This window comes from Rhea pennata, chromosome 3, assembly GCF_028389875.1.
Source record: "Rhea pennata isolate bPtePen1 chromosome 3, bPtePen1.pri, whole genome shotgun sequence".
Lineage (NCBI taxonomy): Eukaryota > Metazoa > Chordata > Aves > Rheiformes > Rheidae > Rhea > Rhea pennata.
The window spans coordinates 88088948-89242380 of record NC_084665.1 but is presented as its reverse complement, the minus strand read 5'-3'; the positions used below and the strand labels follow the sequence as shown (position 1 = coordinate 89242380).

The 1153433-nt window shown below is 40.3% G+C and overlaps 14 protein-coding genes and 1 long non-coding RNA gene across 49 annotated transcripts; 5 read left to right on the top strand and 10 right to left on the bottom strand.

The window, feature by feature from the left end:
- Positions 1-141047: 141047 nt before the first annotated feature.
- On the bottom strand, positions 141048-337740 carry RNGTT (RNA guanylyltransferase and 5'-phosphatase). 3 transcript variants are annotated; one of them, XM_062572774.1, is made up of 16 exons: positions 337718-337740; positions 329393-329502; positions 322981-323084; positions 322774-322862; positions 319259-319334; positions 315762-316011; positions 308527-308636; positions 307586-307687; positions 285035-285170; positions 275982-276053; positions 258767-258931; positions 235018-235086; positions 205913-206013; positions 176593-176659; positions 146483-146606; positions 141048-143856 (listed from the first exon to the last, which is right to left on the bottom strand). In XM_062572774.1, exons 2-16 carry the CDS (start codon positions 329477-329479, stop codon positions 143693-143695), a joined length of 1716 nt encoding a protein of 571 aa, XP_062428758.1. In that variant the 5' UTR covers positions 329480-329502; positions 337718-337740; the 3' UTR covers positions 141048-143692. The 3 variants fall into 3 exon arrangements, 2 of the variants coding, with proteins under 2 accessions (XP_062428758.1, XP_062428757.1); XM_062572773.1 differs by lacking the exon at positions 337718-337740 and adding an exon at positions 337552-337632; XR_009958007.1 differs by lacking the exons at positions 141048-143856; positions 146483-146606; positions 337718-337740 and adding exons at positions 161752-161821; positions 162103-162248; positions 337552-337632.
- A 13557-nt stretch (positions 337741-351297) lies between these two features.
- Positions 351298-358514, bottom strand: BORCS6 (BLOC-1 related complex subunit 6). The gene is given in 4 exon segments (XM_062572771.1): positions 351298-353703; positions 354332-357535; positions 357538-357879; positions 357881-358514. Coding segments are annotated over 3 exon segments (1125 nt in total). The 5' UTR covers positions 357950-358514; the 3' UTR covers positions 351298-353703; positions 354332-356821.
- On the top strand, positions 357892-360214 carry PNRC1 (proline rich nuclear receptor coactivator 1). The gene is made up of 2 exons (XM_062572772.1): positions 357892-358482; positions 359104-360214. The coding sequence occupies exons 1-2, from the start codon at positions 358057-358059 to the stop codon at positions 359542-359544; spliced, it is 867 nt and encodes a 288-aa protein (XP_062428756.1). The 5' UTR covers positions 357892-358056; the 3' UTR covers positions 359545-360214.
- Positions 360215-389029: 28815 nt separating this feature from the next.
- Positions 389030-406073, top strand: PM20D2 (peptidase M20 domain containing 2). 2 transcript variants are annotated; one of them, XM_062572768.1, is made up of 7 exons: positions 389030-389598; positions 389694-389842; positions 393737-393879; positions 396534-396688; positions 398595-398730; positions 403032-403139; positions 403964-406073. In XM_062572768.1, the coding sequence occupies exons 1-7, from the start codon at positions 389128-389130 to the stop codon at positions 404167-404169; spliced, it is 1368 nt and encodes a 455-aa protein (XP_062428752.1). In that variant the 5' UTR covers positions 389030-389127; the 3' UTR covers positions 404170-406073. The 2 variants fall into 2 exon arrangements, with proteins under 2 accessions (XP_062428752.1, XP_062428753.1); XM_062572769.1 differs by lacking the exons at positions 403032-403139; positions 403964-406073 and adding an exon at positions 400478-401040.
- A 12068-nt stretch (positions 406074-418141) lies between these two features.
- On the bottom strand, positions 418142-456492 carry LOC134137888 (gamma-aminobutyric acid receptor subunit rho-1). Of its 2 annotated transcripts, XM_062571027.1 has the most exons (10): positions 456371-456492; positions 437784-437837; positions 434270-434376; positions 432748-432815; positions 427370-427593; positions 422117-422199; positions 421467-421607; positions 420555-420707; positions 419299-419495; positions 418142-418429 (listed from the first exon to the last, which is right to left on the bottom strand). In XM_062571027.1, exons 1-10 carry the CDS (start codon positions 456490-456492, stop codon positions 418142-418144), a joined length of 1437 nt encoding a protein of 478 aa, XP_062427011.1. The 2 variants fall into 2 exon arrangements, with proteins under 2 accessions (XP_062427011.1, XP_062427012.1); XM_062571028.1 differs by lacking the exon at positions 437784-437837.
- Positions 456493-479228: 22736 nt separating this feature from the next.
- LOC134137887 (gamma-aminobutyric acid receptor subunit rho-2) lies at positions 479229-518203 on the bottom strand. Its single transcript, XM_062571025.1, has 9 exons — positions 517831-518203; positions 510504-510610; positions 493824-493891; positions 490094-490317; positions 486754-486836; positions 485069-485209; positions 484660-484812; positions 482690-482886; positions 479229-479537 (listed from the first exon to the last, which is right to left on the bottom strand). The coding sequence occupies exons 1-9, from the start codon at positions 517941-517943 to the stop codon at positions 479229-479231; spliced, it is 1395 nt and encodes a 464-aa protein (XP_062427009.1). The 5' UTR covers positions 517944-518203.
- Positions 518204-518529: 326 nt separating this feature from the next.
- Positions 518530-547300, bottom strand: UBE2J1 (ubiquitin conjugating enzyme E2 J1). The gene is made up of 8 exons (XM_062572767.1): positions 547219-547300; positions 538482-538555; positions 536614-536745; positions 535975-536059; positions 533815-533920; positions 532365-532494; positions 528215-528346; positions 518530-521351 (listed from the first exon to the last, which is right to left on the bottom strand). The coding sequence occupies exons 1-8, from the start codon at positions 547247-547249 to the stop codon at positions 521082-521084; spliced, it is 960 nt and encodes a 319-aa protein (XP_062428751.1). The 5' UTR covers positions 547250-547300; the 3' UTR covers positions 518530-521081.
- Positions 547301-556749: 9449 nt separating this feature from the next.
- RRAGD (Ras related GTP binding D) lies at positions 556750-580675 on the bottom strand. Its single transcript, XM_062572766.1, has 7 exons — positions 580357-580675; positions 572022-572317; positions 571388-571587; positions 570243-570357; positions 564276-564418; positions 562506-562654; positions 556750-560578 (listed from the first exon to the last, which is right to left on the bottom strand). Exons 1-7 carry the CDS (start codon positions 580502-580504, stop codon positions 560427-560429), a joined length of 1203 nt encoding a protein of 400 aa, XP_062428750.1. The 5' UTR covers positions 580505-580675; the 3' UTR covers positions 556750-560426.
- Positions 580676-586340: 5665 nt separating this feature from the next.
- ANKRD6 (ankyrin repeat domain 6) lies at positions 586341-708035 on the top strand. Of its 11 annotated transcripts, none has more exons than XM_062572761.1 (17): positions 586341-586402; positions 586808-586941; positions 669050-669322; positions 679361-679459; positions 688195-688293; positions 689342-689440; positions 693106-693204; positions 694223-694321; positions 696250-696348; positions 696609-696686; positions 697451-697555; positions 697837-697974; positions 698330-698506; positions 700485-700637; positions 701193-701306; positions 703096-703423; positions 704694-707101. In XM_062572761.1, exons 3-17 carry the CDS (start codon positions 669203-669205, stop codon positions 705272-705274), a joined length of 2388 nt encoding a protein of 795 aa, XP_062428745.1. In that variant the 5' UTR covers positions 586341-586402; positions 586808-586941; positions 669050-669202; the 3' UTR covers positions 705275-707101. The 11 variants fall into 11 exon arrangements, 10 of the variants coding, with proteins under 10 accessions (XP_062428745.1, XP_062428739.1, XP_062428743.1 ...); XM_062572755.1 differs by having other exon boundaries at positions 694142-694321; XM_062572759.1 differs by having other exon boundaries at positions 586349-586402; positions 586812-586941; positions 694142-694321.
- LYRM2 (LYR motif containing 2) lies at positions 695474-714799 on the bottom strand. Of its 14 annotated transcripts, XR_009957995.1 has the most exons (8): positions 714645-714799; positions 714317-714457; positions 711875-712016; positions 710106-710171; positions 706211-706310; positions 698301-698473; positions 696853-697477; positions 695474-695878 (listed from the first exon to the last, which is right to left on the bottom strand). XR_009957995.1 is itself a non-coding variant. In XM_062572764.1 (3 exons), exons 1-3 carry the CDS (start codon positions 714708-714710, stop codon positions 711936-711938), a joined length of 288 nt encoding a protein of 95 aa, XP_062428748.1. In that variant the 5' UTR covers positions 714711-714797; the 3' UTR covers positions 711583-711935. The 14 variants fall into 14 exon arrangements, 1 of the variants encoding a protein (XP_062428748.1); XR_009957999.1 differs by lacking the exon at positions 696853-697477; XR_009958004.1 differs by lacking the exon at positions 706211-706310.
- A 1570-nt stretch (positions 714800-716369) lies between these two features.
- MDN1 (midasin AAA ATPase 1) lies at positions 716370-827963 on the bottom strand. The gene is made up of 102 exons (XM_062572752.1): positions 827858-827963; positions 820333-820559; positions 819461-819685; positions 815091-815198; positions 814814-815006; positions 812607-812819; positions 811392-811523; positions 809815-809918; positions 808341-808455; positions 806231-806424; positions 805021-805102; positions 801781-801876; positions 800547-800659; positions 799836-799984; positions 799696-799756; positions 798952-799163; positions 797808-797911; positions 796601-796745; positions 795599-795695; positions 793907-794020; positions 793108-793255; positions 792817-792927; positions 791843-791994; positions 791159-791337; positions 790576-790784; positions 789924-790070; positions 788961-789102; positions 788698-788832; positions 788483-788621; positions 787642-787780; positions 787418-787548; positions 785615-785759; positions 784354-784483; positions 781070-781303; positions 780028-780225; positions 778574-778782; positions 777821-777943; positions 776588-776785; positions 776389-776496; positions 775149-775337; positions 774763-774852; positions 774383-774643; positions 773961-774231; positions 773080-773239; positions 772667-772783; positions 771272-771480; positions 770537-770682; positions 769414-769616; positions 768048-768268; positions 766973-767086; positions 766043-766175; positions 765249-765358; positions 764457-764590; positions 763546-763706; positions 763015-763135; positions 761759-761969; positions 761384-761615; positions 760131-760257; positions 759066-759236; positions 758707-758921; positions 758228-758609; positions 757894-758003; positions 755990-756686; positions 755288-755449; positions 754152-754425; positions 752942-753177; positions 752172-752267; positions 751845-751939; positions 750930-751054; positions 749599-749745; positions 749213-749322; positions 748688-748761; positions 748261-748456; positions 746516-746675; positions 746187-746333; positions 744115-744241; positions 742951-743056; positions 741725-741840; positions 739985-740470; positions 739267-739493; positions 736081-736227; positions 735685-735860; positions 735142-735303; positions 734546-734683; positions 733391-733532; positions 732742-732914; positions 731718-731861; positions 730745-730883; positions 729812-730134; positions 729400-729561; positions 728865-728966; positions 728517-728718; positions 727677-727853; positions 726043-726200; positions 724198-724287; positions 723138-723253; positions 722653-722827; positions 722057-722130; positions 721839-721953; positions 720466-720529; positions 718655-718797; positions 716370-717330 (listed from the first exon to the last, which is right to left on the bottom strand). Exons 1-102 carry the CDS (start codon positions 827954-827956, stop codon positions 717142-717144), a joined length of 16740 nt encoding a protein of 5579 aa, XP_062428736.1. The 5' UTR covers positions 827957-827963; the 3' UTR covers positions 716370-717141.
- A 1430-nt stretch (positions 827964-829393) lies between these two features.
- Positions 829394-851996, top strand: CASP8AP2 (caspase 8 associated protein 2). 2 transcript variants are annotated; one of them, XM_062572750.1, is made up of 10 exons: positions 829394-829464; positions 830190-830265; positions 831474-831548; positions 834030-834130; positions 835542-835616; positions 836308-836423; positions 838455-840952; positions 843511-846490; positions 848446-848545; positions 849432-851996. In XM_062572750.1, exons 2-10 carry the CDS (start codon positions 830217-830219, stop codon positions 849486-849488), a joined length of 6051 nt encoding a protein of 2016 aa, XP_062428734.1. In that variant the 5' UTR covers positions 829394-829464; positions 830190-830216; the 3' UTR covers positions 849489-851996. The 2 variants fall into 2 exon arrangements, with proteins under 2 accessions (XP_062428734.1, XP_062428735.1); XM_062572751.1 differs by lacking the exon at positions 829394-829464 and adding an exon at positions 829809-830092.
- Positions 851997-860405: 8409 nt separating this feature from the next.
- Positions 860406-871802, top strand: GJA10 (gap junction protein alpha 10). The gene is made up of 2 exons (XM_062573081.1): positions 860406-861228; positions 871594-871802. Exons 1-2 carry the CDS (start codon positions 860406-860408, stop codon positions 871800-871802), a joined length of 1032 nt encoding a protein of 343 aa, XP_062429065.1.
- Positions 871803-876874: 5072 nt separating this feature from the next.
- On the bottom strand, positions 876875-1073700 carry BACH2 (BTB domain and CNC homolog 2). Of its 6 annotated transcripts, none has more exons than XM_062572745.1 (7): positions 1073359-1073700; positions 986792-986900; positions 966284-966435; positions 928443-928697; positions 896521-898065; positions 883100-883306; positions 876875-877773 (listed from the first exon to the last, which is right to left on the bottom strand). In XM_062572745.1, exons 4-7 carry the CDS (start codon positions 928683-928685, stop codon positions 877294-877296), a joined length of 2475 nt encoding a protein of 824 aa, XP_062428729.1. In that variant the 5' UTR covers positions 928686-928697; positions 966284-966435; positions 986792-986900; positions 1073359-1073700; the 3' UTR covers positions 876875-877293. The 6 variants fall into 6 exon arrangements, with proteins under 6 accessions (XP_062428729.1, XP_062428730.1, XP_062428728.1 ...); XM_062572746.1 differs by lacking the exon at positions 1073359-1073700 and adding an exon at positions 1032001-1032072; XM_062572744.1 differs by lacking the exon at positions 1073359-1073700 and having other exon boundaries at positions 986792-987158.
- Positions 1073701-1075255: 1555 nt separating this feature from the next.
- LOC134137886 (uncharacterized) lies at positions 1075256-1106942 on the bottom strand. Of its 2 annotated transcripts, XR_009957760.1 has the most exons (4): positions 1106779-1106942; positions 1106053-1106097; positions 1104500-1104639; positions 1075256-1075420 (listed from the first exon to the last, which is right to left on the bottom strand). It is a non-coding gene; the product is annotated as an uncharacterized LOC134137886 (long non-coding RNA). The 2 variants fall into 2 exon arrangements; XR_009957761.1 differs by lacking the exon at positions 1106053-1106097.
- Positions 1106943-1153433: the final 46491 nt, after the last annotated feature.

The following is a 1153433-nucleotide window of genomic DNA, read 5'->3' as shown; positions in this document are numbered from 1 at the left end:
CCATGCAACATGAAGTATTAGACTTAATGGAAGGGAAAAGGCCAAACAGCCGGTGGGACAGGAGTTCTTCAGCTGAAACCCTTACGCAGTTGCATTTTGGCATGATCCCACCCTGAAGCCCTGTTACAAGCAGACTTTTCTCAAAGCATTTTATGGTTGAGGAAGGGCTTTTTGGCTTCCAGAATGAATTCACTTTGTGAAGGCAATGCTAAAAAAAGCCCAACCCAAAACAAAAAAACAAGAGCCAGAAAATGTATTTTATCTTAAGGAAAATCAAGAGAATCATGTTTCCCTGAGAAAATAGTGTCTCAGAAGCATCCTTTATAGGATGCTAGAGACAACTGACTCTTCAATCCTTGCCTCTGAATGAGAAGACATTCAGAAATAAAATATGATCTCTTCATAGCTGCTTTCCTACAATATTTAGATTCACCTGTGATAGTGTGTTAATAGTCAATAGGATCATCTAAGGACTCGAAGATGGCCTAGTTTATTTTATTCTCAACTTTCAAAATGTCCTTTTCCTATTTCTGTTAGCCTTGATCTTATCTTCTACTCATCTATATTGGGTCCAGCTCAAAGAGTCAGTAGCAGAGCTTCTAACTCCTGCACCAAGAGCCATCTTGGATAAATGGAGTCCTGGGTAAATTCTTCTTCAATTTTTCCCCCTCAGTCATTTATAAAAGCTGTTTTTATTAAAACCTTCCTGGTGCTTCTCCTGCTGCAGCTGAGAGTCTATGTGATGAGCATTTTGTATTTAACCATAGACAAAAGAAACAGAAGTGTTTTATTTACTTCAGTGTTTACTTTCCTTTGTTTCTGCAATTCTTGTTTTCTTGGGGTGAACAAGAATACTAAAAAGCAGGAAGAAAAGCTACTACATATGCTGCAGCATCAGAATTACTCTGTTCAGAAGGTTGTTTTAAATGAAAAGGTGGAAGACATGTTTAGCCTGTTTGCCAGGAAATTGTTATTTGCTTAACTCTTTTAAAGAGCAACAAAGATCATCAATTTTAAACCATTAGGTTATATAGGAGGCTATCCTGCTGGACTGCACTTGTCTAGTCTGTCAAGTAGGAAATTACATGGTATGGGGAGGTGCCCTCTTCTGTTGCCACAGACTGGGGGTGTCTTCTTTCAGTAAAAGTGGTGCAGATGTGGTTAAGTTATTCAAGACAGAAGAGCGACAAAGGACGTGAAGATTTCCCATGCATTTACGCTGTCTGAAATGTGTAAGAGTCCTAGCCTGCATCTAGGTTTTCTGCTGGATTCAGTGAAATACAGATGCCCTTAAAAGAGGAATTTCTATAGCAAGCAAAATCAAATTCAGTGGTGCCTAATTTTTGTCCTTTGTGCAAGTCTGTGTAACCTGTGCCTCCCACTTGCTTTGTACTCTCTCCCCCCAACACACACACCTTCGCCCCCTTAGCAGTGGATATTACTATGGAAACAATTGTGTCCTTGCTATTGTTAAGGGCGGCTGAGTGACATCCAGAAATCCCATATACCCGCAGAAAATTGTAATAGTAAATCATCTGACCAGCTATTCTTAGACATTTGCTTCCTCACGTAAGAGAACGATGATGTATAAAAGGAGATTATATGAAGGAGTTTCTTTTTGCTTGTAGAAATTTATGACCATTCAGATAGAGCGTAAGAGTAAAGATTAAAAAACCAAAGCATTTCATGAGCAGCAGAACTAATGAAGGCTAGTTCTCTATGGATTTGTATCCTGTGGTTGGATTCTCTGATGACTAATACAGTGCTAGCTGTATGACCACATCTTTCCTTTTAGCTTGGGTATTCAGAAGGTCTCTGTGCCATGTGGCTCCTCAGATATCTAATAACAATTGAGTTCAAATTGCAGCTTTTTATCAATGAGGGCAATGACATGGTCTATCTCATCTATCCATGAACCAGTTTTCATTAAACTTGTAGAAATCTGACATCTGAGATTGCTATACTTCCATCAGACTTGGTTGAAACAGACTATTACATTCAGAAATTCTAAGTGGGGAACAGAGAGACACAAGCACACTGGAAGTGTAATCTCATGAGTCTCTTTTTCTTGGGAAATCAGCCTGCAATTTTTCTTGAATTCTTGCTTCTTATAGTAATGTTTTTGTGCCCAGCTTCTGCATGCTTGCAGGTCCATAACTCTGCTCTGCTTCATAAGGGATGATACAAAGGATAATTAGTTGAAAGTTTATGAACTCTGAGATCTTTTGTTAAAACATTTAGAAAGACCAAAGTTGCAGCAAGGCAAATTCGCATTAAATATATGGATTTCTTTTTTCACAGTAAAGGTGGTGAAGCTCTGGTGCAAGGTGCCCAGAGAGGTCCTGTCATCTCCACCTTTGAAGATACTCAAGACACTGCTGGGGAAGTCCCTGAGCAACCTGCTCTGATTTCAAATCTGGATCTTACTTCAAAGGTGACATTACTTTGTGTGAGGGCTGGTTCAGATGATGTCCAAAGACCCTTTCTGATCTAGATTTTCCATAATTCTGTGTTGTTTGTTACTTTAGGTTTCTTTTTGGTAAGAATCATAATCAAGGTCAAATTCTTCAAGAGTGCATTGTTCTGGTAAACAATTTGTGCATGCTGGAATGATCAGACCTTCTATGCAGAAGATAAGATTGCTACTGTCTGAGGCAAACTAGACATTTTGTATTTAATCTTTACAATTTTGTGTGTTTTACCTTCCTCAACAGTTCATTTTAGTTGTATGCAAAGGTGCTGTGAAGTTTCATATTATATAAAAAACACCAGGCTCTGCCACCCTCTCCAGTAAGCTAGAGAATACCTTGCAGGCAGCAAGGCCACTGCAGTCAGTGTCGCTTGTAAGGAAACAGCTACTTTATAAAAATCACTACTTTTCCTATATAACTTTGGGTTGTAAACTCTGGAAAACTTGGCCGAAGCAGGGGAAAAAAGTGGAGTCTTATTCTTACGAAACACAACATTTTCTAATGTGATTGCCTGTCCCAAGTGCAATCAATGTGTCCATTGTGCTGGCAGTGTTTAGAAGTAGATGAAAATCTCTGCAGATTGGAAGACTGCAAATGTTACAAAGCCCTACACTGGGAATATATGGCCACATAAAGATAAAAAAATACACATAGAAACATCATAAATGTATTTTTTTTACTCTGTTTTTCCTTTCATGGACAATGGTGCAGTGAAAGATGGTGAAATGGTACATTAATAAAGAACCACATGGCTATAATAAAACATGTCTAGTGATAACACTAGCCTTAATTCTTCCTCCATTTCCTACTCCTGCAAATGTATGAGTGCCTTCTCCCATGAAACCCCATATGCTTGGAACAAATTGCCAAATCTTTCCGCCAAGAATCCAACTTTACTTAGCTTAAGCCTTTTCACCAGCTCCTGCAGCTCTATTACTAAAATAATTGGGTGCTTTATTATTTATTGCTTACCTTATGATAGCACGTATGGGCCCCTTGCAGGCCTGGGGCAAACACACTGGGGAGAAACAGCCCTTGTGATACGGAGGTTTTTACAAGCTTAGACCAAAGACAACAGGTGGATACAACAAACAGAGGCAGCGCAAGGTATCAATAGGGTAATTATGAACAGCGTGACAAGCAGCTGTCACAGCACACCAGCTGCCTAGCTACTACCATTTTACATTTCAGAGAAGAAAGAAAAAAACAAGCCACCAACAGCAGAAAAAGCCATTGAGCCTTACTGAGAAAGATGGCTTTAATAGGAGCTGCTACATCATTGTTTTTCTGTTACTCACGCCCTTTTTCACCCCTATTCACTTCTTGGTGGATGTTATACCCTCATTTGTCTGTCATCTCATGTGTTTAGGGCTGCACTGTTCCACACAAAGTGCATGAAGCAAATTTTTCCTAACCTCATCAGGAAGGAAAAGGAGATTTTAGATATTGCCAGGAAGCTTTAAGGATGGGATGAGGGAGAAATTTTTTCCCATAGCACATCATGATATTTTTAGCTCGGTTGCACCGTTCATGGGGCTTCAGTGGCATGACTGCTGAGAGCAGAGGTCCTAGAGCTATCAGGGTGCTTATGAGCTACCCATGGAGGAAGGTCTGAGGAGTAACTAGGGGTTGACTGGGCAATCTTCGCCTCTTAGGTCAACAGCCAGCAGGCTACACAACCAGGTCCCATCACAATATTTGGCCAGACTGACCAGGCCAGTGTCAAAGCAGGATTGAACTGTGACCCTTTGGAAGAATAAAGACCCTCTGTACTTGTCATATTGCTATGCATTGCTTTCGTGATGGTAGGGAATAAAAATCCCATTTTCAACTAGCAGTGCTCATAATCTCTCTTGAGCCCATAACAAACCCAGTGCAGGAACTGTGTGAGGATGTGCAGACATGAGATTGGTAAAAAATGTGGGGATCTGCAGGAGAAGGAGAAGAGTGGCGTACCCTTAACTGTGTAGTAAGAGATATAGCTGTGCATGAGATGGGAAGTCACCAACCTGATACAGACTGAGGCCACATAATCTGTCCCACCAGCTCATCACAGCAGTGAGTGCACTGGTCAGAATGCCAAAACCCCCAGTCACACATTGGGACTGGCAGCCACCTCTACATTAAAACTAAATGTAAGTGTCTAAATGTAGGTGTCTGCATGTGAGGTATCTGAGCTCCCCCGATAGTCAGTGGAGACCCAGTCAATACAGTCGAGATCCCAGGGAGCGATTCAGGTGACCTACCACTGGACATAACTAAATATAGGCCTCAGGTGTCATCCATTCCTCAGAGCATCTTATGTTGCCTACAGCCACCTCTCCAGAAGTGCATGGGTCTCCTGTAGGTCTCCTGGGTCATACCTGCCAGTCCAAGGCAGAAGGCTTGGATACCCAAGGCACTTCAAATGACAACATATACCTAATTTGGGAAACTCAGTCAAGCTCTAGGCATTTAATTTGGGGATAAACAAATTACTCTGTGGGCCCTACTGACTTGTATTGGCTAGCTATCCACTGACTTGTCCTGAAGCCTCAGACAATTAACACCTAAGCACCTGAACACACATACCAAAATGTAGGTGTCCTAACCTAGAGCTGATTCTGTGTTGGCCTCTCTTGTAGCAAAACTCTAAAAAACAATACGTACTTTTAATAAAAATCATAGCAATTATTGCAAAGACCCAACTGTTGGCTGAGAAGAAACTTAAATTAGCACATGCAGAGCTCTGTGCCATTGCAGTAATACAGCGTCCAGTACTTGGCTAATGTGTTTAAAACTGGTGGATATCCTCATGCTGCATTGCTGTCTGCAGTGGCAGCACATTTGAAGATCGTTGATCCTGAAGCTAGCATTGCTGTTGGAACAACCTTCTCTAAGGTCGTGAGGTTACTGCTCTTTGAGGGATAAGCGAAGGTTAACTTGACGAGGTAATCAGGCAATTTCTTACTTGATACCGGAGCCATCAAACATACAAGTCAGAATACAAAACAAAATGTCTCGCACTTCCCATGCAGTTTCTCTGGGGAGATGAGGTGTCTGCATCCCACAGCTGTGAAGACTAACAAAGAAGGAAAGAAGAAAAATGTCAAATAAGTAATGGTAGCAATCACTTGAACCACAACTGCTGCTGGAGTGGAAGATGTCCCTTGCCAGCTGCTGATATCAGCTGTAAGATCTTAGCTTTAGGCTTCAACCAACTTGAAGGAGAGAATGAGCCTCTGATGATGCTCTGCCAGGGGGTGGGCAGAAATACCATTAGCTTGGTGTTTTAAACTCATAATTTAAGAGGTTTGGGGAAGGTAGAAACCTAAATCTTGAATGCTATCTTTTTAATAAGACCTGGTTTTATCCTACTTTTTCTTGTGACAGAAGTAAGGGAGCAAATCCTTCAGCATTGCCTGAAGGTTAACAAAGGACAAATCTACCTGTGGCAAAGGAGTGTGGCATGAGGGTGCCCATATTGCTCCAGAAGCAATACAGCATATCATATATCATATATAAAGCACGGAGCCAGAACTCAGCACACAGAGGCTTTATTAGCAATGGTGGTGTACAATGCGGCCACTTCATTTTCTGACCCCAGCTTATGTCTTCACTGTGTGGGAAGAGCTTCTTCAGGTATCTTCAGCATTAATTTGCAAGGAGTCTCTGAGGTGGGCTCCACTGTCCTGCACAGACATGGCCAAAACTCTTACATGTGAGTTACAATTAATATGTGGCATGCATACCGAATAGTAGCAGTGTACTATATTTTCTGATGTGATAATCAATTACACAGAGACATGAGTAAATGTCATTTCAAAAGAAGAAAAAGAGATTGCAGGATGTAAGGGCATTTGCAAATGACTTGCAAGTGTCAACCAGGCTTTATTTGCATCAACTAATTTTCAAATCAGAAATAAATGGATTTTTGATTGGTTAAATTAAACAAGACTTATGAAAAGAAAAAAGAGAAGTATCTGAAAAATTTAATTGCACGCTGCAAAATCCATGAACATTAGGTATGGATTTACAAAATCAGTCTTGAATTACTGGGTAGTGAGAGAAGCATTTTGATTTATTTTTCTGAAGCCATCATAGAGTTTAAAAATGATTTAGGAAGGATAAAAGATGTCGCAAAAATGGTGTTAGAAATGCACCCTCATATTTCAATTTATCAGGAGCCTCTTGAAAATAATTCCCTGTCCTTATTATCATTCAAAGCAGAGGAAACAGAGGGAAATCTCTCTTGGAATTCAATAATGTGAAAATACAAACACAACTTTTCAGTTTGGAGATCAGACACTCAAAATGTCTACGCCTTAGCAACTGAGCTCTCATCAAAAACTCATGCTATGAGCTGAAAAACGTTTGACTAATGAAAAAAATACACTACCCAACTATGGGGAATGTCAGTATTTAGTTAAAGGTTCAGATTATCTTCTGACTGTCTGAAATAGATGCATTCTCGAAAGTTATATTCTCCTTAAGTAGCAGGTCTCTTACTTTGAAGCACAGGCTCTTTGTATTCAGTCCATAGCTTCTCTTTTGCTACTTCCTCCATTCTCTTTTTGCGTGCATCGCAGTGAAATCTCCCGTCTTGTCACTAGGTGTAATCCCAGTCCTAATTTATAACAACAGTGGTCACTAGTGGTGAAAAGTTTTCCAGGGGAAATCTGAGGCATTTATAACTGGGCTGGACAGAACAGTAGAAAATATATAGAAGGGAGAGGGAACTATTCTGCAGTGCCTAGGGTTGGACTGGACAACATGGGGTGTCTTTTCTAGCTCAGATTTCTATGCTGAGCATAGAAGGACGCAGTCTAATGAGCCAGATATTCAAACATCTTCAGGCAAACCATTCTGGGCAGAAAGAATGCATGTTGGATGCTCAACTTCATGCATCTAAAAAAAAAAACAATCATTTTCCAAAGGCCATAATAGGACAGAAATAGTTCTGGCAGTTCTAGATACTTCTCTGTGAAAATTTGTACCATCAGTTATATAAGCAACCAAGTATTTTTTGCATCAAAGGCTGGTAGTGAACAATTTTAGTTACTCTTCCTTTCAGATCTTAGGCTTGCTGTCTTTATATGGTTGTCATTAGCATATCTCAGTGCTCCAAGGTCTTTTTTTTAAGTCACATGCTCCCTCTCCCAATGTATTGCACTATGAATTCACAGTATCACGAATCTCAAAAAGTACCCCAGTATTAGAAACAACCATCACATATACATGGAAAATCAAGAAAAATCTGTTTGGTGGGCTAACCCAGCTTCTCTCACCATATCTGACTTCATACAGCATAAAAAAAAAAAAAAAAAAATCAACTGAAGAGCAGTTCAGGGCAAAATCCTGTCCTGTTTGCAGGCAGATGTGACAAGAAAAGCCACTGTGCTAGTTCAGGGCACAGTGAATCAACACATGATAATGAGCAAGTGCTCCTTGGAGCATCATGCCCAGGGGACATGCAAGCAGGCACCACCGAGGATGAGTTTTAGCAGAGCCAGCTCGGCCACGTGGTTGCTGCCCTGCCTTGTAATCCTGTGCATACCACATGGTCTTCATGGGAGGAAAGGTGAGCCCCCGAGTCCTTGCCCCTGTAAACTCACCCTTAGTTCATTAACCGATTAGTACTTTTGCAAAAAGCAATTTTTTTTCAATCCTAGCTATGCTGATGCCTTGGGGATATGAGTAGTGTCACTGGCTACATAATCACCTACAGACCTGCAGAGGTGCTTTTGCATCCCACTATGTTATCTCCTGGGGCAGTAGGCAGGAGACAGACTAGTCTATAGAGGGTCTTGATTCTGCAGGATGTTACAGTTAAGACAGTCCAAAATTCTCCAAGAGATTATTTATTTACTGAAAAATGTCTGTTTGCTGAAATGGAAATATTGAAATTATCTTGTTAGTTCCCATGAATTTCCATTTTAGAAAATCCTCTACAATTAGGAATTTTTCTTAAATTTGACTTTTTTTATTAAGATTTTTTTTGTATCAGAAATGTCTGATTTTCATAAAAAGCTTTCACTTCAAAATGATATATATTTTATTAATAAATGAATGTATTTGATCACTCATTTGGTACTCACTACAGTATCAACTGCTAAATCAACTACCAAACCAATTATCTATTACTAATGACTACTTTGCTTTGTTATCAATGAGCAAACCAAATATGAATTACCAAACCAATTAGAATACCAATTAACAATTTCCATTGTAATTACCAGTCACCAGTTAGAATCACCCCAATGGCCATTTCAAATAGGAATTGCTAATTAAAATACCAATTACCAAAGTAAACACTAGTTACAGTAGCAATTGCCAATTATAATATTAATGAATTATTACATTTCCTTATCTGATATTGTTTATAATTAGGATAATTATTATGCTCTATTCATATATTAAAATTAAATTAAAAATTAAAAAAAACCTCCAAATCAAAGTAGAAACAAAACTCAGCTGACTGCAATTACATCCCCTCACAAAAATCTGCTGTATAAGAAGTTTAAATTTGGGGTCTTTCATGCCAGCAACAAATGAAAAAGAAAAATGTTGCAGTTCCACATCAAATGGAAATGTTGAGTTTCCACTTGTAGCAACAAAGTCCAGATGCAAAGGAAAGCTGACCTGCTGCCAGGTGCTACTTTAGGCATTCTAGGTCCAGCTCTGGGCGCCAGAGCTACTTCTGGAGGCTCTGTGGGAAATCTGCATGCTTGGGTCAGAGCTGTCACCGATGTGACTGCACAAGAGTGACCTGGAGGTGCGTGACTTCTTGGCACAAGCAACCTGCAGGGAAACAAAAAAAAAAAAAAAAAAAAAGATACTTTGCAGCCTGCCCCACTCTTTCTGCACTGGGTAGGAAGCAGCAGCCCAGGGTTTGGCCAAGTTTGGTCTGGGGGATGGGTTTAAGCCCAAAAATCATGTGTCCCAGGAGAATTTTGCGGCCATGAGGATGTGAGATGGGGAGGCTGTGCCACTGGGCATGCCAGCGAGCCGCCCGCACGGGGTAGTGGGGCCTGGGACTGCAGGCACAGGGTAGATGGAGGAACCCCGGGACCCAGCTGAGCTGCACCCAGTTACACACTGGGGAAGGTCCCTAATCCATGCCTGGCCACTGTCTAGCAGTGTGTTAGTTGATCTACACCAAAACCTTTCCAGGGGCCGTCCTAACCATTCAGCAGGGTTGACAAGAGCATGCAAGTCCTTGGCCCATGCCTTAGGACTGCTTTACTAATATGGATGTAACCTAAGCCAGTTTTTGGTGCTGGCACCCTTCAAACCTGGAATTTAGCACTGACATCTCTAGTTTGAGCTCAGGGACTTGAACATACATCTAAAACTGATGTTTTTGTTCAGATGCCCATTTCTGACAAGCCTCACCTTCAGCAATATCACTGTGGGACTGTGGCAGTTCCTCTATTTTTGTAGGGAACATATGAGGCGGAAGACTACCATACCACACTGAACCTACTCTCCAAGCTGTGTGAGATCCCAGCAATGCAGGGACTATTGCTCATTACATAGTCTGCAAGTCCATATGTTCAAATGATTGTATGTGATACATAATTCACACTCACTTGAAAATTGCATGTATTAGATTTGTTGGAGCACAAAACACACCTCCCAGGTACTGGTCAGGGTGTTGGAGACTTCTCTTAGAGACCTAAAATATTACAAGCTAAAGTTTTTTCATGTGGCCGAGCTGCTCCTGTGGGATACTCAGTGCAGAACATAAGCCCTGGCAAAAGCCTATTGGTGATCTAGTCACATCTTAGCAGGCACCGCTATTGATAATTATAACCATCCATGGCATAGCTTATGAAATTACAGGAAACGCTCTTTGTGTGACTCATGGATTCAGATATCCCCAAATTCCCCAAGTGTGGGTGTGATGTCAACTGTGCATGAACACAGATTGCAGCAGTATGTGGGAAGCAGAGGGATGGGACACAGGGGACCAACACAGGCTTGTGCCCTCCAGGTCCTCAATTGTTCTGGAGAGTAGAAAGGTCCTTGGTGGTATTTTAGCACTCCCAGGGGATTGTGGCATCTCCTCCAGGCTGTGCTGTGGCCTCAGTCCTACCCTGGATGCCCACAGCATCTCAGCAGATGCCTCCAGTGCTTGGTACAGGCATCTTCTAGTGGTCTCTGCAGTGCTTGGACTTGGGGAATGCTCAAAGAGGAAGAATAGGGGCTTTTGAAGCTCTGCAGCACCTCTGTAAAATAAGTGGGAGATGGCAGGAGTAGAGGTAAACCTTCCCTCAAAGTGCCACAACATTCAGAAAATCCTGAGAGAAAAGTAGGGGGAAAAAAGGGGGAAAAGAAGGGAAATATTTATTTGCATTAGGAGTGATCACGTAGCACAAAAAAAGAAAAGAAAAGAAAAGAAAAGAAGAGAAGAGAAGAGAAGAGAAGAGAAGAGAAGAGAAAAGAAAAGAAAAGAAAAGAAAAGAAAAGAAAAGAAAAGAAAAGAAAAGAAAAGAAAAGAAAAGAAAAGAAAAGAAAAGGATCAATGTTCTACTGCAACTCTGGCTTCCAAAAAAGGAAGCTTAATCTTTTTCAGACAGGATTTAAATGATCATTGCTTGTTTCCAAAAATGTAACCGTTATTCTCTTTTTTTCAGGATTTCTATCACAAAGTTGGAAGTTCAAGACTAAATTCCCTGTGTGAGTTCTATTTGTATCTATAAAGCCAACAAGTGATTTTACTGCAAGCATTTGATGAGAAAGAAACATACCATCACTTTTTGCTTAGGTAGCAACTTTCGTCCAAGACTGGCAAATTACACTAGCAAGCTGGCAATGTTATTCACATCTTCACTGTTGAAGACAGAGATTAAACATCTGGACCAATCTCTCATTAAAGATGCAACATATCCCTATGCAGCATCAATGCTTCAACAGAGCTAAAGCAGAATGGATTTTCCTGGACTCTTTAAATTGAGGGATGAATTATCATGTTTTACCATGCTTTGCATTATCAGAGGGTGGTCAGTTAATGGAAGTGTTCACAATGCTCCATTATTTCCTCTCCAGTTTATGACAAGGTGGATTTAGGAACTGCAGAGTAATTTGCCAGCTCAACAAAATACAATTCCACAAGAATTCTTGGTGCCTATTTGTCTGCTTCCACCCTCAGCTCTTTTAGAGATATTTAGGCAAGTGTAATGGATTCATACTGCTAATGGATCCATTCTGGTCTGCTCTTTATGACCACATTTCTGAAAGATTGATCTTTGTCATATTTGCAACTACAGTGCTGCCTAAGTTCTTTCTGAGGTCCATAATTAAGTATCTTTTCTTGTCCTACATTTGCTCAGTGAATGAAGAAGCCTTTGCCCATCATTTGTTTGGGATGATATGGGCTTGCTCTCTATATTTACAGACTTCCCAGATGAGTTATCAGACTTAAAACTCTTTAAATAATTCAGAAAATGTTTGGCTCTTGGAAGGGCCATACACTGTGGACCTACTGGTTTATAAGCATGAGTATTCATTGTATCATTTTAGTGGCCTCAGAGACCCAATGTTTAATTTAATAACCTAATGAGAATTAATAAAACTGATCAGCAATGGAGCCCTATTAATATGCTATGAATAGGACAAGTCCTGGGCCTGCAAAAAGATGCAGGAAAAATTTTGGTTCGTTGGTCCAGGAGTAAGAGCCTATAAATCCGGGCTTGCTTCTGAGGATGCCTCAAATCTTTCGCTTTGTTTCTGGCAGCTATATTCTCTCACATCCTCAAGTACCTCAGCGTTATCACTGCTTAGCAACTCAGCCTTTATCTCATTCTTAAACCCAGCAACATTCACAAACTGTGTTTGTGGCCCAGACTGGAACATGGATTCTGAGCACAAAGTGGGGATAAGGAAGATGGGGACATATCTTGTTTATCTTCTAGCAGAGTGGCGAAAGCACTTATTCTAGCTGCAGTAAATGTGGGTTCATTTTTTTCCTCCTGCCTGTAGAAGTTCAAATCCACATTTTCCCACCTTCCTGGAGATTATCCTTGCCTAAAACAAGGCTGTGGATCAAGAACTGGCACCTGCATCTCCCCATGCAAGGAGAGAATCCCATTTAACAAATTTCATATCAAGCTCTGAAAAATGAACAGCTTCAACAGGAGGGAATGGATGGAAGTTCCTTTCCCTCCCTTTTGGGCTCCTGCCAGGTGATTAATGCAGTGTCCTTGTTCAGAGAAAAGGGACTTGTGCTTGGGATCTCTGCCACCCTAAGTCCTAACCACAAGAATACTGTGCAAAAGGGGGAGGTGGTAGGAAGAAGGGAGCCGTAAATGCATTCAGATCTCTGAATTTCAATTGCAAATCTTGCAGCTTGTGGTTATGCATCCAAGTCCCACGAGGCAGGGAAGTGATGGGGTTATGTTACACAACCAGTTTCAGTGTTTTGTACTGGGCAAACTTCACAGCTGTGTGCTCAGCCCACTGCCTCTCTTGGCTCTGATCCGGAGATGCCTTGCATCATGCAGAGAACTTAGCACCTCTTGTCTGCCTCTGGACTCCACCCAAAGACCAGGCGCCTCAAAGTCCAGCCTCAGGATTCATAAGTTGTCTCCAACCCCAAATCTTTGACCTACCTCTAGCAGAGCACACAGCCCCTAAATTAATCTCTAGCTTTATGTCCCCATGGGGCTTTGGCTTGCAGGAGTCATGGCAGAAGAAAAACAGAAGATGCAGCTCAGCTGTAGCACCCTCAGAAACTTGGATGTTCCTCACATTTCCCTCCCCTGCTCCTGATCTCTGGTTCTTCCCTTGGATAACGAATGCTATTTCCGCAGCTATCCAGGGAAGATTTAACAAGCAGAACCTGGAGCAGCTGCCAGCAGGGTTTGAACCTGTGCTGAGAGTGTGGGTCAGCAGAAAAGCACAATTACACAAATGCTATCTAGAGAGTTCCATAAAATCTTAGGGGCCATGGAAGAAAGGTAAGAAATCTGCCAGGTCAAGCCAGCAGCTCTCTGTCCATCTATGGGACAAAAAAATCTGTTAGAGTTTGCAGCTGGTGCTGGTAACCAAGAGGTAAGATGTCAGATGGGAACAGTGTGCCTAGTCTCATCCTACATGGGTCAGAGCACTTCCCAGGAGGTGACAAGGACCGTCAGCAATGCCTGAAGTCAGCACCCGTGAGGAGCAAAGCGCTTCGCAGGTTTGGGTGTAGCATGCCAGGTGCCATAAACTCCCACGGACTGCAGCTGAAGCAGAGGAACTGTGAAGCGTAGGACTGCCTGTGCCACACATCCACCCCCTCGTTTCGCCACTACCCACGAGGCACCCTACATCTAAGGCCCCGCATTAGCAGGCTGCTTCTCCCCTCTCTCTGGCTTTGCCTTTGTGGCTGAAGGCCTTTCAGAACAACAAATGCCACTAATTGTACTAATTTCCTATGGGGACCCTGCCAAGGTCAACAGGCCTAAAATTTCACACGTGTCCCACCCTAAAAACATTTAATTTGATGTTGGTTCTGTTTTTCACATCTCTATTATAAAGGCGGAAAAATACTACTTTTCAAAAGGAGGGATGTTAGCCGTATTAAAATCCCAGCTGGGTAAGCTGCTCACAACAAATTCAGCAGATGCGGGCGTGCTGATGGCAGAGTTTTGCATGCCAGCTGTGCCCTCTCTTGCCTCTCTGTGTCAGCTTTGTCACTGATAGCTGGCAAGGGATACGAACCGCCAGGATTCTGCACTCGCATGCTTAGAGTTCGAGATACTCGTCTCAGGCAAGTTTCTGCTGGCTCGTGTTCGGCACCAGGGAGGAGAGGACATCCCTACTACCGCGGCTCATCATCAGCATAACCGTGCTAGCAAGGAACTCAGTGTGCTGATTTAACTCTTCTGCACCGGACTCACGAGCTGGGATTTTTATCCCAGTGCACCCCCAGGGCTCGTTGCATGCTTCAGGCTGAAGGGGATTGTTTTACCTTCTGCCTTAGCACACACTTTGAAAAACCCAGTCGGTTGAAGGAGAATCGAATTTTAGTCTTGCCAACCCTGAAAAGGTTCCTTTAGCTTCTCACCACCCACACATGCTGCATGTATTCATGCACATATGCAAATAAGAAAACAGTCATATGCGAGTCCATACACATACAAACACATACGCTTGTACCTACATGTGTTTTGCATAGTAAGCATAACACCGAATTATAAAGGACCAGAAGAAGGATGTATAAAATGAAAGTGTTTCTGATCCATGTAGGAGGCTTGAGCCCACCAACCTGCTTTTTGTCATCTCAGTTCTCCAAATCTTGTCAGACACTGTGTTGCTGTCTTCATCTTTTTTTTCCAGAAGTCCTGTGGTTACCTGTGGGATGGACAGATAATTGCAGATATTGACCGACTTTAAGGCAGAGAGCAATAAAACATTGCCTAGGGGAAAAAAATATTCTCCTGAAGTTGTCATACATTGCCCAAAGGCAAAGAGCCAGCAGAAAATACACAATCAAAAGGAACTATTTTTATTCAAAGACAATTTAATTTCCCGCTCTTATTCTTAGAGACAGTCACTGTTTGTTGTTATTACCTGTAGTTCTGGTGTACCCAAAGGCCCAGTCAGATCAGGGATACACTGTGCAAGGCACTGTACAAAATAAGTGAACTCTGTTGATTTTCTTTTCTCCAAAGATTACCTTCTAGAGCAGGCTCCTGGGACGACGGTAAACCATGAAGTCCTATCCTTTGCCAGGACCATCCTGTGAGGAAAGAGGAATAGCTGCATTTATCTACTGCTATCCCATGTGCATGCAGAGTCTCTGAGGTTGCAGATTTTCCTTAGGAAGAAGGGGTCAAAGGAAGGGCATGACCAGCCTCCTTAGCCATGGGATTTAGATCAGTCTCAAAGGGGCAGCTCTGCTATTCCTGCTGCCACAGCTCCATCCTCTGAATCCACAGTGAAGAACGTGAGGGGAGCCGAAGAGATGGCAAAGAAAACATGTCTCCAGTCGTCAGCGGCTGTTTCTGTTCCCAGTTCTGGTCTCCTCACACAGCTGATACTTTGCAGTCCCAGCAAGCTGGTATTTCTTAGCAGCATCTTCTTGCTGCTGGCACCTGCACTTTATGTTCTGAGTCAGACATTCATACTATATTGGCACACACAGTACCATTCTCTATGGCCAATAAAAATGTGTTTGTGCCTGTGTGCTTCGAAATGAGTCCCCATCTCTCCTTGACAGTATTTAGCTTCTGAATTAGTGTTCAAATCCGAGGTAATTAAGTCCTACCGGGGGTCTGGATTTACTGCTAGCTGTGAAACCAAACAAACATGTGACGCACAACTCACGTTCTCCATTCCTGAGACCTGGCTCAAGCGTTTTTCCACTTTGGTCGGGGCTGTTCTCCCTGGGGTCAGGTACCACCTTTTGTATCCCCTCTGCAGTTAATCCACTTCTGAAAGCAAGTCAGGAAAATGCTGGCATGGATCTAACACTGTGTGTTAGCACAACACACAATCACATCCCCCAGGCTGTTTCACTGACATCTCTGAAGCAAGTGATGAAGTCATTTATAACAGAAATGTCGTGCTCTTTCCCTAGACCAAAAGGGCATGGGTACGTTAGCAGGGTTCGCTCTTCCATCTCCCTGGATTGGATGGAGACCCCAACATGTGCTTTTGTTTGTGATCCCAGATCTACAGCCTTGGGGACCAAAAAGTAAAAACATTACAGCAAACATTCAGGGGCTGTAAACCACAGTACTGAGATATCAGTGGACACCTGCAATGACTTCTCAGATCCTCAGTGGTGAGTTCAAATAGCACAAGAGCTCATTAGACAGATCGCCATCCAGCCAGCTGAGCAATTCAAACCAAATACAGAGTTATTACTATGAGCATGTGAGAACATTATCAGGATTACTGGATACAGAAGTGTACTCTTGTGCACTTTAATTCTTCTTAAACTCTTGGTATGTGCCTATCTTCACTCCTGCAATAAATTCTAATCAGTTGGTGCTCAATAGATTGTGCTCCTTCCGTGATGCCCATTAACATTTCTTAACCTTTGTGTTTTTGCTTTTGTAGTTAACTCAATATTTTGAAGCCTGACTTGCCAGGGTGTTGATGCAGAAGTAAATCTAAAGGATTCCAGTACGAACACCCATTGCTCTGGCAACCAGAACAAACATGACATCTAAAAGTCATTTCAGCTTAGCCTACAGAGGCATTCGACTTAATTGTCATAATATGTAATTACCAATATCAACATATATATTAACACACATTTATCCCCATGCACACATATATATGTGTACATCTGTTGCAGAAATGCAGAGAAATAGACAGATACTTGGCACGTGTGAAACCTGCAATCCTAAGAAACCACACAGGGATATTAATTTCAGTGCTATGGGAGATAGTTTATCGAGACCAACACTTTTTATGTACAGAAACTCCTGCTGGATAACAAGCCCATAATCTCCCTCTTTCCTCACTGAAAGAGTAATGTTAGAGCTCTGACACAAGCCCACAAAAACAGAAAAATTCAAACTTAAAGCTTCCATTCTCTGGACATTTGCAATATATCATACTTTAACCTTAATACTACTACAATATCTAGCCATGACTAACAAAATTAAGGTCAGAATGGAAGATGTATCTCTCTGAAGATCTTTATACTGGGCTAGGAATCTTACTAAATTTTCACAAATAAAAGTAGGGAGAAGATATTTCTATGCAGGTATCAAAAAGAAAGAGATGCCCATGTACACACACACGCACGCACACACATACATGGGCTTGCACACTACTAACAGAGAACATTCATCTGTATTTTTTAGGTGTACTATTACGTATACACTGAAAACTTGCTCTTAATGGTCATTTACAGACTTCCTTGCCCCCATTCTCCCATTCAAACTTCTTTACCTCCTCCTGAAAATTTCTCCATAAGGATACGAGTTTCTGTCATTAAATGATTGTTTGCATGGAATATTCCAGTGTTATACCATGCAGTTTGATTTCAGAATATGTAAAAACCAGGCATACTGATAAAGGATTGATTCTCTCTGTACATTATATCTGTCATGGAGATCTCATGGAAGCAAGATCTGACCACACATTTTGAAATTATATTATTTAGTGTCAATGTAATATTTCTTATTCATTTCAATCATTTCACCTCTGAAACATACCCAGTTGATAATGATGCCTAACATTACATTCAGATATTAACCAGCTGAACAAGAATGAAAATAAACATCTTGCTTAAATTTGGTAAACTGGCCACATTTCAAGGATTGAGAGAGAGTTGCATTTGACTGACTGTTCAGATAGTACAGTGTGACAATTTGCATGACTAGTGCTGAAAAAAAAATCCTCTAGAATCTCCACCTTGCTAAAAATTCTGTTATCTTGATGCTTTTTTAATGCTGCAGTGAAACAGAAAGTTTCTCCTGCAATGTGTTGATTGAGAAATATTAAAGGTTAACCTTCCCCATGCTGTAGAAGGTCAAATGTACCCCCTTCCTGGAGATTAGCTCTCTGGTAATTCAAGCTACAGCAAAACATATGCCTTTGCCTAGCTTCTCCCCCAGCCCTGGCTGTTCTTAGGGTTTCCTGCAGGACTTCCATCTGTTACACGAGTGATTTTTCTGGTGTGTATACAGCAATAGCTATAATTATCTAAGTATAGATATGTAAAAGATAGATGATATACATAAATGATACAGATACATATATTCATATACATGTACCTACACATTTGTAATTCTGGACCCTTTGGAGTGTCTGACAGGATTACCACTGACTTCAACAAAGCCTAGATTTAAGTGCCTGAGCTTATTTTCAGGTGTAGTTGAGTAGTGGGTTAATGCTAGAATTGATCTGAAATTTTCCAGCAGAATATTTCCCTTTTAGAAAATGCCAGTTTGTCCAACGGGAAATATTTCACATAAGTGTGCTAATTATGATGACATTTCATTTGTGGACAAAAATGAAAAAAGCATATTGATCAGGTCAAAATATCACCTATTTTGGACATTTTTGGAATGGAGCATACTGATACTTTTCCAAACTATTTTTCACTTACAAAAGTTTATGTAGTGTGTGATATACTTTTCTTAATTAAAATACCAGAATGAAACATTATGATTTTGTCAAAAAAGAACTACTTTGTCAACCTGAAATGTGGTGTTTGTGTGGAAACATGTAGGAGGGTTTTGTGAGAAGTTTTAGAGATTTGGTTAGCTTTTGCTACAGTTTAACAGATTTTTCTCTTTTTTTGTAATGCAGTTCCCAGCGAAACTTAGCTCCAAAGAGGCTAGTTCAAAACCAACTACATCTTATGTGGATTTGCCATGGCGGCAATCTTAAAATATCTGATCTGAAACGGAAAGCTAAAAAAGGAGTTCCGGGCACATTTTCATTAGTACTGCCCAGCACACTGTAGAGACATCCTGACTTTACCCGGCCTCGTGTCTCCAGATGCTCTGGGAACTGTACCTAGGGGACCACTGATACCAGAGGGATCTGGCCAGGGGACTCACTTAAATGTTTTGGGGTAGAGCTCCTGCCCCTGGCTATCTTACAAAACTTTCAGCATATTTTCAGTGCTTAGCCAATACCAACACTGTATCACCAAGAGAGAAAGAAACTGCTTGCAATGCTTTTTAAGAACGGCATAATATAAAGCAATGCTCTTATTTTCTGAGGCACTTGCCAGTAAGAGGCTATTAGAATTTTTTTCTTTTATCCTTTAGAAGCGTTTTGAATAGGTTTATTAAATCTCATTTGCTGTTAAATGTACTACAAGGCACTTTGAAAGTAGGCTGCATTCGTCATAGGATAAAGGAACAGTATGTCATGAACCCCTCATTATTTTAATTTTGACATCTATAGTTGGCATTTCAAGTCAATGAAAGAGGTACTATTCACAATAAAATGGTATTGTTTTACCTCATTTTGTAACATTTTCAAAGTAAAAAAAAAAAAAAAAAAGACCATATTTGAGTCTTCTATTTTCCATTACAGATAGACAATCTTATCGCCATGTGGATAGTTATGGGATTTTGTCTGGAAATATTGCAAAACCTGTCACATTGTAGATAAATTTCAATCTTGCTAGCACTAGCAGCGGAAATTCCAGAATACACTTTAGTGATGTCATTATGAATAGCAGAATCAACTCATTATTCAGAAAGAGGTAGAGTTAGGGAAAAAGTAAAAAAAATAAAAATAAAATAAAGAGCATCCACTACTCACTAAATGGAAATTAAACCAGTCGCTGAAGACTCCATGAAGAGACAGCTCAAATTATGCTCACAATTATCAAGTAGAAGACTGCAAATTATACTCCCAGTTCACAGAGAAAAAAGCAATCTAGAGGAGAAATGCTGATTTACATAAACAATATAATACAAATTCAGGGAGGCCACTTTTCAGTACCAAAAAAAAAAAAGCTGGAGCAGGACAAGGGATTTGCACTAGGCAGATAACAGAGGAAGAAACCTGCAGAGAGAAAACTGAATTAAAAGAAAAGAGACGTTAGAGAGAGGAGAGAGGACAGCACCGCTTTGCCAGTGTGACAAGTGCTGGCTGTAAGAAAGTGTCAGTAGGGGATATGGCTTAAGAAATCTTTGAAGTTTCATAATGGCATCCAAAGTGGAGAGTAAGTGCTCAGACTGGCTTCCTGCAGTCTAAAATGTTCTTTGCTGGAAGTCACAAGCGTCTGACATTTTCTAGGAGTTATAGGCAGATCCTGAACACCTCTTTTAATTATAATATTCAAACAAAAAGTTATAACATTCGAATTTGACTATAATATTCAAAGTGCCTTTGAACTATGAAGGTCTGATATATCCAACCTCTGGTTCTTTTTTGTGGTGTACAGGTGCCAGGAGCAGATTGCAACTGAGAAGGATGCCACAAGCATAGTCACACTGAAAGAGTCCTTCCCTGAACTTCAGATAGATCTGAAGGAATAAATGCCTTAGAGTCATTCTCATGTGAATGTTGATACCTTCGTCCTCTCGTTGCTGGGGAGAGGCTGAGCATTCCCAGCTGTTGCTGAAGCCAACACCCACTTGGCAGATATGACCTGAAAAGATGTGGAAACCATTCATTTTGGGCCTGAAGCTGAAACTGCAAAACCCATAAATGAGAAAGGATATGACAGTTTGGGTCCTAACTTGGCCCTCTTTTACACCTAGCTTAATCCAAAGGCAAGAGGTGTTTCCCATTGGATTGAGAGTATTGAGTACTAGGGACTTCATCCTGCAAGAAACTCTTTGGACTGTATCCACAGTCCAAAACAAGGCTTGGACACTGTTGTAGCTTTACACTACTTCTACGGTTCGCTGGAGTCACTGGGACTCGGTGAGCTAAAACTTGGGTTCAGACCAAACAAATTTCTGGCAAGGAGCAGAAGTGATGAAACAGGGTGTGTTGGACAGCAGTCCGTGCGCCGGGGTGGATCCCTTCCCTGCTGCATACCACTGACCTGGCTTTAGTCCTTGCATGTGTCTCCCTGTGAAAATGCCCAGGGACAAAAGCCACAGTGAGTACAAGCATGTGTGTGTAAATAGGTCGCTACTGACACGGTGAAGAAATAGGCACATCTGAGAGCAGGTCACCCCGGTCTGAGCAACTGCAATCCTTCTCTTGTTAGGCTTTTTTCCTTGCTCGGAAGCAACTGAAACACAGTGCTGAAGCCAATCGAATGGGTTGTGAAAACATATTTTGGTGCTGTGGTAGAAACTCCCTCCTGCTTCCATTGGCAAGGCTCCCTCTGACTTCCGCGAGGTGGGCCCGGGCCCAAGCGGGCAACGCCACATCCTCGGAGGCTGCCGAAATGGGCTGTAGTTAAGCAAGTGGCTCCGAGGATGCTGCCGATCGACTGCCGCGATATGGGAGCAGCCCAGACAGAGTTGTCCGAAAGGTGACTGCTGCTCTTTGGCACGCCGGCCTGCAACAAATAATGTGATATTCACAACCTTGTGAGAGACTAAAAATAAATTTACAGGAAAATAATACATTCTTTCTAATCTGAGTCAAACCTAAAAATTAATCAGCTATAATTATCAAACCTAATTTAATTAAAACTAGCTACTCACCATCTGGTGTTATTTGTATAAATTTGGAAATCTACTATTTCATATTAAATTCCTCCATTTAACAAATTATGTTAGAGAATATATTTTTCTACTATAACCATTATGTAACCAATCATTGTACAAATTATATTTACTTTCACTTTACTTTCACAAATACAATTTGCGTAATAACAAGGCAAATGATCAGCAACTTTTTTCTTCAAAACTGGTATCTTTGGATTCAGAACTAAGATTCACAGATGTAAAAAATAAATAAATAAAAAAAAACCAATTCTCACTAAAGTACAAAGATGCATGATGAAGCAAGACTTTTTAATCTTATTTCCCAATTTGGACATTAAAAGTATAATTTAGAACTCTATTTGAATTGTTATGTATATGTAAGTATATATGTAGATATAGAATACCCTATGTATATTATGTGTATGCACATATTACATTATAACTAATAAGGAACAACACTGATTTGAAGAATGTTGTGTAATTTTCTGTTTCATTGTGGAAACATACAATTCTAGACATTTAAAAACACATTTTCAAAAATATATGTCTCTCTGAAGAGATATAATGGTCATTTATACCATGATATGTAAAACTGATGCTAAATAGTGATGAGAACATCATGAGAAGACTGTGAACGGATTAACACTAGAAATGAATGTTTGACACTGCTAGCATGGGAGTCATGGATTTCACAGTGATTTCTTTAGAAATTTCCATAATTTTTGACATTTAGTCATTTCTGTAAGAAAATAGAGCAATGTATAAGTATCATAAAAATCCATTGTACAAACTAAACTGAGTGTGTTCACAGAATAATATACCCACTGGGCATCCACAGGGGGCTGCAAGATGAAAAAAAAATAACAGCAAAATTTTGAGACATAAATGGGTGCAGTTTATGACATAGGATATCAAAGTCAGATTTGGAGACATAGAGCTTATCCCAACTTGGCTGCTGATCTGCTATATGAACTTAAGTTAATCTTTTCACATGTGTTTGACTATGTAGACTCTAAGTAATTCTGGGCAGTGGATGGTTCTCCATCTGCATTTGCTCAACATGGGTCAAGAGATGGAAGCTCTAAATGGTGCTGCAAAACAAACAGTAACAGCAAAACACAGAGGACCAAATGCATCATTCAGACTGGATAGTGAGAGAATGGAAAGTAGGTAATGGAGATAAAGTGGAAGAAAATCCTCCCTAAATCTTAAAAAGACACATTTTCAAAAATATGTTTCCACCCACCAAAAATATGTTTTGATGTGCCATCACCTGGGGATGGAAAAAACATCAGGTAATCCCTAAGTCTCTTATTTTTAATAGCACTTAATTCCTTAAAAATAAATCAAGAACTACTTTAGCTTCCAAGAGATGAAATGATGGTCAATTTAGAGGACCTTGCATTGGTAGCAGGACTCTTGAGGAAAGGAGTATGTCCCTGCGTACGTCCCTTCCGGTTTTGCTGATTGCATCTCTGGCATCATTTGGCTCCTTTTGAGACCATGTGAGCCAGCCACCTTGCATGAGGCTCCGAGTACTGCCATTCCTGATCCCAGCCTCAGCAGCTCTGTCTCAGGAGTTGCAGCTCTGTCCCTTCCAAAAGCCACTGTAACATTTAAGGCAGATTGTGTCCACAGTGACCTGAGACCTGGTCTCCCACTCGTCCCAGACCAGAATTACTGGGTGTGCCCCTACACGGAAAGTGCACGTGCCTGGATTTAGGAACACAGATGAACTCCTAACTAACTGCAGGGATCTGAGAGCTTCCTCAGAATAAACTATTCATTCGAAACACAGCATTTAGAAACAATACAGAGCACGTCTGCCTAGTTTGTTAGATATACAGTTATCTTCTACATAGGACTCTTGACTGATTTAAGTTTCTTGGGGTTCCCTAACATGCAAGATGCTTCCACTCACCTTTCCTTTATAACCATCCAGACTTTATCATTGCCAACCTGACAAAACACCCTGGAGTCTTCCCTGCACCCTCCTCATTACAGTGGTCCACCAGGTTATACAATAATTTCTGCTTCACCGACAAACGCCTTGCAATTGTTCATCTCCTTTTTACTCATCAGTATTTATAGATCAGCACACAGTAGCATCTTATCCATGGCATTTGGTACTTAGATTTTTGACAATAAAATAAATCAGAACAAGAACAAGTTTTATTGTTTGGCTCCTGTTGGACTCTGGTCTGAGGAGAACCTAAAACCACTGAGGATCTCAGGGAATGAGCTGCTCTGCAGCTAAGGGGCAGAATGAAGAGCACAAAGTAGCCCAGATGATAGATTTCCAGATTTATGCAGAGAATGCAACATGACAAACTGCTAGATTTGGTTAAATTGGGACTGTTAATTATAGCAGTTTAAATTGGGTTCTGACTCAGATTTTGAATTCATAGTGGCAAGATGACAGCCTGGAGAAGGTGTTTGCAAATGGCTGACTCAGAGGATGATGATCAGTGCAACGGTGCCTTCTGCCTGTGCTAGTACTATGTGTTTATAGGAGTGATGCTGTAAGGTGACAGTTGCCAGTTCAACTCCACCCCTTGATCCGTTCACCAGAGATTATGAAGCCTGGAAAGACACAACGGGCAAATGGAAGAAAGAGCAGACTAATCAGGTAAGTACAAAATGGAAAGCCACCATCTCGCTTAATGCTGAATCCTCTTCTTTCCACATTAATGTTAGTTTTCAGGATTTCTCTGTAGGGATCCAGCTGCTTCTAACTGGAGTTGGCTTCTGACTGGAAAAAAACTCAGAATTTCATAAATTCTTTGTGAAACAGAGCCACAGAATTTCCACCTTGTCCTCCAAATTGTGAGCAAAGCTGAGGGTGCTGGAGGCCACAGTCCTCAGGCCCCACCAGGAGCACCTGGGAACCTGGTGCCCTTGGTGTGGATGACAGGAGCTTTGGGTTCCTGGGACCTCCTGCAGCAGCTGAGGATCTCATAGCCCAGGAGCCCCATGCCAGAAGGGCAAGCAAGTTGGAGAAAAGCTGTCTGGCAGGAGGATTGTAAAAACTTGCCTTACTTCCTGTCCAAATTCTGTGAAAATCAAGCACTGCTCGTGGAAATACTGAACGCTGACAGCCAACCAGTGTTGGCTCTCCTCTCTCAAAAGTGCTTTTGCCCCTTTTTTCTCCCCCTATCAGTTGTGCTTGAAGCCTTTTGATTCATACCTTCTTGCAAAGTGAAAATGTCCAAGACTTTCTTGCCTGTGTACTTATGGTACAGATTAGCTCAAATGTTCAAATAGTTGTTGAAATTAATTTGCAAACACTGGAGGTGACAAAGTTTTATAACCACAATTTGTTAGTTACAAGCAGAGGTCAAAATTTAATACCGCATGAATGAAGTAGCTAACTCATGCTTTGATCTTTTAAATCTTTATAGACTTAGTATACTGTCAGTTGGCCACCAAACAGCAAGCAGTATTTGTTATGAACTAGTTGCGACAGATCTAGAAGCTAAGAAGAACATAAACTAAGATCATATATCCATTGCATATAGAACTACTGCAAGATTTCAGAAACTATTGTTTTTAAATTTCTAACTCTGCTCTACCAATTACTAGAAATGAGAGACTAATGTATTCAATGAATTACTATTTTTCATCCACCAAATAGCTAAGAACAGATTGTGATTCCCTACTCTATTTGTTATTCAAATGAATTCAACAAATACCTTTTATAATCTTTAACTCCGTACTGAAAACAAATATCCACAATACATTGTTGGTGGTGGTCTGATAAATCATATGCATTGTTTTTGTTTCCTGAAAGGAACACTATGCAAATACCTAGGTTGAATCCTTGTTTATGCAAACATACTATTTTTTTTTTCACAGAAACTTGCACATGTGGCTTTAAAAGCTGTTTCTTCATGCTTTTCTTTTGTCACTAAAATCTATTTCCCAAACTGTCACAGAAAATGAACACAAAAGGAATTCAAATGGGGCCAAAGCAAACTTATTGATTCCTTTTTTTCCGTGGAATATCTATGACCAGATTGTGATTTAGGCCGTGATGCAGAAAGGTGATTTATGGTAGGCTTAGCTTTAAACATGTTGCCATGTTCGCATTGTGTTCAATATGACTGTGCCAGCAAAAATGAAGTACGAGCACTGTGTCGGGAAAATCAGGGCCTAAACTACAATCGTCTGAAAACTTCTTGAATTATTTGGTTAAATAATCACTATTTGGACACTACTCCTGAAAGAACTAAGTTCACCATCAATACTTCCACATCTTCCAGGCAACCTGAACCAGGAAATATTATCACTGTTCAATTGTACAAATAAAACAACAACAAAGATAACAGTAAGAAGCCACAAAAAAATACACTCTGTAAGAGAACATGCATTAGAGAAACAAACCCTGGACAAAGGAACTTCCATTGTGGATTTCTTGGAGGTGGCCAATGTTTTTTTCACAACGTAGTTTATTTTACCAACAAATTCATCCTAAACTTTATTTTTTATATTTCAGAATAGGTTTTATACTTCTTCAGAAGTAAGCAACAACATTTCTCAAGGGATCTCAGTAGGATTTCGAAGAGTTTTTTAACTACATGCATTTGAGAGGAAGCTGGGTGGAGTTACATCTATTTAAGATCATATCATTCTATTAATGCACAGTAAAATTCCTGCAGATGTCAACAGGGAGTTTGACTGGCAAAAAGAAGAATTTGGTCTTCATATGTTATCTGAACTCTACCACTTCCATAGCAACAGTCCACAATTTCCACAAAACTATTCCGGTGCTGGGAGCATTCTTCTTGGTGTTCTTTGTGTCACCTGCTTTCCAGTTTGGAAGGCCATCTCTACAATCACATAAATGATGCACTATTTTTAGGCTTCTGAGTGTGTTCTATAGAACACACTATAGAGCTGTATAGATCCATCATGTAAACTCAACCAGATACTCAGTCCCTGCCATAAAATAGATGTTCAGAAGGTGGGAAATCACTGTCTAGCAATATCACAATATCAGAGCATAATGTCTTTTCCCAGCTACAAGCTGAGAAGGATGGCAGAGAAAAGAAGACAAGGCAGAGTTAGCGGCTCCAGATCAGCGTGTGATCTCTGCTATCCAATGCCTGACAGCATCCAGCTATGGCATGTCTTAAGGGCATTCAGTGGTCACCTTTGCCTTTTCCCTCACCCAGCTGAGCTGTGTATTTGTGAGTGTGTTGCACCACAGAAGCACCCATAGGGTGCTTAACCCAGAGGTTGCTCTTCCCTGGGGAGTTACAGTTAGCATTGCCAAACTCCAAACCTAAGTGCCATCACCACACTCGCTAATTTGAATGGCCCTAGGAATGGTACTTTGCACAGTGCAGGAGCAGCCGGCTCCATGTCCAGCTGCTGTCAGCCTGTGAGGGCCCAGTAGAGATGTTTGTGGCTCCTGCCCACACAACTACCACAGAGAAGAGGGTCCACATAGTGGGATGTCCTGAGATAAATCACCTGCAGTTTCTGACTCCTTTCTGTTGTGAAGTTGTGCAGTGAATGGAGAAAGCTAGGTGGCTTCAGGATGCTGCTCGGGAGAATATAAAAAGGCACATGGGTAAGAGGCAAATGGGGAGTGTGGTGAGAAGGGCTGGGAGATGCTGGGAGTGGTGTGAAGACCCTTGAGGACGCAAGCTTGGCTCCTCATGCTTGTTGCACTCTCTCAGGGTCTATGGCCTTGAACGCTGTTCACAGCAAAGCAGCCATAAAAGCAGGCATTGTTTCAAAGCGCTTATCCAGTCATGCTTAAAGGGTTTGTACATGTTTGTTAGAAGCTGGAAGTGAAAATACGAGTTAAAACATAAGGTAAGCCTTGGGGTAAATGTACTATGTGAGACAGGGTACAATCTGGTCTAGCTACTTGCTGTGCTTGCACTTGGTTACCTCCAGGTCAGAATGAAGCTATATCGTCAGACCCCAAACAAGATCCTAACCTTTCTATCTTTAGGTTTCATTGAGATGGCAATACACTGATTACAGAATATTTTTCAGCTAATTATGAATGCAGGCTCTATAGGTCATTGAGAGTTCATACTATTCCCTTGGCATAAGCAGATGTCTTTGAGATAAACCTTCCCCAAACATGTCAACAACCCCACACTATCCTGTATGTTGTGCTGGAAGGGGGGGGGGGGGGGGGAAGACAGCAGCTTTCCAAACAACTGAAGAGCCAGATGACTCTAAGAACTAGACATTAATTTATTAACATTAATTAAATAATTGCTTTTCAGGTATTGGCTCCTAGGCTTTATAGCACAGTGGCTGCTGATTTATAAGCAGGTCTCATTGATGAGGTAAAAATATAGGGCAAGCAAGACCTGCCATGTAGCCTGTAAGCCCTGCTGGCTTCAGGCAAGGCCAACAAGGTTGACTAGCATGGTTCCCAGACTGCAGAAGAGCAGCAGAGGAGCCCCGCACAGAAACATCGAACTAAGTCTGGCAGTTACACCATCATCACAAAAGCCTGTGTGCACACCATCATCTTTGTTCCTGTTTCTTCTCACCCTCTATTTTGCTCCTTTTCCCTAACTTTATCTTTCCCCCACAGTCTTCCTGCTTGCCTTCTACCCACTACCCAAATTCTCTCCATTCTGTACCTTCTTTGTCTTTCCGTAACATCCCACCTTAAAAGAATCTGCATTTCTTCTCCAAATTTTGTTCCTTCCTGCTTTACTCTTTTCCTGATCCATTTTCTCATTTCTTATCTGCAGGTATGCCTTATTCCAACTGCAATATATCTGGGATCTTTTTTCATTCATTGTTCTTGCTGTAATTTTCTCCTCCAGAATTTTCTTTTCTCGTCTACTCTAGAGCAAATGTCTCTCTCAAGCAAAGGCAACTAGTGCAGTTACCTCTCTCTGCACTTCTGTCCATCATCTCTGCATTAACCACTGTGATCCAGCTGGCAAGTAGCATGGCAGAGAAAGAGCTCCTTGCTGTCTGTGACTCCCGAAATACTTGCTGGCAGGAGGAGAAAGTGGTCAGAATTAGTCAGGAAACACAGCAGTCAGTGTTATTGGAGAAGTGGACAGAAGGGGTGTGCTTCCCTGGGCAGTACTGATGGTTCAATCAGTCCACAAGTATGCCTTACTTCCCGAACAAATAGCATGTATTTTATTTTGTTGCTCAAGTAGGAGAGCTGATTCGTCCACCTGCTCATAGCTTATAAATCTTGAATGTGACAGGGCAGGATGCTGAAGGCATCTACCATGCTTTGCTCTTTGGGAAGCAACTGGCTGGGTTTCAACTGCTGTGATGAAGTGTGCTCCTTAACATGGAGACAGCCTATCTGGCAATTTCCTAGGACAATATACTGCCCTGCCACATCTAGCCTGCACATTTATGTCATGGCTTTTATACCACAGGATACTAAAGTATTTGCAGCTTATATAAGTGTAGGACAGCACCAGCTATCATTGAAGTGTTGAGCTGGAATTTCAGCAGCTCTTTGTCTGCGCTGCTGCACAACCATTTTCTCATGAGAAGGAGTGATAAATAACAACCTTTTATGTGTCTCTGCACGGTGATTCATGGGTGAAGCCTCTCCAGACTTCTATGGCATGAGCAAGTCTTAGACATGCAGGAGGATAAATATGAAGCCCCCAAAGGGTAAGGAGTCTCCCCAAAGTCAATGTTAGTTGTGGACTGTGGGCCCTGCACCAGTAAAGTGAGAAGGGAATTGCCAAAATGTTGGAATTAACAATCTGCTTGAGAAATAAAGAAGCCAGGTTGTATCGTTGTGTTCAATAGCACAGGCAGACCAGCAGCACAGGGGAGGGGGCTGCCACGCACTGCCGCTGGGGTCATAACTCAAGCAAATATTTATGGGCTAGTCATCCAGAATCCACACACATACTGCCCTTTCTCTTTTCTGCACGGAAGAGCAGCAGGCTCCTATGTCACCATGCCTCTTCCTTCAGCCCAGAACAAGAATCTACACACAGCAGGTTGAGACACAGGAGAGCCAGCCAGGGGCGAGCTCTGGTACCTCTATTTTTGCTTTCATTAGCTGAAGTATCATCTTCGGTTCGCCCCTCCCCCCCCAACCCTCCAGCCCTGATTTCTTATCACAGTTGCTTGCATGAATGATATTATGACGCCAGCAGTATTGAGACATTGCTGTAAATAAAGGCACTTTTAAACTCTAAGACCTTTTCCTGTCTTTAAGAGGACTGTTTAGATATTGTTTTAAACAGGAAAAGAGAAAACAGGAGTCCTTTTTTTCAGTAGCATCTGTGATGTCTAAAACACCTTATCTGTCATGTAAAAGAAGTCAAGAGATAACATTTGCTGAGAAATATGAAACAGGCTCTGAGTAGGACTTATCCCTTATCCATGGATATTTAACGGTATAGTGTATGGGAAAAGCCTTTCCTGATATTATTGTATCTACACACCCTATCTTTTAAAACATAAACACCTTTGCACAGTAAGACCACTGTGTCACTTGTTCTTTACCACTTAGGGAGATAGAGTTCGACTCATTAATCACTGACCCCTGAGCCCAACTGTCTGACCAGATTTTTGTTCATCTTGTTGTCCTCCCATGCACACTCTAACATCTCAACTTGGATATAAGACTTTTGGGGAGAGCCAAAAGCCTTGCTAAAGTCAAGCTAAATGACCTCTGCTGCTCTCCTCCCACCCACCACATATCACAGAAAGCAATCAGGTTGGTCAGGCATGAGTGACAAATCCATGTTGACTATTTCCAGTCACGTCCTCTTGCATGTACCCCAAAATGCACTGCCAGAAGACTCAGTCCATGACTTTCTAAGGGATAGAAGTAAGGTTGAATGATCTGTAGTTCCTTCTGGTATTTTTTGAAGATGAGTGCAACGTTTGCCCTTCTCCAGTCGATGTAGCCCTCTTGCAGCATCCATGACTTTTCCAGGCTGATAGAATAGCCATGCAAGGACATCAGCCAGAGCTCTCAGCAGCCTTGGATGCAGCCCATGAGGTCCCATGGATTTCTCCGGGTTGAGTTCTCATGAGTGATCTCTGAACCAGTCCTCATTGTCTGCAGGTAGCTCTCCTCCCTGCTCCCATTTTCTAAGCACAGAGGCCTGCGAGACCTTGTCAGTGAAGAATGAGGCAGGGAAGGTGCTGAGAACCTCAGCCTCAGCTGTGTCTGCTGCCACTAAATCATCTGCCCCCATTCAGGAAGGGACTATGTTTTCCTTGTTTAAATTTTTACTACTAATGTAGAGGTAGAAACTCTTCCTGCTGCCCTTAATATCCCTTACAAGCATCAACTCTAGATAAGCTTTGACTTTCCTGACACCATTCCTGCATGCCTAGGCAATGTTTCTAAATTACTTCTTTTTAACCTGTCACTGCTTTTATCTCCTATATACTGCTTTTTTGTGTGTGTTGAAGCTTCATCATGAGTTCCCTGTTTAGCCAAGCTCATATTTTGATGTCTGCTTATTTTCCTGGACCATTCTTGCACTTGGAAGAGGGTGTACTTGAAGACTTGCCAGCTCCCTGAGCTCCTATACCCTTCAGAGCTTTGCCCCACTTGGTCAGGTTTCTCCCTAGCAGTCACAAAGAGGATCCTGTGGCTGTAAAAGCCAAACCTCTACCTATGACACTAGATGGACAAACAGGTATTGACCCGCAGGATCCCTCTGCTCCTCCCCAGGCTGGTAGGATCGAGGATGCACCACCAGGCCCTCATGGCCTTGACTCTCACCTCCAGTGCTATACAGTCACTCCTGATATGCTCCAATTCCCCCTGGCAGTATCACTTGTGCCCACATGGAAGAGCTGCAGGAGGCAGTAGCCTGAGGGCCAGGCAAGCCTCAGCAGTCTCTGAATGTCACAATCCAAGCCCCTGGCAAGCAGCAAACCTTCTACACAGCAGGTCAGGTTGGCAGATGGGGCCGCTGGTCCCTCGCAGCAAAGAGTTGCCGACTGCTATCTTCAAAGCTTCATCCTGGCAATTCTCTGGTTTGGCCATCTCTGATGCCTCCTGGACATGGCTTTTTTTTCCTCATCTGCTACCAGAATATGGACCCAGCTCCTCACTTGCAGATCTGCAGGTGAAGAGAGAGCTAATTTGCTATAGTGTGTGGAAATTTAGTTCCACAATATATACAAGCATCAGGCAATTAGACTAGTGATGTCCCAGTGACATATTTGTTCCTGTCAGGCACTTACGGATTCCTGCTTCCCCAGGTCTGTATATTTGGGAGAAAACCGCAAATGTTTGTTTCCATTGTCATATTGGTCTATTAAGGAGTGACATCACTGTCTGCTCCTCTTCTGCCACAAAGAAAAACTGCTTATAATCTTCCTCTTTCTCTCTGTGGTACTTAAATAGCCTTTGGTATCACTGTACTAGAGTCAGTTACAATATTTAATATAATTTACCTTTCATAGTGTTCCTGTGAGACAGGAAACTAGTTCCATTTTTAATTTATGAACATGTAAATGAGGCATAGAGAGACTAATTGACTTGCCCACAGAAAGACTGTGACAGAATAGGAACTTGAACTTATACCTGCTTAGTTAACATGCTGTATATTCTGGTTACTTGTTCTTTCGTACTCCTATTTTGGTGCCCTCTTGCATTTGTGAATGAATTGACCTGTATCACTGCACTCTTTTAAGACATGCTGTAAGCTTGAATCTGATCCCACACACATATGGAAGTGGAAAAGAGCTTGGGCTAATCTGTGAGCTCATCCAAACCAAGAGCCCCAAGGGATGCGGAACTTTGGTATCTCCTTTTTTTTATATACTTTGTCAAAATAAGTTGATCTTTCATGTTATACCATGACAACATAAAGCATTTCAGAAAGCTAATTGTTTATGTACTGAGTAAGGAGCACCAGCAGAATACAGAAATTGTGATCTTCCTTACAGCTATTTCTTTTTTTTTGTTTTTGTTTTTAATGTAGAACCTTTCCAGCATTTTTGGGGTAGATCATACATGGATCTTTCCATCCTCCACTCCTCTTTTCATCAAAAAATAAATATGAAAGGTCTGCAGAAGCCCTGGAGGGAAGTGGCACAATCCCAGATGTTGTAGGATCTATGTCGCAGCTGCAACAAACCTGCATGTGGCAGCTGCTTTTGCACAGCCGTCAACAGTAACAGCTGAAGGGGTTCTGCCCCTAGTGGATAATCCCCTGAGAAGGAAATAGTGTGAGCAGAAGCAACAGGCATTACAGAGAAGATATCACATTGCCACATTGCCACTTCCATTGCCATTACTTTTCCTTTTGTTATAAAGCAGGCAAGAAAGCAATGTAAAAGAAAGTAAAATTAGAGGTGCTCCCCTGCACCCCCAACCCCTAGAAGCAGCAGGAGAAATTGTCGCATCTCAGATGATGCTCTTCCCTTTCTAGATGAGTCTATAGGAGAGCTGAAGTCAAGGTATTTGCTACTGTTTGATCTATTCTAAATACTCTCCTTTAAAGTGGTAGAAAGATTCACTGCAAAAAAAGGTGACCCATAATCCAAAACAATAACAAAAATTTCATGAGCTCTAGAGCCTGTCCAGTGAAGACATATTCCTAGCAGATTATATCTAATCACTTGAGAAAAAAAACATGCATTTGGGGAACATGTAAGAAATAAAACAAAACAGAGGTTTATATCTTTACCAAGGATAAAGTAGTTTCTATGTTCATTGTCGCTATGTTTTGATATATGTTTAGTTATATTATGTCCTAAGATCATCTAATTTCCATGTAAAGTGTAGCTACTTTCAGTTTTACTCTACAGTGTTCAGGAGAAACTTTGATTTGTGTGCCCTAAGGTATATCTGAGAAATGCATAATTTTCTTTAAGTTCCTCTGTCACGCACCATCAGTAAATTCCTGTACAGATTACAACATGGATGTTTAGTCAGAGGTCTGCACTCCCACGGAGGAGAGTGGGAGGAAATAATAACTGTGTGGACCGAAGTGAGAAAAAGGGTAGAAAAAAGAGAGAAGAGGGAGAGAAATTCCATTAAGAAAGGTTACTGAATCAAAAAGAATTTATCAAAAGTAGACTGGTGAGAGTGGCTCTTGAATTTTTATGAATTTGAGCAGTACAAAAGTCAGTCTGCTTTGGACTGTAATTCCAAGTATTAGCAGAATTGGGACCACTGAGGCGTACTCTGTCACTGTTTCTAATCTCTGTTGCTCTGGAACATCAGTTATACATCAGTCCAATTAATCATCAGTGATAACAAAAGTTGTTTTTTTCTCCACTTTAGAAATTTTGCTGTGTGTGTGTGTGTGTGTGTGTGTGTGTGTGTGTGAACTTTATCAGATATAATTTCTTTTTCCCCTGTGAAGAAAAGCTTATGAAGTTCATTTATACCAAGAACATAAATCCTATCTCGTACTATTTTCCCCTGTAACCTAGCATGATATATGGGTTATAGCTATGCTAATACTTAGCATTTAATGTGGACTGATGAAAACAGTTCATCACTCACACAGATACACCACATACACACTAGGAAATACCGATCAGTATGCACACGTGTGTCAGACCAGCAAAGATACCTGGAGCAGCATCGTAATATGACATATACTGCCTCAGATACACTGTAACAGGCAGGTGTCTTGATACTTCTCTTTGGGGATCCATAGCATTAAAAATGAGTACTTTCCATTATATAGCAAAAATCTCTCACTTTCTTGTCACTCTTCCCCCTCCACAGATTTATCTCCTTCTGTTAATGACTCCCTTTTTTCAATTTGTGTCTCCCTCTGACAGATAATACTTTGTCTCACTGTTCTCCTGGCTTAGTCTGACTCTTGCCTTGTTTGCTGCTCGTTATTTGCACTCCATCCAGCAGAATGTAGATACAAGAACTTTCCCATAATCAGTTCAATAATTCCACTTCAAACCTAGTCATACCGCTGCCACATATAATCCTGACAACTCATTATCTGCCAGCCTCAGTAGGCCTGGCTCTTGCATTTTAGTTGTGCTGTGACCTCTGCCTTCTTCCCTTGCCTTCTACACTTTAATTCACTGTTAAACTCCCATTTTAAATTTTGCCTTTATTTGCATTTACGCAACTGGAAGGGAAGGAGGGCAGACTGTGGCTGTGTTGAGAGGCTGCTCCTCTTTTTGCAGCCCAGTGGGGCTGCTTTAGCAGAGATGCCAGACTCTAACTCCCCGAACAACACTTTTCCTAGTGAGAATGCATGAAATGAGAGCACATGTTGTGATTCTTGCCTCTATTTCCAGCTAGTGAAATATTACAATGAACATTTGCAACATCTTCCATCTGAAGCTTTCGACATACATACATTTACCAGCCGGAGAGTCAGGCAGGTTTGATCATCCCTGTGTAATGGAAAGATAGACTGAGCCGCAGCATGAGAACAAGAACTTGCCAAAGGATGTCAGCCCTTGGCACTGGGCTACTATTTGTAGCTTCAAAACCAGTCTGGAGCTGAGTGAGATGCAACTTAGGAACACAGACCAGAGTTTTCCAACCATGCTGCAGTCCCAGCATGGGCTGGTGGGCAGGGCAATGTTGACAGTGTAGAGTTTCATGCAGGAGCTCTGGCCTGAGGGTGACCTGGCTGCAGGGACCCCCTGTGGGATATTCTCAAAGCAGAGGCCAGGAGCAGAGCAAACTGATGGCCCTGGGAGCTCTCCTTGGGCTGGAGAAGGTTCCATGAGGCAGCATGTGGGAGGTTCTCACCTCACTGTTTCCTCTCTCTGCACATGGCTTCCTTGCCTTCCCCTCCTTTTCTCTGCTCCTTCCCTCTGCCTCTTAGTTTCCCTTCTTCCACTCCTCTCCAGAGCCAGCTTTGTCCTTTCCTTGTCTCCCTTGTAGTCTATCCTTGCCATTTCGTGATACCACTTTGTCTTTGCCTCACAAGTGTGTTCTCCAGGAGCTCTCCTGTTTCCATCCACATACCCATTAGTGAGTTTTACATGCAAAGAAGGAACAGGGAGACAGGAGGTTCCCTGCCCAGATCTCCCAAGCCCCACTGTGAAGCCCATTAATGACACCAGCCTTGTCCTACAAACATTACTTTGGACATCCTACAGTGAAAGGCTGTGGTGAGCACTGGCTGGCAGCTTGATAGAAAAACAGAGGGGAAGTAGCACAAGGAAGCATCCCAGCACTTAATAAATGAGATAGGGGCTGGTCTCCATGACAAAGAGGAGTCTCTTGCCATATCCCTTGGCAAGAAACTGAAAAATCAGGCACTTAACAAGCCAGGCAAGGACCTAGCCACAATTTTCACGGTGAGGTAGGAGCATACAAGTAACAATTACTGTGTTAGTGTGAAAGGAGAAGATTGAATGTGAGGTTTATTAGGCAGCAAACAGGTTTGTCTTACATCTTCTTCTCTCCTTCAGTCAGGAAAGAACAAGTCTTTCTAATCCTGGAGACCCTATATATAACTAAATGTAATGTTTCTTCTGGTGCAGCAGAGGACAAGCAAAATTTCAGAGTCTAATTGCTCTCAGATGGCTTGTATAAGACTCAGGCGTGCACTTGAAGCTGAGCATTCACATATATCTCAAAAGATGAATCAGGATTTTGGCTCTAGTTCGTCTTTAAAGACAGCAGCCCTAGTGATGACCAAAGTGGCGGCTCTTGCATCAGCTCTTCCAAGTGAGAAATGTCACTGACTCAATGTTTGTGCCAGGCCATATAGCACCACCTGGCTCAGGCATTAAGGAACTGTCACAGCACAGATAATATAAAGAGACAGTGTGCTCTGAAATATCTTTGGATACTGAGGAGAGGAGCAGTCAGGAAACACAGTTACCACCACATGAGATGGCTGTGTAAGACATGAGCAGGTTTCATGCTTTCTGGTAGCATAAATCCTTTAGTACACAACAAACTACTCCCTTTGAACCACTGAACTATGTGTCCCCTTCACACAGGCAATTTTTTATCCTACCTAGTGTAAAGAACTTAATGTTCGACCAGCACCATTCCTCTTCATCCCGTGAAGTGCAGCCCATGCAAGAAAATGCAGGACCTAGACCACCAGTTTCCTGTGCATCACCAATAATTGATGGCCCATGAGAGCATCAGGACAACACAAAACTTAAACCATTTTGGACTAGGGAATGACCCAGCTTTGCTTCAGTCACTCCTGCAGCATAAGCAACACTTGCCACACAGAGCCAGAGCACAGGCAGGCTGCAGCTTACAGTATCTGAAGAGGTAAGAAACAGCTACAGTGCCAGTAAAACTCTTAACTCTGGTGGGGCACAAGTCACACCATGAACTGCATATTTTATTACCGTGATCTTTTCTAAAAGGCCTCTGCAGCAATTTGTCCATTTAAGCGGAAGCTGAAGTTATCATACTCCAGAGCTGTCATTATATCAACAATTACAGTTCTCCATTTACCTCTTTGTGGCTCCCAGAGCTCTTGCAGGGCTGACAGTCCATACTACATGAGGCTCAGTTCAAATCCCAGAGAAGCTACAAATGCCCACTCCCAACGGTGTCTGAGGTAGATGGGTCCCGGGGGAAGAAGGTAGGTGATATTTGCTCTGCAGCCTTTATTTTTAAGGGCCTGAATTCATAATTGCTTTTAAAAGTAGACTAATGCACTGCTGAATGAAGCCATTGAGAAGATCAACTGACTAATGTTATCTTCTTGACTATGTCTCTGCCAGGACAATATTACCTGTTTGGGGATAGCAGTACTTACCTTGAAAAAGTGGAGGTAGCTGGCTCCAGAAAGCCTGATGGTAGGAAAGGGCTGTTCACACCTTTTTTTACACCCTGAAGGCTCATTTGGTGGGATCTTTTGTCTGAGTTAGGTGCAAATCCATAGGTCAGAGAAAATCTGCTGTCTTGTATATCCATTCTTGAGCTTCTTCCTCATATGATGCCATGAGGCTGAAGAAACATTCTCATCTCTTTTGCAGTTATTTTGTTTCCATGCTGAGGCCACTGAGGTGGGAGACTCCTGAGCACACAACACTATTTAGTCTGAGCAGTGGGACCAGAACGTATGTGCACTCAAAACACCTGCTTCAGGCAGAATTGCACTGCTGAGCTGTATCACTGCAGCCAAGCACAGTAATGTGTCTGAAGTCTCCACCTTTTGCTGCTTCTCTGTGTTGACTTTATCTCACTGTGGGGCTTTATTCTTTTCTCCAACCATCTTTTTGAGCACACATGTCAAGCTGACTGTAGTTTTCTCCATTTCTTCCTTCAAATTCATAAGCTGTGTTCTGGGTTCTCTCTCAAGGTTGCTCTTCCATGACTCTTACATAAAACTTACATGACAAGAAAGAGAAAGGTTTTACAGCAGAATAACAGGGTCACTCACAGCAAAGGGCATAAATTCAGAAGGCCTTGGATGGATGGTTGCAGGCTGCACATGAAAACTGAAGCAGTGTGTTAAATGACAACGTGAGCAGCAGCGACAGCTGCCTGTGCTGCCTGCACCAGGTTTGAACACACACCACAAGCTGTGGCGGTGGCAGCATGTCAGGCAGGCTGGGTGCATCTCCATCAGCACTTTCTGAGCTACCCTCTCCTCCTCTCCCATGGGAGCAACGCTGTGTCCCGTTGTTCCCTTCTTCTGGATAACTCTTTTTCTTGGCTGGCTCCCCATCATGGAGGGACAGAGCTCATCACGCCATCAGGAGGATTCCAATCTGACACTATGGATAGGGACCTGCTAGCCAGACCTACCCTTCACAACCAGAAGCTTTTTCAAACTTTTTTTTTCTCTTGTCAAGACAAGGAAATTTATTTTTATGGAGGGTCAGGGTAATGCTAACAAACTCTCTTCCCAGCCCTGTTTCACATGCAGTCTGCTGTATCTCCTGGTGACTGGCTGTTTGTCACCTCTTTCCTACTTCCTTAAAATTGGCTTTCACTGTCCTATGCAACTGATTACATTATGCACTTTATATCTCTCACACTTAACAGTACTTACCCATCTATACCTTCCCTACATCCCATCTCCTCTAAAGTTTAAGATCCTGCAGGAATCTCTTAGAGGGCTCATTTCCCTTAATATAATTAACAGAAATTTATGGGAAGAAATAGGAGAAATACGAATACAGAGATGACCCGACACTTGGGTACAACCTCTTGGGAACAGTAGTTAACAATCTAGGATCTGTTGCAATGATCTGGATGAATTAGAGGAACTGTCAGGAAGGAAATGAAATGTAACAAGTATGAGCACAGCACAGTCAAGAGAATTACAAATGCAAATACAAAATAAGGTATCCGAGACTGGACAAGGGCAATGCAGGGAAAGAACCTGAGGTAATCACTCATGAAGAAATAAGGATGAGTAGTTAGTGACAAGCTATAATTAAGAAAAGGCAAATGCAGTCTTGGGATGTATAAGAGGGAAAATCGTATGAAACATATTACCCAGAGTGTTTTGCCACAGCAGCTGCCATTAGCTAAGATGCAGTTAACAGAAGTGTTGGATTTGTAGCGCTGGAAGATGAGGCCAGGAATTCCCACCTGAGAAACCTTACTCAAAAGCTCCTGTCCCTCTCTACTCCAACAAAGCCTTTGTTTATTGAACTTCACACATACTGCAATGTCAAACTATATTCAGGCTGTTTCACAGGCTGAAAGAGCAGGGAGAGATTAAACCTCCTTTTCTGGATTAGCCGGGGCTTTTAACAGTTTTATATTTTACATCTGCATTTTTTTAATCTCTTGCTAGTACATACAGGGGTGAATCCTTAAGCTATAGCAAACATGCAAGGGAAGGAAGAGTTTATCTCCTCCTCACAAAGTGCTGTTGTATGTACTGTAGAAGTTATGCTCAACAGTGGGCAGCACAAGGGGAGATCTGCCATTACTGATATGTGAGTTGGAGTCCACCAAGCTGCAGGTTGGGCAGCAACTACTGTCAATCTAAAACCACATGGTGACTTCTCTGATGTACACAGTGAAGTTCCTGCATCTAATAGTCCTCAGACTGCGTGACAGAAAGGATGAGGAGAGAGAGGAGGGAGAGCCAAGAGCAAGTAAGTTGTTAAGCCATTGAAAGTACCTGACTGGCAGAGAAATTACAAGACTCAAAGATGGGATGTCCATGGGGCCATGGCCATCTTAGTCTGGGACCATGCCCCAGATAAACTAGACAAGATAGTATAAGAGCAGAGCAGATTCAGAAATGCCAGTAAATGCAGTGGATGATCTTTTGTTTTTTTATGTTAGTGTCAAATGAAGACTCTTGTTGCCATCAAACTCAAAGGGAAGGCATACATTTCCTGGAGTTATTTTTTTAAAATATCACACTCTTCTTCCATCATACTAAAAGGATGAACCCTCTTAGCTCTGGCCTGACTGCTGCTTGACCACCCATTGTCCACTTGCAAAGAAGTTGCTTTTGGGTACAATGACAAAGAAGAAGAGCAAGGGTGCCTCCATCTGTGTTGCAATGAGGATCCTGGGTTTGGTTGTGCTTGCTCTCTTTTTTTCCCCCTGTTTGCCATGTCAGCAGGCCTTCATCTGAGGGAACTGGCAGATGGTATATTGGGATATGGGCTGAAGTGAACAGAAAAATAGTAGGTGCTCAGAAGACAAAAATGTTGAGGGAGACAAAGTGACTACCTATCTACCCAGCTTCCTTAACATCATATTAGCAAGCAGCTATTTTAAAAGTCAATATTCCTTCTATTTTCTCACTCCCTTGTCTTTGCAGTTAGCTTTTGACTGAATTCTTTAAGGTCCCTAAGTGAAGAAAATGGAATATTAGTTGTTTTACCTCAGGAAAAATATCCATGCTGATAACTGTCTGGCCTAGCCTTTGATGTAATGAAACTTGATTATCTTAGTACCACTGCAGTAAAACTGGATACCGTTGGGCCCAGTGTCCATTTTAATGGCTTAATAATTCACTTTGCCTGCAGCCATGAAGAGACCGTTACAAAAAAATCTTACTGCTAATAGATAGAAGGTCAGAGTCTTACCCTTCCTGTCACAGGTAGATTACAACAGCTGAAATTGTCATCACAGTAATATAAATATATATATTTTACCTTCAGATGCTTTCCAGCCCCCTCTGATATGCAGAAGGAAAAACTCAAATAAGTGTCTTTTGTCCATAAAGCAAATCTAATTTATTATTAATATAGAACCATTAAGAGTGTGTTGCATTTTACAGGCATTAACTGATTGACAGGTCCTTGACCTAAAAAGATTTCCTTCTCAGTTTAAGTATCATAGGACAGGTAAGCATGGCAAACAAAGGAAGGGTTACAAAAATAATATTATGTACTAGTATGGTTTGTTATGCACATATCTTGCATATGCTGCAACATCACTAAAGCCAGGGGCTCAGTAAGGTTCAGAAAAGGATTTGGTGTTTTTACTGTTATGATGGAGTCTGAGTTATTTCTAACAAGTCATTCTGAACTAAATACCTGACTGAAAACACTGGAGAGAATAACAGTTTTCCATGAGAGGTGAGAGAAATAGTGATTAAATATCCCTTTATTCAATGAGGTTGAGCCAAGAGAAGCTGTTGCCCAAATTACAGACCAGTACAACAGGTTGGGCACATAGTTTGGGTGGTCTCAATGAAAATGGTATGCTACGGGGCTGTAAAAGGGAGGTGAAAAGAAAACAAGAAATCCTTCAAGAGAGTAAGACTAAAGTCTGAAAGCTGCATTCACAGCTAATCGTAACATGACTTTCAGAGAACTCTGTTCTGCTTCTTTGGGTAGAATTTTGGCTGCAAAAAGGACTTGAAATTGTGGGTAAGAGAAATACTTCCTGTGTTCATGGCACCTAAACAAACAGGGTTGCTTCAGAGAAATGTCTGATCATGTACAGACAGAGATACAGTGAGACTAGTCATTGTGGCAAATACAAATACAGAAACTGCATGAATTAGACAAACACATATCCAACTGCCAGAGAAATAAGGTCTGTCTTAACTTATTGCCACACTGCATTCTCGCCTTGGGATCTTCATCACGTTTTAGTCCCAAATTGCTGATCACCCATTTAAAAAATCTTCAGGCATGTGACTTCAAGCTCTTAGGTTTCAGGATATAGCTGAAAGTCATCAAACTGCTCCAATCCACTGTCTCTGAAATAAGCAATCAGCTACTGCCCACACCATAGGCCTGGTGTCACCATCAGTGGGGAGGAGTAGGTGCCTCCTCGGTATGGTTCATCTCAGCTCTCTGAACTCCTCCCACAGACTCACAGAATCATAGAATGGTTGAGGTTGGAAGGGACCTCTGGAGATCATCTAGTCCAACCCCCCTGCTCAAGCAGGCTCACCTAGAGCGTGTCAGACAGGGTTGCATCCCAGGAGGGTTTTGAATATCTCCAGATACTCCACAACCTCTCTGGGCAACCTGCTCCAGTGCTCTGTCACTCTCACAGTGATGAAGGTTTTCCTCATGTTCAGATGAAGCTGCCTGTGTTTCAGTTTGTGCCTTTTGCCTCCTGTCCTGTTGCATGGCACTACTGAAAAGAGTCCAGCCCCAGACTCCGATGCACTCCCCTAGGGTGCATGAATGAATGGGTCTCTGGAAGTGGTTATTACTTTCTTTTCTTCACATGGAGACCGGTGAGTACTCAGCGCTGATGTACACAGCTAACTTTCAGACCTCCCACCTGAGTGAGATGAGTCCTGCTACATCTGCTGTCCTAGAGCTAGGCTGGTGCAGGCCAGGAGGCCGTCATGAAACTCTTGGGGAGGACACAACACACAGAAGAGCTCTCTCCCTGGCATGGGCAGTTTTCACCACTTTCTGAACATTTTTTCTGTTCTCTGCCTACCGGGTTTTCTGAGACATACACCAGCATGTTTTGTTTTCATAAGCAGAGAGTGCTTTTGTTCCAAAACCAATTTACCTTTTATTTATGGGAATCTGAATGGAATTGCACTAGATAAATGTGGTCTTAATTGCCCTCACAGACCGTACAAATGTTTATTCTTTGTTTGTTTCTTTTTTTTCCCCATACAGCTATATTAAGGAAAATTATTAAACCTATACAATATATGTAAACACATTTCACTGTTTGAGCAGGAGGAATCAGAGCTGGGTGATATACTGTAATTCATCAAAAGGTCTGACCCTGCATTATCAAAGGATATTTTTCTGTATTTTGAAAAATCTTTTTCCCAACAAATGTTGAAGTGCATTATTTGATCAAGCAACAACACTTTAATCTATATTGTGTACTTTCTTCACAATTAGAGGTCACAGAATAATGGTTCTCTCTGTTTTTAAAATAAATCCTTTTAGAACTGCTTTTAGAGGTATAGATCCAATGCCAGGATTTTTCTTAGTAGGAGAATATAGCATTTGGTTGGAACAGTCTCTTTAAAGAGACTCTTTAAAATCCAAGATGATAGATAATGGGACTTACTGTTTTGGTGTCACAGTTATATATTCCACACAAATGCACTCTTCTCAGGTCCTTCAGCAGAATGAAACAATCTAGGTCTTGATTCAAGCTCATCTGAAGTTACTCTGAGCCTCTCCACTGATATCAGTCAGCTCTGGATCAGGCCTCCTGAGGCTAAAGGAAGAAGTATCTGACCCTATCTGTTTATTTGCATCCTCAACACCCATCAGCTCAATGTGACGTGAAGAAGACTTGACTCGTGATTCCAAGAACTCAATACCTTGTGAAGAGCAAGTGAGACAAGGCAGATGGATCAGATGCAGATGCAGAGGATCTCAAGTAGCTTGGAAATTGGTGAATTCTCATCAGTTGCACTTGTAGCTCAAGGAAAACAAATAGTGGAGACGGAGACTTTGATGAAACTGGTATAGGATTCTCCTCACCCACATACGTAGCTCCTGTATATGATTGCCATAAAATATTACTAAGGTACAGCACTGATTCGACAGCACATCAAGAATTTAGATGTTTCTACGAATAACAAACAAGCCTGATTCTTTGTTCCTTTCTTTTCTGACAAAAAATTAAAAATCTTGGGATCCATCGCCCCCCAGATTAATGCATTGAAAAGAAAAAGCACCTATTCTACCCTCGTTCACCTAGGCTCTCTCTATTGCTACCAGACAGTAGTGGGTCCCTCCAGAGGCCAGCCTAACCAATTTGTCTTCCATACCTCCAACCTGGTGGGGCTCAACCCTCCTCTCCCTCTTGAGCTGCATCTCTCTTTCTTTTCAAGCAAAGGAACGTAAAGCACTAGTTAAGGCTTTTAGACAGCCAATGTCAGGCAATATAAATGCACCCCCCTCCCCGCAATGACACAGGCCCTGGGCTGTACTTGGTCAAGATTTCATTGTACAGATTACTGTGTGTAGTTTATAACTCTCTATATAAGTCTTTTCTTTCTTGGCTGTTCCTCCAAGAAAGATTAGGTGCCTGGCAAGTTTTCTTATTCATTTAAAAATCTAGAATGTAGCCAGATAACACAACAGTCAATCATGGCTGTGTTTTATCAGGACCTCATCTGTTTCAGGAAGTCAGTGGAAGTCCTGCTTAATCAAGCAGGGCAGAAATTGCCCTACACATTTCCCTCCTTCCTCTGGCTATCATGTTCCTTTGTCAAAAGTTCCTGTGTTTCATCTATAGTTTTAGAAACAACATTTGCTGTAAGTTAAAAAAAGTGATAGCTTAAACTGCAAAGTTAAATTCAAGAAAAAGTTAATAAGGATAATTAGGCAGGGATGTAGAGAGGCCATCATTTATCTGAATCAAAAACTGTGGATATGTATGACTGTGTTATATATAAGATACTGGTGCGAATGATATAATAAGGAATTCTGCAAATGCAAGGGGTCAAAGTAGAGAGCTGAGATGATCTCTTTCTACCTGTGATTTTTAAGTATGCCTAATGACATAGGACTTTTAAAGGAGACGAGAGGAAAAAGGATCTTTCAGGTTTGCCCATTTGGCAGACATTAATTCAGCTGAGCTAAGCAACCTGTAAATGGAGCTGGCAAATGCTATTATTCCAGGTGCAAAGTTTTTTTCCCTTTTATTTTTAATGAACACAAGAAAGACCCAAAGTTTACCCCACAGAAAGCCACATTTGGGAATTTGCCAGAAAACTTAGTGTCACTGACTTGTATAAAAGAGAGCAAAATCCAGCCACCTTCATTTTTAACAGGAAAGTAAGGTCCGTACTGAGTGCAGCCCCAGCGTGCCACGCTGAGCTGCTGCTAGCAGCAACCGCAGGCACGGCCACCTGTCACGACAGGCCACAGCCATGCGTTGAACAGGCGTGTGACTGCCGGACGCGGTGGTACAGCCATGCCAACACCATAGTGCATTGGCCTCAGCTGGTCCAAAAAGGCATTCTCTCCTGAGCAGTTGTTCTTTAAAACGAAACCTGGCTCTGCAAAATGATTTTCTCTTCATATCTATTAATGGTGATCAGCACTATCTTTTCATGCAGATGGAAGACCACAGTTCCGGATTCTATGCAGCATTTTAGGCAGCTTTCGATCTCTGTCATTCTATGGTTCCTGTGTGTTCCTTTATTTCTCGAAGGACCAAAAGGAGGTTACCTAGACAAGTGCCATGATAATTTTATGAAATAAATGCTGATTAAAAAGCCAGTTTCGAAGCAAAAGCATCAATGCACTCAAGTGCTTGTGAACTTCAGAATAATTTGGTCCCTGTTCACATCATTGCCCCACATTGCCCCACATATGCCAAGGCTCTGAGAGAGCCTTATGTAGCCACATTTCCTTAATGTTAGTGATTGGAGAAGGTATAGCAAAAGGAACCAGGCTCAGCACGTAGCATTTTAAGGTCACTTTTATCAGGTGAGCTAATATCTACCATACCAAGATATCTTAGAGCAACTTGTACTTATAAATAAACCCTTTTAAGTGACTTTCAGTAATAGGGCAGCTGACCTTTTCCTCTGGGTTGGGAAGAGTTCAATTGTGTAGGATTCTGCTAGCCCATCATAGAGGGTCTATCAGGGCTAACTCTGCCACCAGTCCCACTGAGGAACCTGCCATCCTTCTGCAACCTTGTACCACCAGGGATGCAGCCCCTGTTCCTGCTAGCTCGGTGTCCCCAGGCAAAGGTAGCCACCCAGTCCCCACCCAATCCCCACCAGGAGCTGATCTCCAAACCACAGGTAACTGCACATAACCCTTTACACAGATAGCACAAATACTAGGCAGCTACTAAAGCTCAGTAGCATACAAGGAAAATGAGTTTATTTCTATTTCAATTAGTTTATAACAGCACTTGCATTTTTGAAAATCCATAAACGATGAAGTAATTCACATTTAATTCACTTGTTATGTTGTGGGATTCACCAGAGCCCTCCAATTCAGGTTACAAGCCATATTTTCCAAATATCTAGGACAGACAGCATATTAGCACCCATCCAACTCATGGCAGCCTGGATCTGGCAGAAACATAAGGAGACCTGTAAAGCAACAGCTCTTTGAGACCAAGAAGAATTACAAATTCTGTCAAGTACCCATCCCCAAGAAGGAAATCCTTTTTCTATCCACCCCAACAGAGAAAGAATACAAACCTTTCAATTTGAACTTCTTTTACTTTGAAATAAGTGGTGCAAACAGTTGGAGACAAACATCTGTATTTTAAGGGAACTACCTGGTGCTATGGGTCACTTCTGAAAGACTGTATTTTATGTATCTCTCAAGAAAATGTGAAGTATGAAATAGTTATGAAGTCAGTAGCGTTCTCCAGAAGTTCAGCTGTTCCAGATACTCAGATATTCCAGTCACTGTTGATTCTGGGCAGTGGTGTGTAATTTGAATATATGAGGAGAGAAGAAATGTCACCCTATTTAGCCTTCAGATAAAGATTGTTATGATCTCCGTATTTACTGCATCACAATGTTCTTATCTCTTTGTTCACTTCCACCTAAAAAGATGGCCAGCTAGCTGCTTTCATAGCTACCTATAGATTCCCAGTTATATTTAGCTTAAGACTAGAAGTTCCACTGCTACAATCAGTACTAACATAGCTATGCCTTCTGTCATTACATGTTCTGCTATATATATATTTTTTAAGACTGCACTCTTCTCATCATTTGAATTTTTCTAAAAGTCTTAACTGTGTTTGCTATTCTCTAGTTTGTTAATATTAGATTATAGCTGTGGAGCAATACATAATCTCTTGTTTATAAACCCAGTATCGTGCATCTAGGCAATGTATCAACCAAGAAATCTGTTTTTTTTTTCCCACAGTGATGAATCACTGTCTTCACACCACTGTACTTTAACCTCATAATGACATTCATTATCACAACATTTTCAAAGCCTCTGCTTGTGAATGTAGTAAGGCACTGTTGTTATAATAAAGATAAACAGAATGGGAAATCTGGTAGGTAGAGCTGAGCTGAGTTACAGTTCAGTCTAGAGTTGAGTTACAGTTGTTTTCTTGAGTCTCCTCACCAGTCTCCACATAAGTACATACACAGGTGCACTCTCATGCACCCACATGTGCACATTCTCATTTTCAGTCAAAACTTAATTCATCTCCCCAAAAGGAAGGAGCATTTAGTCACTGAATATATAAGCCATATAAATTTTAGCTATGCCCAGTTCCCCCAAACACCCTCTAAATGGGAAAGTGACAGGAAAAAAGCAGTGTTGGGTCTATCCCCTGCATGAGTCTTTCCACAGAAGAGTGGAAGTACAAGGCAAGACCTATCCTAGGACATACAGGGCCTGTACATCCTCCATACCGAGTTAACAGCATCATCAAAATCTTTACTGTACATGAGGAAGTGTGCTTATGAGTTCTGCATTTATCTGTCTTCTGGACGGGTAATAGAAAGTTTGGATTCAAACCACAGGTTAACATCTGGTTTTCCTCTCTCTTTACTGAGCTGATCCATAGCCAGATACCCTGGCAAATATTTCTTTGTCCCAAGCTCATTTTCCACTATCTTGGGCTTTGAAATGTGCCCAAACTTGCTCAGATAGTTCAGAGGCTGACATGTTCCTTGCTGCAGATATCAAGAATATCGTGATTTTTAGCAACGGAGCAATGCAAATAAAAGCAAATCATGTTGCTGAGAGGCCTAGTTAAGTAGGAGTTCTTATATTTGACTTAAGGAAGTGGCTTATAGTGAAGATGATACATGGAGTAATTTGCTCTCTACTCAGAAAGAGCAAAACAGCTTTATGTCAGCAGAGATATATGAGCCAACTTTGTTTTAGGAGAGAAACAGATCATAAAGATCTCATTGCTTAATAAATTGGGATGTGTACAGACTAAGTCTGGGATCGTTTTGCTTTAGGGAATTTTGATAAGATGTCCATGATAATATTATAGCAACACATATACTATAATGATGATAAGGTAACCATGGCAATGATGATAAGACAGAATTGATGCCAACATACATATGTAAGCCATTCTAGTAGAGATACATGAACATACAGAGTTTAAGAAAACAAATATGTTAAGTGCATGTGCTCAGGTCTAAAAGCCACTTGTGTGTTTCCCCATGATACTATCATCTACCCTCTTGTTCATTTTTCCTGCCAGACCAGGGGACTAATGGGTCTGGAGGGGATAATATGCTGTTAGTTAGTTTGGCTTATCAAAGTGCTATCTTTAATTTTAGTAGCAGAGTCAGTTCATGTTGTGTTTGGCTTCTGGAGCAGCCATACAAATATCCCACTATTAATTTCCATATGAGTGAGGAGGATGAAGAAATATAGGACAAAATGTCTGAGTATTCTGAGAGAAAACCTGAAATTTGATCCATAAGTGCTTTCAAAATCAGGAACAGAAGTTTGCATCTGAGAAACCTCTACTAGCACCAGAAGGTGACTGTGAAGCCATGGGTCTGAGCACATGACTGATGGGGGAGCCACATCCTGTGCAAGCCAAGCTCAGGACACATGCAGCTCCCTATGCGAGCAGCTGCAGGAGCCCAAATGAGCTTTGTCCCCATACTGCCAAGTCCCCAACTGTTAGAGGGTGGGAGGAGATAGAAGGTACCTGCAGAACTGGGTGCTGCTACCCAGGTATCTACACTTCTTGAAGGTCTCAATGTGGCCCCAAGGCTCTGCCCTGCAGAGCAGCAACCCGCTTCTTTGGGGAGGTTCCCTTTTGTGCTGCTCAGACAGCTCAGGCCAGCTCTTCCTCATCTGAGGGCTGATCTCTCACACATCAGCTGTGGCAATGGTTGCGACTTTTGAGAAAGAAAGATATGATGTGCTATTGACAATATACTGACAGTCACACTCACAGCATCCCATCATCCAGCTGCCACAGTGAGCTCATACAGCTAAAGAAGAAAAGTAGATAAAGTATAGGGTCCTATCAGTGAGGGTCTTTAGAGAGGAAAAGCAGTAACTCAGGACCCCACTTCAGTGGGATCAAAGTGACTAATGCCATAAACCTAATGCAGAGAAAACTCCCACTGGTTTCCATGTGTGTGTGGGGGGGGGTTTCTATGCTGAATTTACAATATTAGGCCCACTGCAATGCATTTCCTAAGCATTTAATTGCAAAAATGATCCACAGGTCCAGCAGATTTGGGTTAACACTCTTAAAGACATTGAAGTTTTCACTCCTTCACATTTCAAGCTTGTGACTCCATTTGGTATCAACTATTGTTGCTCCATTCCTCTTCAAAATAGAAAGGAAAAATACAAATTTGCAACATTACCAATCTGTTTTGCATAAGTCCTTGGGCCAAAGCCACCTCCGATGTAACTCTATTGCCTTGAGTCATTTCTTCCTGCATTTCGCTCCAGAGATACCGTCACTGCAGGCAGCAAGATTGGTGAGAATGATTGCAGAAATTATCAGAAAGAGATCTCAATCTTTAATCTAATCAAAATCTCCATCTAATACCCTGCACATTAGGTCTAAGTTCAAAATGCTGTACACTAAATGATGTACTTTGCACCTCTCAAACCATGCATCAAAAGCATGAGATGAATGTATGAAACAGGAAATGGATCATGGCCAATTAGCAGTGCAGAAACCATGGTGGGTCATTTCCAAAATAACAAATGAACCTGGCAGGTTGGTATGTCTTTTTGCAGTGAGTCAGACAACTTATTCCAGAGCTGTGGGTGGCTATGCAGCCCAATCCGGATGGGCTTCTTTCAGTGCTGCAAGACAGCCTTAGGAGGCATTGCTAGTCTGCAGGCAGCAGTGCTGCTGTGTGAGTGGTAGAACAAGGGAAATCTGAGATATAAGTCAAACTTGTCACTACAAGACATTTACAAATTATCTGAACTATGGTCCCCATTACTCAGAGCCTGGCTTTATCCAAGACACCCAGTAGGAAGGAGGAGGGGAAAGACAAAGCTCAGATTTCAGCCAATTCCTTTCCATGATCTTTTTTTCCCAGTGATCAAGAGGAACAAAGGGGAATGAGGAGCAGGAAATATCTAGGTGGTTAGAGGTCTGTGAGCCCAGCTGGGTGCAATGGGAACAAACTGTATGAGCTGCTCCCTGCTGCAACAGGGCTGCAGTGTAAAGAACAACAAGGGCACAGGGAGAACCAGGGGCACAGCCAGACAAGGGGCTTTGGCTTGCTTTGCTTTTGGCACAAGGATGGGCACCGATCTCCCAGAGGTGGCACTCGTCACACTGACTCTTGCCATCAGCAGGGGGATGGTGAGGTTGCATAATGCTGCCCAACTCTCAGCTTTCTCAATGGGCACCAGCTGGGAGGGGTGGACACCTCTACCGTGCAGAGAGAAGAAGCTGTTCTGACACAAAATGATCCTACCAGCACTAATATTAGTTTCTTAATGTTTAAAGGTGTCACTGTTAAAATCAGAATGATCAAATTAGTCTGTTGTAACTTCAAGTCAACATGAAATAGAATAAAAAAAGATGAAGGGACCAGAAGTCCTTTTTTATAACATTAGAGGGCATATATGAGAGAGATTAAAAAAAGTAAAAGAGAAGAGAAGAGGGAATAAAGACACTTGAAAAGCTTTCCCTCATGGCTTTTGTTTAAAAGAGAGCTATGTGTTTATATGTGCCTCTCTGTCTCTCTCTCTCTCTCTCTCTCTCTCTCTCTCTCAGTCTCTCTCTCTCTCTCTCATTTTCCAGGCAAAGAATGGGTGGGAACTGAAAAGAATTGCTACTTAGGTCCCATTACATTTTTTCTTTATTGAAACCTTCCAGTTTTGTTTTGTCAGAATGGCATTTGAAAAACCCTTTCAATGACCTCTTGCTTTAGATTTCTTTCCATCATCAAGGTCTTCAGCAAATAGTCTCCTCTATGGAAACACTTGGGGGCTGGGAATGAAAGGCTTTGATTTCCAGAAGCTGATACATGAACTGATGAGCTATAGGTGGAAATGAACCTGAAGGTAACTTTCTTGCAAAAGGAGATTTTTGAGTTCTATCCTGGACTTAGACTGCACAACACACATTCCTGACATCAGACCAGTTTTACTCATTCCTCTTTCAATGCTTGTTATTGAGGCTATTACAGATAAACATGTTGACAGTTCATCTTGGAAAAAGAAACATCTCAGCTTTGCAGAAAACCACCCTCAGAATGGTATGTGTGGCTGCATAATCTACACCAATCCTAGGGCAGAAAACTGCATCTGCTAAAACATACAGGCATAAAAATCTTCAGTATTATTTTCTAGTTCTTCAGATCTTAAGTGAGAAAACTGTGCCAAGGCTAGCTGTGGTGAGTTGTGCTGAATTGTTGAGCATTTGTGTGTTGATGTGTAGAGAACAGAAATTCTGTTACATGTTAATTTGCAAGGTTTTGATGTCAGTTTTCACTGAAGTTAGGTATGAAACCCTTATGCTTCAAAACGTTCCAAGAAAACTTTCTGAAGATTCATTTTAGGTTGATAAAAATAGTTTCAACAGCAACACTTCATTTTGATTTTATTTTTCAGAAATGTTATTACAATATAAAGTAGAATACAAAATCAAACAAGTCAAAGGAAGACAAAGCTTTTAAAACAACAAAAAAATCAGTCTGACGAAAATGTCAAAACAGGATATTCTGATATCAGAATCAATGGGATTCTATAATAGAAGATAATACCTCTGGTATTTTCCTGTAAAGCCCTCACTGACAGCTACTAACATGAATACTAATTATTAACCATTTGTGAATATTAACTTCTTCCTTGTTTTACAATCATTTTTATTAAATGAGTAATGTAACTAAATCAGTAACATATTTTAAATGGAAACTATTGCTTTTTTGTAAATGAAATTTTGTATTGCTTTCAAAATAATTCGTTTGCAGGTACATCCTTTTAAGACCATTAAGAGCTGCAAAAGATAGGCAGAAGACAAAAAAAAGCATAGTCATTTAGTGCAGTTTAGTCGTTAGTTGTTTGGTGCAATTATCTGAGCCTATGTCATAATATGGAAGCAACGTAGGTAGTCTATGCCTCAAACATGGTTGTTGCATAGATACCATGGAGAAGAACTTTGGAGGCAAAAAGTGAGAGTTCAAAAAATATACAAACAGAAGACCCAAGATACTGTTTCTCACAACCCGTGAACTTATAACCACAATGGCTGGCTGGGATCCATAGTGAAAGAAGCCGTCTGAATTAGAGATAGCCATGAACTGGAGCTACACAGAAGCACTGAACCCTGGAATAAAGCAAACTTTGGGGAAAACAGGAAATTCAGTAAGTCAAGCACAGTGGGAATATTAGAAGCTGGAAGGTGTTACCATAGGGAAGAGGACCAGGACAGCCTCCACAGGAATGGATTAGCTGAAGGTCTGTGTTAACTCAAAGAGTGGGTGAACTGAAATAGGAAGAAGTGTAAATGTAAGTTTATGCACTTAAAAGACTGAAACTAAAACTAGCTGGAAGACTGTGCTTGCTCATTAGGAATGTCAGGGGAACACGAGCTGGCTGGATTCATTTAACCATTTACTACAGATAGGACACGCCATCTGAGCTGCTTCCATTTGACACATGACAGGGTTAACATGGTGGTACAAAACTGTTATGGAGACAACACCCGGACTTTTGCACATGACTGTAATCATTCAAGTTACAGAAGGAGACTCAAAATGAGATCAGGTGAAGAGAAAGGCTGTTAGGGTGATGAGGGAATAGAAATAGCCATGCCATAGAAGACTAAAAGTTTATGCTGCAGTGAACTATAAATTCATGTCCTTACAGCTAAGAAAGTATAGCATTCTTTTGGAAAGGTTATCTGGCAAAGAGGCAGCATAAATCAATGCACGCAAAACTTCATTCCTAGGACAGCTCACTAAAAGCTAATCCAGTTGTTTCCATGCTACCCTGTATTGGACAGCATATGGAAGTGTTTGGCATGCTTACCCTCATAAAACAAGTCCTGAGAGGGGATTTGATTATCATCTATAAATACACTGAGAAAGGAAAAGGGGAAGCAACAGAGAGGAAGAAGAGCTATTAAAGGTCGAAGACTATGTTGGCACAAGGACAAATGGCAGAAACTGACCATGAATAAATTCTGATTGGAAATTAGAAGAAGGATTTTAACTATCCTAGTAGGATAACTTGGGAATTGCCTCCTTGCAGAAAAAGCAGGAATAGAAAACTTAACTAGTTTTACAGTTTCATCAAAGTGGAACTCAATTAAGTTTTAAAAAGAATTTTCTGGTAAAGCTGTCTTAAATAATACGGAATTGGATTCGTTGATCCAGAAGATTGCTTCCAATCCTATCTTCCTGAAATACAGTTATAAATTAACCCAGAGAACATGAGAGTCCACAAAAATTCCTCTGAAAAAAATGAAACTGGAAAAATAAGAAATAGTCACACATAGCAACACATAGTCCCAAGAGGAAAGAAAATCTGAGCTGGAAAGGGAGAGATGGAAGAAGAAGGGAGGAAGGCAACACAATAGTTAAACTCAGAGTCATCTAGAAAAGAAGTGTTGTTGGTGTCAGAGCTGTGATTTAATGTCCTTATTAATAATCTAAAGGGAATGTAAGCCATGCACAAACAGCTCTCACAGATGATCCTGGCTTGGGAGGAGCTGAAGTGTAAGTGAGGATGTGGAAATAACATAAAGCAATCTACTGAGATTGGAGCAATTACTAGAGAAAACAACAAAATGAGTTCCCACTTGTAAACATGCAAACATACCTAAGGCAAAATCCTCCAAAACACTTGTAGTCAATGGCGAACTGCTAGCAGGAATATTGAAAGACTTTGGAATGAGTGTGGGTGGCCAATTGAAAATAAGTGCATATTATAGTTCGACTGTAAAAATGCTGATGCAATTTTAGGGTGCAGTTGCCTTGATATTCGAATCAAAGGCAATAGCAACCTATTTTCTACATCATTTTAATGCAAATGTACCTGGAACAATACATTCAGCTGGGGGAGTTGCTCTGCGTGGTCGAATTGGAACAAAGACAGTGGGAAATAATAAAAATTATCAGGAATTTAGAGCGGTTGCCTTAAAAGGCATCTTTAAAAGCAATGTATATATTAACAGTAAAGGGTCTTTCAGCCCTGTTTCTCTGTGAGCCCATATTACGCTTCATCTAAGCAGATACAGAGTCAGAAGATACAAATGCCAAAGGGGAAGGAAACAATTTGGTTTGCTACATAGGCACATAAGTGCCAAATGGGGTGAAATTAGCAACATGAAACCGCAGGCTGACTAGCAGGAAAACCTTTCAAGACGTGTTCAGCTGTAGAAAAGCTGCCAGGGGCCCTGGTGGAAGCCTGGTCACTCAGGATTTTTAAAATAGGACTGGACAAAACAGTAGAAAATGTGCTACGGGGAGCAATTCTCTGCTGGCAAAGAGCAGCGGAGCAGATGATCTAATAGGCTTCTTGCATCTCTAACTCTACAATTCTATGATTTCTCATTGTAGAACACCATATTTTAAGAGGGAAAAGAAATAAATTGACGGGAGAATATTAGATGGGCAAAAACACACAAAAAAGCTGGAAAATGAATGGAGTTCTGTCCTCTCACAGTTTGTCTTTAAGAGGTTGTTTCTGGCACATCGTTTTCTTTTAAGAGACACTTAATTTTCCCTTTCTCTCACAAACAGTTTTCTATGTCTCTTTATAAAAGCAGAAATAGCCACTTGGGACTGCTGATGACTTTCTGAGGAAGGATGCTGCTCTCATGCTTTGGAACAGCATCAAGGCTTTGGTCATTCAAAACAAGAAACCCTCTTTGTTTTCTCTGGGAATGGATTTCTTTTTAAAGCAAGTCCTAGTAAGTACATGTGTCAGTATATGCACAAGCGTATCAGCCCTGCTCCCTCCCCACATAACCTTCTCCCCCACTCCAATAAAGACTCTAGTTTGACCACTTTGTCCGCTTCCCTCATAGGTACCCTCCTCCTTGCTGCATGTTGCCTCCTGCAGCTGAAACATCTTTTCCTGAGCTGGCCCCCTTGCCTTTGACTCTCAGCAAAGAGCTAACAAGCTGATTATGGTCAGGCCATTTGCAAAATCACAATAGTTTAGATTTGGAAGGATTTAGTCTCCCAGAGTCATTAGATCTCCCCATGGCCTTCTCTTCCCAAACTGAGCAAATCAAGCTCTCTTAGCCTCTCCTCAAACATCTTCTGCCCCAGCCCCTGACCACCGTGGTGGCCCTCTGCTGGATTCACTCTAGCTTGTCTACACATAAAATAATAGGATGAATTTGAATCCCCAGATCACAATCGCCAGCTGAATTCTTTATCTCTAAATCTTACTTTTCCCTCCTTTACCCTCTCTTTTTGCACGTTTATTATAAGTTCTGCAAAACTTACTCTAAGTTCTGAAAAAAAACTCTACCTTTTTTGTGTTTGTAAGAGACTCTTCAGTGCTCTGGGTTTTCAGAACCCAGCAAATTATGAAGAAACAAGCTAATATTAACGGTGTTTGCTGATCTGTGTGTACACAAGCCTGATTTTCAGGCAATTTGAGCATTCACAAGTCCATACTGGCTTCAGGGAGGATTGTGTCTGACCAGCACTTAAAAAAATCGGACACAGTAGTTCAGATTTTTCAATGTATATTTGAGTCAAAACAATCCATTCGTAGTGCGAATTGAGAGACCTAGAGTGACCTTAAAACCTGAGTCGGTATATACCTTCTGATGACAGGCAAATGCATTTTCGAAGGGAATAATATAGTGACTTTTGGAAGTCATGATGTATTTGATATCATGATATATTTGACTTACAGAATTTTAACATAAGTTTTTAACATAAGCGTACGTGCTGCCACCTGTTACCCAGCTCCATCGTGAGACTCTTTACCCAGCACACTGTCCCTCACTCTAAAATCAGGGCAGCTTCGACATCAAATCAATAAGAATAGGGAAACCCTCAGGCATTTCTCCTGTTTCAAAATACTGTCTGAGTAAAGAGTTTCTTTTCCGAGCTGTTGTTTGCTAGGGATATTCTGAGAGAATGAGTAGAAAGAGTGGTAGGTTTAAGAGGGCTGTTTATAAACATTATTGCAGAAAGGCTTTCTCAAAATGGAAGCTTTGGCAACATTTCCTAAAGACAGACTGGTAATACAACCCCACCAAGAACTACTTTAACATGGTAATAAACAACTGAAAGGTTTTGGTAATGACAACACCTCTATTTTAAGTGGACCTTGGATTTCCTGCTTGGTTTTCCTGCTTAACCAATCTGATAGCCTTCTATGATGGAATGACTGGCTGGGTAGATGAGGGGAGAGCAGTGGATGTTGTGTACCTTGACTTCAGCAAGGCTTTTGACACTGTCTCCCATAACATCCTCCTAGGCAAGCTCAGGAAGTGTGGGTTAGACGAGTCGACAGTGAGGTGGATTGAGAACTGGCTGAAAGGCAGAGCTTAGAGGGTTTTCATCAGTGGCATGGAGTCTAGTTGGAGGTCTGTGGCTAGTGGAGTCCCCCAGGGCTCAGTATTGGGTCCCATCCTGTTCAACTTTTTCATCAATGACCTGGATGAGGGGACAGAGTGCCTCCTCAGCAAGTTGGCTGATGATACCAAGCTGGAAGGAGTGGCTGATACACCTGAGGGCTGTGCTGCCATTCAGAGAGACCTGGACAGGCTGGAGAGCTGGGTGGAGAGGAACCTCCTGAGATTCAACAAGGGCAAGTGCAGGGTCCTGCACCTAGGGAGGAATAACCCCAAGCAGCAGTACAAGCTGGGGGCTGACCCTCTGGAGAGCAGCTCTGCAGAGAAGGACCTGGGAGTGCTGGTGGATGACAAGTTGGCCATGAGCCAGCAATGTGCCCTTGTGACTAGGAAGGCCAATGGTCTCCTGGTCTGCATTGTGAAGAATGTTGCCAGCAGGTCAAGGGAGGTGATCCTGCCCCTCTACTCAGCCCCAATGAGGCCTCATCTCAAGTACTGTGTCCAGTTGTGGGCTCCCCACTACAAGAGAGCCATGGAGCTATTGGAGAGAGTCCAGCATAGGGCTATGAAGATGATCAGAGGGCTGGAGCATCTGCCCTATGAGGAATGGCTGCAAGAGCTGGGCCTCTTCAGCCTGGGGAAGAGAAGACTGAGGGGGGGATCTTATCAATGTCTATAAACACCTTAAGGGAGGGTGTCAAGAGGATGGAACAAGACTCTTTTCAGTGGTTCCCAGTGAGAGGACAAGAAGCAATGGGCAGAAATTGAAGCACAGGACGTTCCGCCTGAGAGTGAGGGGGAATTTCTTCCCTGTGAGAGTGACGGAGCACTGGCACAGGTTGCCCAGAGAGCTTGTGGAGTCTCCTTCTCCGGAGATCTTCAAGGCCCGCCTGGATGTAACCCTGTCTAACATGTCCTAGGTGACCCTGCTGAGCAGGGAGGTTGGACTAGATGATCTCCAGAGGTCCTTTCCACCTTACTGATTCTATGATTCTATGGCCTTTTGCATAGGGAAATATATGTTTTAGTTCTTAGACAAACTGAACTTACTTCTCAGATAAAAGAACCACTTTATCTGTCAGTAAACCACAGCCAGCTCTGTTTGAGTGGCTGTGGCTTATTTTACAGCAGTGCTACACTCTCAGAGTGAGAAGTGTGTGTGTGGTGGGGGGTGTTTGGGATAAACAGGAGTTATTTGGCCTAGATGTTCGAGCTTCTGCCTTAAATTCCAAAGCCCACCCTGGGATAGTTAACTTGGCAGGACCAGCCAGCTCTTAATCAAATGTCCTCCAGAATGGGGCTAATTTTCAGAAGTTGAGCAAGCCCAGGAGAAGTGCTGTCAAGTAGCAAGGAGGTCTGAGGCTACTTTGTTCTGCTTTCCCTTTGCATCCTTGGCTATTTCAGTCCTTGAACAACCTGGCATCCAGAGCTGGTGCTGTCCCATATCAGCTCAAGGCAGGATAAAAATAAGATTAAAACTGAGCTGAACCCTGAGCTGCCTATGGAAAATATTGAGGGCAGGCCATCACAGAATCACAGAATGATTGAGGTTGGAAGGGACCTCTGGAGATCATCTAGTTCAACCCCCCTACTCAAGCAGGCTCACCTAGAGCACGTTGCACAGGATCGCATCCAGGCAGGCTTTGAACATCTGCAGAGAAGGAGACTCCATAACCTTTCTGGGCAAGTTGTTCCAGCACTCTGTCAATCTCATAGTAAAGAAGTTCTTGCTTATACTCAGGTGGAACTTCCTATGTTTCAGTTTGTGCCCATTGGATCTAAATGATCTCTAATTCGATCCTCCTCAATCAAGGGAAAGTTTCCCTTTCTCCATACTTTCTCTCTTGTCTCCAGGGCCTGGGATTCATGAGGGCTGCCCTTAGCAGTAAAGACTGAAGCAAAGAAGGCATTCGGTAACTCCGCCTGCTCTGTATCCTTCATCACCAGGTCTCCACCTCATTCAGTAGCGGGCCCACATTTTACCTAAACTTCCTTTTGCTACTGATGTATTTGAAGAAGTCCTTCTTGCTGTCCTTGACATCCCTTGCCAGACTTAATTCCAACTGGGCCTTAGCCTTCCTTGTCACACCCCTGCATTCTCTGACATTTCTATATTCCTCCCAGGTGGCCTGTCCCTTCTCCCACATTCTATGTACTTTCCTCTTCTGTTGGAGTTTTGCCAGGAACTCCTTGCTCACCCATGCAGGTCTCCTGCCCCCTTTGCTGGACTTCTTACTCATAAGGATGCACTGCTCTTGAGCTTGGAGGAAGTGATGCTTGAGTATTAACCAGCTCTCTTGAACTCCCCTTCCTTTGAGGGCTCTAACCCACGGGATTCCTCCAAGTAGTTCCCTGAAGGGGCCAAAGTCCACTCTCCTGAAGTCCAGGGTTGTGATCCCACTTATTGCTCTGCTTCCTCCATGCAGGATCCTGAACTCCACCATAGTCACTGCAGCCAAGGCTGCCCCCAACCTTCACATCTCCAACCAGACCTTCTTTGGAAGAGTGGAACCCCTTTGGTGTTCAGTCTGTGGCTAAAGAGATGCCTGGGGTATCAGAGGAGATAGGAGCTGTGTGAAATAGTGTCTTACTAGACCTGTGGGGAAAGAGATTCCTATTTACCTCAGAAAACTGCTGGCAGCACATAAAGATTTGTCACGGTATGTGATATTAATGACAGTAATGGAACTTGGGACTTTTAGATTTTACATCTCAGCTGCACATGGGCACCCTGCTGATAGCTCATTGCTCACAAAATAAGTGGTTCAGTTTCGGTTCAGGAGAGAGTAAAGTTCTGACAGGGAACTCCTCACCTATTTTTAGTCACCTGAAGATTTGACCTACAGTCTGAGCTAGTCATTTGCATTCCCTTTAGAGTCAAGGGAGAGAGACACAACTGGTGAGTTAATCCTATCCCATCTCAAGATAGGTATAGAAAATTTCAGTGATTAATTGCCTCAGTCACAACTCATGAAAAGTCCTCAGGCAATGCGTGACTCTGCCCACCAAATGTAGAGAAAGCTAAAATGAATAACTTAAACCAGAGGTTTAACTAGGAAATGGGCCAAGACGTGTGGGAGGAGTACTACTGCCTTGGAGGACTCCAGGGTTAGGTGAGGACACCGCACTGGGGACAGTGACACTCTTCTGCTCCATGATAAAGTGGCAGATGCTTAGAATAAACTGTGAAAATGGCTTTGCTCAGATAATTTAGGGATCTGCTCCTGTGCTCAGCTAAAGCAGCATATTTCAGTAAGGGAAGGTCTGAACCTTTAGTTCTGTCTTCACTCTCAGGATTGCCCACTGTCTTCAGAAATTATAATGGGGTAATCTGATATCTTTTGTCTGGGCATGCCTGTGCATGAACATCTTTATTTGCACAGACTAATCACAGGGATGTCAAAAATCAATACAAGCCAGGAAGTTTGAAACACTCACTTGCAACTGCCTCTTAATCAAAGTGGAAAAGGAAATGCATGGAGGCCCGTCTGACTTTTAAAAGTCTCGTTTCCTTCAGGGGGTCACTGCTGACAGATGTGAATATGATATCCATCCTGTTTAGTGACAGTTTGGTAAAGGAAACAGTAATGAATGCAATAAACAAACCATAATTTTAAGTTCGAGAATTATATACATCAGAATTGTCAGGTTTGCAATAAAGTTCCCACCTCTCTCTGAGCCTTTACAAAACTAAGGCTCAGCTCTTAATCACTGCCTTTGTATATTGTTCTGCACCGTGTCCTGTGGTTCGCTTCAGGCTATGTGGCCCTGAGCTTCCTACAGTGCCCAGGAAAAATATAATCTTCAAACAAAACAAAAAGCCCACAATTCAAATATTCCATCTGGGGGATGAAAGAGAATATGCAGGTGACTTGTTATTCCACACAGAGCATCTGTTACTTTTGTTGACTTCAAGGCTGCATTCACTCACAGAGAACAGGGCTATAGTATTTACATTGGGATTTCAAGGAAGACTGCTCTTATAAATTAGTAAAATGTATGAGTCATCCCAAAGCTGTGTTTGATCCAAGAGATGCAGTTACCAGCCTAGCATAACATTCTAGCATCTGTCCAAAACCCTGTGCACCCTCATTAGCACACTATTCCTGGGAGCTAAGCAGGCTGAAGGTTACAAAGAGGTGCTATTGTTATACCAGGAGTAATTCTTATGTTTTATTGATTCACAATAAACTGTATGCTAGCCTGAAAGCGAAAAGGAGACAGAGCGAGCTAGCTCGTAAAGATATCTGTTATGTAACACTCAAACACAAAGGGTGGAACTGGCAAAATCCTTTTCAATTACTTTTTTTTCCAATACATTTCGGGCCTGGGGAGGAGGATCGTATGAACAACTTAATAATTAATAAGAATGTATTCATCCAGCTCTACTGCTGGACACATCACCTATGAATAAACCTCTCAGATAACATATCTTTGGATTTTCACAATATTTTTTCCATTGCGCTTTTTTGACTATATATATATTTTTATTTAAGTCTAGGCCCACCTGCCGTAAAATATTCCCAGAAATTAGTGGAGTGACCACTTGGGGGAAAGAGGAGGAGTGAGCGAACTTTGGGCCCTTTCCCATTCAGGAACAGAAACGATGTTTGCAATGATCAGGTCCTCTGGCAACACAAGTAACCGGACCAGTGAGCCACGACAAGAAGGGAACTGAGTGAGGCTAGAGGACTCAGTGAAAGACAGACAAATATGGGTGCTGCACACAAACTGAGAATTACTGTGGGTGTGAATTAACCTCGCACATCATAGGGTTTATTAGGCTGAATTATTTATCCCAAAGATAAAACACTGAAAGAAAGAAAGGCATCATTAAATAGGACAGAGTTTAGGCAGTGAACCAAGTTTCCGAACAATTTAATTTATTAGGGGCCTAAATTGTACTAGATTATCAAATCAAGTGGAATAGAGGGAGGCGATGCATTTTATGTTCAGTGCCCAGAATGTAATAAGTGTGTTATTTCATTCAAGCCATGTCTCAGCCTGAGCTATGAAGAGAAGGGCATGTTTCCTCTGTAGGGTTATTTTCCATTTTTTATCCATTTTCAAAAGCTGTCAAACAGCTGTCATGACGGAAAAACATTGCTAGTTTGTCACTGAAGCTTGAAACCTGTTAAATGTGAATGTAAAGTGGAGCACTACATATAGTCCCAATACAATGGGAAGAAGCTTAACTGTTTGAAGTCTGTCTTTGTGGAGATTATACTCGGGCAGAAAAGGACAATAGGAGAGTTTTGCCTTGGGAAAAGAGAGACTGACAGGTCTGCACGTTTTTCTCCAATCAATATTGTAGATGGAGCACTTCTTACACGATGGAGTTCAATTAAAAAAAAAAGAATGAGAATTTGGAGAAATTCCCTGAAGAGTTCAAATCCTTCCCGGGAGGAGGGGATGTTTTTTTCAAGAGGGGTTTACATGAAAAATTCATGTGGTGGATGGATAAATTCATACAAAAAGAAATTTGATAAATAAATAATCATCTTAATTCTTACTGCCTCACATAGCAATTGCACATCCATATTGACCACTTTAGTTTGCAAAACTAATCCTTAGTGTGAACATGTGTAAAACTAAATCATCCAGAAAAACAAAATAAGACAAAAGGTCACACATGCTAACTGACGCAAGTGGCTTATAAGTCTCTCACAACCTCCAGGAAATAAGAAGCTGCCATAGAGCCCTACACATGCAGCCAAGAAGCCAGTACAGGGATGAACACAAAGAGACAGACAAAACACAGCATGAAAATGGGTGATAAGCAGAGATTTGCAGCCATCAGGAAGGAGAGAAGAGGAGGCAGCTGCAAAGACAGGAGGCCGGAAAAGATAGACGAATTGGGCTGGAAATATATACAGTTACGATAACGGCTATGAAAGAGATTACATGAAGCTGCAATTAGCTAGCTGTACTCGATTGCTATTCAGTCATACTTATATCTCGCTCTCTCTCTCCTTCTTTTTTCCAACATTAATTGTGTGGGGAAGACAACCTGCTTTGTTAGAGAAGAGCTATGCACACAACACTTTGGTTGGAAAAAATAATGAGGCAGCTTGGCCTACATTCTCCGCATCTGCAGGCCCTGGAGAAATGCAAGAGGACCCTCCACAGGAACTCAGAAAAGCCCATTGCCCACCACTGCCTACGTCACCACTGCACTCCTCCTCCACTAGGAAAACAAAACCAAAGAGGAATAAATACAACATTACCTACTCTTCAGGTTCAGTGACGTTTTTCTAGCCATTTCTGCATCCTAAGTCCCCTTCAGCTCCTCTCCCTCTCCTTTCTTCCACTTCTGCATGGTTTCTGTGTTTTCTGCATTGTTGCCTAACATTTTCCTCCTTCAGGCACTTCTTCCCTTTGGATATGCTCTGCTCCCTCCTGGGCCCTGTAGACCCTTCACCCCCTCTCCCACCTGCCCAGCCTCCACTCCTGCTTTGGTTTCCTTCCAACAGGGAAGGTCTTTTGCTCATGTTGCCTTCACTACCACTCTCTTCAAAGTCATCTTTTTTTGTAGGGGCTGTTGTCATGTGATTTTGTGCCAAGGAAAGCCCTAGGACACAATGTTAAAACAGCCTTTTCTTCATCTTCTCCCTTACTTTGAAGTGGGATCCCAAATGCTTACTCTAGGAGCAGACTTCTCTTGAACTGCTGCCCTGTGGCAATGAGCTTGGGTTCCTAAGTGCACTAAATAGATCTACAGGAATGAGGCCCCCCACCAGAACAGAAATCATTCCTGGGAAAGCTTTTTTATCTGTTAAGAAAAAACAAAATCAACTACTCTTCAGTACTGCTGTGGTGATATGTGAGCTCAGTCTTCTATTTTGATTCATGACTGGGCCCAACATGCAAGTTGTGGCTACACACCCTCAAATGAAGGAATATCAACGTATGATGGAAAATCTTTATTTTTGAAAGAGTAATGTAAAAATTAGAGGCTGATGATTATGTTTAGTAACAGGATACATTTATACCAAATTGGTTTATCCCAAACGTTAGCTGTCAATACACTGCATATTTCATTACCAAAGAGCCCCTCTGGGAATGAGGCTGGTGGGAAAAAGAGCTAAATGCTCAACATAATAGTGAAAACATGCTTTGGCAAATGATCCTTGGGCAAACAGTTAGATTTTTGTGAAGTGCCCTGCATCCGTGATATATAAATTTATAAAATTTAAACTTGGAGTAAAAGAAAGAAATCATGTGTTGTCCCTGCATGTGTTTTAAGGTCTTGTCCAAAAGACCCTACTACAGTAAACCCATTTAATCTACCTCAGAAGAATGAAGGACTGAATCAACCCTGCTAGGATTTGAGCCTGTCACTCCAGGGAGCCTAATTATTGCAAATGTGGTGCTTAGACCTCTAAACCATTTCCTCCTGCTCCAATCAACTCTCAAAGCGTCCCTTTTGATCCTAGAAGGTTATGCAGCACCTGTGATAAAGGCAAGGTATTTAACAAAGTCTCCATAAGTAGAGTAGATCATTATTCATATTACAGCAGGTTTAAAAGGGTAGACAGGCAAGGATGAGAACATTGTGCTGCAACAAAGATTACAGCAGCAGTGCTGTGAATTGCTTCTCAGTTCCAGTCTTGATTTTCTTTGGGCTACACAATGGAAAAACAGAGCAAGAGGAGAGTTAGGCAGAATTGTACTCGTTCCTGTCATGTCACATCCCTAAACACGTATTTATGTGGAGGGGGTTTCATTGCATGTAGTTCTGTCCCGAGCTGATGAGCTGTGCAGCTGGAGGGTCACAGCTGAGCCTCTTTTGCACCCGTACCGCCTGTCTCCGGAAGCCGTGCTGTAGCCTCTCCAACTTCAGCACATGGGGAATGTTCCAGCTACTGTGGGCTTGCACATGTGCATATGTATTGCAGGAGCGCAGGAGGCTCTGTGCCTGCACAGATGGGGAGGAAGACAAGGAGGGCATAAGGTGCTTGCTCAGCTGGAGGTGACAGCTGAAAAAATATCTGTGCAGGGAATGCTAACAACGACTCCTTGAGTTTCATTGCATCTCTTACCATGTGGGTAGTATTTCTGCACAGTTTAGTAGGCATAAGTGAAAACTGATGAGAATCTCTTGCCTGATTATAACCAAGGCTCCTGGTTGGAGGTGGAAGGAAAAGCAGAGCTGGAGAGTAAAAGGAAGTCTTTTTTAAAAAACTCTGAGCTTTAAAGAAAATATATCCTTTGCTCCCCCTCAGAGATAACATTGCAGCTGATAATTTTTTCTTTTATTCCCTGGGAGAAAATGGAATTTCTCTCCATCTGTCTTTCACTCTCTCACTATCCCTTCCTCCCTCCATTACCTGAAGGGGCTGCATGACTTCTACTGACGTGCACACACACTAAATCTGAAATGCTAATGGACTGGCAGTGTTTGCAGTGGGGTGAACGGTTTTCTGCTGGAAGGCTGGTTGGCAGCATACCGTCCTGCAGTCATTGAATCATTGCACTGAATCACAGCCATATTGGCAGGATCCCATTCTGAGGAAGTTCGCAGTACTGTCAAACACCTGCTGTTGCCATTGAATGATATTGTGCAAGATCTTAAATTCTATTTATTGAGATCCCTATTTGATTTTTTCCCCCATCCTTTTCAGGCATCGGAGTCTCAAATGACCACAGTAAAACCTTTTCCCAAGAGCATTATACAATACTTAGCCTGATGCCAGGATGCCAGTTCTTATAGGATAAGATCCTGCTTGTCTTACTCTGCGCTGATACAGAGATGCCAAGATAGCAGGGGATACAAAGACATACAAGCATTCCTACAGTCTGCACCCTGCAGGGTTGCTCGTGTAAGGAGGCCAAACAGGCTTTGCTTTGCAGAAGCCCAGACACCCTGTTTTTCCTGGAAAGCCCTTGTTGTGTTTGTGGGAGAGGACCCTGCTAGAAATAGGTTTTATATCCTAATTTGCTGAGACAGTGAGTGTTTGAAGATAAGAGAGTCAAGACAGGAAACATGGCTTACACACACCTAGGAAGCAAATTATACCAGGCTGTGAGTTACAGAGCAGCTATATTCTCATCCCTAGTAGTTGATAAGATCTAGCAGTTTAAACTGATTCTTCCATGGCTTGCTCTATACCTTCTACCCTGTCATACAATCACCTTGCTCTGTACCTTCTACCCTGTCATACAACCACCTTCACCTCGATTTCTGTGAGTCCTTTCTCAAAAGCTGCAGTTGACCTGTTAGGAAACCATGCCCTCTGGCCTTCCCCAGCCCTGTCCATAGGTGCTGAGGGCACCCTCTGCCCTGGGGTGGTCCCGGTGCTCCCAGGCTTTCCAGCCCCCTGTGGCACAACCAGACCTGTTCCTTCTCATCACTTCCACAGGCCTGCCCTCCTCTTTCCTGCAGTCCTTTAACTTTGAGTAATCTCGCTTGTAAACACCACTCACCAGCTGGCTCTGTGCTTGACTGGTAGATCTTCTTTCTTCACAGGACCAATCTCTTCTTGTCCAAACTACAATATCTGTTGGGTTAGTCATTCAGAGAGAGATGTCAGAGAGGTATCAAGCCAGGTTGTACCAGAGCTCTTCCTTTTGAAGCCTATGCTCTCCTGAGAGCTACTTTCTTGAACAACTGTGTAATATTATCTTGCATCAAATTTGCAGTCTGAGTGTGAGCTTCTCTTTGACTCTTCATCTCTATCCCCTCCCTTAAAGTCTCACCCTTCCACTCTGTATAGTAAAAGTACAGTCCAGATCTTCTTATCCAGCTGCATAAATAAAACTCGCAACCAGGCATTTATTATCTCAGGTCTCAGTTAGTGCAGCATCCTTTTCTCTAGCCTTAACATCATCTGGCTTTACCAGCACTACTGTAAAGATCATATTCCTAGCCTGTGTGTCTGGCCATGTCTGCCCTCTTGGTGAATCTCTCCATTGCCTGCCCTTGGTCTTTTGTGTGAAAAACCTACTTCTCCCTGCACTGTCATCTTCTTTTCAGTACAGAAAAGATGATTTATGTCTCCTGTTAGCCTATGATACTAGTCTCCACTATGCCCTTTGAATCTCAAATAGGCACCTTTTGTGCTCTCCCTCATAGTACCCCATGGAGTTTCAAACACCATCTTCCCAAATAGGTGTAAAAAACACCTTATTGTTGTCCTTGAAATCCTTCCTCTACACTTACCTTTCATGTGATAGCTACAAAGCCTTCATAATAGTTAGGCTGTCAGAAAAGCTCTTCATGCTGACCAAAAGTTCCCCTCCAGCTGTGTATTTCCCCTCTCCCTCCTCCCACAAGAAGTTAATACCCCTTCAGCAGACCTATGGCACAATAGGATTTAAAGATACATTTTTGAAGGGTGTTTTTTGTTAAAGAAAAAAAAAGAAAAAGAAAAAACAAGACATGCACACATTTTTACACATATATTTTAGAACAAAGCCCCACAATAGGCTGCTTATTTGTAGGAGAAAGAGCAGAGATATGATTGAACCTACAACTGAGATGTCAGCAATGCAGAACTGACCCCAAACCACTTGCCCCCTGGTCATGCATGAAGCCTGTGGCAGGTAAGGGCTTGGACCTGTGTCTCACAGATCCTCAGTCAGTGCCAAACACTTAGGCATGAATCATCTGCAAACTTGCTGTTCTGTCTTCAAGCTGATGTAAGCTATTCACGTCTAAGCTGAGAGTTGGGAAACAAAGGCTTTGAAAACCAGGAAGTAAGATGGTAATTAACATGACCCGTCTATCAACCAGATTATTAAACTGCATTATGAATGTTTTGTTGCTGAAGATTAATTATGTAAATCTTCACAGGAGTCTCACACAATTGAAGGAAAAATTAATGTTTGTTCATCAACTTCGATTTCTTCTCTCAGCTACTTCCTGAAGGTTGTCTGAATTCACCAATGCTATCAATGTCATACAATTTCCATTACCAATATTTACAATACTTTTTGCTACAAGTAACTAAAATTTCTGTGTTCATGTGGTTGACTAGAGCTTGTTATGGTGTTTCAGGCAAAAATTGTCCAGATCTACAGACATGGCAGGAACTGCAGCTCTGGCAGAGGTCACACAGCAAATATAACCTACTCATCAGTCTATGTCCATGAGCTGCCAGATGGTGCATGGAAAAATGAAAGATCGTGAATCTATAAGGCCATTGGAACATTGCAAGTTTTTTTGGATTATTTTTTCACTGTGGAACACAGATGCCATTTAGAAAAACAACTTGTAAATCCAGCATGGACTTCTCAGAGCTTCTTAACTGTTGCTGGCAAACAGACCCAGCTGAGAAACAGATATTAGTTTTTCAAAAGTTTTCATCACCTTTTTGAAGTTTAAGGCAATTACTTTTAACTCGGCCAAAGTTAAACTCAGTTGAAAAATGCTTTTAGAAGAAGGTATTTTATAAGATCTATCCCTAAGCGAATCAGCAAAATAAGAGCAAAAATGTCTCAGCTTTTAAGTTGTATATTTGAAAACTATTAGTCTAAATATCATCCGCAAGATCTCCTTGAAAACTTCAAGGCAGGAGCCTGGCCTCAGAGTTAGTAGCTAGATTATGCTTATGTGATAAGTGAAAAACCTCTCATTTAACTTCAGAAGTCCACCATGCAAATTCTGTGTACAAGCAGGTCATCTGAGAAGCTCACTGTGCTCAGGGGGAGACCTAAACACCCATTAAGTATCTGAAGCCTTTAGGTGAGAAGAAATGTCCATCCCATACCACTAGCCCTAAAGGAAATGGAGATGTATAATTCAGATATTTACATTTGGTTAGATCAACCAATTGAATCAACTGTGTGAGCTCTGCCAGTCACGGACTGCCAGGAGAACTCCAGTAGTTCCAGTGACCATAAAGCCCATATTTATACCTGCCTCCAGCTAAAGCCTCTCTGTCAGCAGGAAGGTACTAACAGCAGCCTGGGTTTTGGAGACTTGGTGGAAATGCACTGCTGTGCTAAAGTTCCTTTTTTAGTTTTTGAAACCAGCATCTCCTCTGCCAAAATTTACAGGGGCTTGCAACTTGTGGGTCATCCCAGGCAGAAATGAAGCTGCAGGAGGCACACCCCATTGCAAATGCACAGTGAAAGTAATAGGATGATTACAGCATTTCTGCTCAGTTGGAGTGGAACTCAGCTCCTTCCTGTTCCTTTAAAAAAAGAAGTTTAAATCAGGAACAGCTCTGCATTGCCCGAAGTCTAAGTTGCAAAGGAAGATGAGTGCCATTGGCCACACAGTTTCAGATTCAGGATTTCTCTTCTGTGCTCTAGACCTCACAGTCATATGACACCCTTCTTTGCTGCAGGTTTACATGCTAGCAATTTCATTAAAAAAATATATATATATATAGCCTTGAGAAATGTGTGTCTTGTTGATCCTACATGTCTCAGTATATTGTTGACCCTGAAACCTAAAGACAATGATATAAAATGTCATCTATTTTCACTCTTTCCCTAATGATCATGTTAACAGAAAAACCCGGCTACTTTGTTTGTTTTTTTAATCCCCAGTTTTTAATCCAGTGGTTCCTCAGGTGCCAAACTCAGCACTTATTAACACCCTGTTCCCCGAGGCTTCTTGTGGAACACTTCTTCGCTGTGGCAACAGGCTTTCAAGCATAACAGCACAAAATTAAAAAACAAACGTGTTAAAAAGCATGCAAAATGTGAAATTAACACGTGAACAAGCAACAGGGGCCACGCTACTGATTGTATTTTCACTGTCATGTTGTATTAATTAAAGCTTCCCATCCCTTAATTAAAATGAGGCAGCTAGAGAACCTCTACTATGTTGCAGAGAGCGGTTGAATCAAAGGGTCCCTCTGCAGTGTTTATGACTGCTCTGCCAGGTAGTACCCAGAGCTTTTAGGGAAGAGGTAGCCCTGATCAACGGCATTCAGCTTTTGGATCCAAATTTCCACAAGGTATGAGCTTGTGATCGAGGTGTTGGTCTGCCCCATCTTTAATTAGAACCTGCTTTGGCTTTCCCTAACTCAGCTGCAACACTTGGCATGGGTCTCCTGCATATTTAGATGACAGCTAATGAGGATTTTTATTAAACTTGAGCCTAGGCTGGCTGGGCAGAGAGAACAGCTCTTTACCATCAGATAGGAAAGGCTTTTGCCTCTGGAATATTTCCTCACTACAGAGCAAAGGGTTGGGGGAGGAGAAGGTGGTGGGAATGCTGTCAGTGCCGGCACTAATGGGACCTGCCTGGAGCATGCTATTTGGCATCCCTTGAAAGGTGACCTTGGCTGCTAACATTTACATTTTAGCAGCCATTTGACATATTTGATTGTGTCTATAGTAAAAAATGCACAGTTCTGGGAGAGTCTTGTAGCTCAGATCAATGTCTTCAGTGCCACTGTCTCTTCTTGTCCTGCTGTACCCTGACGTTTGATATTCAATCTGAACGTGGATGCTACAAGAATACCAAGGCATTGGCCCTTCTTATTAATGCAGGTAACCGACTGCAACAGGCAACATCAGTATGAGCTTTCTCCAGGTACAATCTAGAAATTAAAGTATTTCTCGAAACCATTAAGTCATTCAAATTGGTGTGAATAGTATTCATAATCCAATGAACCAACCAATTGGACATATTACTATAATTCAGTAGTGTCTTCTGTGTCGTTTATCAGCCTCAGACATGTGGAGCAGACTGCAGGTGTCTACCAGAGGTATCACTGAGTCTGATGATCCTGAAAAGGCTCATGGCTGCAACTCCTGTCACTTCCTTACTCCACAGGATCCAGCTTGCAGGATGTGAAGATTTGACAATAACTGACAGTCCCTATTGCCACATGTTTCAGGAGCTCAGCAGATGGCTTCATGCTCCTACCTCATGGCCAAGGGGTGCTGTCACCCTTCCAAACAAATGGCATTAGTACTTCTGAGGGAGCAGTGACCCCACCAGTGCTGATGTGACAATACAAGGATGGGTAAGAGCACACATGAGGCTAGATAAGATGGCTTACCAGATGGGTGGTAATTTGTTAAGCTGCTATAATGCAAAAGCTTTCAATTGAGTAGTCATACCGTAAAATACTCAGCCAACATAACAATCATTTGGTTCATCTTTAATACAATTGGACAAGATAGGAAATTAAATTTTTAGGCCATAATGTGTGCCAATCCCTTTATTTGCTTTGAAAATAAAAATGTCCCTCTCCCTTTCCTCCCTGCTGCTAAAAGTTCAATCGCTTATCAAAATAATGATGCCCTTTGTCCTGGTATATCACTGTAATGCTAAAACATATGTTATATTAAATATTAACCAACCACTAATTGGTGCATCATTTGGTCAAGGAAAGCAGTGGTTTCATATTGTCAGTGGCCGGCTTCGCTCTTACGGTATTTCCGTATTCTACTCCCTGTGTAGCTTGTGCTGTTACTCTGCCTATGTCAGCCTTGAGCTCCAGGAACATTTTGACTTCTCCTGAACCAGTTTAGTGCTCCCTTTTGCATCCCATCAGGGGTCTCGTTGTGAGCAATATGGGCTGGGGAATGAGCTAGTGGATTGACCTCTGGATTTTGATTCAATTTGGCAAGTGTCCTTCTGGATGAACAAGGCAAATAGCTTAACCTTCTTTGTGCTTCTGTTCCTCAGGTATAAACTACAAGAGGAGAAACATTATTGTTTAAATTACTGAGGTTGCCCTTTCACTTCAGGACATAGGAAAAAAAAAGACATGTGTTGTTGCAAAATTCCATGTTGGAAAATCTTTGTCAAAATAATTGCATCCAGTTATAGTGTTGGCAAATTCTTAAATATGAGATCAGTTCATTCGATGTACCTAGAGATGGTGAGTGACATATCAGGTACAATTGCAGCACAAAGTGAGTAACTGGCTGATTTTCCAAAACAAGATGCATAATACCACCTTTATTTGCATGGCAAGAATCTCATGCCTTAAAATAGCTCTCAGATTCCCAAGCAAAACAGACTGCATGCTGAGGACTGCAGTCGGGCAGCTGCCGGGAGAGGACAGTGGAGGCAACTGCGGCCACACTGCAGTCCAGTTGCTCATCCTTGCTAATGCCAGTAGAGACAAGGTGTAAAAGTTTGCAGTCAGATTCATAATTAACTTCTAAATTTCTTGGCAGTGATCCCATCTCTGCAGCTACAGACACACCCACTCGGACAACCTCCTGTCTTGCGAGGAGACAGGAGGTTTCCCCAAATTCCTGGCAGTGCTGGCAAAACCTCTGCATCTTCAGAGCAGAAGCCAACCACTAGCAGCTTGATGTTTGGCAAGAAACTTTCTTGATAGACAGTTTATTCCCAGGCTGGGAGCAGAGCTACCCATCCTACAGAGATCCTAAAGAGGGTGGGTCCAGGTGTGTACTCTGCACGTCACATGGCCCAAGGGGGTGACACAAGGGAGTAGATGCAGGCAGGTGGCCGTGGCTTCACCTGATGGGGCAGGAGAGGAATATTTAGAGCGGGTAAAAGCTGGTAATAGACCTCTACTTCTGAATTAGAAAGAACAGGAATACACTGACCTTTTCTGCCTCCAGTCCCTGCCTGTGCTGTTCTCAAGTGCAGAAGAGAGAAGTATCACCAAGGTACCCCGTAATGGACTGACCCATAAGGGCTGACCAGCTTGGTGGTTACGGCCAGGCTGGGGTATCAGGTCCGGAGCTGAGCCGAGGAAAAATGCTGGCAGCTGAGCTCAGGAGTCATCAAGATGGATGGGCTGAAAGGCCAGGGCTGGCACTGAGGGCATCATCCATGAGTTTCCATCACTGAGGAGCAACTGAGACCAATGACCCAGGGTGGTCAGAGCCACTGCTAGCACAGCCAGGAGTCGTTACTCAATACAAGCTCACAGGCAGTAGGTAGGAGGGGAGAGCTCATGCTTTAGCCTGGACACTTCAGTGGATAGAGGGTTTTTCCTTTTTTATGTATATTTTAAAGAGCTCAAAAAAAATTTGTTCTGTTTGTAAAAGAAGTTAATTCTATGTTGAAAACAATCATGCAGGAAAAAAATCTTTTCACTGTGCAGGTTCCAAGCTTTTGAGATGCTTCAATGGGTTACTGGGAAATCTCCTTAGGATAGAGTCCGTCTGGTGAGCTGTCAGATTGACTGCTGGAGGTGCAGCTGAGTTTCAAATGGCCGAGTAGTGAGCGTGTGAGACACCTCCCCCCCCCCCAAAAAAAAAAAAAAAAAAAAAAAAAGGAAAATGTTTGACAAGTGAAGTGTTTTTATTTTATAATGGAGAACAAGTAGGAACATAGACAGGTAAATCACCCTGCCAAGCATGAGACTTCCTGACTGACAGGCTCACAGCCTGCCCTGCCTTCTTGGGAGGATCCAGCGTTTATTTTTACTGAAAAGCAACTGTTTAAATTGCCATTTGCTGACATTTTATTACTGATTATAATTACAACATGCAGGTTCAGAAGAGCAAAGGGAAGCCTTCGCTTTGCAGGAGGCAGGAGATGGGGAGAAACTCCTCTTGAACCAAACAGAAATGAAGGAAGCTGAGGGGGTAAAAGCAAGCTTGCAAATCATCAGAAATCAAAGCCAGCTGATCTGAGGGAGAGAAGCAGGGTGAACACTGACATTTACAAATGTTTAGCAATTAAAATCAAAACCTACCAATTGGAATATATGTCACAGACTGACTCCTACTAATGTGCTCTATCAATAAGACTATCTTTATATCAGAAATCTTGAAAATATAGCACTATAATTTGAGGTCATTTACTATCATGCTAGGATGCAAACATATATGACGAAGTGTTTTGTCTAAATGCTATCTTAAGGAGGCCCAAATAAACAAACAGAGTAGAAAGAGAATCTGAGGACATTGGATAGTGTGATAGAAAATTGTTTACCGAGTTGAATGTGAGATGCTTTCTTTAGTCACAAGCACCAAAGCCACCAGTGAATTTGTATCCTTTCAGTCCTGAATGGGTGAAGAAAAATCCTTGCAGCATAATGTCACATATTTTGTATGGACCCTGTTCAGTGAAGTGTTTGCATATGTGCTTTAATCTATTACTATTGAGCAGTTAAGTACTTAACTTGTACCGAAATCCAGGGGAAGTTAAACATGTGCCTGAATCAGAGTATACACTGCATATTTTACAGCACAACTTTTTACAGCACAAAATTTAATTGGGACCATTTTTAGATCTCATTACTTCTCAAGCCCTGGTTACTGTAAGGTGAACAGTATAGAGCACAGAAGGAGAGAAAGATTAAATTTAATCAATCCAGAATGATTCAGATGATGTCCAGAATAACTTTGCTATAGATAGAAGAAGGTCTGAAGTGCAATATCTGGAGAATATTCAGGGCTAGAAGCAAAAGCTAACTCTCTCTTCAGAAGGCTTTGAAGCTCCCCTTTTCACCACCAATATGAAGTTCACATTTCTAGTCAGAAAAATCACACAATATTTGATCCAAAAGGGAGACATGGCACAAAACTGTGTGCTGCATGTGGTGGCAGTCGAGACAGAGTAATCCCAGAGGTAAGAGCAGGGAGGATCTTTGCAAAGAAATAAATAGGCAGGATATCCAAAATGGCAGCTGGTGGAAGCCGCTCCGGGGTGGGATGTCAGGATAACCCCCCGGGAGACGCGATACTGCACACAGGGCAGCAGAGGAGGTCAAACGTGCAAGGCCCTGCAATTTGTCAGGCGGCTAACACCATCATTACCTGCGTGTGCGTGCAGGCGGGTATGCCTGCCTATAAATTACGCACAAATTTCTAGGCTAAATGTCCTCTTCTTGGCAGCACGGCACCCCCTATTAGGGGATATTGTTGTATAAGGAGCAATAAAAGTTAGCTCTCACAGCATGAGGCTGCAGATGAGTCACTGCTGAAATCAGCAGCGATGTCAATAGTTTTGATTTTTCTGTGTATTACACACTTTTCCTTTTTCCTGACATCACTAGGAAGAGGAGCGTAGGATGAAAAGGAGCCAGAAGCAGAGGAGGAGTCAGAGGGAAGAAAGAGGGAGACGTATGGGGTGAGAAGAACAGTTTTTCAAGTCCCTCATTACTATTTTCATCCGACTTGGGACTCGAGAAGGGGGTGGTCAAGAGGCAGTTGTTCTTTGGGATCACTGGCTGGGGAGCTCTGTGCTGTCCTACCCTGCACTGAGCCTCTCCAGTGCTGTCCCTCCTGGCAATAGCCCTGCTGCCAGCCAGGAGCCAACTCTGCCTCCGAGGCATGGACACGCCAGCCCCGAACAGCAGGCAACCCTTGCAAGATTTGCAGTGCCAAGCAACACTTTTGCAGCATCAGCGGAAAAAAAGAGGCAAATGGAGGCAAAAGAAATGCCAAATAGGAGTCCTACTGCTCCCAGTGGGTGCAGGATCAGGCCCTGGAGGAACCAAAACCGGCAGATGCTTTAGCAAGGCAGCCGTGAAGAGGACAGTGGTCCCATCACCCTGCTGCCTATCAGAGCAGTGTCTGACCCAGCTATTTCCCATGTAATCTGTCTGCCTGTAATCTGTCTCCAGCGCTTTCCAAAGACTCTGACAATCCCATTTATCTTGGCCTCTCCCACCTTACTGTCAGGCCATGGACACGTCATTGTCCCCAGTTGAAAAATACCTACTCCTGCACTGATACCTCTCCCACAAAAAAGCACAGAGATGGCAGATAACAAATGTAAGATAATGCACACTGAAATAAACCATTTGAACTACTCATATGCATTGCTGGGTTCTGAATTAACTGTAACCATCTAGATAAAAGGCCGAGGCAGCTCACTGAGAATCTCTGCTATTTCATGCTGCGGTGGTCAGAAAAGCAATCAATGTCTCAGGCTCTATGAAGAATATTTTTTAGTATTATTTTTGTGCCATTATATAAACTGAAGGCCTGTGTTCCATTCTGGTCATCTCAGCTCCAAAAAGAGATATGGCAAAAATAGCAGGGGCCTGGGGACAAGTGACAAAGACAATTAGAGGAATGGAAAAATGGATGTATAAAGGGGATTGAGATACAGGATATGTCACAGGTTCAGGGTTAGCTGCTCCTCTGACCTCTTTCTAGTACTGAAGCAGGCCCAGCTTCTTCATGCCCCTGGTGGGAGTCTATCCTTCCCTGTCCTTCCCTGCAGACAGCTCCCAGACAGCTGGGTGATTCACCCTCTCACAGAACTCACTTTTTAATGCTCAGCATCTTTAAGATCTTTTGACTCCTGGCCTTGGTAAAAGAAATCTGAATCTGGACTCTCGAAATTGTGTCCTCCCAGCTCCATCTCTGTCTTGTCATGACCCCTGCCATGTTAATTGCTAGCGTGGAGACACTGTGCAGCCTTCCAGCTTGTTTCCTAATAGCTCTACTATTAAACTAAACTAATGTTTGCATACAGTAATCTCCTCCATTATCCCATCACATAGTTTTTACTCTTAGAGATTTACAAAGCAGCCCTACACTCTCTACAAGATGATTCAGTGGTTGTGGCCCTCACTTGATATCCATGAAGCATAGCTCCCATTTTCTGTTCTGTCACAACCACTCCATGTGACCCAGCGTTCCCAGGATGGGGTTCGTCTCACCTCAGGTTAGCCATCTCAACCTGAGGTCCCCCAGTGAATCACCTCTTCCTTAGCCAATGGGCAGAGAGATCTGCAGTTGGCAGCCTATCTTCAACTCCTATCTCAGAATGGGATAAATTGCCCTCAGGAGGCATTTTTTCTCTTCATGGATGTGCAAGGAAGCCAGAAGAGCTGTCAAGGCAGGCACCTCCCTTTTATGAAGCAGGGCTTATGCATAGCTGAATGCAACCTCAACCATTCTGAGATCCTGTGTGATTCTGATGTATAGGTACATATAGGTGACATGAGTTTGCTCCTCATCTCCTTGCAGACCCCAGCTCCACTCAGAGGGAGAAGGCAGAGCTTTGTATAGGCTGTGATTGGCCAACCTGTCTGCATTAGTGGGCAGTGGGGCTCGTGGCCTGCCCCCTCTATGGTCATGAAATGGACTTTCAGAGTTTGAGGGTCAGACCTGAAGACTTATAGAGTGACAGATGTAGGGAGGAAAGGCTCCAAGAGGTTCGTTAAAGTTTGGTGGGGAAACAGGCATGGGAGCCTCAGAGAACAGGGTGAGAAAGGTATCTCCTTCTTCTGATCAGCCACGAAAAGCCTGGGTGTGGGCACTACATATCCTCTGCCCCTCTTGCATACCAGGACAGGCATTAGCAGCCAGGCAGGGGAAACTGCTTGGATTTTCCTGCTCAGAGCTGGAGGACTACATGAGGAAGCTCTCTGTAGGCTACTCTGGTCCTCAGTGAAGGTGAGCTGAGCCCAAGCCACTGAGAGAAAATCACTGTGCTTGTTTCAAGTGAGTCTAGAAGGCTGAATCCAAAAACATCAAGTATATCTTATCTATGAGGCTGTTTCAGGTTAACATATCACCCTCCAAAGAAAAGCAGCATCTGAAAAATGAAGAGGAGATCAGTAATTTTGCCAATGTATATATACCTTCATGAAAGGACTTGCTCTAAATACCCCGGTCTGGGAATGATTTTGTGCACTGACTTGATGTCAGTTTGTCTCTTAGCCAGCCCAAGGGTCAGAGATACAGGGAAGTGGCATATGGCTACTTTTGGCTCTCAATTACTTACACATGTCAAACATCAACTTGACACCACTGAGGTCTAAGTGACTCTCTTCCTAAGGAAGCAGACAAGAAGAGATCAGGAGAGATATTTTTGTAGAGGCAATGAAATACTTACGAAGAGTTACGGAGAGAGATGTTAATGTTGAAAAAATGAGCCATGTCTTCAAGTCTCCTCAACTATGGAAATGTAAAAATCTCCTCACCTTTCATTTTTCCTATTAGTATGCCTGTTTTGCAGAACTGCCCTTTTCTTAAGCACTTATCACAGTACATACCCTTCCTTCCTTCACCGTTATAAATTATCTTGCGGATGCTTCCTGTGAAGTTGCTAACAGTACTCTTGCTATCAGTCTCGGCTCTCCCTTTTTCTAGAGCGCATCTCCTTGGCTGATCCATCTTAGGCTAGTGAGAGAGTGCTTTGGACAGTGCTCTGCTCCCCTCAGGGAGCATCACTCTTGTTAGCTGTAAAGCGTTCGTAACAATGTACCTTTTAATGATGCTTCCCTTTGGCTTTTACCAGGCTCATAGCAAGACTAGTACTCCATTTTCCTGTAATAACTCAGTTGCTGCCAAGTTGGTGCTCCTGACGCTTACATTCCTTACCAAGACTTTCTGGACTTGCCCCAGCTGGAATGGAGCGATGCAAAGTGACTGCTGTGCTCTAGGGAAGTGATAAGGGCTCACCTCTTCGGTGACCTGGAGTATTTCCACTGGGGATACGATAAGCAGCAGGCAGCAGAAGAGCGTATGAATTAATGTTCCCTGCAGCTCCCTGGGGTGATGTTATTCACTCTTTCCTACATATCTTTCCACAGACCCTAGCCTATGCATAGTTTGTACCATGTTTACTACCGTAAACTCTTCCTTTCGTCAAAGAAAATTTGTTTCGTATACTAGGTGCTCAGACAAATAGGAGAAATCTTCAGCTGAATGATTTCTGATGATAAAATAATTGGTGTAATTCTACTTGGGATAACTATATGCATGCAGAATGCAGTCAAAGCATTTATGCCCTTTACCTCCACAGGACACAACTCTACCCAGCAATCTACAAGAGCATTTTTGCAGGCTCAGCCAGCGGAAAGAATTGATAAACACTTGAGTGGGTCTCATGTATATTTCATCTAGGAGGCAAGGGCGACGGGCGCACGCGCGAACCCGTGCGCGCACACACACACACACACATTCCAATCAGTATTTAAAATTCTTCTGTCACTATATAATTCCTCTGACATCTCTTAAAATATTACAGCCTGTATGAGCATCTCCTTACCTTGAAAATTGGATGGGAGGGGCAGGGAGGTGCACCATGACAAGGCAAAGCCTTTTACAACATCAAGTGTAAAAAGGTCACCTGTGGGATCCTATTTTATTTCCACAAGTCAGTACTTGATTTTGATAAAAAACATTAGGATGCTAGTGTACTAGTGTCCTCCCAAACCCAACTCAGGCATGCTTGTTTCAGAGGAGAAGATGATGCCTGCAGAGTAGAAGGGAGTTCAACAGCTGCTGCACCAGGAAGAAGAGAAACCAGGATTTTACTAGGAGCAAAACAGAACAAAACATTCAGCTAGTTCTTCCATAAACAGAAATGTGAGAACAACCTTTCCTGGAAACACAGTTTTGGTGAGTCCAGGACTCTGGTCCTCATCTCAAAGATTACCCAATCTACCAACCTAGCAAAACCATTCCTTCTCCTCCTCTCTCCCTTTCTCCCCATCCTTCTATAGCAATTCCTCACCTATAATGCAGGCTATCAAGTTAATCATGATAATCATGTTAAACCTGGTGTAATATTTTATACATTGATAAAGCAGGCTACTTCACATAGATCTTCTACACTCTTCTGCTCCTATTCCTCTTGAATAGGAGCTCTCCAAAAAATCCTGAGGATGAAAGAGCCCAGAGACTCTAGGAGTACAGTGTGTAGGAGCCAGTCCATTGGAGCACAGCAGCTGGCATAGAAGTCCTGTAGTTGACAGCCAGCTTTCCACAAAAGTGACCTCTCAGAGTCTGCCTTGTGAGTCCCAAAGAACATAATTAGAACCAAGTCCCTCCCTGCACGCTGCAAAGCAAGGAAGATACTCAGGTATAAATAAAATGTAGAGAATTAGAACAGAATACTATGTGCTTTGAGGATACTGCATTGTGATCTTGAGATTTTGCTGGGAGAAGACAGCATTCTTGTACCAAAATGAGCCCTATGCTTTGGACCTGGTCAATGGAGATATGGCCCTGGTGAGACCCTCTCATGGATACCACCCTCACAGGACTATTCTTTGGTAACCTTGTAAACTATGGGGCATGGAGAAAGGCAATAGCATTTTCTGACCTTTGAGTTTTTGCATTTCTTCTTCAGGGTAAAATTTTCAACTAATAACAGGTAATTGCATGCACACAGATGGTAGCTAGGTGTGTGCATGCCTTCTACTAGGACTTGGTTGGCAGCCATAGAGACAAGACCAAAATTTAAGGGGACTTCTTTGAGTCCCCACACAGAAACCTAGGAAAAATGTGGTGCACTTTCTCATATTTGAGGAGTTGAACCACGTTCACAAACAAGTATCAAATGCTGATAAGAAATACTTTTATTAAAGGGAGAAAAGAAAACTTTAACAGGCTGGAATAGCAATATGTAATTGTTAAAGTATAACTACAGTTAAAACAATTTCACAGTCTTCTAGGGAGGCTGGTGGGTTGCTTTCCCACTCATACAGTAATCATTCCCTCTCAATTTGAGATTATTAATTTCTGACGAGTTGCAAGGCCAGATTTAGGCTGATCTGATCTGATTGAGTGAGCCACTTCTATTACCTGCAGCCTCTCTCCTCCTGTTGCTCCCCTCGCTGATGGCCACTCCAGCCATCTCCAACAGCTCTGCTAACAGCTTTTATTATTTCAGCTCTTGGAAGAGTACCCATAAAGAGCACAGTTTCTCAGCTCTCAGGAATTTTTAAAGCCATTTCTCCCGTCTCGGACACCTCTCAGGAAACTCTTACACAAAAGCTTCTTCCCCTTTTTCCTAGGCTCTGGCCTTCACACCCTCAATGCTGGGAACTATTGGTGTTGATTCAGATAACCCGAGGCACATTTAGGTAGAGTTAGTTGGACTAAATGTCTATATGCTAGCTGAACTACCATTTTTTCTCCCCATAACACTATCACTCCCTTTTTAACAGAAATGCTCCATAAAAATAACAACAAAGGATATGCAAAACAATCATATTTCAGGGTAGCCTGCCAGTTCTTTCTACTTCTCCTCACTTCCTTCCACCATGCACCAGCTGAGTGCTGCTGCTCCTGCGGGCTCCCTTCCCTTGGGAGTGTATGAGGGGCTGCAGGAAGCAGTGTGGTGGGTGTCTTCTCTCTCGGCTCAGACTACAGCAGCCTGCACGTGTCTGGGAAGGGGGCTTTGCCAGAACGAGCATGCAGCATCCCGCCAGGCCACTAAGGTGACAGGATCTGTTCGTTCCAGGACTTCTTTTGAGGCTCACTATGAGAAACTAGCCAAAAATTTCTCAGAGCTTGTGCAAAGCCCCCTTGATTTTTTTCCCTGGGATTAATCTCCTCCATTTTCCCCCACCTGCAAGCTATTGCCCTTTTCAAACTGCTTGACAGAACACTGCCCTGTGACACAGTGCTGACAAGCAAAATATTGAATGGTTAAATACCATTTTCAAAAGCAACATGGGACAGCTCACCACCTTAAAAGGGACCATTGGCAGAGACACCATTTCAAATCAGTGCTTGCATTGCTGCATCAGGACTTAGGGGTCTAGCATCTTAAAATAGGATTCTGAATCCTAAGAGATGCAATTGAAAGGTTTGGATTTTTACTTCTAGTCTTTGTACTAGGACAAGTTGAAAGAGCTTTGAGTTTTGTTATTGATTCTGACCTAATGTGATATTGATATGAATTCTAAATGCTGTGTGTAGATAGAAAGGATACAATGATCAGATCAAATACACTCTATTAATGCTAGTCCAGGCAATTTTGTATTATACAACATGATAAAAAATGGACAAGCCCTTACTTGGTTTCTGTGTGTAAAGCTCTAGCAGGTATGTGCTTTTTATGTTCTCATGCCTAATCAATATATCCTGGTTTTTTTGGACTGGTGGCTCTGCGACCTAAGGACTGATGAAGCTTAAATGCTGAGACTTTACTTCATACTGCTGTTTTTCCTTCCACTGCTGTATAATCACTGTCATTCTGGAGAGATTTAGGTATTGTATACTGGGGAAGGTATTCACAGGGCTTTTGTGTTTGCCCTCGTAATAACAATAATAACAGAAGTACTGATGGTAGCAATAGTACAAGCAGTAATAAAAATCTAAATACTTGTCCTGAATAGCATCCCCATTGTGTCTGTACTCTAATCTTTGTAAATGCTGATCATCTTTTGTCTTCCTCGAGCTAGAAGATGCTTTACTCTTTCAAGTTTTTCTTCACAGAAACTCCTTTCAAGGTTGAGGTATTGTTGGAAGCAAACAACATTGGCTTTGAAATACATCATTTAAGCAGGAGAGAGACAAACAATCTCCTCTGCTCCTCGGAGAGTAGCTGTGCACTCACTTAATGAGGTAGCTGAAGACATCTCTGGTGCTTTTCCCACTTTGAGACCAAATGCCAGAGGCAAAATGGTGAGCCTTCCTCAAAGAATCCCTGCATCTGCTCTGAGATGTCAAGCTCGGTGTCTCCATACACTTACAGCCATTGTCACCTTTCTGGGAAAGGTCATTCTGACTTGCATAGTTATTAAAACCTGTTTCCTTTGTTCTACTCAGATCAATCCCAGGCCAATGCATAGAAGGAGTGATGTGTGCTGGGAGGCACTTCTTTGTAAAATAGAGTATGATGGCAAATAATATTGGCAGGCAAAGGCGATACAAGCTTGACTATATTCTGCTCCCTTTTAAGAGCATGACACTTCTTGGTGAGAGGTCTCCATGACCATTATGCCTGTTACTGTTCATGCAGAGTGGCAGTAAGAGAGCCAACGGTACCAATTATGATAATTGCCTGGTTCAGTGGCACTGAACAGAGGCAGACAGAGACATGTCACTTGGTGAGTTTTATATACAAGCTACTGCACAAAAGTGTATGGGAATAGGAAACTCCATCTACCCAAAAAGCTACCTCATACCTCAAAAGTTCTTTTTCATTATAACTGTGTCTTTGTCTTATGCCTTATACTCGTTATAATATGTGCTTCAAATATTTACTCCCAAAGGCTCCTGGAGGAGAGACTTGATGTAGCATCTCACTATGTTATATATTTGGAGCATATGTTGGAAGAGAATTCTTACAGACTCTTCTTCATGTATCACTTGGATAATGAGTATGCCTGAAATTCTAAATATAGAGTAAATGTCACATGCACAGAGAAGAATTCATCCATGAGATAAGTTACAGATTTATGATGCACAGCTCATTAGGTTTTGTTATCTGATTCACCAAGGTTTCAATGAAGACAGATTGCCAAACAGGAAAAGAGGCAAAGAAAATGCAGTTCAATTTATTCTGTGAAGGATCTGTCCTTTCTGTATGACATTGTGTTATGGCAAGCCTGCTTTAAATCAAGGCGTTTGCAGTTGGTTTATGCGACGGTTTGATTTGATGGTAGCAGTCCTCATCAAACGGTATTTATTTCATCAAAGGAAGGCAAAGAGAAACTTGTCCAGAAATTGGAAGCTTCACTCATTAATCTAATGAGACTTGTTCTTTCTTCCCATTTCACTTTCATGCCTGTTGGGGACAAGAAGGCTCTTCGTTTTATCATCGTTGTCCATACTGCTCTCCCACACTGCAGAATCCATGATGACTGCATTTTCGAAAGAGTATCTCCCCGGGGACTGTAATTATTCATCTTTCAGGAGACATAAGATCTATAATACACAAGTGCTGCAGACAAGAACTAGTTTACAGGTTTATATCATGACTGAAAGTATAATCCATCTTCACTGGCATGATTTAGGAGGTGCAGCAAAAGAAAAGAAAGTGGGTCAACTCCATTTCAACTTGCATTCTCCTGTTCACATGGGTGCTATTCTTTTAATTTCTCATTGAAAAGAGTTAACACTCAAGTGAGCAGAAGAAATTGGCCCTATTTTGTGTATCCTGAAATGCATCTGGGAGTTGTTAGGACTGTGCCTGCACCAGAACTGGGCTTCCTGAGAGCTTTCTCTCCTGAGCAGTGACCTGGCCTGACATCACCCCTGTCAGGAGCAAGCAGAACAAGAAACCCTTGCCTCTACTGGAGATGGTGCCTTGAGATCTGAACACTTTGGCATCTCTACAGGTGAAGAATCAAGCTATTAGTGGGGAGCTTGGCTGAATTAATGGGATTTTCCTAATGGTTAAATAGTAGGACTAAGCTCCTGAACAAGACTTCCCAAGCTCCCCACGTTTTCCTTAGTGGATGATGCCTTAAGACACTTCCTGGTATTCCAGCTTTCCTCTTTTCCATTAAGTCAGTTCACCTCTCATTAACATCACAGAATACCCGTAGCAATTACAGCAATTCCTTTCCCACAAAATTTTGCCACGGAGATGGGGCTTATGGCAGTTTTAGCTTCTTGGATTAATTTAATATCTAAAAACACTGAAGAGATGTCATTGCCATCTCCCCATGCATCTCGGTTTGGAAGCCCAGGATGGGTTTCTAAAGGAAATTCTGAATGAACTTGGATCTGAATTGAGAATTTGTCTGGGTAACAGTATGATGTGTCCCTTCTCTGACCATATTCTCTCTTATGCATTTATGTTTTCTCTTTCATCACCACATATTTCTAATTTTCATGTATACTTGAATTCCCCATTGTAAACAGCCCATTTCTCTGTGTTTCTTCTCCCCTCACCCTACAATAACCATCTGTTTTTCCTAAAGGATAATCATAGCTTGTCATTTTCTTTCTGAGGCATAAAATATTATTCAACAACCCCAAAAGATATGCATTTTTCATACAAACCTTGCTAAAATCTACTTTCTGTGGTCTTATGTCCAGGCTTGCCTGCTTAAAAGTTAATTCAAGTGCTATCCAAAAAAGTTAATAAACGATCATTAACACTAGTCGACACAGAGAACATAAGGTCTCTAACATCAGATACATTAGGAAGCAGGATAACGAGGCATCAGTCCCAGGTGCCCATATCACAAAGTATTTCAAATGACTAGAGTCAGACAGACAGGAACAGCTAAACTGTCCCCTAGACATCTAAATTTGAGGGTGTGCATTTCTCCTGATGCAGTGGCTGACATTATTGATTCTGAAAGCAGCAGAAGGAGTGTACCTCTCTGCCTTGCTCTTGGCATTAGAGATTAAATCAGCCCTACTGGCTCTCTGCAGGTTGAAAGAGATCAAAAAACCCTTAACATGTCAGTTCAAAATCACAAACAGCATACTTCAAGAATAAAATGGTCTAAATCCAACCATTGCAGCTTTAGCTATCTGAACTTGTAGTCTGTACAAGTTTCAGTTCTCAAATATAATGAGAGGGATGGAAACCCTAAATCTAGGCTTCTCCAAATCATGTATACCCAAATCTTAATATTGCCTCTTGAGGCTGTCTCTGTTTTGGAGCCTGTTCACTGATTAAGCACATATCAAATAGATAGTGTCAGTAAATCAAGCCACCAGTCATTTGTTAGGCAGAATTACTTACTGATTTGAATAGGGAGACACACTTTAAAATCAGTCGCATGATGTGGCCAATATTTAGGAAAAAATATTCTCTTCTCTAATATTTATAACTCATTCAATTTGTATGATATAAAGTGAACTAAGTTTAAAATAAATCTTATCTATTTTTCACTATTTCACATCAGTCAGTGAGCTGGCTGATTTATACAATCATTTGTATCACCATCGTGTCTACAAGCACTTGCCCACAATAACTACCATCACTCTCCTGGCTCACACAGACTATGCAATTGGAGCTTGCAAACACCACAAGGAAATAATCAAACACAGACAAAAAATAAATACAAACAAATTATATAATTTTCGTTAGGGCCAAGCCTTGCAACATAAAAACCAAGCCACAACTAAATGAAAATCTGGCCCTAATCTACTCAGACCATACCCCTTACATTGTATAGTCCCTCTGAAGATACAGCTCATTTATTCATTCTAAAAGCCTTTCAAGTTTTCAGTCCACCTTCATTTTCATGCAATTACAGGATGGTGAATTGTGGTAGGAATTGATTTGTCTGGATTCATACACCACTAGTTCTCTGTATCTGCCTCCCATGTTACTATAGTTTCTCCTTGACACCTACCCTTCTTTGGCATTTTTCTAAGAAGACAACCACTGTGCTTCAATTTACTAAATCCTCCTCGTGAAGATATCAATGGCCTCCTGGCAACAGGAGCATTATATTTCTTATGGGGGTGGAGGGAAGGTTCGAGAAAATTTTCTGAGAAAGGTAAGCCACTTGCTGCTAGCCCTTTAGGAAGAAAGGCAAGACTAGTTACCTTTACTTTTATCAAAATGATAAAAGTAGAAAAGGTAGAAACACTGTCTGTTCCTCTCAAAACAGTCTCTTGCAGGAGGAGAAAGAGCCAGTTTTAGAACAGATGAATGCAATAGTTTTGTTCTGTTTTTTTAGAGCAAAAATCTGTTAAAGAGGAAAAACGTACATGACTCTGCCTCTGGTACTTTGAGGTTTGAGCTGTGAAGCCTGTGCAAAGGCCTAATAGGCCTAATGCTGCCAGCAACCCCTGATGCTGGAGGCACATGCACCCGATGCAGATCTCTGCACTGGGCAAGCAGAAACTGTAAGTGGTTCCACCAACCGCTCTGAGCGCTAAGCCCTTAACACTGCTCTCAGCTGCAGCTAAGACATTTTGCTTTGTTCCTAACTGGCTTTTACTATTCTTTGTTTATACAGAGGAAAATGGAAAATCTAGTCTTGCCAATAATTTGAAAGACAAATGCTGAGCTGGGCTGTTTGGGATGTTACTAATGGACTACACACTAACTGATAGACAAATGTGTTCTTGATTCCAATCTACTAGGGACAAGAATTTGCAATCATTGCAGTGCTGAGGGTATATATTCACATGACTGTATGAATTACAAACATCACATTTTTATGTATATATATTGCAAAACTGACACTAACTGGAAACCTCGGTTGCTAACACCAGGACATAGAACAAGGAATTAAGGAGCAGAGAGGAAACAGAGAAGTTCACTACCAAAGCAAAACGATGTGACACTGCCTGCAGAGAACTTGTAATCCAGTGCTGGAGTCACGTAAGTGCTTAAATATAAAAGGTGAATGCTGAGACAGAAAATCCCCTGGCAGATATGAACTCACAAAGCCACAAGCCTACATGTGCCAACACAAGTCACAGGAGGGATGTTACCCTAGAATATGACTTCTTCCATCTTGGTCTTTACTGAAGAAAAATCTCCACCAGCCACAAAAGTAGCTTTGTCTAATTGAGAAATTCAAGATTTCATCCTCTCTTATACAGGAGAAGCATAAAAGTTTCTTCAGAAGCATTTTCACATGGCACTCACCTCACAGCTGCCTTCACTGTCCCCTTGTTGCTGTGATCTCTTCTGAGAATGTCGCCAGGATACCCAGCAAAGAGCAGCTCTCTGTCCATGCAAGCTGTTGTTCAGCTGCAGATCCCCCCTCCCCTGCACAACTTACTTAAAATCTAATTTAAAAAGAAATGCAGATTGCTATAACAAACAATATTGGAGGGGATGGAAAGAGAGCAAAAAGTGAATTGCAATAAAAACACTATGCTTAGTGCCAAGTCCTTCATGCCAAATGTTTCTTCCAGTTGCATGTTTCTACAACACTGAGCAGGATGGGGTCCAGGTCGAGGACAAAATATTTTGCTCAGGTGGCTGCAGTGGTGGATGTCAGTGTGTGTGTGTGTGGGGGGGGGGGGGGGGCGGGGGGCATGTCCTGGCTGCAAGGTGGGGTGAAACCTCCTGGAGAAGCCACAGAAGAAGGAGATTTCTCCTCCCCGGAGCAGCGGGACATAGCCAAGCATCCCGGAGTGAGGAGGCAGCAGGCAGCAGCAAGGAGCAAGAAATGCCTGTGAGGCGCCTGCAGCAGGAAGCAAAATCCAAGCTGAGCCTTAGAGGTAATAGAAGAAAAGACACTTTCCGAGGAACCTACAGAGGGCCATAAGGAATTTATACATCCTGGAAAGCAAGTGAAAGCTGCTGTTCTAGAGAAAAGAATAAGCACCCTTCTGGCTTACAAGAATCAAGGAGCAGCTTTGCTTTAAAGCCTTTTAAATCTGACTCACTTAGTCGTATCCCTATTTGTTCTTCTCCAGTTTTCATTCTGTGGTTTATTTTGTGTATTTTTTTATTTAGTTGTACACATCTGCATAACAAAGCACAGCTTTGGAGAATGGACCACAGCTTTGGAGGATGGACATCCTTCCTCTCTTTTAACATTCTCACCCCACAGAAAAGAAGAGGTGAATCCTTCTTAAGGAGTTCAGCCAACTTGTCAGGCCAACAAAGTGATACAAATGAGAGAACCAGAAATAAAGTCTAAGTAAACAGACATCGCAAAGGTTACATCAAAGAGCATATAGCAACTGATACGCACGGTTTTCCAGTAGCCTGCCACTGTGAGTTAACCAAGTAATCCACTAAATCCAGAAATACCGTCCATTTCACAGGCTGTTAAACCCACTTTAAATGGCAAATTACTGCAAAAAATTAAGATGGGATGAGGTTTTCATTCATATCTTCTTGGAAGGGAGGTACTAACAGGGCACTAGAATAAAACCAGATACTCCCTGGGCATTAATTCAAAAGCCTTGCATAGGGAGTTATAGTGAAGAAGGTTTCTTGAGACAAAATGTAGGCTTAGATACCTTGCTGACCACCCGTTTGTGGTTAAGTGAAAGGACATACATCACTGGAAAATATTAATAGCTCATCCTCAGGGAAAAACAGGGGAATACAGTCAGCATTAATCACATCCCTGACTCTATCTCAGGAGCCAAGAAGAGGTCATTTTTTTCCATCAGGAACATCTTGGTACTTAAGGGAAAAAAATGCATTCACACTTAAAGGTTTCTGTGGTGTAACCATAGAGATGTGTTAATATAATAATCACACAGAGCCATGTACAGGCTTGTGCTGTTTTGTGCAAAGGGAGTTAGCAAAGTCCAACCCTTCTTCTCACAAATACACCCTTTTAAGCTAAATATAAGAAAATACGCAAGTTTTACAAAAACAGAACTTAAAATTAAATAAATTTTCTTCAACTAAAACCCATGTTGTCTACGGTCTAAATTGGAATCAGAATCTTCACATGGTGCAAATCAGTGCAACCATCACAGCTCCAGGGATTTGCATCTGCTAAAAATCCAGTCCGTCTACTCCACAGGGCTCTGACATTTTAAAGACTGTGCTATGACACACACTGCAACTCTAAAATGCCAAAATGATCCCACTTTATCACTACGTGATCCCACTGAACACAGTAACAAAGCCTGATTCTTCATGTACATGCAGAGTGCACTTCAGCACACTTTTTTTTTTTTTACTGCAACAACAATTTGTCTGCTTTTCCAGTTTTGCTAAGAATTGCAATGGGCCTTGATTTGTAGTCGTCAAGTGATACTGGCTCAGCAAATAGATTTGTTGCAGCCTCTGGACAGGAGCAAAATTCATTACACTGATCGACTCCTTTGATAATTTTGTAGAGTGTTGCTCTCAGGCTCTGTATGGTATCAGAAATATAAATATTCTTAGTGCCCAATAACTTTATACTGTGGTGGGATATCTTAATTGACAGTTCCTTTGCAGATGTGTACACATGTACTGTTTACATCACCTAGAACCACAAAATGCAGTATTTCCCAGCTTTGTAAGAAGCAAGTCCATCTCTACAGGAACCCATTCCAAGCACAGTACAAAGACATCAGGCAGTGAACACAAAAGCCACAAGTTCTCTCTAAACTCACCCAGGCAAAGTTACAGCTGACCTAATCTAGGGCTAGTGACAGATTTGAGCAGGAGATTTCTCCAGGTGGCCTCTGGGATCCCTATCAGACAACAGCAAAAAGATATCCTTTTGGGCTTGAAATGAAGTAGATGAGAGTAATTGAGAGGGGAAGGAAAAGTTTAAGAGAAAAATTACACAGACTTTCGCAACTTACTCATGAATCCATGTCCTTTAATCTTGAAAAAATATTTAATTTCCAGTTCTCTGACATGTTCAAAAGCATTATTTCTATAAAAGTGAGAAGATAATAATTACCTGTCTGTGCAAGAAAAAGTATTTTTCTACCTTCAGCTGGTTTCTATTCCATTTATCCACATAACTCCTGTGTGTTTTTGATTGCCTTTATAAACAGAATACAGCAACAATACATCTAAGTTGTTTTTCTCTTCCGAAGAATGTTGTTAGCTGTTTCTTGCCTGAACTGTGGCACCACAAAATATGTATTGTTCTCACTGGCAGGCAGTTCCCTGCTCTTCTATTCCAGCTTACAGTAGTGTTACTGGCTTATGTCTATATTTCAGCGCTGAATATGTATGCACTGAAGAGTACCAAGCCCTATGTATGCAAGACTGGACTTCCACACCGCTCCAGTCCTGCCGCTCTGGCAGCTAACACCACATGGAGCCCAAGTTTGCTTGGGCTGTGCTGCCCACATCGTCGCTACAGAAGAAGGAAGGTTTGGATTCGGTCTGCACAGAAAACTCCCTCTGCCTCAGGTTGTTATATCCCCTCCAGGAACTTCATTTACCCAAGAGGACCTGACATAAAAAACAGGTCCTGGTATAAAAGGTCTCAAGCCCACGCAGATTGGCAACTGGAACTTGTCCTTTCCTGGCGACAGGGTTGTGTCTTTTCAGTCAGGAACTGGTGATCACTGACAATCCCAGAGGATGTGGGTTCACCATCATTTCAGGTGTGGATTTTCAAAAGAGATGGCCCTGCTGGAGCTGTGAGGTCTGTATGTGTTCTTGTGCCCACACCAGCTCTCGTTTGCCTGTGGTAGGCATACAGGGTAACAACCTGGCTCAAAAATGAACAAAACAAACAATGAAAACAATCAGGTTTTGGCCACCACAAGCCAGCTGCAGAAGCCCTAGTGTCAGCACAGGAAGGTTAGCACGGTCAGAGATGAGAGGGCAGGAGGGAACCGTTCCATTTGATAATAGCCCACGCCAATAATGGCCCACCAGCTTGAAATGGTCGCAGCCCAGCAGCTTCCAACAACGGCAGTCTAAACTAACACGACGAACCAGACCATTTCTTACTTGGCAGTTGTAGCCAAGTGGTGGGCTCAGAGAAGAACAAATCCTCAGCTGCATTGCACTGCTGCTGTTTACAGCAGCATGGATGATAACAACAAACCTAAGTGTTAACAGAGTTTGAAATCTGTCAATTTTCATTAAAAAAACACACTCATCTGAGAAAGGATGCAATGGGAGAACTGTGGATTCCTCTTCTCCATTTTAAGTCATTCCCAGTTCAGGTTACATGAACACATGCATCTTGGATCTGTAAAGACTTTGTTGTGGTTACCAGGAAAATAGAAAGAAGTGACTATGTTGGTGATTCTTTTCTATTATGAAATAAGAGCTAAATGGATATAAAAAACGAGTGACTTACACAGAGAGTTTGTGGTATGTGGTATTTCTCCTCCCTTTTCTGACTACTGCCCTGTAATCATGTAAGAAATAGAACAGAGAATGTAAGATCTCTTATAAACCTTCCTCAAGGTGCTTACAGTTAGGGAGAACTCATTTTGCCTGTGTTGGTTTGAACTTCGCGGTTTTGAGAGCTGCTATCCCAATAAATCAGATTCATGAGATAAAAGAATCATAGAGGGAATGTGAGTCTGATGGAGGGAGAAGGGAGTGAAGGCTGATTAGGTTAGTAGTCTGTTCACACTGTTAATTATGTTTAAATTAAGGCCAGAGAACAGGGCAATGTCCCTACCAAGCCTCATTGATAAAGTAAGAAAGTGGAAGGAAGGGAAAAAACAAACTCATGAAGGAAAACAGTGGAAACAGTGCAGAGCAAAGCAGAATGAGAACGAAATATAGGAACAAAAAGGAGGAAGAGACAATACAGGAACAAAAAGCAGACACAGAGCATTACAATATCCCATGTAAGAGGAATCTGCTTAGGTCAGTTCAGCCTCTGTTTTTTTCTTCTACCCTTGTTAACCATGCAAGGTGTCTGTTCATTCTATTAAAAAAATGAGATGTATTTCTTTATTTTAGGGTTTTTTTTTTTAAGTCCAAACCAACTTCAAAGTGCACTAGCAATCCTTTAACACCAAACACAGAGGAAAGGCCAGATACAGTTCTTCCTCCCCAATACACCCAGTCCTCAGCGCCGCACTCTCTGTCCCAAAATTATATGGTAAGAAAGAGGCATTCTGATCTCTACAGACCATTGACTTCAATGGGCTTTGGGTTGCTTAAGCCATTCACTTCTGTGTTCTAAAGAAACCAAGAGAAAGTACATGAAGATCAGAGGCAGATGAACATCTTTATGTGTAAAATAACTTGAAAGGCAGGGCTTAACCCAGCAAAAAGGAGAGAAAATTCACAGTCCACCTACTCTATCCAGCCATAGATTTCTAATTGTGCCACCTGTGATAAAACTAGGAAAAAAAAGTTAAAATTGCCTGGAGGGAGAGGAGAGGGGCATGAGTGTGAAGTAAAAAGTGAAAAAAATAATTCGAGGACTTCATCTTTCCCTACTAATTTCCTTTTAAGACTGACAGAATGTCGCATTACGTTATTCTAATTTTCTCCAGAGGAAAAACATGACACAGAACTAATGTTAAATTAATCAGAGAATCCGAATACATCTACAGCCACAATACATCTGCATCTCTCTATCTTAGAAAACTTTCTACCCCAACTGAGCACCAGCTGGAAGAGAAATTCTTGCAATGGAGCCCTTTCTGTTTAATCCCTTAATCTTCTCAACATCCTCAAACAGTAGGGCTTCTCTCTCAAACCCGGCTGGAAAGTAACATCTGCACTGTTGAAAGAGAGGAAGCACCAGAAGGCAATCTACTGAGGTCTGAGCTCCCTCTTGCTCTCTCAGTAATTTTCTCTTAAAGATACTAGTTAAGAGCAATTTCTAGTTAATGGCAATGACACAGACCAGGCAAGACCAGGGGCTGAAATACTTTCTAAGTGTGTTCATCTCTGCCTTCCCTATGTCTATGCTGTGCCAAAGGCAGAGGAATTTTATATGCCAACAAGATTAATTCAGTAAGTGATATTACGCCCTCAAACCTCCCCTTGACCACCACTTCTTTACTTTTTGTTCACACATAATATTTTGATAGCTTAAACCACAGTGATGTTCTTCTCCATGACTAGCCTTGGCATTCAGCCCTGGAGCGTTATTATGGGTTGCAGCACCTCTTCCAGACTAGCCTGAATTCAGGGTTAAGCTACGTGGTTGCCCTGAGCAGCTGAGAGGCTGCTTTTCAAATGCAAGGCCTCTGTTTTATGGGTCTCCTGGTTAACACAGCCTTACAAGATGCTGTGAGACTTCAGGCACAGAGCTCACAGTCTGTATCCTTTTGGCTGTATCTTTTTGCAGGGGAAAAAATCTCTTGTCAATTAGAACTGGACATTAACTATAGGATTTGTATGTATTAATGCATTAATTGTATTAACAGATGACCAAAGTTGAAGTAAATTTGATATGGAGAATCATAAATGTCATTGATTTCATCTTTCATTCTTTTCATACTTTTTTTGAGTATCTGACTTGTTTCCTCCCTGGCTCTTTTTTCCCCCCTTTTTCAGCTCTTGTAATGCTGCAGGACTAGTATCACTATTGCAGAAATGAGAGATGACTGTAACTAATCTTACATTTTTATATGGCCTGTTTCTGAAACAGCACCCACAGCCAATTAAGGCAAACTTTTTACCAATACCCAAGAAAAATTTCAAAGAAATTCTCCACACTTCCTTCCTTAACAGCCCTCCAGCTTTATAATAGTAACCACTTTCTCTAGAGAACAGAGCCCGACCCATGAAATACCTTAGGGTAAAAGCTAATTTTTGGAAGAAATATGAGATTGGGAGTCAAACCCAGGCATATGCTGAAAAGAACAGGTGCCTAGTGATTACAATGCACCGTTTTGGTCTTTGACGCTTACATTCATCTATCCGAAGTCTGTAACTTTTTGTAAGACATACTGGGCGCACTCAGAATTCTGGTGGGGATTAAACATAAAGAATGTTCTGGTTTAGCTTTCTGGAGTCAAAAGTTGTGACTCATTTCACATTTGCAGTGAAATCAATGCACAGGCCCAGAGCTTCCTTCAGTCTAGTGGTGGAAGCTGGAGAGTTTTTGGCTGCTTACTGGGGTGAGGTCTGTCTCAAACCAGTGGGTCACCGAACCATAACACCACAGAAAAGAAACCCAGCCGAAACACTTAGACGGCACCGCACCACTGGTCCAGATACTCAGAGGAACTGGATGCCCCACAGAAGCCTGCAAGCAGCCCACCAGTCTGCGTGGGGCACAGTGCCTGTGGGCAGTCTGTTCATCTTAGTGACGCTGACAGCAGTAACCACCCTCTCTAGCGAGCAGAACCCTCTGGGGGCAATGTGACAAGACTCAAAATCAATCAGAGCCTCGATGCATATCTTTTTTATCCCCTCCTGCTTCCAACTGAACCCATCACATAGACACCAGAGTTTTCCAGTCTCTCAAATCAGGTCTCATTAAAATATACAAATAGTAAACCAAACAAAGATAAGTTACTGAATGAGGGAAAATTCAGGTCAAGTGTGTGAACCATATTAACTAGAAAGGCTGGTAAACAACCTTCTCTTTATCCACTGGATCCTGGAAAGGTAGGCCCATTCCTTCAGTCCTTGTTCACCTTTTAGCAGAAGAAAATCCCACCAAAGTTTGGCGTTAGGCTGTTCCATCACCTGGCAGGTCTTCTTCTGCTCTCGTGCACTTCTTAGTGTGCCCCCTGCTTCCTGTCCCATTTGCATACTGCTCCTGCACCCTTCCCTCAGGAAGACCATTGTCCACTTGTTTGCTCTTCAGGGCTTTTGGCCTGACCAAGAGTGCAACACCCAGGAGCTTCTCATGCTCATAATCTCTGTAACAAAATATACTATATAGAGGAGTGGGCATCAAACAAATTAGACAAGGGATATTTGGATTCCAGCTTTCTTGAGGATGCTCCAGCTGCTCTGCACTCCAAGACTGTGGTATACTTCACTGCCTCTATATCTGCAGTGTTTCCAGGGAGGGTCTTTAGCAAACCAGAGTTAATGCAACAGTCCATGAGAAACAGACTGCTGTTAATGAAAGCTCCGGGAAGGATACAAGATGGGAAAATCAATCCTTGCAAACCTTGGCCTTAACCTGGAAAGAAGTAGTTTATGACCATGATGCTTTTTGACCTGTCAGTATCATGGTAGGGTATAACCGATGTTGTTTCTCTTCCTTCCTGGAGCTGCATGGCGAACAGAGAGAGGAAAGGGGTAGAGGACACTACCACCTCATCTATTCAAATGCCAAGAAGTGTTTGTAAAATTACAGCTCAGCAGTGCTCTTGACACACCAGTCCAGGAGAGCCTCTATGCTTTTGTATTCAGAAGGTTGGATGCCTTTGCTCACTGTATCATAATTACGAGGCTCTGTGATGAACTCCAATCTGTTGTCAGCATCTAACTCAAATCCTGAGTCCTTTCTCCAAACTGCCATGAGATTGGATGGATCAGAAGCCATTTTGCTGTGCTGTTGTCAGTTGGGTACAGGACTGATGGGGGAGGGGGAGAGGGCCTGTAAACAAGGCACATCTGAAAAACTTATATTTTTACTTGAGAAATCCTAAAATGCCACTGTATAATCTGAAGGTGCCAGGGACATGCCATGCTCTGCCTTTGGGAGCTGATAGCTCTACTCTGCTCACAGCTTTAGCGGAATAGTGGTTGGGTAGCGTAGTAAGTACATGCACCTCTTGCTGCCAGTTCTCTTGATCCCGTCGCTTTGATTTCCAGATTCCATACTTTGAGAGTGAGGATAGAAAAGAATAAGTTGAGAGAATATCTTTTTTTTCCTTTTCCTTTTTTTCCCCTTCCATCATAAAAATCTCTGCAAGTGAGCTGCAAACAAGGAGGGTGAGTGGGTTCTGCCGCAACCTTATTACCAAGACCACTTGTGACACTTTCTCATTAGCCTGTGTAATGGGAAGCCAATCTGCTGCTCAGGAAGCAGCGCTGTGAATGATTTTCAGCCACAGATGATGCAGCCTGGTTTTGAACTGCTTAGGCCTTGTTGTAATAGAAGCGCCAGTAATATTCATTTAATGCACACTGACCTTTCCCTGACCTGGGAGACAGAGACAGCTCCTGCTCTGGCTTATCATCTTTTTTTTTTTTTTTTTTTTTTTTTTGTAAAGGCTTCTGTTTGGCAGTATACAAGGAGAAAAATATTAAATTCTGTCTGCAAAAGGTGCAGAGTTTGTCTGGCTTCAGCACAGCTAGGGGAGAGAAGCAAGCTTGTTTATTGTTCCCCTCCTGCAGCTGTGCTGAAGGCTCATGCCAACTCTTGAACCTTGAAGGGCAGTAGCATGGGGTGGGGGCAAAAGAGTACATCTGGTCAATGGATACCCCTAGAGTATTAAAAGTAATTGTTCTTCAAGCCATCTGATTGCTGAGGTGGGCTCACAGTACTCGTCACTCACAGGGGAACCTGTACCACACAGGATGAACCTGGGCAGGACATGGAGTTCCTAAGCAAAGACATATCCATGCTTTGAGCTGTTCAAGCTGTTACTGCTTGAATTTGCAGTTGCAAAGCCACAGGCTTTTCATTTCCATGACCCATCAGTGCAGGGGAGAAGCTAGGGGAGTGCTTTTGTGGAGGTCCCCCTGATTTCAAAGAAGCCTGGCAAGTAACAGACACATCACCCAACAGCAGCCCAACACTGCCATGGGACCCGATGGAACAAAATTTGAGCTGCTCACCTCACAATCCTGAATTGGAGAACGGGAAACGTGAGAAAGATGTGAAGAGATCTGGAGAAAGCATGTGTTCCTTACAAAGTGAGCGGGGGATACACCATAAAGGAGCAGAACACAAGGTAAATGATCATTGATCTTCCAAAAGTGTACTTGAGTTGAATGAGACTTTGCCAACCATGCCACACAGGGAACCCACTCCCTGCAACCACTACACAGCCTGCCTGGGCTGACCATGCCTCAAGTTCCCATGCCATAGTTTCATCTCATTCACCATTATAAGGTCACTTTTGTTCTATTCAGTCCCCCTCCATCCTGTGTTACGCTTCCTTGCTCTACAGATTGCTCTGAAAGTTGAGAAAAACACACTGCGATTTCAGCTGCTTCGTTGCAGGAAGGTCATTATATTTCCATTTCCTTCTTGGCCTTTCTCGCTTCCCTGGATTATGGATTGCTGACCTACTCTCATGGCCTTTGTTTTGGTCTCTGCACCACACGCCAGGGTTGGGAGAACTCATCTGAAGAGCAAATAGGCATTTCCGTCAGAAATGTCTATGCAAAGAGAGAGCCGAATGGAGCCAGTGATGTCTCAAAGAGATGTGGATGTGAAACGGTTGTACCACTTGCATCAAACTTTGAACAGCTCTGACTTAAGTTGTCAATTTGACTGATCAGGCAGGCAAGCACTGGACTGGTATCCACTGTAAAGGAGCTGTAAAGAGAGGTCTCACTTTTCCAAAGTGCTGGATGACTAGTGAACTCCCCTTGTATGTGCGCAGAGAGATTTAGAAGGGGGTCATTCCAGCTACATATCCTTTGTAGAATCAGAAACCCAGAAAGAAGGAGTTAAATGCATTTCTGGCAATAAACCAGCCTAAACAAATTGCAGAACACCACAGGACAAAGCCTTGCCACACAGAAAGCCCAAGAGGGGATATTCACAATATTGGAGCCAATTGCATTCACCTGCTAACTCTGGCACTTCCAGAGCTCACCTCTCAGTGGTACTGCTGGCTGCTTTTTGCATAGCAAGCTTTTGCTTGGATAGCAATGTTTACATAAACTTCATAAAAAGCAAATGTTTGCGGCATTTATTTCTGGACTTGGTGTTTCTGGTCATGTCCCTATGATGTGCAGAAAGCCTTCCAGCTCTGTACAGGCTCCAAGTCAGATCAGCTCAGTATAATCACTGCCCTCTGTTCTGAGATGACCTCTGGGCCCTTGCCCCAATTTGAGATCAATCTGAGCATATTCTCAGACAAAATGACTATACCAGATCTCAGCACATCCCTGCTCCACATTCTGCTAAGTTGATTATAAAGCTAATTGGACAAAGAACAAAGCAATTTAACTTCCTAGAAGATGACAGCACTGATATGCCCAGAGCCATTGAGAGTAGCTCTGTGCAGGTGCTAATTGTTCCACCTCGCTTACCACAGGCAGCCTTCATGCACTGGAAGTTTTAAGGCAATACTTTTCATCAGCAAAGAAACAAAGTGCTCAGAAACGCATTGCGCTAGCCCATGACATTAATTTGCTCACTCTCTAATCTTTGATGAGGTGTGCCCTGAATGGTCTTTTTCACTACTGTGAAAAGCCAGTAGCATTACAGCTCCTAAGAAAAATGATGTAGAAGATGGAGTGAGGCCACTGCCACTTTCTAAAGATAGCAGAGGAAAATGGGATGAGCACGGGGGAAAAAAAAGGAAAGACAGTATTTGGGGAAAATTAGACAGAGGGGGAGAGGAAGGAGATAGGCAGCCAATAGATGAGGCCTCTCCTTCACTGGTGTTTCTTTTTCCTGGACACATGGAACAATGGCACTGAACAGCTTTGGTAAGAGTTGTGGTCACCAGCCAAGAGCCTGCTTAGCAAGAGTAGAGCTGAAAATTATTCTTAAAATACACACTTCGAGTTTCACAGAATCACAGAATGTTTGAGGTTGGAAGCAACCTCTGGAGATCATCCAGTCCAACCCCCCACCCCACCCCCTGCTCAAGCAGGCTCACCTAGAGTACAATGCAAGGGTTGCATCCAGGTGGGTTTGAATATCTCCAGAGTAGGAGACTCTACAACTTCTCTGGGCAACCTGTTCCAGTGCTCTGTCATTCTCACGGCGAAAAAGTTTTTCCTCATATTCAGGTGGAACTTCCTGTGTTTCAGTTTCGGCCTGTTGCTTCTTGTCACTTGGCACCACTGAAAAGAGTTTGTCCCCGTCCCCTTGACACCCTCCCTTCAGGTACTTGTACACATTGGTAAGATCCCCCCTCAGTCTTCTCTTCCCCAGGCTGAAGAGGCCCAGCTCTCGCAGCTGTTCCTCATAGGGCAGGTGCTCCAGCCCTCTGATCATCTTCATAGCCCTGCGCTGGACTCTCTCCAGTAGCTCCATGTCTCTCTTGTAGTGGGGAGCCCAGAACTGGACACAGTACTCGAGATGAGGCCTCCCCAGGGCTGAGGAGAGGGGCAGGATCACCTCCCTCGACCTGCTGGCAACACCCTTCCTAATGTACCCCAGGAGACCATTGGCCTTCCTGGCCACAAGGGCACATTGCTGGATCATGGTCAACTTGTTGTCCACCAAAAGTCCAAGGTCCTTCTCTGAAAGAAGTTATGAAGTTTATGAAGCCTCTAATAGGACTTGTTTCTTCCTAGCACTTGGCAATGCTGGTTCCCATTGGGCATGATAGGGAGAGGAACCCTTTTTAAAGAGTTTTAACCTCTTAAAGGTCACCACAGATCCCACTCTGAAGACTGTGACAAGGGTAGATATGGCTTAGGCCTGACTCACTGGCTCCAGTGGGGACAATGGCAAGTCCTGCTGCTTTCAAAGGTACCAGGTGCTGCCCTGTGAAAGGAGGACGACCTGCATATCCAAAACATCTCAGACAGCCTTTTGTGTGGCTGGACCCTAGAGGAAGCCTAGATGATATTCATACCTATCTGCTCAGCACACTATATCCACACCTATCCGCAGGTATGCAGCTCCTCGGAACAGGACACAGGCCTCCTCTCCCCAGCCCTAACTTGGGAAATGCAACCTGTTGTGCTTCAGTATGTCACTCATCCTTCCCAAGCAAAGAGCAGCTGGGAGAAAAACTCTGTCCTTAGATGTAGATTCATCAACACTCAGCACCAGGAAAGCCAAGGTCAAGGGTTAAAGCTCGCCTTTATCCATCACCTCTCGATATGACCTTGGTGGGGGGTTTTGCAAAGGGTAAAGATAGTTGATGCCATAATGAGCTGCTGTTCCCAGGGGACCTGGCATGATGAAACAGTACAGAACATCCACCTTCACGTACCAGTGCAAGAATACAGGTTTGATTGGTAATAAGTTTCCCATTAAAAATACATGGGGATTTACCCCAGAGAAAGGGAGAGAGTAGACCCCCCACAGGATAAAGTCTGCTCAGCCAGCCTTTAATGAAGGCAATTACATCCACTTATTTGAGACTTTCCCTCCTCATTCTTCTCCAAAGAAAATAGGCTCATTTCATGGAGAAAAATTAGAATGAAAAATAAATCACAACTGTTATGCTTTAACTGTGTCAATTACCTTTTGATATTTGAATGATAGTTTTTTAAATTTAGCTAAGATGGTTAATATTTAATATTAGCTTACATGCAGGTATAATAGCCACTCTTCAGAGTGATTTTTTTTTAATTCCAAGGAAATTGATAGATTCTAAAGAAACAAGAGAGATATAACTTCGGTTGTTACTGAGAGCCTTCATTTTAAAGAGTTAGCCAATAAATAGAATCACATGAGGAAGGATCTAATGCTATTTTATTCTGAGGAACTACTGGGTTATTTATTCATCTCTCAGTCAGACTGGATGCCACAAGTTTTGTCGTTTGTTTGAACTTAACTTCAAATCCCAGTAAAAGAAATCTGCTCTTATTTTGATGTTCTCCTCCTCTTTCTCCTGCCCACACATAGACACACACACAGAGTCATACTCAAACACGCATGGAGAACCTGACACAGTTTGCATTGTGGATCTGTATTTTTGAACTTGAATCCCAATCTCATATTTACTGTAGACTAAATTTAAAGTAAGGAAGTTCAGGGCAGACAGAAAACATCCTTTTCTGCTCCACTGGTCTTCTGTTATTAGTGTCAGTGACACATACAGCCCTTATATTTTCATAGATAAGGACAGAGGAGAGGATCATGTCAGCCACCACTTGAGGCTGGAATGATGTCTACAGTAAAAGAAAATCATGCTGTTTCATGCTGAATAAAGGTGCAAAGCCCATGCATAAATACTAGTTTATGTGCCTGTGCACTAATGGAAATAAACTGGTAGGATTAAATTGCTCTGGTGTGTGAACACCACACATTGCACCTTCTGCACAGTAGACCATCCTGTGAGGTGAAGTTAGGGATATGGATAGAGTTTAAGTATCAGTCTTGAAAAAAAGAGAGGTGCTTTGGAGTACTCGGCTCATGATACCTTTAAAGGTGCCCAGCAAGTTCAGAGCAGGCTCTTTAAAAACCAGCTCTTTTAAAGCTGTCTCCAACTGGGGACTAAAAGACAAAGGAACCATAGTCACTACCAATTCTGAAAACTTTGGCCCTGGTTTAAAGAACCGAACTGAGAACACAGCATCTTGTGAACCACAACAACCTCATAAACCTAAAACAGACACATGCAATAAGCCTAGCAAATGGCCAGAGACGCAGGGCCATTCCCCTCTCCCCCCACCTCGAGCAGTGGCTCTGGTGATAACAGAGGCACAAAACATCTGCCATACCATGCACATGCTCCCGTCTCAGGGACCAGCACACCAGATGGTACAAAAAACCATTAAAGGCACCTCCAACAAGAGCCCTGGGCAAACAGGAGCTAGAGCTGTGCTGAATCCCAGCTAATCCCGTGGTGGGGTAGAGCTGGACAAATGGCCCGTTGGCTTTGCTGCCTTTCTGCTCATTCCACCTCCCACAGGGGCACTTCCAGGCCTCTCGGAGCCCCTGCCTGTGATAGCAAGCCACCCTTATGGTACTGCCCTGTGGCCCCCCAGCAAGATGCAGGGTACTGCCACAGAGGAGCTCCTTTGGTAGCAGCCATCACTATGTCTCCCACCCAGAGCAAGCCTTGGGTTCAAATGACATTAATCTGCAAAATTCTCTGAATCCTCTGTGCACCTTCTACGTGGCTGATGCAAAGCACATGTCTCAGAGCACACTAGTCTTTATTGATTTTGGATTTATAACAGGAATTTCCTTACTCAGAAGCAGGAGATATCTCCCCCCCACACACACTCCATCCTCATCTTTCCTCCCACCACCCTCACTATCCCCCATAAAACCATTCTTTAAAAACAGGAAAAAACAATCTGGTAAGCAACCTTCCCTCCACCCTCCCTGCTATCTGCTTAAATATCCTTGACTGCAAGACATCCAGTACAGAACAGTCATCAATTTTTAATTCATTTAATCTCTTGGTAACAGTGTTCTCGTGAACTGAAGGGCCCCCGAGGAAGCTTGAGAGGAGCTTCAGACTAGCATCTTTCACAGGATTCAGGGATGAGAGTTTGTGGATACTGTGACTGTGCTCAAATGAATATATGGGTTAGCAGGAAAATAACTATTTAAACATGAGTACATTTCCCCACCCCCACCCCCAAGACCAAACCAAAATATGTCATAAAATGGAGCTCTGTACAGTAATACAGCACAGAGTGTAACATGCACGGGTGAGAGAATCCCTTGCGTCAGAGTGGTTCATGATGCAGCAAATTGGGAAGGAGCCCTCTGAGTAAACATGTGGGTTGTCTGCACTCCTGATCCCACTACTGCTTCGTTCTTGTTCCAAGAAGCTCAAAGAACATCCAAATATACTGTCACTAATTAAATTCTGCCTGCTTAAATGCCCTGGATGTCTCAAGAGGGGATGGTTTTTCTCTTCCAGCCTGTAAGTGTGGGGGTAGCTAATTCCATATGTATATATGCACATTTCTCAATCTCATCTCTCATCTTTCAGGGATGGACAGGTACCTGCACACAGTGTGAGGGCTAACTGAGTCTGCAGGATGCTTCAGAGAAGGGAGCAAGAGGATTTTCAGTTACATTCAGTCATGTCTTATAATGGTAGCACGCAAAGGCCCCAGTAGGAAGTAGCTTTTCTTGTGCTGAGGTGCTGCATAAAAACAGGGGAAGAGCAAATCCCTGCTCCCAGCATCTTACCATCTAAGGAGACAAGTTAAACAGCAACCTATAGATCCAGTTCTGTGACAGCTAGAAATGGTCCATTTTGTTTGAACTCAAGCACTCCCATCTTTAGATACAGTAAAAAACACAGTTCTCTATGAAGGCTTTTTGCAGTGAGTAACAGGTCTGATCACACTGGGTACAGCAACAAACTTAACGCATATCTCCAGTGTGCACACTCTGGATGCCCAAAGTTACTGCCCTGACTTGGCTGGAAATCTCAAACACAGCACTAACAAAAACAGAAGGAGAAAGGGGCCTAAAACCTTTAGACTCTTCCCACCTCCCCCAACTCTCCTCCCTAGTACAACTCCATTTCCAGCAGCCCTCATCGCCTGTAAGGACCGTGCGCAGAGGCTTCCTGGCGTGCTCTTCTGCAGGAGTAGCCCCATGACCCAGTCCCACTTGGCTTCCAGAGGCTGGTGCTGAATAGTTCATTCGAGAGATTTAGTTGCCAAGAGACTTGTTCACAGTTAGACTAAATGACACTGCATAATTTCCTGTCTTTCCACGTGCACCTTATTGTAACAGACAGACTCCTATTTTAGTGAGAGGCAGCACAAGAAGAAAAGGCATTACGCTGCAGAGCAACTCAGAAAATGAATCTTTTTCTCCAGCCCCTCAAGATTATGCAATGAACAGGACATTTGGGGTTTTCATTTTCCCAAAATGGTATCTAGAAAATTGGGATGCAAAATGAGTGCTCAATATTTAATCCTAAAGTCCTTGTCATGACACACTCTTGGGCTGCAGTTCAGTCAAACATGCAGATGCTGGGACAATTTGCGTTGTTACTATTTCTTGCAGAGACTTCCCCTAATCTGTGATCCTTTTTTCCACCCTGGTTATTTGTCATTTGCCAATAGCAACCCCTTATTCTTTGTCTGTGAACCTCCAGCTCTGTTGCATGCTGTTAAGAATGTTATTTTCCATTCTCCTGTCAGCAAAGAGTGCTGGTGATTAGCACTGCAATATCTGGTCCCCTTTATTGTAAATGTTAATCTTTCTTTTTTGCAGGGTTTCTTTAGCCAGGGGTGTTAATACTTGGTTAATAGAATCAGGCTGCCTTTTTCTTCATCTTTTGTGTGTGTGTGTGTGTGTGTTGGGTTTTTTTATTTTTTTAATCTTTTGTCAGAATTTATTATAGTCATTCTTTCGATTCTTTTTTCCCTGGAGTATTTGCTTTGAATTTCCCTGCTTTTTTGCCATGATTATCTTTATGCTTTTCTAACATTTAGCACCTAGAACACTCATTGTGTCTAATTGTTCAGTGTCTTTTCTGATTTCTGCAGTCTTTAAAGGATATTAAAGAGTACGTGCCTGAAGAAGGAGTTACTTATGCTCATCATCACCTCTTCACTCTTCAGGATGAATAGGATTCATAGCTGGGAGCTTTTCCTCACTTGCTGCACATATAAGGCTTTCTTCGGTATTGAACAACCCTCCCTCCAACTTGAAGATCTTTTCAGCTACCAGAGATGGTAAATGGCTTTAAAGATCTCCTCCCACAGCCCATAGGACATTCTTCTATGGAGAAGGCTTGATGTGGAGCATCTGTCATCTGCTGTAACTTCAGCAATTCATAGGTTGTGTCGTATGTGGAAAAGTAAGGCTGCTGAGATCTAAACACAGACCAGAGAAGGCTACAGGGTGAAGCACAGGCTGGTTTGCGTTGTTGCATTGATTTGATATAGTCTTTTAATGTTAATCAGGTAGTAGTTTGGTGAAAGGTCCTCTAACTTCAGTGTGAAGAACACAGACCCTGTCTCCCACAAATTGCTATTGTGATGACTTTAAAAAAGGAAAGGCATCACCTGGAGCAAAGTAATTACCAAAGGAAGAAAAGTACAAAGTCAGCTGAAGCTTTGTCTCACCTGATTGCAATCATATCTTATTCTTAAGTAAAGAGAAGCTCCTGTGGCAATGTGGCTAGGAAGAAGTGGCTGTTCAGCATCTATCTGATATGGATATGAGACTCTGAGACCAGTTCCTGCAAAGCTCCAATAAACAGATACTCCCTTGGTGGGGGCAGTTTCAGCAGACACATCCGGGACTGGATGGGGCTGGAAACTGGTTGACTCTCTCCAACCCTCTGTTCATCCATCCATCGATCCATCTGTCCATCCATCCAGCTGAGATAGCTAGGAGGACCTGGAGCCTTTCTTGCCTGTTCTACAAATAAAGAGCATGAGGTTGTCAAAATCACCATTTTACTTCTTCCTTCTAAATCCCCATTAAAATATGTCTATGTTATACACCCATACATTAAAATGTGTGAAACTCTTGGTCATAACAGTGGACAGCTCCTGATATCTGACCCACTTAGAAATGCAACAACTCCAGAAGACCCCTAGCATCATGATGGCACTTCAGGAGCCTGCAGAAGATGCCATCCAGTGGCAGGAAAGTAGTATTACAAGAGCAGGCAGTGAAATCTGCCTTTAGACAACACCATCCTCAAAAAAGTTATCTCTGGCTGTCACTTAATTACATAATCAAAATACCCAAGATGTCTGTGGGCCGTAGTGAAAAGTTGAGTGGCATCCATCTCTAATTATGTTAATTGCACAGCTTTTTTTTTTCCACAAGCCCTTAGGCTTTTGTTTGCAGGGAATAAATAAAGAGGGATTAGTTACATTTATCTGTGTTTTCCTAAGTCTTTACAGAGTAACTGCTATGTGTAATTAAGTAATTTGACTGTTCTTGACCAAGCTGATCACAAATTACTAGTGTAGGATAATATACTACTTACCAGGTCCTATTCCATTTTATGGATAGATTACACGGATCTGGGATTTATTGATTTTTGTTTCTTTTTGACAGGAACAACTGGAAGTAACGGTCTTACAAAGGTGAAAATGCAATCTGTTTGGCAAGTTGTCTGTCTAGCAGCGTTGCTTGGCTATCCGTCTGTCTTCTCCACAAAGGCTCTATATTCGGCCTGTTGGATAGCAGTTCTTTCACTGACAGCTTTCAAGCATCTCCCTTGGCCAGTGTCAAACATGAACTGGTAGGATATTTTCAGGTTCTCTTTGCTAAGCAATATCATCCTGGATTTCCTCTCCATGATCCAGTTATCTGATACTTAAATAATTCACGCTTATAGGATCCATTTTTGCTCATTATCCATGTTTTACTGCGTCTCATATCAGCAGTTCATATACTCCTTTTTAAATATGCTTTCAGTGAGGTTTCCCATATAATTGTCATGACAGACTGACGAATTTCTCTTCAGGAGCCAAGAAGATGTGCAGAGAGAATGTAAGATTCCTAATACTCATTTTTCTCAAAATAGATTTTCCTGTCCAAGATACAGATAACGTTTCATTTGCTTATCTTGAGGATGCTTTTTTTAGCATCCTTGACCCTTACAGATTCTCAAGAAATAATTTCTCCTTACAACAAAGGCTGGATACTCAAGCTTAAAATTCACTATTCTTACTCCACATCTGTTCTGTAGGAAATACTAGGTTTGTTTGACATAAGCATACTTCACACTAAACATTCTCACCACTCAGACAAAAGAAGGCTTGGAAATATGTCCACAGCTCCTGAGAAATGTCAAAAAAAGAAAAAGACCTTCCAAAGACACGCTGTATTGATGTGTTTGCCAAGAGGCCTGGCCAGAACTGGTTACAGTAAACCACTAAGTTCCAGAAAAAGTGATACCAGGGCTAGGTTATCAAAACTGAAAGGCAGCAACTAATCATAATTAAAGGGTGTTTTCTTTGTCTTCCCTGGGAACTACTGCTCAGAGCAGAAAATGAAACGCTTTTACTAAACCCCATTGTATGGTTTTGTCTTCCAAACCTACTGGTGGAAATAAGGAGAGGAGATTCAGTAAGTGCAGCTAGGAGAAACTTGGGATACAGCCAAGAGCTGTGCTCTGGACAGTGCCAAGACGACAGGCAGGAGGGGCTGCTTCCAGAAAGAATTTTGTTTGGTGTTTATCAACCATTCTCCCACTGGAGAGTGGAAATGTGTCTGGCCACTTCCCCCAAGCCAGCTCTAATTCTGTTTGCTAGTGAGTTGATTCAGTTAATTCAGCTTGGGCCTGTGGCAGGGAAAAGGCAAAGGGTACTCCTGAGAGGCAAAGAGAGGGACTGCAGGGGCCTCCGAGACATATCTTCAGGCTGTGAGAGTGGCCAACCTTGACCTAACTTCCCCTTGAAGTGGCAGGCAGGATCCTCTCGCTCTTCTCCGCATTTGTCCTGGTTACATCCCCTGAGGCTGTATGCCCTGTCCTCCTCACTTGTGTGGCTACATAGGACGGCTCGGGGGATCATTTCATCCCCATAGGCAAGTTGGCAGCTGAAAGTGGCTGGGGAACTTCACCAGCCCCTTACACACCAGACTGACGATCTTCAGCCTGAAGGCACCTCTTCTCTCCATCTCCCCGCACACAATATCCTGGAATGACCAATCCTTACAGCTTGCCAGGAGTCACCAATAGTAGCCGTAGTTGTGCCATCTTACACTGAGCAGAGAAGTCCAAGGGAGTTTTATTCCCACTACACATGTGAGGGTTTCATACATGCCCCTGAGGGAGAACGCTGATTATCTGCTTTTAGGAGTTTGTATAATGCTTGCTTAGTTCTTGTCAAAACCACAAACCTCATTGTTCACAATATTAGACATGTTGTCCTTTCCCATACAGGGGACTTAATTCTGTTTCCTTTTCCTCTACCAGAGAGAGACGCAAGGCTGTTTCTCCAGTAGCCCAGTCATTTCCCCTTTGTTCTGCCTATACAAAGCAAAGGTACAAAGAATCCTGAAGAACCAAACAACTACATTAAAATAATCTCATAGATTCATGACAGAGAATAAGCATGTCAGAAACCTTCTTGCTTTTTCCCTTTGGAACTTGTCTTTTTAGGTAGGCACTTCTTAAAACAGAATAAAAAATAAAAGCCTTTACTTCCCTTTTAAATTGGAATGAGGGGAGAATCACACAGCAGAAAAGTTCACTTTCCTAAATGGTGTTTTGGAACTAGCAGTATTGCAACTCACAGCTGACACTGTCTTTCTGGGTGCTTGGGTCTTGGCTAGTTCACTGGAGGAAAGGAAAAGAGAAAACACTCATGTTTGTATTCTTTGCAATAGCTTTTGCAAATGGCTGCTCCTGCTGTTTTGTGGCTGCACCCCTGTGCTTCATTGGAGAGCACTGATATCCTCTGAGCTTCTCAACTGCTCCTCAGAATGGCTCCAGCCTTTCTTTTCTCATCCCTGGCACAGCTTTTCCCCATCCAGGATGCCCTGCGCGGTCAGCTGGTCTGCCTGGCAGTCCTACAGGAGCACTGTTCAAGGCTCTGGTCTCCCGTGAGCGGGCTTGCTCTGACACCACACATTGACTGCCTCCCCAGGAGGCAGGGTGACTTGGCAACGGTTCTGTACTCCGATGTGATCCCCTGGGCACGGTTCCTTCTACCTCTAAACCTAGCCAGCTGCCTTTCTCACAGTGATATGCACTGAGTGTCCCTCCTGGCTCAGGCTCTGATCATTGCTGGTTCTTGCCCGTTCTCCCCAGGAAGTATTTTGCAAGGCTGCCAGCCCTCGTTTGGCCCCATACTGCACGGCGTACCCTGTGCTTCCCTCACATGGGGTACGGAAGTTCATCACTGAACCACAATCCTGTCAAAACTGTTGTAAGCTTGACCACAAATATAACTTGTAAATATACACTAGCCAAATATATTCAAGAGTACCTGACTTCTCTCCCTTACGAAAAGGGAGTGTCTTAGCCTCACCACACAAACTTGCTTGCCTTGGTTGCTTGCGGGTCCTGTGGAGCACAAGAACTGGGCTTTAGTTAGTCCCTGTGTTTCCACACTTCCACTGACAAGTTCCTAATCTGGGAAGGTGCTTTGGAGCAGCTCTTTCTCTCTAGGCAACTACCCTCAGTCTCTTGACTTCATTTTCAGTAGAATAGAGGCAACCTACGAAGCATTTTTTTTCTTAGCCGTTTGCTCTCTCTGTAGAAGCTCTTGCTGTAAATCCTTCTCTCCTTTCATTTTTTTAAGATTTTGACACAAATCTACTGTATTCAGAGATGGATTATCACTCCTTACAAAATCCTGAAGTGTTTGGACTTTGAGTAATAGCTTTTAATTTGGAGGGCATTGGATAGCATTGGCTCTTTCTACCTTCTGAGTTTTCAGGTGTTGCAGGGATCAGGGACAAACAAAATGGATAAACACTGAGTTATGCGCTCGCTGGCTAGACTTCTCTCCTATTTAGAGACAGCTCCCTCTTTGTCAAGGTTTTGCTCTTGACGGAGAGCCTTTACACTAGTATTTTTAATGAACATTTCTTACAATAGTTGCATTTGTTGGTACTCTTGAGATTTAATATAGGGGAAAGAGGATATTTGCCTGAATTCCTGGTGAAAGATCAAATATCTGTAGTCTCCTGAAAGCAGAGAACATTATTTAGTTGTTCAGCTTTTTTTTCTCTCTTGACGGAGAGCCTTTACACTAGTATTTTTAATGAACATTTCTTACAATAGTTGCATTTGTTGGTACTCTTGAGATTTAATATAGGGGAAAGAGGATATTTGCCTGAATTCCTGGTGAAAGATCAAATATCTGTAGTCTCCTGAAAGCAGAGAACATTATTTAGTTGTTCAGCTTTTTTTACACAGCAATGGCCGTTCTGTTTTACATGGTGCCAACAAGACACTTAAAAATTTCCTAGACATAATAACCCCTTCTACCTTGGCAGCTGAGCAAGAACAGCTTTTGCTGAAGTCTCCCTAATCAATTGACTCGGCCAAATCTTTCGCTTAACAAAACCTACAATAGCTTCCAGCATTTTCCCCTAAGTGAGACCAAATTAATGGGTTTGTAGTCTCCTGGTGGGTCTCTTGGACTTCCATTGTATTACTAGGCACACTCTGGCCTGCTGGGAGAAATGTACAGAATTGATAAAGATTCTGGAAGAGGTTCATTTCGTGTCCCAGTTTCCTTTGGCATTCTTGGACCCATGAGGGTCAAAATGTAACAGTGAACATGGACAGGAGAAAAAGATTAAAGTCGCTCAATATGGATACATCTCATGTCATGATTAATCCAGTGTCCAATAAAGTCAATACATGGTACTCCAAATCTGTCTTGCATTAAAGATCTTGGTCAAAATTCAAAAGAACACATTCTTAAAATGTATTTGGGTGCATAAGTGTGGATACAAATAAAACATTCATACAAAGTTCAACACAAATCTAAGGACCCACCACAATTGCAAATTTAAATCTATGTCTCAGTCAAGCAGTTCAAAATGAAACAGTGTATGAAGTCACTACATTTTTAAGCGATGGTATTTTGAGCATACAACTGCTTTCCGAATGCTATTTTTTCTGTCATATGTTTAGAGTCACTGTCCTTAAACAACAGACTTTTCTTAGAAAAAACAGCAACAAACAGGGTTTTGTTCTTTTTCTAAACAATTTCAGTTTGATTCCTGCATTTTAGTAGAAACTGTTTCTCACCCAGGTATTTCAATACTGCCCAAAAATAACTAATGGCTGCACTGCTATTGCACACTGAAACACTCACACGATCCGTTCTTTTGGCCCTCAGACTCGCTGCATGTATGACAGAGTTCTTTCTCCTTCCTTCAGAGAAATGCACCACTGAATCAAAAAGCCAAGAAACCTCCCCCCAGCCTAAGCTTCAAGCAAAAGTTTCTTCCACAGCATTTGAGTTCAAACTGCTGATAACTTCCAGTTCATATAACTAGGTGACCAACTTAACAGCTTCCCTAGAAATTGAGAGGCCTAGATCAGAGAGGATGAGAACTCAGCCCACTCTGCCTGATTGCCTTCACTTTCAGCAGGGAGACAGGAGGCACTTCTGAAGAAAATTTCTAGTCCACCTAACACAGCTGATGACCCATGTCCACTGACTGTTTTAGAAACATCAGCAATGTCAGAGCAATTCAATCCAATAAAGTTAGGTACCTCTCTTCCCAGCAGGGGAAACTGCTAGGTAACCTGATCCTAGCCTTCCCTCCAGGACACATGCAAAGTCACTGGTTGTGGGGTTGGGTAGGTGCTCTAAAACTTGAGGGGTTCTGAGACTACCTTCTTCAGCATCCTTCGAGAGGGCTCCCACCACCAAGCCCTTGCATACCCTAGGCAGGAAAGCTGCCCATGCCTTCTTCTGCACAAAGCCGTTGTACAGCCAGGAATGCCACCACGACAGAGCGAGGAGGAAGGGCACACAGAGGCTTGCACAGCCACATTATTGAGACACCAACCTGACAGCAGAGACATTTCAGTGTCAGCTGCTATTTCTATTTACTTTCTGTCTGACAACAGTCCACTGTATATAAAGGAGCCCAATAACTCTACTTCTGGTTCTTGGTGTGATTATTGCTTGCTCAAAACAGCCTTGGATGAAATAGGTGACTTTTACTTTCCTTTCTTCTGGTGTCTGGAGAGGGTATTGCACAGCACTGCATATCTGTACACCCGCCTGGGGTGACCACTTGAGATGGACACATTTCATGGGAAAATAATTTTCATGAACTGGCAACAGGTCCTTGGATCTCTAAATCATGGTGAATGTTTGCTTGGCTTTGCAGAGTAATCCTATGTTCACAGATTATAATCCCTGATTTTAACAGTGGTATCTACAGTGTTCCTCAATTATCAGTTAATTACCACATCACCCACTAACCCATTAAACTGGAAAAAACAGGGACTTGAAGCAATATATCTTAATTTTTATCTCATTGCACACCGTCACGTATGTCTTCCCTCTACCAGTAAAATATATTTGATTTACACAAATTATAATATCAGGTATCTCAGAGAAGTGAAAAGGAAAGTTGGAAATAAATAGAAAATGTATTTCATTTGTAAGCCAATTTATGCATACTATGGCCTAGAAAACTCATTTTGGTCTGTCAGATGGTGTTTGGTAGGTGTTGCATCTTGTAACATTTTCCCTAAAGTTCATATTCAGCCCCTAGGTAGCTCCTGAGGATGTCAATGGCCAGTTTTCGCTCATTCCTGGGTGCATAGGTCCCCAGGTGTCCAGTTTTAACTGATGTTCTAGGAGGTCTGAGTGTCTAGGAGATCTTCATTTGAGGGAGCATGGGGGATGGTCCTGGTGCCTTTCTCCAGTGACACCGTTTACATTCACTCTTCCGCTGTGACAGTGTTACACAATCACTGTCAGATCCAGACCAAAACCTGGCACAACTGCAGAGCAGAACCAGCCCAGTCAACTCCTGTGGCCAGTAGGAACAAAAAGGATTGAAACCAGGGCAACAAACACCCAGCAGTCCCTCTCACAGCCTAAATGTCTCCAGCCTGTCATATTTCACCCTGCAGGATACTGGCTTTCACCTGTGGCACCAAGACGACAGAAAGCAGCTTCACCAGGAACTTTTCCATCTTCCTTACATTCATAGAGGGAAAGGGAAAGGGAGAGCAAACAGAGACTCTGCGAAAGGCATCAAAATGTTCTTTCTATTGTCTTGACTGGTGGTTCCTGCAGATTCTGGCAAGGCAGGAAGGTCATTGCAGTTCCTGGATATATATATACATTTTTCCACCACTGGTTATTATCCAGCCTTGTGCATTTTTCCATAGTTCAGGCAGCACTGTGGTCTGTTTTCACAGTGTCTAGCTTTGTGACTTGCCTTTTTTTCTGCCTCCAGACTCTCTCCCTAATATATTTCAGATTCTGTGCAAGTCATCATTGTGGGAGTACTAGCATTCTTCTTAAGCTTCAGCATGAGCTAGACAACTGCCCTTTGCTCAGGCAATACTTATTTTGTTGTCAAGGGTTAATTAGCTTTTCAGTAGTCATTCTCTGTCTCCCACTCTTTCAGTGTCTCGCTGAGTTTTAAGGGAGTTTCTTTGTGATAGATCAGAGCCTGCTGTTTTACCAGCCCTCAAATTGGCAAGACGGACTCTGAAATCTTAGATCAATCACACTCTCTGCCAGGCCTTCACCTTCTCTTTACAATATCAATTTAAAAACAGATTGTTCATTTCAACAAGAGTGCCAAATTTTTCAAATATTGGTAGCAGTTTCATATATAACCACTTTTCTCTGACTGGACAGAAAATGATTAAAAACATCAAGTTCCTCAGGACCACCTATTGTCAAAAAATAAAGCTGCCTAAAGTCTTCTTCTTCCCTTGCAGAGATGTCCTAAAGCTCTCTGTACTTCCCTCAGCCATCTACTGTGCTTCTGGAAAGTTAAGTACAGGCATGGCTTTCCACTGTCTTGTAATTCCAAGAGAAATAGTGGACGAGCACCACCTTTGGTGGTGTGCTGCTTGGCCAGCGCTTGGAGCCACCAAGTCTCACAGACGTGGGCTTCCTCCAGCATCTCGAGCTTTTGCTGGTCGGTGCTGGGTTAACATGAGCCTCCGAAACACACAAAGGCTTGTTCCAACTAGTTATTTCAAGACACCCTCAAAGCTATCACCCCTTCTTGCCTTTTTTGATCATTTGCTGGTCAGATTGATCTGCCATCTCTAGAAGAGCTTCTCTGGTCCGGGCCTCCAGACAAAAAGTCGGGTGTTAGCATTCATGTTTGTGTGTAAGGCAAGTCAGCTCTCTCTAGTGGACCTGGGTAGTCAATCCATTGCACTGGAGGAGACTGGAATAATGGAGATCTTCCTGGAGAACATCCTCGATCCCTGTGGGACCATTATCTGCACCATTCTAAAGCTACCTCCTGTCTTCCTGGATCTGGGTTTTGCAGTTAAAGATCCCCTGGTATTACTTTGCCTTGTCCATCCTCCCTGATCCAAGGGGTAGAATATCCATCCATCTGTCTGTCCATTTACTCAGTTTCAATCACATTTTCATACTGGCTACAGCTAGCGTTTGTGGAATGGAAAACTAGAGTGGATACTCATGGATATCCCAAATGTAAATCCTGAATGGATTTTCCTCTGCATATTCCCCCTAGTGTGAAGCAAAATTCTTTCTTGTATGTGGGATGAACTCAATGGAGAAAGCTGTAAGTAGATGTTTCTGTCAGTGTATGGTCATTTAGCTCCTTATCACTTAGTAATACATAGACGGTTCATTGTGCGCCATACTCTGCCACAAGCAGAGCCAAGATTGAGGTGACATTGGAAGGCTGTCAGGGAAGCAAGAGGAAGATCTGGGGCATGACAGGAGACTTCTAAGTAAGAATCAGGCTTTCAAGGGGTCAGCTTTCCCCTGCTTGAAATGTCAAAACATTGGATCTTGAGATAGGCAGTGGCTCCACTGGGTGAGGCAATGAAGGACTCATAGGCTACGTCCTGGGAGTTTGCTTTTAAACAAAGCGCTCTGCTAAGTGTTTGTGTGTGCACAGTCCTGTCATAGTCTCTGTCCTGTTCTGGATCCCACGTGCCAGCTGGGGCTGGTCAACAAATGATGAAAAAGGCTGACTCGATGCACATTGTCACAGAGCAGCGGAAAGCCTCAACCTTGGGCTGCAAATGAATCCAAAGCAGGCTTGTCTGCCATCCCACAGACGTGAGAGGCAACCGCGTGATGCTGATGTCCACTGCAAGTGATTTGCCAGATTACTGAAAAAGAGAAGGGATGCATCAGCTCAATGTACTTCTGAAGAGGAAAAAAAAAACATTTTAGATCAGCTCAATCAGTTGGAACTAACACAGGACTTCTACATAATACATATACTGGAACATCTAATGGGAATGAATGCTTATTTAGCTTATTACCTAAATTTCTGAATATTCATTTGCATGGTTTCATTGCTGCTCCAGGGACATCCAGCAGCAGAAAGATCTCACAGAAGTGTGTGATAGGTTTAAAATTCTGCTCTCAAGTGCCAGCTGCTGAAGAGGGCAGAAAACTTCCAAGTGCAATTATATATCCAGTTCAGCTGGCAACTGCCAGCAAGGTAAATTTTAAAATGCAAAAATAAAATAAAATAAAAGGCAAAAAAGAGCAAAAAAAACCCACTTATTTTTTACCAAGCACTGTTACATAGCACCTCCTCCTGTAGATTTCTAACACTGCCAAGTCTCATCTATAGGCAAGGCATAGTCGGAAAAGTACCACAGCTTCTTCTAATAAGTTACCTTTCTTTTTTTGGAGAGCTCCAATATCAGGAAGCTTTTTTTCAAATGTGTCATGGAAAATGAATTTAATTTCTTGACATATCTCTTAATTGGACAGCATTTTAATCAACCATTTAGCTAACAACAAAAGACATTTACATTTGGGGATTTTCTGTCTCAAGAACAACTCCTCCTCACGAATCCCATTTTAAACCCATAAACATGAGTTGTGACATCACCGTCATTTCCATGGGAAAACACTTACATCACAACCTTTGCTGCGATATCAGCCAGAAGCAGCTGGGTAATGTGGGTGAATAATCCCATTCTGTATATTCAGCAACAGCAAAATGAATACTGAAAATTACTAGCAAACTAAATAGCTACTTCTATAAATACTCTCTTTTCAGAAGTTCACCCTATTTTAAAAGCCACTTGTTAAACGCTATTTAGTATATATACAAAGGCTGATGGATGAAGACCAAAGTCCTTGATGCAGACACAGGAAAAATACCTCATAGCAAAGAGTTATGTAAACTTCCCTATCAGTTTGTCTCACCTTGTACTGCTTTTTTGCTTCAGCCGTCTACAGGCATCTTGCTTTCTACCTATATCCAGTGTTAGAGTATTTGGGTAAAAACCAAAAACAAACAAACAAAAAAAAACCCACAAACAAAAGTCTACTGTGTTAGTTGTGACAGCTTTCTCTGCCGCTGCCTTTCACTCTGCTCAATGTTGAAAGGTTAGACTAAACCCCTGCACGGAGTTAGAGCCACCCGTTTTCTCTGTGACACCAAGAAAAGTGGTAAGCAGTGAGTGATGAGCACAGAAATCTTTTCCAGACAGGCAAAGAATTTGGATTAATCTGTATCAGTGGAATAGGACATGGGCTACAGTGGGAAAATACCTTTACAGTTTCATAGCAGCCTAACTGGGACCCAATGCAAAGCTGATATCAGTGGGCACAAAAACATGAAAGAAAACAGAAACATCCTTTTGTCCTCCGTGATCTGAGTTGACTTCAATCTCAGCAGGTGAACTCAGCAAACCCACTATGTTTATGCTATAATACTGTCAAAAAAAAAAAAAAAAAAAAAAAAAAAAAAAAAAAAAAGAGATCCCAACAGCATCTGTGCACCATGATATCATCTCTAAGGCTAGATCAGTAAGCTCAGCTGAGCCTGGGCCTTGAAAACACATTCTGAGGAAAGGTACCCTTCCCTACAATCAGAAAAACTTTACATTATTCAGAGATACCTTGTTTGTGTGCCTAGATTACGGGATTATTCATGCCAGGAATTAAGGCATACCATGCGTATTAGATGCAAAATCCAAGCCATAGCCAAATGATTTGTCACTGAAGGCAAATCTGTCAGCACGTGGAGAGAAAATGTGCACCAAATGGCACCGAAAGCTTTGGAGAAGATTTTGGATAACAAAGCTATTCCCCTTCCTTCACACTGGAACAAGTGAATGGGATCTTTTCCCCCTCTTCTCTCTTGAAAATATTAGGAATCATTACCAAAGCTTGGCTATTAGATTCCCTGTGTCTAAAAGCCTGTTTTCTTCTTCATGTGAAAAGAACGTTGAATGCATCACATTTGCTGCTGAACAAATGCATTTGCCAGTTCTCCTAAATGCCAGCAGAACTGCTTTAGCAGAGTAAATGGGGGGGGGGGGCGGTAATCTGAACAGCCTTTTTTGTCCTTAATGTTCACCCCAAAAGGAAATGTGTTTCTTACTAATAATAGCATATGTTACAGAAAATACCAAGTACATGTAACTGTTCCCATTCACTTGCCAGAATGGATAATTCACATCAGGGCTTAAAAAAAGGAAAACAAAACAAACACAAAAAAAAACCACTCACCCCCAAAAACAATTTAACCCTTCCTCTCCTAATAGCAATTCCTCTAAACCTGAAGCTTAGATATGAATTATTTTGCCAGTAACCAGAGAGTGAGTTAAAGGGAAGAAGAGCAGAGCTCATGTTTATATTCCCTGAGGACCATGTAAGAAACCACCCTGTCTGTCACATTTTTTCTCCAGCCAACCGTTAAGTGCACCCTGCCAGTTTAAACCAAACCTGCGGAGGAAACAGCTTACTCACACCCAAATTCATTTCTATCCATCCATTTTCTGCAGTGCTCAGTATAATTCTGACAGGCTTAAGTAGTCCACAATGATATGTCCTTTTTCCTCCTACTTTCCCCCTGAGAATTCATGTAGTTGGGCTTGAAAGAATATAGGCACGTTCATGGGCTTTACCACATACATACAAACACCTAAACACATAAAGCCTTCCCTCTGAGCCTGTGGGAAAGCTAAATTACTTCAGAAATCCCATGTTCAAAGGGGGGCTTGTAACACGGGCACCAAATCCACACGCTGGTTCCTACAGGAACCTTGCTGTGTCTTTTATTACCCTTTTGGTCACACAATCACAAAGAAAGGTTGGAGTCTCTTACTGTGATTATTTTCCTCCGTGGAGCAAAGGCTCTCTAAACACTCATGAGACTATGGCTGAATCCACTGGGTGTCCAGCAGTCGCTTAGCAGTCAGTTCCTGAAGCTCCAAAACTGTTTCTCTCAAAGACCCATTTTATTTGTGCAGGAAGACCTCAAATGTTGGTCACAGCACAAGTCTGTACCTTTTCTAGTCTCTGGTTCTTTTATTTTCTCTGTAGGAACTCTACTTTTCTAGTTAAACCCTCTAGGAATAACATACCAAAATAAAGCAAGGAGTAAAGGGTTATTAAATAAAACTCTTACCCTTGACACATTAATCCTCAATAGTAGAAAGCATTATCAACCAGTGGAGGGAAAAGAGCTGATCTGAATCCTTCCTCCTCAGCAGTGCCTACATGCCACAGCAGAGTTGCTCAGGCCTTCACTTCTCTCCAGAGCACTTCAGAAACACTTGGCTGTACTTCCCTGATACTTTCTTTTCAAATTGTGCTTGTTCCACATCTGCCTTGCAAAGCAAGGGCTCCAAGATCTCTTAGTCTGGCATGCTTAGGTCCACTGTCCTGGAGGATTGGAAAGGCCACCAGTGAACATTCAAAGGCAGTGACTTCTAATGGCACGCTAGCTCTGCCTCTTCGGGACATCCCACACCTCAGTTCAAGTTTGCAACGGACAGAAGGGAACTGACACCATCTAGACTGTCTTAACACCTACCTGGAGTAACACTGTAAACTGAACATTACTATCAAAATGGCATTCACAGTCTAACAGAAACATATCTCCCATCTGTCACAAATAGACTGTTTTTGTTATTCACTTTTCAGCGAGCTGCAAGCATTCGCAAAAAAAGGCTGATCTCCACAGTAGATTAGATTTGGGGGCAGGCAATGAGGATCTGGGATCTACAGACCTACAGGTAGGTCTATGGGCTTCTGTGCAGTGCTGACAGCCCTTCTACTAAAGAGCACAGAGCATCAAAATCCTGCAGTGAAAAAAATGCCCCTTTCTCATAGCTGCTTGGAACGACAGGCCAGAGGTACTGGCAGCTTTCTGGATGCCTCTCTTACACCAGCCCTAAAGCATGAATGAATATGACTTCCTGTGGTTGGGTAGAAATGAGGCAAGTTTATGGCCCAGGTGGTAGGAGAAGTGATATCTTATTAAAGCTATTACCTAAAGGACTGAATACAGGTAAAATCTTAAATACTGGGGTTATTTCTAGCCTTGTTAGGTTCATGGTCATTCCTAGCTCATGGATATTGCTAATTAGCCTAATAATTTTCATCTTCAAATGTTAAAATGCAATATTCAAAGCCACTTTCTTATTAAAGACTCAAAAGTTTGAAATGGGAAAAGTGTTAAAAAACAAAACAAAACAAAAAAAAGGCAGAAACAAAATTAAAGCTCTGTAAGATTTTTTTTGCAATTGCTGAGGGTTTTTTAGACTCTCTTTCAACTTTTTTTTTCCTTTCAAAGGCTGTAGTCTATTTTTTGCTGCCTTTTGAAGATACTCGATTGCTGTGAAGGGCTCCCTGGGCAGGGAGCTGTCAGCAAACCCAGAGAGCTGCCATGCAAACCAGGCCCCACATGAAAACTTGCCACATATCTTCGGAAGCTGTTTCAGGGAACAGCCATTTTCCAAGAGGAATGTTGCCTCTTTCCCCCCTTTCTTTCACCGCCCATATTTCTATGGAGCCCTTTTAGTGCAGTGCTTATTTCTGACTCATACAAATCAGCGCCAAAGTTTGGGTAATGCCAAAAATGGCCTATTCAGATTCATTCACGCTCTTGTATGCATCTCTGCTCTCATAAAATGGAACATGTGTCTGATGAGCTTATTTACTTTCTAAATGTGTGGCTAGGAAGGATAGGGAGTGTGCGAGATATAATGGTAGTGGCACCAGAATAACATCAATAAAGCATCTGCAGATAGAAACTTCCCAGTTTGCCCGACCTCTGCCAAGTTCTCCGTACTATGGTTAAAATGGTGTGGAAGAAACTCTTTGGTGTGGATTTTATTATAATGCCCTTTACAATATACAGACACATACTCAGTTGGTTAATTCCTGAAATAACAGCGCTGCTTGGTACAGAGATGACTCATTCCTAAAATGCCACTTGACTCGTTACTGTTCACTTCTTACAGGGGAGAAGACATTTAGGGTCATCACCAGTGCTGTCAGGTAGGGTCCTTCAGGGTCCCATCCGCCGTGGGTAGAGGCTCATCCTGTGCACAGAAGCTCACAGAGTCAGTCCCACGCCGCGGCCCCGCGGCCGGGGCAATGCAGCTAACGCTTGGGGGGCAAATCTCTCCCACACCCTGGTGTACGCATGCCCCACAGGAACCCCCTCCCTGGCACTGACAGACTGTCCCGGCAGGCAGGAGAGCGCTCGCTGTGCTGGGCTGCCGCCAGCAGACAGTCCCCCTAACAAGACCCCATGCTCAAAGGAGTCGTGCTCCCCGCCCCTGCTGCCCCACAGCCACATCTCAGCACCCTCCCCCCCCCCCAACCTCAGCAGCTGCCTCTCGCCTGTCTTCTGCCCACCTGCCAGGCTGTGGGGCTCTCTCAGTTGCCCAAGCAGAAGGACCTCGGGTGGCTTGCTCTAGCGAGCTTGGGGTGGCAGGGTACCACTTCCTCTGCAGGGCACTCGGTAGCTGCACGCATGAAACTGCACCGCAAAATGGCAAACTGTCTTCTCTCTGCTCCTTCTTCACCTTTTCCCTTTGCCACTGAAGTGAGAGCATTATATAAAATTCTGACTGGTTTCTTTTTGAGAAAAACGTGTCAAGTGTTTCAAACTTCTCCTCCTCCTTCCCTCCTGTTTCTTTTCTTTTCCCACTTCTTTTTTTCCTGCAGTGTCAACTGTCTTTCCATAATGAAAGCTGACTGCTCTTCCTGATCAGAAGGTAGGTAATGCCTCTGACACAGCTCCTCAGGGAACACAAGTAGCCCAGAAAGGCTCCTTAGTGCTCTATGGGGTTTCCTCCTGTCAGGAGCACAAGCTGCTTTCCTTAGGGTCCAGGAGCACCTTGGAAAGCCTGATGCTCCTGGCCCAGCAGTGGAGTCTCCCTGGTCCAACGGCTTTGCTCAGAGATTGATTTCTGGCCCAGTTCAGCACAAAAACTAATATAGAAAAGAGGGAGTTCCTGGGGATGAAGAGAAGAAACAAAAAACCTTTGCTCTATCCCAGCTGAAGGTGGAGAGCAGAGGAGAAACTTGAACAAGAAAGATCCTGCTTTCTCCATTGCCCTGGGCCTGGCGGGAAGCTGATGCCCATGTACATCTCCCACACAGCACAGCCTAGCTTAGGAGACCAGCCGTGTGACAAACCTGCCCTCATGCGCACAGCAAGCAAGGGCGGCCCTGCAGGCCTGCAAGGGCCTGGGAAGTGGCTTCAGGACCTGCAAATATCTCTGCTCTGATTGCTTTCATATACAAAAATGGAACAGACGACTCCAGCATCCTGCAAACACAAGGCCACAGCACTGTTAAAGTCAAGTCTGTGGATCGGCAACGTAAAATATACAGTGTTTTTTTGCCAGGATAAGTTAATATCCCTTCTGACTCTTTTATGTTTAAAAAACCTCTCAGTATTAAATAACTATTTTGAATAGCCTTCAAGTTTATTTCTGCATAGAAGAAAAAACACTTATATTTGTTAAAGCTGTGATTTCTGGTATGACCTTTAATTAAAACATCTTCTTCTTGTATAAGCAAACAAGGATTCCAGAACTAAAACATCAGACCCTGCAGACCCCTCTTCACGTGGTATAATGTCAAAACGTGAATCTGAGATAGTGGTTAACTGGTCAGTCCTCAGCCCTTTCTCTCTTTGCTGATGGGAAAGCATCCTACATAAACCAGTGTCTACCAAGATATCACAGCAGAAACCAGCATCCCTCTCCTCTATCCGAAAATAAGGAATGCACCAACAGGTTTTGCAAATGTCTTTTCTCCCCACATTCCTGACGTGGTGTCCCCTGTATCACAGAGAGACTTATATTTGTGCTAAAAATATGATGGAGCTAAAGAGGGTTCAGGAAGACCTTTCCTTAGAGAATTATTTTGAAAACATTTATCTCTGTTCAGAGCTATGAGTCCATTTGAAAGATCAAAAAAAATAAAGTGAAAAAAAATTAGCTCTTCAGAAGTATTTATGAAACTCAGAGATGAGTCATCTCTGGCAGAGGAGATTTAACAGGATGCAAAGAGGGGCTGACTCCAAACCAAAGCAGGGAAATCACCATCCCTTCACTCTGACAGCTGCTTTTTTTTAGCAAGGGCTCCCATTACCACCACAAAGGGCCCCTCTGTACTGGGCTGACAGCCAGAACCCTCTTTTCCTCCTGGAGGTGTTTGGCTGGCCTCGTTCGTAAGATGGGCTGGGGGTGTGAAAGTAACAGTGACAGGTAGCTCGCAGCAACCTTGAGAAGGATCCAGAAAGGCCATTTCCATTATTTGCAGAAAAATACAGCTTCTCAGATAAATACCTTCACCGTTTTTCATCAGGTATGGGAATTCAGTATCAGACAGAGCCATCTCTAATCTCTCGAGTACCTTTCAATTTGCTCTCTGGTAGGGCACCGAGACTCTCCTCTATCTCAGTGGCAGATAAAATGAGCTTGAAGTTATGCTTTCAGAGGTGGAGGTCAGTTCCCTTATACATCTAGGGAGAAGCCTGTAATCACTTCAGTTTTTGTCTGAGAGAGAGGTGAGAATGTACTGCATTTCTTAAATCCACTTATTAACACAATAACTACGCTAATAGATGCCTTTAGATGTTTGAAAGCTAATGGCAGGAGAGCGTGTGCGTACATATCAGGACAGCTCCTATATTTTTAAGCTAATTTGCTACTTGCCTAGAATTAAAAAGAAGTCCAGCTCTGCAAAGAGTCTAATGGGAACTGGCAAACCTATTGCAGCTAACAGCTGGGCTGATGGCTTCCTACAACACAAAGGATTTTCAGTCACAGTCTCAAATCTTTTGCCTGTAAATATTAAATAATAATTCTTGTCTGCCAGCATGTTTTCATACATATTTCTGTAGTAGATTTGTCAGAATCCACTCCTGATCATTTTTTAGTCAACATATAGAAGAAAAAGATGTGATCCCACGTACTTTTTCGATCTATCTCGCTTTTTTAATATCAGAACACATATCCTAAGAAAGGCCTTGGTTTTGATATGACCTCAACAAAATCTTCCAACATCTTGCTCAGGACAAAGACAAAAGAGGAATTTGCTGAATACGGAGCAGAGCAGTCTCACTTCCCTCGGGAGCAAGGCACCCTTTCCCAAGTGTGGGTCAGGAACAACTTTCCAGGCATGCTCAGCACTGACCAACATTTATCTACTTGACTTCCCCACAGTCCTGGCACAGGGTCAGTGCTGGGGGTTACCTGCATGACGCACCTCGTTCAGCAGGGAAAGAGGACTCAGGCTCTTTCCCACACCAATATAATACATGCCCATAAACAGCAAATATGTTTAGTTGCTAACTCCACGAGTACAGTGTGAAAGTGGGTCCTCCAAGGCTTTCTCAGTCTTGGATCAAATTGCTATCTACAAGCGCTTAGTAACCTTTCTCTCTTAAGTGTTGCTTTACTTGGGCCTTGACCCTCCAAATATAGATATTAACATATTTAATTTTATGCAACCGTGATGACGTAAACCTTCACAGATTTAGGGCCATACATTGTAAAGCGCCTTGGGGGCAGAAGAAGTGTCTTTTCTGCCCCAGGCACAGTTATGCAATGCCATATGAATAAACAATAAAGCAAAGCAAGAGAGCGGAGAAATACAACAGTGCTCTGATACCTCAGGTTTGGATTACTTACAAACCGCCTCAAGTCTTGGCAAGGCCAGCCTGACTCGTGATCCTGAAAGCTTGAGAAATTGAGTTCCATGCAGTTCACCACCTACTGGTGTTCTCATGAAAACTTTAAAAATCAAGGGTCTTTTTGCTCCCGATGGCAGTATAATTCTAACTGTATTGTATAAGCTTTGTGATTTCCCTCGCTGTTCTGAGCCAAGTTTCTTTCCATTCCCCCACTGTGCTATGCACTAAGCTTTCCTTAGTTTTTGCTCTCCACCCCAGAGGAAGCTGGGTTTCCATGATGTATTATTAAAGTGTATATGTTGTTTGTGAACTACTCTGGTACCCTTCAGTAGAGAGACACAATCTAAATTAAAAATAACATTACTGTGATAAATAAGGAGAACTCAGAACTCTGTCATCTTTACTGTACGTATGTGAGACACTTGAACGATAAAAGCTACCCTCTTCTGCATGTAAAGCACTAGCAACTTGTAGTTTCTTCACTGAGATCTGAAAATACAGGAGCAAAGTCTCACTTCTAAATAATTAATGCATGCGACTTTGCTGCAGGTCTGAAAAGTTCATTTTACACCCACCTGAAAATGACTGACTGGTTCATAGTAAACAGTATTTAATAACAAGAAGAAATGCCTAAATTAGAACATGATCCTACCCCATCAGTTGACAGGAAGCTTATTAGACGTTTTGTTGATTCATAGCACACAAATGTGAGAACTGGAGGAGATGGATGCTCAGAACTGAGAATACTTTATTCACATTAACCAGACATCTCCCAGCGTGACGGGTATAATTCCCGCCCCGGGAGAGCTCCGCAGGGACCGCGTACAAGAGCCATCAAAAGTGAGGCAGTGATGACCCTGCTCTGTGCTCTCCTTCGACTTAATAGGAACAGCTGGTCAGTGAAGTGTTTGCTAGAAATTTAACAAGGCTCAAACAGTGAGAGGCATCTGCCAATAAATCAAAAGGGAGCACCCAGCTAAATGAGGTTTAATTTAAATTCATATCTAGGGCTGACAGATGAGAGCTTCATTGCTCTTTCACATTGCATTAGTGCAAGCAGGTTTATACCCACATCAACATCAGCTCCAGGAAGATGTTTCTGAGTGACAGCCCAGGATGTCAGGTTAAGCACACATTGACTACGCGAAACTGCACATCAAATGCAGCTGGGGGAGAGGGAGCAGGGAAGGCATCTCTCCCCAGCGGTCCTTTTCCAAGCTATCTGAACACGATGAAAGTCACCGTGGCCACAGACATTTTTCAGATCGTGACTTGATTCTGCAGCCTCCTTAACAGGCAAATCGCCATGTCAGAAAAGGCAGTTTTGTTACAGCAAGGATCACTGCAATGGCAACTGGGGACAGCAAGGGGACAGAGTGTCCAGCATTTGTGCCTCCTTGCCTGAAGGACCCCAAACAACCTCTCATGGAAGGCTAAAGGAGACCTGCCCGGAGATCCAGAGGGTCCAGCTTGAACTGGCCCGGCTTTGCGTCCATGCCTCCATGACTGCAAGGCCTGCATGAAGCAGGGGGGCAGCTCACCACTGGCTGTGCTGGCACAGCATTTCTCTAACATATACTGAGGAGGAGGAATTCTCCTATTGGAAGAAACTTCAAACTTCTTGTTTGTAACATTTTACGGAAGTTTCAAATAGAAGAAGCAACAGAAATTGGAAATAATATGCAGCAGTGCAAAAGGAAAGAGGAAATTGGGAACAACTGACTTATTACACTTGTTATTACACTAGCATATTGACATTCCAATTTACTTTTCATATATGAATACACACACATGTGCATGCACACAAACACACACATACACAAAATGCATTAGTTAGATTCTCGAGCTTTTGAGAACAGCAGCTACACTTTTACAGTTCACAGGCAGCCATATCCCCTTCAAAAATCATCTGGTAGGAAAATATTAAAAGCAGAATGTGCAAGCTTTTAAAGAAATGTGTAGGAGAAAACCAAGCTTATTTCTGTTTTAGCCCAAACTGAATCATATGTCTTATGTCAAAGCTATAAAAAACAAGGAAGGTAAGAGCGGTAATTCTTGTACTCCAAACTCTCTCTCTCTTTTTTTTTTTTTTTTTTTAACATCTTATATTAAAATATTTCCTCCCCTTACGCAAAGGAAGTAAAAAATTGCAAATTCCTAGCCAGGTAACTTCACTACTTTCTTACCAATAATAAGAAACCAAAAGGACTCATCCTTTTCTAGTGTAGCTTGTTACAGCTTCTCAAGCTTCAACGGAACTAGGATGATTTCCAGCAACGGAGGATGTGATCCTCAGATCTTTAATAAGTGAAAAAAAATCCTATCTGAAACTATTTGGGAGAGGAAGTTTCTCCTGAGACAGCTAATAAAATAGTTGCAACGTTCTGTAAAGGAGATAAGTTGATCTCTTTTTTTCTGAGGAATAGAGGAGATGCTCAGCGTAAGGCCGCTGCTGTTCGCAGTCTGACAGGAGCCCTGCTCTAGCCCATGGCCTTCTCCCAAAGCCCCAGCAGAGCAGCATGCAGGTCAGATGAGTTGTTCTGCTGGCAGCAGCTGCCATCTGTCCCATTGGCCACCTCTACTATTATGTAATGGGCATATATCTGGTCAACCAACCAGGAAGCCCTTGAGAACGAGGGCTCCCAGATGGTAGTCTGTTGCCACCACAAATATTTATTATACTACTCCTTGCTCAGGTCTGAGGAGCTTGAGGGAAGGACAGCATCCAGAAACAGGCTGCTTGAAGTCCTTAGGTGCCAGTAGTGTACTTCCTCCCTCCATTTTTTCACGGAGACCTCAGATCCTGCCAGGGAACAGCTGTGCAATGTTTACATCAGACTTTCTTTGCTCTGCAAATGTACTGTAGGCCAAGTAGTTGTGGGAAGTACAGACACACTGTGTATCTGTACTCTGAGTGCACCATCAGCATGTACTCAACATGTATCATGCAGTGGGATGGGAGATGCTCTCTCCTTTTCCCTGACACTTAAAAGAGGTTTGGGGTCTGCCTAGGCAGGACAGTCAGACACCAGAGAGTAGAGGGCAACATTGGGCTAGTACTCAGGGAGACTGAAAGACCTAAAAATTTTGGAGCAACCTAAAAGCCTTCCAGTAGCCTTGGAGCCATATTCAGATGAGCAAACTTATGCACTGATGCACCAAAAAGATGATGTCTGGTCCAGAGAGAATTTACAATGCCTAATTTAAGTTCCTATAGGACACACAACCACAGATTTTACAGCGCTTCAGTGCCACCACAGGAAGCCGGAAACTCCCTGCTTTCCAGCAGGGACCCACCTCCATCCAAACCATAGTAAGCTCCTGGCACTGGTGCCAGGTTGCTGCCACCTGTTCAGTAGCTTCACTAGTACATAGGCAGGTCCTACAATCTGTCTATCCACTGCTGCAAAGCAGTCTGAATCCACTCCTCTCTCTTGACACTGTGCAATGGAAGATGAGATCAGCTGCCTTAGAGGCAGGTAATGTTGTTTCAATGGTACCAGTATTTTTTGCCAAGTCCCCTTCCCCCTAGAGCACACAGAGATCTTTACAGCATGACTTCACTCCATGGGTCTTGGCCTATGATAGGGGCTCCTAAATGCTGGAGAAGTGAATTAAAAGAAAAAAAAAAAAAACATGGCTTGTGGTTGCCTCCTCTGGCTGTTGCCTTCCCATCTCCCTCACTCAAGTTCTGCAGCAATAACGACAGCAGCAGAACTGAAGAGGGAACAGACCAATACTGAGAAATTCTGGTTCTCTCTGGAAAATCTTCCCAGAACAGCCTGAAGTGGTCACACTATTTTAGAGAAGCTGGGATGATACCCCTTCATGCCAAGGCCAAAAATAATTGCTGTGTTGGATCCACTAACGCCATTGGAGCAACATAGGTCTCCGAATCTCCTGCCCCTTCTGGGAACATTAATACAATATCAAACTGATACAAAAACTATTATCATTCCAGGCTATATTCATTCAGTGCTGGGAAACTATCTCATGCCTCTTCACTAATTATACTGGCTCCTTATACTATTGAAATAGCCTTTATTAAAAAGATTTAACCAGGTTCAAAACAAACCAAAGACCCTTTGGCAGGCCAGGAAATCGTTGAAAATCACTACCGTAAAAAGGAAGATATTTCTGAGCTGCTGCCTACGTATTTATTTTTTGCATATGGAATCAGTCATTTTGTATGCTTGATAAAATCAAGGACAATTAAACTACATTGAGCTTTAATTTCAGATAGAGGCATGTGTCTACGGATAAGCATTTTTTCCTGCAATGTCTGGAATTACTAAATAGCAGCACAATCTAAGCTCAAATATCAGACAAGGTAGGAACAAGCTCACTGCGTGTCAGAAAGCAGACGATGATAAAGGTGTTGGAATACCTTGTGTTACTCAGAAAAGAAGAATTCAGACAAGATCTAGATTGCAGTCTACTGTACATTTAGGATGAGAAGCAGGACAATAAATGTTTCACGAGCTGGGAAGGAGCAAGACAAGGTCAAACAGAAATGATCTCACTAATGAGGACTCCTACCATCCTGTGCAAGTGGGTAGATAAATGAACCCCATCGAGGACAGAGTCCTCAGTGCACATGAATGACAACACTAGCTGTGCCCTCGTGCTCAGCATCACCTCTCCGAGCTGCACCACTGAAGCTCTGTGAAGAAGTAATCCTTTATTTGCAAATACACAACTGCAACATTTTTTTTTTAATCCCAGCCTCAAATCCAACCTCCATATCTTAAAGAACTAAAAACATTTTTCTGTGTTTCTTTTAATGTATAATGTATCCGCCTATTTCAGGGTCTGGATCTTCTCGAGTAACTGGCATTTCCCTGTGAACTCATTGGACTATCAAACCTCCATACAAAATTTGGAAGTGTAGCAGATATTTCCATTCTACAATAGCTCGCAGTTTGACTCCAATTCTGAAAGGTCCCCTGCTCCTGCATCTTTAATGACAGGTCTAGCCTGACTGTTAGCCTTGCACAAAGTGCTGGGTTTGGGTGATTTTGATCTTTTGCTTTCCTCCAAAATCCTCAGATGACCCCCAAGAAGAACAAAGCTTTCCAGAGCACGTAGCTGAGCAGATGGTCTACAAGGGGATACTTGTTTGGGAAGGGCAGGCTGTGCTAATGACTTTTTCAGAGTCTCACTGTCTAATTGCCAATAACAACATTACCAAAAACTGAATTCTGATGCAAGTCAGCAAGGGAAGGTGGTTGTAACAATGCAGCACTAGGTTTAGTCAATGTACATACATTGTAAAGTCATTAAGGCAATATAAACACTAATCAAGATGAATTGTCTAGAGGTTCTGGTGAGGTGAGGCCTATGTGAAAGGAGAAGACTTGCATCTTCTGGAAAAGCTAAGTCAGCTGATGCCAACAAGTTTCAGTGAATCATTTAATTAGAGACCACACAGTGTCAGAAAAGGATTTGGATTCCATCCAAACCTTCTCTTATCACAGGAAACCACAGAGTAAAATATCGCACAGCTTAGGGGAAAAAAAATAATATATCAAACTCTTTAAGTCTTTCTATCCCTCATTTGTGAAAAATCCATCCAGTTCACTCTAAGGCACAATAGCTGGCCTTTCAGCAAGTAGTTATTCAAATCATCCCTATCCAATGATGGCTGTATTACAGCAGAAGTAGTGTTAAATGTCTTCCTAGAGTTTTGCAGAGCAGCTTACACAAGGAACTGTGGGTCCTAGCATTTGCCTCTCATCTCTAATGAGCACTCACATATAAAACAATAAACTCTTCTCTTATTAGTGATCACTTTGAAAGAAAAAAATCAACTCCTAAGATAATTAAGATGCAGCTCAGGTAGAGTAAAACTTTCTGATGTATATTTCAATCTACCTTTGAAATGCAACTTGCTACACAGAGGCAACCAAATGTCCTAGTTTAACCTTTTACATGGTTATCAAATGAAAAGGAAGAACAGTGATAAATTCAGCAAATCAAAGGCTTTGCAAGAAGGTTCAGGAACATCAAAACAGGCTCTTCTCACATGCAATACTTGTGTGGGAGAACAGGAGGGAGAAAACAGTCCATTCAGATCTTCAGTCAGTTTAGGACTTACTCTTATCAGGTTCTGACAGCTGCTTCTGATATAACAAAATTTGATCCACTTCATAGGTGTGACTATTGTTGCTGGTTCTGTTTACCAACACAGAGCACCAAGCAAAAAACTTAATTACCCAGAGATCAGTAACAAAGTTACCAAATCAAATTAAATCTCTTGACAGCAAGAATCTTTTTTTTCCTATTATTTTCTGAAGGAGATGGGAGTGCTATTTGAATGATTAGCTGCTCAAGCACATCAGAGAACAGAATATAAACAAGATTCACTTGCAAAATGGAGGTAGAACCAACCACTTGGAATATACTGAAAGGGGGGTTTATTATGCCTTGTTTTAAAAAAAGTAAAAAAACCATGCCAGTGAACTCTATCACCCAAATACCACAGAAATTTGCAACTCAGTGAAGTTTTCAAAAATATTAAATTACATGCTAGCACAGATATGGTTGAGAAATTACCCAAAGATTTGTTTAGGAAACATCAAAGCAGCTAAATTCACTCACATTTTGCCTGGGCCAATATTCTCTTTCATTTTCAGCAAGTTTAGGGAATTAGCAGTGTTAGTGGCAAGCATTTATTCAGATAAGCTGCTCTGTAACACTCCAAGTTATAGCATGAAGCCTCACTGGATCTCATTTTATACATTATTCTATCTACCCAGCAGCATTTTGGAACAGAGATAGAGGTGCTGAGGAAGTTAGCAGCAATAGAAAGTGTTACTCTTCATATCCAATAACATGGGTGTCATTCCTGCCATATCCACAGAAGTGGAGGAGGACCTAAGCAAAGTTGGGCCAGCTGTTCTGGATGCCCCAGAAGGGCCAGCTAACTCCTGTTAGGAATAAGCCATACCTAGAAGTTAGTAGGATGATCTGTTCAATAGGAACTTTCATGGGCACCTTGCTTGTGACAGCTTTTCCTACTTCAGGTCAAAGGCCTAGTCCAAAATATGTCAGTAGAAGGTCTCACCTTTGCTTCATTGTGTTTTGGATCATTTATTGTATCTGGAGCAACAGAAATTTTCTCAATACTGAGCAAAAGAGAAACAAGTGGGTTTTGTGAGCCAACAGGAACTTTGAGTTCCTATTTGGGGAAAATCAGACATAGAAATGATCTTGGCATCACAGATACGAAGGAATGAGCTTGGTTTCTTTTTTGGCAAATTACAGCATTTTAAATATAAGGCTGAGAATGAAGATATTTTTAGTAAAATCATCTTCTAAATACCCCAGGCTCTATGCATATGTGTGTCCTTCAGTCTTCACATCCTTGAGAAAATGCAGAAGATTTTGGCTTGTCAGAGAGGGTGATCTTGTAGCATATTACAGGAGCAGGGCTCAGCAGAGAGAGGCTATAGGTCAGCGCAGCTATAGCTTTGCCAGCTGGCCTTGGAGACATTACTTACAGCAACTTCTCTGGCCTTTTATCTCCAACTGTAAAACAGGACAAACACTTTACCATCTCTTAGGAGTGTGATGGAGAATAATGCACTGCCAGTATTTGTGAGTTTGCAACCCTATAACAGGAGGTACTCTAGAAGTACAGAATTTCATTTTAGGTATTACTGCCAATTAATTCATTTGTGACACCAATTAAACATTTTTAAAAGAGCATTGGCCTGGAGTCCTTTGAGCTGCGAGGGATGTTCACAATGAACTTGTACAGATGGTATCTTTTAGATTTGGTCTGAAATAGCTTCTTCCATTCTGTGCGTGCTGTTGTCCCAGACATTGCACAGTAGCAATTCATTTACAGTGGAGAGTGACTGTGGTATCCTAGATGATGATTTGTTGACTGGTTAATGACTGTCACTGAACATAGTGTATATACACTATCTGTCCTGTTTTAATGAGGAATAGAACTCTTTAACATTTCTCTTCTGCCTTTTTTGCATTTTTAATATGCAATTAAAAGAGTGACAAATGCAACTCTCAAAAAGGGTTGGACTAGATGATCTCTGTGATTCTCCTGAACTATTGAAACAGCATTGGGGAATTATTACAACCTATGCATTAATGACTAGCTAAGTCATCAACATGGCCCATGACCCAAATGAGACTATGGTGAACTGTTTTTATCACTATAGCAGAGGTGTGTTTGCTTTGTAACGAAATGTGTGAGTGTCCGATCTCTCCAAGTACTATTTCAGACAGATGTTTGTTTCACACAATTTGCTAAAACTTCACCTGAAAAACACAAAAGGGCTCTTCCTATAGACAAACAGCATATGAAAGAAGCACAAGGCAAACAGAGCTTGTCCCTCAGGAACGTTAGTGCGGCGAAGAGTCGGAAACCTGTTGTAAATACAGAGCAGAGGTTGTTCAGGCTGAAGGCAACACAAGCTTTTTCATTCTGACTTGCACACAAGATATCAGACCTTTCAGGGCTAGCTCTGAACAAAACAGAAAAAGCAATTCCATTTTCACTGGGACTCAGTTCAGCCCCGTCGCTGGTTCGCTGTCCTGCAACACAACCCCAAGACCTCCTCCCTCTGAAACACCTTTCAAATGTTACCCTTCAGCATCTGCGGCCAGATGCAGTGACACAGTTAAAAACCAGACTCTGCTGACTCCCGGAGGGTTCTGTCTGCATCAAAGAAAACACCCTACTATCTCACCTTGCAGCCAGTCCTAAACCAGAACCTAAAGGATCAAAATCTCTCTCCAAAAATGTTCACTCTGCTCAGAGGAAAGCAGTTTCTTCTTTCTTTACAGCCATATGTGCATTGTCAACAACAACAAGCCGTTGGATATAGTTCAACTGGACCCCAGCCTTTCTAAGCCTTACTCAATACCTGCACACTAGATCTGCTTCTCTGTAAAGGACCTAAAGAAAATTTCACACTGTCTTCAAAAAGTACCTAGTGCCTGTGCATATCTCTGTGCTGTTACAATAGGATAAGGAAAGTGTATGCACCCTCTGGTACAGCTGCGTAAGTCAGGTATAAGTCATGGCCCGCAGCAGCAAATCTACGCTTCTTGTTTTCAGTTGGCGACATTGGTGCAGAACATCCTGCTAAGCTTGTACTTGAAAAAAAAAAAAAAAAAAATGATTCTCACCTCTTCCCTGTCTTATCATCAAGGCCACTTCTATAAAGTGAAGACCAATCTGTGACATATACGCTTCAGTTTTCTGAAAACTGTCTTGGTTGTTTCCTGCTAGAACTTTTGCTTCGTAACTTTATGTCAACATGATCTTCTGTGGCTGATGTTGCTCATTTTGTGCTGAATAACAAGTCCAAACAAAACCTTCCATTATATCTGTTAAATGAAATTGCTGGTGTCTAATTCAGAACAGCTTGGCCAGCCTTCCAATAGCCTCATAGAATGAATGCTTGTGTTGTAAGCCACCCTCATCTGGGGTTGCAGCACTGATCACTTGTCTGAATGTCAGAACGAATCTTTCCACTTGCAGCCGGGTTTAGCAGGGAGATGATGTGACTTGTCTGATACCATTTCTTTTAACGAACAACAGGAACTCTTTGGATGTGAATTGAGTCTCATTGTCACTTCAGATCTGTCCAGGAACTTGAAAACGAGAGTCTTAACACTTCTAGTGTCTGCACTAAAGTAATTCGCACAGAGTATCACAAGCCATTTAGAAAGAACATCTACCAAAGCTGAAAAAATGTGAGTTATGAACAGTACAGGAGGTTTTCTGGACTCCACTTACCAGCAGATAGCTGACTGTTTGCTTCTTAAGAGTAGACAGTGCTTATAGACAGTCTTGACACTGCATTACCATTTCCTTTCTGCAGTCGCCAAACACCACTCACCCAACAGACTGCCTGGCCAGCACTTAGTTAACAAACAGTCCTCTCATGCTTTAGGCAGCATAAAGGATCTCAGTTTTGCAGGGAAAACTATTCCATGACCACCTACTAGGCAATTTTGAATGATAAATTGAATATTTTGCTCAAGAAAACAGTTGTTTATGTGCATGGCTCTACCTACCCATCATCACAGTGCTCAGCTCGTTGAGAGTATTGTAAGGTGGCAGGACGTGTCCCCAGCAGGAGGTCCACAGGACATATCAGCCATGTTTGTGTTCATTGCAAAGTTTCCTGCATTTGGTGGCAGGAATGACAAACAGCCCGCATTTGCACACTGACTAGTACTTTCAGATTCAGTCAGTTGACCATAAACATGTCCATTGCTATAACTAACTGCAATGAAGAAGGCTAAGGACCATCTGGAATTAAAACTGGCAAGGGATGTCAAGGACAACAGGAAGGGCTTCCTCAAATACATCAGTAGCAAAAGGAAGACTAGGGAAGACATGGGCCCGCTGATGAATGGAGTGGGGACCCTGGTGACAAAGGAAAGAAACACAGAATTACTGAATACCTTCTTTGCTTCAGTCTTCACTGCTAAGGGCAACCCTCAGGAATCACAGATCCTGGAGACAAGTCTGGAGAAAGTCTGGAGAAAGGAAGACTTTCCTGTGGTAGAGGAAGATCGAGTTAGAGATCATTTAGGCCAACTTGACACCCACAAATCCATGGGCCCTGATGGGATGCACCCACAAATGCTGAGGGACCTGGCAGATACTGTTGCTAGGCCGCTCTCCACCATCTTTGAAAAGTCTTTGAGAACAGGAGAGGGGCCTGAGGACTGGAAGAAAGCCAATGTCACTCCAGTCTTCAAGAAGGGCAGGAAGGAGGACCCAGGAAACTACAGGTCAGTCAGCCTGACCCTGGAAAGGTGATGGAACAGCTCATCCTGGGTGTCATCTCTAAGCATGCAGAGGAAAAGATGATGATCAGGAGTAGTCAGCATGGATTCACCAAGGGGGAATCATGCTAAACCAATCTGACAGCCTTCTGTGCTGGACTGACTGGCTGGGTAGATGAGGGGAAAGCAGTGGACATTGTGTACCTTGACTTCAGCAAGGCTTTGGACACAGTCTCCCATAACACCCTCTTAGGTAAAATCAGGAAGTGTGGGTTAGATGAGGGGACAGTGAGGTGGATTGAGAACTGGCTGAAAGGCAGAGCTCAGAGGGTTGTGATCAGTGGCACAGAGCCTAGCTGGAGGCCTGTGGCTAGTAGGGTCCCATCCTGTTCAACTTCTTCATTGACAACCTGGATGAGGGGACAGAGTGCCTCCTCAGCAAGTTGGCTGATGATACCAAGCTGGGAGGAGTGGCTGACACACCTGAAGGCTGTGCTGCCAGTCAGAGAGACCTGGACAGGCTGGAGAGCTGGGCGGAGAGGAACCTCCTGAGATTCAACAAGGGCAAGTGCAGGGTCCTGCACCTAGGGAGGAATAACCCCACGCAGCAGTCCAGGCTGGGGGCTGACCTTCTGGAGAGCAGCTCTGCAGAGAAGGACCTGGGAGTGCTGGTGGATGACAAGTTGACCATGAGCCAGCAATGTGCCCTTGTGGCCAGGAAGGCCAATGGTCTCCTGGGCTGCATTAGGAAGAGTGTTGCCAGCAGGTCGAGGGAGGTGATCCTGCCCCTCTCCTCAGCCCTGGGGAGGCCTCACCTCGAGTGCTGTGTCCAGTTGTGGGCTCTCCACTACAACAGAGACATGGAGCTAAAGATGATCAGAAGACTGGAGCATCTCTCAGGAGGAAAGGCTGCAAGAATTGGGCCTCTTCAGCCTGGAGAAGAGAAGACTAAGAGGGGATCTTATCAATGTCTGTATCTGAAGGGAGTGTGTCAAGGGGATAGGGCCAGATTCTTTTCAGTGGTGCCAAGCGACAGGACAAGAAGCAACAGGCCCAAACTGAAACACAGGAAGTTCCACCTGAATGAGGAAAATTCTCCTGTTAATAAAATCTTTTTTAAATTAAAATTAATCTCCCATTATAAAGAGTCTTCTTCTCTAGATATTCAAAACCTGCCTGGATATGATCCTGTCCAACATGCTCTAGGTGAGCCTGCTTGAGCAGGGTAGGGGTTGGACTAAATGATCTCCAGAGGTCCCTTCCAACCCCAACCATTCTGTGATTCTGTGAACTGGGCTGAAAACATTGCTGCTTCTTCCAGAGAGATACGGAAGAACTTATAACCAGCTATTTTCTGTAAAGGCAGGCAGAATCCACTCGCCTTTTAACCTCTCCAGAAGACAACAATGCTAAAAACGGTGGAAAGAATCTAACCTTAGCAAACAGCAGACAAACTTCGCAGTGTGACAGTCCATTATGCAGAATCTGCTTGTTCCTACTCCATTGACTGGGAAATGGGACAAGCAGAGGTGCATTGCAGGAGGTAACAATCTTTCCAGCTGTCAGTCCATTGGTTTTAGCAAAAGAGCTACTGCACTGGGGAGGGGGTGAAGAACTAACGCCAATTTGCTCCGGGAATGAAGCCCTGCTGCTTTGGGAGGGATGAATCCACAGTAAGAAATGACTTTTTGAGAAATGAGCATAATTGTGAGCCATTTTGTAGTCGTGATGCCTCAAGGATAGATTTGCATTTGCATATCACACGCTAACCAGTCCCTTGTGCATCATTTAAACTCTCTCCGTACAGGCAGCACTCTGTCAGTTTTCATAACCCAGCTGCCTGTACAGGAATTGTTCTATGTTGCTGTCTGAAACTGTGTGTGAAGGCAGAAGTGTTCTGCACTCACAACCGGCCTTAGGGAACAGGCAATTTTGTCAAATCTCAATGAACTCGGAAAGTATTTTGCCTGCCAATTTAACAGGAGCAGCAACCTAACACAACGTATGTTGTGTTTTGTACTTGGTAAGAGCTGTTCTCTTTCCCTCTTTGCAGCTATCGTTAGCAGATATTCCAGGCTTTTGATACCGGTCACATACTGCTCAGCACAGATACAAGCATACATGCTAAACCTGTTTCTCCTTCAATGTGATGAGGAGTCCCACTGTTGCGGGCTGCTAGGTTTTCACTCCATTTCTGGAAGTCTCACTATTACTGCCTGTTCTTCTGCAACTCCGTGTCAGGATGGCCACCTCTTAATGTGTCTGTAATTTTCTGTAAAGCCTCAGGAAGCCACAGTGGTACAGCCAGACTCCAAAGGAGCACTTATACAGAAATACACAACGCTTCATTACACGTCCCTCTACTCTTGTGCTAGCAGCTAGGTAGCTCCTGTAAATTGGAGGGATATAAAAGTTATGAGTTATTAACTACACAGCTACAGCTAGCGGTGACTTCCTTTTGCTCAGACCCTTGTGGCTGCCACATTTGTTACCGATGGACTGCAGGCCCCTTTCCATTAGTGGGGAAGGCTCAGTCCTGCTCTTTGCCCCTTATTAGTGCTCGGTCAGCCTCCCCTGCTGCCCTGGGAATGACCTGCCTCCCTGCAGATAAAGCTGTGCCCTCAGGGGAGAGCAAAGGGGCTCTCCTACCACCCCATCAGACCAAAGTATCCCTTTCAAACACCTGCATCGCTCTTCTGAAGAGCCCTAAGCTCTGATCTGCGGGAGCCAGAAGTAGAGCGACAGGAGCAGAAGCTCCAAAAGCTGTACAGCAGGCACATGCACACAAGTCCACCTGCACCCAAATGTCTCTGCTCCCCTCCAGGGAGCAATCTTCTTGCAAGATCATTCTGGAAACCTCCAAGCTTATGGAGCGGAGATGGCTGCTCTACAGCTGTGGGGAAAGCCACATTCAGGCTCTCCAGCCCTCGCACTGCCCCGATTTCACTACTGCTCTCAGCATGGTAATGTGATGGAACTGGAAGTTTCTTAGGAAAAGGGATTTGGTGAGCCCTACCTACCTGTGTGCAGCTAGAATGCTGCCTGAACAGCGGTGCACTCGCTTCTGCCTCCTCCCCGTCAGGGCCAAAGCTTTTGGGAACATGGTGTAATACGCTCCCTGCTAAGCCAGGTTCTTGGGGGAGAAGGAAGGATCAAGAACAGTTTCAAACCACTTCTTTTACTTTTTCTGATACTAATGCTGAAGGGGACTGGGCTGGATAAATAAACTTTTTTTCCCAGTTGCCTAAAGGTTCATTCGAGATATTTCACAAAAGGGGGATGCACCACCACCCTTTTCTCCTGCACTCACGTACTCCTCCCCCTGTACCCGAGAGTCCAGCGCTCTGGGAGTCCCTGTCCCCATTTAACTGCACACACTCTTGAAGGATTACTTAACCGTGACACTGGAACCAAAGCAGGGTGTGTTATTCCCCTTGACTTTTGTCAGAGAAAGAAGAGCCAGCCAGTAGCCAAACCGGCTGGCACCACAGGCTCTGCTCAGTTTCAGGGGAAGAACACACAGCTTTGATGCAAGCAACAAATGGTCAAAGTACAAAGCCAAACACAACTGCTTCAAATTTCAGCATTTGTCTGCCACAGATTATTTTTTGCAGAACACCAGCAGGCCACTCACTCAGATGGATAAGTATTAGCTGCCAGCAGAATTATCATTGATTTCATCAGATTGATTTTTCAGCACCCCACCGTAACATACTAAATCTTTTCTTTTAAAAGAACAAACTGACATAGCAGAAGAAAGTAAATTATTCCAAGAGCCCATTGCTTTAAAGACCAGAAAGCCTTTCAGAAATGTGAGTTTTTCCACTGCCTGTAGGAGAGAAGAGGCTGATTTTTTTGCTGTTTGGTGCTTTCTTAGCAGTTATTTCATGCATCCCAAACCTCCATATTATCAAACCAACATTTCTTCACTAAAAAGATCTTGCATAAGATTGTAAACTCAACCAAAAGAGAAGGTTAGTACTTAAATACACACCAGAGTCATCTGCCAAACAAATTAACATAGGAAATTCAGACAAGGATTATTTTTTTTATTCTTATCTTACCTCATTACAAGCCAGGGTTTTGTTCACCCTGGAGAGAAACTTTTTTTCTGGTTTTCCATCCTGCTGCCCCTCTCAGAATCTGTCCCCTCATCACAGCGCTGCCAGGGCTCTCACCGTCCCTGTGAACAGAGATAGCACGTAGCAGCATTTACATCCAGTTTCTGAGGCTTCTTGCTCTGCAGCTCATCAGAACAGTACTTGACAGAGGCACCTGCCTGCAATTCATTTTATACCTCCCCAGTCCTGGGGCCAGCTCAGTTCCTCAGCTTAAATCAGCAAAACCTGTGTATTTTTACTGGCAGGATACGAGGCCAAGGGGAAGCGGGAGCGTGTAATGCCCCCGCTCTGCCAGGAGCCCTGTTCACCCTGCCCACGTAGCTTGCTGACAGCGCAGGTGGTGGGAAGGCCAAGCACATGCCCTGCTGTTGGAGGAGGAAGACCGGTAACCGGGAGCTGCCTTCGGCGCTCCAACACTGCGCAGGCGTTTATACAGCACCGATTTACCTAACGGCTTCAAAGGCGTCCCCGTGTCGCCGCGCGGCAGGGACGTGCCTCGCGTACCTGCTCTTCTCAGTTGTCTGGCCCTCGCAAAACCCACTGGCGAGCGTGTGATTGCACCCCAGAGGTTTCACAGTTCGAGAGCAGAGTAACTCTCGAGAAAGGGGAGATGGCGTACTCACTCCTCTGCTCTTTCAGCCCCTCATCTCATACAGTTTGGCTCCTGGCCCTACCTCATTGCTACTGGTCCGCTTGGGAGGCAGCTCATCTCAGTCTTCTAGCTGACCTTTAGGTACTTGCTCCTCATCCCAGACCCTGTTGCCTTCACCCCCAAGCTCCTGAGTCATCTCCTTGCATTTAAAAAGTGAGGCCTTTTCAGTGTTACTGCGGTCTGCTCTCCCCTGCCCCCTCGTGACAGCTGCCTCCCAATCTTCCCCCTCTTCACCTCCCTCCCTCTGTAGCACATGAGACCATACTAGCTTTTGCTGCCTTTCATGCCCTTTCTCTCACCAGGCCACCCCTGTATCACCAGTAGTGGAATCCCCTGCGGTTTTGTCTGGCCTCGAGTCACTCTCATTACAGCATTTACACTGCTGATTCGCAGGCCATGGAAACATCCAGCATCTCCTCCCAAACCTGCTTTGGTCTTACATAGGAGTCTGTACTTTCTTCTTCAATACTACTATCTTTCCTGCTGAACAATCCTACCATTTTGAATTGAATTATTGCCCTTTGGATTAAAATTTCCCATTCTTTGATGACCAAATTAGTTCAGAGGCTCTTTGAAATGTGTTTTGGTAATAAAAAAAAAATGTTCCTTCAAAGTTACATACTTACCTGTTATATAGACCTATTTCATATGATAATCTTATCATCTCCTCACATTAGAGGAAGTTCTGTGTAGAAGAGTTAATCAAAATTTAATTTTCTTAAAGTATCATAGTTGAATGCTCCTGAACCCAATTTGCATGCTTTCTTCTAATCCAACAGACTAATGCTGAGGGAGGGGAAGGAGGGAAGAAAAGGACATGCAGAGTATTCCTGATTAAATAAATTCCTATCATGGGAGTTGTATGACTATAATTTGATTTTATTAAAAACTCTTCATTATTTTTTATATTGTTTTCCAGAAGAACTACAAATGGGTTATACTGGTTTGTTTTTTGCCACACTGGAAAAAAGATTACTTCTTGTAATCCAGTTTGTTGAGCATCTTCTACATCATCACGCTTACGGATGTACCAACCTCATTGGAAGGTTTTTGTAGTAGTGTTCGTTAGAAGATGCTCATACACTCCCCTACTGCTGACCACTACTGACTGAAATAGAGCAGGTTAAAAAGAGCCTCTGACTGAGGGGAAAAGTGTTTTGTAAATGTCTCAAAAGACCTCCAGCCTCAGCCCCATCTGGAACATGTTTTCAGCACGGAAGGTTCATGGGAAGGTTCATGTAATCTCACCAGGGGACCAGAAGTTAACCTATATTCTCACTGTAAACATTAAGTAATCTATCCACGTCAATGCAAAGATAGCAGAATTTATCTTTGTTTATACGTGAAATAGGGAGACGAGGGTCATGAGGGAGAGGAGGAGGAAAGACTCCATGTTCATATGATGAATACTGTCGCATCTGATAGAGTCTGCTTTGCTTTCCCTGCGTAAGCATGACATGTAGGGACAGTACTGCCATATTTATCAAAGTTTTAATCTGAAAGGCTGGCATCATAGGCACAGGGGGAAGAGCATATAGGGTTAGGGTGGAGCACTGTCCTCATGGAACATGAATGGGTAGTCAGCCATGGGTTTCACTCAGTCTCACATCTGATGACAGGACAACTTGAAGAGCAGCTAGGTATGTGTCACAGAGGAACACAAGCTTGAAGCATTATGCTATACGTATGAGTTGTAGAAATTTGACGACGGAAACAAAGAGGTATAGGTGAAATCTAAACTCCGTAGAAGTAACGATTCCTGGAACATGCAGCAGTCCCAAGACAAGGTGAAAGCAGACATTGTGCCATCATGTAGAAAGACTGGAGTAACCCAGGTATCTAAGGCATTTCAGCCTAACATTCATCTTGTGCAAATTAAGAGAATTGCCTGGATTTAGGATTTGATTAAAGAGGTCCAAAGGAAAACAATACAGTTTATGGAAAATTAATAGCTCTTGACCAACTAATTCGTATTTTAAATGAGATTATAAATTTGATTGATTGATGCAATAATTTTGATGCAATAAAATAGAATTAGAAAAGAATTGATAGAAGAGACAGACAGACATCAGCAGGAGGAACAAATTAGACTTCTGCTCTCACTCTTGCCACTCCTTTGTGAATACTCTTAGGTCATAATATACAATTATGCATTATGCAAATATAAAGTTACACCACTGGGACACAAAACCAATGAGCTGCTACACCGAGGAGCAGCAATTCTGAAAGACTCCTCTGGAGAACAAGCAACTGAACCGAACCACTTAGTACAACGTGGTGGCCAGATGGGCAAGTCTGCTACCTACCTTCATGCATACAAGGTGGAGCAATGAATAGGAGGTTAAAGAAGCTATTGTACCTTCTCATGCATGCTGAAATATCAAATCTGGTTTGGTATTCACATCCATATACTGGAAAACTGGAAATGGTTGGGAGAAGCACTACAAGAATGCTTCAGTGGATTGTAACACGTGCCCCACACCTTAGCGGTCTGAACTTTAAGGTTACCAAACAAGCTGCAACATGGTTTGTTTCTAGACTAAAAACACTTATATAGAAGATTGAAATTTTCAACATACTTTAATTTGAAGGAAATTTTTAAAAAATCAAGATGGGATTTTTAATTCCTGAAAAATGCACTTTAGAAAGAGTTAGAATTTGGAATTGAACACTCACTTCTTAAGTCTAGGACTTCATCCAAGTAAGTGTTTACACGGCACACCTGTGCCACCAGTTTTAGGGTTGTGCTAGATGATAAATAGGCAATGAAGACTTATGAAGCTGCCTCTTCCACAACTTTCTGATATAACTGCAGTTTAAGATACACCTGAATAAATAAGCTATACATGTTAGTCTGTCATAAAATAGATACTTCATACACTTTTTAGTTTCCTTCTGATTCCAGTGGTAGGAAGAGCAAATTGTATTTTAAAAATAGCAGAATGGATCGTGATTAAAAAAGACATTATTTACTGGCTTGGGAGTGGTGGGGACCCTATCTTAGAGAAACAACACTAGCTTCTGAAAACTGTGGAAAATTTTCTTGGAGGACTGAATAGTAATAACATAGTACTCTGCTGCTTGCAGTGTTACCAGGAAAGCACGGGCACGAAAGCAAACAGGTCCTTAGCAGAAGTATTTTAAACCACTGACTTTATTAAAATACTTAATACACAGTTTGTAGAGGAATGTACTTACATTTTCTGGAAACTCCAGTGAAACCAGATTTTAAATATGTACTTAACAAATGACAAAACAGTGGATGGATTCATGCTGTACACAAAAGAGTAGACAAGTTAGAGGGTTTTTTTATTATTATTATTATCCTTATTTTCCTGGCACAGACTCTTCTTTGCTTCTTAGCTTCAATCTCCGAGTATCTAGTAGCAGAAGAAGGGAGTTTAAATTTCTCACAGCATGGTGAAACTCCATTTGTTTTCATCAGATTCTTCATTCTACCCTTCTCCAGTAGCTTCCTTTTCCAGAAAGCACAGGTGACTGACATCGCTAAAAAGCTAGCAGGCTGTAGTGCAAGAAGAGTTCTACAGTCAAATGCGAACATGGAGCTCTAAACCAGTTCCCAGTGTCATTACTCTTTCAAAATACTCATTTCAAGCTGAACATAGGAAAAAGACCTTGTCAAAAAACAAGAAGGGCCACAATGCGTTCATGAACTTGGTAGAGGAATACATGTGGAAGACAGCCTGTAGTGCTGCTGCTCTAAAGCAAAAGGTAAACCAGAAACTAAGTCTTGCTGAGATACAAGATGCAAGGGCTCACTCAGAAAGAGACAAAAGGAAATGATCTGGCTACAGCCTTAGAACAATGAAATGTCCTAATTCACTAAAAACGTTGTAATCATCATAGACATTGCAATTACCATAGATCATGAAGATCATGACAAAAAATGCTAAGACAATGTCAATGACAAGAGTATAATCTAGGGGAAAATACTTATACTAAGTGAAGAAATAACTGTGTGTTTCAACGCAAGATGCACAGAGGCTGCATAGGTTTTCACATCAAATTCATAAGGCTCTTTTTTAGGAGATATTTTGCAACCTTGCATAGGTGATATTACATCTTTTCCAGAGATAATATGCAGAAAGTATGTACAGTTTGCTGAACACATTTTTTCCCCTCACTTCTTTTACTACAGTATAAAAAGTAACTTATTTAACTTCTTCAGTTCTCTAAAACATACAGAATATCCCAGAAAAAAACACTAGAAACGCCATCTAAATGATACCATGTGTATTTATACAACAGGTTGAAACAACTGGAGAAGCCACTACAAAGCATAGTCTAGTTCCCATAGGAAAAAAAAATACTGCAGGAATTAATTTTCTTTACAAACATTAAAATTCATTTAAGTAGAAATATATTTTAGTTATTATTCCAAATTATTGATGTTCACTAATCAGACTCCTAGATGGGTGGATGACTTGTACTTACACATCAGGTAGGCTATATAAACAGCCACACAGATCCCTGCTTGTGAGATGTACAGCAAACTTTAAAATCTACGTTAGTTTGGCTTCTGATTAATCCCAGTTCAGAGCAACTCCTCCATTAGACAACCAGTGTGCAGCCTCTCAAAATTGATGTTACAAACAACTGTCAGCGCACTGCAGCAAGAGCCATCAGGGTATCTGCGTCTTCATTTGGTATGAGAGAAAGTCAGCTAGCGAATTAGGATGCTATCACAGGACAGCCTACTCCACCTCTGAAAATGAGAGTCATGTTCCCCTGGATGCTACCTCACCTCCAGAAATGATTTATCTTTGTCCTGCAGTTATCTAAAACAGGAGACTTTCCTTGTGATATGGCTCTTTTCCAATAAAATTATCTTCTCCTTTGCACAGGAGTCGTCTGGCATTTCTTTCAACATTTTGTGCCTGGATCTGAGACATCCCTATTGTATTGTTTATTACTCTTGCATATCACAGTGAAATGTACTTTTTAATAATATTTACAATGGTATCACTGTGGAGAAGTAAGCCCTATACTAGAAATTGTCTCATAACAAGAGACCTCAGTACTAAGGATTTGGTGGGTATTCCTTACCTACAGAAAAACTTAAAAGGCAAAGCTAAAATCAGCCCACAATACATTTGGTGTGTTAGGCTCAACAGGGGGAGAAAAACAGACACACACCTAGCACATTTCCTTTCAAAAGGATGGGTGCTATTTACACGAAGAATTCACTTTTTTAGTATTTCAACAACAAAAACTCAACTAATTTTAAAATTAGTGAAATCTAAGAAGGCCTTGTTTTTAAGTAACACAGTGCACAAACAACATTGCTGTTTGCTGATAAACACAAGTCTCAGAAATACAGGGAAACTATGATAAATTATGCTATGGATGACAAATCCCAACCAGTTGAATAACAATAATAAAAAAACTTTTTTTTTAACACAGCTTCTAAAAAGTACAGCACTCCAATGTTTTCTCAGTTCCCAATCACTGAAATTATAAATTAAAGGTGAAAAGATATCTGTATATAAACAAGGCAGCTTTCCATTGATTCCGTGTACTGTTCTCGTCTAAACCTTTGGAAATTTCATCTTCAGATACCACAACGTGCGGCTGAATTTTTCAGTTGCAAAAGAATGTCCATTCATGATGTGGAATTTGAAAAAAAAACAAAAAACAAAACAAAACAAAAAAAAACCACCGAAGTATTTACAGCAATTCAGATTTTTTTTTTCCTTTTTGCCAGTCCTCACGCTCGCGTTTCACCTTCTGCACAGCTGCAGGCATGCCATCGACCGAGCCTTACGTTATGGTACGCGGCCTCTTGGGCGGCGGGGGCGGCATGAGTTCAGTGTCGGGGTCGAGGTGGTGCTTGCGCGTCTGTCCCTGCGAAGCTGCCGTGCACCTATCGATGAACTCAAAGAGCATCTCTTTCGTGACTGGGTTTTGGATACTGTTACATACAGCTGGGAACAAAGAGCATATTCTGAAGTTACCAAACCAATCTGTTGCAGTCAGCGCTTGAATAATTTGACTCCCTCTTTGCAAAATAAACAACGTTTATTTGGCATAAATATTGAGCCTTAAGCCTATATTTTTGCAAGACTGCTGTGTCAGGAATCAAGTGTCTCTACTCTGCCCCAGAGGGCTGTGGAGTACGGAGAGCAAAGTGCTGTTGCCACAATGAGCAACCACCCCATGCTGAATCACTCCTTGATTCTACAACAATATTGAAACTATAAAGCAGTATATACGTGTGTGTGTGCATACATATATGTGTATATAGGCTTCATGCAGTTACTATAAAAAAATGCCAAGAATTGACACCTTATTGAGGCAAGTGACAGCAACAAAGACTTTGTGAAACTAGCTTTAAAATGTTAAACAAATCATAATATATTAAATAAAACTGACTATAATTGAAAAACTTGGAATTAAAGTCACTATTTCCCCCTTACTAAGTACTACAAATACTATAAAACAATGTGCAGTACTTATTTTATTACCCACATACCTTCACGTAGCAGAAAAGACACAGAACATATATAAAATGTTTATGTTGGTAAAGTCCTATGCGACTTTAATTTCCTCTAGTTAATTATGAGACTTAGGGAGAAGGAAAAATAATCCCCAAAGAGCAAGAAATTAAGTAGGAATCCTATGACTATCTTGGGAAAAACAGTATAATATCATTAGAAGATAATGCATTGCACAAAAAGAACGGCCACAGCATGTATGCAATTTCACGCAAAACAATCTATTAACCTCCTATATTTCTGAACAGAATTAAAACTCCCTATGATTGACTTGAAATATAGCACTGTTGCAAATAACAATCAACATATGATTACTTGACTCTTAAAAACACTCCTTTTCAGCAGAACCATTCACAGTATTAACTTAAAATTAATAAAACACTTTCCTCACATCATTTTTTGATTATCAAGTTCTACTATGTGTGAATTCAGCAGTTAAAAAGCATTTTGACTGTAAGTAGTTTTGGGAAAAAACATTTTTCATTTTGAAAGGGATCATAATTCAAAAGCAAGATGGAGAAAGACACTTACTTTGTTGCTTTTTCAACCATGGAGGAAAAAAATAAATAGCATTTTTCACCATAAGATAGTGAACAGAGGAGAAAAAGGATATAAAGAAAGGGACAATGAAAGTCCCAAATGAAAAAATTGAACTTCTGGAGATTTCAGAAATGATCAAAAATGAAAAATATGAGTCAAAAGAAAACTTTCTGTTCTGAAATTTCCCCATGGAAAATTTAAAATATTTCATATAAAATATTTCTTCCTAGGACATTTTGTTTAGGAAGTCGATGACATTTTGGTGGGGAAAAAAAAACAGAATAATATTTCAACTGCTCTGGAAAAGGAGAAAATGCGCAGCTGCAAGTGTCCTTAAGAGAAAAGGGAAGGATTGAAGAAAGCATATGGTGCTATTCAGAAGAGAAAACTCCAAAGAAAAATAACTACTGAAGCAATAAGGTGAAGAGTAACTTAGGTCCTGGTGGCAAGAAGCATTCATTGCACTTCAGTGAGTTTTGTGGCCCATTCCTCTTCCCCAGACAGGACAGTTCAGCAAGGATTTCAGCTACATTCTGAGCTGGTGCCCTAAGGTACCAAGGATTATTTGGCACCTAATCAAATGATCATATTTTACTTTTTCAAGAAAAACTACTGACTGCTTAGGTAGAAAAGTAAGTGGGAGAATGGTTTACAGAAAATCCTACATATCTTATATGTATGTCCTAGTGAATAGCCTGGTCTTAAATATGATAAAACTGGGCACTAAGCAAAAGTCAGTATCAACATGACTGTTGTTGGAGGTACTATTCAGCCTTACCCTCTATCATTCAAATTCTTAAATTCTAACCTGGAAGTAAACAAGAGTGCTTTATTTACAGAACTTGAACGAATGATTTTCTGTAGGAGAATATAAAAATATCACAGTTGTATATAAGGACATGTCCACATCCTTCATTTCTTTTCCCTCTTCTTTGCTGCAAATACTATTTTAGGACCTGAGATGACATTTTTTTCCTCTTAATTTTCTATCCCATCTAACAAATAATGCTTTTGGTGTTTCGAACACAGGTGAAATCATCATAGATTTTTTGTTCAGCTTGTAGTGTGCCAGTCTGCATTACATCAGTACAAGCCAACACAGTGCTAGGAATAGAGGTTTGTTAGTTAATTGCCATTGCTGGGCTATTGTAAATAAAAATGTTCTTGGATCTCATTTAAAAGGCATATCCCACCATTTAAAAATCTGTTTGAATAAGTGTTTGCAGTTCTGCAAAGACACAGGCAGTTGTTTCTCTATTATCTTTGAAATACTGCCTCTGAGTATTTGTTTAGTTGGCTTCATTGAACAACCTTTCTGAAGCCAAAGGACTCAGGTAAATAAACTCTAAAAATGACATAAGCCTTTGCAAGGTGAGGACCTATTATTGTAAGTTATATACATCAGGACTCAAAATAGGTATGAGAATGCAGAGTACCTTTCCTCCTTAAGCTAGAACAGAGTTAAGAAATTAAACTTGGAATCTAAAAAACTTTTAAAGCAAATTATTCTACTCACCCATAGCAGTGCTGTATGCATTTGGAAAGCTCTTGTCTATTCTCTGTCTCATGAAGACCCAACTGTTGTTTTCAAACTTGCACTCTATGATTTTATTGTCATACTGTTTCAGTTCTTTTGTCACCTGTTTAAAAAACATAGTTTGGGATAAACACTTTATTTCAAGTTTCTTCTTTCTTTTTGTGATAAACAACAGAAGATCAGGAGTTGCTCCGTATTTCTCAGTAACATGCCGCCATCCTACACAAAAAACCGCACAGAATACATCTCCATTATACATATGCTCAGCTACTCAACATTTTAAAAATACTTTTCAAATCTGCTGTCAATATACAGCAATTATATTATGCTAAAACATCAGCAGCTCTAGCAGAGGGGAAAAAAGTCACTTCTGGCCCAAATGCAAATGGGTTTCCATGGGAATAAACTGCTTCCAGTGTAAGTGCTACTGCCAGCCTAAGTGCACGAAATGTATTATCCACGTTTCATCAACCTTCTTTGTTGAAGGTCTCAAAGCCAAATGTCAGATTTCAATACCAGAAAGAGCTTAGGGAAAATCATTCCACTCCTTATATTATTATGGATTTTTCTTTTTTCTTCATTTTACTTTAAACCGTAAAATTGTAACCCTAAAACGATACAGGATTTCAAATCACATACGTTCAAGTATCCTTCAGGCCTCATTGTACTGATTCATAGAGCTGTCAGCAGCCAATATCCTGAGTTCTTTGTCTTTCTAGTTGGCAATACTGGGTGTTTTGGAAATGTAGTTTGTATGCACTGGACTTCCTAGTTGTTTTGGCTACTTCATCCTATGCATCCTAATCTATGACACAATGCAAAATATTCACGTAACCATGGTAACTTGAGATCTTTATCTAATGCTTTAAAAATTTTACCCATACACTTTATTTTGTTCCAAAGAGCCTCTTTACAAGTACAAACCTGTATTTAAGTGCTAGCTGTGCTCAACTCTGCTACAGTTCACCAACCCAAAGCTATACAAGGTAATATAACATTTCAGATCCTATGGGTAAGTGCTCTTATACAAGAGATTGGTTATTCCAGTTCATTAGCATAATTTTTCATCTCTGTTGTCTACTTACTCATGAGTAGTGACACATGAATTTACCACTGTCAAAGGGATACAGATTTGAAAAAGGCCATGACTGTCTACAGGCAACTTAATAGCATATACAGGGAAAAAGCCCAAGAACCTGCTTTGCATTAATTTCCAGAGAAAGGCAATTAATTAAGGAAACTGGATGCTGAATAAGGACTCATGGTCCTCCTCCACTGCATGGAACTAGTCTTATCCTTAAACTGGCAAGCAGAATTGTAACATTTTGCTTGGTATTTACTCTGAATACTTCTGCTCATCCCAGGGAGCCCTGGGATTTTACTCATCAAGCAAAAATGACACCGTGAGACAATTTTGTTAAACCTGTTTACCACTGAGGCCTGTTAAAGCGTAAGGCTGACACACAGACTCAGCGGTATGATGCCATCTCCCACATTATCTTTCATCCATTCCCTCACCTGCAAAGAGCTTTTCTCTCAAACCCTTTACCTCTACAACAAAGTTTGTTTCTGCTGACGATCACCAGGATGGAAGTAACCAATTACCCATATTATCAATCTTTCCTTTTCAGCACTGTCTGCAGAGCACAGTGGTTCTTTACATACATGTTGACAAGCTATATACGGTTCAGAGGTTTGACTGACAGCATGCAGAGGACATATTTATGTTTCATTAGTGTATTCAGGAAAACACATCCTTTCTAACCCACTATGGATATATAAATGCAGGAGGAAACTATTGGCTGTGCAGTGATTTGGGAAGGTATATTACTTTGAGAACAGCTGCCCAGTGGAATTGGCAGCAGTGTGTGTGGGGGGGTACAACTCGAGGTCTGTCTTTCTGCCAAAGCAGGAAAACGTTGCAAAAACCACCTACTAGAGAGAAATATATAAAACTGCAAGCAATTACTTCAACTAACAATCTCATAAGGCTTTGTCAGTTTATCATTCTCCTAGTGTTTAGATGCTCAGAATAGCACTAAATTATGTGGCAGCTCTATCTGTCTGTGGCAATTAAGCAGTATTATTAACTATCTAGATAGTTGCTTGGCCATTCATTAGCAATCTGGGAGATAGATCTTTCCAGAAAATATGAACACCTGCCAAAGCACTGACTTAAATGAATTTTCCTGAAAGAAAAGTGGTGATCACAGTTTTTAACAAGTGCAAGTTATAGTAATTATTTTAGAGAAGAAATACAGCACCTATTGTTCCCTGTATTATGCCAAGTCTATCTCAGTCTTGTAAAAGTACTTACTGTAATGTTTATGTACAATTTAGGAACTGCTGGGCATTTGATGAAGACTACAGGTACTCTGCGCACAGCATACATGCAGCATTAAAATACTTTTCTACTCCTGTTATCTTAGTAAATTCTGCATGTGCAATGTCTATGCACAGGACTCAACAAGCAACTGAAAAAGCCCTTAATGATCCTTGCATCTATAATTTGTACCCTATAACTACATACCACCTGCATGATACTTTCTGGTATTTAGCTTTAAAGAGGACAGGGAACCTTCAAATCTGACTGTCTTGAATTTCCTTCCTTTTGCAAATCCCCCTGAGATGCTCTGAAAGGTGTCATCCTGATTCTCCCTTTGCAGCACTGGGTTCATCCCTTCTTCTTCCCTGTGAGTATTGCAGTCTGTAAGGGTGTCCGAATAACGCACCATCACCTCTCTTCCTGAAAGGTACATCCTCCAGCTTACGCTTAACAGCAGTGGAAGAAGTGTCCTGAGAATGATGGCAATCCTCAGCCAAAATGGTAATCCTCGTCAGCAGGGATGCTTTTGGTAGGATGCCAAGGCTTCTGCCATGTTGTTGATAAGTTCCTTGAACCAGCATTCAGTGATTTTAGATTGGAAACTTCCATCACTCTAAGGACTCCGTGGAGCCTCCCTTAATTAAATATTTATTCCCTAGTCTATTTTCAGAGAGCCAGTCAGAATCAGAATCCCAGAGGAAGACATACGAGACATGGGGCTGCTAGACAGGCTGTACATCAGGACACTATTTCTGGTCAGGGCCACAACTGTGTCCTGGAGAAGGATGAATATCAACCTGTAAATCTCTTCCCTACAGGAAGGCAAGTGCTTCCCAGGAGGGACACTCGCTCTTCCTGACTACAGTTGACCTAGTCATCAGGAATCAGCATCCTCACCCAACAGGAATCACCCACCAAAATCACAGATGGTTTCCTGCTGGAAACTCAGCCACTACATTACTGCTAGATCGCTAGATGTGATAGAAAAAGTGGGCAAGAGCTGCATCTCTTTTGGCAATAGCTCTCCATCAAATCAGACCTGACATAACATAAGGCCATGCTCTAAGAATGTTGGATTATATGAAGAGCACAGCTATCTTTTTCTACCCTGCCAAAAAAGGTTTCCCACTGCCATCACCATCTATGTCATTCACTGTGAAAAGCTTTGGGGTGATAAAATTATTCTCTTTTGCAAGAACAAAGAAAGTCAAAATTTCGGAAATCTCCCACTTTCCATTCTTCCTCCATCCTCAATTTTTTGAAAGAAATTCAAAATACAAAAGAAAGTGAAGTACCTAACCTATCTCAAATCATTTCATCTAGCAGAGTACTGTAGCCATTTTGAGATGAATCACAACAGCTTGTTTATATTCAGCCATATGTCATAGTCATTTAGGACACAATTTGAAAAAGTTGAAAAAGGAGAAATCAGTGACCTAGAATCCTGTTAGCTCTGTTCCTGTGCAAACAGCTATATTGTCTGTGCTGACTACCAATGCTCAAGGATTTTGTATATATAATCTCACATGGTGCACTTCATTACCAAACTGGGCCTTAATTCCACCAGTTGAGCATTCTTTCCTTTCCTGTATATTTTCCCTGAAGATTTCATTCAAATATTAGTCTCATCAGTCCCTGACTTACTAATAAGAAATAAGTTCTTGTATAAGCTTCTACTTCACCTGAGAGATAATAAGAATAAGAATTTAGACTTTAAGTAATTAAGCTAATATTTCAGACAGTACATTTACAATAGGAAAACTGAAACTTATAAATGCCTCTAGTTTTCCTACATTCAAATTCTTTTGAAAAAAAGGAGGTACATTTTTCGATAAAGGAAAACTTGACTGACTAAAGGAAAACTATGCTATGTTTCCACATGCATGCTTTTTTCAAAGCAGTTAAAATGGTTTTATTTCAGTAAAATAAATAACCCACTTTAAAGATAGTGATGTTTGTATGAAAACCTTAACACATTTCCTTTCCTTTCTCTCTTTAAATTGCCTTTTTACTGCACTTTCCCCTCTATTACCAAACATTTATGGAAAGAAAATCGTTCTTCAATTCACATGTTTCTATTGCTTATTCCACATCTGAAGCCATCAGCCTATTTCTGAGATCCCAAAAGAAATGATCGTAATGGCAGACACAGAAAATGTTAACTTCTATGAGAGAACAAACGAGCAAATGCAGCAGATGAATTCTTACAAAATGAAAAAGATCTTTATTTCTATATGCTTTCATTTCTTAATATAGAATAAAGAAAGGAATCATAACACACATGCAAGATAGACTCTAAATTAACAACTTTCTATTTTCTAAGCAGAATCTGCTTTTATAATAGCCAACACACAATGAAAGTGTTCCTTTTTGCTATGCTCAAAAAGGCAGACTGATTGTGTTTTTTGCTGTTGTTTTTACGCAAATTCCAATGGCTGAAGTGAAGAAAGTTAAACGCTAGTGCTGCCATGTAAAGGCTGGAAAGTAACTCTCCCTCTGTCTGATAACATAACTAGCTTCTCTCCATTAGGATCCATTCTCATGGCCAAAGCAAACAAAATAGTCAAAGCAATACCTCCCCCAAAACCCCACCAGCTGTGGGTACATGAGTGGGAAACCTCTGCATTGCTTCCAAGTCTCCTGCTGCAAGAGCACTGACACCCACACCACTATTCAGTCATTCTGCAAAAAGAAAATTACACTTTTCTAAGACAAGTGTCAAAAGACTTTGAAGTTTATGAGCTCCTGATCCTGGATGTTACAGGGTACACTGAGGCACAAATGAGAGTTTAGGAAATGAGACCTCTTAACAGAGTAGCATGTCTCAAATCCTGATTTCTAGATTACTTTCAAATGCTGAGACTGCCCTACAACACTGCAGTAAAGTATTAAAGACATAATTTCAAAACTTCTCCAAGATAACAGAGAGAATTTACCTATCCATGGGTACTATGACTGTAACAGCAAGGATATCACAGGAATTTGAGGAAATGAAGAGTGGTCAAGACTTCTCAAAGGAATACAATGGAGACAGAAAGGAAGAAACAACAATAACAAAATAAACAACTTCTGAAATTATAATAATAAGCCAAATTCAAAATGAGAAATTTTGAAGGCTGAAGACTTGACGGTGGTAAGTAAACACCAAAGAGCATTACGTCAAACCAAGCCCACTGAGAGGAACAAGCGGTGAGAAACAGGGTTCCTGTTTATTTTAAGAGAATATCTAAAGCAAAGCTTCCGGTGCTGTAAGTGCATGCACACCCTGCACAAGGACTGTACTGGGAAAGTATTTTCATGCGTGACTACAGATGAGGACACGAATATAAGAAATTTCAGTGGTTTGACTAAGAACATCCAAGAAAGTCAATGGCCAAGGTGTTAGCAGAGTCCCACACCTGCAGGGCACGATGCAGAACACCACAGACATAACCGAGTTACTCCGTCAGCGCATGCGTCCTCCTGATACTCGGAGAGCTTCTTCACACCTGGCATGGGCACAGCCCTGAGCTCATGTAGCCCGCTCACCCTTAGCCTGCCGAATTTCCCCACTCCTCTTCATGTTGGCTGTCACCAGCCTCGTGGCAGCCATGCACTTAAAGGTGACAACAGGCAGAAACACTCAGCCCTAAATATCTGAGACTTAAACTTGGTCTGAAGAAGCTAGGCCTCAATACTGAACACTTTTGATACAAAAATATTCTAAAACAGGAAAAAAAGAAAAAAAAACTCTCTAACTTTTAAATATCCTTTGAAAAAATTTTTTTCACCTTTCAGATAAAGTATCTCGTGTATCAGGGTAAAAGGAAAGTCCACCAAGGAAGTGTAAAAGTATAACTAAGGGTTATTAAAAACCTGTTCATACAATTAATGTACCCAGGACCTCAAATATTGTCAGCTACAGAAGTTGATTAAGTGCCTGGTATTTTTCTTCAAAATAGATTTTATGTTATAATTTAACATCCATATCATAATACAGTTTAAAAGTTTAAATAATTTTCTGAATAAAATGTTGAAAGTAAAATAAAAGCATTGGTAACCAATTCAATTGCTAAATTACACACACTGGTTGTGTGTGTTTTTAAGTAATATATTACCCAATAAACAGTTATCAGCCTGGGTAAACAAAATGTAGCCGATATGTTTATTCAATATTAAAGAACGCTTCCAAGTGTAACTACACAGTGTCTTGTGTACATAAGAAATGGAAGTGCTCCAGTTTTCAGATCTCATTCCTGGAAAGGAACATCAAGAAATATATATATAAAAAAATGTTTTTGTTCACAGTGAACCACATTGCTAACACTAAGCATTGGAAAAATTCATGGAATAATCAAAAAAGAAAAAAAAAAAAAGAGGGAGGAAGACAGAGATGGGAGATAAGGGAGGAAAAAGATATGTTTTAAAATCACATGAACAATGATTTGCAGTAGATATGTAATTCTTTTTTTTTTTCCTTCCAGTGTCTAGCACTCATGATTCATGATTTAGTCTTTCTTATTAACATAAAAAAGAGATTCTCTGAAAACATTCTATACATAATATTTTCAAATATCGACACAATTTTCTGATACATAGAATAGGATGGATTTTTTTTTTTTCCTGACAACCGACCTATGGGAACATCAGAAGTAAAAAGCTTTCCTCTTATCAGTGATATTATAAGGTCAACGACTCTCTGCGTCAGCTGGAAATGGATTTCCTAATGTGTCCTGAAGGTCTTCTGCACACCTGACCTTACAGCACCATTTGAACTATCTGCAAGACCTGTATAGGAAACCAGAGTTTTTTCTGAACTTTGAGACTCTCAGTGGGACAGAGGCATCTGCAGTAAGGCAGACCCCCCCCTTGCAACGGCTTCACCAAAGACTGCTACACCTTCATATGGGAATATATACGCGGTTGCACATACGTTTTGTCTCCTGATGCCGTAAATTCTTCAAGATACAGGCCTTTCTCCTAATACTCAGCTCAGACTTGGTGCACCAAGAATAACGAGGCCACTAATAATCACTGAGGTCAGCGCTGAAACTGGAGGACATTCGTCAAAGTCTCAAAGAAAACCAGGCAGATGCAAGCAAAACCGTAGAATACCAGAGAAAACTGCAAAACCGATGAGCAGATTATGCAAAAACAAATAAACAACAAAATAAAAAATCTCTTGAGTGAAGGACAAAGATTTGGAGGTGTCTGAAGCAAGCTACTCCCTCACAAGGGATGTCAGCAACTGAACGAGCGGAGAAGACAGGGCCAGCTAAACCAGCGTGAATATGTGTAAGAGTTGATAGAAAAGCTGTAATGATAACATAGCAAGGATTCCAGGAGGAAACATTTCACCTACAGACTGAAATATTGTGAGGACAGTATTTCCACTCATGAGATAGCTCATGACAGCCAATCTTTGCCCCGATTTCTGTTTTACTCACACAACACTGCTTTTGTGAAAGGAAGCCAGCCCTTAACTGGGACCACTTTATGCTAAGAAATCGAGATCCAGACAGAAGAGTCATGCACAAATGATAAACAATAGACTTTGAAAACACTTAGCTCATTCATAAATTATGAATTTCATAACAGTTAGTATTCTCAGTTTGCAAATGGGGAAATGGAGAGAGATAGTATGTGGTCACACAATAGGTAAAGCATTTACCCAACATCAAGTTCTCTAAACCCTATCTTAATTACTTTTCAGGTACTTACTCTCATGCTGCCAAGAAATCCAGGGACATAGGGCTGTTGACATATCTTTAATAATTTATCAGTAAAAAGCAAAACAAATCTTCCAGAGACAAAACAATGCTGTCACTATTTTACAGCCTTTGGTAACTCTATTTCTATACCTCAAAACATAAAAGAGAATCTATAAAATGACTGTCAGAAGAGGACTAAGGAGAATTTATTCTGACATTTTTCTGTCTTTTGAGTGTTCAACTTTACTTCTATAGGAACAGCTCTTTTAATACGTTTGTGTTTATTATACATAGATTTCAGTGTTTCTCATATGATAGTTTTCATCTTTTCTTTATACTCAGTTCTTCTTACTGTAGTATTCTAAATTTATCTCATTTTACCTGTCCTTCTTACATTTTACAATGAGTTCCTTCACTTCCTGTCATCCTGCTTTGGATGGGTGTACACAGAGCATCTCTGTAGGAATGCTATCAGAAGCTTCTAACCTGTACAGTCAGGAAAAAAAAAAAAAAAGAAAGAAAGAAAGAAACCTTCCACTACTCACTTGGCCCCAGCTGTAAAAACTCTTGAGTTGCATACCTCTAAGCAGAATCATAAGCTCAATTAGCTTGCATTAGTGTTATCAGGAGTTGGCCCTAAACTTATTTCTAGTTATTGCTTATCTGGACTCTGAAACAACATTTGAAACAACATTTTTATTACTCTTTTCAAAAAAAAAAAAAAAGAAAAAAAAAGAAAAGAAAAAAGAAAAAAAGAAAAGAAAGAAAGAAAAGAAAATCAGTTGACACCAGAATAAACCAAAATAAATTTAAACTAGAACACAAAGTAGCAAATAATTGCAAGAGAGTCTTTTAAACCGACCTTCACTTTTAACGACGCCAGCTTTCAAATGACAACCATTATGAATCATGTTCTTTCCCTCCATTTAGTTCACAAAGATGCTAGTTTTATATGCTTAAATTTTTTTCATAAATCAAAATTCACCACTGAGCACAACCATGTTAACACTACAAGGAAATCTGTTTGCTTTGTTAAATTGAGCTTCAAAAGCATCAACTGAACATACATTTGTGATTACAAGTAATGCCTATTCTTATATCCATTCAAAATGTTTACTTTATTACAGCTTATTATAAATGTACGTCTAAAATGCAGCAGCATGACTGTTCAATTTACAGGCCATAATTTTATGATAATCATATGTAATATATTCATGTGTCTACTCCACTGCCTAACAAAGCCCAGACTGGTTTGTTAGCAGCTCTGCTTTCCCCATGGCTCAAATTTCTTTGCCTCAAAACATTACTGAATAACAACATTATGAAAGATTTGATCATAAATTTTGCTTTATATTCCTACACTACAGTAGGCATACAAAGAAACATACACCATTAGAAGCTCAATTTGGTGTACTGACACTATCAAATATTGGTATCTAAGTGATATGTAAATTATTAAATATGCTATGCTAGCATTATTAGAAAGGTGGGGGTGGGGAGCAAGACTGTAAATTTATAAATGTTTTCAACACCTAGAAATTTTATTACTACTTGCAAATGTTGAGATGGATGATAGAGAATGTGCGAAGACTAGATCTAAGTGTGAGACCTAAGAACATGTGAAAACCAGAACTAAGTAAATTTCCTCTTAATCTCCAATATTTAACATGCTTGTTGGTTTTTGCCTAGGATACATTTATAGAAAATAGTCAGTGTTTTTTTCATAATATATTTCAGAGATATTTTCTAGTAATCGACAAATATGACACTAGAACATACAAAGAGGTTTAATGGACTTGTCAAAAATAAAAATTCAGACAGTCCCTACCACCCTTCACTAGATTGAGTGGTTTGTCATCAACCAAGTCTCCTAAGAACCAAAATGCCAAGCTATGGAGGAGAGCTCTGTCTTGTTCACTGTAGCTTTTATACAATACTTGTAGTATTTAGTATTTTTTAAAAAACATCAGATCTTGAAATTACACAAGGCTCTTAGATCACAATAATATTTTTTAAAATAAGTTTTCAGTTTTTGTACTTATGGAAAGAAAGAACTTTAAATTTTCAGATATAGAATGACACAAAAGTCAAACAGCAATGATTTTTAAAAACTTGCCATTTGGAGAGGTAAGGCTTACACCAATTTCTAAGAGCTTAGAGTTCACAGCACTTCATTTTTGTCTCAGGTTACTACTAGAACATTTAAATGAGAAAGCAAATAAATGCCTTAACAAATACTGCAATAATATAAAGCACAAACTCAAACAATAACAAAAAATAAAAATCTGTTCAGCAGTGCTATACAACCAAAAAAGCAAAGATGTAGGAAAGAAACAGGGTGAATGCCTTGTTGGGGATATTGTATGATTTTCACTGCATTTTTAACCATTCTAAGATTTCAATTAAAAGGAAAGTAAGTTTTTAACTTTCTTCATTACTGATATTACTATCACACCATAAGCAGATCAGTGGCTACTGCCTTACTGCAGGCTTTCAAATATTAGATTTGATCAAAGCAACTGCTGTAGTGAAGGTCCTCAACTGCCCTAACTCACTCCTCAAATGCCTTTATAGCTTTGAGTCAGCATGAACTCCCTCCCTTTCTTAAATAGTTTGCCTTTAACTTCAAAGTCTAACTGGCTTTGAAGCTAAAATCATGGAAAAATTTTTTCCTTCTTCTTTAAAAATCAATTAAAGATATTCAGTATAAGCTCACCTATAATCTAAAATCTAAGTGTGCTGGTCTTCTTGATCGCCGTGGGACTACAGAAAGGAAGGGGCTAGGCAGGGGAGTAATGATGGTTCACAAACTGCAAAACATTTTATGGTGCCTGTCAATTGATGAGGTCAATCTCTAAAAATAAAGGTAAGCAAGGAATACTCAATGAAAGGCACAAATTTGATGGTAAATGAGGCAGTGGGGAGGTTCTTACTGCTCCACCTTTCAAAGACTGCCTCTCTTTTCCACTCCTTGTTATTAATGATTGTGTGGATTTGGGAAACCAGATTTCCCAGGACACCATGGTAATGTGTGTTGGAGTGGGGAGAGAGGCAGACTACAATAATTACAAGGCAGAGGAATGCACAGTAATTGACACACAATATTTATGGACTTAGAAGAACTACAATGGGCTTCAGAGGATTTTACAGATTTTGCCAGAGGTGATCTGAGAAATCTCTGAACTTCTCGGTCTGTTTGGGCAGCAGTCTATGTAGACAAATCAATATAAATTTTGTTTGAGTTTCTGCTTTGCCATGAACTAAACAGGACTACAACTTTGAATGATAAGTGTTGACAAAAGGAGCTACTTCATGATTTGATAGTTGGTCTTTCCATATTCCTGAAGAATAAGAAATTTGGGGATGCCCTGTGTACTTGAACACAGCTTTCCTGGCTTTATTTTTAATACTTTGTTATTGTATGGGAGATCAATAACAAAACAAGCAAGAAACAGATTTGTAGCCTTCATTGTAATTTCACAAAATGGCCTCAGTCAGTTAGCCTGCATGTGCTTAGACAAGCAAAACAAAGAGAAGTCCCTTGGGTTTTCTAGCCAGATGACATTTTCTAAAACCTCTGCTCATAAAGCTCTGGTCTGCAAAGAGTTCTGCATGGACTGACCCTTCAATCCTCGAGAATTCAGAGTCTAATTTGAGCTCTCTACTCAAGTGCTTAAGTTTTGTTTGAGTGCTCCTCTTCCCACACGTGAGGCCCAAGACTGAAACATTAGTTCTTTAACGCATACAACTTAAAAAAAATGTTATTTGCTTTTCACATGAGGTAACAGCATGACAAGTAACATCATAAACCCATTCTAGAGACAGCCAATGTCACAAACAATTCTTTAACATTCCAGTCAGGAAAAAATCAGTACGAATAAATTAATTTTTAAGGGCTTTTCTCTGCAAGAATCAGCAGCACTGGAAGGAGATAAGGAAAGAGAAATAGTAAACAGGTAATAGCAGGGCACCTCTGTAACCAGTTGCCTGAGATCCTCAAAGTATATTTTTAAACATACAAACCAACTCCATTACTCTCTGTTATATAAAGAGTATTACATATATAATTCTGCAGTTGAAGAATTCAAGGTTAAAAGGAATGGATTTGTCACACAGGAACACGCATGGTGGGAAAATCCATGAATTGTTTCCTGCAGTTTCCTGCTATAACTACTAGCACTAATTACAGACTTTTTTCCTTAAAGTTTTGAATGAAATGTTAACAAGCTAGTAATTAAGCTTTTATTCAGAATCTGTTTGTTTTAGTGTTAACTTTCATGTTGTAAGTCCAAAACTCCTGATGCACTGGTCTATAAACGTCCTTCTAAATTATTCAGAGATGTCCTTTGTTTTGCCTTCTGTTGTAGTTAAGCTCTGAAGCCTCTTTCTATGCATTAATGGCATCCAAAGCACAACTAGTAGATACTCCTACACATACAGAAAGAGAATGTAATGATGTAGAAAAATACAGTAAGTTGTATCTTGCATTATTGTGTGTAAGAACAAAAACATTCTTGTCCCTGATTCTGCTTTTGCATATTCCTATATATTGCTTGAAGGTTTCTTCAGAGCTTTTGTTTATAAAAAGAAACATATAGTTAAAATGCTGCCACAGTGGTCAGCAATCAAGTTTGGCTAACCATGACCCACTAACGAAAGTGGAAACAGAGTTGGACTTGTCTGTATTACTATTAGATTACAACTAAATAGGTTAACATGTGACACTAATTGGGGTACTTAATTTCTCTTGTGATGCGGCATCAAACATGCAAGGAATGGGCAGCTCCCCAAAGCAGAGAGGACTGTGGTCGAAGCCAGACACCTCTGGAAGACTGCCCGCACACCAGTACACTTGCCCTGAACAGCCATACCCTACTGGGGAGAGCAGTGGATGTTGTGTACCTTGACTTCAGCAAGGCTTTTGACACTTGTCTCCCATAGCATCCTCCTAGATAAGCTCAGGAAGTGTAGGTTAGATGAGTCGACAGTGAGGTGGATTGAGAACTGGCTGAAAGGCAGAGATCAGAGGGTCATCATCAGTGGCGTGGAGTCCAGTTGGAGGTCTGTGGCTGGCAGTGTGCCCCAGGGCTCAGTACTGGGTCCCATCCTGTTCAACATTTCCATCAGTGACATGGATGAGGGGACAGAGTGCCTCCTCAGCAAGTTTGCTGATGATCCCAAGCTGGGAGGAGTGGCTGACACACCTGAGAGACCTGGACAGGCTGGAGAGCTGGGTGGAGAGGAACCTCATGAGGTTCAACAAGGGCAGAGTCCTGCACCTAGGGAGAAATAACCCTAGGCACTAATCCAGGCTGGGGGCTGACCTTCTGGAAAGCAGCTCTGCAGAGAAGGACCTGGGAGTGCTGGTGGATGACAAGTTGACCGTGAGCTAGCAACGTGCCCTTGTGGCCAAGAAGGCCAATGGTCTCCTGGGCTGCATTAGAAAGAGCATTGCCAGCAGGTCAAGGGAGGCAATCCTGCCCCTCTAGTCAGCCCTGGGGAGGCCTCATCTCGAGTACAGTGTCCAGTTCTGGGCTCCCCCGTAAAAGAGAGACATGGAGCTCCTGGAGAGAGTCCAGTGTAGGGCTACGAAGATGATCAGAGGGCTGGAGCATCTGCCCTATGAGGAATGGCTGCAAGAGCTGGGCCTGTTTAGCCTGGGGAAGAGAAGCCTGAGGGGGGATCTTATCAATGTGTATAAGTAAGTACCTGAAGGGAGGGTGTCAAGGGGACGGGGACAAAGTCTTCTCAGTTGTCCTGTGTGACAGGACAAGAGGCAATGGGCAGAAACTGAAGCACGGGAAGTTCCGCCTGAACATGAGGGGGAATTTCATCCCTGTGAGAGTGACGGAGCACTGGCACAGTTTGCCCAGAGAGGTTGTGGAGTCTCCTTCTCTGGAGATCTTCAAGGCCTGCCTGGATGCAACCCTGTCTAACATGCTCTAGGTGACCCTGCTGAGCAGGGAGGTTGGACTAGATGACCTCCAGAGGTCCCTTCCAACCTTACTGATTCTATGATTCTACGATTGTGCTATAGCTTCGTGTCCTGCGGACAAGTTTTGCATTGCTTAACTGAGAAAACTGTCCGAGGCCCTTATATCCCTTCTATACCAATGCTGACTGCTCTGTTTCACACAGAATTTGAAGAACAGATTAAAAATCTTGCACCAGTGACCTACAGAAGTAGAGTGGCATCTCATGAATCTACCAACTGAGAGCATACTCAAGTATTTTTTATTACAACACACAAAGCTAAAAATCAATAGATTCCTTTACTGAAACAAATTTAATACTTCACCTAATCAACAGAAAGTAACATTTTTCTGAAAAGAAGTGACATTTTATTATAGCATTTGGTTGTTAAGTCACTGGCAGAAAATTTTTTATATACCAATTAAATAATAGTTCAATGAGGTTAGTGACATAAAAAGCAATACTGCATATCTAGAGTTTCCTCCCTAGTAAATGAAAGCATCTATAGCGCTTGGCAATACAGACAGAATGACTACTCAATGGTTCTAATAACACTGCCACATCTTTGATCTTCCCTTTTCAAATATTTTTACCCCGTTTTTCCCAAAGATGTAATGTGCTATTTTCTCTATAATCAACCCCTTTTTCCTTTGGAGAGGAGCAGAACTGGCATTTTGAAAACTTCATTTTGTTGAAATATAACACCACTACTGAGCTCTATTGCTCTTCACCTTTATTCTCATTTTACGCTAGAAAGATACACCTACAGTAGTTTTACTGTTATCTAGCAAAAAGTAAATAAATAAACCCTTTGTTGACATTACATAACAAGATGCTACATCACTATTATTAACCTGAGTTGTAGCGTATATTTCTCGCTCTCAGATGTAATAATTTACAAATACTATAATAATTTGAGAGTACTTCAGAGGAAGGATATTTGTGAGCCTTGCAAAGACACATGTGAAAACAAGTATGATGAAAAAAATCACGTAATTAGGTATTCCACTGTAATTTATGTAAATACAGGATTGAAATAGGAACACAAAAAGAGAAGATCTTACCTGGTTTGCTCTCTAAATATAGTTTGATTTTTCCCTAGGGTAACTCCCTTCAGGGTATCAAAGACATACTTCAAATTGTAGATGTGCTATTTATCATCTTCTCGTGTAGGAAATAAACATCTTTATTTTTACTAGTAGAGAATTTCACCTTTTTGTAGACAGGAGAACCTTCTCTGGGCCCAGTGTAGTTTGATTCCTTCTTCCTCCTTTATTTGCTGACCTTCTGCATGAGTTGGTATTTTTGTCATCAGAAGTCTAATAGCACCTATGTTTGCAGGACATAGCACGTTTTATAGATTATATTTGAGGATGTAAATGGTGGAAAGGACTGGATCTTAGGAAATCTATTAGCAGTAGCAAAAGTGACACTTAAATCGCAATGCTTTTCTGTGGGGAATACTATACTGGAAATGCTCACTTGTAGTTAAAACAGCGGTACCATAAGAATTTGTTTTGCTCAGCCTTTAATCTCATGATTGAAAATGCCCAGAGAGGCAGGTGAGAAAGTGCATTTACAGAATTATTTCAGGTACTTAAATTCAGTACCTCGCTTCCCGCTCTAATCCGCTGAAAGAGACTGGCACCTCTCCGAAGTGAGCCAAAGGACATCAGGGGCAGGTGCCAGGCCTTTTTCACAGGTTCCCTGATCTCCCCTCTGGAGTTTACTATCTTCCACCGCCTGTGCCGGGAGCCTGTGGGTATACGGTAGCTGAAATTAGGCAATGTCACTATCTGCCTTTATGGATATTACAATTACACAGGATATTATCCACAAGCCTTTTCCCTTTGTAAGCCGATATCCTGCATAATTATCTCATTTGCTATTTCTTCTGCCTTCTATGTTATTGTTTCTGGGCCTATTCTTATTCATTTATCTAAATTTAGTCTGTCTGTGCCTTTTACTAGTCCTAAAAGAGCACAGTACCCCTCAATATGATAATTTTGCCGTCAACTGTTTTTCTACAATCTTATCGGTATCTGACATTTAAAATATTTCTCATTCAGAACGTTCACTATGTGTTTTATATATATTATAAAGAAAGGTCTCAGCAGCAATTTCCTCATCAAAGAATTTTCCTGTTATAACATCTCCCACCCTTTACAACTTCAACATCTTGATTTATTCATGAGTAATTTATTTTAAAGAGATTATCATCTGCACTTTGCAAAGGTACTACAAGTTCAAGCTCATTTATCAAACTCAACATAATTTGTTCAGTTTTGACTCAAAATAACTCAACCCTAAACAGCTTAACAAATTTAGAACTATTCCAACTATAAAAAGTATAGGACAACAACACTCTGTCCTGTTCCCTTCCCCCTTTTCCCCCTAGTAGCCTGATCTTGGCTGTTGTTCTTGGGATACTTTAAAAACAACTAAGAAATGTTTTAAAGAGATCTAAAATATCTTGTCCAAATGCATTTTATTGTCCTGTTCCATTAGAATAAATTTCTACTATGGTCTGATTTTTATAATTTTTTTTAGAAAATATTTGTGTATCCATTGTTTCTTCCCATCATCCATTCCACCTTTAATATCTTTTACTTCATTTGCCTAAAGTACCAACAAATGCCTCCGGTCTAATGCAGAAATAAAAGACAAACAACTGATTTCAAAAATCACAACAGAAATTAATCACAAATATGACAGGAAAATGAGAATTACAGAAGGAAACAACAGTAAAGACAGACAAATAGGACATGACTTTCTCTGAAAAGATGGCATCTCTGTGAGTTCTCTAAACTGCCTAAAAAACCAAGAAGCTCAAGCGTATCTGCTATACTGTTGAACACTGTCTATTGAAGAAAATGCAAATCCAATTGCATTGATGGAAACTAAGCATGATGATGTCTATATTAAAATAAAAACTGTGTTTGCTGCAACTCAGTCAAGCACAGTAACTAGCCCCATAAACCACTATTTTCAGCAAGGTATCTACAGAGGTACACTCAAAACAGGTTTGACAATGCAGTGAAAACAGGATTACAGCTGCAGCAACAAATTATCAATTTCAAGAGTTTAAAGATCTTTCTTCTTGGATAAAACATCCTCCTTCTGCAAGGTCACTTTTGTAAAGCCTAAGAAAGCAAAGAGGAAAAACAGCGCCAGCTCAAAATCACAAGAGTGCCAGAATGCTCTTGAACATGGAAGTCTGGGAAAGAATAACATGACAAAGATGATGAGGACAGTAAGAAACCAAATCTTGCTGTAAGACACAATACATCCAGCAGTTTTTACAATTAATTGATCGGTTATTCTGCTGTGAGAAGTGCGATGATGAATGTAATGCAGATGAGAAACATCTGCAATGTCTATGCTCATTTACAGTATTTTTCTCAGTAATTTTTTACTTGGTGGTAGTGGTAAACATTAACTGTGTGCTTCTGTGACACAGCTTAACCCATTTGTTTTGCCATCTCTTAAATTCAGAAAATTAAACTATTTGTGTATTAACAATAAGCATTTTTTAAAATAATGAGACATAATTTGCATGTCCCAATGTTTAGATTTATCATAGTATGTTTTCATATCACTTGGCATAGGCAAGCTACAAGCACAATCTGCATATCACTTTGAAATTCCAGTTTTCTGTATGACTGATATTTCTCAGAATAGCATTCAATATGGGGTCAATTAAGTATAATAAAATATTTAGAAAATTACTCAGAAAGGTAAGACAGCAGAGAATTCAAGAAGACATACAAATACAAAAGAAGAAAATTGCGAAAACTAAAGTACAACAGCACATATATTGGCTACTGCTGGTTTCAAATCTCATTATTTATAAAACGAAACAAAATAGGAAAATCCAAATCAACCATCCCTAACGTGATGCTGCACTGCTGGCTGGCTTTGCCTCATAGACGTTACAACAAGAGCATGCAAGCAAAAGAACTGAAGAAGAAAAGATAAATGGCCTTTGGGACTGCTGAAGAGTCACTGTCAGTTAGTGTCACTCCTGGAATAGGACACACAGAGGAGACAAGGAAGCAGGGAACGTATGCCCATCAGAGGGCAGGAATACACCTTTCAAGCATATATTCATGTTTTGTTCCTAGATTCCTCAGATGTCCCATGTGGTGCATTGCTACCTGCTGGGCTTCCCTTTCTAACAGCCATCACGTGTGACACGTACATTATTGCACAGTCTCCTGGGCATCACTACGTATAACAGGTACGCAGTGGCAGCTTTTCCATCAGCCCGCCACTCCTGAACTTTGCTACTACCGCAGCCAATCTTGCCACTTTCAACTACTCTTCTTCTTTGCTATCATTCTTTTAAAAGTAGTTATATAGCTTGGAACAATCTATAAACCTCTTAAAATTTGGACATTACTGGCAACACCAGCTTCTCCCAGTTCTAAGTTACGCTTACAAATTGTTAGTTTATCCAGATCTTTTCTCTCAGCATATACCACACACTCCATTTAAAAATCCATACTGTCTCATTAAGTGAAAATAGCTGCAAAATGACTTCAAAGGAAGAAACCCATTGTTCTTCTAAATAAACATTTTAGTGAGGAAAATATAGCATGTTTTATGAAAGAGGATTATACAGTCTCTGAAATGTAATGCAATTCTCTTAATGGAAAAAAACCATGTCTTTTTATATTTTTCATATTATGACAAAAGCATTCATTTACAAATGATCATTTAATCATTTAACACAGGAAAAACAAACAAACAAGAACCAAAGAATGAAAGCACTGAAGCTTTTGTATAATGCAGTAAGAGTTACAGCCATAGGAAATCAGGAGGAAAAACTGACTAGTATATTGTATGTTAGTATTATTGACAGAAATTAGCTTCTGTTTTCAACTAATAATAACGTACGCTCAGAAATATCAAACTGTACAATTTCCTAGTAAACACAATAAATGATACAAGTTTCATATATCCTTAAGAACTAGCTAAATTTGACAGTGCTGATTGCATATATTCTCAAATGTCATAGAATCAGAAAATTCAGGTTAGAAGGGACTTCTACGGATCATCTATTCCAACCTCCTTCTATAGAGGGGGATAATTTTAAGGTTCAGCCAAGTTGCTCACGGTCTTTCCTGCTTGAATTTTAAAAGTCTCCAAAGATGGAGATTTCACAACCTGTTGTACTACTTCACAAATTAGGCAACTGTGCTTTTACTGTGCTTAACCACCCTCACTGTGACTTTTTTTCCTCATATCCAATTTCCCTTGTGTCACTTTTTTCCATTGTCTCTTCTCTTTCAGAAAAAGCCTGTTTCTTCTGCAAATCTATTTGAGGTGATGGAAGACTGCAATTAGCTCCCACCATTGCCTTCTTTTCTCCAGACTAAGCTATCCCTATTTTTTTTAACCTTTCTGAACAGTTCATATGCTCCCTATCATAGTGATCTCCTGCAGGAATCGCTCTGGTCTGGTGATTTCTCTTGCACCAGGGAGTCCAGAACAGCATGCAGTACTCCAGATGTGATCTCACAGGTGCTTGACTAGAGGACAATAATGATTTTCCTTCATCTACTGACTATGTTCTATCTAGCTCCAGCTCTAGCCAGGATGAAGTTGGTCTTCATCACTGCAAGGGCACACTGCTGGCTAATGTTCAACTTCTTGTCACCAAGAATCTCAGGTCCTCTCTGCAGAGCTGCTCGCCAACCAAGAAGCCTCTAGTCTGTACTGATGCATAGGGTTGCTCTGTTCCAGGTGCAGAACTCTGCATTTCCGATGTTAAACTTCAAGAGGGTCCTTTGTCAGCACTTATTTTTCTAAGTTTGCTGAGAAATGAGGTATTATCATACTAATGTTCTATTGCAGAGATGTACTTGTATTCCAAAATCCAGGAAATGGGAGGCTTAAAGAACTGCAATCTGTTCATTTTTGCAATACTCATCAAAAAAGCATTTGAAGATTTTTTTTCTTAAACAGATAATAATGAAGTAAATAGAAAACTGAAAAAAAAAATATTAAAATCTAAAGTAATTCAGCAATTAGTTTAACCTTTCCAGAAGGCTTAATTTACTCTATGCTAAGCAAGAACGAACTTGGATTGATTTTCAAAAAAAGCTAATAAGAGCTGAAATAACAAAAGCTGCCCAATAAAACAAAGAAAAAAAAAGAAAACATAGTCCAAAATCAAGCACCAATTATTCTATCTTATTGGCAGCAACAACAGAAATCTGCAGAGGTAATCTTCCTAAAGCTGTGGACTTTTACGGAACACCACATGCTTTACAAAGAACAAATTTTTTAACTGAATTCATAGACATAATCATGAGAAAAAGCAAAACTGGGGACTCTCTGATCCATCAGAACACAGTGAATTCATAAACTACAGTCCATTAACATTTTGTTCCTACGGACAACCATTGTGACAGTATATGAAATCACTGCTTCATTTCTTCACAGTGTTCATGCAAACTGTTACTTTTTTCCTGTTTATGCTGACATTTTGAAGGCTAGTTTTTTTTTTCTTTCTTTTGCAAGAGAGTCTATAGAAGGCATTCTCGCTGTATGCTGACATTTATGTAATATATACACACAGAGAAGATGTATTACTATTCATTATTATTATTATTATTATTATTATTACAGAGTCTAGCATTCCCAAGCATGATTGAGGGCTCTCATATTCCAGTGACTATACAAATACACAGGCAATCAGGACCCCACGTCCCTAACAGCTAGCAATTACTTTTGAGAAAACCTGCAACAAAGAATGCCAAGATGTAGAGAAGTGAGAGAATCAAGGGATACAGAATTAAACCATTTCTTTATTTAATTCTTAAAGTAATGGTTCAAAAGTATCCTACTCTCAAAAAGGAGCTAAATTTGCTATCTTTAACCAGCATAAAACTTAGGAATCAGCAGTGAGTGATTTCTTGGTAACACCTTACAACACTTCCAATTTGCAGTTTGTTCAGTGAGTCCTGCGTAGCAACTTCCTCCACACTCTTTACAGAAGAAAAACTGTGTGAATGCTATTGCTGTCACTATTTCAGAATTTTGTTTTTAAATATGTTCAGATTATTGTTTAAGACACAAAGTCAAAGAAATACACCTTGAATTTAGGAAGGAAGGTTTTGATATGCAATCATACTTAGATTCTGTGAAGTTCACTTGAGGCCCGAGGTTGCCCTCTTGAAAACCCTCTTGCTACTGAGAATTAACTTTAAGAGTAAAGTAAAACCTTACTGCATTACTGATGAATGCAAACACAGCCCTTCAACCAAAGTCAGGCAACTTGTTAGGCATTGCAAACCATGCGTGTGCCTTGAAGATAAAGTTAAGATGTTGAATTTGATTCAGCCTTTCATGTGAAATCAGTACAGAGGAAAGGAATGAGTGGGAAAGAAAGACAAGTTCAAGCACCTGAGGACATGATATTATGTAACTCTCCCACAAAGAGACTGTAAATCTTCTGGCAACTATAAACATTAGGAACACTTAAATTCCCACTAAATTTGGAAGTTTATTTTGGCAGTCAGCCCCACTTCTCAGGTATTGATGCTAAAGCCATTTCCGTATGTTGACTTCTGCAAGACACTGAATAGGTAGTTTTCAAGAACGACAGACAGAAGAAGAAAAAGGAAGACAAAAAAATTCCTTATGTGGCTTCTCAACAACTAAATACTAGCAACTCTAGTGATGCCCAGTGCAGCTGCCATGTCCTGCAAGGGCAAAGAAGATGTGAAAAAAACTGTCACAACATCTCACAAAACTCTCTATAAAATATCAGAGGCACCAATTCTGGAGACTGTTAACAAACATTAATAATGCTAATGACTTTAACCCATACATACATTTTCATCTCCAGAAAAGGTAGAATATAGCTTAATCAGAAGTACTTTGGTGTGTGTTTTAATTCAGAGTTACTGTAACTGTGTTTAATGAAACATAGAGACTCAGATTATGAGGTCTATCTTCTTCTTTCACAGTCATCAAATCATGCAATTATCACATTCCTTCTTACAACCACAAAGGCGTTTGCTCCTAGTGCAAATCAGATCTAGATCTGTTGTTCTCAAAAGTCCAAGATATTCTTCAGTTTTCAGAATAGTTTAAATTGATTTTCTCCCTTCCTTCTTCCTACTGCCTGTATTAAAGTTTGCTACCATATCTGTATACAGAAATCATAATCTTTCTTACATACTGTCTTGCTAAACTAAACAAGCCAAGCTAACACTATTATTTTCTTATTTGATGGGCCTCCGTTCAACCCAGTGGTGCCTCTGTCCTCTTTCAGTTTGAAATCATTTGTCTTGTATGTGAGCAACTAGAACGGCACAGCTACAGATGAATTTGTATTTCCTTCTTCTCAGGAATGGCTCCCTCCAGAGATTCTAGGGCTACATTTGCTTTTTTCATGGCTGCACCAATTCCATTTCTCTCAGTGCCCCTAAAAGAAACTATGGTCTTTTTTGAGTCACATCACTGTCAAATAAGGAAGCCTCAGAAGGTAGCAGACTTGTCTGTGGTCTCTATATCACCGTAATTCTATGCTTTCAGTTATTATTACATTTCATCCTACCTCTATTAGCTAGACTGAAGGTTCAGCCAGTCCTCACTGTGCCAATTCTCCTTTGTACTGGCAGCGCCTTCAAACTTTCATTAGCAGTACATAAAACCTCAACCAAACCAAGCTTATTAATAAAATTATTAAATAAGCTTGTTTTCAAGGTTAATCCTTGGGTAGCTCTACAAGCAAAATGCTTCCAACCCAACAGCACCCCAATCAGCAGAACCTCCTAACCACCAAAAATGATTTTTCCAGTATACTGGCAGCTTATTCTGTGGATAACTAAGTCAAGAGTGAACTGCAAAGTCATGTCAAGGTGACCAGCTATTTTCCTCAAACTAAAAGCATGATATCCTTATGTTTCATTCTAGGGCATTTCATATCACAGAAAATACCCTAACAGTGCAAAATAATAAGAAGGGGAGAGAGGCAGCAGAAATAACAGATTACGATAAACTGGAAATCCTTTCCTGCTGTGGTTGTGAAGGTTAAGAACTCTGTCAATATTTATGAAAGTCCAATAAGCAGAGCGTCATATAATTACCATGCCAACATACTGTTAGTTGCTGCCAATAGGCACAGAGGTAAAACTTTTACATGTACTTTGCTAAAAGATTGCACAGACCAGGTAGAGCTTTGCCAGGGTAGCAATTAGGTGGGTGGGGAAAACTGGACCAGTTCTCCTCCTAAGCTCTGAACAGTCCGGACAGCTGTGCTCTAACAAGGTGCTGCACATCTGCGCTTTGGGATTAGATTAGCCAGCACCAGCCTGCCTAGCTTTGGGACTAACTGATAGTAGAAGTCACTGACACCCAGGGAGCAGAAACATGCCAGGTTCAGTCAGGAAGTCAGCAGCTACTTCTGGCTTAAGAAATGAGCTCTTGAAAACAGTAGGTCCATGATTTCACGTCACTGTAGTCTTCATTTGGGGAAAAAAAAAAAAAAAAAAAAAAAAAAAACTGTTGTGCAAATTGTCACCAATCACTTGGGCAATCACCTACAGATAGATATTTCATATTGCCGAAGGAGTCACGAATGAGATCTACCCTGGTACTCAGAAAGAAGCATTACTTCATCCTCTGTGTCTGAACAAGGGTGAAGCAGCTGTATTGAAGAAATTTCAGCTTTTGAGAATACGACAGTAAAATCACTGAGGTGCTGATAACTTGCTTGTGCACCATAGAGTAGTGGATCAATAGGTATTTAGAAGATCTACTCGTTTTGATGCGATCAGAGAAATTATCTGGGCCAATTAGCCATTGCAAGGCCTCTCTTTGCTAGATCTTTACTATGTTATACTATGTTTTTGGTTAAATGTGTACTTACTGAAGGAAAATGAGACAGTTGGATAAATAACTTATTTGAAAAAAAACTGTAATCTCAGAGTGTACATGGTAGTTTCATCTACCACAATCAGCAATACTGTTCTTAAGCTTGATAAAATTGCAGATAACAGCTACAGAGCTGCAGGTCAGAGTACAGAGCTTTATTCTGTGCTAGTTCTTGACATACCAACTGCTGTAACTACAGCAGCAATTTCCCCAGAAGCAAATTTAAAACTTTCAGATTTTTTCCACAGTGCTCATAGCATAAAACCAAAATATTAAGAACACATCACTACTTCCAAAATACTCTTTTCACCATATCTGTCCTCCTATTCTATTAAATTCAACAGTTCTATTGTGAACAAAGTAGTATTTATAATACAACTTTTTAATAACTACTCTTAAAATAAAACTAAAAATAAAATAGCAGTAATTAATCTTTATTTAAATGGTAATTTAGTGTGTTAAGAGCCCAAAATGAAACTGGTCATTAACTCAATAGTAAAGACTGCCAGAAGATTCATTACTGATTAATAATGGAGAACACAGTGTACTGAACAGCTTCCTTTAATCCCAGAAACAACTAGAAACTGAACTGCAAAAACTTTCAATCATAATGAATTGGTGAAGCAATATAATTTTTTTTATAGAAGTTTTAATTACCAGATAGAGTGTACCTAAGTTTTCCTTTTAATCTACATTGATCGAGTCTCCCTTTTAAAAACATTTGGATATATATATCATGAATATTTCTTGTTCTATAAACAGTTTAAAAATCCTGTAACATACTCTTTCATCAGGTGACTATTGTCTATGCTGGAACACTTAATTTAATCACCTCTAATAAATACAGAATTTGTATGATAAAATTGTTGCTTTAGTAACTTTTACTGCTGGTAAAGATTACTAACAACATTTAATATAAATGGATTTAAGACAGTTTGCCAATTAACCACATGGGATGTCAATATTTTATTTTGCTGATCAACATATTGAACTTAAAAACTGGATAAAATTAAGGTTTCTGAAGATGGATATTTAAATATGACCACTTTTAAGATTCCAAGAAAGCTGAAAATCACTGAACTGCTCTTAAGTTGTTTGCATGGACATTTAAGTATGTAACAACAATTACTAATGAATGTTTATTTATAACTACCTAAATGGGAAGAGATACAAAAGGTAAACATATTTACAGTGAAATTGTTCTACAAACCCTCTGAACAGATGCTAGAGTTAAACAAAAAACCAGAATAATTAAATTAAGAAACAGAATAAAATAAGGAATTACATCAATTCCTTCAATATAAGCTTAAAGAACAGCCTTCTGAAAATGCAAATAGGAATTCACTGCAATTGTGGATTTGACTTTCCAATAATTCATTTAATACTACTGATATAGACATCACTTTTGCTAGGCCATGGAACTTACTGAAACTCACTGAATAAAAACTCCAAAATAAGAGCAATAACAAACATTTTACAAATAGTTAAGGGCTCTGAATCAAGAACTCTATTCAAAGTAGTAATGTACAAAATCCCATATCATCTATGAATAGATGCATAAAACTACATTCCACATTACTGGAAAGAAAAATTCCAGACAGATGTGTCTTGCTCTAGCCAAGAAAGCACTCTTTTTCAATTTCTAATTTTTCTAATTTACCTACTATCAGATCCAGGATTCAAAAACTTCAGGAATGAATACTTCACATTTGTTTCAATAATGAAGTACAGAGACCAAATATCTGACACTATTGCCGATATCACACAAAGCAAGTCAGGAAAAAGGAGATAAGGTAATTTCAGTTAATATAATCACTTCATCTATGTCTCAGAAACATTATAAATATTTATATATATATATATAAATATTAATGAATTATTGCACATGAGAAAAAAAAGACAGAGAATAATGGTTTTAGAAAAGATGTTAGTATTTCAAAAATCTTTTTCCAGACTTGCCATCTACAAACTTCATCAAAGACATTGTGCAATTATCTTCCTGTACAGTTCAGACTTGTTTGCCTTTGGGCAGGGAATCTCTCACCCCCTCCCCCTCTGTCTGTCTGCAGTTATATATGTACATAAACTGAATTAGGAATTTTTAAGTACTAACATGGCAGTTTATATGTCTAGTATGAATATTTCAAAGACCTGGTAACATTCCTATTTGTCCTACTGAAAGCACACTAAAATGCTATTTGAAGTACTGGTGTATAATAATGGCTCACTTTGAGCAATAAATCTACATTGATAGAGGAGCACAGTGGTTTTGTACGTTCCTTAATGCACAGTTTTGGCACGAAATGCCTAACCTTAATAGAATACCTTAATACTCAGGATGTTTGCAGATGAACATGAGCAAGTAATTTATATTACAAGAGAGACCAACATATCACACAGTGAGCAAAAGCAAATCTGAGCTATAAGGGTACAAAGAATCAGTTTTAAGTATATTCGAAGACAAAGTTTGGGTTGCAGGTCTTTTAACTGATGGAATTATTAGCAACCACGTACTAATGATTTAAAAAACTACTAATGGAAGAATTAAAGCAACTCCTGCCAACAGTTCCTAAAGAGCATTGTATATCTCCAGAATATATGTTTATTTTAGCAGCACCAACTCCTATGGTAATATATTACTGCTTATTTTTTGTTGAAGACATCTAAAAAGTTGGAACTCTGCTTGAGCAAGGGGGTTGGACTAGATGATCTGCAGAGGTCCCTTCCAACCTTATCCACTCTGTGAGACTCTGTGAAACCCTATCACTGCACACCAACACCTCCTGTGAAGCAGCTGAAGTCTCTCTAGAATCTCCAAAAAACCTGTTACGAGTCTCTATAAAAAAAACTCATCTCTGTTATACGTATTCCACTTCCCAGTTGCAACTAATACTATAAACCATAAAAAAAATGTTTCTGAGACAAATTAGCTTACCATTTTAGGATTACCTTTAGCATCAGGAACTAAGTTGAGCAACAGTGTGCAAATTTACATCTTACTGATAAAGAACTATCCTTCTGTAGTTACAAAAATAAATGCTACACTTTAGACAGTACAGCTACCTGGAAATAGCTCCTTTGAACATGTTTATGTAATCTGCACATGATTTAGTGAATAAATAGGGCTTTGTTTTCCCTAGATAGTAACAGAAAGCTATCTTGAATATCCAAAATGTCTTCTCTGTGACAAACATAACATTTAGGATGAAAATACAGTGGTTCATTAATAGAAATTCAAATATTAATCTTCTCAAATTAAGAATATGTCAAACATTTATCAAGCATCACACCATAAATAAGGTATGAATGGGAAACAAAGCAGAAAACATTGCTGTGCCCGTATCTTGAATACTGCGTGCAGTTCCCTAACTTAGAAAAGGCGACAATAGAAATGCAGAAGGATGGAAAGAATAACATGTTGATTAAAGGTACCGAACAGCTTGGATATAGGGAGTACTAAACACATTAAATTACTTCGGCTTGGAAGATGCAAGACTGGAATAATGTGAAAGAGAGGATAAAATCACGAACAGAGAATGACTGCCCACCATTTCGCATAACATAAGGTCTAGCTTAAACCAAACTGATTAGGAACAACTTTTTTATTCTGTGGGTAATTGAGCATGGGAACAAGTTGCTCAGAGAGGTTGTGAAGTCTGCTTCCTTGAAGATATTCAAAACCTGCCTGGTTGCGATCCTGTGCAACAAACTCTAGGTGACCCTGCTCGAGCAGGGGGGGGTTGCACTAGATGATCTCCAGGGGTTCTTTCCAACCTCAACCATTCTGCAACTCTGTAACAGGTTTAAAAGAAGTAAAATTATACTTCATCTACACTGTATACATGTGTGTACTTTGTATACACGTATACCACTCATGGTAATAGTATGGCTTTGTATGTTGAAAATATAGTGGAAAATCCCTTGGATAAATTCAAGGAAGGTCCAACTAAGTCTGTTAAGCACACCTATGCAGATACAACTTCCAGTTGTGAAGTCACTTCCCACACTGCAAACTGGCACAGAGTGGATGGCATACTTTACATTTACCCTGTACTTATACTCCTTTCCTAAGCATTTGTTAACATCGCTATGGGATGCAATATTCAATCTTGCGCTTTGACCCTGTACACTTAACAGCATCACAGCCAGTCTGTGAGCAGAACGGCTTCTCCTTGGCTGCAAGTGGTGGGCAGAGCACCACGGATGATTATGAATACCTGAAAAAGAGTGTAATATAAGCCTGTTAGCTTTCAAATCCACCCAGTGAATTTATAAACTCTTCAGAGCTGTGGGGAATACCTCACCATTTTGCTTCTTAGCATGAGAAGTAGATGAGGCAGGCAGTGGGGCCCAATTTGGAAAGGGAGAGCAATGCGAGAAGTCTGGCTAATATCATGCCTTCATGCCAATCCTCCTTCTATGGGAAGGATGAGATTTTTCCTTTGCTGCCTGACATATCTGGGTAGCATGGGCCCTCCCTCCTCTGCTCAGCCAGAAATTATGCATGTACATTACCTGAAAAAATCATACTGTCAAAGCTTGCATGACACCTATAATTAGTCATTCAAGATATGATTAAGTTCCCTGGTTAACCATAATGAAATTTGGGGGAAGCAACTCCTGGAAGATGGCTCTGAGTGGGACCAGTTCCTAACTCTCAATATAAGAAAAAAAAAATAAATAAATCATTCAGTCAGGCACTTCACTCCTTAGGTGTTCATGGATAACAGCATGGTAGCAACAGTACTGGGACTACATTAAAGGGTTGGAGACCAATGGCAGCCCTCTATGAAGATTACAAAAATGACATACATTTCAAAGAAGGGATAATCTTCACTAGGTAAATTATTCCCAGATTATCCAGAAGTCTGCAGAGCTGTAGTTTGCTAAAACAGATTCCTGATATCTTTTATCTTGGAGGTGATAAGTTGTCTTGTTGACCAAGTGAGGTAGAAGTCCCCTGTCTAAGTTCTTTATATACTTTTATTTTTGTTTATTTATGTAAACATTTAAATAAACTCTGAGGAGATGCAATCAAAATTATACAAGTTTAATTGAGATGAAACTTTTTACAGCACAAGGCTTTATGCAGAAAACCTTTAAGCTGCTTATTAACCAAACTGAACAATATACATGTGGGAACTGGGTGTTGGGAGGGAAGGTGAGGGAGGAAGCAGGAAGGAAGAAAGAGGGAGATGGAAAGCCTATATTTATTCTTTTAAAGTAGTTTTAATATAGTCCATGGGTTTAAAGTTAGAAGAAGCAAGTATTTGCCAGGTACAGCTGGGAATGCTGTTGTCTAGTAATGTAATTAGGGATGGCAAAGGATCACATCTAGGTTTTAGAACTTAAGTTTCATTTTGATGTAAAAAGAAAACAAGGCATTTAAAATTCAGAGAGGCACAAGTGTGTGCACACGATGCAGGGAACAACGCTACCAACATATGCAGAATACATAGTAATCACAGGCATCATTTGAGACAGGCAGTCATTTCCGCATTCTAAAACAAACACCACATTTCTACACGCCAGTGTAATGACTGACATGCTAATGGCTCGCTCTCTCTTTGCCCAATGAAACTGTCATGAAAATCAGTCCATATATTCATTTAAAACAATTTTTGTTTGCAAGGGACGTGACAGTAACTAATTAGCAACCGGCAATTAGACATGTGAAACCATTATAGTTCAACTTAAAAAAAAAAAAAAAAAGAAACAGTAAGTCACAAAAGACAAATATTTTTCAGAAACTGTATGAGTCTTTCATAATCAATCTAATAATAATACTAGGAATACAATTTGTGCTTTTACTGCAATGTCTTCCTTGACAAGGATCTCTTGAAGAATTACAGAGTTCTAAAAGTGTCTTTGTTTTGAAATGACAAGGTAATAATAATAAAAAAACCCAAAACACAACAGCAACAACAAACCAAAAAGGCAAGATATTTCCCTTCTGGTAATTAACCCAGATTCAAATTTAATCAAAAGAAGGTGATAGGAAACACTATACACCTCTTTGACAAGCTATGTACACAGATGTAACTAGAAACAAACCCAGAATATGGTAAACATCAAAAAAAAACCCAGTATTACTCACTGTTTTTCTTGAAATTGTATTGATACTCTTGAAGTTCTTCTAAATCCAGACTTAAACCAAACAAAAGTGAAATAAATTAAACAGCCCTCCCCCCTTAGCTTGTTAAGCGTACCTTAATTTGTGCAAAAGGTCTGTCAAAGTTTCCAACATAAAGAAGACCAACATTCTGGGTGAGCAGCCTAGAAAAATGAAAAGAATCTTTTGAGATATCACTTTACATTTATATAAGCTTTCTGCATCTCCAACAGCTGTTGCCGAACTGCAGCAGGGTAACCAGCTTCATTACGCTACAGCAAAATCTACCTTTGCAAACACAATTACAGAATTCTACCCTTACTAGTGCAAAAGGAGACACATGCATTAAAGATGGATGGGCCCTAGTAATTCGTGTTTATTGTGCAAGAAGCTCTTCAACAAAATAACTTCACAGGCTCCTTTGTGATGGACATCACTTAACGACATGCAAGAACAGCAGGGTACGTGCCTACTCTATTTACCAGACACCATTAGAAACAGAGGAGCAGCAAGAGAAAAAGATAAGCATAAACCCATTCAGAGCAGCAGGCCTAAGAGTTAAAACAGATTAGGACAAATAAAAGTATGTAGAGTAATATGAAAATGACAGGACTGCAAGAAGAGAAATAACAGAGGTTTTCTGCTATATTTTCTAATGGCTTCCGAAATAAAGAGAGCACTAGACAGTTTGTGCTGGTTATTCTCGAAGTCAGTATGTACATGAGCAAGATGCAGACAGACAGTGGGACAAGCAAATTCAAAGGAGTGGTGGTACTTCTGAATAGAAGTTAGCTTGATTTCTGCAAACACTGTGCAAAAAGTCAATGCTACTACAACACAAAACTCAAACACCAGAGGAGCATTAGGGTGCCATTCCTAAAAAAATGAAGACACAAAACAGCATTGAAGACAAGTGACCAGCTAACAGTGTATCAGGATACAGAGCTGTCAAATGGTAACATCATTGTGTTGCTAATGTTAAGCAAAGGTAGAGCTGTCATCCCCTCCTGCTTAGAAGTTCCTAAAATTCTTGCGCTGGAGTGCAGAAACCCCATAAGGGGAATGGATTGGTGATAGACAACTGAAAGAATTTGTGCTTTGAATAAAAGAGACATTCAAAACTCATCATCATCTTCAGCAGCTCCAAGTCTGCATGAGGTTATTAAACACTTTTTATTTTCCTTTGATTCCATATCCTATTCACCCTAATAACAAAGCATTACATGTAAACTACATTTCTCCCCAACTCAAAATATCCCAAAAAAGTAGGAATGCAGGCATCACTCTGCTCAAGTCTAACAGTTTAACTGAGGCATCTCTTTTTAGTAAGTTATTTATATTTTTATGTATATACATCATAAATATGTATTTTAAATTCATAGGGAGCTGCAAGCATTTTTTTTATGTATAAACTTCTCATTTTTAAACTAATTTCTTATTATCTCCAGACATTAAAAAAAAAAAAAAGAAAGAAAGAAAGAAAACTTAGATGGCAATAAATCCTCGTTTTGGCCTTCATTCCATACAATGAACACGTGCTCCTATCGTTTTGAGTCTTCTCAGTTCTCATAGCATATGCAACATACACAACTTTAAATTGGTTCCGTAACGTCTATCAATGCAACTCAGCAAAACGGCAAAGTCAAAGGAGTCAAGTATATAAAACAGTAAGTAAGTGGTGGTGTCAAACTGTGTATCATCTTCAAAATCTTTTTGTAATTAGATACTCTATATAAAAATATCCTTGGAATTGACAGGAATACCCAAAGGAAAGAAAGATTAGTAAAGATGGAGAAAGTCAGTCACAGCATGGGCAGGCAAGTAGCTGGCTTCCGTACATTTTGCCCATTAACGTGCCGGGCTCAGTCTGGAAGACTTTTACTGTTACACGATGGTTTTGCAGTATTGATATATGGAAGACAGGATAAGCTTTTCAAGCTCATTTTCAGTCACAATAAATCAAATTCATGCAGAATTTAAGTCTCTGGAGATGAAAAATATCAGCATATTGATCAACTTTTTTCTAGGAGCATAAAGCAAATTCAGAAAATAAAGGGTTTTCGAGATGAAAAGAAATGTATATGAAATAATCAGTGACAACTGGTTAAAAGAGAATCTATAAAAAGGACTCATCTTAAAACAACAAAGTGTTTTTAAAAAGAAGAGCAAATCTACCAGCTGCATTTCTATTAAGGGACACGAAGAAAAAAAAATATACAGTGTGATTATTCTCTCATGGTCATGTTGTTTTCTTTATGGAATAGAAATGTTGGATTATTATAAATCTAAGTCTTTAGGATGGCTTCATTTAGAAGTAATGAACACCTAATGAACTTCAGGACTGATCTCTCCAAGAGACCTCACAGCTGTCCGTATTATTTAACTGACTATTACTGGTGCACATCCAAAAGCTGTAAACATACTGCAAGGATTGCTTCCCTAAATAGATTGGATATGGACACAGAATTACAAGTTTACTACTATTTATTTGCATTTCACTACCTCAACTGAAAAATATTTCACTTTTTTTCCCTTTGCATTCACACATCACAATTCAACGCAGATTTTAGGAAAATGTTTAGGGAATGGAAAGCTGCTTGTAATTCTCCTTTGTATTCTCCTTAAATAAGAAGCAGTATTGTTTCATTTTTCAGGACTCCTCAAGTTCTGAAGTTCAAAATTTATATCACTAACACGCAAAGCTGTTCAGTTTTCCATATAAGCACTCAGTGGAGTTGAAATAAGCATCCTAACATGATCGTAATTTAGTCTCCAGAAATACTATGGTTTTTATCTCAAACAGTCTGAACAATTAAAAAATTCCAAATTTCATGACCAGTATAAACTCATTTACTTTAGGGTCCTTCTTATCAGCACAATTCACACTTTGTAGGGATTGGGCTCACGCAGAAGAGCTTGGAGAGGTGAGAAGACTGGAGTAAGAGACACTGTTGTGGCTCTAGATCAGCCAGTCTACAGCAAGAGTGTTAGTTCCCCCTCAGCAACCTCCCGTGGCAGTATCAAAACAAACAAACAAACAAACAAACAAACACTCCAAACCTATGTGCATTAAAGAGAGGAATGAGACAGAGCAGGATGTGTCAATCCCCATCTCACACCTGGGAACGGGGCTCAATTGACCTCTAAACTGCTCAAATGTGCATTAAGATGTGCACATCCAAACCTATGAGAAAGTTCTTATTATACTTAGCCTTTCTTTTTGTTCTTCTTTAAGGTAATATAAAGGGCTGTATCTTTTAAGTACCTAAAATTAACTTTATACCATATAGTTCAACATGTCTAAATTGATAAGGATATTCCCCTCAACTAATTACCCTTTTAGAGTAATGTGATAAACGTTTGCCTTTGAAGACTTTTCAGCTGTATGCAGCTACAGTTATAAACACATATTTTCTTTTGCCAAGGTCCACTTTTAAAATTGCAGTCTACTATTTCTTTTCTAATTTCACATTTGCATAGTTCTTTTCTCAAAACACCATCAACAGTACTTGGCACCTAACCATGCTAACAGCTGGACATCATGTTATTCTTTTCTGTATTTGGTCAAAATCAGTATTAGCTTATAAAATAGAGGCAAGAGTATCACAGTGCAATTATATTTGAATTCACACTCAAATAATTACTCCTTAAAATTACAAAATTCAATAATCTAAAAAGCATATTGGCAGGTTCTACACATATATTTACTTTTACCAGAAAATTTGTAACTTTAGGCAACTTTGTGTATACTGTTATCAGCTAACAAACTGCAGTGTATTTCATTCATAGTCTATTCTATTCGATCTATTATCAACACAATTCTTATTTTTTCTGTGAATAACAATAAAATGGAACAAAGAAAAGAAAACATTACTCTGAGAAGCAGTGGCTCCTTGAGATGTTTGATCCACACAGAACCATCCACTGCTGGTACTGCTGTCCCATACACTCAGGTGAGGAGACTTCCAGCCAGATGGGCCTATCAGGGCGACACCTTTATATTCTATACAAACAGCACTAAAAAATGCATCAGGACCAACTGCTTCTGAGTTTTTCTGATATAATGTCAAGATCATAAAGGCCTTCCCAGGACCAAGAAAGGGGTACCACACAGTTACAACCAAATGCTCTATTTTTCTACCTTCAGAATCCCAGACTTGGCCTTTTTTGCACATCAAATATCTGCCTATTCAAAGTCCTACCTGGAGAAGCCAGGTACTGTGTCTCCATGAGCAAAGCTAATGGAGGGAGTAACCATGGTCAGGCAAACAAATACCAACAAAGTGATATTGGCAACAGAGTGTATGAGGGCCAAAATTTGGGAAATGTGGGAATTTGATAAATGGGGAAAAGTGAGGTAAATGCAAATATAGGACAAGGTTTAGAGCTCAATGACATGAAACTTCGCACAAGGAGTATATGACAGCAAAGAATTTGTAACTGAACAGGTATGAGAAATCTAAGGGAGTGAAAATATAGCCTAGATTGGAAAGCACAGAGGCAGAGCTCTGGGATGGGAAAGTTTACCACAAAGGTCATCCTCTCCAAACACAGTTAACCATGGCCTTGCTTTGGGAGCAGGGACAGGCCCAGTACTGCTGCCCTCTCCCTGACATCTCCTTTGGCTATCAGAAGTAGACTACTCTTGACTATGCACTTCATAAGCACAACACATTTCAAAGAAGACTGGTCACCTTATCTTCTCCATACATATTCTATTCCTGCTAATAACTTACTAAGAGTTGTCCATTTTAGACAAAGGTGGGCATTTCAAGATATTCTCAACAGAGAGTCAAGCACAGCTCAGTGACACAAAAATGCTTCAGCCAGTAAGTAGTACTTCATGAAGGTAGGAAGCAGGCATCAAACAGTGCTTCCACATAATGTTGAGAGATAAGCTTCAAGGATACCACTCGAGCTTGATCAGAACCCTGAATGTCTGTCCCCTCAGACCTGAAGAGTCGTCTTGCAAATCTTTGCCGGCTATCCCACAGTGCTACGCAAACCACGAAACCCTAACTTGAATTGGCTCACACACAGTTTGCCTACCAACTGCTAAATTTACTCCGGACTATCCACATCCTAGTGTCCCTGAGCAGAGTATGGAAGAAGCTTTCCAGAAAGGAGCATGCACAGAAATAAAGGGAGTGGGGGTGGAGCTAGGAGCCGCTACCTCTCACAGGAGCAAGTTACTGCAGATTAGCTGAACGCGGTAACTTGCTCCTGTGCGAGGCAGCAGCTCCTTTGCTTGCTCTGTTGCAAGGTCTGTTGTGTATTGTGCAGGAACACAGCCAGTGCTGGGACTTGCAGTTCTAGCCAACAGCACAGAGGTCAGAGAGGCTTGGAAAGCAGGCAGTACCGAGTGGAAAATGCAGGGTGTGCAGTAGAAGCGTTGAAGAAAGATAAGGTACATGGCTTTAGAAAGGTCAAGCATGCAGTAGGAAGACAAAGTACAGGGATAGCAGCTTGAGTTCCTTGTTGTTTCAGGAGGAAAGCTGTCATAAAATAGGCACAGTATCAGAGGCATGCAGAGCTGCCTAGAGCAATGCTTTAAGTATCCACTATCCCTCTGAAATGGAAAATATAACTTCTTCCTTAAATTCCCGCAATAATGCATCATCAAAATCCAAGAACTGATGATAGCTCATCAAATAGTATCTTGCAGTATCTGTTAGTAGGCAATCGTAAAATTTATCATGACATACATCCTGGTTGATGAATAGTTCATCACTCCACATAAATCAAGTCACTCAGTTCTGTATTTTTTGTTTTATTCTTGACTGCTGCCTGCTTCTTTCACTAGCTCTTGCAACGAAAAAGCCTAGACAAGTACACCGCATACCAGTAGACAGCACCTGGTGCTTTGTATCTGGGTTTTGAGCGTCTTTATTTATTTATTTATTTATTTATTATTAAGAACGCTGTAGTGCCACAGCCTGCCATCAAGGCTTTGTTAAAGCTAACAAGACCTCACTGTTACGTTATATCAGATAATCAAACAAGTCAGGCAAGTACTTGAATGCGTTCAAGACTGAAGTATCTTCTAAAAACCTCGATTCATACCTATGCAAATGTGTTCTTCTAACGATGATGTAGACAGAATTCACAGCTTTCATCAGCAGATGAGGAGCAGCACCTAGTATGATTTGTTTTGCTACAGGAAAGCGCCCACTTCAGATCTGAATTTTTTTGGTTGATCAAAGTGGTGGGCTGATACCTGAAACATCCTTAGTGTCTCGGTGGAAAGGATTTCACCATACCAGATACAATTATATAAAAATACCAAGCCTACTGATAAGATAGCAGGATTAAGATGCATGTCCTAGTTCCATCTTACAGTCAGAAGAAGAAAAAGACAGCTAAAATAGGGCTCGGATCTGATCTAATTACTTTGTCCTTCACATTCTGCCCAAAGAGATTTGCAGCCTTTACAGAGTTTGCTGGTCTAAAGATTCCAATCCCAAGAACGTGGAATAGATGTGAAGCAGAACTGAAGGAAGAAAACCCTGACACTGAAGTGCTCCTCACCTTTGTGCACATCTTTATTACCAAGAATATCTCAGCATATGCATTAGTGGATATTGAAGGTCAAAACTGGAATACAACCAATTTAATATACAAATAGAACAATCAGATAAAATTTAAGGAAAATCACTGCAACAACACTCACATTCTAAACCCTCATATCTAACATAACTATATCCCTAAATTCCTCTATCAATAGGGATTAATTATGGTCTGAATGCTTCTACATTTTATTTTAAAGGGTACCATTTTTGTGATACCTTTTTGCGATAGGAGTATACAAAGAATTCCAGGGTTACGCTCCATATATGCTTTTAACTATTTCTAGAAGTTGTTCCTGATGCACATTACATTTTAGGCAAAAATAATCATTGCAAGTTACAAACACTGAAGAACATAAGCCTGAGAACAAAAGCAACATCCTCATACATTCAATAAGTATATTTTCAAACATCATTTGAACAGTTTTCACAAATATCTTTGAAGATAAAGGGAACGACATCCTTTTACAAGTTTTATATCTCATTATACAAATAAATTATCCTAGCATGTCATTATTACAGACTAAGGCATGAATGCAAATAAAGCTTCATGCCATGGCAAAGAGGCCACCATACTCACAGGATGCTGTTAGCACCCGCTTAAGAATGGAATAAATAAACTGTACTTATCCAATGTTCACTTAAATTGTCAGGTAGAATTGTGTACTGTGCTGCAATACCTTAACCAAGGAAAGAGAAGCTGTCTCTTAAGCAGCCTCTTAAGCCACAATTTAGATTCTATTATAGCAACATTACAATTATATTTTGCTTCCTGCTTAGGCTAATCATACTTCACTGCTTTTCAACTCTTCTTATCATGTAGTAATATTCCTAGAAATATTAAATTGAAAGAACATGCAGTAAGAAAATCAGAAAAGCACAAACAGAAAATTATAAAAACTGGTATTAGGGTCAAAATAATTAGCTTTCTACATTCAGAATAATTTTATTTTAACAATCCAGTATTTTATTAGTTTACTTGGCAGACCATCATAGGAATAACAGTGAAAATATTACACTAGGTTATCATAAAATATAAGCGTATACAAAAGGATCCAATAGAAATTCTGAAAAAGGCCGATATCAGTGCACAGGTAAGCTTCTGAATTTTAACTGAAATGCATATATGGTCAGCAAATAATATGCATTTCATTTTGCTTGAAAAGCATACAGAGCCAAAGAACTTGAAGATAGAAAAAAAAAATTGACAGTTTTGTATATGTAGTAGTGAAGATTGCACACAGAATATTAACAGATGGAAAAGCAGCAGCTTCACATACAAGATATTGCATTCTACATTGCAGTCATCAAACCGCCTTTTCAGGCTATTGCTAACACTAACACAAATTTTTTACTTACTAGTCACGCAAGAGTTTTTTGATGGAGGAATATAAGCTATTTTAGTAAAACCATCATGGTAAGGAGCAGGCAAATAGACTGTATGTGATTTAGGACATTCTTCCTCAAATTAGAGTACACACTGAAAAAATTGTAAGATAACTAGGAAAGATACACTAAGCAGAGTTACGTGCTAAAGATGGAAAAAGCCTAGGTTTGTACTCAGAGAGGAAAAAATTTGAGAAGAGATACAACTAAGTAGTAAGGAGAAGACTGTAAATAATTTCACAATGTTAAATTCTATCTCTGGAATAAAAGATCCCCAAAGAAATTTACGCAAAACCTTTTAATTCAGTGCATTCTGAATTTGCAGAATATCTCAAGTCAAGTTGACTGAGAAATCCATTAACATAAAATTGTAAATAAGTAATATTCATGGAAAAAAATGCACTGGATAGCACAAACCACAGACTTGAATCCAATTCCTTCAGCCTTCTTACCTACTATAGCCTTCCAACAGTGTACACTGCTAGTCATATTAATAACAGTGCTGCTTTCTGAAACACATACAACTCAGAGAAAATATGAATGTTACATGTTAACTGACCTTCATAGGAAAAGCTCCTATGCATGGTATTTTAAAGGCTTCATGGAACTACCTCGATCGCTACAGATAATAGGAATCTAGGAAATAACTGATCCCTGAAAGGCATACTTCCTAGTGGAATAACGTAACCACTATTGTGTACCAAATGCAGGGAAAAAATAATTTTAGAGAGCTTGAAATTGAAAAAAAAAAAAGTAGTGATGTATTATCTCATTCATATTTGAGGTGATGGTCTGTAGGTGATTCTGGATCAAGGTCAAGAGGAAAAAACTGACGAGTATCAAGGTTTATTTAGAATTAGGAGAGCTTAAATAGCATTAGTTTTGATTATAAGTTTTTGATTGATTGTTTGGAGAGGCAAGGGGGGCTTTGTGTATGAATGCTTTCATAGAAAGGGAGATTTTTAAGAAACACTCTTGTACTTTATGCAGAAAACATACCAGACGTTTCCAAAAACATTTTCTTCTGTTTGCTGCATTTATATCTAGTGCTGGTAATATGTTTATGATAATATGTCCATGTTTGTCCTGTCTTTGTGTTACAAGCAAAGCACATAAAGAAGTATTTTTACTACATTTACATATACCTTATCCAAGAAAAGTAGAAAAAAAATAATAGAAAGGAAAAAGTACCTATTAAATAATCATGTCCATTCCTCCACCAATGGAATATCATTCCCTGTAGTATAATGAGCAATTTGGTCAGGCTGGCCATAAATTATTTGAAAAACGAGGCTGCTTGCCTTTTCCTTTGGGAGATTGTTACGCAGTCTAAGAGAATTCATTAATAGCACCTATTTCAGATAGTAAACCTCAGTTTTCCTTTCTGAATATCATGCCTTTCATCTCACTGAAATATAGGGCAAGCGTTAGGAAAAATGAGGCACTACTCCCAATTTTACAGAAGACATCCTGTGCGACACAGGCTGAGCAGCAACTCTGCACAGATTTATCTATGTACTACAAAATAAGAGCACTCATGTATTCCAGCAGCACACTAGCTGAACTGTAAAGCCACATTCTAGTCTGGCCCTAGTGTCCTGTCTGCTTGACCATCTTTTGAAGTAACACAAACAGTAATATTAGCAAACTCAACACAGAGAATTAAGATAAAAATTGACACTGTGACACTAAACTTTACAACAGGAGATTTCAATAAAACAAGGAGTCTAGTTACAGAGCTTCCAAAGTCGTAATAAAGGCATTTTAAAAGCATTTCAGGAGCTGCATAAGAAAAATAATTTTCTAATAGCAAGTAGATAAAGACAAAACAAAGGGGCTAAGGCAAAAAAAAAAAAAAACAAAAAAAAAAACATGCATATCCAAGCACAAAGCTTGTAAAAAAAATTCTGTAGATTTACTTGATCATGTGGAGCTATAAGGAACAATTAATAAAAACAGAGCTACTGGTGAAAAGCTAACTGTTTTGTTTTTTCTCACTGCAAAAAAATTAAAAAGACATCCAGTCAGGATCATGTATGTCTAGTAACCAAAATGAAATGCCAGCAGAAATGGACGGTATTAAAGCAAAATCAGGCATAAACTGATAATTAAGGTGAAATAAATCACTAAACCGAGATGCTACATATCCAAGATTTCCAAGAGAGTTTCATACAAAGGGTCTGAATTGCTGGTAAAACTATGTCATCAGTCTTTAATATCTAAATAGGCTAATTTCCGCAAACCTCTGTTAGAAGCTGAGAGTCCTAATCTCAGCATGGTTCAGCATGCCTATCTTGGCCATGTAGGGCTGTACATCCCCTGCATTCACACTGTGGCTGTATTTGCCTTTCTTTTGATCATTTCAGGGAAAAAGTGTTTAAAAAGAGGGGGTGGGGAGGCAGCACCATACTGACGTAATCAATTTAGATTGCCAAAAGGCTTCTGCTACAGTCTCTCACAGTAATTTATTAAAAAAAAAATAGATAGATAAGTACTTTTATATATAAGAAGCTACTTACTGTTATGGATCAAAGCCTGATTAAGAGACTGGAAAGCAGAATAAATGGTCAGTTTTCATCTTGGCAAAGGCCAAGTGACTATTCAATCTATGCAGCAGACTTTAATAAATATATTAGTAATCTGAAAAGTCATTAACAAAGTCAGTCTGCTGATGAAGCAAGTCATGAAGCAAATGCAGGCAACTTTAGCTAGATTACAAAGTTCATCAATTTGAAAGGGAGCTGATACCATATTTACAGTCACCTATGCAACCTTAACTACTCTCCTCTGCAATGAAAGATGTGTGCTCCTGCAAATATGATTTAGGGAAAGGAACTTACCTCATTTAATTAAGAACTGTATCATAATATATATGAACCTGCTGGCAACTAGAATTCACCTATTTCCTAATATTCAAAGGCTTGACTTTGAAGCTAAGTGAAAATTCTTTCCACAAGAGGTTTTGTCATTCCTTTGCCTTTTTCTAAAAAAAAAAAAAAAAAAAAAAAAAAAAAAAAAAAAAAAAAAAAAAAAAAAAAAAAGGTCTGTACAACTATTCGTATCACCAGAGCAGAGCTGAAAATTGAAACATTCAGCAGTTTTAACAGCGGTTCTTACTGCTGAAAAACTATGACAAAGCATTGGCAGAAAAGCCGTGATGTGATGGTCTCATCTGGCTGTAATCTCTGCCATTCTGCCCTTCATCTGCCGGTGCAGCTGCTCCAACAGTTTTCAGCTGTTCCCTGTGCTCTGCCCCAAAGGTGGCACAACCTCGCAGTAGTCCCCAACTTTGGCTGCCAGCTTCTAAGTGAAGCAAAAAGGCCATTCTGCAGGGTGGCCAATTCAGAAGGAACTTTTCTACAATAAGGAAAAGACACTTCTGTATCCTGTAGAGGTGACTCTACCATACACCAAAAATTTGATGAATTATGCATGCAAGTTTTTCAGGGAAAACACTGTAAACCATTCTTAAGCATAACAAGGTCTTTAAGAAAATCAGTTGGCACCAGTATCCTCTTGACAATACAGAGCAAAAGCAAGATTAATCAGGTGCTCGGTACCTCCTTTCTCAAAACAAAAGAACAAGGAGTGGCTGAGTGAAGGAGAACTCAAATCTGATAAATACTTCATCACAAAATGCATAATTAGACTGGAGCTCATTGATGTACCACGGTAGAATAGAAAGGACTGAATATGTAAATGCATAATAAAAATATATAGAGCATTAACAAATTCTCTTTAAGAAACAATATAGGATATAAAATGCTCTAGTATAGCTGGATCACAGATATAATCAGTATGGAAACTTGCACATTCCTCCTGCAGATCCTCAGTGGGAAGGCATCACGAAAGAGCATTCTCAGCCCTATGCATGTGCATTATCAGACCACTCAAAGCAATCTCTTTTCTTCCTGACTCCCCATATCACTTTAATGATTTATTCAAAATAAATACTTCATTAATTAATCATGTACAACCACAACAATGATTGAATTACAGCCTAAGAAGCATTTACGTATGAGTTCATGTGGGACTATGCAGACTGTAATCCCACCATAAAGCACAAAACAAAGAATTCTTTCTTTCAAATCAAGTATGATGCACACACAGCCATCACCTACCCAGACACGAATGCCACCAGCAGAACTCATAAAAAAGAAAAAAAACCCATCTGTTACGAACAAATCTACCACCCAAAATAAGGCAGAAAGACTGTTAGAGACTTCATGAATTCCTCTAAAATCTTCACTTTTATCTCTGCTCTTTACAAATTAATTTCCTCTGCATATTCATTATGTGACCTTTTTATGAACTCCTTCTTTACAGGAATTCTTCAGGCAGTAAGAAATGGAGAACAAAGCATTCTGCATTCTGCAGGGTTCAGGAAATTCAGTAGTATTAAGAAATGCACTTGAAGAACTTTCCTGATTGTCGTAGAGGATCATTACCTCTGTAATACTAATTATCTATGCTGTAATACTGATTATTGCATCTGTGATCTGGAAGGCATCCACAGCAAAGCTGTACTGCTGCTCTAGTGTACTGCTCTGCTCAGAAACCAGGATCCTTACCTGTATGGCTGCCTTCTCTATAAGGGAAACCACTGCTCTGATATCAGGGTGCTCTGCTTCACTTCAGAAGTAGCATGTCTCCAATTACCACTTTCTCTATTTCTCTTCCTTTTCTTTATTTCTAATTTTAACATGCAGCAGCTCCTCTAATCTGTGGGTCCCCACTTTTGTTTTCTACTTTTAAAGAAGATTCTCCCCCTCGAATACATTTTGTGCCCACTCCACCTTCTTTCTCCAACTTGAGAGCCATTTATTCTATGGACCTCAAATTGAGGGAGGTGAAACACGCTTTTCTGGAAATGCCCTGGAGCTGCTCAGAGGAGAGCGGGGAATGCACTGGGAAAACGGTGGCTTGGGCAGTGCTAAGAAATAGCGGGCAGTTAGCAAACAGACCAGGAACAAAAAAAAAAAAAAAAAAACTTCTCAGATAATCCCAACGAAAGGAGCAATAGCGATCCCCCTAAAAGCCACAGCCCCTCTGCACAGCCCGAGCACTCTCAGAGCCCACGATCTGCCTCCACCCCACACGCAGCAATGGCTCCCAGGTTGAAACCTGTTCTTCCAGTCTCTCCAGAGCAGCCATGATCTTGGAAACAGAAATTAGAGACAGCTACCAAAACACGGGGCACTAGCTACACTCCTTCTTTCCAGGCACTTGGGGCTACTGTTGCATCGGAGGTCACAAATACTTCGAGAGCTCTTCTGCAGCCAGATCCACTTGCTTCCGTTTGCACGCTCCAAGCAGCAGTACCAGAAAGCACTGTGATGTTGCTCGCAGCCAAAATGTGAGTATAAGCAGGTGTCTCATAAGAGGTGACGACAAATGGGCTGTAACAGGCCACCTCCAAGCAATCCTCCCCACCCCATGCACTGTAATTTTGTATTTCTAAACAAAGTGCCAAAGAACCACCAACACCAAGTCAGTCAAAACCCCTTGCAATTCAGACATAGATGAAAAGTGAAAAGTAAATGAACAACAGTCACCCCCCCCCCCACATCATTTTCCAAGGTCATTTGCAACAAGTATATAATGAAGATGAACCGAGAAAGAAAATACAATCAAAGCAAGGAAAGCATGTAATAATGAGCTGCTTCTACAAAATTTTTGGTCTAACAGAACCGTTTTGTAAGTTTTCCATATATTATCAGTATTCTTAGTCTTTTCTTTTTCAATGCCAGTGTTATAGACTTAAAATGATTAAGCTACTTGTGATGTGCTCTCTAAAAAGCAAATACAGCCAGGCGCTGGATGATAAGTAACTCACAAAAATATATCCTTCTATGAACCAGGGGGAAAATATTGAATTCTCCATAAAAACTTCTATATTATTATTACAGAAAGAGAGCACCTTTCCATTTACTGTCCTTAATTATGAATTTTTATTATGTAGGACACAAGTAAAAGAGTGACAGTGATTAAACACTAACTAAGCAGACAAAAAATTAGTTACTTCCAGTCTCTGGCTGGTAGCTACTGATTTAACTGGTACTGGGATGACCTGGCTCTGTCTCTTCTTTCATCTAGTTCCAAAAAGATTTATGTGACATAAATTATTAAGGTATTAATTAAAAAATGTACAGTAAAGTGTTTTTTTTTTTTTTCTTTTTGCAATGTGCTTCCAAGACATCATTTTTTTACTGCAAGCAATTTTGCTTGACTTTTTGGACTATACTTTACCCTTACGAAAATCCTTGCTGGAAAATCAGTGCAAGATTGCTCAGTATATTTTGATTTTCCAAGTAGAAGATTCTCTTTGCAGTATGATGAATTATCTATACACATAATATGCCTTTTTAGATATGTCGTTTATTCTAACTAATTCCAGATGTTGCAGGAGAAAAAAAATCACATTATTCATTGTAAATACTGTGAATTTCACTAAACACTGTGAATTCGGGTCTGAATTAAGACAAGACAAAGTCTGTAGGACAAAGTTGTACATTCTGGTAAACTAACTTATATAGCTGGGAAGGAGGAGGGCCAGAACAAGCAAATTCATCTTAAGCCTGAAGAAAGGCTTTGATGTCTCAAAATTTGTCTATTTTTAAATATTTCAGATGGGTTTAGCTATTTGTCTTTTTAGTCAAAGCTATTGTCTTTTTCCTATGTATCTGGTCTCACTTACCTCTTCAGACCATCACAGACAAACAAAGCAACCAGCATGTAAGAATGCTATTTCAGTTACTTCGTGGAAATCCTATGCATTTTTAACCAGGATTTTAATCACGTCAGAGCAGCAACTGAGAGCAAATAAAAAATAATCACTTTTACTGTGACACCAATGCTGAAAATTTGCATACAAATTTGCAGGAAAGAAAGGAAGAGAGAAGAAGGAACATAAATATTGTGAGTCTATATGGGGACAGTATCACAGAAGTGAAGACACAAAACCAGCAAACTTATAGAGTATATTCCTGTAACAGATTATGGAAAACCTATATTTTACTAGTAACTAGTTACTTTTAGAGCACACATTTATTTTCCTGAACAAGTAAAAGAACATCCATCAGATGACAATTAATATAAATGCTGCAAAATCAAGTTTTAATTGTTCTTTTAGAGAAATCCATTATCTGTTTAAAAATTAAATAAGCTATTCCCTTCTTCGAAGCTACTTTCAACACCACCTTGTTATTATGGCTAAGAAAAATTATCAGACAGCAAACAGTCACTTAATTCAAGGATAAAACACTCAAGACTAAGACAGAATGTAATTACTGTGTTTGACATTTGAAAACTAAATGGAAGGAAAAGTATTTTTCTTAGCACTAGAACAGAGGAAGAAAAGCTTTTAGATGAGCTAGAGCATTCTTCTTCTCTAAGCTGTTATGGAGATACCCAGGCTAAAGGAGTCCAAGTGTGAAAATAGGGTGCAACCTCATATCTGAGAGCTCATGCGTTGCAAAATCCTTAACTCAACTTTTTCAAGCTTATACACACAGCCCAAAAAGATTTTCTGCAATCGCCCCAATAGCCCAGCCAGTTCCACGTCTGTCCTAGTTTTTACAGCAGCTGAAACAAGGGCTAGTCTCCTCACGCCATCTTATCCTTCTTCCTTTCAACAATTTAAAACAAAACTCACCTATGCACAAAGTTTATCAGTAGACTTTCCTTATGCAAAGCCTGGTAGGTATCTACAGAACATCAGAGTTCATGGGAATGGGGTGTAAGGGGGCATTAAGTAGGCAAACTTGAGGAAAAGCTGCTGCAGCTACTAGTAAATAGACAGATTATCCAAAATAAGGTTAGAGATGGTTCTCTAGACATAGTAACTGGAACAGCCCTCCCCTCCCCATCACTGCCCTAAGTCATCCTTTCTCACTGCTAACATCCTATCTTCTGCATGGCATTACCATCTTTAGAGGTCCTCTCAGTAATTAAACTCCAGAAGGATTTTTTTTGTCAAAAAGCATGCATGCGCGCGCACACACATACAAAAAACTTTGCTTTTTGACAAACCTGCTGTTTTAGAGCTTCAGAAAACCATTCAGTCTAAAAAATATATGAAGTTGACTTCCCTTTCCCCCATTTTAACTTTAAAAACTACTTGTGATCCTAGAACTACTACATTAAAAGTTATATTCTTGCCCTTTTGTCACATCTACCTCTATTTCTATCACAACATCTTCTATGCACTTTGTCTTGCAAGAAATTCAACTTTGTGTATCAAAGGAAAAATGTAGGTAGAGCTAAAATAGAGATATATCTTCTATATTAAACAAAAGTACTGAACTACACTGCACTGTTTAAATATTCCCTTGCTAAAACCAGCAACAGAAAAGGCACTCTGCAAAGTCCGTATCCATTGCTTTTAAATGCTGTGAATTTCTGAATTCTCTAAAAATATTTCTGTATGTAGCTTTTATTTAAGAAGAATTATCAGTTTCATAACACTGCTTCTAGCAACAAACACAAGTTTGGACCCAATGCTATATAAAATTCTTTGGGAAATGAATGATCCTTAGTCTACATAACAAAAAGCAACAGAACAGATGATGCTGTATAATTTCAATACTAATTCTACAAAAGAAAGTGTTATCTGCACTAGTTAGGGGTCATTCCTCTTCCTTAGGTGTGTCTAGTAACCTTCCTTACCAAAGTAAATTGTCCAACACCTTTAAACACACCATGCCCTGTACCAGCTTTTCACCCAAATGACAGTGTTTTACCAGGCTAAAACACTGGACTCTCATCTTGCCATGAACTGAATACAGGTACACCTCTTGCCTCTACACGCTTTATGAAAAAATTAACCAGCCAAATGACATCAAAGAGCCTTAATTTTAGCTCTGACAGAGGCAGCATATCTTTAGAAGACATTTGGAAAATTCCACTGTAGAGCAGATCTCTCAGTATTATACACAGAAATAATTCGCAAATGATACATGAAAGAACTTTTAATTTATGTACTAACAGCTCCCTTTTATTTTTAATGTAAAACAGAAGCTAAGATAAACAACACAGATTATCATAGTTTGGGCAAAAAATATTAATCAGATTCTTTTCTAAAATTGGGTAAAGAAGAAAATGTCCAGTTTTAATCATCTAGTCTCTACTGACATAATTCAAATAACTGAAATTGAATACTTTTGCTATATTAAAAAAAAGGGGAAAAAAAGTATTTATTACATGCCTCAGCTGGAAGAAAGCATTTGTATGTCTTACTGTTATCTCTTCTAAAGACAAAAATCAATCTAGTTTATCCAGATCTTTCAAAACACACTTTTCTCAACACATAAGTAATGCATGAAGATTTTCATTGAAGAGACTATTGTCTCAGTTCAGTATCAGATCTTTGTGCACATCTGTGTCATCATAAATTAAGATATCAGAAGTCTTGTTATTACAGTAGCTGAGAAGGGTTAATTATGCCCATAATGAATTTTCCCTTCTGTAAGCGAGAGAATAATTCAGAGCCTTCAGTAGGACTTACCCAATTCACTCTCGAGTTCATCTATTCTGAACTCCCCAAATACTGTGATCTCCTACATTTGAATACCTATTTTTATCAGAACTTTGTACTCTTTAATAAAAAGCGTAAGAAGTCTGAGCATTTGAGATTTGCTGTTTTAACATTCACCAGAAAAGTGAAATACTATTAAAAATATTTGGGATGGATGATGGTTTTGATACACACACTTGCAGGGAGGAACGATGGAAATCAAGTTCATTACGCTACTTCACTCTCCTCATTTCCATCTTCTCTAAAGTATCCTCTGGTTAGAGGTACACACACTGTATTTCAGTTATAATCCACTGATAAATATTTGTCCACTCTGGAAGATTTAATACTTTGTGAAAAAGTTACAAATTTTTAAGTATGAAAATACCCAACGATTATAGCTTTGAAAATATTCAGTACTTATCAGGGAAAAAATGCCATCTGCTGGGTACAGCTGAAGACAGAGAGGATTTTTCTTTTTCTTTTCTTACTAACATGCCATGTTACCCTCAGTTTTCTCTTAACTTTGGATTTCATTTTTCCCATCTGAGAACCTGATATAACAAATGCAGTGCTTTTGGGCAGCATGCAATAGCTGCTTCATTAGAACTGTGTAACATATAAAACTTCTGACTGGGTCACTCGGAGAGCAGGAAGCCTGATGGTAATAGACACAATGACTAGAATATGAATAAGGGTGCTTTTAATCTTTCAAGAACGTCAGAATTGTCTCTAAAAATCCCAATACTTTATACACTTTTGTATCTCCTTGATTATAAATTTTATGGTACTCAGATGCTGCAAGCCATATTGTATAAGCAGAAAACAAAAAGGGGAAGTTAAGAGTGTCTGACTAAGAAAGATACTTGTATGAAAATTTTTAAGAGCTAAGAATTAGAAATAGCGAAGTCTGATTTAATAAAATAGATAATTTTTAAAATTAACAAAAAGTCTAATGAAAGAAGAACAGATTACTTGTATGTAAATATGAGGAAAAAGGAGAAGACATTTGTTTTGATTTATATGAGCCAAAGGGATTCTTTTACAGTTTGGCTGTGTTTGTGATTTTATAACAGAATGAAGCAGCTGTCACCTCGGTATGCATGTGTATGCATACAGATGCATATATATGTGCATATATGTGTATATAGTTATAAATTAAAAAATCATTCTTTTTACTGAAAGCTGAAGCAGCTTAGAATCTTGGAAGTTTGAGTTTCAAAATTAAAATAAGAACTTATTTCTCACACATACAATGATGCAAAAAAATGAAGGAGGTCCTGTGAATGAACGCATCTTTCTTGTGTTTAAGAGAAAAGCACTGAAGCTGATTTCATAATAAAATGCAATACAAAATTTGGCACTTTACAATCACTGTTGTAAGACTTTTTGGTAAAAAGCCAGTAAGCAGCAACATAAAAGGTACCAAAATAAGGAATATTGGCCTTTTTAAGAATCTCTGATAGGATGACATGCTTGTATCTGTTGCCAGATGTACCAAGCCTCTAATGAGATCTACTGATGGCTTTTCGCAAGGCATTAAGATACTTCCCATCAAAGCGCCCTATGCACACCAGTTCCATATCCAGGAGTTCCTGTTCTTTCTTCTGTTAGATAGCAACAAAATGGATCCTTCGTTACCACTGAATCAAACTGGTCTCTCACAGATGCACGTACATACTGTCTGTCACACTGACTTTAATGGGTTTCTACAATGGGATGAGCACCTTTTCCTAGAAAAAAAACCTACAAGCTATATTTTAGCCAAAAAGATGGCAAGTATGAATTACCAAATCTATGGTAGATCCCAAGTCATTAAAGAAACAGATATTAAGAATCCAATTTATTTCCTCAGAAGGCCAATGTCACTAAAAATGCTAAATTAAAAGAAAAAGAAAAAGCAAAAAACAAACTCATAATGGACAGACATTTTATCAGTCATCACAATTGGAAACCCTACAAAATCAGAGGCACTGGACAATTATTCTAAAAATAATTACATAGGCTTCTTTTCTAACGTCTCGGAGGTTTTAAGACAAGTATATGTTCCCAGAGTTTCTCTTGGCTATCAAAGAAAGAAGGTGAAACTGCTGATAAATGCCAGTGTTTCAGAACACCACAGTTGCATGCATACCGTATCGATAACACTGCCATGGCAGACATGCAAACAGCTTGTATCAGGGCCATTTATTTTGTTGATGTGTTTTGCTGACTCTAAAATACTTGGGAATTCAGTAAGACCAAAAAAAGCTGGGCTTCTATTTTCAAAACCAATTCCAAAACATTTTTGGGGGGAGGTATCAAAACAAATTAAGCAATGCTCTAGGAGTTATCATTGCCATGAGTTATTTTTTATCTTTAATACATTCATTACTTAGTACTTATATCTATTCTTTTTATGATTTGTGTGTTTGATATTATCAGAAAATTAAATAATAAAGTGTTCAGAGTAGGACCAATAACCAAAACATGAACAAAAATCTTTTGTTCTCCAGGCTGCTTGTCCAGTTCTAGCACAGTGATTCCTCTGCCTCAAAGTTTGCTTTATTCTTCTTTCAAATATACAACAGTATACAAGCATATCATCTGAGTTTTGCCTTTTTTTTTAATGTATGTTTCTTAATTCCAAATACTATGGTGAGACACTTGATTTTATTACATTAGAGATCTGCAATAATTCTATACTATTGCTTTTTTCCAGTTACAGGTGTGGTGCAATTTAATTGTACAATCTATAAACTCAGGAAAATAGACAACAAAATCTCTTGTTAAGCAACAAACTAAAAAGTCTTCTCATCATGAAAAATTTCTCCTCATGCCCTTCTACAATTTGTGTCCTTTACTTTTCAATCTTTTAACATGTATCTCTAAAAATCCTGGCTCCCCCTTCTCTATAACCTGCCATGAGGTAGTTGTAGACAACAAAATATCACTTACCCTTCTCTTTGGGCTGAACAAACCCTGTTCTCTCAGCCTGTCCTTGTATGTCATGTTCTCCAGTCCCTTCACCATCTCAGTGGACCTCCACTGGACTCACTCCAATGATCAATGTCTTTCTGGTACTGGGGAGCCCAGAACCAGAAAGATTACTCCAAATGCTGAATAGAGGCAGAGAATCACTTCTCTCCACCTGCTGCCCAGTACACAGCTGGCCTTCATTACAATAAGGGCAAACTGTTAATCTATTTTCAAAGCTTTGTCTACCAGTACCCCAAGTTCTTTTCTGCAAGACCTGCTTTCTAGCCAGTCAATCTCCAGCCTATACTACTGCATGAGGCTACTCTGTCCCAGGTGAAGGACCTGGTACTTGCCTTTGTTGAAGATTTCTGTTCAACCCATTTCTCCAGCCTCCTGAGGTCCTTCTGAATAGCAGCCATGCTCTCCACTGAATCAGCTGCTTCTCACAATTTGGTGTCATGCATGAACTTTCTGAGAGTGCAGTCTGTCTCATCAGCAAGGTTGTTAAAGACATTAAACAACATACTCAGTCTCACTATTGACCATTGAGAAACATCACTCAAAACTTGCCTCCAATTGGACTTTGCTGACTACTGCTCTTTGAGATTGGCAGACCAGGCAATGACTGGAGATGCATGCTGTAGTCCATTTAATCAATCCATAGTCACTAATTTGGCTATAATGACTTTATGGGGAACTGTGCTGAAGGTCTGTCTAAAGCTAAAGTCAACAACTTCCACTGCTTTTGCCTTGTTCATAGAGCAGACTTCTCATCATAGAGGGCAATTAGATTGGTTAAGTGTGATGTGCTCCTGCTAAACCGTGCTGGCTGTTCCCAGTCACCTTCTGGTCCTTTTCATGTACAGATTTGGCTTTCAGGAGGATTTTCTTCATAATCTTCCCAGATACTTTTAGCCCTTCTTGAAGACGGGTTTGACATTTGCCTTTAAAGATGACAAAAAAGCAGCCCATCTGGTTCCATGGACTTACGTTTGTACACTTTGCTTGAGTAGCTCCTAACTTGAACTTCCTCACCTGATGGTAGTACTTCACTTCCCTGGACTCTGCAATGAGATTCAGGGACCTCACAAACAAGCCTGAGATCAGCCCTTGCCATTCAAAACCAATGCAAAAAAGGCTGAATACCTCAGACTTTCCTATATCTTTATATATATATATATATATATATATATATATATGTATATATATCTTTCCTATATCTTTTTTAACTAGGTCTCAGCAGGCCATTTTCCTTAATCTTTCTTTTGTTGCCAGTGTATCTACAGAAGCTCTTCCTGTTGCCCTTCACTTACTCCCAACTCCAGCTGAATTTTGGCTTTCCTAATTCCATTCCTATAATACTCAAACATTTTTTTTACATTCTCTAAGACTGCTTGTCCTTCCTTTCTGTGTTTGTGTTCAGTCAGGAATTCCTCATTCAACCAAGCCTCCTGAGATACCTGCTTGATTTCCTGCACACTGGAAAGGTATGCTGTAAGGGCACATGGAGGAGGCTATCCTTAAAGATCAATCAGCTCTCCTGGGCCCTTTAGGGCAACCCACCATGGGATACTACCTACCTGTTTCCTGAAAAAGTGAAAGCCAGCTTTTCTGAAGCCCAAAGTCATTACTCTTCTGCCTACCTTCCTCACTTCCTTTCAGATTTCACCATCTTACAGTTGTTCAGCCAGAGTTGGCATCAGCCCTCAATTTCCCAAACAATTCCTCCTTATTCACAAATAGCAAAATCAGTAGAGGATCTCCACTGATTGACTCATCCAACACCTATGTCAAAAACTATTCTTGGCACGATCCAGAAATCTCCTGGACTGCTCGTGCCTTTCCATGTTACCTGTCCAACAGATGTTTGGCTAACTAAAGCTCCCCAAGAGTATGAATGCCAGCAGTCATGAGGTTTCTTCCAGTTGTTTAAAGAAGGCTTTGTCTCCTTCCTCCTCTTGACTAGGGGTCTGTAGCAGAATTCTACCACGCTAAACCTCCTGTTGGCCTCATCTCTGATCCTGATCCAGCAGCTTTAGACCATCCAACCACCCATTCCACAGCAGACCTCTGGGCATACCAGTTGCTTTTTGCAGATGGCACACCTTCTCCCATAACCCAGGCATAAATATAGCTATTCCAATTGTTATTTTAAGAGGCCATAATTTTATTAACATGTATGGATTAGTATAGAAACATGGCTAGATTTGTAAAATTATTAAGAAGGTATAATAAGAAAATACATAATGCAAAGCTTAAAACATCAGCTGTTGTTCATATCTCCCTGCAACTGGACGTTTAAATCAAGTATTTGGGATCCTATGAGCTTAACGCAAAACCAACTGTAATAAAACTTTAATTTAGTCACTAACACTTATCTTTTAATTAACATTCAACATAGGAAAAGCTGTTATAAAATGGGTTAAATAAAGCACAGAGGTTGTCACTAAAGCAGCATAGCACTGCTATAGTCCAAGAGACTTCTGGTCAAACTGCTCAACGGTAGTAATAAGCATACCAAGTATCTACCTGGGAAATGTAATCACAAAACACTGCCAGGTAAACTACTGAGGATCCCACTCTGTGAGTTCCCCATTATTTATTTTGTTCCATGTGTGAAAAGTCTTGTCAGTGCTGCTTTTGTACATCAAAATCATGAAGAAAAATCTTGTCATTATTTTGATTCACATTATTTCACCTTATACATACACAGTCCATCAAGCAGTATTTCTGAACCCCTATACCTAAGCTACATGGCCAAACAGGAAATTTAGAACAAAATATTTATTTAAATGTATAATAGGAGAGATCGGTGCATGAGAAAGAAGCAAATTTTAGAGGCATATGATATTTGGGAGCTTTTCTTGATCTCTTCTATGGATAGGAATAGGCAAGGAACTGATCTTTAACAGAATGGATTATTACAATGATAGCTGACATTAGCAACTGGAAAGACTACTTTAAGCAAGCAGTAAGTTCAAGAAAAAGAAGCAGGTCTATGAAACATGCAAGGCGACATTTACATTCCATTTTTGCAAGCGTATAGATAATTTTAGGACGATATGAGGCAAAGCTTTTAAAAATCTGGAGAAATGAGTAGCTAAAGTAGAATAATTATCTGACAGATGGAGATTGCCCAAGGCTGCCACTTGAACATATAAAAAGATGAAGCTTGAGTTCATTTCTGAAATCCAACCTTAGAAATTCCAAGAGCATCTTGACTATTAGCTGTGGAAGGTATAACATTATGTTCAGCATACCAGAGTATATATACTGCTTAGTTTGGAAAACCATACTTTGAAAAGAGTTTAAAAAGGCTGAAGCATTACAGAACAATTTTAAATATTCTTATATCAGTAATGTAACGCAAATACCGACAGCATAGGAGACTTGAAGTATCTAGATAAAATGTACATCCTTTTACAGATTTCCGTCACAATGCCAATGGTGGCAGTTGTCCATGCATATTCTACCACAGTAATTTTTGTGTTTTGCATTCCCCCCGTCCCATAACGTAATGTAATATTCTCTCAGTCAGCTTGCACAGTCCTATCTTTAAATTTGTTCAGATCTAGCAAAATCTACTGCGGTAACAGTTGACTGTCTAAAGATAATGGCTAAACAAATTACTCGTTTACTTTCACTTGCAGCTCTTTCATTCTGCAAAAGGTAAGCAACGTAGAAGCACACTCTTGCTTTAACAACAGTACAGCCATAAATGCAGCTAATACATTCAAACCTGCATTCCCTCCTGCTGTGCATCCCAACACTGTGCATCTTTGCATCTATTTGCAACATCTTGTCCTTATTTGTTCTGTAATTGCTGTGGGACATCATCTGCATCCTGCTTCACAACGCCACTAAATTCAACACAAATGCAGCTCTAATCTTGACTTTGATCTCTGGAGGCTACAGGAATAGGGGGTCATTATTTTTACAACCAGAGTACTGCTTGTAAAACTCCCATCTGGGCTGGACAACACATGCAAGAACAAGCTTGGGCTGTTTGAGAATGGGGCATTCTGCAAACAGGTGAAAAGTAAAAGAACTCACAATTCGAGCTGTCATCTCATGAATCAAATAAAAGGAGGAAGGCAAAACCGGGAGGGAGCAATGAAACACTAATTATTATGTTAGTTCTGCAATTCTTATCCTATTCAATTAACTTCTTCGATTTATCAGTCTTTTTTTTTTCTTCCTAGAGCAGAAGAGTGAGAAAGATTAGTTTATAGGATGGATAAGCCACCTTGTGACAAAAAACATATTTATATGAGACAGCAAAGCAAGGCTATCTTGAATCAGTTGTAGCTTTTTTTCCTAAGATGCTCTAACCTACACTCACTACCAAAAAGAGCACAACACTGCATCTAACCAAAGCTAAAATTCACTTGCTTAAAGTCATGGTATCTACGCCCCTTTGCCAATGGGTCAAGAGAGATTCCTTTCACATTTTTTGCTGACTGCCAGCGTGTCCAAGATTTGAAGTCCCTGCTGTCCTGGAACGTATTGTAGCTCATCTCACATTCTTTATTATTTGGTGATGCCCAAGCTAAATGGAACTTTGCCCCATTGTTTTTTAAAAGTGGTTCACTTAAACATGGTTAAGATCAAGAAAAAATTATACACCTGCTATTAACAGATAGTTGATAGTTACTTCAAGTTTTTTTTATTAGTATCTCTCTATTAGAGAATGAGTAAAATTCCTCTGATTCTTTCCAATATCCCGATGTTCTAGACAAAATAGATATTATTTCACAATTTGAAATGGCATTCAATGGTAGATAGTCTAATTCTTTGACCCTGTAAGATACTCTATTCATGGCCAATGAAACCAAAAGCTTGCTTTTCCCTTATTTTAACATCTGACTTGGATAAAAACTAAAGGAGTTCCATAGGACAATTAAAAATCTGTGAAAGAAGACACAGGCATTTTAAAAATTGTCAGCTACTATAAATCTAGCAGTTTATAAACACTTGCAGTTGATATTTGTGACATTCAAGGAAGGCTTAGAATTGGTCTGGGTTTCTTATTTTTTTAAAAAAATATTCTTAGAGTCAGACATTTTGAGAAGAGACATCTCTACTATTTAAAAATAGTCTTCTCTATAATACAACTGAGGTTTTGCAGATAGCAATTAAATACCCTCCAACTTCTCTTCCAATAAGGCCATTTAACTAGTAGCTCATTTAGCAACACACGTTGATGAGTTTATATTCCTGAAATTTTATTTTCCATGAATATCATAATAATTTAGAAAAAATACAGGTTACTGTCCTAAGAGCAAAGGAGGCAGCTTCACATTGCTGATGTGAGACCACCTTAGGAAACCTGAAGCAATATAGAAGTCTTGGAAGGAGGTGCTACCTTTTTAAAGTCCAGGGAATGTGAGGACTCTTCAGTTCAACTTTTGTCTTTCACCAGCAAAAAGCAAAAAATACTTTCATTCAGCTGATTTAATAGTTATTTATAAAAAGTCACTATACTAATGTGACCAGAATAGATTGAATAACCATAAACTGGAATTGTTGCAAATGAAAAGTAAGAAGAGTTTATCCAAACCCATCAGCCTAGTGGCTGGCCAGGCTGGACAACAGGAACATACATGGGACAGTTATGATGGCTCAGCTGATAAGCTTTAATGCACTAAGGTGCAATAACGCAATTTCTTTCAAGTACATGCACTGAACTGGATTGTCAGGATTAGGTCATCTGGGTTACAGAAATCCTTCCTTTCCTTGGGTTAGAAAAGTATTTTTCCTTTATTTTCATTCTTTGTTATGTAGTATTTATTTTTATAAGGAAACTTTTAGAATAAAAGTACTTTATAGATCATAACCCTGATCTTTCTTTTTAATTCAGCGGCAAAACTCCCTCCAATTTCAAAGTGAAAGAACTGAACCCTAGACAAAAATAATTGGTCATTTATCCATTACTGAATTACAGCCACATCTGAGGTGAAACACAGTGGCTATTTTGCAGTTAACATTACTATTACAGGCTGATCTATGGATGGAAATGCAGAACTGAAAGCACAGGGAAATGGTAGGTAGGTGGAAAATAATGACTAAAATTTGGCAAACCCCCTAGAGAGAATTCCCTTATTCATATGAAAAATGCACAAGACTGTTTACAATTGTTCGGGATCTCAATTACATATGCCACCCAAAAGGCAGGTCCAACAGCTGACAGGGTAATAATGCTAAGGTGCTGAATAAATAAAGCTCCTATACAATTTGTTCCCTATAAAAGTAAACAGGGAACTGTAAATACAAATGCTGCAAGCATCAAGTTAGGGGGATTTTGCTTTTTGCACATGTGAGTTTTATTTTTTTCAAACATGGCTCAACCAGTATTAACCATGAACTGGACTGCAAGATGTGGTAAGATCATATACACTTGCAGCAGAGATTCAGACATTTGCCTGCATTTCAAAGTTTAAAGATGAGGCTGTGAATCAGAAGAGAGGACTTGGAAATTATCGACAGTCAGCTCCCACACTCAATGTTTCGAGCTGTCAAGTATTTGAGATCAATACTTTGGCTTTGGCTCCTTGTTTGTCAGAAAGAGATCAATATAGAAACATATATTCAATTTTCATAGGTAATATCGTTTAACTGTACCAAAGGAATATGTGAATTTTATAACAGTACCTTAAACACATCTGAATTACTCTGCTGTCAAAAGATGCTAAATTTCTTTCTTGATTACAGGAAAAAAAAATCACCTAAAAGGTTGAAACCAATATCAACGTTGGTTTTTCTTCAAAAATCTCAGTGGGGCTGGGCAGAGGCAGGAAACCTAACATTGTCATGTTAGAATTGCCAGTAGCAAGGCATTCAGTTCATCAGAACAGAAGTTTTAGTTATACCAGAGATCAACCTAACAAGCTTTCGTCACAGCCATTTTAGTACGGCAGTGCTCTGAACTCTGGAATTGCCTTTTTAGGTCGAAAATAAAATATGCTTCTTTGGAAACTACAATCAACAATTTCAAAACCACTGTAATTCTGATGTTTTATTAAACAAATTCATCATCTTAAGATTTTCCACGCAATAAATGGGATACTCAAATTAGCAATTGAAGCAGTAAATCCTGTAGTATTTTTTTCATTGTTTGTGGTTAACTGGGCAGAAGCTACTGTTTCATAGGTCATTACTCAACATAAATACCTCTCTCCCAACAAAGGCAAATTATTTTTCCCACTCAGTACTTCATTAGCTTTTCTTTTTGTTGGATGACTGCACTTGCGATACCTTACTACTAGCAGTTAACTGTCATATGAGATGAAGTAAAATATATTTGAAGAATTGTATTTTATTAGTCAAATGTCATTTTTTTTTCCTCAGGTGTGAGAGGGGAACATAAACATTAAAGTACTTAAGTAAACCTACAGACTAATCCAGAAAATTATTTCCACAACAGGAGCAATGCACTTATTTTTACATACCTGGAATATGATAGAACATTTTTGAATAGTAGAAAGTGTTTCCAATTCCATATGGAAACAATCATTCTTTAATAACCTGCTACTAACAGCTTTCAATCCATTTTTTTTAGAAATAGTTTTTGCTAGCTAATGTTTTACAGTGTTTTCATATTCTGATCAAATAATCCATAATCTAATATATTAAATATAATAACATTGACATTTTTCTGTTTGAAGTCAGTGTTAACTAATCAAATGAATAATTCATTTCTAATGTGAAATGCAAAAAACTCATGTTTTGCTTCTGAATTAGAATGCTGTACATTTATAAGTTTAGAAGAAGTCGTAAGAAGCTCCTATTAAAAATAGGTGGGTTTTTTTTTTTTGTCAAATAAAGGATAATTTTCTTTACAGATAGTCTTGTGACATAAATAAAAGCTGGGAAAACCTAAAAGATTTGTAAATATACACATCTGATTCTTTGAGGTCAAACTTAAATGTTCCGATATATTTTCTAAAATAGCTGAGTTGTTACTGAGTACTTAATATTCAGTTTTCATACACAAATATTTGAACAGGTACTTCTGACCTTATGAAATGCTCAGAAGTTAGTAGCTGAATACATGCTGTTGAATAATCCCCATATCCTTAGGTTACTATATATTCACCAAATATGTTCATCAACACAGCATACAAGTGTCTAAAAGTTGGATGTGGTGTCATTAGCACACTGAAATAAGTAAGCAATATATGAAATAACTGCTTAATCATATTCAGTTGCCTGTAGCATCAAGAAAAAAAAAAGCTAAATGTCAGTATTTCAAACTGTCAGCTGAAATGAGTCCCAGATGTTAAAATATTAAGCAACCTAAAAATCAATTAACTTCATTTTAACAAAATCTTTTACAAGGTAAGCATAATCTAATGACTCATAATCTTCCCCTTCTCTTCCCTGGCACAATCACACATTAAACGTGCGCTTGTTTAATATATGCAGTGACTGGACCAGGCAAATAATACATAGAATTGATGTAGTCTAAAGATTTAACTGTCTTATGGCATTAGAATTTCTTTTTTTTTAATAAAGATTTTCATGGTTTTAGGGACAATACTGAAGAATAACTATCAAAAAATATATACTTATTTATAATTTTGTTTTTGCTTAAAAGAACACGTGCCATTTGTCATTGTACACAATTCCAAAAAGGAATAAAGTTTAGGTTGCTACTATTTTACATAAAAATAAAGGAAAATAGTCATTTGACCTAAGAATTTAAACTAATATAGCCTGACTCGTTTCTAAAAACATGAGGGGTTATTGTCAAATTCAATAAGTATTTTTTTAATGAAATTTAATTTATGAATGAGTTGATCCACATTACAAAGATCAGTCATTCTTTCCATCACAGCACCGATTACAACGTTTGTCTCTATTTCCAATAGACAAATTATACAGAACATACAGAGGCTTAGCTCTAGAAAACATCAAGAAACATCAGAGAAAAGATTTACTACTAAAAGACTCATGTAAACGTTTTATATTTAAAAAGGGAAGAAATTACATACCCTTCTCCACCAATTCTGGTTATCTTTAGACGAAAATCAACAGAGTTCAAACTGGGTGGCTTCCATTTCAAGATATCATCACATCGGCCAGGCTTGTATTTCTGAAGCAAATTAAAAAGCAGTTTCATTATGCTTATTGTTTTTTACAGGGTTTTAAAGTTACAATTCAGCATTTCAGAACTATATTAGTTGTCTCTAATGAACTGCAGTACTTAGACTAAAACAACAAACTCCATTAGCACAGAGGTAGTTGTGCTTCCGTATTTCCTTTGCTTTTATCACTCCTTGGCACTGTAGCCAAGGCATTGCATACAACAAGGAACAGAGAACGGAAACACAAACCAGCATTCTTTGCTGTATCTACCCGGCCAATGGAATATTTCGAAAAAGAAAATAAGACAACACAGTAACAAACAAAAATGCCGATGGGACATACGTAAAGACACGTTTTAGATAACCTCAACATTTCAAACATTTTTATGAGCAATGTTTTTGTTACCCATACAGTTAGCTGACAAAAAAAGCCAGCAGTCATTATACTGCCAATCATTAAAAAGGCCAGTCAGAAACATGTTTCTTCCTATCAAAGAAATCTAAGTTATGTAAAGATTGAAGAACATCATGACGTATTATAACATAATTAAGGGAACATTTATTGCTTAAGGGAAAGGGTATACACTTGATACACTTGACTGAATCAAAAGATGCCATACGTAACATAAAAGGAGCAATCTTCTCTTAAGTCAGAGCTTTGGCATATCACGAGCTCTTTTATCATCAGCTTAATTTATTAAGCTGCCATTTTGTTCATCCTGGCTAATAGCGAGAGTCAAGCCAAAAGCAGACTACGTCTTTTCTTACTAAAACCTTTGTGGCAGAAGAATAAATGAATATGAATAGGGTAAAAGAATATAATTTGGAGAAAGACAGAATGAGAATTCTTAACTGTTCGGTTTTTAATTTATTAGTCCACAGTGAAAAAATTATGCAAATTTACTTTAAAGAAACAAGAGTGCTCAGTGTCTTTTGGAAACATGGTGACTACTAGCCGCACACAGCACCTACAGGGTGTTAAATATTTGTAAAATGCAAAAGTTAGCGACGATAAACGTAACAGTTCTAAATCTAAAATGACAGAAGAAGATGAAAAATTTCCTGTTTTCTGATGTAAAAATGGAAAGTTAGCCTTCCCCAAATAAATGCAGTGTAGCTTACTATTTATCTCTGGATGAAATTATCACTCGTACTGCGTGTGGCTTTTGCTAGACAATTATCAAATGTAAGCTTCACATAAGGCTAGAAAGGTTTGGAGCTGATTTAGTTATTTCTGAAATATGTGACAAAAATAACTTACTAAAAGCTCCTTCTGGCATTTGAACATGGCTGGCTAGAGTGTTTCTTCTCTTCTTATATTTGACCATTGCCCTAAACTGTTTGAGGGCAAAGGCTGGAGGCAGTCTGTCCTGGTTTCCAGTCTGGGCATTATAAACACGTTCCAAATGTCGGCATTAAATCATCTACGTGACTTACCATTCTAATCATGCACAGTTCTGAACTGAATTTCTCCACAATCTTCTCTTCAATATCTGAATAAAATTTAAATTATTTATTCTTGTCCTCAGCAGAGCGCACAGAAGCTATTTCTGACGCCTCTTATCTATGCTTGCTTTCCTTCAACTTCTTTCATTATATTCTTTCCCTGCTATCACCTAGCTGCAACCTGTCTCTTGGCAAGCAAGTTTCTCCAGTAGTCCCTCACACTGGGAACTCTTGCCTCCTTACACTTGAATCAGAAAACTAGTACGATACAGTGTGATAGGAAGTATGGTTTTTCCTCGCTTCTCTTCCTGTCGGCCTGGTTTCTGTGATACAACACCAGCAGCTATTTGAGGAAGGCCGGCTGGGTCTACCTTTTCAAAATGGGACTTAGAAAGGGATTCTTCGAGCAACTTATGAAAAACAAAACATTTCGGCAATCAACTAGAGATATTCCATTAGAATAGTGGAACAGTGGCAACTTAGAGGCTCTTCCAGCTATTTCTCTAGATCTTCCTTCACAAGCAGTAATTTAAAATCTCAAAAGATTTCAGGTTTAATTAAACTCTTCCAGTGATGAAATTTATCTTGCCCCTTAGCTTTTTCATCTCCATTCCCAAATTAAAAAATTGCTATCATGCATTCTGGTGTTAAAAACATGTAGGAACTCATGTCATATATACTAATTGACCTTAAATAAATAATACAATAGAATCTACAAAATATAATGCTCAATAAAGCATTTAACCTTTCCAGATTATAAACATTTATACATATATATAAATAAATACACACACAAACACATACTCATATTTTCATACATAGATTCTGTATTTAAATATATTGTAAAGTATTTATATTCTATTTTAGAGAAAAAAATTAGAATTTATTCAGTTGGATGTGTACCTTGGATATGAAAATCATGATTAAGGTGAATGGCACTGAAATCTCTTTTTCCGTCAAATTTCCCTACCATTTTCTTGTACTTATATCTGATACTGTGGGAATATGGAATTAAATTATAACCTTTATTACTAAAATATATTCCAGGAATTATTGGACACAATATAGACTGTGCAAATGCATTACTTACTGCTCTCTGTCATCTGCAGGTCCTAATTTGGCCAGATGTGATTACTGTTGCTAGGTAGTCACTACTTAGTTCAAATAAGAGCTATGAGGAACACATCAGTTTGTGACAAATTTCACCACAGACAATGAAAATTTAATTCACGAAACAGCAGGTTACCAAGAAACACGGCATACAGCTGAATAGCAGAAGTTGTTGGAATAGCTGTGACTTTTGCTGTATGGAATAGAAGAGTCATCTTAATAGCTGTTCTTTTGTCTTCTCAGCATGACTGAGGTCCTCAACCACTACCAGGAGTGTAATCTGTCAATCCTGCAGAAGCCCTAAGAACTTGCATTAGGGCTCGGCTTCTAATTTTTTGACCTGTAATAATTTTCTGAGTCAATTTCTTTTTAAGAAAAAGGTCTTATTTTGAGAACTTCTAAGCTATTAAGACTAGCCTTAGTCTAACTCACTTTAGAAGACCGTCTCAACTATTTTAGTATACGGAACTAAACCAGCCTTTTACATGTCATTCCTTTAAAGAGAAAACAAACAGAGACTAAAAGTCCTCAGTACAGAAGGAATTTTCTCTTCTGTATAGAAATGCCAGTCTCAACCAACAAAAATCTTGTGTTTTGTGTCCAAAGGGTAAATTTGAACTGTTTCTACATTTACAAGCACTCGTATTTCTTCCCAGTATTTTCTCCTTCATTAACAGGAGCCTTGCTTTCTGATTGGACAGATAATAGGATTGAAATGTACATACCATAGCCTTCGAAATGAAAGATCAAGATTTTTTCTACATCATATCATTGGAGGAGGAAATTCAAAGGCCTCTATGGAAGCACTAAAAGCTTCCTTCAGGATTGTAGACTTTTTAGCCTTTTTCTTTTTACTTCTGCCTAGAATATAAAGTCTAAAAAAATCTAGAAACTCCTTTAGGAAATGATCTTTACTTCACAGAATCATAGAATCAGTAAGGTCAGAAGGGACCTCTGGAGATCATCTATTCCAACCCCCTTGCACAAGCAGGTTCACCTTGATCAAGTTTCTCCTGGATTCCCCTCTCAGCAGTAAATCCCTACAACATCTCTATCAGAGGTCCTCAATTTGTCCTTGTAACAGCTCAAAGAACTGCTCATTGTTTCCATCCTGCCCTGCTGGGAATCACTTCATATACACACGCACACCTCTCTGAGTCATTGTACTAAATGCCTGCAGAACAGACGCATCTAAATTGTACAATAACGGAAGAATAGCCTCACTGCATTAGCCTAAACCTCTAGCATCCTTACAGAGGCCAAAAGCATATGCCTAGGGGAAGTTAAACAGAGGGCAATCATACAAGAATTTTTCTACCAATACTCTCTCAGACATCATCCATTTTCAGAATCAGAGACCTCCTGACACGAATGTGATTTCTATATTTGTAGTTACCCTCAGTCCCCCCCGCATGAGCTTGTCCAGCTCCCCACTAAGACCAGGTAAACTTCTATCATCTGTAACAGCCTATAGCAAAGCGTTTCACAGTTCAACTACTCTGCAAGAAAAAACACCTTTTGTTTATTCTGAATCATCAGGTTTCACAAATTTATGCTGTCTAGGGCTTATACTGACAGAGACAGTGAACCACGAAACATCACTCTTCCTATGCTACTCTTCATTTCATATGCTTCTACAAATGGAAGTAATTTCAACTCAGAGGCCATCGTTTTACATATGTAGTTAGAAATTTTTCTTTAGATTAGAGTTACCATTCTTGCTTTTACCTCCAGGACCAGCACAATGTGAATCAAATTTCTGCTAAAATGTCTTATTCATTAAAAATTGCTAAAAGAAAACAAAAAAAAATAAACAAGATATCTGCCACACTTCTTCACAATTAGCCAATCCACGAGATCTTGGCTAGAATACAATGGCAATAAAAATATACTAGTTTGGACCATTATCAAATAAGACTTTTCTCACTTTGCCACAGATTTGTTAACACTGAACATCTAGCAAAAGTACTAAGTATCTTACAAATGTTTCAGAAAAATATTGACTTTAAAACTAGTATCAAGAACAAGTAGTACAGTATCCATACGTCTACTCTTACCATGAAAGACATTCACAGAAATCTAGCTTGAAATGAAAATACAATCTAATAAAGGCCATATTAGTTCCTGAGAAGAGTATTCACTTTTGTAATGGGCAAGTTTATATGTACAATACAGCAGTAGTAGATTCTTGAATTTGAATGCTAAGCACTAAATCAAGTATTCTGCAAATATCAGCTGGAACCAAAAAAGAATTCTACTTCTTAAATATGTGAAAATTTTGCCTTAGATGAATCACTGCATACTGCAGGTCTGTTCTGCCTGAAGTTATCTTATATTCCCTTTCCAAAACAAAATGTGAAGCAATCTGTCTGAGATCAAACTACTCCCCAGAATTTTAAATATAGCATTCATAGCAATGATATCTTAAACATCTCTCCTCCCTTAAATATGCATGTACGTGACTGTTTCTAAAACACATCAGGTCACATAACACCTTAAAGATGAAGTTTATGCTTTTCTCTGAACCCTTTCAACCTAGGATAAAGGCACCCTTACCAAGGTAAACTAATCTTCCTCCTCTTGATGAGGCAAGAACTTCAGTCCTACCTCTTCCTTTACAGTTGTTAGAAGAAATGATCCATTTGCCACGTCTAGGCTTTTGGCTGAAGTTACTGTGCTCTTACCAGCTTCATGGTGGTCCGAAATTCTGGTCAACAATGTATACCAGAGTTGAACAGGTTGCCCAGAAAGGTTGTGGAGTCTCCTTCTCTGCAGATATTCAAAGCCTGCCTGGATGCAATCCTGTCTAACATGCTCTAGGTGATCCTGCTTGAGCAGAGGGGTTGGGACTCTGTGAATAGGAAAGACTAACAAAAGTTGTCTACCTCAGACATGCTGTTTCCTCTATGGTAAGTCTTTGTTGGGCTGATAACCTAACCTGGAGACCAGAGGGGAAACAGGCACCAGGCACCATAAGGAAGTGCTGCTTCATTCACAGCTGAGTAGGAACAGGAATAAGACCTGTGAGCATTATATAGTGATATATAGTTATCTTATATACCACTTATAGTGGTGGAGGTGGCAATGACACACTGCTGTCATCTGTGTGAGATGCCAAAAGGTCAACATGGCATTTTCTTCAGCGGCCCACTGTGAGGCTGGCAATCCATAATCCAAAGGTTTGCGGAATATAATTCTCCTTTTGACAGGTTCAAACCATGCGTTTAGTGAGAATATTTGGTCCAGGGCGGGGACCAAGACTAGCTCTAATCCCCAATAAATTCCTAAAAATGATAGCAGAGATATAGGGTCCAATTACTTCCTGCTTCTGATCAGCTTCTATTGTACCACGTAACTTGCATCACTTATCGACATAGTCCTTCCACCCCTTAAGTGTAAACAAGCAGACACAACTTTATGTCTAAAGCTCAGAGGATTGTAGAGGGATACTGCCTGCTAGATGCTGGAAGCAGAGTCAATTCTTCCATTAAAATTCAGAAACTGCTAAGGTTAGTTTCATAACCATCAACGCATGCTGACTCTGTTACCTCTGCTGGCTACAGTCCTTTTCCTGTCTGCAGTGACACAGTTTAGAAACCTGTATATCCACAACAGTCAGAAATGAGCACAAAGAAATAACACCAAGTACCTGCCTGAAATTTAGCAAGGTTCATGCTTTTATAAAATACATATGAAATTCATTAGTATTGGGGGCTTAGTTAATTCAAATTTGTTTATAATTTTGTTAAAAACACAGTTTCTACTGAACAGTGAAGTACTAAAAAAAAAAAAATTATTTCCATCACGATAGTTATTTAACTCTTTAAAAATTACTACTAGATTATGATGCATAACTACATTTTAAAATCTTAATAAATATGGTAGTGCTTTTTTCTGGAAAACAATGCAGTAAATATGTCTGAATATGTAATAAATTGTATAACTGAAATTATTCTTGAATATGAAATTGCTTTATATCTTCAGGTGTCTAATTGTGTTAGGTTTCAAATAAAATATTCATATTTTTTATTTCAAATAAAATATTCATATTTTAATACCAGGAAGGAACTTCTATTATATTATAAATGATATTCTGATATTTAGTCAGCCTTATTTACCAGGATAAACATCCTAAAAGCATTCTAAAAACAATTCAAAACACCTCAGATTCACAAGAAGTACGAAATATTTGTTATCTTGTAAAATCTGCTCATTTCAATTACCATATTCTTCTGTTTTATTTAAATTGTTTGCAAGCACCTTTGTATTCAACATGATATTAAACCTTCCACTTGAATGGAAAAGGTTAACTATTGCAAACCTACATATACACAAAAATAAGTCTCTTCCTCTTAGCCACTCAAAACAACAATTAAATATTCTCTCTCATGTGCTCTATTTTATTCTTAACACTCTTAATACCCATAAGGCCCTGTCCAGTGTAATAGTTTTCATTCATTTGTGTAAATATAAAGATAGAAAAATTACCATAAATGTGTTTTTATTTTCTTGCATTTAAGCAAGACTCTGGGTCACTCTGAAGACTCGAAAGGACTGATTATAAAGATGCCTCAATCAATCTTTTCAGGCTATATCTCATAGTAAAATGAGCCAAAGAACAGGAAAAAATGCTCATATTGTTGTCACATCATGTGAGTAAGTTGCATCAATGGATCAAAAAGCCATGGGATGAAAGGCAATCTTTGACACAATTGTGTATTCATAGATTTTCAAGGATGGAAAGTATTAGCGGGCTCACCGAGCAAGCTCTGTTGTGTAATGGGACAGAGAAACGTCAACCACAATTTCTGAATCAAGCTGCTAACTTCTATTCAAATTACAGGATCACAGAATCAGAAAGGTTGGAAAGGACCTCTGGAGATTATCTAGTCCAACCTCCCAAAAACTTCCTTGTGCTGGTTCCACTGGGGCTTGAACTCAAGACCTTCAGCATGTACAGCAGTTGTGATAACCACTACACTACATTCAGAAACATACCAAGTAATGAAGAAATGACAACATATATTTAGGGAGGTTACCATAATCATTTATTACTCTTATAACTGCATGCTTATTTCTATACTGAATACCACTGATTCTTGTAATGCCTTAGTTTAGACTGAAGCCTAGCTCTCCATGTAGTTGCTTAAAGACCACAGTCAAATAACACATAATCTTCTCTTTGTTAAGATGAAAAGATTGAGCGTCTCACTGCACAGGTAATTTTCCAGTTGGCAAATCTTTTATACCACTGCAAAATTTGCCAAAAGCATTTAGAAGAGCAGAAAACAGACCTGAATCTCCCAATCCAGTTTTATTTCTACTGCTCGTGTACACAGCAGTATACAAAATGTTTATATCCACTTTGTACCCTTTTGCATTGCATTGCATTGATAGGCACTGATAACCATCTGAAATAATCCTTTTCGGATTAGCTGTGTCTTAATACTCTTGCTCCTAGACGTGTACTTCACATTCAGCTGTACTGAAACAGTGACGTAAGACCAGATGATCCAGGCCTATATAACTGATCTTCAGAGAAGTTAAACAAGTTTGCTGAAAAAGTTGGAAATAATCACACGATTACACACATAAAACCTCCAAAACTTATCATTAGAACCCTTCATTTTAATATACTTTTTTAATCCATCACCAAAAAAGAAAAAAAGAACACACAAGAGAAGACATCTAAGAAAATCTAAGTGAGGGAAAAGAAGTTATGCCACAAGCAGTTAACTTTTAACTTGCTAAAGTATTTTGTCTTCTGTCTTTCCTAGCTTCCCTTTTCAGTTCCAACTCCCTCTATTCTTCAAAGTCCCTACATAAAGGGCTTACATCCTTTCCATATTCTCCATATCCCATTACTGCAATACCCCTAGTTCTCTCCCATGTAATCTATTTACCATTCCAGTTCAAAAGCTATGCAAAAGGAAATGTGGCACCATTTCTGGCAATGATGAAGGAAAGGCATGATTACTCTTGCATGAAGTCATCAGATTTGGTTGTTATTTAAGACACAGAGTTGACCAAACTGATTATCTACTGCAAGCCAAAATCTTCATGATTTTGGTCAAGACTTGCTAAGAACATTCCACATACCTCAGAGTCAAGAAAGTGAACGCTAAGAAATTTTCCTACTGTGTTTTGGGTCTGCAAAGGGTCACAGGACAGCCCACAGACACTGACCATACCAGCTTCCACCTAGTTTAGTTCTTTACATAGCTAGAAATAAACTACTACCATTATCTGCTTCCTAGGACAACTACTTGTCGCTTCACTTCACAGAATACCACTTGGCCATCTCTTCTGTATATCCAAAGACTCTAACACAGGTTAGAAATGAATTAGTTGAATTACAGAGTAAAAATACAGCCTAATTAAAATCAATTTCTATATCACAGTTCTGTAGCATAGAAATTTTATTTAGCTTTATAACAGATGAGGGACTAATGTGAGCTAACCACAGTTTTTAGGAGATGAAAACTTTTCAAATCATTTAAAATAAGAAAAATAAATGTGACTGCTCTCCAGAGAAAGTACTTTTCCCCAAAAATAGTTTGGAGAAATTCAGTCATACTAAGAAAGCATTTGAAACAGAAGGACTCAGTTGAGGCAGCTTACTTAAATTTCTAGAATGTCTTTTTTTTTATAAAAGTCACGTTGAACCACATAGGAAAAGGCATTTATACGCAGGACTTCAAGTTAAGCCTATGAAGCTGTCTTAAGATTGTAGTTGCCATTGATCTGAATGTTTAATTGCTCATTATCTCAAAAGGTCAAGAAACATACTTGGGTGCTTAAAATTAGTATTTAGGAGCAGTGAAGTCTTTTAGATGCAGACACAAAATGGTTATAAGGCAATGAAATAATAAGATGATGAAACTGAGGTAGAAACAAAACTGGTTGATCAAGATCAGAGGAAATTTTGAAGAACTCAGAGGCAACTCTGAACTTTGTATTAACAGAACAGCAGATCAAATTCACATTGGACAAATGCAAGTTAACAAGGGGAAGATTTGTTGTGGTTAACTTGACTGTATATATTCAGCTAAGAAAAGGTGCTTCAATGAAATCTCTTCAACGGCGTTCAGTGTGCCAAAGACAATTAAGTTTCATTCATTATTTAGAAAGACAAATCAAATGTACCCAGTATTGTTTTCTTCCATGTAGATATTTCACATAATTTCTGTATAAGCTCTCGAATTTTTAGAGCAGGCATTTTTTTAAATATGAATCTATTGTTCCTATGCTTGCAAGGGAAATCCACAGGGATATGATTTTTAAGTAAGAGCAATCAGGCTGGAAGAAACTCCCGAGTGAGTATCAGTACTTTCCAAACACCTGTCATTTGTGAAAGGCATATTCATAGTTGAAGGAAAACAGAAGAATGTTAACCACTGAATGGAAAACATAGAAGAACATTCTGACTGCAAAATTTGTACCCCTACAACACATCACACAAACACTGTCCAGCTTCATGCAAACGCTATAAATGCCTCCTATCAAGCCCTTCATCAGCACCACCAGTGTTTAGCCATGGACCGATGGCCATGAACACACTATCTAGAAGAAGAAAACAAAAGTAAATTCCTTGCTTTCAAAAAAATTTTTGTCAACTAAAAATAAAACAATCAGTGTTGCTTGCAATGTTTCACGTTCTAAATCAGTGATTCAAACCACCTGACCAATCAAAGAACTGCAGCCCCCACCAAACATCGACTTTTTGCTCGCCTCTATAATTTGATCAGAAAACAAAGACATACCGATGTTCACTAGGCAGTTGATCACTTTTAAAATAAGGTTGTTAATGAATTCCAAACATACAATTTACACATGTCACAATACTGGAAGTAAATCTGTAGGCAATGACTTTTGAAGCTTATAAAGATGGGGAAAGACAGCTTTATTGGCTAAGCTCAAATCATTTAATAAGGCAAAAGAATAACAGAGTTAATTCTTGATAAGAATATTTTATATAACTCATTACTTGACAACGAACAGTGGAGTAAACAATGATGCTTGAACTCCCAAGTAGTCAACTAGATTTGTACTTATTCTTTCAATTAAAAAAAACACTAAAATTAACATAACTTCGCTGTATTCAGGAAATTCTTCCCTCAGAAAGGGAAAAGGCTAAACAGAAATGACACTTTTTAATACATTAACACTGGCTAGCCAGAATAAAACTAGCAGTTTTTATTGTGAAAATGTTATTGCACCATAATTTGCCTCTTAGGAAAATGTGACTTGGAAGCTTTACAAAGTAGAAAGAAAACGGTTATAATCAAAAGGGCTTCTCAAATATTAAGCTTAGCTGTCAGATCAGACTGACAGGCAAAATATGCTGCTAATATTCACTCATTTAAATAGTGTTAGACTATGTTTCACACAATGGATATTAACATTTGCATGCAAATGAGGTTTAGAAAGTTAACCTGTATGCAGAAATTATTCTATTAAAATTATTCCGTTAATATTTTAATAGAAAAATTTCAATTGCCTTTTCTAAAGGTGCCTGCGAATTGCAAGTCAATGGAATATTTATTGGACTTTTTTTTATAATTATTGGGCTAAATGTCTTCTAGTCTTGCACTTTAATTTAGCTTTATACCTCCGGCTTCATTAAACATCTTCTTTCATAACTATACTAATAGCTTTTCTTAATATTCCATTAAGCAAGGAGAAAAATGTGATGAAATTTTCTTCACAACTAACTACATTTAAATATTAATCCTATTAATATTTGATAAATGATTTGGCTATCAATTCATAGCCAAAATCTATGTTTATAGCAATCGGAATATAGCAGTAAAAATTATTCATTGCTCATTTTGTAAAGCACATTACTGTAAAGCAGGAGCAACCTATTCTCATTCACTTCTGTCTGCAGTCATCGTTTCACGTACTACTACAAACTGGACCTAGAAATTCCAACATCTGGTCTGAAGTAAAAAGGATTAAAAAAACCCACCCTTAAACTGGTGGCTAATATATATGACCGAATGCAGACTAAATACTGTCTGCCTTCAATTCTATATTCTATATTGAACAGAAGCAAATTAGGGTAACTTCAAATGCTGCATATTTGCATCTTTATGACAATAGTACACTCCTAACAATAGAACTATATTCCCATCAGTCCAAGGAACTCGTGATTTTCCATGGTTGCTGTTTAACATAGCTTTACATTGCTATTGACTATTTTGTAATTTTCTTATTCTTCACCATCTGGGATTTATTACCTCTTTAAATCTGTGCTGTGCAAGTCTGTGCAAGAAAAATTGATGCAATAATACAAACAATGAAGATACTTCAGTTTGCTCTCTATTACTTTAACTCTGCTTATTTCACTTTATCACTTACTCATACTGATATGATCTTCAGACTATAACTGCAGTGTATGCTGTAACTAGGACACCAGTGTGATTACAGAATACTATTGTATTTACTCCCTTAGATTAAATTTTCTTTTAAACTAAACTTTACAACTCTATAATGGTAAAGATCAAATCTACACCACTTTGCCTCAACTATACACTGGTATTTTTTTTTCTCCTTTAGAAATATAGATATAACATAAATAAATATGGAAGCAAGAAAGAAATAAACTGTCCAAAAAGACTGGTAAATAAAGAGTTTCATCCTGATCACTAGAAGACTCTATGAAACTTATACTGTAATTAATCTTCTTTCATTTGCATCCTCTTTTTCCCCAAAACAATTAGACATCTCTCTGATGCGACAGGGGAACCCTTTTCTACCTGAAGGCTGCTAAAAATCATTGCTAAAAATTACCAGAGTTAGCTTCGCACCAAGATTATGGCTACGTTTATTTCTAATTATTTTGAAAGAACCATAATTATTGAACACTACGGGTGAAACCCAGTTTAACTTAGGCACAGCGGAGACATTAGAGATATAGATGCTTCATAAAGCAACTCTCCAGTAAGTGCCTCTGCCCCACAGAGCCAATGGAGAAAGGCAAGTAACTGAGGCTTTACACACGTATACATACCTAATTCAGGAGGACAGTACTCCCTGCCACATGCCCGTGCCCACGGACTGCATGCAGAACTTCGGCACCTGCTTTACAAGGCTTAGCTCATACCTTGCTCTCTAGGTTTTCATATTCAGTTAATCTTCTCCATTCATATAAATGTATATAGGTATATAAACACAGATAGATTGTGTGTGTGTGTGCATATATATATATATATATATGTCCAAGTCAATATATTACTACTTATCTGAAAGATCCAACTCTTCCTTAAATAACTGAAACTTACTTGATAGCACTAACGCTGCTTATTTTTGCTATTCTTTCACGTCCAATCCAGATTATTAATATATCTAACAGAAATGCAATTGTTTCAATGACACGTTACAGCTTAGACTGCAAATGAGAAAAGCAATTTTAATTCTCTAATTTATTAGCTGAGTTTATTATTTTCAGGCTGCAATTCTTGAAATTTAAAATGAAACAGAAAAACCTTTGGACGACTGCACTACTAAATAGCACAATAACGCGCAGCTTGCTTTTTTTTTTGTGAGCAAACCATAATCTTTTAAAACTATTCTATAGCTAGTAACTCTTCAAATTTTAAATGTTCACATTCTCCTTCACTACTCTCCTTCCAGAGTGTAATACGACTCTATCCAAATGCATCTCCAGAGGACTCTTGAAGACATTGTCCCTTAATTCACTGATATAAAAGTTGATGACCAAAGATGAAGGGATGAATTCAAAGTAAACTGTTGGGATAGTCGAGCTGATACAGAAGTATTCCTGGTACCCAACCCTTTACTTATTATATTTTTAAATCTCCTGAATCATTATTTTTCTTCCTTCTCTCTCCCAGTGATGCACCAATTCATCAAAAGATTCTTAGAGAGATCACGTTCCTTCCTAATTTTAATTTCATATTTTTACTGTGAAAACATCATTAGTTACATGAAGTAATGCTAGAGAAAACACTGATTTTCATTTCATGAAGTGATAGGTACAGCTGCTTCATTAAGTCGCTTGTTTTATGAAACTCACCATTTTTGTCTCTTTGTATGTTTAAAGTTTCATATTTACATGAATTTATATTCATAAAAATTCATTTATATGACTCTCATATTATACAAATAATTTATTTCATATTTATCACCCTAAAGCTTCTTTAACTTCTTAAGGCCTCACTGCAACACTCTCTAGCTCTTCTTCACATTCTTTCCTTCCATTTTTAATACCTTTGTCCCAGTTCAGGCTTAAATGTAGTATCTTAAATCTACATCAGAAAAGGATGTGAAGAAGTCAGTCTACAGATGACAGAGGAACGAACTTCTTTGTGGACAGTTAGTCTGTGGTCAAATGCTCCTTGAAATCTTAAAAAAATTAGACTAGACCAGCAGAAAGTATGAATTGTGTAAGGCCAACAACAGATAGATCTTCATTGTATCAAAAGACCCTCCAAGAAGTAAGAACCACTGCTCATGGCTGACTATCTACTATAACCCAATTTGCAAGTTGGGTAGTCTACCGGTATTAAAGACCACATTCACAGCAGCTACAATATTTAATTTTAAGGCCTCATCGTACCATTGTTTTTGCTGACTTTGATCTGTTCGGTATACGAAGAAAAATATTTCAGCAAACCACCTTCGAGATCATGAAGATTCATGAAACCTACCAATCCTAAATAAAAAGATGTGAAAATACACCAAAATACTCCTTCAGGAGTGTCAATCTCAACAAGCAAACAAACAGCTCTCGCACCAAGAGGCAGGCAGTGAGCTGCACCTTTAAGTTAATCTGAACATAAGGAGAAACGTGCAAGCACAAGCTAAGAAACCGCAGCATGCTGGTCTCAGATGTAGTCTAATTTCTCTCTTTAATTCCAGAGCCGAAAAGCCCCTAGAGCTGAACTGATATGCATGAAAGATGATGCACAGAATTGCCAGCAGGATTTTTTCTACATGTCGTCAAATGTATGTTACACGAAATTGTCATTAAGGGCTAGCTTATTACATTTTACAGGGCTACAAATCTCCTTGAATTAAACATTTATGAGTCTTGCTTGGAATACCGAATCCTGCGGTATTTTTTTTTTTTTAAAAAAAAAACAACTATCTTTTTAAGCTATATATTTTAATATATAAATTATAAAATACTCATCATTAAATTCATCATCTATCTTGACTGAAATAGCAAGAACTATACTTGATATTCTCAGTTTCACAAAAAAAAAAAAGATACAGTTACTTTCAAGAAGGAGAAAGTAAATCCTACCAGCAGAACTCAGCATGTGCCTCACAGTCCAACTGCTTCACAACTAGCAAGCTGATGTATTTGCAAAGGTAAAGCAAAGCCAAAAAAAAAAAAAAAAAAAAAAAGTGCAGGCTGAACAAATATTTGAGAATATCTATTTTCCTTTTCAAGTATTCTCCTATCAGATTAACACAATTAACACTTTCATTTTGAGTAGAGCCATTTGGAAAGTGAGAAGGGAAAACTCCTTCTTCAAGAAGAAACACTGCACCCTGAAGGGGAAAATGAGAGTCCTGCCCATTTTTTGTGGGAAGTTAATCTTTGGAGTTCTGATTTAGGAACAAGTAAGTCAGTGGCTCTGGGTAAGTGCCAAGAATTTGAACAGAATAGCTACTTCCTGAGCACTGCAAGTAAAAGGGGGAAAAAAGTGTAGGCTGTTTAAAAAAAACCTCACTCAAAGAACTTCAGTTACTCTGAAGATTAGTCGCTGTCCTTCTTAAGGACAGATATTGTCACATTCCACTTCTGATGATCTAAAAGCGGGGGATCCAAAATGGGTTAATCTTGCTTACAACTTGTAAGTAATTTGAAAACACAACCAAACAACAGTTTCAGCCACATCAGAGGCTTTATCCCTTCCATTCAGCAAGACCGCATAAATGTTAATGAAGCATTCATCCCAAAACATCTAGTTTGAATGGTGGCATTGAGTAACTGTGGTGAAGAGCCTCTTCCAATATACCTGCTGCTGGCAGGGAACATTCATGGTGCTACCAGTAGAACATTTTTAGATAGTTCCCAATCTCAGTCCTCCTCTCAGATAGTTCCTCTCCTTTCCTTATAGCTAAACATTAAAATAACTGTGTGGCTATGCTCTGAGAAGGCTGAACACGTAGAGAATTAGGGAGGGGAATAAATGACGATTATCATTTCCAAAAATAGACAGAAACACATTTAGCAGCTTCTAATAGCTTTTAGTTCCATGCAGTGACAGGAGAACAGAAATAGTGATTAAACACAGCTTTTTCACAACCAAATCTATATACCCAGAAATTCAAAATACTGAATTGTGCTTCTTAAGTAAGAGAACTGCTCCCAGAGTTGTCAATTCACCAACAACTATCAATTGAAATGCTCAATGTATGGTCACACAACAATTCTGGGAGAAGAAATCAGACAAACTTGAGCTACTTTATGAGAAGTTTTTTCACAGTCCAATAAGCCCTTTAGGAGGTTTATCAGTCTCCCATGCATCTTTTTTTGTTATTGTCATAAAGGAACTGAGCATCTCCTTCATAACTGACAATGATGTAGGAAAAAAACAAAACGTAACCACCGGTCAAGCACAAATCTATGACAATTTTTGGAAGATATTTTATCTTGGGGGTGAGAAGGGGTATGTAAAATGAGTTGATCACTAAGGAGTACCTTTCAGCAACATTTTTCCAATGTAAATTTTACTAAAACACATGGACATAACAATAAGCATACTATTATGAGCTCAGAGCCAATAAACTTCCATAAAGCAGCATCTGACTTTAATACAATCCTTCAGATATTTTTTTCTTTAGAAGAGAAGGAGAGGAGCAGTATGGAGATAACAGCAAAGTGAACAAATCCACCTGTCTCTGATCCCATAGGTATTCCAAAAAGGATTCAAGACTCGTGTTGATCTACAGCTTTCTGCTGACACCAAGAACATCCTGTTTGTTTTATGGCCTATCTTCTAACCATCTTTTCTGCTTTTTAATAGGCTCTCAGCAGAAGAGAACAGGAATTTCACAGACCAAAAGCATTTTATAATCTTTTTTTTTTAAATAAAACAATTCTAAAATCTGGACAAAGAGACCTAACTTTATCGTTAACATATTGGAAGTCAGCGGTAGTGCCTTTGGCAAAAAGATCTAGAATTTCAGTTCTAGCAGAAACCAAAGCTGTCTTGGCTAAAACAGTCCTATAACAACGACAGTGATGGAAGTGGAGGGAGCGTATTACTTTTACATTAGGAAGAGTGTTGCCAGCAGGTCGAGGGAGGTGATCCTGCCCCTCTAGTCAGCCCTGGGGAGGCCTCAACTCAAGTACTGTGTCCAGTTGTGGGCTCCCCACTACAACAGAGACATGGAGCTACTGGAGAGAGTCCAGTGGAGGGCTACGAAGATGATCAGAGGGCTGGAGCATCTGCCCTATGAGGAATGGCTGCGAGAGTTGGGCCTGTTTAGCCCAAGGAAGAGAAGACTGAGGGGGGATCTTATCAATGTATATAAGTACCTGAAGGGAGGGTGTCAAGGGGACGGGGACAAACTCTTTTCAGTTGTCCCGTGTGACAGGACTAGAGGCAATGGGCAGAAATTGAAGCACAGGAAGTTCCGCCTGAGCGTGAGGGGGAATTTCTTCCCTGTGAGAGTGACGGAGCACTGGCACAGGTTGCCCAGAGAGGTGGTGGAGTCTCCTTCTCTGGAGATCTTCAAGGCATGCCTGGGTGCAACCCTGTCTACCATGCTGTTGGTGACCCTGCTGAGCAGGGAGGTTGGACTAGATGATCTCCAGAGATCCCTTCCAACCTTACCCATTCTTTGATTCTGTGAAGCACTATCTTCCACTTCCTACACGTTTACTTCCAGACACTATCAAATACCAAAATACTAAGATAAGACTAAACACAAATTTTAGTTACATTCGACTGGACATTTCTCAGGTTCTCAGGCTGCGCATATCTAAGTCTGCCAAGAACAATGGTCCCCCAGCTGTGTATGTATATTTGTGTTCTCTAGTTGTGCAATTGGGTATATTTCTAGGGGGGGGGGAAAGTTTCAAAGAAGGTATCAGCTCAAGTCTTGACATCTCTTCATAACTGTTGCAAGCAGACCTAAGACAAAATACTTTAGTCCAAAAAGATATCACAAAGGATCCAATTTTTAGACTGCCATTCACAACCAGGCAAAAAAGAAATACTACAGAGTATCCTCAATGATACTAAAAACTAATTAGAAAGGAAGAGGGGTAGACAAAGGGAAAATAGTCAATAGTTCAGTAGGAAACAAAGAAAAGCAGTTTTGTCTTCTTTGAGTAGCCAAAGAATACTGAGTAGTGATTCATTCATCACATCCCTCTTCCACTACACCCTTTTTACTGGGAGAACAGGACACACAACAGTTTTCGACAATCAGTACTGCGGCCTATCGCCCCCTATTCAAGCACCTGGAGGACATACTCATCTGTATTAAAATATGTGCAATCTTGCAGAAGAGAACTGTAAGCATGTATGTGACAGCAATCAGGAATTTTCAGTGCAGGAGACATGCAAAACCCGCCAGTGGACTGCCATTATATTGCCATAATTAATGTTTCGGGGAAAACCAGCTGGCGAGGAAAACATCTCCTTTATGGAGATACCTACCAAATATTTCACATCTCGAAAGCAGTGTTTCTTGCATCCTGAGAAAAAATGCCTTTTTAAAATTTTACCTCTGAGCCAACAATTGATTCTTTAACAGCAAAATACCTCATGACTTGATTTTAAATCCACCTATTCTCCATAATTCCACTGCATTAGAAGTCAGACCTCATAATATAAAGCCATTAACCGCAGAGCCAAACACAATTTATTCTTCAAATCAGTAAAACTCCAGTTTACTGCCTGCTTTTTTAATTAACAAAAATATATACAGGCAGAGTACATTTACCTACTTAAAACCAAGCCAGAAAGTATAATTCAATTAAAAATATTATAAAAACAGCTTGCTTGCTAGATGCCAGAAGTTTTAATAACATTTTTTCCCTTTTCTGTTTTTGGCCAGTCATCATTAATATTCCTAACTAATTAATTAATCTATGTCAGCCATGAGAGTTTGCGAACTAATGGAGTAACACCCACCAAATCTGACAGAGGACAAAACCCTACTTCTTTCAAAGGCCTACCAAAATATGCAAGCAAATGTCATGGAAACAGAAGCTCTCTCCATGGTAACATCATCTCTAGTATGGCAGCTAACCGCTCTAATTTCTAACATGCTCCAAGACAAGGTATTAGCTTAATTCCCATTTTTCATAGCCTTTCTATAACATTCCATAAATCTATCAGTTGTAAAGATTTAATAAAAGATTAATAGCTCACAAGTATGCAGTATTAAAGCCAAAGCTGAACCTAAGTAGAAGGGCAAACAGATTAGCCGTGACAAAGTGAGCGGGAGCAACATCACCTTGGAGAAAAACAACAAACTGAAGACAACATAAAGAACAGTTGTATCACAGCCATTTCCCATTACACCACGCGACTCAGTGCAACAGCTGTCAGCCTTGCTTTAGTGCCTTGCACAAACACACAGAAGGAAGTGCAGTGTAAAAAGGCACAATTCAGAATACAGTTAAGCAGCCCTTCTATCTGCCTTTATACAGTATTTTTTTTTAATCAACCAACCCAAGCAACAAAAACACTCAAATATAGCTTAAGATGGTTACTAGCATTGTAGCTCCTCTCCACAGTGATGGACCAGCTAAATGTGTAGCAACTAGAGCTGAGTGAACGATTTTCAGTGAGTAATTTAACAAATTAGGTCCTGTTGTGGAATATCTGTAAGCAGGCTCACGATTCTGACAAAATTACTATCCAAATCTATTCTACAACAATGTTTGCACATATATTTGCTGATTTGATCTCCAATACTATATATTTCACTTGTACCTACTAACAGGTAGTCAGATAAGTCATGTGGTGTTATATGCCCATTTGATCAAGAAACAGAAAAGAGAGCACTGGTTATGCATAAAAAAAACATATTTCTTATAACATTTTACTTATGAAAAATATTATGCCTTCCATAAGCATATGATACAAACATACAATACATACAAAAAGCTGCTAATGCTGAAGAAATCAATTTGTTTCAAAATGTGAATAAACAGTCACAAAAATACCTTCTAGTTCAGAATTGCATGCAAATTATGAAAAGTACACTCATGTTCTTTTCTGGTTCAAATATTTTAATATTTTAATGTAAATGTAAAGTTTAAACTAAATTAGCTAACAGCGATGCAAGCATGATGATTATATTACCTAAGCCTTTGAAAAGGCAAAAAAACATATTGATAACTTTCATTTGAAAAATTACATAGAGAAGGTTCAGCTTTGTTCATATTTAACCAGTAGAAGGGAAAAGTATATTTTCTACAGTCTTATTACATGGAAATAGTACTATGCTCTATATTTTACAGAGGGTTTCTGATTCTCAAAAATAAAATGCACCCTCCCAAACCTTATTAGTGCTCTGGAAAATGTTTCATAAACACTGTATCTGAGGTCACTCACTTCATACATGCTTATTTGCCTAATAGAAAAATCTACATTGCTTAAAAATGTTATTTTTGTAAATTACCCATACAAACAATAATGCTTGTGTCTATTGTACTTTCATTTTTGTCCTTGGAGCCAGAGGCATCTTTCTTTCTTTTTTTTCTTTCTTTTTTTTTTTTTTAAGCCAAAGAAATCTGAATTTTCTTTAAAGCTAATTCAGTTGATGCTAAAACCACTGCATAGGAATATGCTGCTTAAAAACTAGAAGAATCTGACCTCTGCCATTCTGTTCTCCAACTGAACTTTAATTTTCCTCCCCATCTTTGTGATAACACAATACCTAGCAGAAATCTTTTAAAAGGTATTTAGAAAAAGAAGTAGAGCTTTACACCATGTATATCAAAACACAAGGAACAACCTTGAGACTACTATTTTGCTAACCACATATCAAAAATTTTTCCTCTTTTCTGAGCTCGTCCTATGACCACCGGATCTGTGACAGATTTACATTCACTAAATAATGAAACATTTCCAAAACCAGACCACTTTGAATTATTTTTTAATCTTATGTTGTTCCAGTTATTCATTACTGATGGAACAAGCCGTATTTTCACTTAACAATGGCAACATCAATCCACAATCTGACAAGTCCCATAGACATGTATTTTAATTGCTCTCATAAGCTGATAATTCTCTCTAGAGAGCCCTATGTTGTACAAAATACATATTTTGTTTCAGTGGTTGAATGAATATAGAGATAGGAGATCTTGGGATTTCCAGTGATCACTGTTTGGAAATAAACAACCTACTATCTGTCAGTTCAAACTTTTCAAAACTTTCAGACACTGTTTCATGAGTGTACTAAGTGTTTCTTGAATCATGTTTTTCCAAGTACACAGAATGTCCACATTTCTGAAAACTGGGATATTTCCAGCTAAACCTTTTACCCGTTTTTCCCTTTTGTAATAACCTAGCAGATACTTCAGAGTTCCTCTGTCTTGGTGGACATGGAAAAGAGAAGGTCATTTAAATGAATACAGTCATCAGTGGTAAGAGAAAATAAGATTTTGCTTTATGATTATCTGCAGTAATTACTGCAGCAGATCATCAGTTTCACGTCTCTGACTTCCTCAGTTACGGCATGAAGTCCAGCATTGCCCTTCTAATCCTCTACTTAGAAGCACATATCCTGAATGATACAGTCACCTCTAAATTATTCTGATGTATATCAATGGAAGACAGTGGAAGTTTCTTAAGAGCAATTTATAACTTTCATATGAAGATCTAGACTTGTGTTTCCAACTGTACATTAATAGAGCTGGTCCACCATTTTGGTAAGTCAAAGTCTAAGACAGCTTTTGAATGACTCTGATGAATGGAATAGGGAATACAATTACGACTGAAACAAAAGCTACCAGCAGCCAAAATAAGATCAAATTGCATTTTGCCCTACCTTGTCAAAACAGAATATAATTCAGCAGGCACCACTGAGCCTTGCAGAGTGTACTATGTTCTATACATTACAGTGCTAGGTAGCTAAGTGAACAGGCTGATTTTAAATCTGTTGATACCTACTACAGATAGCAGTTCACAGATTTTTCTGATAACACCTCCTAGCAAGAAAACTAAAGTATGTTTTGATAAAAACAATAATACAGTTACCTATCTGTGATACTGACCCTCCATTTTCACATTTACAGTCTATAAGAACATTGACCCAGTAAACCTTTCAAACTATGAGTAATAGATGCAATTATTGATATTCCCCTGAAAGCAACCCTGCTTTCATAACCCTCAGGTGTATAACGTCATCCTCCTGACATGCTGTGTTACTGCTTACACTAAAACAGCAGGCTGAAGATCTAGCTAAACATTTTTCCTTATCTTAACACAAACCACAACGTTTTGCTTTACTTTGCTAGGTCACTTTTACTTTGCTAAAGCCTTGACTAATAAAAAATGAGGACATTTCATGAAGGATCTTCACGGAAACTTATGAGGTCTGTTGGCTCTCTTGGACATGCACAGGAGAAAGTCCAGGGAGAAAACAACCTCAACAAGGTTGTTCCTCCAGATATTTTCCTAATCTTTTCCCTTTGATAGAAAAGAGTACAGATGAATCATACATGAGACATTCTGCTTATCGAGAGCTATTCCAGTATCTGAAGAAAAGATAGTGCTGTTATACTTCCCACTGTGTTTTCCAAGTCATCATTCCTGATCTACCAAATCCTTAGTCCCAAAAAAGAATTCTGTATGACTCAGGACGAGTAGGAACACTGCCACAGAGACAGCTGACCACATCCTTAATGGCAGCCTATATTAAGGATGATGAGCAGAATCAACTAATGGAATCATCTAGTATAAAGCTCTCATCAATTCAAAGCAAAACATCTCTCAGACTTCCTTATCCATCCACAGAAGAGATTTGGTTTTCAAAGTTGATCCACCACACATGTAAGTTAACCTAATTTGTGGAATACAACTTTATTCTCTTAAGAGCAGATATATTTGCCAAGGCGAAAAACTGTGTTAGCATTCTCACCTGAACATCATGTTTACAGTATATATTCCTTATATTCATTCATTGTCTTTTAGTCAGAAAGTATGTGCAATCTGGCACAGCTAGGAGCATGGCAGCAAGTGTACTCAGCAAGCTCCTTGGCATCTAACTTTGAGACAGGAACAATGCAAAAAAACATATTTGAAAGTCTTTATGATTAACGATTCTGTCCTAGCATAAAATACATCTTTATTTCCCTACCACTTAAAACAGCAGCCTCCAGGAAAAAGCATCTTTTCAGAAAACCTCACAAATGACACAAACGCAGACACCACCTTTTTAATGTCAACTGACAATATTGAGGATGGCTAGTAATGTAAAATTTAAGAAATAGCTCCTGTCTAATGCCATTGGCAAGCAATGATTCAACTGCACATCAGAAGTTTAAGAACCTTTTCAGATAACCGTCATAAATGCAATTCATTGCCTTATAAATCAGAGAACTTCAGATGGTATAGGTCATAAGAAATGAGATAACCTATCTCGTTAGGTAATCAGACTTACAGCACTTACAACTATTCAGACAAAAGAATGAAGTCGGGCTAAATAATTTTGGCAAATAGCATATATATTTGCACCTGTAAATAAACCACAATACCAATAGTAGAAAGCTAAGCAAGGAAAACTTTTGAGACATCATTTTCTCACTAGATGCAGAGCTAAAAGTCGCTCGCTTCCCTCACTTGGCCATTTTCTGTGCAGTGTGGATGCTAGAAGCTTATACTTGTAAGAAATGTCCTAATTTCCTGAGGTGACAATTATCTCAGGTTCTTAGAATGTCAGTAGGAATAGTAAGTTTACTATGTTTGAAAACGGTAACGTTTTTGTTTAGGAGTCTAGAAATTTAATCAGATGTGGACTCTACTTATTCAGTGTTTATGTTGGTTTTTCTGTTGTTTATTAATACAGATCACTTGAAGACAGCAGAAACAAACTCGATTTGGCACAGAAAAAGTCACTTGTATATTCACAGAAAAATATTCAGAGAAATACTGTGCATTGCTAGACCATTTTAGCATGTTCATAAAGCATATGATAGGACGGTATGTTTGAGATATGTGTAGCAATTTACAAGAGGAACTGCTACGAACATTGCCATGGAAAGTGAATGTAACAGCTACTCACAGGCAGAAAAGAGTTGTAAAGCTCGGTGGTGTTTCAGGAGACTGGCAGCAAGTTCTCCTTTAAAGGAAAGTCTACCACAGCACAAGAAGTGCACACTGACATGACAACAGCAACCACTTCGACTGGTAAGAGATTCAGTCAGGAATGTTCCTCTTACAGAGCAAATCGCTTTTAGCAATGAGATACTCTAAGGAATCATAAAAGGTTTAGGTAGTAGGAGTCAATACAAAGGCTGATGAAAATTCTTATCCTCAGATTCTCTTCTGCTAAGTCTACAAAATCTAGGCTATCTACACTAAGGAACCACAACAAAATTGGAAAACTAAATCCAGAAAGTTGTAAAAAAGCAAAAACATTATGTACATGATCGTTAAAAGCAAAAATTTGTTAAGTACATGATAGCTCCTGAGACTTTATTCATCAGCTTTTGTACTGAGACTACATCTACTGCAATAGAAATACTTAACAGTAAGTGCTGCCTCATCACTAGCAAACGTGGTGTCTAAGTTTCAAACGTTTGCCAATAACTGACTTGGTTTATGTTTTAAAATTCACAGCAGAGGCCACAAAAGGTATTCTCTGCTAGGAAAGGCATACCAAGTATATAGGGTTATTTAGGAGAAACTGGCACTGTTTCATGAAACAAAACATGACCTTTTGGAGACACTGCGCTCAGTAGTACCTTTCAGAGATATTGCATTCAGTTTCAGTAATAGAAAGTTGAGGTAACTTTAGTGATTTTGGGTGAACATTTACAATGATGAAAAATGATAGTACAGCCTAATACACAATGGGAATAGTTCAAATAATTAACAGGCAATCAAGCATTTCAGACCACCACTAAGTCTGCCAAGGGAAAGGAAGGAAGAGCTATTAAAGTCTCATGCCATATTAGTCAGTAAAAAAAATCTGTTTATTATTCTCCTTTCAGTTTAAAGGCTAAGCTTTTTGTTAGTGCTCGATATTGAGAGTTAGGAGTTAAATAATTCAGTCATTCTTTAAAATAATATTTTTCTTAGAGGAGTGGAACTCAACAACTGTCCTTCTTCCTTTCCCCCAAAAATCTTAAACTCACACAACACATTTTTACTCCTCATCCAAAATAACAGCACAGAGTATCAAGTAGAAATCAGCCCGAGTCAAAACAAAACCATCACAGAACTCAGGAGGCAAAAAAGATGACAAAGAAAAGAATAAATCCTGATACAAGCTTTACATGGATGCTCAAAAACTGTCCTTAGGCCTTCCTAAGTGATAGCCAGCTAACCTGCTTTTAAATTGTTCAAGGAATAAAATAATTCTTTCATCCTTTTTCCAAGCAAGACAAAATAATAGTTTTAGCCAGCAAGAAAATCAGTTACAAAGAGACTGCTAGCATAAAAACTAGATAGCCTCAGGCAGATATCTAGTGAATGTATGATTTACAAGGCAGATAGCAAAAGTAATTTCACTGATGAGTGGGTACAGGTCAGCGAACTGATTCTGCCATCCACAGATAAGAGGCCATTTTTGAGATTTCAATTAAAAACACACAGGTTGGCAAACTGCAAGAGTTAAAACAAACATACAAAGTTGTTCACTATTTGGAAGTAACCTTTAAAAAAAAATGGTTGAAAGTTTCCAATCTTATATGAGCATTCAGAATCTGTGAACAATGCATTAGGCTTTTACCTGCAATCTACTGGGCAAATTCACTTAGGGTCTGGTCATAATCACAGGGCAACATACCTGTCCGTGAAGTTTCCTGCTGGCCTGTTTCACTCCTCCTAATTAGCACTTAGCTTCGGTCCCTGCTCTGCCAACCTGTTACATGCAGAGGGATCAGAAAGCTGATCAGATGGAATGGAGCTGACTCAGTAGTATGGGAGTTTTATCAGTAGCATCTTAAATGGACAGAAAATGATGAAGGGAAAAGAAGCGTTAGGGAGAAAAGACATAAAAAGAGAAACCAAAAGGAAGGTGGGAAATAGGCTATTGGACAGAGAGGAAGCATGAAAAGGAAACAGAGGAAAGGAAAAGAGTAGAAAGGAAAGAAGAGAAACAATAGTAAGAAAACATTGTCTTATATTTGTCTCTCACCATGGAGTTTGTTAGAGGATGGTAGGTATGACAGGGGATGTGCAGGGGGCACTATGAAGCACACATCACATCAAATCACCTATAAAACATTCTCAGATCATAAACTAGGCAAAAATCTCCATCACTTCCACTAACCACACATTTCTCATGATCTGTGAAAGCATTTAGTCTCTGAAAGAGGAGGAAGAAGGGAGGCCTTAGTCACTGACCTTTTCTGAAATTAAAGTACTTGCATGTCCTGGGAAACACCCCAAATAAATAATAATTCAGATAACTGGTGAATTAGTTGGGAACAATAATGCACAGTTAACATGGCCTTGCAAAATAAACTAACCTGCAGAATACAATCCTCTTACTCCTCAACATTGTGTCTACCATCACCAGTTGCAGTGCAAAACACTTTATGTTTCAGTACAAGGAGCTTATAATTCATAATATGAGTTTAAAAGGAGATGGTAAGACTAATAGAAGAAAATAGACCCTATTATACCTAGCTGAAACACTAAATTTGGTATAAGACTTTTCACAGATCTCTTTTCATCAAAATATTTGGATTTCTCTAAACTGAACTAACTCACAGACACTATTATGCTGAAGATCTCAGTATCAGAAAGAAAAGTGAGAAAAAAAGACCTCTCAGGGGCTTCGACTGCAAGCACCATTCCTATTCACAAATCATTTCAGGTACTTTCATTTTCATTATAAGACATACTTGAACCAAACTTCTAAGTAATTTCTTCTTTCTCCACCCTTCTTAACTTCCAGTACCATTGTTGCCTACAGTTAGTGGGGATTATATTCAGACACTCAGGTCTGGATGTCTGTATCTAAATTCACAGATCAGGATTTGAATATACTAAAAACACCTTCACCAAACAGACTGAACTAAGCTCAATTTTCATTATATTAAATAATTTGTTAACTTATTCCTTCTGCTTTAACTACTAAATTTACAAAAGCTGTTTCCCCCACACACCTCAAATTTTCTTGTCTGTAAATGGTTACATCCAGTCAACCTTCTCTGCCGCCACTTCATCCCTCTTTGCTACCTGCCTCAAATTCCTATCCACATCTGCCTCCTTCCTTCTCAAAACGCACATGAGACTTTACGAGCTCCCAAAAGAAATTCCTTAAATTTCCTGCTTCTCTAAATGTCAGCATCATCTCTCTTCTTCTACAAGATCAAACATGTCAATAAAAATGGTTGCTGAAATTTGTTTTCTTCTGGATATGCCACAGATATTTTGCAATCTGGCCTACCGTCTTTTCACTTGAGACAAACTAGGTTTATCAAAGTTTCTAGGTCGCACCATGTCCAAAATTCAGGCGTCTACCTCATCCAGCTATAAGCATCTTTCTCTGTGAAAAGCACCTAATAACATCACAGACTGGACTGCAGCTATAATGTGAAAAGAAAAATTATTTCGGTTAGTATTCTGAAAGGATCATTAATGTGTTGTTATATTCTGTTGCCCCTGTATGTTGCCAATTACTCTATGCTCTCAGTAATGCATAAAATAAAAAGCAGTGTCAGCTATATTCCCTTACATTTTTCAGTTAAACAGGATTAATATTTCCCAATTAATAAGTCTATAATCATTTCTTTTCACTAAATATTTTATTTATATTTTCCTCAACTCCAAAAACCATTGCGAAAACTGCATATCGCTTCATCTAAGGAAGTATCAGTTTAACCACAGGTATGAACTTACATTCGATAAATGCAGAAATAATACTGAAACTTAAACAATAAACTGGACTAAACAAATGCAATCCATATTTTAAAGAGAAAAAATTTAAATAAATATTTATACAACAAGAGATAGTTTTTATTGGGTTATGCTGGATCAGTGAACACAAGATCTACAAACACAAAACATATCACATATTAATTTCCAGCAACAATAAGATTAGAGAGACATTTAAGTAATTTCATTTCAAGTAGAAAAGGTAATTTCAAATTTAACTTTAGTAAATCTGAATAACATAACCTCTTATATTCAGAAAAGCGATGCTGAGAAACCTTTACAGTCACCTTAGATTTTAACAATATTGTGTGACAATACTAGGATTTCCTATGAAAATAGGAATTTTCTTCACCCTTGTAGTTTTGTTTTGAATAGCTATATATTAAAAAAAAAAGTTTTGTTAAAGAAACAAAAGGACGAACTGATCAATTATTTTGTGGTTAGCTGATGCAGAAGTAGCAATGAAGAACAAGGTTAACCTTATTTCCAGATGGCAGTGTCATCACCCTTACTAAGATCTACAATACAGAAAGTAGACCAGAAAAAAATGTGTTAAACTAAAACACAAATGCTTTCAACGAGCAGCTGTCAAGGTAGAAAACTTGGTCCAATTTAAACAATGATTCCTTGCCTTAAAAGGTAAGAAAAAACGTCAACATGGATGATGTTTCAGTAATACTGTATAACTACATAAACTGTATTTGTTAGATCAGAGCCAGCGGTAGCTTTAGTAGGTTGGAGGAGGCCATGCTACTGCTTTACTTTTATAAAGCCACTCTTGCTGCTTGAGAACCCCCTATTTATACTCTTTGGTGGTTGCTAAGAAGTCTGCCTGCAATTCTTCTTTGGTGATTTCCCCCATCCCATGCCAGTCACATATGTTTACTTTGGTAAGCAGGTTTCAAAGACATATCACGCTTTACTTTCACTAAAATAGTAGGTTATCACATAGATTTTATTAACAGTTTTAGTGTGTGAAACATCCTGGAGGAAGATGATAACCTGAGAGCTCAGACCAGTGGTTGAAAGTTCATGGAACTCAGGCAATCACAAAAAGGCCTTCCTGATTTACTACCACATCATATTGCTCATGTGGGGAAAAAAATAATAAAAAATAAAAATTAAAAAAAAAAAAAAAAAGAGTTGATTCCTGGAAAATATTACCTTGGATCAAACCAAAGTCACATACCCACCACATCCTATATTGCAAGTGGTTGAATTTAAACAGTTTAAGAAATCAGAAAAATAAGAATCAACTCTGAAAAGTAATCCTGACAAAAACAAAGACCAGGACATAGATAAATGGGTAGGGGGGAATAGGAGGGCAGGAGGAGTGAAAATCTCATTTGAAAAATAAACATGGGGGGAAAAAAAAAGATCAGTTTTTATACTACTTACTCCTGTAGGCTGAAAGATCAGTCCATCCACTTCATGGCTAACTTCTCTAGCAAAATTTCCTTCAAGAAGCTGTAGAACAAAAAGAAAATACTTTTTTTTTTTTTCAATAGAGAAATACTGCGCTCATAAAATTCCACTTTGAAGCACTGCTACTGTAATTGCTCTCTAGCAAACAATTTCAGGTAAGATATAACGTTAGAGCTTGGGAAAGGGCAACACAGAAAGCCTCAACACACCAGCAGTTTTTACAAAGAGCACTTGAGGCTCAAACAAGTCTCCGGAAGGCTACCCACTACAGCAGCACTTCAAGAAAATCTGCAGCCCAAAAGAAAAAAAAAAAAATCAAAATCCAATCCAGGCACTAGAAGGGAGAAACGGCGTGGCTGATGAAAAAGCTCTTCTGAGATGGGACACCACAGTCATTTGGGGGCAAACCAGAAAACAAACTCACCTCTTTAAAACACAAGTAGTGCTTATTTTCGCTTGAAAATATGTATTGAAAAATTTTTATGGGCATCATTCAAAATTCCCGTTTGGCAGACTCCTTAACTGGGACGTATCCCAGTAACACTGCCACACTACTGCTGAACAACCATCTGCGTTAATTCGGATCTCAAATACTATGTTTTACATTTTAAAAGACTGATTTCCGTGAAAGCGAATATCAAGTTGTTTTTACTTTGGAAAAACATCTGATTAAACAAACTAATGAAACCAGCTAGTCAACAGTTGTAGGAACTGATGATATACTTCCTTGTGCAACTATGATGTGCCGAAGGAAAAGCAAACAATTAGTGAGGATCAATATTTTGATAAGCAATAAAAAAAAAAAAGTGTAATTACTGGGATGTCTCTTCACTAATTTCAATTTATGTTTTAGTGTAGAAATCAAGAATTTATCCTAAAGTTTTAAGTGCATTTGGTAATGTTTGAAAAACTTTAAAAGATAAATTAACATACGGTCATACGACACAGCAAATACAGGATTCAATAAATCACGCTCAGTTTTGAAAGCAATACTTTGACCTAGACCATGGTTTAGACATGGGTAAATTTTATACCATTCCTGCTGTACGGTCTAATTTAACTGAAAGACCCACCAACTTAAACTGAAGTAAATTCCACCCTCAGTAAAGGATTACTTTTAAAAGCATGAAAGGAGTTGAAGATTAACATTTCTACCTTCCTATATGCTGCATGACTCAGAACAGTGTAGTTTAGCATTTAATAAATCAAAAAGCTTTCTGATCAAATATTTTAAAATAATAATATAATATATAACCTGATATATTATCTAAAATTTGCAGATACTCGCACACACTAATTCATCATTTTGCTATAAAATAACAATAACAGCACTACTCTCCCATAATTACAAAATGCAAGGGACTTCCTCATATCACACTGACTTCCAGTTTCAGATTTGTCGAGTCATGAACTCATTCTCCTCTTTTCGGAGGCACCCAGTAATCTTAGTAAGATATTTTCTGTCAAGCGTCCATTAGATATTGAGGATAAAAAGATATTAGAAAATAGCATAAGTCTCAACAGATCACCAAACTTCGTTGTGCTTCTAGTTATTCCACTTTCCGTCTCAGTAGGTCAACAAGTATTTCAGTGACAATACTCTAGAACAAAATTTTTTGCTGGAAAGGATCAGCATTTTTTTGAGGGCAAGAAAAAAAGAAAATTTCTCTGAGCTTCTTCCTATACACTTCTTCTTGAGAATTTAACGAGACAGTATCTGTGAACAACAGAATGTAAACCTATTCGATAATCTGGAAGTTTTGAAAAGACAGTAGAATGTCTAGGAAGCAGGTACTCGACTTCTAAGCAAAAATAATATTTTTGATACTAAAAATACAGTTGATATATGATTTCTAGTTTCATGAATTTCTATATGCAGATATACACAGTTAATCTTTTAAAAAGCCCATCTTCCTGTTTAATTTACTACACATGTTAACATTTCTAATTAACTTGAGCAGTACAATCTTTTTAATCGGCACCATGATAAATGGCACACCTGCTTGACTGGGACCACTGCCAGGGACCAGATAAAATGCAATGCATCTCAATGACGTTCTACAAAAGATGGGTAAATGATGCATGCAAGCCAATCCTGCTGGTATGCTGTTCCTTGTAGCCTACCGCTATGCATTTCCACCTGTGAAATCCTTCGTTCACATCTCTCAGCTTCCTGCTTTACTGGGAACATTGCAAGGAACCATATATTCATATTACAGTTCATTATTCTTTTTTCCCCCATTATTACTTTAAAATTAAATCAAATTGAAAATAATCGCTACATCCAATAAGAATATTGCTCTGATGAAAAGAGTGGTATAATCACATGAAATGAATGGAGCCGTGTGACAAGCAAAAGGATTTCTCCTTGCTGTTTAACCACTGTGATTAAGAGCAACAGTATGACATCAAAAGCAGTGCTAATAACCTGAATCACTGAAGCTGATTTTGCTAAAACTCTGAATCAGTCAGCACAATTTCCTGAGTGGGTATGTGAACAATTGCATTTTGGAGATGTCTCTGTACTTCACAATAACAAAATCACTTGGCTCCTCCAGCAGGAAGAGGAGGAAATTTCCATGCAGATTCCACACAATCCTAGTCAGTTTTAATTAATGTTTCTGTAATTCCAAGGCAACTCACACAACTATGAGTTTTCAGATATCATTTTACTCATAAAATAAGCAAGTCTAGTAGGTACTACTGCATCTCTGCCTTTTCCTTACCAAAAATTCTCATAGAAACACAAAGTACTATGAGTTGTGCAAAACACAAAACATCTATTAATGTTTTTCTGTTAAGTCCTATTAACTTTCAGAAAAAAAAATTGTCTAGAGTCCTTCCACACAATTATTACTGATGTCCTTTGTTACAGTATTGAGACATCTCTTAACAATTTTGTCTGTATTTCTGATGCAAAGTTGATACCATTTATTAGTCTGTAAAATAATTGGAGATACAAGAAAAAAGATCACTTTGTATTACAAGACAAACATGTACTTGGTTTTCTTGCTTTTTCAGTTTCAGACCTGCCATAGGCTTCATTCAGTTTTAAGTCAAGCTACAGCAATTCTGCATGAATCAGCCCTAATGTGGTTTTTCAGTTATCTCCAACTTAACAATCGTCTACTTCTTCATTCCACAGAGAAACTTGTGAAAGAGAACAAAATTTATTCAAAAGTATTGGATACAATAAATTAAGAGTTGAACTAGCTGTCTGTCTGTTGACTAGAATTCGACATGAGCATACTCCTATTCCCCACTTCATACAGGCAACATCTTAAATCACTTAAGTTTCAGCTCACTTTCAAGGACACTAACTTTTGTCTAACGATGAAAGTCTTCAGCGTGAGACCACAGACTAATCTTCTCATCCTGAAAACTGCCAGGTTTTACAGACGTGGTTTCACAATGGTATAATCTCAGTACAGATACTGCAGATTTTTTCAAACATACTGGACAGTTTTCAGAAAAAGATTGATAAGTTACCAGCACTAATTACCACCTTATTTAAAAAGAAATGATTATTTATTCTCCCTCTTTGCCCTTCTCTAAAAGAGATGACAGTCTGTTTTAAAAATAGGATATTACTTCTAGATACCCTGTTCCATTATGCCTCAATTCTACAAGTTCAATATAAAAATTATTTTAACATTAGTGCCTGAAGTATTTAAGAGGTTCTAGAACAAGTACACTTCCAAAACGGGAGGCACACAGTTTTTAAAATGTACAATGGTTAAGAGAACTGATGAACATATTAAATTAATTTAATGCACGTCTGCTACTGAAAGAGATTAGCTACTGCATGTCTGCTAACTCAAGATTTAAAAAAATCCTCGTGTCTATTATTGCATGAGGAAGTTTTTGACGAAACAATCTCTAGATCACATATCCCATTGAAGAACTGTGTAACAAAGCCATTTCTATTTGGCCTTTATATATTTCCCATTTCCAATTTCCCATTTTTTAAAAAAAACATCTCTAGTATTTCCACGGTGGCCTCCTTGAATTTAATTTAAGAACAAATAGTTAAAAAAAAAAAAAAAAAAAAAAAAACTGCTTGGCAAAACTATTTTGCTTAAAAATCAGGATAGAAATCTTGTATTTCAGAAATCCCAATTTTGAATTACACCAGACATTCTACCAATAACACTGAGTATGTTAAGTATTTAGCTCAGTTTCATCCCCAGAATTCTATCCCATCCCCATGCCCCAAAACAGACATAGCCTAGATCACCAGTTTAGATTAACTTTCAGATAGCTACAATGAAGATGGGACATACCTATCATCCCATACATATAAAAGTAACTTTTGACATGATATGCTTTTGACATGAAGTGCCAAGTAATCTTTTGCAAAAGCGTCCAGTCTCAGGTTACAGTGGGCAGTGCTGGAGAACCACAATCTCTGCTAAATTGCTCTTATGAACTATTGCATGCATAATTAAAAAAGAAAAAACTCTCCCATAAAATCTTTTTCTGCTTCGACTTTTCTTCCTTGTTCTTCCATATGTATTTAGACTCTGAATAAGTCTCCTCTTAGTGTTCTTATCTGGGACAGAATTAAGCTTCAGATTCTGAACCATAACCCATGGAAACAGATTTTATTCTTTAAACATTTCCACAGTTTTCCCTCTAAATTTAGAATTATCAATTTTTTTTCCATTAGCTGAAGACATCAAAACTGGAGTGGACAGAGTATTCCGGAAGAGCTGTATCATCAAAAAAAAAAAAAAAAAAAGCACTCCCCCTTGTCCTACTCAAGAGTCTCCTTTTAGAAAGATCCTTGGATATATTAACACTTGCCAAGTATTTCACCAGCTGATTCTTCATTGCAACTAGATCCTTGATTGAAAGGGACTCTTAAGTGACTGTGAAGGTCTTGCAAGCACGGCCTATGATCTCAGAAGTGTGACTTGACACACAGCCATAAAGTAAACACTTTTTGCTTGTATCCAGTGATTCCGAATGCCATAAGTGGTTCAACATTAGCATTGATTGCTCACATACAACCGCATGAATGAGACAGACTGAATGTTGAACCAATGAATGCTGAAGAGCAGTTTCCTTTGCATCATTCTCATTTCCTAAGTGAAATATAATACGCTACTTAATGTCAAATAAATGAGGTGAAAACAATGTTTAATGTACGAACAGAAGTGCATCTTTATAGCACGTTAAAGTCTCATTCTCTAATGTATTTTTAATGATTCATTGTATTTAGCTATACTTACCTTAAAATTTTTGATTTGCTGGGAAACGACAGCCTTTTAAGGCAAGAAAGGCAATATAGCGTGTTAACTATTAGAGTAAATTCACAAAACCACAGTTAGTACTACATATTCTTACACTAATACACTAAAAAGTATTAAGTGAAAAAATTTTTTGTCCGATGGTAATGGTCCAAAATACACATAAGAAAGGGAAGGATCAGAAACTGTAGAAGTTAAATGAAAACCTTAATTCCCCCAAAATAATTATCTAAATAAGTTTTATATGCTCATTATAAAACACCAAATAGTGGAAGGTAACTGCTCCATTTTTAGTAAATTAATGAAGAAATCTACTTTGAGGTGACTGCATAAGGAATTGAAAGTGTAAACTTCTTGGTTGCTCATCGCTTATTTAAAAGGAAATTTCATGCTCCTAGACTGTAAAATCAGTGTGCAATTCAAAACGCATGAAAATCCTCTAAAAATTTATGCATATAGCGCAAATCCTAGATTCATGCAGCCATCCTCTCAAAATATTCGCTTACATAGACAGAGAAAAGCTTAAGTGTCATTTTGTCTATATAAATATGTGTTGAAAGCATTTTATGTTAACCAGCAACTTGGTGCTAAGCAGGAAGAATGAAAGTAAACTTCAAAGGCTTGACCATTTAACAAAATCATTATTTAAGTAGTAATTTGTTGCAATGATGAAAATTACACCAAAGGACTGGGTGAAAAAAAAATGGGGGGGGGGTGGATTTCTCAGCTGATAAAATTAAAAAACATTTACTTCTTATAACGTATTTTATAGAAAGCTTTTCAGTTTGATAATTTACTAGAAGCTCCGAAAGCAATCATACTGGAAGACTAAAAGACTAAAAATAACCTCTTTGCCAAATCATACAGCACATTTTGGCTCAAAAGACATTAAAAACGCCTAATTACTGCAATGGATTTGTTCCCTATCAGAGCGAAAGCAGATAACGGCAGCAATGTGAGACTGATGTTCACTAATATGATCAAGAGACTAATTATTATCCATGAATCATTTGTAGCATTCAAAACTTGATTAATGTCAGGTCAAGTTTAACATGTGATAGGTTTTATTAGTAATGCTCGGCTATCCCACAGCTTGTCAGTTTAAGCGAGTGCCATCTGTTCCAGGCAGGAATAGCCAAGAGTCAAAACAAAAGCACAGCGGATACGACTGGTCGCTGAAGAACGTTTCAAGAATTCCACAAGGGAGCGAGGCGAAGAATTTTAAACATCCTGGACCAGAATCCACCACAGAAACACCTGCTGGAGACAGCAAATTTGTAGCCCCCACAACAAGCACGCAAGAAAGGCTTTTACCCTTCCAAAGCTTGACTGAAGGAGTACTTAATGCTACCAGATTTAGCTGCCACTAGATCTGTAGACTAGATCTCACCTTTTGATCATTGTCTAGTAAGAAAATGTCAGTTGCAAGACTTTCTGCACAGCTTCCGCTCTATAATAGTTCATCATCTTTAGCAAGCATTTTCTTGCACAGAATATCATTTATTAGAACAGTACTTTACCCTTTAAAATAATACTCACCGTATTCATGTGCCTACAGCGCTACGGCTCACGTAGCACCACACTGTTAGAGGACAGCAAACCTGATATTCACGTTCCACAAGAAAACGCACTGACAATCTTGCTTTCATTATGCATAATTACAAGAAGAAATCTGTTTGCAGTAGGCTCACTTTCTAGTATTTTACAGCCACTTTGTAGGACCAGCTCTACCAGCGGCCCCTGCTCCCACATACCAGCTGACTGACAGTACTTCCAGCACGCCAGGCGCTCACCTGGTCACCTCCGCGCGCCCGCCCCGAGCTCTGCACTAATAATAGCAGGATCAGCAAGGCTGAAATAACGCAAGGAGGCACCAGCCAGGTGCATGCACAGAGAGGAAGGAGAGTGACCTCACTGCATTCAGTGCTGCTCCCGCACCTACCTCCTCTCCTCTCTGGCCAAAAGCTAGTTAGAAACTCAGCAGGAGCACACATTTATTTACCTCACGGCTACAAAAGCCCTTTCAGACGTACAACAAATCTGTTGCTTTGCTGTTCTCTTGCGTTCTAAGCAGATGAGCCGAAAGTCGGTGGATTCGGGCAGCCACTAGGAGCGTTTGTGGCCCATACTTCAGCTCCGAGCGGTCTTCCGGCTGGGAGCATAGTGTGCAGGGCTCCCAAACACCCCTTAATGTCTTCATGCATAAGGCAAGTATTCTGAAGACTTGACACCAGTAGGCCACGGACCATAAATAACATGGCAATTTAAGGAACCACAGCTACTGTACAGTTTCCTCTTTGATCATTTATCCATACAATTTCATAGTGGATAGATCCGAATGACCCAAACTAATAGCACGTGTGCGGTAGCATTGTAACTAACAGCACGATTCCTCATTGAGTCACGCTCTAAAAAGGAGCAATTCTGTGGAAAAGTCTTTACAGGAGTCGACATATTCCTCCCAGGAGGACGGACAACTATCTAAATTACCATGGAGAAAGCTGAAATCCTCTTTAGAAAAATCTGTCTTGACTTAATTCACAGCCAGGTCCAACACGGCTACTACAAACTCAACAAAAGCACAGCGAAACCTGCCGATCATTCACCCTTCCCGCACCAGCCACAAAACAGCAGCAGTATGGCCCAGCCCTTTCATTCTGGAGATGGGTCACACAGCCTTTTACGCATATTCAGGAACTATATGCCTCAAAGCGTTCCTTTGTCATAGAGGCAGATTTATCATGCAACCCAACGTGCACGTCAGACTTCAAGGACACATGCGCTGCAGCTATGCTTTTGGTCAGACATTCTTGTTTGTACTCGTATGACAAGGAAAGAGCAACGCCCTCAAGCAAGAAAGCCAGAGACCGATCCACTCTGTCTGCAACCTGCTTCCTTGTCAGTGATAGTTCTTATAGAACATAAAACAAGAGAAGATCAAATATGTCATCATCTGATACTTGCTTCTTAATCCTTTTTACTATCTTTCTAAAGGACTTAAAGAAAAGCTGTTTTCAGATATAAGGTTGGCTGAGAATTGTTGCAGTCAGTAATGCGATGCAAGTTCTGGTATTTAAAATGTGAAAGAACCATACTACCTTGATTTCATTACCCAGCCACAAGAAAAAGAGAGAAAGAAAAAAAGAAAAGCTATATAAACAATACAATATATTGCAAAGGGTTAGGGGCAATTATTGATAGTTCCTTTTGCTCTATTTAATTTTTGGTTTCAGAGCTGATTAATAGTGTTCATGTAGTTAAATCTACAACTAGTGTTAGTAGTGTTTTTTCTGCCTTACTATTTGGATCAGGGACACTTTAGAAAAAGAAAGAGCACACTGCAGTAAGAGTCCCGCTGAGGTATCACCAGTTTGCTAGTTCTGAGCATACATATGCAAAGGTCATGTACCTAATATATTCAAAACAATACCCAAGAATAACACAAGCACTGTGTGTTAATGCTTAATTTGACAGCACATCTGCATTACTGAATTCAAAATAGGCATTAAGCATCTCTCACTGTCAATCTCTTTTCAAAATCACAACTGCAAAACTGACATCAATTACCTAAGATGTTTTCAAATGATTTTTTCAAATAAGAGAAATAGGCTGAGCACGGAGCAAGTTTAAATGACTTTGGTGACAGTTTTAGGAGGAGAGAAACAGGGATTCCTCGATGCTATGGAAGACTCTTTCAAAGAGTAATAATCTTTCATAATTATTTTAACTCATGGAGAAAGAGGCAGTACATTTCATACTTTTTCAGTTTAATTTACTGTGCTCTTTGCATTTCTCTACTTTAACCCACAAGGTACTGTCAACTTTCTGGGACTGAGATTTTCTCTTCATTACTTTCCCCACCTCTCACCATCATCCCTGGGAGATGATGATTAAAGGTGGCAACACATTATGCACAACTGGAATTTGCACACCTGCCTGAGACTGGAGTTCTGCTGCAGCTGGAAGATGTTAAATAGATGCCATTAACAAATTCTTTGATCTATTGGTAAATGATCTGTACAATCTGCGACAATAGTGAATGGATGGCAGAGGCTCTTTAAAGGCTGTGTCCTCAGCTCGGTAAGATTCTGCCCGCTAATGCTGAGAAGTTCCCCAGAACTCTGGTTTTGAACAAATGCATTTGAAAGTTCCATTGTCAAATGAAAAAGAGACATTGAGTTGAGTATAAGGCCTTGCAAATGTGGCCAAGGACATTTCAATTTGTTCTCTAAATAATTTTCAAACATTTTAAACTTGATAGGTTTTATTTGTCATCCAACTCTTGAGTAAACCGCTACAATATAATCCAGTCTCCAGTTGTCAAGAATGTGGACATGCCTGTTTAATTAAATCAGATAATTAAGCATCAAGTTTTATTAAGCATTCCCACCAAGACTCATCAACAAAGACAAATTTGTATATACAATAATTCAATTAGACATAAAATGGATATTCAACAACACAAAGTCTTTGCACATTTACTGTCACACTGTCTGATTCAAATCAGGCTAATGTATTCCACTGGGCACAGATGCAGTGTTTTTAACACAGATTAAGATTTAACATTATATTCTGGATGCCTAAAAACATCTGATTTTTCAGTTATGCAATGGCACTTGAGGGCTTAATTTGCTAAGAAGTTGAATTAAAACTTGCTACTGTAAGACCATAATGGTAAAATACTGCAATTTTGTTGCTTCTTAATTAAAAAAAAAGATTAATTTTGTACATTTCTTTTTTCTTTTTTTTTTTTTTTTCCCAAAATCACAGACCATAAGGAAGGAAAGATCTAGCAGGGATGTCCTCTAATCTTATATCATAATAAATTGCTTTAAACTCCCCCCTCCCCATCTTCAGCATTTTCTTTGTGCTTTTATCCAAATTACGCGCATGTCCCTTGAAATCATTCCACTACGAGAAGGCTGATGGCTTCCCCATGGAGCTCGATTGCCAGGAGGCAGTTTGGAAAGTGACAGGCTGTGAAGTGGCACAAAGGACAATATTAAACAGTTGCCCCTCAATTAATGAGTAGAGCGACCCACTTACTCACCACAGCTGAGTCCTCTAACTAATTCAGAAGACTTCAAATAACACCTTTTCAATCGCCCATACTGAGATACCAACTGGTAATTAAGTCCAAACAGATTTGTGTTTTCTCTGTTTAGGTCATATAGCACAATGGTGAAAGTAGAAATCAGTGTTAAACACCTATGGGCATTTTTCCTAAAGAGAAAGGTAGATTATTTCCATTGCTATATAATTGGTAAATTTTAAGACAGTGAAGGATGTTAACAGCTAAATTGAATATGTACTGTTCCAATGTTTAAACTTACAACATGCATTCAGTATAATGCTTCATCTACATGTGCTTATTTTTCTGCTAGTTTCATTGTTTTCTTTTCCACAGTGTAGTATGGAAAGTCAGAATTTAATGACGTATTTCACATCTGAATTATACTACATTAAATTAATTTGCAGCAGCAGCAATATCAAACGTGGGTCACTAGTTATTAAAATAATCCTTCATGAGAACATTCAGGATTGCTTGTTTTAACTTCATCAGGTCATTTCCTGAAAAATGTGAAAAGTAACTAATGTGTGGAATGATTTCTTAAACCAAAAGCACAAAACTCTTTCCCTTCCTCCCTAACCCAAATTACATTATGCTGAAATATTATGCTTGAAGTTCAGCATCACAATTAATAATAATCAAAAGCAAGTAGCCTAATCCTCCTTTGTTAACTCCAGGAAATGAACAGATTTGCTTGTTCTTGCATAGGTCTCCTCAACTGACCTCACCAGTGCAAGGAGGCTGAAAGTTAGCCATAGCTGAGTCATTTTTTCTAGCACAGGGAAAACGTCTTGGTGTAAATCTGGAAAACCTAGCTCTCGAGACAGTGTTCTACTACTAGGAGATGCAAAGGGAGCAAAGAACATTTCTCCTATGAGCAATGCCAATCTTTAGCGGGTACTTGAAGTTTCCCCGGCAAAGCATTTCCCCCACATCAACCTTCAGGCAGGCTTGCCTAGACTAAGCAGATTTTTAGGCTAAGCAGGGAAATAGGGTCCACACACTGCTTTATAATCAAGATTTCTGAAACTACAAAGAAGTAACCAGACAGATACCTCAGGCTGCATGATTACTATTCACTGTGCAAAACAAATACTTTACTGTGTACAACAATTTCTGTAAGGAGTATGCTTCTATTTGGTATCATAAGAGGAGACTAGAGCATATAAACAGAGCTACGAATTCTGCTTGGTGTTGGCAACAAACTAGAAACTACCTATTATGGAGGTGAAATGTGAGCATTTGAGTGCCTGAGCACTGCCTTCTCAATGGAATAAATACCTCCACTGCAATTTCCAAACTGTTACTCAGAGCTGATAAAGATTAATCACAGAAGCATGATTCCCACTCTACGTGGGAACCTCTCAACAAGAAGATGGCTTGAAGTCTTGAGAAAGAGAGAGAGAGAGAAGGCAAGTATTCTCCAGTTTCGTTATCTGTTGTCAAAGGCAGAAGGATTTCCCTACAGTTGCACCTGTTTCCCAGGTATTAGAGTCCAAATACTGCGTGTTAGGGGAATTTACAGATCCTGGAAGCTTATGATCACAGTGCAAGTATTTTCATACAGTCCCAGTGGAAAGGGGAATCCTAGGATCCCTATAACACGTGGTGTATATCCAAAGAAGGCTCTTACAATAATACTGCAAGTAAGGCAGAGAAAAAAATATATTTATTATTTTAACAGATACGCAATTTTTGAGCTAATGAATAAGTATTTAATGATTCTCAGAGTGGGTGTGCTTTCAAATATTTCTGAAAATTGAAGAGGTTTAATGAAGGAGGTTCAAGCAGTGGTCAGAAAACCACAGACAACTGGGTCACAGGACCTGACAGACAGTATTGCAGCTTCTCTTGATCACAGAAAGTGAAGAACACCCAGAGGCAGCTGGATACCCCCCTTAATGCTGGCCTTCAGAGTTCCTGCTTACCCTCTTCCTCCCACAGCCAAAATTATGTTTATCTAACAGTATCTACATCATTCCAGTGCCACATCTGGTTGCATGAAACAGCTCCTGTTAAAGCACCAAATTTTAAGTGGTAATAATCTACATTCAGCTCAAGAACCACAGTTTGGTTATGTATTTCACAGTATAATTTACAAAGCTTCCATTTGGTCTGCTTGGAAGTCCTTATCTTCAAAAATAAATGGAAGCACTGCATCACTCAAATTCAACACTCGCATGGTAAAGTGGTCTGAAAAATAGTCTGAAATACCACGTGCTGGGATACAGGGCAGCTGTAAATTGAAGATTTCTGAATTTCAGAATGTTCTAATATGAACCTGAGGTAAGAACCTTTCCAGCTTCTTATTCACTACTTATTTACTAACTTCACCAGGTCAACTGTTATTTGCATTTCAGGAAGAAAAGCAGTTAAAAGATTTGAGTTGTGAACAACCACCCGCAGAAAAGCAGATAGGAGCGCATTAAGGCAATATTGCTTTGACAGCATTTAACTTTCAATTTTCAGGGAGATGGCATAGGACAAAGTGAGGAAGCAAATGTACAAAGTAAAGAAATAAAAGCAACCACAAGCAAAATGGTAGAGTGCAGACAGTTAGAAGATAATTAAAGGAGATGATAAACAGGCCAAAAACCTAGAAGAGAACAGATGGAGTGAAAACTATGGTGTAGGCCAGACACAAAAGAATGACTGCCAATTCTGGGTCAGGAAACGGAGGATTGATAGGTGATCCGATTAAGCTACTCCTTAAGGCATAGAAAATAAAAACACAAATAAAAACAGAGAAAAAAGATCTTTTTGGCATAAAAAGGCTTCCAGATGGTACCATTCTCCCTCCACCAAGATATGTAATTCAAAATCTTTGATAAATATACTGAGATTATTTGACAGTTCTGCTGCTGCCATTTACTTCTTCCTGGTTTTACCCCATGACTGTAACCCTCCTCTACATCCTTGTCAATAGGCTACTTGGGGACCTAAGGAGAGGGCTCTGTGGTCTTTTACACTCGCTTTTTAGTTAACAGCTCTCTACGCAGACAAGAGCGAGCTATGTCTCTATATTTTGTCATTTATTAGGGCTCATTTTTTCATGCCTGTATCTCATGAACTCTAACCATGCAAGTACTAGTTTACAGCTGTCACGTTTGCCTGCAACTTATTTTATACCAACATCAGCATGTCATGCACCTACACAGTTTTGTTAATCATGACAGAGCTCCACAGTCATTTAATTTTCCAAGGCAAACCATCTCATCAGTGGATATAAATTTATCAGAATAACCTTCTGAACATACTACGTTCCCAAACTACAAAAAGCTGTTTCAAATTTGGGGGGGGGGGGGGAAGATCCCACGTATCAAATAAATAAAGAAAACAAAATAAATGATCTGACAGTCCACAGATTTGGCTGAAAACTTTCAAGAAGGTCCTACACCATTTAATCTTCTAGTAGAGATTACGTCACCATTCTAATCCCTCTAGGACAAGCTGTCATTTTAAAATCAGATAATAGCCTAAGACCTGACAAGTCACTGAGATGCAGTGTGCAGCATTTGACAGAGGCTGTTCATTTGACCTGGATCACTGTTCAACCTTTAGCCCTATCGTACCATTGAGCGTAATCAGCAACAATTCTCCACAGGACCACGAACTTCACAGAATGAAACTCTTTTTCCACTTTTGCGCAGCAGCATATTCAACAGGCTTTTGTCTACAAAGAAAAACTTTGCTAAGGACTTCTTGGTTGGCTTTCGCAATGAAAGTCAAATATTTCTATGATTTCTAAGAGTTTTCTTCCTATGTACCTATACTTCTTGTTCAATGTAAGAAAGATAGCTTCACTTTTGAAAATCCTGAAGTATTTTTATAAACAAAAATATGACTCCCAGGCTAAGAATATGCAACATATAAAACACTAATCCTATTGGTTTTAAATGTCTTAGCATCAAGGAAAATGAAAGAAAAGATATTAAAATTAATACCTTGTTTAAAATATGAAACAGAGGGAAAGCATTTTAACTGTGCCAAGTACACCTATACAATTAGTAATTAAAAACAGATTAATTGCAAAAAAATATTTCAGAGCATTTGAGCATACCATAAGCCAAACATCAATTTGCCATGGTCCTTTCCATTCCCCCCTTGCTTAAAAAACAACAAGAAAAGTATGCATTGCATAGATTCAGATGAGAAATCACCCATTCTTAATAAAATCAATTTATTGATTTATTGTTAGGAGCTCCACAGTCATTTAATTTTCCAAGGCAAACCATCTCATCAGTGGATATAAATTTATCAGAATAACCTTCTGAACATACTACGTTCCCAAACTACAAAAAGTTTGTGGAGCTCAATTTATTGTTGCCCAAAGTTTCTGGGCAACAACGAAAGCAAACTAGGAAAAGACAAACAGTTTAAGAGAAATTCTAAAACTCAGACTGCTGCCATCCCTTATGATGAGACGAGAACTGATTGATTTGATGATCTTATCCCTTTGAATTCTGTTCCACACTAATAAATGAAAAGATAACAAGCTATGCAGCCAAAATGACCAATCACACAAGCGTAATGACAAAGAGCAAAGATTCAACACTGCTCACAAATACCTAGAACATACGTAAGAATCTGAAAGTCATCTAAAAAGGTCGACTTTCTCACAGAGTAGCTCTGTTCCCAGATAAAAGAATAAACTGTGTTTAATAATTCTTTCAATATAGAAGTTGACAAATTTAGTGATACTGTTTTCGCCAACAATATCAAAGTTCAGCATGGTAAGATTTCTAAAGATATGCCAAGGGAATATAGCTAGGCAGTCACCAGGTGACTGTCCCTTTCTTTTCTTCCTCTCACAGTCAAATCTCAGTCTTATCAAAAGAAACAAAAGCTCATCAAAAATTGTCTTAAAACAATGTTCGAGATTATACTGTAGAGATATAGCCCTTATTTATGAAATCTGTTATAAACAACAGATACTAAGGCAAAACTACAGATGTTACCATAATATTTAATAATTGCAATTTAAAGTACACACCTCACTTCACAACATTTAATTTTCAGATCAGAAAAAAAAGCGCCAGTGCTCCAACTCTAACATTAGATTTCCAAATCTACAACCTTAGGAACAATTTAATTATTTGAAAGGATACATGCTACAAAAATTTACTGCTCCTTCAGGTAATTTCACATTTTTATAAACACAGAAAATAACCAAACTTACATGGTCAAAGTTTGTTTTTGCTAGTATAATTAAAAGTTTTGATTGCTTATTCAGTTACTAACATAGTGCTGAGAGTCCCGCTCTTCTTGAGCATTCTTCCTACAATCCACTCAAACTAACTCACATTTACAGATGTTGTTAATAAAAAGAATGGCCAAAATATTTCAGTCTGGAACACTATAGCTCAACTCATTTTACAAAAAGGAATGAAGAAGCCAAGCTATGGAAAAAAGAGGTCTATAATGTTTACTTTTGTGAAGTTCAAACTGTGTCCTGGGAGAACATTTCAAAAACTTCTCAAAAGAAAAGTAAGATGTGATGTGTAGTTCCAAACGAGACGATTCAGAGGTATACTTGATTCTTTTCTTGAGCCTAAGCAAAAGCCAGCTATGTTTCAAAAAAAAAAGCTGAGACAGTCTGCTGATGACATACTCGACTGTTTACACGTCTTACTCCAGGCACTCAAATTGAAACACTTATTTTCCTTTAACAGCGTTCAACCCCTATATATGCACCCTGCTTCTCTCAGGCTCTGCAAGGAGTACAATGTACATCTTTCTCCTCAATTTCTTCTCAAATGCAGCTGCTGAGATTTTGAAAGAACAGAGGAAGGACTATAGAATGTGTACATATATTTCACACCAAAGTAGTCAGCCTATTTCCCTTTTAAATGTACATTGGCTTGCAACTCAGAGCACACAATTACGAGGTGCCACCTACTTCACAGGCTGAATCTCAGAGTCCCAGATAAACTGTGCAAGACTGCAGAGGCAGCTAAGTGCTACTGTGCAAAGGACTCCAAGTGACTGACCTGCAGATGTCCATGATGAAAACAAATTCTTAATAAAGGCCATGTTTGTTTCCTGAATTTTGATGAAGTACGTGCTGACCAGTGGTATGGGGTTTCCACTTTTTCAGTCTCAAGTATGCTGATGTTAACAGAGATCCATCTTTCTTTCTGGCCAAAAACTGATAGGTCCTTTGATCTTCCTGTGACAGTAATGAGTCTTGGGGATGACCTGAGAAGCTACATCTTCTGCAGTTATGTACAAGAGCTGGAGGGAGCAAAGAAAGTCACACTTATGAAACCATACACTTTTCCTGGGACCACTGAAAGGTGTCAATCTTTCAGGACCTCACCTAGTCAAGGAAGAAAGGTTCCAGCTGGATTCTTTCTAAAGAAGAAAGGATCCTGATGTTCTTGGAGAACAGCAAGTGAAACAGTTGGTTAAATACAAAGAAAAGATCTACCTTGAATTATCCTATTTGGTCAGTCCTTTAACATTCATTCAGCTGCCACTCTCTGGAGATGCACTCATGGATATGATGAATCAGGCCAAATACGAACTAATTTAGAAAGTAGAAGGAATTCCTTGCTTCCCTTCAGACCCTTGCTGTGCTGCACACAGAGCCAGTAAACCCTATCAAGACATTCATCACTGGTGCAAAAGAAATCTAGCTTGCTCTCTCAGCTATACTAATACTGTATTCATAGCTATGAGTACATTTGTTGCTATAGTTGCAAAGGTGATTGAATAAACATAGGAAGATCTCTTGAGCAAAGCGATACTATTTTTACACAGTCCTTTTCCATAATAAGGCAACACTTTAAAAAAAAGTCTATTCTGACCATACATAACGAAAAATATTTTTCACAAAGTTGTAAGTGGTATGAAAATCCTTGTTTCATTATATTAAGAGGATGTTAAAGGAATCATATATTCACCAAGTCTTTTACTACTAGGATAGGAAAGCACAGCCTGACACTTCCAGAATTTGGCAAGGTTCCAATGCCATATTATCATTTTTTATACCAAGTTACACAATATGACCATACACTTAAAATTGTTGAGATATAGAATTGTATTTTTGAGGTAAATAAGAGCAATAATAATTATTAGTCTAAATATTATTATTTTAAGAATAAAAGTATCATTATAATTATTTCAAATCTTTATCTACTCAGAAAAAATAAATTTGGGGAGGTCTATAATGATTCTTCTTAACCATTTACCAATATTGCTGCACATAAAATTCCTCATCAGTATTGATACTACTACCTAAAATTCCCTTATTTATCATAGGACATACAAACAATATGTAAATACTGACATATGCAGAAAGCTTTAGATTTCTGCATCATTTAAACATCCCTGCTTCACATTCTCAGATAGTCTGCTCTCTTAAACTATGTGTCACTGCTATATCTGTTCTAACAGTATATGCCCCAAAAAAGCAGCAGAACTCTCCCAGTCAGGGGAAATAGGACCCTCGGTGGGGGAAGTATTACATGCAAACCAGCAGTGAAATTTTACTCTATTTGGAGGAGAAGGAAGATAACTGAGCAAAGGAGGCTTATTAAAAGCAAAAAATAGGAGGTTTTGGCAAAAAAAAATCTTTCAAAATATACAGTTTAATAAAACTCAGGATATGGCTCCTCTTTGCTTTATTTTCTTACCATATCTGATCTAATACTGTGTGGGTAAAACACAAGTGGATTGAAATAATTAAAAAAAAGAGAAAAACAACATTGAAGCTTGCTCTGCACTGAAGATTGCCTCCCCCGTTTTCTGTTTATTTCTGACTGCTGCATGCAGTAATATTCTTTACAGAAATGACGAAAATTCAACAGAAAAAAATGCTTCTTTCTATAATTCACACTTTAACTAAATCTGGTAGCAAAAACAAGGATAAAAAAATATTGTCCAATCATCAATGTCAAAAGCAATTAGAAATTCTTCTTGAAACAAATTCTAGCACTGCATAGCACTTTTTTCCTCTCCTAGTCACAATACATTGAGATAAGGAAAATTAAAATAGATATACATGCAAAAAGTAAGTCACAGATGCAGTCAATCTTTTTAAATAGCAAAAACAAATCATCAACATATCAGATGCTTTACTGATGGTTAGTAAGACAGTCATTATCTTAAAGAGTTTATGAGTTTTGGGAGAGAACAGTAAATAGTATTATTTCATTGCTGACTTTGAAAAAATGCCATGGTTGGAAGCGTTAAAATCCAATATATTGGAAATGATATGGACAACTAAGAAATCTTATTTAGATAGAAAAAAAGAAAATAATTGAACCGTTGATTTTAATCTCCTAGGTTTTGGGAACACAGCTTCAAGAAGATGTGCCCAATACCTGCTTCAGATTCCCAGAGGATCATTTCAATACTCATCTGCTGGCAACTCATTCTGAGTTGTACCAGTTCTGATAGATCTACAGTACAAAGTATATTTTGCTGAATTTTGATCTATACACTTGATATCAACTGACTTTTACTGAATGTAATCAGTTAATTTCATGTAAAATCAGCATTTAGCCTATTTTCCCCTTTGTGAACTTTGCCTACATTGTTTGTATGTTTTCTGGCACAGAGACTGAAGCAGTTCTTTAATATCCTTACTATTTCACTACACCAAAAAAGAACAGTGATTATTGGTCACATTGATAAAAAATGTCATTGGCAATGCATACTAATATATTGTTCTACTTTTGACAGGAACAGTCACTGTAATAATTCCTCACAGCACACAAAATTCATTACAGAATTAATTAGTAGCTTGTTAATAAAAACCCTGTTATCTGAATTAACACTTAAATCCTATTCTTCTTTGAGACACTTATCTTCTTTAAGCTGAACTACTTGGTACGTTGGTTTCTTTTCTTTTGATAAAGCTACTCTTCTGCCCTGTAAATTTTGATATGTTTGTGCCCATGAATTGTTAGATAAAAGGTTTAAAACAAAATTCTTATTAAACAACAATTTCATGTTGGTGTCAGCTTACGCAAATATGTGATTCTTTTTGCAAGTAAAGGGATGTTATTGAGGTTGCTCAGCTCTATCAAAAAGTTTTGCCAAATTAATGGTTTTTAACCATCCTTCTAGTTTAAGAATCATTCACTATTTTAGAAACCGGCATCTATCATTGATCTACTAACAAACTAAATAGAATGTTTTTCAAAGAAAATTCACTATTTTGGAATTCTTTCACTCTGCTTGACCTGTTTTAGGAAAAAAAATCAATGATTAAAAAAAAAAAAAAGAAAAGCTCTAAAACTCTGGAGCTCTCACATATATATCTAGGCTTGGAACAGCCTTAATGCATGCACAATATTAAAGACAGGCTTTGCTTGAAGATTAAATTCAGGTATTTATGTGTGTACTATATGGCTAAACTCCCACAACAGCTGATAAAAGCACAGTCAGTACAGTCGCTGGCACTGTGACCAGACAAAAGCTCTTTACCTTAGGGTAAAGGGTGACTGCCACTGGTGGCCACTGACTCAAGGGCTGCACGGACTATAGAGGGAGCGTAGACATTCAACACTACCAAGAAACCTACCTTTAGAAATCTTTAGTGTTAAACTGCAGCTTCCCTTACGTGTCAACAGCTGAAAGTGTAAACAACAGAAATGCTGGTCCCACATTTTAGATGACAGTACATATCTTTTGGATCCAGATTACTGTAGGAACTATTCAGTCTATGTATACTAGAATCCTCAACTGTCGTCTTAGAAGATTTCAAAGAGCTTCCAGTGTGCTACAGAATCAGGTATTTGGAATACATATAAAACTTACAAGAAAAGGATACTCTAGTCAGTATGCAAGTCCAGGCTAAAATACATTCCTAGCAATCTCATAATTATGACTTTTCTAAATAACATTTAGGTACATGTCTCATGTTGGTAGAAATATGTTCTACAAAAAAAAAAAAAAAAAAAAAAAAAAAAGAAAGAAAGACAAAAGAGAGAGAGATGGAAGAAATGACAGAAACGACAGGTTGTGGCATAGGAGAAAGATGAATGTATGTTTCATACGTTTAAGATCTCTCACAGAAAAACAGTTTTAAATCTCCCTTGTCAGAAGAACTCAAAATCCAGCACGAGTTACTGGAGTCTTTATAGTCCAATAAAGCAAATGGACAATAGCCAGAAGCTGCTGCTGTTCTGCGACTGTTGTTTTGAATTAGAAGTTTTTCTTGTTGTTAAGTATCACCTACTCTTACAGTAAGAAGAACAGAAAAAAAAAAGTGGAAAACTCTTTCTCTGCATTATTTCTGCAATCTTTCATTGCATTATTGCAGCTTCTCATTTTTTCCATCATTAATTATTTGGGTTTCCCAAAAAGTGGAACATATGCATCTAGCCAAGCTAATTTGGACTGCAGCTACGTTGTAAGAATTTCTCAGCCAGCTAAAGATGCCTAAATCTCTCAAGTGCTTTCTTCCCACTGGCAGAATCCTTAGTGAGAATCTGCTGTTCTTTCTCTATTTCATTACCTTCATCTTCAAGAGAAGCACAAGAAATCACCATCAGTACCGAATTTGAGGGGGAAAAAAAAGCAGTTTCAATATGTTCATGTTGTTAAATTTAAGGTATTGTGTTTCATTCTGTTCTTATTTCTCCAGGATGACCCATAATATAGAGATGTGTGTACATATGAACATAATCTGATTGTTGGATCTCATCTTCTTGAATAAGCAATTACTTTTGTCTCCAGGACAGTTTTTGTTTTCTTTTTTAACTGAATCTCTATCACTGTAATTGTTTGGGAACAAGGATTCAAAGAATGCATGTCAATAGCATTTACGGATTTCTTCTTTTATTTCCTCTCTCCTCCATTTGGGAGAGGAATATATGTGAAAATTGCAAATAATTGTGGGGAAACAAGAATTTCTTTTAAAAAACATTTATTAATCCATTACTAATATTTTTTCTTCATTGTTTTCTTGGGATGAAAAGGAAACAAAAAGGGAAACATATCAAAGCCTTGCTTCCAAAGAATGACGACACACCATAGTCCCTTGATATTAATAAAGGTTTAACCACCTTCAGTACCTCTTACAGGAACTATATAAAGAATCATCTATATTGCAATTCAGAATCACTCTCAAAGGCTACAGCAAGTCTAAGCAGCATCTGTTTTCAAGATGGGTACACTGGAAGACGAACCAAGACAGCATCCTAATTCAGCTCTTCTGAATCTCCCTATAAAATAAACTTTAACAAGGTTACAATTAATCCTGGCCCTACAAGACATATTTTTAAAACATGGGGAGACCTTGTCAAAGTCTCTTTAGGAAAAAGCTATAAAAGCTGTTTTGATCTGCCTAGAAAAATCTGGCGCTGATGAGAGCAGGCACAGCGCATGAAGCCTGCATCTTTCTTACTTATTTCTGTGTTCCGTTGCCTGATGGAATCTTTGTCCATTACCCGGGACTTTAAAGGGATTTGGAAGGGGGAAGGGATGGAACAACCTGACATTACCATAAAAATTAGGTTTACAAGATTTTTTTAAAAATAATAAAATAAAATAAAAACTCTAAGGTGACCATTATACCTGAATTACTAGGGGAAGACCATAACCTGGCAGCAGCAAGAATGAACCTTGGATTTTAAGCAATTAAACTGAACTGCCTCTTGTAAAAGAAACTGAATTGAGGAAGAAGTTAGGATCCAGTAAGAAAATGTTTAGATATGACAGTAACTAATTCTTTAAACTATTTTTAAGGGCACAGCATAAAAATAAAAAGACAGGTCAAATCTTCTACAAATGATTTCTAGTTTCTTAAGAAAGAGGTCACAGATCTGAAGAACAGAGTTCAGGACTTCTACATGAGAGGACAGAATGTCTATACTTATACAGTAAATCCAATTTATATCGATTGAAAAGCTGCAAAACTCAGCTTGAAAAGAGGTTAGTTGTTCCTCACCAGATAAAACCCATCATTCTCAGTATTTCTGGAATAGCCTCAAGAATGAAAAAAGCGCAGGACAGTTTCCTCTGAATCCGAACCCATTATTTCCTGTGACTGATATAAAAAAAATGGTGAAAAAGCACACTGATCAATATTTTTTCTTTTATAATCTGAGACCACAACAAAAGAAAAAACATATTTCCATAAAATTTGACTTTTAACCTTAAAGCTCATAAGAGCTGTGTTATCCAGAACACAGTTCACAATAATTTGACATAGCTAGCAGGAAATGTGCTTATAGATGTCTTTCACCTAGAGATTTTTTCTAGGAAAGCTTCTGAGCATTTGTTTTCCTTATGACTTTAAATCATGTTAAATAGTCTGAAACCTCAGAATGCTTCACCTATAAATTCATGTAAGAAAATAATTTTTAAAGCTGTTGGTTCCTTTTGTTCTATTTTCTTTTAATTTCAAGCTCAAAATGATGTGTTCTAGACAAAATAGTTTGTTTCCCTATGAAAGTTTACTCTCAATTCATGACATTGTGACATTACTTTAGGTAGAAAATATACCAACTTGACGATCCAAAAATGCAACAATACAAATAAAAAGTGAACAAAATGGTACTTTACCTGTATAACCACCTGATAAAAAATTTTCGTGACTTAGACTTTCCCAAGACTCCTACTCTCTGGCAGGCCTTTTCAGAGCCTAACTTAAGCTATATCATATTATTTAGTTTTCAGCTCCCACCTGGTTAGCCAAAAATTCCGTTATTACTCCTCTTGGGGCAAGACTCATTATCTGCTACATGCTCAGGGAAATGACAAAAGCAAACGGAAGGAGACTATTTGAAGTTCATTGCTCTATGTTGATGAGAAATGGGACTACTACCAGCAGCGCTAGGAGAAAACTGGTTACTCTAGAAGGAAGCATTACCCATGGGACATTTAATTCACAGAAGAGAATATTTCACACAATGTTCGGATATTTCTATATTGAAGGAAAGAATGCACAATGAGAGACAGGAACTAATATATTTATGAGCCATATTTTACTTAAGAAGACCTAGGGCAGTATATTAATAAGGAAAATGTGGAGACTAACTACCATGGACTCTTAGTAACCATTGCTGAATACGAAGTGAGTTCAAATACAGCTCATGATTCCTATACTATGGCCAAATCAGGACTGAAAACAAAATTATATTCTTACCTATAATGTAATATTCTTACCTGCACATAAGCTATTAACTTTCTATGTCATCATTCTACATTATGAAACTGGGTTTTAGCACAGCAGTTTTTAAATAAGGGAAAATACAATTTTTGGCAAGAATAGGTAGCCTAAAACCACCTTCAGGGTATCCCTAACAACAAAATCCCAGTCAAGGATTGCCAAACATTTGCTTTGCAGAGTAATTTACTTAAAGCTAAAAAAGCTACAAGAAAACTTTTACCCAGCACTGCATTACTGCCTTCAGCACGATATAACAACTAAAATCAAGTTTACCTTTCTTGCAGTGTAGATGTCAAAAAAGGGTTTGTTTCGAACACTGAATGGCTCTTGTGTTTTGTCAATAAGACCAGTCTTCATCTTTTCATGTCGTGGAAAGATAATCTCTTTTTCTATACATGCGAGTCGAACATTAAAATCACAATCTCCAACTGGCTGTCCCTGCCAAATTAGAAAGAAAAAAAGAAAAATTAGTATTTAAACTAATAATTACCAAATTATTTGAATAATCTCATGTTTTCCTTACAAAGTGTTTATAATTATACAGACATACAAAATATTATCAAATCACTAATATACAGGTTTCTGCTAAATATTTAGTTTTCAAACATTTGTCTCAGGTTATAAGAGGTTAAATCAAATCAAGGCTCATAAGCCTATAATTTGTGTTCAAGCCCATAAGAACTAAATATCTTTTAAAATTCAGTTAAATAGTTTGAAGTTAAATATTTCTTAATTACAGCTTCAGATATAGCAACCACATACTTCTTTTCTACGCAGTTTACCTCTGCAGTAATTTAGCTTATTTTGTTCATAATACTTTTAATGCCAACATAACAATGAAATTTACAGAGCTAAGCAAACCCACTGCTTCAAATGCAATATATTGATACTTTGAAAGGAGCATTAGTTATGTAAATGTTATGTTTTCTGTTATAGAAAAGAGAAAGATATAGCTGTAGTTGGAAAATTTTCCAATGAACAGTGCCAGCAAAAACTCGCAAAGTTATGTTATGATGTAGCCACCAAAAGGTAGTAAAAGTTCTCTAATTCTCAGCAGTATACTGACCTTTCAAGATCTGAAATAAATCACTGACTTTACATTGTTCTTTATGCAGTTGGTGCATTGCACCAGATCAATACGAATGTTCAAAACACACATTCATCACATTAATAATTACCCATAATGGAGTTTATTACATTTTGAGCATTAGATAGTGATGAGAGCACACTGTAGATGTCATTAAGTGAAACGGAGCAACAGGCTCCGTTATCCTCATAAATTCTGAAGTTAGAGTCAATAAGATGTGCCACTTTTATAGCAATGAGGCACCAAACTCATGCATTCACATTGTTTCAAGCACAATACAGCAGTGCAACTTATTTCAATGAGATCATCCCTCATCTTGCCACCTCATTCACACACCGAAGTAACTTGGAAAAACTCTCCCTCTCATGGCCCAGAGAGAATAAGCTCACAAAGCTTCAGATTCAATTACAGAATTTTGCAAAAAGTTAGAAGCAATGAACACACAATCCTGGCACTGCAGTGTTTATACCTCCAACCATGATTTTCATCATACATTGCAGCTGTACCTAAATGGCAGGAGAACCCATGACTACGTATTTCCTACATTAAACACAACCAGAGGAGAAACAGGCAGCATCTAAAGAAGAAAGCCCCAATTCTCAGCACAGATCAAAGTGAATCAGAAGCGGTCAATCAAAAAGAACGCAAAGCAATTAAATGGCAAAGTAGCATCTTGAAGAATTTCTGAATAGATGAAAAGGGGATGGAGTGCCTCCTCACCAAGTTGGCTGATGATACCAAGGTGGGAGGAGTGGCTGACACACCTGAGGGCTGTGTTGCCATTCAGAGAGACCTGGACAGGCTGGAGAGCTGGGCGGAGAGGAACCTCATGAGGTTCAACAAGGGCAAGTGCAGGGTCCTGCACCTAGGGAGAAATAACCCTAGGCACCAGGACAAGCTGGGGGCTGACCTGCTGGAGAGCAGCTCTGCAGAGGAGGACCTGGGAGTGCTGGTGGATGACAAGTTGACCATGAGCCAGCAATGTGCTCTTGTAGCCAGGAAAGCCAATGGCATCCTGGGGTGCATTGGGAAGAGTGTTGCCAGCAGGTCAAGGGAGGTGATCCTGCCCCTCTCCTCAGCCCTGGGGAGGCCTCACCTCGAGTACTGTGTCCAGTTCTAGGCTCCCCACTACAACAGAGACATGGAGCTACTGGGCAGAGTCCAGCGTAGGGCTACAAAGATGATCAGAGGGCTGCAGCATCTGCCCTATGAGGAACGGCTGCGAGATCTGGCTCAATGTTTCTATCCCACTCTGCTGGGAATCACTTACAACCACTTCCATACCCAAGCCAGCTTGGCCCTGTACCAGGAGAGGCAGCAGAGCCACCATCACCTGCAGGTGAGGCACATCCTGCACAAAGCCAGGACTAAAATGGGTGAAATGCCTCCTATCTTGAGCTCTGATCATTACTCCATGTACGTTAAGAAGAAAAAAAAAATGTATTTGGTTATTAATGCCTTGCATCTGACACTTCAGCAGCAGAATGGTCAAGCCAGGCTGCACAGCTTCAACTTTGCCTTCCTTACATATGCTGGAGCTGTTATTAATTAAAAAAAAAAAAAAAACAAAAAAAACCACATTTTAATTAATGGAAAATCAGAATATAGAAAAATCCTAGAATCACGATAGCAGCACATTCTTTATTCATCCTTCACAGAACATGGCTGCATGATCCAGAGAATTTTAAATGCTGCAAATACAGTTCCAGAGATTCTTTTATTCTTTCTGTCTCCGTGTACAGCATATTTGTGAACTCACTTATAAAGTGATTGATCTTCCCTTGTTCTGTATTTCTAATTAAAGTACAGAAAATCCCACCATCCTGACCTCTGTAATAACCACTGTGTAATTCTTCCCTGGGAAATGTTCGTACTTTTTTTTTTGTTTGTTTGTTATTTTGAAGAAAACCATAAAATGTTCCCTAAGTTAAAGCAAATCTAGTGCACATGCTCTCTTTCCTAAACTAGCTTTCCCACTTGGCCACATTTTATGTGGAGTTCTGAAAGAGTAAATGAACTAATTAACGTTTCAAATACTTGAACCTACAATAAACAGTAATGATATTTAGGGAGCTTCTTTACAGTGATTCATTCAAATGTGTTTTAGTACAGTGACAAATTTATTTCAATGCTTTAATAGTTAAAATAAAAGCTCAGACAACCTTATATACTCCACAAAGTAGTCTAATCACTTTCTTTTCCCTTAAACAACCCTTTCATTTTTCACGTCTACTCAGAACTAATTATTTCTTGCAGCACTGCCAATCATACATTTTTATTTCAAAGCTTGTTAAGCAGAAGGGTATATTACCACCAGGTTCCATCATATAAAGGTCAGAGCTAGGCTGACATAAGATTATATGGGATGGGAAAATACAGATAATACTGCTAAGCAAAAATTTCATCAGTCAGGTAAACCAGAAAGTTAAGAGTTTCATTCTCCCTAAAGCACAGGATGGTAGCAGTAAGTAAACTAGCAGAACTCTGAATTTAAATCAAGGACATACTGAATAACAACAATACTGGGGGAGAGGACTTTTTCTTGGTAGTTTTTGGAAGCTTCTTTTCTAGAAGCTGGCCATAATTACAAGAAATATTACTAATGCAGGATATATTTATCTCAGACAGATCTAAATCCTTCAAGCAGTAAAATCCTAGCTTTTTAGCAAAAAAGTAGGAGGGTAATGTAGGCTGCAATAAATAATCTACTGATGCTAACAAAAACAGGAAGAGATTATTTAGTATATGAAGCATCCATTTATAAGTTATCCAATAACAGACTACAATGTATTTATAATCTAAATTCAGGATTGAACACGAGCATATCTTTAGACAATATAGCTAGCTAACTAATATATTATTAAACATTCAGATATTTGAGATTTTACTTCTATATGCAAGTTTTTTCTCTTTTGAGAATGATGAGAGTCAACACTGCCTATGGGCATAACTATGGAAGATTTTTCAGTGTGTTAGGTGATAACTCCTTTTCTGCATATTTTTGTCCCATAATAAGTTAGTGTAAGGTAAAACACAGTTAACAGGTAGCATGTATTTCCTAGTTGTGCTAGAAAACTTCCTTCTCACTTACAGTAAAGCAAAATATCATTCAGATAAGCCTCAAGAGAGTAGAGTCGTCTGTTTAATCAACATCTTTTGCTATATCAGCTGAATTTTCTTCACCTGCTGAAGTGCATTGCACTAAGAGGTCACAGCATAAAGCAGGCATGAAGTAGATGTGACATTTAAAAAATATGGGTTTGATTTTAAACACAATCCTCCACAAATGCTCAAAATGTGAAATGAAATCTCTAATGAAACAGATTTCAAGCCCGACAGCTTTCAATCTATACAGAATTGAACTCTTCAAAATTTGAACTTAAAATATTCCAAATGAGCTCACCAACTGAACTCGTATAAGTCACATCTGGCACACCACAAAAGAAATATGCTTAAATATACTAAAAGACACAACCTATAGCTTGTTTAGTGTCTACCATTAAAAAAAAAAAAAAAAAAAAAAGAAAAAAGAAAAAATGCATTTTATCCTGATGAAATGAACTAAAAGAAAAAAAAAATCTCAATCCCAACAGGATTCTTCAGGATGGAGGCTGAAAGAGAGAAATTTGGTCAAGTGACAGCCTGTTCTGTTCAGGTGCATCACAGGTGGCCAGATTGTAGCTTCTTGGCTCCATTTGGCTGCGAGGGCTGGTGAGTAATTCATATCTCGGATCATTAGATAAAAGTAAGGCAGCAGGAACTGCTGAGATGGGTTTCGCGACGTAATGGGAACCCTGCTGCACGTCTAACTCAGACCCCTCTCTCTCAGAAAGGGGAAAAGTACCTCTGAGGAGCCACTGTCAGCCTCTAATTTTAAGTTTCCTTTCCTCCTACCTCCAAGGGGAGCCTTGTGGCCACAGCTCAGGAAATCTGGAAAGTCTCAAGTATACTATAGGAAGTCTTTTACTTAGATTGATGTGCCGCAGATAAAGTGGGGTATGTACGTGTATGCTAAATCCCATAAAAATACTTTCCAAAAGAAATCGATACTTACCTGACTTCTACCAGGCGCAACTATAAATAAAAAAAATTGTCCAAGTCTATGTACACAGTTGATAACTAGCTTGGTCTAGGATAAATTAAGCATATTTATTCCCTTCTATGAGGTATGGTCTGAAGTCTAACTGCCAGTAAAGCACATTCTACTTGATTCCCTGAAGCTGTACCTTAAACATGAATAATTCAGTACATACACGCATATATGTTCCATACACGTCTTCACTTACTGAGCCATAACAGAACTTATGTCATAACTGTCTTAGCTTTAATGATTTTGAGAGAAGAATAAAGAATAAGCACAGGCTGATATTGTACCCTATGTTTAACATTATTATTGACAGTCAAAGCACCCACAGCTGACATCTGCATTCCCAACCAAAGCCCATTATTAGTTCTTTCTTGCCTAATATTTTGCATTTATATTACTGGTCTAGCACGTATTTCTTCTGACTGTGGATTTATAACTGCTGCCAATTTTTTTTTAATGCACATCATTTTTAAATTAAAAAAATCTGAAGGTACTGCTGCATTCTTCAAATAAGATTATGACTACATTCAATCATTTAAGTTTTTTTTTCCACTTCTGAAGTTTTCTTTTTAAAATGGGATTAAAAGTAAATACTAGAGAAATGAGAAATGTGGTAGAATTATGACCCTTAAATTTTCCATTTCTAAAAGATGAAAGGCAACATGACCATTATACTCTGAAAATACAATGTAAAATTCGTGTTTTCTAATTTCAATCACTCAAATATTCAAAATAGATACGTTAATGACAAGGAATTTAGTAGTTTCAATATGTTTTGTAAAATTTATCTTCGCATCAGTGAGGTACAGCATGAGAAATACTGTTTCAATTATAACAAATCAATCAAAGCTGCAGAAACATAATTACTCTTTATATCTTGCCAGTTTATACAATGGAATATTGCACTGATTTACCACAGATCAAAAATGGTTTGGGGAATCAGATCTATTAAAAAGAACACTTAAGATAAGTACTGAATTACTTCCGTTTCCTTTTTTGAAAAAAAAAAAAAAAAAAAAAAAAAAAAAAAAAAAAAACCACTCACTGAAAATAAATTTAAATATGTATGAATAAACAAAAGAAAGAAGCTTACATCCCAAGCATAAAGACCAAGGCCTAACAGAATATACAACTGTCACTAATAAACAATGTGTTCGGCTAACATAACTTTAAGCAAATGGTATGACTCTCAGAACTGTAACTAAATAGCTAAGATAAAAACCAGAAAATGTCGATTGTACCACAAACATCGCTCCCCTCCCCACCTTCTTCCTTCTTGGATTGCTCAAACAAAATAGGAATGCCAGATAAAAAACAAAGCCTGCTAGCATAGGAGGACAACTAATGCACTTCACAAGTGTTAATGTATGTAAGGCAGAGTATTTGCGATCATCTAAGTGACTGAAATATGATTCTTTATTTACAGTGTGCAATAAAGAGGCAAACTTATGGAAACTGGCAGCTACAGTGGATGAATGCCTGAACCATCTCATTTGAAAACAAGCTCTAATTAGGCACCAAAAGACTCGATCATTCTGGCTTAGTAGCTGTTAGTTTGAGAACACAGAAAATACAGTCCAATTCATTGTTTAATTGCATATACAGTGGGTTCATTTGGAATCCTTATAATCCTTATAAATCTTTCTGAATCTTCGAAAACAAAATTCAATCTGTGGATTTTACTGGAATGTAAATCATTAAAAACAACAGGAATGATGTTCTGTCTAGACTGGTTGCCTCTCTCAAGTAATCTGAGGAATAGGTCAACTTCCCATTTTTAACTACAGAACGAAAAGTCATAATTCTAATAATCCTTAACTGCACGGTAGATTTTCCATCATCATCGGATATTTACACACTAAAGAACTGCATGTAGTCTTCCTATGTGAATATAAATTTAAAGAATTTATTTGGCACTGAATTTAGGCTATCTACAAAGTAAAATATTGAACACAGGGCTTTAATGCTTCTGTTTTTTTCCTTACTATTTTTCCTTGTGCTTTGTTGCACGTAATATGGAGCCATCCAGCTACAGCTATTAGATGGTTCAGTTTTCCTCTTGTCAACCTCCCCCCTTGCCAATATGTCCTCCTTCTGCCTCCTCTTTTCCTTCCTTTCATGAGAATAGTTATTGCTGGCTTTTACAGTGTTGTCCTTATGAAGAAGAATTATCATTCCAATGAGTTAAAGAACCATGGGAAAAATCCCAACATCTTAGAAACACTGTTCAGGATCTTTCATACTTGAAAAGACTGTGGTTTATCCTTGCATCATGTTCAGCATGTCATCTGACACTTTCTTTCTGAAGAATCTGGGTCATCAAATCTACTTATACAGCTTAGGTGTTTGATATTGCTATCCAGGCACTGATTCTTTAGGATGGCAATCACTTTATAGTATTCAAAATAAGGCTATTACAGTAAGTGTAAAGTGCCAGCAGGCAGAGAGGGAGGAAATCAAGCAACAATTAGCACTGGTTTGCAATTTCTGTCTTAGAGGGAACCAAATACCTTTTATAAACCATGACAGAACTAAAAAATAAGTAGCTGCTTATAATAGATTTTTTAATTATTTTACTCTTGAAGAATTAAAAAAACATAACTATACAGTATTTTTTCTCTGTGGTATCCAGCTCATTGTGTGCATTACTAGTTCACAAGTAATACTGAATAATTGCTATTGCATTTATTTCAAAAGAAAAGTGGCATTATACTTCATAGTTCTTCTAAATAACAAAAATAATCTATACAGGGTGAAAATATGGCCTTCATATTCTTTCCTACCACAAGTCCTACACTAGACCATAAAAGTCAATCAAGTTATCAGAATACACTGAAAGTAAAACAGAAGACATCAGAGAGCTCCTCTTTCACCTTCATAAACACTATCCTAAATTATGTGGTTACTTTAGATTTGGCAAATCCTTCTGATTAACTCTGATTTTTTTTTTTTATTTAGTTGTTTTTTGATGTACCCTCTCATAAAAAAAAAGGAGGAAAGAGATGGGAAGACAAGACAGAGAGAAAGCTGACAGGATGAAATATTAGAGATGGGTTAAATGTAGAATGGGAAGAATTAAAGCTAAGCTTGGGAAAGAAGATATGACAAAATTTGAACTTGCTTCTTTTGGTTTCCCATATTATCTCATCAGCCATCCTCCCTTTTGCCTACTTTGATGTATAAGCTCTTAAAAGTAACATTATACTTTTTCCTTTTTTTCAAAAATACTAGAAAAAAAGCCTTGTGTCACCCTCCATGTCCACTCTCCTAAGGCTGGGCAACGACCTGCCCCACTAAAATTTTTCACACTTTGCACTTCAGTTGTGACCACTGCCAGATTTTTGAGAGGATTTAAGTACTGGACTGAAACAGAACTTGGGTCCAGTTACACTGTGCAGTTGCCCAGTTAATTGATTATTATAAACTGCAAGAAGAGGGAGATGCTTTCATTTAATCACAGTCCCTAACACAACAATAAAAAGACTAAAAAATAAAATAAAAAATAAAAGTGATTCTTAAGGCTAGAAGTATCGGAACTAGAAAACAATTTAGTAGAAATACTGAGAAAAGCTCTTTAAAGAAACACTCCTGGAATAAAAAGCATGTGGACTTCCCTGAACTGTATAAAGTTTGAAATACTTCAGTATTACGTTCCACGTATAATGCAGCTTAAATATTCAGGTCTCACTACGGGTTGCTGAAGAAGTGTCACATCACAATAAATGATAACTTACACAACCCAAGCACCTGAAAATAAAGCAGATTTAACATTATGACAACATCTACAGCTGTTCCTGGAGAACTACTTGTCTGCTTTTATCTCCCTCAAGAGCAACGCTGCATCTCCCCTCCTGACAATTACCCTGGCAGTAATCTGCTATTCAAAAGGCTCTTGTGAGCCACACTTCATATTAAGGAATGGAAACGCTTACTTTTGGGAAATAAGACATGACAAAATCCAAATGCAGCCCCCTTTGCTTTTAAATAACATCCCATTAAGCATCCTCTGTTTTGTCAAATGTGAGAAAAATTGCCTTCACTCCAATTTGTAGTGCCTCTGAGGTTGGGAAAAGGAGGCTCTAAATCAGAGGTGCAAGGGAAAGGAAGAAATCGGATGCATTTTTCAAACAATCAAATCAGCAAATAAAGCTGTCATTCTTCAAACTAATCACACTGCAAAAGACTGCTTCCCCACAACAAGCAGCTTATTCGATAGAAAAAATATACAGTAAGAGAAGCAAGAAAAGACTAAACCTATCATGTTCAGCATTCACCGGTTATAAAACTCAGCAGTAGTTCGTAGGCCTCACAGCAGGTTTTAAAGAGGAATGAAAAAGTGCACAACAATGCAAGTTTTTCAGTCGCCAATGCACTTTTCCGAAGCACAAGGAGCAACAGGCAAGAAAGTTTAGGGAACAGGCGAGAAGATTCGCACATTTTGCTGACCAGACATACAAGCCCATTTTTGAAGAATTAATACAAGATGATCAACAGAGGAGTAGGTCAGGTAAGACTTTAAAAAAGACAACTAGCTAAAATACATTTCTGTCCCATCTTCACAGCCCTGAAAGCTTCTGCACCACCCTTCCCCTTCCTGTGCAGATCCTCTGCCTGCCTTACAAGCTCTCCCAGTCCCCTGTTTGCTGCCCTCTCTCTTCTGCAACACCATCCTACTCACACAGCCTAAAGAGTACTGGAGCGTATTACAACATGTAGGATTACCTGGCCAAGCTGGCCCCACTCGCTAATCATCATCCAAACTGCACTGTAAAAATCAGGGGGAGGAGAAGGAAGCAGTGGAGCTGTGTAACCTCATGAATTCAGGCAGGAAGTAGCTGAGAGGCTCTGGTATCGAGGTGTCAGAGCACTGCAGCTACAAGCAAGTTCACATACCTTTTCCAGGGTTACACCAGAAAGCAAGGGTGTGGTACAATTCATCCTACGTAATTAGTTGAACAGATGCTCTGTATTTCACTTACCTGACAGTTCTTAGCCATGATAGAAGAAAAAGAAACGTTAACATTTTCAGACTCCAATGCAAGGTAACCTCACTGTTAAAAACATCTGGGCGCTTGGTAAGTATGCCTCAGCACAAAGGAATTAATAGAAAGAATGCAAAAATAAACATACACACAGAACTTTCATTTTCCAGGGTACTGTTAGTAGCAAAAACATTTTAAACACATATTTTCGTGATACCATTTGAGAAATAACCAAGAAATAAGCAAGAGTGGAGGGTCACTGGTAGTCAGATACATTTGTAAAGAGAAAAGATTCTGCAAGTAAAATTGCTTTTTTAATTGCATCCTCAAAGTTTCCACAGTGCATTTTTAGATAAAGTTAAGCATGTACTGTGAGCTTTAAATCACTTCAAAATGAGGTTTATAAAGAAAAAGTCAGACATGGTAGAATTTTACAGGGGTTTAAACAAATATTTTTCATGCATGAATTCAATGAACACAATAGCTGTGGACGGGATTTATAACCAGAATATCTTGTTTACAGTAGCAAATTTTATTTAATAGCAACAATATTGTTATACATATTTACAACCAAAGAAATTTTGATGTTAAATATTACATTTTAAGCATAAAATTTAAGGAAACTCAAGCAAAATGCTATCTCCTTCCCAAACATTAAAATTATCATCATCTTCCTTTCAAGCATTCAGTCTATTCTTACCATTGCAATCTGCTCTCATGAAATCTTGGCTAGAATTTAAAAATTTTAAAGGCCAGCGTTAGAAAGGAAAAGGAAAGTACTATTCGTTTTCAGTTTCTCTGCTAAGAATGCATTAATTAGATCCCACATTATGCCAATTTTACTTTTTATTACTTTTCTAAGGAAAAAAATAGTTGCTTAGCTGTAGTGTTTACACACCTATATGTAGCTACTGCATAAAGATCTAAGAAAAAAGCTTCTCCACGTAAGGTTTCTCATAAAGAGCTGTCTCAAAGATAATTGACAAATGAAGACATTTCCTCCTGTAGATTGCTTCTGATGATTAGGGACCTGAATTTACTTTTATTTACTTCTAGGACTGTTAACTGTTCAATTGTCAGCTTCCTCTCTTACATTAGAATAACCTACTAAATCTGAATTTTTCATTAACTATTTGGATTAAAGAGGTAATGCTATTCAACTATAGCTACTATTAAGATGTATTCAACTACATATACTCTCAAACCAGGAAGCTGAAAAGTAATAGGCATTGCAGGGATTTAGCTCTGCACTCATTAGGAGTAAAAATAATAAGGGATGTTGGCCTTTTATGTTCAGAGGTACATGAAAAATCTGAATTTCATGCATGAAACAAGAGTACATACATAACCAGTGACAAAACTGTGGACAAATAACTTCAATTAGGATTTTGAAAGTAAAATAAATACATGCGCTTGTAAGAAATAGTATGTCATTTTGCAGTAAGAAAAAGATTATTTTAAAAAATTCTATTTAGCTTGCCTTGAAAGATAACTAAAACTATTGCTTTCTACTTCTAGAAACATTTCACATGCCAGATACAAAACTTGACACAGACAAGCAGAAACGACAAATTAGGTTTTGATGCTTCTTTCACCCGCCAAAACACAACTCTTCCATATTTCATGATATGCTACTGTTTTTTATTCCACCTTATTTCCTATCTTCTTTTCAGCGCAAGGAGCCTTCTTGTCCTCCATTGTATACCCCTAAAGGCACATGTATGGCAGAATACCTGACATTTCACAAAATAATACTTTCTGAATTTGAGAGATTGAGCTCAACATTTGGAAGCCAGAAGACACCTCAAGTACATTTACACTGGTTAACTGAACACTTTCCTGAAGCCATTTAGCAGTCTGACCATGTTCATACTATTAAATTCTCTTACTCTCCACAAGAGAATGGCAACATCTCAAAATTTCTGCTAAGAACAATCTCCGAGCTCTGCTAACTCTTGAACTATTCCTGGGAACTGTTTGAAGGACACTTGCCAGCCAGGGCCAAGACTGTGCTAGGATCATCCTAACAACTTAAAAGAGGTACAAGTTTCAGTACCTGGATCCTGTCCCTTGCAATTTAATTTTCTAGTATAAGTGTAGCCTCCTAGGATGAGGTTTGTGAGATGATTTTATATACGTTGAGTTGCTTTTTCCAAAAGAACCAAGTGAAGCAGGAAAAAAAGTAGGGATTACTCTGGGTTTCCTCAAAGAGCTGAGGTTTCAAGGCAGACTTTGTGCTTGCGTATAGCTTCCTTTTTAAGAATTTGATTTCAGCATGCAAGATGAAAGCAGTAATATGGCAATGTCGTAGTTTGAATTACTAATAATAATAATTAAGGTTGTATTCAGATAGGAGAAAATAACAGTAAAATTATTTTTTTTAATCTAAAGAATCATTTGTTTTTCCAGACAAGGTATCCCTTGTAACACAATGGAATGCATTACCACAAACTTCTAGAAATGTCACAGAAACAGTGATTAAAGAGGAAGGAAATCAAAGTATTCCATAAGCATCCCTGAAGACCACAACTTTTTCAGCAGCTACAGGTGATAAGCATCAAAATTCAATACAAAATTTATCATGGAAGCAGGCAGTCAAGGCAGATTGTTTGTGTCCCCTAAGAATTCCAGTACAGGTCTCTCCCAATCATAATTTTTATTTTTACTTCTTCCTAATATTTTTCCTGTCTAGATATCTGAACTCAAATGTTCAGAGTATATTTCAACCAAAATCTATTTTCTGTTTCCTTCATGTCTTTCTAGAAAAGCCTGCAGTAGTTTATTCCAGACACCTTATAGCAACACTGAATTAAAAGCTAAGTAACAAGAAGTTTCACTGATGACAATGTGATTAAAACTTTTTAAAAGATAGGTCTTTTTCTACTCTCCCTTAGTATTCTCTTTCATTTACTTATATAGCCTCTAGTCCCTGTAAAGTTTCTGTTATCATTCTCTCCTGATTACCACTTCAGCTTTGCTTTACCTTCCTTGCCTTCTCCTTGATATGCTCAAATGAAATGCTGACTAAGCCTGAAGAAAGACACCACGATGCACTGAGACACCAACTCCATCATGATTCCATGATGTTCTCCCAGACCACCATATTGCATGAAGTGGAAAACCTTATTTTCACACGCAGCTAATCCATTACTGGCTGACAGCTGCTGTTCTTAAATCTCCAATCAGTATTGTCTCTTCAGTCGTTAACTTCAAAAAGACACAAAGTTGTAAGGGACAACTAGAACACACCTGTTTATAGTTTGGGGGAGGGAGATTTGTTTTTTAGGCTGAAATTTTGTACATAGAGCTTTAAAAATGAATGTACCATCTCTGTAATTTTCTCTACTGCTCTTAAAAGCAACTGTAGTCATGGTATTCTGTGACCCAACAGACAGAGAAGCCAGGCTCTGCGGACTTCATTTAGGTATCAGTCTTCAAGAAAAAGGTTAAAATTAAAAAACTATGGCATACAACAGAGATAAGGTTGCCCTGCATCACCTGATATATTTCCAAACATCAAATGTAAGAATACTTAAACCTCTCAAAACAAGAGAATGAAGAACTAAAATACAAGCACTGAGTGCATCCCAATTTTGAAGCATGACAATAGTGCTGGCTGAAAATACTGAGAATAGTTCAAAGTCATTATAGTATATGACACTTGGAAATTTAAATTTATATGGTATTATTTTGCTGTAGTCTAAAATTTTAATTCCATGATTTTTCTGTACGCATGTTTAGCTATGCGCATTTAGCTAGTATGGGATGGTGTGCAGGCAAAATAGGGTCAGTATTTGAGAATGAAGTCACCTGAAAGTATCTCTAGATCTCTAGTTCACTATAGCTGACTAAATATGAGGTTTGGCTGAGCAGACAAACATGTTTACGGGTGGGGTTCATGCTCACATTTCCTCAAATGCAAACAGCATCTCTAACGGTAGAGTATGCCAAGTCACTACTCAGAAAGGGCAAGAGCAGGTTTGGGTCCCAGAGCAACACATCAACTTTTTTTTTTTTTTTTTTTTTTTTCCAACAGTGATCTAATATGATGCCTCATAGGACAAATAATCCACATTAAAGCACTGGCACTTTAAATATGATTGCATTTTCTGAATTTTGCTTTTTTCTTAAAGATTCCTTTGGCCCCTATATACTAAAGTTCAGTTCTCTACTTTTACTTGCATGTTGACCTAGCACATTCTTGGTTCCTCCCTTCAAATAAAGGCTAAGCCCTTATGCTACATACTGAATATGCTTATAGCTTTCCACGCAGAGTAGCTTTTGCTCCTCTCAAGTATACGCTTTGCTTTTGATTTGGGAATTTTCAGAAGTGTTTGAACCATCATTCAAGCTTGTCACTCATATGCTGACACTTTAATAGGTAGGCTAGAGCAGAACTTGAAAATGCAAATATTGGTAATGTAATAGACTAATATTAGGCCGAGCCTGGAGAATCAGTATTACCGCAACAGGCGCGTTGTTTAGGACTACAATCACTATTTCATCCTAATGTGATTTTGTAGATCGCTGATCGGGACAGAAGATGAGGTAGCGGGCAGGCTGGAAATCCTTTTATTTACATAACGGCCAGTCAGTTCAATAGCTCTACCATTCACCTTCAGAAGACATGACTACTTTCAAGATCAAAAGAACAGTATAGAATTTTTGAACATGTCATATGGCAGAGTTTTTTTCTTTCTGGGAAACAGAACTGATGCTTTGTGTAATTATTTGATTTGAAGCTCTATTACAAAAATGCTGAATTACACAATCTTACCCACGCAACTTAAACAAGGAAGTTATCCTGTCTTGCCAACTACAGGTTTTCAATACACCTACCCCTCTTACTGATAAAATTCTGTTGAGCACTTCTTGCCAAGCCAAATATCCTCGCTTGCCCAGTTTTGTAATTAAGCTTCTAAAATTAACCAAAAAGCCGCTGTGCTTTTTAATCCTTCTAGTAGGACCACTGCTAATGACTTCTTGCAGCTGCAGCCCTGTTTGTACTCACGTATTGTCTTAATTTGTCCTTGACATTAAAGTTGTATTACTCTCTCACATTCCCAGTGCATCCAAAAAAGGAAGGGATGGGGAAGATGACTTGAAAAAAACTCTGCAGCGTTTACAGCCCTTTTCTCCAAAACTTAACAATCCTCTGAAAACACTCTGATCATTTTTGTTGTTTGTCAAGCAGGATTTTTCACATTAAGTCTGAATGCTTTGCTATATATGATGGTCTATTATAACGCTCTCGTCCTCCAAGAAGGTTCCATCAAAATACTTACGACTTCTGAAAAACTTTATTTTGCTAAGACAGTGTATGTATATCCTAAACTGAGGGAAGAGGTAACCTGTTCACTTCTTACCTTACTTTTGTTTTTTAAAGGGAGAAAAATACATCAGTAAGTGATGGACTAGACACAGACTCAGATCAGAGACAAGAACTACGATGACATGAAGGAAAATAAATATGGAATGGAAGGTGGAGGGACAAGTAAAAAAATGTAAAGGACCAACAAGAACCCAGGAATTACTACAGAAGATCATATTTTTTAAAATTCTACAAAGAATTTTTGCTTTATGTTTATTGAAAAGTCTACACCACAGTATGATCCAGGAAACTACCACCTACTCTTCAGAAGAGATTTAAAAAAAAATTAACCATGATTCAAGAATTAGAATGCATTAACAGTAAACTTGTATTTCTAATTTAACATGTATTCCCGTAAAGTATTACTTTTAAAAGCAGATAGCCACAGTGATATAAACAATAGCTGTTCTAATTCACACTATGTCTATACTGCTCAGAATAGTATTTTTTCAAAGACCTAATTCTGCAGTTCCCCCTTACACTGAGTGACCTACTCAAGCTGAATGGCACCTTACTGAAGTCTAGAAGAGTCAACAATAGTTTAAGAATTCTGAAATGCATTGTGCTTTAGTAGTAATGTTTGTCCTGTTAGGAAGACTAAAATAATAATTCCATATTTCCAGAAACACTAACAGTGTTATTCCACAGACTATTTAGTCATTCTGTTTTCACAAAATTATTTTTAATAGTTTAAGAAATATATACGGTTAAATTAATCCTTCCTAAAGGATATTTTCTCTGACTTAGACATAACAGACCAACCACGAGAAAATTTCTTTCGTAGTAAGGACTGACGAGTGAAACATTTTGTCAAGGTTATTGGTTTAAATAAGCTAGGAGACCATGCTGCAAGACCTCGCACCAGCCTGAAATTCCCTGTAGAGTTCAAGGGCGGTGGCGGGGGGAGGGGGATTAACAAGAAATAAACAATAGGGAGACTGGGAAGGAGCAACTTCTTTTCTTTAAAGCAGCTTTCAAGTGTAGTGAAGACTGGAAAGTGAGTGAAGGGCTCTTGCATGTTTTCTTTTTCTAAACCACTCTACTGTGACCACACAGACTTTCCTCCCAGCTGTCAGCAAAGGCTCCTGCTTGCCCACAGCTCCCACAGTATGTTTCTTCCTTACAAATTTGCCCTACAACCTGTGTGAACAGGAGAACCTGCTATTGAGCACTTAGCCAATTGCCTGGTTTCAAAGAGAAATTTGAGAAAGAGGTGATAGAGTAGCCTAACAAGAAGCACTGTGATGCTCTGGGAACATATATACCACTTAAACACTAACTTCTCCCTCTCAATTTCCCTGTCTACATAAAAGATAACTGTCGCTATTGCAATATAGGTTCACCTACTAGAAACCTAATTAGGTAGACCATATCAGCTAGACCACCTGTTCCAGAGAGATAATTCCATGTTCATGCAGTGGCTTCTGCACTGATTTTGGTATGAGAGGTTTATAATATGAAATAATGCCAAAAACTTGTTCTTGCTTCTTAACCATTACAGTCAAACTACGAGAAAATGAGACAGCTACACATGTATGAAACTTTTCTGCTTCTTTGGGATTGTAAAAAATGTTAGAATTTCAAATTGTGCCCAGACTGTAACTAAATTACTTATCTAATAGTCAGTTCTACATTGGAGAAAAAAAAGTCTGATTTATTATTGCTAAGACCTACACTATGTTTAAATATGCTCAAACATACTCTAGAAATGGAACACTTAAAAAACAGTGTTTTTCAGACTTCTTGAAACCACAACCTTTTCTTAAGTAAGTGGAAATAAATCAGTATCTACTACAAAGCTGCTTTCAATCTTAATTCTGATGCACTGCTTGTTATCAAGCTACACGCTACCCAAACACTTCTCATATTTAGATTTATAGTAAATTTCTTAATTACACAATTAAAATAGAAATGTGAATCATAACTAATGATAAATGCAGTAAAACTGAAAAAGTACTTACATTAAATTTAATAATGTCATATATCAAGTATCGAGGGACAACCTGTCCATTAACCTTGTCGATGATCATTTCCTTAAAAAAAATAAAATAAATAAAATACATTTACATTTATTTCATGAATATAAAAGAATGTCAACACATTTATACCTAGTGCATATACCTGTAAGCATTATGTAATCAAGTACTGGCCACATCTTTATTACAAAAAAGATTTTACAATAGATCAGGATTATAAAAAATAATATCACGGTGTTAAACTCTTCTCATGAAGCAGTCAATAAAAATCCAGAAAGCTGTACTGAGAGTCCACATTCTGATCTGCAACATTTATACATCACTTTCTCCACAGCATTCAAAATCATTACCTTTCTTGAGTGAATAATAATTTTTTTAAATCACAGTAAAACATCTTTTCAGTTAAGTAAGGACTTTTGGAAATCTCCCCTACAATAAACAAGTACAACAGCAAGGAATTAAAGAATAGGCATTAATGTCCTTTTTGCATGTTCAGATTGTATCTTTTAATATTAACATGTTCTAAGCAATAGTAACAACTACAATTTGCTTGAATGTTGCATTATGACTAAGCAGTAGGATTCTATCAAATGGAAGTAGCTACATCACATGAAATTATTTAAAATGCAATATATACTGGTAATCTGTCTTGAAAAATATGCCTGCAAGTACAGAGTCTTTTAGCTATCAACATACAAACACAAAAGTGTTTCCTGAAATTATGTTACAAACAAATACACATACATCTTACATGCTGATACTTACATCTGTAACTCAGGCTTGCTATTATATGAATTCAATATATAAATGATTTCATTTGATAGGAATTAGTCATGATTCAAAATGCTAAGTTAACTGCAGTAAATCATTGTCATAGACAATTTTGAAATATTCCCTTCTCTAAATGAAAGACAACTCTCCTGCTCCTCCCCTCCTTCAAAGTCTTGGATAATAAGAAATCTGTGCCAGCTAAGGAATTTTTGCTGTTGCTGTTTAAAAAACCAAATTTATACATATGGCATGAAACAGAAGGAAAACATCTCACTATCACATGAGGAAAACAAAATTATGAGCTTGACAATTAAATTTGATTTAAGGTTCCCTTTTGGGTTATTTCTTGTTAGGTCAGTGGTATTTTTACAAATTTAACTTGTTAACCTGTCTTAGAATCCATTACTTCTATAAAGTGAAGCGAAACAAGATAGTCAATGTAATTTAACTCAACGAGTGAAAAACATTCCCTTGTAATATTACAATATCTTACTCTTTACCCTAAAAATCATTTCGTCATAGATTGTGACAGATAACAGCCAGAAAAAGCCTACATAGATGTGATATAATGAAATGCCATTCCATCACTTCCCAAAATTTGGTAAGATGCTGGCAGACTACCAAACAAAAAGCAGAACATCATCTTTGACAGTAAATTTCATAACCAAATGTGAGAGCAGATGGAACAGGTACACCCTAAGAAAGAAGATGACATGATGTTTAAACTTGAAAGAGTGTGTAAAGATGCCACTATTAAAAAAAAAAAAAAAAAAAAAAAATCCAGATATGAATCAGGTGAGTGTTTTCCCATTAGAAATGAGGAGGAAAGTAAAAAGCAAACAAAAAAACCCAAACATATTCACTTAAAGTTTCACTTGTATTATGTGGTAAAACTTTTTTTAAAAAATACAACTAACATTTTTAAGTTTTGAGGATTCATTTCCTCAGAATGCATACGCAGAGATTCAGCTTTGATTCAAAGCTAGTAACCCAGAAAGCTTTCTAATGCAGGATATTGCAAGATTTCATGCCTAATTTTCAAAATGGGAATGTGCAGTTTAAGAATTGTAAAATACAGCCAAGACCACCAAGCATGATTTTTAAAAAGTCTCTGTAACACTTAGTTTTAACATGGAACTAATTTCATAACAGTACTTTTTCTCTACTTCAGACATCAACTTTTTTTGCCTCTATTCCTTGTTAAACTAGCCTCTTCTCATCGTCTCACTCTCTCTTTTTTCCCCTCCCCACCCTTCCCCACCTCTTGTTCTCTTGCCATATTTTAGCATCCCAGCCCCAAGGCCAAATACACGATAACTCAATATGCTGCACAAGCAGAGCTGACAATTTCCAGAGATGCTCATTTCCAGCATGACACCGACACTCACTGCTTTATTAGTCATGCCAATAGAACTGTTGTAAGACAAAAGCTGCAAAGAGGATTGTGAAAAAGATTCAGATTAAAAGTATTCAAACGTATCATTATTTAGGATTCTGATTTCAAAATTCTCCTCGAAAATATCAGAAATGAAAAATACCATGGCATTAGATCTCAAATGCAAGTCCATAGAGTAGACTGTTGGAAAAGTGCTATATTGAGACATTAATTAAATTTGAATGCAGTAATTCTGATTTGATAAATAACCTGATGCTACAAGATTTAATTGATTAAGTCAATTTTTTGAGAATTAAAACAAAGGAGCAAAAAAACTCAGCTGACAACATAACAGAACACAAAACTATCTGCAAGACACATCTGTATCTATACATTTCCTTAGATCCGTAGCCTGTGTAGATTTACAGCCACTATAGTGTGTTTTAAAATTCCCACTGTTAGGAAATAATGATCTTTACCACCTGCCTGTTAGCAATTACTTTCGCTCTTAGCTTAATCTTCAAGTTTGCAGAATAAGGTCCGGTGGCCAGCTCCTTTGATGTAAACTGACCAGACTGCGAGTGTTAATCTCCTTTTCTTAATCTTTTACTGTTGCAGAGCAGTCTTAGAGCATATTACAGCAGCAACCGTGTTAAGAGCTCTGGCTGGGCAAGCGCCAAAAGAACAATGCTGGAGTGACAGCTCAGGGACAATTTTTTTTTCCTTGAATCGTGTATCTAACAAACAGCTCGGATCTAAAAATAATCCAAAATTTAATCACAAATCAAAGGATCTTTTTTTACCAGCAACTTGCAGAATGTGTTTTAGTTGAGAGAGAGTATGAAATCAGATCTAATCACACATTTTTTATTGTTCCTTTTCCCTCCTGTCCCTTGCCCTTCTACCTTTTTACCTTCAATATAATTTTAGCTGCTACTCTATTTCAGGAACGAAAAGATCTTTAAAAAAAAAAAAATCTATATTGCTATATTGCACAAGACGACAGACTTTGCAGGCTCACAAGGCTGTAAGTTATGTCATTTCCAGCAGAACTCACAAATAAGTGAAGTCTGCACTGATTAAAAAAAAAAAAAAGCCCCCACTCAGCAAGTTCTCACCCTACAGTAACTGCAGTTCTTCAGCATGCTGTCACCAGCGTGGATCTCGCACCGTGTTCACGCGCCCAGTAACTGTCAAATTAGAGCCTTGAGAGCCACATCCACCTGGGACCACGCGTGTCAGGTACTCCACCTCGGGGGCGTTAAGGGCAAAGTGGCTGCGACTTTCCATTAGCTCCTCCATTTAAAGACTAGACTAGCCAGAGACCCCAAAAGTGTGGAGTGATAGACTCACATAAAACAACACATATGCCTGTATCACTTTTGCTGTTTTTAAGTTTAAGTAGTAAAATTTGACAGCCTTAATTGCTTGGGGAAACCAGAAATGTAGATGTTTTCTTTTAGCGCGGTGTTACTAAGGAAACCCTCACATCGCTGAATTTTATTGGATGTTCTGCCACACTTGTGAGCAGTTTTGAACACCAGATGTATTGCTCACAAACATACATGGCTAACAACTAGTTGTATCTGAGAAACAAAAGGAACATCCTGGCAGTTCAAAGATTACTGCTTACTGCATTTGCTGAAAAGGAACATTTTTATATACTTACATGCTTTATATTTAAAATAAACTTACAAGTCCTTGTTCACACAAGTAAACAGCAAATCAAAAGAACAAAACATTTCAAATCTAAGGGCACCTCTGTATCTGCTACTCAACTGTTCCAGTGAGAAGCAGAATGTCAAGAAAGTTCCCCCAAACAACTAACCAGTTTTCTTGTATGACAGCCAAAACACTTGAGCAAAAATCTTTCCATTCCCTCAGATAGTAGTAGGGAGGCAAAACATTTGGCTTCTAAAGGAATACTTCATATTCTACTTAGTCACCTCTGGGTAATGTTCAAATCAGCTTTGACGAGCTTTGCAGAAAACTGGCTTCAATATCAGAGGAACAGTTACAACTGCAGAGCTGGAGATGTCTTAAAGTTAAAGAGCTACTACAAGCGTAATATGTATGAAATCCTTCAACACGTAATTAAATAATTAACTTCAGCAACCCTTCAATACTAACCAGCAAAATATATTGATGCAAGAAATCCAGAATTTTCTTCCCATGGATTAAAAAAAAAAAAAAAAAAAAAAAAAAAAAAAAAAAAAAAAAAAAAAAAAAAAAAAAAGCAATCATGCACATATATCCAGAGTAAAGGAACAGCAATGGAAATAATCATTTGGCACCAACACTAAGGCAACATTCAATCACTAAGTTGTGCTGTAGAGATCCATCAAATAACAAATTCTATTTTCAAATATGTTGACAGGAATTTCTGAACACAGAGTAAATTTCATCATCAATTTTTTTTAATTCATTATATTTAAATTTAGAAATCTCAGTTAGCCACAGAAAATTTTTAGTTTCCTAAGGTACTTCATTCAACCAAGACTTCTTAATTTCATTCTATTGCTCTTTCCACTTTATGAAAAAAAATGGAAAAAATCACACTAAGACTAATTTAATGCCAATAAAGTGAAATAATGTGATGCATTATAACAAACTTTTACTAAACAACAGATCAGGTGAAATTATAGTTCATGTCTTGGGTAACTGAGAGAATCTGACCCAATCAGTAACCGACTAAGTTTTTTGAGCTTCATCTGTTCTTAAGAGACTTCAAAAACTATAAATCTGGGAGTTAGTGGCTTCACAAAACACAAGATCAAAGCACCCCAATAGCCACTGCCACATTTATGCACATTTATCAATAAATGTGCATCCCTGTCCTGTTCTGTATGCATTAGCCACCTTTACTAAACCACCTGTTTTGACATGCGCAAGGAGGAGCAGCTTCCCTCAAACATATCCCTTTGAATCGTCTTTTCCAAAGGTTTCCTCACACTGACTGCTGCAAAAGCCTGACAGCAGTTTGCTCCTTTTCAATGCTGGTGAGAGACAACGAAGGCGAAGGCAGTCTACAATTTTACTTGGAGACCTGCCAAAGTTCAGTCTAAAGACTGCACTCTGTCTTAGTAGCTTCTGAGTAACTTTTGCTTCCTGAAGTGTTTTTTGGGTTTTTTTTTTGTTTTGTTTTTTTTGTTTTTTGTTTTTTTTTTTTTTGATAAAATCCTCAGCCACTTTCTTGGGTAGGAATGTTCTGCACAGGTCATGGTGCCCCTTAAAAGAAAGGCACTATAAGGACAGGACATACTTTACAGCTAATTTCCCAGTGGTTGATGCCATAATGATATAATACGTATTGGCACAGGAAGCCTTGTACTCTTTTAAAAGAATCATGGGCCAAAAACATTTCTGAAATCTTCCTCGACTTATCAGTTTTTCCATTATCTCCTCCAGTGACAATGTGGCAATGTCATTTTCCTCTCATAAACGGCAGTTCAGCAGTTTTCTTCCTGACATAGCTAAGACCCTTCCCAGGCTCAGCTCCTAAAAGGAAGCACACTTTATTCTGTGACTAACTCTGATCATTATCAGCAAGATGATTCTGCTCACACAGACCTCTTTCATCCAATGTTAATATGAATCTCAAGTTCTCGCTTCTTTTCGACTTTTATACTTACTTTGGTCTCCCTTTGCTCTCCAAACATCCTACACATCAAAGTTACTTCATAGACTTCAGACCTTGCCTATTTGTATTAAATTGCTTCATCCTGTTAATCAATCACAACCAAAGAATCCTAATAAATCTGAAGAAGAGCTATTTGCTTTTTAAAGAAACAATGCCAGTTTAAAGCTAACAGCCTGTTCACTTGATCTCAAACACCTGACATTTCAACGGGTTTAGCTGCTCCTGAAATATAACATAGTAGCCCACAGTCATGGATTACACTCTTTTTTTTTTTTTTTTTTTTAAAAAAATCCTGCAGCCCTGTACAATAGGCTATATTCCTGTTCAACTTTTTCATCAATGACCTGGATGAGGGGACAGAGTGCCTCCTCAGCAACTCGGCTGATGATACCAAACTGGGAGGAGTGGCTGACACACCTGAGGGCTGTGCTGCCATTCAGAGAGACCTGGACAGGCTGGAGAGCTGGGCGGAGAGGAACCTCATGAGGTTCAACAAGGGCAAGTGCAGGGTCCTGCACCTAGGGAGGAATAACCCCATGCACCAGTACAAGCTGCGGGCTGACCTTCTGGAGAGCAGCTCTGCAGGGAAGGACCTGGGAGTGCTGGTGGATGACAAGCTGACCATGAGCCAGCAATGTGCCCTTGTGGCCAGGAAGGCCAATGGTCTCTTGGGGTGCATTAGGAAGGGTGTTGTCAGCAGGTCAAGAGAGGTGATCCTGCCCCTCCACTCAGCTCTGAGGAGGCCTCACCTCGAGTACTGTGTCCAGTTCTAGGCTCCCCCATAACAGAGAGACATGGAGCTACCGGAGAGAGGCCAGCGTAGGGCTACAAAGATGATCAGAGGGCTGGAGCATCTGCCCTATGAGGAACGGCTGCGAGAGCTGGGCCTCTTTGGCCTGGGGAAGAGAAACCTGAGGTGGAATCTTAACAATGTGTACAAGTACCTGAAGGGAGGGTGTCAAGGGGACGGGGACAAATTCTTTTCAGTTTTCCCATGTGACAGGACAAGAGGCAATGGGCAGAAATTGAAGCACAGGAAGTTCCGCCTGAACGTGAGGGGGAATTTCTTCCCTGTGAGAGTGACGGAGCACTGGCACAGGTTGCCCAGAGAGGTTGTGGAGTCTCCTTCTCTGGAGATCTTCAAGGCCTGCCTGGATGCAACCCTGTTTAACATGCTCTAGGTGACTCTGTTGAGAGGAGGGGGTTGGACTAGATGATCTCCGGAGGTCCCTTCCAACCTTACTGATTCTATGATTCTATGTACAGTAGGCACTGCATATGTTATCTGCCTGTTAGCACTTTCTTAAGCCCCTTCAAGAGCAAATAGCATCAAGCTACTTGGTCTGGTTTTGTTCCATGTTGTATTCTTCAATGCAGTGAAAAACAGTAAGTTAAGGTACATACCAATTTGTTTTGATAGCACTAAAATCATTTCACCGCTGTCTCTAGTGCTAGTTTCAAAAGAACAGGCTCACATTTTTCTCATGTTTCACTGCAAGCTTTTAGGAATACTTCATAGTAAGCACAAAGCCAACATTTTCTTCTTTCAATACAACCTCTAGATCCCTTCACCAACACAGCTACAAGTAGAAAAAACATAATAACCATAGATTAAAAAAAAAGAAAAAGAAAAGAAAAAGAAAAAAAAAGCCCAAATTCACACTCCCCTGTGGTCTGGCTAGTGGTGAGCTGAGCAGTGTCACTCTTGCTGATTGTCCTCTCAGGAGACATATCAAGTCAGGGCAGGCAGAGCTCCAAAACAAGTTCTGATGGCACACTTGTCCAGTTCATCCCATGGACCAGAAGTGGTGTATCACCAAAAGTACTGTCTTAGTTATACTGACTACAAGCAATTTCAGCAAGTGATTCAACAGCAGCCTCAGAGGCTTTGCCAAACTATCATCCATAAGCACTGCTTGGGTAAGGGATGAATAGTTCCTACATGGGTTCAACAAAATATGGTTGCAATTTATGGACACTGGCAAACCATTATTTTTTCCTCAAGAGCCTTAGAAACAGCAGAAAGACAAAAATAGTACCAGTCTTATCTCAACAGTATGGACTTTAATGTATGTCATTAATAATATTCTTAAGTATATCTCTAAGAAGTTGTCTGGCTGAAAAGGTTCCTATCAGATATGCCAACTTGTGCAGCTACTCTTGGGCTAAGAACCTCTCATTTATTGCATTATGCTCTTTCAGTGAAGAAAAAATGGTGTAAAGTATGCCATTATCTGCTTCTGTCTGACAAGGTTCGCTTTTCCTTGCAATAATTCTCCTCATAGATTTGATTTATACATGCTTCAGGTATACACGTGTGTTCAGTAGGGCAGATTATTTACGGAAGTGACGTTGCAAGAAGAATATTGACAACAAAGGCCCCAGAAAGGAAGGAAAATGACCATGAGAATGACAATATGGTCTTCCGTATTTGAAAGGTGCACTGGATTTCAGGAGACCAAGGCAGCAGATCATTTCAGATACTCAGCATTCCACCAAGAGCCAGGTAGAGAGACTCCAGCATTAATGAAATACAATAGCAATCGACATTCATCTACATTGACAGATATTTAGTGTAAGAGCTAACAGAAGCCCTTTCGCTAAAATAGAAATATCAAGAGGAATATCCTCTTCTTGTGGCTACTGTTCCCAAAAGCTTGGCTAGTAATAATAAACACTTCAGGATAGCCTTTAAACAATAAATACATCCATTTTTATATCTTGTTTTACAAATAGCTTCCAGAGTCCATTAGTCATGTTATTTTATGAAACTTTCTACTTAGAAATGTGCTAGCCTTAAACAAATGCTACTAAACAGTTTCTAAACTGTAGTCAATAATTCAGATCAGCCGAAAATAAAGATGACAAAAGCTAAATTATCAATTAATAGAAATATATCAAAAGACTCAAATTTTAGAACTATATTGACTATGCTTACTATATCAAAATAGAAATCTGTAACAAGAAATGAGGTTCTGCACTTATTTTAGATTGTATTCAAGTCTCTTCTCATATTCAGAGCACATCTCAATACATTAAAGGCAAGTAGACCGCTCCCACCAAGCGGTCATCATTGCTATTCTAAATATAAGAAATGACTTATGAACAGTGCAATTCCCACATGCATCCAGTGCACAAATCTATATTACTCCTAAAACTCGATAATTCACTGCTATAGGCATAAAACCTGGCCCATTTTCTGAACTAGAGAAAACAGCACTAAAAATATTAAAATTATTATATGCTCCTTACCCCATCCAGAAGAGTATTTGTTAGATGGCTGCGAAGATCTTTACGAAATGGAAATTCCAGATTAGATACATGAAAAATTGAATTATCTCTATCAATCATATAAACTTCATTTTTGCCATCAATCAGCATCATGTACCTGTAAAGACAACGTTAAAATATTATACTTCTAGATATAGCCTCTAAATCTCTATTTTAATTTACATTAAATGTTGAAAAGCAGCTATGACAGATGGTATTAAAAAAAAGCATTAGTGAAAAAAAGATTTTACCATTAGAAGTTTAAAAATTCTGCTTCATGGAAACAGTCAATTTAATTCAATGCAATTATCATCAAGGAAATATTACCATAGCTAATAGCTTAGAATAAACATATAATGATGCCTGTGCATACAGATACAATTGTGCCTGAAAAGCTAGTAAAAATAACACAAATTTCAACATTGTAACACAAACATAAAGCTAGTTCAGTTTAAAAAAAACTTTCCATTCTGCTTTTACTTTAAGTGGAGCAGAATTTTAGCTGGTATAGATCTGTAGAGTTTCATCAAAAAGAAAAACCTCTTCTGAACTACCACTGGTTATTTACATTACAGCACTGCAAAGTCTCAGCCAACTTTGGAGCCCCTTTCACTAAAACATTAACATATTTAGCTAGGGAAAACTCCTCCCTCATTTTTTATATGTATAAAAAAAACCCAAAACCCAAAGCTTACTAAAAGCAACTTATAAGCTTAGCTCAACTGAAAGCATCTACATTTTCAAAATGCATGCATTGGGAGCCCAGCTTATGAATTCAGACATCTCCATGTGAAACCCACTCAAAACTTTTAGCCCTATAGAGTTTACATTCTGTATTCAATAAAACTCAGTGAACAAGTGGAAAGACAAAATGTAAAAGAAAACAAGACATGCTAATCATCATAATATGTGTAACACACCTGAATTACCTTTGCAAAGTTACTCTGATTTTTGCAGTAAGAGTATTAAAATAGAGTTTCAGGAAGAACAGCAAGGTAGCTGAGCAAAAAAGTTCTTCTCAAACATGTGCAGCAACCTAGGAGCACACATGTTATCACTGGATTTAAAAAACTAAGATACTTTGGTGGAAATTACCGGGAAGGGACAGATGTAAGAGTCAACATCTTGGTAATGAATGACAAGCAGCCCGAAAACTAAACACAGCAGCCTGAATCTGATATAGTAAAATAAGGGAGAAATCGTTGAGGGACTCAGAAAGCTGGCAAAGTAAAAAAGACCAGAAAAGGGCCTTTTCAAAACTATTAAATGGATAACAACAAGGCCTGACTGCACTTAGTAAAACCAACGAAAAGAACGTTATCAATGCCAGTGTGCATAATATAACGCACATTGATATGAAATTCATAAGAATTATGAATGTTATCAAAACATGACTCAATGGCAGCCTGAAAGGGCCTTTAAGCACACAAACAGAAAAAAAACATGGCTTAAAAGAGGCAGGAAAAGAGTCTACAAGGGAGAAACTCGACATGAAGACTTGAAAGGAAGTCCAAGTTGAGTCTCAACCAAAATTGAGTTGTCAGGATAACAAATTACCACCTGTCAGCTGAGCTGCTCTAACTGAACTTATGCCGGAGCATGCTATAACCAACGATGTCTGTGGTCTACAACAAAACTGAGAGCATTAGCATAAGCTGAAGTTTCTTTCACTGAGCCTGACATTTCACCTTGCATGCAGACATGCTAAAAGTACAAATACGGTAACAGAGGTTCTACTAACTAAAGTCAAAAATCACAGAAACCAGAAAAAGAAGAAAACAGGAGCACAATCAACTGTCAAGATACTGCAGCAGTTCTAAAAGTTCACAACACCCAATGTTCTCAAATAGTCTCCGATATGAAAAGAGAAGGGGCATAAACATTCTCAGAGCAATTAACCCCTTTGGACTGCAGTACAGCTTTCTTTGACAGCACAGAATAGGGAAACACTTGATTAAAAGCAAGCAGACTTCTCACACTTGTTAAAAAACTGATACTCGTGAACAGAAACCATACCTTTTATACTTCATCCACTCCTCCTTAAAAAGTCCTGGTTTTGCAGTAGTAACAAGTTAACAGTAGTGTTTTCTAAAATTCAACATTGCTCTCAAGTGATGCCCACAGAATTACTGTTGTCCAAACAAAAGCAGCAAGCATTGCTCAGAAACCCTTCAGGTACATGGTCCACACAAGCAGCTCAGCTGACTTCTGCACAGATCCTACCACTTCATAAACCTGATTTACCAATCAGTTATCTGAATCTTACCGAGAGGTAAATCTAATTATAGGAGCACAATACCACAAATGCAACTTAAATAAATACATTTTTTTCACTGTTATGACTTCAATAATAATCGACTATCGATCAGCTTCACTAATATTTCTCCACTTACAGGTACTTAGAGATGTTCAGTATCAGTTGTACAAAAAGAAAGACAAAGGGTAGGAGTGGAAAGAGAACAGGAGATCTGCTGGGCCTCATTAAAAATAACTTTTCATATAATAAATAATAATAAGTTAATAATAAGTTAAAAAAAAATAATAAGTTTTCAGGAGGGAAAAAGCAGAAATTATACCAATGCAAATTAGGAAGGCTGCACATGAGGTGCTTTATAAAAAATAATACACGTTCAACTACATGACTGATACCACTGCTTTAGAGGTAAGAATCTGCAGACAAATTTAAGTCTTCAAATCATGTAAATTTACTCAAAATGAAAACCAATTATAAAAAGCATGCTGCATTTTTTCTTAAAAATTAAAGAAACCATCAAGAGAGGGGAACAGATGCATAAGCGAGGGGGAAAACTACATGCATTCATTTATTGTTTTAAATAAAGCTCCACTGGCTACCTCTGTAGCCTCATATTCAATACAGTTTTAGGATGCATGTTTTCACTGCAATTTTCCTTACATATAAAATGGCTTCAGAAACAAGTTCTAATGCATCAAAAGAACTAGTAGATACAAAACCATTATATATATCATGATTAGAAATATGACACAAAATAAGATCTTACAACTGCTTTGAAAATATCCAAATTGTTAAAAGCTTTGGTTTTGACCACCTGCAGTAATCACATGTTCTGAAGACATATAGAAAGCTTCAAAGGCTGTTACTCAAACATCAAAAGCAACACCAACACTTTCTCTAGATAGTTCACTCATAAAAAACATTTGCAGAAATGTACTTAAAAATTGATAGTTGTTTAGCTCAGCAACAGTGCAAGGACTCCTTATCCTTCAAATCACAGTGCTCATGTTGCATCTCCTCTCTCCACTTATCTCTCTTTTTAAATTATTTTTATTTACATTGTAAATTTAAAATGGCAGGAGCAACATCAAATTTTATGGACTGCCTGCAAAAGATTTTGAGTGAGAGATCACCAGGACTCACAACCAAGAAGCAAGAGAGAAAGAGCAAGTGATTAGTTGGCAGGGGACAGGTGAGAGACCTGGGTCTCAGGATAATAAATTAGCCAAATGGAGACCCATTTGTCATCAGTCTCATGACAATATATTTGCCTAACTTAGAAGCTGCACAACTCTGCATGTTTAAGACAGGAGACAGACCCAGGTGTGCCTGTGCTGAAAAAGGCTGTTTTATTTTGTTTTTTAACTGAAAGACTGGATTGCTCTTCCTCCCATACCCGAAGGTTTGATAAACTATTTTAATGTATAGATTTAATATATGCAGGCATAGCAAGAAAACACAGATATACACACTACATAAATGTTTTACTTATTGCAAACTAGAACTCAAGATCAATTAGGCAGATGGAAGAAACCTTTTACATTATCTAAGCCATCATGTTGACATAAAACAGTTCCAAATTACATACTTATATACTGAAGTCTATCTTTGAACTGTCTCCCATAGCTACCTTTGAAAACACTTTTCTTCCAACCCATCTTAAAATATTTATCTATATTCCCTCTTTGAATTTCTTTTTGCTGAAAAGAGCTAAATATATTCAACTCATATTTTGTTTTTGAACAAGGATTATATAAATAGTCCTTGAACTTGCATTCTCTCTCTCTACACTGTGCTATATGAAAAATCATTATTACATATTCATTTCAATTATCAAAGTTTTCTCAAAACAGAAAAATTAAGTTATTTCAAACAGTAAGTGCAAATTAGCAACTCTGGCAAATCAGCTGGTAGTTCTGAGGGAAAGTTAGTGATCCGTACTTTTACGTAGGTAGCACAATTGTATATATATTTTATCCCAACCCAGTGAAAGGAAAAAAACTAGCCCTGAAATCCTAATCCATAGATAGAAAACTGCTCTGTATAATGAAAACTAAATCTCAAAAAGCTTAAAAGCTTTAAAAAACTTAAAGCTCATCAAAATCTACATATCAGCTAGCAAAATGCATAAAATTTAGCATAAAAGCTATAATTAGATATATCCCATATATCTGAATGATTACTACCAGAAATACTAACCTTTCCTTTGAAATAATCAGCAAAAAGAAAACATTGAAGAGATTTTTTAGACCATGACTTCTTGCTGCTAACACCTTGTTCCATCTTAGCACTTAGTTCAATCATGGTGCTTTGCTTAAATAAATGTTACTGCTGAGTGTAGTCATGTTTCTGGATGCCCGAGTTTATTTCCACACCATATTTTGTTACAACAAATTTTTACTGGTAATATGTGGAAACAAACTCAAACATCAACTTTTTATGCAATACTTTCAAGCTTTCAAACAGCACTAGTACCCATGGAGTATTTGGTGGGGCAAGTCTTTTTCCTCAAAAATAACATCTTAAACTTGCTTTCAATTATCCCTCAAGGTCAAGAATACAGCCTAGGTTTTAAAAGGCACTGTTACAATTCAGTAATTGAGAACAGCTTGTTACAGCTCACTCACTCTCCTGGTATATAACATAGCAAAACAAGCAGCAAGTCAGCCAAGTGAAAAGGTAAATTTAAAATATATGTGCATATTTATGAACTGTCACATTTTAGGTAACTTGTAGTGATGCTAAAAGTAACCATTTTGACTTCAATCCAAAATTCTAATCAGAGAAAACGAGCTTCATCCATTTCCTTCTCAAATCTCTCTCAGGTCTCTAATTTGTCCTGCTTGGATTTCCTAACACTTCAAATACCGCAAACTCACCCAACAACAACTGACCTATTCCACTGGCTAAAGCTGTAACAGATTCAGTGGCTGGGAAGTGAGTTTGATTTCTTTTACAAGCAGTTATGGAACACTAAGATAAAAACTATTCCAAGTCTAACTTAAGGAGTCAAGGTCTTCAAGCTGCATGATACATATTTAGCATGCTCAAGACCAGATTTTTTTTTTTTTAAAAAAAAAAACAGTATTTATTTGTTTAGTCCACACATGCATTCAATACATTGAAGCATCCTTATTAAGGTTGAAAAATTTTGAGATGGGGACCCAGTCACTTTAAGATCTTATTTCATAGCATAAGTTATGTCTCTTTCTCCAAGTACTAATGCATAGTTATATTTCACTTTTCAGCCATCCGAACCAATGCATGCCATGCAGCGTGGCACCATAAAAAATAAATTTTTATAGAGTGCCACAACCACTATGAATATTTTTGTCACAGTATAGCAGCTGGAAAAGACATAATGCAAACCATAAAATAATCTCACAGATGTCAAATATGGGAATATTTCTCAGCAAATCAGCTAGTCACCTGCTTCTTTGTATCTACCTCACCCATAGATAATTTGGTCGATAAGAAAGAAAACATCTTTATTCAACAATCAAGACAAAAGTAGATGTTTCATTAGGCCTCCATTAAAAGTTACAAGAAACTTAAAAGGCTATCTAAAAAGTTTTGTTTCTTTAAGACTAAAAGTTATGTTTTTAAAACATCTAGACCAAAACGTTTAGTTTCATTGCGATTATAAAAAGCAGGATTCAAGAAAAGCATGGATAAACTAACTCAATTCAAATAAAATATCCATTCTTTAGATAAAAACTCTGAAAGTGATCCAAGCAACAGAATTAGTCAGAATATAAATTATTTCCAATATAAAACAGAATAAATTTGGTCAAGGATGGATGGACAACTCGCAGAAGTGTTCCATAAGGAGATGATAATTGAAAATGCAAAAGAATAGTAAGAGCTATGCAAACATGTCAAGGGTTTTGTTCAATTGAATTTATTAATTTATCAGACTTTTTTTTAGTCAAAAACATAAGTTCATATGCTTCACATCAGGCTTCAAGTTTTCTCCAGATCAAATTTTAGACTTTCTCAGAGTAATCTTGTAAACTGCTGATCAGTAAATTTCTGAATATTAGCAGGACATGCCCTGACAGGATATATTTGAAGAAGTTAATTAACATATTATCAGCCTAAGCACTTACATCAGACTAGGAAGTGAGCTTCTGTGGACAACATCACACAGACTAAAAAGGACGAATAGCAATTTCTCACACAAATTCAGTAGGAACTAAAACAGCGTATAGGAGCTTAACTAATGCTTTGGACCGCACACCGTGAAAGACCCATGTTATTACAGCTGTACATTTATTACTAATTATCTCTACTGTGCAAGCACCCAAAAGCTCCAATCAGGAACTAGGTCCCATTGGATTAGAGTCCCTGTAAGGACACAAAATGACATGGTCCCTGTATCAGACAGCACAATTTGAATTTAAAACAAGTGAATAAAACAGCAAGACTGGAACAGCAATAAAACAGTAATAACCAAACTGCATATTTACCTACATTAACTATACGTAAAGCTGGAGAACTGTCCTTGAACAACAAACAGCAGCTCTCCAAACTGCCATCACAGCCCAGCTGATACTCCTCCTAACAAAAGTTCTGACAAGGACTTGGAGAAGAAAGGGTTACGCTGTCCACACAGACCAATCTTACCTGCAGTTATACAAACAGTGTAACCTGAAGTTCCACTGGAAGCCACTTTTCCTTCGCTTCTGGTCCTAAGCAATGCTAACGGACATTAGCATTGACAGGACAATTCATGAAATAGGATGAAAGTTTCATTAAGAAAAAGTTACAGCTCTTGGCGTTAGACAAGCAGATCTCCAAATCATCAACCAGCATATTAATTACTTTCATCTTGGAACTTTAAAAAAAGTCAGCAACAAAACATCATTTTGAAAAGTTTCAGTCTCCTCCTCAAAAGTCAATTATTTTTAGCATGTCCAAAGCAACTGGTTCAGAGGCCCAAGTTTGTTTGCTTCCTCATATCTCCTGTGGCTGTTTACACAGTGCATACCATTTGGGCACAAAACATACATGGTAGAAGAATGATTTTATTAAATTTCCTTTTTTAGGGTTGCAGGGTTTGGGATTTTTGCTTTGTTTTTTACAATTCCAAGGCTGACTCAAGCCACAGTGAAAATGATAACTTAAGAGCTCAATTTTCCCTCTTCTATGAATGCTTAGTGTATTTCATCACTAACTATTAAAGAGAATTTCAGAGAAATATAATTTCAGGCAAAATCAGGCAAATTATTTATGTCTCCCTCCACCTAAAGTCATTCAGCAAGCCAGCAACAGAATCGTGTCTCCCAAACTCCAAATGCAGTCCCCTGCAGCGTCCCCTGCAACCCCTGCAGCATGCTGCCTCATTCCTCCTTCCCAGCTTACTAGTGTTCATAAAGCTGGCTTTGAAAATGCTCCTCAGTACAGTGCCTAACAGCCTGCGTAGCAATTGCCAGAAACATTTATGGTGAAATTGGTGGTCTCCTACAAGTTCAGAGAAGTTTTGCAACTGACTTCATCTTATGATGTACATTACTACTTACGTTTAACTTACTTCTCTCATTCACAATCCCAGCAATTACTCTACCATAAAATTACATCTGTTTATTTTGTACTTTTTAAAGAGTTTTATAAACTTAGGCATAATAAAAATATATACATATACAGTCCAGCTTCCTCAAACTTTGAGAACTCATCTTCTGAGTTTAAGTTCAATACAAAATGAAATTTCAGAAATCTAAAAATAGTGTTTGGATTGGAAATTATTTTTAAAGGAGGCTTAAAAATTCAGGAGCTTTCTTTGTCCCATATTATTTCATTAGACAAAATATATGAAATAAGATTAATTATTATTATTTCAAAAGGCTATCATTTTTATAGTTCTTTTCAATACTCTTATGTCTCGATCATCACATTAAAAGAACACAAAAGGTAAGGAATTCCACCATTAACTCTCCGTGAAAAATACATGATAGTTCTTCATTCCCAAGCAGTTCATTACTCAGGCTGGAATTCAGTTTTGTGAAAGCTCTGCATCCCATACAAAAAAGCATTACCCATTTCAGAATAGCAATTAATATTAATACTAATAATATGTTTGCTGATAGGCAACAGTGAAATCTTGTTGTGGATATCAGATATTACTTCTTAATTTCCTTTAACGACTGGCAACACTTCAAAAGCATAAACATGTTGCCACACCATCCCACAGGGTGGGTTCAAGCCACTTTACCACTTCACTTTGGACCCTGCCACTCCTTTCAGGCAAGACATCATCACCTTCTGGCCAGAAGCACCAAATGCTGTAGAAAGGCCCAGGAGAAAGAAAATTAATCACTCACTGCCCTCTGTGACAGCATCTATCAGTGTCACTGAAGCACTTTCAGTTCCCTATCCTGGCCTGAATCCAGACTGTGCTGAGTCTAGAGTAACAGTTTAGATTAGATGAGTGTGAAGTTCGCCTGTGGCAGATGGAGCAATACACCCTAAAGTCCTGATAAATGGGAAAGGCTCAGCTTGCTTTCTTATATTAATTGCTGCTGGCAATGGTCACCACTTCATACTATGTCTCCTGAAGGATAACAAAACCTGAATATAGGGGCACTAATTTGAGAAATTATGTGGAGATTAGCAACATTATTTCCAGTGTGTAAACAAAAGGCAAACAATATTTTTATTAGCCTACCAACCGTTATGTCACAAATACCATTTTCCAAGTTATTGGAAAACACATTTTCATTTCTACAAGCAAGTAACACAGCAAACAGCATAAAATATAGTTGCACATAAACACCTGTAAAATTACATTTGACTTGGTCATCCAAACTCTGAAAAAAACCCAAGTCCTTGGAATTTAGCCTGCTCTGAAAATACCAACACTTTATATTTCTTTCACTTGCTTCTAGAATAAGTTCTGCCAGCAACACGCTCTCTGCCAATTTAACCTAAAAATTAACTAGATTCTGACTGGCAGTCATTTCCAATTAACAGCCTTCAGCACCAATATTTCTTATTCATGACCTTGCATTTTCTACAAATTATTCCTTTCCAATTTTATTATTTCACTCTTCAGTGTCTTCCAGTCCTTGTACTGACTTGTCTCCTTTCTTTGCTCATCAGAACATACTTGTTTGCTGTTTCAAAATTCTTAACAACCACCTATCTGCTTGTTCGAATAACTAGTCTGAACACCTAGCACCGAGAACTTCCATTACAGCTTTCTAAATACTTTCTCCCAAAGCCACATGTTGATATTTTCTATCAGTTCGTTCTCTATCTACCTTAAAATGCTAGTAATAATCTTCATTAGCTTCAGTCCCTACAATAATCTAAAGAACATCAAAATTTTGCTGAAGTCTAGATGTCCAAGATCTACCACTATTCCTTTTCTAAAAAGCATATTACTCCCACTTTACAAATATACAAATTACAAACTGTTTGAACTTGGATGAAATTTCATTCCTCTTCTATACTGAAAGTTGTGTTCCTCAGTTCCAACTCCACTAGCTAGTTTCCCTTAATTTATCCAAATCTGCCATTTCTGAAAGGGGAAACCTGCATCACTGATCCATTTTTATCTCGCGTTACAATCAAAATGCTTTAAAACAGAACCTTTCATCAATGAACAAACCTGATCTTCCACAGGCAAGATTTGATTGTTTTGTGTGTTTTCGTCAATACTAAAGTACCAAGTTGCTAGGCCACTATTTGGTAAATAAATGTATCTGCTATTATTTCCAGAAGCACCTGGATTTGTCACTGCAATCAATCAATTTCTCCTCCAATCAATCCCTGGAAAGAGAGAGTGGAATGCAGTTTCTGATTAAGTTTTCCAATTGTAAGGCTTCTGTTTTAGGGAAAAATGAGCAGCTCCCTAGGCTTCACTGGCTAGGTTGGCTAAGCTCCTATAACATCTCTGGAAATCTAGACACACAATTCACATTACTGAAGCATGCTCATGACAGTTCTAATGAAATTGGATTCAGCAGTAATGCAGAAGTTTATCTTAACAATCCTATGGTGATTAAAAAAAAAAACTCAAATCCCATGACATTTTTCTAAGCTTCAGTTACTAAGAAAATAAAAAGTTATCCTTCAAGTTTTATTTTGCTTCTCTCCCAAACAATGCGTTCTTTTCAGTACTTGCGTTCCAGTCAAAAGAAGTTATCCTACTGTATCTGCTATCTCAATGGCTAACTTCAAGAAATACATTCCAGTATGATTCATGTTCTGAAGCACTTGTTCAAGCAACTCCAACTTGCCACCCTGGCTTGATACTAATTTTGAAAATTTTCATTTTCTTTTCTTGTTGATTACATCCTATTTTACAATGAAAGGGCTATGCTTAATTTCAATATCATATCATTCATCAAATTCATCTGCATATTTAATATCTTAGAACTTCCTTTCCGCAAAACTCTCTAAGGTGGTATTCCCTGCATACGTACACCTTGTATAAGTTACCACTGTAGGATAAAGGACATCCTCCTACAGCTCATGCAGGTAATCAGCCTTCATTACCTTTAACATTCATCAGTCTCCTACACTGTTGTGTCACTCAACATCACATTCTTTTTCTCATTCGTGCCTACCACCACTCTCTTTTCATCAAATCTGACAGAGTTTCCCTTTTCATTTGCTTCCCTTGACAACTCAAGGTCTGAAATTTTTTTTTTTTTTTGCGACTATCACAACCCCAAAAGTCACAAAAAGCAAAGCAGTAAATCTGCAGATGACAACATATCCTACAGAAGTCTTTAGAATGCCCCAAGCCGCAGTAATGAACGATGGAATTCCAGTATCTCAAAAGTACCAAGGCTCAGGCTGGCAGAGGTATTTAAGACCACCCACCCACCCACCCTTACTATATTGCAACTTAACTGCTGGCTGAGAAAGCAGATAAAAAAGCTACTTTACAAAGGTCAACCAGAGCACTTAAGTGCAGCTGCAGTCCAAAAAGGGGAGGGGGAGGACTCATTAGGTCGCATAACTAATAGGGGTGCATACTGAATTAATACTGCATCACTACATCACTATGAAATTTACTGACATACTATCACCTGGGATACTATGTGCACCTGACATTAATAGGGAAATCAACTTCTGAATGAGAGATAATGGCATTGCTATAGAGCATGAAAAAGCCTTCATGCATAGTTAGTGTAGAATCTGGCACTGCTTCTCTCAATAAAGTGTCATAGTTTACACTTAGTTCAAAGGTTTTTTTTCCTCCTGTTTTATAAATCAAAACTAAAGATGCATTTAACAGATGGCAAATTCAAAACCAATGTAGAAATATATTTTCTATATAATGTATTATTAGACTGTGCAATTCTGCACCAGAATTGGTAAAAACAAGAATTTAGACAAGTTAAAAAAAAAGACCCTCCAGTTACAGTGAATAGTATTCTTGACAGCCATCCAGGGTTTTAATTAAGTCAGAGTGCTGCACATTTTTTGTTTCTTTCTTAAAGGATATTAAACCTTGTGGGCTAAAATTAGTCATCTTGTTATTCATGATTTGACCTACAACAAACAGTACATTTATCTATAGCTAATATACACTCAGGATTCTTATAGTTCATATAAAGTATCCAATGTTCAAAACAGAGGAAGAGTAGTTAACTAACTAGACAAGATGTGACCCAGATCTATAATTTGTGTACTACCAGATTTTTTTTTTAAACAGATTCATTTTGCGTTACCTAACTTTTAATAATGCTGAGTGGCCAGCTACATACTAAAGTAGATTTCTATATCCTGTGGAGGAACACCATTAGAAAACAACTGCCCAAAAAAAGTTTCCTTAAGTCTTCTAAAAGTATCCTCTCAATTCTTATTCAATGTAAATGCTCTGATTACTTCTTTGAAAAAGCTAATCATGTGTTCCATTTACCTGGTATCTCAAGCTGCAATGAACCACTGGATTCTCTTACCAAAAATAAATATTAATATTTATTGCAAATAATTCAGCTTCAAGCTTTCTTGAACTTTGACTACATCCCTTCTCTGCAAATTTTATTCTGAAAATATCCTGCAGATTTAGAGGGAAATTCACGCCTGAATCAAAGGCCTCAAAAATGCAAAAGAAGGTGCTATGCAGATGTATACTCATGGCATAAATGAATTCAGCTTCAATCAACAAGCAGTTCCTTTCCCAAACAGGAGAATCATGAAGTGTCTCACAAAAGGTCCATAATGTAACTCCTTTTGAAAAGAAGTATCACAACACTGAAAAAGCAGGCACTCTTAACTCTGAACTGATCAATGCCAGAATTTATGCTAGATCTATTCAGTCTATGTATATGACATAAGCCACAGAAGAGCAGAACTGTCACTTGTGCTCACAGGTTGAAAGAAGTGAAAAGTGCTGCCCTAAATATTTATGCTACCCTAAATATTTATGTAGGTCTACTTTACAGACTGAATTTCATTCTTCTCTGAGCAAGCTTAGTAAGTTACACTTCATGAACGTGCCCAGAGTCCCCCCACCCCACCAGAGCCAGCAGCATAGGACACAGTGTTCCACTCCCCAAAATGGTCTATGAGAAAAGCAAAGGTGAGGGGGGAGCAATCGCTGATGCACACAGCTTGGATGTCAGGTACACACATAGGCACACCATTTATCTTGATCTAATTAGAACACTTCAGGACTACATTTTAGGACTACATTTGAATACTCTAAGATTAGTATTCATAACACGAACTACTGCATTTTAATATATTTAATCTTTATAATCAAAAGAGCTTGCTTAGTAGACAACCTGTCCAAATATTCAAACAGTCTTATATGAATAATTAGTTAAGTAGTACTTTTCAAAAGACTTAAGTTACTCTTCAAAATTACGAAGCATCAAGTCTGGTATTTCACAGATACAAAAACACATCCTTTCAACGGTATGCTATCATACCAACAGCACTTCTTAGCCGCCAAGGAAAGCGACACCAAACCAACAGTATCATTCTACTCCTTCATTTCATTGTTAACACCCTCGAGTCTTGACTGTGTCGTAGGTACATATAAACGAAAATCCGTAAACCATCTAACAAAAAAGAACAAAAAAACCCACTTTCTACTCAAAAAATATATCTTGCCTGCTTCATCCTCCCATCTTGTCTTCCTTGCCTACCTAAATACAATATATAAAACCATGAATCAGATATCTGCTTTTTTGAAAATGAAATTTGATTTTAGAGTGCTCCACCATCTATGAACTGCACTTTTACTGCTCTTTTCAGCAATCACGAGAAAAGGTAGCTTATATAGTTTTTTTCCTCTCAAAAAACATAAATCAAGCAGTGCCAGTTTTGAAAGAAAAACAAGCATCACTTTACAATCTAGAATCCAGTAAAAAGCTAAACTACTCTCAACTTTAGAACTGACAGATGTGACCCCTACATGCTTTAGCAGAAGCTTAAGACTGTAACATCATCATCTCATAATTCAGAGCTAAACTGCAGGTGCTCCACAATGATTAGTATTATAGGCTATAAAAGCTATTTATAGCTTTTACACTAGACTGGAGGGATAAAAAAGCTTTATTACAACTATTTCAGTGAATTCCACAACTTCATTTTTCCAAACAGAACAGATGCTACCTCCAAATTAAATATGTTCTTCAACATAAACTCAGCAAAATAAATCCTCTGTAGATTCCAGCTTCAACATAAACTCAGCAAAATAAATCCTCTGTGGATTCCAGACTCATCCTAAACCGAGGTTCCTCCAACTGTAGAAGCAGAACTACAGAAATAGTTTAAACACATGCAAGTTTGTCTTCTTGAACTACACTGCCTAATAGTTAAAAGCAAGGACAATGTAAACAAAAAGTACTTAATAAAGACCTAAAATTGTAGGGTACAACAAGGTGGTGCAGAGTTAGGAATAAAGAAACCGCAACACTTACTTCACCATTTTAACTAAGGTTTCTATTTCATGACATCTCTTCAAACGTCATCCTATTTGACAGTCTGATAGGTATAACAGAAAAACTCTTACAACTACTTCTTTGAGATACTCAGTGAAAATAATAACCCCTGTTTGAACAGCAACTATCCTATACACACATGAACAACATGTAGCAACTCAGCAATTGAGGTTTTGCACATTGCTCAGTTACATAAGCATGTGCTTTGAATAAAGCTTATTTAGCTTGGAATCCAACCACTTGAGTTAAATTCTAGCTGTTCACAAAACCTGCCACTCCTATAATAAAAGCATTTGTTTCTGAAAAGTCCATTCAATACAAGCTCAAATCCAAACCTCTGAACACTTGTCCTTTAAAACTTCAGACCATAACTTCATACCCCAACAGAGTAAGAGCTACACAGCATTACCATTCAATAGTGCAAAAAGTTGGTAAATATTTAAAGTGCGTATTTTTAAGATGGGAGTTAGAGGAGGGAGAAAGACAAAGAGAACAGGAGGGAAGGTGTGGTATGAAAGTGCCCAGATGAGTCTAGTGTGAAGTCTTCACTCCATCGCATCATTGTGAGGCAAATTTTCCTTCCTGATGCCAAGACTGGCAAAAAGTATAACCCAGAAAACTACATAACAAGACATCCAAAATGAAATACATAATTCACTGATACATTATCCATCTAGGGCCAGAAATGAGCCCCTCAGAAAGGTGAGATTCATATCTGAAAAAAAGCTCTTTGCTGATGTTTTTCGGTGACAAATGGCCCTAAACCTTCTTGTTAGCACCAAAACCAAAGCCATCTGTCAAATCTCAAAGCCCTACTATCACTGTTCAATTATGGCAAGGCAGCTATTTAAAGAAATGCAGAACAGGTAGTGTTTGCCAAATGCTACTGTATTTGAAAAATGTTCATATGAATTTCATGGTTTACAAAGATCTAAATGCAAACATTTAGTGTACCTTTACACAAGAGTGTAAAACACTTCTTGATCACACCCCCATCATGTTAGTACGAAGACTTTTTTTTTCTAATTAAAATTGAATGTGTACAGAAGTGAAAAACAAAAGGTACCCACACAAATTTAGGAAAATTATTAAAGCTGTTAACAGTTTGCATCTTGTTCAGGTCACATTTTAACATTTTATAATATAGTTCTGTTTGATAGTATTACTTTGAATTACTCTATAAACATTTAAAAGCTTTTTATTCTTAGTGGTAATAGCCTTTTCCTGAAAATCAGTGTCTCACACCTTACCTACACTACTCCTGCTTGAATATTCAGCTCCACTCATTAGAACAAAACATCTGCTACAAACATTATTAATGAGACATGCATCAAGGGATACAGGCGAGCCGCTAACCACCTGGGCTAATCACTTTACAGTACAAAGTTGGTAACGGAGTCGTGCAGTATGCCTGGAACATACTGTAACAACTATCTGATCCTGATAGCAACTGCTATGTCTGAAGCCTAGCCCTACACAAACTGATGCATTTGTAAAGCCATTTATAGATTGTAGCTACTGCTAACATACAGCATATACTTGTATTAACAAAGCTAAAAGGCATCATTTTAGTACGGAAAATTTTTCAATTTGCCCTTTAAATTTCTGTGCCTCGTGAATAGATCAGGATTAAAATATTTTAAGACATCAGAGGTTTAACAACTGTTCCGTTAAATGTACAGTACAGAATTCACACCATCCAAACAAAATAGTTGCAGAGACTTTTTTATTTAACAAGTGGTTGTTTTCCTCAGAAATGAACGGCTTACATATAATATTTACATATGTGCAAATAATTGGCACAAATTGAATGCTTTTCCAAAGGGTCACAATGATAAGTGAACTACAAAGCTTTTTTAATTCAAAGTTCAATTGTCTATATCTGAGTTGAACGCAGGTATGTGTTTACACATAAGCTTGATAAGTTACTATCATAGCTCATGAGATCCAGTCAATCCAGAAAATGAAACCTTGAGCTATTCAGAAAATCAGTCACAAAATACCTGCTGCAAGCCCAACTGAAACACTCTGTAGAAGGCACTGACTGCAGTGGGAGCTTAGATACCTCCCACAGCTGCAGACAAACTGTGAACATCTCTTCCATGCCACATCCTACTAGTGCTCCATGGAGCACCGTATGTAGCGCGCAGCTCACCCTTGTCACAGTCCCTCTCTAAAGAAAGAGGAGAAAACGAGATCAGATCTTAACAGCCTTCAGTACCTATCAGGTTACACATCAGGACTTCCTCATACGCTTCTTTACACCCATGGAGGCATGACAGTCCTGAAACATTTGCTGTCATTTTTCATTTTAGAATGGTATAAAATGACAAGAAAGCTGTACCACCAGAGTGCTAGTTTTTATAGCACATGCTATGGGTACATACTACATACTAAGGCATACCGCTGTATGCCTTGCATACAGCATTCAGGAGTATTTGCGAGCGCAAGACTAAAACTGAAGGACTGCCTTCAAGTAAGGCAAGAAGAGACAAGTATTTATCCATACTGCTTGCTTATGCTAAAAATTGGACCAAACCATCCAGATAAACGTATTTGAGTTTCCTTTTGGAGCAAAGACATTGGCTTGCTCCAGCGAGAACAAGGTGATGTGCAGTGGAGATGCTTGTGGAACAAGGGCTCTGAAACAAGGCAAGCAACAAGCGGAAACACCAGTGCAGACATACACAGGGAATCAGTACAGACTAGGTAAGGACAATCCAGAAGTTTTTGAACTCTGATCTCCATGAGACTGAAAGAAGATGAGTTTCTACCCAAATCAGACTCAAACTATTTACACACATGTATATGATGCTACTCCAACTAAAATCCCTCAAAATACTTTAAGACTGAACTATGGTCAAATAATTTAACTAATCAATTACACACTATTTAGACAATGCAAAATGTTAAACAGCACTTTTATGATTTTTTTTTATTAGGGGAAGAAAAATAAGGCCATACTAAGAAAGCAAGAAACATGCACTGTTTTACCACTGTAAAACACAGCTCTTAAAACCATAAAGGTAAAAATTCAAAATTCAGTTCCAGCTGAAATCATTAGGAAAAATAGATCCCTAAAAAAAAAAAAAAAAAAAAAAAAAAAAAAAATCCTCAGGGAAATTACTAACATTATACACCAGTTTAAGACAACCTACAAAAAGGGCTTAACCGTGGAATCTCTTGAGAAAACTACTGTGGCAGTAACAAAACACACATTTTAACAATGGTGGAATGTAAGAAGTTTGGCTAAGCTGAACAACTATTTTTCTTAACCAGAATGTTTTATTTAAGTGAGAAAGTATGAAATAAGGTTTTTTGGTTAAATATCTACATTTCTGTAAGTCAATATAAGAGACTACATAGATTCTATAAGAGTCTATGCAAGTCTTCTATAAAAATCCAATCAGGCTGATGAAACAGTAGTATTCTTTAAAGGAGAAAGAATAAAGCCTGCAAGTCAAATAATTTTGTAATAGGCAAGCTGTTATATCAGACTGTTATATTAAAACACACTTAACAGAATAGTTTCAGAATAGCAGGAGATCAGTAAACAAATCTCCACTCTGCCTTAATATTAAATTCAGGAAAATTATGACTATCAACACAAGCATTCAGAATAATTAATGAAAACCTGTTTAATTGCAAAAGGAGCCTAAATCTCTGGAGAGTTTTTGGAATTTTGTCTAAAGTAAAAATTGCTATAATCATTTTTCATTGTTGACTAGGATAGCTATCATGACACACTGTCTAAATGTCCAAATGGTAGATGAAGTTTTCATCTGTAATCTTTCTTTTACCACACTCCTTCAGCTCAGTTTCATTAATACTGGATCTCTGTAGCACTCTTCTCTGAATATACCTATCAGTCTGTGCACCTCCACATTCAGCTTTAAGTTGCCTTATGATCTGTATAAAGAAAATTCAACAGAACTATTTAGTTTCCTCAGTTCTACTCTTCAAAATCTATTCTGTTTTGGTAGCCGTCTAGAATGTCAAAAATACAGGAGGTAATGTCCAAAATATTTAAAAACTATTATTATACAAAATTACATACCCAATTTAATTTCTTTCACAAAAGGCAGTCTTCTAGGTACACTACTATTTTATATACAATTATTTCACTGTTCCCAATGTATGCATCCCATACGCTTGAATAAGAAAATAAGAATATTCTATAAGACTTCAATTTTACAAAAGAAAAACATAAAATACATGATATCAAAATATTTTTCATAATGAAAACAGGAACACAAAAGGAAATGTGAAAGAAAATAGTTTACAACCCTACAGCACAGCACTAATTAACTTCTTTATGTCCTCTTAAAATTTGTCCCAAATCTTATCAAACTATACTAACCAAGGACCCAGGGTTTTGAACACAACATTTGCTAGTGAAAAAGCACACAAGAGGCATTGCAGATGAATCTTTTTTTTCGATTAATACCAAATGGCTTTCTATAGAGAAACTATTTTTAAAACATAAAATTATTTTCTGCTATTTCTATTTCTAGAAGCAGTACATTTAGATTTTTCTAAAGCATTTTCATAAACTAATGCCTTTACTACATACAAAAGTAACTGTAAATCAGTCTCTAAAACAAAGGCTTCCTTCAGGACAGATATTCCAAAAAAGACAAAGATTACCAATGCCAATATCTCACCCATCAAGGACACTAATAATTTGTAAACAATATTTTCATAGTTTCACAAGTAAATGTCATGAGCAGTATATCTGGAATGTAGATTAATTGCATAATGAGTGCAAAGATTCCCATCCGGCTCCCTGGGTGGTCAGTTTAAGTTGGCTGGGTTTGTGTGTTTACGCTCAGCAGCATTTCAGTGCACCTGTACTGCTCTGAGAATAAGCCCAGATCTCCCAACAACCTATTTCTATAACCTGGCTTTCTGAGAACGTCTGCATCATATTTCTCTTGTGGTTGTGCATACTGTTAGTCAATGTTAATAAGCTCAATATTCCCAGCCAGCTCCTAATGCTTGGACGCAATAGACTGCGAGCTTACTTTTACTTTCACATCGTGCTCTGCACAAGCTAATAAACCATTCAAATACAGAGAGCATACGAATTTAGAAAAATTCTAGAAGACAACTTATACCATTCGTTGGTTTAGCATCAAAACTTTGTCTCAGGATATGAAAGGGATGAAAGGAAATACGCTTTCCATTACACAGTGCTAAAACCAAACAGTTTTTACCTATGTCAATACACAAAACCACCAGTCTTTACCAGTAAAAACACAAATCCTGACCTCCTCTTTCTGAAAGCAGACATCTCATTCATGTAACTGATGCTTTCTAACTTGTGCATGTGTGCTAGTCTAAAACACTAAGCAGAAATGAATGTAACAGTCCTTTTCTTACCACATGCACGTTAATTATAACCTCACTTTTTCTGATGAAGTCAAAGCAGATTAAAAGGTTATTTAATTTTTATTCACTTAGAGCAAATGAAGTTACTCCCCTCAGCACAGATTACAATTGCTTTAATATTATCATATGTGAAGAATATATTTTAGAAATAAAAATCAAACTATTGAAATGAATGAAAAATACCACATTATTTAAATTCTTCCTACTGTTGAAATATTACATGATGTAATAAATGCCATTATCAATTACTTCACAGTAATGCCCACAGTCAAAAGAAAAATTGTGATCTGAATGCTATTTAGAGATAGATTAAGGCTATTTCCATTAATACCTGAGACTCTTTATTTTAGTTTTGAAAATAGAAACACTGAAATAAAATAGAATTTTCAATCTCTGCTTATGACAGTTCCAAAACCTCAAGAGAATGGTTTTAATTGCAAAAATGTTTAGACCTACTAAAATATTCAAAATACATGTCCTATGAAAATAAGGAATTTTATTTGCAGAAGATTTGCTTATAGGAAGAGTCACAGTATCTCCACAGTATCTTTATGTGATTTCCCGTAACACCACATTGGACCAGCAAATATGTTCTATCCCTCACCAAAGTTATGGGGGGAAGGAGAAGATGAGAAGAAAAAAACCTGTGCGACATGACTTTTTCCCTCCATGACTGAAAGCAAAGAAAGGAAACGCTGTAAAAGATGTTCTAATCAGAGTCTCACAAACTAATCACCTTGAGTCCCTGTCTCGGAGGATGCATCACACAGGATGCACTGTTCTTAAGAGGCTAAATTTCTTTCATCTTTTAGGGGGCTCTGGTTCCAACCAATATAGGGAAGGTGATGCCTAGTCATGGCAGGAGTTATCCAATACTGACTGCATTTACTAAAACATTTAAAACTATTGCTGAACCTACACTAGCAACAACATTCAATAAATCAACAGCTAACACAGCACATTTCATCATAATCCTCACAAAGCTGAGGATTCAGTGATTTTGATCAAAATCATTAGATTTTGTTAATGCTAAAGTAATTGTTGAAATACTAAAATTGCAAAAAGGTAACTGCAGGTGTAGAAGTTGTAAGATAGTAAAAACAGGAATTCCTTGTTTATTAGCATTTGGCTGCTGGTGTTTTACTCCCATCACTCATACTGTGGAAGTAATTCTCTGACTTGTATATTGAGAAATAATTTTACTATTTTTGCAAGTGTAACCAGCTGACTCCCAGCCCTTTTCAGTACAGCTGCTTAGGTACAGTGGACACCAAGCTAAATATAAGCCAACGGTGTGCTCTCGTCACTAAACAAGAGGCTCTGTATACAGGGCTACATTAGAGGAATGTGGCCAGCAGATCAAAGTACTTATTAACTCCTTCTGCTCAGCATTGGTAAGCCACCCCACAGTCCTACATGCATTCTTGAGACCCTGATCCTAGAAGGATGTAAAGAAACTGAAAAAAGCTTCAGTACAAAGCTACAAAGATTGTCAGGAGCCTAAAGGACATGACCTGCACGGAGAGGCAAGAGGATGCTAAGCAGTGATCTAATGTTAGTATACAAGTTTCTGAAGGATAAGTTAAAGACAGAGTCCAAACTCTTCTCAGTAGTGCCAAATGATGCAAAAGGTTATGGCTACAAATTGTTTCTTAGAAGGTTCACTTCAGATACTGGGGTGCAGAGAGATGTTCGGCTTCCTTCCTGGGTGGCTGGTGCAGCACTGAACAGATTATCCAGAGGCTGTGTAATCCTTGCCACTGATTAGATCACTGTCACTGGTTTTCAAGACTTGACTAGAAGCCACAGTTAACCTTCTGCAGTGCTGGCAATAATCCTCCTTCATGCAGAAGGTTAGATTAAACAACTATCAGAAATTCCTTTCAACAAACATTTCCACAATTTTATGATTTTTGTATGCAATGCCTCAGACTCTCTTAAGGCAAAATATTTCTGTTTTGCAAAATATAAACTAGAAAATAAGTCAAATGAGTCGGTCCCTAGAATCCTATTACAATTTTTATTACAGCAATCAGTCACAATTGGGTGGGACTAGCTGCCCAAATACAGGCATCTAGTACCATTTGAGACACCACAAAATAGCTCAGATGCATTCAGGATTCAGGATGGGGCCAATACGACACAAAGCCTGTATGAAACTTGCACTATTCCATACTAACAGCTGGAGACATGGCAGAGCATCCTGTGACACCTAAAAATGACACCGGATGCAAATGTTTAGACAAGTGAATTCCATCCTGTTGAGATAGATACATAACCAGTTACAATCAGAGAAAAGTTTCTCAAGTCTCTTGCCATTCTGTATTTGGTAATACATAAAGTTTTCTATTTTGAAATGCTAACATAAAGAAAACCAGATATTAAATATAAGGATGTGTTTCAAACTGGAATTAATAACATTGAATAACTTCAACACATCAATCTGATCAGGTTGTAATCTGTTACAAGAACACATCACCTCTACAAAGAAACTATGAGAACCAGTCTGAGAACATGAAGCTACCAATTCTCTAACCAACCAGAGACACAAGTTTGAATAAAGGACCACGTTATGAATAAAAGAAACCTATGAAATTTCTAATATGAGCTGGCCATTGAAGAATCAGCTAGGAGTTTTAATTTAGTTTTTACGTAACAAATTCTTTAGCTTAACAAATTCTTACTGTTACCTGGAATTATTTTAAGACCTAGTGAGTCTTGCCTGACTGACAGGCAAGGGTTATGGAGAAGAACAAGAGTACATACATTTAACCATCAGTCTGCAGAACAGCTGCTATAAAGAAAGCAGACTACAAACTTCAGTAAATGTTGAGTACCAAGACAACAAAAAAAAATAAACTTTGAAGTCAGTTTTGTTGTTGGAATATACTTTGTCCATCGTACAACAAAATTTGCTTTCTTGAGAAAATACAGTCTACCCTATTTACTGTTTTTTTCTTTTTCCATTTAAAATAAACTTACCGAGTCCCATCTGCTTTCCAGCTAACTTTATATGGCTTCTGCTCTAAAAATTTAATATTTTGCTTGTCCATGGAAACAGGCTGTGCTCCAGGGAATCCAGACCTAAAAGAAGAACCATGTTTATTTATGTTTTACAAAGAGTAGCCACAGAAAGCAATGCATTTTTTACATCAGACTTAAAGAAGTCATACTTTGTAGTAGACTTGCTGCAAGGTTAATTTTCAATAAGAATATTTTCTCCAATAAGGTATTTTGCAGGAGAATCCACATGCTTTTTGATAAGAACATAGGTATTTGTTCAAGACAGAAAACTGAATTACGTAGAACTTCAAAGTTGTATTTTCAGTGGAAGAGAGATTTGAATTCAAAACTAATCTCTAAGCATCAGCAAGTTAGAAAAAACTATGAGCAACTCCCCGAGTCTTCTGCTTTAAAAAAGGAGAGAAGTTTACAGCCTGAAACATTAAAAGCAGCATTCCCATTAACACTAGACACAATTTCAAGTTGGCTTTAACTATGTTAAAGAACTAAAAGTGAATACGATACCTCAAGACTAAAGTGTAACTGCAGTTGTATGAAAAAGACTATTGCTTGGATAAATATTAAATTTTACACAAATAACTGGCCTAGACTACAGTTGCAATTTGCATAGCAACTACTCACAGGAAAAGATTTTATTAATCTCAGTGTAAAAGCAATTTTAGAATCTTGTGTCTTAATTTCAACAGTTGATCATTCCATTACATAGGAGAAGGTATGATCTTCACTTGTTTTACTATTGAGCATTCCTGAGGCTGCTCCTTTGTTTTTTGTAGCAATTCACCTGCAATTCATTGTCTTTTTTCTTTTTTATAATGAGCTTTTTTGTTCTGCAAAACTAGAAACATAACCTTTACTTCTAGATAGTATAAATTAACAAACTGTAAATATTCTTCTCATACCCTTCCCATCCACAGAACTGCTGACATTTTTGCTGTATCCCTCCTAACTTTGGTTGCATTGTCACCTGGGTCACACATTTAACTGTTACTCCTTCCAAGAAAATTGCACCCTAAAAAAAATAAAAATAAAAAATAAAATAATTAGTATTTTAAGTTTTCATAAAAGCAGATCAGAAAATAGCTGTGATCCTCTACACTAGAAGTTAAAGCCAAAAACTCTTTGTGATAGAGATTTTTTGTTCTGCATTTTAAAACACAATGTCGACATGTCAATTCCGGATTCAGGTTCTTTTACAATACATGACCACCACTAGCAGTACTAGATTAAAGACTTCTTCCAGTCTTCCTCAGCACTACTACTTCTCCAAATACCACGATACCATCATCTTAGTTTTGCCATATTACGGCAAATTTATTCATGAGCCATATTATGAACTCAGTTAGTGAAATGAGTTATTGGTGGGGTGGGAGGAAGAGGTAAATGGTAATGGATAGGCCATCCAGCATTTATTACATATGCACAATCCAGCATAATATTCTTAATAAAGTTCCCATGTCAAACTACAGCATCAGGTCTTGCATATTAGGGATCAAATTAAACACCTTTAGTATACAAAAAATTATACAATAAAAATCCAATGCAAGGCATGTATATATGGATGTGAATCTGAATTTAAACTGTATGTACATTAAAGAATATAAAACTCTCACATCTTTGTGATGCCACTTTTAGATATGTCAGAAAGTGTGGCCTCAAAACAAGCAAATTGGAAGACAAGAACAAAACTGAACTCTATGAAATGTTAAAACAAAAATTTTTTAATATGACTACAAATTCCTAAACAGTATTTTTAGATCAATAGTCCAACACTTTCCCTGATTCATAGAAAATAAAAGCTTTCCACAAACAGTAGAGATTGAGCACGTGAGACAAATTTAAGTAACTTGGTAATGAACAGTTTAAAGTCATTGGGAAACATCTATGGACACCAGTTTTGTACCAGTAATCTCAGCAGATCAAAAAATTAAACCCTCTAAATCTCTTTGAGATAGTAATTCTAGTACAAGAAGTTTAAACACATGGATTTTACCTCCTCTTAGGTCTAGCACATTCTAAGTCTCAAAATAAACTTAAACTAGAAAGGAAAAAAAATAGAAAGATTGAATATACTCATGACAACAAATATGGCTTTCCATGTTTTGCATGGTGCCAGATTTCAGGAGTTTTAGTTGATCTAGCAAAAACTGCCTAACAAAAGGAGTTGAGAACATAAAAAGCTGATTTCTAACAAAATTATTTGTGTAAGAATATGCTGGTATAATTTCATTCTCAGTCTAAACCAGGTTACTACCTTGCAGAACTTATTCTGAAAACCATAAAAAAGCCTAAGGAGTGATCAATAAAAGAACACTAAAAATAATACTCAGACTGAAATAATGCATGTTTTCCAGAAAATGTTTGATGGTGAATGAAACAAAGACAAGTTCTGCACAACAGAACACAATAAAGCCATAAAGCCCAGAAAGTTCCATAATTAAAGATTTCTACAGAAAAACTCAAACCTACCAGACTTATTTCAACAACATCTCATATAAATTCTCATTGCAGACTGAGAAGATCAAAGCACAAAGTTATATTTACTTAACTATGAATCCTGCAAATGAAGACAGAAATATTTCCTGCCTGTTCTCTAAAATGCTTGAAACTTGCCTTAGCAAATCTAACTGCACTATTGATGAAATGAGCCTTTTTGCTCCCCTCCTCTTCCACACACCGTGGCACTCATCTGCTCTACTCTTAAGCCAGTGGAGGAATGAAGCTGGCAAAAAACAACAACATAAGTTAATAATTGTCTGCCAACTGAGTACCCTAAACTAGATCATCATGGGATGAGTCAGCATCAGTGCCAGCCCAGGGGAAGCAGAAGGTACACAAGGTGGGCAAGGCAAGCAGCGCCGTACTTTCCACTAGCAGCCTGGACCTGGTTACGGTTGCCTTGGCTGCATCACAGAATTGCACTCCGAGAACAGTACAGCCACAAGCATTAAGCTATATCACGATCTTAGTTACCTTAAGCTCCACAGACTTCTGGTGTGTCCCTTATCCTGTACTTTTTTTTTTTTTTTTTTTTTTTTTTTTTTTTAATGTGTGCACCAGCAAGAGTGAGGCAGGGAGCCGCACATGGCTGGCCAGAACCGAGGCCAAATTCTCAAGCACTGCTTAAGCGCACCACAGAACAAAGGAAGACAGCTGTGACACTGCAGAAAATAATGCCACAATGTAATGGCCCTCTGGACAAAAATTAAAGCAAAAAGCAGGCCACAGGAAAGATCTCCCCGCAAAAAACAGGAAACTTGTGCCTGCCATTTGAGAGTAACTCACGTAGATTTTTCCAGTAAAGACAGTTAAGCAAATTCACAACTGGTTCTGGAGCTGCTATCAGAGTGCATAGTACAATCAAGTTTCCTGACAAACTGGAATCAGCTGCATGCTGCTTTCACACTCAACATAATTTTGTGCAGTTTAGAGAATTCTCCGTATGGTGAGAAAGAAAAAAAAAGTTAGTGAATTATTCAAAATTGCAAGAGTGTTAGCTTCTTAGAATGTAAAAAAATATATATACATCCTAATTTGGTTCCAGTTACTTAGCTTACCAGCTGGTGTGGCTTCTTTGTTTTTGTTTATTGTAAAAGCTTTTAATTGTTTACTGATTTTAAACACCTGACCAGACACAACAGGTTCTGTTGCAAAGGCAGCACATGCTTGATGTAAATAATTATATATGCATATATACATGCTTGTATTTTGAGGTTGAAGAGGGGTGCAATTTTGAGAGAACTAAAGAAACAAGTACAGCTTGTAAGTGGACAAACAAGCCAAGTTCCTCTTGTCTTCTCATGCATGCTTCTCCATTCCCCTAACTAAGCAGCCTGGTAACCCCTCCACACAGTGCTGTCAATTTTAAAACGTAGAGTACTGAGGCAGGGGGGAGCAAAGCACTGAGGACCCAAGGTGAAGAAGAGGCTGTACACTAAGATAGCAGAGGCAGAATATTTCAGTCAACTACAGGCAGAATATTTCAGTCAACTACAGCAGGCTAAGACTATAATCAGTTATCTAGAGACTTGATCCGATATGAGGATTAAAAAATGCCATGGACAGACCAAAAGAGGCCTGATCTTTTTTCCTGCAAAGCTTCAAGTATATTCATCAGCTAAGGCACAGCACTATGAAAACAAGGTGCACCCCCCCACAGCTAGCTCAGCAAAACTGTACTTTGAGACAGCATGAAAGTTCGCTTCAGTTCTGTCAAGAGCCACTTGGGTACTTGCATTCAGCTACCTCTGCGCAGTGGTGGGAACAGCCCCAACCCTGCATGTCCCAGACCCTGCTGGCTCCAACAAGGCCTGGGGCAGGGACAGCCGTCTTCAGCTCCTCAGAGAACTGCCCAAAGGCCAATATACTCAAAGAGAGTCCTCCAGAGGACAAGAAACAGTTCAAAACATATCAGAAAGAGAGAGAATATGTATCTTCTAAAAGGGAGGAAAGGAGAGCCTGGGAGTTAAACTGACCAGCTTATATTTTACTCCTAGAAACAAAGAAGCAAATCACAAAAACTGCTCTGACCATGTACAAGCAAAAAAGAATACAACAAATTCGTACTGATTCTCACTCAAGAACAAACTGTGCTCAACTAATCACCTGTCTTCTGTGCTGAAACAGGCTTCACAGAATAGGGAGAAGCAGAAAATATCACGTTTTGGATATTGGCTTTAAATCTTGTCTTGCACAACATTCTCATAGAATTGCTCAGAAAACATGGGGTAAATGAAACTTCTACAAAACAGGAAAGCAACCCATTTCAAAACCAGATTCCTAAAAGTTATCAGTGTTTCACTAACAAACTGGAAGAAGATAGTAAGGAGGCTCTATAGGGTCTGTTTCAGATGTAACAGAATTAATTCTTTTTCTTTAACTTGGGTAATAGAATATTCTTAGTTTTGTGACATGCGAATATAAGAACAGGGATATAGACTGTAGTGGTAGCTTTAGAATTCAATGTTATCCTTAATTTTACGGCTGGGCTGCAAAAAATAGGGTGCAATTCATTAAAAACAAATTCAAAGTTCTGTACTTAATAAAGAGTAAGCAGTTGTACCAATATATAGAAGTGGACAACTGGAGAAAAAGATACAAAGGCAGTAACAGACAAAAGCTGAATTAGTGCCCTTCTGTCTTGTAAAAGGCAATTATATTGAGATTTATGAACAGAAATATAGCCTTAAGACATGTGGAATATAATAATTCTCTATTAGCACTGAGATGACCTCAATTAGAGACTTATGTTCAATTATGGGAACCATAGTCTAAGAAAACCATAAGTCAACAGGATAGAATACAAAGAATGACAAGAATGGTTAGAAGCCTAGAAATACATAATGTAGGAAAAAGCGAACAAATTAATATTTAACAAGAAAAAGGAGAAGGCTGAAAGGAAACAAGACACCAGTTTTCAAGTACATAAAATGTTGCTGCAAAATAAGAGAGTAATTTTGTCTATATTCATCAAGACATATCTACAGGCAGAACAGTAAGTATAAGCATTAAACTTTAGCACGGAAAAGTGGGTTAGATATAGAGGAAAACAGTCACTAATATTTAGAATCAATGTACTTCAACAGTTAAACAATAAATATTATCTTTGTTATGTCAGCCACAGTATTTAATGGTTTCCCTGGTCTTACAGGTGACCACAGGACAGTTGCCCTCAGAACTGTGAGGAAAATCATGAACAGTAACAATCTCTTCCGGATCGAGACGTAACCACCCACTTCAGAGGCACTACGTATTACACCCTGTATTTCCTGTGAAATACGCAATTTCCATGGGAATATAACAGATGGTACTCTTCCTTAAACTGTAAAAGATCTGGCTGACCCATGAGGAATTTGAAAGTTCTGGCTTAGAACCGTTAACTTTTTGTCCTATTTACAAAATATTTTGGGTTTTTTTCTTGATAAAATGAAATTCCAAGCATCAGCTGATAATGTTGCTGCAATGCTACAATCATTTTTAGTGTGCACAAGTCAAAAAATGTTTGGATTTCTTCCGTAACATCAGAGATTAGAGCAGACTTCCTGTAACCTGTCAAGTACATTCAGCAGATGATGAAAGAAACCAGAATGGCATTATGTTCTTACTGTCCCAACAGTCTGCATACTGCAAAAAGAGAGGTTGTCAAGACGTCTTGCAGTCAAAATATTTTAAGTTTTAATGAAGGAGACTGCAGTAAAATTTCTGATGTCCTGGCCAGAATTTCTGAAACAGAGTACAGGTTAACTTCACTTCATAGGCTATTTGGGCAGTTACGTCTGTCTATTAATTATCCTAACGAGATGACAGGAAAGCGTCTCTTCCTCTAGCCCCAAACCTTCCATCTCTCCCTCCCTGCAAAGATTTAGGTCCAAATGAAAAAATTTCAGAATATCAGTATCAAAGAACAAACGCATTCCAGTCAGCTCTACTTTGACACTATATACCCACCCCAGGTGTTCAGAGTCGTCAAATTAGAACGCTGAAAACACTGGTCGCAAAAAAATAATATTAATTGCAATGCTGACAATTTAGCCCTTTGGACAAGGAGTAAAATGACAGACTATCTAAGCAAGAGGTATTTACCTGATAATCATTCCCCTTGTGGATCACATATCTACAAGGAATCACAAATAGACTGTATCCATCGCTACTCAGTTACAGAGCAGTCCAATCTGCCAGCCAAGAACCATGGTAAAGAATTCTCTCCATCCTTCGTCTTCGTGCCAAAGAACGTTCCTCCAGAGCTGTAAAACCGAATTATACGAATATGCATATTAACTAGATGAATCTTTCATAAATTCTCTTACTCTTTAATTACATTTTGGTGATTAATATGCTTATTCGTATAATTTAGCTTCCAGCTTTCAAAGGACTACATTGGCAGATAATAAAAAGCCTGGGAAGCCTGTATCATGATTCCTGTTAGATAGATCAGATTTTTTCCTGTACTGGAGGAAAGGAGATCATCACTGGACCTCACCTTCACACCTCATTTGCTAATGCATCAAGAGGTAAGTCAAAAATCAGTCTGGTGACTGAGGGAAAGTTTTTTTAACATCAGTATTTCACCACAAGGCTAATGGATATAATGGCCATTTCACTGAAAATACTTTGACTATTTATGGATATTTACAACTGTAGACAATCTTTTGTTCCAACTAATGAACTACTAAGTTTTCAGAGTACATCTTGCTTCTTTGAATCAGATTTTGTATTCTTTTCAGGCTAATTTCTTCCATATTCCATCTGTAAACTGTAACGAACAGTTGCAGTAACAACAAAATGTATTTTTGCCGCATATTTCATGCGCGTATTTCCAAGTGTTTGCAAACAGCACACCTCAGCACAGAAGTAAAATAATTCAGAATTATGCAAAAAGAACTGAACATATTTTTGCATTCAGCAATATTCTCCCTACTATATTTACAGCTACAAAAATCATGAGTTTGGAGAGAACTGAGCCATCCATCTTCAGTACAATACAAGTATATTCTTCTTATTTGAGTATCAGCTCCATACCATAGGAAAAGCAACTATAGTAACTTAATTGTAATAATGCAAATTGATTGCAAAATAATCACAATAAGTGATCAGCCACATTCTTTAAGTTATCTTTATATAATTCAAATCATTTCAAGCAAATAAATTTTCAGAATTGCCTTGGGTTTTTTTTACATATCACTGTTTCCTAATTCAATTCTCAATTCTCTAAAAATTTTCAAAAGCAAGAATATTTATTGAAACAAGCACTAAATTTAAGACTACTCTGAATTTCATCCACATGGCTAAAAATAAATAAAAACAGTTTACACACCTACCAAAATATTTTACCTCTGAAGATACAGTGAAAATTTAAGAAGTGCTTTATCATCCCAAATTAGGCTTAAAAAGTTATTATATCAGAAAAATTTTACAAGAATTGCTGAAGTATTGAACGTTGAAATTTAAGGTTCGTATAAGAAACACAAGAAAGATTGCACTGAATCTACCTGTTACTCATGTTTAGAGACAATACTATCAGTTCCTCACCTGCAAGTGCACTGTGATTTATACAGCATGTATTATGTAGCAACTAGTGACTACGAGTTTAAGAAATTCAAGGTAGCAATTAGTATATTAAGTTTTCAGTCAGAATTACCAGTTTTAGGCGTTCTTTTCTCCTTTTGCCATAGGAAGAGCTTGATGACCCAGGTTCTGATTCTTGGCTTCCTGTTTTACCATTATCATCATCTTCCTCTTCATCTTCATCAAAGCACCACTCCGGTAACTCAGGTGGTGATGGTGCATCATCTTCATCTCCATAACGACGAAATAATTCCTTCAAATAGTCACCTTTATAAATACCTGGTGGTCTAGCCTGAGCAAAAGTAGCCACAGCTGCCTCAACACTGTCAAAAAAATTGATAATTACTCTGGATGCTTCATTTCTGTTTTATTCATATTATATCTTAACAAAAACTTATTTTGGTGTTAAGAATTCAGAAAAAAAAGAAATCCAACGACAATTACAAAAACATTCATTATATTCAAATTTAGGTCAACATGGCAACTGTTGCTCCTGCACAAGATTCTGCATAATTATGTAGGTACTGCTTATGCTCTCAGAAGTAACTGTAGTTTGCACTGCTTTATCTCCATATTGTAGCTAACAGCTCTCTGCTGGACTCCTAGGTCATATTTTCATTAATCCTACAGAAAAGGAAGGGGTGAAACACAGGTAAGTACAAGGCTGAATGGACAGGACGGAGATCAAAGAAAAACATGAATAAACGTCATAAGCAAAAATACAAGTGTTAAAGTTCAAATATGGCTACATTTTTCCCCTAAGACCTATCTTCCTTTTCAGTAGGACTTTCGCCATCATGCTGAGAAAAAGCATTCTAATCTTTTGAACTAATAGCTCTTTCCAGAAGTTTCTTACAAAAGCTGTAGTTTGGAAGCCTCTTCCTATAGCTAACACTTAAGATTAAATGTTTTAATAAACTGGAGACTGTATCACAAAAAAAAAAAAAAAATAAAATAAAATAGAAACCAAAACTAACAAAGCTGCTAGTCATGCAGGTTACAATCCAACTGCAAAACACTAGAAAATATATGGCAATGAACACAGCACAAGAACCTTTTGACAAGTAGTTTCCAAACCTCAAGAGCCAACAGATCATTCAACGGTCTTACTTGCTGTTTTCATAGATACTATGAAAGTGTTTAATGAAAAACAATGACTATATTTCCATCTAGAATTTATCATGGTTTCATGGAGCAGTACTGCTCCATCTATCAACATTTGGAAATCATGCTTTACAAAAGAAGAGAGGTCACTAAAGGCTCACCCCTCTATTAGGCTTCTCAACAAACACATATCTTAAAGCTGGAATAAAAGCATGTATCCCATGCTGTGAAAAGAACTTTTTCAGGTAAGATAGTCTACCACTGGAACAAGGAAAAAAAGCATATAGCTAAAATGAAAAAATAAATAAATAAAGAGTTTAAATACAAAAAGCCTCTTTTCTCTGAGCAGTCCAGTATGGGAAGGTGCCTGAGAACTTTAAGAGGCAAATTTCCCAGAATAGATAGAAACTAGTAAGTTTGTTCCATTCTCCTGATATTTGGTAAGAGTAGAAAACAAAACACTTTGATGAGTGAGACTACCAGATGGTCATCAGACCTTAGAAATGACAATGTAAGAGTCTGGGCTACTTAGAAGGATCTTTCCTCCTCATTCTGTTTCCTAAGACTCCTAATTTCCTCCTCACAAGACAGATTTTATGCTGGTACCCTTCTTAAGTTGTTTCACATCTTTAATCAATGACTTTGAGAGGCCAGAACAAACACAAAGGGGATGAGGCAAGAAATAAGCTCAAAGTTTGTCTTTGGTAATATTAAAAGTAGTCTATACTACTGTGGAATATATAGTAATGAAAGCCAAATGATGCAGTACAGATTTCAAGCACAGAAATACAACCTGACAGAAAACATACTTCACAAGTTCTAGAAACATGCAATCTTAGAGGAAAATGAGTTGTGAAAAGAGAATCAAGTAAGGTTTCTGACAACTAGCCAGAGGGCTTTCAGTCTGGATGACCTTTCTTTAAACTAGCTGTAAAACACGTCTCTGTGTTCACAATGCATCATACGCTGCAAGCAATCCTGCATCATATGCTTAAGGAATGAATACGGATGGATTTTTCTACAGAGAAAACCTTATTTCCTCACCAGCCAATAACAATGCCTTATTTTAAAGAACGATACAGCAAACAATTTATCTTGATACAATGCTTACAGTTAACTGACACTTTACAGGAATTCCTTCTTTTGCTATAGAAATATTTGCCTATTAGGTGGAATCTGATGTTTTTTAAATAATTTGACAGAGATTAATAAACAATACAATTAACTATGTGAATGAAACAAAAAAAAAAAGCCTTGGCTGTTAAGTTTTAAGGCTTTTCCCACAAAGGTTTGAAAATACATGAAGGCTGCACAAAAGCAGAAATTTTAAATAAATTTAAGTGCACTTCCTCTTCAGAGCAAAGAATCAATGCTGATTCTATAAACTGAATGCTGCTTTTAGGTTGTTAAAGAGATTAAAAATACACAAATCTGGTAGTTCAAAGGATAAACTACAGCCATAAAGATACTAGTACCTGCATCTACTTCCTATACTCAGCTAAGATTCAGCCGCCCACTATCAATGGTATTTTATCTCCATTAATCCAATGTCCTTATTCCAAGTTTACTTAAAGACAGGGAAAAAAAATACCTCTTTATTTTCATCAGCTTGCATATACATGCCAATCACCAAATAAGCAGTATGTTCAGTCATAAGAAAACGTAGCAGTCCTTAAAGGACTGTACAAGAATATCCTCAGAATCCTTAAGGGGCATGGTGACATGCCTTGCGTCTGACCCAGTCAGACAGCAAAGAAATAGTGTTGCACAGATACAGTCAAATATGCAAAAATTATGCTCATCAGCATGGTTACTTGAAAAAGATCACTACTCTCTATGAAAACATCAACATTTTTAAATCATCCAAAATATAGATGCCTGACTTCAGTCAAACAAAAAGCTATGACATGGACTGTCTTCTCCCCACTTAAGAAGCATCACTCTACTGTGGCTCTAGCTAATCCTTTTCAGGACTCAAGAAATGAGAAGAGCCACAACAAAGCCATGTAACAGAGTAACAGATTAATCTTTTAGGCATCTCTGAACTCTTCATATCTGCACACAACATGGGACATAACAGAGGGAAGAGGCACAGTACAATACATAAACTTCTGAAAGCCTACACACAGCAGGTGCAGCTGACTGTCGGCTTAACAGACCTGAAAGGCTTAACTGAAACACACTAAGCTGTCACATGATGATAGGAATAATGCTAATACAGGTCATTGCTCAATACAACTATTTTCCAGGCAATAGCTACAGAAAATGAAAATTTCAAACACTGCATTTTTTTTTTTTTTTTTTTTTTTTTTACTTTTAAGTCAGCATTCCTCAACTGAAGGAAAAAAAAGTTTAGAATAACAAAAAGTGAATACGTTGCAATAGTTGTTAGGGCAATGAGTGAAACAAACTGAAGATGCCATTGATCATTCTCCACAGATCCCAAGAATTAACACTCAAAGTTACCTCCAGTCCAACTTCTCCACCAAAAAGGCACAGATCAGAAATCCAGTTCTATTGAAACCATGTGTGCAATGGACACCTACAACACACACACAAAAAAAGGATACAATCATTTAAAAGTAGTTTTAATGCACCAACTTTAATTTCACAAGTATGTATTTTGGATCATTCTGTCTTCACAACAACATTAGAGAGTTATCTCCTTTCCTTTTACAATAGCTCAGACTCCGTAAGGAATATAAGCCTGAAAGGCAATTTATTACATTTTTACTGCAAATTATTATCAACAAGCATATAGGACACTTCAGTTTATCCCAGCTCAAGAGCACTAACGTAATACAATTGAAATATGGTTACTATAGATAAGGTTCTAAGGGTTCTTATGACTGTTGAAACGGCGATCAGAAGACAATACAATTAAATTTAATAATTGTGCTTTTACTGAACTCAGCAAGCATTACATTCATTTCACACCATCGGGCACAAAAATCATATTCAGATTACCCTACTTCAAGCTTGAAAAGCAGTGTCAATAGATGACAGTTCTATTTCAAAATTGTTTTTACCATGCTAAGACCAGAGTAATTCTGAAAAAAATACCAAAAAGGGAAAACTGTACAATAAAATCACTTTGAATTACTTATCTCTTCAGTTTAAGATGAAAGAATTAAATCTCCAACCTCTATTTTATAAAATTCTTTCCACAGAACAGTCAAATACATTTTAACACTGCTTTTTTTCCCTCCCCTTTCTCTTAAGGCAACAGCACCATCTAGTGATAAATAAACCAAGTCTGAAAACTTCTGGTATTAAAATTGTGTGAAAGATTCAAGAAAGATGTTGGCTCTTACAGTTCTTCACACTGAATTTTTAAATGATCAATATTGCAGTATTAAGTTTATCCTAATCCCATATCCAATTTTTCTGAACTTTAACATATTTTTCAGCTTTGAGTATGAAGCAAGTCACTTTATTGAAATGATTTTTATTGCTTTCTGTATTTCTCCACAATACATAGAAGTTTAACAGCAATTCACTTAAAACTTACTTGGTTAAAGTGTGAATAGCTATTTTCCTTTTCCTGTACACTTTCCTCCATATCGTAAGCAAAATTTTTAGCAAACCAAGAAAATTGCCTATAAGGATTAGACTGATTAAGACAAGAAAAAATGCATTTTTTGGTTTCATACATTCTAACCATGTGACAGTAAAAAGTGTGCAACTTTTATGAAATGAAATTAATTTTAGCCTCTTTAGAAGATTCGTTCCTGGTAATCACTTCGTCTTTGTTTTCTCCTTAAGCAAAATCTTTGCATTTTGCTTTCTCAAAGTTGGCAGGCATACTCCAGTCCTTAAAGTTGCAAAAATAAAGCTTCTATCATATATTTTTAGAGCTGAATAGAAAATTTTTGCTCATTTATCAATCACATTTCTGCCTCTTTTCATATCTAATCTTGACACTGAAAATTAAACTGCACTCAATTGCTATTAACAAGCCCTGAAGTAGTTACTGCTACCAAGAAGGTTGAGTCAATGATTTTATACACATGACAAAGATAAGCATATCAGCAGTGAAACCAACAGCTTGGCAGGGAAAGCTCACACAGCATGCAGTAGCATCACTATTGCAGACTGCTTTCACTTGAGTAAACATCCTACACACTGGTCTCTCTGGTGATCTTTTAGAAGGAACAGGCTTCCACAACATGAAGCAACTTGTAAGTAACTCACAGAAAGGAAATGGAAAATCTCAGTGTTTGACTTCTACTACTAACACCCAGACCACAGGTTATCTAAGAGTTAAAAAAGGTCACGAGAAAAAAAAATCAAGGAAAAAAAATATATAGAAAAGAGAACCAATCCAAAGGTTATAAAAGTCAAAAAGTTAATGGCCCAACTCTATAAACAGCATTTTAGAAGTTAAAATACCAGTTAAATGAGATTGCTATTTCATGAACATCACAATGCTACCCATAATCCATAAAAATTGCTGTCCCCTAATAATATTTCAAGTTTTGAGATACTGTTGATCGCTGATTGCACTCACTAATTTAACAGTTCCTAATTTTTCATATCATATGCCTGTATATTACAGCTTAGGGAAGAAAAGACAGAATGAAATCTTAATTTGAGACCTATGTGAAATAAAGAAAAAGAGTATCTAAAAGAAAATTAAGTTCCCCAATTACATCTCCCAAGCATTGACTAAAAATAAGATTCACAGTGTAAGACAAGAGGCAGTAGGTATAGACTGAAGTAAAACAAAATTCCATTGAAAGCAAAAAAAAATTTTTTTACTGTAAGGGTGATCAAACACTGAAACAGGTTGCCAGGAGAGGCTATGGACTCTCCATCCTTGCAGATGCTCAAAATTTGATGTCATGGTCCTGGATAACCTGCTCTAGGCGACCCTGCTTTGAGCAGGGGCATGGAGTAGATGATTCCCAGAGTCCCCCTCCAAACTCAACTATTCTATGATTCTTTATCCTAAACATTATAAACACAGTAACTTAGTTTACCACGTTCTTATCAATGACACCTACACAAACTACTGTTCTGTGCAACTCCCTAAGTCACACAGACACTTGAATTCAGTAAGGCTGCGGAAATATCATCAATGATGACTGAGGACAAAAATCCATCTGACTCTGGAAACTCAGCTGCACAGGCCAAGAAAAAAAAGAAAAAAGGAAAAAAAAAAAGAGCATCACAGTAATTTCTAATTTCTTACCTCTGACAATTTGAAGATAGAATTAAACATTAATATGCTTAAGAAAAATCAGAATAAAATGGTTTACATTTAAAACTAGAAGCCACTCAAATTAAATTCAAATTTATTTTGCTCTGAAAAAAATTAGCGTTAAGATCATTCAAATATTCACTGTGGAACTACATAGCACAGAAGAAAACTCTAGCCTAGTATCTACTATCATTTTACGGTAATTTATTCAGCTGCTTTGTGAAATTAACCAAATAATCAGAGACTTTTTAGCAACCTAATATGAATTACAGTAAACCAGGATATCCCATTTATCAAACGCCGAAAGAAAGCAAGAGGAAAGCGGGAAAGAAAGCGGGAAAAGAAAGCGGGAAAGAAAAAAGAATAAAGAAAGAAAAAAGAGAGAAAGAAGAAAAAAAGAAAGAAAAAGAAAAAAAAGAAAGAAAAAGAAAGAAAAAAAGAAAAAGTAAGTTCAGGCAACACATAGCCTTCATTTGTATCAGTAGAAGTTACAAAACCATAATGCAGGTATCATGTATTTGTAGACAATTCTTAATTGTCTATTTTTTGCATAAAATTGATAGCTGTAATCTAACTGGTGCATGCAGACATATTCAGTTTTGTGTGCCAAGAAAAAGTTTACTCTAGAGTTAAAGCAATCAAATTGAGATTGGTATAAATACTGTAGTGTGGAAATTCCTTTGCTTAGATTTTCTAGAATCAGGAACGGTAGTTTTGAGTGAGTAAGTTACAAGTTAATGGGGAAAAGTAGTGAAAATGCATGGAAGATGACACACACCTATAAGCTCTGAGGGATTCTTATCACTAAAGTGTTCACATACGCGAATAAATGTTTCTGTATTCTCAGGTGTAGGGCACTCACCATGCCTGAAAAAGAGCAGAAGACAAAGGTTAAGAGATGCTTGGGGGAAGGGAAAAAAAGATGGTTAATTCAGCACAATCTTTCAAATTAAAAACTAAATATAAAAAAGTGCAGTCAACTTACCCTTTACATTGAAGCTTTATATACTTAATCCCCTCTTTCTCTATATCATTCCTATCATAGAATCTAGTGGTGTTGGTCAAGTCCACCAGTAAACCCATTTTAACCTAAAAAAATTAAAATAAAATAAATGTATGTATTTTGTTCAGATATCAGTGGATACATACCAAATGGCTAATAAAATATAAAATAAAAGCAATAGCATGCTATGGTTGCAAGTTTAAAAGTTCTTCAATATTATTATTTGTTCATAGAAATCTATACAAACTTGATTTTACCACCACCACACTCATCTTTCTCTGTAAAAGCTTCAGTGCTTGAATCAATTCAACCTCCTTAGTGTGCTCCCATCAATATTTATAAATAAGGAAAAGCTGCTAACAGCAAAAATATCCAGTTAATAAGTATTTTAAAGTGTTAAAAGCTAGATAAGGCTAAATCAGGTGCTTTTACACTTTAAGTAAATCAGTGTTAAACATGGGCACAGTAGAAGAACCACAGAAAAAAATAACTACTGAGAGTTCCATGTACGTATCCTTTCAGAAAAACTAACTCACCTGCATTAATCCTTCCATTAAACTTTACTGCAAAACAAGTGAACACATTTTCAAGTTTTAAACAAAAATTCCCTTAAGATCTTAGAAACTTTTGACTCAAAACTAAAATGAGAAACAACTTTAAATCTTCAAAGATGCTCCTGGTAACTCAAGTGGTGGTTTCAACCACAGGGACTCTAGGACACACCTGAATTAAGGCTGCCTTGTCTGCTCTACTCTAATGTGCCCCCTCCCGCAACCCCAGGGAATCAACTTACTTTTTTAGTGTTTGATTTTACTACTGTAAAAGCACTATTTTAAAGCAGCCTTGTGGAAGCTACTCTTTTTACAAAGCAAGACAGAAAGCAGAAATTCCGCTGGGTGGCATCCTACACACAGGGATCATCTGCAAAGCACACCCTGCAGATGCCTCACTGGAGCTAACAAAGCCGGTGCATAAGTAGACGATCAAAGAAGGGAACTGAAACTCCCTGAGTAAAATAGATGTTACTAATAAAATAGTGGAAACCCCTTTATTCAAGGCTCTGGAGGAAAGTCTTCCTTTAAGCCATGGTCATAGGAAATCACAGAAAAACAAAACAGGAAAAAAAAATAGTTGCATGGCAGTCTGTTGACCTGATGCACATCTGCTCCATTCTAGGGAATTTCATCCTTAGTTCAACCAACTTAACTTCTTCCAAACATAAAATTGCCAGTACTAGTGTGTGTGCAGCTCACCAATACATCTGTGCACTATCTGTGCACAAACTCCTGGTTTCTTGCTTTTTAAGTACAACATATACTTTACACCAGATGCCTCTTTGGCATACATACTGTACTTTGTCAGTATGCAGCATAGCTTTTGGCCAAAGCGCTGAATGTCACACTACCAAATAGGATTCTCACCATGAAACCAAATGTCTTTTAAAAAGCCATTTCAGCAGTGCTGTTTTTGTAAAATCATTGTTCTAGTTTCACTTTTTTTTTTCTGGGGGGGGAAGAGGTTAAAATATTATACATTAATAGTGCACTGAACTACATCAATGCTAAAGCATGATACACGTGTAAAAATATAACAGGACAATGTATCTTCAATATATTCATAAAGCTGCAACATATATTCATTAACGGGATTTTGATTAATAAAATATATGGAAGATGCTTGGTTTCTCTCTACTTTAATGCCAATACTTGGCAATAATTTAAAATTGCATTTGGAAGAATTACAAATTAAGAATCTTCCTTTGTGCCAGATCCCACCTATAGGATGGTCAGAGTTGGCAAAAAGATTGATGCAAAAATCAGGTGTGTTTTTCCCAGGCAGCTCTAGACTATGAACCCATGTAATTGCCTTTTTCCCTAATTTCTACATAATTTATCTTCATAAACTATTCTTTTATTTAAAATATGAAGTTAGGTATAGTATTCCCAAGATACCCTCAACAAAGGAAGAAAAGGGGTTATTTTCAAAGGACATTTTAAATACAAGTTTAAAGATTTAATGACAGTATCATTTTAAAGTAAAGCTTTTTGCCTTCAGTTCTAGTATAATAAGAAAGAAGATCTTCAACAATGTGAATTACTCATGAAATAATGCTATACCGTCTGTCCTAGTCTGGAGATAGGGAAAAAGGACTATGAGAAAAGCAAACAGTTTAATAAAAGCATGAAGACAAACAAGCAGTCAGCATTGTTAAATATTTCAAAATGTTAAAGAAGAGCAACAGAAGAAACGCAAGTAATTTGCACAAGTTTCACATTTTCCCATTCAACAGTAGGAGAAAGGGATACAGTTATATTAGTGCTGAAAACTCATACTGCTAATTCCCAGCCCCACTGCTCCCAAACGCCAGCAGCCTCAAGCATTTCCACCAGAAGCCTCCAAACTTTCACAAACTCCTGCTGCAATGAAGTTAGAGTTGGCAGTGAGAAGGTATGTGAAAGTATAAAAACTAATTTCATGTCCAAGTGTTTAACCTCAAAAATACTTTAATAACACTCCCTTAACTTTTAAAAATTACTCTTTTGAACGTATTTATCTATAGATTTCAGTTTATTGACTGACATATGCAAGCCAGGACAACACTACAACATACATCAGATCCAAATTGTCACTAAAAATTTGGGGATGTTGCTCCCTAATGTGAACAGGATAATGAAATTCAGCAAAATGTCTATTTAGGCGGAAATTCAGGAGGATTCCAGGACTTCAGGCCACAATTACCATGTATCATTTCAATCATACAGAAGTAAAAATCCTGTGAAGTCATCACGTTCTTCATATACTTCAAGGAGCAGTAAACCTTCAGCCAAAGCTATAGAGTATATATGGCACAGAGAGTATAATGCATGAAAATAAAGTTTCCTTGTTTTATAGAAAGCATAAACATTAACTCTCTCAGTTCACAAGATCAGCTGCATACAATACACTGCAATTTAGAGAGGGCTAGGCAAAAGAAAAAGATAGACAGACAGACAAAGAAATATAAAAATAACATACTGAAGTAACATACTGAAGTAGACAATTATGATATTCCAAAATGAATGTGAACACACAGCATTATCACAGGAATCAAAACATTTCAGTCACTGAACCGGGGTTATACTGTGCTTGCACCTGGTCTGACCAATCAGAATTCTCACCTAGAGGATCAAGTCTAGTACATATATGTTCATCACATCCATAATTTGACCTACTGTGAAAAACTGCCATCGCATCACTGTCTTTCTCAGTCATGTTCTCCTAAGTTCGCTCTTAGAAAGTTCTTAATTGGAGCCGATTTCTGAAAGACTATCCAAAGTAAAATAGGTAGTTACCCTCTGAAAAAAACTATTCTTCTAACCAGTGTTTTGCATGAATCACGCCTTCCAGCCCACCACATCTAGCTTCTGTGGTATGACACAGCTTTGGAAGAATGAGTACTTTTGAATGGTTCAGCAATTTATCACTAAAATTTACACTTACTTCTCACAAGGACTGTTGCAACACTAAAATCTTGGACACAGCACTGCAACACAATAGAAACTATTTTTCTTTCTTGTAATCACAAAAGATGACTGAACAGGGGGAAAAAAAAAATAGAAAGCTTATCAATACTGCAACCACATACAATAACACAATCTTCATACCCCCTCTACTCTCAGCTTACGATTATCTTGGCCAGTCTCTCTGTGTCCACCTATGGTTATAAAAGCCTTCCTCCTCTCACCTTCTCGCATTCCAGTGATCTCAAACTACTTCATCTTATGCAAGGGCTCTTTGGCTGCTGTGCAAATAAACTAGCTTACAAGGTTCCCAACATTCCCCTTGAACAACCTCAGAAGCTTCCCACTAGGTGCTGAGACTTGAAAATGTCCTCCCCAAGAGACATTTGCAGGAATACTGCAACTTGCACATATTAATGTGCAACGTTTTTTATGAGTTAACTAGTCTCCTAGCACTGTGTAGCAGGAATAACACTACCATTTATAAAACACAGCCATCAGTTCTGGCACTTTTAACTTAATTATTTCAGAGAAGAAAGAAAAAAAAAATACAACTCTCACCGTAGCCAACTGCTCCTATGTCTTCCTTAATGAGACCACTAGGATACAGTGTCAATAGTGACAAGCAGAAGGAGAGATTTGCTCTCCCTTATCAAATCCGTATGTAACACCCAGCCTTTCAGCAACCAGTTCCAAAAGAAGGGGAAAAATGTAATCTCACAGGAAGCCTTGACTAAAAGATCTGCCTGTTAGGGAATGTACCTCCCCGCTTCCTCCCAGCTAGATGCTGACTGAAGTGGTGAACCAGTGTCCCTTCAAATAGCCGTAGTAGTAGTATTTCACCCTTACCAGTTTCACCAAATTCCTGTCAAATCTCTTACTTTGGAGAGAATTCAGATGGACCTAAGTAATAATCAGGTTTCAAAAGTGATCTACTATGCAAAGTACAAACATTCATCAGACTGAAGTCAAATAACGACAACGATACAATTGGTTACTCTTGCCTCTGGAAAATCTACTTCCAAAGTCTCCTCAATTGCACATTCACCTGATGTTGCCAGACTGTTGCTAAATTGCTATTTTAGAAATACAGCACTCCAGTTAACCTTCGCCTATCTTGGCAAATCCAGAAATTTGCCAAATCCAAAATGTTTTCAAATAGTGAAAATTTAGTAACAGCATCGAGACTAGGAGAACACTAGGACTCAACACAGTTAATAGATTTTACTAGACTAGTAAGTTTGAGAGAAACCATATACTCTGCTTATTAATTGAAATGAAAAAAAATACAAGTGGACAGTCTCATGCTAGTAATCCTATTATCAGATTTCAATCACCTAACACCTCTGAAGATATTCTGAATTTGTGGTATTGCAGACAGACTGATTAATGTGCTTAGTGTAAAAGCTATGAAGGCTCACCATTAATTTTTTTTTTTTTTTTTTGGTGACAATCACTAACAAGCAAATAATCAGAAATTCTGAAAACCTCTTATGTCTCTGAAGTTCTTTGCAACTTAAAAAACAGAATTTAGATTATTTTAAACCACTAATAAAAGTTGCTTTTTGAACATTTCTAGTAGTGATCATTAAAGTGTGGCCACCTAGTAGTGGCCAGAGTGAAAAAAATACAAAATGAGTGAAGAACTCAAGTAGAATGTAGATGCATAGCCCTAAGAATTCAAACAAGAAAAATCCTACCCATTTATGCAACTGAAAGCAAGCACTTATGTTTCACTAATAATATTTTCTTATTATGTTCTTACTATGTTTGCCTACAAGTACCAATATCATAGCCACACTGAGTACCTAAGCCCAAATGGAATCCACAAAATGTAAATCTCTACATTTTAGTCATCTGATTCTTCTGATGTTTAAGCTCTGGCATTGTTAAATAACTTTGAAATTAACCTAACTTGCATCAATGGCAAAATAATTCAGAAAGAAATACCACCAATATGGTTGGTTTTGCCACATACACAGCCAAAAGAAATACTTCCCACTTCCATATGACAGTTAAATAAACAGATTTAGAAGATTGAAGTAGCAGGTCTTTCTTTGCTTTGGGAGGTTCAAAATTCCATTTCCCACATCTCCAGAAACACTGGACAAACCTCTGTATTACATGCAAAGCTGGAATGGTGCTGTTCCCCACCTTTCATGTCAAAGTTGTGCTATGATACAGAAAAGCATGTAAGTTGGACTAGATGGACAGAAAGGGGAAATGGGCTAGACACAAACAGTGAATGAGACTAGATAGAAAAAAGCCAAAAGCACAATTCTAACACAATAATAAAGGTTTCCACCATGAAGAAGAATATGTTCCCAAGTCCGAAGCCACACTCCTAAAAATTGTTTCTGTGTATGCATTTTTTCCACTAAGAAATTACTGGATAAAATCCAGAAACTGTTTTGTTCCATATTCAAACATAACTATTTAGATATTAAAGAATATCTTAGACATCAAAAGAAGAAAAACACGCACAGAAGTCAGAAACTACAGAACAAGAGTTCTACAAGATTTTTCTTTTACTTTTAAATGCTTCCATTCCTGCAGGCAAAACTGCACATACCTGACAGCAACTGTAAAACTACACACTCGTATTATCTGAAGTTTGAGAATGACATCTCACCAAGATGACAGTAATGGCAGAAAAAATGAGGGGCATTTTGCTAACACAATGAATGAGCTGAAAAATTTAGTGCAATTCTTCATTATAAGAAAGTATGTTTGTAAATTAAGGTATTCTAGCAAGAAAAAATCAGAAAAAAAAATCTGTACAGATGTCTCAAAAGAAGTCATCTACAACTTTTTCTTAAAAATCTGTAAAGCAACATTCAAATAAATACTAATAACAGAAGTTATGTTTCAATTAATAGAAAATTTAACTTTACCTTCAGACTCTTTAAGTAGTTGGACAACATACTTGGGTGAAAACGGTTTTCTTCAGCAACCTGTTCATCATATCTTGGTCCTAACATTGTCTTCAAAGGTAAAAACTTTCCTATGAAACATAATCAAATTTTGCAGTATTTTATGTATACTTATGTATATGTAGACTAACAACTTAGTGATTTCAAAGCAATATGCTGAGCAGTTTTAGAGGTTCATCTTCAATGAAAAATAATTGCAGGAAAAGTATCAATAACAGCTTAATTGGGATTATTAGTTCCAAATTCTCAGAATTTGCAAATAAATTTAGAAGTTTAAAGGAAATACAGATTACCTCATCTAAAACAGACACAGTGATATTTTAAAATATTTAGTAGCTTTTAGTCTGCTTTAAGGGCTACAGTACGTTAACAGAATAGACAAAATTTAAACCTACTGGTTAAAAACATGAAAACAGAATATTACATGACAGTTTTTCTATCCAACCTTGTAAACTTCAGTTTTGATTACCTGTAAGCATAAAATGTAGTAAAGATAGACATAGCAATATTGCATTGTACCCAGAACACCGAGGCACTACAGATATACTCTTTCTAATAGGCGACCCTTAAGGTTTGTTGGAAGAGTTCTGTTGCTGTAGAGCAGCAAGGTCATCTTCCCTCTAAAAAGCAATGCTTACGTGTGGTTCACACATCACACGAGACAAAACTGTGGGTGAAAAGCTTGCTCAGAATTACCCCTGAAAACCTAAGTTTTTCTATTTTATTTTTCATTCATTGTATCTACCACAGAATGTGTAATAATTTCATTAGAGAACTCTTCTTTCTAACTCCAATAAGCTACAGGTAGGTTATACTGTACTATGCAATAATCAATTATTCTTAAAAATTAAAATATACTGTATAAATTCCTATTCAGAAAAATACCAAAAAGTTATCCAATACACATAATAACCATTTGCAGTTGAATAAAGAATATTTTAAAGATAACTTTAAAACACATTTTAAAAGTGTCAGTCATTAATAGCCATATCTAAATACAGCTTGATCCCAGCTTTTAACAGGCTGATACCATGTTTGATTTTGCTCTTTTCCATACTACAAAATATTTCAGCTGCAAATGTTTGCAACTATGAATTACGATAAGAAAACATTTTATTAGGATAGTACTGGAGACTATAAATGACAAATTAAACTACTTGTTTTGTAAGAATTAAGAGTAGTTAACTAGAAACTATAACCAAAAGCTGCTCAAACAAGTGAGAGAACAAAGCTTTCCCATACCTGCTCTGTGCCACATTGCAATTGCACTATCATCTGATTTTGCATACTAAAACCTCCCAGTTTTCGCATTTTTTGAGAACATTGCAGGCAGCGAACAAACACAGATCCATCACACTGCAGACATCTGAACCTTGGCCCCATACCATGGGATGGAGAATTGAGGGCATTTTGACAGTCCCTGACGGAGTCACTAATCAAGAAACTGATGCAGAACAGATTTTCCTTCTTCCTGTTAGTTTCACTAGGACAACTAATAGTGCTACGAGGTTGTTGAGAGCTATTTGAAGATGTTAACAATATACAGAAAAGTCGCTCTTGCACCTTCAGTAGTAACAAGAAACGAAGGAAAAACAGTATTTTGAGGAAAGATGTCAGAAGAGACCAATGAAATGCCTGATCTTTGACAGATGAGTTGCTCAGGAATAGAAACTCGCATGCATACATCTGTCTGGAGAGCAGCTTCATCAAACTGGAAGATTAGCTTTGCAGGACTACGTGAACCAGGCAAGCATCTCGCCCTCAGAGTGCAGCAGGAACAAGCACTCGAGCTGCAGGTACCAACTCAGCAGCTCAGTACCTCTCCCTACCCTTCTCCATGGACAAGAATTTGGAGCGCAAGACACCGCTACTACGTATTTCTAGGAGGCAGCACACCTCTCTTGAGTGTATCTAGAATCCTGCATTGCCATTAGTTGTGAAAAATTAGCATGAATTAAGAGAGAGAAAGGACCTGGCATGTCTGTCAGGCACACCAAGTTAACGATATGGGCAGGCAGTAAAACTGGCAGAACCTCAGCATTTTCTCTCTTAAGCAAATATTTAAATGAAGTATATTCTGAATTATATTCCAAGACTAATCAAACAAAACCCAAAAAGCAAAAAAAGCTTTTGCCTGAAAATTTTAATTTAAAGAAAATCCCATCCTTTTAATACAATTGTTTTCATGTTATTAAAAAGGCAGCCTTTCTATAACTAAAGGAAATGTACATATATAATTGTATAGCACAGAAGAGCAACAGAAAGTTTTTAAACGTAGGAAAAACCTCACATTGAAGCACTGGACAAAAGTGTTCCAGAAATCAAAGTGTTGATAGTTCCTGAGGTTGTGATGAAATTACATTCTTTAAAATTCTTCTACTAGCAATTAATCTACCTATTTCCTGGAGAAAAATAAAGTTAATTCTATATCAATTCTATATCTAAATAAAATATTTTGTTAACTTTAATTTTTTTTTTTTTTTTTAATAAAGGAGGGCTATTTATAACACAAATACCCACAAGACCTTTTGAACTCACTAAGGAAAAACATGTGCCTTTCAATACTATTCCTGAAAACATTTTATATAGCTGTTCAGCTGTGTAATGTGTGTAATGTAGAGTAAAAAAGAGCACACCACCCACTAGTCTTTATTCAGTATTTAAACTTTCAGTTTCATATTCTCAAATGAATCAGTACAGCTATCCCTAACCCTCATAAATTCTCCTAAATTACTCATAGAAGTACTACTTTCTGATCAAGATAGAACATTTCCATATAACAAAAAAATAAACTCTGATTTTCAGCAAAACAAAAGCACATGGTCTGAAAAGATACTATGCTTTATTAAACTAAAAATTAAGTTTGGAGATAGAAGTTCACTCCCTGTGTAAGAATAGAGAAATGCATGCAAATCTCATCAAATGAACCTGAAAATGATTGCTTTTATGTAATAAAATGACTGAAAATTCATGGGTTTCTCTGTAGAAAATATATGCTTTTGGTACAACAATACAAGTCATAGTAGTTATCACAGGAGTTCTCTAAATCCTATCAAACATCCTCTGTATGTTCAAATAAATATATAAATTTTAGAAAAATTTATTAAAAAAAGAGCAGATAGCTATGGAAAGGAAACCGAGAAGCTTTGCACAACATTTTAGCTCAAATTTGATGTTAGTCAGCAACATGAGAAATACTGTTATACTCACCTAAGTCCAACCTTTATAGCTTAAATAAAAGCTATACAGACAAGATACTCATTTAATTAGATGGTAATAAATTTATAGTCACTTTAACTTCAGCTTATTTGATTGTTAGAAAATTTCCTGACATTATTCTACCTTCCCCTGCCTTTTAATTCCACAAGTTATATAACGTTCCTTGGGCCAGGGTTATTACCTGTATTACCTACCCTACTTCCCAACACTAACATTCAGTCTCTCTTGTTATTAGCCTTGCCCCATTAACTTGTAAACTTCCTCTGTACAGATTAATTTTGCAAATCTTGATTTTGAATGACTTTAATGCAGAAACCTGTCATTGCCATAAGTTTTGGAAAACACCAAGCACACTTGAAAGTGTTTTCATTAACTTTATCACTTGTCATTCCCATCCTAATACTTCTCCGCTCCCATTACAGAATATGAAAAACATACTTAAAACTTTTTTTTAGTCAAAACATTAAATTAAGAAAAGGATGCATTGATAAAACAGCAGGTATGCATGAAAATAACCATCTTTTAATAGATGCAGGGAAAGAGAGAATAAAGTTGGAATACAATGCCTGGAGGTTTACAGCTTCATTTCCTATAGCATTTGATTAGGGATTGCACAGTCATTCTGAATACTCTTCTGTTCTCCATCTTCTAGAACAGAAAATGGACATGTTCAGTGTCCTCTCAGTAGATGGCCTTGATTTACCAGTCTTCCTAGAATCTGATTTTCATTCTTTTTTTCCTTCTGAGTAGCCATAATACCTTCCTGTTCATACCCAGCAAAAAGCAGCTAAAGTAATCTTGTCAGCTTTCACTGCCAGCATTTGAATGCTCTTACACAGCTGTGGAAGTGATGAGTAGTCTAACAGTGTCTCTCTGGTATCATTTAGTAAAGTACTAAAACACAGATCCTTTGAACTATTGAGATGCCTCAACAGATAAAGACTGCATTTTGGCACTATCATTGAGAAAAAGAGCCTGTATGGCAGCAAAGCTGCTGTCCGCAAAGGTCAGAAAAAAGCAGTACATTCATGTCCACTTCACTCCAATTTGGGGAAATTTTGTAATCAGATTATAAAAACAATGGCTTTGAAATTGAAATAAATGACATACTACTCTACAGTCCCATCATACATCATCCTTTTGCAGTAAACAGCAACTTCCTAATCATTATTTTGCTGTACTGATATTTTCTTGTATTTTCTACATTGCACTCATATCTATTAAAGATCTTGAATATGATTTCATATTATGTTTCTGATATAACAGAAAGCCAAATTTCTCCAACTAGCAAATTTGCTATTTGATCTTTGCACAGAAGCTTGAAAATTCTCCTTCCCAGCATCCATATAAGCCCCTCTCAGATAAATGTCACTAAGCTATAGAAAAATCTAAGCTTTTATTCAATGAAGGACTTCTAACCTTCCTCAGTAATAAGAACAAGCATAAACTGAGGCAGTAGCTCCCTTGCATTGCACTTGCTACAGTTTCTGACAAAGGAATGCTATAATTGTTACTAAGACACAACTTAAGCTTCCAGAACCTTTGTTTAATGATGATGTATAAGGATTTAAAAATTAAATAACCAATTCTTTAGGTAGAATTAGATGAAATTAAAATCACAAGGCCATGTTTTTCATGGAAATCAAAACATCTCAAGACATTAGTACATCTAAATTATGATAATAATTATAATGCCTTGATCCGATTTTTGAATTAGTTTCAAAATGCTACCAGAACTTTGACACTTGATCATTACCTACTCCCATGCTTAACTTCAAACATGTCTAATATTTTTTGAAAGGGAATATTAGAAACTGGTTTCAGAATTAGAATTACCTGCAGAACAGATGGCACCTCTTTAGGCTAAAAGATGAGGAAAAATTCTAAAAATAAGAGCCCAATATGGGAAAGCACAGACAATCACATCAGTAAACCTGAGAGAAATTAGAGCAAAGTGCAGATTTGAAATGTCCTGCATGTAAAATATGTAGACACTTTTTCCATCTTTACTTAAAAGTCCAATTCTAGAGCATACCAGTGAAAAAGCTACTCTTCATTCAGTCTAATTTTTTTGTAGTACAAAAGTGTCAATTCAATGTGTAAGAGTACCATTACTTATTTATGGCCATGGTGTGTTCATACTGAGGAAAGCTAAACACAGAGGAAAGACACCAAGGTTAAGAAAGGGAAATTTCAGTAAGTTGTAGTAGTCAGTCAAAGCTGTGATTGAAGAAAAAAACAAGTTAACAGTCTTGTTTCAAGAAAAACTACTCTGGATCAAACCATCCATTTAACCTAGTACCTCATCTTCAAAATAAGCCAGTAACAGATGTCTAAGAAAGAGCATAAGAAAATGACAAGCACTACACAGCATCAGATTATTCTCCCAACCGGCAAGAAGTTATTGTTCCGCAACTTTCTGAAATAGAGGTGCCACAGTTTTATTTAAAGTGGTATCTCCATATCTATACCCAATATGTATGTTTTTAAGAATATCTCTTAGTTCTGCATGCAGTATGTATGATTAAAACAGAATTAACTAACACAAATCAGTAATCAAACCTGAAGTGTTATTCAAATCAAAAAAAAAGTGCAAAAGAAAATGAGAGATTCAATAGATCAGAGTGGAAATTAAGGAGACACGACAGAGCAGCAGCTTAGGTCTTACCCTCCGCATCCTGATAGCATTCAATATGGCAGGGAGGAGGAGAGGGAGGAAACACAAGGTTGATTTTTGGTGATTATGAAAAGTAGATACCTGCAGAGATGATGCCAAGGCAGCAAGGCTAAAGCAATCCGATAGCTTCAGTTCAAGAATTCAGAGAAAGCTCTTTTCCTCAAGTACAACATGATCTAAGTGCTAAGACAACGCAATAAAAATTCTACATGAAAATCTTCTATTGTGAACAACTGCCATCCCATAGAACTGCAAAGCAGCAGTAAAACATCACTGTTTAACAAGGTGAACAGGAAAATAAAAGGAAATGGATCAATTCACCTTATTCAGAATGAACAGTCCTGCTAAAATGAATGAACCTCAGAAATACAACAGCTCCAGGCCTCATTACACCTGAATTTGAGGTCACCTAGACATGTCAGATGCCACAAGGGTAAGACAAGAGGGTCATGATCAAACACTTGATGACTACTGCTCCACATAAGTCAGGTAGACTTCACTGAACAGCATTGCTGCTGTTATACTATCAGATGGGAATAAACTCTTTTGCAGGTACTTAGAAATTCATCTGAAGTGCTGACTAAAAATGGAATATAAAACATTTGGGAGACAGTATAAACATCAGTAAATCCTAAAAAAGTACGTCTCACTAAAATCATTAGATGTCTTTGACTGCAAAATAGCAAAAAAAGGATATAAGATTTTCAAAAAGTCTTTTTCAAAAATTGGTAAGTTTTATGCAAAAAACACTAATGATTAAGTGAATTAATATAAGAATACACTACTAAACAGCAGCCAAAGTAATGAATCCAGTACCTCCCTTTTTTCTTTGCACAGTAACTTCTCATGTATGAGCACAATAAACAGAAAAGAATTACCTTGCAGTTACTGAAGGATGGGGGTAGACACATAAGCAGTCACTGAACAGCAGATGACATGCTGATGAACTGCATTCTTGCTTACTTTATGTCAATTTATTTGTGCAGCCATATTTTAAGGACTTGTGGCTTTAAAAAGAAACTTTTAGAGATCAAGAACTGGCTGAGAAAAAAACTAAGAATAACACTCATTAGCCTATTTTTGTTGTGGTCAAAGGCTAACAACTTAGGCTATCAAACTCCTTATCAGACATAGTGTAATGGATTTGCCAGTGATCAGAAAAAGAAGATAAGGAAGATGAGCAATAAGATAATCCTGCTTTCTAATACAGCCAAGCTCAGAGAAATACAAAGAACTTGAGGGGAAACTAGTAAAACGGAAAAACACATAGAATGAGTAACAGAAATTAAATATTGGTAAATGCCAAATGACGCAGATTTATAGGAGGATTAAGCCTGCTTTGATGTCTGACTACAAATGCCAAGGATCACCGGCAATCAACATCTTCATTCAACAACTGAGCTGATGTTGCAAAACTATGTGATAGAAAAATGCAGAAATTTTAACTATCAACCAAATCATGGCATAGCCCCATCTAGAACGTTATGCTCGGTAGCAAATATGGCATTTTGAAAAAAAATCTTAAATTTATCACAGGTAGAAAGATGAAAGGAGAAAAATACTGTGAATAAAGGTGGGTTTTGGAATTGTACACCTCATAGAAGAAATAGGAACATGAGAAAACTAAAAACAGAGAAGCCTATTTATTCTGTCACAAACTGGACAGCAGGGAAAACATTCCGCTGAAGTCATAGGGTAGCTCACTATCAAAAAGCGTGAGTTACATGGTAAGTAATTCACTACCACAGGATGCCAGCAAGGCCAGACACCCGGGGCAATTCAAAACAGCATGTTACAGGTAAGAATATCCAAGATTATCGTGATTTTTGAACAAACTTGAATCACACATGAAACTTGTGAGTGCCACACTTAAACCGATCCTCTAGCTACGTGGTATAGGAACACACCAAAGAATTTAAATCAGCCTAGTAAGAGATGAGCGCTGATCAGGAGCTTTATAGAAGGGGGAATGAAAGAAAAATAAGGGACGGAACAGCAGCCTGGGGAGGACGCTGCAGGCCTGCGGTCTCCAGCTGCTGCCTTTCTCTCTCACCAGGCAATACGCGCGGAGCAGCGCCGGTGCCCGCGGCCGCCGCCGGGCTGCGGCTGCACCAGGTCTCCGCGGGGCCGCGCGGCGGAGGAGGCCGCTCCCTCCCCGCCCGCCCCGCTCCGTGCCCGCCCGCCCGCCGGAGAGCCGCGGCTGCGGCAGGGGGAGGCCGCTCACCTGCCACGGGCTGCCCCCGCCGCGGGCAGTGGAGCCAGCGCGGCGGGATCTTGTTGTAGGACATGGCGGCGCGGCGGCCGCCGCCTCCCGCCCGCGCTGAGGGAGGCGGGGGGGGGGGGGGGGCTGGGGGCGGGGGGGGCGGCGCGCGCGGCCCCTCGGCGCTCACCGCCGGCAGCGGCCCCTCGCCCGCGGCGCCTTCATTCAGACCAGCGCCGCCTCAACCGCCACCAGCCCACAATGCACCGCGGCGGGCGCCCGCTTCCGCTTCCGGCCGCGGGGCCCGTCGGGAGGTGAGGCCAGGCCAGGCCTGCGCTCCGCCGCCGTGTTCGTGTCGCGTCGCGTCGGGCAGTGTCTCGGCCAGCAGCTGGGAGCTGCGCCGCTCTGACACCCGGGGAGTGGGAAGGCCGCTGGCAGCCGCGGGGCGGGTCTTTGGGAGCGGCGGGAGGGTAACGGGCGAAGCGGCCGCGCTTTGGCGGGAGCGGGGCGGGCGGAGCGCCGAGCCGAAGCGAGCGTCGCCCTGTGGAGCGTATCGCCTGCGCCGAGTTAGCAGAGGGCAAGACAGCTTTGTGCCAGCGCGTAGCTCTGTAGTCACGTAAGCTTCAAGTGCTGGCTGAGTTTATCCCCCTCATCTCAATAAAAGATATAGTGGAGCTGAAAAGGTTCGCAGAGAGGCAAGAAGTGAACGTGGAGGAAGGCTTTTCACCCAAAGAGGGCTAACTAGAATAGGGCTCCTCAGCCTGGAAAAGATATGGCATACTGGGGAGCAGCCTGGACCGAGAGGAAGTGACAAGCTGCTTGTGGGGCATTCCTGTTGAAGATTATGCAGCTGGTAATAGGAAACTAGCAGTAACTTGGTGCAAAGTAGTTGGGCTCCTTGTCCCAACAGGAACTGGAGCTGTGTAACTGATCGGTAAAGCATGTCGTGGATTCAAAAAGTTGGCCTCCGTTTAAGGGAAGACAAGGCAGTTCTTATAAATTAACTGAAGGTTACCAAAGTAGCAAACCACAGCAGGCTCAGGAAACATCCTAACCTGAAACTAGTTGGAGGCTGGGACAAATGTTACTCTGTTACTTTTTTCTGCACATTTCCCGGCTGGCTGGCCTGGGATAGAGATAAGATTTGGCAGATCCAGCTAACAGTGCTGCTGTTCTTCCATTCTGTATGTAACAGGTTTGCTAATGTAAAAGATGCCTCTGTAGGTGGCCTTTTCTTTCTTTTGTAAAAAGGCATGGCTGTAAAATTCTGTCTCTACAACTAGAGTCACGTAAAACCCATATGCCAGTGTACACAATCCCAGTGAAAGCTCTCTATAGAATAAAAATGATCTGGCTATGTGGATTCAGTTTAAGAATTGTAGCCTAATAGTATTTGGCTACATAAAGGGAACATTTAAGGTGGCTGCAGTGAAATGTTAGAAAGCAATAGCAGTAGATTATTTTTATTTTGGTAGTTTATTTTCCAGTTACTTACATTTCAATACTGTTCTGTCTGGACTTTCTGCTTTTCCGTAGCCAGGCATGCTCTCTTAAGATTTGATAGGTGCAGTAGCTTACAAGACTAATTGCCTTTCTGTGTTCAGATTGAATAAGAATTATTTAGGTGTGTGTGACTACACCAAAGCAACTGACATAGTATGATCTGTCCAGGATTTATGACAACCTTTATCATGTAGTGGCTGTCTTTCCTGCTGCATTTTATCACTCTAGATTTTATTAGACATCAGGTTATTTTTTCCCCAGAATATGCTCTGATGGTAATTGAGGCCATCAGTTAAGTATTTTGTATATTTCAGTCATTGGGTTCTCATACTACATTAGAAGTTTTTGAATTTTGTCATTAAGGCTATTAGATATTAATCTTTTCATTCTGATTAAAATTAACACAATCTTACCACATCAAAAGACTGTTATTTCAATTATTTCCTATAACTGTTCAGTACAGTTCCATTAAAACGTTACTGTGTGATGTTTTGAAAATGTTCTAATTTTCCCTTAATAGAACTAGCAACAGTCAGACACCAGGTGGTGCAAGAGACCAGCTGGAGAAGAAAATGAAACTTGAGTGTAAGAAGTCAGAATCATGTTCAAAAGGAGCAGGAAGGAAATAATAGCCACAAGTGGCTCAGTTTCTGATTTCAGTAGCATTAAGAGCAAGGTACAGTGAGGTCAGCAGCATAGCAAAATTAGGAATGAAACCATTGCAGAGGTGAAGAAAAGTATAAAAATACGTTGTAGACTCTGGTATCCTGATTGAGCAATACTCAGCTCTGTCCTTATCATCTAATTTTAAAACTCTGTCATATTTTAAAACAAAATGAACAGCTACGTAAAGCAAAAATATTTTCATGTAAAGATATGTAGTTAAACTGGGAGTATACATACATCTGCTTTTATTTAGCAATGCAAAAGGCAAAGAAAATAGTTGGAATTTTAAGTATAAGATACAGAGTTAAGATGAGGCATACAGCCAAAGTGAGTTTAGGCAGCCATCACCCATAATTTAGCGTTTCAGTAATTCTAGGGTTGGCTGAGCAGAGTTTAGAAAGTCCTTCCGACAAACTAGCATAAGGTGGATAGCTGTTTATCAGAGCAGCTTCAGGCCCACTGGAGAGCTTTTCCCTGAGTTGTGACATTTATCCCATTTGCCACATACCTTCTTTCTCCATATAAGGTACTAAAAACTATATGACAGTTTGAGCCAGGGATCTGTGATTTTGTTTGTGAAATGAGAAAGGTATTTCTTAGAGTGGGAGAAGGGTGTTCCATTTTTTTCCCCCCACCATAACAACTGCTATTTAGCAAGATGATTGATCAGTTGAGAGTTACGGGGAAGAAGTGGTTTTTGTCCAGGTTTTAACAGTGAGTGTGCTACAAAACCAACATTAAAATAGAAAATAGGATACAGAATAATCTCTGTTACTGTCATCATTTTTCAGTATATTTCTTAGGGAATTTTACATGGGGAAAAAATAATTACTCAGAAGCCCAATATTGCCTAGCAGAGTAATAAAGGATTCAGACTTCTAGGAAAATGTTGCCTCCCACAGATTCAACCCACATTTCAAGTGCTTTTAAACTGCTTGGTTCTGCCCTAATGAGGTGTTCCTTTGGTCTGGAAAACTTGGTTATTTACAGCTCATAGTAGGCTGATGTTACATGTTCTGCACAGATAGTTTGCAGTGGCCGTTGCCATATTAGACACTTTGAAACACTTCACACAGACGTAGGATGATGGCTTCTGTGTTGCGTCAAACATTCTTTGTGAATGAACATACTTTCCTCCTTGACTATGTCACGTTCATATTTAAGATTGCTTTTTCCTGTCGTACCACCAGAGGGCACTGAGTTACCAGATTCTTCACATGCGTTTCAAAAGTCTGCACTTCCCTTTTTAAACAGCAAAAACATAGGTGGACTTAGTTGTTTTTTCAAGAATTGCTTTGAGAAAACAACTATAAGTGTTTTACACAGACAACTGAAGACTCTTTCAGTCTGCATATTGAATAGCTGTTGATCAACTCTCAATATTTTCTCTGGTCTCATTTTCTTCACTTCCTCCCTCCCAAGCAGTGATGGCTATTCTGAGAATCTACTGTGCTAGACAGTCTAGAACAGGATGATCCAAGAATATGGAAGCTCTGTTAAGGATTGGAACCACTAATGATACTGACTATATATTATATAATATTTCCAAAAATGCCGCTATTGCATTTTAACTAATTCTTTCTCCTGTCATCACAATTTTTGATGAATTGCAGATGATTCTCTCTCTTTAGTCAGATCAGTTAGTCTCAAAAATATGATTCAGGAGCAAAGGCTTCACTGTATGCATATACTGAGGCACAGTTTCTACTTCAAGGAATTTATACCATTGCATTTGCAGGCATGAAACCTGTTTTAATAGTCTATGAAATAACATTATCTTAGCCCTTTTCTGTGTATCAATTCTTTTTTAACTAGAGGCATTCTTATGCCTATACAGTCATCATGGTATCCAATTGCCACGTTCAGTCCCTTTCCTGGCAGAGCAGACACTGTGATCATAAAGCTGTTTTCCTAAGATGAGGTTCATCCTTTGAGCCATGGGCTGATTTCAGTTCAGTTTCATTGTTTGTTTATGGTAGTGGAGGGCTGAGATTGTGTTCTCACTTGACTTTTTTTTAAAAAAAATAAAAAGGGAAGGGGGGTTCCTACTTACAAAGTGACCATTACCCAAATTATTACTGATTAAGAATCTTACAATGTCATATATGAATATTGTAAATAACTAATTTAAGTACATCATTCATCTCACCTAAGCAAAGGACAACAAAGAGGCATTTTACCTAAAACAAGAGCATATAATGTATCTTTCTTTTGTACAGATACAGGTCAACAACTCCATGACTATTCTGGTTCAGTATAATATTATTTTCTATGTGTTCAAAACAAATTTTGAATGAAATAGGAAAATAAAACCATCCCTCAAGATATTCCTTGAAATAGACATTTTTGACTTTCTAAAAAAAATATTCTTAAAAACGAAGAAATTATTTTTTTTGCTAAACTGAGACTATAACAGGATTTAAATGAAAGTAGTTATGAAAGAAGCTAGCTAACGATGCAGACATGCTTCACACAAGATTATTTTTCCACTGCATATCCAAAGTCTTAACCTAGAAAGAAACTTGATCCTATGAACAAGTACATTATTGTATAAATAATGTAACATAGCAAAATACATTTTTTTTCACAGAATCAGTAAGGTTGGAGGGGAGATTTTCTCTGGAGATCATCTAGTCCAACCTCCCTGCTCAGCAGGGTCACCTACAGCATGTTAGACAGGGTGGCATCCAGGCAGGCCTTGAAGATCTCCAGAGGAGACTCCACAACCTCTCTGGGCAACCTGTGCCAGTGCTCCGTCACTCTCACAGGGAAGAAATTCCCCCTCACGGTCAGGCAGAACGTCCTGTGGTTCGATTTGTGCCCATTGCCTCTTGTCCTGTCACATGGGACAACTGAAAAGAGTTTGTCCCCATCCCCTTGACACCCTCCCTTCAGGTGCTTGTACACGTTGATAAGACCCCCCTCAGTCTTCTCTTCCCCAGGCTGAAGAGGCCCAGCTCTCGCAACTGTTCCTCATAGGGCAGGTGCTCCAGCCCTCTGATCATCTTTGTAGCCCCACACTAGACTCTCTAGTAGCTCCATGTCTCTGTTGTAGTGGGGAGCCCAGAACTGGACACAGGACTCGAAATGAGACCTCCCCAGGGCTGACTAGAGGGGCAGGATCACCTCCCTTGACCTGCTGGCAACACTCTTCCTAATGCACAGAGGGTACCATTGGCCTTCCTGGCCACAAGGGCACATTGCTGGCTCATAGTCAACTTGCTGTCCACCAGCACTGTCAGGTCCTTCTCTGCAGAGCTGCTCTCCAGCAAGTCAGCCCGCAGCTTGTACTGGTGCATGGGGTTATTCCTCCCTAGGTGCAGGACTCTGCCCTTGCCCTTGTTGAACCTCATGAGGTTCCTCTCCGCCCAGCTCTCCAGCCTGTCCAGGTCTCTCTGAATGGCAGCACAGCCCTCAGGTGTATCAGCCACTCCTCCCAGTTTGGTATCATCAGCAAACTTGCGGAGGATGCACTCCATCCCCTCATCCAGGTCATTGATGGAAAAGTTGAACAGGATGGGACCCAGTAATGAGCCCTGGGGGACGCCACTAGCTACAGGCCTCCAACTAGGGTCTGTGCCACTGATGACAACCCTCTGATCTCTGCCTTTCAGGCAGTTCTCAATCCACCTCACTGTCCACTCATCTAGCCGACACTTTCTGATCTTACCTAAGAGGATGTTATGGGAGACAGTGTCCAAAGCCTTACTGAAATCAAGGTACACAACATCCACTGCTCTCCCCTCATCTACCCAGCCAGTCATTCCATCATAGGAGGCTCTCAGATTGGCCAAGCAGGATTTCCCCTTGGTGAATCTATGCTGGCTACTCCTGATCACCTTCTTTTCCTCCATATGCCTGGAGATGACATCCACGATGAGCTGTTCCATCCCCTTTCCAGGGATGGAGGTGAGGCTGACCGGCCTATAGTTGCCTGGGTCCTCGTTCTTGCCCTTTTTGAAGACTGGAGTGACATTGGCTTTCTTCTAGTACTCAGGCAGCTAATTTACTAATTCAATTAATTCATTGCTTTTTTTTAATGTTCACAGCAAACAGTTTGTGTTACTCATTATTTGTATGTTCAGGGTTACAATATTACTTCATGATCAATTTATTTTCAGCATATATAAAGCTTTTGTGGGGAGGAGTTAGTACTATTTAATTCTAAATAAATATTTGAACTTCATTGTTAGTCTCGTCATCTTTTGTCCTAATAGTACTTAGATTCTAATAGCATCAGAAGGAATAAAACACTACAGTGAAAATATACTTTGAGATTTAACTGAAGGTTAAGTTATGGCTGCTTATGGTTAGGCTTTCTAATGTTTGTATAGGCTTCTGCACTTAAAAATGCTGAGCATGCGCTGACTCTTATAAAAATCAAAAGAAAATGCTAAGAGCTCAACATTTTTGAGTTCACACCTGTTTGTTTAGTGTCAATAAATAATTAAGAACCAAACGTCTTAGACAACTGAATTTGTTTTCCCTGTTAGAAAATGAAAAGCAGCCTCCAAAGGAAGTGTATTCCTTGTGAGTATACAACACTAAAAAGAGAAGTTCAAACAAATTTTTGAGTGCTCCAGTATTTTTGAAAAAATAAAATGACATTTACAGTGTTCTTGCTGTAGAAAGCTTTGAGAACTCAGCAGTAAACAGAGCCAGTCTTTAGTCCTCAGGACGTTAGGGGGCACTACAACCTCACAGATTTAAGATGATGTAAGCCTGAGTACAACTACTTTTCCTGTCCAAAGTAAACAGGAAACAACATGAAAATAGGAAGGTCAACTTCTGGAGTTGTTCCCGGTTTAAGACTGTAATATAGTTCTTAATAGAAATTCCAACAAAAAGAGAACCCAAACATTTACAACGAAGACTACACCCTCTTTCTCTGTAAAAATAATAGAACCAACAAAATAATGGATGCAATATAAGCAGCTCACTTTCAAGTTTTTATTTAAATCTTAAAATTTTTAAAATTCTTTCAGGATTTCATTTTGGGAAACAATATTTTCAACTTGAGGCTGTAGAGTAAAACTCTTTACAGGCATGGACCATGCAATGAGGTTTGGATGGAGCCACTTTAAATACAAGTCCCTGAATTAGGTGTAAGGTATGGTATTATATTTGGGCTATCAGACTACGACACCAAATGTGTGCATACTGTAATGATGACATTTAAAACTTACACCAGTACAGGAGGCGTTAACAGGAAGAGTGTTGCCAGCAGGTTGAGGGAGGTGATCCTACTCCTCTACTCAGCCCTGGGGAGGCCTCATCTCAAGTATTGCGCCCAGTTGTGGGCTCCCCACTACAACAGAGACATGGAGCTACTGGAGAGAGTCCAGCAGAGGGCTACAAAGATGATCAGAGGGCTGGAGCACCTGCCCTATGAGGAACGGCTGCGAGAGCTGGGCCTCTTCAGCCTGGAGAAGAGAAGACTGAGGGGGATCTTATCAATGTGTACAAGTACCTGAAGGGAGGGTGTCAAGGGGACAAGGACAAACTCTTTTCAGTTGTCCCATGTGACAGGACAAGAGGCAATGGGCAGAAATCGAAGCACAGGAAGTTCTGCCTGACCATGAGGGGGAATTTCTTCCCTGTGAGAGTGACAGAGCACTGGAGCAGGTTGCCCAGAGAGGCTGTGGAGTCTCCTCTGGAGATCTTCAAGGCCTGCCTGGATGCCACCCTGTCTAACATGCTGTAGGTGACCCTGCTGAGCAGGGAGGTTGGACTAGATGATCTCCAGAGAAAATCTCCCTTCCAACCTTACTGATCCTAACAGTTGTAGTGCTAATGTGCAGATGTGGCAGGTTATTTACTTAGTAGATCTATCTAGAAAGGAATTGGAAAGATGAGTGTCTGTGCACGCATGCATTTGCACAGGGGAGAAAGTGCCTGACTGTGCACAGGGTTGCTATTCTTGCAGGACAGCAGGTGTGACCTCAAGCACAGACTTGCAGGCCTGATAAACAAGATGCCTCGCTGCTGTTCCTCTGCTGCTGAAAAGGCCATGTGTTTGATGTAACAGAGAGAGGCAGCTGGACAACAGGTTCATGAGCAAGATGCTTGTCATTCACCGAGGGACTACCACTTGTCTCCTCAGAGTCCCTAGGACTTGGCCTAGACGCCTGTTACTTGACCTTGCCTGACTTGCAGGAGCTATGAAGGATAATTTGCAGTGGAGAGCCACACTGTGAAAAACATCCAGATGTAACGTTCAACAACATATCATCTACTGCATGAAACGAAATCGTAGTGGTAATAGTGTGGTTAGGGTATGGATAAAGTAATCAGCCAACTAAAAAGTCATGATCCAATCTAATTTACGTAAGTAGAAAGCATGACTCAGTCCTTGGAGTTGGGCTGCTGAGTGACTTGACTCCAACAAGTAAAACAGTATTCTGTTGCTAAACTTACTAATAGCTGTACTGTCTGAATATGGAAACCTTGATAAAAATCTTTTCCTGAATGGAGGTTCAGGTTAAAAGTAGCAGAGTAACTGAGCCCTTGGTCAGTGTGAGAGGCAGACTCCAGAGCAGTCAATAACTGCTAGTGGGTTATTGCTCCCTCACCAGCTGAAATATCCAAAACAGAGTGTTTCAACCTACAGACCTTCAACCTACAGACCTTCTAGTTACATGAAGATCAAGTTCTGGTTTGCTGTACTGACAATGAAAACAATCTGTTTCTCACGTGACCTGCTGCACACAGTAGAATATTGCCCAAAGGTACTCCATCTGGCTTTCTTCCTGCATCGTAAGATTGAGCTTAGATATATGTGATATAAAGCCTGTGAAGAATAATACATGAGCTATAAACCTATTTTTATTTATATGCCTGTATTGGACAAGTTATGCAATATATTGCGCAAATATAAATGATGTCCACAGTCTCTCTCTTGAACTGTTTACACTCTTGAAAATATCCCAGGAAACTAGCCAAAGGCAAAGGAAAGAAATACTGAGTACAGCAGTGATGTCGTCAGCCTAGTAACCATACAGGCTCTTTTATCAGACCTGATTATATATTTTAATTGTGTACAAATCAAATTATTGCAAAATGCATGTATGCAAATATATAGAGAAAATCAAATGTTCAAACATTGCATTTGTAAGGTTAGTTTTGCTTTCGGTCAGCATACATTGTGGAACATGTTTTACAAGACCATGTTACTCTCTCCAGGAAAAGCCTCACTCAAAACCAAGTCTAGGACTAGAGGAATATCCTAGCTGCCACAGTAAATGAGAAAGTAGGGAAATTATTTCACATCTCCCCTGTGCTGCTTATAATAACAGATCTATACTCTTAGGCATAATTTCACATGGAATTTCTGCAGCCTCACTAACCCTGGGAACCTTAACAGTAAGTTGGTGAATGTGGGTCTAGACGATGACATTGTATAGGTTGTTAATTCATCTCTTCCAGATATTTCTTAGAGAAGGGGACTTTTTTTTTTTAATAATATATATTTGAGTACCCCAGAAATGCTCTTTTCACATTCTCACCCATTAAGGGTTCATAGCACAGTAGCAATGTATAATGGAAAGACTTGGCCTCAGCAACAAACAAACCCACAGTTTGTTGTTGCTCGTACAGCTCCAGCTAAAGTCCATGCCACTTGTTTCTGCTGCTGATTATACCTGCTGTAGCTAAGTTAAGATTAACACAGATGAACTACTCTCTTTGTACTCAAACTTTCCCTTGCTATGGGTAAGAAACTGATTGTCCAGATGGACCTTTATGGAGTTACTCAAAGAGATTAAGGTCCACGAGAAAGAGGTATGAGGATGATTCTGTACTTGCCTGAAATAAATTTCCTGGATGTCTGGGGTTCATTCTGCATTCCAGTGTTTTAGCTTTCTGGGTTTGGCTAACAGCTTTTATACTAAAAAGGTCCAGGCTGGAAAATCTTAACTCTTCTTCAATAAAGTCGTCGTGTGAATTCCCTTATCTACCCCTGTTCTACAGAAAGAGCTTTTCAAAAATCCCCTTTGTGAAAAACCTCCACATATCCTTCCACTCTCTGGGAGTTAGATCTGCTAAAATGAGCATTTTTCTTTTTTTTCTTTGTCTTTTTTTTTTTTTTTTTTTTTTTTTTTTTTACTATAACTGGATGTTTTGTGAGACCCACTATGGGACACATTCTAAACTTTGTATAAAGTTAAGATTTTTATCACATTCAGTGGACTGTGTGAATCAGGCCATACCTATACATATTCACTGACATGGAAAATTAGAAAAGCGTGCTAGCAAATGTTTGTACACATCAGCAGAGAGTCATGAATAGAAAGAAAATGCTCTATTAAACATAAATTAATGGCAATGAAACGGGCATAGCATGAGTCTCAGGGGAATATAAGCAGTGTGAGCACAGCCCGGGTTGTACAACAGGAAGCTGGTTTTGTTCTGACTATTTAGTTCCTAGAGACAAAGTTGATTACCCCAGAGGGAGCAGGAAGAACACAGAAAAGAGGCATTTTTGTGTCCTGGGACACAACCCGCCTAATTTTATTCCCATCCTTGTTCATGGTGTTGTTTGTATCAGCTTCCAAATGGGTAGAGCTGTGGGAGGTGATCCTCCTTATCCCTTGGAGCCGAAGTCACACCAGAAGATTTCTTTTTATACGTCGAACTTCCCAGAATTAAAATCGACAACCCCGTTTAATGACTGTTTCCAGTGCAGCCCCGTTTCTGGCGAGGGGCCTCGTTCCCGGCAGGCTTCAGCCCCGCTCCCCAGCACGGGGAGCTCGCTGCCGTAGGACGCAGGGTCTCGGCGCCGCTGTTATCTCAGCGCCGAGCGGCTCCGGCTTGATTCCTCCCCTGTGCCGAGCGACGGCCCGGGCTCGCTCGCCGGCGGTGACGCTGGCCGGCAGACCGGCGGGGCAGGGGAGCAAGCAGCCCCCCCGTCCTGCCCTGGGCTCAGCCGGGCTGCGGTATGTGTGGGAATTTTGTGGCTGTATCTTCTAGGTTTTCCAACGTGGAGAAGACGAAGACAAAGTTAGACTCGGGACAGCCTTAGGATAGATCATAGCCTGGTTGCCTTCACCAGGGTTGCTGATCCAACCTCGCCTGCGAGAGACCCCCGCTGCCACCGCCGAGGCTTGCTGTAATCTGCGGGTGGCACAACTGCAGATACGGATGGGAAATTTGAAGTTGCTTTCTTAGGGGTGCGGAGGACGGTTCCCTTGTATTCATCACCTGCTTAACGCCAAGTAGTATTCGAGTCTACAGGAACCACAGCATCCAAAAGCATTATCGATAAATGCGGGTCCGGTTTTGACGGTCTCTGTTAATCACCGCAGAGACAGCGAAGTAACCTGCCGTGAGCACTGGCCTCCCTCGCCCGAGGCACGCCGCTTCGCAGCAGCTCCCGCTCCTCTCTGAGCGCTGCTTAGAGAACCAGCACGCTACCTGGAAGGGCTGCTGAGAATGGAAAAAAGGCTCAGGTTGTGGCACTCCACAAGAGAACAATAAGAAATGAACAGGGATCGGAAGGAAAAATCATTAATACATAGAAAGGTGTAACAGAGAATCTTTTTGTTGTGATTTGCCCATGTTTGCTTCAACCAGCTGCCTTTAACCAGAAGTGATACATAATACTAAAGATCTGCTATCCAGCAGGCAGCAGTGACAAGTCATTCCACTGGAAGTACACTGTGTAATAAAAAGTCCATTTCCTATGCCCAACCTAGGAACTTTTGTTTGAGTATTATGCAAATCACCACCAGCAGAATATATGAACCATATAATTTCACTGAGCACGTTTTAAAGAAACAAATGCAGTTTTGACCCACTTTTTGTTTTGTCTGCTGGCTAAATTTACCTATTTCTGGGGCAAAGTATTCATCCCTATCTCAAAACACAGTTCAAATAGTCAAGGTCAAAGAGTACGTGCATTTGATTTCACAACCGTAAGTGCTGATGAATGAATACCGCAACCAAGAATTTCTACAGTGCTGTGTAAATTCCAGTGGTCATCAACAAGTTACGCAATTTCACTTCTGGTTTATATTAACACATAAATGAAATATGTTCCATGACTCTTACTTTGCATAACGTTCAAATCAGTTATTTCACTTATTTAAGGTTCAATTAAGGTGTAAGAAACAGACCTTGCATTTGGTTGGATTTAAATTTTTGTAATAGTTGTTGGTAGGTATTTTAATAAAAAGATTGTACTTATTTATTAAGAACCGCTTAGGTGATGTAATTAAAACTTGAATTTTAACAGTTCTTAAGCCTGACTTTCAACAGCTATTCAACTGAGTCCAGCTCAACATTAATCTTTGTTTTTAGAACACATATTATAAAGCTTATGTTGAACTAGCCTGTTATGACTTGAATTTGTCCACTGGCCATGCATCACTGACAGTAAACGAATGAATAGTCTTGTTATAAAGGAAATTATTTCCTTTACCGAAATATGTAAGCTTGAACCTTGTTGAAGAAATGGCAGGATCTGGTCTGGTATATCCTATGCTTTTAATATTCAGGTCAAACTTTTTTATTTATCATTTTTCATTTCCAAGATTTTTTGCAGTTAACAAATAAAACACATCCTATTAAGGCTCTAAATTCCACATAAATATAAACAGCTCTTATTAAAGTCATTGCAGGGAGGAAGTAGTAAGGTAAGGAGAGCAGAATTCTATTTAACGATCTTACTCTAATATTTACTTTGTCTTTCTATGATTAAAAGAAAAAACAACCCAGTTTGCTTTCGGGACTTGCATGTATTTCATAAATATTGCATCAGCTTGCCACGTCATATGACATTTGGTATTCCATAATCCAGTTCTCGAGAGCAAGTGTAAGCAGCTGATTGATTTTCCCGTCCCTTAGGAGATTTAGCATGGCACAGCACAGTTATACTCGCATTATTTTACAAGTACTTTATTCAGTTTTATTTGCATTTCCCTTTGTAAGTAAGTTATTAAAACAGATCAGAATAAATTAAGAAGGCCCAGCTTTAGTGAGGTTAAAAGAGAATTAGGTGAAGGAAGCAGCAGCAGCTAGTCTGTGCCAAGATTTGGAGATGAGTATTTTGAGACAGAATATGAACGAAAGGCAGCAAGGCTAGCTGAAAGAGGATGTAAAGGAAAAACAAATAAGGAAACTTATCCCCCATGGTAATATGATAGCACAACTGAAGTAGTAAAACATGCAACTGAAGACAAAAGATAAGTGGGATGAAATAATAATGCTGAGAAACAGGAAGGTATAGAAAAGGACATGAGGTAGGACTGATGGCTTAGAAAAGCACTCAAGGTGCGGCACACTGTGGTACATTTTAAATTGCTACCCGCAGACACAAGAAAGCTGGTGACCTAGAAGCAGAAGAGCAGATAAAAAGCTTGTGGTAGCAAATCTCTTTCTTTAAAAGAGAAAAACGAAACCAAACTAGATCTGTATCATCAACTGTAACTTGCATGCAGGAAGCTTTGGAAATTGGAAAATCCCAATGTTGCTCACGAGGGAAAAACTCCCCTCTCCTTCCAGCTCAGAAATGTCACCGGAAAGTCCCAGCCTGAAAAAAAAAAATCCACTAAGTAAACAAATTGCCTATACAGCAAAAAAAGAAAGAGGAACAAAGTCAAGAGATACTTTCACATTAAAGGAGTTTATTTTCAAGTTAGAATTTCTCTGAGTGACTTCAGTTCAAGTTCAAACAAGAAAAATCTCATTAGGATGAATAAGCCAGTAAACTTCATTCCTGATATTAGGCTACAGAAACAAAGTTCATTTACAAAACAGACAGGACCTTCAACTTGGAATTTTCTTGGTTTTCTGCTGAGTGTAGTCAAACAATCCCAGTGACAATACAGACTCCCAGGATTATCAGATCGCTGTAAAATTAGAAATGACTGTCTGGCAAGTTTGTGTTGCTTTTTTTCCCCTCCTTGATTGACACGTATTTTTAGACAAAGCAGCTCTGCTCCACAATATGCTTCCCAACAACTTCACACTGCGCACGGTTGCTTGTTTTACAAGCGAGTTCAATGCTGGGAATTTTTCCAGCATTGTATGTTAAGAAAACAAGGAAAAACCATGGCTAGTCACTTTGAGACAAGAAATACAGCACTGGGCAACATTCTACAGTTCTTCCATAGCTAGCACTGATGAAAACAGAAGCATTAACAGAAACATCTACCTTTTTCTGAAATAAATCAAGATTCAATGAAGTGGCAGTACAACCATGCTAACAGAAAGCAGATGACAATTTAGGAAGTGTCACTTGAACTGCTTTATCTCCAACTCTATAAAATAATTTTGCAGAATTTTATTATTCTCCAGCTCAAGTTCTCTCAATTCTCATCAGTATTTAAAGCTACTGCAGACAGCCATCCCAAATATGCTACCCCAACAGCCAGCAATTTTTAATATTTATGAAACTGCAATCCTATTCATAGCCTCAAAAATGTGGAAGAAAACGTTGCTTGGCAGTCTTGGGGGGGGGTATATTTGAGGGTTTTTTTTATGTGTTGCTCTTCATATATATAAATAGCAGGAAGGAAACAAAATCGCAGCTAAGCTTGCAAACACCATTTTTTATCATTCTTCCTGTCACCAGATACGGGCATAATTCTACTCCTATTGTCATAAAGATGGGTAGGAGGATATTAACCTCTGCAGTGAAAGCTCAGAGCCCAAGTCCACTGATCACGTCTCTAATTCTCAAGCTTTGAACAGCGGGGATTAATGACCACAAAAGCTTTCCCTCATCGCAGATTTCAAAACCAGTCCAGTTTTGCTTCCTGTATCTGATGCAAGAATTGTATTAAGCTCTGTAAAGGAGAAACGTCATGAATCTCTCTTGCTCTTAGGTATATTGTTACATACAGCACAGGAAAGAGAAGGCTGGATGTGTGTCCTGGAAGAGGTCAAGCAAAGGTGAGGACAGAAGTGGGGCTATATTCACAAAAAATGTACTAGCTGGATTCTTCATGATTTTCAGAGGAGTGTTTCTGCCCTTCTCAAAGCAAATAAAAGTAGGCTGCGACTGCAACATGAACATAACCCATTGATCTTCTAAGGGCTTTTTTTTAGGTGTGCTTGCCAATGTTGATGAGTACAAGGTAGCATGGACAGTAAGAATCCATTATGTTGAATAATGCCTACTGCAAGAGGCCTCAACCCTACTTTCTACTGTTTTCACAGCTTGAGTTAATACAGTTTGCTACAACAGCTGATGCGCTACTATACTGGAAAGTAGTAGATAATTCTGAAGCTTTAAAATTCAGGTGTTTACATACTGGTAGTACAGACATGTTATTTGAAACCATTTCAAAATAGTAGCATCTTCAATGCCAAGCGGAGTGCTCTTGGATTCAGCTAATTATAAGAATCAGAATTTGTTTCTGATTTGTTTCTCACACACCCATAAATGATTCAGGAACTTTGCTCATGGGAATAAGTACGACCATAAATCTGGAAATTCCAGCCAAATGAGTGAGTTACTTTAGTATATGTCTGATGGCAAGACACATAACTCAGTTGAGAATAAAATAATTAACAAAAAAAGTTGATATATTTGCATATTGAACACCCAGTGAAATTAGGCAATGCTGAAAAAACCCATAAAGCTGAAATGTCAATGATATTCATTTATGCTTTGTTTTTGATTTGTTTTGTTCATTTGTTTTTAACATGTTACATGGTTTTATTTTATAAAGCTTCAAACAGCATGGATATGGAATCAACTAAGCATTGGAAATAAAAAACTTCATAAACGAAGGAGAGAGGAAAAAAAACTTGAATCAAGCAGAACCAACCACACCTTCATCAAAAGAAGGACTTCTTTAATCAAAGCAGATATCTGACCCAAATAAAAAAAATTAACAAACAAATCCAATTCTTAATGGAGTCAGTGATGGTTATCAGAAGAGGAAAATAATTTCCCAGCTAATTCTGAGTCTGGCATTGCTCAGAGTTTTGTGTTCCATTTTATTTTGTTATTTTTCCTCTCTGACCTTGTCAGTCTTGTTATGACGAAAGTTCACTTGACAGCTGATGAGAAAAGAAAAACAAGATCAACCGTACAGCTCAGTGATTAAGCGAGAAAAAAAAATGCAAACACATTCTAAGTTCTTGCAAATGCAAACAAGGTTTTACTCTGCTCATTGACAGATTAAGCAAAAAAGGCTCAAAGAACCCTGAAAGCTTTCAAGCTGCACATCAGAAAGTTGGAAAGTGCAAAGAATTAACACAGAATATGCATGAGAAACCTGGATTCAGATTAAAAGGCAGTACAGTAATTTTTAGCTGCAACAGGGACAGGTTGCTCAAAAGCTGCCTGCAGCTCACTGGGTAATTCAAATGCCAAGGGTAGGGCTGGCATCAGAGCTGCACTAATACAGACACGGCAAGTGTCACCATTCCTACAGCAAAGGAAGTAGATCCCAGAGAGGGAGGCTGTAAACCCCAGTAGCTAAGTGTTAACATACCGCGATTGACTGAGGCGGCACAGAACAGGTTGGTATCAATTCTGCCATGCCTGCAGCAGGGACGGCTATCTTGTGACAGAAGTATGAAGTGGACACCTGGGAACAGGAACCACTGTACCCAGCCTGGCTAAGTCTGCCTTCAAACAAGTTTGAGCTGTCAAATTGACAATGTTAAAAAAAAGTGTAATTACCATTTCCTTTATGCTTGTAGATCACCAGACATTTCTTTTTCATCACATGAATGACATCACTGCTAGAAACAGCTGCCTGAGGATCTCAACTGAAACTATCACGGCAGTCACATTAACGAGTCTCTGTGTAGATTCAGGAGCAGAGTTTAAATTATCTTTCAAATTATTTTACCAAATAAGAAAAGCCATAATTAAGAAGTGAAATACTTCAACAACAACTGATCACTAACTATTTAAAACATAATGTTTTTACTCTATAGATTTGACAATTTATCAGAAAATAAGCATTAAATGTAGCCTGACTGCAAATGAAGTACTGTTGACAACCATTTGTTTACTAGAACATGTATGCTTTAGGGCTTAACCTTAGCCTGTATGAATAAAATGGAATTGTACTTATCTGGCTATACAAATTGCAGATCTTTTATGTACATTTCAATACTTCATGTTATCAAGATTAAGCTTCAATTTTAATTTCTGACATACAAAAAAGAAAAATGTACTTGGTGAAACTACTGCATCTCCACAACAGACAATACTATTTCAAACTTTCCCAAGAAGATACCCCAAAACTATTAAGATTACAGCTGTTGTTATGGTATGAATCTTTTAGGCTCATGGGAAGCAACAACTTCTAGGCCTATATGCAGGGGCAGTAAACTGTCTTTTTTTTTTTTTTTTTTTAATCTCCACTAACTGCTACTCTTTATCAATCTAGTCTCTTTTTAAAGCCACAATCAAGACACCATATTCCATGGGAACTGCTGACCACAAGGAGAGGGGAGCACAGCACAGCCCATTTCCAGCCCACTCTCACTGCTAAGGCTGGAAGGCCATATGTGAAATACATCCCTCTTGCTGACAAAAAACGTGGAGGCACCACCATGTTGAGACGCTCAAAACAGGCCACAGACTAGCATTACACAAATCACAGTAGCAAAAAAAGTAATTATTTTGTTACAGCACAGTAGCACAGTGTATACCCATGTCCACATCTCGCTCACTGGTATTGTATAATGAAGCTGCAATGGAGTAGCAACTGCCCCCACCATAAGCTCACCTACTCTTTAACCAAAAGTTACAGGATTTAAGTAGTATTTCTGGATACCTTTGCCCCAAGGTTTCCAGGGGCTGTAGGCCACCAAAAGCACCATTACACACACATAAGATCACAGTGATCATTTCTCTGACAAAATCTTGTTGCGAGGATCCATACACTTGTTACCTAACTGGACTGCTGCGTAGCATCTTACAAAAGGTTGGTTGCATAGGAACCCAATCTAGCAGAGAATTCAGCTACTCTCATGACTCAGAAGAAATACTTACTGATACAGCAAAATAACTTCTGCATACAGTGATGCATATACAAAAGCTTCAGGTTATACAAGCAAATTCCCACAAAATACCCATTCCATGACAATCATACATCTTTCTAATGCCATCATGTATTCATATTCCTCAATAGGTATTCCTAAATAGGTATTTTCCAAACTGAAAAAAAATCACAATCATTTCACAGCAATGCCGGTTAAAATTCTACACTGTGAAAACTGTAGACACTTACACAGGTGAAACATTTTATTTGGAATTTCTTTTTAGAACTTTACTTGTAGATTTGTTTTTATCTGAATCTCAACTATATTCCATTCATTTTATATTCTTCTTAGCAAGCAGGGGTCATTGTTACATACGTCAAACTTTCTCTTATGTATTCTCTCTTACACTAGTGATTTGTAAGAGATGGTAGAATTTTATCTCACACACTTGTTTGCTGAAATAACTTAACAAATTAATAATAATTATTCTAGATAGGCACTAAGTCAACCAGAAATCAACATGAAGCCTGAAAACATCAAACAAGTATTCAAAACAATTTCTGTTTTCATAGCAAAAAAAATATTAACAGCTGATTTAGTTAAGAATTTCCATTGGTTTCTTTTTCCTAGCCCTCAATAAATAGAAAGTGTAAGGCATGCGGAGTCAAAATTCTTTAATGGAACTCAAGCTAAAAAGCACTGTGTGCAGTTTACCAAGGGATTTAAACAGAGACCTTTTCTTCTTCATAGTGTGCGACATTTTCACTGCCTCCAGATAAAAACAGTAAGCTGGCCGCAGACATAGCCTAGCAAACAAGGGGAACAAACAAGCACGAAAAACACAACCATGGAAACCTCAAGACACTGGGTGTGAAAAAGGTGTCAGGGCCTATTTCAGCCGGAGCGCGAGGCCTGAAGGCTGCTGTGTTAAACACAGTATCGCTTCTCCAAGTGACACTTTAGGAAATGGGGGGGGGGGATCGGTCACACACACCGGGACAGGACTGCCGTATTCCAAGCAGAGGGAACCCCAAGGCGCCCCCACTCAGGGAAAGCAGCGGTGGCTTCTCTCCCTAAACACCAAGTGAATGGAAAGTGGGGAAAGCTTGGGCATCGCGCAGGGGGGTAGGAGGCTCTGTAACAGTGTATGCACGGCAGCAGGGCCAGGTACCAGCTATTTGCAGAGCCCCTCCAGCCGCTCCAGGGTGCCCTTCATGTCGCGGATGCGCTTGGCCAGGGCAGGCACGGGCTGCATGGCACGGTCCAGCTCCTCGCAGCGCGCCACCAGCGCGTACATGGCGCGGATGCTGAGGTCGGCCGCCTCGCCCAGGCTCTCCACGCCGTCGCGGTAGGTCTGGATGCAGCCCACGCTGAGCGCCGTCAGGGCCTGCAGCCCGCAGTGCACGTTGCGCAGCAGCTCGTCCACCTGCGCCGCCACCTGCCCCGCCAGGGCCACCACGTCCTGCAGCGCGCCGGGGTCGATGGCGGGGATGGGTCCCGCCGCCGCCGCCGCCGCCTCGCCCCGCGGGGCGCCGCTCAGCCGGATCCGCCGCTCCAGGTTGTTGGCCACGAACTGCGTGAGCCGCCCCTCGCGCAGCACCGTCCCCTCCAGCTCCAGGGCGCTCGCCAGCGTGGCCCGCCGCCCCTCCGCCGCCTGCTGCTGCCTCGCCGCCGCCGCGCCGCCCGCCAGGCTCAGCGCCTCCAGGCTCCGCTCGTCGCGCTGCCGCGCCGCCGCCGCCGCCCCCTCCGCCTCCGCCGCGGCCGGGGCCGGGGCCGGGGCCGCCCCACCAGGCCGCAGCGCCGGCGTCTCCATCCCCAACGACGCGCACCCGCCTCGCGCCGAGGGGCGGGCCCCACCGTGTTTACGTCCCTGCCGATTGGCTGCGCGGCGGCGCGGGGGCGCGGCCCGGTCTGCCTGCGCGCTGCCCCATTGGCCGGCCGCTCTCAGAAGGAGAGCTGTTGGCTCCGCCCCTTTCGCTTCGCACTGTGGGCCTGTGACTTGGAGACTGGGGCGTGCCCGCTGTTTGTGTCTGCCCCGATTGGGCGGTGTGCGGAAGCGGGCGTGCTCCGAAGTGTTTGTGTCGCTTCTGATTGGCAGAGGCGGGGCCACCGCTGGGGCTGTTTCCCTGCGATTGGCTGTACTCAGCGGAGGGGCGTGACCCTCGCGCCTTCCTCCCGCGACGATTGGCCGGACGGCGGAAGGGGGCGTGCCCCTCTCGTGTAACAACACTGGGGCGCTGCTGCCTGCTCCTTTCACTCCCCCGCCATGTTCTCCTAGCAGTGGATCTGATCGCGCCATCATCTCAGCCCACAAAGCCCGGGTAGACACTCCCCAGCGACCCGAACCACCCGTCCCCGCCTGGGCTCGACCCCTCTCCCCTGTACAGCTCTGGGTACCCACAGCCCACCATGGTCACCACCACGGCGCCGCCGCCTTTCCTGGCTCGGGTCTCGGCAGGCACCGAAGACCCCAGACGGCTGCCCTCGACTCTACTCCAGCGCCTCAGGCGAGGGGACAGCAACTGTGAGAACCAGCCCAGCTGCTGCCTGGCGGGTCTGGGGGGCAGCGCGCGGCCTGCGCTGAAGAGAGTGAGGCGGAGGAAGGGGAAGATCCGGCCCAGCCCCGCGGGGCTCCTGCCGAGCCGCTACCAACAGTACCAGCAGCATCGCGCCGGCCTGGGCAGAAGGACCCCGCTGGGAGCGCACGGCCCGGGCGAACTGCGCGTGCCTGTCGCACCAACCGTCGCTGCCCCCAGCGGAGTAACGAGCCTCCCCGAGGAGCCCCCCGTGGCTGTCCCCTCGAGACCAGCGCCCAGCAAACCCCTCAGGAAGGAGGTAATGAAGGGGCTGCGCTGCTTCTATTTACTTCTCCCCCCGCTCCGGCGCTCGGAGCCGCGGGACTGTTTCGTCTGCGCCGGCGGGGGTGGGCGAGCTGCGCCCCCCGCGCCCTGGGGTGTGCTTGGGGGGGGAGGGGGGGGGGGCGCGCAGAGTTTCCGTTACGCTCGCTCGGGGCGGGGGGGAGAAGAGGAGCCGCGGCCGGTGATTGGCTGCTTGGCTCTGCCAATGAGCGCGGCCGCAGCGCCCAGCAACAGCCGGATTTAGCCTGCTGGCGGGGCGCCAGCGGCCCCTGCGCGCGCAGGCGGGACGTGCGCGGGGGGCAGCGCCCCATGGCGGCGGCGGGCGCCCCCCGCGGAGGGCGGGCGAGGGGTGCGCTGCCCCGGGCCCGCCTTGGGGCTGGCGGCGTTGCGGGGTAGCGCCGAGGAGCTAGCGGCGGCCGTCGCGGTGGGAGCCGGCGTCACTTTGCTGTGCCTCGAGAGGGAGGCAGGCCAAGGGCGTCCCGGGAACGCCTGTGCGAGCCCTGGCGGAGGCTCCCGGGCCCTCCTGCGCCGTAGCGCTGCCGGAGGCCCCGCTTGAGAAGGGAGGTCGTGCCTTGACGTGAGTTCTTTGTCTCCGCAGTTCTTAAAGAACAAGATGGGAAAGGCCGAGAAGGCTGCCATCCCCCACGGCCAGCCTGTTCACAGTATACATCTGTGTGAACAACCAAAGATTAACAGACAGAAGAGTAAATGTAATATGCCACTAGCAAAGATCACCTCTGCAAAAAAAATTGAGAACTTTTGGCAAGATTCCGTGTCACCTGAAATAATTCAGAAGCAGGAGAAAAAACCACTTAAAAACACAGAGAACTTCAGAAATGCAAAGTCCAGGAAACCCATCACCCTAACTGAAGCAAGCCAAAAAGAGAATTATGCTGGGGCAAAATTTAGTGACCCACCATCTCCTAGTGTCCTTCCAAAGCCTCCCAGCCACTGGGTGGGTGGCACTGCTGAAGCGTCTGACCAAAACAGGGAATTGATGGCAGTCCATTTGAAAACTCTCCTAAAAGTTCAAGCATAGTTTCTAAGCTCTAGATAGTAGCCCCCCCAAAAAAAGTCCATCCAGGAAACTTAAACATGCCTTGTTGCAACATGAATTGCAAAAGACTGTCAAGTCTTACATACAAAAACCCTTGTATTATATTTTTTATGGTTGTGTAAATAGTGTACATCATGTATTATGTGTATATTCTTGTTCATACTTCAAGAGGTACATTTTAGTTTTGTTATGAAAGGATGTATTTTGCACTGCCTGAATGGTAGATGTCTTGTATATAAAATATGGACAATTTTAAGTGTGGGCTTGATACATGAAGACTTGACTTGATTTGCACAAGGTAATGACAATTTTGAAAGGAGAGTACAGCTTTCTGATATTAAGGTTCCAGATCAAATGTGAATGGTTTATTCATGCACTACTGACAATAGTTTTACATTCTGTGGCCCAATCAAGTATAAACATGGAATTTTGATGCAAATGTGATTTTTTGCTCTCTGCTCTGGAAACAGTGTCTGGAATTCCTGGTCATCTGTTTGCTGTAAAATTAACTGGAATTTGAGCAAAATTCCAGCCCATCAACTTGAGCACTGCTGATTTCTTTAGAGGGAAAAAAAGAAAAGAGCAGAGCTTTCTGCCAAAAATATAATTGGTTATGAAAAATTTAAATAAAAACAATTTGGCCTCCCCTTAAGCATGTCTCTGTTTTTCTTTCTATCTTTTTTTCTTTCCTTTTTTTAATTGCTTGTGGCTTAATTCAAATATTTGGATGTAAATCATTTGATTGCCTTTGCTAGAGCATAAATGAGATAAATTTTTATGCCCTTCTCTTGGACCTTAATTATCTGAAGAATTTAGAGGTTTGATAGCTCATTAATAATCCCATAGGATTGTCATAATCTGGTGGGGGGTTTTTTTAGATACATTTTTTGAGAATCCCTACTCTAGTTTCTTGAAAATGTGGATATCAAGGAAGTTCATGAATTAAGCATTCAAATTTTTGTTGTAATGCTGTTTTCCTATTTAGTGATCGTTAAGCTAGTTGATACTAAAGAACGGCGTGGGGAAAGTTCATGTTTTTCACCAAATTTGTCTCTTTCTGAAAGCTGTCCTGGAAATCACATTCTTCTAGTCTAAAATTCTTACGGAATTGGACAGTAGATTAATAGGCTGGGAAGATAGTATGGATTTGTGGGGGAGGTTAATCATCCAGTGATTTAAAAAAATGTGTAAAGCAGAAAATATAGAAAAGCATATTTAAATTTTTGGATCCGCAGAGGTAATGTATTCTCTGCACACTAGTATACAAGAGGACTACTGAGGAAGAAAACTGCCACCAGATTCCTAGCAGAGTTGGTTGCTTAGCATGAATGATGCTTTCAAACAGTGCTCAATAGAAGTTGAGTGGGCAACCTTCATTCCGCATGCATTGCTATTCTGATGTATGCAATTACCTCATTCCACTTCTGAGAATTGGTAGTATTAGTTAAAATAGCCCTGAAGTGAGACTGTTTAAAACCTAGTGGAGAAAAGGGAGAATTCCAGTCTTCCGTTTATCAAAAATGAGCTATAGTATACTTACAAAATTGCATTATAATTTCATTAGAACGTATGCAATTAACAGCCTAAACTAAAAGTTCATACAAAATGTTAGGTCTATCCCGAAGACCTTCAGGTTTTACTGTCTTACAAAATATACCTATTCTACTTAATGAGTAACCCTGCATGCTTGAAGTAAATGTATGGCTTCAATAGTCCATACATAATCAGTGTATTTACATTTAAATAATCAGTGGAATTCAGCATATCCTAGCTTGTCCTCTGCAAGAATCAGCATTTTTTTTTAATTAGTAATAGAAGGTGTGAGGCAAAGAGAAATTCCGGTACAACCTCACTAAGAATGTCTCTCTGAGCATAGATTCCAGCTTTAATATATTTGGCATGCGCCATATTGATCTACGGGGGGAGAGGTTGTTTTGTTCTATTCTGCTGTCAAAGTGTCATCAGGCACAAAGGAAAGTCACAGAATCAGTAAGGTTGGAAGGGACCTCTGGAGATGCATCTAGTTCAACCTCCCTGCTCAGCAGCGTCACCTACAGCATGTTAGACAGGGTTGCATCCAGGCGAGCCTTGAAGATCTCCAGAGAAGGAGACTCCACAACCTCTCTGGGCAACCTGTCCCAGTGCTCCGTCACTCTCACAGGGAAGAAATTCCCCCTCACGGTCAGGCGGAACTTCCTGTGGTTCAATTTCTCTGGAAATTGTCCCATTACCTCTTGTCCTGTCACATGGGACAACTGAAAAGAGTTTGTCCCCATCTGCTTGACACCCTCCCTTCAGGTACTTGTACACGTTGATGAGATCCCCCCCCTCAGGCTTCTCTTCCCCAGGCTGAAGAGGCCCAGCTTTCACAGCCGTTCCTCATAGGGCAGATGCTCCAGCCCTCTGATCATCTTCGTAGCCCTCTGCTGGACTCTCTCCAGTAGCCCTATGTCTCTGTTGTAGTAGGGAGCCCAGAACCGGACACAGTGCTCGAGATGAGACCTCCCTAGGGCTGAGTAGAGGGGCAGGATCACCTCCCTCAACCTGCTGGCAACACTCTTCCTAATGCACAGAGGGTACCATTGGCCTTCTTGGCCACAAGGGCACATTGCTGGGTCATGGTCATAGAATCATAGAATCATAGAATCGGTAAGGTTAGAAGGGACTTCCGGAGATCATCTAGTCCAACCCCTCTGCTCAGCAGGGTCACTTAGAGCATGGTAGACAGGGTTACATCCAGGCGGGCCTTGAAGATCTCCAGAGAAGGAGACTCCACCAACTTGTTGTCCACCAGCACTCCCAGGTCCTTCTCTGCAGAGCTGCTCTCCAGAAGGTCAGCCCCCAGCTTGTACTGCTGCCTAGGGTTAGTTTTCCCTGGGTGCAGGACCCTGCACTTGCCCTTGTTGAATCTCAGGAGGTTCCTCTCCACCCAGCTCTCCAGCCTGTCCAGGTCTCTCTGAATGGCAGCACAGCCCTCAGGTGTGTCAGCCACTCCTCCCAGCTTGGGATTATCAGCAAACTTGCTGAGGAGGCACTCTGTCCCCTCATCCAGGTCATTGATGAAAAAGTTGAACAGGATGGGACCCAGTACTGAGCCCTGGGGGACACCACTAGCCACTGGCCTCCAACCAGACTCCACGCCACTGATGATGACTCTCTGATCTCTGCCTTTCAGCCAGTTCTCAATCCACCTCGCTGTCCATCCTCCATAGCTTTAGTCAGTGGTTAGTTTTGTCAGCTGAACTTGTGATCTTACTGAATCTTGATAACCATCTTGACAGGACCTATTTTCCGTAAGTTATGTTGCTTGGCACCAATTAAAAGATGGTAACATTTTTTTCCCAACTCATTACCTTTGTTGCTATCAGGCTTCCTTTCTTCCCCCCTCCTTGGGGCTTGCATCAAATTATGTGGTCTGAGTGCTAACTCTGATCACATGTAACATATTGTACATCTTCATAAGATTCTTAAGCATTAAGTTTTGATAAGATGATGTTTTTATGAGATATCACTTATCCCTTTAAGGAAGGAATGCGCTTTCATCAGGTAGGTATATAAAGCTTAATTTACAAATGTTCTTACAGAGGGTGAGGGCAATGACCATGCCACCAAAATATAATTTATTGATGTTTTTAGGCCTTGATAAAACATCTAGAACTACATTCAATAAAGGGTTAGGCTATAGAGTCAGGCCTTCCTCTTCCTTTCTGTTACGATTAGAATATTTCATTCTTTATTACCTGGTGACATAACTTTACCAGAAGGAATAGGTGTTCTCTTACCTAAACTTGATACATAGCTTGATATATGTGATTTGTGTTATATACGGCATGGAACTTGTGTAAATTTTATTTTTGGCATATCATCAGATTATCCAGAAATTATATGTCACATCTAGTTGTGGTCAGTCATTTTAGCAGTTTATGCAGTAGTTAAATTGATAGACCTTGTCAAAGAAGGCATGCTGTGTATGTAAGCACCAAAGAAAGTGCTGATAATTTTTCTTATCTTCTACTAGATGTGATAAACAAGGAAAAAACAACAGATGAGACAGGTACAAAATGCACTGAAGAGTGAGGTCAACTAACCAGAGATAAGAAAGAAGCAGCATACACACCCCCATTGAATTATGTGGGAAAGAAAGATGCTCTAGCAAAAATTATTTTCAGAAGTGTGTGACGTTATTGCATATTTAGGGGATTTGAATGAAGAGATGAAATGCAATTTTTTACTAGTTCTTGACTGGGACCATCTAGAGATAGACAGTAGGAAATGACAAGTCCTGTAGCTGATTTTTTCTTTGTCTAATCAATACTTACTATTCATGACCAGAAACTGCATTTCCTAGCATGACATTCTCAATGGCTAGCACAGCTTTAGATACCACAAGATGCTGTATAAGTACTAATTGCTCTCAGGTTTTCATGGTTTTGCAGATTAATTTAAAAAATGATCAACTGCTAACAAGGAGATGGGTTCTTTGACAGAACAATCACATGCCATATTCTTGAAAGGGAGGGCACTACCTGGAAAAGCAGTGTGCGTTTGTGTTATTTTGGCTCACAGCTCAAAGAAGTGAGGACTCAGCTCTTCAGTGTGGTGTCCCTGAACTCGTTGGTCTAGCATGGCACAAAACACAACAACAAATGCAACTTTTAACCTCCATTTGTGATGATTTAAAGGAAAGGGAAAGAGAGTGTTGATTTTTGGTTCATGTTTTCATTTTGATTGCCTAGTTATTTTAACAGGAAGAGCTGTGTCGGGTAGATATTTAGACTACTGAGCTATCATGTAAGTTTACAGTTGATGTATGTATGTGGGTGATAGCATCCTTCTGGTTTTATAGTTGGAATAACAGGCATAAAGATGTGAATAGCTTGTTTAAGATCACTCAGCAGGTCATTCACAAGCCCAAGTATAGAACCCAAGTTTCTGGAGCTCCAGTCAAGTTTCATTTTTACTAGGATACATGGTTGCTATGTGATTTTTAAGTATACCTCATCCCACTGTGCAGAATGCTAAAATGGAATGAAAGTAATGTTCTGCTTTGAAATGTTTGGCATATATGTTTTTTGACAGGGCTAGTGAGATAATCAGGCTAGGTTTAGGTTTTGTGTTGTAGATAGTTTTATTATGTAATACATTCAGTAATTTGCACGTGAAAGATGACTGTTACATTTTCTCCACCTCTATTTTTGACCCTTTGGTACAATATATAATACATACACATCACTGTCATTCTTAGTTCATTTTCTCTTTCCTCTCCTCACAGCCAACAGTGGGAAGATTGATGATATGTCAAAACCTACTACTTGTTGGCTGCTACTCTCCACTGCTGCGTGCATGTACTGCAGGCAGCAGCAAGCTTAGAGGCCTACGGGCTTGCTTGGTCAGGCAGGCAGCTTGTGCTGTGCCCTGAGCGAGGCTCTGTGCCCGCTCTGCTCTTCCACACTGGACCACATTTTGGCCAGGTTTTCTCCATCACACTTCATCTCTTTCTGTCCATTCCCCTCTAAACAGCTTGGTTCCGCCAAATTTTGGCTTGCCCTCCTATTGTCATTGCGTGCACAGTATCCTTGTAGTTTTTGAGTTTACCTTTGCATTATGTTCAGGCTCTAACAGATCCTGGAAAAGAGAGAGAGACCTAGTCTTTCCCAAGGAGATAATCATGCTACAGGGGTACAGAATGTGAAGGTTATGAGCAAGCCAGCCTCTCTATACCATCAATCACTCCTTCTCAAAACCTTGAACCTTCCCATCACCTTCCTTGACTATCTGTTTTCTTTTACTCTTCACTGCACCTGCCAAGTTTCTCTTTTCTTGTATTTCCTGCCTAAACTCATTTCATAGTTTTCAATTTCCTTCACTTCCCTGCAGATGTTTACATATATAATCTATTTCCTCTAAAAATTAGTCAATCTGAGAGTGCACCACATTTATCTGCTGTATGAGAGTACATTTCTTCCAAAGGAGAATGTATTTTTTCTAAAGTACAGATTTTTTAAAGATGCAATATTTATTTTCAATTTTTTCCTATCAACATGATTTGAATTGACCTGGCAAGCACGAAGGTGAGGTTCAATAACCATAGCATGCCCTACTTGATAAGAAATGGTGCTGACTGGCAGGTCCACACAGATATCTTCTGCCAAACCCAACTTACAAAGTCAAACAAACATATTTGAATGAATATTTTCACAAAGATCAGATGGTCTGAGAGGTCCATGTGCTATCTCAACAGAATAAGGTCATTCCAGGAAGATAAGTGCAGTTTGCAAATACTAGCTCTGAGGCACATTAATTTTGCCTTTCATCTAATTTGCCAGGCAAGGTCTTCTGTTTGTCATATATACTACATGCCTGCTCTATGTGTCCAAAATTCCTCTTCTCAGCCTTCCACATATAGGATGGTGTCATTTCACATGTTCAGTAATCGTTCAGTGGTTAACTGTATGTTTCTGATCTGTTTGTGTCTTACATTATTTAAAGTAAGAGCTTTCACCCCTATTTTACAGGATCTTATGGGTCATGTTCCTTTTTAAATTCATTGCTAGGTACAAGATAAGTTCAGCACCTACAAGAGCTGCCTTTTCTCAGCTACAATGGTGGAGTTAGTAAGTGCCTTTCACAAAGCACCAAGTTATGTATATTAGGACAAAAGCAATAAAGTATTATACAGCTATACAGGCCACATATGAACCAAGCATACCTTTTTTCCTCACCAACATCTACAGATCCAAAACCCTGCAATGTGTGTTCACAGCTGTAGGGTGATAACTCTGGTGTTGTTTGGTATTATTTTTCACCATTTTTCAGCATCCTCTACCAATTTAATGATAAAGGACTTCTCTTGGAGGGAAAGGGTCTTTAAACTTACTTACCTGTATAGCAGTTTAGTTAATTAGTCATCCACCTTCCCATAAAGTAGATGACAAATACAATTCTGTTTGCTTTAGTATGTTTTCATATCATCTGTCATACATGAGTAAAAGCCTTTTAGTCCCCATACTTTCAGCATGACAGCTATCACAACTGACTTCCAAAGGGAAGGGTTTTGACCCTTTCAAGAGAAATCCTTATATATATACAGGGTAGGGGAGCTGGATTCATCTAAAAGCCAGATACTGGTTAGACCAAATGGTAAACCCTTCTGCTTTCCACACCTTTGGCCTTAAAGTTGATGCTTTCAGTGCCGCGTCCCTTTGTTACATTCCTCTTGACATATGCCACCTATTTCTTTTGCTTTTCCCCATCCATAATCTTAATATATCACAGATCATAGTGTTTCTTCCCTCACTGAACGGAGGGACCGTTCTCTCCTAGTGCCTTATTATTCTGCTGCTTTTCTGCCACTCAGCTATCTACATGTATTTGATTCATCGGAAATATTTTCAACATTCATTCAACTACTGTGTTGAAATTATGTTTCCTTTGCATACAAATGAAAACGAATATCCCAAAGGTTTTAGCAAAGAACCTGCAGAGGGGTTTTCTTGTTTCTGTTTTTAATTTTGTTTTTTTTTTTTTGTTTGTTTTTTCTTCTCCCCATTTTGGCCAAGGGCAGGCAGGATTCAAATTGATAATACTAGAGATCAAGTTCAACAGTTGTCACACGACTTCTTGCAGTAGGTAAATTAACTTCTATAAAGACAAAATGGCAACACTTTATTTTGTCTACAGAAGTAAATGCAACCAAATAGTTACGCCTATCAAATAGGTATGTGCACTGAACTCCTCTTTTCATGGCTTTCATTTTCACTCATTATTTTTCAAAGGAGCAGTGACTACCATACGCTGTTTGGGATAAATACTGAAGTGTTGAAGAGCCACAGCTGCTACACAAGAATGAACAAATAACAGATGGAATAAAATTTCTACCTTTAGGAAATGTTGAGGTGAAGGAAAACGTCAGGCAAGATCTCCTGATTCAGGTGGACCTGAACCCCATCTGGATTACGTAGTTATCGCCCTCTGTAATCTCCTGAAGCACACCAAATTTATTGGCAATCTAAGCGTATTTCTAGAGAGTTCAGAGAAGCCAGCCTTTCAACAGAAACGGGCTTTCACTTCACTGTGGCAGAACTAACGCTCTTCTTACGCTCTCGATGACAGGACAAAGTCCAGAGTTGAGTAACCCTGAAATGAAATAGAAACTTCTAAACAGACAGGAAAGCCTGTTTTGCTCCTTCCCTCTAGCAACTCCAAGGAGCTAAACAATATTGATATTATAACTGATTACTTGCACCCTTCTTGTTGCACCTTTGTCTAATTTTTACTACAACCATCCTCTACATTTTAAATACAATGTGAATACAGTAGGAGGACGTGAGGGAAGGGCAAAAAATATTAAATGCAATCTTGATTTAAATGCCAGCTTAGTCACAATTTGCTTAGAATTTTGCTTATTTTTAATGTTTTTGAGATAACTATGTGGGCTAAGCCCTATGTGAGGCTGAAAGGCAGTGCTTTTTCCACTGGAGAAAAGATACAGAAGAAGGTAAAGGGGCAGAAAGCTGATACATGATGACCAAGAACAACTAAGAAAAAAGGAGCAGTTTCTTAACTCAGTTGGAAACCTTTCTCCATACTGTCATCTTCAGTTACCACAAGGCCCGCTAATCTTACCTTTTAGGGTTATCTAGCAAAGCCTCCTCCCTTCCTTAATTTTTTTCTTTCTCACCACTGTTTTACCCAGCCACTAGTAACCAGAAGCACATTCAGTTATGCTTTGGTTCATCTTCAAAGAGCATTGACATCTCCTAGACAAAGAAGTGATGAGAAAAAGAACAGAAAAAAGGAAATGAAAGAGAAATAGTTAAATAACTACACTACTACTAATTCAGAAGATGAAATATTTCATGTGCGTGTCATTTTAAACAAACAAGCATAGAAAAAATTGCTGATGTGTTCTAATGGTGGAGATATAGAACACTAGCATATGTGAATGGAAAGCCATGGGAGGTGTATTTAGTAAGTATACATATATAGCCTTGAGTAACTTCAAGTAAATGTCCTGATGGAAACTAGGAGTACTACCAAATGTACAGTAGGAAGTCTGGTAAGATGCGGGCATGAGTACCCTCTAGTGGCTTTCTGGCATTTCGCAGGGTTGGTCCTGAAAGGTGATAAGTCATTTCTTCTTTCATGCTCTGTAGTGCAGAGCAGCTGCCCATCATCCTTCATTAAGGATTTGCCCGGAACCCATGTTTTATTTGGCAGCTTGATGATAACATCACACAGTAATTCTTGGTGAGTGCCTAACTGCAACTTCATTTTAAGTGAGTAATATAAACAGATTAATTGAAACCTTGAATTTATCTTTCAGTAGTTAACATGCACATGCAACCACCCTTAAAAGTTCGCTATCCAGTTTAGCTCTGCTGCTACACTGAGCAGAGGTATATTGGTAATACCTGTCTATTGCTAGTAGCTGCACTAGGGACAGGTGTTGTGAGATCCTGGTGACTCAGAAGTACTGGTGTCAAAAAAAGATTTATGTTTTTATTTCTCTTTAGCTCATGCTTGACCCCCTAGAATAAGGCAATAGTTTAGACAGGAAGCCTCCATTTCTTTTTTTAAAAAAGTGCACTTTTAGCAGATAGTATTAAGCAGTGTTATGTAAAACACAGACTTATGATATATTGATTACTGTGTCCATGTTGTTTTAAAAATATAGAAAAACAGATTTTCTACTGCGATCTTATGGATTTATGAAGACATTACAGTAGCTAGTATAAAACCATACCATGTTGCTCTCTACCTTGTGCTGTCTGTATTTTTATCATCAAATACATACTGTGGAATTTGCCCTAAATCAAGTGCCTTACATTTAGACATCTATGTCTAACCTCAGCCTCTACCTACAGTCAGCAAACAGAAAAAAACACCTTCATTTATGGCAACAAAATCACTATTTTCACACGTTTGGAGGAAATTATAAATAGCTGTTTCTATGTATGAATTCTCACACTCTTAATCTAGGTTAGTATCTATCATTAACAGCACTAACATAGTCACAGAAAAGAGGAGATACCAGATTATATGCCTCCTGAGAAATCTCCTCTAAGCTCTTAAAGACTGTTAGAAAATCTGGTGCTTTCAGATTTCATCTCTCTTTCAAACTTTTTATATTTATTGTAAAAAATTTACTTAATTCTGGGATTCATAAAAATGGAAAATCATAATTCTTTTCAGACCTGCTGGATTTTAGCTTTGATTATTTTGCAGCAGTAAAATTCCATAGACTAGATGACCATTAAGTGACAAACTTGTTTTTAAAAAGATCAACTGCTACATAAATGTACATAAAATATATAGACAATCTAAAAGTCATAAAGAAATCCATGACTCATTCAGCAAAAATATTTATGGAGAAAATAAAAAGTCATTTTAAAAAAAATAAAACACCTTAAGTATTGAAATCAAGTATTTTTAACAAATTGTCTAACTCTATATGAAGTTAAACTAATCAATTTGTATTCTTGGACTGTGCCCATACCATTTAAACAACACCATCTTGATCAATACATTTTAACTAAAACCCCTACATTATCACACATGAAAATTCTCCTTTACATAGAATAAAATGTAAATTATAACAGCTTTTCACAGTGTCCTTAAAATGTCCAACTTAGGAAGAATCTAATGTTCTTTTTGTCTTTCCAGTAATTATCTTACTTGTCAAAACTGTGAAGTTAAATTTCAAATCCACTATTGGGACAAATCCTTTCCCAAGGTATAGAACATTATCTTGTAACACAATCCAATTTCAAAATACAGTTACAATACAATCAAGATTTTTACTATGAAGTTCAAAGAGTTTAGATGACACAGGCTTTTCCCCTTCTCTCCTCTAAAAATTATTTATACGTATGTGAAAGTTGCCTATTTGGACAAACACAAGTTTTAATGTAACAAAACTGTATATAAACACACTTTCTGCATAGATAAAAGGGGGTTCTAGTTTTGCAGGAACCTACAGTTTAGCCTTTTCTCTGTTCTTGATGCACCTAGCTTGCTGGAATGCTGGACTGCTTCAATGTCATAGGCAGCTGAACATCACCTTGAGACAGAACAACAGAAACTGAAGTCCTCCTTGTACTCTACTTTCTCACAAGATCAAACTCATTTAACAATTTCTTGTAGCATCACTGTCAGCAGGATCTGACCAACGTTTCTCATGCTAGTGGAAAAATTTCTGTGCAAGGCCAAATTTAGAGTTCTGAGAAGAGAATATCCTCTTCAAAAGAAATACCAAACCTCAGTGAGATTCTTCATGGTGTTCATTTCAAGACAGCAAATACCTAACTTATAAGGTTATTCAGCCTTGAACAACTTCATTATGTATTTGTTCTGTACTCCTGAGAATGTAAACATTTGAAATAAATGAACTCAGGCATCAGTCATGCTGGTCAATGACAGAAACTCTGAGATCTAGAGCATAAGAGAGAATTTGGATGTTGTAATATGTCCTTATATTGTGCTTTAGTTTGAACGTCAGTTTATCTCCAGGAAAATTTGGATGGAGATCTCACCATTAAAATAGAATGCTTTGATGGATCTTAATTTTATTCCTGAACAAGAAGACCTTTGTTGTGAGCTTGATTCTGCTTTTTTTCACATATCTTGATCTTTTCTTTAATGTCTTAGACTGTGAACTTGTCTTTGATCAGCTTTTTAAGGTAAAACATCCTTGAAGTGATCTGGAATGGGACTTAGACGGGCTATAAAAATGTCATTTTTATCATGACCTGCAAAACAGCTACAATATTATTGCAGCACTTCTTCAATAAAACAACAGTATTTGCTATTACAGAAATTACATCTTAGACAGCATCCTTGAACTATTTTCTGCATTCTCTAAACTGCTCATATTTATTGCTTTCAATTTTGAAATCTATTGCAAATTTTAAAATAGCTTGGTCTCATATCAGTTTTAGAACACACCACCATTTCTCATACTGAAGAATAGTTTCTTTGCATTCATACTCTGGGATCTGATGGCTCTGGATTTGTGCTTCTAAATTAGTCCCATGAGGAATAAAAAAAATCTTGTGTGTAGGTGCTATTATCAGCTAAATAAATATAAGAAAACATTTATGAGATTATATTACTGATACAATCTCCTCAGAATAAATTAGATTCTGCTGCATTTTTGTGAATCTAGGCCTTTGTTCTCAGTTGAATCATAGGAGTTCTTTAACATCTTGTATGGAAGCTGAATATTCTGTATGAGCACAGAATAAAAGCAAAGGAGACATGAAATAAATGCAAATCTAAGGCCATCAGCTCTGAAACTGAATAAAGCCTCATAAATGATTTAATCCCTTATAATACTGAATGAGATGAAATGCATTTTAGGGATCCGAGCTTTTCTAATAGAGCCTATTAGAAAAGATACCATCTTACTCTGGGAAATATTTTAAAGATACCTAAATGAGGGACTCATACAAAAACCAGATTAGCATCATTACAACCAGATTTAAATCCCATAAAAAAGGGATTCCTCCAGCAGTGGAAAATGTATCAGTACCTACTAATATCTACCTAGAGAATGCAAATCTAGCATAGATTTACACTGTCTAGCGTAGGGAGAATGAACTTTCAGAAATGCTGTTGCTTGAGCCCTGTTTTAAGAGCTCTTCCAAACTGGATAGGCTTTATCTCAGGAAGGTAACTCTTCACACCATGGTTTGTTTTGAGCTATCATTTTTAGAGTTCTTTACATGTAATTAGATAGGTCATGCTGATGTGGACAAGAGTCCCTCTGTATCTTTGAGCAGGATGCATCTGAAGCAGCAGAAGGTGAAGCAGTTGTTCTTTGCATAGTTACAGAGAAGCTGTAGACAAATACTATTTGGACAATGTTATTAATTCTTAGTCTTAACTGTTCTTATATTCTCCATATGATGTACCATTGGAAGAGAAAAAAATACATGTTTTTTTTTTTCTCTTTTCTAGTTAGAATTCTTCTGGAGACCTCCAAGTTTCTTTTTATTCTTCCTCTTGTCCTAAACATGGTTGAAAGAAGCTCTGGAAGCTCCTATGTTTCTTGGGTTGTTAACCACTCTTGATTTTAATGGAGTACAAAAGAGTCAGTGGTAATGGCAATGCAGAAGCAGAACATCAGAGGGCCGGAAAGCCAATGCTGAGTAAAATGTGTTCTGCTAAGTGTTGGAATATTTTCTGAGGCAGGGAAGAGGGAGCAGGAAATAGGGGCTCTAATTTCTGGCTGAATATCAAGAGGTGACTTGGACAGTGCTGATTTTTTTAGGTTTCTTTGCAGAAGACCATGCTGTATAGTGACTTTGTTATCTCTGAAAGTAGGCAGCTGAAGACTGCTCACCTACGGTAAGAACTTTCTGCCTTTGCTCATCTGTGAAGAAAATGCATCACAAACTGAAGTGGGATACAATGTAAATCTCAAAGATATTTGCGTGGTCATTTATCTCATGAATTAGAGTCAATCAAGATGTGTACCCCTGCAGGATGTGAGCCATAACATAATGCTGAAGATAACTGGGTGAATACCCTGACGATCTTGTATAATTAATGTAATAAACTGGAAAGAAAGGGAAAAAAAGAAAAGCATTAACTGTCCTGGGGGCATGATTTCAGCAGAGCTGTGTGCACTCTGCAGCAACAGTGCAGGAATTGAGATGGTTGCAGGTGGGGAGTGGCAGGAGTGGCTCTATACAGACAGCAGCGGAAACATCCTTCTAGCCAAAGAGCTAGATATAGTTCTTTTATGGAGTCTCACAATCGGATACCAGAGGTACCAAATGCCTAAAGTCTGAATACAAAAAAAACCTCAAAGTTGCCTCTTCCAAGAGTATCTAAAATTTCCCAACAGAGTCTTATTTTATTTTACACTTTACATGCTTTATATGGTTATATGCTGAAATTTAGGCAGCTTAGGAAAAATGTGACTCAGCTAAAATACCTGTGGTGCTAAACAATTCTCAACATCATCAGTCTCTGCAAGGATGACTACCTAAATCAATGGCTATTGGTGCAGCCCTTCACTGCTCATCCCATTCTGTTCTTACGCATTTTTAATTATGTACTAAATCACTTCAAAGTATAGCAAGTTTAACATTTGATTAGAATAATATACGTTACAGTCTCTAACAAGTGATCGCTCAGAAAGTTCATATCCTAATTGACTCTGGCATCTACGACACTCAAAGCTGTTCGTTTAGTTAATGAAGCAGGACAGTAGATCTATTACTACATCTAAATGATCATATGAGTAAATATATCCTGCCATTCACAGATCTGAGACCACAACTAAAATATGTAATTTAAAACTTTATTCGACGTATGTTCAGTCCTCAAATGGCACATGATATTGAGAAAAAAGTCTCACTGAATGTATTATTTTAAAATAATCATAAATCATAAAAAAATAACCTGAAATGTAATTCTTTCATGTATGAAAAAGAAGTGGCAATTAATACTGGTTTTGTGCCAAACTAAAAAATTTGAGCCCATCTTTTTTCACTGTCTGCCTCCTTCCCATCACGTGCTTCTCACACTGGGAGCTCCACTACATGTCCAGGTCTGTCTCCTAATCTCCTGAACCAAGCCCTACCACATCTGCGCACCTATCTGCCTCAATCCTCCAGCTGACAAGCTGTAACTGTCTCTATGCAAGCACTACCCCCCTACCCCCTCCCCCCCCCCCGAAATCAAGCCGGTCTCCACTTACAGGCAGCACACAGATAGCAGCTCCTATCTGCATGTAGGTGTTACTCAACCAGTGAATAAGGACATCCATCCAAGCAAATGCTAGTATAGGTACAATTAAGAAAATGGCTCGTCTACACCGCATTTGGAAATCTCCTAAATGAAGACAGACATTTTTACAAAAAAAATGCTTATTTTTTGCCAAGTAATTGGGGATTGTGGGAATCACTTTAAAAATGTACCTACATCATAACACTGTTTTTCTGAATCTGTCTGAAGAAAAATTTGTTCAACTTTTATCTGTCTAAGCTTAATGGGGGTCTGGATCGCCTCTCCAGACAGTGAGACATCTGGAATACCCAAGAAAGGGTATTCAAAGGCACTTCTGAAAGAAAGTGCAAAAAGCACACAGCACACGTATTTGATCTCAGAAAACATCATCGTAAAGCCTAAGACCTTTCACACATGCTTATTTTTTTCTGCTAGTGAGCAGGTTTACTGATGTGACAATTCATAGTAACAAAATTAAGCACATATTGAACATGTCTGCACACTCAGGACCTTACTAAAGATCCATGTGTGCATGTTAACCATGGAGTTATGACTAATTTCTTCATAAACTGTATGTGCACCTTCATCATTTTCATTGCCATAAAGAAGGAACTATAGTTTGGATCCCACAAAGGGCATGAAGGAGATGAACATCATTGGCAATAACTGTATGGAGCTGTAAGACCTCCCCTGTAAGAAGGGTGAGCTTTTCCTCCACCATCACCTCAAAGTGGTATACACTCACATACACAACACAAAAAAGGACCATCCATGCGACACATCAAGGCAGAAGGAAACATGTCAGGTGTTGCAGGCCCACTGCCACATGTATTTGTGAACTCTTCACAATTTCTACTCCTCTGTGGCCTGGGAGAGGGCAGCAGCACTGCCACATGAGTGAGCCATGAGGATTCATGGCCTGCCTGATGGGAAAGCCCATACACCGTGTAGCACAGCAGCAGTGCTGCTGCGGCTCCCCAGCATAGTAGCTGATGGTCAGATGTCTGTAGGAAGAGAAGAAGACAGAGAGTTAACAGCCGCTTAGGAAATGAGCCATACATTTTGAGGAAATCTACTTAAGATCTATGAGTTACTCTAAGAAGATTTATTTTCCATTAGTATTGGCATAGGTGCAAGGCCTCCTTCTCCTTTGAGGCAGGCATGTGGCTCCAAGATGGGACAGCTGAAATGTTTTTGTGGATACTGAATACCCCAGCTATGAGAAGAGCTGTGTGTCTATTAGTTGGTCTTCATCCACACATGGAATGTTTGCAGGTTCGGATATCGCTTTGGATACTCAAGAAAAATCATGTTGCTCAGGCTTTCCATAATTTAGTCTAATGCAAATAGTAGTTCCAAATACCTAATAATAGGTATAGGATAATTCAAATGGGAAGGCACATCAGGAGGTCTGCAGACCAACCTCCTGCTCTCAACAGGGTCAGCTATTGGGTCAAACCAGGTAACTTCAGACTAAATCTGATTTTCTAATATGGATGGTGGAAAGGAGTTGGATGACTGAGTTCCTTTAACCTCTTCCTGTCATATGTTTCTCCCTGACAGATTTTTAAAATTTTCCCATACTCTTAATGGTTTGTAAAAGGTTTTCAGACCCTTGTTTCATTCCTAACATTGTTTAAGAATGAGTAGGAAGGATTAAAGTTCATGATGGATCTTGTGTAAAGTGTTTTAATTGTCATCTAAATACAAATGGGTATTTAGCCTATAGTCCCTTCAGGGTGTTCATTCCAGCATGGAAGAAAGCAAATCCTTATAATACAAGCAGCCAAGTATACATACCGTAGTCATAACTGAATGCCAAATAAATCTGGCTAGGGCAAGGGAACCTTGTTTATATCAGTCTGTATAGATTTGAACTGCAAAAGCTTGAACAGATGAGAGAAATTAAGTGATCCATACTGGATAATTAATTTCTTATATTGTTCTTACAAACAGGACACTCAGCAGGCTTAAGATAACTTGTTCCATTTGCGAGGTGTCATATAGCAGCTTTGCATTAGCTATCCATCAAATCAAGCAAATACCTGCTATCACTGTGAATTTCACAGCCATGTTACTCAACAAGCAGAATGCAGCAAAGTACTGAGGTACCTGTACATTCTAGTTCACAGTTTTAAATTTTGTCAAAGTTTAACTTTGCTTTATACACACGGAAATCTGTAAGGATTAGTATGCACTTTGTTTAAGGAAAGCTCTGGGAAAGGTCAGATACTATATTTAAAATAGGTGGAATTTACAAAGACTGTTGGTATGAGGGGAGAGTGAGGACTATATTGATATTATAATTGATATTATAAGAATAATATAATTGGTACTATAATATATATTATAATATAATTTATATTAATATAATCAAAATTCCTATAATTTATATTATAGGAATAAACAAATTTAGAGATTAACCCATTAAAATTACCAGTACTAATAGATGCTATGTACTCTACAGCAACTGTAAGAGGTGAATGGAAAAATCTGACATTTTTTTATGTATGTTTGTGAAAGTACTGGATATTTTTTTTTCCTCAGAGAATGAAATACTTCACTTCTTGTTAAGGGTCTGTTAAAAGTAAAAAGTCAAGTACCAGCTTGACTCCAGAAAAGACATTGGTAGGGTTGGAAAATTTAACTTTGCTGTCACTCAGACCTTGGACTTCCCACCAACCTGCAAAGTAATCATGGTAGAGAGTCTTATGATACAGGCACCTGCTGCTAGGAACTGATATTAATATTAGCAGCACATACTGCATAGACGACAGGACAGCCAAACACATACTAATGATGTTCCTGCTGCCGGTCGGCTGGCAACAGAGATATTCCATTGTCAGTGCCTGAGCTCTGCAGTCGTCTCAGCTTCCCTGTACAGGCAGTCAGTGCCTCTCTTTTTCCTGCCAAACTAGGTCACTCTATGCCATCTGTTGACACAAGAGCTGTAGAGTACTCTAGATTCCCTATGGTATCCTGCAGTTTATATATATATATATATATATATATATACATATAAAAATTGTGTGTGTGTGTGTGTGTGTGTGTATGTGTGTATAATACATACATATTTCATTCCTTTTTGCTCTATCTAGCTATTGTATGTATTCAAACCACTAATTGGCAGGGTTTGTTTGGATAATGATTTTAGGAACTGAGTGCAGGTCATAAAGCTATACACTGTAGGGTGAGTACAATTCAGTGGGGAGGGAATGCAACACAAAAGGCCTGACTTTTCTGTTTACAGTGTGTCCTGGGCACATCAGTGATGTACTCTTGTCCTTCTACTTTCCTCTTCTCCAACAGCCCTGGCCAAGGCTAAGGGAAGTAATCAATGCCAGATGGCTATATAATGGGTTTTGTCAGGCTTCAGATAAAATTGCTTCTCTCATTACCTGATCGTGTGTGTGTGAAATAAGGAATGTTTCATATTGAATGTTGTGTCTCTAGCTTCCTTTCGCAGTACCCTCAGCTCCCTCCCATGGGTCTGTTCAGTATGGATTACCCCTACACTGCAAGGATGATTTCTTTTTAATAGTACTCTTGATTTGAAGTTATCCATAAATAGATTTCTAGAAAAGCTCCTCTCAGTATGGGTGGATAGGGGACACATCACTGGCACCACACACAAGTCCTAACAAGTACCTTGGGGACAACTCTGCTGTGTGATAATATAAGCAGGGTGATAAGGTGTGTGAATGTGGGAGGGGGTGTCACATGCATGTAATACAAAGCATACATAAAATATACTACAGAGCATGTGAATACCTGTTGGTGTATAAACATTGTGCATGAGAATGTGGGAAAGGAACATTTTAATTATAGGAACTGGGTTCTGGCCATCTTGCTACTAACTATTTGCTGCTGTGTAATGCATACATATCTTCCACCTGTTAATGTTGAGCCATCACTGTCTCCTGTTTTATGACAAGATTAGGGACAGTAAAGGGAGAGTCAGACCTGTATAAAATGTAAATGCACAAGCTAGATCTGAGATTTTTAATAAACTGTGGCAAGGTAATAAGGTTACACTGTACGTGAAGAAATTGCAACTCAGTCTCTAGGATGTGTTTAAAAACAAAAGAAATAGGTTAAGGGTAGGAAATAATTAACAGGCTAGAGTAACTACAGGTCATGCTCTCTTGGACTAGAAACAACTAGAACACATTATCTAAATTTACCAGATGTCATTAGGCAATGCATGACTTCATCTAGAAACCATCCGCACCATTAGCTGAAACTGATATGGATTGGCCTAGCTATTTCAGTAATACAGTTGGATCACAACTGCTTGCAGTTTTCCATAGTCTTTCATGGATTTCTGGATATACTGGATGTAATAGTTTCCTTAGATTTTAAAAATATACATACTTGTTTCATCTCACAAACCAACGTAATGACTGCACATGTTCAAATGACACTAAAATTCTTCCAAAGGTTATACATGTGTGTGCTACACTGACCTGAAAAAATCAAACTGCACTCTCACAAGTTATTCATATACACAAGGACAGCTATGGCCGTGTTCATAGTAATGGAAACCAGGAATATGATTTTCTTAATAATCCTGCAGATAGGTATATTTTTCCCATGTTATTAGTATGGTTATTTTTTCCAGAAAAACAATATAAAAAAGTCTACAGATTTGCTGTATCTGTAAACTACTACTTCTCTGCAGTAAGCCCAGGAGTGTACACACTGTGCAGAAATGTATTCTGTAAGTGCTTATTTAAGCTTGTGAGATCATGTAAATTAAGTAAACACTAAAAAAGTGTGGTGTGTTGTAATGGCGTGTTATTTGGCTTTCTATATTTCCACTGTGAATAGATGAAGTTTGGTTATGCAAATATTTATTTTTAAATGAATAATTTAACCAAATAATCTTTATTAATGAACACTCATTAAGCTTGTTGTATATGTATTTGCATGATTAGTAGCAAATCTGCTCAGTAATAAGAGCAAAAATAATGACTCTATTTTCATGTAATCTCCCAAGATACTATGGAAAATGTCAAGCTTCAACACAAGTATTTTTATGATTATACAATTTATCATACCTCAGGTTTAAAAAACTAACAAGAAAGCTTTGGGGGTAAAAGGGATTTGCAATTAGACAAAATAAGCCACTGGTTTTCTGTTTCAATAACCGCTTAGTACCACTAAATACACTATCACTTAATAGTAATACTGTGATGCCTAAAAGAAATAATCAATTTTCTGTGAATTGTATCATATTTTAATGTATCATATCATAATTTTGCTGTTTATCTGCAAAACAATATACTAATATGGAGATAAACTAGAGGCTTTCACATAAAATTTTGATAATCCCTGATATAAAAATCTCCATTTGTATTTAAACTGAAATTAAAAATAGAAGATTGTACGTTGAACATTTTGATAGATCAATCATTTTCTCTTTTTTAAACCCATAAATAGATACTTTTCATGAGCAAAATAGCTATAATACTTCCAATAGTCAATGGATTAAAAATAAAAATCTGTAAGAGCTGCAAAATAATTTTTCCCTTTTCAAAGGACTAGAAGTGCTGGGTCCTCTTAGAGTCAATAGCAGAATTAGACTTAATTTCCAATAGAAAAGGACCTTGTTGTAAATAACTAGTGGCATACATTAATAAAGGTGTATTTTAATATCAACAAAGATCAGACCTTTCTTCACTACTTTGAAAAGTTCAGCACAGTCTAGATTTCATTTTTCACTTATCTTTGCATTGTCACAAATATTAAAAAATATGATTATCCACCCTTAAAATTCACAGAGGAGAAGAAAGAAGAGCAATTAAATGTGTGGTGATGTGTTTAACCATATTTTATTTTCTTTTTAGCTGTATAGAGATTTAAGAGGGAAAATACTTGGTCTCCTGGAGACTGAATTAACAGTCTCTTTTACAGGAAGTGGGAGGAAGTTAATGAAGAAGTGGAAATGCCTGTAATTTTTGACCATTTTGGCCACCATCAGTCTGTTTTCTGTGTGATAGCCCACTGTGTTGTCCACAACACAAATAAATCGCTGAGTAGGCAGGTGAATTTACAACAGGAAAGCCAGCAGCAACTGTTCATGTGCAAGCTCTTATCCTTCTTTAGGGTGAAGTAGTTTGTTTCTCAGACTGTAGTTCATGTTAGAAAGGATTTGGCAGCAATACATACCCAAGCCATTTGGATCTTATGATCACTTGTTCCTTCACCTCTGGACTATTTGCGTTTATAGAACAACTAATGACTCATGTTACAAAATAAATCACTGGATTTATCTGGTTTTAAAAAGCAAAATCTACCTTTTGCAGGTTGAAATAAACTAGGTATTTAAGAAGTAATCAGATAACAAAGCTTCTAACATAACAAATAAAGGGGCATAGAGTCAGTAATGGAACTGTTTTAGCATCAAATACATACACATATACATGGATCAGGCTGTTTTGTTCACAAACCTTTTGAAGTTTTGACAATATGAGCATAATGCTGCTACTACAGACAGGAAAGAAATGTAACACATGACCTATAGAATAATGTGAAATACCTGACCACATTACAGGTTAAAATAAATATGTAAATTTAATAATGAAGAAATAAAACGGTATGTTTGATGTAGGATTTTTAATTGGAGCAGAAGGAGGGGTTCAAGGTGATTTTGTCCAAGGTAGGATCTCTGACATTTGCCATTTTTCTTGCTTTTACAAAGCTAAAGAAGTTTGAGTATAGAAGAGGGAATAAGCAATCAGTAAGTTTTGCATGATAAAAGTATTGGATTTCAGTAATACCAGAGATTTAATTCTCTCCTTGTTCACATTCTGCTGTGCAAACTTTGTAGAGCCCCAAATACTTGGTAAGTTTTGCGTAACTTTTCAGAGAGAAAAAACAAGGAAAGAAATATGAGTCTATCTAGCCCTGTCTGTTAAACAGCTGCCTTCCCAAATTGGCAATATTTAACTCAGCCAATTCGTGAACTGTTCTTGAAGTTTACTGATGTTTCTTGTTAAAAAAATCACACTCCAGACAGAAAAGAAAAATTGCAAAAATACAGAATACAATTAACTATTGTCTGCACTCTTGCTGCTTTGCGAGTGCAAACGAAAATTTGCACCAGATACAAAAGCACTGTTTTGTTAATCCAGTCTAAAGCTCTTAAAGCTTATACCTGGGTCTTTGTGGTTAATGGTGCATGAAAGTGAGTGTTTTAGAAATAACTGTGTTGGTTTAAAATATTACTGCCCAGAGGTACAAACCAAACAGCAGAGTTATCAGAATGAAATTACAGATATTTCTAAGCTGCTTCTGGGTAAAGTCCAGTGATTTAAAGCACAAAATGCCAGTCAGGGCTAGCTTAAGGTAAGCTGTTGGACTTTGCACTGAAACAGCTCAGACACATTTGTGTTTTTCTGTCTGCCAACAGAACTAGGGCAGATATCTTTGGCAGTTACAAACAACTGGGAACAGTAACATCTTAAATAGCCAAAGCTGTGTTCTAAATGAATGTATCTGGGCTCTAAGCATGGCTTTTAATTCGTCTTTTTGCATACAGGTTCACAGTCTTTGGATAAAGGCTGAGATCTTAACTGTTGAGTCAAAGAGAGACTGAGTTCAGCCAGATCTGGATTTCAACCTAAATGCCTAATGTTGCTAATGTGGGATGTGGTAAACTTGATCATCAAGTTTTTTATGGCCACAACAGATGTTTCTTCTTTTAGACCAATGAAAGCCTACTGAACCTCATCCACCCTCTAAAACAAAAATACAAGCATTTGTTTACAGCTTGATTCCAGGAATATGAATTGAACTAGCAGCTGCAAAGTTTGTTCTTGCTTAATTACAAATACCTCCACAATTACTTGCTTTTCCAAAAGAACCATGATGATATCTAGACTGTATTTCCCCTGTATATTAATAGTATATTTAAAAGTCTAATACTACATTATAATGTGTTTAGCTCAATAGAAATCTCAGCATAGTATTTTAACCTTGTTTTTTAAAAAATATATCAATATATTTTTGTTTCTTATGCCTGGTAGACCACAACAATGTTTTACATTTATATATTTTGCATTTTTTAGATTTATTATTTAGACAGAGTATAAAAGAACATTCTTACAATCATAAGCCAAGGCACAATGTGTAGAAACTCCTGCTGATGCCACTTAGCAAATACATTCAATATGTTTAAACATGCCTAAAACACTGACAGGCTGGTGCAAGCCTGCTAGACACAGATAAAATAGGAGAAAAACCTAATACTATACAAACTGTGAACTGAAATTTTCTAATAGAAAGGGGCAAAAAATTTACTGCTTGACTTGATAAGTACATCACACCTCTAGTACTGTAAATATCCAACAGTTTTTCCACATAAAAAATTAACACATGCTGAGGAAGTATGAGAATAGGGAAGAAAAGGCCTTGTATAAAACAAATAAAAGCCTCATTTAAAATAATTTCCATTCAGTCAAGCTTGTGAGCTCAAAATGTTTCATGACAAAAAAAATTTGCTGCAGATTTAAGGTGCAGGCATTATCCCATATATATTGCAGATGGATAAAAATAATTTACACCTTTTCAGCTGTCTTTCCTAAATTGATCTGATTTTAAGAGTTATATTAGTCAGGTGGATTGAGAACTGGCTGAATGGCAGAGCTCAGAGGGTCATCATCAGTGGCGCAGAGTCTAGCTGGAGGCCTGTAGCTAGTGAAGTTCCACTCAGGTCAGTACGGGGGCCAGTCTTGTTCAACTTCTTCATCAATGACATGGATAAAGGGAAGAGTGCCTCCTCAACAAGTCTGCTGATGATACCAAACCGGGAGAAGTGGTAGATACACCTGAGGGCTGTGCTGCCATTCAGAGAGACCTAGACATGGTGGAGAGCTGGGTGTAGAGGAACCTCATGAAGTTCAACAAGGGCAAGTGCAGAGTCCTGCACCTGGGGAGAAATAACCCTAGGCACCAGTACAGGCTGGGGGCTGACCTGCTGGAAAGCAGCTCTGCAGAGGACCTGGGAGTCCTGGTGGATCAGAAGTTGACCATGATCCAGCAATGTGCCCTTGGGACCAAGAATGCCAACCTGGGGTGCATTAGGAAGAGCATTGCCAGCAGGTTGAGGGAGGTGATCCTGCCCCTCTATTCAGCCCTAGTGAGGCCACATCTGGAGAGCTCTGTCCAATTCTGGGCTCCCCAGTACAAGAGAGACATGGAACTACCGGACAGAGTCCAGCAAAGGGCTACTAGATGATGAAACATCTGCAGCATCTCTCATATGAAGAAATCCTGAGAGAGCTGGGACTGTTCAGCCTGGAGAAGGCTGGGGGGGGGGGTCTTATCAATGTGTATAAGTATCTGAAGGGAGGATGTTGAGTGGATGGAGCCAGACTCTTTTCAGTGGTGCTGAGTGATAGGACGAGAAGCAATGGCAACAAACTGAAACACAGGCAGTTCTGTCTGACATGAGGAAAATTTTCTTTACTGTGAGGGTAACAGAGCCCTGGAACAGATTGCCTAGAGAGGTTGTGGATTCTCTTTCCTTGGAGATATTCAAAAGCCATCTTGGACACAATCCTGTCCAACATGCTCTAGGTGAGCCTGCTTGAGCAGAGGGGGACTGGGTTAGATGATCTCCAGAGGTCCCTTCCAACCTCAACCATTCTGTGTTCACTGTTCTTATTGCTACAGAAAAAAAAATCTTGTTGCCTTAAGGTGTTCCTTTCCTTTGCTCACAGCCAAGACTCCTTATCTGCTTTGAAAATATGCTACAAATGCAAATGTCTTTAGTTTTTCTTCCTCCAAATAATCTAGACAGTGATGTTTTCAGTAGCTCTTCCAGGAGGGGATTTAGAGGTGATTCCACCAGATAGGCTGAGCTGACTTAATGGCTTCCTGCCTCCAAAGAGGCAATCTCATTACACTTTCTTTGCTGCCAATCATAGCAGCAAGTTCTCTCCCCAGCCTTGGCACTTGTTGGACCCTCATTTGAGTCAGTTTAACTCACTAAAACAGCAGCAAATTACTTGTCTTTGAGGTGAGTCATTTTTTCTGACATTTTAGTGGATTACATTGGCTTAGACAGAGGTCCAACAAATACCAAAGGCAGCATAGTATTTGGAAGGAGTGTTTGTCTGGGAAAGGGAAAATCATAGTGGAATTGGGGAAGACCTATTTGGAAGCAGTGAGTTATTATGTATCTTATGAAACCATATCCAGCTGAAAGATACCCACTTTCTTTTCTGAGTTGATTTTTACTGACTTAATTAGCTCATTGAAGATCAAATGTTTGCCAGACCCACACAAAGGAAGTAGCAGGAGCTCATTCCTAGGTGGAGGTGTGGAGAGAGACTGTCCCTTTTCAGTAAGAGAGGGGACAGTAGTGTCCCCTTTCAAAGAACTGCATTCTCAGAAACACTCTTCTTTGTCCTCTTGTGTACTGTGGTCCTCATAGAAAAAGAACATTTTTTTTTCTGGTACTGGTGTGGTTTCCCTACTCTGAAGGATAGTCAAGTCTCTTGAAGTATCTCTTCTTTGACTAATTGCTATGATGTGCAGATGCAGGCACATTTTATATAATTTGCCTGTTGTATTTTTTGGTTTTGTCCTTTGAATGTGGTCTATCATCAGCTATCATTATTAACTGACATGCTGTGAAGGCAGTTTAACATTATAAGCCTTATATGCTTAAGATACACCTGAAGAGTGTATCCCTAGATCAGTATCATATGCCAGTTTATTGTTGTTGTACCCTTGAAAAGTGAGCCCTTGTATTAAAAACCTATCACTAGTACTAAGTATATAATGGGAAAGACCTGAAATAAGGGGAAAAAGTGGGAGTAGGGCTCCATTCTCAGCAAGAGTTTGCAAAAAAACACAAATAGGCACACAAAACTAATGATAGAAAATTACATTGTACATGGAGAATATAAATTATCTGGGACTGTGAAGTAGAATGTATCAAAACCCATACACATTATTATGTTATCTGATATTATCACAAATAATAGTGCATACTATCATTTTTCAAACTTGTTGATTCATATTTCACAAGTTCCCATAACAGACAAAGAGAATTCTAACTACAATCTAAAATGATTAAGATTGTGGTCACATGAGTAAGTTAACTTTATGGCAGTTTGAGATGTCTCAGTTAGAAAAAACAGCTGTAAGCAGGTGACATAATCCTGAAAAGTAATTTAGTTACTCCCTACAAGTAGTAAATTTTCCTCAGGTGAACCAGAGCTAAGTTTGTCTCATTTTCAGATTCCTGCATTCCTGTGCATACTGTTTTTCTTCACCCTTTCGAAAGGGCAGCCTGATTGTCCAGAGGCAGCTGCCACAATGCAATTTGCTGTTTGTTCAAGCCTCGCTATTCCTGTGCCCACTAGCTCAGACTCAGCTATGGCTCAGAGCCTCAACATCCTAGGCTGTGATGCCAAGTCAGCTACATTGGTCCTAGACTGGATCCAGTCTTTGTACTGTTACAGTCACCCTGGCCGTACATTGGCCTCTCCTCTGCCCTGCACAGCACTGACTCTGCTCTCATCTAACTGTGTGTGGGGCTATTTTAGCACAATGACCCAGGAGAAAACTAGCTCAGCCAGAAAGTCAGGAGTTTTCAATTCATAAATCACAGGCTACATCATGAGGGGAGATCTCTGCATCAAATGCAAAGGGAATAGACAGGTCAAAAAATACAAGAGAGGTAACAACAAGGATGAAAAGTTTGAAAGCCGGGAAGAAAACAGGATTTAGAGTGGTTGGGATAGGAAACAAGGGGAGAGGAGACTTGTGATGACTGGGCAATAAACTAACAGACAAGAAAAGTATGAATAGGAAAATTGGGATTGTCTTTAGCAAAAAGACTGAAACACTTGGGAAGGCAAGGCTGGTGCCTCGTGGAGGTTGTGGAGTCTCCATCCTTGGAGATATTCAAAAGCCATCCAGATCAGAGGGCAGCCTGCTCCAGGTGACCCTGCTTGAGCGGGGCGGGGGGATGGACTGGATGATTTCCAGAGGTTCCTCCCAACCTCAGCCATTCTGTGCTTCTGTGTGAGTCTGTGAGGCAGGAACTGCAGCTAGGAAGTGGACTGGAGTCTAGGGATAGTAAAGCAGCAGAACAGAGGAAGAAAAAGGATAGGATAATTAGGATTCATTAGGTGAGAAAAATCATGATTGGAAGCTCTGACCTATAACCTGGAGAGGCACTGTACTACTTTGGGGGCAATGTTGAGGAGTGAAACTAGAACTGGCTGGATGTGGAGAGTGAAGCTCTAGCAAGCACCCAGGGATGGGACAAAGACAGACTGGGAGGGCATTAGGAGAAGGTCATGGCTGGGGAAGGAGGGGGTAAAAGAATTTGTGCTCCCTGGAGTACACTCTTCTTCTGAGCCAAAATGGAGCCTGAGAGTCCTGATCTGACTCTTTACCTTTTCCCCACTGTCTGCAAATATCTATGAAACCTAATGCAGTGTTTTCCCTCTTGTACTAATCCATTTGGAAAATTATGACCTGCTATGTTGCTATTGCTTTGTTACATCAAATGGATGAGGACTGTGCAGCAGATTTTAAAGAGTTCAATTCTGTTGAAGAATTACATACATGTCACTTAAATGTCACATCATAGAATTTTTATTTTTCCAATTTACCATATTTAAACTACCAAAAGCACCTGCCTGTAAGTGCAGAGCTAGCGCAGGTATATAAACTTATACAGTATATACAATTAATCTGTTCTAAAGGTACAGCAGGGCTGAGTAGGACCCTGCATTTTTCTTGAAGAAATTTGAATCTATATAGTGAACAACAGCGCCTCAGGGAACCATGTACTCAGAAAGCAAAAAAAAAAAAAAAATATATGTTTTCCCCTCCCCTCATTAAAACTTGAAGTAGGAGCCAGCTCTTTCCAAACACAGGCGTGATCTATCCTTCTCAGAACAACTCAGTAATGCAGAAATAAATGAGCACAAAAGCAACTGAGCTTGATCGGTCTCGAATGACTGTTTTCAAAGAATGCTGGCACTAGATTCGGGAACACACAGTCCCTGCTCCACATTCCAGTTCTACAGATCACTTGGCAAACAGACCTGCACAATGCTACACCTTGTCTGCTACTGATAAATGCTAACTCTGTGTATTGATAAGCTAGCAAAAAGTTTAGTTTATGTTTTTGACTGGAGGACTTTGTAGCATTTGGGAGTGAAGGGACAAAAATAACCACAACCATGATCCTTGCTGGAATCTGTTACAAGAGGATAAACAGCTCATGACAAATATTTGTGTAAGGTACGTGGGAGACAATTCTGGAATGACCGAGGACATGTAAGGTTTGGGTGTCACTAGGTAAAGGAACTTCCCTTTCTTCTGTAGAAGGGAAACCTTCATTTCTGTACATCAAAGCACTCCTGAGACGTTGTGGAGAAAGAGTATGGTGGATAAGCCATGATTAGAAAAAAAAAAAAAAAAAAAAAAAAAAGTAAGTTTCTGGTAATTCAATGAATACAGGAAAAACATCAGGTATTGTATTTTGGTTTGTGTTAACTTCACCCTTTTTCAAGTACAGATTAGACAGGTAGGGTCCCTGCTGTCTGACTTGTATCTAACATTAGCCTGTGATGAGCTAATATTCAAGTCCATTCTAACTGCTGATAGACCATAGTTACGGATATGCGCGTGATCCTCAGGATTTCATTAGGAAAGTCAGCAAAGCCAAGATTACGACTGTCTGGCATTTTACAAGAGCAATGCATGTACACATGTTATGCAGCATGGACCATCCAGATGATTAGCCAATGTGCTTTGCATTCAGTGCTGTGGACTTCACTGGGTTTATCATGCATAAGCCAAGCTGCATGTTACTGTTGATTCAGGTGTGCAGCTGAGCACTGCATGGGTCCCCAGTATGCAGCTTCCTTTGAGGAAGAGTTAGGCTGAGCACAAACACTGTGAGCTTAAGGCAGCAATGTGGTGCGACGCATCTGGAGAGACCATTGCCCAGGCAGCTGCACTGCACAGAAGCCCCAGCTGATGTGGGGACAGGAAATTCTAAAGAAAGGTGAAGGAAAAAAAAATCAAATCTAGACAGGCAAGACTTCTAGTTGAGAACGTAAGGGAAAATAAGGTATTACTTTTCAAACACTGCAGAGTTATGACTAATCTTAATTAATTAGATTGATGCAATCTCTTTGGGAAATGGTACACACAGACTAGATGAAAACAGTAGAAACAAGCCCGTTTTGATGGAAAATGTAAAACCTACTAAAAATGGGAGGCCCGGTACCTGACAAAGGTGTGAGAGCAAGGCACATGCTCAATCAGCAGCACAATGTAACAGTAAAAAGTCTAAAGCGGGACCTGCAAGTAAAAACCATACGTGTAACACAGGTCAAATCAGGTCTCACGCTGACGAGAGGGTGAGAACTTAAGGAGAACTCCTCTTCATATTACTCACAAAGCCCAAACAAGGCCCCCCCCCGGCTCTGCGTGAGGCACATCGGCCACCACACACAAACCGCCAGAAACTAACGCCGACATAACGAACACAGCCCCCGGAGCGGGGGGGCGGAGAGGGCGGCGGGGGGAGCCCCGCGCTGGGCGCACTGGGATGGGTAGTGCTGGCCGGGCGCCGCCTGCGGGAGGTGCCGGGGAGCAGAACTACATCTCCCAGCGTGCCCCGCGGCGCCGAGGCGGTGTTAAAAAGGGCTGTCGGCGACGGCGCGCGGCTTACGGGGCGGCCGACAGGTGCGCGCGGGCTGGCCGTTGGGGACGGTTGGCCGTTGGGGACGGTTGGTCCGCGCGCGTTGACAGGTGCTTCTCGGGCCGCTTCGCCGCTCCATCATGAGGCCGCAGGACCCGGTGCAGAGCGGCTCCGCCGCAGTGGCCGCCGCCGCGCTGCCGCCGCTGGCACTGGAGAAGCTAAAGCAGCAGGCGTGCGAGAGCGTGGAGCTGAACGCGGCGCGGCTGGGTGCGCTGAGCCACGACATCTGGAGTCGGCCCGAGCTGGCCTACGAGGAGCACCAGGCGCACGACGCCATGACCCGCTTCTTCTCCAGCGGGGAGCTGCCCGGCGCCGCCTGGGCCGTGCAGCCCCGCTACAAGCTGGGCACAGCCTTCCGCGCTGAGTGGGGTACGGCCGCCCCCCATGGCCTTCGCCCCCTCCGTGTCGCCTTCCTCTGCGAGTACGACGCCCTCCCCGGCATCGGCCACGCTTGCGGACACAACCTCATCGCCGAGGTGGGCGCCGCTGCCGCGCTGGGACTGAAGGCTGCCCTGGAGAGCTTACCCCAGCCACTGCCTGCCGCTGTCCAGGTGAGACCCCTTCCGGCCGGGCGGTTTCGTCCTCGGCCTGTGACCCTGGCTTCTGTGGGCCAGTCGGCCCCTGACTCTGTGTGTTTGTGCTGCAGATTATAGTGCTGGGGACACCTGCAGAAGAAGAAGGAGGAGGCAAAATAGACCTCATAAAAGCTGGAGTGTTTGATGACCTGGATGTGGTTTTTATGGCACACCCGTCACAAGAAAATGCAGCCTATCTGCCTGATGTAGCAGAGCACGAGTGAGTGGGCAAGTTGGGGTGGAAAGGGTGGGATTATTGTTATCCTTTGCAGTAGGAGAGCTGCTTTGAAAGAGGCAGAATTTAGGGCCTGGGACCTTGCAGGTTCTCTTCAAAGAAGGTATTTACAGTCAGCTGAAGTCACTGTTCTGGACATTCAGAGCAGTTTTTCCGAAGTGCAGTGTTCAGCTTGCAACAACTTTGTATAATATTGTTTTGTGGGAGTTCATTGGACTTGTATCTTTTGATTCATTTGTAAAATGTTAGTAGAGAGGATGGATATCAAGGAAGACATTCAGCAGAACACCAACTTGCTTGTTACAATATAGCATCGTGTGTATGCTGGAAAGTTCTTAAATGTTAATGTTGATGCTCTTCACACTTAAAATTTAGTATTAAAGACCATTTGTGGCTCTCAGTTAATCTTACATGGGTCTCCAGAATTCATTTTTTCTTGTGATATTATTTCTAAGCATTCTTTTTTACACATGCATGCCATTATCTTCTCTCTAAAAAAGTCTTCCTTTGAAAAGCATCCATTCTTTAAATCTTAGAACATAGAAGTGGGAGCAGTTTCATTGATCATAGTTCTGTGCTTTCTTGGGCACTAAGTCATATACCCCTTTGTATAAATGTTCTCATCATTTTTGAAAGTAGTTGTGTTTCTCTTCCACTTCGGAAACAGCTGATCAGCTGGACTTAGTTATTGTTAGGATTTTTTCCAACCTGAACTTAATACTGGCCATTTTACATCTGTTAGCTCTCTCATCAGCTTGAGTTTTTTGGATTCAAATTAATTCTTGTCCATCCTTCATGTTTACCCACAATGTATGTAGAGACAATATACATACAGTCTCCTCTCTAAGCCTTCGTTTCACCAGCTAGCCATATAACTCTTTGAAAACTAGATCTTGACTACTTTTGATTAGTCCTACTTTTCCTTCTCTGTACTTGTTCATTGTACTTGTAACAACTTGTTTTGGAGTACTTCTTCTGGAACACACACAATCAGGATTTTGCACAAAACTTCAGGTGGAATGTCATTAGGCTGTACTCAGCCAATTCTGGAACCCCTGTGTGTCCTTATTTCCTGGAAATTTCAGGGTATATGTATCTTAGAGTTTTTTGCCTCTCAGCAAACTGGTACCTCATAATCATTCTGTAGATCCTGTATGGGAGGATTACTCTTCAGTTGTTTTCAAGCAGTGAACTCTTAAAGGAGAAATGCACAATCTTTTCTGTATTTTTGAGTTTCATCCTATTTCTGTGATGCCAATCTGCAAGGTCGTGCCATTCTTTCTTTGATATTATAAACCTCTTCTACTTTCATGATGTCCCAGCTTTAGGCTACCAGCAGTTTTCATTAGTAGATTTTATGCCACACAGTCACTAGTATTTGATTCTGAGGACTTACCCTGCAGGGATGCCATTAGTAAGCTCGCTCCAGTTCAAGCTTTTTGTCTAAGTATTACATTTGTTGTCTTTGACTAAATTTTGTAGTAATTAAATGGGTATCCAACCATCTCTAACTTGAATGCACTGAGTGCTGGTTTCGTCTTGGTTATGCTACTTTCCAACCCCTTTTGGTTGCTTTTATTAGCCATTTTGCCTTCTCATTCAGTGCTGTTCTTGGTGAATAATTTGCTTTCATTATTACTTAGTTTTAGGGTAGAAATGGACAAGGTCTGTTAGGCCCAGTCTTCCTCGTGTAGCTAACCCTGTGCTGTATTCTTCTTTCATGTTTCTAAAGAGTCTTAACTGTTTATAATCTGTTTGTGAAACTTAGCTCAGCTTGGCTTTTGGTTGCTGTCCATTAAAGACTCTTTTAATTTCAAGATAGAGCTTTTGTTGATAGTTTTGTCTTTCTGTTCATTCTTGGTTCTTGTAATAGCTTGTTAAGATTGACACAAAGATTTGGAAATCTGCCTTCAGAGGGTGGTCTGTAGTAAGATGCAAGTCCTAGATAGCATTTAAACCTTGAATATGGAGGAGTACTGTGTGAAACAACTTGCTGCTTTAGAAAGCCTGAAACATTTAACCTTTGTCATGTTTTATATAAGGATGAGGTATAAGCATTTGACCTTTTGGTCATTTCCCAGGAATTTTAGGTCTACAGATCACTGACTTACTAGTATTACTATCTGCAAACTTTGAAGCTGTTCTGTGCCTGAAGTGTAAAAATAACATATTGGGATAACTTGTAAATCCATACTTAACTCACTTACCATTCACCTAATCAGCTTGGATGTTTTATTCATCAAATAGAGTATGTGCTCTTGTGCTGATATGTTAAGGTTGTTTAGGATTGCATTGTTCACCAAAAGTCTGACTCTTTTTTTTTTTTCCTCTGAGAGTATATGGCACTTGTGTAGCAATAGCAACTACAAGAAAAGGAATGCTGAGAGAAAAAAAGTGTGCGTGTGTGTGTATATATGTGTGTGTATATAGGCATATATACAAATAAGAAGCATGTGTCTCTTTTGGAAAAGATGATTGCAGTATTGCTATTTGCTTTACTTTCCCTTCCTTCCTGTTTCCTGAGAATAACTACCCAGTGATCTGTCCTGCCTTCTTTGTTTTTTGAGGGGCTGCAGTCTAATGCTTGGGATGTTTATGGATTAGCTTTCTTATCTTGATTCATATGTGATAACATTTTAAATAAAACTCTTCAGTGGGGTGTATGTTTGTCTTGAAGGGTGAGGGAGGAAGAGAAAGGCATCATGACATAATACTTCAGGTTGAAGGCAGTAGCGTAAGGCATTTGTTCTGCTGCAACAATATGCTCCGTTGTGCCCCTTTTTCCCATCTGGTATTCAGGTTCTGGTAATAACTTAACAGCCCTGGCATGGTTTCGGGCATAAGGGGGTTAGTACAGAGTAAGTGGTTAAGTTGGCATCTGTGCAAGACAGAGGGTCAAGCAAGTTAGGTTGACCCTAACAGGGTAAGAGGCTGTATGTATTTGGGGGAGTTCTGAGCCTGGGGATGGAGCATTGTATTTAAAGGACGAGGTGCTGAGTCCAAACAAATTTTTAGTTAGAACCTTTAGTATTGATAAAATTAGTATTTGTATATTTAATGACTAGTAATACCATATAAAGTTGTCAATATTTATTGCCTCTTATAAGGAATTTTCATACAGTTTGAAGTATTAAATACATTATTTTGCTAGGCTAGGATAGATGGCCCCTTTTAAATGAAACCAAGCAATTTATATCAAATATAATATTTAAGTACAGTATAATGTGATTTTTAGAAAGATCGAGAATAACTTTTGCAGTAGTTTATTTTTGCAAGTCCTTCAACCAGCTTCTTTGAGGTGTGCAGGGAGAGGATATTCTTACTGCGGCATAGTGATGTGTATTTTATACTAGGCTATGCCTTTACTACTGTTTTAAAATTTGGCATTTGATATTTAGATATGGGTTATATGTGATCCTATTAATGTGGTTTTGCTGTCTTATATGCAGTGTAAAGTTTTTTTTTTTTTTAGTTTGACAAGAGTTAGGGCCAATTAACTTCTGAGTTTGAATCAGAACAGGATGTTATTCTTCAGCAGAATTTGTCAGAAACTTGAAGCCTCTGAGTGGTCAGGCAGGCATAAACAATATTGGAGAAAATTACTTAGTATGTGAAGCTTGTACTTTGCAGAAAAAGGCTGTGTAGTGGTATATTAGCAATAGTTCTTTTGCCTGATTTTTCTTGATGTAACTTCATTTTGTTGATCTGAAAATGTTGCCTATGTTGAGATAGTTTAACTTTGCAACAGTGCCTTATAAACTGTTGCTTTGTGTTCTGCCAGGCAGAAGGTAGATAACTACAGCTGTGTGAATCAAAAACTTTTTAGAGGATTTTCTTAGTGAACGAAAAAATAAATAAGCAATGCTTTTTATTTCCTAGTGTGACTGTGAAATACTATGGAAAAGCTTCTCATGCTGCTGCTTATCCTTGGGAAGGAGTTAATGCATTAGATGCTGCTGTTCTTGCATACAACAATCTGTCTGTTTTAAGACAGCAAATGAAACCAACCTGGAGAGTTCATGGTGAGAGCTTCATTAAATCTAATGTCCAGCAAGTAAGACTTTAGGCTGTTCAAATACTAACCTACAAAATCCCACAATTTAAAGTACTTTATAGACTAAATTAGTATAGTCACTTCAAATATGAAATAGCAATGTTTCATTTAAATATTCTTCTCTAACTTTTAAAATCATACAGTGTCCAGAATTAACTGGTGAAAATAGACTTATGGGTCAGATTCAAAAGAGGACACAGGTACTTGAGTAGAGTTTAGACAAATTTTAAGTCCATGCATCTGAAGTTGCAATTCAGAAGGCCCCCCCCCCCCCCCGCCTTAAGACCAAGTTTATTTTGGTACTAGGCCTTGAAATCCTTGTTAATGTATGTATTTTTGCAAATGTATAAGACTAAATAATCTCAGATTTCTCTTATTCCACCATCCACATTTTTTTCTAAATTGAGAATAAGAAATATGGCCATTTCTACAGGACTTCCACTTATTTGGAACACTTGCTGTGAGCTATTACACTTATAGAAATCCTGAGCAAATGATCATTGCATGTGTCTTGGCTGCTTGTGCTTAGGTGATCTGTATAATGCATGTGCACATTTCTCTCCAGGAAGTCTGGATGGACATCTGGAAGTCCTAGGCCTTTGGGCTGTAGATGAAGATACATTCACAGTTTTGCCATGTAGTCAACTGAATGAATTTCAGACAATGGACACAGCCTTTTTTTCCAGCTAACTTTAGCTGTCTATCCTGTAGAAGGATAGGAAACTACACTTAATTCTGAGCTGTTTATGAAACTTGCATTGCAGGTTTAAAATTGTGGGACCTGAACCTAAACTAAACAGTGTGGGTAATGAATTAACTATCTAAACAAGCCTAAGGGAAAATAACACTTTCTGAACCACAGTGATGCTTAAGGCAGTCACCAAACTGTTTTTCAAATCAGAAATCTTTAAAATATGTTAGGGAAAGGAGCCAGAATTTTGGTTTTAAAAATGGTTTTGCAGATTTTGATTTTAGAAATGTTTTCCTTACAACAGTATCAGGTTTTGTGCTGCAGGTTTGCAATAACAGCAGTAGCTATATTAAGCAACTGATCCTAGTGTCTTTGTCTTAATTAACTAATAAGCATTGAAATAGTTTCCATCACTTAAACTCTAGAATTTCTAAGCAATGCTTTAAAGAGTTGAACAGTTTTGTTTTGAGTTTGTCTAGTATTTGATAGTCCATTGTTCCTCCTGTGCAGTAAACAGAAAAGGAACGTATATGTTTTTTCTTGGGTTGTGTGTTATGTTCAAGAAGTTATACTAATCAGTGTACCCTCCTTGTAGATGAAGCTTTTTATTTTTTATAACCTATGTGCTATAACTGCTGTGTAAACCACCTTCTTTGAAGCTAGGTCTGCTGTCTACTCGATATTGCAGTTGCTTTGAAATTTAAGTGTAGACATACTGTTTGACTTTACCCAGTTCTGTTTACAGATGCATTAAAAACAAGTGAAAGTAGTTTGCTTCATAAGCTACTTGTTTTTGGTACAAGGTACTATGGCGTGTACCTTGTAAATTTGCATGGTTGCTTGCTTACTGCTGCTTTTTGTGATGTCTGTCCCTCTCATCTGAGCTGTTCCTTCTGTTATAGATTGGTACTGATCATTTGAGCACTTTGTTTACTTTATTGACTATGTTCAAGATTGGATTTTATTTGAGGTACAGTTCATAGTCCTAATCTGTTTTCTGCACTAAAATTGAAGATTTGTTGCCCATTTGCATCCTGATAGTGGTGATTTTTTCAGTCTTAAGCAACACAGTAGCCTTGTGCAGTATTTCCATTTCAGACAGATAAAACGGTTTCTTGGATTCTACTTGAAACAAATCTGAAATCACAAATTCATGGTAAGAGGCCTGAGAGCAAGGACAGTCTTTTAAAAACAACTAGCCATTGTTAATGCATTGAAATCTAATGTGGTGTTGAGGTATACACTGTTTTACTGTTGAAATAACTAAATATTTTTATGATACTGTTTCTGATGCCATAATTGAAAACTATGCAGTCATCAGCTCAAGCCTGACCCATGAATAAAATTGTGTGCCTCTACATATATGTATATATTTTTTACACACACACCAGTATTTTCAAGGAATTAGCATGAAGAGTTGACTGAACATTCTGCACACTGCAGCACATGCACATTGCTGTAAGTGAAGAATTTTAGCATTGCATAAAAACATAAGAGTCAATAAAATTCTCTCCAAGCTGACAAAATAAGTTAGAAACATGTCCTAGTCCAGGAAACTTGAAAGACTGGAATCCGAAGTAGCCTTTATGGCAGATTTTTTTTTCCCTATTTCTTAATAACAACAGGATTGTTTAACAGCTCTGATGCATTGAATTCCACAGTATTAATTACAAATGCTATTTTGTTTTTTCTTTAGGTAAATAACAGCTGGCTAATCAGATGAATGAGAGAAAATTACACTGGAAAGGCTTTGCACATCCCATTTACTAATCTGACATGATGAAGAAAAATGTCCACATACTATATTTTTGTCATTTCATACTCAACTTATGCTTTATTTTTGTTGATTTTGTTCTTAAGAGATTCATGACAAAGCTGAAGAGTAAGCGATTGTATGCAACATTGGTAACATGACCTTTCTCTTTCTATAGGTGTAATAAAAAATGGTGGTGTGAAACCTAACATCATTCCTTCTTACACTGAACTAGAGTTTTACTTGCGTGCCCCTTCAGTGAAAGATCTTTCTGTTCTGATAGAGAAAGTTGAAAACTGTTTCAAAGCTGCAGCAGTGGCCACAGGATGCAAAGTAAGAATGTCTTCATGGTCATATATTTCTGTTACGCTGAAGATAAGGTAGGCCAGAATACAAAAGAGAGGCTTACAGCATTTGTCTGCATGGTACTTAACTAAAATTAATATAGATGTTTATGACATTCTATTGCTGAATGCTGTCCTGAAAGCAAACTTTGGTTTATAAATACAATGCCACAGAATAATCTAGGCTGCAGGAGGCATCCAGAGGTCATCTGGTTCAATGAACTCTGCTCAGAGCAGGACCAGCTAGACAGGGTTATCTGGGGCCTTGTGAAGTTTTGAATGTCTCCAGGGACGAAGATTCTGCAGCCTTTCTGGGCAGCCTGTTTACAGTATTCAGTTCCCTTCTCTCTCACCTCAAATAAGGCTTTCCTAATTTTTATGTGCAACAGGAACGTTTAGTGTTGCAGCTTATCTGTTGTCTCTTGTTCTACCACTGGACATCTCTGGGAAGTCTGTTTCTGTCTTCTCTGTACCATGCTATCTTGTTATAGATAGCAGTAAGGTCTCTCCATTAACCTCCTCTTCTGATGGCTGAACAAACCCAGTTCTCCCAGCTTTTCCTTGTATATCATGTTCTTCAGTCCACTAGTCATCTTGGTGGCCCTTCCCTGTCCTCTCCAGTTTTGAGTCAAAGATCCCAAAACTGGGCACAGTATTCAAGATGTTGTCTCACAAGAGTTGAGGAGAATCGTTTTCCTCAACTAGCTGGTTACAGTGTTGCTAATACAATTCAGTTTGTGTTTGGTCCCATTGCTGCAAGGGTAGACTACTGGCTCATTTTCAACTTGTCCACTACGACCACTGGGTTATTTTCTGCGGGGCTGTTTCCTAGCCAGTCAGTCCACAGCTAGTGCTGCTGTATTATTCCCTTGCAGGTGTAAAACTTTGCACTTGTTTTTGCTAAACTTCATAAGGTTTCTGTCAGCCTGTTTTTTCTGGCCTGTTGAGATCCTTCTGAGTAGTAGCTGTACCCTCCAGTTTATTAACTGCTTTCTCCCATCTTCAATTTAGTATTGTCAACAAACTTGATTAGTGTGCTCATACTTGTTGTCTGAATTGCAAATATTAAAACAGTAATTCTGGCTACCAAGTTCCCACTTTTTACTTTTAGTAAATAACGTTCTTCTATAGCTGGTCCTATATGATTACCTTGCCATGTATTGCTGAGATCAGTGATTCTGCTTGCTTTGTAGTTACAGGCTGGTGCCTTGGCTTTCTGCTAAAAACTCTTTAGTGGAAAGAATGTCACCAGAATGGATGAGTATATGAATGTGATATGTGGATTGTATATGGACATGAGCTAGTGAGTTTCAAGGGCTATTTGAGTTATGCTGTTTTTCTAGTATGATCTCCACTCCAGCTAGAAAAGCATTACAAAAAGTTTTTATTTTGTTTTATTTTTACTTCTCTAAATGGAAGTTAAGGTCTCTTGAAGCTTGACACTGATACTTTTTTGCCTTTATTTTAAAATGTGTATGGAGCGGTAATTATTGGGACTGTTCTTAACCTAAAAATAGTAAAATTGAATTTGACAAAAGACTAAATGACTTTCTGCCTAGTTTAATAGTACCTGCACTGAAATCTATTAGAGGCCATTTTAGAAAATCTGCTTACTGTTTTAAATTAATAATGCTATACACAAAATCCATGCTTCTGGAATTTGACAGTCTTGTGGAAGCTTGAAGGAACCCTCAGCTGTGTTCTGATCAAAGATAGTATTTGGCTAAATGAAGAAAGCTAAAAGCTTGTTATAATTTTTTAAAGGAACTTAGCACTTTGGTCTGTTTTTGATATGGGCTGAAAATGTGGACATGTACTTTAATTTTCAGATCATTAAACACTGTTTAGGTTAAACTGGCTTAGATTGGGGAATAACGTCTGTTTGTTTTCCTTAGGTGGAAATAAAAGGTGGTGAACAAGATTACTACAATGTGCTTCCAAATAAAACCCTGGAGAATGTTTACAAGGAGAATGGAAGGAAGCTTGGAATCGAATTTATCTCAGATGACTGTGTTTTGAATGGTTTGTCAGGTAACTCAAATCTGGCTCTTATTAAGGCAAGCTTAGATTGATTACATCTTAAGTGTATACAGTAATGGGATAGAGGTAGGTTAAGTATACTCTGGTCAGAAGACAAAAATCAAATTAGAAAATCAAAACTCCCTAAAAGGATCATACCTCTGGCTTGTGAGTTTGTGTTTGCTCTGGATGTTGATAAATTTCCCTGACAAATAGGAAAAGCAATAATCATTTTCAGAATATTTCATATAGGAAATTTTGTTTGGGGGGGGGGTAGAAGGAGAGTAGAAGGAGAAGAGCTGTCTTACTGAACTTGAGTGTGTGGGATGAACTGAGGCTCATCATTGCTTTGAAATATAGAATCCTGGGATTTGTAGAAATGGAGGTGAGATCTAATTTTTAGGAACTTTGTTTAATAATTTCATCTAAGTCTGATGAACAAATCAACTGGCATCTAACTAATGTTTTAGAGGGACTTTTAAGTGGAAGCTTCTTTAAGTATCTCAGTAACCCTAATTAAAAAAACCCTTTCTATTATCAGTAATTCTATGCTTCTTTCTTTAATTTTTCAAAGGATGCCATTCAACTAGGTGCTTGTTTCTGGGTTCTGACTCTGATCCAAAATGTCTCAAACTATTAAACTTTCTTAGTCTCTGAGGGCTATAGTAATAGGAGTGTGAATTCTTGAATATTTAGGTGGGTTGCTGCTTACCCTTTACATTTCTTTAGAATCTTCTACAGGAGCTCTCAAAGTTTTCTGTGACTGCTGCTGCTACTTCAACATTCTTACTCAAAAGTGTGGACCTTTGAAGGTATTCATGGCCTTCACTACTGGTCATACAAAAACATTTTTGCTCCACTCCTGTTAAAAGTATTTCTCTTTGGTTAGAAATGAAAGATTTTGCTTATTCGAAAATTTTTATTCTAAATGGTTGATTGCAATACTAATCTTCTCTATATTAAAACAGATCATCTTTAGACAGTTGAAATCTACAGGATTTGGAAGTGGAATTCTCCAAACTTTCAGTTGTATTCTGGGCGGGGAGACATATCTAACTGTATCTAACTGTCTTTTTTCTCTGTTGGTTACTTTCCTTCTAAATTAAGGCAACACTAGCATATTTTCCCTTAATTGGCTAGTTTTCTTGGTTTAGAAACAAATATAACTAAAGGCAGATTTCTTTACTGATTTTCAATATGGTGTAAGCAACATTTATTGCTTTGTTCATTTGACCTTAAAAGGGGGCTAAGTACCTTGTTTTCCTGTCTTTAGAATGCTAACTGTAGTGAAATTTTCTGTAGCTGTGCTAGTTGCTTCCCTCACAAACCATTGTTACTAAGTGTTTAAAGACCATGAATACTGGTGACCTTGCTGTTTCAGAGACCCTTTGGATGGACCCGGTACAAACATGTAATTGTAATACAGTAGTGTTTTCATATACAAGTTACATAATGCATTAAGTGTTAAGTGTTAACTTGTTTAATATGCCTGTCCTTAATTGTTTATCAAGTATCAGAATATTCTCAAGCAATTGAGCTTTTATTTTACAGTGCAGCTAGGCTTTACTGAATTTTCTTCCCCCCACAGCTTGTCCAGTGAATTGTGGTGGGGATTTGGGAGTGATAACTTAAGCACATCCTCTGGAGACATAGATTTTCATATGCTACCCTTTTTGGGGGGGTTGAGTGTTTTGTCTCATCTTTTTCAATACCTCTATTTCTGTTCAGTTTTCATATGGTTTTCAATGTTTTCTTTTAGGATATCCTTTTCTTCTGTTGAAAGGGAAGGAAGATAGCTCAGTTGCTTCTCCATGTCTGTGCAGCAGAAAGGTCGTTAACAGATGAGCATACTCGCTGCCACCTCTACATGGGTATTAGTATCGGTCTGCTTACAGGTATCACTCTAGGCAGCTAAGTGTTTTTGAAGAATTCCTTTAGTCCATCAAATTACATTCCCTTGTGGAAAACTCCACTTATTTGGCACACAGCAAGAGTGGTGTGAAAATTTGAATCCAAGTTGGCTTTGACCGGGTGCCATGACCTATTTCTTCTTCTGCTGTTAGGATAGTTCTACTACAGGATATTGGTATCCTTCCAAAGCAAACGGCTTAGCTGAGCACATTGCAGGCCCCCACACTTGTGATAATTTTGGTATTTTAAACATTCATTGGTGTCTTGCAGACAAGATTGATGTAGGTGATGTTAAGAAGGAGCCAGTATGTTTTGAAAATACCACTTTTGAAGCTTAAGACTCTAGATAAAGGCTTCCTGAAATCTTTGCATTTTTCCTCCTTTCATGTATGTGGCAGTTGTGGCTTCTGTTGTGTGCTTAGTGACTAGGTTGCAGTATCTGCTACAGGGTGGAGAGGCTGGAGCTCTTAATGTGTTTCTGTTGAAGGCTGTGCGCAAGTCTATGTTGTGCTGATAACTACTGTTATTTATGCTTCCAGAAGCAAATCTTATCTGTACAGCTCTAGCAAGTGTGTAGTTCCAGTTGTTTGTATGGAAATATTGGAACATCTGATGTTTTAAATGTGTTGCTGGATTATGACTAAGGGCTTAATGCTTTCCTGATAAAGGGAAAATGTGACTATCAATTTTATTAAAAACTGACCTGGTAAACTCTATATTTTACTAGAAAATGCCCAGTTTAGATACCTTACATTCAGCAAAAATAACATGTAAGTTGGTAGAGGTTTGGATATGACCATTTCTAGTGGAACTATTTGGTTGTGAGCTGGGATGCACCAGAAATTTCTAATGCTTCATTTGTTAGTTGAAAGCAGGAAAAACTTCAGTCTTTCCAGCAGTCTATTTGAGATTAGTAAGGCCAGTCTAGCATTTTTGGTATAGTTTGGAACTCCTAAGATTCCATTTTGTCTTTGTAGATTGATCAAAAAATGAATTAACAATGTAGAATATTGAAAATTAAAATAAGCTGCTGTGTTAAGAGTTGGATTTTATTGAATTGAATACTGTGGAAATACTCTGTGGGAAAAGATCATTGTTTGAACACATTTTCCTGCTTCTATTTGTATATAAGCAGAAGAAATAGCAAGCTAGAATCTTATCCTCTTTAATCACAAAATGCAGGTTCTGTGGACTTGCATTTAATGATCCTCTTTCCATGTAGAGGCTATACTCTTTAGTCAGTGCATTGCGAAGTCTTAAGGTCTAAGTGATACCCTTTCTCCAGTAAGGTTACTTTGATAAGGAGGCTACTTAATGAGCTAGAAATAATTTCAAGCCTTTGGAAAAGCACTTTCATCTGCTATCTCAGAAAAAAAAACCAAAATTCTCACAGCTCTGGCCTGGAAAAAGTTAATGGAGAGCTCCTAACTGATCATCTCTTTTCCCCTCGCCATTGAACAAGGTGATTTTATGCGTCCTCTTGTGCTTGAATTTCGCAATAACCACACATTGGTTTCTCAAATTTCTAATATAATTTTCATAAACAAGGGAGAACCTGGCGCTGTATTTAGATACTGAGTGAATTGCTTGTTTGAGTAGAAAAAGGAACTTGAAGTAATTGCAAACTCTTGAATGACTTACTATGACTGGTCTACTGCTTCCGGATGGTGTTTTTAAATGGATAATGTACCTTCAAGATAAGTACTGTCACTAACATATTGACAATGCTAGTCATGTATGAAAGCAGAATTGTCCTGTCATTAAAGTTTGCAATATTGCTATCAAGAATTCTCCGTGAATCATTAGCATTGTATCTGGAGTTTAGTTCTGATATTTGATTTTTCATGAGTGCTTAAACTGTTAAGGTTTCCATAACTGAGAATAATCAAAAAGCACAGAAAAGTTATCCTCAATCTAGTTTTGTTTCAAAATAGTATTTTAGAGTATTTGTAATTCAGAATCTCACCCCTCTGTTACCTCCCCATATTTAATGCGTGCATGCTGGTGAAAAGCAGTAACTGTTGGGCCTGCAAAAGTACTATCTTGGATACACTGATTCTAGGAGCTGAGCTCTAGCTGAACTTGAAATAGATGCACAGCCCCAGTTTCCAGGGTCTGGAGCTTCCATCTTCTCTGAATTGGCAACTAACTAGCAGGAGACACTTGCATCATGAAAATTTATCAATAAATGGGTATTGATCAAAAGTGCAATGGAGAGTAGCATCTGAGGACAGCTAGTCAGGGAAAATTCACCTCAGTGGCAGCAGTGTTTGTATGCATAAAGACTTCTTAGAAATGCTTATATTGTAGTATTCGAGACAGAAGATACTCAGTTCTAGATAGAGGCTGGAGATAGTGTATCTCATATATTTTTTTACAGAAACTTTCCCCACTTCTTTTAGGTTCCACTGACTTTGGAAATGTTACATTTGTAGTTCCTGGGCTTCATCCTTATTTTTATATTGGCTCAGATGCCTTGAATCATACTGAGCAGTACACAGAAGCTGCAGGTGAGTTGAAGTGAAAAATGGTTAGAAGTTCAAATTTAGAATCCTTATGCATTGTAGGGACTGGTTATTGACTCAACTTCAACAAATCTAGATATTATAAATACTTGGAATTACAGAAGATTAAAGCTCTCTCATGCTTCTATGGTATTCAAAGCTACTGCATAGTAAAGCTGTAGAAGCATGAGTGCTAGACCTGAATGTGGCTATATTTCCTATGTAGCAGTGGAGTTAACTACTTTAAGCATAATGGGATCTGAGCTGAATACTGACCCTGAAACAATTAACTTAATTGCAGAGTTGCAGAAAAAGTTGATGATATCTAGAATATCTGTTTTTGTATTTGTATGTGAGAAAGTTTACCACTTGTTATAGTGGAACATTCTCTAAAAACCTGACTTTTCAATATAGCATCCAGTAGGAAGAAATTACAAGGATTAGCTCTACTAGCATATTCACAGAAGACTTTCTAAATGTGAGCCTATTAAAGCTAAGATAAAAGTAAAAATTTTTGATCTTAAACCATATTTGTATAATGTTTTCAGAGCATTGTGCTTTAAACCTCTCCATTTTCTAAAAATGGAAATGTGAACACTTTCCAGTTTTCTGTCTTGCTTATTTAAAGCAGTAGCAGAAATTTAAATACTTGCATGTGAAAAATGTTTTGAGGCATTGGAAAATGGGCATACTTTAGGCAAGCAGCATTTTTTGAGATTATCCTTTCAATATAAACTCCAAAGATCTTATTTCATAAAATGTTTCATGCAATAATTTAGTGATTCTGTATTTAGTGTAATATTTAACCTGAAGTTTCTTTTTTTCCATAGGGTCGCAGAATGCTCAGTTCTATGCTTTGCGCACAGCAAAAGCTTTGGCAATGACAGCACTGGATGTAATTTTCAAGCCAGATCTGCTAGAAAAAGTCAGACAAGACTTCAGACAGGTGAAACTAAGCGAAGAGGGGCAACTACATCCAGTAGAACCAAGCAAAGAATCTGGCCTTGGTATAGGAGCTGCATGTGCATCACACTAAACTTCAGATGTCTGTTTTCCACCTTAGTGGGGATGACATGATGGAGAAACTGTATTTGAATGCCAGAAGAGTCTGGATAAACATGGTTGAAGAAATGTGAGGGATTTTGGGTTTTGTAACTTTGGGGTAGAAGAACAAATATCATTCAAAAATGTTTAATTTCATGTAGCTGTAATGTTTGCTATATTAAATGATGAATTTCAGAGATAGATCTCAAATGCATTGTTTTTCAGTTGCAATGTTGAAGAGGTTTAGATCTCTTGTGTCAGTGACTTTTCTCTGTACTCCTATAGATATATCCATTATATAGGAAAATACAACTTTTATGTGGACATTTTTATTCTAAAATTAGCATTATTTACTCAGTGATGACAGACTGAATTTGACCTGCTAAAGCATTTCCACTTGACTACACTTTTTCTTGGAACAAGACAGAGGTGAGCAATAGCAATAAAGCTCCTCCTGGCATGTGTCCACATGCTTAAAACTTGAGTTGCCTGCATTTGAGGAGAAGGGTATATGTTTGGAGGCGTGCCTGTTCTTGACAACAGTAGCTCCTAGAAATGGAATAGAGGGAACTGTATGTCCAGAAGCAGAATCTGTCAAGATTGGATTGTTCTGAAGTGCATCGGCTTTACTCCTGACAGTTTTTTGGAGGTGTTGTGAAAGAATTATTGATCAAAATCAGCAACTAAATATTTTTTGAAATTAAGATATTTAAACCAGTGTAGAGAAAGGCATGCATGCCGCCTTTAGATTCTACTCTAAGACAAAACAAATGTCCATATAAGGTTTTGCACCAGCTTAATTGATTTGAACAATGTATACAGTTTAGCTAAACTGGTGAAACTGTGTCCTGCAAAGGACACAAACATTCTACCATGGAGTGGTAAACAAAGGTAATGTTAAACTGTCTTTATGCAAATTCCTGCAGGAATATATGGGAAGCTTGCAGTGAAGATCGCTTATGCAGTCACCACATTCTCAAACCTGTTTGTGCCCATGTCCTAAAAATCAGTTCTATTTTCTAAATCTTGACAGTCTTTTTATAAGATTGTTTCATGGTTAGTTTGCCCGGTCCTTACTACCTGGCTTTCTAGTGGCTGAGATTAGTGTTGCAAAATATGTCTAGATACAGTTCTGTTTGACCAAACCTGTTAGGAGTTTTTTTAATGGATTTGTTAAAGGATTGTGTGAACACAGAGAAGGAACTAATCTTTTGGTTGGATGCAAATTACTGAGATGAGGACAGACCGAGCGAAAAGCAGCTTACTGCTTAACATTTTTCTAAGCATAGGTATTAAGCTTCTGAAAAGACGTCAAGCTAAACATATTCTCTAAGAGGAAGTCGGAGTACCTCAAATAATTTCTGAAGAATTTTTAACAGCACCAGTCTCTAAATGGTAAATTCTAATAAATATAATAAATTCTAATTAAAATTTTAATAAAATTGATATGATAAGACATTTTCCTGTTTTAATGGTAATCACTCTTCAAAAAAACAGGATTATACTGTATTGTTAAAATTTAGCTTTAACATTTGCAACAACACTGGTCATTGCACTGATTGAAATATTTTGTGGCAGAAACTAAACCTCTTTGGTCAAAAGACAGGTTGATTATCTATGATATAGTTGTCTAATAAAAATGTAATTTAAACAGATTCCTCATCTTGGTTTAATTATGTTCTCCCTCTATGTGTGTGTGTCTTTATGTATGTGTGCGCGCACTCTAACACAGACCTCCGACTGCAAGTTAAGAACTGTCAAGAGACTCTTAGAAGCAAAAAACGCAACTGGGTTGGCTTCTTTGTATGATGTGATGCAGAGTGTGTAGTGCTAGTTTAAAAGGTCTGTTATATATGCCTTTAACTCTGTAGTATCAAATAAAATATTTACTGTAAATACTTTAGTATTTTTTGGTGAATATTTGGCAAAATAACAGAAAGCCTTCTCAGTTTTCCTGTGTACTCTTACAGCTTCATTTGACAATTCTTATGATCTCTGATGCTTCTGCCTCTGCACATCTAATAGGAAACATATCTGTTAATATATTCAATACAGTGTCTTTGGAGAAAGGAGGTAACCGTGTCTATAAATGAGAACTGGAGGCACAGATGAAGGGATTTGTTTTGTATTGCAAGACAGTTTGAAGAACTGGAACATGATTTCAGGTCTTCCAGGTTGCAAGATGGTCCTTAGGCACGCAAGCATTTTTTGCTTTCATCAGCAGGCAGTTTTGTTAGATGAATGCGTGAATGCACAGTCATACTGAGGGTTGGACTCTGAGCTATGGACAGGCCCAGGGTAAGTTGAATATTAGATCATTTCTACTGATCCTTGTAAAACTTTGTCTAAAGCACTTAATGTTTAATTTAAGCCTTACCTTGCCAGATTTTGGGCACAGCTATTCAGAAGTTTCTACTGGGTTAAGTTTGTGAACTTCCTTAGCATATTTGGCCTTTTGTTTCCTCCTGTGTGAACTGTTTCTTTACATGGCTTCAGAACTTCTTTCTGAGAAGGTATTACAGCCTTCTCGGTTCTCTTTATCCAGACTGAGTGGCTGTTGGCTGCATCATTTAATTAAATTGAGATCATTAAATTAAACATCTCTGCTATAAAAGCACATCTTAATTTTGCTGTAATTATTGCTGGAATTAAAATGAAGATGTTTGAAGTGCTGATTAAAGAGGAGTTGATATCAATAAAGCAATGTAGTTGTGACTCAGTTTTCTTGTCCTTTGTCTAAAATTGGGAGGAATGTACTATCTTAAAAATAGGTATGTCTAAGCATACCTCCTGGATAGTATTTGGAGTAAACAGCAATTCAGACATGCTACAAGAAAAAAGTCACACTATATTTCAGATAGGTATTTTACTATTTGAATTTAAAAAAATTTAATTGATTATTCTTTAGGACTTACATCAGGGGAGATGACCCAAAGTGGAGGCAATTTCAAACACACGTGGTCATGTGTGGTTGATCCCTCCTTCATCTTGTCTTCTGTCAGGGAGTCTGTTCCTAGCATTCTGTCCTTCTGGATGAACTGTTCAAGTTGCTTTGCTGCTTATATCACTCTTTCCCTGTATATACAATGGAGAATATCTAGTTTATTACCTTTTAAAAACACCACGCCAGACAATCAGGTTATTCTTCCTGTATATTTACACAGGATCTACTTATCTTTGAACTTAAAGTATTTGTATCCAGAATTAAAGGGGAACAGGTTCTTTTGCTGAAGACTTGTTCTCTCTCTAACCTGCAGATATGTTGTAAGGCGTCAGACTTCTGAAATGACTGGTTATAGTCTATTAAAACTTTATAATGGTAAACTTTGGGATTAGTTGTATCCCTTACTGTGTTTTTCTGCAGCTTCTTTCTTGGTCTCTCCCCCTTTGGCACTGGTAACTGCTTAAGTTTCATGTTTCTTTGCCTCAATCACGTTCCTAAGTAGGGAACCTGTTTCAGTGTGGTAGCACTCTTCATTGCGCTACAAATTCATAATAGTGACCTTTTCTGCTGTAACAGTGCTTCATGACTTCATTTGAACACTATGTTTAATTTTTCTAGTTTGATATGATTATGTAAGTAACAAACTTTAGGATTTTCATTTGTAAAGGACATGAACTTTTTACATGCTTCTTTCTCTATGGTAATAATGAACTAACTTTGAAATAATGTTTTTCAGGCAAGTTCAACATGCAGATGGTTTTGGGCCTTACTCATTTTTATAATCTGATCATAGAGCAAAGATGCTTAAAGATGTTAAAAGTGGTTACTCTGAAAACTTGTTATTTGAGCCACTTCATTGCATTGCTGACCAGACATCCTTGTATTTCACCTTATGATGTGGCCTCAGTAGTAATGGGTTTAACTTCGTGATGAAGTGTAGATGCTACAAGGTAACTTCAAGCTCTTATGCTGTGACTCAACTGAGATCATTGGAGTATCTCTTTTAGTCTGGACCTAGTCCAACTTCCAGCTTGAAGTGGGAGTATCACTAACACTAGATCAGGTTAGCCTGACTTCATCTGCGCAGTCTTCAAAGCTTCCAAGGATGGAGGCTTGGTTGATTCAAATTTCTGCACCTCAGAAAGTTTGTTCATAAAGTCCAGAACTAAAGCAACTTGGGGTTTAGCTTTAGGATATTACTACCACAATGTTGTTATATAGAAGAGAATTTATTTACTGTGGAAATAAATCTCCCTTTGAGTTATGAGTAATTTTCGTTCATAAATCACTCTCTGTATATGAAAATATCTGGCCTGTTTAAGTTGCTGTAACTACAGTCTTTCCCCAAACTGTGTGTAATTTGAGAATATCAGAATATTTGTCAAGAATAGCACTTTTAGCAGTGAATCAAAATGCATAGGTAATAAATTATAAATGCTCAAATGATTCTGAATGGCTGATACCAATTCACAACTTTTAAAGTCATGATGTCCAGCTTTCATGATGAAATTAAAATGTCTGCTGGCCTACCAAGCTACATGCTTCCTCTGTCCTAGAATGTAAGTGAAAGGTATGCCTGGTGGAGAAAGGTAGCACATGAAATGTGATGGATTTCTTTTTTTTATGAAAAGATTTGAGGGAAAGAACTTGTAACCAGCTGAATTATGCTTCATGGACTACAGCATGGAGTTCTGCAGGCCTTTCTTCAAACACTAAATGGGGAAGTAGCCTTGTGTTCTAGGGAATCAATATTCTGTAATCATTTAGTCCTTGTTCAATAAATGTGTTGATGCATGAAGTTGCTGAAAACTTCAGTGTAAGATGATCTACTTGCTTAATGGCAGTGGCAGTTTGCAATTATTTGTTATACTCAAAGGTGCCTTAGGTTCTGTTTCAGGAAGCGGAGTCTCAGATATCCTGTTTCCAATTACTGCTTTGGCAGATCAAGGGACTTCGACCAGGTGAGTGTTGCAGCCCTTAGCTGCCTGTCTCACTGTCCAGGGGCCTCATGAGGAGAAGAGTTTTGTTCAAGAAGTATCCCTCATGCACCTCAGACTGACGAGGAGGCACCATGACTCTACCTTCTGAGATGCCTGACTGTGGAGGGTCTCCAAGGATGCCTGGGATCAGGCTGTGCAGCTGGAACCACCACACTTAACACCCTGCTCCTCCTGACTACTGACAACCACTGCTTCTGGCAGCCAGCAAAGGGAAGTAGATAACCATATTTCTATAATTTTATATTGTCCAGTGCATTAATAATGCCTAGAACATTGCTTTCTTCATAGAGACAGTAAACATCCTGGCTCCTTCACAGAAATCCAGTTATTGCATAGTAACTCATGGGTGTATTTAGTCTGTCCTGACCTAAACCATAACACAAGGCTTTTGTCTGAAAACAAGGTCCGGAACATCAGCATTGCCCACAAGCGTGATCTCGCAGTGGAGGAGCGTGTTTCTGAGGGGCTAGAGGTCTCATTGAACAAGATGCAGGAAAAGAGGTGTCAATGAACAAAAGGTTAGGAGCAGATGACAGAAAAAATCAGAAAACAGTGCTAGTTCTGGGTGAGTTAGTATAAAATTGCTAATTGTTTTTTGAAATCTCTTTACAGTTGATGTCTTCAAAATTTACATATTTATAAGCCCCTGCCTGTATAAAGAGAGTTCTGAGCATTTTATAGACTAGAAGAGGTTGAAAGGTGTTGTAAAATAATGTGCTTTTGCACACAGGCAATAAGGTGTGTTTTACAGAGTTTTTATGTGTGTATATTTAGCATTCTGCAATTGTTTTTCACAGAAAAAGTGTTGCAAATCTGATAGCACAGGTTTCGGCAGAGAATGTTCTTTCAGCTAAGCGTTTCAGCTGAAGGCGTGTAGCTATGTGGCTCTCAGACAGGGCTGTCTAGTCTTTATACAAAGTGGAACAAATTTCTGAAAATTATTTTTTATGTGAATGCTGTATACAGTGGCAAACCAATCTGGATTTGCACTTGCTTTCCAAATAAAATAATAGTTTTAGGAACATTATAACAGCAAGAGACATTTATGTAAACCAGGGCTTTAGATCTAAGAAACAAGGTTGGAGGTGAAATTCCATTCAAAACTATTTTGCAGAGGAATGCATGCCTCAGAAATAAGAGATACTTATAAGTAAAAATTATAAAGTTTCTTAAGCTGTTTAAGACAGTGTCATATTCACTTTGTCTTTACTAGTAACAGAGGTAAAGCAACAGTTGTAGAGAGCTTCAGAGCTTGCTTTCTTTAAATAGAGATATTTTGCAGCCCACAGGTTCTTTTTTTACACTGAAACACTGACAGAATTTCCTTAAACTGTAATTTCCACAGAACTATATACACTAGTCCTAAGGCATGAATTCCCAAGCTGAGTTTTAATATCAAGAAACCTTCCTTTTATTGAAGTATGACAGTATCTATAAATAAAAGGTCTCTTGTAAAACAAATGCTTGCCAAGAAAATAGTCATAGTGATGAAACCATTAGCTTTATAGCTGTTAGAGATTAAGAAATAAACTATGAAAGAGTTTCTATTAACTGTTTTTTATCCACAAGAGTTACAAGTCTTCTACACCAAATAAATGGGAATGGACAGAAAGTGTTGTAGCCATTGACATAAACTAGCTATTGCTGAAATGCTTTGAATAACTTGCTAAATTTAGAGTTTGGGTTGAAGCCTCTGGTATGTGACATGCACACATCCTGCTCTCAGGAGAAAATACAAGCAATAGGGCTTTCAGCGTTACTTTATCCAGGAATGCCAATGTTGAGGTTTTTCCATAAAATATTAAGTTGAAAGTCTTGGATCATCCAGCTTTCTGGGAATTTGGTTTAGTAGAAATGAACTACATCTGCGGCAGGACCAGTGTCCCAGAAGATGCATACTCCTTTTACTATCTTTCCAGAGGGAAAAAATAATACATTTTCCAGTGAGGTTGTTATTCAGTCCCTCAAGAATTTCTACTTCATGTGGACACAATTATCGTGAGGAAGGCTACGTCCTCTGAGGCATACTTGATCAACAGTACGATAAACATAAAAGTTAATCTGAAGATTGAAATGTCTACTGCATTGCTGCTGGTACCCATGCCTCTTTCTAATAGAGCTTTTTCCTCACCTCTACTCCTGAGCCTGGCCAGCCTGCCGTGTAGCAGCCTGCCACTGTCTCAGGACTGCTGGGCAAGATTTAGGTGGTTTAATGGAATAAAAGTGTGTCCCTCTTCAGAGCTCTTAGGCATCCTTGGCCTAGTAGAGAATTTTGGTAAAACTGCTGCCATCTTCGATTTCCTTAAGCACTTACAGAAGCCAGGAGTATCTGACAAACTGGTCAAGGTTTTTTCTCAGCCACAACTGTATGTGACCTTGCTTATTTAAAAACACCGAGAAGCAAAAAGTTAGAATAGCCTGTTTAACAGCTATAAGCTATACATTGTTATGCAGTACTATTATTAATGATTGTTCTAGGGTACCTATACAAACTTATCCTTTCAGCTGTTTAGTCTCAAAGGTAACTAGCAAATGTGATAATGGATCAATCCATTTGACTGATAAATATCTGAGATCTCAAGAGCTTATCAAAGGATAAAAAAAATCCACAAATGCAGTACATCTGTTCATCAGAATTAAGTTACTGGAGTCTTATTTCATCATAACCATCTGATAGGTACTTAAAATTCAACAGTAGTTGTAATTTCCATATTTTCACCTACTTCCACTTCTTGGAGGCTGAAGCATTCCTCACAATCTACAATTTGTTCCACTTTCACATGCATCTGAACAGCCCTCGTGCATTGTGTGGCCGTCCAACTGGTAATGTCCAATCGTGGACATGCAATAGAGGTGGTCTCACAGGTGCTTTTCGTTCCTCACTGCTTGTTCTTCAGTCCTCCATCAAACACCATATTGCTGTACAAGCAAGCATCAGAGAAGTAAGTTCCAGGGATGTCTACCCGTTCCTCAGGGCTGGCAAGGAATCTGGATCCGTTTTGTATGGGGAGAATCACTTGCTCAGGCATGAAACATGTAGAGAAAGGGTTATCTAATGATCTGATGATTATGAGAATATCCTTTCAATGGGAAAAAGAGACTACCAATCTTTCTTCCTTTTCTTCTTATTCTGTCTGCTTCTGACTGAATTTTCTTCTCAGCTCTCCTTGCTGCTTCATCTTATCAGTAATTATCAAGCATTGTTAAGAATTATTAAAGGCTTCAGTGTCTGGGACTTTTAATTTAGACATGTGAAGGCAGATCCCAGACATCCCTCTATTAGTGCGTCACAACATGACAAAACTTGTGAGCGTCTAACCATAATCCACAGAGACCTTTCAATACGCTTCAGCATCTAAAACCAACAAAATATAATTGTTATTGTCATTCCAAATGGAGGTTTCAGTAAACCTCCAAGAATTTGGTCTTAATTATATCATGAAGTTTCGTCCTAAACAAGAAAAATGAGGATTGGAACATATAATAAACAGTCTAGAGGGAAAGAAGCTTACTATAATCTTCCCTGTGGTTTAAAACTCACACGCAGGCTCCTTATCCGAACCCTGCCTGTGAAACCTCGGAGCTCCCTGTCGTATCAGGTGTAAGGATTTGTGCAGTGCAAGAGTGTCTCCATGAATGAGGTTATCAATTCAAGGACTGTTTCAGTGCAAAAGGCACAATAAGGAAGGGGAGAAGCAATAAAGGAGACACACAGAGACACAAAACCTTGTAGGCAAGCAGTAATGAAGATGATGACAAAGAGCAAATCCTTGAGTCATTCATCAATGGGCCAATATGAAACTGCAGAGACAGCCAACCTGGTCTCTGTAAATGATGAGAGCAGGGAAACAAGATGAACATGAGGGGATTTGTGGATCTATGTAGAACTTCCTAAGGAATATTTGGAGGAAGGGAATAGGGGTGGAAAAGGAGGGAGAATATATAGGAGGGGATATATAATGAGACATTGAGTATAAGGAGCAGCTGGTCAGCATGCTTGGATGAGCAAGCCCTGCACTTGATCACGTTAGTCTGTCCTATCTTCTCACTAAATCTTTTCTTATCTAGCTTTTGGTGTCATCTTACTTTCTTCCCTGAGTACAAGTGCTGTAAGCACTGGGCACCAGTAACTGGAGAAACAGGAGTTGAGGGAGTTCAGATGAACATATGGAGCCAGACCATAGGCGATGGTGGCTGCATCTGCAGTGCCAGCAGCCAGCTGCACTGGAGTCCTGGTGTTGGCGGCTAGCGCGGGTGAGGGTCTCGGTGCCAGCCATGGGGGCCTGGGGCCATGGACTGAGTGGCCTGCGGACAACCCCCAGGTTGGGCAAGGGGGAAAAGGCCTCTGCATTAGACTTGTGGGTCATTGCGCCTGTGGGCCTGGGCAGCAGCTACTTGGGCCAGTAGCTGGGTGGCAGGGGTGCCCATGTCCTGGAGGCAGCCATCCATCTTTCAACATCAGTGTCACAAAATTTAAGGACATCTGGTATTTGACAGGACCAGAGCAAAATGGTCTTATGTGCATTGAGAAACTGAGAGAGATAATTCTTCTGAAGGTAGAGAGCATGCAGTGCTGTACAAATGTGAAATTTTATTGTGGTTTTGAGTGTTTCTAGAAAGAAGCCAAAACAAACAAATCACTCAGACTTACTGCAGAAATGAAAAGGAGTGCAATGTTAATGACTGGTTACAAAACCATCCGCTGGAAGGTTAAAATCTCCCAAACTGCATATGTAAGTATGTTTAATGATTACAATTCTTGACAGCAAACACTGGCTGTATATGACATATCCTGTTGTTATAGAATACATATATATACAGATACATATAAGATTGAAAAGGCACTAGAGTTTCCAAAGTAAAACACAAAAATTAACACTGTAAATCCAAAAATGGAGGCTGGGGAGTCCATTTAGAAAGACATACCAGAAGATAAACTTTCAAAATCCCACAAGAAACCAGTCTCCCACCAAAAGTCAGGGAACTTGATAGTCCAGCTGCCATTCATATCTTCAAAATCTCTCTTAATATGCTGGTCAGAGGTTAAAAAATGTTTGTAGCATAAAGTTATATAGATAAGGAAATATACAGTACTGGTACAGCAAACTACATAGCATTAGGCTTCTTACGAAGTAACGTAGTTCACGTATTTAATATCTGGGCAGCTTACTACAAAGTATGGTACTCCTGTTTGTACTGTTCCTATAATCATGAAAATGAGTGGGTTCTTGTAATGCTGAGAACCTGAATACATTTCTGTGCAAGCCATCCCCAAAATATCTTGGAGCTCTTTGTGGAATAAAACGCTGTTCAGATTGAGGGAGGGCAACCAAACCTCATGGCTAGCCTTTCCATTGCTTTTGCCAGTCATCTTCATCAGATTGAAATGTTTATGGTTTAAGAACTGGTTATGGTTCATCGCTTGGAAAAACTTGCTAGAGAATGATGCAATATGAAGGAAATTTCATAAGACAAAGTTTAGATCGTATACGCATGTGAAGAAAAGCTATGCAGAAATTAGTAGTAAAATTATCTTATGGTTGGATATGTCTTTTAATGGTCTTAATTTTTGTGATTGGAAGACTTTCCTTTGGTTGAGGAGGATAGGATTAGAGACCATCTGGGCAGGCTACACATCCACAAATCCATGGGCCCGGATGGGATGCGCCCACGGGTACTGAGGGAGCTGGCGGATGTTGTTGCCAGGCCGCTCTCCATCATCTTTGAAAGGTGCTGGAGAACTGGAGAGGTGCCTGAGGACTGGAAGAAAGTCAATGTCACTCCAGTCTTCAAAAAGGGCAAGAAGGAGGACCCAGGGAACTATAGGCCGGTCAGCCTCACCTCCAACCCTGCAAAGTGGATGGAACGGCTCATTCTGGATGTCATCTCCAGGCACATGGAGGAAAAGAAGGTGATCGGGAGTAGCCAGCATGGATTCACCAAGGGGAAATCCTGCTTGACCAATCTGATAGCCTTCTATGACTCTTGCTGACATCAGCAAAGCTTTTGACACTGTCTCCCATAACATCCTCAGGAAGTGTGGGTTAGACGAGTTGACAGTGAGGTGGATTGAGAACTGGCTTAAAGGCAGAGCTCAGAGGGTCGTCATCAGTGACATGGAGTCCAGTTGGAGGCCTGTGGCTAGTGGTGTCCCCCAGGGCTCACTACTGGGTCCCATCCTGTTCAACTTTTTCATCAATGACCTGGATGAGGGGACAGAGTGCCTCCTCAGCAAGTTGGCTGATGATACCAAGCTGGGAGGCATGGCTGACACACCTGAGGGCTGTGCTGCCATTCGGAGAGACCTGGACAGGCTGGAGAGCTGGGTGGAGAGGAACCTCATGAGGTTCAACAAGGGCAAGTGCAGAGTCCTGCACCCAGGAAGGAATAACCCCATGTATCAGTACAGGCTGGGGGCTGACCTGCTGGAGAGCAGCTCTGCAGGGAAGGACCTGACAGTGCTGGTGGACAGCAAGTTGACTATGAGCCAGCAATGTGCCCTTGTGGCCAAGAAGGCCAATGGTCTCCTGGGGTGCGTTGGGAAGAGTGTTGCCAGCAGGTCGAGGGAGGTGATCCTGCCCCTCTCCTCAGCCCTGGGGAGGCCTCACCTCGAGTGCTGTGTCCAGTTCTGGGCTCCCCACTACAACAGAGACATAGAGCTACTGGAAAGAGTCCAGCAGAGGGCTACGAAGGTGATCAGAGGGCTGGAGCACCTGCCCTATGAGGAACGGCTGCGAGAGCTGGGCCTGATTAGCCTGGGGAAGAGAAGACTGAGGGGGGATCTCATCAACGTGTACAAGTACCTGAAGGGAGGGTGTCAAGGGGACGGGGACAAACTCTTTTCAGTTGTCCCGTGTGACAGGACAAGAGGCAATGGGCAGAAATTGAAGCACAGGAAGTTCTGCCTGACCGTGAGGGGGAATTTCTTCCCTGTGGGAGTGACGGAGCACTGGGACAGGTTGCCCAGAGAGGTTGTGGAGTCTCCTTCTCTGGAGATCTTCAAGGCTCGCCTGGATGCAACCCTGTCTAACATGCTCTAGGTGACCCTGCTGAGCAGGGAGGTTGGACTAGATGCATCTCCAGAGGTCCCTTCCAACCTTACTGATTCTGTGATTCTATGATTTCATTGCCATACCTACAGACTGTAGGCTGTAAGTGCAGTATGCAGTGCAGTTATGCATTTGCAGGTCATAATTTCAGCAGTTTTAAGAAATGCTGAGTTTTTTTATATTAAATTTATTTACATATGAAATTAAAAACAAGCATCAAGAAAGTTCAAATAATTTCAATGTCTGTACATTATGTCTAGCGTAATGCACAAAGCAACAGATCAGTTGGTCCAGAGCAGATGCCATGTGAGAAGATACATTTGCCTTTTGGAGATGCCACTTCTTTGGTCTGATCCTTAGAGCAGCTACATATGTAAAAGACATCCGCTTCAAGAATGGTCCTGTGCATGTGAGAAATTTTACAAGTGTGCGAGAAAGTGTGCATGTGTTTAAAATTCTGCCACCTGCCACCATCATTTAGCCATATGGATATAAACAGAGAGCATACGATGGCAGACTGACTGAACAACCCAACTTTCTTTGAGAAATCTTCAGTAATGCTGTTACTGTAAGAGCCCCTGACTCTATTCAGCAAATTCTTATTTTCCTGAGATTTGTTTACTACTACTACTACGCAGATTTTGCCTTTTCCATATAGAACAGCTATGCTGGCTAGTTGTTCTGCAAAACTGCGATGGAGAATTGGGACTTCAGTAAATGCCAAGTGCCTCAGTTCCCACTGCATCTCCTAGGTGTTATCCTGGAAGCGTGGGCACGGGGGGACGGTGGAGTACAGGCGCAGTGGATGCAACATCAAAGCAGAGTTGGTTACAGCTACCTGGATCTGCAAACAGACCCTTCATTTCAAAGCTTTCGGCATGGTATCTTTAAGTAACTTGGACACAAAGTCCTTACAACTGTATGGTCACCGGTTGAGCACCATTCTATTATGTTTTTACTAAAAATGGACTGGATTCTTCCTGGAAAGGAGTGCAATTATCAATGCTTTTAGCAGAAACAAGAGTTTACAACAAGCTGCAACTCTGTGTTGCTAACTAGTAACACCTAGGCAATCTCAGAGAGAAGTGGTGTATTCTGTAACGGGGTGGGGAGGTTTCTTTGTAGACCCATTTGTCTTCAGTGGAACATTTTGTAGAAAACCCTGTTCCCTTTCCCAGGAAACTCAAAAGTAAAATTCCCACATAAGCAAATCCAAGGAGAGCTCCTGTGGTTTGGTTATCATTGAGAAAAATCTGACTTCTGTCCAGACTGAGTGGATTCCTTTATAAGTGTACACAGTAAGTAATTTTAAAGGAATAATCAAAACAGTCTGGAAAGATTATTTTGCTTTTAAGTATGCTCAAAACAGAGCTCAGTTCTAAACCGTGTTACTACTTGGATCTATCAGTTCAGTACTGCTAGCACAGCATGTATTAAACAGTGGAAGCACGCTTTGGCCATCAACAACCTTGCCAAAGTGTTTCCTGGTACTGGACAATTTGTGCTTCCGATAACTATTTCATCCTGCAAACAAATGTGTATTTGCATAGTCTTTGTATTTGTTGGTATTGAATATGATAGGTCTGCTGAGCCCAGAAATATATGCATGCACTCAAGTACGTAGAGAGTTAGGATTTCAGGGTCACGAAATGGGGGATGTACTGTATATAAGCAACTGGCAATTACTGTCACTTGTTAAAATAGTTTACAGTGGCCTATGAGGCACAGGAAGGAACATAGCACAGCTTTAAGTATAAAATGTTAGATTGTATATCCTATATTTAGCTCAAATGTGAAGCTTGCACAGAGATATTTATGTTGAAGATGAGACATACATAGTAAAAAAAAAAATCCTGAAAACAATTGATTTTTCTTCAAATTAAAACATTTCTCATTTTCTTTCTGTTAGCCTGTGAGACTGTACTTTCATGTAATGAGGCAATGCCCTGTGAACACAGAAGTTACGTATGCTCATGAAAAAATGGACCAGTATATCAAATTAAATAGAATGTATGCACCAGGGAATATTATCCTGGAGTATTTGTCAATGGCGTGAGTGTCGATCCGCATGCTGACGTATCTCTGATTTTTCCGCCTGCCTGAGCCCCTTTCAGACCCCAGCGCCAGCTGCACCATCATTCTGTCCTGTTTGTCTCCGTTCTCGGACACGTAGTGCCCGAGTTCGTTCACGTCACCGTCGTTGTAGCTGCCATCCATCATCATGGGCCGCGGCTGAGGGAGGCTGCACGCGCAGGGAAGCTGTGGACACAGTTATGAGTTATGTCCGGATACACGTGCACAGGGCCCTGTTCTCCTTGCAAAGGCAGAGGGAGGAAAGGCCTGTGGAGTCAGGCTCCTGGGACACACAAGGGAGAACGGGACCAGCGGGCGAGGATGGAGCTGGGCAGCAGCTTTTTTCTTCTCCGGTTTCACATCTGCAAGACAACTGAGAGCTGCGCAAAAAGCAGCTATCCTCTAGCACTGCTGTTCGTTTGGGAATGAGAAAGTTCATTTGGCTAAAGCACAGCTATCACCATGTAAATAAAGGTTGGGCCAGTTGTTTGAAGCTGAGAAAACCAGAAAAAAGAACAGAGGGAACCTGTGAGAAGGGATGCATTAGGCTTGCCCAACTTGAAGAGCTGATGCTGAGATTTTGGTGGTGTATATAATTTACCTAAAAAGCAAAAAGGGGAAATTCTGGACCATTATGTATAAGCCTAGGCACTGCCTGGGGAAAAATGAGGGAAATCTGCCATGTTATCTGACACCCAAAACGCAGTATCCATCTGGTGCTATTCACAGGTTTGTATTTGTATATTCAAAATAACAAAATATTTAAAGGTAAAATATTAAAACCTATTCCACTTCTACAGGCAGTGGAGGGCTATAGGTGGGGGAATGCAGCTGCCCTCATACACTGAAGAAACGCTGGTGAGCTTGAGTGCTGGGTATCTGCAGCTAATCTTTACAACCAACAATACTTTACTGATGGCGTCTTTTTGCCAGCATTGATTCTCCCAAGGCAGCAGAAAGCAAAACACTGTAGCTGCCAACTTTAGATAGTTCCCAGACATTTGATGCCCCTTTCCCCAGTGGCAAAGAACAGCATCGGAGATTGAAAACCTCACCTTGTCCCGGAGTTTCCTCTCCTTCCGCTCTTGCACTGTGGTCAGGTAATTCACTGCTGCATATTCCAGCACCGAGAGGAAGACGAACACAAAACTGACCCATAGGTAAATGTCCACCGCTTTGATGTAGGAAACACGAGGCATGGAGGCGTTCACTCCCGTGATGATTGTAGACATGGTCAGCACGGTGGTTATCCCTGAGAATATACCAGGACAGAGAGCTCATAAGGCATGTTCCAACCAGACTCTTTATCACTAACACCAGACGCAGATATAATTTCCTGACATCTCAGTTTACCTGACCGTATTTTTTTCACATTTAAGTGGTGGATTTTGTTGCCTGAGAAGGGTCCAGACAGCCCTGATTTCTAACTGGGGTTTTCCTTTTTTTATTGTGACGGTAATGCTAATTCTGATTTGAGCACATTCCTCACTGCATAGCAGCAGCACTTTGCCACTGTGCAAGCTGGCCCTCTTGTTACAAGCACTAATTATTCACATTAATAATCCATTCAGGAGTTGAAATGATGTATATATGCACAAAGGACTGAACTCACAGGAATATCTAAGTGCCTAACTGCTTCTAAAGGCAGTGCCTACATCTCTTGGAGAGCCTAGGCCCAGACATCTATGCTCCTGTTCAATGATTTCTCAAGGCACTGGATACTGCTTCTGAACATGGACTTGGACATGCCCCACTGCCATCTCCCTTAGGGCTGTATATATGCTCTTCCCTGAAGAACATAATTTTAACAATAAACAAAAAGTCCTGAAATGTGTTCACTGGAATAAATGGAAGGGCTCAAAGTCTGTAAAAACACAAATAGTATTTCACTGAGGACAAAGCATCCATTTTCAAATGAGATTCACATCCATAGCATAGTTCAGCTCCTATGGCAAATCTTGTGATATGTGGCTTCACCTGTCTGAGGAATGATGTGGAAGCAGAAGCTAAATCCCTCACAGTGCAGTACAATCTTACTTAGCAATTTGAATAATGCAGCTCAGCTTACTGTGTTACCTCCACCCTCTCTCCTCTAGAAAAACTCAATATACTTAAGGTTTGCTAGTGTTGCTAATTTCACATTCTTGCTCACTAAAATTTCTGAAGAATATTGAGACTGGTTCTGTACATGCTATGTATCTGTTACAAGCAATAAAAGCAGAGCTTGGTGTTTGCTCCCTGATTTGTCCTCATCGTCAGGGCCTTGCCTGTGACTGTCTCTTAGGTCTGCTGACTACGAGATCATTTTTACCTAAAGGAACTCTGGCAGGTACAGCTCGGCGATCGATCCAGAAAGACACCCAGGACAGCATAACCATGAGAGTGGCAGGGAAGTAAGTTTGGAGCAAGAAGAAGAAGATGTGTCGGCGCAAGGTGAAGTTTATGTACAGGCGATTGTACCATCCTGCATAACAGAGAGAAGAAACCAGAGAAGTTGCACCTAAGCCAAACCAATTTCAGGCAAGAGATGGTGCACCAGTGAAATAGTGCTACATCTGATTTTGGAAAACGCAAGCAATGACCACAGACGTTGCAGCTGACAGAAAAGAATCTTCATTGAACTGACTGCTGTAACCTACGTGTCTCTCAGGAGCAGGTCTTCCAGAGAAGATAACATAACCTGTGCACCCAGGGCATTTAATTCATATTAAAGCCTAGTGTGATCTTGAGGGGGAATAGCCTTTCTGGATTTTCTAACCATAGATTAAGTGCATTCAGAATAAGGCACTCCTCATTCCAGACAAGGAACATCAAATTATTTGAAAACAGTTAGTCTGAAGCAACATTCCCTTTTGGCAAGTGCTAATCAACTTTTGGAAATCCTCTGTGCAAGTCAGTTCTTAGAGGACTTCAGGGTACAAAGGTCTTAGAAAATCAGGGTCCTGTTTTTGTATGCCTTTCTAAACAGAAATGCATCTGATAATTTTGTAACTATTAACGTGGAAGGAATGGCGCAGTGCAGGCAGCACTGCAGTGAACAAATCATGAAGTCTGGCTGGCGATAGCTGGCACCTTTTGCAGTGCCAAGATCACCCTGGACCCTATCAAGGTCCTGGGCACCCCTGGACCTCCCAATGGGACATTCCTCTATAAAGAAGGGCAAGAGGGCTGGGCCTGACCCCTTTCCCACAGCCCACTCTCCACCAGGCGCTCCGTTACTCACCTGTGCTGCTGTAAAAGGCGAGTTTTGTGGTCGTGTGAAACTCCTGGATCAGGAACTGGGACAGAGATATCCTCTCGTCTGTTTTTAGGGAATCATTCCCGTTCTTCCAGTACAGCATGAGGTCATCCTCAGTGTAGGCATCTAGGGGAGCACAGCAAACTTTAATGCAATGCAGTGGAATAGCCATTACGGTACCTACAGCTCAGCACATGCCAATGCATGTTCCAAGTGAAATATAAGATCCTGGGTCAAAGGGCTGAATGCCACCAGCTGGCTGACAGCCCCAGAAGTTTAAGAGCTGTTGTTGGGGGAGATACCTGGGGCGAATGGATGCTGCTGGGCACTGCTGACATGCAGGCAAACCGCCCTAGGTAGAGCAGAAGGCTGGGGCAGCCCAGCTGACTTTTAGGGGGACACTGACAGGACAGCATTTGCCGATGATATTTAAAGTATATTTTCTTGTTGCAAACACCATCTAAAAGAATTATATCAAAAAATACTTAAGGGCAGGGATTTGTTCTCAGTTTTGAAGTTTGCTCACTTGGGTTAGACCTCCAATCTATTTACCAACTCCTTATTTTATAATCAAACCTAGGTGTAGGCGGCCACAGTGTGAACCCTTAGCTTACACACACCTCCCTTTAACTTACAGCTCTCAATCTCCAGGGAACATGTTTGTGTGTCCAGGGGAAAGCGACTGAAATCCATGTTGCACATTGCTGTTACTGTAACTCTAGGAATAATAAGAAACAGCACATCAAAAGCTAGGCTTCTTATGTGACTGAAAAATAGCAAAGCTTCGAGTTTATTTTGTTATTAAATAACTACCTGGTCAGTAACAGTTCATCGAGAAAAAAAGCACCTTCCTTTGAGCTAAAGCCATTCCATTTGAGCTAAAGCCATTTGTTCTTCTCAGCAAACTAGTGTTAGACTAGATGACTAGAAAGGCCACCATAAACTCCTACTAGATGAAAAAAGTAGGGAAGAAAATGGGAAAGGGCAGAGAGGAAACTTTTTTACCATTTGTAGTTTTCTCTGCACCCCTTGAACAGCCAGCTACTTATTCAAAACCTGGCAATCATACTTTGACATCAACCACTAGAGGGCACAGACGGTACCGAGAGATAGAACTGAAGCTGGTCGAAGCTCATGACCACTGAAATACTCTGCACTATAAAACAGAAACTCTGGTCTTCCTCTAGTCTGTCTCATTTATAATAGTATAATTCTATATATACTCTGGGAGCATCCAAAAATCTTGATTCAATTGCCTTGAGGAGTTAAGGAGAGGAGAGGAGTCAAGCTCAGTTTGTCCAGGACTGAATGGGAATTCAGATGTCCAAGATGCAAGCAGCAATCTTGAACGACTCCCCCCACCCATTGCCTCACACTTTACAGGCCCCCTGACACCAATAGCTCAGCAGTGTCTCTACTTGCAGCACAGGCATCCCCAGGTGCCTGGGGTCGGGTCCCGCTTGTTCCCGTTAGGGTCTCCATGTGGGCTGGACTGAGTGGTTCAGTTTACACCTAACCCCCATCAAGTTTCACAGGCTGAGCCTGTCCTGCCCATTTTGCATAGGGAGTTTGTGATGGTGAGGGTCTCCAAGGATGATCAAGAGCAGTCTGTGGGAACTTGTACTTTCTTTTAATCACCTACTTGCTTTTGACAGACCCTCAACCTGCCAGCTTAGCTGCTCAGTGATCAGACAACTGTCATTCTTTGGGGAACACATGGATTTACACTCAGTTCCCTTCTTAACAGACTCAACACCACATCTCTCTCTGGAGAGTGCTCCCACAACTGGGTTATTCTGGATGGAGAAATATGTTCCTCTCAAAGATGTTCCACCAGGCAGAAAATAAGGGAGAAAACCAGGCAGGGTCAGCATCAACCTCTAAACTAGATGTCACAACTCCCACTTGTTCCCACATTGGAGCATTCACGCATTGCACATGAAACAGTTACTGCATAAAAAGTACGACGGGTCTAAAGTCAGCATAATGTTTGCATTGCTTTAGCTGTACATGTGAGTCACTAGGAGTTATATACCCTCAGGTGAAGCTCATTATGTTGTGTGACTAAGGATGTTTGGTCTGTTGTCTTGCTTAATGTAAAGGTAAATTTGTATTCAGGGTAATTTATATCTCTTTGTAATTACCTGTAAAAACAGTAATTGCACATTTCATTAGGCCCTGAGACTCTGTTGCAAAATAAAGTGGGTAAATATAACCTTCCCAATGAACTATTGGCTGCACCACTGGTGTTGGCAACAGCGTTTTCATTTCTATGATCATGGTACCCTGTTTGAAGACTGGCAGCTGATGGGGAGAGAGATGTCCCTCACTAAGCTGGGCACATATGTCTTTGCCAACAGGTTGGCCAGCCTGGTAAAGAGAGCTTTAAACTAGGAAGGGTGGGGGAAAGGGAGAGTTATAGAGACAGGGAAGTCAACAAAACGTGGCTCAAGCTGGATGCCTCCACTGGGTGCATGCAGCTGTGCGAAGTGCATATGAGACACTTCAGGAAAGATAGGCTAGGAAGTGAGGTGGTGGAGTTGCTCTTTATGTGAGAGAGCAACTGGAATGTGTTGAACTCTGTCCAGGGGTGGATGAAACGCAAGTTGAGAGCTTATGGGTAAGAGTTAAAGAGCAGGCTAACATGGGGGACACTGTTGCAGCCATCCGATCAGGAAGAGGAAGTCAATGAGGCCTTTTACAGACAGCTGGAAGTAGCCTCACAATCACAGACCATGGCTCTCATGGAGAACTTCATCCACCCTGATATCTGCTGGAAGAAAACACAGCTAGGCAAAACAGTCCAGGAGACTCCTGCAGAGCATCAATGGTAACTTCTTGACACAGGTGGTGGAGGAGCCAACAAGGAGAGGTGTGCTGCCAGACCTTGTGCTAACAAACAAAGGAAGATTGGTTAGATATATGAAGACTGAGGGCAGCCTTGATCATGAGATAGTGGAGTTCAGGAGCTTGCAAGGAGCAAGCAGGGCAATAAGTAGGATCACAACCCTGGACTTCGGGAGAGCAAATTTTGGCCTCTTCAGGGAACTACTGGAATCCCATGGGAGGGGGGTTGAGGGATAGTATAGTGATTATCACATCTGCTTTACATGCTGAAGGTCCTAGGTTCAAGCACCAGTGGAACCAGCACCAGGAAATCTTTGGACTCGATGACCTCCAGAGGTCCCGTCAACCTTACTGATTCTGTGATTTTGTGGGTTAGGGTCCTAGAAGGAAGGGGAGTCCAAGAGAGCTAGTTAATATTCAAGTATCACTTCCTCCAAGCTCAAGAGCAGTGCATCCCTATGAGTAAGAAGTAAAGCAAAGGAGGCAGGAGACCTGCATGGGTGAGCAAGGAGCTCCTGGCAAAACTCAAACAGAAGTACACAGAACGTGGAAAAAGAGACAATCTACTTGGGAGGAATAAAAAAATGTTGTCAGAGTACGCAGGCATGTGATGAGGAAGGCTAAGGCCCATTTAGAATTAAATCTGGCAAGGGATGTCAAGGACAACAGGAAAGGCTTCCTCAAATACATCAGTAGCAAAAGGAAGACTAGGGAAAATGTGGGCCCACTGATGAATGGGGCAGGGGCCCTGGTGACAAAGGATGCAGAGCAGGCAGAGTTACCAAATGCCTTCTTTGCTTCAGTCTTCACTGCTAAGGGCAGCCCTCAGGAATACCAGAGCCTGGAGACAAGAGAGAAAGTCTGGAGAAAAGAAGACTTTCCTTTGGTGGAGGAGATTTGGGCTAGAGATCTTCTAGGCAAATTTGACATCCAGAAATTCATGGGCCCTGATGAGATGCACCCACAAGTGCTGAGGGAGCTGGTGGATGTCATTGCTAGGCTGCTCCACTCTCCTTCATCTTGGAAAGGTCATGGAGAACAGGAAAGGTGCCTGAAGAGTGGAAGAAAGCCAATGTCACTCCATCTTCAAAGGGGCAAGAAGGAGGACCCAAGAAATTACAGGTCAGTCAACCTCACCTCCATCCCTGGAAAGGGGATGGAACAGCTCATTCTGGATGTTGTCTCTAAGCATGTGGAGGAAAACAAGGTGATCAAGAGTAGTCAACATGGATTCACCAAGGGGAAATCCTGCTTAACCAATCTGATAGCCTTCTATGATGTAATGACTGGCTGGGTAGATGAGGAGAGAGCAGGGGACATTGTGTACCTTGACTTCAGCAAGGTTTCTGACACTGTCTCCCATAACATCCTCCTAAAGAAGCTCAGGAAGTGTGGGTTAGACGAGTGGACAGTGAAGTGGATTGAGAACTGGCTGAAAGGCAGAGCTCAGAGGGTTGTGATCAGTGGCACAGAGTCTAGTTCGAGGCATGTAGCTGGCAGTGTCCCCCAGAGATCGGTACTGGATCCAGTCTTGGTTCCTGCCAGCAATGCCTCTTTGCCTTATATGTGTGATTAACTTGTATGCGTGACATTGAACGTCATGAAACCTCATGACATTCAATAAAGGCAAGTGCAGGGTCCCGCACCCAGGAAGGAATAACCCCATGTATCAGTACAGGCTGGGGACTGACCTGCTGGAAAGCAGCTCTGTGGAGAAGGAACTAGGAGTGCTGGTGGACAACAAGTTGACAATGAGCCAGCAATGTGCCCTTACAGGCAAGAAGGCCAAAGGTATCCTGCGATGTGTTAGGAAGAGTGTTGCCAGCAGGTCAAGATCCTGCCCCTCTCCTCAGCCCTGGGGAGGCCTCATCTCGAGTACTGTGTCCAGTTCTGGACTCCCCACTACAACAGAGACATGGAGCTCCTGGAGAGAGGCCAGCAGAGGGCTACAAAGATGATCAGAGGGCTGGAGCATCTGCCCTATGAGGAACAGCTGCGAGAGCTGGGCCTCTTCAGCCTGGGGAAGAGAAGACTGAGGGGGGATCTTATCAATGTCTACAAATACCATAAGGGAGGGTGTCAAGAGGATGGGGACAAACTCTTTTCAGTGGCACCAAGTGATAGGACAAGAGGTAGTGGGCAGAAATTGAAGCACATGAAGTTCTACCTGAATATGAGGAGGAATTTCTTTCCTGTGAGAGTGACAGAGCACTGGCACAGGTTGCCCAGAGAGTCTCCTTCTCTGGAGATATTCAAAGCCTGCCTGGATGCAACTCTGTCTAACATGCTCTAGGTGATCCTGCTTGAGCAGGGAGGTTGGACTAGATGATCTCCAGAGGTCCCTTCCGACCTCAACCATTCTGTGATTCTGTGACAACTGCTTTGGACTTTTGTTTATTTTAAGACATTGCCTTTTTCCTTACATTGTGCCTTATCTCCTTTGCAATGCCTTGCAGTGATCACACCTTGCTTTTCCATGGTGAGTTCCCTCAAGGAACTGCAGTACGCGGCTGGTAGATCACACACACAAGACAATGAGGCATTGCTGGCAGGAACCAAGAAAATCGCTTCCTGCAAAGGGCACTTAATGAACTGGCACAAGTTACTGTCAGAGGGACCCAGATTTTCCTTCCCACTGGCTCTAGGCTAGTGAGGTCCAGCAGGCAATGGGAATGTGGTGTGTTAGGAGTTGCAAGGGGGATAGAGAAGTCACACAGATTAGGAAATCCCGCTCTCAAGGCAGACAAGCGGGAGGGACAGCAACTGGCTAGAGGAAGGTGACACAAACTGTTTCCTAGGAATGAAGTTTCAGTCCTGACTCTCACTCTATTTATATAATACTGGCCCAGATTGCCTCCTTGTGCACACACGCATTTTTATTATGATAACGGAAGGGGATTTTTCCTCCTGATCACAGCAGCTAGTCAGTACATTTATTTATTTATTCATAGCATGAAGCCATACAAAAATGAAATACAGGAGGAACCTATACTTTCACTCTCATTTCACTAATAACTAGCACTGATTGAATGCAATTTTACCTGAGACTATAAAGTACCTTCCCGTCTGGTTGGACTCGCAGCATGACATTATCAGTGGTGGTGTCGTGGATGAAGGAACGCTTGGAGTGGACAAAGAACATGTCGGGGACCCAGATCTTCTTCACAAGCCGGCCGTCAAACGTCATGCTTTGGTTGTTGGTGCTCGGGAAGGACAGCCTTTCGTCTTTCCAGTAGTGCCTCAGATAAAGGGTCATGGTGAAGTCCTGAAATAGACAGATTTGTATTACAACTAGTATCTTATTGCCATAGGCAAGTTTGGAGATCCTCTCTCCACCTGCCTGCAACGACTTCTCTCCTCTGGTACCAACAGTAAGTTACGAAGCACAGTTCCTGAAGTCATATCCACTCTCCAAGGTGCAGTGGCCAAGTTCAGCTGTAGCTTGCTTGCTCCTCAGGTCAAAATGACTTACTAGGTTCAGAAATCAGAGGCCTGCAGACGTCGGATCAAACACTGTGTTCTCCTGTCTGTGAGCCACTCCAGGGGCCAGACAGGAGAACACACCAAGGCAGTGGTAGGTACTGTGAGCTACGAACCACTTAACCCTCCAACCCCCTGATGACGTATTTCGGGAGCTGACTGTAAAGGAGCAAATGTTTACTACCTGAGCTGCCCCCACCACTCCTCCAGAAACTGCCTTCACCCAGGCAGCTGGCAGAAGTCACTGAAATGCGGGAGCTCTTCCTCCATCACAGCAATGGCAAGGGCACAAGTCTTAGGGTTATGCAAAGAAGTCATGGAGTCTCAGCCGAGATCCTAATGGGCTTATCAGGGGAGCTTCTAGATGAGATTTGCACAGGGGAGAGATGGTGTTTGAAGCCTACAGAAACCCAGAGCTATCAGGCTTTCCCAGGACATGATTTTCCTCTCCTCCCATCAGAGGTTATCATAGCTGGAGGCAGATCCCCACATGACATAGACTGGCACAGCTCTTTCGCTATGACTGATTTATAACAGGAGAGAGCAGGCTCAAACTCCGTCATTTGTTAAATCTTTTTATTACTGCCTTTTCCCCTTTTTCTCTTGACCTAGAGAGGTTTTCTGTATTTGGCTGAAATTTGGAGGGTTTTTTTTGCTCTTTCTCCCCACATATTGTACTCTTAGATCTGGTGTATGTTTCTTCTTTTCTAGCTCCATTGTATTTTCTGGATCTGACCATAGAAGCACATATGCTTGCATTTACCTTACTTATTTTGAAGGATCCCCCACATAGCTGATGCATTAAGCTCATGCATACATGTCTTTAAGCATGGGGTTGTACAGTGTAACATAATATATTGCCCATAAAATGAGGGAAAAGTGTCTAAGACTGACCAGTCTGCCATGGTACCTGAGTCAGGGCAGTTAAATGGGTTTGGGCTATTTTTTAAAAATTATTTGTCATTTTGATTTTTTCCACAACACTTTCCAATCCCTTTAAAATACATTTTTTTGCAATTTGCTTTCAGAAGTAGTTTATTAATCCAGGCTATGCTAGTACTACACTGGAGGTCAATATAATTCCAGAAAATGTTTTACATTGCATCCATCTGAAGCTTCCCAAAACCACTGACCATGTCATTTCTTTCTTTTTTCACTTCTTTCTTTTATTTTGGTCCATTCTATAGCATTCTTTAAGATTTTTTTCCTGTATACAGATTTAAAGAAAATCATTCAGGGAAACCTTTTTTATTGACTCCTAATTGGCTATTATCTCCTTTAAACAGAAATAAATTAAGTTAAGCCTCATTTTCTTGCATAAACATTTGCGTTTATGGTTGCTGTGGAAAAATCAAATATTTTCAGCTCTCATTAGAAATGATACATTAGTCCTAGTTTTCTGCTATTCAGTTGGGAACCACAATATTTTGTAATGTGTCGTCTGAAATTGCCCCAACCAACAACCATGTAATTTCTCCCTCTTCTTTTGATCCATTTCTCAGAGACATTATTTACTCTCTTGCTATTTTTGCAAACAAATTTCCAGTTTTGGGTGGGGTAACAATTTTTTTTCTACCTTTCCTCCAGACAAAACAGCTGCCCTGCACAGCCCACAAAAGCGGTGTTCATTTCAGAGTCAATTGCCCATAATAGATTGCTATAAATTTTAAAATTAATTAGACAAAAAATATCTGATTTTTGACATCCTAAAGAAATTTTAAAATGTCATTTATGACTTCCTCACTTTCTTGTAAATATTCAGAAAGTAAGAGAAAAGGAAAACTTGATATATTTACCTCAGCAAACTGAAATTTAGTACACAGCGAAGAACTCTGTAATTGATATGTGTTCATTCAAAAAGCAGACAGCAACGATCTTGCAAAGCACTATGGCCTTTTTATACAAAGCTGCCTGTGTTAAAAAGAATTGATTCTGCCATTTAAAGTCTTTCTCATCATTATTCTGCTAACAGCCAAAATTGACTCTGATTTTTTTTCCCCCGAGGCTATAAAGTACTTTTCCCATGTGACTGGGGGTTGTAGCATGATGCTATCTACAGCAGCAGCAGGGAGAAAGGTGTTTTAGAAATGTCGGCCTGGGTGGCTCTGACTGGCCATGCAGCAGCAGCCCAGTTGGCACTGATGGGACAGGCTCATGTTTCTTCCTTGGAGACCTAGGAAGGGAGGAGGGGACACTGTGAGGAGTAGTGGCAGCATTCAAAAACCAGGGGAAATACCCCAAAATCATAAGGTTTGCTTAAAAATAGAGCTTTTATTTTTTTTTTAACTTTGAAATTGTGACTATTGAGTTCTTTCCTTTTGCCTTTGAGTGTTCAAGCTTTTTGGAGGCTCTCTGACCACCTTCACAAACTTCCCCCGCAGCCACCAAGACTGGGAACACTCTAGGAGAGGCGAAAGCTGAGAGCTCCCACTGCTTAAGGTCAGGGCACAAAGAGCGCTAGAAACATGGGAGGTGGCTGGAGGCCTTCCAATGAGTTGGGGTAACATGTGCGCACAGACAGACTCGGTGCAGCCTCCTCACGCATCCTGGTATATCTCAGCTTTGTAACCCTACTGCACCTTGCAAATGGTGGAAGTCCAAGCTGACTCCAAATATCCCAGCGCATGCAAAAGCTAGAATTGCATGGTGGAGGGACATGACCAGGGTTATAATCCCACAGCAGAGTGTAAGTTTGATGCTGGCTAGACGTGATACAGTATGATACTCCGTCTGTACAAGGATTTCTTGTCCATGGCAGGGCAAAGCCAGGTGGGTGAGCTTGCACTGTTGGCAGTGCTGTGAGCTGTCCTGTTTGGTTCAGCCCTGGACATGAGCAGGATGTGCATGTACGCACATGCAAGCTCACACACGCACACACGCACGCACATCAACACAGAGCTGCCTCCTCTCAGTTGCTGCCTCTCATCGGGGAAGGACATACTGATAGCGGCTACCTGGCTACTTCTATGCTGTATGGGGCAAGAATAAACATTCGCTGACGTTCAGCAGAGCCTGACTCACAAATTTTGAATCATATAGGTCAGCAATACTGAAACCTCTTTAGGCTGGATAGGAGTGTTTAATTCAGCCACATGCTAAGAGAAGTCAATTGGAAATAACCAAATATGCTCAGAAACCTCCCATGAAGGATCAGAAACCTTGCTGGGTGAAATATTCCCATCAAATGGCTGAATGATTCTATTTTTTTCTGTCAGACCAAGGGAGAGACAAAGATTCTCTCTCACCTCACTGATTCCCCCACTCATCCCACACACTGCACTTTTATGTCAGCTTTCTCACAAATTAACGGCATGGGACCAGTGCCAAAACCACGGACGTCAGAGGGACTCTGCTGTTGAGGTAAGAGGAGCTTGGCTGGCCACAGACCACAGAGCAGGGACATTACACCTGGTGGGCAACAACCTGGACGCAGTTAAGTGAGAAACACTGACTGTGCTGCCGCAAAACTGTATTCCTGGTTTAGACATGGGAAGAGGTCAGATGAGAGCGTTCTAGCCCTATAGCAGTCATTAATTAAGAATGCAGAGAAGTTTGAGCTTTCTGTGAAATCATTAAACTATTAACACATTCGTTGAAATAGCAAAAAATTTCAAAAAGTATTTTGTATTGGGCTGTAATTATTTTTTTTTCTTACAAAGCAAAAACTGAGACATTTTGAGACTGCAGAAATGATCTGACAGGGTCAGTCTGAAAAGCTCTGTGTTTTGAAAGGATTCATAAAACTGATGTAGATCTTGCAGTGTTATATGTGGGACCATCTCCCATTCTCCTTCTGTGTTCCTACTCCCCTGCATGGCTGGTTATGTCATGCATGTATGATGTAAAGTATTTCCAAGAAAAATCTCTTCCAGAAGTCATACCCTACTTTCAGTGGTGTTTTGTGACAAAGAAAGCTTCTAAAACAAAAATCATAGAGGTCAAAATCCACAGCACTTTCAGAGTATTTGAAAATTGACAGTTTTCACATTACTAATTGCATGGTGGATTGGAAATGAAGGAGGAACATTCAGAAATGAATTTAGCCTGTGCAGAATGCCACCATCAGTCCTGACTGTCCCTGAAATCCTGCTTTACCGTCAGTGCAAAGATTAAGGGAAAGTCCTACGTAGCCTTATGTTGGTCCTCTGTACACAGCAGGGGCGATACAACTGCTAATGAACCGCAGGCAGATTCTAGAGAAACTTCTGCCCTTAGAAAACTTTCAGCCTCTTGCAGCTGTGCACTTCCCAAGGGGATGAGTAATTTGACCACAGAGAGAGCCTGTCTTTTGAGGTGACATTTAAATGACAAGCTCCTCTGTTCTCACCGCAGTGCTATGGCAAGATGGGTATGCTGTCACTGTCATGTACAGACTGCTGCTCACTCTGGCTGCCTTGCAGAGAGCAGAACTTACCAGTCTGACCCAGCGTTGCTCTAATGGCAGCTACGCGACTTCTGGTTTGGAGCTAGCTTGCCCCTGACCAAGCTCAGTACACAGGTGAAACCAGATTGCACCTGCAATGTATCGCACAAAGTGTAATAAAACTAACACATTAATTGTTCTCCTCTCCTCAGAGCTTTCAAATCTTATCACTTCTTAACAAAACATAAAAACCCAAATCTTTTGAGGGTAATTTTGGCAGTGCTGTGTCATTTTCTCCTAGAGAAAATAAAAGGTCTGTTTAACTTTTCTTTCTTTTGCTTGGAGACATTTAGAGAGAGAAAATAGTAGTTTGAGGTCAGTGGAACTAATTGTTGGCAGATCCTGGTCAAATACGTTGCCTAGAGAGTTTGTGGAGTTTCCACCCTTGGAGCTATTAAAAACTTGACTGGACATGGTCCTGGGCAACCTGCTCTCGCTGACCCTGCTTGAGGAGGAGAGTTGGACTAGAGGATCTCTAGAGGTGCCTTCCCACCTCAACAAAGCTGTTATTCTTACCATATCCACTTCAGAAATGCTATCCAGACTTTCAACTTGGACATCTACCCCAACTGGAATTGCAGGGCCTGGAAAAAGTCGAGAAAGTATAAACTTGGTGAGACAAGGTAACCATCTGATTTTCGTATCTTAAAGATAAAAATTGGTGTTCAGTCTAGAAAAGAAACAATAGTAAACTAACTGATTCCAGTGACTGGAATTCGTAATAAAAACTTAATAACAATGAAAATCAGCAATTAGACTAACTTATTCCTGACTTCCCCTCCACTATATTGCTTTTTACTGTTACATTTTCTAACAATCAACATACACATTTCTTAGGCTATAATATGCTTTGCAATGCTTTCAAAATGCAGAAAATCTTGGTGGAGCTGCCTGATTCTCAGTATAGGATGGGATCTTCTTTCTAAACTTGTCCTTCAAAATTTAAAAATAATGACTGTAGTGCTTAAGTCAAGGATTGACCATCCTCCAGCATATCCCACTCACACAGAGAGACATGGAGGCGCAGTTGAGAGGATGTGGGAGAATTATTCATAATTTTTCCCTCACTTCCTCTGCTCCACTTTCAGACTAATAGGATCCCTGAGAGCTACTCCACTTATTTTGCTTTTACGTCATTCGGTGTTTGGCTGTGGATGAGAAGGCATGAGGGCTGCCTGTGAAAGAGGCTCTGTTACACAGGCACATGCCACGGGGTCTGGGATTCCTGAGGAAAAGGGTCAGGCTACGATGGGACATAACAGGGATTTTATTTTTTCTCCCTCCTCCAGACCTTGACCTCTGGCAATTACAGTACAGGAGATCTGGCAGACAAACAATGCTCACTTTAGTGGATGGCTATGAAACTAAAACCATTTTAAATTAATTGAACATGCTGGTATTTTGTATATTGAGCATTTAGCAATAAAATCTTCTTCCTATCAGAGAATATAATGGTATCCTGGATTTGAATGACCATCTGTCAGCCAGAAAGGGCAGATAAATTACAACATTCTTTAATCCTATAGGTTGAAGAAAGCATGTTCTCCTTAATCCATTTCTCTAAAAGCTTAGCTTGCCGTAGCATGCAGCCACAAAACTGTGAGCAAAGTATTAACACACGGCATTCAAAATATTTTCTTTCTTATTGTAAATGAAATGGCCAGATCTGTAAATATGGTGCAACATTTGATTTTGCACAAACGTTGCAACAAAGTCCTAGAATTCCTGACATCTAGGAATAAATGTAAGATGTTCTAGTTGATTTTATCAGAATAAATTGTCATTGAATACCAGGAATATTAAATTGCCTCTATTCATGTTTCCATGCCTTTGGTTAAGCTATTTATTCAGTGAAGGAGGAAGGTTATTTCAGTGCAACCCTATTCCCTCACATATGTCATGAATCCATGACACAAAATAACAGAAATTAGAGACAGAAAAGGCTCTGCTTTGTTGATCTGCTTGTTGATATAACTTTTGTTACAGTATTAAAAAGTTATGATGAAGAATACCACTGACAAATGGGCATGTTTCATACCTCCAAAACCTGGTCTCATGCTGAAGTCATGGTCATCTATTCGCAGCAGCTGCTCTGACTTTGTCAGTGGAGATTTGGTGATGTCAGGGCTTCTTTTTAGAATTGGGCTACCAGGAGGAGAGAAACAGAGCTATGAGTCCTGATCAGTGCCTCTAAATATGCTATTTCACTGCAGTCCTAAAACTAGAGCCCATTCTTGCTCATTTGCCTCTTAAACCATGACTGAGTGATTGCTTGGAATAGGTGGTAGCATGTCATCAAAAAATAATTCTTGTATTCAATATTCAGTGCTTAGATAGCTATGGTAAAGCTGGCAGGCAGATAAAACATTTGTTTTGTGACTTTTGTCTCTGTAAAATTATCTGTGTATCTAATACTGTTTGGATACAAACATTCAAATGTGGACTAGAAAAATAGTGTGCAGGAGTAAATGAGGAAATGGAAATGCAGGGAAGCTTTTCTGACAATGATTTATGACAAGGCATGAGGACAGGAATTAGGGAAACAATATATCAAATAAGCTGCTGGCTGTAACCCAGGAACAAAATGGAGATAGGCTGGGAACCACGCCAGGAGGCAGCCCCCCCAACCCCCCATAGCTTGGGATAAAATGATTAGCTCCTGCCCCAGATTTCAAATGAGAATTAAAAGGAGCATTAAAGACTGGAGAGTTTGGAAAGGGTCATTCCAGATGCTGGCAGAGTCACATCAAATGTTGGGTGGAGGATGGTCTGCTCATCCTCTGAATCCACCTCTGAAAGTGAAAATAATGTTCAGCCCTGTAGCACAGGGACCTGGATTGTAGTTGCAGCAGCTCTTTTATAGCTCTGTAATGTAATTAAATCCTTGTTGCACTCTGAGATAGCCACATGACAGCTGATAAGACAGCATGAGAACTCAGAAAAGGGAGGAAAGATTTTGCTGTTTCTGAGTTTGAAAAAAAGATGATATGATCAGAGGGACACTTGCCTGAATATATAGAAAACAAGTCAAAAATAGATCAAACAAAACCATAGTAATAAAGAAACTTGATGGGGAATATTTTCCAAAGATAAAGTTTTTCATAAATCAGATTACTTAATCATGCTGTATTTTCTCATAGGCTGATGGACAGTCATACCACAGGAATCCAATACAATAATCTACTTCGATGTCCTGTCTTACAGAAGCTAGAAGCGTTAATAGTGACTCTGCTGTCAAACCCATAGCTTTACCTGAACTATAGAGCATTTTAGAAAGGTAGTCAGTCTGAATTTAATGATTTCTAAGGGTGAAGAGTTCACTGTATCCATTGGTGAGTTCTTCAAGTAATTAATTATCCACATGGAATTTTAAAAGATGCCCCCTGCTTCTACTTTAGATTTCTTTAATTCTGCCTCTGTCCACAGCATCTTGCCCCTATTTTGTTACATAGAAGTGACCTCACAAACCAGATGTCTATAAGTCAAAGCAAAACAATTCCTAAATTCTGTCTTGGCTACAAGAAATTCACTGCATTTCTTTCCTGTCTTGATGAAAAGCATGTGTCACAGAAGCTGGACCATTCTCACAGCTCTTATCAGAGTCTTTTTCTCTTTGTCAACATCCAGAAAAAAGTAGATGAACCTGAGGAATAAAGTAGCAGGCTTAGGGTGCAGTTAAGTAATTCAAAAATGCACTTCCATGCCCCTGGTGTTTAATAACAAAGTATTTGGCTATGAGCCATAGTTGTCTAGAAATGACCAAGAGGAAAGGGGGCCGGAGGTATATCAGAAAGAGACCTTCTGAGCTGTGAAAAGACTCATGTGGCTGTAGCGTGCATTAGGTAAGGTTTATATTCAGCTGAGACCCAGGAGTGTTTTTAACAGGTCATTGACTTGATCTTAGACATTTGTGTGTAGATTTGATCACCAATGACAGCTCTCTCTGCAACAAGCAGAGGGAAGGATGAGCAGGGCAACGCAGAGCCTGGGATGGGAGAGGGGTTAGCTTAGCAAAAGGAAAGCTGAGAGGGAATGTGTCTGCTCAAATGACGCTGGCATGAAGGAATGTGAGGTGAAAGGACCAGTCATATGAAACAACAACATTGGCACAAGAACAAACTGAACTGTGCAAAACAATTATGAATAAATCCAGGGTCAAAATTAAAATGTTTCTATCTCAACAGAACAGTGAGGTTCTGCTCTCCTAAACCAAAGTTTGGAGGGGCTAGTTCTTGTGTTTGTGTCAGAGAGACGGTTCATGCAGTCATCAGTGATGAAATCTGAGGACTCAGGGAGTCCCTTCCCTTCCTATGATTTTAGAGATTGAACGTAGTTCCTCAAATATCATATGCAGTGATATTTATACTTCCTTACTCATTGCTTCTTGTGCTCATACTGGGTGGACTTCACGGGTTAACCCCCTTCTAAAGGACCACCTTCCAAAGTGTGGTCTCATCCATTGGGACCTATGTGCCTTGCTGCTAATGACCTTGCATTTAGCCATCAAAATGCATGTTGTTAAGCAATTTGGGACCTAGATTTCTTAGTGGGATTGACAAAAACTGACAGTTATTTGCCTCTCCACTAAGTTTTACATTGCTTATAAACTTCACTGGCAATTGTTTCATGTGTTTTTTCAGCTCACTATGAAACATACTGAATAGCCCTGGGCAGGTAATAGATTTCTTCACATTCCTGTTGTAAACAACACGCTAAGTAACCGGCTTCCATCTACCGTGAGCTCCTGAGACACCAGTTCACTGGTTTTAATCTATGGATACGTTATCTATTTATATGAATTGGCTAGTACTAGCTTTTACAGGTCTCCTAAGTCTAAATCAAATACTTCACAGACACCTGGCTCTACGGTATCAACGCTCTGAGCTTTGCCTATCACTGCTGTAACCTCCATACCAAACAGTTTCGTTGCAAGTATACGAGGAGAGGGGGGAACAGTTTAGAACTACATTCATATTCTTAAATAAGATTTTTTTTTCCTAAGTCTTATCTTATAATCATAGAAATGGCACTGCTCGGGACAGATGATGGGAGGGCTTTTTTGCATTCCCAGTTGTTATTCACACGGTTTGTGGTTGTGGTGATTTTTATTTATTCTTCCTGTCGCAGGAGGGAACTAGTCAGTTTCGAACAGTATCTCTGACAACGGGGATCACTTTTGCTTGCCTTAATTTTGGCCTGTTTTGAAATACCCCTATTAAAGTGGCTAATTTTTAAAATTAAAAAAGATACATGTTAGATGTATAAATTATATATGAAAATATAAGGATAGGAGAAAAGTATTCTTATCTTGAGTAGTGATTTTATTAATTTCTGGTAATGGAAGAAGGAATAAATGCTTTTTTATTTTAAATAAAACTGTTACAAATGGCTTTTTTTTTAAAAAAAAAAAGGTTAATTTTCTTTTTTTTTTTCACTGACTCTAAAATTTTTCCATTTCGAAGTTGGTGACGAGGACAGAAACACAACCAGAACAGGAACGGTGCCGGGAGGGAGCCAGGGCCCGGCTTGGCGGTGCAGGGGGCTTCGCCTACCTGCCTTGCTTGTGCGCCTCGCCGGGGGCTTCCCGCCTCTGCCTCTGCAGCCGGCTGCGCGGAAAGGACCGGGAAAGGGAAGGAAAAAGAAAAAAGAGGTGAAACACCCTGTCACAGAGAGCAGTCACCTTTCCAGATCAAGCCGTCAGCAGCACGAGGAAGAAAAGAAACGGCCGTGGCTGGGTGGGATGCACAGGACGCCTTGTCTTTTGTCAGCCTACAAACATCCTTTGAACCTTTTATGTTTTTTACCTTTTTTTGACTGTTGTGTCTTTCCCAGGTATGATGTTCCCCAAAACAACCGACGGTGGGGGACTGCGAGTGCCCCGAGCCGGCAGTGGCTGGGGAGGTTGAGAGGTGTCCGGTGGCCTGATCCAGAGGCCAAAAGAATGGCAGATAAAAAAAAGGCTGGAAAATGCTGTTTTGGGTTCCTGGCCAAAGGACCCAGAAATATGGATCACATTCGTGCCCCCGCAGCCGAGGCCAGCTCTTCTGGGGGGGGGGGGGCTCAGAGGTTGCACGTGGTTGAGGTGGGCTCTAGCTGCAACACCCAGCACCTTTCCTGGCAGAAGAAGCAGAGTTGAATTTGAAAGGATGGAAGCTTTCCCTTAGCTTTTCTCACTTTCTGACTATTGGGATATCCCAGGCCACAGGGCCTTTTTTTTTATTTTGTGTAAAGAAATAATGAGAGAAATAAAACTCTGTCTGTGTGTGTGTGAAATCCCCCAAGCAGAGAGTAAGAGTATCTTGTAGGACAGTTACACAAGTATTTTGTTGCTTGGAACTTATTTTGGACACTCAACTCTTCTTGTTCAAAAAGTGAGTTTTGGAGGACCACCGTCAGCTTGAGCAGAAGGGTGCGAACACCAGGACCCACCTGGGCAAGCACACTCAGCTGTTCCTGCTGGCAAATGGGGATTCACTTCCTTAGAGAATCTGAGTCTTTTAGAGATAAGCAAAGCTTGTGAGCAGGCCATTCCAGTTATACAACCCCTCAGCTTTCAGTTGTGCACTTCACAGAAAAAAAAAATCTAAAATAATCCATATTCTTGTGGTGCTTGATCTGGTACACAGACACTCAGTATGAGGTAGCAAGTAGCAGATATATGCAACAACACACCTGTAGTGAGAAGAAACTCCCAGCTCCAACAAACCCCACCATCATAAAGACACTGTTACAATATGCCTGAAAGACAAGTTCCAGGGAACTGTCAGCCACGTGTGGCTGACAACCGGCATGTTCAGCTTCAATCGGTGGCCAGTAGTGAACTGCCTGTCTGAATCATGTGTGTGTTAGTATTAAATGTTTACCAATATACAGCTTGATATTAAAATAAGATTCTGTAGATGGAGACAATTCACACTGAAATAAATGTTCTGAACCATGCAACAATATTTATGGGGACTTTCATCTTTTCATGACAGGTTCATGGGCATAGAGAAGTATCTAAACTATCTGCTGAATAAGCTAGGAAAGGAAAGGAAAATGAGCTTTGGAGAGGAGAAGTTGAATGTGATCCAAATTCCCAGGAAACTTCAAGAAAACAGTTGGCTCTACCAGCTGACGTGCTTCACAAAGAAGGGCTGACTCTGCTGATGTATGTAATCTAAGCATGATGTCTCAGCTGAGCAGACAAGGCAGCCCTGAAGGAGACAGAAGAGTAGCTGTGGTAGGGTAGCTGAATACAGAGATCTTTCCAGTTTCAGCTTAATGTCTGTAGATAATATATGGGGCATTTTCACTTCAATTTCTTCACCAATGTCTATAAACTTTTGCCAAAAATAAATCTTTTTTTTTCGTCTTAACCAGGGAAAGGTGACAAGTTGAGGGTGAATTCATAATCTAATAGTGTCATCAAAACCTTGTGTCAGTCTGATGAGCTCCATCTTCACACCTCTCTTTTCCCCTCTCGAGGGGGATCTAACAGTTTTGCTGGGGGAAAGCACCCAGGACTGACACCCAGAGATGAATGAAATGTCCACAAGGACAGAGAGGGGCTAATTCCTGATAGTTTTTCTGAGGTATCAGGTTCAACTGCATCTAGTTAGTCTTCCTAAAAGAAACTATGCCCAACCAACCTAGAATCAGACATGGGTGATACTGACTAGTTTTCTATTTAAGACTTACTTGGTCTTCAAGAGGAATATATCTAATGACAGACCTGATTTTCTTAGATTTCCTCTAAAGCTTTTCTGTTGTCTACTTTGCAGATTCCAGGGAATTTCTGATTTTGTGACAGCTGCATTTGTAGCTATTAAGAAGTCCTCTCACCTTAGACTAATACCTCCATAAAACATCGTGCAGCTGTGCACAATCCATGCCATTCCTATGGGTCGCACTTTACAGCATCCAATCTTAGCTGGCAGATGTGAGAAACTGTGCATTGGAGCTAAGCTTCTGTAGTCTCCTGTGTGGTAACTGTTGCTTGAAAGGAGATGCTCTGGCAGGCTGCTTATCATAACCAAAATTTCAGCCACAAATTAGCCTGACTGCATTTGGCATATGGTTACTGTTGGAAGACTAACACACTGGTCTTGCAAAGAACCCTTCTCTGCAATCCAGAAAAGGTCTTGCCTGACCCTAGAGGCTACATGACTTCTGTTCATATCCCATCGAGACTGCTGTGGGATCTCGGCAGATGTGGCTGTCTCTGCTTAGCCAATGGCCACCTTCTGCATCTTGCACAGTCTCAGGATTGCCTGGCGTCAGAGATGCACCATGCAACAACTCTGACCCAGAGGAGCATGCAATCCCATGTGATAATTTCAGACTCTGTCACAAGCTGTATGGCAGCATGGTTATTTGGCATTCTCGTGGGGACAAGACAAGTGACAAACCCTTTAAATGTACAAATCCTGACTTGATGATTGACAAAAGAGCATAGCACTTCAACAGCCTCAGTTGGTAATCGTTTGTTTCTGCTCATGTAGGGAAAGCCTATGTACACACACTAGCAAAGACAATACATTATCAAAATAGAAATACAATCTACTCAAAGTGACAAAAGAATAGGAAAAAGTATGTGTGAGCAGTTCTCTTTATAGCATTGAATCTACTCATTAGAGGAAATTCATTATTTTCATGAGAGGCAAATATTTTCAAAATACTCTGGGGGAAAAATAAGAGAAATTGTAGAAATACATGTTTGTATTTTCATATTGTCTCTCAGCTGACTGTCAAGAAAGTCCCTGACCTTCTCAGGTGTTTGGCCAAAATTTTATTTAATCACTAAATGAAAAAGTAGTACTTTTACCAATGTAAGTATTAGTTTAAGAGTAAAAATAACATTTTAAACATTTAACATTTCTAAGCCAACTTTAAAATTTTAAGAAATTTGTTTATCTCTGTAATAAATACTAACTCTAGACAACTCTACTAATGAGACTTCTTTTTGCCTATTAGCCTATATTTCAAATCCTGCTCTTGAGATTTACAGAGGGAAACCTTCTTTTCTAATAATGATTGTTACTACCCAAGCAGCATCGCCCCTTTGGTGAGTGGAGGCCAAACTTCGGACCTTGCAGGGTAGATTTCCCCTGGGCTGAGAACTCCTGAAGCCAATGGGGAAAAACAATCTTTCTGGTGCTAAGGAGAAGCAGACAAACTCTATATATGGCCAGATGGGGAATGGGCGCACTGGGCTGTGCTGTCAACTCACTCTGAAGTGAAGCATTTGCCAAATTGAATTAGTTTCTTTCCAGAATCCATTCTGTATTTCCCTGAGGAGGACTAGGAATAAAACTGTATGGAGATGATCATCTTCCAGAGCTTTGGCCATGCAGCACCATTGTTATTCCAAGGAATGGATCCTTTGCACTGCATCTCTCCAGGACCTCAGATACTATGGAGCAAAATACTCTTGCTTTAACAATTGCTTGCAAACATTTCATCTTGCCCTCAAGCCCCAAGTTTTGAAAGGTGTGAAAATTTGCACATTCCTTACTCTTTTCCAACCTACATCACGTATCCTTTGTGTATACTCGATTTTGCTTAACAGCTCTGATTTTGAGGCTGTTTTTCCAAAAAGAAAGGTGCTGCTGTTGAGCACTTACTGTGCCAACTTAATCTAGAGTTTCTGCTTCCTAATACCTGGTCCATACTGCAGCTCTCAGCACTGCAGGGTCCCACCTCACCATTCCTAACGGCCTCCCTCTGTCTCGGGGTCAGAAACCAGTAAACCTCCCTTGCTCCCGCTAGCCATCATTGTATGGTCATTGCCTCCTCCACTTGCAGCCCCATGCGGCTACCCATGGAGGTGTGGGGCTGCCACCCCAGTTCTTCCCGTGAGGAGACTAACAACGGGGCAATTAGGCTGCACAAAAGCCCCAAGACCTGAGGTCGAGAATGGAAACTGCAATCTTCTGCCTTGCAGGTACACACTTGAGCCGCCTGCTGACATGTCTCACTGCTGCCCTCTTCTAGTCACCCAGCCGTCAGGAAGTTATTTCACGTTTCAAGCGTAAGCAGATTCTGGCAAAGATCTGACCTACTTACAGGTCTTCAAAATGCCCTAGTAAACCTCTGATTGTTTGGGAATAACGCTGGTATTCAAACAGGGAGATTGGAGGCCACCTTCTTGTTCTTTCTGGTTTTCATTTCTCTTTAAAGAGTTTATCTAACACTTCATGTTGGTCCTGAACCTATCCTGTCAAAAGAGCCACCAAGGCATGGCCTTGTAATTCATGGCAGCTGAATACTCTTCCTTCCTTACACCTGGCAAACCCACACGGTACCTCTTGTTCCTTCTGTGTGATTCTCCACTTCTAAACTAAGCTTTATTTCTACATCACAGATCAGCGTAATACGACCATGCTCCAGCCACCACAGCAGACTGTTCGCCTGTGCTTCAGTTCACCACCTTCGCTCCTTTATGCCAATCTCATTCACCTTTTCAGAGCTCTGAAGTCACTGCACTTCCCCCGTTTTTCTGCTTCCTTCTACAGTGCCAAGACATTTTTACCTGCTGCCACTCATTTCTCTAGTTACTGTGATTTGAAGCCCTGTCTCCGTCTGCTCAATAGCTTTTCTATTCCAGTTTCTGAAGAGTGTTCTGCTGGCTGAATGATCAATGGCAGCTACATTATGGGACCCAATTAGCCTGCCCATTCTGGCTGTGGATCAATCGCAGGTTGCTATGCCTTCTTCTCCATGCAGCTGCTGTCCATAAGTGCTTGCACCAAACAGCCTGCAGTCAGGAGCTTCGGTCCACAGATTGGTCACAGATTGCTCAGCACGACTGCTTGTCAACGCAGCCACGCACCACGGCAGGATTGCTCCTGCCTCCACTTGGATAACAGGCTGTTTTTAAAATAAACTAATAACTCCTGAGGTAAAACGCAGTGAATAATGAACAACTCTTTTCTTCCATGTCAATATTTAACTCCTAATAGTTACAGTGCCAAAAGGCATTTCATGGCTCATGAAGCTCACTGAGACACTTTATGAAAAAGCAACCAACATCACTGAAGCAGACTTGCATTTATTCGCAGCTCTCTCTAATGCATTACTCGAACAGTTCTCAGGCCCCTGATGGCAGCTGGGGTGATGCGCTCTCCAAAGCCATGTTTATTCCCTCAGATTCTCCCACTGCTTCAACGGATCTTGTATTATCACTGTCCCAAAGGCTGAGACTTACTGGCTGTGGGGACCTAACCGTAAATTGTGATTGCTAGGGAAAAACCATTCACCCAAGACCAGATTTTCACAGAGCTATATACACAAAGCAATAGGCATTTAATCCTTTGCTAAAGAAATCTGAGATTTACTATGGCATTCATAGTCCCTCCAACTCAGCAGAGAGGGCTCTAGAAGTAGGGATAACTATGTCTAATTTTTAAAGAGACAGTCCAAGCAGAAAATCTGAAGGCCTCAGCAGGCATTTGTGAATGCCCAGCTACACAGGATATGCATCAGAGAAATGTCAGGTGCACATTTGGAATGTGTGCCAGGGAACTCAAAGCATTTTGAATGCAACCATGCAAGTACGAGACAGGTCACTACCCATTTTGGTGTTTTGATTTACAATTACTAATGCAGTTTATATTTCTTATCTATAAATCATACTCTGTGTTTTCTCTATGTAAGGAAATATGCCAGTTATAAACTGGCCTATCTTACGATCTTATAGTCTTATTAGGATTTGGAACATTTCTTCCCCAAAGGATGAAACCAAAATATGAAAAGTAAAATTTGGGGTCTATTCCTGAAGAAAGGGGTAGATATAAGTTGCTGAGATGTAAAATAAGGGAGTAAAGAGGAGTACCCAGTGATTTAGCCACTAGCCTAAAGTGTGGGAGGGTGATGGGGGCAAAGCAAATTCCTCAGGTACCTCTGTGAAGGATGTCTCTGGTGTAGTGAAAATGTCTGAACTGACTCTGCACAGACCGCACTGGATTTGGAAGCAGAGGAGCCAGATTCACATGACTTTTCCTGAGTTTGAAGGGGGATGTTCTCAGGGACCAGTACAGATGGGTTTAATAGGTCAGGCTAGCACTAGCCTGGAAATCCTGGGGCTAGCTAGCACACGGGGACATGCCTTCAGTGTGGGGACATGCCTTTGAAATGGGGACTCTCAGTGTAAGGACAACTCTTTGCCCGTGTCGGGCACTGTGGGTTTTGGACGATAAAAATAGCTCACTTCCATATTCAACAATTAGAAACGATTTAGTGTGTTATAATTATCAAGTTTGCAAAATGCTTTATGGTCTTTGTATGTCAAACTCAAAGCGAGTTACCTGATAAATCGTTAACATATGGGAATTTCCAGAAGGAATTGGTTCACTCATCTCCACAAGAGAGACATCCAACACTGCCTAAATCAAGATTGATTGACATTTTTTATTAAAAAAGGAAAATTACAGTAAATTTGGGGACACTCTGTTCTCTCCACCCTTTACGGTATTCTTAGATTTGCAAAGAGGATGGTAGATCAGAGAAGAGATGTCAGATCCGATCCCATCTCAGGAAATTTTGTTTATACGCAATGGTGACATACTTGCTGCCCCTTCAGTCCCTTGCATCAGTGCAACATTTTGGCCATGGGCTAAGGGCAGCAACTGAACCTGAACCGGCTGCCCTGAGTAGAGGCACCCTCTGCCATGGAAAGCTTGGCAACCAGCAGCTGCGAAAGAGACACCCTGGATACCCATTCCCTCTCAGCTTATCATCTCATGCATGGATAATGTTCCCTAGCCCTTGTCTGGTGCAGAAAGACTGTAGACTCTCCCTCACTGTCCTCTGACACCACTATATACTTCATTTTGTCAGATACAAGCCTCTTTCTGTTATAAGCTCATGTAGTAATTTCTGAAACTCATACTGTGCTGTGATGCAGATGATCTACAGCCTATCCTACACCGATGCAAGGTGAGGGCGGGTGTTGAGGTTGCTGAGCCCGATTTTGCTGAAGCCGGTGGCCATTTTTATTTAGAAAGGGGGTTCTGAAGAAATTGATTAAGAAATTAATGAAATTAATGAAAATTCCCTCATCTCTGCTAGCTGCATTATCACGCTTGGCTCTAGGTTCCCTGTCCCTTATGGAGCAGCCAGCACACGCTGCAGCCAGACCACGGTGGGCAGCTTGTGTAGTACCTCAGATCCTGCACCCCTCTCGTTGCACGGACCTTATGCCACACCAGGCAGGGAGACTGCAGGAGCTGTCTACTTCTCAGTTTCCCTGTAAAACCACAGCTGGACAAGGCACTGAAGAACTTTTTATGAGGTAGGAGCTCCAGGAGAGAGCAGAGGAGATTAACCTAGCTTTCTGCAGAGGACAGAGCCTTGCAGGGGGGAGGACACGCTAATGGGAAAGGCAGAGATGCAAAAGCAGAACCTTATATAAAGGCCAAAATGTAATATATTCTGTGGTTAAAAAAAAGGGGGGGGGGAAAGTTATTTGCTGTAGAAGGCATTCTTATCCAGGAAAAGGGGAAAAGATGGACCTTTTAGGACTGCCCTGGGCCGAACATACTGTTGCAACAATGATGAATACAGTACTGAGCCTTAAAAGAGATTACTGTACAAGATTATTAACAGATTAAGTTAACTATAGTTATGCTTAAATATTTGACAAGCTTTCATTTGCTCCTCTGTTTTATCACTAGTTAATGACTTGGGTTCATATATCAGCATTATGCTAAACCAGAAAGCAGACTGGCTGGTGTCAAGCAAGGAAATAGAGTAGAGGTGGGAAGGAGCTCAGTGAGATGTGGTTTGTAGATGTATTACACTAACATACAGAAGGTTTCTGCAGAGAAAAAGAGAGGCAGGGGCAAAGAAAGCTTGAGTCTGCAGAAGACCCAGGCAAGACTAAAGAGAAAGGAAGATGCTGATGGGGGAAATGGGGACAGAGAGAAACGCTGGATAACACCAGAGAGAAAGTTGTCAGAAGTAGCAGAAAGGAGAGGTCAGGCTCAGAGGGCGCCTCCTCATTGCACAGTGAAAGTCCAGTGGTACAGAGATACCCGGGCTGTTCTGGGTGAGTAGGGTTGCCTGCTCGCCTGAGACTGGCATTGGGCAGAGGTGACACCCGGCCCGTGGACAAGTGGTGTGTCACCCTAGGGCCTCGCTGGGCTATCAAGCCCTCTTGCATGCAGGTATGCAGGCTGCTGGCTGGGAACGAGCCCGGCCTCTCTGCCTGGCACTGCCTGTGGCGGACGTAGCCAGGGGATGCCTTTCCCTTCTCTGCCCCAAATGAAGGAGAGGGGGCTGGGAACAGGGGGACCACAAAAAGTTGCCAAGATACATCCCTTTGACTTGCAAATGAATTAGGAAGACCTTAACCACATGAAGGAGATGCCAATGCGTAGGCGGTGCAATGGGTCTGAGTGAAGACTCGGAGGTAATCCAGAGCCTAAACGAGTGCTTTGAGAAAGAAGAAAAAGTGAGGTAGGGGAACCAGGAGAAAAAACATCCCATACCTGAGGGAGGATAGAACAAGCTTACTGAGGGAGGAAGCTTTCCTTATCCAGCAGCATACACAGCAAGAGTTTAAATTTGCCCTTCCTTTGTTTTTTATCTGGACATGAGCACTAGCAAAAGAAAAAACATTTAAGCAAAGTTATACATATTGATTATGGTTGTACAAATAAAAGCTCAGCCTTCCCATATGTGCCAGAAATTGCATCCAGAGGGTTCATGTTTGTTCAGTTTTGTGTTACATAAACTGAAAAGGGACTGAGAGAGCAGAAGGAGCATCACTGAGGTCTGTTCTGCTGGCTGGAGAAGCAAGCAAGTATGGTGCCAGGAGAGAAGTACATAAATAGGAGAAATGGATGGATGAAGGGAAGGACAGCGACTAACCAGCTAATGCAAAAAGTGCTGAAATGTTTAATGTCTGCCTCGGTCTTCAAAGAAAAGTTAAATTGTGACCAGATAAATGTGTCAGCACAGTGCAGAACAGGGAAAAACACCTTAAGGAGCAACTAGAAAAATTGAATGTGTTTTGCAACAGAATTTTTGACAGTGTAACTGTCTGCCTTAGTGTAAGTAGGGAGAAAAGTAGATTTCATTGCTAAACTAGTGAAATACAGTTTAGGAAACTGCGACAGTGAGCATGGCTGAAAGGCCTTAGTTAGAGGAACTACCATGATTTTGCTGTCAAGCTGGGAAGACATTTTAAACTAGATTTCATAGATTTCATCCTGGATTCACTACTGGTCAATATATTCAATAGTGCTGCAGATGACAGTAGTATAAAACTTGTGAATGACAGCATGCTTGAAGGGGATACAGACACTTTGGGGAGCAGGATCAGAAACCTGATCAGCAACCTCAGCACATTCGAGAAATGGTCTGGTATCACTAAGATGGACTTCAGCAATTCATCTACAACTACATGGAGTACAGAAAAATAGTTGTACAGATACAGAATAGGGAATAAATAACTAATTAGCAATACTACACTTGTTTTAGTTCCTTCCTTATGGTAGCGAAAACATGTTCTTTTTATAAGGGCAATCAAAACATCAACAGTTGAGATTACTTGCACTACCAAAAATGCAGCATGGTAGCAATTCCATTCTTAGAGAGACGTTAAGAAATACTCGTATTTATGCAAGACCAGGGATAGATTAAAATAAATGAACTAGGTAGTAACAAGTCGCTAGGATTTCACTCATAAGAAAGCCAAATAAGAAGCTGCCAAACTATCATTTAAGGTGGCCTTGGAGTCAAAGGAATGAAGGGTGACAACAGTATTCTGATTTGAAAAAAGAATTCCAAATGCAATCCAAGGTATTACAGACTTCTGCACTGGAAAAATTAGCTACAACTACAGTAAAAATTACTAAAAGTAGACAACAAATAAATATCATATACATTGAAGAAGAGTGAGAGATGTTTTGACTTTTCTTGAGGGATGTTATGCCCTATAAAGGTAATAGGGTTTTCTAACAGAGTTAATGACCACATGTATAAGGTCAACATGATCCTATCTAATCCAGATGACATAGTATACTTGGATTTCCAAAAAGATTTTGACAGGTCCTTTCTAAAGGCTTGTAAAGAGATCAAGCTGTCAGAAAAAGGAATCCTCATGTGGAAGATTATAAAATAGGAAATAAAGGGAATAGTGGACAATTTTCCTTATGAAGTAAGGTCGTCAGTATAGTCCTATGGGAACTGTATTGTTCAGTAAGTTTATAAATGATTTTGGAAAAAAAAGTTAAGTACTGGGTAATAATATTTACTGAAGATACATAGCTGTTCAAGGCAGTCAAAATTAAAAGTGAAGGTGAAGAGTAGGAACTTCATGAAGAGCAGGGCTTCATGATACCGACCGATGTAAGATAAAATGGCAGCACAAACTTAGCATTAATAAATGCAGACCAATACATATTGATTTGCACTTTATATTTTCACATTTCTCAATGTACTTTCAGAAATGATATGAAGATAGATACACACCAATGACCTCTAAATTAGCTGTTACTGTTTAGGAAGCAGGTCTCAGTATCAGTATCATTGTAGCTACTTCTTTGTAAACATCTTAATATTCCACAGTGCTCAAAAATATAAACATGGTGGTAGGTAGTATTAAGAAAGGAGCAGCAAACTAAATAGAAAATATTTAAATGCTGCTAGTAACTCCAAGGCATGTCCACATCTCACATATCCAGTACCCTTACTATAAAAAAACAGAGCAGAGCAAGGGGAGCGAGCCAAGGCTGGTCGGGGATGGAGACTGACTGCCAAACAGACCGAATGGAGCAGGGCTCCTAGGTGAGGAGAGAGACAACTGCAGAGTGATATGACAGAGTTATATAAAACTAGAAGTGACATGATGAAGATGAATAGGAATTCATTGCTCAAGAGTTTTCACAACACATAACAAAGAGAAGAAATGAAAGGAAGTACACTAACATAGTATATCATAATGCGGTGAAATTCATTCTCATAGAAGCCGAATGCTAAAAATATGAGTGAATTTGAAAGGTGAACAGGCAGTTCATATTAAAAAAGACCAGCAGAACCATTTTGCAGAAGAACCAATCTGTGACTCAGGAGATCCAAAAGCTGGAGGCAGAGAAGCTGTACCTGAGAAAGGTCCGTCTAGACGTGTCCTCTTTGTTCTGTTCTCTTTACTATCAGAAGCTTTTGGAGACAGATGCAGAGCTGGTGCCCCTCTGGCCAGTAGGCCTGTGCTTCTACTGTGTAACATAACATTATAGATGATTAGCAATCTGCAGCCTTCCTTCAGCAACGTGACTGAGGTTGTGGCAAAACTGGCCCCTGGCCACACAAAAGAAAGACTTAGCACATGTTACAGAGAAAAAAATGATGGGGCAATAACTTGGCTACACCATTCAGATTTTTCTTTCTAATTCACCTCTTTGCCAAATGTTGACTCATAGTGGACGATTCCTAAATTAAAAGAAAAAAATACACAAGATGAGATGGAAATAAATGGTGTAGGTAGTGGGATAGGAAGGGTAGGATGGATTTGCACGTACACATGGGCCTATAGAATTGATGATTCATGGCTTATGGAGCACAAGCAAGAAAAAGCTTGTGGCAGAGCTGTGTGTGCAGATGTGTTCCCAGCTGTGCACAGCAGAAACTCCTCTCTCCCTGGAACTGGACCACACACAGGCCCTGTGAGAGTCCACTCCAAGCTGTTGGCTTGCTTCTCTGCTTACAACAGCGTGATATCCTCGGCATGGCAATCACCTGCTCCAGGAGTGATAACTAATAAAAAAAATTTATATGTACTCAGTATGGAGAAATCTGCCTTGGTATTGTTGGGTTTGCCCCTTTTTTTCTTTTTTTTTTTCTTTTTTTATTTTCTTTTTTTTTGTTGTTGTTGGCTGCAGGTAGTTTTTTAGAGCCTGTTGTGTCTCCTCACACCAGCTCATAAACTGCACTGGAGTAATGGTAGACTAGAAGACAATGTGAATTTTCTGATCCTAGGCAAGTTATATGGTAGCAGCATTGACTGGTGATTTTATCATCAGTGGTACAGTAATTTAATGGTACTTGGGTCTACAAACTTAGCTACAGAAGAAGAGGCAACCTTTGGACTTGAATCACTTGAATAAAGATAGAAAACTGCATGAAGAGTGTAGACCCCCAAAAAATTTAGAAAGGATGAAAGGAGGCTGGTGATAATGAGGAAAGCAGAATGTATCATTCTTACAGAAGCATCAGTTGCAATGGCAACAAAAGCAAAGAGGGGAGATTTGTGATTGGGTTGTGAGAAAAGACACAGGATTTCTGTGAACTCGAAGAAAGTTATACAAGATTGAAGTTATGTGAAAGAACAACAGAGATGGAAAGAAGAAATGAGAGAAATGACAAAGGAAAAACAAAAAGTAAGATAATGTAGGATTAAGGATAGGAGCACTGTTGGAGAGAAGGAAAGGATTTCTGGCAAGTGGATGAAGAGGTAGGACAGCCAGCCAAAATGACTGCCAGAGGAGAGGACGAAGCTGTCAAATAATATTGAGTAAGAAGCAGCAGGAGAAATCCTGACAGGGAAGCCTGGCTTTGTGACAGGAGAAATGGATGTAGCTGGGAGCAAATAAATGAGGCAGGTGAGGAGGAGGGCAGAGGAAGCCCTCAGAGACAAAAAGGAGAGCGGGCAAGATGTAGGAGGGGAGCAAACTTCAATGGGGGAAAGAAAAGGAGGAAAGGATGGAGGTGAAAGGAGGCATGGAGATGAAAGGATGGAAAGGAAAAGCAGGTTACCGATAGAGGAGATGGAGACAACACAGCTGCACTGGCCTCAAGCCCTCACTGGGCCTCTTCCTGCTCTTATGATACCCAGTGCTGCCAATGCATATGCTAATCTTAAAAAACAGTGGCTTGGGAGCTATGGGTGCTCAGTGCCCCACTGAATCTCGCTCACTGCCGACAATGTTGCTCGTATGGGCAATGCTTTTATGGGGCAGCAGGCTTATCTTGCACTCTGAAGATCTGCTCTAAAGACAGCTTGCATTAGTAAGTCTTCCTCATGCAAATAAATGCTTTCAGGATCAATCCTTAGCATAAGATACAAGAGCAAAACTCCAGGACTAGAGAACAAATAAAGGATTACTGGAAGGAAAAAGGAAGAATTCCTCTTAGGGCTCTGGGATGATTTTGTAAGGCCAGAGAAGACATTTGAAGGGCAAGAAGCTACAACCTGCTCTACGTGTAAGAGGCAGCTTCAGTGAAGGTAGCAGAATAGCTGTATGTGATTTACAGACTGCAGACAGCTTGCAGACAACATGGCCAGGTATAGACGATCTGACAATACAGAAGTTCTTTCTGAATTTAATAAAAGCAAGAGAATGTGATTTTAATGTTGCAAAAGTTCAACCTTTGAGAAAGGACTGGGAAATAACCATGGCCATAACGATGCAGTGTAGCCTCCATCTGTTAGGAAGAATGTCATTAATTGTAATAACATCCAAAAATGTTATAAGGAGAAAGATCTTTTGCTATGAGAGAGACCTTCTGATAACAAGCCAAGGGCTTCTTGTAGAGGATGTCATTTAACTACTGTAAAAGATAGCTCTTACTGACAGAAACATGGGCAGGGAGCACTAGAGGAGCAGACAGTCAGCTGCTATTTGGAGAACAGATTGAGGTAAAATGGATATAATATGGGCAGAGAATGGTAGGGACATGACTAAAACCAAGAAGTGAGTCTCTTAGCTAAGATTAAACAAACAAGATCCATAAATCTTGCACAGTGAAACCTCTTCTAGTGAGTGTCATTTGTCTGAAAAGCAGTTATAATGCTGGTTGGGGAGATTTTAGTATTAAAAGAGAATTTTTTTCCTCTTCACTTGGCTGGCTCAGCTCCAGGATAGTTCTTTTCCTATTGCTCATCGTCTCTAGTGGTAATGATTCTGTAAGTCTAATTAGCAATACAGACTTTAGCCTTTTGGTTGGTTGAAAAGCTTGTGACCTTTAGACTACTCCTTTGGTGCCCCCTGGGCAGCCTGGTGGCTTTTCAAGAGATGGAACATTTGGGAAAGCAGCAGATAGCTGCCTTGCTGATGCCCTGGATCTCAGCTCCTTTCTGTTTGACTTTTTGGCACTGTGGATTTAGCAGGAGTAGAAATCTTTGCAAACCCTGCATGATCTGCACACAGCTGACTGCAGACTGTGAACAGGTCTGCAAGATGAGAAAGGTTTTATTTTTGTACTGCTGTACTTTGAAGTAGAATTCCTTTGAGGTGACTTGTCCTGGAGATTAGCAAAAATCAATAGCCGATTATTTGACTGGCACACATACATTTTTAACAATGAATTACGATAGTAGAGGGCTCTGTAGTAAGTCCCATGAATTTAAGCTAGCTACATTGCCACTTTCACTGTGACTGTACACATACTCAGACCAACAGTTTTTTGTCATTGTCTTGATACGCTTTGCATTGTGTTCCAAAGCCTCATCAGCCTTTAATTCAAGGAATTATTCAGGACCTTTTGCAAAATTCCTGTCATGCCAAAGCAGCCTCAAATGGCAGTGTTGCATGTATGAACTCTGATGGGGTAAACCATGCCTCTCAGCCCATCCTTCAAGGCCATTCTGTTTCATGCTAGAGTAGCCTCTTTGGGGTAACTACAGTGCCAAAAATTGTGACAGAGATGGTATCTGAACCTGCATCAGCAGGGCTGCAAGGCTGTGAGGTCAATTGGATTTGGGCAGGTGAACGGGCAAGCCCTGGGGATGAAAACTGCAGAGTGAATGGAGAGTTTTTATTTGAAAGCGGAGTTCAGAGCAATTGTGAGTCTTCTTGGAAGAAAATAACAGTAGTGGAATGGCTTCATCCAAAGAAACAAGCTAAACGCCTTTGTATTTCCCCCAACAGCTATACTACGAGAATCAGGAGCAAAGCTGGGCATGTCTCTCAAGGATAGAAAGAAAATAGCAGCCCAACCAAGGCAGCAAGTATCCACAGCACTAGTGGATGGCTTTGAACTCTAGCAGTCTGGCCAGTGGATGGTCTTATGCCCCTAAAGGGCTTCGGGAGGCTGAAAAGGCCACGAGCGCAAACTAAGCTAGGCCTGAGCAGGCTGCTGTGGTGTGGAACCAGCCTGGCCATTATGTTTTCCACTTTGAATGGATTCTCCATTTCAACCCATGCAGCTAATGTGCATGTAGGCCTCTCTGTGCCCCCAAGTGAGCCTTGTGGCATCTTCAAACAATTTTAACCAACAGACAGAGGCTTCCGTGAAGGGACAGGTTGGACGCTCTTGGTCCTTGCCTCAAGCCTTATGGTATAAAAGATAATAGTGCTCAGGGAGGAGTAACACAGTAAATTATGGTAACTTCTGCAAAATGAATATTCAGAGATGAGTCTTGAAGAAGAGAGAAGAAGTGTCAGCACCAAAGTATTCTGGAGACGTCTTCACTACAAGCTTCTACTTCTGACATTTTATAGGATCCCTCCTTGTCATATTTTTCTCCCAGGATCTAATTTTGCAACGGAAAAAAGCAAGACTGAAATGCAAAGGGATCCTGCCTACTTCAAAGTTTTCTCATGTGATCAGCATCTTAATGCTGAGCCTACAATTGAAGGTCCTACATGTAAAAGCAAAGAGGACAGGCTGTACTTGTGGGATGAGGGCCAGTGTCCTGCAGCAGAGGGATACCTAGTTTTTCTGGGCAGACATGATCTCCCATTGCAGGGCTGCAACGGAGACCCTGAACGAAGTCGCAAGAGGCCAACAGGAGTAACTCTGTGTACAGCACCTATGTGAGCACTATAGAAATAGTGTGCTCAGTTCTGCTGTTGACTGTGCAAAAGCAATAATGGACTGAGGAAAAGAAGCAAAACACTGAGTCAAAGGAAGGGATGTTTGGGAAACACTTTAGAGTGAGAAATTTAAGCAGCTCTATCTTATGAATGTATCTAAGAGAAGATGAAGAGGTGGCTTGATCCATCTACAAACATTTGGATGGAGAAGAGACAATATAGCAGAAAACAAAGCCAAATAGATGGAAGTTGAAGTTTTAAAAAAAACACTTTCAATCCTATTCTGAATTTATCTGACACTGAGGATAATTGTCAGAAGTTAGTGGTGCAATGTACAAATTATGCAGAAGACTTTGTTGCTTGTGTTAAGTGGGAAATCAGACAGATGTCCACAATGGTCTTTTTTGACCTTAAAAAGTTTAAGGTTGGCAAAATCATCAGTCTGTCTTGGCCTATCACACCACAGGGTGAAGTGAGCACTAATTCAGGCACCACGCTGCTGGTGGATGATGCTACTACTGGGCACCACAGCTGCTCCGCTCTCTCCATCAGCCCTCCTGGCTGTTGGTGCTTCCTGCCAATAAGATTGAAATAGGTCAGAAATGACCTCCTAGGCCAGTGCACTGCATGGGAAGGGCAGTAGACCTGGATCCCCAGAGCCAGGATGCCTCTGGGCTGTCTGACACGGCCATCTTCCTTCACCGGAACAGCTCTCCTGCTCATGGCCACCACAGTGTGTCTTGTTATTAGAGTAATTCTAACTGAATCACCTAATATCTTTTATTTCCCATGTGCATATAGACAGATAGGTTCACTGTGGGGTAGGATCTGGACACAGCTGCAGGGCTTCTACACCAGAGTAGGTGAAGAGGTAGTTCCTATAGGAATTGAATGATTTTTCCCCCTTTTTTGCATATTTTTAACACTTCCTTCTGCTGTGATTTATTATATTGCTTCTTAACTGCACCAATGCTTTAAAGTGTTTGAAGCAGGAAGATGCTAGAAAGAAAATGACTGTGTCTATGTGTTCTTCTGTGTGGGAAACTTTCCAGTTTTAGTTGTCGTACCTGCTCCTCACTCCTTAATTTTGTTACAGTCAGCATATCACCTCCACTGCCACTCTTATGAAACCTCAGTGCAAATGGAAGTTCCATGGTTATCTCGCAACAATATGGTCTGTAGTAATGTGTCCCCTGGGGGGTGATCACCAACAGAGCAACTGCATCCATTTTGCCAGTTATACCTCCACTAAGGTGGTATCATTCCTGAAGCCATTTCATACGGACAAGATGGCTTATGAATCCCCAAGGGCTAATCATGACACTGCAATTGCTCTATAATATAGCCCTGTCTTGCTTTTCTAAGCCACAGGTGCAAGGGCTACTGGATATATAGGTATCATGCTTTCCTCCCTACCACCTTCTGATCATTTTTCCTGAAGGTAAACACTCCTGCATTTCTCTTGCAGTGCCCTTCACAGTGTTGATGTTGTTCTGAAGTCATTAAATAATACGAACAGTGACTCTAGCCAAGCAGAAATTATAGAGTTTCAGCCTGTGACAAGCAGAAGTAAACAATATTTAAACAGTGATTCCATCTAAATATGTCAGCTTTAAAAAAAAAAAAAAAAAAAAAAAAAAGATTTTTCCTCCAGATATACCTTGTAATGTCCCGGAATTAAAAAAAAAAAAAAAAAAATATGGTATAAAATTCCAGATATTCTCCAAATAGAATATAAGTAATCAAAACTCAGCATGAAACAGTTCCTGTAGCAAAAAAATCTTTCTCAAACCAAAACGTCCTAAAGTGGCTATCTGCAAGACAGTGAGAAGAAAATTTTCACATATCCTTTTTGAGTGAGAGAGAGAGAGAGAGAGAAAGGAAGTATAGATTGAATATTTAATCTTCATTCAGTACTGTGTGCTTTTTTTCTGTTTCCTCTGCTAACTGACCATAGCCTTGAAGTTTACAGAAAGACCGACATTTTTTCCACTCAAAAGCACTATAAAACAACCAGTATGGTGATAAGAAAACAAATTCTGAATCTCTTCATATCAGATTTCCTGTCAATCTAAGTCAATATAACAATCCTTATCAACCTAAGCTTCCTATCCACTCTCATGTAAATACTCACAATTTAACCATAACAAATATAATCCAATACTTCTTTTTTGCACCTTTCCAAATTTTGAAACACTTCACAAACCCAGCTTTTTGTGTACAAATGGTTTTCACTATAGAAAATGCATTAATACTTATTCATTGGCAAAAATAGTAAAAGAAAATATTTTAGATCACAATCTGCACAGGCAAACTCCAGCTTTCTCTTTTTCTATGTTGACCTGAAACATTACATTTTTCCAAATTGTAGAAACCTCATTGTCAAAAATGAGACTCACCTGCCTTTCTTGTACACCTCATGTATTTCCTTCCCTTGTCGGTGGGCTCTGCATTCAGTACATAAAACCCATCCCCACAACAGCAGGAAGATGCTAAAATGCATTTTATGGACAGTCAACATGATATTTTAAGGTTCTGTATCCAGAAATAGTCCATTCAGGAAGAAGAAAACCAAAATGTAGACTCTGTTTCTCTTTTTAAGACATTATCGGTCTGATTGTTATTGGAAGGATGTTCACTCATACAAAAAATCATCCTGCAGTATTTAATCTGGACAGTGGGGAAAGCAATTTCCACTAAACCTATAAATCCCTCTACGTCAGATGGCAGGGATTTTCTAGCAGTGCTGAATTCATATATTCTCAGAGAACAATTATTTTTTGTCCAAACAAGCTATTTTATAAATTGGTTTAAATTGACCCTTTTTCCAGTACCTGTGGAAAATGGCATATTTATATATTTCTAGCTGGTTAACCAAAGAAGTGCAGTTGGTCAGACTTGTGTCATAAGTAGTTTTTAACCACTGAAAATATCTATATAGTAGTGACATTTGTTATAGGCAGTCCAATACATTTAAAAAATGTTAATAAACACATCTTAGCTTCCACCAAAAACCCCCCATGTATCAGCTTTCACTTGAAAGTCATCATTTCTATTTAGATTGACAGGATAGTATTTTGACCTTCTGTATTATTACTATTCTGTATTCTATGTTACTTTAATGCACAGTAATACTGTGGCTGGAGTGCCTGGTGCTTTCAAGACTGGAGTCACGTACCTTGATGCCCTGCCACACGGCTTGGGTGTGTAGAGTCTATGGAAAAGATTCAGGAGAGCAGGGAGAGCACACAGATGCATGAGCATAGGGGAGATATTTATCTTCTCTGAATATGGCTATCTAGAGGAGATCCTGCCAAAGCAGAGTAGTACATGGTGGAGCCACAGGTCTTGCAGAAAGACCTTTCTGAAGACCCTGGGGAACAGATCTGTACCTGGTCCAGACTGCCTCAGCTTTATTGACACCAATGAGCATTAACACTGTCTCAGGAGCTGCATAAACAACACATCAAGACTCACTGAGATTTCATTCCATCTTCTGAGATCCAATTTAGTGATTTGCTGGAGTAAAACGTTTCCTACACAAAGTCATGCAGGCTCCAGGAAATGGCAAAGGCTTCAAGAAATGCCAAAGCAGTCACCTGCAGTTTGTTCCGATGGTTAATTGCTGTTGCTAAACAAGTTCTATCGATCTTTTAAATTTATTTGCTTTCCATGTCCACTGGTTCACATGCCCTTCCTAATGAGGATAAAAAGTACCCTAATAACTGTTTTTTCCACCTGTGATGACACATGGATAAACTCAAATCAAATGTCTTCTTGGTCTTCTTTGCAATAATCTGTATCAAGTTTTACGAAGTCTTTCACCAAAAGGAACTTTTTCTTCTCTTTGGAATGTAATGCCGTACACATCTTTAAAAATTGCTAGTTCGTTGCTTATGAACCAGGTTGCTTCCTGGGAGCAATGGGGATTGGCAAGCAATGGATAAGGATGAATTCACTTAGTTTTCCAGTAAATGCTGGTAGTCCCCTGCTACACACGAGAGAATGGAAACCTTCATCTTCCAGTTAATAGAGGGAATTTACTAAGAGAAGCTCTTGAAAAGCCCCAAAAATATGTTCATTTTTTTTCATCATCATCATTCTTCACAGAAAAGTTTGAATATGAGCAATTCAGAGAACAATTCTAGAATAAATCATCATACAACTCCCAGAAGAAAACTAGATAAGGAATAGACAGCCTGGACTCATCAAGGACAAACAGGCTGAACAAACTTAATTTCTTTCCATGATGGGTTTAGTAGCTTGGGGAGAAGCAGTATATTTAGATAAGCTTTTAACTCCATCTCACATAATGTTCTCGTAAGCAAGCTAGGGAAGCACAGCCTTGATGAAACATGTATAGGGTGTATGTAAATCTTTGGCAGCGTTAACTTTGTTTATCAAGCTGTACCTTGAGAGCACTTATGAGTGACTCACTGCCAGGATGCAAGAGCACATCACGTTTCACAAACGACATACAAGGAAGTTGTATACAAGCTGGATGCCTAATTCAAAGAGAAAACTTGGCAAGGGCAGAAATGGCACAGTAGCTGTCTTCAGGTGTGTAGAAGTTATTGCAAAGAGAAAAATTCTCTATCATCTCAAATAGCCATAGTATACAGAACAAAGAGTAACATGTTGAAAGTTTTGTAAGGGAAAAGTGAGTTTAAGTATTAAATTAGATGCTAGGAAAACTTCCTAACAATAAGGACAGCAACAGAAGCTTTGCCATAGATTACGTGGGAAGGGTTTGCACTTGCCATCACTAGAAATCATTAAGAGAGGTATAGCTGATCCTGTCTTAGAAAAAAGGGCTAGACTAAATTACCTCTCCGGATCCCTTCCAGCATTATTTCTTTACGATTCTCCCAGAAAAAAAAGAAATGATGTGAAGTTGATATCTTTAAATTAGAACAAAGATGGAAAATTCAAACATCAAGGGAAAAGAGAGCAGGTGGCTATGTGACTGATACAGGAAAAATGAAAGAAAAAAAAGAAAATTTGAACAAAATATATTTTAAATATTGCCCTCAAATTCTGCTCAATCTTGATCTTACTAGTAGGTGAAGAGTTAATTTTGCTTGCTTTCTCTATGCAGGGCATCAAACCACAACTAGAGATTAAAAGATATAGCACTATTTTCATTCAGTAGATAGAAAGCCCTGTGGACACAAGAATGGAACAAGTAATTTGCAATGAACGGTATATTCAACAAATTCATCTGATTTTACAGCTTGTAGACTAGCTGTGAGCAGACAGAGGCTTCCTCAGATTGCTGCATTATTTAAGTTTATGGACTGAAATATTTTTGTTTTGTTTTGTTTTGTTTCCTAGGAAATCGTGACAAAATAGTGTAAATTTGAACCACTATTTAGTTTTACTTGAATTGATAATCTCATGGCATTTTTTTCCTGTTCACCCATCAAATGAGTGGTCACAAATACAAAGTTAAACATCCCACCTGCGTTCCAGATTCCACGCTAGTAATAATGTAAGCACTTGTGTTCCACCCACATCTGACAACACTCACTGGATGATCTCAGAGCAAATTTTAAAATATAGTTGAAAGTTACAATACTCTTGAGTCTGATAACTCTGCCACCAATTCTCTGGATAGATACAGTCATCAGAGCATGAAACGGTTGTGCCAGATCCCTCTTAGACAGTCAGTAGCTGATATAGGAACAGATCTGGAAGTCAGGACAGACTACAGACATGAGTCACTCAGCTGAGCAATTTTGAGCTTCACAACAGGAAAGGGCATTTATTTCCTCTTCTAAGGCTGAAGCTGTCTTTCTTGAAATGCTTTTTTGCTTCAAGTCAGATACCGTGCTTATCGGGTTTGCAGTGGGAGCTGAATACAGATGATAATCCACTAAAAAGGAAAACATTTCAGGCAGCTAAACAAAAGAAAACTGAACATGAAAGGTAAAACAGAACTCAAACAGAAATTAATATGTTTTGAATCTTTACAGTAGGTTCCCAGCTACCTAGTTGCTCAGCCAGTCTATTTATAAGTAGGCTGTCTTCAAAATGAGAGCATAGTCAGAACAAAAAAAAAAGATTTTTTTTCATTCTGTCTTTAAGTTAGCTGTGTAGTGAGATCCTGATCTTGTCAGAAGTGGAAATCTGGTGTGGAGAATGATCATACAAGCCACCAGCAATCTTAAGGAACCAGAAGTACTGTCACTGCCCAAGAAGCAAGGCACAACCCAGTGTGTCTGCCACAATGCAAACTCCAGTCAAAACACGATCCTGGCTTTCCCTTGTTCAGTTAATTACCCAAAGCTTTAAATATCACAGTAATATACAGTATACATAGTATAAATATAGTTAGAGCTATAATGAGACTGCAGCAGCCACACATAAAAGACCCAGTAGTGTTTACATTTTCTATCATCTCCTCCTATTGAGTGGCAGCCTTTATCTAAAAGCTTTTAATGCAAACAGAGATGAATGTGTCACTGCGTCCGTGCTGTGACTTAAGTTTGCAATAGCTGGAGGAGTATGAGGGTACGTGCCTGAGATATAATGCTGTTTGACTTCTGGAAAGTTATTTACCCTATGCAGCATTTTTTCCTTCAGAACCAGTTCTCCGTGTCTCCAGGGCACACTGTCAGAGTACTTGCTTTTTACTCCATTAGCACATTCAGTCAGAGCGTTGTCAGAGACCTTTAAAATCAGGCTTAGTATGGAGTTAGTAGGGTTTTTGTGTCCTGTGTCCCTTTTTAACAGGTGTCCTTACATTCTTTGGGGAGTTCATAGCCCCCGATACACTCTGTGTAAGTAAATATGTCAACTGGATACTTCATATTTTTTGTATACAGCACCATCTCCAAAGAGGATATTAACACAGATGCTACATAAAATTTGAACGACCTGGGGATGAGTGGCAAATTCACTGAATTTCACTATGGTGGTGTCAGCAGTGCTGGTGACTGTTCGTTCCCTTTGTAGCTCCATTCTTTATACGCCTTAAAATCAAACTCTGCAGGGAGCTGAGTGGTCAGAATGAAGCATGGAAACACGCATTTGCATTGCAATGGTTAAAACTAAAGGAGTCTAGGCAGAAGGGGAAAGAATATTTCCCCTGAAGGCACAAGAAGCAAATACAAATACAAATTTTCCAGTCTGTAACCTGAGGTGCTACATTTGTGGGAGACCAAGAGCTGCTGGGAAAGGGCAAGAGGGAGAATGTCCTAACAGAGAGATTTTACTTTTCAATGTTAAAAGTCAGTGAATGAGCTAGCATTAGGGTGCATCTGCATGGGAATCATGTCACTTCATACGGGTGAAAGTATCGTATTTGTTATTGTATTTGCCTTTATGCCTCTGCTCTGCTCTGGTCTCTCTTGCGTACAGCATCACATCAGAGCAGGTCTGCATGATCTTTGTGGAAGACACTGGGACTTCTCCTGTGAGGGATGAGGACATAGGTGGACCTCAAAAGATGACAAGCAAAAGTGAGTTAGATTTCTGTTCAATGTGAATGGCAGAGGGGAGAGAAACACCAAAGAATCTATAACCCCAAGCCTTTTTACCACAGAATAAAAACCGAACAGAGGCAAGGCGTGGGACACGTGCCTCTAAGCCGCTATAAATCCCTAAATGGATTGTACGCTGTATAAAAGGAAGGGGAAATAGGCCAAGCCTGCAGTGGGCAGCAAGCTGAAAGGCTGCAGCTAACAACGCGCTTCAGTGAATTGCAGTGCTTCGAGGCTGATGCGTTCGGGCGCTGTTCTTCGCTGCTTAAACGAATAACAATGCTACAGCACCACGGCGAGGCAAGTCTTTGATACCGCCCTGGTTTTCCGTCGGGCATTTCGCTCGGCGGCGTCTTTGTCCACCGAACGCTTCTCTCCTCCCCGCACGATGCGACGCGTTGCCATGCCCGGGCAGACCCGCCCGGGTTTGCAGGTGTTAAAGGCTACAACTGCTCTTACCAGTTTTAACAGGGTTAAAATACTGAAATATGCACATTTTAGTGCATATTGCAACCCCCTGGGAAGTATTTTTTTTGTCTGTTATTAGCAGGTATATTAGAGAGGGCAGATGTGGGATGCTACGTGTGTTAAGGACTCCCCGACACTCCTTATACATCCTAATCCACTGAGCACAATAAACTCCTTTACCAGGAGCAGCTGGTCCTTAAAGGGTGTGAGCCACGCTGGAAGAGCTGGGTCTAAAAGGGATCAGAGCATCCATGCAGGATTGAAATTGTAGTCTGCACATCCTGACTAGGCACTAATTTTGCTCTGACTACTAGATTCTGTTCTTCCTCCCTGCTACTGAGCCCACTGCTCAAGGGCCAGCATAACCCCAGCCAGGGTTATTCATCAGTAATATGTCAAATGCCCCTGCCTGTCCGCTGAAGAAGAATTCAAAATGCTCTTAGAAAGACAGCAATAAAATGGAGCAAAAGAGAAGGGTCAGCTCTTCTTGCAACATGAACACAGGAAACCCAACAGGGCCATCTCAAGGCAAAAGACGGTGCAAGTATAAATAACAGTCACAGAACTGTGACTTCGAGTCTTCTCCAAGTGTTATCCCCAGGGCCTCCACAGAGGCTGCTGAGATTTATCAGGGACTGATCTGAGTCATGACTCAACGACTCATGTCGTTTTCCAGACTATGCGACCAGAAGCTGCTACTAACTGTCAGGTTTTAGTGGTGTCACAGATTCATATTTTGAATAGAGCTTTTATTAATTTCAGTCTTCACATCATTTACAATTTTTTAACAGTGGAATTTTGATATTCCTTTTGCAGCACAAATTATCATTCATCCATTGAGAATTTTTTGAAGTATTTGATAGGCTCTTTTCACATTGATATCATAAAACAACAGGGTTTGGACATGAGACTGTCAAGTTCGGAACCTGGTTCCTTGCTATTTTAAGAGATGGTTTTGAGAGTCAGACTTTTTATTAATACACTCACTGTCTAAAGCTGATGTAATCTCATGCTATGGTTTTAATTTCTCCCTTTGGTTGCTAGGGTATTTGAACCTTTATACAAATAAAAGCTGAACTATAAGAGGAAGTTCAATGCTTGCATTTATTTTCTGATCAGCATACAATGAAGAAAATGCTTGTTTTCCTTTATGAGCTACTAAAAAAATCATGACAATACACCTGGGAGAGAAAATTAGACAGGGTTTCTCAGGGCCTTGTACAGTTGAAATTTGGATACCTCTAAGGGCAAAGTTTCCATGGCCACTCCAGGCAGTTTTTTCTTGTATCTAATAGGAATTTCCCTTGCTATAACTTGTGACTGCTGCCTCTTGCCCTTTTGCCAAGCACCTCTGAGCAGAGTTTGGACACATCTTCTCCTATAGCTGCTGCTTGGGCAGATGAAGACAACAGATATGCCCCCACCACACAGTCCCAGCTGCTATTCCACCAGTCCTTGCACCCAGCCACCACACATGCTCACCTGCATCATGCCAGCTCACTCCGTGGCCCAGAGGCCAAACAGCATTTACCTCCTGCCCTTGAAGCCAGAACTTCTCTTCCTGAGACACCGCCAGTCCAGGAGCAATTTCCTTCTTTATCCATCACCTTTTTTCTTTCTTTTTTTTTTTTTTTGATAACTTGGATAAACAGGTCCATACCTCCCAAAAAGCATAAAAGCTTCACGTAGGTGTTGTCATCCTCATTATACAAAGCAGGGCTTTCTGCATCGACCCAGGAGCAATGCTTTAGCAAGGGACAACCAGCTCAGCAAGGACAGAGAGGCCTTGACCTGCTGCAGGTGGGAACTGTGTAAAAAGAATGAAATGCCAGATGTTGAAAAGGAAGGGCATGTAGCTTGGGACTGTAGTATGGTAGGTGAGCTGTGTTACTGAAAAGCCAGCTTTTTTTTTTTTTTTTTTTTTAATTACCCATGTGGTTTCACCACTGTTTCTCATTTTTTCCTGTCAAAATTAGATAAATACCAGTTATATGAATCTGTGCATGTCCCACTAAAATGGTCAAGTGCTGAAGTCATTCAAAATAGCCACTGAACTCTATGAAGCTCAGTGCCAGAGGGAATCAGGGGCAGAAAAGATCTGTCAGCAAGGTCTCAGCAGCTCGCTGAGGGGGAACAGACAGAAGAAGGAATATTTATCTTATATTGCACTAGTTCCAGATAAAACAAAGAAAATTGAAAGTATTCCTCTTCACAGCCACACTAGAGTAGAATTTAAAGCATATTAGATACACTCTTAAGAGAGGAAAGACTTAAGCTCAATGGCAAACATAACTAGTAAGTTTTTTGCTATGCATTTTAGCCTCTTGTATCACTACTTTCTGCACATTTACCCTCCCACAGTTAGCATCTTCCATTTTTAATTCAATGTATTGATCTCATTTCGTCACACCTTCAAGCCAACGTACTCAGAAAAGAGTGAGCAGCAGCAGGACACCTGCTTTGTGTCGCTGGGGCAGCACCAAACGTCCCATCTGCAGCAGCGAGTCACCGCTTGTCCCCAAGGAAGCAGGTCTGTATTGTGCGTGCCCCAGCTTCTGCCACCACTGTTGTCCACCTGCCACTTATGTCCTGTCTGGGATGAGCCTGGTGAGATCTCTGGTGACTGGATGGAGTGGGTGATAGGCCTTACAGCTACTTCTGTAATTGCAATTAGAGGAACAGAATAATTTGCCATTTCCACCTCTGCTAGAGTAGGGCAACATAAAGCAGAAGGAAGAGGAAGAGGAAAAGTGAGATAGTTTTTTAATTGCTGTTCGCTTATTTTTCTTGTGCTTTTGGAATCCTAGATTGGTACTGTTTTGTCCTGGAGCCTGGCCAGCTCTGCAACAGGCCATGTCCTGGGAAACGCAGCCGGCCCAGGCCACTTCTCTGACCCCCAGAGCAAACCTTTCCCCTTGCTAAGACAGAGCTGGTTATCCTTTCGGTGCTTTTAACAACCAGCTGCTGCTGGTTGCCCAGCCTGTCGGATGGCAAAGGAGACCTTCAGCTCAGGCATCACCTTTCAGCCTCAGTAGTCACATCTCGCAAAAACTTGACAAGACTCCCCTCTGGCCTGAATAACAACGCTTCGGAAAAATGCTCTGAATGCTCTGCTGCTGAAAGGGGAAAGTGGCAAAAGAGATTCTTGGGCGAAGTGTCATGCTTCGGGACCGGCGAAGCAGTCTGGCTTGAACGCATCCGTCTGGGGAAAATCAGGGGAGGGCAGGTGGGCAGCGGGGCGGGGAGCGGTGCAGGCAGCTGGCTGTGCAGGTAGTGCGGCAGGCAGCAGTAGGAGAGGGCAGCAGCGGTGGGGACGGCAGCGCGGGCAGCGGTGCAGGCAGCGGTGCAGGCAGGCAGCAGTGCAGGCAGGCTCCCACCTGCTGGAGACAGGCAGCTCTTGCAGCCACTTTCCCAGGCTGCCCAAGCAGGGATCCCAGGGGGGTCCCTGAGGGCTGGGGCCTGGCTGGGCATTGCCCAGCCCCAGCTGCAGCCTGCGAGGTCGAGGAGGAGGTGCAGGGTGGCTTGGAAGCAGCTCGAGGGGGAGCAACACTGGGGTATTCACGTGCTGGCTGCACTGGACAACTGGTGGCAGGAGTGGGAAAGGGGCAGATAAGCAAACCTCCCTCCCAAGGGAGAGAGGAGGATCGTTTTTCATGCAAAAATGTGACTAGGAGACCCTTCTTTAGTAAGCATGGGGCTTACGTGGGTGTCATTCATGTGATTTGGTGTATTAGGGGAATTAACCCTAGCATGAAAGAGCGACTATAACCAGATGTGTTTGCATCTGGAAGGAATCCTCTGAGAAAGGGAGAGGATAGGAAGAGGCCCATAAAATTGCCCAGCATGGGCAATGAGACAAAATTCAGGTTGCTACAGTCTCCTCCCATCCTCATATGTGGGTAAACAGACTTCAGGGTAGCCAGTCTAGCAGCTTCCATATGCATTAAAATTCACGAAGAGATGTGAAAAAAAATTTGAACCTTTCTTCTCTCCCCTCCTTCAAAAGGTGTCACTCCTTGCAGAAACACTTAACATTAATGTTTTTTGTTTATAGGTTTGGTGTGAACAGGGTTTTCACTGAACTCTTTCAAACTTGAAAATGGGCTCTGATTTCTTTGGCCAAGCTCTTTCCCTTCCCTCTCCCTGCCAAAGTGAGTTTGTTATTGAAGGTCTGGCACTAATGGCATTAGATTGCTAGGTCTTTAAAGGAAAATAATGTAATTATTTCAGAGAAACCCGGTGCAGACCTGCCTTATAACAGAGGAGACAGTGGTTTGAGGTGCTCTGGGTAAGGACCCAAAATGCAGACTCTGGGCCTGTATCGTGGCAAGCTTATGGCTTTGCAGCACAACATGCTGATATCGGCCCAGAAATAGTCAGGAACTGCAGAAATCTCCTCAGGAAATCCAGCCCTTGGTATGTAGGAATAGGATGGCTGAGTTTTGTGCTGAGTATATGAAGCATGACATGTTTGGGAAAATAACATGCCTTTGCCAAAAGAAAGACTATTCTAAGAGCAGACGTTGGTTTTGATTTCGATGAGAAAGTGAAATTTCCATGATCAGGAATGAAAACATAACACGATTACACTCTTCCATGGATTATAGCACTGGAATCACTGTAGAAAATTAAATTGTGGAAGTTTTTCTTTTTCCAAATATGTAATATTTCAAAGTGTGCAAAGGGTCTTGGGATGCACTTTCACTGTTTTATTGGGCTTACCCATGTCTGTGGCTGAAAACTGCCTTACAAGACGGAGGGAGCTGTGCCTCTTTCTAGGCTCCCTAAAGGACAAACCGAGATCTCCCTGTACACAGTGGAGCCTAGGTAGGATCACCGTATTTCTGGCAGAGAAAAAAGTAGTGATGGACAAATATACGGGAGCGCTGTGAAGAGCAAGGAGATGTGCAAAACCTGCCCATGATACCCCAGCACATGAATGCTGAGCAGTTTGGTAACATGTGATTTCCTGCTTTGTTGCCTATAATGGTGCCCAGAGAAGATATTGTATTTCTCAGTGATTTCACCTAAAGAGATCAAAAAGCCCTAAACACCCAGAATCTTCTTCCACTTTTTGCATGAAAATCAAAAGCATCAGCAAAGCTTGGCCTTTTTTTTCCCTATCATTCCTCTCTGTTCCTTTATTCTTAGCGTCTTTTAACAGCAAGACTGAGTAAGGAAATGAAATAAAAGCAGAAGACTGCAAAGTAAATATTTCTACAACAGAGTGTTTTGAGATAGATTTTTTTTTTAACTTGATTCTTTTAGAACACCCAAACCAGGAATGTATTGGCATTTCTTTGACAGATTATCTGGTCTTTTTTGTCTTGCTCTAGTGCCAGAGCAAATAAAAAAAACAGTAGTCATTACCATGCACATGCTTTCTGTGAGGGCTTCCCCAGCTGCATCCCAAAGCTCCTCTCTCCACTTGACATCCAATACGTTGTTGAACGTGCCAGGTGCAGAAAGGCGATTACCTGCCTGCCGGCTGGCGTCCTTTTAGCAGCAACGTCTTTTCCAGGCCAAACAAAGCATTAGAAAACACGGAAAGAGAGGTTCAGCATTTTCTGAGAGCTGATGAAGGTGATCTACCGGGTCTGCTCCATCTCTGATGTTGACGGTCAAACGCTTTCATCTCCTCACTCTGTTTAACTGCAGCAACGTTTTCCCGTAGCTGTGACCGTGGCTTGTAATGCCTGTTGCGGTGCAGGTAGCCTCAGCCCTACTTGCATACGCTTCTCACACTTACTTACATATTTAATCTGTTTTCTGCAGCTTGACAGCACTGGAAGAAAAGAAGAAAGCAGACGCCAATGTCTACAAGACGCTGGCTGGCCCAGCCTTCTCTCATTTTCCCAGCTGAGACTCGGCAGCACGTGGGCTGCTGCTCACCCCGGGGAAGCCTTGTTTGTTCCGTGTACAGGGTATAGCTTGTGGTTTTCTTTTTTCCCTACTTTATGAGTATTTAATTTAAATCAAGATACTATAAGATCTAAAATGCTGGAATAAAACAGAATAATTCTTTCTTTAATCTATAATATTAAATTCCTTCCAAATGTTTCCTATGAGATCACCAACAAATCAACAGGATAACTCCTATCAGATTATCAGTAAACTTAAATAGTAATAAAAACCAATACTCACAAGTATAAGTCATGCTTGCTTTCCAGTATGCAAGTCAGTTTTATTATATCAATATTCTAGGCTCATGGGAAAAACATAATGATTTTTCTTCTTCATCAGTGATTATTATTGACATTTCTGTGGATTTGGCTTTGCAGTCAGTTTTGCTTTTGATCTCAGGCTTTTAGGAGGGTATCGCAGCTTCTTGGGCCAGGATACAGATGCTTCTGTAAGTCCTCGCCTGCAGGGAGCCTGGAGAAAGGGTAAAACAAAGTATTTCCCCCCACCAAGCAGAGCCCAGAAGTCAGCTCCTGAAGCTGTATCTCAAGGAATGTCCTAAGGGTGGACAAGGACATTAATGGGCCGGTATTAAATGCAATCGCTTTCGAGTGGGAGAAGTACCAGGAGCCTCCCGAGGGCCGTGAGTGTGAAAGCCTGCGTGGGTTACGCGGGGATTCGGAGAGGCACATTTCTGTCCTTTAGTTTGCCGTGTGTCCGGAATGGGCTGCGGGACAGATCCTGCGGCCAGGATAAAGTGACGTTGTCCAAGAGCCCGGATGCGGGGGCCCGCGCGGTTCCTTGCACGACTAGCCACCGGCTCCGCCGCAAAGCCCGCGGGGAGACGGAGCACATCTACGTCACCAGGCGATGATTTAACGTATTGTACTCTTTAGGAAATAAATTCAGTCCTCCTGGAACTGGGATCTGACTTAGACTGGATGAATCATAACCTTTAAAAATGAGACTTTTTTTTTTCTTTTTTCGTCTATTTTTCCTGCAGAACAAAGCCGGATTTAAAGGTCTGCTGTGGGTGGATGATTGCAACCCTTGATCCACTGCCAACAGCATTATATTACATAAAGAGTTTTTTTTTCTTCATTACGAATTAATCTGTGCTAACCAACTGTCAACTGCTGGTAATGACAATTTATTAACATGCTGCCCTCTCTGAACTAGGGGCATTTAACTGACTTATTACATTAGATGTAATATGAAAATGCACTTATATATATCCCAGATACACATGGGCTTGCGGCCTGTCCACCCACGTGTGCACTGATATAGGAGAGCAAGGGTGGCAGCAGCACCCAGCTGGCCGGCAGCCCAGCCCAGCTCCCACCTCTCTTGCCACACTTGCCTCCACCCAAAAGCAGAGCTAAGAAAACCCACCCGCCTCTTGAAAACTCCAATTTGAAGTATACTGGGGGATTTGCCACCATGGCAGGAGCTAAAGTTTGCTGTGATGCAGAAGGCATGGAAGAACCCTTATAGGCATCTATGGGATGCATTAATTTGTTTATGGTTAAGTGAGGGTGAGGGGTTTATTTTGCCCTACAAAATTTTTGTAAATGCTCAAAAACCAGTTACTTTTGAGGCTACCAAAAAATCTTAGCAGATTTTATGATAAAGATGGAGTGCTGCTCCTGGAGGAGCTATTGTCTCTAAGCAGTATAATGACATTTAATGAAATAGATCCCCCAAAAAATCAAATTCCAACCTCAACCTCAACCACTATTTCTAACTTTGTGCGGAGAGTTGGCCCTCTCTGCAGAGATGTCCTCTGCACTGCATAGGAAAGTGGGGTGAAAGAATATATCTGCTCCCTTCACAGCTCCAGGAGAGTCTCTACAGGATCAGAAACTGGCCTGCTCACCAGAGCAACCTCATCCTTTTCACTAGTCATTGAGATTTGACACAAAAAATGATGCACAATCTCTCCTTTGGTGGTTATCATTCCCGTTTGTGCTGGGTGTTGCTGTCTGTGGGCCAAAAGAAGAGTAACAGCAAAGCAGAGGATGCCTGTGCCAGCGCTGCTGGCTCTCTGAATGCCCAGGGTATGTAGGCAGAGCTGTAGCTTATTTAGCAGAAAAGCAGATGGAGCTAGAGAAATGCACAAACTTCTGTTAGACCAATCTACGCAGTTGATACCCATCCCCAGACCCTGCCCTGCTACTTCTTGCGTGGAAGGAAACGATGCAAGCTAGTTGGGGGCCATACTGCTTGAGTGCAACAAGGCTTTTGCAAGGCTTTGCTATTAGCAAGCTAAGGACACTTTGAAGAGGGACGCAGACAGAGAGGAGGCTGTTTAGTCCAGAGGAGGGAAGAACAGCAGGAAACCTGCTAGATATCTGCAGATACGTAAAAAGTATAAAACCTTTCTTTCATACTCACTGCAAGCCAGACAAGGAATAACAGACCTGAGTTACAGCAAGGGAGATTTAGTTTGGATCCCAGTAAACACTTTCTAATTTTAAGGCCGGTTAACCACGGGTATAAACTGCCTGGGGAGCTTGTGGGATTGCAGGTTTTTAAGAACAGGCTGGACAAGCATCTGTCAGAAATGATTTAAGTACAGTCGATCCTGCCTTCAGGCAAGGGAACAGGCTGGTTGGCCTCTCAACATCCCTGCCAAACCTACTCTCTGTATGACTGCTGTGGCAGAGCCCTGCACACCAGCCTGTTTCCCATTGCAGGGCCATGTCCCTCATCTGCCCTTGCACCGGGCTGCGAAGTGTTGGTGTAGGAGCCCAGGCGAGCACACAGCCCCGCTGGGCCTCACTGTGCTGCATCGCACCAGCATCAGCTACCTCTTCCCTGCTCCCTCTGTCCTACTTGTCCTTCCCTTCTCAACAGCTGCCATCAGCCTGCTTGTGGGTCCTTCCTGTTCTCCTTCACAACCCACTTGTACCTCATGGGAAGAAGAAACAAGGGATAGACACCAACAGCAACATTTCCCTTATGGAAAATGCAGCTGGGTCCAACCAGTGCTGATCATGGTAGACACCAGAAAAGGGTTGGCTGCTTGACAGTAAGTGCATGTGAAATCTTCCAAGTTTGTTATCTGCTTTAATTAGAGTGGACAGAGGGGAAGGCTAGTATGAGAACCAAGAACAGTTTGGACGTCACAGCACTGAGCATAACTAGATAGCCAGCAGGCTCTACCAGCCTGAATTCTCCCTAAAAAACCTGTGGGGAGAGGAAGATACATAAAACTGTGCCAACACCAGCTTCGGTTGCAGCATCCAAACCCCTGAGTTAGCTTTAGATTAGTTTGCTCCCTCCACTCATGACCACGGGCTCAGAGTCTAAACAATTTCTCTTCCCTTGCCCAGGTCAGTATTAGGCCATAGCAAAGTTCCCCTTTTTTCCTCTTCTCCTCCATCCCTTTCCTTCCTTGGCTTAATCTCTATTAAATTGTTCTATGAAAACTGGAAAAGTTTTGACAGGAAGCTTTCTTCTTCTTGCGTTGAATGTATGAGTAGTTTGCATGTGGCCTTGCAACCTTCTCAAACACCGAGGAGGATTAAAGCCAGGTTGCCCATTTCAGGAGCACTATTGAGCCACATCATAGATTAAGGTATCTCCATTTCTGAGTGCTTCTTGCAGCCACCAGTTTGGCATGCGTTGCGAATGCATACTGGTTAAGTCCACACAAGGCAAGGGAGAGGGAGGCAAATGTAGTTTGTGAATTTGGAGATGGGATTTGCATGAGATGTGTATTAGGGTATTCATTCTGCCCAGGCCAGAGACCAGATGCACATCTGGCAGAAACCATCAGGCTTCTGGGGAGCCTCAACACTTTGAGCAGAGATGTCCTGGAGTAAGTGTGGGCTTTCTAGGGGCTGGGCAGCAGCTCAGTTGTAAGGTAAGAAGATGAGGATGAAATTCTGGATTTCAAGTGCCTCCTGAGTGGCTGCTAGAGTCTTGATGATACTGGTGGGTCTAGCAGCAGAAGACAATCTGCACCCACAAGCAACCAAATGCCATTTGCAGGGCAAGCAGGCTGCCACCCTAACCTGAACCTGAGAGCCAGCTGGGCCAGGCCCCTCTTACAGCTTCTCCCTTGGTCAGGGGATGAAAAGCTTGGTGACGACTTGCCTAAATTCCTCACTGATCCAGGGAAGATAGTCCCAGCATCTGTCAATGCAGCACACCTACATGACCTTGCTTGATACCTGAAGTGAGTTTAAGCTTCAGACTTCACTCTGAGGCTGTTTCCTTCCTGTCTGATATCAAATAATAGAATAATTTTTCTATTCGTAATAGGCTGTTTTACCTCCTTCCAATTAACCTGTTACAGATTGTTAAACTAATTGCATTCACACAGTAAGGGAATGGCCTCACAGACAAGGTTTATACCTGGAAAACAGCCACAGTGATTTCTTCCACTGGCAGAGCACCCACACAAAGATGTTTTCCATTGGAGCTGTTAGTCACAGACTTTGATGGCTTTTGTCACCAACTGTGACGTGGGAAGAATATTGACAGGCTGTATGGTTTATGTCAGCTCCCACAGGACCAAGGAAGAGAAAGCACAAACACTATGGCTGTGAGTAAAGAAAAGCTGGAAAAGTGAGGAACAGCTAATGGCTTGGCAAAATACTGCTTTTGGCACATCATAAAAATACTTACTTTCTTTTGATGGGGATTTTTTTCCTCGTCTTGCCTCTTTTCCTTTCCCTTTTTTTCTCTTTTTTATGGAATTTAATTAAAACACTTCTTTGCTGGCTGTGTGGGAAGAAGAGAGGCTACTCTTTCACATTTCAGTCTCTTGTGGTTATGCTAACTGTATCGGGGAGCCCAGGCATAAGGAGGAAGGATTTGTTCCCTGCCTCCAGCACAACGACGTCTCCAAGGGTGGGAAAGGTGCAGGAAGAGCCCTTCTGTGGGAGGGTGAGCTGGGAAAGGTCATGCTGCTTGGTGGCATCACCAGCGCCCACTCCTGGCCCAGCCGCTGGAGACCACAGTGCTGCAGCACTGGGGAAAAGTCTGTTTTCCATCCTTGGCAGCTGAGTTTTTGCTTGCTGAGCAAGCTCCATTTCCACTTAACAGTTCAGTTAAAAATCCAGTTGCACAGTTTTCATGTCCTCTGTCAGCTACAGCAAAGAGCACCTGAGAGCACAGGGCAGACCACTGGGCCCAAAGTAACGAGCAGAGGCCCCCATTTCAATCCTTTCCTCTGCCTTCTGTGTCTCTGCACCAACCCCTCTCCAAAAGATCCAGTGCTCTGAGCAAGGGCTGTTCTCCTCCTCCTCCTCTGTTGGACATCTTTGAGAGGTCTGACATGGCAGATGTCTGACCATGAAATCCTGCAAACAGCAGACTTCTGCAGACCAGGGCCCTGCTTTCCTTCATGGAGAAAAATCATACAGATAGCACCCTCCACAGAAGAGGAGTGTTCAGCGTAAAATGTTGATCAGATCAGAGAGCCCTAGGGGCAGGCAGATACTTACCCAGAAAAGCCTGTTCCACCACTGAGGTCCAAGCATGGAGGAAATGTCCATTGTCACCTTCTCCCAGGTGGCAGTGTGCATCACTATCACAGATGTGGCTGTGGATTGACCACCCTGAGATGGTTATGGTCTCCAGTAAGGAGTTTCCTTTTCTTTGCATACAGTCTTAAATCTCCTCCTCAGCCCCCATCTGAGCACCTCTCAGCATGCATTAAATGCCAAAGCTATTCTCTGTTGCAAATGAAATGGTCTTTCTCTTGTCCAGCTCCTTGGAGTCTGTTTTTTCTGACCACTAATGCCTGAATAATTCTGCCTTTTCTATTTTGTGGAATGGCAGCTGTTCTGAAACTGTAAATGGAAAAGAAGCAATGTTTTTACTTGGAGGCCATTGCCAATGCAATCCATGTGCAGCATAAAAGGTCTCCTTCCAATGGCACCATATAAAAATGTGGTCATTATGTACCTTACCAAAAAAGGTTTAAAATTTTTTGTTGAAATGAATTTGGACCCTACTAATAATCCAGACAGAATGGAAAGAGCCAGGAGGCTAGAGAGTTTTACAACTTTAACGGTCTGTCCCATTTCCCAAAATATATTTGTTCAAGTAATTCAAACTGTCGTTACAATTAACTTGTCCTTTCATTTCCCTCTCTGAATTACCTCTAAGCTAAACATGCAATTTTCTTCTATAAATCTGTGTGACAAGTAGAGCAGTAAAATCTTTTTTTCTTTTTCACATTATTTATATGCATTTTCCACAGACTGAGTTCTCAAGCACTTTTCCTAAGCTGATTTCTATGGTTCCAAGTGCATGGATCAACACTTAGAGTCCCCTAAAAGACCCAAGGAAAATTGGACAAGTCTTCAATATTTTCTCAAAGGCAGAAAATGTTAACAATTGGGCTTCCGATAGCCTGTTAAGGACTTTGCTGCTTGCTCTGAGGAGCAGGGATGTCCTCTTTCATGCATCCCTTGTAAAGAGAGGGTGGAGGATAGCTTTGGTGACCTGCAGACAACATGGCCCTGCCTCTCCAGAGGCATGCGGGACATGCCAAAAGGCTGGAGGAAAACTTCCAGACTGTCCAGGACTTGCTGTACTTTCTGTCACTCTGGAGAGACTTTTCCCAGGGTTTTCTTCACCTGAGGCTCTCTGTGATCAGAAAAATGTAACCCCGGGTCCCTGAGCCTCAGCCCCCATGGCAAGAACTGCTGAGTTTGGTGGTCACTCCTGCACCTCCGCAAAAGTTAGACGTGGAGAGCAGCACCCTGCTCTTCTCGTGTGTGGTTTCTCTCTCCACCATCCTTGCTTCAGCTGAAATGGTAACTCCTCTACCCAGGAAAGCATTGACTCTGATACTGTATTTCAAATACCATTTTTTTAAAGAAATTTATCAGGTTAGTGTGAGACTGAATGATATGTTAATTTTAGTAGTATTGAAGTCTTGTTAAATACATTTTTCACTCCTTTAAATTTTAGCAGGGCAGTATCCCACTTAGCTACACCATGCTTTACTGTAATCTTTTCATCGTGGAAATTTGATAGACAAAAGTCATTATTCAGTAGTCCTGGTATCAATCTAGTTTATGTGCATTTCTTTTTAGTCTTATTATCTGCATTAGGCATAATAACTAAGATCTGGCAGCTGGGATCTAAGAGCAGTTTTATCCTCCCTTAGAGACTTCAGAGGCACAAAGGAGGAAGTAAATGACCAGTTCTCATTTAAAGTCAAACAGAGATTGAGAAATCTACTTGCCATTTGGGCTTTTGAAAATGTCCCTTTAAATCTGCAGTAATTATTAAAATTTCTTCCATTGTGGGTTGCTATTTTTACAAAAGGTCTCTGCAGCTTACAGGTATAATTAATGGCTCAGTTTTGCCAAGGAGCTTTGCATACTTACAAGTACTTGCATGCTTCCACTGAATTTCTTGTCTTTTGAGATTGGTTTTTATTTAAATTCAGTTACAAATGAAGTGTTTATTCAAATTCTTTACCAGCAGGCATTAAGTTAACAGAGCTCCGTGTAGAATTAAAGTAACGTGTTAAACCTCACACAGTGTAATGGGCTCATTTCCACCCTTTCCATTTGTCATTTTATTACCAAGTTTGATTGAAGAAATCAGCAGAGTAGATTGTACCAACTGTACAAGCAATTTAGCATCAGCCTTCCTTGCACACTTCTCAACACAGCCTTCTTCAGAAGAAAAAGGTTAAGAGAACCCATATTTTTTAATTATGGAATAACTCAGCAGTGCCCCACTTCTGAGCCCTTGGCTGGCCAATTCAAAGCCTTTCTTCAGTCCAACATTTTCCTGTGCATAATAAATGGTAATTTACATACAATATGTTACAATTTCATGTACGTAGACTGTTTAACATAGGTACACATCCCAGTGTCTTCCTTTGCTATAAGTTACATGCATGTACATTATACATATGTAAACATATATCTAGTTGCTTGCTTTCACAGCCATGATTTGGTTACACAGAAGTAAGTAAAAGCACTATCCAGCCAGATACAGAGTGAGCTGGGCTGACGTTTTCTCTCTTCACAGTTGGACTTGGTTATTCAGAGATGGTGTGTTCACCAGTGGGCTTTCTGCACCTTCAACCCTTACGCACATCCGAAAATCCTGTCTGGGGGTAAGTTAATTGTCCAGGTGCTCAGGGCTTCACCAAATCAGGCTGCATCCATCCAGCGGTGCCTAACAGTAGGCATCGCTTCTCAAAATGCTGGTTGGAGCTAGCAATTGGAAGTCAAACAGTGCTGGCGAAGCCTCTTCTAACGCTGGAGAGATGAAAGGGGAAATGCACGTCCAGCAATCACACTCCAGCTATTTGCTCTGGCTGCATGCCTACCCAGTCTCCTCCTAGCAGGCAAGAAAATACAATTCATAAGCTATAGGATGCAGGCGTCTGTTGTATTTGCATCTGCACGCTTTATCTTTTTTTTTTAACCAACAATGAGCATAAGCAGTGCCCAAGATAGAGACCTCTTTTTGCTTTTAATTAAAAAAATACCCTCCTTGAGGATTTTATGGGCTATGTGATTGTGGCTGGTAGAAACAAACATGGATATTTCCTTATACACCAACCTCTACCAGTTATACACATGCATATAAAAGAAGAGCAAGATACCCTCTTCAAAACAGGGGTTTTTAGGTAGAATTTAAACTATAGGTAGCACTAGTGCAAAAGGTGATAGGATATAAGGAACTGCCTCTGCCACCACATAAGTTTTAAGGGAGAGAGAGAGAGATGTAATAAAAATAGATGGCAAAGTAAAGCACTAGGTCTTTTCTTGTATGGCAGGAGGTATTATTCATGGACAATGTTTACTTTTTGGCTGTTGGGCTATGTTCAGATACCACCACCACCCCCAGATTAAATGTGGCCTGTTCACTCTTCCAATTGGCTGATACAACTGAAACGGTTTTATCTTGTGCATGTTGATATCGTATTAGATCTTTTCGATTCCTTCCAGCTAGACTGATTCAGAGGATACAGCTGAAGAATTCACTGGTAACGAAGAGAAAATACTTCAGACTCCTGCAAGGTTTCGTGTTCCAAAACCACAGTTGTTCTTCACGCATATGAAAGTTAAGCCTCCCGGCAACTCCTGAGGTAGGTAAATACTATTGCTTCCCGTTTCCCTGATGGAGAAGCTGAGGCACTGAGAGGCTAAATGGCATGCCAAGGGCAATGTAGAAAGCCTGGCAAAATGAGACCAAGTTTTTTACTTTCCATCTCAACTGTACCCTTCCGATACCTTCTCCCAGCTTACAGCTGACAGCGTAAGAGCAGTCCCCTCAGTTTGCTCCCTTTTGCTTTCTAAACATGCCAGTGGTTTTTGTTTTAAAAGGGCTAATATGGAAGAAATGTGTTTTCTTATGTAGGGGTTTTAACCTCTCAAAAGTTGAGTAGGCTATTTCTTTAATATTCCTTGCCTCATTTAAGTAGTTAGTTCTAACCTCTGCCAATAAATGTGAGAGGCATCCAGGTTTCAACTCTGAGAAGAGTGATGTGTGGTCAATACATTGATCTGATGGCACAGGAAAGAAACAGCAGGTTGGCATATAGGACAAGCCTTCCTTTCAAATATTATCTTTTCCTGGCTTCCCTTCTGCTCTCTCTTTCAATTCCAGGGCTGTATTTTTGTCTTTTATGACCAGACAGATCTCCACTTACGGCAGTTATTAACATGGGTGATGAAAGCAGGACACAGCTCTTGATTTTAGTTTCTCTAATCAATTTTGTTTCCACTAAATTGGTGTGACCATTGAAACAGACTTCCACTTAGGCAGCAATATTTGAGGAAATAGGTAAATTCTGGGTATTCTGGAGCTGACATTTTCAAGTTTGCTTCTAAATCCCCTTCAGATTTAAAATGTAAGCATTACAGCTACAGTAAGCAGAAGATTCCAAGGTCCAATCAATAGTTTCAGTTTTATTAGCATTTTTGTCTGCTTTTCTGGTAAAGAGGGATGGATCTGGTATATGCAAGGGTGTTGCTAGAAATTTAATGCCTGTACCATTAGCCATGTGATTTATTTGAATCTCCTTATCCAAAACACTAGCCAGATGATTTAAGCATATTGTTGAAGTGGCTTCTAACATACTTACTGGATCCATACTGGGTCTTTGTGCCTCAAACTCTTCCCATACTGCTGAGTTGCAGCTTGATAACTAAATGTTTTGATGAACCTCATCTTCCCCATAGCCCACAAAACCATGGTGTTTATTTAAAAGTAAAGAGCATGCAAACCCAGCCATCACTGTCTTGCTGTCAGCAATCAATATCACAGGATGGAGAATGAAATGCCAAGCACAGAAGTTTGCTACAATATTCTCCAGCAGCTTCGCTGGCTTTATTTTGGCCTTGGAGCCAGAAGTTTGTGCTTGATTGAATCCCATAGTATTATTTTTGGTCACTTTCATTTCTGAAATGCCTATACCTCTCCAGAGAGAGGTTCTGGCAGGCATCTCTCCCTCTTGATCCAAAATGCCTAAACTGAAGGACAATGTGTATGTTTGGAGAGGCATGTCAGGATAAACAGTTTCTCACTTCCTCATAAGGATGAGGAAAGTCCTTGAAAGCTACCAGTGCTGCCCTCAACATTGGTTTCTGCTTTTGGCTATGAAGTGAGAAAGTGATGGTCTCAGAGACGCTGCCCATTCCCGTGCAGTAATTGCATGTCACACACTTGTTTTCCCTCCCGTTTTAGAGGGCAGGTGCTACATATCACATGCTCTGCCTAAAGGGAGAAGACTAACTAAACCTGTCTAAATTTTTTTTTTTTTTGATGATCCATGAACCCTGGAAACCATTCTCTGCAAGTTCATGGTCTTCTCTGCTTTGCTTTATCATCACTACTTCTAATTTGGAAAAAAAAAAAATGACCACAGACTCAAATATATCACTTGCACTCTGCAACCAACCCTGTGGATCCTGTCCAGTCAATAGCCCTATTGGCATCAGTGCAAGTCTTGTCCAGAGAGCAGGATTTGCATGCTGCAAATAAGTCTTGTTCATAAGCCAATGGAAAGACATATGATGTTCATAAACCAAGTCTAATCCATCAGGACAGCCTAGGTGGAGCATTATCTGTGGTTTTCCAATGCACAGCAAGCACCAGCAGTGTTGCCAGCTCCAAATGTATGTCCAGCACCTTTTGGGCAAATGGTGAGTGAATATTTTCAAGTATGAGAAACAGCATGTATCATAAAACAAACTGGAGCTGGGGTGGGAGTTGGACAGCAACCAGTGCAGCAGGTTTCTCCATGATGCTTGTACATGGAGTTGCCCACTGGTGGCTGTATCCTCCAGTCTATCATTCTTTAAGAAGCAAAATAATCAGTTTTCTAGCTTTCCATCCAAACTGGGTTTTAAAGGAACCAACAAAAGAAAGCCTTGTAAATGTTTTCAGCTTCAGTCATGCCACAGCAAGCCTAGCTAAAGACAGACCAATATATCAAATTAAAAAATATGTAGGTGCCTGGAAATATTAATCTTGAATATTTATCAATTGCATGAGTGTTCTGGATGATGCGCAGGCCCACATGGCCCTTCAGGCCTCTCTTCCTTGATGAATTAGATTCATTGCTCATAGTCAAGTGCACGACCATCTTTTCTTGTTTTTCTTCCTCTGGGACCATCTGGCTTCTCGTATAACCTGCCAGGCTGTTGGCATCAGATTCACTGTAGTTTCCATCCAGCATCATAGTTTTCGAATGAGGTATCCCACATGTACATGGAAACTAGGAACACAAATGAGAAATACAGCTGAACACTGGAGGAACGCAGTAGCAACAAAAAATGATGCCTTTCTTTTTACAGACAGCTTGTAAATAGTAGAGCTTGAAATTTTTGCTGAGATTATGTAAGTTTCTCTTTCAGCAAAACTCTCATTTTTTTGCTCATATTCCAAAAGAAAGATATGCAGCTTAGCTACTCTACTTGGACAAGCTGATTCAGAACAAGTGATTAGAAAAGTGTTTTAGTGGACATAAATGCTAACCAAAACGTTTTCTTAGCTAGCACTGTTCAGGGTGGTTGTTCTATAATTCCTTGTTATGCATTCTTTGTTTCAATAAACACATAAAGACAAGATGCAGTTATATCTGTGGAAACAGCTTTTTCAGTAAATATAATGGAAAAAAGGACCAGGTTCTGGTTTCATAGATATACATATTTCCTTTGCAAATCTGATTTTAAACCAAAGAAAGGACTAGTAGAAAGAGCAATGCAAAATCCCAGCCCTGTTGAACTGAATGTCAAAACTTGTATAAACTTCAGCAGCACCAGAATTCATACCACAAGTCTAAGAAAAACACTGAATACAGTTAGAACTTTGAACTGCAAAAACTGTCTTTTCAGTTTAAAATCTGTAGGTGTTCTGTCTCAGCAACACGGATTATATAGTTGCAGGCAAGGAAAATGGTCTCCAAATCCTGCTTTCTGCTAGGAGTGTCTCTGATCCCTTGCAGACTGCTTTCCTTACCCAATAGCACATTGCCCCAAATTCCCCCTTCCACTGACTTTAATGTTTTGGTTATCCAAGGAAATATATACATGATATATACATGAAAGTACAGTATATTGAGCATGCTACTCAGGAAACTAAGCACACAAAGCTGCTACTTCAAATTTTTTAACCAACCAATCACATTGCTTACTGATGACATGAAAATCCAATTACGATTTTTTTTCTGTATTCGAGTCATAACCAAATGATTTGGCATCAGCAATCAATGTCAGAAAAAACACTGCAAGGTTGTAGTCTACTTTTTTAACTTGTTAGACTCTGGGGGATGTGCTCTGGGGATCTTTTAGAATGCTCCATGGAACACTGGAACATTCAAACACTCCCCTATTTCTTCCTTCTCCCCTGAAAAAATAAAAAAAAATCCAGGAAGAGTTGCGTCAGGATTCTCATCCATCAGCTGATAGGTCCAGGAGACAGCAGGTGGGTGAAATGGTATGTGGGTAGTGGCAATAAGCTAATTGCTGCAGGACCCAACAAGAAGAAAAATTCAATGGATTTACCCTTAGCCCCCAGGTGGAATCATAGTTTGGTGTGAGAGCACAGCGTTGTTCCCCTTGGCTTGATGTGCTTCGTGCACTGACAGTCACCCAGGCTGACAAGGGAGCCTGAGACACTAGAAAGCAATTTCCATGAAGTCTTAGATTGCACCTGTCTTCACATAGACACATACACATGATGTATGTTGCATTATTTCACTCCACAGTAATTTTAGGCTAAGTCTTCATCAGTAAATTAAATGCTACCAGAGAACTTGACTGAGTCATTTTTATCCAGGCCAACTATCACCCAAAATTTCCCATATATGGCTCAGGAATTAACATCAGCCACTGGCCGTTCCCCATAGACAGTTTGAAGGTGAGCACTCTGGATTTGAAGCAAGGAAGATTTACCAGTAGATACTCCACACCAGCCAGTCTTTTGCCTGGACACATTTAATATATGGGTCAGACACTGCCCAGATCCCATTTCTGCACAGCCTGAAGTATTTAGATTCAGATTCTTTGGGTATTTCACAGGGGAGCAGCACTGCTGAAAAGAGCTGCATTTACTGTGAGAACCGTCCCTACTGCTTCTTCAAGGGTCCTTAACCTACATTTTACCACAGTCCCCTCAATTGTGCTGCTTATTATCTCTGTTTCCATTACCAACATTGGGGATTAATATGGCAATAGGCTGAAAATAGAATACTTTACCTTGTATAGTAAAAAGGCATGTGCTGCATGAATATGAAATTCAGTGCAGAAGGCTCAATAAAGGGAAGACGTATGATATAAATAACAAGCTATGCCTTCAGTGGATGTGAGAAAACTTTCCCGAAAACTTAGCAGAACAGTAACAAAGCCTCTTGTTCATTTTTTTCCGGTGATGCTTTTTGATGAAATGTCAACCAGGAAAGGTATTGGGCTGTTAGGGGAGCTGCTATATACTTCAAGGATGCCACAGAAAGAAGTACAAGGGGAAGAGAAGGAAGTGCAAAGCCAAAAGGGTGATTCAGAGGTTGTGATCTGATCGTCAGAAAGATGCTGCCCGCAATGGCCTTTCTGAAAGACTGATACTGTACCAATAACAGTTTCTCCAGGAACAAAAGGCTGTAGGTAACCAAGCTGCAGAGTTAGTTTCTAATGGAAGAATGAAATTGTATAATCTGGTGATGTTCTGGATATGTTGGGGCTGAAAAAAAAGGGTCCCAAACCTTAGTGCTCAAAGGATGATGGTGCTTTGCTTAAGAACAAAGAAGAAGGGGTTGGAAGGGACCTCAGGAGGTCTCACACTCAACCTTCTGCTCAAAGCAGAGCTAGCTATAGGCTCAGACCAAGTTGCTTGAGGCTTTATCCAATTGGGCCTTGAAAACCTCCCAGGATGCAGGATAAGACCTGTCATAGCACATAAAAAGCACAAACACAGAATTGACTGAATGTTGTTTGCATGTGTTTGGTTTCGGGGAATAAGTCTATTGTTACATTCATTGAATACAGTTTCCAGAGTGAAGCTGACTATTGAGAGGGACGTTGATTCACTCTGAGTAGCACCTATATATAAAAATATAATAGTTGTGGAGTCTGCAGTGAAATGTCAGGTTTAATGTTTCCCCTGTTATCATCCCCATACAGTCTGAGGTTGCAGCTTTTCCTAGTTCTGATCATGTTCTCCTCTCCTGTGCTGTTTCTACAACGACTCATGAGTCCAACACATGTTTTTGTGGTATCAGCACTTCAGCATCAGGTTGAGCAGTGTGAACAAATTGAATTATATATGCATGGATATCAAGGTTTTCCTATTTACAGACACATGAAACAGCCAATATAGAGACAACTAGCTGAAAAAAAAGAATAAATGGATAAAAAAAATAAAAGTTTCTTTCACCCTCTCCCGGAGTTTCCTCTCCTTCCGCTCTTGCACTGTGGTCAGGTAATTCACTGCTGCATATTCCAGCACCGAGAGGAAGACAAACACAAAACTGACCCATAGGTAAATGTCCACCGCTTTGATGTAGGAAACACGAGGCATGGAGGCGTTCACTCCCGTGATGATTGTAGACATGGTCAGCACGGTGGTTATCCCTGGAAAGAACCAATAGAAATAAATGCCATTGGCTGATACAGTCCAGAAGACCATCAACGTGGTGTTTTTGTCTCAAAAATCCCCAAAATTATTCTCTACATTGGCTTACAGATATTCAAAATGATGCATTCAGCGATAAGTTTCTCTCTAGCCAATATAGAACCGCTCCACCTTGCACTTCTGTGCACGTGATGGGTTCAGTTTTGAGGAGTGATAGAGCAGCCCTCATTTCACTAAGGTTAGCATTTATCTCTCTCCTTAACCTGCAGAGTTAGGATTCCTCATTCCTCCAAGGAAGTTGCTCAGATTTCCTTTAGACAGGCTTTTCTACTTTAACACAATACTTAGAGCCAGGTTCACCAATACCAGTGATGAAAAGGACTTTTGTTTTCTAGCTGTACCAATCTGTGTTACTGGGACCATCAGAGAGCAGCCTAGTAGTTATTGACTTTTGGTCAGAGCCAAAGAGGATTTGATCTAAATTACTGACCTCAAAAGGGACAAGCAGTGAAGATAAAATCTGTACTGTGTGGCTCTAGAAATATTTTGCATGAAACAGTGCAAAAGAAGGTATTATGTTTTTATCTCAAGGAATCTCAAGAATCCTACAGTTCAAGGTATGTGAATCAAAAAGTTTTCAACAACAGCCATTATACAACATATATGTGTGTGTATGTGTGTGTGTGTGTGTGTGTGTGCACGTGCGTGCGTGTGCATATATGTGTGTGTGCATTCCTCCCTCTCTCTCCATATATGTGTATATATGTGTGTGTGTGTATGGAGATACATATACTGGTGTATGTATGTATGTATTTTAGATAGATATAGATAAAATCATACAAAATAATATATACTTTGTCTAGATAGTCACAGAGAGAAAAATGTTTAAAGTTTCCAAAGCCTCTTAAATATAGAAAAGAGAACCAAAAAGCACACATAGTTTCTTCAGCCATTTTAAACCAGCGACCACTGCAAGTACAGCTACTGCTCTACATTTCTTAGCAGATTTTTTTGTAATAATATCCACTGAGCACATTCCTTTCAGGAAGAAGATTTGGCTGTCTCTTCTCATGTGTGTGCTGCAGAGCATAGCTCTCTGACTGAGACAAACTACAGAGCTAATATACTGGTTTTACCCTTTTACCAGAGGTGCACTGATTGTCCCCAGAGGCATGATAGATTGTGGAACATCTAGGTCTGCAGATGTTAACAGAGTTTGATCCCCTGCTGCCTTTCTTCTCTAACTTTGGGAAGATATGCCAGGTTGACTCCCTCCAGGCAACCTGGAGTAGGTGCCATTTGGGAAGACACATACCTGTACTGGGGCACCCACTACGGCAGCTGGGACACAGCAAGATCCTTCTCCGCAGCTAGTTCTAGGCTCTCAAGCCAATCATAGCAGAAACCCATATCTCTCTGCAGGTGCCTAAACTCCTGTAAAAATCCACCGTCACTGATGGCAATGTTTGTTTCAGAACTGCAGGATTGGACAACAGTGAGAAATCTTGATTCATTGACTCATAAATACTGAAATCTCTCTTTTCTGTTTGTCTTTTTGGAAGGAGAGCTTTGACAGGAGTTAAATATCAATCTGGAGGACTGCTTTGACAAGGGACTTAAGAAAAACTGCAAGTTTTACATTATATTAATCATCAGATTGACATTTGCTTCTCCAATATTTTTAGCAACAAAGTTGAAAATTTCCTTTCCTGAAAATAACTTTCACATTTAAAGATTTTAACACTTGTTTGGCTTGTTGTAGTTTCTCTCACCCAAAGAGACTCTGGCAGGTACTGCTCTACGGTCAATCCAGAAGGACACCCAGGATAACATGACCATCAGAGTGGCAGGGAAGTAAGTTTGGAGCAAGAAGAAGAAGATGTGTCGGCGCAAGGTGAAGTTTATGTAGAGGCGATTGTACCAACCTTAGAGAGAGGAAAGCGAGAAGCAGTGAGAAAAGTTTGCACGGTAAGACATTTGTCTTTTGATCATTCATTTCTAAAGAGTAAGGAAAAGAGAAAACAATCTTTCACAATATTTCTGATCATCATGTATTCTCCAGACAGTGGAGACTGCATTTCAGTGCCCTACCGCAGAAGACAAGTGCAAACAAAGTCAGACAAGAGATCTCACACAAGTAGTTAATACTGAAATACCATTTAAATTAGAAAAAGCCAGTACCTGTGCTACTGTAGAAAGCCAGTCTTGATGTAGTATGGAATTTTTGTATCAAAAACTGAGACAAAGAAATCTTCTCATCAGTTTTCAGAGATTCATTCCCATTTTTCCAGTAAAGCATCAGATCTTCATCAGTGTAAGCATCTAGGGAAAGAAGAAACACAATGTATTGTAGCTTTAGCTTGGAGAAAACTGATAGTAGATCCAGAGAAAACCAAGAAACAGAAAGGCATCTTTGGTAGGTAGTAAAGCCTCCAAAAACTTTGAAAAAGACAGTGGTTTGAAGAGATCTTGCCATATGAAGTGCCATAGCAGCAAAAAGAAATCCAGAGTATCCTGATTCAGGGAAACACATCTTCACTTTGCTCCACACTGGTAAAAAAAAAAAAAAAAAAAAAAAAAAAAAAAAAACAGCTAAAATTGTGCTTTTTGAGCCTCACATACAAAAAATACAGACAAAGGATTGCTAACTGATTTGCTAGGGGTAAAATAGCTGAATTTAGAGAAAGAGGGAACAGATAGCTAAAATTATCTTAAAAATGACAAAAGCAAAAAATGACAGGTATGAGTTGAAGCAACAACTGGAAATATTTGAAGACTCTAAATGCAAAAGAATGACATAGCACGATAGGAGTGAGAAATGGAGAAAGGGCAGTTAAGATGGTTAGTGGCTGGAGCACATAACGCAAAAGGACAGAAGCTGGATTTGTTCAGCATGAAGAGTGGTCTGTGGCAGTATCCAGCTGCAACCTTGATGGGAGAACATGGAGCCAGACTCTTCTTAGAGATGGAGAGCAAAAGGACAACAGACAATGGATACAAACTCCAAAAAGGTATTTTCCAACCAGGTATAAAGAAACTTCTTCATGATAAGGGCAGTCAAAAATTGGAATAGGCTGCACAGAGAGCTTGTGCAGTCTCCATTATCACAGTGACGTGGTACTGAACAACCCACTCTAAATTTAAAGTTATCCCTGCTTTGGGCAGGAAATTGGATTATCCGATCTCCAGAGGTCCCCTCCAACCTAAACTATTCTATGTTTCTGTGATTCTGTTTTTTTTGGTAAAGGAAAATTTCAGTTAAATACCTGGGAGGACCTCAAAACAAGTAGACATTAGTTTTGGAACACCCTAGAGAAAGTCTGCAGAACAGCTGTGGGAATCTTATTGTCCAAAACATTTTTTCATCAGACAACTACTTCCCATTACAGAAGCTGAGCTCAGAAGGACAACTAAAGGTATTTGCAGGAGCAGGTTTAACATCCATAAAGCCTACAGATGATGAAAGTTAGAAAAATTGAAAACAACTATTATTAAAATCAACTTTTTCTGTGACATCTGAAAATACCACCTTCCAGCCAGAAGCAATGAACACTGCAAAAATTCGCCCCAAAATTTCTCATCAGCAAGCTGTTAAGAAACAACTTATGTTGAATACTTCTGATCATGGGGGTTTTTGTGAATGCTATGTATTAAAATTCATACAAGAACACTTTCCTTCCAGAGTCTCCTCTGTCTTGCTCCAAAAGAGCCAAATACACTACCCAGAAAATCAATAGAAAGACTGTCATTGACTTCAGTGAGCATTTTTTCAGGCTCTAAAATAGACTATATTCTGAAACATGTTAATCTATGTGTGGGCAGTTAATTATGGAATGTGTTCAGTTAGGAACAGAGATACAACATACAGCTTTCAAGCTCCAGAGAACATGTCTGAGAGTCCAGGGGGAAGCGACTGAAGTCCATGTTGCACATTGCTGTCACTGTGATCCTAAAAAATGAAAACAGAAAGGTTGTTTTTCGTGAGGATCAGTGATGGGAAATGTTAATACAGATAAATCATTCTGCAGTTTTAAAAATAGCGGTTATGCATGCTATTAGCATAAAACACCCAAGAAAATGCCTAGCAATTATTCAAGTCCAGGCAAGATGGACTATGCTCAAAAACCCTAAAGGAAGCTGTAAATTCAATACCTGTCACAGAATCACAGAATGGTTGAGATTGGAAGCGACCTCTGGAGATCTTCTAGTCCACCCCACCCCACCCCTACTCAAGCAGGGCCACCAAAAGCACTTTATACATGATCATATCCAGACAGGCCTTGAGTATCTCCAGAGAAGGAGATTCCACAACCTTTCTGGGCAACCTGTGCCAGTGCTCCATCACTCTCACTGGAAAGAAGTTCTTCCCCAGATTCACATAGAACTTCCTGAGGTTCAGTTTTCTGTCCATTGCCTCTTGTCCTGTCACACAGGGCAACTGAAAAGAGTTTGTCCCCGTCCCCTTGACACCCTCCCTTCAGGTACTTATACACATTGATAAGATCTCCCCTCAGGCTTCTCTTCCCCAGGCTGAAGAGGCCCAGCTCTCGCAGCCGTTCCTCATAGGGCAGCTGCTTCAGCCCTCTGATCATCTTTGTAGCCCTACGCTGGACTCTCTCCAGTAGCTCCATGTCTCTCTTGTCCTGGGGAGCCCGGAACTGGACACAATACTCGAGATGAGGCCTCACTGGGGCTGAGGAGAGGGGCAGGATCACCTCCCTTGACCTGCTGGCAACCTTGTTGACCTGCTGGCAACACTCTTCCTAATGCACCCCAGGAGACCATCCCTATCAAGGAATTAAAGCACTATCTTGGACACTAAAGTAATAGTAATGACAATACTGACACTCTATTCTATGTTTTATATCCAAGTTTTTCCCTACAGGGCAGTGCAACTTAAAGAAATTACTTCATCATTTACATTTGAAGCTTTCTCTATGTCTAGTTTGATTAAAGTTTCTTCATTTTCCCCTTTGTTCACCCCCACCATGGTCACCCCATCAATGTCCAAAGCCTAAGCCAGGAGCCAGCCATATTGCAAGCCATAAAATTCTTCCAGTATATGCAGCATTAAGGCAAAAATGGCTTCTTTCAGTCCTGAATCAAATTCTTTTATTCTGGGAGGGTTTTTTATTACTGAGGGCAGAGGGTGTAAAATGGGTGCAGATATTCTTTAAGGAGAAAGATTTGTCTCTGTTACATTCAAGTCTCAGCTAAGGATCTGCAACAATCCCAGATCCAGTTTTTAAATCTGAGTTTAATTGCACATAAAATTATGTGACAAATTTTCCAGAGGATCAGTAAACTTTCCCTTGTGGATGCATTTGCAAAGGAGTTCCCAATTTAATGGGGCAAATGAGCTGTGAGTCATCATTTCAGAGACCCATTTACATTGCCTGTGACCGTTTTCTGGATTCACCATCAGCAGATGCTGATGAAGAACTTTTCTTCTGTTCAAGGGATTGTGATCCAAATCCTACACTGACCTACGTACTATCATCAACCCTAAAAAGCACATGGTATTGGCTTTGACTGCAAAATAGAGCAGAATTTTGTCATATGAGCTAAATTTAAATAAATTCTTGGGGAACATGTCCCAGAGGCACCATTGTAGTAATGACTAATAATGACTAGTTGTGTGCAACATTTAAACATTGTATAACTTGGTGCTATTTTCCTTCTTCAGAGTCACCTAAATTGTAGCACTGTCTGTAGTCATTAACAATTTATTAGCTGGGAACAGAAACAGTTCATCAATAAAATAGTCCTCAGTTAAAGTTCAGTATTCAAGTGGCCTTGAAAGTACAAGGTCCCCACAAGGAATGAAACACCTCTCAATTCAGTCTGTGTACTTTCACCCTACCACATGGCATACGGCACACACAAACCCTGAGAGAACCCACATGTGCTACAATTGCTTTTAACAAAATGCTCTGAAAGGCCATTTTAATCAGCAGAGATCAAATCAATACAATCAATAGGGTAGAGCCTAGAGAGCAAGTCCTTCCGTCCATCCTAGGGTGAGTCAAATCTAGTCCCCACTAATTGCCTTCATAAGGGGCTTGACTCAGCTGCCCACATGCAGATGATCTTGCACCTTTTGAAGGTATCTGCCTGGCCTCCAGCTCCCTCCAAAAGGGCACAGTGGCACATGGGTCCTGTGTCAAATCATTTCAACCCCATGGGGATGTCTCAGACACTCCAGGACAGCCCAAACGGCACCAGGTGCTCACGTGTGGGCAACTGAATCAAGATGCAAGAGGAGCATACAGCATCTTGCACGTCACTTAACACCCACATTTAAGTGATTTGATTTGGAGCTGAATGACAGCCCAAAGGCTTCACTGAGTTGTTCACACCTAGGTGTGAGCGAATGAACTTTAGAGTCCTCAGTTTCAGTGGGATATTGCCCTATCTAGGACAATATCATCCAGTATGCTTATTCCTCAAAGAGAAATAGTGTCTTGAATCAAATTTTATGAAAAAGCTTTCCTAGTTTTTGAGAATTATTTTATTGTGACTAAAGTGAATAATTTCCAGAAAGATACTAGAATAGAAACCCTTGTGCTGTAAAACATTCAAAGATCACTGTACATTGCGAGCAAGTTTTCTGCATTGGGAAAATGTCTTTTTGCCTGGGCTCTTGAGCTTTTCTCCTCTGGCAGTGTGTTATTCTCCACATCTCTTTTTGTATGCTTCTAAAGGGAATGAAATCTGCTGGGAAATGCCTCAGGATTCTTTCAGCCAATACGTTAGAAAATCAGAGTGTTTTTAAAGCAGCCCTTTCAACGTCAATAAACTTAAATCTTTATATCAACATGCACACTCCAATTAAAAAAAAGAGAGAATTTTTTTTCTAGACAAACAGGAAGTAAAATAGGATAATTCTAGAGGTCACCATCTGGTATATCAGCAGCTTCCAGTTTAATCACACACTGACCCTGGGACAAACACTCCTGACCGACTAAGCCCTCCTCTGACTGCAAAGAGTTAGGAGTTTGATTCCCAGGGGAGGAGATTATCCTATTACTGACCACAGCAGGGTTTCTTGCAGCTTCCTGTGAAGCATCTGGTCCCAGACAGGGCTGAAAATAGGGCTCTCGTTCAGCTGTGGTAGTAACAGGGCTGGTCAGCAAAATGACGTCAAGAGCAGTCTTCACGGGGAAGACCCAGGGGGACTCGCCAGCCACGGGGCTCCGTCTTTACCTCATGCTGTAGAGCACATGACCGTCGGGGAACACTCGCAGCATGATGTTGTCCGTGGTCGTGTCGTGAATGAACGACCTTTTGGAGTGCACAAAGAAGACATCCGGCACCCAGATCTTCTTCACGAGCCTGCCGTCGAAGGTCATGCTCTTGTTGGTGGTGCTGGGGAATGAGAGGCGTTCATCCTTCCAGTAGTGCCTTAAGTACAAAGTCATAGTAAAATCCTTCATGAAAAAGGAAGAAAACCAGAAAGAGGGCTGTCAGCGTTGCATTTTACATCTCTGACACATCAGAAAGAAAACTCACTGCTACCGAGGAGATGAAATCTACTCTCTCCCGACTGTTGTTTCTTTCTTGGACCAATACTCTTTGGGAATGTACTTTGCTGACTAAATAATATCCAGACAAAACAGAATATAGATCCACTCATATTGGAAGTTATATTGCAAGTGCTATATTGCAGCAACGAGGAGGTGCTGGAGCATTTCCCATCAGGCCCTGCAGGACCCTCATGCAACACGGCAGCTTTGTAGCCTGAATTGCCTGCAGGGGATGAATTGCAGAAGCCAGTGATGTTCAGTCCTAAAAAAGATACAAATATGCCCCAAGAGAAGCACTGCACATAGGAAAGATTTTTGAATCCTGGCAAAATTATGTTAAAGAATAGTAGGATCCACAACAGATTCGAAAGGAAAGCCTTTCAAAATCAGCTTAATGATCAGGCTAAACACAAAGGAATTCATCCTATAAAGGAACTAAATTATTGCAAAGAGCAGCCAAGGGAGGGAACTGTTTTTCCTACTGCACAAGAGTAGAAAGAAAGCTCTTTTTTAAGCTTGTTGGGGGGGCAGGAGCATCAGTCACACGAAGGAAAACATCTGTTTGTTGATCCCAACCTGGCAGCTGCAGCTTTCAGAGCTGAGTCTACTCTTTCATGGTGACAGATCAAATACACATTTTTCTTTACGCTCTCAATTAAGCAAGCGTTTATGGCAGCTACAGCTGCCAAGTCTGGGTAAGCAGCAACACAGCCTAGGATCTCTTCCTTAGCGCTCAGCAAGTGTCTTTCAAAACCACCATCGCCGAGTCTTCATTTTTGCTTTGATGATGACAAGCCATCTGTTAATCTGACTCTCTGTTTCTGCTCTTTGCAGAAGGGATGGCTTCTCGAGCAAGAGGACGGGGGACAGTGATGTGTGCAGCATTGGCTGGGAACCCACAAGTGAGCTCCTGCCACTGTTGAGGAGTAGGGGAGGCAGGGAGACTGCCTATGCCAACAGCAGGCAACGACCCCGGCTCCTAGCTGGCCCCTTGCCTGATCCCACTGGACAGGAGCCCTCTCCTCTGTCCTTCAGCACATTTCCCTCCCAAAACGGGCCTCTGACGGCCAATACGCTGGCACTGCTGCAAGCAATCATCAAGCCGAAGTGGCAGCAGATGATGGCTTTTAAGTATAAAATCCAATTTATGGATGTTTCCCCACAGCATGAGTCAAATAAAGCAGTTTGCAATCATTAACGGGTTGTTCCCTTCTGAACTGCGCACATACCCAGCTACAAGTTGAGAAAAAGGGTTCACTTTAACGGCTTGTGGAAAGGAAACTCTTAGAAAACAGCTTGTATACTCTGCCACGAGAGCGAGAGTATGTGCCAGAGGCACGGCAAAGGAGTCAACAGAAGCACCTTGCACTGGAGAGCATACGCCGCACTCCAGCGTAGCTGGGAGCACGCTACGGCCCCGATGGCACCCCTGACCGGCACACGCAGCCACAGACCATCCGTGCCAGACAGCTACAGGTCTTCAACAGCTCGTGCTTTAAATGTCCCCTGGCTGCTCTCATTCACACACTACATCTTACAGTACGGCAGGTCCTGAGCTGGTCTGGTTACTTCTTTGGGGCAGGCAGGTGCCCTCAGAAGCAGCTATTGGTAAAGGCTGGCAGACTGAAGGTATGTGATTTACAGGAGCACTAACCCCAAGCAGCGATTCGAAGCAGCCTTGCACTCCCATGGTCGGCGAGGGGGAGCACTCCCCAGCACGGATGCTGGGACAACTCCCACTGGCTGGGCAGCCAGCTCTCCCCTCCACAAGTAGGTCTCTATTCACTAACCAACTAACCAACTAAACCAACTAAACTAACCAACTCAGACTGACTAGTTCTTCCTCTGCTGAATACAAGTCAAGAACTGCTTTGAAAATTACTTGTCCAGTGGCAGGAAAATAGGATTGTGGAGGTATTTATAATTCAAGGAAAGAGAGCTGACCTCAAAACTTTCCGACAGACAAAATATCTGCTGAAACCAGATGTTTCTGAGAGAAAGCATGGCACGTTATTCACACTAATTAGGTTTCTTTGTTGCTATGACATTTTGTTGAAATATTAGAGCAACAGTCCTTTCCTGTGTTTAGAGCTCCCTCCCACTTCATTGCATGTAACTCCCTAAAACCTCCTTTTCAATATCCAGGCTGACAAGCTCTGTCCTTGTAACGAAGATGCAATTTTACTCCAGCAAAACCCAATCAGCCTTTGAGTTGCTATTAGAGAAAGCCTACAGGCTGCTCCATAGCTGGCAGACCCCCTAAATCTTTCTTCAGTTTTTTAATCACCATGGCACCAGTGCTTTTTTCTAATTCTCACTTTATTCTTTGAAGAAGAAACAGCTGCAGAAAAAAAAAGGTTCCCCAAAAAAAGTCTTATCACAGAAATTACATGACAGTTCTAGAAATGATACGCATTACAAACGACAGATGCTTTGAAGCTAAAGGTCTAAGGTTTAAGTCTTCATGTTTTGCCTAGACACCTTCAAAGATGGTACTCAAGAGGAACCAGGAAGGACAAAAACAGAACAGAAACAAAAGACTTCTATTCTTCTCTATGTTCCCCTTTCCATTTCTCTTTCCAATCTTTTTATTCCATTTTCTATAGTCAAAAAAAGGAAAATGCTTGCAAATGCACCTTTCACTGACAACTCCTTGAAACCTGCTGAGAGTTAACAGCTGCATCCATGTTTCTTCCTTTTTTATGAGTTAAAAAAATAAGGAAAGTTACAATTCAAGTTAGTGCAAATTTTTTGAACTGTGTGAATGACTGAAAAATGGTTCCCAAACAGAAATGGTTTCCCAGCAGAAACCAAATTCACCTTTGGCAGGGGTAGTTCAAGGCCACCCTGACTGTTCCCAGCTGTGTGCCTCAGCATTGAATTAGAGAGGTTACTCCGGTGATGAAGAGGCAGGGAGCAGCTAGAGACCTATTTATGATGCCAGCTTGTTTTGCTAAAGTAGCTCCTTAAGCATGTATTTAAACAAACTGACTCAATGGTTCCCTAAGAAAGAAAATACACATAATAAGCAACACCTCTATGAGTTTCAACATATACCTTCAAAACTCCATAAGCAAACACCTAAGGACTCCCTGAGAGATGCAGTGAAAGGCATGCAATTGTTCATGGTTTTGATTGTAATGTATCCTTCATAGCGCTGATTATTGTCCCATTTTATTTTCAAGGTCTTTTTTCCCCCTGAAGTTTTAAGTTTCTATATCTGAAGATAGAGAGATAACTCTTTGATCGTTTTCACGGTTAACTCAGTCCTTAGTTCTGAATATCAGCCTCTCTTAAATTGTTGAATGGGGCCCTTATTTTCAAGACCAATCATTTGAAATCTATGGGTTTCAAATTGGAGAGATTTTTCATGACTAGGAATAATCAAGGCTTAAAAGAGGGTTACATACCATATCAACCTCAGAAATGCTGTCCAAGCTTTCAACCTGCACATCCACCCCAACAGGAATTGCAGGGCCTGTAGAAGAATGACATTTAGACATGTAAACAATCATTCTTTTATACCATCTGCATTTAATTAGCACTGTAAGGTAGCATGCAAAACATTTCTGAGCTTAGATCATACTTTTCTGTCCCTGATTCTTCAGGACGGAGGAAAGAGTCAGAGAATAATCATCTAAGGCACCTTTTGAAACACTAAATTCTCTTCCTATTTGCATGTGCTGTAGTGTTGGCAGTCTGTCCATAAATCCAAAGCTTTGATGAAACACTTGCATATATTTTTAAAGGCAGAGCCATCCCACCATAAATTTGAGGTCATTATGGATGAATTTAGACCAAGGAACAGGGGACTGAGTAGAAGAAACTGCAAGCAATAAGCTCTTACTTGTGTGTTTCTCATTTCTTTTCTTATCAACAAGACAGACTACATTAATTTCTCAAGAGCTTATGATCATTTTCATTCTTACGACTCATTAGATGTCAATAGTTTTTCACAGTCGTTTTAAAATTAATAACCAGATAATTCACAAAGAGTAAATAAGCAGAAAACACTCCATAATGAAAGCAAGCTCCTATATTAACAGAAATTCTTTACCAAAATTTCTCTGTAGGCAGTTGCTCTCAATGACCAACACCTCCTCAAGTTCCATGTGGTATATCTTCACATAGACTTTTCCTTTTTCCAATGAGGACAATCATCTCTCTTCTCCCTCTTTTTTCCAGCCTCTCCTCTGAATCTGATTATGAGCTCAAAGCGACCGAACTCTCATTCACCTTTCACAACATTTGTATCCAAACTGATTCAGAGGCTCCATGCCCGGAAGGTGCTGTTGTTACTGCTCGCTTTATTTAGAGAATGTGGAGCATAACAAAGCTGTGTATCATAAACAGAGCTGATTGTTGCAGTATGCCTCAACTCTCGATGTATTCTGTGACCTGCAGGTATCCTGCCTCTCCAGCTGGTGCATGAAGACACCTACAAGCACTCACACAAAGCATGAACTGCAAAAGTTAGTCAGAAGGAAATGCTGGAGAACGGTCTAGGTTGATTCACCATTGCTTTGAACTCTCAGCTACTGGCAGTGGGTCTCATATGGCTTGCACTAACACATTCAGTCAGACTACACATCCAAGCTTGCGCACTGCTGGCAAGAGGGCTGTGGCTAAGGTATGGATCCAAGTAGCAACTCTGCAGAAGTGCAGGGGATTTGACCAGCACAAATGAGCTATTGGAGGACCATAGTGCCCTAAAAGGAGGTTTGCACAGATTTTCAGGACCTACATTTTGAACTTGATTAGCAGTTAGATGACAATTAAGAGATACTACAATCCTTTTCTGGACCTTAATCCGTATCTGTGCAGTGCCCAGCACAGCAGCACCTGCTGCCATGTCTGCTTTTAGGTACAAGGTCCTCTTCCTCAAGACTATTCCAAGCTCACAGTATCACAGAATAGTTGAGGTTGGAAGGGATCTCTGGAGATCATCTAGTCCAAACCCCTCTACTCAAGCAGGGTCACCAAAAGCACTTTGTACATGATCACATCCAGGCGGGTTTTGAGTATCTCCAGAGAAGGAGACTCCACAACCTCTCTGGGCAACCTCTGCCAGTGCTCTGTCACTCTCACAGGGAAGAAATTCCCCCTCACGGTCAGGCGGAACTTCCTGTGCTTCAATTTCTGCCCATTGCCTCTTGTCCTGTCACACAGAGCAACTGAAAATACTTTGTAACCATCCCCTTGACACCCTCCTTTCAGGTACTTATACACATTGATAAGATCCCCCCTCAGGCTTCTCTTCCCCAGGCTGAAGAGGCCCAGCTCTCGCAGCCGTTCCTCACAGGGCAGATGCTCCAGCCCTCTGATCATCTTTGAAGCCCTACACTGGACTCTCTCCAGTAGCTCAATGTCTCTGTTGTAGTGGGGAGCCCAGAACTGGACACAGGACTCGAGATGTGGCCTCCCCAGGGCTGAGTAGAGGGGCAGGATCACCTCCCTTGACCTGCTGGCAACACTCTTCCTAATGCACAGAGGGTACCATGTGCCTACTTGGCCACAAGGGCACATTGCTGGCTCATAGTCAACTTGTCATCCACCAGCACTCCCAGGTCCTTCTCCGTAGAGCTTCCTTCCAGCAGGTCAGCCCCAGCTTGTACTGGTACATGAGGTTATTCCTTCCTGTGTGCAGGACCCTGTGGATGCCTTTGGTGAATGTCATGAGGTTCCTCTCCACCCAGTTCTCCAGCCTGTCCGGATCTCACCACATGGCAGCACAGCCATTTGGTGTATCAGCAACTCCTCCAAGTTTGGTATCATCAGCGAACTTGCTGAGGAAGCACTGTAAGTTCACTGTACACTTAAGAAGAAAAACTGCTGTTCTGAGAACACGATGTATTTTTGCAAGTTGTTATCCATTCTGTTATTGTATCTGCTGCAGCATGCACAGACTCCCACGCATCTTCAAGGTTTTTGAACAAAACCTTATATTTGCCTCAGCTAGAAGAGAAGGAACAGCCAATTTGACTGGAGTAGGGAAAGAGAAATTGCAATATCCATGAAACAAGCTGATTACTGTGCCTGGCCCTGATGTAGATTTTGTTAGGACTTTGATAAGCCAGCTTCACTGAATTACAGCAGAGCACACTGACAGTGGCACCATCCCCCTTCTGCATGCACAGCTCTAGCCTGTTACATCTGCAACATCGTTTAGTGACAGGCATCTTGAAGCAAGCAGTGTGGAGCAGCACCAGGTTCCTCCACAATATCAATTCTAATTTAAGTGACCAGTGCCCCCAGCAATGAAGCTGGAACGTCAATAACCAAGCACCTTTAGATGACTCCTAAAAGCTTGCAAGTGCATGCATGTCACATTCAGATGCACAGCTGCGTTGGCTGTGCACTTCATGCTCAAAGAAATGCCAGCAAATATTTGTTTGCTCTTATTCACGTCTTGTTGGAATTTGTCCAAGTGGAACAAAGCTTGTTCCAAAAAAAACCATTTATTTTATACAGTTCAAGAGAGTAATAATTCAAGCTGGTCAAAAAAATTTCTGATTGCCTGATGGGGAAAAAAGCAATTCCAGTTAATCAGAATCAGCATATTTCTCAGGAGCACAGGGATTTCAGTAAGATTTTTCACTCCAAAGAGACAAGCTGGTGTTGCTCTGTAAGCTCCACGGCTCCCCCATGCTGTGTCTGGCAGAGCTTCCAGCCTCCCATTGCTTGCTTTTGCATCATCCCAGGATGTCTGCTGAAGAGCCATAAACTGAAAAGCTGTTAAGCTTTCTGGCTCCTTCACAGCTTCCCTGGGAAGGTCAGCAGAGGTCTGAGAGCTGAAAGTCCCTGGAAGGCCATCTTCCATCTCCAAGTATACTTTTGAATGCTGCCAGGTGTCTCCCACTGCTGCTAAGGAGTCCCAGAAGAACAGGATCCAACTCTTTCCAGACCATGCTCCAGAGCAGAATAATTTTCACACTTTTCCCTTGGAATAGTCTGTCTATCCCACTTGATGTTCCTATATGGTTCAATAGCTAGGTCTGTGACTTTGTTTCTAGTTGCTGCATCGTCTTGAAGACAGCTACCAACTTTCTAAATTCTTTCTAGATGTTATTTTTTTCCATTAAGCAATTAATTTAGTTGCTATGGAAATATTATACTATAAGGATTCAGTGGAGGTCTCAGGAGATTCTCTTCCTCCTAGTTCTCTATTAAGTTCTCTTTACTAAGCATAACTGAAACTGGTATACCCAAGAAGCCAGTCTGCATTGGCTGACAAAACACAAATCCATTGTCACAGCTGCTTCCAACAGTAAAGCTGAGAAATGCTTAAGATTTTTTTCTTCGTGTAAACAAGACTTGAAGACATAATTGTGCTTATTTAATAGGTGAGAACAGTTCTTAGCCCCCTCCCCAGATTACACTGGCAACAGCTTTCAGCAGAGGTAGAGTTACACAGATGAGTAGGTTCATCTTGTGGGAAGGCTGGGGCCTTCCATAAGATTGTTCAGTTTACTAACCTGCCAGAAAATTAATCCATTTGAAAACAAAAAGTTTGTTTCTGAATTGGTAACTTGAATCAGTTCAGGGAAAAAAACTGTCAGGTGCATGCGCTAGCCACTGGGGCCAGAGCAGATAGGCATGGAGGAAGAAGGATGGCTAGTGTGACCTCTTTCTTTGTAGGGACTGGCTTAGCTACTTGTGAAGCAGTCCCTTCCTACAACACAAGAAACTGTGCTCAGTTCCTACTGATCCGGCTGCAGGATATGCAACCAGTGGATTGCTTTTCACACCATCGTAACTCAAAGAGAGATAAATCTACAGCAAAATCAAATATATTTTCTCCTTGTCTTCCTTGTCATGCATTCTTCTGACTTCCTCCTTGACCTTAGAGGAGATGCTGCTTACATCCCCTGCAGATGTATCATTTCTAACATCCAATCTGGTATCTATCTACCAGGCAATGGCTCAAACATGGCCCTTGTGTCACCTTCTAGTCTGGCCAGATGTAACAGAGGCTTCATTAAGTGCAATTCTTACGGCAACAACTTCTGCTCTCATTCATCCTCTTCAGTTGAGCAGCAGTGGGATTATGATAAGGTCTAACAAGTAAATTAACTTACAGAGGGCTGTTTTTAGGGAGCCATTTTTCAACTTCTGGTTATTCCAGTCATCACTAGTAAGTGATGCTACATCTCCCTGCAAATCTTGCCTATCTTACATATAGCATTTTAATATAACCCTTGAGTCTGAAATTGCTCTATGAGCCATGCATTGGTCATAGTCACAGTTCTTTCTACTCTCTGTGATTATTTAGATCACTAAACCAATGTTAATAACATTAAGCTAAAGAATGTCTGTGTGAAGTTCTTCCTGCTCAGTTAAATGTGTGGGTTTTTTTCCTTTAAACAAGATAGACTTCAAGTAGCAAAAAACATTCTATTTGTAGTAATAACAGCCAATTTGATGTGCAGTATAACCAGAAGGGGAGGAGGGGGAATGCAACTCTGCTGATAGAATCACAGAATCATAGAATCAGTAAGGTTGGAAGGGACCTCTGGAGATCACCTAGTCCAACCTCCCTGCTCAGCAGGGTCACCTAGAGCATGGCAGACAGGGTTGCATCCAGGCGAGCCTTGAAGATCTCCAGAGAAGGAGACTCCACAACCTCTCTGGGCAACCTCTGCCAGTGCTCCGTCACTCTCACAGGGAAGAAATTCTCCCTCACGCTCAGGCAGAACTTCCTGTGCTTCAGTTTCTGCCCATTGCCTCTTGTCCTGTCACACGGGACAACTGAAAAGAGTTTGTCCCCGTCCCCTTGACACCCTCCCTCCAGGTACTTGTACACATTGAGAAGATTCCCCCTCAGTCTTCTCTTCCCCAGGCCAAAGAGGCCCAGCTCTCACAGCCGTTCCTCATAGGGCAGCTGCTCCAGCCCTCTGATCATCTTTGAAGCCCTACACTGGACTCTCTCCAGTAGCTCAATGTCTCTGTTGTAGTGGGGAGCCCAGAACTGGACACAGGACTCGAGATGAGGCCTCATCGGGGATGAGTAGAGGGGCAGGATCATCTCCCTCGACCTGCGGGCAACACCCTTCCTAATGTACCCCAGGAGACCACTGGCCTTCCTGGCCACAAGGGCACATTGCTGGCTCATAGTCAACTTGCTGTCCACCAGCACTGTCAGGTCCTTCCCTGCAGAGCTGCTCTCCAGAAGGTCAGTCCCTAGCTTGTACTGCTGCTTAGGGTTAGTTTTCCCTGGGTGCAGGACCCTGCACTTGCCCTTGTTGAATCTCAGGAGGTTCCTCTCCACCCAGCTCTCCAGCCTGTCCGGGTCTCTCTGACTGGCAGCACAGCCCTCAGGTGTGTCAGCCACTCCTCCCAGCTTGGTATCATCAGCCGAGTTGCTGAGGAGGCACTCTGTCCCCTCATCCAGGTCGTCGATGAAGAAGTTGAACAGGATGGGACCCAGTACTGAGCTGTGGGGGACTCCACTAGACTCCACGCCACTGATGACAACCCTCTGAGCTCTGCCTTTCAGCCAGTTCTCAATCCACCTCACTGTCCCCTCATCTAACCCACACTTCCTGAGCTTGACTAGGAGGATGTTATGGGAGAGAGTGTCAAAAGCCTTGCTGAAGTCAAGGTACACAACGTCCACTGCTCTCCCCTCATCCACCCAGCCAGTCATTCCATCCTAGGAGGCTATCAGATTGGTCAAGCAGGATTTCCCCTTGGTGAATCCATGCTGGCTACTCCTGATCACCTTCCTTTCCTCCATATGCCTGGAGATGACATCCAGGATGAGCTGTTCCATCACCTTGCAGGGATGGAGGTGAGGCTGACCGGGCTATAGTTGCCTGTGTCCTGCTTCTTGCCCTTTTTGAAGACTGGAGTGACTCTGGCTTTCTTCCAGTCCTCAGGCACCTCTCCAGTTCTCCAGGACCTTTCAAAGATGATGGAGAGCGGCCTGGGAACAAGATCCGCCAGCTCCCTCAGTACATTGATAGGCAATGCCTTGTTAGTAGATATTTAGCCTTTCTTTGCTCAGATATGTAGCAAAGTCATAAATTGTGGTCAATGCGAGCCCTGTGCAATGATTCAAATATTTACCTATTCTCATCAAGCCTTTAATACCCAATGGCTATTCAGCACAGTTACGTATCAAAAACACCTAGCTTTTGCCTCTACGACAGGATCAATACTCTGAGCAAACCATTTGTCTGCAACCTTCATTCCCTCATGCTGATCCCCTTCCCCCACCCTCAGAAAAGCACAGCATCTTGGAGTTGAGACGTTATTTGAAGCAGACCCAATAATGTTATTACATCAGGTGACCTAGCAGACGGAGGATTATGGGATGTTAAAACCATTGATGTCTGAGCCTCATAAGGGCTTAATCCATACACTAGCAAGATACCTTTCAATTAAATCTCTCAAGGATCAGCTCCATTGTGCGCTCCTATGATTCATTGTTTTACAGCCCCATTCAGTCTCCTTCTCTCTCCCGCCTGCCGTGCCATTGGGCTCTCAGAGCACGGCAGGAGCATGGCAGCTTCCCTTCCTGGGCTCGGTCAACCCCAGGCACCGCGAGCAGACTCAGAGAGGCTCCACGGGCCGGCACAGCCCGCACCGGGGCAGGCCCAAGGCTGCGGTCAGTGCTGCCTCCGGCTCGCGCTCTGGAAAGCATTCAGAATTAAGATCACCTGTTGTTATATGCTATTGCTGACACCACGGTGGTGCCCAAAGGCTGCCATCCCAAACAGCAAATGTTGTGGTAGGCATGGTGCTATCAGCCAAGACCCAGTCCTTGCCAGGAAGGATTTACAATGTAATCGCCTTGTGTTAGAAAAAGAAAGCAGTAGTAGCCTAGGTGCTTCTCTGACATTTGATGTCCCTTGTGTCGAGCAGCTGCCTCCACAAATTCCACAGTGCAGGAGACTCTCTGCATACAAGCACTTAATTCAGGCAACTTAAGCACGTTGGAAATCACCACCGTTCCAAAGTCCATTTATTGCTTCAGTCTCCACATTTGACTGAACACCAATCACAGATTAAAAAAAAAATGTCAAGGGAGAATAAAACAAATTTACATTTTTCCCTCTTTTTTATTCCTTCCTTTCCCTATCCACACTTGAAAATAAGATACTAGGTTCATGTTTTGAAAAGATATTTCTTAATCTATTTTAATGCTCCTGCCCCAAAGGCTCAGTTTGGCTCTCAGATAAATGGCAGTTACCTAATTGCAAGGACAAACCCTAAGGTTCAGTCTGGAGCTGTCAGGAAGCTTATTAAACCCCAAATGAAAGGAGTTCAGTGTAAGGTGTGGTGACCTTGAAAGCCCTTAGGAGAGGAGGTCTGAGGTTGTAAGTGGTATAAGTGAGGTATAAGTGAAACTGGTTTTCATTTCTTTTCTATAGTTAATCATAAATTTAATGGACAATAAAACAATCAGTGGACTAGAGAGAGGGAAAATCATTTGAACCCTAGGCTCAAATGCTAAGTTCTTAATTCAGGTATTACTAAGATGAGTCTGTAAAACTTGCGTATCAGTGGAAATATTTATTCTACCTTTTTCAGGCAGATTCCTACTACAATCAGCAGGAGCAATTGTGGCTTTTTTTGCTTCCTGCTCTTCGTTCATCATGCAAAACAGTTAATGAGACAACACGTAAATGAGAACAAGGGCATCCTGAGACACTGAGACCCTTTGGTGAAGGGCTGGATGAGAAGAAGTTAGGCTGGGCAAGGCAGAGGTGCTGAAGGGCCAAAATGTTGCTGTCTGGGAGCTGGTGACAAGATTCGAAACATAACTGAGTCTGTGCTCTGGGTAGTAATTGTAATTAATGATAATAATTAATGCAAATAAGGGTTATTAATACTAATTCCTGTTGGTAGTACCACAGCTTTGATGAAACTTTGCTGTGACTCACAGCAACCACTCTGGATAGCACTGTGGGACCTTAGTTCACAGGAACAGAGACACTTGTACAGACTGGGAAACTGAGGCACAGAAGTGAGATGCTTCTGTGAGATCTTGGGAAATAGAAACCAAGCTGAGAAAGGCCCCCATCACTCCAGTCTCTCTTTATAAACCATTTTGAGGCAATAGGGAATACAGGAGAAAAAGAAGAAAACAACCTATAAAACTATTTCTTGCCAAAGGAGGCCATTTGCCCAGGCAATCACACCAGCCCTGCCTGGGTCCTGCTGCTCAGGTTTCTTGTTCCCTGTGCTCTCGACAGCCACCTGACATCGGCCACCTCTCCCCATCGGTGCCACGTCCCAGCTACAGACACTGCCAAATCTCTCTCTCTTGGACCAAGTAGCCAGCTCACCACAGCATCTCCTGAAAACAAGACACTTGCTTTCTTTCTCATTTCTTTACTGCTATTTCTCCCCCTTCTAGTCTTTAAAAACACTTGGGTCAAATAGACAAGTAGGGCAGTTCACACTAAGAGCACAGGATTATTTGCCAAAATAGCAAAATAGCACCAGCTAGGACACCTTATGGTTTCATCAACCTTTACATTGTTGATCTGAATTACTACATAACATTAAATCCTCAGTTCTCCCAGTCAGATATATCTGTCTGGCAGCTGAAGTCACATGAATTTCCCAGATTACGATTCTAGTCACTATATTATTATAGGTTTTATGCCAAAATTTCAAATTCTGCATGTGAAACTTTTAGGTGAAGCAAACAAAGACAGTGATAACTGAAACTGGGGGTGAGCTTTTTGCATATTCATTTGGCCCATCAGTCTTCAAAGTTTCTATCAAGATACAGTTTTACAGAGGCACTGGATGTGAGCAGCACTGTAAATGTGTACAGTGTCCGAAGCAAAACGGAAATCATGTACAGAAATGCTCTCTTTAAACCACGGAAACAAAATCCTGGGTTTCCTTAAAGGTTGTCTGGGCTACAGAACATACTGTTGAATTAAACAGCTGTTGATCAGTCACAGAAAGATGTCAAGAGATTTTTGCTCTCGCTAATCCTTGGAATCAGTAGGGAACTGCTGGATATTTAATCCTGTCTCTCTGTAAACTAAACTGTTCAACCACTGGGGCTCCAGATGCTTTGCCAAATTCCCCACCAAAAGCCTCTGAGGATAAGCAATCAAACAAAATCTCTTTATCAAAAGGGAGCAGAGGAATGAGAAAGGTGTGAATGGGAAAGGAAAAGAACAGCTGAGAGAGCAGGTAAACAGAAGACAAACAATTTAGATTATAGGGGTAAAATAAAAATAACCCTCATCAACTAGCATTTACTTACCATACAAAATATTTTATAAATATTCATATTCTCTTCAGAGAGACAAAATACCACAGATTTGTGGGCTTTCCTGCACAGAAGGATCAGCTTGCAGGATTGCAATGTGGCCACAGACCTGAATACTCTGACACTGCAGAGACCTCAAAGCTCAGGCTTCTCTTTAGCAAGTTCATTGCTGAAAACGATGGAAAAAGGATCCCCTGTGAAAGCCATGGATCTGACCGAGAAGCAACAGCAGCACTGCTTTATTCAAGGACTACAGCCCCTGAAAGTTCTTCAGCTCATACCTTAGGGCCTCTGAAAAGCACCACCCAAACAGATGGAGTTACTCAAATTAAACAAGGACTCAAGTATTTAAAGATCAAGATCTAGAGATAAACTGCATAACCTTGAACTGAAATACTTCTTCGAGAAAGAGAAATGTGTCAGTATCAATTATCTCTGTCACTGTCCACACCAACATCTGACAGAACACAAATCCTAATTCAGCAGGACTGATACAGCCAGAAAGCAAGCCCTGGACACTTAAGAAGCTTCATAAATTCACAGACCTCTACTTACAACACAGAAACCCATCAATAAATTATTCCCTTTGCACCTCAGGCACAGCACAACTGAACCTTCCAAGCAAGCTGAGGACACTCACGCAGTCATTAGGAAATTTGATAATACAAACATTGGAAGTGGAAAATTGTCCTTTTGAAGAAGATTTTTCATTGGCATGTTGAGGGGAGATTTAAGTGGTCTGAAGCACAAAGCAAGGCTCCCAGGAGCACTCCTGCTCTCCTTCTTCTGCAGCTGGGCAGTAGTTGTCAGCCTCACGATTTCTGCGTAAGCAGAAATAGAGCATCATTATTGCATCTCACGGTAAACGTAGTCCCTTCCAAAACTGCTTCAGCAACATACACTATCATATTTCTGTAAATTCCTGCATATAAGTGCCTTTGGCCCACATCAAACTTGAGAGTTGAAGAGATACTTAGGGCCCAGCCTGTCAAGGTCTCTGGTTTCACGTGTGTTTATTTCCTGGCCAGGTTCCCAACCCAGTATCCTCAGAATCAGCTGAGAGCACACTCCCTGTTTTTCTTTCCTCCGCAGTAAGCTGCTCAGTTTTGTGACCTACCCTTTAGCAAAAGCCATTACACATTCAGCTCAGATGCAGCATATAGAAAAAATCCAGTATAGAAGACCTTTAGGGGAGCCCCATTTTGCATCTGCATTAAGTGGTTGGATCAAGACAAAAGCCTGAGCTAAAGCCCAGACCTAACTACCATGAATTTTGGAAGGGTTTCGACAGCAAGAGGAACTGTGTTTTGCCTTTGCCTTGCCAGTTTGAATATCAAATTTTGTCCCATATGGCCTGGTACATCCAGTCTAGGGCTAACCTTTCACAGGAGCCCGTAATGTTTCCATTAGTCCAGTCCAGGAACGACTTCAGAACGTGCCCAACTTCAAAACTGGTCACAGCCCAGCCTGTCTCATTAGCTAAAACCATATGCTCTGAGGAGTGGCATGAAAGCTGCAAAGGTCAGTTAAGTTCCCTGCATATCAGAAACATGTATTAAAACAATTTCTTTTTTTTTTTTTTCTTTCTTAACATTGCAGCAGCTTTAGGAGATAGGGAGAAGTGTATTACCATGAAAATACCTGGAGTCAGTTTTCATCCCCGCTTCTGAGACTAAGACTTTGTGTCATCTTTTTAATTTCTTTCTTTGGCAGTGATTTCAAAGGCTCGTTGTTCTCCTTTGAGACAGTCTCTATGTCCCTTCATCATTCCTTGAAGGAGTGAGGAAGACATAGGCTCTGAGAATATAAATGTCTACATATGAAACAAGTAGGCTTGAGGCTTCTTGGCTGCTTGTGCACACCTACAGAGTCTTGCAAGTTTTCTTAAAGGATCCATTGTCTGCAAGCTGCATGATTGCAATCTTCAGTGCATAAATACAACTCACGTATATATGTATATACGCATGTTAAAATTACATAACTATAATGTATATGGTATGTATATATTTATATGTGTACATACAAAATACCTTTTTGGCAGCAATAACCTCATGTTGTTAGTGACATGGTCTCAAGGACCCCACAGATTCTAGGTTTGTCCTAGAATCTACTTGAGGGGCAGCTGAACCATCAGTGATCAGGACCTTTTAGGTGAGGGCAGCTTCCAGACGAACACAGCCCAGTAGCTGCCACATCACTGCAGCAAGCTTCATTCCTCTGCATCTCTCACTGACAGATCGTCATTGAGGAAGAAGTGAGTTTTATTCCAGCCACTGATACAAAGCTGTTGATGCTTTCATTCACCACCACTACCCTCTCTTCATCCATCCGGAGAAAAATACTACCAGGAAAGGCCAGCAAGGGCTAGCTAATGTTAGGCAATGAAGAAATATAATAAAAGTACAGCATTAGGTTGTTCCTCAGCAAAGAAGATACAGCTATTTTAAGTATCAACTAAAGCTGCTTATTCACAGGCTCCCTATAAAATATGAGATGTCATAGATGAAATGCTTAGAATGGGTGTTTAAGGAAGACAGCACAACAAATATTTACATAATCTTTAAATATGAATATTTGTAAATAGTACCTGAACATCTGCTGGCTAGAACAAGGTCACTGACACGGAGATAACTCCCTAAAGGTCAAAACAAATGCAGTCTATTTTAGGTTACGGAGGCTACTTTGAACATTAGCAAAGCAAAAATCTGTACCCAATAGCCTGTCTGTAATGGGCTGATAGTAGGCAGGACAACCATGCCTTTTAGGCTGTGAAAAACACAACTTATATAACATTTGCTTGCTTGTTTACTCTTTCCAAAGATATCTTTTCTTGAAAAACCTTTCAACTTCCCTCTAATGTTGTTCTTCTGTTTCACCTTGCATAACCACAGCATATTCTTTCCAGTGGTCACAACTACATTGCGTTGGCAGCTTGCTAATTGTCCTCTGCAGACAAGCAGAAGTCCCCATGGCCACCATAAATTACCTGCTTAACCCATCCTTGCTTTAGTGTTTTTCTTTAGAAGTTCAATGACAATGGGTGGTTCACAAAAAATTTCAAGGTTAACAGCTGTCTCTTATTCCATTAAGCTTGGAAACCATCACATTTATAGAATGTGACTTCATTATAATGTCACTCACAATTTCTTTATGATATTATTTATGTTTTGCAGAGATAGCTTGCTCTTTTTCACTTGCAACATAACATTATATGCCCGATGCAATACCATGAGGCTGGATCTCACTTAGACCATCATCCCTTAGCAGAACTCAGAGAGCAGCAAGGGTCTTACAGCAGTGACCAAATAGAGTCACACGTGTCCCACAGGCTTTTCTACTGTTCTTCAGCAGAACGGTAGAGTAAAAAGCCTGTATGTCACATGCCAGTCAGATTACATCAGTTTCACTGGCATTTACCACAGTGAAAAGCTGGAATAAATCACAGTGCCAAGCAAATCACAGTGACTGCATGATGAATAACATTATGGAAGAAAATACATGGATCACCTCTTAACAGGCTTTAGTTTTCTTACTTTTACATTCTTCCATCAAGCTTATCATCTGTCACTAAACATATACATAAACAAATACATAATTTTGTATCTGTAGAAGAATCTGTAGCATTCAAGCTACCTCCTTGAATGTGAGCCATGCTTTCCAAGGCTGGAGTCTGAATCAAATTCTTGCCATGTTTTGTTGCTTACAACATGCAGCTTTAGCACAGCTTTGCTGATACTCCATCTCTGTTCTGGGCAGCTCTGCAAGATGAGGTTGTTTTGAACAAAAATTACAGAAACCGGGTGCTTCCTTCACAAAAAAAACACCCTCTTATCAAAGCAATTAGGATATTTCTGAATTTATAAATTTTACAAATGTTACTCTTAAGCTTTTAGGCTCTAGAGGTACCCAAATGCTTACAGTGTGGAAGGTAGCATAGGAAAACAAAAATAGGGGGAGATTAAAATGCAGTTACATTAGAGCTGGAAGAATAACTGTGTAACAATGTGTGTGTCTGCTTGGTGTGAACTGTGCACAAAGATCTTCTTCATGGGATCCGTGACATTGATAAAAACAGTAAATATTTGATCTATTTACAGAAGCTCACTCTGGGTCAGCTATTTCCTACCAAGTCAAGGAAAGGAGCTCAAAGACGAGATCCTCTCCCAAAGCAGCCCTGACAGCCCACCTCCCTCTACTCAAGCAGCCAGCAGGTCTTCTGCCTGGAGTTGCAGCAGTTGTCCCAGAGAGAAAGTAGCACTTCAATTTGGTCATCATTAGGCATTCAGAGGTCATCAGTCAAGCTCCAAAAACTGAGGTTGGCTTAAAAATCTAAAACCGCAACACACTACTCTAATCTTTTATAGTTTGGGTTTCTAAGATTTATGAGGTACACACTTTAAGAATTTTCTCCACCAACAAGAAGATTAGAAAAATTCCTTCTCTGTATCTTTCTTGCGGTTTTTCTTTTTCTTTTTTTTTTTTTTCCTACCCATAATAGGGAGAATCTTAGAGATTCTGCATAAGCAAACAGCTCCAGAATCTGACATTAAAATAACTTTTAAAAGAAGATAAAGTGACACAAGATTCAAGACAAAAACCATAAGAAGCACTGGCTTGGGAAGGCCAGACCACAGATCAGATCAAAATGTGTACTTTTAGCTCTGGCCAGAAAGTACACGACAGCCAGTTCACATATGCCATTCGCTGCCATGAAATACCCTGTTTAAGCAGGTGGCTGCTACAGTCTCTACCCTCAGAGCAAAGCTGCAGCACCTGCTTATACAAAGGATACACTTCCCCAGCAGGTCATGAATTTCATCTCCTTGCCTCAGCAAGAGAAATCATCTTTCACTGCTTTTCACTCCTATCAGCACTTCAGAGACAGTCAGCTCCAGGAGAGTCTACAATCCTGGTATGACTCATCATGCCAGACCCGACCCCTCGATGAGCTGCTGGCTCATTCATACATCCACAAGACACCCCAAGTGACTGACACCGATTTCCACCTCCGAGAGGCAAAGCCTGATCCCCTTCTCCCTTTGCAATCAGCAGAGTTTGCCACTGACTTCACTGGTAGCTGGCTCAAGGAAGTTTTCCTTAGGCAAGAGCTGGAGGAATCATTTAGTCCTAAAATCAACTCCATTAACCTGAAGTGACCAAGACAAAGAGCAGTCCATACTTGCACTCCCTCTCTGAGCTGGTTATTTTTTCTGCTTATCCTATTCCCTTTAGGTTGCATGTTAATATGACGCAGATGAACTATGGTTCGGATGGCCACCCGCAGCAAGACAAGTTAGTGGTCGCTGCCATCTCATGAGCTGGCCAAAGGCAAGCGTTTGTGGTTCCCCTCCTTCCCACTAGCATATTTTCAGGCTGTGCATGGTGCTGTCCTCTTGGAGCCTACAATTGCATACAATTGTGAATACTGTGTCCACGCTATGGGCATGCAGGCATACCTGCAGGGCTTTCAAATCTGGGCTTTGCTTCTCCCCTCTGTTTTGCTCCAGGAGCACCAGCGGAACAAGCACACTCAACTGCCTCACATGAGAGTGGTGGGCCAGGAAAGGTCTTTAACACCAGAAGCACCATCTTCTGAGGGGAAAGGAACAACTCTGGCATAGAAACAAGCTTGTAATAAACAGTGAAAATGGTCACCAGAGGAAAATGTATTTGCAGCCAGATTATTATATGGCAGTGCTTCTTATCTGAATGCGGGAGAGTGATAAAGCAAAGAGAAAGTTACTGCTCCAGAAGCAACCACAAGAGCACTCCACTTTCTCCTCTTTTAAGGCGTTGGCGAGGGAAGAGGAAAAAGACAGGGGATCTATAGAGATGGGGAACAGGAGGAACTCTCTGCACTTACACCAGGACAGGACATTCCTAGTACTTAAGGACATATTTAGGGATCTTAGCAAAGAAGTCACTCATACAAGTATGGGATCTACTTCTTAGAGTCTAATCTTTTTAGGAAGGATGAAGCATATTTAATCAGCAATCCATCTTCATGTGTGCTGAACTGTCTATTTCTTGCCTTCCTTCAAAAGAGAATATACAAGCTGGTGAGATAAGCCAACGATAAAGCACTGCCATGTTGAGTAAACTGGGTGGGATGCCAATAGTGGTGACAGAGCAGTGTGACAACTAAGCAAAGTCAGACTGAATGGAGCAGGTAGGTATCAAGCCAACATCTCACACACCCATGCTTTGCAGAAAATACCTGCTCTACAAGATTTTACATGAGAAATGCTTAAGAAGAACAGATGTTGGGAGTAAAGAAGCCTAGAAGGTCAGGCTAGGAAATCAAAACCAACAATTGTGAGAAATGGGACATCAAGCTAAAAATAAGGCTGGATGGACAATCCTGACAGTGACCATCTCCTCCTGGAGCCAAGCAGATTTAGCCAGGTCAGTCAGAGAAAACAATCCCATGATTCATTGGTCTTTTGTCATGTCCCTTCCCTAATTCACCCTGCAAAGTGATCCGCCTAATAAGTTCTTTACTACACAATTTGATCAAGTCAGCTGAGAAGCTCATTGCAACTTCACAACTACAAGTAAATATTAAAACCTTGTTCTCTTCCTCAACAGAGTGAAATATTTACCATAGTGCTCAGTTCCAAGCTTTGAAGAAAACTAGCAAAAAGAATGAGACTTTAGCAACAGAAGGAATGTGGTTGTAGAGAGTGTGGCTGATGAGATAAGGATGAGGCCTGCTCTGAACTACTTCAGATTATCTACTGAAATCATCTAAGTCCTTTCCCTTCCGCTGGTGCAGGGAAGAGCCATCTGGCTAGATGCATTTTTTTAAAAACAGATAAGCATAAAATTAACAGACTCATATTATTCTCACCTCCAAAAGCTGGCCTCATGGTGAAATCATGGTCATCAACTCTGAGAAGCTGGTCCGTCTTTCCTTTCCAAGTTTTGGTCACGTCATGATTCTTCTTATAGATATGACTGCAAAAGATAGCAATAGGGTTGATCTGTTGTCTTTGTATCTCAAGCAGCACTTTGAAGCTGATTTCTGTCTTTGTTATTTCAGAGTCCCTGCTAAGATTTACAACATGAATGGTAGTTTTGTGAGAGCAGTTGTCCATGCTGGGAACTGGGAGAGCAGCTACCACTGCAGAGCAGACCAGCGTGACAAATCCTGAAGCTGTTTCTTCATAGCATTAACTTAGATGAGGCTTTCCCTGCTGGCAGCCCTGCAAGTTCAGCCCGACTGCAAGGCTGATGCTCCGTTCTCTCTGCCTCAGACAACATAGGTCTCCAGAGAGGCACTAGGACAAAAGCATGGTTCCTCATGGAGGAGCCTGGATGCAGCAGATAGGAAGCACTTTTTTCCTGCAAATACAATGACCCAGAACAGGCAATAGTAGAATATGCAGATTCTGAACTACATGTTACCTTCCGGTAACTTTGCCTGGTACCATGGTAAAGTCATCATGGAAAAGTTTGCTCTTTCCAGTGATAGTCATGCAATGTCATCTGTTATTCTGAGAATATCTGTCCAGTACTCATAAACAACAGCCAAATATCAGCTGTTTGTGTGGGCAGAGGGACAACACTTTGTATCTTCATTTTTAACAATGGCAGAACTACTCATTGTCCTCCACAGCACAATTTTATCCAAAGAAGTCAATAAAGCCTGCAATCCTTCACTTCACTGAACTTTAGGAAACAAAAGAAACTATCTTTTTTATTAGAAGATCATAGATTATATAAAAATATCACACTGAGCATGAGCACAACCGCTTGAGAAAAGTGAAGGAAAGTCATTAAAATGACATAAGTGGGTAGCTAAACAACAGAGAGACAGATATTGCATATACCTTCAGGAGAAAATCCAGATCAGCATCCCTTGCTGTTCCCCAGTGGTGCAGGAAGGAGGATGTTCTTAATAGGAGAACTATTAAGATTCCTCAATTCCTTTGCTCTGGACTTAAACTCTGATAAAGTTCTAAATATTTCCGACAAATGACTAATTATAGCAATGTACAAAAAATAACAACAGTAGAGGACAAGGTGGAGAAAGGCTAAGATCTGTTTGCTTGTGTGAGAGGAAGGTTACTGGCTGGTAAAGAAAAAAGATCTTTGAAGAAAAAGAAATAGACTATTCCATAGGGTATAAAAATGAGAATAAATTAGGTGGAAACATCTCTGTTGAAAACTCACAGCATGCAAAACAATCACCACACTCAGAAGCGCCCGTGCCAGCCCAACCTCGTGTGCCGCATGACTCACGAGAACAGCCTCGCTGAAATCGGAAGAATCAAGCCCATGTGGATGAGCCGGGCAGCATGGAGGCTAATTGAAGGGCTCCCCGGTGAGCTTGCACATGTTTCCCATGCACAAGCATGAATCACAGATCAGGAAAATGTTTCCTGTCAGAAGATTCAATTCAAAAGAGCAACAAGAAAACTAAAGGGCATAGTTAACTGTTGATAACACTGATAACCTATTAAAAATGAGATGAAGAAACAGAATAAAAATCATTCCAAAAAACATAACAAAAGTAAAATAGAACAGAGGAGATCGTTCAGGAACATCTTACTTGATATCCCAGAAACAAAGCATCTCTGGAGTTAAGGGCTCTAAAAATTTCAGAAAAGAATTTGACATCTCTGAGATTTATATTAAGTGGGTGTTCTGAAGGAATATAAACCCTGGTGCTCCCAGGCACGTGTCACATAGGAAGGTTTGGATTCCTGTCACTTAACTTTTGGCTTCTATTTGAATCAGGACCTAGGAGCTGTTCTCTCCCAGTTGGCTGTAAAGAAGAACCAGCCAGAGCAAGTGCAATTCCAGCTCTGGTGCATTAACAGTTGCCTAAAAGTAGGGGGAAGAACCCAAGCAGAGCAATTAACAGGAATGGTTTGAGAAACAAGGTCATTTCATAAGGGCTAGCTGCAGAGGGGGTTGGTTGTATTTCATCTTCGCAAGCTAGGGCTGGTGACATCATTTCACTTGACAGTCCATACAGTATAGCCTCAGACTCTTGAAAAACTGGAAGCAGAGAAATATTATCTTACTGAGTCTGCTTGATTTTAATTATCAGGGGAAGACCTGAGTACTAGTGAAACACTCTTCAGTGAAATCTCTCTACTCAAAGAATATATATATATAAAATGGATTTTAGGCTGTATGAGAAGTACCTAGGAAACCCTAACAGTGTTATAATGCCATCCTGTAAATCAGTGGTACAGCCTCACTGAAATACGAGTTCATTTAAAAACACCCTACAGCAGACATCACATAGGAGAGACACTAAGAATGATTCTCTGCCTTGCAAAAACAAAAAAGATCACAGAGCTTCTCATTTGCCATCAGTGCAAGTTATATCTGTGTTAAAAGCAGCAGAAGTAAACCGGGATATTTAACTGCAAAGGTACAGTCCTGTGACAATGCTCAGCTTTCCAGTATAAAAAGTCTGTTTGGGCAGTAAACATTGCAAAGAGCCAAACGATGCCAGCAAATTTGGCTGTGGGAGATAGCTGGTCTAGCAAAGGGAGCCAGGAGCCACTGTTAAGTCAAATACAGAGCCAGGAAACACTGTTACTTAAGATACAGCCCTGAACACACGCAGGCTGGTGAGGAAGAAGGGTCTATGCTCGCCATCTAAACAGACAACTATACAGCTAGAGCACAGTCAGAAAGAGCCAAACTTGAACCTCCTGACTTCACCAATGCCCTTAAGCAAGCGACTTCACCATGCAGTTTCCCAGCTGGACATGAAGCAGCCCAGACAGCACACAGAACAAGTAAGATTCGGTCTGCTTTGATTCTGTCACAAGTCTCGAGGGCCAAGCAAGGCTTTTTACATGCACCTCCGCTGGCCTCCAGAAACTGAAATAAAAAAGACAACCAGCCTGTATCAATGTTGAATTTCCTCATTTACATAGAATGCAAAAGGAACAGCTGCTAAGTTAGCAACAGCAGAGGAACGAATGCTGCAGCGCTATTGCAAAAATGTACAACTAGAGGTTGTGCAGCACCCTGGACTCAACTCCCAAGCAAGCTGCACACATCTGTAAGCAATGGTTATCAATGCAGTTTGATTAAACCGCTTCCAAGTTGCACGTTTTTCAAAGACCATTACATGGCGGAGGGAGTCAGTAGGGGCTGGGATGTACCACAGACCAGAAGACTTGCCTGGGGCACCTGGTCAAAAGTTAGGAGGAAAAAACGCAGCCCTCCAAAGCAACCAAGGGGCTCTGCCACCCAGCAGCAGCCGTTTCAGCAGACCATTTGTCACGGTGGACAGCTGTTTGGGAAATCAGTCTACAGTACCGCATGTGCTAAGGTTTGCGCTCTCAAGCCCTCAGCTGGAACTTAGAAGTTTCTTCTTTTCTTACTATTCAAACACTAATTCAAATCAAAGATCATCAATTCCAAAAGTCAGTGTACAGTAAAAGGCAAAGACTTGTAAGTATGCATAGTGACCTGAGATGCTTCTGCTTTTGGGTCTCAACCCAAAGGTTTGTATCCAGCATGACCTGAAAATGACAAAACGGAACAACAAAACAAAATACTTTAACAAAATGCTCCAAATCACTACCCACTTCCAAAAATCTTGGCACAAGCTCCTTAACTAAGAGAAGTTCAAAGCAACTTCTGTTTCAGAAGCACAGCGTTTTTCCTGGTTGATGTGTGAGTCTTCACACACTGTGACGAGATGAAAAGGCAGACTCAGAAGTCAGATACGCAAAAAACACTGCAGTCACAGTATTGCAATCAAGGAGACAAGCGAATGTCTCCCGAGCCCTCCGTCCTAGCACAATTTACACAAAGCAATACGCATTACCAGAAGCCTTATCAGCTTTTCTATAGAGCACTAAACACTAATAGAAGCATTATTTTTCACAGCTTCACTTTTTCTGTACAGAACTTTTGTCCAGATGGATAGCCCAGGAGGACTGCCAGCATTTGTTTGTGATTCCTGATCCGTAGTCACCGCAGAGCTATTGAAGAGTACCCCAAACTGTTTCAAATCCACAGGGTTGGACATGCCAACAGTGCTTGCTTGGCACTTACAGTAAGGCTGATGCTTGGAGGAAGCTACAAACACACACACACACACACACACACACACACAGTGCAGCTGATACTACACATGGCAAGTCTGACATGCCCCAGCAGCAGGAGCCCAGTCTGTGTGCACTGCTCTCTCTGCAAAATCCAGGCTATCGATATGGGAGCACTGACCGTGGCCCATATCCTGCATGTGCACTTGCACCTTTACACACTTTGCAGTCCCCTTCAGCACCAAAGTCGGCGGATGCTCTCCAGAAATTCATTCACAGTTGTGAATTTAACACCAGGGACCAATGTCCCCTGCCCAACAGTCATACCAGTGACCGACAGCAGTTCTTCCTTTGCAGTTCATCTGTCACTTGGTTTCTCAAAACCAGAATGAAATGCAAAATTTTTAATCAGTAATTCTTCTGTGTTACGTACGAGCCCTTATTTTACCCTCATGGAGTAACTAAAGGGTGGCTTAGTGCAGCATCCATGAGGCTTGCACATCAATGAGAATGCACTCAACTTTACACAGGCAAGTGCCACTAAATCCCTTCATGCACTTTTGTAATGTAAATGACAGACTGCACCATTGGATTTTTTTTAAAAAAAATACCAAAGTACAAAGTTAGGAGCTATTATTCTACGACCATATACCGATTTTCTTAATAATACCGGAGCCCCCAGTGCATAAAGTGAAGTTTCTCTAGGCAATGATGATGGCATACATTAAACAGAGATAGTTGCTTTATTAAATCATACCTCATTTTGTGGAAACAGAGTTGCATTGTGAATGAGGTGGTAGCTGCAAGAGCAAGGGAAAATAAAAATACAAAGCAGCTACTCATTAAACAAGGATTAGCCATTTAGCATGTTGAACAAGGTACTGTTCTCACAGAAAAAAATAGTACGTTATGAAGTTCAGGATTAATATGAAACAAAGGGAGTTAATTCAGGTTGCACAGGCAACCTTTGAACTGGTGTTTCTTACTTCGGATTCCTAACTTCACTGCTCTAATCTTGCTTTAGCATATTCTTTATCCAGTAAGGCACCGGCCCAACAACTGTGCACACTTAATCAACACCTGACTCCTCGGGCAGCCCTGAGCCTGAAGGTCCTCCACCAAGGCTCCTAGAGACCCCGGGCCAAGAACCTCTCCAAAAGGTCCAAGTAATGAACTACAGAAAGTTCTGTACTTACTCGCACAACCCAAGCTAGCGTCTCAAAAATAATATAAAGATCTTTAGATGAGGCTGACGTATCATCTTAAAAGAAACAAACGCACTTCTCAAATGTAGATTTCCACTGACAGGAATGGATTTTCTTGATTAATGTATTTACTGTAAAATAAATTTACTATATTCTTATACTAAGTCAACAGGAGAAATATTAAGTAGAAAATGTGATGCAATTATAAAAGACGCGTTATTTCCATTTTTCTGTATATGATTAGAAAGCCAACAGAGGCACTGGATTTCATTTGATTTCACTGTAGCTGTTAACTATTCATTGTTGGTTTAGAGATGGCAATTTTTTCCTATAAAAAAACACAAATGGAAATTTAAAATATCAGTGCCATTGCTCAATATGTTTTAATTGCAATATTATGGAATTCTCTATAATTCACATCATTTACATTTCCAAATACTTTTAAATAAATGCATTCACTGTGTAGGAAAAAAAAATGCAAATGGACAGCAGCCCACTGTCTTTATTTTTGAAATTTATGCAGATAGATATGAAACAATTTCCTTGTATTTCGAGGATGTGGTACTTCAGGCTTTACCTGGCTGGAGCATTGTTTATTAAACTCATTATATGTCATTCTTTATTAAATTCACTTGTATAAATAATTTTAGCGATGTTTTAACTTCTACTCTATTACAACTTCCCCAGAACAATGGCACTGCAGAAGTTGTACATTATCTTGCAATATTTAAATAAAGTAAAAAATACTCAAATACCATTAACCCAGAGAATAGCACTGCTCTGGGGAAAAGACCTGTTTAGAAGAAAGATTTATACTGTTTGTCCCTTCAAAGTAGACTATTTCTATTATACATAAATTGCTTGCAAGAAAGTGCTACTCCTGAATCTTTTACATGTAACAAAACATAGACCTGGGAAATATTTTAGAATTAAACATTTCATTCAATAATGCAGAGTCTGGTGAAATTGGTAGTAAAACTTCACTTGCTTTAGTATCTCAGGATCAGGTCCTAGCTGTTTCAGCTTAATGTCACAACATTTCTTTATAAAACAGGCAAGTAACAACATTCCCTATGGATTAAAAAAGCAGTTAGAGGGCTATGCCAAACAAAACAAAACAAATAAAAAAGATGAAGATTTACAGCCAGAGTGAAGCTATTTAATGAGATGGATTAACCCAATTTTATTTTTCAGCCCTTTGAAAAACAATCTTTTAAGATATAACTGTCACTGGATGACATTACTATACAGGAAAGGATAACATACTCCGACTGACTGACAGGTTTCAAAGATTATTTTTTCTAATATAAACCTCCCAAATCTCAGTAAATCTAATAAACTTTTCCAAGACATTTAACTCTTCATTGTGCCTTTGCTTGACTTTATAAAACTAAAGTTTACACATAATTTTTCAAAATATAGTTTCAAAATCCCTGGGTAACTTCCTATGCTAACTTCTTGCGTTATTAATATTATGCATGCCAGCCAACCCCTGCACCCTCAAATTGTTAGACAGCAACACAGATTTTCAAGTGAATATAAGTAGCATGGGCATTTCGACAACCAGACCAAATAGAATACACTCTTGAAATACTTATTTGGTTTGGTAGTGGGATAATATGTAGATATGAACATACCTGTTAGGTGTGTGTAACTTCTTTGAGTTCTCTCCATACTTATGCTATTCATGTGTATGTCTTAAGAATATTTTTTACCATGATCCATGCTCAAGTGGTCAAGTTTTCTGCCCAAAACTGCCCCGTTAACTGTATCCATTTACAGTTAAAGCTGCATACAGTACCAAGACTGCCTAAAATTATTCAGAAAACGTCATCTATAAAGCTGTTCTCACATGCAACTAAAATGAATTTTCTATACACAAACATGCTGACAGAGCAGGTTTTTATGCCTACATAATGAAGTATTTGTATTTTTTAATACCCCTTACCTTGCCTTCCGCACGTCCAACTGGCTTGCCCATCTCCTCCTCCTGTGCTTTCTGCTTTCCACAAGGAGAACCAAATACAAGATTAATAAAAAGAGTTTTGCAAAATAAGGCATCTTGTGGTAAATGGCAGTTTACTCTGCACTCCAGTCACCTCCCGTAGTACAAGTCCCCCCGCTCCCCCCTCCCCCTGTTTAAACACTGAATCAACTCCAATTCCAGGGTCGCGTGTTTGTCAGTGATCATTGGTAGAAACGCTGCTTTTCTGATATTTTAGACGGGCTTTCAAGGGCTTCTCACTCCGAGCTTCCCCCCCCCCCCCCCGATCATCGCTTAATGATTGGCCATTACCCATCAAGTTTGCCTCGCCAAACATTTCCACTGGGTCCTAAAGGATATTTACTAAAGCCATTATATAAAAACTGCAATTCTGCGTGCCAGCTTTCTGCTCAATCCCCTAATCTCAGGGCAGCGCTGTCCTTCCGCCAGACTGTGTAAAACCGGGCTGTCCCTTTTCATTAGGCTTTCCTGATTTTCTGTTCATTATCATGGCATCTTTTTCAAGTAGAGAACGGCCTGTGCCATTACGTTTAAGATGGTACATTTTACAATGATACATATTTTTGGTGGTCTTACGGCAACTATTATTTTCCAGTTTAGTCAGTCTGGCTTTTCATGTTGTTTGAGACACAATACGAGCTATTTCCTCTGAAATTATTATTTTATTCACTGTTAATTTTTAAAGGGAAATTAAAACACAGCAATCCTCAAGACATCTAGACATGCAATACTCTTCACATTGCTTGACAGTCACCATTAGCATTCACTTTTTCAAACAGGTCTTCGCAAAATTAAGTATTTTAACTTTTATAAGACTGAGATACGAATAAAAAGCTTAAAAAAAACCATTTTTTTTAATTACAATGAAGAGCTTGTTTTCAGGGACCAGTTTACCTTTTGAATGTACAGTCAAAAAAATAATCTAGACTGCCTCTCTGCAGAAGACTTAACTGCTTTAGTAGTAAGAAGTGTGCTGTACAGATATGGAAAAAAAGGTCTGATGTGCACAGCAATGAATCTCGAGCAATAGCAAAGCAAAGTCAGAGTAAAACTCTGAGAGGAGCAAGGAGGCCAGAACCCAGGAAAACTGCCTTTAGGATCAGACCTCTTTCAGAATTCTGCTATGGGCCCAGGTTTGGGCATTCAAACAACATACTGACTAGGAAAACCAGCACTTTTATTTTAAACTATGGGATCCGGAGAATTTTTAACCATTTCTAACATAATAAATATATAAATCAGAAAAACACACATCACTTAATATAGGTCACCAAATTGTCCTGCAGCAGAATGTGCAAGTAACTGGTGAATTACCTGAACTGTTTAAGAAAATATTCAATTTTCTGATGTTTGTTCCACTGTATCTGCAAATGAAAAGACTATCAAGTCCTAAAGTGCTTAAAAAGAAAAAAAAACGATTTTTTTTTTAAGTTTCCAAACACAAGCAGGGTCTCCTTCAGGCACATGATGGGCTTCAATTATTTTTAAAACTTGTTATAGCTACTTTAATGTTTCAAAACATTCTAATACATGCCATATTCAATAAAATTTAGGAGAGTTGTAGGTACTCAATAAATATTTGCTGAGAAATAGGATGAGAACCTAGCTTAAGTCACTGCTAGCATATGTGACAATAGCAAAATGAAAATCAGCTAAACTCTGTTGTCTTTTACATAAACATATTACAGTACATTGAAATCAGAATAATAATACAAGAGGAAAATTATGGCACTGATTGCTTTCTTCCACATTACTGCAGTACTTTTAAAAAATTCACAGATTTTTTTTGAGCCTTAACAATTTCAAGTCTATTGCCTGAATATATGATTTCACAGCATTCATGAATATGTCACCACACGTTCATAATACACAAAGTCTCTGTGTTCATTATTGATTTTATATTAAAAAAAAAAAAATCACAGAAACAAAACAAACAAGAACACGTGATCACAGAATCGCACAGAATCACAGAATGGTTGAGGTTGAAAGGAATCGCTGGAGAACATCTAGTCCAATCCCCTGCTCAAGCAAGGTCACCTAGAGCACGTTGCACAGGACCACGTCCAGGCAAGGTTTGAGTATCTCCAGAGAAGGAGACTCCACAACCTCTCTGCGCAACCTGTTCCAGTGCTCCGTCACTCTCACAGTAAAAAAGATTTTCCTTATGTTCAGGTGGAACTTCCTGTGGTTCAGTTTGTGCCCGTTGCTTCTTGTCCCGAATGTGATTAAATTTAGTATTTGAAACATAACTGAAGACTGGGTTGAAACAGTTTATCACTACCAAGGCTTTAATAAATATTTCTCTTAAGCATGTTCATATATATGAGTTTAAGTATGATACGGTTTAAATTTTCTTTAGTAAATAAACCCAAATATGAAACATTCAGTTTAATGCATTATGTATATTTATAGTATAATTAAAAGACAATAGCTCTAGGTAAATAATTATATTACATATTTATAACTATCACAAGAATAGACAAGTTTTATATAATCTTAAAATTTTAAAAGCAAGATATACAACTGATAGTATTAGAAGAGGACATTCAAATCTTGCAAAAGATTATCTAATCTTACTTCCAAAAAATTAAAAACCAAAATAATACAACTAGTTTTCTGGCCCTTTCTTTGCTCCTCTCTTTTCCCTTCACACACAGAAAGCAAATTCTCAACCTACTTGTATTCATTCCTCCCCTAACCCCCAAAATGTGTCATGGTAAATAAAAGTGGTTACAAAACATTATTCTCTGTAAATTATGAGCTCACTGAACACAAACACACAGTAGTGTTCCATTTTAAAATCCCTTCTCCAATGTTAAGCCTTATACTAACTCAGATGGGGTCATTATTTGCATTCATGTTCATAAAATGTGAATCAACCACTTTCCTAAATTCTTTTTCTAGTTAATAAATTATTCACAAACTGACTCCCCTCACACATGCCTAAACCTTACCATTTGATTGTATTGTTTCTCCAACTATCTAGTGGGCACTCATTTAACACTTGTTATAGTTAAATGTTCAACTTTTTTTTCTTTCTCTTTTTTTTTAAACAAGTAATGTATCTGTACGTACATTAACATTCATAATGACTTAAGTGTAAATACAAAAAGTAACCTTTGTAAACAGTTCTCATATCATACCCAAAACCTTGTTTAATGAAGCATTCAAGTCACAGCTCTTAAGAGAGAACTTTATAACTCAAATATATACTCATTAGTCAAATATATTCTTCGAAATATAAGAGCTGCCAAAGCTAAAGTCAGAAGGACGATCAGAACAGTTGATCCAGTGTGGTTCATATTGACCCTCGGTTGCTGGACTCGATTAAAGTCAGCTGAAGATGGAGCCCTTCTCTGCCTCTGCTGCTGGGCACGTCGCTGCCGAGGACTCATAGAGGTATTCGTGGACACAGGAGGAGTACACTCTTGACTAGATGTTGCACTGCTGTTCTGAGTTTCGGACTAAAAAAGAAACAGGAATAGTTGTGAAGCAAGACAGTGCATGAGATTAGCAATGTGTATCCCACACAAATAACGAGGACTAAAACATACTCTTTAAGTAGTTTTTCTTGAAAGCCTGAAGATAAATATGTCACCAATAGTTACGAGATTCTATTATAGACATAATTTTTGTCCTTATACTATCTTAAGAAGTCTACTTAAACTTGCAAATTAGCAGTTCTAAGGATAAGAAAAACATTCCTGGAAAAAAAAAATGAAGAAAGTTTATCAAACAAAGTTGCAATTCTAGATCATTTGAAATATCCTCATTCAAAACGGTCTTTGCTAGGATTTGTATAACTCCTTGCAGTTCAATAGAAGTCTTAAGAATCCTTCAGATAATTAAGTCCCTGAGGATTTGTAATGTCACCTCTATCAAGGGGGAAATAAGTTGAGGAGAGCAAGAAAGCAAACAGAAGAGTCCAAAAAGTTGAAATTCAGCCATATTCCTCTGCTTCTTGTGGAAAGCTAGGTCCAAAATTCTGTTTTCATTATCATCAATAACACTGAAAAAAATAAAACTAAATACTCCCAAATGGTCCCAGAATTAATTATTGAGCACTGTACCTATACATGCACATACCTATTGCCCTCTACTGGTCAAAAGTTGGTTTACCATTATATATAGTAAAAAAATACACGTTGGCAACTGATGTTCAGCTCAGGAGAGTGAAGAAAATCACCTTTCAGCTTCTAATGCTGTAGCTACGGGTTCTAATAGCCCACTGGCCTAATCCAGCTTGCAATGTTGAAAGGGTCAAACTTGCAACGTTTTAGTATTAAAAATGACATAGCACAGTTGCCAGAGTTAAAACAAATATTTCAAAAAGGTTCAATTTTGAAGCATTCATAGGAGAAAAGCAGCTCTGGCAAAAAGAAAAGTTGCTTCTTTGAAGTTTTATTTTCCCTTCTCAGAACAATGTGCAGAAACATTTCCACATAAAATAATCTGCAAGTATTTCTAGAGTTACCTTTTTTCTTTTTTTAGACTTCTAAAAGATTGAGCATCATTTCAGCACATAAAACTATGGTGTAGGATGCTATTTTTGTCTCCAAATAAAAGCCTTTTTAATATATCTACAGTATCTACAACCCTAGGCACTGGTTTGGTGTGTCAGCTACAATACCGAGAAAAAGGCAAAAGAAAAGAGAACAGCTAAATAGTCCATCTCTTTTCTCTGGAGATATTCTCTCCGTATGTGCCAGAGAGAAAAACACCCATAACTGTGTATTAAATTCAATGATCCACAAGAGAGCAGTACGAAGTCCTGTGATTCTCTGGCCACATATTCAGCACCTGGGAGAAAAATCTCCAAATGTTTGTCTTGTCAGTGATCTAACTACCTCAGAGAAGATATCGTCCATTCCTATCTTATCTCCAATACTATTTCCCACTTTTTATCATATTCTGTTTTATTTCCTATTGTATTACTATGAATAACAGCAATGAGGTATTACTTGCATTATTTGACAACTTGCCTGTTTACTTAGGTTTCTTGCCCAAGCAAGCAAGCTCCCTGCGCAGCTTCAGAGAAATGAATGTTTTAAATAGACATATTTTCATTTTCGGTTTCATCAGCAGAAACAGCCAAAAATGCCACTAAAAATGCAGCTGCCATGATTTCTATTACATTGCAGAAGAAAGTCATTCAGCTTTATACTGAATCCACCTGAAAGCTCCCAAAACAGAGATTCACACTGATCCTTGATTTGCTATGTAGCAAATGGCCTCACACCAAAGACAATAAAGATTCAGGGAAGCTGAGCCTTTGAGAACGAAGTTCATAGATGCATCTATACTCCCATCTTTCAGAAAAGGAGAGGGAGAGAAGTAAATCCAGGAAGTGAAACCTGCATAGTCAGCAGGGGCAAAGAGCTACTCTTCCCAAAGTCACTCAAAAAAAAAAAAAAAAAAAAAAAAAAAAAATCCACCCTCTAGACTCTCTAGAAACTTTACTGATCCTTCACAACAATGATTAATAGCGCACGTCACACTGCTGGGTTTCTTCCTATAACTGAAAATGTCATATTTAAGAATAAAACAGAAGGACTCTGTTCTGAATGAGACAAAGTGCTACGCACTGGCATGAGCTGAGCTGTAATTCCAGACACATCTCACTGACAACTGCAATGCTATAAATTAGCTTTGAGAGGAAATGATATAGGTGGATCAGTGCAGCAGAGGATAGATCGCTCCATCCAAAGCTGAACTAATCCACTCCCTTGGGATCCCACATAAGCAATGTCCACCAAATATTAAGAGGACATGCAGGAGCAGGGTGGATCAGAAAGGGAGTGATCATTGCCTGATACAAAACTTGGGATCAGATGCTAGTGTATCTTAAATAATTCACACATGCTTGCATATTGCAAATCTTTTGCTTTAAAACTTAATTAACCAGGGAGAGAAGGGGAAAGCATGCTGAAAACAGAGTTAAATAAGAGCAAAACATTGTGACCTCTTTTATCCTTTCACCTTTACAGTCGGTGAATATTCACTGCATGTGTCATATTATTTCTGAAGCTTCTGAAATTTGTTATGACTGCCAGAAAAACTTGCTCCAAGGATATCCAAGCTTGTTAAGTAGGGCTAGTTCAGCAAAATGTACATATATTAGACTTAATGAAGGTTTCTGCCATGCAAACAAGGGAATCTACATTGTGTCCAGTCTATTGAAGAACAGCAGCATTCACTACATCATTTATATATCCAGCTCATTATTTTAAGTTTTATCAGAATGCTGGAAATATAATAATTTCATAAGGAGATGTTTTTAAAAAATAGAAACTAAGGGCCATATAAATCCTCTGGGTTACTGAAGCCTTTGTCTCTCAGTTACACTCATGATCTCAAAAAGATACAGAAATAGGAAGATACAGAGATTGGTTAAATATTAGTTTGGGCATCTAACTCCCAAATGAAGAACAACTAGAGCTTGACATAGCCCTGCTTATAAGCTAGCAAGAAAAATGATTCTTTTTTAATGACTCAATGACAGCATTGAGCAAGTACCCCTAATTACTGACACTCATTTAAAACTATTGCTCTAGCATTAGGGAACTTAGGACAATGATATTGCTTAATAGCAATAAAGGGAAACATTTTTAAACACTAGTTCCACCTTTCAGTACATATAATTAAATATGAGAGCTTCTATAAAACCTCATGTATCAGAATATGTCTTATTTTCTCATTGGAAACTCCCTTTCATCGGTTTGAGGTTAGCTGATTTCAGTTACACTATCTTTCATCACTCCTCATTATACCACTTTATCTGTCTGGTACATTATTAACTAGAATACTATAGTAATATCTAACACTAACAGGTGTACTAAGATTTAATATATTGCCAAATTGACAGAAAAGTTCTAACAACAGTTTTTAACATGTCACTTTATAATTCTCATCAAATGCCAATTGTATTCATTGACGATAAGCACCAAGGTGGGACTCCATTCCACTTGAAGATACTTAATGTAAGTTGCTGTAAACGTGAGGAGTTCAGACTCCCACTATAGTCCATTAGGATTTAGCCACTACAATCAGTGGGGCAGAATGAGCCATGCAGCTGAGCAGCCTCTACTTCTCAGTGAGCTGCACTGCTCTCTATACTCCACTAACTATACTCCCATGGACTATCATGAAACCTTTGGTGACTTAATCTAGACTTGAGTCCAACCTGAGCAACTACAACATACTCACTCAAAATATTCTTTTGCTCAAATGTGGAAGAATTTCATTTTCTTAATGCTAATAATATTTATTTTTATCACGTCAACTTCCAGCAGTGCTTCAGCTTGCAATTGGGATATTCAAACAAGAAAGACGTACCATTACTTTGTCCTGAGCATATACCAACAACAACTATACATAAAAAAAATGCTGTATGTACTTGTTTTGGAGTAGGCTCGTCAGAATTTTGTTTTTATAAGGCTGTTCTACCTCGAGACTCTTCACAAGTACTGTGTTGCATGATAGGTAGTGTAATGTCTTAGCCTTAATAATTCTGAGGGCCTGCAAATTATTCACAGCTTTGCTGCCTTTCACCCAAGTTGCTGTGGCGCTGTTTTTCAGAGTCTCCATGGCAGCAACCTTCCTTTTATTGTTCTCATGCTGTTCTGATATTATTCTCATGTTGCAAACCTCAACAGTACTGTCATGACAAGTTCTTATGGGAAGCATATATATGTGAGAATCATCCCTCTAGCCTCTCTTCTCAAACAGAAGAGGTAACACACATGCGTGCACACACACATGCACCCCAATTAAATCATATAATCAATATGGTGTAATTACATTATACCATATTTCACATGCAAAAACTCTGTAAAACTAAAACAACATTAACAGTTCACACTAGGGTAGCACTGCTGTCAATATTACAATTGTCATTACTAAAACAGAACCTGCCAGAGCAAATTAAGTTTCAAAATCTAAAAAAAATATGCTGAATGGTAAACTATTATAGTCATGAGTTTCTGTGCTTCAGTAGTTAAGTGAGGTCTATATTTCTTTTTTCTAAGTGAAAGCTCACAGAAGGGAAAGTTAGTTCAAAATATTTCTCTTTTGATGGATGGAGAAATTCTTTTTTCATAAAGAAAGCCCTGCCTGCAAGGAGTAGAGAGAGTGAATCCAAAGCTGTGCCAAGCTGGAGATCTGTTTTAGTGTGCTCTTTAATATAGGAAGTTAAACCTTCCCCTGAAGGAGCATCATTATCTCATAATTGTCTGCCACTAACTCACTGCAAAAAAAAAAACCCTGTAACTCTGTCCTTTCAATAGCTTAAGGTAAAAATCACAGAATTTACAATAGTTCCTGAAAAAAAACAAACTTCTCCATAAAGACGTATGTAGAAAAGTTTCTTCCTAGAGTGAAAGGTAGTCCAAAGATTCTTACTTCTTCACCTACAATTAGAACCTTTCCTTAGCATCTATTTATTATCACTTTTTTAATGAAGACTGATTACAACTGGCACAAGGGCAAGAAAAGATAATACTAGATAGGCAACACTCCATTCTTTCTGCATGATTAGTACTATTATATTCCTCTGAATTCTGTAGCAGGACATAAAGTCCTATGACTTTAGACTTAGGCACATTAAATCTACTATCCCAAAATAAATTACACAAGCTAATACAAGGTCAGCCTTGTTCTTTTTGTTCTCCAAGTGCTGTGAATTTCAAGTTCCCAATAGCAAATTTTCTATAATAATTTTTAATTAAACATCAGTTTTTATAGCAAGTGTTAAACATTTTACCCAGGGGGGGAAACAGTTTTGATGTTGTCCATATCTAATGCTTACAATTTACTAAGGCAGAATTAGGTCTTCACACAGCAAAAACACAGTAAATTCTTTTAGACTTAAAGAATTTCACACATGTAGGTAGTCCAGCTGAGTAGGAAGGAACCAAGGTTTGTATGAACACTCTTATACTTATTAGACTGGGACCAGAGGCCTTGATCTGCTACTTTGAGAAGATTTCTGCTAGGTTTAGCACGAATAAAAATGCAAAAGTAGCAAGCTCAAATTCTTTAGAAGTTTTTCACACTACACATCTTGTTCTTCCACTGGGTGTCTATAAGCTTTTGATCCCCAGTGACGGCAGAAAATTCTCAACTTAAAGCTCTGCAGTTCAGAAACACAGGTATTTTTTTTTTTTCAAACTTAGAATAATAACGGTGACAGAGTAACATTCTGATCCCTTAAAATATTAATCCACTTTTCATAGTTAGTCTATCACATATAAAAATGTTTATGTAATTTATATAATGTTTAAAGCTTTCCTTTCATTTGGGCCCATTCTTCTAAAAATCCAATTAACCATCACTTATAAAATCAGTATAATTGATTCTCAGAAATAGGGGTAATTAAAAACAACCTTTTACGAAGTCTCTCTTTTTTCACAATAAAATGCTACCACTGCCTTGGTATTTTCGTTAGCTCTACTATATTAGCCAGGATTTATAACGAGAAGAATAGAATAAAATAAAATGGTTTATTAAATCCTAAACAATCTGGAAAAATCCTTATTCTGGAAAAAAAATGTATGTTATTAGCATGTTTATTTCTACATAGCTTGAAAATATGTTGCAAACATGCAACAGATGGTCTGACGTTATTTGACGTGTTTTAGTTTTTTTAACCAATCTGCAGCCCCATCCTTCCTAAAAAACACAGCTTATCTGGGATTTGTCTGCAATTTATCAGTGAATTTAGATTGCGTTCGTAGTCACAACAGCAGCTGCCTTGGCCCAATACCAGGCCTCGGTCACTTCCGAAATGATTATGTAAGCCCTATACGTAGCAGTATTAAAATGCAAATGTCACATCATTTACCTCAAACGGTAAGTATATTTTAGTCAAATTTATTTAAGAGATTATGAAAACATGAAAATATTCTTTATTAATATTTAAAAGTAATAAATTACCACTGAAACATTTTTTCGCTTGTGGCTAAGAATTCTATTGTAAGAACCTGTGACACACTGCGGATAGTAAGTTTTAGTACTCAGACATCAAAATATTTTTATGAATTTGCAACCAATCCATTAAAGGAATTATTGGGATTAGTTAGTAGCTACTACAAGAAAGTTATTTAAAGTCTGTTATTAAGGAATGGAAGTGAAAGTGAAGAGATCACTTTCTAAAGTGGCTATTTGCCAAAGTTTGCATGAAGATTCTTTATAAAATTATGCACAAATACTAGAAGAAATGTATGAACTGCACACTCTTAATGAATCTTCCCATCAGCTTAATAGTACAGATTTCACATTCAGACCATGCACGTATTTTTATCTGATAAAACTCAGATATAGACCATACCATTGCACTTGCTGGATCCTGGAATGCTCTAGCTACACCATCCTGCTGGGGCTCAGGTAAAGCAGCAGAGTGGCTCAATCCTGACGTGTTTGAATGTTCAGCATCAGACCTCCTGGATGAACTGACTTCTGCCTACAAGGAGGACATATGTACAGTTCAGAGACAAGATTAAAATTTCTCCAAAATGATTCAGCCTATTTTTGAACATCCATTTTAATGTATACAGGAGACTTACTGAAATGTAATCATCAGGTATGACAACTGCATTCCAACTGCACACCAACAGATTTAAGAAATTCTAACTCATAAGAAATAAGACAATAGATGAAAAAATACCAGTTTAAAAATTCCAGTTCTATTTTAGATTTTTTTAGTTCTATATGTTTGCATATAATTATGGGTTTAGCAGCCCCAAAATGTGTAAGACTGATGGAGCAAAAAGCAAAATTTTTCAGAAGACGTAGGACAAAATGACCCCAGAAATAGCACCATTTTTTAAACTTCTGCTTCTCAGGATCCTTAAGTAAGCATTGACTACTTCTTACATATGAACTAATATAGCCTGTTTCTCAGCAGGGCTAACTAACCTCAGAAAAATGCTATGTTGATGTGGATATATTGGCTCTAGCACTGAAGCTGCCTCACAGCTAGAGTGGGTATATGTGCATGGTGCTACATTGTGTCAAGCAGACATACCTCACTTTTCAGCATTTAAATTTCAGCATAAAAAGGGCAAAAGGAAAGAAATAATACTGCTTTTATATGCCTTAATAAAATGTCTAACCAGCACCACTTCCCAATATTAATCTCACATACTTTGAAAATCTGAGACAGATCAGTAATGATACGCACAGAATCATGAATCATAGGACCTATATTATTAAAATAACATATGCTAGCAATAATCCCTTGCAAACAGAAAAGGACATACCATCATAGTCCTGAACCTTACAATACATACAAATCCAAAAAAAAAAAAAAAAAAACACAACAACAAAAACACAAGACCAAATCAATTTCATCAGCAAGTGATGTGTCTCTGTCCACCCCCAGACTGCAGTGTTGTACCTCCCAAATCACGTATCTCAATCCCAGCTTATCGCAAAGACAACAATTCCAAATCTAATACTAGGTAAGCATCTGTCTTCAAAGGCAGATAGAAGTAGTAGTAGTAGTAAGAAATGCAAACACTGCATTAGAAAACAACCCATTATACAGATAACAAGCTGATAAGATCAGGAGATAGTAATTCAAGTCTTCCATGTTACTATTTGACACAGGAGAATAAATTTTGTTTCTTGATACATAACATTTCAAGAGGATCAAAATGTTATCTGCTACTGAAATGCTCTGAATATTAATTTAAAAATATTTAAAACAATCTGACAACATTGCATCGCTTTCACACTTGACTACTCTGAACTCTAATATGAGACAGCACAAGTTATGATTCAAACATGGGCCAACAATAAAGCAACACAGAATCAAAGAACAATTTAGGTCAGAAGGGACCTCCAGAGGTCTTCTGGACCAACTTCATCCTCAAAGCAGGCCTGTGCCCAATCAAGTTTTGAGTTTCTCCAAAGATACTCTCCGCAGCCTCTCTGGGCAGCTGCTACAGTGTTTCACCATTCTTATGGTGGTATTTTTTTCTCATGTCCAGTTGAATTTCCTTTCCTGTCATTTGTGACCACTGCTTTTTCCAAGAAAAGTTCATTTCATCTCTTCTATTACTCTCTGGAAAGTGTGCACACTATATAAACGCACAGCATTTTCATAAGCTAAAATGAATAAGTGGTCTTGAAACACCTGACCATTAAGTTAGAAACATTCAGAGTAGGATTCAAAACATGTACTCCAAAGTTCCCACAGCTGAAGTATCTTTCTCAATCAGTCTCTCTGTCCTCCAACCCTTACCTTTGCTTCAGAAAAGCTAGAGAGAACAGACTTCAAAGAAAGAAAATCAACATATTTAATGTTATAATGAGAAGGGGGGGAGCATTAATTCTACCGCAAAATACATTTCAGGGTATGTGGCACAAAATGGCTACAAGTCGATGCATCATATTATTTTACACTAATGTATATACTGTTAGTTTTATATATTTTCCTATTTTTCTTTTTAAAAAAAAAAATGAAATATAATTTATGGTATATAGCACCTAAAATACACAAAATAATTTGTACATCAATATAATTCTGATTAGAAAAATTATTTTTTTATTAAAACAGATAGGAAAGTGAAGTCAAAAGCTTACAGAAGCAGAAAAATTGTAATTTGGAAACCTTTTTTTTTTTGAATTTCATGTTCCTTTCTCAATACCAAACACAGGCAGTTATTTAAAAGTTACCATTTTGCTTAAGGCTGGCCAAAAAGAATTTCTTATAATCCCAGGACCACCTAGAAGCAGCTAAAAGAAGCCACTTCCATGAGGATCAAGGTAACAGAGATTGCAAATACATTTTCTACTAGAGAAGCCCTCCCAAATTCCATACTCACTTGGCAATCTGTTGTTAATTCCTACCTCACAGGCTGGCACAGAATATCCATATGATTAAAAACTAGCGACTTTCGTACTTCTTCACAGTAATTCATACTATTATTTTAGTACAGACATATACCGTATGCCTCAGCCTAACATAAAGTAAACAATAAAAAGCCAAGCAAAGTAGAAATGTAGAAAACTTAAAAAATATGATCAGTGAAACTTAATTTGAGAAAGGGAAGGAAGGAGCAACCAGATCTTTTTTTTTTTTTTTTTTTGGGGGGGGGGGGGGCAAAAAAACATTTTTAAAGGCTGTGATAACCTGGGCTTTTGCTCATTCTTCCCATGCTGAGTGCTTGCACTTAAGATGTGGCATTAAATACACAGATAAATAGAATGCACCAATATTCTTAAGAGACCGATTTCCCTTTTTCATTTCAAAGCTGAAAAAAAGGTATGAAAATTCCTTTAAAAAGTATACTCTAATATTTCTGATATCTCTGTGACAAAGATCAGCAGTTCTCAAGTAAAAACTAATGCTATGCATTTTAACCTTTACAGCATGTAAAGAAAAGAAAAGAAAAAAGAAAAAAAGCATCAGTCCAAATTACTTCTCTGGGTAGCTCCGTTTTAAAATTCTGTGCCTGTATTTTCTCAGCTTTGTAAAATGTTTTAAGATCTTTTTATGATAAGTATTTTTACGAAGAGACCCAATCATGTCAGCAAATAGATGCAAGATCACAAAGGAATAGACAGGTCTTGCAAAACTGGCAGTGATGCTCAGTACGAAGCAATCTTCACTTTCGTGACATACAGACACAGTGTTTAGGACAGTGTTAGGAGAACATTAGTGATACAAGGGAAAAAACTAGTTCCACTGACCTCATTGAGGATGTATTCTGCACCTGTGACACATAGTCATAATATATTTCACTGTAGATCCCTTCCTTCGTGCACAGCAGTTTTCCTTAGTGGTTGATTTACAAGTTTAGTGAAAAACCCAGTGAAAAATAACACTGTGCATGCAAGACATGCAATTTTCTAAGCATATTTGCTTATCTAAGCATAATTTCTTAGCATATTTGGCTAAACCTTATTCTCACTGAAACACAAGCTAGAGAACACATTTTTAGGTTAACAGCAATTTCCATACCAGAGTTCAACTTTCAGTATCTTCAGCTGCAGAGCAGTTCAAAAGAATTTGCAATCATTTTTCTGTATGAATATGTTTTATTCCTTCCATAAGGCAAAAGGAAAAAAAAATCACAAAGGAAAAAAGAAAATAATTAGCTTTGCCCAAACTTTCCTGAAATAATTATGATCATACCAAGACTGGAGAATTTCATCAAGTTATTTTTGACTGAAAACATGGAATTAAAAGCAACATAGTTAGGCATTTTTTAATCGCAAGAGTCATTCTCTGACACTATAACTAATCAATCATTGGTTAGTTGTGATAGATGTGAACTGTGCATTGAGATGCACAGTTTATCAGTTTGCATGTTCTCAGAGATACAGTCCCATTACCCTCCTACAGTCTATTCTCCCCAAAATAGGTTCCCATACACTGATTATGAATGTTTGTGAAATTAGAAACATTATTGCAATTTACTAATTTTTCAATTTCTGTACAAGAAAGAGAGAAAAAAGTTCAGTTACTCCACCTTGAAGCTGATTTGTCTGGCAAGTTCTTTAGCCTCTTTGTCTGCCTGGCTTGACACACTTCCTGACGTTAATGGTAAGAGGGCTGTCTTCATAGATGTGTCACATATTTCACAACAGAAGTCTTGTGATCTAGCCACAAACGACACAGCTCAGAATGCCATGTTCTTGTACTACTTCCGTGTGCTTGTTTAAGCAAACTACTAGCAAAACGATTCACAGAAGGACAAGTGGTGTCAAGACCGATAGCTGAAAAGTACTTCCCCTCGCCTCCAATTTACACTATTGTGAAAAAATTAGGTCCAGATTAGCTATACTACAAACACATGTTCTCTAATGTCATTTAGGAAAATATTAATGACAGATTTACGTATTACTGATATCACCTGTTATTGTATTAAAAAAGTTATTAACATTTAAAAACTTATTTTACATTTGTAGTAAATTAAAAGCATAAATTATATAGAGTTAACTCTGCTACTATAAGTATAAAATTGGACTTAGGAGTTTGCACTTCATAAATCCAGGAGTTTCACTTTCTTTTTTGGAGCACCTTTACTCTCCTGCACACGTAACAGCTTACCTACAGGGTACACTGCAGGCAGTTCTTCAAGCCAACCAGAAACCACATAGCTTTGGCAATGCACACTAAGACTAACCCAGTAAACTCTACCTCTCAGCAGGGCTTATTAGCTTTGACTCAGTGCCATGCTAATAGGAAACTCACAGCTTCTGATTAGTACAGGCTAAACTAGCTCGTATCTGCCTGCAAAATATGATATTAGCTACAATTTAAAATACAGTAACTTTCTTTATAAGATATGGATATGATCTTTCAAGTATTTTCTCCCTAGATGAGGATGAAGGGAGGGGGAAAACTGGTGTAAGCTTTTGTGTAGGGACAACCACAGAATCACAGAATAGTTGAGGTTGGAAGGGACCTCTGCAGATCATCTAGTCCAACCTTCAGCCTTCATATGAGGAAAGGCTGAAAGTGCTGGGACTGTTCAGCCTGCAGAAGACAAGACTGACGGTGGATTTATCAATGCGTATGATCTGAAGGGAGGATGTAAAGAGGATGGGGCCAGACTCTTCTTAATGATGCCCAGTAACAAGACAAGAGGCAATGAGCACAAAAAGGAATGCAAGAGATTCTATCTATGGAAACTTTTTTTTACTGTGAGGTTGCAGAGCACTGCAACAAGTTCCTCAGAAAGGTTGTGGAGTCTCCTTTCTTGGAGAGATGTAAAAGTCATCTGGACACAATCCTGGGCAACCTGCTCTAGGTTACACTGCTTGACCAGGTCAGTTGGACTAGATGGTCTTCAGAGGTCCCTTCCAACCTCAACTGTTCCATGATTCACACATACACATACAAGCACTATCAAACACAACACATGCTAAAATATCAGAGTCAAAGTTGTCACCCACATTAACAAATTTAATACTTACTTCTTCGCAAGAGCTCTTCTTTCTTCTGGTGTGTAATCTAGAGATCCTATGGCTCCTTCACCTTTAGTTGGCATAAATCCAATAATGGCTAGTAGAGCGGTTCTTACTAAAATTGGAAAACAGATACTAACTAGGTTACGGAAACAATTGCTATTTCATCTGGCTCTACATTCAAGATAAAACAAACAGAGTTTTGCTTACAAAATGAAGTTTTGTCCAAAGAAGTCTGAATTTCAATTTCATGCAAGCAGCACTGGATTTTTGTAACTCTTTTTTTTTAACTTCATATTATAAGCAAAAGGTAAGGCCTTAATCTTCCATCAACCAACACAGAGAAGGAAAGCTAAGTTGTCACAAAAATATGTCAATGTAAAGATTAGCATATTTGATTAAAACAATGCTGTTAGAAATGTGAGTAATTAAAATCAATCTTTCTTGAAGTCCCTCTTTTTCCTCAATAACACACTAATACTGCCTTGGTATTTTGGTTAGCTCTTTTATATTAGCCAAGATTTGTAATGAGAAGAACAGAATAAAATTAAATGGTTTATTAAATGCTAAACAATCTGGTAAAATCAAGACTTTAGAAGTGATTCTGAAGAAAGATGGTACATAAAAATGGGGATTGCGGAAGAGATAGATCCATGAGGCATTCTAAATTCATAAGAAAACTGTCAAATAAAACATCTCTTTTGACCAACATCTGTTCTTCAATTTTGCTTTACATAAATTAATGAAATTTAAGAAGTCAAGGCACTCTACCAGTAGATTTGGTAAAAAAAACAATAACAACAAGTACAAATAAGTATCACAAAATAGATATAGCATATGTACCCCTTCTATTCAGAAGACAATTTGCTCTTTAAAAATAAAAGCCATTAGGAAAGTTGAAAAGGGGTCTGCTGGAAGACTCCTAAGGTTTCTCCAGCTACATGATACATATCTGCATCTCTCCTTCAGGACAATATGCTGAATTTTAACACTAACAGGAATCTTGGTTTAGCACAATGCCCTGATCAAACTTCAATCTTATCAACATATTTAAAACATGCAACTGATATCTACAGAGAATTCATGAACTAAAAATCACAATTACATATACACACATAAGGAAATATTGCCTTGGCTACATCTTATGACTCTCCTAGTCTCTATGGGAATGGCACCTACAAAAAATAAATAAACAAAAAAACAGTGTTTCTGAACTAGGACTGCGTTGTCTTTTGTTTTCAGTGTTCACTTGCCATAGAACAGTGTCAGATTTAAAAGCTGACCATACTCAACACCATCGGTATTCAAACTTGATTTTAGTGATTACAAGGAAAAAAAGAAGTAAAGCAATAGAATTTAAAAGTATTTTACATAAAAACAATTAAAAAAACTAAATGGTTGGAAAATTCTCCTTTCTGAGTTTGATATACAATCATTATAGCTTACCATCATCCCTCAGTTTTTCAAACCTTTCACCTTACCTTTATTTAATATCATCCCCTAATCTTCCTATATCCCTCTTTCATCACTCTGTTTCTCCAATTCTCCCATATTCTCCCATATTTTTTGCTCCTTCAGAAACCATTCTCTTTTTCCTGCTATAAGATCTCCAATTGATTCTCTCACATACTGCTTCCAACTGGAAAAATGTGCCCCTAAGAAAACTTGCATGTTTGTGTGCGGTCGAACACCTACAACAGAAACCGAATTCCGTATTTTTACTCAATGTTAGGGTCTCTGTAATGAATTAAAATGTAAATGCAAGTTCCATTTATTCTTCTAATGCTATAATAATCAAGCATCTCTAATAATAGCATCATTAGCTTGTAATTCAGCTGGGCTTTGTTCTGTTTTCTTCTTTCAGCTTTTAATAAAAGGAATTTCAATAAACATTTCAATAGAAGTTTACTAGAAATAAATTAATAGGAAGTTTAACTACTACACATACAAAACTATAAAAAAGTTCTTTCTTCCTGCTCACCTCTCAAAGATCAGATTTTCAGTAACCGTAGGGTTTCTTTGAGTTCAGGGAGACACAAGAGAAGTTTTGCTAAACATTAGTCTACTTATCAAGAAAAATATCAGTGAGTAGCCTTGCTTGTGAGATTTTTCATTTTAAAGATCTACTTGCTTGGTGGGGATAACATTTTCTGAAAAATTGTTACTTACTGCTCCATGAAGGCTGCCATGTTTCAGGATGATGCCCTGAGATACTTAAACAAATTTTTTTCCCCACTTCAAATCTGCCATTGGCCTTTAAAAGGAAGAAGGAAGATACAAAGCACTTTAAGTTAACTCCTGCTTTTTGGTAGAAGGTATAAAAAATTGATAAATCAATAAGCAAACAATATTTAATAATTAAATTTCAAATAAATTCTTTAATTGTTGTTCAACCATGTGGCTTCACTGTTGCTCCTGTAATCCACAAACCACATATAGGAAGTTCGAAAAGCTGTAGCTCTATGAAACTACATAGAAATGTTGACCTTTCCCCCACGACACAGGTTTACCTTGTAACACATACCAACACAGAGACTGAAGAGGCCCACAGAGGGAAGGGAAAGATTATTGCATTCACACCACCAATGTGCTTACTCCTTGGGAAAACTTCCATGTACAGGGGAAAATCTTTATATAACTACAGAATACCAAATTTACCTTGAAAAGCTTCTCATATTAAATTAGCAGCATTAACTGTACTATGCCAACTTTCTCACAGAAATAATGATACCTTATATGCTAAGAATCTCTCAGATATCTAAGACTAAATTGATTATATAAAAAAGTGTAACTCGTAAATATGCTTACCGTCAGCAAGATAATGCTTGGTGGTTTCATAGGATATTCAGGTGGCAGCACTATTCGCCCATGATAAACTCCTCCATCAAAATCTGAATCTGGAGGGCCTCTAACAGTAAAGTGCCATTCAAAAAGATTATCCTAAAATGCCCCCATAAAAAAAGAAGAGCACGTCAAAGAAACAGATACCTACCTAATCAACACTTTTTGGAACAAGAATAGGCTAAAGAAACACCAAATAAAGTTTTTAAAAGAAAAAAAAATATCAAATGGAGAACAGGACTATCAACACTGTACTAAGGTTCTGACTAAAAGAATGAAATATTACAGCTTCTGGTAATTATCTTACAAAATGACTTTTCTGGAAAATTCAGATTTATCACTCAAGCTTTTCACAGGAGTTGTACCAATTATGACAAGAGTTTTATTACCTGAAAGATGGAAAACTCAGGGTCAGCTAAGGGAAAGCTGAGTCTTTGCCCATGTCAGTAAGAATTTCTATAGAACTGGAAACAGGCCCACCCCAAATAAGAACACGAATGAGAGCCTCCCTTCTTAAAGACGCCTCTATGCCCAATGCAACGCTTTACCCGGTGGAGGGCTTTGACTCTGGCCCCCGAGAACTCCCATTCGCTTTCATTTTTCCATGAAGAATTTTGAAAAAGCTATCTTGCCTTACTGCATAGTAGGTACAGTTTGAAATTTTCATTGGACATGTAATTAACTTCTCCTTAAGTACTATTTCTTTAGGAGTCTGCGTTTAGCTTTCTGTATCAGACCTCCTGACACCCACAACTCACAAACAAACTCCTATAGTTATCACAGGAGTCCAGTGTGGCTTGTCAGTGAAGGAGACATCATGACTAATGCTGCATGTTGGTACTTCAGGGCTGTGACAACCCATCTAGTCAAAATTTTTTCAAGGACAGAAGGGAACTGTCAACATTTCCAGCCTGTCTTTTCATCTGTCTCTCACTGCTCTCTTCCCAGTGAGTCACTGCTCTTATCCTGAAATAAGAACTTTGTGTAAACTATTATTAACTGACAGCATGAATTAAATGTTACATTTCACCTCAGGAAGAGGCTGGCAGGAAAAAAACAGGACACACACAAGGTCAATAATAAAGTATATTTTATAGCACCAAGAAACGTGTACCTTGCTCTAAGTATGTTGTATGCTACGCATTTCTATAAACAGCTAAATCAAATCCCCAAAGTGAGTATCACAAGACCTTACCTTTCTAACATTCTAGTAGAATCAGAATAGATTTCCTTTTAAACTTCTAGCTACCATAATTTCACAGTTCTCTCAGCCCAGAAGCTTAACAATTTAGAAGACTTCAAGAAATGCCTATGGTGGAAACTAAGTGTTCTTTCTTACATATCAACGTATCCAGGGCAGACCTGCACTCATTTAAAGGTCTTTCATGTAGCTTTTTTATATGCAAAATAGGGAGCCCATGTAGATCATCTAGTTTTAAGAGTTTTGTTGAGCAACTCAGTAACCGAACCAGATGTCAGTTTGTGGCATATAAAGCTCAATTTAAAACAAAATATGTTTATGTAGTCTCAGAGTCTCAGGGGCAAGGGTGTGGCAAAAATAAACACATTACACCCATGTGACAAAACTGCTCAGATGCAATTTAAACCATTACTATTATGTACTTTCATTAAGAACCTGATATCATTAAATGTAGAATTTTGCCATTGATTTGCAGCATAAGAAAAAATACCAAAAGAATGGAATTAATTTTAAGAAGGTGCACTAGTATCTAAAAATACAAGTAAGTTTTTAATACATATACACATAGAGAATTGACAGCATCTATTACACAGGCTAATGACAAGATCCTGCAAACTAATACAGAGAAACAAACCTCCAAAGGCTGTGCATGGTAATGATCTGTTGGATCCTTCAATTCTGCAGCTTCTTTCATTAAACGTTTGACAGCTGAAAAACAGAAAAATTGGGACAGGAAAATAAAGAAATAAATTAATACACACTGCATAAAAAATAATAAGCATTTCTTGAAGGGTTCCTTTCAGCTAACTCATCTTTTTCAGCACATCATAGCTTCTTCATGAGTTAATAATCCAAGACAAAACATAAATTACTCACACTGAATAAATGATTTAAATGAGTCATACAAACATAAAGTTATGGAAAATATGTTCCATGGTAACAGAGTTTCTCAAAAGAATGTCTGAATACTAGAATTAAAATGATGTTAAATTATTAATTGCACTAAAGATATGAGGAAAATGATAAACGTGATTTAACAGAGTTTCAGTGTTTAAATACAAGAGGTACAAGATCTACCCCCCAACACTTGATCATGAAAGACATCCTGTACATCCTAAACATCCTTATCCTGACACCTCATGGGAGTATTACATGACTACTCCCTTACTTGTTCCAAAGGAGGTCATAATAAGAGTTGAGGAAAACCAATACACTGGCAAGCACAGGGAGATGCAGTATCCTTTATATTAGATTATTTGAAAACATATATGCCCAGCCAGAAAAAAATACCCAGGCCTTTGCACTTCAAACCAGCTACTGAGCATGGACACACAGGTTTTGATCTATCTTAAAATTCAAGATGGGCTGTAGTTACCCTCTCCAATCTTCTTCCATTTCAAAACATGCAGTACCCTCTATATCTTCTACATCTCTTTTCTACATCTCCTCTTCTTGTTATTATATCTAGGTTAACCTATCTTGTAATTCCTGTTCAACACAACTCCTTCTCTTGGATCCATCCTGAAGTCATCACGTTCAAGCATTTCTGCTATTCTGACCACTTAGTGTAGTCTACATGTCACCGCCAAGGAAAACGTTTCATATACAGAAAATGGAAGTGAACAATTTTATAAATGTAAATATCACTGGTTAAAGGGATGACAGGAGTTGAACATCAAGAGTGCTCATTTCACTACAGTATTATACGCTCTCTTTAAAAAGTCCATTATTGTGAAAATAAAATAACTGCTTTCTTTTAAAGTAGTTATTTTTAGCCTTGTGGAAGTCTGTTTTATTAGTCTAAAGTATTAACCAGGAGAGATTGTAGTTCATTTTTATAAATCTGTAAACTGTACACATGCCAATCAAATGAGCTGACCAGGGTTACAGGATTATACTAGTGTAACACGCAACAGGATTTATTTCAGTATAACAGAGTGGTGAGCCTTTTGAAAACAAGGACCCTGACACCATTACAAGCTTCCTAAAGATCTGTTATAGTATCTACAAAAAACACTAGCAATCAGGTATGAGAACTCGATAAAAAGAAACAGATGTGGGTGAGCGGAGAGGTAAGGTTGAGTGGGGTGGCACTCGGGTCAAACTGCAGCTACAAAGCACAGGGACAGTTAGGCCTGGCTTCAGCAAAGCTTAACCCCTGCAGCTAACAAGAAATCCTTGTGTGCATGTAAAAGTGATTACAGGATCCTCAGTGAAACAAACTTATATTTAAGTGATCAGGGTTCTGTGTGTAGTATCTTTCTCAATGGATAGCAACAATTTCATTCTATCAGTTTTCAGTTCTTCCCTTTGAAAAAAAAAATACACAATAAAAATTAGCAAATAAAGGAGTCCAAAATAGTTGGTATAAAGCTAAAGATCCTTTAATCTTTCAAGTTGACTTATCAGATCCAGAAAAGAAGAAATAAAACAAACTGACATATTTTACTGCTGCAAAGACTTTCTATTTTTTGACTGCTATAAATAAAATGTTTCCATTTCAAACAAGATTTAGAGATCTACTTAGAAGAAATACAGAAAATGTAGTCATTCTTCTCATGACTCTGTTGACTAAGACAGCATAACTAAAGATGCAGTTTACTTATCAAATCTACCCAAGTTCTCCAATTAAATTAGATTAGTATAGCATTTATGTAACACTCTTCCAGAGAATCTTTAACTACTTAGTCCACTTAACATATTAGTAAAACATAGGTCTATCTTAATTTCCTGCTTACCTCCCAATGATACTACTATCTACAATTAGAAAAATAAAGAGAGTATTGTATTTCATTAAAATCTCACAATAAATTTTAGGGAAGAATTAGGTCTCTTAAATTAGACTATACTCAATGTCACGGCTGACATTTTGGGAAAGTCCTTTTAAAATCAGCTGTGACTGATTAGGACCTCCTTCTCCCCAATACCTGACTGCAGAGCCAACAGTGTCTTTGTCCCCTGGCCAGTCACCAAGTGCCAAGTGACTTGAGACGTCAAAGTAAACACTGCCACCTACTGAATCACCAGCATCAATTTGCACAGCAACCTGACATACCTTTGAACCCACTTACTCAAACATTCAGTATTTGCATTCAAAAGAAAGTGCAGGTTATTAAAGGCAAAGTAAAATTAATTTCAGAGGGAAAAAAAAAACAACGGTGAAATCAATCTTTTAATTGCACAAAGTCTGAATCACAGCAAAAAAGAGTCAGGATTAAATTTGCATTTAAAGTACAAAGGATTTCTCGTAAGACAACATTCAATAAGCTTCAACATCTTAAGTTAAAAAAATCACTTGAAGTGACAAGGTCACCAAACGAGTAAGCAAGAAAAGAATAATTAGAGCAAATAGTCTTATCAGACTGGATATTTTTTTATGGATATTTATGCAATACTTTCACTATAGTTCTTTGATACAGAGAATTATACCTCGTACATATAAGTGCCATAATTCTTCAAATGTGCTAGTAACTGCTCAGAAGACTGGTAACACCCAACACAGAAGATGAGACTGATGAATCCTGTCACTACAAAACAGTGACTACAAGATTTGGTGTTTGATCTTGCAGCAGGCTAAGGGTCACAGCACTTGGAAAAAAAAGTAGAGAGATTAGTCCAAGTAGCTGTCTTACAAATTTCAGAAACAGGGAGGTTCCTGAAGCATGAAGAGGATGAAGCTTTAGTCAGCAGAGCTTTAATACTGATGGAAGAGGTTTATCAGCCATATGGTAGCAGGCTGGTACACACAGACTAATCTATTTTGAAATCTTAAGAGAGAAAATACCTTGACCTTTTAGAAGTACCAAAAATAGAAACAAAAAGCAACAGCTTGAAAACCTTTGTCTCATAAAGGCAATACAAAAAAAGTCTGAAGTGTATAGTATAAAGTTTCCTCCCTTACAAAGATTATTATTTCTCTATAAAATTTCCTCCCTTACAAAGATTATTATTTCTTCCCCAAAAGACCACTAAAAAAAAGTATATTCATAGATTGTTTGAGGAGACAGCTTTAGGTGAGTGCCCCTACAGTCCTTGTTCCTTTAGAGCATGAACGACAGAAGTGAGTAGCAGCTTAGCACACAACGCTCTCCAAGCCCAGAACCAGAACGTCCATGACATTTAACTATGCACAACTTAATAAAGTATTTTGTGTTGTAGACAGTTACTGTCTTTTAAATATGTCAGGGTGAACATTTAAAAGGCAATTAACACTATTAGCATGAATCAGAGAACCTGTGATCAGGAAGATGAACATTCTGACTAGCAGCAATTAGTGGCAGGACAAATCTGTGTAGCAATATTGCCACAAATGTGATCTATTCAAGAGTACAAAAAATGAATGACACTAGAGAGCCTAGCTGATTCTCATTCATGAATCCAATCTGGTACACCTACTTGTAATACTATGATGATTCACGTAACCATATGACAGAAGCACTTCAACGTGTGTCACAACTTTAGAGCGAAACTTGGCTTAAGATGAAGATCAATTAGAACTGCAGGTTTCTTTTAGCAAAAAACTCTTATTTAAAAGGTGTTTTTCTTTGAACTCATGTTCAGTCTTTAATATTTTAAGCTATTTTTGATAAAGCCTGAAGGTACTATAAAATATTGCACTAAAAATAATAAATAGTATTTACTCTCTTTAAAGCTACTGAACTGATGGAAGTCACCAGCCAAGCACTTGGAACATCATACATGTTTGCATTATACAAGCATCAGACCTGCTGAAGTCTGAAAGCAGTATCAAACAGCAGAAGCCTCCTGTGCAAGTATACAACAATTATTCTCTTCACTTTATATTGAAATAGTGCATTCAAAATTCCAAAACCTGACCTGAAAGACAGGCCACGAAGGCGAGGTGGTGGAGTTGCTCTTTATGTGAGAGAGCAACTGGAATGCATCGAGCTCTGCCTAGGGGCGGAGGAGGAGGAGGCAGTCAAGAGCTTATGGGTAAAGATCAAAGGGTAGGCCCGCATGGGGGACACTGTTGTGGGTGTCTACTACAGGCCACCTGACCAGGAAGAGAAAGTTGATGAGGCCTTCTATAGGCAGCTGGAAGTAGCCTCACGATCACAGGCCCTGGTTCTCACGGGGGACTTCAACCACCCTCTGCTGGAGGGACTACACAGCAAGGCACAAGCAGTCCAGGAGGCTCCTGCAACGCATTGATGATAATTTCTTGTCACAAATGATGGAGGAGCCTATGAGAAAGGGTGTCCTGCTGGACCTTGTCCTTACCAACTTGTCACAAATGGTAGAGGAGCCTATGAGAAAGGGTGTCCTGCTGGACCTTGTCCTTACCAACAGAGAGGGACTGGTTAGAGATGTGAAGGCTGGGGCAGCCTTGGCTGCAGTGACCACGAGATGGTGGAGTTCAAGATCCTGCAGGAAAGAAGTAAGGCAACAAGCAGGATTGCAACCCTGGACTTCAGGAGAGCAGACTTTGGGCTCTTCAGAGACCTAATTGGTGGAGTCTCATGGGTTAAGGCCCTAGAAGGAAGGGGGGTACAGGGGAGCTGGCTACTATTCAAACATCACTTCCTCCAAGCTCAAGAGCGGTGCATCCCTATGAGTAAGAAGTGCAGCAAAAGGGGCAGGAGACCTGCATGGGTGAGCAAGGAGCTCTTGGCCAAATTCAGACAGAAGAAGAAAATACACAAAATGTGGAAGAGGGGACAGGCTACTTGGGAGAACTATAGGAATGCAGTCAGAGTATGTAGAGATGCAGCGAGGACGGCTAAGGCCCAGCTGGAATTGAGTGTGGCAAGGGATGTTAAGGACAACAGGAAGGGCTTCTTCAAATACATCAGCAGCAAGAGGAGGACTAGGGAAAATGTCGGTCCACTACTGAATGGGGCAGGGGCCCTGGTGACAAGGGATACAGAGAAGGCAGAATTACTGAATGCCTTCTTTGCTTCAGTCTTTACTGCTGAGGGCAGCCCCCATGAATCCCGGAACCTGGACGTGAGGGAGAAAGTCTGGAGAAGGGAAGACTTTCCTTTGGTTGAGGAGGAAAGGATTAGAGACCTTCTGGGCAGCCTAGACATCCACAAATCCATGGGCCCGGGTGGGACGCACCCACAGGTACTGAGGGAGCTGGCAGATGTTGTTCCCAGGCCGCTCTTCATCATATTCGAAAAGTCATGGAGAACTGGAGAGGTGCCTGAGGACTGGAAGAAAGTCAGTGTCAATCCAGTCTTCAAAAAGGGCAAGAAGCAGGACACAGGCAACTATAGCCCTGTCAGCCTCACCTCCATCCCTGCAAGGTGATGGAACAGCTCATCCTGGATGTCATCTCCAGAGGAAAAACAGGTGATCAGGGGTAGTCAGCATGGATTCACCAAGGGGAAATCCTGCTTAACCAATGTGATAGCCTCCTAGGATGGAATGACTGGCTGGGTGGATGAGGGGAGAGCAGTGGACATTGTCTGCCTTGACTTCAGCAAGGCTTTTGACACTCTCTCCCATAACATCCTCCTAGTCAAGCTCAGGAAGTGTGGGTTAGATGAGGGGACAGTGAGGTGGATTGAGAACTGGCTGAAAGGCAGAGCTCAGAGGGTTGTCATCAGTGGCGTGGAGTCTAGTTGGAGGCCTGTGGCTAGTGGTGTCCCCCAGGGCTCACTACTGGGTCCCATCCTGTTCAACTTTTCCATCAATGACCTGGATGAGGGGACAGAGTGCCTCCTCAGCAACTCGGCTGATGATACCAAGCTGGGAGGAGTGGTTGACACACCTGAGGGCTGTGCTGCCATTCTATGAATGACCTGGACCTGGACAGGCTGGAGAGCTGAGCAGAGAGGAACCTCATGAGGTTCAACAAGGGCAAGTGCAGAGTTCTGCACCTAGGGAAAAATAACCCCATGCAGCAATACAAGCTGGGGGCTGACCTTCTGGAGAGCAGCTCTGCAGAGAAGGACCTGGGAGTGCTGGTGGATGACAAGTTGACCATGATCCAGCAATGTGCCCTTGTGGCCAGGAAGGCCAATGGTACCCTCTGTGCATTAGGAAGTGTTGCCAGCAGGTGGAGGGAGGTGATCCTGCCCCTCTACTCATCCCCGATGAGGCCTCATCTCGAGTACTGTGTCCAGTTCTGGGCTCCCCACTACAACAGAGACATTGAGCTACTGGAGAGAGGCCAGTGTAGGGCTCCGAAGATGATCAGAGGGCTGGAGCACCTGCCCTGTGAGGAACGACTGCGAGAGCTGGGCCTCTTTAGCCTGGGGAAGAGAAGACTGAGGGGGGATCTTATCAGTGCGTACAAGTACCTGAAGGGAGGGTGTCAAGGGGACAGGGACAAACTCTTTTCAGTTGTCCCGTGTGACAGGACAAGAGGCAATGGGCAAAACTGAAGCACAGGAAGTTCCGCCTGAGCGTGAGGGGGAATTTCTTCCCTGTGAGAGTGACGGAGCACTGGCACATGTTGCCCAGAGAGGCTGTGGAGTCTCCTTCTCTGGAGATCTTCAAGGCCTGCCTGGATGCAACCCTGTCTAACATGCTCTAGGTGACCCTGCTGAGCAGGGGGTTGGACTAGATGATCTCCAGAGGTCCCTTCCAACCTTATTGATTCTATGATTTTATGACTTCAAAATAAAGATTAGAAGCTTTGTTTGTCCTGTATTAACATCAGAACAACAACAAAAACAGGCACGAGGACAGCTGCTATTTCTAAAAATCCTAAACAGCTCAGTTACCAAAAACAATTTAATCTGCAGATGACCGATAACTATCTGAAACAGTAAATATGGTGTATTTGTTCTTACGCATTTCAGTATATCTGCACAAGCTAAAACTACCTTAAAATTAGAAAATTCTACATTTCTATTTTCAGTCTTTAGTCGAACAGCAAGTGTAAAGTATCACTGTTAAACTACACATTTAACCATAACAAAACAGAAATTCGTAAGACATATACTGAAATACTAAATAGTTATATATGCATATCTACCTGGTTAGCAAAAAGAAGTGCCAGGCTAAGTGTAATGGCTCTTCTTAGCAGGAAAAGAAAAAAGTTATTTTAATCAATAACAACTGCTGTGAAGAAACAATCTTCTTAAAGAAAGATAGTCAAAAAGGGCCAATTTAAATATTTCATGCCTATTGATTTGACTGTTGAAATGAGTGATTTAAATCAAGCCAAACTTTTTATAGACTTTTCAATATCCACACAAAGCAAAGATTTAAAATTTATTAATATGCTATGCAGCCCATTTAATTTGGGAGATTAATACATATCCACTGAATTAATCTCTCTCTCTCTCCTTTTTTTTTTTTTTTTTTTTTTTTTTTTGCCAAATAAGCTTTATTTTGCTATGGAACAGCACAGGTGGTGAAAGCCAATTTCAGGAAAGATAATTTTCTCTCAAAAACACGCAGGGCTAGAAAGGACACGCGGGAAGAACAGCGCTAAGTTAACCCACCCATACTTGCCCTCTCCACCCAGGCCTCATGGGCAGGTCATGCAGAACCTACCAACACTATTTCCAGTGACGTGGCCAACCACAACCAGTGAGCAGGTTTGTAGGCCACCCTGGTAAGTTCACACGTGCAACATACCCAGCGTGTCTACAAAAAAAAAAAAAAAAAAAAAAAAAAAAAAAAAAAAAAAAAAAAAAAGCCTTCCTGATATTTTGGAACATAGAGAGTACATGATCTGCTTCGTGATCCTTTGCTATCTTTATATCATGCAATTTGGATGGGAAGGGAAGGAGGGAGCAGAAAACATAATTCAGCAATGGCCTCGTCTGCCCTGTGAGGCATGTTTTGTAAATAAGCCGCTCATTTACGCTTGCAGAGTACAGGTCATGCTAACGTTAGCGTTCCCCGCAGCTCCTGCACGGCCGGAGAGTGAAGCCGCTGCTTCAGCACAGCGCGGCTGCTGACAGCTACCTCCCCAGACGGGCTTGGGGAGCAGGGCAGGGAGCGCTCCGGCCCCGCTGGCCTTCACGCCTCCGGAGCCGGGTGCTGGACGCCGTTCTCGTGGCGGAAGCGGCAGCGTGCGGTTTCCACACCGTTGAGGCTCGGCACGGGGCCAGCGAGCGGCCCCTGCGCCAGTGAAGCCGCGCGGGGCCCGGGAGGCCGGAGCAGCTTCCCCTCCCGGCTCCGGGCCGCGCCTGGAGCGGCCGCTCCCGCTCCGAGACCTTCTCCGCCCCCTTCGGCGGAGGCAGGAACGGCGCGGGGCGGCCCGCGGGGCCGCGCCGGCACCGCGAGCTCCTGCAGGGCAAGGCCGCCTCGCGCCCGAGCCCCCGGGGAAGGGACCCCCGCGCCGGCACGGCCTGGGCGGGGCGCTTCTGCGCCCGGCCGCCCCGGGCCGCCGCCGCCGCCGGCCCCGCCGCCACCGCCGCCCCGGCCCCGGCCCCGCCGCGGCCTACCCGGGCTCCTGAGGTTGTAGCGGGCCTCCATGGCGGCGGGCGCCTCCCTCGGCAACGTCTCCGCTGCCGGCGCCGGCAGCGGCGGAGCGGGAGGAGGAGGAGGAGGAGGAGGAGGAGGAGGAGGAAGGCCCGGCGCGGGCCCGCCTCGCCGCGGGAAGCTCCCCTGACGTGGCAGCGGCGGGCACCGCGGAGGGAGGCACCTGCGGCGCCGGCGCCGCCCCGGAGCCCCGCCGCGCCCGGCGCTGCTGCCCTCGGGGGCGCCCCGCGGCCCCCCGCTCCCCCAAAGCTGAGGGACTTGCAGACCCCCCGAGCCCCAGGGCCCCCCGAAAGAGCGAGCGGGGCCCTGAGGTGCGGGTGGTGCCGCCCCCTCGCACCGCTGCTCGGCTCGGCGAGAATTGGCAGCAGAACGCGGGCTCCGCGCACAGCTGCCCTTTGCCCAGGCCCCTCTGCCCGAGGCACCCAGCGCCGTGGACACTACGGAGCCGAGGGGGCACGTAACGTACTGACAGTTGCCCCCGGCCCTGTTCTCAGCAGCCTCGAGTTCCCTTTAATTCATCACGAGCCGCAAGTGGGAACGCGTGGGGTGTTCTTGTCCACAGCTGCATGAGCTTGAAACACTCGCTCCTGGCTCATGAAGTCCCCTTAATTTTGTCTAGGTTACTTTTGTATCCTTTTCTCTCTAATTGTCATTATAAAAATATTTTTCTTCCTGTTTCCATTCGCAGTTCTGTTTCCTGCTTCGGTCTAACAGCAACAAAATCAGTTGTAAACAAAAGTACTTAGTCTTTTTCCACTGCCTCTTGTTCTCAGAATTTCAAAATAAGGCTAACTCTTCCCTTTCCTGGTCTATTACATAGTGATGTTGTGGTAACAAAAATAGATTAAAAAAAAAAAACAACTTTATTCCACCTTAAAAAGTGACTGAATTTTCCAAAGAGCAAAGTTACCCTCCTTTATTTAGAGGACAAAACTCCGTGTGCAATGTACAGTATTAATAATCAATATACAGCAGCAGTGCGGGAACAGAGCCAAACCTTGGGATTCCCTCTGACACCAGAAGTGCCCCATAGTATATTTAATGGCTGGTAACTCATGATCACGTTTCAGCCATTTTTCTTAAAGATTTTTTTGCTGATCTGACAACCTGAGCACGTGAGCTACTCGTGAACCGTTTTGCTTATTCTTAACAGGTATGTCCCATCCTTCTGTATTTGCCCGAGGGATCTTGCTGAGCGGAGGGAGAAGGGCTCTGGGACCAGCCAGGACTGGAGCCTGCCCTTCCCCAAAGTAGCTGAGCAGCTAGTACTGTGCATTCAGGATGCAGGAATTCTCCATACAGAACCCTGGAATCTACTTTGATAGAAAATATTTCACATAGTGGTCTGATAATGCAAATAATGGCATGATTCAAGGGGAGTGATATTCACTGTGAACTAGTTACAGGTTATATAAAACGAGTTCAGCTTTCTCTTCTGGGCTCCAGTCTATGAACCTTGCAGCCTTTATAATGTAATTTTATATAGTTCAAGGAGGAAGCACCTGTAGTTAATATGAAGCTTTGTGTTTTAGCTAAAAAAAGAAAAGGAATACATAGTCACTGTAACTACATGAAAGCCAAATACCATTGAAAATAAACTAAATAGACTTAAATTTTAAATAACTGAAATTCACTGATAAGATGTAGAAGTTTTTTCCATTTAATTAAGCCTGTTTTGGTGCTATTTCACATTTCACCATATGAAATACAGTGCAGGGCTACTGAGAAGAGACCGATTTTATTACCCATCATATTATCCAGTTAGAAGTCAGGGCTCCAGGAGAGAAATGCCGACAGATGACAAAGTTTTGAAACCATTGATTCCTGGGAGGTAATCTTGTAACTAAGTGTGGGGCTAGAAACCTGGGGTTTAATTCCACACTGCTACATGTCACCAGCTGCTTGTGACAGACTCAAACCAGACGCCGCAGAGCTCTTGCAGTAGGAGCCATAGTCAGTGTTGCCAGGGTGAAAAGTCAGCTTCCCTCCTCCTCCTTCATGTGATCAAAAATGCTCTAATCCTTTTGGATTTGTGTTTTCATTTGTCTTTTGTTTGGGTTTATGTACGCAGAGGCCATTTTGTTCTAGCAACTTGTTTTTTTAAAAAGCAAAATGCCAAATTTAGTAGCAAAATTGCAGTCAAATCCCACATGTTGGCAGCACTTCATGTAGCTTGTGTATCCTGTCATATGATCTAACTTGTTGAAAAATTGAACATGCTCAGCTGAAGCATTAGAAACTGAAAGTTTCAGTCTGAACAATGCTATGATAAAGATTTCCTTATTTAATGTCTCATAAAATCCTTGCAGAAAGATTTTATTCAACTTTGCCACATTAGTTGCAGTGAGAATAATCAATTCTGACAATTCCAAATATTAAAAATTGTTTGGCTTTAATACATTACATTAAAGTAAGGCTTCAGTTTGATGAAAAAAACCTCTAATATTATTTTAAATAATCAAATTACTTTTTTTTTAATTTCCAGTTTCTGAGAAGATTATTTTGCTCATATTTCTAAGTATTTTTCTGCAGTTGTGGTGCACTGATTTTTTTTTCTGTTAGATTAAAATAGAAATCCTCATTTGCCTACCTAGCTTCAAAGCAAAAGAGCATATAGGCCTCTCTATTGCAAAAAAATATTGTAAACATTAATGACTGGATGATAAGGTCTGATAAAATGTGTAAGTCTTCTTGCAGCTCTTTCTACTGAAATAAAGTAAATGTATAGGCAGAATTCCCCTGGCCTATTGTAGGCTATGGATATAGATGTCTGAGCTGGTTACCAGAGGCTCCTTTTATAGCTAATGGAGGGAAAGAGTCACTTTTATGGCACATTTCATTTTATCTGAAATAGATCTTAAATATAGATCAGGTGAATCATACTTTAGAAGTTCATGTTTCTCTCAATTAGCTATAAAGCAAGCTGAGGCTGACTTATAGATAGTTATAGTTAGGTATATATCGGATGTATAGACAGCTTTATCAGATATATCATAGAATCATAGAATCATAGAATCAGTAAGATTGGAAGGGACCTCTGGAGATCATCTAGTCCAACCTCCCTGCTCAACAGGGTCACCTAGAGCATGTTAGACAGGGTTGCATCCAGGCGGGCCTTGAAGATCTCCAGAGAAGGAGACTCCACAACCTCTCTGGGCAAAATATCTCTCTATATCTGATACAAACATATCATGTATTTCTCCTCAGTTTAAAAGAATTACAAACATAAGTCAATAGATAGAGCCTCTTATTTTTGACAGTAAGACTTTTGTCATTGCTGAAGTGGTGTTGAACAGCCAAGAGAACTCAGCAAATAGGAAAGAGAATCATGAAGTTCAGCGTGCTGACCTGGGGGAATGGACTCCAACCACTGAGGATGGAGTTATTTCTGAAATCTCTCCTTTCTCTTGGAGGCAGGACACCTGCATGATACTGCAATTCACCCATCTTGAGGTGGCTTCTCGGTATGCAGAAAAACAACCAGTGGGGAAGCCAGTGACAACCCCTAAAATGGCCTGGGCTAAAAGGAGTTGCCCAGAAAACTGCATAGGAGTCAAAGCCCTTCAAATCCAACCTGCCCACCACTGTCAGCTGTGCTGCTTGTGAGAGTTATGCCACTTTGAGGCCAGGACTGAGACCCACTGAGGCTAGAGAAGGAAAAGGCAAGGCTGTGTCATGTGGTAGCAGAAAGGGCCTCCTTCCCTGGGAGGAACTCTGTGCTCCAAAATCCCCTCCAAGGTTTTTACTGAGGACTTGGACTTAGGCACTTAAACTCCATCCATGGTCTTTTGGATCCAGTCCATTATTCCTGATAAGGAAAAAAAGAAAATGTCAAGACCAATTCCATTTTTGGTTTGATGCATTACTGTGTATTCTTGCAGATCTTGGGGAATTAAACTAAGTAAAATTAAATTACTATTTATTTCATTGGGCAGGTAATATGATTGTATGGGCAGGTAATATTGTGTGCAAAGGTGCACATAATACATTAGGTGGTTACCTAAAGCCAGTTCAGAGTGCCTTTTTGTAAGCTTTGATCTCATAAACTCAGCTACAAGTCATTTCCTCCAAAGAAGGTTTGAGATCACAAATGCTTATGATAGTAAGTCACACAACAGTTCCTTATACAAAGCACCCATACCCTGCTAGCAGAGATTCACAAAATATAGGCCAGTTTGCTTCATTTGTAATGTTACCCTTTCAATACAGACAGCTGGTGACAGAATTAAACTCTAATGGAATTAAGGAATATAATATATATATATTCAAGAACATAATATGCTTGTGTTATCAGTGGTAATAAATATGACTCATCCAGAATATAAATCAGTGTTGTGTTCATTATATATGTATAATAGTGTGGTCTCAGCTTTTAAAATCCTTTATGCAAAGTTAGACCTGGTAAATCTGGATTCACCGAGTTTGCCTCCTCCTCACCTCTCTCAGATGCATTGTACTTCTGCTCAGGGAAGAGATTGCTGTCTTTCTATCTTTTAATTCTAAAGCAACTGTCTCTCAAAACTGTTGGCTTTGCCAACTGAATTTTAATTGGTGTTATTTCAGAAATGGGAGAAAGGGAATGAGGAGAGAAGTCTACAGGTGACTGTAACTTCCCAAGCAAGCAAATGTCTGATGAGGCTCACCGAGGCAGAGTTTGCGGAGTATCTTACAGTAATTTGCATTGTGAGAAGTCAAAATGAAGATACACTGTTTTCGTCTTCTCTTCTTTTTCTGAAGAATGAGAAGAATCACATCAATTACTTCATTCACTTCCCCCATGGCATCATAGCTGTAATAGTTCAAATGGTTACCTTGCTCAGAATAAACCTGCAAAGCTATATCTCAAAGCTGCAAGCTACTATTTGAATGACAGCTGTTCATGACTCGTGATTTCAATGATCTAGTTAGTACATCTTTAGCAGATGCAGATAATGGCAAAAATTATCTCTGGTGCATGTTCTGTACCCTGCAAACTGCAGGGAGTAATTAAGAACAGCTCCCATCTAAAATTAGTTTGCTCCTATACCACTGTTTAGGGAGAAAATGCCAGGCATAGCCTTTTTCTCCTTCCGCACAACCAGTGTTTCATAATCTTCCTGCTTCAGGGCTTCAGGTCCAAGATTAAGTGGGGAGCTGCTTTTCTTTTGTTTTCATTGTGTGAATTGTTCCCAGTTCCCCTTCCCCTTAATTTGTTCTCATAAGCTTCCTTCTGTGAAGGGAACATCTGTCTTTGCAATGGCACAGTAGCCAGAAGAAAAGCAGTAAGGATTACATCCATTGCTATCGAGCAGTCTTTCCACCCTAACCATTTCAAAAAAATTACTCAAGACTCAAAGGTGAATTACCTGCATGTAGCTACTTGCATACAACTACTTGCATGCAACTGCTACCAACTCAGCAATGTGAATAAAAGATTTATGATCAGGCTTTTATTTTAAACATTCAAAAGGTGTTTCACAGTCAATATGAAGAGACTTAAAACTTACTGTGTCATTAACCAAGATATATTGAGTCATCAGTCATATCCACCTGTGTAAATATCTTGGACACTCAGGAATTTCTCAGATGGTCAGTGGAAATCTGAGGCTTGATTCAAATGCACACACACAGGCATCTTAAGCCATTTGAGAGATCCTAGAAGATCCCATGTGGAGCAGAAAGGTATGGCACAGGAGAGCTAAGGAGCACCGGTATGCCATTCTGAGCGAGGCAGTAGTGGAAGGCCAGGTAGAGTGCCTAGGGCATCTTAAGTAGTACCACAAGTTAAATGGACTAAGGTCCTAATCACAAGTCAAGAGCGCCTAGAGAGTGGCTCTGCTGACCAAAAGTCTACCTTCTAGTGATTCCGTTGCCCTCTGATAACTGACTATATTAATCAGATCTCTGCTGACTGATCTCCCTCTCTTCACTGTCACACCTCAGTTTTGGCTGTCTGCGCTCCACAGCCTAGTCCTGAGATGGCCAGCTGTGTAACCAAGGAAATTGCTGAACTGGGAGAAGGGGCTGTGAGAAAGTCTGTGCAGTAGAGCCAGACAAGATAAGGCAAAACGACAGTCAAAAGTAGGGTTATTGAGGTGACATTGACAAGGAAAACACCAACGTGAAAAATTATAAAATCCTAGAGGGAAATAGCAAGGTGTCAGAAGATGACAATGCAGCAACAATGGGGATCTATTGCAGGAAGCAGTGGAGGCCAACCCTTCCTTCTTGACATATGACAGCCTGGCCAACAAAGACTCATCTGGTATCCTACCGGGGAAGGCAAACATGTTAATGCTTAGCCTAGTAGCTTTTAGTCCTCTCTATCTGTATTAACCAATAAACAATCACTTTATACATTTAGATTGCATATATCCAACTTTCAGAAACTCTGCACATGGTGAAAGGTGTCTAGCAAAATGTCAGGTTGTGGCCTGGCAGAGAAGGCAGCTAGCGGAGTGGCTTCAGACTGAGAGCAGAATAACAAAAGCTGAAAACAAATATGCAGTCTGGTGTTGTGGTAACTATTCAAATTTGAGATTTATAGCTTGAATTTTATGGGGGCTCTGTCTGTATTACTGGTAGTAATATAAAGGTGGAATGACCACTTGCTGTGGGGCAGAGAAGGGAATGACCTTCTCCCATTGTCAGGCAATTCCAAGGATGGGCCTTTCTTGGGAATGGGAAGATTTCATGGGGGAAGATGCACTGAGAAAACCGGGAAAGGCATTTATAATCTGTCAGGAGAGTAGTAAATTTAAAGTAAATATCGCCATTGCTGCATTGTGAGCTTTGGGAAGACTTGTAGCACTTGGAATGTACTGCTACCTCACAGAAGGAACGTGGGATATGAAATATGAGATGGAGTTGCTGAAGGAACAGGTTTGGAAACAGTGCTGAGCAAAGGGACCAGGACTGGAAAGACTGAGCCGATCAGCGTGCCTCTACTACAGAGAGCTTGCATTTGGCATTTATGATGATGTGAGCTCAGACAGTGTGACAAATGGCATACCGAGACAAGAGAGCTCAACCAGCTGCGAGGGGAGTATTGAAGGAAGTGATTTGCAAATCAGACCATTCAGCTTGCCAGAGGATGATTCAGTCTCTGAAAAGGGCATTGCAGGAAAAGTAGAGGGAGTATGGTTGCAGCCCTCAGTGCAGGCTTTAGAGAAGATGTTGGTCCCTGGGACTGAGTAAGGGAGGGATATGATCCAAATCATTTTGATTAGCCTTTACTCATTTATCCAGAAGGCACATTCCTGTTCTCTACAAATGCTCTTTTGCGAAAAGAGTTGGACATTTTCCACAGCCCAGATGGCTGTGGTTATTATCAAAGTACTCCCCAAAACTGATGTGGATTTGTATGAGCAACACGGGCAAATTCAGGTAACAATTGATTTAACTCCAGAACTAGTAGGAATTGTATCACGGGTCTTTGGACCGTTGAGTGATTCCAGTGCACTGTGGATGGTGAGGCTCCTAGAAATCCCAGAAATGCAGGGGAGCATTATAATATTATTGCTAGGGTATTCACAACTCCATCCAGTTAGAAAGCTGCATCAGCAGCACTAGAGGAACCCCTTGCTCCCAGCATTGGGTGTGAAGATCTTTGAAAGTGTTATTGGCTCCCAAGCGGTGGAATGGTTGTTTTGTCTAGTAGAATAGAAACTGAAGAAGGACTAGAGCAATAGGCAGCAAGGAAGCAAATCCTAGGCATGACATCAGGTTTTGTGCAGAAAGGAGCAAGGTAGCGGCCTAACTATAAGGATTAGCAGCAGTGATGAATGGAATGGCTGGACCCCTACTTTAACATATAAACACCTAAATGCAGACATGAATTCATCTGGATCTGAAACTTACAGTGCTGATGAGAAAGTGAGTTAGGACTATAGCATTCTGCAGTGCTTCCCCTCTCAGGGAATTGGCATGACCACAAAATATAATCCTTTTCATGGACAGATTGAGGTTCCTTTTGAATGTAGTTAGGCTGTTCCTTTTCCCTACTCTGAATAGAGGCTGCTCCAGAAAAATACTACTCTCTTGATCTAATATCCACTTCTGATTTCCAATCTAAATGTGTTCCTGCCCAATTTATACTCTCTTTATATTTGTACCAACACTGCCCTTTAGTTTAGCAGAGTCCAGAATGGCTTTCAGTTGATATTCAGGAGAGTAAAATCTATATAAAGGGTGAATCCAGCTGTAACCACACAGGCAACTCTGATATGGTCCCATAACCTGCTGCTAGGGCACTACTATGTGGGCCTTTGAAGACCACATTGTGCAACTGAGCACACCCAGACCACCTCCACATGGTTTACCGTACAGATGTGCATCCTGTTGTGACCAACCCATGGTCTTTTCTTGACTTGTATTTTGTGAAAGAAGTCTGTTTGGAATACACTATGAAATGTCCCAGCCTGTATACTATAGCTCGACCACTCTGTATTTTTCTCTTTTTATTTCTGCATCCATCTATAAGGTGTTTATCAACTGTAATCCCAACCCTTCTAAAATTGGTATTAAGCATGCACTAATAAATAAAAAAATAAAAGAAATGGGGTTTGTGTGGTTTTTCTCCACCTTCTGGTACTCAGCAATTCAGAAATGAATAATCCTTTCTTTGGGCGCAATTCCTGGTATTGGTATTTTTAAGGAAAGTACTCAGCAGGTTATTTCCTCCAAATAGTCTCTTAAAAATCTAATACCTTATCAAAGAAAGATACTGTGATAGTTTAAACCAAGAGATGTTGCTGGCAGATTGTGTTGCATTATGTCAATTTTTCCCCTTGATGTCTTTAGCTATTCTAATCCTTTCTTTTAAAATGTTCTGAAGCCTACAGAGAAATGCTTAAAAGCTGATTGCCAGCACAAACTAACTTGAATATGAATACATGTATGTATGTGTGCTTATGTGACAAGAAAAGCGTAACTTTAAGTATTAGTACCATTTAATGTATTTTATACCTGTACAGAATTCAGATGCTTTTGTACTTGAACAATATCTTTTTCAGTATTTTTTTTCTCCAGATTTAGCCTGTAGCTCATAATGCGTACAAGCCAGTGAGAATAGGTTGGCAGGGTCCACACAGACTAGGTGCTTGTAGATAGGTCTGACCTACCTACAATGAAACATCAGAGTACGGCAAATAAGAAATAAGGCAGAAAATATCAGTGAGAAACAAACAGGAATAGTTTGTTAAAGTTTTTTTTTTTAACTACCATTTCCAAAATGAACCCAGAAGCAAAAGAATTTAAATATAGCCATTTGAAAGTAAGTACCTAATGTGACCTAATGTGTGACATGACTTAATGTGTGATTATTAAAGTGGTAAATCAAGTAGGACTTCAACAAGATGCCACTATAAAAAAAACAGAGGAGTCTGAAAATTTCACAACCAAGTTCAGTTATTTCTAATTTCCCACAGAGCTGAGATGGGCAAAGTTGATTTGTCTATCTGTAACTAAGAAAGTTCACATGCTATTATCAATAAATATTCAGAATTTGCTAAGAAATTCTGGTGTCAACTATTTAATTTCTTTATCGAACAGGGCAGAGAGGAAGTAGCAGTAGCAAAAAAATGACTATATAGCAACACCGTGCTTACCATTCAGTAGGGAAATAGAAACCCCTCACCAGTCAATGTAAGACAAAAATATTCTGCAGTGATTATTGCAAATGAAAGGGACAAGAAATGTATCATTAAAGCAAAGAGTTTCTACAATACGTGACCTGTTCTTGTTATTTGCTTCAACCCTTCAACTTAATCTGATGATGTGCAAGAATGGAGGAGGTTTATAGGTCTGCACTACTCAGAAAATGTTAGCTCTGCATAATTAAAAAAAAAAAAATCTCTGTAATCCTTTGGCAGAATCAGCTCCCTTAGCATAAGAGTTCATCACTGTAGTACAGTTTCATCTGCAAGAAAAGAAAACCTCGAATTTTTATGCTTTAATGAAAAAAACTGTTACATCACAGATGAGCTCTCAATGATGTATTTGAAATATGCTTCATCAGAGTAGTTTGCTCCTGCTGATTACACTTCAAAATTTCTATGCTAATGCACAGTACAACTATACTCACAGGATTTTTAGAAAGACATGCCAAGCATTCTAATAGTTTCAACAGCCCATGTCCCAGTGCATGTTTACACATTTTAACTCCTCAAAGAATCCGTGTCATTAAGTACTCTGGGCAGCTGCCTACTGAATTACTTTAGAGACTTCTGCCACTGCAGCAAGTTGCTAGAAGCAGTTCAGCTTCAGAGATTAGGAATATGGGACGTCTATGGGACACTAAGTCGGTGTGGGTTTATCTGTTCAAACTTAAGAGTATTTTAAAGAGACATGGCCACTTCAATAATGGTTTCTCCCACGTTTAGGCAAATCTGATGACACATAAAAAAGGAGACTTACAGATCAGCCATTTAGGAAATATTATGTAGCTCAGAAATTGTTTACTTCTTGCATGATTTCCAATTAAAAAATAAGTATCTCTACAGTGCTATGCCAGAATTAGGTCCTGTAGCATAAGGGATGTTTTTTCCCTTGAAAATAAAAACTAGAACCTCAATAAAATTTAAAAGAAAGAACAAGAGACAGAATAAGATGTTCTTCAAGAACAAAAAAACCCTTGCATGCCTCACTGTTCCATCACTTCAGCTAGTACATGAAAATCTGAAGTACTGACTAGAAAATGACTAGAAGTGAAACACACTTGTCATTGCCTAAACTGGGAAATACCAAAATTAAACCATAAAAATAACTTTAGATTAACTATCAGAGATAACTTAATGGTAATGGTAAATGAAGGGCTCAAATAAGGTGAAAGTCTCTCTAAATATAAGGGTATACATGGTTATGTAGATGTAAACTAGGAATGCTCACACATAGGGCCAAACATACAGAAACCACATTCTTTAGTCATGATTCATACCATAGGCAGTATGAAATGACACTGCTACTCTTTCAAGTATCTGGTCCAACAAATGACGCAGCCTGGTAGGTTGTCTCATATTCACACATACCTGAAAAGAGGCAAGGGAGAAGACTGGGTCACAAAGATGGATTTAAAAAAAAATGGTGGGTTAAAAAAAAATAAAAAAGAAAAAAGAAAGACTGCCCTTCAGTGAAGGTACTGTGGAACAGATTTGCCAGAAGACAGCTACTCCCCATCATCAGTGTAGTGTACTGAGAGGAAAACTCTAATGGAGAGGCTGGCCAGAAGAGCTGCCCTCTCCTAAGAAGACTGAACTCCTAAGAATTTGAACTCTTTGTAGTTTTGCCACACTCTGCTTATGTTACAGGGGCTGTCATTATCCTTCACACTGGCACCAGGACCAACATTTCTGGCTATTTACGCTGTTTCCCACCTTCCTGAGCAACCCAAACTGCATTACTTATCAAGCGAGACTAACAGCCCAGCTCCATCTATTGACTAACCCCCTTTTCTAAGAACTCCATATATATTTGATAGACTCATGACAAAAGAGCCAATATGTTGCAGAAGATAAATAAGCAAAGCAATGTGCATCAGGCAGCAGTAAAGGATTGGAAACCATGGTCTCTCTTTAGGCTGATGATCAGGTAGATAGAGTCTTTGCATTCAGTGCCAACTGGTTCTTCTAGTTTATGTATTCAGTGCAGCACCATAGCCTGAAGATCTGTCAACATGCCATACATAGCATACAGGAACTTTGCATTTACATTGAAACCACTGTTGAATTTAGGCTTGTTTATCATAGACTAAAATCCTCTTCTTTTTCCAGAGAAGCTAGCAAACACCAGGGACTCAGAATCATAATTAAAGATGCAGCACTATGCTTTGCTTTAGCTGGAAAAAAATAAAAATAGTAAAAGCTTTCAAATTCAATCAATCAATTGCTTTTGTCTCCACAGCTGTTTCAGCTAGGGGCAGTTTAGCTGATGATTGGGCAAAGCATAGTTCCCCTCACCAGAGCTGTTCTTCCCACTAGGAACTAGAATTTTTTATCATTAATTAAACAAAACCAGTGAATATGGAATTCAGAAGGTAAGTTTTACTTCTTCTTGAAAGTGCTCTGGTGTCCTGGTTGATCCTGTGGTAAATCTACCCATGATCAATATTAAAATAAAAAGCACTTATCTATGCCGATTACTACAGCAGGTAGATTCTCCAGTCCTCACGTTAAAGATCTCTTTGGATTTCAATAGCAGATGTACCCCTATTAGGGCTACCCAGTGCAAAAATCTTTAGAACTTCCTATCAGTACATCTGAAGTTTTTGTACTGGCATGATGAAGAAACATACAGATTCTTCACTACACCAACTGCAGATGCACAGACTCTCAAAACAAGCCTACCAGTAAATTCAATTTTTCACATACACCATCCTCTCCCACAGCCTTATAAAAATACCAATGTCAACAACATCAATACCAACACCAATATAGAGCCTTTTTACAAAACAGTTATCTTTATAGAAAGGTATTTTAGTGGTATACGTTGAGGTAAAGAATAAAAATAGACCCAGCAGAGCGTATTACCAGTGTTGTGGAGAACTCCGGGTAAAATTTGGCCAAAAGCCTGTTTTATAAAAGCTAATATTTACCTACCAGTTATGATCTCTGGCAAGGTGCTTATTGCTATCATACTTCAAAATAATTCTTCAGTTTACAAATTGAAAAATATATTAAATTAGTTCTGTATGAATGTTCAGTATTAGCTGTCACAAATTTTAAAAGGCATTATATCAAGTTTTCTTGATTGTTTACTAACCAATTTGATTTTAGCAGGTAAATAAACTACAGCAAACATTTTACCTGACACCATGCATCAAAATCACCATAAAAACTAAGTTTATCAAAGTTCAACTCCACAAGGAAAACATGAAAAAGTGCAAATTATGTACCCAGTATTTCTGTCACAGCTAATTTTTCTTAATATGGCATGAAAAAGATTTACAGCATATATTAAGAAAATTCTTACAAGTGTTCACCTCAATGCCTATATATACAACATTTTGCTCAAAGTGCTTACTATATGAAAAAAACTGATTGGATAAAAATATTTAAACAGTGCTTTCTGAAGGGTCAGGGAAAATTCATATAATACATCAGTCCCATCTGTCTTCCTCTTCACTCAGTGCAATGAGATGCAGCAGTCACATCAACTTGAAGAAAAGCTTTGCTCTCCACCTGCCAGTAAGCCTCAGTTACAGTGGCATTCTTGGTGTCCCATTGGGGGTAGGTCTTTTATTTTTTCTCATGTGGCTTTGATGTTTTCGAGATCTCACTACTTTCATTCGCACTTCAAATACTTCTTGTATGGCTTTTCGAAAACAATGGAAATTGTAGTCTATTAATCCTATAGAGACAGAAGTGTTTTCCGTATTAATAAAGCCTTGCACAATCAAGTTAATAAAAAAAAAGGGGCTTATATTCTACATTTACTGAAATATTTCATTTGCTCTCTAGAGGTCACAATCAGTGAATCTTCTAGGCAATTTTTTATATCTACGTAGAAGCACATTCAATAAATGTAAGTAATTCAGTGAGCATTATAGTTTCATACTATGACCTGTATTAAACATGCTTACTAGTCTTACAGAAAATGGACCAAAAAAAGTACATTTGCAGATGAAGGTTTAATTTAATTAAGACCTTTAGGGAAATACTCTGTATACTAAGATAAAAATTAAACTCCTTCATAAATTGTGCGTCATTTTATAACTGAAATAAAAATGAGTAATCGAAGAATTTTGGTTTTTGATATGTAAGCTTTGAAATGTATACTCAGCAGAAATATTACCAAGTAATAACTTTTCATAAGACAGTTATACCTCATCTTATATTGTAATTGAAAAATAATACCTTAGACATGTTGCTAAATTACATATATGCATAATAGGCAAAGTTACCACGCAAGTGGGCTGAGCGCGATCTCACAGAAAAGCTGTAAAGCCATATTGGCATTCAATCTGAAGACTTGCTGAGTGCTACAGATTTTGTAATACTGCAATACAATTTTAGGATTTTAGTACTGAGCTTATGATCTCATTCAAGGTTAATGCCATAAGCTCTTTTAATTCAAATACTGCAGTGTTTTTCACTTTAATTTCCCTAACAGGAGATGATACATATTTTAAGTGGTTTAAATCTGCCACATTACTACTACTTCTCCCCCGCACTGGAATTGTTTTCCCTCTCACTGGAGTTCAGACAAAATATTATTTGGAATTCACCAGGGACAACAACCCCCCCCCCAAAAAAAATCTGCACCATTATACCAGAGTTGTATAGTTAAAATGTACTAATTACAGCACCAGGTGTCCCAAACTCCGTGGACACAAAAACCTGACCACCTGACCGTTGTTGACAAAGCCTAGTGAGCGTTTATCCAATATGGTGTTTTTTCTGAAACAGTCTTGTTAGCAGGTATGTCAATGTAACACAGTAAAAAAAGAAAGTGACAGCATCTAACATTCCTAAATAATAATGCTCATACAGCTGTAAAAGAAAAATCTGAGCAACTGTCTCTAAAATGAAAGCTAAATACTCTTGTCAATCCACCAGCAGACATATCGTGAGTACTGCATTCACAAACACATCAACACTGCCAGGTGAATTAATAGCACAAGGAGGCGACACAAGCCAAGATGATGACGGTTCCTTCTTCAACAGTTCAGTTTCAGTCTCAGGGCGTTTGACTAAGATCAGTAACGCAGTGAACACCATGCCAGTGTACAAAGTGATAACAAACTAAGCTTTTAGTACAGAGTTCAACCAAGGTTAGAGAGATTACCAGTTTTATGTATTTTAATTTCAAAATATTAAAGCTGTCCAGTTCATAAAGATGCTGCTTCTCAAAACTTCCTTTCAGAGGCAAGAAAAGCAGAAACATTTTTATTTGCCAGCTTCAGTAATTTTCCCTAAGTTACAGCATGCAAGCTGTTTCAAATGCATATGTTAGTGCCAGTAAACAGAAAGCAATGTTAGCTAAGATAAAATGACGCTTTCTACTGTTGCAAATGGAAACTCATTGCAGTGGATGTAAACTGTATGCTTTGGTATCAAAAATCTGTCAAATACATTTATGATCTTATCCTATCTTAATGCCAGCACAAATACCTCATACCTTTAAATATAATGTTCCGTAAGCTCCACTGAGGTGTATTTACCTTTTTTATTTGTGATACAACTAGAAACTGTATCAGCAAGTGACAATCACAGAGCTATTCATTAACTTGCAAATGTAAAGAGAAAATAAGACAATATTAGACAAGGGAAAATACCTTTTCTCTCAAAGCTTTCTTCTCTTACAAAGCAAACAAGAGCAAGGAATTTTGTCACTTCTTTCAAATAAAGGACAGTTGTATTGTTCAGTTTTATGATTGCCATTGATTCTTTGTCATAAGGAGTCCCAGTGCCATCATCTTTGAGCCTAAAGTGCAATGTTAAAATAAAAATAATAATTAAAAACACACACACAGACATAAGATAAGCCACCAGACGAGCTAACAAAAGTATCCTGCTTTGGTTCTTTCATCAAATAATCTCAAACTTTAAGCAATTTTCATTTTATCAATCTGTTAGGAAGACTCTTCTCTAAACCACACAGAGACAAAGAGATTAAGTTATTTATCCCAATGCATACCCAATCTGAGATCTGGGGCTAGAAAACAGATCTCTTAACTACCAACTAGCTGAATTGTAGCCCAAATTTTTCTCTTATTTCTAAACCATATATCACAAAGTTGTCTGTTTTCTTAATAATGAACTATACTATGCCTTTATCTAAAATGCATCAAACAGTAAGTCCGTACTGATGATTCCAAGTCCAGTAACCTGGCTTGGGCAGTGGCAGCTGACTAATAGTTCGAGCCATCATGAGACCTTCTTCATGAGATGTTTGTTTTTGCAACACTGCATGATTCTCCTTCACAGATGATATTCACCATGTAAGCTTCGTATCTCACAATTCTACCCTCACTACTAAAAGCATGCACAGATTTTGTTAAACGAATAGCTATCAGCTATCTCCAAGAACTATTGCATCATCAATATATTATGGCAGTAAGGAGAACAAGTGAATTGTACTATCACATCTCTGTACCTAAAAAACAGGACAAAAGGATTTTTGGTGACAAACACCAAATAATTATGCAAGGATAGTGTCAGAGAGACATCTTTTGAAGAGAAAGCCCCACAAGTGCTGTACAAATAATAACTAAATGCATTATTTTTTGGACTAAACCTGACAGGTATAGTACAATATAAAAAAATTTTACAAAAGTATTGAACAATTAGATGTGATTTCAGAGTTCCAATGGTTATTGTGCTCTTTACCAGGGCTTTCCATTGTAGCTTCTCTAAGACTGCAAGAAACCTAAAAATCAGCAAGAATTTCAGACTACATTTTCTAATACTATGGTTTAACCTATAAGTCTATTCATTTTAATGCACTAGTTCTACCTTAATGTGCTCCTGCCATTTCCAGGAATAGCTGGCATTCCACTTGGCCAAGGGCCAAGCCATGTAAAACAGTAATACAACTTGTAAGGAGATGTACATGCTACTCCAGAAGTTCTACAGCTGCTAATGGAAAAAGGATAGGAAACTGAAAAAAACAAGGCCATAGAGGGAAAAGAGGACCAACAGATGACTGAAGCAAGAGTGAAGCAGCTCTTTGAGGCCATTAGCTATTAAACAAAAATAGTAAATATAACTTGGCCTTTATTAAAGTGGCAAGCATCCTTCTGTTAAGTTTGGCCAAGAGAACAAAAGATAATATTTCCTTTTATTAAGGATGGTTACTTCCCACTTTTTCCTCCAAATAAAGTTTTTAGCATAGCAAAAGGAAGGTGTTCACAACAGAGGCTGTGGCAGAGAACAGTGCTTCTGGCTGACAGGGAAACCTGTACCTCAGAGAGCTGCTATTTCCTCCTTCTGCACAGCCCTGACTACTGTAGCACATTACTCATTCTTCTTATTCATCATTCTAATTTTGAGGTCATTCAGAATCTAGGTACACAGATCTACAAAAAGATTAGCAACTTACTTACCCATATATACAAGATATGTCAATCACAACATCTATCATATCACAGCAGAGCTCGTAAGTCTGCATATCCACTGGAGTACTGTCCGTTGCAATATAGATTTTACTGACTACATCAAATAAAAATGCTTTTTCAATCCCAGAATTCTATTTAAAAAGAAAAAGAAAATGGAAATGGAAACCATGTCTTCAAATTAACACCAAACTTTGTTCCCCTATTTGCCTATTATATAAAAAGCTAGGCTGAGTAAGTCAAAGAAATTTTGCAATCAGGCTGATTTTGAAAGAACTGTACAGCACTCTCATATTTTTGTAGCAAATAATGATGCTCACAAACTTTCTAATGAAGATCAAGGATCACTGCACTGACCTATACATACCTGCTCAAAAAAGCTTGCTTTAACATTCACAAAGCAGAAAAGAGCAAGCAGTAGAAAAAGGAGTTTCTGCATCTGAGCAGACATAATGCCGAGTCAGACGCCTGAACTCCCCCACTCTAGAAAATATCTGGATAGCTTACATTTATTTTCTGTTGAAAACGCTCCAGAATAATCAATTTCGAAGTCAGACTTTTGGGGTCTTGCTCCTGACTGACAGTGGACACAAGAAGAGGCCTGTAATTTAAGGTTATTCTAGCTGGACATACAAAGGTAAAAACAAGAAAAGAAAATGATATAATGAACAAGGAGGAACTGAAATACTGAGAGCAGCAGGGACCAGGAACTAACTTCTTAAGGAAACTGAGAAATTGTCTCATCAGGATCTTTAACTGTGGTTCTGCTTGACTCCTTAGAACCAGTATTTTGGTGATGATCTTTCAGCGTTCAAGTAGCATTGGTGGTCACAACCATGTTAATACTGCTGGCTGGCTAATATAATGACAGCTATGTTCTTGTCACTCTGCCAAGCTGATTAAGATGCACTCTATACTGGAGATGTATCATGTTTGCAGCTCTAAGAGGCTAGCCAGGATTGCTCAAACTCTTTGTGTAAATAAACTGCCACAAGCCTCTGTTTCCTGAAAAGAGAGGAGAAAATGTGTACTGTTTAATCGAAAACAGTAGCTTTGCTCGCTGACACCAAGGGATTGCAACTGCCAGGAGCAAGGGATTGCAGTTGTTCTAGCATGAACACAAAGAGCAATTTCTCAGTATTGCTAAGGCTCAGGCTATCAAATACGCTTCAGAAACCAAATACACAGGAAGAGAGAAAACTTTCTCCTGTCAAATCAGATTTTTTCCATATATGGGCTTCCCCATTAATAGCTTGGGACTGTTGCCATAGCAGTTTGGTAATTACTAAACACATTCTGAAAAGCCCTATATTTTAACAGCTTCAACTTGTTTTGCATTTACATTTTTTTTCATCTTCTCTCTTCCTAAGGGAGCCATTCAACAAACAGTTAAGAGACTAAAGTGACCTTCTCACTTTCCCACACATAGCTGCAAAGATGTCAACCTAGCTATGCTACTGTGCAATAGCCAAGAATATTTTGCTCAGTTTCATTTTAGGGAGGTTTGATTCTTCCACCAACACTTATGGAACTAAAACTGGAAATATCCATCAATGATGTAGTATAAGGCAAATTTCTTGCACCTGGTTATGGAAAAGACTATGAATAGCACGCTTCAGTAATTCATTAATAAAAATATTATCCAAAACAAAAGTATACACTTCGGATACTTTATCTACATGGATACATGGGCTGAACCATATCATAGTATCACAGAATCAGTAAGGTTGGAAGGGACCTCTGGAGATCATCTAGTCCAACCTCCCTGCTCAGCAGAGTCACCTAGAGCATGATGTGTAAGTGCTAAAGGCTGATCTCACTGCTATTTACAACTACCTAATGGAAGCGTGCAACAAAGATAGAGTCAAATTCTTCTCAGAGCAGCAGAGTGGAAGGACAAACGGCAGCAGATAAGTTGGAATTCTGATTTGACACAAGAAAAAAAAAGTTTTTACCGTAACAGTGGTCAAATACTGGAGCAGGCTAACCAGAGAGATTGCAGAGTCCCCATCTTTGGAGCTGCTCAAAGCACAACTGGACACAGTCCTGAGCAGCCTGCTCTAACCAGCCTAGGTCTAAGCAGCAAGTCGGCGTAGCTAACTTCTAGAGGGCCCTTCCAACCTACATGGCTCTATGAGTCTATGTTCTCTGAGCACTAAGAATAAAAACGTATATATATTTATTTTGCTTATTCTGGTCACACGTGAGAGTTGTACAATTTTAATTTTCAAATAATACATTAATTCTTACAGCACCTCAAGCTTCAAAATATACTGTCAAATAGGATTAATCACAGAATTCAGGGTGTACAATAATACCTACAAATATATAAATAGATACCTGAAATATATTGCCAAAAGGTTTATTTAGAAGGAGAAGTAATTTTAGACAAAAGAGTTTGGAGGACAAACTCTGTAGCATCACTGGAGGATAAACTCCATAGCATCATTCACGAGGAGCTGGTTAGAAAATCTTCTATTATAAAAGCAGACATATAGCTATAAATTCAGCTGTAGAAGTAAAGTGACCTTTAAAATATTAAGATTTCAGTAGCAAATATAAGAACCTTTTTTCCATCTCTAGAAGGAATGAGAATTCTAAAAGATTCAGTCTGTCTATTCTTGCAGTGAGAGTTTAAAAACGTTTCCACTCTGAGATGTCCACCATGGCTGGTGGTAGGAGCAGCAGAAAATCTGAGTAGTAGCTGAGTAGAATTGCAGGTTGGAGCTTGGTATCTTAATTGAAACCACCATAATCTTCAGTTTAAACTAATACGTTATGCTACGATCTGCTGAGAAACGGGAACCGCTTTGTTTCTGTTGACCTTTGTATGGCAACAGAAACTTCTGCAAAGCAGTACGATGGTCTGCCAGGAGTAGTAACCATTTAAATTGTATAGACATGACTTGAAAGATTTCATCTGCCAGAGCTTTTGGTGTGCCTTTAACTGACAAGAGAAAGAACTTACCACAGTGCTTATAAGGAAACAGCTCAGGGAAAAAAAAACAAAACAAAACAAAAAGAAATTATAAAAATAATTACAAGATCATAAGAAGTCAGGAAACACTGGATATAAAAACACTATTCAAAGAGACATTATAAAACTAATGTTCCATAGCAGAAGATGATGGTAAGAAAACTATTTTTCTAACTATAGCACAAGGCACTTTATTAGAGAACAAAAGCCAATGGCTGCCTTATTCAGCGGAATGAAATTCTGCCACTGACGTCAATGGAGCAGGGTAAGAATGAGCATAATCATGCCAGACTAAGAAAGTGCAGTATGCGCAAGGAGCTCCTCTGTTCACTATGGAGTGTTTGATAGAGATGTCCCATGGCTAATAATAACAAGGCAATCCACTGGGAAAAATCCTCTGCTATGTGAGACTTCATGTTGGATATTAGGTAGCTGAATTCAAGCCATGTCCTTCAACTGTAATAGGTTCGATGGAGCAGACTGCAGTTTCTATTCTTTAAATGGGATGGGTTCAGTAAAATTGGTGGTATCATTCCCACACCTAGGTTAGGTGAAGTGGCATATCCTTTTCCTTCTTTAAGTTATGAACAATAAGCCAGGATTTGGCCCTTAGAAGTTATTTTTCAAGAAACTTTGAGGACATCAGCAGTCACTTACACTTAGGCATGAATTTTGGACAGTTATTTAAACAGGCCTTGTGGCAAATAGAAAATTTAGTGAATATTAAACACTATATTTGGATTTACAGATTGTGAAATTTAAATATTTTTTAAAATGTCTAATTTTATTTTCTCCATGATAACTCATTGATTGTTTCTAATGCACATTTTTCTAAACAACAAAAAAGCCCTAAAAGTAAAAAGGAAGATCCACATTCTCATGCCACATAATTGGATTACTCAGTATGACCATGGCCGTTAGAAAGCAGATATCCTTCTACATGATGCTAATACAGCGTTAGCGAAGATTTACATGGTTTTTAATGCCAAACCAATGGAATAAAGAATGTAGAAGCTCACAAACTGTGGCACTATAAAAAGTTATGCAAATACTTAGCATAACATAATATGAACTTAAAGTGATGACAGAACTATTTTCATAATCGCCAGCTATTTGTGTTGGAAAGTTTTCATGGCATAAATTAAAGCATATCCTCATGAATACTGCTCAATCGCAAAAACTAAACCAGAACATCAATTCCACACTTTGATATCCAACACATGGTTTCCTGAGGTATGACCAAAATCCACATCAAGACTCCTAACCTGATTTGTGCTCACTGAGTTGTTAAAGTGAAGAGGCATCCACTATTTAATTCTAGCCTGGAGAATCATGTTTTCTCTTTCTATGGTTGCACATAAATTCATTCTGAGTCTCCTACCTACAGTGCTCTTCCACTGTAAGTGGAAGTTACAAAGAACATCCAGGAACACTTTTTCAAAGTTCTCATTCATTTGAAAGAGTTGTTCTTCCTTACCAATTACATGTGACATTCTAGGTATTATTGAAACTGCCTCCTGGCTGTCCAAAACACACAAAAAACTGCCATCAGTCATTCACAAAAGATCCCATGATTGATTTATCTGGTGGTTCAGTACAGACTCTCCACTGATTCCAAGCAACAAGCAGACTCCACATAGAGACCAGAGTCACAGTCTGGGTGACTGGGATGACTGGCACTAGGAAGGCAATTATCTAGAGGAAAATAACTTGAAGACTGTGTAGCATATTCAGCATAATATCTAATTCTCCAGAACTGGATAATCATCACCCTTTCATTACCTTTCTACCCTATCTGGAGCTCAGACTGAATGATAACTGACAAGTAGTCCAGCAACTTTAGTTGAAATAGTTTACTGCAACTAACTGTTTATTATGAAGTAGCATCATGTATTGCTTATCATTAAGACAATGGGTTTTTGAAGAAAGACCTTCCTGTAAACCTGACCGTCCCTTTCAGCAACACATCCAACTTCTTTTTCTCTCTTCTCTCTGTAATTTCATACTCAGTACTGAAAGACTGTGAAGTCTAATTTTATCTTACCAGGCTGTTGAACAATATTAAATTATCTCATTATGTGAAAAATCACAAAAGGGGACAACAGAATACCTTACTTGGAAATTGAAGCTTGACAAATTTGTGCTATATGCAGGGTGTAAAATTATAATACTGGGAAGAAGAGTACACTTTCATGACCTACAGTGAGCTAACTACCACCAAAAAAGAGAGTTCCTCCTTTTCCCAACCTAACCACTCTGTAACCTTTGCTCATGGCCATATGCTCCCACATCTTATTTTGTGCCAAAAGAAAAACTTTTTGGACTCCTTCATGAGCTGCTTTTAACTAGACAGTCAAAAGAACTGGACAGTCTTTTGCTGCATTAGTGTGTACCATAGTGATTCCATGAGGCAACAGGTGAGTGCCAGAACCAGTACAAGGAGGGACAGGGACCACACAGACAGAAACAGTGGAACATACAATCTCCCCTTCAGTAGTAACAAGCAATCAGATATACAAAGCTTCCCAACTGGCCTTGAGCATAACTTTGCAACTTGGAATAGATTCTTATCTCTGGAAACTAAGACAAGTGAAGATTTTCTTGAGAGGTAAGCTTCAATAAAAAGTATAAATAATTCTAGGAGGCATTATACACTGTTCAACCTAGCAGGTCAGACTACACAACATTCCTTTTAAAATTTATTTACACAGATTTTAAGTATGAGAAGTACTGACTGCTAACCCACTTCATGTGTTGTTTTCATTCAGTAGGTTACTGTGAATATCTCAGTAGCACAGCAAGACTGTTTAATAGACAGAAAGATGGGGCTGAGCTTTGTGTCACTACATTTCAACAAATTTTTGTTAATATCGCTAGAAGCTCACATTGCTCACAGTCTCTCAGAAGGTTCTCAACAGATATCTGAACATGCGTGTTGTACATAGCTGGATCTAAACACAAAGTACATAACAAGTACTTACTGAAATAAAGATGTTAAGTAGGTTTTCCAGTGTTGGGAGCTGTGGAATCAGTTTCTGTACCACTTTGCTAAAGGCTTCAAATATAGAATGATCATATATGCTTGTCAGATAAAAGCTGGAAAAAAATGTCACCATATTTTCTTTTTAGCCACATACTGTGAACATGATGTACCTTGCATATGAGTGAAATGAAATATTGTCAAAACACCAAGTGCCTAAAATTATGTAATTATCCCTTGTGATCAAAAGTTACATGTTATAACTGAAATAGGACTTTATACAAGAAACTATATTCTCTTGCGATTACATTTGGCATGACAGTACATATGTCTATAAACAAAACCCTACATATTGTAATCTAGCACTTGATGTAGAATTCTATGATGTAATTCTCATCTCGATATTCTTAGTAAAGCATTTTTCATACTGCAAGAGAGCAATATGACTGAATCTGTATGTTGTGATTTACATTTCGAAAGCTCTGGATTCATTCAACAAAATGATGAAGTCAGTTGTTAAAAGCTCTAGGAGTTGGCATGTTCATCAAATGGGTGTCTTTTTAATACACCTGTACTTGGCTTTAAATCCTAAGAATGACATGAGAACGTGATGTCTCCTAGTTTCTAGTCTGAAAAAATACTTTTATTATTATTATTATTATTATTATTATTAGCTACAATAATCTGCTTTATTCACAGACATAATGCAGTTACACAGCATCTGTTTCCCAAGTGGCTCTGAGCAGGCTGCAGCAGTAAGGCCTAGTGGCTGGAAGGGGATTATGAGATAGAGGATAGCTTTCAAAGAAGGCAAAAGGGATATGATTGGCAAATATAGTCTGCTGGCAGCTGCCATCTTCCAAAGTATTTTACTTCAAGATGGCAGCTGCAGCAAAAACTAGTAAGGCAGGTTTATTCATCATCTGTTTGTAAGCACTTCCCCTCCCCATCTTTCCCTTCAAAAGAGCACCCAGAAAAAACAATCCTTTGTTGAGCTCAGGTCAAATGCAATGCCTGTGACTAACCTTTTCCTTTACACATCAAATTCTTGTTGCCTGCTACTTCAACAGAACAGAAAATTATAACTTGTCAGGTAAGCTGCTCTCATCTTTGACTTAAGATTCTTTGCACAGCAACTTCCCTCACCTGAGGTGAATCTTCTCCAATCCAGCATCTGCAAGGTCATCATTTGCCCTCTGGTGAATATCTCTTTGCGTTTCAATCTTGTGGTCATCAGATAAGCCATCCACTTTATGGATAAAGATTTCAAAGTTGATGTCTGGATTCACTTTATAGGCTCTGGTCACAGTAAGATGTAGCCGAGCTAATGCTTCCATATAATCATCCTAATGAAGGAAAAATAAAGGCTACAACTGTAGGAATGTTAAAAAACATATACATATAATACATAGTTTTACAATTTGCAATGTAAGACTACATTCAACAACAGCTTAAGTTTTTTGTTTTTTTTTTCATGATATTTTAAGTAGAAGCCTGAGTCTACATCCAGCACGTGCACTGAGCTCGCGCTGTCAGGACTTGGGAGTCCAAGCAAGAAGCCTGAGATGTTAAAGTAAACTAGTTAACTGTTTTTGAACATCCTGGAACAGAGACATTAAAAATAACCAAACAGTTCTTCCAGTTTTAATTACTTTCTTTAAATGCGTGTCCGTAGCCATAAGTTAAGTCATTTATTTGCTTTAGAAAAATCTCTTTATGCTTTCCACTTCATTTCCCTATTGCTGAAGGAAGAAAAAGCCCCCCCCCCCCCTTTTAATACCTGAGAATCAATAACAAATATCAGTGCTCCTGTGCCTCTAAAAATCATCTCATAGTCAAATGTAGGGTCAAAGAAGTCAATTTGCCCAGGAAAATCCCATATTTGAAAGTTGACAAAGGAGCTATTGGAAACATCCTCTCTGCAGATCTTGTTTGTGCTCTCCAAGAAGAGGGTCTCATTTGGTGACATTTTGTGAAAGACAACTTTCTGAATGGATGACTTCCCACTTCTTCTCAATCCCATGAGCAGGATTCTTGGCTTAACTTCAGTACTGAAGGGATCATTGAAATCCAAAACTGAATGAAGTAACAGAAGAAAAATAGTATATTATAGCAATATAATATAATCACATACAGACATGCTAAAACATCTAATTTGATTCTCCATCATAATCAGCTGCAGGTTTTGAAAATATATTTTTGTGTAGTAGTTAAAGAATATACTCTTAACTAAAAGACTAGCACCCTTTTATAACCCTTCAGCAATTCTCCCACAGCAGCCTGAAGACTGACTGTTCAATAGCTTTTGGCACGAGGTACTTTATGAAACACTGTAATTGGCATCATAACAAAGTTGGTGGGTTAGACCAACTAAGGAAACAGGATCTGACTGTAAACTCTCGGTGAGGTAGTCTCAATCTAGCTTCCTCTTAGTTTTCAAGACTTGACTCTGATTGAACATTTTCAGTTTCGTACACTAATATGGGAAGGGGAGGGAGAGTTGCCTAGAGCCTAGATACGGTAATTTTAGACATTTAGAAGCAACAGAAAAGCATTTTCCCTTCCTTATCCCGGTCTGAATTTTGGAGGAAAACTGACACATCTTAAAAAGGCAAAGAATTATAAGTTACAGTAGAGAAGAATAGGTAGAACAGATATAATTTGATTAAAATGTAGAAAAGCTGTGAAAATATAAATAATTTATTTTTAAATAATGACAAATACACTTGATACTTGCGTAGTATATCCATCTGTATAAATCAACTGTATTCTTTCTCCAAAATATATACCTATTACTGTTTGGTCCAAAATTTATAAAAATACATAGAGGGCATGCTGTTCTACAGCATGTAGTATCATGCAAAAAAGAAAAAGGCAGTTTTTATTACTTCACTGAAAATATTTAGTAGAAATAGAAAGCATCATGAAGGACAGATGTGAAGTACTGCTAAATACCATTTTCAAATTGTCACTGGCTATTCTGGAAAAATATTTTATTAAAAAGCGTATCATTTTTTGCCTACATTTCCAACTTTTCAATAGAATGTTTTTGGCAAGGGAGAGAAATAATCTTACTTGCCTCCAAAGGAAAAAGGCTTTGATTTTTGTTTTGTTTTGTTTTTAAATCATAACTGCAGCAAATCACTAATCTGATACAGAAAAGTTTTCTTCACATTATTCTGCCCTATCAGTTATTTCTGAAAGATGGTGCATCATGACTAATGCATTGTCCTTCCTGGAAATCCCTGTAAAGCTGCTCAGAAAATTCACGCAAACTGTTCTTCTCACTATATTATCTTTGAGGTCTTCCAATAGCTCTGTTTCCTTGACTGCAGTAAATACAGGCTCTCTCTGCCTTTCAGGTTCCGCACAAATTAGTTCTGCCACATCGCAGCATAAAATAAATCCCTGTCTGTTTCCTGCCCAACATGCAAACTCAAATTTCAAAACATGTTATACATACCAATACTAAAGTGATTCTAATAATAACATCACTATCCCACATAAATTTCTAACTCAGCTTTAAAAAAAAATCTCATCCAATTACACATACCCTTGACAATAGATAGTTACATCATGCTGGTGGATAGGAGGAGTGAGTTTGGGTTAGTTACATGTGTGAACTCCAAAGGCCACAGGAGGGCTTCTTTCCTTTAAGAAATTAGACATCACAGAAGCTATACAAACCAAGAGGACAACTTCCTCTGCAACGGGACTTACAAGATAGCATTGGGCTCATGAGGAGTCCATTTCTAAGTGGTTGGGATTTCACATGATATTGAAAAATTAGTCTTACACTCTGTAAGAGGTCCTTATCCAATAAATATGTTTACAGTACATTCCCTGCCTATCTGCAAAACAAAAGCCTGGGAACACACTGATTTCTTACGCTACCTATCCTAGTTTGAAACAAGTGTCACTAAGTTGGAACACTTTTTATCGTCAATGCAGTTATATTAGCATAAAGGTATTTCTGGGGGTAAACTATTCTGTTACATCCATAAGGATATAAATATACAGCTATCCACACCTAGGGTATACTAGCTTAATAGTTTCAGGTATCTCTAATCAAAATAACTACATTTAAAGTAGGTCTGTAACTTTGAAACATCCTTTGATACCAAGCTGAAAATGGTACTGTATGTGAACATAAAAAGCTGTCAAACACTCCTGTGATATCCTGTCTGCAGTGTCAAACACAAGCAGCACAAAGAACTGAAATGCCAGTGCTAAGCCTAGGCTCACAGCACACAGTGGTCAGGTTTAAATCACTATCAGATAGCAGGCTAAACACACTAGCTGTCAGGCAGAACGAGACTTCTCTCACTAACTGAGTAACAGATTATTCAACATTAATTCAGAGCACAAGACAATTACTTTTCTTCCTCCTTTTCTGCTCAGATGAGTTTTGAATCACAGGAAAGGGGTACAAACATCTGTTTGTGCACATGTCCTTCTTCTATATACCCTGCACGCTTAAGTGACCAATTTTATTCCAAAAGTACCAAAATACAAAAGAAGCAACTTTAGGAACAGCAATTTAAGTTTTGATCCTGAAGTTCTTGGACAGGCAAATACACTGAAGTTATCTGGAGTTCTTCTCAAGTTAAGACTGTTGATCAGGAAAAACTAAGTTGGTGAGCAAGAAATGAGCAAGAAATTTAGAAGAAAACCTGTCAAAGAAAGGAAGTTTATTAAGTCTTCTATCCCTTTTTTGTCATCCCCTTAGAAGTGGTTTGTATTACTGATTTCTTATTAACCTAAAGAGAGACATGAATTATAATTAAATATAACATGAGGTAAGACTACAGCTTAGCTACTCAGCACAGTGTTACCACTACAGAAGCTAAAGCTACACAACAGCTTCTATGTACTAATGTTACAGATATTTTATTCACAGTCAACCTCTAGGCAGAGAGGACCCAGAAAAGAACCTGTCCATTTATTACAAAGCCTAAGGAGCTGAAAAACATGGAAAACTTGAAGGAATCCTTTGCAAAGAAGCAAGTTTCACATCCAGAAGTGATGATCAAGTCTGTACTCTGATCTTCAAGCCTGATACACAGCTTTTGGAAACAGAAGAGTGGGATGTGCATTAGGAATGCATATAAGCTTGGTTTATATCTGTTCATATCTCCTGAGTCTTAGTTACCCAAGAATTACAGCTTCACAAGTGAATGTCTTACAGTGTCAGCATAAAGCATCCCTTTGGCACCACCTACTGGCTCATGAGTGGGTATGTCACTAAGTCCGAGCCCAACTCACTACAGTAGCTGAAACAGTGTTGAGAACTCTTTAACTCTAGGATCCTATGCATTTTAAATACATCTGAAAGGCCTTGATGTGTATTACCACATACTGTGCTCTTGTCAATTATTATCTGTGAAACACTGTCAGGTTGGAGCAGCGCACAGATGAAACTCCTTCAAGCAAAATAGCTGCAGGAGGTGACGTCGGTAACTCGGTAAGATGATCAGAATTTCTTCCCTGTGAGAGTGACGGAGCACTAGCATAGGTTGCCCAGAGAGGTTGCAGAATCTCCTTCTCTGGAGATCTTCAAGGCCCGCCTGGATGCAACCCTGTCTAACATGCTCTAGGTGACCCTGCTGAGCAGGGGGGTTGGACTAGATGATCTCCAGAGGTCCCTTCCAACCTTACTGATTCTATGATTCTATGACCATCCTCCTAATGAGCCACAGCCACTTTTGCTAATCCATGGTCAACAACATCTAGAAAGTAATAAGTTGCAGTCAACATACTGCTCTACTCTTCCTGTCAACCTGAACAGTCACAGCAGCATCATTCTGTGACTGGAAAAAATATGTGCCACAATACTTCCCCATGAACAGAGGAATAATAAACCTTTGCTCTAGAATGATGCTACAGTACTTTATATTTTGGTGGATAATGTCTTGTCAATAAATCAAACCAAAGATCCAGGATTTAACAGAGTTTCTTCCACCCCACTCTGTTCTTTAATGCACAAGTTTTCTACAGATGCCAAAAACACAGCCATGGTTTCATTAAGGTGCATATATCCATACATTCTGCAATTTGTAAAGCATTTTGGCCATCAGAAGGGAAAACAATTTATTCAAAACTTAACAAAAATAGTTTAAAGGCTTTTGTAAAGCACGTTATTCAAAGAACAACCTTCTGGCTGATGCTTTATTGCATTTTTCAAAAAATTAAATTCCAACTTGTTCCGTATGCAACAGAACTTACAAAGTCTAATTTGCTATGGATTTGTACTTTGTGTCCGCTTCCCACCACAATAACCCCGACTTCCCCCATATGTCTTATGACACATCCTCCAAATAACAGATGTAACATGCTGTGGCTGATCTGGAGCTAAACACATGTCAGTTGGCTAGATAGTTCACACATGTGCTCTGGTTATCCAACTGCTGCCAAAGAGAATGCATACATCTGCTCAAAGAGGCTTTCATTTGGGTCTCTCTCCTCCAAGAACCAGCTTTCAGACTTGCAGGAACTTAACTATCTTTGAGACTTTTCTCCCTTCTTTCAAATTTGGTTGAAAGTGGTCAGCAGTTTCCAAAGCTCTCATAAGCAACGAGAAAGGAATGAGAAGACAGACAAGCTAGCTACATAATCCCCTTTTCTTTAAGGCCAAAAATTTGCCTTATCTAAAAAGTATCTAAAAAAATATATACTTTAAATAACTTAGGGGGTTACATTGCTTTTATATTAAATTTTTCCAAGCTTGTATATTTTTATTAACTGGAATGATTACTAACTAACAAAGAACTGCTTTTTACTACTGCTTTATATATACACTGAAAGAAACATAGTTACAAGTGAAGATAGTTATTAATGACCAGAATGAACATCAACTCTTTCACTAGTCAGACTTACTAAGATTTTGAAATCCTGCCCATTCAAAGATAGGAAAATATAAATGAACAACATCCGAACTTAAGACTAAATTGCAAGTGTTATAGCACTTTCCTTTGAGAGAGAGTTAGAGATTACCTTATATGTAAATGAACTGAATGATACACTGCCTGCCCACATTCTTTTGCAAAGTGCATGACAACTCCTTCTTTAATTTGCCATGGAAATGCCAGTAGATTTATCACTGCAACTTCCCAGACGAGGTTACAGAGTGTGATTATAATACGAGTAACAGAAACGCTATTATCTGTTCTGTAATGAAAAAGATAATTTTTCCTCTTGTTAGCTGAAACAGATTTCTTATTTCATTCATTTTTGCACAGAGCAAATGTCAAATTTTAACCTTTATGTACAGGGGACATATCACTCCCAAACTTTCCACTTACGTACCTCCAAACCCATTCGTTTTATGCAATTTCCAGTACTACTATGACTAATACTTCCAGCACATTAGAGTGCTGCCAAGACAATAGTCTTAGGAAACACATACATTGAATATCTTCAATGCTAACAGATAGCCTGAGCCTAAAGAGTTAACAGAAAAAGTTCATATGCAATCAAGTAAACTGTTCAACTACTGTGGGTTTACAAATATTGCAGAAATGCCTGGTGGAAGGAAATTCTTGTGGCTAAAGTAAAGACTCAGAACCAGAAGACCTGTTCTACTCTGCCACAAATGCTGCACACTGCAAGCATATGACTTAAAGCTACTTCCTCAGACACTATGCAGAAGATCTCCCCATTTGTAAATACTTTTTAATTGCACGTATCAAGAAGATGACTAGGCTTTATGTAACTAAGTTCTTTAAGGTCTATTAATATGACCCCATGTGTAAAGTCAGAAGACTGAGGAGGACAAGAGCACTGGTTTCAGCATTCAAGTGGGTGATAAGAACCAGTATGGGCTGAGAGAGGACCAACAACAAGTTTTGAAATCTCCCACATGCCTGCAAGCACAATTTATGTTTTTACTTTTACACCTGGCTTCTTCCTCCCTTCAACAGCCATGCATAGAAGTCACTCTCCTTTTATTGCCCTTTCACTCTTTCTATACAGAAAAATGGAGTCCGTGACTCTGAATTTTGCGCTATTTACTGCATAGATCCAGGAAGAGATGGATAAAAACTAGGAAAAGAAAAGACCCTTCCACTACAGCCCAGTAAGTGTTAAGTACACAAAACTCGGCTCCAGATCCCAACCCCCTCTCTTAAATATGCGCTCGCCCTCATTCTCCAGAGACTTCAGAAGCAAACAGAAAGCCACTGGATCTGGACAGTTAAAATGACCCTTTGTTTTAATCCTGGATAGGAAGAGGTCACTGCATGGACTATCTTGTCTCGCTCTTCTGGATATAAATGTTTGTTTCTATTAAGCAAAGTATTCTGATGTTATTCTGAATAAATTTTGAAATCTTTAGCAATTTAAAAAGTTCCTGTTAAAAATAGCCAAATACCTCTGAGGATGGAACACGGATTACTTCCCTATAGAAAATACCAAGATAGTTTAGCACGAAATAAACATGCTAAAATATATTCTCCCTGCATCAAAACAAACTGGCAATTCCTTAGCAGTTTCAAATAAGAGTTTAGTTAGTCTCCGCTAAAGCTTTACATTCTGGCATGCTGCATACCTAAACTCATACCATGAATGAATAACGTTCAAAATACCAAGAGGAATAATGTTTTTTCTCTCATATGAAGCTGTATTAGTCTATGTGATACCTCCCTTGGCAGCTTGTAGGACTGGGCCTCTAGGAGGAAAGGTTCTAGCATGCCAATAATTGAAGTAACCTTAAAACATACACTTTTATTATGCTCTTATAAAAAAAAATGCAGTTTTTTTTTCATCCTGATAGATCCAGAGTTCTCCAAGCTCCTTTGTGAAAAATATTTCAGAAGAATGAATTCATGTTCTGAATGAAAGCAACAGGCATTGAGTTGGCATGTCTTTTTACTGAATGAGATTGCTTTTCCTGGTAAACCTGTCCTTTCCAGCATCACCGTCCATATTGTCACAGACATGCCACGAGTAATATGGGCCCTTATATGCACAGACAACAGACATTTAGCAGAGCCTACCGCTATGGGGACTGACATTCACAGCTGCAAGGCAGCCCTGGATACAAAGCTGTGCACGGCTGCTGCCTTTTATAGCCTGACACCCGTCCCCCCACCTCCTTGGCACACTCAAGTCACATCACCAGGCTGTGACTCCTCACTTCTGGAACTAACTTGCACCCCAAAGAGGTGAAAAGAACTGAAAGACTTTTTCCCCTTTGCACTTTTAACCTCCTTCTCTGCTCCCACATTTCCTTATATCTGACACCCTTTGCTCTGCTCCTGTGTTAAGAGTCTCTGTGACCCCATAGAAGAATTGCCCCACTATCCCTGTCCCCTCCACCAGTCACTCCACAGTATCCCCTGACCAGCCTTGGCCTCATAGCTGACCCTTTCTCACTGCCGCCTCAGTGTCCCCCAGGCCTGCTCCATCTCCAGGCTCCTATCTCCCCACATCTCCAGTTTTCCTTCCTTCTCCCCAGGCCTCTGGTCCCCAGCTCCCATGATGCCCTGCTCCCCCCCTTGCCCCAAACCTCCACCCCCAGAGCCCAGCCTTGCTGCTTCCCAGACCCATATGCAAGCAGAGCCAAGCTTGACTCACCTACAACCCCCCACCTTGGTGCTCAAACCTTCGCCTCCTCCAGAGGCGGCTGGATCTCACCCCTCAACATTCATGCTTCAGCCCACACCCCCATCCTACTTCACCCCACACCTGCACCCAGGGACAGACCCTGCCCCACAACCCACACCTCAGACCCCTAACATCTCACCCCACACCTGCACCCAGGACTACCCCTGCCCTACAGCTCACACCTCAGACCCCTACCCTGCCTCACCTCAAACCTTAACCTAGGGCCAGACCTTGCCCCAAAGCTCATACCTCAAACCCCTACACCTCACCTCACATCTGTACCCCGAGCTGGCCCCTGCCCCACAGCCCACACCTCAGACCCCCAGGCCGCCTCACCCCACACCTGTACCCTGGGGTGGCCCCCACCCCACAGCCTACCCCAAGGGCAGTCCCTGCTCCCGCCGGGCCTCCCGCAGCCCCCGCCGGCCCCTTCGGCAGCAGCCCCCCAACGCAGCCCCGCTCCCCACCGCGGCAGGGCCGGTCCCGCCGAGGCCGCCGCGGGTGGCACTCACACGTCTCGTCGCCGCCGCTCTCCACGTCCCCATCCGAGAAGGACTCGGCCCCGTCCCCGTAGCCCGCCAGCCCCACGATCTCTTCCTCCTCTTCTTCCTCCTCGTCCCCCGCCTCCTCCTCCTGCAGCTTCCTCGGCACCTGGCTCATGCCGGCCGCGCTCCGGGGAGCTCCCCGCCGCCGCCGCTCCGAGGGCCCCTCTGCGTGCGGGCGGCCTGTGGCCCCGCGAGGGCAGGCCAGGCGGGGGGGACCAGGTGCCGGGCTGGCGCCGTGCCGCGGCGGCGCCCGCCGCCTCCCCTCCCCCGCACGCTGCTCGCCCGCGGAGCGCGAGGCAGCGCCGCCCGCAGGGGAGGCGGAGGCGGCAGGGCGCGGCGTGACCGCGTCACCTGACGCGGCCTGTCACGGGCGCGCTCCCCCCGACGGTCCTCTCTCACACACACACACACACACGGCCCCCCCCCAACGGTCACGCACCCCCCCGCACCCCCAACGGTCCTCACACACACAGACAAACACACGCCCCCCCAACGGTCACGCATACCCCGGCACCCCCAACAGTCCTCACACACACACACACATCCGCACCCCCAAGGGTCCTCACACACACACACACACGCCCCCTCAACGGTCACGCACACCCCCGCACCCCCAACGGTCCTCACACACACAGACAAACACACGCCCCCCCAACGGTCACGCATACCCCGGCACCCCCAACAGTCCTCACACACACACACACACACACCCCCGCACCCCCAAGGGTCCTCACACACACACACACACACGCCCCCTCAACGGTCACGCACACCCCGGCACCCCCAACGGTCCTCACACACACTCCCGTACCCCCAATGGTCCTCACACATGCACACACCCCCAACGGTTCTCTCTCTCTCTCTCACACACACACACACAAACACACGCCCCCCCCCCCACAGTCACGCACACCCCGGCACCCCCAACGGTCCTCACACACACACACACACTCCCGCACCCCTAATGGTCTTCACACACACATACACACGCACCTCCAACGGTTCTCACACACATACACATGTACCCCCAACGGTTCTCACACACACACACACACACACGTACCGCCAACAGTTTTCACACATACACACACGCACACAGACAAACACATGCCCCCCCAACGGTCACGCACACCCCCGCATCCCCAATGGTCCGCACACACACACTCCCACTGATCCTCACACACACACACCCCAACAGTCACGCACACCCCCGCACCCACAACAGTCCGCACACACACACACTCCTGCACCCGCAACGGTCCTCGCACACACACACACACACACACAACGGTCCTCACACACACACACGCACTCCCAATGGTCCTCACACACACATACAGACACACGCACCCCCAACAGTCCTCACACACACAAGCACACACAGTGCACCCCCAGCGGTCCTCACACACGCACCCCCAGCAGTCTTCAGCCACTCACGCACCCCCAACAGTCACACACACACACACACCCCTTCCAGTCCACACCAACATGCACCCCCAATGGTCCCCCCATACACACACTCAACGGTTCCCTCCACACCCCCAACAGTCCTCACACATGCACACACACCCTGGGGTCCATACACACACACACATATACCCAATGGTCCTCCCCACATTCCCAGCGGTCCTCACATACGCACACCTCTCCGCACACACACACCCAACGGTCCCCCACACACACTTCCAACAGTCTTCACACACACACACACAACTGCCCTTCCCACATGCACAACCATCCCCCATGCACACACACTCCCAACCGTCCCCACATACCAACCCACAATGATACACACATGCACATACAATGGTCCCCACCCTCAACGGTCCCCCCCCACACATGCACCCACCCCAAATAGCCCCCCCAATGATCCCTCCACACACACACTCACCCACCCCCAGCAATCCCACCCCAACGACTCCCACCACAACCACCACACACACCGCACCCCCAACAGCTCCTCTACTCTGCACAGGCAGAGCTCCGTGGCTCACACCTGGCCCTGACAGCCGCCAGACCCTGTCACTCTGGCACGGTGGCATTTAAACACAGCCTTTGAGATCTGCTGTGCCCTGAAAACCCACTGTTTTACACACGCACGCACGTGCATATACATACACACACACACCATGCCAGTGTAAACCCCTGCCGCTCTTCCTCCACGGACCCTAAGCCCTGCCCCTTGCCTACACCACTTAGGCCTCTCGGCATTTGCCCACACGCAGCTGCAGGGTAATGTCCTATGATCCTACCTAAACCTAAAAATGTCTGTGGAAATAATACATGTGCAGCACTGATTTTGCACACAGATGGCTGGGGATGAATAAGCTGAGGCATGGCAGCGCTGGTGTATGCTGAGCTCCTCCAGCATGCAATGCAAGCTGGCACACCCGAGTATTCACGAGTGCTCAGACACACAGGCTCAAACATGTACATGCTCATCAGGGGCACCATAATTATTATTGGCATTTTTATTACAGATATCCTTCCCAGGGGGTTTTGAAGTCAGTCAAATCCTGCATGCTCAGCAGAGCCTGAATGCAGGCTCCTGGGGCCTTGTTGTGCCAGTGCCATGTGTGCTTCCCTGGAACCTGTCAGAGATGCATGGGACTTTGGAGGAAAGTCCAGCATCTGCCTCCTTCTGCTGAGCTTGAAGAATCCATTGCACTGCTCCCCAGCGCTCACAAACAGAAAATGTCTGCTGCACTGTATACTGTCTGCTGTCTTGTCTTTCCTCACTGCTGTGCTGGTGGCCAGGTCCCAGATGTTAAAGTAGGGACTAACAGTGGGTGCTAATGTATTTGCTGTTTTGGTGAAAAAGATTATTTTGGAAATAATACTCTGCATGCTCAGGATGAAGACCATTGTGAGAGAATAAGGAAGACTAAAGGAAGTTGTAGTAATAAAAGCTATTTTTGCAAATGGATGGGATTTTTAACAGCCTGACAAATTGAGATGTACTCAGCTGCCTCCACGTGATCTATGATGTGAAGCTGGACCATTCTGCACCTCCTGCAAGGGCCCTCATCAGTGGGTTTCAGTGATGCTCTTGTCCTCTCACACCAGTTTAAACACTGGAGCATGCACATTAACTTCCAGCCATCATCCTGTGCTGCCCAACTTTGGTGACTGCATCGGACGCAGGAGAAGGAAGTGCTGGAGGGCAGTTCCAGAACTGCTGGCTTTAATAAGCCTATGACTTGCTGCTGGTCTTGCTCCTATGTCTGTGCTTGCATACTAGATACTCTGGCACCACATTATTCTCTCTGTTTGTTTCTCTCTTCTTTCTCCCTCTTCCTGTCCTGTTCTCCTTTCTTGTCCTCACAGTAATCATTTGACTTGTGCTCAGAGGCACTGTGTATTTCCTGCAGCTGATTACTTTTCCATCCCTACACAGCATGACAGTCTTCTTACCAACAGGCCTTCCAGGTTGTGTTAATCCATTTGAGATAATGGATGAGCACTTTTGTCCAGGGTGGGGGGAAAAAGAAAGGATCCCCCTTCTTTGTTCCACATTGTGACAAATCTACCAAAATGTGGAATTACTGAAATGCATTTTTTTTAATCTCAACATATCAACCTTCTTGGAAGCTTTGCTTGAACGGATTAACAATGTACCAAAAAAAATCATGCAAAAAGTTTCAAAGTTAAATCCATTACAAGGATTAAGGACATATACTGTGACAGAAGTTTGGAGCAGGAACTTTTACTGGTACTATACTTAGCATTCTGTCTTGGGATAGCCCTGGAAGACATTAATCTGCTGAAAATTCCTGACTGAAAGAGGAAGAAAGTTTCCAGGTCTTCAGAAAAAGACCATCTGTCTCACTGACTGATTGCATGTACACAGAAAGGACTATTAAGTTTCAAGGATGACTATGAGAAGTGAGTCTTGCCCAGACATTTCACTGACTGTTTCAGGTTTCTCTTATGCGATGAGCTATGAAATGTCATGAGTCAGAGATAGCAAATAATTTGGAGAATATTATAATACTAACTTAGGGTGTAGAAACTCTGTAATGACAGGACTTACTACAGCGCGGTTCTTCCCACAACACTAATGTCAGCAACCTGCTACTTGACTACAGCTTCAGCTTCAGAGCCACTTAGTCTCCAGAGCCATCTCCAAACAGGTTTTTACAGATTGGCTAAAGGATTTCTGCAACCCTTTGGCAATATAATCTGTTCTGGGCTCTACTTAAGCTTCAGGACTTGTTCCTCCTCTGTCCCTTTGCCATCTACTTGTTCTCTGTACTTGGCATTTTCTTTTTGTTTTGTCAGATCATTTAACTTCAAAGCCTGTTGTGCACAATGGTGAACTCCATTTGAAACAGTGCTAAGCCTTTAGTCACAGGTCTTGCAAGGGCAAATAGACCGGAGACTGATCTTCAAATAAATGATGTGTAGAATATGAGACGTGATTGGCCTTTACCAGAGTAAAGCTGCATTTCACAGGCATGACAGATATTTTCTGTTTCAGCCAAATGAGGGAATCCCTCATGATTTTCTCCTTCCAATCAAAAAAAAAAAAAAAAAAAAAAAAAAAAAAAAAAAATTGGCTGTGTGGATTAAAAAGGTTAGCAACAATTTAGCACAAGAATAGTGCACTGACATCCACACAATTCAGGGAGCCTGACTGCACCTATGTTTGCAGGATCATGACAGTATCTTATGCTGCTTCTATTACAGAGAATTAACTGCCACTAAACAGATTTGTTGCAGGTCAATGCCATAAAACCTTTTTTTCTGTAACTTCTTCTTCTTTGCCAATGATAATGATCAAATGTAGCCAAAATAGTCCTGCACGCACCTACATACATGAAACATACTGAACATACAGCTTAACTGTTACTTACATGAATTCCTATATCAGAATTTTATACACGTATGATAAAATTACCATGAACTAGGTATATACTCAACATTGGAATGAGCAAAAATTATATAGATTAAAGTATCACAACATATTTTTAAGCAATTGTATTCTAATTTCAGTGACACCAAACTTCAGAGTAGTTCTGTAGCATATTTGACAAAACTTTGCTGAAATCAGATATCCAAACATAAAATTATATCAGCAATTCCTTCCTGCAAAATATCAAGATATAGAGTCTTGATGTGAATTGATGGTATGGATATTGGTATAGAACAATTAATACCACAGCAATTGTTTATATTAAAAAGCATAGAAATAGAATCACATATAAACACTTTCATAAGAAAATATTCATCGTGTAACTAAGCAGATTTTAGTGCCTGTAATACTTCAATGTTTAGTTCATTTAGGGCATTATCCTGAGAGTGCCTTGAAGCCAGAGGAGCAGGCCTTTGAAACCAATGTGCCTGCAGGACTAGGCATTATATTAGGAACAGAATTACTCTTTCTGTTTTCTCTCTCCTCTTTAGATCCCTCTGTTATTATTAGCCTACTCATGCTGATTCCTTTCTCCTGTACCGGTGTCCACAGGTGTTCCTGTCTAACTTGTCTTTCTAGGAGTTCGTGAATAACCAATTTACACATTTAATTGCCATCACATACACATGACTTCAGTGAACCACTGGTCCCGGGGACATGGTGCTAACTAGAGGGGTGTGCAACACAGGGATCAGGCACAGCAGGCTTTGGAGTCAGCTGTCTCTGATCCTTAGGGCAGACTTCAAAGCCTGCTGGCTGCCTCGCTGAAACGGGTTTTGTGGTGCTTCTGCTCCTACGTGTATTGTTACGAGCTCCCACGACTGTCTTGCAAAAGAGCCCCGGTTCAGAGGAGCATCTTCGGCTCTTCAGGAACATCGCTCCAGCCACAGCCAGACCACGGGATTCCCGCCCAAAAGCTACAAAACACCGTTTCAGCTGAGAAGAGCGCAGCAACCGGGCTCTGCCTCCTCCCCGGGGGTGCCCATCCGCCCGCCCGCGGCGCCGCCCCGCGGCCGCTGGGTGTCGCCCTCGCAGCGGGCAGGGTGGCGGCGGGCGGTGGCGGCGGCGGAGCGGCGCGGCGCTTGGCGGGCGCCTACGGTAGGGCTCCGCGCTGCCCGCGCTCCCGGCGGCGCGGAAAGGCGGCGCGGGGGCGGCCGCGGGGCGGGAGGAGGCGCCGCGCGGCGCGGCGCGGCGCGGCGGTGGCGGCCCGGCTGCGCGGCCGGCAGCGCTGCGCCCCGCGCCCTCGCGACATGGCCGCTCGGGGGCGGCCCCGCGCAACAGGTGGGTGCGGGCCGCGCGCCCTCGGGGCGCCCGCACCGCCCTGAGTAGCCCGCGCCCCCCGGTCCGCGCGGCTTCGCGTGCGCTTCCTCGCTGCGGCCCGGTGCGGGGACTGCTCGGGTTCCTCGGGGGCGCCGCACCGATGCAGGAGCCTGCCCGTCAGGCGTTGACTGCACGCGCGGGGTGCGAACGAGCGGCCTTAACGCGCCTCTCCCAACTTTTAAGGCAGCGCCTGATGAGACATGGGAGCCTGGCTGAAAGTCACCCTTCCTGTTGTTGACATCACCTGACAACTCGACTGAAAATACTTCCCACCAGTTCATTGCGAGCATCGGCTTCCCCCGAGGACCTAACGCCTTGTGAGTATATGTTACGCTGCAGCCAGAGCTGTCTGTTTTTAGAAATGCATGGCTGGAGCATGTAACTGTGCTGCAGCGTTGGTTTCATTGCGAGCGCTAACACAGGGGAACGCTCAGCGTGCCCTAGGGTCTGGGTCTCGCGGGCTTTGTAGCGTGTGCCGTAGGCAGTGCTCTGTTTCTTTTTAAAAGCATAACCAGTATCTTCTTATTTTTTCTAATTATTTGTGAATTGATTGTTTGGATTTATGCATGAGATTTCCAGAATATACATGCCTGAAAGGACATATTGCTTGCTACAGAATTCCTTGTATTCTTAGGGAAGACGTTGAAAGGTGTAGATAGCAAAATGAGTTAAATTAAATGTCCTATTCACAGGTGGATCAGTGAATCTTATGCACGTGAGCTTTTAAAATGAAAACAGTGCTTTTTAAATTGTTTAAAAAACCTACAGAATCTTAAAGCTACTCCTACTGTGAAGATCTGTAAATCAGTCTCTGTTCAAAGAAGTAAAAATGTATTGAAGTCTAAATTCTTACACAGCGTTAGATGTGGTCCAGATCCTTCAGTAGGATTGTTTGAGTGTATGCCTTGCCCTTGCGGAGCATGATGTTTACCTAAGCTGCTTGTTTTCAGCATGGTTTGTCCAGCTGTGCAGATAGTTCTATAACAAGTTATTTTGGCAGTCTCAAGTTCCAGCTATTGCCTAATTTTCATTCTCTAGATATTTGCAAAACAAAGTGTTTTGGGGGATGTATGATTATGTGTTAGATCTTTCAGTTGTGATGCAGATAGCAAGAAAGGACATAGCCTAATGAGATTAATTCAGAGTTTAATCATCTTGATTTTTGAGCAGAAAATACCAGTTACAGTCACTGAATGTACCAAAAGGATTATTGGCTAGGTGCATAAGTTACTCAGAGCCTATTTTCAGTAGATTTCAGTGAGAGTTTAAGGCATATATAAATCTTTATCTGGATTTTTCATATTTAGTTGATGTTTACCTCTGTGTGTCAGTCTGTCGATTTGAGGAGAGTGAATGGGAATTCATAGTAACAGTGGTGCTCTTGTTCCTTCTCTTCCCTGTTTGTTTGAGGAGAAACTTTAATCAGATTCAAAAGTAGCTCAGTAATAGGACCTGACAGGACTCTACTTCCTGGTATCTATCTAGCTTGTCAACTGCATATAGGAGGCTGAACACTAAAAGTGAAGTTATCAGTAAATGTTCCCAGAATGGTTGAGATTGGAAGGGACCTCTGGAGATCATCTAGTCCAGCCTCCTTGTTCAGGCAGGGTCACCTCCCCTGCATGTCACAACAAAAGTAAAATGATCAGCCTCGTGATTATCCAGGTACTCTTCATTAGACTTTTTGCAAAGATCTTTTCTTTCTTGGGACAAATGAACTGCGTGAAACCGGCTCGATAAATGTAACTCCATTGTATATTGACGTAACGTAGTTGTAGCACCTGGCTTGGGATCATGGTTTGTTATGGGTGGCAGTTCTGGAATTTGTGTTATCAAACTTATGATGTCCTTGGACTTGATGATATCTTAATAAATCAGGTGCTTGTAAGATATGGTAATGGATGATTAAGTCTTGAGCTATACTCTTCCATTTATTTTCAGCTTCTTTGCTTGACTTTGTCAGTGAGTCATTTTGTGATGCAAGAAAAAAACCCTGCTACCCCTTACTTTCTAAATCTGTATAATACGACTAACAGTATTTATCTGTTTGGATAGATGGTGTAGCAACAAATGTTTGTAAAGCCTTTCTAGGTTTTTAATTTAAGTATACTATCTGACAACTATGTTTTGTTTATTCTCATTAGTTTCAGATTTGCAATTCTTCTTTTTCCATCAACAATTAGGACTTCAGATGAACTTCCAGGGAACTCACAGTCCTATCTTTCTTTAGAGATACTTCCTCTAGTGACATGTTACACTGATGTATTTTATTTAAATCCACAAATGAGGTACTATGTTTCATAAGCAAGGTTGGCCTAGGGAGATATTTATAAAACACATAAATGAATTATAATTGCATTGAGCAAATAAAAAATAGAAATAAGTAATTTTAGTTCTTTTTGTTTGTTAAGGAATGAAATATGTGACTTATTTAAAAATTGTCTGTCCAACCAGAAATAGAAGCCAGAACTGCATTTTGGAAGAAGCTTGGTCAGTAACAGTATAACAAGGTGCTAACTCCCTTCCCCCAAATTCTTCAAATCTGCTCAGCTTTTTTCAATTATCTTAGGCATTAGTGACACCAAACAAAAGCAGTGTTTGCTGAAGCTTCTCTTTTTACTAATTTGGTGTTCAAAGGCTTATAATGTATCTAATGAGTAGTAGAGGCAGAAATTATTAATAATGGAGAACCCTTGGCAGCACATTTATAATGCATTATGTTCTGAGTGCCTTCACAGGTTGCCTTCTGAAAATATAACACTTTGGGAGGGAACCCCCACCCCACCACCACCTTTTTTGGCCACCAGTTAAATGAGGACTATATTACTTAAGGCAACTGTGATTTTAGCACCTCACTGAGAAATTTAATCTAGGTATTTTGTTGAAATTGGAACAAACGCATTGTAACACATCAAGCAAAAAATAGCTTGATTTCTGCTTATTTGAGCTGATAAAACTGTATGTATTATGCAATGATATGTAGTGGAAAGGAAAATAAGCATGAACTTTGACTCTAGCTTTATTTTCTAAATGTTGTAAACAAAGCAGTTTTTGATATGTAGCTAATAATGTGTTTCTTGGTACACAGTACAATTAGGAATTAAAATGAGAGGTGATTTTTGCTTTACGCTGTAGTTCATCAGATTTCATTAGTCTCAAAGCATTATTTTAGCCTGAGAGCTTCTAGCTGTGGTAATATCATGAGACAACCCTTGTTCCTGGCTCTGAGTTCTTGCACTCAAATTGTCTAAATTTTGTATGTTTTTAGATGGATTAATGAAAGGGTTCTTTAAATGAGTGTTACAGTGTTGTTGTTGCCATTTGTGCTCACCCAGTCCTGAATTATGAGTATAGCTTGTAAATGATTCAATTTAAGCATTGATTCTTAAACTGATTTTAAATTAAAATCTATTTTCCAGATTATTTTCTCATTAGCAATGGCAGGGGAAAGCCTCTTCTGTGTATTGCTGTGACCTTTCACTGAGTTATGTGTAGTGGCTTTTTTTTTAAACTTCTACTCTTACATGTATTTGGTTTATCTCATGATCTCCAAAAGAATATTAGGCTTGGGAAGACAGGTTTTGAAAAGTTACAAAGAGCCAGAAAAAGCAGGTATGAATTCCTGCCTTTGTATAACTTTCAAATTCTGCAGAAATGCAGATGTTAGGATGATCTCAATAAGTTGCTTCCTAGAAGGATGTAATTGTGTATGTCACAGTGATGCTCAGCATCCAAGGTGATAATAAGCTGTCCATATAGATATTTTCACCAGGAGGCCTGGTCTTGTGTGTTGCTTGTTTTCTTTAAGTCTAACATGAGCTCTTGAAGTTTGATTGCTGCTCTGCAGGTACTTACAGTGGTGCAGGGGAGGTTAATGTTGGTATGCAATGGTTTGATACCCAGATGAAGAATACTCTCAAAAAAATAGTGAAGAAATTAGTAAATCTCTATTTAAGACATGTTTTTGAGAAGTGTGTGATAATCGAAGCGTAATGCTACACATCATTTTCTAGGTTAAAGTAAGTTTAACCCGCTGCTGCCAATCATCAATCCTGTGTGCTGAATGAAGATGTTCTAAGGAAACAATCCTGTTATGATCAATGAATACACATTGCATAGCCTAGTTAATACTGCACCAGCAGCTGGAATCTTTACCTTGCCCAGCTGTGGAGGGGTTGCCCTGGTAGCCTTGATGAGGCACTCTTAATGCAGCGTTATGTGCATTACCAGAGACTAGCATCACGCTGTGGTGCCAGGTTGTAGACTGTTGTCTTATTCTTGCACCATTTTACTTTTTTCCCATAGGTCTTCACCAGTGATCCTGCCTTGTATTGCATGAAATTCAAGGTCCTTGTAATCACCAGCCTAGCATAGCTGTGCTGTTCATCGCATGACTGCTGCTCGGGGAGCAGCTCTCCGACACTGGAGAGATTTAGGCTAAAGGGTCTTGAGTTGGAGGTGGGCTCTGTAACCCTGCTGGGGAAACCAGAGATGTGATCTGGGCACATCCGTGGGAAGCGGGCAACGAAAGCGGAGAGTGGCACTGGGCTTAGGGGCAGAAAGTGTTGGGGCTGTGGAATGGCTGGAGTGTGATGTGCTGAGCATGGGTACCAAAATAGCTCTGCTCTGATCCTGAAGAAAAGCATATATGGCACTAAACCAAGAAGGCCTAGGCTTTTTGCTGTCTGTTGTGATCAAAAGTGTAGTTGGAGTGTTCTTCAAACCTTCAAGTCACAATCCTTCAAATTATGATTTAAAATAAGCTGCTTCTAAGTTTTTTCCTTACTTTCCCTTTGTATCTTGTGACTTGCTTTCTTCCCTAAGTAAACAACATCTGTGTGTTTTTTTTTTTTTGGTTTTGTTTTAAATGAGCCACTGAAGATAAAAAGATTTTTGTGTTGATGATCTGGCATGAAGACAGATGAATGTCTTTTCATCTGCATTACGGAAAATGCACTTGAATTTGACGGAAATGGACTTAAGGATGTACATCATTGTGTCTGCATTGCAGTGGGATTCATTTCTTTTCCAGTTTGAGATCAAGAATGTTTTCTGGTACAGTGTTGAAAATTATTTGGTTTTATCAACATCTTCAGTTCAGTGTGACAGCTAACCAAGACCTGTTGCTAGTCTGCTTATATGGTGCTGATCACTTCTAAGTCAAGATCCCTTAAATTGTGGCAGATGGGTCGGTTTCTGAGGAATGTGCCAGCTTTGTAAAAAAAAAAAAAAAAAAAAAAAAAAAAAAAAAAAAAAAAAAGGCACTATAAATGTATGGTAGTTTATATATCGTTGAATATTTGAGGTTTTTTTTTTGATAGTAATGCCAGTGAATTGTTTTAGGTAAATTTTACTTTACTGAGAGTTTGATGTCTATAGATGTGCCACAGATGCAGAAATCGCAGCTAATTTGGAATTCTGAGCACAGCATGATCTTTTTACTGTATCACGGCTCTCTAGTATCAGTGGGTCAGCGATTGCACTAGTATCTGCTGAGCATACCCATTACTTAAGTCAGTTCATTTTGAGTAATTTTACTTAATTTTCTTTCTGACTGCTTTTGTTGTTAGACTGTGACAGGCTGAGGTGTTCTGAGAAGGAGGTGTCTTTGTTATGGGTATGGAATTATCCACCTGCCATCTGCAGTTTTTCACTGACATTATTTCCCTGTTCTAAATCCCAACTTTGAAAGTACAACACTTGTTTATAGTTTTGTCTTTCCCAGACTATATAGCAGCCTCTGAATTTTTACAAGCATATTTTTATAGCTTTTCACAGCTCTGTTTTTTTATGAAATAGGGCTTTGTGTTCTCTCTCTTTTTAAGTATCAGTGATATTGATCTTAAATCTTTCCATTCTTCCTCTTTCATTACTACTGTAATATAGATTCAGCGTTTGACTAGCCTGCAAAATCTAAAACTTGTTCGTATGGAAGCACAAGCAGTTCAGATTGATTTTTTTTTTTTTTTTTTTGGCAACAATACTGCTGGAATGGAGAAGAGAGATGTCCTTAATAGTATGTTTTTGTTGAACAGTACCTGACAATTGAGTTGCAGGCAGATGTTATAGCAACTGTTTCCAACCAGCTTTTTTTTTTTTTTTCCTTTTTCCCTTTTTTCCTCAGAGTTTGAAGGTAGTTATGGAACAGAAGAATAAATGTTATGCCTTAACATGTAGTGTTGTTACCATTTTTTTGTGTGTGCTGTCATATGATGCCCTTCCTGTAAATGTGAAACAGTCGTATGGTGCCCAAAAAACTTGTGTAGTACAATAAAAGCTCACAGGCAAAAAGTAGTCAGAATTCCTTTCCTTCCACCCTGGTGCGAGACTGTTTGTATAACTGGTTCTTTCACAGATGCAGATTCTCTTAGACATACAAAGTGCAGATTCTCTGCATTTGGTGGGGGAATATCTGTTGTTATGTCAGATGCTCTCCAGGAAACAGGTTGTAGAGGATCACATGTCACAGCCTTGGAAAAGGTAAACTTGCTTCAACACAGGAAACTGTACCCCACTTTTAATGTGTGCTGCTTTCTTCCAGAGATGTTCTGGTTTCTTCCACAGACAGCTGTTTAATATGGATGACTACACCCTCCTTCATCAGCTGCAGTAGTGTAACTGTGGCTTAAGTCTATCAATAGAAAGGGGAGACACTTAGAAATGTAGTGTGGAGTAAGCTGAATTGTGAAATTAAAGTTCAGTATTTCATTACTGAATAATTTTGTATTAGATACTTTTGTTCCACTTACTCCTATGCAGTTTCAGGAAGCTCAGACATAAGAAACTGACCTGGCATGCACTGGGTGATGTTGTGATCCACTTCACTTACCCATCAAATCATCAGAGAAAGTTAAGATGTCTCTGTATGCTGAAAGGTTTAGTAGGCCCAATCCTGCCTAGGCAGGACTAGATTTGGAGTGGGTGAGTGCAGCTCAGTCAGAATAGGTGCATGATTTCAGCTGTCTTAGGTGTTTTACAGCCTCAGAATAAGCATGACCAAATCTGATTTGTTTGTTTTTCTAATAAAATAGCCTCTCAGAACTTACCTAGCAATATAGATGCTTTTGACATAGCTTAAAAAAAACAGACTGCTGAATGTTATCTATTTCTCTGTATGGCTGTCTTCATGAGTCAGTTACATTGAGTATTTCAGTCAATTTTAAGGTAAGAAGAGAACTACTTCTCTCCTTTACCAGTAGGACAGGACTGTCCTGTCTCCAGAGATTTTTTTGCAGTTCTTTTTCTCCCACAGCCAGCAGCTTAGCAGGTCACCTGCCTGAAGATACTGTGGATCTGTTTGAGTTTCAGGTGAATAGTTTAGTGATTAGTCTGGCTAATACTCTGCTGTGTCACATGTCTGTATTTCATTTGCAGGAAAGGGTGGCCTATAGCCTCTTTAACTGCATGTCTTCTTTTGAAGTATTCACATCTGTGACCCTCTAAAGCTGAGGAGGGAATGTGAGTCAGTAGCTGGTGGGCTAAGAAAAAAGAAGAGAGAGGTCATCTTCTCACTCCCTTGTTTCTTGTCTTGGTACAAGTATTTGTCAAATGTGTGGGTAAAGGGCTACTTTCATACATAGTTTAGTCCAGATAGTTTGCTCTAGCTTCTTCTCTTGACAGAAAATGGAATTGGGAATCTAGCAGGAGAAGAGAGAATGGCTCTGTTGGATCCAGTGCAAACAAATTATTCAGGCCAGGCTGTATGGTGTTGTCCAGCCCCTTCCTTGAAGGAAAGGAAGCAGACAGGACACTCGCCATTAGCCCAGTTTTCTGCAGGCATCTCATTGATCTGCGCTTCCCTATAGTTCTCAAGCAGAGAGTACAGGATGCAGCATGGGTCCTGGGGAGCATAGGGTGTACTGCTGCATTTAGTTTCCTGCTGCTGTGTCTGTAACACTCCTCCTGGCTTCCCTCATATCTGAAGTCAGTGCTGAAAGAAATCACAAACTTTTCATTACCATGCACTCATGAATGGTAGAGCTTTTTGGATGCCCGCCATCTAAGGCCTGAGCCTTAGTCCAGTAGCTTTCATGAGAGACCTGAGAAAGAGATGGGTGAAAGGGACATGGCTAAGACTAGTGTAGGAATACCTGTGAGAGATGAGAGCCTCAAAGGTGACGCACCTTTGTCTCTCTAGCCCATTATTCTGCCTTCAGGAGTCATCAACAGTGGTTGCTCATGGAAAGGTAGAGGGAGAGGATAAGCTGGTAGTGATGCTTCTCCAGGAGATTCCTGAGCTACAGGCTATGGAAGCTTGGAGGACCACCTGAACCAGAAATGTTTTGTTTGGAATAGCTGAGCAGACTGTTCTTTCAGATACTTGTCCTGACGCTTCTTTGAATTTATACTGAAAGGTTTGGTAGGCCAAATCCTGGAGAATCTCTCCTGTTAGGAGAACCACGGCTTAAAATGTACTGTAGGAGAACCACGGCTTAAAATGTACTGTAGGAGAAACAGAGGCATTTCTTCTCACCTCTTTTGAGCCTGACATTGCTGGTTTCATTTGATGTTTTCTAATATTTTTGTAGGCTGTTTTTTCTCTACTTAATTGTTCCTCAAGCAGAAGTTGTGTGTTACCTTTGATTGTGTCTGTTCTCCTTCCTTGAAACTTCCTAGTTTTGCTACATCTTTTCTGAGAGGGAAGGACCAGAGTTACTCACAACATTCAGAATAAAGGTGAATATTTTACACAGTTGCAGAGTTCTGGATTTGTTCTCTGCAATACTAACTGCTAGTGTACTCTGTGCTTTTTGACTGATCATGGTGGTGATGTTTCTGTAAAACTAAGTATTTCAAATCCAGGATCTCATTCCTGAATCATTCAGAGCCCATCTTTATGCATATGAAGTTTAGATTGTTGTTTTTTTTTTCTTCTTCTGCACCTGGATATCAGTCTACATTTAAATTATTAAATTTCACCTACCATTTTACTGGCTGGTTATTTGGTGTAATTAAGTCCTTCTGTGTCTCTGCAATCAGCACTTGCCTTTATCATGAGTAACTTAGTATTATAAGCAAATTTTGTCACTTACCTGTTCTAATCCTTCCCTGTCCCCCTGTAGGGATTCATTAACAAGCACACTGAACATAATGTATTCATAGTGCAAATGGCTGTGGAGCTGCATGATTAACGTTCCTCCACTATGAAGATGGGCTGCTCTTTCCTTGTACCTTCTTATTTCCTGTTTTCCAATTGGCTCTTTATACAGGTGAGGACTTTTCCTGTTATCCCATAGCTGTCTAGTTTTATGATACTGGATACTTACCTTCAGAGACTGCAGTGGATCTTCCAACCTTTGGTGCTTGGCTTCCCTCCTCATCCTCTTTGAGAACAGCGTAGTTGCAAGAAGAAAAGAGTAAGCCATGGGTCAGCTGAATTTCTATAAGAATGTGGGAGAAGTGCTTGAAAAGGAATTGGACCATGTCTCTTTGGGATGCTCTTAATGTATGTACGTGGGGCTTGGACATGAGTTACTGTGACTTGAGGAGAACCTATGCATCAGTTAAGTTGTGGTAACAGACTAAATGCAAACCCACTGCAACTGTGAAGTAATTAGCTTAACTTAAACCTCTTCCATGTGTCCACAAAATCAACATTCATCTGTGACTAGTCTACTTTAAAAGCATATCCTAGCTTACTGCCTAAAATTTGTTTCAGTATGCTGTTTTGGGATTTAGTTTTGGTCAAAGTGTGTCCTGGCTGAATTAGTTTGATAGGCCTCAAAAATAAGCTATTTAGAATAAATAATATCTGTACATGTTCTTCTTACTACTTTTCAGATCAGGTTGGCCATTTCTACATTTGGGCCCCCTTTGCTTGCTCAGAAGGGTTCCATTCCTTTTCGCAGAGAGAATTTTACACTTCATTTATTTGGAAGCAAGATGGGACCCAGGGTGAAAAGTGACTGGCGGAGCTGAAAGTTTAATATACCTACTTGCAGCATTACTGCTGCACCAGTAAATTAAAGAAGAATTGGCAGGTATGAACTCAAACATACACAAACCCTTGGTGGGGTTTCTTAACTTTGAAAAAAAAATCAATATTTTTGAAAATAATAATTTTCAAAATTGGGAATCATGTGCCTACAGGAATTACTTAAGTCAAAAAAAAAAAAAAAAAAAAAAAAACAAAAAAAAAAAAAAAACACTTTTTCTGCCTCTCTTATTCCTGCCCAGCACTTACCCTTGAGAAGTTTAAAGACAGATTTCTGTCTTGAACGCTACAATACTCTTCCATAGAATCTACCCTTTAATGTCTAGCAACCATGTGGACATAAGAATGAGGATTCTGTTGCTTCAGTAATTAGAATCATGTAGGTTTTTTCATCTTCTTTTTCTTTTTAGTCCTCAAAGTGGAAAACTTGGCATGAAAGCTAGAAGCATGTTTTATTCAATATGTAGCATCCAGAACTTAGACATATGTATTTCCAGCTTTTAAGAATAATTAATTTTTAAATACTGTATTAGTAGGAATTTGCTTCTATATTGTATGTGGTTTTGTTCACCCAGCATTTGCTGGGTGTACGCTTGCTCTGGATGTAATTACATGGAATGAGCTGGTTTTGAGATTACACAGGCAAATCAAGAGAACAAATACTGGTGCATTCAGTAGAAGCATTACATAGCACTTTAATATTAGAAATGTTTATTAGTCCTTCTCATAATTTGAAATGAAAAATCTCTCCTTAGCTGAAGCAAGTGTTGAGTGAATCATTAGGCTGCAGCGCAAAGCTAGCTTTATCTGGGATCTGGTCTCTGTGTTTTTCAGAGATGGAACAAAAAGTATTGGTGAAATGGAAATCTTGCTATATCTTTCAAGCCTCTGTAGCTCTCATGAAACATGTAGTTACTCTTACTTGATAAAAACCTAAATGTACATACTCTTCAACTCAGCCAAGCTAGGGAGGGTCAGCAGAGTACAGGGATACTATGAAGGAATACTTCATCACACAATTAAAATACCTGATAGTATTCACATTAAGACAGCTTCACATTAAGACAGCTGTTTTTCTTATCATTCTATGGAGCTGTATTCTGTCATCCTCTTCAAATTACTAAGTTTTTGAAATGCCTTAAAACCATTCCTCTAACGTTTTGATCTGACTTGTTTTTAATAACTTAGCAGTTTTAATTTTAATATGGTGGACAAGCATCTGTGGTTTTTATTATACTTGAAGAAAAAAACATCAGCTGACTAGTTCTCATGCTTCAGATTTTGAAGCAATGTACATGACTCTTCACTCTTTCTTGCTAACAGACAAGTTTTTCTGATCTTAAACTTACTAGATTTCCAGAGATACATAGTCTGTCAGGAAAAACAGGGTAAGGTGAAACTGTTTCTAATGCAAAAGTTAAAAAGATTTCACCAACAACCATTAACAAAGAAACTTCCCTTAAGCTCTCTAAATGGAATTTTGAGGCCTTGCTTAATTAAAAAGCAAGAATAAAACTGTATTAAAATAATTATTCTTCTTTTAACAAAATGTTATTGATTTATACATGAATAACAGTATTGCCTATAGAGAGGTAATTATCCACAACTTGTGTCTAGTAGAATTTTAATTAGTTTACTCTTTTGAAGTTTAATACTGTAGACCAGAAAAACGAAACTTTCAGCTAGCCTTTACTTTATTAGATAGTTCAGAGATGGGTGCCTGTTATGGCTTTTTATTTTTTTTAATGAATTTTAATGTTGTGTTCTGTAACATTAATGCTGGATCAAAACCTGATTTCCCTACTTGTGTGACTGATTTGATTTCATTTAATGAACCTGTTTACATGAATAAATCTCAAAGAATTTGGCTTTGTATGAAAAACATCCTCCCAGAAGGAGATGTAGTAAGGTTACATTTAATACTTTTAAAAAAACCCAACCAAACAAGGAAACCAAAGCTTATGTTTCCTTGTTTCACTGTATAATGAAGTAAAGTCTCATATTCCATGAAATTAAATCTGCAGCAAAGATGATCTGATATTGTACAATTTTTATAATTCAGTGTGCAGGCCTGTGCTGTTGAAACAATGGACCAAGTGTTTTAAGGTGTAGATAGCTTGACTAAAACAATGTGTGTTGCAAATGAAGTTGATACTCTTTGTCAATGGCGAATGTTCAACAGAGAAATATTTGTGAACTCGGTATAATATGTTACAAGTATTTAAAAGGCTTAAAGAAGCCCTCAGCTTTTTTTGTTTTACAAATTCGGGCCTGTGATGGGATTGGAAAACTATAATATAAACATATAATACGCTTTTTCCTTCTCTTTTTTTTTTCCTCCTTCTTTCTGTCTCCTTGTATTGAGCCAGAGAGAAATCCTCCTTGCACTGAGCCAGAGACTAACTGCATGAAGGGAAAATGGCATCAGAGTAGGTCCTCCTTTTCCTTCTTTTCCTTAGTTTTCTCTCTATATATCACATATTACTGACAACTGATGGTTATGTGGCAGTACAGCACGCTAGATAGGGTTTGGTTCAGTCCTGTAGCACTGATACATTAAAACTGTGATGTAACTCTTAATTCCATTGTAGTAGCCAAAATCCAAGGACTGATTGACACAGTTCAGGAATGTAATTTGTTTATGTCTGCACTGAAATGCCATAGCGTATTTTGGCCGTATTAGGCCACTGTTGTGGTGTTTGGGTAAGAAAAATGTTCTCAACTATTTCTCTGCTATTCTCTATCTTATTTTTCCATGCAAAATTCCTCTTCATTTTTTTTATCTCTTCCAAGAGTTTCTAGTCATTGCTTCTCGTCTTTGTCTTCTACTCTCTCTCCTCCTAGACTTACTCTCTTATCCTTGATCTAAGAATTCTCTGTTCTTTCTTTGTTCTGTTCCTTTTCCTTTACAATTCTCCTGTTCTACTAGTGGCCATATTATTTATAGCAGTTAATGACAGTGCTGAGTCAGAGCTTGAACACATCAGGTAATTTAACAAACCTTTAAAACCTTCTTAAAAAAAAAGAGTTTGTGAGAGAGCAAGAAAGGATCTGTGCATCTCTCTTTGTGCTCTTCCAAACGGCCTTTAACAGAGTGGTGGTTCTGAGGATTTTTAAAAGCTAGCTGCCCGTGTTAGGGATTTTTCTTCTCCTCTCTTCCTGCCTTAAGACCTTACCTTTTTCAATTTGTGGTCTAATTATTTTATTTTTCTGCCTTCACTTCCATCTTTGGGTCTTGGAGCACATTTTTTCCATGTGACTCCTCCTAGCTTTGTCTGCTCCCAGACTTCTGGGGCTGCAGTTCCAGCTTTGTTAGGCTTGTAGTCTTGCACCATAGTGCTGTGTTGATAATGTTGCTCTACTCTTTTCCTTGGTAGGAGTGATGAGGGAAGGAATCTCTCTCCTTATCGTATATGACAGGAACTGCCTCCTCCTTTATTTTGTTGGGTTTTTTTGGCTTTTCATAGAGTCGGTAAGGTTGGAAGGGACCTCTGGAGATCACCTAGTCCAACCTCCCTGCTCAACAGGGTCACCTAGAGCATGTTAGACAGGTTGCATCCAGGCGGGCCTTGAATATCTGCAGAGGAGGAGACTCCACAACCTCTCTGGGCAACCTGTTCTTTTGCTATATGAATGAAAATGGAATCTGTCCAGAAGGCGTCTCCTGGAATATAAGAGATACAGGGGTGCTGTGCTTCATAAGGGTAGGGAAGCAGAATGCCAGAAAGAAAATCTGGCCAGTGCTGGGAATGCAGTCCAGGAACACAATGCCCCTTAATCATGGGCCTGCCTTTTTCCATATTCCATCAGTCTTATTGTTCTTCACTTCATATTTCTGTTCAGCAACTGGGCAGTTTTTGTGGGCAGATAATATGTATATTCTCCATGGTGTGACACTTTGCACAAGCTGCTTCCTCATAACAGTGCGAAGGAGAGTCAGATATGCTGAAATTTAAAAATGTTTATTAACTATAAAGCAGATCTGCTGAATTGTATGGTCTTTTTCAGTGCTCACAATAGGGTAGAGACATCCATTCTTGGCTGCAAACAAATTGGAAATGTATGGAGATTATAATGGGTACAGAAGTAGCGTCACACTCCATGGTTCCTACCAGTGGCTAACCAAGGAGGTACTTGCAGTAAGAGAACCTGACTTTACAAAGTTATAGTAGTCTGGCCTGTGTAGTGAAGCCTTTCCATCTCTTACTTTCTTCTAAGCTGTGGGAAAACAAACAGTAAGAAGCTGAATCTCTTTAAAGCCAGCTTCAGTTCCCAGAGAGCTTGCAGGGCACAGATGGTAAGGAAAGATCATAGTCCCTGGGTTCCTGCTGGAGCCTGGGTGTGTGCTGGGAAAGGGGGAACAGGGAGCAGTGGGGATGAAGTGGGGCATTGTGTACCCCTAGCAATCTTGGTTGCCTGAGGGCTGAAACTTATGGGGGCTGGATTGGTGTCTATTCCAAAGCACTTTCTTAATAAGGATTAAAGGTGGGGAGGGGAAGGGGGAAGAGTTTCACAAGTACAAAAATTGTCCTAATGGCTCTGCACAAGAAATCACAGGTTCATCAATTTGACAGAAATTAGGAAAAGTCTTCAGTGGGAGTTGAGATGCTATCCTGTTAGGAGGAGCAGCCTCAAACAAATCAATGTCTGTGCTGAAGACTCTTAATCACATAAAATGCTTGCTTATTAGTGCAGTTACTTTTATCCGTGCTTGTAAAGCTTGCTTGTAAAGGAGATTTTTATTTTACCTGATCAGGTATCACACTTCAGTGCAGCAGATGGTATGTGTCTGACAAATGCCCTTTAGTAAGAGAATAAGTATTGTAAAAATGCACACTAACCTATCAGTATTTTATTTGGTTCTTTGTAACATCACCTGAAATGCACCCTTAAGCAATGCTCAGTATAGTCACCTGATGCAAAATCCAAGCTTTTGTGATACCTACTTTGTTCTGTTGTTCATAGATTTATACAGCTGGTTATTTATACAGTTGTTAAGAAATACGGATTTTGAGGTAGGTTGTGTTTAGTCAAGCTGTAACCTGCATTGAGAGGTACGTAAGTTTAACTTCAGTTACTTTGCCTGAAAGTACCTTCTGTCAACACATGGCTTTTTTTAATTAATTACTTGTGGTGCAAAATAGGATTTCGATGAATCTTCCAGAAAACTGGAACATGTGATTTTTGTTTATTTTGAGTTTGGTATAGAGGCATGCCTAATCAGTTGAGTGTTGAGCTGAAGCTAGCAGACTTGCTCTGTGCTTCCTTAAACCAGAGGTCTAAGAGACCTCCTACTAGAGCAACTGAGGAAACACATTTTTTGAAATTGGGCTAGTTGATAGCCTTAAACAAAGGAGCTCTGGGGTGGGGAACTGTAAGTGATACTCTTGTTGCCTGCCTGTGATTCCTATTTCTGCTTGCCAGTATGATGTGGGGAGTATTTTCTGCAGAATTTGCAGAATTTAGTAAGTATAGAAGAGAGCATAGAGGGTGCCCATAGAGCGCTCCTTCAACTCTGTCTGCCATGGCATCAGTCAAAGGGATCAGGATTTCCAAAGCACCGTGTGTCGTGACTGCTTAGACACTACCCAGAAACCTCACTTACAGAGATACTGTTGTGGAAGGCAGCTTGACCATTCGTCAGCCTGAGAAGTCCAGAGAAAAGAGCTCTACTGCTGAACATCAGCTGTTTTATAGCATTATAGCTTCATAGCGGGATTTAGTCTACTTTTAACAGGCATTGTTTCTTATGATAGTCTTCCTTCTGTGGGGAGCTTAGAGCGTATCTTGGTGTCTAACTCATCCTGTCCCTCACCATTTGCTGATAATGGTAGAGCATTACTTCAGACATGTATTTTCCATTTATATTCTTTAATTACCTAAAGTTAAGCTGTTTCTTTTTGTTGTTTGAGGCATCCAGTGCGAAAGGCTTCAGAAAACCTTCAGCCTGATACAGGCCATAAGGAACAGGCATATATTCCCTCTTCATGGTCTGCAAGTCTTGTCCATGTGCTTTGTCAGACTTTCTGAAAGTCCATGTTTCTCCTTGTTCATGCAACCACCCTAACAGGTGATTTGCTACACCAGTGCAAGCTCTTCACTGACTTCAAAAATAATCAACTAGTATTTCTGGTAGTAATGGCAGTTAATCTCTGCAGAGAATAATTCTCACGGTGTTCTGCCTCTACAGCTTTAGGGATAAGCCCTGTTTGTTCCATTCTTCTGTTTCTTTGCATTAGCTGTGTTATCTTTTTGTTTCAGTAACAGAAACCTTAGGAATTACAGATCCAGTTCTGACCCTGTGCATTGCAATAAGGGTGAGTGCAGTACTCTTTTTGTACTTACTATGGTTATGGCACTCACTGTTACGTCATTTTGGCTGACCTGTTAAAAACCTCATCGATAAAATTTATGCATAAGAGGAGCAAATTCAAGGAGTTTTAGACTACTGCCCCAGTTTTAGGCTACCTGGAATTTTTATTTTATATCTTGTTAAGTAGCAGTAAAAAAATCCCATGACATATCTGAGCATCAGAGCGTTGCATCCTTGGATGTGAACAAAACAGTCAATGAAGAAAATACTTTCAGCAGGTATATTAAAGTAGGATGCATTCAGTTTTTGCTGCAGAGAAATTGCCACACTTTAGGTAGGGCTGGGTATTTTCAGACACATTTGGAAGAGAACATTCCTGCTCCCAATCTGCATGTTTCCACTTCTTTGTTGGAAGTCCCCCCCCCCCCTCAGTTCAAGCAGTGGAAGGGAACTTGATTGTGCTCCCAAATCTGCTGAAGTGCAAAATCAACTCAGTTTGTTTATACACTCCTTCATCAGTGGCTTCAGACAGCCACATTTTTCCTGACATGGATGAGGAGTCCAGATGTCAAAGGGCAAACTTGAATGTGGCAGCGTTTGGAATTCAGGCCATCGCTTGCCCAGCTCAGCAACATGGCCAGACCTAAGTGGGAGCACCTGCATGTTCTTTTCCAGTGGCTCAATCCAAGAATATTGCAGCATTCAGCCAAGAGGCAATAATACTTAAAACGGTTGTGGCCTTTTGCAAAGAATAATGTCTTTTGGCCTTATGAGAAACAAACCTACCCAGTGCAACCTCCTTGTGCCACCATACCATAAATGAGCAAGTACCAGATTGCCTACTTATTAGCTAAGCAGTCATTAAAGGTTTGTAATGTTTTTCAGTGGATCAGACAAAAGAACTTTACACAAAATATGTAATTAAGTGCCTTTTCCTATTTTGTACTGTTTCTCCTTCAATAGTTAAAGAAGCCAGACTGAATTAAGGGAGTGGAGTAGTTCTGATTATTTATATTGGACACTTTGGTCTGATGCTTGTTTATCTGATGACTGTGTCTTTGTTTTGTCATGAGAATAAATGGTTGAATAGATCTTTTTCAGTCTCTGATTTCTAAGATAGCTACTCAGTTTATTCATCTGTATGCATAACTAAAAATCATAAGTCTGTATTGTGTAAGTCACTGAATATATTTTAGATGGATACTTAGTTTCTTTGAATATTTTATATTAATGCTTTATACACACACACACACACACACACACACACACACACACACACATGCATTTGAATGCTCTATAACTTGGAAGGAGTTAATGTACCATGCCTTAACCCTCTGTAGTGCTTAAAAAGGATACTCTACCTCTTTTTTTTCAGTTGAAGAATCATTGCAGCTTTTGCAATCCACAGTGCTTCATTAGGCAAGATCATACTTAGGCTATACAGTCCATAAAAACTGCAGATAATGGGTACACAGATGACTTGATTTAAGACTGGTTTCATAGCTATGCTAAAAGGAAGAAAAGCAAGGGACTGAAGGGGGGAGTGAGGAATTTGTCTCAAAATAATTTTGCAGATAGTATATATTTTTGTGATTTAGAACACTACATAATATTTGATATCTAAAGTGTTTGAGGATTATGGAGTTGGAAAGGACTGAGGCCTTGGCAAAAAAAATCAGCTTTGCTGATCCTATGTGAAGTGCAACAAAAGTGGACATGGAGTAGGGCACGTCAGTGCAGCCTAAGGGTTTTTACAAATCATTTTTCAAGCCTCTGTCAGCAAGGTTATTTACCTATATATTGGAGCTGTCTTACAGAAACAAACGTGTATTGCATAAACTACTTATTCCTGGAGTATTGCATAAGCTAAACTTATTCCTGGAGTCTCAGGTTGTAACATCTGAGTGAGCAAATATTTCCTATTAATATATTCAGCTTAGTACATTTTGGTGAAGCGAAAGTCTTGCACCAGAAAACTACTTTTGTCATTATTGTGCAATCTGTCCCAGCCTACAGTTTTCTCAAGCATAATGTCCCATTCCCACCAAAATCTGAAATTGTAAAAATTCTGCTGTCATGTCAGAGCATGTCTTCCAAAAACCTGAGGGGCATTTTTAATGGGAATTGCTTTAGAATTCCTGGCTTGATTTATGAAGAAAAGAAAAATCTTAGAGGCAGTATCCTCCTGCCTATCAAAATGTTTACATTCTACTTAATTATGATATCTGTTTAACTCTTGCAGATGCAAATGGAATAGCCAAATGGTTGCCTGTTTTCTACACAGAAGTATAGATTCTTGCTCTGCTTAAATGCAGTACAATTCCATAGAGAGAGATGCAGAAAAAGGTAGAGAAGTAGAGATTTTTGTTCTAGATTTTATAGTAAAAAAAAAAAAAAAAAAAAAAAAAAAAAAAAAAAATCCTGTAATTGTCTGTGAGAAATAAAACTGAAGATATGTCATATTTTTAGTAGTTCTCTCTACAGTCCTTAGGATATTTTTATAATTTTTACGGTAGTGAGCTGAACAAGGTAATATGTCTTTGTTTTTAGTTCCCACTTATCAGCTCAACTGTGGTAATGTATGCATTTAATTTTTGTGTTCGTTTTTGAGCAAGGCTTTATATTACAGCCACAGGGGGAAAAAAAAGTGTAGTCTTTCTGCAATTTTTGGTATAGAAAACCTCTCTAGCCTGTGCTGGGAATACCTATTACAACAGGTGCCCTAAGTCTTATTTACATCACCAATTGAAGTGCCAAACCTGTTCTCATTTTTGCTGAACCCAGCCTCTGGATACCATTTCTCACTATTCAAGAGCACCACCTTCTCTCCTTCCCCTTCCTTCCCTCCCTTCCCCCATCCCCAAAAGCTCAACACCCAACATTCCTCTCAGTCCTGCAAATGTTTGTGTAAGTTCTTGGCAAGAAGTTTACTGTGTATCTCTGCAGTGCCCAGTCCACTCCTACTATCTTCTATGCCTATTTCTTCTATCACTTACTCCTGTAGTAATGGAAGAGCTGTGTGCTGTGGTCTTAAATATACTGAACACAAATCCTGCAGATTATTAGCATAGGCAAGCAGCATGAGAGAATGCAGAGGCACAGATTGATGCTGCATATTTGTTTTTCTGTGGCTTTTATTTAAAAATGAAATTAAATATGAAAAGAAAAGAAGGCTGTGGTGTAAATTGTAAAGACAGGATGTTGTTTGTGTTGCTCTGTGAGAGACCTGCCTTGTCTGGTGTTCAGGATAACCAGGGAATGAGGTAGAGCTCTTGAGAGGTAAGAATGTGCTTTTGTGTTGAAGCCATGAACTGGAACCCAAGAGCAAGCTTGTACCATCAGGAATAACGGTTGACTAATTCTGGTAGTTCCTGACTTCTGTATGACTTGGTTTTCGATGGTAGTGTTGTGTTAACTCCTTCAGGAGCAAACATTTTCCTTAGTTTTTTTTTTTTTTTGTTTCAACTCCGAACCAACAAACTTGTTAAAAACAGGATGACTTTTTCTATGTCCATTTCTTTCACTGTAATCTGCTGCATGAATTTAATTGCATGTAAATCTGGAAAATATCTGTTTAAGTATTTTCTTTTTTCTCATTTTAATACCTTCCAGTATACTACTGTACAGAAGTCAAATCTCTGAGGAGATTTCTTTGTCATATATTAATGAAGGTCAGTTCATATCAGTTTTAGAATAGGAGAATTGAATAATAACCAGATCTTCTCTTTTGTCTGGTGTTGAGCAGAAGTACTCTGGAAGTGCCTTGTTTTGCAGAGAAGGCATTGTTTGGACAGTGGCATTCTGTTGCAGAGGAGCCCAGATGCCAAGTCCAATTCAAATAATTAAGAAACTTGTTCACTTTTGGTTCTGTAGACTTTGTTTCAATCTGTTAGTTGATTTATTATTATTTGGTGTGTGAGCAAGAACGAGTAATAATGATGGTAAAACCTTATGCTTCTGAAACCTCTGAAGCAAATTCCTTTTGTATTATCGTCCCAAAAGGTATGTTGTTGAGTCAACCTGCAGTCTAGCAAGGAGGAAGGATCTTTTCAAGCAGAACTTTTCCTAAGGTGAGGAAAATACGAGTTTGTAGGTCTTAGTCTTCAAATCTATTTAGTACAAATCTACAAATGAGATAATCTGCAAGTACTCTACTACAATAAAAGCAGAGCCAGAAGGCTGCTGGCTTAAAATCACAAATATCTTTCTTATCTGTTAATATGTTGTCAATATTACTCTACGTAGCAAAGTCTGTAGAGAAGGAAAACTTTGTGTTCACTAAGGATATGGTCCTGCTCTGCTTGCTAATTCTGGCAGAAATTCTGTATTTTAAGACAGGAACAGGATTGATTTCAGATTCTTATTATCTTATTTCTTTTGCCTTTGCTACTTCCTGCTGAACTATCTTATCTTTTTTTTTTTCTTTTTTTAGTAGCCTGAAACACATTCCAGAAATGTCTCTGTGTGAAAGAAGAATGCCAAGTCTGCTGATGAATAAAAGACTTTGTGATGAATCTTATAAAATTGGACCGTTTTCATTCCAAGAGTAAATCTCCATTACTGAGTCTTTTGTTGCTGTCTCTTGGACTGGAGGGGAGAGGAGGAGATGTTAATCGTTGTCCTGTGTCACTTGCCCCTCTGCTACCTGAATTACCAAGGATTAGTTGTTTGGGTGCGAGAGGGGGAGAAAAAGGAGGACAATGCAAAGGCAGTTAATGCAAATGTAGCATTCGCTCTGTATTTTTTTAAAAAAAAAAAAAAAAAAAAAAAAAGAAGATGCAGTAGTGGTATTACTTTGCTTTCAGAACTACACAATTTGGGGATGTTAAATTTACCTTGGAAGTTTGATTTTTTTTTTTTTTGATCTGTTTTGATCTGGGCTGAGAGATAATAATAAAAAACCCTTCAGTTTCAAAAGCACTGTTTTTTAGTAGATGTTCAAGTCTTGTTGACAACCAGTTCCTTGGAATAAATCCCTTGAAATTGAGAAGTGTCGTTTCCCCCCCCCCCCCCCCCCCACCCAAGAGCCAGCATTTGTTACAATTCTGGTAATAAAAGCTGGCAACCCTGGCAGTTTCTGACTAAGTAGGTGATCCATAGTGCATGCTCAGGGCCAGAGCAGCTATCATGTGTCCCGGGGGTGCATGTTTGTAAAACTACCCATCACACCTCAATTAATAACTGACTAGGAATTAGTAATAATTTATATATAAACAGAGACATGGGAGTTGTCATTTCAAGAATATGCTGGGGTACTTGATGCAATAGGAGAACTGTCTGGAAGAGCTGCCTGTAGTTTTTCCAGCTGTAGGAGTCCTTTGCTTGTGAAAGCTTGCAGTGATCAGAATGAAATATCATAAACTTGTATTGCAAGCTTACTTTTTCATTAGGTATGACATAATATCATGCAACTGTCTTTGAACGAAAATACTTAAAAGGATATTTTTTTCAATTCATTACTTAAAATTTCCGGATTTTTTTTCTTTGTTAACTTAAAACACCTCGACAATTTCCCTTTCTTAATAGTTCCGTGCTTCTGCCCTTTCAGTTAAGGCAAGAACTCCTACTGTATGTATTTGAGATTTCCTTCTCCAAGTTGAAGTCTGCAGCTCAATCGTAGTGAATACCACAGCATCCTTTCAGCATTGCTGCCAGCTGTGTCAGTCTCTGGCATCAGGAGAACTTCTCCATCTCAAAAAGCAGTTGTCTTTTTGTTGCCTGCTAATCTATGCCCCTGTCATCTGGGGGAGCTTTTAAGAATATTCTTCTCCTTATTTTGCGTTACAATCTTTCAGACTTTTTGTCCAACTTGAGAATTAGGCAGCCTTTCTTATGTTAAGTTCAAATCTTGTGTTTGACTTCTTTATAATGTATGAGAGAGTTGGCTGGGAAGGTTGTCCCTTAGTGCTGTTGCCGAACGCTTGCAGCAGGTGACATCCCTTTAGATTTTAGAGGGAGAACTAGTAAAGCAGTGACAAACACTTTTTTTCCTTCAATCTGAGAAGCTCTCTCTAGCATTATAAGAGACTTGTTGGGAAACTTAGGCCTGTGGCCTGTCTAGATGGGATCTTCCTCCTTTTTCTCCCTTTCAAAGGAAGAAAGGAGAGAAACTAGAATTAATGTAAATAGATTCAAAGGCAGGCAGCTTCTGTTCCCATTCTCTACAAGGGTAGAGGCACTGAGTAGCCTGCACCGCCAGCTACACCTCCTGATGCAGAGATGAACTGACTCCTCAGTTTTGCCTGTAGATGGAAGGAGTCAGTTGTGCTCTCTGCCACTCTCACTATTTTTGTTGTGGTAGGTAATTTGGGGACTTACTTCCTCTGAAAAACCTTCCTCTTAACCTTGTATGGATATGCAGGATTGATGGAGATCTGCCAGGATCACACATCCCAGATGAGCAGAGTTTATGGTGAGCCTGTTCTTGGTTTGTAGTGTAGTATTTTCCTGTGTGAAACTTTACAGATTGGTATGGAGGGAAAAAGCAAGCATGCTTCTCTTTTCAGAACACTTTCCATGACTAATTCTGTCCTTTGCCCTGCAAAAGCTGATAGTACAGGGATAAAATCTGACAGGAACAAATAATGTGTCATAAACCAGCATTGGTGCTGTTGCTCACTTGAGAGAGTTCATTACAATATGTATTATTCTGGTTGGGAGTGCAGCACTGGCTTCTTGGGAGCTAGATAGCAAATCAGTGTGGAAAACAGAGCTGTAGACATGAGTGGTTCCTTCCCACACATGAGATAGTTTTCTCTCCTGCCAGCAGGAACACCTGAAAAGAAACTCTCTTCATAATCAGAATCAAATCAGTAACATAACTGTAAAAGTGAATCTGAGTTCTTAAGGCAACCCAGAGTAGGAGATATCTTCCATTGTCTTCACACCTTATCCTGTTTTGTTATGGAATCACAGAAAGTGTTCCTTCAAGTCAGAAAATGTTGGATATTGTGAAAATTACAGTGTGCAGCTGCCCAAGAAGTTACAGCTATATAGTGTGCTTCCAGAAAAATGCTGTGGAGAGGAGTAATTTTCTGTCCAGTCTAAAGATCTATTTTAAGGGATTGTCTGTTGCCTGGTGTTACTGCTGCAGGTCTTCAGGACCTAGTGTCCAAACTTGAACTTCTGCTGCAGGCTTCTCTGCTTTCTCATCATTCCACTCCTCTCCTCTCCTCAACCCCACCTTGCCCCTTCCTCTTCCATTTAATGAAGACAGAGGACTCTATTGTGTGATAGTCAAAATTTAGTACAAAATTTAGTAGTGTTACAGCAGACAATCTGCTAGCAGAGCAGTCATTATCAGATGCATGGTATTTTCTGTATCAGGAAGATCTGTAGCTGTAAGAATAGATTCTGTCTTGCTCAGTCCTTTTGCAGGAAGGGAAGGCAGGCAGGCGATGCCTCGTGCACCATCTGTGCATCCATGTATCTTACCTGGGATTGTGAATAATGTTGTGAAGTTAAGTCCCTGCTGAGGAGGAATGACATCTACTGCTCAAGCACAGGCAAAGATGGAGCTGGGTCTCGTAATATGTGGAGACCACTGAGCAAACCAAACCTTTGTGTTTTACACAAAGTGAGCTTGCATTGGTTAGTGTTGGCTTTTCTGATAATGGACAAATAAAGCAGGATCGATCTGTTTATTTCATAACCACCTTTTGGAACTCATCATTTTGTTGACAAGTTCAACAATCAGTACATATCTTTGTTTTTGAAAAGGTGGATCGTCCAACAGTTGTTCTTTGGAAGGAAAGTGAATTTTAATGCACCGTAAAAGTTTCTGACAAGGTGAACATGTATAGTCTACAGACAGAAACACCTTCACTTCTTTAAAGATTAATTTCAGCTTGGAGCTTCTCTCCCAAAAATACAATTAAAATATGACACTACCAGTAGTTGCTTTGGGCAGTTGAGCATTAAGGCTTTCAGGATTTGGAAAACTTTCTTAAAAATGAGTTAGCAGCAATATTAGCCAGCCATTCTCTCAGAAAAAATCTTTTTCTTTTTTTTTTCTTAACTTATTTATCAAATGGTATATAGATATTTTACAAAGAGTTACTCTAAATGCTCCCTTGTTAAAGGAAGATTCCACCATCTTTGGGTATAATTGTATTCCCTTGTGATACCATCCTTTGACCCATTAGTATCTTTTATTTCTTCTGACAAGAAGATTAAATACAATGTATTGAATTGAATTCTTGCTTGTACAAATTAATTAATTTTAGAAGTGACAATGGATTTTTGTGTGGAAGCTGCATGCCTTACCTATTAGAACAGTGCTTTAAATACCTGAAGGGAACTAAATCCATGTACACTGTTTTATTCTTTGGTTGATTGAAGGTGGAACCACTTTCAGGTCAGAAGCTTTCAAATTAATTGCTGGTCTCCAAACAGTAATAATCTGATATCGAGGGTGTCTCTAGCAATCATTTGAGAGTTATCCTCACATCATTGCCATATTTTTGTCCTTCAACCTTGAATGGCCTTGTTGAGCAGTGAGCATCTGGTGAGGTGGTGATAATGAAAATGTTACCTTTCAGAAAGAGGCAGCAAGAGTGTTTGCACTAAAAAGTATACACTGGGTGTTAAGTTCCATAGGTGAAGCAGTGAGATCTTTCAGGATAGCTATTGTTCCAGCAGTGACTGGACAAAGTTACCAGGTGACTGCAAGGTTTGATCTCATGAAGAGAGATTGTGCTGATCAAAATCTCAAGTCAGTAAACAGTCATATCTTGATTTTTATTTTAAAAAATATCATCTCTAGCTGCTAGGAAGCTAGCTTCTGAAAAGCCAGCATCTTATCTATCTTTTCTGTTGTGACTAGATGTTGAGCTGGCAGTTGGCAGCTGTGAGGATCCTGCTTTTGTATCTTCTTTCTCCATGGCAAACTTACGCTGTGTACTTAAAATTGGCTGTAGTTCTCAAGTCTCTGTATGCATTCTCGCCTCCGTTACGTTAATTGCTTTGCTATCTGTCAAATCACTAATAGTCCCATTTTATGGAATTCACCCTCTACGGATTGTAGCTCATGCCTCTGTTGATGAGGCTTGTCAATCAGGAACTGATCGTTCTAATTTTGGAAGGTATGGATGGAGTTTTAGAAGGCTCTTATTTCCGTGGTGTCAAAGGTACGTTCTGCTTCCATGCAGTTGGAATTGTAATGAATGACCTGTGTCTTTATGGAAAAGAGTTTTTTTTTTTTTTTTTTTTTTCCCACATAAGCAAAGCAAGTTTTCTCAGTTTCCTCTCATATGCTGGAAATAAGGGAAGATTTTATTTCTTAATAATGTTAATGAAAAAAATAAAAGGGAGAGTGAAATTGGCTGTTAGTCATAGAAATTGGGGAGAGGAGTAGCGTGTGCGAGAGTGCCCACCACCTTTAGACACTAAGGCTTTTTGCATAAGTGCTTTTAACATTGTTCATATGTTTTATTTCATGAGTTTTGAATGTCAGCAGCCTGATGGTTGGAGCCTCAATGTATGTTTGAACTTCTCGGAAAGGAAGTAAATTTAGGATTTCCATTCTCCTTTCATGCCCTTTAAAGGGAAAGGTAGTCATGGCTTTCTAGAGTGAACAAGGAGAGGGTGGCTTCTAGTTCAGAGCTCACGTAGGCAGCTCCTTGCTCCCCATGCGTGGTGAAGTGTAGGATTTCGGGCATACCTCTGTCTCCAAGTTTCCAAATGACTGGCTCAGCCCTGCTTGGTGTGCTTGCTCTTGTACTCTTTTCGTGAAGTGTTTAACTCTTCCTGTTGATAGGCACCAAACTTCCTGTACAAACTCCAACATGTACGTTCCTCTCTCCAGTGCCAGAGTTAGGTGCAGTTCACAAAATCTGACTTGCTTGGGACTAGCACCAGGTCCAATCTTGTTTGCAAAGAATGGCGTTCCTGTACACATCTATGCTCATACGTGTACCACGTCAGGGGATTTTATGTTGAGAGAGACAGTTGTTTTATATTAAAAACACATATTTAGGTAGTTCTTAATTCATTAATAATTTTACAGTGAGTCCTGTATGTCTTTTTACCTACTATATTCTAAGTTCATTTGAATCCAACAGTTGTTATAGTAAAAGGCTATTTTGGCATCTGTGTTCATCTGCCTAGAAAGCTACTACTGAGCAGAGAAGTACTTCGAATCCATCTGACGAGTTAAGAGCTGTTTGCTCCCATGGTTATCATCACTGTGGGCATATGAGAACTGAAATAATAATATTAGTAGTTTGGTTTCTTTTACCAAAGTCCCTAAAGGCAGGAGCTTATGATTATTCGCTGTTAGGTATAAATCAGAAACAATATGTGAATTAGAATTTGGGAACCATTGTATTAGTCTTTTGTAAGGGAGGTAAGTTCCTATGTGCTAAGAGAATTTATTGAAATACTGGTTGCCTTTTTCTCCAGTATCAATATGATGAGGTATTCAAAATAAATTCTCCTAGCAAATGTATTTCTAGATTTCTGAACCAGAACAGTATTACTGTCTTCTAATATTTCTGCTCCAGTGTCCTACAAAGTACTTTTTTCTGTTCATGCTTGTTGCCATCATTCTGTTAGGTAGTGGAAAGTGCAGGAGGAAGGAGGGTCACCGCATGTTAGGAAACCTCTCATCCACCCCATAATTAACCGGCCTTTTTTTCTGGCCTGTTCCTTTTTTGGCATGTTTGTACAAGGATCACTTATGCTATGCATTTGTGCTTAGTCAGTGCGATAGCTGAATTAGATCCATGCAAACCTGTATGTAAAGCTTTTTTCCTTATTAGTTTGACCTTGGGAGTAAATCAGTTCTCTGTGACTATTTTTGATTATATGTATATGTTGGGTCATGAGTTGGGTGTTAACCGCTAGTCAAAGTTCCTAGGTAGTTCACAGTTTATTAAAAGCAAAGCAAACAAACTAATGCTGAACAAACTGTCTGAAGCCGTTTACAGTGTTCTGTTTCCTGCTGCACTCAGGAATCTGGCCTCTTTTCTCTTACCAGTGCTTTTGTGCGCTTGGCTTTATAATCTCACTTGTCTGTAAAAGCAGCTGTGATCTGCAATACAAAGCCCATCTCAGCTGCTGGAGAAAAATATTTTACTCATGATTTTATGAAAGATATCAGTACAGTATAGAAGTACAACGTGTGTACACTACAGAAACGTGTAGGTCAACTCTGAAACTATTTGAGATGAGATTTATTCAACCTTAGTGAGTTTTCTCAGGTACTGAACACTGGTTCCGTATGCAGTTTGGGAACTGTCTAGGGGACATTAAAGGTCAGTATTGAAACTGAATTGCTGTGTTCCTAGGCAGCTCAGCCACCTTAGTGGGCAAGGAGGAGGCTGTGTCCCAGTTTTAGGGCTCCTCTTACTGATACCATGGAGGTGACAGCTCCTTCTAGCTCAGGATCCTGAGCAGCAATGATTGCTCTTCCCTCCTGCTTGAAGTGGTAGTAAGAAAAAGATGGTGGGTTGGAAGGATTCCCTGTGGATGCATCTGGTCTATGGACCATGGCAAACTCCTTTTGTACCTTAAGTGGGACATATGTTTTTATAACTGCTGTGCCCTGTTTTCATCAGTTTTCTTTATTATGCTAGAAAATGAGAATTTCTACCCTTTTCTGGTTTCCTCAAGATAACATAAATATCACCGCTAAGATAATAACAGCAATAAGTAAAGACTTTGAAATGTTGATGCTAAACTATTTTTTAATTTTTATATTAATTCTAGTGTTTCAGTTAAGGTAAATTGCAGATTAATTGCATAAAAGAATACATGATAAGGTCATAGCAGTTAGCAGTATAATCTCATTGTGTATGATACAGGAACACAGAAACAGAATAAGAAGTTTCAGGCATCTTAGGATGCTAATTTATTAGCAGTGAGCAAAATAACAGACTGATACTTGTTAGATTCAGCAAGACCCTGTATACAGACCTTTGGATGATTTGATTGTATGTATTGCACCACAGTTTCCTTGCTAGAGCAAAAAAAACCCAAATGGAGGCAAAACATGATGTATGTATGTCCGTATGTATGTCTGTATGCACAATGAGTAAATATCCTCTGCTTGTTTTAATTTAAGGGGTCAGCTTGCTGACTGAAGATTTGCTGCTAGTTTCAGCATCAGGAGGCTGGGATATTGGCAACACGATGTATCTTTTTTAACAGAAAAAGTAAATTTTGGAGTTTTAATAGCTGTGGTAATTACTTTTGTAAAGTATTTTACAACATTTTCTAAAATCAGAGCACCAGGCCCTAATTAACTGAGCTTCTATAAGGAAATAAAGCGAACAGAAAGAGGCATTTGTCAAAAAACCTGAGGATAGTGTAAAAATAGAGGCATATGTTACTACTGAGAGCATTAGTCATTTCTGATACTATTTTATGTATGAATCTCTGCCTCATTCAAAGTAGAAGGCTGAGCCAACAAAGTCAGTTTTAAGAACATTCGCACGGTGTTCCTCCGTTCCTGAGAATAAGCGTCCGACACTCGGGGAAATTGGAGATGCCTTATGGCTAGAAGAAATCTTTGCCACAAGGACAATCTGATATGTATCCTAAATTAATCTTCTAAAAACAAATTCCGATCTTTTGTACTGCCCTTAATTTAGTTAATCTTTCTTTTTGGATGTTCTTTCTTTGGAACATGTGTCCCAATTCATTATGATCAGCCAATATGACGATCCTGTAAAATATACTTTGAAAAATACACTCTCTTCGTTTACTTTTATAGCCTGTACAGAGGCAGTAGCTTACTTTGACCCGAGTTTTAGACTTTTTTTTGCCCTAGGCTATAACATTACTTGTACCAAACAGAAAACTGTATTTCAGAAACAGCATTAATATTTTTTCACACATTTAATCTTGAGTTAAAGAGTCAATTTCAAACTTCTGTCCATAACTCTGTTTCTTCTTTCTGTTGCTCTACTCTTTGTCCTTTTCCTCCCGTGTTTTAACTTCCCCTATTCTGTCTTTTCATCTCTTACAGTAAAGAGGATATTTCTGACACCCTGGCTGTGTTCCTTCTGAGAACTGTAACACTATGCAAACAATGTTCTCTTCGAAGTGTTATTGCATGTCATAGTAATTATGGAATCAACACTTTTATAGCCTTTAAAACAGCGCAGAGAGAAATGGAATGACTTTCTTATCAGCACAGAGAAAGTCACTGTCAAAACTGGGACTGCAGTACAGGTCTTCCAGTCACATCACTGGATCTCACTTTCTGTATATCAAATTACTGTTTTTTTGTCTATCTGACCTTTTCAGTGTGTTGTTCTCATTCTTGGTATTTTCCATCATAGTTAGGACACAGGCAAAATACCATTTTTTAAAATAACATAAATATGCTCAATAATAATACAATGGGATTTGTTTTCAAATTATGGATGAATTACATGTTAAGGAGGACTACAGCACATACCTATTTTGTTACCCATGGAGAATAGAAATTTCAAGATTTCCTATTATATAATTTCCTATTATATAATTATGTGCACCATTTATCTGAGATACATTTGGAGAATGAATATTTCTTGAAGTAAAGAGAACATTTTTGGCAGCTGGCTGGAAATTTCCTCATGTGGCACTGACTACACAGTACAACAAAGAATACAGTTCACAGAAACCTGATGTAATGATCCAGGGATATTTTAGATGTGAAAGAAGCGTTTTGCTTTAATAATCAAACCACAATAATAATACACTTTAATAAGGGAAGGCTGCTGATAATTTGGTACAGGGATATAACTTAAGACTTTAATAAAGTAATAAACACAGTGCTCATGTATGCTGAATGCTTCTAATTGTGAAATGAAGATTGCAGCAGCAGCAATTCTTTTATGCAGAGACGGCCAACATTTCACTCCAAAGTAAAACACCTGTTAAGCTATTTAGAAAGTGATGAGACCTGTGCAATCTTGGTCTAGACACAGGAGAGGTTCAGAACTTGTCTCAAACTGTTTTTCTTCACTCTGTTTCCAAAGTTTTGACAGTGAATTCAGACTTCATATTTCTCCATTGTGAAATTCAACCCTTATCTTTCTTCAGGAACATACTGACATCTTGGGTGTTTTAATCATGTAGTTGCAAAAGGAACAGTTGTACCCAGAAGTGCTGCATGACAGTCCAGATTATCAGGTAACTTTTACCAAGCTACCTTACCTTTTTCAGCCTGTGGAGTGGCTCCTCTGCTTACTAATTTTGCTGGCTGAGCTGATGTTTCCTCATCGAGGAGGGTGGTAATTTATCAGTTATGAAAATAAACCAGCCTTGGAGGTGTAAGTTAAAGGTAGTTACTTCTCCACATCTATAGTCCTTTGTTGGCCACATCTTAATTCTCAGTGACTGATGCCACTGCCTATAACTACAGTTACAGGTAACATATAAATGACCTATTAAATTTAGCCACGTCTGATTTCCTATTGAATATGCCTTGGGCTTCTTTCATCTGCATACCTGAACTTGAGAAAATATATCTTCTTAAGGACTGACCCTGGCATTATTTCTTTTCCAGCATGTCTTTTCCAGGTTCTTAATCTCTTGTATATTTTAGACTAAAATGTCAAATCCCAGCTGTGACGTTAGGCCTCTCCTAGCCTACGTGGCGTGGGGGTGTATATTTCTGTGAGTCAGAATATTTGAATGGCCCGCCTTGCACTGCGCCGTTGCGTCTGGATTCAGCTTTGTGCGTATAGTGGAGATGTGAAAAGGTGATGGAAAATAAGGTGGGAAAATAAGGTATTTCTTTCAGCAGTTAACATGAAATGTTCCTTTCGTGTGTTAGGTTAACAAGCACCAATAAGCTGCTTGTGAGGTGGCACGTATCTGTTTGGTACATCACTGAGAATACTTTGGTCTTCTGGTGTGAGTTCTGTTATTTAACAGCTGACGAGCGCTGCATCCCGACCTGCAGCACAGTGCTGTATTGGCAGGACCTTCTGTTTCCTACTGCAGCAGTTGGTGTTTATGAAAGTAATCTCGTTATCCAAACTTAATCATGTTTTATGTGTACTTGTCACGTTTGTGGTAGTGCCAGCACAGGCAGGTGCATGGGAAAAACATTCCTTTTCCAGGTTAGACCGTTGATGTCAGATTTTTTCCTTTATGTTAACAAATGTTCTCTATTCCCATGTTTTAAATTATGATATCTGCTATAATACCCCTCTACAGAGAGCATAAAGGATTTGAAAAACAGCTGCAAATGCTCAGCTTTTAACGTGTATTTTTATTTAGTTAGCAAAAATGGGATGATGTAGTAGTTGCTTCTCTCAAAGGGGAGATACACTGTTCAGGTTTACTGTAATTTAATATTGTCTACTGATGACATGCAAAATGATTTAAATTAAAACATATATATCAGTGTTCATATACTTCACTTTGTTCCTTGCTGAGGTGGAGGGACCTGGAGGAACAGGAGTAGTTTAGATAAACAGCCTAAGATTTCTTCATCAAGCTGTGCTAAAGTGAATTAAACATGGCTTATTTTATAATAGCATCTCTCTTTTTTTTTTTTTTTGGTATCAGTTTAATTAAGTTCGTTTTAAATCATGGTCAAAGTCACATTGGGGTATCTTCCATTTTTTTAATTTGTCTATGAAAATCCACAGTTCTCTAGCCATTGCTAACATGTCCCAGCCTGAGAGGTATCTTTTATCCTTGAGTATTAGAATCTTTATTTTCCTTTAGTTGATGATTCACTGTGTGTAACAGGTGTTTTCCTCCAGTACTGCTGCTTAGTCAGTTCCTATTTTAGTATTTGTAGAGTTGATTATTTATATCTAAATATGGTACTTTGCATCTTATTTATTCCATTCCCTTTATTTCAGACCATTCCTGCAATTTAAAATTGCTTTGAATTGTGTATATTGTCTCTCTGTAAAGGACTTCCAGTTTTACTCATCCTGATGTCATGCATATTTTATAAGTATAATTTCTATTTCCTTGGTTGCAATTGGAACTATTGAACAAAACAGAAATGTTGGAAATGGCCTCACAGTTTGATAAGGAAACATTGATAACTACTCTTTGAGTAGATTTTCTAAACCGCTTGAGCACCTATCTTGCAGTGTTGCCTCTAGATTGTATTTCATTAGTTTGTGTGTCAGTGTCAAAGCTTTACTGAAGTCAGGATACAGACACTGTATTTCTTTTTACCTACTAATAGATTACCCTGTCAAAAGAGTACATTACAGCAGACATGATTTTTTGACAACTCTTGTGCTGTTTGTTTTTTATTACCTGGTTGTCATTTCTGTACTCACGTTTTTCACTGAATAGCAATTTGTTTCTGAGTGCTAAAGTTAGGATGGCAGTCTGTAAATCTTTCAGACTTCACTTATTCACTTTTTCGGTGTCAGTGTTAACCTTCCTTTTTAGACTTCTCTGTCTTCTGGCTTTTCTATGAGTTGCTGTGAGTAATAACTAATGATTCAGATATTGTTTTGATTATTCTGTAAGTACATTAAATTGACAACTTGGCAGCATCTAGCATATTCTTAAGCCTGTTCGTTATTTACACTGGTCTGTGTGGCTAGTTCTTGCTTGAATTAATTTTGTTAAGTGTCTAGTCACAATTAGTTTTCTAAAAATGATAACAAAGCATTGAATTATATATTCTTGCATACATCGTCTATTGTTCTTTTCTTTATTCTGAAGTAGTTGATATGTGATTTACTTTTTCTTTCTTGTACTTCTAAAATAGTTATTGTAAACTTATTTTTGAGTCCTTTCTGAACTTGATCCCTTTCTGCTTTTTATCCCTGCACGACTACATTTTGCTTCCTTGTGATCAGATTTTAGTTGTATGGCCCAGTCTTTCTGTTTCTTACATTTTGATGTGTCTTGGAAGTTCATTTGTGTTTCATGCCTTTTGTATGTATGAGGATAGCTTTGGTAATATGTTTAATAAATGCAGCTATTTTCAGTTATCACTGCATTTTTTTTCTCCCCTTTTGCATGTAAAATTAATGGTGTTCAACCATTCCTGCGGAGTAGGCCACATACTTTTAGGGGCAGGCAAGGGCTGTTGCATGACCAGAGTTACAGGAGGTACACAGTAGAGTCGAGCTGTCTCTCCAGCAGAGGCTCTCCTGCAGCAGTGGTCCTACCACTGGAACCATCCTGAGGCAGGTGCATCTTCTGGCTGTCACAGACAGGATTAGGGCTATTGTTTTATAGGGTTATTATTGTTTATTAGGGTTATTGTAGGGCTACAGTAAGACAAAGCAAGAAAATGAATGACTGTACTGGATCGATTGGACCGAAGCGCTCTCATCTTGTCTCAGTGAGCAGAAGTGGGTGGCTAGGAAAGGGAAACAAAAAGGAAAAACAAGCCTGTGTATTACTTCACATTAATGCCTTCCTGCCTATTATCAGCTCAGGAACTTTTTGAACCAGATCTAGTTCTGTGTATTTTTTATCCCTCAGTAGATTTCTCTTCCATATGTTTGTTCTCCGTTGAACTCATACAACCTTTCAGCATCTACGATATCCTTTGGCAAAGAGTCCTAGAGGACTCACCCTTTTGCTTGAGAGCCTCCCTCCTCTGGTTTGTTCTTAATCTGGCTTCTCCCAGCTTCCTTTGACGTTCTTCAGGCTTTGACTTCAGGAAAAGACAGTGAGCTTTTCATCTGTGTCCACGTACATTGTATATCTCTGTGTCGTATTGTTGCTAAGTTTTCTCTGCTGTATTCTGAAGAGTCCTGGCTTATTTAGACAATTCCTGTAAGGGATCTGCTGTCTGTGGGTAAGGGATCTGCCGTGGGTGAGGAGGTCAGAACTACATTGCAGTGTCTGAGATACAGATTTTGTTTTATGGATCATAGATTTATTCAGTGGCATTTTTTTGAGAACTTCTTTATTTTTTTCATAGTAGCTCCTGAAGTTTGGTTCAGTTAATTCCCAAGGCTTTGACCGCTGTTGATTATTGAGCCAATGTTTCCCTGACCTTTTTGTCGTAATCCTAAGATCCTGAGTGGCAGGGATCAGTTCTGTGTCGTTTCACATGTGAAATCCAGCTCGCCAGCCCTACAAAGGGAAGGGCCGGTTCCTCCTTTTGCCTCTTGTTCCCGGCTGTTCAGTCCCATCACTTCCTCTGCTGTGGCCCTTGCTGGGTCCCTCAGCTTGTTTAACTCCTACTCCACCAGAAAAGTGCTTCCCTTCCTCCTCCCACTTGGCTTTGCTCCAGGTTAGTGAGTTGAATCAGCTCATCGAGCGGTCAGAGAAGAGAAGTGTCAGGAGCATGCGGCCCAGTGCACAGTAAAGAGCAGAAATGCTCCTTTTTCGGCTGCGGTGTGCTGTTAGGTCACCTTAGCTGTGTCCATAAAGTGCATGCTTGGAATCAGCTTGCGGCGTTTGGCTGTTATTTTGCTTTCCAGAGTTAATGAATTCTGTCATTTTGTTATCACTGTCACTCAGCGTACTTTTACTCTGCTTTAGATTTCCTGAAATACTTGTACCCATTTGCTAGAGTGAAATTGGAAACAGGGCCTGTGGGTCCGTCTGGGGCAGAGCTGAGCCCTTCCAGTGACGGCTGGCTCCGTCTGCCTTCCGAGCCTTTTGCACGGGTCTTTTTGTGCTCTTTGGAGATTAAGACGCTTGGCAATTGAAATGGATGGCGGTCTGGCTAAACGCGTTTGCGCCTCAAGGACCTTTGCCGAGGAGGCTTTTAATCATTAGCTGTTACTCTTGTGTCCTCTACACAAAGCCCCTTGGAGACACCGTCCTGCTCTCTGCTCTAGCCCTCCTCCCTCCCCATCAGCAGCAACTGCTCTTTTACACATAGCCTCCTTCTCATGCTGGCCTTCCTCAGGCACAGGACCACTGCACTCCTACCTTATTGCCATTTCATCAAAATTGTGTTTTGTTTTGTTTTACACTTTTTCCCAGTTCTTTCTTGCTTCAGGAAGAACCGTTGGAAAACTCAGAACTGAAGGTCTGTTTATTCTTCAAACTGTGGCCCATAATGTGTTAGTTATGTCCTGTCTCTGGATTTATACTGGCATAATTCACGGCATACTAATGGCTCAGTCTTCAAGGGCTGAATTTCATAAACAAATGTCTCTATTAATTTCTTAAAGTGAAACAATTCTGGTGCTGCAGTGTAGTTGTTGCTGAATATTTTGTCAGACTATATGCACATAATATTTTTTTCTGTCTTCAAAAGAGCTTTCTTGTAATTTTTCTTGGTATTAGCATATCCCTGCTGTAGACGCAGATAGCATTTTTTTAACATAAACCACGGCATTATTCTGGAAGGGTATCTGACCTAGAGAACTTAGACAAATATTTATATATTGTATGGAATTAAATGACTGTAATATTATTTTTGTTATATAAATACAGTTGATGTAAAAGTTTTATCTGGAAACCCTTGTTTGTATTTTAAATGAACTGTGGTTAGTAGTCTGCTTTTAGGGAAGGCTGATGAAGGAAAGATATCAGATTCAGATGGAGCATCGGAAGGAGAGAAATAACAAGGTGCAGTGCACACACTCAGGGCAGTGGAGCGAACACACAAGTCATGGTGCTTTGAGCTGAGGAGAGCTGTAAATTTGCTTATGTCTTACAGATTAGTCTTTGAGATTTAAAAGTCTGTTTTTTTTAAAAAAAAACAAATCAGGTGAAATTAATGACTGAGAAAGTTAGGGACTGAAAGGTGTTGAACAGCTTTAGGAATCATTGCTTTATTTGCTTAGAGATATCTGTGAAAAAAGGAAAACACATACATATTTATTTATTTCAGTGGTGTATGCAGTAAGGCTGAAAGGCTCTGATGTTTCTCCTGGCTGCTTCACTTCTCATCTTAACAATATTTTGACCACCAGAGCTTGTCTTTTAAAACTGCGCTGGCGATCAGCATGGCTGGATGGCAGTTTACCCAGCTCTACACTGAAAATTTGGATAATACAGGAAGTGCTTTGACAACTGTAGCAAAGTGACGCTTCCTTCTAAGTGCTGTCTGAAAATAAACAAAATAACAGGAAGGATTTTTTCCTTTCCTCTGACGCTTTTGCAGCGGTGCTTATTAATGCCTCTGACATAGCGTTTCCAGTTGTTCACGAAGCATCCCAAGAGAGCCAAGAGGCAAGACTTGAGTTTCTAATATAAATAATAAGCAGAAGAGTACAGAGGCACAAGATAGTTTTTCTGCAGCAGGTCATTTTGCACCTGCACACAATTTTTGTCCTGAAACACTTCACAGACTTACATCATACTGTTTCAGAAATAATTAATAAGATAAAAATTAACACACTAAGGCAAAAGTGAAAAGGCATATTTTCACCAGGGATTTGAAATGACTTAGAAAGTCAGTGAGGCAGAGAGAGGCATGAAAGCTGTTCCAGATCACAGGAGCAGCAAAGAGAAGGATTTTGCACCGACACTGAAGGCATTATTTTGGAAGGGTGAAGAAGAGGCCCGCAGCATTTGAGTCGATAAATAGTGTGAGACTGGAGTAGAATGAAGAGTGAAGAAGAAAATACTGAGCTGAGCCCTGAAGGAAAAACGTTCAAGGGAAAGCATTTGAGGGGCTGTCGATGTGGTCGCAACTCTAGGCAGCGCGAGGAGGAGTGTGGATAAGCACTGTGCAGGCTTCCCTAAAGAGCTGTGGCAGGGCATCTCACTTCCAAATCTGTACAGTACTGCTTGTTTTCTGTATACTCTGTCTCCACCTTGAGCAGATACTGCCAATCACTTGGAGAGCAGTGCCAAAATGAAACACTGTGGACAAATGTTCACTGGGGACTAAGATGAAGCTATTAAACTTGCTTCTGTACCTGGCCGCATCTGATTTGCTTGAAGATGAAGAACAAGTGCGTTGGCCCATCGCGTTATTTAGTCTCTTTAAATTTGTTAGTGCATAATGATGTGAGAATTTAGCAAAAACTCTTATTTCTTCTGGCTTCTCTCTGTATTGAGATTGCTGTCTGTATTGTTTCCTTTTCTTGTTTTTGTTCTTTCTTCTCTAATACTCACCAAACGTCTGAGATAATAGAGTTTTTCACTTGAACAGCAAATGGAACACCTGCCATGTGAAATCTCTCTTTTTCTCTTGAGTGAAGGCTTTAACTGACACTTCTGCTGGACACAGATTAAAGCCTTGGTAGAGCTGTCTTGGGCGGACGTTTGATTAATACAGGGTCTCTTTATTGTGACTCTGCCTTTCTGCTCCTCCTCATTAGAAATCAGTGACTCTTCACCAATTCATTCATGACCCTGAGAAAAAGAATGCTTAATAATGTAGCAGTTTAGATAGATAAATTAAATGTATAGCATGCCTTCAGCTAGTAAAACGAGCTATTTTCCCATGCGAAGAGGGGATTAAGCAGAGTGTGCGTTTGCCTTCTGCAGCTGCTGGAGGAAGCCCCTGACGGACCTCAGTGGTACGCACATACACGTGTACGTATGTATGTGTGTGTAAAATAATTGAGCACAGTCACTTTTCATGTGTATGCATGTGTTTGTTTGTTTATTTATTTATTTATTACATTTTGATGAAGTGACATGACATGGGGGTGGATTTATTTTTTTATTATTATCATTATTTTTATTTGCTGTAGTTTGTTCAGGAAAGAACTTCAAGAAAGTGTGTGGAGGTGTGTTTTGGCCAGAGTGCAATGTCCTCGAGGCAGAATCCTTGCTTAAATGAATTGCGTAGTTTATTGGGTTAGGAATGGGTAAGTTGATAGTTTGTGTAACTCTTTATTATTATATCATCGAGAGCTTTTTTGATTTTTAGTGATGCAGTCCTTCCCTAAACAGACTGTGTGAATATCTGCAGAAGAGCACCAGGGATTGGATTTGAAGAGCGCAGTCCTGTTGTTTGTCTCAAAGGGAGGTGCTGGGGTCTGACCACGATGGGGGTTCTGGTTTGAGACTTGCTGCAGGTCCCTTGAGCTGAGGTGCACCTTGTTGGTGGGAGCCCAGGCATCGGGGGCAGGGTGTGAAACCCAAGTAGATGAGCTCTGATGAACACATGCTGATCCCACACAGGGGCCTCTTGGATGAACTTCTGGCGCAAAAAAAAAGAGGCTGGAGTAGCTCAAATAAGAGACATCTCAGGTTCAGCACTTACAGAAAGGGGATTTGATGTGCAGTGGTGACTATGTGGCTGGGGAGCAGAAGCTCTTTTCTGCAGTGGTGGTATAGCTGCGTATTGCACTGGTGGTGATATCTAACATCTGCATGGCCTGGGCTCACCTTAACTCAAGGCAAAGGGGGCAGAGCACGGGGGTGAGGAATGGGCTCTCCCAGGAGAGGCTCTTGTGGCTCTTGCAGGAGTCAGGAGGGCTGCAGGTGTAGTTACTGGGCAGGCAGCGAAGGGGCGCAACCCCCTCTCAGAGCTGATGCAACCCTGTCTAACATGCTCTAGGTGACCCTGCAGACAGGGAGGTTGGACTAGATGATCTCCAGAGGTCCCTTCCAACCTTACTGATTCTGTGATTCTATGTTCAGAGGTTGGATCTGGAGCAGACTGGAACATGATTGTAAATGTGTGTGTCAAAGCTGCTGAGAAAAGGGTTAGCTGGCCCAGCATGGTAGGTGGTATTACAGAAAAGAAAAGAGGAAGGGAAGGGACATCTTAGAAGTTTTTAAGCCCTAATGTGGAGTGTAAAAAGATGCCTAAGACTGTGTATATATGCTTCTTTCTGAATAAATTCAGCTTTAGGAAAGACTTGAATGTTATAGTGAAGTGACAGTGGATGGGGGAATAAATCCTAGCTCTAGGCAGCATGAAGCAAGGAGCGGTGAATAAAGGATTAGTAAGGCTGTCAGGAAAGGGCCAGAGATTTCCTCCTTACTAAATAAACTTAAATGACTGTGGATCAGTAAAAGAAAGCTAGTTAAGGGAAGGTATTTAGGGGGCAGTACTTGAATGTTTTTGATGGGAAGTAGCTCAGATTTGGATATTTCTTTGTAATCTTGGGCCAGTTGGATAAACTCTTTTGATGTTCTTAGGATATCTATGAAAAGGAAAAATAAATCCTCACTTCATATAGCAGTGCCTTAAAATTGTCTGGGGGAAGTTCTAGAGAAGTACAAAACATTTTCGTTCCAGATAAACCATCCAACTGTTGTAGATTTTGTTTCCTCTCATCTTCTGATAGAAGCACAGCACAACCAGTTCTTGGAGCTGTCACCTGGCTTCATTTAGCTTGTTTTGCTTTCAGCCTGTGCTTAAAAGCCCCGTTTTAGAAAGTCATTTGAATGCAATGCAACTTGCAGCAGAAGAAAGTTAAGTGCTTTGTTTTAATGTTCATGTTGTGTATATTCCTAGGGTATAGCAGCAGAACTGACACTCACTTCTCTACTGTTCTCTTTTGCTAAAGTGCTGTTCTACTCACTAAAAGGCTTTTTTAGCATTCAGAAAGAATTCTTGTAAAACTATTGCTAGTTTTGTTATGTTTTATCAAGGTATATTGCAAGGTGTATTTCCTTGCAGAGAATGATTGGGAATGTTTTTTGGAGTTGTCACCTCCTTTCAGGAGCTTTATTGATGTTACTCCTTGGCATAGGAGACCCTTTTCATCTGAATACTCAGGTCCAAGCCAGCTTTGGAAACATTTTGTTCTGTGTTCCTTCTCATGCGTGGGGTTTTTTGTTGTTGTTGTTGTTGTTTGCTTTAATTTTCTTTATTTCACTCAGTCTGAGATTTCCTATTGATCTGTGGAGTAGGTGCTGAGTGGGAGTAGAGGTTTCACCAGGCAGCACTCTCTCTGTTTCATTCTTTACTTGTAGCTGTTCACTGTAGCTTTCCTCGTAGACTGTAAGTGTGATCACAAATTTAAGGCATCTTCTTTTGGATCTGGAAACATGAGTTCAAACCTCTCTTGAGCTCATACAGAAGATCATGCATAGCCAGCCCATCTATAAAATTAATAATGATTATTCAGGCTTAAAATTGTAAGGCTTCAGTGAAGCATAATAGTTACAGTGGGTGACGTTGGCTGCCAAAACCAATGTTCTTTATTTGACATAGTGGACCATTTTAGCTAGAACAGACCTTTTGATTTCTACCTTTTTGTAGAAACAAATTATGGCACTGCATCCAAACATCCCTGCTAAATTATGTGTGTGAAACTTCAGGAAAAAAGAGAATGGTTTTCACAGCCCAACCAATTTAGCATAAGCCTTTGTTCTTCATTATAAACAAGAGACAGCAAAATAAGCCTGCTCGGACTAATTATTATATCAGGCCCTTGGTGAACATATAGCTACACTGTGGAAGTATGCAACTTTTTATGGTTTATTTCTGAAAAATGTAAAATATTCTTAAGGAACATACTGAATATTGTAGGCTTATGTGTACCTCATTGCTCTGAGTAGATGTCATGCACTTCATGTTCAGAGCCTTGCAAAATGTGATTTGACAATCACTCCTGTTGAATGTGTATTCTGAGTGTCACTGCTGGAGGTGTATAACTTAAATATTCTGCTCATTGTTGTTCTACATTTCCTTCTTGCTGAACTTTGACAGTCTTATGCTTTTGTGAATAAAATATCTGAGAGAAATAAGGATCAAGAAAAAAATCTTCTGGCTCAAGACTAGTTCAGGTGAAATGAATCATAGAATAGGTAAGGTTGGAAGGGATCTCTGGAGATCATCTAGTCCAACCTCCCTACTCAAGCAGGGTCACCTAGAGCATGTCAGACAGGGCTGCATCCAGGTGGGCCTTGAATGTCTGCAGAGAAGGAGACTCCACAACCTCTCTGGGCAACCTGTGCCAGTGCTCCGTCACTCTCACAGGGAAGAAATTCCCCCTCACGTTCAGGCAGAATGTCCTGTGCTTCAATTTGTGCCCATTGCCTCTTGTCCTGTCACATGGGACAACTGAAAAGAGTTTGTCCCCGTCCCCTTGACACCCTCCCTTCAGGTACTTATACACTTACAGGTACACTTATAAGATCCCCCCTCAGTCTTCTCTTCCCCAGGCTGAAGAGGCCCAGCTCTCACAGCCGTTCCTCATAGGGCAGATGCTCCAGCCCTCTGATCATCTTTGGAGCCCTCCACTGGCCTCTCTCCAGTAGCTCCATGTCTCTCTTGTAGTGGAGAGCCCAGAACTGGACACAGTACTCGAGATGAGGCCTCATTGGGGCTGAGTAGGGGGGCAGGATCACCTCCCTCGACCTGCTGACAACATGTCTTCCTAATGTGCCCCATGCTACCATTGGCCTTCCTGGCCACAAGGGCACATTGCTGGCTCATGGTCAACTTGTCTTCCACCAGCACTCCCAGGTCCTTCTCTGCAGAGCTGCTCTCCAGAAGGTCAGCCCCCAGCCTGTACTGGTGCATGGGGTTATTTTTCCCTAGGTGCAGGACCCTGCACTTGCCCTTGTTGAACCTCATGAGGTTCCTCTCCGCTCAGCTCTCCAGCCTGTCCAGGTCCAGGTCATTCAGAGAATGGCAGCACAGCCCTCAGGTGTGTCAGCCACTCCTCCCAGCAGCCAAGTTGCTGAAGAGGCACTCTGTCCCCTCTTCCAGGTCATTGATGAAAAAGTTGAACAGGATAGGACCCAGTACTGAGCTGTGGGGGACTCCACTAGCCACAGGCCTCCACCTAGACTCCACGCCACTGATCACAACCCTCTGATCTCTGCCTTTCAGCCAGTTCTCAATCCACCTCAATGAAGACACAGGATGGGGGAAAACACACTTGAACTGGTACTATGTGACTGCTTTGTCAAAGAAATGGGCTTGTTTGTGTATTGCCTGGGCCGTGCACTGCCTCCGACATTTATTGGATTCACCCCAAACATAAGTGGCCTTAAATGCATTCCTTAATCTTTAAATTGATCTTTCTTTTGTGTCTTCTGTATTTAATATTTTTGTGTAGTAATATGAGCTTTTTCCATCCCAGTTCTTCAAGGAGAAGGTTTTGTTGCTGTGTGAATGGTGTGGTTAACAGTCCGTATCAAGAATATTTCCTTTATTCTTTTATTTTTTTCTTAAAAAAAAAGAAAAAAGAAAAAAACTCTGTGAGTACTTGAAATTGGAAACTTTTGATCACACTTGTGCTATGGATCAAGAAACCAAAGTCTGACTTCAGAAACGGGGCAATTACCAGAGTGCCTATTCACTTCATTTGTGGAGGCAGGCCTCCAGCAGAGGCTGAGCTTATTTCTTGCAGCTTTGGCAAATGAGCTGTGACATACTCTTAGTCATGATGATACTGAAAATAATCAGCTAGAGGCTACTTCGCATATTAAAATAAATCTAATCCACAGAGACAGAGAGGACTCTGGTTTATTTCTATATTTTTCTCCCTATGTTATTTGCATACTGCAGTATGTATTATGAGCAACTGCGGACAATTTTTTTTATATATATAACATTATAAATCAAGAGAGAGGTAAAATGTGTTTTTATTTGCCTTCTCCTTTAAAGAACTCAGGAGGGGCTCGGATCCAGACTTTTCAAATGCAAGTGTTGTTATTTTTGTGTTGAATATAGCAATGAAACCGTCATCATTGCTAAGCATTTAGAAACAGCCGTCTCTGATTTTTGTCCTCATTCCAACCTCAGTGTTTAAAAAAAATAGTTATAAAACTATGAGTGGTTTTGATAAACATTTTTCTATAGGTAATGATTAAGGAATGATTAAGTGAAGATTAAGGAGTGATTAAGATACAGTAATTTTATTGAGATAGACTTGAAAGCAAAAAGACTTTATAGGACAGCACTATATTACGTATTGCAGAACAGCTCTATTTTTGTTCTCCTTACTAAACCGGTTATAAATTATGGTGTTCTACAGTACAAGCTCAGTCCTTTTTCTTGTGTTCAACTTTATTTACGTTGTCAAGAACGTGAAAATAAAATCAACAAAAATGTCAGTAATCACTACAAATTCTGCATTAAAAATGTATGAATGTGAATTCTGGGGACAAAGGTATTTGAAGAAATAGAACGTAAGCTTTGTCTGTAATCTGTGTGTGACAAGTGACAAATGAAACCAGTTTAAATAATACAAGAGATTTGGGAGGAAAATAAGCAGTGCTTGAAGAATTTGATTTTACTTGCTTCCTAGCTTGTTTATGCATGTGTGCATGGCTACTTATTTTTCAAACAATTATGATATAGTAATAACAGTTTTTATTTAGCACTAGAAGAGTTCACTGAGAACATAGCAGTTGTTTCATCCCAACATCTGGCGAGATTAAGTATTAGTGCTACTGGTTAATGAACAGTTTGTGGATGTGAATGAAGATTTCAGGTTGTTTTTGTTTCTTGTGGTTTGTAGCCAACAAAGCCTTTGGGAAGAACAAAGCCTTCTGGACTGCCAACTGTATAGATTAATTTACAGCTGCCAGTTTATATTAGTAGCTCTATTTATTCTGCTTGAGTGCATGTTTGATGAAAAGAATATTTTTTTAGTCAACTGTCTTGCAAAGGGAAAAGAATTAAAACAAACAAATTTCAGCTAATTAGGCAAGCTTTTGCCAGCGGAGTTGCTTTTCCCTTTTCTGATAATTTTGGGTCACATGAAAGGACTGGAGTTAGAAAACAGAATTTAAGTTGAGGTTTGAACTTTGTCTTTAACCTGCTCCATTGTGCTTTGGTCATGCTGGGAATCTGTGAATAACGGCACCCATCACTTGGGCCGTTCTAAAACTCAACCAGACAAAGTACGAGGAAATGTTGCGGAGGGAACAATTCCGCATTGATAGAAGCAGACAAGATGATCTAATAGGGCTCTTTCATCTCTCCTTCCTGCCCTCTCTTGGCAATGCGTGTAGCGGTAAGGGGTGCGCGGCGGGGGCAGTTCCCGCGCTAGCTGAATTTCTCGTGTCTCTGTTTAGGAGCCTGGTCATCCGCAAGCTTTTCGTACGCTGAGCAGTGGACGTCTCGGGCTCTGGAGCTCATAAGCTGCCGTACGTTTCTAAGGAGCTTCTAATGCTCTGCGCAGCTCTACTCAGCTGGTATTTTATGCTGTTTTACTATAAATTTCCTTCTGTCTCAATCACCTGGCATAAATGACAAGGTTAGGCCTTTTGGACTAGTAAAGAGTTTAAGGTTCTGAAGGAGATCTGGTCCCTTTTTAAGCCTTTTCCAAGGGCTGTGAGTGAATAGTCTAGTTCTCCAGCAGCCCCTGGGGAAGGCAGAAGTGGTTTTTGCCCGGGGGCGATGAAGCGCGCTGCACCGGGCTTGCACAGTGTGGCCGGGCGCTGGGGAGGCCGCACGGAGGAGGCCAACCTCCTGGCTGCTTTAATTCCCCGAGGAACGCGCTGGCCGAGCGCAGGGAGCTCTGCGCTTCCCGTGGGGCCGGGCAAGCGTGGCAGCGCGGGGCCTGCGCTCGTGACCGTCCGCCCCGAGTCGTGGCAGCGCGCGGAGACGTTGCGACGCAGCCGCGGGCTCATCCAGGTCCACGTGTGAGGCCCGTGCAAGCGTGGCGTGGTCCCTGCCTCGTAGAGGTGGTGCTGTCTGTGCATGAGGTGGCTAGCGCTGACAGCGTGACCGAGATCTGTGATGTTTTATCCAAAGAGTCTTATGAACTTATGTGTGAGCTGTCAAGCCATAAGCAGCCAGCTTTTCCTTTGCCTTCCTCCCCCTGGAGCCTTAGCAAAGACTGGCTGAAGTCCTCACCCCTCTCTAAAATAATTGCTTTGAAAGACAGAAGTAGTTCAGAAGGGGATTAGTTGATTTACGCAGGGCAGAATCGGGCTCGTTGGGAGATGCTGCCGTCTTCCCCTCCCCCAGCGCAGCTCGTGCTCTTTGTTGCCCAAATTGTCGAGAACAGGATCAAACTGGGGCTTTCTGGGCTAAATCCTGCAAAGAGGGTTCCTCCCCCCTCCCAGATTTCGGGATGGCGAATAATGCCGGCATTATGAGTCTGCTTGGAAATCCAATGAAAGGTAGCAGGATATTAAATATCCCAGACTTTAAGCACAGACCTTCCACTGATACAAACAGCTGCTATCAGGTTCCCAACAGATGAGAAGAATCTGTTGGATGGACTGAAGAGAGTCGGTCCCATCCAGAGCCATCGTGCCCTGGCTTTGCCTGGAGCTGTCAGTCGTGAGGCAATGCAAAGAAGGAAAAGCTCTGTGGCTTTTGGAAACAGATTTTCTCCTGCTTCCTTCTGTAGCTGGCTCTTAAACTTGGTAGGTAGCAATTACAAATCTCAGGTATTTTAATACAAGTACTTATGAGAGGTGTGTACAAATCCATAGATACATATACAAGTACACACACACACACATATATATATATATATATATATATATGTATGTATGCATGCATGCGTGTATTTTTTTTCTTGGTGTGCTTTTGCTGCATAGTAGGTAATTAGCAGAGGATGATACCTGTCCTCTGATTACTACTTTTTCTGTCTCTCTTGGACTTTGACTTTCTGTTGGCGCTTGCAGGTGTCTGTCTCTGGTGATGGTGCAGATATTTGCTCTACAATGTGCAGCTTCCTTTGAGAAATACTTTCTACTCCTATTTTAGTCTTCGTTCGTTATCTTTGAATTCATTTTATAATACGCATTTAATACATGTCTTTTAACTGTTTCATGGCAAATGTTAGAAGTATACATTTGCTGCATTTAGTAAGAATGTTATTTTTATATGTCAAGAGACTTGTTTCGTAGTATGTGAAATACTTCAAAACTTTATAAGCTAGTCTTGCATTTTTAAGACCTTATGATAAAATGGAGGTGGGACTGGGCTTCTCCAGTGTCGTATTTGACCTACAGTGGGATAATTCCAGTAAAAAAGAAAAGAAAAACTTCAAAAAAACCCCAGTGCTTTTGACTGATTTTTCTACTAGTCGCTCTACAGTTTCTAGTGCAGGCGAAAATAAAGGTCTTCATTACTCAGGATATTGAAGATTTCAGTGGCCAGTTTGTATTTATGCTCTTAGTTTGGTCTTTGTTTTTTAAGTGAATAGATGTGGAATTCAGTTGACATTGGACTTAAACATTGAGACTGAAATTCTAATTGCACATTTTTATGGGAAAGATGATTCATCCTGTTTCTTGAAATTGATATGTTTTTACGTGGTGGCACAGAAGACTGACAAGCACAGCCATGATGTTGCATGTGCTTGCGCAACACTTGTGACAGTGTCTCTCATCTTGCTGAGACTCCATCATGAAATATGCACTAGGAAAAAGAAAGTGGACATCCTTCAAAGAGCAGATAAAACATGTATTAAAAACTAATACTTTTAAAATGTGAGTTGCAGTTTCAGAAAAAATAAATGTAGATAAATATGAAATTGGCTACCTACTCTAAACCTACATTTCCTGTAATTTGACAACAGCAACTTATATAACAATGTTGAAGCAATACCTAATTGCTGCTAAAGTTTTAAAGAAAGTAAGACCATGGACTGGGGAAGAGTTACAAATGTGGACATAGATTTTGTAGAAGTTATTAGCTTCAAGGAACTGTATACTTTCTTGAAGATGCAGCAAGGAACTCTTTGTTTTAAATTTCTTTAGCTTAGGTCAGGTTCTTATCCAAATAATTTAGAATGGAAAGACTAATTCTAAGTATCTTCTTCTTTCTCTAGTCCAGGAATAAAAACAAGATGTCAGAGTCTGAGGTCTGCTACTTTAAAAACTTTGAAGGCTATCTCCCTGAAAGTAGTTAGTGTACTATTAAAAATGAAAAGCTGTATGTGTTTCTTTTCTTATGTAGTCAGTGTTTAAGGTGGGGTTCTTGAAATAATTAATAAAAACAATTGTAAAACACTGTTTTCTACATTATAATTGAATTCTGATTTCTTTCTAAAAGCAGCCTTGCACAATCTTGTGAAGTAGTAATCATGTTGTTTCAAAAAAGTCCACCCAACAACTATTTTCAGTGCTTTTTTCATACTAAATACACACTTACAAAATGATAGTATCTACATGATTAAGCACCAGAAGTTTCAAATTTTACTGTGAAGTGTATATTCTGTTGCAAATCATTGTGCCTTTATCATTATCAGGCAGTAAGACTTCATCTTTTTTGTATCACATATAAAACTAATTCTCTTAAGTTAAATGAAACTCTCTCCCAATGCCTAACTTTTGTGGTAGGTGAGTTTGCTACTCCAAACTCCAAGGAATTCTCTCTTGGGACTTAAAAGCCCAGTGTGTGTTGGGTTTCCTTCAGAAAGTCTCAAGCAGAGAATGAAATGCAGTTGTATCAGCTGCAGTTGGGAAGTTTTTATTCTTGGATATCAAGGGGGATTACAAAATGAAGGAGGAGATATACTTTTGTTTGGAAATATACGGTCTCTTGTATTGCCTCTCTAACTGAGTCAAAAAGGTGTAACACTATGAGCATGATTATTGTTCTAGTTACAGGGACTTAGTAAATATAAAAGATCAGCTCTTCTCAGGGTAGTGACATGTGGGAATCTTTGGGAATGGCCCCTTTAGAATATAATACACTGAGGAGGCTATATTGCTACATATGTTTATATACCAAAGGTGATGTCTAGCCTGAACAGTTCACTGCCTGGAAAAGTGTTTTATATAGTTTCTTCTAAGTTATTTGTTGTGTGAACAGTTCCTAGACATACGTAATAAAGCTAAAACCATTCAGAAGGCTTCTGAAGTGTTTAGGCCCTGCAGAAGTTCTCCTTAAAATAGAAGTCCACAAACACCTGTGACCCATATAAGTTCAGGCAATGTCTTTTTGTAGGTTGCAGTGTAGCTATTGGACAAACTGGACAAAATGTGCTTTTTGCCTGTCACTGAATAACTGCTTTTGTTTTAAAGGCAGTTTTAAAGGGAATTTTTCAAAAATTCCCTTCTGTTATCTTTTGTCAAGGAAATCCTAGTTATTACTTGATATTTTATTCATTGTTTTATGTTTCAGCTGAATAATCAGATTTCTTAATTAACTTCAGTATGTCCTTGCAATGATCAGATTTCAGAAAACCTTAAGATCTGATTTAATGGCAGAGAACTCAAGTACTTATCAGCACCTGGCATATTTAATCCATGCAGTTTTTTTCTATACTCTATTTTTGTATACCTCTAAAATCATTATGCTTATTTTTATTGTTAGCAGTGAATAGACAGGTCTTATAAATAACCACAGAGATATTTAATTTTCTTCTTTTCCTTTCATTCTGCAAAAACATATATCCGAATGATTATCTAAATCACTAGAGGCTTGATCCTCATCTGCATGCTAAAGGGAAATCTCCTTGGCTTGTAGATAAACAGAGTACAGGAACCAGTCATTATCCCACTTAAGCTTACTTAAACATTCTTTAGGAATAAATGCTTTGATGACTTCTGTGGCTGGAAAGCTCCACGTCAAATGGTGGTATGGATTTGCTGATAAGAACCTGTATTCTTTCATATGTACAAGTCACTAAAAAAAAAAAAAAAAAAAAAAAAAAAAAAAAAAAAGTTGACTGTAAAAACAGTTGACTGTATTATTGAAATATATATTCAGAGTATATATAATTAATAAGTTGGCGTAAAATAATCTGTATGTATAAAAACGCACAAAAAAAGACTTGAAGTTGTGTGTGTGTGTGTGTACATATATTTCTTTTGAATTTTTTTTTTTCCCCAAGTCTTGACTTTTTTTCTTTCTTTCTTCTGGTGATTTTATTAGAGCTGCTTGTTGTTTCAAAAAGCAAGCAAACCTTTTTGTACACAGTTTTCCTCATGGCTGGTATTCTTTTTACCTAGATCTGATGGGCTAACCTCAAAAAAGTGTCTCTATTAGTTACTCTCAAGAGAATAAATAAAGCAGAGAATTTGGGGGATTTTTTTGTTTTGTTTTTGTTTTGCAAGTATTCCAAAAAAGTAGCTATTAAAAGGTACGCTACCTGGTTTTGAATTTTTTCCTCTTGTTATTCCTGCTTCAGAGCAGAAGCAGGCAGTCTGCTCAACAGATGTGCACTCGTGAGCGTGACAAGTGTACTTTCATACAGATTTGCGGGGGTGTCCAAACACCTCTGTGCACCTTCCCGGAACGGAGTCTCTTGTGTGAAGCCTGGAGCTGAGTCGGTAGTCGCAGTGTGATGTAATTGGACTTATTTCGTGCCCTGACATAAATGCAGAAGAAGTATACCTTTTAGATTCAGATATCCAGACTAGGAAAAAATAGTTGCTAGCATATTTAACCAGTCTGATTTTGAGTGAACATGAGAAAGGTAAGCTTGTCATTCCCTGAAATCTTTTGGGTGTTACTGGAACGAGAGACTGTTCAGGTCTGGACGCTTGACTCTTAGCCAACCTGTCTCCCTTGGCCTCCATCCTAGCGAAGGGAAAGAGAGAAACTTCCTCCAGAGGGCCAGTCAAAATCTCTAAATTAAGTGTCTGGTTTGCATGGCCTTCTGAAGGAACCTCTGTGTTTGCCTCAGTAAGATTTCTTAACAGACAACGAAGAGAATCGCGCTAAGATACCTGTGGCTGGGTGGGGTGAATGTACTTCCCCTGTCCCTTGTTTATCCTCTGGTTATTTTTGGCTTTGTTGTTGTTTTTTTGTTTGTTTGTCGGTGGGGTTTTTGGTTTGCTCTGGTATGGCCATGAAGGAGAGAAGAGAGGCAGTGGATATCAGATCCTTGAATTGTGGGACATAGTCTAGGGAGAAAATTTGACAACTTGTTGATCTGTTAAGTAGATTTCTATACCTGTTGCTCCTAAACTCCCCATATTTTTGAGAGATCTGAATAAGTGACATTTTGTGAGTTAGCCATTCTGTTGTTATCTATCTAAAGAGTTATTCTGTTTTAATGTGGAGGGCACCTCATTCCCACGGTCGTACTATTCTATAGCCTTTTGTTCATCTTCGCCTCTCTCTCTTTGCCCCTTCTGGATGGAGGGGCATAAATCTCTGTGAAACATCTAGCTAAAATGTCGGAGTGCTTAATAAAAACAGTGACACAGCTGGTTACATTTGTCACAAAGAATTTAAAGAAAGAAGAATGAAACCAAGCTCATAAATACAGAGCCAAGTTTTCCTGTAAGAATAGTAACCGTTCTTTAGTGTCTGTGTATTTATTCTGTAACAGAATACAGTTTTAACACTTATGCCATACAGTAAAAGTGCAGTTAGCAGAATTAATGTTCCTTTGGCAGCCATAACTTTCAATTGTCTACCTTTTATGTGCTTATGCTTCTTACATAGTATTTCTCTTTTTTCTTATTTTTTTTCCTTCTGATAAGGATTGAAAAGAGGGGAAGGAGGACACACTGGAGAAATGCTGTAATTCAGTTAAATAAATATTTGACTTGAGAATAACTGTTCTTTTTAAGAAATTCATTTTAGATTTGTTGCTGCATGACAATCCTGTTGATTTGAAAGAATGTGTACAGTTTTTAAACACCTGACATTAGACCCAGCAGAAAGATTTCTTAAGTGGACTTCTTCAGATGCTGGACTACAGATACTTGGAGATGGAGAAGGTTCAAGAATAACTATTCTAAGATCCCCAAAAGATCCTCTTCAGGATCAGAAAGCTGTTTGCAAATACAAATGATGAGAAGCCTACAGCTGTCTGGATATCAGCAGTTGGAGTGAAATCCAAGGCCCATCAAAATTAACAGCAAATTCCCAGTGAGTTCATAGGGCTGAGAATCACACTTACTCACTTTAAATTTTACATCTGTAAGATTAGATGTACTCAAAGTGGCACAAGGAATGTGTTTGTTGCTTAAAGATCCTAAATCACAGATAAATGAACAATGATTACAAGGTAAGTACAAGATGCTGGGAATTGCATAGCCCATGGGTATGGGCTCAGGACTGCAGTTACTGTTTGGAAGATGGTCTACAAACAACTTCTAGCTGTTTCTGTAGGAAGGTTGAAGCCTTGCAATAGCAAAGTGCTCTTTTTAATTGGCCTGTTCATTGTTATGTGTGGGATTCACACCATCTTAGAAGAGGTAAGTGAAAATTAGAAATCAAGTTTAAACTTACATTTGTTTAGGGGCTCCCTCTGAGGTCAGAGAAGGGGGCCAGAAAGAACTTGATGTTCTTCCTGTGACTGCGTGTTTCCATTTGTCTTTCTCCGTGGATGGTAGAAGGGACTTAGGCTGGTCTAGACTGACTCTTTGATAAGGTTGAAGTTAGACAAGGTATATCCAGCACTGTGACTATTGTGAGGCTTTGAGACCATTTCATGTAACACACTGGCATTAACTTCTGCTCAGTTTATTTCCATGCAAGACATTAGTGAATGAACATAAGGAAAAGCCATAGTGTAAAATTAAAATGTAATTAGTGGAGGAGAAAAGGGAACTCCAAGGAGTTGGCCAAAGGCTCCAGGGTTGTGTGTTTTTTCTTCCCCCTTGTTGCTGGGTGGATCAATAGATTCCGAGAGGAATTGTGGAAAGACTCTTTCACCAGCACTGTGTGATGTTAGGTTGACATATGTAATTTAGTTGGAAAATCTTAAGTAACCTTAATAGCAGAAAGTCCTAGCAAAGTTGACACTAATTGTCACCCCTGTTGTCAGTCCCAACCCAGAGATTAGACCTGAATGAACAGAGAAACCAAATTAGCATCTCCGCATGCTGGGCGTTGCCACATAAAGCCAGGTTTGAGCTGTGACCTGTGTCTTTGGGCAGAATCTCCTTCTCTGCCATTCCTGGGCTTCGGAGAGGATTTTGTCAGTGCCCTCAGTTTAGTGCCTCAGTTTAAGTACTGAGGATATGCAGATCACCTTTTTGTGAAGAGTTGATTTTCTAAGATACTGTTGGGTTGACAAATTGTTTGTTAAACATATAACAAACATGTATTTCCTACGATTAGGAGGGAAAAATTAAATAAGAGTTATGGCATCAATATCAACATTTCCTAACCTTAGCAGTCTTTACTTCATAACTCATTTTGTTTTTCAACATCAGTTATGATATTTTGCCAAACACACCAGGTGCATGGTGGAGTTCAAGACATTTATATTACAAAGGTAGTGAAATAGATCCTTTGCATTTTATTAACTGATTTTAGGTATACAAGTGATGTATACAAGTGATTTAATTGTTGGCTCTTGATGGAACAATCCTGCTCTTTTAGAATGTAATTACTAATTTTTACGCTGTTAAAGTATAGTTAGGATGTGTAACACATAATGACTTTGGCTAAAATATGTAAATCATATTACATTTAATATGTAAATCTTAGTTTGTATGCTTTTATATGTGTACACAGTACAAATGAACTCTGTGTACATCAGCTATATTTAATTGCAAGCAAAATGCCTCACACTATGGTAGGTGCAGTCAAACATGAGGCTAGCTTTAGTATTGTTCTAAAGTCACATTTTCTTAAATTCAAACTCTTGTCCTGCTGTGGTAAATGAAAGTTTTGTTGTTTATCTCCAGAGATAAGAATTTATTCCCTTATATATCACAGTTGCATTTTATTATTATTATTATTAATTAGTGCATGCATCAAAAATGAGGTTTTCTTAGATGAGGATGACCTGATATTAAAAGATGCATAATTTCTGATGCTTTCAGGACAAAGTTCTGTCTTCTGGAAAACAGAACAAAAGAGACTCAGTAACATATTCTTGGGAATGCATTTGGAGATGAAATTTTGCATGTAGCTAGCCCGCAAATATTGTTTATGTTTGATCACGTTTGAAACATTCAAAGCTCCCATGGGAGCAGAAGCAGATGGGCCGTGGTGTGGTGTGCCCTGTTGTTTGCTTAGGCAGGAATTACGGTGCTTCCGATAAAGGCGAAAACGTGAACTTGCCTGGTTTGACAAGACAAGTTCCTCTTTTTCATGGGTGTTCCTTTCCCTCTGCCAGACAGCAGTCTGTTTTCCCCAGGTGCTGCTAACTAGTTTTTGGAGGTGATGTTGGCAAGCGACCAAAACTGCAGGGGAGCGGTTGTCCACCCCTACTGCCTCGGCATCCCACCAGTCGGGCAGCCTGGGCTCTGCGGAGGGAACGGGGCCTCAGCGAGCCCCACGTGTTGGCTCTCCAGCTGCTTCCCAAGCCCCGTCCCACACGCACGTCCCCGTGGGAGCTCGCCCGAGCCACTTGGCCGTTCGCGAGCCAGGCTGGGCGTGGGAAAGCGCTGCACCTCGCTCTGGCAGCCTGCTGAGCATCCCGGCGGCATGTCAGCCAAAGCCAGGCAAGTCGGTGGATTTTCTGGACTGTTTATTCTTGAAGAAAAAACAGTCCCCCCAAAAAACTCCACCAAAAAAGTGTCCATACCTGCTAAATTTAATGTTTCAAAATTAATTTATGTGAGAGGAGGCAGGCAGAGTGTGACAAGTAGAAAGTTGCTGTACCATCTGCTGTGAAGTTAGATCATATTTTCAAGCATCTTTTCACGCAAAGTTACTTATTTTTAAAGTAAATCAAAAGTGAGCCTCCAAAAAAAAGGTTAAGTAATTCCAAAATGCCTTGGAAGTCTGCTTGTACTGCGAGATGCAAACTGTTTCCCTATTTTAATATTAAAAAAAAGAAAAAATGTAACTAAACTTCCTTAAAGAGTATCTGCGTAGCTGAGGCAAAAGACAACAGGATGTAATTGCCTTTTTCCCTGTTAAGCAAAATTAGAAATACCTCCTCCTAAATGATCTTTCATGCATTTTTCAAATTTGGGAAACATCTGCTTGTTTCCTGAATCATCTGCATTAAGCAAATCTGACAGTTTTTCTACCGATGTAGTAATTTATTATAAATATTTATTAAAGTATGCCCTGTTTTACGATGGCAAATGCAGTGACCAGTAGGCTAAACAATTTTATGCTACACTTCCAGGAAACATTCCATTATATCTTTTGTTTTGTCTGGCTGGTTATTGTCTTGTCTAACTTTCTAAGGAAGGAAAAAACAATGTAAATATAAGCAAAACTTCAGTGTTGCAAAAGAGAGATCTGGTCACATTTTCAAGGACGGATTTTTTTTATTTCTTCCCAAGGACAGAATATGATAGATGTGCGAGACATTTTTCTCTCAACTAAACTTGTTCTATGTAGTTTAAATTGTATCTGGACATTTCTCAATAATCATTGATTTTCCAAACTTTCTAATCTCTCTCATTACTACTTCTTAGAGTTACTATAGTCTTTTATTTAAAGCTGTGAACATGGGAAAAAAGGGAAACTTCTGAACAGCTAATCTGATATGGCAGTGTGCCAAATAATTCTTGCATCTTTCAGATCTCATTATGTGGAGTAAATCTTTGTCCAGTGAAATGTTCAGGTTTCCCAGAGAGCCTTAATGCAGGAAATATATAACTTAAAAACAGAAGTTTCTTAGCAATTTAAAATTAAGCCCACACCAAAATAACATAATTCATATCATTAACACTTTGGGGTGTGTTTACTTTTTTTATTATATATCAATCATCATTCTGTTATCTTAAGGGCCTGAAACATTTAAAGCATATATTTTTTTCCTCATACATCTTTTGTCTCATTGGAATAATGCAAGAATCTGCCCTGACACCTCTGCAGGGTCCTCCTAGGCTAGTGTTGTGCTGCTGATGCACAGCTCAATGCCATGCTGTTTTCCCGTTGTTCTGGTAGATTCATAACTCTGCAGTCCCTAATCGTGCAGTCCGTTCAGCTTAACAGCAGTCCGTGTCCACGGCACCAGGTCGTGTTCCTCCCAGCCTGAAAAGAGATCAGTTCATCACTGGTTCCATTTGCACCTCTTGGTACCTCTTGGTATCTGAAACTCTTTTTTTTCCCCCGCTCATTACTTATCATATTGTTAATAGCTGCTGGTTGAGCACCCCTTTCCTATACCTTTTCCAGTCCAGCTTCCCACATCCCATTCTGGCCAGTGTCTCTACTAACCTCTTCCTAATCAACGTTTATACCATGCCCTGCCTCCTCATCCTCACTTGAACTATCAGCTGTCTTCAGTTCAGTTACCTGTATTGTTCTTGGACTCCTGCCCACACTAGTGTTTTCTGATCCTGTCCTCTCTGGGTTCGTCTGCCACCTCAGCAGTTTGCTTGGAGAATCCTGCCCCGTCCAACTTTCTGGTAATTGTTCTATATGGTTGTGCCCTTGTTCTTTTTCATCTTTTTCTACACCCTGTGGAGACTGCCTTGAGATAAACACTAAATCAGTTACTGTCTCTGTGCTGAAGACTCTTGCATTGCTGCATGCCTGGCTTGTCTTCTGCATGAGCCAGAAATATCTGTCTTTTCTTTTCAACATACTCTTGTGGACATGGAGATGTCAGCTGATATTTTTCTATCCCTTAACCTCTGAATTTTTCCGCTTTCCCAGACTCTCACCAGCAATTCCGTATTTTTGATCATTTGGACAACACTATTACCCTTCTTGCCACTCAAATTCATAATATCTTTAATACAGACATCCTTTAGGTGATTGTGTCCATGCTGTACCTCAAACTTGCAGAGTCCTTTTGCATGTATCTCTGACATCCATGCTGTTAAAACTGTGTCGAGGATTTCTGTCTCACAATTTGTGCATCTGTTACTGTAATATGCTTCACTGATGTTGGTAATGTTAGGATTTTACCCTATTGCTACTCTGCAAAGACTTTTTCCTTTTCCTAGGGAACCTCCTTTCTCCTCATGACAATCTCCTTTTTCTCTACTATAACAAACATAAAGTGGCTGCCATCTTTTTTGGGGAGGAGGGGGACATCTTGGGACTTGTTGCCTTTTCTTTGGGGTTAGGAGCTTGCCTTGCATCCCTGGCTGATGGCCAGCCACTTCTGTCCCTGCTTGGCACATCTTGACATGAACACTGGGCTGGTTTATCCTAGGCTGTCCCTTGTGCTGAGGAGGAGCTACCTGAAAATGTTGGTGATGCTACCTTGGCAGCCACATTCAGAACCTCTGCTTGCTTTGCTGTGATACCTACAAAAAGATGATAACAAAGAAGCTGCCAAGATGCCTGCATGTTTAAACTGATTGCAAGATAATTTTTGAATCTGTCCAACTTACGTTTCTACCTGTTCATTTGTTGCCTTTTGTTTTTCTCTCAAATTTTGGACCATGATTATTTTATGTTCTGTGTTTGTATAGTCACTGCAGAGTGGTGCGGGCTGCTGTATGCTACGTGAAAACAGTTCAGTGGTGGTTATATTAAACGTTCAGCTGTCTCGGTAATAACATCAATCTGAGCAGTTGTGTGCAGGGCTGGATGAATAGGGATAATTAAACCCTGTTTTTCTTTTTTTGCCTTCTGGATGCCCTCCTTGCAATTCTGTTACTGATTTTAGAGGTTTCTGTGTAAAAAATGAGGGTACGTGTTTGTCTTTCATAGTCAGTAAAATCATGTGATGCTTCTGCCCTTTCATATTTCTGTAATATAAATGAGCTTGTTACACTGTTGGCTTCATTTCACCTGGGAACTATCTGTATTTCTTCTCAGGTATGCCGTAAGTTCTGTCGGTTGCTGTTGATTTGGAGAAGATGCCAAAGCAGAAAACAAGGGGAAAAAACAGTGGAGCAATAGAAAAAGGGCAGAAAGATGCAAGATTTCAGAGAAAGATTCTGGAAGTACTGGGTTGAAGGCAGCTGACAATGAGACCAAATTTCCGTTAATAATGGACATCTTTTTATTTCAGGCTAATTATGATTTTCCAAAATTGAACAGCAGCTTGATTCAGACTGATTTGTGCAGGAAAATAAATACTTCTATAATAGTTATAAAAACTAGAAGGGCTTATTCTGACAGCACCACAAACTTAGTTTTTTTCAATACATAGCTAATGATCTAGACTGAAAGTATTTTAACTTTCTTTAAAAAACACATGCTTACACCTTTTCTTTTGCCATTTCTGTGAGGTTTTTTGATTTGTATTTTCAAATTGCCTTCCACTGGTAGTAGGTAGGGAACAGGTGTTTTCCCATCTGGTAGCACGCAGGTTCTGAATGTGTTTCCATTAAAGATTCCAGGGTAAATGTATTTAGATCAGTAGTTTCCAGGGACCATTTGTAGGTGCGTGATAAATTAATTGTACATTTAAAATGTATTTTGTAATGTGTAAATGAAATGATAAAAGAGGAAAATATCTTGTTGATCTGTTGAGTTAATGGTAAGTCCCATGGAGGAAATTAAAAGTGTTGATCAGAATCTCTACAACAAAGGGGGAGACAGTAAGAAGCTTAGAGATACAGCGCAAAGGAAAGAAGGTAAAGTATTGTATTAGCAAACACATTTAACACCAGTGACTGACAGGAGACTGGATTTGAGATGAAGGCCTGAAAAAAGAGAACAGAAAGAAGAAAAAGAACATCCCAAAGAGATAATAGTGCTCCTTAAAAATGGCAAGTGAGATCCTTTGCTGTTCAATTTTGTTGATGTTTTTAATTATTTTTTAATCTTTGATTTATTCTTAATACCTCAGTTTGTAATGTGGGAAAAATGGATTTACTATGTCTGCCTCCTCATCTGTTGTATAATATTCATGCTGAAAACTGCCTTGCATATAAGGATCAAACTGTATTTATTCAAGTGTAAAGGAAGTACCTAGCAGTAAGAAAATCAGTCTTACCATGGTTGCTCAAAATGCTCATCAGAGTGGAAGATGAGGTATGAATAAAAACCAATTCATGGTCTCCCAAGTGAAATACATGTGGAAGAGAGAGGCTGAATATGTTTTCATCTCTGTGGAGGTGTGCTTTCTGACAGCTTGCAAGGATGGAAACAAGGATAGGGAGCAATTCTAAAACACATTTTTGAAGATAAGTAGTCCAGATGAGTGTGTATTGAAAGAAATTAAAGGGCTTCTTTTAAGGAGGAAGTGTATTTTGAAGGAGTGTGTTTTGAAGGAAATCAAAAGCAAGTTTTCTCCTAGAGTCATTCGCACTCTGCAGTGTGAAGTACTACAGTATTCTGCCATACTTCAGCCATCTGGTTTGTGAGCAGGGCTGTTTTGCTTGAACTTCCAGTTTCGGATATTAATTGGTCACAGATGGTCAGGTAAAGATTGGAGTTTTGATAGGGACTGAGGAAGTTTGAAAACACTGACCTGAATTTCGAAGGCATCCTCACTTTTCATTTGATGACTGATGTAGGAAGCAATGTCACTGGAAGTCCAACATGTGAGTAGTGCCTGTCCTTCAGCTGCCTCTTCTATATGCAAGGTACTGGGAGATACAGTACTACTCGATACCATCTCCCTGTAATTTCAAATGGTAAGCAACAAGTGTACCATGGCAGCTTTTGCCCTTTTTCAGTTTAAACAGCATGCAAAGATACCTGATCATTTGTGCCTTTTCAGCCCCATTAAAGTGTCTCAAAACTATTTGTAAGTATTCCAGCAAACCTGGGGACTCCAGATGGTGCCAGACTGCTTCAGCCTCACCTCTGCTGTAGCCTTCCTCAACCAAGAGGTTAGTGGCAGAAAAGTAGTTGCCAAGACTATCAACATTAAGAAATAATTTACTGAGCCAACCACCTAGCAATTACTTAAGGGTTACGGGTACTTTGCCCATCCTTAGGAAAGGCATTAACAGTCTCTACCAGTACTAGTTCCATTATTTCTCTGCTGGATTTATCTAACAATAGAGGGCATATATCCAGCTTGTTGGCAGTGATTCTAAATTCAGAACTTCCCTGAGCAAACTACGTACATGCTTAAAAAGACAAAATAGAAAACTGTCCATGTAGGAGTCAGATTCAGATGTGATCTGTAAAATAACAGGTAACATATTCTATGTATACGAAAGTGTTCCTTAGGAACCATTAAGGTATTAACTACCAACTGGATTTTAATTTTCTGTGAACTGATGTAAGCTTGCAGTGTGAGGTTTAGTATAATTTGGAAAGCTTTTTGTGGTCTGTTTGATTGGACTTGAGGAGCTATTATGAATTTACAGAAAACTGGGTTTTGTACCTGGAAAAAAAATGATATATTACATCTACCTTTAATAACAGGGTTTTACCTGGTATTCATGGGCTAGGTAAGTGGAATTGTTTAACATTTTAGCTTTGTTTACTCTGCTGAGAAAATATTAATTCTTTCAAACCCTACTGGTCATGCATAAATGCTGTGAGAGAAATATAGATTCTTTCCAAGTCTGCCTTGTAAGCTGGTAACACTGAGGGACTGTTATATGCAGCTAAGAGCTCACATTTTACTAATGTTGTGGATTATTCGCTTTTAATCCTGGTGTCCATTTCCAGTGCTTTTGTCTCTGAAGAACTGAAAAGATTAAGTACCATCCTTACGGTACGGAACTGATGTCTCTTTTGTTTTGGAGTCATACTTTGCTTTACTGACGGAAATAAATATAACTCTGTACTCTTACTAACTATGAGAAAGTACTCGAGAAACTGTCCTGACATCTGCAGTTGTAACATATTTGTTAGTGGACTGCAGTTGTGATGACAAGCTTCTCAGTAAAGGCACTGAAAAAACGGAGATGATAGTGGCAGAATAGAGGAGGGAAAAGTTGACCTCTGCATTCCAGCTGCGTTTGCCATTCAGAAAGCTATTAGAAAAGCCATTATTTTATTTTTAAATTGAGCAGGTTTAAAATAGACTCATTGAAATTGATGGTACTCTCTGGACTATTTTCATGGAATGAAATTTCAGATTGTAAGTAACCTTTAACAAATAATATGCAAGTTAGCAGCATGTTATGGTAATTTCATAAACTGTAATTTGCATTCTAGATATTAATTGCTATCTGAATATTTGTGTAGGAGTAAAATTAAATCTGTTAGTTCAGATGGGAAGTATAGTTTCCAAGGAGAAGAGATAAGAAATAATCTACTCAAGTGAAATCATATTAATTGTGTTCCTGATGATTCTAGCTGGATGAATGATGTAGCTAATAAAAGTACAATTTACTTAGGTTTTCATTCTACAACACTAATGTTTCTGGTTTCCTTGTTATTTTTTTAACAAGAAACCTACTGTTTTTCCAGTTTCCCAGTGCATTCAGAATAGCATGTAGCCTGTGCTCCTTGTAGAGTTTACGACATATTCTGGGAATCTGTTCTCAGGGTATGGCAGTTGTACCTGAGTACAAGTAATGTGTATATTCATTCAAGGAGAAACAACAAGAAATGGAAATGAATTGGGCATTGATATCTTCTAATAATGTTCAAAACTTGGGGCTTACCAGAAGGAGGAATTTGCCTCATTTGATGAAATAACTGTGTGAGGATGGAGGTTTCTGATCACTTTTATGGGGACAGCTGCTCTCATCATACCTGCATACTTGGAAGTAAGTAAAGCAAGGAGAGAATTACATGAATTCAGTAATAACATGAACCTACAGGAACACCGTTACATCTCCTGTAGTGTATCTTTCCTAGTACGTGTGCACTGACTTCATAGAACACCAAGTCTCAGCAAGATGGTAAACAATTGTAGGAAATAAATGTCAGAATAAATATTGCTGATAGATATGGAATGCTAGTTTTATGTGATACCTTTTAAAAATTAAAATGTGTTTGAGGCAGAGTATTTGTGCACAAGTTGCTTCTGAAGCAGTTGGAGGTTGCTTTTATTATCAGCCTTTACCATCCTCTTTGCCAGATTAAACAAGACCTGCTCCCTCAGCCTCTCCTTGCAGGTCATGTTTTCTAGGTCCATGACCCTTGGATCCCTTCTAGTTTCTCAACCGTCTTCTTGAACTGGGGGCCCAAAACAAGGTACAGTACCACAGATATGGCCTCAGAAGCAATGAATACATAATCTGATTTACTGGTTGTGTTCCTACTGATGTAGTGCGATATGCAGTTTGCCTTAATTCACAGTTGGACTAAACTGTTGGCTGGTATCAATGTAGTTCTTCACTGTCACCCGTACATCTGTTGGAAGGGCTGTTGCTCAGCTGTTCAGGTCCAGTCTGTCTGCACATGTGGGCTGTTCTGCCCCAGTAGAGAAATTAATGCTTCTCCTTGTTAATCTTCATGAAATTTCCATTGATTTAGTTTTCAAGTTTCTCAAGCTCATTGGATCGACACTCCGCATTTTAACAAGTCAACCATTCTCCCAATTTAGTAACATTCAGTGCTCTGCCAAGGGCACATTTTGTGCCATCATTGAGGTCATATATCATAGAATTGTTAAGGTTGGAAGAGACCTCTGGAGATCATCTAGTCCAGCCTCCCTGCTCAGCAGGGTCACCTAGAGCATGTTAGACAGGGTTGCATCCAGGAGGGCCTTGGAGATCTCCAGAGAAGGAGACTCCACAACCTCTGTGGGCAACCTGTGCCAGTGCTCCGTCACTCTCACAGGGAAGAAATTCCCCCTCACAGTCAGGCGGAACTTCCTGTGCTTCAATTCCTGCCCATTGCCTCTTGTCCTGTCACATGGGACAACTGAAAAGAGTTTGTCCCCATCCCCTTGACACCCTCCCTTCAGATACTTATACACATTGAGAAGATCCCCCCTCAGTCTTCTCTTCCCCAGGCTGAAGAGGCCCAGCTCTCGCAGCCGTTCCTCATAGGGCAGATGCTTCAGCCCTCTGATCATCTTCGTAGCCCTGCACTGGATATATATTAAACAATATGGGCTGCCCTGGCATTGACCCCTGCATACTTTGCTCATTATTGGCCCCCAGCTGGACAGTGGTTCGTTAGTTACTAACCTCTGAGCCCAGCTCTACAGACCATTTGTACCCATCTATCAGACTGTTCACCCAGCCCATATTTCCTGAGCTTCCCAGTGAGAATGCTGTGGGAGAACTGGTCAAAGCTGTACTAAAGCAGAGGTACGTTACATATACCGTGCACCCCGGAGGCCTCTTGGTCTGTCATACAGGGCAGTCTAGTTGGTCAAGCCTGGACTGACTTTGGTAAATTTGGGTTGGCTATTCCTGATTTACCTTCTTGTCCTTCACATGCTTGGACATGGTTTCCAAGAGGATGTGCTCTGTGATCTTTCTGGGGACTAAGCTAACTTAACAGGTCTATAGTCATCTGGCCCTGTTACCTGTGTCTCTAAGGAAGGTGGGAACATTAGCCTTTATCCAGTTATGATGGACTTCTTCCACATTGCCTTGATTTTCTATAATGATAAATGGTCAAACAGCTCTTTCATTACCCTTAGGTAAACCCCATGCAACCCATGGATCTGAATATATCCAGCTTCTCTAAGTAGTCCTTACTCTGTTGCTGGTTGGTTATTGCTGTCTTTCCCATGCCATGCTGGTACACACAAGGCCTGGGAGCAGGTTTTACCTGCGAAGACTGAAGTAAAAAAGAAATTGAATACGTCAGGCTGTCAGTAGGCTGTATCATCTGTTGGTAGGCTGTCATCTTCTTTTATTATCTGAATAACAATTTCCCTGCACTTACTTTTGCTACTAATACACAAAACTGCTGTCCTGAGAGCAGCAGCAGTTTAGCAGGGCTTATGAGCAGACTCACTCAGAGAGTCTCAGAGTAGTGACTACAGTTTTCTAAACTGGATGCCAAAACTCAGATGGCAAATTTGTAATTTAGGGACTTGAATGACTTGATTTTTACTTTCAACATGCTAACTACCAGCATCAGCTCCTGTTAAGCTAAAATATGGAGCTCTAGAGATGCATTGTACTATAAAACAGCTAGAATAAATGAATAACAGCAAATAATTCTGTGATTTGTGAAAACAGCCTGTATTTTGCGTTCCATCACTTAGCCCACTGACAATAACAGATACTTATAGTGTGGTAAAGGAATCAAAACACAGTTTAAAAGTTGAAGCGTTATATAAACAGGAGCTTGAACGACCAACTTCATATTAGTTGCAAGAACTTCTTGAAAGTGTGACTAATTAGTAACGACTTAAGTTATACAACAAAGGATAAAAGGAATTGAACTAAGGTCTTGTTAAATTAATCTTTTTATGCAGACTGTGAATTGAGTTACAGTTTAGGTTCACCCTTGTTCCATTTTATATTGTCAACAGCTCGTGTGGAGGGGGATCATACTGGAAAAGAAAGTCTAGATTTATGCTGTGAAGAGAAAAAGTCAACTTCTAGTATTTTTATTAAATGCTAGTTGGAGTGGGATCAGTATGATGGTTTGATTAAAATTTCCCAATTTTGTTTTGTTGCAATTTGTTCGGCTGAACTTGGTTTTTCTCAGAACTGCTGAAGGTCTGCACTGAACAGGTCACCTCACGCAGTGCAGGTTGGTGCTCTCAGCAGTCAACTGGGGTAATGGGAGAATATGTGAGATAAAGCATTTGCGTTTTGGCCTATCAAGTCTTTTAAGTTGGACATGAAACTCCCAACCCTTGGTTCCCTTTCTGAGTTCCTTCATGCAAACAGACATATCTACTTGCTTGCTGTGAGTTACATTGCCTGTCCCCCTCCTCGGGGCTCCACCAGGCACAGCTGTGTCTTTTAATCTTCCAGCTTGCTGTGCCTGGCCTGTCGGGTCATATGGTTGGAGGGAGGCCGTGGCATTGCACTGTTCAACAGGGAGAAATGCTATAAAGCTAGATCCTGCTTAGGGGGCTTCCTGCCCCAGCGCAATGGAGGACTGTAACCTTCCTCTTTCTGGTGATGGTATTGGCTTCATCCCCACTGCATGAGCTCTCCCGTCAAGCACTTTGTTGTGTTGAGACTTGATGCATCAAAGCAGGAAGCAGCTTGAGTGGTTGGTGCTTCCTCTAAGAACATCTGGGCCCAGCAAACCCATCTATTGCTATTTTACTTGGGTTATGATTATCTTCTGTATCGATACAACAACCCTGAGGCCTCTAGGAAATGAATTGTGGTTTCAAGCCTGTTCTTGACTGCATAGATTGCAGTCAGAATACTTAGAAGGGGAAAATTATTTTAAGCACAAAGGTTGTGTCTGCTCAATATAGCTTTTGTGCTTCTCCTGCTATTTTCTGCCTTTTGCTTGCTACCAGTAGTTAGTATTTTTTGTGCTTATTTATGTGATTGCTAGAAGGTCAAGTTCCACAATTTGAATTGGTTACAGAATTGCAAGTTGAAAAAGAAACTTGGACTAAAGATTTTAAGAGCAATATCTAAGCTCCCTATTGACACTTTAAGGAGCTGTTAGGACTTCACTCCATCTGAACAAAAAGAAATAAAGTCAGGCTTCTACCTGCATTTGTTAATGGTAATAAGGGTTCCTGGTAGTCACAGAGGACTTTTAGCAATTTCTTATGTGACAGTAAATGCCTAGCAAGCAACTTGAAGAGTATTGTGAAAAATTCTTTGTATGAGAGGGAGCTGTGAGAAAGGAGAGCTGCATAACTATTTTATTCTATTTTAGCTAATATTGATAAGGATTTTTTTCCCTAATTTAACTAATAAGGGATAAAGTTCCTAATAAGAGATGAATTACCTTATAGTTGCTGTGTTTTATGAGGTATTTTTTTTCCTGCCCAAATACGTTGCCTGTATTCCCAGTCCTCATTACATCAATGACCAGCTTCAGGAAGATGAAGGTGAGCTGCAATTTGGTCCTTGTTAGGGTGTATGTAGAGGCTCAAAATGTAGATGATGTGGGTGCACACACTCTATGCAATGAACATTTATATATAAACAGTATTCCTGAGAGAACTGCAGGGACCCCTAATTAACTATTTCTTATTGTCAGCTGATGATGTGAACATAGCATCTTTCTGAGACCAGTAAAGCACTTCTTAAATCCCTGAGTAGTGGTTCCTTCTCAACTTGTTTCAGTTCCACCATTATAGCCCTACTGCAAAAACGGTGCTAGCGTTTTTTGTGCAAGTCTGCAGTAACTTTCACAATGGGAAATGCCTGTCGGCTTTACCAGCAAGATTAATGCTCAAATATAGGTCTTTATATTCCACTTATCTAGATAACAAAATGGTTTACTTGCAAAAGGTTAGCTCTGGCTGCTTCAGTGTCTTACAGATGAGTGTATGTTGTTTTCCTTCTTACAAGATTTTATGAAGCACAGACTTTAGTCGGGACTGAATGTACTAGTTTTCTGTTGGGAGCTACCAAGTCCTCAAAATCTTCTTCCATATATTCTAGTGTTTTCAGTATTTGTCTTGGAATTCTAAGTGGCTCCAATGGAGCCACTTCCCTCCATAAACAGCAGGGAGTTAATCTTCATACTTTTTTTTTCTTTTCTTTTTCTTTTTTGACTGGTTAGGGAGTGCTTGTATGTGTTTGATGGTAAACAACTAACTTCACCTGGGACTGACACTTACAGCAGTGGGGGGAGGAAAAAAAAAAAAAAAAAAAAAAAAAAAAAGCCTGGAGAAGGGACTTTCCTTCCTGATTCACCGCTGCTGCTACAGGCAGCTGTAACCATGGCCAACTGCTGTGTCCCTGCCAGATGGGCTGCAGGCTCCTGCTGCTCAGGGTGTGCTACGCCAGGACACTGCAATAGGTTTTTGCCTATTTTATCATCTTTTAGAGTGTCCTCTAACTTACATCAAAACATAGACCGTGTTTGAATATGCAATGCAACTGGACTTGATCACAGTATTTTACTTTCTCATCTCTGCTGTGCAGGTTGCAGCCTTGCAACAGATTTTGTGTAAATCAAGGTAATTCTCTGTATCAAATGCAAAAAATGGAAGATTTTTATAACAGGTATTTGATCTGCAGATGCATTCTGGAACAACAGGTATTGCACTTGGCAATCAGCTCAGGTGTAAACCAGATGGCGAATGCTCTATTCATTAATTCCTAGTTTCAATTCAGTAGGCTGCATAACAACTCCTGCTACTTGTTGAACTGCTGCAGATTTTTCTGTTACTTACTGTGAAATAAGGCAGAATTCAGACTTCTATTGAATTTTATTCTGATCTGTTGTTTTTTTCTGATTTGTTGATTTTTTTCCCACCTTGCTCTCTTCTTAAAGAAAATATATTGAAATGTCAAATTCAGAGACTCTCAAAATAGCTCTATCCAGTTGTAATACTGAACACCAACACTGAATCTGATCTGTTGAGTTCTCTGCTTGAATATTTCCTTTGCTGAAGTGGGATGAAAAAACAGTCCAGGGAGCTGGCAGCACTGAAGATTTGCTTACTTAAAATTCTATCAACTCATCAAGGTTTATAAAATAGGAGGTTAGCCTTGCTAACTGACAGTTACTTCCATGCGGGAGTGACCAGTAGGAAAAAGAAAGGTAAGGGTCTCCATTTAAAAAGGAATCACAGCTACATGAATGCTTAAGCAGAATAAACACTCAGAAAGCATTATGATATAATGAATTTTTAGATAGATGGACCCTGCACCACCTTCTGTTGCTATAGAAGACTTTGTTCTTGACAATTTATGTGGGTTTGCATACAGTGCTCACCATTTCTGTGGTATGTAAGCCAGGACTGTACTGCTGGAAGGAAAGGAAGGTGAAGGACCAACACCTGAAGAAATAGTTCTTTCAGATTTTTAGACTGTAGAGTTTCCAATGTAAAAAGCCTAAACATTTTGTTAAGAAAGTATAGTTTCCTTAAAAATGAGATTTGTATTTATACATGCTTGTATATTTGTGTCCATATGTAGGTATGTATATGTAAAATGGTATTTTTGTCCTGTCAGTTACATGTAGAAAGTGTATGCAAGAGAACAGGAAAGGGGAAAAGAGTTTTCTCTGAGTCGGAATAACTGAAGAATCTAATTCTGTAGTATTCTTTAACTGGTAAGTTGCTGGTGGATATAGAAATGAGTTGCAGGTCTGTCACATATGTATACATGCATGCATGCACATGTAAATGTGATATACACAGAGAGAAGAAATAACGTACCTTTCTCTAGTTAGCTTACTTCATATGAGAGAAAGTTGCATGTAGGTACTCTGTGAGGATTTTGAATAAGGTACGTGTGTGATATGATATAATACATTCTTTCCTGAGCTGGTTGTATGAAGCATCTTGCTATGCATTGTGGATCAGCTGGAATAATATTTGTGATAATTCTTGGGTTTTTCAAGAGTAGATCTGAAACTAGCTCTCTAGAAACCCTGTCCTCTGCACAAGGAAGGGCCTTCCAGGTAGTAAACAGTTTTATTGCTTCCGAGAAGTGAGGTCCTTGCAAGGTAGTCCTGATGCCAGAGGATGTCTGGGCTTGTGGAATCATAGCCAGAAACTGCTTAGGGCTTACAAAATACCATCTGAGAGCATAGCATTACGGCTGAAATCCATTCAGAAGACAAGTCACTATTGAGTTTTGCTGATATATTCTGGACTGGTTAATTTTTGCATTCCCCCCCCCCCCCCCCCCCCCAGTATGAGTGTTCTAAGTAAATCACAATGATGTGATGGTGATGGGAGATGTCAGGGTGAAGCTGGGCAGATGGAGTCCTCTAGCAAATTACAAAAAGCTGAATGTTTTTCACACATACTGTGAATAGGATTCATTTAATCTACCTTCAGGTATATATAGTGTAGTATCCGAGATTAAATTTAATGATTTAAGTAGTTTTGCAATATGATTCATCTGACATCGTTGAACTTTATTTTAGAGTGATGTGAATTGTGTCCTTTGATAAAAAAGGAGTCTAGCCAAGTAAGTCAGTGGTGGATGTCTACACTGCGCAGTAGACCCTTTTCTTTACACCTGGTATCACTGTGGTATCCAGAGAACCTCTGAGTTCTGGATGGTCTTGAAAATTTATATTCAATTATCTGTGATCAGAAAGGCCAGGTAGTACTAAACAGTTCATCACAACTGCTTTCTTTTGCCCTCATAAATCTGAGATTTATCTTCAGTCATCTATTCCTGTCCTGTGAGGAAAATTATTTAATAAAATGGAAGTGATACCTTTTGAACTATGTTATCTACAAATCTTAGCTCTATGGTAAAACTTGCACATGAGCAAGAGGCTTAAAAAGTGTTAAAGTCTCCAAAAGAGTGGTAGAAGTGTTTATGAAAATACAGCTGTTTTCTGTGTGGATGACCGAGGGATCTGAATATTTCTATCTTTTAATCTTTTTCTGGAGATATTTCAGTGTAGTGTTAAACGTCACTGAAGTTGAAATGAACCTGATTGTTTCTTACCTTTATTTGGAAAGAGCTTCTCTTCTGTAAGAAATGGTGAAAAGTACATATGAGAGTCTTCCAAATGTGCATCATATAGGGCTAATCATAGACAGTTGTGAGGGCAGCACTTGGTCAACATGTTGGTCTCAAAGCTCTGTGCATCTTAAAAGAAGCAGAAGACAACAAAAAAGGTAGCAAGGAAACAGTAGGCAAGAGTGCTGGTAATCTTGAGAAGAAACACGTGCTCTCTGGACTAGTAGAAGGGTGCTTGTAGTAGAAATGCTTTGCTAGTGTTTGAGTCTTACTATGTGAAAATCTCTGACTTTCCATCTCATCCCAAGAGAAATCATTTAAAGTACAAGTATAATGAATTAGTCTTCTCTGTGGAAACTAATCTATGTTTAGACCATAACTTGCTGTTTTATATACTTTCATTTCCTCTGGATGAAAAAAAGAATTCCTTTTCTCATGATATAAACCTTAATCCAGTAAGCATGTGTGCAATTTTAGCGTGAGGTTTATTTCATTGGCTTTAAGTGAGCACAGGACTAAAATTTACGTATGCTTCATTATTTTGAGTGGATCAGATTTTTAGAATAGCTTTCCCCAACATGTGGTGTTGAGGAAAACATCTGTGAGTTGTGTTTTCTCTCCTTTTTATCGCTAAAGCACAAATTCTCCGTTGTCTGTATGTGAGTATAGAAGTCAGCAGTCTGCTGCCAGTATTAAATTGAACAAAATGAGAACCTGGACTGAAATTCTCAAAAGGTGGTAAAAGTATCATGTTTTGAGGGGCATCTGATGTGGGAGAGAGATGAAGTTAACCTCAAGGAAGTTGTTTTATAGATGCAATTTGTAAAACATTTTAGAGGAAAGAGTTTGGATCTCTGTAAATGGACCACAGATATTCACTGGTTATTCAAGACAAAGCAGACTGTCCCTCACTAGGTGTTGCCAGCCTTCTTGGTAATTATTGGAAGGTTACACTGGGTTTCTGGCAAAGGTACTGAACACCTGCTCAATAGCAGGCCCCCAGAAACCACTGAAAATATGGCTGAATACTTATGAAATTAATATTACCCTGGTGACACTTTTGTTTTTCAGTGTTAGGTCAGATGGCAAAAATGGTTAAAACTGCCCTTGATAGATTGTGTATGCAGTCAGGGCACCTGATTCATAAATGTTTAATGGCCCTATTTACACTAATTATCAGTGAAACAGAGCAGTACACATTGGCGTCAGTGTCTTATATGAAAACATAATTGTGCAGTTGAGTTATTATTTTAAAATGTGTTTCCTCTTGGTGGTGAAAGTCTTCATCTTTTAATGCTACAATTCCATTACCACATTTGTTACTGAAATTATAGGGGACTTAGCAAAGCATTATGTAGCCAAGGCAATTCTAGAGATTCTGAAGGTGCTTCCTAGAGTGGTGGTAGTGGTATTTTTAAAAGGTATTGATAATTATGCAGTTTTCTAGGCCTCTCCAAGAGACTGCCTAACCGTTCAAAGCAATAGCATCAGTCTTCTTCAGTGCAGCCCATTCAGGTTTAGCAACTGGGTGAGAAAGCAAGACATTTGCAGAAAGTTTCTGAATTGATTTATGGTCCTCTTTGGGGAAAGTATATTTAGCCTACAGAGATTGACTTTTGAAACTCACAAAGAGATTTATGAAGCAAATAATCCTTAAGTATCCTTCACCATTTGTTATGTTGGATGTTATACTTAGAGGGGACAAATCCTGCAGATACTTAATACTAGTTTTAATGCCTGCTAATGTAAACATTAAAATCAGGTATACTATACATGGTTATGGGCAAGATAATACCTGCCTGACTATACAAATCTCTTCTGTGTTCTCCTACAGCACAAATACATTTGTTAGTGTCTGAAAATACGCAAAGTACCTCAGCTTCCTTCCCCAGCAGAGGAAGATTTTCTCATAATAACTTCTGAAGAAAATTTTGTAACTTGAGCACAAGTGCTACTTGGCAATAAGAGGTACATGGAGAGGGACCTCAACCCAGAGGCCTCAGTCGCAGGTGACTGGTGCCTTACAGAGAGCAGACCTCTAGTCAGTCTGGTGCCTTGTGAACTACAGAGCTGGTGTGAAGTTGTGATTAGGGAAGACTAGTTAAAAGGGGTTGTGGGAGCCAGTCAGTGTATGTTTGACCTATGAAATAAATGCCTTCATAACTAGGAAGAAAGTGTCCTGTGACGTTGTTTTAAAAGAAAAGTAAAAACTATTTTAATACAAGTTTATTTGGGGAGGAGGAGGGAAAAGGGTGAAACCTCAGTAGTACATTTTGTCCAAGCACTTTGGTCTTGTCTTCAGTTTAAGAACTGTGATTGAGACCTTTCATCCAAAGCCTGTGTTAATGGGGAAGAAATATTAACTGTCAATATTTAAGAAAAATGAGGGTCTTTTTTTCTTAGTAAAGCATGCCACTATCTCCTGCTACCACCAATGCAATTCCTGGTCTTGCTATAGAGTTTGAGCAGAGATTTTTCCTTATTCACATTCACTGGAGTCTCTGCATCAGCTGCCTCCTATCCTTTGCAAGCTGACAGGGAAACAAGATCGTTGCTGCCACTGGCATTTAAAGATCTTTGGTTTTATAGCACCATACTGTAAAGCAGCATAAACTTTGCATGATGCATTTAACCCTTTACAAAATACATTATTTAAAATAGTTGTTTTTCTTGACCACTGTTGGTGTTTGTATTTGACTTGTATGTTATCTGGATATTTGGGATTGATGGGCCGTAGTGAGGTGGTTGGGTGCTACTAACAAAAGTAGATTAGTTCAATCGTGGGAGAACTGCAGTAGGCTGTAAAACAGGAAATAATACTCCCTTCTCTCCCTTCTCCCTTCCTCCCCTCTCTCCCCGCCTCCCGAAGTAGAGAGTCTCTCTTTTACCATACAGAATGGAAAGAATCATGTTTATGATTTTGGGGCTTTGCAGGTTATTACTGTGTTGGTCCCTACTGCTTGTTTAACTACACAAAATAACCCTTAAAATGGTCCTGTTAGGCTCCTTATGCTTAAATATGTTTTTCTTGGTGCCTCTTATTTCTGAAAAATAGAAACAATGTTTAACTGTTAGTTCACAATTTGGATGATGGAACAGCGATTACCCTTAAAGCTCTGCAGAAGGATGAAGCTGAGAAGGGATATGCATACTTTTGAAGGAGAGGAGATCAAAAAAGATCTGATTTTGGTTGTTCCTAAATCAATGAGGTCAAATTCTACAGAGATACTCATCTTTGTAGATGCCAAGTGCAGTTGCTCAGTTGTAAAAACTGATCTTTACTTCCTACAAGATAGGGAATGACTGATGAGGCTGCAGTGAAAGATCTGGGAGTTGGGAGTGGGCTGGGAAGTGAGTTTGGTCTGCGTGATGTGGTTACCAAAGAAGGCAAGCGTGGCTCTGGTATGCAGTAAGGGTGTTGGGGAAGAGATGAAGAGAATTATTAGCTGGAGAGTTGTCTGCAAACACTGTGTCTTGTTTTGAACACCAAACTTCAAAATAAGCATTGTAGAGAATGAGCAAGCAGCGTGCTGGAAAAGATGATCTTGAAGGGGCAAAAGAACTGAAGTGTGTTTTGGTCTAGAATAGGGAGGGAAATGAAAGGAGAAGGGAAGGAGGACAGCGAAAATCTTACGATAGTATTGGATATCTGAAATGTTATTGTAAAGAAAGCAGTGAAGAATTTTTCTCTGTGAACTCTGGGAGTAAGGTAAAAAGTAATCAGCTTAATTAGTAGCAATGCAAATTGAAGTAAAATCTCAAAAAAAGCCTTTCTGCCTGCAGGATATTGAAGCACTGGAACACATTGCTTGAGGATGTTTGTAGTGCTCATTTCAGTGGTAGCTTTAAGAACAAGTTAGGCAAATACTTCAGGCAAGATTGTCTAGATATAACTAAACCTGCCTTAAGCCCTTTGAATGTTTTGTGCCAGTTCTGCTGCAGACTGCAGTCCTGAGTGTGAATGAACCAGCATAGCTTTGTACTTCAATGCTAGTTCTTTAACATGTGGACTGTGTGGATTGTGTGTAAAACCTATGTAAAAAGTAAAAGATGTTTACTTGAATTTTGGGGAATTAAAATATTTTGATAAAAATGAAGAATGAAAGGTTTCACAACTTAGATAAGGAAACCTTGGTGCAACACAGTCCCTTTTAGACTTGGCTGCAGTCAAGTGGAAGTGGTTGGAGATGGGAAAGAAAAGTCAGGAGGAAAGCTAAGTGTGCGGAGAAATTATGCCACAACTGACAGGAATGCCAAAATGTCCCCAAGAAGCTAGTTCTAGTGCTTTGGTAAGCCAAAGAAAAAGCATGACTACCAAAAGTCGTAACTGCTTGAGCTTCAGTTCTCTGATATTAGCTGTTTAGAGAATAGTTCTGGAAATGAAAAAAATGCGGTAGAAATTAGAATTTGCTTTATGGTGCAAATTAAATAATAATAAAAAATAAAAAGCTTTGTGGATTTAGCCTTCCAGCAGGAGATCTATCCCAGAGTCGGTATACTGAGCCTCTCCAGGGCACCGATGAGGAATGTACAGCTGCCAAAGCAAAGACATCAGAGTAATGCAGGGAGGCAGCTCCTGTGTTTGCTGTTGACTGAACATTAATTGGCTACTACCATGCTAACAGAGATCTCCAAGCTATAAGGGCACAAAATACGATTGGTGGTCAGGGAGAGAGAATCTCATGAGTATAATTAAAAGCTGTAAAGGTCGTTTGCTGTAAGCTCTTCCAAAATTTCAGATAATTTTAGAGTTACATCTCAACAAACCTGAAATACTATTTTTGAGAAAAAAATTATTTGCTGAGAAGTATTGTAGTGACAATGAACAACAAGCCAAAAGGATCACCTTACACCTTGCTACAAAAGCATTGCATGTTGTGTGCTCCAGTGACACCAAAAGACACTTCAGAGAAAAGTGGAAGGCTGTATATCCACCAGTATTATTGTTACATAACTGGTACTCAATTTAGTTAAGCTGCAGCTAGTATTTCAAGCACGCATTAGTAATCTGAGGGAATGCTAATTCTCAGGAAAATTAGATTATAATGTTGCCAACAAAATGGAAACTTAAGAAAAATGCAGCGTTAAGAAAGCCATCTTTGAACACTCAGATTTTTTGTTTAAGGCACAGCATATTCTTCAGTGTGCATCAGAAGAGAAAGCTAATATATTAATTTGCAGATTTGAGAAATGTGATCCAAGTTATGGGAAATGAAAATAAAACAAAGTTAGTGTGAAGCTAATGCAAAAATCTTTTAAAGTCCCTGGATTGAATCCTTTTGAAAAGGTTCACAAAGGGATTACAGTTTGAGAATGTTTTTCAGTTGACATGTATTGTGGACATGCTTCCTCAATGACAATTTAGGGATAAATAGCTGGCAAACAACACGGCTTCGTGTTGTTTGCATGATCAGCACCTTTTGTTGTGCATTTGCTACATATTGTACACAGCGTTGTGTATCTGTTGATGTGTGTGGGATTCAATGGGATCTGCATCCGTAAGCAAAGATTTTCCATGCTTCATTAGTATGAACAGTAATGCATTAATAAATGTATTAGAGAAAGATTAGGTGTCATTCTGTTAAAATTTTATGGGGAGAAAAAAAAATAGATGAATCTAATAATTGTCTAGAGTAAAACATTTGATAGTATTGCAGCCTTCAACCCCTTGTTTATTGCCCTTGTTTCCATGCCATTCTACCTTTACATCTAAGAAATTATTTGAAGCTCAGTCTATTTGCCAAGACAGCTAACAAATCTGTAAGTTAATACTTGCTGTAACTTTTTGTTTTGTCATCTTTATGAACATCTTTGTGCTGGAATCTAGAGACCTTGCATTCTCATCTCATAGGATCCTGAGCAATCATGCAAGGACAACTTTGGCTAATTAACTCTTAATTGCTGTTAGTATCATGTTTACTCCAAAGAATGAAGCTTCATCCCCTTCCTGTGCTGCAGCAGTAACCACAAATGCTGAGCACCATGAGAACTGTGCAACCTGGAGACTTTACTCACAAAAATGAGTGATGTCTGTTGGGACTATTTTGGCCTAAACTCACAGATAGGATAGAATGAGATCTTTTATTAAAAACTATACTGTTTTAGCAGACTTGCTAAAGAATGGACTCTGTTCTTTCTAGGATCCAGTCAGAGATGCTTGTAAGACACTGTCCAGTATTTGGAGACTACTTTCAGGCCTCCTTCATTGTCCGCTTGGGCCAGAGAAAGTCCTTCAGTCCTCAGCAGGTTTTGGATCTTGCTGTAATGCTGTTCTGCATTTGGAATGTGTGCACTTAGTTTATAGCCCATGCATAATGTCTTTACTTGGATGTTACAGACAGCTTTTCAATGGAGATGTTGGAGGATCTGTTTAGAAAGTGAAAATTATTGTCAGAGCTGTGCTGACTCATAATGTTGCACTGCTGCCTCTACAGCGGTGCGTGACCTCCACATTCACTTCTCCACAGACATTTTGTTTCTCTCACTTAAGCATTTTCCAGGGTGTGCCAGATCCGTGAATGTTTGTACTTCCTCCTGTTGTTACAGTGCTGCGTGGTGGAACACAACTGGAAAAGTTCTCCTCCGTTGACTGTTCCATACGGAAGAAAAGCACTACTCCGTGAATTGCAGCGGGCACGCTCGGTGCTTCCACCTGCACGCTTGTCTGAATACATCTCTCTCCCACCGCAGATCTCTCCCCCTGCTGCATTTCAACCACTATCTTTCAATCTGAGCTGGCCACTAACATTTTGATTGACACACTGCCTATCAGGCTATTAACCTCATGCCAGATGCCTAGCAATAGTGGGGAATTGTGATAATATAAATAACATCTCAGGTACTCATGGTGTCTCTGATCCACTGCTGAGGTGGCGTGCGCTGGTCCAGGTAATTCATTGGGTGTTCCAGTATGCTCCCTACATGTTAACTGTGACTACACATGAGGAACTGTGTCATCGCTGTTTGCAACTCTTAAATGATGCTTTTCTTAAAGAACTGTAGCAGGATGTGCATCTCTGATGCTCTGTTGTTAGCTGGAAAATCCTTTATAGCTGGCAAATGTGTGTTTTTCCTTTCCTGCTCTGTCAGTTGAAGCCTTTTCTGATGCTGCTTGGCTGTATCTCTTTACTCTTGTTTTTAAAATTTAGGGCTTACTCAAAGAAAAGTTTTTAGCTTGGTGCCAGCTTGGACTAGCTTGCCACAGAGGTGCCTTCTGGCCTTGAAAATCTATAATTGTATGAATTACTTTACTCTTGACATTTTTCCAGCATGTCTTTGCTTTTCTTGGTCTTTTGTAAAATTTACCTGTGTTGCCATTATGTACTGGCTGAGAGAGTGCAGATTTAGAAAGCGTTGTGCTGGCAGGGAGGAGGAGAATCAGTGTCTCTAAAACCATCTTTATGGTATGAATGTGGAGTGCTGGGGTCTATTTTTTGCAATAGAGGATGTACACTTGTGAATAAAAAGGAGGGAGGAATTACAGAGGAGGAAGAGGAGTTCATTTTGGAAAGGATTTTAGTGCATTCTGCTTCCAGATAGAGTCAAGGGAAGTTTTGCAGTCAGCTTTGGTAGGATTTCCGTGGAGTTTTAACTGAAAAAACAGGTGACTCCTGTGCAGAAGATGATGCTAAGGGAGAATTTTTACTTCCAGAAATCCCACCATGTGTGAATGCAATGTAAAACTGTGCTCTCCCATGAACACAACTGGTTGTCAGCTTAGTTCCCAAGGTTTGGACCCAACACTTCTGTTAAACAGCAGTGAGCTGGAAAGACCTAACTGTTTTTATGCAAATAGGACCGAGATATCTCAGGCACATGTGTTTGCACACATACATTGTTTCCTATTAAACAATAGATATTTTGTTATGTAAATTTTGTTTAACTGAAGAACGCTTGCTGAGATTTAAACTTGCTTTTACTGAATGTTTTTGACATGTTTGTGCATGTATGATACTGAGGGAGAGATTGGGAAGAATATTAATGTTATAAAGCTTTAATGAGATAAAAAGTGATGTTAAGCACTATGGAAAATGTTAAGTATATAACCTGCATATTGAATAATTAGGGTCAGGGTTATATGGAAGAGAAAAGTAGGAGGGGAAGAAAAATAATTGTCTTTGTACAAGGAGATTAGTGATATTTAACTGATGACTTGAAACTGTCTTTGATCTTCACCATCCATCTCCATGTGTCTCTGTCTCTTTCTGAAAGCGTTCTGCATGGCAGTTGCAACTTTGCAGGTTGTTTTTGGTCATAACAGGGCATCATTTGAGCTCTGCCAGTCAGCTAAGAATTTAAATTCAGTGAAGCTGACAGTGGAGGTAGGGCGACAGAGCCTCATTTGATGGGAGAGTTTCATTAGCGGTTAGAGAAGCCGTAGTAGTCGTCTCCCCATGTTTGCAGCCCCTGGGACTAACTATTGGTTGCGATGCAAGCAGTTGGCAGCTGTGGCATGATTTAGTCTGATCTACTTTTCACAGGAAGCGTGATGAGCAGCTGTCATGCAGATTCTTCTCTGTTTTAAACAGTGATTATTGAAGTAATTAATAGCAACAAGTGAAAAAAGAAGCAAACAGAAAACAGAAAATGTTCCCAGTTTGTCCCAGTTCCCCATGTCCCAGACTGTGCTGATTCTTAAGCGGATGATGAATCACACAACTGTGCATAAGAAGACTGGAGAACTTCACTTAATATAATAACATTTCAAAATATGTAATGAAAACCATAGAAAAGAAGAGCAGAAGCTAACACTGTAATCTGCCAGACTGCTTTATGTAGGTGTCCAGTTTTCAAATGTTGATTAAAAACTAGCTCAAAAATAGTACTGGTGTGATTGTAAAGAAAAGCAGGAATCAAATGCGTAATGCTCTTCAGTCAGTGGTGCTTTACTGATTTTCAGATACTGCTGTGCTGTTGTGTTTTTCACAGTGATACCTTTGACTGGTTTTTAACTGTCTCTTGGGGCAGGAGGAATTGAGAGGCAGTCTTCCCTTTAGCAAAATACATTCACTTTTCATGAGTAGTTTCTACTGGGGGGAAATGTTGCCTACATGAGGGAAGTGGAGAAAAAATGCTTAAAGGAAAGCAGTGCTGTAGGTCTTGGGAAAAAAAAAAAAAACTTTTTAAAAAGTCAACTGAAAGAAATGCAAGATATTTGTATCTAACAGCAAATGATAAAATAAATTACATACCAGAAAACATTCATGTTCTTTCTAACACAATGCACTCCCCTAAAAAAAAATGCCCTCTTATTCTAAAATGAGTACAATACTTTTGCTTATGTCATATTTTAAATATGACAAACCTCACAATGAGGAGTAGAGAAAGAACCTTTTACATATTTTAATATACTACTATGTGCTAATGAGAATAATCTCATTTTGCTTTGAGAGCACAGCAAAGAAGAGATGAGCAGTTTTAGACATTGGAAATGTTATTTTAAAAAAATTTTGATTATTATAAAATAGTAATTATTATGTATCTTCCTGTAACTAACAAAATGGCCTAACTCCATAACTTACATAGGGGTATTCTACAATAACTTAGAAAAATTTTAGTACATTATTTGTATTTCATAGAAAGAAATTCTAGGTGATAAGCTTTTTGTTTGAATACCTAGCATCATTTCTGGTGATAAACTGTAATTTGGGGTGCCTTGCAGAAAAAGAAGTGAATCTTTTTATTCTCTCCCTTCTTTTTATTTATTTTATCTTGTGCCTTGGTACCATGATAATGGGCACACACAGAAGCATTTTGTTAGCTCTGTAATCATTCTTTTATTTAGATATTAGTTTAACTTAGTGTTCTCATTGAAAATGAGCTGTGTTTTGGCATTCTGTCTCTTCCACTTTGCTTTATTTAGTGCAGGGTATTTTTTATAAAGTTGATTAGCTTCTGTCTCTTAAAATCTTGGGGAGTTTTCAGCTTTCTTCTGTGGGGAAGCAGTGACTTTTGTCCTTTTTTATGAACTTAGGAGAATAGTGTCATTACTAGCTGCCTTCTAGCCTTTCACTATCCCTAATACCTGATGTGTCCTGAACTATCATTTGGACTTCAAAATCATCAAAATCATTATTACTTTGTTGTTGTTGTTGTTATGGACATGTAGGTGAAGCAGCCCTGTGATGGTTTGGAGGGGAGGGAGCTGGTAAAGGGGAAGGTGTGTGCAGATTCTGCAGTTTTTCGCCTGCTCTTTTGGTTACACATGAGAGAAGCTGGAGCTGAAGAGCTTAAAGACTTTGTCCGGGCGCTGCCAGCTGCCCACCCACTTGCCCACCCCTTTGTTTTGCTCGGTTCAGATGCAAACATTTCCTAGGGCGCCAGTGGCACCGGCTGACTCATCGGGTTGCTAAAATCCGTGGAGATACTGCTGGATCTCAGTATCTGGAGACGTTGTCTCATTGCAGTGGGTCTGAAATACTAATCCATGATGGCAGGAGGACTGTCCTTTGTCACGCTCCACCGATTTAGTGAGCAAGTTGTTCTCAGAAGGGATTGCTCGGCCGAGCCAAGTTGCTGCTCCTGAACCGGTGGGCATCACACCTGGCTGACTTCCCCAGAGAGGTTCAGGAATTAGGTACTGGCTTTCCCAACCTGCCCCAGGTAAGTAATCTGATCTTTGCTACAGACAAACAGCGAGGGCTGTTTTTTATTTTGAAATATGTTAAAGCAAAATCCCCTTTTTTGTTGTTTGTTTTTGAGTTTTTGACAGGATATGTTGGGATATTCTCATGCTCTGTGCTTCCCAAAAGGAAAAGGAGCTAAAAGGCAACAAATACCAACACAGGATTCCTGGCATAGAAAAAAATCTGTAATCTGTTGTTTCAAACAAGTTATTGGAAGGCAGAGCTCCCAGATTTTGGGCTGTTACGATTCTGGACATTGGGCAGCAGAACCTGTGCGAAGCCTGTAGTAGTATTTCTTACAGATTTTTTCTTGCACCATCTGGATGAGAAAGGGCAGTTGAGCTGATGCTGGTAGTACTTGGGCATCCGCTATCTTCTTACCTCAGCTGTGTGTACAAGTGTATTAAAGAAAAGATGCTATTTCTAATGCATGTAGATAGTTAAATCGGTAGGGAATGACACCTCCCTGCTCTAGCGTGGTAACTCCATGCCAGCGATATGCAAAGGTGGAGTTCGCCTGGTGTGCTGAGAAAGGGTCGCTTGTCAGAAGGAGAGTGCAAAAGTTGTTCCCTTCCTTCTGCCACCACCTATCTCTGTTTTTTACTGTCCCAGGAGAAGAGGGAATTTGGTTTCTCAGTCATCTGGGCTTCATATTCCTATCAAGCACGCTTTCTGAGCTGCAGATAATCCAAAGTGCATGCAAGTAAGGAAATGTAGAAGAGCCAAAATTGAGAATTCGTTATGTGAATATTCCTAAAGGACAATACTGACTTTAGGAAATTTAGACAACATAGTAGAAAGCCACAAAAGCTTGAAGGCTGAATCACTTCCTTAATATGCTTTTATACACCATTCAATCAGTGGAAGAGGCAAGAAGGAAAAATACATTATAACAGTAGTGCTGTGACTGTAAATCACCCAGAATCACAGGGCATGCCAGGCTGAGAAAGCTAATGATCTCTTGGAGAGGGAATTTACTGCAGTAATCAGAAAGGAGCAAGACAGAGGGAAAAAGATCAAACCAGGAAGTGAATACAATTCCTTACATTAACTTGTATAGGGACATACCTACGAACTTGACTTTTTCCCAGCAGCATTAAACTTCTGCACTGTCACAGATCTCTTGAGTGTTAGTGTATGTTTCTGAGGTTTCTAACCGCACAGCTCAGACATACTGAGCACCCATAGTTTCTGTGAATTTCCTCAGAAATGTCAGCATGCCAGAAAAATATTTGCACTGAGTTTTTTGCAGTGAACGTGAAAGTCTCTCAGAATGTCAATGATGTTAGACGTTTCTTTTTTAAATTGAAGGAATAAGAAAACTAAACAGCGTCTGATCCATAGGTTTTGAGATGCACAGAGCTTGCTATTAGTGTATTGTGTATCTATCAAATGCAAGAGCAGCCACGTTAGGTGTAAGGTTTGAGATAAACAAGTGATTGTGCAATTCATCTGGAAACTGCCATCCCACCTACAGGTGCTGGCACGGAAACAAATAGCGCCGCTGCCTGAACAGCTCGTGGCGAAAGATCTCTGTTGTAAGCCTTGCCCTGAGCTGAGTAATGGTCATGAAGGGCAAGGAATGAGAAATGCTCTTGGGTTATGGAGATGCTGATTTGGATTTGAACGGAGGGTTATGGGGGCTCTAGAAACAGAACAGTTCAGTTTGTTTTAGTAATGTTAATCACAGAAAAGGAAATGCCTATGGAATTGAGATACAAACTGATGTTACTCTACTTGTGAGTCCCACGGAGTTTTTGTTCATCTAATTGTTTCTCTGAACACATGTGCAGATATTGCAGTGTTGCTCCAAACATACTGTTGTCTAGAAAGCAAGAGGATGACACTGAAAAGCTAACCTGAATCTTCTGCCTGGAGATAGTATTGCCTAATGCTTATATCTAAGAATCAAGAGACAGTTACCTGGAGTCATTTCCTGGCTTGGACATAACTTTTCTATTAACCTTGGAGAAGTTGGTAACTTTCCTGTGCTTTAAATAACCCCTTTCCAAAATGAATGTAATATTCATGAGCATAATATTCATTATTAGTCCTCAAAGGTTTTTTGTAAGAATTAATGCTCATAAAATGTTTTAAGATTCATTAATATAAATTGCCATAGGAGTGCAAAGGGAATCCTGCTACTCTCATCTACTACTACAGATTAACCAGCAGGGTTTTAATATAGGCAAGCTTGTAATCAAAAATATTTAGTGCAGATTAGTAATCTTACAGTATCAGAGGCCTTTGGATACCACTTTGGTGATACAGAGTACCACAATATCCTATTACCTGTTCAGTTAATCTAGGTTACAGCACGTTTTTGATGCTGAAGTATTTAGTGGGTATGATCTTGTAACATTGGAGTGGTGCACATTAAAAGGGGAATTTTATAGAAAAAAATTATAGAAAGTGGGAAATTAATGTTCCACAACAACTTTCACATTTTCTTTTTTTTCCTGGGATTGTTCTCCTACTATGAAGATGGAAATTAAGTCTTTTTTTCTGTTCCAGGGATGACCTTTCCACTGAAACTATTAGCATAAATACTGGTACTCTGAGTGGTGGGATGGTGAGGTGGAGCTAGACTGAGACCACCAAATTAATTCATGGGGCCATCAAAGACATTAAGCAGTAATAGCTTTCAGTTGTTGCTGTTCTGAGATGGCTTCAGATAACATAAGGCATACCATTCCATTATCAATCTCCAAGATCATCTAGTTTCTATACTTATCCCTTAGATCATGCAAAATCTATAATACTAGTCTCTGATAAAGAGCAGTGCATTGCTATTTCAAGAGAGAGGGAAAGATGTAATCTACATACACATTGGCTATCTTAAAAGGTGTTTTTGCTGTACTGAGACAAATTAATGCTAAGGTGTGAAATATTGCCACAGCACAGATAAAGCTGTAGTCATCTGCAAAAGGTAGGTTCTGAACCCTAAAACTCAGAGATCTTCAAATAAACTTTCTGGAGGTATGTCAGAAATCTCTTTTCAGTTCTGGTAGTTCACTGGGCAAGTCACTGGAGCTAGAGAAGAACTTGCTCGCAAACCATTTGCCTGCTTTACATGAACAGGACCAAGTCTGGACTGTTTCTGGGGTCAGTGTAGCATGATGTGAGCACCTATATGGGAATGTAATTTTCTTGATGACAGCACAGATCAGTGTTTCACAACTGCAAGTTGCAGTCCCTCCCAAAGGTGTCCTTGGGATGGTTCAGAGGAAGCTGTGAAATGTTTTATACTAGTCAGGGAACAGTCAGCTGCTTTTAATTGCTGGCTGCACTCAGTCCTCCCAGTGCAGAGGTTTGTATATTTATATCTGCAGCTAGTAACTGTAACCTGTTCTTGTTCCCTTGGCCAAAACAGACAGAGGTACTATTTGCAATGAAGGGATACAGCTGGTTCTTGGCTGGTGTAAAGTCTGAGAGATTGGGGGAATGAGAAAATGAAAGAGAGGGCCACAAAAAGACAGATAACCCAAAAGAGGATTACCCTTTCAGAAATTTTGATGATTTTTGTCCCAGATTAGATGAATGAGGTTACAATGAAAGTGTGCTTTTGTCTACAGCCCCTCTGCATTGCACATGGAAATACAATCATTCCATATGCAGGAGACTCAGAGATTTTTTTTTTCTGTGGTGCCCTCCCAAACTGATGAAAAGACAAACACTCAGGGAGGAGCTGCTGCAGTGCTTCGGTCTCTGAAATGTTGCTGATGGCAGTGTTGTTTTCTGATCCACAGGTCCAGAAGATGGCATAGTAATGAAGTCACCTTCCTGGGAGCTGGGGTCCTTTTTCGTCTCCGCATGTGCTGCTTGAACTGATCTGAAACCTTTATTTTTGGACTGAAGAAACCTGTCCACTGCTTACCCTGAAAACCTTTCTCTCCTAATTCATGAGCCAGCAGGATGTGGTCGCTGTGCTTTCAGAACGCCTTCTCATAGCTGCATACAAAGGCCAAGTGGATAATGTGGTGCAGCTTATCAACAAGGGTGCCAAGGTAGCAGTTACCAAGGTAACAAGAGAAAAATGCTTTACAAAATCCCTGGGAACTAACATAACTCCTAAGCCATTGTCTGTAAAAATGCCCTTGTAGCCTTACAATTTTGATTGTAATTGAGGTTAGGCATGGTATTTAGATTTTCTCTTAATTTTATACTTACTAGCTCCTGTAAATGTGTAAAATAGTGCATATTTTCTATTATGCACTTTCCAGTGAACACATGCATGCCTGTAATGAATGCTGAGTCCTTAAAAATGTATTGTGCTGGGTGGAGGTGCAGTGAAATTTTTCAAAACGTGCATTGACTTTTGAACAATGTGAAAAATGATGAATGGAGCAATTCATCACCATCAAGGGAAGTCGGTCTACAAGGCAGATATTTCTGCATGAGGGAATGGGGGAAAGCCACCTGTTGTGATGAGAAAAAGGTACACAGAAAGTGTTTCTTAATCTTAAAGTCTTTTGATACAACTGGTTAATTTCTGACCTCGCTTGTATCTGGCATCTTCACTGATTTATTATGCTGTGTAGTTCCCATCAGTTCCAAACTTGGGATTTGCAGACTTTATTCTCTATAGCTTAAACATAAGGTCAGCATCAAAGGATTTCTGGTACGATTTTATGAGAGTCCAAACTGATATTCACCCATTCCTAAGTTTCAACATGTTATAAATAATAATAGCAAATAAAAGATGAGATAGAAATTCCTGTTGTAGGAAAGGTTCGCTCAGTAAAAAGCCCTAAAAAAAAATTAGGTAAGTTAGATCTAATAGAGCTGTAAGGTAAAATTTGGGACTTCCTGTTTTGACATATTATTGTTCTCCATTATGCCTATTCTTATTTGTATTTCCATACTGATTTTGAACACTATAAATGTATGGAAGTTAATATTCACAGACTGAAAGCAAATGTGAATACATTTGATAACTAATATGTTTTTTCTTCTTTTTATCTGTTAGTGACAGCTGTTTTCAGACCCTTTGCAATGTTTGGGTTGTAGGTAATAATTATTTTGAAAGCTGGAGTGATCCAAGGGTAAAAAGTTTTTATAAGTTTTGCTTGCCAAAACTAATTGGCCTCTTGTTGTTAGATACAGTGCACAAATGTAATAAATGTGAGTGGTCCCATAAAGATACCCATTTGGCTCTGTTGTTGATGAACAGCTATTGAAGGTGGTCACTAATAGATCAGGAAATGCTTATTTATAGATGTCTGAATGGTAGCCTGGGAATTAAGTTTGTCACCTCTGAGGTTACAGACAGCTCTACTTGAAAATAGAGAAAGTAGTAAAAAGGGTGCTATGCTCTGTACAAATTTGTATATCATTGTCATTTTGAATCCAGGTCCTATACTCCTTGAAGCATAAAATGTGACATCTTTTTTAATGATCTAAGCTAATCATGGCACCAATTAAACTGTTCCATGGAAGTAGCTGACATAACCCACAGCTGTAGTGCAAGATTGGCACTTTCTCTTTGTTAGCGTAGTTTATTGTGCAATTATCAATGCCTTCCGTTAATTACAGTGAGAGTAGTTCAGGCAAACTGAGCTGAACCTCTGTGTCTAGATGTGACTTACCAAAAAAAAAAAAAAGAAAAAAAATGCGTTTTTTTATAAACATGCACTTTCAAATACAAACAGTTTATTTGGTTAAAATTCAGATTTGCTGAAGTTCATGGACATTTTTCTTTCCTATTTGATGCAGGCAGTGTCCAACTTCTTGCATTTGTTTTGGTGTTTAGCCTTTGCATGGAAAATCAAAGGAAAGCTCATCTGCTGGTGGGTGATACTGCCCACAGGCGCACCCAGTGTTTGCATTTTTTGTTGGAAAGCCATGCAGAGATGCAAACTCTCTGGTGAGCACTGAGGCCATCCTTTTAGGTGACCTGGTGCTATAGGATTGTAGGTATTGCTTTGTGGAGATGAAAGCTGGCCCTGGCCCCCTTGTAACTCTGGGTGAGTCCTGGCACATCAGCAGACAGTGCGAACGAGATACTTGTGTAGCTCTGGACCATCCCATTTAGAAAAGATGAAATCAGGTTGATAGAACTGTGGAGGAAGGCTCGAGGGTGCTCAGGAAAAGGGAGAGCCCCTCAGGGGAGCGACAGAGGCTTTGTTCATGGGGTATTTTGAAGACCCTTCCAAACTCCTATCACCCGTGTTGTGAGCCAGATAGAGATGAACTCAATGTGAATGAAAAGGAGTGAGACCAAGCTGCTGCCCTCATTAAAGCCCGTTAGTACAGGCTCGGTAAGGTATTGCGCATATCTACATAGCATCCAGTTTGTGTGTTTCTCCTCCAGCCAGCTAGCTACCTAGGGAGAGCATGTGCGTATTTGCCTACCAAAGGCTGCATAAACATACCCCTGGAAGAGCTTGGCTTGCTAATCTAGTGAAACAAAGGCTGGGAGGAGAAAGAGCCATTTAAAGTCAAGGACAAAGCTGTCACAGGAGCAAGCATGTATAAATTAGCCTCAACTATGTTTAAACTGGCAATCTGGAGAGATTTTTCAGGCATCAGAGTGGCCATGTTCTTGTGCAGTCCCTCAATAAGCGGAGGAAGGGCAAAATAACGACTACCACTGCTGGGTAATAATTGACCCAATACTGAGGACTACTACTACTATTACTACTACCATCATAACTACTGCTACTACTAATTAATATTTTAGGGTAGAACTTGTTAATTTCTGAATGAGGATTAGATGACATGCTTGCCGTAGCAGGGAATTATTGATCAAGCTTTCAGATAAATTGCAAACAAGAGCCTTCTTCACTCCCCAAGATAGAACTAATTACAGAATGAATCATAACAATAATTTTATTCATATGCATACTTTAGTCCTCTTTTACCTTTATATTTTCTACTTTTGTTCACTACTTTTTTTTCCTATTAAATTAATGTTAAATTCTCTGGATTTGCGGAGGGGCAGAGGACGGGGTTGCTTCACCACCTCCACTACAGGAGAGGTGGAAGCACAGCCTGGCTCATGGTATGCTATAAAATCACAGGGTTGTACCAGACTTACTCAGGTCAAATAGTGGGTGAGAGGGCAGGATGCTGTTGGGAAATAAGTTTTCTGATAGCCACAACATGGTCTATGCCACTTCTCCCCCACGTCAGGACCCCTATGCCAGGAGCTGGTGATCAGTGGGGTCACGGTGATGGTGACCATCTGGCACCAGGGGCATCAGGGTGGGAGAGTGGTGCTCGCGCTGTGTTGGAAATGTGTGTAGAGTTCTTACCATGGTACTGTGATCTCTGCCCTGACACAATACAAGACAGAGGCCAAAAAACGGACTTTGACTCAGAAATGGCAGAAAATATCCCAAACAACTGATGATTTGGATGGATGATTCAGCAAGCACAATCCTAAAGTTATGGAAAGATGCATCTTTGAAATTTTTGTATTTGTTTTTTTTTTTTAACCAGACATGAGCAAATTTAACTTTGATTTGACTGGTGTTCTGTAGTCACAGAGCTCATAAATATGGGGGGATTGTGTTACGGGGGAACATTTCTTTAGAAAAACGCTTTTGCATATAATACTTTCCTAATATTGGTTAGGCAGCAAGGAGCAAGCGAAGCTTAGAGATGTAGGGGCTTCAGCTTTAGAGCTGGCTGTGTTGTGCCACCCTCACGCTCTTCCAGCAGCAATTCAAAGGAAGAGATTCTGCACCCAAAAGGACAGTGCAAGTACCTGAGTAGAGGTGGTAGGTTTGGCCTTGCATGGGTGTTTACTGGTAGTGCCAAGGTTGTGGGTTCGATGTCCAACTCTAACAGCAGTTGCTGATGGAAAGAGCAGTCCCACCTTTCCCTCCACCAGCCCTGCTTCTCAATCTCCCTATGAGGGCCTTCTCCTCTTTGGCATTAGAGCATTAGCTCTGAGGTTTACTGGGACCTTCACTGAGCTGCTGTGTCCTGCTACCCTCATTGAATGTTGTTTAAACTATTTTTCTTTAGATGTTACAAGATGAAATAGGTTAGGGAGAGGTCTGAGGAGCACCAGAAGTGGTATAAGAGAAATGATAGTAGGGATGTATTAGATCAGCTCAGCTGTCCTGTTGAGCCTGTCCCCATTTATGTGCGCAGAGGAGGGAGGGAAGTGTGATTTCACTTCCTGCACTTGAGTTTTTGGTGTATCCTGACTGAAATCCCCTTCTCACTGAGGGCTGACTGACAGAGCTCTGTTTGTCCGGTCACTGCATGAGGATCTGGATCTTCGATGGGGTTTTGCTCCTTGCCCAGAGACAAAATTCCAGATCTGAACCTGTGTGTAAGAGCTCATCAAAAAAAAATGTAACTTAATATTGGGTTTTGTTGTGACATTAGAGTATGTCATGTGGAATTAAATGGTGAGAATATGGCCAAGAAAAACTGTGTTTTACCAAGCACATACAGAGAAGGACGCCACTTGTCAAACACAAAAAAGATTTGTTAGAGGGAGTAATAATATAGTACAGACAATTTCAATGTAATTTGCACAACACCATAGGTTTTATGAGTGTTTTTTCAAAGTGAAGCAGAGTATAGCTTTTCTGCAGACCATAGTTTTAAGATCATAAAATAGAATTCTTCAGAGAAATGATGATGACTTGAAAAATGCCACGGAAATGCAAAAGCTAGTGCTTTTCTTCTGAGTCAATAATGCTATTTACTTATCTGTTTATGTATTTATTTATTTATTTATTGAAATTAATATGCACCTGCTATATGGAACACTTAAAAATGCTGTGGTAGTTGTAGAGTTGTCATCAAGATTTACCTTGAGAGCATGTTAAGATCTTGAAAACAATCTTTTTCCTTTCCTGTTAAATTAACGGCACAAAAAATGAAATGCATTTCAATGCTTTCACATTTTGTATTCCTTCACTTTGAAAAACCACTTATTTATTAAACCACTTAAGACTTATTGTCTTAACTTTCTGTTCTAAACAATAAATAAAAAATGAACGAAAGTAAAATAGCAAACATTTAGGGACTTGCTCAATGCCCATGAGGTCAGTGAGAAACTTCCTGCTGACTTGAGTGAGCAGATTATTCATGGTGAACAGGCTAACAAATCATCAGTGAACAATCTGACAAGGCTTTGTTTTTGTTTTCTCTTCAAGGTTTCTAATAAAATGTGGGTAGGCATGTTTTTATATAAACGCAGAATGGATGACTAAATAACAGTGCTTGTGTAGCACAGCATGAGAGTGAAATGGAGAACTGAATGTGCTTGCCTAAAAGAATACATGAATATATAAATACAAGGAAAGATCCTGTAGCTTGTGGTGCTAAGACCTGACTGTATGGATTTTTTTGTAGAAAGCACACCTAGAGTAGCTTGATAGTTACGTGAACAAAAATCTGCTTTTAAAACATACTTATGGACAGTTCCCTGCCAATATTTGGAAGGCAGAATACAAATTAAATCCAAAATATATATACAATAAAAACAGTACCCTTGTGTTTTGCTGCTGAAATTCATGTAGATGTTTACTGTGCGTGACTGCGACTAGGTACATGCCATACCTGTAGCACTGTGTTAGAGCTGGAAATTGCAGCCTTAGTGCAATAGACCTCATCTATTTTACCAATAAGCCAGTGATAAGGGAGGATTTATATGATTTGTGGTCTGCTGAAGCAATTATTTGCATTTGAATAAATGTCTTAATTGCATACTTTTTATATGAGTGACTGCTTTATTGATTCATTAATTCAAGATCTGTAGAAGTCTCTCATTTATATTTCTCTAGTGGCTGGTAATAGGCCTAAAATCATTACAGTTAAAATTTGGAAATCATAAGAAACTTTTAAGCCAATAATCTACATGTGAAATAGTCTGTTTTCAGTGGTGAATCCCTATAGGAGGCATCTAAGAGACACTCCTGTTTGCGTATGTTTCCTCTGCTGTTAGGACCTATATGTGTATTCAGATATGCCCTTTCAATAGTGCTGCAGTGATCAATATGAAATGTCTTTTGGGGGGAAACCCAGAGGGAAATTTGTTGTCTTCCCACTTCTTTCTTTCTCCTAGATATTTTGGGTGATCTTTGTTTTGAAAGAAAAAAAGAAAAAAAAAAAAACGAAGTCCTGTCAACCCATCAGCCATCTCCTTCACAGCCAGGGTAAAGGGCTGTCCTTCTGGCTTGCAGTCGAGACGGACAAGATCAAAGCCAGGCAAGAACAACTCCAGCAGTCGCTGCCAGGGCGTCCAGCCATGCCATAGGCCCGTGACCATTTCTCTCCCAAGCCTGGAGCACTCTCATTTTGTCATTGCAGTGTGAGGGCTGCAGAGCAGCACCCCAGTTGCCTGGTCTCTGTCTTGCAGTTTGTTGTGGGTTGGAGCATGTGTACATACATACATACAGGTACTGCGAGGGGAATTTTTCCAGTGTTTGTTGCCTGCACTGGAACGCTGTCCAACTGTACCACCTATCCGTAGTTCCATTTTTAATGTCATTAGGTAGGAAAAGAATATATGGCATTGCCAGCTTTACAGTGTTATGATTAATCTTGAGATAACTGATGCTTTTGCAAAAGCCTGAGCCTCTAATCAGTTTAATGTGCTAGAATCGCTCCGCCTTCCCAATGTCCTGTCTTAGTGTTAGGGTCATTATTTTCCCAGTTTCCCTCTGTAGTCAATGGAAAGAGATGAGGACTGTATGCGGTAGCTCAGAGCTCTGAAGATCTCTCCTAGGTGTGTCCAGTAGAGTTGGATGCATTTTTGGGTAGAGAATCTTGAACCTGTAACCCCTGTGGAATCAAAAGCTGAAATACGATTAATAATGTCCCAGTCTTTCATTTTAATATCTCAAAATTTTTAAAACAAAAACATGAGTTTTGGGGATGTGGCTGAAATTTGTGAATACCTGCAGAGGACAGCAGTAGAAATGCAGGGCTTTGTGACCTGAATGTCCTCCAAGGGACAGGAGCAGCCAAGCAAAGTTGCCTTAAGCTGGCTCCTTTTCCCTGCAGCGTTGAGGACATGGTGATGCTCGGTTTTGCCCGTTGAGGAGACGGGAACGGAGTGGATTTGTCTGCCAACACCTGCTCTTTCCTTTCTTTCAAAGTCTGGCTTCCTGCCAGCCCATCCGATACCTCCCCCTCTCTCCGATTTCCGCCGAAAGCACAGCTCGAGGTGGGTCCCGCAGGAGGAGAGCCAAAGGCGATGCCGGGGGCTCCCCTCGCGCCGTGGAGGGCAGCCTCCGTGCGCCAGAGCTGCCGGGGAAGGGGCGCTCTCGTCGAGATAAGCCTCTTCTCCGGGGCCGCTTTGCTTCACGTGCCTTAAGGCGTCGTATCGGCAGGTGACCGGTCGTGAGCCACAACCTTCGTGTGGAACTGGACTTGCACGTGTGGCTGAAGGGTGGCTTCACCTGCTACGGCGCAAGCTTCACGTAGTATTTGCCCAGGGAGCTACCCTGGGTGAGGAAAACATTCCTCGCATTAAAATAAACTCACGCTTCTCTTTCATAGTTTATTTTTAACCAAATACCTTTGGCTGCACCTCAGCATTTTTTTTTCAGTGCTTAGAGATAGCTATCTTACCAGAAAGGTTCCCTGCTGGAATATATTCATGTAGTTGACACTGTTCTCCTTTTAAAGTACATGAGCTGGCATCAAGTTGGATTAGTTTTTTTTTTTTCCAGCTCCGCGCACAGATTACAATAAATTGTTGTTGTGATGTATTAGAAACCTGCTGGGAAGTGAGACGCCCTGATTAAGTGATTTATTGCAATTAAGTAATGTAGAAAATTAGAACCTGTAAACTTGAACGTGCTTGAGCACGTATTGCTAACCCAAACATACTGTTTGTAGCTGGGAATGATTTGTCAATCTGGCTGTTTTTGGCTGTTTTGTTTTTTTAATGTTGCCTAGAGACTTTTAACCCTCCTGCTATTGGGTTACCTGAAACTGCAACCAAGCGCTGGATCTCCTCCAGGCTGTTGCAAAGGGGAATGTGCTCTGTGCGGCTAAGCCAGCAATTTACTGTGGCTGCGCTGGTTTAGAGGCTTGTTTCTGGATCCCATCAGTGGCACGAGCAGCGGGCTGGCTACCGAGCGAAGAAGCAGGAGCGCGGGCTCGCCGCTTGCCCGGGACCCGGCGGGTGCTGCCGCTGTGCTGACCCCGGCTGCGCCCGTTCGCCTGCTCAGCCTCACCCGTCTCGCGGGTGCATTCGGGGGCTGGCGGTGAAAGCAGAAAGCAAACCGCTTTCGAAGTACCGGAGAAGTTGAAATGAGAGTTTCCCACATAGGAATGAGTTGCTCCCTCCGGTTTTGGAAGGGTAGTGGGAGAAAACATTTGCATTTTCAGAGTCCCAAGTTACAGAGCGAGGGTAAATTTTTCCCTTAGATCTGATCCTTCGGATAATAATCAATAATGTAGTGTAATTAATCAGCATTTAACGTGTGCAAAACCTGCATGACTATTAAGTAATTTATAGACATTTTGCTTCCAATAATTCTATGGGTTTCAACACTATTTTTGTTCTGAAGAGACTGAATTCCCAAGGCTGTACCAGCTAGGAATTGCTGTATGAAAATAGCCTGTCTTGAGTTTCACTTTTTTTACTTAAAGTAACTTTCCCAGTGGGGAATTTCCTTAAAATATCGGAGAACTAATGGTTGGTTGTCTTCTGTTTACTTAAGGCCACTAGTAATCAGTCAACTCTTGGAGTTTTTCTTCTGTAGCTGATCTTCTAGGGCAGTTTATTTTCCTGTAGAGGGTAAAATAAACTTCATGGATCCTTGGGAGGAAAAATAGGCAGTGGCAGCAGCAATAATGAAGAAATAGATATCCAGGTGAAGAAAAAGGTAATGCTGCTTTATCTCACAGAACACCTGCTGGACAAAATGTGATTCTTTGTGAGGATACTCTGTGATTTTAGGAGATGGCAAGAAGCTAATTTTCTTAATTGTCATGAAATGAAATTTGTAATGAATAGTTTTAGAATATTCTTGTTTAATAGTTCTTAGGGGGGTTTCACTCACTTTTCACATTGATACTTTGCCATTTATGCTTACTTCCTACAGCAAGAATTAACTCTAAACTCTCTCCATATGAGTTTACTCTTTTAGCTTATGTAGGCTCAATTTTTAGGGAACTGCTTATCCTAATTCTTTTCTGTTGTCCAGAACTGTCTGTCTCTTCACTCTTTGAACATAGGTTCTTATACCTCTTTTAGGAGAAGCAGCCTATTCCCCCTTTTCTGAAATGTCTCATTTTAAATTCTGCCAAAGGATGCCATTGTTTTCCTCTTGCCATTTCACTTAGACTTTTGTAGCCCGTTTGCTGGGGATTCTTATTTAAATTTTGATTTTTACAGTCAAATTTCAACTTTTTTCATCCTAAAACTATATATCATTTAATTAAAGCTTTTCTGTCCTTCTGTCCATTAGGAAGATGACCTTAATTATACAGTATAGCTTAATTTTTCTTGTGACTATTTTGTACTCTATATGGGCTAGGGCTTGGTTATCTGTATTGCCTAAAAAACCTGGCAGATTTTTGGCAAAACAAGATTGGTTGTCATATATATTAAGTCACTTGGAATGGCCACAAATTTTGTGTCCTTTTTAGGAGAGCTTCGGCTGTGCACAAAAATCCTGTAACTGTTATTTCTATTGCAAAGATTATACTGATTGCAAAATGGGAATTAGACTGTTAGAGCAACTTTGTGATACAGAGTGAAGTTGAAAGAGTGGCTGACAGTTCTAGGTTCCAGAGGGACCGCAACAAAAAAGTCATGAATTCTATTTAAGCATTGACACAAAGCAGGATCTGATTTTTTAAAGAAGTAACCTTCCATGAGTAGACTATCCCTTTTGTGGAGTATCATTAGAGTAAACTGAAACGTTGCAGCGGTGGGAAGAGGGGGTTTAACGTGCGCAAAATAAGGTAAAGCCTTTTGAACACTAATGTCTGTCAATTGCTGCTATTGAAGGCTTCAGAGAAGTATAAACAGAAGAAGAAGGAAAAGAGGATAAAATTTTGGTCAATTACTATGTATAAAAATCAGTATTATTATTGGTATTAAGGTATTATTATTTTCTTCTCATTCATAGCATGGCCGAACCCCTCTGCATCTCGCTGCCCACAAGGGTCATCTCCATGTTGTCCAGATTTTGTTAAAAGCAGGCTGTGACCTGGATATTCAGGATGATGTAAGTATATATATAACCATCCTTGCTTGGAGTGGAGGGGGAAAAGCTGTTGTTTCATCAGTAATTTACAAATAAGAATAGAATTTACCTTCTTTGAAGTGGGATTAAATGAAAACAAAATCTGTCTCCTGTCTTTTTTTTTTTTTTCATTTGGAGATGTAACCTGTAATTTGGAGACACAAAACTGCCCAGGAGATGAAGTAAAACTGGGTGGTTTCCAGTGAGTAACTTGGTACTCATATTGAAGCTCTAGAGCTTTATAAAAACTCCTGTTATACCAGACTGTTGTGAGCAGCGATGAGACCTGTTGTCTGCTGTTTGATACAGAAGTGAAACGGAGTCGTGGTATACGGGAACGCACTGAAACGCTTCAGGTAGGGCGCAGGATCTGTTGTGATGTTTGCTTAAGCAGGTGGTGTTTTTGTGCAGATCTGTGTCGCAGCATACAGGATATTGAACAACTGCCCAAAGCAGTGTATAGGATCGCAGAAGTTGTCCCACTGTCAGTAGCGCAGGATAGGTGGGTTATCACATCTGTTAAGGCTTTTGGGTAGTAAATCTTCGGCATAATGTAATCAGCTTTGAATTTAGGAAAGGTGTCATTAAATAAAACATGTAAATTGTTGGTGTTTCTCAGTTTTCAGTAGAAATAGTTACAATATTGGACATAGCTTAAAGGGACTTTGGAGTGATCAGTAACCTTGTTATCGCTCTCTAAGCAATGATGTAAGCTGAAATGTGAACAGCAGTTAAATAATCTTACGACTGCTTTCAGATTCATTGCTGCTTTCTGGGTATAATATTGGCTCTGATTTGTTCTGATGTCTGAGCTTAGAGCAGGAACTTCTCACAACATTCAATGATGATTCAAGTCCTTTCAAAATGCTCTTGCAAAGTGATAAGCAAATCCGTGTATTATAATTCTGACAGGATACTGGAACAATTTTTGTTCCTTCTGTAATAAATAAGGTTTAGGTTCTTAAAAGATCCTAGAGGTTCAAAGATGGCTAGTAGAAGCACCTATATCACTGTTGAAAGGACACAGGAAGCTTCTAGGTGCCTTTTGAGAATCCTCTTAGGCATTTGCTTGCATCTGCAGGGTCTTCAATACCTTTAAAAACTGGAAAACCGGTTTTGTTTTCCACATGAGTAGTTGCCTCCCTGTGAGATTTTAGCAGTCTGCAGCTGGTAAGCCTAGAGTGGTGGTGTTCATGCGGACAGCTTTGTACTGAGAAGCTCGTTTTTCTAGGAAGAAGTGTTTTCTGCACTCTTTATTCTTTCACTGTGCCTATCTGTGAAATGGGGCTGATTTGCAAGTGCAGTGGGAGTGTTAGTTTATTTGGATAGAGAGTTCATTTTTAGGCCTCCTCAGGAAAAAATGTACATTGGAGATTTAAGACAAAATTATAGCTACTTTACAAGTACAGTCAGTTTTCCTGAAAAATATAAGTTGCTGCTCTAAGACTTTCAGGGCCACCAACAATTTACTCTTAAATTGGGTTTCTGTGAAAATTATATCTTTTTTAGTCATAAAAGCTAAGCTATTTGTATGTAAACATAACAGATTAGGCATCATGGAGAAACAGTAAATCTGTGTTTAGCATCAATTTAGTTCAGGGAAGAATCTTGCACTGCAGAAATACTCAGCTCATAAAAGACCTTGTTTCACTTGTCCTGCAAACTTCTCAGGGGCTTTGTTCATGAAAATTGGATACTGCTTCTAAATGCTGTGACTGATCTGAACAAACTGTGTACATGCTTGACTTACAGGTACAACTTTTAAAAAAATGTTGTTTGATTTTGGCTCTTTATTGAGTATTAGTTATCTAGTTGGGGTTAAGAAGAGCCTTAGGACTTACTGCATGGTTTAAGAGTGTGTATTTGGCTTTGTCTCAGAGGAGGAGGTAGATTCAGACTCCAAGTAAGGAATTTTGCTCGTGAAAGGTGTTAACAAAACATGTCTGCTTTCCTTTTACATAGGTCTTAAAAAAGTTCTCTATTTCCTCCCTGTATAATTCATTTTTGCAATTTATTTATACCATACAGAGGTGTTCATATTCTCTTTTAGTTGCAATCTGTTGATTATACTGTCAGTCACATTTACTATGTGTTTATTGGTAGTGAAGGAATTTTAGCATCAAAATTTTGATTAACATCTGTACATTTTGTTGCTGTTTTTCAGGACTACACGTTTAGGTTCAGAGATGAAATTGCTCATGAGAGCAGGCAGTATTGCATATTTCATTAAAAAGTAAATTAAGTTGGTATTTGCAGAATTGTAATAACACAAAGAAAATCTTCCTTTAGGTTCTAAAGAGCTGACATTAAATTTTTCTTGTCCTTTAAAAATATATAAAACATTTTATCTTGGAGTTGACTAGCTAATAAACAAATGAAAGGCCAACTTTTCATCTGCCAGATGATGAACAGAAACTTAGAAGTTGCTAAATGTTTTGGAGAGATTAAAATACTGACTTCATGTTCTACAGATACGTTCTTTAAAACACAGTAAGAGCCGTAAGAATTAGTTGAAGAATGACCTCCAGTGGCCTGGAGTGGGATTATTATGAATTTCAACCCGTGGAGTCCAGCTCTGTAGAATACGCAACCCCAGGAGCTAATTCTTTCCTTCTCCCTGCCAATACTGCAAACTCTTACTGGGATCCCAATGCAATCTCTGAGTGGTCAATGAGTATTCATACAGCACACACCTCAGAAATAGTCAAGGAGAAAGTTGTACCGGTGAAGGAGATCAAGGATGAAAAAGATAAGAAAAACCAGAAGAGAAAGGCTAGAAAGGAACCTAGAAGATCAGAGAGAGAAAAGGAGGTTAGAAATCTTGCATCAATCTTGCCTTGAGCTTCAGTCTTCTGTGGCTGCATGCTGTAAAATCTTGGATTGGCAGTATGGCATGATAGAGCTCTTCCGAGGTGCATGACTGCATGGCGAGCTTTGCTCTGGGTGCTTGGCATACGCTTCCCTGCACCTTATGTTCCTTCTAAGAACCTACCTGGAGAAAGATGTCCCTTTAAATCAGAAGCCTGAGCCCTGAAACTTCTCTCTGGATGCCCCTGTTTTAGAAAACAGAAAATTAATTTCAAATAGAACAATAATCCAGAGTTCATAATCATTTCTAGCTGAATGTAAATAAGCAAAGTGGCTTATTTCTGCAGTCCCATTTAAGGCTCATTTGTGCTGTAATTTCTTTCATTCATGTTTATTTTTCCATGCCTTGATGACTTCTACTGGCCATGCATCATCATTTATTGTTCAGAGTGAAATATTTCTTGCACTATGTTCATGGTGATTGTCTTTGTTTAGGGAAGGAGGGGGAGAGAAGCGCACTGACCTTGAGGAGCAGTAGAACACACGGCATTGCCATTGTATACAACTGCTTCAGAATATTCAAATATTCTTGTGTGCTCCTGAGAGTGCTTTATGCTTGCTCATATTTTCACTTTATAAGTGTTCTAAACCTTCTACCATCAATTTAGTGATTTGATTTCAAAGCATAAGATTTTACAACTGCTGTCTAACAAGACTTTACAACTGCTGTCCAACACTCTGTATAAGATGTTGAAGGCACAAATTTTTGCTGTTGGTTTTGGTGCAGTTTTCCTGTAGCAAGTTTGTTTGGTCATTTCTGCGAACATGGAAGGACAGTGAGGAGGCAAAGCATGATACTGGAAGGGGATTTAAAGGAGATTATAGAGATGATGGAGGCGGTAGAGAACAGGAAAATGTAGGAAAAAAATGTGGGGGTTATAATATTTTTTTAAATCAGAGAAAGAAAAAAAAGTAACATTTCACAAACTAGTGTAAACCAACACTCATTAAATCTGCAGAGCAGAGTCTTTATTAAAGTCTCTGTAACTATGTGCTATTCTTGTACCCTGCTAGAGATGGGAGAGTTAGGAGATGTATTAATATCTACCTGGAACTCATTTTCATAAGCTGGGGTGTACCCCTTTCCCTTGGGGTGAATTGCAGATATAAAATGGATGCCAATCCAATTCTTAGGTGTCTGGCCACTGGGGTTGCTTTAAGTTAGTCAACATATGAAGAAACTCTAGGAGCTTAGAAGATAATGGCAAATACCAGGATGCTGAGTGAATGCCACTTGCTTAGCCAAACCACTAAAGGAAAGGATGATGCCAAAATCCACGGAGAAGGTCAAGATTTACATGTCTGCCTTTCTTCAGGGTTCACAGCCTGGAGCCCTCTCCCGAAAGCAGGTATTGAAGCTCTCTGTGAAGAGCGTGGGTTCCCCCTTTGGAAACACACCTTCTGGTGCTAAGCCTTTTTGTGCAATAGCTCTATTATATGTAGAGCATACAGGGTGTGCAAACGTTCATCTGCTGCCATGAGGGGATTCAAACTTGCATTCCCAGTCTCCCAGCAGCAGCCACCTCTAATCCAGCGAATCTTGATGTTTTTCTTAGATGTGGGTTGCTTTCAATAAGGAAGTGCTCTCATTGCAAAGTAAGCTGGGCGAGTACCGGAACCTCTGAGCTGTTGCATAAAAGCCATCTGCCACCTCCTCCTCTGGCCTTTTTTCAAAAGGGGGGGGGGGACACATGTCTGCAATTTGTGTTGAGCTTGTTCCAACAAGTGTGCTTAGAGGATGCTCACAGGGTGAGAGAGAGGAGAGAAAATGCCTAAATTATGGGCAAAGCTTAATACGAGATATTAATCAATTGAGTTTGATCAAGACTGTGGTGCTTCTTGGCAGCATGCAAATTGAGATGTCTGGAGAATTTGAATGAAACAGCTGAATTTTAGTTGTTTCCAGGGTAAGCAGCAGCTAAGCAGGGAGCTTTAAGAAGTAAGCTTAGGTGCCTTACTTCTGTCAAGTCTCACTTATGTACTTAAGTGTCTTTTTGACTTCAGGTCTACATTTGTCTTTAAGCAAACTCAATTCTGTCATTTTTGTCAAAGTCACGTTTCTGTGACACCACACTGGAGTTACCCCTCTTCATTGCTACTGATTTGCAGTCTGTTCCCAGGATGTAAATCACTTACAAATAGGATCATAAATTGTTTCCATTGTAATAGTCCGGGCAATTAATATGCATTTACAAGTGAAATTTTTCTCTGAAGCCCTAGAACAGTCCTTTCATGACTTGCTGAAGGCAGAACTCCAAGAAGTGCATGTTGAGATAATTATTGTAGTAATTAATAAAAAAGATACACAAGTCAGTGATTAGACCGTCTGAAAGTTCATGCTCTGAAAAAAAAAACCTCACTGTCTGACTCCATAGAAGGCAAGGTACTGTTTTCCTCCTCCTCTATTAATGGAAAGGAAAGTATGCTAAAAAATTGTGTATTCGATATTATTAATAACTAGGTAAAACTTGCAAAGTAGTGAGAATCATCTTTTAGTTCAGCTCCCACAGCACCTTAAGTACTTGAAGTTTCATGTGTATGCTGAAATCCAAAGGAATCGTTGACAAAATCCTGCTGTGTTGACTTAGGAGCCTGAGAATTTGGTAGGGGTCTTCACCAGAAAAATTACATAGGAACCTGAAGTTCCACTGTGGCCCATGTCAGAGGCATTGCTGTGATAAGGCTAAGGCTCTTGATGCTTATCTCCTGCCTACGCTCTTAAGGGTTCATAAATTAAGTGTCTTGGCACTTAGAGTGAGTCTAGTGATACAGCTGTACATCGGAGGGTAAAGACGGTCACCATTCCCGACAGCACTGATGGATTTTATCCATTAATGTTGTAGTGTAAAACACACAGTAGTAGGAGAGCTGAGCAGCACCCAGAGCCTGGGGCTTTTCCAGAGGCGGGGAGCAGCTCTAACATGCCCCTGTGCCCTGGCCACCAACACGTTTCCAGCGAGCCTTACCTTCTGCTGTCACGTAGGAGGCAGCAATGTCCTGAAGAAGGGTGTAACGGGCTCGTCTGTGCTCCCTGCACAGTTCAGGTGTCAGAGCTAGGGAGAAAAGAGGATTTAAAATGGGTTTCTACTTCGTCTTTGCTAGCAAGTGTCTCTGTCCAAGAAAGGTAGGATTTGAGAGGTCCTTCAACATTCCTTGTTATGTGGATTAGGTATTTACCTTGTCAGCCTGCTGGCTGGATCTTGTTCTTAGCTGCTTGGCTCTCCCCTTGAGTGTGTAGGAAATGTTTCAGCATCAAATTTCACTTCTGAAGTAGGGTGGCTACAAGTCAGGTGTGGTGAGACTGGCTTCTGTGACGCTTTGGGCCCTCACTCGAATTGCTTTAGTGGGGTCGGATTAATAAGAACAAAGTTGACTTAAATTGGCCCAGCAAGAAGGTTCTTAATTACAAACTAAGTCCAATCCAATCCTTTCATTCCTATGAGAGACATGGAGCTACATAATCAGTTTTTCAGACTGTAAAGAAGCAATAACCAACCATTCTTTGTTAAAATCACTAAAAGTCCATCCAACACAGTGGTAGATGTCATTTTGTTTTAGTCTTTATTATAGTGCCTTCCGTAGTTTTGCTGTTGCAGCAATATCTTTTAGGAGTGATAGACTGATGATTACTTTACACTTCGTAGCAGGATAAAATGACCTTTGCACTGTCACCATTATCCATTGCTGCATTAGCAGGAGCTTTGTCAGTCTCCAGTACCATGGGGATGTTGGAAAGGGTGCTAAGTTCTTCCCTGGCCTGTTAGCCAGTACATTTCTGTGCAGTAACAGTTACTGGAAAGTATTTGACAATTGCATCTGTGAGATAGTATGTTTTGGACATGTTTTCCTTAAAATTTTGGTTATTTTTAAATTTAGGGATAAATATACATGTTCAGAGAATCTGCAGTGCTTTGCAATACTTTGTGTTTTTCTGAGAGTCACAGCTCCTGGAACCATTATTGTCTGTGTTTCGGTTCTTCTAAGATAAATTTCCAGTCTTAATAGAGGCAAGGACAAAACTACGAAAAGCTAACCTCTGAAGACAAAGCACAGATAACAAATTAGGCAAAACTCTCAACAAACTTTTTCTTTTTTTAAATCAACTCCATGATTATAGGCCAATATAATGATTTATTTGTGATGAGAGTTGGCATTACAAGGGTTACTGAAAGGTTGTGGTTGGCAGTACTCATTTTACCCTTATGGATTAATAACTATTTTGATGTCATGATAATAGAAGAACCACACTGAAAGAAATTTATAAGTCACTTGCTAATTGCCTTAGAGAACAAATTATTCAAATTATCCTGCTATCTAAATACTTGCAGTCTGTATGACACAAATCCCTCTGGTTTTAGTATTTAGTGTAACCTGATATTATCTGATAAAGAATTATAGCAGGGAAATTTTGTATCTGTTTAGGACTGGCTTCCTCTGCAGGCTTTTTTTTTCTTGGGTACATTGCATATCTGTGCTATTCATGTGTTTTTAGTGAACATTATCTAGATAAGCAAAAATGGATTGAATTCCCACTCTGCTGTTTGTCATTGTAAAAAGGCTGTGTGCAGCTTTGAGACTAAATCTTTGTGCCTGAACTGCATTTCAGCATTGAAGGTTCAAAGTAACTACAGCAGAAAACCAAGATGGGTTGTTTGGAAGCAGGGAAACTAATGCAGCTTGGTTTCCTGCAGATTTGTGCCCTACCGCATAAATTCTCCTATTCCCTCTCTTTTATCAGTTTCACACATCTGCAATATGCTTAGCTCCTTTGCACACATCTCCACTTTTCTTGCATCCCCTGTGCAAGGGGGATGCACAGGGGATGCAAGACACAAAAAAAAAAAAAAAAAAAAAAAAAAAAAAAAAAAAAGACAACCCTCCAGATGTTCCTCCTGTGCAGGGCAAGAGGCAGCGTGTGCTGTGGCATGCAGGGGCTGTTGATGGACGGGGCAGTGCACCTGAGCTGTAGCTGTAGGCCAAATGGTGCAGGTAACTGTGAGCTCTCTTATTAAAACCCATAAATTAATTCTCCTTAGTCTTCTAGAAGGCTTGTAGAAAGTCAGTCGTGGTATCTCTAGCTCAGCAAATGAGTTAAACAGTTATTAGAGAGGAGAGTGATGGGCAGTCAAACAAGATGACCACGTCAGCATCACTTCTTTTGGAAACTGAGCCATAGAAGAGATACATCGATGTAGGAAACTCACTGTTTGCTGCTATGTGGCAGGTCAATGAGAAATGAAAGTCATTTGAACCTTAAGACTGCTCACACGTTTGAATGAAATAAGTTGATAGTCTCACAGCTGCAGTCCTCATCATAAAATCGCCTCCACTCTTAGCACTAATTGGTAAATTTATCAGAGATGCTGAAGAGTCTGATCTCATCTCATGCTCCTTATCCAAGCAGAATTGATGGAGCAGTCAGAGCCAAAACAGTAGCACCTCATCCAGTTAGTGCTGGAGGATCATTATGATGAATTACAACAGCCTATAATTCCCTTTAGTTCCCCATAGATACTGTTGGTTATTAGATGTGTGAAGCCAAGTGTATTAGATTCACTGCCTTCTAATACTACAATATTTTTAGAACACTTCATTGCTGTATATGGGATTGTGATGAGTTGAAAGGTCTTGTAAACAGCTGGTCTATAGCTCTCTGATACATACAATAACTTCATTCATCTTAGAAACTTTAATGATTATTGTTTACTGGGACTGTTTTTTAAAGGCATATTGGATTTAAACAGTATGTAGGTGGAAGATGTAGCCTCTGTGTGTGTGTTGTATGCATTTGTGTTAAGTCAAAATTAGGTGGAAAGCATATGGATTTAAAAATTTGCTTCTTTTTGCAGGGTGATCAGACAGCCTTGCACCGGGCTGCTGTCGTGGGGAACACCGATGTCATAGCAACTCTCATTCAAGAGGGGTGTGCTTTGGACAGACAAGACAAGGTAACAAGCAAAAGCAGAGCCCTGTGGCATGACAGCCTTGCTAGACAGTGATACTAAGGTCACATAGAGTAAGTTACATTTTATACTCCTGAATTGGATATCTAATGCTTTGCAAGTAATTGGAATAATTGCACTGGGAAAAAAAAAAAAAAAAAAAAAAAAAAAAAAAGATGTACCATATCTTCAATATAAACTTCAGATTTACTTACCTTTTGACCAAGGTGATCTTTTTTGAATTAATTTGTCCTACTGAAAACACTGCACCATTTCTCTTGCTCATCCCAGAAACTTGAGAGTTCCAGGCTGTGAATTTAGTTTGCAAATAAACATAATTAATTTCAAGTTCCAAACAAAGTCTTCAGTGCCATTTTGACTGTTTGCTAGGAGATGTAGGAAGAAGTAGAAGGTAGAAGGAAAAAAGTTCTGTAGGGTTCCAAGACATCTCCAGATGACACTGGGGTATCTCTTACCTGCTAATCCTGTTTTTGCCTTTTAGTCCAACAGTGGAAGTGCATGTTTTGAGATGGTAACATACTATATGTCTTAGTTATACACAAAGAAAAAAACTTCCTGTAGATAACTCCCACCAGCGCCCCTCTTTGAGCTATGTGGAGTAGAATCACAGTCAAAACCAGCTTGATCTTCTGTGCCAAATACCAAGCTCTGACTTTTGAACTAAAGGACGATTATTGAATAGCTGATAGGAGCTTCAGAAGTTACAATTTTATGGGAAAGCTGTGAGAGAAGAAGATGATAAACATCAGCTGGTACTCATAAGGCAGCATGGCAGTATGCTTGGGTGGGTACTGAAGCATCACTGAAGCAGGAGCTTGAGAGAAATGAAAGTATACAGGGTGTTTGTGGAAGTTATTTTAAGTCTGCTGTATTTCTGCTAAAAATAGAATAGAAAATTAGATAGTAGGAAAGGAAGGTTTGTTTTTAAATGATTAGAGAGCATGTGTAATTGTTGCATTCTGAATGCAGCATTACTCTGTGTGTAGACACAGTACACTAAACTACTCCTCTTGTATGTTTGTGTGCTGTCCAGGATGGGAACACTGCTCTTCATGAAGCTTGTTGGCATGGATTCAGTCAGTCTGCCAAACTGCTTGTTAAAGCAGGAGCTAATGTTCTCGCCAGGAACCAGGTGAGGCGCATAGAGAAGGAGCTTTCTGTATTGATGTAACATAGGCGATTCTCAACCCTGGAGATTTCTGGTCATTACTTTTCTCAACACGTGGGGGACCAGCTCATAGTGGGATTTCTTATTCTTTTTGCATTAATCACGCCTAGATGGTTCCCCTGTAGGTATTAGGAAATCCATATTTTGACAGCTGCCACAGGAGGAACTCTAGAGTATTGTGGATATTTCTGTAGGAATTCCAGCCATAATTAATGCATCATTTAAAGTGCTATTGAGTTGCTGTTGCTATTTATAGAGTGGATTCCTTGTGATTGGTGTAATATAAAATGATCATGAAATGCACTAGTAGGAAAATGACATTCAAAATCCAATTTTTGAGAAATCGCCCAAATGAACACAAGTTACAGGGGGAAAAATGGTGATTCTTTCGTCAGAAAATTCTTAATACGCTACTGTAGGCCCTTATTGAAAACTTATAAAGAACCTGGAGTATCTTTCTTTTGGTATTTATAAAGTCTTGAGAGCAGTTCTGCGGAAAGCATAAAACAACAAGGAGTTTTATGTTCCACTCTTAAGTGCTGTATTTGTGGGATACCCGTCTTTAATTCACTAATCCAAAAGTTAATGAAATAATCTAAGAAAGAGCAATAACAGCATATGGGATCAGTTGATTAGGTTTTAGCGTGCTCTGCTGATGGATCAGTCAAACTGCATAGCAGGCACTGTGTCTTTTGGTAGAGGCAGGAGGACTTTGGGATGGCTTTATGGGATCTCTGAGCATTTTTTAACAGGAGAATGACAAGATATTTTGTAGCATATCTCTAAAACTACAACTGAAAGGAGCTAGAGAGGAAAGAGGAGAAAGGATACAGGTAGTGAAAGGAAAGTCCCAAGATTTTGTGTAAAAACACACATTGCCTGGACATACTACACAGTAGTTTAGACAGCTTCCCATGCTTACACATAACAGACAGTAGTGCTTGACTCCGTAGCTTTCTGAGCAGTTATATGCCTGTCCGTGGACATGTTTGTCTGTGTCTTTGTGCATACACAGGAGCAAAGGTGTGTGCTCCAGAGGCAAGTCCTGGATACTTGGACCCCTTCAGGGTATTAGAAGGTTTAGTTTACAATATGGCATACGTCAACTCTTTTGAGATGACCTTTTTTAAAAAAGCATGTGCGCAGGATAGCCAGGCAGCACTGATGTCTGAAATACGACATTACTGACTGAAATGTGACAATATTATTACTGAAATATGACAATACTGACATTGAAGCTACATGAGCAGCTCCTGTGTGGGTCTTTCGTGTTTTGCCCATGCAGTCCTCTCCCCTTGTATTTCAGTGTTTGCGATTTTTTTTAATGGACAGGACCTTTTCTCAGGAGCTGCTGAAAAAATGAGGGAAGTGAGCATGCTTGCACACGTGCACACTTTCACCTCTTCTACTTTCGAGAAAAACAACAAGCTTAATTCTGTTTAATCCCAAAATGTTTTTTCTAAAAGACTCTCAACTTCTTATGTTACTGATGGCAAGGCACCAGCTTTCCACCAGCTCCACCAGCTTTTCTGGCAGCCAGGGCAAAGTGTCATGGGCAGAAGCACCCACAGGCTCTTGGCTGACACCTGGAGATCTTGGAAGTTTGGACTGAATGACTCTCACTGCTCAGCTCATGGGACAGAAATGGGCTTCTAGAGCAGCCAAACTCAGCTAAGCAGCAGAAAGCAGGAGAGGTTTGACTCTGTAGCCTGCTATTTTATGTAATTTCTGCTTCTTTCTTCTAGGATTACTTGGGGAACATTTGTATATATGCACCTTTTACAGCATGGCATCTTGAGCGCAGTGGGTTAAAAAAAAGTAATGCAATTGAAGACAGATTCTGTTTTAAATCTCTGAGCAGAGGCTGGACAGGATACCTGGGATTGTAAAGGCAAGTCAGGCACAAAAAGGGATATGTGGAATAAGTATCGACTCTTTGGATTCTTGAACAGCTCCTCACACACCACAGGCTGGGCAGGACCTCTGTGCCTTCCCACCAGTGCTGACACTTCAAATGGATGTTAGTAAAGCATCACAGAGGCTGTTCAGAGATTGCTCAGAAAGGAAAGAAATGTTGTCTGTGCCACAATTTAGAAACTACTTTCAGGCCCAAAATACTCTGTGATGTAGAATCAAAGACCGAAGATCATGTCTACGAGTTGTCCCTTTGTAATTCAAATCCTGCAACTTTGATCAGTGTCTTGAAAGTTAGAGGGACAAGTTAAAGAAGATAATCAAGGTGAAGCAGTCAGTCAGTCTAGTAAGCATGTGAAACCTTTTCACCCAAACTGATTTCATTTCTGGTTCTCAGGAACCAAAAATATCAAACATTTTCAGGCCAAGAAAAGCGTAGTACTGTTGGAAGACTTGTCAGACCAATAAAACCCATCAGTATGTTAGAAAAATACACAGCTGAACTCTCTTTTTAGATTTCTGTGGTAAAATAAGATTTTGCAGTAAAAAAATAATTCAGTAAAAACTACATGTTTGCTTCTTTCTAGAACCTTAACATGTGACTCCCAGGGAACTTGGGGGCTTCTATTTTTCTTCCATTTTCCCTTTCTTTTCTTTCCTGAAGACTTTCATGCTTTGTGAGCACCCAGGCTCTCCTCTGTAGCCTGAAATCTACACCCTGCCCTGTGTAATCAGATGCAGACACCCAGCCAGACTTGGATCTAGGTTATGATGGAGCTGTATTACGATTATATGCAAACAGAAATCAGTCTGAACTGTTCTGTCCTGGACCCTGCAGCAATCACAGCAGGCTTTGCTCAAGATCTAAGCTGCAATGCCATGACAGTGTGTTTATTTGTGGGAGAGGAAAAACTCTAAACACAAGAATTAGGTTTCTCTGGTAGAAGCATCCGTATGAATACGCTCTTGTCCTTCAGCATGCAAAAATATATACACGCTGTAAGGTGAAGGAGTAGACCATCTAGTGAGGAATGGGGAACTCAACTTACCTTTGCTTTGCTAGGCGGTGGGATAGGGTAGCCAGCGAGGCTTGCCCCAGGGTGAGCCTGCTTCCCCAGGCTTGGCAGGGCACAGGATGGGCGCTCCTGGGGAGACGGCTGCTCTGAGTGTGAACTTTGTAGGTTCCTCCTCCTCCTCTCTCCCATCTTTTCTACTTACATGGGCTAATTTTTAGATGTTTGGAGCAGAATAGGTACAGATTCAAGTAGAGAAGGAAAATGTTATATAGATGATAGGATTGAAAGGCAAACTGTGTCCTGAGGAGTATCAAGACATGGGAAATTTTATTTCTTTAAATTAAAGTTCTTGATAACACTGTTTTTAATGATAATTGTTTATAATGACTCGGAAGGTTTCAGGATTCTTTGCTTCCTGTAAACAGACTTGAGCAATGCAGATTTCCTTGAATTGTCCAATTCCCACCGTTAGGATATTCCAGCTATATTGAACGATTTCATGCTGGAGAGGTTATTTCAGTCTCCAGGTTCATTCAGCTCATAGCTTTGTTGAAATAACAGCAACAATTTCCTAGTCCTGGGTGGGAGACACCTCTCTCTATATAGGGAGAAATGTGAGATTTTATTTTTTAAGGCTTTTTTAATGATGTATGTCCAATTTCTAAATATGGCTTTTCTATTTTCCTGTATTTCTCTAAGGCAGGTAACACACCTCTTCACCTTGCTTGCCAGAATAGCCATTCCCAGAGTACTCGCGTTTTACTACTTGGAGGATCTCGGGCAGACCTCAAAAATAATGTGAGTGTTAAAAAGGACGTGAGTTAACTTTTGTGTGCCTCTGTACTAACTATATTATTCTAACGTGGAAATGCTCAGAAGCGTTTAAATTTTGATTTTTGTTATAGACCCTTAAAAAACCACTAACAAACTGAGCATATGTGCAGGAATGCTTGTGATAGGATGGAGCAAAGTGTTGCTCGCACCCATCCCTTGAGGGGGTGGAAGCAGAGGGATTTTGCTGTCAGACCAGCACTGCTTTGGACCGAGGGACTCCAGTCAAATTCTGCAAAGGGGCCTCCGTTCTCAAGAAGGATGGCAAGCCTTAAAGGTGTTTTGCGTCAGATGAAAGCCCCCCAACACCTGCTCTCTCCGAGATGGATTATATCCTGCGCGTCAGTCTGTGCAGTAAGGTAGATGCAGAGTAACTTCAGTTCCAGACAGCTTTCCTCCTCTCTAATGGATCTGGCATGATAAAAGACTAAAGTTCATGAAAGGAAGGCAGATATTTCTGTCCCTGCTTGACACCAAGGTTGGCAGAAAGCACATGGTAGTAACATAAATACCTCAGGCTCTGCTCCTGGCCTTTGCTGAGGGACCCCGGCTGAGCAGGGCCTGCCCCCGCGGTCACTCTGCTCTGGGCCACTTCTGTCACCTTTGCAGTATGTGTGACGCTGAGTGGAGGTTGTAAATCACATTGGTTTGCAGCTCAGGAGAACAGATTTGATGTAAAAATGTAAAGCAGCTTTTGTAGTACAGGGCTACGTAAGAGCAACATAATATTTGCTTAAGAAAGCAGTATTTCCCATCAGTGGTTATAAAATTCATATCCCCCCATGCCACCTCCCAACTGTTGCTAAAACTTCCCAGCCATGACAGTGGCTTTTGTACTGAAGAGAAGACAGCATTGCTGCTCGTAGGGAGGAGTGTGTCATTTACTGCTCTTTTGTTTTAATAGGATTATTTCATCCGGACCACCATGACAAGTGCAAGCTTTCTTACTGCAATTACATGCTTAGAGCTTTGTTTCTGTTTGCAGGCAGGAGATACCTGTCTGCATGTGGCTGCTCGTTATAATCACTTGCCCATCGTTAGGGTGCTGCTCAGTGCTTTCTGTTCAGTCCATGAAAAGAACCAGGTCAGTGCATGAACTTCATTGCAACTGTGCACCCTTTGCATACGGCTAGTCATTGGAAAGAGGGATTCCTACCCAAGTAATCCCACTTTAATATGTCTTTCACTGCAATATTGAGTGCCTGAGCCTCTAACAGTAGGCTTGAGCAATGGCTACCAGTGATTTATTATTTCACCATCACATTTGCATCGTTTCTTTAAAACATTTCCTATTTATGAGATTCTTTACAAACATATGACTGTGTAGAAGGGGATTAGGGGATAGGGGTAGGGCACAAGCCTAGGGCTATGGGCTGGGATTCCTCAGTCCTTCCTCTGCTAGTTCTATGCAGCATGGGACTGTGCAAGAGTTTTGGCCTTTTCATGCATCTGTTTTCTGCTGCATAACTGGGAGTTAATAATATTACTGCCATTACAGAGATACTGTGAAGCAGAACTCACCACTACTCAGATGCTACAGAAGTGTAAATCTCTTTGGATTTTTTTTTTTTTTTTTTTTTTTTTTTTTTTTTTGCTGTGCTGCAATATGAAATAGTGGAAATTAAAAATATAGCGAAGTGAAGAAAAAGACTGCTTTAAATTCAAAGTAATGATCAATATAACCTAGCATTAATTATTTTAGCTCAGTTGGTTAGTGCATAGTGCTGCTAATGCCAAGGTCGTGGGTTTGATCCCCATACTGGCTACACTGACGGTTGGACTAGATGATCTCCAGAGGTCCCTTCCAACCTTGCCATTCTATGATTCTATGATTTTAAATCATTTTTAATATAGGAAGTAATTGAATGCTGTCCCTGGGGCATAGCCTAATTGGGTGGTAGAAGGGAATGGATTTAGTGCATTAAAAATTCATTAAAAAGCTGCTAAATAAATAACATATGTGGTATTTTACTTGTCATATCATGTTCCAGGGAAACTTTACATGTATAGTCCAGGATCATAAAGATGCTTTCTAATTTGTATGTTTCTTAAATAGGAGATATTGTAGCAAATTGAGTTTTGGCATGTTGAATTTGCAGTCTAATCTTAATTTGGAGATGAGATTTTTAATTTGTAAAATGAGCTACTGAATATTATCTAGAATGAACTGGTGTAGAGAAACATCACTTCCTTCATCCCTCCTATTATTGAAGCTGTTCGATAATACATTACCATGTTTGCACATATAATGGTTTTATTTGTGAACATGCCTCACCCAAGTCCAACAAGCAGTGGATTTCCAGTAATCTAAAGCAGATGTCCTTTATTGTGTTCTGAAGACAAAATGCAGGGCAAGGAGGACAGCAGGACATTATATGTGCAAATAGTCTCCCTTAAGCAGCTGCTGGCTCTGTTACCAGTGCCTGAATCTGATCACAGCAGTCTTCACCTCAGTACACAGGAACAAGTGCAGGGCTGTGTTTCAGGGCTGCACTCATACAGCCTCTTGGCTTTATTCCAAAAACTGTTTTTCTTGAGGGATCACATCAAGAGAAAACCACCTGTCTTGCTGCTGTTAATTATTGGATTTCAATTTTTGAGTAATGTGATATCTGGCCACCTGCTCACCAAATGATGAGACCTGTAAAAAAGAAAAGATTGCAGTGGGAAAACCAGTTCTACCCTGTGATGTTGTATCTGTTTGCTGAAGGTGGTATGGGGCTGTCTCTGAGCTGTGTCATGTATCATTTCTTATAATGCAAACAGATCACCAGAGCCCCCAGCTATGTTCCCCCAAACAAGGCTGCAGGAGCTCTTTGCCCCTCCTGGCCCCTTCCTCCCCAGTGCCCTTTTTTTTTGAGCAAGTCTTCATTAAGCTTAGTTGTTACATCAAGAACTGTAGATCTTTTGAAGCAGGAGCAGCCTCTAGGAGGCTCAGATTGCTGCGTGTGTGATGAGACCCCAAAATGTGTGTTACATGGTTGTGTTTTGTAATTCTCGTGTAATTTTTAGGCAGGAGATACTGCGCTCCATGTAGCTGCTGCTCTAAATCATAAAAAGGTGGTTAAGCTGTTGCTGGAGGCAGGAGCTGATATATCAGTTGTCAACAATGTAAGTAGAACATGGAGTTTCTTTGATTTTTTTTTTTTTTTTTTTTTTTTTTTTTTTGTATTAACACAGACTCCTCAAGCAAGTTTTTCTGGTGTTGGTAGAAAACATTTGTGTATGGGAGCTAAATTAAATCTGGGTGAATTAAAACAATTAGTCATTTTACTCTTGTGCGCAGAGCACTTACTAACCTTATGAGGAGAAATCCCACATTTCCAGTAATTTGTGTTTTGAAGGAAATGATGTGCTCTTTTTCCTCTCAGGCAGGTCAGACCCCTCTAGAGGTTGCCAAGCAGCACAATAACCCTGAGGTTGCGCTTCTCCTCACTAAGGCATCACAGGTACGTTACAGGTATCTTTTGTTGGTAGTAAATTCTGAATGGCCCTGACACACACATGTGCATGGAGCTGAGGCCAGACTACAGCCCGTAAAGATATGCACGGTCACTGGGGTCCTGAGAGCCTCTACTGAGCTGGCTTGAGGAGCTACCTGCCCCCAGTCCTTACCTTTCTGCCGTTGAAGGCACCCATGTTTCTCTGGCGCGTCATGTGCTGTCCTCAGGTCTAGCTGAGGTGGAGTCTTTGGAGCCAGTGAGTTGCACAGGTTAGGCCTCCACGGTCTGTGGTGGTCAGTATTTTTGGAGTACTGGCAGGGGTCACACTTGGTCTGAGCAGCAAAGGATGGTGCAGTGGAAATGCTTGTTCTATGTGGTAGCCAGTGGTTCATGGTCTGGTTTGTGAGAGTTCCCTGTTTGTGTCCCTGTCTGACTGACACCTTTTTTTCTCAGCTCACTGGCTTTTGTGGTACTTCCATGTATTTTACAAATAGTTGTGTGTGCGCCTGCTTTGGAGGCAAGGATCTCATGGGGAGCAGCATACTTAATTAAGCACTACAATCTTCTGTACAGCAGATTGCTGACAGCAAAATGTCCCTGATGGATGTGGTTTGGTGGTGCTGTGTTTCCCACATTAGCCCATCAGACTAGTGCATTTTCCTTTATGTATTGCCTTTTGGTAGATGTGTAAACCAGCCTGCTTTATTACTTAGCTTCTGTGGCAGGAAAGAGCACAGCATCACTGAGTAACAGTGTTGTCTTGTCTTCAGGTCTCACGTTTTAATCGTGGAAGAAGTCTGAGAAAGAGGAGAGAGAGACTGAAGGAGGAAAGGCGGGCTCAGTCCGTACCACGAGATGAAGTGGTTCAGAGCAAGGTACAGCCCAGCATCACCAGCTGTGTATGTTGCGAGGGGAGAGTGTGGATAAAACCCCCTAGGGCTAAAAATATGTGGATGTGTCCGTTTTATGTGACCGCAGCAGCTGTCTGAGGCCTATCCAATGGAAGCCCTGGGGGCCAGGGAAGTGTATTGTGCTTTGCTGGCAAAGCCTCTCTGTTGCCCATTCGTGAGGACCAGCTTATCATTGAAAATTTGAAGAAAAGCCACCTTTTCCCCATTCTTGCAACTGCTGTGAACTCCGTCTTCCCTTCAAATAGGGCAGTGTCTCAGCAGCTGATGACACTCAGAGCAGCGACCAGCCACCCCAGAGGAAAAGCGAGCGGAAAGATGAACCCCGGTCAACTTCACCAGATCCCAAAGGGAAGAAAGGCAAAAAGAAAAAGCCAAAAGAAAAGGTATCAGGAGATTTAAAATGGCCAAGAGAAGGGCTAGCTGTTGACTAATAGCATGGGTATCCCTTCTGCTTGCCAGTGAGGGGGATGTCATCTCTGTCATGCTCTCTAGACTGTGTTGTGGACTGGGAGTAGTCTTCAGACAAAACCAGTTTCTGGTGAGAAATTATTCTGCTGGGGGACATGCAAACTGGATTTGGGCAGAAATCTAAATTATTGTGTTGATAAACAGCAGGTTGTGGCCATTCACAGCAGCTGGATTTATGTTTTAGTCTGATTTTTGCAATTACCACAATGGATCTGTCTAGTTCCCACCAGGAATAGCTTACCTATTTGTACCTGTACGTATTTTATGCAGGTTTCGGCACTCTCAGACCCCATTTCCCCAGCTGATCAGCAGACGCTCCCTCAGCCCCAGCAAAGCTTGCCTAAACGCAGAAGTAAGCATCGCTGCTCCTCGCCGCCGCCGCCCCACGAGGTCCGAGCCTACCAGCTGTACACGCTGTATCGGGGAAAGGATGGGAAAGTAATGCAGGTGAGCAAGCTGCTGCCGTCAGGGAGGGAGATGCACGGCGGAGCATGGGGATGTGGGGCACAGTTAGCTAATTAGACAGGAAATGTACTTGATTAACTGCACTTTCAAGGGTATGAAATTACAACTGTGGATTTATGTTCTTTGCTTGGGCTTCAGCTCTCTTGTGGCATGAAGTCTAGTAAACAATAAGCAGGTTATTAGTGCTAAGGAATGCATACTTAACTAGTTTTGATCTATTAATTATTTCTTTATTGTAAATAAGGTGTGAACACTGTTTGGAAATGACACTGTTGCTTTTATGAACACTTTGGAATATTTAGTTTTCCAGTCAGAAATGTGAAGAGCTTTTCCAGTGGGGGGGGGGGGGAAGGTGTGAGCATTGAACCTTATTACCTAAGCCAAGAATTTGTGTATGTTCAGTGCATTTTGTTTCAATCTTTCTGTTTATTGCAGTAAGTCTTTTGGGATTCTAAGATTACTAGAGGTAGGAGCTTTACAGAAATTGGTTCACAAATAAAACAGGAGTATCAGCTCTTGTGCATTTATTCCAGTTCAGAGATTAATATTTTACTCCACCCAGTTTATTTTACTCTGCAAATATTCACATTTATAAAACATCATGAAAGCAGTCAGTAAATTGCCCTGTAGAAACTGTAAACTTCTGTACCGCTGCTTTTGTTAAGCAGCACCCTGCACCTCTGGGAGAACAGTCCTTTAGCTTCACTAGCCTCTCACATCCATCCACCAGCTCTCATGGTTTCGTTGCTGTACTCTGAAATTCAAAAGATTATAAAGATCACTAAAGTCAGACCTCAAAGGCTTCACTGGCCATGCTTTCCAAGATCTTACTGTATAAATAGTGGGAAATTTCCAGCCACAGGCATTATGGGATTTTCTTGATAGAGGGCAAATGAGCTGAATAGCTCACAGATGAACCAAGGCTGTAATTATCATCAGTCGTTTTGTGGTCATACTTGGGAAGGAGGACCTTTCAGATACTAAAACAAGTACATCCCTGTCCCTAGAATCTGACAGTAGGAGAATGCCAAGTAGGAAAGATTCAGGGAGCAGGAAGAAAGGTTTAGAGAGCAGGTAGGATTTGTACAGAAATCCTATCTATTCATAAAAGATCAGCTTAATGATGTGGCCAGACTCCTTTTTTATTTATATTTTTTATTTTTTTAGCAATTCCTGAAATACATGATGCTTTCCTCTCCCTTTTTTTGGCTCATCTGTCTTCTCTGATGCCCTCAGGCCCTGAACAGCAAACAATTTCTTAAATACATTTATTTATGATGCTTTCTCTAGCGTTGTGCAAACCACCCACCTTCCCCTGCCGTGGGAGTAAGTCCTAATCTGTGAAACAGTACTGCATGGCCAAAGGAGAGAGGGAGGCTCCTTCAGGAACAGACTCAGAGCAGCCTTGTTAGGCTCCTAACTCATCCCCTGAAGGAGCCAGTTTGTCTGCAGACTACAGAGGAAACCTATGGGGATGAGCTGCCTTCACCTGAAGGAAGCTTTTGTGACCATCTCCCTGAGAGGTTTAAATGGGGTCAGCACAGATCCCCTCAGAGGGGAGCTTCAGGAGTCGGTCATGCAAGGCAAAGGCAGGCTGATTCAGAACGTCGGCATCAAGACACACAAAGTGCAGCCCTGTTACATGTAGTGCCCCCTCGCACGGCACGTGGTGCCGCAACATACGCAGTCCGACCTCGTTTGTACTTGTGGCCCCAGTGAAAGCAGTGCTGTGTGTTAGGATTTGTCCACATATAGAGCCTTTCCCAGGCTGTGCGTCTCCGAACAGTACACTGTTGGGGCATCCTTCTGTCCTCTGCTGAGCTGTGAGATGTTCTCAGGAGGGTGAGATACAGTGTGTGGTACAGAAGAGCACAACACTGACCCCAAAGAGCTGTGATAATGTTCCAAGTGCACAAAGAGGACAGAGGGATACAGCAAGCGAATGTATTACTCGTTTCAGGCACCAATAAATGGATGTCGCTGTGAGCCTCTGATAAATAAACTGGAGAATCAGCTGGAGGCAACTGTGGAAGAGATAAAAGCTGAGTTTGGGACAGTACAAGATAAGATGAATGTTAAGCTGGGCCAAATGGAAAGCAAGACTCAACATCAAGTAAGACAATGACTCAGAGGTTTACTTGTCCACATGATTGTTAGAAGCACCTCCTAAGCTTAAGGAATATTTTGTCACTGTTTATTGCTTCTTGCATTATTAAAAAAAAAAAATGAAATCTAATATTCAAGACCAAGGAACTGTGACATTCTACAGGGATCTAATGTTGCAAAGTAGGGTCTTGAGGAAGAAAAACACATTTAATGTGTAAGTGGCTTCAGACACTTGTTTAGATGATAAATCTAACTGCTTGAGGCCCTAAGAGGGAAACTAAAGGCAGAACGCAATCCTGCAGCTGATAGTTTTATAATTGTAAAATCCCTTTTGTTGAACTGTTTGCACTGATAATCAAAATCCTTTAAATTATTTTTAGTGCTATTTTTATTCATCAGATAATTCTGTGATGGCAGCTTTTTGCAAGCTATATCTAATTGTAGTTGGCAGCATGCCTAGAAATGAAGATTGCAGGAGAGAATATACTTGGACTTAAAAGGTTCAAAAATTTGTTTTTTTCGTTGTAATGATCATTTCAGCTCCATTTTGTTTTTCCCACAGCTCCGTGTTTTAGATAAGCTTATGGCTGAGCGGCTGTCTGCAGAGAGAACAGAGTGCCTTCATCGCCTTCAGCAGCACACTGAGCTAGAAAAGAATGAGGGGGAGAAACGGCAGGTAGGGCTTCAAACAGCTGAGTTAGCTGAGATGGGTCAGTTCAAGAGTTTTGTTCCAGCAGACAGAGAGAACATTGGAGATTTATCCAATCTGAATCAGGCAAAGGAAATTCAAAGAATAAATTATTCCTATCTCCCACCCTAATCTCTAAACCACATTTACAAAGCCTTTGCATTGTAAATGCAAATTACATAGAAACAAGAAATGTAAAATCCAGTCTGACTATCATAATTTAATTTTGTAGGACTGAAGTATGGGATCTTTAACAAAGATGTCTTTTCCGTAACGTAATGCTTTGCAAAAATTGCTATGGCTAGATTTTTAAAATTTGTTCTTTCAGCTTTCACTGTTAATTCTTACAGAGTAATTAGCACCACGTCGTTTACTTTGATATCAATATCTCTTTATTTTGATATCACTATATCTGAAGGATGTTTGTAGGAACATCAGCAAATAGTAAAAAATGCGTAAGATCCATTTTGTTCCTTTTATTCTCATCCATTTGGTTGTGTGCACCAAGAATCTTTTCCTTCTCCTCCTCAGGCCATTCCATGCATGAAAAGGCTTCACCTCTTCCCTCTGACTTTGGCAATAGTATGCCATCTCCATGCTGTATAATCCTGCTAATAAGCAAATTATTTTTATACACTTCTTTAACCAGCATTAGAATAATTGTTCCAGTAGAGATCGAGCTCTGGCCTATCTTGCTTCTGTATGATGCTAAGAAAACTGTATTTCTCTAGTCATGTAGGAATAGTAAACTTAAAAGAAAGAATACCAATAATGAGAAAATAAATCACATTTTAAGACTGGAGAGATACATTTGATGCTAAACTTAGTAAAAAAAAAATCTTAGTAAAAAGTCATGACTCTTTATAAGACAGTTCCAAGTCTATGTAAAAAGGCTGCTGTGATAATCACATGAACAGGTGAAGCTGCTTTGGCTAACATCTGCAAAACAGTTTTCTCCAAAGAAAAGTACTTATGAGATTAAGGCAGCTTTAGTTTTTATTTTGTAGTAAGGGACATAAGCATTATATTGGCTTCTTAATGTTCAGGCTTGTGCTCTGTCTCCTTGTAGTTTAAAAAAGGAGACCCAGGAGTGATAAATCAGGTGAATCAAAATTACCATTAAGAGATAACATCCGTTCTTGTTCCGTTAGGTCTAATTGAAAACCACTTGGCTTGACTTAGCCTTTATTAAATGCTTTTGTCCGTGTGCATAGGAGTTCCTGACCTAAATTCACAATGCCATTTAAAACAGGGAAAAGAGCCACTAATTTTGTAAATGGCTATTGGCAAATGCCTGGCACCTGTTAAGTACCTCTGTAATTTGGAAGCTGCTAATTATTTCTAATTTAGTGCTGGACTTGTACCACCAAATTAACAGGAGAGCAAAAGTTGGTAATGGTATAAAACTGCGTCCCCAAAGCGTCCAATTTGAATTTCACTCTTAACAAACGGCAGCTTCAACCGCATGTGGTGTTCCTTGCACTCCAAGTTCCCTTGACTGTATGATCAAACAAGTCAGCCCCAATCAGAGGACTTAGTTACACTTGAAGTAGCACATTCAAATCTAAAAGATGATGACCCGGACTAGAGGTGCCTTTCATTAGCAAGTTCATAGTTCTTTGTCTTTGCTGATTTGTAGTCCTTTAAACATCCCCAATGGCAGCATGCATATCCCTACAGTGAGGAGTATAAGCCCAGTGACCCCAGCTTCTCATCAAACATCCTCAGAAGTCCAGGCCAAAAAAGGCTCCTCTAATTTATATCCTCTTTCTTACAGATTTCCCTGGTCGATGAGCTGAAGACTTGGTGCATGTTAAAGATTCAGAATCTGGAGCTCAAGCTTTCTGGTGATTCCAGGTCATCGAGACCAAAATCAACGTTGTCCACTTGTGAGTCTCTCACAGAGACCCTAGACACAGAGAACAACGCTCACAGCACCAAGGACTGCAAAACCCAGCAGGCCACGCTGCAGGCAGAGGGCTCCCACCAGCATTCGTATACCACGCTTCCAAACAGCGTCTCAGAAGATGGGGCAAGGAGTGGAGCCCAGATGCCAGAACAGAGCTTTGGACAGCATTTTTGCATCCAACAGGATAGTGCATCAGGTACAACCTTCTCAGATACTTAGATGTAGTAGTCAAAGGCCAGCTAATTAGCTGAGAGATACTTGTGTTAATACCACAGAAAATAATTCTGGCTGTGTGCTTTTCCCCATCCATATGCACAGTGTCTTGGGATGAGAAAACACTTCAATATTCCACTGGGAATATCTGAAGACGTAGCTGGGTGAAATTCTGCTGTCTCTTCCTGCTGCTTCTATATTACTGTGTCTTTGAAGCCAAGTCTTTTGATGCTATAAATAACTGTATTTTTTGAAGTTTTTCCAGCCTTCTGGACAGAGCTGTTCACATCCCACTGTTTGTCAGGAAGGCGCATAGGTTATCCAAAGTCCACTGAAGAAAATACATTGCATGTAGTGCTTTTCAGATATATGGATTCCATAATAGGGAACTAAGATGTTGATTTCCCTTGTTAACGTCCAAACTACAGGCCTATAGAATAAACCTCTTATTTTTTTTTCCACTTTCCTTGAGCCAAAGAATATTTAAGTATTAGTTCATAATGGAACTAACAGGAAAAAAAAATGACTGAGAACATTCAAGCCTATCCAGAGATCAAGGCCACTCTGAGAATATGAAAGACCTTAGTTAAAGCCACTCTTCTGTGTTTGGCCAGCTAAGCTTTTGAGGGAAAAAGAAATGGGCACAATGCAGTCTCATCCTGGATCTCCACATCCAAGGAGAGCCCCATCAAAGCATAGAGACTTCTGTAAAATGGACTGTATGTGCCTCTGAAACATGACCCCACAGAAAGAACAGACATGGACAGGGATACCCCACGAGACTAGACAGGCAGGAGACCACACATGAGAATCCTGCTGCAGTGTGAGTGTCAGCTAGTTTGCTGAAAAGGTCAGAAGTGTCAGTCAAGATTTTGTTGTATTTGCAGAATTAGTGGAGCTTCAAGTTTGTAAAAGTAGGTCCAAAAATGTCAACAACCCTAAATATTTTGGGAATCTCAATTGATCTATTTTATATATCTTCTTTCTAAAGATTGATTGATTGATTGTTAATAGTCTGTTGTCCCATAACTGCAACGCAGTGCATCTCTGCCTGAGCCAACTTTTCTTTTTTAACAACTCCATTACATCATCTGACTGTGAAGACGTGATAAAGTAATACAAGCCTCTGCAATGTGCACACAGTGTGGTACATGGCAAACCACACTGCTCATCAGACTTCAGAACACTGAGAATTCGTAAACATTAAAAGAAGTACCCAGAGCTTTTCTAAATACATGTATTTTATTCTACAGGTGCAGAGCAACAGTTAATTGCTGCTGGACCAGCCTCTTCTTCGGCCCCTGGCCAAGATGTCAGGCCAAAGGACAAAGCTGCTAGTGCCAGCACTTTCCACAGGTTTCAGCAGGAATTGCCTTCCTCCGAGCTTTTGGGGTCCAAATTAAGACACGTTAAGGTTCAGCCTGCTTTGCAGCCCTTGACTGAACCAGCAAAGACCGAACCACAGAGCGGCTACTTCATCAACAAAGGAACCCAGACAAAGAAACCCAGCAAAAGCGGGCAGTTACGGCACAAAGCTCTGCACCACGCAGGGGCCCATCAGAGCCAGCAGCAGCAGCAGCCGCCCTCGGCTGTGCCTGCAGGGCAGCAGCCTGCCCCTCCGCTCAGAGGCACTTCCCAGGCACTGGAGATAACACAGTACTTTTTTGAGGCTGTTTCCACTCAGATGGAGAAGTGGTATGAGCGGAAGATTGAAGAAGCCCGGTGCCAAGCTAATCAGAAAGCACAGCAAGACAAAGCTGCGCTTAAAGAACATATTAAAAGTTTAGAAGAGGAGCTCAGTAAGTTAAGGACTAAGCTGCAGAAGGAGAGCTAGCATCCACAAACAAGGTAAAGACAAGCAGCAGGGCTCATTTTGGAATCTACTGTATATGACTCTAGAATACGGATAAATACATATGTAGTGCCTGTTACATACAAACAAAAAGAACACTTTTTTCAGGACTAAAAGTAACTTCAGAAACTCCAGAACCAAGAAAGAGAAATACACACACTCTTTGTATTGATGACAATGATATGCTGCAAACTAGATCCTTTCTTTGTTATTTCCAGGAGTCCATTAATTATTGCACTCACAATTTCCAGGTGCTGCTTGAAAACAAACTGCATTATAAACCAAAACTGCTTTCTGAAAAAGGGAGTTTTCTTATATCTGCATAGGTCATATGTGGCTAGAGGGTTCCACTGTATGTTAAATGTTAACATGTGATGATACTGAAATAAGTCTGGGATTTTGGAGACCTTTTGACAGAAATTCCTCAATGATAAAGGGCTAGTGATACCATTTTAAATACTCCCCATAGCCTCTCATAGTCAATGCGGAGAAGCCACAGAAACCAGCAGCCTAACATAGGTGAAACACGGCCAGGCTCCCACCTACCTGAGGGAGATGCTAAGGTGAGTCATCCTACTGGGTATAGAGACTTCTGCTGCCGCTTTACTTTTTGCATTGGGTTTATATTACTAAAATAATTGCTACATTAAACTTATTTTTAATGGTTTCCTAGTTGCACAACTCATTGCACTTGCACAGTTGTTGGGGCTATATTCAAGTAATCTGACAGAAAAGTTTCTTTTAGGGCGTGGATGACAAATACTTTACTAAATCCATGTTATACTGGTTGTCATGTATAATTTTTATATAAATCTCTCTTCCTTCAAACAGCAAATAGCTAAATTCTCCACTGGTCCTGAAGGAGCATGAGAAAGTCCTACATCTAAAAAAAGTGAAAGCTTGGTTTCCTGTACTCACGTTTGTTTTTCTCTAGGGTCGGAGTTCTCCCCCAGACATCCTGTCCAGACTATCTTCCTTAGCTCTTCTGAACAATTCCTCTCTGTTTCTTCCCTTGTATCTGTAAGAAGAGCAATCAAGCTCTTGCAAGCCTGCAAGACTTAAGACTGATTTCACAAATATTTCCACAAAATAGAACTCGACAACATTTTTAAAATGTTTCAGACGTGTCTTGCTATAAAATTAAAACTTGCAATAATCAATGTCTGCAAGGCTGACAGGGTCCCAAATTGCAGCTCACGGAGCATCATTTTCAATTCTGTGCTGCAAAACAGTAACACCTAAATTCCTCAGCCACATTTGGGCCCCAGTGTACTAACGCTGCATAAACTACAGGCAGCATCCCTTTCAGGTTTCCTCTGTATACCTCTGAGAAGGCTCCATGAGATCCTAGTAATACAAGTAACGTTACTTAACAGATAATGATAAAAGAGCTGTTCAAAACAATTCAAAGACAAAATGGTACAGTTATGCCTAGGAGAAGGACAAGTTTTTTCTGTACTGTGGAACCCTAAACAGAAGACAACACACTTAACAGTACTGAAGACACCATTAACTGATTAGTAATTAAGCTTTTGTCGTCTTAGCAGATGTATAAAGCAAATAAAATTGTATTATATTACAATATTTTTTTTTAAATTGCCATTAATGCACTATCAAGACAAATACAGTATATCTGCAGTCATGGAAACACTAGTTTTGTTGCTCTGACTTCTGTAGTCAAATATAGACACTTTTATATGTTTACAATTTTGTTTAAGCTACTGTAGGAATGCAGCAGCATGCTATTTAATTTTTGTATCATCGTGATAAAGTGAATGTTTTGCCAAGTAAACCAAGTGTTGTTCAGAAGTCTGTGTTGTGATGTTTTGTATCTAGAGGCAATTGAGAAAATCTCCTCTCATCAGACAGAGCAGCAGAAAATTGGACTTCAGATGCTAGGCTTGTGTTTGGCACAGCCTTGGCTAAATCAGTATGTGTTTTTAACTATAAAACATGGAAGCTAGGTCTACCAGCTATCTCAGAGAAAAGCTGTAAGGACTGACTAGGATTTGCTAGCTGATGCAATTACCTAGCATTTAAGAAGTAATCTCCATGGTGCTGAGCTGCACAGCTGACCATGCATAGGCTCCTGCTCTAGCACAAATGCAAGGGAACCATAAAGGATGGTTGAAGCTGATCTACCTCACCTATGAATTCTACTACCAGTGTAGCCACTGACAGACCTGCTTCCACATCCCAGCTGAGAAGCAGTAGTTTAAGACAGGAACTTGGTTGTAGGGTACTGATTGTAGAGCTTTTATGGAGGCAAGAGGTAATTATTTTCTATAAAACATGAGGTATTTTCTGATACTGCCTTTTTTTACTCCTCTGTAGTCCTCCCTCCTGTAAAACTACTGGAGTTGAAGGAGTTCTTTATAAAATACCCATATTATCTACCTTTCTCTTAGGTATGCACCTGGAGTAAATTAACTTTGCCCTAGTAGAGCACACATGGACTCCTAAAGGTTTCTGGCAGGCAACTTCATCTTGACAGTGAGTAGCCCACGAATCACTGAGAACTCACAGACAGCAAAGCTAAGGAGGACAACTGATTGACAAGGTAGTGCCTGTCAAGACTTGTTCTTGGAGCATATGGATAATATGCAACACAACCTAACTATGTACAAGCTGGAGTCAAAGAATCATAGAATCAGTAAGGTTGGAAGGGACCTCTGGAGATCATCTAGTCCAACCTCCCTGCTCAGCAGGGTCACCTAGAGCATGTTAGACAGGGTTGAATCCAGGCAGGCCTTGAAGATCTCCAGAGAAGGAGACTCCACAACCTCTCTGAGCAACCTGTGCCAGTGCTCTGTCACTCTCACAGGGAAGAAATTCCCCCTCACGTTCAGGCAGAACTTCCTGTGGTTCAGTTTTCACCCATTGCCTCTTGTCCTGTCACACGGGACAACTGAAAAGTTTGTCCCCGTCCCCTTGACACCCTCCCTTCAGGTACTTGTACACATTGATAAGATCCCCCCCTCAGCCTTCTCTTCCCCAGGCTGAAGAGGCCCAGCTCTCGCAGCCGTTCCTTATAGGGCAGATGCTCCAGCCCTCTGATCATCTTCATTGCCCTATGCTGGCCTCTCTCCAGTAGCTCCCTGTCTCTCTTGTAGTGGGGAGCCCAGAACTGGACACAGTACTCGAGGTGAGGCCTCCCTAGGGCTGAGTAGAGGGGCAGGATCACCACCCTCCACCTGCTGGCAACACTCTTCCCAATGCACCCCAGGAGACCATTGGCCTTTCTGGCCACAAGGGCACATTGCTGGCTCATGGTCAACTTGTCATCCACCAGCACTCCCAAGTCCTTCTCTGCAGAGCTGCTCTCCAGCAGGTCAGTCCCTAGCTTGTCCTGGTGCCTAGGGTTATTTTTCCCTAGGTGCAGGACTCTGCACTTGCCCCTGTCGAACCTCATGAGGTTCCTCTCCGCCCAACTCTGCAGCCCAACTCTCCAGAAGTACCACAGACTTATGTTTCTAAATGGAAGAACATGATTAGGCAGCAGTGCGAAGTCATCTGATACAGGAACAGAAATTAAGCTATTTACTACAGGGAAAGAGCTAGTTACATGTGAGAACAACCAGACATTGCTGACAACTTTATACAGTCAAAATTCCTTTCTAAACAGTATTTGATCAGAACACAGAAGGAATCCAGTAACTTGCTGAAAGAAGCAGGTAAAATGATCTTTACACATCCTAGAGTTGAGTGATTACAGATGTCACCACCTTCTGGGACACCAAAATCTACCAGCATCACCATCTCCTGGTGTTGTCTGGAGCCCAGACCAAGGACAAGAATCTGACACTAGTTATATTACTTTACTTTTTTTTTTTTTTTTTTTTTTGTCCTTTTAACTACTGCCAGGGTAGTATCTTATTGATAAGTATCAACTTACCAATTTTAAATATGTGCTGCTGACAAAAAGGTCCATTCTTAGTTTTTTTTTTGCTCGCTCCTGCCCTTCCCTCCCTCAGACTGGTATAAACATTCATACCAGTGCCTGGTTTACATGGATCAGCTACTGTACAGCTCACCCATGCAATACAAACATCTGTTCCTCTCTGCAGCAATACTAGATTATGCCAGTTTGAAGTGTTCAAGGATCTGCATAATGCAGGAGCCTCAGATACCAAGACAGGATGGGACCCTTGCAATACAACTGTGACCCGTGCTAGCACAGTTAAAAATACAATTCTGGAATCTGATTTCTAAAGCTTTAATTGCTTGAACTCTTACTGTGAAATTTCAGAGAGGCTGGTAAGACTGCAGGATGCACTAGTGATTTTCTTGTAATAGAAACATGCCTTACAGAAGCTGTAATTTTTTATCCTGTTATTTTCCGTGTCCCACAGCCTATTATCTGTTGAAAAATCAACATTAAAACAATATTCCCTCAAAGGCAGCTAGTAGCTGCTGGCTTTTCCAGCACAGGCTTTTATATAATATTATTTGAAACAGTAACAGACAAGGACTATTCTTTTTAAACTAAACTAGAAAAAAAAGGATTTTTTTTTCTGAATAAAAACTTTAGGTGTTTTAATAAATGGTGACAGTGATTTTGTGAATTATTTCAGTGGGAGCACAGCAGCACAGAAGTAAGCCTCATGGCTCCCTACCCTCTAATATCTCAACAAAGATGCAGTATTAATGACAAGGACTGTAGGAGCCTGGCTAATAAGAGTGCGAAAGAATACCTCCACAAGGAAAATATACTTACTTCTACCAAAAGCTTCTTACTCCTACTGAACATCATCTGGGAGAACAGAACTAAAACTTGATTTTTCCCCCCCCCAGCTAACTTTTACTTACTTACCTTATTATTTCCATCACTTTTTGAATTCACTGTCTTGCAGCATTGAAGTGCCAGGGCTCTGCTGTTCTGCATGAACATAGAGCAAGACTGTAAGCAGCCTTAGTTAAGGACTACTTTAGTATAGGGCAAAGTACGACAGGTGCCTGGAGCCCACCAGCACTGGGAGACAAAAGAAGCAAGCCCACGCTGGTCAGTGTTCGACGGGAGCAGTGTGCTTGAGGAGGAGAGAGCTGGGGCCCAGCCTGAGTGGGCACCCTGCATGAGAATGCCAAAATCCCTTTGAGCATTAAAACCCAAGATCGATTAGAACAATGAAAATATGAAAATAAGTAGGCAACATGGATTTCTTTACTGTGCCAGAGTAGCTGTCAGAGCAGTTTACCAGAATATATATATTTTTAAAAAACATACTTAAAAATATGTACTTTTCACTGACTGATTTAGAAGTTCACAAGCTTCTGCCTATAAAAAAAAAGAATCTGTAACAATCTCTCTGGTTGTCAGAGCCATATGCTTTACTGCAAAGCTCAACAAATCTCTTAGGAAAGGATTCTACAATAACCTAAGCCGGGGGGGGGGGAAGGAACCATTAAAAAAAAATACATTTTCTTGGCAACAAGCAGGTTGTTTGCCAAACTTGTTGAAGTATGTAGCTGTAGCTTTGAAGACACATTGTGCAGCACAGCAAGAAACCTACTTCCTACTCCTGAAAGAGTAAGAAACCTACCTCCTACCCCTTGCAGTATGAACAGGGGAACACTGCCCTGTTTTTTCCTTTGCCATGGTAGTGGCACTTACCAGAGCTGCTGTGAGCCAATACAGCTCACTAACACAACAGAAAACACTGTTGGCAGCAGGAGGCAGCTGGATAAGTAAGTAAGTAAAAGTGAACTGTGTTAGCATGAATGCAGAGAGGTAAGGGTTTCTGCACCTCTTTGAAGCACAGCCTAACTTGCATGCACCTATAGTATAGTTAGGTACCTACTGTTGTCTAGATATTTCTATTTATGCTGAGAAAATCCCAGACTTCCTTTTGCTTTTTAATTTGTAAATTAAATGAAAAACATGTACTGTGATTTACAAGGTGATAAGCTACAGGAATTAGAGGTAGAGTAACATTAGCCGTTAGTATTTTTGACTTGGAATTCTATTTCGTATTGATTTTTAAATATTAACTTGAAGGTACTTCTCGTTAATTTGGTAATTATTATTTCTGAGCTGAAATCATTTTCATACATAAATACCTCTCTTTTAATGTTTATTCAGCTAATATTAAAGATCATCCATCACCTGACATTTACTTAGGATTTTATTACATTTATTTGTTTTGGACCCATTTATTTATCCCAAATATTTCTGCTCTTTGTTAATTTAAAAAAATAAATAAAATAAAACCCTTTGGCACAGTAAAGGAAGGGCTGTTACTGCTATGAGTGTTACCATTTAGATGTGCCACAATAGAAAACGGACAAAATAATCCAGTTTATATTTATTTTCCATTTTCTTGGCAAAACGCTGCTATTGTAATTTTCGGTGCTTTCTGCTTTTATCTTAACACGTGCTATGTCATCCACTCAGTGCTTTAAACCATTCAGATCTTGAAGGTCATTTGTGTCCCACTGATTTCCAGATAGGAAGGTAACCCAACCAAGAAGAGAAGGGGGGGGGGGGCAAAAAAAACCCATAAACAAACCAAAACCCCACTGTGGTAGTTTCCATCTCCAAACACTACCAGAACATCATCAAAGACTGCTAGTATAACCACATACTGGGAAAAAGTGCTGTGCTTCCTCACAGCGGATGAAAGTCCAGCTGTCAACAAAATTAAGGTCATGATTTTGCCAGCTTAAGTGCTCTCTGAAGTTCCTGGAGTTGCCTGTTGCCTTGAGCAATCATCATCCTAATTGCATCCTGCAAAACAAAATGGAATCTACTGGATCGATGGTCTGTACGCAGGGTGTACACAAGCACGCTGGTTTTAACAGATTAAAATATACACAGCTTCTTACCAGAGATGTGATAGTTACATCTTTGTGGGTAGCAACAGTATAGTCATCGAGATGGTTTAAAAAAAAAGGGGGGGGAGGTGAAGCAATGAATTCATTTTTTTCCAATTTCTGAATTATGTGCTTGGGGGGGGTGGTTATATCTTCGCTTTAAAATGGATCGGATTCAAACGCCAGTATTTTCTTGATGCCTGCCTACTCCCTTTGCAAGCACCTAGCGGCAACTGCACGTGGGTGTTGTGACGATAAATGTTTTACAGAAGAACTGGATGTTTCTCTCAACATTGTTTTTATCTAAGTACTGTAATGTTTCGTCTGCATAATGCAGCCAGCGGGTCGCTGAGCTCTGGCTAGAGAAAGCTGCAAATGAGAAACATATAAGAAACAAGTTTTCCTCATTTCATACGTGCTTCCCATACGCAGCCATCCAGTTTGTTTTTGTTCAGCCTGAATGAGCAAATTCCAGTAGAAATTAAAGATGAAAAAAAAAAATGAAACTATTAAAAAGCCTGAGTATTAGAAGTTTATATCAGTTACCCTAGTATTCAACAGAATTTCTCTGAACCTCCGTGTAAGCAAGCAGGATTTGGTCGTTTCTTTTCAAAGTTTTAATTCCAGATTCTCGATCCAGTAACGAGAGAACCGTTACCGCCGCCACGGAAGCAGGAGCGCGGCTATTCCGAGCAGCGCTCCCCCAGGCGCCCTGCCGGAGAGGCGCCCGCAGCGGGCACCCGCCGGGCCGCGGCGCGGCGGTTACGGAACAAAACCGCCGCCGCCGCCGGCAGCCAGGGCCGCCGCCGCCGGCAGCCAGGGCCGCCGCCGCCGGCAGCCAGGGCCGCCGCCGCCGGCAGCCAGGGCCGCCGCCGCCGGCAGCCAGGGCCGCCGCCGCCGGCAGCCAGGGCCGCCGCCGCCGGCAGCCAGGGCCGCCGCCGCCGGCAGCCAGGGCCGCCGCCGCCGGCAGCCAGGGCCGCCGCCGCCGGCAGCCAGGGCCGCCGCCGCCGGCAGCCAGGGCCGCCGCCGCCGGCAGCCAGGGCCGCCGCCGCCGGCAGCCAGGGCCGCCGCCGCCGGCAGCCAGGGCCGCCGCCGCCGGCAGCCAGGGCCGCCGCCGCCGGCAGCCAGGGCCGCCGCCGCCGGCAGCCAGGGCCGCCGCCGCCGGCAGCCAGGGCCGCCGCCGCCGGCAGCCAGGGCCGCCGCCGCCGGCAGCCAGGGCCGCCGCCGCCGGCAGCCAGGGCCGCCGCCGCCGGCAGCCAGGGCCGCCGCCGCCGGCAGCCAGGGCCGCCGCCGCCGGCAGCCAGGGCCGCCGCCGCCGGCAGCCAGGGCCGCCGCCGCCGGCAGCCAGGGCCGCCGCCGCCGGCAGCCAGGGCCGCCGCCGCCGGCAGCCAGGGCCGCCGCCGCCGGCAGCCAGGGCCGCCGCCGCCGGCAGCCAGGGCCGCCGCCGCCGGCAGCCAGGGCCGCCGCCGCCGGCAGCCAGGGCCGCCGCCGCCGGCAGCCAGGGCCGCCGCCGCCGGCAGCCAGGGCCGCCGCCGCCGGCAGCCAGGGCCGCCGCCGCCGGCAGCCAGGGCCGCCGCCGCCGGCAGCCAGGGCCGCCGCCGCCGGCAGCCAGGGCCGCCGCCGCCGGCAGCCAGGGCCGCCGCCGCCGGCAGCCAGGGCCGCCGCCGCCGGCAGCCAGGGCCGCCGCCGCCGGCAGCCAGGGCCGCCGCCGCCGGCAGCCAGGGCCGCCGCCGCCGGCAGCCAGGGCCGCCGCCGCCGGCAGCCAGGGCCGCCGCCGCCGGCAGCCAGGGCCGCCGCCGCCGGCAGCCAGGGCCGCCGCCGCCGGCAGCCAGGGCCGCCGCCGCCGGCAGCCAGGGCCGCCGCCGCCGGCAGCCAGGGCCGCCGCCGCCGGCAGCCAGGGCCGCCGCCGCCGGCAGCCAGGGCCGCCGCCGCCGGCAGCCAGGGCCGCCGCCGCCGGCAGCCAGGGCCGCCGCCGCCGGCAGCCAGGGCCGCCGCCGCCGGCAGCCAGGGCCGCCGCCGCCGGCAGCCAGGGCCGCCGCCGCCGGCAGCCAGGGCCGCCGCCGCCGGCAGCCAGGGCCGCCGCCGCCGGCAGCCAGGGCCGCCGCCGCCGGCAGCCAGGGCCGCCGCCGCCGGCAGCCAGGGCCGCCGCCGCCGGCAGCCAGGGCCGCCGCCGCGGGCACCGGGGGCCGTCGCCGCCGCCCCCCCGCTCCTCACCTCTTCTGCGGCACCTTTGTTTCTTCTGAATTCCTCCCTCACCCACTCTCTCAAGTAGCGGCGGTCTGCTTCAGCCGGGACCTCGCGGACCGCCCGCAGCATGTTTCTGTATAACTGAAGCACCTGCTGCCTTCTCAGGAACTGCGGGGGGGGGGGGGGGGGGCAGAGAAAAAGGAAAAGCGCTTGATCTGCCCTGCCGGGGCGGCCATGAGGGAAGCGCGGCGCCCGCGCCCCCCGCCCGGCCCCGGCCGCGCAGCAGGGCCGCACCGCCCGGCACCTGGCGGGAGCGCCGCGCCGCACCGCGCCGCGCCACGCCGCCCGCTCCTACCTGCTTGAGCGTGAGCGCGCCGGGCGGCAGGCGGCTGGCGGCCATGACGCGGGCGGCGGCGGCCATGACGCAGCTCGCGGGGCGGGGCGGGGGGCGGCCCCGGCAGCCATTTGCCGCCCGCCCCACGCGCAGGTTTCCGCGAGGCGTTAAGCGTTTGCCGCCGAGGCGGCTCCGCCTGGGGCTGCGAACCACGAGCCCCCCTGAGCCCCGCCCGGGCCGCGGCTGGCGCTGGTAGCAAGGGCGGTGCCGCGCAGGGAGGCGGCCCCTGGTATGGCGGGGCCGGCGGGGCCCCCCCCGCGGCCTGTGCCCCCGCGCAGCAGCGACTGAGCCAAAACTAGAGCCAGAGGCACCGCACTGGGGTAAAAACCTCCACAAATCAGTGTAATAAGAGGATGGGGGGAAGGGGAGGATAGGGATCCCTTTCCCATTTGCTCCTAGGATTAGAATTCACTTGCACTCAACAAAACGTGACAGCCAGCACACTCGGTGCAGTAAGACCAGGATGGCATCAAGCAACTACAAGACATTCGTTACCTTCTGCTGCTTTTTATGTACTTGCAGAGCTGTCACTGCTGCTCACAGTGCAGGCCACTAACTATGACGTTCACCGTAGTGAAGGTCAAGGAGGTGGTTTGCAGGGGGAAGAAAAGAAAAAAACACCCTCGAAACAGTTAACACATTTCTTTTGTACCTCATTTACTCAGTGCTTGCTTGCACCAAATACACTGCAAGCCCTTTGTTAATTATAGCTAGAGAAAGCGCTGTGTTCACATAAGCATTTTACTGCACTCAGCTTTGCTCATAAGATTGTGTCTTAGGCTGCAAAGGTGGTGCAGGGGCTTACACTGTATAATTCATGTTGCAAGTGCATCCTTGTGATCTTAAGCTACATACATCCCATTTTGTAAATATTTTTCCCACATTTTTCATTGGCTGTCTGATGACATAAGAGCCTTTTTCACCTATGCTCTTGCTATCCAACAGAAATTTGAAAAGGAAATACATCCTGGAGAATTTTCTAAGAACACCTGATTCCACAGTTAAATTTCCCACAGCATGCAGATATTTCTGTACATGTGTGAGAGAGTTAAATAATCTGGGAAGCATACTTATACTACCAGACATTTAAATTCTGATGAGATAGTTTTCCCCTTTCAGTTCTGCAGTTTGCTTATCATGAATTAACTGCAGCAAATCTCAGGTATGTCACAAAAGTATCACAACAAACATCCTTGCTGGCAATTTCATCTCTGGGTTTTGTCAGAGCTGCTATCTCACAGCAGCTCAAGATACCTCAGTTACTATTTTTCCATCCAGAGCCAAAGAAAATAAGCTCATCTTTGAGAACACACCCATATTCCAGCCATTCTCTGGCAAACCCACACACCACACTTTAAGTCAGACACCTTCAATTTCTATATGCCAAGAAAAATCTTCAAAAAGAGGGTTTAGACTCTAATGGTGTTTAAACTGTAGCTTAATATTCATGCAGATTTTCACTGTCTGAGCAGAATGGAAAGGAGTCAAAAGAATGGACCAGTAATAAAAACTCCAAGCTGGTATATCCTCATAAAAGGAGGACAGGTTTTGAAATTACAAAAATCAGAGTGTGTTTGATACAAAAAGTCATGTTCGTGCAGTGTCACATACTGCACAGCTTTTCCATGTGGCAAGATTGTTCTGATTTAATCGCATTTTGATCAAGTGAAAGAACAGACATCATAATTACAAACAGTGGTACCTCTTTTTATTAGTACAGACAATATAAGATGCATAGCTTTTGCAATGAAAAATCATGTCCAGCTTTAAGACACCTGGTTAATGAAACGGTCCTGAATGTCTGCCTTGGACAGAGGGGCAAACTTCACAGTGTCAGCTGATCAATAAAGGGAAGATCACATAATGGCATTTTTTGTAAGACTCCCTGTTGACATTATCAGAAAAAAAATTGCAATAATTAAAGAGGATGTGTTTAATTGTATAAGTTTCAAGTATTCAAGTACTTATTTTTTGGTTGTGTAAAACGATCTGCTTTCCCTGTTTCCCTCTCCTTCCCAAAGAGGCATCAGCCGCATGGGTGAAACGAAAGAATGCTTCTGCAAGACAGCTGAAGTTCTAATGCAGAAGCACCTTCCCAGAAGCAAGACTGATTTTTGTTATTGCAGTAGACAGTGGTAGGAATAATTTTACTTCTGTGAATGTTACAAATACTTTTTATTTTCCTTAAGTAATAAATTATTATAAGAGAAGTTGAAGAAAGTTTTATATTGTTTATGGGAATAGGCAATCAAAGACAGTCTCACCATTGCATAATCTCCTCTGAAAAACAGGAGAGTGCACCTAAACCATTTTGTTCTTAGGCTGTCTGACTGCTAGAAGGCAGCTTCTGCACATTAATCCTAGTTAGAAAGAGACCTTGTGAACTCATCAACAAAATATCATTTCATATATTTCAGCAATTTAGCAGCAATCAGGTATTTACTTGTGTCTACAAACTCTACAAAGTATCTGAGGCAGTCACCAGTTCAAACCACTGTCTGAGAGCATCACTGAGAGTTTCTGGAAGAGAATTCACATCTCTAAGGATCATGTAGAACGGGAATGGGAATTCTTCCATGTAAGATCTGATTTCAGGCAATTCTCCAGGTCCTTTGAATATAGGAACTTTAATGTCCAAGATGGAATCCTGTTAAAAAAAAGAAAAAAAAAATCGATGGGACTACTAAACTACATGCATTCTTTACTGGCCTTTGGTATCATTTATGCTATTTTTTCAAATACTTGAAATTCCTCCTTTGTTAAATTAAGGGTTAATAAAAAATTCAGATTAAAAACATAAATGTTCTATTGCAGGTCAAATCAAATATCAAAAACTGAACATGAAGCTGCTAAATGCTTTTACCTTTCTATCTAGAAGTGCTCTAAACAAAGAACTATAGAAGATATCAGAAAAGCTTTTGCAATATGAACTTCTAAAAATAAATTCTATCTTTCCTTAGTATTTTATGATTTTAGTTTACTGTTATTAGTTTACTTGTATACATTTGATGACTTCTGCTGACACTTCCTGTCATCTGTAAGCTCTTTAGGGCTGAAAGTGACAAATGACAAAAACAGATTAAACCCCAACTGTACTTCTTGTAAAGTAGCTTCCTAATTGATCACTGTAGTGCTTCAAAAAATTAACCACCCTTGTGAAAAGTGCATTTTCACTGCTCAGAATTTTAGCTTGACATCATAGCTAGACTTAATCAGAAATTTATAACAGTTTGTCATCTAGAGAATTAAGTTTTCAACAAGGATTTAGTACCATGCAGTTGAGTTTTCCTATGGAAAATAATGATAATAAATACGATACTAAGAAAACATGAACTATTCAAGTACATTCTTCCTTACCTGGCTTCACCACATAGTGAAGCTCAAGTTTGCCCACTTACTGCACTCTGACAGCTGAAAACCTCCAGATGGTTCAGCTTCCTAACCTTTGAAATTTGACAGTTTTTTTTCCCAGATAGCAAATACAGTATCCAACTTCCCTAATTTAGGCACTAAGTAACTCTCATATAGTCCTTCTGTCTGAGGCTTAATTTCATATTGACTCCAGCTGTCTGGTCAAATGGAGACTGCTATCAGAAGAAATCATTTAGAATCAAAATTGAGAAGGAACAAAGCAGCTCTCAAACTTATTTGTCAGCCTGCCAGCCAGCTCTCTGATGGCAAAATCTACAGTCATCCACATTAGAAAAAAGGAGTTCTTATTCAGGATATTTGTAGCATAGAAGCTGTGTGGTTTTTTTTTTTGTTTGTTTGTTTGTTTCATCACAGTAGGGATTAGGGAATAGGGAGAAATTATAGAAGATCTGACACTGAAAAATGTGAAATGGGACTATCTATCTTTGACCTCTGCAAAAGATGCAAGATAGCTATCAAGCGCTACGAAGATAAGAAAAAGATTTGTATCAGTTCTCATTCACTGTACTTGCACACTTTTCCATTGTTCATTCACTCACCCGGGAATTAGGATTGTCCAACACTACGAAAATGACAAAGATATTGGCATTCTGAGCTGCACGAACTGCTGCTGTCACTCGTTCCTTGCCTTCCAAGAAAAGGCCTCTTCCATCAGATACGATCAAAAGCAGCTGTGCTGTTTCTAAGCACAAAGAACAGTTTAAATTACAGAAATTTAGAGTAATATATTTAAAAGAGAAATAGAATATTTTGTTGTTAGTCCTGAAGGTATAACGGAAAAACCCTCAAAGTTTTTGGAAGGAAGGTGAGTATCAGATAAAATTCTGTGACTTAACATTGCAAATGCAGTTTAAGTAGGTCAAGAAAGATAATCCTTTCCACTGCATGGAACCACTGAGAACAACTTGAGAAAAAAAAAAAGTCCATAAAAAGGATGAAAGGCATGTAAGATATCTAAGGAATTGAGTCATGGCCTTGCCCTTCTTGCCCAGTAAGTGCCGAGTAGTTAAATGCTGGCTAAATTTTAAGAGTCCAACCACTAATCACTAGCTTTGCAGAGTAGTGGCTGCTACACTGGAACAGACCATGTCTAGCTCTTCTAAAGCAGGTACCTATGGGTCCACCTATACTAGCATTTCACTTTGGACTAGAATTATGCTTTTGAAGTGTGTTTCCCTGTTGTCTCCTTTTTAATGGGCCTTGGCTTCCATCACTGAGCAATCTTTCAGTACCCCAAATGGGCTACTTCTGGATGAAACTAAACAGAAAGGCACATTCAAGGCAGTCCAACCATGAAAGGGCATTCAGGCCTTGGGACTAGTACCAAGTATTCTGCCCCTTGCTCCGGCTTGCCTAAGTTGCCTATAGTCAGCAGGCATGCCTCTCTAAAGGGCCACCCATTCCAGCTAGGTTACATGTTCTCTCTCCCCCTCTCTCTCTGTCTCTCAAAAAACACTACAGAGGAGTCGAGTCAGCAGGAAATGCAAGTCCTGCCCTCAATGGCTTACAACTTTTCTGCAGACAAGTCCCGAATGTGGCAGGGCTTAGTCTTTTTACAAAAGGGTGGTGATGTCTCCTACCACCTGTTCTCTTGCTAGCTCCATGTGCTTGTTACTGCACACCGACCTAATTCAACAGGAGAAGACATGTCTCGCATTCTGAATACTCTGGCAGCCTGGGCACTCTGCTGCAAAGCAAAGAAGTGGATTCTGAAACCTGGGTTGCCTGCTTCTGGAGTGCTTTAACTACAAGACTGTTTTTGAAAATATAGGTACCACCATGACAAGCTTCTAACAAACACAAAGCAGACTAACAGAGGCTACTTGTAGCTCAGCCCTGAGATAACCAGCCTTCCTGCTTTCCTGGGAAATGCGAGCAGCTCATAACCTAAATCTGCACCACAGTGAAAGGCAGGTAGGAAGCAAGCATTTCTCTTCAGAACAAGGTGCTTCTGGATACCTATGCAAGTCAGACTCTCAAGTGCTTAGCAAGTTACAGTCAATAGGTAGCTGGATGATGCTCAGAAGCAGGCAGTGTCTAAGACCTCAAGTTCTCAATTTCAATTAGGTAATCATGACTGAGGATTTTTTCTTAAGAGAGGCAAGTAAGGCATGCTCTTTTTAAAAAGCATTGAACAGAATTTCAGTGATCTACTGATAATTATGAAGTAAATGTCTTCTGGGTTTTGAGCTAAATTTCAAGCAAATGTTCTTTTAGAGAAAGCAATACTCAAAGCCTAGGGCAAGTGATGTCTCAGTGGAAGGAGTCTTTTTGATAAGATGTTGCTTTGGGACCACAGCAATAATTCAGTTGCCATGGCAACATGAATATTAACATAAAAAAAGCTTACCTGGATTAATATTTTGAGATAATTGCCGTGCTGCAGCAAACATATTTGCTGAAGATTCTAGAAACTGCAGAAGAAGCAAATACGTTGGTCAGATAATTTTATTATAATAAAAATAATAATCGTAGTATTTATAAAAAAACACATTTCTGTATTTTAAATGCCAAGACAGTTTAGTTTGACTGCTTACACAGACACAGACGGCACTTTCCTGCATTAACTCCTGCTTCAATTTTATTAACTATTTTTGAACTACAGAATCTTCAAAAAAGCCTTCAATTTGAATTTCAAGTTTTCCAGTGCTAATGAAGCCATCAAAACCTCCATAAGCTGTTCAAATAATTAACCTCATTGTTAAAAGTATACACTCTATTTCCAGGTTGAGCTTTTTCAGCTTCCACTTGCAACCAGTTTATTTAGTTACATTTTTATCATTACAATTAAGGAGATGTAAATTGTCAATTGCTCCCTATTTCAGCATGCTTAAGATCACAATCAAGCTGCTCGGGTCTCCTGCTTTTACATGTAATACTGACAGAACATTTGCCTTCCAGTCCTCTGCAAAGTTCCAGCAGTTCCAAAACTTAATAAAAACAAACATTAACAGCGGAGAGCACTCCTCAGTTTGCTCACTGAGCTAAATATCCGAAAGTGCCAATTTTAAGTGTCTAATTTTAGCCGCAGGTGCTAAGATTAAATCTTTACAGCAAGGAAAAAATACAGGTTTTTATCAGAGAAAACCAAACATTTTTATTGAACTCTCTGCCTTTTCTATGTTATTTGATAAGTAATACCACATATATTGCATAGAGGTTGCTGCTGACTGGAACTGTATTCTAGGATTGCAGTCTTTATCAATTGCTGAAGTAGTTATTCAACTCTGGAAAAGTAAGAGTGCAAAAAAACTTCCTAGAAGAAGAAAATTTCACAAATGTCCAAAAAGTATTACTACAGAAAGTTATTTTCTTCAGGAACCAGCCAAGTGATATCTGACAAACGTTAAAGTTCTTCCTTCTTCTCCTATGCTTGAATCCATGGCATGAATACCTCCTGAGTTCCCACACACTTTGATGGCATTTGGCAATGGGGCACAGACAAGAGTAAGATTGATAGCTCGTACCTAAAATACAGGTTAAGACCCAGTACAGAGATAATTGAATCTTTTAAAGTGACATAGATCAGAATTAAAAGCAAGCAAAATCCTTTAAGTCTTACAAGATACTAACCACTGTCTCATTGCTATTTAATCAGCAGTCAAACACTCAAATATAAACAACCTGTTCAAGTTACCACGTGACTATGAAGCCAGGAAGCTGTCGATGTCTTGCCTGCAAAAGATTTGTAAACCTGTTGCCCAGGGGGCATTAATTGCGTACCTGAGCTATCTTTGTTTTCTTTTGCTGAAATTTGCAAAGGCGCAATATCCGTGTTCCTGACTGGTCATTGAATTGTTCGTGGAATGGGTGCAGTAGCTGAACAGTCTCTCCAAAGCTTAAAAAAAATAAAAGTTAAAAAAAGTAGTATGAGCTTGAAGCTGGTACTAATCTGTTCTGAAATCTTGAAAAAAAAGAAATCACATTTAAAATAAACTCACCTACACACAGCAATTTGTCCCACTTCTAGAAGAGTCAGTGCATTTCCAATAACTGCTAGGGATTCATATGCAAGCTATTAAAGAAAAAACTTCAATGAAGACTAAGTAAGATTTTTCAGGTTTTACTCAGTTCAGTGTTCAGTAAGCAAAATGTTACTGAATTTATTTTTCATATTCTAGTAAACAAAAGACTGCCTATCTGGTTTGCTAGTATAGTTATGTGAGATAGAAGTAGCATATTTTTATTGCAATGACTACTTGAGGACCTCAGCCTGTCGATTTAGGTAGACACACCACTTTATGCAGCCTATTGAATTAAAATGCTGAAATAACTATTTAGAAGGAAACACATTTTTAGTAGAAAGCCTGCAAGAGAACTATGATGAACTGATACTTAATGTTCCCATGAACTGTATAACTAAGCAAATTTCAGCCTTTTGTAGAGTTCAAGTCTACGAACCAGAAAAATAACTGCTCTAGATCACCAACGTCAGGCTTTCTAATTATCACCACTTCTGTGTGAAACAGGTCAACAGCTGATAAAATATTCATCAACAAGGGATTTTTTTCCCCCTGCTTTCCTGCTTTATTTTTACCTGTTTAGAGTGATTGTCTATCATACTAGAGGAATCATCAATAGCCAAGCAAATCTGGTACTGTCGTTTGCTAGGCTTGGTCCTTCGCAGCCAAATCTTGTCTTTTCGGAACTGACTAGCAATATATGGGATCACTTTGCGCATGTTCAGTCTTTTCCCTGTTCTGTAGTCTCCTCTGAAAGTTAAAAGGGAAACAGATGAAGTTAAGGGGATTATTGATAAATACTTAACTCTGAAAATCCTGACCTATGCAGCATATGCAGAAAAAAAAATGTAAAATATTGTAGATACAGCATTTGTAATTTTTATATGTAGGTATAGATTAAAAAACACATTTATTTCTATTCAAAGATGGATGTTTAGTGCTTCTAAGAGAAGCTCTTAATTCTACGCACCTAAAATGGAAGGAAGGCATGAAGCTGCCATTGTAAAGACATTAAGTTCTCAAAATAAGAGTTTAACAGCCTCAGAAAGGCCCAACTTACTTCAGCTTGGCTGCCTGTGTGGGTTCCAATATGAGTCGTAGTTGTTCACAAAGCTGCTGTGATAGAGGAGCTGTCAGTGCCAAATAGTTCTGCCACAACTGTGTTGCTTCCTTTTCCTAAAACACATTATAGTAATGAAAGAAACAAATGTGAACTATGCAAAACCAAAACACTTGGAAGCACTGCCTGAAAGAAGAAAATAAACTTCAGTGTACAAAGGGGAAAGTATTAAGTAATTATCAGGTGAAACTATGAGGGAGTTTTGTGAACATTCTATTAAACAGTGACAACATGCATTAGACTTAAAGCATTCCTTTTGCTGCCACAGAGCTACAACATGCAATGATCATTTCTCCAGAAGCTGATGAAGCAACTTTAGTGTTGCTGCCAATACAGGAACATCTGGTAATGGCCACCATCTCATAGTTAGTATTACAGCAAGGCAAGCCATAAACTGCAAAGTTCTCCATCAGACATCAAAACCAACATTACTTATGTTAATTATGTTTCAGCAAAATGAGTCTCTACTCTAGCCATTTCATTCAGGAATGATTTCCAAATATGTTTTGAGTCATGGCTCAGATAGAGCCAATATCTAACATCAGATTCTGGTTCTGATGTTAGTTAACTCAAACTCTATCACTGCAACTGAAGGAGGCACCTTCTGTTAATTCTGATTTTGTGAAAGTGGTATCTGACACTGTTAACTGTACATGACACTTACTCAAAATGGAAGGAACTTGGCAGGGCTAAGAAAAATATTCCTAACTATGCAATTTTTAGAGATCATTATCAAGATGAATGCAGAATAACTTTCTGCAGATTGCACAGAGCATGTTGAAAGTAAAACTAAAGCATTGCCCTGCTTTAAAAATAGGATCGTTTTTCTTCTTGGAGAAGTTAAACATAACAAAAAACCCCCAGCAATTAAAATCATACAATTTTGAATATTTAGATTCCAGTCTGCTCTGCTTCCTCAATGCTTCAGCAGGAAAACAAAATGAAATAATGTACACCAAAGATTCTGAAGACAGTTTTATATTAAAATGAGGTCACTAACCTCATCTGGATTTCCAGACTGCTGCATCTGCCAAGCTTCCAACTGCCTTTCGAGTTCCTTTCTCAGCTCTTCAGGATCTCTAATGATGCGCTGAAAGTATATTTGAGACAGTAAAGTAAGTTCACACATCTCTTGATTCTCAAACCTTAGCAGATTATAAAAAGAGACCGTGTTCTCATTCTTTCAGACACAAAAACACCTGAAAAACCTGAAGGAAGATTTCATTCCAAATGTCCATTTTTGAATAATGTCCATGTACAGGAAGGGTGAACACCTTCCCCCAGATAACCAAACTTGTGATACAGTAAGCACAGAAATAATGCCAAAAATTTATATTATACAGACAATGAAAATATCAAATACAGAACTTTAGGACAATTCATTCAAATTATCTTGACATAAACATCAGATTTTAATGACAATCAAACTACTTACTACTACCTATTTATCTAGTATCTTCCAAAATAAAATGTGTTTCAATTAATTACATATACATATTTCAAAGCCTCACCTAAACACTTAAAGAATCAAATACCATCTTCCTCTTTACCTGCCAAAAAATACTGTTTGGTAAGATCTTCTGTAAAAGGACATGCCAGGTATATTACAATTCTTCAGCTTTTATTATACTTTCAGTGACAACTTACGTTCCTGACTTGCAAGACCATAATTTAGTGAAACAGTAGCATGTGGTATGCATAACTTGCAGGTTTACTGTGTTAACCAAAACAATCCTATAAACATAATCCAAACAGTACCAGTAACTTCCCATTCCTCAAGAAACAGCAGCAGAACTCTGAACTGCTACCACAGGCTTAAGAAAGGGAGCAAGAATGTACACAGAGAGGGCTTCTTCTCTCGCTGAAAGATGAGAACTCGCACTTTTCTCCTTAGCAGTGTTTCCCCCTTCCTCTCTAACTGCTGCTGCAAGGGCTCCCCCTCCCGTTTGATTTAATGCTAACTACTGGAACTGGTCAGTGCTTCTCCTGGTTTTTCACATCAGTCGCAGAAAAGCACTCAGCTATTCTCACTGTACTAACAGAGTATCCTCTCATTTAACACATCTTTATGCATTAAGAGGGAAATAGCAAATACGTGGCACATACTCCTTTCTGTGTGTGCTCAGAGAGTAAAATCTCTACCTCAAGGTATGTACTCAGGACACAATAATGTAACATAAAATCTGTGTATTTCTAAAACAGACACTGTTATTCTTATTTCGTCATCTGGTTATCCACCATCAACCGCTTATGTGCCAGAAAAGCTTATGACAAAATATGCTTTTTCCACAGCTCTCTAACACTTCACACTGGGCAACTATGAGTGTTAAATGAAGTGCCAAGATTTTCTAAGCTATGACAACTATTTGTCTGACAAGATTCATAATTCACTGCAGTGTACTGTGGAGTACTAACTGAGATGAGTTCTCTGTCCACAGTGGTATTTTAAGGTCACTGCTGCATAGCTGTAACACCCCTCTGAATCCTTTTTATCTTCAGGCCACACTCTTGCCCATTACTTTCCTCCCTACCTGGAAATTTGACCAGCAAATTCATCTGAGCAAAACAGTCCTTGGCAGTTAGCAAAATAAAAGGTATTTTAAGGGGCAAAAATAAGGACCTTCCCACATAGAATCAATAGTGAAGTATTTCCATTTTAAAAGGTATCATTCCATGGTATATACCTTTGGTTTTGTGTTACTTTCTATACTGGTATTAAAGAACAGCAAGCTACTGAATTGTCTAATGAAAGTAATTCCAAACATTACAATTCCATTTCATGAAATCAGGTCATTTAAAATAGACTGTTTCTATAACTGTAATCATGAGAAGATGCTCCCCATACCTGGGGAATGTCCACTAGAAACTGATGGGCTGTATGTATAGTAGAGTCCTTGCTTCTCTCTGGCTTCTCTTCTGTCACTTCTGCTGTGTTTTCAGTAGTAGAGTCATTCACATCCTCAGATTCAAAAGTCTGGATTTCCAACTCTGTTTCACCTGATCCTGGAACCACAGAATTCTTACTAACCTCGTTGGTCATATAAATACACATATATGTATACACATACAAAAAAATATGAGAACCAGTATTATATCTCAACTCTTTTACACCAACTCGTATGCTTTGTAATGCATCCCAGAAATTATTTGGGAAGAGAAGGACTGCATATATTTTAAAATAATCAATTGCAGGAATAAATTCTAAAACAACTTTAGGAACACATGATACAGGAACCTGCAACACATTAGAACAGATAAGCATTTCCTTAGGCAAACTGTTTCTCTCTTTTGCAGCTTTATTACGTAATGAACAGAAGTGTTAGTGAACAAATCTAACACTTGAAAATTCCATCTGTGAATGGAATTCAGTGTCACTTAGACTCTCTGATAAAGTAACATAAGGTACATTGGAATTTGAGAACATACAGAAAGTCATCATTTAAAAAATAATGGCAAACTTTTTCTTATATTCTGAATGAGAAGAATCTACTTCTGTTATGGAATGGCTTCTTGTCAATCAGAATTCAAATTAGAAACGAATAAGTGGACTAGAAATTGTATTTCAGCAGTGTTTCTTATTGCAGTCAACTGATTTTTTAAGAATTATTCTAAGGAAGTATGACATTTGATGATATATTTCAAAGACACAGGTTTTTCAGTACATGCTGTTAGAAAATCTTGTGGAAAAACAAATACTGTAAGACTGATTACATGCATGCCTGTACCATACTGCTAATATGTTTAGGAAGAGATTTATGTGAGGAGATCAAACCTGAAGGGAATGTGAGGAGAGAAGGTAAATTCAGGCTGCAAAAGCTCTTTCCTCTCTCCAGGCACGTTTTATGTTATTTGGTAAGAAAAATCATTCAAAATTCCAGCCTACAGTTTCATTAGTTCAGATTCACTCAAAGGAAACATTGCTGTTAAAATTGTTCACGATACTATTTATATCTAGCTCATTTTGTTTATATGGGCTGTGTGGCTAAGAAGTCTGATCTGTCATCTTCTCATCTACCAACCATGCACAGCTGTGACATTTTATTTGAGGCAGCTTAGTTTTGTTTGCTTCTGTTCCCACTCAGGCAAGAAAGTGGCAAGATAGCAACACTTGGGTGCTGCTGCTGCACCTGATGTCATTCAGCTCCCCAACCTCCTGATACTTTGTCAGAAACTACATATAAAAGGTCAGTAATGTGCTGCTGCTGAGATTGCAATGCATTGGTGTATAACAGTTATTTGCATTGTGTCTAACAGTGAAAAAATGTTTACTTTTTGAATTCCTCAAAGCAGCAAATAAAGAGACCATTAACTTGAAAGAAAGCAGCAAGTCACACTGCTGCTCAATCAATTTAAGAAATTAAAAGCAGATACTTTAGTCTTAGAAAATGCATATAAACACATTATATGTAATTATAAACACCTACATACACATTTAGACGTACTTTTCGGTGTGCACTTAGAATTTTAAAATATATATACCAGGATTTTTAGTGGCTGTAGACTTCCTTGTTTCTGGCTTCAACTCTTCTGCGTCTACTGCTCTGAGGTCCTCATCGTTCTGCATTTCTGTTTCCATAGGTGTATCTTCAGGATCTCCCTCTTTCTTTTCTTCTTCAAGAGGTATAATAGGTTTTTCCTGATCCTTGCTAGCGACATCTGTACAAAGGGAGGGAATTTATTAAGGGGAAAAAAGAAAGGAAAAGTAGTAATGTTACAGATAACATTGCATTCTGAGGCCACTGCTTATCAATTTTAGTGAACCTCAGAAAAGATCACCTGCATTACTGCATCAATCATCAATTTTATCTTTTGCTGTGTTGTGCCATGTTGTGTCAGTGAGCTATTGCTCTGAAAACTTTATGAGTAAAATAGACAAATTACTGCACTCAATCTAGAAATAAATTTATTTAATTAGATTTAAATTAGAGGAATAGTTTTAAGAGCCATCAATTTGTTTGACACAGAATAAAGAACCTTTTATGTTAACCTAAATATTTAGCATGTGTGGGAGCAATTTTGTCTTCAAAGTAAATGAAGTGAGATTAGGAGAAAAGATATTTTAAGTAGGTTTAATAGACTAAAATCCCATCTTTATGAGCAAATTCAGTATTTTTGAAAATAAAATTCTATCATTAGTTTGAACCTAATTATTGAAGAGTAGTGTTTACTGAACTGAAATAGTGTTGCATCTTAAACCAAAGAAACATAACCAGACCAAACAATTAAAAAAAATGATACTGGGAAAAACTATGGATAAATAGAAGCTTTGGGACTTAATTCTGCAATGACAACTCCTTATATCCAGAAACACCACCATACCATAGGTCTGTGCATCATAGCATTCAGGGCCTTGTTTAATGTGCTCAAATGCATCAGCCTCCTCCACATTTTGTTTAGGTTGAGTTGTATTCTGTTTGGCTTCACTACTGGATTCTATGGTTCTCAGTCGCTTATGGACACGTTCGTTGTGATCTCCCATTGAGCGTTCATTGTCTGCCTGACCAGGTTTCCTCTTGAAACTCTGAAAATGAACAAATCAACACCATTAACTTCAAGTGAGCTGCAACCAAACACTGATAAGAACAAGAGTTCTAACACAGTATACCTAAATCCTACCCATTCCCAAATTTTGTACTGAGCTTAAGAAATTGAAAAAGAGAGACGAACCTGGGTATTTTTTCTGCTTTGCTTCTGAGAAGCCATCCGGGCCATGCGTGTGGATTCATGGCCTTCTGACTGATTTGCACTTGCAGCTCCACTTCCATATTCCTTAGACACCAAAAAAATTGCAATTGTAATTGAAAGAGGGATTTTCATAGAATCATAGAATCAGTAAGGTTGGAAGGGACCTCTGGAGATCATCTAGTCCAACCTCCCCACACAGCAGGTATTGCAACCATGTTTCAGAAATTAAACTGAAATGCTGTGTTGACATCCAACCTGAACGAGAAATGTCTCTCAATTGCAAGCATTATTCTTGGGGAAGGCAGACAAGGAATTCTGCAGTTTAAGAATTAGCCTAAACTCACCATACTGTTTACTAGGAAGGTATCTACCTGATCTTCATTATTTTAGTGAATTTAAAATTCAATTTTTAAAACATCAATCAGTTCTTGAAATACAGCAGCAGTTTCTTGATTATGATTTGAAAGCATACTCCCAAGGTCTAGCATTTCTAACTCATACACTTCATGTAGTTTACCTCTTTAGACTGGTCCCTCTCTGAAGCATCTCCAGCCAGCTCAACAGCACTGTCACTCTGCAGGTTTTCTTGCCCAGTCTGCCCTTGTGTCTCATGCTCCATTCTTTCCTCAGGCTCAGGGACCTGCTCGTCCTTCTCTGAATTTTCTTTATCCTCTTCTTCCTGAAATATTGTTAGTTTATGTTAACATTCTAAAAAGTTTGGGGAAGGAAAAGGGCAAGGAGGTGACAAGAATATGGATGACAGAAATATACCAGTTTAATAGTAAGCAGATCTCTGTTACCTGATGGAGATTCTCACTAACACCCTACATATCTAATCTCAAACTTGTCTCAAACTGTTATAAGTCATATCCATTTTATAAGTTTCTTATAAGAAAAAATAACATAAGCTTTTATTTATTTTTCTCCACCTGAGGTTGAAGGCCTTGGTCAGCAGTGGGAATTCCCTTCTCTTTTTCCTCTTCAGCAGATTCATTTCTTTCCTCAGCAGGTGGTTGTTGCTCTTCCTCTTCAGCTTCCTCGGTGTTTTCCATATTTCCATCTTGATTGTCAGCATCTTTCTCCCCTCCACCTTCCTTTTCTTCTTTATCTTCAGAAACGTCTTCTTCAGCTGGCCCTGCATCTTGATCATCTCTATCTGTATCACCACTGTCCTCTCCATTCTGATCTTCTGCATTCTCTGTCTCATTTAAATCAGGAGGTTTCTCATCTATTTCAAAAGCATTCTCTTCTTCTGAATTCAAGAATCAGAAATGTATACAAAACTTTCAGTATAGTATAGAGACAGTGAATATTACAAATATCCAGAATTAATCCCCCCCTCCCCCCAAAAAAAAAGCTTACAGAAAAGATAGAGGATTCTATACATAGAATCTAGTTTTCTACAGTAGATATTTTCTTTAAGTATCACAGCTGGTTCACATCTAACAATACAGCAGGATGTATTCCTGTTAATTTTATCTAATTTTCAGTTCAGTTGACTTTACAAATGCTTGTAAATATCATACAAAAATGTAATATCATATAAAAATGCTAGAAATGAAAAAGCAACTGTAGAATGAAATGAGCTTCTAGCGTAAGTTAGAGTACATCACATATCATAAGAAAGCATGCTCCACAGCACATGTGAAAGGAATGTAAGGGGACAGATAAGACCTCAAGGTCCCCTTTTGATATCTAAGGCCAAAATATAGAAATTAAATTGCAGCTTTTTGTTATACAGAATTCAGTCATCACCACCTTTTTATTATTACTTTAATAAAAAGAAACTCATTATCTGACTGTTCCCCTTTAATTCCAGCTGGCTTTCCACTGGGAATCTGTACAGAGAGTTGCAGCTGTACCTTCACCCTCTTTCTCCTCATCATCACTATTCTCATCATTCTCCAGGTTGAAATCATCAGGAAGATCCAAAGGTTCAACTTCAGGCTGCTTTTCTTGCTGCCCATGATAAGGATCTACTTCATTCTCATCATACTCGCGCTGCAAGCAAGAAAATGAGGAAAGAATAGCACAGGCAAGTAAGAAGCAGGATGGAAGTAGGAGGAAGAAAAGAAATAAGATACTGCTCAATTCTCTAGGACACAAAAGTACTGGATACACTATGTTCTGATCAGTTAAAGAATTTACTATAGTGCACATCCTCATGAATAGAAAAAATGATTAATTTGGAAAATGCTTTTAAGTAAATCCATACTTATTCAAAAGTAGGATGTTCTGTGTTTTGAATATAGTTTTCTCAACTTGAAATCTCTGAACAGGATCTGCCACCCATCAGGATGCATGCCCATTGTCCAGCCAATGGTTCTATAAGATTTTCGGAAAAGCCCTGCTCATGGACATACAAGACCCCAATTTTAGAAGTATGCAATGTTATTGGTATAAGCAAGTACATGTATTTAATTGTCTTCCTTGAAGTCTTTTCATAAATGTGCTCTTCTACACTATGCAGAACCTTTAAGTGTACTATATACAGATTTTAGGATGAGTTCCACCGACCTGAGATAACTGCTAAAGACAACAGAAGAAGAACTTCCTAGCTGTATTCATCAAAACATCAATCCAGTGCAAAGCCTGTACTGGCAGCCAGTACTAATTTAGGTTAATGCAAACAAAAATTCCTTCTGAATTTTCTATCAGTGAAATATCTATAATATATTGGATACAATATTGTAAACTTTTGGCTCTGAAATGAACCAACTTTTCTGAATATGCTTTGGTATTAAATAAAGAGCCCTTCAAATTCTCAGAAAGGCATGAGGTGAGCAACAGGATGTGGTTTAAAAGCAAGCTACTTGATTCCAAATCATTTTTTACCTCATCAATTTGTTCATGGATTTTCTCTTTGTTTCCACTGTCCTCTGTTTGCTTCTCTTTTTCTTCATCCTTGGGAAATTGTTTTTTATCATCCTTGTTTCCTGCACCCAAATTATCATCTTTTGCAACGAGCTCTGAATCCTCCTATTAACCAACAGATCAGAAAGAAACTCAATTATACTACATACTTCTCAAAGCATGAGTAATAAAATAGCATCTCCTACAGAAAATAAACCTAAATACCTTAGGATATAAAAAAGTATCTCCTTCCAAGACCAAAGAGCCTGCTATGCAAGGGAGTACCATCTTTGAACAATCTATAATAATCTCTGTATTATCAGCATCAATACAGAGAACTACAAAAATTTATAATCTGCTAGTCTAGCCTCACCTGACAAACCAACATACAACTTGCATCTGAAGCAAGCAAATGGTTCAGATGGGAAATCCAGCATCCTAATTTCCACACCAAGCTGCAGCTCATCATAGCACACATAAAATGTAGTTGCTCTCCTGCAAGCAGTTGAGAGCTGAAAGCTCTTGAAGACCAACTGTAGAACAGTTAATCTGACTGCACAGAGTCAATCCAATTCTGCCTTCATGATATGCAGCTGACAGTGTGATTAATCTCACTTAGGCAAGGATTTCAAGAGTGGCAGTTTCGCAGTCCAATGGCTCACTGCCCTTGGAAAGAGGAAATCTTGCTCTGCACAAGCCCTGCATGTTTTCTCCCTCACTGCTCCTGCCCTTTCCCTTTAATGATATTTACAATGTCTCAGCTCTGATGCAAGCTGATGACCCAATGATCAAAATTAGTCTAGAAGATAGGGCTGTTTCATTTTTAGACTGTGTAGTGAGCAAAACTGTCTCACAGAATGGCAAAGGCAGGGGAGAAGGCATGCAACCAGTTCCCTTTCCAAACTGGCAAGCCATCAAAATCACAACCTATATCCAGGTTTAGGTCATATCAAGTTGATGGAGTTTATTCCTTTGGTATCGTTCTCTCCAACCTTACTCTCTTTACCTCATCCATTCCAGGTCCAGTTTCTTCTGTTTTACTACTGGCATCTTCATCATCCTCCTCTTCATCTTCATCCCCCCAGAGCCTCTCATCCAGTTTATCATCAGCCTCAGCATCATCAAGATTTCCCATCTGCTTATCCAGCTCCTCTTCTTCATCTGATTTTTCATCATTTTCTGTGTATAACACTATAGCTCAGAATGTGTCTCAGTACAGAAGAATTGAAGCTTTGTTTTTTGGTTAACTTCAGAAACAAACAAGCAGCCATGTTCTTTAGCATCTTAAATTAAACTCCTCACTCTATGCAGTCGATAGAAAGAGGGAGAAAGACGCACACAAATGCACCCCCCAAAATATGGGCTTAATTATATGATTCAAACTGTTCTCTTGGACATACCAATACATACAGCATTCTCTCCCTCAAGCTAACAGATGTCAGGTGCCAAACTTGGATGACTTAAACTTTACATTCCTTATCCTTTTCCCTCCTCCATTTTCAAAATGTTTTGGCATTACTGGGAGGGGAAAAACAAAGGTCCATTCCACTTATCTATTTATTAGTTTTGAAACTCTCTCCTCTTGTGCACACAAATTTAGGATTGGATTGATTTATTATATTTGTTATGAGTCTGCCCTAGTGGAATAGCCAAACCTTTTTTCTCCTGTTCTCCATCATGCATTTTTCCTTCGAAGTCTTCTGACATTTCAATTGCATTGTCTTCTCCTTCAATGTCTGGTTTGGAATCTGGATCCTCCTTCTCCTTCTCTTTGCCCTTCTGAAAAGTGTCTTCTACCTGTATTATTGATAAAGCCAAAAGTTACAATGCTACAATGCATCTTGCATAGATATTTAAGCTTAAAGTACCACAAATCTATTTATAACCTTGGATGCAAAGATAAAAAACAACCTAAACTGGAGACTGAAAGCAATTTCATGCTGCCTTTACCTGAACACATTCAATGTTTCTTGCTTTTCAGAACATGGATTTCAAATTTAACTCCAGCTTTGTTTTCATGAAGTTGGGTTAAAGTAAATACTGTCACACCTCTTCAAGAGTAGGAATTGTCTTACCAGTCAGAATCCCTTAAAAGTACAGATTAGTATACCAACTATAACCTATAATAATATTATCTGAATGCTGCCTTCGGGTCATTTTAGAGACAGCACTTCATTTCTTGCATGCAAATACTGGTATTGAAAATGAAGCATAATGCATGTGCAAAAAACTAAACCAAATGTTTAGAGGCCAGCTAAGAGCTAGATCGACTGTCTTGGGGCTCATATTAGCTTTCTCAATTCAGCATAGCTCCACGAAAGTCACTGCAGGTATCTTTACACTGTCACTACTACAGCTTCCTTGTCCTGAAGGTCTAGATGAACTCACGTGAATTCCACTATACTGCATCTGCACATGAGCTGTCTCTACATGTGTCATTTCCAATTAAACCCTGCTAAACCAGCTAAAGCTTGGTATTTTCCATTTTACATATTCCTCATTAAAATCAGACCTTCAGTAATATTCACCCTTTTAAAAGACTAAACTGACCTCCAAAATTGATGCAAACCCAGCATAAGTTACTTTTGATTGTGGAACAGTTAAAGTCATTGCTCAAGTAAGAAACTCTAGTGAAATAACAGTTTCTAATAATAGAGCTAAAACCTGCACTTAAAATCACAAACACCAGGATATAAACCACTAATGCCAGTGATCAAAATATTATTTCTACATAACAAGAAGCAACTTTTCCTTGGCATGTAATTTATTTAGTCTCATTTTTACTTGAATTAAACCAAAAATACACTTACCTGGTCTTCACTTTCTATTTTGTCACTCACGTCCTTCTTGCCTTCCCCATCTCCAATACCACCTTCCTCATAATCATGAAACTGTGTTGCTCCCTCTCCTGCTTCATCTTCAAGTAATTCTTTTGGCAGACAAAATCCCTACAAAGGCAAATGAGCTTTCAAAGTCAATGCCAGCAAAAATAAATATTTTATTAATGATCAAAAACATTCTGAATAGTGTTACTGCACTGAAAATCTTCTCCCATTCTAAAAACACTGGACTTGTTTTTGTAACATCTCTCCCTAAAAGACCTAAACTTGCCCAAGCTTTAACGCTACCTAGATAGACATCAGTTCTAGAGAAGAATGAAAAAAGAATTTAAAAGTACGTAAGGACTTTGAAAAGTAGTCACTGTTTCCTACAACACACTTTCTAACTATGTGAGCTACTGATCACGTTACTGAAAGAGGCAACCAAGAAGCAAAACCATTTTTACATTTATCTACTAACTCTCTGTAGTAGAGAAGACATCTTTTAGCTTAGTTTCTACTTAAGACTTTTGTATAAATTATTTATATGCTTACCATCTATCCACTGTTATTCTCTGACAACTTACCTTTTGGGCAAGCTCTGTAAATATGCTAGTTATAACAGAAAGCAATTTTCCAGTACTCCTGTGAGATGCCAATGAAACTGTGAGGTAGAAGAGGATAAGGTCTGAATACTTGCATAGCATGGGTTTTAGACGCACCAGTAAATAGCAGGACTGGTTGAAGAACTGCAGTTAAAATAAAAGAAAAGCTGTCAAACATAATTATGTACATACTGATATGTGTCAGAGGGTGATAACAGAGACTCGAAAGCGATTGCTCAAACCAGAAATATTGGTAGGCACATTTAATTATAATTTCCAAAGCTCCCAAAGCTCCTTCCATCTTTCACACCTCAGAAAAATAGAACTTTTTCCCTCTTTCTAAAGGTACATCTGTTTTTTTCTACTGAAGAATAACATCTACATTTGGCAATAATTTCTTACATCCTTGAAGGTCTAAGGTATCAGACAGTAAAGGAAAAAGTACAGCATACTTAACCACTTAAGTTCACAGTTACAAATACTTGAGACTCCAAAGCCAAAAACTTTTAGGAAGGGCAATTTTACCTTATGTTTATCTGAGCTGTAGTATTCCCCATATGATTTCAAGTTCTCTAAGAGTTCTGAAACAGCTGAAATTATTCTCTGCACATGCAAAGAATCCAAATCAGCAGAGAGATCTTCATCCAAAAGCTTAGTTAAGTGTCCTTCTTTAAGCCTTTCAAATGAGGCTGCATCATCTTCTGTTACAACACAGAAAAACAAAATATACAGGAATCAAATTGGATGTTCTAAAAAGAAGTTAAAGCAAGAGAGCTATATATTCCCATCCTATCTGGGTGGACAACTCCTATTAAAATGGCTATCTTCTTGACTACTGGTACTTCTGCTAGGCAGTACAAAGTGTTTTAGCTGTGCATAGTTTAAACTCTCAATTCCCCTTGACTAAATTCACAAACTTACCATTTTCTTCTGGAGATTTTTCTTCATCTTTTCCATCTTCCTGTTTTCTCTCTACCAAACACTGGATGGCATACAGAACAACATGGATAACAGTTTCCACTTGTGCTGAGAAGTGCTCCACAAACTCTTCATCTGACTCTTGATTTCCTTTTGAACCACAACACAATCAATTTTATGTAGAAACACATTAAATTACAGGTCACTTTCCCCCATGTAACATACATTGTTTTGCATGCTAAATTGACTAACCTCTTAAATGTGTTCAACTACAGGTTTTTCAGGGACACATGATATATGTTACAGAAACTTAAAGTTTCATAAAACATGAAGAATCCTCACACACAGCTTTCAAATTGCTCCTGAAACATCAATACTATGATATAGCTATTCTATCACCAGCGTTCCATTTAATGGATCTGGGGAGATTTTAAACAGAATTACTTAGCCTGAATTTAACAGAAGTCATATAGGAATCTTTAGCTAAATATTTTAGCCAAGTATGCTCATTTTTTAGCAGCTCTGTGTGGCAGATTGGTCGCTCAATGAAAATAAACTTGTAAAAATTAAAAAACAAAACAAAACAAAACAAAACAACACCCCTCCATATGTACCTACTAAATGTGAGCTCCAGGGCAAAATAATAATTTGCAGCATGAGCACAAATGGATATGACCAGACAAGATGCACCCGAGGGCACTGAGGGAGCTGGCTGATGTCACTGTGATGCTGCTTTCTACAATCTTGGAAAGGTCATGGTGCTTGAGGGAGGTTCCTGATGACTGGAAAATGGCAAATGCTGTAGCACCTTCAAGGGCACAAGGAGAAGGATCCAGAGGCTGGGTGGCCTCACTTCAGGTCCTGGAAAAGTTATGTAGCAAAGCCTCCCTGAAGCCATTTCCTTGAAGCACATGCTGGACAAGCATGAAGGACAAATTGGCAACTGGGGACTGCAAGCAATAATTTGCTGAAGGCAAAACATGCTTGACTGATCTGACTGTTTTCTGCAATAACTAGCTGCATGTACAATGGGAGGGCAGCTGATGCCGAGTTTAGCAAGACCTTTGACATTGCCTTCCATAGCATCCCTACAGTCACATTGGTAAGATATGGGCTGTCTAAGCAGATGATAAGGTAGACCATTGGGCTTGAAGGCTGTTTAACATTTTTTCTGGATGACTGAATGGAGTGTGCTCTTAGAAAATTTGCAGAGAGCATCATATTGAGGGGAGTGGTAAATAGCCTGGAGAGCAGGCTGCTATTCAGAAGGACCGTAACAGACTGGAGACTTTCTGAACAGAAACCTTGTGAAATTCAGAGGCAAATCCAGAGTCTTGCATCTGGGATGGAATAACCCCATATAACACTATAGGCCAGGGGCCAGCTGGATAGACATCAGCTTTGCAGAAAAGGATCTCAGGGTCCTGGTGGACAGCAGCTTGAACAGGAGCCAAGAGAACAGAAGGCTGTACTATTGGTGGAGAGAAACCTCATGAAGTTCAACAAAGGCAAGTTGCACCTAGGGAGGAATAACCCTATGCACAAGTACAGGTTGGGGGCTGACCTGCTGGAAAGCAGCTCTGCAGAGAGGGACCTGGGAGTTTTGGTGGACAAGTGAACCACAAGCCAGCAACATGCCCTTGTGGCCAGGAAGGCCAATGGTATCTTGGAGTGCATTAGGAAGAGTGTTGCCAGCAGGTCAAGAGAGGGGATCCTCCCCATCTACTCAGCCCTGGGGAGGCTATATCTGGAATACTGTGTCCAGTTCTGGGCTCCTCAGTAAAAGAGAGACATGGAGCTACTGGAGAGAGTCCAGCGTAGCGACACGAAGATGATCAGAGGGCTGGAGCATCTGCCCTATGAGGAAGGGCTGCGAGAGCTGGGCCTCCTTAGCCTGGGGAAGAGAAGACTGAGGGGGATCTTATCAACGTGTATAAGTATCTGAAGGAAGGGTATCAAGGGGATGGGGCTGGACTCTTTTCAGTAGTGGTAAGCAATGGAACAAGAGGCAATGGGCACAAACTGAACCACTGGAAGTTCCACCTGAACTTGAGGAAAAATATCTTTCCTGTGAGAGTGACAGAGCACTGAAGCGTGTTGCCCAGAGAGGTTGTGGAGTCTCCTTCTCTGGAGATATTCCAAGCCTGCCTGGATGTGATCCTGTGCAAAGCGCCCTAGATGACCTGGCTTGAGCAGGGGGGTTGGACTAGATGATCTCCAAAGGTCCCTTCCAATCTCAATCATTCTGTAATTCTGTGTGATTAGCAAGAGGGAAGTGATTATTACCCTCTATTTGGCACCTGGAATACTCCGCCTGGTTTTAAGGATCCTCATTACAGGAAAGACTTGAGCATACTGGAGAGAGTTCTGTAGAGGGCTGCAAAGATGGCTGGGAAAGGAAACACATTGTACAAGAACAGGCAGAGAACTGGATTTGTTCATCCTTAAGAAAAGGCAAGGGTGGGAGGAGGAAGGGAGAGGGGACAGAACAGAGCGGGGGAAGTCTCACTACTACAGGAGGGTGCAGAGAAGATGAAGCCAAACTTGTCTTGCAGGTGAAGAGTGGAAGAATGAGACATAACAGACAAGTTAGAATAAGAGAAATTCCAGCTTGTTGGTCAAATACTGGATCAAGCTGCCAAGAGAAGCAGTGGTTGAAGTTACTCAAAACTCAACTGGGCATAGTCATGAGCAATCTGCTCTGACTGACCCAATTCTGAGCAGGAGGTCACATAGAAAGGACTTTAAGAAGTCTTGTTAACTAATGGTTCTGTGATCCTGACAATTAACAAGCTCATGATAATACTTATCAATTGGTAATACTCAACTTTTAAGTATTTTCTCCAGTATTCACTGAGAGAGCAAGTACTTTCTCAGTACTCATTGAGAGATTTCCACAGTAAGGACAAGCTCTGTGTAATTTTTGCTACACAGTTCTACTAATGTGCACTTGCTAATCCTGACATACAATTACAGTCTAAGATCTGTCATGAACAGTGACTAAAGGGGAGAAATATTATTGCTATTATTGCACAACTTAAGTTTGGACTAAACATGGCAAGTTTGAATTTTACCACAAGTATTTTTGGACATCTGATTTAACACAGAGCATATCTTCTGCACTTACCACGCTAATGAATTCTTTATATTCTTATTTAAATTGCAAAATTGGAAAAGAATTGTCCTTACCATCACAATTTGACATAGAACCAAGAAGCTGTGTTCTCCACAGTGCAAAGTCTGCAGATGTATTATTAACTTCCTCTTGGATATACTTTAGGCTCTTGATCAGTGCCATCTGATTTGCAGCTTGCCTGCCTTCCCCATTTGGAAGAAATAGAGACTCTATGCTCTTTAACTGAGTTGAGACTTCCAGCAAACAACTCAAAGCTGATGTGCAAACCTCAAAATCTCTCCTGTAATAAGAAGTACCATGATACTGAGAGAAGAAAGTACAACTTCAACTTAAAATCTTCATCTGGAACTTATCAAATAAGCTTTACAGTAAGCACAAGTGTCATTTTCAGTCAACTTCAAACAGTGTGAGTATTAAGTGAAACTACAGGCCTTAAAAAAAGAAAATATAGGATTTTAACATTTGAAATTTTCATCATTATGCAATGTAGCTCCAATAAGGAGCTACAGAGATGAAATGCGAGGAGATCAAAACCAAAAACTGAGAAGCTAAGATGGACCAATTTTTGTCTGACTTGTCAGTGGGCTGGGGGAAAGAAACATGTGTTTATCTGAAAAGCCAGACTGCATTTTGGAAAGAAAACAAATTTTAAGAGGATCTGAACAATACCTTTTACGATACACACTGGCAAACATTTTCAAGATGACTTTACACATCTTAAACAAACATATAGTGTACAGAAATTCAGTTTTATGCATGGACAAAACTCACCAGGAATAAAATAAGGTTTCACAAGACTGTTGTCTTATTTTGTCCACATCAGCTTTCATTGCCTTCACATTTGCCAGCATCGCAGTCAATTTTGTAGCTATCTGCAGCCATAACTGATCCTTATGTTGCATCCTGCATCCAGGAGGCAGTTGCTCTGCTGTTACTGGAGATGGATATTTTAGCTCTGAGGGAATTAGGTCAGGTATTCCCGTAAGAATATTTCCCAAAGTCTGCTCTGGTCCTGTACTCTGAAAAATTTTTGTTTTGCCATCTGTCCTTTCATTATCACTAGACTTCATTGACTGTTCTTTTGGACAGCACTGTATAAACCAGGAGAGCTCCTGAAGAACCATCACACACTGCATGGAAAGTTGTTGCAGTCTGTCAGTCCACTGTTGAAAACTGTCTTGAGGAGGAAATGCTACGTTGTATTCTCTGTCAGCAGTCAACCTAGAATCTATCTCTTGTATACAACTCAGGAGGTTCCTGGTTAGGAACAAAGAAGGAAAAAAGTTAAATAAATTCAGTTATTAAGATTTACATTATACTTCCCTTTTAAATACTCAGTGTTGAGAGTAAGTCCATAAAAACTCTTGATTACATAAAGCTAGCAGAAGTCAATTTTTTTTCCTGGAAAAGCCTGAACTTTTTCTTTTCTTCTTTCTCTCCCCCCCCCCCTTTTTTTTTTTAAAAAAAAAAAAAAAAAAAAAAAAAGAAGGGAAGGTTATTATCTAATTATTGAGCTTTTCTCTCCGTTGCATCAGTTTGAGACACCTGGAGAACTGTATATAGTCGGATTTCTCAGGATCAACACAATCTCTTCAAACAATCCTTAGACTCCTGGCCTGATGCTCAAGTACTGTCTATTTTCCTCCATTATACAAACAAATTGAATTCTAAGAGAAAATCATTTTCCAAATGCTGTATAACAGACAGTTTATGACAAAGGATTAGATCAACCTAATGTGCAATAAAAGTCATAGCAATGCAACTAAGTCTCTTATCACTTTTAATATTCCTGCAACTGTAAGGATTTTTAATAGTCCTGCTATAATATAGATTTCTTGTCCTAATATAAATTTTACACCATGAATCTCCAATTGAGGTCAAACACTGCATGACGTGAATAATCCCTGATGCAACCTCCGTAAGTTTTATGGCTTACTTGCAGCAAGGAGCACAAATATTCAGCAGAACAGTAAAGTTGACAATGAAACAGTTAAGCAACAGAATGAAAAATCGCATCAAATACGAAAAATTTATTATATACTTTTCATTTTCAATACAAGTCTAATAATATGTCTCTACAGTTTAAAAAAAAAAGGGTACGCATTAAGGTTTCTTCACTTTGACTTAAAGTGCCAATCAGGTCATCTCTTTCCTCCAAATCAAACCGAACTTGAACAAAATCAAAATTAACTTATATAATACAGCTCTCCCAATACCAAATAGAAGAAATCTGAGTGTCTAAATGTTTAACTGTGTAATTAATTACAGTAGTCATTTCACGGTCTTCAGATGTGCCTAAGTCATTTTTCGCCCATTATTTTTGATTCCTGAATGCTGGCTGCAATGAGAGGATGAATGATATCTAAAAATAATTTTTTATTTTCTATTGAGGGGATGAGATTTGAATTCCTTCTACTTTATCATTTCTCCCCTTTCTTAAAGTGAATTGCTTACTGCCAAACTCCTTTCCAACATCTAAAATATGGTTGTAATAATGAAATGCAAAAATACCTCAGTATGATCCATTGTTCTGTCAAGGCAGTAAGAGATATTCTCTGTCTGACAAGCATCTTCAGGAGGTGGGCAGTGAATCCCTTGCATCGTTCAATGCTACCTAGTCCTATCTCCTAAAGGAAACAAATATGGAGAAAGGGAAAGGAACAGTTAAATGAAAAATGTAGACCAAGCAAAATCAAATGTTCTTCATGTCTCCATTTCATTTCATTGAGCAGACTGGAAGGTCACAGTTTAACTGAGCAAGTCTTAAAATGCGAGCTGTTGTAATTTCCCCTTCCTTCATTTCTCTGCATCCTCATCTTTCAAATAAATTGCATATAAATTTGATTTTCGAGTAGCTTGTAACAATTGTATCAAATTGCATCACAACACAGTAATTCTTTTCGTGAATTTAGTTCCAAGAAATAAAGCTATCTTACAAAATGATAATTAAAAACAAGATACGTTAGCTTAAATTTTCATACATATGACTACTGCTAAAAATCTCTTCCAGAATTCGTTTTTCTAGATTTATTGACAATTACTTTCACACCTTTTTGTTTTAAGGATCCTGAACTAATAAAATGTATAATACATGTTCACAGCAGTTAACAAAACCAATCACATCTGTGTGCAATTATTTATGCTGTTATCAGCTGTGACATCTGTCCGGATCATGTTGTAAAAAAAGAAAAAAAAAAAGTCAAGTGTGGTGAGAGAAAGATCATCTGGAAGAGATCCTTGTTTTCCTAGAGTGAAAAAGTAATTACTGAAAAAGTAATACTGATTTGTAAGAATTCTTTTGTTCCTCCTATTGATTTTAAACCATTTTTCAAACATGAAATTATTAGTATTCTTCCTGCTTAACATAGGCTCCAGCTATGTTCAGTTATAACTCTCAAAGGATTTTTCATGAGCCTGCACTAATCCAGATTTTGTTTGTCTAACATTCATCAATTCAGCATTTTCCTTCATACACAAAATAAAACAGTAATTTGGGATCTGTTGAGATGAAAGATATTAGTCATTACACAAGTTAAGTTAGCTCTCTAAATTAAAATGCTAAATGGTTTTGAGCTGCTGCACTTTAGAGTTGTCCCCAAAATGTTTTCTATTACCTTACATAAAATAGTGTTCTCATGTTATCCTTTTACTGCTGGAGAAAAGAAAAATCACAATTCAAAATGATAACACAAAATTAATTAAGTAGTAGGATATCTGGCTTTAGCTTGATGTTTTACCTTGGCAGGTGCTAACAGTGCTGTCTGAAGCCTAGAGTGGCGTGCAAGTGACCGATAGAAGTACTTCTGGCATCCATCCCAGGTAGATGAGATCTCTGTCAGCAACCTAACAAAATTTGATATTAGCAAGGTACATAACTTCAGTATTTCAAAACACTGGAAACACCAGGCCAGCTCTTCAACCTCTGAGAAATTTGCTATAACTTCTTTTTATTTTGTGGACACAATGGTCTCCTAATTCTTCATTTTCCCTAGAGTACTAGTCAACTATTCTAGTCATAAGAAAACACTTAATTTTTTTAATAAACCCTATGGAAAAAGTACCAGAATTTTTACCATCTAATATCATTTAGCACTTAAGTAGTAAATTTGTTATGCAGCTAAATTCAGTCTGATAGGGAAGCCTTTGTTTTGGGCTTGAAGAAGAGACAAGCTAAACCCTTACATCTGAAAAAGTCAGTAATCAGCATTTCTCAATGATACAAAATTACCTACTGCCTGAAAAATACTACAGAAATATTTGAAAGATTATCTTCCCGACATGCAGGTTATTCCTGCTTTGAAGTCTACTGTGTGTGTTCTCCTGAAGTAGACTAAATAATCCCTATAAATTACAGCTCATCTTTAATGAAATTGTTAACAGTCTACATTCTAATATGTTAGCAAAGCTTCCCAGGCAGAGTTGAGAGTTCTCACCGAGTTGCCAAAGGTGCAATTAAAAAAAAAAAAAAAAAAAAAAAAAAAAAAAAAAAAAAAACAGAGAAAAAGAAATCTATATAATAGACAGAAATTAATCAGTTATGTGCACCAGTACAGTATGTACTAGATTTCCAAACTGAGAAGTAATCTTATCAAAAAACAAAGTAAAACCCCCAAACTACCCCCAAACCACCCAAGCTCAAACCTCCCAACTCAAAACCAGGACCCTCCAAAACACCCCCAAACCTCAAATCCCCTTAGCTTCCCAAACCCCAAAGCTCTCAAGACCACCCAAAATCAGCAAAATAACCCCAAAACAGCAAACACCGCAAAACCCTTCAGATATCTTTAAAACCCTAAATGACTTAAAGTCCAGAAATGCTACTTTAAATCCACATGCAATTAATTCTATGAATTATAGCTGCAGTTCATACAATCTAAAGGTTAGAAATGCTATGTACATACGTGGCATCCACTTCACATGTACAGTTTACTACAGCTAACGCACTATGCAAGTCCAGTGGAAGCAGGCAGAGTATTTCATGATAGTCTTTTGAACGGGACCAAGACAGACCTTTCCGGTATGACAAACCTGGAATGACATTTGAACACACATCTTTTTATGCCCTCATTCTTTTGTATGAAAAAGGATATGAATAACTGATATTAAGATATGAAAGCTGCCAGTGTTTCTGATCTGTTTTCTTGACAACTACTTGAACATTTCATAAGTCCCTAACGGAAAAACATAATACGCAACTGAAATAAGACAAATAAACATAGACATGTGGGGATAAAAGAGGTTGGTGGTAGCAGCAGAAAAAAACCCCAAACTCAGAACCTAAAAGGCAAATGATACAGTGTGAAATAAAACCAAAGTTGCAGCTATGTACCTTTTAAACTCAGTCCTCAAGCTATAATCTTAGCTTTTTTCCAAAATTAATTTAAATGTGGTGATTTCTCCCAAGTCAATTACAACACTCATTTCAAAGTATCCTGAGGGAAAGTGGAGATAGTAACAAACACTCATTAGTTATCTGTGTTGTATATCTATCATATCTGTATCTATGTATGTTACCATTTCTCCCAAACAGGATGGAGAATGAGTTTTAAGAATAACCCTTTTCTATTCATTATCCTGGTCTCTTATGAAAGCTGAATTAAGGGATCATTCCCCCATTTTTTTAGATATGAAATGGCTGACGAACGAGGAAGCTAAAGGTGTCACCTGAAATCAAAGGCAGAGCCCGATAAAGAATTCAAGACCAGCGTGGTAATTAAATCACTGCAGTATATCCTCCCTCCAGCATAAAGTTTATGAGGTAGCAATCCTTGTCAGACATCCTTTTTCACCAGTGAGTGTAAAAATGCAACCACTACCAAACACAGGAAAAGTGTATGTCCTGGAAACCTCCCACTTATATTCACCTGTGTTTGTAGTCTAAACTTGAAAACCTTAATATTCCAGAAACTACTTAGTACCATATCAACAGGTTTAGTAATACAAACTACATACACTCAAAATGACAATTTAAAACTCTCCCTCACAAAGCATTCAGAATTATTTTAATTATTTCTTAAGTGCCATGACACAATCCCTGTAAGTTAATATGTTATTGAAATAACGTCTTCATCTTGGAACCTTTAAGCTCATGTTTTCAACCTCTCTCTGCAACCATGAGAAATGTAATTTAAACAACATATTTTTTTTCATTTTTTGAGGTTCTCAGAATCAGAATCACTTGAGGCCAGATGCTGTGGCTTCAAAGAGAAGCACCAAAATGACAGACTTAAAGAAAAAAAAATGGCAAAGTTACGTTTAGCTTCTGCTTCCTGCTTACTTACTTGGCAGAGCTCTCTCAGGCAGCTATTTATATAGAGAGATTGCATGCATTTTCTCATTTCTGAACTGCTCAGTGACTAAACAGTTGATGAATAATTTAACATAGCAACAAAGAAAAAGAATACTAATAGCTTGGGTAGATCTTCCATCTTAGGACTAGCAAGGGCAGGAAGGGAGACTGGACTGCTGACCAGCGTGCCTCCAGCGATTCTCATCAACTGGCCTCTTAGTCTCTATGGCTCAATAACATCTCCACCGATTTGAACTCTGCCAATTTGCCAGCTGAGGGATGGGCTCTCAAGCAAAAGAGCAGAATTCATTTTAGTTCTGGATTGGGGAATAGGTACAAGTTGATTATTATAACAAGAGCTTCTCTCTTGTTTCTAAAAGCTGCGCAGTGACTGCTGACTGGAAATAATACAGATTGCTGCTTCAAAAAAGCAACTGTTTTACATATAATGCAATGGAAGAGGAAGAGAAGGTATCTGAAAGGGCAAACAAGTCAGGTCTCATAGTCAATAGAGGAAAGGAAAAAGAGACTTAGGTATTACTACATATTGATGGCTCAATGACTTCAAGAACGTAATTAATATTATGGTATACTTGCATGAATTAGCAAAAGTGTAAAATGCTGAAGATCCTTGTATTTTTACATTAAATACATTTGAATTAAAAACTTTTAATTAAAACTAACCTGTTTTAGCAAGACTTTTAAAGAGATCTGACAAAGCCCGTTGCTTCTGCATCTGAATATGCTTGGCCTCTGACTTCTGCTTCTCCTTATCTGCTGCCTGATTAAATGTTAAATTCTGCAGTTCAACTACAGAAACAATGATATCACCTGTACAGAAGAAAGAGTAAAGGTAAGAGATGTGAAACTTCAGCGCACACAAACCAGCCATGGAAAGATGATCTGTGAAAGGATATATATATATATCTATACATAAACTTCCTCCTTATCTGTTCCATTTTAATGTGTGTTACAGAGTCAATTATGGTATGAAAATCACAAGAATACTCAACCTGTGAACTGGTCAAGACTTTCTAGCAGGCTTAAAAATGAGTTATTTTCCATAACTGTTGCACACATTTTCTTCATTTTTTTTGTAAGTTTAGGCAGCCGATACTGAAGAGATTCTGCATGAAATATAATCCCATCCTGATATTCTTCTGAGAGTGTCCTCTGAGAAAAATTAAAGAAATAGCCTGATTACATACATATACATGCATAATGGACAGATTAAGACAGCCTCAATTAAGTCAACAGGAAGTTGCTGCAAAATAAGCAAAATTCTGCATTCATCTGAAACCTAAAAACATGTTCATGCACTTCTCAGCAGAGTTCAGTACCAACACTTGAGGAAGTTTACAGTGTATGCTTGTCAGGTACACATTAATTCTGAAAACATCCAAATAAATGGAAGAAGCTACGATCCTACTCTCATAGCTTTCTGTCATGACCTCTTTCAAAGAGGTTATTCAGATCAGCTTCCTCAACCTTCCCAGTCCAAAGACAGTTACACTAACATAAATCACTAATGTCCTCAGGGATTTAATTGCCCTGCTAAAGAACGATGAAAAAGGTATGCAAATAGAAACGATTAAATGACAGAAATGATTCTCTGGCATGTCTGAAGTTGTCTGAAGTTATTCAGTAGGAGCTGTTCAAAACTGAAGTTTTCATATGTCTTCTTGTAGTTTCATAATATCTTTTTTCATTAAACAAGAGAAACGAGCAACTACATTAATTATCAGTAACAGGTTACGGGGAGAGGAAGTGAAGGTGGGGAAAGAAGCTGCCAAGTTAAAAAAAGAAAGAAAAAAGAAAAGCTAACTAAATTATTGACAGATTTCCACCTCCTTACGCTGTCCTCATGACTGTCACAGGCCAAGAGCAAGATCAACCTCCCGCCTGGTACAAAGAAAGTGAACAAAGCCATGGAATCTGCCAGATAGGAGTAACCGAGCATCTCAACCGCAACAAAATCCTGGAGGGGTCCCGACTGGCTTCTCACATCTTATTAACAAAAACTGATGGGTGCAAATATGTGGGTGAATATGTGGGGTGGGAGTGAATCTATTTCAGGAATAAAATTACAATAAAGCTGTCCAGCTCAAAGAGGAAGTTAGTTAGATATAATGAACAAGGCAATGTGCAGTAAGAGTTATCACCTACCAGCTAACAAACAACTACTCATATACATATGCTTTCAAACCATAGCAAATGTATGAGTATTCCCCTTTAAGAATTAAAGCTCGAAGTATTTTATATTTAATCAGTGCTTACCTATGTGCAAATATTACAGATATAGGATCATTTGTCTGAGTCTCTGTTTAAAAGAATCTGCAGCTGATATCAAAGATGCTCAAGATTATAATTTTGCGTCAAAATTCTCCCTTAATGGCAGAGTATTTCTTGAAGTAAAAAAGGCAACATTTAATTCTACTCCTAGTCATTACTTCTGAGAGTTGGGGATTAGCAAGTTGTTACACACAACACTCGAGTAACTTGAAGACAAAATATGTAACTGCTATCATCCTCATATTAGAGGGTAGATATTGTGACACAGTGATACTGAACGTTTGTCTATGTTGCACGTGCGCCCACTTGTGGTGTTTCATAGCACTGAACACAAAAAAGACCAAAAAGTTGACAATCAAACTTGACATTTACATAAAGTTTTTCTGAATAAATCAGTGAAAAGCAACATATACATGAGAATACAGAAAAAAATCCTTCCTACGTATAGAATAAAGAATAAAGTCACCTTGTCAGCATCTGTTCTAGCACACAGAGTTTTTCTTATAGTGTTGTTTAACTGCTGAACTTTGGTCTTTGTGTTCCCAGATTCTTCTTGCTTTTGCAAGCAGTCCAGCTGCCCTTCCTTATCACTTTCCACCAAAGCAGGCTGACATGGCTCACTCAGAACAACTTCAAACTTCTTCATGAATTTAAAGAGGGTCCTAATTGCCAAAGAAAAGTAGAATAGTTACCAAGCATTCTAATCTTTGAAATCTCCTAGCTGCTCAAAATAAATACGGTTCCACTGTGTGATGGATATAAGAAATAGTCTAGCATTTTAAATTTAACATCATAGAGAAATCACCTAGCAGAAAGGTAGAAATATGGTCACACATATAAATATGGCCATTTATTAGTCCCAAATGGCATCTTACTTCCAAGCTTTGAGTTACCTGTGTGTTTTTTCAACTGATTGTTTTATGGCCCAGAAGCTGACATCATTCCACTTTGAAATTTTCACAAATTCCTATTAAGGAAAGAAATAATCAGTAGACTTACTTATATAAACACAATGAGGTATTTGCATATAAAAATATGATCTTTAAAGCTGATGACATATGATGATCTGACTGTCTTAAAATTGAAGATCTTCAATTTAGTTATAGAGGAAAAGATTGCACAAGTCACCTTTTTCTATTAATAATGCGTTTTTATGTGTTAAAATATGTTTGTACTAAAGCTGATACACAGTCAAACGTTGTGAAATCTGAATGGGCTTCACTATATGGTAGACACCTCCTTAGCTGGATGGGACTGATGGAACATTAAAGACTTCTACCCAACCTCAAAAACATTTCTTTGCCAAGGAAAACATGAAGTACCACAGGGATTTCAGGGTATCCACAAATTCAAACACTAACTGCTCTACTGTTTGTCAGATCAGTTTGATACACTGTTTGAGTAAAATTTTCTTTTACCTTAAGTTCCTTTTCTATAGGTTGACGCAGTTCAGTGATTCTGGTCTCAACACACTCTGAAAACTGCTTATAATAATTGTGTAGATTCCACAGGATGCTGCACAGGATGTCTGGAAGGGACAGACAATAACAAGCTTCTTTCAAAACAGGATATTCTTCAGCATCAACAGCAGAAACACAACCAGTCTGCCTGTGAAAAGCTTAAAAATGCTTAGCTGTATCAAGGGATACGACAAACAAACCACCAATATTCTTGAAGGAAACAGTGAAAGCAGTAGCAAGCTTAGACTGCACTTACGAGCTTTTAATTATGTGCTTGTAAAGCCTGGAATGTCTGATGACAAGGTCTTGTAAAAAAGACTTAACACATAAATGTAACAACTTACCCTTTCCTGCTACCTGAGGCATCAGCAGGACATGGCAGTGGAAAACCAGTAGTGCCTGAAGCCGTGCTTGAAACTCGCCCAGTGTAGATCCTTCGATGAAAGCCTGTAGTGTGTTGACCAGCATTTTCAGACTCATCTGCTCAGTTTCTGATCATTTCACCAAAAATTTAAAAGAAGGGAGGGAAAAAACAAATAAAACTCCACATCAAAACTGTTGACTATTACAACCTTTTTATACTTCCAGCTCAATACTAGGTCTCTATTAGGCAAGGTTCAAAAGAAATTAAAAAACTTTCTACACAGAGCGGAAGTGTGGGGAAGAGGAGATTCAAATTTAAAATAAGGAATAAAAAGAACAAACAGCATACTGAGGGGAAAAAAAAACGGAGGACAAGAGAGGTAGTAACAAGATGCTGTCTGAAGTCAGCAACGTGAGCAATTTGTGCGTCAAGCATTCAAGAATATTTGCTGTTTTCTATAAAGGAATGGCTTTTTCAGCCATGACGAGCACAAATTAGTCTGTGCCTGTTGCTTAATTCCTCATAATTGCTGATGAAGAAATAGATCTTGGAAGAATCTGGTAGAAAAGATAGTGTCTTTAGAGCTTACCTATAGAGAAGACATGCTTCTCTACTTGGAGATGTAAAAAAAACCCCACAAGAATCTGAGGCTTGACAGGTTAAGTACATTAAATTATTACTTGCGAGATTGGAAGAGCTCTGCCTCCTCCCAGAGGATGTTACATCTTTACAACTTTACACAATTTTGGAGCCAGGTATGCAGAACACTTTTTTTTTTTTTTTTTTTTTCCTCCCTTAAGACTGTAAGTTGAACATCTGCAGATAGATTTGCTAGGCAAGACAGATAACAAAAGCATACATGCTATAAGGATTGTTTATGCTGAAAACTGTTCAGCTAGGATGTGAACTCTGATGCATGCAACAGGAAAAAGGTGAGGTGCCTTTTTCAGCTATACACAGAGACTTCCTCCCTTTCAAATTTCAATTTAAAATATGTATCTACTATGTGCATGATGCACAGTAACCTGTTCTTCCTTTCAGGTGCCTTTTACGGACATCTTCCTTTTTTTTACAATACCTATAGCATTAGCCCTATGAGATTCATATTTGGTTTCAAAAATAAACACCAAGTAAAGTACACACGGTCCAAAAGATCTTATACTATCACGGAATTTATTGTAGGGTTTTCACAAAGGGGACAAGAATTACCCCTATAAATGCTGGAGTTAAAGGATTCATTTAAGTGCTTAACTATGCATCCTTAAAAATTGCTGGAACTGTATTGCAGGTTTATAGGAGGACAGTACATACCTTCTTCGTTTCTCTCTGTCTGTTCTTGCACATACTTCTCAATCATCTGATAGATTGAGAACCAGTGCTTTGTGGATTTCTCTACATGCTGCTTCGCAATATTGTCCAGACTTACTGACCAGCAACTGGAAGCAAGGTGAGGATGAACAAACAAACAAAACAGAAATCAAAATTGTTGGCAGTTTGGGCTCAAAAACTACAGCAAAATTATTCTGTTTCTACTAAATTGAAGGAAAATTTTGCAGGATGAAACCATGTACACATATGCTTAATATACACAACCAACTTAAGATTACTGCTTTCCCACTATCATATATGGGGGAAGAAATACACAAACTATGGACTGTCAAACAAAACCAGAGAGAGCCAGGCTTAAAACAAGCAAAAGGAGTCTCTTTTCATAAAATGTGAGGTTCTCTTCTCACAAAATGTGAGGCAGACTTGTGGAATTCCTGATCAAGGTATACCGTGGATACAAATTGTGTATATCGTCTTAGCAGGAGATTGGGCAATCATTTTAAAGAGAAACAGTTTTAAAGAGAATGGAGTTTACTAAATAGACAAACCACTACAGGCTCACAAAACCCCAAGATGAAAAACAGGAGAAGGCTGGGAAAATATTAGGGTGAAGTATTGTAGATACTTGTCCTGCTTCTACTCCTTCTGAGGCATCCACATACGGTCACCAGGAAAGACAATACTAGAATGGACACCATTTTTCTGAGCTAGTGTAGGTATTCCTTTAGTTTCTTGGGGTTCCCCCTACTCCCGCACTACTAGGACAGGTATCCACACAGAGGAAACAGGTTCCACAATTAAGGTAATATAGACAAACAAGGCATTAAAATGCATCTCTGTATGGAAACAGAAGCCTACTGTTATTTCTCAGATACTGTAGGGAACTTGAGTTCTTACTTCAACTCCAGTCTGCGCCATTGGATAATCAGCTGTGTAACCAAATCAAGATGTTTCGTCAAGGACAAAGCTCGACTAGCATTTTCCTCCCAGTCCTGGGAGGGGAAAAAAAATAAATCCTTTTTATAAAGAAATTAATTTTAGTATGACAAGACTCATTTAGGTCTCTGCAGCATTTTCCTAGTACTTAAATTTACAGCATGAAGCAAGTTCTCTTCCTCAAATCCTTGTATACATATTTCTTTCAGCTGTCTTTATCACGGTACCAGAACAAATATGGAAGCATACAAGAGAAACTAAAAGGTTTTCCGTTACCCTTCTTCATACCTGTGCCTTTGCAAGAAGGATTTCTAAGCCATTCAGGAACTTTGAGAGAGGACTAGAGAGTGGAAAACTCCGGATTCTGTCCATCACAACTAACAGCTACAGAATGAAAAAATAAAAATTTCAAAGGTTAAGCTTATCTAGCTAGATTAGTATAACCTTCCTCTGCAAGAAATAAGAACTTTTGTTTTAAAAAACAACTTCCTGGTTTTCGTATTTAGTTCCCTTGCTGTTCATTAAAGGCCAGTGCTTTGGACCAAAGAGCACAAACAACCTAATGCTAAGTTCCAGCTGATTCTGGGATCAGAAAAATACAGTACAGCAGGAACGTCCAGCTAAGAGGTACCAAAGATCCATTTTTAAAGCATTATTAAAAACAAACGAATAAAAAAAAATCCTCATGGCTCTCTAGAAAGGAAGGGAAAAAAAAAAAAAAAAAGGAGGAGCTCACAGCTCACACAAGAAAAGACCTCAAGAATCTTTAAGGTATGGCAGATTGACTGAAGCTGTAAAATCAGAGTAGGCAACAAATACCATTTAGCATTTCAGAACTAAATCAAACTGCTGAAATACCTAATATATCTGAAGACGACACAGGCATCACTTCAAAACATCTATGTAATTAATACATAGATTTATGTCTTGGTGAATTATGCACATATCTGTGCATGCATGTATGTATTTATACATATATTTACACACATACGCACAACTGTAAAATACTTGCTTGTACACAACTGTTTTTCCCCAAACATTTGTAAAAGTGCCTTTACCTGCAGAAGTACTGGATGCTCAGGCCAATCCTGCAGTAACCTGTTTACCTCTTTAGCAAAATTATCAAGTACAGGTTGGCACTGTCGGACTTGCTGAATATTAGGATGCTGGTAAAAGTCATATGGGCCATCTTGCTGTAGCACAAGATCTGAAGTAAATTCCTCAAAAAAGGAATTGTGAAGAAGGGTGCTAACTAGAAGTTGGCTTCCCAGAAGACTATCATTCATTTCAGCACCTAAGAAGCCAAAAAGGACAGATATGCTATTCATTTTTTTTTGACTAGGAAAAGTTCATCTTTTCCTGTATTCTGCTAACATCATCTCAAACCTTATCATGATATGTATTATGAAGATAAAAATATGCCACACACAAGCAATGAGATAAAAGCAATGAGTATAGAAGAAAAGAAGCATACTTAAATTTACATTCTCTGTTTTACCAACTTTTTGTACAAAAATAAAATCAGGATTCAACTGTGGTTTTTCCATGCATAAATTCATATCAAGGAGATTTACTACAAAAGTATTTATCAAGGTTCTGTGAAAAACGAATCCAATATTAAAAAAAAAAGTATCAGATACATTACGCCTGGGGTATGGACACACAAATTAGTTACTGTAGAAACAGCAGGTCTCCTGCATTATATGCTCCTCCTTAACTGTCCACATACACATTTACCAGATTAGAGCTGAAATACTGCTCAGCTTTGAAAAATGGTGAAAAATACCAATCCTTAGATCCTGTATATTATGATTTTTCACACTAAGTGTGCCAAAGTTTAATGTAAAAACAAAGTGCATGTTATTGTTTTTTTAAACTATAGAAGCTCCATTAAAATTAATTTCTTTATGAACCTAATTGAAAATTTTATCTCTGGAAAATTTCTACAAATCCATTGTCTCCAATCAGATTATGCAGATGAAAATATTTGAAATTTTGGATGAGGAAGTAGATTCAGTTTACTCTAGAACTATGTTGGTTAAGTATTAACAAATCAAATAAAAATAAAATAACCCTTAAAGACCAAAATAGCCCAAAAAAACTTTGAACATGGAACAAGTTCTTTGGGAAAAAAAAAAGAAAAAGAAAAAAAAAGCAGTGTTTTGTACATTTCTTCCATAGCATATAAACATTTAATGACTTGCAGATTAATCTGGAATTAATCATCACAAAGCTAGAGGTAAACATCTGAAACGTTAGAAACCTTACCAATTAAAGGATAGAAGTGCGACACCAGACATGCACCAGTCTGATAGCAGGAAAGAAATGTACTCAAATAATGTTTAGCTTGATGTGAAGGCAGATTCTGTTGATACCACAGGGATCGTGCAAAGTTCAAGCACAACTGTTGATGAACCATCACTACTGTTTGCATAGAGCTCTTGGACAGAAGAGCTCTATCAATTTCAAGCTGGTCTTCCAACTCATCTACAGTTTCCATTTTTTCTTCTAAGCTTGCCTGAGCTGTGATATCTTCAAAGTCCTACAAATCACATTATAAACAATAGACAATTATAACTCATTCCTTTAACGCCTTTTGGAGGCGAGATGCATGCAGGGACGAGGTAAGTATTGAGACAATGTGCAAATGATTTGGAATTGCCACTATATAAATACACTGCCCACCTTGCAATTTAGATACCAATCTGAAACAGAATACAAGTGAATGGAACAATTATGTTAAGGGTATAACTACAGCAGGCAAGAGAGCGCAGTACAGAAAGCCCTGCACTGCTGCCCACTAAACCTCTTCCACAACAGGTAGCAGTAGAGTCAACATCTGCTAATAAACAGCCTCAACACTGTTTGATTGCTTCCAAATCTTTACTATCGTATCTCTACCTCCCTACAACCCATGGATCCACAGAAGTGGCTCATGGATTTCTATACTGCACTCTACTGCTTGGGGAAGCACAAGCCAGTTAAACATGAAAACCTGGTATCTTGAGCCATTTGTTCAGTTAAGGAGAATAGCGCTCTTTATAAATAATACAATCTCAGCAGAGCTTATTTGCTAAATGAATCAAATATCAGAATTCTGCCCTAAATAACTAATCGCATCGTCATTCAGTTACATAACTTACGGTTACTCAGCAAAACCTCAGTAGAATATAAATCCAGAAGTTAAATCTGAAGCATTCTACAGGAGAAAGTGAACAACAAGGAACTATTGTTCCACTACACGGTTAATACCCTTTAATATCAAGATCTACCCTAAGTTTTCCTTTCGGTAGGAGGAAAAAAAAAAAAAAAGGCATCTATCACTATGTTTTATTTATAACATGTATTCTTAGGAGCTATTTTACACACAATTTTTGTGTTTCTTTGCAGAGTACTGTTGTTACCTTTTCATGAAGAGGAAATCTCCTCCTAAATTCTTCTTCTTCCTCCTCTTCTTCGCTCTGCCCTTTTCCATGGCTTTTACTCTTATATCTGTACAGACTGTTTTCCATTGCCTCCTGCTCTTGAGCACGGCGTTCCTGTTCATCCCATTCATTTATAATTGCCTGAGGAAACAAAGCAGCACATTTTTACACAAATAAATACTTAAAAAAAAAAAAAATCACATCTTACCTCATCGTCGTGACAGCATCTATTTTGTTTGGCTTTTTTTTTCTTTTTAATCCCAATTTTGGGTCTGCAATAGTAATTCAAAGCCATTTAACTTGAATGAAGATTAAGCTGCCCTTTCAACCAACCAACAAGGAAAAAAGTATTGGCAACAGCATGTAAGAGAATCTCACTCCAAGTTCTAGTTACCTTTCTTAACTCTTTTATAGAGAAACTCCTGAGAAAGTTCTTTTTTTTAAAAAAAGAAAACCTTTGACATTCATTAGAGGCTTTGATTTTATGCTTTAATAAATCTGAAGAAGTTAACATAATATGCTTAATAATACTCTATTAATTCTGTGAGGGGGAGCAGGGGTGAAAGGAGCATTAAGAACTTCATATCGACATTTATCCAAGATACTTCAGTGTAAGAATCCTACAAAAGCAAACAAAATGCTACTCTAATTATTTTCTGGCCATTATAGTTCAGATGTTACCTGACACAGATGTCTAAAAAGCTGCAGAGATTTCTGGTCCATCTCTCCTTTAGACAGTACATGGCATCGAAGATGCAACAAAGCATTCACTAGCAGCTGTTCCAGAGTTGGGCAAGGCTTCGGTACTCCCTCAGACTCTCCTTCAGAGTGCTTCAAAGAAAACTTTTTAAGTCCATTAAGGACCTCAACTGAATTCACTGAGCATAAAATTTCTGCATGAGCAAAATAAGTGGGTAAGGTGGGGCCAACAGAAGGAAATGCCAACAAAGAAGTGAGGAGGCTGGCAAGATCAGCAGGGCAGACAAAACTGTTGAGCATTGCATAAGCTTCAGAAGCCACTAGTCTCATGCCATGTTGCAACTGTAAGATGGCAGTTTGCAGAGGAATGATGGCATCGGGGAATACAGCATATTCCTCTGCCAAGTGTCTTCTAAAATGGTGGTGTGACTGTTGCCAAGATGCTTCTTCATTTAACAGGTTTTGTATTGCCTGGAGTGACTTAGGTCTTTCCCCACGGAGGAACTGCAGAAGGCGGGCTAAAAGATCTTGGACTGAAGAAACCTGTGCAATACTGTTGATGTACTGGTGAACTTCCTGGTATAAGCAGTCATAGGGTGGGGCTGGAGGCCTGAAGGCTTTTTTTCTGGAAAGACTGCTGATCTGCTCCTTCAACCTCTGCATTCTCTCATGCAACAGTCTGTTAGAAAATGATATGTACAGTTTAGAAGCATATTGTAATAAACATAAGTATTTCATAAGCTACTCCGTCATATAATGGAAGATGCATCACCAATACTTTGCTCATTTGTAAGAGACAGCAAGTTAGGAAAAAAGAAAATAAAAAGGTGGCACCAGCACAGAATACATATAGCCTTCCTTCCCTCTCTTCTCATTTTTTCCATGTGTTTCCATTAAATGTCAATTACAGGGTTTTTTTTTTGCTTGTGACCTGACAGTTCTATGAGCATTAATGGAAATGTAGTATTGCTAGAAACAATCAAACTCAGGAATTCTGAACTAGCTTTCAAAGACTATCTTTCTTTTTAACCAACAGCACACATCTTCCAGATCAATTTACATGTATAATAATAATGGGACTGGAAACTTCCATTAATCATGGAAAATTAAAAGCAATACCACTTCTTATCTCCATGCACAAGGGACACCCGAAAACCTGTACAAAATTCCCATTCATTTAAAATTTCTTACTCTAGTTCCTCAGCTTCAAAACCAACAGCTAAAAATTCTAAGCATCAACAGGGTATTCCAATTGGTAAGATACTTTGGTGACAGCACAATAGGCAAAAGTTGATGCTAAATCACGCTTTCACAGGCTTCTACTAAATACATACCGGTTTAAGAACTCAGTAATTTAGCACTGGTTTCTGCTGAGGCCTTTAAGAGTTAGAGTCATAAACAGACAACCCATCTCATTTCAGTTTATCAATAACCTTATTACAATTTCGTGTACCATAAGTACCATAATTATGTGTTCATTTTCACCTCTGAGCATAGCTTCAGTTTTATCAAGATAGGAGGGCCACATACACAGATATGGCTTTTAGGTGGAAAGCATTTACATATCCACATTTTGTAGGCTTGTACTGTATCAATTGCTGTGTTCACAGCAGTATAAAGAGTGTATGGTCAATTCCTTAGTTACAGTAAGTAAGACTCTACAGAATAGCTTCCATATTTTTCTTTGCCATCTTTTTAAGAGCTAATTAATACTTTCAAATCAGCAAGCTGTAACTTATTTTGACAGATTAACACAAGCACTGTAAGGCTATGGAGAATATCCATCCCAAGCATCTGTAGATGTAATTTCCAATCTAAACAAACAAAAGAAAATCCAAAACAGAAATAAAAACAACAACAAAAAAATCAGGCACCTGGGATATTACCTGAGATGGGGATGAATATAGTTGCTGATTGCTTCATCTTCAATACTTTTCCCGGTATGCAGCTGGGATGACAAATCATTTGTTTTCCATTCACACTCCAGCTGATGCAACTAAAAAGAAGAGAATAAACCCTTCTTTGAAGTTCTGATTTTGATAACCCAGCTGGTGCATCATCCTCATGAACATCAGAAGTTATAATTGCATAGTTTAAAAATCATGCTTTAAATATCAACTTTGCATCTTCACAGGATTTACACAAGAATATCCAAAACAAACTCCACTTCATTGATGTTATATATGAGATAGGTAGAAGCCAACTCAACCCCACACTCACCTCTTCTTTGGCATACTTGAGTTTGTATTCTCTTTTCATAGCCGGATCAAATCTAGTCTGTGGAAGCCACACTTGGATCTGCACCAAACTAATATTCACCCAGAGGCTTCCTCGCCAAGCTGTCTCTGGTAGCTCCTTAAGCCCTTCCCCAAAGAATTGCCGAAAGCAAGCGAGCAGGAGAAAAAGGACTTCTTTTGGAAGTAATTCCTGATCAGTGATGCTTCTAAGTATCTTGAGAAGGTACTCGTATGCAACAGGATCCTTGAGCAAGAGTTTCTCACAATACTCCAAAAATTCATCTTGCAGATCTATTGGAACCAGATCTACCAGGGCAGAGAGCTGTCTACTCAGCATTATTCCTTGTAGTCTGGAATCTACATATCTGAAGGCATAGAAATGAAAATGTTTACCTCTGGTAAACAAACTTCAATAAGATGTCTGGTTTAGATAACATTTATATGTAAGGAAGGTCTTTATACCTAAATTCTGCTAATGAAGAAACAGCCAGGTTGGTCCACAATGCTGTGTTAACCTCATGAAGCTGTTGTGCTCTCTCCATCCATTCTCCCAGTGTCACATGGGATGATGACAGAACAGGAAGTCCACTCACATCCCACTGGCTTGTCTTGCTGCTGCTAGTTAGAATTTCAAAGAAGCACTTTGAGAAAACTGCTCGGGTCAAAATACCTGGGCCCTAAATTAAAAGATTAAGAGTTAGATTGTTCAGATGCAACTTGCACTGACTATATTAGAGTTTTACTGTATGTTTTAGAAAGCTGTTGAATTGTTTACTAGAAGTCTTCAGTCTAGCTACTCGATTAGGTCAGAATAGACAAACCTTCACAGAATAGCTCATATGGGATTTAGGAAAGTTCTTTTCCTCTGTTGTAGGTAGCGGTCTCCAGGTCAGCCAATAGTCTGGATCTGTGCTGAAAGTACTACTCCAAAAGGATGCTAGTGCAGCACTAATTAGTTGAGATGACAAAACAGACATTTCTTCAGAGGTTATCTAAGGAGACAGAAAAAACAATAACCAGAGGGGTAATACATAAGACAGCAAATGAGAATCAGTAGAAATGAAAGAGTATGATACTATTTTCCAATAGAGATAGTACAAGATTCCCCTAAAGTCTTTTTCAATTTCACATAGTATTTGCTTGCATCTCTTCTCAACAAGAGGAGTTCACTTCCTAATGGCTGCACCAGCTCAACTTCCTTTTCTGTCTGAGGAATAACCAATGAGTTTACAGGGCAAGTTTTCAGCATACAGTCTCTATTCTGCAATTATGCAACCTCATCCTACGCTAACGTGAATTTAAAATATACACAAAACCAAAAAGGACACCCAACATTCTGCTCAAAACAAGCTGAGGAGAATTTGCTGGTATACTGAACTTCATGGAGAGCAACTGCCACCATATTATAGTTAAATACTAACCGACCAAAATTTCGGATGCATTAAGCTGCTCTAAAGGAAATACATCAAATAATCAAATAAAAACTCTACCAGTCTATTTATTTTTCAATGCAGGCCTAAACAATTTAGAGGCATAGGAACAGAGGCAAATATTTTAAATTCTTCATCATAAAATTATTTTGAATAAATAAATATAACGAAGCTGGTACCTGCCATTCAATCAATTTTCTGTTTTCTATTAATTCATAGATGGGTGAACGGAACAACAGTATCCAACTATGTTCATAAGTTTATATAGAACTATGTGGTTTCAGACTTTTAAATGTTTAGCATTGTGTTTTTTTGCGTGCTCATAGTTACAACCTTTCCATTCTCATCAAAACAAAAGGAATAGTAATTGTCAGGCATAGAAAGTCAATACCTTACAGAGATACAGGCATTTTGAGAACTTTTAAAAAAAATTACAAGAATAAACCTTGTTCTTACTTCAGGAAGATGTAACAAGTGCCATAATCCAGACAGCTGATGAGAAGCAGCTGGTGTTAATTTCAGGGCAAAAGCTATAAGCTGAGTTAGATCTGAACATGTGTGTAGTTCCTGACTGCAGTTCTCCCTGTAGCAGAAAAGAAAAATACAGCTTAAGTAATGCTTAAGCCAGACAACTACAATAAATCATTTGGACAATAAAATAAATCAAGAAGGACAGGAGAGTCACAAGAACAATGAAGACTGGTTAGAAGGTTAAAATGACGATATTTTAAACATTGGAGAAGAGCAGGCACTCTAGTAACACTCAAAAAATTTGCATCCTTCAAAGTTGGCAAGATCTAAATTCATAGTGGAAGAATTAAGAAATGGCATCTTCTGTAGCTATAAGCTACATGTTCAAAAAACCCACAAAACATACAGAAACAAATTGTGTTCCAGCTTTACAGCTCCTCTTGTGAAAAATCAGAGCTTCGCTGAACTTGAGAAGCTATATCAAGTGATTTTAAGAGCTTCATTGTATAAAAATTACTTTAAGTCCATAAATGAATAGCTTTTTTCTTTAAGAAATGGCAAACCAGTCAAAAGCAGACATAGTTAGCCCCTTGAAGCAACATTAGCACTTCTTAGTTTAAATTAATAATGTTAATTTATCTAGATGTGTGTAGTTTACTTGGCTTTTTCTGTTGCACACAAAAGGAAACGTGCATGCCAAGGTACTTTCTTTATCACCAGGTCTAACTCAGTCTTTCTGCAGTAGTCCAGCAACATGGCCATAAATATCTTTATGTTAATTCCTCATATGAAGGGCTGCTGTTTCATTAAAAGGACACTATTACCAGTAAGACAAAAGATTTTAGGCTTCCTTCAACTATAATCCATTCTACAGTTCAAGCTATTTCTAGAGTCTAACATTTTTATTTCAAGGCACTTGGATATCAACATTCCTATATTTTTATCAATAAAAATCAGTTTAATGGAAGAAAACTACTTATTAAATACAACACTAAACAACTCCTTTGATGAAACATTTTGTGATTGCCCACGTGCAATTTTGCACGCAGATAAGAAATGTTTGGGCAATTATATACCTATATATGTGTGTGTACGCAAACACACATGTATATATAAACACATATACATATCCATACCTACATGCACATACACATGCACATAGATTTACATAATTTTTAGCTAGAAATTCTGAATTTTGTGAATGGAAGACAGGATTTGTCTCTTTTCGACCTTGTTACCTTCTTGCACAAGCGTTAGCCATATAATCTGTTGTCAGTTTGTACTGCCAGAGTGTGCCCAAGAATTCCATTGCAGGCCACAGCTGAATCCTACTGCAGAGCTGGATTAACAAGGTAGGGTCTAACTGGCTGGAGAATGCATCTTGAGTAATCATTTCTTCTGAATGAGTATGCATAACTCCTTCTGCAGTCAGTTGTGAATGTACAGCTTTCAAAAAATTCTTTAGTTCACCTGTTTGACAGGGTACAAAAGGCACATAAATGCACATACTGTATCTTTTGTCAGCAAACATTTCATATCCTTTTCATTTTTATATTAAAAGGAGGAAGACTACAGAAATCATCCTCTTTGGCTTTTCTAAGAAAATTACCTACCCAGACTAACATCTTCTAAATGATTAGCTCTGAGTATCAGGCCCTCAGCTTGCAGCAATGCTTTCTTTATCTTCCATCCAATGGCAGCAGTTTTCAGACAACACATTTTTTCTTGCCACCTACTGCTTCCAAAGGCCAATCTTGGCTCCAAGATGTGAAGTGGTTTGCTGAGAGCTTTTAACTGAGAAAGACATTCTATGCCCAGTTTATCCTGGAAACAAGAAAAGGACATTTGGACAAGCTGCAAATTATGACTGTGACTGCAATCAAAACTCAAGGAAAATTTCAAATTCAATAGGCACACACAAACCAATCTGCAATGACATTCACAACTTTACAACAATTCTATTTAGCCCTACTCAACACAGTAGGAAGACAGAAATTGAAACAACTGTCTGCAACTCCTCCTTATTAATTTTAGGTTATAGAGACAAACAATAGATTAACATGGCAACTTACCTAAACTAAGGACAGAATACATAAATAAATTGAAAATGACAGAAATTATATATTATCACTTTAAAAAGCTGGTACTTCAAACATGCAATTTAAATGCATTTGGATGCCTAGAAAAACCTCCCAAAGCCCTCAGTCAGCACTGAATGGTTTGTGAAGTCTTACAAAGAATCTATATTTATTTTTAAACAGCTGAACATCTTCAAGAAATCAGGCCTAAATGAACAACCCACATGTCTACTTGTGACCTGCTTCTGAAAAAGGTACTTATGTTCTTCAGAAAATTTTACTTTAAGTTTTGGGGGTTTTTTTGAATATACCTACTGCTAAAATAACTTTTTAAAATAACCTCGTAAAGTTAAAAGGTCTAACCTTTAAAATCTACGTTGCTTCAGCAAATCATAAAGCAACTTAATCCTATATGGCGTAAAAGGAAGTACACAATCTATACTACATACCCATATGTTCACTAAACAAACAAATGGAATACTGATATTCACAAGTCCACAGGACAGAGAAAGTAGTAATATTTTTATGCTTGTGCATTACTTGATATCAAGTAACTGCTGTTTGTACTAACTGCATTTAATAACAGAAATGCTATCTGAATAGCTGATATATTTCACAAAAATGATGTACATTAACATAGGTTGAAATTTCTTTTTCAATCAATCTAATAAGTCCAGAAGAAATGTCTTCTTGTAGATTTAGAAAGTAAGTGCTGCAAATCTTTAAGAATGTCTTAAAGTGTATTTGGACAACGCTGGAAGTAAAATCTTTTGCAAACTAAGTAGCAATACCTTAAAAGGAAGTGGTCTTCCTAGAGACTTCTGTAGTATCTTCATATTGGTAGAAACCTCAGCAGGATTGGCCAAGCAGTTTTGAATCTGCTGTGAAACAGACTGAATTTCTTTTGAAACCCTTGAGGGAGAGAGAGAGAGAGAGAGAGAGAGAGAGAGAGGAGGGATGGAGAGTTTTTAAAAAGGTAAAAAATAAAAATAAAATTTAGCCCAGAAGTTAGAGGAGGGGGAGGGTAATGGCAAAAAAATTGCCCCAGGAAGGAAAGTTCCTTCTCCTTTGATTAAAAGGGCAACCTAATTTTAAGGAATAAACAATGGGTAAAGATTCTAGATAGAAAAATAGGGCCAAAGAGAAGCCCTACGCTAAGAAACCCACGTTTTAAAAATGATCGACTATTTAATACATGGTACTTGCATCACTAATGTAATACAACTTGGACATTAAAAGCAAATTATACTAATCAGCTAGAATGCTAACACAAAGGTAACTTATGCAACCATTTAATATAACCACAAATCAAAGCCACTTACTTGTGCTGTTCCGATCCAATGAGCATCTGAGGAATTCTGTCAATCAAATGCTTCATAACCCAGTGCCAATGCAGTGACAGAAGTGACAATCCTGCTGAATCCACTATCAATGTGTCAGAGACTGCCCAGAACCGGTCACGCCACAGTAAGCAATATAAAATCTAACAACAAGCCAAAAAGGTTACATTTTTAAAAATTTTTGAGCCCTGCATGTTGCATAATACTTTCTATTTCAAGCAAGAGGAAGCATAACACTGAGTTCCATCAGCTTTAGATCAGCAACCCTTTATACTCAAGAGGTGCCCAACCAGTGCTAAACTTCTAAAAATACTGGTTTGTGTCTGGTGGCAGCAGAACTATACAAGTCAAAAGTGAAATCCATGGACCCAGTCTACAATGTTATTGCTAGGTTTCAGCAAAATGATCTTGGTGGTCTGGGAAGACAGAAGGAGTAATGAACTACTCCTGTAACCTGAATGTCACCTGTCCAGTTTTAAATGTTCACATCTGAGATGGATGTGGATACTTCCCTTACCACTAGTGGAGAGAAGTAAGCACTTTCAGGACACAATGAATACTAACCTAAGCAGGTAGAAAAGATCAGATGATAAAGCTCAGTATTGGATACCTATCTCCTAGGTGCTTACATTTAGGTATGGTAAGTCCCACTCAAAGTATCTGCAGGCTGACTCTACATGCCACAGAGAAGGAAGTAGATATTAGGAAAAATAGGAGGTAGAGTACAAATACAGCTATTGAAACAGAATGCCACATGATCATCCTCCTGGTCTCAGGCACATTCTAAATACTAGCAGAAGTACTCTTGTCTAATGGCCCCTGAAACTAAAACTATAGCTCTGCAAACTAACTTCCAGTAATCCCTGTAAACGTAATATGAAAAGCTTACTCACATCGTGCATGTCATCATCACTTAAGGCCACTTGAGTGGACTTCACCCAGTGAAGCATAAAAGCATCCCAAATTTCAAAGAAAGCAGCAAGGTTGACCACAATTGCATGAGGAAGGGAGTTGTAACTTCCTGGATCTGGAGTTGGGGAAGGAGGGAAAGAAATGGAAAGACTGACTATTCCAGTTTATATGTAATGACAATGAAAGACTTGTTTCTGACCACTAGGTCCTCTCAGTGGTTGCAGCAAAACTGAAAAGATCCAAGACTCAAAGTAAGAAAATATTCTATCACTATTTGTACAATTCTCTATGTATTTAAAATATAAAAAGGAAAATACTTGTCAGCTGCGTTTATGAACATATTAATTTCATCACCAAGTTTTCTTCCCTTTGTCTTGAAAACAAACATCCTACTTATATAATAAAGCAATAGAAAGAACTAGAATAAAAGAATTTCTGAAGAACTTTGCAATTTTTATCAGCCAATGACAGAATGCAATTTAAGCTTCTCTCTACCATCTTCTTTAGATAATTAGATAAGTTTAGATAATTACATAGAAATAATATACATACATGACCTAATAGAGGCTGGGTATATATGCTGTAACATAAGGTATACTTAATTTAGGAATAATAATTTATATACCATTTTAGTCGTCACCTGACTGCTTTACATTCACACAATGTACATTCAGGACACACAACGTGCACTGTTATGAAATCTGCTACTGTGAAACTCAACCATATTTAAATTTGAGAATAGCACTAAAGTAAACAGTGAGAATCAATCCCACCTTTATGGAAATCTAGAGACATTCTTAAGGCACTAGTTCTTGGCTTCTTGCTGGTAATCAAGTTCTTCTCAGTGTAGCTCCTTTTTTCTCGGTCAAGAAATAATACTGCTCTGAATTAAAAATAAATGATAAAGACATTAAAAATCCAATAGTTAAGTTAAAATCTCTGCCTTTTTAGAATGCTGAACTATGAAGTGACACAAGACATTCAATGTATTATGAAATAAGAATCAAGTGCAGCACAACTAATTGCTTGAATACAGTCTGTAGAAGTAAGTATCAGAAAAGCAGATTCTTGACTTCAGCAATCAAAAAAAGGGGAAAAGTAGTGGGCTACTAAGCAGATACAACACAATTGCTTTTTGGATATGTGAGCATTTCCTGCATTTTACTTTTTATAGAATTTATGTGCCAGTACTTTTTCCTCTTATTGGGAAAAGCAGTCCAAATTCCTCCTTCCAAAAAAAGGGGGGGGGGGGAGTGGCAACTATTTTCAGTTTGATGCCAGTGTTTTGCCTCCGTTAAGCTTTATCTCTCAGTTCAAGTCCTGGAGGTACTCCAGCTTATTTGAAATGCTAGGAGCATCGTTTTTTATATTAATAGTAACATAATAGCTTTTAGTTTGCATCTACAGAAAGCAGAAGCAAAGAATTAAAAAAATTTTGTGTGTATCCTCTACCTGGTATTTTAGATCACACTGAAGGAAATTTAAAAACATACTTGGCAGAGACCACAATTTAAACACCACCGATTACCGTCATACAGCAGCCTTCACAAGCTGCTTTGGAACATACCGGTTTGCTACAGACTTCAAAAGGATGAGAAGCTGATCTGTGTGTTCTATTTCTGTGTCAAAATTCATTGAATTCCTAATTATATCTAAAAACTGCATATTCCATCTTGGGTCCAGAGGCATCACGTGTTCATCTGGAAAAGCAAAATATGATCAGACAGTTCAGCAATGGAGACATCAAGTGGTAAAAGACTTCCTCAATCCCCCCAAACTATACACGAGCATTAGACAAAGAAAGAGGGAGGAAAGAAGAGCCCTAAGCTCCCTCTCTACAGATATCCAAACAGAAGAGCAGTAAGTTGATTGCAGGCTCTGTAAAACATGAGGGTGAAAGCAAATTAATAAGCAGTCAGGATACTCAAAAAGAGAGCCTGTTAACACAAGTCCAACTCCTTGGTCCTCCACAATCCAGGCAGGAGATCTAGCGCTGTCCAGAAAGGGTCTAGTGTCACCATATTTAGCTTTCATGCACCTAGCAAGCTTAGGAATGAAATGATGGGCCTGAGCTCCCTGTAAAACACATAAGGAAAACTAAATGCCTTAGCACAGATTTCAGACTAGTCAAAACAATAATTGCTAGGAGATACTGGGATGCTTAAAATATTCAGTCAGAAATGCAGCAGAAAGATGCATCACTCTTCAGAACACAGCTTCTTAACTCTGGGCTGTAGGAATACACCTGAATCACTCAGGCACAGGCTGAATTCACAGTCATAGTACTCATGTACTGCCAAGCACTCTAATTTGCATAGGATGAACACATTTAATTGCCATTTCTAGACAGCAAGAATGGCTTTGTTGTTTCTTTCCTAAGAACCATGTGCAGTCAGAATATAGCCTTTATTTAGTTAGGCACATTTCTCAAGAAGGGTTGTAGTGTATTCAGAGAACACAAAACACTAAGGTCCTGCATCAAGTTCTTCAGAAGTACCTGTCATACTTGGCTGTAGCAACTTGATCATGTTACTGATTCCAGGTGAGAGGGGACTTGCATAGAAACTACCAAGGGCTACAGCACCCGCTTCCAGCTGAATCCGCACTGGATCTGTATGTGAAGGGGAGGGAAGAGGGAAAAGAGTGTAGGTAAAAAAAAAAAAACCCCAAACAAACAAAAAACAAACAGAAAACTCCCAAAACCCAGTGTTTAGTACAAATAAATAGAATTAATACAAACTGATCTAGCATAAACAGCATTAATCTCATCTGTGCATGCACTCTGGACACATTCTGGTTGCTTTTATTTTATATTAGCTCCAAGTAGTCAAAACATCATGGCCAAAGAGAAAAATCCAGTAAAAAGTTCTAATTAAACTGCTGATACTTCACATATGCTAACTTTTAGGAATACTGTTTGCAAAAATCCATTAGAAGTTATATCTTCAACTCTTCCTCTTAACTACATCTGTTTTTTTTTTTTTAAATACAGTTATAGACTAGATACTATAGTTATAGACTATCGCTACAGAGATTGCAAGGATAGCTTCTCCACAAATTTAATATAATTAATGTAATTAAGCAATGAAGACCATCTGAGTTGCTATTCTGAATGTTCAGGCAACATAGCTTCACTAAACTTCAGCTCTGCAATTCTTTTGTTTCCTAACTATTCGTATTTTAGAATTAAATAAATAGAAGGCATTTTACTGTTTTTACTACTGCTACTGAAAAAGGTAATGATGAGAATGGCATATTTTCCCTGCATAAGTCAACAGGTATCCGTAAAAATAACTACAATTCAGAAGCAGTACAAGATATATCCATGCTCAAATAAAAAAAGGCAAAGTTTAGCTCAAAGTCTTCTCTTCACCCTAATCTGAATAATCTGTTTTCCTCTCTTCATGGAACCTTATGCCCTTGATTTATTGCAGGTAACTGAGAATTTACATAGTAGCCCATTCAAATGGATCTATGGATGTTCAAATGGATGTTTTCATGTCTGACTTACAATCTGTGAAAACACAATAAATCACCCTGAAGGAAAAAGAGAAAGTTAAATAATTACCCACCAAGATTTTGTGGCAGATTTTTCGCTAAATGGTTAAGCCAGTTAACTCTCAATGTCCAATCCTGATTGGTTGCCTTTTCTATGAACAATTTAACTGAAGCCTGGAGGACTTCCATATCATCCACCCAGTCAGCATCTACCTCAACAGCATTGAACTGGAGACTCTCAGGATTAGTGGACTGCATAATTTTCTGAAGATCTTGCAGAGTCAGAGGCAGTGTCCTGAAACACAAAGAGAATTTAGGATCACCAAATAAGGACTCAAACTGTCAGTTCCACAAAAGAATCCAGTCAAGTTACTCACCATGCAACTATTTTTAGGCAAGAAGCAATCCAACAATCTCTTTTCTTTACTTAGCTTTAAAGTCAATTTCTAATTTTAAATCAGCCCAAGGTGTCTACTATTAGGAATTCACTACTACCAAAAATTCATGCAGTGTCAGAGATGACACACTATTTCACTGAGAGACTATAAATCATTCTGTGCACCAGAATGATGTGTAAAAATAGGTTACTAAAAGCAGCACTGAAAAACAGTATTTTTTTGCAATTTTACTGTTTCAACCTTAAATCTTAGTAGCAACTGCTATATCTTGTTTTGTCACTGGACAAGCAAACCACAGTAGCTGCTTAATAAAGGAAAAAGGAATAGGATGTTGTTTTCACAACTAGTGTTGTGAAAAAAAAATTAATATTGGACAAGAAGTGGACAAGAAAATTGACAAAAAATGGTTATTGCATTTGATCCCTTCACATGGGACTTTTCAGGAAGCTTTGCTAGAAAAAGAAAATTTGTTTTTTATTTGAAGGTACTAGCCTTTAAATATATCACGAATAAATCTTTTGGAACACTGCAATTATTTTTTGCCAGGTGAAAGGGAGAACAAAAACATTTCCTCGTAAGAATTAGTGCTACCTGTACATGGAAGCAGAAAGTACAAAGGCTCAAGAATATACCCAAAACTAAATACTCACTTTTATCTCCAAAGGAAACTGAATTAGGAGAGTTTTAGAGCTCCTGTCAGTTTGTACAGCCAGTGTTTACATTCATATTTTCTGCTAAGTACCTAGCCCTAAGTCACTTCAAAACGGATCATAAGGACATTTATGAATTTGAAGATTGAACAAATGTCAAGGATTTTGGACTGAAGAGTAACACAGTAAAGAGTAGCACATTAAAGTTGTCTTTCTAGTGGTGAGTGGAAAGGTAACAGCAGCTTCAAATTCAGACTGCAACTATCACAGTACCACAGTGGCTGAAGAACAGAGTTTTTGGGGGAGTGATAACATTCCACTGATACTTCACACACCAGCTGTATCTTGTTTCTTTCTTATTTATTAGACAAAAATGTTTTCCTCTTGCCTACCTGCAGTTTTTAACGTTCAGTCTATTCACGCAATACATTAGGACCTGCCCATCATTCCGGACTGTTGAAAGAAGTGAGTCTTCTGCGGCAAACAGACCCGTAGGTAGGGAATCTGGCCACAATCCCATTGCTAGCAGGGACTTGCTCCAAATTTCATGGGAAGTTAGAGATGAAGCATGCTTCGTAACTAAATCTAATACAATCTAAAACAGACAACCAAAAAGCAATTCAGAATCACATTCAAATATGTGTTCAAGTACAACAGCTCAGGAAAGTCTTCAATTACACATATATATTATTAAATTATTATAAACCAAAGGATACCCAAGCACTATATAATCTACATCACAAAGTACCAAAACACTTCAACCATAAAGTGAAATAACAATCACACTGGACAGCTCAAAAATAGGAAGTGAATATTGTTGTGTCTCCATGATAGTGTGCACAGTTTTTCAGGCTACAGTTTAATTGAAATTAATATCCCTAAGTCTGAGCTGAAGCTGTTAAAAAAGAACAAAAAAAACCCCAAACAAACAAAAAACACAAATACGGCTCAAATTTCAACTGGGATATGTTCTGGCTTCCTTATACTGCAAAAGGGTGAGCCACTGGCTACAGAAGAGACTACAAATCATATTTACCCCCTTGGAAAGACCTCAGCATGCACATTTCAGATTGAGAGTTTTCATGCAACTCACTCTTCTGACCTCTGTCTCTAGTAATATACCACTAGGCTCAGAAAATGTGTCAAGAAAGGAGAGGAAATAACTGAAATTAACCGTTCTTCACCATTCTACACTGAAAAAGGACCTCTGAAGCAGCAACTATCTGTAAGAGCAAGTTACGTGTAGTATTGTTGTTGCTTACACTGGAACCCCCAAAAGTTACAGAAACTAAGAAATACAGAAAATATCTCAATGACACTTAGACCCACCTCTTCATTACCTGACAAATGCCTGAGACAACATTCAAAATGGTTCAGTTCATCTCTTCAAGAACACTATCTTCATTAACCCCTTGCTCAGGCATTTAAGAAACAACCTCAAATACTAACTTCCTGAAATGGTACTTTCTATGTATCTAGATGATTTACAAACCTCTAAATAAAGAATTTTTTTACCTTTTGGTTAGCTTTTAATTGTTGTGAGCGGCCATAAACTTCCCAACAAGCTCTGTAAAAAGACTTCGCTAATCCAAGGCCTCTTTGTAACTGCTGCACAATTAACACAGCAGCATGAAGCAAAGGTGACAAAGACGACACAGAACCTGAAAGAGATTCAGCATTCAGGATGATATGAATATTTAGTAACCATCAGCACGTCACCCTCTGAGGACAAACATCTACTTTTGTAGCGGTTAAAGAAGATCTGATTGGAATTAATCATATTGGAGCTTGACATTTGAACAGTGAACAGGTTCTTCAAGATTAATAAGAAAACCCGACAAGACTGTAAAATAACAGGTAATGAGCTCAAAATAGAACATCATGTAGCAGAGATTAATTAAATTCATGTCTTCAGGCTCCTAGGTCTTCTTTCAGTGTAATCTTGTTCAAAAACACACATGAATGACCAAAATCAGGCCTTGTGCAAACTTTATACCTGGCTAGTTTTCACTTAGAATATATTGTCTGCCCTACAGCTATGGACCACTGTACATATCATAACAGTGTACATGGGCCTATTTCTTGAAAATGCAAAAGAAAAGAAAATAAAGCTTCATTATACTTGGATGACTTTACTTACAGCTGCACATAACAGTAAGACAATAAAGCTTTTAGTATTAAAGAGATAATGCAAATATATGTAATGAGCCCAAGCTGTTGTTACCAAAGTAGTGAGCAAACTTTTCTTACCTGCTATTGCCTCCTTAGTTTCTGAATGCACAGACATAAGTGCATCACAGATGCTATCTCCCACTAACCCCACACCATGCAGCAGTAACTTCACATCCAGACTGTCCAATGCATTTCCATCATTCTCCCCAGGAATGTAAATTTCAATCCCACGATTCCGCATGGCTCTGGATATTTCCCCATGAATAGGATCCATGGAAAGGAAAAGCCTGTCAAATATTCATAAGACATTACTCAGAGCTTTAAACAATCACTCTGGAACTACCAAATCTGCTCCTTGGGGAATGCTATAGAAAATAAATCTATCTTCATAAAACCCAGGAAACTATGATCTAGAATGTCATAGACACCCACTGAACAGAGAAATGTGTATCTACAATTACATGTTGAACTTGGCCACAGATATACTGCATGCTTTTTTCTCAGCTATATTTTCCTCAATGATATCTATTTTGTATTTGCCAACTTACAAACATAAAAGTTAAATCTACACTTCTGAGCTCCTTTCTATAGGGAAAACTTCTAGAAGTCTTTGCAACAGCTTCAGACAAATCTATACTTAAAAAATAAAAATCAAAGCATCCAACAACCAAGTACTTAATACTACTCATGAGCAACTCTAAAAATAAGGAGAATAAATTCTGAGACACAATGCAGTGAAAACAGGTTTCTGAAAAATCAGAAATCTTGTCTCTAACTCAGATGAACCAGAGCATATCAGTTCCTATATTTATTGCATAATTTAAAAAAGTGGCAAGAATTATATAGAATACGCTGCATGTTCTTCTCCTATCTCCCACAGAGACTACTTCAGGTCTGAGCTAATACAGATCCATTAAAAGACATTAAAAGTATAGTTAGTATAGTTTTGTTTTTTAATTGTGTCACTGCAAAAAAAAAAAAAAAAAAAAAAAATTTGAGGACGGAAAAAGTAGAAATAAAATATCCACGTGTTCACATGCTGCCTTTCATCACCAGAATATTCAAGTATATCGATATGTTTACCATATCTATCCTCTACTTCATAGTGAAATATAGTGAAATACAGAAGTGCTGAAATCCTAAATCAGAAATGAACAATCAAGACAGAAGGACACTGCTGTAAGTTTTCCAATATAACAGTCTGTAGTGGAAGAGGCATATAAAGCCAAGCTTCCTAAGCGCTACAAAAGTTAACCACACTGTCTTTTTCCTTGCCAGATAGCACCACAGCAGTACAAAGAAAACCAAACAGCATTTAAAATACCAAAAGCCTGGCTCACTGCTGACATTTCTTTTGTGAACCTGATAGATACTCGGGGTGTGTGTGTGTGCGCTTACATGTGCTTGCATATATGCATATATAAGTTACGTCTATCTATCTCTTTATAAATAAATGACAGAAAAGCAAAGCACCTGAAATTTGGATGAGGAGCTACTGTAGGAGTTGTGCCATCTATCACACCTCTCTCACTCATGGTAAGAACACCTCCTGGTTCAAGTAAAGCATTCAAGCGGTCCAGCACAGAAGCGCTATATTCAAAGAAAAAAAAAATCAAAAATTACTACTTTATTGATATGAAATCAAAATGGTACCAACCATAAACAAAAAGTCAAAAAGCTAATTAAACCATATGGTAAAAGGAAACTGCTGTCTGCTCAGCTGTTTAAGAAGGAAGATACTATTCAAGGGAAGGAAGGAGAGTTACCCTTCCCATGTATTGCTAGCAAAGCAAAATGTCCAGTTGTAAACTGTTCATGAAAAGGCTAAATAAATTAGGGAGGTTAAAAGGTTTATTCAATGAAACAAGGTCACTATAACCTCTTACTTGCAAAAGTTAACATTGTCCATCAAAAGCCAGTCTCCAGACTGCAGGGCTTGAACCAACATCCCATCCACCCACTCAAAAGTGCCATGGCTGTTACAATCAGTAGCCTGGACCTGCTGCAGTTTGAAATGCCGAAACTCTTCTACCAGGCGAGCAAACTCTGAAAGACAGTATATCTCAGATAAAGATTAACATAACTGATATAGTTTACTCTTCTATTCAAAATAAAATAAAAATCACACAAAAAGTTATTTTACTAATAAATGTTTCTGCTTTGCAGAGGAATATGCAAGCACAGGTTTTGACTCTGCAAGTAGTTGCCCACAGTCAAAATCCACAGAGACAGAGGGGTTTTGCCAGTACAGAGAAGTATGAACTAGACATTTTTCTCCATTCCTTCCTCCAATTAGATAAAGGCTGCTTGATATTAATGTTGTATTTTAGTCAATGCTTAAAAAAAAACAAAAAACAAAAACAAACACTTGACTTGACATATAACACATGTTGGCCTGACAGAATTTGTAAAGTCGATCTGCTTAATCTCTTACCAAATGTAAGAGTAAAATACCTAAATTCCCTTTCTTAGGGATACAAAATAGGGATAGTATTGCCTCATATGCTTAGCGGTTCAATTCAGTATGGATTACCAATCACTAGGAAGTATAATTGCACAAAAAATAAAACTGAAGAACCATCAATAATGCAACTTCTTCAGAAGCTCAGCTATCTTACACGAGCAGCATGAAGTAACAATACTGATAACAAAAACCTACAAAATAAAATTAGAAAGTTTTCTGAAGATTTCACTGCAGATTCATAGATCTTTCTTATTTTCTTCAGAGAAACATACAGGCTTATTTCAAACCACCCACAATACATACCTGCCTTTGAGTAAGAATTTATTTTGTTGTTTAGTCGCTGGATAAGTACAAGTATTCCTTCCAGTTTGCTCACTAGTTCAGCTGTAACACTTCTACCTCCTTCACCCAGAGATTTGGGTCGGTAATTCAGGATGAAATTGCTCCAAGCACGCAGCACAAGTTCCGCATCATCTGCGCAAATTTCTGTCAGGAGAAGACTGTCCCTTACTAGTGTGCTCACAGAATTCTCCACTTTTTCCAACAGGCACTGCCATGATCTAGTGATGTCAACCTGCAAAACATGCCATTATGGGGTTAGTTCATCCAGAAGATCATGTTGCTTAAGTGTTTAATCACCAAATGGAGCCTAAAATCAGAGTGGACTAGCCACTGTTTGGTAGAAAGAAGAAATATTCCCTAAATATTACCTAAACTGTATTTACCTGTTCAAATCCACCCAGAAGTTCAGTTGTATCCATCGCACTGTTCATTGCCATGATTTTTAGTCGATGACCAGTCAGATGTGCCAGCAGCTCAACAAGACTGGTCTTGCCAACAGCTGCAGGGCCCACTAGGATTACCATCCAGCTCATGTGCACACATTTCATTATGGACTCAAGGGACTGTAGTGAATGATGCAGAAGTGAGAGATTTCTGCCAGGACGAGGAATATAGTTGCCACGAGAAAAAACTGAATAACCAATCTAGAAGGGATGAATGCCACACAGGTGAGTACAACGAGGGAAGAAAGGGGGCTCAGATATAAAAGTACAAGTCACCTACCTTCTCTCTCCCCTTCCAAAACATCTTAGTCACAGCTTACCTGAACATTATAGGGAGTGATGTGAAACACTCTGGTTCCTATATACACATCAGCCTCCTGGCCAAAAATTTCTCTAAATGTAGATACAACCTAAAATAGTTGAAAGAGCAAAAGGGACTTATTGGTGTTGAGTTATCCATTGTTTCAAAACCCTGCTTCCGAAGTTTGACTAGAAAAAGATTACATATATATATATAGACATGTGTATGTGTGTTTGTGTGCACACGTATGTGCATATGTGCATATATATTAATGTGTATTTTTTTTCCCCCTCTCCAACAGTTGATATCTATGAATGAGTTTCAGTGTATCTTCAAATTTACACTTGGATTTCTATAATACTTCCTGACTATCTGAAGAGCAAGGAATGAGAAAACACAGTTCACCTTTTCTTTGTCATCCTTGGTTCTCATTCTTTCTCCATATACCAAAAATACATGCTGGCCTGGATCATAGCATCCTGGTGACTGGTCAACAAGCATAAGCTGGCACCAGCGAAAAAGATCACGTAAATTGAACTCCCAGGGTCCTCCTTTCTGTCCCCACTTTTTTTCAATCATTACTTCTTTGTCAATCTGGAAAAAACAGCAATTCAAAAATCTCTTATTCCACTCCCAATACTGGTCTTCAAACTTGTTAAAGTTCTGACTAAACCTCTGCCTTTGGCACTGCTTGCAAGATGCAGAGACACTAGAAAGAGCAAGCTGTATTAATCTTTCTGAAGGTATAAGGAATTAAAAGTTTGATTCTGTTTTTCTCATCTACTGTATTCTAAAAACAGGAGCTTTCTATAAGATGCTACCACAAAATATTCTATGTAAGATCTTCTTCATCTCAATTATTACGTCTGTTTTCAGTAGAAGACAAATCCATTTTTCCTCATGTCATGAGTCCTAAGTGCAACTTCAGAAACACAATCATTCATAATGAATTTTAAATCCTGCACTGTGCACAAAATGGCAGTATTTGAAGCCACAAAATAGCAAAAAAGTAGTCGCTTGCAATTAATATTTGTTGAAAATGCTTTATATTTACACTTTTGAATCTGAGCATCTATGAATTCTTTGCCATAGAGAGATCTTGTCAGAAAATATTTTCCTTTTACCACTCTCTCAATGTTCTGAAAGTATATTCCACATTCTTAAAAACTTCTAGCTCTGAAAAGATCAGATGCTGCTTTCACTTGATCCTATCACTCTAACAACATCCCACAGTAAAAAGTAAGTGAGAAATTAAGACCAAAATCAAAAATACACATTATGGTTCCTGTTAAAATATCACTCTTTTTGTTAGTACTTGACGAGTACTTGCACGTATGGAAAATTATTATTTTCTCAACTCATTTCTCCAAGTTTTCAAACATTCATAGAACTAAGTCTTTTTAAAAATTTTTCTCTTTAATGAAAAATAATGTCCCTCCATACTAATTCTGTAGGTGATTACAGCAGTAAATGCATTCAGGTGGCATTTAATGATGCTCTTTATTTTTCTGCATATATTTCTAGTCCTCTTTTCCACCCACATGCTTCTCTATGAAAGTCATAGAAAATAACACACTAGCTTTTACTTTCAATCTTATTGCTTTATACCTACTTCTATACAAATGAAGCAAAACTATATATTTACCTTGTTATTGAAAGCAACCATTTTAGCAATAATAGTTTTATCAATGGCAGGAAACAGAGTAGTCCCAATAAACTCCATATCTGCAGCTGATAGTAAATCAACATACACCTGTAGAATCAAGAAAACATTGTGTGTTGATATCGTCAGAAAACTACAAAACAGGATCATGATGTAGCTTAAATCACACAAATAAGCTTGCCTGTGTAAATCTATTAAGAAAGGACTTGGGCAGACCCTTTCTTCCACCTCCTTGTCTATACGGATTCTGGCATCCAAAAATCTTTGTCTTCTTGTGCTGTACATGAAAATTCATCCCCAGTTCAGGAACATAAATCTCTGCTCTGTGGTCAAAGCATGCATTTAGTCCTTCTAATACAGACTGAGAAGCCAGGTTTAACTGAGAAAAGAAATAGAGATTGTATGTTAACGCTCCACAAAACACTTTCTCATAAACTCTAGTTCAGTAGACTGAGATTATACAGAAGGTAAAATTCAATTTCCTTGCTGTCCCAGCATTGTTATATGTTTTACCTCCAACTAAACTGCTCTTATACTGGAGCAGCAAAGCTGTAACTAACACTTTTCCTTGTTCGAACTTACTATTTCGACTGCGTTCTTAGCAGGAAAACAAAACACTTCTTCATTGTAAAACCAGCATTTTCTAGATGTCGTTTCTTCTGGATTTATTTTCATACATTTGTGACATTGACACAAAATGGTTTTGTTTGTTTTAGTTTCGTTTTGTTTTTAATGAAAGTAGTCTGGATTATTTAAATCCCATGGCTGTTAAAGTGGTATTTTTCACAGCAGGAAAAAAAGGTATACAGACAGCTAAAGAATTTAAGATTTTGCACTGAGCAATAATTAAAACACACGCTGTTGTAAGGAAGCGAGCTCTGTATATGTATGTAGTTGAAAGCATTTACTACTTTGGTATATCAACAAACCTATTGGTGGCAGTGTAATTTATACTAGAACTCTTATTGATCTCAATTAAACCAGTATCCAAAACAGCCCTAGCAAAATTAAATTTATTTCAGTGAAGTTATATCCAAAAGAGCACGTATCCCAAAACGTATGTTGATTCCCTTCCCAGAAAACTTTCAAGCACTAATGTCAGGTTGGTTTACTGCAGTAACTTAGGCTAGAATCCACACCTTGTTCTGCTGTCTGAAAGTCAGAGATTTAGTGAAAGCTAGTCTTCTACACTCCCTCTATAGAGCAGGAATGGACAAAGGAACTTTTTGAGGAAGATTCATATCCCTGTAAATGCAATGATTACCTTCAACTGGGCACCTAGAATCAGATGACTAAAAATAAGCAAAATTACATTCAGTCACAAGCTCTTGATGGTATTTATCCTACATGCCAAATCATCACTTTTGCTCTTTCAAAACTTTTCATTTTACTTGTGCTCAAAATCTGAATTTACCTCATCTAATACAATCCAGTGTCCGGCCTTCAGTGCTGCTAGTAGAGGTCCATCACGCCATGCAAATTCTCCTCCCTTCCCGCCTTCAACAGGCAAATCTGTCCCAAACAAGTCTGTCACATCCTTGGGGAGTAGGAAAAAGAAAAAAAAGTGCAAAACTTCTGTGCAAAAATGTGTGAAATTTCATGAACAACCTTTGTTAATTTTACCTCAACTTTTTCTCCTTCTCTTTTAAATACAGCTAACATGTAAATATTAAAAATAAAAACAAAAACCAAAACACATACAGTAATTTCAAGATGCTAAAAGCTTTTGCATAATAGGACTCCAGTGACTAGTTACTATGTTTAACAACAAAGATTCAAACAAAGCAACACAATCCCAAAAATCTAGAAACAAAAAAAGTAGAAAGCCTTAAAATTACTTTCAAGTCTTACAGAAGCCAAGAAAAACACAGTAGACAGTGTTATTCGTATCTTCACTTGAAAAGAACATAAAAGTCTGTAAATTGGCACTCTTCTCACAGAACCTCACTGCTCTTTCTGGTTTCCTCTTCTCACTTATTTTGAAACCAAGAAAGAAATAACTGGCATCTCATACACGGTGCCAAAGGTTTGGTTTTTTTTGTTTTTTTTTTTTCTTTTTTTAAATCAAGCAAACAAAAACTGTGCTTTAAAGTTAGGGGAAAAAAACCCTCTCCTCTCTCTGCCTCCCCCCCCAACACACACAATGTTGGATAGTATTTTATTCTACCGTTTGCTCAGACAGGTTGATTCGAACAAGACAGTTTCCTGAGGCCTTTGCTAGGGCAGCAACTAGACTAGTCTTCCCCACACCTGGTGATCCCTCCAACAGAATAGGTTTGGGAAGCTGTAGGGCTCTTAACAGCCTTTGTGCATTCACTGCAGTAGTCCCTGCATTTAGAGCATAATCTGTAATGCTGTTCCGCTGAAGAACAGGGCCTGAAACAAAGGAAAAGCAAAACAGAGAACAATTAAACCAAAACTTTAATACTGGAGCTGTTGACAATGTGCTTCTAAAAGAGATCATTCAATCTGTTAAGTGCTGAGCTCACTACAACAACTAATGGAGATCAAGCTTGTATCTCATTTTCAGAGATCAGGCACATACTTTCTATTTTATCTACAGTTGTCTCAGCCAATCTCCATTCATGAGTAAATTTGCAAAAAGCATATGAATATACAATGGATTCCAGCATAAAACTTTAACAATGTAGAGTGTTCATGAGCCAAACTAGAGATCTGTCACTGGAAAATGGTAACTTTCTCCTAGAATTCCAAATATATATGCATACAAAATCAAAAGTGGCTTCTGAAAATTTGGTCCAGAAGGATACAATTCAGACATGTTATAAAACAACATACCGACCTTTTTTTTGTGATCTAATTTCCCAAAGGGAAGCTAAGCAATTCATGAAAAGCTTAACCTTGTACAACTTTATGCACAGCTAAAACTAATCTGTGAACACCAAAATGTTCAAAAATGAATGATCAATGTAACATTAGGAACATGCTCTACACAGCTTCCTGATACTTAAAATTAGATTAATTAGTACTAGAATGAATGATGAATTTGAGGATTAATTAGAAATTTCACAGCCTAACTCCCATCACTTTTTGGTCCTCTCACTATATTTTAAAGGTGGAAAACAATATCTAGGTAGTTCCAATTGCAATAAAAATTTGACAGAGATACAAAGACTAAATAACTGCAAAAAATCACTAGGAATCTTTGAGAGGCTATAGCAAGGCAGGGCTCTCTTGTGTTTAGCACTGCACCCATGATCCCTACTTCCCAAACTTTACACAAGGGCTGGAATGAGCTCCAACTTTTGGCTAAAGTTAATAGATACTCTGACCATGTAAAGTAAGAGAAAATTACAGCTCAAAATTAGAGAAGCTTCATTTCACCGAAAATCTCCTAAAACTAGGCTGTTAACCAGTCATGTACAAAGTCATCAAAATAAGCAAGTAACAGGTACGTTAAGAAACGAACTTTCTTAAAGATGACAGGAGTTGCAATAAACATACTTGGAGCCAGAAAAAAAAATGCTCCAGCCTTTAGAACAAATTACAAATTGTTCTCTGATAGTTTAGGTATTTTACCTAGATCTAGCAAATAACAGAATTACTACAAACAAAAAACAGACAGTAAATATCCACCCACTCCCACACACAGTCTCTTGCCTCTAGGAATAAAAAATGGGTGGATTCCGATGAAGTTATCCATCCACATGAACTCTTTCTCCTTTGTTCTGTCATAAATCTTTAGCTGATTCTTCTGATAGTCAGTTAGCTCAAGGAATTGACCAATTTTCTCACATAAGAATGACAGGCATTTTTCACGAGCTGATAAAGCAGTACCAGCTGAGCAGGATGTTGTACCTGTAATCAAGAAAGTTAAGTGTGCTTCATAACCATAGCTAGACATGTTCATTCAATGACTAAGGAACAGAATTGCTTCCACAGGTGTCAGTTTTGTGCAGTACTCTGTTTCAGGCTGGTATTTAGCATTGGTGCTGTTGCTTTGCCACCATTAATAGTTCCAAGGAAAAACATCAAGATCACACACTGGACTGAAATGCTGATGACCCGGATTCTATATTATAACTTCCTGTACTTTAATGTAAAGAAATTGTTCTGTAAGCAACAAAATTAAGGACAGCTTATTTTCAAAAGCTTCTCTTCCTACCATCATTATCATCCTGACCCCTAGTCAAAGCTCCCAAGTCTTTTTTCCCTGTATTACTTACAGATTTTCACTTTTTCTTCTTCCCAGGTCTCCTACTAATCAGCAGGGCCAGTGGTCAGACATGCTAAAATGCATTCTGAACTATGTATATCTTATTGGTTAGCATGTGCACATGCTGACTTGAGGTGTGAGGGGAGAAGGATAATATGGGATCATGTAATTATAGTATTATATCAGCTCAGAAAACTAGATAGAAAGCCTTAAGCTTTCTTGTGTGTTCAGCCTTGTAATATTATGTGCAATTTACTTAGGCTTGCTGCATTATTCAAACTCTTGCTACTAAAGCATGAAAACAAAAGTATGTATAGTACAAGATATTGTTAAATGGAAGTGAAAATTTCTCCCATAAGCGTTCCATGTTGCTCCAAAGGATCTGTCTGCATTCTGTGTACATATTTAAAGTATATTCTATGTATATACAACAAATACAAATATATACCTCTCTTTTCCTCCATCAAATGAGCACTGAAGACATACCTGATCCTATTCCGTCTATGTATACCAAACATGCACCATGGATAAAAGACATCATTGGAGAAATGCGAAGAAGGCTGCATTCCTTGGTAGAACGTGATTCTTCATCTTCTACCATGGCATTCATAAAATTAACCCAGGATAAGACATCTCGTATGCTGAGAATACACTGACGACCAAACCCTTGATTAGTTAGCCATTCAGTGAAGTCCATCATAAGCTCTGCAATGTCTGTCCCTGAAAAAAACATTCAAAATAAAATTCATTTTATAATTGCATTAATCAATTATATCTGTTACACTATTGTAGAATAAACATCATTATAATGGAGAGAGAAGAAGAAAAAATTAAGTATTTGCATTGACGTACAGTGCTTTTAACTTCAAATGAGTTTAACGGAAGAAAAGAGGAAGTGAATTAAGATACCCCTGAACACACTTCAAACATTAATATTGATATCAAATAACCACATTTACAAGAGAATGTCTAGCTGACATATCTATAACTAAAGATCTTTCAATTTCTAGAATCAAGGTTTCTGCTGTCATATCAAGCTATCTTCTTTAAAAATGCTCAAGTATCTAGATCTGGAAACAATGGTTAAATTAATAAATTTTTCAGAGAAGTTTAATCCCTAAGAAGTATTAGAAATACAACAGTGAATAAGAAGCCTCTGCGTGGTACCAGTTTTCCCTCCAAGAACAGGAAGGAAAAAAGAGGAATGGCTTCCTATCATTGCCACATGAACCATAGTTTGCTTACACATCTCCCCAGCTCTAATCTCCCCTTTCACACAAATGAAAATCCGTGTGAAACAACCCCCTTTAGCTCAATTAAAGCAAGGCAAATTGCAAGCTGAGGCAACACAGGAAGAAGCAGTGTGGATGGGTACTCTATATCCTAACAGACAGGATAACTGAAGAGTAAGGAATGAAGTCAGCACCTGTGCTGGCGTTATAGATCCTTTCAAATTCAAGTGCCAAGACAGAGTTGGCACTAACAGCAAAGCTGCTGCAAGAACAGAAATTGGCAGTTCTTTGAAGACATTACAGTGAAACTAAGACCAGGCATTGAAGAGCAGGGCATAATTTGACTACCTGGTTGTAAGAGATGAATGCTGCCTTGGTCTTACCCCTGGCTAGTCATATAACATTAACCATGAAGGATAAGCAGAGGCTAAAATATCTTGTGTATGTCCCTAGAGAACGATGCGCTGAAAAAGGGACACATCAGCACAAATCCTTACAAATCACTGAGAAAACATAACAGTCTCCAAACTGTTTTTCTCCTAACAATGTTAGGAATTCCTAACAATGTTAGGAATCTCATAGTTTAAGGCCCTAGAAGGAAGGGGGGTACAGGGGAGCTGGCTACTATTCAAACATCACTTCCTCCAAGCTCAAGAGCGGTGCATCCCTATGAGTAAGAAGTGCAGCAAAAGGGGCAGGAGACCTGCGTGGGTGAGCAAGGAGCTCTTGGCCAAATTCAGACAGAAGAAGAAAGTACACAGAATGTGGAAGAGGGGACAGGCTACTTGGGAAGATTACAGGAATGCAGTCAGAGTATGCAGAGATGCGGCGAGGAAGGCTAAGGCCCAGCTGGAATTGAGTCTCGCAGGGGATGTCAAGGACAACAGGAAGGGCTTCCTCAAATACATCAGCAGCAAGAGGAGGACTAGGGAAAACGTGGGCCCACTACTGAATGGGGCAGGGTCCCTGGTGACAAGGGATGCAGAGAAGGCAGGATTACTGAATGCATGGGCCTGGATGGGATGCATCCACAGGTACTGAGGCAGCTGGCAGATGTTGTTGCCAGGCCACTCTCCATTGTCTTTGAAAGAACTGGAGAGGTGCCTAAGGACTGAAAGAAAATCAACATCACTCCAGTCTTCAAGAAGGGCAAGGAGGACCCAGGCAACTATGAGCCGGTCAGCCTCACCTCCATCCTTGCAAAGGGGATGGAACAGCTCACTCTGGATGTCATCTCCAGGCATATGGAGGAAAAGATGATGATCGGGAGTAGCCTGCATGGATTCACCAAGGGGAAATCCTGCTGAACCAATCTGATAGCCTTCTCTGATGGAATGACTGGCTGGGTGGATGAAGGCAGAGCAGTGGACGTTGTCTACCTTGACTTCAGCAAGGCTTCTGACACTCTCTCCCATAACATCCCCCTAGACAAGGTCAGGAAGTGTGGGTTAGACAAGTGGACAGGGAGGTGGATTGAGAACTGGCTGAAAGGCAGAGATCAGAGGGGCATCATCAGTGGTGTGGAGCCTCATTGGAGGCCTGTGGCTAGTGGAGTCCCCCACAGCTCAGTACTGGGTCACATCCTGCTCAACTTCTTCATTGACAACCTGGATGAGGGGACAGAGTGCCTCCTCAGCAACTCGGCTGATGATCCCAAGCTGGGAGGAGTAGCTGATACACCTGAGGGCTGTGCTGCCATTCAGAGAGATCTGGACAGGCTGGAGAGCTGGGCAAAGAGGAACCCATGAGGTTCAACAAGGGCAAATGCAGAGTCCTGCACCGAGGGAAAAATAACCCTAGGCACCAGGACAAGCTGGGGGCTGACCTTCTGGAGAGCAGCTCTGTAAAGAAGGACTTGGGAGTGCTGGTGCATGACAGATTGACCATGAGCCAGCAATGTGCCCTTGTGGCCAAGAAGGCATATAGCAGCATGGACTGCATTGGGAAGAGTGTTGCCAGCAGGTGATCCTGCCCCTCTACTCAGCCCCAATGAGGCTTCATCTTGAGTACTGTGTCCAGTTCTGGGCTCCCCACTACAAGAGAGACAGGGAGCTACTGGAGAGAGTCCAGCGTAGGGCTCCGAAGATGATCAGAGGGCTGGAGCATCTGCCCTATGAGGAACGGTTGCAAGAGCTGGACCCCTTTAGCCTGGGGAAGAGAAGACTGAGGGGGGGGATCTTTATCAATATGTACAAGTACCTGAAGGGAGGGTGTCAAGCGGACAGGGACAAACTCTTTTCAGTTGTCCCATGTGACAGGACAAGAGGCAATGGGCAGAAATTGAAGCACAGGAAGTTCTGCCTGAGCGTGAGGGAGAATTTCTTCCCTGTGAGAGTGACAGAGCACTGGAACAGGTTGCCCAGAGAGGCTGTGGAGTCTCCTTCTCCGGAGATCTTCAAGGCCCTCCTTCATGGAACCCTGTCTAACATGCTCTAGGTGACCCTGCCAAGCAGGGAGGTTGGACTAGATGATCTCCAGAGGTCCCTTCCAACCTTACTGATTCCATGATTCTATGAATTCAAACAGAGAAACACCCACCTTGATAGCTTATTCCACCCAGAGACAACCCTGGATGAAGATTGTGTTTTACAATCTGTATTAAATCATCACGGTCATTGCTTTGTGGACACCATATCTCTGTAAATCTGTTACGTAGTGCAGGAGAAAGCTGTAGACAAGAAGAATTACATCATAATTTAGTTCAGACTGCATATTACTTAAGGTTTCAGTTAGTCTCATCAGCCTTGTAGTCACAATATATGTGAGCAATACATAAAGAGAGCAAACTAGACCTTCCCTTTTGACAAGGGCACTTTACAATGAAATTTTTGAGGAAAATGTGGATTAAGATTTCCACTAGTGGCATCAATAAAAGAAAGAGCAGAACATGAAAGTTTGAAAAATATAGGGAGAAACTAAGCTAGTCTGCAAGCACCAAAGTGCCATTTCATTGTGGGATATCACGTATCAAACAGCCGCCACACGACTTCCCTCATCCCTCTGCTTGACAAACTACAACACGGAAATTTGCCTTCAGTTACATCTCTAAAGGAGATGCAATTCCTCTTACTCTGGATGAATTAGTGAAGGAAAATCAATTAGCATGAATGTAGTGCTAAAATAAATCTCCTTTAAACACAGGGCTCTATAATGAGTTGTTTTGTTCAGTAGAAAACATATTTTAAAATGAGTACCCATCTTTGCAGGTTTAAAAAAAAAAAAAAAAAAAAAAACACTTATATCTCTTAATAGTCCTAGCTCGAATGTTCCTTAAAGATTTTTACTTGTCTTTTAAATAACTGAAGCACAACTTCAGAAACATTTTTTCCACTTAATCAGAAAGGTATTCCAGGATGTCATGTTTATATTCCCTGAGAATGACAAGATGACTTCTAGCTGACACTTTTTGAACAATATTAAGTAGAATAAACTGTTATACAACTTCATACTACTCTACCCATACTTGCATGCTAGAGCTAGATTTACTTCCTTCGTGAGTCACATTTCCTGTACCTGAAGTGTTCTGCATCTCAAGCCTACCTAGGGTGTTTAGAGGCCTGAGTTTCTTTGACATTCTGCTGAGTATGAACTTAAAATTGTGAAAATGACAGCACACGGAAGTGATGGAAAATAGACACATTCTAATCCTCCTTTAAAGCTAGAAGGCGGACTCCCATTAGAAAACAGACGATGCCAGGACTGGCATCCTGTGATACATTTCAGTATTGCACTTCTACTCACTAAACAATTAATATGATCAGAAGACATAAGCTGTTTTTCCAGTGGCTTTGGCATTTACCTCTTTTTTCCCAAAGTCACCTCCTGGGTTCATGGTTGCTAGGATACGAAATTTCTTTCCTGCAACTAATAGTTCTACTTCATTATCCTCATCCTCTTGACCACCTTTTTCTGCAAGTACCAATGTCTTTTCAGCTTCCAGAACACTAAGGAGAAGCGTTTAAAAGAAAAAAAAAAACACACACAAACTAATCATTTTACTTAAATTTCATTTCACAAGGCCACTTACAAAATGAAAATCACATGGATTAGCATTGAACGAGTTTCATTGCCCTGGAATTGTATTATTTCTTAAAAAGAATAGTAAATTTTGTTCATCCTTCCCAAATGAGAACATTTCCAGTTTTGTTCAGAAGGAAACCCAGCTCAACCTTGTCATTAAGCTTCAGTTCAAGTATCTGTCAAAAAACCTTAGCTAATTTGGGCATACATCTCACAGTCCTCTTTTTAGAAAAGCAATGGGAAAAGTTATATTCATAGCAGCTAGCTAAAGAAATCTGCACAATGAACCAGTCCTCAGGCTGACACTATACATCTGAGAAGCATCCAATGAAGTATTTTTCCTGGCTACACTTCAGTGTACACTAACTAAAGAGGTGTAAAAGTTTGACCTGTTACCTGTTTAGAAAAGCAGCTAGCTAAAGAAATCTGCACAATGAACCAGTCCTCAGGCTGACACTATACATCTGAGAAGCATCCAATGAAGTATTTTTCCTGGCTACACTTCAGTGTACACTAACTAAAGAGGTGTAAAAGTTTGACCTGTTACCTGTTTAGAAAGACACTGTTCAGTATCACTAGCAAAACAATGAAATCGATTAAGTGTTGTGGAAGAATAATAGCTTCAATGGTATAATGAAAAAAAAACCCAACTTGGAACAGAGAGAATTTGGATGTGATGGAGAAAATAGTTGCTACTCATCTCAGTATAATGAGTAATGGAAAAGACTAAAATGAGGGATATAAGCAAATATTGAAGTGTAATTTAAGTTTTAAAAAAATTTAAACAAAGGAGTGAAGTAACTACATTCAGTTTCTGATATTTGACAAGATATACCATTTTCTAAGAATTCACTGACAGGCTGAAAAAATTAGTATTACAGATGGTAAACTAGATTTTACTTGAAGGTTTTATTTTCTAATCTGACTCACACTGTAAACTTTTATGTACCGTTTAAACTAAACAAGATTTTATGCTCTTAACTTCTTTATCCATAGCTAATACCCCAGGCTAAAGTGAATCCTCTCAATTTCTCATTTTCAGCCATGAAACACAAATAGAGCAATTTGAGTGCAGTCTGTAGCATCACAATTAAGCCAAATGCAAGGTACTGGTTTTCACTAACCAAAACATTCAAAAAACCACAAGCACTGCATCAACACATCAAGCAAATGTACATACATCTACTTCTTAGTCAAAGTATTGCTTCATTTTTCCAGGTATGCTAAGATATCAGGACTTAGCCAAGATGAGGCAGCTTCATCTTGCCTTATCTTACTATCTTTCACCATACGTAATTGTTATTAGAATTTTGAAACCTAAAAAATTTCCAAGAATTACTGTGATTACAACTAGCACCTCTGCCAGATGGCAATTAGCAAAACAAAGCAAACTGGCACAGAAGTTGAGCCATGAAGAAGCCCCAAATTATTTAGTCATTCTTCCTCTTAGTAAGAGCTGCATGAAGAGCAGTTCACCAGACTTTTTTTTTGCCTAAAAAAAAAAAAGCTAAATTTACCCTAATGGATATATGATGAACAGCCTCATAATTGACACTTAACACTAAATACATTTAAGACATACCTGTTAAGTCTCTCTAGAACAGAATCATCAGCCAAAGAAATTTCATCAAGTAGAAAAAATCCCTCCTGTTTCATTGCTAAAACAAGAGGTCCATCACACCACTCAAAGAGTCTAGAAACATCAGATTCCTCCTAAAAAACATAAAAGGAAGTGAAAAGGCATTAATAATTGCTACTTTTTCCTTCTTTGGTCATACTATCAAGTGCTACTGATGTGAGACAAACCTGGTCTTTTGACCTGTGTCTGACTGGTCGCAATCCTCCCAAAAAATCTGAAGTCTCCATATGCAAGTGGCAGTTTACTGAGTACAATTTCTGATTTGTTAATGCTGCAAAGATCTGACAAATGGTGGTTTTACCACACCTGGAAAGTCAATGAATTGAAAAGGTGAGAATAAGGAAAAAAAAAAAAAAAAAAAGAAAGAAAAAGAAAAAAAGAAAAAAAAAACACGCCCCCACTCACTTTGGATAGGATTCACGCTTTACTTAAAGATCTACACGACAAGGGCTTTAAAATGCAAATTTCCTTCTGCTCCCTTTCCTTGAAATAAATACATGCAAAGCAAAGCCATTTTTGGCTTAACAACTGTTGCTAACTTGCATAAGATGCCTTTAATTATATTAAAAGAAGCCATATCTGCATTGATGGATTTCTGAAGGTTCAAAAGAAAACTTATTTCAGCATGCCTGTACAGCTACTGAACTAATCTAACTTTTTGTCAAATTGGAGATGCTGCATGTCTGGACCATGCCCAAGTCTGAGGGAATAAACTGCTGAGTACCTAGAGGTCTCTTTGAGTATCTAATTAATTTTACTTCTCCCTTTCCACCTGTATACAATGCAGATAAAGCAGACCACAAATGTAAAACAATTCCATCAAAAGACTTGCACAGAAAGAGATGTGCACAGATGTAAATTGTGAAAAACAGCAACCACAAGTCTGCCATGAGAGGGGCTTACAAACTCCCAAATCAGAGAAGCACTGAAACCTATTCAATCACTAGGTGTCTGGACCAGGTGTTGCTACAGAACTATAAAGAAGTGAAGCATAAAGAGCAAGGTTACCCTGTGTCTCCCACCAGCAGTACTGGTTCACCAAACTCCAGGGCTCTTCCAACCAAAATGGCAAGCCTCCTCATCCCTCGAGTCCAGACAATATGGTTAAAATCTCTGTCCATCACTGACATCTGCAAGGAGGATTTAGCTGCACAATACAAAGCAACTTGTCAGCTTCAGTAAAATCTGGAGAACTATCAATGTGGTCCTTTCAAGAAACTCACCCAACAGCTTTCTGACACTTTCCTCTGAGAAGAGGGTCTGAGGATATATTTTTTTCTTGAAATGCTTTTCAAGGACACTCTGAATAACATCTACCTCCTCCTGCTTCCTGACTCTGCCTGCCAGAAGCATAAAACCTATCAGAGGAAGAGAAAAATCAAATTACATTTGGTTAATCAGCAAAAAGGATTTACACTTAAAAATTGGAGTTAAAAAGCAATTCTCCAGACTCTTCGAAAAAACGAAGAAAATTTGCAGGGCTCACCATCATTTGCTAAGTGCTGAAGCCAGTCATAATCCTTCTCCAGCTGTTCTGCCAATCTGTACCTTTCAGCCCAGCGAAACAGATCCCGCAGGGTAATGAACCCGTGCTTCCCAGCAAAAACTATTGAGCCTCTGCGGTAAGACTGCCATAAGAACAAGATGTGACAGTCATTTTTTTCATTACCAGTCTGAATACTTAAAGCAAAGTATCTCAGAGCTCTTCAATACGACATTTATCCAAACAAAATTACCATACCATCCCCCCTACACACACTAATACAGTAACAATTCCCAAACTTAAATTTCCTACGAGTGAGTAATTTGACAGGTGTCTCTAATAAAATAATACAGATAATAACAAGTAAAAATAATAAAAGTAGGTGTCTGGAATGAAACAAAAATCCACACAAAGCATTAGGTTCTACACCAAAACCATATGTTAGCATTTTAAGCTTTATTTTACTTCAGTACAGTGAAAAAACTAATTATACTTAGCCTAGAAAGCTATAAGAAAAATGTGCTCTGATTTGTGCTGCTGCAAATGTTTTTAAATAAGAGACAGTTTTAGCTAGTTATGAACAAATAAATGTCTTCTAAATGAAAGATTGCTACAAATTTATTATAGTACTTTGGATCCAGAGCAAGGGATGACATTTAAAAGCCATTTAATTAAAAATTCGATTATTTTGGACATTGGTGGAAAATGCTCAAAATTTTACTTATCAAGCCATAGGGCCTTCACTTATTCATTTTTTTGCTGGCCTTCTCTCAAGTATGACATCACCTTTCCTAAAGTGATGTTAAACTAAGCATTTTAGTGTTAAGTTCTCTTCCATCAATTGTGTTAAGACTTTTAGACATCTGATAGTTCATAACATTTCCCTTGATCCCAAAATGAATTTCTTCTACTCAATACTGAATTATGCCTGCATGGTTTTCTACAACAAAAGAAAAACTCTCATACTTGCAGGTCTAACATAACTTTGACAAGTTTGCTGCAGTAAGAAGGTGGCAAACTGCATCGCTTGTGCAGGATTGTTTCCAGTTCAGCACTTGGCAGCTCATCAAAATGTAGTTCCACAAAACGATTTCTGAAGGCTCTGGACAAAACCTAAAATATAAGAACAGGGCTGCTGTTTGAACTTGTTCCTTCAATATTCATTATATTATGTATCTTTCCCTATAGAGCCAAAAGAAATATGACTAGCCTCATGGTATACAAATTAGCATATACAGATAAGGATAAGAAAGAGAGCAAAAGAGAGCATAAGAGAGCCTGGATGACACCAAGAGCTTTAAAATAGGTATTAATTATCCAGTGCTCTAGAACAAGATATGGCAAGTCAATCATAACATATATACGATCCAATTCAGAAAAAGCACAGGTTTCACTACCCAAAATGAATTAGAAATTTTTTACCTGTGAACAAAGCAACCAACTTATACAAATTCCAACGGAGCTGCTGAAAGTCAGCACAACCATTCCTTCTGTCTATCGCTCAACAGTTTGCTATTAAGTCTACACTATTCATCGGAAGGTTTTCAGCACACCTCTATGTATGACAGAGATTAATTCCCTAGAGTCATAGTTACTCAAAGGAAGAGATTATACAGACCTTCCTGCCACCGTAGAGTCCTGGAGGATTCTGTGTGGCAAACAGCATGAAGCGAGGATGAGCTCTGACGACTTCCTGAGTCTCAGTAATGAACAGCTCTCTATTATCATCTAACAATCTATTCAGAGCCTCCAGAACATCAGTGGGAGCCAAATTCAACTCATCGAGAACAATCCAGTAGCCCTTTCTCATGGCATCAATGAGGATGCCTTGGAGAGAACAGAAAAAGTTCTCATTAAAATCTAACAAATTTCACAGAGGTATAGACTCAAAAGCTTTCAGGAATCAGTTTTCAGACTGTATAAATGCTCATGCAGAGTGCAAAAGTGACAGTAATGTTTAAACTGCTGAACCTTTTTGTCCTACTGGACATAAAGAGAGAAGAAAAAAAAACTATAAAGGAGATAAACATGAACTCTTAAGAATTAACTAGAATTCACACAAATTACATTATAATTGGTAGAGTAAAGACTAACTTTATGGAAGGTCACCTCTGCATTGCAAACAGACAAGTTAGGCAGGGAACGAAAAAAACAGTAAAGTAAGGAACCAAATTTAAAGTAAACGTAATATGCTCACCCACCTTCCTTAAATATCAGCTTCCCAGAAGCATCTGATGTATAACAGCCAATATATTCCTGGATGTCAGTATGTTCATGGTTGTTAATCCTTACACAATGGTTGCCTGTAGCAGCAGCCAACCAACGAATTAAACTGGTTTTACCAACAGAGGTCTCTCCTTGAATCAGTACTGGGTGAGTCCTAAAAGGAAAAAACAAAATAGTTCTTAGAAGCATCAGTCATATATCCTTTTCATGTACAGTGTATCAGCATATCATCATCTTTTGAAATTTGCACCGATATTTTTATAACTATTACCAAAATATCAGTATTTATTCTGTGATTTAACCCCTTTGACAGACATATATAAGATAACACATTAATGGAGAAATATAAATAACTTTACCCTCAAGTACAAACAGCTATCCAGCATTATTACATGGCAGTGTGAAATGGGCAGGTTATTCAAACTGCAGATCTCTAGATTATCATAAAAAAACTGGGCATAGCAGTAAAATAGACAAGAAATATAAGTATAAATTCAAGTCAACCTATAATGAAAAATTACCATAAAATAGGAAGAAAATAGACACTATTCATGCCAAAAAAACAACAACTAGATGGAGACCAATGCTTAAGGTCCAAATAAATACATTTTACTTAGTCTAATAGGGAGAAAAAAAAAAGAAAAGGAAAAGAAACATACCCTGCAGACACAACTCTGACAATGTCTTTCAGATTAAGCTTAACGGAAGGGGTTAGCACATAAGTTTCATCTACAGTAGGTTCTTTATCCCCAGCTGCAACCCAGTATCCTTCTATATGTATGAACTTCCCTCCTTGGGGTTTTGGTATTTGCTGACAAAAATGACAAAAATAACAGATTAAACAAATGAGTTTTGATTTTCTAATGAAGACAAATATTGTTATACCACTTTAACATATTCTGTAAGAAGCACTTAATCATTTTAAATTATCCCCTGAGCACTTCTGCAGCGAGCACTGTCTGGTTGTCACAGAACGCAAATTACAAAGAAAGGCTGAACAGATTATTTCAAGGTCATGAAGGAAAAAACTGCCAAAGACACGAAGATCAAAGGCCTCCTGACTCCTAGTCCTAAATTTTAAAGTACACTTCCAAGCTGAAAATTGGTTAACGTTTTTTTATTATTATTACTTACACATATTTTCTTAACATGTAATATAACATTTCCTACAATTAGCTTCCCCACTCAACTGCCTGGAAGCCCAAAATGTATGGCTCCCTAGAACTAGTGAGATTTTCTTTTTCCATAAGAGACAAAGCACAGATGTTTGCTTCATATCAACATATTCTGCACTTCAGATCTAAAAATAAAAAGTCTGTGAAAGCTTCTCATTTCCCACCCAAGACTTTACAGTTGGAGTCACTATATTAAGCTAGCCACACTCTACAATTCTGTACTTATTCAGTCTACCATATTTTTTTCAAAATAACAAATAAACCAGCTAACATATGGGCACTTCACGCATAGATAAAAAGTTGAGAGAGAACAGTATTGATTTTTTTTAAGCATTTATCTTTTATATAGGAAAGACATGACTGTGATAAGGAAGCATGGAGGAAAAAGGCAGAGAATGCAATTCAAAATACATTTTATTCAGAATAATATATAGCTCAATATAAGCTTAGTTACCTACCTGCTTCAGAAGGCTTTTGATGCTGCCAGAGACTATATGTTGGCAAATTAGCTTTTGAACTACCGGGTGAGAAACTCTGTCAAGTTGTGTCAGGAAACTCAAACAGAAGCCCTAAGAAGGAGAGTCACTTTCAACAATTATGTCAAAAATCATTAGGAAAAAAAAAAAAGATATACAGGTTAAAGAATCCTTTCCATTTGCTACTGCACTCAGAAGATAGGATTTTCCTTTATCCAGACAGACTTAGTAGGGAATACACATACTGAAACAAACCCCAATACAGGCAATCACCTCATACAGTGAGCGTGGTATGCTGCTACATGGATTAGATGCTGCAAATCTCAACGCCCTGCAAAGTGTACGGAGACTATAATGAGGTCTGTGGCCAGTCCCATCCACCAACTTTGTTTCTGCTTCCTTTTTCACAGATAAATAAAAGCTGCAAAAATAAAGAGTGAAACCAGTTCCAGTTACATAGTCCTGTTACTGAAGAGCTAATCATCTTTAAGATCAGAGCACTGCTCTAAAGAATTAAACCCTACCAATGAACATTTAAACTTATCTCCATTTATCCCTTTTTTTAGAAGTCCTAGCTCAAGAAACCTATGCCAAACATTGCAATCAGTATAGTCAGTGAGGTAAAGCATTTTAAATCATATTTCTGGGAGTTTTGAGGCACAATAAGTAACTATGAACTCAAAACACATTGAGATAATATACCTAATTCTAGAAAGAAGAAAGGTTGCTTAATAAGCATGCAAGATGTTCATGGTTATGATCTGAAAAAAAGAAACCCTTTTAGTCTCTCAGATGTGAAAGGTGTTGCAACAGCAATGCTTTTTAATGGTGTTACCAATAAATTATCTCTAGAGGAAGGAGGGAGAGATTGAGAGAGACTGAAAATTAGCTCCCAGGAATAGAAAAAGGTTCAAAATGAAGAAGATAGATATCTCTCTTCCGTTTCTTGAGGTTCTGCAAATTACTGCTTAACGAGTGTTATAGTGTTTCCCAAAATAGTCTAATCACCGACTACAGTTACCTACATTCCTTTTGTGACATATCCAAGATTTAGTGATTATAACTAACTTACTTCACAATTCCTTGCACTGTATTTTTGTTCACATTTAGGCCTCTCAGATAATCCATGATAAGAACCTGCAAGTCTCCTTCACTCCTCAGTTCTTCTATATAGAGCTCAGTAAACCTATAAGAAGTAAATCAATCCATAACACTTAAATATCTGACATTAGAAAAAAAGAATTTTCATTAAAAACAAGACTGTTCTCATACTGTACAACATTTAAAATCAAGTAAGCAACAGAATATTGATTTGCCAATCAAATTGCCTATATATGGACTCAAAAGAACAGAGTAGTTAAGAACAAAGTGTTAGCAGTATCTTATTTTTAAGTAATTTATCTGTATTAACTTTGTAGACTGAAAACAATGTCTATAGGACCATATTTTTGAAGATGAAACCTTTAAAGAGTCTGCAATACATATACCCAAATGCTATGGACTGAAACTGGAGCACTGACACAGCAAGAACACTTTTCAAAGTACACTTTATATTTTTAAAAATCAACACCCATGAAACATCACTAATTCTAATCTTGTGTTGAATAGCACATGAAGGTTGTTTTCCACTTTTACAGCCACCTAGCTGGGCAGTAGTGCACTGTGAAACATCTTGACAACAAGCAAAGAAAAGTGAGCAGCTAAGCATGTACTCACTGAAAGTCTGAGCTTCTTTAAATACGTCATTACAGGGTTTCACATCTAGTATACTACACTGGCAACTGTAATTAGTGAGCAAATTTAACTGTCTACTATACTTGTATCAGGTGTTCACTGTCAGTCTTTCCATACCATACATTGCCACTGCAAAAAACCAAAATGACTCTGCACCACAGCTACAACTGTGTAATACCATTGACTTCAGAGAGGCAAATATTTTGACAGATAAAATTAATTGGAACTTGATTAGGAACTCTGGAGCTGAAATCTTTCTTTTGCATTATACTCACTTCTGCATTACACTTTCACTACTAACTCAGCAGAACTAATAGCAATAAAGCCTTACTTCAAAAACAGCAGTTAAAAGGAGTCAAAAATGACTACTGCAAATGACTAGCTGCATATAGCAAACGTATCTCTACAGTCCTGTGCAGCATTTAAGAATCTGAAAAGGGACTATTATGTTCAATTCTTTGGCACTCATGAGAAAAACTGCATCAAAAACAACAGAAGACCTCTGCGTTCATGAATGGCTAGTACTGAAGAACAAATCTGCCACAAGTTTTCCCGCTTGCAGCCTGAATCCCAATATTCTGAATATCACACATCTGCTTCAGCATGCAGATCACCTTTCTTCTGAGAAAACAAGGCTGCATACACAGCTCTTTGCAAGGATCATCAACACTGCCATGCTACCAAGGAAGAGGCTGCTAGAGACACATGATATACTTGCTTTTATCAACCCCACCAGGAACATAAACTACTGCAGTAGCACTGCCAGGCACTGACAGTTTAATTGTAAAGAATGATCATTCCCTTATGCCCCCAGTGGCAACACTCTGTGCTACTGCTAGACCATTTCTTCATGCTTAGCAACTATATAGAAGTATTTTCCTGTTGCAATTTCATAAAAAAACTTTCACCATGATGTGGTAAGCAACACTCGGAAGAAGTCAATTCAAGTTCAAACATATCTTCAGACTTCAATTAAGTTATCTTTTTCTCCAGATCAATTCACAGAACTAGTTAAATCCATTTTTTATACCTGTTTCTAATTCCTGGAGGAAGATTTCTCTTCCCAACATCTGTAGCTGGATTCATACATGCAAACAAGCGAAAATCAGGGTGACGTACAAGAGGCTCTAAAGGAAAACAAAAATACGAAACAAAAGCTGAACCTAGGACATTTATTATGTCAAATGAGACACATTTTAGATTCTTCTTCTAAGACAGTTTTCTAATGCTGCACGACTACATTTTCGTTAAATGCCAGAGTTACAAATTTCCAGAGAATTACCCCATATGATTTAGCAGAAGAAACCCTGCATCTTTATGACAGCCACAGCAAGTCAACCCTTGACATTTGTGTGCAGCAGGATATTTTAACAGTCTTAAATATTCCAAAAGTTATAAGCACTAAACTTGGGATTCCTTTTCATATCTTTCAGAACAGTAAGTAGTGCTTATCTCAACAGCAAGAAAACCCAGCCTCGGGAGCTCATACAACATTTGCCTCTAGCTGAAGACCCAGAAAATGACATTTAGCAGTTGCATCACATGTTTTACCTTTAGACCTCAGAGGAAATTAAAAGCCTTGTCCACATTTTCCAGGTAGAGAACAAATATTTTCCTCAGATCAATAAAAGACTACTAGCACAGCAGTAAAGGAACTTCATGTCCCACACACTCATCCATCAGACTATCTTAACTTTGTAATAAACTGTGACACTTCTCAAATAATATTCAGAGACAGTAACACTTACTAATGGTACTAGAAAGATCTGATCTTTGTACAGCCCAAAGAAGCAAAAGCCACATCAGCTTTTGCATGCTAAAATCTGTAGAGCTGTGGTGAATAAAAATGATCACTTTTTGTACACAAGTATGGAAAAAGTATGAAGTCTAAAAAGGTTATGTTATTCTCTCTTCTCTACATGCATTCCTTTTAAAGAAAAGTGCTTCTTCACTTCTTTTGAGACATATGGGTTAGGGAATTCAACAAACCAGACGGCAAAATATAGCCATTGTATAAGCACAGAAATAGTACCTGTGTCTCCTCTGTCTAGTAACACCAACGATCCTGAAGACCCTTCCAATAAACCACTCAGGCACTCTAAAGTCTCTGCTGCAGCCAAGTTAATCTCATCCAATAAAATCCACTCTCCTTTTTTAACAGCTTGTGCTAGAGTACCCTAAAAATAAGATCAATTTGTAAGTTATGTCATCAGCAGTGAATTATCATCTAAAGCAGCTGTATATTTGAAATATTTGTTTGAAGCCTATGCGTTGATTAAACAAATGGCAATTCTAGATCTTATCCTCCAACAGCAGTTGTATTTCTCTCCTTCAATGACTGCAAGTCACAAAAGTCAATTTTTATCACCATTATCACATAACATTCAGATTTGCAAGATCTTTTGCAAGATTTGTAAGAGTTATCTACTTTGTTCTCACAACAGAATTAAGCTCCCTCATTTGTTCAACACACTGTTTGTCAAGTATATCCTATTGCTGTAGTGCATAGCCTTCAATGACAGCACTGTCAGAGGACTAAGACAGTTAACCTAAAGAAATCCATGTTCCTCAGAGAGTAATACACTACTAAAATTTTACTCAAGTAAAAGGTTTTCCAAACATAATTTTTTAGGAAGAGTACTAGTCAACATTTTATACATTTCAGATAAATATTTGAGGTATGTTTGGAATAATGAGATGATAAAGAACAAGTATGCATAAGAAAGTGGAATAACAGGAAACCCTAATGTCATTACAATATTATACCATGAAACCATGTTTTGAAACAATTCAAAAATTACTTGTAGATACTTAGTACTTATTAAATTAGATTACCATAAGATATGTAGATGCTTATTAATATTAAATACTTCACACGAATCCCTAGGGAAGCACATGTTCTACTGGAGACTGATTAAGGTGAATTTTCTCATCTTATACATTTGAAAAGATGGCATGCCATACTGTTGATGATTTTTTTAATCATATCAGTCATATTTCTTATTATACAGCACGAAGTTATTGGGTTATCAAAAACAAAACAAAACAAAACAAAAAAATCTTTTCTTCCTATCTAACCACCACCTTCCTGAAGTAGCACACTCTATACCACAGAATCATGGTGGAACAAGTTTTACTTCACAGCAAGACTCATGCCAGGAAGCTATTATACTGGCTACAGCATCTTAGAACAGTTCCTCCTCATTCTTCCCAGGATAGAAATACAGCTCTCTAAATACCTCTACAAATGCAAAGAGAAGAGCATTTTCCGTCATTTTCATTTGTTGATGAGCATGATTCAGTTTAAGACCAAATGCCTCCCACTTTTCCTTCAGTGGTGATCCTGCAAGCAAAATACATTTAAGTATACCATTTAAGTATACCATTAAGACTAAGAACACTTGCTTATCAATTAGGAAATTATTTAGTATTGCAGTTATTTCAGTTCTTTGATTAAAGTTAAAGCCTGAGCTTTATGCATTTGCTTAAAGTTATAATGACTTAAGTTGCCAGCTTTGCAAGCTTTTGCATTTTTCAGTTGCAGTAGAGTTCAGCTTTTCTTTATTTATTTTAGGATTTCCAATACTTCCAATAACTTTAAAGCTTCATCTTCTTTGACATTTGTATGTATTTTATTTTAGTATCTGCATACTCAGGAGAACAAGCTCATTTGGCCCATATTGAATGAAAGCAATGACTTTATTTGTTCAGAAAATCTAGGACCAGAAAGAACTCTATGGCAAGGCAAAGTATCAATACTGCCTCTGCCCTAAAGAAGTTGTGAAGGACAAAACAAAAGAGAAACCAATATTCAGAGACAAAACCACAATAAATCAAAGCGAAGTGACCATCACTGACAGCGATACCAAAGCTTCAGAAAGCTCTTAGCAAGTTTTACAGCCCTTACTGTCACAAGACAGCTGTTGGGTCTTTTTTTTTTTTTTTTTCTTTTTTTCTTTTTTTTTTTTTTTTTTTTTTTGAGGGGAATGGTCTAAGAAGGGCTATCTGTGAAACCTAATGACATTCCAGGTCTGAAGAAAGCATGAGTGCATCCATATGAAAGCCTAACACACAAACAACTAGCAATGTTCACGAATACAGGAACAAGTAGCAGGCTAAGTGGAGATCAGCTGTCAAGAGTTTTGTAAGAATAGACAAGCCAACCTTTACTCCATCAGACACGGAGTAAAGGATAGGGATAGGATAGGAAAAAAAAATCATAACAATTTTCAATGTCTTGTAGTAGATAGAGGTTGCATTTTTCAAAGCTGTAAGAGAGGATGTAATAAAGGGAGCTGGAAAGAAGTCGCTACTCTATCTTCCCGTCTTCTCTTGAAATGATTCACAGCCAATTATCTGTGCTTGATCACTCTGAATTCTTACCAGATGCATTTTCTTTCACTTCCTTATTAATAGCAGATTTGTGAATATGCTGCATTAGTTTGAGCAGATCATGCCAACGTTTCTGCCTGTAGCAGGTCTGAATGTGCCCCAAGAATGTTTGATTTTTCTTTCTAGAGAATGTTTGAGAAAAAAGTTCTTCAAAAGATTCTCGTAGAGGCAGCCAGATCAGTTTGTTATCCACAGGTTTATAGCTGAAGAGAAGCAAAAATTAAATTGTCACATAGGAACACCAACTAACATCTGCAAACTAACAAAAAACAGTCACTGAGATAGCAATACTGTGCATTAAGGAACTCAGGATTACAAAGTTTTTTACTCATCTAACAATAAAATAGACATATTTAAATGCACATTACAAGGTGACTTCAAAAAGACAGGACTGCCCTTCTGGTAAAATATCTTTACTGCTATGCACCAATAGGGTGAGTATATATTACCTTGGATTTATACTAAAAAAATTACCCATTTTTAAAGCAACATTGGGTTGAGCTTTTAAATGACTTTGTCGCATTCATTTCATACGTTTCAGTGAAACTGCTTAAGCTCTTGAACAAGAATGGCAAGATTTCTGCACACAAATATGTTTGAGACACTCATATTGCTATGAAACAAATACGCATCTAAACAATTCAATGACAACACAACTTTGCTTTCATTAGAAGCTTGTTCTGATGATACCAACTGGTTCATGTAAAACAGGCTGAACAGAAGTCAATGGCTTACCCCCCTAGGAGATCTGCAGTGTCACTTTGCTGGTTCATGTTGATAACTCTCAGATAGTGTCCTTGAAACAGAAATAGAAAGCATCAACTTGTGTATTTTTATTATCTTTGTGCAAGTTACAGTTTTTCCACTGCATTTACCTGTAATATGAGCAAGGTACTGAACAGTTGAGGTTTTGCCAGTTCCTGTTTCACCAACCAAGAGCACAGGCTCTCCTTTGACAACACAGACTGCAAGCTGCTCAATCAATACCGCAGATGGTCGTGTGGCAGCAAAGGTTTGCTTTGCTCTGATAACACAGATGAAAAAAAACTCAATGACAAACATCTATCAAGAAACTAATTTCATTTTCACCTTTATAAATATTTAAGGCGTATTTAAAATATTTTAATTAAAAAAACAAGTCTGGAAAAAATTAGTTCCAAGATACACTTAAAAGCATCATACAAGACATTTTTCCTCAAGGTACAACCTAGAAATTCAGGTTTTACTAAGTTCTGTTTTTTACTCCAGTTTTGTGGAGTTAGTGGCACATCCTACAAAAACCTCCCTTCATCAAGACAGAATAATCAAAATCTAATTACAACAGCTGTAGATGCAAACCCTTTTGAAGAAATAGTAGTTCAAAAGAAGCTGATAATCTCCACATTTTGCCTGACAGAAGAATGATGCAGTCTCAAAGATATGTAGGTTAAAATGCAAGTCACAAGACTTAGAACTCATCACATTCCTTTGATTAGAGTGAGATTAGCTGATTTGCACTGATTTTCTAAGACCTGTAATTTCCAGTTTGTTGTGTTCCAAAACAAGATGTTTAGATTTACAAGAAAGCTACAAGACTGATACACTACCTTTGTACAGAAAGAGCCTGGGTTTGTTTCCTCATGAGATATGCTCTTCCCACAGAGACTTCTTGTTCCCTTATTAAAATTTCTGGCTTATAGAGTTCACAAAAAAACTCTACCTGTGAAGAAAGCATCAACATTTCCAGTATCAATGCTGTCTACACCATCACACAAAGAGCACATTCACTATGTTATCAGTATCACAGTGCAACAAGCTAAATTGTTTACAATCAGATTTTTTTCATGGGTTTTTTTTTTTTTTTTTTAAGTATTTATCACCTAAAATATTGAAGGACCTAAGAAGTGTTATCTTCCATCTAAACAATTGCTTTCCATTTATCAATTTGGTAATAGGTTCTTGCCATTATGATTCTACTTTGTCTACTTTCATGGTAGCTCAACTACATGAACTTGAACCGGAGAACAAGGCTATTTCAAATGTTCATTTATTTATTGTTTTTATTTTTAAAAGTATGTGGTGAATACCTCCACATAACCAAGGATATTTTGCCATTGTCAGAGGCTGGTACATTTCTGTCCTGGAACAACGGAAAGGAAGCAGAACAAAGAAAAATCTATGAAAGTTTCAGGGGATCTTGCTGCCCCCCCAGCTAGGAAACGTTTTTCAAGCTTTTCCTTCTTAAAGTAATGAAGGAGGGAAACTTACTACACAATTAAACTTTTATGGTCAGAAATAATTGACAAAAGAATGATTCAGTTTGACTTGCTTGTGTATCACACGCTATTAATATACAGAGTGGTACTACTAGCTTTGGAATCAATGATTAGGGAGTAAGTAGTAAGGAAGATCACGTTTTTATCTGAAATCCATGTAAATGATTGAAGTTCATTGCAACTTGCCGGGGGGGGGGGGGGGAACGGACCCACAACTCCTTCCACTCCCCATCAAACTTTGCATTACTCTACATCTAGTAATATCATGTGCCTAGCCAACTGCACTGTTCCAGCAAGTGTCATCCTTCTTTTGCATGATGAGGACATTTGCAATCTTATCTGAAAAAGGTTCACAGGCACTTTCAGAGAGAAAGCACAGCTGAAGATAAAACAGGAAAATGAGCAGACCCCTGCAAATGCAGAGAAAAAGCAGAAACAAAGTGTGTAGGGAAGAGATGGACATAATATTAAGAAAATATTAGAGCTCTTAAGTTATTTGCTAGAAAAAAAACAAAAGTTGTAGAATATTAACAGTAAATGTCATGTTCATTATAATCCAATATACCTTTTTCTTGGAAATGTTTAGCTTACTTCCAATAATTTTTGCCATTTTCTGTCTGCTCCCTTGCTTGGACAGCATAGCTGTGAAACAGTCCAGTGCCTGTCAAATAGGGGGAGAGGGGGATGCAGGGCAAAGGAAAAAAAAAACAAAACAAACAAACAAAAAACAACTTCTTCAAAACAAGTCTTACATGGCACGATCTGACAATTATCATTACCTTAATTAACACAATTCTGAATTAGGTCCAGCCCAGGCAAACAAAATTATTTCAATGTCTTCAGACCTAGTCCAGAAATATATTTTAAAAATTCTAAATTCTGTAGTTTACTGAGTTTCTGATCACCATAAAACTTTTCAATACCCAAGAACACCAGTCTAAGCAGCTTTTTTTTTTAGATGACAGGACCAAAATGAATGCTATAATGTTTTAAGAGCTCACATCTTAAAACTACCTCTGATGCACAACTGAGAAATTCCAGATCTGGAATATAAGCTGGCATAAAGTAGGAAAGTAGTTCCATATTCGAAGAAAAAGAAAAGATTTCAGAATCATACTTTAAATTAAGCATTTAATTCTGCTGAGGGATTCAGATACTAAGTCTTACAAAGGATATCAGATTAATGAAAACAAGAGAGCTAAGGGTTTTCTCCAGGAGGCAAACAGTTCTGATTTAAAAGGCAACAGCTAATAAGCTCTGTCACTGAGCTGGGCTAATATGACAGAGCATAATGCACCTGGGAGGAATGAAGTAAGGAGATTGAACAACTCATTTTGGATGTCATCTCCAGGCATATGGAGGAAAAGAAGGTGATCAGGAGTAGCCTGCATGGATTCACCAAGGGGAAATCCTGCTGAACCAATCTGATAACCTCCTAGGATGGAATGACTGGCTGGGTGGATGAGGGCAGAGCAGTGGACGTTGTCTACCTTGACTTCAGCAAGGCTTCTGACACTCTCTCCCATAACATCCCCCTAGACAAGGTCAGGAAGTGTGGGTTAGACGAGTGGACAGGGAGGTGGATTGAGAACTGGCTGAAAGGCAGAGCTCAGAGGGTCGTCATCAGTGGTGTGGAGCCTCGTTGGAGGCCTGTGGCTAGTGGAGTCCCCCACAGCTCAGTACTGGGTCACATCCTGCTCAACTTCTTCATCGACAACCTGGATGAGGGGACAGAGTGCCTCCTCAGCAACTCGGCTGATGATCCCAAGCTGGGAGGAGTGGTTGAAACACCAGAGGGCTGTGCTGCCATTCAGAGAGACCTAGACAGGCTGGAGAGCTGGGCAAAGAGGAACCCATGAGGTTCAACAAGGGCAAATGCAGAGTCTTGCACCTAGGGAGAAATAACCCTAGGCACTAGTACAAGCTGGGGGCTGACCTTCTGGAGAGCAGCTCTGCAGAGAAGGACCTGGGAGTGCTGGTGCATGACAAGTTGACCATGAGCCAGCAATGTGCCCTTGTGGCCAGGAAAGCCAATGGTGTCCTGGACTGCATTGGGAAGACTGTTGCCAGCAGGTCGAGGGAGGTGATCCTGCCCCTCTACTCAGCCCCAATGAGGCCTCATCTCGAGTCCTGTGTCCAGTTCTGGGCTCCCCACTACAACAGAGACATGGAGCTACTGGAGAGAGCCCAGAGTAGGGCTACAAAGGTGATCAGAGGGCTGGGGCATCTGCCTTATGAGGAACAGCTGCGAGAGCTGGGCCTCTTCAGCCTAGGGAAGAGAAGACTGAGGGGGGATCTTATCAATGTGTACAAGTACCTGAAGGGAGGGTGTCAAGCGGACAGGGACAAACTCTTTTCAGTTGTCCCATGTGACAGGACAAGAGGCAATGGGCAGACACTGAAGCACAGGAAGTTCCGCCTGACCGTGAGGGGGAATTTCTTCCCTGTGAGAGTGACGGAGCACTGGAACAGGTTGCCCAGAGAGCTTGTGGAGTCTCCTTCTCTGGAGATCTTCAAGGCCCGCCTGGATGCCACCCTGTCTAACATGCTCTAGGTGACCTTGCTGAGCAGGGGGGTTGGACTGGATGATCTCCAGAGGTCCCTTCCAACCTTACTGATTGTATGAAGTGAGGGGATTAAACCCTTTAAGTATTCAGTAAATCTAACCCTGTAATACTTCTAACACTGTGCAACTACTACACACACTGTGCAGACACATGTATTATCAAATAAGTACATGTCACAGATTCTGCATCAGCTGTGTTATCAAATAAACATGGCTCTAATGCTACTGTGAACAGATCTAGATACCGACTCTGTACATCTTGGGACACGATATCCTCCTCAATACCCACATTACCTAAGAGGCATTCATTATCAGGAATGTCCTGGTGCTCCACTACGGATAGTGGAGAACTGAACATAAAACCTTAGAATTATCAGAACTGCCGTAAAACCATCTCCAAAGCACAGTCAAAGCCTAAAGAGTCTTAAAAAGAGAATCATTTTAAAAAATAAGCTATGAAATGTACCTCAGCCTATTCCCCAGTACATAAAATGTATCCTAACTTAGATCATGATCCAGGCCTTAGTATTTATTGAGCATTTTTTCTACAGATAAATCTACATCACTGGAAAGACTTGAAAGCTGTGACAAGCAGTGTGGTATTTTTAATGTGAAGGGAAGATTACACTCCTCCCGACAAATCTAGCTTCCAGCTTTAGTTCTGAATGCATCTATACTATTACATCACTTCATTCCTATTTTAATTCTACCTTTGGAAGTATTTTACCTACATTCTTTTTAGATTTTCCTCTCTCCTCAGGATATCTGCAATAAGGTTTGGGAGTAACTACAGCACCCTAGTCACAAGCAAACACCAAGTACTTCCAGTATTTTAAAGGCTTGCTAAACTAATCCTAGGGCATTCTCCTTGTTGCTACCACAACACATGTCACTAGAATGAATTGAGTGTTTAAATGTATATCCACATTACATAAACTTTTACTCTGTGATTGCATGTAATCCCTGCTCATATCAGTTAAAATTATGTTGCAATACACAGTACATTTGTATACAAGTAGGAAGTTTGGACTGGCTGTCAGCTCACCATTGTGAACAATTTGCTTAGTTTTAAGGAAAGCCTCTAATATGATAACCACATCAAGCATTCCAACTACAGTCCAATTACTTCAAACAAAACTGAATAGTTTCACTGTCACAAACTCTCAAATAGAGTATGATTTGTGATATAATGTGAAAATCTGAGATAACGATCTCCTGATAGATCAAGTCTTACCGCACCTCCTGAAAAATATTCACTGCAGTATTTGAAGAAGTACTATCAAAGTTGTAGGCAATCCTGCTGCACCAATTCAGTAAGTCCCTAAAAAGAAAAATAGAGGAAAAAGATTTGGTGAAATCAAGCCAAAATGCACAGCACTTCCTCATATTTGTCATATTTTTAGTAATTACACATTTAATTAAGTTGTAAATGGGAAACTATGTATAAATAGGATACCAATTCAAAGAGTAAATGAGTACTTAAAGAACAACAGCATACTTTCTGATATAGTGTTTGTAAATAGATAATACATACCACATTATCCATTACTGAGAAAGTAATTGTGAAATTGGAAAAAAAAAAAAAAAAAAAAAAAAAAAAAAAGTAATACGCTTTTCATCCAGTCATCCAGAAGGGTATGAAGAACCATTTTCCAGGATAGATTCCTCATTAACATCACAATGTTGTGGAAGTGAAGCAAAGGAAACATCTAATTCTAGGAAAACAAATGCTTTTAAATAAGCAGCATTCCTATGCTTCACAAAAATATGGACTACCCATATCTAAGATCTGCTAAATAATTCACAAAGTACTGTTGGTTATAGACATTCCATATTGCTAGACTCAACATTTGGTATGAGAATAGAGGGGGAAAAAAAAAACTTGAACATCTAAGCTGCATTTCATCAAAAAATACAGAAATAAACACTATACTACAGACTTGGTTATTTTGAGTGAATTCTAGATTATAAAGCTGTAAGTGAGTATCTAATGCTAAACTATCTAGATGAACAAATGCATACAACTGCTGAAAAAGGTATCTACTGGTTACTGTTAAAACAATATACAGCACATTTCAACAGTTAATTAGCAGAACTGATGCTCTGTGTAACTGACTCTCTATGTAAAAATGAACTTAGAAATAATCCAAATGATTTAATACTAATTTATTTCTCAACAGTATACATGACAAAACCTCTACTAAAAAAAAGTGTAGCAAATACAAAGTCCTATATAATTCATACGGAGATTTTAAGAAAAAAATTAAATTTAAAAATATAAAAAAAATGTTAAAATGACCACTTTTAAATCCAAGTTTAATTATTCAAAATTTAATCAGAAGTTATAAAGAGATGAAAAGAATAAAAAGAGGAAAAAAGGAAAAAGCTTTCTGATATCTGCAGCCAGCTGGCTGTATTTCCTCCTAATAAACAAATAAGAAAGGACAACCTTAGAGACAGTTCTCGTCCTTCCAGATTTGGTCTCTTATTTTCTGATCTTGATTCTGATGCATCCTCTGCTATGTGCCCGGTGCCAGAAGCACTGTTTTCTGATGCCTCATACTTATCTCCCGTAAGGTGAATATAAATGTCTAGCAAATGATCAGTTACAGGAGCAAGGTTGGGGTATCTGCTCTGAAGAACCTGAAAAACAAAACAACCCCCCCAAACCCTTTATCATTGGAAGCTAACCACAAATCATCAAAATTTTAATAGGAAACACCTCAGTAGCAACTTCTCAAGCTGGCAAGATGCATGCAGCTCCTCTCAGAGTCTTGCTGAAAACATTTGGTGATTCTTTTTTATACACAGACAGATGTTGTAATGTCATGCATATTATAAGAACATCAAATTATGCAAGGTTTTGCTGTCATATGAAGCAAGTATAACTCATTGCCAGTTGTATGATACTGATTTGGATGCCAAATGCGAAATTTTCCAACTCAACTATACTCCAGGTTATTTTATGGATTTATACTAGTATTGACTGAAGTACAGAAATACATTCAGCACCATCTAAAGTTAACATCGTAAGTCAAAAGCATACAACTTTATAACTGATCATAAAAATTCCTATCTCCTGTCCCTCTTGCACAGCTTTTATGACTGAAGATTTTTTTGAGCATCCAAAATATCTCTTCACTACACTGACAAAGATGCACTAAAAGGCTATTTTTTCTTTTATCACTTCCTTTCAGATTAGCTCTCTCCATTAAGGTTTGAAGGCTGAAGCCATGGCTTCCCAAAATAGGCTTTTCACAGATACAGGGCAGGATCACTGGTCCTGTCCTGCCAAAGTGACTTTTAAGATTAGCCGGAAGAACATGAATCTATTTTCAACACAAGCAATTAGGGGATGTGTTTATCACCTCCTCCTCTTCTGCTACAGGATCTTACACAGTCCATCTGATTTATTTATTTTTGTCATCTGAAGTACAAGGTTAAAAAACAAAAACAAAGAAAGAAAAATCAGCAGGAAGAATCTAGTGGTAACTGACACGTTTAGTACAAAAGCATTCTTTTTTCTTAAGGCTCTGACAGCCAAGCCTTATTTTACACCGGTCCTTTCAGGAAGTCATCTTTGTTATCAAACTGGACAGAAAGCCTTCTTTACCACTTTAACGGTGAGCTGCTTAATATACTGCCATGTGGATCTATTTGTGGTAGAAAGAGCTACAGCACACAAGCTTATACATTTCCAGCAAACTGTCTGCTGAGGCCTCCTGTGCATCTACTTGCCTAGCCTGCAACAAAATCTAGAAGGACAAAATAGGTGCTGCTCTTGCACCACTCCTAACAGTTACATGACAAATGGCAAGATAGGAAAATACAGGTATTTAAGGTCATTCATAACTGTACTGGCTGCTGAGTGAGCCTCAATGAGTAAATGAATCCTACTGGAAACCTGTATTTTCCATTCTAGAAAATTCAGAAGTTTCTCTCAAATCTTCTGCTGCAGATAATTCATCCCCTCTCCCCTTAAGCAAGGCTTTTTTATACAGTCAAATTGTATATTGATTTTTATATTGTAAGGAGAATCTCTAGAGAATTCTGTTTTCATGTGAGCCCTGGGCTTAATTTTTTTGAAGGGCTACACAGAGCAAACATTCCCTACAGATGTTAACAAAAGATGTCTACAGAAATAGTAAATCATAACTGATAATCAAATACTTTCCATTTCAAGAGCTAGAGAACTCAGGAGTAAATTAAGCTAGATTCTCTTTTCTTTTTTCTCCTTCTCCTCCTATCCTCACTTTTAAAAAAATAAAATAAAATAAATCTCTGTACGCTACAAAACAGCGAAGTATTTTGACTCTTAGACCCATTCAAAAACAAATTATGTTTACTATGACAAAACCCAGGAACCTGTCCAATTCATTTCACATTTTCTTGATAAACTGCCCATTTACTTAAGCATTAGCAGTTTAGATCTGAAGTGATAAGAGTAAATTGTAGAATTTGAAGAGGAAAATAAGAATTAAATTTATTACCAAAAAACACCAATCACCCTTAATTGAAACGATTTTTCACGTGCCACAATAGAGCAACATACACCATACCTCTTTGAGTTCTGCTTTGTTCATGTTGTCCAGATGAATTTTGGTCCAATACTTGTCCAGAAGAGCAGCATGGCTGCTTTGCTGTCTGTACCAACCACCACCACAACTGAAGATCCTAAATCAGAGGAATATACAAAGACACACAGTATATAGTGTTTTGCTGAAGAATTCAACATTTTTATACATTCCCACGTATCAAAGAACAGCTGTTGGGGGAAAAAGTGCATGCCTAGAAAAGCCCACTGTCTGTCATCATACTGTCAGGTACCCTACCATGCCTATCTTTGCTTTCTAAATCACCTGTGTCTTTTTTCACAGTCTATTTCCCCTCTGGTGCAAAATCTCCATAGAGGCACTCACAAGAAGCAGCATGACAATAAGCTAATCCTATCAGAAACATCATACAGGATCCCAGTAAAGGGAGGAGCCTGAAAGAAGGCAGCAAGATAACAACTTCCACAGATCCTAAGGGATTCATGCTGTACTGTGGATAGAGGCATAGGAAAAGCATCTCTATTCCTCCACCCCAGTCTTTACCGATTTTGTTCTCATTCTTCAGCCTCCCTTTCCTTCTCTTCACATATTATTCACATATGTGGCTATATGTTCTATCCACTGTGTAAGTAGCCTTGCACATGCAAAGTACTAGATACTGCTGGTTTATTTATTAATTTAATATTCTACATTTGGGGTTTTCCTTAATCTACCTCCCAAATCGGAGATTCAATCAGTCTGTTGCAGCATCTCTGTGGTATACTTGGTCAATAGTTTGCACAGAGGAAAAGTATAGTTTTCTTTGGGTTATATGAATCATTGACCAAGTATACCACAGATACAGCAATTTTAAGAGATGAGGCAACCAAATGAGAGGTCTAAAAGATTAAATCTCAAAATAAATAGATCAGATAAATTAGAGAAAAGATCACTTATCTATGGAAGGAAAACAAAAGAAGCAGGGAAAATTGTTACAAATTTTGAAGTAATCTATAAAACATTTGAGAAACATGTAACCATACCTCTTTAGATATTACAACCTTTAATCTTGTTATAATATTATTAGAATTGCTACAAGCAATGGTCATTGGGAATACCTTTAAAATCTTTTCCTGATTAAAAAAAATATAAAACTATATTTGCACAAGACTTTCAGGAACTAGATTTCCTTCACAATAATTTTTCCTTATATTCCTTTTTCCCATGATTCCTAATAGAAGAATTTTATTGCATTACAGATGCAGGGTTGAATTAAAATTTTTCGGGAAACCCTTAATAAATACCTTCTAGAAAACACAAACAACTGCTCATGGAGAAGGTGGAACAAAAACAAAAAAACAAACAAACAAAAAAAAACCAGAAACCAAATATGTTTAGTAGACAGATTATCAATTATCAACTGGAAATTGCTAGAATATTTCTTTCCAAGTTAAAAATATAATATTTATGCTTTTAAGTTCATACAACTTTACATGCCTACCTCCTGGTTGCAAAAAACTGGAATCCTGGAGCTACTTTTAAGCAGTCACCACGACCAGGAATTAGTAATTCTCTTTTCTCCAAAAGAGGAATTAGCACAGAGATCTGGAGAAGAGATGAAATTTTATAATAAACATTCTTTTCTGACACACTGGCAGCCCACCTATCCACACTCATTTCACATAGGAGATGGTAGAGCACTTCTGAGCACTGCTATGCTGTTAGCAACTGATGTTCCTGCAGACTGCGCTTCCAAGTGACGCTAACAGGAATTGCACAGTCCTACTGCCACATAAAATTAACTGGAAGTTACAGATATAAACATTCCCTACCTCCTTTCAACTGTATTCATGTTTAATAATAAAAAAGGAAGTATGACAGTCTTTACACTGCAACCTCAAGCTGAAACTATTGGTTTTGAGTTTCCACAGGAATTATTAGACACCATCCTTAGATTTATCAGAAGCCTTACTTTCTTAATCTGCCTGAACAAAGACAATCTCCATCTTAAATATTTTGTTCTCAAACATCAGTATTTTTCAGTATAGACCCTGCTCTTCCCAAGTGGTATGCCAGGATTGTAAAGAATCTATGCTTCCATACAGAAGGACAATAATAATAGTAGAATGGAAAAAAAGAGGTAGGGTCACAATGATTGCACAGAGGACAACAAACATGGAGACTTCGATATAAAGAGAGGAAACAGGTTGGATGCAGGGAGGATTTAAAAAGAGAAATGAATGCAGGGTACTGCTCAGGGTACACTTGTGACAAATGCAACGAGTGGAGTCTACAGAAGCAAGCACGGGACCCTCTGGCAATGAAAGACTGTCTAGTACAGATAAGCAATACATCTTGGCTTTCTTATAAACTGCCCATGTTTTGAAAGGCTAAAACCCAATAAACAAGCTAGCTGCTTAGTCAGTCACATAAAGGATACTTTACAGAAAAGATATGAAGAAATAACTAGTTGCAAAAAAGAACATTTGCTGAATACCTAACAGGCCCACAGAGTACAACATCTCTACGACAGGTTCTTGCAAAAAACATTTTTTCTGCAGTCACCACTTTAAAGGGGGAAAATGACCATCTAACAAGTACTAAATTTTGGAGTTGAACACAAGAAATCAATTAATAACTACAGTGTTTAATGTAATAACATGTTTAATATCCAAGCCAGAATAAATAATTCTGCTAAAAATAACTGGCAGAACACTAGAAAGCCTTATCATCAACAAGACTCAAACATATGATCTTTTGTGGTGTTTGGGGCCACACTTATTTTCAAATACTAAAATATGTTTCAAAAGACACATAGCTCATCATTAGTGCCAGTTCAAACCTCCACCAGCGCCTAGTCTGGTAACAGTGGCATGCCATGACTGCTCTAAAACAATGACAGAAACAAAAACAGTGTGTCAACTGGCGGACTAAGACTGCCACGTTAATTCCTTTAAACTCCTTTTAAAGGGGCATTATTTTAAGCTTGCCGCTACACCATTCATGGTGATTAGATGCCAAGAATTGCTATTATAGACTCTAAGATCAACACTTTATAAAGAACCCAAACCTACATACCACATCCAGAGGTGCATAATCAATATCCTCCAGAAGTACCCAGTGACCTTTGGTAACAGCTTGTGTCAAGGTTCCAGGCTGCCATACAAACTCCCCTGGTACGTCTGTACAACGATACATACCAAGCAGTGTCTATGACAGAAACAACCAGGAAATTAGACATCTGTTCATTACATGCCTTGATAACTCAGAATAAAAGCTTACAAAGACGACCAAAGTGGCCTGTAACACTTATATAGCCTGTCCATTACTAAACAATCTACCTGATAATCTATGCTCAGATTTACGTTTTTTTCTTAAAGTCTCAATCCTTTCACATCCATGATAATTTAACTAAAAACTTTTTAACTAAAATAAGCCAGATAAATAGAACTTCACTTGCAAAGTTATACCAACCTAATTAACACACAAAATTAACAGAATAGTATATTAAACTGGCTAGAGTAAGAGTGAACTATATTTTGCATTTTTGAAAAGTCTGCAACTGAGATGGTAAAAAAATTTTAAAACAAGTTATTCTAAGATACAAAAATAAATCAAGCTTTGCTTTTCTGTAAAGTTTTAACTTTTGCAGTTAAGTATTTCTTCCATAATTAAGTTTATGATTTCACTACTTCAAAGATTATAACTTGAACTTTATCACTTTTTCTTAATGTCAGTCTTATTCATGTGTGTGAAAAGGTATTGTTAGAGAAAAGCTGTGAGATGGTAAAATGTACTGTTCTTCCATGAAAATAAAGAAGGTGACTACCAATGGCAATCAAAAGCTTCAAAGACAGCACTTCTGATAAACCCTAACCTCCTCAGAAAACTAAACATAACTTAAGCCCAACAATACAAATTGATTAATGCTTAAAAGATACACATGTAAAACAACAAAAATGGGACGTTATCTTGACTCTGGTTTTACCTCTACAGAGTTACATCAATATAATGTAACTGCAAATGTCCTTCTCAATAACACAGGATTTTACCTCATCTTACCTTTATCACAAATAAAGGAGATCAGATTAGACTAATTAGAAAAACCCTGATGAAATGCATAATTTAAAGCGACAGCACAATTCTATGCAGAATTTAAAAATCTACTGAAGCCTCACTGTGATTTTTATCTTCTTCAGATTTATTTATTGCCATCAATACCCAATATGAGACTCGCTATAGCACAACATTACAGATGTCTGATCATCCTACCATAAAATAATTTCCAGTTACCTTGCTGTCAGTTTGATCCCCAAGTTGGACTTTCAGAATATGAGGAGGCTTTGTTCTTCCTGTAACAGTCGCTAAATATTCAATTAAAGAAGTTTTGCCACATCCTATGGGTCCTTCTATTAAAACGGGATTCTGAAATGCTACAGCAATAGCAAGGTTTTGGAGATTCATGCAGGCAGATTCAACCAAAACAAAACAGCTGGTGTTATTTTCCTGTTCAAACATAAAATTCGGGTTACCACACTGAAACTGCTACTTACATATAGGTTGTGTAACACAGAACAAGTAGAAGATTAAGTCTGATGATTAGAAAATTTTGGTCTGCAGATCTGTTAACATTGTTTTAAAGTTGTGGATTATAAAGACTGTATTCAATGACTGGCAGATTCATTTGATGAAAAATGTATTATAGATGATACATTTAATAAGGTATATGTACAATTTGTTCCCAAGGGGAGTTTACACTCAGTTGTCAGTACAGGCACAGCAAGTATTCAATCGTCACATTCATGTCAATCAAGTACAAATTGCAATATAAATTAAATAATTTAAGTCATGAGAATGGATTCTAATTGCAGGACAAATCAAACAGCAGTTAAACTCAGAAGAAGTAGTATACAAATATGGCTTCTGACATGAAAGTATTAGGTTTTGTGCAATAAATTGATATACTAGCAACTGCAGAAAAGTTAAAATATTTGGCGAGTATCTACAGAGTTTTTATGATATTAAATAATTACTATTCGAGAAACTATATCCACTGCAATTTGGATAACGGTGAACTGAATTTTTGCTTTATTTACATGCATTGATTTTTAACTATCCTATGCTTTGGTCTGTGCAGAAATAGATACAACCCTTCAGCTCTAATTATTTGTACAGTACAAATGAAGGACAGAAGTCAAATTATAGATTGCACTGAAACCAAAAAGATGATCACTACATCTTAAATTTGAATTTTATTTCAGATATAATTGCATGTATTTCCCTGGTAACAATACTAGTTTATAAAAGTACCTGCCTTCCCTCACAGTTTGTTCCTATCCTTTTGTCAGACCTCCTCACCTGCACAAATGCAACTGAAACCACACTGTGTACTAGATGAATGGAATAACTGTGGCTATTAAGAAGGAAAAAAAAAAGAGAAGAAAAAAGAAGTATGCCTTTTTTGGAAGCTCTCTCCTCCCTCTTCAGCAAAAGGATGCTTTCAGCAATCCAGTTTATAGCATGGCTCTACTAACAGCTGCATCAGCACAACTTCAGCAGCAATGATACTGGCACAGGAATAAGAACATCCTTAAACAGCTTATCACTTTCCCAAGCTGCCATGAATTCCAAATCATAACCTCACTTCTACAAAAACTAGAAAGCAGAAGTTACAATTAAGTAGAGTTTTTTAATTAAAAAAGTGGGGGGAAATGCAAAATTTGGGGGGAAATTGCTATTTCCTTGCTTCTGCTACTCAAGAAATTCTGGACAACTGGCATTCTTTATTCATTTCTTTGTCCTGCTTCTGTAAACTAACGTACTGAAATTAAACAGCAATACACAGACTAGTTAAAAGCCAAAATTGTGCCTAAATGACAAAAACAGTTAAGAATATTGGCTGTAACTACAAAGACCAACCCAAACAGTTCAAAAGGAACAGCATATCAAGAGAAATAAATGTACCTGAAGGACATGTTAAAACTACCAGGCACTACGTTCTGCATTATACTCCACTCAAGGGAAATGGAGAAAGTAACTTCTTGCCCACTTCCTCTCCACTTATTCCTCTTTCTAAAGAAGTAGCTCCCTTGTTTTCCTTTGTTTTAAAATGAGAACTAAGAATATGCTTTGAGAAAGGCTGCTGATAAGATGTCTTTACTGTACAAGAACTATTTCACGTAGGTAAAAGCAATTGTGTCAAATCCCTTAGTATCACCCAGACTGGGACTGGAGATGTACTATATAAGGATGAGCATTCTCTTACAGCACGTTTGTAAGAACTGCTGCTTGAAAATAAGATAATTATGTCTCCGTTGCTTCATTCCACTACAGAGATCCTTTGTAGAGTCAATATAATGCATCAGTAGCTTACAATACACATCAGGAAAGTGTATTACCCACAGTATCTCAATATAATTTAAGCAGGAAAGTAAGATAAACCAGTTCATAGCATTTAGGGTATATTAAAAAAGGTACAGCCTTAATCCTGGGTTACATACCTGCTCTTCAGAAAGAAGCTGTAATCTAGGCAGTATAATACCACACACAGCTACTACATTTGCAGAGAGGTCACCTGATACAATATCTCCTTGTGTATATTGCAGCTCTTTCTCCCTTTGCCAAAAAGAGGAGTCTGGATTGGCCAAAACAAGGGCTTGTTCCACATTCTGCATCTGAGATTCTTCTAGCAGCCTGTCAAATCCGTATTATATTTATTAACTCAATCAAAAACCATCAACAAAAGCAATTAGCATTCAGTAGTTAAAAACTTCTTACTTTAGTCTGAAGTGTATCAACTCTTCAGGACTGAAGATCTTCTTGAGGAAGGATAATTTATGCTCATCATTCATGCATGTAACTAGAGCAAGACAGTTTGAAGTATACCTAAAAATTGTATTTAGAACAAAAATGTCAATATATAGTCTTCAGATACTAATATGTAGAAAACTTTTGTCACAGAAATTTTAATTCTGTGCTTAACATTCTGTAAGCAGAATTTCTCTAGAGAAAAACAATTCTATCAGGGCATATTAGTTACTACTTATATTAGTAATACAACTAGAATAGCAAATTCCAAATAAATAGGTTTCAGATGCTCATTCTCAATGAAAACTATATTTTTTTTCTTCTCTTGCCATTTCCCTTTGAAATTTGTCTTCAGTTTCATGTTATTTCTAAACTGACCATAATACACGAATTCAAGACTCTCTCAAGAGAAGGCAAAAACTCTCAAACTTTGACTTCATTACTATATAGAGCAGTCTTGTAACAAATGGACATTTACTACAAACCATAAATACATGTTTCATTTATTTCATATCTGCTTTTACATTCCAAGAACAAAATTTTCAAAGAGCTTGAAAAAAAAAATGTTCCCAGGAGGCTGGAGGAAATAAGTGATCTGACTTTGAAATTTTGTCCTGAACCAAATTATTACCAGGTAAACTTATTTCAGTCAATGCATTAGCGCTAACTTTTTTAAGACTATCTAAATGCATGTCACTCAGAAGAGCTTCATAAATAGCTGAGAGATTTGTTAATACTCTTGCCTCTGCTATTCCTAATATCTTAGTTTAAAACTATGTGTTACTAATACGATTACCACCCTTCCTGCAGGCATGACCACCTCTTTGAAATGCTTGTATACCAATGCACGCAGCATGGGGAACAAACAGCAGGAACTGGAGATCTGTGTGTGGTTGCAGGGCCATAATCTCACTGCAATCACAGAGACATGGTGGGATAGCTCACATGACTGGAATGCTGCCATGGATGGCTATGTGCTTTTTAGGAGAGACAGGCCACGAAGGCGAGGTGGTGGAGTTGCTCTTTATGTGAGTGAGCAACTGGAATGCATTGAGCTCTGCCTAGGGGCGGAGGAGGAGGAGGCAGTCAAGACCTTATGGGTAAAGATCAAAGGGCAGGCCAGCATGGGGGACACTGCTGTGGGTGTCTACTACAGGCCACCTGACCAGGAAGAGAAAGTTGATGAGGCCTTCTATAGGCAGCTGGAGGTAGCCTCACGAACACAGGCCATGATTCTCATGGGGGACTTCAACCACCCTGACATCTGCTGGAGGGACTACACAGCAAGGCACAAGCAGTCCAGGAGGCTCCTGCAACGCATCGATGATAACTTCTTGTCACAATGGTGGAGGAGCCTATGAGAAAGGGTGTCCTGCTGGACCTTGTCCTTACCAACAGAGAGGGACTGGTTAGAGACGTGAAGGTTGGGGCAGCCTTGGCTGCAGTGACCACGAGATGGTGGAGTTCAAGATCCTGCAGGAAAGTAGTAAGGCAACAAGCAGGACTGCAACCCTGGACTTCAGGAGAGCAGACTTTGGGTTCTTCAGAGACCTAATTGGTGGAGTCTCATGGGTTAAGGCCCTAGAAGGAAGGGGGGTACAGGGGAGCTGGCTACTATTCAAATATCACTTCCTCCAAGCTCAAGAGCGGTGCATCCCTATGAGTAAGACGTGCAGCAAAAGGGGCAGGATACCTGCGTGGGTGAGCAAGGAACTCTTGGCCAAATTCAGACAGAAGAAGAAAGTACACAGAATGTGGAAGAGGGGACAGGCTACTTGGGAGAATTATAGGAATGCAGTCAGAGTATGCAGAGATGCATCAAGGAAGGCTAAGGCCCAGCTGGAATTGAGTCTCGCAGGGGATGTCAAGGACAACAGGAAGGGCTTCTTCAAATACATCAGTAGCAAGAGGAGGACTAGGGAAAATGTGGGCCCACTACTGAATGGGGCAGGGTCCCTGGTGACAAGGGATGCAGAGAAGGCAGAATTACTGAATGCCTTCTTTGCTTCAGTCTTCACTGCTAAGGGCACCCCCAGGAATCCTGTAGCCTGGACGTGAGGGAGAAAGTCTGGAGAAGGGAAGATTTTCCTTTGGTTGAGGAGGAAAGGACTAGAGACCTTCTTGGCAGGCTACACATCCACAAATCCATGGGCCCAGATGGGATGTACTCACGGGTACTGAGGGGGCTGGTGGATGTTGCTGCCAGGCCATTCTCCATCATCTTTGAAAGGTCGTGGAGAACTGGAGAGGTGCCTGAGGACTGGAAGAAAACCAATATCACTCCAGTCTTCAAGAAGGGCAAGAAGCAGGACCCAGGCAACTATAGGCCGGTCAGCCTCACCTCCACCCTTGCAAAGGGGATGGAACAGCTCATTCTGGATGTCATCTCCAGGCATATGGAGGAAAAGAAGGTGATCAGGAGTAGCCTGCATGGATTCACGCTGAACCAATCTGATAGCCTCCTATGATGGTATGACTGGCTGGGCAGATGAGGGCAGAGCAGTGGACGTTGTCTACCCTGACTTCAGCAAGGCTTTTGACACTCTCTCCCATAACATCCCCCTAGACAAGGTCAGGAAGTGTGGGTTAGACGAGTGGACAGGGAGGTGGATTGAGAACTGGCTGAAAGGCAGAGCTCAGAGGGTCGTCATCAGTGGTGTGGAGCCTCGTTGGAGGCCTGTGGCTAGTGGAGTCCCCCACAGCTCAGTACTGGGTCACATCCTGCTCAACTTCTTCATCGACAACCTGGATGAGGGGACAGAGTGCCTCCTCAGCAACTCGGCTGATGATATCGAGTTGGGAGGAGTGGTTGAAACACCAGAGGGCTGTGCTGCCATTCAGAGAGACCTAGACAGGCTGGAGAGCTGGGCAAAGAGGAACCCATGAGGTTCAACAAGGGCAAGTGCAGAGTCCTGCACCTAGGGAGAAATAACCCTAGGCACCAGTACAAGCTGGGGGCCGACCTTCTGGAGAGCAGCTCTCCAGAGAAGGACCTGGGAGTGCTGGTGCATGACAAGTTGACCATGAGCCAGCAATGTGCCCTTGCGGCCAAGAAAGCACATGGTGTCCTGGACTGCATTGGGAAGACTGCTGCCAGCAGGTCGAGGGAGGTGATCCTGCCCCTCTACTCAGCCCCAATGAGGCCTCATCTCGAGTCCTGTGTCCAGTTCTGGGCTCCCCACTACAACAGAGACATGGAGCTACTGGAGAGAGCCCAGAGTAGGGCTACAAAGGTGATCAGAGGGATGGGGCATCTGCCTTATGAGGAACAGCTGCGAGAGCTGGGCCTCTTCAGCCTGGGGAAGAGAAGACTGAGGGGGATCTTATCAGTGTGTATAAGTACTTGAAGGGAGGGTGTCAAGGGGATGGGGACAAACCCTTTTCAGTTGTCCTATGTGACAGGACAAGAGGCAATGGGCAGAAACTGAAGCACAGGAAGTTCCGCCTGACCGTGAGGGGGAATTTCTTCCCTGTGAGAGTGACAGAGCACTGGAACAGGTTGCCCAGAGAGGCTGTGGAATCTCCTTCTCTGGAGATCTTCAAGGCCCGCCTGGATGCCACCCTGTCTAATATGCTCTAGGTGACCTTGCTGAGCAGGGGGGTTGGACTGGATGATCTCCAGAGGTCCCTTCCAACCTTACTGATTGTGTGATTCTTATGATTAAATATTGCGTTCTTAAAGAAAGAGGCATTACAAGTACTACCACTCACATAAACTGGGAAGATTATATGATTAGATTGAAGCTCTGCAGGCCAACATCCAACATAAAAACACCTGACAAAAAACACCGGACAGTCTGCAGCAACAAAGCCAATTATGAAACATAATTGAAATAAAAGTGTGATAGTGACTCAGATTTCTATTATTGACTATAAAAGCAGCAGAAAAAAAAACTAGTCACAATCATATCAATACAGAATGGTAAAATACGTTATTGTAATACAAACGAGTGTGAGAATCAATTCATCTCTACTTTCTTCTAGGACAATTTGCTGGAAGACATGCAAAATACCAACAGGTTTACAGGAGAGCTGAACTGATAGCTTCACAAAGTTCACCATCTCTCATGAATCCAACGTGGGCAGACAAGTCATCTGCAAAGACTTTTCCAATCCATACAACCCATAGGTTGGAGCACTACTAAGAGTGCCTAAGTTTCATTCTGATAGATCACTACAGCTTTCAAAAGATGAGATAAGAAGCATAAATAGAGATACTAAAGGTATGGATTTTTCTGCTACTATCTGAAGTTTCATGTGCAAGGATAGAAGAACTTTCCTAAATGCAATTCAAGATACAGGTGTGTCTTTTCAAAGGAGGTCTGAGGTCTTTAACTTACCAACGGACTAAAGTGTCGTGACTCCTCAGGAGTGGAACACACACACTCCAGTCCCATAATTCCCGGAAAACTGACTGCTCCTTTTGTAAGAATCTATACGCTGCCTCCATGAGATCCCGTAACTTCATTCGTCTGCGCCCATATCGGACTGTGTTTGCATCTGAGCTCTCTAGGAAAAGTCTCTGGAAAACTGGTGATGTATTCTTAAAATACCTTAGAGCAAATCTTCAAAAAGAGAGAGAGAGAACGAGATGGATCACATGCACCTAAGCCAAAGCACAGAAAAACAGCCACTAATAAGAAAGTTCTAATTCAGAGGCCCCAGAACAGGTAATTGATGATAAAGTACAAACTAAAGGCCTACATTTAGCTTTGTTCCCACTTGGGAAAGACAACCTCTTTAGCAACCAGCTGACAGCATACACTTTACCTTATTAAAGATGACAGATGACTACTTAATTTACAAGGAGAAACTGTATTAACCTTGGTGAAATATTGTTTATTTCTCCTGTTTACCAAACAAGCAATATAGATTTCTTCTTAGGTAATTCTGTATTCTACTGACTACACAAAGATTTCAGGCCTAATATGAAATGCAGAAATTTTGATTGCAAGCAATTTTCTTATCAGCTGTTTTGCTTTTGTTTTGATCATTAAAATGAAAATCGTGTTAAGTATTACCACACAATTAAATTTAACTAAGTTGTTTTTAAGACTTGTGTTTTCCAAGTCACTCTTTCAATTCAAAATACATTTATAACTGCAGGAGACAATCCAAAGTATTGTAACGACACCTCTCCTCACCAGCCAACACTGACAAGCATATGCTATGTAAGTTCAAACAACATGCAAAAATGCACTACATTACTTACGGCAGCACATCTGGGTGATCAGCAACCAGCTTGCTCATGGCTACACACAGTCTTTCATGCAGATCATGGTTGATCTGGCCACCACCTTTAATGGCTTCTGCATTTCTTTCCAGCAAATCCAATAAGATTGGCCGAACTTGGCGACCGATCAATAGAGTACATTCTTTATCCAGTAATAACTGTGCTAAAGTATCAAGGATGCATTGCCGATCCTGCTGAGTCCAAATCTGTAGAAACGGAAGGTATGAATAAGTTAAAAGGGAAAAAGTTTAGACTTCTTATTTCAAAACTATTCATGCAGGATTCACAGTGAATTTTACACAAACAAATCTCTCTAAAAACATAAAAAAAGGTAAGAGACCAAAACCACCAATTCAAGTACTTACTTAGTGAGAAACAGAAAGGGTGAAATGAAGAATAACACACTGAATAAGAATTAGGAAGAGATGTCCGTAAATCCTAAACCATACTTGACAGCTTGACAATCAAGGCAAATACATGAAATTAGTTCAAAGAAAGAAAAGGGAAATTATAATAACAACCAATACTTCTTTATTAATAAAAATTTCCACCGATCTCAATAACTCAGTCACAGGTAACCACAAAACATTTAAGTTCTCCAAAAAAATAGAGTTGCATCATACTTGCTCTTTTCAAAAATAACAAGTGCCAAATCAATCATGGTTTCAGCAAGTGTTTTTCAAGCAGTTTTAAAGCTTTTTTCTTTTTTTTACCTTTATATAAATAGTTATTTATTTATTCTTTTTCTTACTTTTACATAAAAACAGGACCATTTAGGGCATACCTTTAGGGCAAATCAGAACATTAGGCTTTGAAATAGATGGAAAAATAGAGCCTCATCTGTCAAAAAAAGAAAAAAAATCTGTCCAACTTTGTTACTGAAGAACCACAGCCCAATTCTCTGTCTTTAAATATGAGTTTCTTCAGTTTTTGAGCTCATTTTATTACCAAGCTCTTTAATACTGTGAATTTTAACATATAACAGTACATATCTGTGAAAAATCATAATTATGAATTTGTGCTATAGCAGTTTTGCCCTTAACTTTGACCCTCCACACTTCTTCATTGATAGAGTGAACCTTTATCCTCTACCAAGATGATTTTATTTTTCTTAGCAAATAGTAGTAAATACCACTAGGTAAGGAAGCTTTCCAAACAAAATAGAAATAATCTCTTACTAAATTCCTACAGAAACAGCACTTCATTTTGGCTACCTGTGCTGTCAATTTCTGCTTCTCCCAAGCTACTGTTATTCATGTGAAACCTGCTGCTGAGCATGCAGAAGGAAAGAACGCTTTCACTGTTAGAAGATAATACCCTGCAGAGGTCCTACACAGATTGCCTTTGAAAGGGTGACCTCCTAAGCTTATAGCTTTGTTGACACCCTGTTAGAATATGTACATGTTGCCACTCCTCATGTCTCATTCTGAACTTGAAACAAAGCCATTCACTCCATAATAGCACTAAGATATCAAACTGCAGTACATGACACAAACATTAAAACTATCACATTAAACTATTAACTCCAAGCAGTTTCTCACACGGATTCAGCTTTATTTTTGTGAAACATGATGTAAGTTCATCTCCCTTCATCTTATCTATCATAGTAGAATTAAAGATAAGCAATTTTTAAAACAGAGCTGAAAGTTTGCACTCATCACAGTGGAAGAGAGGCTGTTCATTACATTTGAAATCGGAACCAGATTTAGAATGGAAGAACAACTAACAAATTGTTCAAAGGCAACATAGCTTTAAAGAACTGGAGACAAACTAATTAAAAAGCAGCTTCAGTCTACAAATGAGTTCAATCTTTGGCTACCCATACAAGGCTTAACAGGTAACACAACAGGGTGCTTACTTTATTTATAAACCAGAGCTTTAAAGACCAAATAACAGGAACAGCAGTAAAACAGTAAATAAGGTGACCTGCTCAGTAAAATTCTGTAGTTACATGACTGCTGTATACCAAACCCATTCTATTACCAATTTTTTGAGAGCAAGCAATTTTTTGTGTATAGCACCTTTAGGACACATAAAACTGTTCAAAAATCACAGTGCCAACATTCCCAGTCTACAAAAAGATCATCTGCATAATTTCAGAGCTCTTTCAGGGTCTAAATTAGAAACTTTTGGGAAAAGAAAAATAGAGAAAATTTTTAACTAAAGGTGGCTTTGCAAAATACACAGCTTTCTCAATCAGTAGTAGCAAAGGACAGCCGATCCAAAAGTTTTAATTCTAGCGTTCAAACCCAGCATAGTAAATCTTCTCCCACAGTTGCAAACAGCTGCTTTAAGAAAACATCACAAAAGACTGTTCTCCCTCATAGATATCCAATATGTACAAACATATATGTATAATAGATATATGTATTAATGAAAGAGACATTAAGAGGAAGTACAGTTAGGATTGAGAACTGTAGTCAAACAAGATCTAAGATTACTTTTCTAGCAGTATGTCAAAGATGCACACCTCCTTCCCAAACCACATAGTTCATTTACTCGCTGCTCACAAAGCACAGAAATCTTGATTAAGAACTGGCTCAATCTTAAACCCAGCATTACCAGAGAAAAGGAGCACAGCATGAGTGGGTGAAACTTTTAGGAAGGCAACAAGAGGTCCAGGGGAAAGGCATGAGTAATTATTGCTGAAGATTAAAAGGATCTGTTCATGAAGTGCTCAAGCAACACCTCAGTGAGGAGGTGAGTAGTTCAAGGAATCTGACACACCAGCTCTTAAAGAGAAAGAATGTTGCTCTCCACTCATGTTACATTATCTACTGCAGCTATTAAGATGCTTATCAAAAGAAAAAAAAAGAGCCCAATATCGTGATTTGAAATGCAGTAATTAGTCTATACAAGCATAAAAGATTACTTCTTGCTTTTACATGAAACCATTCACCTAGACACTACACTGGAAGGTGCATGGATAGAATCCGTGGTTTCACAGTCTGAGAGATGACCAAAGTTTGACTACCATGCGTCAATCCTATTTCACTGTCAGTTAATCAGTGGCTAATTTCATCTTATGCACCTCTTTTTCGATAGTGATTTAAATTCTTCACTGCTTGTGGAGAAGGGCAGGAGAGATCACAAATTAACTTAGGATTTAATTTTTCATGTTACATCAAACCTTTGTTTACTCTAGACTGAGGGAGACAGCCGAGTCCAGTTTGCCAGAACAACTCACTGTGCCACAGGAGAGATACTCCCCCCAGCCACTGCCCCACTGCCCTCCGTTATGTGACAAGGCAGGCACGTTATCATGCACAGGGAACACCCCAGGTGCCATGCGAAAGTCACATTTCTGGTCGTGGCTCTCCGGTGCTTCCACACAAAGTTACAGGCTACACCTTGGCAGAAAAGGCTACGTCCCACTGGGCCAGATGTACTATTAGATTCTGACTAGAAGTAGTTACACAATAAAAGCAGGCTCAGCCAACATGCTACAGTAGGTGTGAAAAGAGCCTCTGCCTAGTACAGACACAGCACAACATCTTTACTTCCATGTCAGTTGGTCATAATCTCCGCTAGGATGAGAAAAATCAACCCATGGGAAAAAATGATGGCAAACGTAACATTGTTACAGAAGGCTTGCCTTCTGAGCAGGCTTAGCAGGCACATCTCAGTTAAACCTAACTTAACCTCAATCCTTCATCTGCTAGGATTGTACTGACTAGAAAAACAAGTATATTCTATTTCTTTGCAAAAGAAAACCTCCTGATACAAAAATTTAACTACAAAGACCAGCAGAGATACTACTAGTCCTACTCTATCTAATGACAAAGACAGATATGTTATCATCATTTCTTTAAGCCACAGGGAGATGCAATGATAAAATAATTGACATTCTCCAAAACCCGTATAGGCGAGCACTTAAGTTGATCAAAATAACATGAGAGGTCAGTCTAGTGCATCACAAAATCAGGAGCATCAGAGGAATCAGAGAATAATTTCTCTCAGGGGATAGGATTCCTGGAGGGGGAAAAAAAAGGAGAAAAAAACACACACAAAAAACCCCAAAAGCTCACCAATAAAAACCAAACAAACAAAACAAAAAACAAACCGCCACTGCAGTATGACAACTAAATCAAACTCTCAAGCCTTTTCCAGAAGTTTTTCTTTCTTATTTTTCTACTGAATTAAGCTACATTGCACTACAGAACTTTACAGTCTTTTCAGTTCTAGATTATCATTCAACCCTTGGATTCAATTGATGTCTTCCTGGAAAAGGGTATATATATATATATATATAAAAAAAATAGTAAATTCCCTTGCCCATAGATTGCCAAAGATTCCTTTGCCTATACCTTACTGAGGGAAAACACACTAAACAGTAGAGAAAGCAAGTTCACAAGTAAGACTATTCCCAGCAGGAAGTTTGATTTGGCCAGACTAGGTTCATACAACTGGAAAAATGGCATAGATGAAACAATGTTAGAGATACTTCCCTCTCAATTTCCTTCTTCCTTGCCCCCCCCCAACTCGCTAGCAATTAGTGCACACACTTCATAGTAATTCCGTATGCAATTCCATGTTACATTTAGTCTCGTTTAACTAAGGGTTACCACTAATGGAGAAAAGAGGCACAGCAGCAGTGTATGGGAAATCCTCTTTTTCCCCTCCCACAAGAAGAAACACATGATTTCATCCAGTCCCCTTGCAGGCATCAGATCCAGAGTTGGCATGACTGCACAGCCATTAATTTGGTAAGATTATCCAAACTAATCTATTCCAAAGTCTTCCACTGGATAGGAAAATCAGTTCAGTTTTCCACGTTACCACATGTGCTACCTTCAAGACAAGAGAAGCAACAAGAACTCCCAGTTGAGTTTTAGCGACAGGCAGAAAGAAGACAAAGTAGGACCACTCATTTTGGGAACTGCCTAGTTTCAATAGCACTAAGCGTAACATGAACCTGTATTCTTCTCACACATTCCAGAAAACAAAACAAAAACCCCAAAACAAGAAAAACTCAAAATACAACACCCAGGAGAAGGGAGGATATGCAGTTTCACAGAGAGAAGAAAACTTCAGCTACATGCAAATCAGGCTAGAACTTTCTACATGTCCTCCTGCATTTTGTGTTTCATACCATCATGTATGCCACTCACTTCAAGGACAGAGAATTTTCTATTTGACTTTTGTTGAGAGTATTTATTAACAGACCACCTCGCAGAAATAACAGCTCTTGAAAAACTAGAGACAGCAGGAGACCAGGACTGAAGCAGAAGTGAAATATACCATCCCTTATTTATAATGTCACATGACTTAAAGCCTAATTAGTCTTCCACATAAAAAGCTGGAGCTGTATTTTAGGAAAAAGCAGTCTCCCTTAGTTGGCAGGACATCAGGACATTTTTCTGACAGGCAGTAATAACTGGAGGAATTTGGGACAGTTAGGTCACCTCCTTTTTTTTGTTAAAAAAAGAAAAAGGAATAAAAGTACTTCTCTCCATAAAATACTAAGATTAAAAGGGCTATAAATAAGAGATTGGAGCCATTATAAAAATAGTTTTGCTCTTGCACAGAAAAAAAGAAAGGTAAAATGAAGGATGCCAAGCTAAAACACTAATAGAATAGGACAAGAGATCTGAAATGCAGTGCTTGAGATGTCCTTAAGCTAGTCCCACAGGCTAAACACAACTGCCCAAAAGTGACTTTTTTTTCTCATTTATACTGCTCAATGTATGTGTGGTGCTTAAAACTCTGGGGGATATGAAAAACAGAAAGGCATAAGGTTGTTTTTGCCCTGAAGTTCCCTTCCTACTAGCATTTTAACCTTCATACTCATGAACCTGTCCACAGAAATTATACTGTTACTGGAAGCTAAAAATGGATTCGCAAAAATCTGCATTTGTGATTCCACATATGAAAGTTCTGACTTAAGAAGACTTTTGATACCACACAAAACCAAAACTACATTTCAGTAGTTTGTGAAGCTAATTTTTCCAGCTGGCATATAAGATTCCTTCAGCATATGTGTATCTGCCATATTAAATATTAAGCAATTCATCCAGTTGAGCTAATCAACAGATCACATGCAAATATTTTAAGCTTAATTTCTTTTTTGTAAGTTAAATAATAAGCTTCTAAATGGAAGCAGCACAATACTTTTACTTCCATTAAACAGTTTCAGTATCTGTGAATAATATACATGATGATACCTACAGAAATTGAATTACTATTTTTGAAAAAGTACAGCATGAAAATGCCTACACTCTCAACCTGCTGCTTACGTGGTTTGCTTAAATAATCCAAAAATAGAAAGTCAGAAAACAAAGACTATTTAGAGAGCTTTTCATCCCTCTTCCTCATTAAAAGCACAGAAATAGAAATTTTGGCACCTTTGCAGTGTTTATGTTATACCAATAGTCTACACAAAAAGCTTTATTTCTACTACACATTGAAGTATATGGAGCAAGACCTTCCATCACCACACGAACAGTGACTTAGTATGAATCTCAAAAGGCTGTTCCTTACTTAACAGGTTGTGAGCAAGTCCCATTAGCAGTGATTTATGAAATAGTGAAGGAATAAGAAGCCAGAATGATAGCAAAGCTCTAGATACACAGATTGCAGGCTTCTTAAGTTACATACAGAGTAACTGGTAAAAACAAGGCAAGATAACTGAAGCTTTGTTTAGTGGTAAAGCAAGCCTAACACAAATCCCTAGACTGGTAGCTTCAAAGCTTAGGAGTAGCAGTTCAGTTATCAAAAAAAAAACACATCACTGTTCATTAATGTGTTCTCACAGAGCATCTGTAAACCTTAGTCTGTGTAGTCTTTATCAATTTCTAGCTAGCAACCTGAAGCATATTTCTCACAGCAGTAACCAGAAGTGAAAGGGCACAGTCTCTTTCCTCATCTCAAAACTTCCAATTTATCACTCCATCTGCCTTCTGCATCATATCAGAGGGGGGAGACAGATTTCTCACATCTATTTTTGCACTAGTCTGGTCCTCACCACTTTTTCTCAGATGATTCTCTCTCTTGAATAGCACCTCTATCATCTCCACCGTTTCCCACCAGTAGCATTAACTCTCAAACACAGCAATATATTCTTGTCAATTTTACTTTGATCCTATGATTTGAAGTGACAGAAGAAAAAGCTACCCGTCTACCAGAAAAATCTCTCAAATACCTGTAAGAAAGTTTTCCCCAACCATACCTAAGAGACAGCAATTTAGAGTGACAGCCTATATTCCAAAAAAAATGTGGTGATTTAGACTTTTCACCTTCAAGTAACCACATTTCCTAGACACTCTAAAATAAACGGGGACTTTGAGTCTGAAATGTGTACCCAATTCAGGGGCTTCAAAAGCTCTAGTATGAAAAACAGCCACAATATTAAGTCTCACATGTTGGTATCCTATTATAACATGTCTTCAAGTACTGCAGAGACCTGAACGTGTCACACCTCACTCTTCCTTGAGACGGGTGCCTCATTTACAGCGCCAAGGGGCAGTACGCTGCGTTCCCCCCTCCCCCCCGGCGCGGCGCTCACCTGCTTGGTCAGGAACCGGCTCAGCTCCGCGCTGCTCTTCTCGTTCCTGCGCGCTACCAGCCGCAGCGGCTCCGCCAGGCGGAACCGCAGCTCCGCCATGCTGCGGCTCCTCGGTCCCCGGCGCCGGGGCGGCAATGGCTGAGGAGCGCGGAGGGGAAGGGGGGCGGGGAGGAGACGGGGCGCGCGCCCAACCGCCCGCAACCGCCGCGGAGCCCGCGCGACACGTGGGGCGCGCGAGACGCGCACGGCGGGGCGGACTTCCGCTTCGCGGTGCCGTCATCTGCCAGCGACGTCGCAGGGAAGGGACGCGCAGGGTTACCCCCGCCCCCGCGCTCCACGGCTAGGCCCGAAAAACTACATGTCCCAGCATGCAAAGCTCCACCTCCGGCTCGGCCGCCATGAGTCCGCTTGCCTACAGCATGCTGGGATATGTAGTCTCCCGCCAGCTCCCGCTCCGGAAGCGGCTGGCCGTGCCAGCTCCGGGCGTCTGTGCGGGGCCGCTGCAGGAGCCGAAGCAACTCTCACCGGCTCTCAGTATCGCGGACCGCCCCCCCGCCCCACCCCGGGTGCAGGGATTCATTCAATGTGTTTCTGTCCAGCCCTGCTCTTCAGCTCCCACTGCATAAATTGCCATTTCTATTACAGGATTTGCCTGTTACTGGCGCACAGGTCACGGCGCCTGCCTTCAGGTCTTTCAAATCTAGGTGACTGTATCAGCGAAACACTTCGGACTGATCAAGAGCATCGCCAATGACCAGAGATAAATAAATGAGTATGACTCAGGGAGAAGAAAGTCTTGTTGGTGTTTCCACGAAGACAAGCATTCATGATTGTAGGTGTCACACCTCGGGGGCAGGAACCGGTAAACCAAAACGTGAATTTGGATCTAAGATATTAGCAGTGTTTCCAAGGGGTTTTGACACTGAAGTCATTGAAAGCAGGAGCACAACTTCAGATTTTAGACTGTAAGCGGGAGCCGTGGGCAGCTATCCAGTATCTAACACCAGTAGCGGGGACCTCGTCCTCAGCACCGAAGAGGATCCCACAGCGGGCAGAGCAGAGGCAAATGCTTATCTTCTGCCACAGCGCCATTAAAACCAGGCTGGCCCGCTTCCGCGGCTGCGGCTCTGCCCTGCGTGCCTGCACACCCGCCACGGTCGCGCACGGCCCTCTGAACCGCGTGGTGACCCTCCACAGCGAGCCCTCCCGCCTGCTCAACACGCAGAGCCCGGAGACGCGCGGACGGCGCCCAGCGCCCTTGCGGGGCCGCGGGCTGCCGCGCTGCAACCGGGAAGCGGCGAGGCCAGGCGGGCGCTAGGACCTGCCCGGCCCGGCCGGCGGCCATGGCCGGAAGGGGGCGGGGCTGAGGGGGCGGGGTCGCAGCGCGGGGGCGGGGATTGCTGCCCCGCGCGGCTCGCTTTGGCGCCAACAGCTCGCGGCCGGAGGGCGGGGCTTGATGACGTCGCGGTCGGGGACGCGCCGTGCGTCGGGGCCCATTGGCTGCTGCGGCCGGCGGGCCCGCCCCCTCGGCGCCCGGCCTGCGGGAGCGGCGGCGAGCTGCGGGGTGTCGCGGGCCGGGGTGACGGCCGCGGCGCGGCGGCCGACCGGTGGGTGCGGCGCGGCGGCGGCCGCGCGGGGCCCTCCCGCCCCTCCCTCCCTCCGCCCGCTCGCGCGGCGCGGCGCCGCCTCGGCTCCGCGCGGGCGCCGCTCCCTTCCCCCACGGGCGCCGCGCGGGGCGCGCCGCCGCCGCCGGGGCCCGCACCGCCTCTCGGGCTGCCCCCAGCACCGCCCGCCCCTCTCGCCCCCCGCCCCCACCGCGGCGCTGCCGGGCCCCGGCGCCCCCGGCGGGCGGCCTCGGCGCCCCGCTGGCCCCTCGGCCCGGGGCCGGGGGCGGCTGGGCCCTGCCAGCCCCTGCGGCCTGTGCGGGGAGGCCGAGGCCTGGGCCGGGGGGTCGGGCCCTCGCGGGCCTCGAGCCCCGCAGTTTGCGCGGTGCTGGGGAGCGGCAGGCAGCGCCTCCCCCGGCATCTGAGCGTCCTGTGCGATCTGTGTGCCAAGTTTTCTCTTTAGGATGCTTTTTTGCTACCCGTGGATAAAAGACACCGCTGAACATCTCATGCTGCAAGTCGGAATACTTAGAGGACAGCTGCTTTCTTATTTTTCTTGATAGTGTTCTGAGTTTGTTACCTTGTTACAAGATTCTTCTCAACCTGGTGTCAGATTTTAGTAAAGCGCAAGGTAGCATGGGCATGTGCCAAGATGCTTCTGCTTTGTGAAGTTGTTCTGAAATTATCGCTTAATCTGTTGTCTCTCCTCTAATATTTTTCTCATACAGATGGGGAAACCGTAGGGAGTTTGTATCATGGCAACAGATGAGGATGGACTGGGACTATTTGATATCCGTTACAATGGTAAGCTGTTGTGTTAGTTTACTTTCTACTTTGCAATGAAATAATGCATTTGCAGTGTAATGAAAATAATTAAGTTTGCTTAGAAAACAAAGTAGGAACAATTTAATTTGGGACAAATACAAAAAAGCTGCAATTGTAGTATGGCTGTGGCACAGTATCTTTGTAAGCTATATTGCGTTAATGAGTTTGAAATTGCAATCATAACAGTATTTTGGATTTCTAATGTGTTTTTGGAAATGACTGAAACAGGCCTCTCACCTTTGCTTTACTGTATATAGTTCAACCTTTAACTGTATCTTAGTGAACCAGGTATTTGGACACGTCAAGAGTCAGTTGCTTTACCAACTATTTGTAAAAGCAAACGTACTTTCATCTAGTACAGCATGAGCCAGCAAGATACTGTAATGTTATTACCAGCTCAGCAGATGATTGATCTGACACACATATGTGAGTTTCCTAGCTTCAGAATGACTGTGGATACTGATGTTTTTCTTCACAGTAACAATATTTTTTTTGCAGAATTGGAGAGATTCAGATAGGGTGGATGAGAATGATGAGGGGCATCTGAAAAAGCAATGAAGAAATACTGAGGAGATTAGCATGGAGTTTTATGGAACCAATTACTGTGTGAATAGATGGTAGTAGAATAGCCATTTTTTGAGTTATGATACAAAATGTTATTGCTTTCTGTAACTTAGTGAGGAGTGTTTCTTATAATAGTGATTTATCACGATCTTTTATCAAAATTTCTGGAGTTGTATATCCTCAGAGTTCAATGTATTCTAGAAAGCAGATTCAAGTTCAGGTAAGGTTGGCTTAGCTAGTTTATAATTTAAGTTAACTTGAACTTAAAGCTGTAAAATTTCCTTCATGCAAAATTTTGGTAAGCCTTAAGAGCTGATCTTAAAAGCCTGTCTTTGCTCCCTGGTGAGGAAAGATGTTTTCTTCATAGAAACAGTAGCTTGGTGAGTAAAGTTTCCCTGTCTTTTACTACTCTGTGCCTGCTTTACTTGATTCACAATGGTAGCTATATTTTACTACTCCTGTAGGATTGTAGTTATGCTTATTTTATAGGCAAGTTAAAGATTGGAGTTTATTAAAAGTTTACGTATATACATGTATATATTTTTTTAATATATGTACATATAGGTATATACACACTATATATATATATATATATATATAATTTTTTTTTTTTTTTGCTTCAGCTTCCCCCTTTAAGGAAGATGATGAGAGCTCAGTGGATATTTATGATGGCTTGGACAATGGTTTAACAGTTCCTGGTAGGTTGAATGCAACTTGCTGTTTGTTTTGAAGCACTATAGTATCTCAGTGTTTTTTAGGCTGGTTTCAAGCAAGTTGAGTTATCTGTAATCTTACATTTAGCTGAACTAACATATACTTTAGTAACCTACTTGTTTGAATTGAAGGTATGTATGTTATATGTTGTGCAAATACCACTGAGAATTTTTATATCTGTTAACTGAATTGTTATAGCATAGTTTTGGTGCAGTACTGGCTATTTTAAGAGACTGAGAGTGTGTATTTATGAAGAGGTACAGAGAAGCCTCACCTCTTCTGAACATGTCGCAATATAGGACATTTTACCTTGGGAAAGGCACTGTTCTTTGATGCCTTATAAATAGCTTCAGGACCAGATCCAAAAATCACTGGTCACTAAATCAATAATAAGAGCTGCAAAAGGTACTGTCACTGTAATACAGTATATTCAGTAGGTCCTCTTAAATTTTTGTTACTTTCTTGATAATTTCACACATAAAGGTAATTAATTTGCTCTTAACTTTTTTAAACTAAGAGAGAAATAGACCAAAATAATGTTCTTTTCTAGGAGTCAGTATAAAGTTTGCTGAAATGCAGTTCCTAACATTTAACAAGCATTTCGGTACAGACCTGTCTACTATGAGTACTAGAACAGGTTGCCCAGAGAGATTGTAGAGCTTCCATCCTTGGACATACTCCAAAGCCACCTGGACAGGATCCTGGGCAACTTGCTGTATGTGACTCTGCTTGAGCAAGAGGGTTGGGCTAGATGATCTCTAAAGGTCCTTTCCAATGTCAACCAATCTTTACTATACTAAAGGGCTATAGGACTTAGGGCTATACAAAACCCTACAGATGTGAAACATCTGTTCATTTATGGCTCTCTTTTTCATTTTGTGTGTACAACATAGGAGAATACTTTCTAATTCCGTATTTCAGAGATGGGAATGCATTGTTTAGTAAATTTAAAAAACACAAAAAGGAACAACTTAATGCAATGCAAATATTTCATGGATTACAAATGATTTTATGTATAGTCTAATACTGAGGGATCTTTTTATTTTATAATTAGAGAAGATCTTTGAGATTGTTGCTAAAGGTGAGAAAGATATTATTTGCAAATCCTCTTGTGTTATATTAATATAATACGAGAGACATGGAGCTACTGGAAAGAGCCCAGAGTAGGGCCACGAAGATGATCCGAGGGCTGGAGCATCTGCCCTATGAGGAACGGCTGCGAGAGCTGGGCCTCTTCAGCCTGGGGAAGAGAAGACTGAGGGGGGGTCTTATCATTGTATACAAATGGGTGGGTGTCAAGGGGAAGAAGCCAAACTCTTTTCAGTTGTCCCGTGTGACAGGAGAAGAGGCAATGGGCAGAAATTGAAGCACAGGCTGAGCGTGAGGGGGAATTCTTCCCTGTGAGAGTGACGGAGCACTGGCACAGGTTGCCCAGAGAGGTTGTGGAGTCTCCTTCTCCGGAGATCTTCAAGGCCCACCTGGATGCCACCCTGTCTAACATGCTGTAGGTGACCCTGCTGAGCCGGGGCGGGGGTGGGGGGGTTGGACTACATGATCTCCAGAGGTCCCTTCCAACCTTACTGATTCTATGAATATTCTTTGTGTTATATAGTGTCCAAAGACTGCAGTCAAGGGTTGAAACACAGTTTTCATAGTTAATTTATTTGTCTGTAGATTAATCTGTATTTGAGGTGTCATAAATCAGGTACTGTAAGTAGTGCATATTTGATGAATGAAGCACACACATTGATCAAGAAAAAACACATCTAAGTAATTTGGTTTGGGATTTTTTTTTTTTATCATTACTTCTTTGGAATGAAAGCAAAGGAGTTTATATTTGAGATGGAATATAGACTGGAGCAAAGAACAGTTGTTCAATACAAGAAATATTTCAGACAGATGACATTCAATCCCCTACTATCTCTACAAAAGCTCTATTTTTCCTGTTTCATTCTGATCAGCTGATCTGTGTTTTTGAACGTGTAGGTCAGTAGCATCTGAATATTCTTTTTCTCAACTGCAATTGTTTTAAAGGCTAAATCTGGAAACAAGATAAATGGCTTGCAGGATGCATATATTTCTTCTAGCTTTTTGCTATCTACTGTTTCTGGAACCTCAGGTCACTGTTTAGATGTTGCCTTTCTGTGCTTTGTAATTGAAGTAGGTTTACTGTGAATTAGCTCTCCTTTGATTTAGAGCAATGTATTACTACTAAGTCACAAAAGGCACTCACCTTTGTGTATAGGTGTTCTGTAAATCTGTAATTTTTTTTGATTTTCATCATTACCTTTTATGTGTATGTAAATTAGATCATCTTTTTTCAAATAAAACTAACAGAAAAATTGAAATTGAGAACGGGAATTTCCTCACCTAATGTTGTGTTTTAGAAGTCTTCCTTAATGGCACAATGCAAACTAGCTAGCAAAAATAGCTTTTCATTTATGTAATTATTTTTCTTTTTACAGACAATTCTACTCCAAGTTCTACACCAGCTGGAAATAGTTTAAACTTATTTGATGAGATATTAATTGAAGAAGGAACTGCAAAGGAAGCATCCTACAATGAGGTGTGTATTAATACAAGAAAACTTGAGGGGAAAAAGAAAAGATTTCTGCAAGATTATGTGCAAAAAATGTCTGTCAATATGGTCACATTACTAGAAAAATAGGAAGCTGTTTCTAAATAAGGGAATAAAAACAAGAGTGTCCTGAGAAACTCTTATGTCAACAATTTTATCATAGTAAGTAAATCTTTTGCTCTAAATCATGATCTGTTCTCATTTAGTATCCCTTTGCATGCAGTTTTATCAATTAGGTTACGAGAAAATTTATTGTAATTTCTTTCTAGTTAAAGGTCTGTTCAATTTTTTTGATACAGAACTGATCTTAACATTTCCCTTAAGGAATTTTACTTGACTTAGATCACTCCATGGTCCATATACCTATGTCATTAATTCTTGTCCTCAAGACTGAAGACAGCTGTGCAGTAAATAGCTGCTTCTAACAAATCAGCAGAACACTTACTCATGTAGCATTATGTGCCCTGGTCCATAAAACACATCTTAATTGTAAACTTGAGAATTGGAGTAAAAAGCAAAAATCCACAGATAGAATATGCTATAGAAAGCAGGGGTGAAATCTCCAGGAATTTAATAAATGATGAAAATATCACTTGGAAAGATTGAAAGCAGTTGTCTATGAAGTATGGCAATACGGAAAATATGGTCCATTTCTTGTGAAAGTCCTGTAGCTGTCTGATTTTAATGAAGGACTCTTGTCAAAGATTTCATTTTTAATTTCGTATTTAATATTTAAGTCTGAAATCTCAACAAAAGCATGTACTTCTGCAGCCAATTTTGAAGTCTTAAGATCATTCTAGTAACTCCTACTATAATTTTCCTCAAATGATTTTATTATATAAAATATGACAGACAAATCCTCTATCCCCTTGAACACAAGAAGACAGTGTTGTTGTAAGGGTGACTGAGCGGTGGAACAGGTTGCCCAGAGAGGTTGTGGAGTCTCCATCCTTGGCGATATTCAAAAGTTGAATGAAGACAACCTGCTTCAGCTGACGCTGTTTGAGCAGGATGGGATTAAACTAGATGATTTCCAGAGGTCCATTCCAACCCCAAATATTCTGTGATTTTTGTGATCTGTGTAGCACAGGGGACTAGTTTCTAGCCCCTCAGTAATTTCATCTTTAACTTCCTGTTGCTCTCTAGCCTGTTACTGTTGCACAAGCACCCATAGATTTCCTCTTACATGGATGCCTATGATATTTAGAGACTTCATTTTAACGCTAGTAGAAGCATTTTGAGGTTTTCTGCTTTAGTATGAATTTATGAATGTCCTTTTGGAAAAAAGAACTTTGTAACAGGATTTGCTGTGTTAGCTGACTACAAATCCAGAGGGGTATTTTTTGTTGTTTGTTTAATTAATCCACTTCTATACTGTGAATCCTTCTCTGTTTGACAGTTGCGGGCAGAATATGGAAAATGTCAACAGCAAATCAAAGAGTTGATGAAGAAATTTAAGGAAATACAGGCACAGGTACTGTAGTTTAAAGAACAACATTGTCAAGATTTATGTAAAACAAACTGAATATTTCTTTTTGGAAGAACTAATTATATATTCTTTCTAGGATTAATCCATTTTGTGTGGATTTTTAAAGCACCTAACAGTTCTTGCTACTAGGATGGTTGTTAGGATAGCCTACTGACAAAATCAGTAGATAAATTTGCTTGTTTCCTGATGTTGCATGTAATAAGACAATAGTTGATTAAAATCTTCTGTCTGCTTAATAAAAAAAATAAGCATGTCAAATCAATAGTTATCAGAAAGACACCCAGTTCTTTTGCTGATAAAAATCTACATCTTACATTTGACAATGACTACGGAAGCAACAAATTGGGTAAAAGATGGAATCAAATGGGAAGAATTAGAGGTTTTTCAGCTCTATGGTTACTTAATTTGTAACATATTTTAGTTTTGATAAGTTTTTATGATTAAAAAATGCTGAATAATTACCAGGAATGTAAACAGCAGCAGAAGTCTGAAGTAAAAGAACAACCTGTTCGGACTTTACTAATTCTGACTGATCCAAAGCTGTTCTTGTATGTTCTACTGTCAATTTACAGATGAGATTTTTTCTAATAGCTGTATTGCGCTGATTTTCATTGTGTTTGGATTAATACCCAAGCTAATTCTTTCTCTCTTATTTTCTATATATATTTAAAATTAGAATGTCATTCTACAAAATGAAAACCAAGCTCTTAAAAAGAATATTTCAGCACTTATCAAAACAGCAAGAGTGGAAATTAACCGTAAGGATGAAGAAATCAGTAATCTCCATCAAAGGTACAGCTGGACAGTGGAACTTTACACATTTTTATTGCCCAATTGTGTTTGTATACTGTTTGTATATTGTTAGAAAACTGCATGTATTTTAAGTAGGAAAGAATTTTTGTTTACTAAGTAATTATTTACATAATCTAATACTGACACAGTCAATTGAAATTCATATGTATCTTTTCCTAATGAGGTCTTTGGTTTCTAGTTAGGAAAACAAAGAGGGATCCTGAAGCATGACTGTTTGCCTGAACTCTTTAACTTAGTTTTACAACCCATTCTTTTTGGGTTGTTTAGCTGTCTTGTCTGTATCAAAGCAGATACTTTCCTACGTGTTCCAGCTTCAGAACATGGTTTCAGACTGATGAATTTCATGAGACTTTTTAGACGGTAAATGAAAATAAGTACAGAGACTATGTAATGTCGTCTTGGTAAGATGTAAAAGCACTTTCTCCAATGGTAGAAAACAGCAGTTAAAGAATTCTTGGTAACGTCTGTGTATTACTGATCTTATTGCAAGTTGAAGAATCTTATTAAATTATGGATGGTAGAGTAGCAGACTATAACGTTTCTGGGATGTTTGAAACCAAAGCAGGACTCAGGACCCCTGACTTGTATTCACAAGGTCACTTTGTCACTTGTGTGAACTCGGCCAAGTCGCTTGTTTTGTTTGTACTTCAGTTCAGTTTGATATTTTCTTGCACCAGAAGTGTTGTAAGGAAAAAGGTTGATTTAAAATTTCTGTGCTAAAGGTTAGAAGTGTATTGGGAAATATGGCTGGGAGGTATATTGCCAGAAGTCATCTGGTTGGGGTCAAGAGGTTTTAATATGTTAATTCTTTCAGTTGATTGGCTGTGACAAGATAGCTGTTACTGTCTCGTCTCTGAGGATGGTTTTCCAAGGCATAAATTAAATTGTTTGAAAAGTGTGTTCTTGTTTTAAATACTCACCCTCACTAATGTGTTCTTAAACTCAAGCGGCCCACTTATCTGTAAAGACTGCTACGGAGGTGATACATTTCATGGAGATTGTTAACACTTATCTCAGAAATATTGGATATAATTACATTCATAATACATGAATACATGTATAATTGCCAGAAGAAAGCTACGTGAAATTTTGGCAATATAGCTCAAAGAGAAATACAGGGAAGGGTTTGGATTACAACGGCAGCAACACTGTTTTATTTCAGTGGTCAGTTCACATCATTTAAGATCACCATCTTGCATCTCAAGTGCAACCATCCATGGGGTTTTTTTTTGGCATGACCGTAACTTGTTTCTGTGTGGATTAGCTACAATCGTTTTTTCAAGTTAGTGGTAGTGGTGTTCATGGAATACTTTGAATATGGCCGAAAAGTGTCCTTTTTTTTTTTTTTTTTTGTCCTGATGAAATAGCTTTGAGTGTTGTGTTATTAATCAGCTCAGGCCATACAGGCTGCATGTGCCCTTACTTTTATTATGATGACCTTGCAGCAGTAGCATGTGGCCTTGATGAGGCTTGATTATCGTAATTTACTACTTGTTTTCCGTAGCTTGAAGCAAATTCCAAACACAATAGCTTATTTATTTTTTGGGTTGACTAAACACAGTCACATTATACCTATTGTTTTATCTGCCAGTTTACAATGTAGTAAATTATCAAATTGCTCTGATTTTTAAAATCACTAATGGTGCAAACCCCAGGAATATATAGAACAGCTTTGTTTCTAGGGGAAGGCACTTTTTGTAGCTGGGCAGTGAAATGCTAATTTATATTATTAAAATTGAGAATTAGACCAAATACAGCACTCTTCCACTGTTTTTATTTTTTCTGTAGATGAATTTTGTTTGGAAAATATGTGTGGAAATTATTATTATTCTTTACATGGTGCTAAAGGAAATTATTAAACTTCTCTTTTATCCAATGTTTCCTTCAACTTCAGACTAGAAGAAAGTATGACAAACATTTAGAAATATAAGCGTTCTGTATAATTTGGCTTTAGTTATTTTTAAATAAATTTTAAAACTCTAAAATGACTTTGTTTCTTTTTATAAACAGACTATCGGAATTCCCCAATCATCGAAGTAGCTTCACCAGAACGTATCTTCCAGGATCAACTAATGGAAGGTGTTTCGAGATGTGTAAATCAAAAGAGCCAAAATTCAGACCACCTGATGTAGGTGACAGTTTAAAGATGGATCACAGAACAAAAAATGACTGTACAAAAGATACATATCACAATTACTCATCTCATAATATGGACAATGGGAAGTCTAACTCAGAAAAAAGAAACAATCCGTATTTACTGAGATACCCTCCTGAAGAGCTCTGCAGTGATGGTACTCATACATGTCTACAAAATTATGACCACTGTTCTAACAAGGATAATAGAAAGGAAAGAAAAGAAATGAAAAGCGATGAACAGTATAGCAGGGGAAATGTCAACAAATACAAAAGAGAAATACATCAGAGCACTGGTAACAGTATTGATAGCGAAGATTCAGATCCTCATCAAAAGCTGAAAACTCCTTCAGAGAAGGCTAGTAAAAATGAGTTACAACAAAAAAGTCAGAGCACAAAACTCAAATGTAGTCCAAGTGTAGAAAGAAGGGTAGAAAAAAGTGTATCTTCCTGGGAGAAACAAGCTACCAGTAAGGACAGGTTTCAGACAAGAGGCGACTTGTATACCGATGAGAGGTCACAAATTGTGACTAAAAAAGACATTAAAACGCATGATAAAGATGAAAAAAACTCTGGACAAAAAAATAAACCAAATGAAAAACTACAGGAGCAACCAAGGAGGTCTGGTAGAGTCAGTAGTCCACATTCAAAGAACCTACATGAATCACGTAAATTTCGCCTGGAAGAGTCTAGGAAAGGAAGAGACATTGACCACAAGAGAGAAAGAGGAACAAATGATTATACTTCTCGAGAAGGAAGGTCTTCACCTTCTAATGCCAGCAGTAGAGAGCATAAATATGCACGCTCCAAGGAAACCAGTAGTAGGTATGAATGGGAAACGGCACATTCAAAATCAGAGAGACATAGAACTGAAGAAAAAAGGAAAAGAGAGAGAGAGAATCAGGATGAAAATAGACATTCTAGAAATGAAAGAAAAATTACAAAAGAGCTTTCTCACCAATCTGCAAAAGACTATAAGAAAGGTACAGATGTTACAAAAGGTGAAAAAAACAAATCTCATAAACCAGAGGAAACATCTAGAGTAACAGATAGTTTAAAAGAACATAAAGCTTCAAAAACTAAAGTTGATCAAACTGAGGCAAAAAGCAAAGACTTGAAACTCAGCTTTATGGAAAAACTAAATTTAACTCTTTCTCCTGCTAAAAAACAATGTCTCTCTCCAACTAAAGAATTTGAAACAACTTCCCAAAAGGTGAGTGATGATGGAAGTGCAGAGCTCACAATGCAGGCAGAAATACTAGATTGTAACCACCATGTTAACTGTGGTCCTCCAAAGCAAACTAATTCACCACTAGAAGTTCTGGATAGTGCAGCTCAGATCAACCTGGAACAAGCAATGCCTCCTGCGAATCCTGATAGTGAAGCCTTGAAAACAGCAGCAGCAGGTCCAGCACAGTCTGAAGCATTGCCAGCAGTGGCAGCTGATGATATGAGCTCAGAAACCTTACCAGAAACAGTAGTGGGTCAGGTACAGCCCCAGGCTTTGCCAGGAGCAACAGAGGTACTAGTTCCTGATGAAATGCAGACAGAAACTTCATCGGCAGCAGCAGAGGCTCCTGATTTGGCTGAATCTGAAGCCTCAGCAACAGCAGTAGCAGCAATGGATCTGGATCACCCTGAAGCTTTGCCTCTGGATGTGGTAGGGAGTGTTGCACAGTCTGAAAATTTACCTGTAGCAGTGAGTGTGACACAGGATGATAACATGCCAGCAGCAGAAGTGACACAATCTGCATCTGCCAGTGAAAGTCTGGGGGCCATTCCTGAGTTTGCAGCAGAGAAGGAAGAGGAAGGTAACATATGGCCAGCTGCTGATGTACAAAACTCACAGGACCAACATAGCTCTCAAAACCTTGCCTTAGATGACTCAGAGGCCAGGAGTTCTGGTGACTTGAAGTCCTGTGGTATTGCTGATGATATTAGGGAAATGCAACCAGACTGTTTAATAAAAGTAATACAGGATGATGATCACTTGGCTGCAGAAAATGTTGAGTGTTCTATTGAGAAAACAAATGTCTGCAAAGTTAATGTGAACATATCTCAGTCACCTGACAGAACTGTATTAACTGATAAGGAGGTACCGTTAGTTGACCAGAATGTCTGTAATGTGGAGCCAGACTTACCCGAAATCACTACGACAGTATCTTCTCTTAGTGGTGAGACATATCCTAGAACTAAAGAGAGAGAAACTAACCCTATTCCTGTTGATGATGACAGTTCAATATTGAGCATTGATCTCAATCACTTGAGATATATTCCGAAGGCTATCAGCCCACTGAACAGTCCAATGCGTCCCTTGGCTAAAGCACTTAGGATGGAAAGTCCCTGCAAAGGTCTTGTGAAGAGTTATAACAAAGGTACTTCTATATGTGTATTATAATTTGTTCTGTGCATAAATGCTTAGAGTATGTTTTCACAGAAAGCAGTAATTACTTTCTTTTAACTGATTTCTCAAACATGCACATCTTTTCTTCTTAAGCTATATAAGTCATGATGGCCCTTTTTCTTTGGTTTAAAGTGGAAGCATTTAATAATGCAATCAAGATTGTAGCCAACTGAACATTAGTGCTTGCAAAATTGTGGTTAGTCACTGTTTACTGATGAATGATTGAATTAAGAGTTAGGTACAGACTTCTGAAAAATATAGTTGTCTGAAGCATAGTAATTTCTGACTAGGTGTCACTAGGTCTTTCTCTGAATTTTTAAAGGTGTAAGTCATTTAGAATCAGATGATTGGAAGTATTTATTTACAGGAAAGCTGGAGAGTACCTGAGACTCAATTTCTGTGAATGACAGCTAATAGATGACTGTTCTCTCTAGTTGAATGAATTTCAGTTGAATTTTTAGATCTATTTTACAACTGTGAGTCAGTTGAAGTAAAAGAAATCATAGATCATTAAGATATGTTATTAATAAAATAAGAACTAACTCCTAAACCATATGTAGAGGTAAAATGTGGTGACAGCACACAAAGGGAGAGAAAATAAGTAAACCAAATATTTAAGTCTTTCATTTGTGTGAATTTAAATTTCTTGTAATCTCCTGTTGCACTAATAAAAAGTTTTCCTGGAAGTTTTTACTTACTACTAGAAGAGGAATGGGAAACTGTGGAGTTTAAATTCTTTTTCTTATATTTCAGAGCATAAATCATGTGATTTTGCAAGTCTTAGTGTGTTTTATGGTGAAATTCTGCCTCCTGTGCTTCAGGCATTTTCTCCTGTCTCTGAATTCTTTAGCAATTTATATTTCATTCCTACAGCAGTTTATATGCTGAGATCGCTAATGATTTTTGTGCAAGGACACGAGAGCTTTGGGAGCAGAGTAGGTAATCATCAAATAAAAATGTTTTTCTTGTTTTGTAGTGTTTCCCTGGGTTACTTTTTAGGGGAATTCATCGTGTCCAGGACTTGGTACCATATTACAAAGCCACAATTTTAATTTTTGAAGTTAGATGCCTAGTTGTCTTTGTGACCTGATTAGTGATGTGCCTATCAAATCCCTATCAAATGTCCTACATCTGTTAAATTGGCAAGAGGCTGTGGCTTCCCTTGACCCTGAAATTCAGTATTCCCCTTTCTACTATCCTGCAGTGGAGGGGTGTATATATGTTATTGCACTATTTCATCTACTTTCATCTGGTACTTTAGTTTGTGGAAATATCAAAGTGATTAGTACAAGAAAATACTCGTAATTGATCCTTGTAAAGCTGAAATGGAGGCAGTGATGGTATATGTCTTTACTCTTGTGCAATCTGTATAAAGTGAACATTTTCAAGCATAACTTTAAAGTGGTAATCACAAATTCACTTTTTAGGGAGAAGAACTTAGATATATTCTGTTGTTTTATGAGATTATTTTTTAGAGTTCATTAAGCAGTCTAATTACCATGCAATGAACCATGTAGAATGTTTTATTAACCAGATTGCCCAGCAAGCCTAAAATTAAACAGCTACAAATCTTGTTAATCAATACATATGTACTTCATTGGAATTGTTATGCACTGGAAATAAGCTAGTCTTTTCTTTTGTAACATACTGTTTTGTAGTTAACTGCAATTGCTTCTTTTTCTTCAAAAATAGCATTTGTTTGGGAACTAAAATAATGATTAAATACATATTTAATGATGTTCAAAAAATATAATTAGTAAGTTTATTTATGAGACAGAATAAAGCATACCAAATTTAACAAAACTTTAGCCTTTCCTCTCACATTTTTCATTCCCTGTTCTTATCCTTCAGAAACCTGAATTATAGACCAGTAAATTTATAATATAAAATTTCTATGTTCTTAGTTATGGTGCTGGTCATCTTAAATGCATTGAAAACTGAAATAGGAGTTTATCGTGTGTACAGTGTGTAATATAATGGGCCTTTCTCTTTAGTAAGTTTGTATATTGAAAGGCTTGAAGAATCAGGTAGATCCTTTTCGGAAAAGATAGTTAAATGCAAACATTCATAGTGATTTGTACTGCACATTTTGTTATCAATATAAAACCAGTAAAAGAGAAACAAGTGTATACACATATTAATCCACGGTGATGTTAAAATTGAGTGTTGTGTGATGTCAACAAGACCTGTCAAAGTGAATAGAAAGAAGCTTAAAGCTGCTGGAATCCTCTATTTTTTTTCCTCTTCTGAGCCAGATGAGTTCTTGAAATAGATCATGTGTTTTTGGTGAAATGTTATGTCCTTGTTTGCCTTTTGCAGCTCAGAAAAGTGCCATTGAACTAGTAGTTGCTGAAGAGAACTGCCCAAATTTGTCATAGCGGAAGATCAAACTTGCTGAGTTGTAGCTGGCAGTTTTAAAGAAACAGTTATAAACAGTTACTTCACAAAACTGAATCTTCCATGTTTTTCTTAATGTTTGTTCATAATTGCATTCTTTATGGAGATTAGCAAACTGTTTTCTTTTTATAGATCTAATTCCTGAAAGTGCAGTTGTCATCTGTCCCTCAAAGAATTTGTCCAAGGAGGTGAATAAAGAAAACCAAAAGCCAGTTAGCATGTCTGGTGAACACTTAGAGATGGAGTCCCAGCTGAGCATCTCTTCAGATGAAATAGAAGAAGGAGAAATCATAAGTAGTGATGATGATGAAGAAAAATCTAAAACAGAAAGAACCTCTGAAAATACGAAAAAATCAAGACCAAGGTCTTCTCCTGAAACACGAAATTTGACCAGCAATCCACATAATCAAAAGAGTAAAACAATCTGTGGCAATGAAGATAATGGAAAGTTTGTTTCTGTGAAATTAAGTATAAAGAAGAGCAGAGAGAGACATAAAAACCAGACCTTCAGATCTTCAAAGGAGATGAAGAGAAATAAAACTGTAAGCATTGCTTGTCTTGAAAAAATGGTTCAAATTATTATTGAACCTTCAACTGTACAAGAAATTATGCAAATGCTAAGAGCTATACGAAAGCAGGTGAGGAAGAATTATATGAAGTTCAAGGTACACTTCCCAGTTCAGCATTTTCACAGAATTATAGAATCTGCCATCATAAATTTCACATCATTAATAAAGTACTTGAACTTCTCCAAGATGTCTACATTAGGTGAGACTTTAAAATTGAATCTCTGTGATACTATAGAGACCAAACTTAAGCTAGTTAAAAAGAATGTCATAGTGGATCGTCTTTTTGAACAACAAGTATCAGATATGAAAAAACAGTTATGGAAGTTTGTAGATGAGCAGCTTGATTACTTATTTGAAAAGATAAGGAGAATTTTAGTAAAATTATGTGATGCAGTAAGTGTGGGAAATGAGAGTGAGGAAGGGAAGTTCGAAAGAACAGGAAAACAAAAATACAAAATTAGTCACAAAAATGATGTTCAGAGGCCTCGAAAAAAATCCTTGAATGCTAGATCTCAAAAGACTGAAGAATATATCCTTTCTAAGCCAATTGTAGATTATCAACCACCTAAAAAGTGTCACCATGAGAAAAATAAAACTGATGCACCAAAAACTATCTTTACAAAGTGTCTTAACTCCATTGATAACACAAGAATTTCCCAAACCAAAGTGCAGCCCTCTAAAGAGAGTAGTTTACAAGGCACTCTCACGCCACTGAAAAGTACAAGGCATGAAAAGGAAGGATTTCAGCTAGCCAAAGAGGCTAACAAGTCTGATCTTAATTATGATCTTCTCACAGAGCAACAAGCATCCAGTCTTACATTTAATCTTGTGAGTGATGCTCAGATGGGTGAAATTTTCAAAAGTTTGTTGCAAGGTTCTGATCTCTTGGAAAAAAGTAGTAACAATATCGATAGACATGAATGGGAATTCAGGACACCAGAAAAACAGCTTTTAGAAAGTCAGAAATGCAGAAGTAATAACGCTGGATTAATTCAAGAGATTATTCCGAAGGAGGCTTGTGTGGAATCTCATCCAGTAGAGGATATTAACTGGCCCGTTGTTTCACCTGTAAGAGCTCCTTCTTTATCATCCAGGCTTCAAATGTCAGTTGATCCAAATGTACTAGATGAAAGCTGTATGTTTGAGGTTCCTACAAGTGCAACTTCATGCAAAGATAATGAGTGCAGTTTACAAAAAAATAAATCCTTTGTTTCTTCTATTCTTCTTGAAGATTTGGCTGTTTCTTTAACTATTCCATCACCTTTGAAATCAGATGCTCATCTCAGCTTCCTAAAACCTGAGAATACCTCTGGTTCAACTCCGGAGGGTGTACTTAGTGCACATTACAGTGAAGATGCACTTCTCGAAGAGGAGGATGCCACTGAACAAGACATTCATTTGGCTTTAGAGTCTGATAACTCAAGTAGTAGATCAAGTTGTTCTTCATCATGGACAAGTCGGCCTGTTGCTCCCGGTTTTCAGTGTCGCCCCAGCCTACCAATGCAAGCAGTAATCATGGAGAAATCCAATGATCATTTTATTGTAAAGATTAGGCGTGCAGTGCCATGTACCTCACCAGCATCTGATCAGATGGCATTAATGAAGGAGGCATGGGCATCCTCAACCAAGAATGAAAATGAAATAATGAAAGGTGAAAGAGAAAGAAAAGAAAAAGAAAGAGAAAGTCAGAATTTGTTAGCAGCCACTGTGCAAGGAACTGTCAAGCCAGATCTGACTAAGGCTAATCAGTTGCATTACGTCAGCACTGGGCAAGAACAAAGTCCTGCCTCACCTCAGCTTCTGAAGGATTCGCCTAATAGTACTGGAAAGGAAGAAACTGTAGGTTTGCTTGGGCCCTGTAGAAAATCTGCAAACACAAATAGCTTTGACACTGAAAGCCTAAATGAAGACTGTGAGAACTCTCAAACAGATGAATTGAAAGTATCTGAAAGCGTAAATGATGTTGTGGTTAGATCGGAAGCTTCTTATCCCATTGGATGCACTGTAGAGTCATGCATAGACTTAACAGATGATACTGGTAATGAAAATTCATGTCTTGCAGTGCAATCTACTGCAGATAAAAGGAGTCAGGAAACTTCTACTGGGAACTCAGAATTCAATGATAAAAAGGAAGACCTGGATGAGTGCTCGGTTGATGCATTTATAGACTTAACAGAAGAGCTTTCCAATGAGACTGTGGCAGGTGATGGTAGCCTTGAAATAAAATCCACTTCAAATACTGATGTAGATTGCCAAATAAATACAGATGATAAAACTAGTAAAAAAAGGAAAAAAGACACTATAGAAGACAATTATAACTCAAAAAGAAAACGGAAAGAAAGTGAATCAGTGGGTGAAGGAAATGTTGGGAGTCATGTGAAATCTGAAGAGATAAATTCAGTATCCAAACAATCTTCCAGTAAGACGAATGAGTTGCCAGAGAACAAAGACTCTTCTCCTTTGGCTTCGTCTGCATCGTCACCTAGTCTATATGCCAAAAACATTGTTAAAAAGAAAGGAGAAGTAGTAGTTTCCTGGACAAGGTAATGATTTCTGTTTTTTAACTGTGATGTATTCAAAAATGGGAGGAGAAGGGAATTAGCTGATGGCTGGTTATTCAGAAGCTCTACATCTATCTTTAATGGTAGTGTAAGAGCCTCCTTTCATCTCTGTAGGATGGTTTTATGAGACCGATTTCTCCCCTTAGTGCCATTGAAAGGCGCCAACATCTATTTTATCCTTTTTATGTAAAGTTTGTCCAGTGGAAAACAGATTGAAGAGATGAACTCTTTTTTCACATAATCCTGTAGCCACATAAGGCTACTTTGGAAGGCTACTTACATCTTAGGTTAGAATTGGTGGCAGAGGTGGGTAAATTAAGCCTTAATGGTCTGTGGGCATTTATTTCCTCACTTACCTGGATCTCTCAAGACAAGAGTGTTTCTCCTCTTGTTTTTAAAGATTTATATCTTAAGGAAACAAGACACACTATATTACACTACCCGTAATTTTTGTCTCCTCTGCTCCTTTCTTATTCTATTCAAAACCCCCAACCAAACTTGATGGGATAGAAGTTGTTGCTCCTACAAGGCCTGGAAGCATTGGTGACCAGGTAAAGGAGAGCAGCCAAAGGTTTCCCTCTCTGATAGAGGCATGAGAGCAAACAAACAGATACTTGTTTTGGGATCTACTGTGCTCAAGCTGCACACATGCTAGTCAACCTTTCAGCCCATATATTGTTTGAAAGCGGTCGTCATGTGCACTAATTACTGCTCAGTCAGTAGAATATGGGAGGAAAGTGAGGCGATTATAGGTGCTGGAGATAATTACATAATGTAGGAACAGAGTTATTGTGAGGTGAGGGCATAAAAACCTTAAGAAACTAGGGTTAGGTAGTTTTGCTGTTAGCTGTAGCTTCTTGCTACAACTTCATATCATTCAATGTTTTATAAAGAAGTTCCTAAAATTTTCAGGACAGACTTTTTTCCTGAACTGTAGTTGGGGTTGGAAGTAAATTTCTAGCTAGGTTTTTAGAGAAAATACAACTCTTGCAGGCAAAAAGACCGTGTGTGTGTGTGTGTGTGTGTGTGTGTGTGAGAGAGAGATTTTTATTTAGCTAGTGTGATCTTTTTTTTTTTTTTTTTTTTTTATGTGTAAACCAGTGAGATGAGACTTTCCTACAACTTCCCTTAAGAATGCGGCTAGATTTTATCCATCTCAGTCTTTGTCCATCTTTGAACTAATGCCTATGAAAGTTGAAGTGGTTCTTTAAATGACACTTTCACTTGAAAATTGCTTGAAAATAGAGAAAATTTAATTAAAATATAACTTACTGAGATATAGCGTGTTTGAACCAAAGACACCTTGTAGCTACTTTATAATAACTGAGCCTGTATACATTTTACAGAAATTCTAAACTGATGAACAAGAGAAAGAGTGGATCAATGACACACTTATGAATAGACTCCCAATCCTTTTCTTTCTTTTGAACCCCAGGTGTGCTCTGACTGTTTGTTATATTAGGCCACTTCCAGGAATCAGGCACCTCTGTATTTATTCTGTGAATTTCGGTGGGGCTTAGATGAGAGCTGTGATGGATGGGTAGCCACCTAGAATTGCTGGCCAATATTGAATTTAGGAGTTGATTTGAATTCAGGTTTAAGCTTCTGCTGTTGATGCTTAAAGTGACCTTGCCCTGAGTTTTTGGGGTGACTCTGTTGGAACAATCCTGCCCTCTATAAATAGGATCAGGTAATGCTTGTTACTAATTTCCTGTCTGTGCTAACTCTGTTACTCTGTGCCAGTAAAAGGGAAGGTCCTCCATTAGTTCATTACTGTAATTTGAAATCACATTTTGGAGTTTGGGAATATTCAGGATTTTAAAAAGGCATGCATGTTTTTTTTTTTTTTTTTTTTTTTTTTTTTTTTTTTTTTTGCTTTGTATGCATGCACAAATATGTGTGTATTATCATTAAAAGAAAATATATTTTTGCTGTAGAAATGATGACCGCGAAATCTTACTGGAGTGTCAGAGAAAAGGACCGTCAAGCAAAACTTTTGTTTCCTTAGCCACTAGGTTAAACAAAAGCCCAAATCAGGTAGGTGTTCTGATTCTCTCCCTTTATGACAACTCTCTTGTTACATTTCTGACTGCAGTTGAACAAAAAAATTTTTTGGAGCTCTCCTGCCTGTCTGGAGTTGTTTTGTTCTTTTGATGAGGAGTTCTTGAAAGAAAATTTTTAAATTCTATCATTTATTGCTTCTTAAAAATGTATACTAAGGAGATACTGTGGTCTAGGGATTAACTCCCTGTTCCAGTACCTTGAAACTACCCTGCTAAATCATAAGCCAAGGAAGACTGCTATACAGTGGTAGACATGCTATAGCTATATGTGTATAGCTTTAAGAAATACTAATTCATAGTTGAATGAGATCAGCATATAAGCTGTAGCTGTGTTAAAAAAAAAAATCTCTTGAACTTTCTTGTACAAACGAGTTTTGTAAAATCCTTAGTAGACAGATTATTCCCTAAACAAATTGTACAAGACAGTAGAAAAATAGCCGATAAAGTGTACTTTTTTGTGGAGGGAAAAAACAAAAATAAGTTGTTGGCCTTTTTTCGTTTGAATCTTACTCTGAGTTATACCTGACAAAATCCAAATCTGATTGCTTTGAAAATTTCATCTTTTGTCTCAGACCTTCCTGATGGAAGGAATCTTGTCTTGAACAGTTGCTTTTGGCTGTCTGTAATTAGCCTGGAGACTATTTCAGATGTCAAAGGTGTAGGAAAACTTACTAAATTGTTTGGAGCACAAATCCAACTAACCTGTTGATTGTACTCCTGAAACTTTCCCCCTAAAATTTCATAGAAGCAAACAAAAGGAATGAAATAATGATTTTTTTTTTTAACTTTGAGATTAGTCTGTCTTGGTAGATACGGAAACCCAGGATATTAATAATATGCACTTTTTTGTCCTTCTTTAGGTTTCGGAAAGATTCAAGCAGTTAATGAAGCTTTTCAAGAAATCCAAGCGCAAGTGAACTTATTACCAAGCTGCTTTGTGGTTACTGGGTTTAGCTGTTTTCAGCAATGAGACTACAACCAGTGCATTCATATGGTAGGGCTAATGGAGGTGTCCAAGTCAGAATACTTAGTTCAGTAAATCTGGTGCACTGTTAGTTGTTTGCTTCTGTGACAATGCTTCCACTGAAATGCTTTTTCCTGGTCCGTACAGCAGGGCAATAACAACAGACTATCTGAGAAAGAGTATGCACATATAGGTAGAGCTATATCATTTTAAGGTGGTGAATCTCCTGTTGATTAAATGTGTTCTGTAAGCACGGACAAGCGTGCAGTCAAGTGAAATTGATGGCTGTTACTTAACTTGTGAGAAGTACTGTATATGGTGATGTGGAACGATAATTGAAAAAAATAGGAGTTCTTAAACTAGTTGGTAGGTAATTCTAGTTGGTAGATAATCCTAGAAAATGACAAATACATCATCTTGGTTATGTTGAAACATGGAAACTGGTACTTCGAGAAGTTAGGCCTTTTCCTTTTAAAATAGCACAGTGCAAGGGTAGCAAAATTCCCAAACCTGCTTATCTAGTAATTGGATTATGATGGTAAGGAATAGGTGGTTCTTTGCTACTTTGTCAGCTGTTCATAATCTGCTTCAAGGAAGGAATCTAGAACTGTGTTTGTCTTCAGCTTTAAGCATGTTCTCTAAGCCACTTCTTTGCGACTTCAGTGTTCAACAGAAAGAAAGGAATGAATTCCTTTCTGAGGGTGCTTATCTCTCTCCATTGACAATGGAGAATGCCTAAGCAATTGGTTTAGAGTAGAATCCTAATTTACAGATTTTTGAAATCAAAGAGTCCCACATTGGAGAAAGTGAAACCAGTCATTAATGCAGTGACCAGTTTTCAGATTCTTTTAAATTGTAAAATGCAATGATAAGGAGCAATCGTTTACCAAGGATCTGTAATTGAAAATATTTTACAGTTCTGATGATATTTAAACAGCCTTAGTGTTGAATTTTGCACTGCTGATTAACTTTTCTTTCAGAAAAAAATACATAGGATTTTTTTTTCAAAAATAGTTTTTGCTTTGAAAATGGATAATATTTATCTTCTGCAAATTACATTTGGGAAAGGCACTTAAATTTCTGAGCTTAAGTTAAGCTAAAGTAACTTGACAGGCCTTCTACATAATGAACATTGTTTTGTTTCCAAAAAAAAAAAAAAAAAAAACAACATAGCAAGCCATTTTCTTTTCAACAATTTGGAAATAGACCTTTACAGTTTTATAAAACGTGATTGATACTTACTAAGAGACAAACTTTTTTGTAAAAACAAGCATTTTCAAAAGCCTAATTGACTTGTTTTGACAGCAGTGTATCTATCTTGACGAATTTAGTGCCTCAGAAATTCACAACATGTTTTATTTAAAAAAAAAAAAACTTACAAATGCTTACAATTTTACTATAGGTACTAAAAGTAAATATATATATTATTGCTTCATCCTAAATTTATAAAAAGCTTTTTATTTTAAGAAACATTGATTTATAAACCATCAAATATTTACTGGGAGTTGCACAGGTCATGCTTGGATTGTGAATTCATTGGGGTCTGAGATTTTTTAATTCTTTATTGAGGAGCTATAGTCTTTATTTAGTCAAAACATCTGCTGAGCTTAGCTAGAGCTTTGTTTGAGTAGCAGCTCCACCTAAAAGCACAAACTTTTTTTCTGAAATTCAGTGACCACTTTTTCAGAATAATGTGTGGGGTTTTTTTTGTTTGTTTTTTGTTTGTTTGTTTGTTTTTGGCCCCTCCCCAAGGCATAGCAACTAACAAGATAGACTTCTGATTCTATAAACCATCAAATAATTCATCAACAATGTTGCCACTGGCATCTTTGGAGAATTATCAGCATGTCCTATGGAAGTATGAGTGTCACACTGCCAAACAGTGTCTAATGCTCATTTTAGACAGTGCTCTGGAAAATGTTAGAAAGAACTACTTGAATAGGTTATGATGTCGACTTTGGCAGTCTTCCATCTTCTGTGCTTGCTTCTAAAACGTTTGCTTTTGAGAATCAAGTGTCATCTGAACTACACAGGCAGTGCCTAGTGATTTCAGTTGGGGATTTGTATACCTATCCATGCTTGCTCTAAACAAACATTTGTGACAATTGTTTGCTTACTAGAGATTTAGATCTAACTGAATCTGTTAGTTTGTGGAGTATTGTTTATGCCCAGATTCAGCTCATATTTCAGATTTTTTTCCTTAAACATACTGTTATAGAGGAAAATGTGCACAATACTGAAGGCATTGAGGGAAGTAGCCTCTCTTCACTTAAGTGAAGTAAGTAACCTCTCTGTCTCACAAAAGCAGGCAGTATTTTACTACAAAATCGTTTATTCCTCGTCTATGTTTATCTACTTTTGTATTTGTAAAGGTGGGGGGCAGGGAAATTGCTGTTTTGGTTCTGACTTGGATTCCTTTTTTGTAAATTATTAAACTTTTTTTATGTTCTGTCTACTGTAAGTATGTGTACAGGTTCCTACATGGTCATGTAAAATATCTGATATGTGTATATATATATATATATATAAATATATGTATAAATATAGAGAGAACTTTGTTTAGCCAAAGATGATTTTTTTTAACTATATAAAACTCCAGGTTTATTTTGTATAAACTAAATAGTTTGCTTACTGTAAGAGTAATGCAAAAAATAAAACTCCGTAAAGTTCACCCACTTACATTCTTGTTGGACAGAAGTTGTCTTGGAGTGTTCTTATACCATTATTTGTAAATTATTTCTTCAATAAGAATTTTGATACATATTTTTCAAATGCACTGTATGTAAATCTAATCTACAGTATTATTTGTGAAACCTCAGGTAAATGAAAACATTTTCCAAAACTGTTGGCCCATGGCTTGTTAACTACAACTTCTGTGAAGCAGCATTAAAAGTGACTTCTGTTAGTTTGTATAAATGAGTAGCTATGTAGAAGTTCTGGCCAATAAACATGGAAGTACTTGGCTGCTGCTCTGATACAATTACTCCTTCAATTACGTACTGCTTATTAGTGAACAACAGAATGTATCTACAAAATGACTGGATCAGAAGTTGGTTTATTTAACAAACTATGTATCAAAACCTTCTTTAAGCCCTTTAAGAATCAGAACCTGCCACATTCTTCTTTTTCTAAAAGCATCATTTTTGGTGATGAAACACTGCAAAGGAAAAAGACTTCCTTGTATCCAGGGCTTTTCACTGGAAGAGTATAGCTGGCAGCTCTTTCGGAGTCTTACTCTAGTTTGCTATTGAGGAATATATCTACTATGCAACATGTGTATCTTTTCCAGGATTTGTTTTTTAAATGTTAGTTGTCGTGGGCATTGGAAAATCTTCCAAAGTGGAAATTCACTGAGCAGTGTTTGGAGAAGTTGGTTACAGAGGTACATTGTGGTGAAATCATGGAGGATCTGGAACCAAATTTTGAGGGATCCTTTTCAAGGCATAGTCTTGTTGCCAGTTGACTGTCTATATTATAATATTTAACAGGAAAAAAAGGTTCTTGTCTAGGCTCCAGAGAAATTCTTTAGCTGCCATAGCTCTTTATGTGAAATCTTTTCACTGCTTGTCTTCACTGGAAAAGCAGCTAGAAAATAATTGTTAGCAGTTAATGGTGAAGGAAGGCTGCAGTGTCACAATATACCAAGAAACATATCTAAGGAATCCTTGGCTTTCTTGCAAAAAAAAAAATTATGACATTCATCAAGGGGCAGTTAAGGAACAAAAGGAAAAGTGGGTAAAATTTTAGTGACAGCTGACACTTTTAAGCTATGGTCGGAGAGGAGGTATGTGCTGTGCCACCAAAAGCAAACCCAACTGAGTCACAAAAGGTAATATATAAAATAGGTATGGAAATACCTTAACAGCTAGGAAGTCATACAGCTTTCGTTAAAATAAACCAGGTCATGGTATGAATCCAAGAACTGGAATATAATTGTCCATACTATTAAATTAATTTGGATGGCCTTCAGTAGTGACTGTGCCACTCTCCTTTGTAGGGCTTAGAGAGCAGCACGGAGCAGTAGACAGCTTGGCTGTGGGCATCCTGATGTGAGGGCCAAGAGTTTAGCTGTGAGCTGTGCCAGTTCTGAGGGCCAGAAAGATGTCACTCACCTGTTCTATTTATTACTGTAGAGGTAGCTACAGAAGTAGCAAATCTAGTACTTAGTAATGCTTATCTGTAGCAAAATAGACATTAGCTGATGTTCTGAACATCAGAATGCAGTATATTAGTACAAGGAAATGCTACCATCTGTGTTACAAGAAAATTAAAATTAGTTATTGCATATATACTCTTCAGGTTTTCAATCTATGAATCCCTAATGTGAGAATATCAAAAACTCCAATGCTATAAAAAGCATATTCAGATCAGGTATGTTGATGTATATTTCAAGAAGGTATTTTGTGATAGCTGCCATATGTGTTTAGATGCTATTGTGAGCAAGAGAGGTTGAAAAACAACCCATAATGGATTTGGATGCCATTATTTATGTAAGAGCCAGCAAAATAGTGCTTTTAACCTTAATTATCTCAAGCCCCTTCCCCTCCCACCCCCAGCACTATGTTCACTAGTTCTCGCCTTGCCTTGCCAGCGGGGAGGTCACTACTTGAGCAGGAGGGTTGAGCAGAAAGTCCTGGTGGTACATGCAGTGCAGCTACTTGCAGTTAACTAGTCTGGGGCATTATTGGTCAAAGTGCCTGGACATCTCCTGCATTCATCTCCACAAGGCTTTCTGGTCCCCAGGATCCTTTCCAACTTCCAGGATCTTTTTTCCAGCCAGGATCTTCACCCTCTTCTTTCCAGGCTCCCTTCTTTCCAAGACAACAACTCCTTTTCAGGAACCCTTATTTTTGACACCACCTCTTTTTTTTCTAGCACCCAAGCCCCCAGTTTTCCCAATTTAAATTATCTGTGAGCAGAAGCACAATGTGTGATCAGCCTCCCAATTGATAAGTCTGTTTCATGTCTCTATTAACTGGAGAATTCAGGATGTGTCACTCCTCAAATGCAGGTGTTAACAAAATTTACAACAAGACAGTATTTATTGCAGCTAGCAAGTAACAGCCTTTTGCTCGAGAGTTCAGAAGTTCAGTTTTGGACATTCACCCACACACAGACATACACCCAATCATCTGCTGCCTGTTAGCATTCACAATTTTAGTTAGCTATTTTTGCCCCTGTGACAGGTGCTTACCGCAGGAAAGTTTCTTCAGCCACCACAGATTCTTGCTCACCTTCAGATGCGGAGTACACTGCGCTCTGGTTCTCTGTCATGATTTCCCCTACCCTCCCACCCCGATACATGCACACACACCCCAGACCTGCTTCCCTGCCATGTGCAGTTTGTTCTACAGTCCATTAACAAGGTTGCATAGACATGCATGGCTGTCCTTTAACAGTACCCAATTGTAGTGCTGCTATAGCAGAAACATGGCAACTTATTCCCGATAAACCAAAACCTTAGAACAGCTGTTATTCTGAGCGTGAGTGACATAGCCAGCCTGTTGTGCTGATGCTGTTACCTGGCGAGAGGTAGAAGAGGCTATGACAGCTGAACAGGAATGTGCTAATCCAAGAACAAGCTGCTTCTGTAGTGAGAGACAGAGCATCGACAGGATGAATACATCATAGCTGATGTAACTCTTACCCTGTTTCAAGGTTTTGCACTGAACAGAGCCAAAGAGGGTGATCCTGAGAAACCCCAGGACGTACGGAAACAGCTGAGGAGGCAGCGTAGGACTTCCAGGCCCAAGTCCAAGCTGCAAGACAATTGAAGCAACAAGATAAAGCCTTAGAGACTTTATAACCAAATTTATAAAGAAAACACTTGGTAACAATAAAATGCCAATAGCAGTAAATGGGACTACATTGTCTGAGAGAGAGTGTGGATGAGGATGAGCATGATGATTATGAGGAAGGCCTGGGTGACCTGGATGGGTATGAATGTGTTTATCAGGAGTAGAAAAATCTAGCTCTGCCTTTCTTCAAACATTTGAAACATGTATATATATACCATATATCTTCTACATAATACCAAAGCTAGAGAAGAAATGCTGTCGCCACATCATTTACTGCAGGGAAAGGCTCTGAACACTTACTGAAGCACAACTTTAAGAGAGACTAATACAGCTTATGCTAAAGAGAAAGATGCATTGATACATAAATCTGAGATAATCGCAAAGAAGCATTGCTCGTTTTAGCTATATTAAAGAGAAAAGGAGGTGGCGGTAGTATCTTTTGAGAAATGGCTACTGATAAATCGGAATATCTTTAGGGAGGAATTGGAAATCAGTCACATACATGCCTTATAAAATTGAAGCGTATGTATTTCACCTGAATCCTGAAGTTAGAAGCACGGCAAGGGACAGAGGCACCTTACAGTAACATGGGAGGCAGCAGCTGAACCTGATGAGCCAAATGAGAGAGGCAAGCAAGCATCAGGGGGAAGGAAATGTCTTAAAAACTCCAGAGCAACAGAGATAAAAATGAGGTATTTCATCCCATGAGCTATCTAGCTCCCAAAACACCATTTCCTTGGGAAAAGAGCTGCAGCACCACTGAAAAGAGCAGTTATCGGGTACTGCCTCAAAATACTAGCTAAGCAAAGCCCCCCACAGGGGTTAGAGGAAGGAATCTCTGATTCATGGTCAGTGTAAAGGGCACACTAAGCTGAAGCTCTTTGGGGTGCACTGGAAAGGACTGTCAAACACCTGTAGCACTTAAAGATTAAATGCTGCTTCCCTTCAGGCATTTAGGAATTTAGTTTAAGCCGTTCCTTTTAGACCTGGCTTGGATTAAACAGCCAATGTTTTTAGTAACAGAACCTCGGATCTAGTGGCCCTGATTTCGCCCTGAATCCTTTACGAACTTAAGTTCTTTTTCCAGATCTTGTCTCTCGTGGTCAGGAACACCAACTCTGCGCAGTCCCCAGGAGTGGCAGCGTCCTCCCTCAGCCCGGGAAGGGCTGCTGTGTTGAAAGGTCTTCTGGTTGAAGACCTGAGTCTAGGTTACTGTGGCCTCCATTTTCAAAGAATCAGTCTAACACATGCTAAATTAACTCACCAGGCAACAGACTATGAAATCGGACATGACCGATCGATCCTTCAGCATTGATTCAGAGCGGAACTAATGGAATGTAAAGAAAATGTAAGGCTCTGTAAAGGCTGGTTATTTACCCATTTTAAACAATACATTTTCATTTAGGAACTGGGTGGAGGCACAGTGTGTGAAGACCTGACTAAAACGATGCACAGGGATATTATAAACTCTTGCTGTACAGGCTGAGGCTGGAGGGAATGGCTTTGTTAGATGCCGCTGACTGAAATGATTGCATGATAATTTTGGCTGGAGGCACCATCCTATCATCTGATGATCATCGTAAACTGTGCATGTGTAGTTTAGACTGGGTGATCCTGCAGCCAGATATGAAGAACGGTGAAGTCTGCTCAGTGTAGCACATCTATGCTTTGGCTCTTGCGGGGGAGGAAAAGAAAAAAATAAATTCTAGCACTTTCAAAGGACATTTTCAGCAGCACTATGATCCTTCGGCAATACTCTAGGAGAGAATAACCAAGGGCTTTCTCATAAGGTAAGTGGCAGGAAAAAATACCTTTCTAGGAAAGTAAGGAACAAGTAGATATATATCAGGCTTGAAGCAATTCAAATTAAAAAACAGGAGTATTTGTAACTTAATATTTCACCTTTTTTAAAAAGAAGAATCTTTAAGCAAAGCTTCATGAAGACTGGGTCTTTTTAACAATCTAGTTATAGGTTATTGCTCACTTCCTTGCAATAGTTATAATCAGTGGACCAACTGAGCCAGTTTACAGGTGTTACCAGATCAGCAATTCTCAGAACATCAGATGAATATATTGGCATTTTTCAAGAGTAAAGGCTGCAGAACAAAAAAGATTTCACATTATGACGTATCTTCATTTTGGCCACTGAGTTCCAGTTGTATTTTAATTTATAGCTTACAAAATTTGAGAAAGTTTACTTCCGCTTTTTCAAATCACAGCTGATGAATCTCTGCGACAAATTTAACATGGAAGTGATCTGAGCTGTGGAAAAGGACCAAGCAAATTTTAAAAGAAATAAACAAATAAACAAAGCAGTAACAAAAACAAGAAATAAAGAAACTTCCTCCAACAGAAATGGTGACTTTCCATCTGATTCTAACTGATTACACTCATGAATTTTTAATGTTTAAAATAACATATGGAAATATTTAGACAGACATAAAAGTAGTCAGTATAAAGAGAAATGTCACAGCTATGTACAATCTGTACTAGAAACTACATTTTGTCAGATTAGAATTAATGGTATCACTGATGTTTAAGTTACACAGAGCTCAAATAAGAACAGAGGAAAAGAAAGCAGGAAAATTACTACTAGAAGCACATTGCTATAGGAAGTTTGCAAAGATTTTTTCTGCTTGTTTCTTTGAAACTATGACATACATGGATGGATTTTATATTGCAGAGCTTTTTTTCTGTATAGATATTCATACCAGTGCAGATTTGACGGGGAGTGTCCTAGTATAATAAACTCGCTTAAAGAATGAATTACACCAGTCCTGTAATTCCTCTCCCCTGTTGGATCTGAGCTCAGGGCAGAATTGTTTAAATACTGGATGCGTCTACCAAACACTTCCGTAGAGTCAGAACGATAGGTTTATGCCCTTCTTCTTGTCCTTACTTACCCTGAACGGATATACGAACCTGACATTCCAAAATGGGCCATGATAAGTCCCAGAGCTAGGAAGAGGCTATCTTTTCAACCCTGGGATGAAAATAGGTCTCCTTTCCCTTTTATTCCTGCATTTATACCTTAGGATCTCACTAGGACTTTTTTTCCTGCCTCTATCGCGCTCAGTGAGGGATCAGACACTTGTAAGGAGCAGATGCACCCAAGGCTCCTTTGCGCAAGTGCTGTGTGTTGCTGTCAGTCAGTCACCTTTCGGGGGAAGTGATACACAGCAGCCAGCAAGTAGCACCCTCTAGTCCTCGACCTCTTGAGTGCTTTGGGCCTCGAAGCTTGCTCTACCCAAAACTCCACTTCCCACCTCACTCCAGATGAATTGTTTCATGTGCAGGTTCTGTATCCTCACTTGCAAGCTCTGAAAAATAGGTCCAACATTATTAGCTTCAGAAGTAACATTCTGTAGCAAACATTTTGACATATGAATACTTTTATACCCCTCAACCCATGAAGCTGCAAAATCTGCTATCTACTCTGATTTAAATCTGTATAAAGTTAGAACAAATATCTGACTGTACCCTGTAAAGACAAGGAAATTCAATTACAATAATTCTTGCTGATTTTTTTAATGTATCTTATTTTGGGGATATAAGTGGGAGGCAGGGAGTGGGAAAAGAATATTTCCAGATGCAGCATAGCAGCTAAGAAATTGCTAGAATAGTTAGGTTTCTGGAACAATTTCTTTAAGCAAAAGGGAAGTTCATTTTGAAGATTCAAATTTTCAGGAAAAAAAGAAATGTAATAATTAAGAATGTAGGGCACATATGCAGAGAATGACTGCACTGTTAGTTACAACTGAAAATCTTTACTTGTGGTGTGGATAAACACAGCCTCCAAGCAGAATCGTGCTGCGTGGTATCATATCATAAACTGCAGCCAAAATATATTGATAATGGTGGTATCGCCCAGCCGTACTATCAACTAAAATTGTGTAAGTTTGTGGGCACTGCAACAACTGCTCTTAAAAAGCTTAGAACTGGAATTTTACTAAGGATTGTAGATGAGTGGAAGTTTGGACTTTCTAGAAGCATTGTAACATAAAAAAATTAAATGAACACCCCTCGTATAGATAGGATTCAAGTTGCTTTCAGTATTTTATTGTCATATTAGCAGAAAGAAATCTGAGGGCACAAAACAATGTGCTGTGCTTTTACAGATAAGAAGACAAATATCTTAGAGTTCAAATGGTGATTGGGGGTACCGTGGAAATCAAGCATCTTGCAGCAGAATGTAGATCAATTTGCTGATGACTCAAAGCTTCTGGGCAAGAGCCAGTCAAACTGGTCGTCTCATACTCACAGTTATAAATCTTTGTATTGCTCCACTGTGTGTTCCCTTTTATTTGTGTGTTGAAATTTATAATTAAGTCAAATTCTTGGTGACTTCAATAAGACTTTAAATGAATAAATGAATAAATTTCAAAATATTAATCCTATAGGCACTCTTAGGATATGAATGTTCAGGAACTGAGACTATTCATACATGTATAGTTAGTTATGTGTAAATTACTTATGTATTCATATTTTTGGAATCCAAATGAGAAACCTGTGGATTTTTACTCTGGTAGATAGCAAAACACTGGATGAATGGCACTAAAAAGTTAGAAAATGAAAAATTGTCTATCACACATCTTGAAATTCTCTCACAGAAACGAAGTCCATAAGTATTATATCTTATTCTACTAGTTTTATACTCAAAGCTGCACCAAAGTCACAGACATTACAATAGAGTGGGTGTAGAATTAAACTATAGCTGGCAATAGATTTGCAAAGTGGAAAAAAAAATGACTTCTTACCCAGTGGGAAGAAAATACTGTTAAACTGTAGGCAGTTAAGAAGTACTTTGACTCACAGCTGAAATTAGTCTCTCTCCAAGTTTAAAATACAGATTTCATATTTGCATCCTTCAGCAGTAACCATAATGTCTGTATTCATTTAATAACCCATTAAATGTAAAATAATGATGAACTCCTAAGATTGCTTGTGTTATTAAAATATGTATGAAACATTGTTATTAAAAAGAAATACTAAAAAGGGGCCATTTCCTAAAGGAATCCAGTAGTGTATTAAAATAAAATAGAGGTTTGTATTTCAGATATGAACCTCTGACCATGGGGGACTGGAATTTGTTGGGCAGCATCCTTGAAGAAGTGCACATCCACTCCACCATTATTGGCAAAATCTGGCTCACAATCTTGTTCATATTCCGGATGCTGGTGCTGGGAGTGGCTGCCGAAGACGTGTGGGATGATGAGCAGTCTGAGTTCATCTGCAACACAGAGCAACCTGGCTGCAGCAATATCTGTTATGACAAAGCCTTCCCCATCTCTTTGATCAGATACTGGGTACTGCAGATCATATTTGTCTCTTCTCCATCTCTTGTTTACATGGGCCATGCACTCTACAGGCTAAGGGCTCTTGACAAAGAACGACAGAAGAAAAAGGCCCACTTGAGGGCCCAGCTGGAAGACCTGGAGCCCATGCATGAGGAACACAGGAGAGTGGAGAGGGAGCTACGGAAGCTTGAAGAGCAGAAGAAAGTGAATAAGGCACCCCTGAGAGGGTCCCTGCTGCGCACCTATGTCCTACATATCCTGACCCGGTCAGTGGTCGAAGTGGGCTTTATGATAGGTCAGTATCTTTTATATGGGTTTCACATGTCCCCCCTTTACAAATGCACTCGGCCCCCTTGCCCTAACACGGTGGATTGTTTTGTGTCCAGACCCACAGAGAAGACCATCTTTATGGTTTTCATGAACAGCATTGCCGCAGTCTCCCTCTTCCTCAACATCCTAGAAATCGCCCACCTGGGCATCAAGAGGATAAAGAAGACCCTCTACGGGCGGCCGCGGCGGCCGGCGGCCCCGGCCGAGGAGGAGCCGAGCGTTTACAGCGCCAAGCAGAGCTCCGCGCTGCCGCCGCCCCGCGCGGCCAGCAACGCCGTGGCCCCGCGCCCCGCCGCCGCCGCCGCCGCCGCCGCCGCCGCCGCCCCGCTCCCGCCGCCGCCGCCGCCGCCGCCGCCGCCGGGCGATCAGCACCGCGGACAGCGCCGCGCCGCGCCGCGCCGCCGCCTCGGCTCGGCTCAGCACCACGGACAGCAGCCGCCGCCGCCGCCCTCCGCCGGCGGCGAGGAGGCGCCGCCGGCCGCCGCGGGCAGCGCCCCCGGGGCGGCGGCGGAGGGGGCGGCGGCGGAGGGGGCGGCCCCCGCCGCCCGCCGGGCGCCCCGCAAGCGCAGCCGGGTGAGCATCTGCAGGGACTTCGGGGAGGACCGCTGCGGTTCTCCGAACAGCGGGCACCACGCGGGCGCCCGCAAGTCCAGCTTCCTCTCCCGCGTGCTCTCCGAGGACCGCCCGGGCAGCGATAGCGAGAGCACGTCCTCCGCCGGCCCCGGCCCCGGCCCCGGCCCCGGCTCCGGCTCCGGATCCGAGGGGAAGCGCAGCGAGGAGGGCAGCCCGCCCAGCAGCCCCCCGCCGCCCACCGCCACGGGACGCCGCGTGTCGATGGCAAGTAGCGCCCCGCGGCCCCCGGGGTAGCGGGTGCTGCCAGGGCGGGGGACAGAGGCGGTGGGGGCGCGTGCTCGGGCACCGGCTTTTCTCTCCCGGCCCCGGGGAGGAGCGGGCAGAAGCAAGGGGGCCCGGCTTCACACCTTGGAGAATTGGGCCTCCTGACACAGTCCCAACATGGCACAGCTGCGAGCCCTCCAGAGCAAGCCATGCTCCGTACACTCGCTTCCCCCTCTCTGGTGAGGGCAAAAAACCTCACTAGGAAATTATTCATCACCTAGGATCTGAAGTTCATTTTATCAGTCTTGAAGTTCATTTTATTTAAGCTTATTTACACCTTCCACCTGAGTCTACATGGACTGTCATCTAGCCCAGTGGAGCTTGTTCAGCTCCAGCCTTCTTGAAACTAAGGAAGAGAAGTCTTGAGTGGATTGAAACCAATGGCTCAACTTCCCTCAGCTTCAGGGAGTTTCTTTGGGGTGACCACTGGGCTGAACAACTGCTCAATGAACAAACCAAAAGTTCTACATATTAAACACCAAATAATTGCAGTGACCATTCCAACAACTACAGAATATTGTTTTCAGCAGCTGTTCCTATTCCGTGGCCACACACTCTAAACTTCCTTATGTTCAGTGCAAATAAACAACCAGTGCTCGCATTCAAGCGCCATCTAGTAGATTTTTTCAAAGATAATTTGAGTTCTGGTGACTCTGAATCCTGAGATTTGTCCTCTGAGGACAAACAACAAATACTTCCAGGACAATGCCCTTAAATAACTTTTTATAGGGCATGTAATAGACAGAAGATTGCTTCACATAACCCTCAAAGTGATCAATTCTACTCAATTTTCTCTCACTCTTCTTGAAACATGAACTCCACTACCCTCAACAACAAACCACACAATATGCCACTGGTAAGAACCAGAAAATGCTCTCAATTGTTGCTCATCAACAATTTATGACCTCCAATTTTCATGGAATTATAGCTTCTACAACATATAAATAGTATAAACCATTTTAAATTTTCACGTAGAGGCCACACAATCACTTTCCACTTTGTGTGGAGTGGATGTAGAGTCCAACTTGTTTATCTTTTGATTTTTTTGATACTGAAATGAGAAGGTTCCCTAAAAAATGAAGAGCAAAAAGATATTAAACAGGATTTGGGTAGCATCTTGTTGAAAATTTATACAGTCTGCTTGGCAGCTTTTAATGTTCAGTGACAGTGAAACTATTTTTCAGGTTAGATCTGGAAGAAATATATTCAGCTTGCAAAGCAATGTCGTTAGTCTTGAAAGTAACGTTGTTTTGGAATCCTGCATTTGTGGATCACAATGTATTGGACTGTTTCTAGCACTTTAAAATGTGACTTACGTATCTATCCTGTTTATAGAACATGATACTATAAAGTAAAGGTACTTCTATGTACAGTTCCCTCACTATTTTGGCAAACGCACTTTGGTACATGCATTGCTAAGGCACCTTCTGAATATCAGTTTCAGTATACAGATCTGTTAGTGTATCATAAAAATATTGAGCATTAATTCATCTATCTTTCTGGTCTGTAATTCCCTATATTCGCTATTTAGTTTTGGTTGTTAAAAGCATGCAGCATTGATCTAACTTGTTTTAATTTGACTTCCAGGAAACAATCATCATATATTAATATTTAGATAAATGAAATAAAGACTGAGTAGATTTACCTGTGTGACAGGAGCATTCAAAAACTAATTTTCCTATTTTTTAAAAAAAGCATTTAAAAGGAGTAGTATTTTTAAAATTCCCGCTGAAGTATAAAAAGAAAAATCTACTGCCTTGTCTGCTTAATAGTGACTTGCATCAGTAATATGGACACAGGAGAGGCAATTTGTAACATAGCAATGAATCTGTACCCACAAATGTTTTCTAAACAGCCAAAATACAGTCTATTCTAACCCAGATCTTATTAATCTTGAGTAGCCAAATAGAACAAAAGACTTACTGGAGCTGATGCTGTTCAATTTTCATTGATACATTTCCCAACCATCAGCTATACCTCCATCTTGGCTAGATTGTTTTCTGTTTTCCTTCATACCCCTGCTTGTCGCAGAATTTGATTATAGCAATCTTTGCATTAGCTGGGTGAGAAAGGAGTATCATCTCAACATTGAAACTATCAGTTTCTATAGTTCAACAACCATTCTAGCAACTTCTAAACAAATGCATGCTGAGGCTGTACTAAGATAGCGGGATGATTGCAGTTACCTACAGCCACCATATTCTTAGCTGAAAGAAAAGCTCAAAGCTACACAAAAGTCAATAAATACACCTCAAACTGCAAAAGTCTGCTTATAAGTCAACCACATCCTGTGAGTAATAACACTGAAAGTACCTAACAGATCTAATAATGCAGTTATGGATGCCTGACCTTTGTCTGCTGAGAAGAGATTTTTGAGCAATACTACCAATGCCATTTCCATGTCAAACCTGAGTCTCTTACCATAATAATTATGATGAGAGGCAACAAAATACTGTGGAAGTTACCTCCCACAATGTATTTCATCCTCTTCATCAAAATCTGAAAACTAGGTTGTTGATAGTAGTTGGCCAGATCATGATCAAGTGTGTATTTGCAATCAAGGTACAGAACTGCATCCCTCAGTAAGTGTAGGCAGCTCCTTGGAGGAAATGCTCATTTCTAATTTTAACAAAGAATGCGTTCAGTGCTTTTCTGTGAGCCCTCAACAAATGATTCAATAAGAAGTTGAACCCAAAATGCATGTTTGTCATGAGGATTCATCAGCTTTTTGGATTTTGGTTCAAATCAAATCAGCTACGTATATGAAAGAAGGAATGCTCTTCCCGTTCGTAGACGTCAACAGACCAACCATTTTTTGGCCACAGCCCAGACCAACTAGGTTCTGTAAAAATTCCTTGCCTGGAAATTGGTGGAAATTAATTTATTTCATGCCAAGCTATGGCATAAAACTTTGAAAAAAAAATATGCTACAACTCATTAGTTTTACACCCAAAACAGTCTGCATACCCTATTAAGATTCTTGGTCACTCTGTTGTCAAAGCTTATCCATTATGCAGAATGGCAAACAAGAATGAAAGAGACATAAAGCTTGAATAACTTATTAGGCCAAAGGATTCTTAAGAGTATGACCCACTGGGAAAAATGCCCTTTCCTTCAGCCTTTGCTGGTCAAAATTTAGGTCTATCAAGTTCAAAGGACAGATCACCAAAACAAGACCTTCATTGTATCAGTGAAAGAACATAGAAAAGTATAGAAAGAGACAGTCACTGCACGACATGTCTGTCTGAGTACAATGACCAGAGCATCATGGACTACACAAGTGAGCTAGCCTCAACTTGGTAGAGACCTGGGATAAGTATAGTTATGATCTACAGTGACAGGGGAATTCAGCCTCTAAGGAGGCACTAATACAGCCTAAATCACTCTCCCTGCTGGATTCCAAAACTTTGATATTGAGGAATTCAGTCAGCAAGCTTTGAAGTGATACAGAGCAATCTGTTAAATGATAACTAGCTCCAACATAATCACTTCCAAGGCTTGCTTATAAGATAAGATACTGTATATCCTCCAGGATATATATTCTAAGATATATTGTGAATTTATACATAGATCTGCCCCCAGTTTTGCATCTCTGGACACATTTTTTGTTTCTTTTAATTAAGGGAGATGCTGCTATGGAACAAAGGGGCTTCTTCTCCACTGTCTTAGCCTGCCAAGCTTCCTCAGGCAATTGAGCCTTACTCACAAAGGTAAACACACTTCACTCAGTTAGAAGAGCTGCACTGAATTATTACAACTACTTTCACAAAGGAGAACTGAGAGTTAGATTCACAAAGGTGTGTAGAAATTATGCTGCGATCAAGAGGATTCTGCACATGAACAATATTATGAGAAAAAAAAATTTACAAGGTCAGGCCCTCCACTGGTGGGTGAAATATTTTTAAGTCTGATCAACTTAATAGACTGATATAGACAAAGGTTATTACTAACTAATATAGATAACAATGCTTATTCTCTTGAAAGGGGAAAAAGCCAGAAATCACAGAATATTTAGGCACCTAATTCTTAGAGTGTTGCACTCAGGGCTATTGCCTCGCCTTGCTGTGCACAAGGCTGCCACAATGCCATTATGTTCATGGCATAACTCTCATTTTCATTCTGGGGAGCCCACAATAAGGTCTGAATACTCCAACTGAGCAATTAGAGAAGGAGAGAGCTTGGCTTTCCAAGTCAACCTTTGAGCCAGTCAACTGCTCTTCCTCCTAGAGCATTTTCTGCTGATCAAAGTAGCAATTGCACAACATCAGAACGCTCTGCAGAGCATGGTCACCACCTGACTCAGAAAAATTATCTTCTGATGTTGCATCTGCAAAGTATCAAGACAATTTAATTCTCCAAAAGCTGAATACAAATATTTCCACAAAGGTGGAAGGTTGTGCGGTTTCATTGCTACGTGCATTTGACTTCTGCTGTATGTGTCTCTTTCCAGCTTTCTCAATTAGAAGACTCCAGTTGCATGCTATCTGACATCAGCTATTTTTGACCCATAAACAGTAGTTTTCTAAAGAATCCTAAAGTGTGTTCTAAAGCCTGTAAGTTTTAATTTGGTTAACTGAGATGGGAAATATTCACATTTTACTTTAAAATTAATTAGACTGGCACCTCTTCTCACAAAGGCCAGTGCCTTTTAGAAGACTTAGTTTACTGCATTTGCACCAATAGCCTAAATGTTCACTGAAGGAGCTACTATAATAGAAATAACAGCCCCCTTGGTAAAAGTGCCCAAGGATATACTAAGAAGATGGGAAGACTTGACATATCTAGTGCTCCTGGTTCTTTTTTTTTTTTTTTTTTTTTTTTTTTTTTTTACGTAGATGGAACTAAGTTCCTGGAATCACAAAACAAAATTAGAAGTTACTAGAAGTTTTATATTCCTAACAACATTACAGCTCAACTTATTTCTTGGGAAACCAAGGTTATTGGATCAAGCTTTTCAAAAGCTGCTAGGTATTTTGGGGTCCCAAATTCAGAGTCTTAATTTTCAAGAGTTGTTATCTTCATTCTCCTTTGTTCTTTAGCTCACCCTTTCCTTCCAAGTCTTATACTTTCAGAGTGTCATTTCTTTAACACATTTGGCTGCAAAGAAATCAATGTATCTTTAAAAGAAAGGCCCCCTCCTAATGGTGAATGAGGGGGGTCTAAACCCCTGATAATTAAGCAGTACTCTCAGTGCACAGAATCAGACCCAGGTAGACCTGCTTGTTTTATTCATTTACTGACAAGAAAATCTCTGGGGCTGAAATCCTGGATCTATTGAAGTTGGGGAAATTTTACTATTTACTGGGCCAGGATTTCCTTCACTAGATTTCTTTTTTATTTCTCTGTGCTGTTCAACTCTTCTTCTACTTCTCACTTCTCCATTCAGCTCTGAGGTTTAACCCATTGGGAAAATATTCAGTAGTGAGGGAGAAATGAAAGAGAGCTGCTATTCAGCTTGAATACTTGCAATCTTCTCCAGAACAAGACATATTTACTCATCTTTTCAACTATACTTTAGGAATAAACATCCATTTATTTAACTAGCTGTGCAACTGCTCTCACTCTTGGGGATGGGAATGGTTTGATAAGCACAAATGCACATTGAAATAATGAATCTGATAACTGCAGAAGAGTGTTTTGACAGCTAAGCTCTACCAGAAAAGCTACAGGTGGGATGAGGAATTGGCAAAATCCTGTGTTCTACTAGGATGTTTGAGATGCCTTATATGAGAAATCTTTATGCCTACTTAATCTGCTAGTACATGCTGTTATTTTTGTATGGCTTTTCTATGCAAACTTCTTTTTTAAAGAAATATTCCAAACTAGTTTTATTCTGCACATTACATTCTGCCCTGGGGCACTCAGGAAAGGCTTGTGATGAAGACAGCCAGTGTACCAATTATCCTGCAAAACCTACTTCATCACACTATTCACCAAGTGCACAAACACAGAAATTAGAAAATGACAAGCTTTGGGGATAAAGAGGAGTTGATGAATGATGAACCCCTCTGAGGATTTGTGTAGCACCAATAGACAGCTGGATTTTAGCAAGTCAAGCTCTCCTAATTGACTCCATCTTTGCAAATGTATGCCTTTAGAGCCATTGAAAAATATACAAAATCCCTTGATGTGTAAAGCAAGGGCTATGGGGTGGGACCACTGATTTTAAGCAGGTTACTTTAGGGATTTTGGTGTAAAAACAAGCTTTCTCTCTCCCACCCCTACTACTAACGCTGAACAAAAATGGATTTGTCCAATACATACAAGGTAAGTATGTTATCAGCAATTCATATAAGCAACAGATCCCACCCCCACCCATCTGTGCATGTGCGCGACCTGAATTAATTACTATGATAACATTTCTTTTTCTCCTTTAAGCCATCTCAGCTTCATGCTTCTTTCTCTTGTTATCTTTCAGAGCATGCTCCTAGAACTATCATCTATAATGAAAAAATAATGACATTCTGAGGACAACAAATAAACTAAGGGATTGAGCACAAACTACTTTCAGCAGAAAGATAAAAAGCAGCTTATCTGTTGCTATGTTCCCCTCTCCCTCCCCTATAATGCTAAAATCATAATACAGTTCAAGAAAGCAAGCACTTATTTTATTCCTAAATTCTATGCCAATCCCAACAGTGTTGACTGTTAGCTTGCTCCAAAACTCAAGATTTTTCTCATGTGGACTGAACTGGATTTGTGCTGCCATTGCAGAAACAGCTTCGTGTCTTTGGGAGAACATATTGAGATGTACAACTTGTTGTGCAGGCTGCTAATGTTCATATCAGAAAATGGCCTGATACGTAACCTTTAAAGGTAGCAGAAGACCCAAGATACCTACAAGAAAGGATTAGTTTGATTTGAAAGTACCCCAAAAGGTTACAGGTTCTCAATCTCCCCAGGCTTCAGGAGCCAACGAATAAAAGATGCAAGAAACACACTAGGAATCTGAAGGCACAGAGAATTTACTAGAGAGAAAAATCTGTCTGAAGAATATTTTGCTGCTCTTCTGTCTTTGTTAACGTATTTCTCAAGATTTTATACAAACTCTTCATGCTAGTATTTCCTCCTCATAGCTAACATTTTTGGTTTCAACATTGAAACAGGAAAATTGGACTATTCATTTCAAATGCAGAACACCTGTGCTTTTCTTCAGTTTGCTATTCAGGAAGATCTGCAGGGCATCAGCTCAGGATCATGAAAATCTTATTTCCTTTGCTGTCTCATTAGTTCATATAGATGAATTGAAGCACAAGCAAAACTAGTAAGATTTCTTTTTCAGTTTGCTAAGACAGACGTGCTCTGGAGGATTGGATTTCTAAACAAGCTGCACATGGCCCAAGAAAGCAATCCCTCTAATTGTGTATCCAGAAAGTAAAGTACCTTACCATGGCTGTTCCTGACCCTGTTTCTGGCTACATGCTCTTGGCTGTCCTTATTTGTCAAGCTTGTCACAGCTTGTATTCACTATTGATGCTCTAGTCACTCAAATAGCCGATGAAACAGCTCAAGATTGCTCGCTATGCCTGTTTCCCTAATCATAAAAATCCTCCATAGGTTGACAACTCTTTGGAAGACTAGCAGAAAAAGAGAAGAAAAAATAGAAAAAGATGAAAGGAGTCAAGTATAAAGATTGAGATTGCCCTTTTTTTTTTGTCCAAGCACTCATGACATACATCCATATTCTGCCTCCCTACAAACTCATCGACAGACAGTTTGCCCATGTGTTTGTTTAGTATTTTAAAGAAAAAAAAAGTTTAAGATGGTGGCTCTTAAATACTGGCAGCAACTGATTAGGGATGGAGAAATAGCTTTGCTGGTGTATAGTCTCTACTATCAGGCTATGCATTGCTGCAACTGATGCTACATCTTCTGACAGATTTCAGGGGGTGGGAAGCTTTCTTCCTACATGCTCAACAGGAAGATTCAGAAAACTAGGAAACTCTGGAAAGCAACATTTCTGGTTTTCTACACTGAGAATTTTAGGGTTGAAAAATTGCAGGTTAACATTCACCCTGTAGATTGAGGAGGATAGAGCTTAAATCTGTAAGGATGGTGACCCATGGCAAACATGCAGAATCAGACCTGAGCAGCCCATGATCTAGGGTTTCCCCATTTGGCAGTAGAAAGGCCAGCAACTTCTCACTAGCAGCTTGCCCTTCTCCCCATGCCCCGCTGCAGCCTCCCAGCAAACAGGCCACATGAGAGTCCTCCAGCTGGTTGTGTCTCCCTGACTAGGCTTTTAGGTCACCTTGGCCCCGGTGAGAGGTGGTCGCCGTCTGCTGGGGTGTCTCCGAGGGCCAGTGCCCTGCTCGCATCCCTGCCTGTGTGAACGCAGGGTCTGCTCATCACGCCAGCGTCCACAGCTGTCACTTTGTCTCCTTCGCTTTCTGGGCTTCCTAGGGCCTAAGCGAAGCAAGCAGTCAATCTCACAAGTTCCTGCTTTGGAGTAGAACGCTGCCCTATTTTACACACAGGGATTTTGAGCAGTTATTTTCTTTTCGACAGAAACTCCTTCCAGCTTTTCTCAGGCTTTCAGTAAAGGGGAAACAAAACTCAACCTCTTTTTGCTTGTGTGCCTCCCAACATGTACACCAACACTTTACAAGACTAAAACAACAAGTTAGAAGAACTGCCTTAAATCAAGCACTTGGAGAGCGGGCATAGATATTGCCTATTTGATCTTCCAAAACATCATCTCATTTCATCTCTGCAATGAAACACCCTTGGCTGGTCCTGCTGCAGATCAAAGATGACTGGATCCCTGGTCAAAGACACCTAGTGAATTAAAAATGGGGTGATACGAGTGGAGATTTCTTCTTATGGCCAACAACTCACCAGGCAATATTGACTACATGCTACATACCCTCCAGAACCAAAACTGCAAACCGCGTGTTAATGCAGGACTGAAACTTCAATTTCAGAGTCAAGATACGTCGATTTACAATACATAATGATATGTCTTTATTTCATCAACAGAAATGGTGTCTAGACAAAATTCAGTTAACACTAGCAATTCAAATGAATGAAAAGGGCTGGGTGTCTTTTTTTTTCATTTTTGTTTTTTGCACAATACTGTATTTACAATGAGTAAATGACGTTTTAAATTCATTAGTTCATAGCAATGCTTTTTTTCCAAAAAGGTAAAAATTCTTAGTAACAGAGAGTAAGCATCAACAGCCACCTCATTTATTTATACAATAAAAATCACAAGAAACCACAGTCACCTAGAAAAAAAATAAAGACAAGCTTAAGAACTAGTACAATAAAATGATGCATTGAATTAAGTTACATTAATCGCATAGAATTTGTGTAAAAAGTATGTAGAAAAAACACCTGATGTAACCTGTTACAGTCATTGACCAGTTATGAGAGGTACAGAGGGTTATACAGGTAGATATGTGTGAAAACTGTCCATACTGTTTGACCTGGGGAGGAAGAGAAGAGGGGTTGCACCCCCTTGCATACACTGATAAAACCCTGTTTTGAATATGGCCTCTGAAGTTTGTAAGGCATATATAAGAGGTGCACTTGTAACCAACTGGTTCTGGAACAAACTCTTAGGGCATCCCCACCCTTGAAATCAAAGGTGATGCTTGAAATTAATAGTAAACAAACACGCATCGAAAATCACCAGAGTGTTTAGTATAATTTCTGCCAGTCTGAGGGATCCAGATATTTTCAGAGCACAAGAAGTAGTGAAAAACAGTATCTAAAACATGCACGTTTCTCTCAGGTGTATCGCCAACGCAGGGTAACGCCATCCCCGCGGAAAGGCGGAGTTTGCAGGCAGCGGACCCGAGCGGCAAGCGCCCGCGTCACGCCACGGCTCCCTCCTCCGCCCCGACGCCGTTTCGGAGGTCGCTCGGCTCCGCTCAGAGACGAGCCCAGGCGGGAACGCCAGCTCGGCCTCGGCCCTCACGCAGCAGCTCGCTGGACTCGTAGCCCGGGACCAGCTCTGCTTCTAAGCAGTCGATGCACTCAAACACTGCTGGCTGCTCTTTCTATTTTAGGACGCTAGTTTCGCCCCGCGTTCGCCAGAAGGGACGGCAGCGGTACCGCACGAACCACGCAGCGCGTCTCTCCTACGCAAAGGACGCGTCCCACAGCCAGTGAAATTCATAGCAGAGCAGGTGTCACCTAACCGAGTGTTTATCAGCTGTTTGTTCTGGGTAATCACCTTCGAAAAGGTATTTGCAGGATTCCTTCCCGCCGAAAGAGTGGTTTTGTTCGCAAAAATGGCAACAGTATACGTGCAATACCTTAAAATGCATCTCAGTATTTGCATTTGATATAAATAATACCTATCTTGGTGGAGTGTAGGAAAATACTGTACACTTTGTCTTTGCAAGTAATGCCATCAAAACTTTGAGGGTAAAGAGAATAATTATTCTACAGACCACCAACAATAGCTCTTTTAAATATAAACACAGTATTTGAACATATGCATATACACATATATTGTATTCTGCAGCATCAGATCTGATGCCTGAGTCATGAAATACTCCGAGGAGTATTATAAATACACATATATGTATTATAAACAGGAAAATACAAAAACACACACTCTGACTAGAATTATATATGTATGTATACATACATACATGTGTATATATATATATATATATGTATATAAAATTAACTTGGACTGTGTTGGCAGAGACAAAACTGAAATGAAGTCAAAATGTGTTGAGAGAATTTCTTGCATGAAACAGAACATAAGTTCTGTATGTTAATGACTTCAGTTTCACCTCACTTTCGATAAAAATAAGCCACTCTGTACTCAGCAGATCCCCTCCTTATGCAAAGACCATCAGCTCCGCTGCTCCTACTGAAGCTAAACCTTCTCTCGACAGACCTAAAATATATACTTTTAAAATGCTGCAAACATAGACTACAACATCCATCTGAAGTCACCACCAAATACATTGCCAATCAGAAAAAAAGGGTGAAAATAGTGCTCCTCAGAGGGATCACAGAGGATATGAAGTAGATCAAAATGCAAGCTCTTGTAAACCTGGCAAATGTTCACTTTGTCTCATTGCAAAATTCACTACAGCTCCTTTCTGAAAACCTACACTTCTTTTTTTCAACAACCACAGTAGTGGATTACATGACACAAGTGAGGATGTTGTGTTGATTCTGGAATCAGAGTGTTTCATCATGCTTTCTCCTAGTGGATCGGATTTCATTTTATTACAGGATTATACTGACTCTAGCATGCAGATTTGTTGTTTTATTAGGCAGTCATAGAGTTACATATTAAAAATCTAACTATACATCTATGTATTTTAATTTCTATTTAAGCGCTCCTTGGAATATAGACTTTACGAAGTGTTGAACTCCAGATCATCAATCCTACTATCAGCATTAATCTTTTCTCTGGCAGCAGTTAATCCATTTAGCAAAGTTATTTATCTAGTTCCCACTCTCCTTTTTAAAGAGAAGTAGCAGTTAGCATACTAATCACTGTGGCTTGCCTTTGCAGCACATTTTACTTCCTTGGGAAAAAAATAATACAAGGATTAGATCCAAAAATATAGTGCATCTTAAAAGCAGCATATACCCTTAGAAAGACATTTAATAAATTACTTGTACAATATATAAAATAATAGTTTTATACTGCAGCATCAAACTCTGACGCCTGAGTCGTCATATGTTAGGAAGTCTGTGATATAAATACTGGGATGTCCTGATAACACAGCCAACATTTTTGCTTTTGTTTTGCTTGTTTTATGTTTTGTTTTCTTTTTCTTTTTTTTTTCCATTTTTGCACTACCTTTTTGTTCCAGAATCAGCTTGCAACGAGCTTTAGTTGTGTTCAAGGCACCCCCAGAGAACGCAGAGAAACAAACACATTATATAGTGTAGTACTCACCTGACAAAGCATAACAAGCCTAAATGAAACGAGGTTTTCTGGTGCTACAAACATAGCAATCGCAAAGAAAAAGGAGGACTAGATACAGACTGGACAAAGCTTCAGGGACTCCCATGCCCACGAGAGCGGTGCAGCTGCCAGCAGGGAAACAGGGTTTCACCCACACCTCTCCCACGCAACGCCTGACCCATCAGATGCTGCACATAGCCTCTCTGACAAAAGCAAAGAGATCCTTACTTAAAGAGCACGGTGATCAGCGGCCAAACTCTTAAAATTAATAAATATTGCAGTCAGTTTTTTTTTCTTTTAAATGATATTCTTTAAATGGTTAGTTGTTTTGATCTCATGGCAGGAGTTGTGTATGTCAACTCACGTCCAGGTCTGAAACTAATTCTCCCTGTGTCTCCCTTTAAAGTTAGCCTAGTAACAGTTTTGAGAGACACATGGTTCAGGATAGCGAAAAAAAACTCAAAACAAAATAGAAACAAAAAACAATCACCACCACCACCACTACCACCACCACCACCAAAAAAAAAAAAAAAAACAAAAAAAACACTGAAAAACCAAGATACATGTAAATATAGGAAGCAGTGACACAAAATCAGCCACTTCTAATAAGGAAGAATGAAATCAAACATCCAGAAAAGCTCACAGGAGAGGGAAAGAGAGAAGAGAGGGAAAGACTGAGGAAGAGACACTTATTTGAGCAGTGGTTTTAAATATCAGTTCCCATGATACAGGAAATCAAGAGACCCAGCACCAGTATGAAGCCAGGTCAAACCTAAGAGCTGCAGCGCAATGGGTTGTGTGGGTGGGTTTTTTAAATCGTTGGAATGAGGTCAAGAGTACCAGTTGCACATGAGTTGTTAGCAGAGTAAATCTTCATGTCAGGAAGCAAGTTAAAACTTGGTTTTATACTCATAAAACATTCTATCTATTCATATATATAGGAGGTCACTTAAAAATAAAAAAGGCAACAAAAACCATCTTTAAAATACTGTGTCAGTTGACCCTTCCCTCCCTCCCACCCATTTCCCCTCACCCCCAAGTAGCTATGACTTTATAATGTGATTCACATTTAGTTTTAAATTCTAGCTTTCACCATGGTCTCATAGAAACAAAACTTCTCTGTGAAGCACAGAACTGCTTTGCAACGTCAATGAATTCAAAGGAAAATCAAATTCTCCCCAAAAGAGCTTCTCAGTCAGTTACCTGCAAAAGACGGCTGGGAGGGGGTTCAAATATGGTTAGTTTAATATCTTTTAAAAAGAAAAAAGATGACTCCTCCCCCCTTTTTCAACCTTGTGAACTAGGAGTTTATGGCATTTGTATATTTTCGAACACCTAAAGGTAAGGATTTTGTACAGTAACGATTAATACTTAAACATAAATATTTTCCTACACTATATACTAGTTTTCCTTTGTACATGCGGGGGAAAAAAGTATTTTCAACAAACATGGCACATGCTATATGCATTTCCTCCAGGGTAGCTTGGCTATAAGAGTCTGGGGGAAGAGGGTAAAAGCAAGTGGGTGACGGTCCATGCGCACAGGCTCAAGATGTAAGAAGCGGAGAAAGGGAGCTGATTCCTCCTCCAAGGTAAAGACGCTGATCTACCTCAAAAAAGCACCAGCACACACCTCTAGTGTAAACGTTAGCACAGAAGACCACATTATCACTCAGTGCTTCTGAGAAGCGGCTCCTCCCATTTTTTTTTTTTACAGGTGTGAACAGCTGGTCATTTTTTTTCAGCAAGAGCAAACAATATCAGCCAGTAAAGCACATGACAGTTGTCGTCCAGGATAAAGCCACGCAACCTGGCACACGTAGGGCAAAGAACCACAAAATAAAAACTCAATACATTTAGAATAATAATAATAATAATTATTAAAAAAGCATTAAGAGGACTTTTTCTGTCTACACTGTACATACAGATGTTATGCTCGGAAAGCTGCTGTCCCACACAGTCATAACATGAGTCAACATTGCTTAAAATACAAATCCAATACAGATACAACTAAGCCAATTCACTGAGTAGTCTCCTTTGAGACAGCACTCTTTTAGCTGCAGTTTGCATTGAGGGTAGTGCTGCAGGATGAGAGCATCCTGAAACACAAGAATCTGAAGGGTAAGTAACCAAACTGGGTGTTGACAGATTAATGTTTTGCTCTTAGAGGATACAGTGCTACCTTGACTTCTGTATGGAAACCAAAGTCAACAATTAGGGGTCTGATCCTGCAACAGTTCCGACCAAAGCAGGATCACTGACTTCACCAGACCCAACTCTGCAACTCGGGTCTGGTGAAGTAAACATCTGGGGAAAGCTAAGGTGAGGTGCTACGGACTAGTCGGAGTTGCAGTCGCTTCCACGAGTAAAGGTTGCAGACTGGGGCTGGATGAAAAGTCCCCCAAAGTGTATCGATGTGATTTCCATTTACTTTACTTTGTGGAACATAGGATGAACTGATCCAGTTGTCAAATACTTTTTTCTTTAAAGAGTGAAATATACTTTACCCTATAAGAATCCAAAAGCATCATTAACAGCACTTAAGCTTGGTATGTGAAACAGAAAGAAGTCTGAATATAAAAATAATTCAAGCAGATTCTCTTTACAAATTGTATAGTGAATTCAGTATTTGGCAAGACTGTTTTCCTACATAATGATCTCCTGAGTGTTTGTCTTATTAGCTAAAACTTTTCTATTTTCTTTAAGCCATAAAGCAAAGAAAACCATATACTCAAGTTATTCTGAAGTCATGACTTCATTTATGAAAAGAGGTTTGACCAGAAACTCAGTGCAAGTGGCAAAGTTGACCATTACTGTACAGTATCTGCAAGAAAATAAAATAAGTCCACATTGCTCAAATGGCACGAAATGGCTGTGCCAAAAAATTGTCTATAATAAAATCTCAAATAAGCTTCCAACATTAAAATTTTATAAATAAGTACAAATTGAATGATATTGCTGAACTGCGAACTGAGAAAAAAAATTGTGTAACAAGTTACCAAACTAGTTCTAGCGTCGAAGACAAAAAGGAATGTTGGAACTTGCTTATACAATATAAATGAAAGCTTCCAGTTTGTAGGATGAGAAAAATTGAGGCATGCAGGGACTTTTGCATATGGATATATATATTTTATATATATTATATATACTATGTACAGTTTATCTATAAAACTTTGATGTGTAAAGAAGCTGTCTTCAATGAAAAATTGAACATTCAGAGGAAATTCCTGAGTTAGGGTTTTGTGACATGGGCCACTGAGAAAAAAAGCTGCGGTTGGGTCCTCAGAGGTGTTATGTCCATCCCTGTTAAGATTGAAATTAACATACAAAAACAGACAGTGTTACCACTGTTTAGTTCCCTGCCTGAGCGAGGGATAGCACCATTGTGAAGATAACTCCTGCTTGTAGAGAGGAGGGAATACTTACAAACAGTATTGCTGCTAAGACCACTGTAGTGTGCACCAAATACGTTCTTCTAGACAACAAATGAACACTGCCACTGGCTGACTGAAGAACACCTGACCAGGTGTAACGTTAAGGTTACAAGTCACTAGGTGTAATCCTTCCTAGGTTGTTCATCTGTTGTACATTTATCAGTCATTTCCTGACAGAAGTCTACCGTGACCGTTTGGCTACTCTGTTCTAGCGGAAGCTCTCTCTCGGGGTAAGTACCTTGGTCAGCTCCATCCAAACCCCCGCCAGCCGTGCAATTTTCCGAGACGTTGTTTGGCAGCCAAGGCGCTCCAAGCTGCACCGAGCCTTGCTCCGAGCAGCACTGCATGCTTTCCCCAACGCACTGGGATGTTACCAGGCTCTGTTCTACTCCCACTGGTGAAGGGCTGATATTGGTGGCTGTCTGGAGATCCATAGGTCTGAGAACGGGGCAGTATCTGTGGAGAGCTTGGATCTGTTCAGGGCTCTGCATGTCTCTACACACTTCTTGGGAAAGACACGAGAAGTTATCTAACAATTCTCCCATGCTTGCTTTCAGCTGGTTCCTTTCTGAGAGCAATTTCTCTTTCTCACACACCTGAAAGAAAGAAGGCATCTTAGTTTGGTGGAAGACCATCTACTGGCTGCATGCACCATGTACACAAGCAGCAGTGCCCAAAAAGAACAGTAACACATTACGTTTACTTTTATATGGGCAGAGGATAAGTCACAGCGATATCAGCTATTCTGGCCACCAAGAGATCTGTGCAGACTGTACCTTGGGAACCATCTGGGAAAATACATTTGCACTGGAAGACAATGGAGTCACGAGTTATTCCCAGGAGACCACTAGATCCCTGAATAAACTAAGGCTGCTTGATATACAATGGAAAAAAAAAAACCCAAAACATTTTGATGGAGAAAAACCATTGTCTATCCAGACAACGAGATATCAGCCTAGTTCCTCAAGCAAGATATGTGTTGGCAAAGTTCAATTCACCTTCTAGATGCTGGGAAATTCAGGCAGGCAGGGTGCACCCTACCTCAGCCTATGCATCAGCTGAATACCCACTGCCATCGCGATGCACGTTATTCAGAGGAAGAGGTCTGGGGAAGTGTGTTCTCTGAGGCCTGTGCCATAACTCATTTTCTAATGTCCTAGTACTTTCAGGTCTGTTTTTTACTTCATCATGTATTTTTATGAAGATGTACATGAAAGCCCTAGAAGTAGGCAGGCTTTTTCATTCACAGTCAGTGCAACAAACTCAGTGGCGTTTTCCCTTTGTTCTGATCAAGCAAAGCTCTCCCTCCTGTGCTCACAAATATCCCCTCCCCACCAGCATCTAACTCAAATATTTTCAATCAAGAGTTTCACTGTGTCAGTGAACTGCTCTTGGAGGGAACAGGGTGAGAGACAGGACAGTGCCAGTGAGGACGAAAAGGGAGAAAGTCTGTTAGGACTACTTGTGTGAAGGACTTTGAAGATTGGGAAAAGGAGCTCAAGTTGGTCCATGTGCAACTGAGTCCTGGCTGTGAATCCATATGTTTCTTAAAGTTTTGGGTGATGAAAAGGGGCCCAGCACAGAGATATCCAACCAGAGTCATCTTGGTCTCAGACAGGCTCTAGGCGAGTGCTGAGCAGGCAAGATTTGGCTGCCACCTGCAGCACCTTCCGCAGCATTCATTGAGGAGGTATTAGCTGTAGCATGCTATGTTGTGAATGCAGAGAGCCACTTCATGTCCACAGCAGTGTCTGGACTAGTAAGGCCCAAAGGTAGCTGGAGTGTTGTGTGCCATGGGGACAGACCCCTGACTGGTGCTGTGGGAATAACCGAGGCTAGGGGCAGCTCAGGAGCTCTGCCATTGCACAAGCTCACATCTCTGCAGGGCCGCTCCCATGCTCAGGTGTCAGACAGGAGCGGTCGGGCACAGAGCCAGAGCCAGGCCAAGAGTACGCCTCCAAAAACAGTGGCTGACTCAGTGCAGGATGACCAGGATGGTCCTGCTGCATTGCGGTTTCCCCTGTCCCTTTCCCAGAGAGGGTGGCATATTGCTCAAGGGAGTATTTCAGATTTCACACAGAACTAGAGCTATATTCAGAGCTAACCTGACCCTGAAAGCACTGCAGCTATGTACCTCACCTAATGACATTGCTAAACCCAAACTGTCACTGCTTCCGTGGTATGAGAACTCCACAACTCAGATATTCCAACTATGAGTGGCGGAAAGCTGATAGTATCATTGGGTCCAAAGCCTGCACTGTAAACATACAGCTGTGCAAATGACAGAGAAAAAAAGAGAGCAGTGTACACGAAAAGCACCAACTGCTAAAATATTGATAAATCTATCAGGAAAGCATAAAAATAATAAAAAAATAAACAGATGCTCAAATACATCTTGAGATAATGAATTATGGAAGAGAATATGCTGTGAGTTTGCAGGAAAAAAAGGGAATGTGAGTGGGTGATGGATGAGTGAGGGAAGGCAGGCAGAAGAAATTACCTCTCAACCTCAGAGCATACAACCATTTCACTCGCTGTCAGCTCTAAAGCCATCTGTGTCAAGAAGATGCGTGACTTACAGGAAGTAAGGGCAGTGGGGAAAGGGGGTCTTTCACTGCCCCCCACCCCAACAAAGGAAAAACCCCTTAAACTCTAGTGCCAGTACATAATGAAGGAGACTGGAAATTACTGGTCACAAAGTGGACAAAAGATGACAAAGGAATTTCCACTGACCATGTATTATGTTAAGTCAACTGGAAATTCACTGCTAGTGCTGGTTTTCCTAAGAGTAAAGTAAGATCCTGAAGCAGAATTTGTATGGGGAGAGCGCAGGAGTGCTGGAGAGACGAAGCTAAGGCTGTATGAGCCTGTTTAATTTTGTCCCTTTACACTCTTACGCATCTCACGATTGTTTTGCTTCCACAGCCACTTTTTCCAGAATGCTGCACCAGATCCCACATTGCTGCCTGCTCTAGTACAGCTTACTAGTTAGAAATTCTCCAAATTTCTTTTGAAGACTCCTACATCTCAAAGAACTTTCAGTTCCTGAAAGCTGGCGGGGAGGGGGCCCTCAAGGTCACTCATACGCCTTGTATTCATTTCTCAGGGATGCGTATGTGCTACGGGGAAAAGGAGACTTGATTTTTTTTTTTAATACACAGTCAACTGTTTTAAATAATGAAGGTCATTTCCCAGGATGCCATAAGCCAAATGAACACAAACTAATTTTAAAGTAAAGCATATAGGTATCAAACTGAACAACCTTAGGGTGGTCCAACCCTTTGAGTGCTACACCCAAAGCTCACCCATAAGGTGAACAAGAGACACATACTCTTCTCCGCTGAGACACTGGTTCAGTGCAGAGAGATGGATATCTGCAGCTAAGACTGAGGCTGCTTCTCCTGACAGCCTCAACTGGGCACCTCTTTTTCACCCTGCAGAATCTCTGACTCATACAGCACATGCTGTAGATTACACTTAGTGAAGGAAGCAGTTACTCAGTATTTTGTTTATCTCTGATGTTTTGTTTGTTTGCAATAGTCAAGCACCACTACGAAAAATGTTTTTATTTTTGTTTCTTTTTTTTTTCCCCAGGGCTTCAGCACCACAGCATTCAAAGACTTCACAAGCACTGATGGTCTAAGCCTCCCAACCAGCTTGTGGGGTCAGTGTCACCTCTATTTTACAGATGGGAAACAGACATGCACAGCTTTGTGCCATTTGTGGGGTGTCGATAACTCAGCTCCTTCCAACAGATCCCTGCCTCTTTCACACTGTTTGCTACAGCTTGAGAAGGGAACAAAGTAAAACGAAGCCTACTTTAAAAGTCACTTTCAACATTCAACCTGTTATCACAAGAACCAGAAGTGCCCCATTTTCCATACCCACTGTGTTCAACTTACAATGAGCATATTTCAAATGTGTATATAAACATTTAAGCGAAAGGCTCTAAATAACCTTTAATTTTAATGGAAACTGGTTGTGCAAACAATCTCTGTTGGCATGGAAATCAGCCTCGGCTCCTTTTTTTAAATCTATGCAAATAAATACATTCATCACTCAAACTCTTGGACATTCAGAGATAGAGTTTAATGCTGGACTCCTAAATCCATGCTGTACAGTGAAATTAAAGCTTCCTGCCCTGCATGCTGCACACCCACACCTTTTATAGTGGCTGAACTGAGACTCTTACATTATTTTGGAAATTATCCTGGAAAGCTTTCAGGACTTTCAAACGCTCAAGAGGTGTCAACCTATCCTGAAATTCCAGTGCTGTGTTCCTCCAGCTGCGCACTTCCTTCGCGGACAGTATCGTGCACACCTGATACCTAGCAGCTAAGCCATCTTTTCAGTATACCTCACTGTTGAGTCATTCCTATCTAGGAAATTACACTGCTGCCTCTCTTCTCCACGCTTAGAAGACCGCCTCCAGCTACTTGTCATGTCGTCTGATGGATATAGCTATCCCAGCACTGGCCTCGGCACACGGTTGGTGTGTGTGGGTGGTAGTCTGTAGACTGAAGGCTCATAGCAAAAGACATGATCCTTGTTTCAGGACTCTTTTTTATTGTGTACCAACTTGCTTTCTCAATGGGCAGAGGAAGAAAGGGGAAGAGGAGCAGGGACCTCAGACCACAGGGGCATTGTCAGAAGGGATGGAAGTCTTTTCAGCTAAAGTGCCTACAATTGAGATATCTACATCTGACACAGCTCTCCAGGTGATCTTGTTTAGTCATGGAGAGAAACAGGCACTTCTGGGCTGTACTTCATCTCCCTAGTTGTAGGATGAGACAAACAAGACTTGACAAGAATCAGTCTTTCTTCACTGACTATAAAGGAGACCAGGATGACTCCTGTCCAGGATGACCAGCTCTAGTGCAGGTGTCTATATTGTGGACATCTTAATTTAGCCACACAAGTAACACCTGGGGTGTCCATACCCTGAGTAAAGGGAGAGGAGTTTTCTGAGCAGCCATTTAGCCTCACTTATGTCACCTCACCTCCTTAGACTAAAATGTGAGAGCACTGGGCAGTAGTACCTCAGCACACAGAAGACCCTTCCCTATGAGCTCTTGCCAATGAACAGACTGTGTTTTACCCAGTCCTCTTAGGAGTACACTATTGCAAGAGACGCTGGTAAAGTAAAGTTGAAGCAAATCAACAGCCACCACATGAATCATGGTGGGGTTTGCTCCATGAGGGTGAGAGGGAGGGAAGAAGACAGTGGGTGCAAGGAGGAGCATATCCTTGCCATCTTGTTGCTCTAAACCAAGTGAATGCCCACTTGTCTACATATTTGCACCATTGGCTTTTTCATTTCTCTTGCCATTTCCTCAATGAATGAAAGAGCTGAAGAGAAGACATAGCAAGCTGAAACATCCTGAAAACAAAGAGCTGCCCCCTAGCACATCACAGAGAAAGAAAATCTCAATGTGGGGATGAAGTTGGCCCTGCCAGAGGAAGAGGCTGGACCAGATGATCTCCAGAGGTCCCATTACACCTAAGGGTTCTGTGAATCCTGTCAAAAATTCTTGTGATGGCAGTCGGGCATTTAAGCAGGGGTTGGATAAGGAAGTACCATTGTGGATTAGGTAAATTAAATTGGGCCTTTCCTCCTCACTGAAAAACATGCAAAAAAAAAGAACTGGGATACAGGCTTCCCTTCAGGCTTCAGACTCACTCGAACATATGCTTCTGAGATATCAAAATAAAGGAATATTTAAGCTTCACCTCACTGGAATTTCATATTTCCCATCTCTATTCTATATACACATACTAACATACTTCTATCAATTACATGTTTGTATTAGTGGGTTCACTTAGTTGCACATAAAGTAACTGAACCCCCGAGCAGGAAGAGTTTGCCGGACCCTCCAGCCGACGGCTGGCCGGGAGCTGCCGAGGCGGCAGCGTGCCACTCACCAACTTGCGGATTTCACATTCTAAGTTCTGAATACAGTCCAGTTTTCTCTTCCGGCAGCGCTGGGCTGCAATTCGGTTCTTACTACGCCGACGAACATCGTGGATAAACTCTAGCTGTTCTGAGGTTAACTTGTGCATCTTTATCATCATCTGGAAATCATTCCTTGGAAGATCTGTGATTTGATCAACAGGAAAAGGAAGTTTCACCTAAAACAAACAAATACAAGACAAGAGCAAACACAGAGTCATATTTTGCTTGCTGAACGCAAGCTGAACAATGCTGAGCGGAAGGACTATTTGCTGTGCTCCCATCTCCTAAATAAACAACACATAAAAGGTTTTACAATGAGCACGTTTTTACCACTCCCTCTTGGCACATGTGGAGGATCAGTTGGTAAGGATCTGAGTAATCATACTGAAACCAACAATACAGATGAATCCCAGGTAGAAGTTTGGTCTTTCTAAGAAGCTCTAATAAAAGATCTCCTTTCATTAAAATGAGGCTCCATCCACTAAGGGACACAGCCTTTTGGAAACAGTGAAGTGGCTCCCTGCTACTAATTTCAAAGTAATTTCAAAGGATGAGTTAATGCTGCAGCAGGAAATCTGTCTCTGCATGGCCTGCAGGACTGAAAGCTTGATTAGGTGTGAAGTTAAAAATGCAACTGAACACCTTAAGTACATGAAAAATAACATATCACAATTAGGACAGGTTTTATAGGCAGCACTTCAAATAAGCAGTGTGCCACATCAGAAGAATGGGTCAGAGTAGTGTGAACAAACATATTTTACCCTCCTAAAAATATACATGTTGAAATAAACCAGTATTTTCTAAAATTTTAATACTCGTATACAGTGAACAGTACCAGAGCTTCATTTCTTGAAAAAAATAGTCTAAAATCTGCAGTAAAATATTTTTTTCTACTGTCCCTGAACAATCAATCAGGTTTTGATTTCAGAAATTCTAACCATGTCTTAAACTCTTATTGATTATGTACTGAAGCAAAGCAAAGCAAAAAGCTGGAATGATAAATACAAACTTTCTCGAAACCTGCAGAAAGGCTAATGTGCTGAAACACGTCTGTTCGTTTTTTCTTCCAAACCTGTCAGCTTGCTCCAATTAGAGAGACCACCTCGCCCAGCAGATCCTGCTTCACTTGTAGTACGAGACAGATAATACGACTGTGAAGACAATAATGTTCTTGGGTAGACTCCCCTTTGGTGATCAAATAGTGATTACTTGACAAAGGAGATGGAGAAGACAATAACTGAACTGGTCCTTACTTTCTTTTTTTGAGTCATACCCACACTGTCCAGAAGATGGCAGTAAATATTTGCATTTCTGCCCTGACTTGGTACAATCCAACTGCTTTTGAACAAGGAGACTATTCTGTACACAGACTACCAAAGAAAATACACTTAATTTCTCCAGCCAAGCAAAAGATTCTGGTTGAAAAGGTTCCTTTGATATTTACAACATGGTTATCAGCCTCAAACGGTGCACTTCAATCACTCAGAGATAAAGAAAGTAACAGCACAGATTAGCAATAAAAGAAGGTATTTTCATTTGAGAGTTTAGCCTGTTTACGCAGAACAGTTTGCTAAGGACACATACACACAAACACACAAATACACTGACTTGGGCATCCACAGTCACACGTTCTCCCGTACAACCAGACATGCCAACAACCAGCACACTGCCCTGTTTATGAGCTTGCATTTCCTTGTGCTGTTTTGTCTTTGATTGATTTATCTCCAAGCCTGGGCCATGGGAAATTCAGTACAGACCCCTACTGTGTGCTTTTGCGTGCTTTCATGCCCTAAACATTGCCCTTCTGTCCCACCTGTGAAACTGGAGCCCAGACACAGCTTTGTAATGCGTTATTTTATGGGTCAATATGAAACAGCAAGAAATCCCAGACAAACACTGCCAAAAGCCCCCCCAACTTTTGCTTACGCACATAAACACTGACCTTGGACACGGTGATGTGGACTACCTTGTTTACTGACTGCTAACTAATGACAGAAAACTATTTGAGTTCCCCTTCATACCCTTTGGACAGTAAACATAAACTTAGTGTCATCTGATTTTCCCTCAAGCTTCAACCAGGGGCTGAAAACAAAAACAGCCTGTAGATTCCTCTGAAAGACACCACAGTTTCACTACAAAAACAGGTCTTTCACATGCTGAATTTTCCCTTGTTTTCTTAATTCCAAAACTGAGTTATTCCTCCCTCTCTCCACTTTCAAAATATAATTATTTGTGAGCAGGAAATGTGCTTGCAGTTTGAGTGGGAATGAAATCGAATCATCTTAAATCTGCCAGGCAGAAGTAGCTGAAGGGAAATAGGAAAATAAATAGAAACAGATTCATAAAGGAAAGGGGATTGAAAATAAAAATATCAACACAGCAGTCCAAAGGCTGCTGTCAGGAAAACCAGAATAATCCCAATTCTGCCATGTGCAGCATTGCATAGGATTAAAAAAGTGAAAGAAAGAGAGAGAGTGGAAGTGAGTCAGTCTCATTTCCTTCACCACGCACATAATTTTTATTGCCGCTTTCCCTCTCCTCAGTTAGTTATCAACTAAAAAAAAAACCCTTTGGCATGGAGACAATGAATAACTACACCAGCGTATTGCTGTAATAAGACGCTAGCGATGTTTTACATCACTGTAGGGCAAGATTCTCATCTAGCGCTAATCACAGTAAAGCTACAGGTCACTTTACAAGCGCTGGTGACTGGGCCACAGGTGGGATTCATCTGATCTGCTTTAGAGCTGCCTAAGAGTATGGGTTGGGACTAGCAGAGTCCAGGCTCCTGCTGTGGGCAGTAGGGGCAGAGAACGGCCTTCAGAAAGCAATTCATCCCACATGGCTTGTCCTCCTTGTCTACACAGAGGAGGTGCAGACAAGACGCTATACTTTAAGGCAGTTAAGGTGAGAGAGATCTCACCTGAGGTGTCTCCGAAAAGGGACAGACAAGCTTTTCTAATCTGTATAAAAACAAAACCAAACCGAAAGTATGTGTCCCCCTAAACTTTTCTTTTTAATAACTACGAATTTTATACAGAACTATTTCAAATTAGAAATGCAAGCAGGATTCTTATTTGTTCCATGCGTTATTACAGCCAGAACTAACTGCACAGAAAACGCAGCTCTTAAATCCTCACTGTTAGCAGAATTACTCTATCCCTTGACTTTTACACCAATAGCAGAGGCTCTGTTTTCACCTCACAACAAACATGTCCACACTTTCCACTACTGCTGCAACCTCTATTGCCCCTGAATTCTGGCTGATACCCCCTGAGAAGGTAAGACAACCCTCTCTGGTGAAAAATAAAACTTGCTCAGGATTTTGCGGTATTCCCTCCCTGCATTAGCATGAGGATGCCAGTGTAAATGTCATTACTTTGAATGGCTAGTAATAATAGTGATCTAGACAGACAGGGATAGCCATTGACTCAACAAACGAAAGGCCTACACACAGCCAATTAATTCCTTCAAACTTCACTAGTTAGTGCCAGCTGGGATCATAAGCTATTTAGTGCTATGCCGTTCACATTCTGTACTAATTACTGCTGCTGCTCTTCCCCCTCTCTTTTGTTGAGGGGAATAAAGAAAAGGAACAAGGCCCAGTACAGACTTAGATTGTAGATATGAGCGTCAAGTGTTTGGAATTTTCTTACCTCCTGAGCAATGTTGACTTTTTCACTATTTCTTTACAACTGAATTTCAACATCATCTTCCTCGAGTTGCCAAATACAAAAAAAAAAAAAAAAAAAAAAAAGTAGTAGTAAAGACACTGAACTTCCCAAGCCTGGCTGAACATCACAGTAACTAAAAGGACGCATATGTTATCCACTGGAAAAGGTAATCATTACGTATGGGGGTGAGGGAAGGCAGAACCCAATGCACCAACTACACCTTTATAAATGGTCCAAAATCTTGATCGTTTCCTCTTGAGTTGTAACAAATAAAACTGCTGCCTTAGGGCTCTTAAATTGAAAGTTAAAGCAATTGAAAGACTCCGACACTTAAAATTGCCTAGCACTTGGAAAGCACTCAAGACTCACCCCAGGAATGTAACATAGGAGCTGAATCATAGCAATGTTTTTTTTTTTTGTTTTTTTTTTTTTTTTTTTGATGTGGAAAGGGTAACTTGAGTCACATATGAGAGCCCGACACATCAGTGGTGTTTTTCCTAGCAATTTCATTAGCATGCAAGTCTTTACTCCACAAACACCGAGGAAGAATGTCAGATTAAGACATGAACTGAGGTGTGTCTACCTGTGTGCTTGAATCAGCTGCCTACAGGCCATTTGGGGCACTGTTAGGGGTCTGAGATGCCCAGTTGAGGCTGGCATACATACAAAATATTGGGGATCTGAACTTCCCTAAAGCAGCAAAGCAGGCAAAATATCCTAGAGCATTTAAATCACATTAACTACCTTTGTTTAGCCAACTGAACCAAGCTCTTAGTTTTTAAGCTCCCACTATAATCAATGGAAAATTAGTCAATGCAGTCAGTGGATCCTAAAAAGTGATTTAGCATACTAGGCCTCTGGGGCCCTGACTCATTTGCTCACACATACATGTCTAGTGCCACCCAAGATCCCTGAGGTATCTTAATCCATCCCCATAGGGCTGGTAGATATGACATAGGACTCATGGGCAACCTGCAGCCTTTTGAGGGATGCAGTCACAGATAAGGTGGGATATAGTGGGTTGAAAAGTCATGGAGAACTGGAGAGGTACCTGAGGACTGGAAGAAAACCAATGTCACTCCAGTCTTCAAGAAGGGCAAGAAGGAGGACCCAGGCAACTATAGGCTGGTCAGCCTCACCTCCATCCCTGCAAACGGGATGGAACAGCTCATTCTGGATGTCATCTCCAGGCATATGGAGGAAAAGAAGGTGATCAGGAATAGCCTGCATGGATTCACCAAGGGGAAATCTTGCTGAACCAATCTGATAGCCTTCTCTGATGGAATGACTGGCTGGGTGGATGAGGGGAGAGCAGTGGACATTGTCTGCCTTGACTTCAGCAAGGCTTTTGACACTCTCTCCCATATCATCCTCCTAGAGAAGCTCAGGAAGTGTCGGTTAGATGAGTGGACAGGGAGGTGGACTGAGAACTGGCTGAAAGGCAGAGATCAGAGGGGCGTCATCAGTGGTGTGGAGCCTCATTGGAGGCCTGTGGCTAGTGGAGTCCCCCACAGCTCAGTACTGGGTCACATCCTGTTCAACTTCTTCACCAATGACCTGGATGAACGGACAGAGTGCCTCCTCAGAAAATTTGCTGATGATCCCAAGCTGGGAGGAGTGGCTGATACACCAGAGGGCTGTGCTGCCATTCAGAGAGACCTGGCCAGGCTGGAGAGCTGGGCAGAGAGGAACCTCCTGAGGTTCAACAAGGGCAAGTGCAGGGAAAAATAACCCTAGGCACCAGTACAAGCTGGGGGCTGATCTTCTGGAGAGCAGCTCTGCAGAGAAGGACCTGGGAGTGCTGGTGGATGACAAGTTGACTAAGAGCTAGCAATGTGCCCTTGTGGCCAAGAAGGCATATGGCAGCATGGGCTGCATTTGGAAGACAGTTGCCAGCAGGTGGAGGGAGGTGATCCTGCCCCTCTACTCAGCCCCAATGAGGCCTCATCTCGAGTACTGTGTCCAGTTCTGGGCTCCCCTGTAAAAGAGAGACATGGAGCTACTGCAGAGAGCCCAGAGTAGGGGCTACAAAGATGATTAGAGGGCTGGAGCATCTGCCCTATGAGGAACAGCTGCAAGAGCTGGGCCTCTTCAGCCTGGGGAAGAGAAGACTGAGGGGAGATCTTATCAGTGTGTACAAGTACCTGAAGGGAGGGTGTCAAGGGGATGGGGACAAACTCTTTTCAGTTGTCCCGTGTGACAGGACAAGAGGCAATGGGCAGAAATTGAAGCACAGGAAGTTCCACCTGAACGTGAGGGGGAATTTCTTTCCTGTGAGAGTGACGGAGCACTGGCACAGGTTGCCCAGAGAGGTTGTGGAGTCTCCTTCTGTGGAGATCTTCAAGGCCCTCCTGGATGCCACCCTGTCTAACATGCTCTAGGTGACCCTGCTGAGCAGGGAGGTTGGACTAGATGCATCTCCAGAGGTCCCTTCCAACCTTACTGATTCTATGATGCTATATTAGGGCATCTGGATGCTTATGTTTAATTGAATGGAGCCTAGTCCACTTCTGATGTTCTAAACTCATCTCTTGTCTCCACTGACTAGACTTTTACTGACTTTAGTGGAAATTTAGACACTTAGCACACATTTACCTAAATCTAGTAGTCTTAATCTGGAGCTGGACCCTACCTTCAGTGCTGGCTCAGCTACAATGCTTGTAATTTCACAGAGAGCCAAATGAGACAAGTGCCTTGCGATTTAACAACCTCTCCACCTTTCCCTGCCTTGGTTTATGGAGTACGAAGCTCCAAAAGGCACAATAGCTGAATACAAAACTATCTCATGGCCTCAGTGACTCTGTAAATTCTCCATAGGCATTAACAGATACACATCATCTCATGTTCATATACTTCACCCTGTGCATACTTAAGGTGTCATCCTACATACCGTGAGGTATGAGGTTGATCCAGCCGTAAATGGGTACCTTGCTCATTTCAGCCGGAGAATGAAAAATGTATGAGATGAAATCAGATACATCACCCCTAAGCAGGCCTCAAGATTGAAGGGATGTCTGGGCTCAGTTTTGGTGAAAGACTAATTTCAGAAACAGTCCAAAATGGAGATCATGACCTTTCTTTTATCTGCAAATTTTTGCAAAATCTTTCAAGGTTGGCCGCTGAACTATCATAATAAAAAGTATCACGAGAAGCTTTCCAGTCTATGGCAACTAGAAATTTAAAGTCTAAAGGGGGTCTCATATATTTTTTTTTTCCTTTCCACCAGCTATAGTCCTTTCTCCAGTCTGATCCCATCAGTCACCCAATCTTTTCCCATTCCCACCTCTTCTACAGCAAGTGGTTCTTATTCTGGTCCTGCAAGTCACCTTTCCTTTCCTACCCAAGGTCTTCTTATTCGGTGACATTTATTCCAGTGAGCCAATGATCCTGATTTGGCTGCTCAAGATAGAAGGTAACAGTTCTTTGAATGTTGTGATTTACTGCATTTATTCTTACTGCATTTACTGTCATGATGCCCAGACTCAGTTTACATAACCTTGGAATCCATCAACATTCCCAAATATACAGAGCAAAATACACATCCCCCAACTCCACAGAACAACAGTAGAAAAAGACAACAAGTTGTGCACACAGGATTACAACACCTGCAGTCACTGGGAAGCATAGGCAGAGAAACAAATCTTGCTGCTCTTCCTCTATGTGACTAGATTTGGGCTTGTAAGTGTTTCTAATGGGACTGGACTCCAGAATATAAGCCACTTTTATGAGGTTGCCCTGGCAGGAGTAGAGGCACCTGACTTAGCTTGGACTGAAGATATCCAAGAAGCACAAAACTAATGAGCTGTCCTTTGTAAAACTGAGACGATAGAGAGGATGTACTCTCATTGGTTTCCTCATCCTGCTGCTTGCCGGAATTGGTAATGCCTTCAAAACTGACCTCTTCTTTTCACGTGGCACTCACATGAGGCTGGTAGCGGATTGTAAGAATAAAATGGTGTACCAAGGCAGCAGTGTTGTGTCATGGAGCTGGGTTGGGAAAAGCTCTCATCTGCAGGCTCTTGGCATCCAGCCTGGCACAGCAGGATTGACTGCCATACATCTACCTGGAGTCAACTCCAACCTCACCTGCTGAGAGCCATGAGGGATGTTAGGGTCAGTAAATGCTGCCTATGAGGACATGGCTGTGCAGAGAGAGCCTGGATAATCTGTTGATCATTCCACCTACTCGGTAGTCTTGTGCTTAAGTTATGCCAAATTTCAAGATGCTCGTTGATGAAAATTGTCTGTTGGCAACACAAATGGGAGATTGAGTTGGGCCCAGACACCTGCTAAGTCTTTCCCCTGGGGTCACAGGAACACATAGAAATCACGTCACCAGTCCCTGCCCCTGGAACAAGCCCAACCTCCATTAGCAGGTTATCTGGTGTGAGCTGTACCAGTACTGTGGCCCTCTGTTCACCCAGGACAGAAATGAACTGTATTTGTCAGCAACAGGTACTGCTTGTACAGTACCTGCTGTACATTTTTTACACTTCTAACAGCTAGTTGAAGTTAGTATCTCCTGCAACATGCAATTCTATTAGCTTGCAGGAAGAACAGAGAAATTCCCAATCCCAAAAGTCAAGGTGTCAAAGGACAGGGTAGTATCTAACGTATCATGCTGATTTACCTTAGAAAGCATTTCTTTGCATCTCCCTACAGGGGTAGGCTTACTGCACACAAGGACCCACAGACTCACCATGTGCTTCAGAGAACTGGGGACAAGGCAACAATCTCATGGCTAAGGCCTTTAACCCAGCAAGCAGGACACTTGGACTGAATTCTCATCCTTCAGCTCACAACTTGGGTCTGTACTCAGATCACATACCACTGGTGCTTAAAATGCTGTCCCAACCTCTTCCTGTTAACAATACAGTAGGTGCTCTGAATGGTTCAATTAGTTTCCCAAACTTGCATCCATACAAAGGGTATGACAACACCTCTCTATATTAACAGGCTTTTCTGAGAATAAAAATAGTACAGAATACCTGATAGTAGCCACACGTACACTTGAGAAGGGCACGAGGCAATAAAATGAAGGAGGATGAAATGCAATATTTCACCGAGACATCTGCTTTTGTAGAAAATGTTTCAAGAAACAGAACAAGTACTTTAAGCACTCCAACACGGGCTGGCTGATTCTGCTCAGTGCATAGCAGAATTGATTTTAGGCTGCAATGAATTAATTCAGTGTTTAAAGGACCTTCCTGAAATTTCAAGTTTGTAATTGAAAATTCTTGCAGTTGTTGTAATCCAGTAATTCCAAGTAATTCCCTTGGTATTCATGCTATCTGCATGAATACTATTCCTGCTAATGGGAAAGAAGAAAACAAAGCTTCCCTGAGGTTGATCTTATGAGAATGAAGTTTGACATGACATCATTTAACCACATGGTGCCAAACACAATTCATAGTGCTCTGCTGATGACTCTTGGAGAAAAACATGGAAAATAATTTCTTCATTTTCAAATTCACAAGGATCAAATTCAGCAACGTCAGGAAAGCTGGTGTACCTGTCACCAAATTCTGGGAAGGAATTACATATGAAAGCAAGTTAACATCCTAACACATACCTTCCTTGGTTGTCCTTCTTTTTATATAATATCTTTCATTGGGTAGAAATACTAAGCACTAAAGACTCACCTTAGGTAACTTAGTACTGCTCCAGCTGATTTCTGGTTGATCAATTTTGGTTTACTTTACTGAGGCTCTGTCTTACAGGACTTTGTTAACAGACAACAGATCAGCAGAGAGAGGCTGGCTGCCTGTCACTTAACATGGAAGGTTTTGGACTGTCATCGAAGGTTATTCGCCTACAATATTCACAACAGTCCACTTGCATTAGCTCGGCCTTTATGAAAATTTCCTTTGAAAAGTGAGTCATTAAGTCAGTGGTGAATTCTTTCGAAATATAAATGAAAGACGCATTGAATATAATTCTCTAGATAATAATAGTTTTTGGAAAACTCAACCTCTTACCTCCGCTTGTTTATTCTTTTCCCAAGAAAACTCTGTCATCAAAGTAGACTAAGCTGAGATATCTTTTTAAGTGATCCAGTAGCACACTAATTTTTACAAGTTTTCTAGTAGAAAAAAACCACAGATACCTACTGAGGAAAATGAATATCAAGAAAAGTAGCTAGTGCTGAAGTTTCCGTTCCTAAGTAGGTTAACAGATTGACAGACTACTTCCTTCTCAACAACTCATTATTTCAGGGCTATTGTTTTGTTGTTGCTATTTTAAGCAAGATTGTCAGAACCTGTTTGCGAATTGCAGAGTGTAAGTTTTCTCTATAGTATTATATCCCAATAATTGATTTTTAACAACCACTGGAGGCCTGAGGGAACTGGGTGAAAACAGTAACATAAATGAAACGGGTTACTATGTTCAACAGTTCTGTAAAATCCCAGTAGCTCAAACAAGAATCCCATTACTGTAAATGTGCAACATTGCAATCGGGACACTTCAAATTGCACTTGCTTTAAAAAGATAAATCTCAGAACCATCTGGGTAGCCCCTCTAAAAGGAAGAAAAATGAATGGCAAAGATGTCCTGCAGAGGATTGGTCAGTGGTGCTACTAGGACTGTCACCTCCTCAGACACACATTGGTGTAGTCTGGTCCCACTGTGGGACATGGTGACTGGCCACAGAGCTGGACCACCGTCATTCCCCACTGTGGTTGTATTGAGTCATACCATGCCAGCCTCAAATCCCATTTCCGGCCCCAAATGACTTGGGCACGTGCTCTTAACAACAGCGACCTGCGGGAAAGCAGACTTCGCCAACAAAGTGCAGAGAAGAAACCTTTCACCTATTTCACACACAACCATCTACCAGCAGATGATGTTTTGTAACATTAATTCTGGCACCGAGAGCACTCTGGGACCCAAATCCAGACCAACAAGGTCCAAACTCCAGAGGAACTCGGGAGCTGTGTAAGATAACGGAGGGCCAGAGTCCAGAGGGCTCACTCCCACCAAGCCACCCCACTGAACTGAAAACCCACCTGCCATGGAAGACGCCAGGCAGCTCTCTGGAGGGTTGAGTGCCCAACTGTGGCCCCTTGGCATGTCACCCAGCTCCCTTATCAGGTGCTTTTCGAAGAAAAACTCAGCAAACACTGTGTGTTCTGATATAGCATGGGACAAGAGACCAATCTGAACAGTGGTTAGGACAGCAAAAGCAAACTAAGAGTTTCATGAATGGAGAAAGATTCAACGTAAAGCTTAAAGAGAGGCAAATGACAGAAAGCAGTATACTGCAGAATGCTGTATGTCTCTCCTGTTGTTTTAATGGCAGCCAAAATGCTAAGACTAGGTAGAGTGACTCACAGAAAAACATTCTGCTGCCTGGTTTAACATACCCTTCACTGAGGTTTCCATAGTATCTGTCCCGCAAGATTGCAGGATACACCCCCCAAGTCACTGCACAATACAACATACTGTTTAATGAGGCTGCAATGTCTTTTCTTATATTGGCAACAGCTCTTACAAATTCATTCGTAAAACAAAATCTGAATTGAAGCTTCGATGTGATCTTTTTATCTTTGCACTGCTCAGGAGAGCACAATAGTGCCTCATGGTGCCGTCATTTCCTCACCCTATTTTGAACTCCTAGCAGTCCTAATCAAAATGCCCTGCAAAAGTGTGCAAGCATTACACAGCAGTCCCAGAGAGAAAACTTGCTCAGCATTGTGTAGAAAATCTTCCAAGGAGGAAACCAGCAGCAAAACCTGGAGTGGAGCAAACTCCTCCTAGCTCTGCCCTGTCCCTGAACACATCTGCTGGCAGCAGCATGCTGAGGCTGACCCCTGCAGCCCACTCGTTTGCTTCTTTCATGAATTTCCTCCCTTCATCCATGCTCTCCTGCACACATACATACACACACTTTGGGGGGAAATTGTCAACGCTCCCCTACATCCTTCTCAAGTGACTCTTGCAGGCTTGCTTCTGCTGTGGCATCTCCACACAATTAGCCAATTATGACAGCTAATTAGTCATCAAAACCAAAAAGGCTGACCTCCCGCCCTCCTCGCTGCACCACGCTGTGCATTAGCCCTTGCTGAGCAAGCAGCACACAGCGGTGGAAACCAGCCTTCTCTCCTCAACCCACTCCCTGCTCTCTTTCACTCTTCATAAATGCAGCACTTCATAACCTTGGCATTTCCAAGCAGCGCAGCTGCGTGTGGTGGCTGCAGGGCTTCTACAGTGGGGTCCTACGTAGAATATCCCAGACTTCCACGGAGACTCCTCTCCCCTGCTTCATCTTCTCTCCTTGCTTCTCCCCTGCTTGGTACACAGGGGCAAACAAGGCTACCAGCACAGCACAACAGGGATTAGGATGCCAAAGGCTTGCCAGGCTGTTCAGCCCCCTGCTTAGAGCTAAGCAGGAAAACACCAAACTAAAGGGATCACACATGACTGTCCTGAAAGGCATCTTCCAGAGTCCAGGGTGTGGTAGGAATAAAGAGTGAGGGATGAATAAAGTTGTGCCTGCTCCTATCTCTTTTCATCTCTAACTCAAAACTAAACCCACCAGGTTCAGCCCTGGGCACTCACACAACTCGAAACCCCCAAACTAACACTAACTGCTCCCCACTCTAAAACAGAAGTGGTCAGTGGAGCATTTTAGCTTTTCTAGAAAAGCCAGGCATATGATTTCACCTTAATGTTCGCGTAGTTCTCTAATGGAGTTCTATGAAAACATCCATTCTTTTTTCCGCTTCTGTGCTCTACAGCATATCCCAACGAATTTATTATTCTCTCAAATTAGTCACTTCACACAGACAGTATTTTCAATCACACTTAACCAGTTATCACCAGAGCATTTCCATCTGGTCCATCTCTAGTTTTAAAGCAGGCCTTCCTTCTCCTCTCTCTCATAGGAGAGCACATAGAAATTCACAGCTTGCTCTTCAGTCCTAGGCTGTCCCCTTCACGCTCCCCTACCAGTCCCGTAAACGAAGGGATAACTTCACTCAGAAACATCTTATGCAACTGTCTGCTAGAGCACTCCCACGAATGAAGTGAGGTCGGTCAGGAAATGCCACCTCAGTTGTCAGTGAGCAGATAGATAAAACCCATTCCCTGCCAGTAAGACGCACAAACAAAAAAACACACACACACACACACACACACGACTTGAGTACTATTCCCAGAGCTGAGGGTAACCAGCTACACACCTCTGTTCAAGTCATTTCACACCTCTGCTTCCTCCCAATCTGTCTATCTCCTCTCCTCAGTTTGTAAGCCGTCTGAAGCAAGGGCTTGTCCGCAGTGTGGACTGCCCAACACCCAGTGTCCCTGAAGACATAGCTTCAGGTCGCTGTAACATAGCAGTAACAAGCAGAACTGGAACCACTTCAGCAAGCTAAGGGTGAAAAGTGGTGCTTTGTGTCCCCTCAAGCAGGTAAGGACAGTGAGGCAAAGAGGACACTGTTAGCATGCCTAAGCACATAAATCTGCCCTCATCACTCAGCAGTTTGCTATTGCTTAATACTGAAATTTTGATAAGTGCCAAAAATTTTGGAGGTCAAACAGCTATTTATGCAAAATGAACCACACACAGTCAGCTGACAAGGGAATAAATAGAAATTACTCTTTGCCTCTATAAACAAAGCAGGGCTGGGAAAATGCCAAGTCATTTGAGAGAACAAAAGGGGTGATTAAATCGGGTCACAAAGACTGTCATATATGTACTTATCTTAAATCCCTACCTCATGCCCTCTGTCTTGCACAGGACATGATTCACTGTCTGCTTCTGAGAATGACCCAGACTCATCGCTGGAGTTTGTTCCATAGGATGGCTCACATTTAATCTGGGCTCGCACTGGGTTGTATATTCCATCGCCCACCACACCGGGCTCCTGGTGCTCAGGTGCCAGGAACCGTGGGCCTTGGGAGCAAGGGGAGGAGGAGAGCTCGCAAAGACGCAGGCTACAGGGCGAGCCGCCGCTGCCGTCCTCCGCATACGAGTAGGAAGAGCACGAGCTGGAGGTCCTGGTTCTGGTTTCCAAAGGAGGAGAGCGAGGGCAAACTTTAATTGGCACTGGACAGCTGGTGTTCGGCCGCATCCTTCCTGGCAAGTGATCAGCTGTCAGTCCGCTGTGGGAATAGGTCTGCGAGCTAGGGAGAGATTGGCTACTGCCAGCCCACAGACCCTTTGGCACAGTCTCAGTGAGGTCTTTGTCCAAGCTGCTCACACCAGAATATGAATGCACTGAAGTGTTTACTTGGTCACAAGTGTTTGAAGAGAATATAACACTCCTCCTGTCCAGTTCCCCTTCCTGCTTACAGAGAGTTTCAAAACCAGGCCCCCTGAGAGGCGATCCCACCGTGAAGTTGGAAGCATCCTTCTGAATGGCATGGGACTGTCCGTAGTTCCCCGTGAAAGGGACGTAATCAGTTTTGTGGTCACCCTGAGTTGTCCCTTTTTCAAAAGGGCATGCTGGACTCCTGCCAAAGTGCTGTTGGGAAGTGCTGGGGAAGCCAACCAAATCTATGCTTTTTGTTCTGTTGAAGAAAGACCGCAAGCAAGAAGGAGAGGACCCACTTTTAGGCCTGTCAACACAAGTGGGGCTTGGCTGTTTCCTGTCCATTTCAACATCCCCTTCTTTATCCCTGATGTCAGGTTCGTCTCCAGACAGGCAAAGGGTGATGCTTTCTTCATCGTTCTCTTCATTCTGAGGCTCGCTTTTTATCTGCCCCATAGCAAGTCCTGATTTGAGGCCATTTCCAGAGCTCTCTTCACTGAATGTGCTTGCAAAACCTGAGGTACTGATGTGTGATGTGTTGTAGACATTCTTGGTACAAGCAAGCTGGTATTTCTTGTATCTGGGGTACCGTGTTACTGCATCTTTGTCTAAATTGTCCTTGCTATCTCTCAGCATGTCAGAGTCAGGCAGCATCCCTTCTCCTTTGTCTGCTCCAGAAACAGTGGTTTCAAAATTGAAGGGCTCCTGGTGCACTCTCTCTCTTGGGCAAGATATTTTTGATGTCTCCGATTCCATTGTCTCTTCCTCGTCTCCATCTGAGTTCTCCTCATCGTGCATGCGCTGACAGGTGGTATCTTTTTTGCACAGGAACAGGCCATCTTCGTTGTTCAGCAGCTGTGTCTGAAGGAAGCTGAAGCAGGAATCCTCCAGGTTGTGCATACGCAGGAATTCAGCACAGTGGATGACCTCTTGGATGTTTTCTCTGCTGAGTAACAGCTTAGCAGTGTAGGCAAACTGCAATAATGGACCAAACCCCCTGACAGTGACCTGCAAAAAAAAAAAAAAAAAAAAAAAAAAAGGGATATTGCCAGCGTTACCATCAGGGCTTGCTATTATCCCAAAATCCATCAAGCGTAGTTAAGTACCCTAACAGATCTAACATTTAAAAATAAATATAGTACCAGTTATTCTTCTGTCTGGTTTATTATGGATTACATCCACTAACACTGCCTACTTTCAGTTGCTTCTGTTCATCATTGTACAGGTTGATCTGAACATTATTTTTTCCCAAATACCTTAAGGACTTATGAACTAAGCCCCTACTGCAATAAAAAGCTTAAAACACAGGTAAGTGTGTAAGCTGCTAATTCTTCGGTGGATCTTATTTTAACTATGATGCTCATTAACATCTAAATAACAATTCAAATTTGATTCTTCTGCCCAAGTGGAAGCTCTGGTGAACACTGGCCTTGAGTTTAAGGTACTACTTAAATTCAAAGAATGTTTTGGGAAGGAAAGATCTAATTTTATACAAAAATCCAAAGAAAAGTTTTTTTAATCTCTCAACAGCAGACCAGTTTATTTTTCTTTCAAATTTTTGCAAGTCATTAGCGAATAAATAATAGGTTTGTACCAACTGTATAACTCTTTTCTCCATCCCACGGAGATGATTTCTCATCATACTATTTTTTGATTTTAGTGAGTCTATGGTACAGCAGACAGGAAAGATACCCATAGTCCCAGTGACATAAGTCGCACTGAGTCTCACCTTAGCACATAGTTTTCCCTCTTTTTCTTTGTAGAAAGAATAACAGTTATTTTCAGGACATGCTATACGGGTCTGAGTTATGCATTACAACTTGTCCTTTCTTCTCATCACGTCATCTACCATATACTTTACATTCACTTGATGTTTTATATATACTAGCATACATTTACTCCCTCCTGATTTTTTATGGTGGTATATCTTCACACAACTATCAAATAACTTGTAGAGCCCTGCAGTAAACTATAATTATTGTCCATTTTTGATTGCATTTGCATCTATTTTTATTACATACATTTTTTCCTATGTGTAGAAGACAAAAGTACAAGAAAAACTCTCTTCTTTCTAAAGTAGTGATGGAAACAAGGTTTGACATATCAAAATTATTCCAGACTGGATAAGGAAGTTTTATCAATGAAAAGGAGGGAATTCCAGCTTTTCTAATTCTAATCCTTCATCTTTGGCTTCTGTGAGAGAAGAATTTCAAAACAGGGCTCACAGTTGAGGATAACAGTTTTCTTTTGCCAGAAGGAGTTTCAGTGCTTTGGCCACTAAGTTGAGATTCGTGAGACCAGCACTGAATTTCCTGTTGCACCAAAGACCTCCCACATGACCCTAGGCAAGTCCCTTCAGCCTTGATCCACGAAGAAACCTTCCTGCCTTGCTTGTGGAGTGGTGTTTACAAATCTGGGTTCCCTGTGCTTTGCATACCACGGAAAGGCGTCTAGATGGGACTGAGAGCAGCCAGACAGCTAAACCGGTCAATGGCAAACACGTTCAGCACCTACATGCCTACCTCTGCGCTTACTTAAGATTGAGATGAACAGCCTGGAACATCCTCTGCTTGCAGCTGCTTTTGGTAGGGGTTCCCGTCTCAATTATTTCTTTTAAAACATGAACAGGACGAGAAAGTCCCCTTTTCATAAAATAGCCTGAATATTGGCACAGAGACCTAGGAAGTAGAAGACTAGTACCCTGCTTGTGGGGATTCAGACTCATATTTCCCAGTACTCCAGAAGGATTCCCTGTCCAGTAGGGATAGGATACCCTGAAGAAGAGCTGCTTTTCCCTGTCCGTCCATTTGAATTAACATCACTGAGTAAGAAACAACGTAGAGAGTGAGAAAGGTGTTGTTTAGCCATATCTAAAGCCCCTTCTTGAAAAGGAGACTTTGAGCTTCTAGTCCCTGCTCCTAAAGCTTGTTTAATGCAAAATGCATATGGACTTGAATATCAAGATTCCCGTTCTTGCAGAGGCATGTAACCAGTACACTGTGGAATTGCTCTGCCTCCCAAAATTCTGTATTTCCTGCTGCAAAGGGACTTTAAGAGGGGCAGCAGAAGATGATTTTGAGCCAACTGTGCCAAAGCTGGTGGTCAGCATGAGCATAGTACTGAATAGTTTCTCACCAAGAATCACCTCTTCCCCACAGGACACAAAACTGGGTTTGCGTATGTACAGACTGTTCAACAGGTTGGTGAGGTATAAGACTGAATTTATGATGGTCTTACTCATGAATAGCAGAAATCTCACTGCACAATTTAGTTCATCACAGTAAAAAAATTATGAATTCCTTACACTGCCTCAGTTTACACCAGTGGTAGAGCTCACAGATTTTTACAAAAACCCTAACTTCTGGAAACAAGCCATTATTATTCATCCATCTGTACTTGCGATGCTAGATTATGAAGATACCACTACTGATGCAGACTTCGATGGAGAGAAAAATATTTAAAAACACCTCTAAAATTGCTCCCAAAAGCTTTTCCATACATAATATTACTGCTGTATCTGCTATTTTAAGAAACAGTACATTTTCGTGCATGTACTTATACACTTGCACATTCCTGTTTTACAATATGCCTCTGGTCCAGAATTGCCTAGATTTATGACTAGCTATTAAACTGATCTCTGCTTTATCGGTGTTACACTTTCTGCCTATTTGTTAGATTATCAGTTCACTGAAAGCCTATCTACATTTTATCTATGCAGTATGATTAAGAAAATTGCTCAGAAGCTTAATGAGCTGCTCGTAGGCCAATGTTTTTCTCTGATAAGATCTTCAGTTTGGGGCCTTACATATTACTACACATCTTGTAAACTCAGCAGCAACGTAGGTCTGCAGGAGCAGTAATAAATACCGTCTTGAGGTTTTGATTCAAAGGGACTTTGTGGAATAAAACCCCACTTATCCAGGTAGTGGTGTAACTTGGCCGCTAGGTGGAACGGCTGCAAAGCAAACTGGAACGATTCTCTGTGCCAGGTTACGGTTTCACCTGCCTCCCCATCGCTCTAGTGCAGCTACTCCACAGAGCCTCCGAGTGACTCATACCGCTGCACAGCAAGCCTGTCTCCCATGCTGACTCAGTTCTTTGGTCCCAGTAAGCCTAAATGATAACAAACAGCATCAAGATATCTGCTACATCTGCTTTGTGCTGAATACATTAGAAGCAGAGCTTTTGCAGCCCGGAGAGGGACCTGGGACACAGTTCCCTGCAACGCCAAGCAAATGCCTCAAAAAACGGACGATGCAAACATTGGCCAAACGCGCACCTTGGTCTAGCCACAGTTGACATGCCATCTTACATGGTTACACATCTTCTTTCACTCTCACAGTATTCAAACAGAAACGGAGGAGGAAAGTTTCTTTTCAAGTACTGCAAGGAGCACACTGTTGGCTCTGAGACTTGCCCTCAGGGAGGAATCTCTGAAGTGGCTCCATTCAGAGCCAATGTTTTAAACTATATAAACAATAACTTTGATAATAAATGGATGCAAAGCTTACTGGCATGTGTTAAAACTAGCAAAATCGCAGTAGCCTTAAGCTATCTAAATATTGATTTGGCCTCCATGGTAGGTCCACTGTCTTCGTCTTGCCAGCTTTGGGACTGCCGGCATTTGATTTATTCTGACATGAATGCAGAATTCAAGGCACTAGAGTATACTCATAAACACTGCACATTTTGAAAGGAAAGGTTTAAAAGCTGCATGTATTACAGTCACACATGCATTTCTGTAGGAAGAGGAAAGAATGGCCTTTAAAAATGATTTAACCTGACTGACGCATCCCGGTGAATACAGTGAGTGGAAACCAAGTTGATCTGTGTTTGCAAAAGGAAATGGATCACTTCTCTGATGTAATGGTCTTCATTTACAAGTGAAAGAGACTTTTCCTGCATGAGTAAAACACACGGCAACAACAATCTCAGTTTATTTTATTTTTTCCATTGTATTTAAATAAGATGTAAATTTCCAGGATTTATTTCCTTTTAGATCTGATCTTCCACACAAATTAATGTTTAACTAGACAGGTCAACTCATGGGAACTTTCACCGGGCACCTTGTCCAAGCTTATTTGCCAAGTCCCTGCTTCCCTGTCCTATGATCATTTGCATTATTCCTGGATGTTCATTTCTATTGCAACACTCGTGTGCAATCAATTGGCTGAAAAAAAATAAACACACAGAGAAAAGATAACATGTACATGCAAAGTAGAAAAAAGCCCACGCAGACAAGAAGAGCAAAGCAAAGATCTCAGCTTCTCAGATGCATTCTTTCCTTTATCCTTCACCTGCTGGCTGTCTTTCAGGTGGCAGAGAAGGCAGGCCAGCAGAGTTCTCCTGTGTATTTGAAGCATGCCAAAAAAACCCGCTAAGTCTACAGAATCACTTTATTTTGTCTTGCTAGTGTCACCAGCTGGTCTTGTATGCATTAAAAAGCCTTCTGTACACCTAATGCATAAAGGATACGAATATTGCAGCCCTAACTAAGCCATCTGGCACATTACTCACTCTACAACAACCCAAGTTTTCAAGCACTGGAGGTTCCACATTCAGTTCCTGCATCTGCCATGCCAACATAGTACACCACACTCAGCACACAACATGGAAGTCTGCATTAATTCAGTATTATGACAATATGAAGCCTGACCACTAGTAAATTTAAAGAAAAGAACATATCAAGCTCTCCAGGCCTTTATCTGCCAACTGTCTTTCAGACTAAGCTAGACAAGCCAGGGAAGGATGTGTTTTATATCTCTGTGCCCTCATGCCTTTATGATACTTGGGAATGGCCTGGGAATAATGCAATGATATAATCACCAACAAGAGTGGTTAATCAGCATTAGCCATATTGAATTTATTGGCAAAATACAGACGACAGCCTTGTAGAAGATAACCATGCAAAACCTATTTTAGTTCAGTCTAACACTGCTTTCTCTCTACAGAGTCCTGTAGAGTGTGATGCTCTGTTTAGTTTTAATTGATTTAAGTGATCAGACTTCCACTACTTCCTTTGGGAGACTGTTGCCAGACTCTACTTAAAAGCTCCCTGTAAGGAAATCTTCCTTCTGTTGTTTTCCTCCATCACTTCTCATTGCATTTCCTTGATGCATTCTGGGAAATGCTTCTCCCTTCTGGAGAAAAAGTTGTAGAGTTATTAAACTCTTTAGCTGCCCTTCTTCTTTGATTGGTATTAAACCATTAAGGGAAAACTGAGAAATTAAAGGAAAATAATATTGATTACTGTCATCTGGGAGAATAATTAGCTTAAATGTGAGTCAGCAATGAAAAATGCTAGTGAAGAAGGAAGCATTAGAGATGCAATATAGAACACGTTTAGCACAGTATTTTTCTAGTACTGAGTGCGCAGTAAAATGGGGAAGATGGCTAGCTTATCTCTAAGTTAGGAATGGTCTAATTTTCTAAGAGATTTCTAGGGCATAAATTCTTTCTCAGATATCATTGTATGCACATCCACACACACCTGGAGAGACACAGCCCTTCAGGTGAACTCTCTTCATCTGCCAGTTGTATTAGGTCTCCCATATGACAGCTGATCAAGCATACTAGCAAGGCATCAGCTTTGTTTTGCACACATGGGACATGGCCTTAGAGCACATGTAGAGGTCTGACATTTTTGTGGATGGGTTGGACTCACTGTGTGCTGCAGAGTTCATCAGTGCAGGCTCATTAGCTGACTGCCCAGACTTCCAGATGTCTGAAAATCCCAGACAAATAGACAAAATCCTCCAATTCTGCACAGACAATATTTCTTACGGGGGAAGAAAGGTTATTTCCAAGGGAAACATGGATGTCTGGTAACTCTGTTCTGAATGGCATTTGTATGAGCCCATCCAAAATGCTGCATCTGTATGGGAGAAGGTCAACCCCAGTAGAATGCCAACAAATCTGATCTCAATTTAAAGAGGCCAAAAGTGATTAAGGGCGAGAAAAGATCACTGTAAACATGCAGGAATGCAAAACTTGGCAAGGCAGTATCTGAAATGGAGCAAAATAATGTTTAGAGTAATCTGATGCACATCAAGAACAGAGAAGAATTGTCTAGGTCACTATGGGGTGGTATTGCTGGTTGCAATGAAAAGAAACTGAAAAAGTGAGTATGTAAGGAATTTTCCCTGACTCTCAACTTATTAGTGAATTCTCTAGATCCTGGAATGGTTTACAGGGAAGATGATGGATTTTTTTATATCCAAGGACTTTAAAGCAAATGTAACAAAGCAACAAAGCACAGTCTTGCTCTGGCAAGGAGGGCTTTGACAACTTGGTATGACTTTTCCAGCTCCAATTTCTGTGTTAATGAGGGCACACTGCCAATGATCTTCTAGAAAGCAGTGTGAAAGTTCAATGGCAAATGTACATGCAATTGTTCCTTTCAAAACCAAGAATACTTGGGGCATTTAAAAAGAATAGGCTCAAGTGCAGTGTCATGGGAGGACAAAACTCTCTGCTCCCTTCCTGGGGAGGGGCAGGATTGTGCAGATACAAAGAGATCTGCAGAACATTAGTTGCTAAATCCCACCAAACTGGGGGTAAATTAAATGGTCAGACTTTCAAACGCACTGAGAATGCAGAAGTCTTGATTGTGCAGCCAAATGTTATGTTTTGTACACCAAAAATTATCTTTATGCACTTGTATAGTCTTGCTGAAATCAATAGGAATTCTGATAGGTTTTGTCAAAGAATGCAAGGTTCTTGCAGGATTATGGATTATATTTCTAGTATTTTGATTTTTCAAGTTAAATTCATCATCAAGGATCTAAAAGCAGGTAGAAACCCCTCATTTGTAATCCCCAGACATTGATTTAATTTTTAAGTCATTTTGTGGGGAAGGAAGAAATGAAAATTGAATAAAAAATCACATGCTGAATATCAAATTCCAAATCAAATATTAATTTAAAATGATTGGATAAAAACATGAGAAGTGTGAACAATTCTTTCAGAATTCCAAATCAATCCTTTTATTAGTACACTGTTTTGCAGCAGGCTTCTTGTGGCAGTCAGTTTCTTAATATTTTATTGTTACTATTACAATCTAAAGGCACGTGCGGAGGACTTTTAAATCCTTCTCAGCCGTGAAGTTTGACTAATAAGCCCAAGGATGCAGAAAACAAACTACTAACTGTCTCACTAGGCCAGCGTGTTCCTAACACTGCAACTTATATAATCAAACACATGCTAGAAATAGGAGATAAGATTAGTGACAGTTAACTGCTTCTATTTTTTCCTACTGCCTGAAGAAGGTCTCAGGGATTAAACATTAACTCTAATCTTATTTGCTATAATTAGCACTCACTCTATTCTTTTTCTTGTACAGCCAATTGCAAGTATAGTGTGTAAGATATTTTCAGAGTGTAATCTGATAACTAAAATCAGTCACCAAGCTGTTATTCCATCAAGAGTTAATAGACTTCCTAGTTGTTTACTTAGTTATTTTTATTTGGAATGGTGGGATCTGGCAGATCCTGTTTTTCCTTGTTTGAGGTTATTTGCTTCTGAAAAACTGTCTGGAAGATTTGTATCTGTTACAAGGCTCAAACAGGTCAGTTGCATGTGCAAAATCAATAGTGCTGGATTATCCAGATAACAGATTTGGATATTCAAATCCATATAGGTGCATAAAATAAGCTGGCACACAATCAGAATTTTTAAAAAATACTTCTAAATACCATGAGAACACATAGGAAAAAGTCAGGAGATCAGAGGAAAACCAACAGACTTTTCTAAGTCAATGGCACAGCAGGATTTTACAGCATTTTTTGAGGGTCAGTTTAACGGTGTTTAAATGTTCTCTCAACAGCAGCCTGAAGTGTGTTTTCCCTGCCTGCTCCTAAAGCTATGGCGCTCCCAAAATTAGTGATCACTCTTTAAAATTCAAATTGGGCAAGAAGCATCAGATGCAGGTATCTCTGTAGTACCTGGAGAAGAGGAATTTAAAAGCAGCTGATGGAAAAGCCTGGCGAATGAAGGCCTACGTTTTTATTGTAAAGACATCTTCTAAATTAAGTAGATAGGTATCACTTTGATCAGTGCATCCAGGCCCGGGCAGGGGGCTGTGCTGAAGTCAAAGTGACTGTCTGGCAACTCCGATGTCAAATCAAAGGGGCAGAGAGGGCCACCGGCATCGCATGGGACACCCCTCGGCATGGATGCACACCAGGGGACGGTAGATGAACAATGCACGTTTCTTTGAGCATTGATTTACCTTTCTTTTCCTTTCTTTCTCTTTTTTTTTCTTTCTTTTTTTTTCTTTTTTTAAGCAAAAGGACCAACTGAGAAAGCAGCCCTCTGCAAAGCCGCACTGAAGCTGGGCTAAGCGGGGTGAGGCACCACGTTCTCTCCCCAGTATATCCTCCACAACTGCCTCTTACGGCAGCAGGCTCTAGCACTTCACAGAATTACCCGACTCCCTTTTAATGGCACTTTCACGCCAAATTGCAAGTGCCTGTCCAACTTCCAAGGTTGAGCTTCAGTAAAAAAAGTGCAGCTGCCCCCCTAAGCCCTCCTCTCCTTGAAGCTCCCGCCTTTGGCCAGGAGACAGATTTACCCTGGATGCTTTGACTGCCTTTGTGAGAGTATTTACAAATTGGAGGAGTAAAAGAGATGACTTCTCCATCTCCTCTCTCTCTTTGGCATAATGAACATGTACGAGGCCAACACTTCAAAGGGCCCCTGTAACACGGCGGGAGCAACGGTCTGTGCACTCATTAGCGGATTGCTGCCCGTCAGCGGACAAGCTTGCGAGGGTAATTAGCCTGTCCCTGCAAACTGATGCCAGATTCTCACAGCTAGAAAAGGAAAGAGAAAGAAAGGCTGGAGCGGAGAGCACAAACATAGATGGCTATCCTGCGGCTTGATTTGCATTGCCGTACTCCTGCCATCCCATGGATGACCAAGCCGGAGATTTTATTCCTGGTCCTACTTCCCAGTAGACTTTATTCAGACAACTGGGACCACAGCATTAAACTGTCACAGCCCGAAGTTTTGCAGTAGATAAGGCCTCAAAGTTTATTTTACACAAATGAGGATTGCTTTCCCCTTTTCCTTTCAAAGCACAAACTACAGCATAAGTCCAAACAGCAGGGAATTCAGGTTCTGGCTTTGATAAACTTTCAGAACAACGCCAGGAACAGCTCAGCCTTCCTGACCTCCGTGTCATCAGCTGGAAAACACAGGAGCACCACTGCCACACTTTAAAGGCAGGGAGGGATTAATACTCTTTAACGTCTGCACAGCATTATGATGATCTTCAGTGGCAGGTGCTACGGACCAAAGTGAGATGAGGAAGAAAGAAAGGTCATTTGCTTTAGATTTGCCTCGAGCGCAGAAAACAATAATTGCCAACTACGTATATCGCTCTGTGAGAACTGCGTCAGCACTGACAGCGGGACAAGTGGTTCAGAATTGATTGCCAAGTGCTAAGAGGGCATAAACAGCAAGAGGATCAATGCTCACATTATTGGTCATGTCAGGGTTCGATCACATGTGACTTACGCATAGAGCGCAAGAGTTAAGACATCTGTACACTTGGGTTTTTCCAAATCACATTCCCTGTGGTAATGATACAGGCTCTGAAGCATTTTCAAAAATCCTGGCCCTCATACACAGCGGCACAATAATGCAGGTTTGTTAGATGAACTAAAGGTGGAAAGGGAATCAGGAAAAAAAGAATTTTTTAGAAATGCAATAAAAAAATTCTAAGTAATAGAAGTAAAAATAAAAAAAAATCTAAGTAAACAAAGAAAAATAAATTAATTTCTGATACAACCACAATGCTTGTTTTAACCCAAGATATAAAGTTTTATTTCATCTTGGAGTTATTTATGTCCAAATGAAAATATTTTGACCTTTCGGAAGTGAGATTAGTTTCATATCAGAACACAGCGTTGACTTTTGAAAATCCTGACAATAAGCGCTACGGCGTTTTCAGCACGCTTCCCACACTCTGAAATTTTAAGTGAAAATGGTTAGTTGAATTTGCCACCACTTTCAGTCTTCCCAAATTCCAGCTTCCAAAAAAAATTACACTAAGCATTGCGAGGTAAGGGGGAAATCACCAGGTGTAAGCCTGAACACTTCGCTGCTCACACATTTCAGGAAAGAGGAAAGCACCGTAGCTGAACACCCTCATGAAGACAAAATGCTACGGGACTGGAAGAGCCAGTGCTCCTGCCCGGCAGCAATGCACTACCTGCATTAAATCTGTTCGAATTGCCCTCTGGCAAATCCAGCTGGGCAGTTTAGGGTTTTACCACTCGCAGCTCTTTGCTGAACATTTCTGGCTCTGCTGCGAGCCCGGCATAGAGAGATGTTTGCCCCTGCCTCGGCCCCTCCACGCCGCTGCCCGACTGAGCAGCCGGCGTCGGGGACATCTCCCCGCCGCCCACGCCGCCAGCGCCCATGCGCCTTTGGCTAAAGGGCTGCCGAGCTGGAGAGGAAACGTCTTCAACCACAGCAACTAAATCTGCCACATGATATCTGACAGAGCTCTCATTTTAAAAGCTCACTTGTACTACAGTCAAATGCTAGCTTATTAAACAAGGAAGAGAATAATGTCTGAATACCCTAACACAAGCAGGAGGAACAACATTTAAATATAACAGAAAAATCAGAAAGTACAGCCAAAGGAGTAGTTGCAGGCAAGAAGAGGTGAAAAAAATTGGAGGCAAACTTCTAGGCTGGTAAAATCAGATTACGGGGAGAGGCATTAGAAAGAAAATTAGAGACGAGGATGTTGCAAAAAATCTGTTCCCCAAAAGAACAACACGGTGATGACACGACTGAATCAACAGAGAGCGCACAAAAACTAGTGACACTAATAGCAGTTTAAATTCTCAGGCATGAACTGGAAGATAAAGCAAGGGAAAATATGGCTGTGATATCTGGCAGTTTGCAGTACATTTGTTTTCCCTGTGCAACTTGCACCTTGAGCGACCTGGAACCCAGCAATATAGCAAGACACAGGAGAGCCACTCAGCAGAAATGGTACATCCTCTCCTTGGACACCCATACAACCCATGCTGAAACCAGTGTGAGAGACACAGTCATAATGAACAGATTTTAACTCAAGAGCACCATCGGGATTGAAATGGAGCTGCAATTTGAAATTAAAATTGAGCACCATATTTTTGCAAAAGGAAAACTAAACTGACCCACAGATCAAAAAAGAAAAAAAAAAAAGAAGAGAGAAAGTGTTAAGCTCAGAGGAAGGGGAAGGAAAGAGTGGGATAGTTTTCACAGCATATAAATGGTGAGAGAAAAGTCTGTGAAAGATCTGTTTAGGTGTGTATCATGAGTCAAACTGGGTAGAAAAAGGGAAGACAAAAAGCAATTTAAGAACTTCTAGAATGGCAAAAAAGCTCTAAAAGTCTGTGGGTTGTATCAGCAAATACCAGACAGGGAGAAAATGAGGATAAATGTAGAAATGTGCTAATTTAGAGGGTACTTGGAGGACCAGTATCGTTAATACACAAGCAAACACAATACAGAAAAATTATGATGACCTGTAAATTACACAACTACCCTTTCCTGAGCACAGTAAAGTTTAGTTATGTGCACAAACCACAGTGCCTGAGTGAATACACTGCAAAATATTAAAAAAAAAACAACAAACCCTTCTCAGCAAGGAATCTCACCACATTACACTTCCTGCCATGTAGGAGAGGAAGAAATACGCCCTGCTACGTACGATGAAGAAGAACACAAGGTTACACCAAAGCAGCAAACCGAAGCAGAAGATAAAAGAGTTAGGGAAGATGTAGGCTCTGAAGACGGGGACAGCAAGCACTGGCTCGACTTCATGGACTCATCACCTCGGCTTTCCTGGGGCTGGCAAGAGCCAAGAGTCGATGCCCGGCGAAGCCCGCTCCCAGTGATTCCTGTGACCACCAGCCAGCACAGCACAGAATACAAAATCTTTGGCCTCCGTGGGCTGGCTAGAAGAGAAGACAGCCTGGAAACTGCTGCAACGTTTCAAATCCAGAGATACTTCAGCAGGGGCTATAGAGGGAATGCAGTGTCAAATGCTTTCCTATTCCACTTGACTAGATTATTAGGCAATTACAATTAACAACTGGAAGGCTGCAACCATGGATATATCCCAGCTTCCAGCAGGTATTGTGCTTTTAAAATGAAAATTGCCAAATACTGCATTTGTTGCAGTTTTCCTTCCCCTCTCTGCTTTTTAATTTCTGGTTTTTGGACGTGCAGTTTTCCTACGTTCACCTGGTTTTTCTTTTTGCACGACTGACAACAGAGCTGAGGGTTAATGTGGCTTTTGTTTCACGTCTTTGTGTTCATGTTCATCAACGGCATCTGCACAGCCCCATGAAGCAGGTTTGCAAGAACTGCCACTGCTGAGCTGGCAAAGTGGTCCTCCTCCCTCCTTCTCTCCCTCTCTTCCAAGAAGAGCCATTAATTCCTTCTGTGGTGGCCTAAAAGGTTAGTTAGGCTCCATAAATCCCACCAGAAGAATTTGGAGGCTTATTCCTTCTTGATGCAATTTATCTCTGCACGGACTGAAGTGGATTGTGCCTCCAAGACGGGTTGCTGGCTCAGGGTATTTGGAGCATGCATGCAGCAGGCCCATCTCTAAACCATCTTGCATCTCCTGTAGGCATTCACACCTGCTCAAAACCAGTGCCGAGCCAGCGCGCAACACGGCCCGATCAGAACGGGAGAGCTGCACAGCCACCGTGCACAAACAAAAATGGCTCTTTATGCCAAAAGGGAGCGCGGAGTCAGCAGAAACTTTCTGCATTACATCTGTCACCTTTCCTCTGGGCCAGGAATCACTGTCCCCTGCTTGGCTGCCAGCCCCACATGACTGATTTCCCCGTCTCAACTTCATACACTGGATTTTAAGACCAACACAGAAAGTGATAAATGGAAAATGTCATCTGCACTAAGACTCCAAGAAATAGTCTCTGTGTAGGAAAAAGATGGCATTTCCAGCCTTACGTGCGACTTTCCTACCCAGGGAGGGTACAAGTCAGAACTTCAAAGCGATTTGTGCATGCATGCGCGTGCGTGCATGTCTATATAAGCTCCCATGCACCCACACATGTTACTGTGAGAAAGAGAAAAGGGAAGGCAAACGTGTACGAGAGAGAGTGAATTAGTCCCATCTGCTCTGAAATGATCATTTTCTCCTTGGGTTTCTATTACCATCGTATTATTGCCACACTAGAGTGCCTCTAAAAGGCTACAGCTCTGGCAGCCAACATCATTACAGCTGCTCAGATTATTAACAGTATAAATAAACTCTCAGAGACACTACCAAGAAAATATTAACTACAATTATCACTGTCTGATAAAATAATGAACAGCGAAGTGTTATTTTGCTGTCTCAGTCACCAGTGTGCTTTTATGTGTGCTGTGAGTAATGAAAAACAGTTTATTTGCATACTGAATCATCCTAAAATTGGTTCTTTCAATCTTATTTTTATAAAGATACTTTGAATTAGTGTCTTTCAGCCAGCAAAGGCTGAAACTCTACATTTGCGGAATTCAGTGTACTCTGCTTCCTTTCCTGTCATACATAATCCCATTAATTCCAAGAACAGAAAATCATGCCCATAACCATATACAGCTCTGTCACAGGAGGGAACGGTGCAGTGCGTAAGGTGCCATCAGCAGAGCTTTACAAGCGAAACCTGCCTTTACAAGAAGGCAGAAACTCTAGGACCTTCTGACGGACTTTAATCCTTTGGCCTCGTTGCTCTTCCGACCTAGGAGGGGAGCGATGGCCCAAACGACGTCAATCTGCTGCTTGCTGAAAGCATCGCCCTCTCCTGCCGCTTCTCCTCTCAGCTGCGCTGCTTCGCTTTGCACGCTCACCTTTCCCGCAGCTCCCGGCTGCCCCACAGGCTTCCCAACGACGCTCCCAAGCCCCGGCTTTCACTGATGGCCACGGGGAACGTGCGTTTGGTTTTCAATTAACAGAATTTACCATTTCACTGCATGTGTCAAGAAAAAGTTCTTTATCATCTGGGGAGCAGGAGAATAACTGGAGGGGTGAACACAAGCCTTGCTCTCCCTACGTCCCCGAGGCAGGGCTCGAGCCTGTTCACCTGAGCAACACCTTTCCCAGCAGTCGAGGATCACAGAACGGCCTTTAAATCTTTTCTTCTTCAGGGGGATTAATTTAGGATGCGATCATCTGTTCATTAGTGGAGCTCATTAAAATTAAGAGAAATAAGCTATGTGGGCCTGAAAGCATTTACTGCAGGGCAGTCATTATGTTAAACCTCAGTTCTCACAGAGACATTACCCTGATTCAAGAGAAGCTTCCCTCTTTCAAGTCTAGCTCTATGGATTAATAACCATACAGTCCCAATTAAAGATGTCTCTCCATGAAAGCATTAAGTAAAGCCCCTGTTTTGTTCAGCTCTTTCCATGCCACCGCAACAATATCTGATCACCAGCAGGGAGGGACAAAAGTAAAAGCCTGTACTGAAATCAGTCGGGAGGATTCCCACCAGTGAGTAGTATGGGCTGTGCTGAACGTCTGCAGGATGAACCCTCTAGTTTTGATAGATGCCAGCAACGCCTGAATACAAAGAAAGCAAACCTGACATTGTCCCCATTGGCGCTTCCAAGGAAATTGGTGATTTGGGGGGATACCAGGGCAACATAGTTAGTATGGGCCATGTTATCAAGCACTGGAAGCACTGCCTGACTGTTCAAGTCTAGCCCAGGATGAGAACATCTGTTGGGTCCGTGGGAAAAGGAACACATCCCATTCAAGCGGAAAGAAAAAACAGGAAAATGCAAGTTGGGGCAGCAGCAACTAACTACAACATAAAGGAATAAAAAAAAGCAGTACACAGAGAGAGAAAAAGGAAGAACAGATTTTCTAAAATAGCTTCCCTTAATTAGGGACAGAAAAATACCTTGAGAGATTTTATTCCACAGCCCTTTGCCCTCTGTCCTTTCTCATCGTTTCTCCAGCATCTCTCATTCTTTTTTCCATCCATTGTGTCTCTTTCCCCGATCCATTAATCTTTTCTTTCACTAACTCCACCTTCTATATTAGCCTTATTCCCAGCTCCAAACAGGTAGCCACGGCTGGGCTGCCTTTCCTTTTGCACTTGCACACATGCACACACACACTGCACACCCCAGGACTCTGTCATCTGCAGCAATGCAACACTGTGGCAGAGCTCGAAAGTCAAGGAGTGGAGACAGGAGGAAATGCTGTTCTCCCACGTGCCGCCTCGCCTGCCCCCATCTGTCAGCTGCAGGAGAAGGAAACTTCAGAGAACACACTCTTCTCCCTCCAGAAAAATCATCGCTAAAATGAACCTCCTTTTCCCAGAGAGGAGCAGCCAAGTTGCGACATTCCTCATTACTTTTCCTCCAATGTCTTTCCCTTCCTTACTCTCAGCAGTTGGCCACTTCTGGTGGCCAAAGCAGGTTAGAAGTGGCTTGCCCTCAGTAAGTCAGCTACATAAATGTCGCCTCGTTAAAGAGTTCTTATGTGAAACAACTCTTCTTTCCTTTCAAAAGGAAAAGAAAGTAACGTATTGCTCCACACAGACAAGCACACTCTCTTCAAATGAATTTTGTTTCCCCCAAAGCCCCTATGGAAGGCAAAATACAGAGAATGGTAAAGGAACCACTGGAGAAGAACTCAAGTTCATTTTAAATCAGTGTTCCATGTACAAATGCTGTCTTACAAATAGGATTATTTAATTTAAACCTTAGATCTGTCAAGTTCTATTACTTCAAATGGAGCCTGTCGTTTCTTGACTACATTATAAATCAGGATTATATTACAATTTATGTTAGGTTAAGTCACTGCTTCGATAGGAGGCAGTGAAAAGAAATTACACAGCAGTCAGTAAATAGAGCAAAGTCATTGCACTGTTCTTGAAAGGCAAAAAGTCATCTTGCTAAATGAGGGTCCAAGCTGTCCTGTACCAAGACTGTTACTAATAAATAAAAGACCTCTGGGAAAAGTGCTGAGCATACGCTGGATCTATTTTCAGCTTGCATCAGCAGCTGCTGCCCCTGGGATCGCATCTTTGCTCATACCCTGCACCATATGTAATCACTCTAGTGCTGCAACCAGTAAGATAATGAAAGAGCATGGCATAAATCTATACTTGAGTGGAATGCTAAATGAGAAAAATAATACAAAAAAGGGGGAAATAAACCACATTTTCAAGTCATTAGGAAGAAAGACTTTGACATATGAAGTGTTGCAACCATTAATAGCACTTATCATATAGAGTGGAGACAAAGAGACAAATTAATCAAACTGACAGAACTGGGACATTTTATGCTAATGCAGGCTCCTGGGTTTTAGTTTGTATTCCTCTGTGTCTGGAAAACTGATACCATTACAGGGCAGGAAATTGCATGAATAACATGCAACAGATCATAAAAATTCACACACCAACTGCAGAAACACTGCCAAAAGCGCTGTAAAAACAAGGCTAGAGACCTCAACAGAGGAACTACCGACAGCTAATGAATGCAGATAAGTACAGGAATATTTCCCATTCATGCATAACAATTAGGTATAGGCTGTGACTCCACAGTCTCCAATAGCGTAGGTAAGATAAAGCCTGGAGAGCTAACATGCACATAGCTGGGGGGAACTGCTGGCCAAGCCAGGTTCTGAATTTGTTTGCAGTATTGCAGCCAGCAGTTCAAAGCCATTGGGGAAATGGTATAGCCAAGTGCAGTCTCTGCCTGAACGTATTGCTATGTTAGATTTAATTTCACATTTCAGGTAGAAGAGAGAGAGAGAGGAAGATGAAAGAGGAAATAAAATACTCCCACTAAATAGCATACTGTCACACACAGCAAAAATCCCCTCACACAAGTGCAAATCAACAGCATGCAGTAAAAAACCCCCATAAACAGAGGCATTTGAAAAAATCACTCATTTGGGGAATACAAGAGTATCTGCTGTCCAAACTTGCTGTCCAAAGCTGCAACCATGCTGTAAGGAGGAGGAAATGGCAGGAACTACAGGAATGCTGGGCAGGGCACAGCACAACACACGACCGTGCCAAGGTTACTTCATTTGCCGTAAAGGCTTCTCAAGGACCTTTAAAAAACCCTGGCAAAACAGCGCACTGGGGAAGCGCACAGAGCTAATCAGCCACACAAACACCAAATGACACACACATTCACTCGACGGGCAGGCACAGCATTTCTCATTGCTGACTGTGTCTGAAAAGGTGAGGATCCCCCTTGATAACCCTTAGTGGTAGCTACTGTACAAATCTACAGCAAGCACTAACTCTCGGGGGTAAGAGGAGTAAAGCTGATATCCTTTGGAGCTGCGTAATTTCCAGCACTGCTCTCATCTTCCCTAGAAGAGAGTGATACGCAGCTGGTGATGTTAATGTCAAGCAGTAGTATTTAAATGCCCATGCTACATGTGTGAAGAGAGTGAGGAAATGAGAGCCTGATCGAGGGCTGCTGCTTTTCTGAAGAGCAGGTACAAGTCCTTCCCACATTTGGTGCTGCAGGGACCCTGCGTTCAAACCCAGCAGGACAGAAGCTGCTTCTCCCCAGCAGAGATGGCACTGGGAGCAGCAGGCTCCCGCACAGCACAGCGCCCACCCTCTCTAACAGAGCGCTACGGAGGTTTTACTGACTTTTATCCATGTGAACAGGGTACATCTCCAACTGCTGCTCTTTTGATCACTACTAGAATCTCAACGGGGTGCTTGGCATGGTACCAACACGTGGCCAAAGTGATCCAAAAACTTCCTGAAGACTATGATGGAGTAACCTCTGCTCTACGGGGAGCAACTAGAAACAGCCATTGATCAACTGCTGTAAATACACATCCATCCAACAGACAGATGAGGGTCACAGGCTGAAAATGGTCCCACTTTCTCCTTTCCTATACAGATAGTATAGACAATTAGTTACAAAAAAGGCCTTGTAAAAAACTCTGCTTTAAGGGATTTTAATATAGGGAGGGGGAATATATCAGTTGAATAGTAAAAATGACATTGATTTCTTCCACTCTTTACAACAGCAGAGGCACTTTTGAAGTCTCTCACCAATGCACGTGGCACCTGACCCTTTCTCCTCCTCTGCCTGCAATAACAGTAATTTCAAAAAAATTAAAAGAAGCCTAGCTACAATAAAACATCAATTCCTGACAGAGAATATTGAGAGAGGTCTTTAGCATCACTTCATCATTCAAACAAGAGTTAGAAAGCAGTGACAAGAAAGGACTCCCACTCGTTTAGCTATGGCAGTTCCTCTCTGAAAAACCAATTTCAGAAAGACAGTAACCGCAACAAATACTTCAGACTAAAACTGTACTGAAGGACTCAGCCGAGAGTCCAAGAGGAGACGATGCCCAGAATCTGGGCCCCAGAGGGTGGGCTCTGCTCTGAACCCTTTGAGTTTGCTGTGAGGAGCAGTTTAAGGAGCACAGAGCCAGTCTGTCCTACCGAACTGCTCGGAGGAGGCCAGAACAGCAACACATTTCTGGTTCTTGCCAGGGTCACAGTGGCTGCAAACCAGCTGAAGACAGAGGTCAGAGTGAGATCATATTCTTGTCTTGAACAGTTCACCAGCCTTGGTTCTCCTGACCTAGGCTTTCAATTGGCAAGTCCCTGCATGGAGGTGAAATGAATCATGTATGAGAAGATTTGGACTCCTCTTTGAAAAGGAAGCCAAGCTAAAACATGGCCAAAGCAACTGCTACTTGTTCTTCCCAATCTTCCAACAGCAACAGATATACTGAAGACAATGAAAGAAGGGTAGAGTTTACTGATTTGAAGATTTTTGCCACTACTGAAAGGTACTCCTTCTGCTTTCGAAATGCTATGGCAACTTGGTAAATATCAACAAGTTTCTCTGGAGAACGGCCCAGTTCCTACATCTGCCACGGACACCTCCTTCACTCTTTACTTCCTTACTTCCTTTGACAATTGCATAGACATCATCTATCCTCACTGACCTGTCCTTATATAAAATAGGCAAAAATGACAAGGATAGATGGAACTAGTAAAAGACTGGCAACTCTCCCTTTTTTGGGCCTTGGATTTGACGAATTGATTCAGTTGTTTAAACCATAGCCTTGGTTTGATGTGTCCAGTCTTCTGCAAACTTACAAGTTCAAAGAATAGACAGATACCGGTCTGACTTCATGTCCAGAAAGAAAAGCCACATGCAGAAAGCCATATATGGGAAACGCAAAAATCTACAGTCAGATAAAAACAAGATAAAACATTACTTCAATTCAATAGGCAGATGAAATGACTGAAAAAAACCTATCTATCAAAAGTTCAATTCCACCCTTCTGGAAGTAGAAATCCACACTGCTCTTCCACGGAAAGCAGAAGGGAAGTTGTCAGAATTGTTTTTACCCAGCTTTTTCCTGTCTTGAAAGGTTACTGGCTTCAAACCTGTGCTTTGAAAGAAACAGGAAATAACTTGAACTTACTCTGTTTTTACTTGACCAAGAATCCCCTGACAGGGAAGTTTTCTCTGAAGGTTGCTCGTGCAGATGGAGAGAGAGGTGGCTAGGCATCTTGTACTACTGCTGTGCGGTCAGAGATGGAAAGATACTTTGCTTTCAGAGTTAAGACTTGTTTCTTACTAGCTGCAGGCCCTTCAAACTGAGGACCACATGTCTGAATTTCAAAGGAAAAGAAAATCATTTCCCACAAATGCTGGCAAAAGCGTTATACAGCCAAAAACGTAACCTCAGCCTGCTAGCTGACACTTTGACGAAAATCCCAGACCACTTCATCAAAAGCATTTTTTCCTGAAACTGAAAACTCTACTGCCAAAGTTTGCATGGACAATTTTTTCTTTAAATTTTATCCTTTTACCTTGAAACATTAACACAGACCACATCCCCACCCATTCTGGGAACATAGTATATGCATAAATTAGGGAATTTGGTCATATCACAATTCAAGACAAGCAAACATCAGAGCATTATGAAATGTTTGATGCACAGCACACTGGATGTTCACATCCCTTTAAACCATTAGCATAGTTCATGGCAGTTTCATGGCTGCCAGTATGTTTATTTGGATGGTCTCCTTTCTATTTTGCTACCTCAATAAAACCACCTCAGCACTGGCTTCAGGAAATACATCTGACACCACAGGAACAGAAGGAAGCACTGAAAATACAAAGCCACCACTGAACTGATCTTAGGTTACACCTGCCAAACCTCTCTGTACTCTTTACAGTAAACCTGTACACTTCAGTTTTTCTTATTTAACTTTCTGGTTCTGGCTAATTGTGCCTCCTAAATCCTGACTAGTGGAAGAAAGAAAAAATGTTTTCCAGGAACTTGTTCCTACACATGACAATAAATCAAAGAAGCTTTTATCTAAATCTGGAGTTTGCAAGCTGTGATGCACAATCACAAAGAAAAGAGTGAGCTCTCTCACTGAAGTGCTGCTCTGAAACGATGAACAGATGCAGCAGAGAATGATGTGACCTAGAGACGGATGTGTTACCAAACCCAAATATATGTGTACCTAAATATCATAGCTTCAACACCAAAACAAAGATGCCTGGTTTTAGGGGGCTTGAAAACCTGCAGCTCCCGTTTCCCAAAATTTATCAGTTCTCAGTGGAAGAGATTGAGACTTGTTAGGTTTCTGCCCATTGTTTGGGACGAATGGGATACCCACAAGTTACAATGATACAGCAAATTTCTTAAAATCTTAAGTATCAAGATTTTTTTTTTAAATTAAGAATTTCTTTCTCAACCTGGGTCTGCAACTGTTTTGTCACTCAGGCAAAAATACCTGAATAAGCATCCTCGGAAGTGCCCAACCTCCTGGTGGAAGTCATTGTAGCAATTCCCTGATTCTCTCTGATCTGCTCCATGCCTTTAAGTTTAGTTTCTTACTGGATCTGCCTCCGCAAGCAGGTCTTATAAATGGCAGTGCACAGGACTTGCACCAACATTTCAGGGATGCTCAGGAAAAAACCAAAGTGCAGAGTCTGTCCATCTATTACCCAGGACTGATCAGCCAAACCAGACAGCATGGTGTGATGATTTTTAGTGGCTCCACCCTCCTCCATGTATTTTGAGAAATGCTGCAGCTACTGCCAGTCAGAAAATCCTCTCAGTGACTACTGTATGCTTAAAAGGTACTGAGGGAAGAAAATGAGACCAAAACTCTGGCTGAGGAGCACAGTCTGAACTTCTGGGTTCAGGTATGCTGGCTGCTCTCTGCCGGTCAGCTTTGCCAGCTGTGTGCTGGCCTCTTCACTTACGTATGAGGTAGTGTGAACCACAAAGAGCTTAAGGAGAGGTAAACATATTCGAGTGATTCATACAAGGTGACTTAATCATTACTGACCTGATGCACAGACCTGTGCTGTAATTCATATCTGATGCACTGGCTTCTACCACAGCAGTCATGGAGAGGGGTGATGACAATATTTTGTTTGTTCACAAGAGACCTCAAAAACATACTGCTGAAGTTTATCTTACCATTATTTAGTTTCCGAGCTGATACCTCAGAACTCCAGCTGTTCAGTGATACCTTGTTTATATAATGTTTTTTTTTTTTAAGTGCTAGTATTGTGCTTCTCTACTTTTCTCACACCAGCTACGACTATTTTAATTCTGGCCCCTAGACTACAGGTAGTCCATAGATAATGGCAGAAAATTCCCAGAGTCATTTCAGGTAGGAACTAGCCTTCTCTTCTCCAGAAGGTCTTCTAAAGCCTTCATTACTGGCTCTTAAGTGTCCCAGAAAATGCACCATACAAACTTGAAGCAAAAAAAATTCTTAAATCACAAAAATTAAAAAAAGAGATGATTCAACTATTTCTGTGTGAGGGAATCAGACAATTACACTCACTGCATATTCTGATGCCATCAGCTCTTACAAGCTTACGTTAACCATAGTGAAGGACAGAAAGGTTTGTTAGCACATCTGATCTATGTTATCTTAAGATCTTAAATTCCAGACAGCTACATCTGTGTCAATTTCTAATAAATGAAGAGTAACTTCTGGAAAAAGTTCCTTAAGCATGTCCCTCTGAAAGGTAATTTGCCTTAAACATCTGCAACAATGTGGGGTCCCACACATCACTGCGTAGTTTGTTGCTAAAAACACATGCCAAATTTTGAGTTGAATTTACTCTGGCTTCAAAACAGCTGCCAGTGGCTCTCAAGGTATCTTTCGCCAGTAAACTAAAACATGTTTCCTAGAGATATGCCTGACACTTCCTTATCACTTAAGTCTTTAAACAACCACCCAAGTCTCCTCCCAATCTCTTTCAGTCAAATTAAATCTCATTTTAAAATGATCAAAGCCTTAGCTAGGAGGATCTTTACTTTGACCAAGTACAGCTGTTCACTTTTATTTATTTTACTCAAGTAAGCAAAGTGCCCAGTGATGTAGTTTTTAGTAGTGTTAGCTGAGCTGGAACATGGAGGTGTTTGCTGGCAGCTTCCTATGAAAGTGGTACAGATAAAAATTCAATGTTGCACAAAAGTGCTAAATTGGAATAAACCAGCCATTCCTCTGCTCAGAGCTTTCATTGCGCATATAACAGAAAGTATGTCTGCTAACTGCTGTAACCACCTTCTCCTTCAAAAAAATTCCAGTATATTTCACAAAGACTGTGTCAATCCCAAATCCCAGTGTGGTTAAATTGCCTTCTGTTCACCTAAAACCTATATTTCACTTCCAAATTGAACTTCATTTCCTCTTCTTAATGTTTGACGACTGCTACAATGCATCATTTAAATACTTGCCATATTCTACTCCAAAACATGCTAAATATCACCAGCAGCTGATAAGAACAGCCAATATGACATTATTCACTGGGGAAACTTGCCAAAAAGTACAATATAAAGATAAAGCCTTATCCTCTCTGGGTCTTGGGAACACTGATGAAGCTGAGCTTTGTACTGGGATCAGAAAGTCCCTTACAGGTTGTGATCTTGCATCAGTGAAGCTGAGGGGTACTTTATTAAGAATATGACCTGGGCCTTACCCACCCATTATTCAAATAGCAAAAGGACAGTCTGTATTTCTGAACTCTTAAAGGAGCAGGTATTTATTCTTCCTGCATTAAAGCAACTTTTTAGAAGGGGAAAAAGGAAAGGTATGTGAATCGAAGGGGAGCAGGGAGGTGAGGAGATCAGTGAGACTGCAGGGTCAGCGGGCTAACAAACAGCATTGAAGAATGATGCACAGTCATGGTTAAGCCACCTCATTTTTAGTCAGGCCAAAATACATTTTTAATACACAGGCCTCCCGTTAACATGCCAAAATACACGTTTACGGCTTCTGCTCATGCCTTTAGCACAGTCCATCCCTAAGATCTACTTTCCAGGACATAGTTAACATTTTAAATTGTGTTTGTGATTTGTGAGAGGGAAAGTTTACACATTACAAACTGTGTTTTCAATAGCAAGTGCAATCACAGTCAATCAGCCAGATTTACATCTAGAAACAGGCATGATTCTAACAAAGGCAATGAAACAGAGTCCACTTATCGCAGTGGTGAATTTCATTCTGCGCATTAATCTCAATTTCCACTTTTATAGAACATTTTTATAGGCTTATGTGAATAAATAAATAAATAGTACAACTACCAGCAGAGTTATTTCAGATTTTTCAATAACTCAAAGGAGTTACTTCAGATTTCCTCCCCTTAATATGGATGTATACCATACATCCATATGTATGGATGTTTGTTTTTTTTAAGCCTAAGTCTCTTCACAACAGATATGCATGTTACTTTTCTGCTGTGGAAAAGATCAAAAAAGAATTAGCACTAGTGAGACATCACTCATCAGAAAATAGTGGAAGTTAAGATATGCATAATGAAAAGTGTGCAGCTAGTTTCTTCATCAAACTTGAGGCATGAAATATGATGCAGTGCTGGAAGCCTTCGCAGTGAGACATGGGTGGAATTTCATTTTACATCTTGATGGTTTCATTTCTGTTTTATTACTCAACTGCTAGAAACAAAACACCATGTTTGTACTTTGCACTGTGCTGCACATGCAACACACATTAAACAACAGACACTTCTGTCTCATGGTTTCTCCTGAATTAGTATTATGTCACTTAGGATTTTAGAATGTACCTAAATGCTCAGTCTTATTTTTAATCCAGGTGCACAGTCTCCAGCAATCCTTGTGTTACGAGTGTCAGCACTGTGAACAAGCATGAATAATAATATATGCCACAGGATGAATTTAGGAAATCAAAGAGACCCCACTTCCATCCACATGAACTCACTGAAGTGGCATTGGTGAGAGACTGAAGTGTAAATGAGTTTGAAGCCCTGTGGATACAACCTCTTCTCACTATTCCCCAAAAGGTCTGCAGAGAAAGGGAGAGGTGGTAGCAGGACGCTCTCAGATCACTGCAGTCTCCTGAGTCAAAAGCAAAAATAATTCTGGCCAGTATTACAACCTGTGAGGAACATCAACAGCCGATATGGTCATGTAAAGAGAAAATCACATTAGTGCTTCCTGTTCCTCAAGAACAAAATGTAGCTATTCTTCATACTGCTTTTTCAAGTCCCAAATTAAAAGTCTTCGGTTGTTCCCTGCATCACAACACTACCCCTCCACCTGGAAAACAGGTCTTCCAAGCAGACATTTACTTCTTACTCTCTTTGCTCCTCTTTCCCACATTTATCACCTCTTTCACTCCATGTCCCTCTGCAGAGTATTCCCAGCTCAGCCACTGAATTCTTTAAAGACATCATATTCATACGTATACACAGTACACACAGAGAGGAAAGAGACAACATTAAGAGAATATTGTTTATTTCTAGAGAGATAAAAAGGATGAATAATCACCTTTAGCCAGCAGGGTTTGTAATAGCTGACCTCCTGCATCCTGCCTTTGATTTTCCCTTGAACCCAACCATCTTTTGTTGGCTAATTCCCAGCATTTTTTCCTCAGGCTGGCAGGCTGGCATGGATGGTTAACAGCTGCCAGTATTTCTCGGCCCTGACAGTTAAAACCTACACTAATGTAGATGCCTGGCTCAGTCCCACCAAGGGTGCTGGATGCCTTCACTTTCCAACACACTCAGCTTTTGCCAGCCATGAACTTGAATCTATCTCCTGTCCTGCCTTTCTCCTTGCAAAGATTAACTATTGAAGGAGTTAACCCATGGAAGCTCAAGAAACAGATGATAGATTTCACAGGGCTAGACATTGTGGGGGAATGGCAGATTTCTCAGCAGCTTTTAGCAAGCAGTAAAATAGTAATAATTCAGAGCAATTTGGTACGTGGTGTATGCTAACATACGCTTAACATTATTCTGCTAAGAGCCAGAAAGAGCTGCACAGAGAAACGAACAAAAAGATCCCTGCAAAATGCATCCCACCACCTCTTCCTAAAAGAGATGATGCTTCCCTTTGCCTCTTGAAAGATTTAAGCCATAGACAAGTCAATTTAATCCTTTTGTGCTAGGAATGGAACATTTCTTGCATATAGTCCCTTGCACAGAAGAAAGTTACCAGTAAGCACCTTTCTAACCAGATTCAAGGAATTAAAAGGTTTACAGATAAACCTAAGCAACCTACTTGAGGAGCAATTTGTTTTTATGATACAAATGATAACAGTAGACCAGTGCTACAGAAAGCCAGGCCTAATATTTCAGAAGATCTATGCTTAGCTTTGCTAGAGAGAGAGGCATGTGGTGCCCTGAAGGCTAGAGCGATTTGCAAAGATTTTTTCAAACATATACCCCAAAGTCATGAAAATCCCAATAGCAAAGTCGAGAGGGCTGCAAAAATTCACTGGTGCACAAAGAGATTGCCTGAAATCCAGATCCATTAAGATTAGGAAGTAAGTTCTCTCCTCTGCCAAAATTTATTCCAAACATGAATGTCTGGAGCAAAAGCTGACTTCTGGATTCTAGCTCTGAATGTTTCAGCCACCTTCTCACCTGCTTTTTTCTTTAAGCTTGGGAATCTTGTAAGCTACAGGACTCTTATGCAACCAAGGGGTTTTATTTACTGTTGCTGTTTTAACATTTTCACCATTTAAATGAAACCTCAGTTTTCAGAAAACAAGTGAATAAGATGTTTGCACAGATGGTGCTCTTCTGTCCAAAGTCCAGCCTTCAGCTTGGCAGAACAGAATTGCTCCCTGTGCACTTCTATTAGCCAAGCAAGGCAGGTAATAATAGTGGATAAAACGCCTATTCTAAGAAGCACTGGCTCCTTCTCAAGCAACGTAGAGTACCACTACAGCATGAATGACTCAATCATCTGCTCAAGAGCTATTACTTGCAGCGATGAAGCAATGTTAATTGGATAATGGCTTGCTGCCAGCTAATATTGGCATGACCTACAATACCCTTGGCTGACAGCCGTATATGTCTCTCTAACTCACCTTTTTTTTTGTAATCTGGATGGGAAGTGGAAAGCATTAAAAAGCCCTCCTAAGTGCCATTTAACTTCTTATCATGAATTAAAAGCTTAATTAAGTGCCCTGTTACAGGAAGGAAGACCAGTTTTTGTGATTAAATAAAAGAAAACAACAGTTAGGGGTATGGATTGAACGAGTAACTTTACAGCTTAAAACTCAGTTCTTGGAAAATATGAATTTGGGTTGCACTTAACAACAGCTGCTTGAAGATGACTGAAATACTGCTGAAAAATATCTTGGGTGAAAAGCACATGCGATTCTACTAGTTTAGCAAAAGCTGCAATTAAGGGAAAAGCTTAAATGTTAGCAGCTAAAGAGGTATACTTTTTATTAGTTCTACTCACCTGCAGTTGAAACACTTTATTGCTCTAACTCTATTCTGAGTTCTGATATATTGCCCGCCATTGCCACCTCTGAGCATTTGTTATCACACGGCTGTTTTTCCAAGAGCTTATCTACACACTAAAACACATTGCTTTAACAAAAGGTGTAGTATGAAACCAAATTACTTAGGCTGGCACGAAAGACTTTATGGAAACTCTTCAATCAATGCAAAATTAGTTGCACACTAAGTTAGTTTAAGTTGATTAGGAGAGAGTTTGAACTAATGCACATCAAGCTACACTTGAACTGACCTGAAATGTCTAATATGAGGTTTTACACTGGTTTAAAACGCAGTAAGTTCAACTAGTCCCAATTCTGTGTGTGTACAATGTCTCCCAACTGAAATGCCGTATTTTTATACCAGCTCCAATATCAAATCTTTTGAGAGTAACAACAATGTCCATTCTCCATGATTGTGCATTTTCAGTTTGCAAACTACACTAGAATTTAAAATGCAGCGCTTGTATGATTGACTTATAAATATTTTTCTTAACTTAGAACTGATTGCTACCTTTGGAAAAGTATTGAACTATCAGCACTATATTTAAAAATGATTTGCAATCTGTCCTTCTGGTAACGTATTAACAAAAAGTGATCTGTTTTTCGTAAACACATTGGAACTAAGTACTTATGGTAATCTCAAAGCCCAAAAAAGCCACTGACCCAGGACATTGATTTTCAACTTCTGTTTGAAATGTTTCCACTGGTAGTATAACTCCTTACACGACAAATTAAGTCAATTCTCACAAATACTTTTAGAACTAGTTCACAAGTTCCCAGGGTTCTGCAGGCCACAAACTAGAAAACACCCTTCTAATTTATGTTAATGAAAAATAAATGATGATTCTTCTCCTTATCAGCTCTTAAGAACAACAGTGCTTTATTCATTTTGTAAGGAGCGCAGACACTCTTCTTGGTGGCATTTTGCATACGTAAGCGCAGGCACTTACCCAAGTATACAGCATTTTGAAGGACAGCAGCACCACAAGCAGGGAGATGTGTGCCTTAATCAAGCAATAACTGAAAAATATCTAACTGAACTAGGCAGATCTCTGTACCTCAAATGACTAAGAGTTGTGAGGAAACTGGTCACTGTGCAAATTAGACTCCATGGAGTTATCAGAAATTAATTTGCATGTGGAAAATATCTGCACTGCTAGGCATTAGTAACTGTAGGTACCCTTTTTCTTTAGGCCAGGAGTTCTTTTCCAGTCCGAAAAAGTTAAAGCCTTGGTGCTCTGCAACTGATCTAGGCATATGGCAAAATAATGGTACAGCTTTCAGGTGGAGCATGACGGTTTCAGAGTATTGAATTAAGAATTAAACTATTTTCTTCTGCAAATCCACTGACTTCAGTGGAGCTACAACAGCAGACAATTTAACCCTAATTCACTAGAGCTTTTTGATCTTTCAGGGAGATATATTTTAAAATGTAAAATCCCAATAATTACACTTCATTTATCTAAAGAGGATTCACTTAAACAGGATCCCTTTATGGTTGGACTGGAGGATTATTTTATGTAATATCTCACATAAGATATACATATAGACAAAACTTCACATTTTAACCATTTTGTCATTTGAACATAGGACTGTGTCACCAAGCCCAGTTTCCTGGCCATGCCGGCAGATACAAGATGATCCTTTTGCAAACGGGGTCCCACCCACTCTTGCCACTGGCTGCCTGCCTCAGCCCCTCATCGCTGCTACAACCCAAAATCTGCTAATTTCAAAACTAATTTTACTTTTTAAAAGCCAGTTGATGCCAGCCAATCCTTGTGTCGACACTGTCATTTAGTCTTAAAGAGAAATTCTGCCCCTGTCTCATGCCCTCTGCCTACACGGAGTGGTAGCTGGGTGCACTCGAGGCTGAACCAGTCAAGGTCTTTTCTTCTCCTCCTTTAAGCCAGGCTCATTCTTCTCATCCTAGTCACTCTTCTCACATGCCTACATCCTAGCTTGAGTTTCAGTGACTCTCCCTGATCTATCCAGAGCAGTGTCACACCTGGTATCCAAGCAGTCCCTCAAAGGCTTTGCAGAGCAGCACGGACTCCCTCGTGTCTCCTCTGTACCACCCCACCCCATGTGCTCTGTGACCTCTCTGCTCCCACTCTCACTCTGCAGCGCAAAAGCCGGGTGGCACCGACTGAAACACCGTTCTTCCGCTGGAAATTATTAGTGGACACCGCGCAGAATCATAGTGTGCATCCTAGCGTGTCCGCTGCGATACATCTCAACTCTTATGCAAAATGTCTGGGTTAAAATTTCTTCATGAGTAATATTCAGTGTCAAGACTCGTGAAGTCACACTTGGTGACCTATTTCTTTTCATACCCTCCAACTTGTGCCATGACAATGTCATGACACCACTAGAGTCCCAGGAGAGCTACCTCAGAGGGGAAAAAAGGTGCGTGACACTTCAGTCACCTGTCATGATTTAAAAATATATAGTACTTAGTGGGCTTTAAGCAAATAATGTTGGAAAAGATGTTCACCTCGCTCTGTACACCAGAAAACCTTCCTTTGACTGACTGCCTTCGCTTCCCTTGGGGACATCAACATCCCTCGAACTACAAGCTCCAACAGGACATCCTGGGGCAGGCAGTGCTGGCACCGCGGGGAGACCCTTCTGGCAGGCGGCGGCAGGGCCGCGCGGGGGGACGCGGCGGGTGGTGGCGGGAGGATCTGTCAGCAGCTGAGCGCCTCCCCTCTCCTCGCGGCAAAGCCACCAGCGTGCCCGGCGGCAGCTCTGATATCACAGGCTTAGGGCTGTGAGGAAATTACACTGGGGGTGGAAGTCAGCCAGCGAGATTTTGTGGTAAAACAAAGTAAACTTTCCAGTGAGGTATGTATTTTCTACATCCCTTTGCTTCCTGCTGCGTGAGCCATTCTGCACGAGAAAAACCTTGCTTTTTGAAAGAATTTGCTCAGCTTTGCTTTCTTAGTGGAAAACACATGTCCCGAAGCAGTTAAATCCCAAACTAGTTGTGCGGGGAAGAGAAAGGAAGCTAGGCTGAACGAGATACAGGAAAGGGGAAAGACAAGAACAAGGATATGAGCTGCTGGAAAGGGGTGGCTAGCAACGAGACTCCAAGCAACGTGACAGTTTAAATGGTTTTTCAACAATAACCTGCTGTCTGACAGCCAAGTGACCCCTTTCAAATTTCCTGTCTGGAGAGCTAGAGGAGTATCAGGGCACTGATAGCGTACTGAATGAAGCTACAGTAATTAAGCGACCTCTGCACAGCTACTACCCTTTCGGCCGCGGTGAGAACGGCAAGCTGCAGCGCTTTAAGGCTTTGCTAGAGTAACTGTTAGAAACGCTGGCTGGTTTCGCTTTCCCCCAGCAAGGAAGGCTGCGTGAGTACGTTGATTCTTTAGCTCCCCAAGGGCTTCCAGCAATTCGCAAGCAACCCAAAACGCAAAAGAAAAAAAAAAAAAAAAAGAGAAAGGAAAAAACGATAGCCCAGCAGCAGCTGTGCCGCGGGAGGGCCCCGAAAGCCGTGCCGCCTTGCACCTCGGCGGAGCCCGAAATGGGTTTCCTCGCTGCGTGGCAAAGAGAGGACGGGGTCTACGGCTGAGAAACGACGACATACTGTACCTCTTCTGGCAGGCTGACAACCAGGTCATTTTCCGTCTGCCCTACCAAGGCCTGCAAGAAGTATTCGCTGCAGGCGGCCAGCACAGCCCGGTGGGCGCGGAACTCCTTCCCTTCCACGACCAGAGTCACATCACAGAGAATATCCTGCTTCCGCTGGTCATTCAGGCACAGGAGAATATTGGTACAATGCACTGTTGACTCATACACATACATGGGGGATTCAGTCTTCTCATCCACAGACATTCCGTTCACACCCTGCAACACAAGAACAAACAAACAGGCGGTAAGGAGAAACGCAGCCGGCGGGCGCCCGCGGTTAGCGCGCTCCGAGTGCCGCGGCGAGGTTACGTCATCTTCTCCGGGTCCGGCACGGTTGCGGCGGCACAACCGCCGAGCGGCACGTTAATTCTTAGTCAGAACAAGTTGCTCAGGGAAGGGAGCTGGAAGGGCGTTTGTGTCATCGGCTCGCAGTCCGCCGCACTTCGATTAGCAGGTCTTGCTCTCCTCCCTCCTCCTCCTCCCTCCAGACCCTCCCCTTGTAAAAGCCAAAGTAGAGTTCAGGCTGGAATGAGAGCGCTTTCCTCAAAACCCTTCGACAAACTGCTGCGCATCTGCAACTCTCAATTTTGGAGATGCGATAAAATTACAGGGGAAATTTCAGAAGACTGCAGCAAAAATAAGCGAGAGTGACATTTGGGTCTTCTAATAGCGAAAAAAGACTTTTGTCCTTGCTTCTCTCATTTTCACATTAAGGGGGAAAACCCTCGAAAACTCAGCCTGTACTCAAGTGGACAGTGCTCCATGTTTACCCTGAAGACTTCTGCTCAAATGAGAAGGAAGGTGGAACTGCACTTGGTGAAGACAAGTCACTAACTACAGTGATCTAATTTCTCGATAGGAATTAAAGATATTTTACACTTTAAGGGGGACAGCAAAGGTTTTAGTGGCTTTAGAAAAAATTCATTTCCAGGTATAGCTAAGGCAACACACATTCGCTGGTGGTTTAATGTCATTTACAGAAAAGGGCACTTTCTGAATTCCAAACTCATATGCATAAGAAATCCCCTGACCTATGTGGAACTCCAGCTAAAGGTGGCAGGGCAGCGTGTGGGTGCTGGGGTTTGCTCCTGCCTCGAGATAAGTTGTAAGTGTCTGTGTACTGACAACAGACCAGACATTTGTAGGACGTAGAATATTCATTACAGCTGAACTGGGAAGTTCCCAGCCTGTTGTTCTGCAATTTCTGACATATATAGAACTGTCTACGCCTTTGAACACGGGGAATAGACTTCTGGTGGTGGTGGTGGTGGTGGTGGTGGTGGTGGGATGTCAGCTTCCCCAAGTACCCCACACTACCTGAACACCATTCACTCTTGGACATGCTGAAGTAATTTTTCTCTTACCCTTGGCACACTGAAGTAATTTTTCTCTTACCCAAGAACTTTCCACCGAGCAGCTAACTGAATCCTGTTTGCTTTGTTTTTCCCATTTTAAGTCCTTTGACTAGAAGAGTGCCAAATCTGATGCTGTACCTGAATGCACTGCCTACCCCACAACAAACTGAATACACTTGTTTTAAGGCTTATATTGGAAAAGGGATTATTTTATTTGTATGTATTATTCTAGCAAAAGACTATCATTTTTATTTTCCCCATATGACTGCATAAAGACATATAAAAGATGTGCACACGCAGAAAGAACAACTGAAGTTTTCCAGGCTGAAGCAGAACAAACTGATGACTAAGTTGGCAAGAATGTGCAAGTCACAGACTAGAAAATCATGTCTTAGTTTAAAAAGAAAAATCTGTCAAAGACAATAAAACGACAAAACCGGTCCTCATGCACTCCACTTTCTCAGCTGTGAAGTACTTATATATTAGGCTTAATCTGAACGCTGCTACTTCTGACCACAGTTGCCAGTCTTCTGAGATCTGCTGCTGAAAGGGAAGTTGTGCACACATGAAAACTTCAGGTATTTTAAGGAATTACTTACTTTCCTTATCACAAACAACAGCAGCACTCTGTGAGGTGAGATTCGGACATATACTGTGCAAAGGCTTACAAACCACGGTATTTCGGCATAATACTACTGTGCTGCAAATATCTGTCTGACTATTGTAAAAAGTGGAAGCAGAATTTCTCCTTTGTTCCTCTGTTAAAGTGGATCTTTAAGCATTTTCCTTTTATTTTAGAATTTATGAGCACACAAGTCCCTACAAAATAACTTCAAATTATTTCTCTTGCCATACATTCAAACCAGGATACCCTTTTCTTAAAGTTGTAATTCAGATGATACCAAATGATACTAGTAATCTAGCCAAGGATGGATTAAGAAGATCTGCTTGCTACTTGTAAATATATACTAAACTTCTAAAAAACTTCTCCAACTTCTCTAGCTTTATAGGAGTATTTATAAGCCAGAGGCTACAATGACTTTTTTTTACAAAACAGGCATTTTTGTCAACATTACAAAAGTATAATATTAATGGATTTCTTAATGGAATGCTTACAACTTCTCTTTTACTGGTATTTTCAGTATTTACTGCTGACTCACGCGGTTTCTGAGTACGCAGCTGATATGTCTACGTTAGAAAGAGCCAATATCAAGTATCCCTTCAGTGAATTTTTATTTACAGCAAAGATACAAAATCTATCTGTATATATTAGAGGAAGAGACTTTTTTTTTTATGTTACAGGTTGGCTTTCTTAAGCAGAAGAAAATTAACTAAATTCTTATTTTTTTTTTTCTCATGAAGTGAGACTGGTGAGAAGAATAGACAGCAATCATTTTATTAGCACTACAGTAAGGTAAAAGAGAAAATGATACTTAGCTCATCCTACTCAGAGATTTCTGTATAACTGAACTCTGATGCTAACGATAATGTTACAGTGAGGTTCTAAGTGGTCACTCTTGCGTGCTACGAAACGCAAGAGTTTACAAGAACAATCTAGTGGGAAAATCTGAGAGTTGCAAATGACAATGCAACGGGGAAAGCTTTTCGAATATATTTTTTTTCCAGGCACGTCTTATGCCTGTAATGTCTGAGGTGATGACGAAACGTCCAAGAAGTCTGAAACCTGGCAGGTAATGAACAGAAAATCAATTACATTTTCACTCTTTCTTTTTTTTTAAAAAAAACCCTTTGCCTGAAATTGCACTCCTTTTTTTTTTTTTTTTTTTTTTTACAGTAATAGTGCAATTTCTGTGAATCAAACACTGAATTTGGTTACTAATCAGTAATTTCCTTCTTTTTATCTATAGCTCTCATTAAGAGTACTTTTTAAATTTGGTTTTAAGCCCTGTAAGGGCTGCAAATACCACGGCGTATTTCCCCACTGGTGAGTGAGCCTGTTTTCTATGCTAGGAAATGTGATTGATCCAGTACTGCAGCTGCACGCTCCTGCTCCGGTGGTCACTAGCTAGGCTCCTGGAAAGGACCTCAATCCCGCTGCTCCGATTGCTAAGGTGTTTCTAAGACTCTGGCAGCCTTTAATTGCAGCTGCGACTTTGTGAGAGCCTCTGACAACCCAGGGCTTCCTGAAACCAGCTCCATGACACGCTTCTGGCACCCTGTAGGGTTGCCTTGGCCGGTGGCTGCAATCTCGGTCAGGCACAAACTTCCCCTCGCTGTGCGCCTGGCCACCTCCGGAAGCACACGGAGCCCCGAATTGCGCACAGGGAAGCCAGGGCTGGGCTAGGGCTCAGGACCATCTATTTATCAGCTTTTGATGTGTCAACACAAGTGATTTACTGTCTTCCCCTCTCTGCGATCTAGAGGAGATTGAGTGACCTCCAGGCATGAGGCGTTTCCTGTCCAAGAGGGCTTTATCCTGCAGGATGGGAGCAAGGTGGTGAAGCCCTGCACTGGAAAGGCATTGTTCATTTTCATGGAGAGAGGGTTGAGAGTGCCAAGAGGTCACCTTAGGGCTTTGGCGTGAAGCAGTAAGAAAGTTGGCGTGTAGCAGTAAGAAAGTAACCACAATTCCATCTTTCTTCTTCCTCCCCCCAGAATAGAAAAGCAGAGATCAGGTATTAATCCTGAACTCTGATGTAAGCAGGGGTGAACCCTCTCATACGGAGTTAATTCAAAATGCATAATTTTTTGCTGAACTCAGTATTATGCTGAGCTTGCAGAACCTTCTTCATAGAAATGATTGTAACACACTTGCTACTTCTTTCAAACTGAAAACAGAATGACTTAGCAAGCCTTTCTCTGGCTTGAAAGAACATGCTATTTGTTTGCATATAGGTCAACATACTGCCAGAAAAAGTCTCTTCGAAACAAAAGTTTCCAGAAACTGGCAAGAACTATTGTGGGCAAGGAAAGCACCACTGAAACCTCACACAAAAAAACTGCTAAAGGGCAGCAACTGCAGCAAAGCAAACCGGAACTCTGCTTACATGGTACTTCCACAGAGACTGGTAGGAGATCCCTCAGAGCCTTCTGCATGGCTAGCAAGGAGGAGCCACACTAAGTGTCAAGAGACCAAAAAAACTGCTCGTGGAATATCCAGATCACTTACGTATGTAGGAAGTTATCAAATGGGCTGGCATTCTCCAAGAACTTATGAACAAACTGGCTGAGCGAAAAACCAGCTCCAGCCTGGCAAGATTAGAGAGCAGGCAATGCAGCGTCTGTTCTTAAAGGGATGCATCAGGAAGAGAAAACCTTATCCCCACAGACCAGAAAGTCTTGCTTCAGATCTGGGTTAATTACATGAAAAGGTAAATCTAGATCATGGCGGAGTTACAGAACACTTAACCAAGCAAATTATCATCATGACAAAGCAGCATGGCTTCTGCAAAGGAAAAGTCGTGGCTCTGATCTGCTCTATTAGAATTCTTGAAGTGTGTCAAATTAGCAGTAAGGAACACTGGTATATGTAATTAGTGTTGACTTTCAAAAATCCTTCGATAAAACCTTTACAAAAGGCTGCTAGAGAAGCTCAATTGTCACAAGGTGAGAAGTTGTACTAGCTTGGAAATTACTTAAGCTAAACTGTGTTAAACAGAGCGGTGATACACGGTCCATTTTCAGCAGGTGAACCGTGAAACACTGCAAGACAGGACACAGCAGCAGCATCAGTTGACAGCTGTCTACAGCCACACCACTCTCAACATATCCAAGTTCATCTGATCTCTGAAGCTCTGCAGGTGCATCAAGAAGATGGAGCCAGACTCTGCACAATAGTACACAGTGGGATGACAAGAGACAATGGACATAAGTTGAAATAAGAGAGGTTTTTGACTAGGTATCAGGAAAAACTGAGAGACAGGTCGCCCGGAGATGTTGTGCCATCTCCATCCTTGAAGACTTTTAGGGCCAGACTAGACATAGCCCTGAGCAAGCTGGTTTGATCTCCAGCTGGTCTCTCTAGCCAATCTGCACTGAGCAGGAGGTTGTATTAGACCTCCTGAGATACCTTCCAAAATGAATTATTCCATGACTGCACATTTATCAGAGACCCAAAAGTCCACAAATGTCAGGGAGACTGAAAATTGATACAATCAGGTTCAAATGTCAAAGTTAATATGGATTGTTGGGAATTTCAGAAAGACTTAATACAACAAAGAATTAAGTCAATGACAGGATGACAGACTATATCCAGGACAATCTATTGTACACAGGTGGCAAATAGAACGAAACATAATTTAAGCAACTAATTGATTCTTCACAATCAATGTGGAATCTCTCAGGAAGAAGAAAGCCCGGAGCATCATCACCTATTGCTTTAAGGGTACCCAATAAAGTTAGGCTCAAAGGCAGGACTAAGAAAGAGAAAACTGAAGAGAAGCGACATTTTCTAGTCACTTGTAGTGCAGTGTGTCCATACCCAATTACTAATGTTGAAAATCGGAGAAAAGAAATCCTCAGGAGGACAATGGAAATGATTACTGGTGAGGGAAGAGAAAGAGCCCTTCTAAAGACAACATGGACAATCGATTTGATAAAGAACAAACAAATAATGCAAAATAGAGTATGAAAGGTCAAAGCAGCACTGCTATTTATTGTTTCTGATGTTACAAATACAAGAGAACACCCCGTAAAAGAAGTAAGACAGCTGCAGAGCTTTTAAAAAGAAAAGCGTTGATTCCTGACCATATTCACGTACTGAAATTGTACCCTGCACTATAGAGGAAGATGCTTTGGAGGATTTTGTTTTGTTTTTTGGGGGGGATATTCCACTGTAACTGCAAAAACCCCAGTCTGTGGAAACAACCACCCTTGCAGGTTCCTGGGGCAAGAAACTTGTAAAAGGATTAGTTACATCTCATAAAATATCCATGGCCGCATTAATCACGATACAAGTTCACACAGGATGAGAATTTGCACGCTTTGGGGCACTGGTCAACAACAAACTGCCTGGGGAGATGAAGCTGTCTGTCTTCCCCCGTCTCTTCTGACCATCCCACCACTGTCTACGAAAGTGATTACCTGACTGATGCCAACAAGGTGAAAATACAAACTTGGCCTCTCCATAGGTGCCTCCTTGACCACTCACCCACCCTGCACCCCCATAAAAGGTGCACAGGCTGCAGCGGAAGGGTCCTCACTGCCCTTCTGCAGCAAAACACCAGCAAGGAAAGCGACGGTGAAAAAATGAGGCATAAGGCCATCCTGAAGCACAAGATCACTTTGCATCCCGAGAGGTGTAAGCCCTGTATCAGGGCCACAGGAGTGTGCACAGGACTCCCAGGAACTTCACCATAAAGGCAACAAGGCCTTATTGGTATCTCGTCATTACGTCTCTAACACAGTTCAGCACAGAGGTCAACTGAAAACACTGTGTGATTTCCCACTGAGGAACTGGAGTACCAATGACACTGTTTTGCACTGACTTAGTGTAAAATGAACTGTACGTTTAGCTTGGAAGCATATGCTAGGGCTCACATTATATCCTGGTATACAAGGTGACCCACAGCTCTCTCCTGATCGTGTTATGAGAGGAATAACACTGGACAACAGTTATTTTTAGTCCCATTTCACAGACTTCCAACCAACTCATATAATAAAAAGAAGACACTTAGAAATAACTTGAAGCAGACAGCTTGAATACATATAAGGCTCTTTGGTCAGAGGTAGCTAGGCAGTCTGCACAGCAAATTTGCATGTAAATATCAAATAGTATTTCTTTTCAATAGGACACAGAGTGTGAAAAATGTTCTTGTGTTCTGAGGTTTTCTACCAATTTATTTTTTCTACTAATTTAGCAAAAGGCACTAGAGAAAAAAAAAAAAAGGCCGGGAGGGGAACGGTTACCTCACATGAAAACAGTTACCTCCAATCCAGCGACGATAAAAGGAGCATCACTTTCTAACAGTGATGATAAAGTAGAGCAGAACTAGTACCTCTGACAAATGGCAGCAAAACCACATTAGCTTTGACACCTTTTAGGGATAAACATGCACTGTTCTTAAGTAGCAAGTGGGAGGAAAATATTTTTCTAGGGCTTCCTTCCCTGTCTCCCAGTATATTTTTCTATGAAAAGACTCATTTTATGCAATCAACACTTTGCTATTAAAGAACCTTATCAATAACTGACACTTCAGAGCTCCTAAAATGACCATCAGGATAATTGGTTATTGCGATCTCTCAGTTAGAGATGTAATAACAAAGGATATGATTATACTGTCACTGCTTTCCTTTAAAAGAAACTATTGAAAGCTAATGATTAATTCACCATTTTTGAGAGCTTGCTGTAATGGCAGGAGACTATATACAAAGGTCTCTTCAGTGAGCCCATTATTCAATTAATAAATGCTGAATACCAAGCAGTCATAGTCATATGAAACTCCCAAGAACTGTGTGAATTTTTAACCAATTAATTATCAATTACAACATCATAAAACACCAGCACAAAAATAGAAATAATGAAATTTAATTATACATTATTCTTCCTAGTTGCTGCAAATACTATACAAGACTGATTTTGATTAATAATTCATACAGCAATAAAGTATCAGGAAAGATAATTATACAGTGCCACAATTCTCACACTGATTTCTGTAATTACAGATTACAACAGTGTTAGCAATTTAAAAAGGTTAGGGAGCAGTAGTAATTTGCTATGTCATCCTCAGCAATATTAATGTCTTCTTCTTTGAGCACCCCAGATAATTGAAAACAGAATAACGGACCATCAGGCTGCACGGGCTTGCCTACTGCCAAACATACTGCGGGTGCCAGAACCATTAGCAAGAATGTCTTCAGAAATGAGCTTTTCACATTGTTCAAGGAACTTCTGCCATAAAGCAAAAGATATACAGCCAAGCGGAGAAGACATTACAAAGTGTTCTTCTTTGCCAACTGGGGACATGCATCGCTGCTAGCTCAGCCACGGCTGACGTTGCTGACCCTGCTGCCTCAAAGCAAGATCGTCCTTTGACCATGAGCTGGAAGGAAGATCTTAAGGAGTAATGCAAACAGAATTTAACTGCAGGTGCACTGCAGGAGGAGGCTAGCCAGGTACGCAGCAGGGTGATGGATAACGCCGGCCTTCTGAAAGCACCAATTCTCATCGGCGAGGAGCTGCTGCTTGCACCGCCCCATGAGCACCCTATAAATGGCCTAAAAGTTTTGCATGGCCCAAGGGCCATGGACCGACTGGCCACTGCGGAGCTTTGTTAGGGCAACGAGTAGGAGGTAGAAGCTGCCCCCTCTCAGCCCTGTCTCTCTTCACATGCTTTCAAAGCATTTGCAAATGAGAGTATCAAAAGTAGACAGGAACACCGCTGAGTCCTCTAGACAGTGAAATGGCTGCTTTTGCATGACCATAAACTGCCACAGTGCCCAGATGTTTGCTACAGGAACCAAGTCCCACTGCAAAAGTCAGATCCTATGTTGGGCTAAATCCTACTGCACAACATGACAGTCACTGGAAAAAAAGGAAAGAAAGAGAGACTCTGATCCCTGGCTGAGAGCTTTAAAGAGAACTCCTGCATATAACGTTTGCCTGTTGCATTCTGGTTACTTACAATGGTTTCGCTATCAGCAGATTGCACACACGAGCAGAGACATGCGGCTGCTTCAGTTCTGCAATGGATCTTGTATTCTTTTTTTTTAGAAGAAGAGACAGGATGCCCATAGACTCCACGATGACTGCTTATTTAAACCCCAGGTGTCTACTCCATAGAAACTGTGCTTCAGGTTGCTCAGAGATTGGCACCATAAGGAGCCAGAGATTCCCAGTGGAGGCTACTTTGAGGAGTCCAAATATATTTACGTTTCCCATACAGATAAAATCTATTTCTTGACTTTAGGGGATTGTGTTGTTATTGTTTTGCTTTTTGAGAGAGTAATCCAGCTGAACAAGGTAATGATAACTTGCTGTCTTTAGGGGCTTTTGTTAACATTCATGGCATGTGAATTCATACTTATATATTCTACAAGGGCCTACTAGGCAAAATATACATACTTTTTATGACCTAGGAAAAAATGATACATTTTTAGCTCCTATACTCAGTAAATCAGGCTTAGTTTAATATGCTTTTTCACCATTCTTTAAACACTGATGCCTTCACAAGAGAGGCACAGTAGATGGGCTGGGGGAAAGAGAGACTCAGTAGGAAGACAGAAGGAACAACAGAAGAATTATCCTCTGTCCTTATTTTTTAAAGGATATTCAGTTAACATATATGCATGTGGAAAGTAAGAAACACAGAAAAGCTTTTCCCTGATAATGTCTCATCTCATAGTTTTTCACATTTGCCAGTCTTTACAGTGACCAGCTATGGTGGAAGGGGACTGGAACCAAATCTATTACTCAAAGCAGAATGGGGAATGCCCAACACTGAAACAGGAAACCACTAAGCAAAACAAACAAAATACTCTATTTTTCTGAAGTGGTCAAAGGCTTCAGCATCTTGGGGAAAGGATAAAACCTTTAGGCTTACTCTTGGATAAACCAGATTGCCAGGTTAAGGAACCAGAGGGAAAAATAATCTAGCGATTTACTTTTAACTTGCTCTCCAGCTTCGTGAGATCTTGGAAAAGGTTTAAGGTCTTTCCACACAAGCGGTGCCTGGAGATTCTGGTTAAGGGTCTATGAGAGTTAGGCCCTGCCTTCCTTGCTTTAAATGGTTGGTCTGGGCCTTTCATTGAGGAGTGGTACAGTGATATGGCTTTCTTTCTCTTCCTAAACTTACCAGTATTTTACATGCATCACTGCGGATCCTTCTGCACCGGTGTGCATGCAATTTGCACTGCAATATTGTTTGAGGTGATAATATTGCTGAGGCATGAACAGTTGGTCAAGCATGCAGGGTCGCTTCCCTGTACGATGTAATACTTTGGGATAGCAAAGAATGTTTCTCCGTTTGAAATCCCCTTGGCTAACACAACTTTGAAAACTAACGTCAGGCTGTGATCGACCCAATACTACTAGTATTTGGAAGCCAGAAATTACAAACAACAGTGCTGTTCTGTTCCTTTTAGTAGCCTCTTCATGTGAAAGATTATGACAACAAGTTATCTGGGTAAAAGCTTTTCCCTTCTACTTTATTCCCAAGGAAGCCTAGCCTTCAGAATCTCTGTAGAGTTCAATGCTGAAGCTTTGTACTTTAAAATGTCTGTTGCTATCAATACTTACAGTTGAATGAGTTTCTAAAATAAGAACTTTTTGTAAAATGTCATCATAGGAAAACAGAAAACCTACCTCTCAAAATTGTATTTCCTGGTTAATTTTCCACTTGCTTCTCAAGCTTCATTAATTACTGCTTTTCTAGTTTATGTTCAGAACTAACTGAAGAGGTTTGAGCTCCATGGAAAGGTATGGTCTAGACTACTGCTAACATCTTCAGCTACTCAAATGGCAGAGGTTGGGAGAATGACAAAATTCCATTTTCTCCTGTCCTATTGCATAGTTGCTATGGGAAAAATCTGGTCTCAATTTGTTTTTTTTTCCTAAAATGCAAGCTCTTCATCTTTGCAGCAACTTAGCAGGTGTTTAGAATATCCTTCACATTTCCTTGGGCCGCACACTGGCACTTTCTTTGGAACGTGTCTGTTGTGATTAATGCGTGAGGAGCAGATAAGCATGCAGTAGGTCACTAGGTTAAATTTGGGACAGAATTTCTTAGGGCATAACTTTGCAGCTTCTCCTCTTGGAAGGGAATACAGGTGTTGCCTTCTCCTTGGAGACAAGGCCGCTTATCTGCTTGCACAGTGTTTTTCACAAATGAACAGATATCAGCAATAAGATTCTCTTCCAACTGCTGAGGTACTGAAGGAAAAAGTTTCCATATACTTAAACCATTGATAATGATAAACAAACTCATCTGAAAAAAAATTTCTAGTTACTCAAGCAGAGTCCACAGATTTAATGGTCTGAATCTTGGAAGGCCTACCAACATATAAAAAGTAGTTTTCAGCTGGTTTTACAATCGTCCAATGATCAGAAATTCATCAGAAATTATCACCAAAATGACAATTTATAATCTTAAAGAGTAAGTGCCAAAGGGACACTAGGATTATGCCAAGGGATTCTGACTCTGTTCTTGATCCTGCAAGAATCTGTGAATCACCTTTTTCTTGTCAAAGGATTTAAGCCTTCAAAAAAGGTTTAAACAAGAGTTGAAAATACTCCCATCATCTCTGTAGTCTGGTACATGCTCAGATTTCTACGTAAATTCCTTCTACTCACAGACCATAGGAGTCTCTGGAGTTACACTACTGTTCCTGTTGCAGACAATAAATCGGAGAGGCACACAGAAAGCAATTACTTATGTTGCAGGCACCTAACAGGCTACAGCTGAGGTAAGAGGAGAGGACATGAGACAGAGCAGCTGCAACTGCAGTCTGAAGAAGCCTAGAGGGAAAGAAAAGATATGATGCCTTTAGGTCCTGGTTCTGAGGACAAGTATAGCCAATTTAGTACCTCCATCTTTGTCAGAGGACTAGGAAGACAGTAGAAAGTAAGGACTAGTTTTTCTTCTCCACTAAGATCCAGAGGATCTTACAAAAGCCGCTTTGCCAGCAAAAAGAAAGGGGGCTTAAATTTGTCAAAATTCTTCTGAGAAGAACTTGGATTTTATCTTCTTCATCTGAGGGTACCTACATTGTTGAGCTTTTCATGCAGCTTTTTGAAGTTTCTTTGGTTTCTTTGCCCACACAGAACTACAATGCAATCAATATACTTAAGGCTCCAAAAGCTATCAAATCTATACAAATAGGAGATGCTTAACCAATCTGATAGCCTCCTATGATGGAATGACTGGCTGGGTGGATGAGGGGAGAGCAGTGGACATTGTCTGCCTTGACTTCAGCAAGGCTTTTGACACTCTCTCCCATAACATCCTCCTAGAGAAGCTCAGGAAGTGTCGGTTAGATGAGTAGACAGGGAGGTGGACTGAGAACTGGCTGAAAGGCAGAGATCAAGGGGCATCATCAGTGGCGTGGAGCCTAGCTGGAGGCCTGTGGCTAGTGGCATTCCCCAGGGCTCAGGACTGGGTCCCATCCTGTTCAACTTCTTCATCAATGACCTGGATGAGGGGACAGAGTGCCTCCTCAGAAAATTTGCTGATGATCCCAAGCTGGGAGGAGTGGCTGACACACCTGAGGGCTGTGCTGCCATTCAGAGAGACCTGGCCAGGCTGGAGAGCTGGGCAGAGAGGAACCTCCTGAGGTTCAACAAGGGCAAGTGCACCTAGGGAGAGTCCTGCACCTAGGGAGAGTCCTGCACCTAGGGAGAAATAACCCTAGGCACCAGGACAAGCTGGGGGCTGACCTGCTGGAGAGCAGCTCTGCAGAGAAGGACCTGGGAGTGCTGGTGGATGACAAGTTGACCATGAGCCAGCAATGTGCCCTTGTGGCCAAGAAGGCATATGGCAGCATGGGCTGCATTTGGAAGACAGTTGCCAGCAGGTGGAGGGAGGTGATCCTGCCCCTCTACTCAGCCCCAATGAGGCCTCATCTCGAGTCCTGCGTCCAGTTCTGGGCTTCTCACTACAACAGAGACATGCAGCTACTGGAGAGAGTCCAGCAAAGGGCTACGAAGATGATCAGAGGGCTGGAGCACCTGCCCTATGAGGAACGGCTGCGAGAGCTGGGCCTCTTCAGCCTGGGGAAGAGAAGAGTGAGGGGGGATCTTATCAGTGTGTACAAGTACCTGAAGGGATGGGACAAAGTCTTTTCAGCTGTCCCATTTGACAGGACAAGAGGCAATGGGCAGAAACTGAAGCACAGAAGTTCTGCCTGACCGTGAGGGGGAATTTCTTCCCTGTGAGAGTGACGGAGCACTGGCACAGGTTGCCCAGAGAGGTTGTGGAGTCTCCTGCTCCGGAGATCTTCAACGCCCGCCTGGATGCCACCCTTTCTAACATGCTCTAGGTGACCCTGCTGAGCAGGGAGGTTGGACTAGATGATCCCCAGAGGTCCCTTCCTACCTTACCGATTCTATGATTCTATGATCTAAAAATCTAAGCTGCATTTTATCCCAGGGAAGCAGAGTAGTTGGATTATTTCTGTCTGAATTATTGGAATTTAGACATTACTTCTAAGATTCACAAATCTTAAAAGCAGAAAGGGCCATCTAGAAAGATCATCTATTCTGACCTCCTACAGGCAAAATCAAGTTATGTTTATCACATAGATGTGCAATCCTGTCAGAGGGAAAAATAAAACAGCCACTTTGCTTGACAAGCTTTCTTCAACTGTTACTGGTCTTATCTGTTCTTTTAGCCTCCAAATTCTCTCTTGACAGATCCTGAAATAGCTGTTCCGCTATTTCACCCTGGACTGACGTCAAGCTAAGGCAGCCTACAGTTCCCTGGGACATCCCTTTTATCTTTTTGAAATATCGGAAATACATTTGGCAGACCTCCAGTTTTCTGGAATTCGCCTGTTTTCCCAAGATTTGTTACATATTAACAGTCACTTTTTAGCTTTTCAGCCACCTCCTTTTAAGATTCCTGGAGGTAAAAGTTGCTAAGAGTTGTTGATGTGAAAATGATTAATTTCTATCACTCCTGTCTCAGGTCCTCCTTCGCTTTCTGTTCTGTCCACATCCTGTGTGTCCACATCTCTGTGTCCACATCTTCTGTTGTATAAATACAGAACTCATCCAAGTAATATTTGTGCCTTTTCTATTTTCCCTTTTTTGATACTTTATTAATGAATGTTGTATCACTACTTCTATTTCTTCAATTAGATAGGATGGCTTCTCGTTACTGTAATATTTTTGTTATTGATGACAATGTAAAATCATAATTTCTGAGAAGCTGGCAGAATATTCTTTGACAATTTCCAGTGCTTTCAAAACTTTTTACTTTAAATGTAATGTTGTGCCAACAAAACAGGTTTTAACTTTGGAAAACAGATCTTTTCCAGGTCTGAGCATACATAAATTTACAATCTAATGCCAGGTGTAGTGCTCAGTTTGCACAAGGTCAATGTAAGGCATCTGACGCCCCGTGAGTCAAATTATTTAAGACTGTTAACAAGTAATAGCACCTGACAAACTGCTTCCCCTCTCTATTTATCCTGTTCTCTCTCATGCTATGAGATGCAAACATTTTCCAGTCCATTCTTAACAAAGCAACTCCATAAAAATTAAACAATATCAATTTTATTACATCTCTGCTCATATGCCTCTGTCTCCCACTCTTATTGACTAATGCTAAGTCAAACAATACGTTCTTACATAAACCTGTGCTTTCAGACTTATATCGATAGCACCATAATGCTGCTTTATATGGTTGGGTATTCACTACTATTACTCTCCACCTTTATAGTTAGTTTACAATCAGGGGAACTGTCTACAGTTCCCTTAACTTTGCTCACTTATCTTCAAGTCTGGTATTTCTTTTTGGTAGAGAAATACAGGCATGAAAAGCAGACATGCCCCATCTCTGCAATCCACATCTTGAAGATCACAAAATCCAAAGCCTTTTGCAACACATAGCACCTGCAGCTACTGTAACCTGCCACTACTGTCTGCCTTACCACTCCTTTGAAAAGGAGACAGAAGAGTGCCCAGGACTGCCATATCGAAGTGCAGCACAAAACACATTGACAAGAACCCTGTCCCTATGGTGGCAATCACCACTTGCACACTATCTTCGGGACCATCGCAAGATTGCTCCGGGATGTTTCTGGCAGCTTTGACCTATTTCTGTATTGAATTTTTGTTGAGCTAATGAAATGCATCCCAGGCCCACATTTCAGACAAACTTTAATAGATAATCTTATTTGATAAATAAGCAAATGACTGTTTCTAAAAAGTCTGTGAGCTTTTTCTGCTGTGAGTTGAGAAGTTATGTTCACCATAGATCTTGGAGACATGCAATTAAAACCTGCCAAACCTGCATGCATGCAGGATCCAAATGAAGGCTGAGCAGGCTACGTTACATGATGCTCCAAATGCATTTTCCACCTGAAATTTCCTATCTTTGCTCCACAGCATGGGGGCACCAGAGCTTTGGAAGACCACCAACCTTTAATCAATACTTAATTTCAAGATTTATTTCCCTATTTACTTCCTCCTCAGCTGAAACATTTCAGCAGTGGTTTTCCAACTGTTGTCTGAAGGAGCACCACACCAAAAAAACTGTAGCCTTGTGCTCTTGAAACTTAGCAGCTTTATTGAGGCTCAAAATGTGGTGTTTTAGGGAGAAGTCTCTCCTACCAGTGACAAGACACAATGCAGGCAGCCCTATTCAGGACGCACATGTACGGTAAGAAGCGTGGGGAGGTCTGCATGCAACAAGACTTAGCTGGCACATTCCCACACTTGATTCGGCAAGATATTGAGTGCCTTCAACCCATGGCTTTTAATGGGATTAAGGGAGCTCTGCCACTAGGAGGATCAAGTCATAAAAGCATAACGACAAAGAGATTAAACTACAGATTAATAATTATACAGCATAAGCAACCTGGGATAAAATAAACTCTTTTGCTCCCCTAGAGACTGACACGTTTATGTACAAAGTGGGCAATCTATAAAGCTCATTGATTAGTATTTCTAGAGAAGCTAATCTAAAAGCTTTACTATTTATTAACTAACATACAAACGATACTAAAATACAAATAATGAGCTAGGAAACAATCAATACCTCCCACAGCTTGCAAACCCCTACAGCAATTTTCATGGTAAAAGGGGAGCAATCCATATGGCAAACACCAGTGCTTGACAGCGACTTCATCTCTCTATAAACATGTAAAAGAACGCAGTCCACAATGCAAAAAGAAGCATATTTTTTTCTTGCTTCTCTATCTCCTGAGGTTGCACCTACCCTAATTGTATCTGACCTACACTGCAGGCTGAAAAAAAAACTTGAACAAACAAAAATCAACCCAGAACAACAACAACAAAAAAGCCTCCAACAAACCTTACAACTAAATCAATGTACTGTGTTTCTGGGGTTATCAGAAGATGCTAAGTATTGATATGCAGAACCGAATCCAGTATTTTTAGACAAACTTGACCACACAGGTAACACAGTTGCATGAAAAAAAGAGAGAATTTCCCACAGTCAGACTAAATGCTGATTTTGCCATTAGCACAATTCAGGTGTTATAGAAATAGGGTCAGTTAATTTATATTTATCAAAAGTCAAGGTCAGCTAAGTATATCTACAAACCTCTGACATTACCTCAAGAATTTTAGTCATAGAGGGACACAGCTTAGTTATATGCCCAAAGGTGTATTAAAATGTTTTCAAAAATACTTTTTGCTTGGTGAGATTTTGGATAGAGTCACTACTTTGTTATGAATGAAATAATGCTTTTCTTCTTTACTTCAAAACACTTAAAAACAGAGCCATGTGTACATGTGTTTTTATACACATATACACAGTCATGTGCATGTATAAATATGTGTAGACTCACATACACACACATATTGTTTAATTAGTATCTCATAGAAAACGTATGTTATTGTTATTACATGTTTCTGGTAATGCCTATATTTTTTCGTATGAGCTTTGTAAATGTTAAAAAATGACTTGATTGCTACTAAAACAATCCCTGCCTCAGGCCTATTAATACAGCTACACAGATCTGTACCAGCAGGAAACATTCCCTTAACTCTGTACAAATTAATTGGCTCAGTATTATTTGTAGCAATTATTCCATTTATTTCTCACCTGAAGTACATCCACACATACGTTCATCTCCTCTGCATGTGGCAGGAATTTTTCCAAATGGAGAACAAGCAAGAGGAGAAATTAAAATCTTGAAAGAGGTATTTGTGCAAATGTTTTTAGTAATAATAAAGGAGAGATGTGTGAGAAAAGCTACAAAATGGGACTGGTCCAGAGCCAGTGGTTAGAAGTTGAAGTGAAGGGCAAGAGCCAGGAGCAACATCCACATGGAAGCTAAAATCAAGTTATTACGGATGAGCGAGAGGGTCTCAGATAAGAGAAAGGAAAAGGACCAAGCCCGGTGCCAGAGAGAGGAGCACAAAGAGGCTGAGAGGTTACAGACCAAAAGCTGCGGAGAAGGAAATGAAGGGATGGTTGGCCACATTTCAAGGGGAACGGTCTATAGTAACAGGGAAGGTTGGAAGTGGCAGGAGTCCAATTCGGCCACGGCCGTTACCAGGAGGGTTGAGGGGCAAAGGTGAGGAGAGAGGAAAGGATCGTGGGAAAGAACAGCTATTTTCCAGTGTTTTCAGTGAGCACAAAGAAACTCGAGAAGCCAGAGATGCAGACGTTGCAGACTACAGCGAGTATATAAGGATGCAGAGAGGAAGCAGAAAAGAGTGGGCAGGCAGGACAGAGAGGTTACACTGCCTAGAAAAGAGAGGGAAACCACTGCCAAGAAGTCTGAAAAGAAGTGGGAATGGAGGCGACAAGCGGAAAACAGTTGCTGGAAATTGTCCTTTCCTCCAAAAGGAGATGGGCCGATGCTTTTCCAAAGGCAGACGCAGGAAGGGAAAGTTGCAGGCGCCGAGTCAGGCAGAGAGGGAGCTGTCGACATCAGAGGAGCGTCGGAGTGGAGACAGATGAGAGGAGAGAGACGATACCCTGGCGAGAGGCTGAAGAGGGGGATGAGGACTGTGCTGCGAGATGATCATCATGCGCATGAGAAAATTAGTAGCACAGTAGATGCCAAGCGAAAGGTAGAGAGCAGAAGAGGTTACGGAGGTGGCGGTAAGAGCCTAAGCTTGAAATAAAACTGACAGTCCAAGAGTCCAAATGCGGCACGAGCGCGCTTCCCGGCTGCTCTGCTCCACTGTGGGGTCGCAGTGTTTTGTATCAGGGCACGAACATGACTCCGACGACCCGCTGGCTGATCCCAGCGGAGCAAAAGAATAAGAGAGAGGGGAAATAAAAGGCAGCTGACAATAGCCACCCGTGGACAAAAAGGGAGCTTTTAGCACAGCTGTGCGGCTGTACTTGATTTATGCAAACTTCTTTATGCAAAATTGAGGCACAGCCTCGCAAAGGGCTTGCTAGAGAAAGCAACGTGGACAGAAATGCATGTTAGAAAGGGAGAAGGAAAACGGTGATGTCCTGGCCCATGCACAGAAGCGTATGGAGTTCTGGATCCCAATTTCAGCAGCCAGCATAAAAGCATTTTCATCATCCTCTTCCCATACAAGGCATCTCTGTCTCCAGCAGCATTAGGATTAATGTAAACAAAGACCTAAGAGCTGCATTAGAAAGCTTATTATTTTGTATTTGAGCTTGACATCCCCTTGAGATATAAAAGCTTGCCTCCTCAGGAAAATGATTACATGAACATTGAAAAAACTCCGGCCTTTGTGACAGAGAAGTTGATTTTTAATGAAGAAACAAAACGCAGCAGCCCTGATTGCACAGTACCTATTTTTTGTAAGTGTTCTTTTCTAGTAGCAAGCAATTAATCTTGTGTTAAGAGTCTGAAAAGTCCCTACTAGTTTTTGAACTTGCAGACAGCTGGAAAATGCCTACTTAGGCTAGTATGCACATCTTTGAGTAATTCCACTTGCTAATTACTCTTCCAGAAAAGAGAGGCTGCCAACAGCTATTCTAACATTTTGCTAACTAGGGAGGGATATCACATCGCATTATCATATATCATGTAAATTAACACCAGGATGCTGTTGAAGCAATGCAAAAAAAAATCAGGTAGTTGAGAAAAGAAATTAAAGCTAATCGATTTGCACAAAAAAAATGTGTGGTGCAAAGACAGCACTGCAGAAACAAAGGGCACAGCTGGGGAACAACAACAAAAAAAGAGCGAAAGCAGCACAGCAGCATTTGCAGAAGTTGTCAGATTCCTTCCCCAGGTGACAGATTAGATGAGACGGGAGCCTGGGACCCCTCGCAAATGTGACTTTCCAGTACTCCACTAACCCACTGCATCTAGAGCAATGCTCACCTCTGCAGCACGACCGATGTGATTCGAACTGGCAAGCACTTGCGTGGAAAAGCACAAAGCTTTCCCCGGCTCTGCGAGGTTTCTGCAATATTCATCGCGATGATGGACAGGAGGGAATTCAAACTTGCAGGGCAGAGAAAGCTCCCTACCCTCCAGCCCTCCCCAGTGCTGCTGCCCAGTAGATTAGATATCCCAGAGCTGAAGGCGCAGCGACTTGCGTGAAAGGCAGAGAGAGGGGCAGGCCCCGGAGCGTGACCTGGCTGAGAGTGGGGGGAGCAGCCTGGAGGCAATTAGAGAGGTGCCTTTACATACGTGTGTGCGCGTGTGTGTATTAACTGCAACCAACCAAAAGGAGTTTTTGCAATAGGAATGTCTGTTCTGCAAATGGGTGGGTAAAGGCAATTTCTTTTCTGTGTGAATGTCATCATGCACCATCTCTAGGGAGGCTCAGGCCACCTCAAATCAATTCTCTCTCTCCCTCTTTCTTTTTTCTTTTTCTTTCTTTCTTTTTTTTTTTTTTTTTTTTTTTTGAATGTTGTTAAAACTGCAGTAATCAATCCTATTTAAGGGAAGGGAAAAAAGTCTTTATATCACTGCTTTCCCTTCTTACTAAACGTGACACAAAATACTGACACATTAGCACAGAGGAGAAAAAACCTAAGCCTGACTGATTAGGGACACACTTGTGCATTTACTAAGCAGCCTGAGGAATGAGGCAGCAGGCACCACGGACAACTACAGAGCTTGTTCATCGAATGCCTGCAGTAGCAGTTTCCTGTTACTGAGAGGTTTCCTTGAAATCACTCCACAAATGCACTGCAACCAATGTGTAAAAGAAACCACTTTTCCTGCTCCGATTGCCCACTTGAACTTTTCAAGAAGGTTGCATTCATTTACCATTGATCTACAGTATTGCGTTGACAACTGACTGGCCCAGCAAAGGCTGCAAAACCTGAGCTATTTATGTGATCCATGCACCACTTTACCTGTATGCCTCAGACAGGCACACTGAGCAGTGCCGTATTATCCCCATTTTACAGACTGGCAGCGGTGGTACAAGCAAGGTATCCGCTGACCAGTGCTGCAGGTTATAGTGAGCTGATTACCTACCTGTAGTCTACTCTTGACTACGAGCTAAGATTACTAGGCACTTTAAAAGTTACTAGCATGAAACAATCCCCATTCTGAAAACCTTGCTTTAGGAAGGCATAAGAGAAGCAAAGGATAAATATAGCTATTTGTTTTTAAAGCAGCATCGGTTTCTGTAAGTATGAAATCTCTTGAAACTATTAACATAAAAATGTAAATACTTAGTTTTGCATTTTTAAAGATTCTCTAGTCCGTGAAATAGTAGGTCGAGCAGAGAATTGGTGCCATCAGTTAAAGGACAAGGCAATTTTCATCATTGTTATGACCCAGACAAGAGCTGGAATTTGGCCCACGGTGACTATTCGAAAGCTTCACTCTATTGGGCACTCATACAGGGTTTATCATCGCTGCCTTCATTATCTCTCTGTGGCTTCATTTGTCTGTGTTATGTATACATAAGCACACATGGACCGTGAAACTTGCAATGAACTCTTGTAATACTGGCTGTCAGCAAGCAACTCAGAGTCAGAAAAAAAATGCTTTATCAAGAGATCGTACCTAAGAACATGGCAAAACTAATTATCCCAAGAAGGGTCCCCCTTCCTTTTAAAATCAGCAGTGTGTATGATGGAATAACTCAATGTAAACATATTGCTCTGAATTTCACCACCCTGAGCATCAAGCTTTGCATTGCTGTGGAAGAACAAGTATGAATCCACCAAGAATTCGCTATTGTAACAAATACCTAAACCTGACAATCGAAAAGTTTTTACAGTGTTTTTGAGAGAGAGAAATGGGACAAAAAAAGCATGAAGCTTAAAACGAGCAGTATGCCAAAGCTTACAATACAAATGTAAAACAAGTATCTGTACGGAAAAACTGAGAAGATAGCTTAATCCCTCCTATGATCAAGACAGTGGGCAATTTCTAGTGAAGAGCTGCTGGAGACAAAAGGGACAGAACAACTGTTCTGGGTAGCTTCAGTAACCATCTTAAAAAATATGTGGCAAGAAAAGGCTCCAAGATAGACCAGGCTTGGGGTAAACCGCAGACTACATAAGCCATGCCTCACAGGCTGGGCCAACTCAGGAAAACCCCTGCTAGGGCATTCTGTGGCTTTGTATTTCAGCAACTTTGCTTCATTACTCCAAGTCTAGTTTTAAGTAAATGTTTCTCTAATCCTTAAATGTAACCTTAAGTCTCATTTAGAGACAAAGTTGTCCCATTATTCAGACACACAAACAGATTGTTGAATTCCCTGGAGTTTGGCCATCTTCAGAACTTCCAAAGGGGGACATTTCCTACAGCGCTGCAGGATAACTCAACAATAACTGAAGGCTAATGAGATGCACAGGCCCTCACATTTAACGAAGGAGTCTGTATGAAAGAGGTGTTTTCCAGTGGCCACAGTTAGATAGGAAAGCTCTTTAGCATGCACTAGGCGGTGGAAATGAAGAGCAAATGAATCACAAGAGAGAAAAAAATTGTGGAACTGCCCAATACTCTTCCACTTAAATTCGGCAAAGTTAAGCTACATCTAAGTGATACAACTAGAACTGCTATCCTGAGAGAAAGAAACAAGTAATTAGGAATCAGATTCTGTCTAAGAATTGGATAAAATTCTACAGCACAATCCAAGGAAAAGAAGTTGTCCTAATTTACTGCAGAAATAATAATAAAAAAAAAGGTAAGCTTGGCAAGCTTATCCAAAACAAATGAATAAAATGAATAAACAGGCAAGTTTCCTCCAATGCAGTGCCTGGAAGAAAAGGTCAAAAAAAAAAAACAAAACAAAACAAACAAAAAAAAAACCACACAACTACTTTTCTTAGGAGAAGCCCAACAAATTCCTGGTTTCCCACTGGGTGGTGCAACCACTGGTCTCACAAAATCTTTCCGTGTACTTCAGTGAAAATACGATCACCAGCTTCCAAGGACAAGGCTACAGTGGAGTCCTAAGGAAGTCCTGAAGAACTGTCTGTTCTTCAATGTCAGCCTGTGCTGCTAGGAAGGAGGGTGGGGGACAAGGGGCATAGGCCAATATTTGCAGCAAAGAAGCAACTCCACTTAATCACTCCACTTTTAATGTAAAATGACAGCCTCAAATACTCATCCAACAATGAAGCAAGAGCAAAAGCCAAATGTGAGATGCACAGAAACGTATTCTTATATCCAAAGCCATCTGTCCGTATTTGTTCATTCTTACTGTTTTACCAATTGACCTACTGTTCCGAATCACAGATTGGTGGAAATAGCAGTGTTGGAAGGTACCACTAGGAAAAACAGTTAGTGTCCCATAATCAGCAGAACTGAAGAATTATTTCCAGGAGTCCGAGGTAGTGATCACAGAAGCTGGAAAACCAAAATCCCACAGAGGGGGAAACACAGATTTGACCGTGACTGCTGCGTGTATGCCACAGATAGAAGCACACACGTTTTGAGGTCCAAACTCCAACGTGAGAAAGACTGCTCATATACATCGGCAACAAGCAGCAGGACAAACAATTGACAAGAAACATGTGTTCTCTTTTTTTGGAATCACGTGAGAAGTTTAGCTGCTCATAACAAAGACCAGACCAGATTTCAAGTACAGTGGTGCTATCCTTTCCCTGATTCTCAGACTTGCCTCGGAGTAAAGGAGACCGCAAAAACCGGAGATGCCCACAATATATTTCTGTATCAAAGTCCTGTGAACTAAAAATCTCTTCAACTATTCTCAAACAATTGCTCTCTCTCCAACTCATACAAAGATAAGTTTCCTCTCTGAAGTAATTTTTAGTAACATAAGTAGGCCTTGTAATGGCAACCCCTGTTAATTTTATATCTTCAAAAACCGTTACCACCTCTCAGTTCAGGTTTTTCACAAAGCGTCCACCCTCACCATTTTTCAGTCTTTGAGTCTATCATTTAAGATAGGCTTGTCTTAATAGGCCAGGCTGGTTTTACTGCGCATTTGAATTTGTGGTAAGTTGCAAGGGCTTTAGGACGGATTTCATCCTGGCCGAAGCACCCTTGACTTTCTGTGTGCCCTCCTCCACCTCAGCGCTCCTTTTTCCTTTGAAGTGATGAAAAGGAAGCTAGGAAATGCAACAGATGGTCTGAAATCCGTTCCCTTCAAAAACCACCATTACTGCAGCTAGCTTAGGCAATATTTCAAATATTTCTGCATGTGCAATAGTGTACTCATGACTAGGGAAGATTAGGAGAATGCTTTTAAAACTCCCCTATAGACATGCTGTTTATAATGGTCTATTTCTGTTGTTGAAAGATCTCTTCTTTTCCCTACCCTAATTCCAATGAGAAAACTAATCTTCCCCAGATTTAAAGCTGACAGGTGGTACATGCATAATTAAAGATGACCTAACATAGAATGCTCTCATTTCTGGCATATTATCAGACACTTAAGCAAAGCAATTATCAGTAGGCAATCTTTTCTGTCAACAGAGATTGGATGAAACATTTCTTCAGTCAAGAAGACTTGTAATGATGATATGTATGTATTTGCAAATACTTTAGCAACATAACACACATTGAAATCTCTTGTTATCTCTTGTAATGTCTTCGATCACCTACAGTAGCCTCTTCCTGCTTTTTCATGTTCTCCTGTGTCATTTCCATGGACTTGCAGTCCCTATTACATAAATTCACCTTGCTCCTACACCTTCCACGACCTGACCTCCTTCCAGCCATGTGCACTTCCTACAAGTCTCCTCTAACTCCTGACTTTGCACTGACTGCAACAGTGCAACCCTTATACTGGGACAGGCTGACAGGTGATCTGTTACCCAGGAAACCTCATCCTCCTTCTTTTTGATCTAAAAGCAAACACAAACCCCATCTCTCCAACAAAAAGCAGGAAAACACAGCTAAACCTCCCCAAGCCCTTCATCAAAACTGATCTCTCCATCCAAGAGTAGTAGCCACCTGCAGTATGGCAAGTGTCCTGTGCTATGATGCTCTCTTTATCTCCTTTTAGTAGATCTTACAGCTGTGAACGCCTGCAGGGAGGTATTCAATATATTGTATAGCATATCATACTTTTTGTGAAGAACCTCACGTACTCAGACATCAGGTGCAACGACCTGAACACCTTTCTTTTAGGATCTCTGAGCGCTGCAGAGGTTAAGGGCGGCACACTGTCCCCAGTTTATAGATTGGACAAATGCAAGCAAAGATCAGTCAGGAATTTTATGTGGAATCGAATCAAATGCCTATGTCAGAACTAAGACCATCTTCCCAGCTTTTTGGTTTAACAAGCAGATGGCACTGCCTCCCAAAATAGTAATGTCACTCATGCAGTTTGAGAGAGAAACTTTTTAACCTAAACTCTTAAAATGCTTCCTTAAAAGAGTATTTTGCAATGAATCCAGAAAAGCATTCTGTCCTTCTTTTTTTTTTTTTTTTTTTTTTTTTTTTTTGTTAAAAAGAGTATTTTTTAGACATGATCTTTTGGGGGTCAAAAGCAGGGAGACAAAAGAAAAAGAAAAAGAAAAAGGGAAAAGAAAAGCCTAAAAAGATGAATGGTTTTAATTTGGGAGAAATTAGGATTGTGAGAAGTACTATAAACCTCAATTACATATACACACACGAGACTGCACTTTACCTTATGAAAGATCTGCTCTTAGGGTATAAAATTGCTTTAATATTGCGATGAGACAAGTGTTTTTAAAAAATGGCTTATGATAATGGATTTTCAAAGCAAAAGTAAAGCTGCTTTTCCCTGAGAACAGGGCTTTATAGATGGGAACTTCACAATCCCAATGGTGTGCATTTTACTGCGTTTCACAAGATCTCTCATTATTTAAATTCCTATGTATTTATGTCACACATGGATAAACGACCTTATTGTTCAGAACATGTCTTTATATGAACATCTCTGCTGTTAGAAGTAGTGTTATTTTGCTTTTCTCCCCCCCGCTTCCCCTTACCAAGTCAGAACAAAAGTCTCTTTTACTGCAGTTTTGGGAACTTCATGCAAATGGCAGTTTTTACACATCAATCGTCAGTTTAATAACACTAATGATAAAAGGGGAATTAATGGTAATGGGCTGACTTTTTGGCAAGCAAAATCAGAGTTTATGGAGAAGTTTCTGTTATGTCAAACTTTATAGTCCTGCATTATCAAAAGTGTTAGTAAGGAGACTTAAGATTAAACTATTGACTTGTTAGCAAGCTGGGGTTACTGAACCACAACTTTCTTGCATAAAGATTGATTACTTAGAAATCCATTAAACAAGATAGGAAGAGATAACAAAAGTCTTCTGGGACAGCAGGGAGCCGTTTACAGAACAAAATAAATTTGCCAGGGGATACAAATCTGACTGAACATGCTCAATATCTCTCTCCGTTAAAGCGATACTAGTTAGTCTCTGATTTTTCCCTAAGGGATAGAGTTTGGTCATTCTTTCTTCCACCCCACCACCCTCTTGTATTTTGCTGCCTTTAAAGTCTGGTCTTGCATCCATTACCCACGTGAGTGACCCCAGTGATTTCACAAGTGCTGTTTATAGGTGTTGGTGCTGCAGGATCAGTGTGGAAAGGGGAAAACAACAACATACACGTCATCAAGAAGCCAAGAACAAATGTTTTTTTCTGTGGATTGATGGATGACAACACAAAGTTGCATTTTGAAAATGTGGTTAGATCATGACCACCAGAATGAGACTGAATATTAGAAAAAGCATTTGCTTTCCAAACATGAAAAAAAAATAGATGTGCCAAATTGGCAGCTTTCTGAAGTTAAGATACCACAAGAGAAGCAAATGATGGCAGATTATTAAAAATATGCACAGATCAACACAGTAAGGAACAGCTTGCATAGCTATAAGCACTACAAATGGGTGCTTAACTGGACATGGTGGTTTCCTATAGCAATGATGGTCTAAGCACACAGGCAGGACAAGCTTTATATCCTTTAGATATTAGCTCTACTTTCTATCCATACAGACAGACATAATGCTACTCCTTACACCACTCTAGCCCAATTCTAATATGGGAAAGATTCAGACTAGATACAAATAACAGTTTGCTACCTCCCACTCACTTTTTGCTATGTTCAGGACCTCCTAATAAATTGCTCCATTGCTGAATCCATGCAGGGCACCTTCTTTTCCACAGATGCCTTGCTGCTTTTTAATCTGGCCTGTAGGTTTGCTATGGTTCCTAGAGAGAGGCTGCAAGGACTGAGTCCTGTATTCAGAGAAAGATGGGCCATTTCCAGCAAAGTTAACACACGTTACAGGAATATAGACACAACAAACTTGTTCCTTAGGCTGTTTATTGTTACAAATAGTCAAAGAGTGTTAGAAGAGACAAATTCCAGAATCACTGAATTATTCTGAATCATGAATTCTGCTCTACCAATTTAGATGAGGCCATGAATGATTTTATAAATATTTTAATGACACTGAAAAAAAGAAAGAAAGGATTCTGACTGAACTTGAATACTTACTAACTTTTCCGAGGTTCCTCTCTGAATCGCAAGCTTCCCAGAAGTGCACTTTGGTTTGGCCCTATTACCCAGCTAATGCTCCCACACCTTGAAGCCACTTTTACAGGTGAAAAAATCTACCCAGATGACTGCTATTTTACTTGTTCTGCGTGTCTTTCATCCTACCATTTGTGAATGATGCAAATCAGAAGTTATCTGCTCTTATAAGTTTAGGAGAGGAGAAATCAAGCATGTTCCCAGATCACTATTTACAGCATGTACATACAGTGATGGTTTTCACGCGTAGGCAAGTGGAAAAAGATGCTTTTAGGCAGTACAAAGCCTGCTGAAGTTTTACTAAAAGCCCCAAGGCAGGTGGGACTTTTCATGTGCTGCAGAAATGAAACGTGTCATCCCTGGGAGAAACTGGTTTTATCTTAGAGGTCTGTCAAGAAGGGGTAGTTTTGGAGAGCTGTGGGAGCTGCACTGCCTCACCTACAAGAAAGCTATGAAACAACAGGAGCTAGAAGGTGTTGTATGCATGTAAGGTCAGAGACAAAAAAGTAGTCAAGCTGAAACAGCAGCTCTTGCCAATCTCTGAGGTAGTGCCCCTGAGAAGATGGATGCAACAGATGATCACAGAGAAAAGAGTGAGAAATAACTATTCCACTCAGCATCATCGTTGCAGTTGCAAGAAACAAGGTGCAATTATCAGTGGGTTTTACTTGGGAAAGGGTGGGTGAAGAGCAAAACACCTGGAGGTTTGTGCCTGCACACATGCGCTGAAATGGATTAAGCCTTTGGACTTTTGCTGCACCATCACCACAACAGAAGGCTCCTAGCGAGCTGTACCACAAGCCTCACCAAACTGCCTGAGTGCTTCCAAACGCGACCGTAGAGAACAACATTCGTGTCCTACCATCTGGCATAGCTCTTCCCAGTGCAGCTGGAGGCACGCAGCCCTAGACCAGGCTTCGCAGCTGGGACTGCACCACCTCCAGGCAGCACTAATGAGAATGGGTAACAACCTGCCTCTCTGCACACACCTGTGCTAAAATCATCCTGTAATCAAAACCCAGCTTCAAGAAACAAACCCTCAGCGAAATAAAGAAACGGATAAAGATCAGTGCCTGAGGGAGGTACACGGGACTAAATTTTTCCCAAGTCTGGAGGGGAGTCCCAGTTCCTACCCGAGTAATGGGAGCTGAGCAAGCTCAATCCTTGCTGCAGGACGGGATCTGCTCTAAACAACATCTGGAAAAATAATACTGTGTCATCAATACATCTGTAATCCAACCAAAAAAGCTTAAAAAACAACTAAAGAGCTTTGCATGGTAAACATCAGAAAAACACTGACTTCCAACCCTGCAGCCAGTTGTTCTGTAATATCTTCTGCTTTGTGCTGACAACCTTTTTTCCCTCCAATCATTCAGGCACAATGCCTTCAGGTCTGTCTAAGTAATGTAATTTACTGGAGTGGAATTCCCTTGATACCTTCTGCAGCACTCAGTGACAGTATCATTTATACTCTACACTGTCATGCCATGACACTGATACATTGGCTTTCATCCCTCATTCACTGCGGAGTGTGCAATTTCACCTTCCATTGTGCCCTTCTGCAGACTGCGCGTACAAATTCACTCCATTCATTCCTAATTACAAACCTCTGCTGAAACACTCTCATTAGATTTATATTTCTCACTCCAAATGTCAATCTTATTTGAAAATTCCAATTTTCCAGAAGATTCATCCATTAGCAGTAACCTCCAAAGCATTCCTTAACTGAGTGCATTAGAAGCGAAACAGGCAGAGCAGAGACGCACTTAAAATACACCATTATAGTAAATCTCCGTTGCTAATGTTTTCGTATTATTCGAGTAATGCAATAACGAGCCCATGAGTGGCCAATTCTGCTCCTCCAGCGCACGAACGCCACAAGCTCGCGATCAGCTGCCACGCCAGGCTCCGGCCTGAAAACCTCAATCACATGGCTTCGGTCTCTTACACTAATCTTAATTTAGTGCCTACATTTCACAGCGTGCAGAAAACACAGACGTACAGACTACGTGGAGCAGCGGCTCAAGTGCCTAAAAACAACCAAAAAGAGATCCATCTACCTCCTAAAGAAAAGGTGAACACTTCAAAAATGCTATCACCATACAAGGAAAAAAACTAACATGACTGTGGTGTTTATCGGGTGTTGTACAATGCGTTCTCTGTGCCACCTCTAAAAATAGCCTGTGTGGTGATACCCCCAGAAAAGAAAATACCGTCTCATCCAATTGGAGAGGGCAGAAACAGTGAATGGAGCATGAGTGTGCTTGCCACATGACACACACTCTCCTGCCGTTATCTGCAAAGCAATCAGGTCTGAACTCAGCTGCACCAGGCGCAGCAGCAGAAAGTAAGGGTGGTGGTGGTGGGGAAATCTACATCTGTATCAAAAAGGGAAAATTCCACAGAAAAAATGACAACAAATGTTTATCCTGCTTGTCAGCATCTGGTCACCTAAAGGATTGAGACATGCAGATAATTATAACAGATGTAAGGTAATTCCCTGCAGAAGCCACCACCACAGAAGCTAATTATTTCTGAAGTTTAGCCCATTCCCACCTGAAATATTTAAAGCCTTGATTACTGCATAAGCTCTCTTGCCTTTTATGCTTTGTATCAGCAGCCGGTCCAAAGGATGTGCACAGATGTTAAAACAGAAACATGCATTTAAGCAAAAAGGCATAAAAGAGGCGTAAGAGTAAGGCAGCAACAGCACACACAGTGCTCTCCTTCTAAGAAGAGGGGGAGCTTTGCATTAAGGTAATTTAATGGTATTTCATATTGCATAATAAAAAACTCACCACAGTCAGCATCAATATTCCATGGAGCAACTGCATGTGCCGCTAAGTGCCTCCCGTATACCACATCCTCTGCGCCGCGTGGAGTTACTCAGAACGAAAACCTATCGCCATATTTAGCCTAGTGCTCAGGTCAAACGAACCTTGCTGCCACACTACAATGCCTGGAAAAACCTGGAAGGGTCACCAAGTGACGAGAAGGCTGAGGAGTACAAGCTGACACACAACGGAAAGCAAGTTTTCAGCGTCTGTACCCTCGGATCTGCAGCTCTTGAGGAGACGCTCGCTCTCAGCTCATCCACTACAAGAATTACATCAAACCGAGAAGCTTGAAATGCACAGGCACACCCGTTCTCTGGAAATGCCACAACCACTCGATGAGTGAAGCAGGGACAGCACCAAACCTTCGACAATACAGTTACGAATTTCCCTGCATGTGCTGACAACATCTTCTCTTTAATGTTTCTCTTGGCCACGGGAGACATATCAATTAATGCGATCGTTAACAGTTTTAGCAGCTCAATACATTTCAACTAACTTAGCACGACCCTAACATGTGCGACTACCAAGAAAAGATAGCATACTTGCACAGTGGCACCCTAAAAAACAAGCCCAAAAGGTTTTGCATCCAAAAATTAACACTGAGAAATTTGTTTCTTGATGATCACCAGATTTGTATAAATTTCTTTTCTTTTCTTTTTTTTTTTTCCCAGAAGATTAAGTTCTGGATCAACAGTTCAAGTTACACAAGGGTAATTCTGGAGGGCTGATTTTAAAGATCTTTAAGTCCTCTCGAAAGCTGCTTTTTGCAGATACCAGAACAACTCTGCTTCCAAAATTCTTTCATCACCACTTCTGACTTATGTACTAAGCCTAACTCCTTTTTTTTTCCTTAGATAAGAAAAAGCCGATAAGTTAACACAGCTAGACAACACTGCAAATAAACTCCGTCTTTCATCTCAACACAGACACATTTACAAGTATTCAAACACAGGACTTACCAGGCAGAGACGAAGCTGCATGCAAGCCAGTCATTAGAGCTAACAGAACGATTATGCTTGCTCTACAAGTTGTGAAGCATTTGAAGCTTATTTTTAGTTGTACACAAAGGGCAATAAATGGAAAATCTTATTGTAATCACCACTTTTTTTGGCCACCCACACTTCCAACACCTACAGCACAAGTATATAACTGCAAAAAACCCAGAACTCATGGCTCATCTGAACAAGGGATGCAAACTAGCTAAACGCTGTTACTTTTTTTTCCAATTTGTATTTGGAGTTTCATTAGATTCTGTTAAACATCAATGGCACAGATATTCATACACACTGCATATCTACTACAGCAAGTATCATACTGGATTTTCATGCATTTAATTAATTATTTGCTCTTAGTTATCTGGTGGATTTCTTCTCAAAGGTGGCTAACCACCGATGAATTTTCAAACGATGAAATGGAGGAGATGCATCTCCCTAACTCTTGGTTTCTCCCTCTGCTCCCTGTATTAGTGATATATAAGGAGTTAATGCTTCACTTACCTGTGAGAAATTATACTGAATACTCTACCCAGAAACTGGCAATTAAAAAAAAAAATCCCTTTACAGTCATAATAGTAGAAGAACTTGAAACAAATTGCTGTCAAGGATGATTTCATTATGTTTAAATCCACTTTACCTCAACTTGCTTTGCAAATTACTTTTTAATTTTATACATAAAACTCCCATACCTACTACAAAGCTAGTTTATCTCTCTCTCCCATGCCCGATTCTTCCCGTTTACACCAAGTGCTCTGCAAAGCAACACGAGGATCGACCTAATTATCATCTGCAAAGCTGCAGAAAGCTAACCCAATTAACGGGCGAAAAAAAGAAATAAAGAGAAAACGTCTGTCTTAAGAGCAGACTAAAGAAAAGGATGGGTGAAGCCACAGGCTGGGGATGGGGAAAGGAGAGTTAACAATCTGCTGTCGCTAATTATCTTGCTGCCTCTGAAAACGCAAGCATTACAGAAAGTAAAGCATCCATTACAGACGCTCGTACTTCTGAACTCCTCAGAAATCATAACAGGAAACACGTGCCGTAAGCTAGCAATTAATATTTAACAAAACAATTTCAGACTAAGTGTCAGCTCCAGAGAAACGTGCTTTTACCTGCACTTACTTGCCCATTAGCTGGCAGCTAGACGGCACTGCCCGTCATCTCCAGCAGCCCCGCGCGGCGCCCGCTGCTCCCAACGCGCGGCGGTCGACGCGGCGCTGCCGAAACCAGGCAGTCGCCTTTCTGGCAACGATTTAGGTCGTAGGAACGGGTGATGTCTGCTGTAAAAGCGCAGGTAGCTAAATACTATGAAAAAAAAAAAAATGGGTCATACCCCACTGAGCTAACAACCACACCAGCCCCAGTGCTGGCGCTAAATGACTGTGCAGAGCTCTGCCAGAGGGAAAGGACAGATTTTAAGAGCAGTGAAAACAAAACTTCATGCGGTGAGATGGATTTTACTTTTCGCCGGTTTGGGTTAGAGAGAAAGTTGGTTACCCCGTCACCATCTCTCGGCGAGGCGCCAGCAGGAAGGCTCCTCCGGGGGACACGCCAGGCCGGTGGAGGGGCTGCGCCCCACCGCCTCCGGGGAAACGCCTGTCATCTCATTCCCGGTGGCAGGAGGAGGCGTCAGCGGCCCCGGGCGGGCGGCGGGCTGTGACTCGGTCGCTGGGGGGGGGGGGGGGTTGACGCACGCACACGTGCGCACGCACACGCGGGCGGTTGCCTGCAGCAGCGAAAAATAAAAATCGCCGCCGCAACAACACCTAAATTCTGACTATTTGAGTGCCAGGGACAAAACTGAAGGGAAGGGTCTGGCCCGTCCAGCCAGCGCGCTCTGCGTGCGAGTCACCAAGCCAGCCTCCTCCGGTGGCCCACGAGCCGTCGCCACGCGCCGGCGGGCTCGGGCACCTCGGGCGCGTGGCTCTCGGTTAGCAGCCTGTCTGCTCGCTGCACACACGTGTGTGCCCACACCGCAACCGTGCATGAAGCTGCAGCTGACGTTCTTCAGGCTGTACCTAATATATCTGTTCTAAATGCATATATACATATACGTGTGTATGTGCATATAAATATATATATATATATGTAATTTTTCAATCAGCAGATACTTCCGCAGCAAATACTTATCAGTGCCCCAAGCCATGGGTTAGCCCTGCCTTGGGTGTGGAGACATGGGCAGTGCTGGGGAGCATCCCATTACACCGAGAGATTGCCCAGCCACGGCAGCGATCAACGGTTGTACGTATTCTCAACGGCGGGCAGCAGGAGTAACCCAGATAACGAGCAGCGAAGAAGATTTGCTTTAGATTATAGGAACAATCTTTCTGGCTATTTTAAGAGCGAAGTCCCGGGACAGGTCGCTGCAGGAGCCGGCGGACCACCCTCACTGTGGGACGTTTCAAGCCGAACGCGTTAGCGACGGTGCACTGGGTGCACAGCCCTGCTCAGAGCTGGCGGGCAGAGCAGTGCGCATTTTCTAGCCTCTTGCTAGCTCGAAGACATGTCATGTCAGTACCACAAAACAGGCAAAAGAAAGCTTTTTCTATCCTTAAATGCTGCTTTGCTGCTTACCACTGACATGTGTCACACCTGGGACTTTATTGCCAATGCTCAGCCAAAGCCCCAGCAGATTCCTGGTCTCCAAGCAGGGAAACGTACCAGAGAAATCACGACATCCATTAAACAGCATCACTGCGGCTACCAGTCTGATGGAAATCACCTCAACACTACAGTGATGTACGCTAATACGGAGCTCTTAAAAAGGCAGATGTCAAAACTCTGCACAAAAAGACCTCTCTCATCCATGCGAAAGCATTTCTAGACACACACCAGCCCTCTGCTAGGAATAAGGCCTCATTTAAATAAAACACACGGCCCATAGGAACATCTCACTTGCACGACCAAGATACCAGCGGTATTTGTACCCAGAGTTGAGCAACTGCCTCTCCTCTCTATCTTCACTGCATTCCTATCAAATACTGGTGATAAGTCAAATGTGTGCACCTCTCAAAAAGCAAGCCTGAAAGCAGGACAAATAGTTCTGCAGCATCAAAGAGAAAACACAAGCACTACATGAGAATGGGACTTTTTTTTTTTTTTGCGATTTTGTGACAGATGTGCTAACATCTCAAATTAAAATCCAGTGCTGCCTGCTCAGTAGCATAGAAACACCCTTTTCCTTAACTATGACCACAGCATTTGGGAGAACTGGGCTAGATTTTTTAACAAGAGTCTCAAGAGTTTGGTAAGTAGATATTCAAAGGGATGGGACTTCACCTTCAGAAATCTGGTTTCCTCGTTAATCCAATCAAGTTTCCTGACCTTTGAGCGTAATTTAAAAAAAAGATATATTTTTTTCCCAGCCTCTGGTGGTAGGCGGATGACAGACATCTAATCACCAAAATCTGCATCTTAAAATTTTACATTATCGACATCTGCCTACAGATGGTTGTAGGACAGAGTTAAAGAAATTTTGCAAGCAAAAAAAAAAAAAAAAAAAAAAAAAATTCTGACGAACTCATACCTAGAGAATATTAATGTTGTGTGTAGAGGTTTTCTGAATTCTAGCTTTGGGGGCTTTTTTTGGAGCAAAGCACTTAAAGGCTCTTGCTGAATTCTCAACACAGTACGTGCATAAGTAGCACAAATTAAGACAATTTACCATCCTCAGAATGCCACTGATTGACGCGTTATTTTTGCTGCTTTTACAGGGAAAGAAACAGCACCGCGGCTGCAGCTCGGAGCATGGGCCAGCTCCCCACGGCAGCCGTGACCGCTCGCAGCCCCGTCTCCCCATTGCGTTAGGCTGGGTTTAGCAACCTGCTCCGTCGAAACAAGGGAGAAACCTTCTGCTCTGAATTCGAAAATCAACACGTACTGTTTTTACGGAGATCAATCACATCAAGCAGCACCCGAGTAATGTTATAAAATGCAAATAATAATGAAACGAAAGGGGGGAAGGTGTACTTGCATACCAAACACGCCGCAGCTCAGGGAAAGCTGGAGCAATACTGCCAGACTGTTTTAGCTAGGCTGACCTTGTGCGCACTTCTCAAGTCAATTTGGTGCTCAACTATGACTCTAGTGTTGGAAACAGAGATTTCTGATTTTCCACAGCACCAGCAGGAGAACAAAACATCCTGTACATGCTTCTGCCAACGTGCTTCAGCTGCGGACAGGGAATGAGAGGGGTATTCTTTCCATTTATGTCCACTCAGCTTCTGGCTGCTCTTCAAGTCTTCTCCGAAGGATATCATTTTCAAAGCTAGTTCCTCTGACAGGGATTTTCATAGTGAATTTGCAAGGTGGCCGATCACAAACATCTCAAAAATCACAAGAAAAGCCCACAAAAATAAGGCTTCAAAACTACAAGGGAATTGTGTTAAGTACAATTAAGAAATGGTGGGTTGCCTCTTTTGGCTTGCTTCTGAGTTGTTACATCTCCCATTTTCAAGTTTTTTTCCCCTAAGACCAGCACTAGAAACATACTTTAAATGAGATCCAAAATTCTCATGTAGTCAGATGAGTCCTCCTACAGAGATTTTCATTAACTATGCCACATATTGCAAGGCCCATAATAAAATGGCAAGTCTCTCCGTTTTTGAGAAAACAGAACCAAACCATCACGTTGTTTTGGCCTCATTGACAGCAAATTCTCTATCAATCCTTTCTCCATTGCCTAGCATTTCACTGTTATTTTCGCCAATACCCTTTACCTCAGGAAAAAAGAAGAATCTCCTGTCTTTAAAAACTGAGTTTGCATACGCTTTAAAAAACCCTGCTTTTCTTCCACAATAGATTCTTTTTTGTTTTGTAGCCTATATCTTATGTCACTGCAAATAAAACAGGTTATACATCATATGCAGGTTTATCTCTAATATAAAGTCTCCACTTCCAAAATATTCCAATACTTTTTTTTTTTTTTTAGTATATATTTAAGTAATATTACAATTCCTAATAGACACTCAGTGTTAGTAAGTAATCAAGGCAAACTGACCAGAACAAGAGCTGTGGTTGGCTTCCCCGTCCTGGCCTGATTAGTCATTAAACTGCATAATATGAATTTATGACTCCAGTTGAAAAAACAAGGGCAGGATGCCAGCCTTCATAATCAACATGTCAGTGCTTATTTCAGGAGGGGGAAAAAAAAAACAAAAAACAGAAAGACTTCTTCTAACCTCGCTGTGTCCCCCTCCACAACCCAGTCTGCCAATGGTTTTCAAGGAATTCCTACTTCTGCCTTTTTGTTATTTAACAGCGAGGGCCCGGAGCTATTCCCAGCCGGAGCAGCACGACCACCACAAAGTGCGGAACAAGATTTAAATTCCCCTGCTGGGGCCGCTGGAAGCAGATGTCCTTATAGAGGCTGCGGCGAGGCCCAGACCTCGCTCCAGCGTGACTTTCCATTCCGCGCATTCCCCCAAGGTTTTTCTGGCCGAGTTATTCGACCAGCTGCCGGTTGTCACATGTGTCCGCGCAGCACAAGTGTGCAGCGCAAGCGGCGCGGGAGCCAGCTGAACCGAGAGGCGCAGCATCGCTGCTCCCAAAAGCGAGCACGACGGCAGCGGGGGCAACCGAACAGCCCCGGCTCTGAGGCCGGGCCGTGGATTTTATACAAGATTTGTCCTGTGCTGCGTGTTTGCTCTCCTGCTTGTGAATCCTGGGTTAATGTAGGACTGATGCTGGAAACCACTGGAAAGTACAACGTTGCGAACCACAATTTTGTGTTACCTCTGGTTCAGGTGGCTTTTTGCCAAGCTGCTCTACACCATCATCCAAAAGACGGAAATCTCTCGACCACAATGGGATTTTTTTTCAATAAAACAAAGATAAAGGCTTGTGCTCAAGCCTTTCTCCAAACCTGCCAGCTGTGGAGCATCCTATCCTCTGGGCTGTGCAGACCCTTGTGTCCACAGTCTCCTTGCAGAGCTCCTTCCACCTGCAGATCCACCCCAGCAAGGCTGGGACTGCTGGTGGGTGCAGAGTGTCAAATTAGTCTTAGCTTCTCCCCACTAGAGGATGCTGTGAGGGGTTCTGGAGGATTTAGCCGTGGTGTTGAGTAGAGGAAATCTGTGCACAGCACCACAGCCGTTCTCCCATCTTGGGAGAAAAAATCTAAGCACATAACACGCATCAGCAAATACTCTCCAGATGAAGGAGATAGGAAGGGGTCTTCTGCCCCTTCAATCCCCTCTGTCCCTAGCAAATCTCTGTGTGGCTTTCCCCACCCTACTACAGTATTTGCATAGTTCTTTCAACATCAAATAATCACATTTCCTACACACATCAAGCTGGAAGGAACATGCTGACTGGCAGTGCCCATGCCCTGCCTTTTCTGAACGACAAGCATGCAGGGATGCAATGGGATCTCACAGTGCAAATCAGTAGTCAAATGGGAGGCTGCCGAGCCACGGTCCTGCCTGGGACGACCCCGGCATGATAGCAGTGCTCTTGATAGCCTATCGCTCATGTATGTCAGCTCTGACTTTTGGATGAGCAGCTAAATTTGTGCCTCACATGTGAAGCTCATGAAAGGAGCTGGAAGTGGCTCTTAAAATGCAGATATGACTGCAGCTTACAGGGCTTTTCTGGGTTGCAGCTGGGGGAAGAAGCAGCAGCATGGTGCTAGGACTTCTCCGCAGCAACCGTTCTGGAAACCACAGCAAAGGAGGAGGATACTGGTTTTACGATTGGAAAAAAAATAGAGGGATGCCTACAGTCCACTGAGCAAAGGTCGGCCTCTGATCTTGTGTGAAGCATGAGTGTGACTTTAGCACAACACCCCAGGGTAAGCGTGCATAAAGTTATCCAGTTGTGGAAAAAAGCCTTCATAACTGGAAGGTTGGGGGGGGAGGAGAAGTTATTTTAACTACTTTTTGCTAAGGTTTACTATGGAAGTGGAACACTTAAAGCTTTCAAAATGACAATCACCATTTAAGCTAAAAGAGCCACTAAGAATACTTCAATAACAATTTATTCACAACCTAATGTTTGTTGTTGAATTACAGCTTTTATGGTATTTTTCTAAAGTATGATGCTTGCGGCCTCCATCTTGCCTCCCCCAAAACCTCTCTTATTGCCCCCCCCCCCCGCCTTTAAAAAGAAAGGAACTTGAATCATGACTTACATGTAACTTTTCTAGGTTCTGTGCTGGCTAAAACGTTCTCACGATGCAGGGAACGGGATCAATGGAGAAATTAAGAGGCTACAGCAATCCATTAAGAAGTGGCCCTCCTAAGCTTTGTAGGGCAAAGTTCTGGCAATTCAGTCGATATCAACCTAAAATAAAATGAAGCCAGTCATTAAAAGCCAAGCATCAAATCTGCTCAAAACTCCCTTCTTTCCCCTTTATAATTCTAAAAAGAGCTTATCTTTTCTTTTTTACATAGCAGGTCTTTACAGCCCAACATTAAAATAATGTGTTGCCTCAGTGACAGCCTATGTCCATTACATACCTCATCTTACCTTTAAGCTGTAAATTGCTTACAACTAGGACCATGTATTTTTGGCATTTGTATAGCACCTAGACAAATAAGGCTCCTGAGAAGAATTATAAAATAGATGATAAACTAATGGTTCTGTGATTGGTCTAAGAGATCATACTGTAAGTATCTGCATACTTTGCACACATACTAATGAAACTCTGCACATCACATTAGTAAGGTGTTTCAACAAAACCACCAAAATGATCAAAAAGACTTTATTTAATGATTAACAACAGCATTTGTCTAAGCTTAGCTTTGATTTTATCAGGAATTTTAAATCAGGATCAACATGTTTGTTCCTCTTCTTCTGGGTCCTTCTTCCGGGTAGCTTCAGATAGGGGAAAAAAAGCCCTTTGGTTAGCATCCCCGGATCAACGTAATGTGTGCTATGCTCCTCCATTCGGCCATGCTTCACGTGACTCGGAGTCAAAAGAAAACTGGAGCGGGAATAAGAAACCTGTTGGCCCACAGGAGAGCCACGGGCCACCAGCAAGGTGCAAGAAGGGGCTCGTGGCCCTTCTGCATGGGGTGGCCTCCCCGGATAGCCGGCGGCAGCACCCAGCCCAAATCCTGCCCGGTGCCAAGCCCGAATCACACGGAAATGGTTCTTGCCATTTACCAAGGGAGTGTTCCCGCTCCGCCGCCGCTGGGAACGAGCGTGGGAAGGAAACGCTTGCAGACGGAGAAGTAAGTAATTTAAGCTACGAGGATTTTCGATTTGAAGTTTCATCAGTGCTGGTGCCCAACATTTTACATTACTCTTTTTCCAGAAAAAAAAAAACACTTGAATACTTAGAAACTTGAATTCATTTACATGAGTAAAGTCGGTGAATTGGGAGAGAAAAATGAGGATGATTTTCTTTCTAACAGAAGGGGACAGCAGTAGTACAAGAAGCAGCACGTACACATCTTTGCAGGGTCACTGCAAGAGTTGTATTTGCAGAATTACCACAAAAAAAGCTAAGTAAAGAAATGGTAAGGAGCAGGCAACTGAAAAAGAACATTTAGCCTTTTTTAAAACTACTATTATTTTTCTGAAATTTGCAAAGTGAACTTTTCAGTTAAAACTTTTGGTTAGTACCTCCATAAACACATAAAATAGTAACATGAAAGCACAAATGAAAGGGCTTTTTTTTTTTTGATATGCAGTTCATGGTAGAATCACATTTAACAAAAAAGCTCACTCCTTTTTCTGAGCATTGATATCACAGCATTTTACTCCAAGTCTTATAAAAACTCAATCATTTATGAAGAGTAGGTTATTTCTTCTGGATGGTACCCTACTAGATGATTTATTGCCAGATGCTCAGAATTCTGCTACATTTAAACATTATCTGCACATATACTTAAAAAGAATCATGAGACTATTCTAAGAATGCAACACTTGTGTCTTTTCAACTCATATTTTTTTCCCAAGTGGGCACAACATTAATTGACAGACTATACGAGGACAAAATATTCAAAATCTTTATGGTTACAAATATACATTATATGAATTGCCTATAAAACTAAAAATAAAAACTCCAAGTCTGTTCAGTCATAAATCACTGGTAAAACAAAAATAACTGTTGTTTACTCAATGGCCAAAGGGATAAAACCAGGGAAGCCTTTGCTTTTTTGAGGAAACGTTACACTTTTGAGCTAAAATTGCACTTGCTGTAGCACACCAGAAGGAAAGGAGAATAAATAAAGTGGGGAATAGGAAAACAAAAATAAAATAAAATAAAATAAATAAAGGGGAGAGGGACTCTCATTGCCACACTTTTCTGAGAAGGTGTGATTGATGTTCACTGCTGTAGAAAGCATGAGGCTACCTCCCAAACATTTCATTCCCTTCTGCAAATGTCTCTCTCTCTCTCCCTCCCCATGTTCCCTAGATATCCTTGCCCTACACAGGATGATCCAGAGAGCATCAGGTTTTACACATGATCTAAAACATGAAAGCAGGAATCTCTCTGCCTAGAGGTCAGCTTAGGGGAGAATGAAACCCTACCCCTCGCCTATGCTCAACATCTAGGCTATTTCATGCTCTCCATTTTATATAAGAGTTTTCTTTGTGAAACAAGTAAATTATTAAAAGTGCAACTATCGCTACAGCTCTAAACTTGCATATGTAAAAAATGAGCTTATATGAAATAAAGAGCCAAAACTGTGTGTAATGAAGAAAAGTTTGAGCATTTGAACACAGTGACTGGCTAAGTTTACGACATAGGAAGAGCTGTATCCTGTGCAGAGGAAGATGCAATCTCCACCCAAGCACTGTATCCCTGCAGGCCCCCAGTGTGGATCTGCACACGGGGGCAGTCGATCACCGGATAATGAAATACTGCAAAAATCCTTCAATATTCAGTATTTACTTGAAGACCCAGCTCCTGGACTCAGGTGAGTGCAAGGAAACTTTATCTCTAATTTCAAAAGAAACTTCTGCCTTCACAGTTGCAGAGAAGACTAAAAATTAAATTACTTCAAATCAGAGGTTCTAAACTTTTCTTTTAATTATGTTCTGTAACAACTTCTTATTACTTTTTTCCTTTTTTTCCTTTTTTTCTTTTTTTTTTTTTGAGGGCTTACAGTATTGTTTGAGGGCTCCTGGAAGAATGCAAATGTAAAGGCAGACACACCGGACACCATGGTTGGCAGAAGGAAGCGCAAAGCTAAAAAAGTATTTACTTCAAGAAAACATCTTCCAACCTGTTTTTTTTTTTTTTTTTTTTTTTTTTTTAATACCGTGGGTGTGTTTCAAAGAGAGGTTATGTTGGTGCCGTTAATGAAAAATAACACAAACTTTGATGCTTAAGAGGAAGAAAATAGAGGTTCTTCAGCAAGCGATGAACAAAACAGTGAGGATGGTTTGAGAAGAGTGAGATGAGCGTCGCTGGCTGCTTCTCTGAGTAGCACAGAAGATCTTTCCAGCAAAGAAAGTAGCGCAATCACGCTCATGAAAACCAGAGAAGTCAGGCAGGCAACGTGGGAGGCCAGCCACAAATATACCTCTGGGTTAGCCTATCCATCCATGTTCGTAACAGATATGCAACATCAGGGCTAAGTCAAACAAACGCACACGACGAGATCAGTTGGCGCGCTTCTTACAAACACGGATAGAAGAAAAAAATAAGAAAGGCACAGCAACAGAGAACAGGAAGAAGTGAGCACAGATGTGTAAACAAGAACTTGTGTTTTCTCAAGTTATGCCTCGCTTGATAGAGCTTAATGTTTATTACCCCAAAGCATGTAGAAATGAGTTCCAAAAGTCTAGGATCCGAGTCTGTTACGTACAATACTATCACAGATTAACAAACATGTTTTCTTTACGTTTCATATGTTTTCAAGTGAAGCCGAAGAGTATTTCTTTCTGGTTGAAACTGCTTCATTATAACATTTGTAGTTTGCAACTGCTTGAAGTGTTGCCTGAGGCTGGGAAGGTATTTGCAATGCTCCTGACATCTAGTACATAATCCTGTCCTGAAATCTATGAATTAAACCCACGATGATGTTGGCATCTGATGCCAGAAAAGACACACAGGCTGCTTTACTTATGAAAGTATTTGATCTTCTTCTTGTAATAATCGACTTGGTCCTTGATTTTGCTGTGTATGGGCTAGCTGGATGAGCACTTAACTGAGATGAGATTCAACTGTTATTTAGATAATGATAAAACCGCGTGAAGAATCAGTTTGGCTAGAAACCACGACCAAACTCATCAGAAAAAGCATTAAGCTAATCGCAGTTGGCTGACTGGAGGTGAGCACAGCTACTTTTGCTCTCTGCTAGCCAGGGAATTGTTTGAAACGGTCTGCAAACTGGATTTTCCTTAACTATACTTAGGTTCTAAATGGAAAACCTTCAGAGCATCTGGGGGATGTGTGAGGGGGAAGTTTTCCACTTTCTCTTGCCCTCTGGTTACAATTAATTTTGTGACACTTCAGCCAGGCTGGGCTAGGAGAGGTGGGAACAAAGTTATATGGAGACTAGTTCAAGACCCACGCCACATGAGCTTGTAAACCTTTTGATATAAAATCTGAATTAGTTTAACATAGGAATGAATATTCCTGAACTAAAATAAAGCCACGGTCAAAAGCATTTTTTTCTTGGTAATGTGACTCAAGAAAGAATGGCTAGACTTAAAAGGAAAGTTAATATATTCTGTAAGAAGGACCCCCACATAACAATAAGTACATATTACCAAATGACACAGGCTGAACATTTATGCACCCTGTAGCATAAAGTACTAGAAAAACAAAATACAGCAAAAGCCACACCTAAGACTTTGTGTCAAATCTGATGAAAATTCACGTCTGGTGTATTTCTCCTTATGGACTACAGACTTTGGTAAATAAACACACAAACAAGACAAAATAAAATGGTTCAGTGACTAGGATGAAATCACCCAAAATCACCAACTGTCACAGAGCCTTGACACCAAACCTGGAATCTCAAAAAATGATACTGGCTTCACCAGCGCTCAGACTCCTGAGTAAGAACACTTTTCATGGCAGTACTAACATGGCAGTTCACTGGATTTATGTGTGGGGACTCCTGCCCCAACACGTCAACCACGAGAACTGCTGTCTCCTCTGCTGCAGGAAAGTTCCATTGAATGCTTTGAATGATTATCACAGTCAGAATTTTACTGCTAATTTCTTTTTAAAAAGGCGAATCAAGAAAACAGTTAAAATACAGAATGAAAGAGCAGGCCACAGTCAACCACAAAAATTCCCCATAAGGTTCAGCATGTGGGAAACAGATAAGTAAATGCTGTGAAAGATGGACAATATTTAAGTATTAACACAAATGGTTTTTTTGGGAAGGTTTATCTGGCATCTCTACCGGTTTTCCTCAAAGCCCTAATACAAAAATAACTATGTCTAAATCTGACTGGGAAACATGGCAGCAGCTCAACATTGCTGCCTTTTTTCTTTCTACTATAAAAGCCAACTGTTAGTTTGTCTTTAGACATACTAACTTTCAGGTATCTTCAGATCAGGGTGAAACCAGATAAACACTTGCCAGGTCAACAAGTTCAGTCGATGGTCTAATTTTCATTAGCCTATGGAATGCAGACAGATGCATTTAACATTAGGTCAGGAGAAATAAATGATGTCTTCCTCTGAGATGTACGCCTGGTTCCCTGCGCTCTAGTTTAAAGGAGAGGAATTGTCTTTTAGCTCAAACAAATGCCAACCAAAAGAGTTGCACATCAGATTATAAAGCAAACACAGCTCAGGTTTTGAGATGTAACTAGAAGCACACTAACAGGTGCCACAAAACGCCGAAGGATAAGTGATTACCTTGATTTATCTAGCTTGACTTCTCCAGGAATCCCACCTCCCTTTTCAGGTCCTCAACCCTGCAGAGAGGCCAAGTGCAGCTCTTCCCGCTCATGCAGAAGTTATCTCAGGTCACTTCAGCAGAAAGAAGTAAACAGAGCAGTAGCACAAGAGACTACACTGATTTCATTTCTATCATCTATGCTGATTATGGCAGGTCTACCACAAGCCTGTGGAAGCTGCAGGATTCAGAACAGGGCAACGCTGTGCCTTCCTAGAAGAGACTGCTTTTTAAGTCCTGCATCTTTACTCTCACACAAAGCAGAGGAAAGTTAAAGAAATTAAAATATTTTGTGGGTTATTTTTCTCCTGTTGCAACAAAAACAGAAAGGTAGAGTCATGATGGGAAAGAGATTCAAAAATAATTCCCTGTTGTGTGAACCCAAGTCGGTTTAACAAGAAAAGCCAGAAAGGCCACGCACAGTAATGCTGAGAAAAAGGAAACGGTACTTCATTTTAGCCAGAGTCATAAATCTTACCAGTGAGTCTCTAACGGCCAAAAGGCAAGCAGGGGAATTTTTATACACAGATAATTAGTTGCGAGCTGATATCAGGTTTACTGTGCTGTGTATTCTGTTTGTGTAGCACCAACTACACACTGCTTTCTGAACACTCAAATCTTTTTTTGTTGTGTGAGGTTTTGGCTGCCTCCCTGCCATTGACTTCACTGGCAGATGCATGGCTGAAACTCCCAGAACCTGCTATAAAAAAGGCCAGATCGAGAGGTATATTTCTGCTCCACAAACACCTTTTGAAGAAGAACCCAGAAAGATTTCTTCAAAGGAGAGTATGTTTATAAAATTGCTGTCTCTACCATATAGCGCATGGATAAAACCAGACACAGACTAATGGCCTTGTCCAAGCATTAACACCCTCATCCTCTTGGGTACAGACACCACTTGGGAATGCTGCACAGGAGACGGTTTGTCCAGGGAAAGGGTTGACCCGTCAAGGAAGAAAAATGAAATGCAGTAGTGGACATTCACTAGCAAGAAGATGCTGCCAAGCTGTTTAATGAGGACTAAAGTCAACATGACACTCTCATCACCTGCTCTGGAAACAGCACAGCTCATAGTGGGAAGCTCTTAACCCTTGCTCTTCAGCCTCTTATTTCATTTCAGACCATGACCAAACACTTCCATTAATGACACATATGTGAAAAACACTACCAATCCTACCAGTCAGATGACACTTTCAGTTAAAGAAAAACTTCTTTTCAGTTTCTAGATGAGATGGTATTCCAGGACGGGCATGTGTTAACACAAAGTTGAGTGCTCTACTTGCCTACAAGCACTCAGGACATTTTTGACATTACCTTAGAAGGGAATAATTTAGTCTAGAGGAAAAGGTCTGGAAGTCTTCATCCCCAGAAGACTCTGCTGAGTTAGAGAACAGCTCAGACAGGACGGCAGCTTGCTCCTTTAAGACTGGCTGACAGATGTTTAGTGGAGCGGGGAGAGTCCGCCCCCTTTCATTAGGATATCTGAGACGGTGCTGAACTCAAGGTCATTCCCTTCGCCTAAACATCTGCCGGAGTCTGAGGCTGTCCGCATGCAGAGGGAGCGCTGGGAGGCCGTGGCCGAGCTCTCGCGGAGGCACTGCAATCACAGCCAGGGAACAAGCGGCTCGAGGAAACTGGATCCTGCTTTGCGGCAATGCAAAGAGTGCCCGGAGGAGCTGCGGTAGGCTGCGGTCCCAACAGACTACCCCAGCGCTGCTAACTGCTTTCTGCTCATCTTCCATATGCTTTTTTTCCCCACTCCTGTGCAAATAAGCAAATTCACCAGAGGTCACACTCTGTTGGTCTGGAATAGCTGGAGACACGTAAGGCGGGCTGCAGAGCAGACCAGCTCCACCGGCCCCATAAGTGTCCTCTGCAGAGGGTTAAGCAACAGCACTCTTGTCCAAGGCTCTGTTCTCTTGGTGCCACAGACTAAACCAGAAACCCAGTCTGTATTTATTGTGTTAAACTACAATTAATTTTTTTTTCATTATTCAGCCTAACGGTACACAGCTGTCACAGAAATCTTTAAAACACATCACTGGCTCTCTTTGAGCTGATTATCTGGATAAGAAACCATAGCCAAAAGACAGGCAAAGATGTGACCAAATTTAAACTCTCTGCTGAGCAAAGAATTTCATTCAAAGGATTGTATGAAATGGGGGAGGGGTTACAAAACAAATGAAGGTTTTGTTTACTATTGGTATAAACAGCTGAAACATCCTCTGTCACTTGGTTTAAGAATCAACATACACTAGACTCAAAGCAATGCTGATGGGTATTACAGCTGTCATGTACATTTATGTGAATGCCCATATTCATGCATTTTTTCTTCCAGACTCGAACTGAGAGAAAGAATCATCTAATAAATCTAACTTTATGCTGAAGGAACCTACTTGGTATACAGAATAGCTCCAAGACAAGAGTCCTTTCAATTGCATTGCTTCAGTTCAGCAGGTTTCTTTGGATAGCACAGCATTTTTTCCCTCAGTTCAAGACAGTTCCATATATTTGTTTTCATTTCTAGCATAATGCTTACTATTCTGATCAGAACATTCTGTAATCTTGTCTGAATGTTTTATTATTAGTTCCTACCTCCCCACCCCACCCTAATAATTATTCTCCTGAGAGGTAAACATTTCAACACGAGTTACTTTAGTGAGAGCCATGAATATGCATTATTTATTTATTTAGGTAAACAGTAATTAAGAAAATCATCCAGACCGTTTTCTCTATGAAATGAACATTACTCCACCAGCCTCGCAGTGGGAATTGCAAGCCCCTTAAACATATACACTACTTTGTCCTCCTCCGCTGTGATTTTCATTTGCAGGCTTCAGGGCACATGGCACCTGACAAGCGAAGAGTCCTCACCTTGTCTAAAGGTCATGCAGTGAATCCAGAGCACCTAGACTGAGTTTCAGTGACTAGCAGTATGTGCTCACACAGCAGCCAAGAGAAGAGCAACAGCACCTGGGGTGCAGAACAAGCACCAGAACGCAGATGTCGGCTCCATCTTCCCTAGGGGAAGCTCAGCTCTCTTTTCTTCACAACATTTGTTTAGTACCTTTGATATCCATTGCTCAATATGCTGATTTCTAATTTTCTTGCGGCAAGACCACCTCTATCAACAACTCCACTTTGATGGTCCCTATCTGCTCTTTTTTCACGTGACAGAGCAGTATTTCCTTACAAAATGGTAGGCATGAGCAAAATGCAACAGCATCTCCTGGGTTTCAGGGTCTCAGGGTCCAGTCAGTGCTTGGATTAATGGACGGGCACAGTGGCAATCCCTAGTGCAGCATTACAACGAAAGCATGCACTCGTCAAGCGATGGTAACGAGGCTCCTTCCCCACAGTCCTGAAAAGGCACACTGTGGGACATGGCAGAGCAGAAGACGCAATGCGTCTCACTGGGTAGGAGCCACATGAGCTGCCTGGCAAGGTGATAGGACCAGCACAGGAAGCAGCGGGTCTGCATTTGACAGAGAAATGCTTGGATTTGTTCCTCCCAGAGCAGTGAGATGCCACTGTATGCTGTATATATAACCTATGTACTGTACACTAAACAAACAAGTCACTTGATTCGATTCCACTGTTGTGGATTTTTTCCTTGATATTACATGACCTCAAATATTCCAACATCCTGTCCTATCTAATACTTCACCAAGTTCTGTCAGATGCCGTGACAGAATGAGACAGCACTACAGGCAATGAAATCATTCACAAGGAACTCATTTTTTTAAACTAAAAATTAGACATGTCAGATAGTCCTGGCATGGTTGATCATACAGCCTAAGGATCATAGAGGCTCTACAGAAAAGGAATCAAAATGTCTCCCAAAGACAAATGGATTTTCGCACATCTAAAATTAATAAGTAAATAGATAAAATTGCGGTCTGGGCTTTGTTTCAGTTTTCAGAGCTAATTTCCGGCCACCGTTCAGAGAAACGTTTTGCATTTCAGTTTCTGAGTCACCAGTTTTAACAAGTGCACTTGCTGGAATTACTATGCATGGGATCTGATCAAAATATTTCGCTCTCTGAATCGAAGTTCTTTTCAATTTTATTGATGCACACATATGTATAATTTTAAAATGGTGACTGACAAAGCAGTGTTGTGTGGATACAGTCCTGGTGTATGATACGCTCAGAGCAACCCTATTCCACAATGCACCAAACATCCCACTGAGACATGGGGAAGCGTCCTGAATTCTACCCAAACATTCATGTACACTGGTGCTGTTCTCTTGCATCGCTGTTATAAAATGATATACGCTTCCAGAAACATCTTTAAACATAACATATGAATGAAAATCATTCCTGAAAAGAATCTGTTACGAAACTGAAAATCAGAGACCGCCGCAGTGCTGTGTCTAAGTTGAGTCATCAGTTCCCTTTATAGCCTAATAATTGACACTGCCTTGATCAGAATGACTGATCCGAATGTTGCTTTGTGTTTGTGTTTTTTTGTTTCAAAAAAAAGGAAAAAAAAAAGAAAAGATTTCCTATGTAAACAGGCTGTCTATCGTCTTGCAGGAGTGTTTATATTTGCCAGATTGTGGGGAACATCTGTCAAAAACAGATTTTACTCTCTTCAGTCAACTCAGTACAGTTTGAATCAGATTGTACTACAAAGAAACCAAAACTGAGTCTTTTGTTACGGAAGAAAATATGCTGCAAATTCTCAGTGGAAGCCTGGATTTATTCCATTTTCTTGGGATTAAATGCTGCAAAGATTACTGCAGAGTTCTGAACTCTTCCCCTGGAGGATTTTTCCCCAAAGGAAAATGTTGGGAATTTAAGAGCTTCCTGTTTACCCCTCTCCCTGCACTTTCCAAAATAAAGTATCACCTAGGAAGACAGATATGAAAAAAAAAAAAAAAAACAAGGTTCAGTCAAACTTCAGAGCACATTGATTTTTCCACCTTTTAACAACAGTATTTGAATAAAGGAGTGATCCCATTTCCGGCGCCTCCAACATACACTCCGACATATCCACATTCTTCAGGTTATATCTCCGTACACCAATTCATTAATTATTTTCACGTTTTAAATGGTTAAAAATCAAGTGAGCTTGCAACTGCCTCTAGTGGTGTTTTCTGAGGATCAGGTGACATAAAACAGCAGTTGCTACAATGAGGATAATGACAATCCAGCCAGCCATAGTGTGTGTCTCCTGCCAGGGAACATGGCCTGGAATAGCAAAATTATTACAACAAAAAAAGAAACCAAAGGCAGAAACAGGTGGGAGATTTCAACAATAAAAGGATTAGACCAAACTATAAGCATAGAAACAGAGAGGAGATGAACCAGGAGCACAAGGCTCAACGGGTACCACTCAGGCGTTAAGTCTGGTATTGAACAAAGACTTCTGTTAGATGGACTAGTAATTTACAGATTAAGGAGAAAGTACAGAAGAATTTAAGAACAGATACTTGCTCCCACTAGAAGTATGTTCCCAGATACTTCACAAGTTAATGGCCATGTCTACATTAGCCTTTGTAGACTGTATCTGCTAGTGCTGGGAGCTAATGTGATGTCCATTTTGTGCATTTTAGCTTGGTTTGTGCAAGATACCTTGGATAACTCAACCTTGATCCCGTGGACCGAATGCTTATCAGCAGTTGAAATATATCAATCTTCAGCTGTATTTCTGAAGCACACTTTTCAGCTTAGTTTAATTCAAAAGATATCCAGTTCATGAGCTCCAAGACTACTTTCCAACACAAAACAAAGCCTCACAGCCAGGGACAGCTGAAAGATTTATTTCAGAAGAGCACTCTTGATCCAAACTATAAAGCTGATGTAGACACATCCAGTAGAGCTCACAGATTATACAACACACTACTAAGTCTTAAAAATAAGACTTGGAGACAGGAAAGGAACCCGAGAATACTGCAACTCTGGAGAAGACACAGGAGGCTCCACTGAATCAAGAGAAGAAATGAGTACTGAGAAGGTAGATTTCAGTATAAGAAGGAAAAAGTCAAAGTCCAGAAGGAGTGCAGGAAAACAGGAGATGAAACAAATGGAAAAAAGGAAGAAGAAAATGATTTACTAGCTGCAGATGACACTAGATTTTACTTCCCTAATTGTCCTAGATTGTTGAACATGTAACTAATACTTAGCCGTATCTGCAAAATGTTGTAGTCTCCATCCTTCAAATGAAGCAGAATGAAGTCTTGCTTTTCAATGACTGAAAAAAATCTTAACACAAGCAATTTACACTGGTCCTTTGATATAAGAATGACTGCATAGCTATGTTTACAAAACATATCTATGACAGAACTAAACCAAGTAATCTCAATTATAAATTAGAAATGATGCCCAGAAACATACAGCTTTATCTAAACCCAGAACAAAACCCAGTGCATGTCATCAACCTTCCAATATATCTAGGGAATCTTTCATATTTTTCTGAATGATACTTTGACATATGTTGACGGTTTTAGTGAGAAATGGTTAGATATGTTCCCAAAATGTGAGGAGATGCACTGTTTTGTGCCAGATTTGAGAAGAGATTGCATGTAGTCAGTACTAGTATTACCTATTAGACCTATACCAATACAATTTTTTGATTGTCGCTTTTTCAAACTCTTTGAAGTTTTGTTGTTTCCAGGTACAAGGGTGGCAATACTAAGATGGAGGCAGCAGGGAAAAACCGAATGGGAATTAAGGCCACTTTGCAATCTCAAGCAAGCAAGTGGAAGAATCACTTCTGGTTTCATAAGAGCACTGCCAAATCTAACAAAATGTTTGCAGTCTGGTACTGCATACCAGTAGGCAGTTATTAACATCCACTAGTGTTTTGCCACAGGCTAAGCGGGCAAAATATGAAGTGACTATTTATGTTTGCTGTGATTGTCATTTAGTTCATTTTGCACCAACTTCTGAATATCATGATGAAAAAATACATATATAACAAAAGCATGGGGAACGAAGAAAAATAAAATTTACCAATTCATAAAGAACACAGGAAACTAAAATAACAATTACTATATTTTAAATATCTATCTAGTTCTTTATATCAGCTTAGCTCAAATAGAAAACTTGAATACTACATTTATTTTCTCCTTCAGTTTCATGCTATCCAAAATCAGAATCTTTGTATCGGTATCATCTTCATCACAATTAAGTCCCATCACCCAAAAAAGTAGTAAGAATCAATGTGCACTAATCCAAACTCAAAGTCAATTCCATAACTGGAAAAAGAAAGAGCTCTTTTAGAGAGTCTTCTTCACTGCTCTTAAATTATGGGTGAACCAGCTTCTAAAGTCTCAGGCATGATCCACGCTCACAACTTACTCCTGTAATAAAAATATGCTCTGCACCCACTAATTATAGTTTAACTCTTGCCATGTAAAAGAACCACTCTTTCCAATTCTCATGGCTTTTGGAGTTTTTAACTCATACCACAAAATCTGCCTGTTCTGCTTTGTTTATCCTATTTTGTTATTCTTTGTAGTCCCAGCAGTTGTTTAAAATTGTGGAAAATAGGCAGTTGCATAGAGAAGGACCAGTACAGCAAATGCTGTACCAATCAGTGCCATACCAATCAGTGTTATTCTATATTTTATCATTTGTGACACCAGTGTGCCAGAATCAAAAAAATCAGTTACTATGAGTCTGAGAGTCTGTTTTTCCTCTCCAGTTTACAACAGTATAATACTTGGAAGAAATAATTCAGAAAAGAAGCATAGCCATAGGTAAGAACTGGTAACTTAAGACTGTGTTTGGATTAAGGATTGTGGTTTGGGGCACATCTCTGGGAAGCAAGATCAGCAAAGTTTGCTCTCTTGGTTCAGTCAAAGAGACTTCCCACACTACCTGTTCAGCAGTCATCCCAAATTACTCACTACCTGTGCGTGTGTCTTGGTCTCACTGAAAAAGTCTCTACTTTTCCCTGAAGCTCTGCAAGCTAAAAACTTAAATCTAATGCTTTCCCATGAGTTCACAGTGGCTAATGAAAAACACATTAATGAATACTTGGGCAAAAAGGTTCTCCACAATTACAGCATGCAGTCATAAAAGCCAATGTGAGTTGGCCAGTGAACACTTCTATGTAGAAACTGGCTTAATACAATTTCCTACTTGGTAAATAGTAAGAGGAAGTTCTGAATAAATGTTTGTTTTCACATATTTATTTCTTCTACACTGGGTGAAGCAAGACAAAAGGATGTTTAGTGATAAAATGATTTCAGATTTTGTTCTTCATGCACAATTTTGGTCTATAAAATTATAGGGCTTTTAATCTCATATACATTGTGGATTCTATAATCATCATCTTCATAATGAAACCAGACACAGTTTACTTCCCTTTCCCCCACCCCGTCACCAGGAGGGCACATTGAAATGAGAGAGTTAGTCATGTAAAACTGACTGAAGAATACTATGCCACATTTCTGTCACTTGGCTTGATCTCCATGCGAAATGATGGCATTTAAAGTTGTTTTTGCCAGCTTTAACCAGAATGAATAGGTCAAGAAGCAACATAACCAAAAATGTAAAGATTATAAAACATGCAATTTAGCTTGTCTGTGGAAAAGGCAGAAAACAATCGCTGGGTGTTTCTACAATTCCTTTTGCTCCAGGCAAAAGTAGATTTTATTGAACTGTAATCTTGGATAAGTATATTGAATCTTACAGCTAAAGCCAATTACACTGTGTTAAATAGCAGGCTTCCTGATTTCCAAGAGGAAAATTATGTCTTGGGTATAAAACTAAATTAGTTCAATAACTAGTTACTTGTAGCTTGGGCGTGGTGTTGAAACAGCAATGGACAGCTAAGCTGTTGCAGCATTTTCAGGCAGTACTACTATAAAGCTGTAAGCAGGATGACTTCTCATGCTTACCAGAAATCCTTGTACTTCTGCAGTTGGGAAGACTGGTAACCATTAAAGGCAGAGAGGGGACACCCAGTGGTAGCAGTGCCACGTCTCAAACATCCGTGTTTTCTCATGGCAGGAGACTCTAAACTAACCAATTTTGGAACGGAAGACACACAATCCCATAATTGAAAATCCTCATGCTTAGAGGTTTGGATTAGATGCAGCAGCCAATTCTAAGATGCTCTGTTTCCTTCCAAGCAAGAAGTGAGTTCTTTACTCAACTAAAATAGGAGTAACTCACCTGAAATCAATGGAACCATTCCAGGTCCATCAAGGCTTTTTACAACCTAATACTGCAACCTGTGGCTCAAGTGGGCTCTAAATCACAGATTTGCCAGGGCATCTTCCCAGTGTCCGGCAGAGTCCCCGTGTGCCTGCTGCCTTTGCACAGATTTCTGCTCCTGGCTGTGGTCGAAGGCTGGCCTGACAGACCTCTGGTCTGACCCAGAGCAGGTACTCTTATTTGGCAACTGGGTTCAGAATTTAGGCTATTATGTACTGTCTTTAACTGGGGTCCAAATGTGAAAACAAAACAACAAAACAAAACAAAACCCTGCTTCATGAATGAAGAAAAAGGGCCCACAGATGCAGTGGAATTGTGAGGAAAAAAACACAGGAAGGCGACTTGATGAGAGAGTTACTGGAGAAAAGCCAACCCACCCAAGACAAAGACAGACTGCTGTTCAGAAATAGCTAGAGGAGGGAGGACCAGGGAGGTGAGGGGAACAGCACATGTTGCACTACTGCTGTATCCTACACAAGTCATAAGAATTAAAAAAAAATTCTCAGGGAAGGGCCTGGATAGACAGAACAAGGGGCAAAACGAGGTCTGAGTAGGGATCTTCAAAGATGGCAGAGGAAGCATTTATGTGGCCACAGGAAGAGGACAGAAATGCGGCGAGCATGGAAGGATATACAGGTTCCAGTGAGGAAGATCTCTTATCAACCCTGGCAACATGGAGAGAGTTGAGTGTCAGATCAAAGGAAGGTTTGTGAAAGGAAAGCCAAAAACAGGGAAGGCAGTAAGAAGGTGGCAAGACAGAAAACAGAAAGAGCTGCTGTAGCAGAATCAAAGATAAAACCAAAGTGGCCACGGTCTGAACAGGAACCTGCTTGTACTTTCAAGACCTTGTCAGTGACTAGAGAAGAGCATTACTAATGTTTGGAGATGAAAAAGAGTCTATAGGCCTCCACACCCTCTTCCCAGAGAAAAAAGAATGCCAGTAAATGGTGAGAAAAGTCTGACTCTCAACCCATGTAAGGTAAAAGGACAGACACATCAAAAGGCATGTGACTTGTCATTTCTGATTCCTTACTCAGAATTAGCATCAGCACTGTGTGAGATTCATATCAAAATCTCTTAAATGAATATTTGCCTATCAGAGGCTGAGTGGAGGAACAGAGAGGCTAGAGGCCAGCTGACCAATTTAGTTCCAGTGCCCAGCTATCCAGAAACCTTCAGCAGGTGCAGCAAGACTCTGCCAATGCACACCTTGCCAAGAGGCCTGGAAGGTAATGACAGTTCACTCTTATATCCTTCCTCAATTGCTAGGCTCACCTTTGATACCTCTTGAATAGGCTCATGTTTTCTTCAGTTTCTTTCTTATGAAAAGGCACAACCATATTTAAATGTCAAGAGATCTCTGTATAATTCAGGAGATGACAGAAGCTGTAGTTTTTATCCAGTTGGGTTTGTGTGGGTCGTGTGTGTCAAGCATATATGAATGACTCAAAAGCTATCAGGAGACAGACAGTGAGAAGAAAGGTGAGAGACAGAGAATATTCCAAATGCCTACCACAAGGGCAGGCAAACTCCATGAAAATCAGATCTGAAAGACTCAAAAAATCAACCTCCTCAACTTTCTAGACCATTTCCTCTACTCCCAGAACAGTGAAACACAAGGAGCATGGGGGACTAGCCTTGCAAAGAAGCCCATCCCTCTCACTCTAGCTCCAGATGGGCTCTGCGCACTGTAACATCCAAGTCTTTCGGAAGCATCAGTAGATTTCACCTTTACAATGCTCTGCTGGAAGGGAGGATGATGATCTCCATTTTAAAAATGAGGAAGTCAGTCATGGGGCAGATTAAGCAGCTTGCCCCAGAACACACAGGAAACCTATGACTGAGTGGGGGAACTGAACCCCGACCATGAGTTCCAGTTGAGTACTCAGTCCAAACCGGGTGTCCGACAAATCAGCTTTTCTACTGGGACTCTGAAATTCAAGAGTTTTGTGCATTTTTAAATGAATGTGGTTCTTTCATTTGTCTAGCCACTACATTTCATTTCACTCACACTTCTGCTTTGTAGAAGCTTTTATTCTGGTTCTTTCATACTGTGGTTAAAAGAAAGAAAGACAAATATCAAACAGCATTTAACCTTCACTATTTGGTCTTCTCCCCTGCCAGCATTAACCTCTCTCTACCTCTAAGAGTTAAGTGTCCTTCATTTGTACACTCTGTACTCATAATCAGGGCTTCATCAAAATATCTCAGTAGTATCTAGAAAGAGATTTCTTATTCAGAGTTTCAAAGAATTACAGCAAATGCTTATAGTAAGCAACATTCTGAGGCAACAGAACAGATCTAGTGGGAAAACAAGAGAATGGAGATGCACAAAAAAGATTCTAAGTAACTGTTCCTGTATTGCCAGGCAGTATATCAAAATGAGCAATCAGCTAAAGAAAAGCTACTGGAAAGTCATTGCATTAAAGTGCCTAGAATGATTTGCTGGCTTGGCTAATGAACCACCGTCCAGATATGACCAACGTACTCTCAGTCAGTGTACTGCAGCACTAAGGTAAAAACATGTTTTTATGGGTAAAAACGTAGTGTCTCACTGTCATCGTGATAGTGGTTTAACTGATACTTGAAAACATTTTCAGATTTTTTAGTGAACAGCACATAACACATTTCTAACACAAAATTCTGTAGTATTACATTAGCTGCAACAAGCTGCAGCAAGTTAAACTGTTATTTCATGAAATAATTCACACTGGCTGAATTCTTTACAAAAAGAGGTTTGAGAGGGAAAAAAAAAAAGTAGTTCATTTTCACCTGAGTGTAATAGCTACAAATAAATTCAACAGTAAAAAGAAAAAACGTTGGCTATTTCTGAGAAAATACTGCAAAACCACTAACTTTTTGAAAGTGGCCAATATGCTATTTTCAGCTTATTTGGATGAAGCCCAAACTATCCACAACTAAGGTGCACCAGAAGAACACAACCATTCCACTTCAACCACAGGCTTTCATCAGCTTTTGCCCACTGTGCATCCATGGCTATCACGCCTTACAAAATAACTTGAAACTTTTATGCTAAAAGCATCTAAGCAGCTGCAAAAATAACCCTCTGAAAATATTTAAAACTTAGTTCCACTCAGCAGCTGAAGAAACAATTACCGATTGAAAACTTCAGTGTTTGATATTACTTAATAGTTGGGGAAAAGCTATTTGTGAATCATAATTAACATTTATTTAATGATTTAAAAACATGTATCTACTGTTTGAGACTTCCTAGAGATCCAATATGTTGCCTTCTGGCATGATTACGAAGACTAACATAGTTAAATTCATACGACATGAGGCAGAAAGCCACACTGGAATAGTGAATCCTTTGAGGGACTGGTGTAACGGAGAGGGCACAACTGCTGCAGCAGTATGCACACTGGGATACGATACAATGTCAGAACCTGGTCTAGGAAACAAGTTGTGATTACTTTAGCATAAATTAAATTCACAGCTTCAGCTCCTGGTGCCACAGTGACTAGTACATTATAATATAACAAAACACCATATTGCTAAGGGCAATAAACCCCAAAGTTCTTCTTGAAATAGCTCTAATAGTTATTGACCACGACAGCAGTGCCATCCAGGGCACAAGGTTGTAGTGAGCCTTCCTGCTGGTAGGTTAAAAGACCAGTTGCATGAAAAGACCAGAAGTGCTTGTGATCCCAGAGGCAGCCAGGCACCTGCCTCCTCCACTGAAAACAATGTGAGCTTGTGCATGGACTCATATTCCATGATGAGAGGGACCATTTTTAGGTAGAATGTCAAAAATATAAATTTTGTTTTGTTTTAAATGCATTTTTCCAGAAGCAGTTGCTTCACTCTTTCTCTTTCCAGATGTCAGAGCTAAGGTTCCACCACTGATAGCAAATGGGTCCTTTTTTCACCTTATTCCCATCCAGCTGTGGAGATTCTAGCTGAGTGCTACACTGCCCTCGCAGGCATAGAGCAATGATAAAATGGTAGTCAGCACACAATATCTGGCAGACAACGGCAAAACAAGGATTTTTGTCAAGCACAACCTCACCTGGAGAGTGATCCAAGTGTGTCAGTTGACCAGGCAGAACAAAAATCCACAAACAAGAAGCCTATTCCAAAGAAACGATTCAATTATTTTACCACCTGGGGATGAAGGACTGAGTGTTGGGATTAGCACTTTTTTTCCTTCCAACTAGCTTATACACTTCAAACATAACCTATAGGGACTACTTTGCAAGGTGCTGAGCAGTGTGAGCAACAAGTAAAATACACAAACATGTGCTTAACTTTAAGTGAGTTGAGTCCTGAGTTACTAAACCTCTTGCCCTCTTTCTCTAAAGGGACCATATTGTCAGAGGCCATTTGGAGGGAAATGCACTTAAGTCATAAATATTTCTCATGTCAGAATAACCCACATCATCACCAGCAGAAAAATGAGGGCAATATAAAAAGAAATAAAATATTTGTAAAATTTTAGGTCACAAATACCCACAAATGGATTATACTTTTAAAAGTGACTGTATAAATCGCATTATGAGGTTTTCTTGGTGCAGTTCTCAAAAGTTTTCTAGGCTGATGATGTTCATTTTTAAGTACAAACATGTTTTCAATGCCATTCTTAATGCAAATGGCTCTTAACCTGAAACAGAGTCTTTTTCATTCACATATATTCATCACAGACAGATCCAGGAGACCAAATCACTGTTGTTCAGAGCCTGCTGAGGTTCCCTTGCCATACACATAGCATGTCAGAACAGACAAACCAGTTCTCTTTTCTGACCAGTTAGGTTACCCATGGCAGTTATCCATGGAGTATTTCAAATCACAGTAGGCAGATCACTGTTCATGGCCCACAACAGCTGCATGAAGTGCTTGCACTAGCAAGGCTTTTCCAGCATAGCTAAAATGAAGGCAGGGATGAACACTAAAGCCATGTTTTAGCCTGCAGAAAAGAAGACTGAGGGGGGATCTTATCAACGTGTACAAGTACCTGAAGGGAGGGTGTCAAGGGGACAGGGACAAACTCTTTTCAGTTGTCCCGTGTGACAGGACAAGAAGCAATGGGCAGAAATTGAAGCACAGGAAGTTCTGCCTGACCGTGAGGGGGAATTTCTTCCCTGTGAGAGTGACGGAGCCCTGGGACAGGTTGCCCAGAGAGGTGGTGGAGTCTCCTTCTCTGGAGATCTTCAAGGCCCGCCTGGACGCAACCCTGTCTAATGTGCTCTAGGTGACCCTGCTTGAGCATCATCTAGTTTGGACTAGATGATCTCCAGAGGTCCCTTCCAACCTTACCGATTCTATGATTCTATGATTCTGTGTTTCTGAAAAACCATATAGGCCATGGAGTGAAAAGCTGCACAGGTGAAAGACAAAACACATCAATATTTATTTTGCCAAATTTCTTGCCAGACTTATATGTAGCTGCCTAATCTTAGACATGTTTCGCTATTGCATGGTAGAGCTTTAGAACAAGCCAGCAAGAAGACAGGGATCTAAAAGGCTTTAGCTAAATGTTTTAGACACACGAGCGTTCACATCCTCATGTGCATTGCTACTGTGGATCAAATGCGACAGTAAAACTATAAAATTGTAGGGAGCAATCAAAACATCCCCAAATCCCCCCAAACCAAAGAAATTACTTCATGTTGCTTTTTAAAAAATACTTACTTACAACCCAGTCCGGGAAATGATTCCCAAGAAAGCCAACTGCTGCTTTAGACGGTTTACTGTACGGCGTGGCTCAGCTCTTTCACATAAGAAGCACAGACAGTTATATCTAGAAAAGGAAATAAAACCAGAATCTTTTGTGAGCAAATACGCAAATAAAGTCGTCTTTCTTTTTTAAATCATAATCAAGTTAAAACTAGCTTTAGTAGTAGGACTGTATAAAGTTCTCATGCCTCATGCCAAGCTTAATGTGTGCTGTCCATTTACAGGAATGAGCTTCAAATCACAGTCAACGCCTACCTAAGCAGCTGAAGATGAGAGCGCCTGTGCTTGGGAAAAAAACATGCTGACTATATCAAAGCAGTGAACAAACTAGCACAGCTGTTTTTTTTTTTTTTTTTTTTTTTTTAATCTAGTTCTACTTAAAGCATTCTCAGGAAACGCAAGACAAAAAACTGGCTTTAGTGTCAAAAATCTAGGTGATTTCAGTAAGGCCAAGAATTCCAGGCACTAAGTTCTTTTTCTCTCTTGAGTGGGTGTTCACTTGCAACTTTTAGACATGTTAGCAATTCAATGACTGAACGAATTAATGTTCAACTTAACAGTCATTGTTAGGTTGGGACGTTATTACTGCTTGTTCTGCTAAAGTGACAGATTAAAATAGGTTTGTATCTGAAAAGTTGTTTTCTACAGTATATGCTCCCCAGCTTTTCGTACTGAATCATTTTCTTCCATCATGTCAACTCCTATTTTACGAACCATTACTGTGAACCCTACCACAACAGCTGGGATAGGTAGGGAGAAGAAACAGCACAGGGGAAGGCAAGAAGAGAGACAGAGCAACCCCCATCATTTCTATTTGGTTTGCCATCTATTTTTTTTAAGTATTTTATGCCCTTTATGAAAGATTTTGCAACAAAGGAGCATGCTCAAATTTGCAGGAAAAAATTCTGCTTTTAGCAGAAGCAAGCAAACAGAGGTAAAATCCAAAGTAAAAGAAGTACAGAAGGGCTCTCATTCATTGAGCCATCAGCCTAAGAAACCTGTTCATTGTCAAGCACTTTCTGGAGTGCGAGATTGAACCTGCAATTTCTCAACAAGTTTGTAACACTAATGGCGAAGCCAATCCAGAAATTTCAAGGTTGGGCTGACTAGGTTGGAGGAAAAAAAATACCACTGCATATCTAATTTTTGCAGACTCAGATCCACTTTGCACTAGTAAATGAGCTTTCATCCTTCCCTTCTTTCTTTATTTTTTTTTTTTAGGGTAGATAGCAAGCTGCTGACAACTCACACCGTACTAAGAACTATTCACACTGCACAAAGTGTTTACCACTCACAACTGATGCTAAAAATTAATTTACAGCACCACTACAGAAAGCTTCGACAAATTGTCATGTGTTGACACAGTCATAAGTTGTTGGTTAAAAAAAGTAACACTTCCCTCTTCTGCCACCTCATGTTTGAGATCAGGGATGGGCACATTATGCAAAGTTTGAGGGTTTGTAAGCTTCACAAATGTTTGGGCTTCACAAAACAAGCTAGGTTGTGAAACTTTTTTCCTCTTACAGTTAGGCATGTGTTTACTGCCAAAAAGATTCTAACAAGAAAAAAATCCTTTTCCATCTACCCAGATCTATGTGTTGTGTGAAGCAGGAAGAAAAGGCTGTAAAATAAATAATCTTGCATGACACTTTTTCTTCTCTGTGACCGATAAGATCAGACCAGTGACAAATACCCTGTATCAACTATTCAGAGCTGCAGACACCACCCACCTACTGTAGAAAGAAAAAAAGCACAGCTCCAAGTAAGAGTTTTAATTGTTCTCAGCTGTCACTTGTTGTCTTAAGTGAACGCATTTATTTCCCAATTCTTCTGCATAGCTCTATATGAAAAAAAGCAGCAGTGTTCATCAGACAAGGTCCAAATTGATTTATGTGTACTCAAGATAGCAACCATTAGTCAGCACTTGTGCCCACAGCAGCTCTTAAATAACTCTTCCTCTTCTTGTTCAAGGCAGGATAAATAATCTGTCTTGTTTACGCCTTAGACTCAGTAATGGGCAAAGTGGTGGTTTTGCCTGAAATGAGCAGTGTTTCAGTAGGTAACATGCTAATTAAAATTGTAAGCTGCACACAAGAATAAATCAAGGCTAAGCCATAAGGCTAAGGCTGGAGAGACTCAATCAACAGGAAATAAATAATGCATCTATCTGGCCAAGGTATAAAACACCTGTATCTTTAAATTTTATTGAATCGCTTTGCAATTCCGTAGAGAAGCTCACTATGGCCTTCAGCTGGCAATCAAACCAAGCCGTTACACTGCAGTGTCTGTAATATCAGGACATGAGGATGGCAAATAGAAGAAAGAAGAAAAAGTCAAGCTGGGCCCTTCACGAGGCAAAATCTCAAATGCTAGGACTAGTTTAGGGAGGCAGCACATTACTGTGAAATGAGTATTCTTCGCCAACGCGCTTCTTGAGGAACACTTGCAAGCCACTGTTTTATGTTTTGCACCAGCAGCCTGGACTGGAAGTGCCCAGTTACCCTTTACTAAAGTCAACCACCCCTTCGAGCATACACTGTGTACAGGTGCAGAGGAACTTCGTTCAGCAGACTGACTTTGCAATACAGGGAATTCATCTTCCTTTTTCCCCCAACATTTGTACAAAGAAGAGAGAAGTACAGAGAAGAGTTGTGAGTGGTTCCTAAGTCATGAAGAGAGGTAACTTGGTACCTTTGCAATCTGCTCACCCTAGCCTGTGCCTATACTGGGGCAGGCAATGATTCACATATTTCTCTACAAAACCCAGGACATATGAAACCCAGGACTCTAAAAAGAGTTCCTGCAACACAGTAAGAGGGATGAAATTTCATATGGACACTTCACTTGTTCATACCCCACTCACCTTTTCTGAACTTCTTTCTGTTAAAATGCAGAACTCTAACACCGCACTGCTCATCTGGCTTGCTTTGCCCCAGAGCAGAATGGTGTGCAAATTTGCTTGCAACAGCTTGATTTTACGGCAGTACTGAGCTAAATGCTGGTATTTTTGCAATAGATGGACATGGAGAATTGATCAGCACATGCAGAGCCACTCCTGCTTGCAGACAAGCACTGTATGTCCCAGTACCAAATTTCTCCATCATCTTAGATGTTACTCTGACAAATGACATTGATTACTCTTTCAGATCTAATGGAAGCAGAGACACTGAGGATTACACATGCACTTCATACAGTCAAGATAGACATTATCTTGTGCTGCTGACTGAAATGACATCGTCCATGCTTAATTAGTTTAGATAGCTGTGCATTTAGAAAAGCAATCAAGTAGAAACTCCTATCTCCCCCTTCCTAAGTAGCAAAAAGTTAGAAATATTTTCAGTGCATCACACGAAATGCACTGTCACCGGATTCAGTCCAAGAGTAAATGAGGTTGAAATAAAGATGATACAACTTTCAGCTTGAAAACAGCAGCTGTGTAAATACCTATTCTTTCACCCAGAGGGTAACACTAATTTTTCTCTAGACTAGAGGAAAATTGATAAAATCTAAATTCTATTGTAAGTTATCTCCAGTGCCCAAATACAACGTCTCACAAGCACTTTTGTTCCTTTGCTGTATGAAAGGAAATAGAAATAGCTTAAGCTCCCCGAGTTCTTATTTTGGGACAGAAAAAGCCCGAGACATCCCCATTAAACCGGTGAACAACACTAATTTGGAAAAAAAGGTGGAACTGTTCACATATACTTTTTGGGGGAAAAAAATGTTCATTTCCATTAAAAAACATTCACTTGGGGCAACTTTCTTCTTGACAGATCCACCTTGTGAATATGGAGAAGCCACCTGCAAGCAGAAGGGCCTTTCCTGCCCACGTCCCTTGCCTGAGCTCTTGCCTGCTCTAACCAACGGTCTATGTTATCCTTGTTTCTGCGGGGCAAGGGGAAAACTCCCCCCGACCTTCTGAAGTGCAGGACGGCCAAGAAGGCTTCAAAAACTGAAAAATGGAGATCAAGTCAGTTCTGTGGCCTTCCTATGTCAGACCACGCTGCTCTGACTCTCAGGTTCTGGCAGGAAGAGGATGGCAGAGGCTTAGCTGATCCCACAGTGAGTCCCCCTCTCACTGCTGTGTGCATCGCCATAAAGGAGAAGCTCGCTCCAGCAAATCCTCTCCAAGATTTCCCACGCAAGAAGGGAACATACGAATTTATGCTGCTGCCTTGGTGATGCAGCTGTGTATCCCCTGTGACGAGATAAAGTACAATATACTGAGAAATGTTTTAGTAGCAACTGCCTGCATGTGGTGCAGACTGTGTGAAACAGATGTTCCCTAAATAGAAAAAAAAAAAAAGCGGTGTTGCAGCTTTTTTGTTCCCTGGGCACCACTTTTCCAACCAGAGAAGGCAGAATTACTGCTCTGCAGTAACCCAGATACTTCAGATTTTCTGGGGTTTATGAAAGTGTCTCCTCTCCCAAGGCAAGTGACATCAGTGACTAACTCGAACGTGGGTAATTTTCCTGTCTGTATTCTACGTTCGTCTTCGTACCACTGTAAAGGTCACAGCGTCATATCTCTTACACTGAGGTCTGCCACCCACCAGCAAGCAGGGAGGCAGCTCATCTGGACAGCCTCACAGGACCTCCTGCTAACATTCAGGGGAGCAGGGAAAAAGCCCTGCAGCTTCCAGTTGAGGGGGGGATTCGAAACTAGTTCAGTTTCTGAAACCTTACAAAGAGACTCAGATGTTCAAATTACCTGGAACTGAAAAGATCTGAATCTGCACCGACTTGCTTAGCAAAGCCCAAGCCCAAAGAAATCCTTCCCCTTCTGACTCTCCCATCCCCTCCCCGAACAGCGGAGGGAGTTACGGGAAGTGAGAGCTCTGCAAGCATGAAACAGTGGGAAAAGGGACGAGATCTTTGTTCATGCCTCTGTGGAGCACACCTTGTGCTTCCACTCCTTTAAAGCAGAACAACTTAGCGGTTCTGTGAAGAGGTTAATCACTTGAAAGCCAGTATCTCCGTTTCCCTCTTTGCAAGCTCCGTCAGAAAAGGAAGTGCAAGAATCCCTCCGTAGGCAAACTGGGAACTGCCTCCCCTCCCCGACACACAAGCGGCCTCTCACGCATGCATATAGGCATCCTTTCCCTTTGCTTTACAACTGAGGCCTTTTTCTAACTGCGTACATTAATATACTATTCACAACTTTGCTAGTATTACATCTGTTGCATGGTGTCTAACAGTCAATGCCAGCATTATCTATAGCAATAACTATGAAGCAAAACATTTACTTCATTGAAATAGGACCCTTTTCTTCCTGAGTTACTTATTGCTATTTTTGGTCAAATAAATCATTCAACTTCTTCCTCAACTTGTGTGCGCTGTGGTGAAACTTTTACCAATGCCAAAAGCATTTTGGTTAAGAAAAATTCAAATGAATATATTCCCATAGCTGCTCTCAAATCAAATCTCTACTTCTTGCTTGGACAATGTCATCCATTTTTGATTTTAATGCAATGCTCACCAACAAATGAACTTAAAGATTCAGTTAAATGGCAGAGCACAACTGAAGGTGCTAGCGATATCTATCGCCCAGCAAAAATCACTCTTTATAGAGCACTTCCACAAATGAGCATAGAATTCTCTAAATGTTTTTGGGCCACCTGATGCCAAAAAGATAACCAGATAACTAAGACAATCCAGACCCATCAAACAGGTATGAGACTTAGGGAAAAAAAATTAAATCAGACCATTTTCGTGAGTATGTAGAGAAACCCTCCCTTCTACTTCATGAGGCATTGACTTGCCTGTGCAACCTGGTTACAGGCCCAAGGAAAGAGCCAATCCTGCAGCTTTTCAGCGATCTGCCTCACCCACTAAAATACAGCACTGCAGCCAGCAGTCCTTGACCCTCCACTCCATAGCGATCTCCACGGCAGAAGTCATCGCTGGAAAGGCAGTAGCCAAGAAAGCTACTAGTGTAAGATTCATCTCTTACCCTGCTATAGAGACAATTCAATGAAAAGGAAAATACGAACCACCTCCATGTCCTCTGGGGTAGTTTTGTTTCATGGGGTGGGTCAAAGAGCAAAGTGGGAGGCGTGGTGGGGAAAAACATTATCAACTGTTTGGCATTTCCCCCTAGATTACAAAAACCTCCCCATCTGAGAAATTGCTAGGCTGCAGTGAGGATATTTTCAGAGTGCTATTTGTTCAGCAACATGGTTACTGATGCTGGCAGTACAAACAGCGAAGCGGGTATATGCAAAAGTTGCATTCAACACAAAGCAATGAAAGACCAGGACACATGAATCAGATCACTGGATGATCGTGAATTCATCCAGTTCCCGTCTTTCTGATGACTTTCCACACCATCCAAAACTCTTTGGTTTGGATTTTAGTCAAGTCTGGCTTAAAGCGCTCAACTTCAGCTGTCAAAAAACCCAACCCTGCTGGAATGCCTTACTCATAACGCAGCCTTGCAAAAATTATTAGCTACGTTACAAGGCATTTCCCTTTGGGGACCAGAAGGGGTGAAGAAAGGGGATGGAGAGTGACAGTTTGTGGTTTCTAATGCAGCAGTAAAATAAATAAATAAATAAGAGGAATACAGGATATAATGTGTTTACATTTGTCAAAACAAGTTTCCTGGAGACACTGAGGGTTCATGCCGCTGAGCTGTCAGTTCTACGAGGAACTGCTGCCTCATGCTAGCGGGAGGTCAGTCACTGACCTACTTTCTGATAGAACTGAATTCATTTGCTACTTCTGTACACAAACCTTTTTTTTTTTTTTTTTTTTTTTTAAGGGATACTCAACAAACCCATATAAAGCTGCCTTTTAAACCAACTTGGAGCTTCAGCTGATGCTCTGCAAGGATATTACATATCCTGGCAGAAGGCCCACTACACTTGGTCTGCTTATTCTTTTGGAAAAATCCACACAGAGCATTTTTAATTACTTCATGCTGCAAATACATCTTTCCCTCCTGAACTTTTACATTACACTGATACTAAAATACTAGCTATATAACCCATTACAGACCATAAAGGATGATAGTACGACAATAACCTATACTTCGCCTAGGCTACTCCTGAAATAGATGCCCATTACAACAGGATTAGCTCGCCAGATAGACAGATGCATGATATGACATATTTGCAGGAATAAAACACAGAGTTATTAATAGAAAACAAAATGGGTATGGGAAACTTTATGAATTATTCTAAACACCTATTGATCTGATAATCCCCAGCACAGACGCTCATAAAAAGCATCTGTGCCCACCAGAAGAGGACTGTAGGAGCACTTAAACTAGAGGATAATACTGAGAAGTGAAGTCGCAGAAATAACAGCAAAAGAGGTGCCACCTACTTACACTCATTCCTTAATGGCTACATGCACACAGATCTAATGTTATTAAACAAATCCTTCCATCAAACTACAACCATGATTCATGGTGTTCTCTTGTAGAACTTCCAAATCTCTGGATTATTAAAAGATCAGAAATAAACTCCTGCAATTATACTTAGCAATGATATAACTGAAAGCTTCGCTGTTTGGATAGACACAGCTTTCCATCTTTCTCAGGCAACAGCACTATTTTTCATAAAGAGAAAAAGCTCCACACTGGTCAGTGAAAGCAGGGCCATGCTGCACTGAGGCCCTGGACTAACATAAGGAAGATCAGAGCCCATCAGCTAATGCCAGCCTCTGATTTCTTAGGCAACCTGTTCTTATACACGGGCCACAATCCTTCATCTGCAAAGCAAGGATAGCCACCTTCTCCAAGAGCATGGCTTACGCAGTATCAAAATGTTACGGGTGAGACTTGTGCCGTATTTTGTGTTTCCCAGTAAAACAATGGCGAAGGTAGTAATAATTACCGTAATGCAAAGCAATTACTAGTATCAAAACAGATTTATGTTCACTCGTTCTTGGACTTCACAAGGCTCAGGCTGCCAAAGATAACGATGCCAAACCCAGCACTTCCAATTGCAAGTGTGTTTTTGTCAACCTTTTTAACTTTCATCTGTGCCTATTTACAAGACCCAAATCTGAAGTTCAAATAAATCCAATAATTCACTCAAAGCCACTAGGATTTGAAAACACTAGGGAAGTGTCAAGGTGTCATCTAGCTTGTTCTGCTGAGAAGAGTACTTTAGAGTTTCACAGAGACATAGACAAGGAAGCTATTTAACGAGATGGTGGCATACTGAAACATGGATGGGTAAGTAATTAATAGCTACCTTCTCTAAGTAAAAACTTTTCTGAGAGAAAAATCAGTTTATATGGAAAAATACAAGTCAATTGCTGCCATTTTGGGTGGATAAGAACTGTCATGCATGTTGGCATCTCTATCACCATTAAAAGATTTTAGTCCTTTGAAGCAACTTATAAAGACTTTCACAAAAAATAGCACGTAGGAAGCAAGGAACTAACATAAGGAGACACCAAAGAAATGTCAAAGCTGGTAACTAGAATTCTGATGAAAACATGTCATAAAGAATCCACGGAAAGGGGAGAGAACTTCTCCCACAAAAAAGTTAAAGCCCAGCTAACAGGTTCATTTTAGTGCCACGGGAGCAAGAGTAATCACACGATTGCACAGATGCCATCATTAGAATATACAACATTGGCCAAATAACACCTATACATTAGTAGCCCAAAATATTTTCCACTTAGAAAGGTGCAATACTCAAATACTGGATCATCACATTCAGAGCCCTCTAAAATACTCATGTGCAGGTTTCTTTATCAAATTTCTCTGCAGCTTCTAGTAGAACATATGGCACCTCAAAACAAACAATACAGCAAAGAAGAAAAAAAAGCCATGCTCCAAGAAATAGGAAGTACAAATCCATTAATTAAGCATTTAATTCTTTTTCTCTCTCACGTCTGTCTTCGCAGATTGAAGTCTCTCTCGGCAATCAACCAATTTTGGGATTCACTACTGTCATGCAAATCATGGCAGTACTTCAGCTAGAAAGACACTGTCAAACATAATGAAGTTTTGCTTCCGCTTGTACCCACACTGGTGCTGCATGCAGCATACACGCTACTTCAGAGAGACTACCTGGTGATGCAACGTGGGACACAGGCCTTTAAATGCCCTGGTTTACAAGGACTGCAGACCAGGCATAGCAACAAAGCCACTACTGAATCATGTAGATGATTTAAAGCACGTGTCACAGAAACCATATCACGCTGTTGTATATTATGTAGACATAGCACCTAATGGGCTTTTGGTACATATTAGAGAATTTTCAATCATTTCATTTTATTTCCAACTTTCGAGTCGCAAAGCAGAAGTCCATCTGCATGTGCTTCAGAGATACACACTATAAACATGGAAAAAAACATTCATACACTAAAATGCATGCAATTATCAGCAAAAATAATTTTACCACCAGCATAAAGGCTTACTACCCTGGTATTACGTAGAGCTAGAAGCATGCACTGTGATGTTTTGTACCTCACAGAAAAATGGGGATATTCTCTCTTTTAGCTGTGCATGACTCTATTTTCCAGCACTTTTTAATCATAATTTAATCCTCCTCTTATTCTAGGGACACTATCCTGTGTCCTTTGCTATGGGGTGCTGCATATACAAGCACAGGGACAGGCAAGGCAGAGAGATTTCACGTTTGGAAGAAGAAAGGATGCCACTCTAATTTGTATATTAGTTTTTAACAGCTTGTTCTCACACTGATCCTACTGGAATTGGTGTTGGCAGAGACAGAATAGTAGGCAAGGATAAACGAGATATAGTTCATTACACTTGAGGAACACTTTTTATAAGGCTTTGCAATATATCAGAAAGTCATCAACTCAATGAACTGTTTATCTGTATCTGCTCACTCACATGAAGAATGCAGTGCTAATGTCCTTACCGTAAATTGCATTTGCAATGCACATTTGGCCGCCTCACCTGAATTATTCCTGCTTTATCCAGCTCTCTTAAGCTTTAGCCTGCCTTTCAACACTCCCGAGCAGCTTGTGACAGTTGCCATTTGAAAAAAGTAAATTAAGCTGCAAGCTCTCTGGGCAGGTTCTGTCACTGTGTGTTTACGCAGCATATAGCACAACGGGGCCCTGACCTCCTCGGCCTCTGGGCATCGCGGCAACATAAATGATGATAACCCAAATGTCAACAGAGTGCTCCTTTTCCCGTTCTCTAAACTACATATTGGTCGAAACTCCAGAGGGGCAAATAATCAGTCCGGGAACAATGACATGCTTTAGACTGAATGTCGCGTGATCCAGAGCTCAAAATAGAAATTTACAGTACAAAAATTTCACGACATGGAAGTCTGTAGCAAAAAAAACAGAAAGTTGCACTGTCTAGAATCTCAGTTTCCAACCCCTACAAAGTCCAAATAGCTCAAATACACATCTGTAAACGCTGCTCTCAGAGTAAAAGCTATTTTAAACTAATTTTGGCAGCTACCAGGAGTCATAACTAGGTTCAATACACAAATGCCAGTTGTAGGGTTTTTTGCATCCATCTCAAAACTACTACTGACCAAGCGTTCAGATAGGACACAGGGCTGCTCTGCTGTGGAAACTCTCGTGCCTCTGTCGTCCTTTAAACCTGGACATGGAGTTCTTACAGCTCGCAGAGCCCATCTTTACAGCTCCAAGGATGGATGATGAGCAGCACCAATAAAATTTAGAATCTTAAAAGTTTCAAAAGTTTTCTTTCCATAAAGTAAGTGTTAGACAGAAAATGCATGACAATGAACTGCAAAAAGATTTTTTTTTACGGGCACTCACTTCAGATCACCCACATGACTCATCCACTTTGTCACATTTCCAAACTTCTGGTAATAAAAAAAGCTTTTACAATTGTACATAATCATGTAGCTTTTTTTGCTGGACGTATAAAAACATCTAGTGTATTTTTTTGCTTTATGTATAAAAGCACCCAGTGTATTTTTTCATTTTTAACAAAAATAAACATCTCAGCACGAGTATATGGATGGTGATAATCATTTACTAATGCCTGAAAACCTACCATTTTCTGTTCCTAGCTACTTCTGAGCTTCTTTTTACCTTTGTCATCAGGCTCCCTGAAACACCCAACCAGTTTTCAGTTTTCCAGGCAGAGCCCTTCACAAATACCTGTCTATCCTGAATTTAGCACAACTTGTCATTCAGAAGAGCTTCTTTCCTTTGTGTCCCCTGAGAGCACAAAGCTCCCCACTCCCCACTCCAATGCACAATTCAGGAAGGCAAGGTTAAGGTTTATGGCAACACAGCACAGACTGGAATTAAACGAAATATATACAGAAAGATGCACCGTAGCTAAATTTCATTTTTCCAGCGTGCACCACAGGAACGTATGCATCATCAGAAGAGATTGGTGCGGATCCCAGGCTACCCTAGGCATGGGGGGGAAGGAGAGGACAAGTAAGGGAACTTAAAAAATGAAAAGAATTTTTGGTGGAGATGGCACTACAGAACTGCAGAAGGAGGCGAGGGATTTTCTGCAGACACAGTGAGGCCTCCAGGGACAGCAACACGCCAGGGAAGTGATGGGGGTGGGAAGGGATATTGTTTAAACAGCATTGCTGGCGGTGCACGAGGTCAGTCAAATGAGGTCATGTCACTCCTACAGAAACCTCTACCCGAATTAACACGATGGGCAAGAACGATCGTCCTTACAGAAAAAGTGCAATGCAGAGGCATTGGTCAGCTTAAATAACCCAGGACTCAGCTTACGGAAGAAGCAAACCCCAATGTACAAGGACCTTCCTGACAACTTGGAGGCACATAAACTGCAGCACCTGAAATATATAAACAGAGCAACATAATATTTGAAAATATATATTTTTCCACTTACTAAGAAAACAACAAACTGAACACTGAGGCTGTATTTTTAGGGGAGATGGCTCAAACTATCTTTAGACAGCAAAATGAAATGTGTATGCATACTGATGTCCCAACATGCAAGAAGAGCAGAGAATTGGAGAAAATGCTCTCTAACATCTCAGGCTTATAAGAAAGGCTCGTTTTAAATAAGGGTAGGAATAAATATTCCAGGCAACACTGAACCAAAAATTAGAAAATAGGCAAGAAGCCAGTAGTTGGGCATGGACATTTCAGTGTAACGGCTGCATGGACTTACTACCCTCAGCTTCTCTTCTTCCAGTGGATTTTCAGGTATTATTCCCTTTGGTCTGGTTCTCCCCCTGCAAACACTCTACGCTCCTTCCTCCAGCTTTTTCATATGGCTTTCTATCTCACTTTCACAGATCCTCTCTTGGAAGCATGACTGAAACCATAAATTCACTTCTACACATCTGTAACAAAAATAGTTTTTCTAAAAGCTATTCTTCTTCTCTATCAAGGGTGACACAAATGATATAGAGTCATTGGCAATTCAGGGGTCTTGCCGCTACTTTAAACACCAGCCAAGACAGAGAGCAATGCTCTGTCTCACACTGGAAAGAACAATGTGGAACATTTGTTTTTTCATACAGAGCTGGTATGCTTGGGATCATTTCTATTTGTGAAGAACTGAAAACAGAAGAAATAATAACCTCAGAGCTCTTGTTGCATGGGCCAACTATTATTTTTTAAAGCAGAATATGATTATCACCTCTCTCCAGAAATAACTCAGAGTCCATTAATGAGGGGACAGATCTAATTTACTGTGATCACTGTTCAGCTTGCAGTAGTTGAAAGGAGAGGATAGCATCCACATGAAGTATAATTTCAGCCTCCTTTGGAAAGAAAATTTGTATAAATAGGACACACAAGATTATGATGTTTCCTATGTTAGCTTATGGTTGGACGCTGCTGTTAGCAAAGAAACCAAAGTGGTGGGGTGAAGAACTGCATTACATTGCAGACAGAACACACCTTAACTGTGGTATAGCTACCGACGCACAGTGACTCTGGCTCACCACGGCACCTGTGTTTGCTCACCGTTTGCCCCTGTTCCGTCTGTCCGTGCCCCTGCCCACTACCCTATCTGCAGCCATGGCTACATCTCAGAGGCTTTGCAGATCTGCAGGGAAGAGCACGTGCCAGAGCCAGCAGACCTCAGCTCCAGACGCAGCAAGGCAAGAGTCCCGGTGTACACTGCAGGCATGTCTAGACACATACACGTTTTTCCTTAGTTCTTCTTGGATGTAAGGAAATCCTTGGTAACATGACCAAAGCAAGCAGCGCTTGGCAGGATTTTGAGGCAACCTGAGAGTACTAGAGGTGTGAAAGACCCCGTTCATCTCTCAACCTCCAAATCTTCCATAATCCCAAGCCAACAGCAAAGCAGAAGCTCCATGGCTTACGCTTCAGGCGCGTTGCACAAGTGACTGCCCATGCAAGCACCGTCGGTGACTTGCATGGAGGTACCTCTTCTTCGAGCTCAGTTTTACTTGGCTCTTTGTGGCAAATAAATTGAATGCTGGCAAACTCTGGGCTAACACAGGCTCAGCAAACTCTAGGCAGGAAGACGAGGGAAAAAGAGCTGAGTTTAGAGTGATGGAGAGAGGATGCCAGCACAGTGGAGGAAGGGCGACAGGGGAAAACATAAAGGACAACATGAACTGCAGAAAACACACTGATGGGAGCAAAGAGATAGCTGAGAGACTGCTATAAAAAAAAGCTAAAGGAAGGAGGCTCGGCAGACAGCGGCAGTGCCTGTGGAGGAAGCTCGCTCACACTGTACGGTGTTCGTACGATGGAGGCAGGGGAGCCGGAGCAGAGTTCAGGACTGGACCCTGAAGAGACCAGCCCTCCCCAGCCCGTGTGTCTGGTTCCTCCAGGAGAGCCTGTGACCTTTCTAAGCCCTACTCCTCCCTTTGCATCCAGCAGAAGGATGCTGTGCTTGCAACCATGCTCAGTGCTGCTGCTACCGAGGTGACTGCAGCAGCTCCTGGTACGTGTGGAGATGGCCACAGTTCTTGACAAGTATGCCAAAATTGTAGTGATTTTTGTTATAATGTGTATATAGGAAAGCCACTACTATTTTTATTTAAATTAAGCACTGTGTGTATATGTGTGTCTGGGGGGCGGGGAGAGAGAATAGAGACTGAATTGAAAGTTCAGCTTCTTTCAACTGAATTTGTTAGTAGGTTTATCATCATTTTCTGACAGAAAAATCTTCCATGGTGAATTATTTCCACTGAAAAAATAGAAGACCAACAAATTGCTGAATATAATTTGTGCCTTAAATAATAAAGCAATTACTGGCATTTTAGCAGGAACACATTCTTCTCTCCAGAAATAAATCCCTATTTCATCTCATCTAAATTGCTTGGTCAGCTTCAAATGAGTGCAATATGAATCTCCTTCCCACACTGCTTCTGTTATCTACGATAAAGGAGAGAGACAGAAGGTAATCCTGTGTTCTGTATTCACTGACACATCACTTTCATGCTACACCACACTGTAATTTATTTCTAATGGGATAAACCTCTTGTAGTCTTCCTGCATTGTTCAGACACACACATATCCCCAACTGGCTCTAAGACTGCAGGACTGGCAGGTGTGACATCCCGGGACCACGTTCACTGGAATTATGACATCTGCTGCACATTTCAGCAGTGCCACTGCGATGAAAATAAATAGCTAAACCATACAATGACGGTACGTTTTTATTCTTCCCAACTTCTGGAAAGCAGTGTAGTTGAAGAATATGGCAGTTTTCAATACTTCGTATAATTGCAAACTAAACTTTTAATTTCGCATCTAATCGGTTTGAGACAATCCAAAGAGATGCAAAGAATTGGAAGATTTTAAAGAATGTGGAAGTTAGCTAAAACTAAAAAGTGTTTACAGTCTTAGCCATAATAGTGATATTGCACCATACTACTGAAAATATCTGCAAGATTTTTTTATTGTCCTGGCTAATAAGGAATGCAATAAAGTAAACCAACAAATGAAAATCATGTTGGGGCTTTCAAGTACAAAAACCACTATACATATCATTTCTTTTTTTAATAAGAGAAAGATTTAAGAGAAGAAGAAAAAAAATCCAGCTTTAGGTTTATAAAAGCTTTCTTCAAATTAAAAAAGTCTGGACTTTGGGCCAAGTTTTGAGATGCCATATATTCTTGATACAATCCTGAAGGACTACAAGGCACAAAGATACTGATGATGATCCTGGAGAAATTAGTATATTTTTAGAAAACATTCACATTTATTTGTAAAACTCTCTTCTCTGATCAAACATGCAAGGTTACCACAGAACTTAATCCACTGCCAGTTAATAAGCAATGTTATCAACCATAACTTAAGATAAATAGGCAACAATCTTAATATTACTGCACATTTGTCCCCCATCTCTCTACTTCAGGTCATCAGCATATTCATGTACAGGGTGCACCTTACAATGTAATCTAAATTAGCCATTTACCACTCAGGTAGCTACCTCTATGAGCCCCACCATTCTCACAGCTTATGACAGTATTAATCTATTCTGATTCAGATGCCTGCAATGTAGGGACTTACATCCCAGACAGTCATCCCTCCAGATTTCCTTTGCCGTCGATGTGAAGTGACAGTCCCTTCTGGGACACGCTTCACACCCATCTTAGGTACCCATCTTTGAGCAGGTGAACGATAACCTTCCCTGCCTGCAGAAGGGCCCAACGGCTCGGCTGCAGCTGTCTACTCAAAGACCTGCAAAAACCTCCCTCTCAAGCAACTCTGGCAGTTTGGGGCTAAGCAGCAGCAGAGCTACTGGGTGATGAAAGAGGAAAGCTGGCGTTGGTCTCCTGAGTCAAGGTCACCCACCAGTTCGTTTCAGCAGCTTTGCAAGCTCCAACTGGACTGGGGTCCTCAGTGCACCCCAAGCCCTGGGGAAGAATGGTGACAGTAGTGGCAAATCTGCAGAGAAAGGCCAAAAGAAATCTGATGCTGGGCACTGGCCGTGGGGTTACAGCTCCTTTATACTGCTTCTCAGTGCAGATTATGAATCTGCTCTGTTAGCTCTAGTTTACCAACAGTTCATGCTTCAAAAATTTGACAAAATACCCTAAAGGCCTAACTCCTGCTGAACTCCGTCCCTGCTGCCACCATCAATTTATATTACGACTTTGTTCTAGGAATGTATCTGCAGCTACTTACGCAAAGGGCCCCGATGACTAGACTTAGCCTAGCTATGCATGCAGAGTTGCTCATGTCTGCATTGGGTCATGGGGGAAAAAAAGCTGTCTTGAGAAGGCTGGCTACCAAGTTTGCTTGCCGAGGGCCAGCAAGCAAAGTTGCGCGAGGAAACAACCGAGCAGCCAGGCTAGATGCTAGGACACGGCTACCGTCACTCTGTGGGGAGCCTGGGACACCCTCGGCACGCAGAGCTGCCCCTGAGCAAGCCCCCATGCCTCCCACAACATCCTTACCTTCCTAAAGAGACATGCAGGACTTGGTGCCAACCCTCACTCTGATGTCTGCTGATTTCCACATTTCAAATACAGCAGGTCCTGTGTTCATTTCAGCTCTTCTCATCCAAAACTCCTTCTTAAATGCAATCCAGATGAATTCCTTGGCATGAATTACACGCAGTGGCTGCCCGGACTATCTGAAGCCCCATTTAGCCGAACGTTTTAAAGGGAGCAGAATCATTTTAGATAGACTGTTTTTTACAGTGGTTGGAAAGGGACTCCTTTATCACACTCCCAAGCTCAGATTTTGGTTTCTGAGCTCCCCTGATGAGAGAAGGCAGCATAACTCAGGCCAACAAGAATGCAGGGAAATGCTGTTTGTAGTTGCTTGTGATGCTTATCAGTCGTTGCAGGGAAAACACATGACCTTGAACTTAGATCTTGGCAGGCAAATAAAAGAGCACACTTCATCATCAGGTAACTCTAGACACGAAGCATGGCTGCATATGAAGCACATGGGTCTGTCTGCACCTACTGCCGTATTTTCCTCACTGCTTCAGTGAGGTTACACGGCATGGAAAAAGCCAAGCACAACGTAAACCCCAGAAAGTGGTATTCAGTCAGGTTTCTCATTACTAGAGGAGTCACAGTACAAGACAACAGAGAAAGACGTCTGGAGAAAGAATAAAAAGGACTAAATCTGGCTAGCGGGGAAGGTCATGGTCATACGCGAGACAGAGGGTAATAAACACTCCGGAGGCATAAGTAAGTGGAGGGAACAACTAAAATGGTAGAATTAAATTCTGAAGGGGAAGAAGTCAGGATTCATACTGGGAACAACTTCAAAACAGAAGTGTTGGGTTTGGGCACTGGAATTGCCTCCCAAGGCACGTGGCTGCAATCTGCTTGCCTGAATCTTTCAAAATGAGGCCGGGCCGGATGAGCAATAATATGAGGTTGGCAGGAAGAGAGCGAGCAGACGATTAAATAAGCCCTTTCTGTCTTAGATTTCTATGCCTTTGAAAAGGCAACTTGTTATCCAACAGGCCAATGACACTGCCACTAGGAATAAAAATTACGGCTTGTTTGTACACTAGTGAATATCCAGAAAGGAGGAGCATGGGTAAGCTAGAACAACTGGCTTATACAGAGGAATGCAAACTACTCCAATTGCGATACACTCACAGCCAAAAAGTCCTAAGATGCAGAGGTAAAAGGAAGGAGAATAAATAGGCTGCTGATTGATAACTTTTTCTATAAAGCACAGTTTACAGAAACAAAAACAGGAGTTATAAAGAGCAAATAACTGAGGTGCTATTTGTACAAATTAAAAAAAAAAGAGGCAATAAAAATCCTAAAAAGGAACGTAGGATTTGATTTCGTTTGCCACATTCTAAAAAGTGATCTAAAACTCAATAACCCAAACTATATTTTTGCTAGGTTCTACTGTAAGGACTGCTGTCATCTAAAATACCAAGTGAAAAAAACCCACAGAACTGTGTTAAGTCAAATATGTAAGCATCCATAAATGAGGAAGATAAAATTTAGCATTCTTCTCTGAAGGCAATCTGTAGTTACATCATCTTAGGTCACTTTAAAATAAAGCTAAGCTGTAAGCAACTTTACTCCCACAGAAGCGTTTGGAAGATGCATGTTTTTTTCCCTAACTCCAAAGAAACTTGCTTCACCTACTAGATCCTGTGGACAGCTGTGAAACCAGAAAAAGAAAGCAAGTGGTATATTGTCCACTGTTCCTAATTAAAATCCCACAGTCCTGCGGTCAGAGAGCTCTTGAGAATCAGCGGGGTCACGTGATTTGCTTGAGGTCAGACAGAAAATGCATGCTAGACCGAAAATGACAGCTCTTCTGGCATGTGTGTGCAAGCAATGTTCCACAGCCATGTCCAGAAGAGCAGCCATGGGGAAGCTCGGATTCCTTTCAGTCACCCAAGATTAAATACTCTGAATTCACAAATGAGAAAACACCATATAAGTCCCACCATTCTCAAATTAACCAGGAGTAACGTTTTTCTGAAAGCTTTCTTGCACCCACAGATGTTGCTCTGGAACCAAACACGGCTCCTCCGTCTGTGCCTATCTTTAGCTGCTCTCTGCAGTTTTTCCTGTATCACTGAGTGCCAGTAAGTTTTCACACTCAAAGTAGTATTTGGTCTGACCATTTGTGTGATCCTCCAGCTGCTCAACAGCCCATCTGCTCCAACAGGCATTCTGGCTTCATTCTTAGCACATGACCCAACTATTTCCATCATTTACCTTGGAGAACTTGGGGTATACAGTGTTGTTAAACAGACAGATCTTTGCTTTTGTAATACATTAACTCTGTTTGTTATCTAGTATTTTCCCCACGTATTGACTTCTGGAGGCACTGGGTGTCTGTACCTCTGGTGAGTTTCCAGCTCTCACATCCACATGTTAAAATGGAAATAACATCTGAGTGGAAGACTCATAGTTTGGTCTTTACATTTATATTTTCAATGACTAATTCTGTTTAAGTTGGTAAACGCAGCTGTTGCCTTGCCAGTTGGTGACATTTCCTTTTGGACTTCCCCACTGGTTTGTGCGTTTCTGCCAAGACATGTAAATTGACTCAATCCTTGTATTCCTTTGCGTTTTTATGTAAGGCTTCAGCTGGGAGTTGCTGAAGTTCTCTTGAGATTTGCTTTCATAACTGATTATTTCTGCACTTTTAGACAGTCTTTTGGTCTTTACTTACATGTTTTCTGAATTGTCACTTAGGCATCACATGCTCAGCACAGTTGATCTAAGTAATGCTGACAATAACACACTAGCTGTACCTTTTTCTTGTGATGACTTGATTATGTCAACATCAGGTCAACAGGAGTTGTAAAACTGTCACAGAATGTATCTCTGTTTTACACCAGTGATGCCCATGATGAACCAACCGTTCACTAAGCTCTCCTCTTATTTCAGCTGTCCAAGTTTGTCAAGATGCCACTATTTTTGTAAATACATACTTCAAAAAAGTAGATCAATCTCCTGAAAAGGCAAGGCTAGCCAAAAACCTGGCCTTTTCTTTGCTTCCTCACAGCTGAAATGGCTGGGTCATTAAAAGAGAAAAAAACAAATTCTTTTTGGTTTTGCTTTTTAGTTTTACATGAAGACCATACTACTGAAAGGAATGCAGCTTCTCCCAAACTCTTGCAATAGCTTACGTTCACCCTGCTACAGTATTTGGACTGCAACTTCCCCATCAGTCAAATTTTTTCCATATTCCTGTATTCTTGAAGAATTCGGCAACTACTCATTCCACTGTTTTCCAGCAAGCAAGTCTCTACCTGCAGCTTCTCCAAATTTCCTTTTTACTGAGTTTTCACAGCTGCCTTTGTGCTGTGAGACAGCACGTCTAACTTGCCTTTTTCAGTTGCCTTGGCCAAGTCACAGCACTCAATGCATCATCCTTCTTCCCTTCCTATCACTAAAGAGCTTCTCCTTATTAATCTCAGCCAGGCATACCAGGTAGTGGCAACTTACCTGTTGAGCTGATGCAGACAACAGTGAATGAAATAACCTTGCTCAAGAAGCTGATCTAGTCACTGAAAAAGTTATCTGTTTTATTTCTCTTCTGTTTCCTGGTCTTCTGTTGCTAGTTTGAAATCACCTTGCTTGCTGCTTTTGCTGGCTGCATTCAATGGTCTGTTGTTGGCTATGGTGTTTTCATATTCATATCCATACACTTGCTTATCCACTATTGAGTTTTCTTAGCTGAAGACTAGTTATATTTTTAGTGAGCAGTATCTTATTCATCATGTGTTTCTTTTGCTTTTGCTAGCAATCTTTTTAATATTTCTGGGGAGTTTTTTTCTTTTTAGTCCCATCACAAAAGTAACAATCTTGTCTGCTGTAAGATCAGATGTTATGGAGATTTTCACTCAAGTTTTTCTCCAATACAACTCTGACTGCAACAATTCCATTGATTGCTTTAGGGACATCTGTATGCCATTCCCACACATCAAGATAAGCCTTGATAGCAGGCAGAGTTCTGCCAGATCCTGTTTTATTTCTTTTAGAGACAAAAGATGAGGCTTGGCCATCAATTGCTCCATTCTGTCATCATCCCTAACCTCAACAAGGAAGTCTCCCCATTACTAAGCAGATGTCAGGCTGAGGAATTTGGTCCAAATCCGCTGACAGTTATCACCAGAGTATCTCTTATCTCATCAGAGCAGCTGTCTGTTGGTAACACTGTATAATTGTCATTCCACATACTGTGTTTGAAATCTAGTTCGGAGCAATCGACTCCTAATTGGTTCCCAGTCTATAAGCTATTTTTCTGCCTTGGAAGTCATAATTAATGCTACTCCCTCTGAGTTATAATCATCTTGCTTCATGAATATATTATAGCTTTGTTTTCATTTTCAGATTGCTATTTATCAATTCCTGGTCACAGATATTTTGCTTATTCAAAGGATTTTGAATTTAATATATTCATCCATTACTTTCACCTGCACCTCTTTTACTGCTGCAGCCTTTGTTCTAGTGTTCTAGAAACCTACTTTCAATATTTTTTTTTCAAAACTTTCCCTGAAGAACTTCTCAAAAGCTTGGTTGGCTCACAGTTTTCACCAAAGCAGGTCGTATCATTTCACCCGAGACAGAATCTGTTACTTCTCTGGCACATTCATTGCTGGAACAGCTACCTTGCCATGTTCCCATAATTTGCCTCTTTTCCAAAGACAGATTTTTGCCTTTAGCTGAACCCCAAACACAGAATGTCTTATTATTGCTTTTCATCTCAACCATGTCTTTTGGCCAATTTGGTTTGGGTCACAGGACTAAAGAAAGTTGCCTTCATTGGATTAGGAGGTAATCTTGTCTTAGAACAACATTACCAAGTGCAAAGAGAACATAGCAGTTTTCCTGTCACCTGCATCCTAGTCGATAAGGATGCTGCAAGACTAAAAGATTGTAGGGTACTTACTCTCTACAGTAAGGCAGCCAGCTGTTACTAACCCAGCTTAGGAAAGAAGCTGCATCTTAGTAACAGCTGGGTTCCATTTCCAGAGCTGCTATGAATAGCTCATATGTTCTTCAACACGACATCTTGCGTGTCTCCCTCCCTCATCCCCATCACACTAACATGCTAGTAGTTACTGTCATCCAAATCTTACACAGATTCCTGTGAGTACTCCCTAAATACAGTGAAACACAGAAATCTAGGAGAAAATTCAAAAACCTTCTGGCTAATTCACATGCTCCTATGTTTGTGGCTATTTGGTTCAGCAGAGAAAGACTCCTTTAGCCAACAGTCTATACTATGTCCCATGAGAGATGATATTCACAATCAGGCTCTGTGTGACAAAAGGTTGTTCCAGACTTTACAGTGGGTAAACTGTTGGAGACCAGCAGACTTTGCATGTAGGTGGCTGAGGCACAGAATTGAAATACCAATATTCAAAAAGTCAAGGCTCAAAAGAAAGCTAAAATGGAACAGCAGTGAGCTAAAATGGACCAGCAGTGCTGAAAAGAAAAGAACAGCAGCTCAAGATTGCAATAAGTCCAATCCTTTAGGGAGACTGCCTCCGTTCAAGGGGTGCTATTTAACTGAGATTTAACTAGGGACTTGTTAACTTGCTTTTTCTGAACAGAACTGTGCAGCACACCTATCAACCAAACAAGAAATTTAGAAGCTAGACCAAATAAGGATGGTATAAATTGCTCTATAAATCTGCAGGATAACCAATGGATTAGGTAAGTACTTGAAAAATCCAGTGAAATTCGGGAGGTATAAAGAAGCCAATCTTTTTCACTAGCTTATCACAATCAATTGGTTGCTATTCTAAACATCTTTGTAGAGCAAACAAACAAACAAACAAAAACCCCCCAAAAAACAAAAAATCAAAACTTCTGAGGCCTCCTCATATGGAATTAGTCAGTTAAAATCACAGGGACTAAACTGGTCTCAGCTCCACCTCAATAGCCAGAATAAGACAACTAGGACAAGGATTTTAGAGGTGAAACTGAGACGCTCTCTGTCTACATTGGTTTTACAGTTCTTGGCACCAGCCTGATTGGTGAACGCAGGTATGCATGCTAGTTGGAATACTGGAAGAGGAAAAATCAGAGTTCAGGGCTAGAAGAGGGTCTTCCAGTTAAAAACAAGACAAGAAGTGCTACTATCTGAGATATCCCGAAATCAGTGTTAGCCTTTTAATCTGGCCAGATGAAGATAAGATGACATACAGAACATAAAGAGGAGACATTCAGAAGAACTTAAAAAAACATCACAGACTCAACTTACAATATTCACAAATAACTATCTCTTAGCATTTGTATGGACTAAGCAAGAGTAACCAATGTGCATATAGCTTGCCTTAAGAAACAAACCATCTGCATTTCTTCTCTTCTTGCTAACACACACTAACAAGCCAACATTCACAATAAAGGCTAAACTGAACAACGAGGGTTGTGCTAAGCAGCCTTAACATTGACTTTGTGTATAAACCTGAGCACCTTTTGTGCCATAGCTTACAGACGTGTAAAACTTGTACACTGAAATAGGTGCCTGTAAGACAGGTTTAATTAAAAAGTACTATTCAGTGCAAAACTCTGAAAAGTTAACAACTTTTGCAGTTGTGGTTATCTGAAATACTGCTTCTCCAGAGAACATACAGCTTTGTTCCAAAGTACAAACAGCATAAGTAAATGCCTTCTAGTTTTGAAACTGAACTAGACTTGTGAATCCACTTGCTCAGACTAAGATTCTGCAATAGGTAAAAGCCCATGATTTTCTGAAACATGGATCATCCCTTTACAGAGTTTTCTCCATAGAAACCTCTCCAGAGAAAGAGGTTAGCAAGAAGATACACAATGCAGCTGATACCTGTCCATGCCAGCTCTCTATAAAGTCCCAAGAAGACAACTGTCAATGTACTTTTCTCTAATGAAGAACAGGTGTCAGTATAAATTTACAGGTGTCAAAACAATCTGCAGCTATTAGGTCTCAAATTAAGAAAAGATGAAGTTTAAGGAAGACTGAAATGACTGCTTCAGATTCACAATTTTACGCTAGCTTCAGCTAGAAAATGGCTAGCTTCTGTTGCCCCAAGTAATTACAATACTGCTTCATTTGCTTTGATTATGAATTCTAATTCTGTAATACCTACCTTTTGTTGCTTGGCCTCATAATGGCTAGACAACAAATCTGTGCATGACTGTGTTGCAATTTCATTTTTATGTCTTGACAATTAGCTCTCTTTGACAGGGCACATTTTAATACTCTCTGTACTTTCAGATAAGCTGGGCTACTGCTGAAATGCTCCATAAAGACCAGGTTTGTTGACAACTTTTGATTTTATTGCTTGTGAAAAGTGCAAGGATGCTGAAGGAAAAGAACTGAAGCATCATGATCAGCCCCAATCCCTGCTCCCAAAAGCAACCCAGATACTTGGAAAGTCTAGACAGTACACAGAGTCGTTTCCTCGTTAGTTTTAATTTTTCCAGTTTTGTAATTCTTATCTTACATTTTAGCATTTGCATGGCCAGCAAAAAGTAACAAAAACTTCCTCCAAGATGCACACAGCTAGCAAGTATTTGCAAAGAGCACCCAGTACTTTATCCAGAAGACAGGCAATGACCTAGTCATGAGAGAAGGAGCTGTAGAACAGAGCAGAGAGAATACAAAATACAAGTGCAAACAAAGATTTGCTTGCAGGAAATTTTTGTTTCATTCGTCATTGCTGGGTGGGCAACAGCAGTACACACTGTTGTGGGTAAGCACAAGGGGGTTTCATGAAAGACGGAAGGCGAAGGTTCATTCCCCCAAGGCGCAGTCTCACTCATGTGACGCCCACGTTCACATTGGAATCGCAATCGCACCTTGCTGCAGCCTCTGCTTGCGGGATGCTTTTAAAGCATATTCTAAATCCCAACCCAATCATCCATGAACCCAACTCCTCTGACACTAGGGGACTTCAAATTCAGGATCCTTTACGGTAAGGTCATGGGCCACTCATTTGGGGCTGGACTAGATGATCTCCAGAGGTCCCTTCCAACCTTACTAATTCTATGATTCTAAATGACAGCTTTACCTACAGGCTTTACCACTAGTATTATCCACCAAAAAAGTACTTTTCTTTACATATTTTAAAATACCTATTAATCTGATACATTAGTCTAATTTATTCCTTACCAACTTAGTAAGATAACAACTCCAGGACAACTTGAGCTACAGGGGCTTTTGGTGTTTGCAGCTTGCTCCAGAACCCAGGCCTAAGAAACAGCATATTTGTGTCAAGAAATACACATCAAGGTTTCCAGTAGCTTCTGACACTTCCCTTTTCATTTAACAGAAGAGGGGCTGGAGAAAGCCTTATTTCTGCTCCATTTATCTGATAAATGCAAGAAACTGTATAAAAGATCATCTGACACAATCTCTCTGAATCCTACTGAAACACAGCAACAAAGCAAGATCAACCTAAGTAGGTAGAACTCACTTCCATGTTTTACACAAATCGTTTAAAAATAAAAGTTTTTGGATACCTTGACTAAATGCTTCCACATAATTAGTACTTGTATGCAAGTGTGTTTGCCAATAAATAGCAGCCTTCAGAATTCAACACAGTTATCTATCTATCTAAGTCTTTCAACAGATTAACTCTATATGACAACTTAGCTACAAGTCTCAGACTGGAAATACTTCCCTCTTCTCCTGAAATCATAGTCATAAATGCTGAGGAGAAGATTAAGGAGAGACAATTTTGCAAAACACAAAGCACTGACCTGTGATCCTATTTAAGTAGGGGAAAATTCTAAATTTGACTGAAACTGCAACATTCACTCCAATGCTTTGTGTTTTTCAAGATCTGCACAATCTTTTAAAGCCTCTCATTTGATTTAAAACAGAAGGTTTGCTTTCACAATCTCTACAAATGCTTTCTGCTTTTAGCCTATTTTATCATTAAAATATTGATCAATTTGCACATATGTATACTCTACAGAACCTAGGAAAACAAAAGGTTTTGTGTTTTGCCTGTTAGCTCTGAAACAGCAACAGTTGCACATAATTCACTAACTTGTGCTAGGGTTTTTTTAGTGATGCTCTAGCATACAGCAGGAATGATTACTTCATTGAACAACATGCTCCACAAGCTTTTGTAATAGACAAGAAGATACCAAATATATGCCATTAGCATTTCTTATTTTCATCCACGTAACACTGTTAAATCAATGGGATTTGGATGGATTAGCTAAGGACAAAATTAGCCTATTTTAGTAATAGTAAAATGACATTAAGATTATAACCCATCTCACACTCCCAAGACTAATTACTTCCTTACTCAACTTATTGGAAGACTCTTTCTGCCTGAAAGAGGCACGTCAGATGAAAACGAAGTAACCCTTTTTTCTTTCGGTCATATTTTAAAAATGAAAGAATTAACCACTTTGTTTTCTTTAAAGAGTAAAAATAGACACATAGGCTGCTCTTCTGCTTGGGCTATATTACTCCTGATCCTGAGCTATACCATCACAAATGACCATGACATAATTCCTTGCAGAAGATGAAGCTCCGTTGTAAGCCTTCCCCCCCCCCCAACTACTTCTGAGATTCCTGCGTGTGAATAACAGTGCCTGTATTTCTAACAGCATACGGGAACATTCAGATAAAATGCCACTGGGGTTTTGAAATGATAACCAGAAAGCACACTGTGCTATTTGTTTTGTTAAGTGTTATAGAAGCTTGAATTTTAGTTTTATATTAGTCTTTAGATTAGCCTACATTAGCCTGCAATGCTGAATTTCCCAGAGTCAAGTAAGTAGTGTCTCAAAATCATTTAAGAATGGTTTTGCTACCCTCACACTAAAGCTGAACTTTCCCCCCACCCTGAGATACTTATAAAATAACTAATCTGAGAGCATCTGAAATGTGAATTTGATTTTAAAGGGAGTCAAACAAAAGATGGGCTCAAGGATACCTCGGGTCGTGCAGAGAAACACTCCTTATGCACGTCAGACATCCAACCACATTGCTATCACGTAAGAAATTACCAGCTATCAAGCGCCCCAGTGCTGCTGCCCATCCGTGTGCAGCTCTGGGTTTACAGCCGCTGCAAGTTAACTCAGCTCAGCTTAGCCTAAAGCTTAAGTGGGTTACTCCACTCATTTTTAGCCACTGACAAATGAAGGGGTTAGTTGCTTTTAATGCAGTGAAGATTACTAAGGGCAACAAGTTACTAACGCAGAATCCTAACAGACGCCCGTTTCACGGCTGCCTCTCTGCAAGCGAGCAAAGAAACAAATATTTGGCCTCGAGTGCCTGCAGGGAGCCATATCCGCAGCCGTGGCAAAAGCCTGCGCAGCTCAGGCAGCGGCATTCACGGAGCGTGTGCATGCGGTATACGGCTCAACGATCCCGGAGGGCAGCTCCTAAAAGCATCGCGGGCTGAACATCAGTCAGAGTTTTGGCTCCCGGGTCTCTCGGCAGCTGACAGCTCGCCAAATAACATGAAGTTGTCACTGTTTGCCATCACACAGGAAATTACCTGTAAGTAGGGCTTTGGTAGGGATTTCTGGAGGATTACTACTACTCATTTCCAGGTGAGAATGTCAGCAGAGCCCTGGCTGTCTTCCATTAAGACTGATGATATCCCAGCAGTTTCCTCCAGGATGCAGTTTATTCTGGTCCCTTGGCTGCAAGCTGCTTGCACCCATGGCTCCTTGCACCCTCAGGAACTGTTTGCACCCGCCACCCTAGAGACTGCATTTCACGGTGCTGCAGGCACACACTACAGTTTAAGTACTTTGGGACTGCTCGGAGTGAAACGTATAAAATGCTAATGTATTACTAGACTCCTACAATATTTTTAAATAGCATCTCTGGTATATGCAACTATTTTACAAGCAAGTCAGTGTTCTGTGACACCAAAGATTTTTATTTTATCTTTTTAAGTTTAAATATCACAGAAAAGTGGGTGTTGATATGATCTGCCAGCAGCACAAACAAAATCTACAAATCCAGACTAGGAATGAAATAATCTGTCCACATTAGTGAAACTAAGGCAGAACAACAGGAAAATACAATGCACAACAGCTTAAAACTACTGAACAACCAAGTAGAACAAAGATTTAAAAGTATATTTGGACATTTCCTTCTTCAGACAAATGTCAAAAAACCTCTTTCTCCTTTTCTCCTTGACAGATTGTTTGGTCAGGCCCAAAGCCACACAACCAAGCTGTGATCTTGGCAAACCCCATAAGGTAAATAAGGTTGGGCATGAAGCGCAACTGGATAGGTGGCATCTGAATACTGAAGGATGAGATGTTGGCAACTTAGCAAGAAGCACAAATTGCTCTGAAACAATGCTCCAGCACAATGCCAAGAGTCCTCTACACTTCTAGAGGCAAAACCTAAACTACCAGGGCTGTATCCATCTCCAGTTGAGCCCTTCCGGAGTTTAAATGGTTAAACAACTCCAAGTTCCTGGGTAAATCCAAACATTCTTAATTTCTCCTTGAGCAACGAAACAAAAAATTAACTTCAATTAGTTAACTTTTAGTAGATTTTGTTTCCATTCCTACTACTAGTGTGCATGAAAATATAAGAAAGTGTTACCACACTCTTTTGCAAGATAGAATGTATTACAGTGGCAGCAATTCCCCTATATATGCTCTGTAAACAGTTGGTTCTCTCAGAGCTAAAAAACACTACGGAGATGCCAAGTCACATTATTTGGCCATTTTCTTTTGTTTTAGCATTGTGTAGTGGAACCATCTGTGCAAGACTTGATCAATAATCAAAATGAGCTATATCCAGACGACAAATCTCTTGCTTCTGTAGGTTTAAATGTCAAATTACCAGTGCCATTAGAATTCGAGTTTGCTTTTAACTTTAGATCAAAGCTAATGTAGCTGGGAAGACAATGCTTGCTTCCCTCCGCCTTCCCCCCTTCTCTCCGCGCTGAAATCATCTGTCTTCAAGCCAGAAGTCTAAATGGCATGTACAGGGAGTTCAAAACAGAGAAGGTTGATGGGAGTCTACTGCCAATTCCACTCCGCAGTCACAGCTTGCTCCCAGAGCGCCATTAGCTGCCTGCAATCAAGGGCGGCTGACTCAGTTCTGCTCGCTGTCCAGGTTTAATAGGCTCAGCCAGCTAATGAGCAATGGCTAGATTGCATTGTAGGACTTCGCATCATTCACAAAGCAATTAAGTGCACACTTCTTGGTCTCCTCGAGGAGCCGGAGAGGTGTGCCTTATTCTGCTGAAAGGATAAATGCAACCTGCAATTCTGAAAACCGAACAGTGCAACACAGTGGGAAACTGTCAGAATATTCGCCTTCTCTAAGTGTCAAGAGGAAAGCGCTATTACTCTTGTATAAGCTTCTGTCTTTCAAGCTCTCACTTCTCACGCGAAGATCCTACTATACGGGGTGGCAACTCCTCTGCTGGTGCAAAGGATCCTGAGCACTAATTCATAGTTGGACAGAGCTGAATCCCCAGCACTCTCGAAATGGCAACTCTTCATGTGCAAGGGCTGCCTTTTCCATCCTGTGCAGCTGAGCCTGAGCAAGAAAGGAATCCTACTGTCAAAGATCTAGCTTTTCTCTCCATGAAGGGACTAAAAAGTCATATTTTTTTGCTTCTTACACCCAAACATTAAGAACCACAATTACAAAGCTAGTGAGTAGCCAGATCTACAGCACAGGGCAAGAGATACGCTTGTCATAACTCCTTCTTTCCTCATCTCAGGTATAGCACTTGTATATGAGACTTATGAAGTCCTGGATATTTAATGGCTTATAACATCATTATATATATATAAAAAAGACCACTGAACAAAACACTCCAAACTCCTTCACAACCTAACTCTATAAAACCAGGAATCAAATATATCTATATCAGACAAAGAGATCTTTTTAATTTTAAAGAATCAGATTGCCCAAATCAATACAACCAAAACATTCAGTTTCTCTGAGTGCAGGCTTGTAAGAACTTATATTTCCACTATCTAAATTGGAGATGACTTTAAGAAGAAACTATTCCTTCACTCATTTACCAAAAAAATCACTGCTAAATTTTTAAAAAATGACTAACATGATAACACAGGCTGGGCTTTTTACTATAAAAGCAAAACCTTGCTAATGCAAAGGAAGCACAGTTGAAGAGTTATATAATTTTTTCTTCTATTATTCTCCAGCTCCTTAACGCATGCCAGTCAAAACTATAAAATACTTGTGGGAGAAACGCACATGGCACGGTTTCACATTCCAAAAGATCTATTTCCATGTGCTGCATAAAAGCCAGGCGACCACCCAGGAAAGCAAGGCAAAAAAGATTTGGCCCACCAGTGCTGCTAACGCAGACTAGCAGCCCTCCTCTATCAATGCTTTGCACTTTTCTATGAGATGTAACAAAACCTTGAGACTGGTTAAGACTGCTGGCGAGATCATCTCCAAACCTCTCACACGAGCTGCATGTGCCATGAAACAACACTAATGAGCAGCACTGCGTTTTCCTCTCTTGAGAAGCCATCTCAAGCTCAGATGTATTGCTAAAGCAGGATGAATATATCATCCACGGGGAAAAAAAAAAGTAAGCAGACAGTCTTAATACAGGAGTATTCTTTACTTCTCAAACCCCTTCACACTGCCTGCCCCTCCATCACAATACTTTCTCCACAGTATTACTGAGGAAAGGAGAGCAAAGGTGGGCAATGTGTAGTTGGGAGAAGGTATGACCTCCTCTCCTTAGAGCCTGTGACCATGTGTTTTTTTTTTCTTCCTGTGTCGATCAGAGGAAGATTTGGTAACCACAGCAGGGTTAATAAAAAGGAATCTATGTTAGGGGCCAATCTGGTTGAGAAACTTTGCTGGCTGGAGCCACAGAATGGCATGATTTGCCATTAACAAAGCAGAAGGCATTTGTTTTCAGTTAACTGGGCAAAGGACAGCAAAACTTGGCCAAGTATTTACTTATTGGATTGGAGTGTCTGTAGTGAGACTGGAGGGTGAGATGTGTGCGAGATTACTGTAATCCCAACCTTGGAAGGGAAGCATATGAACTTTGGTTTAATTGTTGGAATAAGACAACTCATAAGGCTTGTGGTACATGATATAGAAGGGTTGATTTACAAAAGGGATGTTCTGGGAAACAAAAAAAAAATGTCTTTAGTGCTTTCCCAAGATGACACCCTTCCTACATCTATTGGCCATTACCTTCTGCTAGTTCCGGAAGGCTGAGAGCATGAAAAGGTAACAAACTGCTAGTGAGATTTTATTTTGTAAGAATGAATCTTTGACATTAGTAATAAAGAATGGTAAGTGTAGCTTGGGTTTCGCTAAAGCAGACACCTGACCCTTCCAGTACGCAGGCCAATTAAATTTAACAAAAGCAGACAGTATTAAAAGTTTTACCTAGTCTCCATCTAAGCTGACATTTGGCAGCGTTAGCGCTGGAGCATACTATAGTATGTGTTAGGAGATGGCCACACCAAATGTACCTGAAAGGCTTTTTTGGTTCTCAGTTCCCCACCTCCGATCTTGGTTAACACAACAAAGGGTTGGGAACTGCATTTCCAGAGCTGTGGGCCACATAAAGTAGCTTGATAAAACCCCTGGGCTGGCAACCAGGCCTGCGCGTCTGCCCAAGTGCTCAGACGGTTCAGGCTGAGCTCAGGGCTCAAAGCAGGAGGAGAGGGACTTGAATTCACTTGAAGAATGACAAGGATTTTTGACTTCCAGATCATGACATGGTAGAAACACGGGAGGTCTTTCACAGAATGATGCAGAATGGTTGCGGTTGGAAGGGACCTCTGGAGATCATCTAGTCTACCCACCCTTCTCACGCAGGGTCACCTACAGCACGTTGCACAGGATTGTGTCCAGGCAGGTTTTGAATATCTCCACAGAAGGAGATATTCACTGGGGATGGTTCCACCTAGGCAGACTGCAGAGGCCTGCTGAAGGGGTGGGCAGGAAAGGGCTGGGGAGGAAAAAAAAAGGGGGGAGGGGAGAAAAAGGAAAAGGAAAAAACGGATGACCTTGTATTGCTTAGCTTGATCTGTCAGGCAACAGTTAACATTGAGGAATCTTACAATTCTGTTTACATTCTTTCACCAAAAACAGGTGTTGGGAAGCCCAGGATGGGAGGGGTGTGCAGATAAAAAAAGAAAGAGGAACCACATTTTTTACGTGCATGATCTATTCAGATGAATCTTCTTACTGACAGCCTCTTTTCCTGGAATCGGCACTGATGCTTAAGCGTGACTCTAGGGCTCTGTGACAAACAGAGAGCATACCTCAAATGTTGAGGTCATGTCATACGCTTCTGGTGAAGAGTAACATGATTCTGAAGGGAGTAACAGGAGAATCAGTCACTTTTAACAGACACATTATTAAAACTATTAAAACAGGCTTTTTAAAAATTAAGATTCATGATTCACCTTGCCTTTATTTATTTATTTATGGTCGTTTTCATAGTATTACAGCCATGTGCTGCTGTTTACAATCTGAAAAGCGAGGAAGCAAGGAAAGCCCCACCTTGAAATCCATCTTACTCCCTTAGTCACCTTGCGTGCAGTGGTAGCTATGCTTGTTACAGCTATGGATTTTGTACGGGAGGAAAAAAAAAAAAAAAAAAAAAAAGCTTTGGCCATCCCCCCACCCTGCTGCTGCTCCCTGTCCAGCGCAGCGGCCAGCTCACTGTCTCCTTTCTCCTTCAGCCCTTTTGTTGCTGAATGTCAGGGTCACCAGTGTCACCGCTGACATGATTGGTGTTGCTGACATTACACCACTGCTCAAAAGCAAGCAAGCAGGCAGAGGGCGGGGGGTGGGGGTGGGGGGAAATCTGCAGCCATTTCAGGCAGAAGGAATCAAGCTAAACCAGATCCTAGCAACCTCGCTCTTCGCCAACTAGAAGAAGGTCCTGGCACCGTAACGGATGTCTGTGGCGTTTAAGCGATCTTCCCGCATTCAGGAAACCAGAGCACTTCTGCCTGCCCCAGCGCATCCTGGAGCACTCCAATTTTTGAGATCAAAGGCCCCAATTTTTCTGGGGAGGGAGTGATATACGGACAAATTTTTTTTTCTTTTTAAAAAAAAAAAAGTATCCCGCAAGAGATAAAGGGCCTGACCTGTGATTCAGCAGATTCAAATGCTCAGAAGTACACCAGTCTGAGCACTACTGAAAGACAGCAGCAGTCCATTACATGTATTGATTTGCAGCACTTTGTCAGCACTAATGATGTTACCTCATTAAAAGAGATAAATGTCCTACTGTTCTACCAAAAGCATCTGCTTCTTCCTCTTTCTCGCCTGTTCTCCAGCAGGGCCCTCAGCAGCAGCATGTTGAAATCAAATCGAAATCCAATGCAAAATTTGCTTAGAGCTGCTTACTAAGATTGCTTTTTGTTACTCTTCTCGCCACTTAAAAAAAATAAAAGGAGTTATCCTACATTTCTTGCCAGATACTTCCTAAGATACTAAATGGGCACATCAAAGGAAAACATAGCCAAACAGTGGGTCTAGTAAGAAAAGCTTTATAGAGCAGCAGTTGCACCCCATGTTAGCTACAGCACTTCTGTGGGTAAAGAATCTTTTTAAATTCTTTATATTCTTTAAATATTTCTGTTGGGAAATTTGATTATTGTTAGATAAAATAATACAGTTGCAACTTTGATGGAAATAGGTGAAGTGACAGGTTAGATGGCAATAATTGATTCCATTTGTTAACCCCTCAAAATAATTTACCACGTAGAATGCACTGTTTTTTTTTTTCCAACAGACTCCTAGTTGAATAAAAAGGTAGCCGTTTACCATAATGAACTTCTTATGCATAATTCCTTTGTGTATAGGGTCTCTAAAGTACATATTATTAAAGTCTATTAAATTCTCTATTTAGCAGAATTACCAATGTGCCTTTTGGGAAATTATTCCAGTGAAACTGTACCGGTATTTAAATTCCAGTTGTTTAACGTTCTTTTCCTAATCACTAAGCCAGGTATCTACTTTAAAGTGTAGTCAGATGTCTTCGAGAATGGCATAAACCTTTCTGTGAACTGCTTACAGAAATACATTTAAAAATTACTCTTCCAATCTAGCATGTTTTTCATAATTAGTGTCAGACAACTACTGCTTTAAAACAGCAGGAACCCCTTCCTGATCTTCTTTACCAAGCATAGCACTTCATAGTTAAATCTGGTCACAGTAATGATTAACCATTTGCATGCATACATTTTGTTTCAACATCTTAATAGAAGACATCAGCCTATTTAAGGCAATTTTGGCCCACAAGGTCCCGTTCTTTACCAATGACTTCTCCATGAGAAAAGCCGTGCCCTTGCATGGGACTGTATGACTCTAGGGATGCCCCAAAGTTGTCCAAGCTTCGTATATATCTAGGTCCTCAATCTGTTCCAGGTACTAAAAACTCTGCATATTAAACCTGAACTGTATGTAAGGCAATGACAGAACAGCTATGAATTTTTGTTTGTGTCCCTCAGACCACTTCCTTTTGAAATGCTGCAAGCTACAATTACAGCTGCTCTCTGAATGTGCTGGATTTCACGGCACTCACTCTTAAACTTGATTCCAAACTTGTAAATGTGCGCCTGCCCCCACTGTGAAAAGAGCAGGTATTTCTTCAATGGGAAGACTCTCAGGTTTCTCGGGGCAGAGGGAGCAAACTTCACAATAAGTGAATACAGAGCACAGGTTGAGGTACTGAGGTGAGGCAGAGGAGTCCGGATTCCAACCTGTCAGATTTCCTCCATGACCTTCAATAAATCACCACATCCCTGCCTCTATCCCGCATCAGTACGAGTGTGATATTTCATCCCCTTTTCGATGCACAGAAGTGCTCTGGTTCTGTCCATGAGGCAGTCAGGCTTTCCAGCAAAGACAACCAACCAAGTACCTGTACAGATGTCTTGCCCTTGCCATTACATCACACCGGCAGTTTTATAATTTGAACATCACTTCAGTCAGCTTCAACTGCAAGAGGGAATATCAGTATATCTAACAAATAAAGATAGCTAAAAAGTTTCAGAAACCAATGGGCACAGAAATAAACACAAAATCAAGTGACAAAGTGGTGGTTGCTCAGAAGCACTACTCATTGAACAAATATGCATAATTTAGGCTATCATACAACCAACTGTTTTGATATGCCAGGATATTAAAGTTTATGTGCAAATACACACAAAAGGAGGTCTAAAGTCATTATTGGAAGCTGTCTGGTACATACAGTACGAGTTCCTTTGACAAGCATGAATCAAATATTGTCCACTCATTTTGGCTCTAAGACAAACTCATTGCCCTCTGGCAGGCCAACACAATAAAGCTGTTTCCATTATGACCAAAAGTCCTCCAGAGAACAATCCTTGGAAAAATAGGACAGCAAACGGGTGGATATATTTTAACTATATGCTAATTCCCTATAAATCGACAGACAAAAAGTGCTTCCTTTCTCCAGTTACAAATTCTGAGCCAAATCACCTTGTCTGTTTTAGAAATGCAAACCTCACTGACTTTGCTAGAGTTACATACGCATCAGAGCAGATTTTGTCCTCGTGTGCAATAGTAGGGCAAATAGCTCATAGAAAGGAAAGGAAAGGAAAAAAAGATGTTCATCTTAACTGAAGTGGGATATGGAACATCCCTCTCACTTTCAAAAAGAAGATATATGTCTACGTAAGGGATGGAAGGGACAACTCTGTTAATTGTACTTCTTTGGTTTGCCTCTACATTGGGACAGACTCTTATGCTTAGCAAGAATATGTTTTTCAGACTTTTAAGGTTACCTTATCCCACTGTAGATCAGAAACGCAAGAACATCACATGTTGGATTAGGAAAGCACCTAGCATCTACTTCATTTTCTGTAAAAGTAGTACATCTCATCCCATTTGATAGGTCAATGGGGCGGCTCTGTTGTAGTCTGAAACGATCTAAGAATAGGACGACGCAACCCTTCTGTCTCCAGACCCTTGTTCCCATTCTCTCCTTTGCCTCAACTTAGTAACATGATTAGGCAAGGTGCGTTCTGATGAGCTGCCTGAAAAAACAGCCACTTCTTCAGCATAGTTAGCTTTGGGATAACTTGCCCCATCAAGCAGCTCATGGCATAGCCTCGTAAGCACCAACAGTGCTGCACGACAGAAGATGGGAACTCCTGGCCAGGGCCCAGGTGGAGAGGGAAAGACGATGGCCTGCCACAGCCATAACTGGGACTGGTTCAGGCTGCCACAAAATCCTTTAGTTTCTGATGTCTACCAGGAGGTACTGCAGAAATGCGAGATCCAGCACGCGATGTAGTATTTATCACAGGCGGTTCAATATACATCGAACATTCCCATCTTCTTGTGTCTCAATGTTAAACACACCAGATGACAGACGTTACAAAAGCACTCGGCAATATGTCAGCGCTTGTTTTTGCAGGCTATCAGGTATAGATGTGATGCAGCCTTAATTCCTTGTGGTGGCATGTGGACAAGCAGCTACCTCAGTCAAACTGTCACTTTGTCTCTCCTGCCACCTACTGAAAATCAAAATACGTGGCACCAACTTGAGTGTATCTCCACTTCTGTTTGAAATACCAACCTGTAGTTCTTCTAGAAGCACTGGCATTTGCATGTGGGCACCCCCTGATGCAGCAACTGCTCCAGCGATGCTATCCAACACTAATTAAGTGGAAACACTGATTAAGGCTAAATGTAGCATTTTGCAAGTATACTTAACTCATTGATGCTTCATAGTTAAAATTAGCTTTAAATACTAAAAATTCTCCAAAGTTTAGGGCACTAAAACGCCTCTCCCCCAATCCCACATAGAATTTAATCACAGAAGATTTATTTTAAACAGTGAACGCATCATAATGCCCATAAACCTACATCCTTTTATTTGCAGTTATTTCCGAGGACTAAACTGACAACGAGCAAAACCCAAAAGAAAAAGAACTTCCCATTAGGTATAAGATTGTCAGCCTGTGGGTAGGGGTGAAACTGTCACTGCATTTGAACTAAGTAATCAAATCAATGTAACCCAAGAATAGACCTGCCAGATACAGGAGTCTGCTTTAGACCGTGGTTTATCCTGTCCTTTTAACCTCTCGCTCTCAAAAGCACGTTTGAACAAGTTTCGGCTGTGCCATGCATGCCCTCCACAGTGCAGCACCACGCATGTGAGACTTCCTTTGCAAGACTGGCACTTCCTCACTCAAGCCCTAAAATCATGCCGCGCAGGAAGTGCTTCAAAATTACACAAATGGTTGTGTCCACGCGATGCAGCCAAGAAAAAAAAAAAAAAAAAACTATTTTGCCATAACCATCTGGATTCTGACATCATTCCAGATATTGAAACTGTCAAGCTGGTCTAGCAAAGTCCAAAGAGTTTACAGCAGTTTCAAATCCATTAATGGCAAGTGTATGAAAACCAAAAAGCAATCAACCCAAAAGTGAACAGACAGATACCTCATATTAATCATTTATGCTATCCTTCCAAAAGGTGATTGCTTGACAACTTGATTATTTAGTGCTTTTCTTATTAATTTTAAGGAAGTATGCAAATCAAAACCAAACTAAATTACTAAAATATTCTCACTGTTTTCCACTGAGGAGCTAGCTTGCATGTGCTGGTTTATTTTCCCACACACGACATTTCCTTTTACCTGATCAACAGGCAACAGCCTGAAGCTATATGAGAGTAGATATCTTTGATAAAAGGAATATTTAGATGAAGGAGAAAGACTTTCAAGATTTGCCTGATCAAGTAAGCCATCAAATTCATTTATTTGTGCTGTGACCATAGTAATCAAGAGGTATTAAACGTGGAACTAAGCACCAGTTAAAGTGCATTCTAAGGCTGATTTTTCAATGGTTTCAACAAGGAAATCTTTTACTAGCAGAACTCTAAAGGGTCTTTTCAAGCTGCAATTAGAGAAGTAGTTACAGAAGACATATAGCTCTACTCTTGCAAAAACAAGAGTAGACAGTCTTGTTTTTGCAAGAGGAGTACTAAAGTAATAACAGGCCTTTCATTTTAGCACTTAGAATTTGATCAACTGAAGAAAAAGCTTTAATTCCACTTACTTACATATAAATGTTTCTGAAAAAGGAGGACATGTCTTTCCCTAATCAAATCTGACAAGGCTATCACTAATAATATTTGTGTTAACACACTCACTCCAGTATGGACACAAGAAAACAACCAGAATGAATAACTAGAGTGAATAATACTGGCTATTTAGGTACTAAAATGCCTGAAAAGCTGTGGTACATCCACTTAAGGCTAAATGTGGCCCACAAGCATCTGTTATACAAGAGCAAATTTATCAGGGAGTAACAGCACATTCTAATTAATTACAAAAAGGTTGCAAACAAGTGAGAGGGTAACACAGGTAAAAAAGAGACCTTTTCACAGCACACGATCTGAGATGGCTTTTGCTGATGCCAATTTGACTTATAACAGAATCAGGCAAAAAAGGAAATGATCGTTTTAGCAGCTACTAACACTACAGGACTATAAGTTAAAAGCTAATGGACTGAACAGAACCTGAAAACAACTCACTTTTTGAACACAGAAACCTGAAAAACCTGCTACTATGAGGTAGTATCAAAGGGTGCTTGCACATCATCACTAGAAATTATCAAGCAATTCTCAGTGATCTTTAGGGACCTTACAAGGAAATTTTAAAAAACCACTTTCACACTTGCTGTGTTGCCCATTTGGTTTGATGCCTCACTAAACCAATAGGCAAAGTTTCATCACTAAAAGGACTTCTACCTCTGCTGTTCGTGACGGAATGGTTCGGAGAGAAATTTAAACTTGTTTGGTCTATGACTGACTGAGATTTTGTAACAGAAATTGAAGTTGGTTGATCACTAGGTGATAAAACTGCTCCCAGAGCCTTGCTTGCATGCTTTGAGAAGAGGGAACTGGTTGGGAGATTTTCAGAAAAGATTCTCCAAACAACTTCAAGCTGTTGAGAGAAGCCACTATCCAGAAGGGACAAAAAGAAAGAAAAAGAGGGAAATCACAGTTAATGGGATTTGGCAGCAATCAGAAATAGCTAGGTTTCCAAGTATATCATAAAGAGTCATCTTCTTTCCTGTGGCACCAGTTCTCCATCACCGGATGTGAAAAATATACATATAATTAATGCTTCAAACCAAAAAATCCATGACAATTTTGCTTAGTATCTCTTTAGAACAAATTTTGTCTCCCCTCTGACACATCCAGTAGATACACATATTAAGTAGAGGAAATTGCCATAGCCACATCACTTCCAGCTATGGTCATGATTCTTTATAAGTGAGAACCTGTTGGTTATTTTAAGGTAAACATGTGCTTGTAAATTCCATAAATGAGCACTTGCAATATGAGGAAGTCACTGCCACACTCATCTTAGAAATCACCTGCCAACTCACTGATCCCCCTGTTGAAAATCACAAAGCTTGCTCAAGTTTTCTGTTGGAGAGATTTACTATTTTTCAAGTGGAATAATTTGAGCTCAAAGCACAGGGTTATCTTGCTCATAGACAGAGCATAGTCTTTGGCACAACTTCAGATTCAGGCAGGTTATACAATTATGGCATACAGTATGATCTTTGAAAGAAAAAAACCCCCATCTCTCAGGCTGAAGAAAGGAAACGCGCTTCTCTTATGAAGTAAGAGCAAGAGCTTTGGTGCACCTTGGCAGCATGAATTCCAGGAACCAGCTATGAGTTACCCCACTCCACGAAGAGCAACTAGGTTAAACCCCAGAGCAGAATCCACAATTCTGCTGATCTGGTTAGCAACACGCTGAGGATCTCTTGCTCATCTGACCTAGATGAACAGGATGGTGGCCACTGCTCATTCCAACTAGGACATGTTGTTGCATTTAAGCTGGGGAATGTGTGCCTCTTCCAGCTCTCAACTCTGCAGGCTTTTTTTACATTCAACTGTTCTTGGGAAAGACAGCAAGAAGGAAAATAACATCGATTCCCAGTCTGGAAGTAACATGAGAAACAGAAGAGATGCTCTAATGCGCTTGGCTGTTACCTGGATACTGCAGGCAGAAAGCAAACGGTGCTACCTGTGCTGTTAGAAAGCTACGTGCGGAGAGCCTGCAACACATGCAGTTCTTTAAGGCGCAATATATATATACCTGTCAAGGAATTTACCTTTTCAGGGGCCTGTGCTATCAGTTCAAAACTGAGAAAAGAGCTACTTGCTTGAGGCAGCAATGAAAGAAAAATTACTTGAGAAGATGTCCTCTACTTTGTGTACGCTGTGAAAACTGAAGCCAAGTGCGAGACATGATATAACATGCAAGCACTCAAAACTAATCCTTCCTCAGATCCCAAAGAAGGCAGCGCCACAGTACGTACAACCCAGGAAGATGCCAATAACAGAGAAATTTCTGGTCTAATCATGAAATAGAGGAAAAGGTAGTATGACCAAAAGAATGGAAGCAATATGAGACGCTAGATAAAAGAATTAAGGGCTGATAGCATCTTACAGACAACACAATTTTAGAAGAAGGAGAGGAAGTTGAGCTGCAGCAAAAGAGAAGGAAGGAAGAGTAAGGCTGATTTTCCTGATAGCCAGGTCACGAATGGTTCTCGAAACACACCTAGTCTGGCTGGACATCCAATGTGAAGAGGCACACGATGATGCATGTGGCATCGTGGCACATTGCAGGGAGGAGGCGGGAACAACAGTGACTCTGCAGGGCGATTAAAAGAAATTCAAGTCTTCTAAGTGTAATAAATAGAGACACAGTTATTAATCTTTCGATTAATAATGATTTTAAATAGTTAATGCAGGAATTATGCACAGCTTGGCCACACAAGCAAAAATCTTAGGAAGAAAACTTTTGTTCCTCACAATCTCAGTTCTTTTAGAAAACCCATAGCCGCTGATAGATTAGCTTTATAAAGTGAGAATTTCACTGGAACTGCAGCTCTAGGTAACCATGGGAAATGTTGTTCACAGATGTAGAAAGTGTAGGATAACTAGGTATTTTGGGGAAGAGGAAATGAAAGTTACAGCAATCATGCAAATATAATAAATAACAGTGCTGTCCTTCTCTGGGGCCTTCCAGAGGATCTCAGGACAACCCACAGGCACTCCTCATTAAAAGCTACCATGCTACAGCCAGGGCTTATCGCAGAGCCTAAGTCTCAGATCTGACTGCACTTCTCTTCCTTATGCGCCTGTCCCCTGCTGCGCCTCATCCCAGACATCAGCTGTAAACTCCAAGGGGCAACGACCCCGTCACGCGGTTGTGCAGTGGCTCCTGCGGGACCCCAGCCAGCACCTAGGATGCTGTCAAGTGCTACTTCAATATAATTAATGAGGGAGACCGACAGAGAGACACGGAAGACAAAAGGCTTCCACCAAGCGAGAAAAACTCTTAAGTACAAGCAGCAAAAACCGAACTCGGCTGAGAAGGCATTCACCATGCCAAACGTTCTCATGAGGGCAGCACACCCCTAAAAAGTGGGCCATGAAATCCAGATGCCTTGTAGACAAAAGCATAAAAAAAAGAAGCAGGCAGGGGGAGAAACGGGGTGAACATGGTCAACCAGACTGACCCATCCAGGGCTCCAGGCAAACGCTGCCCTCCCAAAAGCGCCTTAACAGATACTGCTGTGTGGTCCGCAGAAGACGCCGTTCTGCGGGAGAAAAGGTCAAGATAAAACACAAATCCGCACATACGCACTCCCACGCCTTTCATAACTGCAGCTAAGGATTTAAGAAAATGTTTTGCATGAAACTTGTTTTAGTGCTTGTGTTCCAACAACTTCCCATTCCAGTTGCTGCTCCCACTCCAATTCCAGTCATCGTCAGGACGAAACACTAATATTTACATAATGCATTGTTAAAGAAATCTAGAGTAGCAGGAAGTTATATTAAAAATATATAAATATAGCCCATGCCTATTTAAAGCTTCAAATGCGTATCACTAGAAAACAGCATAAATTAACCCAAAATAATTCTCCAGCATGCATCAAGATCTAAAAAACCTTACGTGTGATGTTCCCTCTTGCCACCCACTTTAAATAAATAAAAAAAGAAAACACACGTGCTGGGGTGAGTTTAGGTTGCAAATGGTAACAAAACCAGCACCCAGTCCAACCGCACAAACGCAGTCTACTTTCTGATGTGCCGAAGACCGTGCCGTAACCAGCTAGAAACCCCAACGAGAGCCGCCCCGTGCCGTCGCCCCGAGCGGAGCTCCACCACGGGCTGCCGGCGCCGAGCCCCCCGTCTCGCCCGCCCTCGCCGCGCCACGACCCGACCCTCCGCCGGGGCCGAACCCGGAGCTCCCCGGCACCCCGGGGCGCCCTGGCGTCGCCGCGGAGCAAACTCCCTCCTGCAGCGCACGGCAAACTCAAATTTGCTAGAAACCTCCCGGTTAGCAGTTTACCGCTACCGTAATCGCGGGCTGTCAACAACGTGTCCTTTGTTGCCTGCATGCCGCTGCGTGCGGGTGTGCATGGTTTTTTTTCCTTTTCTTTATTTTTTTTCCTTTTCCTTTCCTTTCCTTTTTCTTTTTATTTTCAAGAGAAATTTGGGTTTTTCAATGAGTAATCTGTTTTCAAGTGATTTCTCCACGCTGGCTCCACCCTGTACTGTAAACTAGACATTACCTTATACAAGAATGAATCTGCTGCATTCCTCTGTCTAGCTGCCTCGCAGCAGATTTCCGACACTCGCAGCAGAATCAACAGCGGCGCGCACTCTCCCACCCTCTCCCTCCTCCCCTTCCCCCTCCCGCTCGCTTTTTCTTTCTCTCGCTCTTTTTTTTTTTCCTCTTTTTTTTTTTTTTCACTGCCTCACTGTGTTTTTGTGTAAATGATCTCACATGACTCAACAAATCCATCTGCCTGGAGCAGGCCAAGTTTGGAGCCTTCCCAGGAGGGAGGAGAAGAATTGCTTTGTGGAAAGGACCTGGAGCTTTGCCCTTTCTCTGGCTCAAATTACCCGCCTGTCAGGCCTGACGGATTTGGCTAAAAATAAAAGGAAGCGGGCCGTGAAAAGGAGATGAATGAGCTCAGCAGTTCCTTAGATAACATGGGCCCGGTGTTGCCCAAAGCTCCCAAAGCAGGAACTTCAAATGCTGGGCATGTAAGTGCAACGCTGCCGTGGAGGTGAATTGGCTGCTAAGGAAAAAGAAAAAAAAAAACATATATATATATATATATATATATGTGTGTGTGTATATATATATACACACACACCCGCGCGCGCGCGCACACACACACACCGTTGGAAATACATGGATTAAAGGCACAGACACACACGGGCCGAGCAGGAAAGCTGCCTGCTGTAGGTTTTCGGCTTGCCAGCGCGCGCGGGGGGCGGCCGCGCTGCCCGGCCCCGCGCGACGTGGGGCCGGGCGGCCGTGCCAGCGCCGCGCGCGGCCTCGCCTGTGTCAGTGCGTGCCCAGCACCCGCGGTGGGTATTAAGCACTTAGTTTGGCAATGTAATGACACACTGTAACAATCTGTAATGTGAAGCAGTCAGCAAAGCCCTGGCTCCGAAAGCTATTTCTCCCAACCATTAACCATATGTTTGGCTCCTCGGCTCTCCGAGCGGGTGTTCCAGCTCACCATCTGGTTTCTATCCACACAAGCAACTGTAAAGCGCAGCGTATTTCCCTCCGGAGCCGCGTGTTTCTCTCCGTCTCCCCCTCTCCCTGCCGGCCCGCCCCCGCTCCGCCGGCTCCCTTCTTTCCCATTCACCCCCTTTCCCGGCCGCGGAGCTCGCTGGCGCGTGGGCACGGGAGCTGCCCGTGCCGGCCCGGGGTAGGTGGCATCAAAAACTGGGAGATGCTTTCTCGGGAGGCGCGGGAGTCGGGTGGCCCGCGCGGAAAGGGGCTCCCGGGCGCAGGCACAGGCACGCGCAGAGCCTTCAGCCTGGGTTGCGTCAACGCCATCCCGCCACTGCGGAAGGACCTCCATCGCGAACCGAACAACAGGAGCGCGATCGGCGACGTGCCTGCTGCCCCCTCGCACGGCTCTCTAGGAACATCTGGTTTTGGTCCCCCATCTCTCCCCAAATCAAGACAATTTTGGGGTGGAAAAAAAAAAGAGAAAAGAAGGAACGGAATGAGAAAGGGCTGAAGAAAAAGGGATGAAAATATTTACTTTTCTTGTGATGACTAAACAAGCTTTTTCTGAAATTGTAAAAAAGCTTTTAAGTGTTATGTTTAAGAAGACCTTGTGCCATATGTTTGCTTTATGATTTTATGAATTCAAACTACTATTTATATTTTTAAAGCACTTTCATGCTGCTCTTTATTTTTGAAGTCACCTATGGGAGATCAGCAGTAATTTTCCTCTTTGGTTGGCCAATTTAAGACTAATCATGACCTAATGCAAATACTCAGGGATGCAAGCAATAGGATATTCAGCAAATCTCACACTTGCTCCTTTAAAATAAGTTTATATTCTGCAATGAGTCACACACACAGTGTTTATCCAAGTTACCAGTGCTACAAGAAAAAAAATCCTTTACATTTGCAAATATATACACATTACAGCTGTAAGCACAACTGCTTACACTAGGACTCATTTCTATGACTAGATATTGATTTTTTAATAATCTGTTATTATACTAATGTTGATACAGCAACTATCTTCTTGGAGTATGCAGTTTGATATTAAAAAGAAACTAGTTCTAGGAAATCTCAAATCCACACCCATTCACATACTATTTGAAATCCCTCTTTATCATGAATATAGAAATGCAAAGCCACAGTAGCATTTTTCCCCAATACATCTAACAAAGGAAATGCATAGGAATCATCAGTTATAAACAGCTCCATCTAAGCTGACTTGCTCTGCAAATCTGCTTCTCGGTAAATAGTAAAAAACTTCCCCAGTTTCCACCAAAAACCAAAAGCTTGCATTGGAAACATGCATGTTTTTCAAATCTCCTCATATGTGTGAGAAACCAGAGCATGAAAAAGGCACTGTGGGCCCTTATGCTGGAATCAAATACACGGGGGGAAAACCCTTATGCTTGTGAAAAGCCTGATGTCTTCACTGGGATTGCCTAAAGTTTGAGGGTTGAACCTGGCCTTAATGTTTTGCGCCTTAATGTTAATCACAGTCCACTGTGATTAATGCTATATACCCTCCCTCCACCTTCCACTCTCCCTCAGCTAGGGAAACAATATTGTTCTATGAGATTTAAAATTATTAAAAACATGAGAGATGTACTTTAGCTCCCAACTTGCATTTATTCAGAAGGAGGATCTAAATGTGTTAAAGAACATTATTTTAAGATAAGGTTGTTGCAATATACTAACAGCGTATTTAAACATCACACGTTAGGTTTCCTCCAGTCATCCAACAAGACATTGTCTTCGTTCACAACCACAGGCACCAGCCAGTGGTAGTACTCTACAACAGCGAAGATCCAGGTCCAAGCCTTTTAGTAGATTATAACCCGCTCTCATCCACAATAATTTTTTAAAATAGGTAATTCAAGGGAAATATTCATCGATTCAGAGAGGTTTACAGCCTAAGGGTTGGCTAATGATCTCATTGGACCTTCCTCCATTAAACAGGCCTGGAGTTTCTACTTCAGCACAGTAGTGAGAGGCTCCATTAGAGATCTTCCTCAGTGAGAAAACAAAACAAAACAAAAATTTTAGTTTCAACAGTCTGAAATGATGAAGGAAGCCACCACAGCCCTAACAACATTGTCCTATTCAGTAATTACCCTTGCCGCGAGAACGCTTACACCCTCAGTGCCTGCTTTGAATTAATTTAACAGCCAGCCAGCCACTGGGTCTTGTTATACCTTGTCACCTTCCTCTATTGCTCCGTCCCTGACAAAGGGCCACTGTCAACTTGAAACCTAGCCAGTTTTTAAAACATAATAAAAAGCAGTGTCACATTATTACCTGAATCCACCGAGTCCTCCTGCCAACAATGGTGTTTTTGCAATCACATTTTTGTGTTTTTAAAAACTTCTCTCTTGCCTCATATGGCTCTGTGTGAAAACCAACACAAAAGAGAAAATTGTTAAGGGCACCAGATTACCTGCTATTTGTGTTAGAGTAGTAGCGGGCTTTTCCAGCAGATATTTAGGTCTTTTTTCTGCTACGTGCCAGAAAAAATATTAAACAAGAAGAAAGTCATTTTCCCGAAACTGCCTATTGACCAAAGAGAGGAGACAAAGAACAGTTTGGAGGGGAGGCCAAAATGACCCAGCCCATCACTTGCAGAGCTGCGCAAGGGAACGCAGGTCTCCCGAATCCACACCTCGTGCGCTCCCCTCCGGGGTACGCTTCCTGGCAGTGCTGGGAACAAAGCCAAGCAGAAACTCAATGCCACCAAAAACAGAAATACGGAGAAAAACAGAGGGTTTTTTTTGTCTTAATTTCTTTCAGTTTCACTAGCAAATACATGTCACTGGTAAGTACAGCAGTGTTGTAAAAATAATACTTACAAAATTACATCGACAGTAAATTACTTAACTGTACAGTTTCCCTGGCCTTCGCACCCGCAACATAATTGTTTAAGTAGCAATTCTGCTTAAAATTCTAGACTAATTTAATTCCAGAATTAAAATTCTAGTGCCTGTGCTCACTCCCTACTTCACAGATTACTAGCTTGTTGTTTCAGTGTCAATCTCTTCCACCAGTACACCCAGATGAACCATAACCGTCACTTTTATATAAAGAAGTTTCCATACTTAATCAAGGAAGAACCCCATATGGTAGAACCCGCCTGAAGATACAACTTCAAAAAGAAAAAAAAGTCACTCAGAAGCGCCTGAAGACACATCATAAAGGAAGAAAAAAAAAACACAACTGGATTTTCAGTACTGGAAATGCCATTAACGTCAATATTTCATCGCTATCTCTGCAAACAAAACAAAATAAAAACTTTTACTGAAGGAGACGCGGCTCAGCCGTCCGTTCCTGCTCCCTGCTCCCGCAAGGGTATGGCATACAGGCAGCAACGGGGCGCTCAGGAGGATGGGGCTGCGATGCTCGGCGCCTGGCCATGCTCGGCCCCTCGTCAGGGCGGACGTCTGAAACGTGGCTGAAAACGTGGCTGGAAAAGCTCAACGAACCTGGCGACCTTTGGCGTAATGATTGCAGATGTGAGACTAGCGCCGACCTGGGCTGGTCTTTCCAGTGGAGGGTGAACTTTGCCGTCCGCACCACAAATCTACTCGGATTCGGCCAAGCCGGGAACCGGCCCAGCGAGGGGAAAAGCACACTAGGACCGGAGCACGACCTCACTGGGGCGGGCAGGTGGAGGGAGGCCGGGGAGAGAGCCAGCGCCCGGTGAGGCGAGGCAAGGAGGGCCGAGGCAGGGAGATGCAGCGGGGCTGCGCCGCGGCCGGGCAGCTACGACGCTGCCAACGAATCACGCTCGCGTCCATGCGATGCCAGCTGATGCCACTTGCCTTTTTTTCAGTTCGCTTCCCATCTTGATCCTTTTGTGCATCGAAGGCATGTTATAAAGAAGAACGTTGATGAATCAAGCGCTGAAAAAGCCAGGAGATGTTACGGGCGAACGCGGCCCACAGCGGCTCCCTGCGCTCCTCCGCTGCTGGGGCAGGTCCTGCTCAGGCCACGCATCAGGGTGATGGCAGGAGAGCCATCAGGAGAGCACGGGGCAACTCTGACATTTGTTGATAGCGAACAAGGCAGCCACCCCGTCTCCCCCGACGCTCCTCTCGCGGCCTTGGAGGACTGCCACGGAGCTGCTGTGCAGTGGCACTCAAGTCATTTAAACCAAGCGTTTCCCAAGTGGCCATTTACGGTGCGTTCCTAACCAGCCTGAAACCCTGGCTTCTCTCAAGCACAACTAATGAACACTCGCAGCAAAAGGGAACTCTGTTTCCAGTATATGAAATAGTGTGTGATACTGAGACATCTAAATTGCAAGGCTGTAAGATCCTCAAGATCCTTTGTCCTCTGTTTTAACTCTCTTCCTGTAGAAGAGTGGCTATGCTTCCCAAATCATTTGTCAAACCCTCAGGTGTGACAGTGATAAAGAGAAAAGTTCAGGAGGAAATTGCAAACTTCTTCAGTAAGATGTGAACAGTGTGCAATAAATAAAGCCTGGGGCCAAACACGGAACAGCAGGAAAAAACCCAAGATGCTGAATAGCTCATTCACCGAGTGCTTGCAGCTAGCTATATGCTTTGTGTTAGAGGCAGGATCTTGCTGAAGGAGCAGGGAGTGATCACATAATCAAAAACTGTCCGTGCATTCACAAGACTTAAATTAGGATTGTACAAATCAGCTTTATACATCAGTGATTCACACTGTGCCCTTAGTTACAATATTTTAATGTCTTTGTGCATGAAAAAAAGTAATAGCAAATAGGTGAAATGGCCCTAGATATTACGCTGCTCTAGACGTTCACAGCCTGTGATAAAGCACAAGTCTACAGTCAACCAAAGGCACGAAGCAGAAGACAGATCTTAAAGGTAAATAATTCAGGGCTTGAATTCTTTAAGGTAAATAATTTAGGGCTCTAATGAACTCGCTGACTGTAAATAGGGAGTTCCACTGCTACGAGCCCTCCAAACTGCCCTACATGCAAACCTCAGGAGTGCAGAACAGAAAACTGGCAGCAAAAACATGCCTCAAATATTCCCGGCTACAGGAACCAGGCCTCTCACAATCTCTCTTGTGCAAAATAAAAGGAGTCCTGGAGAGTAAAAAGCAGCTTCTCAGCTTGGCTACAGTGCTCTCTACTGTACCCAGAAGCCTCTGAAAAGGTGGTGCAATTTAAGAAACGTGATTTGGGCAAGCAGTAAGTTAGTTTGTGACCCATTTTGTGTCCCACTGAAGCATCAAAAAGCTCCTCAGGTGTAGTCAGCATAGCAGTTTGGTCCAGAGGCTCTAAAAACACAAGTGACTGTGGGTAAAGCTATAAGCTCTTTGCTAAATAAGACAGCCAAAAGATTAAAGAGAGCATACAACCCCTGACCCCCCCCCCACTCCGCAATCTTTTCCCCGCCCTCTTACAAAATCAGCTTTTATCAAATGCTTTTATCACCACCTGAGAATTCCCGTGCATCCATCAAAAAGTGTTTCAGCCAGACAAAATCCATCAACAAACCACAGGATCAATCCTCATCAATGCTTAAATTACCTCCAAGTCTCAGTCTTCCTTGCCCGCATGCTCTGCTACAAGGAGCCATACACAGACAGCATCTATCCCTGACTAGGCAAGGAAATTACTAAAATGGGGATACAGTGGACAGTCACCAGCTATACAATGCTGCTGCTGCTGAAACACTCTGGGGAGTTTTATGCTGCCTCACACATACATGAAGTAGTGCGTAAAAATATCCCTAGGTTGCCTAACACCATCTTACGAGACCTACGTGAAACTAAAACGTGGAACAAAACCCCGCCTTTTGCTGCTAGACACAGTTAGGGCAGCAATAGCCAACTCACTGAAAGGCTGCTGACGAGCCTGGAAACACCGTATGGGCACATGCCCGTGGATCAGCAATCAGGAACGCGACTGCCGTTCTCACTCCATACGCGGAGGAGATGAGATCTCATCACCGGCAGAGATCTTCTAGGTAACGTTCCCAAAAGGGGGAACAAATCTGCGGGTAAGGTTACATCTCCCAGGGTCCTGGACATAACACAAAAATAACCATTGGTGCTCTCTCTGCTTCCAGGTAATACCATCCGACTGAAAAATGTATGTTTTGCAAAGACCACTTTCCAGAAAAAAAAAAAAAAAACTTTCTAAAACTTGTAGAAAGTTCAGTTTCCAGTTTCTCAAGAGCTGGCAAGCACATCTAGATTGCCAAAACCTTCCTCCACTATGCCAGGCTAAAAAGGACTTGTTTGCCCACCCTGTACTTCAAAAACGAAAACCCAGGCAGAGTGGAAGCATGCATGCAAAACAAGGAAGTATCAATTTAAACCCTTGATTATTCATGAAAAATGATTGCGCTGGGTCTCTCCTTATGTAATTAAGTAGCTGATTCCTATCTAAGGACAGGACTGAAAAATGAAACAGCCTTCAAACCTCTGCTAACTGAAGTTTTTGTAATTCTACTCCATGTCATTTCCTTGTTTATGTCTCATGATACTGGAGTTCAACTTTTGGAGAAACATGCATGAAGAACCTAGAAAGTGAAATGTGATATTATTTATGAAATAAGAGAGCATGCTATTAGCAAGAATTCGTATACACACACATCCAAATCCTGTTCCTCCGTCAAACACCCACTCTTGAAATCCTGTACCAACCAGATTAGCAAATGTGCACATGCCTGCACTCTTGCAGAAACAATAGTCTCTTTCAGCCCATACAATCTTCTGAAGAAACAGGCTAAAACGTCATGGGAAACCTTCGGAAATATCTGCAGAAAACAGTTCACAAGATGAAAGGCAAAATGAGTCTTTTAAATTGTATAAAGTACATAACATGAAGGAGAAATTAATGGCTTTGTTACCTATCCATTCTTCCAAAAGGCTTTATGTATTTATTTAGTTTTTGCTAAATGTTCAGGATGGAAAAGGGGGTTGACACAACTCTAGAAAACAAAACACCCCAGAGATGGAATGGTTCCCTCATAAATAGAAGGCTTCAGGCAAAATTCAGCTCTCAGAGCTGTGCAGCAGATCTCAAAGCTGATATCCCGCTCTCCTTACATGCATGGATCTCCCACTGACGTCAATGATTTTCAGCTCTCTTTACAAGCAGGAATTGGATGAGTCTGCCTGCCCCAAGTATAAAGTACTCCTCCCTCCACTCCCATCCCAAACAAGACTCTGCTGCTGTGGAGGGCATTACACTATTTTTTAATTAACCTAGCACAAGTTTTGAGCTGCCTCAGGGCTATGCTAGACAACGATACGTCTTCTGCTTTGAAACAGCGTGGCAGAAGAACCTACAGTGGGTTCAAAGGAACACTCTGCCATAAGGTTAGGGAATTGAGGACAGACAAGAAATTGCCACAGTGCCCTACCTACCTTCTCTAAATTTTGTCTCTAGAGAATTGAAGTGCAAGAAACTGAATATTTAATCAGGAGGGAGATGGGGCAAGGAGAGCGGCTTTGATAATGTTATGGTTGGGAATATCACATAAAAGTTATTACGGAATCACAGCATCCACCATATATTTCAAACTGTAAGTCTTCAAAAAAGCTGTGAGGGAAAAAATTCCCTCTGTTATCGAAGACAGCACTAAGCAATCAAAAAGACTTAAAACTAATCCTTGTTTCTCCTCTCAAAAGGGCCTATGTAAGTCCTGCAGGAAAGAAACCCTCCCGTATCAAAGCAGATTTTCTATCCATGCACTCACACTGCTCATTGGTTTTAATCATCTGGTATGCATCTTTATACAGGATTGCTTATGCTAAGGAAAAATACTGATGCTCGTTCTGCAGAAAATACTGACCCCTATTCTGCAAAAATACAACTAGGGCTAACGCTAGCAATTGTGGCTCTAAGTCTGTTTTTTGTCTTGCATTGATGAAACAAAATAACCCCTGACATTTTTAACTCTCGCTCACGTATCCCCAAAACACATTGTCATTCCCTGCAAGATTTTACTATGCAATTCATGTAAAACCAACTGCAAGTATTCTTCAAAATGTAGGAGTAAATCAAAGTATAATTTGATGTGCCTGATTATACACATATCATATGAGAACGTGAGAACTGATCATACAAGAATACAAGTTGCTTTTCATTTTACAGCTCCAAGAGTCAAAAAGGGTGTGTAGGACCCTGATATATACCAGATGTTTTAAAGTAAGGTAGAAAAACTGGTGTGGACACATTTGTCCTCTGTGAAAGCTTCCCGACAGCTACCAACTGGATGTGCTTTAGTGTGTGTGCTTGCTTTGCCTACAAAAGAATAAAAGCCTAATGGAATGGGAATATTCACAGCTTTTACTCATACATATAATCCTGCTCTCAATCCTACTCAGCTTTCGGGGAAAATAAATTTGACAGGTCAATCATTATGAAGCTGGAAACACCCCCCCCCCCAAAAAAAAAATAGTTAATTAAAAATATTTTTGTATCTATTTAAGAAAAACAGGTTGTTTTAAAGAAAACAGTTTGGTCTGGAGCACACCTGCAGTTCACCAAGTTTCACACTAAACCTAAGAAATGAAAGAGTAAAATATTTTCACTTGTTTGCAGCAAGTCTTGAGTCAGTTTCATTTTCAGGATTTAACTTTTTAATGTGTTTGGATCGAAAAAAAAAAAAAAAAAAGATTAAAAAGGGAGGGAGGAAGCTTTCACCTCAGCTCCCAGAGGCCTCAGTCAGAATCACCTCCCTCCCTATACCAGACACTCTACAAATGCATTAAGAGTTCAACTTCTGTGTCCTAAAAGGCCAAGTTTCATTTTTAGCTACAATTCTGAAGATTGTTTCTTCTGCCATAAACAAACTCCATAGATCCTCTTTTCCATAACCTGTGTGGTTCAAAGAACATCATAGGATGTATATGAAAGAAAAGAGAAAAAGTCCCAGGCGCAGGACAAGTAGATACATACTCAGGTGAGGCAAGAAAATGCGATTTGAGCTTTCCAAGTCTCACACATCTAACCTGAAGCAACTTCTTCACTGAACTTTTCTCTCAATTCTTTTTCTGTATAAAGTTTGCGATTGTAAAAAGACATTTTGGAGATGCAGTTAGTGCCTGAAAGTTTACTTGATATTTTGCCCATGATCCTTTCAAGCAAAGCGCTGCCTCCACTGGCCTCTGGGTCAACACTAAAATCAGTCATTCCTGTACAGGACCATGGAGATAACTCCCTGCTCACTAAACATCCCACTTTCTTCCTTGTTTTGCCTGGAGGATCTGAGAAAACATGCATTTAGTCCACAAATATGGACTCCTGTAATGCAGCTGTTAGACACAAGTCTCAGTTTTTCAGATTTTCTTTTTGTTGCCTCATTATCTTTATTATGTTCCAGGAGAAACCAGGGTCCCCACAGGCAGAGAGAGGAAGTCTTTATGCTTCCAGCTGTATCTAATACTAGCTAGTCAACCGGATGGTGCAAAATGTTGCATCAATCTGATGTTTCACTTCAAAGTCACAAAAATTTTCTCTTACTTCTAGGACTAGGTGCCTGTGGTTTGAGTTACCACTGGGGAAATGGAAACTCACAGCCAATACTTCAGATTTCTTCCCAACACTGCTGGGCTGCCCTCAAAAGAAAAACAACCCAAAGATGACAGATGTAAAATGGCTTAAATTGCACACTTAGAAAATACTATGGACTAAGCAAAAAAATACGTGCAATTACATGAAATCAAGCACCAAAGTCCTCATAAGTCAATACTTCAGTCTTAGAACTAGGACTGGATCCTTAAGAGGTAGTTCTGAATGAGGACAGGGGAGTAAAGCGCAGGTCCTGACCACTAACTTTAATCTTGCAGGCACTGACTTCACGCCATTGTTATCTGCTGGAAAGACCATTCTGGTTAAGATACCTTTAAAAATACAGTTTCAGCACAATCCATAGGCTGAAACTCTATTTTCTATGTATAGTCAGGCAAAAGAGAGAAAAAAGACTTGCCAATGAAGAACAAAAATACCAGATCAATGAGCATATAGTCTTAAAAAAGTGATATCTCTAATCCTTCACTTGCTAAGAAATCTCTCTCAAAGAAATATTTATGTTAAAATTTAAAGTTATGTTCAACATTAATCCTAAGGAATTTTACAACAGAACATACCAATTTTAAAAGGATTCTACAGTTTTAATGAATTCCTAGAACCCAAAGACAGAAATTAAATGGGGTGGGGGAACTCAGTGTTGGCTAGACATATTTCAATATTTGTTACCATAGAAACAAGCCAGTAGATTTAGGTTTTGGAGTTATCCTTGCTATAAAATATTAAACTTCTTACAGTTTTTGCATATGTATATTATGGCAAGAACACAGTCAATCCTGATAAAGCCCAAAGCATCTTAATTATTTAACAGGATTTTTTTTTTTAATCTTTTAAAACATTTTTCCTTAATAGACTGTACTTTAAAATCTTCCAATATTTCCAGAATACCAAAGAGACACTTCTGGCTGAAAGAATAATATACAGGAGATGAGGAGGAGATAAAGACTTATTTTTTCACTATGCTGTGGAGAAGTTTCAGATAAAAGGAACAAAAAACATGTTCGGATAAAGGATATTCAACAGTAATGAAAAAAATTATACCAATTAACAGCTCTGATAATTTTACTAGCTAAAAATACATTACATTTTATATTTCATTTGGAAAACACTTCATGCTTCAAGTTTCTTTGATTTTTCTTTTTAACTCCAGCAATGGAAAAAACGTAAAAGTGCAGAATGTAAGCGACTGAGATAACGTCTTGACACTTCAACGATATCAAGGTATTCCTGGCAGGCGCTTGAGAAACAAGACAAATGTATTGTCCTTTCATGCTTCCAAAGAGCACTAACACGTTTTATTCAATTCATCATGATACCCAACATGCAAAAGATCAACAATCCCAGCGAAAAGAAGGGGCAGATGCTTACTCCAGCACACTCCTGAAAAGATGGAAGAAAAAAGAGCTAGTTTTTAAAAAAATATGTAGTACAGTGGACCGACAGCTCTGCTCGCCCTCCACCATAGTCCTGAAGTTCATTAAGCGTCGGGAGACTCAGCTGGGCCAGTGGGGAAAATCGCCGCTAGCGCGACCGCCGCCGGGTCATCGTGCCGGCGCAGGGGCTGAACGAAGCGCCTCCGACGCTGGTTTTGCAGCCAGAACTGCTTCCCGGGCGCAGCCCTCACCTCCCACTTGCGTTCAAGAAAATCTGTTCACGGGCGGCACAACATGTGGTTTCCCCGCCAGGTAAAAAATGACAGACCTGAGAGTAAAAGCCGTAAACCTCACATTTGTTTCTATGCTGTGTTCCTGCACTGAAGGGGACCAGGAAAAACACCAACAGAAGCAAAGCAAACCAGAACGAAGAAAAAAAACTGAGTGAGACTGAAACACCCTCTTCTTCCAAGAATTAAACAATGGTTTTTATGAAGTGCAAAGATAAGCAGTGGGACTACCATTTCCTAATATTTCTGAGGTCAGTTCTCTAACACAGGTTCTCAAATAGCCAATTAAAGGTCTGCAGTGCTCATTAAGCTTTTATACTGAAATGTATACCATTATTTTGAAAAAAAAAAAAACAAATCCAAAAAACCTTAAGTCTCTTAAAAACGGAAAAATCTACTATTAAAGGAGTTCCAAGACAACCCTTAAACTAATGGAAACATCTTCAACACTTTAAAAAACAAAAATGGTAAGACATCTTAATTTTAAAAGAGTAAGTATTTAAATGTCACTTCCTGTATATTATATTGATTTGGAAAACCTTGTATTTTTGTTTGCTTTGGTGTGGGTAACAGTGCAGTCATTTTAGAATACACCTCTGCGGCATTTATTGTTGCCTGTTTACGTTCTGCAACTGTTTTACATAACTTTGAATACAAGAAAAGCAGAAAGTGATCTTTCTTCTGCAAAGAAAGAGCAAGCTAAAAAGTAGCCTGCTACTAGAGCTTTCAAAGACAGACGGACTGGAAAAAAGTATCCCAACACTCAAGGGAAAAATGCACAATTTCCTTTCACTGACAGCTGCAGCAAGGTACAATAAATCTATTTTATCTGGGTAGTAATGTGTATGTGTTAAATGTGGAACAACATTGTGTCCTACAGAAAATTTACCAACACAAGCCTACAAAGGGCACCATTATGGACGTGCAATGAAGAGGTGGGAAGTTATTCAGATGTCTGAATAAGTCCTGGAATGATAAGAGATGCATGCAACAAATGTTGTCAAAGATATGGCATTTAATACATGTATTCAAACACTGAGCCATAAACCCCCTCAGTGCACCTTTTTCTGGCCCCCGTGAGCCAACGTTTGTCCGTCAGCAAGTGGTAGCGGTACCATTGGACTCTGGGTTTTATATCTTCACCTGCTACTGCAGTTATTAGCAACACACAATATCCTCATCCTTCCCACCAAGCATTTATAAATTAGGAATTGATTTGAAATATCATTTTAAGAAAGTTGATGTGGCTTTTATAAAGTTTTCCATAAAATCTGTATAAAAAAGTACAACAAAGCAGAACCGGTTATATGCATGCATTGTACGTGTATCTTGGAAGAAAAGAGCAATCATTTGATCAGGTTGCTTGTCTTGCAATAGCCATTTCTTAGTGTTTTGTCAAAAAAAAAAAAAAAAAAAAAAAAGGGAAATGCGCAGGCGCAGTGCCGACATTTACGTCGTTTGACACAAGTCTCTCCAATTTAAAGGACAACCGGCACCATCGCTCAGGGTGGCTTTGGTTGCCCTCATGTGGCGGCAGGTTAACACCAGGCCAGCGCCTGATCGCCCCCACCGCTGCCAGCCCCCCAGCTCCGTGGGGCAAAACCGAGGGGCAGAGAGCAAAGCTCCGCGCTAGCCTTGCTGCGCCTGAGACGCGCGCGCTCCGCGTTTGGATAGCGCCTGTGCGTGCTTCGGAAATACCGAAAGCGCCGTTTGGCCTGCTTAAAAGACATGTTTTAGTAAATATAAACTGATAGAAGGTAAGACAGGAGAAACACTGGAGATTCTGTTTCTCTGTCCAGCAACATGAGAGAAAGATAAAATTGAACCAAATAAAAACTCAACACACACAAAATAAAATACTTTCTACACAACATGCAGTTATCTGATAGCAACCCATTCCACTTTATATCATGGAGGCCAAGAGTTCAGTTGAAATTGGAAAGGCACTGGAAAAGAGTTTCACATCTCAACAAAATTTTGGAGAGGAACATAAGCATCTCACACTTCAGTCTTGACCCAACAATTACAGGATAAAGCCAAGACATCGTAGGCTGTCAGGATGTTATATTTGCTGTTCAAGGTGGGGCAGGAGTATTGCTCTTTCCTCTGCAGCATCTGCAGCTCATCACCAAATTAAAAGACTGGAAACTGGGGTGTATGAACAGGGATCTGGACTGGCAAAGCAAGAAACACAACTTTTCTATTATTGGAAGATTAATATGCGAACGAGTTGGTGAATGGGAAGGATTAAATATAGAAGAAAAAGTAAGCAAAATGATTAATTGCTAGGAAATGGAACTGATGATTTATGGAAGAGAGAATTAGTAAGATTTGGGAAACTGAAGAGAATAACCAGTGCTTGATCTGCAGGGCGGGACCATCTGGTGTGTGTAAGGCACAGTAGTACAGCGCACATGCCCTGAAGTTTGGGTCGTCATTTCTCTTTCGCTCAAAGTCTTTGTGTATACAGAGAATATGCAGCCTAAATAGGCTGCTTTTAGAAGTTACTAGCTGAAATTAACTGCCTTTAAAACGAGAAGCTGCAATTATTCATTTTAAAACCGTATTCTTTAATCTAAAACAAAAGAAATCCAGACTCTTCATTCTATAAGACCTTCTATGTGGTCTTTTAGGTCTGGTGCATGGTCACATTCACATCCTTCTATTTCAGTTTTCTAGAAATTTCTAAAAATAAATGGCTACTTTTATAATGTCATTTACATTTGTTTTAAGAAAGAATACATAGAAATGGAAAGCATTCTTAGCATATTTAATTTTTTAATTTTTAGAGTACAAGGTATCAACACAGATGCATGCTTTTGGTTTTTGTGCTCTGCAATTATTAACACAATCAAATTTTTTTGCAGTCAACACATGACCTACAGGCACCTCAAAGCAGCACAGACCTGAGCCATAAATCAGTATCTTAAAAGTCTATTACCACCAGGCTTTTGTGCAATGTCTTCAATTCATTTGCTTCTGTGTGGAATACAGAGGGGAAAAAAAACCCAGCTGAATAGTGATACCCTAAAACTATTTTACCGTAACACCTGCTTTTAAGCTTAATGCCATTTTAAAATCACTTAAAAATACTTTTGCAGTTAAAAAAAGATATAACCGACTACATCCTCTTTGGGTTACGCTCATGAATGAGCCATTGTCTGCATTAGAAGCGAGCACCTGGATCAATTCATGGGTAGCCAGTGAAGCCTGTTAATTTCCTTTCAAAACATTAATTTACAAAAGACGTGATCAAATTAATATTAAATATAAAATCTCAAAGGTCAAGATTATCACGTGCAAGATGATAGACACACACACACACGCATATACTCCTCAGCTGCAGTGTTTGTAAAAGGTAGCTTTAAAAGGCTAAAGGAGTTAACTTCTGTGGTAGAGCTAGATACGCTCCTGCTCACAACTGGCACTGTGCAAACCCAAGGGAAAGCGACCGCTCCCTCCCCCAAAGAGGTTATTAAGACACTGAGGCAAATATTTTTCATACTTTTCTAAAGGTCCATTATGAAATACTGTAACTAAGACTCATTAAGAAACAATTCTGCGCTATCTTGGACATATCTTAAATTTCCTCACACAGGTCTTTTTATAGGCTCATCCCCGTAACAGCCAAGTATTTTCTGCAAAGGGTAAACAACAGGACCTGGATTCACACAGATAGTAAGTCAGGAAAAAAGCAGTCTGGGACTGCGAAGAGGCATCAGCTGGGCTCAGCAGTGGCTGCCACTGTATCACCAACACACCCTGCCGGGGAGTTCAAGTTCTTCAAGGCACCTTAGACAAAGTGCACCACCATCGGCGCAGCTTTCTCGTGCCAGTCGTTCCAATCTCCGAGGACCTTGCAGCTGCAAAATTTTGCCAGGGCCTCTCTCCCTCTCCATCCTCTGGAAGGAGTTTTTCCTTCGACCACGAGTACCCTTGGCACTGTGCGTTTGAAGGACTCCAGCAGCGTCTCCCGCTCCGCTGAAAGTCTGCATCAGCTTCACAGGGTTTCAGCCATCCATTACCTTGATGTTAATGTTTCTCGCGAGGTCCAGTTTTACTCATCAGCCTTGCGAAGAAGCAGCTTTGCGTTCAGTATGTCTGCACATTTTTTCCCCTTTTTACAAATGCCAAGACCAAAGGGAATGGATCTTCTACTGTGCTTAAATTCTGCACAAAGAGTCGTAATAAAAAGAGTTGGCAAACCTGATAAATATAAGAATCAACACAAATTTTAAGTCTCAAGAAACACACTACTCTCAATTTAATGCTGTAGGCTACAACACAGTGCATTTTCCACACAGCAGGGCTAGACACTCTCCCTATTAACTAAATAGTTTAAACTCCCGTACTTGATTTAATAGGAATCTGTTGTTCTAAGCAAAAATGTAAGGCAGTGAGGTTTACTTAGGCGGCCAAGTACTTAAATGAAACTGAGAAAAACATCAGAACAGGCATGATACATTTCAGAAAATGGCAGCTATAACAATAATTAAGTTGAAGTGGCCAAGAGATGAAGCCCTAGAAAATTGGAAGCAATTAACATATAATTTTCCAGAAATATTAAATTCATATTGAAGACTCCACAGGAGTCGCACAAAAAGATGTGGTGATGAAAACCAGATACTTTGCATAATCAGCAACAAAACATTTCAAACTTCGCCATCAAAACAAGGGCGATCGGTAACGTCATTTTGAGAAGAGCTGTTCGCAAAACAGCAGCTTCGGCTGGGTAGGCAAAGGGGAACACGGCTCGAGCGCCTGTGCATCACCTGCACCGCCGGAAGAGCTGGTCACAGCTACGGCCCACGAACGCTGCCCAGACAGCGACAGCTTCTGCTTGTTCAAAGCCTTCGGTGTCCGCTGGCTTGGCGACACTCACAGGCTTGTCTCAACTGCGGCCGTTCCCCAACAGAAAGACCTCACTAGAACTAGGAGGCTTAAGCACGTGCTTAGCCAGGATTTGGATCTAACGCCAGGTTTACAAGCTAATTTCTCCCAGGGCATGCAGCATGAAATTGGACACATTGGGAGCATTTGTGAGGGCTCTTGAAATCAAACTCTCCTTCAGGTACGTGCACAGCCACACACAAGAACAGAGCCCTCCACACTCTTCTCTCTCTTTCAGCTGACGGAAAGGGGGATAAAGTAAGTACTTTTTGGAAGTCGTTTGCCAGTCCAGACCCAAGGTGCTCCTCCTCTACATTACGGATTACTGACCGTTCTTCATACCACATGCCTCTCTGCACCAAGCCCTCGGACTCAAACCTGCCTGTTTACTACAGAAATACACCCTCTACATCCTCTTTGGATTTACTCAATTGCTCAAAAGTTGTCCCAGAATCTCTCAGACTTGGTAGCTTTAAAAGGCGTAGCATCGGCCCCGATCCGTTCTAAGGAAATGCCACTACTCCCTGCCACGGCCAGCCTGGTTTCTGTCACTCATGCCCGGGAGACACTTCCACTTCACAGGATGCTCTCCATCAGGAAGGACCCCGCTGACATCCTTGCGCAGAGCTGTTACTTATTCAAGACCCAGTATGCTAATGGTGACTCCCAGTTGGATAACTAACTGCAAGGTATCAGATGTAATTTTGAGCAGAGTTGTCCCATAGTTTGAACTAGAAAGTTACAATGCTGCCAGTCCTCATAGTGAGAGGAAACTCCTCATTTATGCTAAAAAGGGAAAGGTAAGGAGCTTGCCAGCCACATTCAAATGAAACAGCCTGCTAATAATAAAATGTCATGATTTTCTGTCTCTCAATTTTAGGTACAGCATCAAGATGACATGTGGATGCCAAAAGAGTCTTCTCCTTTGTTTTTCTGTTAATATTTCAAGAGTATGAATTTATTTATTTTTTTTTTTTACTGAATTGTCAAGGGCTTTGAAGTACTACAACACTTACAGTGCGGGGCCTGGCAAACTCAGACGAAAATGGCTGATGAATTTTAGATTTTTTGCTCTTCTTATGTTTGATGTTAGTTCACACTTTGAAAGTGAAAGCATTGGAAAGTGAATGCTATTTTTGCATTATAAAGGTTGTTTCTATCACAAGCTTGAAATACCGCTCAAGTTGTACAAAACATGCTTGGCTCTATTATTTTTATTGTACCTAGCCCACAAAATTGTTACCTGCAGAAAACCAATTCCCATACAGTAGCTATTAGAGAACATTATTTTAATTTGCATGGGGAAACAGCGTGCTCTCCCTGGACTTATAAAATTATCTTTTAATATCACAGCTTTTTGTCTTCTTTAAAAAGATGAGGAACAGCACAAAAAAAAAAGATAAACAAAAATCTGAAGCAACGTGACAAATCAGCTTGTTTTCCAACAGCAACAGCAGAGCCCCCCAGAAGGCAGAGATTTGCTCTGGTACACCCCTTGCTCTGCACCAGCTAGGAGCTTGTCCACACTCCCGCAGAAGGCAGGCTGGTGCCTCGGCTTTCCCTACAGGTATTACCCAGCCTAGTGGCACGGAGTTAAATCAAGCAGGCTGCAGAGAGAAGCAAACAGGAAGGAGAAGAGGGAAGAAGATAAGCTACTGCCAGAAACAATGCCAGGAGCCTTCAGGAAACTACAGTGAAGCTATAAATTGGGAAGTGCCCGTCTGCCCAGCTCGGCTCCTGCCCGATGTGCAGAGGAGGCCACCAGTGGGTACGAGTGGTGGCTGGGGAGGCAAGAGGCGGCCACCACCAGGTCAGGCTGTGGCCCCCAGCTGCAGGGATACTTGCACTAAGGGGAACCTGGCAAGGCTCATGAGGGAAGAAAAAGCTCAGGTAAGTGGAAAGAGGCAGAGAAGCATTTCCTCTACTAATTCTCTTCTCCAAGTGATGGTAATTTGCTCTGAAGAAGTTTTGGACTCATTTTGAAGCAGCCATTGAATGCAGTTTTTCAACACTAACCAAATTTGGGCCAATCGTGCTGAATAGCCAGGTCATCCCTTTTAGCTACGCTTGTAGGAGAAGGCCAAGGCCACTGGAGGCCAGACAGTGCTTGGGCACAAGACCATGTTCAACAGAGACCAAAGGCAGCATGACCTACCTCAGGGTGCGTGCACCCAGGGAGGACCCAGATACATGCACACACACAGAGCTCGTCCTGCGAGTGTGACATGTGCAGATTGCAGATCTGGCTCATTTCTCATAAGCTGATTACGGCCAACAGGTTTGTGCTAGTATTTATTGAAATGCTCTGGGTATTTTACCTCCACCTGCTTCGTTCAGGTTGCCTGGAAGAGCAAGCAGCAAGCGTTTTGAAAGAGCCAAGCTTCGCACAGGTTTTGCTTCTCGGTGGCCTCTGCTGGCCTTCTCTCCATGTCTATATATCCACACTAACTCTTCCCTGAGGGTTTTCCAGAGAGAAAGGAGTAGTTAGGAGTACTACCATGCCTCCTCCCTTCATACCTTGACCACATTAGACCTACTTCATACATTCCTGTTCAGTGCTTCTCACCTCCGCAGTTACTCATAAGGAGTAATGAATAACCCCCAGGAGGGCAGACAGCCTCCACTTTGCATGTCCACGAATGGAGGAAGGGCTGACTAAAGGACTTTGAGGCTACCAGGAGAGCACATCCCAGTCTGGGAGCAGGGATCATGCTCAGACTTTTCTCCCTTTCTATCCATTCTTTCATCTAAGTTCAGTCTGTTCTCATTTCTTGCAGCAGATCCCAAAAGATCAACCACAGCATTAGTAGGCATTTTGCTTTAACTCTTAGGCATTACAGGGTAACCTACCAACTAAATCTAAAATGTAGGCACTAGATTTTTATGATATGTTTGTCTATGTGATGGGGAAAAAACAGAAAATACACACTCTGGGCAATTTTTCTTGGTATTTTCATTGCTCTACAAGCTTGTGTGCATGCTTGTGGTTGTATCCTTTTCTCTAATCTTCAAGTTAATTTCAGTCAAATAATTGACTGCAGGCAACAGAAACAATATATGCAGCCTTGTTATCTTTAGAAATATTCACGTGGACTATATGAGCCACACTTCACATTCTTTTAGTTTAATTGCTATACAAAAAAAAGGTAGGAAAACACCACCTTGGTAATTGTGATCTGTAGAAAACATGAGGGATCCAGCTGCTGAGTCTTACTGACTCACCCAGATCTCTCAGTTTATTGCCAGCATTACCACTGGACATCTCATGGATTACTTGCCCTCTGGGCTTTTAACATGTAAGGTCATTACGTAAGCTCATATGGACCAACACGTGCATTCCTAGAAACGATGGGCGCTGGACTTAATCCAAAGGATCAATGGGAGCTTTGACACAACATTGCAGTTCAGTGGGGTGTACTGTGTTTGAACGCTTAACAGGGATGGCCTGAATCTTTTAGAGGGTCCAACAGCTATCTCGCTTTTTAACACAGCAGGATGCTGCCCCTGCATTACATGCTCTGGGAGAAGGGTCTCCAGTACCAACTCTGGTAGAGATTATCCAGATGGAATATAAAAGTTGCTTTGAAAAGTCATAAGCCTTTTAAAGCCACTGTGTAATGTTAATATTTTAAAGTGACTGAAATAAATGCTATCTGCTAACAACAACATTTAAAGTGGGTGGCAGTCCTGATTCTAGCATACTTAGGCTTTACATCAGAACAAAACTACCATAAATTGTTTAAAAACCACAGTGATATGCAGTTGACACCCACGTATGTTATATTGGTGCCCAAGAACAAATGATACGTGTATAATGTATCTCAGTATGCTCGATGTATTATCCCTGTTAAGAATAATGCAAAGTACTTAAAATCTAAAAAAAAAAAAAAAAAATCTAATACAGTTTAAAAAGAGATATAAGCCTCTCTTGCACACATATATATTCCTCCACATTCTTTATAAAATGATCAGTATTGTTTACAAAACATTCTTTAGATTGATAGCGAAAGATGAACAGGAGATCATCATTTGAGAGCATAAATGAAAGAGTATCTTTATCTATAATGTCCTCTAGTTTTCCCATATTCTTATTTGTGGTAAATATGCTGAAAAAAGAAAAACATATCATTTTCAAATGTTTTCAAATTCACATTGACATGTGAGTACCATGTGAAACACAGAACATTAAGCTGCCAGACATGGACTTTAAGTAACAGTGATTCCTTCACATACTCTAAATAACTGCCAGAAAAGGAAACAAGCTAACAGAATCGCCTATGTCCGTAGTACCTACTCTCAAAGGCAACAACTGCTGAAGCAAAGAAGTGGTACGTTATAAAATCTTCCCTGTGTCGTTTGCAAAGGATGAAGTGCTTTCTGACTCCTTAGATGCAACTCCACAGCACAGTTATTCTGACTGACAAACTAATCTGATTTCTAATCTAAAGTTTGCTTTATCACATTCTGCAGAACTCCCTTCCAAAATGAAATCCAGCTTGCTGTTGACACTTAGCTTGAGATCCCCAAAGCAAAAAGTTTTAGACCATCTGAAGTTTGGAATATTAGCATTTTCCCACTAAAATGTGAATATCAGTTCTCACAATGTTCTAAATGAAAACATATGCCTTAATTTAGGAAGGAAAGCTTTATAGATTTCACCTAGTATATACTGTTTAGAGTTACTGAACACTCTTTTACTGCAATGTGCAGAATGTATTACGCAGAAGGTTCTTTTCTCTCACCTGCGTGCAACGGATTTATAGTGCATCACTTGCTTCTTTTAGGACTGATTAATGGCACTTCAGCAGAAGTTGCAAGCTAAATAGCAGTATTTCCTTTCATTACTTGTTTTCCTTCTGTGAAACATACAGGTGATACTGCTACTAAATTTCTTAGCATTTTAACTACCTGGAAACACATCAGCAAAAGAAAGGAAGGTGAAATGCCACTTCAAAATGTTGTTTTCCCTGGCATTCTTCCTGCCACAAAGGAAAACTTCAGCACATAAAAAAAAAATTCCACTTCAGTGCTTGAAACTAAACACTTGGACTAAACTTTGGAAATAAACTTGGACAAGAAAAACAGAATCTTTCAGTCTATGAAGGGAATTGATTATTAGCAGCTAACTTCTGCTCTGGTTAAATAAGATTCAAGATAGATAGATGAGAAACAGATACACACTGTGACCCCCTCAAAAAGAATATCTTTTAAAAAGCTTCTATTAAATGCTTCTATATCCCTTTTCTCCCAAGCTTAATTAGCACGAATACAGCATCTCTAGGAAATGACATTCAACTTATTTTTACATAGTTCAGCAGTTGCTAATATACTGGAAATCAATTTGCCTGCATTTATTTTCCCACATTTTAACAGATAATTTCCATAACATCCTTAATGCCTAGAATTCTTGTTTGTGTCTTTAGTAACGACTACATATTACTAATCATATAGGTAATGACTACCTATAATCATTAGGCTGAACTTCACAGAGTAAACATTGTATTCTATAGACTGACGATTCAGATTTCAGATAAACATGCTTGCTTAAATATTAAGTATTAACCCCCTATGGCTATCTAAGTCCATGAACAGTGACTCAGTGCAATTATCCTGCGTGTAACAATAAGTGGGCAGTCATGTGGATTTGTAACTTATTAGTTTAAGCATGAAATTAAACAAGCAAGAAAAATTAATGAAAACTATTCAATTTTAGACCAGACTGGTTACAAAATATGAGTTAGCATTATAAACATGACATAATCTCATTTAAAGAGACTGTGTAACACATAGGTTTTACAAATATTTACAGACATTAATCTTGTTAAGTTGATTTGAGAGTTTTATTCAGTAACAGGATTGATTGGCTGGAAAAACAGAGGCTCATACAAAAAAATAGCTGAAAGCTCTTTTTTTGTCAGGATAATGGATTCTTTTCTTAAGTAACTTGTTTTGTTGTCTTTTGTTCCAAGACTATAAGCATTATTAGTAGTTTTCCAACTGGCAAGAGAGGCTGAGATGTTTCATGTTCACCACTCTGCATTGCTTTCTGTTTTCTTACACAGTCCAAGAGCCACTGCAGAGGCAATGGCTTCAAATTCCTTTTGATGCATTCTGTCCTAGATCACCTTTCTTTTGTCCACAGTCAGACCGTGTGTCTGAAGCAGCGCACATACATCTGCTCCATGGGCTCACACGTACTTTGACAGAGATGAACTGTGGATCCTGATCAGCTTTTGAGCAATGAAACTATTCCAGTTTACAATACAACTCTCACATATCTGACACATTCAACATTATTATCCAGCTCCCCGTTGTTTAGTTGCTTCCCATCATCACTGACTTCCAACAGCCAACTCCCCATATAGCTTTCATGTGGCCACAGTTATTTCTGATTGCACTGAGAGGTCATTTCATATACTGCTTGTGTAAGGGATATTGCTTTCTCCTGTGACTTAAAGCAGCTTTTAGGAAATACAGATTTCCTGCTCCCCCCTTTCCAGCTGAAGGCAAAGGTCAGACAGTCTAACAATGAAACATGGTGTCACAGCTTCGTATTTTAGCATGAGAAAATTTACCCACCAAAGTAAAGAGGACAGCTGCTACATACAATTCCATGCACAGTGCCCTAAACATGCTCTCTCCAAAACACGTGCCTGTAACACAAATAAAGACTTGTCCCCACTAAAACAATGCCATTATGCATGTTTTTTCCAAGAAGATGAGATGTTATTAAACAAGCAAAAATCCTGTATCTTTAAATTGGTCTCTCTCTCTCTCTTTTTTTTTTTTTAAAAAAAAAACTAAGAAATGAGAAGTACAATATATTGCTAGACTCAACAGCTAGTGGTCATGCTCATGCTCTATTTCCAGGTTATGCTATGCCCCCAACCTCTCTGCCTTTCCACTGACCTAACAGAAGTATTACACTGAATGGCTGTATGGCTGATCAATGTTGTTGGGACAATTATCCTCTTCTTCTCACTACAAAGTCTACATCTGAGATATCATCCTACTTCTGTCTTCTGCCCCTGAGAAACTGCAGTATCAGCAAGAAAGAACAGTTTTGCCATAAGTTTTTCAGACCAGTATACTACTGTTTAGAGCACCAAGATTCTCACTACACATTTATGAACAACTAGCTTTCAAACAACACTGTCTAGGCAAAGAAAATGGCTGTTTAAAAGAAAACCAATACGCCATCAAAACCTGTTTCATTGGTTGTTTCAGGGTTTGAAAGCATGCTCTTGGGTGTGTAGCTGCACCCATACAGCAAATGTTAGCGTTTGGGCTTATGATCATTGCAGCTCTTCTATTCCATTTGGAGAGAGAGGGGTTCACAGATCTGTCCAGGCTGATGCAGGGTCCCTGTTCGACGGTAACCCATTATCTATGCTATGACATAGCCTGGCGGTCCACAGACTGTAATGCAGCGAGAAGCTTTTGGCTTTGTTAATTCTAATTTCTGCAGAAGCTAAGTGTTCCCCACACAGTATTTGCTTTATGCTCTTTTTGTCAAAACACTTCCAACAGTACCATTCAGAGGAAATGCGGACTATTTTTAGTAATAACTGTATGATGGCAGTTTATACTGTACCAAAGAAATGCCTCCTCAGATCACATGCATGGCTTACCCCATCATCAGCTTCAGGCAGCAGAGTTAAAGATGTTTCAGGGCAAGGTACAAGAAATCTAACACTAATCAATCACAGGTAAACCTACCTCATCCTTTCTGTTACCCTAACTCTGCTTGAAACCAAACTTTTTAGGAGGGTGCTTGCTCCCAAAAGCACACGGCTGCCAGTTAGCCAATCTCTCCAATAGCTTGTTCTTGATTTCAAGCCTCACTCCTTTGGGTTACTCACAGGATATGGAAAAGGCTGAGGCAAACCTCTAAACCCCTTTTCCCTAAAAATTAAGGGACACCATAAGCAGAGCCACTTTTTCTGCCCAATGTACTTCATTCTGCAGATTCTACAGTGAACATCTAGCCACTTACACATATTACAAAACTCACTGTGATGGGTCCTCATCACAGCACTTAACATACTAGTGAAACATAGGGTGGAATAAGAACCTGTACAGCATAGAAATACAGCTGCTTCCAGAATGGCTTCAGTTAAATTAAAACCCTCCATATCCTCATTGACTTCCTTCATTTAAGCAAAATTATTTAAATTATACACATCATCACAGAAAACATTTGCGTTATACCTGGGGTTAGAAAGAGAAAAAATGTTTACTGTATAGAGAGACTTGCCATGTATGAAGAAAATGGATCAGTATAGATTAATTTTGCTCAGGCATCAAAAGCCAAAAAAGAGAAGGAATGAGTGGAGAAACTTTTATGGTTGCCTCTTCTGCAAGGCAAGAGAGAGAAGCAGGGCCTCCTGCATGTTGATCAGATGACTTCTATTTTTCTCGGCTGTTTTGACTACTCTCCAAGTAAGGAGAAAGGCAGGAAAGGAAGAATAAGCCCTACTGCCAACAGAGCAAAAGCATGCTCTACTCACGCTCCAGCTCCTGGATAGCTGCAGCCTGATCAGGAGTACACTACTATTTTTTGGTAGACCTCAATTTCCCTGTTCTCAGTCTGCAATTCTCTGTTGCTGTCTTCAACCATACTGGTTAAAGTGGCAGAGGAAACAACGCAGATGGTTGTGCAGCGACTTCAGTAAAATCCTAGAGCACCTAGGGTTTCTTATTTGGGACCTGGCAATTGGATTCCCGTCTCCAGTTCAGGTGAGTGGTCACAGATTCGTGGCACAGCTCAGTACTCCAACTGCAGGAGGGCCTGCCAAATTAAGCCTCCATTCTAGCACAGAGTTTCTCTGCCCAAGGGAAATAATTTCCCCTACACTGATTCACTGATTTGCAGCTGGTTAAATACTCCCCTCTGCCTGCTTGGTGAGCGTGCACACATACACAAGCACATGGTCTGCAGCTGCAGGGAGAAACCTCAAGGGAGGCAGATCTGTTCATGTGCCATATATGGCCTGCCACCAGTTGAGAAAGCTTCCATTCGCAAGGATAAAACACTGATTTTTAGTATCATATGTTCTTCTAACTGTTTTAGATGAAGGATCAGTCCTGCATCTTAAAACAAACCCCTCTCTGCCCATAAAAATCACTCAGACCCATAAAACTAATTCAGAAGGACTTTGGAAAAAAAATTCCGATTGCAGCAGACTGTGACACTTGGTCTATACAGTATTTCCCCCTTTATGCCTTCCATGTGTCAGTAAGTGCCAAGAAGCTTTTGTTGTGATCTTGGGATACTTCTGAGAAAGGTGAAAGAGGCTGAAGAGTTTTCTCCGTTGTTTATATTTTGGCTTGGGCTTGAGTTAGGCTAGGTCTACACTGCTGTCGCTGCAGTGTCAGTGGCCTGGGCAGTGGGGGCACACAGAAGGGACGTCAACCTGGGTGGCAAATTTAATTCACACTGAACTTCAGGCTCAGTCGGCAATTCAGTGTAACACTGCTTCTCATCTTAACTGGAGCCTATTTTTGAGGTGCGGATGACAGCTGTGTGCGTTGCAGGAATTGTTTTGTGCAGAAGTAGAGAACAAAAAGATCTGATGCTAGGAATGGAACAGGAACCTCAACTCGTTTGACTGTTGGAGTCAAAAGAACAATAAACTAGCCCACATTCTCAGTGCTGAGAAGAAATCTTCAGGTTGGGGATGGCTTCTTGCATCTCAGGAGACGACTAATATGAATGCCAATGAGAGGAAAATAAAATGCTAGGTCACTGAGACTATTAAATACCAAGAGGCAAGAAAAACATATGCAGAAAGGCTCATTAATCATAAAATACCCTTATTGCTCCCTCCAGCTCCTCGCATAGGGGATCCAAGATAAACACTGAAGTTTTAATCTACTTTCAAGAAATTAAACCAAACGACATGAATTTCAGATTTCTCCATGTTTGGATTTCTAAGCAATAAGACTTTAGTATAACTCTATTCCATGCCAGGTACTAGTTTTAAAATGGAAGTCAGATCTCAGAGACTGATGGTGGGAGGTCTGAGATAAATGCACATTACCAAGTAAGTCTACTTCTCTGAAGACATTGAGAGAAAGCAGCATGGGATTCCCCCCACTTACACCAGAAGCGGCTGCTTCTTTTTGTTGTTGTTAGTTGTTCATTTTTATTACAAAGGCGTGTTCCTTTCTCCAGAAAACCTTCCCAGGGTATGGGGACACCAGAAAGTAACCCTTGTGCAGTACTCTCTCTGAAGAAAAGAACTTAAGACTTTTTCCAGAAAGAACTGAAGAGAATCAACAACTAGGGTGCCACAGAAAACTAACAACACTGCTTAGGGAAGTCAGAGGCTAGGATTGCAAAACTGAGCTAAGGATTTTCAGTCTTGCTACTTGATAACATTTTTATTTTATGCTACTACAATAAAGGTCTGCAAATTTGAGATGTAAAAATAAAGTTCTCACAATTAAATGCTAGAGTAAGGATGCTACAGTGAGAAAGTAAGCTATGGTGAAAAATATAAAAACAAGAATCTAAATACCTAATATTTTTGGATGTCTGCTCAAAGTCAGTAGTCAATTACATAAGGCCTAACCTTAAAAATGACTGTCACACAATGACATAGGAACAATTTTTTTCTCTCATCCTTAATGGAGACTCCAAGGAGGCCATTTTCCGCAGGGAGCAACTAATGGCATTGCTGCAGACTAAAGAGAGAAGCCAACACCTAAGCGCACAGTCCCTAATGCCTGCATCCGGCAGCAAAGGCAGACTAATACATTTTCATTTTCCCCAGTTCACTCGATCCCATTTCTCCTCTATTGCAATTTACTATCCCTGTTAGCTTTTCTGCTCTAAATTTTTGTCGGCTTGCTTATTAGCAACTCAGTGAAATGATTCAGTTTCAAGAAAACCTTTTAAAAGTTTTCTTTTTAAAATCACAAGCATTTCGTTGATAGAGGTTAAATTAATAGCTATACTGGTACAAATGAACAGACATGAAACAGTTGTGGGAAAGATGAAACAAAAGGTGGAGATGGAAAACCATTCAGTCCACAGGAGAAGTCTCCTGTTGAGCTACCAGGTATGGATGACTGTAGAGCCACTAGATTCTAGCTTATTCCAGCACAAACAGGGCTGTGCTGCCTGTGGCTTTACAACAGCAAGTGGGACGGGGACGTACTTCAGGATGGCAACACACATACACAGAGGTCCCACTCACATCCCTGTCCGCTGCCCACAGTGAGGCACGGGTGGATTGTCATCTGACCGAAAAGGCATTGACCAAAGAGATGGGAACGCCTTTACCTCTTGGAAACCTGCTAGACTAAGAGATCATCCACTGAAGTGCTCCACAACTGATGGACAGGAGAGTTCAGACACTGCAATCCAGCATGCACTCCAGCAACACCACCCAGTAACCACTTTGCAGAAAGTGGCACACTTGGCACGCTCACTGCCGACTTCTGAGCTGTCAGAATTTCTAGTTCATGGTGCTTCGCACACACATATTTCAGATGGGGCAAAGAGGATACTATTACTTTATTTCAATGGTGGAAATTATTAGTGTATTTCTATGTTCAGTTATCGATGCATATACATTCTCTCAGCCTCATAAACCTCCTCTATATCTGCCAAGCACAATCGGGAGGGGGGAGGAGAGTAAAGGGGGAAGATATTCTGCATTTATATTTCCGTTAATTCAGTAAGAGAAATAGATCAAACGTTCACTTACTGTGTGTTCCAGGACACTTCTCCTAGATACTATATATAGTTTGTCAGATATCAGCGTCTCCCTCACCTACATAGTCATATTAATCCATATAAAACTGTGAGTCATGACACAAAGTTCCATGCAGAAGAGTAAGCCATTCATCCTTCGGGGAGGAGGAGAGGGGAAATTAAGAGCTGTTTCCAATTTAATTGGCAGACTTTACATTTTTGTTCTGCTTCCACTGGAAAGTGTGGTGCTAATTTTTCTGCCATAGTTTGCAACTGCTGTGAGATCTAGATCTGTCAATCTGTTTCATTTATGTTTATCCATTAGAACTTCTAAAAAAATTAAAACAGTATTTGCCATGTGCCTCTGATCAGAAAGCAAATTCTGTGTGCGAAACTATATACATGTGTTGCTCTGGCGATTTAAACGTTCAAAAGCTTTCTGTAATTGGTAAGTCCCTTTCTCAAATAACAAATATTAAAATGGCAGTGTTTAAATGGCAAACTAATTCTCACATCAACTAACTCAAGCCTCAGTGTCCTATGTTAACAGAAAAAAGGAGAGAAGGAATGTGGATTCACTTATGAACCGTTGCCGCATACCCATTGCTTTTATACATTAAGGCACATGTATGCCCCACCCTGCGTTTTACTGTATGTTCCAGTGAAAAACATGATTTCCTGTATACAGCATTTTTTTTTTAACTGAGTAGAGTTCATTTTGAAGTGAGGTTGTGTAGAAAGCAGCAACTCAAACAGATATGTGTTTTAATTTCAACATCACCTACTCCAACACCAAAATGAGCTGCAGGTATTAATTACACGTTCCCTTTTCCAATGCAACAGAGGACAGGGCTTCGATTATCTTCCCTCGTTTTCAGTCTTTGTGTAATTTCTGAATTCTTTTTCAGCTACTTTTTGGCTTTGCACCACATTCTCATTTTCTAATCCAACCATCCCAATCTGGCAGCTGTGCACGACATTTATAGCTATTTCAACTGCAACCCCCTCATCTTGTCCTTTCTGCAAACACTCTCTGAATCAGGGTGGCCAATCTTTGTTTCCTGAGCAATCCAAGGGCTGGTACAGCAGCGAGCGTCACCGGAGACGGGTGAAGGCTAAACTGGCGCAGGGCCTGCATGCCATCCCGTGGGCAAGGGAAAGGAGGAGGGTGCAGGAGCAGCAAATCCTCCGGGGGACGACCGGCACCATCTACCTGAACTCTTTCCAGAGCTCCCCTGGGGCATCCCTAAGGATGGAGGCCTGGAGCACCTAGACGCCCTAACCTATAGGAGGATTGGCCACCTCAAGCCTAAATTAAATAAGTGTAAGAACACAGGCTAGAGGGTCTTTCTGCAGGAGATGAACTTGGGCTAGAGCGCTGCATGACTTCCAGCAGCATCTCCCAAATTAAATCAATTTAATTTGGTTATTATTAGGATAACTAGCTACACCTTTATGGGGCACTAGATCTCACTGCAGTTACTCCACTTGTTTCAAAGTAGGCGACATGCCTTAACAGTTCCACAATAGTCATGTACTAACGTCTTCAAAAACGTCAGATTTCCTCAGACTATCTAGAACTACCATTGGGTCCTTTTGTTTCAGTCAAATCAATAGCAAGATCCAAGATGGCATAAATATTAGAAATAACGTATTACATTTAATACCTACATTCAACAGCTTAACCTGCAGGAGCTCCCCTGAAGCAGAACACTTGGGACTTCCATCAGCCACTAACTGATGCCAGATACTCAAGGTACCTCCAAGGGGAAAACACCCATTTTCTTTGATAAGAAGAGTAGTAGGTAAATTCTACTGCCTTCAGTGGCACACTGGCAGAACAAGACATGAACTGAAAAAAACATAACCAGTAGGGACTAAAGCTGCACAATCTGCCAAGGAAGAAGGGTGTTATAACAATCAGATGTACGTATAACTACACATCCGCTCCCTTCCATCCCCCCCAAGCCAGAATGTGCAATGACAAATTTTTCTTCATCATTAGTATGATGGCAGCATAGCTCGCTAGGCTGCAACATTTCATCAAAAATATAAGGAAATATGAACACATATGTTGCACACTCAATAAATATCTGAGCCGTTAAAGAGCATGCAAATGGTTAAGGGAAAATTACAGGCCCTCAAGTAAAGATTTAAAAGTTATAAGGAAACAAATCTGTACTTGCATATGTTAGCACTAAGCTTCTTGGGGTACAGCTACAGAAAAAGAGACATTTCACCTAAATAAGGGTAGTCTTCTCACAAATTCTAAATATTTAAGCTCCTGTTTTAAGCACGCAAAGGCTATTAACCTACTTTACCTCAAAAAGCTATCTTTGAAGGCAAAACACACATACATGTAGCCAACCCATAACTATCTGGGAAAACAACTTCTTTTTTTTAATTAAGCTTCTTGGCTTCTAAAAGTTGTGGAAACTTTCAAAGGTAGAAAAGGCTAGAGCGAAAAAAGAAAAAAAGAAAAGAAAGAAGAAATGCAACACCAGATAATTTTAAACACTCATATACCTAAAAAGGGCATATTAAACCGCAGCCTTAGTCATAAACCTCCACCAGCAAATCAGTAACAGCACAGAAGAACCACGGCAAGCAAAACCTGCCGTGGGGTGCGTACAGCCGGAGGCAAGCGGGTTACAGTACACTACAACGTACGCCAAAGGAAGTGGGTGTCATACCTCGCGCCGTGCTTCTCCTCCTCTTCCCCCAGCCGCATCTGACCACCTGTAACAGCCTCGCAGGAAGCAGCCGCGCTCCCACATACTTTCCAGCTACACTGCGCCCACCGCAAAATACGCACGCAGCTAGCGGCACATGTGTAAAAATACATGCATGGAGGATCGGCATCAAATCTTTTTTGCAATGATCAGCCTACTTTTCAGGCTTTTTTTTAAAAAAAAAAAAAAAAAAAAAGAAAAGAAAAAAAGAAAAACCAAAAATACAGCCAAAGGGGCAAAAGAGATACCTCCATGCCATTCCCTCCCCTGCCCTTTCCCCTCCACGTAACCCACCCACGCATACACAGCACTGGAAAAAGACCGTAAGCAGAGCACCGCCACGACTGCGTCCTGGGTATCGGGAGTTGCGGTTTTAAGATTAAACATGTAGCAATGAAATTCTGCCCTTTTGACCAGAATTTTCCATTAGCAATTGAGCAGGGGTTAGGGAAAGGAAAGACAGAAAGCGTCTAAATTTCCTCTCGTGTTCAGATGCGGCAGCACGGCTGAGATAACTTCTCAGCGATAAACCAAAACTGGGGCAAAAGAGCGTATGGCAAGTCTCCGCCGGGGACCCCGTGGCGAGCTGCAGCCCCGCGGCCAGCAGGACGGGGTGCGGGACCCCCCTCGCGGGCGCCACCCCCGCACCCTGCCTCCACGGGCAGTGAGTACATTCGCTCTCTCCCTCTTTTCATCGGACGGCAACCCTGAAAACACGCACAGAACCCCGCCACCACCACCACACCAAAACCCAGCAGCTACAGAAGGTGAGGTCTTTCCACCCGTGCCTACAAACACCCCAAACAAAACCAGAGGAGAAGCCCAAGCAAGGAAACGGCAAAGATCTTTATCCTTACGTTGTGCCCCCATGAACTTTTTTTTTTATTATTATTTTTTCTAAGGGTCCCCTGGAAACTATTTGGCCAATTTGCGTACTCTGCAACAACGATTTTCCTTCCTTGAGTTGTTTCAGACGCGTCAATACGCCAGGGGACGGCCCACGGGTGGGGAAAAGAGTTAAAAAATAAACCCAAACATTGAAAAGCTATTTGTAAACTGTTTCACTTGGATGATCATTTCAGCTTGTGGTTTCTCTAACCGAAGAAGAACTGCACCTGCAGTACAAATCACCGAGGGAGACACCTGCTCTATAAATATACAGGAGAATCCTTGCACGGCTACATGTACTCTGACACCTCCTGTTTCAAAATCGAGGATGAACGTGAGGACGCTTTTCATCTCAGGAGGCAGATGCTAACGTGCCCATCATCATGGCACCGTTTTCAAAGAAACTTTAGAGTGAAATAGATGGAAGACAGGAAAAAAAAAGAAGTTTTTCCTCAGAAGGCACTGAATGTGGTTTCAGCTTTACAACAGTCAACGCTCCACTACTGTCCTTAGCAGGGTGTTTGTGCAGTTTCAACAAATATAACATGGGCAACTGATCATTTTTAGTGCCTCTCCCAAAGTCTCTTCCCAACTAAAGAGACTCGTGGTGCCAGGTGTTAAATCATGCAAAGCAAGGGCTATAAATCACGCCATCTCCTGTGCCATGTAGAGGTGATCCGAAACCTGATGTTCCAAACCCGGCACTTGTGCAATCCCCAAAACCGTGCACATTCCCCTGAAACACAGGAGCCTCTTTCTTCCCATGGCAGCTTACTACGAAAGGTCTGTCTCCTGCCGTTAACCACTGCAGATCCAAGGCGATGGCATGCCCCTCGGTTTTATTTTACTTTGTCTAAAGATGAGAATGTGTGATTTTGTTACATTATGAATCAGACTACCTGCTTAAAGGAAAAAAAAAACAAATTAACATGCTGAATTGACCATTTCTTTCATCAAACACACAAAAGTGCAGAGAATCAAACCAACAGCGGCCACAAAGACACCAGCTCTTACTCTTTTCTCCCCCCCACCCAAAGTGGGCAAGTAGACAAGTTTCCTAGCCATGCTCTGAAGGTTTAAATCAGAGCACCAAAATGGACGTTGCTGCGGGCCACAGGCAGGGTGCCTGCGGTAGGAGAGCAGAGGGAGCAGATTCGGCAGCGGACGGCTTCTCACGCAGACCACCCACCTGGTAACCCCATCTTCAGTGCGGCAGGGCCATACAGAGTCATCTGCACTGGCAGCTGAACAGGGCTAGAGAAGACAGCAGATCTGCCCTAATTGGTTCACAGCCCCCTAGGAAATTGTGAATTTTGTTTTTGAGGAGCAAAGGAGCATTTTCTTGAATATTCTAATCACACAGAGATGGCTTCTTGGCCTATTCCTGTACAACCTCTGGGTCCCTCCACCTGTGATCCTATGCAGTTTAGTTTTTCTGCAATAAGGCAGGAGAAGAGCACTCACACAGATTGGCTCTTGTATGCCTTTCTAACAAAAGGCCAAGGCTCCACTCATATTTCTGTGAATTGAGAAGCAAACATATTCAAGAAGTTTTAAAATCCCAGACCAGCACCAATCCTGAAAGTAAAATTTAACAAGTGGAACACAGGCTGAACAAGAAACAAGTAATTCTTGAAATGTGATAGCTCTGGTTAGTCTAAAGAGGCAGGTGCATTAAGTAAAACCTCTGATGTCAGAAAATCTGCAAGTAATCAGGGTGGGCAAATCTCAAAGGCTGGCATTCAAATAAGCATCCCCAACCTTGCTGCTTGCCCCAAGCTTAAACTGAACTGCTCAAACCACACTGGTGTGCAAAGTCGGATTGAAAAGAAAACCCTCAGAAGCTGTAATTCTCTGCACTGCAAGTGAGTACAGGTATCTGGATGTTTCAGGTACTTACAAGGACCAGAATTCAATTCTAGAAATGAGGAAATGGCTCTTTTCCTACTATGTCAAGACCAAATACATTTTCCCGTGACAGATTTCTGTTTTGACACTATTCTTCTGAGACAGGAGGAGGTAAGGAGCCCTAACAGAAGGCTTTTCCTTTCATCCACCACCTTCCATTTCATCTGCTTACAGAACCACAACACTGAACTGGGGACATCAGAAAAAGATCTACAATACAGAGTAATTACAAACAGAAAGATAACTTCACTGTAAGAAATGGAGTGCAGGTGTATGGGGGAAACTAGGCGCTTGCAAAAGGAACAAGGGAAGTGTCTGGCCAAGTGAGCCACTTTTGGTGTCGATGTTTATCCTCCCCCATCACCCCCCAACACACACACTCCTGTAGCTTTAAAGTCTCTCCTTAACTTTGAAATTCTCTGCTGCCAAATGCTGTAGTCAGTTTTCATGTAATTTTAGAAGTTTGTGAAGACTTTGGTCCTGTAAAATTTTCTTGCGACATTACTGACCTTGTTACTCTTCACAGTACTCCAGTTTCCACAAGAAAGAAAAAGTAATTTAAAAAGTTCTACAGGTGATTCAAACACGTACTGTGTTCATCTTCAGATATGACTGGCATCACCCTGAGATCAAAATATCTCCCAGTCTCTATATGAAGGCTTTATAGCTTCAAGTTCTATATGGATAACACTTCAACAGCACAATCATTTTTTTCCACCAAGGAAAAAGATGAAAAGTAGCAGAAATATTTGCAGGAGCTGGCTAATACCAGTTCCAGTTTTCCCTGCAAGACAAAGCTACTTTCACTAAATGAGTCTTGATAGCATCACAGTTTGGTGAGATAGTGAACAATATAAATTATATAAAGTGGTGGCAATCAATGGGGGAGGGAAAAAAGGAGGCTTTATGTATCTGTTGGAAGCAGTAATGGAGAAGAAAAACAAGAAATATTACACTGATTAAGAAATACAAGTAATACACAGGTTGGTGTGCAACAGAACTTGTGTATTACATTTGCAGCCTTGAGTTTTGGTTTAATAACCAGGGCTAGACAAAACAAATCAGACTGTAGCTATACTATATCACATGCCAAATCTTACTTGCTTTGATCTTACAGAATAGTAAAAATGTTAAAAGAGAAAGTTTGGAGACTATTTTAATGATGCTTACAGCTTTTTAGACTTGGAATTTGGTGGTTAGTGCATTAAGCATTACTCACTCTATGAACAAAGTGGAAAGTTGATACAAATTGGCAGATGACTAACTGTCCAAGAAACAGATTACGGAATGAATCACTTTTAGTCTGAAATAAGACAAATGAAGAAGAACAAGGGTAAAAAAGACAAACAAAAAGTTTCCTTGCAGAGTATTTATCTATGCACTGCCTGTGAACTTCTAGCTATGACAAACTGTCCAAAATTTCATAATTTACCATGAGTTTCACATTCAGGTTAGCTCACTGACATGTCACACTATAACTTTAATGCTGTTAATTTGTTTAGCTTTGTGTAAAAAGAATTCTGCACTATGTTTCCCCTCAGTACACATTTTAAAATAGTTAAGGGAATAAATAGACGGTTAGAAATGAAGTTAAATCATTGAGGACTCAGAAGCATTTAGCAGGTTATAGGTCCCACATACAGAAGTATCTCACCTCGGGCACATTAGATACCTGAAGTCAAACCAAAGCAGAATTTAGGTTTCCCCATTTGAGAGTGTGACCTCACCTCAAGTCCGCACATACTTTAATTTTGCTAGTGAAGTTCTAGACATGAGCTGGCCTAATATGCATGGACAGCATTCAGCTTTGCACAAACCCTGCCACTTCTGTTCAAGGCCAGAGAAGAGGGGAGGCAGCAGTGCCCCAACTACCACATCTGCCCAGGGTTTAATGCATCAATTTGTCAGAAAATTAGCCAGGGCTAAAAAGAAAGGGAGAGGGGGAAAAAAAAGAGATCGCTCTGGGTCTAGCACGCTTCTTCTACTCTTCCCATGGTCTCAGGTGTAACCTAGGTTTAAAATCTGAATTTCTGAGAGATGTGGCATGGGTGACATGACCAGATCAGGTTAGACAGAAAAGGCAAGTGGTGCCTAGAATTAGGTGGGAATAACAGCTATTTTCACCAGATAATATTTTTGCACAGTGATTTTTTTTTGGGGGGGGGGGGGAGGAAGGGAGGGGAGAAAGGCTTGCTTGACTGAGTTTTGTTTTTGTCTAGCATTTCTTGAAATTGTCCGTTGCAAATCAAACAGCTCTAGTCTGCACCCCAATCTCTCCTGCCCTGGCAGCAAGCCCTTGGAGCCAAGCTGCAAGCTGGACTAGGACCTTTCCTGTAGCTCACCGCACTGCAAGAACAAGTGCGTGGTGACCTTCAGAAGGCGGGCCATGATGCAGGAGCACCGTGTTGAAGCCACTCACTCAGAAGAAGGGATTATGCTATTTTATCCATGCACTGGATAAAATATTGAACTGGTCCAGGCAGAGAAGCCAGGTGAGAGAGCACTGAGGGCTCCGAAAGACACCACTGTACACTCAGCACGGATGTGCCTCACCTTCCCTTGCATGGCACGCCATGCTCCCACAACTCAGCAACGGTCACTTCGGGAGCCAAGTGTCCCCCCAGGCAGCTCTAGGACTGTTGAGCAAAATTTCAGTTCATTTGGATTTGGTTCCACACTCTCCCTTACACAGGTCCTTGTCTGACCCGGCAGGAAACTCAACCAGCTAACCGTATGCATAAAATGAATAATTTTCTGCAATTTAGCTCCCACAACTGGCTCGCTGTGAGATGAGGCAGATGCCAGTATGGAGGAGAGAATGGGAATCAAATTCACACAGTGACAGTGCCTATTCCCCTTCCTGGGATCAGCCTTCAGTGATTTGGGATATGAGTCTTGTTTCCAAGCCAGCAAAGTTCAGGACATGGATGAGATTCAGACATGTTATTCATTTATCGTGATCCTATGTTCATGACACTTCTGATGGCAAGATTTCCTAAGAACAAGCTGGAATCAGAACACTGAATCTACATCCTTTTGAACTCTGAAGAAAGTCAGGCACTGTATTTTGCAATTCTTACTATTATTCTGTAGACTTCAGTAAGAACTCTCCTTAAATAAATTCTTTAAGTCTATTCCAATGGAAGTTAGCGTTTTCTTCTATACCGATCTAAAAATAATGAAATTCCTCATATTGTTGCCATGTAACAAACAACTGGATTTTTACATGTATCAAAGCTTCTACAACTCTATTTTTAATGTGCTCTTCCCTGTAAGAAGCTACAAGATATAGATTGTCCATCAGGCAGGTTATGTAAGAAACTAGCAAACATATCCAAGATATTTCAGAAAAATCCAAATTAAACATTTAGTGGTAAAGATTGCCCATGCCCACTGATATTGAGGGAGCTGGGACAGCTCTAGATTTGCTGAGGATCTGCATCAGAACGGATTTTTTTAAAAAACTTACCCTGTGTTTAAAAAAGAATAATAAGAAACACCAAACCATCACATCCTTATAAGGAATCACTTACTAGCACAAATATTGCAACAGCAGGCAAAGTAAACATTCCATAAATGCTCAAATTTTCACTAATGTGAAAGAAAGGATTAGCTTTGACTCATTTATGATCTTTAAATCTTACAACAGAGACAACTTGAAAGCGGGTAGCAACACTATCAATTAATGGAGCATATCAGAATACACTGATTGGACTAGTATTACAAGCAGAATACCTTGCAAAAAAGAGTTAAGAACTGATACACTACAACAGCATGGAAGGCATGCTCTGATTGTACAAAACATTAAAAAACAAACAAACAAACTTGTATTCTACACATTACAGAAGCTCAAACAAAATACGGTATGCACTAAGGGTTGCTTTGTTGCACTGTTATAGAACACACGGCATAATCTTTACAAAAAACTTCAGCCTCAGAGGTAAATACGCTAGCACATTTGAAAACTATTACTCAAAAACCAAGAATTTAATAAATCACTTTCCATTTTGCCCCCTCCCTTTTTTTTTCAGTATCACTTTCAGTAGTGGAAAACGTTCATCTTCTCCTAGGTAATAACACAGGTATCCTGCCGGTTGTCATTTACTCTCCAATTCATATTTTCTATTTACTTTCCTGTCGAGATCATATGACCCTAGCCCAAACAGCAATGTAGGTCGCTCTGCAATACCACTATCCTCTCTTTATCTGCGAGGAATGGAAGTGGAGAACAGCAGCGCAGCAAGACGAGGTAGCGTGCCAATTCTTCCCCCCGCTCGACACAAATAGATTATATTTTCCAGATGCACATCTCCGACGTCGAGGCTAAACATCGACAATACTCGCTGTAGTGAGGAGACAGCAGAGCGGAAGATTTTAGCACCGCAACCACTGGTACAATTAGGGTGGATTTTTTTTTTTTTTTTTTTTTGAGGATTTGAGATCTTTCACTGCTGCAGAGCAAATCATTAAAATAAGTTTTTTTTAAAAAAAGCTCAAAGTAACATTTTCCAACCTTTCACTAAGCGTAGGGGCCAAAACCACACATTTTAAAGGTCTTCCACAGTTTTATTATTAGAAGTAGAAACCCTACTGATACTGATGAGTCATTTGTATTGGCGGAAACCAAGAACACCCATTTTCTTCATGTGTTACAAAGCTCTCAGTGTGGTTTTCTATTCATTACTGGTCAAAGTAGTTGACTAAAAAGAAAACAAGAGACAAGAGCTCACCTTTTTGTTATTAAAGCCTGTTTTATACCAACTGGTTTTGTTTATCTCACTTTTAGAGATTACTTATTTTTCACCCTATTCCCCCCCCCCAAAAAAAAGGACCCCCCCCAAAGAGGACTAAGAATTTAAATGCTGTAACAATAAATCCAAAACTACAGAAAGACAACACATTCCCCTTCTGCAAAGGCTTTCATGATAGATTAAGAAAAAAAAAACACAACAAGAATATCAGTTAAAAATCATCAGTCATCATTTTAGGAACCTTATGAGTAATCAAAAAAAAATAGTAGTAAATAAAGACACAGTTACACAAGAGTGTAAGTTTTCCTCTTTATGCAAACAATGAAATCCTTTCACGCTAACGGCCAGAGCTATTGCTGCACAGGGGATAAAAAAAGCAGATTCTAAGACCTAGCAAAATTCTGAAAATTAAAGATAGCTACATCAGGTTTCCGAGTTTGAATCGGAGTATTTTGCCGTCTGAACGGAAGGAATTCTGCCGTAAGGAGGGGTGATGGGTGAGGGGCTACAGCCTTGCGACGTCTAGGCAGGTTCACTATTCGCGTGCTGAGCCTGCCGTACAAAAAGGGGGACCAGCGTTCCGGGGGACGTTTGGGTAAATAAAAACAAACAAGCCAAAACCACCACCAAAATAAACCGGGGAGGTTTACTCCTGCTGAGCGTTCGTAGTAACCAGCCGCACTTCAAACGCGACCGCCGCAGAGGTGCAGCGAATTTCCACTTCGTGCTATGCACAGCAAAACACCCGGCTGTCAAAACGACAGGGTATTTGGATATTACTGGGGAAGAAAACCACAGCAAAGCGGTGACCGGAGAACCGAGAACAACCTTTGAACAACGTATCAGCACAGGCGCTCTTCATGCCTGCGCCTCCTATTGTGGCTAGTTTACAGCGAGGGCAGATCCAAGCGGCACCAGACACGTGAGTCAGCAAGAGCGGCTCGTAGGAAACTGCTGACACGTTAAACTGCTCTCGCGTACCCTGAACACACCTACCCACTAAATAAAAAAAATAAAAAAAAAATAAAATAAAAAAACAGGCTGCATGCAAATCGTTGGTAAAGGAACACCTCCACACTTACAGTTCCTGTTTTCCTAGTTTAGGCTTAAATTGTAAAGCAATCACTAATTAAAAAAAAAAAGAGTCAATGGATGTCAGCTATAATAAGCAGCTATGATTCAGTCTCAAGGGTCACTTGGTTTAGCTGCTTTTATTTGAATAAACTGCTTTTCCTCTTCTCAAAAGGCAAACCTGCTGCTCTACAGCCCAGAACGGCGCAGCAACGGGCAAACCATAAACAGCTCCTGTTTTTCTGAGCAGGGAGACTCCTTTTGAACCTGTGCACCAAAACCCGTCCTAGCTTGGGTGGATGCTCGCAAAGCTCAGGATCAGAAATGAACTTCCAGTTTCCATATCTACCCCCACCAAGTGTAAACTGGAAATCCTCACGCTTTTCTGTTCCCAACAGCTCTTCAAACATCTTTTCTGTTGACATAACAGCAGCAAAAGCTATCATTCAAACTTTATGCAAACTATAGGTTTTAGACACAAATCTCAGAGGACCTGAGACTTTTAGGTCACCTCCGACACCAAGAATGACAAGGAAGCAGCGTACCTCGGGTCCCCGCGACTCCTGCCCCTGCAATCACCACCACCTCCTCCTCCTCCCCTTCCTCCTTTGAGGCACTTCATCGAAAATGTCACAGCTTGCTCCGAGGGCGGATTTACACTAGCAGGTGTAAACAGGAAAGGGAGAGGAAGCGAATAGGCAAAGGAGACTAGGAAAGGAGGCTAAGGAGGGGTACAGATGGAGGGGCTGCATGCCGGCAGCCACCTCACCCTCAGGATAGCTGCAGTTCAGCCCTGGTCACATTATGCCCCTTTGCAGGCAACCTGCTTCAGATGAAGTTGGGATGAGTCTATTGATCTGCTGAGTCCCCAGAACAGCACAGCTGGCGCTTCTCAGATTGCTTCAGTGGCTTTTCTTGCAAGGAGATCAATAGTCAGCTGAGGAGTCTTCTAAGCCCAATTTCTGAAGGATCGAAGCTCTGCCATACACAAACTTTTAGCATAAAGGTTTGCCAGCACCTATTCCCTTGTTCCTTTTTATTTACCTGTTCTGAACGTGTAAGTTATTCTTTAATCAGTGCTAGTAGCTCTGCTAACTCAGGAGCTTCAAGTTCATCACTGGCCACAAAGAAATCTGTATGCATTCCACTGCTTGCCTGCTTTAAAATTATAATTCATAGTCCAACAGTGGCACAGTAAGTAGCACTCTTTTCAATACACTACAAAGATGTTTCTGCCTAACTAAAAAGCAAAATGAACACATTGCAACTCAGCTGGCTATATTCATGCATTTTACATTTTCTTGATGCAAGCTTCAAATGAATGTTTAATATTCAGGCAGCTGCCAAGGTTAATGTCCTTTGGCTGAATTTAAAGAAATGATGACCATTTTTGTAAAAAGCTGAGCAAGCGTTCTGAACACTGTTCTGGAAAACCTTAGGGAGTTACTGGGGGCAGGAACCTATTGTCCATTCAGCTATTACAACAGAATCATTTAGGCACCTCTTCAAATATCAGTAGAGAGCTACAATAACTGAATGAGCCCCTTTCACATTCTCTTAAAGTGTTTGTAGTCAGGAGGAGCACTGAAAGCAGCAGGGGTAACATAGGCTTACAGAAAGCTGACATTTAACAGTTTAAATCCATTTTTTTTTTTCTTCAACACATTAACAGAATGCCTGGTAAATTTCTTCTAATACACTTCACCCCAGAAACCACTAATATGCAATGATCACACTCAAAATTAATAGGAATGGAAACCCAAAGCAAGAGATGAAAGGTGAAAGCATGCATGCCTTCAAATGTAAATCAAATTTGCTAAACACTACAGGTATGTTCATACAACTTGTAAACTGAGCAACCATTCAGTGAGCATTCCTTTGAGTAAAAAGGCATGTACGTTTTCATTTGAATATATAAACTGTGTTCATACTACTTGAATTAAAATCACAAGGGATTCTGTTCACAAATCACACAATGAATGCTATTTGATTTACACTAGTAGTTTATTATAGAGTTTTTATAAAGACAGCTTATATAAAAATGTAATTACTACTGTAACTTTTACCTCACATATACTAGTGTCATGCATCTCATTTTTCAGCTTAGTGCTAAGGACATTCGTTAGCTGCTCTCTGTGAGGGCCCCTCTCTACCTACGTGTATGTGATGTCCTACCCAAAAACAATGCCTCAGACGCCCGATGACTGAACACCTCTCTCTAGTCACTTGGGGATTTGGGGAGGGGGGGGGAATAAAAAAAAGATGTGATTGTTGACTTTTTCTTTCATGGCTGGAAATATTTTTAGAGAAAACCTTCAGGAAAATAACTAATTGGCAATCACACTGCAGCCCTGTTAAGAAAAATAGCCATCACACTTAAGAGCAGAACAATCAAGCAAAGGAAGTTAAAATAAGAAAGGACAGGCAAACTCTGTCACTTACTCCACACCACACACCACCTATACGGAGTTTTAGTTTCATCTCTCTTTGTTGTTAGTTATGCACACACGGAAAGAGACGTGTAAGCCTGCTATACAGTATGGTGATTTTATTAAAGTCATTAATTTCAACGAGTCTCCGAGGCCTTCCAGAGTGTTAAACATTTACCAGAATTTCCTCATACAAAGAATACTGCAAGTGTCATGTCAATGCCTATTTATCGGGATCTGGACCGTTATTCTTAGCTAGCGGCTCATGTCCTATCTCCAACTTTCCTTCACGCCCAGCTCTGCAGAGACCTGCCGATGTTCTCTGCCAGCAGAGCAACCAGAAAGCAAAGAACGAGGGAGAGGACGGCGACCCACTCCCATTACGAATGCAAGCCCTGCAAGCCTGCGTGGCAGCAATGCCACCGGGTGCGTCCCCAGGCAAGGAGAGGGCTACGGACACCGGCCCGAGCGCTCGGTTTCCAAGCGTAAGACACCTGGGCACAAGCAAGTGCTGACGATTAACCAGTCGGGATCTGTTCTCTGCAGCGCATACGTCAGCCGCCTGCCTGCTGCATGCACCTTTCACACCCAGTCCTCGCAAATACAAAAGTTCTCATAAAATCACTTCAGTGTCACTTACAGAGCAGCTTTGCCCAGCACTGCCCAGTTCTGCAGCCTCTGCTTCCATGGAGCCTTTCCGCAAAGGATCTCTAAAGACGTTGACAACCACCCTATCTGCAATGTCACTAGGGGCAACTCTGCCCATCGGAGAGCTCAAGGTACAGAGGAACCCTGTTCAGACAGCTTGTCCGGTACTGCAGAGCAGACTAAGGGGGAAACTAGAGGCAGAGACCTATGATCCTGACTTTGAACCCTCCACTTCCCCACTTAGACAGAGCTTCCTTCCACTTCTTCCAGAGCACCTTCACAACAGCCTTTGAGGCTGGACGGTCTGGTGTGAAAAGCGATGCTGGAAGCGTGGGGTCACCACACTGCAGTGAAGTACAATGCTGATCCAAGTACCCAGATCTAGAGGTGATGCCCAGGCAGGTGCATACAAAATGCAACACAGATTTTCCAAAGAACAAGCTCACGTCTGAAGTGGAATTTAATTTCTCTCTCTCGTATGTAAAGACTCCTAGAGCAGCATTTTAAACCACATCAGCCCATCATACAACTGCTTAACACACTATCTTCCTCATTTCATTCTGTGCATCTCATCAAAAGCAATTATCTCAAATTTCCGTATTTACATACCTGCTGAAGTCAATCTACCCAAGCACCACCACCCTCTTCAAAGTGCAGAGCATTCCCCCCCATCCACAGCAGAATCTCAGCCAAATCTCAGCATCAAAAAAAAAAAAAAAAAACTCATTTTTTGTGCAAGCCTTGGAATACCAAATTAGCACACGCACAAGTTTAGCGACAGCTCCAAAGTCTCACAAAACGGGTTTCCAGCACAAAAACACTGACACGTCTTCAACCAGAGCAAGCAGCAACGCGGTAATTTTGCGATCCCCCCAACATCCTGAAGAGTAATTCTAATAAGATGTCATTCCTGCCGTACGTTTGTTACCATCGCCAAGAACGGGAAAGGCAGTTTGCTCCGGAGCTGCCAGGGCGGCGGTGAGAGGGGCCCGACGATCCCACGCCACCCGCGCCCGGAGCGCGCCGCCCGCTCGGCACGAGTTCACACCTCGCGCCGCTCCCGACGGCCCGCGCCCCGGCCCCGCGCTCCGAGTTCGCGTCTCTCCCCGGAGCTTTAGCGCAAATTAAAAAATAAATAAAAAAAAAAAAAAAAATGGGGGGAGGAAAAAACACACACAGAGCGGCGGAGCAGCGCGGCGCCTCCCGCAGCGCGGCACTGCGCGGGCACACGCGCTCACACTCACTTCAGCGCCTTCCGCGCGCTGCCCGTCACGCAACGCGCGCGTTTCCCGCGCTCCCGCCGCCCAGACCCGCGCAACAGCTGCGCACCGTTTGGGGTGGGGGGTGGGAGGTGGGGGGGGCACGACCCGCCGCCCCGCGCGCGCATGCAGCCTGCCCGCGGTCCCGCGCGGCGCGGCGCAGCGCAGCGGGCGCACTCACCTCGCCTCCGCGCAACTTTCGCGGGTCGCCTCTCGCTGCAGCCGGGCGGGGGGCGGAGCGGGGCGGGGGGGGGGGGGAAAGCTTGCGGTGGCCTTTTTTTTTTTTTTTTTTTTTTGGAGGGGAACGGGGGTTGCTCTTGTTGCTGCTGCTGCTGCTGTTGTTGTTGTTCAGAAATTCTTATTAATATTTCTCTGCGGTTAGAAATCTACACCCTCCCCCCCCAAAAAAAAAGAAAAAAAAAAAAAAAAAACCTAAGCGCAGACGCTCATCACATGGCGATTGCTTTGAACCAGCTGCTTCCAGAGCCAAAGTCTTGCGGAGAAAAATAAAGGGGGAAGGGAGAGAGGGCGGGCGGGGGGGGGGGGGGGAGAGAGGCTGGAGGAGGAGGAGGAGAGAGAGCCGCAGCGGAGGAAGGAGGGGGGGGGGAGTGAAGCGCGCAGCAGGCGCTGCCGGAGCGGCACCCGGGGCCGGCGGCGGCCGCGCACGGCGGTGGCAGCCCGGTGCCCCCCTGGCCGCCCGGCAGGAGGAGGAGGAGGAGGAGGAGGAGGAGGAGGAGGAGGAGGAGGAGGCGGCAGTGCTGCCGCTGCCGCTGCTGCCCCCGCTCTGCGGGCTGCCCGCGCCCCGCCGCCGCCTCGCGCGCGCCCGGGCGCAACGCCGCCTCCTCCCCTCAATCGCTACATTGTTGACATTCGCAGGCTGACATCATCCTCCCCGCCCCGCCGCCCCGCTCCATTCACAACAACGCTACGCCAACGGCGCAGCGCGCCGCGCCGCGCCGCCCGCTCCCTCGGCGGCCGCGGCCCCTACGCACGGAAAGCGGCGTACGGCCGCTCCGCGAATAGCGCCGCCGCCGCTTGACATTCCACCCGCCCCGCCCCTTCGGCCGCCCGCGGGAGGCGCATGCGCGGCGCGGGCCCGCCGCCTCCCTCCGGCGCGGGGGCGTGCGTGTGTGTGCGTGTGCGTGCGCGCGTGCCGGCCCCCGTGTTTGGGCTCGCGCCGCCGGCCGCGGAGGGCTCTGGGAGTCGTAGTTCGCCGCGAGCGGCCGTTGGGGGCGGCGCGCGGCCTCGCCAGCCGCCATGGCGGCGGGGGCGGCGGTGCGAAAGGGCTCTGCGGCGGCGGGCGGGACCTGCGACGGCGGTTGGGCGGGCAGGGCGAAAAAACACCCCCTCGGTCATCCTCCGGGGGGACGCCGGCGCCTCGGCGCTGGTCCGGGTGATATTTTACGCGCCCCGCCCCCGGGGAAACCTCATCCTACGAACATTGACAACCGCAGGCGCCCAACAACCATGAGTCAGCCCTGCCAAGCTTCACAAGGACGGATAAACGCTCCCGAGACGAACAACGACGCCCCTCCGCCACCGCCGCAGCCCCCCTGCCAGTCGTCCCTGGGCGGGATCGTTATTTGCTCGTTGCCTTGTCCCGCAGGGTGTTAAGGTGCGACGTTTCAAGCCCATTTCCCGCTTCGAAGGCTGGCACCATAGTTCCGCTTGCGACGCGGAGAGCTGGCGATTCCTACAAATTACCTTGATTTGCAGCAGGGGCTGCTTTTGAGAAGGAGCTGAAATGTCATGAGATGTGAAATGAAATGGGAGAGTTGGTAAATGAATAAACTGAATTGTATGAGCCTGAGTTATTCAACCGGGCTAAGACTAAAACATAAAGATGAAAGAGTGTCGATGAAACGGAAAGTTAGAAAATAAAATGATTCACGATGGGGGCTAGGAGTGAGAGTCTCTCTGGAGACATCTCTAATTAAAGGGCATTGGATAACTAGAGGGTTACATTTTCTTGGGTCAGTGGTCTTGAAAAAGAAATTGCAGTTGCAATAAATGTCAATGAAGAATGATGGTGACCTACTGCTAACAAAAGCGTATCTAGTAATTAATGCATATGTTTATTATTTTATTCTCTGCTTATGTCAGTTTTTAATGTGTATTCTCTTCCCTCCCCAACTATAGACAGATGATGCACAGTGTTTCACATATCTTCTTTCCGTGAGGAGCAATTTCAATGAAGTTGTTTCACTGCTGTCTTCTGAATTACAGTTTCTTCATCGGGCTACCTGCATTTTCAAAGTCTAGTTAACTACAGAAGGTTATGCAAATACTGTGTATCAACACAGAAACAACTTTTCGTATCTTATGTCAGATACATCATCACTTTTCAAAAGCTTAGTTCTCCCCTGGCTTGCATTTTGCATGGTTGTACGCTTGTGCAAACAGAAAAGCATTCTCAGTTAGTAGCATTTTACACCTACTTTTCATAGCTACATGTGGCTGCATAATAGCACTCCACTGGAGAATTTGACTCATAAACTTATGTTTCCCTTTCCAAGTAATGATTATATAAAACCTTGCTCACAAGTGCCATTTAGGTTCTGATTTCTCAGACATACATAGCACTGAGCATATCAAAAGTCCTACGGTGTGTAACGGGATTTGTTCTGTGTTTAAAAGCTGGCAAGGCTGAGTCTCCTTGTTGCCTTGCTTGTCCTAGAGACACAAAAATAATTTTCTATTGGGGCAAGAGATAAAAATACTACATTCAGAAGGGCTGAGAGATAAAAATAAAAGGCATGCAGCATTTGTAATGCTTTAGTTAGCACTTTGCATGCCCGTTATACCACTGCTTTCAAAGTGCACATACTCTGTTATTTACAACACACTGTAGGAGATACAGCCACAAGTGAGTCAAAGCTGGTCAAACAGAAAACAAAAAGGTCTATATAAACCTCTGCCCACAGCACACATTTCTGAAAAGTGCAATAATTACTGTTTATCTTACTGGCCAATGTTTTAAATTGGATGTTACAATTTGATTTAAAGTAAGTGTAAAATGGAAAATTGTCCCCTTTAGGTCTTACAATTCTTTGTACCCCATGATCAAATTTCCAATGACTTTGGTGTGAACAAGATCACTCTTGAGCAGCATGGAAATCAGCACAGAGTGAAAGAAGCTAGAGCCAGGTAGGAATTGTGCACACAGGCTTCTCAAAATCTCGGTAAGTACCTATATGCAGCTTTGGTACTTGGATGCTGTTAATAATTTTATTATATCAGGGTAAGTAAAAATCTCACTCTTAATGGAAGACAGAGTTCAGATTCCTGTGTATCATTCAGATCATGATTTTATTATAGGCCATTTTATCTGATGGTCATATACCAGAAATCTGGGGAAAAGCTGACAGATTAGATTTGAAAAGATGGGAAGAATATTGCACTAACCAAAAGGAACTTATCATTTTAAAATACTATTTTTATCTTATATATGCTATATTTTAGTACATTGGCTTTCTAATTCACTTCCAAGCTGCTTACATTCCAGTAACAAAAATCTAGTCTGATCCTGTTTTCATTGCTATCAACCATATTCACACCTCAATTTTTGTATACGTAACTATTTCTGAACCATTTTTCTTGTAATACAGCCAAACATATATTCCAGGCAAATACATTTTTTAAAGAGAAGTCATACATAGCCTCTCAAAATGATCAACCATTTGTCAAGCAACAGCAACAAAATAAGATGAGAGTAAATGTGAAGACATGCAATCTAGAAGTTATCTTATATTTCAAGGATAGTTCACCCTGAATGCTGCAACATCCTTAAGAAAAAGCTACCTCAGTACATTCAAGAATTGGCTTTAGCTTAGCCCTATGGACCAATTTCCTGGCTACATACTACCCTTACTAATGTCTTAATTAGGCAGTTTCCCCACAGCTCCATGGCTTCATCCCTTTAGAGAAGACGGTCTGGTTGAGCTTGTGGCTCTTGACCTCCTTTTCAATATTTTCTTTATGGATAACACAAAACTTGCTAGAATATCTGAATTATGAATATCTATTTCAATCATATTTCATATGTATATTTAAAAAATTTAAAATAGAAAGCAATATTGTAAAACATGTCCCAACAGCCCTTTCTGAGATCTCATTTGCATATCAATCTTTTAACTTTTAATAGTCTTAATAGTGCCACTTGTTGGAGAGCCTTGTGTATTGCAGGATATTTCAATCACATATTTATAAAACAAGTGGCTTTTTCCTAGTAATAGATAATTCCTGTCTTAAAGAGTTACAAGAAAAGATCAAAGTACTGCACAGAACAACTTTCATTGCAGTCTCTGCTAAAACCACTCTGCCTTGAAGACACTGTGAATGAGTAGCATGTTAGTGGTACTCTTACACAACTCCATCTTTACAGCGGTAATGGAAGGAGAGACAAACGAAAAATAAGGACAAACCTTGCAGTTTTTAATTGAGGAAAATGTCATTTCCTTCCAATGTACAGTTTATACAGCAGCACCGGGATGGAAAAGATCAGCTTTCCTGGATAAACCCAGGTCCTACACACAGATCTGAGTCATTATTGGTAATTAGACACATATTCTTCTGGGTTGTGCAGGTAGAATTCATGAAATTGCATAATTTTCTTTGCAGTGATTAAGAAATTAAACATTGATTACTGATTATGCTACATGCACCGTATGTCTTTTCACAGCCAGATTCTAACACACGTCAGGTATATTGCATTTCCATGAATACTGACAGTATGAATAGCACACCCGGAGTCAGTAACTGTGACAGCTAAGAAGGAGACATTGTCATGGAGCGTGATGTCAAAGATCCACAATGTAAAGTCTCCACAGCATGGCTTGACATAACATCAAAAGCTCCACAAAGGAACATTTGCCATGTGCAAACCATCAGATTTCCCGTGTGGTGTTTTGAGGAGCCACTGAGATATAATATTTGAAATAAAGTATTAATTTAATAAGTAATTAAAATTTTGTTGTCAAGACTAAAATTATAGTGTCAGGAAGTAAGGCAGGAAAAAAAGAAGGCAGACACTGACCTTCAAAAAAATGGATGTGGATAACAAAATATAAACGGACCTTTAAGGAGCTGTTGACTTAGAATGTCAAGAAACTGAGGGTCAAGAATCATTAAGGTTTATATGTTATGTCCAAACCACTTTGTATGGTCTCTAAGTCAAACATTAGGGTCTCTCTTGCATTTTCTTTTTACAGAAAAGAGCAGTAAACAATTCCAACTGAATGCTTGTCAGAGCTGCCAGACTTTGGGTTGATGTCTAGTAATTTGGGAAAAGCAATTGCAACACCTGTTAGACACTTACAATGAATGGCCTAAGATTATTCTTTTCACTGGTTCTGCGGGAGTCAGCCCCAGAGCAAATACAATCCTTACAGCCCTCTGCTGTCTTGCACTGAAATGCCCTGATAGGCAGTTCAAGTACAGCCCACAGTAAGTTTTGTAGGTAGCCAGTAAAGTTAAGGCTTTATACTACTCCATTTGTCTTTAAAGCAATGCCTTCTTCTGAGATTTTAGTTAGATCTACTATTACTTAATTTTTCTACTATGTTCATTGGTATTTATGATTAATAGGTAATGTTTCACAATTTGCATTTAGAATTGTGTTTTCAAATAGAATATAAAACTATGCTATGTTTTAATATTCCAAAGGTGAAATCTGACAAGTTCCTTGATTCTGTTGGTCTGCGTGATTACTGAGTCTGCTCCTCAAAACAGGGCCATCCAAAATAACATATTTAAACCTCAGTTCATCTGCCCCATCAATGAGAATTGGTGTGGACAAATCAGCTCTGAAAGTCATTTAAGGGCAACTGTGCACCAAGCTCAACCTTTTTTAGCTGAACTTGCTCAGAACAGTTGGGAAACCATTATTTCTACAACTCTCTTTACAGTTATCCGGAAAACAAAGTGATAATGTCTCCAGCAAACCTTAAGAGCATAAACAAAGCATCTGCCTTGACAGGTGTGTCATGCTGCAAATGAAGGAATGCACAAGAGAGTTGGGAAAAAAAGAGCCTCTCAGAAAGGGAAAACTTCTAGGATTTGAGAATAAGGAGGTATTTGCAAAGATTAGCTGAGAGATGATGAGATGGTATTTGTGCTCTAGACACTAAATATCAGGAAGGAGACTTTTTCATTCCATGTTGTATTCAAAAGAAAAGAAATTATTTCTGAACTATCTGGGTCCAAATTCTGACATGTCCCAAAACATCACTAGTCTGGCAAGATTTAATCCTAAATCGTGATTTTGGGAAGGAAAAAAGATGAGTAAGAGAAAAATCTTATTCTGCATTGAGAAATTACTATTTTTAAGGAGTCTTTTACTCTACATAGTCTTTATCATCAATGAGAGTTTAGGCACATACACTAGTGGCTGACTAGACCCAAATCTATTAATTAGAGTAAAAGGCTTGAGGTAATTATTGCTCACAAACACAAATACTGGATTGGTAACAGCTCTGAATCTTTAGCACACATGATTCTGCTTTCATTGGATAACTGGAACAGAGACTTCATATAAATAAATTTGTTTCCTTGCAGGCTGGATTGTGCAGCCACAACAAGGACACATTTCTCGCTTTGTAAGGAATCACAACGAGTTTCTTCAGAGCTGCCAAGTGGTGGTGAAATGTCTAACTAGATGCCCAGCTGCCACTTGTGCCCTTAATAATCTCTTCCCTTGGTCCTTGGTGCCACCCGGCCGCTGTGACAGCTGTGTGTTTCCTTTGCTTATGAAGGAGAACATGTACTCTGCTGAGTGTACTGTTGCTTCGGCATGAAGAGGGATTTCTGTTGTGTTCTAGTGATGAGTCATGCAGGATGTAGCAGATGGCAGAAAATGTGAAGCCATGAAGATATTAAAATACTAGTGAGATTGAGATAGAAGACTGGAGTGCTGGGGGTGGGAGTGAGCAGGGGGAGTGAGCAGGGGGAGAAGGGAGGGGAGGAGGAAGCAGAGTGAAAAGCCACTAGCTTTGACAGAAGCCAGCAGAGGAGAGTGAAATGCAAGTGCACTGGAGATAGACACATCTGTGTTACAGGGTATGACTGAGAAGCTCAGCAAAATACACAGTGGACCTTCAGAGAGAGCAGTAGGAAATAGCGCATGTACACGCAGAGGAATATGAAATTGAAGAGACAAAGGAAGGTTGATATTCATGTTTAGTTTAATAATAATGCAAACTTTTTGCAGCTGGAACATCAGTGGAGCATAAGGAGGTTTATGGAGACTGGGAGTAGTTTCTAACTCTCTGCAAAAGCCAGAGGAGGACAAACAGGAGGTCAGATGAGAGAACATGAAGTATGCAGACATACTGGCAAAGGCAATCAACAGGCATGCCATAGCCACACTGGAGCAACAACTTGCACTGCCTCTGATAGTTTTTTATTAGACAAACTATTTTGGAATTGTTTTTCCTGAGTGCAGTATAATTCTGAGGCAATTTTACAGTACTTCAGTACTACACCAACAGCTTTGGCTTTTGCTAGGGTTATTTATTTTGCTTTTTGCTTTATAGTAACCAAATAACTCGGAACCTCAATAGATCTGTGAGTTTTCACATTATGAAAGATTATTTGATTCACTTACTTATCACATTGATCACTTTTGCCTTTTTTTCCAAAAAAAAAGCTGGATAGCAGGATGTTCTTGTGATTTAAGCATCAGACGGGGACAAAAAATATATAAGAGTGAAGATGCAGAGAGGTTTATAAACTATATTCATGTATTTTCTGATTAACAGATACTGTTTCTGAAATGTTAGCATTTAAGAAAGAGGTCCATCCTATGTCACTGTTCTGTCTTAGAGGGGAAAGCAAGAGTGCATTGGCCTGCAGTTTGCTTTTTTTTTTTTTTTTTTTTTTTTTTTGTAGCTGTGGCAGATAATTATGACCTCGATTACTGGAGTGATTTAAAGCTGCTCTTTGCTGTGTTAACTTAAAGTTGTGAACGATAAAGGTCTGCTGTCAATAGCATATGAGTAGAAAAGAGACTCTGCTGGAACTCTCTGTTATGTTTGAAGTTTGTAGAAACTAGAAATTGAAAAGACCCACTAGCTCACCAAATGAATTCATTGCTTATGCAAGTCAGAAACTCCTTGTACAATGATAACCTTCTTACGTTCCTCAGGAAAAAAACAAAAACAAAAACAAAAAACCCCCCAAAAACGTGAGTATGTTGGGATGTTTCTGAAGAAAATGCTTTGACACAATGCAGTCCATTAGGATGTCTGCATTTTGACCTGGTCTTCCATCTAGGTAATTTTCATATCAAATTTTCAGTGACAGTTGCAGAATGACTAAAACAGTAAAGCTTCATGTAGAACAAAGGTGATTTATTATATGTTTCTCTTTCTTACACTGCAGTCATTGGATCAAAAGGGAAATGTTATTCCAGAGCTGTTGAAATTCTGGTGTTCTTTGAGGAACTGTCAGTTTAGTTTAAGTTTAAAAGTTGTGAGAATGTATGGAATTTAAGACTGATAATATATTTTTTTTTATTAAAAAGAAATTCAAGAAAACATTTTAAAACAAATAATTGGCCAGCTACAATGTTGCAAATCCACATAATGAATTGAGTAAAAGCTTGAAAGCAGTCTGTAAGAAAATGACAATTGGTGATATTTGGTGATTATCCCAAGAGAAAAGGAAAAAGTAAACAAAGATGCAAATAGTGACAATTAAGTTCCATAAAAAGGAACTTCAGTCTTCTAATAGCTGAACTTAATATAACTGAACTAGAAATGTAGGCCAAAAGACCTTTTTTTTTGTTTATGGACTTTTGTGGGTAAGTTGATAGAGGTCCTCAAAGGAATAGACTTGCTAGCTGCAATTTATGTATGATACAGCCTACTTTTGTCCTTAGCTTATGAAATTTGGTCTAGTTTGTCATGACTACTTTCTTTGTTAAAAGGTAAAATGCACATTGGGCAAATGTTCTTTGGCAATTTGCATAAAAAGTGATGACAAAGAGCAATTAGTACTTCATTGTTATGCAGTGAAATGCTACTTTGCTCCTAAGTGACTGTAGAGTAGGGTTTTTTTCTCTCTGTGTGTAAATCTGTTGCGGCATTGTTCTAAAAATAGTACTTAAGAGCCCTCTGCACTCTTTATAAATCAGGGTCTTTGACACACAACTTGATTCACTGTGCAGAGATTTTTCTCACATGATCTTAACACTACGAGTATCACCCAAAATGTTCATCACACTAATAGGCATCAGAATTTTGTTAGATAAAGCAAGATAGAGGAATTTAATATTTTGTCAAATTAGATCTCTATCCTTTTTATCTGGAGATCAGTATTCAAAGTATACTCAGATCACACACAAATAGAAACATATTCCTACCACACACAGCTAGTCTGTACAGAACAAAGAGTCAAGATACCGTTCTCTATGAAGGCTTGATTCTGAGTACAGATTTCATTACTGGCTCACCATAGGATAATGAAATTCCTTTAGGGCAAAGATGAAGTACATCAAAGAGGCAGCATGGAGAGGCAGACTTTGTTAGTGCATGCTCTGTCACCTGCATTACTGGTCGGTCCTTGCCTGCCTTTAATTTGTAAGGAAATGCTAGTAAATCAAAACCTTTTATCGGACCAACAGAAATATATGTATGTATATGTGTATATATATGTGTATATATATGTGTGTGTGTGTGTATAAACATATATACATTTATATGTAGAGACACACATGGACATAAAGATATATTTCTCAAAGTACAAAACCTTCTGGAAGTTGTGAGATTTCTTTGCAGCTGAAATGGAATACAAAAATTAATTCATTTCTTATTTGGAAAAATGACCTACACAGATCTTAAAAGCCTATCTCTATTTAGTTTAAATAAATGCTGCCTGTGCCATGTAGATAAATAGTGCTTCATGTAACTTTGCCTGTTTATTTCTCTAGCAATTGAGAGTAAATTTAGTGCTTATGGAAATGAGATACTAATGCTCTGGAAGACCAAGAGCTGCTGAAGTCATGAATCACTAAAGCTTTCCCACAACGCTTTGCCAATATGGGAACAAAAGGGTTGCCCTATAGAAACACATCATGGCTCTATCTAGTCCAGCATCCTGCCTCTGGCAGCATCCAGTAACTGATGCTTCAGAGTAAATCAAAACCACAGTGAGCACCTAGCTAACTATGTATAGAGGAAAAAAGGTTGATCCTGACTCATAAGAGAACAGTTTATGCCCTGAAGCATGAGGTTTGATTTCCCTTGTATCCGTTTGCTTTACTCACACAGTTGCAAATACTATTTATGCTTAAAAGAGTTTCTAATCCTCTCTTGGATCCTAATCAACAATCTGCCTCAATAACTTGAGTTACCAGGAAGTTCTTCAGGCTGAATATACACTGCATGGAAGTTTTTTGCTTTGTTCATTTAGGGAAAATTTTCCAGCTTTGGCCTAATACGCATTGCCCTGAGGATCAGACCAAACAGTCTAGATGAAAAATACCCAAGCTATCACTCCATTCCCCTTGAGTCTTCCATAACTGAATCAATTAAATCTTTGCTGCCCCCCAATTGCAAAATTATTGGTTTTGAGTCTTTTTTTTTTCATTAACTTCCCTAGCGGCTCTGCTTTCTAGCCTTCTACAAGACTGGGGCAGGTCTTTCTGTAGGAGAGAGGTCTGCCTGGAGATAGAGGATGCTGCTTGGCCCTGCTGCATCTGACACTGCAAAAGAGAGGGCAGCAGCAGGCAGAGAAACAAGGCAGAGAAGACGCTCAGGGAAGGCAGCAGTGATGACAGCTCCTTGCTGCTCTATCAGCATTTCCTCATGGAATAGCAGAGGCTCCATTTTGGCTATTCTGTGGAAATATGTACCATCTCCTGGAAGTCCTGGAAGATTCCCTCTTTTTCCCAGCCTACTCCAAATTTTCTGCTGGTGCAGGTGAGAATGTAGGCAGCCATTTCAAATCTTCCCTTTGAGGACTTTGAACAACCTTGAGCGTCCTTACTGAGTGGTCTGGGTTCCCTGATGGTGAAGCAATAATCCTCCCTATGCTCTCTCCATGGAGTGAGGGTTTCTTCCATGTACCTCTCCAAACAGTCACTTAAATCCCAGCACATGGACCTTAACAGGCAGATCAAAAAATGGCTTAAATACTCCCAGTGGGTCATAAATGCTTAAGCCTGAAGATATGATGCTGAACTCCTGAACAGAGATGTGCCTCCTAAGCAAAGAGGTGCCCAAGCTCTGTAGGGCTGAAAGGTTTTCGTCTCAAAGTTTTGCTTTTGCTGCCTGAGGTTGTCAACTCTACACGTGTGCAAGCAAGTCTCAGTTTTGACAGTGCTAAGCAGGCTGGTGCCTAAGGTTGCGCTTCCAAAACAGCTCAAAACAGTTCTAATCCGCATTGCTGCAATCCTATCCTTACCGCTGGCTGTGTTTTCTGCTTCTCCCCCCTTCTTCCCCCCTTGTGCTGGCACTCATGCTTGTCTGACCCTGAAGTAAGCTGGTTCAGGAGCTAAAGTGGCTACACATTTCTTTGCAGGATTAGTTTTCTGCCAGCTTAACTTCCTGAACCAGCTGACTGGGAGATCAGACAAGACCAGGACTGGCACAAAGGAGGGAGTGGGAAGGACTGGCTGAGGACAGGGCAGAACAGCAGGGATTTGTTTGCAGACTCAAGACTCCATCCACGAAGCATCCCTCAGCCTGATAACTCACTACTAGGTGTTCTGCTTGTGCAATGCTCCTCAGTGCTGAGGCTCACCAGCATCAGAAGTGTGGGGTAGAGAGCCAGCAGCACCTCTGCATTTTAGCAAGAGGCAGTGCTGTAAGTCCAGGGAAGACAGGCAGATTGGTGGAGAGGGGGCGGCAGGAACAGGGCACTGGAGTGGGATAGCCACTGTGCTCAAAAGGTGAGGAAAAAAGTGGTGAGTATGGTAGCTCATTGCAAGCTGAGAGCTGGGAAGCTCTTGAGAGCCACAAGCCCCTTTCTGAGAGAGGCAGAGGCAGCAGGTGAACTGGGAGTACAGCAAGGTATGGGAACAAGCAAACAATATGAGGACTAAGGAGGACCATAAAAATATTTTACTGGATCTGGCCTATTTCCGCTCATCTTTCCACCATAAAGTTGTCTATGCCTCTATTTCTATTACCTGCTGCAGGGTCTCTTCAGTTATAGCTATAGCTATATCAAATACCATACAAAAGCCCCAAATCGGGGCCCTTGTTTTGCACTGATCCTCACACAGAGAATGCAGCCTACCAAATACAAAGGTCTGAAAGTGTTAGTCTGTTTGTCTAGGATGGCTTATGTTATTATTATTTTATTTTTTTTTTTTTGCTTAAGTGACTTTATTTGCATCTTGGGAGAGGTGGGAAGGATGTCCTTAGTGAGCTATACTGAATTTTCCTGAAACAATCAAGTGAAGAGAACACCATTTCACATGAAGAAACTGCTATTTCACCTATACATGTTAAACTGTATTCCTCAGACTACATTTTACATACCTGGGGTATATATGTGTGATCTACTGAAATTACTCAGAGTCTTCCATGATTTATGCTGCCTATCAGTCTTAGTTGTGTGCATAAACTTCAGCAACACATTGTTACTCCTCTCTAAATTACGGTGAAAAATCATCCAAAGATCAACATGGGGCCTGGGGCACTCTGCTTTTCACCTGCTCACCTTTGGAGAGCCCAGACTCTCAGGTGGCAAAATGACTCAGCAAGGCTATGCCTACAGAAATAACAGGCACAGAAAGAAATTAAAGTGGATATCGCCATCACTGTTCAACCTAGTAGCGGCATCCTGGGGATGGGGGTGTCAGGGAGAGCCCAGCCCTCCTGAAGGTAAACGTTGAAGCAGGCTCTTCAAAATACCTTACTATGAGCAGATACAATGGGAATGGGAAGAGATAAGAATTAACATTCAAGTCACTGGAGATTTAACATTTACTGTTGTCACACAGACCCATACCGAGATTATTTGCTTAATCAATATATCATGCAGCATATTATTCCACTATTTGTTTTTGACCCATCAGTCTGCTATGAGAAACTTTGTCAAAAGTGTTTTGAAAACTTGCTGACACTTTGCACTTCCTTAATTTGGCAGGAGTTTTTGCAGGTTTGAGGGGAAAGAGCTGCAGCGCAGCTGCAGAGCTGCCCTGGCCAGATTCTGCATACCAAAATTGACTTTGTCCTTAGGTGCGCACAGTGAGCATCCTCAGCCCTGGGGTCTGCATTACCTACATTTGTTTCTGACTCATATGTTGGAATAGGGAAATTCTTTAGTCTTGGGAAACACCCTTGTTTTTTAAACTCATATTGCGTGCTCTGGCCAGTAGTTTAGCTCTGCAGTTTAGCTTCTTCTGAGCACCCCTGGATACTTTTAACTTTATGAACTTGGCTTTCTCAACTTGCTCCAGAACCTCTTCTACAGAAATGTTTATCTTTATAATATCACAGTTGTAATTTCCATAAATTTCAAAATCCCTCACTACAGTGGAGACAAATGCAAATAATTAATTCAGTTCTTGAAAATGTCTTAATCCCTGTTAATTGCCTCCTTAATTCCTTAGTGACCTGGAGGGCCTACAGAGACACACATGCAGCTTTATTTATGTTTAGTCTATTTGAATAATTATGTATTGTTTATCTTAATATCTTTGGCTATTTGCTCTATCTCCTCCCTCTGATTTACTATCTATTTACAGTTTACTTGTGACTTGTGCTGAGCTGGTTTGGGCAGAATTTCTAACATGTCTGTGTGAAAGCTCCTCTCGTGTTGTCCTGGGGGCAATGACTCTGAAGTTCACAGCACCACGTTGTTCTTCCAGTACAGAAACTCCTGCCTTGAAAGAGCCTTTAAGGCTTTTGAATTTCTTGCAAAGGTTTCACTTGTCTTGGTTCAAGCTAATAATGTACATTCCAAGTCACTGAGATGTTTGTTTTTTTAAAAAAATATTAACAATGATATTAGGCTAAGCCAAGAGAACAATTTAAATTTAAGGCTGTCAGATAGTTTTCTGTTGTCAGCTGCTCATAAACTGTGCCTAATTTTAACCATTGCAGATGATTTCTTCCATACTCTGTGTCAAGCTGATCTATTATTATTATTTTTATCTTTTTTAAGAAGGAGAGTGGGGATTTTTGGAAGGGAGACTGGCAGGTGAGGGAGGAGGAGAGAGAGGGATCTGAATGAAGAGCCTGGAGGAAACAGTGAGACTGCCTCATTCGGGAGACTACAGCGGAAATAAAGCACCTGTATCCAGCAGCCTCTGTTGGCTGCTAGCTTTGTGGACTTACAACATGCCATCTTGTAGCTTGTAATTCATACAAATGAGGATGAGGACAAGACCACAAACTTAATTTATGTATTTGATGTGAACTAGAACTGAGCCAAACCCTTAAAGATACAAGGCTAGTTCACTAACTTACCTAACCTCTAATTCCAAGCAATTTTCATTTTAACTTGTCACTGAAAATGTCACGAGAGAAAAACCCTTTGACTCAGTTATCTTTGCCTTCTTATTATTGCTCTGGTACAAAATGGATTAATTAAAAAGGAGAGAAAAATAATCTCTTCTTTTCTCCCATCTTAAGAGCCGTGTGTGCTGTGTAAAATAAAGAGAGAAAGAAGTAAGTGCTCTAAGCACTGGATTACTTTATGTACTTTATGGGAAAAAAATGGCCAGCTCATTTCAAAGCAAACTATGCTTACAGTAGTTTAAAGGGAAGTAGGAGGAAAGAATAATAATTATATCTGAATTAGCTTAAGGCTAAATTCTGTAAATGAATATGGGTGTGACTGGGCACAATGTTGTCTCAATGTTAACCTGAAGGAAAGAATGAACCTATCAAAAGCAGACTTAATTGCAAAAAGTATTATGCATTTTATTGTATATCCACACAGGGATATTTGATTTTTTTATTTTCTTAGCTGAGTTATGCAAACTAGCCTGCTCCTTATTAGCCTTTATAGTAGCATATTCATATGAAAAATGGTGACAATTTAATTTCACTTTTAAAGATCCAAAGATCAAAAATGGCCAATGTTAGTATTAGCAGAAGAAAGTAAAATCATTCATAACTTGGGTATTTGTGGGCTTTGTTCTAGAGTACATGGGAAAGTGCCTATGGACCTCAGAAAGTAAAGAATAGTAAGTGCATATTCATCTATGGAGTCATTGACATCTCTTTAGGACAGAAGGAATTATATTATTCATTAAGGCCAATAGTCACTGTCATGAAAAACAATAAATCAGAAAGTTATTTAAGAGAGGTTGTCATAGGAAAAAACTTTGATAAATAGAACATTTTAAACAAATTAGGAAAAACAAAAGATAAACAGAATTCAGTCCTATGCAGTGAAAAAGAGAGCTCCTCTTCAACATTTTCTGCTGTTTGCCTGAATTGTCCTCTGAAATGACTAGAGGAATTGGATAGTCCTAGAGAAATTGGTTCACTTCCAATCTCTATCTCCAAGAAAATCTCTTTGGAGAGCTAAGTTCTGTTATGAGACATTACTAGCCTTTTACATCAGGGTTTTACACTACTGGACTGGTCCATCTGATGGAAAGCTTGTGGGTTTACCTCCCTACTCCATGCCAGTCACTGATTATTTCTCCCAGTGAAGCTGTCCATAAGACTGTACATAAGGGATCCACCAACCATGGTCTGAAATGGGCTCCTCACAGGACGGATGCAGTCTTGACCCTCTCTCTGGGTAGAGGCAGAGCAGAGTGTGCCCTACTCAAGAATTTTGCTTGCATAGTTATGATCTTTTGCTGGTGAGCAGTGACTTGCATAGCACATAGGGATTTTCTACAGAAGAGAAAGTAAGCTGAGCTAGCTCAGAGCTTAGAAGCAGTACAGTCACAGCAGCAGAGCTCTTCACCTCCTCAAATCAGCCATGCAGAAAAGAAAGAGGGATCCTGCAAAGGCAGGTAATTAAACTGCCCTCCTGACAGTCCTTAGAGAAATTTTCCTCTAATAATTGATTAAATAGGGAATTCATGTACTGAATTTCAAGATTGGTCTGTCTTCCCCATGACTCTAGCCACTAAGGCAGTGTATGTTTCTAAGTTAGCCACATTAGATCAATTCCCTTATTCTCATCTCGAAAATGGAGTACTGGAGCTGGCAATGTGAGACCTGGGAGCTGTAATGCATTTTGCTCTTGGGTAACCTTGAACTAGTCATATCTTTCTAGCAAACAGTCATGGCAGTGTATATGTTATCTCACTGCTGGTGTTTGCTAGCAATCCCTCTGCTTCATGTTATTCCCACAGAAGAGCTAGTTGATGGGAACCCGTACCTGCACTTCAGCTGCTTTAATGCCAATTCTTGTCTCTTCATGCACATTCAACATTATCAAAAGCTTAAGTTCAGATGCATGACTTTGCACTGAACTTGTGGAGAAGTAGACACCTCAGTTTTCTCTTCTCTGTAATGGAGATTACCTCTTTATTAAGCACTTTGAGATATACTGTAGGACAGTGCCCTGTAAGAGGATATTGCTACTTGTTAATATTATCCAAGCCCTCATACCTTGGCAGAAACATAAGTTCTGAACACTCAAAACCAAGAAATCAAAGAAAAGCATATCTTGTTACTTACCAATTGCAAAATAATAATAAGACAAGAACAATGCTTCATGTTCTGGTGGTAGAGAAGAAATTTTTTGCAGCATCCAGAAATGTATGAGATAAAAATTCTTTCTCAACTGACAAAGACTCATCCAAACAGATCAAAAAGAGAAGGAAAACCAAAACAACAAGCTCAGAAGTTGCCTTTGCCTTGTACTGGGAGTCAGAAAGTGTCAAAGGATGTGTCATATCTTAAAAGGCTAAATGAAAAGTTATAGTTCCTCTGTACATGAAGAAAGAAAAGCTTTATTGAAGTAGTTTCTTTGTCGCATCCTATAAAAATATTATGAGGACAGCATGTATAAAAGCATAAGAATAATATAGGTTCTTGGAAATTCATGTAAAGGCAAGTTTCTCTGTTTTATAGCATAATGAGAAAGGGCAATCACTCCCAATGCCAGTGCTTCTAATTATCTGGGATTTTTTGCTATAGTTCCTAGATTTTTCTGCTAAAAATCTAAGACACTTCCTGAAAACAGGCTGTTATGGACATCATCAGAGTGAATTATAACTGCTGTCCCTCTCTCCTAACTCTGATTATTCTAATATTCACAATAATCTAATTATTATCCTAATCATTAGTCTCATATTCATATTCTGATATGTTAATATTCGTATTGTCTAGAAATGCATTCTTCAAAATCAAGAGCTGAGATTTTCTGTGATCAATTTTGGCAGAGCATCCAAGAGAGGTGACACACCAGCAGGGCCTCTCCTGTAGAGGTACAGTGCAGCTGCACTCTCACGCTACGCAATGTGGTTGCGGCTACAGAGTTGCATAAATGCTAACCCATATTGTGGCTGCCATTCTTTAGTCTGGATCAGTTTGCTGCCAGGCCAGACCTTGAAAAAGATTGGATAAAACTGGGGTTTGCTTTATAATTGTTTGGCATATGATGGTCCTGAGATTCCTTCTGTCAACGAAAGAGGTAAAGTTTCAGAAGTTCCAGCAGTTGTCTTTCTTTTCCACTCTGTGTGCTGATTCCTGCAGAATACCGGTGGTCTGAGTGAGCATGGTTGACAAAGTTGCCATGTACATCCCTTCCGTGCATACTAGACATTGCCCTGCTCCGCTCCTCGCCCTGCTGGAAACACTTGACCTGTTTTCTCTCTCTTTCCAATGCAGGAGGAAGGCTGAGGGAGCTGGATGAAACTGCTTTCGGTGCTCTTTTAGGGGGGGAAGCACTGAAATATTTCCACTCAGCTTAAAGTTGCAGATGTAGGCTAGAATACCAACAGATTAAGTTATCCTCAGTTGATCTAATAGTCCTCCCTGTCAGTGAAATTTGCATGTACAGTAAACCTAAGGGAGGTAAGTAGGAATGTTTTTACTCAGAGTATCCCAGTTGTGTCTGTGTCTTATTTCAAGTGCATCTGGGATGCTGCTGTTGAGGGTAAATTTGCTGAACAACCACTGTATTTACCCTGTGTCTTTTTGCATAGTTTGGCAGCCTCTCCATGTGCCAGGAACCTCTGCAGTGATGTTGCATGATCAGAGTTGGGTGGATGACAGGACTTATGGTCCCAGGCTTGCTGCCAGAAAGGCATGCAGAGAGAATTTTTAAAATGCAGCAGCATAAATTCAGATTGAAATGGGGAGCTAGAATATGGGGACTTGAAGAATCCCGGGACAGGCCAGCTCAGGTACAGCACAGACTCTTTTCCTGACCAGGTTGAAAATGTCTCAGTTCAAATTAACAGGAAGAAATTCTGCTTTCAATTAGGTAAGATTAACTTTCTTGGGGTAAATTCTTTGATCAATACCTGTGCAAATTGGGTGTCAGTCAGTCAGTTGTGAAGTGGCACTGATTTATAGGAGGAGAATGGCTTTACCTGGAGCAGATCATTGGAGACCCTGTCCCATTGACTTCACTGGGAGTTACATGACTACAGCTGAGACCATTGCTAACCCAGACAATCTGATAGACACCATCCATTTACTCTGTTGGCTAGCATACTTTATTAATTTTTGTAATGAGCTTAGGAAATGTGATTGGCATCAATAAAGCTTTATCCAGAATATTGACTGTTTCTTCTCTTTGTCTAACAAACCACTACAAGCTCTCATTCTCTCCTTCTTCCCAGCCAAAGAATACTGCTAAAAAACATAACTAAAATCAGGTATTTCTCCTATATTTATGCTACAGACATATGTACTCTGAGAATAGCTGCTGCATGCCCTTCTCCCAGTTAAATACCACATAAAACAAACCTTAAGCATAATTCTGATAAATAGCTAGCTATGATTTCTGTTAACAAAGCTTTTTTTATACATGCTGGAGAAGAAGCAGATTGGGAGTGATGTTAGCAATATATTGTCTTCTCACAATTGTTATAGTGGCATATCATCACCTCGTTTTATTTCTTCCATCTGTTTCATGCTGGGTTTGCTATAATGCTACTTTGAGAATACTGTAATTGTTTGTTTGTATTGATATTGAAAAAAAAACCAAAAATTTCTTGAAGACACCATAAGGAGTATGATGGGATCATGGTAAATGCAAGGAAGTTATGAACAGAGACTCAGGCTGCTGCAAGATACAGAATCTGTGGAAGAAATGATTATTAAGGTTATTAAGGGAGAAAGAGAAAGAAAGATGTTCTCGTGGCTAAGGCAGTGTACTGATACTGAAGAGATCTGGCCTTTAGTCCTGGCTGCATTATCGGATTCCTTTGCACCCTCTGACAAATCACTTAATCTCTCATTGTCTCAGTTCTTCACCTGCAAAATGGGAGTAAATAAAATTTCCTTACCTCACTGATCTACTTTGGAGTTAAATCCACTCAAAAGTTATGAAATGCTCAGCATTAAAGTGACGAGCACAGGGGAAAATGAGTAAATTGATGAATTCTAACTCTCTGCTTGTGATGAGTTCAAGCAAGTTATTTTTCTGGTCAGTGAACGTGGAATGAAGACAAACATTGGCTTCCTCCTAGTCAGAGAAACATCAACGACCAGTGTTTTGTGTGAAGTCATAACAAAGTCTGAGGTACTTTTAATGATGATATATCAGTAAAGAAAAAAAGAAAAGTGAGAAACTCTTTTTTCCTATTACATCAAGGAAAAAATACCCAAGAAAGGGAACGATAGATATCCTAATTGGAGATAAGGGAAGCTTGAATAGAGGAAATGTACAACTTTTCTATCACTGGGAAACTTTTAAAGATTAAAACAAGTATGAGCTTAACTTTTCACTACCTTCTACCACAATCAATTACATCTAGGCATAGTGAGAATAAAACAATTCGCATTTAACTAGTTGCATTTTATATTCCCCTTGCACCTGTACAAATGACCACAGAAGGCTCCAGGCATGGAGAATCCATTCCCACAGATTTCCAACATAACATGATCTGAGGATGTTGCTCAATTCTTCAGTGCCATGGCTGTAACCAAAGTTACAGAGATATGATGTAAATGCTATCACTGAATCACATCCAGAAAGCTTCCTAATCCTAGGTAACTACTATGTGATGCTGTATGTGTTTGGAACTGATAAGGAAATCTTTTAAACTTCCTATTATCTTTGATTAGATATGGGTTTCGGTTTTGATTTAGTGTTAGGCACCTACCATGAGGAACAAAGGAGGTGTCACAGATAGTAGAGATAATTGTTTTAAAAAGTGAGATTCTGAAGAGAATAAAAAGCAGGTTGATGAATTTCTTCTTGTTTTATTGATTATCCTTTCACTAAGATTATCCATCTGTGGAAACATATGCTTTCAAAGAAGTTAATCTTATCTGTGCAATGACTAACACGCATTTAAATTTCTCACTGTCACATAGTAGTGACATGCCTTTAAAACAGGCCCATCTCCCAAGTGTGCCAAACACCAGTGACCCTGACTGGTTTTCCATTAGTATACGGACAAGCAGTTTGCTCTGAATCACTTCTTCCTTCATGGCTCACGTGTGTTTGAAAATTATTTGCAGGCAGATGCTGACAATTTCCTGAAGAAACTTCATGGTTCATTACCTCTCTTTATGATAGCGGCAAAATAAATTGCTGTAAGTCAGTTAATGTGATAGAAAATGTTCAAATTTCCAATAATAATAATAATAATAATAAAGTCTCAATCCTGCTTTCTAAACTCTTCCAAAATACTTTCCAAATCACCTGCCAGTCTACATTTGCACAGTTATTGAGTATTACTTTGTGTTAAGTAGAACAAAGGTTGCCTCTGCAATGCAAATACTGCCGTTTTATGAAGCTACTTAAAGTTATTCTTCAGGAAAAACATAATGTGAGCAATTTAGTGCAGCTACTAAATGAGCAGAGAAGAAACAAAGAGCTAGGCTTGTTGCTTCTGCTGTACGTTGCTTGCTAGGTCCCTAACATGGGTTAGAATTATAGCATACAACAGAATATTGGTTAAATACATGCTCACGTATCTCTCTAGAGAGGGATGGACATACATCACACAGTAAGTGCATAACTACCGGGTATACTGTGGTGATCATAAAACGAGTAAAGATGGTGCAGTAAGCAGGAAAGAGCAGAGTCAGGAATTTCCAGATTCTAGTGCTGTCTTTGCCACTGCCCCTGCATATTAGCACTGTTAAACAGCTGTGCTGTTTTAATGTTTTGCTGAATGGCCTGGAGATCAGGTTTTCAAAGAGGCTTTAACTGAGCTGACTCTCATGGTCACTGGGGAATAATAACATGGGTGCTTTGGGGCTCTCTCCTGCCAATCAGGAGGGAGATTTTCTCCAGGGCTAAGCTTGGATTCTGGGACCGTGTTGGCACAGCCCTTGTGTATTATCACAGCTCATGACTCTCCAAAGGGCAAAATGCAACCAGGTGAACAAAAAATGAGAAAGCTGCAAACAAGAGTTTAGCTAAAGTGGGATTTTCTTGATTGCCATGGGAGATACTGCGTGAACAAAAGGGAGAGGGTGGCATAGCCGAATGTGACATGCCCTGAGACAGGAAAAGTGCTTTTGAAAATCAATGCTAAAGAATTTGCTTAGCAATCAAGCACATGATGCCCCTCTATTTTGAACGATAAAGCACCAGATTCTATAGGTAACTGTGCTACATCCAGGGTGGGTGGCTGGTTATGACCTCAATAACATATGTTTGTGTTGATGAAGTACGCAGGTAGAAAATCATAATCTCATAGCACACGAATCATTCTACAGAGGAGATTTGCATCCTAAAAGCGTGCCCTAAGCCAGAAGATAAGTCTTCCAAAGCCTGTATTTACCACATGTAGCACATGTTTAACTCTGGGTGATGTGATTTCACTTACAGTTGAAGCTAATACCACAGCTCAAACTCCAAGGGTACATAGAGATGAGCTTCCATAGTCACTCCTCCATAGGAAAGTATTTCGTTTCCTCTTTTTATTCTTCTCCTTGATACACTGCTGCTGTGCATGCACAAAGTGTTTAAAAGTGTGTAACACTGGACAGACTAAACATTTCAGAATGAAGAAAGAAAAAGTTTCCAGGCATGGGGGAAAGCCAGGTGTTGTATCCTGTTTCTTATTTTTCCATTAAGTCTGATCAGTAAGTAAGGGAATAGAATCGAAATGCAGACCTGTAAGATCATTGCTGAGATGAAAGCAGAATCTCAGCATGAAGGCACAAAGGCACAAGAAAGAAAAAGAGGGAAGTAAAAGAGGAAGCAAAAGGGAAAACTTCAGTAGAAAAATCCAAAGCACCAGAATGGCTGATTTCAGCTTCAGAGAGTCGCCCTGAGCATACATTAAACTGGGTTCAGCTGCTCTATGTACCATCAAATATTTCATATTAATAATTAACAAGTCACTGGCTGTCAGAGCAAGATTCAAATGGATGGAAGGGGAGTTTGGGTCACCTTTCTTAGGACTGAGAGTCTTAATGAAGGGGTAGCTTTACTGCACTGTTGAGGAATGATGATATACTAGATAGAAGGATTAAGGGATATACATCTTGAAGGCTCCCTCCATGCTTACTCCCCCATAGGAGAGTATTTCATTTCCTCTTTTTATTCTTCTCCTTGATACACTGCTGCTGTGCACACATAAAGGGCTTGATCTTGCCTGCCGCTGTGTGATGCACCCAGCGTACATCTCTGGAAAATTAGCTAGCATGTATGCAAACTCAACAGCAAAAGGTGCTGTGTATCAGGGACATGACTGTGTTCAAAGGCTGTTATAAATCAGAGTGCTTGGTGTGTCTTTGCTGGGAACATTCTCATCTATCAAAGTGATTTTTAAAATTGTGCCTAATTCCCATTTGTGAACTAGGCTGTTCACTGAAATCTCTTTCAATGGCTTGTTGTGGCTTTAAATTTTCCTCTCAACACTTCTTTTCACCTTCAAATCTACTTGAACATGAACATACGTGATATACTATAAGGCACTGAGTTTACTGCCTTCCTATTGATCACTGATGGGCTGTTACAACTCATGCCATTAATGAACAGCTCAAAGTCCACAGGTTATTGAAACCATAGTTTTACTTGTTACTGTCATGAAGTAGGAGAATGAGACTGTAAGAATTCAAAGAGACACCGGGAGGCCTTAACAGCCTTAGCTGCAGAACCACTGGTGACTGAAACTAGAAAAAGACCCACAGAAAGTGGTGAACAGGATTTAAGAGAGAAACTGAAGAAACAGGAGTCTCTACAAGATCATCTGGGAGGATTTATGAAGTCAAGCTGCCATTTGCACTTAAAAGCTATGCAGAATTACATTTGTTCTAGCCATACAGAAGGACAGACAGACACCGACAAACTCTGAAAGCCCAGAAAAATAAGTGGCACATTTCAAAGTGCTAATTACAATTTCTTTCCCTTGGATATTAATCCACTGACTGTAATTAAGCTCCCTCTGTTTTTGAGATCTTGGCAAGGTCTAAGAAAAGAGAAAGCGAGTGAGAAAGTGCACTTGCTAGCCAAGCAGATTTTTTACTAAGCTCTATCAGCCCTAATTAATAGACCTTTGTGTAAGACCAATGAGAAATCACATTTCCAATAGAACTGAATCAAATGGCCTTGGCTACCTCTATGCATGCAGTTGTTAGGAGCCAGGCCACAGCCAGGATTTATACATTCAGAGGATGAAAAGGAGGCATTGCAGGGGGGAAGGAGGATGAACAAGCTTTTCCCCCTAACTCCTTCTTCTCCTTTTTGTTGCTTTGTTCTGTTTGTAATCTTACCAGATGGCTAAGGCAGCCTAGAGAAGAGATTGCCTGAACCAGGCAGGTGATGAGGCCAGCAGCAGGGACTCCGACAGTGACTGAAGAAACCGATACAGCTCTCTAACCCTTGCTGCTAGCGAAGTGCTTCGTTATTCTTCTTTTGCTCACAGCTACATTGTGTTTTGTCCTTTTCTGATGGCCAAGAAAGATGTCAGAAGCCAGATCCTTGGCTGGCACATGTAAGAACAGCGTCTCATGAGCATTGCTGATCTGAGCTAATTGCAGATTTAGCCCTTAATTCCTGCACACCCTGGCTCTGTGCTTCTCCTTATGGCTTCTCCTATGAATATGTAGGTATACTGCTCTCAGAGCAGGGAGCACCTAGCCATTTCCCACAGCTGTACCTGGTGCACAACATGTTTTTCTTCCCACCCACACTAGGGTAATGCTGTGGGCAAACAGTGGTGCGATAAGAGACAGAATCTGGTCGGGGAAAGGATTCAGAGATCCTCAGAAATCTCTAAAGAGAAAAAATATTGATTATGCCAACATTCCTATCAACAGTAGACCGGACTGTTTCCCACATGCAGATGCAGTCCCTATCCTGCAGCAGCAGCAGCCTACTTGAGGCTGCTTGGTGGTTTAGGATGCTCCTAGGTGCATTCAAAGAGGCCATGGGCAAGACATTTGTGAGGCAGCTGTGGACTGAAAGTGAGCAGGATGCAGGGCAAGTTACGCTCACATCCACTCTGGGGCTAGTTTTCAAGCCACCAGGTCTGTTTGTGTTCATTGATCCTTTGTAATCCTGTTGAACCCAGATCAAAAACATGGAGCTTCCAGGAAAGGTTGAAACAGCTCATTCTTAGATTCTGTAGCAGCTTTCAGCAATTCAGTGTAAAGAGTTAGCCCTTTAAGAAAATAAATCTGTTAAGCATTTCATTTAACATAATGTATAATCTGACTCTACTGTCCTAAAAGCCAATAGCAAAAATCCTCTCTACTAGAATAGGAGCAACATTGGATCCTATTATTGCACTGATGAAACTGTAATAGCAGAACAATGCACACAACAGCTTCTAATTATTGTACAACACAACACTCCTGTCAAAGACCCACTTTTTGTCAATTCTCTAATATTATTTTGGCAACTTGACATAAATTAAAGTACATTTAAAAAACTAGTATTCATACACGATGATCTAAACAATAGAATGCTTGTCTTTGTAGTTAAAAAAATAAACTGAAAGCCACAAAACAAAAGAAGAAATACCATAAGGATATGATAGGCTTATTTTTTGTAGCTAAGCTTACATGCAGTATAAATATCCTTTGTCTGATATTTTTTCTGGAGACTTAAGCACTGAAAAAAAAAATGCTAGTATTTCCTTCCTTAATCCTTATTATAGTTATCTTTTAATCCCTTTTAAAACTTTTTGGGGAATAGGACCTTAATAGTGTCAATTTCTTTGTACATCTTTGTATCATCCTCAAACAGCATTAAGACTTTTTGTATCTTTTAAAAGTGGCAGCACTTGTCTTAGAAAGGCAGCAGTGTTTAGTTACTTTTATGTGAACTGATAACTCCCGAAAAAAAGATAAAGTTGGATCAGAGATAGCTCTCATAAGAGTTTTTGCTGGGGGTTTGATTTTTTTTTCCAAAAATGCAATTTAGCCACAGCAGTCAGGATGGAAAGAGCGTTACTGATTCTTTTGGTAGCACATGTCATATTTGCTTCTTACCCAAAATGAAAGTGCACGTGGTCTCCATCAATTGGGGCTACTAGACCTTCTACTAGACCTTCCTGAAGAAAATCAATGGTCTTAAGGAAGAGCTAACCATTTTCCAAAAGGCCAGAACTAAGGAAGTTTTTCTGAAAAATGTCCTCAATCTAGTCAGTATAATGGCAGACCTTTTGAGCTTTGGCAGTGGAGTGAAGTTGCCCAGGAAACATGAGAAACAAAGAAAAAGGCTGGCAATTTGTTGTTACCAGAAGCAGAAGAACCGGAACGTTATCTTCACATCTGGAAGTATCAAATCACCACCAGGTGCTGAATCAGACATTTGAAGTGAAGAACCTGCAAGAATCAACTAGAAGAGAAGGAACACAGATGGTGGAGTAGAAAACTGAGAAATGCTTCTTGTTTCAAATGAGACAAACCTCAGAGAAGCCCATAAGGGCCTCCCAGCTGGTCAAAGTTGAGACAGACAATACATATGATCCTCTCCTCCACCCCAGCCAGGTGGGGAGGAAGCGCATAAGGCTCTTCAAGGCACAGATGGATCCCACTGCACTTCACAGCTTCACCCCTCTGTGAGGTGAAGAACATCATCACAACAATAAAGGACACTCATGTGTTGGCAGCCCAGACTGGTGTATTTGGTGGTGACTACACTGTCCATTAAAGACACTGCTACTTTTTAGACGCTTAGATGATTCCCAGGATCTCTGAAAGGTTACAGGTTTCCTTCTTAAATGGTGAATTAAAGAGGTATAGGTGCTGGTGAGCATTTTATTAAAGTGCCTCTAATCTTACTTACCTTTAATCTTTTTATACACTATGCAGTGAAACTGCATTATCATGCACACCTTTCTCATGAGGCACGCTGGCTAGACTCTTCTGGCCAATAACAACATTTTCTGAGTTTTCAGAAATGACAAATGATTTCTTAATGCAGAAATGCTAGGGCTTCACTGCAGTCACAAAAGCAGATTAAATTAGTATTGACCTCCATGCTGCGGTACGTAGGTATCAGTAGAACACATGACAGCTCTGTATACTGGTCCTCATTCTGCTGGATGAAATGAAATCATCACTGACCTAAAAATTGGCAGCTGCCCCTGCACCAGTGAGAACAGCCTGGATTCATTGGCTGAAGTAAAGAAAGTACCAACATCTATCATGTATATTTGGAACGTCAAAAGAAAGAATTTTCCAGAAACTCAATACCTCTGTTGACATAACTGATTTGCAATGTGGGAAGCATTATATCAAATTGGGAATTGTTCAATGATATCCTACTGGTGTCCCCTAAGCTGTGAATCTGTGGTCATGTGGATAAACTGCGCTGCCAGAAAGATTTCCATGCTGAAGAATGGGAGAAAAGTGAAGCTAACAATGACAGATAATGTACAGTGATGAAGAGAACTAAAGAAATCATTCATGTTGCTTGGGGCTGAAGGGCTAATATCAGTAAGAAAGTATTTTTATCCTATGAGAAATTAAAAATTCCTACATTAGTAAGGGCTCACTGTTGCTTGCAAAGGGATAATAGATCCTGTAAATAGGATATAGAAAAGGCAGACATTTTCAGAAAGATTTCTGTTCCGTGGGTGGAATGGAACAGGACGATACGTCCAGCTCAGAAGAAGGTAGGGCAAGAACTTGAAGCCTCTCAGGTACAGAAAAAAGGACGTGAAGCAGCATCCGCTGGAGATCGAAATTTTCAAATCATCCTGTTCAGATTACTCATAGCCAAGAGACTGAAAGAAATGAATCAGGCTGCTCAGATATTTAAAGATTTCTGATATTGTGGAAAGGAATGAATGCTGTGGTTCAGGGAAATATAAGACCCCGATGGAGATTTTGGGCAAGATCTAATTCAGGACTCTACAAAGAATAAGATAAGCTACAGTTACAGTTAAAATTATAACACATATCAGTTAGCATGGTTTCAGGGGTAGCACGCCTCATCACGAAAAACACACTGCTTTTTTTTTTTCTTTTCTTTCTTTTTTTTTTTTTTTTTTGACAGGACCGCCAGCCTGCAGGTCTGTAGAATTTCACACTAATATTTCTCAATGCCATTTGACTTAATACCACATTATCTTTTGATTGAAATCTTGCACAGTGAGGAGCTCTTTCTTGGAAAGTAGTACTGAAGAGAAGGACACAGGGGTCATTGCAAATAATTACCTAACCACAAGCACTTAATGCAATGCTGTGGGAAAAATTGGCCAGTACAACCCATTGATGTATAATAAGGGAATATAAAGTAAAAGTAGGGAAGTGATTTTGAATTAATGACTGCTATTATGATACTTTGTCCACTTCTCATTTTCATGCTTCAAGAAAGACATGAAATACTGCAGACATTTCAAAAGAGAGCTACAGAAATGACCCAAGGACTAGAAAACAAACCCAAAAGATAAAGCTTATGCAGTTTGAGATGGCTAAGAGATGACTTGGTCAGTATTTACAGGTATTTATACAGAGAAATGAGATCCTGTGCAATGTTTTAATCTCACTGATAAAAGTACAACAAGATCCAATATCTGTAAGCTGAAGTCAAATGAATTCAACCTTGAAATAAAACCAACTTCCTAACAGTGATGATAAATGAATATTGAAATAGCTTTCCATAATGGTGGTAGCCCTGACATTACCTCATAGCTTTAGAATGAGATCAGTTACCGTTCTGAATAATGCCTTTTTCTGGCAGAGAGTCTATGGAGAAGATGGCTGATATGACTATTTCTGGCCTTTTCTGCCTATTTTCTGGAAGTAGGAAGCAGAGACTCATTGTCTCCTTCACGGGCGAGTGAAGTGCAGGACAATCCACCTTGCCCTCATGTGCTTAACTACATGCAGAAATGTGATAGGCAATGACTAGAGCAAATTCCCGTGTCTCGGGGATTTTGTCATGGCAAAACTGGGTATGTTAATCTCTGGGACACCTGAGATGATATACCCTAGAGCTGTGGGCCGATGCAAGGCAAGGCGGGGCTGGGGTTTTTAAGTGGCGTAATGGTTTAGGACCAGGACAGTAGTGCTGGGGCTATGCACAGGGGCAGTGGTGACGCCCAATGGACCCATCTAGGCATCCAGATCATCTAATTATTTCCTTTCCCCTGAAGTGGCCATAGGTATAAATCTTTATTTGTCCTACTTTGGGCCTGTGGCGTGTGGCTGGGGTCTTGAAGCTTAATTTAAATTTTCAGTCCGTATCTTCTTCACATTGTTCAGACTGTATGTGGGTTACATAAGAACAAAATGATTCTATATAGATGCTACTATAAAACCAGTTAGGAGCTAAACTAAGCTAACTGTTGTAGTGATGAAATTGAAGTCTTGTTAAAAACATAGGCTTGACAATCATCTGTAAAGCAAAGGCTTATTACTAGCAAGGGAAGGTCACTGGCCCTGCAGGCATCTAGTTAAGGTACAAAGCCATCAGGAAACCAAGCCTAGGGATCAAAGTGAACTGTTGCCTGCTGGTCCAGATCCTTGCACTGGGTAGGCTCAGACGAACACCAGTGCCAGGGGAAGAAAGAGGACACAAATAAGCACGTGAGGATGAAGGAATAAGGTCACTCATTTTGGCAACAGTTTTGCTCAGATGTGATGTCAAGTTACACTCTGAAAAACCACATGTTCACCAATGCCACCCAGTAATCTATGTATGTGATGATCTCTGAAGGGGTCCTTGCTACCGCTGAAAAATTTTTCAAGTTCCATAATGGAAAAAAAGGTTGAGAACTTTTTTCCTGTCCTTTCCTGTCTGATTAGCTATGGTTCTATTGCTAGGATAGGAAAAATTAGCTGACAGAAGGACTATGAGAGAACAGCAAAGGTGGTCATGTTAGTATGATATCAAATATGGAAATGTTTAGCCCCTGCTAGTGAAAGCACTAGTGAATACCATTTGTCCCAGTCTCCATTGACTGATGTTTTGTAGACAGTGTTGGTTTAGCTAGTTGGGTTCCTTCAGACTGTCTCTGAACAGGCCTGCCTCTCCTGTTATTTTTGTGTTTTTAACACCATTTTTATTCCATACATATTGAAAAAAATCCTTTTACAATTAAAATGACTGTTAAATATTTTGTTATACAAATAGCCTGTGTTTTTTCAGACTCTACTCTCTACTCCTGAGATAGCCACATTATTGATACCAAGATTTAAGAAAGAAAAAAGATATATTAAAAGCCTGGATTAATACATACATGCAATATGGTATAATTATTGAAAAAAAATTCCGAAGGGTGTTGACGTTAAGAATGATAATATTCTTATGCTCATTCATGAAACAGGATCAATCCTCTCACTGGAAAATTCATGTAAAACATATTTTCTTTCCCTGTTCAAAGAAGTGTGTTCATTTTGAGTCCAGGTGTGCATACAGATTAGGTCTGGATAGGACATGGCTATCAAACTTCGTCACAGCTGGCTCTGCTCTGTTTGTCAGCAGTGCTCATATATACATAAATACATAAAGACACCTTATTCTAAGACATTTTTCTACCGGGATCATAAATTTATATTAGGGTACTTTTATTATAGTCTGCTCTTCCTGGCTTGAAAAAAAACATCAGAGTATAATTTGATCCTCCCCATTTGCTGCCTTTCTGTTCTGTTCCTCCTCTGAAGAGAAGGAGTTTGCTGTAACTAGTGGCCAGGAGATGCCTTGAGGAAAGCTTGGTCCCCCATAAATAGGAAATGACAGAGAAAGCTGCAATCATGAAAGAAGGGGCTATGAAGAATTTTAACAACATTCTTCAAAAGGCTTCTTGTGAACAGTCACCAAAATTTAATTCTCGAATGTTTAAGCTCTCCTGAAATGTTACATATTCTAAAGGGAGGAGAAATATCAATCTTCTCTAGTCTTTCTAAACCCCCAAAATTTTTAGCTGTACATTTTCTCATAAGGAAAACACATGAAACACTTCAAATACGGGAAGCATTCCACTCTCCGTGCAAAAGCACAAGCAGTTGGGTTTTGGTGTGGTTTGCCATCGACACCAGCACATGCTTCTTGTGGTTGTTGTTAATGTTCCCTTTCTTAAGTCAATCCGAGCAGCCCTCGGCACTAGTTGCTGCTGTCCAAAGGACTGACTGGAAGACTTTCCTTCAGCTGCTCTTACAAGGCAGGTTAACAGTTAACACTCGCTGTTACAACCTGCTGTTGCAGGTGTGGCTGTTTTACAATTTGTTGGTAAAGCTGCATAAAGCTGCATTTTGCCCCCAGATATGACCAGGATTGCTGAGTAAGGGCTTGCTGTCTGAAAAATTACTGTCTAACCCTGAGCTTGCTGTGCTCTCAAGGACAGCCCATGCTGATTTTGAGGTGAGGGAGGGCAATGGACTGCAGTGCCACTCCCAGCCCCAAAACTGCCTGGTTGTGCAGTGGGAATTACCTTGAACAGTGGACTCCTCCGTCCTGTGACCCTGGAAACTGCAGGAAAGAAAAACTTCCCAGGGAAAGGTATGTATTAAAGTATCTGACTAAAGAAAGTCACTCTGAAGTGCAGCAAGCAAGCATGTACTGGTCAAGGAATTAGATTACTCAAGGTGGTGACTCATCCAATAACTATTCAGTGTTTGTGGTTAAAAGAGAAACCTTTGCCAGAGAATGACTAAAATCCATTGGCACAAGCTTTAAAGGAATCATGACTGGGCCTAAATGACTGTATACGCAAGTGGCTTATTTTTCCTCCCCTTTCTACTGAAGCAACACGGAGGATGAAAAAATACACCATCCCTGTTTACGTAGATTATTACAGCACCGGAGTAGCCTCAGGGGGCCTTTCCAGCAAGCACTCTCGATGGGGCCAGGTTCAGACTTACATTTCCTTGTTCAGGCTCGGCTGTGATTTTGTGTTCATTTTAAAGGCTTGAGTTGGCAGTGTACAGCTACCTCCAGGGCATTCATTCTTGCCTCATTGAATGGTATAGAGGAGGAGGAAGAACAAATCCCAAGATCTCTGCTGTTTTGCCACAGAAACAAACAAAAGAAAAAGCAGAATAAGTGACTTTTGCAGGCTACACTGGCTAATCTAAGCGCATTCACTGCAAAGTGCTGAACACCTCTTCCGGAGCTGCTGAGTCTGGAAGTGGCTGTCACTCAGCATCCGACAGGATCAAACCAAAGTCATCTCAAGTGATTCAAAGAAGCTATCAGTAATATATGCAAAAAAGCAGGAAGGACATGGTGTGATTGACAGGCAAATAAGGTGCTTATTTTTGTTCTCACTGCTCTTCAAAGTTGTTTTAAAGTTATCATTTTCTGCGTTTAATTCTGAGCTCCCCAATGCCCTGATTTTTTTCTCCATACAGCCTGGCAAACCATATTTACTGTCTTTGTCAAAGGTCAGTGCAATATTTCAGTGGCACAGGCTGTCAGCAAACATGCTTAAAAGACCTTGGGAATATCTGGTTGCTTTTGTCGGGGTTCTGTGGCTGTAAGGGAACTATGCAATAAGGCAACAGCCTGGCATACGCAGATGTATGTTTCCCTCCAGTAAAGGTTAAAGCACAGCCCTGGCATCGTTCAGAAAAGCCTTCCCACACCTGCTTTTGATTTCCGCTTACTATTTCTGGTAATGAAAACTGGAGCTGCTTCTATAGGTTTGGGGTGCAGAAGGCCTTCTACACCTTTTCTTTTTCTTAAAAGCAAGCCTGGGATTAAATGAATGTTTAAGGCTCGAAAAGATGAAACCAGAGAATTTCTGGAAGGAGGAGAAAAAGGGAAAAAGCTTGCTCTCTGTTGTTATTTTTTACTGCTGATCCAGATGGGAAGCTAAAGTTCCCTTTTGTCTTTTTCAAACCTCCACTGTTTTTTCACCAGAAAAGCTGCTGCTTGCTGGAGCTGCCCCTTTTTAGGGATTAACATGGAAATGACAGAATCATAGCCTGTTTTACAACAAGCTATTGAGCTTCCTGTTGAAACAAATTCCTTTCCAGCACTTTCTTCCCCTGTTTGCCAGTCAGCCTTTTGTTCTCTGTCTTTTCAAAGCTGGGCTGTGTTGTCTCAACGAAAGGTGTTATCCTTGCCAAATGCACTTTTCTGTGGCTCCCCCCACCCCGAGTGCTGCTGAGACAGTGCCAGACTCCTGCTCTCCCAACAGGCTTTGGCAGTCATTGGGGTGCACTAAATCCTCAGAGCCATCCTTGCTCATGGGTCACCACCAGTGCCGTTCCCCGACTTCAGCAGGACATTTGGGTGTCTTCTGTTTTTTCTGGGCGCGATTTCTTGAAACACCTGAGGGAGCAAGGCATCATGCTCCCATGGGCCCTGGCCAAAGAAACTGCTGCCTAAATGACTCTGTGAGAACCTGAGTCCAGCACTCAGATGCCACTGACTTTCCAGGAAACAAAACAAAACCTTATTCAGCACTTACCTAACCTTTCTAGGATCTAGCACTTCTCATCAGCCTGAATTTCCCCTGGAAAACATGAGCAAGATCACCGGTTCCTGTTGCTGCTGAGGTTTTTCACTCCGTGGCTCACATCTCCACCCTGCCTGTCTTAGCTGGGCTTTGCTCTGCTGAAGCATTCCCAGAGCAGCACTATGCTATGCAAAAAGTTGTGGATGAAACCCTCAGGGCAACACCGCTCCTACACCAGCTGCATGTTCAGGGTATTTCCCTAGGAACAGGCAATGCCCAGGCTTCGCTTGTGTGCTCCTCATTTGGAGAAACCATTTTGACTGCTCCTCTCCCGTAGGATCCTTCCCCAACAGGGCCATAACAAACGGGCTGGCTTTCACGGAAGAGATTAAGAGAGGCTTACGCGAAGTGGTCACAGCTTGGCAAGTAGGGCAACCTCTGCATGTGCAGGCGGGAGCCCTGGATTCGTAACCCGCTCCCGTGAGACATGCGGAGCTGTGAGCCCAGCTGCTCTCCCCAGCAGCTGCTCTGTTTGTGGGCTAATGGCCATGCGAAGCCAGCACAGAGCAGCTGAGCAATGTGCCTCAGATAAGAAAGGGCTGAGCAAGTTTTGGCAGCCCTCTCCAGGCGAAAGGCCCAAATGGAGTGAAGGATGTAGCAGTCCATGTTGGGCTTTGCCTCGTCTGCTCTCTCCTCTGATTGTAATGCACTTTTGAATGATGTTGTCTCCTCACTCACCTTGCCAGCTTCTCAAGTTCCTGTTGTTAGGCTGTTGACTCTCTGCATGCAAAAGGTGGAGAATGTGGGCTCCAGTCTTGCAACTATGATTTCTACTGGTCTGAATGGTGAAGTGATACAGTCACTGGGTTGATTTAGCCTTGCGTACTTCAGCTCTCTTGGACCTGTTTGCAGATCTTGTCCTATGACTCCAACCGTATCTTTCCTTATCAGCGTTTTTGCTCATTGAGGATTTTGGTCTAATAATAATAATGTGATGTCAGTGCCTCTAAGTGCCATTTTGAATAGATGTGAATGTGCAGATCTGAGTGTTTCACTTTGAGATTTGGACTAGATGATTTCCAGAAGTGCCTTCCAACCTCAACAATTCTGTGTTAGTCTCTCTGTGTGATTTTTTTTATAAGCAGCGACATTCTTGCCCTTCCCCTCTCCACCCTTTTAAATCCCTTCTGGTGCTTTTTTACGCTTTTGCATCCCATTAAAGTTATTAGCAAATACTTAGGAGAAGTGTAGTTTGGCCTATCCACTCTGAAAGCATCTCATCTAAATGAGAATTTTATAGGCAGGTTTCAAACCTCGCAGGTCAGTTTAATGTTTTCCAGACATTGCACATTCTCTTTTAGCATTCATAAAATGGATTGACTCCATCATTTATCTCACACCTCTGCAAGGGAGTCTGTCTGCGTGCTAATATCCCTATATTAACACACAGGACAGAATCCCAATGGCTGTGTAAGTGGAGTGAAACTGAAGATGTTGGGCCTTGAAGAAATGAACAGTATCCGGTCCAGAGTTAAGTGCAGCATAATGCTTAGCTCCAGGGAAAGCAGGAAGGATGCAGAAAAACAGTCTCTGCTAAGACATTCATTTACTATGTATTTTGCATCTCATAATTATTTCCTATCAGTTTTCTCCACCATCTTTAAACCACAGTGGATCAAACGCATTCTCTTGAAAGAAACCTGCAATTGTTAATTGGTATATGTTATGCATAAAGAAATATAATAACAAGCTTTTCACTTTGGCAGTATTATATTGTGCTGATTTATCCACAGTCCCATTTTTCTTGGTAATGTATGCTGAAAGTGCTCTAACATCCCCTATCCTATACCTTAAGGATTCCTACTTAAAACAACAATCATATCCTTACTGCCTTTGGCACTATTTGCTGATTAACCATCTGCTGTCATCAAAGTCTCCATGAAGAACTGTGTGTGCTGCAGTGCTGACTGAGCAGGCTGCATTTGGCAATACCAGAACATGGAAATATTAGAAGCAGCAGCTGTAAAAAGATGAGTGTCCCACATAGTGAATCACGGACTCAACAAAAGGCCAAGGGAAGAGCCCTGGTATTTCAGGAGCTGCGAATAGCTCTAATAATCGCCACTGCCACTATCAGCCTAAGTTGTGCTTCTTCAGATGAAACGTTTTGCTCATTGTCTGGTACCTTACGCGATTAGTCTCACTGAGGCTCAAATCTCCTCAAGTATTACTGTGATATTACATTGACTTCTGTACTCTCCCTTTCAAATAAATAACATCTGCAGGAAATAATTGCTGTGAATTTAAATGACACACTATCTGCCCTCAATTTTTAGGAAGAAAGATTACTGAATAACCAGGAAAAGCTACTTGGTCAAGAACACTCATTTATGTAAATGAAGAAGCAAAAATGCCTCGTTTGACGGAGATCTGACCTTCTGCAGCATAGTTTTACTGCTCATTTGCTTCAGGTATTTGTTGATTTTCGTTTGTTGTGGAGTTCTTAAATCATTATTTTCTATGATGAAATAACTGCCGTTAGACCCAGTGATGCTAGTCTAGGCAGCATAATAGTAATAATACCAAACCTAGCACACCGTAATAACACATTGCGTAAAGACTCTCTCCATATCAAAACTGCTCCTAAAAAATAAAATTCACCTGCTCATTTTACTATTATGTACCATGTGCTCAAATTTGAAGGGTGGCTTTGTGAACGAGCCAGACGGATAATACGTTCGGGTGCGTGCATCGGCCCATAGATAGGATGGAGGGACGCTGGGACCCTGGCTCTGTGCTGCTCTGGCAGGGTGCAGAGGACACCAGCTCGTCGACACTCTAGGTGGACAATGACTGCTCCTTGCACCAAACGCTTTACAGGACTGTGGCTCAAGGCCAGAGAGGGCTGCATTTCACTCCGGGTGCAGCTGGCTTTGGGTCGAACCATGGCAACCATTTCACAGTGTGCAGAAAAGCAATTTAACAAATCTGGACAGGAAGGGAATAACTTCCTCTCATCTCCCATCTGAAACTACTGGGATAATTTTAGGGGGGGAAAAAAAAGTGTTACTTTGAGCTTGGAAATTTTTCTCAGGCACAGCATTTGAACCCCAAGCTGAAAATGTAGCAGATACCCTTTTTCAGTTTCTGGTATGCTCTTAACAAAATGTATTTGCTGCACTTGAACCTCTATCTAACTGAACATCCTCCTCTTCTCCCCCCCCCCCCCCCAAAAAAAAAGCCCCCTCAGAAAAATTAATCAAACCAAACCAACAATGCAATCCTGATAGATGGAGAACAACAACAGTCTCCGTGAAGCTTCTAGCTAGAGACATCCCCAGAACATGTGATGTGGTGAACAAACACATGGTGAAAACCTAAGAACATCTCTGTCTTTAGAAATAGGCTCACGAATTTTAAACAGTCCTCCAGTGACTTCAGTGTTTCTACCTGAGACCCGCACTTTATTCTGCAATCCAATTAAAAAAGAGAGCTTTTAGGCATGGCTGGGTGATGACACAGAAGTCAAGCAGCAGTGAGAGATTCTAGGTTACTATACACAATAGTTAATGTCATTAGGGCATTAAGGGATGCAACAATTGTTCTTAATTTAGAAACAAAGAGCAGAGGGACGAGGAACAGCTGAGGGAGTCATATGTGCATGTGCACTAACAGAGAATCTGTAGTGCTGGAGCTGGAGGACGTGTTTTCAAGTTGACATGGAAAGAACCCACTTTGAAGTTCCCAGGCTGAGTAAAATCAATATCTAAACGCTTCAATGAAACGTGTTTGATGTCGTCTACATGTGGAAACCCAACAGAGGCCACTTATAATTGAATAGAACTAGACTGAGCAAAGTAGGTCATATTACAGCTTTGTTTGGGAAGCAGCACTGCACCTGGCAGAGCAGCGTCCTTAGTGCTTCGTATCTGGCACTGGAGGATAGGACGGATACACACCCACACCCGCCCCAGACCCAACTGCAACAGCACGTACACGCATCTGTTTAGATCCCACCTATGAGTATTTTCTGGAAAGATTATGGTTAAATTACCAGATTCTGTCAAGTGGCTGCTTGAACCCATCTCACACAGCAGGCATTTGCAAGGGCTATTTATAGAGCGACTGTGACTGCAGTGGTGCTGAGGGTATGTCAGCGTTTCCATTACGGACTCCTATAACTTGGCAGTACAGTACCCACTCCAGGCTAGAACCTGACATGAAGGGTGGGATTTTGTTCTAAAGCAAATAATACATCTTACCTTTGGGTTCCTTTCTCCGAAACCACTAAAATTTTTAGTATATCTGATAGATTTTTGACTGCCTACTGCTTTTTTTTTTAATTATTTTTTAAAAGAAAGTATAAACCTTCCTGATCCTTAAAACACAGTTTTTCATGGCCAGAAATTGAACTATGTAGGAAAAACAGAGATGTCTAGAGTACCAGAGGTGGCAAATAGACACCTCTGAGCATTTATTTATGCCAGTTTTTGGCTGATGGCTGTATATAGTGTTACATGCTGAGATTTTGTGTTCCTGGGGAGTATAACATGCTCCTTTGACTATGAAGAGGACTATCAGGTGTTCCTCACAAGACATGGACAGCTATTCTTCTGTTACGCTTGACACCGTCTGACACTGTCACATGTTTCCTGGCACAGTTGTTCAAGAACATGTGGGTCCGCCTACACCTGCTGCTTTTCACAACCTATGCACATCTTGACATCTGTATTTCTCGTGCCACCCGGCCGCTGGGGTCAAAGAGCGAGCCTGTGATTGTTTTGCACATTGCACGACGCCCTTGTGGATCTCACGTCAGGCAGAGCCTGGGAAGAAGAAGAACTAGCTTGCTCGGTTGCTTTGCGCTCGGATAACTCCACCCACGTACTGCCCAAATAGTGCATGACCGCAGCTGTGGCTTGAGCACTGCGCTCGCAAGCAGGATGGAAACATCCTGCGCCCACATGCTTGGTAGCTACTATACATGTGCGTACATGAAGTGCGGCTGGAGCCACCTTCTCTGTAAACAGGGCAAAACGCAGACAGGAGGTGGGCTCGCAGGCCAGAGGGTGCGTGAGAGCTGCAGCACTTGCCCTACTCCACTGCTCAGTGGAATGATTTTCTTGATGTGCCCTTCCTCTCTTATTTCCTCACCCCAAACGCCCGCTTGCGGTGCAGCCCAAGAGGGATCCTAGTGTCTGGCAACCCCAGCTCCACGCCTGCTCTGGTATGGAGTCTGGATGTACATTGATTTTTCTGTTTTTCTCAGACTGCACTCATCCGTCATTTTATATTACTGGAAAGACCATTAGCAATAAAATAAAGGATGAAAGGTACAAAACCCATTAGAGTGCTTACTTCATGTGTATGAGAGAGCAAAACAATTAAAAGCACATCAGCTTATAAAAATGCTGATACAGTTATTAGCACAGTGAATAACATTCAGAGCAGGATACCAAGGGATAGAGATGAAATCTTCCCTTTCCTTTCACCCTCCCTTCCCAGGAAGCAAAAGGGAGGCATGTGATATTTCATAACAGTGTTGAATGCATGTAAGTGTAGATATTGTAAATGAGTAAGATGAAAAGAAGATTAAATAGTAAAATCGAGGAACATTACACAACAACTATTCAGCAGTTGGCTTATATGTGAATGAATTTCAGACCCACAATGATAAAACGAGAGAGAAAGATAGCAAGGTTAAATTTAAAAGGAAGAGGTGGCAGTATAGTCCTAGAATGAGTTTATTTTAAGTGGGAAAAGAAGCACAAGAAAAGAACAAGTTGGATTAATTCCACTGATAGAATGATTTAACCAAAACCCTTCTGAGAGCTCGATACACTGTGAGGACAGTATAAATAAGAACAAAACTATATAAATATCTGACAACAAGCAGGCACTCATCTACCTTCCTGAACAGTCTTATATTACATGCAAGGAGAAACATCTGCTATGTGTAATTTGTAGCTTTTCTTTTCATTATCTGCCTTTTTTTTTTTTCCTCAGCAGCCTCAGTGACATGCCCAGGGTCTAGAGCCCCAGGTAGCTCCACTCCAATCAGTACGAATGAGCACCTCTGGCTGGTGACATCGGGACACCTACTGCAGCTTTTAGGTCCATTTACTTCACCAGTTAATACGTTCGGTGCCTCTGTACCTCATTAGTTCCCCATTTCAGGTAGATTTTGGCACTTTCAAATAGTGTCTTGGGTGGTCAGGGTAAGTTGGTGCCGACATGTTTTGGAGGCTGGCTATGCTTGAGAGCTTGCACAGAACAGAAGATTTTCTAAGAGCTGCAGTGTATTTTGGGAACAGAATTCTTCATGAAAGATATTTTTGATGAAGCTGGTGTTGAAAACGTTGCATGCACTTTGTTTATTTCTACGTTTCTCTTCCTTTTTTCACTCTGCAATGCTGCCAAGGAAAGAGCTCCTCCTGTTTCACTGGTGAGCTCCAGGCAGCCACAGAGTCTTCTAGCGGAGAGAAAAGTGAGCTAAGGAGGGGATGCCTGGGGATGCCGAAATCCACACTGCCAACTTGGGAGTTTGATGGAGAGGGCCACGGCAGGGCAGAGGTGACCCCGATTTACCTCTCTCTGGCAGCTGAAGGAGCAGTGATGGGTTGTGGCTCAAGAGGGTTGCATTTCCTGTTTAAGTGCATTGGCCACAGGTATAGAAAGGCAGAGCTAAAACAAACAAAACAGAAGGAAAGAAATGATCTTATAACCACAAACAAATAGTCAATGTTATGCAGCTGAAGGAAAAGTTTGAGTAGTCTGTATTTGCTGAAGAGAAGCTCAGACAGCGTGTAACAGCAGGGGCTGTGTACCTCGTCCAAGGACAGCTTTGCCCTTGTAGGCCTTTTCTATCATCTCCCATGATATCAGAAAATCGCTGTCATCATAAATGCCTCCTAACCGATGACAGTGATGTACCACAGTGGGGTGGATGAGTAAAGAGCGGCGGGGGTGCCGAGGTGACACGGTTAGCACAGCTGGCAGCATCCGTCTGCAGCTGTGGATGCGCCCCCGCGCTGGCGCGCTTTCCCTGCCCGAGGGCGCGCTCTTCTTGGGCAGAGACCCTTGCGCTCCTTGGTCCTCCTGGTCACTGTTGCTGCCTGCTTGTGGCTAAGAGCTCAAAACTGCTGGTCAGTCAGTTGAACTCACTGTAAGCGTAACGCAATGGTGCGTGTGACGTGCTCTCTGTGCCATCCGTGCTCCCTTTTTTTCTAGAAAACGGCATGTGTGAATACAGATTTTGTCCTGGGCAGAAAGACTGTTACTAGAACTTCGTTGTATTTTGCCAGAAGTTAAGCATTTTATCCATGCCCAAACTTCCACTAGCTTAATCATATCAGCGCAAATCTGTCTGGATTGATTTAGGATGTGGTTATACTCATTCACCTTTCTATATATGAAGGAGGTTGAGTTTAAGTCCACTTAAGGGTATCCACATATAGAAATCTACCTCCGGTTTAACAATCAGATGTATTCATACTAATCAAAATCTACTTAAAATCTCATCTTTAGCTGAATGAAAACAACTGTGTGCTTACATCGGATGTAATAACTCCTGGTGGAGCAAAACCATGGTGCTCTGATGCATAAAATCAGTCACCTTTGTGCTTGAAAAGGGTATGGACAGCAGAAATTGAAGGTAAAATGAAAGAGAACAAGTTACCCCTGAACAAAGTTACTAGTTTGGAAAAGGGAGATCAGGGTGAAAATAAAGAGGAGAGGGAAGGGAATCTTCCTGTTTTCACCCGTGTAGTGTTTTACACTTACTTTGAACAAGGAATGCTGCAATCCTTGTGACTGTGATTCAACACCAAGCTGAGGGCTGAGGTAGAAAAGACAAGACGGATCCTGCAAGTCCGAGCACGTTTTGGGGAGACATACGGCGTCAGGACATTTCCGTGGCCGGGGGCAAGTGGCAGGGTTGCAGTATACGTGCATGCAGCACCAGCACGTTTGCTCTGCTCTAGCGAGCAGAAGGTAAGGGTGAGCGGGGAGGCCTGAACACAGCCCCGCTGCATGCGTTCCTTGCTTGCTGTCGTGGGATCAGGAAGGAAATGCTGACTAACAAAAGCGCTCTGAACTGTTTTTTGTCACCGATGCGCTAACATCAAGCAACAGTGACTTTGCATTGACTCATTTCAGATATCCCAAGCACGGAAAAATAACTGAAACATCCCAATTCTGTTACAAAGCTTGTTTTGGGTCATGTATTTGCCTACTGAAATATTTAACTAGCTCACATCAGAACAGTTATATACCTCTTGTGAATGCCTCAGCCGATGTTCTGAGCGAAACTGCCAAGCGAGATTGTAATTTCCCCTTCTCGTGGAAAGCAACAGCACCCAAACTTTTTAGCTCAGAAGGCCACGTGACGTATCATTGCGGCAGGCAACACGGTGCAGCGCGATCGCTCCCGTCGCATACAGCCCGGCAAACCTCCTGGAGGCGCTGAGCATGCCGTGCTTATCCTGCTCAGCCCACGTGTGTCCCGAGGGAAGAGGGCTTCGGGAGCGAGCTGCTCCTAACCCGAACAACTCATACAGCCTGACCTTGGCTGTCCGCTTCCCTAAGGGAGCACCCAGGGCACGGGGTGAGTCAGATGATTCGTAGCAGCAGCAAGGACCTGCTGTCACTTGCCCTCTCTCCTTGGGACCTTGGGGCTCCCCTCTGTGCCGCTGCCATGTGATGAAATCACACAGCAGCGTGACGCCATGCACCCACCAGAAAGGTGGGAGTCAGGAGTTGGTTGCTGCTGCTACTGGTTGTAGCCCACTCCCTTAAGTCTTCTGGGGAGGAGGGTGATGAGGCTGTGGGATACATGATGAGGCTGTGGCCAGTGATCTGGGCACTGCTGATAAATAGGATGGGCAGTGAGGAACCCACAGACTCTTTTTAAATGAACTGTCAGGCTTAGTTCTCAGGGGAAGTTTCTGCGGTGCCCATATTCCAGTGGCTGGAAGAGATTTTTTAAACTAAAAAAAGCCTTTATTTACCTTATTTTCTTCGTCTTCAGGATGCAAAAGACCATGGGAAATAGAAAATTGCCAGAGGGAAAACCTTGTAAGTGGGAAACGATAGAATAAGAAACAATTGCAAGAGAAGTATGAGAATAAACCAAGGCCACTCAGCTCTTTGCTTTGCCACAATTATTTCCTGACCTGTTTATTGCAGTAGGTGCTTATTAATGGGTTGACTCAAGCTCTTAGATGTGTGAGCTCCTACCCCAATAGTTACGTCGTGGTAAAAACAAAGCACTAACAACAACAACCCCAAACTCTCCACAACCAGTTCTTGGCATAGAAAGTGTTAGCAAGTACTAATGTAGTAATTAAATGTACCCAGTGCTTTCTGACTTCACAGATGACAGTCTGTGGTTTGCCTGCCCACCCAAAATGCGTGGGAGGGCAAACCCAAGTCTTAGAGCTCAAGTTGCACGAGTGTCTCATCACTTTCCTTATCATGATTTTCACAGTCACTGGGAAAGGGTCGCACCCATCAGCATAAGACATTCCTGATCAGGAGGTGAGATGACTCTCCTACAATTCAAGTTGTCCAGGATTCCTGCATTATCATATTCCATATCTCATCTTGCTATGTTGCATACCTTTTCCCTCCTGTGAAATTTTGCATTGCTTCTTCATCTGAATGTAAAGAATATTCACAGGAGAAAGCAGGAGTTTAAAGGAAGAAGGAAACATTTCAATGCCTGGAAGGCCTGGAGGCACAGTGAAGGTTCTGGTTGCTCTACAGAGATCCAGGAAATTCTGAGTTCCTGGGCTTTCAGGAAGCCTTGACAAAATTTCTAAAAAAAAAAAAAAAAAAAAAAACCTGCTAGAGAAAATAGTCACAGGGTGAGGACAATTATATTTGAAGGGCCAGAAGCAAAGATCAGGAGTAGGCTGATGATTCTGAGCATGGCTCAGTGCTAACAAGGAGCAGCTCCAAGCACCTTATCTAGAACAAGTGTTTGAAATGCGTCAGTCTGGAAAGAAGTGGAAACCACTGCAGCCACAAAGCTGTACACAGCCTGTAATTGGTTCATGAGTCAGAAAGGACTGCAAAGAGGCCTAACAAGATGGAGTTAGTCGTCGGTGGGGAAACTGTGCTGCTGATAGTTGTGGCCTAACACTTCTGGAGGGTTGGGTCTGCTGTGCCCTCTGGGTGCTCACTTGACAGCTGCATGGGAGGTCAACCATCACTCTTCATGCTCTCAGTCTGTGGGGGCCGTGTAGTTTTACTAACGTTTCTGGCTCTGGCTCATAAACATGCACTCTTACCACTGCTGCTTGATGGTGGTGTCACACCAGAGCGTAGCTGCATTCCCAGTCCATGGTGTGTACAGATTTGGGTTTCAGTGGCTGACTGGGAATGGGATATAGACCCCCCATGCACCCTCCCAGTGCAAGTACAGCTCTAGTTAGGACCGAGATTTCCCAAAAGAACTAGAAGGATTTGTGAGTATTAGGCTGCTACATGATATACTGTAGCTGCTAGAAACAAACAAGACGCTTGGGGCAATTTAAAAATGAGTAGGAGGATACCATTTACATCCCAGGAGCTTCTGCAATGCCGTTATAATGTAATATGGCATACAAGGTACACTTGCTTCAGTTGTAGGCCACTTTTCCTAAAGGGGATACAGAAACCTAGTGGTAAAACAGCTAAAGTGAAGGGAGACTTCTCATTGGAAAGTGAACAAAATAGCTGGGCATACTCAGTTAGGCAGGAGGCGAATAAGAGGGGACTCAGAAGAGCACCCTATGGCATACAGACAATGAGTATAGCTTAAAAATGAAGTGAAACTGAAAGATAACCATTTCCAGTAAATGGTAAATACTTTTTCAGCAGTCTGTCAAGTTCATTGCCACAAGATATGAAAAAAGTCAAGGCACTATTAGGCATTTAAGACATTCACATCAATAAAAAATCTTATTTATTGTTATTCTACTTAGGATAACCAGAAAATCTAAGCAAGGTAAACACTTCACAGGTGATAAGCCAGTTTATTTTCTTGGTGAAGGTAAATAGGAAACTGTTTTGAAGAACACACTACTCTATAACTACTTAATAAGATCCTGGCACCTTTTTTCAGAAACATCTTTAACAGGCCAGTGCCAGATAGGACACAAAATGCTTTAACCTTCTATGGAAATCCTCCTATTCCTAGCACAATAAAGAAATCCCATGTGAACATGAGTGCAGTGGATGTTGGGAGCTCATTTTTCTGACACTAAGGATCAGGAATGTTTGATGGGATGGGTAATGGTGTGACCCCATGTGCCCATCTATTTCTCCAAAAATGGCTATTATGGGGTGCAGCTACAGCCTCTGAGCAGCCTTATAAAGGCATTCAGGGGAGAATGCCTTCCTCTCTTCTTCTCAGCTTTCACCCATGAAATGCACAGCAAATCATGTCACCCAAATTTATAACAGATTATCTCAATAAGTGGCCCCACAGGCCTGTGGGATGTGAAGATCATCTGGCATATATTATTGTTGAGGCTAACAGACATTGAAATCAAGAAGCCTCTTTCATGTTAGATTAACAGAACTCAATGGCTTTTTGATCTGTCATTCTACATGAATTCATAGAAAAGACACTGACTAGTTTTGCATCCATAAATAATCATAAACAAATGTTGGTCTAGATAATCTTGCTCCTCCACACAGAGGAGGTCTTTGCTAACATTTCAGAAACATCATGTCTTGTTGCATTTGGGTACAGAAATTAAAGTTGCCTTGAGGCAGCTTTAACTTGTGTGACCGACACTTACAAAGCGAATCACAGTAGGTTTTACTGACCTTGGCAAAATCAGAGGTCATATTTTCACAGATATAAGCCCTTTTAGACATATTCCCCTGATGTATTCTCTGCAAAAAAGTTTCTTTTCGTACCTCTGCAGAATGTAATGCATGTCCTCACCTTCATTCTTCTCTCTTCAAAGTATTACCGAGGCTACCGAGAAGGAAATTAAGTTCCTTTTAGAACATTTCAGTACAATTATTCAGGGCAGGATTTTCTGCTGTGCTCTTGGGTATTTTTATATTTATGAGTTCTCTTTAAGGCTTTAATGGGGCAGCAGCTGGAGTAAGATGAACCAAATACGACTCTTAAAGAGAGACTTGGTACATTAGGGGCAGATTCTCATTCTCATTAGCCTTGTAATTTTTAATCTTCTAAGCAGCTGCAGTGATTGCAGTGTGACTAGTATTTGAGCGAGATACTGTGCAGGGTGAATAACGTTTTCAGAGTTTGACCCTTCATTATTCCAGTGGAAAAGCTCCAACCAAACGGCAGCCATTTCTTACTAAAGAACGAATAGTTGATGGACTGGGGAGGTTATCAAATCAGCACAGCTTCATTTTCTCTACAAAAGAAGCATCGTTGATGACATTTCAGGAAAAAAATGAAAAGGACAAAAACTGGAAAAAAAAGAATAAGATTAGCCATTTTCCCAGATGCCTAAGACCAAGTATTTTGTTTCTCTTTATGTATTCATAAGAGTTTTCTCTTTTTTATGTGCAAAGCAAGGCAGTATGCAATGCCAAGGAGGGATGGGGTGTTACAATAACTGTGTGTGGGCTATTATAAATTTATGGTAAATCTGAAGCAGCTGATGTAGCTTAGCTTTCAATGTGTTGCCTCACATATGGCACAGCCCAAGAGCAGTTCCTATTAATCAGATGATGCAGTATGAGAGGACTTTGCTCAGGCCAAAGGCCCAGCTAGCTCAGCACCCTGTCTCTGACAGTGACTGGTAGTAGGTAGGAAAATGATAACAGGATGACAGTGATACTGGTATACTCCTAGCTTCCAGCAATTTCTAACCTAGAAACTTCCTGAGCCAGTGGTGGCTGCTTCGTGTGTGATAGCTCTTTTCCTCTAACTTTGTCCAACTGCTTTTGAAAACCCATGCAAATGTTTGGGATGTACAGCATCCTGTGGCACTGAATTCCTTGATATAATTTTTGCTTTGTGAAAAAGTGTCACCTTTGTTTTGAACCTACCACCTGGTAATTTCTTTGGAGGCCATTTAATTCCCACAGTGTAGCAAAGAGTGAATAATTATTCCCTGTTCAATTTCTCAATGACTTTCAAGGTTTCCAAGATTGCTGTCATCCTCCTCCTCAGTCATTTCTAGGTGAAAAAATCCTAGGCTGTTTATTTGCTTCTTGATTTTTTTTCTATATTTTTTTAACCAATCTTCTTCTTCTTTGTACCTTTTGTAATTGGACTACATATTTTGAGATCAGGAGATTTGGAACAGGAAGATAACATGGATTTTTTCCTCTGTTCCTTTCCTAATAATTCCCAAGATGCTACCTGCTCTTTTAGTGCTGCTAACCACTGAGCTAACATCTTCACAGAACAGGCTATTTTAACCCCGGGATTACTCTTCTGGATGGAAATAGCTAGCTCAAAACCCACCACTGTGTCTCTGAAGTTAGGGTTGCTTTTTCCTTTGCACATTGACATTGTGCTCATAGTACTGATTTTCATCTGATGTCTTGTTGCCCTATTGCTTTGAATCACGAGATTGCACAGTCATCATTCATTTTTACGACTTTAATCACTTGGATCAGCAAACTTTATCAGCTTGCTGTCCATTGCCTTTTGCAGGTGGTTAATGAACATGCTTAACAACACAGATGCAGAACAGATCTCCACAGGATCTTAAGATTTATTCCTACCCTTTGTTTCCTTTAACCCATGATAGAACTTTCCTCCTAGTTTAGCATCTTTAAGAGCCCTTGGTAAGGGATTTTGTCAAAGCTATTGAAAATCCATGTCTACTGTGCCAACCAAATGAGCCTTATCTACATTCTCATTACCATCTTCAGAAAACTCTAGTTAATTCATGAGATAGAAGGCTTCCCTGTACAACAGCTATTATGATTCTTCTCCATTATATAATATTTTTCCATTTATCTACTTGCCATATGCTTTTTAAAAGTTTATATTGATTTGTCCAGTACAACTATCAGTCTCACTGGTCTGCGGTTTGCTATGTGCCCTATCTTTACTTTTGAAGCAATGTGCTGCCGACCAGCAATATACAAAACTGTGGAAGGAGATGCCTGGAAGGTACAGTATTTCTGAAATGTCCAAAGGATGCGAAGATTGTTGCACAGACATTTTCAGGCCTCCTTCCTGGAACTGCCATCTGCTAGCAGATATGTGAGCATCAGTTGCTATGGCAGCACACAAAATACTATGTCCAAACCCTGGAAACACAGAATATAGGTCTAGAACTGGGCTGTGGACCAAGAATTTCTGCAAGAACTGGGGACAAGGATTTTATCCCCTTCCTGGCCTATGTGAAGATATCTTTCTGCAATTGCTGTTGTATAGTTTCAAGGCTGACATGGGTTCAATGCCAGATGGACCTTCTGTTTGGGGATAACAGTATGTAGGGCTTCTTGTAAAGCAAGCCTTACCTTTGTTTTATGAATCTCCCTGTGGAGAGGCCTGTATGGAGCAGCGATGGGCTAGCGCAAGACATTTTGGTGACTGTTTCCCAGTAAACTTATGCAATACCCATTGTGCTTGTGCAGCCTGTTGCAAAAATGGATGCCGTCCACAGAATGTCGGCTGAATATTGATTTTGCAAATGGGGAGAAAAAGGGAATGAAATAAAAGGCCATTGTGGTTGCTGCTGCATATAAATAGCTGTGAGGTTAATTTATGTTATTTATGGAAATCTGGAATACTGGGAATGCTTTAATTCTTATTCCAACTAGACTGTTAGTGCTGTTCAAGTTCTTATATGCATGCATTGCTATGTTATCTAAATGTCTCTAAGCCCTCTTTAAAAGCAGTCAGGCAAAGCTTTAAACAGACTGGAAAGGGGACTATGAAAGAAAGTATCATTTTCTGTAACTATTTATAATCCTAAAAGGATGTGTGTAATACAAGTGCATGTATGAAAATAACCTTTTATCTACCAATACTGGAGAAAAGCTGCAATAAAAGACTTCAGACTAATTTATGTTCAGTATGACTTTATAACCTTGCACAAAATGCACACTCATCACTCATTTGACCCTGCAAATTAACCTAAATTAAAAAAAAAAGTAAATGTAGTATATATACCTCATCTCTTAAGGGGATGATAGGCACAACACATTTACAAAGGGCACAGTGATTTGCTCTCAAAGCTTCTCTATTAATGGCTTGTGGAAAAGGTGTGACAAGAAGATCCAATGGTGAAATGACTGTGTCACCCCAGCTAAAAATATTCTGTGGTCAGACCAAAGAGTATATGAGAATGTGCCAGAGGTGGGGAGCCAGGCAAGCCTGTAACACGCATAAACAAGTGCCCGAGCGACCACGGGAATGTATACACAGGCATTGTTTGAGATTTCCTACACCTTCAGGGGCTCTTTCTTCTGCTGAAATGCACAAACATAGATGTTTTTCTTTGACAGCGTATCTCAAAGAGTGTAAAAGCAAAAGCCACTGCTAAATATAGAAAGCCGTCACATGCTGCGTTTAGTCACATTTCAATTCATTGTAAACTGCCGCATGCACCGCACCAGAATTCTTTTAACCTTGGCTACATATTTGAGGCTTTTTTTTTTCACACGTGCACATCCCTTTCCCCCCTCTAATTTGGAAGTGCAGATGTAGACAAGCAGTGAATGAACAGGCAGCCTTGATGGTCCTGCGAGCGCTAAAATGTACAGACATGTCTGAAACAACATGAAAAGTGGTGGTGGAAGGGGGAGTGAGTGAATGAGTCACTTTTAAAGCAAAGCAGGCAAACTGGGGGGGGGGGGGGGGGGGGGAAAGATCTATGTCTTGACTCAGTGCCCAAAATCTTCAGCTGCTGCTTCACTGTAGACTCTGAACTTCAGCTTATTTTTCCTCTCATTTGTTCTCTTATTTTTATGTCTTACATAATGGATCTTTGATTCATAGAAATCTATTTATATACTCTAGGATTTGGGCCAAACTCTGAAGTCCTAACTCTGTCTTTACTAAGGCAAAATGGTCATTGTGGTTAGTGATATGAATGAAGTTTGCTAATACTGCTAATTCAGAGGTGGGTTCCTGGGTGGGCTATGCTTTGTAACGTTGCATTTTTTTTTATATTCTTGATAGAGTAGTGATTTAAAGGAAGTTTTAGGCTGAATTTCAGCTGGAGAATAAATTGCCTTAAACTGACAAAATATCTCAGGTTTTACCAGTGAGGCTAACACGAATAGTGGCCAGGAAGGCCTGTAGTCTCCCAAATGGCCAAAGGCTGCAGTAAGTACTTCTGATCCCAGGTATTTGCTTTATTCCCCTCCTTCTGTGCCAGCCATGCAGCGTGAAAAAGTGCAAGCTTCCTGGAAGCTCCTTGCTGTCAATGCCCTAATAAGAGGAGTTTTCATGGAGGCAGGGCTAGCTGAGCACCTTCCCTTCACCTTGCCCCATTTGAGAGTGGACATGGTGGAGGAGGAGTGACTGGACCACCAGGCACCAGCATTCCCCCAGCAGGAATATACTTCTTCAACAGCTGAGATAATTTAGGGCAGGTTCAAACCTGTGTGAGATCTTAGAATGAGGGAGCTGGTTTTCCTGGGGCAGCTTTGCTTGGGGTGGTTTGGGCACCACATGTGTTAGGTCTGTCTAATGAGCTCAGGGAGCCAGCTGACCTTTTCTCTGGGCAGCTGGCAAAGAAGGCTCGGCTGCCAGAGAGAGGGCTCCCCGCTGACATCAGAGTTATTCTTGGGGCTAGCTGGAAAACACTGCTAGATAATGCACTTTACTGCAATGATAAGGCTGATTTCGAACACTTCACATGAAAATAGCAGCCAGATCCAAACTAAATATGTTAGAGGAGCAGAGCTGAGGGAGGTTGCTTTTCTGTGGCATTATAACCAGTGGCTGTGATCTCTACTGCCTAGTGAAGTACGAGCCCCAAAGGCTGCTTTCCCGGGGGCCACAGCATGCCCAGGTAGCTTGTCTGCGGTCTGCTAGTACTTCAGCTTGCAGTCCAGCATGTCCCATCTCCTCTCATTCCTGATGTTCCCTGGATGGTCCCTGGCTTTCGTTCATTGCTGTCTTGCTGGGGCTGCTGATGGGCCCCAATAGCAGTCCTGGCTTTGCCTGCTCTGCTGAGCCCCTATGGGACTGTGACCCATGGGTGAGGGCATGGCCAATGCTTGGTCTCCCCTGGGCCTGGCTCAACCTCCCTTCGGGAGCTGCCAGCCCTCGTTGCTCCCTGACACCATGTTCGTATTTTTAGCCACACTAAAAGGGATCACTGTAATGACTCAGGGGCAATCAGGGAAAATGCTTTCAATTTATGACCGAATACATTCACACACACATACATTTATATATAGCTATATACGTATCTCCTCACTAATTCCTCATGGTGCAGAGTGCACGAGCCTGAGATCAGGTGCTGCGGCTTTTGACAATATCAGAGTAATAAAATAGCCAAAGAAGAGCTCCTTAGTCCTTCACTCCCCCAGCTATTATTCTCTGAATGTTGGAGATAAATGTCATTTGTAAATCCCACTCATTGCTAACATTAGTACTATGCATATGTACTTCCTTTGACAAGTAACCCTACCAGTGAAATCTGTAAGGCAGCAAACTCTATACAGTTTTCTTTTAAGCATGGATAACTAGTAATTGGGGGCATCTGTCTCTGCTGAACACCCACACTTGCTCTTTTTTAAGGTGTTCAAGGTTGGTGACATACAGTCAAGGTAAAACAGCCTTGAAAAATTTGACATCCGTTCTCCTAATTATGAACTCTGTTATCAACTTTCCCTGTTAGAGTGGCTTTTTCTTTCTCTTTCTTTCATTTTCCAGAACTAACCTATGAAGAACATATACCATAGCTGAGCATGTACTCTGCCAACACGTTAATTTAAGCAGCTGCCCTCTCCAGGTACCAGGGGCTGCTTCACAGCCCACAGGCAGTGAGGGAGTGCTACGCTCTGGATCTGCTCTTTCTCACTTATGCCCCAGGGATTTAGGGAAATTAAGTTGCCCCACATGGTCCAGGACAGCACTGCAAGCTTTCAGTCCCTGGGCTCAGCCCTCTTGCAGCGGCTGCATGGCCTCCTGCCAGCGCTCCGTGACAGCCTGTGAAATGGAGAGCAGATCCACTCTGGTACGAAGCTGTCCCCTGTCAGCAAATCTGAGGACCTTACTTGTGTGGGGGAAGTAGCTCCTTTTTCGCAAGAAAGATGCTGCTCTTTGGGCATGTTTCCTCCAAATTCAGGTGTCTGCCTGGTTATGATCACAGGAGGTGCCATAATGGGTACAGCCTGTGGAAATTACTCATCCAGCCCAGTGGGACGAAGCTTCTCTTTCCCTCAGTCTAAGGATTGGGGAGCATTTTTTCCCTCTACTTCTCTCCCAGGCTTTGGCTGCTATTTTCATGTGAAGTGTTTGAAATCAGCCTTATCATCCCAGGGAAAGTAGTAACATTTAAAGGTATACAAATTATACAGCTGGTGTCCCTTAGCTCCTTCTACCTCAGCGATCAAGACCATTCAAATCTGAAGTCCATTAAGGTCCTCTGAATTGCCTTTTAGAGTCACCTTTCCTTCTCCACCAAGTCCAGGTGGGCACTAGGGGAATCAGCCTCCAATCTCAGGCTTAGGCGGTGTTGAAAACTAGTGCTGGCAGATATCTCTGTCCCTTTTCCTTCCCTTTACAACTCATCCAGGTATCTTGAAACCTTGTTGCCAAAAATAGTGAAAAAAGGATGGAACAGATACCCTAAGAATTTAAAATCTCTATGCTTAAATTAAGACACCTTCTGAAATTATTTTTTGTAAATAAAATGATGGCAATGATGAAACATAGAATTTAAGAAATAAAAATGTTCCCAGGCTGTAATTCTTATATGTCAACCTTAAAACCCTTGCAAAGACTACAGTGGTTGCCAAGCTATAAACTGCTAGAAACCAAAGTTAATAACAGGGACACTGTCGCTAATAAACATTAACTGTAGCAACACTAGCAGGTGATACAGCAATAACGAAATAATGGTCTCTTGCAGATTAAAGATGGGTAATGTCTTTTCACGACAGCCCCACACCATGCTGCGTATATAGTGCAGTCACGGCATCTGCACTTTCCATTGGTTTTATGAAGAGCAGATTGCAATTCACTGACTGACCTCATTAAATTTTGATTTCTACGGGGATGTTGCAGGACATTTGGGTATATCTAAACTGAGGCAACCCGTGAGGAAACTGGGCTTCCTTGGGTGCCTCTCACTGTAATAATTGTTCTTCTTAACTAGCATCAACCTATGTGAGAAATGAGGAACGTACATAACAGCTCAGCCACTGCGGACAGGTTCCTGCCAGCAGTGTACCACTGGAAAACCCCACTCCACCAGCACCCCTCCACTGATTCCTCCTAGTCTTTTGGCAAAAATGGCTTTGTCCAATCCAAGAAATGGAGGGAAGGAGCAAAATCTCCAGCAAAATGGACTCTCCAGAGATAAGCCAGGAAGAGAGAGCAGATAAGGCTGCAGTGGGTTCGCCTATGCTGCTTTGTCAGGCGAGAACATGCCTGGCAGAATACCCTGGAGAATATGCCCACCTGCCCCAAATGGTGACCCAAATGCATATTCAATGCATATTCACAAGACATATATGATTAAAAAAAAAGAGGAAAATGATTTTCATACTTTTAGCCCTACCACTTCAGCCCTGAAGTAAAGTTGCCTCCTGAACTATAATTTGCCAATCATTTGAAAACAAAATATGCTTGTGATCTGTGCAGCGCAACCGGTTCCCGGACAATGCTTTGCCCAGGGAAGGTGACTGTTTTCAGTAGTGCTGGATGGCTGCAAAGAGACTCACTTCCTTCAGCATCTGCATTACCTGAGAGCAACACTGAACATCTGCAATGACTGCCTCCCCCATCCCAAACTTTGAAATTCATTACAAGCAATTTTACTTTTTCTATTAGCAAACCCTACAGGTTGCCACAGCTGGATGCTTATGTGAGAGCTCTTAGTTTGAATACGAGATTGTGAAAAATCCAATGTGCCTGAACTGTGAAGTTGCTACTTAAGTTTTCTTTCCCTGAATGCTTGTACAATATTGTTAAAATGTGGCCCCACAGCCATTGGCAGAAGGCAGAAACAACAGGAATGTTGATATGGCCTGTAGTTACAAAATTTATATGTAAGAGCCACAGACTTTTTTTTACGATTTTCTCCTCTAGTCATGAGCAAAAGTCCACTAACACCAGCAGAATGAGAGCAGGCCTTACTAAACCCCACAGTTATGTAACTACTTATCTTATCTTTCCACTTTGGGATCCACTATTGTTGCATTTTTAATAAAACTACAGAGTTTTACTCCATAGTAATCACTGCATATTATCATATAGTTCTCTGTGGTCTTAGTAATTTTTTTCCTAATAAGGAGGAGCCTATTCATGCTTCTAGGAGTAGAGTAAGTGTTAATTAGCTTTTGGGGTAGGTAGGGGAATCCCTGCTGGGTATTTAACCTACATTTGTTTTTGATTTACAGGAGTGTTCAGGTCCAAGCCTATTGTTAAAGATGAAAACAAAGCGGTTCAGTAGGATTTATCTGAAAGCACTAAAAGGTCTGTGGTGACAATCTTTGTAGTATCTTTTCACTGAGACCACGAAGTCTTGAAAAAGGGAGAGGATTACTGAACAAGTCAAAAAATTTTCCTTAGAGCTAACATCCTCACCTTTCCCCAGGCAGCAGCTCATTTTAATGGTGAAGTAGCATGCTCTCTGTTCTAAGGGAAGCATTTAACTGGCAAATTTAACGCTGTTGAGGGCAATGGCAGCCCCTGGCAGCCCTCAGCAGGTTGATGAGAGGAGTACATTCTGCAAAACACAGGAAAACAAAGGCAGTTGGGGACACACAAGACATTTATTGTCTGCCTGCATGCGAAGGTCATTGTCAAAGCCACCTTGTTTTCCAAGCGTTGTAGAAGGCTGTCATTGTGGACTTTACCAGTCATGGTTTTGAAGAAACAGGGATCTAGCATATCTAAGCAGAAGAGCTAGGTGTTCAAGGGGACAAGAGGGAATGCTTCCCCCGCAAAAAACAGAAACTGGAGAGAGAAGAGAGGGGAAAACAAACAGGCCGTTTCTCTTAATAAAGTCAGCTACTGTGCAGCTGTGCTTCCCTTGTAACTCTGAGCACTCTCAACTCTGCTGTGAGAGCTGCTATATCTTAAATTCAGAATTCTCATAACATAAAAGAATTGGTTAAAGACAGGGCAAAGTTTTGAAATTAGACAAATTAAATCCAAAAGGATTTTGCCCAGAAATTATCTGCTTAGGAACTCTTTGCATACTACAGTCCAGTCTGTGCTTTCAATATAACTTCCGCATCTGAAATGCAAATACAGAATATCTGTAAGGCAGTATATAACCAGTTAGGTTGACAGTGGCTGAAGCAATTGCTTTGATGAAGCAGGTGGCTAGGTTACACAGAAGAAAAGCTAACTCCTCTTTCTTGACAAAGGTAAACTGTCTTTCTGCCATAAAGATTCTCAGAGATTAGTGAAGGTGTTTTTTCTTTTCTGATGGCCCAAGTAAATGATATTTTCTCTTTAACTAATCATGCCCAATTTATGTCTTGCGGGTTTCTTCTATAAGCTTTCCTAGCTTTCTGCATCCCTTCTTAGCACCTAGCATCTCCGCACATTTATTACAGCAGGAGCTTTGCTGCAATGGTCATTTTCTCGGTGCGTCACTTGGAGCACTCCATTGCTTTTTCTTTGCTGGCTCTGTAGTCTCTGTAGTGATCATGCCCCTGTGTTGGCTCTTGTCTCTTTGTAATATCAGGCAGAAATAATTTCTTTTCACTTTCAAGCTCTATTAGAGCCTGTCGTCACCCTGCCCGTAAACCTTCTTTCATGGTCACGAGGTTGACTTCCACCTTCCTCAGCCACCAGCAAGCACATCTTTTATTTTCTCCTTGGGCTTGGGAGGAATTCCTCATTAAAAATTTGCAAAGCTCTCCCTGTCTTCCAGCCTCTGCTTGAGAAAGACTCCCCTCTGTATAACATGGGCCAAAATCTTGCCAGTAGTTTACTGTAACCATTACCTATCAGGATGACCAAAATTTTCTTACTTTCTCTTGTGCACTCTGTCTCTTGAGTCTGGTTTTTCATGTCCGTGCTGTAACCAAGGACTGTGTTTTTGTGTGCTGATTAACACAATGGGGATCCCAAGTCTGCAGCAACTACCCGTGACTCATTGTATTGGAGCATGCTTGGGCAGAAGGAAAGGAAGGGAGGGGAGAGATATGTAGAGATTTAAAAAAGTTCCTTTCCCTCCCTTTAAAGATTTTCTTTGATACACCTCAGCACGGTCCCTCCAGGGGAGCGCTGCACAAACCTCACAGCCCTTTACCTCAACTTCCAATTCCCATTTCCAGTGTTGCGCTCCAACTTGGCTTTCTCCAGGAATGCAAGAACTACACAGGATGCTTTCAGATATTACATTACAGTCTGAAACCAAGGGAATGCATTCGAGTGGAAAACCCAAGTCAGCCTCAAAGAATTAGGAACTTGGTTGATATCCAACTCCTTCTGTGCAGCTCTGCTTTTTAAATCTTCCTGCTCTTTCTTTTTCTCTAGGCTTTGTAGTGGGGAAAGTTAGGTTCTTGCGTTCTCCAGCAGATTTACTTTTCTAAACAGTGCAGTGTTTTACTGTCAGGTGCATCTCTGCACCTCTGTGACTGTCTGTGAGAGCAGACACATCGCAAGCAGGGGGGAGAAGAGTGTTATAAAGGACAGTTTATAAATGACTTCAGTGAGGCAGAGTGATGTGTCATTCTGGCAGAGGGCCTATTAAAGAGAAAGCGCTGATCTTGAATACATTCAGCTGGGGTTTCTGAGAACTCTTTTATATCCAGTCATTATCCATTTCACGTTCTGGAAGTGGATGGTTATGTTTGCCTATGTGACGCAGATCTTAATAGTTTTCTGCAGTACTACATCATTTAGCTCTCAGCTAATACAAAACCAAGCTAGTAATTAACATTAAATGCTGAGGAATGGATCTGATGTGACGAACACTCAGTACATAATGAAAACACTGTGATTTCTTATTTGGAAGCCATAGTGGTCTTACAACATAATCAGTTGTTACAGATGCCCAAACAGAGCTGAGATTAAACACTAGTATCTGGTTACATTTGTGAATCTAATTGTTTCTAGCCTGGTAGAAGTTGCTCTGCTCTGTTGGATAACAGCTTTGGCATCTATTGCCATTTCATAATGGTATAATGCTATTTATTCCACACAATTCCCAGCTGAGCCATGAATTATACACAGATAAGGCACACCACTAAAAATTTAGCTATGTCTGGGGATGAGGCTTGTAAGCAACAGCTTTGCAAGGCCAACTTGTACACTATGGTGTTGGACAATGAAAACCAAACATAATAATTATTAATAATAAAAAGATGTGCAAGGAAAGTCATTAAAGACCCACCAGAACTGGAAATGTGGTGTGCCAGACACTGAACAAAACCATCAAGTGGTTCCTACCCCAACAATAGGCAGGTTTTAGCAAGGGTTAAGTATGTGAACTTGCCCTTGATGCCACTAAGAAGAGCACTGTCAAATGGAGGTAAATACACTGTAGTCCCTCTGGTTCCTCATGCTGCTCAGGCATTCGTGCTGGTAGTAACTGAGGACTCCTGCAGGATGGTCACCTCCCCAGGGTCTAAGATGAGTTGCCAAAGTGAGGGGGCACCCTCATTTGCCTGGGAATGAGAATGCCTGGGAGGATCCCTGAATGAAAGCGGTCCCATTTTTCCTGAATGAGCAGAGGGGAGAGAGACCCCTGTTTCTCCCCTGTATGACATGCATGCCTCTCCACACCCAGTCCCTTTCAAAACTGCCCCAGAAGACCTGTGACAGGGGCTTCCTGGTGGGAAGGTAGCTTTCTGCTCTCGACAGGGCCCTTGGCTTCCTAGATTTAGCTGTGGCTACTTTCCTCTCTTGGGAGGAGAGAAACCCCTGTGGCAGCAGCAGTGTCTGCAAGCCGTGGGGAGAGGAAAAACTGCTCTCCCAAGCAGTAGAGTGTCCCACAGCTGTGTTGCTCTATTCTGGGTGCTGGGCATTTGTGGGAAGGGAGCAGAGGACACATGAAGCAACGTAAAAGCAAAAGGGATATTCAAGAGGTCCTGGTTGCTGCAATGTCTCCATCTAGTTCTGGACTCAGGCAGAAATAGGATGGAGCATACAGGCGTAGTAAATAATGTGATGGTGGCAAATATAAAACAAATTGCATGCTTCTTGTGTGGTCTCTGTTTTGATCTTTGCTCTGCTCTGCTCTCCTCTGTGTTCTTCTCTTTTTTAAATTTCTAAATTTCTCTTTTTTGGTGGGGTTGTAATCCTGATTAGGAAGACATGATCTAAATGGAAATAAAAGATGAGTGGGAGGAGAGGTAAGGAATGAGAATAGAGAAGAAATAGGTAAGGAGGCAAACAGAGAGCAAGCCCAAGGTGAAGAAATTGCAAGCAATTTAAATATACTAGAAACAAAGAACCGATCGACCCAAAGCAGTTAAAATCCAGCCTATGCTGTGGAAAATTTTGAACGCACCATATCAGAGTTCAGCCTCACACTGACCAAAAAGTTCCATGCCCATATCAGGCAGATAATAATATTCCTATAAAAGTTCACACACAGTAGGGGCTTGGAAAATACAGTGATGTGCCACGAATCCTTAGAGTATAAAAATAGATAAAACACTGATTGGTGTTCACTCTATTTACCTTGGAAAAATTATGTCTTGCATTGATTGTGCTGTAAACTGGTAACAATTGTACTAAAATTTGAACTTGAATTTGAACCTTATGGCTGGATGACAGAACTTCTTTCTCTGACAAGTGTACAGCTCTTCCTTGCAAATCATCGTTAGCTTGTGGCTTACCGTGATTTTTTTTTCCTTTTTCTGATAGAAATATATATTTTAAGCTGCCATAATCTCAGCTGAATAAAAACTTTACTGCCAGATACAGGGTGTTGAACACTGGGCATATTACTTCATGCCAGTCTCCCATGGGTTTATGCCTTTGCTTTGTGTATTTTTAATATTTTATGTTTTTAGAAGAGCCTACAGTTAAAACAGCAGGCGTTTCTAATATATCCATAGTCACCTCCTTGACTAAATTAATCTCAAGTGATACAGAGGCAGATTCTCAAAGGGTAATTCTTCATGTACCCTTTCAACGAGTCCTTCTTTTCTTTGTGCTTTTATTTTATTTTTTTAGTGTAGGAATCTCACAGCCATGATCTGTCTTGCTTGTCTGCTGGTAATTTAATTTCCCAGCTTTTTAATTTCCCCTTAAGTATTGGATCCAAAATTCACAAAAGAAAAAAATATTTGAATCTAGTGGGGTAGGGTCAGCTTCAGGCCTGCGATCTGAATGGGAAGAGAATAATCTCTGGGAATGTGTCTTCATGCACATTCTACAGTGGCATATATTAATTTTTAATCTATTAATTTTCTAAATTATTCATGTCAGAGAAATAGAATAAAGAGAGAGGAAAATGGTCTAATTCTCCCTCTCTCCATCCTTGTTCTCCCCAGGCACAGAGCTTGACAAGTTTAAATGGGCGTAAGTTACCTGACATCAGTGGAGATGCCCATACCTGGGGTTTCCAAGGCTGGGCTTTCCTGACATCTCAGTTGTGGTGTCAGTGCCAGCTTCAGGAGCTTCTGACCCCTCCTCAGCTGCTCCTTCCCTCCCTGTAGGGCTCCTTCCCCTCAGCTGTGTTAACAAGAATTGCTTGTGGGTCCACACTGTAAACTGGATTAGGCAACTCTTCTGATGTCTGGGTCTGGAAGATGATATGGTCCAGCAACAGTTGTGCTGATACAGCTGGGAAGAGGATATACTGTGGTGTGAGGGTGGGAAAAAAGCCTGGACACAGGGTAGGAATGCCTTGTGTCTACTGCTATTGAAGCCTCTGTACTGTTAAACTGTCACCTGAATTCTTTACTGTATGACTGGCGTAAAGCACTCAAACCCCAGCGGGGTGTAGGCTTTAGGACATACAGCTTTTCTGAATATTCCTTGGTACCTGGCCCCTTAGTTATGGCTCTGAGGAGAGATGATGTCTCCTCAGCAGAAATAGGCATGGTGACCACATGCCAGCTTGTTACACACAAATAGTGTTCAAAGAGTGGACTGAGGAGTTTGAGGATCAGCTTGAAGACCAGCAACAGGTCTGCTAACAGTACTCCCAGAATGGATGCAATGCACCAACAGAGCTAAGATCTGGTGGTTCCAATCATTTTTTTTTAACAATACCTTGTTTCACTAGTTTCTGTACTGCTCAGGCAGGCAGGTAACACAGTGCAGACTGCTTCTTGACAAGCACTGGAGACCTGGCCTCTGGCTTCTTCATCATGTCCTCTACCTGTCAAGTGAGAGTTGCTGTTATCTCAAGACACGATACAAATCAAAAGCAGCTAGTTAAATGTGCCTACTGATTATGAGCTTTTCAGGTGAGCAGCTGTATCTCCCTGACTATTTGGGTGACACACAGCACAGCTGATGCTGATCTTGATTGTGTCTTTTTTGCATTACCATCAAACAAACAATGAAAGGGAGGTGAACAGCATTCTCTAAGGTATTACAGTTTGAATACCAGCCCCCTGCTTGATTTTGAGTTGGTGAGACTTTAAGAGCAATCCTCTGCAGTAGATTTTTGTTTTAAATTAAAGATGCTACAAGACTATTATGTCATGAGGCATCATGAAAAATGCCCTTTCAGAAGATCAGATTGACACTTCTACCTTGTAAGTGCACAGTACAACAGCTACACACACTGCTAATGTTTGTGCAGGCACCGCATAAGGTCCTCGAGGGCAAGCACTGAGGCACCTCTTTGTTCTCTCACCTGCACTGAATAAAGAATGTTATCGGTGCTCTGATAAATCTTGTCACAGAGTTTTGTTATGCTTGGAAGGAAAATAATATGGTGTGTTACAAAGCCCAGTAGATGATAAGAAAAGGTTTGCTTTGGTTTGTTTTAAATAGGGTTTGTTTTGTGTATAGGCATCCATATAAGGTGATACACCAGCGATTAAGATGGCCTCATGGGTAGATTGATAGCTGGGATTTAGAGATCTGAATTCTAATCCTTGCTCTGCCATTTATTTCCTAAGCCATCATCAACCTGATCATTAGATAAAATACTATCTAACAATACTATTCCCTGGCTGGCAAGCTCAAGGCCAGTTTTCCAGATTACCCGGATGCCTAGCTGTCAAGGGAGGGCCGGCATGTATTTCAGCTACTATTACAGTGGGTGAAACCCATATAGGAAACCTCACCTTACGATACCTCCAGCCTCTACTCTCAGAAAGATGGCTAATGCTGTGGAATACCCTCTTCTGAGTTTTCTCTTATTCACAGCTCTAAAGCAATGAGAAAACTGAGTGACAAGACCTATCACACCCCTGTGCACTTTCTTGCAGTTTGTCTTCTCTAAAAACGCCATGGCATGGGCAGAATGTGTAGCCATATGGCCTGAGTGGAGCCCTGCACTCTCCTTTCCCTATAGAAAGAATTAGATTACTGTTTTGGAAAAGCCACTGGCAGCAAACACTGCTGCATGGAGATCATTGCCTGAATGGCCAAATGGGGTCACTGAAAAGACGTGCCACAACCAATGCCACAGAAAAGGAAAAAAAATGGGAAAGGTCTGCTGCCAGGCTAGAGATGAAAACAGCCCCAGGAATGAGGTAATGATTAGGAGATGCAATTCTGCTTCAGGTAAGAAGTGCTCCAGGCATTACCTAAGCATGACTCTGTTGACAGCTTTTGGAGGGGTACAGCGACACAGTGAGCACATCCACAGGGTTGCGAGCCTTCTGACCCAGACAGACCAGCACCCCAGCTGAGACCACCAGGAGCCAGAGTCAAGCCTCCACCTTGTCTAGGTCACCTACTTGTCTGGAGTAAGGTGGCTTCCAGCCTGAGGTTGCCTTTATTGGTTATCTTGCAAATGGCATGTAGACTGCATAGAGTAAATGACATCCTGGCTGAGATGGACATCCTTCTTGCTGAGAAGGTCTGGAAAGAGTTTAATTTTGAGGATATTTCCTGAAAGTCAGACATTTAAGCAATGAGCTACATCTGGACCACTAACACACTCAGAAATAGCATGAGGAGCAGCAATACAAGCAATCTCACGGAGGCCTGGCAGCGGGAACTTGACAGCCAGATCTTACTGCTGGCTCTGGGCCACTGTGTGCAAGATCATCCCACTCATAGCCACAGTCACCCACAGCTCCTCAGCAGCTTGTACAAGCTGGTCCTCCAGCTGCCCCCCTGATGTCTCCCCCTTTGAGCCTGAGGGCTGTCTAAATAGCCTCATCTGTGGGATGTTGGCCTAGGTGTGAAGCAAGTGAGCTGGCAGTGGTGGGCCAAGGAGGCAAAAGACAGCATGCAGAATGAGAACAAGACCAGGGGAATGTTGAAAGCCATCAGGCTATTTTCTGTTTTTTTTTTTCTTTTTTTCTTTTTTTCCCCACTCTTTTGATTTTGTTTTTATAGGGTAAAATGACCTGTCTTAGTTCTTTTACGTATAATGGTAACAGATTCACCTAACCAAGAAGATGGATGGATAGCTCATAATTCTGGATCCAAGGTCTGAAATTGTAAGTCAGAAAGGGTTAGTAGCTCTAGGTTTTTATTTGCTGCACTCCTTCAGCTCCCCTGTAGACTATGTTTCTATTAGATACCTTTAAGGGCTTGGACATATTATGTTTTTACGTTTTCTGCTTTTCTGCAGTAACCTATTCCAACCATAAACCAGACATAGTCTGGACACCTTTAATCTGAGGGGATTCCAGATAGCTATAGTAATAGTGACCAGTCTTTCAGTGTGTGATCTGTGCAAGCAGGAAAGCGTGGCTATGTGAAAATACCTTCTATCTGTGGGTTCCCCAGTGAGGAAGTCTGGAACTTTTGTAAATTTTTTATTTTATTTTTAGTTATGAATGGCACAAACCTATTAAATGTGGGTTGGTTTTCAGACTTACTCCTTGCCTGTGGTCTCTCCGCAGAAAACCAGTAAAATTTCTTACATTTCAGAATGGGAAACATCTTTTTGCATTTCACAATAACATAATATTTTTGCACTTTACAATATCTGCTTGTTGTTTTGATTTAGGGCTTTGGGTAGATTCTTAGTTCTCTCTTCCATCTTATCTGTGCAAACAGCAAGTGAAGATCATAATAGTGCCCAGAACTTAGCAGGCCCGAGCTTGGTGGAATGAACCTCTGGAGACTTGCAGAGCTCTTGGTACAGGGGAGAGCAGTCTACCTGCAACTGTAGGCTAGACAGGGCTTAGTAGCCTTTTGAGATAAACAAAAAGTGCTTAATTGCAGAACTGGTGGGGTTAGTAGTCCCTTTTCTAAAATGTCCTTTTCTGCTCACACATATTGGCCTGCCACAGCACCAAGGTCAGGGAGGAAGCTGAGGGCTGCAGGGGGCTGGACTCCTAATGCAGGATTGATTTGTTGGGCTCATGGAGTGTAATCAGAGTATACAAGTTAGGTGCAGGACAAGCTTGAGAACCTTTTGATGCAGGTTGCTTGGTCAAGCACGCCCCAGATAAGATGACAACTGGAGTGCCCTAAGGGCTTGTACTGTGGTGGTGGACACTGCAGCTTCAGGACTGACTTCACCAAACAAAGTGGGCATTGCCTTGATTTCCTGGGGCTTCTGTTATGAGTATAATGAGTATACAGCAAACATGCTTCCCTAGCTTACAGAGGCATGGCATTTGTGTTTGTAAGATTTTCTGTAATGGCAGATTAGTAATTATCTAACTAAGGGAAACTAAGTACTTAACATAAGTAGATGAATATTCTCATTTGCTTTGCCTCCATCTCTTTTTGGACCTGCTCCAGTCACCAATTGCAATTCCTTCTATCCTTAAAAAAATCAATACTTCATTAAATCATTGTCTTTTTTCAACTCTAAACACGAACATTTTATTGCACAATGACGTCTATGTCAAATCCAGGCAACAGTTCACCCTGAGTACCTATGAATTTTAGGGCCAATGTTTGACAATGTAGAAGAGAGCAGAAATGTGCTAAAAGATGATTACTTTAGGTATTTTGGTCTACAGGTTATAAAAAATACTGGTAAACTTGAAAGAAATAGTCTGACAAATGCAGCACACAGAATAGACACTGATATGGTGTAAACACATCCTCTACTCTCACTGGAAATATGGTCTGAAAATTTACTAGTGTAGCATAAGGTATCCTCATATAACCAATGAGACTCACCTGACCCTATCTTAATTATGTCTGATAGACTGGTACCAAAAGTACTCTTTCTAGGCATCAATAAGAGACCATTTCCCAGTGCTGTCAAACTTTATCCATAGAAAGGAGAGAAAGTGGTGGAAAATAATTGTTATGTTTTAGCAGAAAAGCTAGAGACAATGTTGGGGATTTCTGGGATTGTTGCTGGCAAGTTTTTGGTGCTCAAGGCTTGCATAGTTAAGCAGCCATAGTTAAGTGGGTTACACTCCAAACAAACCAAAGGATGAGGCATGGTGGGAAACCAGGGCATGGGAGCATCAGAGATTCTTCAGGACTTGCAGGCATGAGCTAGGTTTTCACTCTGTCCCTGTGTGACCGCCACGGACAGTCAACACATAAGGATCTGAGAATCACTTTTAGGACTGCCATGATTAACCATTTAAACTTGCATTATTTGTTTGGACGGCACTGATCACTGCCAGCTTTGGTCTGGTAGCCCAGTTAGAGCTGGAATGAAGTGTCCTTGCTGTACACTACCTGACAAGTCAGGACAATGACTTCTTTGAATTTTTGTCCATTTCTTTACTCTAAGATGACAAGTTTATTGTGTCAAACTGTGAAGTTTTTGTTCAGAACAGTGGGGTCTCTACTTGACTTCAGGGAAGCTTTGACAGAATAAATCCTGAATGGAAAAGGAGGCAGGCCTTCAGGTTTGGATGGTGTATTTTTACTGACATTTTAAGTTGAAGCACATTTGCAGGAGACTGCAGCTAAAAGCTAGTTTTTGTAGTAAATATAGCAATTTGGGATTCAAAAGAAATTGTAGAATTGCTGCCATGAGTTTCTAATCTTACCCCATAGTGGAAGACTTCAGACAAACTTTGACTAGTAGAGTGGATGAGAGTGGGTGAGCTATTGAGCAATATTTTTGGACTTGTATAATATAATATATCCTTGAAATATTATTTTTATAACATTTCTGTTCTTCTTGCAGTTGTCTCAGCTGGACTTCTAGTCATGGTGTCTTATAATTTTGAATACCTGATCACAAATGCATAAACCCACAGCAAATATTCTTCTTCCTTCTTCTTCATGCTATTCACACACTGTTAGACATCCAGAATAATAAAGGCTGGTCAGGGCATAAAGCCTCCTTTCATAAGACCTCCAGTGCAAATATCTTAAGAAAATAAAGCCACAATGAAGTTACTACTGTTGTCTCTTCACACCACTCGCACATGCCAGAGAGATGGAAAGGTGGAGAATTTCAGCAAATAAGGGGAAAAAGAAGGCTTTCAAGGAGGTTTCTTTTCCAAATGGAACTTACCTGTCACTGCACTAACACAGTGAAAGGGATCAAAGGAGGGATCTCAGGGCACACCTTAACTTAAAACAGCCACATTATAGCTTTGCTGCTACATGCTCAACGGCAGAGGTGCAGTTGTAGGTGGCTTCCACAAAGAGCTGGCTTGGAAAGGCAAGGAGAAAGGCAGGCCCGAGCCCACTACTAATGCTGTGCACTGCCTACCGATAACCCATTTTATAGCATCACTTCTGTGCTCCAGTTCTTGCCCTCTTGTTCTGAGCCGGCTACTTATTGCTTACTGTGCTAATTACAACTGCTGTCGGCCACTGTCTGCTTCCTTGCCTGCGTGTTGTATTGTTCTCTTATTTCCTATATGAGATGCCTATGATCTTTGACAGAGGGAGGATTTTTCTTCTCTTACATGAGTGTAGCATCTAGTCATGTTATGCCATGGCTCTCATTAGTCTGTAGAAACCCTGCTGCAACACAAGCAAATCTTCCTGCTGCTGTCCCTGAGAGCTCTAGTAATGAATCTAGGGTCTTTAAGGTAAAGGTTAGATCTGGGCTACTTAAATGATGCCTCAGACTTCAGAAAAGATCTGGCTGTATGAAGCCTCCTGCACCCTTGTGAGAGAGCCCTTGTCCCTTACCACGTCTTGGAGGGGAGGTGGACTGTAAGACTGCTAAGACTGTACAGGAGAGCTCAGTGAAAATGAGCAGATGTCATTAAAATTATCCAGAGGACCTCAGTAAAAATGTACTGAGCAGTCCTGGCTGAGAGAGCCATTTTTCACACTGTAATGGCCACACAGCTCCCTAAGTGGAAGATGGAGGGTCATTTACTTCACAGAAAAAAACTCTATGAGATCATTTATAACATTACTCACAACCATTATCTATCCCAAATCATTCTTATGCCTTGTCTATGATATTGGCTGCCTTGCAGTGCTTTGAGTCTCTCTTAACATAAAACCCTTTCTTATTCCTTAATGGCATACCAACTGAAATATTTAAAGCATTTATAGACAAATGTATCTAATTGTATCCTAGATGCACAAAGGCCCCAGGGAACTCTAACTGCTACCACAGTCACATTTACCTGCCCTCGGGGAGTCTGTTGTTTCAGTAAAAACCCTGTCAAATACAGGTTGGTTAATAAGAAAATGCTTTTCCACAAATAGAGCATATTTAGGCTCACATCCTGCACTGACTCATTCCTCTAACTGATAACAGCTTCCTGACCTCTCCCACAATCTGCCTGCTCACTACACCCTGATTAAAGGGCTCCACTGGTTAAAGGACTAGCAATACTTGATTCATCTCAGATGGAAAGGCAATGTCCTCCTCCACCTGAAGAAAAGGGGGCCTTGGACCAAGTTGTGCTGCAAGAGGTTTCCACATTTAAAATTAGACCCCCACATGCATGATTAAATACACGTGCAGAAAGAGAGAGCTATACTCGGCAAGGAAGGTTAGGCAATAAAAGAAAAATAGATCCTCGCTGGCCTTGAGCCACACGATATTCTTGTTTGATTTATGTTAGTCCCCTATCCCATCACCACACTAGCTCAGCTTCAGCCCTGTGGGTGGGAACGGCGTTTCATGCATGACCCTACTGGAAATCACCGGGCTCCAGCCCCCTGTGAGGACTGATCTAGTTCAAAGCTTTGAGTAATTTATTATTATGTACACATTTTAGTAGGAGGACTAACAGCTATATAATGAGGTCCAGTCCCCCACAATGTGAGGGGCTGGTAAGGACTGTTCAAGATCATCTGGATATTTTTTTTCTATCTGAGTCTTACCGTACACTTTCCAAAAATATTTACTTTGATTCTGAATTCATGTTTTAGAGCATGGTTGATGCAGCGCCCTGTAGAAGTATTTGGGGCCTCCTGCAGAATCGTCATCATGTTTACTGCAAGAATCTAGCACAGTCACTTCCTCTGGCTTGTGCTAGTGAGTGGGTCCTATTTACGGTTGCAAAGAATATAAGAAAGGATGATGTGCCTTTGTGAGACCGGGGATCTGAGGTGAAAAGCTCTAGGAATAAGGACAAGCTGAGGAAAGTTTGGGTCTCACATATATCTCAAAAGATTTGGTGGGTCCTAATGCTGAAGAATGTACAGTTATTGCTCAGGATCTCTGCAAACAGCCTGTGAACCTTGTTTGTTTCTTAGCATATTCAAAATGACCACTGCATTAGTAAGACATTATTTGAATAGCAGACAACTGTGGAAACTTTTGGCAAGAAAATACATGAGAAACAACAAAGCAATTGCAGCCTTTGGCTGCCAAAATGTGAAGTGTTTGAAAATCCTAACCAGAAAGTTCTTAAGGAAAAATGTTACCCAGTGTGGTGCCCCAGATTATTTTATTTGAGACCTTCATATTTCTGCTGGTAATGACTACTGCTTTTCCTGTGCTACTGACACAGCCTTAAATCAAAACAAGGGCAACAATGAACTGTCTTGCCCAGCTTTTATAACCATGAAAATGCGTGCCATATTCTCTGGAGTAAAAAGTGGCTGAATGATCCATTTTAAGAAACATGATTCCAGCTATTCAGTGGCAGCCATCTCAGATCACTGTGGTACAGCCACAATAACAAAACTGAGGGGTTGGTAGGAAGCAGTCAAGAAAACTAAGAATGAGAATGTGTTACATTAGTCTTAAATCTGTATTAAGGCTAACAGCCAAAGAATAAAGGAGTTTGGGGTGGGAACATGTTGTTCTCATTATCTGCCAGTGGTTGCACATCTGCACCAAAAGTCAACAAAAGGGCATTTTTGTTCAATTGTACATTGTGCAATAAGATAAGAATAAAACTAATTCACATTTATCTAGAATTTCTCAGAGTGGTTGTAGTCCTGGTAGACATAGCTGACTTTATAATATGTGAAAGTCTGAGTCACACCAGTACATGGCAGAAAAACTAATCTGATGTAATAGAAATGTTTACAAGCCCAGTAACCCTTCTCCCTCCACCCTCCTCCGCTTTAAAAAGCCACGTAAGGCCATGGATCAAAGCAATGAAGTGGCAGCATGCTGAACACTGAAACAATAACAGCCCTGACTTCCTCAGACGTCAATAGTGCAAGTTACCAGAGAATTTTTGCATTTACTGAAGAAGGTAATATAATCATATGCATCAAAGACTGGAAGTGGAGCTATAATACTACCAACTCTTATCACGAAAATGTTGCTAAACATGATTAAACATGGTTCACTGGAAATATCAGAAGCTGACTACCTAGCGGGATCAAGAAAACAGCAAACAGTTCAGAAATGTGTACTCAGTTAATGCTTACCAGATGCAATCAGTTTAGAGTATTAGCCAGTTCCAGTCCTTAATATGTATCTTTATGAAACGAGTACAGATTTACTCCTCCTATGTCTAATAGATTTCCTGCCTCTGTTTTTTTTTTTTAATTTTATTTTTATTTTCCAAGCAGCACAGCACCTTCTCTGTCACTCCCTGAGAAAGCCAGAGATTCCTTACATATAACAAACTTGATATTGCTTCCTGATCAGCTCTTGGGTTTGCTAAGCTAAGCAAAACACAACACATTTAGTTTTGTAAGGCATGTGACATTACCACACATGACAATGCATTAATAGATGAGAACTGCAAAGTCAAAAGAGCTCATAGTAAACAGATTAAACGTTGTCTATAAATAACAACAAAAAAAAGTCCCCCAGGGGTTGTTTCTCACAGGGTCCCACACGGTTATTTTCTGGTCCCAGTGGAGAGATGACAAAGAATTGGCAAAGAGGCATCAGGGATAGATCAGCTAGACAAATTGATCTGGATCACTTGTTAGAGGAAGGTCATTTAAACAGCATGCATTTTGACAGCCAAATGAAAGATCATAAAGCTAGGAACAAATAAAGGTAGCTTACTTATAGTAAGGGAGGCTTTATTGTAGAAAGCAGTGATTTAGCAAGGGATTTAAGTGTATAGGCTGATAACCTAGCCTGTATGAGCTCTTGGGATAATGTTATAGCCAATGCAGATTCACCAATGTGAATTGCAAAGAAGAGCAGTGATATATTTAGCTGCCCTACTCCAGTGCTGGAGAAAGCTCAGGCAAAAGCAACAAGAGTGATCCGAGGTCTAGAAATCATGAAATCCAGAGAAAAAAGGAAGATGGGAATGTATCTGTTCTGGAAAAGACAACCACCTTCAAATATGTAAAAGGCAGCTGCAACAGAGGCTATAATAAAGTGCTGCCCATATCTGCTAGCAATAGGGCAAGGAGCAATGAGCTTAAATTGCAGTGAGGAGGTTAGCCATCAGGAAACATTTTTTAATGATAAGGACAACTGAGCACTGGAACATATTGCAGATTATTAGGATTAAGAACTGGTTAGGCCAGTGGTTTCCAATCTTTGTTTTGCAGCAAACCTCAGCTGAGAAAACTGGCAATGTTCTGTCTCCCATCATTTAATGGTAAAATTGTTTTGTCTTTAAACAAAGAGTCTTAAAGGCTTTTGAGCACTTAAAATAATAGTAATGATGATGACACACATGAAAGACTTCACGCAGGGAATGCACCGGCTACATTAAAAAAGACTGAAAAATTAGCTCGGTTAGCCCCCTTTCACGACAGTCTTTAAGAGTGGGAAGATACTGGTAAAGCGGCTGGGATGGTATCGGGGCACGCAGGAGCCGATACAGCAGGGGAGGCTGTTCGAGGGTAGTCATTGCAGGCCACTGCGATGAATCAGCCTTAAGGCAAGCAAGACATTTGGGGTTTGGGGATGACTGGAGACAAAGGGGAACTAAGGGCTCTCTTGGGCGGTTGTGTGGTTACTGGAATTCCCGCAGGGCAGGGAGCAGAGACAGCCGAAGATTAAAACAGTCGCGTGGAGATGCTGAAGCCAAGAGAGCGAGTGCTGGGGGATGAGGGGCTGCCAGAGGCTTGCCAGGGTACCGCCTTGTACCTCTCTGAAGTCTAAGGAAATGTTCAGGGAAATAAATCTGCAAGTGAAAGCAAAGGAGGCCAGTGAAAAAGGGGAGCTCTGCTCTGCGGGCTCTCAAGGGGTCGCAGAGACGGTGCCCTTGGTTCCCCTGGGCTGCTTGGCCCCGAGAGCCGGAGGACGCGTCCTCCAGTTGTTTCGCTAACACCGCCCCGTCTGAAATCCTTTATTGCTCATGTTTGGAAAAGAGAATCATGATCTCAAATGCTGTCACATTAGCTGGGTAGAGAAATGCCAGGCCTCCCACTGTACTTGTGTGGGTAGCACCTTTTCTTCGATTAGCTCAGAATACTTTTAATAAGAGTTAACTTTCATGACATCCTTGAGGGGCTAACCTGCTATGATTAGACTTAATATCTCTATCTTACAAATAGGAAAATTAGTACCAAAACTTGTTCAATGACATTCTCTAAATCATTACTTGAGCCTGGAAAAGAGTATGTTCTTTTTTTTTTTTGTCTTTCCTTTTTTCTTTTTTTCCCAGAAAGTTACTCTAACCATAAACACATTGTTAGACATAGGGAATAAATCAATCTGGAAATACAACTACTTAACAGTATCTGTATATTATAGAAGGCCTTATGGCTACTGCAAGCTCTGCCTGGATGGATCTCTACATCCCTTCAGAGTTCACGGCCTGACTGGGACTTGAAATGTGTCTAGCTGAAATCAGAAGGCTCCAGTGCTGCTCAAAAGCTGTATGTACAGTAATTCCTTTTGGAGAAAATCCCAGCCCACGCTCAGTACTCTGACATTAAGAATTGCACAGAACTGTAAAAACACAAATCACAAACAAGCTCAGTGAATTTTGAAGAGCAGTTTTTGAACACCCCAATGTGGACGGTAAACCACAACAACAGTAACAGGAAAAGCAGCACCACAAACGAAAACCCAGTACTCCATCTGAAACTAAATTCATTTAATAAACCAGAAGAAATTGCTCAGCAATGAAAAACTCCAGCACCACCACCCTGACCACATAAGATACATGAGAATAAACAGACTTGTGGGCACACCTCAAGCAAGCTTAAAACAGCAGCCTGCTCCAAAACAGCCTCCACGCTAGCAAGGTGATCTCATTGTCTGGTAGAAATAATGCTCGTCAGCCAACTGTAATCAATCAGTTTTGCAGGAGTGCTTGCTATATATAAAAACTGAGGTTGCAACACGTACAGAACGTTTGTTTCAGACCACTATCTTCTGACCTCTCTTGAGCAAACAAATAGAAAATATTTCTCACAGGAACCGGTTTTAGGCTACAGGTCAGGTTATAACCTGGAAACTTCAGCAAAGGACAAATCAGAGCTCAGCAAAGCCTTCAGAAAAAAAAAAAAAGAAAAATTGCAGTGATGCTTACAATTTGGTCCCCTACTTGGGGTCTGTTTTTGCTGAAGGGTCCAGGAACTGAGTTTTGTTCTTGCTGGTGCCCGTGTGAAGCAGTTTTGGACGCTGGGTGATTCGTGCTGGAGAGGTAGGTTGTGAAGCGGATGAAGGCCTGCTTGCTGCAGTGGATAACATAACCACAAGCCCCTTTCCAGTGCTCAGGCATGGGACCTGACCTAACTTGAGCCGGGGAGAAATCTGACCTCTCTGATCGCAAACAAAACTCTGCGTCATGGACACACATGCACACAAACATGAACCAATGCTAGTGTCAAAAACTAGAAGCTTCACACCAATCCACCTGACCATATATTTCATCCATTAAGCTTGTTTTGCATGAAGTGGGAAAAAGCTGGCAGAAATCTGCCTACAGCTTTTACTTACGCCAATACAGAGGCAGGGATTTAGCAGAGGTGCCAGTGGTGGTGGTGGCTGTGCAGCCCTCCCTTCTCCCACCACGTAGCAGGAGGTACTTCGGCCTTTAACATAGGCAAGCTTCTGGCTAGGAAAAAGGGTAGTGGGGGAAGAGAGGTATGTGTAGATCACCCTGATATTTCTGGGCCTGCTTAGGGATGAGGGGGCAGAACGTGTCTCTGCAGCTTAGTGGTGGGAATATCACCCAGGATGAGAGACTCCTTGGTTCCAGGTCTTGATGCCAAGCATGTTTCTGTTTTTCATGCTAAGCAATTCCTGTATAAATTATAGAAATAGTCCTTGGAGGATAGATTCCTCCAGGACTCTCAATGTCTCTCCATCTTACTCTTTTCTCCTGCAGCCCTTCTTGACTTCACTGCTGCAGAGATTAAGTTTCAACAGGAGGTGGAGGATGCTGTATGAGCAAATAATAAATTATTTTTATTTACAATGTGAGAACTCATTTTTCCATGATTTTGGGTGTAAGTAGGAAGTCAATTAAAAGTTCACTAATCAGCTCTTTTACCACTGTTTGCTATTAAAAAGAAAATTTCAAATGTGCTTGGTCTTCTGTGGAAAGATTGGACAGAAGATGCATCAAAACAAGTTTTGTACCTACAGCTAACGGACATATTAAATAAGGGAAGTAGCAACCGTAATTAATGAACTGACAGGCTGTTTCTGGTCACTGTGAACCAGATATTTAAAGATAAATGAGTTCTTAAAAACACAGATGAGTACTCAGTGGCATTTCCCAAAGCATGTAACTGCTAACTCCTACAGAAATCAGTGACAGTTGTGTGAGGTGGGAACTCTACCTGCTTGAGCAGTTTGGAAAATCTCACCTCACATCTTTCACATTTCTAAAATGAGTCTATGTTGACCTTGCCCACCTGTTTCTATTCACAGACTGGAAAAGGAAATGAGCTTTGCTGCTTCTTCCACTCCCGACTGATTTCTCAACTGTGAATGAACGAATCCAATGAAGAAAGTATTCTCTTCACACCCATTAGCTAAACTGAAACCAAAAGTCACTTAATGAAACACTTTTCTGCAAAACAGAAACCAAAAGCATTTGCATTTAAAAGGGGTAAATACCCATCAGAAAAAAAAATGTTACTGCAATATATGATGCTTTAAACTAATCTCAAGAGCTAAGATGGTTTCCTCTTTTCCTGTGACTTTGCAGCTTGCCCTGAAAGTCACAGTTATCAAACTGACAAATCGAGACAGTCAGAAAGTGCTAGAGCTGAAGTGAAAAATGTGTATGAAAGTCTAAAATCCCTTACTTTACCACGTGATCTCTTCTACTGGGCAACTCAACCGGTCTCCACCTGAAAACAGGGCCTGATTACACTGGGCCTTGTCCGTATGTATAATGAATAGTGTCAGTGACAGGGACGGAAAGGACGGGGACTGGAGAAAAGGCAGTGTTCATGAAATTCTGGAGGATTAGGTGTGTTGTCCAAAGCCATACAATAAATCTGTGGCAGACATGTGAACCAGCTGCAGTTGGGTGTATGCTGACTTCAGCACGGCTTCTCCAAGCAGCTGCCAAGGGCAGAATATCTGGATTATTAACTGTCACCCAAATGTCCCTTCAGTGACATCATCATTCACCATCTCCTAGGATAAGTAAGACGTGACATGAACTGCCCTTTAGAGCTGCCTACTTCTCCCCTTTGAATATAAAAAGAGCCTCAGTCGACAAGCTTAGTTACTAGCTACCCAACTTTCAGGGTCTGAACTGAGGTGAGATAATCCTCCCCCCACTATTCCTGACATCTTTTGTGCTCTATATCTGGTCTCTGGAAGGAGAAGCAAGAGGTTCCTGGGGCCTGGCAGTGTTAGCTCAGGCTCTGTAGGACACAGCCTACAAAGCAGGGGAGCTGTTCTCGTCAGGCTTCAGTCCCTGGCCCTCTCTCTGCATGGTGAAAGCCTTACCTGGTACAGTGTGTCCACAGATGACTCGGCAAGGAAAAAAATATCCTTTATGCTAAGAGAAAATCTGCTATATTTTACACAATGCGGGAGGTATGAGAACATTTGGCAAACAGTGAAGACACTGGAAATCATGTAATGATACTATCAAGGCACATTTGAGAGCTAATTGACCCCATTCCTCTCAGAATATTGATTAATTCAGCCTAAACCAGGCACACACAAACTGTCAGGCAGCATCAGGATCTGCAAAATTGGCACTTGGCATGGTATACAGCTTAGACTTGACAGAAGCAAAGATTTACCTGATTTTGCGAAGGCCGTGGAGGTAGCACTGCTGCAGGACTTCTGTGCCCGTGTTTGCAGAAAGCCCCTGGATCTCTCTGTGCCGTCTCAGCTCAGACTCCGCAGCACATCGCCATCCATCTGGGGACAGATAGGATCCCCTAAGCAAGCTTTGCAGAATACTTTGTGCCAGGCATTATTTAAGTGCTACAAACTTTAGGAAGGGAAACAGTGAATCAAAGAAACACTATATCCTTTTCCTCAGAGGGGTAGGGTTGTGGTGCAAATGGAAAATATTGTGTTTCCTCTGTGACGTGTAAATCTGGTCTCCCTTCTCTCATCCCCCCACATCCTCCTGGGAGCTTCTGCTGTGTCATAGCTCCCTTGATATGCCCTTCGGTGTGGTGTGTGGCTTTCAGCCACAGTGTTTCTAGCTCTCTTTGGGATACAAACTTTGGGCTTCATTCAAGAAAGCACTTAAGCATGTGTAATTCCTTAAATTTCAATGTGACTATTCATGAGCATAGAGTTAGCACATATTTAATTGCCTTCCTGAACACGGGCCAAAATAGAGAGTATCCCAAGAGTGCATGGGAAAGAGACTTAGTTTTCATGACTTCAATAAAGATAGTTGCTCTGCTTAGAAGCACTCATAAATGGTTTGGGAAGCTTCACATCTTCTTGCTAGCCCATCTCTAGAGGACCAAGCAGGCAACTGACCCCACTGCAAATGAGATGAGGCTTGCCTGTGTCTGCACTGCCCCAGGGGAGACAACCCACCTCAGAACTGATCCTTTTGTGTTTATTTTCTCTAGATGGCAGCCCAAGGAACACTTAACTCCAATGTACTTCCCATCCATTTGTGAACATACCAGTTTTTATCAATGTCCTTTGGAAAAAATGGCTGGATTTAGAGTATTTAATTGTGCAGGTAAAAAGAGAAAACTTTTTGAAGTGTCTGTTTTTTAATGAATATGCGTTTCGTTTTAAAAGTAATTGAAAGGTGATGAGGAAAAAAGCATACTCTTCACATCATTGACTTCGACATAGTAACATACTGGAGGTTCATTACTGGATGTAAAACCTACCAAAATCTCTAGTATTTATAATGAGTCCATGGCCAAATACACCTTTTTACTGTTTAAAATCATTTTAAAAACATGATGTGGATTGTTAGTGAGTATCAGCAGTTTTCATTTAGCTTTCAGTTGTAAATAGTCAACATCTGAAACTGTGTTGGAATTTCAAAACCAAAACCTTTTGCTCAAGACCAAGATTCATCTATCCAGATGTGAGTATTTACAGTAGAGACTTCCAAATCTGTGATGAGATTCATCTCATCTTAAAATAGATGTCTAAAAGAGATGAAAGACATATCTATTTCTCTCTCCATTGTCCAAAGAACGGCTTCAGCTAGTGAGCACAGAAGTGTATATCCATACTTCTGATGTCTGTGCATAGATATTGCTTTCTCCTCTGATGTATCAACAGCAGGTGGATATGATAAAGCCAGTACAGTTGCAGTAGAAGAGTACAGGTGGAGATCTCTTTTCCTCCTATGAGCAATCCTGTTAATTTTTGGCTTTAGCATAGTTATGAACCAGAGAAAGGCAGAGGCTGAGGAATCATTGCTTAATTCTCAGATCTTGGTTTGCAACATTGGCAGCTAGCAAGGAAAACCTGCTTTCCTCATGGTCAATTTTAGGGGTATCTTGGGCTTCTATAGTCATGACCCACATACATAGATACTGAGCTGGTTGCATGATGCTGAAGATTAGCACACTGACCGCTGCTGCAAGCTTAGAGGGTTTTGGGTTGAGTCATGTGTGGGTGGGAGCAAGGCTTTCTCCTTCCAGATCAGTGCTATTTTCATTGACTGCCTGGAGGCGATGGGAAGGGAAGGCAGTTGATGAAACTCAGTGTGTGTGTGTGTGTATCCCGCTTGTGGTAGCATCAAATGTGGATTGCTCAGCATGGTAGGGTGGAGAGCAAGCATTCTCCCTCTGTAATGGGCAAGAAGCAGCTGAAGCTTGGAGAAGGCATGTGGATGGTCCTTGGTGTTAGCATGAAACCTCTGAGGTGCAGATAGCCCTTCCTGATTTGAGAGGGATGGCTGAGGCCCAGACGAGGCTACTTCTCTCCTCCACCACAGCAGAGAGCTTCTCACCACTGTTGTGAGCTGGGGACACTGGGGAACACCTGGGACATGGCCTGGTCTTGGCACAATGCCTATCTGCTACCCACTCTGAGCCCCATCCCACCTTGCCTCCCAATCTCTGTGCCACAGAGCGGGTCTTTGTGGTGTCAAAGTCTCCTTAACCTGAAAGAGCAGGGGCCAGTTCCAATTTTGCAATGGGCAGAGCTGCTTCTGGCTGTAGAGTGCAAACAGATAAAGCCATAGACCTTCCCTGCAGCATAGGAAATGGGGCCAGTATGTGCATGAGCATGTGGCTGATGATACTATGCAGCAGGGTACATTGCTGATATTGCAATATATTTCTCTGCCCAAGGTGAAGCATGATTGTCTCCTTAATGGAGATAAAAGAAATGCTTTTGAAAGACATATGAGAGACCTCCAGTGATAATTTCTCAGTTACCTGCTCCTGAGAAGGATGATCCAAGAGAGACAAAACTCAAAGGCATGCGCAAATACTCATGTTTTCAGGAGTCTAATGTGAGGATAGTGACTGTGCATGGAATCATATAATGGAGAGTTTGCCCTGCAAAATACTACTCTAGAACTGAACTGGAGTGCACAAAAAAGCTCACTATGACTGAAAAGACTGTTTTAAAATTAGCAAAACTTGTCTGTTCACTTTGCTTTTCGTAAGCTTATTTTTAACCATAAGGCCATGCTAATACTGGCATCTAGTGGCTATAGTGCTCATGGAGCGCTCCCCCTCAGTACTGCCCTGACTTTAGGATGGGGAGAGCTGTGTAATTTAATAATAACATGCAGTCACTGTTTGCCTCTTTGTCCAAGATTGATTTCTAATGGCATTTTTTTGTATGTACATTTTTCTTAAAGCACTTTCTAATGGGCCTCACAAAGATCATAACTGACCACAGAGGAGTCCCATCCTTCAGGGTGAATGTTGGGTTAGAGCACCTTTTAAATAGGTTAAATTCTGGACTCGTTTCTTCATTTCGTTTAAAAATTATAGATAATGAATTAGAAAAGACAGCAATTCAGAGTGTTTCAGATTGTCAAAAGCTAGCAGTAGCTCAGACCCAAGTCTCATTCTACCTGAACTTTTAACATTTTGGGATTAGCAAATGGGAAGAACATACATACGGACTTATCAAAGTGCAAGTGAACTGGGATGTAACTATGTCTCCCTTGGTGCTGGTTGGAGCAGCACGCATATGTGATGTGGCAAAGTCAGGGCATTTACCGAAAAAAAACGGCCATGCCTTCTGCTGCTAGGAAGCATCCTAAAAGGAGATGAAGATAATCAAGTTGCTGATAAAGTGACCCAGTAAGTGCTCTTCCATTCAGGAGACTGAACTGACAGGAGAGCACCTTTTCCACAAGACAGTGGGAACACAAAATTGCCAGGAAAAGAGGCAGAAATCAGTGCTGATGGCAGCTGTGAGGTCATTCCAGGAAAACTACAATCTAATTGCCTACTTATGCTTCATCTCCTTCACCTATATTTATCTCTAAATAAGATGAAACACTTCCATTACTCCTCTTAGCTACTAAACTTCCCCTTCCTTTTCTTCTGTCTCTCACGATTTTACCAGTGACTCAAAATTCCTTGAATATTTCCTCCTGTTCCCATCAGCCCAGTCTACCAAAGATTTGCCCTCCATCCACATCCAAGTGCTCCCCTCAGCTGCTAACTGCCTCACCACCTAATGCAGGGGTGTACTCTTCCAGCCCAGTTTCTCATCACCACCAACTCCATGCATCTCTGTGCTCCCTGCTAAACCACCTCCCCAGCATTGCCTTGCTCCTTCCCATGCTGTGCACAACGGTGATGGAAGTCCTAGGACAGTGCTGAATTTTTCTGGTGCAGACTTCTCTTTTTGATCTGCCATTTGATCTGCAGGTCTCCCTCTACCTTTGTTGACCCCTTCACCCAGAATTTCCACTTTCACTCAGTTTGGCCTGTGCTTAGCAATTTTTCCATCACATTCCCTACCTCCCCTTTCTGCAGAACCTAGCAGGTTTTGCTAAGAAAAACAGTGAGCTCTGCCGTGACCTACCATCTCTTCCGTTTGACCCACTCTTTCCTTTAGTCACAAGCACAGTTTTGACTAACAGCATTTTTCTGAGGACTATGGCTTCTCCTTGTGTGAAATTCAAACATGACAGCTATGTTTCTGCTACAGAACTTGACAAGCCAAGGGAATGAGCCTGAGCACTGATGCTGATTGTCCATACTGTTAATTGGTTAGCACGGTCCTGGCATACTAGTTATCTCCCATCAGTGCTGAGACGGAGTAAGGAATGGCTCATAGTGGATGTTGGATTCCCTCCACTGCAGCAGCTGAAAGGGGTTAGCTGTACGGTATAAGCCAAACTATGCAGAAAAAAAAAAAAAAAGCCTAAAAACAGCCCCAGGCCCATTTTATTTACTAGGATAGCTGCAAGCAGCATGACCAAAACTGTCACCAGCAGTGACTCATCAGCAGGAGGTAAGACTAGTCCTCACAGAGCAGTGCAAAGCTCTGTTCCTCACCTCTCAGAAAGGCAGGGCTTGGTTCCCACAGCTGTATCTGCGCTGTGTCTCCTGCAAGACCTCTCTTTCCTTAGCTTGCTTGAAAGGTGTAACTGAGTTCAGGAGTCAGTGAGATAAACTCAGGGAAGAAAGATCCACCAAAGGACTTAAGACTCTTTATGTTTTCTTCACAAATCCCTAAGCCTAGAGTGGGGAGAGGAGCTCCTGGAAGGATGGATGCTTTGTACTTGCTCTGCCTCTTACACTGTTCCTTAGCATCTCCCACAGGTTGCTCTGAGAGACCAGTTGGATGTGCCCTTGGTGTGAGTCAGGATGGTTGTTACTCTTTGCTTACCCTGTACACACTAACAAAAACAAGTTGCAGGGCTAGAGATCTAAGTGCTTTCTTTAATGTGAGGGCAGATGAATTTACGTATTGAGTAGCTATATTAGAACAACTCAGCTAGCAACACTGGGGAAGACCTAGAGAGCACATGCTCTAAAAAAAACCCAAGGGAGTCTTTTCTTATGTGCATACCTTATATTGTAATGTATGAAATATTGTAGCTAATGAGTCCCATTTACTTGAGATGTTAATACATCCACATCCTGTACCACTTTGTCTTTTGACATTTTAGAACTTCTTTTTGGAAGTGATAATTTTCTTGAGTATGTTATCATGAATTCATTTAAACACCTAAAAGCTTAGCTATATTCTAATTGTGACACAGATATCAGTAATACGAAATCTGCTTTTGCAATGCAAATGCCTGTCTATTAGCAGAATATTGTAAATTTGATTTTGAGTTAGGAGCAGCAGCTGTTTATTCAGTTCGCAGGTTTCTTGTGGTTTGTGGTTTCTTGTGGTTTAAACATTTGTAGGGTGTAGACACTAGCAAGAACATTGAATTGTTTATGGCGATCTTTGAAGCAGCAGATTTGTTATGAATTTTTGCCAGGCCAGTAGAAATATGTTAGCCTCTCCTTATGCAAAGTCCCATGTGCAGAGTAACTTCACTGATCCAGCACTTTGGAACCATGGCACCATGCAGCTTTATGAAAGCTCATATTGCTGCAGCTCATGTTTTTTCTCAGATCTATTATTTGGAGAAGATTTTCTCCCCTCTGCCAAAATAGGGCAGTTTGGCATAAAGTGAAACTAAAAGAAGAGTCATTTTAAAGTTCCTGCAGTGAAAATGAATGTAAGAGCAATGGACAAGGCAATAGGTTAGCGTTCATCTAAGTAAGTGACTGGTGAACTAGATCTGGAAGGCTGGGTCTGCACTGTGAATGCACAAATGGGCTTTTGTAGGTAGAAACCCATCTCTTACAATAGTAATTTAAACTATTAGAATTGCCTCAAAACTGTGAGGCAAGGCTTCTTTGGCCTTTTTTTGTGTACCTTGGCAGGTAATTCCACACCAGTTCCTGCAGAGCCTGTTTTCCACATCAGCGTGCAGGAAAATCACTTTTCATGAGCTAGATCAGTTCTTGTAGGTTTGTATTTAGTCATCCTTGCAAGAGCTAGCACAGGAGAAGGAGTTGGTTCTCCGAAAGTTAGAAAGCACATATGCATTCTTGCAAGTCTTTTCTCCCTAAGTCTTGAGGACATACCATCTTCCTTAGTTAACATGGCAAAAGGGAGCCCTCTAGGGTAAATACGATATGAGAAAAATCTCAGTTTTCAAGATCATTTTCATTTGGTTTCATTTTGTACTGGAGCAGCTTCAAAGCATCATGAAACACAATAGCCTATATTGCAGCTCCTAGCTCAAGGAAAACCTGAACTGCTGCTTACCCCAAACCCAGGAGACTTTGCCAGAAAAAAGACCTCTATACCTATGTCCTGTTTCTTTAAGCAACCATTAGAGAGCTCGAAGGCCTTTATACTGACTCGGTCCAGCCATTCTTAAGTCTCCCTACAAGACGGGTATGAATGAGTACTGGGGAGTGATCACCTGTCTTCTACGTCAGTTCAGTGTTACCAAATTCCCATACTGGCCTTCACTTTTTGCACTTCAATGAATAGTTGCTGAAGCCCTGTGTAAATGTGCTGCTTCTCCTTTACCCATCATCATCTGTCCATGACCATCATGACATTATCATGTCATGGCGCTGCGGCTCC

What these genes read in the sequence shown, in the direction of transcription:
- RNGTT (XM_062572773.1), bottom strand. Translation starts at nt 337,615, where the DNA reads ATGTCCTACAACAAGATCCCGCCGCGCTGGCTCCACTGCCCGCGGCGG. An exon ending in CAGTTCTGTGGATGGGAAGG is followed by an intron (nt 307,688 to 308,526) that starts GTATGAGAAGAA and finishes TTCTTCTTTTAG; the next exon opens with GTCTGGATTCCCTGGAGCAC. An exon ending in ACATCTACACTGCAAGAAAG is followed by an intron (nt 235,087 to 258,766) that starts GTAAACTTGATT and finishes TTTGTTCTACAG; the next exon opens with CTTCTTGAAGGAAATTTTGC.
- PNRC1 (XM_062572772.1), top strand. Translation starts at nt 358,057, where the DNA reads ATGGTCACCACCACGGCGCCGCCGCCTTTCCTGGCTCGGGTCTCGGCA. An exon ending in GCAAACCCCTCAGGAAGGAG is followed by an intron (nt 358,483 to 359,103) that starts GTAATGAAGGGG and finishes TTGTCTCCGCAG; the next exon opens with TTCTTAAAGAACAAGATGGG.
- PM20D2 (XM_062572768.1), top strand. Translation starts at nt 389,128, where the DNA reads ATGAGGCCGCAGGACCCGGTGCAGAGCGGCTCCGCCGCAGTGGCCGCC. An exon ending in TGTTTTGAATGGTTTGTCAG is followed by an intron (nt 398,731 to 403,031) that starts GTAACTCAAATC and finishes CACTTCTTTTAG; the next exon opens with GTTCCACTGACTTTGGAAAT. An exon ending in GCAGTACACAGAAGCTGCAG is followed by an intron (nt 403,140 to 403,963) that starts GTGAGTTGAAGT and finishes TTTTTTCCATAG; the next exon opens with GGTCGCAGAATGCTCAGTTC.
- LOC134137888 (XM_062571027.1), bottom strand. Translation starts at nt 456,492, where the DNA reads ATGTTGACTGTCCATAAAATGCATTTTAGCATCTTCCTGCTGTTGTGG. An exon ending in GAGGTGTACAAGAAAGGCAG is followed by an intron (nt 437,838 to 456,370) that starts GTGAGTCTCATT and finishes CTTTCCGCGCAG; the next exon opens with CCGGCTGCAGAGGCAGAGGC. An exon ending in CATGAGACCAGGTTTTGGAG is followed by an intron (nt 432,816 to 434,269) that starts GTATGAAACATG and finishes GACTTTTTCCAG; the next exon opens with GCCCTGCAATTCCAGTTGGG.
- LOC134137887 (XM_062571025.1), bottom strand. Translation starts at nt 517,943, where the DNA reads ATGCCTTATTTTGCAAAACTCTTTTTATTAATCTTGTATTTGGTTCTC. An exon ending in TTGGACGTGCGGAAGGCAAG is followed by an intron (nt 510,611 to 517,830) that starts GTAAGGGGTATT and finishes TATCTTTTGCAG; the next exon opens with TCATATCTATAAGAAGAATC. An exon ending in GCATTTCTGAGGTTGATATG is followed by an intron (nt 490,318 to 493,823) that starts GTATGTAACCCT and finishes TTTTTCATGAAG; the next exon opens with GATTTTACTATGACTTTGTA.
- UBE2J1 (XM_062572767.1), bottom strand. Translation starts at nt 547,249, where the DNA reads ATGGAGGCCCGCTACAACCTCAGGAGCCCGG. An exon ending in ACCATGCACAGCCTTTGGAG is followed by an intron (nt 536,746 to 538,481) that starts GTTTGTTTCTCT and finishes GGGGCATTTTAG; the next exon opens with GATAATCTTTTTGAATGGCA. An exon ending in CCAGACAAATCAGCTTCAAG is followed by an intron (nt 528,347 to 532,364) that starts GTGGAGTAACTG and finishes TCCTCCTTGTAG; the next exon opens with GCAGAAGTCAGTTCATCCAG.
- RRAGD (XM_062572766.1), bottom strand. Translation starts at nt 580,504, where the DNA reads ATGAGCCAGGTGCCGAGGAAGCTGCAGGAGGAGGAGGCGGGGGACGAG. An exon ending in TATTTGTTATTGATTCTCAG is followed by an intron (nt 571,588 to 572,021) that starts GTATTAAAAGGG and finishes TTCCTTCATTAG; the next exon opens with GATGATTATATGGAAGCATT. An exon ending in TACTTAACATCTTTATTTCA is followed by an intron (nt 564,419 to 570,242) that starts GTAAGTACTTGT and finishes CTTTTTAAATAG; the next exon opens with AATTCTGGGATTGAAAAAGC.
- ANKRD6 (XM_062572754.1), top strand. Translation starts at nt 681,995, where the DNA reads ATGACCTCCAGTGGCCTGGAGTGGGATTATTATGAATTTCAACCCGTG. An exon ending in CTTTGGACAGACAAGACAAG is followed by an intron (nt 688,294 to 689,341) that starts GTAACAAGCAAA and finishes TGTGCTGTCCAG; the next exon opens with GATGGGAACACTGCTCTTCA. An exon ending in ATATATCAGTTGTCAACAAT is followed by an intron (nt 696,349 to 696,608) that starts GTAAGTAGAACA and finishes TTTTCCTCTCAG; the next exon opens with GCAGGTCAGACCCCTCTAGA.
- LYRM2 (XM_062572764.1), bottom strand. Translation starts at nt 714,710, where the DNA reads ATGGCCGCCGCCGCCCGCGTCATGGCCGCCAGCCGCCTGCCGCCCGGC. An exon ending in GCGCGCTCACGCTCAAGCAG is followed by an intron (nt 714,458 to 714,644) that starts GTAGGAGCGGGC and finishes CCCCCCCCGCAG; the next exon opens with TTCCTGAGAAGGCAGCAGGT. An exon ending in ACAAAGGTGCCGCAGAAGAG is followed by an intron (nt 712,017 to 714,316) that starts GTGAGGAGCGGG and finishes TTTGTTTTGCAG; the next exon opens with GATGCAATTAGGATGATGAT.
- MDN1 (XM_062572752.1), bottom strand. Translation starts at nt 827,956, where the DNA reads ATGGCGGAGCTGCGGTTCCGCCTGGCGGAGCCGCTGCGGCTGGTAGCG. An exon ending in AAATTCTTACTCAAAGGCAG is followed by an intron (nt 773,240 to 773,960) that starts GTATGTATTGTG and finishes ACTGTCTTTCAG; the next exon opens with AGTTTGCTCGCCTGGTAGAA. An exon ending in GACAATGTTAACTTTTGCAA is followed by an intron (nt 772,784 to 773,079) that starts GTAAGAGGTTAT and finishes CTTTGAATATAG; the next exon opens with CGCTTCTGTGCTGGACCGCT.
- CASP8AP2 (XM_062572750.1), top strand. Translation starts at nt 830,217, where the DNA reads ATGGCAACAGATGAGGATGGACTGGGACTATTTGATATCCGTTACAAT. An exon ending in CAATGGTTTAACAGTTCCTG is followed by an intron (nt 831,549 to 834,029) that starts GTAGGTTGAATG and finishes TTCTTTTTACAG; the next exon opens with ACAATTCTACTCCAAGTTCT. An exon ending in TAAACAAAAGCCCAAATCAG is followed by an intron (nt 848,546 to 849,431) that starts GTAGGTGTTCTG and finishes GTCCTTCTTTAG; the next exon opens with GTTTCGGAAAGATTCAAGCA.
- GJA10 (XM_062573081.1), top strand. Translation starts at nt 860,406, where the DNA reads ATGGGGGACTGGAATTTGTTGGGCAGCATCCTTGAAGAAGTGCACATC. An exon ending in GCCGCCGCCCCGCGCGGCCA is followed by an intron (nt 861,229 to 871,593) that starts GCAACGCCGTGG and finishes CGTTTCTCTCAG; the next exon opens with GTGTATCGCCAACGCAGGGT.
- BACH2 (XM_062572745.1), bottom strand. Translation starts at nt 928,685, where the DNA reads ATGTCTGTGGATGAGAAGACTGAATCCCCCATGTATGTGTATGAGTCA. An exon ending in TTGTCAGCCTGCCAGAAGAG is followed by an intron (nt 898,066 to 928,442) that starts GTACAGTATGTC and finishes TTTTTTTTGCAG; the next exon opens with GTCACTGTCAGGGGGTTTGG. An exon ending in TGCAAGACAGAGGGCATGAG is followed by an intron (nt 883,307 to 896,520) that starts GTAGGGATTTAA and finishes TGTTTGTTTTAG; the next exon opens with GTGAAACTTCCTTTTCCTGT.